This window comes from Symphalangus syndactylus, chromosome 6 (assembly GCF_028878055.3).
Source record: "Symphalangus syndactylus isolate Jambi chromosome 6, NHGRI_mSymSyn1-v2.1_pri, whole genome shotgun sequence".
NCBI lineage: Eukaryota > Metazoa > Chordata > Mammalia > Primates > Hylobatidae > Symphalangus > Symphalangus syndactylus.
The window spans coordinates 92,453,704-93,497,981 of NC_072428.2; the positions used below are offsets into that span (position 1 = coordinate 92,453,704).

General features: G+C 40.2%; 16 protein-coding genes, 3 long non-coding RNA genes, 2 other non-coding genes and 5 pseudogenes across 100 annotated transcripts; 13 read left to right on the forward strand and 13 right to left on the reverse strand.

Annotated features, from left to right (window-relative positions):
• Positions 1 to 60,496: 60,496 nt before the first annotated feature.
• LOC129485407 (beta-1,3-galactosyl-O-glycosyl-glycoprotein beta-1,6-N-acetylglucosaminyltransferase-like) lies at positions 60,497 to 65,230 on the reverse strand (annotated as a pseudogene).
• A 38,744-nt stretch (positions 65,231 to 103,974) lies between these two features.
• Positions 103,975 to 114,254, reverse strand: LOC129484829 (uncharacterized). The gene is made up of 5 exons (XR_008658535.1): positions 114,089 to 114,254; positions 107,561 to 107,658; positions 105,822 to 105,973; positions 104,742 to 104,787; positions 103,975 to 104,208 (listed from the first exon to the last, which is right to left on the reverse strand). It is a non-coding gene; the product is annotated as an uncharacterized lncRNA (long non-coding RNA).
• On the forward strand, positions 105,641 to 105,746 carry LOC129485600 (small nucleolar RNA U13). The gene has a single exon (XR_008658737.1). It is a non-coding gene; the product is annotated as a small nucleolar RNA U13 (small nucleolar RNA).
• GSAP (gamma-secretase activating protein) lies at positions 112,994 to 213,318 on the forward strand. Of its 16 annotated transcripts, none has more exons than XM_055283449.2 (31): positions 112,994 to 113,223; positions 123,867 to 123,943; positions 125,356 to 125,412; positions 132,541 to 132,610; positions 132,914 to 132,967; positions 143,108 to 143,196; positions 147,933 to 148,002; positions 149,216 to 149,265; positions 153,144 to 153,248; positions 153,669 to 153,728; positions 155,447 to 155,490; positions 156,391 to 156,476; positions 167,565 to 167,642; positions 169,321 to 169,398; positions 174,603 to 174,695; positions 174,826 to 175,043; positions 176,621 to 176,690; positions 177,230 to 177,312; positions 180,333 to 180,386; positions 193,846 to 193,974; positions 194,813 to 194,871; positions 195,576 to 195,607; positions 197,920 to 197,981; positions 200,433 to 200,528; positions 202,761 to 202,831; positions 203,347 to 203,441; positions 209,664 to 209,783; positions 210,604 to 210,665; positions 211,864 to 211,965; positions 212,134 to 212,233; positions 212,634 to 213,318. In XM_055283449.2, the coding sequence occupies exons 1-31, from the start codon at positions 113,115 to 113,117 to the stop codon at positions 212,723 to 212,725; spliced, it is 2,565 nt and encodes an 854-aa protein (XP_055139424.1). In that variant the 5' UTR covers positions 112,994 to 113,114; the 3' UTR covers positions 212,726 to 213,318. The 16 variants fall into 16 exon arrangements, with proteins under 16 accessions (XP_055139424.1, XP_055139426.1, XP_055139429.1 ...); XM_055283448.2 differs by having other exon boundaries at positions 113,001 to 113,223; positions 176,567 to 176,690; XM_055283451.2 differs by lacking the exon at positions 200,433 to 200,528 and having other exon boundaries at positions 112,997 to 113,223; positions 176,567 to 176,690.
• LOC129484828 (uncharacterized) lies at positions 175,391 to 194,813 on the reverse strand. The gene is made up of 2 exons (XR_008658534.2): positions 194,696 to 194,813; positions 175,391 to 175,560 (listed from the first exon to the last, which is right to left on the reverse strand). It is a non-coding gene; the product is annotated as an uncharacterized lncRNA (long non-coding RNA).
• A 17,410-nt stretch (positions 213,319 to 230,728) lies between the features above and the next one.
• CCDC146 (coiled-coil domain containing 146) lies at positions 230,729 to 404,922 on the reverse strand. 4 transcript variants are annotated; one of them, XM_055283471.1, is made up of 19 exons: positions 404,782 to 404,922; positions 367,048 to 367,214; positions 291,654 to 291,736; positions 286,852 to 287,061; positions 271,514 to 271,571; positions 269,574 to 269,750; positions 266,766 to 266,839; positions 265,610 to 265,837; positions 263,852 to 264,038; positions 252,150 to 252,245; positions 251,286 to 251,456; positions 247,091 to 247,179; positions 246,831 to 246,995; positions 245,268 to 245,492; positions 243,147 to 243,375; positions 238,982 to 239,110; positions 238,333 to 238,470; positions 232,712 to 232,960; positions 230,729 to 231,268 (listed from the first exon to the last, which is right to left on the reverse strand). In XM_055283471.1, the coding sequence occupies exons 2-19, from the start codon at positions 367,201 to 367,203 to the stop codon at positions 231,065 to 231,067; spliced, it is 2,868 nt and encodes a 955-aa protein (XP_055139446.1). In that variant the 5' UTR covers positions 367,204 to 367,214; positions 404,782 to 404,922; the 3' UTR covers positions 230,729 to 231,064. The 4 variants fall into 4 exon arrangements, with proteins under 4 accessions (XP_055139446.1, XP_063497602.1, XP_063497603.1 ...); XM_063641532.1 differs by lacking the exon at positions 286,852 to 287,061; XM_063641533.1 differs by lacking the exon at positions 232,712 to 232,960.
• LOC129484833 (heterogeneous nuclear ribonucleoproteins C1/C2-like) lies at positions 279,351 to 282,452 on the forward strand. Its single transcript, XM_055283476.2, has one exon. It carries the CDS (start codon positions 281,288 to 281,290, stop codon positions 282,089 to 282,091), a length of 804 nt encoding a protein of 267 aa, XP_055139451.1. The 5' UTR covers positions 279,351 to 281,287; the 3' UTR covers positions 282,092 to 282,452.
• On the forward strand, positions 334,907 to 341,595 carry FGL2 (fibrinogen like 2). Its single transcript, XM_055283475.2, has 2 exons — positions 334,907 to 335,585; positions 337,768 to 341,595. The coding sequence occupies exons 1-2, from the start codon at positions 334,973 to 334,975 to the stop codon at positions 338,472 to 338,474; spliced, it is 1,320 nt and encodes a 439-aa protein (XP_055139450.1). The 5' UTR covers positions 334,907 to 334,972; the 3' UTR covers positions 338,475 to 341,595.
• Positions 404,923 to 405,002: 80 nt separating the features above from the next.
• Positions 405,003 to 494,854, forward strand: FAM185A (family with sequence similarity 185 member A). 13 transcript variants are annotated; one of them, XM_055283481.2, is made up of 9 exons: positions 405,003 to 405,846; positions 407,874 to 407,983; positions 413,949 to 414,041; positions 417,337 to 417,475; positions 428,424 to 428,465; positions 433,263 to 433,358; positions 443,272 to 443,406; positions 464,018 to 464,079; positions 492,395 to 494,854. In XM_055283481.2, the coding sequence occupies exons 1-9, from the start codon at positions 405,396 to 405,398 to the stop codon at positions 492,590 to 492,592; spliced, it is 1,326 nt and encodes a 441-aa protein (XP_055139456.1). In that variant the 5' UTR covers positions 405,003 to 405,395; the 3' UTR covers positions 492,593 to 494,854. The 13 variants fall into 13 exon arrangements, with proteins under 13 accessions (XP_055139456.1, XP_055139457.1, XP_055139455.1 ...); XM_063641557.1 differs by lacking the exon at positions 492,395 to 494,854 and adding an exon at positions 483,161 to 483,951 and having other exon boundaries at positions 405,188 to 405,846; XM_063641558.1 differs by lacking the exon at positions 492,395 to 494,854 and adding an exon at positions 482,244 to 482,852 and having other exon boundaries at positions 405,223 to 405,846.
• FBXL13 (F-box and leucine rich repeat protein 13) lies at positions 444,081 to 748,178 on the reverse strand. Of its 13 annotated transcripts, none has more exons than XR_008658536.2 (22): positions 747,890 to 748,177; positions 722,487 to 722,590; positions 721,935 to 722,025; positions 689,976 to 690,043; positions 689,222 to 689,370; positions 688,079 to 688,188; positions 685,705 to 685,872; positions 628,182 to 628,277; positions 623,686 to 623,818; positions 592,077 to 592,129; positions 586,165 to 586,265; positions 572,986 to 573,115; positions 541,020 to 541,118; positions 540,373 to 540,490; positions 540,110 to 540,272; positions 535,184 to 535,303; positions 534,316 to 534,442; positions 509,233 to 509,316; positions 488,885 to 489,019; positions 478,123 to 478,286; positions 469,011 to 469,265; positions 444,081 to 446,062 (listed from the first exon to the last, which is right to left on the reverse strand). XR_008658536.2 is itself a non-coding variant. In XM_055283477.2 (21 exons), the coding sequence occupies exons 1-21, from the start codon at positions 747,962 to 747,964 to the stop codon at positions 469,076 to 469,078; spliced, it is 2,478 nt and encodes an 825-aa protein (XP_055139452.1). In that variant the 5' UTR covers positions 747,965 to 748,177; the 3' UTR covers positions 467,058 to 469,075. The 13 variants fall into 13 exon arrangements, 1 of the variants encoding a protein (XP_055139452.1); XR_008658540.2 differs by lacking the exon at positions 721,935 to 722,025 and adding an exon at positions 704,743 to 704,859 and having other exon boundaries at positions 747,890 to 747,930; XR_008658539.2 differs by lacking the exon at positions 747,890 to 748,177 and adding an exon at positions 704,743 to 704,859 and having other exon boundaries at positions 722,487 to 722,532.
• Positions 490,895 to 490,996, forward strand: LOC129485515 (U6 spliceosomal RNA). The gene has a single exon (XR_008658667.1). It is a non-coding gene; the product is annotated as a U6 spliceosomal RNA (small nuclear RNA).
• LRRC17 (leucine rich repeat containing 17) lies at positions 594,741 to 606,182 on the forward strand. The gene is made up of 3 exons (XM_055283488.2): positions 594,741 to 595,529; positions 600,574 to 600,729; positions 605,450 to 606,182. Exons 1-3 carry the CDS (start codon positions 594,758 to 594,760, stop codon positions 605,845 to 605,847), a joined length of 1,326 nt encoding a protein of 441 aa, XP_055139463.1. The 5' UTR covers positions 594,741 to 594,757; the 3' UTR covers positions 605,848 to 606,182.
• LOC129484838 (uncharacterized) lies at positions 633,521 to 649,260 on the forward strand. Of its 2 annotated transcripts, XR_010121392.1 has the most exons (5): positions 633,521 to 633,861; positions 638,475 to 638,614; positions 646,523 to 646,698; positions 648,444 to 648,643; positions 648,786 to 649,260. XR_010121392.1 is itself a non-coding variant. In XM_063641573.1 (4 exons), exons 1-3 carry the CDS (start codon positions 633,687 to 633,689, stop codon positions 648,459 to 648,461), a joined length of 333 nt encoding a protein of 110 aa, XP_063497643.1. In that variant the 5' UTR covers positions 633,521 to 633,686; the 3' UTR covers positions 648,462 to 648,643; positions 648,786 to 649,260. The 2 variants fall into 2 exon arrangements, 1 of the variants encoding a protein (XP_063497643.1); XM_063641573.1 differs by lacking the exon at positions 646,523 to 646,698.
• Positions 634,617 to 636,471, forward strand: LOC134736911 (uncharacterized). Its single transcript, XM_063641571.1, has 3 exons — positions 634,617 to 635,292; positions 635,990 to 636,111; positions 636,223 to 636,471. The coding sequence occupies exons 1-3, from the start codon at positions 634,665 to 634,667 to the stop codon at positions 636,307 to 636,309; spliced, it is 837 nt and encodes a 278-aa protein (XP_063497641.1). The 5' UTR covers positions 634,617 to 634,664; the 3' UTR covers positions 636,310 to 636,471.
• LOC134736976 (uncharacterized) lies at positions 741,697 to 746,014 on the reverse strand (annotated as a pseudogene).
• ARMC10 (armadillo repeat containing 10) lies at positions 748,049 to 772,322 on the forward strand. 12 transcript variants are annotated; one of them, XM_063641565.1, is made up of 8 exons: positions 748,122 to 748,155; positions 748,350 to 748,613; positions 748,980 to 749,068; positions 756,586 to 756,734; positions 759,516 to 759,650; positions 765,476 to 765,652; positions 769,836 to 769,907; positions 770,859 to 772,322. In XM_063641565.1, the coding sequence occupies exons 2-8, from the start codon at positions 748,462 to 748,464 to the stop codon at positions 771,111 to 771,113; spliced, it is 1,029 nt and encodes a 342-aa protein (XP_063497635.1). In that variant the 5' UTR covers positions 748,122 to 748,155; positions 748,350 to 748,461; the 3' UTR covers positions 771,114 to 772,322. The 12 variants fall into 12 exon arrangements, with proteins under 12 accessions (XP_055139481.1, XP_063497638.1, XP_055139484.1 ...); XM_063641568.1 differs by lacking the exon at positions 748,980 to 749,068 and having other exon boundaries at positions 748,070 to 748,155; positions 748,350 to 748,600; XM_055283506.2 differs by lacking the exon at positions 748,980 to 749,068 and having other exon boundaries at positions 748,049 to 748,600.
• On the reverse strand, positions 761,558 to 762,526 carry LOC129484842 (quinone oxidoreductase-like; annotated as a pseudogene).
• Positions 772,323 to 772,338: 16 nt separating the features above from the next.
• On the reverse strand, positions 772,339 to 824,594 carry NAPEPLD (N-acyl phosphatidylethanolamine phospholipase D). Of its 16 annotated transcripts, XM_055283495.2 has the most exons (7): positions 822,767 to 822,909; positions 820,319 to 820,351; positions 820,190 to 820,269; positions 801,298 to 801,607; positions 792,377 to 793,023; positions 787,859 to 787,973; positions 772,339 to 776,434 (listed from the first exon to the last, which is right to left on the reverse strand). In XM_055283495.2, the coding sequence occupies exons 4-7, from the start codon at positions 801,589 to 801,591 to the stop codon at positions 776,309 to 776,311; spliced, it is 1,182 nt and encodes a 393-aa protein (XP_055139470.1). In that variant the 5' UTR covers positions 801,592 to 801,607; positions 820,190 to 820,269; positions 820,319 to 820,351; positions 822,767 to 822,909; the 3' UTR covers positions 772,339 to 776,308. The 16 variants fall into 16 exon arrangements, with proteins under 16 accessions (XP_055139470.1, XP_055139477.2, XP_063497619.1 ...); XM_055283502.2 differs by lacking the exons at positions 820,190 to 820,269; positions 820,319 to 820,351 and having other exon boundaries at positions 792,377 to 792,470; positions 792,708 to 793,023; positions 822,767 to 823,018; XM_063641549.1 differs by lacking the exons at positions 820,190 to 820,269; positions 820,319 to 820,351 and having other exon boundaries at positions 772,339 to 775,938; positions 776,304 to 776,434; positions 822,767 to 823,018.
• LOC129484843 (large ribosomal subunit protein eL19-like) lies at positions 814,666 to 815,410 on the reverse strand (annotated as a pseudogene).
• A 913-nt stretch (positions 824,595 to 825,507) lies between the features above and the next one.
• On the reverse strand, positions 825,508 to 836,080 carry LOC134737069 (large ribosomal subunit protein uL23-like; annotated as a pseudogene).
• Positions 836,081 to 876,949: 40,869 nt separating this feature from the next.
• Positions 876,950 to 880,316, reverse strand: LOC134737031 (uncharacterized). The gene is made up of 2 exons (XR_010121567.1): positions 879,520 to 880,316; positions 876,950 to 878,357 (listed from the first exon to the last, which is right to left on the reverse strand). It is a non-coding gene; the product is annotated as an uncharacterized lncRNA (long non-coding RNA).
• On the forward strand, positions 879,925 to 895,480 carry PMPCB (peptidase, mitochondrial processing subunit beta). 3 transcript variants are annotated; one of them, XM_055283517.2, is made up of 13 exons: positions 879,925 to 880,083; positions 881,088 to 881,228; positions 881,955 to 882,041; positions 882,838 to 882,967; positions 886,775 to 886,973; positions 887,355 to 887,434; positions 890,525 to 890,637; positions 891,875 to 892,018; positions 893,245 to 893,405; positions 894,557 to 894,642; positions 894,722 to 894,810; positions 894,971 to 895,046; positions 895,124 to 895,480. In XM_055283517.2, exons 1-13 carry the CDS (start codon positions 879,985 to 879,987, stop codon positions 895,186 to 895,188), a joined length of 1,470 nt encoding a protein of 489 aa, XP_055139492.1. In that variant the 5' UTR covers positions 879,925 to 879,984; the 3' UTR covers positions 895,189 to 895,480. The 3 variants fall into 3 exon arrangements, with proteins under 3 accessions (XP_055139492.1, XP_055139490.1, XP_063498162.1); XM_063642092.1 differs by lacking the exon at positions 879,925 to 880,083 and adding an exon at positions 880,668 to 880,728 and having other exon boundaries at positions 895,124 to 895,332; XM_055283515.2 differs by having other exon boundaries at positions 879,956 to 880,083; positions 894,971 to 895,332.
• DNAJC2 (DnaJ heat shock protein family (Hsp40) member C2) lies at positions 895,436 to 928,656 on the reverse strand. 5 transcript variants are annotated; one of them, XM_055283511.2, is made up of 17 exons: positions 928,342 to 928,656; positions 925,519 to 925,709; positions 921,489 to 921,564; positions 911,195 to 911,293; positions 910,080 to 910,221; positions 908,025 to 908,105; positions 906,808 to 906,873; positions 905,897 to 905,988; positions 905,701 to 905,822; positions 905,134 to 905,283; positions 902,948 to 903,036; positions 902,800 to 902,869; positions 899,710 to 899,894; positions 898,875 to 898,975; positions 898,649 to 898,756; positions 895,856 to 896,010; positions 895,436 to 895,560 (listed from the first exon to the last, which is right to left on the reverse strand). In XM_055283511.2, exons 1-17 carry the CDS (start codon positions 928,403 to 928,405, stop codon positions 895,486 to 895,488), a joined length of 1,866 nt encoding a protein of 621 aa, XP_055139486.1. In that variant the 5' UTR covers positions 928,406 to 928,656; the 3' UTR covers positions 895,436 to 895,485. The 5 variants fall into 5 exon arrangements, with proteins under 5 accessions (XP_055139486.1, XP_055139488.1, XP_063498161.1 ...); XM_055283513.2 differs by having other exon boundaries at positions 925,519 to 925,620; positions 928,342 to 928,608; XM_063642091.1 differs by lacking the exon at positions 906,808 to 906,873 and having other exon boundaries at positions 928,342 to 928,636.
• Positions 927,999 to 952,603, forward strand: PSMC2 (proteasome 26S subunit, ATPase 2). Of its 3 annotated transcripts, none has more exons than XM_063642097.1 (13): positions 927,999 to 928,125; positions 931,282 to 931,539; positions 938,012 to 938,049; positions 938,947 to 939,028; positions 939,780 to 939,879; positions 946,030 to 946,161; positions 946,756 to 946,828; positions 947,418 to 947,513; positions 948,245 to 948,409; positions 950,229 to 950,316; positions 951,857 to 952,059; positions 952,158 to 952,254; positions 952,345 to 952,603. In XM_063642097.1, exons 2-13 carry the CDS (start codon positions 931,470 to 931,472, stop codon positions 952,500 to 952,502), a joined length of 1,302 nt encoding a protein of 433 aa, XP_063498167.1. In that variant the 5' UTR covers positions 927,999 to 928,125; positions 931,282 to 931,469; the 3' UTR covers positions 952,503 to 952,603. The 3 variants fall into 3 exon arrangements, with proteins under 3 accessions (XP_063498167.1, XP_063498165.1, XP_063498166.1); XM_063642095.1 differs by having other exon boundaries at positions 928,010 to 928,308; XM_063642096.1 differs by having other exon boundaries at positions 928,016 to 928,125; positions 931,268 to 931,539.
• LOC129484847 (small ribosomal subunit protein uS14-like) lies at positions 931,560 to 933,212 on the forward strand. The gene has a single exon (XM_055283519.2). It carries the CDS (start codon positions 932,366 to 932,368, stop codon positions 932,534 to 932,536), a length of 171 nt encoding a protein of 56 aa, XP_055139494.1. The 5' UTR covers positions 931,560 to 932,365; the 3' UTR covers positions 932,537 to 933,212.
• Positions 952,604 to 954,008: 1,405 nt separating the features above from the next.
• SLC26A5 (solute carrier family 26 member 5) lies at positions 954,009 to 1,027,341 on the reverse strand. 3 transcript variants are annotated; one of them, XM_063642090.1, is made up of 21 exons: positions 1,027,232 to 1,027,338; positions 1,024,214 to 1,024,342; positions 1,005,974 to 1,006,036; positions 1,002,260 to 1,002,464; positions 1,001,635 to 1,001,774; positions 993,523 to 993,633; positions 991,927 to 992,093; positions 990,886 to 991,050; positions 988,355 to 988,507; positions 982,253 to 982,335; positions 977,116 to 977,263; positions 975,826 to 975,939; positions 974,627 to 974,704; positions 973,541 to 973,636; positions 973,218 to 973,324; positions 964,636 to 964,705; positions 963,399 to 963,491; positions 962,600 to 962,707; positions 961,755 to 961,955; positions 960,963 to 961,017; positions 954,009 to 959,057 (listed from the first exon to the last, which is right to left on the reverse strand). In XM_063642090.1, exons 4-21 carry the CDS (start codon positions 1,002,409 to 1,002,411, stop codon positions 958,864 to 958,866), a joined length of 2,235 nt encoding a protein of 744 aa, XP_063498160.1. In that variant the 5' UTR covers positions 1,002,412 to 1,002,464; positions 1,005,974 to 1,006,036; positions 1,024,214 to 1,024,342; positions 1,027,232 to 1,027,338; the 3' UTR covers positions 954,009 to 958,863. The 3 variants fall into 3 exon arrangements, with proteins under 3 accessions (XP_063498160.1, XP_055139495.1, XP_055139497.1); XM_055283520.2 differs by lacking the exon at positions 1,005,974 to 1,006,036 and having other exon boundaries at positions 1,027,232 to 1,027,341; XM_055283522.2 differs by lacking the exons at positions 973,541 to 973,636; positions 1,005,974 to 1,006,036 and having other exon boundaries at positions 1,027,232 to 1,027,341.
• Between the last annotated feature and the right edge of the window lie 16,937 nt (positions 1,027,342 to 1,044,278).

A 1,044,278-nucleotide genomic window follows, 5' to 3' on the forward strand; every position in this document is an offset into this window, starting at 1 on the left:
ACCCAATTTAAAATTGTACCTCTGTCCTCCAGTACTCCTCATATCTCTTCCCTGTCTTATTTTTCTTAGGGGACTCACTGATCCCTGGACAACTACTTATTTTTTGGTTGCCTGCTGACCTGCCCTTTACCTCACCCCTACAGACACACTAAAATTTAAACTTCATGAGCAGGGCCGTCACCTATGGGTTGGTACTGGTGAAAAAAAAAATTGTCCAATTCCTCAGCAAAATGACATTTGTTTTGACATGCTACATAATCAGCCCTGGGCTCCCTTTCATGTTTTCCAGCCTGGTATATTGTACTGGCTTCCCTCATCCCTTCAGCCTGTTTAGAAAGGCAGCAGCATCCCTAGAGTTTAAAACAGTGCCAGCACATATTAGGTTCTCTCTCTCTCTCTCTCTCTCTCTCTCTACATATATATATATATATATATTTTTTTTTTTTTTTTTTTTTTTTTGAGAAGAAGTCTCGCTCTGTCACCCAGGCTGGGGTGTAACGGCGCGATCTCAGCTCATTGCAACCTCTGCCTCCCGGGTTAGCGATTCTCCTGCTTCAGCCTCCTGAGTAGCTGGAATTACAGGCACCTGCCACCATGCCCTGCTAATTTTTGTATTTTTAGTAGAGACGGGGTTTCAGCATGTTGGCCAGGCTGGTCTCAAACTCCTGAACTCAGGCGATCTGCCCCCCTCAGCCTCCCAAAGTGCTGGAATTACAGGTGTGAGCCATTGTGCCCGGCCAAGTTCTGTTGTATTCTTTTCTTCATTAAGAGAATTGACAGCTCTAACCTAGTGTTATTTATAAGCCATACCCATAAGTCACACTGATATGTCTCCTACATATGGTATAATAGCCTAAATTATAAAATTATTTATCAATCATATTGCCCCCAGGTATTAGGGGCAATATATGATATCTTTCTTAAGAATAAAACTGGTGAAACATTGTTAACACAAATATATGTCATTGATTTGAACTCCTACTGTTTCAAAAATTGAGTTAATTTGCTTGAACTGAGCTAAAATGTTTACACCTGTATAATCCCTGAGTAAAAGCAGATCCGTGATATAGTATAAACATGATTACAGAAAGATGATCAACCTATTTTAGACAACAACTGACTTGCAAGTAATCATTTGAAGTAATCCTTAATTCCTTCAGGCAATATTTATTAAGCAGCTATATGCACTAAACATGGATCTAGAAATATAAGGATATATAAGGGATAGCCACTACTTTTAAGGAATTTGCCTTCTAATAGAAAGGAATACAAACAAGTAACAAGTAGATACAATAATATGTTATAGTCACCAGGATAGCAGTCTTAGAGGGGACAGGGGTCGGGGGGAATGGAGGTGGGAGTGTAACGATCTTTTTACCTATGAGATTGGGAATGAGGTAGAAAAGTCTTTAAACAGAAAGTAACACTTGAACCAAATCTCTGAAGTTAAGAATGTGGTTGTGTGGGCCAAGTGGGTGGTAGGTAGCATTAAGATTTTTTTAAGGCATAAAGAGCAACATGATTCAGAGATTTGAAATAATCCACCTGGTTAGCAGAATTGTTTGGCAGAGGTAAAGCATAGACTACCTACTGTGGGAGTGAAGTGAGATAAGGCTGGAGTGGTGGGCAGGGGTCAGGGCATGGATGGCCTGGTACCATGTACTAGAGGAATTTGAACTTTATCTTGTAGGTAGTAGAGAACCAGTGAAGGTCTTTAGGCATGATAATAACATCACTTCATTTTACTGGTTTATCAGCAATGGATTAATGATGGAGCTAGAAGTAGACTGTTACATACTCCATATAAGCAAAGTCAAGATCCTGAACTAAGAGTGTAGCAATCAAGATGAAGAGGAGGAAGACAGATTAGAGAAGTGCTAGAATCTGTAGGGCTTCCTAATCAATTGTAGAGGGAGGTATGGTGAGAGGTATGAGTAAGGAGAGAAGTCACAATCTCAGATATATTCAAGAGCCAGGCAAGTGTATATAAATGAATGAAAGGAGCTTCAGCATCCTTTATGGTCACTATGAAGACTACATGAACCAGGAATTCATCTGCTACTCATCTCTAGCCAGTTGTTCCATGAGGTAGGGTGTAGTGTTGCCTCATCATCTTCTGTTTTTTAAAGAGAAGCCTAAGTTTGTATTCTTATGTGAAATCTCCCAAATCTTAAATGTTGGCCCAAAGTTTTTAAAAGAACTTCCTGGACCAAATAAAAACAAGTTTAGTAAATAAGCAGGCTGCACCTCTGTTCTGGGGTGATTCCTGGTTTCTACCTTAAATGATTAGAAGCATGGTGCCTGCTAAGAGAGTAGATCTCTCCATATGCTTATATGGATATGTTAATTAGCTTGATTGTGGAAATTATTTCACAATATATACATATATCAAAACATCACATTGTACACTTTGAATATATACAATTTTTGTCAATTATATCTCTATAAAGCTGGGGGAAAAAAACAAGCAAATAAAACCATCACGTTAAAAAATAAGAAGTATTGTGCTATTCAATAAGATATGAATTAAAGGAGGAGAAGCAAGTCGAGAGGTGGTGTAGAGAACCTGAAGGAGCATTCAGGGTTTGAGGTAGCTTAATTAACAGGAAGCTACAAATGCAGGTCTGGAACACAAGAAAAGTATGGACTGGAAAATAAAGATCTTGGAGTTGTCAGTAAATAGATAGTAGATGGAACTGCTGGGAGTGAGTTTTGCCCACGGAAAACAATATAGAATGGGATCAAAAGAGAACAAGGAACAGAATCTTAGAGAACACTATCATTTAAGAGGCAGGTAGAGAAAGAGAAGCTAGCAAAAGACAATAAGAAGTTATCAAAGAAGTAGGGAAAGAACTAGAGATAAGTCTTGTAAGTCCAGGGAGATAAATATATTTTAAATGTCAGATACCTTAAAGAAGTCAAATAAGAATACAATAAAAGAGGAGGAAGCATGGAGGTGTGCGTGTGTGTGAGAGACAGGGAGAGAGATTATGAGATTATAGTTGATGCGCAAGGTTTAAATGTTGACTAGTTGCTGAAGATGATAGGGGCAAGAGGCAGAGTTGCATTATGTTGGAGAATACAATGCCAACTGAGATCCCCTTGGTTCTGTTTTGTTTGTTTTTAGCAAACTTTAGCCTTTGCTCTGCTCTCTCAAGTAGAACGTTACTGACAAGTGTTTCCAGTGTTGATGAAGAAAACAATCCCAGGCAGTTAATAGGGAGAATTAGCCAGCTTCCTATATGGCGAGCTCCTGACAGAATCATAGATATTTGAAGTAGCAAGAAGGTCTTGAATTTGCATAAAGCATTGGATCTCAATCTTGGTTACGTATTAGAATCACCTACGGGGCTTAAAAAAATACTGATGCCCAGGCCCTGCTCCAAATCAGTTAAATCGGAAGCTCCATGGCTCTGCTCCAAATCCAATTAAATCAGAAGCTATTCCCAGTTGATTCTATGATATTTGCAAGATTGAGAATTACTGACCTAGTGGAACTGGAGTCACCCTGAACCACTTGGGAAAAATGTTGCAAAAATACGGTTACTCCTTCATTTATAATAATAATGATAATTGCTACTATTATTCATAAACTAAAATGTGCAATAAATAATATATTACTTTCTCTAATTATTTAAATTCTGTTTTGTGCCTATAATCCCACCAGACTGACAAAAAAAAGAGCAATCCTTTACGCCTTCTCTCCTCCCCCAATTATTCGAGGTTCTGGTCCCTTATACATGGCCAAGTTGTCAGGTATTGTTATGGCATCTTGTTCAGCTAATTAAGCAGTACAACTGAGACAATTGCCAACCCATTTGTCATGTGTGGTGCCTTCCAAGATAGCCACCAGTGATTCTCACTTCCTGATATTCACACCCTTGTATTGTCTCCTCCCATGTCATACCAAGGTTGGTCTTTGTGATAAAATTCAGGGAAGTGATGGTATGTGGCTTGTGACACTAGATCCGAAAAGACATGCTGATGTCTGACTTGTTCTCTTGGATGTCTCTCTCTGGGTGAAGCCAGCTACTGTTCATGAGGATACTTAAGCATTCCTATGGAGAGATCCACATGGTGAGAAACTGAAGCCTCCTACCAACAGCCAGCACCAACTTGCCGGCTATGTGAATGAGCCATCTTAGAAGTGGGTTCTCTAGCCCCAGTCAAGCCTTCATATGACTGCAGCCAGGGCTGATATTTTGACTACAACCTCATGAGAGACTGAGCCACAACAACCTAGCTAAGAAGCTCCTGAATTCCCTACCCACAGAAACTATGTGAGATAATGTTTGTTGTTTTAACTAAGTATTCAAGTGGTAATTTGTTATACAGAATATGTAACTAATAAAGCATGGCTCCTTTAGGTCTAAACGTTGTCTTTTGCTTACATGATACCCCAGAAGCACAGAAATCCTGCTGTTTCATGAGGCACTTGAGTATGGAAGTTCTTGTGAGGTTGCCTCTGTCCCTGTTTGCCCCAACATACCATGTAGTTATTCCTTCACTGGGCTTGCACCTTTCCACCAGTCTCTGCTCAGGAAGCAAAGCCTAAGTTTCCTCTTTTCCTAGAAATACAGACCTATTTGTAGACCTCCTGTTCTTCATCTTCAGCCTGCAGATATTTTGTTTTTGTCTTGGGGAAATTCTCCTCATTTTTGGCCATGATACTTTGTACTTGAAACTTCTCAACCTCTCCAGGACTTTCGGAAATAAAAGGCAGAAAACTTACAAGCTTGTCTTCTTTCTACAATGTTGTAATGCCTCCCCGAGACAGTGAACAAACGGATAGCTCTTTGAATTTTGTGAGATGTAGAAAGAAAGGGGAAAATGAAGGGAGAAAAAATGTGAATATCTCAAAATACCATCCTACCAGAATTATCAATATGTGTTAAGTGCTTACTGTGTGCCAGATACTATAACAAATGCTTACATATTTTCTCTCATTAAGTACTATTATCAAGCTTATTTTACAAACAAGATGATTAGATTTAGAGAGATTAAGTAACTTGCCTAAAGTTTCACTGTTTCTAGATGGTAACACTGAAATTCTACCAGGAATCTCTGACTCCCAGCTCCAACTTTTGACCATTAGCATGCAAGTTCTTTCCATGTGGTTGGGGAGGGAAGAAGGTTGGTCTAAGGGTGCTTTCCTTTGGCTTCATTTCTTCACATGAATGAGTATGCCAATCATACCTAAGACTTGTCTGTCATTAATACATTTCTGACAGTGGCTTCCACTTGGTAACACTTTGTAGGCGGATGGGCCTACTCTGTACACTTGAAATGTGGAAAACTGCACTTCTTCTAAAATACCGTTTGGATCAATCGTTTCATTTAGTTAAGCAGGCCATCTGTCTATCCAGCATGTTTTCCAAGTGCCTGTGCGTAGGTACTATGTAAAATGCTGGGGACACCAAGATGAATTCAACACTCACCATGAGCTATCTGTGTGGTGTTTAGATGAAACAGACATAAAAGCTAATTACAGCAGTGAGATAAGTTGTATATCTAAACAGCATATGAATATGCGTTCTGGAATGCAGAAGAAAAATACTAATTTCAGCTTAGGTATATCAAGGAAAACTTCTCAGAGGTAATAAGCCTTCAAGAATGGGTAGAAATTCACCAGTAGGACATTGGACAGAGGAAGAGGCATGGGCAAAAATGCTTGGCAATTTCAGAGAGGAGCACACAACTGAGAATAATTGGAGAGGATGATGTATGTTTATAGGAGCCAGATAATGTTCTACTATGCTAACAAGTTAAAATAATTAAAACTCTCACCCCACAGGAGGAATCTTGCCCACAAATATTCTTTGTTTGGTGTAGGTTTTTTTTCTTGAATTCGAATGTCTTTAAAAAGACATACATTCTCTAGTCTTCTGTCTCCTCAGGCTCACCACTCCATATTTAGGTTACCCAGCTATCCCTGCAGACATTTGAGCTTACTCCCCCTGCTGCAGCAATGGGGAGTCATGGAAGATTATCTTAAGGCGGAGATAACACAAATGTATTTGCTCTTTCAGAGACCATTCTGGCTTACTGTGGAGGATAAATGGTGAGGCCAATTGGGAAGGGATGGTACAAGATATAGAAATGTCTTAGCTCGGGCTGCTCTAACAAAATGCCATAGCATTTTGGCTGGCTAAAATTCAAAGAGCTATCCATTTGTTCACTGTCTCGGGGAGGCATTACAACATTGTAGAAAGAAGACAAGCTTGTAAGTTTTCTGCCTTTTATTTCCGAAAGTCCTGGAGAGGTTGAGAAGATTCAAGTACAAAGTATCATGGCCAAAAATGAGGAGAATTTCCCCAAGACAAAAACAAAATATCTGCAGGCTGAAGATGAAGAACAGGAGGTCTACAAATAGGTCTGTATTTCTAGGAAAAGAGGAAACTTAGGCTTTGCTTCCTGAGCAGAGACTGGCTAAAAGTCAGACATTTATTTCTCATTATTCTGGAAGCTGGAAAGTCCAAGATCAAGGTACAAGCAGATTCAATTCTTGGTGAGGGCTTTCTTCCTGGCTTGTAGATGGCCACCTTCTTACTGTATCCTTAAAGAGAGAGAAGGAGCTCTGGTTTCCCTTCCTCTTCTTATAAGGGCACTAATCCTATCATGGGGCCTCCACCCTCATGACTTCATCTAAACCTAATTACTTGCCAAGGGCCCACCTCCTAGTACCATCACAATGGGGGTTGGAGCTTCAGCATATGAATTTTGAGGGGGATACAAACATTCAATCTATAACAAGCGACTTACTGGGTGAAGAGCCTGAGAGGGAGGACTCATGATTCTCAGTTTCCCACTGAATGAACGGTGTTTCCATTAACCCCAAATGGATAGCACAAGAGGTTTTATTCTGTATGTTTATATGAAGTTGTAAAATTTCTTAGGAAGGCTTGTGGAGCAATTGCTAAAGCCCGCTTAATGTCTATTGGAAGTACCTAGATGAAGTTCACCAGGAGACTTTTCAAAAGTGTCTTAAATGTTCCTATAAATATTGTGACATATTTATGTCATAAATCAGGATACATGGTAGGACATGTTGGGCATTAATAACAGACATAATATTTAAAATGAGAACTGTTCCGAAAAATCAGGAGTGTATGGTCACTGGATATAAAAATTACTTTATTGTCTCATCTAGGTTCTCTTTTATCAACGGTCTCTCTGAATAAAAACACTATCGTTAGAATGTACATGTTTAAATAAACACATCTCAGGTACAGCTAATCGATCTACGGGTATTTCCTCATTTTCATCTTCAATAATAATTTCAAGCTCCCTACCATACTTTTCTACAGAGCTATTAATAGGAAGCTTCCATCAGCTGACTTGAGTTTCCTCTCATTTTCCCAGCTGACATTCACTGGAGGTCTTAATGGGAAATACAATGTCTAAAAGACATAGGTAGTCTTCAAATTGGATACTCAGGCACCGAATAATCTTAACTTCACGAAAATCAGCTCTGCAATCTGTAAAGTGTCTAGCACACTCAAAATGTAGAGTACGTATGGGAAGGAAAACCGTAGCATGGCAACGTCTTCCTGTTATTCCATACATATTAGTGTGTTCTATTTTTCACAATGCTTGCTAAACTGGTTTTATGCTTGAAATAATTGTCACGAAGTTTCACAAAACTTTGGAAACACAATTAATCCACCAATATTGAGTGGGATACTACGAAGAATGCAAAGATGTATAAGACATGATTTCCTTTAGGTGTTTAATACTTAATAGAGGAAATAAGGCACATTCATGAAAAAGATAATAACATAAGCTACTAGGTGATGTCAAACAATAGTTCTTTTTTTCATATCTATGAATTCATTAGAGACAAGAAAAAAATTTCACAAAAAGTTGGCATTTACAATACAATGAAAGAAGCTTGACCTCTAAAATACAAGCACAGAAAGCAATAAAAATAAGTAAAGGAAATATTTCAAGACTTACAATGTAAGAGTAAATTTTTTTTCTTCAAACTTTTCTTTCAGGTGCGGGGGGTAAACACGCAGGTTTGTTACATGGGTAAATTGTGTGTCACTGGGGTTTAGGGTACAAATGATTTCATCACCCACGTGGTGAGCATAGTACCTGATAGTTTTTCACTTCTCACCCTCCTCCCATCCTTCACCCTCAAGTAAAACCCAGTGTCTTGTTTTTCCCCTCTTTGTGTCCATGTGTACTCCTTGTTTAGCTCCCACTTACAAATGAGAACATTTGGGGTTTGGTTTTCTGTTCCTGCATTAATTCGCTTAGGACAATGGCCTCCAGTTGCACCCATGCTGCAAAGAACATGATTTCATTCTTTTTTATGGCTCCGTAGTATTTCTCAGTGTATATGTACCATGTTTTTTTTAATCCAGTCCACTGTTGATGGACATCTAGGTTGATTCCATGTCTTTGCTATTGTGAAAATTGCTGCAAAGTATATGTGAGTGCATGTGTCTTTTTTTTTTTGAGATAGGGAATGTATCTTTACGGTAGAATAATTTATATTCTTTTGGGTATATATCCAGTAATGAGATTGCTGGTTTGAATGGTAGTTCTATTTTAAGTTATTTGAGAAATCTCCAAACTACTTTCCACAGTGGCAGAACTAATTTACATTCCCACCAGCAGTGTATAAGCATTCTCTTTTCTTAACAGCCTCACCAACATGTTATTTTTTCACTTTTTAAAAATAGCCATTTTGACTGGTGCGAGATGGTATCTCACCCTGGTTTTGATTTTGATTTGCATATCTCTATTGACTAGTGATACTCAAAAGAAGTCTCTGTTCATGTCCTTTGACCATTTTTTAATGGAGTTTTTTTTTGTTTTTGTTTTGAGATGGAGTCTCGCTCTGTTGCCCAGGCTGGAGTGCAGTGGTGCGATCTCGGCTCATTGCAAGCTCCGCCTCCCAGGTTCACACCATTCTCCTGCCTCAGCCTCCCGTGTAGCTGGGACTACAGGTGCCCACCACCACGCTTGGCTAATTTTTTGTATTTTTAGTAGAGACGGGGTTTCACCATGTTAGCCAGGATGGTCTGGATCTCCTGACCTCGTGATCCGCCCGCCTCAGCCTCCCAAAGTGCTGGGATTACAGGTGTGAGCCACTGTGCCCGGCCGGGGTTGTTTGGTTTTTGCTTGTTGATTTAAGTTCCTTGTAGATTCTGGATATTAGGCCTTTGTCGGATGCATAGTTTGTAAATATTTTCTCCCATTTTGTAGGTCGTCTGTTTACTCTGTCAAATAGTTCTAATGATAAGTATATACTTATACACATAGTATGACAAATAGTACCAATGGTAAGGAAGTAATATTTTTTCCATCAATGGGGTCAAAATGGTATTTGTTAATAAATGGACTTAGAGTATTTACAATATTTTTGCTCTTTTTTTTTTTTTTTTTTTTTTTAAATACAGGGTCTCACTGTGTGGCCCAGGCTGGAATGAAGTGGCATGATCATGGCCTCACTGCAGTCTCAACCTCCTGGCTCAAACCATTCTCCCCAATAGGTAGGACTATAAGCATGCCCCACCATGCCATGCTAGCATTATAGCTTTTATAAGAACTTGATTATTTTCTTATTCAAAAAGTAATACATGTACTTGCAGAAAATTTAGAAAAAATAAATAAGCAAAAAATGAATTTTAGTATTATAAAGTAAATATTTTGATTGATAATGGTAGGCCAAGTTATCTGAACCAATCTTCCTACTAAAAGTAATTAGAAATGCTAGAAAAAATATAAAGAAGTAGTTTAAAAGCATTGAAGAGCTGGGAAAACTGGAACTCAGAGAAGTTGGTGAGGACAGAAGCCATTTGCTAAAGGCATGTGCTGATCTCTAGTAAATTTGAACTATCATTTTGATAGCCTTGTGGGACCAGGGACAGAGAAATCAAAGTGCCTGGCATACAGAGCAGGCAGTTCAATAGGCAATTTAGACTCACATAGTAAGTTGAGATTCAAAAAAATACACTTCCCGGGTAAGGTAAACCAGAGATAAACCACTGCTCAGTATACCAGTTAGGTTTACATTAAATGGATAATTTTGTGGAATTTCAGGCCTTCAACCTGAATTAAGATGGTCTCCAATTGGTAGTAGCCTTAGGCAACACCAGAGATAAACAGAAATCCTCTCTGGAGGAAGATACCTTTATCCTTGGCCTCAAATTATTACTTAAAATAATTTTTTCAGGGAGCTTTCATTCTGGTTTTTGTTTTGTTTTGTTTTCTGATGGAGTCTTGCTCTGTTGCCCAGGCTGGAGGGCAGTGGCTCGATCTCGGCTCGCTGCAAGCTCCGCCTCCCGGGTTCACGCCATTCTCTTGCCTCAGCCTCCTGAGTAGCTGGGACTACACGCGCCCGCCACCACGCCCAGCTAATTTTTTGTATTTTTAGTAGAGATGGGGTTTCACCGTGTTAGCCAGGATGGTCTTGATCTTCTGACCTCGTGATCCGCCTGCCTCAGCCTCCCAAAGTGCTGGGATTACAGGCGTGAACCACTGTGCCCGGCTGGAGTTGATTTTTTGTTTTTTTTGTTTGAGATGGAGTCTTGCTCTTGTCGCCCAGGCTGGAATGCAATGGCGTGATCTCAGCTCACTGCAACCTCTGCCTTCTGGGTTCAAGCGATTCTCCTGCCTCAGCCTCCTGAGTAGCTGGGATTACAGGCACCTGCCACCATGCCTGGCTAAGTTTTGTATTTTTAGTAGAGACGGGGTTTCAGCATGTTGGCCAGGCTAGTCTCAAACTTCTGACCTTAGGTAATTTGCCTGTCTTGGCCTTTTCATTCTGTTTTGTAGAATGGAGCCTAACTCCCCCGCCGAGTAAAAATAAAACAAATTTTCAAGTACAATGAGCAATGTATAAAGATAATGAGGTATATAAGGAAGTCTGGCCCTGTAAGCAAGATTCAAAGGAAACAGCAGATATTAGAAACAGATCCACAGACTATAAAACAACTATGTATGTCTGTAATTAAAAAAATAAAAAGACAGCTTGAAAATCTCTTCGGGTAACAGAAAACTATCAAGGGATATGGCAGATTTAGAACAGACCTTTTGACCAAATTGAGTAAATTTAACTAGTTTGTTTTTCCTCATGTTTAAAATTATTAATTAAATTAATTATTTTAGTCTTTTTAATGTCATGTTTTAAAACCTAAATCAATGTACTATGGCCAAAAATGTTAATCTCAACAGCCGTGGAGAATGTAAGCGGCGTTACTGTTATTATCACTATATATTAGAAAAGTCACAGTATCTCAGCAAATAGTCATCATCAAGTCATAGTATTTTAACTTACAATGATACAGATTTATGATGTCCTTCCATTTGTACAAAGGTAATTAGTTCTGACACTTAAGTCATTTATCTGACAATCTGTCCAGCTTGAAGATACGAAACCAACCTTAAACCCACTGAAAAAAGAACTTACCGCTAGATCCCTGTATCAGTCGGGAATAGCTTCAGCTGTGAGTAAAAAAAAAAAACAAAAACAAAATAACAATGGCTTAGTCTAGAGCTGAGATGGCCCCGGACTCTTGTAGCTTCCATTCCCAAGGTCACCTCTTGTTTCAACTGGGCTACTCCAGCCATCACAACCACATTCCAGTCTGTCTGAAGGAAGAAAAGAATAATTGGGGGCAAAGGACCCATCGGCTGTCTCATAAAGAAGGTTTCCATGAACTGCCATCCTTTGCTTACCTATAAGAAAGAGAAAAGCATGGCCAGGCATGGTGGCTCACCGTGCTCATCCCAGCACTTTGGGAGGCCAAGGTGAGTGGATCACTTGAACCCAGCAGTTCAAGGCCAGCCTGGGTAACATAGTGAAACCTTGTCTCTACAAAAAATACAAAAATTAGCCGGGTGTAGTGGCACACACCTGTAGTCCCAGCTACTAGGGAGGCTGAAGTATGAGGATCACTTGAGCCCAGGGGGTCGAAGCTGCAGTGAGCTGTGAGTGTGCCACTGCACTCCAGCCTGGGTGACAGAGCGAGACCCTGTCTCAAAAAACGAATGAGAAAAACAGCACCTGACATCTAAGAGCTGCCCGAGCAGTCACAGTAAAACTTGGTGTTGTCCTATTAAATATATGCAATTGCAAAGAATACCAACATTTGACAAAGCCATTCTGTGACCATGATGGATCAATATAAACACAAAACTACACCATAATTATGCCTGAATACAGACAAAAGCATGAACATTGTCCAAACTGCAAAGTGACCAAACATCTCCCTATTTTGCCTAATATGGTTTGTTACCAATTATAGCTTTAACTATGTTACATTTCCCCGACAATGTTTTAATATACCCAATCATAGAATTGTCCTTGCTTCCTGATGGCATCCAATCCAGAGTAAAGCCCTGGTTCTTTTAGCCCTTCCTAAAACCACCTAAAGCAAGGCAAATCTTACGTAAAGCCTTTCTAATACTCTCTTTACTGAGACACCCATAGTTCCCCATGGTGCGTGTTCTCTCTTATAATAACAAGCAGTAAACCCACCTTATTCAACCACTAGCATACTCCTGTGGTTTTTGGGTGGAGGGCATTGACACGCATCTATCACTGGCCATAAATTAGTTACAGGGTCATACTCATTTGCAGGAGTTGTTGAGAAAAGTAGTCTTTTCCTTGGGTCATCAATTGCTCACTGAAAATTGGAGTTTCTATTGTCATACAAGGGAGGGAGTATAAGAGTCAACTAACCATCTCTTCCTCAATTTCCAAACTAAAGAAAGCCAAGAGGCTTTTAAAAATGTCACCATCAGGCCAGGCGTCGTGGCTCACACGTGTAATCTCAGCACTTTGGGAGGCTGAAGTGGGTGGGTTGCCTGAGCCCAGGAATTTGAGAACAGCCTGGGCAACAGAATGAAACCCATCTCTACAAAAAAGTAAAAAATAAAAAAATTAGCCAGGCATGGTGGCATATGCCTGTAGTCCTAGCTACTCAAGGAGGCTGAGGTGGGAAGATTGCTTGAGCCCAGGAGGTCGGGGCTGCAGTGAGCTGCGACACCACTGCACTCCAGCCTGGGCAACAGAACAAGACCCTGTCTTAAAAAAAAAAAAGTCACCATCTAAAATAAATGTGTGCTAAGAAGCAAGATTAGTTTAGAAAAATGAATAAATAAGCGATGTAATTGACAGAGTCAGGAAGCCAAGTTGTAGTTTCGATCTTTCTTTCGAAAAACGGAAAGATGTCCCAAATGAGAAAAGCATAGACTCTACAAAGGAGGTCAGGCCAAGCACAAAATAGAAATCAGTTGGACCAAAACTAAATACAAAGAATATTCTGCAGAATAAGACATCCTTTGTAAGCTCCATCCCAACAGGAGAGAACAAACAAACAAGGAAATGATTGTTGATGTTAAGTGCTGTATAAATAAATACTGCTAATTCTGAGTTACCATTTAAGTAAAAATGGAGGGAGGGACTGGTTCTTTCTGGGAAATGGAAGAAATATTGGTGCCAGTCTCACAGGGGAGATATTATCTTAGCTGTGCTTTGAAGAATGGGTAGGAATCTGCTAACATAATACAGGTTTTAAAAAAAGAATTACAAATGAATGGATTATTCTGCATTTGGTGTACACAAAGGTTATCATTTTTGAAAAAGAATGCTGCCAATATGATGAGGTTTTAAAATTAATTAGAATGAGGCCAGAGCAGTGGCTCACGCCTGTAATCCCAGCATTTTGGGAGGCTGAGGCAGGCGGATTGCGTGAGTCCAGGAGTTTGAGACCAGCCTGGCCAACGTGGTGAAACCTCATCTCTGTAAAAAAATTGTTTAAAAAATTAGCTGATTGTGTGGTGCTTGCCTGTAGTCCCAGCTACTGGGAGGCTGAGGTGGGAGAATCACCCGAGCCTCGGAGGCAGAGAATGCAATGAGCCGAGATCGCACCACTGTACTCCAGCCTGCGCAACAGTGAGACTCTGTCTCAAAAATAGTAATAATAATAATAATAATTTTTGTCTAGATTTTCCTGTTGAGAAGTTGCCTTCAATGTCCTTGGGTCAGCTCTTTGTGTTTTTATTTGCTACAGGTAAGCTCTTAGACTTTTTTAAAAGGCAGCAAAACAGATATTGCTAGGTTCATCATCTAACAAAAAAAGTCATTATTATAAACTTAGTTTCATGAGTGTTTCTTCAAAGATGCTTGTTAAAGTCCCATCAAAGAAAGGATCCCATGGCCTAATGAAGATGTACCTCCACCTTAGGATATTTTGCAGAACAAAATAAGGCAGGAGTGATGAAGAAGTAGAAAGAGAACGATGTTCTCTTGTATGTTGGTCTGCCACCAAATGCAATGTTAGATGATTGATTTCTATAGTTAATGAATGGTAATAGCAGCTAACATTTTTGATCCTTTATATGCATTATTTCATTTGAATTAATACATATAACAACTCTATGAATTAGTTATCATTCATTCTAATTTACAGATATCCAAGGTCACATAGCATGCAAGTGGCAGAGTTGACATTTAGACACAGGCATTTAAATTTTAGAATTTGAACTGTTAATCATAAAGCCTATGATACCTTCAATTTACAACATATACTAAATAATATATCAGTATATTATTTGTAAGTGAAGAGTCAAGTAAATATTTTGTTTAAGGACAAAAAAAAAAAGAGAAAGAAATCAGCTGTTTTGAGCAAACATTATATGCCAAACACTGTACTGTGTGCTTGCCTTATATTATCTCATTTATTTATTTATTATTTGAGGCAGAGTCTCACTCTGTTGCCCAGGCCGGAGTGAAGTGGTGGGATCTCAGCTCTCTGTAGACTCTGCCTCCCAGGTTCAAGCAATTCTCCTGCCTCAGCCTCCCAAGTAGCTAGGACTACAGGTGCATGCCACTGCACCTGGCTAATTTTTGTATTTTTAGTAGAGACAGGGTTTCACCATGTTGGCCAGGCTGGTCTCCAACTCCCAACCTCAGGTGATCTGCCCACCTCGGCCTCCCAAAGTGCTGAGGTTACGGGGGTGAGCCACTGTACCCGGCCTTAATTAATTAAATTTAATTTTGAAATCACCTGTTACAAAGCACCTCCTACAAAATAGGTACAATGTTTCAGTCCCATTTTATAGATATGGCAACTAAAATTCAAAGAGCTTAGATAACTTACACAAGGTAGCTTCAGGTCTGTCTGACAGTAACATTGATGCTGTTAATCACCATGAAGTGCTGCCTATATATTCACAGTTGTGTTTCAACACTGAACAAGGTATTTGCAATTTTTGGTAACACATTTCTAGGTTAAGTCAACTTTTAGCTTTCTACATTTTTTAATTTTATTCAAAACATTTACAGGTTTATCATATTGCCTACAAATGTCACTTAGAGAATGGAGAATCATTTTAATATTAAAATAAAACATAATAAAAATTATTATACTTGCTCAGAAATTATCTGATACTTTAAGATATTCTAAAGCTAACTATAAATGACTTTTAAATTATGCTATTCTGGATGATTCACAATACTATTCCCTTCTGTTAATGGCAATGTAAAATTAATAGCATCTTTAAAATCCAGAGTTTATGTAAAGTGCAGTCACAAATCACAATTAATAACCATGCCCCTCTAACTAATGTTTTCCTCATTTGAGTTTTGGATGTCACAAAATACCAGAATTATAGAATCTGAAAGCTGGGCAAAACTTCTTGAAATTATGTAGTTTAACATCATTTTACAGATGAGGAAACTGAGGCTTCAAGAAGTTAAAATAATTTGCCCAATGTGATGAAACAGGTAGTGCCAAGGAGTGGCTGGAGGAGGCCTTCCTACTGCCAGCCCTCACCCAGCCATACTAAACATAATACCGTCTAAATAAGTAAACACACTATCTAAATAGAAATGAGCTTGCGATGTAATAAAACTTGAAGACCTTAAAATCTATTAGAATCCGCCCCCCCCATCACTTCAGATTTACTTAGATAAAAACAGTGTGTTTGTGGGCAATCATAGATCATATTGAGGGTTTTTTTTTTTTTTTTTTAAGACGAAGTCTTGCTGTCGCCCAGGCTGGAGCGCAGTGGGGTGATCTCAGCTCACTGCAACCTCTGCCTCCTGGGTTCAAGCAATTCTCCTGTCTCAGCCTCCTGAGTAGCTGGGACTACAGTTGCACACCACCACACCCAGCTCGTCATGCCAGTGGTCATTCACCTTCTGCATATATTTTCAATGAACAAAAAAGTAAAATACACTCATTATAAATAGTTTTTTAAGGAATGTAAAGGCTGAGCATGGTGTCTAATGCCTGTAATCCCAACACTTTGGGAAGTTGAGGAAGGAGCCCAGGAATTCGAAACCAACCTGGGCAAAATAGGGAAACCCTGCCTCTACAAAAAAAAATTTTTTTTTAAAGTAGCCAGGCATGGTTGTGCACACCCGTAGTCCCAGCTACTTGAGAGGCTGAGGTGGGAGGATCGCTTGAGCCTGGGAGGTCGAGACTGCACGAGCTGTGTTTGGGCTACTGCACTCCAGCCTGGGCAACAGAGCAAGACTCAGTCTCAAAAATAAATAAATAAAATTAAAACAACGTAAAATACATAAAGAGTGAAAATCTCTCTTAACCTTCCCCTTCAGTTCTGCTCTAATATGATTTTTCCAGATACTTTTTAATCTGTTTTCAAAACATTTATAAATGTTATATATCTCTCTCTGTACATATATATGTATGTGCATGTATCTATACATGCACACATACTATATATGTGTCAACACATATATTTGTGTAAATATATGAAAATCATACAGGGTTTTAAAAATGTTTCAGCACATATAAATCTACATCTTTTTCAAAATAATAGACCATACAGTATTTCACAATACAAATGTACCATAACTTATTAAACCATATTCTTATTGAAAGACATTTAAATCTTTTCATTTCGGTGAGTATTCTTACTTATAGATGTTTGAATAAATGTAACAGTGTTTCTATAGAATAAATTTCTATAATTTTTGTTAAAAAATATCTTTAAAAATTATTTTAAATACTACCCAATTACCTTCCACAAAAGCCATACCAACTTACCCTGAAATTCACTTTTGATTATAGTTGTTCACATGTAAACATTCTAACATCCCAGAACTAAGCAAAAATCCCTCTATGCCATATCCTGTTCATGAAAGAGTGGAAAGAAAAGAATATATAAGCCGTTTCCATAGCATAATGACAATTCCATCTTTAGCCTATAAACAGGAAGTGGAACCAGGATAAAAGCATGACTTCCTTTATTTTTTCAATGAGAAAAGCATAGCAGACACCCTCACCCCACACCCCTGTTCCCTTCCCACCCAAAAAATCAAGCAACTGAATAACCAGGCTGCCACCAATGGATAACCACGTTCACAAGTGAAATTAAGGTTGACATTTTAACCAAATGAAAACAAGAGGGCTGGTAGAAACTCACAATGTCTTATAAAACTACTGCTCAGATATTTTGTGTATCATGTCTGCTGACACTCCATTGGCCAATGCATGACATATGGCCACACCCTACATAATCCTCTTTTAGGAAGCCTATACTTGGGAACACTCACTGCAGCCTACTGTAGGTGACTGTTCTTTTTATGTTGTCAGTGTGATGAAGAGGTAAGAAGAAAGGAATTGCCACAGTTGAGATCTTACTCTTCTGATAGGACAAGTGCTTTAAAGATAATTAGATATCAGTGCAGAAGAGTAGAGAAAAAAAAAGATGACAGTGCAGTGATACTGCAATCAAATTGCAGTGCTGGGCTACTAATGGGCATGGCGTTTCTGGGTTGATGAATATGTTCTAAAATTAGATTGTGGTGATGATTGCGTAAATCTGTAAATACTAAAAACCACTGGAGAAACACTTGAAAAGGGTGCATTTTTCATGGTATGTGAATTATAGTTCGACCAAACGGTTATTAAAAAATTGCATTCTGGGGCTGGGCACGGTGGCTCACGCCTGTAATCCCAGCACTTTGGGAGGCCGAGGCAGGCAGATCACGAGGTCAGGAGATCGAGACCATCCTGGCTAACACGGTGAAACCCTGTCTCTATTAAAAATACAAAAAATTAGCTGGGCGTGGTGACTGGCGCCTGTAGTCCCAGCTACTCAGGAGGCTGAGGCAGGAGAATGGCGTGAACTCGGGAGGCGGAGCTTGCAGTGAGCCGCGATCGCACCACTGCCCTCCAGCCTGTGCAGCAGAGTGAGACTCCATCTCAAACAAACAAGCAAACAAACAAAATTGCATTCTGGGATTGTAAACTAGTACCTTCTATAATCTGAAAAACTTTTTTTCTTGGGTAGTGTGAAAAATATATATTCAGAGAAGTTATAGGTGATATTTTAAGAACTCAATTTTATCACATTTCAATTAAATGTAATATACCTATGAAGTTTTTAAGCTTTCTATTGTGGAAGATTTCAAATATATACTCTGCTAGAACAGTATAATAAAGCCCATATATGTATTGTTCTGATTCAACAATTATCAACTGACTAATTTTGTTTTCTCTGTACTTCAGATTATTTGGAGTCCTAAGTAGCATATTTTATCTGAAAATATTTAGTACATTTATCTAAAAGACAAGGACTCCACCACTGAAACATAATCATAGTGTCATTTTGCAGATCCAAAAAACAAAAGTAACTTTTTACTATTATCGAATATTCTTATTTTCCTAATCGTCCTATAAATAATATTTTTGTGAAATCTTTTTTCACTTGAAAGAAAATCCAGTACTGTGAATTATTATAAGATAATTTTAGAGCAAATTTAGAGCAAGAAAATAGCATTCCTAAAAATATACCTAAACTATTTCCCATAAAATGCTAAAAATTTGAAAGGGAACTTCTTTTGCTCCCTTGATGATGTATCTATACTTTGATATGTAAATATAAATGTGTGTGTGTGTGTATGTGTGTGTGTGTGTGTCTGCAGATGTTTACCTTTGAGAAAAGGAACGGGGGGGAAAAGTTTTAATTTATTCTTTATACTATTTGAATCTTCTAACTATTGCTATGTATTACTTTTCTTTAAAAACTAAATAGTAAAAAGAATTCTCTAGGTTTTTCATTTTTTGCTGTCTTCTTTTTATTTTCCTCTATTAAAATATGATGTTGCTTTTTAAATACAGTGAAAGAAAAGGCTGAAGCGAAGAACAAGAGTTGCTATAAGATGCAGCCAAGAGTGCACATACACTGTTGAGCCCTATACGCTTGCTAAGAATAGGCTGCAAATTAGCCTCTAGACTTTCTAGCAATCTGTAAGAAGAGACTAAGCTGATGAGATACACAAGATACACATTTTATGAGAGAAAAGCAAACAGATTGCTCTGGACAAGCGTAACTAGTACTCTTAATAAAGCCAGAAGAAAATTTCTCCTAAAGGTTCTCACAGAAGATACTGCTTTGTAAAGAACATGCAATCTACACTAACTATAGCTGAATGCAGAGGTTTTAAGGTTGTTTTCTAACATCCCTAAATATAGGCTGATGAAAACCACCAGAGTAAAATTGGTAAAAATAATAATTACACAAATGGCAGCAGCATGATGTGATCCTGGCATGCAGTTCTCTGCTGATCTGACTGACTAGGATATTTATAGGAATCACAAATGCAGATGACTACAGGGGCCAGGTAAGTAATTTAGTGAGTAAAGCCTGCTGCCTATGAGATGATAGTGTGCATGTGCGTGTGTGTGAGTGTGTGTATGTGGATTGTGACCACTGGAAAACCCCGGCCCTAACTAAATGGAGCAGCAGCCATGTTTTAGCTCCAGCAGATGTTGCCGTGTGGGGATACCATTACAATGTTGCCAGATCTTCTATATCTGACACCTCAATTTTTCAGTGTTGGCTAAATTATTTTTAAATACTGTGTGGGTCAAACAAAATAATTCCATGGGCTAAATTGATCCATATCTGTAACTGCTTATCTAAAGGAATGAATTGATATCATATCTTTCAGGTATTCCTCACCAGCATACTTCTCTCAGCACATATATGTGTTTTAATGATTTTCTAGGTCAGGGGTGTGATTGATTTTCTTTTCCAAGAATAGAGTTGCTTAAGTAACATGGGTTCCTTAATGGAAAGCCAAAAAGAAAATGAAGGTAATTTGTTTATTTATTTTTATTTTTATTTCTTTATTTATTTTTTGGAGACGGAGTCTCGCTCTGTCGCCCAGGCTGGAGTGCAGTGGGGCAATCTCGGCTCACTGCAAGCTCCGCCTCCTGGGTTCACGCCATTCTGCTGCCTCAGCCTCCGGAGTAGCTGGGACTACAGGCGCCCGCCACCGCGCCCGGCTAATTTTTTGTATTTTTAGTAGAGACGGGGTTTCACCATGTTAGCCAGGATAGTCTCTGATCTTCTGACCTCGTGATCCGCCTGCCTCGGCCTCCCAAAGTGCTGGGATTACAGGCGTGAGCCACCGCGCCCGGCCCATTTATTTTCAATCACTTGATAATTCAATTTTTATAAAATGATTAAATGATCATTAAATGATTAATTTTAGAACTGGCCTTCTTTCATGGTGCTCTTGGAACTGACCCAGAAGAGGCTTAGCTTTTTTAAGAGAGGCCAAAAATGATCTGGTGTCAGCACTCAGAGGGCACTTTCTTCTCATTTTTGTTCTTGCATTTATACTTCCCACCACTCATATTAATGCTTAATATTCTCTTATTCATATGTAGCCAGTTCAGAGTTCCCAGATGATGTGATCGGAATATTTGACTTCTAATTTTATTTGAACCAAAGAGTATCATGGAAATGTCTAAGTGTGACTGCACAGGTGCTGTAGTTCTTACACAGTGGCTTCTGTACCTAAAGCCCTTCTGATGCATGCATGTCACTAAGGCTGAGTCGAGGAGAATGCTCCAATAAAGTGATCATTTGGGTGTTCTCAAGGACAACAAAAATTTACATAGCTCTTGGACCGACCAGGATCATATTTCAAGATGGCTTCAAATATTCAGTTAATCAAAATCAACCTCACAAGACTACATCCAGATGAAAACTTCAGAGACCACACCCAGAAATATGTCAGATTTATTTCTTTTCTACTATAAATCCAGGGAAGAATTAAGATTTTTGAAAATTTTGGTGTAAAATAAAATGATTTAGAGCAATAACTAAAAAATAGAGTATTTGGAATACATGGCATCTTGTTAACGGTGGACACGTTTCCATTCGGAGTTGTTTGACATGTTTGACGTGAACAACCATTATACTGCCACTACAGTATGGCAGTAGATTACTAAATAAACAGACATTCCCAGCATTTACCTCTTCTGTTAGAGTATTGTTTATCAAGAGTTTTCTTCAAATTTAAGCTTTAACATTATGTACCCAGACATAATTTTAGCTTCTATTATAAGAATTGCTAAATTAAGAAAATTTTCATTTAGATTACGTTTCACAATGTATAATTATTTATCTGTATTCATTCTAAAAAGATTTGAAGTAGTTTATAATAAAATATAGAAGCATATTTTTTTAAAAAAACACAAGAGAAAAAGAACAACATTCAGTTTAGGAATAGGGTGGTAGGACTGGAAGGTGTAGGGATAGTGAATTTATAACCTGAAAACTTAAGCGTGAATAGCTGTTAAAATTTGGCAGAAAACCTCGGGAGGCCGAGGTGGGCAGATCCCCTGAGGTCAGGGGTTTGAGACCAGCCTGGCCAACACGGTGAAACCCTGTCTCTACTAAAAATACAAAAGTTAGCTGGGCATGGTGGCAGGTGCCTGTAATCCCAGCTACTTGGGAGGCTGAGGCAGGGAGAATTGCTTGAACCCAGGAGGCGGAGGTTGCAGTGAGCCGAGATCGTGCCATTGCACTCCAGCCTGGGTGACAGAGCAAGATTCCATCTCAAAAAAAAAAAAAAAAAAAAAAAAAAAGAATTTATCACATAGATCTTGTTAAGGACGTTGAACAAACACAATTATCATCAAATTGCAAATTTATAAAAAATACCAAAACATTCCTCACATGGTCATTTCCACATAGGCTTTTGGCAAAAGTTTAAGAACATAATGTTAAATAGATTTCTATGAAAGCTGAAGAAATGCAGATTGACTTTGTCATTTTGGGGTAATGTGAACAGTAATAGACTTAGTAATTTCTGTGCCTCTTGGAGTATCCCATGTAGTAAACAAAAAATATATATATTAAACACAACACATTTTTAAGACTCACAAACCTTCTGAGATCTCTTATTTTCATTTATTCAGGCAGTACTTACTGATGTTATGACATATATGCCTGTTCTGTACATGCCCTAGAATTTTCATGAACATATCTCATCTTTAGATGGTCCTTAAGTATTTATATATAACGTGCATATCCACCTGGCCTAAGGAAGGGTTATACTTACTATTAATTTACTCTCTGAGATGTATACACATTAAATTCTATATTCAACTAAAATTTTCAGAAAATCTATAGATAATTTTTACCTATAGCAAGGTGAAGATATGCACTTTAAAAGTAAAAAGCTTCAACAAAACTACCTGAGTCATGAATGCCACCACCATCCATCCAGTCATCCAATTCAGTCATGCTTAATTCTTCCATCTCCTTTAGACTTCCCTCCTCCCAGCAAATCAGTGATTAGATTATCTTTCTTTTATTTCCTCACTTCCTGTATCATTCAGGATCCAGAGAGTAGAATTATTAGGAGAGATACATACATAAATATAATATGTATTATATATATACACATAAATATTCCCTCTCCCTTCCCATCTTCTATTCCTGTCCCCCCCACACTCCTCTCTCCCTCTTCTATTTATTAAGAAAGGGATTTATTAAAGGGATCTGGCCTTTAATTGTGGGAGCTGGTTGAACATTCTCTATAGGCTGTTTGCTGTCTTTGCCTCAGATGCTAAAGAGTGAAGTCCACTGCCTGCTACCTCCACTGCCACTCCCAGCTCCAAATCATCATCACCTCTTGATTATACCATTTTTTGCTTGGTCTTCTTGTTCTTGTCTTTGCTTCAGTACTATCTATTCTCCACAGAGCATCTAGTGATCCTTTTATAAGTTAGATCACTTCATTTCTCTACTTGAACCCTCTAATGCTTCCTCCTTCACTCACATTGAAAATCAAAGTGTGTTCATCTAAATGATCCAGGAGGCTCTACACGATACTCTTAATCATTATGATAAGCTGCTGTATTAGTCTGTTTTCATGCTGCTGAGAAAGACATACCCAAGACTGGGCAATTTACAAAATAAAGAGGTTTATTGAACTTACAGTTCCACATGGCTTTGGATGCCTCAGAATCATGGCGGAAGGTGAGGAGGAGCAAGTCATATCTTATGTGGATGGTGGCAGGCAAAGAGAGAGTTTATGCAGTCAAACTCCCATTTTCAAAGCCATTAGATCTCATGAGACTTATTCACTATCACAAGAACAGCATGGGAAAGACTTGCCCCCATTGATTCAATTACCTCCCAAAAGGTTCCTCACACAACACATTGGAATTGTGGGAGTTGCAATTCAAGATGAGATTTGGGTGGGGACACATCATATCATATCATTCTGCCCCTGGCCCCTCCCAAATCTCATGTCCTCACATTTCAAAACCAATCATGTCCTCCCAACAGTCCTCCAAAGTCTTAGCTCATTTCAGCATTACCTCAAAAGTCCACAGTCCAAAGTCTCATCTGAGACAAGACAAGTCCCTTCTGCCTATGAGCCTGTAAAAAAATCAAAAGCAAGTTAATTACTTCCTAGATATAATGGAGGTACAGGCATTGGGTAAATACAGCCATTCCAAATGGGAGAAATTGGCCAAAACAAAGGAGCTACTGGCCCCATGCAAGTCCATAGTCCAGTGGGGCAGTCAAATCTTAAAGCTCCAAAAGGATCCCTTTTGACTCCATGTCTCACATCCAGGTCATGCTAATGCAAGACATGGGTTTCCATGGCCTTGGGCAGCTCTGCCCCTGTGGCTTTGCAGGGTACAGTCTCTCTCATGGTTACGTTCATGGGCTGGTGTTGAGTATCTGCTGCTTTTCCAGGCCCATGGTGCAATCTGTCAGTGGATCTACCATTCTAGGGTCTGGAGGACAGTGGCCTTCTTCTCACAGTTCCTCTAGGCAGTGCCACAGTAGGGACTCTGTGCAGGGGCTCCGACCCTGCATTTCCCTTCCACACTGCCCTAGCAGAGGTCCTCTATGAGGGCTCTGCCCCTGCAGCAAACTTCTGCATGGACATCCAGGCATTTCCATACATCTTCTGAAATCTAGTTGGAGGTTCCCAAACTCCAGTTCTTGGCTTCTCTGCACTCGTAGGGTCAACACCACATGGAAGCTGCCAAGGCTTGGGGCTTGCACCCTCTGAAGCCATGACCTGAGCTCTACATTGCTCCCTTTCAGCCACGACTGGAGCAGCTGGGACACAGGGCACAAAGTCCCTAGGCTGCGCACAGCATGGGGACCCTGGGCCCAGCTTATGAAACCACTTTTTCCTCTTAGATCTACAGGCTGTGTTGGGAGGAGCTGCCATGAAGATGTCTGACATGCCCTGGAGACATTTTCCCCATTGTCTTGGGGAATAACGTTCAGCTCCTTGTTACGTATGCAAATTTCTGCAGCTGGCTTGAATTTCTCCTCAGAAAATAGGATTTTCTTTTCTATCATATTGTCAGGCTGCAAATTTTCTCAACTTTTATGCTCTGCTTCCCTTATAAAACTAAATGCCTTTAACAGCACTCAAGTCACTTCTTGAATGCTTTGCTGCTTAGAAATTTCTTCTGCTAGATACCCTAAATCATCTCTCTCGAGTTCAAAGTTCCACAAATCTCTAGGGCAGGGGCAAAATGCTGCCAGTCTCTTTGCCAAAACAAAACAGAAGTCACCTTTGCTCCAGTACCCAACAAGTTCCTCACCTCCATCTGAGACCACCTCAGCCTGGATTTCATTGTCCATATCATTATCAGCATTTTGGTCAAAGCCATTCAACAAGTCTCTAGGGAGTTCGAAACTTTCCCACATTTTCCTGTCTTCTTCTGAGCCCTCCAAACTGTTCCAACTTCTGCCTATTACCGAGTTCCAAAGTTGCTTCCACATTTTCAGGTATATTTTCAGCAGCACCCCAGTCTACTAGTACCAACTTACCTTATTAGTCCGTTTTCATGCTGCTGATAAAGACATACCTGAGACTGGGCAATTTACAAAAGAAAGAGGCTTATTGGACTTAGAGTTCCAGATGGCTGGGGATGCCTCACAATCATGGTGGAAGGCAAGGAGGAGCAAGTCACATCTTACGTGGATGGCAGCAGGCAAAGAGAGAACTTGTGCAGGCAAAGTCCCATTTTTAAAGCCATTAGATCTTGTGAGACTTATTCACTATCATGAGAACAGCATGGGAAAGACCTGCCCCCATGATTCAATTACTTCCCACTGGGTTCCTCCTGCAACACATTGGAATTGTGGGAGTTGCAATACAAGATGAGATCTGGGTGGGGGCACAGTCAAACCATATCAGCTGCCATATGTATTATGACAACTGTGGTAAATTTTATGGAGAAAATTAAAACAAGGTAGTGAAAATGAGAATTTTGTGGGATAGCTTAGGTTACTATTTCAGTAGAATGACTCTTCCTGCAGAGATTCTAATAGAGAGCTTGAGAGTTCCATGAAGTCTCTTCTTTAATTTTTCTCTCTGTTTTAGCACTTAAAACATTATTATTTTGTTTTGAAAACATAAATAACTTTGGGGCAGATTTTTTTTTTTTTTTTTTACTATTTATTCAGATATCTATTGAGAAAGATTTTTTGTGAAGTGTAGTACTCATTTGTGTGTTTTCTAAATTATTATTCAAAATTATTTCTGTAACTAGCAAGCTGTATTTGGAGTGAATGCATGTTTGACTAGTATCCATTCATGCTTGTCAGACAGAAGGAACTGCACAGCATTCATTGTAAGATGCAACAGGAATAAACGCAGTTTGTAAAGTTATAGGGATGAATTATAGTCACATTTTCCCTAACTGCTCATCTCAAAATTATTCACACACGTTATTCCTTTAAACACACATCCTAATTCCAAAATAATTGGTCACAATAATTGGTCACAAAATGATCTTTTCTTTTTTTTCATGCTTGTTCATAATGAGATCTTCAAAGGGAAATAACCACGTGCATCTTTATTGTCATTATTTTCATATTATAGTTGTTCAATAAATATTTGTTGTCTAAATAAAAAAAAGAAAACTACATGAGTCTAGTTTGGGAAGAACATTTTATATTGCTAATAATACAAACAATTAAAATAATAATAGGCAACGGATTTAAAATATCCAGAAAAAGGCCAGGCACAGCGGCTCACACCTGTATTCCCAGCACTTCGAGAGGCCGAGGAAGGCTGATCACAAGGTCAGGAGATCAAGACCATCCTGGCCAACATGGTGTAACACCATCTCTACTAAAAATACAAAAATTAGCTGGGTGTGGTGGTGAGTGCCTGTAATCCCAGCTACTCGGGAGGCTGAGGCAGGAGAATTACTTAAACCAGGGGGTCGGAGGTTGCAGTGAGCTGAGATCGCGCCACTGCACTCCAGCCTGGTGACAGAGCAAGACTCCATCCCCCCAAAAAAATTCAGAAAAAGTTTCAGACTCTCATAAAATGTATCTGACTATTTAAACCAGCCATTTGTATTTCTGATAAAAGCAGGTGCTTCTGGTCAAGTTCATATGTATTTATTTTGAACATTGGCTTTGGGAACCCAGACAGCTAACTCTATAGTCCATAGTTTTATACATGCCAGGTAGTCTATATGGATCTAACTCCATAGTCCATAGTTTTGTACATGCCAGGTAGTTTTGATCATAATGGGTAATAAAAGATGAAAAATAAAATGTTGAAATGCAAGACCTATATTTAACTCCAAAGCATAAACCTAACAATTTTCTCAACTCCTGTCCCTTGTTTTTGTGGTAAATTTTGTGTGATGTTACTTTGAAATAGATGAGGAGCCTCTCCAAAGACAATCAGCAAAAAGGATGACATTAACTTTATTGAGGCTCTCCTATGAGAGACAGTATGAGGCATTATGCTGGACATTTTTAATAGTTTGTTTTTTGTTTTGTTTTGTTTTGTTTTGTTTTGAGACAGAATCTCACTCTGTCTCCAAGGCTAGAGTGCAGTGGCGTGACCTCGGCTCAATGCAACCTCTGCCTCCCAGGTTCAAGTGATTCTCCTGCCTCAGCCTCCCAAGTAGCTGGGATTACAGGCGCCCATCACCACGCCCTGTTAATTTTTGTATTTTTAGTAGAGACGGGGTTTCACTATGTTGGCCAGGCTGGTCTTGAACTCCTGACCTCAGGTGATCTGCCCACCTCGGCCTCCCAACATTTTAAATAGATTTTACATGTTGAATATCCCTTATCCAAAATGCTTAGGACCAGAAGTGTTTCAGATTTTGATTTTTTTCAGATTTTTGAATATTTGCATATATGTAATTGGGATATTTTGGGGATGGACCCAAGTCTAAACACAAAATTAATTTATGTTTCATAAATACCATATGTGTGTGTATATATATATGTATATAGCCTGAAGGCAATTTTACACAATATTTTAAATAGTTTTGTGCATGAACAAAGTTTGTATACATTAAACCATGCAAAAGCAAAGGTGTCACCATCTCAGCCACTCATGTGGAAATATGTGGTTGTTTGGCATCACCATTGTTCCGGACTCTGAATTTATATGCTACCAAAAAGCCATCATTTTCTTATACTTATCCAAATATAAATACTTAACAGTAAAAAAAAATGACTTACCATTAATACAGTGAAAAATAATGTGTTCAGGATAACAAAGCAGCACAGTTGCATCACCAGAATACCTGTACTGGCTGCTAAACAACAGCAACCACAAACAACAACAGGCTTGCCGTCTCCACCTATGATGCTGTGTTTTGATTAAAAGGTCACTGTATGCCGGGCACAGTGGCTTGTGCCTGTAATCCCAGCACTTTGGGAGGCCGAGGTGGGCAGATCACGAGGTCAGGAAATCAAGACCATCCTGGCCAACATGGTGCAACCGTCTCTATTAAAAATACAAAAATTAGCAGGGTGTGGTGGTGCGCAACTGTAGTCCCAGCTACTCAGGAGGCCGAGGCAGGAGAATCACTTGAACCCAGGAGGTGGAGGCTGCAGTGAACCAAGATCGTACCATTGCACTCTAGTCTGGGTGACAGAGCGAGACTGTCTCAAGAAAACAAAAAACAAAACAAAACAAAAAGTCACTGTACAGGTATTTTATTTTATTTTATTTTATTTTTAGGTGAGAAGAAACATCAGAAGCACTTGAAAGACCAGGAGGTGGGTGCTCTAGGGATGGGAAGGCAATCTGCAAAATGGCTTTTTAGAAAATTTCCTCCAGAGTTATCTGTCTCATTAACAATGGTTTTTTGTCTTAGAATTTTCTCTTTCATTTTATAAACTGACATGATTTCTTGTTCAATTATGAATGTACACTGATCTAGTCCTTCAATAATCCATCACACATTTTAACCATGTCTTCTATAGGCACCTTTTCTTTGGTGTTAATGACATCATCTTCATCATCACTATTATCATGATCATCTTGATTCAGAACCATTTCAGCTATTTCACCATTGGTCAATGAATGAAAAACTGGAGGCTCATTATCAATGTTAAAAGCTTCTTTGATATCTACTTCTTCCAGCTTACTGATGCATTCTGAAGGTATATTATTTTGCATATATAAGGAGGTCAGACATTCATGTTTTCCTCACTTGACATATGAAATCCTTCAAAGTCACCACTTTGTTCATCATCATCATCACTGCACATAGTCACAGGTTAGAGGTTGCAGGCATGCAAAACTGTATCTTTAGTCACTGTCTTCCAAGCATTGGCAACAGCTTGTATGGCATCTTTCATGCTAAACTCCTTTTGCAAACCTTCTACACCCACACCTCTTGTCACTGCTGCTAGCATGCTGTTCAGGAAAGTGTTTTTATATTTACTCTTCATTGATCTAAGGATACCCTGGCCACATGGTTGAATTAATAAAGTCACATTTTTGGGAAAGTAGACAGCATAAACATTTTTGATGAGAATTTCAGCAGGAGGGTGAATAGAACAGTCGTCACGTGTAACAAAATCTTGCAGTCATCATCCAGTTTAGCTTCCCTGCAGTGAGCATGAACTTCTGGTACAAAACATCTGGAACACCAATCAGAAAATATATCCCTAGTGATCTGTGCACTTTCGTTAGCATAATAATGGTCTGGTAAGAAATCCACTCCTTTAAAATAGTGAAGACATAAGCTTTTGCCTGTCACAGCAAGTTTACAATGTGTGTGCGTGCTGCATTAGCATATCCCAGCACAGTTATTCTGTCCTTGGCATCCTTAATTCCTATAGGGGCTTTCTCATCAGCTGTAGTCAGTGTCTTCCTGGGGCAGTCACACAAAACAGTGATGTTTTATAAGCATTATAGAATTGTTCTGGTGTTAGATTTTCATCAGCGATAACTTGGGCACACTCGTCAATCATTGCTGCTTTATAATCAGCAGATGCTTTATCACCTCAAATTGTAAAAAAATTAATGTTGTGTCTTTTCTTTCTTTCTTTCTTTCTTTATTTTTTTGAGACAGAGTCTCGCTGTCGCCCAGGCTGGAGTGCACTGGCGCGATCTCGGCTCACTGCAAGCTCTGCTTCCCGGGTTCACACCATTCTCCTGCTTCAGCCTCCCGAGTAGCTGGGACTACAGGTGCCTGCCACTGCGCCCAGCTAATTTTTTGTATTTTTAGTAGAGACGGGGTTTCACCGTGGTCTCGATCTCCTGACCTCGTGATCCACCTGCCTCGGCCTCCCAAAGTGCTGGGATTACAGGCGTGAGCCACCATGCCCGGCCCGTCTTTTCTTAAATGTATGCAGCCAGATATATTGAATATTCACAGTTCCCTTTAATTTCCAGTTCATCATGATAAGTCTTTGCTCATTTCATTATCAGCATGACATAAGTGGCAAGTGTTCACTGCATCGCTGACCAATCCAATTTTTCAATACATGATCAAGATCATTATTTTTAGTTTTATGCAGTGTTTTTCTGTTTTTACTAATTTTTATTCATTATTTTTAGCATACAACTCCAACTGTTTATCTTTCTATTGTTTCAGGTCATATATGGTGGTCATTCTGACACCATACTCTTCTATTAAGATGTTTCACATTTGCACCACTGTCCAGTTTCTCCAACAGCTTGACGTTCTGTGCTAACCTATAAACATACATGCTTCCTCTTTTTTTGGTATCTGCAGGCCTTTTGAACATTTTTTCAACGATATCTTTAAACTACAGGGTAGAAAACAAACAAGAAAACACAAGGAGACTCCTATGCACATCTCTATACACATAAACTAGAAAACCTAGAAGAAATAGATAAATTCTTGGAAATGCACAACCTTCCAAGATTGAATCAGGAAGAAATTGAAAACCCAAACAGACCAATATTGTATTCCAATATTGAAACAGTAATAAAAAAAATCTACAAATCAAAAAAGCCCAGGACCAGATGGATTCACAGCTGAATTCTCCAGACGTACAAAGAAGGGCTGGTATCAATTCTACTGAAACTATTCCAAAAAATTGAGGAGGAGGGACTCCCTCCTAATACATTCTATGAAGCCAGCACCACCCTGATATCAAAACCTGGTAAAGACGCAAAGAAAAAAGACGACAGGCCAGTATTCCTAATGAATACAGATGCAAAAACCCTCAACAAAATACGAGCAAACCAAATCCAATAGCACATCAAAAAGTTAATTCACCATGATCAAGTAGGCTTCATTCCTGTGATGCAATGTTAGCTCAATATATGCAGATCAATAAATGTGATTCACCACATAAACAGAATTGAAAACAAAAACCGTATAATCATCTCATTAGACATGGAAAAAACTTTTGATAAAATCTAACATCGTTTCACGATAAAAAACCCTCAACAGGCTAGAGACATCAAAGAAACATACATTAAAGTAATGAGCCATCTCTGAGAAACCCACAGCCAACGTCATGCTGAACAGGCAAAAACTGGAAGCATTCCCCTCGAGAACAAGACAAGGATACCCACTCTCATCAAGAATCCCCACTCTCACTACTCCTATTCAACATAGTACTGGAAATACTAGCCAGAGCAGTCAGGCAAGAGAAAGAAAGAAAGAAAGACATTCAGATAGGAAAAGAAAAAGTCTAACTGTCTTTGCAGACGATATGATACCTAGAAAACTCTAAAGACTCTGCTAAAAGACTCCTGGAACTGGAAAATGGCTTTAGTAAAGTTTCAGGATACAAGATTAAATGAACAAAAATCAGTAGCATTTCTACACAACAATTATGTTAAAAATTAGAGCCAACTCAAGAATACAATCCCATTTACAATATCCACAAAAGAATAAAATACCTGGGAATATGTCCAAGGAGATGAAAGATCTCTACAAGGAGAACTACAAAACACTGTTGTAAGAAATCACAGGGCCGGGAGCGATGGCTCACGCCTGTAATCCCAGCACTTTGGGAGGCCAAGGTGGGTGGATCAGCTGAGGTCAGTAGTTTGAAACCATCCTGACCGACACGGTGAAACCCCGTCTCTACTAAAAAAAAAATACAAAAAATTAGCCAGACGTGGTGGCATGCGCCTGTGGTCTGAGCTACTCGGGAGGCTCAGGCAGGAGAATAGCTTGAATCCTGGAGATGGAGGTTGCAGTGAGCCAAGATTGCACCACTGCACTCCAGGCTGGGCGACAGAGTGAGACTCAGTCAAAAAGAAAAACAAGGTTGGGTGCAGTGGCTCACGCCTGTAATCCCAGCACTTTGGGAGGCCGAGACGGGTGGATCAAGAGGTCAGGACATTGAGAACATCCTGGCTAACACGGTGAAAACCCGTCTGTACTAAAAATAAAAAAAAAAATTAGCCGTGCGTGGTGGCAGGCACCTGTAGTCCCAGCTACTTGGGAGGCTGAGGCAGGAGAATGGCGTGAAACCGGGAGGCGGAGCTTGCAGTGAGCCGAGATGGCGCCACTGCACTAACAGACTGGGCGACAGAGCAAGACTCCGTCTCAAAAAAAAAAAAAAAAAAGTAACAATAAAGTGTTCAGCAGATTATATTCATGAAGCCAACAATATCTATTATTACTATTAGATACTATAGTCCAAATTATCTTTGATTCTATCAATATTTGCATGGCTTCATCTGAAAAGTTTTCTGTTTTATCACAGTTCATGCTAACAGTTCTGAAATGCAGAGTAGAGCAGTAAGCTCAGTTTTTAAAATTTGTTCTGGCCGGGCGCGGTGGCTCACGCTTGTAATCCCAGCACTTTGGGAGGCCGAGGCGGGCGGATCACGAGGTCAGGAGATCGAGACCACGGTGAAACCCCGTCTCTACTAAAAATACAAAAAATTAGCCAGGCGTGGTGGTGGGCGCCTGTAGTCCCAGCTACTGGGAGAGGCTGAGGCAGGAGAATGGGGTGAACCCGGGAGGCGGAGCTTGCAGTGAGCCGAGATCGCGCCACTGCACTCCAGCCTGGAAGACAGAGCGAGACTTCGTCTCAAAAAAAAAAAAAAAACAAAATAAAAATTAAAAAAATTTGTTCTTATAGGTCTGATTATATGTCCTTTGAAGATTTTGGTTGCTTTTCCTCCAATTAATCTGTACCGTATCTACAAGCATTTATTTTTCTTATATTTCTGTAAAATGTGTACATTTTTAAACGTGAAAAGTCAAAGCAGAAACATTGCTATAACTAAGCCCTAACCAATACTGAGAACCAAGGAAGGATAACCTCATAATTAGTAAATTTTATATTATTTCTACATAACACATTAGACTCATTTTAAAATGTGCTACTTTCCTGACTCTTCTCCTTTTCTTTTCTTTTCTTTTCTTTTCTTTTCTTTTTTTTTTTTTTTTTTTGAGATGGAGTTTCACGGTCTCCCAGGCTGGAGTGCAGCGGCATGATCTCGGCTCACTCTGAGATTCTGGTTCCAGCGGTTCTCCTGCCTCAGCCTCCCAAGTAGCTGGGACTACGGACGTGAGCCACCACACCCATCTAATTTTTGTATTTTTAGTAGAGAAAGGGTTTCACTGGCAGGGCACGGTGGCTCACACCTGTAATCCCAGCACTTTGGGAGGCCAAGGCAGGCAGATCACCTGAGGTCAGGAGTTCGAGACTAGCCTGGCCAACATGGTGAAACCCCGTCTTTACTAAAAATACAAAAAAATTAGTTGGGCATGGTGGTGGGTGCCTGTAATCCCAGCTACTTGGGAGGCATAGGCAGGAGAATGGCTTGAACTCAGGAGGTGGAAGTTGCAGTAAGCTGAGACCACGCCATTGCATTCCAGCCTAGGCAACAAGAATGAAACTCTGTCTCAAAAAAATAAAAAAAAATAGCCGGGTGTAGTGGCACCTGCATGTAGTTCCAGCTACTTGGGAGGCTGAGGTGGAAGGACTGCTCGAGCCTGGGAGGTTGAGGCTGCAGTGAGCTGTGATCATGCCACTGCACTCCAGCCTGTGTGACAGAGCAAGAGACCCTGTCTCAAAAAGACAAAAAAGGATAAAAGGAGGTCTTGAATGTTTCACTTTTACCCTCTTTATTATGAATGTGAAATTTTTTATATGTAATAATTAAAATATGCTATTCTTTCCAACAAAATACAAATGGTAATGTTACTTGTTGCATCATTTCTATGTTCTCAACTTTGTGTGCATGCATTCATTTTAAGCTATGATTTTGGATTCTGTTTTTATTTTAAAAAAACTAATAAATTTTCTTTATGAAACTATCAAAAAGCAAGTGCTGATTTGTTTAATATATTCTCCAGTTGAGAAATGGTCACAGGATCCAAGAGGCCATGTGTCATGAAATCAGAGAAATCATTGCTATGTTGTGGAGGCTGAACTGCTTTTGTAAGTACCTGGGAGGTCTGGCCGGATTTCCGGGTTTAATTATAACAATCTTTTATGTCATGGGATGCCTTGCCCAGGTTGTGCAATGTAACCATGAGAACCAAGCAAACCTGTTGCTCAACTAATTCAATTCTGTTTCTTCTATATCCAAATCAGGTTATTTCCGTACAAACACGGTTTAATAGAATATTTACCACCTGACAAGGATTGTAAAAATTTCTGTGGACTTAGTGATTAAAAAAAAAAAAAAAAGCAACTAGATTGAAAATATGTTGTGAGCCAGGTAGGGCTCAGAGGACTTTATGGTCTTGATAAAATTCAGGTTCAGCCAAGAACAGGTGACATCAGATGCAACTGTTCTTTACGTGTGGCTCTCTCTATCTCCTTTCTACCCACCTGGGCTACCCACAAACTTCTTCCTCATCCTAAGACTATGCTGCAGGTGCGGTAGGTGCGGCACATACCACTGATACAATGCCAGAAGAGACGCTTTTACTTCCTATTAAGGCCAAAGGCTAGGTCGGTCATTTGATTAGGAGTGAATGGGGTTGTTCTTGATCTAGGGCAGAAGGTGGGAGAGAAAGAGGAATATATGAATGGTCCTGACAAGAGAGCATACTAAATGTTAGTTTGAACTGTATCAAATTTCTATAGTTTTAACACAATGACTGATAGTCATCTATTTCCTCTGAAGTAGATGATTTATTTATTTTTATTTTTTTTTTTTTTTGAGATAGAGTTTTGCTCTTTGTTGCCCATGCTGGAGTGCAGTGGTGCAATCTTGGCTCACTGCAACCTCCGCCTCCCCGGTTCAAGTGATTCTCCTGTCTCAGCCTCCCAAGCGCTGGGATTACAGGTGCCTGCTACCATGCTTGGCTAATTTTTTTTTTTTTTTTTTTGAGACAGAGTCTCGCTCTGTCGCCCAGGCTGGAGTGCAGTGGCACGATCTCGGCTCACTGCAAGCTCCGCCTCCTGGGTTCACGCCATTCTCCTGCCTCAGCCTCTCCGAGTAGCTGGGACTACAGGCGCCCGCCACCACACCCGGCTAATTTTTTGTATTTTTAGTAGAGACGGGGTTTCACCATGGTCTCGATCTCCTGACCTCGTGATCCGCCTGCCTCGGCCTCCCAAAGTGCTGAGATTACAAGCGTGAGCCACCACGCCTGGCCAATTGGCTAATTTTTGTATTTTTAGTAGAGGCAGGGTTTCACCATGTTGACCAGGCTGGTCTTGAACTCCTGACCTCAGGTGATCCACCCACCTTGGCCTCCCAAAGTGCTGGGATTACAGGCGTGAGCCACCACAGCTCGGCCAGATGATTTATTTTTATGCTTTGTGTTCTGCCTTCTAAATCTGTTTTGAGAAAAATGTGAATCAACTAAGATTGAACTCAATTTCAATTTGTACTTAATTCAATAACTTTCCTTTTTTTTTTTTTTTTGAGATGGAATCTTGCTCTTGTCACCCAGGGTGGAGTGCAATGGCACGATCTTGGCTCACTGCAACCTGTGACTCCTGGGTTCAAGTGATTCTACTGTCTCAGCCTCCCAAGTAGCTGGGATTACAGGTACCCGCCACCATGCCTGGCTAATTTTTGTATTTTTAGTAGAGACGGGGTTTTGCTATGTTGTCGAGGCTGGTCTCGAACTCCTGATCTCGTGATCTGTCCGCCTCGGCCTCCCAAAGTGCTGGGATTACAGGTGTGAGCCACCGTGCCTGGCCTTAATTCACTAACTTTTCAAACATTAATCCCTTAAAGAAAAATAAAATAAGTCTAATCTCAAAAAAATGGATTTGGAAAATGTATTTTTAAAAAGAGACGGAAAGGGCCAGGTGCGGTGGCTTGTGCTTGTAATCCCAGCACTTTGGGAGGCCGAGGCAGGCAGATTATGAGGTCAGGACTTCTAGATTAGCCTGGCCAAGATGGTGAAACCCCAACTCTACTAAAAATACAAAAATTATCTGGGCATGGTGGCAGGTGCCTGTAATCCCAGCTACTTGGAAGGCTGAGGCAAGGGAATTGCTTGAACCCGGGAGGCAGAGGTTGCAGTGAGCCAAGATCACACCACTGCACTACAGCCTGGGAGACAGAGCTAGACTCCGTCTCGGGAAAGAAAAAAAAAAAAAGACAGGGAATGAAATTGCCAACATATCTTTGGGCAATTCTGTGCTGTAATTTTCCACTGTGAAGATCTGAAACTTCTAGGGATTCTGTTGCAAAAACTGCTCTTGCATAAGGTTTTTCTTCTTTGCTTTGTACTATAATGTTTAGAGCCCACAACTGCTTTGTTATATTACGAGGATATTTCAGGATCTAACCCATAAAAAGATATGCAGATTATTAATCATATCTATGTAATAAATGATTACTGAAGCCCCACTGTGTGCCAGTCACTGTCTACAGGCCAAAGATACAAAAATGAAACTCCCAGTCTTATTGCGGGAATATATACAAATCTGAATAATATGAAACAATCACAGAGATGTTAAAAGAGACATTTACAAAGTACAACTGGGCCAGAAAATGGAACAACTTATTGCACCAGAGAGTCAAATAATGTGATAATATTTGATCAAGATCTTAAAGGATGATTAGAGATTCATCCAGTGGGTCCACCCAGCGGGAGTAGGCATTCCAATCACAGGGAACATTGTTTGCAAAAGGAAGGAGGCCTGAAATGCAAGATAAACCCAGAAAGTGGCCTGGAATCATTGGAATTTAGGATACGAAGATTAAGCATAACTCCCTCTTGCCAGTTGGCTGGTTCTCTCAGCTGCCTCTCATGTTCTCCTCTTAGGATCTACTCCTGCTTCAACTCCTGATGCAATAGAGCTCCTCTTTCTCTAGCCTAGCATTTCTGGTCATCCAGTAGGTAATTTTTGAGCTAGTTTACAAGCATCAGACTCCTTTCATGAAATGGACACACTTTGTGCCTCTGTGTATATTACTCTCTAACAAAACCAGTCTGATTACTCCGACCACTCATTAGGGTTTATTCCTAAAGACTTTTCAGCTATTTTCAAGTCCAATCTATCCTTGAAGAGGGAAGATTTGTCACCATTCAGGGTACTTAATATATTGCTAGTCCTGAAAGTAATCCTGAGAGGTATCCAAAAATGTTTTGAGAAATTACAGCCTTTTAGGATGATTCTTTGAAGAGAATCTTCCTTTGGATGTGCAAGCTCTAGGGTATTTTAAAATAGTCACATACTGTTAATGTTTTAGGTATGATAATGATGTTGTGGTTATGTTTTTTAGAAAGTTGCTTTTTGGAGATATATACTAAAATAATAAGGATAAAAATGATAATGTGAGATTTGCTTTAACATAATCCAGTGAGGGGAGGAGAGGGCAATGTGGGGAGTACAGATGAAATAATACTAGACATATGTAGATAGACTTTCCAGCATATAGCTAGAAATGCTGGATAAAATATAACAAACAAAAATGTATACACAGCTAAATTTGGAAAAGAAAGAAAGAAAGAAAAAGAAAGAAAGAAAGAAAGAGAAGAAAGAAAGAAAGAAAAAATCCCCAGTGTCAGAAGTAAATTAAGGATCGAAAACCAGAGCAGTTTCATTCTACTAGCATATTTTTGCATATGTTTGAAATGTTTAAGAACAAAATGTTTAAAAAAAATCACCTAGGCTTTGGGAGGCCGAGGCGGGTGAATCACGAGGTCAGGAGATCAAGACCATCCTGGCTAACACAGTGAAACCCTGTCTCTACTAAAAATACAAAAAATTAGCCGGGCATGGTGGCAGGCGCCTGTAGTCCCAGCTACTCCGGAGGCTGAGGCAGGAGAATGCCGTGAACCCGGGAGGCAGAGTTTGCAGTGAGCGGAGATCACATCACTGCACTCCATCCTGGGCAACAGAGCGACACTCCGTCTTAAAAAAAAAAAAAAAAATCACCTAGGCTGGGTGCAGTGGCTCACGCATGTAATCCCAACACTTTGGGAGGTCTAGGTGGAAGAATTGCTTGAGCCCAGAAGTTCGAGATCAGCTTGGGCAACATAGTGGGACGCCCAAATTAGCTGGGCATGGTGGCACATGCCTGTAGTCCCTGCTATTCAGGAGACTGAGGCCAGAGGATTGCTTGAGCTCAGGAGATTGAGGCTGCAGTGAACCGTGATCATGCCACTGCACTCTAGCCTGGACAACAAAGCAAGACCCCGTCTCTAAAATACAAAACAAAATACAATAATCAGTTTATTATCCACTCCATAGGTTAGGAGAATTTGAATGTTTATAAAGACCTTATACCTTTCCTGTAAAAAAATTTTAACATATATTTATATGTAGATAAATAATATTTTAGTAATTCTAAAGGTAAGTAGACAAACATACTACAAATCTAATAAGTTAATGTTTACCAGAAATTCTTTTACCCCTAAGACTTTGTCACTTCTTATTTCAGCCTGTTACTGTTTTTTATTTTACAGCACAACTATACTATGAACACTAGTGAATAAATACGATCAAACGTGGCTGGGCACAGTGGCTCACACCTGTAATCCCAGCACTTTGGGAGGCTGAGGCAGGTGGATCACCTGAGGTCAGAAGTTCGAGACCAGCCTGTCCAAGCTGGTGAAACTCCGTCTTTACTAAAATACAAAAATTAGCTGGGCATGCTGGTGCATGCCTGTAATCCCAGCTACTCTGGAGGCTGAGGCAGGAGAATTGCTTGAACCCAGGAGGCTGAGGTTGCAGTGAGCTGAGATCATGCCACTGTATTCCAGCCTGGGTGACAGAGCGAGACCCCACCCCCCTGCGCCCCCAAAAAACCAAACCAATAAATACTAACAAATGTAAATGTAGTGATGTTTTTCTCTCTGTTACAATGTGTCACTTTATATTGATTTATCTTCTTTATAGCACCCCAACTCTACCTGTTAAAAAAATTTTTTTAAAGAACTCCAGACATTCTTGGACAGTAAAGAGCTTGCTAAAATCAGGTTCATCTTTAATTCAAATTGTTTAGCTTGTAAAGTAGCTTATATAGTGTGATGTCTTTAGCCCTTCTTTAGTATATAAAATGTTTTGTTACAAGAATGGTAAGGCGACTCGGCAGGTCCTCTTTGTCCCCAGGAGAGCACACAGACTGAAGGGCATAGGGTGAGCTCACCTTTGGACCTCAGAGATCCCTTGGAGATGAATGACTACCACAGACAAAGTCGTGCTTCTGTTTAAATTGACACTGAATTCATACATATGCACTTTGTAGTGGTTCTCCTTGCCCCAAATCCAGCTTAATTAACACACCCTAGTTGTTAATTTTTTCGTTTTATAAATCACCTCTGCAAATTTCAGCTTATACATTTTCCAGTATGCTCCCCCTTTAGGTGAATGTTTCCTGAAGTAGAACCTAAGGACCAACTGCATCTGAATCAGCTGGAGTGCTTGTTAAAAATGTAGATTCCTTGAGATCCTGTCATTTGCAACAACATGGATGGAACTGGAGGTCATTATGTTAAGTGAAATAAGCCAGGCACAGAAAGGCAAACTTTGCATGGTCTCATTCAATTGTGGGAGGTTAAAATTAAAATAATTGAACTCATGGAGATAGACAGCAGAATGATGGTTACCAGAGGCTGAGAAGGGTAGTGGGGGCTACAAAGGTTGGGGAAATGGAGATGGTTAATGGCTACAAAAATATACTTAGAATGAATAATATCTGGTACTTGATAGTACAACAGGGTGACCACAGTCAACAATAATTTAATGTACTTTTAAAAATAACTAAAAGAGTGTAATAGGAATGTTTGTAACACAAAGAAAGAATAAAGCTTGAAGTGATGGATGCCTCATTTACCCTATTGGTTATTACCAATAGGTAATAACCTTTATCCTCCTCCCACCCTTCCACCTTTTGTAGTCTCCGATGTCTATTATTCCACTCCATATGTCCATGTGTACCCAGGGTTTAGCTTGCACTTATAACTGAGAACATGAGTATTTAACTTTCTGTTTCTGAGTTATTTCACTTAGGATAATTGCTTCCAATTCCATCCATGTTTGCTGTCACATTAATAAACGCATAACAAATTCTTTTGCAATTAGATGGTTTCCTAGTTTGCTATTAATAAGCAATTTATAGATCTTTGTAGGAACGTCTGCAATTGAGTCATCACCTGATAGACAATTAAAAAATAATTTTTGATACTAGATTGCCCCAAGATTTTTGACATGACTCTGACAGAGTGCAAAGAATTGAGAGCACTGTTTCTATTCCTACCTACTTATTTATGCAAACAAATTTTCCCAGCATTTGCATTAATAATAAAACAGAAAAAGGTGGGGGAGAATGAAACAGATTGAACCATGTCTCAATATAGTAAGTAATTTTTATCTAAGATACCTGGCCTAATTTTAGCAAAACCAGCCAGGCTCCATCCAGCTAGTTAAGAGATAGATTTAAATAAAAATTTACTTTTTCTGTAAATATATTATCAACAGTTGTAATATATTCATGTTGTTTTTGTCAATAGTATTATAATAATAATTGAGATGATATCTCAATCCAGGATAATTCTTAAACATAGCTTCATGGTCACAGGAAGTAATTTCAACCTATATACTTTTATTGTGATAATTAATATAATTGATAAAAAGGCTTTTAGGAATAAAAATGTCATACTAGGATACAATTTTTTGGTGGAAGCGAATAGAAATATGAGTTCAAGGAGAAAAAAGAAAAATACAAAATTTCTGATTATTAAAGAACAGCTTGTTCATGTATTTTTAAAAAAGGGATGATGTCGTATTTAGATTATATTAGATATATTTTTTAAAGTGCTATAATATTTTTATTTTAAAATGACAATATTTACAGAACATTGGAAGTTACATCCTTTGCAACTATTTTAACATGGGATGAAGAATTTTAGATGTCAGTTTAAAAATATGCAAGAGGACACAAGCTTTACAAAATTCTTTTAGAAGTGCTTGAAAGTAAAAAGGTGGAAGACCATGTTTTAGGAAACCCAGTCCAGAGATTGGTGTGTAGAATGGACTAGAATGGGGAAGAATGGGGATAAACTGGGCAAGGTACCAGTTAGGAGACAATTGATTTTTTCCAGACTTAAGGAATTTCAACTGTATTAAGTTCATCAGCATGGAAATGAAGAGAAACAAACTAAAAGCAAACACTACTAGGAAAGACGAATTATTAGTGTCCATCCCTGCTTCATTTCATTTTAGGTTTTAAATACCATCAAAACTGAGTTTCCTGTTTTCTGCCTGTAGACTCTGCCCTGACCTAATCTTGAACTTCTTTCCTTCCTTGCTTCTTTCTTTCCCTCTTCACCCCCACAACACTCCGACTATTCATCAGACATTCTGTGAAGTACTGGGGCCCCTAAAATGGTAAACAATAGGTCCCTGGCTTCTGATAACTTTCATTCCAGTGGAGAAGCTTATAGCTGACTAGATGCCTAGAGAGATATCATATATGGCCTATACAACCCTACCCTCTTTCCTTTGTAGCGTGCTACAGGACAGAGAGTTGCAGCCTTCATTTCTCAGACTCTGTGTCAGATTCCATATGTGACCCAGCCTCTGTCAAACAGATGTATGAATATGATATTTGGACAAGAGAAGTGGTACAAAGGTGACATTGTCAAGAGTTGTTTGAACCAGAGTGACTTCATCTTGAAGAGAGGCTGGGTAAAATAAGGCTGAGACCTACAAGGCTGCATTCCTAGGAGGTTAGGCATTCTTTTTTTTTTTTTTTTGAGACGGAGGCTTGCTCTTGTCGCCAGGCTGAAGTGCTTTCTGATGAGTCCTCAGTTTTCTGAGGATGGCACAGGAAATGGCTACCTTGGTAGGCACTTCTGGCAATTATTCTTGGAAGCTCAGCCTGGAGCCTGTTTCCCCAGCCTTTCCAGTAATTTTGAAAGCTCCTAGTTCATTATATTACATCTCTGTAAGTTTAAAGTAGCTAAAACGGTTTCTTTTATTGGCAACCAAATCCTGGCTGATACAGATGAAACCCTCAGTGATTCCTTCTAGCCCCCTGCTTCCTGTATTGTTCCCTAAGTCTCTTTCTTGTCAAAGAGAGCTGGGATCCAACCAGCCAGCGATAACCCTGGAATGCCACGTTGTTACCTTAGTTGCTACTATTCCTCCCCTGTGTGCTTTAATGCTCAGAACTAGGCTCTGGCATGACTTTTTCTGATTGGTCCAAATTTTGGGGAACTAGAGTCTCTCCTGCCCTACCCTGGTGAAGGCTATTCACAAACAGATGTAAATGTGAGCTTAGAATTACTGACCCCAGCCAGGCATGGTGGCTCACGTCTGTAATCCCAGCACTTAGGGAGGCTGAGGCAGGTGGGATCACCTAAGGTCAGGAGTTCGAGACCAGCCTGGCCAACATTATGAAACCCTGTCTCTACAAAAAATAAAAAATTAGCCAGGTGTGGTGGCACGTGCCTGTAGTCCCAGCTACTTTGGAGGTTGAGGCAGGAGAATCACTTGAACCTGGGAGGCGAAGGTTGCAGTGAGCCGAGATCATGCCACTGCACTCCAGCCTGGCGACAGAAAAAAAAAAAAAGAAGTGCTGACCCCTTGCCTACCAATTTTCTGCTTCTGTGTTTCATCCACCTGCTTGGGACATGAGGGCTTCCCCTTGAATCTTTATTGTGCCATTTGGACAGGGTGCCTTACTGACCTTGCTGCTCCTCCACGTCTGTCTCTCTATAACTGGGTCATTTCCTGTAGAGTACTGCTTCCCTTTAGTTGGCCTTAAAAGCTTCCTGGGAATCTAATTTAAAATGTCAATTCCCCAACCCAACACTGATTGAGTAGGTTTGAAGTGTGGTGGGAAGTCTGCATTTTTAACAAGAGCCACAGGGCATTCTGACCCACAGGGACCTTGGTCTACACCTTGACAACTCTCTGATGTCAGTGTTTAGCCCATGTTAGTGGGTAGAATAGACAGCAGGTCCTAATTCCTTCCCTCTTCCCTGTACTGTGAGAATGGGAAAAGAGAGAGGTTAAAGATAGCCCCTAGGTTGCAAGCTTGCCTGACTGGGATTATGACTGTAGCATTAGCTCACACAGGGAAATTAAAAAGTGAAACCCATCTGTGGAGTAAGATAATGAGTTCCATTTGAGACACGTTGGGTTTGATATCCAAGTGAAGATGTTATATTGTTGGTAGCTAGTAATGGATTTGATGACTCAGGTCTGGAAGTTGATTAGTAATGATTCTCTGTGGAGACTTCAGAGAATCACTGCTGTAGCTAAATTATTTCATTAATGTTGTTCAAACCACAGTCGTCCTGAAGATGACATAAATACTAGTATCATGGCTGGACGCGGTGGCTCACGCCTGTAATCCTAGCACTTTGGGAGGCCAAGGCGGGCAGATCATGAGGTCAGGAATTCCAGACCAGCCTGTCCAACATGGTAAAACCCTGTCTCTACTAAAAATACAAAAATTAGCAAGGCGTGGTGGCACGTGCCTGTAATCCCAGCTACTCGGGAGACTGAGGCAGGAGAATTGCTTGAACCTGGGAGGCAGAGGTTGCAGTGAGCCAAGATCACTCCAGCCTGGGTGACAGAGCGAGACTTGGTAAAACAACAACAACAAACAAACCTAGTATCATTTCCAATATGACATGGAGTCAAATACACTTTATATTTCTTACTGGGTTGTAAAGTGGAAAAGTGACAAGATTTGTGGCAGGAAAGTCCGTGTTACAGGTTGCCTAGGAGATGCTTGAGGCCCAGCTCTTTCCCTTAGGGCTCTCCTTCCCCTTCCCTTAATCCTTCCTCTCCTTTACTCCAGCCCACTGAGAAATGTATCTTTGTTGTGTAAATTGGAGAAGGAAAGATTATGTAGGATAAGGGTAATAGAGAAGAATAAAAACTAAGACTAGGAGTGTTATTATAAATGTTTCAGCTGGCCACAAACCAACTCAGATAAAATAATGATGCTCCCACAGATGTCTCACAGGTCTTTGTGTAAAGGAGAACTCTAGACTCTTCTTCCAACCTTATTGTAAAAGTCCTGTTTCTGCTTTCTCTAGGAGTTAAAGCCACTGTTTAAAGTAGCTTTCAAGCTCTTTTTTCAAGTGAAATCTTATGCGAAATAGTATTTCATTACTGTATCTGTACCTGATCAAGTTCAAATATATACCATTTATTTATTCTAAAGTTGTTGCCTGAGTTCCATGAGAACGATGAGACTATTTTGATGGAGATGAAAGTATAAAACTACGGTATATGGGCAATGGTTACATGTAAGCAAATAAGTTTATTCCTGATTTATATTGGTTGCATAATATTGATAAAATTCTGATCCATTCAAGATACTTTGCATTTGCAACTTTTTTTTAACAACATATTTGCAATCTTAAGATACTGCAGATAAACAGATGTGGTATGAGAACCCTAATTCTGAAATCTACACAAAAATAATTTAACCTTGGTGTCAGTCATAGATACTCACTGACCACTTAGTATGTTTTAGACACCGAGATAATTTTAGAGAACAAAACAGACACATGGAATTTATAGCTTACATTCCATTAGACATAGGCAGATAGATATTAAACAAACAATTGTAAGTAATAATAAATGCATAAATTACAGGTTGAAAGAAATTCTAAGTATGCTGGGAATGTTTGACAGGGGACCTAATCTTATACAAATGTGGTCGAACATGTTCTTCCTAAGGAAATGATATTTAGATGGAGACATGGAGAGTGAACAGGCAGAGGTAAGGGGAAAAAAAAGTATTCCAGGTAGATGGGTCAGTATGTGTGAAGGCCAAAAGGTGGGACAGAGCACAGTCTATTCGAGGAACTAAAAGTCCACATGGCTTTCCCCCAATAAAGCTGAAGAGAGTGGTGAGCTGTACATAGAGGCCAAACAGTATAGGACATTTTAGCCAATGCATTAAGGTAATTTGTAGAGTACTAACTGATGAGTTTTTTTAGAAACTGAGTCTCACTCTATTGCCCAGGCTAAAGTGCAGCAGCTCATTGCATAGCTCATTGTGGCCTCAAAGTTCTAGGCTCAAGCAATCCTCTCACCTCAACCTCTCCAGTAGCTCGGACTATAGGCTGCCACCATGACCAGCTAATTTTTTTTAACTTTTTTTTTTTTTTAACAACTTTTATTTTAAATTCAAGGGGTACATGTGCAGGTTTGTTACAAGAGTATATTGCATGGTGCTGAAGTTTGGGGTATGATTGAACCCCTCACCTAGGTAGTGAGCATAGCACCCAACAGGTAGTTTTTCAGCCCTTGTCACCCTCCCTCCCCACTCTTGTAGTCCCCAGCGTCTGTTGTTTCCATCTTTATGTCCATATACATCTAATGTTTAGCTTTCACATATGAGTGAGAACATAGGGTATTTAGTTTTCTGTTTCTGCATTAATTTGCTTAGGATAATGGCCTCCAACTGAATCCACGTTGTTGAAAGAATATGATTTTTTTTTTTCTTTTGAGATAGAGTCTCGCTCTGTCACCCAGGCTGAAGTGCAGTGGCACGATCTTGCTTCACTGCAACCTCTGCTTCCTGGGTTCAAGTGATTCTTCTGCCTCAGCCTCCCACGTAGCTGAGATTATAGGCATGTACCACCACGCCAGGCTAATTTTTATGTTTTTAGTAGAGACGGGGTTTCACCATGTTGACCAGGCTGGTCTTGAACTCCTGATCTCAAGTGATCCACCTGCCTCAGCTTCCAAAGTGCTGGGATTAGAGGTGTAAGCCACTGCGCCCAGCCAATTTTGTGTGTGTGGTTTTTTTTATATAGCTGTGTAGTACTCCATAGTATATATGTACCATATTTTTTTATCCTCCAGTCCACTATGGATGGGTACCAAGGTTGATTCTCTGTCTTTGCTACTATGAATAGTTAATTTTTAAATTTTTTGTAGATATAGTGTCTTATTATGTTGCTCGGGCTGGTCTTGAACTCCTGGCCTCAAGTGATCCTCCTGCCTCAGCCTCCCAAAGCACTGGTATTACAGGCATGAGTCACTATGCCCAGCCCTAACTGATGTCTTTTTAATCCCAGAACTTTGTAAACCTTAAACCCTCCACCACTTGGGCTGTAAGCCAAGGGGTATTTTTCCCTAAGAGGCAAAGGAAGTATCCCAAAGAAAGCCAAGAACAGAAACTTAAAATTTTTGGCTTTTAAGTTTTAAAAAAAAAATTAACAAGCTAGGCATTAGAAAAATTTGGACAGTATACTCACTCAGTAAGATTATAGTACAAGCCCTGCATGGGGTGCCTGAGAGTTGGACCTGAGCACAGTATCACAGATAAAGATGATCCCAAGTGGACTGGGGAGAGGAGCCATATATTTTCCAACTTAGAGCAGGCTGACCAGGATGGTGCTGGTGAAATGATGCAAATACCAAGGGCAGCAAGTGGTTAGAGGAAGAGAGATAAGGGATCAGTGTACTAGAGTGGGGTTGGGGACCACCACTTAATATTTCTTATAGCATCCTGACACATCTATGTTAAGTATTTGGGCTGTATTTGAAAGACAATGGAAAGCCACCAGAGGATTTTAAACAGAAACCTGACTTGATGATATCCCTCTAGCTGGGTATACAGAAAGATTTGAAGAGTGTGAGACTGATCTAGAGGGGAACTGTGGAGTTTCCATCTATAGGATGGTAGCAGTGGAGATGAACAGAAATGGACAGCTTATAGATATCTGTCTTAGTCTTCTTAAGTTGCCATAATAAATACCACAGACTGGTGGCAAAACTATAGAAATTTATTTTCTCCCAGTCTGGAAGTCCCAGATTAACATCTGGCAGGGTCAGTCTTTGATGAGGGCTCTCTTCTTGGCTTTCAGATATCTTCTTGCTGTGGCCACATAGGGAGAAAGCAAAACAGAGAAATCTCTTCCTCTTCTTATAAGGTCACAGTCCCACGGGATTAGGGCCCCACCCTTTGACCTAATTATATAATCTCCTAAAGAGCCCCGACAGAGTTATACTAGGGGTTAGGGCTTCAATATATGAATTTTGGGAGAACACAATTTGATGCATAGTAATATCTTAACCTTTAGGAGACTGTGCTTGATTGGATATAGAGATGAGGTGGAAGAAAGTGAGAGGAGTCAAGGATAACACTGAGGTTTCTGACTTGAGCAGAATTGATAGTGCCATTTGTGGAGACTGGGATCATTGGAGGTAGAGAAGATTTTAGGGAGAAATATCTGAAATTAATGTTAAAAATGTTTATTTTGAAGTATTTATGACATATCAAATGGAAATATCAAGTGGGAAGTTGGTTATTTGGGCCTGGAATTCAGAAAAAATACGTGGGGTACAGATGTTGATTTAGGATCCATCGGCCTAGAGATGGTATCTTAGTCTGTTCGTGCTGCCATAAGAAAATACCATAGACTGGCTGGCTTATAATAAACAGAAAGCTATTTCTTGCAGTTCTGGAGACTGGGAAGTCCAAGATCAAGGCACCAGCAGATTTGGTGTCTAGTGAGAGCCCGCCTCTTGGTTCATAGACTGTGCCTTCTCACTGTAACCTCACACCATGGAAGGGGTAAAGGAGCTCTCTGAGGTTCCTTTTGTAAGAGATTAGTGCCATGAGTGCTCCACCATGATGACCTAATCACCTTCATAAGTCCCCACATCTAAATAACATCACATTGGGGATTAGGTTTCAATATATAAATTTTGGGGGGACATAAACATTCAATCTACAGCAGATAGCCCTTAAGCCATGGGACTGGGTGAGAGTCCCTAGGGCAGGGGTTCTCAAACCTAAGTGTGCATCAAAATCACTTGGATAGTTTGTTAAAACACAGGTGGATTGGACCCACCCCAGAGTTTCTAATACTGTTGTACTTTCAGAGGCAGTATGAACATTTTAAGGCTTTTGAAATATACTGGTAAATTTCTTTCCAGAGAGCTCATAGCAATTTATATTTTTACCAGTTGCATACAAGAAAGTATATCCTCACTGTACCCTTTCCTGCATTGAATACTGTAATTTTTTAAATATTAGAAGCAAGAAAAAGATCTCATTGCAATTTTGTTTTGCACATCTTTTTTCTTATCAGTGTAATGGTGAACATTTTTTTTCCCCCATTTAAAAATGCTGTTTGCATGTCCTTTGGTTTTTGGTAAAACTTCTCAGTTTTCACATATTTATATTTTAGCACATTTATTTGGGAGACGCTTTAATACACCATTGTATTTCATAATAGGCAGATTTTGGAGATGAATCCCACTGAATGTATCTAATGTGTATGAATCTTCACAATTAGGCAGGTCTATAATATTTACCTTTGTGGGGGGGTGGAGCCAAGATGGCCGAATAGGAACAGCTCCGGTCTCCAGCTCCCAGCCCCAGCGACACAGAAGACGGGTGATTTCTGCATTTCTGCTTGAGGTACCGGTTTCATCTCACTAGGGAGTGCCTAACAGTGGGTGCAGGACAGTCGGTGAAGCGCACTGTGCGCGAGCCGAAGCAGGGCGAGGCATTGCCTCACTCGGGAAGCTCAAGGGGTCAGGGAGTTCCCTTTCCTAGTCAAAGAAAGGGGAAACAGATGGCACCTGGAATATCGGGTCAGTCCCGTTCTAATACTGCGCTTTTCCAACGGGCCTGGAAAACGGCACACTGGGAGATTGTGTCCTGCACCTGGCTCGGAGGGTCCTATGCCCACAGAGTCTTGCTGATTGCTAGCACAGCAGTCTGAGATCACGCTGCAAGGCGGCAACGAGGCTGGGGGAGGGGCGCCCGCCATTGCCCAGGCTTGCTTAGGTAAACAAAGCAGCCAGGAAGCTCGAACTGGGTGGAGCCCACCACAGCTCAAGGAGGCCTGCCTGCCTCTGTAGGCTCCACCTCTGGGGGCAGGGCACAGACAACCAAAAACTCAGCGAGAACCTCCACAGCCTTAAATGTCCCTGTCTGACTGACAGCTTTGAAGAGAGTAGTGGTTCTCCCAGCACACAGCTGGAGATCTGAGAACGGACAGACTGCCTCCTAAAGTGGGTCCCTCACCCCTGAGCAGCCTAACTGGGAGGCACCCCCCCAGTAGGGACAGACTGACACCTCATTCAACCGGGTACTCCTCTGAGACAAAACTTTCAGAGGAACTATCAGACAGCTGAATTTGTGGTCTCACGAAAATCCGCTGTTCTGCAGCCACCGCTGCTGACACCCAGCCAAACAGGGTCTGGAGTGGACCTCTAGTAAACTCCAACAGACCTGCAGCTGAGGGTCTTGTCTGGTAGAAGGAAAATTAACAAACAGAAAGGACATTCACACCAAAAACCCATCTGTACATCATCATCATCGAAGACAAAAAGTAGACAAAACCACAAAGATGGGGAAAAAACAGACCAAAAAAACTGGAAACTCTAAAAAACAGAGCACCTCTCCTCCTCCAAAGGAACGCAGTTCCTCACCAGCAATGGAACAAAGCTGGACGGAGGATGACTTTGATGAGTTGAGAGAAGAAGGCTTCAGACGATCAAACTACTCTGAGCTACGAGAGGAAATTCAAAACAATAGCAAAGAAGTTAAAAACTTTGAAAAAAAAATTAGAAGAATGGATAACTAGAATAACCAATGGAGAGAAGGGCTTAAAGGAGCTGATGGAGCTGAAAGCCAAGTTTCGAGAACTACGCGAAGAATACAGAAGCCTCAGTAGCAGATGCGATCAACTGGAAGAAAGGGTATCGCTGATGGAAGATGAAATGAATGAAATGAAGAGAGAAGGGAAGTTTAGAGAAAAAAGAATAAAAAGAAATGAACAAAGCCTCCAAGAAATTTGGGACTATGTGAAAAGACCAAACCTACGTCTGATTGGTGTACCTGAAAATGATGGGGAGAATGGAACCAAGTTGGAAAACACTCTGCAAGATATTATCCAGGAGAACTTCCCCAATCTAGCAAGGCAGGCCAGCATTCAGATTCAGGAAATACAGAGAACGCCACAAAGATACTCCTCGAGAAGGGCAACTCCAAGACACATAATTGTCAGATTCACCAAAGTTGAAATGAAGGAAAAAATGTTAAGGGCAGCCAGAGAGAAAGGTCGGGTTACCCACAAAGGGAAGCCCATCAGACTAACAGCTGATCTCTCAGCAGAAACTCTACAAGCCAGAAGAGAGTGGGGGCCGATATTCAACATTCTTAAAGAAAAGAATTTTCAACCCAGAATTTCCTATCCCGCCAAACTAAGCTTCATAAGTGAAGGAGAAATAAAATACTTTACAGACAAGCAAATGCTGAGTGATTTTGTCACCACCAGGCCTGCCCTAAAAGAGCTCCTGAAGGAAGCACTAAACATGGAAAGGAACAACCGGTACCAGCCCCTGCAAAAACATGCCAAATTGTAAAGACCATCGAGGCTAGGAAGAAACTATAGCAACTAACGAGCAAAATAACCAACTAACATCATAATGACAGGATCAGATTCACACATAACAATATTCACGTTAAATGTAAATGGGCTAAATGCTCCAATCAAAAGACACAGACTGGCAAACTGGATAAGGAGTCAGGACCCATCAGTGTGCTGTATTCAGGAAACCCATCTCACGTGCAGAGACACACATAGACTCAAAATAAAGGGATGGAGGAAGATCTATCAAGCAACTGGAAAACAAAAAAAGGCAGGGGTTGCAATCCTAGTCTCTGATAAAATAGACTTTAAACCAACAAAGATCAAAAGAGACAAAGAAGGCCATTACATAATGGTAAAGGGATCAATTCAACAAGAAGAGCTAACTATCCTAAATATATATGCACCCAACACAGGAGCACCCAGATTCATAAAGCAAGTCCTCAGTGACCTACAAAGGGACTTAAACTCCCACACAATAATAATGGGAGATTTTAACACCCCACTGTCAGCATTAGACAGATCAACGAGACAGAAAGTTAACAAGGATATCCAGGAATTGAACTCAGCTCTACATAAAGTGGACCTAATAGACATCTACAGAACTCTCCACCCCAAATCAACAGAATATACATTTTTTTCAGCACCACACCACACCTATTCCAAAATTGACCACATAGTTGGAAGTAAAGCTCTTCTCAGCAAATGTAAAAGAACAGAGATTATAACAAACTGTCTCTCAGACCACAGTGCAATCAAACTAGAACTCAGGATTAAGAAACACAGTCAAAACCGCTCAACTACATGGAAACTGAACAACCTGCTCCTGAATGACTATTGGGTACATAATGAAATGAAGGCAGAAATAAAGATGTTCTTTGAAACCAACGAGAACAAAGACACAACATACCAGAATCTCTGGGACACGTTCAAAGCAGTGTGTAGAGGGAAATTTATAGCACTAAATGCCCACAAGAGAAAGCAGGAAAGATCCAAAATTGACACCCTAACATCACAATTAAAAGAACTAGAAAAGCAAGAGCAAACACATTCAAAAGCTAGCAGAAGGCTAGAAATAACGAAAATCAGAGCAGAACTGAAGGAAATAGAGACACAAAAAACCCTTCAAAAAATTAATGAATCCAGGAGCTGGTTTTTTGAAAAGATCAACAAAATTGATGGACCGCTAGCAAGACTAATAAAGAAGAAAAGAGAGAAGAATCAAATAGATGCAATAAAAAACGAAAAAGGGGATATCACCACCGATCCCACAGAAATACAATCTACCATCAGAGAATACTACAAACACCTCTATGCAAATAAACTAGGAAATCTAGAAGAAATGGATAAATTCCTCGACAAATACACCCTCCCAAGACTAAATCAGGAAGAAGTTGAATCTCTGAATAGACCAATAACAGGTTCTGAAATTGTGGCAATAATCAATAGCTTACCAACCAAAAAGAGTCCAGGACCTGATGGATTCACAGCTGAATTCTACCAGAGGTTCAAGGAGGAACTGGTACCATTCCTTCTGAAACTATTCCAATCGATAGAAAAAGAGGGAATCCTCCCTAACACATTTTACGAAGCCAGCATCGTCCTGATACCAAAACCTGGCAGAGACATAACCAAAAAAGAGAATTTCAGACCAATATCCTTGATGAACATTGATGCAAAAATCCTCAATAAAATACTGGCAAACCGAATCCAGCAGCACATCAAAAAGCTTATCCACCATGATCAAGTGGGCTTCATCCCCGGGATGCAAGGCTGGTTCAACATACGCAAATCAATAAATGTAATCCAGCATATAAACAGAACCAAAGACAAAAACCACATGATTATCTCAATAGATGCAGAAAAGGCCTTTGACAAAATTCAACAACCCTTCATGCTAAAAACTCTCAATAAATTAGGTATTGATGGGACGTATCTCAAAATAATAAGAGCTATCTACAACAAACCCACAGCCAATATCATACTGAATGGGCAAAAACTGGAAGCATTCCCTCTGAAAACTGGCACAAGACAGGGATGCCCTCTCTCACCGCTCCTATTCAACATAGTGCTGGAAGTTCTGGCCAGAGCAATCAGGCAGGAGAAGGAAATAAAGGGTATTCAATTAGGAAAAGAGGAAGTCAAATTGTCCCTGTTTGCAGATGACATGATTGTATATCTAGAAAACCCCATTGTCTCAGCCCAAAATCTCCTTAAGCTGATTAGCAACTTCAGCAAAGTCTCAGGATACAAAATTAATGTACAAAAATCACAAGCGTTCTTGTACACCAATAACAGACAAACAGAGAGCCAAATCATGAGTGAACTCCCATTCACAATTGCTTCAAAGAGAATAAAATACCTAGGAATCCAACTTACAAGGGATGTGAAGGACCTCTTCAAGGAGAACTACAAACCACTGCTCAATGAAATAAAAGAGGATACAAACAAATGGAAGAACATTCCATGCTCATGGGTTGGAAGAATCAATATCGTGAAAATGGCCATACTGCCCAAGGTAATTTATAGATTCAATGCCATCCCCATCAAGCTACCAATGACTTTCTTCACAGAATTGGAAAAAACTACTTTAAAGTTCATATGGAACCAAAAAAGAGCCTGCATCGCCAAGTCAATCCTAAGCCAAAAGAACAAAGCTGGAGGCATCACGCTACCTGACTTTAAACTCTACTACAAGGCTACAGTAACCAAAACAGCATGGTACTGGTACCACAACAGAGACATAGATCAATGGAACAGAACAGAGCCCTCAGAAATGATGCCGCATAGCTACAACTATCTGATCTTTGACAAACCTGACAAAAACAAGAAATGGGGAAAGGATTCCCTATTTAATAAATGGTGCTGGGAAAACTGGCTAGCCATATGTAGAAAGCTGCAACTGGATCCCTTCCTTACACCTTATACAAAAATTAATTCAAGATGGATTAAAGACTTATATGTTAGACCTAAAACCATTAAAATCCTACAAGAAAACCTAGGCAATACCATTCAGGACATAGGCGTGGGCAAGGACTTCATGTCTAAAACACCAAAAGCAATGGCAACAAAAGCCAAAATCGACAAATGGGATCTCATTAAACTAAAGAGCTTCTGCACAGCAAAAGAAACTATCATCAGAGTGAACAGGCAACCTACAGAATGGGAGAAAATTTTTGCAACCTACTCATCTGACAAAGGGCTAATATCCAGAATCTACAATGAACTCAAACAAATTTACAAGAAAAAAACAAACAACCCCATCAAAAAGTGGGCAGAGGACATGAACAGACACTTCTCAAAAGAAGACATTTATGCAGCCAAAAAACACATGAAGAAATGCTCCTCATCACTGGCCATCAGAGAAATGCAAATCAAAACCACAGTGAGATACCATCTCACACCAGTTAGAATGGCCATCATTAAAAAATCAGGAAACAACAGGTGCTGGAGAGGATGTGGAGAAATAGGAACACTTTTACACTGTTGGTGGGACTGTAAACTAGTTCAACCATTGTGGAAGTCAGTGTGGCGATTCCTCAGGGATCTAGAACTAGAAATACCATTTGACCCAGCCATCCCATTACTGGGTATATACCCAAAGGACTATAAATCATGCTGCTATAAAGACACATGCACACGTATGTTTATTGCGGCACTATTCACAATAGCAAAGAGTTGGAACCAACCCAAATGTCCAACAACGATAGACTGGATTAAGAAAATGTGGCACATATACACCATGGAATACTATGCAGCCATAAAAAATGATGAGTTCGTGTCCTTTGTAGGGACATGGATGAAACTGGAAAACATCATTCTCAGTAAACTATCGCAAGGACAAAAAACCAAACACCGCATGTTCTCACTCATAGGTGGGAATTGAACAATGAGAACTCATGGACACAGGAAGGGGAACATCACGCTCCGGGGACTGTTGTGGGGTGAGGGGAAGGGGGAGGGACAGCATTAGGAGATACACCTAATGCTAAATGACGAGTTAATGGGTGCAGGAAATCAACATGGCACATGGATACGTATGTAACAAACCTGCACATTGTGCACATGTACCCTAAAACCCTAAAGTATAAAAAAAAAAAAAAAAATTTACCTTTGTGAATATGATGAAAAAATACCCTACTACTATTATTGCAAGTTTAGTAATATAAAAATGTGCCCTATGGGCCGGGCATGGTGGCTCACGCCTGTAATCTCAGCACTTTCGGAGGCAGAGATGGGTGGATCACCTTAGGTCAGGAGTTCGAGACCAGCCTGGTCAACATGGTGTAGCCCCGTCTCTACTAAAAATACAAAAAATTAGCCAGGCATGGTGGTGGGTGCCTGTAATCCCAGCTACTCGGGAGGCTGAGGCAGGAGAATCGCTTGAACCTAGGAGGCAGAGGCTGCAGTGAGCCGAGTTTGTGCCATTGCACTCCAGCCTGGGCAACAAGAGCAAAACTCCATCTCAAAAAAAAAAAAAAATGTGGCCTATGTAGTGCCAGAGACGTTTCCTGGTGTATGTGGGGTAAACAAAAACAAGACACTGTCATTCTAATTTACCCTGGGCTGGCTGTTCTGTGGCCTTTTAAGGCGGCGGGGGCCCAGAGATTCTTCCTCTTTTTCTAAATGTAGAACACACTTGACTGGCTCTGGTAAACTGGACATGACCTAATGTTCCATCTTACACGATCCCATTGCATGGGAAAGCCAGCCCAAATGCTTAGCCAGATAGCAGTGAAGCTACTGATGATAAAGCCAGATACCGCTGGAAGCTCAGCTGTCTTGTCTCTGTGGCTCTTTACTTTCTGACAGCCTTTTTACTTTCTGACAGCCTTTTTTAGTCAACAAGGTTAGATGACTTAAACGTATGCCTCAAACACTTACAACTCTTTCCTGACCTGCAGCATCCCTTGTTAATTTGTTGTAACATCTGCCTTGGCCCCTTGTCTTCACTACTTTTGGCATTCTGACAATCTCAATACAATGAAGCTGGGATTAGGTCTGGCTGGATAGCTGTGAAACAAATGTTCCCAGCATCATCAAATTGCAATTCTTTTCTTTCCTTTTTTTTGAGACAGAGTCTCGCTGTGTTGCCCAGGCTGTAGTGCAGTGGCGTGATCTTGGCTCACTGCAACCTCCGCCTCCCAGGTTCAAGTGATTCTTCTGCCTCAGCCTCCTGAATAGCTGGAATTGCAGGCACGTGCTATCACACCCAGCTAATTTTTGTATTTTTAGTAGAGATGGGGTTTCACCGTGTTGGTCAGGCTGGTCTCCAACTCATGGCCTCGTGATCCGCCTGCCTCAGACTTCCAAAGTGCTGGGATTACGGGCGTGAGCCACCGCGTCTGGCAATCAAATTGCATTTCTTAATTAAGCACCCACCCTAGAGTTAGTTAATCATAGCTGGAGATATTTTCTGGCCCTTTAGTATAGCTAGCAGATTTTGCAGATAAAATGTCCAAGGCATAATATGGCATCATAGCAAGGCCAACTGTCTTCACACTCAAAGGATATGGGATTTTACAATATATTTTCACTCTGAATGGAGGTTTTGGGATCCTCTGGCTCTTCTGATATCAGGTAAAGAGCAGAGTATGGTGGAATGGACTTGAACTCTGAGTTCAGACAACTCATCTGGAGTTCAGACAGATCAGTCTTCTGAAAGTGACCTGGAGTCACCTTCTTCCTTTCTTAGAATTTGTTCCTTCATTTGTGAAGTGCAGTAATACATGTCTGACAGAGCTATTGTGAAAATGAGGAAACATGCAAAATATATTGCAGGTGCACAAATGTCAGTTCCCTTCTCTTATTGACGAGGTGTTGCCACCACTTTAATGAAAGGGATTTTTAGTGTGACTAGGACTCAAAAGGTAAGTTTTTCTTTAATGAATAGCCTGATTCTTGGACAATAATGGTTCAGCCACAAGAGCTTGAGTAATTGTTTTATAGCTTAGACTTCCCTTGGCATGAGGACCCCACCCAGCCCATATGAAAATGAATACCATTAAGCAGCCAAATCTTTCTCCATTTTAATTGAATATTGTGTGTGGAGACCAAGACTCTCAATATGTCCAAGGACTCCTGTATGTCATGTCCTTAGCATGATAATCTCCCCACTTCTTTTTACATTCCATACTGATGGAAGAAGATGAGACAGGGAATGTTCCTATTTGGGGCTCCACTGAAAGCCTCTGGTGCAATTTCCTGTAAGGCCTCCACTTTCCCTTTGCTGGAAATTTTTAATAATTAAAGTAATACCATAATTAGAACTTCCAAAATCACAAACTAGAAGTGGCTGGGCTTTAGACCCCCTTGAGTCAGGGCAAGATAGAACAACTCAGCTTAGACGTCTGATTGATTACCCATTACTCCCATTCAGTTATTAAAATGGGATCTCTAAGTCTATGAGCAACAAGACATGGTCAGCTTAGTCTCATTGCTATTTACAAAAAAAAAAAATCTTCCAAATTATTTTTAGTTTAACTCTTTTGATCAATTCAGGTTATGTCCTCACACAACCTCCAAACCCTTTTAATTCAAACTTGATGGATGAATTGCTTGAATATATTTTCCCATGGGTATACTAAATAGAGGTATTATTGTCAGAATTTATAGAAAATATAGTATAATTTTTATACTTTTTATAGTATAATTTTATAAAGTTAGTAATCATACTAACTTTATATAAAAAAAAGAATTCCTTCTCTAGGAGGAATTCTCTGCCTTAACTAAATTAGTTATAAGATCCTGGAAAATAAGGCAGGGATCCTTGGGAAGACCTCTGTCCCAGATTCTAGGGCAGTTACCAATAAGTTTTGTCACACTGGTTGCATCAGAAAATTCTCTAGTCTTCACTTTCTCAATATTAGGGAGTTGAGCAAAGTAATCTCCAGGAGTTCTCCTGTAAATTCAAATTACAAGAACTCATCTATTATATAAACCAAGGCCCAAATTTCTGTCTTGGATATTCTGAATCTCTCCTTATGAAGTTGTTAGTGGAGTGAGGAATTTCCCAAACTCTATTTCTCATCATTTCTTAGTTTTACCATTAAGTGCCACTGGTAATAGACTTATAAATATTTATTATGACAACAGTAATTTAGCATTAAATTCAAGGCATACGGAGAAAACAAAAGATTCAAGTTAAAAGCATGCCTAAATATGTCTCATTTAATGAACCTAATAGACTTACAGAAGTTTCCCACTAATGCAGTATTGTTTACAACTTATCTCCATAACGTCTATTGAGTTATGCCTTTCCCATTTGATTCAAACTCAGGCAAATTGACATTTGTGAGTACATTTTACTTCAAATCACACGTATCATAGTACACAACTCAAGTCCTAAATTTGAATTAATATTGCGTTAAAATTCCTTGCCTTCTTCTGATATGCTTAAGAAGGTTGATGATACTACTCAACTACATTTTTGGACACTTAGGATAACTCTTACTATTTAAAAACAAAACTGAGAACTGAAATTCTACTAACCAGAAGAATTGACTGTAAAAGTGACTCACCCAGTTTGGTGGTCACCCTAGTTTTTAAAAATGAGGTTTGAATGGAAAATTGTAAAAGCAAAAGACTATTAATAATAGCAGGAGGCGGGTGTATGAACAGGTGTAGTAGATTATGGTGCAGATATGTGAAATTGTTGTAATTTTAAAGAACCACATCCCCATTTTTTTGTTAACCTTCTTAACAAATGGTGGTTTTATGATTCAGAAAAAGATGTACTAAATATTGAGACGAGATTGTCAGAATATTTTGCTTTCAAGAGGGTGGGAAGAGTTCAACTTAAAATGTTAGGACTCAAAAATAAGAATGAGTATTATTTGTTTTAATCTGAATGTTACTGCAGTGAAGGAGATTAAACATTTTCACAAGCATTTATAATGACCATGACCAGAAAGACCTGGCCATGGTGATTTCTTACCTGAGTTTCTGCACCAGCTTGCTAACTGGTTTCCCTGTGTCCAATATTGATTCTCTATTCTGCCAAAAAATTGACCTTCTAAAACACAAATCTGATCATGACCTTCTTCTGTTAAAACACCTTTAGTGAATTCCTACTGCCTTCAGAACAAAATTCAAACCTTTAGCATGACATTAAAGGTTCTTCATCATCTGACATCTGCCCTTCTGTTTAGCCTTATCTGCCAGCATGCTTCCTCGCTTCAATATAACTTTTTTTTTTTTTTGAGGTGGAGTCTTACTCTGTTGCCCAGGCTGGAGGGCAATGGTGTGATCTCGGCTCACTGCAACCTCCTGGGTTCAAGCAAGTCTTCTGCCTTAGCCTCCCAAGTAGCTGAGACTACAGGCATTCACCACCATGCCTGGCTAATTTTTGTATTTTTTAGTAGAGACAAGGTTTCACTATGTTGCCCAGGCTGGTCTCAAACTTCTGACCTTAGGTGATCTGCCTGCCTTGGCCTCCCAAAGTGCTGGGATTACAGGCGTGAGCCATTGTGCCGGCCCAATATAAATTCTTGGTCATGCTGAACCAATTTTACTTCCCTAAACTCACCTCACTTTGTCATCACACTTTCATAACTTTGCAGATACTGCACCTCTTTCTTGGACTGACTTTCCTCACTTCATGTGGGAAACTCTTATTCATCCTTTACTCAGCGACCATCTCCTTTCTTGATTTGTACCCACTCCTCCAGTCTGGTGTTAAGCCATTATGCCTGTTGCGTATTCTGATGCATACACCATTGCATATTTCGTCTTACTCTAAATCTTACTTCTTCACTGCTCTGTAATGCAATTGTCTGTCTTTGTCTAGACTGAGACCTTCTAGAGGAAAGATCTACGTCTTCTTTATCTTTTTCCCTCAGCACTTATCATAATGCCTGGCACACAGTAGGCATTCTGTAAATGTATGCTAAAATAATCAATGCATAAATAGTCCAGAAAAGCTCAACATGGACTAACTTTAAAATGAGATTCACTATGACAATTGTTAGTTCAAGTTTTTTTAATTAAAAAATTCTTTACTGTTAAATCAAGCCAATTTTAAGCTTTCTGAGATGATATACAGAGACACACGACACAGCACAATGGTATAGCAGAAAAGAAATTATTTACAAGGATCGTTTAGAGTAAAATCAAATCTCTATTTTAACAAATATATGAGATAAATTATATCTTTATGATTATTTGTTGCTGTAAATGTATTCATACCAGGACAACTGTCACATTTAAAATTCTCTAAATAATTTTGGCACAGCTGAAATCTTCTAACTTTGTTAAGTCCCTACACTCTTTTTCTTTCTTTTGTTGTTGTTGTTTTTTTTTTTTTTTTTTTTTGAGACAGAGTTTTTGCTCTTGTTGCCCAGGCTGGAGTGCAATGGTGCAATCTCGGCTCACCACAACCTCCACCTCCTGGGTTCAAGTGATTCTCCTGCCTCAGCCTCCTGAGTAGCTGGGATTACAGGCATGTGCCTCCACGCCTGGCTAATTTTGTATTTTTAGTAGAGACGGAGTTTCTCCATGTTGGTCAGGCTGGTCTCGAACTCCCGAACTCAGGTGATCTGCCCACCTCAGCCTCCCAAAGTGGTAGGATTACAGGCGTGGGACACTGTGCCTGGCCTTTTCTTTTCTTTTTTTAGACAGGGTCTCTGTCACCCAGGCTGGAGTGCCATGGCATGATTACTGCTCACTGGGGGCTCAACCTGCTGGTCTCAAGCAATCCTCCCATCTCAGCCTCCTGAGTAGCTGGGAGTACAGGCACACATCACCATGCCCAGTTAATTTTTTACAAATTTTTTTGTAGACACAGGGTTTCCCTATGTTGCCCAGGCTGGCAACCAGAACTCCTGGGCTCAAGCAATCTTCCTGCTTCAGCCTTCCAAAGTTCTGGGATTACAAGCGTGAGACACTGCATCCAGCCCCTGATCTCTTTCAACAGGCTGATTGTTTTGTGTCAGCCTCTTCTCCAGCCGCCTCAGTCCATTCTCTTCAGAATGACTTGCTACCTGCCCTGGCTTCACGGCTACTTTTATTATACTTCCCCCTCACGTTAACTCTAGATGAACGTTTAATGCTCCAAACTTTCTAGCCAATTGTGCTCTGCAGAAACCAGGCAGCTTCTCTGACATGAAGACTTAGAGTCCTTGCTCCAAAGAGGGCCCTATACAATTTTCCTGGTGCTTATTGACAAATAAGAGGAACCAGATAGTGTCAATTTTGTGCATTCTTCTTATTCCTAAAATTGCCTATAGTGGCCAGTGTTTTAAAGTCTCCAAAGTATGTCTCAGATGCTCATCTAAACACTGGATGGCAAAGAGGTCACTGCCTGTGTCAAGCTTATTGGCAAACAAATGGTGCTTGCGCAGCATCCACTTCAAGGTGCCAGCTCTGAAAATGCACACTGAGTGCACATGGACCCTACTGCAGGTGGGTAAAGAGTGCTTCAAAGTGCTGCCACTTGACAAACATAGAAGCTGCGTGCATGTCAGACGAGTCATACTTATGGCTTAAGGAGAGTGAGCTGGGGACTTCAGGAATCCTTTGAACAGTGGCCTAGAGATACTTGCTGTATGTGTCTTGGGCCTACTCCATACACTTTTAAATTTTTTTCATTCTCTAGCATATACCCCACGTCCTCCCTACTGACCACAAAATAGGCACTGCCTGAAAAAAGAGATGTTTCGAGTGGAGGACGCATTTTGACAGTCCCCGTGTTTGTCAGCTTTCCATTAATAACTGCATGCCCCCTTTTCTGCCTTTCTTCCTTACTGACTAGCATCCTCTCAGTTTCCAGGTTGTTTCCACCCATTAATGACTTGAGCTTCCTGAAAATTTCCAGGTTGGTTTGAATAGCAAAATCCATACCACAAAGATTTATCAAGTACCCTAGTCTGTACTCATTGTGTAGAGGTCCTTCATGCGGTTGAGGTCAGCCTGAACCACTCCACAGGGATGCAAAAACCACACCCTCGGCCCCTCAAGGCTTCTGTCAGGCAGAAGCAGCACAGTAGGGCACCTTCTTGCACTCCAGGGCCAGACTTTCACTCCAGCACTTTCTCTCCATGCAGAGTAAAGCACGGCACTGTAATGGGTGCCGGATGTCACCTGGAATCAGAGCACTAAATGATCCAGACTTTCCTTAATTCTGTGTGCTGTTCTTTATTTTAATATACCTTTGCACTTCTGATAAATGTAAACTGACAACCTTCAAGGCCATGAAGGAGGGAACATCTGTTGGTGCTGGAAGCCTAGAAGACCGCCCTTAACAACAACAACAAAAGTCCCCGATTGTTGTTTGAAATGCTGAGGAAGTTGCTGTGGAGGAGGAAGTTACTATGGAGGAGACTTTTTTTCTTTTTTCTTTCTTTTTTTGAGATGAAGTCTCACTCTGTCGTCCAGGCTGGAGTGCAGTGGCGCGATCTTGGCTCACTGCAACCTCTGCCTCTCTGGTTCAAGCGCCATGCTTGGCTAATTTTTGTGTTTTTAGTAGAGACAGGATTTCACTATGTTGGCCAGGCTGGTCTCGAACTCCTGACCTCAGGTGATCCACTTGCCTCAGCCTCCCCAAATGTTGGGATTACAGGTGTGAGCCACCACGCCCGGCCAGGGTAGATTTTATTTTCTAAGCTCCAGAGCATTTGATATGCCTTTGGAGAAGTTCACACCAATTCCAAACAAGTTAAAAATGTTATACAAAGTTAGTGCATGTAATAAGTTCTAAATAAATTTAAATGTTATATAAGGTTCAATATATGTAATATTGTATTGAACAATACAATTAGAAGTAGATGATTTTTATTTATAGGAAATCATTTTACTGCATTGATTATTCTAGATTTATCTAGGAGAATGTTGGCAAAGGTCACATTAGTAACTGAAATCTAGAAAGACTCCAAAGCCTAAATTAAGATAATGACCTAAGTTTTCTTATTGCAACTTTTTTATCAAACCAGTTGCAATGCTTCTCTTCCTGTTCTTCCTGCCCTCTGGTGGAGGTGCTAACCAGCAGGCCAGGAGATAAGCAAGAGCCATAAGAGAGAATAGTGAAAAAGATCAAGGTAAGCCTAAATGGCAAACCACTCCTGAATAATTGAAGAGCCACTGTTTACCTAGAACAAACCTCTGTTCCTTGGTTTTTCCAACATTAAATAAGGACAACAATATTTACCAAAAGACTATTATTCCCAAGGTGGTACCTTTCCATAGGTACTGCTTTCTACCTTTGGTCTTGCAGACCTGGCTAATTCTCACACAAAGGAAACCATTCTCCTACTGTGGCCCTTTCAATGCCTGGAAAAGAATGCAGGTTGGTACAGTATAAAAAGCAGTGGACTCCATCATGTTGGGCGTTTAGGTCGCCATTCCATCACTTTACTCTTCAGAGTCTTTTCGATCCTATTCCTTAGATCGACGATGTACTTTTATTTTGTGACAAATCCTTCCTAAGCTGGAACTTGGCCTAGGAAGCTTTGTTTCATTGAAGGAGATAATGAATTTGAAAGAATACTACAATTTTATTGGGTTTGTATATGATTTAATGCATTAATGACATTTGTTTTATTTATGTTGTTAATTGCTAAATAATAGCAATCTTAAATATTTCTGAAATGCCTTTTATCTTGATCCTGAAAGATAGCTGCTATAGCATTAAAATACACTTACTGAATTAAAAAAAAGCAGTGGACTAGGAAGTGAGGGTTCAGTTTCCAGCTCTGGCTCTTGCTAGTGGCTTGGATGCCGTTGGGTAAGTCTCTTAACCTCCCTGAGACTGGGTTTCTTCATCTGTAAGTTAAGAATTATGATATTAATGGGTCTATTGTGAGGTTCAAATGAAGTAATGGTAGTTAAAGTGCTTTGTAAACAATAAAGCACCCTACAGCACTAGGGTAATATTAAGGCAGTGTTGACAACTCTTCTCTGAATCAACATTTAACTTGACTTGGTTGTCTGTGTACTTTAAAATGAGAAATAAGGTTTATCCTTTTAATCTTTAGCAAATAAATGAAGCCTTTGGTCTTGGATCCATAGAAAAAGCAAATTCTATGTCCTGATGTAATCCAAGTCTGTGTGTGGACTCTCTAGATTCTGCTTCATTTTTGTTTTAATTATAGCATTGAAAGAGTGGAAGGTTTAAAATTACACCTTTCAGAACTACTCATTATTTAGTGACTCTACATTTCAAATATATTGCTCATGTCTTTAAAATAAATGATCAGGTTCTTTTATTGTTACCTTGGCCTAACTATACGTCTATTGACATAGTGATTTATAGAAATCGGTTTTTAGTTTTTGTTTTTAACATTTCCTTGAAGCTGCGATAATTTAAAAGATTTAAATATTTAGACATATTAAATGTTTAAGTTGCTTACACATTTTATTCTGTGTGGCTGAGGATGATTGCAAAATACATAGAATTATGTAACTAGAAGAGTTGAGAGTTCTGCACTTCTTTCTCTGCTACACACACAATCTCTCATGCCTCTTCCCATCCCACTTTGTTAGGATATACTAGAAGAAAAACAAAAAAGGTACTTATCTGAAAGAGATGAAACTGTCAAAGGTACCTGGTCCAAGTCACTATTATTCTTGGCTAGGTATTTAAAATAGCCTCCTATCTGGTTTTCCTACTTCAATCTGTTCTTAAAATAGCAACCAGTGGGCACGGTGGCTCACATCTGAAATCCCAGCACTTTGGGAGGCTGAGGTGGGAGGATCGCTTGAGTCCAGGAGTTTGAGACCAGTCTGGGCAACATAGCGAGACCGTGTCTTTACAAGAGAAAAAAAAATTATCTGACTGTGATGGTATGTGCCTGTAGTACCCGCTACTTGGGAGGCTGAGGTGGGACGATCGCTTCAGCTTGGGAGGTTGAGGCTGCAGTGAGCCAAGATTACCCTACTGCACTCAGCCTGGGCAACAGAGTAAGACCCTGTCTCAAAAAAATACATCTATATCCATATAAACATAGGTATAGATATATCATTCATAGATAGATAGTTAGGTAGATAGATAGATGAATAGATTCAGCCAGAATGATAAAATCCATGTCAGATAATGTCACTTATCTGCTCAAAAACCTCTGAAGGCCTTTACTCCTCTGTCCTGTTTTCCTGCCCACTCCTCACTCCCTCAGCACAGCCATACTAGCCTCCTTGACCACACCAGGGCCACGTCAGCCTCAGAGCCTTGCTGTGAAATGCTCTTTCCTCAGATACTTGAGTAAGTGGCTTCTTCACCTCCTTCAGGTCTAATCATCTCCCCAGTGGTCTTCTCTGTCCCATCTTTTAAAATGGCAGCTCTCACCCCACCTTTTATCCCTTCCTCTATAGTGCTTATCACCATCCGACACACAATATGTTTACTTATTTCTTTTGTTTATTGTCTGTCTGCCCCTCTAGAACGTAAGGCCATGAGGGCAAGGGGTCTCATTTGTTTTGTTAACTGCTCTATCCTCAACACCCCAAAGAGTGCCTGGCTTGTAGCAAGTGCTCCATAAATGTTAGCTGAATGAATGAATGAAACAAAGATAAGTCGTGGTCTTATTTGATTTGCAACACTATAAAAATTGTGAAATTTTCATCAAAACCAAAAAAAGCTATGAACTTTTTGATATCTTCCAATAATGAGACCTATTATAACATCCAAGGCATTAGTGTCCTTCTCTTTCATATCCTCCCCCTCCCAAACATTTTGACCATTCTATGTTTCTAGAATTGAGATCTATTTTAATCCATTACTGTCCTTTTAAGTGTAAGTACAATTTTGTAAACTACTCATAATTTGTCACTAAAGGAGGAAAGAATTGAATAATAATGAAATACTTGTCGTTTGTTTTCTTTGACACTTTAATCTCTTGATGATGTTAGTTTTGGCCATTCATTTTCTGACTTCTCTTTCTCCCCCATCTCCAAAATATCCATATTACCAAAGGATCTTGCTTGGATTTCTTATCTTGCTTTGCATGTTCTCCGTTAGAAGTCATATCCACTGTTATGGCTTCCGTTGTCTCCTTGTCTTAGATTATGCTCATATTTATAAGCCTAATTTTGACATTTCTTATTGGCCCTAATTTTATGTTTCCCTTGCTGGGTCATCTTTCAAGTTCTCAAACCTTTTATGTCTAAACCAACCGGGCACAGTGGTTCACGCCTATAATCCCAGAGCTTTGGGAGAATCATTTGAGCTCAGGAGTTTGAGACAAGCCTGGGCAATAAAGGGAGACCCCGTCTCTACAAAAAATTGAAAAATTAGCTGGGCATGGTGGTGTGTGCCTGTGGTCTCAGCTACTTGGGAGGCTGAGGTGGGAGGGTCACTTGAGCCCGGGAGGTTGAGGCTGCAGTGAGCTGTGATTGTGCCACGACACTCCAGACTGGGAGACAGACTGAGACCTTGTCTCAAAAACAACAACAAAAAACTGGCTCCTGTTCCAGTAATTCGTTTCTGTTAATGACCCTGCTTACTTCTAAATTTGGAAATGTTTTTAAGCCTTGTAATCTTTTATGAGTTTCTTCACAATGTCAAGCCTTGTTGCATCAGCTGATTCATTTCCTTCTTTGCTTTCACTAGATTTGGGACGGGGCCTAAGATTCTGCATTTCTAATATGTTTCTGTGTCAAGCTAATGTTTCTGGTCCATTGGCTACACTTGGAGTAGCAAGGTCCTGCTGTAAGATAACAATGTCCATCTGAACCTAGTCTTCCACTTTCTGTTCCATAGCTGTATCTAAGAAAGACTCAATTCTCTTTCAAAAATAGAGATCTGATATTGCTCAGTCTTGTTTTTTCTGTGTCACAAAAGATTTGGAAAGTTATAGACAGCAGATGAAACACTCAAATCAGCCATAATGGTCAATTCAGAATCAATCATGAACAGTTTGATGTGTATCCTTTTACTCCTTTCTTTATTTGTGTGAAAATACACATTCATGTTCTATCTGTATTTTTAAAACCAAAAAGGATCATTTATCTTTTTAAAATTACCTAACGTATAAATTTGCTTTCTAAGTTTGTTGACTCCCCCATCTTATAAAGTAAAATCTACCTTTTCTTTCTTTCTTTTCTTTTTTTAAAGAGAGGGTCTCGCTCTGTTTCCCAGGCTGGTGTGCAATGGTGCAATCATGGTTCACTGCAGCCTCAACCTCCCAGGTTCAAGCAATTTCCCACCTCAGCCTCCTGAGTAGCTTGGGACTACATGTGTATATCAGCATGCCCAGCAAATTTTTTTTTTTTTTTTTGAGACCAAGTCTCACACCGTCATCTGCACTGGAGTGAAGTGGCCCGTGATCTTGGCTCACTGCAACCTCCGCCTCCTGGGTTCAAGCGATTCTCCTGCCTCAGCCTCCCAAGTAGCTGAGATTACAGGCACACCCCCACCACACCCTGCTAATTTTTGTATTTTTGGTAGAGATGAGGTTTCACCATGTTGGCCAGGATGGTCTCAATCTCTTGAACTCATGATCTGCCCACTTTGGCCTCCCAAAGTGCTGGGATTACAGGCATGAGCCACCACGCCCGGCCAATTTTTGTATTTTGTAAAATGTACAATTTTTGTATATTTTAGAGTTTCAGCATGTTGCCCAGGCTGTCTTGAATTCCTGAGCTCAAGCCTGCCTCAGCCTCCAAATGTGCTAGGATTTCAGGCATGAACCACTATGTCCGGCCAAAATTTGCCTTTTCTATAGAATAAAAACACCCAATGCTGTTTTTTTCTCAACCTCTTTGGCTGCTTTTGGGGACTTGGTGCAGCCAAGCAGATGAATCCTCTGTTGACTTTGGTTCAGGGGCTGGTGACTCAAAGCAGCAGGGATGATGCAGAATCCGCTCTGGCCAGGGCCACAGCAGCAATAGCAGCTGCATCCGGTTTCCAGTGGCAGCAGACACAGCTGTTCTGAGGCAATATGCAGTGTCCAGCTCCCAGAGACTTGTCAGTGCAAGCCATGGGGTCAGTGCTTGGCAGCTGGAGTGGCGACTTCATGGATCAGCTCTGCAGAATGCTTTGGGTATGGTTCTTGCCTGGATAGTTCTCTTCCCACCTTTGCTTCTTAAATTAGCTTCAAAGTTGACTTAATACACTGGTAACAAATACTAATGATATTAACAATAACTGACTCTTAGGTAGTGCTTACTATGTGTCAGGCAAATTTCTAAGGACTTTGTGTGTATTAACTCATTTAATCTTTTACAAAACTCCAATGAGTTATGGACTGGTATTATCCCCATTTTATAGATAAAACTGAGTTACAGGGAGATTAGGTGACTTGTCCAAGGTCCCATGACTATAAATGGTAGATCTGAAACTCAAACCTAGTCAGTCTGATCTAGTTCTTAAGAGCCTTGACTGATACATGTACTGTTTTGCAACCTAATTTTTTCATGTAACAAAGTTTCATGAGCGTTTCCATGTCATTAAATATTTAAGCATTTAGGCCGGGCACAGTGGCTCACGCTTGTAATCCCAGCACTTTGGGAGGCCGAGGCGGGCGGATCACGAGGTCAGGCGATCGAGACCACGGTGAAACCCTGTCTCTACTAAAAATACAAAAAAATTAGCCGGGCATGGTGGCGGGCGCCTGTAGTCCCAGCTACTCGGAGAGGCTGAGGCAGGAGAATGGCGTGAACCCGGGAGGCGGAGCTTGCAGTGAGCCGAGATTGCGCCACTGCACTCCAGCCTGGGCGACAGAGCGAGACTCCGTCTCAAAAAAAAAAAAAAAAAAAAAAAAATTTAAGCATTTAAAGTAGCTGTATAATGTTCAATTATAAGGATGATTCATGTTTTATTTACACAACTATCTACTGTAGAACATCAAGGAAACCCTGGTGGCTAAACTTCTTTATTTTTGAGACGGAGTCTTGCTCTGTCGCTCAGGCTGGAGTGCAATGGTGTGATTTCAGCTCACTGCAACCTCTGCTTCCCGGATTCAAGCAAGTCTTCTGCCACAGCCTCCCAAGTAGCTGAGACTACAGGTGCATGCCACCACACCTGGCTAACTTTTGTATTTTTAGTAGTGATAGGGTTTTGCCATTTTGGGCAGGCTGGTCTTGAACTCCTGGCCTCAAGCGATCCACCCACCTCGGCCTCCAAGTTGTTTTGTTTGTTTGTTTTTAATATCCATGACTTTTTCTTTGGGATAAAGTCTTCAAAGTGGAATGCTAGGTCACGGTGTGTTCAAATCGCCTTCCTGAAAGTTTATTCCAATTTACACACCCAGCCATGGAGGGAAACATCCTGCTTTCTTGAGTCCTTATTGACATTGAATGTTAACATTAAATTGTTTTCCTTTGTGGCACCGAAAATGATACATAGTTTTCTTTAAACTTGAAATTATTTAAACATTTAAACATACGTTTATTGGTTATTTGTTCAAAGTTATTTTACAAATTGCCTTCTCCATCACCTATAGAATAAAGGTGAAACGACTTCAGTTCAAAGCTCTTCCAACTCTGACTCAAACTACTTTTCTAACTAATTCTCCTACAGGTTCTAAACATTCACTTGGCACACTCAAGGGGATTGTTTTGTTTTAGATTGAACCATTTGAATATATATTTTTCTAGGCCAAAAAATTGTTGACTATTGATAGTTTGATATGGTGAAAACTTATAAATCTCCAAAACCTTTGCTGTGACACTACAATACTTCCCACAAATGCCTGTTGCCCATCTCTGCTTGGTGAAATCCTGCTAGTTCTTTACAAGGTGGAGCTCATGAATCAGGTCCTCTCCCTCCAATTCCCTTGCCACCCCTCTCCAGGTTCTCCTCTCACCCCCAGCTTAGGTAACTGTAGATCATTTCTTTTTACAATTTCAACTCTCATTCTTTCCTCTTATAACTGTAGAATGATCTCAGGGTATTGCAGCTGAATAACAAGTTTTCATTTGCCTGGCAGAGGGTGAGCCCTCTGTTGCTCTTCTCTGGCAGAGGCTTATTTATTTTGGCAGCCTCAGAGACAAGCAAAGTTCCCGGCTTATAGTGGGTGCACAAAAATATCTGTTGAACTGAAGAACTAGTAACTTTAGGGCCCAGGAAGTGCCTTATTAGGGCAATACTACTTGCAATTTCCTTCCATGTTAAATAAGGAAGAGCATGCGTAACACCTTCTAGTATCTTCTAATTTGGTTGCTTGGTATTTTGTTTGGAATTGGTCCTCCTTATTTTGAATCCTCCATCTTTCTAATTCATCTTTTCCTGTATTTTCAGATGTTGTAATTATATTGCAGTTCAACAAAATTATTTTATTCCATGGTACAATTCCCAAGAGCAAAACAGCACAATTCTCTAACTGGCTAAATAACAAATCAGCATACTTTCCAAGGACTATATTCTGTGTTTTTTCCTTTTAATCAAATCCATCTTTTCTGTCAGTTGGACTTTCAGGAGCTTTTAGTGACTTCTGGGAAATACCAGTGCTATAGACAGTGTAGCTTCAGGAAACATTAAAAGTAAAAATATTTTTAAAAATTCATTCAAAACATTTAAAAGGAATCCTACTGAGACAGTCTTCTGTTTATATAAGGGATACACTGCACAATTAACTTAACGTATACTTACAGGAAGAAAATCATGAAATTATAGAACTTTAAAGGTAGAAGAGACCCCCAAAGCGTTTCAGTACGTGCTCTTTGGTGAAAAAATACCAAATAGCAGTTGGGGAGAGAATAGTTTGAGCTTAACTTTGGCTCCATATTCCCTCTCCAGTTAATTTGGGTGATGTTCCAACTCTTGCTCATCTTTTCTTACCTACATATCCTGCCCTAGTCATTCCTGGAATGAGTTCAGGTAGAAGCAGCTGCAATGCCAGGCCTCTTTCATGTTTATATTCAGGGGAGACTGGGCGTTGCTTTATGTATGCTTCATCCCCTCTTTTCCCCTAGACATTTTGCCAGCTCTGGCCTTTTCTTTCCTGCTTTCCCATTAGGCAAGAGTGTGCTCAGTATTTTGCCATTTCTAAGTGGGATTCTCTAACCAGGAAACTAGTTCAATGAACAGGTCCAAAGAGCCAGAAGAACTGCGTAAGATTTTGTAAAAGGTGGATGGGGTATTATAATTTAAAGGACAGATTATAACAAGTGTTGATGAGAACGTGGAGAAACTGGAACACTCATACACCGCTGGTGGGGTGAAAAATGGTGCAGCCACTTTGGAAAACAGTCTGGCAGTTCTTCAAATAGTTAAGCATAGAGTTGCCATATGATCAAGCAATTCTACTCTTAGGTATGCTAAAGAGAAATTAAAACATACGTCCAGGCTGGGCATGGTGGCTTATGCCTGTAATCCCAGCACTTTGGGAGGCTGTGGCGGGCAGATCATGAGGTCAAGAGATCGAGACCATCCTGGCTAACATAGTGAAACCCTGTCTCTACTAAGAAATACAAAAAAAATTAGCCGGGCATGGTGGCATATGCCTGTAGTCCCAGCTACTTGGGAAGCTGAGTCAGGAGAATCACTTGAACCTGGGAGGCAGAGGTTGCAGTGAGCCAAGATCGCACTACTGCATTCCAGCCTGGTGACAGAGCGAGACTCTGTTTCAAAACAAAAACAAAAACAAAAACAAACAAACAAACAAAAATACATCCATAGAAGAGTTTATACATGAATGCTCGTAGTAGTGATATTCATAACAGTCAAAGGGTAGAAGCAACCTAAATTTCCATCAACTGATGGATGGATGTTGTATGTCCATAAAATAGAATACTATTCATGAATTAAAAGAACTGAAATACTGATACATGCTACAATATGGATGAACCTTGAAAACAAGTTAAGTAAAAGAAACTAGTCACAAAGGACCATATGTTGTGTGATTCTGTTTATATGAAATGCCCAGATAGGTAACTCTATAAAGACAGAAAATAGATTAGCAGTTGCCTGCAATGATGGTGGGGGAAGTGGAGCTTCTTTTTCGGGTAATGAAAATGTTCTAAAATTGATTGTGGTGGTAGATGTATAAATCTGTGAATATACTAAAAGCCATCAGATTTTACACTTTAAGTGGGTGTGTTGTACAGTCTGTGAATTATATCGCAATAAAGCTGTAAAAAAATAAAAAGAATGGGTATTTTTTTATATGTAATTTTGTCTCCTGGTAGTTTTCTGGCTAGCTGGAGATTCCCATGCCAAATTTCAGACTTCCTTTGTTCTTTGATTCTACTTGAAGTCCAGCCAATAGCTCGTTAGCTATTAGCAGGGTGGGAATTTGACTCACAATGCAACTTAGACATGAAGATAAAATATAAGTTCTTTATTTAGTTTATAACCAAACTGGCTTTCCTCCTGAGTCCTTAACTGTGGATAGTGGGAAAAATAAATGGCATATGTAATTCCCAATGTCTGGGAAAACCACTATGATGGAAGGAATGGCTGGGACTAATTTGTCTGCAGCTAACACACACTATTCTTGCTGCAGCTATATTCACTCAAATGACTAATGGACAGGACAGTCAGTGTGGGGCTTCGTATGCATGGTTCTGAATTCTTGTCTTTTTTTTTTTTTTTTTTTGAAACGGAGTCTCCCACTGTCGTCTGGGCTGGAGTGCAGTGGCGCGATCTTGGCTCACTGCAGCCTCCGCCTGTTCAAGCAATTCTCTTGCCTCAGCATCCTGAGTAGCTGAGATTACAGGTGCCCGCCACCACGTCCAGCTAATTTTTTGTATTTTTAGTAGAGACAGGGTTTCACCATGTTGGCCAGGCTGGCCTCGAACTCCTGACCTTGTGATTCACCCGTCTCGGCCTCCCAAAGTGCTGGGATTACAGGCTTGAGCCACCGCGCCCTGCCCTTTTTGTCTTGATTCTATGCTTTGTTTTGGCCTTCGTTATCCATGTGATTCAAGGCTTGCTTTGAACTCCTGGATGTGTGTGCTCCATAACTCATGAAGGCTCTTTTGACTTCTAACTACTGGCTCTGTCTTGAGCACTGGTTTCCAGGCAATGTCAGGGTCTCTGGGTTTGCTGTAGTCCTGTAGCTGGTCACAAAGGTTCATTGTTTTGGTCTCTGTCATGGCATCTGATCCCATGTCTATGATCAGTAGCTGGCTAGGGTGATAAAATAATTGTTTTGTGGGTTCCTGAAGCATTAGAGCTTAGCAGAATACATACACTTATTTCCTTCTTCTGAAACAATATTTAAAAGTACTGTAAAATGTTTGAATTAAAATTTGCCCTGTTTTTATAATTTTTTATTGATGATGCTATGAGTATTTATTTTACTTTTTAAGCTGCATTTGTTTGTATGTTTGTTCTTTTGGAAAGAGGACTCTCTGGCTATTGGTGCTTTGAATGGAGGGAGGTACAAAATCATATTATATTGTTGGCTGAGGGATGAGATAAATTGAGATGTGTATTTGTTTCTCAAATTATTTTATTCTTGGTCTAACTAAATCAGTGACGTGACAGTTCAGAAAGGAATTTGGGGCACTTACTGGTGACTTATATTCTGAAAGACTGTGACTTCTACAGTGAAAAATATTTCAAAATTGGCATTCATTCAGGACTGAATCTTAGCATTGATATAATGTCTGATATAGCCCCAATGTCTAGGAGGTAATTTTTATTACAAAAAATACTTTATTTTGGAAAACATAGAGATTTTAAGAATATTTAACATAATCTGGATGCATATTGAGTTTACAAAGGAACCAACTTGATTAAAAAATATTTGACTATTAAATGTGTAAGAATGTGAGCCTGTATCTATTATATAAGATTTTTTTATTCAATAAAAATCATCTGTGTCTATTGTATACATATGTATACAAATATAAAATTCCAGGGATACACACATGCATACACAAATATATTTATTTATTTATTTTTAGGTATGTTAGCCCAGGATCCTACTGGATATAATTTTTGCATTATTACCTTAATCAAATCATACCTGTTAATTCATAAATGTTAACCTTAGAAGTGAAAGGTTGATAATGAAAATCTTTCAAAAGTGTATGATTTTGGCCAGGCACAGTGGCTCATGCCTGTAATCCCAGCACTTTAGGAGGCCGAGATGGGCAGATCACAAGGTCAGGAGATCGAGACCATCCTGGCTAACACGGTGAAATCTCGTCTCTACTAAAAATATAAAAAATTAACTAGGCGTGGTGGCATGCACCTGTAGTCCCAGCTACTTGGGAGGCTGAGGTGGGAGAATGGCATGAACCTGGGAGGTGGAACTTGCAGTAAGCCAAAATCGTGCCACTGCACTCCAGCCTGGGTGACAGAGCGAGACTCCGTTTCAAAAAAAAAAAAGTGTAGTATTTTGATTATTTATTGACTTATTCCGATATTTCAAAGTATTAACAGCTGTAAAAAAAATGTGTAAGTTATTTGTAACAACTCTTAAGGCAGTTGTAGAAGAAATGCTACTAAAACATGAGGTAAAATTACACAGATCACTAGACCTGAGAAAATGCAATGATGATAGACAAACAATAGTCAAGAAAGAAAAGGAAGAATAATTGGAAATGAGAAGAAAAGTGAAACATCAAAGGACTAATCTAGCCGAAGCCCTGGAGAGATCACTGACCATCGGTCAATAAGAGTATGGCATAGGAAGGCCGGGTGCGGCAGTCACACCTGTAATCCCAGTATCTTGGGAGGTCAAGGCGGGCAGATTACCTGAGGTCAGGAGTTCAAGACCAGCCCGGCCAACATGGTAAAACCCTGTCTCCACTAAAAATACAAAAATTAGCCGGGTGTGGTGGTGCATGCCTGTACTCCCAGCTACTCAGGAGGCTGAGGCAGGAGAATCGCTTCAACCCAGGAGGCAGAGGCTGCAGTGAGCTGAGCTCGTGCTACTGCACTCCAGCCTGGGTGACAGAGTGAGACTCCATCTCAAAAAAAAAAAAAAAAAAAGAGTATAACATAGGAAAAGGACGTTATAATTGTAAGCACTGCAATGACTTCATGTATTAGTCTCACATCGCTTATGCCTCTCATTCCATTTGATCTGACTGAGACATAGATTAGACTGCTGTATCAAATGGGCCCAACATACAATGACAAAGTAAAAGTCTAAGGTCTGTAAGGTGGCTTGGCAGTGTCTAGACCCAAGGCTGCTTCTAACTTGTGGTGTTACCATTCGGAAGGTGTTGTCTTCATCATCCACACTACTGAAGATGGCTCGCTACCATGTCAACTGGCTTTGTCAGAGGCATTTGAACCGGAGCAACTCCATCTTGAGTAGGAGCTGGGTAAAATAAGGCTGAAACCTACTGGGCTGCATCTCTAGATGGTCAGGCATTCTAAGTCATAGGATGAGATAGGAGGTTGGCACAAGATTCAGGTCATAAAGACCTTCCTGATAAAACAGGTTGCAGTAAAGAAACCGGCTAAAACCCACGAAAACCAAGATGGCCATGAGAGTGATCTCTGGTTGTCCTCACTGCTACACTCCCACCAGCACCATGACAGTTTACAAACGCCATGGCAACATCAGGAAGTTACCCTATATGGTCTAAAAAGTGGAGGCATGAATAATCCACCCCTTGTTTAGCATATCATCAAGAAATAACCATAAAAATGGACAACCAGCAGCCCCGAGGAATAGCCATTCTTTTATTCCTTTACTTTCTTAATAAACTCGCTTTCACTTTACTCTATGGACTTGCCCTGAATTATTTCTTGCCCAAGATCCAAGAACCCTCTCTTGGGGTCTGGATTCGGACCCCTTTCCTGTAACAGGTTCACATTGCAGTCTGTGAGAAAGAGAAGAGGGAATCAGAAGGCCTTATGAAACCTGACACAGGGAACGAAAGGGAAAGAAACTTGACCAGCTGTCCAATGTTTTAAGAGTTGTTAGATTTTGGGACTGAAACAGTCTCCTAAGGAATGTTGTGTCTTTCTAGGAAAAAAATGGTCAGTCTCTGAGATGCCCTCACCCATCCTGTTTCTGTCCCTAAGAAGGTGCCCTGATGTGAAGGGAAGAGGGTTGTGGTTTATGTCCCCACTGATGTGGGATGAGTTGGGGAGATTTGGCTGCTCACCAGGTTTGATGATCTCTTTCCTGAGCACTACACGAAAATCAAGGGGGGGAAAAAAAAGAAAAAATCAAGGACAAGAGACTCCTTTAACCTTGGCATTATTTGGATTTCTTCAACACAGTGGTTCTCAAAGCATTGTCCCTGGGTCAGCAGCATTAGCAACATCTGGGAACTTGTGAGATATGCAAGTCCTACTTCAGATTTAATGAATCAAGAATTCTGGAGGTGGGGTTCTGACAACTGTGTTTTAAAAGGCACTGTAGGTGATTTGAGGCCCATTAAAGTTTGAGAACCACAGACTTAATCCAATTCACCGAGAGGGGAAATCAGCATATATGTCTGACTAACTCTTCTTTTCTTTTGCTCTCTTGCTACTTCTGTTTCTTCTTTTCACAATTTCCTGGGACTTGAGAGAAGCAAACTTTTCTTTTGCTTCCCCTAAAGTAGCATCCTACTTCCATAAAGCACGAACCCTTATATCAACATCATGTGAAACAAGTCAACAAACAAAAAGGCGGTGAGAATGAGCCTTGTGGGTTTGGTCAGGGAGAGGGGAGGAAATAAGGTATTTGGAAGATAACCTAGATTGTTACATGATCCTATTTTGAACGCAAGAAGCTGAATATTTCTTTTGTCTTTGTATTTCTTAAGATATGCTTATTTTCAGCCCACTCGCCTGAAACGAATAGCATGAAATAACATGTCAAGGAACTTGTTCTCAGAGCAGTAAGAGAAGACCGTATTATTTTCAAAGTATTCGAGGCCGGGTGCGGTGGCTCATGCCTGTAATTCCAGCTCTTAGGGAGGCAGAAGTGGGAGGATAGCTTAAGCCCAGGAGTTTGAGACCTGCCCGGGCAATATAGCGATACCCCGTTCTCCACAAAAAGGAAAAAAAGTATTGTATTACCCAGTTACACACATACTGACTTTTGCCAGGAGCCTACATTCAAATTTGATGAGAATGATGAAAAGGACTGGCTGCTGCTTTTATATGCTCCACAGGAAGAAATGGTACTAGAACACAAAAACAGAACAAAGTCAAGAATGCAGAATATCTATTTCTGGCTGTTTCTGTCTGAGCAACTTCAATGAAATGCAGAGTTTCCCCAGATTATAAAATAGAGATAATATTCTGAATGCAATGTCACATATAAATACATTTATTTTTACCGCTTCCTCTGTCTTGAATGGTAATTTATCTTTATTCTCAATGAATATTAGAATTTATATTGCCCGAATAGAAAAGATTGCAGTTTTCACTCATTTAGTGGTACTATATTTCCTTGGGAGAGAGTTGCCTAGTAAGGAAAAAATGTGTGGGATGTTTAACTTTTTTTTTTCTGAGATGGAGTCTCGCTGTGTCACCCAGGCTGGAGTGCAGTGGTGTGATCTCGGCTCACTGCAAGCTCTGCCTCCCGGGTTCACGCCATTCTCCTGACTCACCCTCTGAAGTAGCTGGGACTACAGGCACCCGTCACCATGCCCAGCTAATTTTTTTGTATTTTTAGTAGAGACAGGGTTTCACCATATTCGCCAGGATGGTCTCGATCTCCTGACCTCGTGATCCGCCAGCCTCGGCCTCCCAAAGTGTTGGGATTACAGGCGTGAGCCACTGCGCCCGGCCCGGATGTTAAGTTTTTATAATTATTTAAAAGAAATAACTTTAAGTATGCGACATTAACATGGTTGTAAATTGAAAGTTGTCATTTTTCTGAATGGGGAGCTTACAGAGAAAGAGACATTACTCTTGCTTCCATTTAATCCATTCTCCACGTCCGGCCTTTTGAAAGATGGTTTTAAGAGTGTAAATGGCATCACTCCCTCTTTTTGGGCTCCCCATTGCATTTATTAGAACCTGCAGTTTCCTTAACACGTTCTCCAAAGCTCTGTAGAGTCTGCCCCTGCCTTTTCCCCCAACATCATCTTGGGCTTCTCCCCTTTGCTCAGTTTGGCTTTCTTTCAACTCTTTTTTTTTTTTGAGATGAAGTTTCACTCTTGTTGCCCAGGCTGGAGTGCAATGGCGCGATCTCTGCTCACTGCACCTCCACCTCATGGGTTCAAGAGATTCTCCTGCCTCAGCCTCCCAAGTAGCTGGGATTACAGGCATGCGCTACCACACCCAGCTAATTTTTGTATTTTTAGTACAGACAGGGTTTCTCCATGTTGGTCAGGCTGGTCTTGAACTCCTGCCTCAGGTTATCCACCCCACTTGGCCTCCTAAAGTGCTGGGATTACAGGCATGAGCCACTGTGCCCTGCCTTTCTTTCAACTCTTGAAGGAACGACATGCTTTCCTACTCCAAGGCTTTGGGAAACGTTCCTTTGTCAGGAACGTCTTTTCTCTAACGCTTCCTGAGGTTAATTCTCACTTACTCTTAATTTCTCAGCTAAATGTCTCCTCAGAAAAGCCTGCTATGATTTTAGGAGTTTCTTTTATTGACCCTTTCCTTTCATTATCAGTTGTCATAATTTCTAATTATGTATTAGTTTTGTGCTTATTTTATCTAGATAGGATAATAAATCCTATAACATTAGAGATCATGTCCATTTTGTTTACTTCCCTATACCTAGTGCCTAGCATAGTGCTTGACACATAGTAAATGCTCAACAAACATTTAATGATTAGATTATCAAATATCATATAGCAAAATGGACACTGGTTTGAAATATAAATGATAATCTATCCTGTAATTTTAACATTACAATTTATCGAATTAGAATGTTCACAAATGAATTGTATTCCAAAATTTGCAAACTGGTTATTTGACAATCAGATTATATTTCTCCATAGAAAAACTGTCATTGTTGGTTCAGGCCTGCACCTGCTAAATGTAACAATTTATAGATCTTGTGCAAGCTCACTTCCATCCAAATATTGGCAACGTTAGACCTCAGTTTCCAGATCAGGATTCCTAGTTTTCAGCCCCCACGTAATTTTTGAGGCTTTTGTTTTTGTGAGTTTAAGACAGAAATAACATATTAAAAAGGTGATTTTTTAGTTTCTTCTCTTTCAATGTCTTTTTGGTTATCGGACTTTTTGTATGAGGAAAGAGAAATACTGCTGTAAAGTTGTGCTCAGTGTAAGGGGTAGCCTTCGGTAGCTGGGTAAAGGGACAGCTTTCAATTGCAGTATGGAAGGAGATCTTTCAGCACACACTGTGAGCTCAGCACACAGCAGTAGCTCCCAGTGTACAAATGTGTTTGTGTTTATGTGTACTTCAGATTGGTTGGCGGGGTGGGAATGGGAAAGATACTGCTTGGGGAGAGGGAATGATCCTGAAATTGCTCCCTTGTACGTTGGAGTGTTCTCTGCTGTTTAGTCACAGTGGCAGCTGCACAGCCCTAACTCCATTGGAATGCTGCCTCTCAAAGACCTCATCAACAGGCACAGAAGTGGGCACTCACAAATGCAGGCATATTTTTAAAGAGCCCAGTGTTAGTTGGGCATCATAAGAATAATTATTCATTGCAGCTCTCTCTCCATGAGGTCACTCCAAATCAAATTAAACTTTGCTTTCAAGTCCCTCCCAGACCTAGAGAAGTGAATTAGGCTTGGAAAGGCTTATGTGGCTAACAATTTCCTGATCAGAACAGGAATTTTCTCCTGCCTCAGCCTGGGATTACAGGTGTGTGCCACCACGCCCGGCAAATTTCTGTATTTTAGTACAGACAAGGTTTCACCATGTGGCCAGGCTGGTCTTGAGCTCCCGACCTCAAGCAATCTGCCTGCCTCAGCCTCCCAAAGTGCTGGGATTATAGGTGTGAGCCACTGTGCCCAGCCTTTAACTAGATTTTTGTATTGCTCTTTTTTCTCTTCAAGTAATATGATCTGTATAAATATTAAGCTTACCAGTCACCAAGGTGTTTTTTTTGTTTTTTTTTTTTTTGAGATGGGGTTTCACTCTGTCTCCCAGGCTGGAGTACAGTGGCATGATCACAGTTCACTGCAGCCTCAACCTTCTAGGCTCAAGTGATCCTTCCCAGCTCAGCCTCCTGAGTAGCTGGGACTGTAGGCATGTGCCATCACCTCTGGCTAATTTTTTATTTTTTGTAGCGTAGAGGTCTCACTATGTTGCCCAGGCTGGTCTCAAACTCCTGGGCTCAAGTGATCCTCCCACCTCGGCCTCCCAAAGTGCTAAGATTATAGGTATGAGCCACTGTGCCTGGCCAAGTTTTGATAAATGTATACAACTGTGTATCCTAATGCCCTCTCAAGACAGAACGTTACTGTCACCCCAGAAAGTTTCCCCTGCCCCTTTGCAGTCAATCCTCTCTTACCTCCCCTAGCCCCTGGCAAACAGTGTTCTAATTTTTTCCCATGATAGATTGGCTGTGCCTGTTCTAGAACTTCATATAAATTGAGTCATAAAGTAAGCGCTTTTATGGGTAAGACTATTCATTCAGCATAATGTTTTTGCAATTCATCTATGTTTTTGTGTGCATCAATAGTTCCTTTTTGTTGTTGAGTAATATTCTGTTATCTGACTATACCACAGTTGGTTTATCCATCTTCCTATTGGTGAACACCTGAATGGTTTCTGGATTTCGGCTATGATGAATAAAGCTTCTGAGAGCATTTCCATACAAGCATTTTTAAGGACATCGTTTTTTAATCTTTTTTGAGTGAAATTTAGGAGTGAAATTGCTGGGTCATAGAATATGTCTGTGCTTCATATTATAAGAAGCTACCAGGCCGGTCTCCAAAATGAGTATGCCACTTTATACTTCTGCCAGCAATGTCTGAATGTTCTGGTTGTTTCACATTCTTGCCAACATTTGGTGCTGTCAGTCTTTTGAATTTTCACTGTTTTGGTGGATGCATAATGGTGTCTCATTGTGGTATTAACTGGCATTCCCTGATGACTAATGATATTCAGCACTTTTCATATGCTTATCAACCATTCTTTGTGAAGTGTCTGTTCAAAATATTTGCCCACTTTTTAGTGGATGCCTTATGTTTTGTTATTGAGTTACCCTAGGTAACAGTCTCTTGTCTGATATATGTTTGTGAGCCAATTTCTTCTTTGATTTCATCCATCTTGGTCTTCATTCTGTAGTATAATCGAACCCGTGTCTAGCACTGTCTATATAGCTTGTCTAAAGATCCTTATAAGTTTGTGAAATACATACTGGCTAGGTGGTATCTTTCTTTGATACATAGCAAGGCATTGGTGGAGTACCAGAAAACTATTGAGTGTCAGAGACTGTACTTTCTATTTGCCCTTATTAGTTGTTATTTTCAGGATGGAAAGTAGTGCTCACTTTCTTAGTTTACTAACAGTTTCATCTAGGGGTCTGTTTATAAAGTAATACAAAATGAAACAAACCTAAGAGTAATTGTAAAAAAGAAAACGAAAACTTTTTTTTTTTTTTTTTTGAGACAAGGTCTTGCTGTCACCCAGGCTGAAGTGCAGTGGTGTGATCTCAGCCCACTGCAGCCTCAACCTCCTGGAGTCAAGCGATCCTTCCACTTCAGCCTTCTGAGTAGCTGGGACTACAGGTGCACGCCACCATGCTTGGCTAATTTGTGCCTTTTTTTTTTTGTGGAGACAGAGTTTTGATATGTTGTACAGGCTGGTCTCAAACTCCTGGGCTCAGGTGATCCACTTGCCTCGGCCTCTAAAAGTGCTGGGATTATAGGAATGAGCCACTGTGCCCACCCCAAAACACATTTTAATACTACTTTATAAATAGTTATCTAGGGAAAAAAGTAGCCAGTGTTATCTGTGCTTGATGGTAATAACAAAGTTGATGTTAATACTTTATATTTGCGAAGTCTTCATTTTTTCCCCCAAATACTTTCACATTTTTAAATCTTTATAATTAGGAAATAAACTTCAGTTATCTTCATCTCTAAGAGGGAATTAATACTGCATCTAGTGTAACTGTTGTGGCAAGTTATCATATTCAGGGTTTAGTTTTTTGTTTTAGTTTTAATTTTTGTTTTGAGACAGGGTCTCACTCTGTCACCCACAGATCACAGTTCACTGCAGCCTCGACCTCCCAGGCTCAGGTGATCCTTCCATCTCAGCCTGCCGGGTAGCAGGGGCTACAGGCACATGCCACAATGCCTGGCCAATTTTTTGTGTTTTTTCTAGAGATGGGGTCTCACTGTATTAACCAGGCTGGCCTCTTAATTCCTGGGCTCAAGCAATCTTCCCGCCTTGGTATCCCAAAGTGCTAGGATTAAACGTGTGAGCCACCTTGGCCAGCCCAGGACTTAGTTCTTAAAACCAAGGTGTAATTGAAAATCTAGCAAAGTTAAAGTACTTTCTCATCATTCATTGCTGCATTGTTTGTAATACAAAAGATTAGTAACAATTCAAACATCTAGTATAGAGGACCAGTTCCAGTTCAAATAAACTATGCTTCAGTCATACATTGGTATACTCCCCCATCTTTGCCTCCTCCTACTGAATATGTCATTTACTTTTTTTTTTTTTTTTAACTCATGACTTTACAGCCATAGACTTATACAGGTGAAAAGAACTTTCGAGTCATTTGGTTCTTTCCTCTCATTTGACAGAAGACACAAACTCAACAAGATTAAATAATACCCCAAATAATAGAACTCACAATTTTGGGTGTTAGAACTAGACACACTTCTGGTTTAATAGATGTTTGAGTTCGTGTTTTTTTCTCTGTTGTCAATCCCTGTGGATTTGTTCCTTAAGATGATGATTACATTCACCCTTCCTTTCTACTGAGTTTGCCAATGTGGTCTCTAATTATATCAGAACTGGATTGTTGCAACATCCTCTTAGCTAGTCATGTAGCCTAATTTTTTTTCTCTCAGGTCCATCTCCTTTATTTTGTCTCACTGATTTTGCTAATACAGACCTTTCATAAATCATCCTTTTACCCCAGAAGCTTCATCCTTTTAATTCAGAAGTGGTTGTCATTGAATCAGATCCTGAATTCTCAAGGATCTCCATGCTCTGATTCCATCCTGCCTCTTCATCGTTATTTCCCTTGTTCCCCAACTGCACCTACTCATCAAGATGGTCTTACTCTCCTCTGGCTGCATGTGAATTAGTGCTGTGGTTCTTATGCTGGTTCCTTATCCTGGTACCCACTCACTCCGCATCCTCTCCATTTAGTCGCTTTCAACTCATTGTTCGAAATCCAGCTCAAGGCCAGGGGTGCCAGCTCATGTCTGTAATCCCAGCACTTTGGGAGGCTGAAGTGGGTGGATCACTTGAGGTCTGGAGTTTGAGACTGGCCTGGGGCCTGGGCAACATGGTGAAATCCAGTCTCTACTAAAAATAAAAAACTTAGCTGACCATGGTGGTGCACACCTGTAGTCCCAGCTACTCAGGAGGCTGAGGCATGAGAATCGCTTGAACCTGGGAGGCAGAGGCTGCAGTGAGCTGAGCCAAGTTCGCACCACTGCACTCCAGCCTGGGAGACAGAGCAAGACCCTGTCTGAAAAAAAAAAAAAAAAAAAATCCGGCTCAAACTCCACCTTCCCCCTGAAACAATTTGTGATTACAGGGATTTCTTAATCTCCGAATATACACTGTAACATCCCACTTAGCAATTGATACATGAACTAACCTCTATAAGAGATAAAAACCCAAAATCTCAGTGGCTTAACACCGTAGAAGTTATACTTGCTGATCACAGGTGAGAGTGTATAATTAATGGTGCCTTGGGGGCAGGGATGGGGAAAAGGAGTGCTGTGCTTTTTGCAGCCATTTGGAGACTCAGGGTGATGGAGGCTTTGCCATCTTCAACATAAAGCTCCCAGAGTTGCCCCAGGCATTGGTATTTGCTGAATGTTGGAAAGAAGGACAGTCTATCTGCTTCTCTGCCACCTCAGTCCAGAAGTGGCATGTCATAACACTTCTGCTGGTGAGAACTAGGCACAGGGCTCCACCTCGTGCTGGGAAATGTGCTCCCTGGCTGGGTGTCTGTATCCCTGGAACTACTCTTCTCTATGGAAGAGAAGCACAAATCTGGGGAGTAGCTAGCTATCTTTGTTACAATGTTGTCCTGTTCTGATTTCTAATTGCTTTGTGGGTGTTGTCTTGATATCTCCAGCTGGATTTCACACTGTAACTAAAATTCCTCAAATATATACAGTAAGACAAGAGTCTGGCATTTAGTGTGTGCTCAGGAAATGTCTTTGTTAAATAATAGATTTATGTAGACTTTTAAAAAAAATTCCTAATTCCTAAATTAAACAAAGAAAGGGAAACAGAGTTGACAAATCCCTAATGGTTCTGTCTTTTTTGAAAGAGTACTTCGCAATGCAATTTCTCACTTCACCTACAGAAAGTGAAATTTAGCTGCAGTATCTTCCATTTCAAAATAATAATATTCTTTTCTGCTTCTATGGACTATTTTTAACCATTTCATCTTGTTTGTCTTTATATTCTTGTCTTTTTATTATAGAAAAATTAACATATATATGAAAATGGACAGGGTATTATAATGAAATCTCAGGTACATATTACCTAGCTTTAACAATAATTGACTTATGCCCAGTCTTTTAAAATCTATATACTCACTTCCCTCCCACACTAAATTTCTTGAAGCTAAACATAAATATATTATTTCATATGTAAATATGTCTGTAACACCAATAGGTAAGGCCTTGCCCAAAAATATCCCACAATGCTATATCTCACTTTAAAATAATAATTCCTTAGTATCACTAAATAATCCAGTTAGTACTTAAATTTCCCATAGTTTTTTAAACAATTGGTTTGTTCAAATCAAGATCCAAACAAGGTCTAAGTGTTTTTATCACACACACACACACACTCACACACTCTAAATAAATAAATAAAAAAGGCAGGAGGAAACTTTTGGAGGTGATGGATACGTGTATGGCATAGGTTGTGGTGATGGTTTCACAGATGTATACTTATCTGCAGGCTCATCAAGCTGTATACGTTAATTAGGTACAACATTTTTTATGCCAATCATACCCCCAATAAAGTGGTTTACAATACTCAGAAAACACTATTAAGAAACTTAAAAATGAAAAGATACAAACAAGGGATACACACAATACATTTTAGATATTCCTCTTAAATATTTTTAAAACAACAAGTCTTTTCTCTTCTCCTTTTTTCCCCCTTGGAATTTATTTGTTGAAGAAACAAGGACATTTGTCCTATAATGATTCTCATATTCTGGATTTGGCTGATTCTTTTCTCCTGGTTTGTGCAACAGTTTCGTGTACTTCTGTCCCCGGTATTTCCTGCAAACTAGAGGTAGGTCTAGGATCTTGAGCAGATTCAGGTTTTGGTTTTTCATCAAAGGGTGGGGTTGCGTATCTCCATCAGAAGGCATAATGTCTGGTTATCTCTCTTTTTCATGTTAACATTTATTAGTGGGTTTAAGAGTTTTCACCAGATGCATTCATTATAAAGTTTGCCTTTGGCTTTTCGCCTAGTTGCCTTGGCTGCCATTGATGATCATTGCCTAGTCTATTATTTCATTAGGCATGTCTTGTCTGTTTTTGCAATGAGATTTTCCAATGTTTTAAAAATATTTTATTTTTTCTTCTTACATTATTAAACATATTTAAAACATTTAAACTTCCCTCTAATTCTAATAATGCTAATTAACATCTGTTTGGCATTTAACACTTTACAAAGCATTTTTTTTTTTTTTAAGAGACATGGTCTTGCTATGTCGCCTATGCTGGATTGCAGTGGCCATTCACAGATTCGATCATAGCTCATTACGGCCCCAAACTCCTGACCTCAAGTGATCCTCCTGCCTTAGCCTCCCAAGTAGCTGGGACTACAGGCACGTGCCACCATGTCCAGCTTACAAAGCATTTTCATATACACTATTTCACAAATATTATCTGATACTCACAGAACACCCTGCAGGTAAACTGACTCTATAACTTTGGGCAAGGGTCCTCACTTTAGAGATGAGGAAAATAATAATAGCCACACCTAAGATTGTTATAAAAATTAAACAAGTTGAATGCATGCCAACTGCTTAAAATAGTTCTTACTATATTACAGCAAGAGTGAAATAAAAATTTGCCACCACAATTATTAATATTGTTAATGCTGCTATCATCATTTCTTTCAGTTTTAACCATTATGTTGTTAGTTTATTTTAAAAGATGTTTCCTTGACCTTTTTCTAGTGTTTATGGATATTAATAAGAATGATTTAATTTCTATGTTCCCATATAATTTCACAGTCTTAAAGCCCTAGTCATAACCCTGATTAGCTTACAGTGTGATATGAACTTAACTTTTATTGTCATTTGCTGTTAGATATTATTTATTCTGTTTTCTTTATTTATAGAAGACTAAGAATCACTTTCTACCAAAACAGAAACAAAAAAAGAATATATTTAACTTATGCTGTTCAGGCTATCTATATATATACCATGTTCTTCTTTATGAGCAAAAAAGCAGTATATTTTATATGATAAGCTTTTATAATATCCTGTAATAAAATTTAATGAATCATGGAGTACTGGAGCCTAAAGGACCTTGGAGAACAGGCTCAGCACTTCATTTACAGGTAAAGAAACTAAGAACTAACCAAGTTAAAGGAGCTGTCCAACTTGCACCTTCACATGACCGACCAATGGCTGAGCCAGGACTAATAACAGATCTTAAACCAGCCCTAGTTCCTAACATCCTTCTATTATACTGCATAATGCTAAACTATTTTAAATGTTCCATCACCAGTTCTCCCAATATCACCCTAAAAGCCACAACGTCACCATTTGGAGTTCAAAGTGAGAAACATGAACTACATGCTTGAAGACACACAAATATGGAAGCAGTAAAGTGGAACCCAGGAACCTAGGTCCATTGAATGACACTGGACTGATGACAGGCAGTAAGTGTATGTAAGACTAAATGCATATGTGTGTATATATTAATACATAGTCATAGAGAAAAATGACAACTATTTTCCACTGACACACCGTGCCTAGTGGTACTTGTCTATTCACATAGTCATGTATGAAGAGGAGAGTTACAAGGCAGATTTTATTTTTGTTTTTTTGTTTTTTAATTTTTAATTGTGGTGGATTTTAAATACACAGAAAAGTAGATAGAATAGCATAATTAATTCCTATGTAGCCACCACTCAGCCCCAATATCCATCAACCTGAGGCCAATCCTCTCCTATCCATCCCCTCATCCACTCTGTCATTGGTATTATGTTGATGCAACTTACAGACATGATATCATTTCATGTTTACATATTTGAAGCATATTCTCTCTCTCTCTTTTTTTTTTTCTTTTGAGACAGAGTCTCGCTCTGTCGCCCAGGCTGGAGTGCAGTGGCGTGATCTCGGCCGATCTCCGCTCACAGCAACCTCTGCCTCCCAGGTTCAAGCGATTCTCTTGCTTCAGCCTCCTGAGTAGCTAGGATTACAGGCGCCCGCCACAGTGAAGGCTAATATTTGTAATTTTTTTTTTTTTTGAGACGGAGTCTCTCTCTGTCGCCCAGGCTGGAGTGCAGTGGCGTGATCTCGGCCGATGTCCGCTCACGGCAACCTCCGCCTCCCAGGTTCAAGCGATTCTCTTGCTTCAGCCTCCTGAGTAGCTAGGATTACAGGCGCCAGCCACAGTGAAGGCTAATATTTGTAATTTTTTATTTTTTTTGAGACGGAGTCTTGCTCTGTTGCCCAGGCTGGAGTGTAGTGGCATGATCTTGGCTCACTGCAACCTCCATCTCCTGGTTTGAAGTGATTCTCCTGCCTCAGCCTCCCGAGTAGCTGGGACTACAGGCACCCGCCACCATGCCTGGCTAATTTTTTGTATTTTAGTAGAGACAGGGTTTCACCGTTGTTGCCCAGGCTGGTCTCAAACTCCTGCACTCAGGCAATCCGCCCACCTCGGCCTCCCAAAGTGCTAGGATTACAGGCGTAAGCCACTGTGCCCAGCCTAATATATATATATATTTTTTTGAGACAGAGTCTGGCTCTGTTGCCCAGGCTGGAGCGCAGTGGCGCCCGGCTCACTGCAAGCTCCGCCTCCTGGGTTCGCGCCATTCTCCTGCCTCAGCCTCCCAAGTAGCTGGGACTACAGGCGCCCGCCACCACACCTGGCTAATTTTGTATTTTTAGTAGAGATGGGGTTTCACCGTTTTGGCCAGGCTGGTCTCAAACTCCTGAGCTCAAGCGATCCGCCCACCTTGGCCTCTCAAAGTGCTAGGATTACAGGCGTGAGCCACCGTGCCTGGTCGTTGAAGCATATTTGTCTAGGAGATTAAAAAACTTTCAGAAAAACATAACCACAAGATTAATTATCATACCCAAAATTGTAATGCAAATTCCATACAATCATCAAATAGGCCATCAGTATTCAATTTTCCCATTGTTTTAGAAACACCAACTTTTAAAGTTACTTTAAAGAAAATCAGGCTCCAGTGCCACACATGGTGATGATTTCTCCTTGATCTACAGGTTACTTCTCTCTCTGTATTCTCCTTGTAATTTATTTGTTGAAGAAAACAGATTTTTGAGCTGTAGCTTTCCTTGCAGTCTGGATTTTGCTGCTTTCATGCCCATGGTGTAGTTACAAGCCAGCTTGAAACATTAAAGGAAATGTTCATGCATATTATTATCAGATTTCATTTAATTTTGCTGGTTAATTTTGGACACTAGCGATAACAACTGGAAGTCAGAGAAACCAGCATTTCTGGTGGATCCCAGCTGCCTGTGGGCACTGTGACTGGGTTAGCTGCTATCAGGCTGAGAAAGTTTGTCTCTCTTGCCCCAATCCCTTCCTGTTCTCTAATCTAAATTGGACCTCTTGCTGTATCTTTTCAGAATACCCGCTACTTTTCCTTCCCAGCAATTGTCAGGATGAAACTGTAGCAGACTTTGACATTTTTGTAGTTAGAAAAGTCAGGAGTGCATGAATGTAACTTTGAGCACAAGGGAGTTCTGTATAAAACCACAAGCATGGTTTCCAGCTGGGAATAGGAAAATATACATTTGACAATTTGTGATATTCATTTCCAGATGGGAACTTTTTCTCTTGTGACTAAGCACCAAGTCAAATTCAATTCTTCCTTCCCCTTTTCTCCTCCCCTGGGAAGAGGAACTAGGTTCCTGGGCAAAGGTTATCCCATATGTATGCCATTCTTTACTTGATTCTCACCCTTAACTGAGGTTTGGGCTATTTCTTCATTTCATAGGCTTGTTGTATTAACAGTGTGGTCAGTCCTCTAAATAGATAGGAAAAAGAGATTCAGAAGAGGCGAGAGTACAGATGCTAGTAGATACTGAAGAGAAGCCCCCGGCACCCTGTTTCCTGTTGGGGCAAAACCAAAGGAGGTAACTGTAATAACCGCACTTATTTAGGAGCATCTCAAGTTTGAAATGCAGATGGGCCAAGGACAGCGTTACAGAATGCTGCACATTCCAGGATAGTGTGGGGAAATTGTTGAAAGGTTCTGAGTCCTGAGGGATTTGGGGGTAGTGGAAAAATGCCACGGTGTCCATGGAACTAGGAAAGATGGCGTGTGTGGTCTTTGGGGCTGGAAGCAATGGCAGGGACCATGAACACCAGCAATGAATGCCAGATACCACTTGTGATAAACTGCACCTCAGCTGATGCACGTATGTGACCCAGCAAGGGCCATGTGGACAACCACACCACAGAAGCCCCTTGTGCCCTGATGGTGGAGGACAGTTAAGGCTTTCTGGAGGAAATTGGGCCACCCTCACGAAAAAGGGAAACAGAAGAAGGAAGAGGAGAACTTTGAATACTTACTCATTTTATACTGAAAGAGGTTAAGTTATCTTCAAATGACAAGACTGAGTTAATTTTCCTTTCATTAGGAGAAAGGGGATGCAATAGTTAAGTTGAATGCCATCAGAAAAGTTAAAAGTATATTCCAGCACATCTGGGATATGGCTATACATTTTAAACCCACCACACAACTCACATTTATGTGTTTATGTTAGTTATTTTTATTTTTTATTGCCGCTTGAGATCTCATATATGTTTATTTTAAATGTCTGTCTTCCCTAGATTGTAAGTTTATGAAGGCACAGACCATCCCTTTTTTGTTCTATATTCTTAGCACCTAATCCAGTGCTTAGCACCTGATAGATCCTTGAGAAGAATTTGTGGAACGAATATCAGACCCACACATCAGAGTACCTTCCACAGTACTTAACATAGAACAAATACATAATAAATAATACTCTCTTCCTTCCTAGGGGAATGTATATTTCTTTGGGCATAGTCCATCTTGGTGTTTTTACAGCCAATTATATCTTAGGTGACTCTGAAAATAAATCTGCTTTGGTTGTTTTTAGGGAAGGAACTTAAGAAACTGAAGACATGGTGTTTGTCTTCTCTAACCCTATTTTGTATCCAAAGGGTATACTGGATAAATGACAGTAGTCACAGCTTCAGAGTGTATATTCTGTGGAAGGTGGTGAATACCTAGTGGTGATTGAACCACCACCAACACAGTCTTAGCCCCTTCCTTAATTTTGACATGTTTTATCCCTTTCCCTCTCAGATGCCTGGGATCCAGTCTGTTTTTATTCTCCTTTCCTTTTTTCTGTGCCACCGTTTTGGCCTGCTCTTCCCCCTCATGCTCCCAGCCCCACACCCCCTTGCTCAGGATTGACTGTCTCACCTACTAGTACCCAGCTCCCCTGGGGAGTTCTGAGCATTGATCCCTGCCACTTCAGAACTCCTGGCCAGAAAGAGGCTATACATTCAAGATGGTTCTCATTTCAGGTAAAGCCATCTTCTTCTTTTGGGAAAAAAAGGAAATTTTATAAAATATGCCAAAATGCAATTTAATAGCTATCATCTTTAAACCATTTATTTGTATTCCATCTCATTTATAAAAGTATTTGAGGTAAGTATATCTTAGGAGATTGTTTTGTAAATAAGTTCACTAACTAGTTAAAAAAAAAATCCATGAGCTCTGATTTTGACTCAGAAAATATGGACCCTATAGTACAGTATTGCCTGAACTCAATAAGAATTAGCTGTGCAGGTTGTTAAATATACAGATTCTCTAAGCCTTTCCCTTGGAGATTCTGATTTAGCTAATTGAACGGCCCTGAAAGTTTTTTGTTTGTTTTTTCTTTACTTTTTTTTTTTTTTTTTGAGACGGAGTCCCACTCTGTCGCCAGGCTGGAGTGCAGCGGCGTGATCTTGGCTCACCGCAACCTCCACCGCCCAGATTCAAGTGATTCTCCTGCCTTAGCGTCCTAAGTGGCTGGGACTACAGGCACATGCCACCACGCCCAGCTAATTTTTGTATTTTTAGTAGAGACGGGGTTTCACCATATTGACCAGGCTGGTCTTGATCTCTTCACCTCGTGATCCGCCCACCTGGGACTCCCAAAGTGTTGGAATTACAGGCGTGAGCCACCGCGCCCAGACTGTTTTTTCTTTTTTTTTTTTTTTTTTTGAGACGGAGTCTTGCTCTGTTGCCCAGGCTGGAGTGCAGTGGAGCAATCTCAGCTCACTGCAAGCTCCGCCTCCCGGGTTCACGCCATTCTCCTGCCTCAGCCTCTCCGAGTAGCTGGGACTACAGGCGCCCGCCACCATGCCTGGCTAATTTTTTGTATTTTTAGTAGAGACAGGGTTTCACCGTGGTCTCGATCTCCTGACCTCGTGATCCGCCTGCCTTGGCCTCCCAAAGTGCTGGGATTACAAGTGTGAGCCACCGCACCCGACGACTGTTTTTTCTTTAGATGATTTTTTTTTTTTTAATTATACTTTAGGGTTTTAGGGTACATGTGCACAATGTGCAGGTTTGTTACATATGTATCCATGTGCCATGTTGATTTCCTGCACCCATTAACTCGTCATTTAGCATAAGGTGTATCTCCTAATACTGTCCCTCCCCCCTCCCCCCACCCTACAACAGTCCCCGGAGTGTGATGTTCCCCTTCCTGTGTCCATGAGTTCTCATTGTTCAATTCCCACCTATGAGTGAGAACATGCGGTGTTTGGTTTTTTGTCCTTGCGATAGTTTACTGAGAATGATGTTTTACAGTTTCATCCATGTCCCTACAAAGGACACGAACTCATCATTTTTTATGGCTGCATAGTATTCCATGGTGTATATGTGCCACATTTTCTTAATCCAGTCTATCGTTGTTGGACATTTGGGTTGGTTCCAACTCTTTGCTATTGTGAATAGTGCCGCAATAAACATATGTGTGCATGTGTCTTTATAGCAGCATGATTTATAGTCCTTTGGGTATATACCCAGTAATGGGATGGCTGGGTCAAATGGTATTTCTAGTTCTAGATCCCTGAGGAATCGCCACACTGACTTCCACAATGGTTGAACTAGTTTACAGTCCCACCAACAGTGTAAAAGTGTTCCTATTTCTCCACATCCTCTCCAGCACCTGTTGTTTCCTGATTTTTTAATGATGGCCATTCTAACTGGTGTGAGATGGTAGCTCACTGTGGTTTTGATTTGCATTTCTCTGATGGCCAGTGATGATGAGCATTTTTTCATGTGTTTTTTGGCTGCAGAAATGTCTTCTTTTGAGAAGTGTCTGTTCATGTCCTCTGCCCACTTTTTGATGGGGTTGTTTGTTTTTTTCTTGTAAATTTGTTTGAGTTCATTGTAGATTCTGGATATTAGCCCTTTGTCAGATGAGTAGGTTGCAAAAATTTTCTCCCATTGTGTAGGTTGCCTGTTCACTCTGATGATAGTTTCTTTTGCTGTGCAGAAGCTCTTTAGTTTAATGAGATCCCATTTGTCGATTTTGGCTTTTGTTGCCATTGCTTTTGGTGTTTTAGACATGAAGTTCTTGCCCATGCCTATGTCCTGAATGGTATTGCCTAGGTTTTCTTGTAGGATTTTAATGGTTTTAGGTCTAACATATAAGTCTTTAATCCATCTTGAATTAATTTTTGTATAAGGTGTAAGGAAGGGATCCAGTTGCGGCTTTCTACATATGGCTAGCCAGTTTTCCCAGCACCATTTATTAAATAGGGAATCCTTTCCCCATTTCTTGTTTTTGTCAGGTTTGTCAAAGATCAGATAGTTGTAGCTATGCGGCATCATTTCTGAGGGCTCTGTTCTGTTCCATTGATCTATGTCTCTGTTGTGGTACCAGTACCATGCTGTTTTGGTTACTGTAGCCTTGTAGTATAGTTTAAAGTCAGGTAGCGTGATGCCTCCAGCTTTGTTCTTTTGGCTTAGGATTGACTTGGCGATGTGGGCTCTTTTTTGGTTCCATATGAACTTTAAAGTAGTTTTTTCCAATTCTGTGAAGAAAGTCATTGGTAGCTTGATGGGGATGACATTGAATCTATAAATTACCTTGGGCAGTATGGCCATTTTCACGATATTGATTCTTCCAACCCATGAGCATGGAATGTTCTTCCATTTGTTTGTATCCTCTTTTATTTCATTGAGCAGTGGTTTGTAGTTCTCCTTGAAGAGGTCCTTCACATCCCTTGTAAGTTGGATTCCTAGGTATTTTATTCTCTTTGAAGCAATTGTGAATGGGAGTTCACTCATGATTTGGCTCTCTGTTTGTCTGTTATTGGTGTACAAGAATGCTTGTGATTTTTGTACATTAATTTTGTATCCTGAGACTTTGCTGAAGTTGCTAATCAGCTTAAGGAGATTTTGGGCTGAGACAATGGGGTTTTCTAGATATACAATCATGTCATCTGCAAACAGGGACAATTTGACTTCCTCTTTTCCTAATTGAATACCCTTTATTTCCTTCTCCTGCCTGATTGCTCTGGCCAGAACTTCCAGCACTATGTTGAATAGGAGCGGTGAGAGAGGGCATCCCTGCCTTGTGCCAGTTTTCAGAGGGAATGCTTCCAGTTTTTGCCCATTCAGTATGATATTGGCTGTGGGTTTGTCGTAGATAGCTCTTATTATTTTGAGATACGTCCCATCAATACCTAATTTATTGAGAGTTTTTAGCATGAAGGGTTGTTGAATTTTGTCAAAGGCCTTTTCTGCATCTATTGAGATAATCATGTGGTTTTTGTCTTTGGTTCTGTTTACATGCTGGATTACATTTATTGATTTGCGTATGTTGAACCAGCCTTGCATCCCAGGGATGAAGCCCACTTGATCATGGTGGATAAGCTTTTTGATGTGCTGCTGGATTCGGTTTGCCAGTATTTTATTGAGGATTTTTGCATCAATGTTCATCAAGGATATTGGTCTGAAATTCTCTTTTTTGGTTATGTCTCTGCCAGGTTTTGGTATCAGGACGATGCTGGCTTCGTAAAATGTGTTAGGGAGGATTCCCTCTTTTTCTATTGATTGGAATAGTTTCAGAAGGAATGGTACCAGTTCCTCCTTGTACCTCTGGTAGAATTCAGCTGTGAATCCATCAGGTCCTGGACTCTTTTTGGTTGGTAAGCTATTGATTATTGCCACAATTTCAGAACCTGTTATTAGTCTATTCAGAGATTCAACTTCTTCGTGGTTTAGTCTTGGGAGGGTGTATTTGTCGAGGAATTTATCCATTTCTTCTAGATTTTGTAGTTTATTTGCATAGAGGTGTTTGTAGTATTCTCTGATGGTAGATTGTATTTCTGTGGGATCGGTGGTGATATCCCCTTTTTAATTTTTTATTGCGTCTATTTGATTCTTCTCTCTTTTCTTCTTTATTAGTCTTGCTAGCGGTCCATCAATTTTGTTGATCTTTTCAAAAAACCAGCTCCTGGATTCATTAATTTTTTGAAGGGTTTTTTGTGTCTCTATTTCCTTCAGTTCTGCTCTGATTTTCGTTATTTCTAGCCTTCTGCTAGCTTTTGAATGTGTTTGCTCTTGCTTTTCTAGTTCTTTTAATTGTGATGTTAGGGTGTCAATTTTGGATCTTTCCTGCTTTCTCTTGTGGGCATTTAGTGCTATAAATTTCCCTCTACACACTGCTTTGAACGTGTCCCAGAGATTCTGGTATGTTGTGTCTTTGTTCTCGTTGGTTTCAAAGAACATCTTTATTTCTGCCTTCATTTCATTATGTACCCAATAGTCATTCAGGAGCAGGTTGTTCAGTTTCCATGTAGTTGAGCGGTTTTGAGTGAGTTTCTTAATCCTGAGTTCTAGTTTGATTGCACTGTGGTCTGAGAGACAGTTTGTTATAATTTCTGTTCTTTTACATTTGCTGAGGAGAGCTTTACTTCCAACTATGTGGTCAATTTTGGAATAGGTGTGGTGTGGTGCTGAAAAAAATGTATATTCTGTTGACTTGGGGTGGAGAGTTCTGTAGATGTCTATTAGGTCCACTTTATGTAGAGCTGAGTTCAATTCCTGGATATCCTTGTTAACTTTCTGTCTCGTTGATCTGTCTAATGCTGACAATGGGGTGTTAAAATCTCCCATTATTATTGTGTGGGAGTTTAAGTCCCTTTGTAGGTCACTGAGGACTTGCTTTATGAATCTGGGTGCTCCTGTGTTGGGTGCATATATATTTAGGATAGTTAGCTCTTCTTGTTGAATTGATCCCTTTACCATTATGTAATGGCCTTCTTTGTCTCTTTTGATCTTTGTTGGTTTAAAGTCTATTTTATCAGAGACTAGGATTGCAACCCCTGCCTTTTTTTGTTTTCCAGTTGCTTGATAGATCTTCCTCCATCCCTTTATTTTGAGTCTATGTGTGTCTCTGCACGTGAGATGGGTTTCCTGAATACAGCACACTGATGGGTCCTGACTCCTTATCCAGTTTGCCAGTCTGTGTCTTTTGATTGGAGCATTTAGCCCATTTACATTTAATGTGAATATTGTTATGTGTGAATCTGATCCTGTCATTATGATGTTAGTTGGTTATTTTGCTCGTTAGTTGCTATAGTTTCTTCCTAGCCTAGATGGTCTTTACAGTTTGGCATGTTTTTGCAGGGGCTGGTACCGGTTGTTCCTTTCCATGTTTAGTGCTTCCTTCAGGAGCTCTTTTAGGGCAGGCCTGGTGGTGACAAAATCACTCAGCGTTTGCTTGTCTGTAAAGTATTTTATTTCTCCTTCACTTATGAAGCTTAGTTTGGCGGGATAGGAAATTCTGGGTTGAAAATTCTTTTCTTTAAGAATGTTGAATATCGGCCCCCACTCTCTTCTGGCTTGTAGAGTTTCTGCTGAGAGATCAGCTGTTAGTCTGATGGGCTTCCCTTTGTGGGTAACCCGACCTTTCTCTCTGGCTGCCCTTAACATTTTTTCCTTCATTTCAACTTTGGTGAATCTGACAATTATGTGTCTTGGAGTTGCCCTTCTCGAGGAGTATCTTTGTGGCGTTCTCTGTATTTCCTGAATCTGAATGCTGGCCTGCCTTGCTAGATTGGGGAAGTTCTCCTGGATAATATCTTGCAGAGTGTTTTCCAACTTGGTTCCATTCTCCCCATCATTTTCAGGTACACCAATCAGACGTAGGTTTGGTCTTTTCACATAGTCCCAAATTTCTTGGAGGCTTTGTTCATTTCTTTTTATTCTTTTTTCTCTAAACTTTCCTTCTCTCTTCATTTCATTCATTTCATCTTCCATCAGCGATACCCTTTCTTCCAGTTGATCGCATCTGCTACTGAGGCTTCTGCAATCTTCGCGTAGTTCTCGAAACTTGGCTTTCAGCTCCATCATCTCCTTTAAGCCCTTCTCTCCATTGGTTATTCTAGTTATCCATTCTTCTAATTTTTTTTCAAAGTTTTTAACTTCTTTGCTATTGTTTTGAATTTCCTCTCGTAGCTCAGAGTAGTTTGATCGTCTGAAGCCTTCTTCTCTCAACTCATCAAAGTCATCCTCCATTCAGCTTTGTTCCGTTGCTGGTGAGGAACTGCGTTCCTTTGGAGGAGGAGAGGTGCTCTGTTTTTTAGAGTGTCCAGTTTTTTTGGTCTGTTTTTTCCCCATCTTTGTGGTTTTATCTACTTTTTGTCTTTGATGATGGTGATGTACAGATGGATTTTTGGTGTGGATGTCCTTTCTGTTTGTTAGTTTTCCTTCTACCAGACAGGACCCTCAGCTGCAGGTCTGTTGGAGTTTACTAGAGGTCCACTCCAGACCCTGTTTGGCTGGGTGTCAGCAGCGGTGGCTGCAGAACAGCGGATTTTCGTGAGACCACAAATTCAGCTGTCTGATAGTTCCTCTGAAAGTTTTGTCTCAGAGGAGTACCCGGTTGAATGAGGTGTCAGTCTGTCCCTACTGGGGGGGTGCCTCCCAGTTAGGCTGCTCAGGGGTGAGGGACCCACTTTAGGAGGCAGTCTGTCCGTTCTCAGATCTCCAGCTGCGTGCTGGGAGAACCACTACTCTCTTCAAAGCTGTCAGTCAGACAGGGACATTTAAGGCTGTGGAGGTTCTCGCTGAGTTTTTGGTTGTCTGTGCCCTGCCCCCAGAGGTGGAGCCTACAGAGGCAGGCAGGCCTCCTTGAGCTGTGGTGGGCTCCACCCAGTTCGAGCTTCCTGGCTGCTTTGTTTACCTAAGCAAGCCTGGGCAATGGCGGGCGCCCCTCCCCCAGCCTCGCTGCCGCCTTGCAGGGTGATCTCAGACTGCTGTGCTAGCAATCAGCAAGACTCTGTGGGCATAGGACCCTCCGAGCCAGGTGCGGGACACAATCTCCCAGTGTGCCGTTTTCCAGACCCGTTGGAAAAGCGCAGTATTAGGACGGGACTGACCCGATATTCCAGGTGCCATCTGTTTCCCCTTTCTTTGACTAGGAAAGTGAACTCCCTGACCCCTTGCGCTTCCCGAGTGAGGCAATGCCTCGCCCTGCTTCGGCTCGCGCACAGTGCGCTTCACCAACTGTCCTGCACCCACTGTTAGGCACTCCCTAGTGAGATGAAACCGGTACCTCAAGCAGAAATGCAGAAATCACCCGTCTTCTGTGTCGCTGGGGCTGGGAGCTGGAGACCGGAGCTGTTCCTATTCGGCCATCTTGGCTCCACCTCCCTCTTTAGATGATTTTTTTTTGACCTGACAACTTTAAGAAAAATTGCTCATGTAGATAGTGAGAGCTGGCAGAATGAAGACCCATGAGGCATATGGACAGAAGTTGTGGGGGAGGAACAAGGAAATCTCTGGGTAAAAAGAAATTGGATTCAGCCCTGCTCCCCTCGCCCTCAGTGTGAATATATCTGTGTGAATGATGATAATCAAAAAAATTTATGGTATTATGGAAAGCTGGTAATATTGAGTGATGGACTAATAATATTGCTGGTGTAAAGATTCTCAACTATCAAGGTAAGAACAACAACAAAACTCCTGAAAAAACCTAAGGCAGTGTAAAATAGCCCTAATTCCAGTCATTTCAGTGATCTCCTTACTGCTGTATCTTCTTACCATGTAACACAAACAACTAAGTATAACATCAGATGTGTTTGATTAAGCTGTTTTATTTTATTAGAACAGTAACTCTCCCTCTAAATACCTATTTATATCTTTACATAATCAGTCTTCGTAGGTAGTTGTATATGTATTGTTACCTTATCCACCTCAAATATTAGAAGGAACTGTATAGATAAGGCCCTTCCTTTATTTTTATTGTTTGAATTTTAAGGCTAATACTTTTTATTTTTTAATTTTTAATTTTTGAGACAGGGTCTCACTCTTTTGCCCAGGCTGGAATGCAGTGGCGTGATCTGGGCTCACTGCCACCTCTGTCTCCCAGGCTCAAGCGATCCTCCCACCTCAGCCTCCCGAGTAGCTGGGACTACAGGTGTGCACCACCCTGCTGGGCTCATTTATGGTAGTTTTATAGAGATGGGGTTTCACCATATTGCCCAGGCTGGTCTTAAACTCCTGGAGTCAAGTGATCCACCCACCTCGGCCTCCCAAAGTGTTAGTATTACAGGCATGAGCCACCATGCCTGGACCCTAATAGCTTTTAGAATAGCAGTTTACCCATATTATAATCTCTGGCTCTCTCGAGAATTTTGTGTATTTCTGTCCTATCTTTGAATTGAATTCTGCACTTCAAAATGTACTCCACTTGGTAAAGAACAGTATTATAGAAAAGGAAAACCCCAAACCATTGTAGTTTGAGGCCTCTCCCTGCTGCAGCCTTTCATTTCCTGCAGTCTCACGACCTCTGGGATGGAGGCATCTGGGCAGGAGAGCTTTCATGGAGGTCGCTGGCCTTGAGGAGGTTACTGTGTCTGAGGGATGGGAATAATGAGGTCTCTGGTAAGCTGGGGCTTTTGCTGCCAGACAACCTCAGATGCTGGGGTATGTGGAGGGGCCACGCGGAGGGCAACAGCGTGGAGACTCTTCCAGGCCTTCTGGTTGATGATCCTGTCAATGTGTCCATTGCTTAAAAGGTCAGATCATTAAAACTTATAATTCCTAAACGACCCTGTTTTTGTAGTATGAATTTCTTCTTAACAAAACAGCATAATATGAAACAGGGTTAGTAGTGCCAGTTTTGGGGCTGCTGTTACTCTCCTCTCCCTGGGGTCTGTGGCTCTGCTGTTTTGTGTCAGCAATCTGGCTTCTGGCCACAGACAGTAGATTTCTAAGCCTGTTGCACTGAAAACTATTGTCATTGAAAAAATTTCCAGTTGCTTAGTACTTCCCAAATGTTGAATACTTTTAGAGGTTTGTAGCCATACAATAATGTCTATTAGTTTAATATTACCCCTTCTCTGCCTGCTTTTATGTAAATAGCAGCATGCTGCTGGCTGATCAGATGCTGATGGAATCCAGCATTGAAGGGCCTTGATCATATTATCCAGCAAAATTAAATTTGTTTTTTATAGACTTGCCCTGCTGCCACCCATATTTACCAGTCCCATTACTTCCTCTCTTTTGGTGTCCATACAGAGTTTTGTTTCTTACTTCACTAAAGAATACAAAAACAATACCTTCAGAGTTTCCCACAATACAGATTTTCATGCGTTGAAGGAAAGCAGCACTGACAAGACAGGCAGATTGTATTAGAATTATTTGGGTCCTTAGCTTGATTCCCTTCCTGGCTGATTCAGTCCATTCCTTTGTGTCTGCCTGTCTGTCTGTGAAGAGAAGATAATTACACCTGCTCCTCATTTACCTCAGAGGGATGTTACAGGCATTCATTTTGAAAGCCTATAAAGCTTTTTGAGCATGGAGAAGTATAGTTGCAAGAATATATATTGTCGTTGCAGTGGTCCTTGCAAATCTTAATTCCAGTTATCGATATATTGATGAATATGCATTATTCAGTTTCATTAAATAAAAGCTGGCTCTGCCGGGCACGGTGGCTCAGGCCTGTAATCCCAGCATTTTGGGAGGCCGAGGCAGGCAGATCACTTGAAGCCAGGAGTTTGAGATCAGCCTGGCCAACATGGCAAAAACCCATCTCTACTAAAAATACAAAAATTAGCCGGGCCTGGTGGGGTGCTCCCGTAATCCCAGCTACTGGGGAGACTGAGGCACAAGAATCATTTGAACCTCAGAGGCGGATGTTGCCATGAGCTGAGATCCTGCCACTGCACTGCACTCCAGCCTGGGTGACAGAGCAAAACTGTTTTCAAAAAACAACAAAAAAAAGCTGGTTCTTCATGCTCTGTGAGGTTTTCCCAAAGTGTGTATGTCTAAGAGGAAAGAGGAGAGAGTTTGGTGAATGGAAAATGAGCCACAAATGTAGGTTTTAAGTAATCCATTTCCTTTTAACTCATTTGTGTTCAGCCTTGAAGCTAAAGGAGATGAGCTGAAGAAATGGCATGAAGTAAGCAGCAATCCTAAATCTCACATTGCCCCGATATTTTTCTGACTCATGATCAAAAGTGATCACTTGAGTTAGAAAAAAAAATTTTCAGGTCAGAAATGTTTCTTTATGACCAAAGAAAAGTTTTTGTGTAAAGCTTGGCAAGTCACTTAGACCTCTTTAATTGATAAGTCTTCCTAAAGATTTAAAAGAAAATCAAGTCAATTTACATAATCCCTACAATGTCTACTGTCAATTATGTATGAGGCAAGGCTGTCCCAGATATATAAGGTACATCAGTTTCTTCCAAAATATCGTTTTACCTATTATTACGTTTTCATTGTCTTTCAAGGTGGAAAGCAACAGCTGTTTCCTGAAAATTGCTAAAATTGCATGAACAGTGTGGGAAACAGGAAACATACAACAAATACTTATAAACTCAGAGATCCAGAATGAGATGATTCCTATTTTCTTCAGTTCCACAGCACTCATCCTTGACTTCCCATTGTGAAATGAATGACAAATGTTGGTTAAATGCCTACTATGTGCTGGGCTAGTGGTTCTCAAGTGTGGTTCAGCATCATCAACATCAGCATCACGTGGGAACTTGTTAGAGACGCAAATCAGAAGCTGTGGGGTGGAGCCTAGCAATCAGTGTTTTAACAAGCCCTCTATACAGGTGCCTCTTAGAATTGGCATTCCACAGGGTGATAGCAAGGTTGGGAGGGGCTGGCCAGCCTGTGGGCAGTATGGGGAGTTGCTGATCACAAACAGCGCAAAGCTTATCCTACCAACTCATTAGAGGGTGCTCCTCTTTCTGAGCCAGTTCAGGACTTGTATTTTGGAGGAGAAACTCCTCCTCTGGGATTCAGAGCTCATTCCAGATAAATGCTCAAATAGGAGACATTCTAACTTGTGGTTCATATTTTGTGCCAGCCATGAAAACAAAGCTTCTCTCTATTGCTCTTGTAACCCTCAATTTCAGAGCTTGAGCCTGTCTCCAAGATGGAAAAATAAGGGACAGGAGACCTAGAAAGGATTTGATCCCTATCATTACCATCTCTTATCTCACTTACCTTTCCCACTACTTTCCCCCATTTTCCTCTTGACCTCCCTGTGCCCAGAATGCTCACTCGAGAACTTGGGAGAGGTGAACAAGGGAGGGTGAGACGTGTGCTAGAGATGGCTGAGAGACAAGATGCTCCAGGGCAGTCCCCAACATCCCCCATTAACCTGCATACTTCCCATTCCAAGGGATGAGCTGCACCTTAGCTACCCTTAACTACACCCCAATCACTCCCTCTCCTCAGATAAAAAGCAATTCCAGGAAATAGAAGTCGGCTTTCACTTAAACAGGATGTGACTATGATGTATATTTCAATTTCAGCTGGTGGTGACCTGGCTTCTAATAGGAACCCACATCCCCCAGTCCTTGGTGAAGAATGCCTGACAGTGTGGCCAGCTTCCTGAGGTTTATGACCTTGTGACCCACAGAGCATTTCAGTCCTCTTCACTCAGCCTAGCAGGCAGATTTGGGGACTAATCATCCTGGGAGTCACTATTTCCTGCACGAAACCTTCCCTTAGGAAGCTTTGTAACATTTCTTTGCAATATCAAAGAGAGACTGAGAGAGAGCAGCCTTTAATTTTCACCTGTGACTTAAAATTAATATGTAAATATAGGAAGGAGAAAGAGGAAACTGCGTGGATGGAACGACCTGAGACATCTGGGTCTTTATTCATTCCAATATTATTTTATGAGATTGCTATTCAGCTACATACATGAAAGAGACTTCTGAATGGCAGACGGGGCAGAAGGCTTGGCTTACCTAGATTGCATGTAATCAGTATGTAAGGAGTTAGGATTTTTCTAACAGTAAAAGCAATCTTGACTAAGGCATTTGAAGCAAAAGTTAACACTACCTGAATCTTAGATCAAATAGAAGAGTTTACCCCAGAGAATTATCAAGCATTTTTTTCCAGAGATCTATGGGGAAACCTACAATTTGATTTTTGAGGGTGAGTTGGGGAGTAGAAGAGAGTTTCTGAAAACTCTTCCTACTATTTCTTGTTTTTTTTTTTTTTTTTTTTTTTTTGAGATGGAATCTTGCTCTGTCACCAGGCTGGAGTGCAGTGGCACAATCTTGGCTCAGTGCAACCTCTGCCTCCCGGGTTCAAGCAATTCTCCTGCCTCAGCCTCCCGAGTAGCTGAGACTACAGGCGCGTGCCAAAACGCCCAGCTAATTTTTGTGTTTTTAGTAGAGACAGAGTTTCACCATGTTGGCCAGGATGGTCTTGATCTCTTGACCTTGTGATCCGCCTGTCTCAGCCTCCCAAAGTGCTGGGATTACAGGCGTGAGCCACCGCGCCCGGCCTATTTCTTCATCCTTAATTCTATTTTCCTGGTTTACTTTGTAGAATTTGCTACACAGGATGTCTTTCACTGTTAAAATTTTCATGTTTCCTTGGTTACTAGGTTGCAGTTTTCTCCTAAGGCCCTCTGTCTCTCCGCATATGAATTTAGTGACAGGGATTGGGAAGCGAATTTTTTTGATGATCTTATTGCTACTATAGTTAAGAATCAGCACTGTTGATAAGCAAATGGGGCCTTGGGGATCATAGTTCAACTTCTTTTATTTTACAAATGAGAAAACCAAGTTCAGAAAAGTTAAGCAACTTGCCTAAGGTCACGGAGCCTGTTCATGCCAGGGCTGCCTCAAGAATCCAGGCCTGTTAACTCTGAGTCAAGTACTAAATACATGACTCTATTGCTGGCCTTTTTTCTTTTCTTTTTTTTTTAAACGCTTGAAATTCTTTACCCTCTTGAGACTCAGCTGAGCATTTGGCCAACCTGGTGTAAATATCAGGCTTTTTCTTAAGTGACAAAGTTTTGATACTATCAAAGAACACGGGAAACTGTACTATCTGCTCCTGGGGGTGGACACAGATTAGATGGACATTTGGAAAGCTGGAGGCCCTGAAGAGAAAGGTGACACATTACAGGGTTCAGTTTGCGATTAATACTAAGCATTCTGATGGCATGCTGCTTCCACGCAGGGGACAGAGATATCGCTTTCCCATGGGCTCTAATTTGTCTGCAGTCTCTCTTCTAGCAGACCCAGAGATGGATCTTGACTAAAAAGATAGACATGCTGATTGTCTTAAAGAAAAATTCTGTGGTGGAGGAGGTAGTCTCTTTTAAAATCTGAGAAAGATGTAGATTTTTGAGAATGAAGAGGGTTTAAATTAAACATAGTTCAAAAAAGTAAACATGAGAGGGAAACTAATGGAATCCTTCATAAAATGTTTAAAAGATTACCTACGAATCTCAATACTTCTACAGATCATTTTCAGAAAATAACGGGTTTTAAGAGAGCTGAGCTGTGGCCGTTTTGGTGATGAACTGCTTGGATCCCCTTTCGAACAGGCTGGGCTAGTTTCAATTTCTCTAAAGTCGTCTGTATTGTTAGCATTCATGTAAAGAAAGGTTCAGAGGTTTACTTTTTTTTTTAGCACAGTAAAATCTTTTTCAAAACAATTTTCTATGATATGGTAATTCTTTTATATCCCATGTTAAGTCAGGTTTCTTTTGTATATTGTGATTCATGCTAAGATAAATAAAAAATAAACCACGATTGAAATTTTAAAAAAGAAGTTGCTTAACGAAGATCTTTAAGTAGCTAATGAGTCAGTGTGTATTCACAGAAGTTTGATCAATGCTAGCAGGGACTATTTTGTGCTGAGAACAAAGACTCCAAAGAGATAGCCACTGGGAGGAGACCGGAGGGAGGCAAGAGGCTCCTGTGGAGCACTGGAATCAGGAAAAATTTCCCAGCCCTCATTATCAAAACCGGCTGCAGGGAACAGCAGTGAAAAAAACAACATGCAAAGCCACAAACAGGTGAAAAAGGCAGAAAAATGTAATGTTCTTAGCAAGGAGGCACATCCTTCATTTATGATCACCTACAACATATTTTCAAAGTAAAATCCTATCAAAGAAAATAAGCTCTTGTGATTCAACAGCCATAGGACAGCTGGCATTTCCCTCCTCCCCCCACAACTGACACTCTCCAGAAGCACACCAGAATCCCCTGAATTTGAGTATTACATCTTACAACAAAATATTTAATTTTAATCAAATTTATTTTCCTACGGGGCATTCAAAAGAGCACACTAACCCATCACTTTCGAGATGGTAATTTATTTACTTAGTTTTTGCTTATTCAGGACCTTCAATTGGCTGAGCTGGTTCCTCCAGGAATTGCCCCTCCAGAGGTGGTGACAGTAGGTCTTCTGTGGAGGGAATTGCTGGGACAGCGTTCAGCTTCATTAAAGGGAGCTTTCAGGGAAAGTGGGAGCTGGGGTCTGGCTGCCAAGATTTTAATGAATTGCTTCAGATATTCTCTCTGGTGGCTTCCACTGTGCTTAGAAATTTGAGAAAAAAAATCTATGTACAGAACACATGGCAGTTGGACATTAAAAATCTGCCACACACACAAGTATCTGTCATACATTTCTTTTAAAATGGCTAAGTGCTACTCATGAAATTCACAAAGGATTTCAGGAAGTCAATGTGTATATTTTAATGAAAATATTTCTGTAATAGATATTATTTATTCCTTGTCATCAATTTCCCTGTGCAATTAAGTCATATGTTTATTTTGCAAAAAAAGTTTGATTTTAGTAATTTTTTTCCTGAGACCAGTTAATGGAAGTTTCTTCTTATAGAGGAAAGGACAGTCATTTAAAAGGTAAAAATAATACTTTTCATTAAGCTTCTCCTGTTATTTGACTATGGCTTATTTCAGCCAGTTTTGGAGAATTAAATTCATACAGCACAAGGCCAATAAATGGGGTTAATTTCATTACGGGTTTGCAGTACAGTGGTGGGAAAATGCAATCTAATGTAAAGCCCTTGCATCTTTTAATTCAGTGTTTTAAATCAAACTTACCCATGTCACTAAAGTTTGCCTACAGCACAATAGGAGATGATAGTTCCTTGTGTGGGGGAGAAAGAAAAAATTTTATGAGACTTCAGAAATACCAGTCCTTCTGATAACATTTATGATTTTTAAAAATATTTTTCGGCTGGGTGCAGTGGCTCACGCCTGTGATCCCAGCAAGGGAGGCCGAGGCAGGCAGATTGCGAGGTCAGGAGATTGAGACCATCCTGGCTAACACGGTGAAACCCTGTCTCTACCAAAAATACAAAAAATTAGCCGGGCACGATGGCATGTGCCTGTAGTCCCAGCTACTCAGGAGGCTGTGGCAGAAGAATTGCCACTGCAACCCGGGAGGCGGAGGTTGCAGTGAGCCGAGATTGCGCCACTGCACTCCAGTCTGGGCGACAGGGTGAGACTCCGTCTCAAAAAAAAAAAATGTATATATATTTATTTCAGGCCAGGCATGGTGGCTCTTGCCTGTAATTCCAACACTTTGGGAGGACCTGGAGGGAGGATCAGTTGAGCCCAGGAGTTCAAGACTAGCCTGCCAAGATAGTGAGACTCTGTCTCTACAAAAAAATTAAAAAATTATCCGAGTATGGTGGTACACACTTGTAGTCCCAACTACTCCGGAGGCTGAGGTGGGAGAATTGCCTGAGCCCAGGAGGTGGAGGTTGTAGTCAGCTGTGATCATGTCACTGCACTCCAGCCTGGGTGACAGAGAGAGCCCCTGTCTCAAAAAAAATTTTTTTTTTTGCATTTCGAAACAATCACAAACTTACAGAAAAGTTGGGAGTTTAATATAGGAAACATTTTTTTCTGAACTATTTGAGAATAACTGCTGATCTGATGTCCCATTACTCCCAGATACTTTAGGATGTATTTTGTACAAACAGGAATATTCTCTGATCCTTTCATAGTTCATAAGCATGATGATCGGGTGTTCACGTGCTCACATGTGACATGTGCCACCCTCGAATCTTGGTACAATGTCGGGACATCACCCATCTGACATGAAAAAACTATTTTTTAAAAAAAGAACATTCTCGTATATAACCACAGTACAAACATCAAAATCAGGGAACTAACCTTGATTCAGTACTACCACCTAATCCTCAGACCCCTTCCTTTGTAGGAAAAGAATCCAGGACAGGATTATGTGGAACATTTGGCTGCCATGTCTCTCTAGTCTCCTTTCTGGAACAGTTATCAGTCTTTCAGTGGCTTTCGTGATCTTGACACTTTAAAAGATTACAGCTTAGTTATTTTGTAGAATGTCCTTCAGTTGGTTTTGTCTGCTGTTTCCTCATGATTAGATTAAGGTTATTCATTTCTGGAAGTGGTTGTATCCTACGATTTCCATTTGTCCTATTACTGATGATGTTCACTTAATTAAAGTGATATATAGCAGGCTTAATAAGTATTTTGTGGGATAGTATTTGGAAACTAGATGTCCTGTTCCTCAAACTTTCAATGTATATATCTGTATTTTTAATACATATGTTACGTGTATTTTAATATATGTATATATTTTAATACCTATATATCTGTATATATACAGATATCATATGCATATACATATATATGTATCTATATTCCTATGGACTTATGGTTTCTTGTTTTAATAGGTTATACTTCTTTATTGCCGTTGTGTATTTTCATGTTCAAATTGTCCCAGATCTGGCCAGTTGGAAGCTCCTTCATGTAACTGCGCAACGGGTTCATTTTGCCCTGCCCAGATAGAGTCGATTTATCGAGACATAGGAATTGCAATAAAGAGTTTAACTCATGCAGAGCTGGCTGAACAGGAAACCAAAGTTTTATTATTACTCAAATCAGTCTCCCTGAAAATTCAGGGACTTGGGTTTTTAGGGATAATTTGGTGGGTCGGGGAACAGGGAGTGGGGAGTGCTGATTGGTCAGGTTGGATGAAATCATAAGGAGTCCTCTTGTGCAGAGTCAGTTCCTGGGTGGGGGCTGCAAGACCAGATGAGCCAGTTTATTGATCTGGGTGGGACCAGCTGATCCATGGAGTAGAAGGTCTGAAAAAGACCTCAAACACCAATATTGGGTTTTATAATACTGATGTTATCTATAGGAGCAATTGGGGGGATTAGTGATCTTGGGGTTTCTGGCCGCATGACTCTTAAACCATAATTTCTGATCTTGTATCTAACTTGTTAGTCCTACAAAGGCAGTCTGGTCCCCAGGCAAGAAGGGGGTATGTTTTGGGAAAAGGCTGTTATCATCTTTGTTTCAAAGTTAAAGTTAAGTTCCTCTCAAAGTTAGTTTGGCCTACATCCAGGAATGAACAAGGACAGCTTGGAGGTTTGAAGCAAGATGGAGTCAATTAGGTCAGATCTCTTTCACTGTCATAATTTTCTCACTTATAATTTTTGCGACAGGGGTTTCATTCACACTGGCTCCTGTGTCCTTCTGACATGTCCTTATGGTTCTTTGAGCATGTTCTTGCTTTCTGGAACTACAAGGTGTTCCAGGTTCATCTTTCTTTGTGCCAGATGTGTTGATTGATATAGGGGCGTTGCTGCTCCCCGATGTTCAGTGGACAGAACAGGAGAATATATGTGTGTATGTGCATACATGCATATGCATATTTATTATGATATCTACCCCTCTATCTCCCTATCATCATCTATGTATTAAAAACTATGTTGGCTGGGCATGGTGGCTCACGCCTGTAATCCCAGCACTTTGGGAGGCGGAGGTGGGTGGATCATGAGGTCAAGAGATTGGACCATCCTGGCCAACATGGTGAAACCCTGTCTCTACTAAAAATACAAAAATTAGCCAGGCATGGTGGCATGTACCTGTAGTCCCCGCTGCTCAGGAGGCTGAGGCAGGAGAATCGCTTGAACTTGGGAGGTAGAAGTTGTAGTGAGCCAAGATCGCACCACTGAACTCTAGACTGGCGACAGAGTGAGACACCATCTCAAAAATAAATAAATAAATAAAAATAAATAAATAAAAACTATGTTTACCCCAATATTTATAATTCCAATCCAACACTACAGCTTTTTTTTTTTCTTTTTTGTGATTTTTTGCCTGCCAGTGAGAGACATGGGTCACATTATTCTTAATATATTCTCTTAAATAATTCAACCTCGTCTTAGCTGCCACTCCCATCCTTGGCAGATGCTCTCTCTAGGCCACGTGAAATCTGATACCCCAGGCTGGACAACCACTCCTTGCCCACTCATCCACCCACATGATCCACATGGACACCCTTCTCACCCTACTTAGACTCTGACATCTCATGCTGGGTGACCATTCCCTAGTCCCCACCCCATCCCCCAAGGATAACCTCTTCTCCCTGCTTGAGTTCTGACATCCAAATTTTGGTCAACACCTTGCTCCAAACCCCTGTGCAGAGGCTTGCTTTTCTTTGTCTAATCTGGTAGTTTTAGGATGGAATTGTTTAGAAGGGGAAGGGAAAGGAATAAAGGGTGAAAAGTAGGAAGGAACAGGAGGAAAGGGGAAGAACATTTATGTGGAAGTCACAAGATTAAGTTTCTGTTTGAAAATGATACAGTTTTAATAAGAGAAGAATCAAGCCACTTAAAATGGAGTGTTTTCTGACTGATACAGAATATAACATCCTTTCTTTCTTGGTCATTACAAATGATACTAAAATCCATGTATTCATTTATCCTGTGAAATGAGTTATCATAGATGGCAACATAACTTTCATATGATTATGTATTTCTCAGATGATCTCTTTATATTTTGTACATTCCATTGTTCTATTTGAGATATAGTAATTCCATACAGTTAATATTTGTTCATCAACAAAACTTTAAAAGCAACTTAGTGAAGCATTCTTACTCTCAGAAATGTTTAGTACTCTATTTTCACCTCAGTTCTTCCTTGTTCCTTTGATTAAATCAGATATAGTTCCTTTAGAATATTTGAATTGTTGTCTAGCCCATCTTGTTAAATGGCAGTTCTTTATTTCCTGCCAAGTCATAGGGCTACCATTCCATAGAAAATTTCCATAAAAAAATCTGTGTCAGTCTTCTTTTCAACAAATTTCAGGATGAGTGCTTTCACTCTAACATCATAAATAATAACCAAGCAGATTTAAAGAGTTATTCTATTAATCATTGCTAAACTCAGTGTCAGCTTTTTAAGAAAACAAATAAAAACAATATGAGTTCGTGACCAGCCTGACCAACATGGCGAAACCCTGTCTCTACTAAAAATACAAAATTTAATTGGGTGTGGTGGCGGGTGCCTGAGTAATCCCAACTACTCAGGTGGCTAAGGCAGGAGAATCGCTTGAACCCGGGAGGCGGAGGTTACAGTGAGCCGAGATCGCGCCACTGTGCTCAAGCCTGGGCAACTGAGTGAGACCCTGTCTCAAAAAAAGAAAAAAAAAAAAAAAAAACCAAAACCAAAAAACAATATATGATGGCCCTGAGCATGTAGCCATCTATGTAACTAAACAGGACAAAAATTAGCAGAAGTTGTCAGGAAGATGGTCCCTTAAAGGCTGAACAATAATTTTATAGTCAAAATCTGAGTGAAGATACATTTTAAAAAATTAAGCTAGTTTTTAAAATTGAAAAGCTAACATGTGCCTAAGGTTAAACAAAAACAAAAACAAACAAACAAACAAAAAACCTTCACTGAGTTATATTCCCCACAGAAAACTATCGTTAGCGGTTAGGAGTTGGGATAGTCCTTGGAATTCCACTTGCAACCGTTAAGAAATAGGACTATATCTTCTATTTTAAAACATATCTAAATAAAACCGTTAGATGAAGAAAATATGTAGAGTGTCAATGTGCTTCATTTTTAGGACAGAATTAAAAACTGCTATGAAATGGCTGCAAAGACATCTTTATTATAACAGCACTTGGAATTGGCAATTCAGGAATTATTCATCTTGAACATCTTATATAGTTTTAACAATTCTCTAGAAAAACCACAACTGTTTTCATCTTCTCTTGTGTACATCTTTAATACTATTCTTGAACTTATACTAAGAAGAACACTGAAAAGTTAGTGAACATATGTACAGTAGATCACCTTGATTTAGGATGCCTATTTATTTTATTAGGATCACTGTGTTGTGCTGTGCACAGAGTGTTTCGGAGGACTCGTATTCCTCTACGCCATTGCCTACTGCATCTTGGTGAGGTCTCTGCTCTGCAACAAATCAACACAGGCTTGAAACTCAGTAATCCAGTTATGAAGAGAAGGAAAGAAAACCACCTTCATTTAAAGCACCAGATAGCTAGACCAGTGCTTCCCAAACTTCAGTGTGCACAAGAATCATAATTTTGAAGATTGATTCACTGCATTGCTTCACCTCTTTTCTTGCCTTGTGCTTGCATCTCCACTATAGTGTAAGCACCTTTATCTCCTCCCTGTAGCTTACTGATTCTCTGTGGCTTGCTACTAGAACTTGTGACTCATGGCATGGTTCAAACTTCTGGAATCAATATTTACCTCCATTTTAGATTTCTCCCCAGATACAGACCTTTAGCTCTGGTATATCTTCAAAGCTAGCCCTTTCATGCATATCCTCACTTGGCCCTCCCTATGGTGGACAGTAAGGCAGCAATACAGAGGTGGAAAGATCCTCACATTAAGTAGCAGAATGTTGCTATTCAAAATGTCATCTGTGGACCAGCAGCTTTGGCGTGACCTGGAAACTCGTTAAAATGTAGATTCTTCAGCACCACCTCACCCTACTGAATCAGAATCTACCTTTTATCAAGATCCTTAGGTGATTTGAATGCTCATTAAAGTTTGAAAATCCCTGATTTAAGATGCTTTTGGCACAAGTAACAGAAAACTCAACTCAAACTGGCTTACATAATATGTAGAATGACTTTCAGGTGATCTAATCCAGAGGCCCTTAGGTTTTCAGGGCTTTGCAACAAACTCTTTCTGCTTATCTGAGCTGTTTCCTGTAAGCCTACTCCCTCCACATAACTTCATTTTATGTTAACAATACAAAATATAGAATGTGTTCTAATAAGTGTTCAAACAAAAACCTATTATTATAGTGCTCTTTGGCCTGTGCCCTAAATTTTGAAATGATCACTCCTTAAAATTGGAACCCTTGGTTGCAAGTAAAAGTCTGACTTAGTATCATTTAAACAATAGGAAATTCAACATCTCTAATATCAGAAAGGGCAGAGGATGGCTCCAAAAATAATTTACCAAGGTTTCTCTTCTCTGCAGTTCTCTGGACTCTCCTGACTCCAATGACTCCATTTTCAGCGTGCTAGATGGCTGAAATTCCAGCAATCATATCTAGACCCCGAAATAGTTAAAGACTGAAAGGGACCATCTTTTCCCATGTCTGTTTTAAGAATAGAGAAATCTGTCATAGCTGAGGTTTCCTTACAACTTAGTGGCCAGAATTGGGTATCATACTCTGACAGAGATCTCTAATTGCTTCTGAATATCTACTTTCCCCACCTTCTTTAGTAATACTGTCCTGATTTTTATCTGGGCACATCACTGGCCAGGTATATTTCCTTGCCTCCCTTGAAAGCTACATTTGGCCATGCGACTAAATTCTGATGAGTGAAACATATGTAGAAATGTTGTGTAGAACTTCTGGGAAGTATCCTTAAAAGAGAGGTAGCATCCTCTTTTTATTCCTCTTCTCCCATTCTGATTTCTGGAATGCAGACATGAAGGTTGAAGCTTCTGCAACCCTCTTTGATCATGAGGACAAGGGTACACTCAAGATCAGGTGGAGCAAAGAGCTGGAAGGAGCCTGGGTCCCTGATAAATTAGGAACCTGCCCTAAGAGCTTTATTCTGCCTATCTCCAGATAGGTGACAGAATACAACTTGTGTGTTTAATTTACTGTTAATCTGAGTTCTTATTAACTTCTGGAGAATATAATCCTAAATGATACACATGCCTTCATATAGCACCCTCATGATTTTGGCCACATCTTTCTATTATTATCTTATTATTTCTCACCTTCTTTACATTCGCTTTTTCACTTAATTTGAAGAGAATTTTTTATATCATCACTGCTTGACTATAAAATCAGTCCTGCCTGGCAAAAATAGAAGTTAACTGCAAAAATAAAAACAATGGAAATGTATTGAATTTAAAAAATTGTCAAACAGTGTTTCTGTATGACAAAGGCAACAAGCTTATTTGATACGAAATAGTAGTTGCATTAGCTCCTCGGGGGCTCCAGTGGCCTTCCTTTTATTAACTGATAATATTAGCAGCTTCATTAGGCATTTATCTTAAATCTGCATGCACTTCCCAGGTGGGAGGACTTTCCTCTGTATATGGTGGTGAGTAATGGAGTTCTACCTGAAATCATCCACTACCTTAGTTGGAGAAACATGTCTCTAGGAGGGAAAAAAATTCAAGACTTTCTTTTACATTTAGTTGGAGTAGTTTCCAAACTTAGTAAGCCTAAGAATCGCCCGAGGCTCTGGGTAAAATGCACATTTCTGGTCTCGTCCAGGTCTAGAGATCGGGAGTCTGCATTGTAAAACAGCGCCCCAGATGACGTCAATACAAGTAGTTTTCAGACCTTAACTTCGGGAAACATGTGAAAAAGCATTCTTTACTACTGTATTCACTCATTCTTCAGTAATTGTCGAGCACCTTCCAGAGTGCTCTGTTAGCCCCTGGTGGGAGGCAGAGGGTTTGCGTGGAGACTTAAGATTCAGTTTTCATGTCTCAGGGCATCAAATGAGATGTACTAGAGTTAAAAGGCAAAAAGGACGCTGTTTGTATCAAGCGCATTAACCTTTTTTAGCGTTTCTCTTACAATGGGACCACCTTCGTCACACGCTCCCAGTTGCTACTCATTACCTTAATAACACTAATAAAGCACCACCACCTCGAAGCTGGGGCGAATAGGCCCAAGAGACGGCCTACTTCTGTGGTGACCCTGAACTGCTCCAGAGGACCCAGCTCTCTCAAGCCAAGTGGTTTCCACACTTTGCTGCACTTGGAGAATAAAGAAAATAGGCAGACCCTCCAGGTTTGGAAGCCACTGGGCTAGCGGCCTCGCCAAGGCCCTGAAGCGCCCACGTCCTTGAGCCCTCTATCGTCAGCCCCGAGGGTGCGCGCAGAGGCCTTCCGCCCCGGCGGGCCTGGTCCTGGCGCCCGGTCCTCCCCGCCCCACCGCTACCCGCCGTGCCCGGCTCCGGCTTAGGTGCGGGCCGCCGGCGGCTGAGGGCCGCTGGCCGGGAGGAGGTGGTGCCGGGGCTTCTCAGGCCGGGGCGCCGCAGAACCGAAAGCAGCAGGGGGCGGGGGAGAGGAAGGAGGGGGCAGGCACGCGGACGCGAGGGCGAGGCGGCCACGCGGGGCCGGGAATGCCCGCGGTGCGGGGACCCAGAGCCGCCCGGTGGTCGTGTCCGGGCGATGGCTCTCCGCCTGGTCGCCGACTTCGACCTCGGAAAGGACGTGCTCCCGTGGTTGCGGGCGCAGCGGGCAGTGTCCGAGGCCAGCGGGGCCGGAAGCGGCAGCGCAGGTGCGGGAGGCGCGCGTCGGGGCGGGGTGGGGGCGGGGAGTGGGAGTCCCTCATAGCCCCCGGACTCCGACCCGGCGGGGAGCAACCCGGGGCGTCGCCGCCCTGGGAAGGCTGGTGCGAGGGCGCCGCTCCCCTCCTCAGAGGGCTGTTTTGGCTTTGCCACCCTCACCCAGCCACGGCGGAAAGTGTGGGGGCAGAGCCTGGGCCAGGTCGCGGTGGGGCCTGAGGCGCCTGGCTCGCTGCCGGCCCGCGGAAATTCGCCTTTGGCAGAGGGGCCGGGCTGCTGGCGGTTCCCTCGGCATCACCTTACGGCGAGGGCAGAGGGTCGTGCTCAGCTCAGCGGTCGCATCCCACCTCCCGGGGGGTTCATCGGCAGCGCAGGGGCTTTGCCAAGACAGGGGTGCTCCTGGAAGCTTCACGTTTTGAGAAAGAATCCGTGACCACCAAGCAAACCACCCTATACCTAACAGTGGAACAGTTTGTCCCCACATTTGCGAGACGTGATTCTGTGTCTGTTGAACCGTGTCCGTGGCTGAGGGGACACGGGCCTCGGCGGTGAGGCGCGAGAGGGCAGGGGCCGCCTCCAGGCTGCGCGCGGCGGGGCGAGAGGCCCCAGCCGCCCCCGTGCTCCGCACCTGTGCAGGCTGGGGCTGCGCGCGAGATGCTCGGCTCCCGGCCCCGCCACCTCTGGGCTTTTCGATGATTCGGTAAGGGAGTGAAAGTGACTTGTGAGCTTTCCCAGCACTGATCTGTTTTAAAGAAGGGGAACTTTGTGATTTCTCACAGAGTTTTTAAAGTCTTCTGTAAATGTTGGAGCTTCAGAGCTTAAATGCAGCTTCAAAGCAATGATGCCTGTAGGTCTCACCTTGTGTGTAGGGAGCTGTCCACTTCAGTGAATTTGGAAGTGGGTTTTTCGGAAGTGGGTATTAAATGACCCACATCTACAACTCCTTTCCCTTAAACGCTGGTGAAAGTTTTCTTGATGTGAGTTATATATCAAGTTGCTATCTTGTATCCTCACACTCTCTTATGACTATAGCGAAATTATTTGTAGGTTTCCTTGGTTTGGAATATTATTAGCTCCAAATAAGGAGTTATATGTTTGTGTAGCGTATACATTGAGTTTGCGTTAGTGCCATGCTTAGTAAGGCTTTACTTTTTTTCGAGGTGGAGAGAGTGGTCAAGGAAGAATTTTATACAAAAACTAGCTGGGTGTGGTGACACGCGCCTGTAATCCCAGCTACTCGGGAGGCTGAGGGAGGAGAATCGCTTGAACCTGGGAGGCAGAGGTTGCAGTGAGCCGAGATCGCGCCACTGCACTCCAGCCTGGGCAATAGAGTAAGTCTCCGTCTCAAAAAAAAAAAAAAAAAAAAAAAAAAATGTCGCCCAAATGTCTGAAAAGTTTTTGAAGGCTTAACTTTTTGAAATACAACAGGCAGCTCTGTCTTCTACCCCCAAGTACTCCTTTTTCTGGACTCCCACTTTATTTTGCTAAATGGCAGGTGTCTGCAAATGAGAAGTTAGGTGAGTGTGAAATGCCACAGTCTTATGTTTCCGTAATGTGTGTTGTGCTTGAAAAGCTGTGTGTGACACACTGGGACCTGGTTTCCTTGTATCTTTCGCTCATCTCTGAAGAAATACAAACTTGTGTATTGACCTTCCACTAAACAACAGCCCTAGGTCCTCAGAAGGTACTTTCTGGAAATACTAGCTTTTCTGATACTGGTAATATTTTGCTCTTTCAGAGCAAATACCTTGGTAAGATATTAGCCCTGTTACACTAAGAGAATTATCACCTCTGATAATCACCAGTGGGTGGTAGCTCAAAAATACCCCCACACAAATTAATTCCTGTTCTGTAATTTATAGCAGTGGCAAGGAAATCTGGGATTCTGTCTCATTTCTAGCACAGCAGCTACTACACACATTTGTGGAAATCATTATCCTTTCAAAGTTCTAGCTTTTCAAATGTAAATTATGAATTACTATACCATTGTAATGCCTCCTCTATGCATACTTGCTTTTTAAATTTGAAGCCTTAATATTTTTACATCAACAAATACAATTGAAGTTTTCTTAGAGGTGCTAAGTAATTCTCATGAAATATGCATGATATATTCCTGGCAAAACAGAGAGCTGGGCTAAGTCAGCCATGGAAATTCTGTGCCTGTAAGCATTTTGGTCAATAAGGGGTCAAGGAGGAAGGAGAACAGATTTGGTTACTGCATTTGCTCCTGGTTCTGGGTTGAACTTTTGAGAAAACAGTTTCTCCTGAAATAAAAGAAGATATTTGTTAAAAATCAAAACAACTACATAGAAGAATATTTTAACAGGTAGCTGTAAATGATAAAAGAAAAAAAAACCACCAAAGAAAAACCATGTATCCACTACCCAGCTTAAAAATAGAGCAATGTCAAGAGTCTTGAAGTCTCTTATGTGCTCCTTTCTGATTCTATTTCTTTCTCTCATCCTCACCTCCTAGGTTAGCAACTATTTACATTTTTATATTTTAACATTTCTTTGACTTTATTTGTAGTTTTAGCCTATATGTATGGGCAAAATATTTCATTTTGCTTGCCTGTGAACTTTAAAGCATACTGTATGCATTCCTTTTGCTTATTTTCTTTCTCAATATTGTGAGATTTACCCATATTGACTGGCTAGCTGCAGGTTATTAATTTGTATTAATTAATGCTATATAGTGTTCCATCGTGTGAATTCAACATGATGGTGGACATGGAGATGTACCCCTTAGATTTTCGTTTCAAAGAAGAGCTTGTCCCAGGTGCTATGAGTATAGTCAGCAGGCAGTCTTCAGCTGTCAGCCCCTTCGGGGATTGCCTGGCAAGAGGGCTGCCCTACCCAACTTCACTTCCTTTTGGGTATGGACCACATGAGATTGAGTGGGCTTTAAAGGCCGAGCCCTTTTGACTGAACATGGGACAACTCCATTTCAGTTCTGAAGCTTCCTCTTTGGGGGACCCAAGGTCACCTGAGGATGTTGGGCCTGCGTTGCTACTGGACTTCTCACCCTACCAGGACTTGCTTCCTTCTCCTTCCTCTTAAGGGTGTTAATCCCACTTTCCCACTCCCTGATGAACATACTGGGTACTAAACCCTGTCTTAGAGTGCTTCCTGGGGAACCGAACTTATTTTTCCAGTGGGTGGCTTTTGGGGGGTTTCTGGGGTTTGCTGTATGGTCAGTACTCTTACTAACCACCTGGTGCACACAGGCATATGTTTCTCTAGAATGTACGTCTAAAAGTGGAGTTGCTAAGTCATAGGCTGTGCACATCTTCGTCTTTCCTGGGCAGTGCCAAATTGTTTTCCAAAGTGTTGTACTTATTAACACTCCGATTTGTGGCGTGGAAATGTTTCTGATACTCATTATTCTCACAAGCCCTTGACAGTTCCAGATTTAATTTTTGTTTTTTTGTCACACTGGTAGGATTAATTATTTCATAGTGCTCCAAGGTTGAGCATCTCTATGTATTTACTGGCCACTTGAATTTCCCTGCCTGTGAAATGTCTATTCATCCTTTTGTCCACTTTCCTATTTTTTTTAATTGATTATTTTAGAGGTTATGTTTTTGGGATTCTAGTTCTTTATCACATGTGTTGCAAATATTTTTCTCTCAATCTGTCACTTCTGTTTCAGTTTGTGATGGTGCCTTTGATAAACAGGAGTTCTTAATGTAGTCTAAATTAGTTTTTCGTTATAGTTTGTACCTTTTTGGATCTCTTAAATCCTCCCTGTTTTGAAGTCGTGAAGACATTTCTAATATTAACTTTTAGAAGCTTTATGACTTTTTCACCTTTTGATTTTGATCCACCTAGAATTTATTTTTATGTGATTTATAGGAGTCCAATTTTTTAAAAAAAATATTGATAGCTAATTGTTTCAATATTATCAACCAAATAGTCCTTTTAGTTCTCACAACAAAGCCACTTCTGTCACATCAAGCTTCCTTATGTAGGTCTCCTTTTCTGAGTTTATTTTGTTTCATAATCTCAACTTGACAACTTTTTTTTTTTTTGAGAGTCGAGCTCTGTCTCCAGGCTGGAGTGCAGTGGCGCAATCTCAGCTCACTGCAACCTCTGCCTCCCGGGTTCAAGCGATTCTCCTGCCTCAGCCTCCCAAGTAGCTGGGATTACAGGCATATGCTGCCACACCCAGCTAATTTTTGTATTTTTAGTAGAGACAGAGTTTCACCATATTGGTCAGGCTGGTCTTGAACTCCTGACCTCAGGTGATACGCCCACCTTGGCCTCCCAAAGTGCTGGGATTACAGGTGTGAGCCACAATGCCCGGCCATGACAACATCTTAATAACTGTGCTTTATGATAAGTATTGATAACTGGTAGGGTAAGTCCCCTCACCTTAGTATTCTTCACGAGTGTCTTAGCTATTGTATGCCCTTTGCTTTTTCATATATATATTTTTGAATCTGCCTGTCAGATTTTACAAAAAAAGTTGATTTGGATTTCCTTTAGTCGCATTGCCTCTATAGATCAGCTTGGGGAGAATTGGCATCTTTACAATATTGGATCTTCCCAACTATGAACAAAATATAGCTCATTATTTATTTAGATCTTTTTAAATGACTCTTAATAAGTCTTAGAATTTTCTCCATGAAGGTTCTGCACATGTTTTGCTAGATTTCATCCTAGGTTATTTTTTGTTGCTCTCATAACTAGCACACTTAAAAACATGACATGTTGTAACTATTGCTGGTATATAGCACTATAATAGATAGATCTTACATGTTGACTTTTGTATCCCGTGCTTAATCCCTTGTTGGGATTGATCACATCTTCAAGAAAATAAGATCTGCAATATGTAAGTTTTCTAACATTTAAAAGTCAATATTTAAGACTGGAAAGGATGTAGATTTTCTTGCCTGCTTTTATTAGTCTTGGATTTATGATACACCAGATTGACTTGTCTTTCAAATATTGTAATCTTTGCCAGGGAAGTGGTATATTTTACCAAGTGACTGATTCAAGAATAATACTTTTCTTTGTTGCCTCCTATGTATTCCTAGATTGATTTGGGGGCCAGAGGGTTACCTTAATCACATTGTTTTCCCTTTTTTTTTTTTTTAACTATTTTCTTGCCACTATCTGTCCTTTTTACTTTTCTTTCCGCTAATTCTTTCCTAGTCTCCTTTTCTAATTCTTATCTCTCTCTTAACTTCATTTTACTCAGAATATGAAATATAAATCACATAATGTTTACTGCATAGGTTTAGGAATTATAATAACTGGTCATCTTGAGCCTGAGGATTTATATGAATTATTTAAAGAATAGGAAGTTACAGGTATAATCATATTTTATCACCTCTTGATGTATGTATTAGGAACGAGTTCAAAATTTTGTATAAGGCTGCATGACATTTTTCTCCTTGTGGTCATCGGAAAGACAAATACTTTAATTTTTGTCTCATGGCAGTTTGGGATAAAATGTACACATCTGAGAAACCCTTTACCTGTAAAGTGAAATCACTTTTGTTTGACAAATAATAGACTGAAACAAATGAGAATATCTGGCCAACCAGCTTTTGTTTTACAAGAGCTATGCCTTGCCAATACCTTTAATATCTAGGTACTCTCCTTTCTTTTATAGGTTTACCTATGCAAGTATCTATCAAAATGCTACATTGTTTTATTCATGAGCACTGAGTATACTAAACTGTGAAATTAAACCACATTTCCTCATTTGAAATTGCAAAACTTCTTCCTCTGGACTTTCCAGTGATGAAGTACTGGGAGAAGAGTCAGAATGAATAAGCAAAGAGGTTACTGAATACTTCTTTTAAAAGGGTGTGTTAAGACATGGGCAACTAGTCCAGGGAGGAAGAGCCGATGGCTTAATAGTATGTGGTGAGACATTGGTCTCTGGATTTGCAGCATTACCAAATTTGTCTATTTCACATGTCCTTGAAATGTGAACTGTGTACTTAACTGCAGGTTATTCAGCCCTGCAGTTATTACCTAATGTTCCCATGAAAACATTATTTTTATTTTTCAACTCTCTGTCTACCATGGTTATAAGATGGTCCAAGTTATGCCCTCTAACAAACATTGCTTAATATATAATGTACATTGGTAGTTCAATGGTTCTTAACCCTGACTGTACATTAGAATCACCCAGGGAATCTAAAACACATACGTATACACCAGAGAGTGGGCTCCACACCAGCTCAATAAAATCAGAATATCCTGGGTATGGCTTGGGGCATCAGTGTTCTTTTAAAAGCTCCCTTAATGATTTTAAGACAGCCAGAGTTGAGAACCACTAGTTTAATGGGATAAAAATGTGCCATTTATTGTAATCTGCGTTTGTTGGAGAATTTTTTTCTCTTAGTATTATAGTAATCTGAAAACAGATATGCTTTTGCAAGTAAATTGGATTTAGCAAGATTTCTTGTAAAGAAGTTCTTATCTTAGCCGAAACCTTTTAAGTATACTTTTGTGGCGATCTCTCCTAGCATACTTATAATCTTTTTTTTTTTGAAGATTCAATGATAAAGTTTTATTAAATACCAATACTGCCTAGGCACAATTAGACACATTATTATCTCATTTGCTGTATCTGGTATCAAACAGCAAAGCCTGAAAGATTACCATAGATTTTGATGGCCTCATTAACATAATTAATCTGTAGTGACATTCCCTGGATAATAAATACAGTTTTATGTCCGTGTGTCTTCTGTGTCTTCCAAGTTGCTACAGGGCTCTATTTGATAGCATACTTATAATCTTGAAAGAAAAAAAATATTTCTCAAAATATTGACACATTGCATTCCAGAAGTTTTGAGTCATGTACAGGATGAAAAAACTCACTGAAATTCTCTTTAGATGTCTACAGTATCTACCTTTCAAAGGACTTTTGAATAATTGCCCATTTTCTCATTGTAAGCTTGATACAGAACACTCAGCCCATTGTTCTGTTTACCTTTTTCTAGGTTTGAGTTCAGTCTGCGCCACCTTTTCACTGTATATTGGTCAAGTGTCATTATCTCATTGAAAAGTATAGTAGGCCTGGAATACATTATACAATGCAGATGAGATAGAAATGAGAACTCTCTAAATTGTGAAGGCCTACTTAGCCATAAGCTTATTTTTATTAAGAGACAGGGTTTTGCTGTGTTGCCCAGTTTGGTCTTGAACTCCTGAGCTCAAGCCATCCTCACACCTTGGCCTCCCAGAGTGCTGAGATTACAGGCATGAGTCATCATGCTTGGCCCATAAACTGATTATTTAAATCCTAGTCTCCTAAGAGACCAAATTATTATCCTTATTATCCTTCAGTGTGAAGTGAGTCTGACAGCTCCATATACATGTCAATATACTGACAAACGTTTATACCCATGTATAGGAAACACTTTGCCCTGCCCCTAGGAGACCCACGAAGCTGCTGCTTGTGAGGGGTGGGGAAGAGAGATCTCAGGATGATGTCTAAGTTCTCAGTGAAACCTGCTCTTCCTCTTTCTAAATGTTTCCCATCTCCAGCTCCAGTGCAGGTGTCCAGCTCGCCAATTATCCTTATTTTTTTTTATCTTGCCTTTTCCTTTTAGGAATACAGGTAGAAATTTGTGGAGTTACAGATAGTTTGCATATGTTTTGTCTGAATATTAGAATTTGTCATAATCAATGTAATTAACATGTAAAAACTATTCCTGTATGGGAAAAATGAGTCAACTTTAAGCAATTTATCTTTTCTTTTCTTTTTTTTTTTGAGACAGAGTCTTGCTCTGAAGTGCAATGGCTCAATCCCGGCTCATTGCAACCTCTACCTCCTGGGTTCAAGCAATTCTCCTATCTCAGCCTCCTGAGTAGCTGGGATTACAGGTGTGCACCACCATGCCCAGCTAATTTTTTATATTTTTTAGTAGAGATTGGGTTTCACCATGTTGACCAGGCTGCTCTTGAATTCCTGGCCTCAAGTGATCCGTCTGTCCCAGCCTTCCAAAGTGCTGGGATTATAGGCGTGAGCCACTGTGCCGGCCATAATTTTGGATAACTTTTGAGGAAATTGGGAAAATATACGCTTCTGCCCAATTAGTGATAATTACAATGCTGAATCTACCAGTGTTTAAATCCTTTAACTGTAGAATTAGGAGAAATATCCTAAAATTTTAGAAGAAAGATGGTCAATTAACTTATAAGTTAAATGTTTTGTGTAAAGAGTCTGTGTATCCTTCAGCAAAATAGGGCTTTCATATAGACAAGGAGACAAATTATAAGTTCACAGGTTCAGGCCGGGCGCGGTGGCTCAAGCCTGTAATCCCAGCACTTTGGGAGGCCGAGGCGGGCGGATCACGAGGTCAGGAGATCGAGACCATCCTGGCTAACACAGTGAAACCCCATCTCTACTAAAAATACAAAAAATTAGCCGGACGTGTTGGCAGGCGCCTGCTACTCGGGAGGCTGAGGCAGGAGAATGGCATGAACCCGGGAGGCGGAGCTTGCAGTGAGCCGAGATCGCGCCATTGCACTCCCGCCTGGGAGACAGAGCAAGACTCCGTCTCAAAAAAAAAAAAAAAAAAAAAAAAAAAAATAAGTTCACAGGTTCAGTTAATTTTCACCAAGTGAAACACACTTATGCAACTAAGACTCAGAACAGGAAGGAAAACATTAATGGAACCTCAGAAGTCCTTCATGCTCCTTTCTAACAGTCACTTATCTAACACTGTAGATTAGTTGTGCCCATTATTGAAAACTTGCTTATGAATTGAAACATACAATTTGTACCTTCTTTTGGTGGTGGGGAAGGTTCTTTTGCTCAGTTTCATATGTGTTATTGCAGAATATTAATTCATTGTTTTGTACTATTCCATTGTTTGGATATAACACAATTTATTCATTCTTCACTTAATGGATAGTTTGGGTTTCTGGTTTGGGCAGTAATGTACCACAGCACTATAGACATTCTTATGTGTCCCTTGCTAAATATATATATATATATTTCTTTTGAAGATATATGTACAAGTGCAGTTGCCGAGTCATGTGTTCAGCTTCACTAGATACTGCCAGTTTTCCAATTTATACTCCCATTAACAATGTATGAGAGTTTCAGTTGCTTTAGATTTTTTTTTGCATCACATAATACTAAAACATAATAAGTCAAGGATGCATGTTATAACTTTTAGTATAACTAATAAAAGAATAGCAAAAACATATAACTGATAAGTTAATAGGTAATAGAATGAAATAATAAACTTAGTCCAGAAGAGTAGTAAAACAGGTGAGACACATAGAAAACAAATAGTAATATGATAAATATCAACCCAATATGTTAGTAATTACATTAAATGTAAATGGACTGCATATCCCAATTAAAAGATTAAGAATGTCAGATTGGAGGAAAAAATCTCAAGTAGATATTGCTTATAAAACGTATCTTAAATATAAGGACACAGGAAGATAACAAAGTTATGCAAGCACTAACCAAGCTGATGTAGTTATACTAAGACAAAGTAGACCTTAAAGTAAAAATAATTATTAGAAATAAAGGACATTATATAATGAATAAAGGGTTGCTAATCCAGCTCCTATTTTAAAAACTTATGTGTAATTTTTCAGACCCAACTATGTGCAGTTACAAAGACTTTATCTGACAGGCCTTACGGGAGAAAGCTGCCCTCCCCAAATCCGACTTGGTGTGTGGCCAATGCCCTGTAGTCTCTGAAATGAGTTGTGGCTGTGATTCAGGCCCTTGCTGGCCAGCCATACTCTTATAGATAGCTGCATCCCTAGCCCGGGTTCTTCATTTAGAGGCCTCTTTATCAGAGGCCTTTAGCAGAGACCTTTCTCAGGTGCCTCTAAACCACTAAAACCACCTTAGTAGCGGGGAGAGGGGAGCTTCAAAGACTGTTTTTTCTCTACTCCAGTGAAATACTTTTCCACTCCTAGCTCTTCTCCCTCTCCCTACCCTAGGCTCCTGTATGCATGATACTGCAAGAACGTTTTTGGGAGGGTCCCTCGATAGTGAAGAGAGCTCCATATCTGTGGTGATTCACCTGACCCTTGGCTAACGGCACCATTCCATGGGGAGAAAATAGACCAGGGACATTAGCACTTTCTCTTGTTTAGCCTCTTGCTTTATAGCATCACAGTAAGTGATTAAAAGCTTGACTGTTAAAAAGTTAATATTAACTTTTTAATCTTGTTTCAATTGAGTACTCAGACACCTGGCAGTTCAGCTTAGAGCCTAACAGTGGTTAATCCACCAGGAGGCTATAACAATTCCAAATTCTTATGCCCTTAATGATGTATCCTCAAAATGCATAAAGCAAAAACTAATAGATACTTGAAATGTATTGTATAACATTCACACAGAAAAAGAGTATACAGCTCAGTGAGTTATTACAGAGTATATCAGTATACCCAAAACATTTAACAAAACCAACACCTAACAAGGCTCACTTGAGATACTTCTTAATGACTGTGGCTTTCTCCTTCCTTAAAGGTCACTACTGTTTGTACTTCTAATAAAAGAGATTCGTTTTGCCTGTTTTTAAGTTTTATATAATAGAATTATTAGTATATATTTATATTTGGCTTCCTTCACTAATATATTGGTTAGATATGTTTCTAACCATCTTCTGCTGAGTATTAACCTCCTATTATCATTTCAGATGTTTTAGAAAACGATTATGAGAGCTTACGTGTATTAAATGTTGAAAGAAATGGAAATATTATTTATACCTATAAGGTATGTCTGTATTCTTTTTTATTGTGGTAAGATGTAAAATTTACTGTTTTTAATCATTTATATTCTCTTTTTACAGAATTCTATACTGTATCTTATTGAAGGGTAATGAATAAACTTTTTGGCATTTAATCTTAACATATGACTTTGTGTGTGTGAGACTGAATAAAGTGATTGAAATTTAGTAGTATTAGGCTGGGCATGGTGGCTCACAATTGTAATTCTAGCACTTTGGAAAGCTGCAACGGGCAGATCACTTGAGGTCACGAGATCGAGACCAGCCTTGCCAATATGGCAAAAACCCCATTTGTACCATAAAATACAAAAATGAGCTGGGCGTGGTGGTGCACACCTGTAGTTCCAGCTACTCAGGAGGCTGAGGCAGGAGAATCGCTTGAACCCAGGAGGTGGAGGTTACAGTGAGCTGAGATTGTGCCACTGCACTCCAGCCTGGGTGACAGAGCGAAACCCTGTCTTAAAAAAAAAAAATTTTTTTTAGTATTAAATGTTTCTTCATTTTAAAATAAAACTAAACGGGCATATCTGACATAATACTCAAATTTTGAATCAATGAACAATTTCATTTTCTAGACAAAAAAATGCCAAGTAAAAATGTTTAAACCTAATTAATATGTTAACATTTTATCATTGGAGAAAATATTAAATATGATTACTCTCTTCAGACGTAGATATGTTAGGACTTTTGAAGTATTATTATTATTTTGTTTTTAGAAACAGAGTCTTGCCCTGTCACCCAGGCTGGGGTGTGGTGGCACAGTCATAGCTCACTGCAGCCTCAAACTCATGGGCTCAAGTAGGTTCCTTGAGCTCCTGCCTCAACCTCCCCAGTAGCTAGGACTACAGGCACGTAAAGCATTGTTATTTATCAATGTGTTTTCAATGTCAACTGTTCTAAGGAAAGTTTAACTTTAATAAGCACACATGAATAATTCAAATGGCCAGTTTGCCTTGCGCAGTTATGTCACTGTACTTTTTAAAGTAAAAATGATTATTTTAAGTTGTGTCTTAGAATGGTACCTTTAAGGAATTGTGTGATTCACAATGTTTTACTTAAAAGAATGTTATGGACTTGTCCTAGCCATCCCTATTATCTATCATATGTATATATTTTCAAAGACATAAGTGGAAGTATAAAAAGATTTACACCTTCACCATGCTCAGTTCTACTAGACAGTTACCCAAATTCACTGAGCTCTACACTGTTGATCCATTTCATTCTTTGAGCCCAAATGACTAGCTGAACTGGATTCAGTCCCGCCTCTGACAGGCACAGAAAGCTTCTTTTAGAGTGCTTACTGCTAAGGTTGAGTTATTGCAGGTTGGTTTTAAAACTAGTAACATTCTAACTTCCTAAACTATGACATTTAATAAACATCTGGTTAATTTTTTTTTAGGATGATAAGGGAAATGTCGTCTTTGGATTATATGATTGTCAAACCAGACAAAATGAGGTAAAAATCATAGATTACTCATTGGTTACTTTACTGCCTTTAGAGTTTTCTTTGTCTCCTCCTTTTTCTAGATATAAATTCCAACTTTATTTTCTCTTTTTCTCTAAACATTTATTTGAAAAAACAGAATTGCAATTTGAGGCATACACACAGACCAGGGTAGTCTTTGGATGTTCAAAGAACTAAGAAAGGTTGGGGGTTTTATCAGAAAGAGAAATGTTACACATGGCTTTGAAAGAAAACTCATTGGCAATAGGAAAGTTTCCAGGAGCTGGCAAGATCTCATTGGTGTGTGAAAGCAGTAGGTAAAACTAGCTTTAGAGCCATGGTGGTTTGTTTCAGCAGCTACTAGGTGAAGCTGTTCTTAAGTTTATGGCATTTGGTCATTTTGGCAGCTGGCTTGCACAGTACCTGGGCAGGCACTTGTGCCCTGTGTGCTTCTCTTTTCCTCTCCTGATCTCTTGATTTAACTCGATTGAGTATGACAGGCTAACTCCAATTCTTGTAATCAGTTATCACAGTACATGCAACAGTTTTATTCATTTATTTGTTGATGGGCACCTGTTTCTAATATTCGCCTATTATGAACACTATTGTATACATAGCTATGTTTTAATTCTTTTGTGTGTGTATCTAGGAGTGGAAACACCAACTTTATTTTCTAAAAAATTATATTTCTTTGCTTTCCTTCTCTTCTCCCTTAACGATCTCTTGGTCCTCTTATCTTAAACAAAAAATGCAAGGACTGTTGGACCAAAAAGTGAGGTGAAGTCTCTTAGACCTTTGAGATTTAAGTAAAATTGGCCCAAACAAATTATTCAATATCCTGTAAGAAAGTAGGAGGTCCAGTGTCCTCCTTGAGATTTGTGTACTCCCAGGTCATCGTATAATGACTTCTGACTCTTTCTGCTTCTGCTTAACCTTCACATGTCTTGTTTCTCATTATTTCTTAGTGATCCAGACAAGGAACCCCTTTCCTTATTTTTTTCCCCCAAATTACTCACATAAGGCGTTGGTTGATGTGACAGGCTTTGTCTAATTCTGGGAACAAATGGGAGGGAGTAATTTTGTGCCTATGTAAAAACAATTTAGAATTGAATATTAGACATCTTTGAACTTAAATGTCCTTTATCCATCACAAATTTCTTACAGGTCACCTTACTCTTCAGGGTTCCAATATGCTGCTTGGTTAATTCTCTCTTCCCTTCTTCCACCCCTTTCACCTTTATTCATTAATTCATTCACCCATTCACTGATCCAACAAATAAGTATTGAGTGTTTTCCCTATCAGGTGCTGGAGACACAGTGATGATCAACATAAACTCTTTCACAATACACAGTTTAGGGAAAGAGAATAAAATCTCAAGTTTTCAGTGCAATTGTTAGCTTAATTTCTGTGTGGCGTGTATTCTAAAAAGATGGGTTGAGAGGAGACACCATAGTCTGTCTTCTGTCAATCCAGTTGTGGTGACTGCTGCTATCTTTTGTGGTCATATTCCTCTCTCCCAAGACTGTGAGCACTTGACAGTAGGAGCGCTTTGCATACCAATGTGTTTCATCCCTGTCACCTTTAGCTTACTGCCTGTGAGTGGTAGGAGTGCAGCGAATGTTTTTCAATGGATTGATAGTGATGGGTTCCCTCCAGAGTGGCTGTTTTTCAAAAATTTTCCAGTGACAAAGCTGCTTTGAATTCCAAAATGGGAAAATTAGTCCAGAAAATAAATTGGCCAAAGGATAAATTAATAGGAAATTTAAGCTAGCTTTGTAAACAGGCAAATTTTTCTTCTGAACCGTAGTTGCTAAACAAACCCTCCCCTTCTCCCGTCTCTTCTCCACATAAGCACAACCCTTACAGCCCATATGTTTTTTTTACTGACCTTTAGATGGTTTTATTGAAGGAATGGATTTGTATACCAAATCTAGATTTAAAATCCTTTTTTTTTTTTTTTTTTTTTTTTTTTTGAGACGGAGTCTCACTCTATTGCCAGGCTAGAGTGCAGTGGCGCCATTTCAGCTCACTGCAACCTCTGCCTCCTGGGTTCAAGCAAATCTCCTGCCTCAGCCTCCCAAGTAGCTGGAACTACAGGTGTGTGCCACCACGCCCAGCTAATCTTGTGTGTGTGTGTGTGTGTGTGTGTATATTTTTTTTTTCTTTTTTCTTTTTTTTGTTTTTTAGTAGAGACGGGGTTTCCCATGTTGGCCAGGATGGTCTCAATCTCTTGACCTCGTGATCTCCCTGCCTCTGCCTCCAAAGTGCTGAGATTACAGGTGTGAGCCACCGCGTCTGGCCTAAAATTCTTTTCAAGTACTATATTTTTCCTTGGAAAGGTGCCACCATGAGAAAGATGGTGCCATCAAGAGAAAAAAAAAAATCTTTCTCTTGGTAATTGAGCTTCAGGATGGGATAACAGTGTCTAAGTCTTAATGCTTACCCATCCTTCTCTAAAAGTTTTTATTTTTTAAATTTGAAAAACTAGTACAGTAATGTCCTGTTGTACTCTTCACTCGGTTTCTCTCAATTGTTAAATCTTGTGTAACTATAGGATAATATATTAAAACCAATAAATTAATCTCAGTAGGATGTGTGCATATAGTTCTATGCCATTTCATCACTTGTGTAGATTCCTGTAATTACCACTGCAATCAAGAAAGAATTACTCCATCACTACAAGATCTATTGGTGTTGAAATTTTACCAGTTCGAATGAAGTATATAACTATTATCTCCTTTTGAGTCTCTTTACCTTTCCGTGTTTTTGATTGTCTTTGATATTTCCTATACATTCTTTAAGATCCACATCAGGCAATGTTATACTTTTTGCCCTGATTGTCGAACATAATTTAGAAAACACAAGAGGAGAAGGAAAGTCTATTGTGTTTACCTGTATATTTGCTCTTTCCATGGTTCTTTCTGATGTTAAGATTCCTGTTTTATCATTTCCTTTCTCTTTCAAGAACTTTTTTTAGCCATTTTTTTAGGGTAGGTATGCTGATGACAAATTTTCATAGTTTTCTTCATCCGAGAATGTCTTTTTTTCTTTTCATTCCTGAGGGATAATTTTGCCAAGTATAGAATTCAGGATTCATAGTTCTTTTTTGTTCCTGTCTTGAAAAACGTGCCACTTCCTTCTGGCTTCTCTGGTTTCTCATGAGAAATCTGCTGTCTTTTGAAATCCCCCCCCACCACCCCAATATAGATGTCACTTTTTTCTTTGCTGTTTTTGAAAATTTTTTTTTCCTTCTCCTTAGTTTTCTGAAGTTTGATTATGCTGTCTTGGTGTGGATTTGTTTGGATTTTCCCTGTTTGGGGTTCACTCTGCTTATTGAATCTGCAGTATCTTGCCAAATTTGGGACATTTTTAATCATTAGCCAATATTTCTTCAAATATTTTTTCTTAAAGTTCCAATCTGTTTCTCTTCTCTTTTTATAGACTCTGATTACAAGAATGGTAGATCTTTTGTTATAGTCTCACAGATCACTGAGGTTCTGTTTCTTTTATTTTTCGATTTTCTATTGTTTAAATTAGGTAACTTCTATTGTTTTCAAGTTCACTGATTCTTCTGTCCTCTCCACTATGTTGTTGAGCCTATCCATGGAAGTTTTGTTAAAAAAAAATTGGTAATTGTATTTTTCAGTTGTGAACTTTCCATTCGTATTTTTCTTTATACTATTTCTTGCTGAGACTTTTTTCATTTGCTTCAAGCATGCTTGTAATTACTTATTGAAGCATTTTTATGACCGTTTTAAAATCTTTGTCAGAAAATTCCAATATCTTTGTTATCTCAGTGCTTGTGCCTATTGTTTTCTCATTCAGTTTGAGATCTTCCTGGTTTTTGGTATGACATGAGGTTTTCTATTGTATGTTAGACATTTTGAGTACTACATTATGAAACTCTGGATGTTATTTAAGTCTTCTCTTTAGTATACCTCCTGTGATAATTTACCTGTTGGGGAATTAGCGGGGTTGGTGGTACAACCTACTACTGCTACTACTGCTTGTGCCGGGGGAAGGTCCAGGTTCCCCACTTGGCCTACTTGGACACCCCAGTGGAGAGAAGTGTCTTGTTATGGCTAGACAGAGGTGGGATTTCAGTCTCCCCACTTGGCCTCCACTGATACCACAGCAGAGGAGCAGGATGGGGGAAAGGTAGGTGAAGGCCTGGTTATCATTGGGTGGTAGTGAAAGTTTTGGCTTCCCATTCAGCCACCTTGGACACCATCCCAGTGAGGAGGTGGAAAGGGACCTCTTTACTACTGGGTCTGGGTGGGAGTCCAGGATCCATGTGGCTTTGCTGGCACTCTTGGTGGGGGAAAGCTTATTTACCACTGGGAATGGATGAAAGTCCTGATTTCCTACTTGGTCTTCATTGATACTCTTCTCGCAGAAGGGGGAAGGCTGCCTTGGTATAGCTGGGCAAAGGTGGGAGTCTAAGCTCCCCATGCAGCCTTTGCTGGTAGAGATGGGAGTGGGGTTGCATTTTCTTTTGTGGTGTTTGGCTGGAGTTAGGGTGGTTATAGTGAAAAGGTTTCTCTCTTGCTATGTTTCCCCTTTCCAGTTCCTTTGGCTAGAGAGCATGGGTGTGTGTTTGTTTTTGTCCGCTCCCATCAGTATTTCTGTTGTTTTTACCTCTTTAGCTCTGAGTCTAGGCTATATGACACAAAAGGAAAACCCAGGGAACTCACTACTGTGTCATTCATCAGGATCTGAGGTCCCTAAAAAGTCTGCTGCCTTCTCTCTGCATTTTAGAGTCGTCATTGAAACTTAAAAAATGTATGTCCAGGGTTTTAAAACTGTACTTGGTGGGAACAATAGGGACAAGTGGGTTGACTCCACTTTGCCCTGCCCCCCCACCTCAAGTTTTGAGTTAATGGTCTTACCCCGCAATATGCAAATGGGAAGGAGTGTATTACTTATGCTTTCCATTAGCATAAGTAATGGGATAAGCATACGCACGGTCCCAGTAGCTTTCCTTCCTCACCCTCTTCCACCTCTTTCTCCCATCTTCTGTCATGTAGGACTTCCCTGGTAGTGCATACAAGAGTGAACATGACCTAAACTGGTTGGATACAAGAGAATACTTTGCTGGGAATTTGGGACATGGACTCTTCTCTTTTCCACTGGGTTTGGTGATAAGTGAATTCACTGGGTTGGAATTGCTGTGGCTTTGGGGAATAGAACTTGGAGCTCTATTGTGTGGAAGCTGACAAATGTATTGAACCCAGAAAGCTAGGAGAATGTGTATTTCTAGCTCTGGATCAAGCCAATACTGAAGTAACACCCCATTCTGTTCAATTTCATGAGCCACTAATTGTCTTTTTGCCTAAGCTAGTTTGGGGAAGATTTTTTGACGCTTGGAGTTAAAGACTTCTGATACTTGCACACCTATTTACCTAGAAATTCCACTTTGAGGTTTTGATTCTACAGAAATATCTGCACAAATTCACACAGGTTTATGTAAAGGGTTCATTGGATTATTATATTACCTAAATGTAGGAGGCAAACTAAATGCCCATCAGTAAGTTTTTGGAAATTGATACAGCTCTTAAAGGATTAAGAAGTCTATAAATGTACTGGTACAGAAGGCTCTCCAAAACATATTGTTACATGAAAAAAGCAAGTTGTCAGAATAATACATTCCATTTATGTTTTTAAAAAACTTGCAATGTAACTGTGTAATGTAAGTGCATAAATACAGAAAATTTATAAACATGCTTCCTTTTGGAAGAGAGTTGGGATTGGCTGAGTATAAAGGACTGCCATTTCTTTTGACCTTTTATTTTTGTTTGAGACAGGGTGTCGCTCTGTCACTTGGGCTGGAGTGCAGTGGCACAATCACGGCTCACAGCAGTCTTGACCTCCTGGGCTCAAGTAATCCTCCTATCTCAGCCTCCCAAGTAGCTAGGACTACAGGCATGCCACCATGCCTGGCATATTTTTTAAAAAACTTTTGTAGAGACAGGATTTTGTCGTGGTGTCCAGGCTGGCTTTGACTTTTTATTTGATGGTGTTTGAATCTTTTAAACATTGAGACTGTACTTATGTTGTCTTTGTAATTAAAAGATAACAAACTAAAAATTAAGTGTATGTACCCATTCTTCTTAGTAATAATTTAGAATGAGATTCTTCTTAGTAATAATTTAGAATCCCTCAGTTAGAGCAAGAGTCAAAGGAAACTGACAATTCTCACATGAATTCAGTAACTGATTAATTGAAAGTTCACTTTCTATAATCAATTGTTCCTAACTTTCCCAGCTTTTCCCGTAAACTTCTAGCTATAGGGGTCTGGTGTGTTCTCAATACTTTTTTAGTGTGCAGATACTAGTAATCTTCTTAATACTTACACTATTTACTGCTTCTCTTAGTCGGTTCTCTTCTGAGGTCTGAGACTGTCTCTTTCCCTTATCCTCTGGGTGTTCTTTAAGAGAGCCTGCCTAATAGAACTGGTGTTCTCTAGTTCCTCAATCTCTACATCACATCCTCCTGCGTGGGCATTTTCATTTTCTTTAATATTCAAGAAAATGGAATCTTGCAATATTTTGAACATTTTAAACAACAACAAGGAAAAAAAATTAAGACTACCTTCCCAGTCCTCTAAATATGAAAGTGGGAGATGCACTTGTGACAGTGGCTAAGAAAACTAATGATTATTTTGTAATTAATCACCTCAGTAATTACAATAGCTAACATTTGGGTGCTTATTGCACTAAGTGCTTCATATAGATTATCTCACTTGATCCTCCTAACAATCCCATGAGTAGATGTTATGATTCCTATTTTACTGATGGGAGGGATGGAGAAGCTGAATAATTTATCCAAGGTCACACAGCTAGCAAGTGATAGAGTCAGGATTTGAACCTGGATCTAGCTGGGTTCCAACGTCTGTGCTCTTAACCACTATACTTGGTTGTCTCGTGGCTAAATATCAGTTCCAACATGGCTTACAATAGCAAACTTTTTTTTGGTAAAGAGTAGTCTGGAATGTGTCAGCATAGCTAAACTAGTTTGATTCTTTACTGAAATATTTTGCCCCAGTAATACTTAGCACAGAGCTTAATGGGAATTTGTGTTCATACAATTGTTATTTAATATATGAAACTTCAAATTAAAAAATACTTTTGTTTTAATAGCTTCTGTATACTTTTGAGAAAGACTTGCAAGTTTTCAGTTGCTCTGTCAACAGCGAAAGAACTTTGCTTGGTAAGTTGAGCTCTTATTGCTACATGTCAAGAACTGAACTACATCTTTCAAGAGTTTCAAAGTATTAGATTTTTGCAGTATTAAATTATTCTATAACAATAATTTCCTAGGAAAGAAATGTTCTTGAAGTTTGAAATAAAGAACATGGAGGGTATACCTACAGAAAAGAATGCTTTGTGTTCTGCCCTTATCTTCCGTTGACATATCCTTTGAGCCCTCATCTATTTCAGGTATAAAATGGTAAACTTTAACAAGCTACCATATGGATCCATTGCTAATGGATTTTTTTTCTTTTTCCATTAGCTGCAAGTTTAGTTCAGTCTACTAAAGAAGGAAAAAGGAACGAACTTCAACCAGGTAATGAAATTACACTTTTTAGTACCTATGGGTAGATGAAGTTTATTGGTAGATGATTTATTATACTACCAAATAAAATTTCAAGCATCTTTAGAAATAGCCTTATTGTATCTCAGAATAAAAGGCAAAGGTCATGTCAAGCATGAACAAGACTTAAAAAAAATTTTTTTTTTTTTTTCAAGCAAACAGAAAAGTACAGACAATGATCTAACAGTGATTCAGCAGAAGTATTAAGATGGTAATTAGTACCTGCAGGCTAAATAAATGCTGAAATAGAAACCTATGGTCAGATGTTGGTATAAAAGATTGGGAAAGTCAAGAATGCATGTTTTCTTATATCTGGTTAAGTATTGATTAGTACCTAACACATGGTAAGTACTACAGCAATACTAAAGATTAATTCTGCTCATTTGCCAAGGTCCACTTTATGGTTTTGTAGCTATGTGATGCTCCCTGGCCCCTCCCCACCACCTTTTAAAAAGTGCTGTAAGTCATCCCTCTGTCTATAACTCAAGAGTATTGAGTGCCTGCTGGGGGTCAGGCATTATGCATGGTGCTGGGGATACAGTGGTGTGTAAGAGAGGTATAGCATCTGTCCTCATGGGGCTTTCAGTCTAGTCTAGGGTTTCAATTGCAAATGCATACATTGGCCAGAGAGACCATGTAAATATGTGAAGCAGATTGAATGTAAGAAAAAAATCAAGTGACCAGCAGAATGCCTTTGTTTTCCATTTTTAACATAGAAACCAAGAAATATTTTTTTTCTTTAATGAAAAAAAAATTCAAGAGGTATAGGGACTAGTAGTAGGGTGGGGATGTCCCAGGAGCCACTACTCAGCTCTAGCTTTTTGTTGTCACTAGCAAGTCTAGTGGAACTGGCTTTTCAATTTATCAAGGGAAGTCTGGAGCTCTTTGTAAAGATCGAATTTGTAAATGTTGGCTTGAATATACTTAAAAATCCTACTTGGGACAATAATAACCACCTGTGGCCTGGAGCCAGCCTGTGATTACCATTGGTCAACTTCTGGCCTAGTGGGTCTCCTATCAATCTCTTACTATTCTGCTCCCAGATGCTTTCCATCTGTTCTGTTTATTTGACGCTTAAATTCCTTCTTAAATTACTTCTTTTGTTAGCATATTTCCCACTCAGATGTATTTTCCTGCCGTTGTATGTGATGGAAAAACCCGTTGTACTTACTTTCCACATGAGGCTTGTGAGGCACTCCTGGGCTTCTCATGATACACATTTCCTCAGAGCCTAGTCTGCGTGGGACCTTCTTGAGGGCCTCAGTAAAATTGTTTATGGGAGATTTGGTGGGCAGGAGGCTCACCTGAAATGTCATCATTTGTATTGCTCATCCTAACCCTCCCCCTGCCATGATACACTGAGAATAACAACCCCTTCTGTCTTTGGTGGCATGTCCTCATTTTTCTAGTACTGTCAGCACTCTGCTCCTTTTAGAATTAAGTGCAGGGCTTGCTTCAGAGCAGATGGAACTGGAATAGCTTAAGTGAAATATGATCTGGGACATTGGTGTGCTGACCCTTAAACAAGGGTATGGGCAAAACCCCAGGATATGGCTGCGACCTTTGGGCTAATAGACCCGTTTCTCCAAGAAGAGGAAAGGCCTAGCTGCTGTGTTCCTGGAGGTGGTGAGGGTGGGCATCTGTATAGAACCTTGGGTTGGCTCCTGTGCCCCCCGGTTCTTCTTGAGCCTTATTTTTTTAGCCTTAAAAATTCTTTATTATGTTGGGAAACTGAGTAGTAACTATATTTTTTACATCTATCTATTGTTCACCATCTATGCCTGACTGTCACACAGAACAGTAGTCCTTTATGATTATGTAGATTATAAAATTTACTTTCAGGCCAATTTTAAACTTTACTTGATTGCAACATTAAAGTCTATTCAGGGATGCTTGCTCAGTCTTGTAAATTTGATGCACTTACAGTGAGATTATCTGCTTGCATCTTTAAAAACAGTGCAGTGAACATTATTAGTTATTATATTGGATACCTCACAACTTTACCATGTTGGCCAGCTCTGCCTAGGTGTAGTCTGACAGTGCCTCACCTCTGCTGCCCTACCTGTGTCTTGCTTTCTGCCAAGGGCGCTTGGGAAAATCTACTTACTGCCTACACATGTACAGCTTGGAAGTATGGTTGAGCATGATGCCCAGGAGAATAACCCATGACCACTGGTGGCAAGGAGCTGAAAGACAAATGGTCTTCCTTTCCGTCTCTAAAGTGGGTAATTGTGAGGTGTACTCCAAGCAGCTTAAAATCCAAGGTGGTCACTAATTTGATAATGCCCCATTTACTGGTATACTTTTCTTCCCTGTTTCATTCTTCCCAGTCCCTTATGCCAACCCTGGCTAGAGTGATCCTAGAGTTATATTGCTCCCTGAGGTAAGTTTTTATCTTAGTGTGAATTTCCCCATAACTGTGCCTGAAGCAGAGATTTGAGTCCAATTAATTTATTTGGGGAATGATACTAGGAAAGGCCATTAGGGGAATGTTTAAACAGAGACCTGAAGTTGGGGAGGGAACAAGCAAGAGGCTATGGAGAAAGCGCATTTCTGGCAGATCAAACAGTCATCACGGGACTATACTTCGTAGACTCGCTGTTCAAGGATAGTGAGGAGGTCGGTGAGATGAGTGGAGTGAACAAGGGGCAGAGTGGTAGGAACTGAGGGCAAAGGAAAAAGGAGGTGAGGTGCAGACAGATCACATAGACCCAAGGAGGCCATTGTAAAGGTGTGGCCCTCATTCCTAGTAAAATGGGAAGCGATACGCATATTGAGCAGGGACGTGATCTAACTTGCTTCATAAAAGGATTGCCGTAGCTGCTGCATGGAAGATGGACCGCAGCAGGGCAAGGAGAGAACTATTATAGTCTAATGGCTTGTACTGGCAAAGTGGAGCAAGGGCTAAGTGGCTGTGTTTGGATGTATTCAAAAGATCTACTTGTCAAGATTGGCTGCTTGGCCAGGCACAGTGGCTCACGCCTGTAATCCTACCACTTTGGGAGGCTGAGGCAGGTGGATCACCTGAGGTCAGGAGTTTGAGACCAGCCTGGCCAACATGGTGAAACCCTGTCTTTACTAAAAATACAAAAATTAGCCGGGTGTGGTGGCACATGCCTGTAATCCCAGCTACTTGGGAAGCTGAGGCAGGAGAATTGCTTGGTCCCAGGAAATAAAGGTTGCAGTGAGCAGAGATCGCGCCACTGTACTCCAGCCTGGGTGACACAGTGAGACTCCGTCTCAAAAAAAAAAAAAAAAATATATATATATATATATGTATATGCATGCATGCCGCTGGATTTGATGGCAACATAAGAATAAGAGACAAGTCAAGCGTGACTCACTTTAAGGTTTTTTGGCTAGAACAGGTAGAAGGGCATGTGGGTGTGTACGTATGTATGAGAGGGGCAGGAAAGAAGAGTTTCATTTTGGACTTGCTCAGTTTGACATGCCTAATAGACATCCCAGTGGAGATGTGAGGTGGAGTTTGGAGATGAGTCAGAAGGCCAGGTAAGAGGGGTAAGAGGTCAGGGCTGGAGAGACACATTTAGGAGTCATCAGTATATGAAAGGTATTGCTCATCATGGGAAGGTTTCATTTTGTTCAGTAAAGATTTCAGATGATGTAACCAGAAAGCACTATAGGATTTATTAGAATGTTTTATTTGAACGAGTATTTTGGAAACGTTTATTTTGTCTGTCCATCAAATGGCCTTACAAGCCGTTTGATTATAAGATGTGGTTTGTCTCAGGTGGGGTTTAACACTGTTGCTTAAAATAAGATTTTTCTACTGTAGATGAGACAAATTGTACCATTTTTTTGTAAACAGGGTTCTTTGATCCACATACTTTACAATGCAGTTTTTTTCTTTTTTTAATCAATAATGCTCCTTTTCTTGGCTGTAGAGATGGCAGAGTGAATATTTTACGGAGAAAATGGCCTTCCATAGGAAACCAGGCTCTGGCTGTCCCCTTCGTCCTCCCCTGTGGAGTTGCATTTGCCACAAGTCACAGCAGATTCCCACTGGGCAGCAATTGGGGTGACCATATGGGTCAGGAGCCCCATTGCCACTGAGATTTTCCAGAGCTCCCTCTCACCATCACAGACAGTCAAGTGTCACAGATGCTGTGTGAAGCTGTGATTTGATTCAAGAGCTTGAATAACCAGAGCTCCTTCAGAACCAGGCCATATTGAACTCTCCCATCCTTGTCACCATTTCACAGCATGTGCCTGGATCACACCACAGTCTTTTGCTCACCTCCGTTCTCCTCATGTCATGTCTATCCCTCTGCCTGATCCTGCTGTCTGTCCTTGTGGTATCCAGATATTGCCTGGTCTTGTCTTCCCCTTCAATGATGGTCTCCCAGTCTCCACTGATAATCTTTTTTTTTTTTTTTTTTTTTTTTTGAGACAGTGCCTTGCTCTGTCACCCAGGCTGGAGTGCAGTGATGTGATCTCAGCTCACTGCAACCTCCACCTCCCAGGTTCAAGTGATACTCCTGCCTCAGTCTCCCGAGTAGCGCCACCACACCTGGCTAATTTTTTGTGTTTTTAGCAGAGAGGGGATTAGTCATGTTGCACAGGCTGGTCTTGAACTCCTGAGCTCAGGCAATCCGCCCACCTCAGCCACCCAACATGTTAGGATTACAGGCATGAGCCACTGTGTCCAGTCTCCACGGATATCTTGATTCTCAAAATTCTTTTTTTTTTTTTTCCCCAGACGGAGTTTTGCTCTGTCACCCAGGCTGGAGTGCAATGGTGTGGTCTTGGCTCACTGCAACCTCTGCCTCCCAGGTTCAAGCGATTCTCCTGCCTAAGCCTCCTGAGTAGCCGGCACCACAGGCATCCACCACCACTTCCGGCTAATTTTTGTATTTTTAGTAGAGACGGGGTTTCCCCGTGTTGGCCAGGCTGGTCTCGAACTCCTGACCTCAGGTGATCCACCCACCTTGCCTTCCCAAAGTGCTGGGATTACAGGTGTGAGCCACCACTCCCGGCTGTCAAAATTCTTAATTTAGCACCTCATAGAATAATGGGATTTTATGGCTGAAAGGGATTGTAGAAGTAATCTGGTTCTTTGGTCGTTCACTTTATTCTGATTATTTTTGAGACAGGGTCTTGCTCTGTTGCCCAGGCTGGGGTGCACTGACATTCTTATGGCTCACTACAGCCTCGAACTCCCTGGCCCAAGTGATCTTCCCACCTCAACCTTCTGAGTAGCTGGGACTATAGGCACACACCACCATGTCCAGCTTGTTCTTAATATTTTTTTCATTTTTTTGTAGAGATGAGGTTTCACTATGTTGCCCAGGCTGGTCTCAAATTCCTGGCATCAAGTGATCTTCCTGCCTTGGCCTCCAAAAGTGTTGGGATTACAGGTGTGAGCACCTTGCCCTGCACGTTTTATTATGTTTAATAATGAGGCGTTGAGGCCTAGGAAAGCTTGGTGATTTGCTGTGAAGTAAATACCAGGATAATGGCAGAACTGAAACTAGAACTGATGTCTCTAGAATCTTAACTCACAATGCTTCCTTTTTCACTGTGAAAGCACATGGTATGTTATTGAGAGAAATTACTATTTGCAAAGGTTTACTCTTATTATGCTGGTAATATTAGTCAAATGTCTGGGTTGTACTCCAGAAGGGAAAAATTAGTGTAGAAAGGTGTTTTCTGCCTTCAAAGATCTTCCCATTTTAAAGGTAAGAAAATCTAGCTGCTAGCTGGCTATCTCCTTTGGGTACAAATTCCTGCTTAAAAAAAAAAAAGCCAAATATGGTGATTCTTTTTCTTTTTCTTTTTTTTTTTTTTTTTTTTTTTTGAGACAGAGGCTCATCTGTCGCCCACGCTGGAGTGCAGTGGTGTGATCTCAGCTCACTGCAACCTCCGCTTCCTGAGTTCAAGCTATTCACCTGCCTCAGCCTCCTGAGTAGCTACAGATGAGTGCCACTACGCCTGGCTAATTTTTTTTTTTTTTTTTTTTTTTTAGACGGAGTCTCGCTCTGTCACCAGGCTGGAGTGCAGTGGTGCAACCTTGGCTCACTGCAACTTCCGCTTCCTGGTTTCAAGCGATTCTCCTGCCTTAGCCTTCCGAGTAGCTGGGACTACAGGCATGTGCCACCATGCCCAGCTATTTTTTTTTGTATTTTTATTTTTATTTTTTATTTTTATTATTATACTTTAAGTTTTAGGGTACATGTGCACAATGTGCAGGTTTGTTACATATGTATACATGTGCCATGATGCTGTGCTGCACCCATTAACTCGTCATTTAGCATTAGGTATATACCAATGGAACAGAACAGAGCCCTCAGAAATAATGCCGCATATCTACAACTATCTGATCTTTGACGAACCTGACAAAAAGACGAAATGGGTAAAGGATTCCCTATTTAATAAATGGTGCTGGGAAAACTGGCTAACCATATGTGGAAAGTTGAAACTGGATCCCTTCCTTACACCTTATACAAAAATTAATTCAAGATGGATTAAAGACTTACATGTTAGACCTAAAACCATAAAAACCATAGAAGAAAACCTAGGCAATACCATTCAGGACATAGGCATGGGCAAGGACTTCATGTCTGAAACACCAAAAGCAATGGCAACAAAAGCCAAAATTGACAAATGGGATCTAATTAAAGAGCTTCTGCACAGCAGAAGAAACCGCCATCAGAGTGAACAGGCAACCTACAGAATGGGAGAAAATTTTTGCAACCCACTGATCTGACAAAGGGCTAATATCCAGAATCTACAATGAACTCAAACAAATTTACAAGAAAAAAACAACCCCATCAAAAAGTGGGCAAAGGATATGAACAGACACTTCTCAAAAGAAGACATTTATGCAGCCAAAAAACACATGAAAAAATGCTCATCATCACTGGCCATCAGAGAAATGCAAATCAAAACCACAATGAGATACCATCTCACACCAATTAGAATGGCCATCATTAAAAAGTCAGGAAACAACAGGTGCTGGAAAGGATGTGGAGAAATAGGAACACTTTTACACTGTTGGTGGGACTGTAAACTAGTTCAACCATTGTGGAAGTCAGTGTGGCGATTCCTCAGGGACTTAGAACTAGAAATACCATTTGACCCAGCCATCCCATTACTGAGTATATACCCAAAGGACTATAAATCATGCTGCTATAAAGACACATGTACACGTATGTTTACTGCGGCACTATTCACAATAGCAAAGAGTTGGAACCAACCCAAATGTCCAACAACGATAGACTGGATTAAGAAAATGTGGCACACCGGCCGGGCGCGGTGGCTCACGCTTGTAATCCCAGCACTTTGGGAGGCCGAGGCGGGCGGATCATGAGGTCAGGAGATCGAGACCACGGTGAAACCCCGTCTCTACTAAAAATACAAAAAAAAAAAAAAATTAGCCGGGCGTGGTGGCGGGCACCTGTAGTCCCAGCTACTCGGAGAGGCTGAGGCAGGAGAATGGCGTGAACCCAGGAGGCGGAGCTTGCAGTGAGCCAAGATTGCGCCACTGCACTCCAGCCTGGGCGACGACAAAGTGAGACTCCGTCTCAAAAAAAAGAAAAAAAGAAAATGTGGCACATATATACCATGGAATACTATGCAGCCATAAAAAATGATGAGTTCATGTCCTTTGTAGGGACATGGATGAAGCTGGAAACCACCATTCTCAGCAAACCATCACAAGGACAAAAAACCAAACACTGCATGTTCCCCCCTCATAGGTGGCAATTGAACAAAGAGAACACGTGGACACGGGAAGGGGAACATCACACACCAGGGCCTGTTGTGGGGTGTGGGGAGCGGGGAGGGATAGCATTAGGAGATATACCTAATGCTAAATGACGAGTTTCTTTTTGTATTTTCAGTAGAGACAACGTTTCACTATGTTAACCAGGATGGTCTCAATATTCTGACCTCATGATCTGCCCATGCCTCAGCTTCCCAAAGTGCTGGGATTATAGGTGTGAGCCACCATGCCTGGCTGTGATTATTTTTCTAATGAGAAAATTTCCTCTATCTCCCTCAAAAGGTTTTTTTTTCCCCTCCCAGTTAAAATAAACTTTTGGCCTGGCACATGGTGAAACCCCATCTCTACTAAAAATGCATAAAAATTAGCCGAGTGTGGTGGCGGGTGCCTATAACCCCAGCTACTCAGAAGGCTGAAGCAGGAGAATTGCTTGAACCCAGGAGGCGGAGGTTGCAGTGAGCCGAGATTGTGCCACTGCACTCCAGCCTGGGTGACAGAGTGAGACTCAGTCTTGTAAAAACAAAATAAAACAAAACAAAATATTTATATATATATACACACACACACACATACACACACACATACTTTTAGGTCAAAAAATATATATATACACACACATACATACACACACATACTTTTAGGTCAAAAACATGTCAGCTCGTACTATTTAATGTACTAATTTAGTCATACACATTTAAGATAACAATAAGAAAAATTCATTTCCCCCCCTATACTCACCTCTCAACAGAGCATTCCTATCTATTTTTCTTCACAAATATCTTTGACACCAATGTCTTTCTTATTCCCGGAGCCATTTTTTGAGTCATCAAGCAGATTCCCAAAGTAACTCATCCATACCCTTGGTTGTAAGATCCTGTCACTAGGATTTTCACCCTAAGCCACAAGCACCCATTTACCAAACATTGGATTTTCATTTGTTCTGTAGTATGTATATTATATGATTCAATATAATAACTCACTGCCTTTTTCAAGTCATATTTAAAAGGCATGTTTATAGATAGATCCAGACCTTCCAATTGTTAGGATATAGCTCAGAAATTGTTTTACGTTCTTTCCTTTTTTCAAAAAATAAAGCAGTGCTATCAGGCTGCTTTTTTAAATATTGAAAACTAACACTGATTAAATTCCACGCTTCTGGGCCATCCCCAGATTGTATATTATTTTTCACAGTGAAGTCACTGACAGACACTGGATCATATTAGAGTCTGAATAAAAGCTCAAGTATAAGGCCAATCCTTCTTTTCTACGGTTTAATCTTGGAGGAGGGGGAGCCTTGACCTAAATTTAGATATCTTTGGTAACTCCATGCAGGGAAGCCTGTGTCCGTGGACTTCCTCCTGATTGCTGTATTTTATGGCATTTGCTCAGATGTGACACTGAAAAAATAAGTGGGTCATTATCAGTGCTGTACCACTGTCCCCGAGGGAAACCCAGCCTGTGTCCTACTGATAGATACTGTCAGCCTTAACATGTTCATGTATCAGAAATCTTTTTATTTTTCTACACAAACAATATTTGCCATTGTGCTGCCGAATTGGAGTGACACAGAATCGCACTGTTTAGACTTAAAAGCCTAGAGGGCTTGTGGAGCTATGCTAAAAATGGCATGGAGTGAGTACAGCTTCTTCATTCCGTGCACATTGATTTCTCCCTTGACATCTTTTCTGTGTCTCTGTTGGATTTGTAGAAGTGTCAAAGTCAAACTTTAAGAAAATTACCATTTTTCCCCCAGTAGAATAGCTAATACAATAGTTAGCATATTTATATTTTCAGAAAGTTCAGACATGTCTACATTTGTAAATCATAGAATTGTGATAATTGGGAAAAATGATATCCATTAGAAACCTGTTAGGCCCTCTTATATGTTGCTGGTGAGAGTGCAAAATAATATACAGTGATCTTTGATTTCAGACACTGCTTGTGTTTTAAATGTGATGCTTTTCTGTAAATGCAGAATTCTTATAACCTGAAATTTGTCTCCCTTGTATCTACTGTTGTTTCCAGGGCTGTTCAAAGACTTCCCTTTTCACATTTGCATTTCTTGAGTATCCTGTGGGTTTCATAATAAAATGCAGCTTCTTCAGGGCTCCTGAGGGTGTGGAAGGCAGGTCCTTTGCTGGGCTGATTGCTCTTTTGGGGTCCTGGAGCCACCACACATCCTAGAGAGTAGAACTGGGAACAGATTTACAGTTTCAGTCTCCTCACAGGACTTTAGGATGGTAGAATTGTTTTAATAGTTTATAGTCCCTGTAGTAGGATTTACCAGAAATTGCTCTTCCTCCTTGCTTTGGAAAAAATAATGTGTGATACTATAATCTTCATTACTAAAAGCCTTCTTTTCTCTGTAGGATCAAAGTGCTTGACTTTGTTGCTTGAAATCCACCCTGTTAACAATGTGAAGGTTCTAAAGGCTGTGGATAGCTACATTTGGGTTCAGGTAAGTAAGCATTCCATTTATCACTTAACTCATTAATCAGAAGGTGTGCAGCCTAGAATTGGGGTTTACAAAGTACCTTCACTCTATCATATTTAATCTTCAGAACGGTCTTGTAGGCTACTATGGCTGGAAGTATCCGCTCTTTCTTTGCAAGCATGGAAATTAAGAACTCGAAGCTAGCTCCACCAACTCTGTTATACTGTCATTTGTTTCAGAGTAATGTAATATTTTCTTATGACAAAATCTCGAATATTAAAACACATTTAAGATAAGCTTTAAAATGGTCTATGTAATGTATTTACATGGTTGACAGATTAAGTATCTACGATTAAATGGCTTAATCCCCAAATTTATCAACTTCATGAGTTGATGCAGAAACTCCATGTATAATGTAGGTGGCATAGATATAGTAGTCCTCATTATTTGCAGATTCCGTATTTGCAAATTCTGCTACTCCTAAAATTTATTTGTAACCCCTAAATTAAACACTCATAGTACTTGGTCAGTTATTTGCAGATACATGCTGAGTGGTGAAAGGATTTGTCACCCAACATGCACATTCGCAATTGAGGTTGAACACGGCGATGCCCTGCCTTTTTTGTTTTAGCTCTCGTACTAAAATGATGGTTGTTTTCATGGCCTAGTTCCACATTTCAAATTTTTGTGCTTTTTCCTGGTGATTTCACTGTTTAAACGGCTTCCAGGAATAGCGCTGAGGCACTGTCTGGTGTTCCTAAGTGCAAGAAGGCTGTCAGATGCCTTAGGGAGAAAGTATGTGTTTCAGATAAGCTTCATTCAGGCATGAGTTACTATGCTGTTGGCCGTGAGGTTAAGGAGTGTCTTTAAATAGAAACACACAAAACAAAGTTATATACTGATCTATTGACAAACATGTTGTGGCTAGAGGCTTCCAAGAATTTATCCTTGTTTGGGTTTGGATCATAATCCCAAAAGACAATCCTGAACACCATAATCCTGAATGTTGAAATCCTGAAAGGTCGAAAGTCTAAAGTCCCAAAAGTCATGATCACAGGGTAGATAGTATACACGAGTGTCTATACTTTCAAAACTGTGTATGTTATTATTGCCTATTTTATTGTGTGAGGTGGACTATGAAGTGTTCTTTTGCATTTTGCTTCTCAGATAATTCTTCTTTAAAAAATGTCAATACATCTTTTAAATAATTTTTAAAATTATTTTCTTCCAGAATTATATTTTTGGGATTTTGATCTTTTGGGATTTCAATGTTTAGGATTATGGCATTTGGGATTGTGTCTTTCAGGATTATGATCAACTCCCTTTGTATTTTCCCCAGAAACAATGGTTCAGTATTCAGTTTACAACATTTGTGGTGACTTTACAGAACATAACTACTGCACATAATTTGAATCAACTGTATGTGTTCACGCAGTGCTACAGCATAATTTCCTTTTGCCTAATTTCACATTTTGTTACAGGGTCAAAATATCTTTTCTTTTGGTCTAGCTAGAGTCGATTTGCACCACTCAAAGTATCTGCCTTTTTGTCCCCCAAGCTACTACCAGCCTCCAGCCTCTGGGCCTCCCTATTCCAGTGGGTTAGGGGAGAGGGTTGTCTCTCTCTGCCCAGGGTCCTCCCCTGTCAGCCAGTCCTTTCAGCTGCACATTTCCCCGCCACTCCTGACAGCACTGTGGGTCGCTCCTCAATACCAGACATGGCCTGGCCTGAAGCTCCCAAGCTGCATTCTCCTACCCTCAGGAAGCCACTCCATCTACACTGTCATCAGTGTGGGGAGTCTGGGGACAGAGCACACTTCCCTTTTCTGGTCTGTTCTTTGGCTTCCTCAGCATCTTGTTAGGGCTGTATAGATGGTAGCAACATGACTGAAGGATTGGGGTAACTAAAGGGAATTGGAGCATAGAAAGGGGAAAAGTTTTTAAAAGCAAGTGGTTGTATACATTGCAAATATATTAAAATCTACCAAAAATTGTATATATTAAAGTGGTTAAAATGGTAAATTTTATATTATGTGAACTGAGTTTTAAAAAGTTAAAAGTGGCTGGGTGCAGTGGCTCATGCCTATAATCCTAGTACTTTAGGAGGCCAAGGAGGGCGGATTGCCTGAGCTCAGGAGTTTGAGACCAGCCTGGCCAACATGGCAAAACCCCATCTCTACTAAAAATATAAAAATTAGCTGGGCATGGTGGTGCGCTACTGTAATGCTATCTACTCGGGAGGCTGAGGTGGGAGAATTGCTTGAACCTGGGAGGCGGAGGTTGCAGTGAGCCAATATCATGCCATTGCACTCTAGCCTGGGCAACAGAGCGAAACTCCATCTCAAAAAAAAAAAAAAAAAAGTTAGAAGTACGTGGAACAGGACAGCATCTATAGGCCGGCCAAAGGAGAAGTCCCAACCCAAATAAAGTAAAACTTGTACCCATTCTGTGGACCCATCTCAGTCCCTAGCCCTGCCTCCTGTCCCCATTTCTATGCCTCTGGAGAGAGAAACTCCTCTAAACCCCAGTGGCAAATACCCACCTTCTCCCTCCTGCCTCTAGAGAAATGACATCTACTGTGCATTGATTGAGTTGGTCTTGCCCTGGGATCAATTTCCTTTTTCTTAGAAAAACATTCATGGTGATCTCCAGTAGCACATTTCCCTAACTCTGCATGTGTTGTCTTGACCACCTACACAGAGGAGCTTCAGCAGGACAGTGGCAGGTGGGGCTTGGATCCCAATCCGGGACCCTTTGAGTGTTTCCTTCCAGCACAAGGTGTGTCTTCAAGATAGTTCCAGTGGGTAATTAATTCCAGTAAGGCCTGGAAGCCAAAAGCAGACAGGCTTCAGACACAGTGCTACAAAAGCACTCAAGGTTTTTTTTTTGTATTGTAAGTAGGATTCTATGCAGATTATATTTACTTAGAAAAATTTATCTTCACAAATATGGAGCTAGACTTAGAATGAATATTGGTCTTTCGAGGTCTGTAGTCTCGGTGTGTAGACTATAATAGAAAGAAGAACAACACCTACCTAAATGGGACTTTTAAAATAACATTCTCCCTGATTGTCACAGGAAGACCAGACAGAGGTTTAGAGGTTGGCAGTTACACCTCTTCAGCACCTCAGTCCATGTCACGTTTCTAAGCAGGCATGCCCTGGCCACCTCTGTAGACCTGGAGGCCATACCATCTTCCATAGCAGCAGATATCTCCATATTTTGAGGCACTGAACATTTGTTCTCACATCCTATATGTGGTGTCATTCATCTCTGCTTTTCCTCAACTCTGGTATACGAGTATCTTGTTTGATGTGTGACATTTTACAAATTATGAGACAATTGCTTCTGTATTATTTTTGTAGCTGAATTCTGCATTGCTATTTTATAATTTTGACTTTATTGCTGTGAAGCATGTTTTGCTTTTCATTTCTAAAAGGGAACTCAACTATAAATGTTCCAAAAATTGACTAGTACTATTTTTAATCTGATATTATGCAAAGGTAGGACACTAGGAAATAATAAAAAATTGTCCTAAGTTTAGTGAGACTAATGACTGGGAGATGGGGACATAAAAGTTATGGCCTTTTATATTACTTTCAAGTTTTGGGTGAGGAAAAGAACAAAATTCATGGGTCTTTCATGCCACAAAATGAAACGGCTGGTTTACAATTGCCCTTTTGAGTCATCCTGTGACCAATTTTTCCTCATTATCACAGCTAACGGGGTCAGGACTTGTGTTGCTGGCAGCCTGCTTTGTCCTGCAAACAGACACACAGTGGTGGGCTCATATGGGAGAGCACAGAGAAGGAAGAATGGGGTGGATTTAAGCCTTTTCTTCCTGGTGACAGTCGTTCTATGCTTTCAGGCTTGTAAATCCTCAACTCATGTGACACCATGACTCACTGTTCTTTCTTGACAAGTTCTGGTTATGTTGTGCTTTATCTCTTGGATGTGGGACTTTGGAAGTTGTCATGTGGAATATATTTACTTGGCTCTCAAATTATATACTAGGTTTAGTTGCACAACGACTATATTGACCACTGTGTGTGTGTGTGTGTGTGTGTGTGTGTGTGTGTGTGTGTGAAATAGAACATTCTGTATAAATGTTGTTTGCATTGTTTCTGATTGGTTTCAGAATCAAATATTCCAAATAGGAAGTACCATCCCTAGAAATAGCTTCAACCTTAACATTTACTGTTTATTTTACTTTATTTTTAGACAGAGTCTTGCTCTATCACCCAGGCTAGAGTATAGTGGCATGATCTGGGCTCACTCCAACTTCCATCTCCTGGGTTCAAGTGATCCTCCCACCTCAACCTCCTGAGTAGCTGGGACTACAGGCATGTGCCACCACACTTGGCTAATCTTTTGTATTTTTTGTAGAAATGGGGACTTGCCATGTTGCCCAGGCTGGTCTTGAACTCCTAAGGTCAAGTGATCTGCCTGTCTTGGCTTCCCAAAGTGCTGGGAATACAGGTGTGAGCCACTGTGCCCAGCCAGAAGCCTTACTGTTTAAATAAGTGAAGATAGTGTTGTATTTGAGATCAATTCCCCTCTGGAAAACTGAGGTTCTGAAAGTGTTCTGTTTTCTTGCTTGCTTTGACCTGCAATGTGTGTGTGCAGGTGATTCCCCTAAACTCTTCTGTGATTCCCAGTTTCTTCAATGGTATGTAATAATACAGTCATCAAACACAACTTTGGAAATATTTGTTCAAGCAAGATAGTTGCTTACAATTATGATTAATTTCTTTTTTACAGTTTCTCTACCCACATGTTGAAAGTCATCCTCTTCCAGAGAACCGTCTGTTACTGATTTCAGAAGAGAAATGTAAGTGTATCTTTAGGTGGAATATGGGAATTTCATGAATGGCATATCGTCTCCTAGTGTGGGACATGATTGAATCTTCTAGATATCCACCTGCCATTGCCGAGGGTCCACTGAGCTTTGATGTCCATATGAGACCTGGAATTCCTTGGGAAGGGCTTTTCCTTTGGCCCCCAAGTGTTGTTCCCTTTGGCTCTGTTCAGTTTTCTCATCCTGGGAATGATGGGCTCTTGCATACATGGATCTGCAGTTTTGTCCCATGGTAGAATGTTTGTAGAACAGTTGCACAGATCATTTTTGTCATTTTTAGTTCATCCGTCTTTTGGATGTCTGTCATAGTGGATAACTAGAATATGGAGATGCTTAGATGGAGAGAGGGGAAGGTTTTAGTAGCTAGAAGAATCCCATGGCAGAACTTGAGAAGACCTACGAACCTAATTCAGGTAGAGGCAAATAAGTTTAGGACATAAAAGGTTATGTCCTTCCATAATGATTTCAAGTTAGGAGAGAGAGAGGAAGGACAAAATTTACTGGTGGAGCTTTTCTAGTAAGCTGTCTTTTGCATTACAAGATGAAACTGCTAGTTTATAGTTGGAAGGACAGGCTTGAGGGGTAAGGCTTTGTTCAGTCTCTAAGCTCTTGCTCAGTTGTGTAACTAGGACCAGTGGAAGGTAAATATGGCTGAATTCAAATTGTTACTGATAGAAAGGGACCATCTACACAGATTGTCTTTAGTGTTCAGGGTTTTGTTCATATGAAATTGGCCTCTATTAAAATGCTTCCCCAAAATGTCTTGTATAATGAGTTTTCTATCTGGTATGTTCATACAAACAAGTGTTTGGTATTTGGGAATTGAAGAATAAACTCTGCTAAGTAAGCCCTTGTTATCCCTATACAACACTGATGGTACAGGGGAGTCAGTACTTGCTGAGGGAACCCAGGGAAGCAGGAGGGCTAAATGCTTCATGTATTGTTGATATTGAGGAGCGGAATAAATGCAGGACTTGAAATTAACTGTAAAGGGAGGATGGAGAAAAATGGGTTTTAAAGTTTTTGGACCTCTATTGTGAGATTACAGTTTGTGATAGTGTTGTTTTTGTGGTCAGTTGTTCAATCTGCATTGCTTTTATAACAATGTTTTTACAAGTGTTAGGCAAAAATAGTACTCATATATTTCCTTAAGGTTAAATTATCTTTCTTTGTTTTTCTTTTAAAGATATTGAACAATTTCGTATCCATGTCGCCCAAGAAGATGGAAATAGAGTGGTAAAGATTTGAAATTCTTTTCACTTCATAGTTTTTTTTTCCACAAAGAACTACATTACTAGACTGCTAAAGATAAATTAATGTTACTGATATGTAATGTTTTCTTTATTTGATGACTTTTGAAGTATAGACTTGCTGTTTTAATGTGTGAAATGATACAAATATATATGAAGTTAATTATCCCCTTTTTCTGTACCTCAACCCTCAATCTCAATATCCTGAGGTAGCTAATAACAGCCTGTGTGTCTTTCCAAAGCTTTTACCTTGCTTGCCCAAACCTATGCAAGGTTAGATGCACATATGTGGGGATTCAATTGTTTTTACCAAAGTAGAATCATAATACATACATTTACCTGCTGCTTTTGTGTTTGCTTTTTGCTTAGCAGGTAAAAAGATCAGGAGTATCCCTATGGGTTACTAAAATAGAGATATAACTAATTGGTTATTTACTCTAATTTTTATATGTACATATATGCATATCATGGGATCATACCATATATTTATACCATATATACAATCATACCATGTATCATGCCAAATATGGGTTTCATAGAGTATAATTTTTTTTGCTTGTTTTCCACATGTACCTTTTTTTTTTAAATCTCTTTTGTTCACGACCTGGTATGTATCATGCTTTTTTCCACGCTAATACTAATCTCCTACCCCCACCTCTGACCCACCCAGGGGTTTATTATTCATTTCTTACTCAGCTTTGTGGAATTACCTACAAGTAAACTAGAATAGCTCCAATTCAGTCTCTTTAGAAGTAGATAATAGTCCCTGGTGTGGATAGACATTCATTAAATTGCCAGTTTTTTGTTTTTACTTTTGAATTATAAATCATCTTAAACTTTTTTTTCCTATAGCCTTATGTATTGGTACATACATTTCTTTGACCTAAATCCTCAGGGATGGATTGTTTGATGGGTACATGTATTTAATAAATTCCAACAGATTTTTCCAGATTGCTTTACAAAAAAACTTCTAACAATTGATAGTTTTAGAAGCAAAATTTAAGAGTACATGTTTCCTGAATTCATATCATGAAAAGGTATATTTACCTTTTAAAAAATTTCCAATTGGATGAGTCTAAGTTGATAGCATATTATCTTAGTCTGTATCTCCCTTAATATTAATGCATTTCAGCATCTTCTCCTAAGCTTACTGGCTATTTGATTTGCTTTTTTGAAAATTGTTTAGTTGTATCCTTATCTATTTTCCTACTGGCTTGTCTTTTTCTTGATAATTTGTATAGGATCTTAGTATGTTATTGATATTAAAATGATTTTCTTCAATATTTAGTCTGCATCAAAATTGTCTCTGAAGATTTTAACGTTTCTCTGAAGATTTTAAAGTTAAATGAACAAATTGAAACAGAAAATGGAATTTATCAATTGTGTATCAGCTATTAAAAGCCTCAAATCAAGAAGCCTGGCTGGAAAATTGCCAGGAGAAAGTATGTCACTGGAGCTCTGGGCTACCATTGTCCCGCAGGGGCTAAGTGGATGGGAGCACAAGGACAGACAGGGCCAGGAGTCAGAAGAGGGTCAAGCCCAAGAGGAAAGATCAAGGCTGAATCCCAAAGCCAGTGATGAGAATTTAGAAAAGAAATAAATAAGCAAGTTGGGGTCAAGAACTGGGAATGAGCATAGACAGGGGACTGGCTGGTTAGAAGAGGGCTTAGAGCAAAAAGGGAGAGGCAGACAGACACACACTGGGAAGAGTGATGGAGGGGACACCTGTCAGCAGCCCAGAAAAGATTCAGCCATTCAGGATGGTGCAGCTTCAGCATTCCTTAATTCACATGTGTTCTTCCGAGAAGTACTTCTGCCTTCATTCTTAAAGGCTTAGATGACAGCTTCATACAGCATAAGTATAATACCATCTCTATCATGCAGGGATGTTGCAAAGAATATGCAATTCCACATATTCTTTGCAACATCCCTGCATGATAGAGATGGTATTAGGCTTGTCCCTATTTTTACAGAGAAGACAGCAACCAAGACTCACAGAGGTGAGGTGATTCTAGAGGGGAACAAAATTGAGATTTGGACCTGGGTATGCCACAGTCTGCCATTCATTTTCTTGTTAGTACATACCTTTACCTGGAAAGGTTCTCAGATCTACTCCAACTCAACAAATTTCAGAAAAATGATTGTCCAAGGTTTAGAGACAGGTCCTCTTGGATCTTCTCTCTGGCATCCCTTTCCTCTTGTCTAAATATAATGGACAGGGTAAGCAGGAAATACTGGTTTATAACTCTTTGTGCCACATGGTGCCCCTCAAGTTGCAAGTTACCATGGGTGGAGAAATCCCTATTAGGATTAGGGAGGGTTTAGGCATGAATATGGACCATTCTGGTGTTTCCTTTTTTCCTCATTTCTTCTACCCCAACCGGTCTTTATTCTTTACTCATCTATCTCAATGTAGATTACTTTTGCTTAATAAGCACTTTGAGGAAAGTTAATTTTTAACTGCTTCTGTTAAATTATTTTGAGGACAGCTGATGCACTGAAAGGGCACTGGGAGGATTCCAGGACATGGATTCCAGACCTTGCAGAACTAACTATGTAGCCTAATCTGACTGCTCAGGGCCTCAGTTTTCTTACCTGTTAAGGGGTTGAATTGGATGGTTTCTAGAATCTCCTGATTTTAAAGTTCCATAGTTCTGACTTTGTTACTTAGTAAACAAATATTTCATACTTACAATATCTTTGACAATTTACTATTGCACACTTTATTTCATTTTCTGCCTTTGTTTTTTTGTTTTGTTTTTTATTTTTATTTTTATTTTTTTTGAGATGGACTCTTGCTCTGTCACTCAGGCTGGAGTGCAGTGGTGGGATCTCAGCTCACTGTAACCTCCGCCTTTTGGGTTCAAGCGATTCTCCTGCCTCAGCCTACTGATTAGCTGGGATTACAGGCATGCACCACCATGCCTGGCAAATTTTTGTATTTTTTTTAGTAGGGATGGGGTTTCACTATGTTAGCCAGGCTGGTCTTGAACTCCTGACCTCAGGCGATCCACCTACCTCGGCCTCCCAAAGTGCTGGGATTACAGGCATGAGCCACCGTGCCTGGCCCATTTTCCGCCTTCCAAACAAACATTCCTTGAGCACTGCTACATGCTAGAAACAATCAATGCATTGGTAATAGAAACATGTTGTAGAAGAGTGCGTACTCACTGGGGAAGGCTTATAGCATTAATTAAAATGTAATTGTCAAAGAAGCGTGCCAATGCACCATAGGAAAACAGGTGAGGGTTATACTACATCTTGGGGATGTGAGGGAAGGCTTTGTGTAGAACACAATGTGTAAGTCAGGTCTTGAAGAATGAGTAGTTAAGTATTGCTGAGAGATGGGCAATATCATCATACTCATCATGGAAGACATAAAGGTGAGAGGGATGCCCAAAGCTGCATGGTTGGTTTATGGCCAAATTGGGGTCATTGCCTACTACTTTCCACTGTCAGGCCTGAGTTTTTCCTTGGCATCACAGCCTCTCTCTTTGGTAGTGGAGGGCTTTTGTCTGCAGAGGCTTGACTTAAGAGAGTTAGGTACAGAACAGTAAGTTCCGAATCTTCTATTAATGCAGCTATTGATTTGTGGGAGGTGTGGTGTTGTCTTCAACAGCTTCAGCCTGTCTGCTAAACTAAGAGCAAGAATAAAATCATATATTATACATGGGAAGAAGAGGAGGCAATGAAATGATGTCTTAAAACATTTCTGGAAAGATTGTGTGTGCTAGGGGTGGGGAGCTTCTAACAGTGAACTGTGGAAATATTTATATGTATCATAAAGATAGACATGGAAAATAATTATGAATTCCAGATATGTTCTCCTTTAAAAGTTATTCTTACTTTTTTTTGCATTTTTAGGTGATTAAAAATTCTGGCCATCTCCCAAGAGACAGAATAGCTGAGGATTTCGTTTGGGCTCAGTGGGATATGTCAGAACAGAGATTATACTACATTGACCTGAAGGTAAAAAAACTAGTTCATGGGCACTCCTTTTTTTTTTTTTTTTTTTTTTTTTACAAAAATATTAATTTTTTTGGAGACAGGGTCTTGCTCTCTTGCTGACGCTGGAGTGCAGTGGTGTGATCATAGCTCACTGCAGCCTTGAACTCCTGGGCTCAAGTGATCCACCTGCCTCAGGCTCCTAAAACATGGATTACAGGCATGAGCCATAGTGCTTGGCCCCAGCACTCTTTTTTATAAGAACAATTTGATTTTGACATTATTATTACTGCAGTTCACTAATCACTACATTTTCATTGATGGAAATAGTCAGTGAAGTTTTATTAAACACAATGAAAAGATTTTTATTATTGTTTGCTTCTTGACTGCTTCCCTTTCTTTTTTTCCTGGTTTTTTAATATGCCATTCTGTTTTCTCTTTTAGAAATCAAGGAGTATCTTAAAATGTATCCAGTTTTATGCTGATGAGAGCTATAACTTAATGGTAAGTCCAGAAAATGATCACACTACAGGAAAGTTTATGATACATTACTCTCTTTTTTTTTTTTTTGAGATGGAGTCTCTCACTCTGTCGCACACGCTGGAGTGCAGTGGCGTGATCTCGGCTCACTGCAAGCTCTGCCTCCTGGGTTCACGCCATTCTCCTGCCTCAGCCTCCTGAGTAGCTAGGACTACAGGCACCTGCCACCACGACCAGCTAATTTTTTTGTAGAGGCAGGGCTTCACTGTATTAGCCAGGATGGTCTCGATATCCTTACCTCGTGATCCACCTGCCTCGGCCTCCCAAAGTGCTGGGATTACAGGCATGAGCCACTGCGCCCAGCCGATACATTACTCTCTTTTAAGAGAATTGTTATCATAAGCAGCGCTTTAGCATTCCGCATGGTTGTGTTAGTCACTCGTATGAGCAAGTAAAATTAGTTCTTGCCACCTCCAGGTTTCCACTCTATAACAAATCCAGTTAATGTAGGTCATTAGAAGAACACACACCAGACATGTCCAGTAACTGAATGCTTCACATCAAAGAAAAATGTGTAAGTGGGGATTAGTAGAAGGCGTTATGTTGGTGCAAAAGTAATTGTGGTTTCTAATCATTTAAAAGTAATGGCAAGAACTGCAGTTACTTTTGCATCAACCTAATAATTGATGGGGTCTGTAAGAGATAGCTTTAAGGGGTTACAAGTTACTTGACCCAAAAGGACTTGTGAGGATGGTGGATTTGAGAATAAAGAGACAAGTCAATGAGAGGGTATAGTTTAACCAAAATCTAGCATTACCCCTGAAAAAGCTATTTGGAATGTTAGCATTGTGTTGTATCAGTGGAATAAAAACTTCTAAAAATAGGAAAATTTCAATTTAAGAACTTGAATTTTTTAAAAAAAGATTTTTAAAAAGTTAGAATTGTGGTGAAGGGTTCTTAATATCTTTGTGATGAACAATATGGTGGTTTTTAATTTTTTTTTAAGACAGAGTCTCACTCTGTTGCCCAGGCTGGAGTGCAGTGGCTTGATCTCTCCTCACTGCAACCTCTGCCTCCTGGATTCAAGCAATTCTCCTGCCTCAGCCTCCCTGGTAGCTGGGATTACAGGCACCTGTCACCATGACCAGCTAATTTTTATATTTTAGTAGAGATGGGGTTTCACCATGTTGGCCAGGCTGGTCTCGAACTTCTGACCTCAAGCAATCCACCTGCCTTTGCCTCCCAAAGTTCTGGAATTACAGGCGTGAGCCACCATGCTGGCCTATTCTTCTTGAGTAGGACTAATGTTGCTATCTAATAAAGATTGTTATGCCATTGCAAGAATTGCATTTAGCCCCCTGCCCTCTGCTCTCCTTCTAATGACACCCAGTCCTTCCTTCCTTACTCAGTCATCTATGTCTTGTAAAAGATGGTTGCTTCCAATTGGCCTATTGTACAACCTGTTTTTGATATTCAAATCTAAGACAAAGTTTGTCAAGCATTAGCCCTTTAAGAAATAAATAAACATCAAGCTCATGATTATATGTAAATTCCAGAGTATTTTCAATGGACCTTCTGTGCAATGGATTTGGAGTATAATAACCTCTGAAGACACTGATGGTTAAATATCATTATTAGGCAAGCATAATATTTTTCTGGTTTACTTGGGCTTGCTCTGGTTTTCAGAACTGTCATCACTTATTGTCATTTTGGGTTCATTTTCTTCTGATTTTTTTTGACAGTTTGAAGTACCCTTGGACATATCATTAAGCAACTCAGGATTTAAGTAAGTTATTCATAGGTTGTTACTAATTTTTATAGATGCTTGTGGGCAAAATGATTATATTTATTCCTACATTATACTATGCAGATAAAAAGAGAGTTTTATATTCTGTGTGTGCATCTATTTTTGTATTCCCATTCTTCATAGCAAATAAAAACAACTTTATCAAACATGAACCCAGGATTTTACATATAAGGTCAATTGTATTGATTTTCTTAGCCATTTATTTCTGTAGTGCATCTCCATTTATTTTGGTGTATGGATATACCCTTCTCCCTGCAATTAAATAGAGGGATTCAATGGGTCAGAGAGCTACATTGAGAATCAAACATCAAAACCCTTTTTGTTGCCATCAAAGAGGATGTCACAGGTCAATCCACTTGTAGTTCAGCCGAATTAATTTTTTTTTCTGTTTTCCTTTTTACACAAAAGACAAGGTTTTTTTTTCCTTTTCCCACTCTATTTTACATGTAGCGGGAACATGAGATGCTTCTGAAAAAATAAGCATAAGGCCATCAATATGTAGAAGACATGAAAATCTTCCTAAATTAGAGTAATGATAATCCTGAACTGTTAAGTATTTCACTAGCTTTATTTCATCATATATGAACATTTAGCTGTGCTTACTTTGAAACTAGTATGTGCATTACTCTATATCAGAGAAGTTATAAAAATGTAAGATGAAGGTAATATTTTTTCCTTGTTATCAGGCTGATGCCATTTATATACCGTGTATTTTGAAAAAACTACAGAATTTATTAACCAAAAAAAAGTTATCTACTTATATTTCTCAGGAACGTGTTTCTACTTCTGTGGGTATATTATTTAGTGGTTACTCACATCCTTTATGAAGGGATGTATTTTTAAATGCCTTCAATAATTTATCATTCTTTATGTTCTTAGACTTGTCAACTTTGGATGTGATTATCATGAAGACCGAGATAAATTTTCCAAACACCTGACTCTGTGTGTTTTTACCAACCATACAGGTAAACTAGGGTTGTATTTATCAATTTATTCAACTGTACTTGAGTTCTAGACACAATTTACTCATTGTTTAGCTACATGGAGTCTGAAAATAGAACAGAGCTACATTTTTATGTTGGTGATCATATGGATTGTCATATATCAAGTCATCTTCATTAATTTTAAATATACGCTGTCTGTATTGAGGAAGCCACAATTATTCTTAACAGCAGAGTTATTCTTCTAGTAGTTATTATTTGTATGGTTCTAACAGAGAAAATGGATTTGTATTTAACCAATCTACATTTTCTCACCTGCTTCATCTTTTAACAAATGGCAAACAGCGATGGCTATGCTTTCTGTGTCAGGCTTACTGATATGTTTGGTTCTAAACTTATGTACCTGGCTTTAAGAGCCATGCTGCAGCCTACCGATGTAACAATCAGAGCTTAACATAAAGTTATTAATGTGAAATATTTTGTTCCTTAATCCAGTTTTTATAGATAGAAAAAATGGAGAGGGTAAAGAAAAATACCTAAAGGTGAGAGAAGATGAATATGATTACATTCAATAAATCTGGTGAAAAACTGCTCATTAACCTTAATAATCATCTAAATAATCAGCTCTGATAACTACATGTAATAGCCATTTTTAATATCCCAACTTTAATGGACATTTACTACTTGAGTTAAGTAGCATTTGGACTAAAATTGTATTCCTTTAAAGCCAAATTATTGTGGGATATTCACCCATTAGGCCAACATTTATTGAGGACTTACTGTTTGCTAGGTGTTGGGGATATGATAAGTAAAACTGCCCTAATCTTTATTAGTGTAAAGGTTACTATTTGGCACAGATTTTAGACATTACATAAGTGCCCACTTAGTATTTAAATAGAATTATATTATGAATGAGCATTATAGGAAGTCATGAAAACTTATGATGGAGGTTTAATAGAAGATATTAGTATCTTCAACCATGTTCTAGTTCAGCCAGTCCATCCTTGTTTCTGCCTCCCTCCAAGATATTCCATCCCATTCCATTCTTAGTCCTGAAAATGGCCCCCTTTCCCACTTCACTCTTGCATAATCCATTCTTCTTTTTCCTGTCCATCCCAGGTATCCCTCAATTGTACTCATCCCTTCATATACCAGTCCTAGAGAGCTCAAGGAGGTGGTATTTCAGTAGAGACTTGAAGGATATGTATGAACTCAGACCATGTCACTGAAGTAGAGTGAGTGAGAGAGAGAAAGCTGGAGAGGTAGGCAGGGGCCAGGCTATGTGGGACCTTGTGGATCATGGGAGGATTTTAGACTTTATCCTAAGAGTGACGAGAAGTCATTGAAGGGAATTTTTTGTTACTATACAATTTAGTTTGAGAATGCACAAGCTCGCTGTAAAGTTCAAAAATATAATGAACATCCATTTACCTTTTACTTATATAATCATATCATTTACAGTATTTGCTTTATCATTCTCACTATATATATATATATCATTTTATTTTTTGACCAAGTCCATTCAAAAATAGGTTGCAGACATCATAACACCTAACCAGTAGGTAATTCAGTACACACCTCCTTTGATTAAGGACATTCTTCTACATAATGTCTGTTCCCTTATTACTGAAATAAATTAATCACATTAATCAATAAACTTTATTTTCTATTCAAATTTTCATAATTTCTTGAAAAATGTCATGTATGTGTATATATAAATAAATATGTATGTATATAACTTTTAAAATCAGGATTCCATCAAGATTCATGCTTTACATTTGGCCGTTTAAATCTTCATGGTCTGTTAATGTACAACAATTCTCATGTTCTACTCCCTGCCTTTCTTTTCATTGACATATTGAAAAGTCCAGGCCATTTGTCTTGTGGAATGATCCACATTCTGGATTTATCCAATTGTTTACTTACATAGGCATTTAACTTTTTCCTCTATACATTTCCTGTAAATTGGAAGCTAAACACAACTGAGTAAAGGCACAGTTAGACATAAGCATTTTTAGTGAGAATGCTTCACAGGTGATGTTGTGAACTTCATTTTTATCAGATCAGGAGGCCTGTAATGTCAGGATATCCTACTGTTAGTGATGCTAAGTCTGGTCATTTGGTTAAGTGGTAACCACTGTATGTCTCCCTTGTGAAGGCACATTTTAATCTCTGAATTAGTAATTTATAGGATGGTATTTTGTTACCATGTGACTATTCTATTCTCAGCTTTTCACCTGTCAGTTTTAGGATTCACTGATACTCCTTCACTGAAGCGTCTGTGCAGGCAGTAACATTAGATACATATTTTCAAAAGATTACTGTGGCTGCTGTATGGAGGATGGATTGGGCCGGGTACAGTGGCTCACGCCTGTACTCCCAGAACTTTGGGAGGCCAAGGCAGGCAGATCACCTGAAGTCAGGAGTTCGTGAGCAACCTGGCCAACATGGCGAAACCCCGTCTCTAGTAAAAATACAAAAAAATTAGCTGGGTGTGGTGGCACGTGCCTGTAGTCCCAGCTACTCAGGAGGCTGAGGCAGGAGAATCGCTTGAACCCAAGAGGCGGAGGTTGCAGTGAGCTGAGGTCACACCACTGCACTCTAGCATGAGCAGTAGAGCGAGACTCCGTCTTAAAAAAAAAAAAAAGAAAGAAGAAAGATTGAGGATGAATTGGAGGAGGCAAGAGAAAAAGTGGGAAGATGAGCAGTTAAGTCTAGTTCTACGTTTGAAATAAGGGTGAACTAGGATGGGCAGTGCAGGTGGAAGGAACTAGATGGGTTCGGGATGCATTTTGGAGATGAAATTAAGATAATTTGCTATAAATTAGAGGAATGGTTCTCAGGTTTCTGGCATCAGCAAATGAGTGAACGGTAGGGTCATTTACTGAGGTTATACGGGTTTTGGTGGAGCTTAGGAAGATTGTGAGTTTTGTTTTAGACATATTGACTAAAAGATCTGGAGCTTAGAAGAGGGGTCAGGACTGGCAATGAATAAATGTGGAAGTTGTTAGAATATAGCTGGCGTTTGAAGCCATAGGAGGGAATATTTGGTCAGGAGGGAAGACACTTACGAATAAGATCTGGGGACATAAAAATATAAAGGTTAGGTGGAACATCCAAAGGAAAAGGAAAAAAGAATGTCTGGAGAGAGAGAAAGGGAAAACCAAAACAAGTATGGTATTGTAGTAGCTGAAGGCACAGGGTAGTTCCACAAAGAAATGACTGAATAGGTAGTGAGAGGTGGAGTCCACTGTGTCTGGTAGCATGAAGATTACTGTGAGCTGTTTGTGTTGTGGAAGTGAGGTGAAATCTTGACTATGCTGGGTTAAGTGGCATATGGGAACTGAAAAAAGTCATAGCAGCATGTGTAGACATGACAGAGGCAGCAGCTGGAAAGGGAAATAGGATTTAGGGAATATTTTAAGACAGTACAGACTCTAGGATGTTTGAATGCTCACAGCATATATTGAGTGGAGAGGAAACAGGACAATACATAGCAGAGAGGATAACTGGTACAGTGAATTTGCTTAGAAGGTGGGTTGGGATCTGGAGCTCACATGGAGGGAGCAGGGTGGGTTCTTCCCTGGTACTTTGCTTTATTTATTTATTAATTAATGAGACGGAGTCCTGCTCTGCTCTGTTGCCTAGGCTGGAGTGCAGTGGAGCGATCTCAGCTCACTGCAACCTCTGCCTCCCGGGTTCAAGCGATTCTCTTGCCTCAGCCTTCCGAGTAGCTGGGATTACAGGCACACATCATCATGCCTGGCTAATTTTTTTTTGTATTTTTAGTGGAGATGGGGTTTCATTATGTTGGCCACGCTGGTCTCGAACTCCTGACCTCAGATGATCCACCCACCTCGGCTTCCCAAAGTGCTGGGATTACAGGCGTGAGCCACCGCGGCTGGCCCCTGGTGCTTTAAATCTGTTGGATATGAACAATCATTTTGGCTTTAATCCAGTGTGGCTTTTTATTCCTTTTTCTATTTCCATAGGAATTTCTCATGACCATTACTAGCTGTAAGTTATAAATGAGGCTAGTTATGACATATTTAATAAAATGTTAGGTTTATCTGACATAAAATGTGGAAGAGTCTGTTTTTCCCCTTCTCAGCAGTGTGTGGAAGGGTAGAAAATAAGCTTCACTCTTCACAATCAGCTTTGAAAAAATAAAAAGAAAATAACTGTTTCAAATGAGATACTTCCAGATTTAAGATGAAACAAGCCAGATAAGCAACCTTTTGTTTTTTGACTAAGAAATTGTTCATTTGTTTCCTATATTACTCTTCAAAAGTGTTTTTTTTTTTTTTTTTTTTTTTACCTTTTTTGTTAAACAAAATCTATTCCAGCAAAATAGGATTGGAGAAGGAAGCAAAGAGTCTAATCTAAATGTGACTCCCTCTATACTAGAAAGCTGAATTCACTGGCATGGAGGCCAGAAACTGTGGTTCATGAAAGGGGAATGCTGATGGACTTAGGCCCTTATACAAACTTATTTCAAGTATTTTCATTAATGATGATGATATAATAATATTTGACATTTTGCTATCACATTTTGGTCATCAAAAGCTATTTTGTCTTTTCAGCATTACTTTTTATATTCTTGAAAGCATTTGTCCTGAATTTCCCAGCACCAAGAAATAAAGACAGCTGTCTTCCGAGGAACTAGAGGTTACAATCTGGGTGATGGGTGTGCTCATGAGATTGGTGGTGGGCAAAAGTGCTGCTGCCACTGCTGCTGTCAGGCCACTTGTGTATTATTTAACATGAGTTTATATATATTTTTCTAATAAAAAGGATAAATCAGACTTTCTAAGCATTGAAAGCATATCTTACTATTTCCCTACCTAATAGTCAACTCTGAAGCTGTAGTGCTCTTGTGTGTTCTAAGTCAGTGGCTGTAATTCTTTCTTGTGCACCACCTACTGGGAGGGTAGTGAGTAGGGAAGTGTGTAAATTCTCCTTCCTATTCATATAACTGCAAGAGTTGCTCTTCACAAGTTCCCGATTAGGCCTATGTTTTAGCACTTTATAGAGCCTTTTAATAATTGCTTCAATAACATAATTTCCCTTGGAAAACTTTGTCCACAGTAGTTTTCATTGTCCAAATGGTTTCCCCAAGGCTAGCCAACATTGAGATATTATCTTCATCATTGATGAATTTCATTAAACATCTCTGGATACACCCTTAAGAGCATGCTTCCCTAGCTTGTAAATAGCAGCAAGACTGTTATGGAATAATAATAGCAGCTAATTTTTATAGCCAGATATAACTTCTTTGCAACTGACAATCTAACAATAACAATCTCTTTATACACAATATCTTATTTAATTATCTCACAAGAACCCTGTGAAATAAGTTCTATATTTTCTTTATTTACAGATGAGGAAACTGAGGCTTAGATAATTTAATTAATTTGCCTGAGGCAATAGACTTAGTAAGCCAAAAGCAGAATTCACATCCAAATCTGCTGATTTCAAAAGTGGTTCTCAATCTGGGTTCACATTAGAATCATTTAGTGAGCTTTAAAAAATACAAATGCCTGAGTCTCACCCTTCAGAGATTCTGACTTAATTCTTCTGAGGTGGAACCTGGGCATCTGTGATCCCAAGTAAGTTTAATGTGTTGTCAGGGTTAAGAACGAGTGCTCTAGAGCTGTGTTGTCCAATATGGTAGCCAATAGCCACATGTGGCTGTTTGAATTTACATTAATTAAAATTAAAGAAAAAAATCCAGGGCTGACTAGAAGCAGCTAATGTGAGCCACTCTCACAGGGAAGAACAGAAGGGGCGAGTAAATGCAGCACCTTCAACTGAATCATCCAGATGTTCACATTGGGACTAATCCAGGAAACAACTTGACCCATGGAGAATGGCGAAAAGCAAGGCAGGATGACAGCCCACCTAGGAGTGACACAGAGCCAGGGGAACCTCCACCACCCAGGGAAGTGCTGAGTAAATCTACAACTCCAGGAACCCATGCTAGACTAAGAAGACAAGAGAGAAGATCCAAATAAACACAGTTAGAAATGACAAATGGGATGTTACCACTGACCTCACAGAAATAAAAATAATCATCAGCAGCTACTAAGAACACCTCTATGTACACAAACTAGAAAACCTAGAAGAGACAGATAAATTCCTGGACACATACAGCCTCCCAAGGCTGAACCAGGAAGAAACTGATTCCCTGAACAGACCAATAATAAGCTCCCAAATTGAATCAGTAATACATAACCTACCAACCGGAAAAAGCTCAAGATCTGATGGATTCACAACTGAATTCTACCAGATGTACAAAGAAAAGCTGGTACCATTCCTACTGAAACCCTTTCAAAAAATTGAGGAGGATGGACTCTTCCCCAGTTAATTCTATGAGGCCAGCATCATCCTGATATTGAAAACCTGTCAGAGACATAAGAACAAAAGAAAACTTCAGGCCAATATTCTTGATGAACGCTGATGCAAAAATCATCAAAATACATGGAAACCAAATCCAATAACATATCAAAAAGCTAATCTACCACAGTCAAGTAGGTTTCATCCCTGGGAGGCAAGGTTGGCTCAACATATGCAAGTCAATAAATGTGATTCATCACATAAACAGAATTAAAGACAAAAACCACATGTTTATTTCAACAGATGCAGAAAAGGCTTTTGATAAAACTTCATACCGCTTCATGTTAAAAACTCTCAATAAACTAGGTATTTAAGGAAAACCTCAAAATAATAGCCATCTATGACAAACCCATAGCCAACATCGTACTGAATGAGCAAAAGCTGGTAGCATTTCCCTTGAAAACAGGCACAGGACAAGGACGTCCTCTCTCACCACTCCTATCCAACATAGTATTGGAAGTCCTAGCCAGAGCAATCAGGCAAGAGAGCATCCCAAATAGGAAGAGAGGAAGTCAGGCTATCCCTGTTTGCATGTGGCATGATTCTGTAGAAAACTCCATAGTCTCAGCCCAAAAGCTCCTTCAACTGATAAACAGCTTCAGCAAACTTTCAGGATACAAAATCAATGTACAGAAATCTCTAGCATTTCTTTACACCAACAAGAGTGAAGTCAAGAGCCAAATCAGGAAGGCAATCCCATTCACAATTGCCACAGAAAGAATAAAATACCTAGTAATACAGCTAACCAGGGAGGGGAGCTTAAAGATGTCTACAATGAGAATTACAAAACAGTGCTCAAGGAAATCAGAAGTTACAAACAAATGGAAAAACATGCTCATGGATAGGAAGAATCAATATCATTAAAACGGCCATACTGCCCAAAGCAGTGTACAGATTCAATGCTATTCCTATCAAACGATCAATATTCTTCACATAACTAGAAAAAACTTAAAATTCATATGGAACCAAAAAAGCCTGAGTAGCCAAGGCACACCTAAGCAAAAAGAACAAAGCTGGAGGTATCATGTTACTCATCTTCAAACTATACTACAGGGCTACAGTAACCAAAACAGTATGATACTGTTACCAAAACAGGCATGTAGACCAATAGAACGGAATAGCAAACCCAGAAATAAGGCTGTACACCTATGACTACCTGATCTTCAACAAAGCTGACAAAAGCGATGGGGAAAAGACTCCCTACTCAATAAATGGTGTTGGGATAACTGGCTAGCCATATATAGAAATTGAAACTGGAACCCTTCCTTACAACATATACAAAAATCAACTCAAGATAGATTAAAGACTTAAATGTAAAACCCAAAATTTATAAAAATTTTGGAAGAAAACCTAGGTGATACCATCCTAGACATAGGAATGGGCAAATATTTCATAACAGACATCAAAAATAATCACAAAAGAAGCAAAAATTGACAAATGGGATTGAATTAAACTTAAGAGCTTCTGCACAGCAAAAGAAACTAATAGAGTAAACCAAACGACCTACAGAATTGGGAGAAAATATTTGCAAACTATGCATCTGACAAAGGCCTAGTATCCAGCGTCTACAAGGTACTTAAATTTATAAGACAAAAACAACTCCATTAAAAAGTGGGCAAAGGACATCAACAGATACTTTACAAAAGAAGACATGGTGGCCAGCAAGCGTATGAAAACTCAGTATCACTGAGGATTAGAGAAATGCAAATAGAGATTACAATGAGCATCTCATACCAGTCAGAATGGCTATTATTAAAAAGTAAAAAAAAAAAATACAAACCCACAGTTGCTGGCAAGGTTGCAGAGAGAAGGGAAGACTTATACACTGTTGATGAGAGTGTAAATTAGTTCTACCATTGCGGAAAGCAGTATGGCGATTACTCAAAGGCTAACAGCAGAACTACCATTGGATCCAGCAATCTGATTACTGGGTATATACCTAGAGGAATAAAAATCATTCTACCATAAAGACATGTATGCAAATGTCAACTGCAGCATGATTCACGATAGCAAAGATATGGAATCAACCTAAATGCCCATCAGTGACAGATTGGGTAAAGAAAATGTGGTACATACATACCATGGAATACTGTGCAGCTATAAAAAAGAATGAGATCATGTCTTTTGTGGGAACATGGATGGAGATGGAGGCTACTAATCCTTAGCAAACTAACGCAAGAATGGTAAAACGAAATACCTCATGTTCTCACTTATAGGTAGGAGCTAAATGATGAGAACTCATGAACACGAGGGAACAACAGACACTGGGGTCTTCTTGAGGGTGAAGGGTGGGAGGAGGGAGTGGAGCAGAAAAAATAGCTATTGAGTACCAGGCTTAATAGCTGGGTGATGAAATTATCTGTAAAAATAAACCCCTGTGATATGAGTTTACCTATATAACAAACCTTCACATGTACCCCTGAACCGAAAATAGAAGTTAAAAAACAATCCTGTAATCCCAGCTCTTTGGGAGGCCAAAGTAGGAAGATCACATGAGCCCAGGAGTTCAAGACCACCCTGGGCAACATAGACTTCATCACTTAAAAAAATAAAATAATTAGCTAGGCACGCCTGTAGTCCCAGCTATTTGGAAGGCTGAAGTGGGAGGATTGCTTAAGCCTGGGAGGTTAAGGCTACAGTGAGCCATGTTTGCACCACTGCATTCCAGCCTGGGCAACAGAGTGAGACTTTGTCTCAAATAAATAGTGCTTCAGTCATACTATCTACATTTTGAGTGTTCAAGGACTACTTGTGGCTAGTTGCCACCATATTGGACTATACAGGTATATAACATTTCCATTGTCAAAGACAGGTCTGTTGGATAGCTTCACAGAGCCTGTGTACATACCATTTCAACTTACTGTGTCTTTTTTTCCCTTTGGGATTGGGGGGGCAACTAAGTATGACCTAACAATTTGGAAATATTTGCTTATAAGTTTTGGATATGGTTCTTAGAATATGCAATTAGGTACATTCTACATCTCACTTTTTTTCAAAATGAGAAAAACATTCATTCTCTAAAGGATGGAGTACAGATAATTTGCTAGAATGGAGGTTATGATCTATGTTGTCGTCATGTTCATTTCCCAGGATAGAATCCTAAAAGAATTACTGGGTGAACAGGTATGAATATATTTAACCCTCTGTGAAAGAATTTTTCTGAGATACTGTATTAGTTGACTCATTCACTACTATTTGAGAATTGTGTAAGAAGCACATGCTCCCTTGACAGTATTTCATTATCATTTAAAAAACTACTTCTAAAGGAAAATTATGGTGGCTTGTTTTAATTTTCATTTATTACTAGAGAGTCTAAAGTCTCTTTTTTTTAAAGCAATTTCATGTTCCTTGTGATTATAGTATATAAAAGAATGGATAAACCAGTAGTTTCTTGCTGATAATGTTTACTGTATGAAAGCAGTCCAAGTGGTATATGAGACTTTTGTAACTCTTATAATTATTATTTTGTTTATACTTTAGTGATAGATTACTTTTATTCTCAGTGAGTCGTGAGTCAGCTGTAATTATAAAGAAAAGTTGTAATTGTGTGCTCAGTAACCATAACAGTCATTTTACATCTAATAGAATTGTTACCATGTTATCTGATGAAATTATTCTTTTTTGCTATTATGTGTTTAAGATAATTGCAATAAAATGTACTGCTGACAATACTTTGCAGTGTTAGATGTCATTAAAAAGTCACAATTGATAAATATTATAACAGAATCCTTATAAATGTCCTTAAATAGCCCTCTTAGGGGAAACTGACTTTTTTTCTACCATGATTCTTTGATAAAGAAACTAATGAAGGAAACTAGAGGAAACATTGAAATCCACTGAAGTAGAGTAGCGATTGAATTCACACAGCTAGTTAACATTAGCTCTGGGGCTAGAACTCAGGTTTCCTGACTCCTTGTCAAGTTACTTTCTACCCGTCAATCTCCTATTTCAGTTAATCACATAAATGCATTAGAATAGACATATCTGTTTAAGTATATTGTCCTCAATTATATGTAGGTCACTGATGGACATTAGTCCATACAGCAGCAGCTGCTAGAGATAATGTACAGTTTCACGCATTGAGAGAGGTGGGGAAAGCTGAGGGTGTTCTGGAGTGATGGCGTAAGTGAAGGGGGTCAAGACTCACCTGGAAAGGCCGCTGTATGCCAAGAGCTCTCCTTTGGCCTTGGGCCAATGCCTTCAGTGACTCAGTTATGGATGGATATGGACTCACATGCCACATTTATTTTCACTGACCCATAAGATAGATCACACTTTGCCTTTCAATCAAGATAAACTAGAGACTGGAAACTTTCTGTGAAATGAACACATTTTTGATAAACTGGTGTTCATAGCTGTTAGTAATAATTGGAAGGTGACAAGCTAGATAAGGAAGGACAATGCATGCTTACTAGGAGAATCTCATGAAGCTTTGGAAACTGTCTAGAACCCCAGTATTTCATATGCAGGAGTATATCTGTGTTCATTTTCCTGTCCTTCAGTAGCCTGCCACAATGTTGCTTATAGTGTGCACTAAAAAATTACTGCTTTGAAATTTCTTAGCAACTGGTTAATAGACCACTTCTAGGACTTGGGAATAATCTATGAGGTGAGATGAGACAGGACATCTAAAGGAATAGAAGTAAGTTTAAGTGGTTTAGGAAACTTTATGATATAGATTCTGTTAAACTCTACTAAATATCCTTTTTCTTCTAGGAAGTTTGTGTGTATGTTACAGCCCGAAGTGTGCCTCTTGGGAACAAATCACATATTCAGTGTTTTACATTCATAAAGGTACTTTTCATGTCTTCTTTGTTACTTTTACATAATAACTTTTTCCAAATAGTAGCAAATTAGATAGCTCTTAACAGTGTTATTAGTAATTTTTTGGAGACAGGGTCTCCCTTTGTCACCCAGGCTGGAATGCGGTGGCGGAATACTGCTCACTGCAGCCTCAACCTTATGGTCTCAAGTGATCTCTCTCCTCAGCCCACCAAGTAGCTGGGACTACAGGCATGTGCCATCATGCCTAGCTGACTTTTGTATTTTTTGTGGAGATGGGGTTTCACCATGTTGCCCAGGGTGGTCTTGAACTTCTGAGCTCAAGTGATCCACCCGCCTCAGCTTCCCAAAGCGTGGGGGTTATAGGCATGAGCCACCATGCCCGGCTGAGAGTATTATTACCATGGAATCAATTTTAGTCAGTTCATTCTATATCTGTATACTTACAGGATACATATTTCCTGAAGAAAGTTGCCAGTGGTGAATATCAAGTTAGCTAGTTATTTTTATATATCACATATTTTTATCCTGGCCTATATATTTTTCTAGGCTTGTGGACCAGTTCTAAGGAAGGTATTTATCCAAAGTGTGTTTATTTGCTTTTTAGTTATTGCTATTTGGAAAGTATCTATAGATTTAACTTACAGAGTTACATAGGGTTTCAGTTAAAAGCGTCCATGATCTCAGACCTCAACAGGTTTTAGATCTAAGATACATTTATTCCATTTCACACATCTATGGCCCAAGATATTGATAAACAGTCTAGGGAGAAGCAGCCAAATGCCTGACTAATTTCTCCTGGTTCTGTAGTCGATCACAGTGTGCCCTGTAGTAGTTTTAGTTTGAACCATGCTAAGGAGTAATTGTTTCGCTTGTTTAATTCCTTAAAAGGAGTATCTGTGCAGTATATACTATGGGTGTATTTAAATTTTTTTAAAGATGAAAATTTTTCCAATATTTAAAAAAAATTATGCCAAGCCACACCAGAGCTGCTTATTCTATAGATGGACCTGATATTACCTCCTCAGTTTAGAGATCAAGGTAAAAAGGTTTAAGAACTTAATGGAGAAGCTAAAGTAACTTCAGAAATAGACATATATACTATTCATACTTAAGTTGTATAAGTTTGAGATTTTTGTGGAAAATTTTCACACGTTTTTCTAATGGTTTATCTATTGATCAAAGCCAGTAAATAAAACTTTTCTGAAGATTAAGAGTTAGAAAGTAGAGAGGAAAGGCCGATATACTGAGGTTATTAGCTCGACTAATTCCCTTCCTACCTAAAAGTGGGATTTGTTAGTGATTTGGAGAAGTCTCAGAGGGTCTTAATGACTGCATGTGTGTGGCGGTGAGCCTTGAGGAATGTGGGCCAATGAGCCATGTGGTCATCTCTATCTCTTGGATCTTTAAGTAAATTCCTTCAGATCCTCTCCTCCCTGAACAATCCACCTGTCATGGTCTAAGATTTTAATAAGCCGAGAACAACTACTGGAGTGTGACTGCACTCAGATTATCTGCCTTCAATGCTGGTTTTTGGAGAATGAGGGGAACCATGAAATCTAGAAGTCTGAAGATGCCCGCTTACCAGTTTCATGGTCACTGAAAATACAGTGTGTTAAATAGTCACTGCCTTGGGTGGAGTTCCAGTTCTTTGTTTAACATTCTCTGGCTTCATGTTCTCTCTTTGCAGGACACAGCAAGACCTTCACCACTTCTCTTGAGAATGTTGGCTCACACGTGACAAAGGGCATTACTTTTCTCAACCTTGGTGAGTGATGGAGAGATCACACCCCCTGCTCTGAACACTTCTTCCTAGGCATGGTATACCTCAGCCTTCTATACTACCCTATTTCTCATGCCTCTTTGAGACTTGGATTGTGATGACAATCAATGACCCACTTGAAGTCTGATGAGAGAAGATTTTCTCTGGAACACACCCTTCCCTCTCAACTCCTTAGCCTTTGGCTTGAAAGGATTGGGGGATGTAGCTTCCCTTTTTAGAGAACCTGGGCTGTGAGCTTTCTTATGTTTTTTGGTAGCAGCCTAAAAAGCCATTTGTTAACATAAAAATGATAACTTGTATGAGATGTTCCCAAATAGCCCATGAGAAATAATACATCATGTTATCCCTTGATTATAGAGAGGACGGGGCCTCTGGGAAATTGTCTATTTCCTGTTGCTAATCTTGAAAAGCTTCCAGGTCCCATTAATGATTTATGGATCAGCTTGGGTTGTTTTCATTGAGTAAATATGGCACAGGGAACCTGAGTATAATGAGGAAAATAAAGAAAGGGTTTGTTGTACCTCCCCCCCGAAAGCTGCTTTTCCATGCCAGTTAGGATGTGGGGCACAAAGTTTAGCACAAGACTAAGTAATGGTTTACTTGCTTACATATGGAACATGGCATATGGAACATTTCCTTTAAAAAAGGAGTTTCAGGTTTAGAGCATGTAATTCTTTGATATCTTTTTCCATCCCTATTCCACAGTCCATCCACTGTCATGACGCATGTTTGGGAGAGTGCAATGTGAGGAAACTGAGCAAAGTTATTTTTATTTTGAATGATACCATTGATGAGGTTGGATACTTATGCTGAGTGGGCCAGTATGGGCAAATTTTAACATGATCTCTGAATTTGTGGGAAATTGCCTTAGGGAAGCCTGGTTCTACGGCTTCCTGTAATAAGAGAGATAAATATTATAGAAGGTTTCCTGGGTCTGGGACTCGATTCTTATCAGCAATGCTTTATCAGCATCCCATCTCAAGAGTGATGTGGGAAACTTTCCACTAAGAAAACAGCACTTTGTGAGGGCAAAGGTATCCTTCCTTTTTTTACCCCTGGGAATGACTTGCAAAGGGCAGGCAAGATTTAATCTGTGTGGTCTTCAGCATGTGGAGAGGCCAGAAATACAAGCTTTGTAAAAATAGGCTATCTTAAACATGTTGTCTTTCCTTCTTAAGCATATTTTATAGGCACAAAATCATAGTCCAGTTTAAAACTTCTGTACAGGTAATTTTTATGACAACAATATTGTTTGAGTAATATATTTTTTGCTATTAATTACATACAATTTCCCCGGGCTGTCACCCTATTAAAATGGGCTTATATTGATTAAAATATTAAAAAATAGTTTTTTGAAAATTTCCATGAACCCCAGATACTTCTGTGTAAGAAAGATATATTTATAAATAATGAGCTACTATTTATTTAATGAATACTATATGTTAAGTATTTTACTTGTTGTCTTGCTCCCTACAGCAATTCTGATTGGTGATATTATCCCCATTTTACAGATAATGAAACTGAGGCTCAGAAAGAGCTCTGTACTTAGGCTTACTTCAGTGTCTTTTATCAGAGACACTAGATTATTAATAGTTACTTTGTTTTTTTTTTTTTGTTTTTTTTTGAGATGGAATCTTGTTCTGTCTCCCAGGCTGGAGTGCAGTGGTGCAATTTCAGCTCACTGCAACCTCCACCTCCCGGGTTCAAGCAATTCTCTGCCTCAGCCTCCCAAGTAGCTGGGATTACAGGCGCACGCCACCATGCCTGGCTAATTATTTTGTAGTTTTAGCAGAGACGGGGTTTCACCATCTTGGCCAGGCTGATCTTGAACTCCTGACCTCGTGATCCACCCGCCTCGGCCTTCCAAAGTGCTGGGATTACAGGTGTGAGCCACTGCGCCCAGCCTATTAATAGTGTCTTTAAACATTTTGTAATTTTTGTTTTCTTAGCATTTTGTTTCAACTAAAACTTTATCAAGTGTTTTGTTTAGAGGTGTTGTTCTAGTATTTTTCTGTAATGCAATCCAGAATAAACTGAGAGAAAATGAAGTGAAATGATCCCATCAGTCACCCAAATGGTATGCAACATAACTGCCCAAACTAGAAAAGATAATTAGTGTTGTCAATGTTACAATCCTAGAGTACTTAATTTAAAAATATTTATTCATAGAATTTGATTTTTATCTTAGAGCATTTTTGATATATTTTTAAAAATATAAAACTTCAGTCTAAATGTTTTCAAACATTAAAGTTTTAGCTAAATATAAGTGACTAAAGTATTTTCTTGAAATTATAAGAAGTATCCATTTTACATGTGGCATATGAATGTACGTATAGCCTCTGCTTATGTGTAGTACCTTCTCCATATAAGATCTTTATTAGAAAAGTCAGCAAATAAAATATAACAAATCTGTATAAAGAGTTCTTTCATCAAATCTTCCTAGCAAACTTTTTTGTTTGTTTGTTTGAGACAGGATCTTGCTCTGTTGCCCAGGCTGGAGTGCAGTGGTATGATCTTGGTTCACTGCAACCTCTGCCTTCTGGGCTCAAACTATCCTCCCACCTCAGCCTCCTGAGTAGCTAGGATTACAGGCGCATGCCACCATGCCCAGCTAATTTTCTGTATTTTTTGTAGAGATGGGGTTTTGTCATGCTGCCCAGGCTGGTCTCGAACTCCTGACCTCAAGTAATCCACCTGCCTCAACCTCCCAAAGTGCTGGGATTACAGGTGTGAGCCACCGTGCTCAGCCTACCTTATTTTGTTACCTACCTTATTACCAAAATAATACCCTACCTTATTTTGTTTTTAACTGACAAATAGTAATTGTATATATTTATGGAGTACAATGTGGTGTTTTGATACCTACATACATTGTGGAATGATCAAATCAGGCTAGTTAGCATATCCTGTATTAGTTTATTGTTGCTGTAACAAATTATGGCAAACTTAGAGCTTCAAACACCACAGATATTCTCTTAAAGTTCTGTAAAGTTGGAAGTTCGAAATGAGTCTTGAAGGGGCCAAACCAAACTGTGGGCAGGACTGGTGCCTTCTGGATGCTCCAGGGAAGAATTTGTTCCTGCGTCCTCCCTCCAGCCTGTAGAACAAGCTTGTCCAACCCTTGGCGCATGGGCTTCACACAGCCCAGGATGGCTTGAATGTGGCCCAACACAAATCTGTAAACCTTCTTAAAGCATTATTTTTTTTAGGTTTTAATTTTTTTTTAGCTTATCAGCTGTTATTAGTGTATTTTATGTGTGGCCCAAGGCAATTTTTCTTCTTCCCAATGTGGCCCAGGGAAGCCAAAAGATTGGACACCCCTGACTAGAGGCTAGCATTTCTTGGCTTGTGGCCACTTCATTCCAACTACTTTCCTCATCATATGGTCGTCTTCTCTTCTCTAGTCAAATCTCCCTCTCATAAGGACTTTTGTGCCTACCTGTGTCTACCTGGATATTCCAGGATAGTCTCCCCATCTCAAGATTCTAGTCACATCTGCAAGGTCTCTTTTACCCTATTCACAGGCTCTGGGGATTAGCACGTGCATATCTTCAGGAGCCATCATTCAGCCTACCACAGATACTACTGACCCTTTTGGTGAGACAAAAATTCCCTGCTCATTGAGGGACTGAACATCCATCCCTAGAGCCCACTCACCAAATGCCAAATAGGAATCTCCCTCTCCCTACCTCATGATGTGACAACCCAAATCACTGTCATATATTTTCAAATGCCACCTCCCCACAGACATAGTGCCATCCTAATTAACTCGTTAAGTGGTACAGCTGGGAGGTAACTAGGTCATTTGATGCCGATACCCTTTCCATTATGTCCCACTGTATTGTTGTTTGTGTTTTTCTAGTAAAGTGTTGCTATAATAAGACGATTGCAACCATTTGTGCTAAGCACTTTAGCATCATTTAATCCACGTTGACAGAAAGGACACTTCTAAGTCAACTGGTTTGAGTTCTATATCCTCTTTCCTTTCCACAGAATGCCTTCTATGCAAATGATTAGCATGTGTTCCTTCATTTCTTAGGAAAAGGAGTCTAGCTGGCTCACTTATAATCTAAATGTTTCATCTATATAAAATTACTACTGTGTGAATTTATGTTTTCTAAGATCCTAGAAAAAGTATTGGCAAGGGCTACTTCCACCCTCCATTCTCCAGAAACCTATTTTTTATACCTTGTCTCCATCTGAGTACAAATGTTCTTGATACAAAAATATCTAGTGCAGGGACTGAAGGTGTGAATTCTAGTCAGCTTGATACGCAAGGAAATAAATTAGTACCTCACAAAGTGTTAGTGTGTCTGCAGAGATTGTTCTGATGAATGTCGATTTAAAGGTTCTCTAAACAAAATGCTTCTGCGATGATGATAATGATGATCAGTGGACGAACATGGGCAACAAAATTTTAGAGCTTCTCCAAACTGGCAGAAATTATGAAGAAAATTCCCAATATAAGCTGTTTCCAGCCTATCAGATGAAGGAATAATTCATGTTGCTTGGTATTTTTTATTCTAATTTGCTCTGAGATCATTTAGATTCACATAAAGCCACAAATCACTTAGAAACAAAACTGCAGGTATAAATTAAGATAACCATAGCTAAATATCTGAAGAAAATTAGCCAAAGATGGAAATAAATGAGGTTTACCTAGTAAGAGAAATGTGGCTGGGCATGGTGGCTCATGCTTGTAATCCCAGCACTTGGGGAGGCTGAGGCAGGAGGATTGCTCAAGCCCAGGAGTTGAAGACCAGCCTGGGCAACATGCCTGTAATCCCAGCACTTTGGGAGGCCGAGGCAGGAGGATTGCTTCAGCCCAGGAGTTCAAGACCAGCCTGGGCAACATGGTGAGGCTCCATCTCTATAAAAATAGAAAATATTAGTGGGGTGTTGTGGGCACAGGCCTGTAGTCCCAGCTACCTGGGAGGCTGAGGTGGGGAGGATCACTTGAGCCCAGGAGTTTGAGGCTGCAGTGGGCTGACATCACACCACCGCAACTCCAGCCTGGGTGACAGAGGGAGACCCTGTCTCAAAAAAAAAAGGGCTGTCATTAGATAGCTTATTACATTGGTAAAACTTTTGCCTTTTGAGATATTCAGAGAAAAGCAGGGATAATGTGACGTTCTGTACCTATGCAGCTCTTACCACATGTAGATGATGTAAATCTTTCTCTTCTGTAGACTATTATGTGGCTGTTTACTTACCTGGTCATTTCTTCCACCTACTTAATGTTCAACATCCAGACCTGATCTGCCACAATCTCTTTCTGACAGGTACGGTTATAGTTTTTCTCTTGTAGAGGTGGCCTATTTGAGTTTGTTTTGACTTTAATATCTATGTTTGGGTGAAAGGAGTTTTTTTTATTTGCTGATCTACTGTGTTTTTTTTTTTTTTTTTTACCAGGAAATAATGAAATGATTGATATGCTACCTCATTGCCCTTTACAGTCATTGTCAGGGTCCCTGGTATTGGATTGTTGTTCTGGAAAGCTCTATAGAGCACTGCTCAGCCAGTCGTCTTTATTACAGCTTCTGCAGAACACTCGCTTAGACTGTGAGAAGATGGCCGCGTTGCACTGTGCGCTCTACTGCGGTCAAGGCGCGCAGTTCCTGGAAGGCCAGGTGAGAAGATAGTTCATGTTTTAAAATGGGCAGATAGACGACACTGATCATGTTTATTTTGTGGATGAAAATGGTCAGGAGTTATTTTTATTTAGTAACAATTAATTGAGGTGTATGGCCTTGCTGCTGACATCGTCATCTTTTGCGCTGCTTTTCTATGGATCCCTACCAGGTCTCACACTCAGGGTGTTTCTGTTCTTTTGGGTACCCCCGTTTTCCATATTGGAAATAAAAGTTTAGCTATGTCAGTAACATTTCAATGAAGAGCTCAGTAAATAAGGCGTTTCTTAAGTAACTACTTTTTCTCCTGGTCCGTATTTGATCTATAATTATCACAAGGACTAAAATCTGGTGGCAGATATGTATTACATTTGTAATAAAAATAGCTTACATTTGTATTTCACTTTAGAGTTTATTAAGTACTTCCACGTGCATTCTGTGTTATTTTACAGCTATCCTGTGAAGTCAGAGAAATCTCCTTATCAGATGTGGTTAAGATCAATGACTGGCTGGTTAACTACAAAAAAAAAAAAAAAAAGAGAGACATTAGACATTTTATTTTAACCTGAAACATAACAATGTACATTATTCACCCATGGTTTGACTCAAGCCTTTCTTTGCACATCTCCTAATTGAAGTTCAACATCATTTTTCATGCATAAAAGCACTAGTAATGAGTTACCTCTAACTTCCTGTTACTTTTAAAAAATTTTTATTTCTAAGGATATAGTAATTTAAAGACCCTTACAAAGCAATCTGTGTATACTAGGCATTTTTTACCCAATCTTTTTTAGTTGTTCCCCCTAAATCTAGTTTTCTAGTGTTTTAGAGACATGCCTTTGACTCTTTACAAAGCATTCAACTTTTACTGACCCAACGACACTCTCTGCATCCACATTTTACTTGCCTGTAGTAATATTGTATTACCTAATTTTGAAAATAAGTACAATACCATAAATAGGTTTTGAATAAAACAGCTTCTGGTAGGAGCAGAAGTGCAGGTGTGCACCATGGTTAGGCGTGCCTTATAATATCTGCCAGTGCTGTGATGGCAAACATTCCTCTAGCAGGTGAGGATGATTATGGAGATGAGCGAGTTGATGGTATAGCAGGGATTATCCCTCCTTCGGGAAGCAGTGCAGTGATGCTCACAGAGGTTAACTGGTGTGTCCGTATTCACACCCAGGACCCAGCTGGAATTCACACCCAGCTCTGCTGCCCCCAAGCCTAGTGGTTTTGTTTTGCTTTTTTTCCTGTATCCCACAGCTCTTTCCACTGGTGCTTTGCTATAACATGACCTATTCTTGCACAAACATTAGGTTGAAGAACGTTTATTTGGTTTCCAGCCAAGGAGATTTATTAAAAAGATGTATAAAAAGGATCTCACTTATAAAATACTGTTTTACCTACTCAGAATTGCATTATGTATCTTGAAGATAGTGTAGAAGTGAGTCTATTCTTACGCAATTCTAAAACAGGTATAGAATGCAAAAGATTCATGTATATTTGTACTTCTTTGGTAGTGGAGGCACAGAGCAGATTTAAATACCAACAGAGTTCTGTCTGACTTTTTAAAGATTATTCAATGGATTTCTGAGAATGTCTCTGCCTGCCATTCATTTGACCTCATTCAGGAATTTATAATTGGTAAGTGTTGCTGATGTTGCAGCTTAAGTTGAATACTTGACCTTTTTGCTTGAGGGAAAGCAGTAAATTGATAATGAATGCCTTAACCTGTCTAAATGCTGCTTTGGAGCACATTAAAAAAAAAAAAACTCTATCGGAGTCAGCAGCTAATTAAATTTCATTCTCTTGTGGTTTTCTGAGAAGCTATGGCTGTACAGAGATTGATGAGATACAAGATAGGATCTTGATTCTATAACCTTATTAGTGATTTTTTTTTCCAGTAAGATGTAACTTTCTTAGCCCAGTTTTGTGTTGGCTGGTGTCGTATGAAGTGACATAATATCATTTGGGTAGATATGGTACTAAGTTATTGTTCTCATTGTAAAAAGCAGAACCTGAACGTTTTAGTCAGTAGATAAAATCATAATGGTTGCCGTTTTGAGGATGAGGGATAAGACAATGAAAACTTTGTTGGTTTGCTTGTTTTGGTTGAATTACAATGCTGTCATCATCTTATTAAACCACATCTTTTTTTCCCCGTTTTAAAAAAATCTACTCAGCTTCTTCATACTGGAGTGTATATTCAGAGACAAGTAACATGGACAAACTATTGCCACATTCCTCAGTGCTCACTTGGAATACAGTAAGTTAACACTGTGCTGTATGCAAATAAAATCAATTCACAGTTGTGGGTCAGTTGTTGGACACCCCTCTTACAGCCATCAAGGTCGTGATTTCACTGCTGTTTTGACTGATAAAGAACTCAGTTGGATTTTTTTTTTTTGGCAGAAAAGTAATAGCAAATCCCTGCTATTGGCCAAAAGTATTTGTATAAAAACAGTAAAACCAAAGGAGCAGGTACACAGGGTATTTATTATTCTTCCTATTATCAGGCAGAACTAAACCTCTATCATGGTATTTTTATTTTCTAAGTGACTAGACTGGATTAAATTATATACTAGGTTTATATAAGTGAGGAATGGGTGGATTGCTGCTATCATACTTGATAGATAAGGACCTTCATGACCCCTTTTTCCAGCCCCATTAAAAAGTCTGTAATAACTCTAGAGCTTCAGGATCAGTAAAAGTCAGCAATCTTAGGCACATTCACCCCAACTTACTTTTTCTCCCTGTCGGTTCTGACTCCCTGCTTTTAAATTAGGATGTGCTGAGCTAAAACACTGCTCATTTTCTCTTGAATATGGTACAGTAGACAGAGCTTTGCTGGCCCAGCAAGTGAAAACCATACATAGGCTGTGCCTGAAAAAGTTCTGCCTCATGTTTCTTATTTAGATATTAGAACTACATGCTTGCTTTTGAGGCAGAAGTTTATATCAAAAAGGTATTTAGAAAAATAAATTGAATTTAAATAACACAGTTATAGGAAAATATGTACTAGGGTAAATGGTGACACTTTATGTTTAGACCCTGTCTAAATATAGTCCTTAAAAAAGATGCATCAAGTGTGTTTGATTAATTTCTAAATTTTTGGTATGCACAGTGGCAGTGCTTTCCTAAAGGTCTTTTCTTTGTCTTTTACTGTTGTGGTTATTAGATTTTTATGCCCCACCTTAGAATTTAAGGGAAAGAAAGGCCTGAACTTGTTCCCTCTCTAGGCGCCCACGTTTTTCTTTCAAAACACATGTGAATAGACATGCAGACCCTGTGGTCATATGGCAGGAAGTCTGCAGGTTACACCACCCCAGAGTCAGGAAATGCACATCTCCGCTCCCTCCCTTAGCAATCCCCTGCTGTTATGTCCTGTGTTCAAAGTGTCCAGCAGGCAGCTGGGACCACTGGTTCCCAGAGTTGTGTTAAAAGACTGAGCCACATGTTAACTGGATGTGGTGTGAGAATATCACCCTGAGGGTAACGCTTCCCTTTTGCACTTCTCAAGATTGTGCAGGGCGGAGCAGCTATTGTGGACACGCACAGGGTGACATCAGGAAGTCCAAGAAGAGCGATATAAAGAAACCTGTGGTTATAACCTCTCTGTACTGAACTAATCTTGGGGTTTGCCATGTTGCTTTAAACTTCTTGTGGTTGGACTAGGTTACCTAAAAGGTCTCTTCTAATCTTGAAAATCTATGAGTCTATGCTTATCATTAGCTGTGATGTAAATCATTTATTTTTTTCTAATCTGCAAATGTTCTTAATGCTACAGCCTTAATAAAAAGTTTCCACAGGAGAAAACATGGATTTCACATTTTTGTAGGAGACAACTGACTTGGATTTTTTAAGTGAATAGAAAATGTGATGCCCTTACGCATAGATAATCCTGAATTATGTTTTGCAAACAACTATACCTTTTTTAAAATGCTATTTATAACCAAAACTGTAATGAAATTTTAATGTTTTTTGAAGTATCCTCTGTAGTGATAAATGAAGCACACAATAGATTCTTATCACGGCTTTCAACTGTCACAATGAAGAACTTAGTTGTTTGCATGTTCTGAAAATTTATTTCTCTGTCACTATGATACCCTTTTTTACAGGAATATTCTATATCAGTAAAATCTCGGTCATTTAAATTATAGACAAGTATCAATTTTTATTTCTATATTACATCTCCTAAAATATTTTCTTATACACTTATCTACCTTTTTTTAAGGAAATGAAAGCTGATTTGACCAGATGAGAGGCTAATTACATAATTAACATACAGATAACACTTTTCAAAATAATAGTGAATAAAAGGCAATCTTGAAAGTTTATCCTTTTATTAAATTTCTGTTTTAATGCTCACTAGTTAGCAGAATGCTATCATTTGCCCTTCTTGAAATGAATTGTTCACCTTTCAGATTTGCCATGATGATAGCACTGCAGAAACTCTTTTTTTTCTTTGGAGACGGAGTCTTGCTCTGTCGTCCAGTCTGGAGTGCAATGGTGCAATCTCAGCTCACTGCAACCTCCATCTCCCAGGTTCAAGTGATTCTCTGCCTCAGCCTCCTGAGTAGCTGGAAATACAGGCACCCGCCACCATGCCTGGCTAATTTTTTTTTTTTTTAGTAGAGCGGGGTTTCACCACGTTGGCCAGGCCGGTCTCAAACTCTTGATCTAAAGTGATCTGCCAGCCTTGGCCTCCCAAAGTTCTGGGATTACAGGCGCGAGCCACTGTGCCTGGCTGCTGCAGAAACTTTTTTATGGGGGGCTCCTACCTCTGCAATTACAGAGGACAATGAGGTACAGAAAAATTATCCAGTCAAGTCATGCAAGAATCCCGTTAGTCTTGGTTCCTTCTGGTGAGGTAGGAGCCAACTATAATACATTTAAGTGAAAGAAGAGAGAGGAAGGAGTATTGATAATGAAACATTTCCCCTTTATCATTACATTTGGTGCAAACATAATTTGCCTCATTTGTTCTTTAATAGAAATGTATAAAAAACCCTATTTGCTCTCTATTTCTTTGTAATAGTCTTTTCCTTTAATTTAGAGACCCTGTCACTTATTATAATTGTGACTTTAAAGAATATATCCCTTCCTGAGGCAAGAGATAAGCTATATTCACTGTTATTTATGTCCTCCAAGGTTTATTTAAAAGTAGAAGTTAGAAACTGGAAGCTGCCCTCAGCTTCTGTCTGTGCAGAAAACACTCCCTGAAAGCTTGAGCTGGTGGTAGTTCATACACTGAGCAGCTGTGTGTGTGTTTTTTCCCCACTGTAGGAAATTCCTGGAATAACTCTTGTGACAGAAGACATTGCATTGCCTCTTATGAAGGTAGGTCCCTTACAGCGAGAAACAAAAGTACAGACACATGACTAAAGCTCTGCTGCCTGAGTATTATGGTGGTTCCAAAAGGGATTGCAAATTGGCAGGGGAGGGGAGGGCAAGGCAGTAGGGTGGGTTTTCTGGAGAAGCCTTCCTACGTGGGTGAGTGATCACTGAGTATATTATGGCAATTCTCAGGAATGCTCTTTGAAGGAGGAAGTTTCCTGAAGATAGGAGAGAATTACAGTGCTCAACTTAAACCTTCCAGAACCAGCACTTGCCACTGTGCCTCAGACCAGGCTGTACTGGGGGAGGTCTTGTAGATGATCTTTGGAGAGGCTGGTAGCTGCTTTTACTTTATTTGCACTATTACTCCCTCAAAATGAGCTTGTGCGCGTGCACGGGCGCGCACACACACACACACACACACACACACACAAACACACACACAGAATTTCCAGTCTTAAAACCATTAAGTAATGTGGGCTAGGATTATCTAATTTCCTTCTGGTTCTAAAAACAGCTTTTTTGTTTCTCAAGAGTGATCTGTATTGGCCCACTATGTGGTCTCCATCAACCTCTGAACATTAAGCTGTAGCTGTTAGTTTCTTTCTGCAACCTGGTGGCTTCACAATAGTTTTGGAGTACCATAGGAGAATGGGGTGGAGTGAGTAGAAAGGATATGTATGTAGTTAAAACTAGGGGAAGTATTTTAGCACAGTTTCCTTGAAGCTCCTTTGTTGTTTTTGGCATTTAGCATTGCCTCCTGTTAATCATAGCTTGAGGTAGACTGGGAAATCTCAACTTCTGGCAGCAGGGAGCTCAGGGTGCTGACGCCTTTTATTTCCATTTGATTCTTTTGTATGTGTGAAGGGCAGGCCAGGCCTGGACAGCTGGGGGAAGGCTGTGGCGTTTGAGGTCACAGTGATTCACTGGGGGCAAGAGAGGGTAGATCGGGGGCCAGGTTAGTGGTTCTAGGTTTTGGTCCTAAGAAGAATCCCTTAAAAATAGACTGATGATCTGTGTTTCCAGGCAAAAGCATGGGACTGCTGTGAAGTCCTACTAACATATGAAGACGAAGAGAAAAGGTTTTATTAATAGTTTAAAAGGTGTTTTAAAAGATTCCACCCTTTCATTTTATTTATTGTTTATTGTTTCTGCGTTTTCCACTAGTCTTACCAAATCCATAATGTGTTTTTATTTTATTTTTAGAGATGGGGTCTCCCTTTGTTGCCTAGGGTGGAGTGCAGTGGCATGATCATAGCTCACTATAATCTCTAATTCCTGGGCTCAAGCAATCTTCCCGTCTCAGCCTCCTGAGTAGTTGGTACTACAGTCATGAGCCACCACATCCATCCAGTTTCTTATTTTTTCTTTTTTTTTTTTTTTTGTAGAGATGGGGTCTTGCTATGTAGGATGATCTCAATCTACTGGCCTCAAGTCATCCTCCTGCCTTAGCCTCTTAGAGTGCTAGGATTATAGGTGTGACCCACCATGCCGGACCATAATTTTTTTAATGGACAACAAACCAGTGAAGAAAAATTTTGAAAGAAATATCATCCATAATTCTACAGTTCGTAATGTACCAACTGTCTCTTCTCCCCCATTCCCTCTTGGCCTTTGTTATAGGTATGCATATTTTACCCAGTAGTAATTGTGATCTAGAGATATTAGATAAATTTTAGAAATTATATTATTGTAAACATTTTTTCATGTTGCTATGTAAACTTATAATTTCTAATGACTCCATAGGATTCCACTGGATGGCAGTGTCTTTTTGTTTTTATTATTTTAAATTAGTAAGTGTGTGAGGAAAAACTCTGTCCAAACTGTGTTTTCCCTCTCTGTCACACTGCAACAATAATCATCAACACACAAAAACACTTCTGTTACCAAATGTGTGGGAATTCTTCACGCACCAAGTAGCAGACACCAGCTGGGTGTCCTTTAATTCAGTTCTGACACTATCTATCCAGAGACAGTGTCAGATCCCACAGGTTGGGGGGCATAGTCCCCAAGACTACCCTCCACACCCCCAGATAACAGGTGCAAGTCCACACCTCTGGAACTTCTGACCAACTGTCTTCAAGTTGGGGCTCCCACGGTACCTCTTTAGGTTTGATTAATTTGCTGGGGTGGCTCACAGAACTCAGGGAAACATGTTTACTGGCCTATTATAAAGGATATTGCAGAGGAAACAGATGAAGAGATGCATAGAGTGAGGTATGAGGGAAGGGACGTGGAGCTTCCATGCCCTCTTTGGATTCACCACCCTCCAGGAACCTCCACCTGTTCAGCTATGAGGAAGCTTCCCCAACCCAGTCTCCTGGGATTTTTATGGAAGCATTCCTTCCCTCCAGGGTATGAGGCGGGGCATTCCTTCCCTCCAGGGTATGAGGCGGGACCCTCTTAGGGGAGGGTCTTAAGATCTGCAATCAGAAAGGTGGGGGTGGGGCAGGGGGGTGGTGGTGGGGAGTGGTGGAGGGGAGAGTCCTGCCTTAGGGCAGGTGAAAGGAAGGCAGGAGAGAGAGAGTTTCCTGAGACTAGTCCTGGTCCTGAAGCCTAAAACACCCGATATTATAACATCAGGCTGTAACAAAGGCTATGGGCATTATGAACCAGGAGTGGGTGGATGAAAATTAATACATACAAAACACCACAATAAGTATGTCATACTTTTTTTTTTTCTTTTTTTGAGGTAGGGTCTTACTCTGTTGCCCAGGCTGGAGTGCAGTGACACAGTCACAGCTCACTGCAACCTTGAACTCCTGGGCTCAAGCAGTCCTCCTGCTTCAGCCTCCTGAGTAGCTTAGGACTACACATTACATGTCATCATGTCTGATTAATTAAAACTTTTTTTTTTTTTTTTTTTTTTTGGTAGAGACAGGGTCTTACTATGTTGCCCAAGCTAGTTTTGAACTCCTAAGCTAAAGCCATCCTCCTAACTCGGCCTCCCAAAGTGTTGGTATTACAGGTATGAACCACCATGCCCTGCTGGGTTGCAGTGCCTTAACTCAATTGTTCTTCTGTTTTTTGGACATTTAGTTTGTCCCTAGCCCCCTTAAAAAAATTTCTTTTTGCTATTAGAAATAATGTTCTAGTGAATTTTTTTTCTTTTTCGTTTTCTTTTTCTTTTTCTTTTTCTTTTTCTTTTTCTTTTTGAGATGGAGTCTCCTTCTTGTTGCCCAGGCTGGAGTGCTTTGGTGCGATCTCAGCTCACTGCAGCCTCTGCCTTCTGGGTTCAAGCGATTCTCCTGCCTCAGCGTCCTGAGTAGCTGGGATTACAGATGTGCACCACTATGCCCGGCTATTTTTTGCATTTTTAATAGAGGCGGGGTTTCATCATGTTGGTCAGGCTGGTCTCGAACTCCTGACCTCAAGTGATCTGCCCACCTCGGCCTCCCAAAGTGAATATTTTTATACATACAGTTTTTCTTTTGATCTATTCCCCTAAGGTTAAGAGCCCAGAAGTAACATTGGGTGAAAGGCTATGATGATTTTTATAGCATTTGATTCTTATTTTATGATAAATTGATATTCAGTGAAAGGGATGTCACGTGTGTCCATGTGAAGAGACCACCAAACAGGCTTTGTGTGAGCAATAGAGCTTTTTAATCACCTGGGTGCAGGTGGGCTGAGTCCGAAAAGAGTCAGCGAAGGGAGATAGGGGTTGGGGCCCTTTTATAGGATTTGGGTGGGTAGTGGAAAATTACAGTTAAAGGGGGTTTTCTCTTACGGGCAGGGGTGGGGGTCACAAGGTGCTCAGTGGGGGAGCTTCTGAGCCAGGAGAAGGAATTTCACAAGGTTAATCGCTCAGTTAAGATAGGACAGAAACAAATCACAATGGTGGAATGTCATCAGTTAATGCGGGAACCGGCCATTTTCTCTTCTTTTGTGATTCTTCACTTCCTTCAGGCCATCTGGATGTGTACATGCAGGTCACAGGGGATATGATGGCTTAGCTTGGGCTCAGAGGCCTGACAAGGGATAATTTACATTTACAAGGGGTTTATGAGTTTACCAGTTTTACTATAACCTTATCAACATTGTGTATTTTCATTTAAAAAGTTAAGTATAAAAGAGTGATGGAAAGGTCCTATTAACTTTTACCTGTTAGGTTTTCTAAGAATATGATTTAGCTTTGCTTACCCGAACAAAGTCGCTTCTTTTTTGCACTGGCTTGTTTGTTTTCCGTGTGTGGGTGTGTGTAAAATGGAGTATTTTATGTCCTCCATGTGTTTCTTTCCTCCTTTTACATTCCCTCTTTCTCCTCACGTTTTTCTCCTCTACCCATAGCTTTCGTATTTGGCTGTGCAGACAGTTGTTTCCCATTCACCATTTCCACACATGCTTGGGGGCTCTTTTGGCTCCACATGTATTCATCTGCTAGTAGTTATTAATACTGAGGACAAGTATGAGGCACTGTAGATCTCTCTGTGACCCTCTGCACACAGCCATGATCCATCAAGGAAGGCAGAGGTGTATTGCTGGGACTAGCCCTGGACTCAGGAGAAGATAGTACTGGGTTTGGTTTGACCAACTCCACCTACCCCAAATGCTCAGCATGGGAGACTCTAATCAGGAGATTCTCATTCCCAGGACACTTGATTCTGCTATTTCTCATTTGTTTCCTCATCTCTGCTTGCATAATATCACTCACTCACTCCAAGCTGCTACCTTCACCCTTAACCTACTTCTACCCCAAGTCCCAACTTAATTATAGAGGGATGGAGCTGGTTGCATGAGCATGTCCCACCCTCAGCTCCTCTCTCCCTAGTCTCAGTTATGTGACTGTTCTTGCCATACTTAACCAATAGGAGGTGGCTCTGGACACTCATGACCTGAATCACAAATTACATAAGAGTGTGTGCTTGCTTCCACATTCTTTCTTTGAGGACCAAGGTACCCCTATTTACTCTGACCACACTTATTTCTTTTCTCCTTAGTAGATGAGTGCCCTGATAAGGAGTCAAGAGAGGAGAGGGGCGGGGGTGTGTGTGTGGGAACTGGATAGGTATGTTCCTCTTGTTCTCTCTGCATTCTGAAGCACTTCCTTTTAGTATAAAGTGGAACACTATACAAATGTTTAATAAATTGCAATATTGCTATGGTCTGAATGTTTATCTCCCTTCAGGATTCTTATGTTGAAGTCCTGACCCCGAAGGTGATGGTTTTAGGTGGTGGTGCCTTTGGGAGGTGATTAGTTCTGAGGGCAGAGCCCTGGTGATTGCAGTTAGTGCCCTCATAGAAGAGACCCCACAGAGCCAACTTGCCCTCCCGCCACATGAGGTTACAGTGAACACATAGCAGTCTAGGAAGTGGGCCCTCATCAGACACCATATCTGACCACACCCTGATTTTGGGCACTCCAGTCTGAAGAACTGTGAGAAATAAATTTGTTGATAAGCCATCCAGTTTATGGTATTTTGGTATATCTGCTGTAACAGACTAAGACCTATATGAACATCTTGGGCAGGATAAACCAGTTAAATCAGAAAATCTTCCCTAGAGAGACAAAGGACTTCCTCATCTTATAAATAGTTCTCAAAGTCATTTTAAAAACACTAAACAGGAAATATATTGAAACAAGGTGCTTACCTTAAAAGGAATGTCATTAAGAGTGTCCTTCCTGAGAATGATTTTATCCCTTTGTAAACTATGGATTGCTCTAGGGAAACGGCAACTTTCATAAAAGGCTAAAAATTGCCCTTGATTTTATTGTTTTTTTAAAAAATTTTGATTGATTGATTGATTGAGATAGGGTCTCCCTCTGTCACCCAGGCTGGAGTGCAGTGGTGCCATAGTGGCTCACTGCAGCCTTGACCTCCTGGGCGTAAGCAATCCTCCCACTTTAGACTCCTAAGTAGTTGGGACCACAGGCACATGCCACCATGCCTGGCTAATTTTCGTTTGTTTGTTTCCTGTAGAGACAGAGTCTTGGTATGTTACTGGGGCTGATCTCAAACTCCTAGCCTCAAGGGATCATCCCACCTCAGCCTCCCAAAGTGCTGGGATTACACACATGAGCCACCACACCTGGCGTGCCCTTGGTTTTATGAGAAGAAAAACCATTAAAACTATTCAACCACAGGAAGCATGTATGGATTTTTAAAAATGGAAAATAGCTTAAATATAAAGATAAAAGATGAGCATGCTACAAATGGAGAAATGGGATATTTTTACCACAGTCTTTAAGTTGGACATCTATAGTGCATTTCATCACTTGTTAGAGATTGTTGATTACCTGACTCAGAGACTGGGAAGGACAAAAACTTACTGCTCCTTTCTACTTATGGCCACTCAGATGTGAGGGTGTTACTGCCAATGTCTATCAGTGGTCTGATGCCCTTGAGCAACTGGGAGAAGGGTAGTTTATACCTGGGCTGCTCTCCATTCAGAGACTTGTTTATCTGCTTCTTCACTGGTGTTAAACTGTTTTAGGCTGGGTGCCGTGGCTCACATCTGTAATCCCAGCACTTTGGGAGGCTGAGGCGGGTGGATCACTTGGGGCCGGGAGTTCGAGACCAGCCTGGCCAACATGGTGAAACCCTGTCTCTCTACAGAAAATACAAAAATTAGCCAGGTGTGGTGGTGCACGCCTGTAACCCCCTGGCTACTCGGGAGGCGGAGGCAAGAGAATCCCTTGAACCTGGGAGGTGGAGGTTGCAGTGAGCCGAGATAGTGCCACTGCACTCCAGCTTGGCGACAGAGCAAGACTCCACCTCACAAACAAAACACAAAGTTTTAATTGGGCAGAGCATGAATGTAATTAATTGCTTAGTGAAACACAAAAGACCCCCACAATACAGACAACCATGATCACTTAAAAAGTTTTTTAGTGGTCTGAAGTAATGGTATAATTACAATATAATAGTTTACAATTTTAAAAAATTGTTGCTTTGACAAAGATGTAGCATCAATAGCAGTGTTAGTTGGTTATGTGGGAAATACTGATTTCTCAAAGTTCAGTTTGCACATATTTTCTGGAACAGTTAATTATAGTGAGGCCAGTGGGTACCATAAACCTTAATTTTATGATGCAATGAAGAAATACTAATTAGAGGTAAATTAGCATAGCTTAAAAAAATAAGATGATACTGGCTGGGCACGGTGGCTCATGCCTATAATCCCGTCACTTTGGGAGGCCTAGGTGGGTGGATCACCTGAGGTCAGGAGTTCGAGACTAGCTTAGCCAACACGGTGAAACCCATTTCTACTAAAAATACAAAAATTAGCTGGGCATGGTGGCAGGCGCCTGTAGTCCCAGCTATTCGGGAGGCTGAGGCAGGAGAATTGCTTGAACCTGGGAGGTGGTGGAAGTTGCAGTGAGCCAAGATTGCGCCATTGCACTCCAACCTGGGCGACAGAGGGAGACTCTGTCTCAAAAAACAAAAACAAAAGAGCTTGAGGCTAGTGATTTCATTCCTGTTGTTTCTGTAGCAATGGAGGTGTCTTCAGGCTACTTCCTAGTTGATGAAATTGAGGAACAGACACAGGATGGAGGATTCTTGTTTTTGTTCCTCTTCTACCACCTACTACACTGTGCTGGTCTTATTCATAGTTTTGGTTGGGGACAGGTGTTTTTCATTCTCAAGACTGAGAGGAGGGAAAGAGCTTAGCATTGACTTTCTCAGGGCATAAGCTGATTGTGAGATGGAATAGTTTAGAGCCATATTTAGTGATTTCATTTTTAGAAAAAAATCCAATCCATTAAAAATGGCTAATAGAACTACCCAGATGGGCAAGTAAGTGGAAATTTTTGCTAGATATTGGGGAAGAAGGAGCAAGTCCATTTATATTCAGGAGACCTTGAAATTGCAGCGTGCATTTCCCTAAGTGGGCAGCCTCAGGAGTTCTGGTCACTTGCCCTGTGTTGTATGAGTGTTCCTGTTTAGAGCATCTTAGTTTAGTGCCTTCCTAGCTTTATGTATACACAAACGTTTTCTATTTATTCTGTCAGTGCTTAGAGGTAGTGGGTCACTGTGTTTCTCTGGGTTGTAAGTAAAAGCTGATACTGAGATGGAATCCACTGAAGAGCCAAATTGGATGATGCTTTAGCTGTGTTAGTTGAGTCCTGGCACACAGAGGAAAGGGTTCTCTTTGAGTTGGCTGCCTTCTCTGTAAGAAGATGCTGGTTAATCAGCAGAAGTGGGACCAAAGCCAAAGGGCCTTTTAGAAATGAAAGGCAGATTTTTTTTCTGGCAGTAATTTGCAGATGAGCCAGTACCACAGAGCTTTTTTTTTGTTTGTTTTTGGATCAATTGGCAATCCAAATCATAAATGGGAAACAATTCCTTAATGTAACCCACTGGTTCTTTTGTTCAGTGAATAGTTGTGATGGGCTGTGTTTGGCAATTATTTCAGGTCATCCTAAGAGAAAAAACTCCCCTTTATGTAGGAAAATGCTTCCAGGTCATTCCTTGAGGATCTGATTGCTTTTAACATTGTCTCTCATTCAGGGGTATTTTTCTTTGCTTTGCTTTTTATGAGACAGTCTCATTCTGTCATCCAGGCTGGAATGCAGTGGCATGATCTTGGCTCACTGCAACCTCTGCCTCCCCAGGTTCAAGTGATCCATCTCAGCCTTCCAAGTAGCTGGGCCTACAGGCACACGCCACCATGCCCAGCTAATTTTTTGCGTTTTTAGTAGAGCCGGGTTTTCACCATGTTGCCCAGGCTGGTCTCCAACTTCTGAGCTCAAGTGATCCAACCATCTTGGCCTCCCAAAGTGCTGGGATTGCAGTGTGAGCCACTGCACCCGGCATGGGCATGTTTCTTTTTTGTGTGTGTGACAGAGTCTTGCTCTGTCGCCCAAGCTGGAGTGCAGTGGTGCGATCTTGGCTCACTGCAAGCTCCGCCTCCCGGGTTCACCCTATTCTCTTGCCTCAGCCTCCGGAGTAGCTGGGACTACAGGCGCCCGCCAGCACTCCCAGCTAATTTTTGTATTTTTAGTAGAGGTGGGGGTTTCACTTTGTTACCCAGGAAGGTCTCGATCTTCTGACCTTGTGATCCACCCACCTCGGCCTCCCAAAGTGCTGGGATTACAAGCGTGAGCCACCGTGCCCGGCCAGGTATGTTTCTTATACAGCATTTTTGTGTTTTATTTTTAAAGATTTATTAGCTCTTTTCAAGTAGCTGGTAATGGGCTTCCTGGGCAGTGGTGGCTTTCATTTTGTGGTGCTGTTGTTCCTGATGAGTACAATATTTGCTTTGTTGGATAAGTGCTAGCTGATTGACAGTGATTTCCTGTGCTCCCAGGTTCATCTTTTTAATTTTAAGTTCCAGGATACATGTGCAGGACATGCAGGTTTGTTACATAGGTAAACGTGTGCCATGGTGGTTTGCTGCACCTCTCAACCCATCACCTAGGTATTAAGCCCAGCATGCATTAGCTATTTATTCTGATGTCTTTATTTTGTCCTTCCCCCAACCCCCCAAAAGGCCCCAGTGTGTGTTGTTCCCCTCCCTGTGTCCATGTATTCTCATTGTTCAGCTCCCACTTATAAGTGAGAACATGTGGCATTTGGTTTTCTCTTCCTGTGTTAGTTTGCTGAGGATAATGGCTCCCAGCTCCATCTGTGTCCCTGCAAAGGACATGATCTTGTTCCTTTTTGTGGCTGCATAGTATTCCATGGTGTATATGTACCACATTTTCTTGATTCAGTCTATGATTAATGGGCATTTGGATTGATTCCATTTCTTTGCTATTGTGAATAGTGCTGCAGTGAACATACACATGCATGTAGCTTTATAATAGGATTTGTATTCCTTTGGGTATACACCCAGCAATGGGATTGCTGGGTCAAATGGTATAATACTTCCGGTTCTAGGTCTTTGAGGAATCGCCATACTGTCCTCCACAATGGTTGAACTAGTTTACATTCCCACCAACAGTGTAAAAGCATTTCCATTTCTCCACAGCCTCACCAGCATCTGTTGTTTCTTGACCAGGCTCATCCTAGAGCTTAGTGGTGCGATGGTGTGTCTTGGCTCTTGGGATTGTGCAGATTCAACTCTCCCTTCCCCTCCCCTCCATTCTGGGTTACAACATCTAAAACGTTATGTGGGAGATCCTTTTTTCTCTGGGATAATGAGCATGCTGGTGTCACCTTGGCATTCAGAATCCCTCAAAGATTTGGCCCTAACTACCTCTTTATCTCCTATTTTAAAACCACACAATCAGAAGTCTTTAGACAGCTGGTGATTTATATAGCCTTTAATCTAGAGGTGTATAGACTGAGTAAAGTGTTTGAGGGTGGGGTGCCCGGGATTACTTGAACATGCTCACTGTTCTCAGTCCTGGCTGAACATTAGGATCACTTGGGGGAACTTGTAAAACTCATAAGGCTCAGGCACACCCCAAGCCAATTAAATCTAATGGGGGATGGGACCCAGGTGGTTCCAATGGGCAGCTGAGGCTGGGAGTTGCACATGCTGGAGGCTATTGTCTTCACCATAGAGAATGAAGTGCTGTTGACTCGAATGCTCTGGCTCAGATCTGAGCCCCGAATCCATCTTCTAGTCTCTGTCTTTGCTCACACCCTAAGAGTCCCACCTGGAACATCCTTTCCTTGTCCTTCACTGACTCAAATCCATTTCCCTCCCCTGTTCCGTGTCTGTTTTCCAGGTTTCCAAATAGACTTTCCAATTTAGAATGATCTCTGTGCATTTCTTTTTTTTGGAGACAGTCTCGCTCTGTTGCCAGGCTGGAGTGCAGTGGCGCCATCTCGGCTCGCTGCAACCTCCGCCTCCCGGGTTCAAGTGATTCTCCTGCCTCAGCCTCCCAAGTAGCTGGGACTACAGGTGCATGCGACCACACCCAGCTAATTTTTGTATTTTTAGTAGAAATAGGGTTTCATCATGTTGGCCGGGATGGTCTTGATCTCTTGACCTTGTGATCCGCCTGCCTCCGTCTTCCAAAATGCTGGGATTACAGGCATGACCCATCACACCTGGCTGCATTTCTTAACTGAAAAAAGTTATATCACTTCTCTAGTGGATACCAAATAGTGAAATATATAGATTTTTCTGTATCATCTTAATATCTGTAAGATATTATAGATATATCTAATATCTGTATTAGGCCAGTGACCCCCCTCCTGAAAAACATGTAAGTTCATGTGAAAATATTTTTGGGATGTTTGGCTAACAATATTTCTTACTTAAGTGTAAGTTTTAATTTTTGTTTTATTTTAAATTCAGATCCTTTTCCTTCCAACTCTAGTCTATTTTAGGCCATGGATTTCTTTGAAAATCTGGTGCAAGCTATAGACCATCTCCCCAGAAGAGCGCTCATACAAACACATGCTCTATTTTACATTCAGGCAGTGGGTGCTGGAGCCCCTGGAAAGCCTGTCCACGGACATGTGGCAAGCTCTGTTTGATCTGTTTCTTCTTAGCAGACAGATGGCTATGCTAATTAGCCTGATTCGATAATTCCACAATGTATGCATGTATTGAAACATCACATTGCAGCCCATAAATATATACAATTATTTGTTAATTTAAAATAAAACAAAACTATGAAAAATGTGCCTACCTCCCCAAAAGGTTATGAGGAAAGGGATTTTTTAAATGGAGTGAGAAGGAAGGTAATTTGGGAGAGATCTTTTCTTAGGACCTGCAGTGAGTGGGGACTTCTAACAACAGGATAGCATTTGACTTGAGGGGATGGGGCCAGATGACAGGTAGAGGGCATCTGAGTTTCTCCCCTCCCATATCCTGTCCTGGGCAAGGTCTGGGTGAACTGTGTGGGTGGGACTCCTGTGGCCAAGCAGGAGGAATTAATAGCTCAACTGAACACTAGATGTCACCACAACACCAATTAGTTTTCTGGCTTTTGGCTCTCCTGTGCCTGAGCCCAGATTAGGACAGCAAGAAAGCTTTAGAGACTTCCAGTCAGGGACCTAATTCTGTCAAACATCTGCAGGATTTGTCTTGTCTTTTTTTTTTTTTTTTTTCTTAAATACAAAGAAGACCCAAAGGGTGGATAAGTATACATTCATTATAAATAAATGGAAAGGGAAAGAAAAGACTAGTGAGGTGAGTCAAGTGAGGAGTGGGATCTGATTCATGTTTTCCCCTGGACATGAGACTTTCTTGGGAAGAGTTTTTCTGTCTCTGGAAGGAGGGATGTTGGCTGGATGGGCATTTCAGGCTTCTGAAAGAGCAAGTTTTAATATTATGTTACTTACTTTACTGATACTCCAAAATACATTTCAAACCAATTATGACTGTCTTTAGATTAAAAATGGTAATAACATGCTATAATTTAACATGAGGGCATTTTTCTTGATTGAGGTGTTTTTTTGTTTGTTTTTAAGTTTTCTTATTTTTCTTGCAGTTCAGCCAAGTCTGTCACCTTGGCAGGCAATAGTTCACTTAGTTTTATGACCACACATTACATCTCTGGCCCCAGTCAAATCATTTGTAAATGCACGTATTTTGGCAAAAAGTATCGTAAGTCTACCTTTATTGGTTTAAAACCAAGTTGTGTCAGAATATCCTTCAACACTAAGAATGTATTTTTTTATTTTTATTTTTTGAGATGGAGTCTCGCTCTGTCACCCAGGCTGGAGTGCAGTGGCGTGATCTCGGCCCACTGCTAGCTCCACCTCCTGGGTTCATGCCACTCTCCTGCCTCAGTCTCCCGAATAGCTGGGACTACAAGTGCCCACCACCGCACCTGGCTAACTTTTTGTATTTTTGGTAGAGACGGGGTTTCACTGTGGTCTCGATCTCCTGACCTCGTGATCCGCCCACCTCAGCCTCCCAAAGTGCTGGGATTACAGGCGTGAGCCACCGCGCCTGGCCAACACTAAGAATGTATTAACATTGCATTTTATTATTTAAAAATGAATGTAATGGATATATTCTTGCTTCAGGGTAGTACAATTATATCAATAATTCAAAGATCTAGATAGAATGCTGACTAATTCTGTTTTGGTGAATGTGACAATATAAAATTAGTTCATTTCACCTTTTTTTGATTCCTAGGTTTTGAAAAATGTCCTTGGCAGTAAATAAGTTTAGCAGGAAAGTACGCCTACTCCACTTATCCAAATGTTAATGAACTTTGTCTTAGTGAACATGGCACTGTTGACACCACCTAAGTCATAAAAAACAGGTCTCAAGGGAGGAAATGACTCAATGTGTTTAATACAGGTTTCCCTGCTAAGCCTCAATCTGGGGAAGTCCTGTTGGTTTTGGGAAGTGAGCAGCAGTTCTTTATGTGGTTTAAAAAAACAAACAAGAAAACAAAAAAGACAGAAAATGAAGTGGGAAAACAAGATTCTTTAAGTCTATTTTAGAATCCCTATTGGGTCTAGAATACCATCCTCTGTACAAAGTATTCACTCAGAAATGTGGGCCATGAGAGCTCAGGAAATAAGGCTTGCGTGATACTCACTGGGTGGTTTGGGCCACTGGGCCTGCCTCTGAAGGCCACTGATGTTTTTGTCTCCTACAGGTGCTCAGCTTTAAGGGCTACTGGGAAAAACTGAACTCCAACCTAGAATATGTTAAGTACGCCAAGCCACACTTCCACTATAACAACAGCGTGGTCAGGAGAGAGTGGCACAACCTGATCTCTGAAGAGGTATGAGTGGGTCAGTGAGAACAAAGCCAGCAGCCAGGCATAGTGGACTGGATCCAGGTGATGTCTTTAAATCATAAGGCTGGCTTCCATGTGGCACTCTTCCCAATTGCCAGGGACTTGAACATTGTCATTACTGATCTCAATAGGCAGAGATGCTTCTATGATCTCTGTTCTCCTGGAGAGGAAACTGAAAAGCAGAAAGTTTAAGGGACACGCAGCACATTCATAGTAGAAGTATGATTAATATCCATGTCTCAGATGTGTTCTCAGGTTACTTATGCAGTTAAAAATTGATATTAAAAAATCTAGGTATTTCCAAATTAGTGGTCATTAGGGGTTGGGGTAGTTGGAGGGAGAATAGTGGATGTGACTCACTGTCCAGGGGTGACCCAGGGAAATCTTTGGGGGTGTTCGAAGAGTTCTGTATATTGATTGTGGTGGTACATTGTGGGACATGAATCTAAACATGATGACATAGAATGACACACATACATTGTGCCAGTGTCAATTTTTGATTTTGATATTGTGCTCTAGTTAGGTAAGATACAAGCACTGAGGAGACTGGGTGGAGGGTACATTGGATGTCTCTCTAGTATTGCTGCGTGTAGATTATTGTTGTTGTATATAGTATATAGTTGACTCGCAGTTTCCTGTTAATCTGTAATTGTTTCAGAATAAAATGTTTCTTAAAAGTTTAAAAAAAACTAGGTGTTCTGATTACCTGGAAAGTGTATTTCTTCTCTCTGATGCTCTTAACTGTATTGCATTATATCCTTGATGTGAAAAGTCACCAATAAAACTTTTACCTTCCACACTCCTGACGTGTTCTCACTCCTAGAAAACAGGAAAACGAAGGTCCACGGCATACGTGAGGAATATTCTTGATAATGCAGTAAAGTAAGTGAAATTAGAGGTTATCGTATCTAAGATGGTTAACATTTACAATTACTTTGTTTTGTTGGCTACCTTTTATAGAAGTAGTTTACTTTTGTTGCATATCCCCAGCAAAATAATATTGTCAGCTTCACGAATGCAGCCACTTGGACCCTATTCTAGAATTTGGTGCTGGAATTTCTAGTGGGAAAATCTTATATGTTGAACCTTATAGACTTGTAACCTGCGGATAGATGTTTACAATGGATAATTGGTAAAGAAATTTCCTATTAGCATTTTAGGAGAGAAAGGCAAATAGTAGGTTGATTTTTTTTTTTTTTTTTTTTTTTTTTAAGTGTCAGTGGGCTAGTGAGCTTGCTCTTATTTTGAAAGCCTATTTTCTGGATATATGAGTCATCTCAGAGTACTAAAAGTATAGGCCCCATTCCAACCTCTGTTCTATTTTCTGTCCCCATTATTTTCAATAACTGAGAGCTACAGTTGTTCTAAATTATTGCCATTGTTGGCACTAAAGGGTTTTGAGATTTTTTAATTGCCTAATGTGGCTTTCACTACATTGATCAAAGTTTTTGAGGTTTTCAGCAGCCTGAGAATAGTTTCTACGGTGGTTTTTATGAATTTTTAAAGGAGGATATCTTTGTATGATGTGGCTTTAAATTTTTTAAAAGCAATGCTGTCTGTGAATAACATGGCTGATTTCTTCGTAGGGTGATTTCTAACCTAGAAGCAAGAAATTTGGGTAAGAAAAGATGTGTAATAAAGTCTTCTGGGTTCCAGTCAGTGTTTTGTTTGTAGCGCTGTTCTTCCTACCACTGTGGGTTGGCAAGAAAATCACTTCCAGTAGTGTGGTGCAGGCAGCACCTTTTAATATCTTGCTGTAGAGTGGCCGCACGGCTCTTCCCATGTCTGTCTAGGCACCAGGACCTCCGGGGACAGCTGCTGAATGTGCTTTTGCTGTGGGAGTCCCTGGGTGATGGCCTTGCGGTTCTCCTTATTTCCTGTCATACAGAGCTGCCTTCTGGCTGTGCCCACAGGGTGCATTTTGGCATTTCCCTTGGCTTGGTGCTGCTTGCTTTCTAGCTGTCTGATCCTACTGGGTCTTGCCTTGTATGTGCCTCTCATTTGGGTTAAAAATTGGGCACACAGGTCCTAGAGGCATAAAGATGAGGAGCTTCCAGGTAAGCAGTGTGGTTCTGGGGGAAAGAGCACAGGCTTGAGAGCTAGACAGAGCTGGACTTATATTCCAGCATGGCCTCTTGAGAACCATGTGCTCCTGGGCAAGTCACTTACCCATTTGTGCACTGTCCTCAGGGGAGTGAGGAGAAAATGAGACTAACTGGGGCAATGCAGATAGCACCTAGCATAGTGCTTAGCACATGAGGGTACCTGAGGTGGCTGCTTTATTCCTTAGTGTGTAAGGAAGAAATGTTAACATGTGGCTTCTAAACCAAATGACAGGTATTATATAATCCATAGGTGCAGGGAGTGAGAGGATAAGTCAGGAGCGGGGATGGCTGGAGGAGGGAGGGAGGTTGGAAGAGGCTCCCCCAGAGGGCTGACAGGTGAGTTAAGTCTTGATAAACAAAGGGGACTTGGCCAAGTGAAACCAGGGGAAGGGAATGCTGAGCATATTCAGGCACAGGCTTATTTGTAGTTGCCAGAAGAACACTTTCTTGCCTCATGAAGGTCAGCCTTCATTAAATAAGCTTTTGTTTTTATATCCCACTCCTGTTTTATGGGCTTGGATGTTGGGTGATTCTAATGGAAACTATTTTATACAGTGCATTGCTGCACCTCCTCCAGCTGTGCACACAGCACAGTGAACTGTGACAGTACACTTGTCATCCAGCTTAGGCTGACAGAGCCTGGGCTCACTGACCAGCACGGGAGGAACCAGCCTCTGCCTTACCAGGCCATCGTGCCTGAAGCCAGGGGATCTGCCCTGCCAGACAGAGGCATGCATGTGTGTGTTTCAGGCTTATCATCCTTGCATTGCTGGGGGTTTTGCAACACGGGGAATGTTGCTGGTCTGGTTGAGGTTTCTGTCGTGCCACCCCTCCTGCCCTGCTTATGGAGCTACTCTATGTGTCAGGGCCATTTGCATCCTGTTACTAGTCAGTCTCTCTTAACACGCTTTAGGAAACTCTTCCCTTTCCTCGCACGTGCTTTGCGTATACTAGTTCCCCATAAAGAATGTCACTGCCTGAAATGCAGGGCTCTTGGATTCACATGTTAAATTGTTTCATCTCAATCACGAGGGTTGTGTAGGATCCAGGGAAGATTTATCCCGGGGGTCAAGAGATATCGATGCCCTCCCAGAAGGAGTTGCCAGCCCACTGAGCAGAGTGGTTCTGCCTTCTTGCCTGGCACTGGATCTCAAGTATTTAAGAAGAAAAGAATGGAATACAAAGATGTTAGAAGCGCTTTGGGGCAGATTTTCCAGCAAGACTGGGTTTGTCTGCCCCTAGAGCCACTACACTGTAGTGTGCATTGAAAATCATGGTGGAGAAAGTACCATTTGATTTAACATACCACTTTTCCACCTTTTCCTAGCTACCTTTGTAGTCTGATAACTTGTGCCAGTTAGTATTATTTGCTGCAGTCATTGACTGGCCCCCTCAGCTCAGTAACTCCCAAGGCTACTGAACTACAGGGTTCAGAAAGTAGAAGGGAGCCATGCAGTCCTTCCACCGAGCCGTGTTCCCTCAGTTTATGACCCCAGAAGGGTTAAGAGAAGGCCCAAGTCCCTCTGTTGCCAGTGGAGCAGAGGTTCTTAGCAGTGAGTTTTACTGTTGAACAAAAATCCAAAGCTAGAGCCTACTGGGGTTGAGGAATGTGTTGTTTTCTTCCTTTCTCGGTCATTCCCTGTTTCACACGGCTCTGATAAGTTCACCTTGTAGGACTAGGTCACACTTAGGTAATGAAAAATTTTCATCCTGTGTTATGTTTTCTCAGTGACTCAGAGAAGGGAAACCCAGGCTGATTCTTCTTCCTTCTAACCCATCTCCTGAAAACTGCTCAGAGTCTAACTATTGCTCTGTTTCATTTCAGGGCCAAGATTAACACCCCTCCTGCAGGAGGAAGACAGCCACCAGCGGCTGCTCATGGGGCTGGTAAGTGGTACGTGGGTTCTTTAGGGGCTGGCAAACAAGGGACCGTAAGACAAGGGGAAAGGGTTACGGGGGCTTCTCATTCTGATCTTATTCTTTATTCTTTGCACAAGTATGTTTTGCCAGCATTATGGACCCTGTGTGCCCAGTGGTAAGCAACCCATATGATTTCTGCCGTCTTGGAATATGTAGTCAAAGGGGGAAGACACACATGAATCACACAAATACATATGTAATTTACAAACCATGATAAGGAGTTTATAGCGTTGAGAGTGCTTTAAAAAAGGAAAGAGCTGCATCTTTGTGGCATTTGTATTTGGGGTTTCAAATACAACAGAACAGGCTGGGCACGGTGGCTCATGCCTGTAATCCCAGCACTTTGGGAGGCCAAGGCAGGCGAATCACCTGAAGTCAGAAGTTTGAGACCAGCCTGGCCAACATGGTGAAACCCTGTCTCTACTAAAAATACAAAAATTAGCTGGGCATGATGGTGCACACCTGTAATCTCAGCTGCTCAGGAGGCTGAGGCAGGAGAATCACTTGAACCCAGGAAGTGGAGGTTGCAGTGAGCCAAGATTGTGCCACTGCCCTCTATCCTGAGCGACCGAGGGGGACTCCGTCTCAAAAAACAAAACAACAACAAAAAAACAACAGAACAAAGTACTTTTTCTCAAAAGTCATAATACTAGGATGGCCAAAGAAATATAAATCAAAATAAATTAATTGAAAAGCAGAATTTGTAAATAAATCCAAAACCTTTAAAAAGCTGATTAAAGAGACATCTGGAAAGTCTAATAACATTTTTAATACTATGTGTACTTAAGAATGGGATAATCTATTTATTAGTTGAGGTTTGATTTTCAAGTTTTCTGCCTTTATTGCAGTCATTAGTGTTGTTTCTGCATAATATATTTGAATTTCTACAGTAAGGTTTGAGTTTCATAGTTTTTAATAGGAGAGGTTAGTTTAGATAAGGCAACAATAGTAAAAGAAAAATCTCACATATACAAGAAGGAAATAATTATAGTACTTTTATAAAATTAAATATTGTGCAGCCATTAAAATAGTATGGCAAACATGGCTGGGCACTGTAGCTCACACCTGTTATCCCAGCACTTTGGGAGGCCGAGGCGGGTGGATCACCTGAGGTCAGGAGTTCGAGACCAGCCTGGTCAACATGGTGAAACCCTGTTTCTACTAAAAATACAACAATTAGCTGGGCGTGGTAGCACGTGCCTGTAATCTCAGCTACCGGGAGGCTGAGGCATGAGAATCGCTTGAACCCAGGAGGTGGAGGTTGCAGTGAGCTGAGATCGTATCACTGCACTCCAGCCTGGGTGACAGAGCAAAAAAAAAAAAAAAGTATGGCAAACAATGTTTATACAACAAACACACAACATTAGAATGGGTGTGCACACCAGGAAAAAGAAAAAAATAACCTCCAATTGTTAATGTGGGTGGTAGGATTATGGGTGATTTTAATTTTTATCTTCATGGAAAAATTGAAAAGCACAAAGAAGTATGCACTATGTATTACATAGAAAGCATCTGTTTTTTAAAGCCAAATTAATTGGCACATGCATGAGACTGAATTGAAATAAGATACCATTATGTCTTGGCCCTGAAGGTTGTGGACTTGGTTTTACTCGAGGTATTGTAATGTGAATCTGCTAAAATAGAAGATGTGTGCATGGGTGATATAAGCTGTACAACTCCCTTGGGCTGTTTATTGGCACAAACATGGCCCTGGCATCCTGCTCTTGCTGAGCGTGTTGTCTAGGCAAAAGAGAAAGGAGGGAGGAGGAGAGAGAAAAGCAAAAGGTGGGGAGGGCTGGGAATGCTAATGGTTGGGGGAGCGAGGAGGCCCAAGGATGATCATACAAAGCGAGTATAGAAACAAACCTATTTGGAGGCACCAGAATGAATATTTCATTAACTTTGCATGTCAAGGGGCTGTGTTGAGTGTCTGTGGCCACTGTGTAGAGGGAAGTACCTGATTATTTCCCTTTTACTCCTGCTTCTGTCCTTCTAAAACACCCAAAACTGTTGCCCCCATTGGCTCAGTCATTCTATGTATAGAGTTGTTCCTGTTAATCTCCCAGGACTCTAGGAGAAGTAGACTTTAATCCTTTGGTAGATCCCAAAGCCTGTGACTTCTATGTTGGTGACTTTCACTGTCTTCTTTGGAGGATTCTCGTCAGAGTTAGAGCCTTACTTGCAGTTGCTCACGGGGCTTTGGGTGAATCATAAGTAATTCCTTTTGAGGCAAATGTTGGGGACCCCTTATTTATGCTTACCAGAGAAATATTGAGAGTTATGCATTTCCATTGATGGGACCTTCAGATCCAATATTTTTTATATTGATAAAGAATGTTAATAAGTGGATCTAATTCAAACCAGTTGCAGGTATGGGTGGGTAGGCTGTGACTTATCTAATGCATATCCTGTTTTCAGATGGTGTCTGAGCTAAAAGACCATTTTTTGAGACACCTACAGGGTGTAGAAAAGAAGAAAATCGAACAAATGGTTCTGGACTACATTTCAAAACTGGTTGGTCTTGCTTTTTATTCTCCTCATATGCCCCTTCACCCCACTCCCCATATAGTTCTGAAAATGTGGTTCAGTGAACCCATTTATGTGTTTTTCAAATTAGATTTTTGGAGATCTCCCATTCTTAAATCAGTACTTGGTGCTGTAGATTGAGAAAAGGGAAATAAGGACCATAAACAAAGAGCATTTGGTTTGGAAAGTGGTTTATTGCTCTCCCTTCAAATACTGATTTATATACCCATGGATACATAGGACAATGAGTTTAGTATGCTTGCCAAATGTTAATATCTCGTCTTGGCAACTTCCAGCTCCTTATTAAACAGTAAGAGATGATTTCTCTACATGGAGGTTTATGCAGACATGAGAGAACTTGAACTTCAAATCTTAATTAGTTCCAGTAGCCTAACTAGGCCAGATTCTAGCTCACTTGTATGAATACTACCATGTGAGACTGAGATTGGCAGTTCCTTACCTAGTAGCCACTTACTGAAATTTTGTGATCCAGATTAGTAACACCACTGTATGTGTAAATAGTAGTGATATGACTAGATTGAATTTTAAGGTTGTCTTGAGTTTTTGAAAAAGCATGTAGAGTTGAGGCCTGATCTTGCTTAGAATCTAGAAATAATGTTTGACAAATTCAAAAAAATGTTTGCACAGAAGGAGAAAGAACACTCCATTATTTCTCCAAATTTGTAAAAGACCAGTATGCAAATAAGCCAGTGTGTGAACATATATTTTTCCACTGAACTCTGGAAGATTTGTTAAATTTATTAGATATAATCCTGATTTAATCATTTCATGTTTAAAGTTTTCTGCCTTTATTGCAGCCATTAGTGTTGTTTCTACATAATATATTTGAATTTCTATAGTAAGGTTTGAGTTTCATAGTTTTTAGTGTATTAGGAGAGGTTAGTATTCTCATGTAGTGATATTTATAATCAGGGATTTGAATCTTTCTTAAGTCTCCTTCTCCATAGAACTGTACCAAGGAACTCACTTGATGAATGTGTTACTGATCCTCCCCATGTTGACATTAACTTTTTTTTTTTTTAAACTCACAACACACAGTGATTTAACACATCCACCTATCACCTTTATTTCTGTTGACTTGAAATCTTACTTCCCAAAGTGCTAAGAAGGGTTTCCATTCAAGCGTCATTTTTCTCCATTGTTAATAACATAAATTTTAACACTAGTTTGTGTTAACAGCCTGTAGAACCAATAGGCCCAGAAATGATACATATGAAGTCTCACAAAACTCAAGGTCCCTGACATTGACTCAGCAGTCACTGATTGAGGCCGCATCTCCCTGCCCCTGCCCAGCAGCCACCAGTCATGCCTTCTGCTCCCCTCTAAGGAGAGTGGCTGGCATCCTTTCTAAAACATATGCAAGGAAGTTGCTGCAGAACCTGATTATACTGGTTACATGTTAACTTACTTGATTTCAGCCAAAGAGAAACTGAGGATCTGTATCATTGAGGATAGCGTTTGCCTGTGAGTCTATGGAGATCCTTCTGCTTTGCCCCGTTTTTAGCCCACACAATGTGTGGATTCGTGGCTGATAACTCCATAGGGACTGCTCTTCTGCTGGCAAACTTGTTGCAGCGTTAGAATGGGTTTCTGGATAAAGCTCTAAGACAAAGAAGGCTACCTACTTTGGTTGATTAGTTCCAGTCAGTGTGCTAACCAATTCTTACAACAACCCTATGAAATATTTCCCCTCACTTTGCAGATGAGGACACTGCAATTTGGAGAGGGTGGGTAACTTGTGTAGGGTTACACAACTAGTAATGTATAGAATCTGGACTTGATACCAGTCTTACTTCACAGCTCATGATCATGACCTCCATTCTGTGTCTCTTTTCTTCTGACTGTCCACTGTTGGCTCTTGCGTTGTGACAGGCCTAGAGCAAACCCTGTAGCACTTTACCTTCACTGATGGATGAGGGTCTGTAAGTGTGAGTGGTGGGGCCAGTTAGCTGGGCTGGGGAGGCTTAGCTGGGGCACTGCCCACACAGAGGATGCTTTGTTAGATTCTGGTGCACATTTTCAGTCTTTCCATTTTGGGTTCAGTGCTTCAGAATTGACCTCAGAAAGGCTAGTTGTGTGTCTGGATGCAGCCTGAATGCCACCTGCCCTGAAATGCTTATCTGAGTTGTGGAGGCCTAGCTGTGGGGCCCTTGAGGGAAGGAATGGAGCAATGGCTAATGGACTGTCTTCACCCTCCAGCTGGATCTCATTTGCCACATCGTAGAAACCAGTTGGAGGAAACATAATCTTCATTCCTGGGTTCTTCACTTGTACGCAAGTATTTCTCGCTTTTATTATGGTGTACAAAGAGTGGAAACAACTCTGTTTTAGCAAAACACTTTTGAAATGTACTTGTTCAAATCAGTTCTCACCAGCTTCAACACCATCTAGCTTAATTCTGTACTCAGCATTTAAAGTTATGCCCCCCTGCATGTGTACCCTTTAATGTATAATAAAAGCTAAAATTAAAAAAAAGTTATGCCCCTGTTACTTTATCCATCCTCTTTTCCTGGCACATGGTTGGTGACAGGGGAGGGACAAATGAGCCCAGTACTGCCAAGAAGGGGAATTTCACTTAATACAATGTGTAACATATGTTCCTACTCTGATTAAATTCTAGGCATTAGGCTGATGGTCACAGTCATATTTATGGGGCTTTCTACAAGGCATAGCATTTCATGATTAGCATGAACCCTTGTGTAATACTCAAAGCCACTGCTTAGGACAAATGGAGCATCACAGATGAGCTCCTTGGCTGACATGCTGCTTTGTTTTTTTTACCCAGCAATAGTCGTGGCAGTGCTGCTGAATTTGCAGTTTTTCACATCATGACCAGGATTCTGGAAGCTACAAACAGTTTGTTTTTACCTCTGCCTCCTGGTAAGTGTTGGCTCTTTTGTCCTTTGGTATAATAAATTTATTTCTTCTTCATATGGGCCCTTGCCTTTGGTACATTGTAAGTTTGATGATGAGACTTGTGTATGAGAAATTGTGTATCTCGTGTCACTGTGAGTGATGGGTCGTTGGGTTGGTCTCTGCTGACCACAGCTCCTCTGACTACTAAACTATGATGTAGCTTATTACTAACTTTAGGGAATCTAGGCTTACCCCATGCAGCTTTCTAGGATAATTTGAACCAGTAGAGCTAATTCAGGGAGCTCTGTCTCTGATGTCTCCAGGCCTAGTTTATCTGATTGAGATGTCTGAAGATTAACACTGGGAAGTGGGTCTGGCTTGGTGCCAAGAATTGAACTGATTCTTATGTGCTTGGAGGCTAAAAAATTCCCTTGGAATTTTTAAATAGGATCAAGTCAGGCCACAAAACATCCTGGGGAGATGTATATGCAGTCATTCATTTAATTGGTCATTTGTTCATTTAGTCAACAAACATTTGTTGAGCAACTATGACATGACAGGTAATGTGCTAGAAATTAGTGCAATTACAAAGATTAGTAAGAGTCTAGTTGGGAAGATGTACATAGAAATCAGTATCCATTATGAGAAATAAGCCCCTGTTAGCTATAAACTGTCTTGTGCTCATTACATACCAGTTCATTTTTTTATTGTGTAAGAACACTTGACATGATACCCTCTTAAATTTTTAAATGCACAATACAGTATTGTTAAATATAGGTATGATGTTGGATAGCAGGTCTTTAGAACTTACTCATCTTTCATAGCTGAAACTTTATACCATTGAACAGTAATTACTTATATCCTACTCCCCAGTTCCTGGCAAGCACTGTTCTACCTTCTGTGTCTATGAGTTTGACTACTTTAGATACTGCATGTAAGTGGAATCATGCAGTATCTGTCCTTCTGTGACTGGCTTGTTTCACTTAGTGTAATGACCTGAAGTTTCATCCATGTTGTCACACGGAGCAGGATTTCATTTTCTAAGACTGAGTAATACTCCATTGTATATTCTACACTTTCTTCATCTGTCAGTGGACATTTAGGTTGTTTCCCTATCTTGGCTATTGTGAATATGTTGTGATAAACATGGGAGTGTATACATATCTCTTCAAGATCCTGATTTCAATTCTTAGGGATATTTATCCAGAAATGAGATTACTGGATCATATATTGATTCTTCTTTTTAATTTTTTGAGGAAACTCCATGCTGTACGCCACAGTGGCTGTACCACTTTACATTCCCACCAACAGCATATAAGGGTTCCAATTTCTCCACATTCTTGACAACACTTAGATTGTGGTTTTTTGATAGTAGCCAACCTGAGAGATGTGAGGTGATATCTCATTGTGGTTTTGATGTGCATTTCCCTGATGATTAGTGATGTCGAGCATATTTTCATATAAGTGTTGGCCATTTGTCTGCAATCTTTGGAGAAATGTCTATTCAAGTCCCTTGCCCATTTTTTAATCTGGTTGTTTTCTTGCTATTGAGGTTTGAGTTCCTTATATGTTTTAGATATTAACTCTTTGTTAGATATATGGTTTGCAAACACTTTTTGTCATCCTGTAGGTTTTGCCTTTACTCTGGATCGTTTCCTTTTATATATATATGTATATATATATATTTATACTTTTAGGGTACATGTGCACAATGCACAGGTTTGTTACATATGTATACATGTGCCGTGTTGGTATGCTGTACCGATTAACTTGTCATTTACATTAGGTATATCTCCTAATGCTATCCCTTCCCCCTCTCCCCACCCCACAAAAAGCCCAGGATTGTTTCCTTTGCTGTGCAGAAGCTTTTTTGTTTGGTGTAGTCTGTCTTACATATTTTTGTTTTCATTGTTTGTGCTTTGGATGTCATATTCAAGAAATCATTGCCAAGACCAATGTCAAGAAGCTTTCCCTCTATGTTTCTTCTAGGGGTTTTTCAGTTTCGGGTCTTATGTTTAACTTTCTAATGCATTTTGAGTTGAATTTTGTTTATGGTAAAGATAAGGGTCCCATTTCATTCTTTTGCCTATGGACAGTTTTTCCAACACCATTTATCAGAGATACACGATCCTTTCCCCATTGTGTGTTCTTGGTGCTTTTGAAGATTAGTTGCCTGTATATGAATGGGTTTATTATTGCACATAAGTTCTAATGAGTGTTAAACTTTATGATAGCTGTAACTACATATCAGCTGATTTTTAGTTACTTCATTCATATATATTCATCCATTCATCATTTGTTCATTCCTTCATTTTAGGCCAACATATATATGATACTCATTTTGTGCCAGGTACTGTTGAAAGTACACACAAATTAGTACACTTAATTTTCATAAAAACTGTAACTGGTAGAAACTTAAATTGGACCACATTAAATTGTCAGTGTCCAACCATTTTTTGGCCAACAAAAATGGCACTTTCATGTGGTTCCACTTAATATTATTCCCATTTTATAGATGGTGAAACTGAGGCCAGAAAGGTTAAGTAATTTGCCTAAAGTCATATTAACTATTGAGTGACAGAGCTGATATTCAAATCCAGGCAGTCTGGCTCCAAAATCCATGCTGCTTCTTGAATTTTATATTCCAGTTGAATTAGTTGATGTTGAAACATGGGCTATTTATGGGCCTAAAGAATCCCTACAGCATATGCTGCTCTGCATTTATGACACATCTGATACGATTTGGAATCCTTCATTCTTCATCTACCTTATTTAATGTCTGTCTGTAGTAGCAGTACAAATGGAGTTGAAAGGGACCATTCGTGAGGGGAATGGATGGTTTAAAATTATCCCAATGGAATATGAGTTATGAGGTACACCCTAGAAAGAGTGAAGGATTTCAGGAAAACTACCTTTGTGGCTTAAATTCTTAATTGTTTGTTGTTAACACAAAAAATTTGGTAGGGAAATAGATTGACAGTTTCAGATTTGTTCATTACAGATATTCAAGCTTCTTTTGAAAATAAATGAAACTGACTTACTGGGGACATTGTTATGCCTGGAGATCATAAAAATCCACTTTCTACCCAACTCACATTCCTTCACAGGGATAAGGAGGGAAAACAAAGATATTATCCATAGTGATCGAGAATTATTATAAGTAGACTTATGGCTTGTGTCTGTGGGTCAGGTAAGGAAAAGGTGTTTCTCATTTTTTTTAAATTATACTTTAAGTTCTAGGGTACATGTGCACAACGTGCAGGTTTGTAACATAGGTATACATGTGCCATGTTGGTTTGCTGCACCTATTAACTCGTCATTTACATTAGATATTTCTCCTAATGCTATCCCTCCCCCAGCTCCTGACCCCACGACACGTCCTGGTGTGTGATGTTCCCCCCAACACCTTGTCCAAGTGTTCTCATTGTTCAATTCCCACCTATGAGTGAGAACATGCGGTGTTTGGTTTTCTGTCCTTGTGACAGTTTGCTCAGAATGATGGTTTCCAGCTTCATCCGTGTCCCTGCAAAGGACATGAATTCATCCTTTTTTATGGCTGCATAGTATTCCATGCTCTCTCCTTTTCTCTTAAATGTTTATGTCCATCATGTGACATGGAAATGGGGGGGGAGGTGACACTGGATCATGTGTGTGTGTGCATGCTTGTATGAATTCAGGGTGTTTCTATATGCACATGCATAAGTGTGCTTGCTTTCCAGGCCTATTGGACTAATGAGGACTATTTGAGTTACAATTGTCAGAGACTTGTAACATGAATTGGTTAAAGTTAAGAAGAGGATGGGGAACACAAGAAGGAAGTCAGGGTTTAGAGCTAGGGCATTTGCTTTTAAAAAAAGGAACTGTATTGCACTTGCTGGCTAGAGGAGGCCAGGAGCCCTGGAAGATGAAGACTAAAGTTGGGTGGAGCTGATGACTAATTACAGCCAATTTGCTCTGTTGCTCAGAGCTGATGTACAGAGGCCAAGAACGGGTCCCTGAACTTGGGACGGTGCCCTGGGAATAGAGGATGAAGGGTCATCAGGGATCTTTAGGATATGAACACAGGGCTGGAGAGGGAAATTTGAATCCAGAAAATCAATAGGATCAATAATCTAGTGTAAACTTTTCTTCAGAAATAATTTTGTTACTTTTTACTAAGTTTTGTGAAGAATTTCCAAATCCATTTGAAAAACTTTGTTGTTAATTAACTAGTAAAATAGTGGCGTTTTTTTGGACTCAGGGAAGCTAGTGGACTCATCCTGTTAGCCCATCAACACATGCTTGTGGGCAGAGCCTGTACTTCATCTGACCCTTGATGTTACAAGGACTTAGGACTGTGCGCCATGGCTTGTGATTCATGTGTTTAGAGAGAGAAAATCCCATGATTTCTCTGAATTCAAGCCCTGCTCGTTGGGCATCATCCTTTTGTCAGGTACCCTCCCAAGAGTAGACTATGATTCTTCTGTCATTCCCACATTCAATCAGTTGCAAAGCCTGTACATGTCACCATGCCTCTCTGATTCAGTACCTCCATTACCTCTTATCCACGTTCAGGCAATAGCTTCTCTACAGGTGTTCATACCTTCTGTAGCAAATTGTTACTCCAACTCATTCTTTGCCTGTTGCCATATTAATATCCCAATGGTAAATCTTCTGTCCTGCCTAAAAATTTTCATTACCTCCTCAAAGTCTCTCAAATTAATAAGCCTCTGTCATTCAGCATTCAACCTCTGTCACCTGCACTCATAAGCACCGAACTGGTCACATTTTTTTAAATGTCTATTTTTTTGTAATTGATTGTCTGCCTCCCCCAGCAGACTGCAAGGTGTACGGGAGCAGCAATTGTGCCTGTTTTGCTTATTTTTATACTCTTAGCCCCTTGCCAGGTGTGTGGAAGGGATGTGCTGAATAAATTAGCTTTTCCAACCTTACCTCTTAATCTTTCTCTCCTCTAATATGATTCCAACCCAGCTGGATCATTTACTATTTTCTGAATATGCCCTATGCTTTCTTATCTTCAGACCTCTGTTCATGTTCTATTAACACAGCTGCCAGTTATTAACAGTGATACTATGGTTGAAAGCCTACTCTACAATCACACAGTTGATGCAAATTTCAACTTACACATTATTATTTCTGTGATCCTGGGCAAGTTTCCTCGTTCCTGTGAATCTTGGCTTTTGGTTTTTCCGTTTATGAAATGGGAATCTAGTAATTCCCACCCCCATAGTTTTGTATGAGGATCAGATGAGCCAGGACACAGGTTGAAAGCCTTGGTACGTGTCCAGTATGGGTCGCTATTGTTATAGTGCATGCTAGGCTCTTCACAGACCTGGCTCTAGTTCTCAAAGCAGCCCTGTGGGAAAGGTACTGGTGGTTCCAATTTAGAGATGAAGAAATGGAGGCTCAGAAAGGCTTAGTTGTCTGCAGCTGGTGAGTAATACAGCAGGATTCTGGCCTAGGGCTGCTCATGCCAAACCTGGCTTTTTCTACTGTCCCCACTCATTTCCACTCATAGGAATTGCATCTATCCTTTGAAGCTCCCCGCCAATGCCATCACTTCCAAGAGAGCTGTTTTGATTCTCTCCTGGTCTGATACCTTCTCCCATGCATGATGTTTTTATCTGTTGTCAGTAGTAGTATACTTAGAGATCTGGGTTTCTGTGGGTAGCTCTACCCATGAGACAGGCTTGAGAATGCCTACCTTTCAATTGAATTCCTATAAATTTGCTATCTGGCCATATTGTCTTAATACTTTCTTTTCTGTACTTTAGTCCAAGTAGACTCTAAAAGCCTTTCTCTAGGGCATACCCAGAGATCAGCCATATGAACTATTGCCTTGTGGTCCAAATTTGTTTCCCTTCAGCAAAATGGTCCTCATCCCAACAACCTTTTAGTCTGGACATCTGAAGTCTGAAATGCTTCTGTACTCCTTTGCTATCTTACTGTAGAATCACAAACATATCAAACTGTAAAACCATTGAGTAGGCCTTGCTCTGTTTTTGTGCAGGAAGGGACCCAAGGAGCAAGGATTGTATACTTACCGGAAACTTACTATAGACCTAGCATGATATTTAGTTATGAATAATACACAGAAGGAAACTTGGACCTTGTTTTCAAGAAATTCAGTTGGTTCCAGGCACCAAGCACTGAACTAAGTGCTTTATTAACATGATCTAATCCATTCCCTCGGGGCTGCTGGAGATGTTGGCTGACTGCGTTTACCCTCCGGATCTCTCATCCTAGGTTTTCATACTCTGCACACCATCCTCGGGGTCCACTGTCTCCCTTTGCATAACCTGCTGCATTGCATTGACAGTGGAGTGTTGCTTCTCACTGAAACAGCTGTCATAAGGCTCATGAAAGGTAAGAAGCCCTGAGTTTGCCAGAGTGCTAGTTCCAGCCTGAGCACCACCAAGGCTAGCTTCTTGGGTGTGCAACCTGTGCAGTCACAAAGAGCCTGGCTGCACTCAGAAGAGTGCCCTGCTCAGTTTAATGCTGCATTACATCTTGAAATTCTTAGTAATATTTGAACAAGGGCTTGCTCATGTTCATTTTGTGCTGAGCCCCACAAATTATACAGCTGGTCCTGTGAGCACAATCCATTCCCTGTAATCATCTTTTGGGCCAATTTAAAGTGTCTGAGCCCTTCACGAGGTCCTAAGGGACTTTTCAATCCACATACAACTATTAGATTCCTTTTCTGTGCAAGAGGGCACTTGAGGCTCCGAGCCTCTGCAGGCTCCTTTCTCAAGAAAATGTCACGAAATGGCTTACTTTCAGCTGATTAACTCTGTCATCTCAAAGTTAGACTAGAAATGCAAGGAAAATTATCGAGAGGGGCAATTAAATGAATTTGAACTTTAAATTCTGTAGTATAATCACTCAAATTATTCAATTGTATTTTAAGATGATTTTTGTTTATATGAAAACATTTGTCATTCCTCAAGGTACCTTCTGTTTTAAGTTAGTCAATAAAATTGCTTTGTACCTGGCAGCCTGTTATAGAAAAATCCCTTTTTATTCAGAGAGTCAGAGTAAAATTTCCAAAATGCTGTTAGATTAGCTTGAGAATACACAATTGGGATATGTCTTATCAAGATGAACCGCTCCAGTATTAATATTAACTTGCTGAAGTATCAAAATGGGTATTTGTTTCATTTGTCAGTCTCTAACTTTCTTGTAGATCTGGACAATACAGAGAAAAATGAAAAACTGAAATTCAGTATCATTGTGCGGCTTCCTCCGGTAATCCTGAGTTACATTTTATTTTCTCCCTAAGCTTTGGCATGACCCTCCTTCAATTTCTTCTTGCAAAAAGAGCATTTACTTGCTTTGGGTTAAAGTCAATTGAATCGTTTCACTTTTCAACGCTTCCAAGAAATCCCACCCATCCCCAGCCCTCTGTCAGCTGTTTCCCACTTGGCCTACAAAGCACTTGCTCTCTGGCTCTGCCCTGCCTTGGCACAGTCCAGTGAGAACATTAAGCCATTTTTGCCTCTTAGGAAACCACACTAATATTTACATCTGAGTCTGAGAGGGAGGGAGAGGGGAAACGTGCTTTTGGCATTTAAACAGATTTAACTTGGATACATTTGAATACAGGTGAGGACAGAAGGTTCTAGAACTGTATTTCCCTTTACTGCATTTCCACCATGGTAGGAAGACATTCCCAGGTCAAAGGAAGAATGAGAAACACAAGGGAATATCAACACTCAGAGTCAGAGATACTATGAAAATATGAAATTCCACAGCAAGGTCTTCCGAGCCTGTAATTCTGCAAACTTCCTGACCTGAAGAGCCTCAGCCAGCTCCATCTGCTGTGTACACGCCTTGCACCTCTGGCACTGTCCTCTCACGAACGGCTGTCTGTCTGTTGCCTTTCTGGACCTAATCGCCCTGCTCTGTAGTAGCCCTTGCCCCTCACTCAACAGGCTTACTGAAGCAAAGGCAAGAACAGAAAACAAAGCATCTTTTCCATAGCTAGATCTCTCTGGGAAACATTGCTGAATATTTAGTTTGGTCTCCAAATTTGCTTATTTCCCCAGTACTCTTAGGGAATTAAAATACTCTAGGCAAGAGAATGGCAGAGAAGTTGATATAAACATGCCCACACCCCTTTAGTTTCCTGTCAAAACGTCAGCGTTGGCATGCCCATCTCTGGTTTTGAAGAGCAGCAGATAAACTCCATTTCAGTAAAAGGGTTTAGCAATATCAGTGTATAAACCACTTTCCTCAGTGTAGCATTTGAGAGAGTATTTACTCCTTCATAGAAACTTCATAGGAACATGGCATTTCTCCAAGGGTCCTTAATCATCAAGGGCCTGTCTTAGACTAACCAGCTACTTTGGAATAATACTTTTAAAAATTATGAATAGATATAAGGTATGTTTACTTAATATAGTGTGCGGTATATTCTCTACATTTTTTTCAATTTGCATAATAGCTTATTGGTCAGAAGATTTGTAGACTTTGGGATCATCCTATGAGTTCTAACATCATTTCGCGGAACCACGTGACACGACTGCTTCAGAACTACAAGAAACAGGTGAGTGAGTTTCTCTGCAAGCACAGCCAACTAAATGTTTTTAGGATCCTGTTTGCCCATGACAACATATCTGTATGGACAGCAATTACAGTTCTTATCACTTTATTTTAAAATTGTGCTTATTGTGGAGAACCAACTTACTTACACCAGAAGTGGTTTCCCTTTTAGCCTCGGAATTCTATGATTGACAAATCATCGTTCAGTGTAGAATTTCTGCCTCTGAACTACTTCATTGAAATTCTGACAGATATAGAGTCCTCCAATCAAGGTAATTTACTCCCCTGTTCTCAGGGTCTTTCCACTTTTCCCTTGACACATCAGTCCTTCCCTATTCACTTCTTTGAACTGTTTTCTTTCCAAAATCCTTTTAACATACAAGTAGGCCCTTATAGCAATTGGTTTACATTAGCAGTACCCAATTTACTACCTAGAGTAAATTACCAAATAATCACCTCTGAAGTTTTAAAAGAGTCAAGAGGTTTAAAGCCCATTTGGTTGATGCAAATGTTCTTGGTGCTGAAGTTTAATAAAATTTAAGAACATATTCTTAAAAAATTCATTTTACTGAAATACAATTATGATTTTAATGAGCTGTGAGCACAAAGTTATAAATGTTTCAGGGCCCCATAGTAACCCTTTTTCCCTGCCCCCTCCCCATTTTTTTCCAGCCCTGTATCCTTTTGAAGGACGTGACAATGTGGATGCAGAATTTGTAGAGGAAGCAGCTCTGAAACACACCACGATGCTTTTAGGCTTATGAAAAAGAAAATGCAATTGGATCTGCTGCTGCCATTTTAATCTTGCTCATTAACCTTACTCCTTTGAGAATTCTTTAACAATATTTAAAATTGGTAACAAAAATAAGAAATTGTTCAGCCATCTGAGTTTCAGGTTGGTACACGTTCAGACAGAACTGCTGTATCACATTCCAATTTTGAATAGCCAGTGAGCAATCAAGTGTAGAGAAATGATAAATGGCCTAAGAAGGCATACAGTGGCATAAATGATGCTCTTCCTAGTAGCTTAATAGGCCACAAGCTAGTTTCTGTTGCACTCTGAAATAAAATATGCTTTAAAAATGTAGGGAACAGTGCTTAGAAAAGCAAAAACTAGGTGTGTCATTGAAATAATAGGCAGAAAAATTAAATGTTACATAAGAACACTATTTGGAAAGAGGCTCCTTTTAAAAACTGAATTTGTACTAAATCAGATTTGCCATGTCCAGTACAGAATGATTTGTACTTAGTATTTGCAGCAGGGTTTGTCTTTGTGAATTCAGATGAAATGTATTTAATTTTTATTTATAAAAGGTTGATTTAGGAATATTTTGTCATTAAAAAACCTGAAAACAAAGTTTTGGCCTGACTTTCCCTGTTTTTTGAATGTAGCCTTCTTATTGAAGCCAAGAATCATGAGACTATAAACATTTTCTCCAAAGGCCTCCATGTGACACCTAACTCATTGTACCATTTCTTTTTTTCGCTTTTCCATAGTGATTTCATTCTAACCCATAAATACAGTTGCAGCCCAAGGTCAGCCCACAACCCTTTGCTTTTCTGTCTTCAGACTGAACTTGAGATTTTAATGATTGATTATAAATATCATTAGCTGGTATGATCATTCAACTTCCTGTCTAAAATCATTTTGTTCTAAAAATTGTCCTGTCTTATAGAATTACCCTTTTTGTTCAAATACTTCATTGTCACCAATATTCAAAATCTTGGAGCCTAGTCAATGCAATGCTGATTCTTACTCTTGATAAGGTCATTATCTTTCAATCCCTGCTTTCATTCATTTCTTTGCATACCTGGATTGTTTTAGTTGCTCCCTAAGGTCTAAATTTATCTGAAACATATTTGAGATAAACACTAGTTTGAGCTGGTCACTCTGCTCATAATCCTTTAATAACTTGCCATTCATTATAGGATAAAATTCAAACTCCTTGACATTCAAGGTGTCCCAAATTCCTGCCTTGTATAATATGAACATTTTCTTCCAGCCAGGTCAGTTCACTGGGCCTTGAACACAATTCTTGTCTTAGTTCCAAGCCTTTCTTTAGGTTATTATTTCCCACACCTGGATTCCCTCCTCTGTTAAAATCTTATTCATGCTTAAGGGTCAGATAAACAGTTCGTGATCCAAGTCATTCTAGCACCTGGTGGCATCTTCCTTCTGAGCCAGTGCCATGCATTGTAATATTTAACTATCCTTCCCTTTGTGATGTTATTTTTCTATTCTTAGGTTGCTCAAACTTCCTATGTGTGTATTTTTGAATCCCAAATGAGGTTACTAATTCCTACAGTACAGGAACTATGTTTAAATATGCAGTATTTCTTATTTTCAAAGGCACTCCCAAGTAATTGCTTTATGACTCACCAAGCAGGTAAGGTTTAGGCTGAGAGACATTAAATTTCTTTTAAATCTGGCAGGATTAGGACCTTGTACAGATGAATTTAGTAAAATAAAGGGATGGAATATTTCTCACTCCCAGAGTTGCAAAATAAAGTATGAAATAAAGATACTTTCACCCCCTTCCCTCTAGAAACACCACTGGGCCAGCTAAACAGTCATGCAGCCACGTCATGGGCTTGAGAAACAGCCCTGGGCCCACCCCTGGCAGACATACCCCCAAGCTAGCTGAGCAGCTCTGTACCCACGAACTGGACCTGAGAAATGGCCCCATGGGCTACCCCTAATAGACATCCCAGGCTAGCTGAGCAGCCTTGCACCCACATACTGGGCTTGAGAAGCAGCTCCATGGGCTGCTCCCAGGCTGGCTGAGCAGCTACATGCCTGTGTCCTGAGCCAGAGAAAGAGTCCCGTGGACCACCCTCAGCAGACACATACCCAGGCCAGCTGAGATGCTGTATAACCATGTGCCAGGCCTGAGAAACAGCCCTGTGAGGTGTCCCTACCAAACATGCCTCCAGGCCAGCTGAGCAGCTGTGCGTCTGCATACCAGGCCTGAAAAACAGCCCCATGGGCCACTCCTCATAGGCACATGTCCTGCCAAGCAGACTTGCACCTGTGCCATAGCCCTGATGATAAACAGCCCTGTAGGCCACTCTCAGCAAATGTGCCCCTAGGCCAGGCATGCAGCATTGTGCCTACATTCAGGGTGTGAGAAACAGCCCCATTGACTGCCCCTGGCAGAAACGTCCCTAGGCTGACTGAGCAACCACATGCCCATGTTCCTAGCCAAAGTAAAAGCTGCGTGGCTCCAACTTCAGCAAGCCAGACTCCAAGTTGGCTGATCCACCATGTGCATACATCTGCCCTCAACCTGAAAAATAGCCTGGTGAGCCCACCCCAGTTGCCACAAACTCTCTCAAATCTAGGCCACTGAGAAACATCACTAGTGTGGATTGCAGCTGAAGAAACTTTAAAGATAGCACACTGCTCTTTCCAGCTAGAATGAAGGCCAATGCACTCCATTGAACTGACACTCCACAACTCATTTATACAAATAAGTCTTTCCCTATGAAACTTCCATAAAATTGGAAGAGCTGATTTTTCCACCAGATGCATAGAAATCAATGTAAGGACATATCAAGCACGAAAAAGTAAGGAAACATGACACCTTCAAAGGAAAATAATTCTCCAGTAGCAGACCCCAATTATAACAAAATATAGGAAATGCCAAAAAAATCAAAATAATAGTCCTAAGGAAACTCAGATTCAAGAGAATACAGATACATAATTCAACAAAATCAGGAAAACAATTCATGATTTGAATGAAAATCCAACAAAGAACCAAATAAATCCTACAGCTGAAGGATTCAATGAATGGAAAACACAATTGAAGACTGCAACAACAGACTAAACCAAGCAGAAGAATTTCTAAACTTCAAGTATTCTGAAATAATACAGGCAGACAAAAAAGAATAAAAAATAATGAAGAAAGCCTATAGGATTTATGGAAAACTATTAAGTGAACAAATAATCATATTATGGGCATTCCAAAAGGAGAAGAGAAAGGAAAAGGTGAGGGAAACATATGTAATGAATAGAAGACTTCACAAGTCATGAGAGAGAGGTGGACATCCAGGTCCAGGAAGCTAAAAGAACCACAAATAGATTCAACCCAAACAGGTCATCTCCAAGGCACATTGTAGTCAAATTGTCAAAAGGCAACAATAAAGAATGCTAAAAGCAGCAAGAGAAAACTGTCAAGTCACATATAAGGGAAACCCCATTAAATTAATAGCAGATTTCTCAGCATAAAACTTCTAGGCTAGGAGAGAATAGGTTGATATCTTCAAAGTACTGAAAAAAAAAAGCCAACAATATTATATCCAGAAAAGCTATCCTTCATAAATGAAGGAGAAATAAAATATTTCACAGACAAACTAAGACTAAGGACATCTATCACCATTAGACTGGCCTTACATGAAATCCCATAAGAAATACTCAAGGGAGTCTTACATCCGGAAGTGAAAAGACAATCGCCATAGTCATGAAAATATGTGAAACTGGCTGGGCATGGTTGCTCACACCTGTAATCTTAGCACTTTGAAAGCCTGAGGTGGGGAGATCACTTGAAGCCACAAGTTCAAGGCCAGCCTGCACAACATAGTGAGACCCTATCTCTACAGAAAAAAAAAAAAATTAAAAACATGCAAAACTGGCAAACTCATTAGTAGAGCCAATACACAAAAAGAAAGGAATCAAACCTTATTACTACAGAAAACCATCTACCCACAAAAGTAAATAAGAGGAAGGGACAAAGAATAAACAAAACAACCAGAAAACAATACAACGACAGGAGTAAGTCCTCACCTGTCAATAATAACCTAAAATGTAAATGGATTAAATCCCCCATTTAAAATATGTAGACTCACTGGGTGGATCACGGCAGACAGGATGCAGGACTAGATTGAAGCTCCGAAAGAGCAGCATGCAGAGGCTTGCATTATGAATTTTAGCTCCAGATCAACTGTAAGAACAGACCAGCAATCCTGAGAGGACCCATAGACCCTCTGAAGGAAGCAGACTGCTCCTGCAGGACCTGGGAGACACCCCAAATACTGTGTGTGCCCCAATCGCGGAAATGGGAAACAGAGACCCTCCTCTCCTGGACACAAACCCCCACTGGAGAAGCTGAAGGTCTGTGGGAGAAGTTCCCGACCTTCTGGAGCTGAGCCAAGTTAGACAGTCGAGCTGAGCGAAATACAGGGGTAGAGGAAGTAGCAGAAAGGCACTGGGAGCTCGCAGGATCCCCAAGCAGCCCATTCCTGCCTGGCACCACAGGGATCCATCAGGATGGTGGCCAGAGGAGCAGGAGGTAAGACTACAGGGAGAAGGACTTCTCTAGCTGAACTCTGTAACAATTTGAACGGGGCCAGAAGCCTCCTGGCCAGAACTCGGGGGAGGGCACGAAACCAGCTTGCGGACTTCACAGGCGGGGAAAGAAATAAAGCCCTTTTCTTTTGCAGCTGGGAGGCGGAAAGCCTTGGGCAAGTTTTCAAGCCCGACTTGCCCTCCGCCTGGAAACAAGACTTGGGGCTGTAGTGGGTGGCACGGTGGGAGTGAGACTGGCCTTTCAGTTTGTATGGGAGCTGGGTGAGGCCTATGACTGCCGGCTTTCCCTCACTTCCCTGACAACCTGCATGACTCAGCAGAGGCAGCCATAATCCTCCTGGGTACACAAATCCAGTGACCTGGGAATCTCACCCCCCTCCACCACAGCAGCTGCAGCCAGACCTGCCCAAGGAGAGTCTGAGCTCAGACACACCTAGCCCTGCCCCCATCTGATAGTCCTTCCCTACCCACCCTGGTAGCGGAAGACAAAGGACATATAATCTTGGGAGTTCTAGGGCCACGGCCACCTCCGGTTCCTCTCCACACTACTATAGCTAATGCTTTCTGCAAAGTGCCACCTCTTTCTGGTGGGAGGCCAACCAGCACAAAAATAGAGCATTAAACCACCAAAGCTAAGGACCCCCATGGAGTCCATTGCACCCTCTGCCACCTCCACTGCAACAGGCACTGGTAACCAGGGCTGAGAGACCCATAGATGGTTCACATCACAGGACTCTGTGCAGACAACCCCCAGTACCAGATTGGAGCCAGGTAGATTCCCCGGGTGGCCCAAAAGAGAGACAACAATCACTGCAGTTTGGCTCACAGGAAGCCACATCCACGGGAAAAGGGGGAGAGTACTACATCAAGGGAACACCTGGGACAAAAAAAATTTAAACAGTAGCCTTCAGCCTTAGACCTTCCCTCTGACAGAGTCTACCCAAATGAGAAGGAACCAGAAAACCAATCCTGGTAATATGACAAAACAAGGCTGGTCAACACCCCCCAAAAATCACATTAGTTCACCAGCAATGGATCCAAACCAAGAAGAAATCCCTGATTTCCCTGAAAAAGAATTCAGGGGGTTAGTTATTAAGCTAATCAGGGAGGGACCAGAGAAAGGTGAAGCCCAATGCAAGGAAATCCAAAAAATGATACAAGAAGTGAAGGGAGAAATATTCAAAGAAATAGATAGCTTAAAAAAACAAAAAATTCAGGAAACTTTGGACACACTTTTAGAAATGTGAAATGCTCTGGAAAGTCTCAGCAATAGAATTGAACGAGTAGAAGAAAGAAATTCAGAGCTCGAAGACAAGGTTTTCCAATTAACCCAGTCCAATGAAGACAAAGAAAAAAATAAAATACAAACAAAGCCTCCAAAAAGTCTGGAATTATGATAAACGACCAAACTTAAGCATAATCAGTGTTCCTGAGAAAGAAGACAATTCTAAAAGCTTGGAAAACGTATTTGGGGGAATAATCGAGGAAAATTTTCCTGGCCTTGCTAGAGACCTAGACATGCAAATACAAGAAGCAGAACGAACACCTGGGAAATTCATCGCAAAAAGATCTTTGCCTAGGCACATTGTCATCAGGTTATCCAAAGTTAAGGCAAACGAAAGAATCTTAAGAGCTGTGATGAGGGAAGAGAGAGACCCTCTCATATTGTTTTATACTCAGTACCTGTTTTAAGAAAAAACAACAAGGAAGTAAAACCAAAGACAGGCAGCCCAGTGCCAGGCCCGAAACCAGGCCTGGGCCTGCCTGGCCTAAACCCAGTAGTTAAAAATCAACTCATAACTTAGAAACCGATGTTATTCATAGATTCCAGACATTGTATAGAACATTGTGAAACTCCCTGCCCTGTTCTGTTTCTCTCTGACCCCCTGTGTATGCAGCCCCTGTCACATACCACTGGCTTGCTCAAATCAATCACGACCCTTTCATGTGAATCTTTAGTGTCGCGAGCCCTTAAAAGGGACGGAAATTGTGCATTCGGGGAGCTTGGATTTTAAGGCAGTAGCTTGCCGATGCTCCCAGATGAATAAAGCCCTTCTTTCTACAACTCGGTGTCTAACAGGTTTTGTCTATGGCTCATCCTGCTACAGTGAGAGAGAAGCACCAGGTAACCTAGAAAGGAAAACCTATCATTTAACAGCAGACTTCTCAGCAGAAAACCCCACAGGCTAGAAGGGATTGGGGGTCTTATCTTCAATCTCCTCAAGCAAAACAAATACCAGCCAAGAATTTGGTATCCAGGAAACCTAAGCATCATATATGAAGGAAAGACATTTTTTGACAAACAAATATTGATCAAATTCGCCATTACCAAGCCACCACTACAAGAACTGCTAAAAGGAGCTCTAAATCTTGAAACAAATCCTGGAAGCACATCAAAACAGAATCTCATTAAAGCATAAATCACACAAAACCTATAAAACAAAAATGCAAGTTAAAAAACAAAACAAAAAAATCCCAAAAGTACACAGGCAACAAAGAGCGTGATGAATGCAATGGTACCTCACATTTCAATACTAACATTGAATGTAAATGGCCTAAATGCTCCACTTCCTAAACATATATGCACCTAACACTGGAGCTCCCAAATTTATAAAACAATTACTAATAGGCCTAAGAAATGAGATAGACAGAAACACCGTAATAGTGGGGGACTTTCGGTACTCCACTGACAGCGCTTACGTCATCAAGACAGAAAGTCAACAAAGAAACAATGGATTTTAACTATACCCTGGAACAAATAGACTTAACAGATATGTACAGAACATTTCATCTAACAGCCACAGAATACACATTCTATTCAATAGTGCCTGGAACTTTCTCCAAGACAGACCATATGATAGGCCATAAAACGAGCCTCAATAAATGTAAGAAAATTGAAGTTATATCAAGCACTCTCTTAGACCACAGTGGAATAAAACTGGAAATCAATTCCAAAAGGATCCTTCAAAACCATGCAAATACATGGAAATTAAATAACCTGCTCCTGAATGAGCATTGGGTCAAAAATGAAATCAAGATTGAAAATAAAAAATTCTTCGAACTGAATGATAATAAATGACACAACCTATCAAAGCCTCTGGGATACACCTAACGTGTAGTAAGAGGAAAGTTCATAGCTCTAAACGCCTATATCAAAAAGTCTGAAAGAGCACAGACAATCTAAGTTCACACTTCAAAGATCTAGAGAAACAAGAACAAGCCAAACCCAAACCCAGCAGAAGAAAGGAAATAACAAAGATCAGAGCAGAACTAAACAAAATTGAAACAAACAAAAATACAAAAGATAAATGAAACAAAAAGCTGTTTCTTTGAAAAGGTAAATAAAATTGATAGGCCATTAGCAAGATTAACCAAGAAAAGAAGAGAGAAAATCCAAATAGCCTCACACTGAGAAACGAAACAGGAGATATTACAACTGACACCACTGAAATACAAAAGATCATTCGAGGCTAATATGAACACCTTTATGCACATAAACTAGAAAACATAGAAGAGATGGATAAATTCTTGGAAAAATACAACCTTCTTAGCTTAAATCAGGAAGAATTAGACACCCTGAACAGACCAATAACAAGCAGCGAGATGGAAACAGTAATTAAAAAATTACTAACAAAAGGCTGGGCGCGGTGGCTCATGCCTGTAATACCAGCACTTTGGGGGGCCGAGGCGGGTAGATCACTTGAGGTCAGGAGTTCGAGACCAGCCTGGCCAATGTGGCAAAACCCTGTCTCTACTAAATATATAAAAATTAACCAAGTGTGGTGGCACATGCCTGTAGTCCCAGCTACTCTGGAGGCTTAGGCAGGAGAACTGCTTGAACCCAGGAGGTGGAAGTTGCAGTGAGCTGAGATCATGCCACTGCACTCCAGCCTGGGCAGCAGAGTGAAACTCTGTCAAAAAAAAGTTACCCACACAGAAAAGTCCAGTACCAGATGTATTCACAGCAGAATTCTACCAGACATTCAGAGAAGAATTGGTACCAATCCTTTTGACACTATTCCATAGGATAGAGAAAGAAGGAACTCTCCTTAATTCATTCTATGAAGCCAGCATCACCCTAATACCAAAACCAGGAAAGGACACAACCAAAAAAAAAAAACAACAAAAAAACTACAGACTGATATCCTTGATGAACATAGATGCTAAAATCCTTAACAAAATACTCACTAACCAAATCCACAAGATATCAAAAAGAGAATCCACCATAATCAAGTAGGTTTCATACCAGGGTTGCAGGGATGGTTTAACATATGCAAGCCAGTAAATGTGATATACCACCTAAACAGAATTAAAAACAAACATTACATGATCTCAACAGGTGCAGAAAAAGCATTTCACAAAATCCAGCATTGCTTTATGATTAAAATCCTTAGCAAAATCGGCATACAAGGGACATACCTTTTTTTTTTTTTTCCGGGCTCTAGTGTCTTTTTACTAATTTTTTTTGCACACAAAATAATAAACATTTTCTAAAAATACATACAAACAAAAAGATGCATATCAAACATATTAGGAAAGTTGCACATGGGAAGACGGAGAATAGAAATTGGGGGTGGGAATTAAAGAAAATAAATGAGAGAGGGACTTTGTATGGATCAATGATAATAACTCAATCCTCTATCTGACAAAGAAGAAGGAGAAGGAAGAGGAAGAAAAAGAAAGTGGGATAAAGGATCAGAAAGGGAGGAAAATAGAGAAAATTAGAGTATGACTCCAGGGTAGACCTGTTTTGTTGTCACTGGGTTGGTTGGTTGGTTGGTCTGTTGTATTTTTCATATGTTTCGCCATGTTGGCCAGGCTGCTGTCCAACTCCTAGCCTCAAGTGATCAACCCGCCTCGGCCTCCCAGAGTGCCGGGACCACAGGCGTGAGCCACCATGTCTAGCCCCCACATTGCGTCTGGCCTCCGTGGTAGACCTCCCAGATGGGGCGGCCGGGCAGAGGCGCTCCCCACATCCCAGATGGGGCGGCCGGGCAGAGGCGCTCCTCACTTCCCAGACGGGGCGGCCGGGCAGAGACGCTCCTCACTTCCTAGACAGGGTGGCAGCCAGGCAGAGGTGCTCCTCACTTCCCGGATGGGGCAGCCGGGCAGAGGTGCTCCTCACTTACCAGACGATGGGTGGCCGGGCAGAGGCGCCCCTCGCTTCCCAGACGGGGTGGCCGGGCAGAGGTGCCCCCCACTTCCCAGACGGGGCAGCCGGGCAGAGACGCTCCCCACTTCCTAGACGGGGTGGCGGCCGGGCAGAGGCGTGCCTCACTTCCCAGATGGGGCAGCTGGGCAGAGACGCTCCTCACCTCTTCCCAGATGGGGCGGCCGGGCAGAGGCACTTCTCACTTCCCAGACGGGGCAGCCGGGCAGAGACGCTCAACTCCCAGACGGGGCAGCTGGGCAGAGGCGCTCCTCACTTCCCAGATGATGGGTGGCCGGGCAGAGGCGCTCCTCACTTCCCAGACGGGGCGGCCGGGCAGAGGCGCTCCTCACTTCCCAGACGGGGCGGCCAGGCAGAGGCGCTCCTCACTTCCCAGACGGGGCGGCCGGGCAGAGGCGCTCCTCACTTCCCAGACGGTGCGGCCGGGCAGAGGCGCTCCTCACTTCCCAGACAATGGGCGGCCGGGCAGAGGCGTTCCTCACTTCCCGGATGGGGCAGCCGGGCAGAGGTGCTCCTCACTTACCAGACGATGGGTGCCCAGGCAGAGGCGCCCCCCGCTTCCCAGATGGGGTGGCCGGGCAGAGGTGCCCCCTACTTCCCAGACGGGGCGGCCGGGCAGAGACGCTCCCCACTTCCTAGATGGGGTGGCAGCCGGGCAGAGGCGTGCCTCAATTCCCAGACGGGGCGGCCGGGCAGAGGTGCTCACTTTCCAGACGGGGCGGCCGGGCAGAGATGCTCCTCACCTCTTCCCAGATAGGGCGGCTGGGCAGAGGCGCTTCTCACTTCCCAGATGGGGCGGCTGGGCAGAGACGCTCCTCAACTCCCAGACAGGGCGGCCAGGCAGAGACGCTCCTCACTTCTTCCCAGACGGGGCGGCCGGGCAGAGGCGCCCCTCACTTCTTCCCAGACGGGGCGGCCGGGCGGAGGCGCCCCTCACTTCTTCCCAGACGGGGCAGCCGGGCGGAGGCGCCCCTCACTTATTCCCAGACGGGGCGGCCGGGCGGAGGCGCCCCTCACTTCTACCCAGACGGGGCGGCTGGGCGGAGGCGCCCCTCACTTCTTCCCAGACGGGGCGGCCGGGCGGAGGCGCTCCTCACATCCCAGACAGGGCGGCCGGCCAGAGGCGCTCCTCACCTCCCAGACGGGGCGGCCGGGCAGAGTTGCTCCTCACCTCCCAGACGGGGCGGCCGGGCAGAGGCACTCCTCACTACTTCCCAGATGGGGCGGCCGGGCAGAGGCGCTCCTCACTTCCCAGATGGGGCGGCCGGGCAGAGGCGCTCCTCACTTCTTCCCAGACAGGATGGCCGGGCAGAGGTGCTCCTCACTTCCCAGACGGGGCGGCCGGGCAGAGGCACTCCTCACTTCCCAGATGGGGCGGCCGGGCAGAGGTGCTCCTCACCTCCCAGACGCGGCGGCCGGGCAGAGTTGCTCCTCACCTCCCAGACGGGGCAGCCGGGCAGAGGCACTCCTCACTTCTTCCCATACGGGGTGGCCGGGCAGAGGCGCTCCCCACATCCCAGACGATGGGTGGCCGGGCAGAGGCGCTCCTCACATCCCAGACAATGGGCGGCCGGGCAGAGGTGCTCCTCACTTCCCAGATGATGGGCGGCCGGGCAGAGGCACTCCTCACCTCCCAGACGGGGCGGCCGGGCAGAGGTGCTCCTCACCTCCCAGACGGGGCGGCTGGGCAGAGGCGCTCCCCACATCCCAGACAGTGGGCGGCCAGGCAGAGACGCTCCTCACTTCCTAGACGGGGTGGCGGCCGGGCAGAGGCGCTCCTCACATCCCAGACGATGGGTGGCCAGGCAGAGACGCTCCCCACCTCCCTGACGGGGCGGCGGCCGGGCAGAAGCTGCAATCCCAGCACCCTGGGAGGCCAAGGCAGGCGGCTGGGAGGCGGAGGCTGCAGCAAGCCAAGACCACGCCACCGCACTCCAGCCTGGGCAACACTGAGCACTGAGGGAGCGAGATCCCGTCTGTAGTCCCAGCACCTCAGGAGGCCGAGGCGGGCAGACCACTCGAGGTCAGGAGCTGGAAACCAGCCTGGCCAACATGGCGAAACTGCGCCTCCAGCCAAAGGAGAAAAACCAGGGAGGGGTGGTGGTGCGCGCCGGCAATCCCAGGCAGGCTGCAGCCCGAGGCAGGAGAATCACGGGAGCTGGAGGCAGGGAGTCTGCAGCGAGCCAAGTACACTCCAGCCTGGGCAACAGAGGGAAGAAAAGAAAGAAAAAGAAAGAGAGAGGAAGGAAGGAAGGAGGGAGGGAGGGAGGGCAGGCGGGCGGGTGGGCAGGCAGGCAGGCAGGCAGGCTAGGGACATACCTTAATGTAATAAAAGCCATCTATGACAAACCCACAGCCAACATAATACTGAATGGGGAAAAGTTGAAAGCATTCCCTCTGAGAACTGGAACAAGACAAGAATGCCCACTCTCATCACTCCTCTTCAACATAGTACTGGAAGTCCTACCCAGAGCAATCAGACAAAAGAAATAAAGGGTATCCAAATTGGTAAAGAGGAAGTCATACTGTCACTGCTGACAATGTGATTGTTTACCTTGAAAACCCTAAAGACTCCTCCAGAAAGCTCCTAGAACTGATAAAATAATTCAGCAAAGTTTCCAGATACAAGATTAATGTCCACAAATCAGTAGCTCTTCTATACACCAACAGCGACCAAGCTGAGAATCAAATTGAGAACTCAATCCCTTTTATAATAGCCGCAAAAAAAAATCCTTAGGAATATACCTAACAAAGGAGCTGGAAGACCTCTACAAGGAAAACTACAAAACACTGCTGAAAGAAATCATAGACAATACAAATGGAAACACATCCCATGCTCATGGATGGGTAGAATCAATATTGTGAAAATGACCATACTGCCAAAAGCAATCCACAAATTCAATGCAATCCCCATCAAAAAACCACCATCATTCTTCACAGAGTTAGAGAAAACCATTCTAAAATTCACATGGAACCAAAAAAGAGTCCCATAGCCAAAGCAAGACTAAGCAAAAAGAGCAAATCTGAAGGCATCATATTACCTGACTTCAAACTATGCTCTAAGGCCATAGTCACCAAAACACCATGGTACTGGCATAAAAATAGGCACATAGACCAATAGAACAGAACAGAGAACACAGAAATAAACCCAAATACTTACAGCCAACTGATCTTTGACAAAGCAAACAAAAACATAAAGGGGGGAAAGGACACCCTTTTCAACAAATGGTGCTGGGATAATTGGCTAGCCACATGTAGTAGAATAAAAGTGGATCCTCATTTCTCACCTTATACAAAAATCAACTCAAGGCGGGTTAAGGACTTAAACCTAAGACCTGAAACTATAAAAATTCTAAAACATAACATTGGAAAAACCCTTCTAGACATTGGCTTAGGCAAGGATTTCATGATCAAAACCCCAAAAGAAAAATGCAATAAAAACAAAGATAAATAGCTGGGACCTAATTAAACTAAAGAGCTTTTGCATGGCAAAAGGAACAGTCAGCAGAGTAAACAGACAACCCACAGAGTGGGAGAAAATCTTCACAATCTATACATCTGACAAAGGACTAATAACCAGAATCTACAACAAACTCAAACAAATCAGTAAGAAAAAAACAAGCAATCCCATCAAAAAGCGGGCTAAGGCCACGAACAGACAATTCTCAAAAGAAGATATACCAATGGCCAACAAACATATGAAAAAATGCTCAACATCACTAATGATCAGGGAAATCCAAATCAAAACCACAATGCGATACTACCTTACTCCTGAAAGAATGGCCATCATCAAAAAAATAAAAAAACAGTAGATGCTGGCATGGATTCGGCAATCAGGGAAACCCACCTACACTGCTGGTGGGAATGTAAACTAGTACAACCACTATGGAAAACAGTGTGGAGATTCCTTAAAGAACTAAAAGTAGAACAGACCATTTGATCCAACAGTCCCACTTCTGGGTATCTCCCAAGTAGAGGAAACAAAGTCATTATTGGAAAAACATACTTGCACATGCATGTTTATAGCAGCATAATTCACAATGGCAAAATCATGGAACCAACCCAAATGCCCATCAATCAATGAGTGGATAAAGAAACTGTGATCTATATCTATATCTATATCTATATCTATATATACACACACACACATACATACAAACACACACACACACACAAATGGAATACTACTCAGCCATAAAAGGGAATGATTAACAGCATTTGCAATGACCCAGATGAGACTGGAGACGATTATTCTAAGTGAAGTAACTCAGGAATGGAAACCCAAACATCATATGTTCTCAATGATATGTGGGAGCTAAGCTATGAGGACGCGAAGGCATAAGAATGATACAATGGACTTAGGTGACTTGGGGGGAAGAGTGGGAGGGGGCGAGAGATAAAAGAACATATATAGTGCAGTGTGTACTGCTTGGGTGATGGGTGCACCAGGATCTCACAAATCACCACTAAAGAACTTATTCCTGTGACCAAATACCATTTGTACCCCAATAACTTACAGAAAAATTAAATAAAATTATAATTTAAAAAATAAAATATATCAAGTGGCTAATTGGATTAAAGCAAACCAACACCTAACTATATGCTGCCTACAAGAAACTCATCTCACTTGTAAAGACACACATAGACTGAAAGTGAAGGGATGGAAAAAGATATTTCAAGCACATGAAAACCAAAAGTGAGCAGGAGTAGCTATACTTATATGAGACAAGACAAACTTCAAGTCAAAAGCTGTAAAAAGAGACAGAGAAGACCATTATATACTAATAAAGGGATCAATTCAGCAATAGAACAATTATAAATATATATGCACCCAACACCAGAGCACTCAGATATATAAAGAAAATATGAGAGCTAAAAGGAGTGATAGACCCCAATACAATAATAGTTGGAGATTTCAACACCTCATTCTCAGTGCTGAACAGATAATCTATATAGAAAATAAACGAAAAAAAATTGGATTTAAACCATATCATGGACCAAATGGACCTAACAGACATTTACAGGACATTTCACCCAACAGGTGAAATACAGGATACACATTCTTTTCATCAGCACATGAAACATTCTTCAGGACTGACCATAGGTTAGAAATAAAACAAGTCTCAAAAAAAGAGACTTTTTTTGAGATGGGGACTTTTTTGAGATGGAGTCTCGCTCTGTTGCCCAGGCTGGAGTGCAACGGTGTGATCTTGGCTCACTGCAACCTCTGCCACCTGGGTTCAAGCCATTCTCCTGCCTCAGCCTCCCAAGTAGCTGAAACTACAGGCATGCGCCACCATGGCCAGCTAATTTTCATATTTTTAGTAGAGACGGGGTTTCACCATGTTGGCCAGGCTTGTCTCAAACTCCTGACCTCAAGTGATCCACCCGCCTCAGCCTCCCAAAGTGCAGGGATTATAGGTGTAAGCCACCTTGCCCGGCACCCAAATTTATTTTTTAAATCAAAATCATATCAAATATCCGACCATAATGGAATAAAACTAGACATAAATAATGAGAACATTTGAAACTATACAAATACATGGAAATTAAACAACATGCTCCTGAATGACCAAAATGAAGAAGAAAGAAATTAAGGAAGAAATTTAAAAATTCTTTGGAACAAATGAAAATGGAAACACAACAGGCCAAAACGTATGGGACAGAGCATGGGCAAAGACATGGGTCTTTGCCATTGTGAATAGTGCTTTGATGAATGTACAAGTGCACATGTCCTTTTGGTAGAACAATTTATTTTCCTTGGGTATATACCCAGTAATGGGATTGCTGAGTTAAATGGTAGTTCTGTTTTTAGTTCTTTGCGAAGTGGTTGAACTAATTTTACATTCCCACCAGCAGTGTTAAGCATTCCCTTTTTCCTGCAACCTTACCAACATCTTTTTTTGGTGTGTGACTTTTTAATAATAGCCATTCTGGCTGGGTGTGGTGGCTCATACTTATAATCCTAGCACTTTTTGGAGGCCGAGGCAGGAGGATTGCGTGAGGCCAGGAGTTTGAGAGCAGCCTAGGTCACCTAGTGAGACTCCATCTCTACAAAAAATAAAAATATTAGCTGGGTGTGGTGGTGTGCACCTGTAGTCCCAGCTACTCAGGAGGCTGAGGTGGGAGGATCACTTGAGCCCTGGAGGTGGAGGCTGCAGTGAGCTGAGATCATGCCACTGCACTCCAGCCTGGGTGATAGAGTGAGACTCTGTCTCCCAAAATAAATAAAATAAAATAGATAAAATAAAACAAAACAAAATGACAATACTACCCAAAGCAATCAACAGATTGATTGTAGTCACTATCAAAATACTAATGGCATTCTTCAGAAAAATAGGAAAAACAATCCTAAAATTTGTATGTAACCACAAAAGACCCCAAATAGCCAAAGCAATCCTGAACAAAATGAACAAAGCTGGAGGTATCACACTACCACATCTCAAATATACTTCAAAGCTCTAGTAACCAAAACAGCATGGCACTGGGATAAAAACAGATACATAGACCAATGGAACAAAATAGAGAATCAAGAAATTCATCCATATATCTATAGACAACTGATTTTTGACAAAGGTTCCAAGAATACTCATTGGGAAAAGGACAGTCTCTACAATAAATGGTGCTGGGGAAACTGGAGGTCCATATGCAGAAGAATGAAACTAGTTCCCTACTACTCACCCTATTTAAAAATCAACTCAAAATGACCAAAGACCTAAATATAGGACCCAAAACCATAAAACTACTGGAAGAAAACATAGGAGAAATGCTTCAGGACATTGGCCTGAGAAAATATTTTATGAATAAGATCTCAAAACTCAGGCAACAAAAGCAAAAATAAACAAATGAGATTACATCAAACTAAAAACCTTCTACACAGCAAAGGAAACAACAGAGTGAAGACAACCTACAGAATCAAAGAAAATGGTTGCACACTACTCATCCAATAGGGGATTCATATTCAGAATAAATAAGGGACTCAAATATCTTAACACCAAAAAACACTACAAAAACAACAATCTGACTTAAAAATGGGCAAATGACCTGAACAGACATTTCTCAAAAGACATACAAATGGCCAACAGGTATATGAAGAAATGCTTAACATCATTAATCATCAGGGAAATAGAAATTTAAAAAAATATGATGAGGTATCATCTCACCCCAATTAGGATAGCTATTACCAAAAAGTTAAAAAATAACAAATGCTGGTAAGGATGCAGAGAAAAGGGAGCTCTTATATACACTGTTGGTGAGAATGTAAACTAGTGCAGTCACTATGAAGAATGATATGGGAGTTCCTCAGAAAACTACAAATAGAACTACATATGATCCAACAATCTCCCTACTGGAAATTTATCCAAAGGAAATCAGAATATTGAAGAGACAGCTGCACCCCCATGTTTACTGCAGTGCTATTCACAATAGGCAAGACATGAAATCAACCTAGGTGTCTGTCCAACAACAGATAAATGGATAAAGAAAATGGGAGCTACATATATATATATATATATATATATATATACACACACACACACACACACACACACACACACATATGCATATACACAACAGAATACTATTCAGCCACAAAAAAGAACAACATCCTGTCATTCGTGGCAACATGAAAGGAACTGGAGGACATTATGTTCATTGAAATAAGCCAGGTACAGAAAGTTAAACACCACATGTTCTCACTCATATGTGGAAGCTAAAAATTGTTCTCACTCATGTGGAAGCTAAAAGTAGAACAGCGGATATAAGAGGCTGGGAAGGTTAGGGGAAAGGATAAGGAAAGGAAGGAATGGGGTAGATTTGTTAATAGGCACAAAATTACAGTGAAATAGGTGGAATAAGTCCTATGTCCTATACCACTGTAGGATGACTATAAGTAACAATATATAGTTTCCAATAGCTAGGAGGATATTGAATATTCCCAACACAAAGAAATGATAAAGTTTGAATGTATATGCTAATTACCCTGATCTGATCACTATACATTATATGTATTGAAACTTCACTATGTACCCCATGGGTAGGTACAATTATTATTTGTCAAAAAAATAAAATGAAAAAAATGAAAAAAATGCAAAAAGCCACGACAAGCTTCACTACTTTACGTAATTTAGATTTACCAAGATTAAGTGCTACTTCTTATTCAACAAAGTGAGTTATGCCTTTGCAATACTTGAGGTATTTTCCTTTTCAAATAGCCATTCTTTCTAAGTGTGTATATTGAGCAGTATTTGTTTTTTCTTTAATAAACAAAGACCACTCTGTCCATTTCCGTACTTCATTGAAAACAGATTTATTTTTACTGCATTTTTATAGCACCTTGCCTACTAGAAATTTCTGGAATGTACTCAATATAAAGAGTGAAAAAGAAAATATAAGCAATTCAAATATATACTTTGACATAAATGTAGGACAGTTCTATGTCCCATTCAACATCATGAAAGGTATAGTAGTTGGTGGGTAAATAGAAACCATGTTGTACTCTAGCTGACTAATTGTGCTTACCTTACTTATCAATAATATTAGAAGTATTATGCTCACATTTTTCACCTGTGGGTACAAGGAAGCCTGGTTGAAGTCCTCTCCTTGAGAGGCCTGGATTTGTTCACATATTCAGATTTCAATTGGCTTTATAACAGGTTTCCTTATGTGCCTCATATTGGCTCCAGGTTCACTGGGTTTAAAAGGAGCCAAAGCACCATAAGGTTTTGGCAAAGGAAGAGTGGCATCTGCTTCTGGGATGTAGGCATTCGGACGCTGCTCTGCAGTCGTGTAAACACCACTGGGCAGCTGGCGAATATCTGCTTCCAAGAACTCCTGTGAAGAATGATTTTTCCTTTTCAGTTCTCTGAAAACTCTGAAGTCACTTTATCCTTAGGTCCCAAAAGACACAGCTGGTCTGGACAGTCTTTGACTGTGCTAGCTGATACTCCCCAAAGGGATGGGAGGGGTAGGAGGGTAGAATCACACCACACACACACACACACACACACACACACACACACACACACACACACACACACACCCCTCATTGGCATGGGCTGTATTGCTTCAGCATCACATTATTCCTGGGGTTTAGGGTAGGAGGGTGGAATCACACCACACACACACACACCCACCCCTCATTGGAATGGGCTGTATTGCTTAAGCATCACATCAATCCTGGAGTTTAGGGTTTTTCAAAGACTGCTTTGTGGGTCCTAACTATGTTTCCACCTCAATATCGGTCATCAAGCACTAATTATTTCCCTGTTTTTGACAAAGGCAGAGCAACATATTTCCTTTGGTAAGTCACTGGTGAGCAAATGTTACAATGGAAGAGATAGAGGAGTAAAGTGGAAGCAGAGGAGGAAAATGGTCACCAGCTTTGCCCTGAGCCTCAACGTTTTCAAGATTTTGTCTGTGCCTCTGGAAAATAGAGTAATCACTTACTACACTGAAAAGCCCTCTAATAAATGGCAGTGGGACACCACAGGTAAAATCTGAATGCCCTAAAAGGAACAGTCCCAGGTGGTGTGGAAATTATAAATCACATAATTTACACTTGTGCTCAGGTATTCCTAGTGTGTTCTGAATGCAGTTTTGTCTTGAGTTCAGGAGCAAATAGGGACCCTTTCGGTGACATCCACTTGGCAATCTGAGTGAGTTGTACATCTGGAGGATGTAGACTCCTTGGAAAGAGATGCCTAATTCCAGTCTAAGAATATTGACAGGTCGTGGGGGTACACAGAAGATCTGCTATCTAACTTGCAGGGGGAGTCAGTAATAGACCTAGTCTTAGGCCAGAGGCCTAAGGTGCGAAAAGAAAGGGGTGGCGCCGAGGCCTATGATGTCCCTCAAGCATCTGCAGAAGGCATGGCAACAATAATGTGGGTGGAGGCCACAGGAGATGAACATGGAACAGTCAGGTGTGGTCTGAGCAGAGGTGCCAAGACAGAGATTGGAGACTTATGGATAAGGCCAATGCCAGCCTGGTCATCGCTATGCTGGTGGAAGGCCATGATGTTCAGCCTCGGCAGCCCAGGATGTAAGGCTGTGGGGTGGGCCCTGTGCTTGCTAAGTGTTCTTCAGTGAGTATTGTGGCACTCTGGATTACTGCTCTTTGACTTATCATAGAATATCTTAAATACACTTCTAATGACTGTTGGGACTGTGTATAGTAGAGTGGGGAAATTTTTCTTATACTGTGGGATAACTGACCCCCTGAATGTAACGCTTGCTGGCACTCTTTAGAAATGCAATACAGGAGCCAAAGCCTACCCGAGACTTTTCAGCGATGGCCAAGGCATGCATTTCTTCATCTCGAAGGACCTTCAACCATTCTTTCTCAATTTCCTTATTGAGTGGCAGACCTTTTTCTATCCTGGAATTGCAAGTGAAGATGAAGTCTTCTTTCTCCCTGACTTCCTTTTGGAGTTCAATGGTTAAGGCTTGTTTCATGGACAGCTCAGCAACAAGAGCCATCATTTTCTCAGTTGCATTTTTGATCCTTCTTTGATAGCCATTCATCTAGAATTAAAGAGCCCAAGGCTTATGTATACAGTCTATGTATACAGTCCACGAAGACTTAAAATGGCAGGCTGCTGGCTATCTATAATGGCGGGGTGCATTTTTGTCTGAAGGAAGGAGGGTCTAACTTGGAATTTACAGAAATTAAGAACTGGAAGAGACTGCAGATATTGAGCCGAACACCCTGGCTGTGTAAGTAAGGACAAGGAGAGAACAAGAAAAGGATTTGTTTATCTAGTTACTGGATTTCAAGGTGAATAACATTGAGGAGAACAGTTTAGTGCCCATTTTTAAGAGGTGAGAAGGAGAGGTGAAGGGATGTTCTTTTTTTTTGAGACGGAGTCTCACTCTGTCACCCAGGCTGGAGTGCAGTAGCGCCATCTCAGCTCATTGCAAGCTCCGCCTCCTAGGTTCACGCCATTCTCCTGCCTCAGCCTCCCAATTAGCTGGGACTACAAGTGCCCAACACCATACCCGGCTAATTTTTTTGTATTTTTAGTAGAGATGGGGTTTCACCATGTTAGCCAGGATGGTCTCGATCTCCTGACCTCGTGATCCGCCTGCCTCGGCCTCCCAAAATGGTGGGATTACAGGCGTGAGCCACCGCGCCTGGCCAGGGATGTTCTTTTTTTAAAAAAATAAATAAAATAAAATAAAGACAAGGTCTTGTTCTGTTGCTCACACTGGAGTATAGTAGTGTGATCATAGCTTACTGCAGCAGCCTGGAACTCTGGGGCTCAAGCAGTTCTCCTGCCTCAGCCTCCTAAGTAGATAGGACTAGAGCCATGCACCACCATAGTTAGCTAATTTATTATTTTTGTAGCGATGGGGACTTGCTGTGTTGACAAGGCTGGTTTTGAACTCCTGGGCTCACGCAGTCTTCCTGCCTCGGCCTCCCAAAGTGCTGGGATTACAGGCATGATCCACTGTGCCCAGCTAAGAGTGTTCTTGATGCCTAAATTCTAGTTTAATTTGACGTCATTAGTTTGTCACTTATCCAGGGGAAAAAATCTGGTAGAACTAATGTTACTCTTTGCTTATATAAGATAATCAGCAGAAGTTCTGCATCTGAAATGACTTTTTAAATGAAAACCATCACACTGACATGTTGGCATTATTGATCATAATTCCTGGTGTGCATCATTATTACTAGGTCAGAAACATGCATGAGCTGAGCTGGGGAAAATTTAGTCAATAATTTAGAATGAGAGCTGTTCCTGGAGTGCTTTGTTTGTTTTGTTCGTTTGTTTTGAGACAGGGTCTCACTGTCACTCAGGCTGGAGCACAGTGGTGTGATCTCAGCTCACTGCAACCTCTGCCCCTGAGGCTCAAGTGATTCTCCCACCTCAGCCTCCCAAGTAGCTGGGACCACAGGTGTGCACCATCATACCCGGCTATTTGTTTTTGTATTTTTTGTAGAGATGGAGTCTCACCATGTTGCCTAGGCAGGTCTTGAACTCCTGAGCTCATGCAATCTACCTGCCTTGGCCTCCCAAAGTGCTGGGATTACAGGCATGAGCCACTGCGACCACACTTTTTTTTTGTTTAACCTATTAATACCAGCTATTTAGCATTAATACAGTTAAAAGATAAGACTAATTGGAACAAAAAGATCTCAAGAGGCAGGAAGTAAACCTGGAATTAGGGGTTCCTGTAAGCTCTCAGTCTTATAAATGGTAGAATCTTTCAGTCTGATAGCCATAGTGGGGCAGTTCAGTGGTTATACCTTCTACCTGGCAACACTCACTAGTTCCTCTTACCTTGCCTTATTTTTTCTTCACATCATGTCTCACTGCTGATGTTATATATGTATTTCACTATTTTTGTCATCCCATAAGAATATACTCTTCATGAGGACAAGGACTATTTGTTTTATTCATCATCATAGTCCCAGTGCTCAGGACAGTGCTTGGAATATAAGAGGCACCCCCCCAAATTAAAGTTGAATATTTTCTGAATGAAGGAATGAATGAACTCTTAGTTTGTTTCTTTGTTCTTGGACCAGGATAAATTGGACATGCAAATGAGCTTCCAATACTACACCTAATGTCAAATACCTTCCTCTCCTAATAGAGCGTATCTGGTCACATCTGTACCTCTGTTTAAAGAAATGTTGCTGCTAGTGACTTACCTGCCTCTGAAAATGTAATAACTGATTATCATACACAAATTTTGCCTCCTTAATGGTAGGTAATATACATTTTTATGACTTTTCTATAGTGGACTAATTTTTAGGAAGCATGTATCGAATAAAAATGACTACCACTAAAAACTTCAATGAGTCATAAGTTTTGCCATTTTTATTTGATTTCTACGCTTCTGCTTTGACAACTTCCACTAACAGACCGGTCAGTCCAGCAGCACTGGTGCAATTCGCAACTTTAACTCATAAAATAAGAAATGCTAAGACTTAGATAAGCTAATGCACTTTGAGTGAATTAGCATGTCTGATGTTTCCTTAAATGTTGCTGCCTTTCCTTTTTTAAATGAATTTCCTTTTCTTTGGGGGAATCATTTTCCACTCAACCACTGCACACTTTTTTTCTTCTTTTTTCTCATCTTTTGTTTTAAAATTATACTTTAAGTTCTAGGGCACATGTGCACAACGTGCAGATTTGTTACATATGTACACATGTGCCATGTTGGTGTGCTGCACCCAGTAACTCGTCATTTATATTAGGTGTATCTCCTAATGCTATCCCTCCCCACTCCCCCCACCCCATGACAGGCCCCAGTGTGTGATGTTCCCCTTCCTGTGTCCATGTGTTCTCATTGTTCAATTCCCACCTATGAGTGAGAACATGTGGTGTTTGGTTTTTTGCCTTTGAGATAGTTTGCTGAGAATGATGGTTTCCAGCTTCATCCATGTCCCTACAAAGGATATGAACTCATCCTTTTTTATGGCTGCATAGTATTCCATGGTGTATATGTGCCACATTTTCTTAATCCAGTCTATCACTGATGGACATTCAGGTTGTTTCCAAGTCTTTGCTATTGTGAATAGTGCTGCAATAAACATACGTGTGCATGTGTCTTTATAGCAGCATGATTTATAATCCTTTGGGTATATACCCAGTAATGGGATGGCAACCACTGCACACTTGAGTGTGTGTGTCCGTCTGTGTAACTGGCCAACTTCCCTCCTCTTCCATAAATTAGAAAACAAAGTTTCGTATTATCCTGGGTTGCTCCAAGTCTTAACTGAGATTTCCCACTTTCTGCTCCCATTTCTGTTGGGAAATTTGCAGGAGGCACCATAAGCTATCTAGGAGAAGGGAGACACTTGAGATGTGCAATCTTTTTGAATGTGGCTAGGTCACTTACGTGCTCGACTATGTAATACTTGCAACAATTTCGGCTATCACACCCATTACACAGATGAGAAAACTGAGTTTTAAGATCATTTATCCATCTTTCTCAAGGTCATTTTCTAGTTTTGATAAATCACAGATCTGGAATCTGAATGTCTTTCTACTTTCCAGTTCTGCCTACTATGAGATAATCATTTTAAATGGAGGGGGCAGTGAAAGCTGGGGAGGAGGAAGAAGCCAACGGAGAGCATGGAAGGTAGGGAAAGGAAAGGGGAGAATAATTGTTAGACTAGGACTCGGCTGTGCTGGAGCATTCCTGGCTATGGAAAGTGGCCGCTATGTACATTTCTCTAGCTTTACTGTTGCCTTCCAGGCGACTGTGCCATTAGCTTTGATAAGTCAGGCCTCAGTGAAAAATGACTTCCCCCAAAGAAAGGAAATTCATTTGCAAAAGGAAGGAAGGCAACATTTATTTAAAGGAATATCAGACATGCTAATTCAGGCAAAGTGCATGAGCTTAACTAAGCCTTAGCATCAGTCCAGTGGCAGAAGTGCAACTCACAACTTTAGTTTGTGAGGCCAAGTTGTGATTTGCACACCTGCCACTGACCTGATCAGTCTATTCATGAAAGTCATCAGAGCAGAAGCATAATAGTCAAATAAAAATGGCAAAGATAGTCTAAGATTTACAATAATTTCTTGTTTCGTGTGCCACATGTGCTTCTAGAACAGAACTGATTATTATTCATCCTTCAAGTGTTTTTCTAGAGTCTGGTACATGCTAGGCATTGGAGAAATTAAGAACGAGGAACAATTGCTGCCCTCAGGAGCCCACAGTCTCTGGTGTGGGTATTACCGTTATCTGTTTTCATCAGTCTCCCCCTACTAGACCCTATGAGCTTCCTATGGTGTAAACAATGTGTCCCTTCCTCTTTGTTTCTGAACTCATGCCTAGCATGAGAGTAGCACATAGCAGGTGTTCAGTAATTACTGTTGACTAGCTGAACTCTCTGCACTGATGGGATGCTCCAGGGGACCCCAGAGGCCAGGTGAGTGGCCAATCCTCTGATGGCTCTATGGTATGCATGAAAGGCCTCGCATGAATGGTCTTGTGTAGGGGTAGACTGAGGAAGGAGTGAGTCCCGTGCCTGCATGGACATGCGCAGAAATGGGTGTACAGGCTAATGGGGCAGTTCCCCAAATGAACCTTTATCGGAAGCAGCAGTCAGAGCCACAGGAAGCCTGGCAAGACCTGCAGGCACCATGCTTCCTGCGCAGCCTGCAGAACCACGAGCCAAAATAAACCTCTTTTATTTATAAGTTACCCAGCCTCAGGTATTCCTTTATAGCAATGCTAACGAACTAATACACAACCTTCACCTCTTCGTTGCAGGTTGTTACAGAGACCAGGGTAACTAGCATACAACATGCTGGGAGTCCAGGGGGACTTGTAGGGGCTCTGCTGGCTGCTCCTTTCAGTGCAGCTTCTGGCAGTCCCACCCCGACCCCGAGGCTCTGGATCTGCTGTCCTGGTCTCTTACGCTTATTAAATTAGGGGGTTCTGTGCTCCTGGCCTTTCCTCACTAGTGGTGCCTGGTGGGCACCTCCATGGTGCAGTTGGTCTGGGTGTTGTGTGACTGCATTTCTCCTTAACAGTCCCTTTCAATTTCTGGGTTCTGGCTGAGTTCTGGATTGGAGCAGTCCCTACTAAGATCACTGGATAAGTGAGGCACTCCACTTAAAAGGAACTAAAAAGGATTTAACTTTGTGCACGAAATACAAGGATAATAACTGTCATATTTGGGTAGTTGCCTTGCTAAGTGAAACTTGTATACTGTCATTTAAAAGCCTAAGTTTTGCCACTGTGAAGTGAATTAATTCAGGGAATAAGATTGAAACATTTTGGACAATTCTCTGAGTCATCCTTTCGTTTTTCTAAGTTTCCTTAGTCATAAAGCCTAATCTCTCCAGTGCTTCTCTCAATAACTCTATCAGTCTGTGGAAAATAAAAGGTAATAAAGGAGCAGGGGCAGAAGGGAAAAGGCAGGGTCTCAGGCCTACCTTCTTGGCTAAGAGCAGTGTGTCCTGCTTGCAGTCCTGAGTTTTGCTGCAGAGCCTGTCTGTGAGCCTGGAGACCTGTTCATAGATGAAATCCTTCTCCAGCAGCTTCTCCTCCTTCTTGGCCAGTTGTAGTTCCAGCTATGTTTGAAAATTGTTTCAAGAGGAATAAAAAAAGTCATCTAAGACAAAATCTTATTTCCTAATTAGAGCACTATCTCCCCCCACTCCCCACAAAATACCTCTGGAAAGTGTTTAGAGCTGGGTTAAGACGTTCCCTGCCCCAGCCCCTGCAGATACCTCTGGGAGTTTGAGTATGGCCCCCTCAGCTCTATCTAGCATCCACATCACCATTCTTCTGGTGTGTTCCCATCAGGAAGACAAATTAATCCATTTAAGATGTCAAAATTACTCCTTTGGGTCATGAGAGAAAGGTGCCTTTGGAATCTCGAAACCACTGGATTGGAACTTCTTTTGGCAAGTGTCTAAATCAAGCTTAGAATGTATGACTAGATTACCACAAAAGGACTATATTAGTGACTAGAATAATGAAGGATAGGTCTGTCAGCATAACATGAAACAGTACCATAGGTATCTGTGAAACTACATCAACCAGGGGCTAACAGATGCAATTTTAAGCAATAATGTTTACCTTGTCTAATTTTTTGATCATTTCTTTTTCAGTCAGATCTTTCCCTGGAAGGAAGCGAGCTCTATTCTCACCATCAGGCTTTACGAACTGTTTCTCCAGGTCTTTAATTCTGTCTGTACACTGTGAAAACTACTAAGAAAAAAACATTAACTTTAAAATGAATTCTCTAGCTCAGTAAATCTGAAAATCACATTGCCCAGAGTCTTGAGAGTTTTTCAGGAGGACCAACCCAGGCAAGGGTAGAAGAGAACTCTGTTTTCTTAACACCCCATCAGCTGGGACCTGGTTAAGTGACGTTTCTGCTCATTTATGGTACTGCAACAATGATGTCTATAATTGATCATATGAGGTGAGGCAGTGCCTTCTGGGTCATAGAAAAAGCTGATTTCAAAAGCGGCCCTTGATTGCTTCCCATTTTGTGTCATGTTCATGGGATGCTGTGTGGTTGCAGGGCTCCAAGTATACAGCCTGATATGGTTTGGATGTGTCCCCCTCCAAATCTCATGTTGAATGAATATAATCCCCAGTGTTGGAGGTGGGGCTGGGTGAGAGGTGTTCAGGTCATGCGGGCAGGGTGGGGCCTTCATGAACGGCTTGGTGCTGTCTTTGGGATAATGAGTGAGTTCTCACTCTATGAATTTAAGTGACATCTGGTTGTTTAAAAACAGCCTGGCTCCTCTGCTTCTTTCTCTTGCTTCCTCTCTCGCCATGCAATGTGCCTGCTCCCCCTTTGCTTTCCACCATGATTGGAAGCTTCCTGAGGCCCTCACCAGATGCAGATGCTGGCACATGCTTCCTACACAGCCTGCAGAACCATGAGCCAAAATAAACCTCTTTTCTTTATGTTATCCAGCGTCAGGTATTCCTTTACAGCAATGCAAATGAACTAATACACAGCCTTCACCTCTTCATTGCAGGTTGTTATAGAGACCAGGGTAACTAGCATACAACACACTGGACTTCATTTCAAACACTTGGCTGGCAAGAGGTTTAATGGCTTCCCAAAGAAGGAGAAAAACATTCTTAATTATTGAATCTACCTAATGTACACTCTGTGAGGAACAGCTTGGGCTATTTGTATTTTTTCTGCTAAATCCCTAATATAGTGTCATACATATCAACTCTATTTGTTGAATCAATGAGATTTTGGTGGTGAATGAAGAAACATGGCTACTCCTAAATAGGAATGGCAGCCACACTTAGTTTTTGTTTTATAGGGAAAGAGATACGAAGCATGGTGACAACCAAGAAGCATTATTTTCAGTTTCCTACTGAATACCTGTGTAATCTCAAGTAAATCATTTATCTTCTCTAAACCTTAGTTTCCTCACTTGTCAAATGGGAAGAAAAGGCTCAGTGCCATGGGGTTGATTCATCATATGAGATAATATATTGATGGTATTTTACAACATGTCTAAGACTGATACAGGCAGCATTTTTAAAATTTAATTTATGCTCCTCCTCCCTACAAAAAGAATTATAAATGGTGACAAATAATTTAACATTTTTCTTTTTCCTGTATCTACATTCCTTAAATGTCTTTAATATAGAATTGAAGTATACATACATATGTAATCAAGCATTTATTGTATTTATTATTAACAATACTTAATGTTCCCTTTTCTTAATTAGGAAACTAAATAAGTAACAAAAATACAGTGCTTGCTTATAAAGGGGTGTCTCAATTTTAGTTTTCCCTTGGCATTTGAAGAAAAACTGTTTACTCTGTCTATGTAAAATAGTGTCCTTGTGTCCCAAAATAGTTCATGTGACTTCCTAAAATTGAGCTATTATTACAGGAACCAGGAGAACACACTCATGATAATCCTTGGATTAGATTGTCGGACAATTAAAAACTGTTCTGGACAACTGAAAAAAATGCAAACCTTAAGAGAATTCTGAAAACGATGCAAAAAAGGAGAAGACTTAAAAGAAAAAAAAAAAAAACCCAGACACTGTGGCTGTAAAAAATGACAGGATATGACCGGGATCCAGCACTGCAGAACAGGGCATAGAAATGGCTTGCCTGAAGCTAGAAATTTCACATCACATCCTTCAAGGGTACACATGATTAGTGTTGAGCAGATAATCAGAATTCACTCCGGTAGAGCAGATAACTCATAACACAGTCTGCATGTCTCAGTTCACGTGCAATCAAAATGATCAAAATTCACCATCAGGCAGGGAGTGTAGTGTTATGAAACGCATAATATTTCCTTCTTGGGTAAAAGTGAATTTACATTTCATACTAGATAATAGGTTTTATATAACAAAATGACAATTTTTTTTCTAAGAACAATTTTGTCCACTGAATGGAAGTATTGATTTGCAGTGAACACAAAGAATATGCTTATACAATACAGAGGAAATTATTCTGTAACAGATTTTATTAAATTTAAAGTTCTTTTGTGTTGCTCTGCATCTTGATAGTTTAGGATGGGCAAAGATGGACCTAAAGCTTCATTTTTGCAAAAAGCTGGAGAGAGCCAAATTCTTCTGTAAAATGGAGTGGGGGCAAGCATGGAGTTCCTGGGGGCAATCTGGGATGAGGAGGCTGTAGAGGGAGAGGGGAGGTGAAAGACAAGCCAGTGAAATCGAGCTAGGCAAGAGTGCGGTACAGGGTATTAGTACTCAGGGAAGAGTCGCCAGTGATAGAGTGCCCCCAAGAAGAGTATGGATGTCTGATATCTAATTGAAGTGCTTTGCATTTCTATAATGTAACCCCACATACCATTGCCCCACATCTTTAATAAAGTCTGTCCACAGAGGCCTGGCATGAATGGCCTTGTGTAGGTGTAGCCTGGGGAAGGGGTGAGTTCTGTGCCTTTGCGGACATGGCACAGAAGTGGCACAGGCACCGTGTGTGCCGGCTGATGGGTGATCCCTCAAATGAACCTTTGTTGGAAGCAGGAGTCAGAGCTGCAGGAAGCCTGGGGAGGCCTGTGGGAGTTTAGGGGGGACTTTCTAGCCAATCGATCTGAATCTGACTACACTTACTGAAGAAATGAGTGGAAGAACTCAAGGCTAAATTAAAAAAAAAAAAACAAAAACAAAACTTGGAATCAGAACATTGGCATATTTGTGCAAACTGAAAGAGGCTATTATCTATGCAGCATATATACATTCAAATGGCATAAAATATGAAATCAGATCTATCATCTAGTCCCATGAAATCCTATGAATCCCCTTGACATGATTAAAAAAAAAAAAAGAAGGGGACCCCAAACTGTCTAGGGCATGAGCTAATGAAAAACATTTACTTGTATACCTAGAAAATAAATGAAAGGATCTCTCCCAGATTTTTGATAATTTTAATAGTAATTGTATCTTGGGGATAGAATTTTATCTTCTTCTTTATAATTTTTATACTTTTACAAAATTTCATTCACCAAATGTCTTAACTTTTTATCAGGAAAAAAAATCCAAATGCAAATCTGACATTTTAGAAAAAATATTATAGGTTAGAATTTGTTCATGCTACATTGGTCAATGGGAACAAGTTTAGGCTACACAGTTTTTAGTTTAATTTTAAAAAAAATTATATGAAGAATAAACCCCAAGTAACACGTGAAGAAAGTAGCTTTATATTCACATTTTATTTATTTTGTTATTTCATGTTTTAGTTTTTTGGATTTATTCCACTTTAAAAAAGGCCATGTCAGAGGCCAGGTTACTAAGCTATCATAGAACTACAGTGGTTAATAAAGATTCAAGTTATATGTGACTGACAACTACTAATAAGCAACAATCTCCAGATAATGTCTTGCTCTGGGGACCAGAGTATCAAAAGTAAGAGTGCTGGCTCATCCTCAAGATCTGTCCAGCAAGCAGCAACGACATAATTATGCTGAGGGTGGTGAGAGTCTAGATCACTAAAGCTTGGGCTATGGAGGAAGCTGAGCTAGAGATAAGTCCTGGGAGGCTTTAAATTCCAAGGCAGGCAGAAAATGCTTCATAAGAAAAAAAGACAATGTGTAGCCTGGATGCCTGAAGCACAGATTCCATCCTAGAGTAGCATTGAAGTGTATTTTTAAACAAGATGGATGCATCGTTATAGGTCCCAGAAATAGTATGGCTTGGTTGACATGCAAGAACTCATCCACAAACTAATAAAGGCAGAAAAAAATACATGGTCTGAGGAAGTGTCCCGTGATCACTCACCCACCTGAATTTGGAGCACAGCTAGGTCGGCATCCAGGGACCTCTTGGCTGGCAGTAATTTCTGGGTCACACGAATTTGTCTTTGCTTCTCAGCAATCTTTATTTTCAGGAATCGGATCTTTTCTTCCAGTAGATGTATTTCAATTTCTCCATTTAGTTTCATCTTCTCTTGGATATTTATTTTTTCATAAAAAATGCATATTTCTTCTTCCCGCTCTATCAGCTGAACGCCACTATGGTCAAATTCAGAGGCAGAGGCTAAGTGGGCATTGAGACCACCATTCTACTAGTCACTGTGGTTCCCTCTGGCTTTGGATGCAAGATTTACATCAACATAGCATACTTCCAGAGGATCACAGATAGTCACCAATGGCTTTCTAGTTAAATTGCATCCACACTTTGGAATTCTCTAGGGATAGGAGGGTTACTGAGCCTCTCAACTTTGAGGCCGACCATGTGGTTGGCTAGCCACAGTGTCTCTGAAAGTCCCCAAGGTTTTCCTGGGGTGGGAAAGAATGTCATTCCCAATGCACAAACAAAGTGATCCCATAGTCTGATTTTCTGCAGATCCTTTTCTCGGGTCAGACTTGCCAACCAAGGCCTGGCCAGAAGCACACAGGCAGGGGGCCAAGGAATGTAGTTCTGGTGTCAGTCTGCCCTATATTAAGTTGCTAGGCCCATTAGTTTCTTCTCAAGTTGAATATTTCTGATTGTGATTTCCCCATAAACAGGCAAAAATCTATCCTTTGTAATCATGCCAGGAGAAAGACACCTCCTTGAATGGAGAATACGGGGAGGAAACAAAGTAAGAATGTTCTAACCCCCGCAGCTCTGGTCTGCATGACCGATCATGTACCACTGATCTGAGTGGCACCTGGGTGTACACTGTTTGTCCAAATGCTTTGGTTTGTGCCAGGAGCTGAATAGTATTTTTTTTCTCCCCTGGGGAAAAACCTACCAGCCCTTTGAAAATGTGCTGTTCTTCAAAGGACCCTAAAGGTCTTCCCACACACTACGCATATCCGTTATTTCAGAGTTCCTCCTTTAATTGCTTCTATCTATGACTCCCCTTCCTCAAAACATGCATGCATGTGGTTGTACTTGACTAATCCCAGCTCTATATTTTGTCTGTTTTCCTTTCAAAGGCTCAAGATCAAGTTCTCTTGACAACAGAAGCCAGGAGCAATGTTTTACCACTTTTTTGTACTCTCAAGATCTACACTCTAATGCCTTACACAGAATAGCACACAATCAAAGTTTGCTTAAAAAAATCTGATACCAGATGTGATTATCACAGGGCTCTGCAAATTTCACATTCCAATTTCTCAGAGCACAAGTAACTTGGGAGAAACCGCTGAAGTAAGCATTGATTAGTGATATAATTGCAACCTGGAAGACATAACGCTACTCCTAAAGGTCTTACTAACTTGCTGAGCAAATGAACTAGGAGAATAGCTGAGTAAATATAATAAGACCAAACCTACCACAACATTGGGTACAAGTTCCACACTTACTTATGTCAATTATGCTGAAAGAATCTGATGTTATAAGAGGCATCCCGAATGACCACTTAGGAAAGGACATTGATCTTCAAAAGCAAGCAACTTTCCCAAACCCCTCCTCTTTGCCTGTTTATGAGGACAGTATTTCTTTCTTTCCCTTTTTGTTTGTTTTTGGAGATGGAGTCTCGCTCTGTTGCCCAGGCTGTAGTGTAGTGGCTCAATCTCGGCTCACCGCAACCTCTGCCTCCTGGGTTCAAGCGATTCTCGTGCTGCAGCCTCCCAAGTAGCTGGGATTACAGGCACCCACCACCACACCTGGCTAATTTCTTGTATTTTTAGTAGGGATGGGTAATCACCCTGTTTCCCAGGCTGGTCTCGAACTCCTGATCTCAAGTGATCCACCCGCCTTGGCCTCCCAAAGTGCTGGGATCATGCCACTGTACCCGGCGTGAGGACAGTGTTTCTTATTTTCCAGGGAAGCAACACACAGTCCCTTCTCTCCAAAGGCTAATGCAACCTGAATATCACATTTCCCTCACTATTCACTGTCAAGTCTAGATAGAAAAAGAGGTGACATTCTTCAATTGGATCCCTGGTGCTCTGTTCTCACACCTGGTTTTTACCTTTCATTTCGATGCTGAACAGCTTTTTCGTATCTTTTGCGAAGCTGCACCATCTCCTCTTCGATCATTGTGATCATATTGGCAAGTCTGTCAATGTTATTTAACTGGGCTTCCTTCTTTTCTTTCATTTCCTGAAGTTTTGATACAATTTTGCGCACATCGTTTTGCATGCTCTCTCTGATGGTAACATTGTTGGTGTGTTTCAGCATGGAATTTTGTAGCTTTCTTTTAAAATAATAAGACAATGGGTAAGATTATAATTTTCTTTAGTTTATTTAAAAGGAATAAAGGCTTCTGAAACACAAGCACTATCAATCAAAGCAGACCTTGCTTTAGTTGTAGCCCTTGAAATGATACTAGTAATAATGATATTCATCTTATGATACTCTTCAGGAATTTTCATAATCCTTCCAGGTCTCAGATTTTCTCTGCTCCAGATTGGAACATCTTTCCTTTGTCCCCCAATGTTCTGCTGCCCCCCTTTATCAAAGCGAGAGACTGCAGTCATTCATTTATTGTCATTCTCAGGAGACTGCTGTCTTGAGGACAGAGGTGGTTATATCCAATAATGTCCATTGGACATAAGGTGGTGCCTGACTCAGCCTGTGGCCACAATAAATGCTGAATGAATGCATGGCCTCTATAAATATATTTTATTTTCAAGTTGGATGAGAACCTGATTAGGAAATCACATTTTTCTTCTCATCCACCCCGACCCCTGAAATGAGGCCACTTTATAATTGCTTTGTTGAAGGAAACTGGGCAATAATGGCCATCAGAAAATTAGATTATACCCTGATCGTGTACTGTTTACTAACACAGGTGAAAGAGTCCAGCAGATCTTGGCACATGGTAAATAATAAATGAAGAAAACAACCATTTGCCAGACGCTCTTCTGAGTGTTTTTATATGAATTAGCTAATTTCACAGTAAAATGTCGCATGAAATAAGGACTGTTTGTATGGATAAGGAAAGTGAGCTCAGAGAGACCAGGCAACTTGTCCAAGGTTACACAGGTAATAAGTGGCAGGGGTGGTATTTGAGTCTGGACACCACCTCTTTCACCAATCTGCTATAATTTATTGCCTCCCACAACACATTAGATGCTTTACATCTACAACCAGGGGATGTTGGTTAACAAACGATTTGATTGTTTTCTAACTTCCCAATCCCGATTATTAGATTTGTGCTTTTCTTTCTAATTGGGCAGGTGAAAATCATCATAGTAAGCATAGTTATATGTTATGGTTTTTCATTCATTAAAAAATGACTCCCAAACAGTAGAAGCATGATAGATTATCATCTATAAAACAAGATGTTTGAACAAGGGCTTTTTCTGGCTTTCTAATTCTGGCTTTCTAAAATACTATTATTTTTATTTTTTATTTTTATTATTTTTTTGAGACAGGGTCTCATTCTGTCACCCAGGCTGGCGGGCAGTGGCACCATCTTGGCTCATTGCAGCCTCTGCCTCTTTCCTATCTTATTATCCCCAGGATTTTTAGGGTTCAAATCAATCAGAAAACAAGCCTTTGAAAGGCCAATAGTTATTATAACACTTACCTTTCTTGACTAACGGCACTATTTCTCAGAATTTCAAGTTCATTTAATGACATTTTATGCCTTTCTTTTATTTCATTTACTTTCTGGTGAGCTTTGTGGAGTAAGTTAACAAATTTGTTTCTTTCATTTCGAATGGTGTCATACAGTTTAGCAAACTCTCTCAGTCTGTAAAAATACAAAGTGTTTACTGAAACTTATGAAATAAACATCAGGTTTTTTTCCCTCACCTACATAGATAAAACATCACATAATTACTTTACCTCCGATAAATTTCACATTTTTTCTTCTTGTGTATCCTGATTTCAAGATCCTTTGCTTTCATTTCTTTAACAATGTTGGTATATTTTTGCTGAAATGTAAAAATATGTGAAATAAATAACAACATATGAACACTCCCAGATTTATCCCACATCATTTCCTTCCATTAAAGACAATTCTCCAGCCTAGGCAACATAGTGAGAACTCATCTCTAAAAAAATAAAAAAATTATCTGGGTATGGTGGTGTGCACCTGTAGTCCCAGCTACTCAGGAGGCTGAGGTGGGAGGATTGCTTGAGCCCAAGAATTCGAGGCTGCAGTGAGCCATGATTGCATCACTCTGCTCCAGCCTGGGCGACAGAGTGAAACCCTGTCTCTCCAGAAAAAAAAAAAAAAAAAAAAGAAAAAAAATTCTTTCTTGGCTTGCTGGGTTGTACAGATCAGGGTGAAGGGTAAAGGAGATCTGAAAATTCCCTGGCTAGCTGAACTGATTCACACTGGCTAAGATAAACTGTTAACTGTTACCTGAGGAAGAGAACAAACAAGAGAAGGGAAAACGCAAAGAGCCTGCATGGCTTGGGTTTGAGGAAAAGTTTGGAGAACTTCTGAGAGAGAGGAAGAGTGATTTTGAACTGCACAGCTGGACTGGGTGAGCATAGTTTATGGAAAATAGATGAGAGAAGAGGATTCCTAGTAAGTTTTGGTGAGTGTTACAAACTGAACCCTCTGTGGTGTTTTGTCAGAGACTGAAGCAATGATTTTAAAGTGCTTTCCATTCTTTTGTATGTGGGGTGTTTTCCTACACAATAAGGCGCCATATTGAGATCAGCTGTAAGGAGTGTTACACATAAATATTTTAAAAGAAAGCAGTTCCATTTCTAGAGTTCTAAAAAATATATCAAGTGCTAAATACACTAGTTATGTTCTTCAAATTGAAAGATACTGGTTCTTGCATCTGGGATAAGAAACATATTCAAAAATGAAGGATTTGCTGGTAGAAACCAGAGGAAAGAGTTTGTCAGTCTTCTCTCAAGGACTGAGAGCAAAACCCTTTTGGTATGAGTGATTTGAAAGAAACTAGCCATAGAGCCAAGATTGATGTGTAGCATTTTTCTAATGTTGTTCTCCATGAGAATAGGGATCAGGAAGAAATGAATATTTAAGTAACTGTACACAAGAATAATAAAACAGATGGGAAAATGTAGTGTCATCTATTTTGTCTTGGGGGTGATAGCGACATTGTTTTTTTCCTTCACCTTTGTCTTTAGGGATGTGGATGCGACGTGAACATAAAATATTAAGATTGACTGCCTTCTTATGGAAATTGCAGCTAAGTACAGGTAATGTTTAACACACTAATTCCTAATGCTAAAAATACTCAAGGGATAAACATTTGTCCTTTATCAATTTCCATATCTCAAGAAGAATTGTCTATTTTGGTTTAATACGAATTAGCTCATTTAATAATGAGGTTTGCTTTACATAGATTAGTCACACGTAAATAACATGTATATCAGTTTTTGAAACTAATTGAAAATTATTTAATTCATAAAACAGATGAGTGTTTCTTATAACAAATAAGTATACCTCTAGTGTTTCTGTAATTTCTAAAGAGAAAAGGGAGGAAGTTTCTAAACAGGAAAGACTCACTTGAGTGGGATGTTCCCTGCCAGCACCAAGTTGTCCCAGACCCTGACTTGGTGAAGATGGCTTTCTCCTTCCTTCTTTTCCTTCCCTCCCTCCCTCCCTTCCTCCTTTCCTTCCTTCCTATTCTTTATTTTTCGTTTTTGAGACAGAGTCTCGCTCTGTCACCCAGGCTGGAGTACAGTGGCGCAATCTCAGCTCACTGCAACCTCCGCCTCCTGGGTTCAAGCGATTCTCATGCCTCTGCCTCCTGAGTAGCCGAGATTACAGGTGCCCGCTACCATGCCAGGCTAATTTTTTGTACTTTTAGTAGAGATGGGCTTTCACCATGTTAGGCAGGCTGCTCTTGAACTCCTGACCTCAGGTGATCCACCCGCCTTGGCCTCCCAACGTGTTGACATTACAGGCGTGAGACACCGCTCCTGGCCCAAGATTACCTTCTCACATCTCTCCCCTCTCCTCTCCTTGTCCTGCTCCTGCATCTCACCCCCTCAGCCACCCTGTGCTTTCAAGCTGCGTTTCTTTCATCTACTCCTCCCTGACCACTTCTTTACCTAGTGAAACCCAACCACCCCATGAACTTCACTGTTGCTGCAGCCTTCATGATGGAGTCGAAATTGTTTAACATGGATTAAGTGACTTTCATCACCTGACTTCTCCTGCTGTCTGGTCTCATTATTTGACATCCTTTCTCCCCATCTTCCCATGTACCAGCCATGCTTAACTTCTTTTAGTTTCTTAAATATTAAAGTAGAAAAATAAACAGTGAAAGGGGGACGTGAAGTGCCTGCAGTGGGTTGTGCAATGTAGATCTTCTCCTCTTTTTTGCAAAAATCTACTTAATACCTCATTGCTCACTAATGCTTTGGTGTGAGTGAGCTCTTTCTGCAGAGTGAGAAGAAATACCATTCCATGTAAATACTTACTTAGAACAAAGGATGTGCTTAGAAACAGACCAAACAGACCACATCTTGGTCATGTGATAAATTTTTTTTTTTTTTTTTTTTTTTTTTGAGAGGGAGTCTCGCTCTGTCGCCCAGGCTGGAATGCAGTGGTGCGATTTCGGCTCACTGCGACCTCCACCTCCTAGGTTCACACGATTCTCCTGCCTCAGTCTCCCAAGTAGCTGGGATTACAGGCACCTGCCACCATGCCTGGCTAATTTTTGTATTTTAGTAGAGATGGGGTTTCACTATGTTGGTCAGACTGGTCTCAAACTCCTGACCTCAAGCGATCCACCCGCCTCGGCCTCCCAAAGTGCTGAGATTACAGGCGTGAGTCACCATGCCTGACCTGATAAATTCTTCTATTTTAGTAATATGTAATGTCCTGTTCATTTTTAACAGGGAGCTTCTGGGCATGATCTGGACATAATCCTTATAAGGAATAAATGATTCTAATTGTAGGATTTTAGCTTGCATGACAGGAGGGCTGTTTTACCATTTGTTTTATTGTTGATTTTAGTGGGGAATGTTGCACTGGCACTTTGTAGGAGGCCCAGGAAAATCATGGTGTGATGCAGCAACTAAGGGTATCTGGCATTCGATTAAACAATGCTGTCTTGATGAAGTTGGGAGGGACAGTTACCTAACGCTACCACTCTTGAGTTGATCCTGGACAAATCACAGTGGAGTCTGAGATGGGAGTGAAAACTAAACGATATCTGCAGCCTATGCAGCTGCCAGCCCTGTGCACTGGAGGCACCCACTTTATTCTTACTGAAATTGCCATCTGTTCAAATCCTCTGCTCATTGTCAATGATCTCCTTTCCCGTCTAAATTGTTGATTACTGTTAATTGAATCCTGGGACTATCTTTCAGCGCATGATTGAATCTCATTTAGGGAAGATTTATAGTCACCGGTATTTGAAGGAGAGGCACAGTTATAGTGGTTCCTTGGTATACATAGGGAACTGTTTCCAGGACCCTTTGAGAATACAAAAATCCAAGCATATTCAAGTCCCAAAGTTGGCCCTGTGGAACTCACCTGTAAGAAAAGTGGGCCTTCCATATTTGCAGGTTTTGTATTCTGTGAGTACTCTACTTTTGATCTGCATTTAGTTGAAAAAAATCTGTGTATAAATGGACCCATGCAGTTCAAATCCATGTTGTTCAAGGGTCAATTGTATAGCTTTCTTTTTTTTGAGTTTCCTTCCAGTTCTTTTTAATATTTATATATTTTTATTATACTTTAAGTTCTGGGATACATGTGTACAACGTGCAGGTTACATATGTATACATGTGCCATGTTGGTTTGCTGCACCCATTAACTCATCATTTACATTAGGTATATCTCCTCATGCTATCCCTCCCCACTCCCCTCACCCCACAACAGGCCCCGGAGTGTGATGTTCCCCTTCCTGTGTCCAGGTGTTCTCATTGTTCAATTCCCACCTATGAGTGAGAATATGTGGTGTTTGGCTTTTTGTCCTTGCGATAGTTTGCTGAGAATGATGGTTTCTAGCTTCATCCATGTCCTAATGCACGTTGCATTATAACGAGGCTACCCTGAACTCTTGTAGTTATCAATGAATGGTTAAAAAAATGCAGTTACCTGAGCTTTCAGGAAATCCTTGGACTTTTGTTCCTTTTCATCAATTTTGATTTGAGTCATGCGGACAAGGTTGAATACTAGCTCTTTCATGTTTTCTTGCTCCTTTAAAAGCTTGTTTTCTTCTGCAAGTTGTTGTTCTACTAACTTAGACTCCATTTCTGATATAATTTTCTTTTGAAAAAAACACAGATAATATTATAACTTATTTGTTTGAAGGAATACAATAAAGCTAGTATCTTAGACTACCTTTTTATTTCCTATACAAAATGTATTTTTTTAAACAGGCCAGGTGTGGTGGCTCATGCCTGTAATTCAAGCCTTTGGGAGGCTGAGGCAGGACGATGACTTGAGGCCAGCAGTTCAAGACCAGCCTGAGCAACATAGCAAGATCTCTCTCCATAAAAAAAAAATAAAAAATAAAAAATAAAGTAATGGTGTTTTAGCTTAATTTTTTTCCTTTATTTTGTAATATAATGTGAAAATCAGTGGGTTAACACGATAGAACCTTTTTGTATTCAGGCTGTATTTTCAAGTGACTAAGAAAAAGAAGAGACATGAAAACAAAAGAAAATTTGAAATTAGACATTGGTGAAATAAAACATCTGTGGTTTGCTTTTAATGTAATCAACAGCCCATAATTTAAAAATCTCATTCCTTTGAATACTTTTTGCGGTTCAAACATATTCTTTTTTTCTCAAATTTAATGTAGGATTGGAGTGCACTTTGAGATGAAAAAATATGCCCACATTAAGCATACTCTCTTTGATGACTCTCTTATTGATAAGGTTTTGTAGAGCACAGTTAAAAGCACAACTTTGTATGAACCCTTCTTAGATAGAAGCTTAAATGAGCGTTGATATTAACCTGTTGGGCCAAATTCCTCTTAGCTACTTCAACTTCCTTGTGAAGCTCTCGCCTTCTCTCTGATAATGTAGAATCATCTTTGGGGATAGCTTCGATCTGGAAATCAAAATTTAAAAACACGCATTTATGTAAGAAATAAATCTTTGGGAGGCTGAGGCAGAGAATTACTTGAACCTGGGAGGCAGAAGTTGCAGTGAGCTGAGATCGTGCCACTGCACTCCAGCCTGGGTGACAGAGTGAGACTCTGTCTGAAAAAAAAAAATGAAAAAAATTCACTGCCATGTAGTCAACCTCATCACACACATTTTGAAAATGCTGAGCAAATCACGAGTCTCAATCTTATAAGAACTTCCCTTTATGCCAAATATTCTTTATAAGCTGTGGCAAATTAAAATATGAAGACCTGCCAAAAATCTATAATTTGCCAGCTGCAAATATTTATTATTTAGAAATAAATCTTACTAATAGCTAACATTTACTGAACATAAACTAAGTGTCCAGCAAGGTTCCAAATGCCTGTATATACGATCTTATTTCGTCATTACAATACCCCTCATGAGGTGGGGAATATTTTCTCCAATTGTACAGATGAAGAGAATGAGGCACAAACACATTTAAGCAACTTGCCTCGATGGTGCAGGTGCAAACCCAGGGAGGTAGACTTGGAACCCATGATCTGCCTAACTCATGACCTAGCACTTTGGAGACATGAATATACTATGACTATTCAAATTATAGTTATTATAAAATGTGAGTACATTTATGAAATCTTATAGGATAAAGAAAAATATGTAATTTATTAATAATAGTGGGGATAGTTTGCTACTTATATGCAGTCATTTGATTAGTAGCTGGAAATTTCTTACACGAAAGAAAAGCCTCAACTTTTTGGTTGCTACCTAAAATTTCACCATTACATTTCTGTTGTAATGGCTTGCACTTTTCTCCTGTGTTGACATACTTTGGGGAGAAGGCAAATCTCACTCTGTAAGTCTTTGTTGCCCTATTAGGAATGAGCTTGTCAGATTCTTTGTGATGAAGACGAGAGTAGAGAGGAGGACACGTGGCAGCTGATGGGGAAAGGGTACCATTCAAGGCTACAGGGAGGGTCATCTTGGGGTGCTTACAGCCTACCTGACTTAGAGCAAGTTTAGAGTTGGCTATTTACACCAAAAGCACATGACTCCAATCTGATGTGGTTCAGTTCCTACTATGACAGCACACACTTGTAGGCCCTAAGGTTGAATGCTGGCCAAAATTTAGACCCAAGAAAGGAATATCATGCTGTCCAGTGATTTAAAGGTTACTTCACAGGATCTTTTTGAGGATCATGCTGCTATGTTAAAGTTACTGAAGTGTGTCTTTGGATGCCCCATCATCCATGAATCAGGGTATCTTCAGTAGCACCTTCTGTACCCTCAGGTGTCCATGTCCTGCTTTTCCATTGGGTCTCCTACCCTGGAGCACTAGCTCTTGAGATGCACACACTGGACTTAGGAAAATGAGATGTGCTCTTGTGAAACATGTCTGACAATATTACAGAATGTTGTGGGCTTAACAAACATAAAATTGCTATAGCAGTTCAGAAAAGGGAGAACTCAGTATAGAATTGAATAATTGGGAAGGCCTTCCTGGAAGATGTGAATATTCATCAAGGAAGACTTGATTTCTCCTTTAGGAAAGTCAAGTTAAGACCTCCTGGATAGAGGAACTCCAGCAAACATCCTCGGTCCCTGTCTGATTCTCTGCTACAGGTGTGCCTGGAGTGGGCTGTCCTCATGCTTGGCTCCCGGGTGTAGGCAGATCTAAATGTGAATAACAGGGACCAGGAACCCTTATGAGGTTTTGACAGAAAATATGATGAGAGCACACTCACTAGCTACTATGTCAACTAAAGGCTCTTGACAGATTTTTCTGGCTTGAGGTCTAGACACTTTGGTTATTTCCAATATTTTGAAGCACAAACAATACTGCAATAAATTGTATTCATTTTTGAACTCTGGCTACTGCTTCTCTGATACCATTTTCAATTCTCCATAAAGCCCAGCCCTCTAGTTTCAGGCAGGAATTAGGTAGGCTTGGCTTGTGGAAGAGGTGACATGATAAGCCATTGGTAGCAGAGCCTCCTGGTTGCCTAGCCAATAGCTACCCTCCACCTTGATCTTAGCAACTCTATTAGGGTTCTTTGTATCTCCATCTCCATATATATATATATATCTCCTATTAGTGTGTGCATACATATATATATATATATAATAAAAAGGGGAGTTTATTAACTATTAACTCACAGGATCACAGGGTCCCACAATAGGCCATCTGCAAGCTGAGGAGGAAGGAAAGCCAGTCTGAGTCCCAAAACTGAAGAAACTTGGAGTCCGATGTTCCAGGGCAGGAAGGGTCCAGTACGGGAGAAAGATGTAGGCTTGGAGGCTAGGCCGGTCTCTCATTCACATTTTTCTGCCCGTTTATAGTCTAGCCACACCGGCAGCTGATTAGATTGTGCCCAGGCAGATTAAGGGTGGGTCTGCCTTCCCCAGCCCACTGACTCAAAGGTTAATCTCCTTTGGCAACACCTTCACAGACACACCCAGGATCAATACTTCGTATCCTTCAATCCAATCAAATTGACATTTAGTATTAACCATGACAGCAACAGAATGCCGTTTTTTTTTTTTTCCAGAGCTGCAATATATCCAGGAGTCCTCACACTTCTTTGCAGCTGGGGGTGCCCATACGAGCTAACATAAGCCAATGAAATGTAAGTGGAAGTCTGTGAGGAGGGGTCCTGGGAAAGTGGCTGTTTTCCTGTTAAAAGGAGCTGGCCAAGCCAGCAATCACGTATGTCTTTTGCTCGTTGCCCTTCCTCCTCCTTTTGCGAGTTTATGCTTAAAGGTGGAATAGCCATTTTCTGACCATGGAGAAACAATGTACACACTAAGGTTGACTGAAAGGGGAGCTAAAAGGATCCTAGACTTTTCATTATGTGAAATAACCTGTTGTGCCTACCTGTGCTCTTTTTATTAAGTGAGTAAAACGACTCCCTATTTAGCAAAATCATTATAGTTGAGTTTCTGCTACTCATTGAGGCCAAATTGCAAATCTAACCTAATAGGTGTTTCTTTTGAAAGGAAACCTTCCTAAGGTAATCTGGAAAATAGGCTGGAGTTAGACTGAAGTCTCCGTTAATGTGGGAGGAAAATAACTATCAAGTATCAAAGTTCTAATTACATGGACTGGAGTTACTTTAGATATTTTCCATTTCTTTTGAGCCCCAAATTGCATATATCAGGTTTTGTAAGCTTATGATAGTTCTTTTAGCTTTCATAGTGTAGCATTTCACACTTAAAATGTATTTATTGTGACAAACAACAGAAATGTGTAAAGTAAAAAAAAAAAAAAAAGAAAAAAAAATCTGCTTCCTACCTCTGCTACTTCAAGTACTACTCCCCAGGAGTCACTATTAGTAGTTTTGGTGTCTTTTCTTCCAGGCATTTTCAATGCATGAATAATCATCAGTAACTTTCATAAAAGTTAAGAAATTAGACATTATTTGTTGCTGTAAATATCCCAATTATTTGATATCAGTGAACCTCAGTTTAACACTTTGATATTTTTCTAAAGCATTCCAACCTTTCATGAGGCTTGTACCTTGAGTTTCTGGGAGAGTCTCTATGTACAAGTCAAATGCCATAGGAGAATCAAACAACTGTCTCCGGGGGGAAATACATCCTGAAGAATAGCTACAGCTCTTCATGTTTACCTTTTATCTCTTTTAGTTTTGGATTGCATGCAAGTCTGAAAAAATGTTCACTTGGGCTGGGAGTGCCTGGCCGGACCCACTTCTGTTTTCAAGTACTGCCAGCTGTGGGCAGTGGCTGGGCTAATTATAAATCACAGGGTCAAAGAGGAAGTTAGTCTCTCACTGAAACTCTACTAGAACAAAAACAGATTTTTCTTAAAATCAACAAAGGAAAAGGATTTTAATACATTTTAATTTCTGTTAGTTTTATATTCTATGGGTGCTATTTTGTGGACTTAATAGCTAGTAGTGTCATAATATAAATAGTTATTATAATATTTATTAAAATCTGAACAACTCGTGTGCATTCCACTGCAAACTCCTCTTCGGTCAAAGGCCATGCCTCACATATTTTGTGTCCGGTCAGATCAAACTACAGTGACAAGCCTCACCATCACAGACAGCTTCCAATTAGATTTATAGCAGCCCATGCTTAAATATAAGCAGATAGCCAAGAATTACCATATATTGGAGGAAAGCTTCTAATAAGAAAGAGACAAAAACAAACAAAAAAAAGAAAAATACAGAGAAAACACGGAGAAAAAGTCTTATTTAGGACAAGAAGAAGAAAAAAGAAACTATCATTAATAGCTTTGGCCAGGTGTGGTGGTTCACGCCTGTAATCCCAGCACTTTGGGAGGCCAAGGTGGGCAGATCACAAGGTCAGGAGATCGAGACCACGGTGAAACCCCGTCTCTACTAAAAATACAACAAAAAATTAGCCGCACCCAGTGGCCGGCGCCTGTAGTCCCAGCTACTTGGGAGGCTAAGGCAGGAGAATGGCATGAACCTGGGAGGTGGAGCTTGCAGTGAGCTGAGACTGCACCATTGCACTGCAGCCTGGGCGACAGAGGGAGACTTGGTCTCAAAAAAAAAAAAAAAAAAAAAAAAATAGCCTCAGTGACATAAGAGATTAAAGATACTATGAAAAAGAAACATTCAGGGAACAAAGAAAGCACATGGAAATATAAAATATGATAGCATAATGAAAGAGTAGAAGGGTTGAAAGGAAAACTTGAGGAAATTTCTCTTTTAGCAAGTCAAATTACAAAAAAGAATGGAAAATAAAAGAAAAAAGACAAGAAAATTAGAGGACTGTTTTAGAAGGTCCAACATCTGCGTAAAAGGAATCCAAGACAGAACAGAGAAAATCAAATGGACAAAATTAAATAATTTAAGACCAAGTATCAGAACTTTGGAAGGACATACATTTCCACAGACAGACAACCCACTCAGTGCCCCACACAGTGGATACAATGGGAACATCATTGTAAAATGTAAAAATTCTGGAGGCAAGTAAGAGATCCCACAAATTCCCAGCATGGAAAAATAAATGGCTTCAAATAAAGGATCAATATTTAGAATGACATCAAATCTTCTTAACAGTGAAGCTAGAAGACAGTTAATCTAATGCCTTCTTCCTGAGGGAAAATGATTTCCAACCTAAAATTCCATATCCAATTAAAGTACTAATTGTCTGTATGGCTAGTGTGATGGTAAAATATTTTTTAGCATGCAAGGTCTTCTGACACACAATTTCCGACACACAAAGTCTTAAACAATTACTTTTTCACTAACATTTTTCTCATGAAGCTACTGGAAGGCATGTCCCCTCCTCCAAAAGGGGGTAAGCTAAGAGAATAAAATAGATGAGACCCATGAAATAGAGTCCGAAGAGAGGTGAAGGGCATCACCAACATGATGGACTGAGGCTCCTAGGATGAGAGCAGTGCAGTAAGCACATAGAGAAATGGGACTACTAGAAATGGGAACAAGTCAGAAGGCTGAGAAAGAAAAAGGCAGCCCCTGATATCCAGGAGCAGAACTGGTACTCATAGGTAGGCCTTGGTATTCTCCTGTTGAACATAAACAATTGCCCAGAACATCAACTTCAGACAAAGCCACTCTGTAATCATGATGGATCAGGACAAAAACAAGGCCACTGCATAATTGTATTTGAACATAGACAAAAACATGAACATTGTCCAAGCCACAAAATACCATAAATTCTCCATGTACAGCTTTGTTTAACAATCACAGCTTTAGTCTCCATCTAATCTTTTCTTTTTCTAGGTAAAATTTAAGATACTCTACCACAGAATTACTCTCATTTCCTGAGAACATCCAAATTCAGGGCAAAGTCCCATTTCTTTAAACCATTCCTCAAGTCACATGACTCCTGTAAGTCCTTTCTAATACCCTCTACTGAGACTCCCTACAATTCTCCATGGCGTGTGTTCTCCTTTGTTGCAATATGTAATAAACTCCGCTCATTAAACTACTGGTGTTTTCCAGTTAGTCTTTGGCTAGAGGTCATTGATGAGGCTTAGAAGAGATTTCTTTAAGAAGAGTAAATGAATAGGCCATCAAATGTGTTTTCACATACTGGTTTATATAATTGGAGAAGAATTTGGGATTGAACTAATAAACACACCGAAAACTGTAAAAGTGTAGAAACAGGATGTTTATAAATTCCTGGGAACCCAAAATTTTGTAAGGAAGGGTAATTATATAATATCACATGGCTCAGGCATGAATAGCCTTTATATATTCATAATAATGTGAATACCAAATTCTGAACTAATCAAAATTATGACATGAGAATACTGTGTGTACAGAGGGACAAGAAATGTACATGTGGTGAACAGGGGTCCAAAGAAGGCTGAATCCTCATCTTTTATAGTGACAAGTACAAAGATCAAGTCTACAACTGAAAACTCAAGTAGCAGCATCATAGCATGTTACTTGGGGTATGAAGATATACCGAAAGAATTGGCTGAAGAAACAGCGCTTGATTAGGAAGATGACTTGATTAGGAATGGGAAATACATGGACAATCTTTCTTTCTATGCCTGGGGCAGACATCACCAATCAACTACAGAGCTCCTATCTGACAAGTCATCACTGGGCCTCAGAATCCTTTGCAATATTGGGCCGGGTGCAGTGGCTCATGCCTGTAATCCCAGCACTTTGGGAGGCCGAGGCAGGTGGATGACCTGAGGTCAGGAGTTCGAGACCAGCCTGGCCAACATGGTGAAACCCCATCTCTACTAAAAATATAAAAACTAGCCGGGCCTCGTGGTGGGTGCATGTAATCCCAGCTACTCAGGAGGCTGAGGCAGGAGAATTGCTCGAACTGAGGAGACAGAGGTTGCAGTGGACCGACACAGTGCCACTGTACTCCAGCCTCAGCAACAGAGTGAGAACCCATCTCAAAAAAAAGAAAAGAAAAAAAAGAATCCTTTGCAATATCATCACTGCAGGGAGCTACCCCCAAATGGAGGGAGCTGAGCTGGCGTTTGAGATGAAACCTATTTGTTTTTATAGTATGATCTTTAAAATTCCTCTTGGTTCCTTCATTCTGTGATTATGTGAATTAAGGATCCATTGAATGTCTTGAGCAGGTGAGTGACACATGAATGTGTCACTTAAGAATATAAATTTGTTAGCAAAATGGAGGAAAAATTGGACATGAAAGGAGCTGGACCTATGGAGAACAGCTGGTATACAGCTGCAGTCATTTAGGTAATGTAGAGTGGGTACTGAGAGGCATTTCCGGGGTTTATCAGTAGGGCCTGATGATGTCATCTTCTCCATATGAATAAAATAGCCATACTCACAGTCTCATTCTGACTATACCATTTACTTTGTAGCCTTTCAAAGAGTTCATATGTATAAAGGAAGGAAGACAGCATTTACTGAGTATCTTCTTGGTGCCACACACTTTCCCATTTGTAATCACTCATTTTTTGCAATAATCCCAGTTCAAAGGTTTGGAAACAAGTAACATAGGTAGGAATTCAATGGATCTAGAATCTGAACCTGACTGTGCCTGACTCAAAGGTGAAGCTCTTCTCAGTATACTATGTTGTTATCATTGCCTTCAACACTGAAATGAGTCATGGAGAAAAATGCAGAACCACTTTTAAATGAGAGCAAAGGGAGATGAAATTGCTAGAAAACTACAATTGAAAAATTATAGTATATAGAAAGTGCCATATTCACTTGGTAAGAGCATTTTGTCATTGTCACAATCTTGGACATGAGCTTATGTTTAGAAAGCAAATAACTTTACAGACTCATGATATTCTAACCCCTACAACATGATGGTGTCGGAGCAAAATCCTAGGAATCATGATTTTGTTTCTTTTCAGTGCCAAGTGCAAGTCAATAAGAGCCATGTTTAAATGCAGAGGTATACTGTAATGTGTGATATTACATGAGAGTATGATGCCTTTGCTTAAGGAATTCCAGTTTGTCCTGCCAACGCACATGGTCATTAGAAGCTCTGATGGTTTTGACTAACCCCAGCAAAGTCTTTCTGCCTATGGCAGGCAAATCTTCCACCTGTCCAAATCTAGACTTGGCAATTGTCTCACGGAGGCAAAAGGCCACCTGTTTCTGCTCACCAGGAAGTGATGATGCCTTTGTGGAATTTACTTCCTATTTGCACATGTCTCTTAAAAATATATGATTTTTAGTTTATTGATTTTTTTCTGGCTGTCATAGCAGAAACGATGGTCCATCACAACGTTTTCTATTTTAACTAGAAGTGGAACCAGTAGGATTACATTGTGTGTTAGGTTTGTGTCCCTTCTATGGTACTTAATCTAGATTTTCCGGTAGAAGTGAACCTAAGTCTGTTTTTTTGTGTGCAGTCTTTTAGAACCAATCTTGTGATTTTTACCAATATATAACCCTTCTTGAGCTAAGCAGTATTAATTTATGAGACAAATTATTTCTTCTATTTAGGTTACCTTACTCTTCAATATTAAGAAGAATGCTTTGATGATTCAGCATTAGAAGCATATTGAATGGATTAACTTTACTTACTACCATAACTACCAAAATTGGTTATTAAAGGTAATTATACATTTTATCCTATTGTTTAAAGAAATCTTACTGAACAGTTATTTGATCAATAAACAGGAATTGTTTTATTAGTACAAGCAACACTTGCTGGTTTTAAGAGTCTCTTACTCATCACACTGAGGTTTCCATTAGTACTTTGAGCGGACATTATACCTGCGGTCTACTATAAATCTTACTATGACTGAGGTGGGGTGGCCACAGGATCTGTGTTTGCCCAAAGTTCCAATTTAACATCCTAACGTGCTATGCTTTGGGCTAAGATGGAGTAGCTTGTAGTAAACCAATGCTTCCAACAAGAATAACTTGGAAAGTTGGAATGAAAATATGTTTGAGGGCATAAGAGTTGCAAAGGTTAGTAAAGTTAAAATCAAAGGTATTAGCACTGTCTTGGAAGTAGTAAAAATACAAATAATTTATATTTGACTCTAGTAAGTCAAAGATGACTGTTGTAATCTTCAGGGGAACCGCCCAAAGAACAGAAATAGAATGTAAAACTAACTGATGCATATCTAAAACAAGGATAGCAGAACAATATGAAATGTTGATTAATCCCAAGGAAGGGTATGTGGCAGAGAAAATGGAACATGAAGCAGATGGGACACAGAGAAAGCAAAAGTAATATCACAGAGTAAGGTCAAATATATCCACAATTAGATTAAGTATTAATTTTCAGACTAAATACAAGAATTAAAAGGCAGAACTTATCAGACTAGATTTTGAAAAGTATGTGCTGTGTATATGAGACACACCAAAATGAGGACACAGAAAGAGTGATGGTAAATAGGGCTGGGTGCGGTGGCTCGTGCCTGTAATCCCAGCACTTTAGGGAGGCCAAGGCAGATGGATCACTTGAGGTCAGGAGTTTGAGACCAGCCTTGGCCAACATAGTGAAAGCCTGTCTCTACTAAAAATACAAAAATTAGCGGGGTATGGTGGCACATGCCTGTAATCCCAGCTTCTTGGGAGGCTGAAGTACAAGAATTGCTTAAACCTGAGATGTGGAGGTTACAGTGAGCCAAGACGGTGCCTGCAGTCCAGCCTGGGCAGCAAAGCAAGACTGCCTCCAAAAATAAAAAGAAAAAAAATGAAAGTAAATAATACCATGCAGAATCTAACACGCCAAAAGATAGTGTAACTGATGTTACTATACTAAAATCAGACAAAATAATCTTCTAAGGCAAAAAGCACTACTAGAGTTAAAGAGATTTCAGAGTGATTCAAATAAATCTACCTGTTGGAACTGTAATAAAGTGATTAAATAAGAAGTATATATATCTTTAATATACTACGTATAACAGTTATATAAAATAGTTATTTGTGAAAACACATATGTAGTAGAACATACATGTTTTGTTTTGCAAAAAGACTATAAAAGTACATTTTGCCTCACTGAGATAGAAAACTTCCTTTTTTTGTTTGAGACGGAGTCTGGCTCTGTCGTCCAGGCTGGAGTGCAGTGGCATGACCTCAGCTCACTGCAACCTCTGCCTCCCGGGTTTAAGCGATTCTCCTGCCTCAGCCTCCCAAGTGGCTGGGATCATGGGCATGAACCACCACACCCGGCCAATTTTTGTATTTTTAGTAGAGACAGGGTTTCACCATGTTGGCCAGGCTGGTCTTGAACTCCTGACCTCAGCTGATCTGCCCACCTTGGCCTCCCAAAGTGCTGGGATTACAGGCGGCAGCCACTGCGCCCGGCCAGAGAACTTCTTGGAAAGATTATAAGTGCCATCTGACAGCAAGATGAAGTCCAAGTCCTAGTCATTTGTAACACTTATAACCCTAACCAATTTTTTCACGCATGTTGCTTAAGATTGGTCTTTCAGTCAGGACAGGCTAAGTTATGCTACAGAAATAAACAAGCCCCAAATATCACGGCTTCGAACTACCAAAGCTGTTTCCTACAAAGCCTGTGGGCAATCAAGAGGACTCTGAGACCACTGTTGGCTCAGCATTCCCAGCTGCTCCCATTTTACAGCACCTCCATGGCGTCATGCACTTCCACAACTACCACAGGAGAGGGAAAAACAGCTAGAGGGTCTCAAGCTGGCAATTAGATGTTATAGGCTGGAAGTGACATGTCACTTTTCTGTACAATCCTCTGGCCAGAATGAGTTATACGACGCTGCTCAACTGCAAAGGGTGCAAGGAAGTATAAACTTTCTATGTGTCCAGGAGGAGAGGAGAACTGGGCATAGGTTAGGATCAGAGGTGTCTACCACAGCTGGAAACTCCTGTTCAAATTTCTTAGGTCGTGACCCTCCATAAGGTTCTGTAGCATGACAGTCCTGAAGAGAATGGGGAAGGTTTCTACACACCTAGCTGCTTCATCTCAGAGGCTGACCCCTTTTTCGCTCAAGGAAGGCTCTAGCACAAGGCTGCAGCCCTCTCAAGGATCCTCTGCCCTTTCAGTGGCACTTGGTCATTTACCACAGGGAGTGCCCTCTGAGAGAGAAGAGAGCCAGGGGCAACAGGACCCCTCACTTGGGAACACAGAGGCAGGTAACAGTTGTCTTGAGCATCTTCTGACTGGAGTACACCTCTGACCCCGCACAGAATTAGCCAGGCAGACTGATATTGGGTTCTGGATTGCCCTTGGCTAGCTGGAAGTGCAGGCTGCTGATCATCTATATCTACGTAATTCGATCTAGTCCTTCACTGTTATAGTCTTCCATGACACCATGCCGGATCTGACTCTTTCAACTGGTGAAAATAATGATCCACTTGGCCCCATTCTGCAGTGAACCCTCTAGCTCTTCTAGAACTGGATGGTCCAGTCATTTCCCCAGGTCAGGTTGATGGATGACTGATCCAAACAAGACATTTCTCTAATCTTGGGTTAGCAAAATGAGATTACGAAACATTATAGGACTATGGGTTTCAAAATAGGCTTGATGCATTTGAAAATTACCTTTTCTCTGTTACCTGTATTTTCTTCTTCTCTATTGGCAGCAAAAACAACTTCCTAAAATATTTTCCTTCAAAAGTTAGCACCAAGCTTAAAAATCAGATGGTAGTTTACAGCCCTCACCTCTAATAGAAGCCTTTGATGCAGCGCTTGAGTTTGTGTGAGTGCATCCCAGGACACTTTCAAGAGCACTTCCATCTTCCTTAAATTTCGAAAATCTCGTTCTTTCTCTCTTTGCTTCCGAGAAAGTTCATCATGGTAGTTCTGCTTGTCAATGAGACTGTTGCGTAAATTGAGATCCAAGATCCCTCTGTTCCAGGTAAAGGAAGAAGATGAAAATGATTTTGTTATCAGCTGTCCTAAATGTTTTTCAAAACTTATCAAGACAGCATGCTGAATATTGGCTCCCAATCTCTTCTGGCAAAGACGTAAAAACAGAACTACCATTTGAACCAGCAATCCTATTACAGGGTATATACTCAAAGAAATATAAACTGTTGTATTATAAAGACATGCACACGTTTGCTCATCACAGTGCTATTCACAATAGCAAAGACACAGAACAAACCTAAATGCTCATCGATGGTAGACCAGATAATGTGGTACATATGCCATGGACTATTATGCAGCCATAAAAAAGAATGAGATCATATCCTTTGCAGGAACGTGGATGGAGCTGGAGGTCATTATCCTTGGCAAACCAATGCAGGGACAGAAAACCAAGTATCACATGTTCTCACTTATAAGTGGGAGCAAAATGATGAGGATACATGGACACATAGAGAGGAACAACACACACTGGAGCCCTTTGGAGGGTGGAGGATGGGAGGAGGGAGATAATCAGGAAAAATAATAGGTACTAACTTGGATAACAAAATAATCTGTACAACAACCCCCCATGACACAATTTTACCTATAACAAACCTGTATGTGTAAGCTTGAACTCAAAATAAAAGTTTAATAAAAGACAGCATGCTCAGTATATACACACATGACTATTCTCATGTTGGAATCATAAATTGTAAATAATGCCAAAGGCAACTAGGTTTGTGAGTTGGTATCATTTAGAACTGCAGTCTTATAACCCCCACCCCCCAAAAAGATAACACATTGGCAGAGATAGAAGCCTCCAGTTTCCTTGAAATTTTACTTAAAAGCAGGACATAGGCTGGGCGCGGTGGCTCATGCCTATAATCCCAGCACTTTGGGAGGCCAAAGCGGGTGGATCACGAGGTCAAGAGATCGAGACCACCTGGCCAACATGGTGAAACCCTGTCTCTACTGAGAAAAAAAAAAATTAGTCAGGCGTGGTGGTACGCATCTGTAGTCCCAACTACTTGGGAGGCTGAGGCAGGAGAATCGTTTGAACCCGGGAGGCAGAGGTTGCAGTGAGCCAAGATCGTGCCACTGCACTCCAGCCTAGCGACAGAGCAAGACTCCATCTCAAAAAACAAACAAAAAAAAGCAAGACATAAAACTCTCCTAGGGAATTACACCATGAAATTGCTTCTATTAGAAAAAAGTCAAGATGGCCTAAGAAGTATCATTCATTTGTTGGCAAAATCCCTCAACTAAACATAACATACTCCAGTGATAAATTTTCCAAAGGCACATTCAGAAACTTACAACATACAACAGATTTTATCCTGAAAATTTGAAACAGAAAATTGAGAAAATTTGAGTAAAGTATCAAAAAATACTTCAAAGTGCTTTATTTGATAATATATTAATGGTAAAAGTTGATTTAAAATTATTTTAAAATATTTATTGACTCAACACCAAAGTGAAATTATATTTTGAATTCTCAGATATAAATTGAAGAAAAATTTAGATGACATAAATACACAAATATATGTACATATATACATAAATATAACTAACCTTTCAGTTAATGAAGTTGCTTCATTCTCTCTGGCTAATTCCAATAGCTTGACCAATTGGTTATGTTCTCGTTCTTTGATTTCAAGTAAGGCTCGTTTGCCTTCAACTTCCTTTATTACATTTTCCTTCTCTTCCACTATAGCACTAACCTTGTTTTCAACTTTCTTTAGGGAGTCATTTAGCTTTTTGACTTCTTGTTCCAAGACAATTTTTTTCTTTTCCATTTCTCTGTAGGGGATACACACACAGACACACACACACACACACACACACACACATTTGCCTTATTTTGAGGCCATGCTGGCTTTACCTATTCTTGCTTTCTAACCAGGCAGCAGAAGAGACAGTCATAAATTCAATGATCTCAGCAGTGGGTAAAGACCACAGATGGGTGGGACTTGGAGGGTATCTCCACTGAGTGCCACGGAAGGCAGGAATTTGCCCAGCCTCCCTACTTTCTCTGCAGATCCCAATTTGCTACCATCTCCTGTGATTCAACCCTCATCCTGACCAGCCTCCTGGAACTGATCTGAGTTTCTCAACTTTGATGTTGGTGAGCTTAGTTTTTAGAACAGTTACTAATGCCTGCCTAATTTTTCCCTTTTCTCTTAAGATTAGTCACCAGAGTAATTATATTATTTTTCCAGAATTTTGTATCTTCACTTAAAATCTCTATCTTTTTTGGTTCCTCTAAACAATGAGAATTTCCTCAATGACCTCTGCCTCCCAATCTACTCTGAATATCTGGGGGGTATTATACACATGAACGGGTGGCAAAGTGGGAAGTTACTATTATCTGGGCTTTGGGCTGCTGCCTGGCTGATATACTTCTAGACTATGAAATTCTAACCAGTTCACATAATTTATCCCATGCACTGCTCTGTTAAAGTCAACTGAACTTCTCCATAAAAATATGATTTATAAGTTGGCAACAGAATCTGGACCCATAATTAAGCCATAAATATTATGAATGATAGTAATTTAGTGCATTACTTTCTTTTAAAGAACTTGATATAAACAACCCAGACAGGGCCCAAAGCAGAAATTTCTAAAATTATCATAGTAATTTAATGTGTTCAATGGTTAGTACTCTTGTTCTAGTGTGCACACACAACTTGGACTGGGAGGGATTCAAAGTAAAAATATTAAATCATACACTTTTTTGCGTGTTATTTTTTCTATCTCTTTCCCAATTTGTACTGGAATGGTTTGATGGTGGGCCACTTCATCCTAGTAAAGAAACGAAATCATGTTAAATTATGCGGTCTTCGACTAGAAGTAATTAAGACAAGAAAATTAAATATGAGAGAGAAAGGAACTACAATATGTAGACACTTACCATCTGCCCTGTGTGCTTTAATTACCCATTTAATACTCACAGTGATCTTGTAAGAGAGCTATATTTCTTATCATTTTGAACAGGAGGTAACTGAGTGTAGCAAATACTGTTGGTCCTCTGCCCAGATTCCCTTTATGGAGGTACAGATGCTCCGCCACATACAATGGAGTTACGTCCCAATAAACCCATTGTAAGTTGAAACTATCTTAACTCGAAAATGTATTTAATACACCTAACCTACTGAAATCATAGCTTAGCCTAGCCTACATTCTCAGGACACTTTTATTAGTCTACAGTTCACCTAACACAAAGCTTATTATATAATAAAGTGTTGAGTGCCACACAGTAAATAAACATAACATATTGAATACTGTACAATAAATATAATTATTCAATACTGAAAGTGAAAAATGGAATGGTTGCATGGGTACTTGAAGCGTGGTGTCTACTAAATGCATACTGCTTTCACACCACTGTAAAGTAGAAAAATCATAAGTTGAACCATCATAAGCCAGGGCCTGTCTGCCCACCCATCCCTCAGATGCTGCAGGGGTGACTGCTAATGGATCATGCTTAATCTCCTCTCCATCAGATTGTCACTGGCTGAGTAGAGCTGCCTTGTCAGGGAATGGGAGCCAGGGGGTGGAGGGAGGAGGGGAGCAAGCTGCGACCAATGACTAACTGATGTGGTGATCTAACAGACACCCCCCACCCCCACCTCTGGGTGCAACAGCCTCTGTGATGCAATTCATGACTTCTTGAGTTCTCCATGGGATCAGGCTGAGACTAGAGTTCTTCTGAAGCAGCTGTATTCTGGCCCAGCTTCTTCCCCAGCTCTATCCTGCTTCCCTCCATCTCCTATAGGATTCTCCTTAGAGCTCTCCCTCTATTAGTAGTTGTCTTAGGGTCTGTTTCTGGGGAGCCCTGCCTAAGACTCATGCTACAAGAAGTTAAATAAGTTTCCCGAAGTCACACAGCTAGTAAGTGGCAAGGCCAAGCTCAGAAGCTAAGTTTGTCTAACACCGCACCTCCCACTATGCTCTGCGGATTCATGGGGGGTTCAGTTGAAATCTCAAGAGTCTTACGTACACAGCAAGGGTTATAGAAAAGCCCCTTCCTGCCCAAGGTTGTCATTGGACTTTGGAGCCACGGGTAACACACATGCAGGGAGGTTGAATCTGTCACTGCAGTGTGGTGGGCGAGACATTTCTCTGTGGGATCTTGCTCAGTCCTGGGGCAGATCAAATTTTGTGGGGCTGAAACTTGTACAATCTGGAGGCCCTCGTTAAGAGAGAGAGTAAAAAATTACAAATGACTTTGGGAGGCCGAGGCAGGCAGATCACGAGGTCAGGAGATCCAGACCATCTTGGCTAACACGGTGAAACCCCGTCTCTACTAAAAATACAAAAAATTAGGCGGGCGAGGTGGCGGGCACCTGTAGTCCCAGCTACTTGGGAGGCTGAGGCAGGAGAATGGCGTGAACCCCGGGGGGGCGGAGCCTGCAGTGAACCGAGATCGCGCCACTGCACTCCAACCTGGGCGACAGCGACACTCTGTCTCAAAAAAAAAAAAAAAAAGTTACAAATGCTAACTTAGGTACAGCATCTTGGAAGAGGTTCATGCAAGTGAGGGGCCTGAAGCTTAAGCTTCACTGGGTTCCTGTTAAATCCATCTCTGCTAGGGTCCTGTGTTCTGGACAGCAGCTGGGCACATCTTGGCTGACTGCTCTAGGACTGTTATAGAAAAATAGGTCAAAGTGTATCACCATTATCCCCTAAGCCAATGAATTTCAGATGTTGTTTTTAAAACAACTCTAGGTTAAACTGTTTTGAGACTTATTTATACATTTTTCAAAGTAAAATGAATTTTAATTCATTATCTCCTAAAACATAAATACAGGCCTCTCATCCCTTTTCTAGTGAGAGGAAGTGGAATGCAATCAGACAAGGATAAGGTAATACAAATATATGTGACAGGTTAGGACATTTGGTTGTTTTGTGTGTGTGTGCGTGTGTGTGTTTGTTGTTTTTGAGAGGGAGTCTCACTCTGTCACCCAGGCTAGAGTGCAGTGGCACGATCTCAGCTCACTGCAATCTCCACCTCCCAGGTTCAAGCAATTCTCCTGCCTCAGCCTCCTGAGTAGCTGGGATTACAGGCATCTACCATCACGCACCCGGCTAATTTTTGTATTTTCGGTAGAGACAGGGTTTCACCGTGTTGGTCAGGCTGGTCTCGAACTTCTAACCTCAGGTGATCCACCCGCCTTGGTCTCACAAAGTGCTGGGATTACAGGTGTGAGCCACTGCGCCTGGCCATGGTTGTTCTTCAAGGAAACAATTGTGTTTGTGACACTTGCTTCTAATGTCCAAAAATGTTTGGTGAGGTCAGGAGAGACCTTTTCCGCAGGGTGAGGGCTCCAAACTAGAGTGATACTCCCAACGCCCCTGAGGTCTTTTGTGAATTCCCAGAGCCTAGATTTAGTTTGATAGGATCAATTGGAATGCAGACGTTTCAGTTTGTGAGACAATACCCCTCTTTATCCAACCTGCTGGTTACTCTTGATGCCCACACACTTTTATATCCATGCAAGGCACAATGTTTAAATATCAACGGTAAGTAGCACACCTTTAGGACGACCTGATGTTCCAACAATTCTTCTAGTTCCTTCTGCTCCTTTAGTAATTGCTTTTGTTTAGATGCCAAATCTTCTCGTAAATTTTTAATTTCTAATTTCTTCTGCATTATTTCTTTACGTAATTCTTCAGTGCTTTCTCTCAATATTTTCATCTTCTTCTCCATTTCCTTTAAAAGTCGTGAAGATGATTAGGTTATATAGTCTGAGCAAACATTTATCTACCTAAAAACTGAATTAAAACTAATTTCACTCACATTTTGATTATATTTGTTTTGAAGTTCATGAATGATTTCTCACAAGGTTAAATGATTTCTACAAAGCTAAATGCAACTTATGATTTCTGACATCTTTAACAAAGGCATGATAATGATACTGCATGTATAATTAAACACATTAGATTTGAATTCTTTTATTAGTGCTCTTTTCTATCCTACATTTAAAAATGTTTCATTTTATGTGTTAATTTTTATTTCATACCAAGAAGCATGAAAAAAAATGGAAAGTCTGTTTTCTAGTAGCTTTGTGATCTGACAAAATCAGATGCAAATAATCTTTGAATATCTGACTTACGGTTAACCTGAGTCACATGGGAACTAAAGATAAAGGTGTTCATATTTGGATACCCAACACTTTGCGCTCCTTAATCCCCCACTTTCTTATTGGTATTACTTCTCTAGCTCATGCACATTCTCCCCAAATACCATCTACCCCAGAATCATCAAAGATCTTTGTCTCATGCCTGATTACCTGGGGAGGGTTTCACTTATGGGAGAGAAGCCTTCTTACACTCAGAAGGTCTACACGTTACTCTTACTAATGACTAAGTGCTGGGTCTATTTAGCCTGCCCTGGGATTTGTGCATAGCTCCCTCCTCCCACCACTGCTGGGTGAGGGCATCATTGGTGATCCTAGGATCTGAATGAAAATTCAAAATGTTTTTCCCATAAAATCTGTATTGTAAATGATGGTTTGGCATACTTATTTGAATTAATAGTATTTTACTCTATGCTAAACAGGTTTTTTTTGTGAGCTGGCCTTGGAATTAAACCACCACCAACACACTTTTGGATTATCAGAAGGTGGAGGGAGTACAAAGTATGGTGATCATTCTATTTATGTTCTACAATAGATTGTAAAAAGTGGCCACAAATTCCTCCTATCTGCAGGATATGCATGTCCCTTTGCATTTTCTTGATCATTCTTCCCATTAAGAGGTAGGGCCAACTTGATTCTAGACTTGGCCATGTTATAATACTTGCATTGGCCAATGGGGTATTACCAAAAGTGATTTTAGCAGAGGCCCAAAAAAGTCTTACATATTGGAGTTTGCTCTTTATTGAAGCTGAAAACCCTTCCACCATCATGTGACCAACTAGTGACATGTGACCTTAGACCAAGTAGCCTGCCAAATGGCTGGTATATGAATGGAGCTATCCTAGATTACCCAGCCCCAATTCGGCCTGCTCAGACCAGAAGAATTCAGAACTGTGAAAAATACGAAATGGTTGTTGTTTTAAGCCACTAAGTTCTGGGATGATTTGTTAGGCAGGAATAAATAAGTGATACATTTTCTTTGTAAAAATTTATTGTAATAACTTGAGATGTTCAGAGACCTATGAGGATAATAGCTATAGCAAAATAATATTTTTAGTGTCAACCACAGAGTCTTTTTTCCTTCTGGAAACAAAGCAGATATTGTCCAACTAAATATAGCCTAAATTAGATGCCAAGTTGCTAAAGTCTATAACAGGAGTCACTTATATTTACTCCAGAAGTTACGTAGCTAGTCTTTTCAACATCACTCACAGTTAAGACTTCAGAATCTTGAAAATATTTCAGGCTATGGTTGCTGTGATAAACATTAATATTTATAAAAAGGGATGACTGAATCCAGCTGTATTTAAGAAACTCTATATCATCTAAGACTTACTCCTGGCTTTGGTATCTTCTCAAATTCTTTTACTATGATGATTTTTTCTTCCTTTAAGCTGCAAAAAAAAAAAAAAAAAAATCAAGTTTGAAAAAGTACAAAGAAATAAGCTCTTTCTGTAATAACAACTTTCTATCTTCTCATCCCAGAATGCCATTCCCATGCTTGTCTGCCAGGCAACCTGGTGTCCATTCTTTATGACGGCTTTCCTGATCACAGGTGCATTGGGGTGCTTCCTCCTCCCCAGGACTCCCACCGCAACTTTGTGAACACATACCCACTTAGAGGAGTTATCTCAGCACATTATAAATATTGGGGATCATGGGCCTCCCCCTGGGACACAGGGTTCTTCCTGGCAGGCTCTGGGCTTTTTCTTCTTTATGTTACTTGGAATGGGCGGATGCCTGCCTGGATTCCTGCTACAGCCCCCCAATTGATCTCCTACTTTGCCTGCCTCCACCTTTGCCCATTAAAGTCAATTCTCCACCCATACCACGGTGATTTTTTAACATGTAAATAAGATCACCTCACTTCCCTGCTTGATAAATTCCCATCACACCTGGACCAAAATTTGAACTCCTTTCCCAAACCGACATGGCCCTGCCTCATCAGCCTCTCTAGCCTCACAGCCTGCCACTCTCTGGCACCAGTCACACTGGCTTTCTTGCCAAGCTTGTTTCTACCTCAGGGCCTTTGCCCTATCTGATCCTTCCAGCTAGTATGCTCTCGCCACAGATCTTTGCATAGCTCACTTCTTGCTTCATTCAGACCTGCACCGATATTGCCTTCTGATAGAGATGCCTGGCTATCTATCTAAAACAGTACCAATAGTCCTCAAAACTCTTTCCTTGTTTTGCTTTACTTTTCTATACAGTATTCATCATGACCTGACATTATATTACGTATCTCCCCACTAGAAAACCTAGCTCCCAGTTTACCACTGTATCATCGTCTTAAAAAGTGCCTGCATATAGTTGCCATCCAGTAAAAATTAATATGAATAAATGGAACAACTGAAATTAGTTTTGTTCCCATCTTCATTATTTAAAATAATGTATGTGCTGAATGAGATACGGGCATGCATACGGAAATAGTCACTCAGAATGACCTATTGCACCACATTCTTCTACATCCAGATTGCAGAAAACCCTCACAGAAATCACAGAACAGTCCACAGTTGTTCAAAGGAGTGAAGAAGGGTTATTCGAAGACCTCAGTTTCAGTTTTGTGTGACAATTGCATTCCTGAGGTATAACGAAGGCTAGAGCTAGAAGAAACTTTACAGAGATCTAGATGTGATAGGGACATGGGTACATAAGAGACTGAATGAATATTTCAGGTGAAGGGCAGATTTAGACCAGGAGCCAAGTCTAAGTGGTTATTAGGTATGGGTATTTGAGGACAATTATTTTTACTTTTGTTTCCACTACAAGCTATTAAAACCGTGACATGAACTCATAAACAGTCCAGGTGGGCACACCTTGTCTACACTTCTATCCTGTCACTGGCTAAGTTTATAAGGATCTGCTTTTGGCTCTTGTGACAGACACATTGCCATTGTTTGCTGCACCATTTTCCCTTCCTGGACACACAAGGGGACTATATTTCACAGTCTCCCTTGCATTTGGATTGGGGCCATTGGACTAATTTGCCCAAGGAAGGTGAGTGGAAGTAAATAACAAATGTCTTCCCCAGCCATGTTGAACTTGGAAGGCACGTGCTCCAGCTGGCAAAGCTAAGGACAGAGGTGGCTGCATGACTTGCACTGGACTGTACTATGAGTGAGAAACAAAATTTCATTGAGTTCTTCTGCTGAGATTTTAAGATTTTAAGATTTGCATAGTCTAGCTGAAGCCTAACTTCTCCTTTTCTTATTCTGTATACCATTTCCACAGTGCCAGTTACAGTGATGAGTTAAACATCCTTATTTCCAGTTCAGAATTTCCCTGGAGCTCCAAATTTTTATGTTTAATTTCTTACTGGGCAATTCCAGTTGTGTATATCAAAGGCTCCTCAAACTAAAACTCATTATCTCTCATCTGAAACCTACTGTTTTTTCTATTCCTTCTTTTGGTAATGGCATTTCAATTCATTTAATTTTCCAAATTATAAACGTGAGTGTCATTCTTGAAGCCTGTTTCTTGCTTCTTTCAAGATTTTTTCTTCATTTTTAATTTTCAAGTTTTACTGTGATGCATTTGGAACATATTTCTTCGAGTTTACCCTGTTTGGGGCTCATTGAGCTTTTTGAATCTGTGGGCTTTTCTTTCACCAAACATGGGAAGTTTTCAGCCATTACTTCTTCTAATATTTTTCATAATCATATACCTTCTCTTCTCTTTCTGTAACTCCAGTGACATGAATTAGATATTTTGTTATTGTTTCATGGATGTCTATAGATCTGTTTTTTTTTTTTTGTTTGTTTGTTTTTTTTGTTTTTTTTTGAGATGGAGTCTCGCTCTGTTCCCCAGGCTGGAGTGCAGTGGCATGATCTTGGCTCAGTGCAACCTCTACCTTGTGGGTTCCAGCAATTCTCCTGCCTCAGCCTCCCGGGTAGCTGGGACTATAGGCATGTGCCACCATGCCCAGCTAGTATTTGTATTTTCAGTAAAGATAGGGTTTCACCATGTTAGCCAGCCTCGTTCTGAACTCCTGACCTCAGGTGATCCGCCTGCCTCAGCCTCCCAAAGTGCTGGGATTACAGGTGTGAGCCACTGTGCCTGGCCATGGATCTGTTCATTTTTATTCTAATTTTTTTTCTCTGTTCAGACTGGACAATTTTTATCTTCAAATTTACTGACATCTGTGTGAGAGAAAGAGCACGAGAGCAAGTGAGCAAGAGACTTTTCAATTCTCTTGAGAATCACAGCTCCAAAAGTTCCCTTCCCCCAGAATTTTGGCTCCTGTGGGCTCCCGTTACATATGACCTCTGCTACTGAGACCTGATCATAGCATTGTAGAATGCTCCCTTCCCTCCACACCTTACCACCATGTTCCTGAAGTCCTATTTAAATCAGTTCCTTTTACCCAGTACATCCTGGCTGGCTATCAAGAAAAAAACTGCAAGGCACACTAAAAGGCAAAAAACACAGTCTGAAGAGACAGAGCAACCACCAGAACCAGATATGGCAGGGATGTGTGAATTATCAGGAATTTAAAACAACTATGACTAATAGGCTAAGAACGCTAACAGATAAAGTCAATCACGAAATGGGCAGTTTAAGTACAGAGAAGGAAATTCTAAGAAATAATAAAAAAGAAATACTCAGCCAGGCGTGGTGGTTCATGCCTGTAATCCCAGCACTTTGGGAGGCTGAGGCGGGCAGATAACTTGAGGTCAGGAGTTCAAGACCAGCCTGGCCAATATGGTGAAATCCCATCTCTACAAAAAATACAAAAATCAGCTGGGCATGTTGGCGGCCACCTGTAATCCCAGCTACTCAGGAGGCTGAGGCAGGAGAATCTCTTGAACCTGGGAGGCAGAGGTTGCAGTGAGCCAAGATTGTGCCACCGCACTCCAGCCTGGGCAATGGAATGAGACTCTGTCTCAAAAACAAACAAACAACAACAAAAAAAAAAGAAAGAAAAGAAATACTAGAGATCAAAAGCACTGTATCAGAAATGAAGAATGCCTCTAACAGGCTTACTAACAGAACGAACTTGGCTGAGGAAGGAATCTCTGGGCTTGAGGATATCTTACTAGACACTACCCAAACTGGGAAAAAAAAAAAAAAAAAAAAGACTAGGAAAAAACCAGAATATCCAAGAACTCTGGGACAACTACAAAAGGCATAAATACTCATAACAGGAATACCAGGAGAAGAAAGAAAGGAACACAAGAAATTCCTGAAGCAATAATGGCTGAGAAGTTCCTTCAAATTAATGCAGGAAAATAAACTACAGATCCAGGAAGCTCAAAGAACACTTAGGCATATCATATGTAAATTACAGAAAGTCAAAGATAATGAAAATTCCTGAGAGAAGTTAGAGGAAAAACACACTTTCCTATGGAGGAACAAAGAATTACATCCGATTTCTCCTCAGAAGCCATACACGCAAGAAGAGCGTAGAGTGAAATATTTAAAGTGTTGAGAGAAAAAACCACCAACCTAAAGCTCTGTACCTTGTGAAATTATTCTCCAAAGTAAAGGAGAAATAAAGCCTTTCTCAGATAAAAATTGAGAACATTTGTTTGTCAATAGACCTGCTTTGCAAGAAATGTTAAAGGAAGCTCTTTAGAGGGAAGGAAAATTATATAGGTCAGAAACTCAGTTCTACACAAATGAAGAGCATTAGAGATGGAATCAGTGAAGGTAAAAGAAAAGCTTTTGTCTTATTCTTGAGATAATAGATAACACTCTTCAAATTTATAACAGCAGCAATGTATTCAATTACATATGCATATATATTTATGTATGCCCATGTGTAAGTGAAATAAATGACAGCAATGATACAAGGGATAGGAAGGAGAATAGGACTATTTTGTTATTTAAAAAGTACTTGAAGTGGTATAGTGTTATTTGAAAATGGTCTTAAATTAGTTGTAAATGTATATTGAAAACTCTACGGCAACCACTTTTTTTTTTTTTTTTTTTTTTTTTTTTTTTTTTTGAGACGGAGTCTCGCTCTTTCACCCAGGCTGGAGTGCAGTGGCGCGATCTCGGCTCACTGCAAGCTCCGCCTCCTGGGTTCACGCCATTCTCCTGCCTCAGCCTCTCCGAGTAGCTGGGACTACAGGCGTCCGCCACCACGCCCGGCTAATTTTTTGTATTTTTAGTAGAGACAGGGTTTCACCTTGGTCTCGATCTCCTGACCTCGTGATCCGCCCGCCTCGGCCTCCCAAAGTGCTGGGATTACAAGCGTGAGCCACCGCGCCCGGCTTAGGCAACCACTTAAAGTAAAAAAAGATGTACAACTGATATACTAAGAAAGGAGAGAAAATGGAATTATATTAAATGCTTAGTTAAAACCACAAAAGGCATAAAAAGAGGGAACAAAAACAGGAATGAAGAACAAGCACAACAAATATAGTAAAAATATGGCAGAAGATATTAACCCAACTACAACCGTAATCATTTTAAATGTCAGTTAAAAGATTGTCACAACGGATCCAAAAAGAAAACAAACAAACAAAAACAAGACCCAAATTATATGCTTTGCTTGCCAATAATCCAGTTTAAATATAGACACATATATATTAAAAGTAAATGGATAAAGATATGCCATGCTAACATTAAAACAAGATGAGCACTAAATTAATTTCAGACAGAACAGACTTCAGAGCAAGAAAAGTTATCAGAGACAAAGAGGGGCATTATATAATGATAAAAGAGTCAATTCCCTGAGAAGACCTAATGAATTCTTCTTCTTCTTCTTTTTTTTTTTTTTTTTTGAGACAGAGTCTCACTCTGTTGCCAGGCTGGAGTGCAGTGGTGTGATCTCGGCTTACTGCAACCTCTGCCTCCTGGGTTCAAGCGAATCTCCTGCCTAAGCCTCCGGAGTAGCTGGGACTACAGGTGTGCACCAGCACGCCCAGCTAATTTTTGTATTTTTAATAGAGACAGGGTTTCACCATGTTGGCCAGGATGATCTTGATCTCTTGACTTCGTGATCTGACTGCCTCAGCCTTTCAAAGTGCTGGGATTACAGGTGAGAGCCACAGCGCCCGGCCAATGAATTCTTAATATATTTGCACCTAACAACAGAACATCAAAATACATGAGGCAAAACTGATAGAAGTGCAAGGAGAAGTAGATGAATCCACTCTCACAGTTGGAGACTTCAACATCCCTCTCTCAAAAATGCACAGATCCAGAAGTCAGAAGATCAGTTAAAGACGTAGTCAAACTCAATAATCCCATCAATCAATTGGATATACTTGGCATCTATAGAAAGAAATGTCAGTTTTTCTAAAAGCCAGTCATCATTGTAAATAGAGATTAACAAACAAAAGAAATAAAAACATTAGAAAGTACAGACAGTGGGCCGGGCGCGGTGGCTCACGCTTGTAATCCCAGCACTTTGGGAGGCCGAGGCGGGCGGATCACGAGGTCAGGAGATCGAGACCACGGTGAAACCCCGTCTCTACTAAAAATACAAAAAAATTAGCCGGGCGTGGTGGCGGGCGCCTGTAGTCCCAGCTACTCGGAGAGGCTGAGTCAGGAGAATGGCGTGAACCTGGGAGGCGGAGCTTGCAGTGAGCCGAGATTGCACTGCACTCCAGCCTGGGCGACAGAGCGAGACTCCGTCTCAAAAAAAAAAAAAAAGAAAGTACAGACAGTGAATGAGAACATATGGTTTTGGTCACTTATTCACGAGAAAATACAAAAAACGTTTATGTTATATTTTAACTTTAATAAGATGAGAGGACACGATGCTAGAATGACGTTTTGGAAATTGCTTCAAATAGCTTGAATGTTCTAAACAAAATGAGTTCGATATAATTACGTATTTCTTCCAATAACCATATGTTGAACTGTTTTATCGACCAGATTTCCTGAAGAAATCTAGAGAAATATTTTTCATTTTTCTTCCTATTCTGCATTTAATGACTACCTATTCAGTGCCAAAGAAGTCATATGATTTTCCAAAACGGAAAGATTTTAAAGTTTGTATTGATCACACTTGGAAAATCATATGAAATAAAAGAATATACAGACAATTATGTCCACTGGTTATATCAAATGAGCAGATCGCACTAGCCCATAGATCTAGGAACACGAGCTGAAAGCACACACACACCAGGTTTTCTCATTTGTATACATTTAAGGGATACAAGTGCAGTTTTGTTACATGGATATATTGCAGTGTGGTGATGTCAGGGCTTTTGGTACAACCATCATTCAAATTATATACATGTATACCCATTAATTTCTCATCCTTCACCCTCCTTCTGTCCTCCCACCTTTCTAAGTCTCCAGTATCTACTAGTCCACACTCTATGTCCATGTGTACACATTACTTAGCTCCTACTTATGAGAACGTGTGGTATTTGGCTGTTTGTGAGTTTTTTTCACTTAAGATAATGGCCTTCAGTTCCATCCATGTTACTGCAAAAGACATGATTTCATTTTATGACCAAATAGTATTCCATTGTATATATATGTCACATTTTCTTTATCCAATCTCTTGACACTTAGGTTGATTCCTTATCTTTGCTATTGTGAATAATGTTGCAATAAACATATGAGTGCAGGTATCTTTTGGATATTATTTCTTTTTCTTGGGTATATAGCCAGTAGTAGGATTGCCAGATGGATTAGTAGTTCTATTTTTAGTTCTTTGAGAAATATCCATACTGTTTTCCATAGAGCTTGTACCAATCACATTTCTAGCAACAATGTATAAGTGTTCCCTTTACTCAGCGCTCTGCCAACATCTTATTTTTTATCTTTTTAATAATAGCTATTCTGACTGGTATAAAATGATACATCACTGTGGTTTTAATTTGCATTTCTCTGATTAGTGATGAACATTTTTTCATTTGATTCTTAGCCATTTGTCTTCTTTTGAAAAATGTCTATGTCCTTTGCCCACTTTTTAATGGGATTGTGTTATTTTTATGACATTTTATTTGCAATAATGTAGATGAATTTTCTAATACATGTGTCACATTGAATTTAATATAGGTTAGTTGTCTAGACCACAAATTGAAGCTGAATTTAGATCTTTAAATAGTTATGCCTTTGCTTTTAGAGCTTGCATATACATTAGCGATATTTTACTTCCCAGGTATTGATCCTACACCTTGGGCATGCTGCCACCAGGGGGTGGTAGTGTGCCACTATCTTTTGGTTGTAAAGGTAACCTGAGTATTTTTGAGTTTCAAAATGGCCGGGCGCGGTGGCTCACGCCTGTAATCCCAGCACTTTCGGAGGCCGAGGCGGGCGGATCACGAGGTCAGGAGATCGAGACCATCTTGGCTAACACAGTGAAACCCCGTCTCTACTAAAAATACAAAAAATTAGCCGGGCGAGGTGGCGGGCGCCTGTAGTCCCAGCTACTCGGGAGGCTGAGGCAGGAGAATGGCGGGAACCCCAGGGGGCGGAGCCTGCAGTGAGCCGAGATCGCGCCACTGCACTCCAGCCTGGGCGACAGCGAGACTCCGTCTCAAAAAAAAAAAAAAAAAAACAAACAAAAAAAAAACAAAATGGTGACAGCAAGCTCTTTCACAAGATGTGACTTAAGGTCTTTTCTTTAAATATATTTTTATGTTTAAACAAACATAAAACGACTAATTCTTTAGGACATTTAAAACTTACATTTCTATGATACATTTTTCTTTTTTTATTAAGAAATACTGACTTATTTCCTCTAAAAGGAATGTATTTTTCTATTTTTAAAGATTATAATCCTACTCCATCACACATGGTTGATCATTTTTATTTTCCCTGTTATCTTTCAATAAACTTATTTTAAATGTATAGGTGTGGTTGAATCCATTTTTACCTAACATTTAATTAAAATATTTTCCTAAGTTGCTAAACAGACTTTATAATAATAGCTATTTTCAAGGTTTTCTACTGGGTAGATGTACCATAATAAAATAATCTTAAATGTTATTTAGCATATACTGAACATACTGTGTGCCAGGTGCTTTAAATGCATCACATCTAAAATTCACAACCTTGCTAAGTAGGAATTGTTATTTTTGTTGTACAAATGAAGAAACTGAGGAGTTAAGCAACTTTTCCAAAGTCACACAGTCAAAGCTAAACTGACACACAAATACAGCTCTGTCTACAGAGGTTCAGTATCAAGGTATTTCTGGAATGCATTATTTAAATATTCCATATTTTCTTAGAATTCAGATTGCTTCCAATTTTTTACTTTCATAAATATCAATATCTTTATGCATTATGTCTTTTTCTCTCCTTTTGGATCATCACTTTTTCATGGGATTACTAGGGCAAAAACATGTTTTTGTTTCTGTGCCTCCTGGTATGTATTAACTCCTAACCTCTCAAACTTGCATTAAAATTTAAATCTGACATTTTTCAGCTTTCCTATCTAAGGGGTGCTTCGACATCAGAGCTCCTTAGGATTTACTTGCTTTCTAAAGCAAGGTCAAAAGGCTTTGGTTTTAAGGATCTATGAGTGAAGAGATAATGCAGGAAGCCTGATATGCTGACATGTGGGAGAGGCATCATTCACCACAGGAGAGGAAACAGCATGGATGGGTGAAAGTTGCAAGACGGTAGGTTTATAAACAAATCCAACAACCATTTAAGTGTAGGAGCATTTCCAAAGTTGGCATGAGCCTCTGTGGGAGGCTGAGAGCTTCCTGTCACTGGAAGTGTTTATGCATAGACTGAATGATCACTGAGAGGAGACTCAGGTGACTGATCTGCAGTCAGGGCTGAGAACCACCTTTGGAACCCGCGGTCCTCTAACTGTAATGTGAGTCAGAGTCACATAAGCAAATGTCACTTTGCGTGGGGGTGGTGGGCTGGAGCAAAAATCATAATCATTACTTTTTGGATGGGATCTTCCTTTCAAAAAAGTGTCTCAGGTGCTTCTGAGTTACGAGAAACACATTCAGAGAAACCTGTTCTAAGCTAGTTCTTTTAAGATATTTGTTGCCCATTTTGTGAAGAGATGAAGACTGAGCGGTTGTGGCCACGTTGCCCACCTCCAGCAGCAGTGGGCTTCTCCACGCAGAACCCAGGAGTAGGAGACTCAGAATCGAATCTCTTCTCCCTCCCCCCTCTTGTGAGATTTTTTTGATCTTCGGCTACATTTTCGGCTTTGTGAGAAACCTTATCATCAAACACAATGGCCAGCAACGTTACCAACAAGACAGATCCTCGCTCCATGAACTCCCGTGTATTCATGGGGAATCTCAACACTCTTTTGGTCAAGAAATCTGATGTGGAGGCAATCTTTTCGAAGTATGGCAAAATTGTGGGCTGCTCTGTTAATAAGGGCTTTGCCTTTGTTCAATATGTTAATGAGAGAAATGCCCAGGCTGCTGTAGCAGGAGAGGATGGCAGAATGATTGCTGGCCAGGTTTTAGATATTAACCGGGCTGCAGAGCCAAAAGTGAACCGAGGAAAAGCAGGTGTGAAACGATCTGCGGCGGAGACGTATGGCTCCTCTTTTGACTTGGACTATGACTTTCAACGGGACTATTATGATAGGATGTACAGTTACCCAGCACGTGTACCTCCTCCTCCTCCTATTGCTCGGGCTGTAGTGCCCTCGAAACGTCAGCGTGTATCAGGAAACACCTCACGAAGGGGCAAAAGCGGCTTCAATTCTAAGACTGGACAGCGGGGATCTTCCAAGTCTGGAAAGTTGAAAGGAGATGACCTTCAGGCCATTAAGAAGGAGCTGACCCAGATGAAACAAAAAGTAGATTCTCTCCTGGAAAACCTGAAAAAAATTGAAAAGGAACAGAGCAAACAAGCAGTAGAGATGAAGAATGATAAGTCAGAAGAGGAGCAGAGCAGCAGCTCCGTGAAGAAAGATGAGACTAATGTGAAGATGGAGTCTGAGGGAGGTGCAGATGACTCTGAGAAAGGGGACCTACTGGATGATGATGATAATGAAGATTGGGGCATGACCAGCTGGAGTTGATAAAGGATGATGAAAAACAGGCTGAGGAAGGAGAGGATGACAGAGACAGCGCCAATGGCGAGGATGACTCTTAAGCACACAGTGGGGTTTAGAAATCTTATCCCATTATTTCTTTACATAGGTGCTTGTCTAAGATCAAATTTTTCCACCAGATCCTCTCCCCTAGTATCTTCAGCACACGCTCACTGTTCTCCCCATCCTTATCCTTCCCATGTTCATTAATTCATCTTGCCCCCCGCCTAGTCCCATTTTCACTTCCTTTGACGCTCCTAGTAGTTTTGTTAAGTCTTACCCTGTAATTTTTGCTTTTAATTTTGATACCTCTTTATGACTTAACAATAAAAAGGATGTATGGTTTTTATCAACTGTCTCTAAAATAATCTCTTGTTATGCAGGGAGTACAGTTCTTTTCATTCACACATAAGTTCAGTAGTTGCTTCCCTAACTGCAAAGGCAATCTCACTTAGTTGAGTAGCTCTTGAAAGCAGCTTTGAGTTAGAAGTATGTGTGTTACACCCCCACATTAGTGTGCTGTGTGGGGTAGTTCAACACAAATGTAACAATGTATTTTTGTGAATGAGAGTTGGCATGTCAAATGCATCCTCTAGAAAAATAATTAGTGTTATAGTCTTAAGATTTGTTTTCTGAAGTTGATACTGTGGGTTATTTTTGTGAACAGCCTGATGTTTGGGACCTTTTTTCCTCAAAATAAACAAGTCCTTATTAAACCAGGAATTTGGAGAAAAAAAAAAAGACATTTGTTGCCACAGAAGAGCAAATTTTTTTCGTTAAGGTAAAATCTGTTCTAGCTATGAGTTTTTCCTTCTGACTATCCTGAGTACCTACATGCTTCTCTGTCATATTCTAATTTTCTGGGATTCCAGATGCATTGCTAAGATCATTCCTCCTTTCCTTTCTTACCAGATCTGTTGTTTCTTGGTTCCAACTTTGCTATCATCACTGGACCAAGAATGGAAAACAACTAATAAACCCTGAATGTGCAACAAGGACCACAGGAACCAGCCACGGGAGAGTAAACAGTCACTAAGGTCAGGGTCACGTCAGGACAGCCCTGCACGTGTGCGGCCTGAGTGTTCCCACTCTCTGTGTTCACAGTGCAACAGACAGTGCCAGCTCACCACAGCCTTGTTTCCCCCAACTGACCAAGACTGGTCAGAATGCGTCGGATTTCGCACGAAAGACGCAACGTATTTGCTGTCCAAATTTTAGGAATTAAAAGAAAACAGGGAAGCCCCAAAAGGTAACAGTCAAGGCAAGGAAAAAGTTGAAGAGAGTACTGAAAAATCTTTTCAAACTGTTTAGAGAGGTAAGTACTCCTGTTTTGTTTCAAAAAATAAGTTCAACAGTATTTAATTACTTTATTGTTTATTTACAATGTATTAACTTTAAATAGATTACACATTATTTCCTGAACTGCATACTTATCCAGTCATAAATATTAATCCAGAAACAGAAATTACTGCAACATAGATTTAAGTACTAACCAACAAACCAACCAGATAATTAGATTTATTAACATTAAAAGATTTATGTTATGTGAACATACACAAAAAAATTGACAAAATCACACAGTAAAATCCTTTCTCTAGAGTATTTGAACAGTATGTTGTTCTTAGTAGTTGCCAATGATTCAGAAGTTCCTGAAGATATTGGGGTGGAGGAGTGCTAGTTATTTGGGCTTCTATTATCTAGACACTCAATGAGAGTTTGTTGTACTGGTCTGACAAATATCATCTGTATATGTGGATGAATAGTTTTCTCTCATTAGCTTCATCTCTTTATTTTTATGTGGGGATGGAAATATCTACTTTTTCCAGGGGGAAGGAGGTCAGTGGGAGGGTGTGGAGGGAATTGGTTTCTGTGTCATGTGCAGTCATGTGCTGCTCAACAATGGGAATATATTCTGAGAGATGTGTCGTTAGGCAGCTTCATCACTGTGTGAACATCACACAGTGTTCATCATGGAGTGCACATCACGGAGTGCACTTACACAAACCTACATGGTGTAGCCTACTACACATCTAGGCGAGGTGGTAAAGCCTACTGCACCTAGGCTACAGACCTGCATAGCAGGTTACCGGACTGAGTACTGTAGGCACAAATACACAAGTATTTGTGTATCTAAACAAAGAATACACACAGTACAAATATGGCATAAAAGATAAAAAATGGTACACCTGTCTTGGGCACTTACCATGAATGGAGGTTGCAGGACTGGAAGTTGCTCAGGGTGAGTCAGTGGGTGAGTGAGTGAGTGGTGAGTGAATGTTACTTACACTACTGTGGACTTTATAAACACTGCACACTTAGGCTACATTTATAAAAAATATTTTTCTTTGATAATAAATTTACTGTAATTTTTTTACTTTACAAAATTTACTTTTTTCAGCTTTTGACTCACAACACAGCTTAAAATACAAACACATTGTAGAGCTGTGTAAAACTATTTTCTTCCTTTGTATTCTTATTATATAAGGTTTTTAATTAAATTTCTTTTTACTTTTACATTTTTGTTAAAAACAAAGACATACAGGAGTTCAAGACCACCCTGGCCAAGATGGTGAAATCCCATCTCTACTAAAAATACAAAAATTAGCTGGGCGTGGTGGTGGGCACCTGTAATCCCAGCTACTCGGGAGGCTGAGGCAGAGAATTGCTTGAACCCAGGAAGCAGAGGTTGCAGTGAGCCAAAATTGCGCCACTGCACTCCAGCCTGGGCGACAGAGCACGACTCTGTCTCAAAACAAACAAACAACAACAACAAAAACAGACATAAACACACACATTAGCCCAGGCCTACACAGGGTCAGCATCAAAGTCATTGTTTTCTGCCTCCACATCTTGCCCCACTGGAAGGTATTTAGGAGCTGTTATCTCCTGTAACAATGCCTTTTTCTGGAATACCTCCTGAAGGACCTGCCTGAGGCTGTTTTACAGTTAATATTTTTTTCATAAGTAGAAAGAGTACACTCCAAAATAAAAATAAAATGTATCGAATAGTAAATACTAGGCAAAAGTAAATTTTCAGCTTCATTATAATGTTACGGGGGCACCACCACATATAGACAGTCCATTGTTGACTGCAACACCATTATGTGGTGCATGACTGTGGTACTAAATATGGTAAGCCAATGAAATGCATAGCCCTTCATTCTTTACTGGTATTTCTTTTGGCATCACCATTACTTTTATGAAAATAAGCTTGTTAGTTCTTGAGCTGTTAATATTTGAGAATGCAAGGGAATCTTCTCAAGCTTAAGAAAGATACATTATAAATTCAAAAAGAATACACACTAAACATTTCTGCAAATGTGCATTTTGAATGTTCTTATTCACCGCAGGTCAGTATGCATTGTCTCCTTCCCATTTCAGTGAATAATTTGCCTGTCTATACCTAAAGGGCAACAGTTCTGGTTTTTGTTTTTGTTTTTTTCTCTTGGCAGGAATAGTTGGAAATTTTAAACAATTTAAATATCAACTGACTGATGTTCTTTTTACTCTTTCATGGAAATGTCAAGCATTCATATTTTCAATACTAATGAACAACCACCAATTGTTTTAATTTCATTATTTTCTCAACTGAAAGAGCACTTACAGAGCACAGAAATAGCTGGGCTTTCTTTTTATATATCTCACTGGTAAGCCTGAAACAAGTTTAGATTGAAAGACAAAAAAAACCCTCCAATTTTCTCCCCTGAATAGGATCTCTTGATTAAACTGACCTTCTTTATTCACACCCCACCCCCACCCACCACCAGTGAAAAAATAGGCCCCAAAGAGAGGATTTTTAAACCCAGGGCTTACAAGGTATTCGAGAGGTTGCTCAAGTCATTTGCTTATCTCTAGGAAGGACTGAATTATATTTGCACTGTCAGAAGTCCACCTACTCTTAAAAACAGCCAGAGAAAGTTCTGCCACCTTAAATGGTAACAAACTCTAGGAGAAACGGTTTTGCTTTCTCTCCTGTACCCAGGCACAGCACACAGCACACCATAGCAGAAAACTTGAAGTGCAATCATTTTCAAATTCAATCTAAATAGTATGACTTGCTGAACAAACTCCTCCAGTGACTTGCTACTCCATGGGGGAATGTTAGAAGAGATTTTGAAAATAACATTTCCCCTTTTAGCACTTAATGTCTGCTTTAGTTCACTAAATGACATCCTCTAAATTTGGATAAGTAAATGTGTCTTCCAAAAGGATATACCTTTTCTCCTTGACCCTGAGCAACAATCTAGTAGTAGGAGATGAAGTTTGCATATGTGATCCTGTTGCTGCTCTCTTAGAAGAATAGAGTGAGCCAGATGAGATGTGACCCTCAGCTCATGGAGGCTTGTTTAGAAAATGCATGTGGGGAGAAGCACTCACCATGCAGATGTGTGCTCTAGTACTGCTATAGTCACAGGATGAGGGGCCACTGCCAGGGCAGGGGAAGGGCAAGGGACTGCTAATAACTGGTTTGGTGGAGGAGTGTGTTCTTTGACTACAGCTCTCAGTGAGATGGCTTTCCTGACATGAAAAACACAGCAGGCATCTCTGTCACCTGAGCTTTTATTCAAGAAGTATAACATTCTTGTTCAAGGACTTCCCATTCCATTCTAAGGATTCAAGAGAACTAGATTTGCAATAATCATCATATTGCTATCTCCTACTCCTTCAATTACCTCCAACTTAATCTGATTTTTTTCTATTTATGAGGAAAAGACTTTTCAGTGTGCTGGAGAGAATTGTGCACTTACCTATTTAATCTGTACTGATTATGGAACTCTCTTTCCTTCACTGCATTATATTCATTTTGATACTTGAGAAGTTGTTCTCTCATTTTGGAGACCTCCGTGGAGAATGCTTCTGGAAAATTATCAGCTTGCTGCAGGTGAAACTGCTGCTGTTGTATTTGCTCAGTGAAACGTTTGGCATTCTGCAGCAGTTGGACCTCTGACTCTTGTGTGCTGGGTTACATGAAAAACAGAGACTCACGTAATGAGACATGTACACCCTCAGTTCCCTCTGTGGCTCCTGTGGGGGTCTAGTGAGGATAGCTGCTCCCCACTCCTGGGATCAGCTCAACTCTGTGACATTTTTGTGCCAAGTCAGTTGACCCTTCATGTCCATGAGTCCACATCTGTGGATTCAACCAACCACAAGGGAAAATTTTTGTTAAAAAATTGAGTCTGCTTCACCTTTGTGGTATTCTCCTCCAAAACACCTAACTCTGGTCTAAATATGAGAAAAATTCCAAACTGAGAAACGTTCTATAGAATACCCAACTAGCTACTCTTAAAACTGTCAACATGGCCGGGCGCGGTGGCTCATGCCTGTAATCCCAGCACTTTGGGAGGCCAAGGCCAAGATAGGCGGATCACAAGGTCAGGAGATCGAGACCAACCTGGCTAACACAGTGAAACCCCGTCTCTACTAAAAATACAAAAAATTAGCTGGGCGTGGTGGCAGGCACCTGTAGTCCCAGCTACTTGGGAGGCTGAGGCAGGAGAATGGTGTGAACCCGGGAGGTGGAGCTTGCAGTGAGCCGAGATCGAGCCACTGCACTCCTGCCTGGGCGACAGAGCAAGACTCCATCTCAAAAAAAACCCAAACAAACAAACAAAAACAAAAAATGTCAACGTGATTGTAAAAAAACAAGGAAAGAGTGAGAAATTGTCACAGAGATCAAGGAGAGATGAGGGCTAAATATAGTGGGGTATACTGCATTGGGTCCTGGAACAAAAAAAGAACATTAGTGGAAAAACTGTTGAAAATCTGGAGTTTAATTAATACTAATACACGAATGTTAACTTCCTAGTTTTGATGGACCATGGTTATGTAAGATGCTCCCATTAGAGGAAAATGGGTGAAGGATAGATGGAACTTCGTATATTATCTTTGCAACTTTTCTATGAATCTAAAATTATTCCAAAATAAAATGTTTACTTAAAAATTGTTTATTTACTGAACATGCACAGACTTCTCTTGTCATGATTGCCTAAACAATACAGCATAACAACCATTTACATAGCATTTATATTGTATTAGGTATCACAAGTAATCTAGAAATGATTTAAAGTATACAGGAGGATGTAATTAGGTTACATGCAAATACTATACCATTTTATATCAGGGGCTTGAGTATCCATGGATTTTGGTATCTGCAGGAGGTCCTGGAATCAATCCCTCATGGATACCAAGAGATGACTGTACTGTGCTAGGTGCAAGACGTGAATAAGGCTTAGCTCCTAGCTTCAAGAATCTTACAGTCTGGCAGATGGGGAGGAATACCAGATGACAAGTACTACCGCTGGTGTCCAGATCAAGACAGCAGGAGAAAACAGAGAAAGGATCACTCAGTGGGAATGTGACATTTGCACTTGACTTTGAAGAATGATTATGACTTACTAGAAGGGGATAAATCATAGGGAAAGAGGAGGTTTTCCCTCGAACTCCCCAAACAACCCTAGCTCCCTTGAATTCTTATAACATAATTGTAGGAAAATCTCTCCCCCCTTAGTGAACTAAGAAAAAACAGAAACTTTTCTAATGGCACTTTATTAGGAGACTAGGAAGAGAAATTCCCATATACAATTATGAATATAAATAAATTTATAGATTTCTGATTCTAAGTTGGACACTGGTTAGAGCTGGACTTGAAGGTGACAGTAGAGAGAGATTCCTAAAACCCCAGTTATATTCTATGACCTTGGCCCTATGTAGGGAAAAGGACTAAACATCTGTCAGAGGATGTAGAAAAAGGACATGGTAGAATCTCCAGTATCTTGTAGAACACCTCTATGCTGCAAGGTAGCATCAGCAAGCATTGGCCCCAACCTTACCAGTAGATATGATTCCTATTTCCCAGAAACCCGTATATTACCTACCTCTCCTATTTGAAGTAAGCCCTCACCACTTCCTGTTGTAGAGCCAGAGCTCTCTTTTGATGTGTGCTCCCCACCAACTGTCCTAACCAAGAGAAATCTTCAAGTTCCAGCTCATTTGCAGAGACGCCCAATGACTTGATCAAGCCAATCTCAACTGAAGTTACCTTGTGTCTGCCTCACCTTTGTGATATTCTCAATTCAGTACAGATACATCCATTTTCCCAGGTTTTATAATGTCATTTGCTCAATAGTATCTAGCAAAACATTTACTGGGACATAACACGTTCCAGGCATGATGTTAGGTACCAAATAGCAACAACAATAGCTACAATGATACCTCAAATAATTTTCATTAATGAAAGCTGGAATTACTCTTCTATAATTCAATTTCCATGTATGCTAATAAGCTTTGTAAATCTAAAGTTATCTGATCTCCTTAATAGGTCAGGCTTCAGCTACTGAAATTGTAAGCTGTTGGACCAGGCTACACTGCCTATTTTTCCATAGAAAGAACAGGGTGGTAGGGTTCCAGCCAGAACACAAATGGAAACTTACACACATGTACTTAAAACATGATACCAGTAGAAGAGACTTTAACAACTCTTATAACATGGTTTCTATGGAAGACTCATTCAGTTTCAGTTCAATATTTCCAGGCTATATCTGCCCAGCTGCAGTCCTAGCAGCACGAATGGGGAGTCTACTTCATATCTTTCCCACCCACCAGGCAACGGGAGTAGGAGAGAATGGTGAGTGTTTGCAATGGCAATAGAGGGAACTAAGTGGTCAAGATGTAAAATGTGGGTAGCAGAAGGGAAGTTAACTGTTTTGCAACACAACCTGGAAGAGGAAGAAATAATGCCATAGCTGAGGTCCTGCATTGCTACTTGTCACTAGGGGCCAGGGAGCTGAGTTGTGGGCCAGGGGAGGAGGAAGTTAAGTCAAAGCACTCTGCAAATCTCCACTGGGCTCTAGGTAACAGCTATCCAGGCCGGGCACGGTGGCTCACACCTGTAATCCCAGCACTTTGGGAGGCTGAGGCAGGAGGATCACAAGGTCAGGAGATCGAGACCATCTTGGCTAACCCAGTGAAACCCTGTCTCTACTAAAAATACAAAAAAATTAGCTGGGTGTGGTGGCGGGCCCCTGTAGTCCTAGCTACTTGGGAGGCTGAGGCAGGAGAACAGTGTGAACCCAGGAGGCGGAGCTTGCAGTGAGCCGAGACTACGCCACTGCACTCCAGCTTGGGTGACAGAGGGAGACTCTGTCTAAAAAAAAAAGAAGAGCTATCCAGAGGGCAGGAAACACTGATATTCCTTGTATCTGCAAAGAGGATTGGAGGGATGCCCAGAGAACTGCATGGCATTTCCTCTCGGTTAAGCAGTGTGAAGTATGTTGAAAAAGATTACTCCAGACTTTCCACTTAAAGTCTCAAAATTCCCGAGCCTTGAGAACTCTGAGAGCACACTGGCAGGCATGACCGGCTATGGGGGAATGGAACCTCCGTTAGGTGTGGGGGTGAGGACTTGGCTTGGGCTTGAGGATGAGGAACCAAGGCTGGGGGCTTTGGAGGGGTGTGAGGAACCTCGGTGCACCTAAAGTTTGCATAGGAATGCAGCTCTGCTCTTCTCCAAGTTGTGCACTCTTCCCTCATGCTTTTACCCTCAAAGTAGACAAATATCTCTGGGCAAGATAAGGAGGGGAAGTGATTGGGAATTTCGGGGAGAGGATGGCTGGGGAGTGGCAGCATGGAGTTTCTATCTGTTGCTGTTGCTCCTTGGCTTTTGATGAAGACATGATGCAAGGCCATGAGATAAGATGGGGGAGAAGGAAAGAAAGGCTTGGGAGTGGTAAAGAGTAAAAGCACATTAGGGTTTTCCCTCTTTCTTCACTCCCCTGCCCTCTTAATTCCCAGTGGCTAATAGCCAGTGCTCAGGCAGGCTTGCTGGACTCTTCTGTGGTAGCCTGTTCTTCTGATCTGTTGCTGACTGGGACTTGCAAGGTGTAAGTAGCCTGTGATAGGGGGAGGAGGTGAGAAGTAAAGACAGGGTCTCAGCAGACTCAGGCTGGGGTTGTTGGACAATCTACACCTCTGAGTGATGAACAGACATGGGAGAAGAGTCCTGCAGGTGTGTCCTATGCAGAGACTGTCAGTGTCCTACCAGAATCCTCTTGCCCACCTGCAGCTTTAGTGGACAGTTACCATATGTATCAGCAGCACCTGTGTCCCTCTGCCTGAGAGCTGTCTCTGGCCATCAAAGTTTGCTTGGTTTGTCAAAGGGCAAGCTAGAAGTGCCAAGAGCTAATCTCCCTGGAAGTAATTTGTAATAAATGAGTGGTGGAAACTCGTGGGCAAATATTCCAGTTTCCTCACTCTTCAGCGGGAGAGTGCTGACGTGAGCCACTCAGAGGCTCCTCTGTGAGGCTGAGCCCCAGTAGCCCATCATATAAACTCGCAGATGAACATGGCTCGCTCAAGGCTAGATTTCTTCCTTCCCAGCCACCCTTCCCCACTCTCTCACGATGCTTTCTCTTATTACTTCTCAAACTACCTGAACGCAAATCCTTGCCTCAGGGTCTGCTTATGGGGGAATGCAAATGAAGACAGGTCTTATCACCCATAAGAAATTTAAAGATGATTAATCATGTCTCCATATTGGTAAATTGCATACCTCATCACGGCGTCATGCAGCAAGGTATACTTGGCTTTTAACTCTGCCATTCTTGTTCCAGGAAGTTTTCCCATAGCATGTAACTAGCAAAGAGAACATAAGGTCACTGTTAATCACCATTTCTCTTTAGGCTTAAGCAGGGGATGGAATGGATATATGGAAATCTTATAAAATCCTCCATTAAACATTAGAGGATACATATGAGGCAATGTAGTGTACTGGAAACATGCCGGGTGTTTGGAGAAAATAGTGCTAGTTCTATTCTGCCCCCAGTACATTCTGTGTCCTCAGGCAAGTCTTTTCAACTCCCTAGGCTGTTATTTCTTTGTCTGGAAATTGAGAGGACTGAGTTAAATTCTTCTAATTCTAAAAAAATTTCAGGGTTTAACAAACAATCTGAATAGTGTAGATTACAGGTTGGCTATTTGTAAGTTGAGAAAATGAATGGTTATTGAACAGCTGTTAGAGTATGTGTTGCCCATCAGTTATTTCATTCTTAAAAATGTTGTGAAATAAAGATTATCATCTCCATTTGAAACTAAAGTTTAGAAAAATGATTTGTTCAAGGCTATAGAGCTAGTTAAAGGCCAGGTGAGAATTTAAACCCAAGTGGTTCAGCTTCAAAAACCCACGATCGATATAAGGAGGTGGAGCCAAGATGGCCGAATAGGAACAGCTCTGGTCTCCAGCTCCCAGCCCCAGCGACACAGAAGACTGGTGATTTCTGCATTTCTGCTTGAGGTACCGGTTTCATCTCACTAGGGAGTGCCTAACCGTGGGTTCAGGACAGTCGGTGAAGCGCACTGTGCGCGAGCCGAAGCAGGGCGAGGCATTGCCTCACTCGGGAAGCACAAGGGGTCAGGGAGTTCCCTTTCCTAGTCAAAGAAAAGGGAAACAGACGGCACCTGGAATATCGGGTCAGTCCCGTCCTAATACTGCGCTTTTCCAACGGGCCTGGAAAACGGCACACTAGGAGATTGTGTCCCGCACCTGGCTCGGAGGGTCCTGTGCCCACAGAGTCTTGCTGATTGCTAGCACAGCAGTCTGAGATCAAGCTGCAAGGCGGCAGCGAGGCTGGGGGAGGGGCGCCCGCCGTTGCCCAGGCTTGCTTAGGTAAACAAAGCAGCCAGGAAGCTCGAACTGGGTGGAGCCCACCACAGCTCAAGGAGGCCTGCCTGCCTCTGTAGGCTCCACCTCTGGGGGCAGGGCACAGACAACCAAAAACTCAGCGAGAACCTCCAGAGCCTTAAATGTCCCTGTCTGACTGACAGCTTTGAAGAGAGTAGTGGTTCTCCCAGCACGCAGCTGGAGATCTGAGAACGGACAGACTGCCTCCTAAAGTGGGTCCCTCACCCCTGAGCAGCCTAACTGGGAGGCACCCCCCCAGTAGGGACAGACTGACACCTCATTCAACCGGGTACTCCTCTGAGACAAAACTTTCAGAGGAACTATCAGACAGCTGAATTTGTGGTCTCACGAAAATCCGCTGTTCTGCAGCCACCGCTGCTGACACCCAGCCAAACAGGGTCTGGAGTGGACCTCTAGTAAACTCCAACAGACCTGCAGCTGAGGGTCTTGTCTGGTAGAAGGAAAATTAACAAACAGAAAGGACATCCACACCAAAAACCCATCTGTACATCACCATCATCGAAGACAAAAAGTAGACAAAACCACAAAGATGGGGAAAAAACAGACCAAAAAAACTGGAAACTCTAAAAAACAGAGCACCTCTCCTCCTCCAAAGGAACGCAGTTCCTCACCAGCAACGGAACAAAGCTGGATGGAGGATGACTTTGATGAGTTGAGAGAAGAAGGCTTCAGACGATCAAACTACTCTGAGCTATGAGAGGAAATTCAAAACAATAGCAAAGAAGTTAAAAACTTTGAAAAAAAATTAGAAGAATGGATAACTAGAATAACCAATGGAGAGAAGGGCTTCAAGGAGATGATGGAGCTGAAAGCCAAGTTTCGAGAACTACGCGAAGAATGCAGAAGCCTCAGTAACAGATGCGATCAACTGGAAGAAAGGGTATCGCTGATAGAAGATGAAATGAATGAAATGAAGAGAGAAGGGAAGTTTAGAGAAAAAAGAATAAAAAGAAATGAACAAAGCCTCCAAGAAATTTGGGACTATGTGAAAAGACCAAACCTACGTCTGATTGGTGTACCTGAAAATGATGGGGAGAATGGAACCAAGTTGGAAAACACTCTGCAAGATATTATCCAGGAGAACTTCCCCAATCTAGCAAGGCAGGCCAGCATTCAGATTCAGGAAATACAGAGAACGCCACAAAGATACTCCTCGAGAAGGGCAACTCCAAGACACATAATTGTCAGATTCACCAAAGTTGAAATGAAGGAAAAAATGTTAAGGGCAGCCAGAGAGAAAGGTCGGGTTACCCACAAAGGGAAGCCCATCAGACTAACAGCTGATCTCTCAGCAGAAACTCTACAAGCCAGAAGAGAGTGGGGGCCGATATTCAACATTCTTAAAGAAAAGAATTTTCAACCCAGAATTTCCTATCCCGCCAAACTAAGCTTCATAAGTGAAGGAGAAATAAAATACTTTACAGACAAGCAAACGCTGAGTGATTTTGTCACCACCAGGCCTGCCCTAAAAGAGCTCCTGAAGGAAGCGCTAAACATGGAAAGGAACAACCGGTACCAGCCCCTGCAAAAACATGCCAAATTGTAAAGACCATCGAGGCTAGGAAGAAACTATAGCAACTAACGAGCAAAATAACCAACTAACATCATAATGACAGGATCAGATTCACACATAACAATATTAACGTTAAATGTAAATGGGCTAAATGCTCCAATCAAAAGACACAGACTGGCAAACTGGATAAGGAGTCAGGACCCATCAGTGTGCTGTATTCAGGAAACCCATCTCACGTGCAGAGACACACATAGACTCAAAATAAAGGGATGGAGGAAGATCTATCAAGCAACTGGAAAACAAAAAAGGCAGGGGTTGCAATCCTAGTCTCTGATAAAATAGACTTTAAACCAACAAAGATCAAAAGAGACAAAGAAGGCCATTACATAATGGTAAAGGGATCAATTCAACAAGAAGAGCTAACTACCCTAAATATATATGCACCCAATACAGGAGCACCCAGATTCATAAAGCAAGTCCTCAGTGACCTACAAAGGGACTTAAACTCCCACACAATAATAATGGGAGATTTTAACACCCCACTGTCAGCATTAGACAGATCAACGAGACAGAAAGTTAACAAGGATATCCAGGAATTGAACTCAGCTCTACATAAAGTGGACCTAATAGACATCTACAGAACTCTCCACCCCAAATCAACAGAATATACATTTTTTTCAGCACCACACCACACCTATTCCAAAATTGACCACATAGTTGGAAGTAAAGCTCTTCTCAGCAAATGTAAAAGAACAGAGGTTATAACAAACTGTCTCTCAGACCACAGTGCAATCAAACTAGAACTCAGGATTAAGAAACTCAGTCAAAACCGCTCAACTACATGGAAACTGAACAACCTGCTCCTGAATGACTATTGGGTACATAATGAAATGAAGGCAGAAATAAAGGTGTTCTTTGAAACCAACGAGAACAAAGACACAACATACCAGAATCTCTGGGACACGTTCAAAGCAGTGTGTAGAGGGAAATTTATAGCACTAAATGCCCACAAGAGAAAGCAGGAAAGATCCAAAATTGACACCCTAACATCACAATTAAAAGAACTAGAAAAGCAAGAGCAAACACATTCAAAAGCTAGCAGAAGGCTAGAAATAACTAAAATCAGAGCAGAACTGAAGGAAATAGAGACACAAAAAACCCTTCAAAAAATTAATGAATCCAGGAGCTGGTTTTTTGAAAAGATCAACAAAATTGATGGACCGCTAGCAAGACTAATAAAGAAGAAAAGAGAGAAGAATCAAATAGATGCAATAAAAAACGAAAAAGGGGATATCACCACCGATCCCACAGAAATACAATCTACCATCAGAGAATACTACAAACACCTCTATGCAAATAAACTAGAAAATCTAGAAGAAATGGATAAATTCCTCGACAAATACACCCTCCCAAGACTAAACCAGGAAGAAGTTGAATCTCTGAATAGACCAATAACAGGTTCTGAAATTGTGGCAATAATCAATAGCTTACCAACCAAAAAGAGTCCAGGACCTGATGGATTCACAGCTGAATTCTACCAGAGGTACAAGGAGGAACTGGTACCATTCCTTCTGAAACTATTCCAATCGATAGAAAAAGAGGGAATCCTCCCTAACACATTTTACGAAGCCAGCATCGTCCTGATACCAAAACCTGGCAGAGACATAACCAAAAAAGAGAATTTCAGACCAATATCCTTGATGAACATTGATGCAAAAATCCTCAATAAAATACTGGCAAACCGAATCCAGCAGCACATCAAAAAGCTTATCCACCATGATCAAGTGGGCTTCATCCCTGGGATGCAAGGCTGGTTCAACATACGCAAATCAATAAATGTAATCCAGCATATAAACAGAACCAAAGACAAAAACCACATGATTATCTCAATAGATGCAGAAAAGGCCTTTGACAAAATTCAACAACCCTTCATGCTAAAAACTCTCAATAAATTAGGTATTGATGGGACGTATCTCAAAATAATAAGAGCTATCTACAACAAACCCACAGCCAATATCATACTGAATGGGCAAAAACTGGAAGCATTCCCTCTGAAAACTGGCACAAGACAGGGATGCCCTCTCTCACCACTCTATTCAACATAGTGCTGGAAGTTCTGGCCAGAGCAATCAGACAGGAGAAGGAAATAAAGGGTATTCAATTAGGAAAAGAGGAAGTCAAATTGTCCCTGTTTGCAGATGACATGATTGTATATCTAGAAAACCCCATTCTCTCAGCCCAAAATCTCCTTAAGCTGATTAGCAACTTCAGCAAAGTCTCAGGATACAAAATTAATGTACAAAAATCACAAGCATTCTTGTACACCAATAATAGACAAACAGAGAGCCAAATCATGAGTGAACTCCCATTCACAATTGCTTCAAAGAGAATAAAATACCTAGGAATCCAACTTACAAGGGATGTGAAGGACCTCTTCAAGGAGAACTACAAACCACTGCTCAATGAAATAAAAGAGGATACAAACAAATGGAATAACATTCCATGCTCATGGGTTGGAAGAATCAATATCGTGAAAATGGCCATACTGCCCAAGGTAATTTATAGATTCAATGCCATCCCCATCAAGCTACCAATGACTTTCTTCACAGAATTGGAAAGAAGTTCTTTAAAGTTCATATGGAACCAAAAAAGAGCCCGCATCGCCAAGTCAATCCTAAGCCAAAAGAACAAAGCTGGAGGCATCACGCTACCTGACTTTAAACTATACTACAAGGCTACAGTAACCAAAACAGCATGGTACTGGTACAACAACAGAGACATAGATCAATGGAACAGAACAGAGCCCTCAGAAATGATGCCGCATAGCTACAACTATCTGATCTTTGACAAACCTGACAAAAACAAGAAATGGGGAAAGGATTCCCTATTTAATAAATGGTGCTGGGAAAACTGGCTAGCCATATGTAGAAAGCTGCAACTGGATCCCTTCCTTACACCTTATACAAAAATTAATTCAAGATGGATTAAAGACTTATATGTTAGACCTAAAACCATTAAAATCCTACAAGAAAACCTAGGCAATACCATTCAGGACATAGGCGTGGGCAAGGACTTCATGTCTAAAACACCAAAAGCAATGGCAACAAAAGCCAAAATCGACAAATGGGATCTCATTAAACTAAAGAGCTTCTGCACAGCAAAAGAAACTATCATCAGAGTGAACAGGCAACCTACAGAATGGGAGAAAATTTTTGCAACCTACTCATCTGACAAAGGGCTAATATCCAGAATCTACAATGAACTCAAACAAATTTACAAGAAAAAAACAAACAACCCCATCAAAAAGTGGGCAGAGGACATGAACAGACACTTCTCAAAAGAAGACATTTATGCAGCCAAAAAACACATGAAGAAATGCTCCTCATCACTGGCCATCAGAGAAATGCAAATCAAAACCACAGTGAGATACCATCTCACACCAGTTAGAATGGCCATCATTAAAAAATCAGGAAACAACAGGTGCTGGAGAGGATGTGGAGAAATAGGAACACTTTTACACTGTTGGTGGGACTGTAAACTAGTTCAACCATTGTGGAAGTCAGTGTGGCGATTCCTCAGGGATCTAGAACTAGAAATACCATTTGACCCAGCCATCCCATTACTGGGTATATACCCAAAGGACTATAAATCATGCTGCTATAAAGACACATGCACACGTATGTTTATTGCGGCACTATTCACAATAGCAAAGAGTTGGAACCAACCCAAATGTCCAACAACGATAGACTGGATTAAGAAAATGTGGCACATATACACCATGGAATACTATGCAGCCATAAAAAATGATGAGTTCGTGTCCTTTCTAGGGACATGGATGAAACTGGAAAACATCATTCTCAGTAAACTATCGCAAGGACAAAAAACCAAACACCGCATGTTCTCACTCATAGGTGGGAATTGAACAATGAGAACTCATGGACACAGGAAGGGGAACATCACGCTCCGGGGACTGTTGTGGGGTTGGGGGAGGGGGGAGGGACAGCATTAGGAGATACACCTAATGCTAAATGACGAGTTAATGGGTGCAGGAAATCAACATGGCACATGGATACATATGTAACAAACCTGCACATTGTGCACATGTACCCTAAAACCCTAAAGTATAATAAAAATAAAAAAAATAATAAAAATAAAAATAAAAAAAATAAAAAAAAAAAAACCCACGATCACTCCCCTCTACCATGATGCCTTTGCCTCTCATGTCAAAGAAGCATGGAAAGTTTTCCAATGCATAAAGAGGTACTATTTATTCCCGTTTTATTTCTAGTTAAAATGACTTTTGATCTCTGAGTTAGGTGATAATTAGTTAACAGACATCATAAAACATCATCAAACACTAAAGTTTTACCATCCTAAAATCATAATGCAATGAGCATTTGTATTAGGTTTGACTTCAACTGCTAGTGACAGTATCAAAATAGAACTGAAGAGAATATTTGTGTTTTTCAACCCTGTTGTTCTTACATTTATTTATTTATTTATTTATTTATTTATTTATTTATTTATGACGTAGTCTCACTCTGTTGTCCAGGCTGGAATGCAGTGGTGCAATCTCGGCTCACTGCAACCTCTGCCTCCCGGGTTTAAGTGATTCTCGTACCTCAGCCTCCCAAGTAGCTGGGCCCACAGGGGTGCGCCACCACGCCCAGCTAATTTTTTGTATTTTTAGTAGGGATGTTAGCCAGGCTGGTCTTGAACTCCTGACCTCAGGTGATCCACCCGCCTTGGCCTTCCAAAGTGCTGAAATTACAGGCGTGAAAGCCTGACCCTTACCTCTAAAGTGTTTATTGAATTCATCCACATTCCTCTCCCTTCCCTGATCTCACTGGCCCAAGTCTCATCATCTTTCAGTTGGACCATTACAGAACCTCCTAACTGCCCTTCTGCCAGGGAGATCTTTTTAAAAATCAGTCAAGGTTATGTTATGCTGGGTGCTCAAAACACTTCAAGTGGAATGAAATTAAAGACCCTTGGCATTCAAGACCTTGAGGTCCTGCCTGACCCCAACACCCCCACAGCTGCCTTTCACAACACCCTCTTTAAGCTCCCAGTGCTTCAGTGCTTCTGCCACACTGGCTGCCTTTGATTTCCACAGATGTATGAGTCTTTTTCTCCAGGGCCTCTGATTAGTCATTCCTCACTCCCCCCACTTCACTCCAAATATGAATTCATAAGAGGGCCTTCTCTGACTTCCAAATCTAAAGAAGATGACCACATGTACTTGCTCCTACCTCTAAAGAACGCTGAGGTTCATAACATTACAATCTGCAAGAATAAATTTACTTACATTATTAAAAAAATTTTTATACTTCCCCAGCTAGTATATAAGACCTATGAGGAAAGAGCCCAGATTACCTTGTCCTTCACTGTATCCTCAGCCAAAGTATTACTAGAATCCCAGGCACAGTATAGGTGCTAGGTAAATTGCTTATACTTGTTAGCAAATGAATGAATGCAGCTATCAAAATGCAAAAGTCTGAGTCTATACAGTGGGGTTTCATGGTCTTTCTACCCACATCAGGGTAGAAAAATGTTAAATGCATTATGAAACCATTTCTTCTTTGTGAAAGTGTTGGGGATCTTTCATGAGGGCCATACTATCTGGTGCCAGGCCTGGCTTCCAATCCCTACAACCCTAATTATTTTTTTAATCTATGGGTGAAATATGGTGAACAAGATCTTTAAGACCTTTGAGGATACTCTACCTATATCAAATATCTTAAAATCTATTCATATGCCACCTTAAATATAATTTATTTATAACTTTTTTTTTTCCAGAGATGGATTATCTCTGTCGCCCAGGCTGGAGTACAGTGGCACGATCTCAGCTCACTGCAACCTCTACCTCCCAGGTTCTAGCAATTCTCCTGCCTCAGCCTCCCAAGTAGGTGGGACTACAGGCACATGCCACCACACCTGGCTAATTTTTTGTATTTTAGTAGAGATGGGGTTTCACCGTGTTGCCCAGGCTGGTCTTGAACTCCTGACCTCAGGCAACCCACTCGCCTTGGCCTCCCAAAGTGTTAGGATTACAGGCATGAGCCACTGCCCCCGGTCTATTTGTAACTTTTTAACTGTTGAGTTGCTGTTGGTAAGTCGACTTAATGTTACATTTTACAGATATTTATTTTGGTTCTGCAGTATTTTTTAGCCAATATGTAATTTATTTCACGTTTCAAACATTTTCATTGCTTTCCCAAAGTGTACAGACCATAGTTACCATGGCTTTAAAATCTAATAAGTTAAAAAAAAAAAAAAAGCCTTTACAAATGGACACACTTAAAGGAGAAAAGTTGCTGGGAAAAGATTATGAAAAGGTAAATATGTGAGTGTGTGTTTGTATGTATATGTGTACAATGAAGACCAACTAGGGGCTAGCCTAGTAACTAGCTAACCAGCCATCTTCTGAAGGTAAACTACTGGGTAAGGTAATTATGGACTCAAATATTCAAAAAAAAAGACAGTATTTAGTTTTGTTCTTAAGCTAAAAAGACCATTACTTCTTACTTAATGCTCCCTGCATAATAAAAACAGAAATGAATATAACATAGGCTCTGCCTTAAGGTAGGCCAAAGTTTGAAGAGATAGATACAAAAAAAGTGACAGAATACTGAAACTACATTCTATAGTTTTATTTTAAGTAAATGATCGTATTTGGCATTTTGCAATGTTTTAATATTGCAAGTTAAAGCAGGGGTTCCCAGCCCCTGGGCTTTAGGAACTGGGCTGCACAGCAGGAGATGAGCAGCGGGCAAGTGAGCATTACCACCTGAGCTCTGCCTTCTGACAGATCAGCGGTGGCATTAGATTCTCATAGGAGCATAAACCCCATTGTGAAATGCACACGTGAGGGATCTAGGTTGTGCACTCCTTATGAGAATGTAATGCCTGATGATCTACGGTGGAACAGTTTCATCCCAAAAGCATTCCTTCTGCCCCGTGGAAAAACTGCCTTCCACGAAACTGGTCCCTGGTGTCAAAAAATTTGGGGGCTGCTGATTTAAAGCAAATAAGTAAAATTATAAATTACAGACCAATCCAGGAGGTGGATGGGACTTCCAAAATGGTGGGATGAAGAGCTTGATGAATTCTCTCCTTCAAAGAAACATTGATTTGGCCGGGCACTGTGGCTCATGTCTGTAATCCCAGCACTTTAGGAGGCTGAGGCGGGCAGATCACCTGAGGTCAGGAGTTTGAGATCAGCCTGGCCAACATGATGAAACCCCATCTCTACTAAAACTACAAAAAAATTAGCTGGGCATGGTGGCACATGCCTGTAGTCCCAGCTACTTGGGAGGCTGAGGCAGGAGAATGGCGTGAACCCCAGAGACAGAGGTTGCAGTGAGCTGAGATCATGCCACTGCACTCCAGCCTGGGTGACAGAGTGAGATTCCGTCTCAAAAAAAATAAAAATAAAAAATAAATAAAAAATAAAATAAAATAAAAAAGAAACAAACAAAAGAAGCATTGATTTAACTGGTCAAAATAATCTAAGACAACCATTTAAAGTCTCTGGAAATTGACCTAAGGTTATATAATAAATTGAGAAACATTCAATAAAATCTACTGAAGCTCAGCAAGAAACTGTGGCATTTGAACCATGGGCTGCATCCATCCCTGTAGCTTCAGGTTTCAGAACTATTCTAGGCAGGCTTGTAGCCAGTGAGGTGCCCATGTCCCCCACTTTCCTATGGCTAAAGATCAAGATCTATCCCAGGTGAAGATCTAAGAAACGGTAGCACTCAGCACTCATCCTCCCCTTCGTCCCCATGGGCAGCTGTAGCTGTTCGGTAGTGCCAGTACTCACTCCCTAATGTCCTGCTCTACAGGGAGACCCTGGGCAGGACAAACAAAACAGATCAGAGTTCCCCATATCCCCAGCTCCTGCTCAGTAACACAGAGGCTCTAACCAGGTTGGGGGCTGAGCAAGCTGTGAGGACTTGCAGCTCTGCAGCCCTGCCTTTGACTTTATTTGGAACAGAGTGTAGGATATTCATGTCCCAGAGCAATGTAAAAAATAACAGCCATAGAAAAACAGATGTCATAAGGGCTAACAGAGTAGGCTAATAGTTTTGTGATGCTAAGAGATGCAGACCAGCAGAAGTTTAACAGAGAAATTGGGACGAGGGACAGTAAAAAAATTCATACTTGATACTGGTGGTCTAGGAGACTGTGGAAAAGCCCACGGCTGTGACCACCCAAGATCAACCAGACAGGGTACTTCCAAGCTGTCAGTCCGTGAGTTAAAAGTGGCAGATATATAAACTCCTCGAACTTCAAAAGTTGTTCCCAAGCCACACACAGACCCAATGGAAAAGGATGAAAACCTTACTGGCTCAGGGGGCTTAAGCATGACCTCTGACCGATCAGTGACTGACCCAGGGCAACCCCCAGGAACTCAAGTTTAAAAACAAAAAAACAAGGAACAACTATCTAAGCAGAGACATCAGAGGCTGCCTACTGTGGGGGAAAAATACACTTCACAGTATTAGTCCAGCCAAGTCACTAAACAAATAAATAGATGAACAACAATAACAAGAACAAAACAGCATCAGTAAGCCTGGGAAGGATAAGAATCCAGAGTTGTTACAATATATGACCTAAAATGTCCAATTTTCAATGAAAAATTATGAGACATGCAAGGAAACAAGAAAGTATGACCCCCATCCTGCATAGTGAGATCCCCAGTCCCTTTTTGCACAGAAAAAAAAAAAAAAAAAAAAAAAACTTTCTTAGGGAGGATGCGGATGTTAGATTTAACAAAGACTTCAAAGAAAATATTATAAATATGTTTGAAGAATGAAAGAAACCATGTTTAAAAAATTAAAGGAGAATATGATGACAATGCATCAAATAGAGATTGTCAATAAGAAGAAATTTTTAAGGAGCTACACTGAAATTCCTAAGTAGAAAATCATAATTGAAAATTTCACTGGAGGAATTCAACAGTGGATTTGAGCAAGCAGAAGAATCAGTAAACTTGTAGATCAGTAGAGAAGGCAGTAGTGCCCACTTATTCATGGGGGATGGGCTCCAAGACCCCAGGAGGATCCCTGAATGGATCGTACCAAACCCATATGTGCTAGGCACAAATTTATTTTCCCTTCTTCACAATTCACAGATAAGATTTGTTCTTACTGTAGATCTTAGCAATCTCAGCAAACTTTTTTTTTCTTTCCTTGTTAAATTGAGAACTTTCACTTTTTCACTTAAAGAAAGCACTTTATGGATTCTCTTTGGCGTATCCAAATTGCCACCATCACTGTTCTTGTGCTTTGGGGCCATTATTAAGTAAAATAAGGGTTACTTGAACACAAGCGCAGCAATCCTGCAACAGTGGACCCAGTAACTAAGACAGCCACTAAGTGATTAATGGGTGGGTAGCATACAGAGTGTGTACATGCTGGACAAAGGGATGATTCACATTTCAGGTGGGATGGAGTGGGACCAAGGGAGATTTTATCACACTACTCACAATAGCATGCAATTTAAACTTACGAATTGTTTACCTCTGGAATTTTCCACTTAATATTTTTGGACCATAGTTGTCCACAGAGACCTGAAACCGCAGAACATAAAATTGCAGATGGCGGGGGGACTACTGTATATAATTTGAGTAACAGAGAGAAAAAGCATGAAGACACACAGATTGTCACAGAAATGGAGGACACTAAGCCCACTAAATTGTGTGTAATGGGAGAAATAGAGAAAAAGAGAACAGAAAACATACTTAAAGAAATAAAAAATTTGCAAATGGGATAAAAACATATTCAAGAGCTCAAAGAATCCCAAGTAGAATCAACCAAAAAAATTCACATTCAGATACATCACAAACTGCTGAAAGCCAAAGATAAAGATAAATCTCCAAAGCAGCAAAAAACAAAACAAAAAACCCCAGCTTATTATGTGCAAAGAAATCACAGTAAGAGTAACTTCTCATCTAAAATAATGGAAGGCAGAAGGCAGTGGCTGACACATTTAAAGTAAAGAAAAAGCAGACACACACACACACATACCTGTCAACCAAGAATCCTATATCCATCAAAAATATCTTTCAAATAGGAAGAGGAAATAAATTTGATTTATATTTGATTTCAACATAAATCAAAACAGAGAAAATAATTGCTGGCACACCTGCCTTATAAGAAATAATAAAGTAAGCTCTTCATGCTGGAAAGAAGGAACAATAACTCAAATCCATGTGAAAAAACAAAGAGTGTACTCAATCAAATTTAAGACATATGCTCATATAAAAGCTTGGACACAAATGTTTATAACAGCATCATTCGTAATAGTAAAAAAAAAAAAGAAACAACCTACATGTCCATCAATTGACAAATGGACAAACAGAATATATATCCATAGGATGGAATATTCAGCCATAAAAAGGAATGGAGTCTTGATACCTGCTGTAACATGGATGAACTTTGAAATCTATATGCTAAGTGAAAGAGGACAGACACCAAAGGCCACATATTGTGTTATTCACTTATATGAAATATCCAGAGTGGGCAGATCTTTGGAGACAGAAAGTTGATTTAGTGGTTTCCTACACATAAGACAACTGGTGGGAGGGGAATGACTTTTAATGGGCACAAGGTTTCTTTGGTGTCGTGGAAATATTCTACAATTAGGCCATGATTATATAACTCTGTATATATACTAAAAGCCATTAAAAACACTTTAAAAGAGTGATTTTTATGGTAAACTCAAGAAAACTTAATTTTAATGTCAATTATATTAGAAATCATTTTCTGTGTAAAAGAGATACAATTATAAAATCAAATTAGTGAAAACACTACAAAGTTAAAATTGAATTGCAAATACAAGTATGAACTCATGCTTAAAATTTTTCTTCCTAGCTTTGTCCATTAAATAGCCTAGACCGCATACCTACAACTGTCCGATCTTTGACAAACCTGACAAAAACAAGCAATGGGGAAAGGACTCCCTATTCAATAAATGGTGCTGGGGTAACCGGACAGCCATATGCAGAAGATTGAAACTGGACCCCTTCCTTACACCATACATAAAAATTAACTCAAGATGGATTAAAGACTTAAATATAAAACCTAAAACTATAATAACCCTGGAAGACAGCCTAGGCAATACCATTCAGGACATAGACACAGGGAAAGATTTAATGATGAGGACACCAAAAGCAATTACAACAAAAACAAAAATTGGCAAACGGGATCTAACTAAACTAGTTTCTGCACAGCAAAAGAAACTATTAACAGAATAAACGACCTACAGGATAGGAAACATTATTGCAAACTATGCATCCAACAAAGGTCTAATATCCAGCATCTATAAGGAATATAAATTTATAAGAAAAAGCCAAACAACATCCTATTAAAAAGTGAGCAAACGACATGAACACTTTTCAAAAGAAGACATACATGTGGCCAATGCCAACAATTTTATGAAAAAAAGCTCAACATCACTGACCATTAGAGAAATGCAAATCAAAACCACAATGAGACACCATCTCACACCAGTCAGAATGGCTACTATTAGTTGGGGGAGGGAGAACATTAGGAAAAACAGCTAATGCGTGCTGGGCTTAATACCTCGGTGAGGGGTTGAGAGGTGCAGCAAACCACCATGGTACACATTTACTTATGTAACAAACCTGCACATCCTGCATATGTACCCCAGAACTAAAAATAAAAATTTTTAAAAAGTCAAAAAATAACAGATGTTGGTGAGGTTGTGGAGAAAAAGGAATGCATATACACTGTTGGTGGGAGTGTAAATATTTCAACCATTGTGGAAGGCAGTGGCAACTCCTCAGAGATCTAAAGACAGAAATACCATTCGATCCAGCAACCCATTAATGGGTATACACCCAAAGGAATATAAATTATTCTATTATAAAGACACATCCATGTGTATGTTCAATGCAGCACTATTCACAATAGCAAGGACATGGAATCAACCTAAATGTCCATCAATGATAGACTGAGGAAAATGTGGTACACATACACCATGGAACACTATGCAGCCATAAAAAAGAATGAGATCATGTCCTTTGCAGGGCCACGGATGGAGCTGGAGGCCATTATCCTTAGCAAACTAACACAGGGGCAGAGAACCAAATACCACATGTTCTCACTTATAAGTGGGAGCTAAATGATGAAAACACATGGACACATAGAGGGAAACAATACACACTGGGGCCTGTCAGAGGGTGGAAGGGAGGAGAAGGGAGAGGATCAGGAAAAACTACTAATATGTACTAGGCTTAATACCTGGGTGATGAAATAATCTGTACAACAAACCCCCATGACACAAGTTTACCTATGTAACAAACCTGCACTTGTACCACTAAGCTTAAAGGTTAAAAAATATATAATGGTCTAGAAACAATGCCACATTAACAACAATGAGCACCCCTAATACATTTTGGTCTTTAATCTTATTTCTCACTAAAAGCAAGCAGCAAGTGTTAGAAATGGTTGATTTCAGGTCTGGTACAGGGAAGACACAAAGTGAAGCTGAGACATCTTGTTAAGCCAGAAAGCAAGAACTGTCCATAGAAGATGATCTTATTTTACATACGAGTATGTGAATATATAGAGATCCAGAAGGATAAGAACTAAGATGTTAAAATGATGTGCTCTCGGTAGTAAGAATGTGCTGCTTTTATGTTTTTATTTTTGCTTGCCTATATTTTCTAATTTTTCCAATATGTATTACTTTTAATAACAAAAGACTATTAAAAATGTGCCTGCAGACTATTGCTGTAAACAAGAGGGAATTATAGCAGAATTTAGAGAGAATTAGAATTTAGAGAGTACTGTGATCAGGTCCTAGTGGCAGATACAGGCAGATTCTAGCACTGACTTAGTGAATGCTCAACTGTATTTTCCCTAAGTTGAGTCCTATCTTTAACAGCAATGGTGGCCGGGCGCAGTGGCTCAAGCCTGTAATCTCAGCACTTTGGGAGGCCAAGGCAGGCGGATCACGAGGTCAGGAGATAGAGACCATCCTGGCCAACATGGCGAAACCCCGTCTCTACTAAAAATACAAAAAATTAGCCGGGCGTGGTGGCGGGCACCTGTAGTCTCAGCTACTCAGAAGGCTGAGGCAGGAGAATGGCGTAAACCCAGGAGGTGGAGCTTGCAGTGAGCCGAGACTGCACCACTGCACTCCAGGCTGGGCGACAGAGTGAGACTGTCTCAGAAAAAAAAACAAAAAAACAAAAAGCAATGGTTTGAAGCCTAATTGTAGGTGGGCCAATGATACGTGTTGGCTAGTTTTATGGCCACAGAAAAGCAGGAAAACTACAGAAGTTTCCTTTCCTGTTTTCTGTCTCTATCATTCTGCTGGCCTTTAGTGCCTTACAAACCTGCAAAGAAAGCTGACAGGGTAAAACACCTGATATGTTCTTGCAGTTTATACATAAATTGGAGAAGGTAAAGTCATAGGTGTTCAGAATGTTAGTTGATAAACTTTGCTATTTCAGTCTCCTCTAAAAAAACAAATCTCTCTTTAAAAAAACTGAACTGTGGAGAATAGATTTTAGCTGCCTTAAACATAAAAAATCATAATCTAGATGTCAACATTCATCAAAAAGTGACTTTTCTGTGAAATTATAAACTGTCTCTTTAAGTAGGTCGATCTCTGGTTAGAAGCTTCACACTAAGTTCTAGCAGATACAAACGCTTCACTCATAAACAATATCGGACATGGAAAATGGTTGCATTTTCACATTGCATGATACAAGTGGGTACAGAACTCAAGTTTGTCATGTTTCAAAAATGCAGAATCTAAGAAATATAGCACAGAGTTCAATTTTAAATTGTCAAAGAGCATACACAATGAAAGGTTAGATATAATGTCATAAGTTCATAAATATGATTTCACAATAGATTCTGTGTTACTGAATTGCCCTGCTGGCAATTATGTGACTGGAAGGAAACATTTACTCTAGAGATAAAGTTTAAAAAGAGTTCATGATTCATGGATGACATGTAATAATATGGAAAAAATTTCAAAAATGGAAATTCTAGGACATTTCAAGGAAGTAATAGCTCAGTAAGAGCTTTTACCAAGTGAGTTTATCTGGAAGGGGGTCAGCATGAGGAAACAATTAGGTGTTTGCCTGGGTGTGTGCAGGGAACCTGGATTTGTCCAAGGCAGTCATAGCTATTTGCCTACCCTGTTCTTGTGACTTCTTTGACATCACCTAGTGGGTTGGCTTTATTCTGGGGAATGGCTGGCATGCTTTTGAAGGTAATATAAATGTGAAAGCATAAATGGTTACCACTCTCATCTCCCTTTCGCCTGCTCCCCTCTCACTGCTAGAAATAAACAACACAGCCATTTGAAGTAGTTTCCAAATGCATTGAGCTCTCAACACTGCTTTCTTTGACTTTTCCCATAGGTTATCTCAAGCTTTAGCTTTCTCACACACCTAACTCATTCACAGAAAATATTAGGCCACATATTCCTTTCCTCTTCCACCTATGCTTTCAAATATATGCTCTCCTACCTTTTCCTAGGCATTGAGTAATCAGTGACAGCTTCTCTCCTTTTAATCTCTACTCCTTCCTCTTTTTTTTTGAGATGAAGTTTCGCTCTTGTTGCCTAGGCTGGAGTGCAATGGCGCAATCTCACCTCACTGTAACCTCCACCTCCCAGGTTCAAGCAATTCTCCTGCCTCAGCCTCCTGAGTAGCTGGGATTACAGGTGCCTGCCACCATGCCCAGCTAATTTTTGTATATTTAGTAGAGACGGGGTTTCACCATGCTGACCAGGCTGGTCTTGAACTTCTGACGTTAGATGATCCACCCACCTTGGCCTCCCAAAGTGTTGGGATTACAGGTGTGAGCCACCACGCCTGGCCCTACTTCTTTTTTATGGCTAGCATAGTCTAGTAGTCAAGTATATCACAAGTCAAGTGGATTTTGTTTTGAATTATAGCTCTGCTAGTTTGTTTTTTTTTTTTTTTTTAAGGCAAGGTCTTGCTCTGTTGCCCAGGCTGGGGTACAGTGGTGTAATCATACTCACTGCAGCCTCAAACTCCTGTGGCTCAAGCGATACTCCTGCCTCAGCCTCCCAAGTAGTTAGGGCTATAAGTGTGCATCACCACGCCCCGCTAGGTCTTCTTAAAATGTTTTGTAGAGATGGAGTCTCACTACGTCGCCCAGGCTGGTCTCGAACTTCTGGTCTCAGGCAATCCTTCTGCTTTGGTCTCCCCAAAAGTGATGGGATTACAGGTGTGAGCCACCATGACTGGCCAGCTTTGCTATTTTTTAAAACTATGTAACTCGAAGTGATATTTAACTAGTCCTTGCCTCAGTCTCTTCAGTTGTAAGAGAGAAAAAATGAATCAATGTACATATGTAGTACAGTATCTTAGTGCACAAATGAAGTCTTAATCAGTGTTAGCTATTTTATTATAATCGTTATCATTATCTCCAACCTATAAATTTGCTCATCTCTCTCATTTCAAAAACAAACAAGACAAAATCCACCTTGGGCATAGTGCTCCCATTTAATTACCTTCTTTCTCTCCTTGACTTTTCATTTCAGTTCTTCTCAAAAGAGTAGTCTCTGCTCTGTCCCTTCATTCCCTCCCCTTTCATCACTCACCAACCTGTAGTAACCAGACTGCCAGTACACTATAAATTAGTAAACTGACTGAGGACTTCCTCACTTGTCTTCCTTGAATCTGTCCTGCATGCTGCCAGCAGAATGCTCCATCGAAACACAATTCTCACCTTGCTTTAGACCCTTCAAAGGACCTCATCACCTTCAGAATTAAGTCTAGGCTCCTCAATATGGTGTACAAGGGTCTTTATTATCTGGTAGCTGCCGCCTTCTCCAAACCTGTCTCCTCCCTCTCTTTATCTCCCATGATGCTTTCGGTTCTGCAATAGCAATTACAATTCCTATGGTAGGGAGAATAATCCCCTGCATCCCCCAGGATGTGCATGTCCTAATCCCTGGAACCTGTGGATGGCTTTCTTCACATGACAAAAGAGACTTTGCAAATGTGATTAAGAATGGCCCCTTGAGATGGGGAGATTAGTGTGGATTAACCAGGTGAGCCCAATCCAATCATCTGAGTACTTCAAAGCAGAGAATCGTTCCTGGCTGGATTTGAGACACGAAATGAAAGGAGAAGGAGGAAAGATCTGAAATATGAGAAGGACTTGACCCACTGTTGCTGACTATGGAGGAAGGCAGTCATGAGTCAAGGAACGCAGGTGGCTTCCAGAAGCTGGAAAAGGCAAGGAACTAAATGCTCCCCTGGAGCCTCCAGAAAGGAATGTAGCCATGATTACACCTTGATTTTAGCCAACTGAGGCTCAGGTTGGACTTCTGACCTACAGAATTATTAGATGATAAATTTGTGTTTAAGCCACTAAGTTTGTGGTAATTTGTTATGGCAGCAACAGAAAACTAATACAGTTCCTAAACCATACCACGTTTTTACATGTTATTTCTACCTATCTGCAATTTCTTTTCTCTCTTATCTACTTGGAACACTCCTATTACTCCTATTCTTCCTTTAAAGCATCTCAGTGGCCACCACCTGTGGCTCCTTCAAGTGACACCTCCAGGCAGAATCGATTAGTTCTCCCTACTGCTGCTGTATTTTCAGATGCCTCTATTATTGCACGCATTGTACACTGTGGTCAACATGTTTAAACATTTACCCCCCATTAGACTGTGCACTCCTTGATGACAGGAACTCTGCTGTATTCATCTTTGAGTCCTCACACATAATTTGACATCCTATAAGTGTTTAATAATTTCCATTAACTGTTGCTGATCTAAGCTTATCTTAAAACCAATGATGCAGTTGAAAGAATTCATGTTTATTCACTCACTTTCACTGCAACTTATCTGTCACACAAAGCAAATGTAAGAGATGGAGCAGAGCAAGGTAATTTGGCCTGTCCATAGGCCTGGAAGAGCAAAGTGTGCCTTACAAAACTAGCTGCCTTGCTCACAGCTCTTCTGCCTTCTGTGTGGTTGGCAAGGTTCACAGGATAAGCAGAGAACTCTGGGACTGTTCTCTCACAGCTGTTTGTTCCTTCTTTGGTGGCCACCACAGGAATGTGAGGGGGAGGTCAAAGGGGGCAAACGGGGCCTCCCAGGAGTTAAGAGAGCAAATGCAATGGGCAAGGTGGGTGAGTAATGCAGGTGCTTAGCCACATGTATGTCTTCAAAGTTGCAATAATTTTAAGATAAATATATGGTCAAATAAATAAAAAGCATGCCTAAACACACCCATGCCAATAAGTGTCATTCCCTTTAAGGCACCCACATTTGTCCTAGTGAAACTGCAGTTTCTTAGACCTTTAACAGTCATTTAACCCATGTTTAAAATTATTTCCTCTCTACCTCCAAGGATCCTGGGGGGAGATGGTAGCAGGTTGGAGTGGCTGTGAGCCTGAGAGGCAGGAAATAAGCCAGACTGAAACCCATATGCCTCTGTCAGAACTTCAAAGACTGAACCAATGGTAAGAGCAAAGAACCTAACAGGTCCAAAGCCGTGAAGCGTATTCACATAAGGATCAGAACACAGTCGGAGTCAGGAAACAAAGCCAGGATAAAACCACTAGAATAAAGTCACAAAACGTTAACCAGAAGAGGCAGGGAATGGCCTGGGTACCAGAAGGAATTCTGTTGCAGGATGTGACAGACTAATTAGCGTTTAATCCTTCCTAGGCAGAGGCTCCACCACCAGTGCACCTGTAAATGCCTGGAGTGGGCTCAGGCAGTGAGAAACTGGAAATGGAGCCTGGGCCCTTAGAGACCAGAGCATCTCTTATACAAGGGCTACACATGTATGAAGAAGATGTCCATAGCCGGTCATTTGTTACCTCACTTTGTTGATCACAGACAAAAGCCACTTCCCTGACCTTGTCCTAAGGGGCTGTCATTGTAAATGTGGGTGAGCCCAGAGAACAGTGGGCTGGATCCCTGGGTTTGGCTGCTTTCTATGCTGCCAAGTAGTAGTGGACACCCACCTTTCAGGTCCCCTTTTATGTGCTGAGAGCACCTCCCTTCTTAGCTGTCTGTCAGTATACCCCAGCTCTAGGCTGCAAGACTTCAGTGTGGGGACAGAGGTGCTCGCCACAACAAAGTCTGGGACCTCTGGTACCCCACCTTCATGTTTTGAAGATGCTGTTTCACCCAGTGTTCTTTCCAGTATTCATCAGTAATAGTGCATTTAGCATGGAGGCATCCCCGAGTGCCCTTCACTTCTCCTTCTGCCAGGCAGATTGTGATGAACAGTGAAGCCTTTCACAGCTACTCACAGAAGTAGTCTTGAAAAAAGAACAAGAACTCAAAATTGCAACTTGAACTTCCCCACTGACACCATAAAATGGAACTTGGAAGCAGAATATAAGGATGTTTGAGTTCCACTCTTGCTAATTCACTGGTAAGGGGGCTTGAAATCCTGGCCGCATATTTAGACAAGTCCACTCTGTTAAATTATTTCCCAAGTACTTTATTCTTTTTGATTCTGCTGCAAATGAAATCTTCCCCTCAATTTCATTTTTTGGCTCATTTATTGCTAGTGTATAGAAGCCATTCAGTTTTGTTCACTGAAATTCTCATTTGTCATGTAAATACAGGGCAAACCTCAGAACTCAGGTATGAGCCCTTTTATGTTTTCTGCAAGTGTTTCATTTTGGGCAGAATATCTTTGGCTCTTTTGTTCACTTGATAGATCCTGAGCATCTATAACACTGCCTGACACTCAGGTACTCGAAAATGTTGAATGAATCAGGCCACCATCTCTCATGCATTCCTCCATGAGAGCACTTATCTTTATGTGTTGAAATCATGCTCACATGTCTGTCCATCAGATGGGAAGTGCTCTGAAGCCAGGGATCATTCTAGTGTCCTAAGAACCCTGCACGGTACATGTCACACACCAGGTGCTCAGCACATGCCTGAAGACTCTATGGCTATGTGTCAGGATGGGGGTGCAGCAAGAAGGGTTGAGCTTATCACCAAAGGAAATCTCAATGTGTGGTGTTCCCTTTCCACATCCACATGTGATTTGGGCCACTCATAGAACTAACTCCAGCAGATTAAACAGTGTGTATATGTGCATGCCTGTGTATGAAGGAAAAAGAACATAAATCTGATATTTATCATGGGTCGTATATGGACTGGTTGACTGTATGTAGAATACACACTTGCTATACAGTTTGGAATGGATATTAAAAGCCTTTGAATTGAAAACGTGTCAAACATTTCCTCCTGAAACTGCTATCCAGGCAAAGTCAATGATGTGGTCTGGATCTGTGTCCCTGTCAAAAATCTCATGTTGAATTGTAATACCCAGTGTTGGAGGTGGAATCTGATGGGAGGTGACTGGATCATGGGGGTGGATCCTTTATGAATGGTATAGCACTATCCCCTTGGTGCTGTCTCGTGATAGAGTTCTCATGAGATCTGGTTGGTTTAAACTGTGTAGTACCTCCCTCTCCTCTCTCTCTTGCTTGTGTTCCTGCCTGGTAAGATGCTTGCTCCTGCTTTGGCTTCTGCCATGAGTAAAAGCTCCCTGAGGCCTTCCCAGAAGCAGATGCCTCCATGCTTCCTGTACAGCCTGTGGAACCATGAGCCAATTAAACCTCTTTTCTTTGTAAGTTACCCAGTCTCAGGTATTTCCTTATAGCAATGGAAACTGGACTAATAATCTGCAACTCAGTGTGATCTGCCTCCAACAACACACAACTCAGCCTATAGTTACTCAACAGAAACCACTTCAGTAGACTGGTGGGCCAAATTTAAGTATCAAAGAGATTCAAATCCCTGAGTAAAGCAGAAAATTCAACACCTGAGTATTTGAATCCTAAAAAATACTTTTTGGTGAGCAAAAAACCAGAAGTTTAAAAATAACTAAACAGGTAGTATAAAGTGTTGCAGGAAGTCAGGGACCCTGAATGGAGAGGCCGGCTGAAGCCACGGCAGAAGAATATAAATTGTGAAGATTTCATGGACATTTATCACTTCCCCAATCAATACTCTTATAATTTCCTATGCCTGTCTTTAATCATCTTTGTAAGCTGAGGATATATGTCGTCTCAGGACCCTGTGATGATTGCATTATGTGTACAAATTGTTTGTAAAACGTGTGTTTGAACAGTATGAAATCTGGGCATCCTAAAAGAACAGGATAACAGCGATTTTCAGGGAACAAGGAAGATAACCATAAGGCCTGACTGCCTGCGGGGCTGGGCAGAGGAGTCTTATTTCTCTTCTTGCAAAAGCAAATAGGAGAATTATCACTGAATTCTTTTTCTCAGTGAGGAACAGCCCTGGGAAAATAAATGCATTCCCAGGGGGAGGCCTCTAAAATGGCTGCTCTAGGAGTGTCTGTCTTATGCAGTTGTAGATAAGGGACAAAATATGCTCTGGTCTCCTGCAGCGCCCCCAGGCTTGCTAGGGTTAGGAAATTCCAGCCTGGTGAATTCTAGTAAGACCGGTTGTCTGCTCTTGAACCTGTTTCCTGTTAAGATGTTTATCAATGACAATGTGTGCCCAGCAGGACATGGACCGTCCTCAGTAATTCTAGTTTCACCCTGGACTTATGATCTCTCTCTGCCTCTCTACCCTTGTGATCCCACTCTGCCTCTCTGCCCTTGTGATATTTTATTACCTTTGAAGTATGTGATCTCTGTGACCCACACCCTATTTGTACACTCCCTCCCCCTTTGAAGTCCATAATAAAAACTTGCTGGTTTTGCGGCTCACGGGGCATCACAGAACCTGCTGACGTGATGTCACTCCCAGAGACCTAGCTGTAAAATTTCTTTCTTTTGTACTCTTTCTCTTTATTTCTCAGACCAGCTGACACTTAGGGAAAATAGGAAAGAACCTACGTTGAAATACTGGGGGCTGGTTTCCCAGATAATAAAGTGTTACATTTAAAAGTTCTAAAGTTAGGGCCTCAGAATCTTTTAGTTTATGTACTAATGTGAACCAGTTAGCAACCTTATAAGTTTCTTTAAAGGCTATAATTGACTTGTAACAGAAATAGCTATTACCCGTCATAATTTCATAACAGATTATCCTGGAATTTCCTTGGAAAAGGGTGGGAATATTCAGAAATTAACAGTTTTCCAAGAAATCTGTTTTGTATGATATTTAGAGACACAGTTCTTCAGCTTATTTTGGTTTTTTAAAAAGCAGATAGAGCCATACATAACAAAGTATAATTTTAACTTTTTTCATTTGATACCAAACTTTGATACCTAAGCAAAGTAGAAAGAAAACTTTTTTAAGTTTAAAAAATAGATTCTAACAAACATTTCATGAAACACAGCTGTTTCTAGTTCACAAAATTGACCATTACAAAATACTTTAATGTGTTTTCTGGCAAACATAAATTGCCTCATTTCATGGAAATGCCACATTTCCAGTTATTACTGATAGTTTATAACCATTTAAGGATATATAAACAATTTCTATAGATTTCTATATCAGAAAAAGAAGGTAAGATAGTATTTAAATCTCTTAAAATATGTAAGATAGACCTTACTCATGTCGTGGTAGTATATTTCATGCCAAAGATTGCAAATTAACAACCAACAGTATAAATACACTCTGCAGGTGCTTTTAGTGTGCACAAGTTTTTTTAAAAAAATAGAGAATTCATTGGCAACACTTAAAAATTGGGGCCAGGCATGGTGGCTCATGCCTGTAATCCCAGCTCATTGGGAGGCTGAGGAGGCAGGATCACTTGAGCTCAGGAGTTAGGGACCAGCCTAGGCAACATAGTGAGACCCCGTCTCTACAAAAAATAAAAAAAAATGGCAGTTATTCAGAAGGCTGACATGGGAGGATCGCTTGAGCCTGGGAGATGGAGGCTGCAGTAACTTATGATTGTGCCACTGTACTCCAACCTGGGTGACAGGGTGAGACCCTGCCAAAAAAAAAAAAAAAAGAGAATTAGTAGACTTTACCATAAAAATCTGAGTTTTCCACATTTCTTCAAAATTATTACGCTTGATGACACTGGATTCATATTCCACTGGATTCACTGTTGCAAATGCAGCATGACTTTCAGAGCTACCATAAGAGTACCCTTTTAAAAAGGGGCACAGTCTGCCCCGTTCATTCAATGTGTGCACACATACCAAGACAACTATTTGACTCACTCATGATATATTTATGGGCCTTGTGGGCATTTGAGATTGGGGCCTTGCTTTATAATTTATATATACATACATATGTATCTATTGCATATAATATTTAATATATAAAATTTATATATAAATAACCTTATAAATTACAAAGGTTATAATTTATTATAGGTATATAAATATACACACATATGTACATACAGTCATGTGCTGCAAAATGACATTTCAGTCAATGATGGACCACATATGCAATGACGGTTCCATAAGATTATAATGGAGCTGAAAAATTCCTATTGCTTACTGACATTGTAGTTGTCCTGAAATTGTAGCACGTTAGTCATGTGGTTGTGGCATGTTGGTGTAAACAAACTTATTACACTGACAGTTGCATAAAACTATAGCACAGTAAGTAATGTCCTAGGCCTTCACATTCACTCACCACTCACTGACTCACTCTGAGCAACTTCCAGTCCTGCAAGCTCCATTCACAGTAAGTGCCCTATATAGGTATGTATTTTTCTTTTATATCATATTTTTACTGTACCTTTTCTATGTTTAGATATATTTAGATACTTAAATACTTACCATTGTATCACAATTGCATATAATATCAGCACAGTAACATGCTGTACAGACTTGTAGCCTAGGAGCTATAGGCTACACCATATAGCCTGTGTGTAGTAGGCTATACCATCTAGGTTTGTATAAGCACACTCTATGATGTTTGCACAATGATTAAATAGCCTAACAATGTTTTTCTCAGAACATATCCTTCTTAAGTGACACATAACTACACCCATATAGAACTATATATTTATATAACTCTCTCTCTCTCTCTCTCTATATATATATATATATATGTATATATAGTTAACAGGGATATATATGTAGAAAATATTTTGAAGTTGTAGTTGACTGACATTTTCCACATATATGTATATATTTTCATATATATTTATAATGTCATTGCTGTTTCTAAAACATAAATGAATATGTAGCTGAATTTCTATTTTATATATATGTATACACATATGCATATACATACACATATATGTATACATATGTGTGTGTGTGTGTGTAGAAAATGTCATTCACCTGGTTGAAAGAATGGCTCCCTGGTTCTAAAACTGTTGCACAAGCTTTTTGGAATGTCTTACTCCTTGGGATTGTATCTGTCTCTCTTGCCCATCTCTGTACCTACCTGAGCATAAGGCTATATGACTGTAACATTTGAGGTTTAGAACTTAATACTTTAAAATTCTAGAGATTTTCTTACTCTGTTTCCATATTAACCTTTGATAATTTAATGAAAAGATCATATAAACATGAATCTGATCCTTTGTTCACTAATCAAAATATTTAAAAATTATAGTAAAATATTTTGCTACTTGGATATTAATATGTACTTTCAATACAATAAAATATACATTGTAGAACAAAAAAAAGGTTAAAAAGATTATGAAGACACTGTGAGAAAATGTGTTGGTCAGCTAAATGTTGTTAGGGCTGAAAAACAGGAAACATTCAGTTAACATGAAAACCTTTCTCTTATCTGCATATGTTATCCTTGCAGTTAATGATCCCTTTGGCACTGTACTTTATGAGCTTTGACAAAAAAGCAAATTATAATTTGTAAGGGAAATGCAGACAAATTCTGAACAACTTTTCCCAGCAGTTATTTTAGCAAAGGTTTGAGCCAAATAGGAAGTAAACATCCAGTAATGTAGACAAATGAGAAAATTATTTCCAGGCAAGTTAAGCACCAGCAGACTAGGGATTCTGAGAGACGAGTTATCCAGACAAAAATAAACTTGAGAAATTGCGTAATTTCTGGCTTCTGGTGAGATGGAAGACTGACAATTCCATTAAGAGGGGTCCATTTCCATCTTTTTTTCACCACTATATTCCCAAACTCAAGATGGTTGAGAAACTTGAGCAAGGTCACAAAGCTGGCCTGAGGCTTTGCAGGGACTTGATTCTGTTAGTGAATCAGTAACTATTTTTAATAAATGAATAACATAATCTTGCTGATGGCACAGAGGCAGTGTGAAGCACATTTAGAAAACTTTAGGTAGTCCAGGTTGGCAGGAATAAAACACCATCTGGGGGTGGACACTATCCAAAGAAGAATACTATGTCAAATTAATGCTGTGAGGAATGGAGGGGGAAGAAGCTAATTTCACTATAACTTACTGTATAAAACTAAGAGATAATGGTCAAAATTACAAAAAAGAGGGGACAAAGGCATTATATAATGGTATGAATATAAAAATAACCATTATAACAAAAGCACAAATCTTCCTAAATTACAGATGCTATACTATGAATTGAAAAAAAGACTATTTACAAAGAAAGGATAAACCTTAAAATGAGTTATTATAGGAAGAGGGAGAAAAAAGGGTGGGGGCGGTTAGGGATACAAGCTAGAATTCTTTAAATATACTTTGTTTAACAATGTAGTACTTTATTAAATTAAGAAGCAATTATTAGAATCTGAAAAAAAATAAACCAATTGAATATAACTATGTATCAAAGTATAACTTCATGGGAAGGAACCATTCCAATTTGAATAGGAATCCTAAGTAGATTTTGCCCTAAGGACAAAAAGACTTGCAACTATCTTTTTTATAATCACATTGTTGGTAGTAGTATTATTCTGAAACAGTTATGTGTACACTGTGGGATAAAGTCAATGAATAATTACATAATATCATTGAAAATCAGGACTTTGATGTGGAGAAAAGAGACATGTATAAGACTGAAGAGGTTAAATAAATTCCCTGTGTAATTATTGACTTTGAATCGGCAATATTATGATGTATTTTATACATACATAATCTATCTTTCCTAGTTCTGTCCATTAAAAAGGCATAGAAACAGAGATTAACCTAGCAGCAATGAGTACCTCTTATTCCAAGATTCTAGTCTCTAAATACCATTTCCCACTTAAAGAAAAAGGGGAGGCTCCTTTGGAGAAATGACTGATTCCAAGTTTTGAGCATGGAAACAAATGAGCCTCCAATGCTTCTATCATATCAGAAAAGCAAAAAATCTACCCAAGACTACTAGAGTCACGTCAAAGGGATTTGGAGTCATGTCAAAATGCTCCCACTGCCCAAAAAATGGCCCAGGAGGACTGGCAATGAGCTAACAACTATAAAGGATGGGAATAATTATGTTTAAGTAAATGAGTTCACAGTAATACTTCAAAAAAAAAAACACCAAAAAAACAAAAACATCCCACAACACCTCTCACCTTTGAAGGATACTGGGGAATCAATTAATCATTTTGAAAACCTGAAAATCAAGTATTTATCATGCCTCTACAACAGGGTAACCAAATAACTGAGTGGAAGCTTCTCTTTTTAGAAGGATTCTAATAAATGAAGAGAAAATAATAGTATTATAATACTATCATTTAAAATTCCTAATGAATAGACCCAGGCAAGGATTATTAATAGCAGGTAACATCACTAAAAGGGAGACAACCAATATCATGTGCCTCCTGAAGAAAGTTCATGTAACCAAGAGGCATCCCATTTTGTGAATTCAAACTATAGTACAAGGCTGTAGCAACCAAAATAGCATGGCACTGGTGCAAAAATAGACACACGGATCGATGGAACAGAACAGAGAACTCAGAAATGAAGCCATATACTACAACCAACTGATCTCCAACAAAGCTGACAAAAAGAAACAATTGGGAAAGGACACCCTACTCAAAAAAATGGTACTGGAAAAAGTGGCTAGCCATATGCAGAAGAATGAAACGGTACCCCTGGCTCTCACCATATATAAAAATTAACTCAAGAGGGATTAAAGACTTGAATGTAAGACCTCAAATTATACAAATCCTAAAAGAAAACTCTTAAACATTAGACTAGAAAAAGAATTTATGACTAAGACCTCAAAAGCAAATGCAACAAAAACAAAAATTGACAAATGAAATTTAATTAAAGAGTTTCAGCACAGCAAAGAAACAATCAATGGAGCAAACAGACTATCTACAGAATGGGAGAAAATATTTGCAAACTATCAGGCTGACAAACGACAAATACCCAGAATCTATAAGGAACTTAAATCAACAAGCAAAAAACAAAAAACCTCATTAAAAGGTGGGCAAAGGACATGAACAGAAACTCCCCAAAAGAAGACATATGAGTAACCAATCATATGAACAAATACTTTTCATCATCAGATAAATGCAAATGAAAACCGCAATGGGATACCATCTCACACCAATCAGAATGGCTATTATTAAAAAGTCAAAATACAATATGTTGGCAAGGATGTGGAAAAAAGGAATCCTTATACACTGTTGGTTGGAATGTAAATTAGTTCAGCCCCTATGGAAAACAGCATGGAAATTTTTCAAAGAACTGAAAATAGAACCACCATTTGACCCACACTCCCACTACTGGGATTCTCAAAGGAAAATAAATCATTCTATCAAAAATACACCTGCACTCTTATATTTATTGCAGCACTATTCACCATAGTAGTCATGGAATCAACCTAAGTGTCCATCCATTAGGAATGGATAAAGAAAATGTGGTACATATATACCATGGAATACTGTGCAGTCATAAAAAAGAACGAAGTCATGTCCTTTGCAGCAACATGAATGCAGCTGGAGGCCATTATCCTAGGTGAATTAATGCAGAAACAAAATCAAAGTCTGCATTTTCTAACTTGTAAGTGGGAGCTAAACAATGCGTACACATGGACATAAAGATGGAAACAATAGACACTGGGGACTTCAAAATGGGAGGGAGGGCAGCGAGGGTTTAAAAACTGCCTATTGGGTACTATATTCACTATTTAGGTGATGGGTTCAAGAGAAAGCCAAACCCAGCATTATGCAGTATACCTGTGTAACAAATCTGTACATATAACCTCTGAATTTAAAATAATAATTAAAAAGAAATGATAAATGTTTGAAATGACAGCTATGCTAATTAACCTGATCTGATTACTATACATTATATGTATCAAAACATCACTATGCGTAGGACAAGGTAGCTCATGTCTGTAATCCCAGTATTTTGGGAGGCTGAGGTGGGAGAATTGATTGAAACCAGGAATTTAAGACCAGCCTGGGAAATGTGGTGAGACCTTGATTCTACTGAAAGTTAAAAAAAAAAATTAGTCAAGCATTGTGGTGCACACCTGTGGACTCAGCTACTTCGGAGGCTGAGGTGGGAGGATGCTTGAGCCCAGGAAGTCAAGGCTGCAGTGAGTTGTGATTGTGCCACTGCACTCCAGCCTGGGTGACCAAGTGAGATCTTGCCTCAAACCACCACCACTACCACACAAAAAGCCATCATTATGTAAACCATAAATATGTACATGTGACAATAAAAAATTTAATAAAAGCTTGAACAACAACAAAAAACAAAGTTCATGGCACCACCTAGAAAGTAGCCTTGGCAAAAAAAAAAAAATTAATGTGACCTGGATAAAACGTTTATGCACTAAGGCTCTATGACTGTAATGGAAACACAGGCTTACTATTAAGCAAAATCCAGATTATGGAAAAATTTATGGGACAAATGGCCCACCTTCCTAAACAAAATTTTCTATTACATTACCACATTACCTTACCTCTTGCCATGTAGGCTAGAATCTGCTAATGACACTTACAGGCTTAGCCAATAACCATGAATAATTTACTCTTTTTTTCTTTTTTGTTTATTAAGTTACTATTTATTTAAGACATATCACTGTGAATGGGATTTTTTCAAAAAATTTTTTTTTTTTTGAGATGGAGTCTCGCTCTGTCACCCAGGCTGGAGTGCAGTGGAGTGATCTCAGCTCACTGCACACTCCGCCTCCTGGGTTCATGCCATTCTCTTGCCTCAGCCTCTGGAGTAGCTGGGACTACAGGCGCACGCCACCACACTCAGCTATTTTTTTGTATTTTTAGTAGAGACAGGGTTTCACCATGTTAGCCAGGATGGTCTCGATCTCCTGACCTCGTGATCCGCCTGCCTCAGCCTCCTAAAGTGCTGGGATTACAGGCGTGAGCCACCGCGCCCAGCCTTCGATATGTTTTTGAACTTGTTATTCTTATTAAATAGGAAAGCTTATTCTTATTATAATAGGAAAGCTATATATTTTTCTTCAATATGTTTTTGAACTTGTTATTATTAAATAGGAAATCTATATATTTGTATATTTCATAAATGGTCACCTTACTGTACTATAATATTATTTTGTATTTTTTATGTAGGCATTTATGTCAGCTACAGATAATGGTCATTTGTTCTTTCCCATATGTATGCATCATTTTCTGTCTAAGTGCCTTGCATATAATTCATTTTCTGAAAATGAATTATATGCAATGATCATGCTCATATCAGGCACCCTTTCCTTATTTCTGATTTTAATGGGAACACTCCCGGAGTTTCACAATTAAGCATGACATTGGCTATTTGTTTGAAGTTAGCTTTTAAAAGAGTAAATAGGCTGGATGCGGCAGCTTACACCTGTAATCTCAGCACTTTGAGAGGCTGGGGTGGGTGGATCATTTGAGGTCAGGAGTTCAAGACCAGTCTGGCCAACATGGTGAAACCCCATCTCTACTAAAGATACAAAAATTAGCCAGGCGTGGAAAAGCACGCCTGTAATACCATCTACTCAGAATGCTGAGGCAGGAGAATCGTTTGAATCCAGGAGGTGGAGGTTACAGTGAGCTGAGATCATGCCACTGCACTCCAGCCTGGGTGACAGAGTGAGACTCTGTCTCAAAATAAATAAATAAATAAATAAAAATAAAAAAATAAAGTAGAAGCAGCACAAACCCTGTAACAAAGCAATTCCATTTCTTGGTGAATAACTCTTCAAGGTGCATGTACAAATATATGGAGAGACATGGACAAGAATGCTCAAGTAGCATTATATGTAATAGTTGAAAACTGGAAACAATCCTAATGTCAATTGGAGATACAACAGATGGAGGACTAAACATACAATAGAAAAATATAAGCAATAATATCAATGGTTCTTTCAAATATAACATTGAGTTAAATAATCCAGACACAAAAAATACATTTTGTATGATTCTATTTACATCAAGTTTAAAAAACGGGCACAGCAAAAGGAGGGGGTTTAGAGATTCATGCTTAGGTGGTAAAACTATGAAGAACCACAAGAAAAAAATGATAGTAAAAGTTAGGATAGTCGCTATGTTAGAGTCAGTGAGGGGGGATAAGAGGAATTACTGAGAGCTAATGTTTTATTTTTTGACCTGGGTGGTGGTTACTTGGGTATTTGATCTGAATTGTACATTTATAGATACTTTAATGTATATCTAATATACTTCACAATTTTAAAAGATTAAAAACTATTACAAGATTGATATAGTTTGGATTTGTGTCCCTGACCAAATCTCATGCTGATTTGTAATCCCCACTGTTGGGAGAGGGACCTGGTGGGAGGTGGTTGGATCGGGGGGGACAGATATCCCCCCCTTGCTGTTCTCACGATAGTGAGTTCTCATGAGATCTGGTTGTTTGGAAGTGTGTAGCACTTCCCCTTTCACACTCTCTCCCTCCTGCCCCAGCCATATAGGACATGCTTGCTTCCCCTTTGCCTTCTGTCATAATTGTAAGTTTCCTGAGGCCTCCCTACCCATGTTTCTTGTACAGCCTGTGGAACTATGAGCCAATTAAATCTCTTTTCTTTATAAATTACCCAGTCTCAGGTAGTTCATAGCAATGTGAGAATGGACTAATACAGAAAATTGGTACCAGAGAAGTGGGGCATTTCTATAAAGACAAGTAAAAATGTGGAAGCAGCTTTGCAACTGGGTAATGGGCAGAGGTTGGAACAGTTTGGAAGGTTTAGAAGAAGACAGGAAGATGAGGAAAAGTTTGGAACTTCCTATAGACTTGTTGAATGGTTGTGATCAAAATGCTGATAGTGATATGGACAGTGAAGTCCAGGCTGAGGAGATCTCAGATAGAGATGAAGAACTTATTGGGAACTGGAGTAAAGGTCACTCTTGCTATGGTTTAGCAAAGAGACTGGTGGCATTGTGCCCCTGCTCTAGGGATCTGTAGAATTTTGAACTTGAGAGAGATGATTTAGGGTATCTGGTGGAAGAAACCTCTAAGCAGCAAAACATGTAAGATGTGCCCTGGCTGCTTCTAACAGCATACACTCATATGTGTACACAAAGAGATTATCTGAAACTGGAACTTATATTTAAAAGGGAAGAAGAGCATAAAGGTTTAGAAAATTTGCAGCCTGACTATGTGGTAGAAAAGAAAAATCCAGTTTGTGGGGAGAAATTAAAGCTGGCTGTGAGAATTTGCATACAAGGAGCTGAATGTTAATAGTGAGAACAATGAAGAAAATGTCTCCAAAGGCATTTAACAGATCTTCACGGCAGCCCCTCTCATCACAGGCCTGGAGGCCTAGGAGGGAAAAATGGTTTTGTGGGCCAGGCCCAGGGCCCCACTGCTCTGTGCAGCCTCGAGGGCTAAAATGCGCCAAGGTACAGCATGGGCTGTTGTTTCAGAGGGTACAAGCCCCAAGCCTTGATGACTTCCATGTGGTGTTGGGCCTGTGGGTGTGCAGAGGGCAAGAGTTGAGGTTTTGGAGCCTCTGCCTAGCTTTCAAGGGATGTATGGAAATGCCCAGATGTCCAGGCAGAATTATGACGCAAGGGTGGAGCCCTCATGGAGAACCTCTACTACAGCAGTTCAGGGCGAAAATGTGGGGTTGGAACCTCCACACACAGTCCCCACTGGAGCACTGCCTAGTGGAGCTGTGAGAAGAGGGCCATCGTCCTCCAGGCCCCAGAATGGTAGATCCACCAACAGCTTGCACCATGCACCTGGAAACACAGCAGGCACTCAATGCCAGCCCATGAAAGCAGGTGCAGGGGCTGTACTCTGCAGAGCCACAGGGGTGGAGCTGCCCAAGGCCTTGAGAGCCCACCCCTGTGTCAGTGTAGCTTGGATGTGAGACATGAAGTCAAAGGAGATTCTTTTGGAGCTTTAAAAATGTAATGACTTCCCTGCTGGGTTTTGGATTTGCAGGGGCCTGTACCTACTTTGTTTTGGCTGATTTCTGCTTCTTGGAATGGGTGTATTTACTCAATGCCTGTGCTCCCATGTACCTTGGGAGTAACTAGCTTGTTCTTTATTTCACAGGCTCATAGGTGGAAGGAACTTGCCTTGTCTCAGATGGGTCTTTGAATTTGGACTTTTGAGTCTATGCTGGAATGAGTTAAGGAATTTGGGGAACTGTTGGGAAGGCAGAATTGTGTTTTGAAACATGAGAAAGACATGAGATTTGGGGGCGGCCAGAGGTGAAATGATGTAGTTTGGCTTTATGTCCCTGCCCAGATATCATGCCTGTAATCCCAGCACTTTGGGAGGTAAGGCAGGAGGATTCCTTCAGCCCAAGAGTTCTAGACTAGCCTGGGCAACATAATGAGACCCCATCTCTTAAAAAGATTAGCTGGGCATGGTAGCATATGCCTGCAGTGCCAGCTACTTGGGAAGCTGAGGTGGGAGGATTGTTTGAGCCCAGGAGGTTAAGGCCACAGGGAACTGCTGTGATCATGCTACTGTACTCCAGCCTGGGTGACAGAGTGAGACCCTTCATTTTTCTGATTTGTATATGGGAGATTTTGGAGTGGCAGCAGTTAGGGAAGTAGGTTAAAAGACAAAGAGAAACAGAATGAAGGACAGAAACAGGAAGCTCTCTTCTCTGCCCAGGCAGCATATATCTAACATAGCAGTAGTTATAGTCATGTGCTGCAGAAAGATGTTTTGGTCAACAGTGAACCACATATAGGATGGTGGTGCCATAAGATTATAATATCATATTTTTACTGTACCTTCTTTTTAGATACACAAATACCATTGTGCTACAGTTGTATACAGTATTCAGTACAGTAACATGCTAACACGTTGTACAGATTTGTAGCCTAGGAGCAATAGGCTATACCACATAGCCTACATGTGTAGTAGGCTATACCATCTAGGTTTAAGTGTACTCTATGATATTAACACAACAGAGAAATTGCCTAATACTGCATTTCTCAGAACATATTCCTGTCACTAATAGACTCATGACTGTAGATACTGTGCCACCTTTGTGGTCTAATTTGGAATTAATGACTCTAAAAGTGTCCATTTTGGAGTTAGCAAAAGGAGAACCTAATGATGTGGCAAAGTGAAAGGGAATTGAGGGGTTCAGAAAAGGTGTCCTTACTGAACCCCACATAAGGCCAAACATGTTGCCTGTGCCCAAGGCTGGGTCTGGCTTGAAATGCATTCATCTACAACTTAAAGTGCCACGAAGTCAAGGATGTGTCCATTTTTCACCCTTGTTATTCCCAGGGCTAGTATACAGCCTAGTCCAATAAATGCAAGTAAGTGTTTGTTGAATCAATGAATACCTAAAAAGAGGTAGATCTGTACATTTTCTAGTAGAATGATTTAAAGTACAGTCTGAATTTATGTTTATATCTTGATGATCTGCTTTGCTATTATATTGCTTCTAATTAATAACATTTAGAATCATAAAATGTTACACCTGAAAAGGACCTTACAGATCTCTAATCTGACCATCTCATATTAGAGATAAGAAACTTAAGGCCTAGCTTGTTAAGACTTAGTTCAGTGGCAAGAAAGCTACTGGAAGGCTCTTCACTAAGAACATATATTCCATGACTACCACCCTGAGGCTCGTTTCATTCTATTATATCTATTTTTTGAGATGATCATAGTAATAAATGATTTTAAATCTATATATATGACTGACACAATTTGTGTCTATTTTGCTGTTTTCTTGTGCAGTAGCAATTGTTGAAGCTGAAATTTGTATCAATTGTTAAAATACTGCCTACAAATAAACACTATCAAAATAATTTTGTGTTAAATACACAAGCAGAAAAAGCTGTGTCAAATAATGGTGGGTAGTTTAAAATAAACAAGATAAGGGCCAAGCAATTTTACATCTGTTGATAATAATCATGAAGTAGTTTTTTCTACCTTGAAAAGTTTTCACTGCAAATAACAGAAAATGACTTAAATCATACAAAATATCAAACTAGAAGTAGAACAAGAAAAAATAAATAAGATAATGCTATACCTCAGAATGCTATACTTTCAATCATGTTTTAAAAGACTTCCTTAGAAGAACTTAGATGAGAAGATACCCACGTATTTCAACATTAACTGTTAAAACTACAACATTTACTCCATTTAATAAATTTTCTTTAGTTACCAGCACAGTGGAAATGGCCTTTCAATTAACATTTATTGAAAGTTCACATGACGACATCTATGTCTCATAAGATAAACTTAAGAATCTTTTAAAAAAAAGAATTTCAAAGAATGCAATGGCCAGCATTTAAAAGACATGCGTTTGGCATGAAATTATTTAATTAGTGGGGAATTAATAGTTTAATATTTTCACTTTACCATAATAGTTTAATTGTTTAAGCAACACTTATTATGAATAAACTGAAATATTAAAACAAATTTCTAAGCTATATTTTATGATTAAACTTATATTTAATGGATTATATAACATATTTCACAATGTTCTATATGGCATGACATATAACATACAATATATAAATATGTAATAGGTTATATATTATATAAATTCGTGTGTGTGTGTATGTGTATATATACATATATATGTTTCTTTTTTGGAGACGGAGTTTCGCTTTGTCACCTAGGCTGGAGTGCAGTGGTGCAATCTCAGCTCACTGCAACCTCTCCACCTCCTGGGTTCAAGCGATTCTCCTGCCTCAGCCTCCCATGTAGCTAGGATTACAGGCACACACCACCATGCCTGGCTAATTTTTGTATTTTTAGTAGAGATGGGGTTTCACCACGTTGGCTGGGCTGGTTGAACTCCTGACCTCAAGTGATATGCATGCCTTGGCCTCCCAAAGTGTTGGAATTACAGATGTGAGCTACTGCGCCTGCCTATATATTATTTTAAATTGCCAAAGACAGATAAACAAAACCCCCCAAAAACACAAGTGATAAGCAGGTAAAATCAAATTAAACATATTGGAATAAATATATAGGCAGTGTCAAAAATTTAAAGCCCCGGATTTTGTAACAATATATGGGCAATCCTCATTATTCATAGATCTTGTCTTTGTGATTTGCCTACTCTCTAAAATTTATTTGTAACCACAAAATTAATACTTGTGGGACCTGTGGATCATCTATGGACATGCATAGCGTGGCAAATATGTTGATTTGCTAAATACATATATACCCAGCTGAAGTCAAAGAAGGCAACTTTCTGCCTTCTTTTAGATCTCATACTGTAAACTGATATCCACTTTGCAGTCTATTTAATTAGTGCCATGTTTTTCACATTCTTGTGCTTTTTGTTGATTTCACCGTTTAAAACGGCCTCTGACTCATCTGGAGAATGTGGCTGAAAGAAAAGACATTTTAAGAAATAATAAAATAAAATGGCCCCTGAGCATAGTGTTGAAGTGCTACCTAGAGGGTTTTTGTTGTTGTTGTTGTATTTGTTTGTTTTTGGGACAGGGTCTCACTGTATTGCCCAGGCTGGAGTGCAGTGGCACGCACGATCTTAGCTCATGCAACCTCTGCCTCCTGGGCTCAAGTGGTCTTCCTGCTTCAGCCTGCCAAGTAGCTGGGACCACAGGTGTGCACCATCATGCCTGGCTAATTTTTTGTATTTTTGGTAGAGATGGGGTTTCACCATGTTGCTCAGACAGGTCTCAAACTCCTGAGCTCAAGCGATTCACCCACCTCAGCCTTCCAAAGTGTTGGGATTACAGGCCTGAGCCAGCATGCCCAAGTTCTTAAGCTCCAGACGGCTGTGATGTGTCTTATGGAGAAAACACATATATTAGATAAACTTCTTTCAGGTTTGAATTATAGTTCTGCTGGCCATGAGTTCTGCATTAATAAATAAATAATATACATTAAATAGGGTGTCTTTAAACAGAAACACACTTAAAATAAGGTTATATATTGATTGGTTAACAAAAATGATGTGACCAGAGGCTCTTAGAAACCTAACCTTAGGAGCAATGGTTCAGTATTTGCTAATTCAGTATTTACAATGACTTTATAGGAAGCAACTACCATGAACATGAGAAATGAAGGCAAGATATAGAAAGCCACAATTTGATTCTCCTAATTTCTTTACTTTGATTTTATTATTTCTTTTGTTTTGGGAATGTAAGAAGAAGCTTAAGATCAATCTCAAATACAAGAAATAAAAATTCCTGGGCTCAAGTGATCTTCTCCTTAGCCTCCTGAGCAGCTGGGACTATAGGCGCACGCCAGCGTGCCCGTCTAATTTTTAAAATTTTTGTAGAGACAGGGTCTCACTATGTTGCCCAAGCTGGTCTTGAATTTCTGGCCTCAAGTGGTCCTCCCACCTCAGTTTCCCAAAGTGCTAGGATTACAGGTGTGAGCTACCACACCATCTGGCTGGCTATATGAAACTTCCTAAGTCTCTGGAAATTTAGGGAAATGACAGTAAATTAGATGTCCTATCCCATTAACCTTTTGGATCCCTTCATGATCCCTGGCTTGGTGTGGAGTACATAAGAATTGATTTTTTTGATAGGTATTGACTGATGAACTTTCCGAGACTCTTGTGGAATATTCCAGTTCCATAAAGTTTCAATCTGAGAAGCCCTGGATACTTCCACTTAAGACCTGTGCCATTAGCATATTGGATAACTATGTTCTGTAGTTTCATTAATAGTGGATATCTGTATATTTCTACCCTATATTTCAGTTAATCCAGAAATCTTAAGGATTCCCATAATAGATCTTTCATTGTAGGTCCATATTTGAAGATTTCTAGTCTGAATCTCTCATCTATGCCAGAATGAAGTACCTGAAAGTCATATAACAGAACCTACCAACTATTATCCTAGCTTTAAACAAAAGTCAGGCAATTCTTGTTCTGTGGGTTGTGGAAATCATTTTTTTAAGTTATTTTCATGAAATTTATAATGAAAAAGGACTAAGACCTCTAAGGAATATTAAAATAAATATTTACTGTTGATATTTCAAATTAAGCAGTTTAACAAGTGAATGTTTTAATTTTCTTATCAGAAAAGCACATATTCTTTAAAGAGCAATTAAAGGTTCCTGAGTTTAATAAATCAGAAACTACAAAGGTTAAATTAATAAGCTCAATATCAATGAAAGGCTCTCAATACTATAAATATGACTATCATTAAATTTACTTTCTTCTTTTGGTACAAATAGAAACACAAAGGGTTTCCTTGAAAAAAAAAACAGTATTAGGGGAAACAAAAATTTAGGAATCTGATCCAGTTATAGAAAATGCAGATCTTCTCTTAAATATACTTCGTGTAAGCAAAAAGGAAGTCTGAACATGTGAATATAGACTAAGGAAAGTAAAATTTCATATGTGGCTTATAGAAATAAATTTTGCTACTTTAAAATCCCACCATGTATTGGTGTTAAATAATTTGTTTAAATCTAAGAAACAAGTCTGTAAGTGAGTGTAATGTGTCCTGGGTCAAGGACAGATTCAGGGTAGAAAGGAAGATTCTGACACTGCCATGAGGAATAAGCAGCCGATACTAGGAGTCAGGGTAGACTCAGCATGAGAGAATCCAGAGGGGCTTTCAGCAAGAGGGAAGAGGCAGAAGGTCAAGTCATGAGGTGGGAACTCCTAGTAGTGAAGGACAAGTCAGCTCTTCAGGTTTCGATTTTCTGATGGCCTAGTCCTGCTTGAAACCCTCTTTTCCTGGTATTCATGACACTCCTGTACTCTCCTGGTTCTCATCCTATTTCTTTGACCTTCCTTTTGATTCCCGTGATTTCAAATTAACATCCACATCTATTCTGTGTCAATATTCATACCTAGATGTGCCACTCTTTGCTTGATATTTGCATTTGGTGGCTTGTCAATACTTAAAACCCAATGTACTGAAAACAAATACTACTACACTCTCTCCAACCTACTGCTACCTCTGTCATTAGCATGCTATCATTTAACTGCAGTCAGAGGCAAATTTCAGAGTTCTCCCTCTCTTTCTAGTTCTCACCACTTATCAGATCCCATGGTTTCTATCATGCCTTGGCAATAATGCCTCCATCCCCTTTCCTACCCCTCCTGCCTCCACACTGGTTCACCTCTTATCTAGTGCCCGCTACCACACTACTAGCTCTCACCTAAAATGCCATTTCCCCCTGATTTCCAGCAGAAGATTCATTCCTAAAAGTAGTCCTAGGGGTGGGGGGAAGGATTTTATTTTCCTTGCTCAAAAACCTTCAGTGGCTCCCCATTGATTTAAGCATTGCTTTAAGCACAGGCTCTCCACATAGTTCTCACATACCCTCCCCATGTTATCTTTCCTCCTACATGGCAATGTGGCAAAGAGAAAAGATACGAACTTTGAATTGGATACAGGTTCAAATTCCAGCTGTCTCTTAAAAATTCTAAAACCAAAACTGAAAACTGTAAAATGACCAGGCAAGTCATTTATTGCTTTGGGCCCTTTCTTTGTTCATCTGCAAGTGCAGGTAGGAACTGTAGAGGTGGCACAACACTCTCTGCCTCCACGAGTTATACACTTATTAGGGGAGTTGAGCCTCTTTCATGTGGTAGTCACTTAGCATCTGCCTTCCAGTCAGTGGCCAAATGACTTTCTAAACCGAGAACCTAGCAGATCACTTATCAGTGTCAATGAAACTGGTCAATAGAGGAGTTCTCTACCCTTATGTCGGGTAATTTTTTATGGATCCTGAAGGGACAGAAGCCAGTTCTCAAAGCACATCCAAGCTTTTTAGGTGAAACTGTGCCATTGGCCCTTGGTTAACTGGGGTGTGACTAGCCAAAAATTAGCAGCAGTGCTTGACACGCAAATTTCTGATTCAAACAGATGAACTGAAAGCCCACTGCAAGAGTCCAAAAGCTGTACTTCTGTTAGGTTTAGAAACTTTAAAAAGTACTTAAGATTTCATTTGAAAGTCCAACGTGAAGAAAATACCAGGTCCTTAATGCCCCTTTCTAAGAAGGAAAAAGGGATTTTTGTCTGATTTGTTCACTAGTGTGGCCTAAGTGCCTAGAATAGTGGTTTTGCATGCAGAGGGTGCAGAGTTAATTTATGATGAGTAAATACATAGTAATATATAGTATATCAATATATGTATGAGGAATGAATGAGTGAATGAAAGTGCCTATGGCATGCATCTTATATATGCTCTAGCATAGTGCTGAGTATACAGAAGATCCTTAATAAATACTTTACAAACTAAATGTAGGGATTTATACTCTAGTCAGTCAAGGATATTTAACAATATCCTTAAGGACTAGGAACTAAATATCATTCCCATATATTTCTACTTTACAAAATGTTCTTTTTTTAACCTATGTTGTCACCATTTCTCCTTTTTTAAATTATCTATTGTTTCATTTATTTCTTACCTCCCAATAGGGAAGGGTCAGAGCTTGAAAATAGGTGAGGACAAAGAAATGAGGTTAGGAGTTAGGGGATTAAATAGATATTTTTAGCTAAAAACTTTTTGGCTAAAATTGAATATATTGAATGGAATGAAGAGAAAAACAATTTTTGAAAGAGCTATATGAAGATGAAAGGAAAAAAGTCATAAGGTGTGTAGAACATGTTTGACAAATTTATTTGGGAAGAATGTTACATTTATACACTGCATTTTTTTTCTTAAGTGCTCCAAGTTTTTTTTTTTTCTTTTTTTGTGAGGGGTGTGGCTGGGGGATGGAGTTTCACTCTTATCGCCCAGGCTGGAGTGCAGTGGTACGATCTAGGCTCACTGCAACCTCCACCTCCTGGGTTCAAGCGATTCTCCTGCCTCAGCCTCCTGAGTAGCTGGGACTACAGGCACATGCCACAATGCCCGGCTAATTTTTTTTTTTTTTTTTTTGTACTTTTAGTAAAGATGGGGTTTCACCATGTTGGCCAGGTTGGTCTCAAACTCCTGATCTCAGGTGATCCACCTGCCTCGGCCTCCCAATGTGTTGGGATTACAGGCGTGAGCCACCATGCCCAGCCAAGGGCTCCAAGTTTGCATGACTATCATTCCTGTATGAGGGAAGAAATAGCTAAAATCCTCTGCTACAGCTACAGGAACAAAGGCTCAGTAAAGTTGATGATCTGTTTATATGATCAGAGGTAGATCTAGGGTTGGAGGCCAGGTCTCCTGAGTATGCGAGAATAAATACAGTCATGGCAGTGTAAAGACAGCCTGCCAACATTTTGAAAATGTGAATAGGATTTGGCTAAAATTAAGGGGATATACAGAAAAGTCATAGGAAATCAGGTTAAAGAAATAAATATGATAGGCTACAGAGTGTTTTCAGTAATAAATAGAACATTTAGATTTTTGCCCATGTCAGTCATTTTGAAATTATTTTTAAAGCAAAAAAACTATTTTTAAACAAGAAATCTTATGAGATGTCAATATGCAAAAAAAAATTAAAAGGAGGTGGTTTCTCTAACTGAAGCTGTTCCTTTTTTCCTGCCTTCAGCCTCTGAAGAGAAAGTTAGAAAACTATTATCATTAGTGCTACATGTTTTGAACAAGCTGTTATACCAAGTGGCCCAGAGAGCAGGTGGAAGAACCAGCATGGAGACAGAAAGCAAGAGGCCTGCCTGCCAGGGCTACCTGCAGAAAGAAAGGGCAAAGATGCTGTAGGCAAGAGAAGTTCAGGACAGACACTGGCATAGCTCAAAGATTCACATTTGAGCAGCTGTGGAAGATGACAGTACAATTACCAAAATGTCGAAGGGCAAAGGAGGCAGCTACTGGTTTTGATGAAAGACAATTATGTCCTTTTAAATGGGTCTTAGGAATTTAGACATTTATATACACTATGCTACGGACAAAGGAATAGAAAGTAGCCCTTTTTTCTCCACTAGTTTTCTTCTCCTTTTCAAGTAAATGAAGCAAAAGTCAATTGCAATAGTCAGAAAGCTGTACTTTGTTACACTTAGAAACTTCTAAAAGTGCTTAAGATTTCACCTGAAAGTCCAACATGAAGAAAATACAGGCTCCCCAATGCCCCATTCTAAGAAGGAAAAAGGACCATTTTCGTTTTAGTAACGTCTCTGTTCTATAGACAGTTTGTATAACTAGCTCTTACTTTTTATCTTTAAAAACTTTTTCCAGTGAAGTTAGGTATAATTATTTACTTCAAGCGTAAGTATACCAAATTATTTCAGAAATGCAAGACTTTCCTTATGCTTCATAAAATACATTATGATAGTGAATCTTGTCGACTATGTATATTTGACTATAATAATTTCAATGCATATTATTTCTATTGAGAGTAAGTTACAGTTTTTGGCAAACTGCATTTGATGAGGGCTATCTCCTCTTCCTGTGCGTTTCTAAAACTTGTGATGCAAACGCTCCCACCCTTTCCTGGGAACACAGAAAGCCTGACTCAGGCAGCTGCCGCTATTAAAGCGGCTCCAGCCCTGCACACTCCCTGCTGGGGTGAGCAGCACTGTAAAGATGAAGCTGGCTAACTGGTACTGGCTGAGCTCAGCTGTTCTTGCCACTTACGGTGTTTTGGTTGTGGCAAACAATGAAACAGAGGAAATTAAAGATGAAAGAGCAAAGGACGTCTGCCCAGTGAGACTAGAAAGCAGAGGGAAATGCGAAGAGGCTGGGGAGTGCCCCTACCAGGTAAGCCTGCCCCCCTTGACCATTCAGCTCCCGAAGCAATTCAGCAGGATCGAGGAGGTGTTCAAAGAAGTCCGGAACCTCAAGGAAATCGTAAATAGTCTAAAGAAATCTTGCCAAGACTGCAAGCTGCAGGCTGATGACAACGGAGACCCAGGCAGAAACGGACTGCTGTTACCCAGTACAGGAGCCCCGGGAGAGGTTGGCGATAACAGAGTTAGAGAATTAGAGAGTGAGGTTAACAAGCTGTCCTCTGAGCTAAAGAATGCCAAAGAGGAGATCAATGTACTTCATGGTCGCCTGGAGAAGCTGAATCTTGTAAATATGAACAACATAGAAAATTATGTTGACAGCAAAGTGGCAAATCTAACATTTGTTGTCAATAGTTTGGATGGCAAATGTTCAAAGTGTCCCAGCCAAGAACAAATACAGTCACGTCCAGGTATGTATAATAATGTTTCCTTATCATATGTTCATAAATGTTATACAGCTAGAGAGTATCTATAAAGATTAACCTGAGTAAGTTAAATAGATGACAGATTAAGTCTTATTTATCAAGGTGCACAGGAAAAAATAAATATATTCTCAAATACGACCACATAAATATGACGTAATTACAAAAATCATAGTTCTGTATCCACTGGAAGTCACTTTCAATTTTAAGATCTTATTTGTTAATTCCAGACCTACTTGCAAGCAGAAGGAGAGAATTTCTTGATGTTTTAGTGCATTTAACTTGTCTCTTCAATGAGGTGTTTGAAAACAATAAAGATAAGGTGATGTTCACAATTGTGCCTTGTTCGTTGGAAATCAGTTTTTCTTGTGATTGGCTGACTGCCACTTCTCATGGCTAAAGAGGTCTTTGAAAGATTTTAGCAAGTAATCTAGTTCTTAATGCCAAATATCTGGAGAAAATGGGAGAGTTTACAGATGGAATAAAAGCAGTTTCATATGTGTGCGAAAATTTTTGAGACCTAGTGGCACAAAAAAATATTTTAAGGGGAGAGTTTTGGCATGCCACTAAGGGAAGGAATATATTCATATTTCTGTCTCTTTTACATGAAGTTAGAATTTAAGCAGATAAAAGTAGAACCCATCCTCACCATCCAAATTACTTGAATTAACTTTAATAAATACATGTGAAATTCCACAGACTTAATCGCCTACTCCACCCACGAACTCAGAGTGGCGTTGGCTCCCCAAACCTTGGCTTTTCACCTGAGTCACTGGGACCACTGTTGACTGTCTCCTTATACTTTGGAAAGCCATCTCCGCATTTGGACCTCTACTTACCATGAACATGAGGTTGAAAGGACAGGGCGGAGATCACTTTCATTTAGAGACAGTATCTCAGGCATGCTTCATCCCCAGGGCATCTGCCAGTGAAGGAGGGAAGGGTCATATTTTCATGGACCTCTATTGCTAATACTCCTGGCAACCTGCATCTGAATGTACCTGGCACACTGAGAATCCAAGGTTCACTGCTTAGGTGACATCAGTGGGCACACATTAGATTAGATGCTGCATGGCAACTTGTCATGATATGAACAAGACTATTGTCTTTCTCCTAAACATTTTGGGGGAAATAACTGAATATTCTGAGCTTTAAATATACAGGAATAGATTTTTATGCCTTGGGGTATCTCATATTAAACTTACCTTATTTGTCACACATTTTAATAAAAACTATCTGGGAGTAAATATCTGTCTGATTCATACAGAACTTTGTTAACTAATTATTATGCTTATCCTCAATACAGTCACCTGTTGTTTCTTTCTAGAAACCCAACATGTGAAATAGTGGCTAAATACTTTCCTAGATAATAAATACAGAATAAGAATATTGGTATATCATTGAAAAAGATATTTCTTTTTCACTTGAGCTTCTTTATATAGTTGTCAAGTAAAATAAATATGAATTTATGATCAATCCTATACATTAGGATTTTAACACATCATTTGGAATATATACTATAAAACCTTCTGACAGTAGAGGCTATCAGCCCCTTTAGGTGAAAGAAAATAGAAGCCTGTGCTTCCTCTGTATGCAAGGAATACAGTTCTAGGAGAGTTAGAATCGTCTGATTTTTAGGACCAAGGGAGGCAATCATTATGAGAACAAAGCTTTGCTGCCAGCCAGATCTGAGTTAGTGTCCTGGCTTTGCCACTTAAATCTCAGGTGAAGTTGGGCAAGCCACTGATCTTTATGCCTAAATATCCTCACATGCAGACTGGCAGTAATGCCTACATCATAAGGTCAATGTTCAGATTCAGTGTGAAAATGTTACCCAGTCTGGCAGCATGCCTAGAACGTATAGGTAGGCCTCACTACATAATACTCAATTATTAAAACTGTACTTTTATTATTTTCTTATTGTTGTTTGCTGTTGATGCTGTCATTATTTCTACCAACCAAGAGTATATTAGAGGTCCTTTCTGCTTTATAACACTAGGTTTTTCTTGTGAGGCCTTAAGCATTTGCTAAACAGGTTTAAGTAAGTTTAGTAAAGTTTCATTACTAACACTGATTGAATTATCAAACTGCTTTTGTACATATAAAGAATTCTTCAGATGCATGGTTTCTATTAACAAGATCCAATGCCTTCCTTTTATTCCCCCTTCAGTTCAACATCTAATATATAAAGATTGCTCTGACTACTACGCAATAGGCAAAAGAAGCAGTGAGACCTACAGAGTTACACCTGATCCCAAAAATAGTAGCTTTGAAGTTTACTGTGACATGGAGACCATGGGGGGAGGCTGGACAGTGCTGCAGGCACGTCTCGATGGGAGCACCAACTTCACCAGAACATGGCAAGACTACAAAGCTGGCTTTGGAAACCTCCGAAGGGAATTTTGGCTGGGGAACGATAAAATTCATCTTCTGACCAAGAGTAAGGAAATGATTCTGAGAATAGATCTTGAAGATTTTAATGGTGTCAAACTATATGCCTTGTATGATCAGTTTTATGTGGCTAATGAGTTTCTCAAATATCGTTTACACGTTGGTAACTATAATGGCACAGCTGGAGATGCATTACGTTTCAACAAACATTACAACCACGATCTGAAGTTTTTCACCACCCCAGATAAAGACAATGATCGATATCCTTCTGGGAACTGTGGGCTGTACTACAGTTCAGGCTGGTGGTTTGATGCATGTCTTTCTGCAAACTTAAATGGCAAATATTATCACCAAAAATACAGAGGTGTCCGTAATGGGATTTTCTGGGGCACCTGGCCTGGTGTAAGTGAGGCACACCCTGGTGGCTACAAGTCCTCCTTCAAAGAGGCTAAGATGATGATCAGACCCAAGCACTTTAAGCCATAAATCACTCTGTTCATTCCTCCAGGTATTCGTTATCTAATAGGGCAATTAATTCCTTCAGCACTTTAGAATACGCCTTGTTTCATATTTTTCATAGCTAAAAAATCATGTCTGACTGCTAGGTTCTTATGCTACACAACATTTGAAATAAAGCTGAAAAACAATGCATTTTAAAGGAGTCCTTTGTTGTTATGCTGTTATCCAATGAACACTTGCAAGCAATTAGGAATATTGAGAATTATATATTAGATTTATACTTCTTTTAATTTCTATTAATTGAAACTTTTTCTATTGCTTGTATTACTTGCTATATTTAAAAAATAATTGTTGGCTGGGTGTGGTAGCTCACGCCTGTAATCCCAGCACTTTGGAATGTCAAGGCAGGCAGATCACTTGAGGTCAGGAGTTTGAGACCAGCCTGGCCAAACATATGAAACGCTGTCTCTATTAAAAATACAAAAATTAGCTGGGCATGGTGGTACATGCCTGTAATCCTAGCTACTTGGGAGGCTGAGGCAGGAGAATCGCTTGAACCTGAGAGGAAGAGGTTGCAGTGAGCCAAGACTGAGCCACTGCACTCCAGCCTGGGTGACAGAGCAAAACTCTGTCTCAAACAAAAAAATAATAAATTTATTCAGTAGGCTGGATTCTACACAAAGTAATCTGTATTTGGGTCATGATTTAAGCACATCTGAAGGTATATCACTCTTTTCAGGCTATAATTATTTGGGTAATCTTCATTCTGAGACAAACTTACTCAATCTACAGCATTTACTTTGCAACAGAATGACCCTACAGCATTTTGGTTCCCAGACTAAGGGAACTAATATATATATATATATATATATATATATATAATTAAACTTGTTCATCTATCATTCATGAAATGTAAAATATTTGTCATTTAAACCGTTTAAAAATGTGGTAGCATAATGTCACCCCAAAAAGCATTCAGAAAGCAATGTAACTGTGAAGACCAGGGTTTAAAGGTAATTCATTTACAGTTTATAACTACTTAGATGTTTGATGTTGAAAACTGCTTTAACACGAAAATTATCTTCCTCTGCTCTGTGTGAACAACAGCTTTTAATTTAAGATTGCTCACTACTGTACTAGACTACTGGTAGGTTTTTTTTGGGGAGTGGGTAGGGATAAGTGGGTAATGAAGCATTTACTTATAGGCGATAATACTCTGAGGCCAATTTTATATCCAAAGCAATAATATCATTAAGTGATTCACTTCATAGAAGGCTAAGTTTCTCTAGGACAAATAGAAAACATGAATTTTGAAATATATAGAACAGTACTTCAAATACTATATATTTCAACCCTGACTGGTAGATTGCTTATTTCACTATCAGAAATTAAAAGATAGATTTTTACCCAAACAGAAGTATCTGTAATTTTTATAATTCATCAATTCTGGAATGCTATATATAATATTTAAAAGACTTTTAAATGTGTTTAATTTCATCATTGTAAAAAGGGATCATCTCAGAGAGAACAGCAGTATTCTGCGTATTTTTAAAAATGCTCTAGAGTAACATTTGAAGTAATTCACTGTAGTGTATGCCAGTCCTAGAAATATTTTTTTTAATTTCTGGTGTCTGTTTCTAATACACTAACCAAGTTTTCAAAATATATTTACAAAGATGTATCTTTACCCATTATTTTAAAATGATTAAGGAGGATAGTTGCTTCAGGTAACAAGCTAATTTTTCAAATATTAGGCCCTTACAGAAGTATTTAGTCAAAAAGTAAGATACTCCTTTAAAATATATAACCCAAAGCTTTCAGTTAAACATGATATATCACAAATACTATTGAAATGTTAAAAAGAAATGCAAATAGCATTAAATGATGACCAAAATGTAAAATATTGTAGATTTCAAAAGCTGTATATCTATTAGGTGGGATACCAAATGTAAATGATGTAACTGACGTTGTTTTTTACTTTTTGCTTTTTAAAACAGACTAAAAACGTTTTGATATTATACAATGTATTTGTTTCAGATAAGGTCATTTTCATTTAGTATATATAATTAATGTATGTACAAGTTTAAGTAAATTCCTGTGAGTCAAAATGGACTTATCACAAAACACAGTTCTAAAGAAAGGTATATGCTCATATACACAATGTCCATTGATTTAATGGGAACTAGGTATAACTTCAGGAGAATTTGGCAAATAATTCACTAATCCATGTAAATATTCAAAAGCTTGTTGTATCTTTCCACATTATTTCAAGGGATCATTTTATTTTTCATTATACTTTCACAGCACTTTTCTAGTAAATTCTGTAACACAGTAATTCCATTTTGGAATCATTTCATGTTATCAATAATTCTAGACTTTTATAACATTTAACATGTTGATGGAAATAGATTATATTTGCTAGAACCTTTTGCCTTAACTATTGACTAATATATGCTAATGTTCATAAATCTGGATTGACTGTTTACAAACATTAGAATCTTGTCTTGGTTCCATTTTGATAGCTAATATTTGTTATCTTAATTAAGACTATTTCTGATGTCATCATTCCTTGAAAATATTGACTAAAACTGGGTCCTTAGAAATTCCAAGTGGAGCTGATTTACCTATGACTGACAGAAAAATAATCAAATTTTACTGATAATAGTAATGCTCCAAATGAATTAATGACACATCTGTTCAATAAATAAAGAGCTTAAATATACAAAACATAACAAATCTGAGCAACAAAATTTGCAGTCTTTACTTTTGAATAGCTACCCAAGAAAAGGTTTTAAAGGTAAAAGTTATGAGTAATGTCATCACAATAAGCTCTTGTTTAAAATTCTTTTATGTATAATTAGGTTTATGTTTCATGACTTTTTAAAACCTCATAAAAGATTTAATTATCACATCTATTCTTCAATGTGGAAATATTAAATATTGTTGGTTGTAAAATAATATTTATGTACTTACTTGTGTCTGAAAAGTTGTAAAATGCTTACCTAAGCTATACAATATCTGTGACTCTGAAGACTTTAATGAGTACTATTTCATTAACAAGAAGTCAGAGGCAAATAGAGGAACACCATTATCTTACTTCCCTCTAGAATACTGTTGAAACATTTGAAATACAAAAGTTTCAGTTTCATTTTGTGGCATTCAACTTCCTCTCCTCTTTTTCCGTTATTAGTGTTGGCTGCTCTGGTTAGCCCTCTTCATCTCCTTAGGACAACACAAATACATCTGAATAGTCTGTACCTCTGGCTTCAGTCTATTCCAGTCCAACTTTCATCCCTACCAGGGGGATTGTTCAAAAGTACAATTCTGATCATGTTATTGTCCTGCTTAAAACTTTCAACGCCTTATTTTCTTTTTTTAAAATTTTTAAAATTTAATTTAATTTAATTTTTTTTAGAGACAGAGTCTCGCTCTGTCACCCAGGCTGGAGTGCAGTGGCAAGATCTCGGCTCACTGCAACCTCCGCCTCCTGGGTTCATGCCATTCTCTTGCCTCAGCCTCCCGAGTAGCTGGGACGCCCGCCACCTCGCCCAGCTAATTTGTGTATTTTTAGTAGAGACGGGGTTTCACCATGTTAGCCAGGATGGTCTCGATCTCCTGACCTCGTGATCCGCCCGCCTCGGCCTCCCAAAGTGCTGGGATTACAGGCATTAGCCACCGCGCCTGGCCAACAACGCCTTATTTTCTACAAGATAAAATCTGGCAAATAAGTCCCTTCATGAACTGATTTTTACCACTACTTATACTTCTGCCATTCTAAAAGCCTTGTTGTACTCAAACAATGTTTTCTAATGTTTTCACTGCCTTTAGTATACTGTTTCCTTGGTCTAGATAGAATGCCATCCTCTTTCCTCACTGGGTTTTGTCTTATCACCCATGATTTAACAACAGGAACTCAGGAGCTGGCCTTCCCGGTTTGAATTTCAGCTCCACTATTTGCAAGCTGTATGATCCTGGGCAAGTCACTTAATGTTCTTTGGTTTCTTCAATTATAAAATAGGAATAGTAATAGAATCTGCCTGATAGAGTTATTGAGAGGATTAAATAACATATATAAAGCACCTAGAACATATACATTTAAAAATCATCATTACCAGCCGGGTATGGTGGTTCACACCTGTAATCCCAGCACTTTGGGAGGCCGAGGTGGACAGATCACGTGAGGTCAGGAGTTCAAGACCAGCCTGGCCAACATGGTGAAACCCCATCTCTACTAAAAATACAAAAATTAGCCAGGTGTGGTGGCTCACACCTGTAGTCCCATCTACTCAGGAAGCTGAGGCAGGAGAATTGCTTGAACCTGGGAGACGGAGGTCGCAGTGAGCGGAGATCACGCCACAGCACTCCAGCCTGGGTGACAGAAAAAAAATCATCATCATCCTAAATAGTTATTTTATTTAATTTTTTTTGAGACGGAGTCTTGCTCTGTTGCCCAGGCTGGAGCGCAGTAGCACCATCTCGGCTCACTGCAAGCTCTGCCTCCTGGGTTCACACCATTCTCCTGCCTCAGCCTCCCAAGTAGCTAGGACTACAGGTGCCTGCCACCATGCCCAGCTAATTTGTTTTGTATTTGTAGTAGAGACGGGGTTTCACCGTGTTAGCCAGGATGGTCTCAATCTCCTGACTTCATGATCCACCCACCTTGGCCTCCCAAAGTGCTGGGATTACAGGCGTGAGCCACTGCGCCAGGCCCTAAATAGTTATCTCTTACAGGCAGAGTTCTCTGATGACAGTAGGTGGGGTCCTGGCACCTCTCCTTGATCTTATGCCGCCCTATATATTTCTTATTATATATTATTCAATATTGTCTAAGTTGTGTCCTGAAATCAATCTGTTTGAATAGGAGTAAAGGAAATTTGAAACATGAGTATCGTTATTCAAAGTGATTAATAATATGTTGCCACAGAGAAAGAGTTGTAGTCTAAAGAGGCCGCAGTTACGATTGGGAAAGTAGTGGGTCGGGTCAAATCTGAGGATTTGAGAGATTGTGAACATAGGTGAGAAGCAATTACAGCCAGGGAGAATATGGCAAGACAGGATCAAATACAGTAAGTCCTCACTTAACCCTGTTGATAGGTTCTCGGAAACAGTGACATTAAAACAACGTACCATGTAACAAAACCGATTTTACCATAAGCTAATTGACATGAACAGGAATGAAGTTCCTATGACATACAATGTGTTGTTTTCGCTTAAAGTTGCTGTTTCCAAGAACCTACCCATGATGTTAAGTGAGGACTTACTGTGCACTATAGGACTGGGAACGTAACAGTGGCAAACTTTTAGAAAGGGTCCTAGGAACATGCCTGTGGGGACATGTCACACAGAGGCATACTGCTGTACCCGCCCAATAGTGATTGTTCCACCCTACTGAATTCCTGAAGAAAAAAGCAGTATTTTTCATACTACTTAAATTTTGAAATTAATTTTAACATAAAATCCATGAATCCTTTAATTTTTTAAAAAGATACAGATTAAAATAAAGACTCCTTCACAAACCACCTTCAATTTCAATCCTGTCCCTCTCCCCAGAGGTAACAAGCCGAGGTGGCCAATTCCCAACTTTAATTTCATTCTGTGCATTGCCAGATCGCAATGTCTACTAAGTCATAAGCTTGCCAGGTCTCCTTTGTTGATTGACTGGAAAGGGGTGGAAATGAGAGGAAATGGGTATACTTTGAAAACCTGGAGTGTCCCGAATTCCCAAACATGAGTGGCGCCCCTTGCTTTTTGAAGTAGTCCCTCCCCTGACATTGATGAGGATGTCCTCTTGCTGGAGGGCACTGTTGCTTTCTCTGCTGGGGGAACACTCCAAATTCTCCCTTAGGCTCCTTCATCCCACTCATCAGCATCTCCAGATTTGTCATCAGGGCATGCCCCGATATCAATTCTAAAGTCTAGTGGAAAGAGAAGGCTTTGCACAACTTTGCTAACATATATCAGCAGAAGGCTGGAGAAGACATATAGAGAGAGACTAAGGTTGCCTAAGGAAGAAGAAACAATTTTAGATGTGACTGAATTTACCGGTATAGGCATATTTACCAGAAATTATAGATTCAACAAGCTACCTTGAGAAGACATGTTTGAGTCTAATAGTTTGCTTGCTTAGTTAATACAAACCTACATTCAATAGCAGCTCATGGTAACTAAAGTTGAGAAGCCAGAAATGTCTTAGAACTCAGACTTACGGCGATAGAAATGCTGGGGTAAAGTTAGCTTTCATTCATTCATCGAGTATTCACTGAGTGCACACCATGTGTCAGTCTTCTAGGAGGCTGGAGATTTATCAGTGACCAACACGGATAAAAATCTTACACTCATGCAGCGGGTAGTAGAGACAAATATATGGTAAATATTTATCAGAGGAGACAAATACATGATAAATACTGTTAAAAATTAAGGAGAATAAGGGAGTAGTAGAAAAGGGGGTGCTGTTTCATATAGAGCAGTCAGAAGAGGCCTGTCTGTGGAGGTGAAATTTGAACAGAGACCTAAAGATATGAGAGCGCAAACCAGGCAGATGTCTGGGATAAGTGTGTTTCAAACGAAGGGAACATTAGGTGCAAAAGCCCCAAGCCTGGAAGAGTGGATAGCATGTTTGAAGGTCAGCAAAGAGGTCTGTGTGAAACAGCAGAGGGTCTGGCGTGGTGAGAAGATGAGATCAGAGACAGCTTGGGTGGTTGGGGATGAACAAGGGATAGGAGTGGTATATCAGATTACCTAGGCCTTTAAGCCATGGTAAGGACTGTGCCTTTTATACTGAGTAGATAAGAGCCGTAAGGGTTTTGAGCAGAGGAAAGACATGATCTCAACCAGTTTTAAAGGGGTCGCTTTTGTAGGCAAGTAGAAAAGAGACTGTAGGGAAACAAGGACATCAGTTTGATAATGTTTGCAATATTCTTGGTAAGTGATGACGAAAACATGATGAAAGGTTGCAGTGAGATACATCTATTTTGAAGGTAAAGGTGACAAAATTTGCTGATCAAAGGTCAGCCAGTGGTAGATAATAACAATTAGAGGCATTATAGAAAACCACAAGATTTTAGTCTGAGCAACTGTGAAGGATGGAGCTGCCATGAACAGAAATGGGGAAGTCTGCAAGGGAAGCCTGTCTGGAAAGTTCGTGAGGAGTGGAATGGAGTGGGGTGGGAGGCTGGAATCACAAGTTTTAAACATCGTAAGTTCAAAGATATCCAAGTGGATATAGGCATTTGAATATTAGTCTGAAGTTCAGGAAAGACATCTAGGGCTCAGAAATACATTTGAGAAATGTGGAATACAGATGGCAATGAATCCATGGGATTAGATAACCTAGTAAGTTTATGTGCAGCAGACTTTTACAGAAACAGCCCTGGCACAAGCTGGCCTTGTAGAAGTTGGAGATGAGGAGGAGCCAGCACAGTTGCGTCCCACCCATCCACCCTGTAATGATGTCATTCGAGAGGTGCCAGTGACACTTTATGGTGAGGGCAGAGATTCATTCCCATTGCAATAGATACTTATTTTAGATCATGTTAGATATAGATTTGCTTTTCCTTGCTTCTGCCAGCAACGGTATTTTTGTTGAGTTACTGGATATCTTAAAAAATCATCATGGTGTTACACAATGGTATTCTACAAAACTTTTCTTTAACTTAGGAAGACACTTGACAGCAAAATGAGAGGGTGATGACTGATTGAAGCCTCGAATACTGCATCTTCTTGGAAACACCACCTTATGAGAGTGGGGTGTTGTGATGTAATTACAGTGCGTGTGTCTACCTGTGCATATGTAGATACCCATATGCATATAGCAAAATAAAACGAACTAGGGCACAGATCGAAAAACCTTTTCATTTGTTAGCAGTGTGCTGCCCAAGCTTGAGGAATCATCTATGGTCATTTAAATTCATTAGAGTACTAGTTTGCTATGATTATAAACCTTTAGTTGGACAGAGACTAGTTTTACTCCCCTTTTCCTTAGAGACACTAATGATCTTTTTAAAAAATTGTGGGTACATAGTAGGTATACATATTTATGGGCTACATGAGATATTTTGATAGAGGCATGCAATGCATAATAATCACACCAGGGTAACTGGGGTGATAAAGGAAAAACTTCATCCGAATTAAATTTAAAGCAGTTTAAGTAAGCAACGAACAATTTGCGAATCAGGCAGCCCCCGTAATCAGAGCAGATCCACAGAGACTCTAGGGGTGCCTCCTGGTCAGAACAAATTTATAGACAAAAAAGGTAAAGTGACGTACAGGAATCAGAAGTGAGGTACAGAAACTAGTACTATAAGACTGGTTACAGCTTGGCATTTGCCTTATTTTGAACACAGTTTGAACACTCAGCATCTATGAGTGGTTGAAGTATGGCCGCTGGGATTGGCCAACACTCAGCTATTGTTACGGGTCCATACTATTAAGTTAGGTTTACATCAAATGTAGATTGTAAAAATTCAGTTGTAGAGGATTAATGAAAAGACCACTTAAGCAAGCAGATTCTTCTTCTAGCTCATTTTTTAATCTATTTAATTTTATGTGGTTTGGTTTATGGGTACCCTGGGTAAGGAGCATACTCTAAACTCTTGGTATTATCCTCCCAATAGTCATAGTAATAGTCTCCCTGGTGCACTGTATTCTCTCAAAGGTTTTAAATACTTGCGCGCAGCCATCTCTAGAACGTCAAATGCTCTCTTTTCAACTGGAATGACAGAAGCTGAAAGAAATGTGTGACCATGAGGACATCATAACCTATGAATGACATGCTGAGACCAGAAACCCAAAATGATGGTAACTTAGAGTGGCGCTAAGGCCCTAAGTTTTGGTCACACTCTCACCTAAGTGAGAACCTGGCCAAAAAGCAGAAATTTTTTGAACAAAATTATGGAAGGCCATTATTTTGGACTGAGCTTATGTACTAGGCCCCAACAAACCAAACCAAACTAAAATGGAGTCACTCGTGCTAAATGTGACATAATCAAACTAAGGCTTTAAGAAAACACATAGCTCCTAGAACAGACCAGGTGTTTTTTCTCCTGTAAACAGGATGTTCCAGCATAAGGAAGTAACCTCTACTCAGTCCTTATTCCCTCCTTGCAGAACCCACTGTTCTACAAGTGGGTTTCAAAACTATGTAAGTTCATTTATGATAGTGATGGTAACATCAATGAATAAGGTTTTGGTCAATCTCTCAAAATTAAGAAAATTACCAAAAGTGGGGAATTGTTAAAGCAAATTGTTAAATATGGCCTGAGAAGGACTCCATACTTCTACATTTGAGTCCTTGTGGATGAACAGTAACCTAGCTTAATAGTCAGACAAAACTGAAAACCTAACTTAATAGTACGCACCTGTAACAATGGCTGAGTGTTGGCCAATCCCAGCAGCCGTACTTCAACCACTCAGACTGCTGAGTGTTGAAATTGCATTCAAACAAGACAAACACCGAGCTATAACCAATCTCACTGTTTCTGTTACCTCACTTCCGAATCCTATATGTCACTTTACCTTTTTTGTCTATAAACTCGTTCTGACCACAAGACACCCCTGGAGTCTCTGTGAGTCTGCTGTGATTTTGGGGGCTGCCTGATTCGTGAATTGTTCATTGCTCAATTAAACTCCTTTAAATGTAATTCAGATGAAGTGTTTATCAAGGGCATTCACCCCCTCAAGCATTTATCCTTTGCGTTACCAACAATCCAATTGTACTCTTTTAGTTATTTTAAGGTGTACAGTTATTTTTGACTGTACTCCCCCATTGTAGGTCTCGTTCATTATTTTTATTTTGTACTCATTAACCATCCTCACTTACCCCTTGCCCTCCCCACTACCCTTTCCAGCCTCTTGTAACCATCCTTCTACTTGCTATTTCCATGATTTCAATTATTTTAATTTTTATCTCCCATAAATAAGTGAGAACATGCAAAGTTTGTCTTTCTGTGCCTGGCTTATTTCACTTAACATAATGACCTCCAGTTCCATCCATGTTGTTGCGAATGATGGGATCTCATTATTTTTTATAGCTGTATAGTACTCTATAGTGTGTATGTACTACGTTTTCTTCATTCATCTGTTGGACACTTAGGTTGTATCCAAACCGGGGCTATTATTAAAAGTGCTACAATAAACATGGGAGTACAGATGTATCTTTGATACACTGATTTCCTTTTTTTTGGGTATATACCCAGCAGTGGGATTGCTTGGTCATATGATAGCTCTATTTTTAGTTTCTTGAGGAACCTGGAAACTGTTCTCCATAGTGGTTGTACTAATTTACATTCCCACCAACAGTGTATGAGGCTTCCCTTTTCTTCATATCCTCACAGCATTTGTTATTGCCTGTCCTTTGGATAAAAGCCATTTAAACTGGGGTGAGATGATGTCTCATTGGAGTTTTGATTTGCACTCCTCTCATGATCAATAGATTCTTAATTATTTCAGTCTCTTTGTTAATCTGATAGAATTCCAAATTCCATCTCTGTGTCGTCTTGAATTTCCTTAGAACAACTATTTTGAATTGTCTGTCTGAAAGGTTACATATCTCTGTTCCTTTAGGATTGGTCCCTGGTACTTTATTTAGTTCATTTGGTGAGGTCATGTTTTCCTGGATGGTCTTGACACTTGTGCATGTTTGTCTGTAACCAGACATTGAAGAGTTAGGTATTTATTGCAGTCTTCGCAGTCTGGGCTTGTTTGTACCTATCCTTCTTGGGAAGGTTTTCCAGATATTTGAAAGAGAACTTGGGTATTGTCATCTAAGCCATATCTGCTTTAGGGGGCACCCCAAGAACAGAAACACTGTGGTTCTTGCAGACTGAGATACTACCTTGATAGTCTTGGATAAGATCTGGAAGTTCTTATCCACAGTTCAAGATGAGATTTGGGTGGGGTCACAGCCAAACCATATCACTTTCCCATTTTCTGCAAGAGGCAAGCAACTTGTGTTTATGTTTAAAAGTTTATCAAACGGTCCACAAAATTATTTGCTTATATTTCTGTCCCATTCAGTAATGTAATATATTTTTTCAGTGACTCTAACCTGTTTTAATTCTTGTTTAGAGATTCTTCTTTCTGCATACTGATAATGATAAACAGCTGTTACTTGCTGAGCGCCAACCATGGGCTGGACACTTCCCTAGGAGCATTTCCAATGTCATCTCTGTTTGCTATGATTAATCCTGGAATAAGGAGGCAATGCCTTATACTCAGTAATAATCTTCCCTGGAAAAAAAAAAAGCCTCCGTTATCTACAAACTGTTTTTCACTTGTAGATAATTATCCATTTTCAGCTGTCCTGACATTTTTGGTCAGGAAGTAGACTAATTTTCCATGGGTGATAGATACACATAGTAAACTTCAGTCTCATCCCCCCATGACTTTCTGTGTGAATCCAGGATGCAGAGAATGATTCCAGTTGTATCTCAGCTTAAGGTAAAACATCTCTTTCTGTATTTTATCGAAACAATTATATGATATTTTACTAACAGGAGATATTTCAAAAATTAATATATTTTCAAGTGTGTTAATGTCCCTACTTAACCTAGTGGCTAAAAATTATTTTCTTCCTGCAGCTAAGTCAAAATTTACAACAACCATGACAGAAAGGGCAAACAAGTTCCTATGCTCTCCAAACACTATTTTACTCCCATGGTTACGTGGCAGAATTTGCTGATGAACAAATTCTGCTTAAGCAAAAAGACTTTGTAAGTTCTCTGGAAGCCAAAGACTTTTTGTGTAAACAGCAAAGTCCTTATTTTCATTTGTTAGAGAAAATAATTCTTTCAGAATGCATCATTTACAAGTAAATTGTGTTGGTGATGGTGATTTTTAAATTTCTATCGTATATGGAATAAATTTATTCAACCTGATGAAGCCAACTATTAGAAACCTAGAAAGGCCCTGATATCATGGATAACTATGAAAGTTGGATAGGAAAGACCAATACTTTCATGATGAAAGCAGGGCTGGTATTTAACATGCTGCGCTGCTAGAGTTGAGACCCTACTGTGTCTCCAGAGACCCTAAGCTCCTGCAGACGTGTTTTCAAAACACTGAAGGAAGCAGGGTTGGAAAAGAAGCCAGGAGAATGTATAATGTGTGAAACACTATTTAGCTGGAATAGTTCTGCTTTTATTGTGTATCATGAGGTTTCATTTCTAATTTACTTGAAGCAAAGGATTTTTTATCTTTCAAAAAATATTTGAAAAATCATTGCCTGCCTATCACATATCCCTTTGGGGGCTCAGCTAGCAAAATAAAACTGGAAGAGATGTACAATAGGTCTAAACTTTAAGTCACTGAGAACTTAGGTTGGCTTGATATAGGAAATACATTCAGTAATCCAGAAGAAATTTCTTAAGTTTCCGTTAAAATAGTGATGTAGTAATGTGATTATTTCAGTGAGAGACTTTACTAATTACTAGGTATATTTGCTCTTTTGAAAATCTTAGCATAACTATATGCAAAACAGTGAGCTGAGAGTTCACAAGGAGCACCAAAAGGAATACTATGTGCTTCCTGTTCTAAATGTTCCTAAAGCTACTGTAAATTAGCATGAAAAACAGGAAAGAAAATAAGTGACATGAGGTAAGTGCAAGCACTATGCGGAGAGAATGCAGAAGCAGAAGTGATCACATTTTGTCAGGAAGGGAGATGCTTCAGGAGAAAAGACGAGATCTCAGCTATCCTTGAAAGACAGGTAGAATTCTGAAGCACAGAAACAGTGAAGAAAGCACTCCTGGCCTGGGTGCAGGATGAGCAAAGACATCAGCAGGGTGGAAAATCAGGCACTAGTTAGGAAAACAATAATACGTCTAATTTGGCTGGAGCATGGGAGAAAAATGATGGATCAGATTGTAGAGGGATTTGACTGTAAGGTCAAGATGGTGACACTTAATCCTTATAATAAGGCAAAGAAAAAGTCAAAGTTAAGTATCTGCACTCTCCCTCTGCCACCTATTAATTGCTCAGTTCTGTGTCTGCACCTATGAGGTGATGATGGGATACTGGGTGGGAAGGAAAAGTGGAAAGAACTCTGAAGACTGCTTTACAAAATAATGAAATGGCCAAAGAGATCAAGGAGAAGACGGACAAAGATACAGAGAAGAAATATATAGCTTGAGGGTGGGAAGGTCTGTTTCTGAGGAGATTTTAAAAGAGGGAAGAAAGAGGTGTGGGAGAGGCATCTGCTGTGATGAGGAATTTGGGGAAGTTTTGATGCTTGATATGCTGTGGAAGTCAGGCCTCCATTTCCTGAAGGAGACTTCAGCACAGCCATATTGCTTTCCAAGGCTTTCGTTTCCTTTAGGCTGTGTTGAGATGGGTTTTTAGGTTGGAGGGAGAAGGCTTGGTTTTATTCAGTTCACAAATTATCTGTACAGAGCAGGGGTTTCTCCAGTGATTCCTTGAGGTGGGGGACCTGGGAGTGGTGGGGTTGGTGGTGATGATACGGTGAAGGGGAGAACAAGGAGCTTTCACTTTGCATCCCTCATCTCTATATCCACCACATCCAAATTTTTTCTTCTTTGAGACAGGGTCTGGCCTTTTCACCCAGGCTAGAGTACAGAGGTCTGATCTTAGCTGATGCAACCTCTGCCTCCCAGGCCCAAGTCATCCCACCTCAGCTTCCTTAGTATCTGGGGCTACAGGCATGCACCATCGTGCCACCTGTAGTCTTTTCTTTGTAGTTTGTTTGTTTGTTTTTTGGTAGAGATAGAGTCTCACTGTGCTGCCCAGGCTGGTCTCAAACTCCTGAGCTCAAGTCATCTACTTGCCTTGGCCTTCCAAAGTGCTGGGATTACAAGCCTGAGCCACCATGCCCGGCCTCAAATCTATTTTATATACAGTGCTTCTGTGTAAGACTGCCATTGGGAAAAAGTGATAAAAGCAATTTTAAAAGATGGTAAAACAATCATGGTAGGCAGTGAAGTATCCCTGAAGTATTATGAGCTGAAAAATGTTTTATTAGTATAAAGTGAGGTTCAGAGAACTTAAATGACTTGAATTTTGCACAGCTAGAACATACAAAGCTAGACCTAAGGCCCATTTTTACTCAATCACTCTGCCACCCAATGATCAGGTTTTTTTTCTTTCCAAATCATTAAGATTTAGGATATTTTGAGCCTGTTCATTCTTAGTTGTAGCCTTTATAGACAGCAAAATTCCTATCTTCCTAATCTGAGGTTTAATGTCAGGTAATTCTTGTGCCTCTTTATTTTGTATTTTGCTACTCAGATGTATCTGTTTGCCTCCACCTGGATTGTATAGGCTGAAAAGAGGTAAAGAAATTTTGCCTCAGAAGGTGATAACTTGGCATTAGGTTCTAACCTTGTTGCTTATATCTCCTTTTTGTTTCCCCTACATCACGTACATACCAGATGGAACAAAGGCGAAAATATGATTACACACACCATCAAGGTACTGGGAAAAAACACAGGAGACGTATTTATAACCTCAGAAAAACAAGTCTTTAAGGTATGACACAAAATCCTGAAGCTGCAAAGGAAAAGGTTAATACATTCAAGCATATAAAAAAATTAATTTCTACATAGGGGAAAAAAACTATCATAAGCAAACTCAAACAAAATACAATAAACTCACAGGAAGATTTTTGCAGTGCATGTTGTACACAAAAGCCTACTTTCTAAATGTATAAAGAGTTCCTATGAATGTACAAGAAAAAACTAAACTTCCCAATGGAAAAAATGGGAAAAAATGTGAGCAGAATTCACACAAAAAATAATTACAAGTGGGTCTTTGTACTAAGACCCTACATGTACTAAGGCTCTACAATTCTAGCTTCTGCATAGTTGCTACTTTAACATTTGCCCTACATACGTGGCCTGCATACACCTTGTTCTGGAAAACTTGATAATATATTATGTCTGAGTCACCTGCCTTCTTCATCTCCTCCCTCCTGAGGGCACACTTTTCAAATGCCAACTAACTAATCTAGAGTCTACACCCCCACTGACCTTTATCACCCCAGTGCCAGGTTCCAGACAACTAGGGACAGACCTTATGAATGGGCCCAGAGCCCAGTGAAATAATTCAAATTAGCCAATCCTAAGCCTGCTTACCCCCACCTCACCTATTCCTTATCTTGAAAACCACAATAAAGGCTCTTGCCCACAGTTCAGCCCTCTCCCTCTGTCTTCTGACCAACTCCACTACTTTGCCATGTGACACCCTACTCACCACTGTGACATGATATGTCCCTTCCTTCAGGAACAGTGAGTAATAAACTATCATTTCAATGACAATTATCCCCTGATCTGTGTACCTTCCTATATCTCAAATTTCCTAATATACATTTTAAACAGTAAACATATGAAAAACTCCATTCCACTTAAGAAAAATATTTTAAAAGACTATGATGAAATAACTTTTTTTTTCCTTATCAGAGTGACAATGGTCAAAAAGTTAGATGGCACACAGTGCTGGTATGAGTACAGAGCCACTCACTTATTACTGGTAGGAATACAAATTGCTACAACCTGTATCAAGAATACCTTGGCAATAAAAACAAAATTTTTAGATACACAAACCCATAACCCATCATTCAGCCATTTCACTTCCAGTTATATATCCAAAAATTTTTAAAGCAGCATCTTTTTTTTGAGACGAGGTCTCACTCTCACCCAGGCTGGAGTGCAGTGGAGTGATCTCGGCTCACTGCAACCTCTGCCTCCTAGGCTCAAGCCATCTTCTGACCTCAGCCTCCCAAGTAGCTGGGACCACAGGCATGCGCCATTGCACCCAGCTAATTTTTGAATTTTTGTAAAGCCAGGGTCTCAGTGTTTCCCAGACTGGTCTTGAATTCCTGAGCTCAAGCAATCTGCCTGCCTCACCCTCCCAAAGTGTTGGGATTACAGGTGTGAGCCACCATACCTGGTCTTAAACCAAGATCTTGAAGACATATTTGCATGCCTATCATAGTAGCAGCATTATTCACAATAGCCAAGAAGTAGAAGCAACCCACGTGTCCATCAGTGGATGAATGGATAAACAAAATACGGGGTGTGTGTGTGTCTGTGTATGGTAGTGCATATATATGGTATATTGTATCTATATGGTGTGTATATATATATACACACACACAATGAATTATTATTCCATCTTAGGAGAGGAATTCTGACACATGCTACAACATGAACCAACCTTGATGACCTTATGCTAAGTGAAATAAGCCATTTATAAAAAGACAAATACTGTATGATTCTCCTTACAGGAGGTATATCTAAAGTAGACACATTCATGGAAACAAAGTAGGAGAAAAGGGGAATTGGGGAGTTGTTTAATGGGTGTAGAATTTCAGTTTTGCATATGAAAAAGTTCTAGAGATTAGTTGAACAATAATGTGAATATACTTAACACAAATGGTACACTTAAAAACAGTTAAAATAGTAAAATTTTATCACAAACGCTTTGTCTGAATGAGCAAATCCACCGACCCAGCAATCTCACTATTAGGAATTTGACCTTTTAAGATGATTACTCCAGTATAAAATGATGCATGTATAAAGTTAGTCACTCTATCATTATCTGTAATAGTAGATGACCGGAAATGACCTAAAGGTCTCATAATAAGGAACTAGTTTTAAAAAGCATTTTCCAGTCATGCCTTGAAATACTATACAATGAAAAAAATAAAAATTGTATATATATGTGAAAAAAAGTGTGTATATTATACTACCTCTTACTTCTTTGTGTATAGATGTTCTACAAGGCTATATAAAAGATTGTTAATTATAGTTGCCTCTTGGTAGGGGGAGTTTAGATTTATAATGGGGTAGAAGGCTGACTTTTCATTGTTTACTATTCTGCACCTTCTGGATTTTGTACTATGTATATATTTTATATATTAAAATAGCTTTATATAAATAAAACTAGCCCCATGGCTGAATAAATTGTATTACAATTTTATTATGATTCCCTGATACTCTGTTCCTTAACTTCCCAGTCTGGCTTGTATCTCACTGCTTGACCACTGAGAACCTGATCTTGCTTGCCTAATGAAAACTTTAGTAATTGTCTTGTCTTAGTTAACTTTTCTGGGTTGACTCCTGCTAACTCATTTAACTGATTTACATGTAAGTCTGGTTACCAGATGGACAAATTCCCAATCCTACTCCCTTCTGTTTATTTGCCAAGGAATCTACCCAACAGACAGTACCCGCTCTCTGTCTACCTATATATTAATACATTTTTTGTTGAAAAAGGTATTTTATTTTAATCCTTAAGCTTCCATCTTTAGTCCCCAATGTATTAAAATAGTGATTGCATTACTAAAGGCACTGTTTTACAAGATGCACATTCACCTACTAAGAGCCACGAGCTTTCCAAAGCCAACCTTCTCTCAAAGGAGAAAATACTATTACTTCTCCTAGTACTTATTTTGAAGAGCAACATCTGTTCAGCGACTATTTAGAAAGCCAGTATCAAAGTTAGATTATTATTTTTAATATTTAATTAAGTTGCTACAACAGTAGTAAACAATGAAAAATAAAGAGGTGATCAAAACTGTATTAACTATGTAATTAAACACACGTGCACATACACATACAAACTAGGATCTCATTATGTCAGTAAAGAACTAGAAAAGGATAAAGGAGAAGAGAGGCAAATAAACCACACAAACAGAGGGACAGATGGGCCACTGAGGGTAGGGCCACTGCTACATTTTCCTCCCATTCTCAGCCTTGGGTCTGGCATATTGTAGATGCTCAGGAAAGATTTTTCAGAAGGAGTAAAGGAAGATAATCTCACAGATTGCATGTGAGGAGGTAAAGGACCAATTTTTCTTTATCTTTCTTCTTCTCTGTCCCTTTTTCAACATCCTTCTGACTCCCTCTTACCACTAAGCACAGCTTGTTCAAATAGAGTTGTTCTGACAATACCCCAGATTCCTGGCCAAAATCAATCTCCATGTTTATCATTTTAAAGGTGCCAAGAGGAAGACACCCTAACACAGTGCCTTCTTTCCTCTTACCCTGACCTCTTCTGCAGTGTACAATTTAACTGAATTGAGGGGTATTAATATACTTTGCAAAGTGGAATATGGCCTGTATTCTTATAATCTTAGTGTCAATATTCAATCTTTGTAAATGGATTTAAGGTATGTTGATATCTCAAATATTTAAGTGCATTACAAGGTTTTCTTCCATACTGGAAAAATTTTTAAATTTCCGCCCCACTGTCAGAGTAAAAACAATAATAACAAAGATATGGGAACAATAGAACTTATCTGTACTGTTCAATAAACTATCCATCTCTTTAAAAATGCTTGACAGCCAAAGAAAATCTTGAAAAATTATTCTTGCAAGGGTGCCTGGATGTCTGAAGGAAAAGTGAAAACATGCCAATAATAGCAAGATTTGCAGGAAAGTTTATAAAAGAAACTTAGTCATTTTTTAAAGCACGGCCTATAAGTACAGCTGTTAGTGAGGGGTGATAACTAAGGAGAGGATGGGGAAACATACTAGAAATATTTAAACAGAGTGTACATATTTATCTTTGTTTTAATACACAGTCGACTTTAAAAGTCAAATTGTAAAACCTAAAATAGCAGTGTTTAAATGTGTGAATGTCAAGTGAACAATGTCAAGTGAAATGCGCGCTGAAGCAGGAAACGGAAGATTGAGTTCCAAATTCCACCCTGATGTGTAACCCAGGGCAAGTCTCAATCTTCCAGAATCTTTAAGATGGAAATAGCAATATCTCAAAACTCCTATTACAGAATCATTCTGAAAAGTAAGTTTACATACTTGAAACTACTTTGTAAGATCCTTGAGGGTGGGGTTCTTATCTTTTCATCTTTATAACCAGTTACTTAAGGGATAAAAAAATAGAAAATATTTAATTCCTTGAAAAAATTTGAAATGTCATTAGGGATTATCTCAAGAAGCTCATCAGTAACTCTATAGAGGGTCCAACCTACAAAATAAATGAAGCTTTAGTAGCGTCGGCAAAGCACCAATACATTCAGTAATTAAAACTTTAGACCAGGTACAGGGGTTTACGTAATCCCAGCATTTTGAGAGGCCGAGGTGGGTAGATCACTTGAGCCTAGGAGTTTGATACCAGCTTGGACTCTATGGTGAAACTCTATCTCTACATAAAATACAAAAATTAGCCAGGCCTGGTGTTATGTGCCTGTGGTCCCAGCTACTCCAGAGGCTGAGGTGGGAGGATTGCTTGAGCCCAGAAGGTAGAAGTTGCAGTGAGCTGAGACTCTGTCACTGCACTTCAGTCTGAGCAACAGAGACAGACCTTATCTCAAAAAAATTTATTTAAAAAACCAACGTTTATTTATCTGGTACCAGCCTTAAGAGAAGAAAATATATAGAAAATAAAGCATCTTTTGAATATGTGAATATCCTCATAAAAAGATAATTTTACAAGTATGAAATTAGGTAAGCAATGGCAGCATCTTTTTTTAACTACACAGTGGTACACTGTGTTGTTAAATATACATAGGTATCAAGTTGCAATTCTTTCAGAAAGCATTCTGAATACTGTATCAAGATCCTACTGTGTCTACTACACCTCTAGCCAGAGACTTCCCCTAGAGGCTCAGATCCACATACTGGACATTCCCTTCAGACCTGTTGCTTCTTCTGAACTCTCATGTATGGTGCCATAATTTGGCTGATTTCCTAAATCAGAATGCCAAGCATCAATTTAGAATCTTTTCCTCACTCACTCCATCCACTCAGACACTAAGTCTATAGAATTTTATACTTAACATCTCTCCTAAATGTATTCATTCCTTTTTTCCTCATTGCCACTGCCACTGTGCAGTCTCTCTTCACATCTTCATCACTGAAATGGCATTCTAACTGGTGAGATGGTAGGAATGGAAAACACAAATTCAAGAGATAGTAACAAGAGAGAACCAACTGACAGAACCCAGGAGCAGAGTTAGGTTCCGGAGAAGGATAATGGATTTAGTTGTGAGTATGTTTAGTTTGAGGTACTTTGGGGTCATCTACATGAAGATATTCCAAGTATGTGCATACATGGGTATGGGCAAAAAACCAGATTCATAGTGGACCCTGTGTATATGGATGCAACATCCCCTTTCATGTCTTACTGCCTTAAAAGCCTTTCTAGACTGTCTCATCCCACAGCAGTCAAGCCTCCCTTTCCCTTCTGATAACACTGCTTGTATCTTCTGGGTCCAAAATCATATGCCTTTTGTTGACATTTAATATGTCAATCTTCTTGTTCACAAATAATGCTTCTAAAGAATATGAACCTTTTTATGCTTTATGTGCATAAATTCTCATGGTATCTAGCACAATCCAGTACACAGGAGGTGCTCAAAACCAAGGAGGAGTTGAAGGGATGAATTTCAGTAGCTTTAGCAATAATGATTATAAACATCTAGCACAGTGCCTGGCACATAGTGAATGCTGTATCTTTTATCTTTTAAATAAAGACTTGATGTCCAAAATTATTGTTCACAAGGTTCTTGACATCTTAATACTCATCAAATCTGACATGCAACTGAAACTTGGACACAAATGCTGCTATTACATATTTTGTAAGAAGTACAACTGTTCATAGTTTTATATATAACCCGTTTTCGTGAAAAGGTCATATATTAACAAACAATCCATCTTCATCATTGCCTATGATGATTTGTATACATCCACATTCTACTTTTAGTTTCATATTCTATTTTGATTTGTAGTTTTACTTCCTCGGTGTCTCCCTACAATGTTTGCTCTCCCTTTTATGCCTCCCAAATGCAATGCTCCTGTGCCTCCTTTTCTCCACCCCTTGGCTAAGTCAGGTCAAAGACTTACTTAACAATGATTGGCACAATAATTATTTTCAGGAAATAAAGAGAAGGGAAGAGATGTCTGGCTCTTGGTAAAAAGCAAAGAGCTAATTATTTCGCTCAGGTGAAATAATTTAATGTTTTGATTTTGGCTTACAGCATTAAGACAAAAATGATTTTACGGCCTCCAAAGTCTTGGAAAAGTTCAGCATCTGACACACTGACCCTTGACAAGTGAGGTCACATTTATTGTGAGGTCACAGTGCTGCTTTACATAAGCACATAGAGATAGAAGTAGAAATCCTAACTAGGGAATACCATGAAACCTATCACTTATATTAACCCTGGACATGTGACAGCATCTAACATAATACCCATTGGAGTGTATGCTGGTTCAATCTCTTTGGAAAACTGATTGAAGGTCTTTACTAAAGCTGAATATAAACCTAGACTATGACAGATTAACCCCACTCCTGCGTATATACCCAAGATAAGTTCATTCTTAAGTACAAGGCATGCATAAGAATGATCACAGAACCTTATTCATAAACTTCAAAACAGGAAAAATCCATTTTTGTAAACAAAATAGAATGGATTAACAAATTATGGTATATTTACACAGTAGTGAGGTAGGAGGCAGAACTTGACTTCGGAGGCGGGGCTTGGACATCACACCAAATTGAGGACTAGCTAAAACAGACGTGAGGCAGAAGAACCTCCCCCATTAGACATCAGTGTGCCATGTTAGTTTACTGTTGCCATGGTAACACCAGGATGTTACTGTCCCTTTCCATGGCATCAACACGACAACCTGCAAGTTACCGCCCTCATTCTAGAAATTTCTGCATAAACCAGTCCTTAATTTACATCTAATTAAAAGTGGATATAAATTTGAGTGCAGAACTGCCTCTGAGCTGCTATTCTGGGTACCCAGCCTATGGGGTAGCCCTGCTCCACAAGGATCAGAACCTCTGCTGCTGCAGTTCACTGCCACTTCAATAAAAGTTGCTGTTTAACACCACAACCCTCTCAAGGGCAAGCCTCAATTTGGGGGCTTGACTGTCCTGTATCATCAGGATACTAAAAAGCAATAAAAAAGAATGGAACTACTTCCACGCATAATGCTATTAATGAACCTCACAACTATAAAAGTGAGCAAAAGCAGCCAGACACAAAGAAAAACATACTGTATGACTCCATTTATATGATGTTCAAGAAGAGACAAACTAATATATGATAAGCCAGTATAGTGGTTATCTTGGGTGGGAGCAATGACTGGGAAGGTCTCAGGGAGACCTCAGATTCCTGGAAGTAGATCCTGATCAGACTGAGAATATGATGGGAGAAGAGATAAATCAATGAGATACATATTTAAAGGAGATATTTAACTCTCAAACTGACAAAGAGAATACAGATGATTGGGAGAAGAATGACAAATTCAGTTATGGACATGTTGGTTATAGGCATACGTAAAAAACCTGATCTGTATACACTTAATATTTGTGAGGTTTACTCTATATGTTATACCTTAACAAAAAAATAACAATATAAAGAAAATGGGACAGGATTAAATATCCAATAGGACAAAAAAATGTCTGGAATACCAGGCCTCATAGTTAGGCAGCAATGGCCAATTTGGGGAGCAGGTGTCCCACATTAACCCACACAGCCCATTGATGGGAGTTGTGTGGCTTGGTTTCCTAACATCACTTAATCACTTTTTTTTTTTTTTTTTTGAGACGTAGTTTCACTTGTTGCCCACATTGGAGCGCAATGGTGTGATCTCAGCTCACCGCAACCTCCACCTCCCAGGTTCAAGCAATTCTCCTGCCTCAGCCTCCTGAGTAGCTGGGATTACAGGCATGCACCACCACACCTGGCTAATTTTTGTATTTTTTAGTAGAGACGGGGTTTCACCATGTTGGCCAGGCTGGTCTGGAACCCCTGACCTCAGGTGATCCGCTCACCTCGGCCTCCCAAAGTGCTGTGATTACAGGCATGAGCCATTGCGCCCAGCCCCAAGCATCACTTTGAACATTCATTCCAAGGAGTGAATTAACACAGTGTAGTTCCTGCCCTGTTAGGTCTTATTGCTTAATGTGATCATTATGTCAGTGGGGAACTCTAAATTTTTTCTTCTTAAAAAAAATAAAGGGATAGGTGTGCAGAATGTGGTTTGTTCCAGAGGTCTACGTGTGCCACGGTGGTTTGCTGCACCTATTGACCTGTCCTCTAATTTCCCTCCCCTCAGCCCCCAACCTCCCAACAGGCCCTGGGGTGTGTTGTTCCCCTCTCTGTGTCTATGTGTTGTCAATGGAACTCTACATTTTCTATGCAAAATATTTTATGCTGATTAGTCAAGTGATGTAGGAAGAGTTGAGAGGTTGGAGAAACCCCTGTGAGATGGCTACTCAGGCAGTTCCCTGAAGGACATGAGATTTCAGCCAGGATCTCAAAGGTTAGGAACAGACCCAGAGGTTGCAAAGTGCAGTCTATGCAAGCAGTTTGTTTGTTTTTTTACGATGAATGGCATAGCTTAAAAGCAATGGAGGCAATATGACTAGGCAGACTGGTGGATAGCCATTATCTTACATCATGTATTTTAAATTTATGCCAGTTTCCTTAGACATCTGAAGTTATTCCTTCTAAATGTGGGAGAGTCCCTGCTGAGGGGAACAACATAAAGAGTAGATCCAGAGAATCTAAGTGAATGACTAGATTGTAAAAGTAGTTTGGGTATAAATTGCAGAGGCCTGTGAATGTCATATTGAACACATTCTTCAGGCAATATGAGACGAGAGCATGACACCCATGCATTGCAACTTGGCAGTGCTGGGACAACTGTGCAACTAGCATTAATAACAATGAATAAGCAGCTTCTGTGTTTTCCAATGTTATGCCAAGCAACTGGACCCTTGGAAGTGGATTTCTGACTGCTTTCCTTCAGTTGTCATCTGCACTTTTGCCATTTTTGCAGATACAGTTTCTGTTTAAACAACTGAAGGAAGACAAAGTAGGTTAAAAGACAAAGACAACTGAAGGAAGATAAAGTAGGTTATACACAGTTGTTAAAAACTTGTGAGACCCATAAATTTTAGAGTAATCCTAAAAGAATTAGAAAATAAATTTACAGATGCCAATTAGGAACAATATCTTAGTGGTGTTGTTATGGAAATAAAATTTTCTGAAGCCAGTAATTCTGAGTATTCCAAAAGTTTGCAATTTATCACTGTTTTGAGGAGGAGTTCTCAGGCAGTAAAATTGCTGGTATTGACACTAAAGGGTAGGTAGCACAGTTCTTTGAAACTATTATTGAAAGCTCTTGGATATAATTATCAGAGGCCTGTTATAACCAGCAATTAATAACTATAAATTATGCATCCATGTATATTGATTCTTGAAACATTTATTAAAGATTGAGGATCAATATGCATGAGAAGTTGTCCTAAGTTCTTTAATTTTGCAAAACAAACCTTAATCTTTGGCTTAGAAAACCTTGAAGATAATCTTTACTATTAGCATAACTTTTGCTACAAATAAACTCAAGTTGTTGTGATTTTTACTGTTATGGCTTCTTTATAAACTGGTCTTAAGGTCACTCTGTGAAGAGTGGCTATAAGCCAAGATAGCTGCTTTTTAGAAGAGCCCTGACGGGCAGGGCGTCAGGTTCCTGTGTGTCTGTCAGGTGAGACACAATGACAACAATGAGAAGGTGAAACCAAACACATGAAACAGAAGAAATTTATTACTTACAGATCTGACAGCTTAGGGGTGCTGATGGGGAGCGCAGATAAGTCTGGAGGTGGCAGGGAGCTCAGCAGTGGGTGGGGAGTGAGCGAGCCGCTGTGGGAGCTCACCTTTATTAAGGTATATGGGTATTATCCCTCCGGTCTTCTCACAGGAGTTGTGGATTGGCTGGTTTAAGGAAAACACGCCAGAAGGGGGAAACTTATTTATATGACTCTGGTGTTGATCATTAAGTTTTATCACGGTTAGCAGCTGTGGGGTGTTTTGGGTTTGGGATTAACAGGATGAGAAACAAGTGGGCTATATCTCAACCACATGGGGAGGAGTTATTTTAACTAGTACAAAGATTGGGTATGATTGGGTTTCAAATAACTTAGACCTAAAAATGCATGAGCTTACATCATAAGCGTATGTTGAGTCAATGTCTTTGGTAGCTACTATATCAAACAAATGTATGACACAAGTTTAGCCTTATTTTTGATTCGATTATTAAGGGCAGTGCTGGAGAAGTAGAAATTCTATTGCAAAGTTCGACATATGATGGATTTTGACAGAAATGTGAACTCTTCACTTAAAATATTAAGATTAGAGGAAGGTTATCATGGTTTTAAAAATATAAAGATAAGCATTTCTTTTTCTCCATACCTTTGCCAGCATCCATTGTTTTTGAATTTTAATAATAGTCATTCTGACTGGTGTGAGATAATATCTCATTGTGGTTTTGACTTGTATTTCTCTGATAATTAGTGATGCTGAACACTTTTTCCTACTTTTGTTGGCCACATGTATGTCTTCTTTTGAGAAATGTCTGTTCATGTCCTTTGCCTATTTTTAAAATGGGGTTATTTGTTTTTTGCTTGTTGATCTAAGTTCCTTATAGATTCTGGATATCAGACCTTTGTCAGATGCATAGTTTGCAAATATTTTCTCCCATTCTGTAGATTGTCTGTTTACTCTGTTGATAGTTTCTTTTGCTGTGAAGAGGCTCTTTAGTTTAGTTCAGCCACTGTGGAAAGCAGTTTGGAGATTTCTCAAATAACTTAAAACAGAGCTACCATTCAACCCAGCAATCCCATTACTGGGTTTAAAACCAAAGGAAAATAGATCATTCTACCAAAAAGACACATGCACTCATACATTCATCACCACACTATTAATAACAAAGATGTGGAATCAATCTAGCGGCCCATCAGTGGGGGACTGGATAAAGAAAGTGTGTTATATATATACACCACAGAATACTATGCAACCATATAGGAGGATGAAATCATGTCCTTCACAGAGACATAGAAGGAGCTGGAGACCATAATCCTGAGTGAATTAACGCAAGAAAAGAAAACCAGACACTGCATATTCTCATTTATAAGTGGGAGCTATACACTGAGCACACATGGACAAAAACATGAGAATAACAGACACTGCAGACTACTAGAGAGTGGAGGGAGGAAGGGGAGTGTGGGTTGAAAAACTACCTACCGGGTACTATGCTTACCACCTGGATACAATATGCCCATGTACCAAACCTGTACAGGTATGCCCTGTATCTAAAATAAAAGTTAGATTTAAAAATATGTAAAGATAGATGTAGAAATAGATTTAAATTTGTGTGAATATAAATATTCATTAATCTATTCCCTAGCTCTGTCCACTGAGAGGGGCTAGAAGCTATGACATTCGAGGAGCAATGACCATGCTCAGCATTAGTATCTTAGTTTCCAAATATCATTCTCCAGTAACAGGAACTAGGGATCCTCCAAGAAATGGCTGATTATAGGGCTGGAGCAAAGAAAATACAAGATGAGCCCAGAACACATTCTTGTGCCAGAAAGTAAGGAAGTGCAGAAGGAATCACAGGAGCATATCAGAAGCACAAGTGAGCCTACCTGAAGGGTATACACTGGCCAAATGTCGGACAATGATAGCAGGAAAAGGAATGACAATGGGAAACTTAAGTCCACACTGATAAAAAGATGAATAAATAAGGAAAGAAGAGGAAGTTCTTCCTTATAGTAGAAAGCCACTTAATAAATACAGAAGAAATGATGGAATTAGAAAATCACCATTTGACAACCATCATAACAAGAGTTGATCTGGGTAAGTATCACCAACAAATCCCAAGCTTGTAGGTGAAAATTTTAAGAGGAGTAAGACAACTACATAGTCTCAGAGTATCTCTTCTTGAGGTGCTTATTAATTTCAAACAGAAAAATAAATAAAAGGTAAATCTGGAAGTCACCACCTTAACCAAGTGATCAAGATGAACAAGTCTAGCAATGGGACAAGGCAACATCATGTGTTCCTGGTAGAAGATACTTGAGAAGAATACAAGATTGTGTCTTTATATTTTTACCAAAAATACATAGCTTGAATCTAATAATGAAAAAATCGGAAAAATCCAAATTGAAAAAAATCACAAAATAACTGGCCTCTTCTAAGTGTCAATATCATGAAAACTAAAGAAATCTTGAATTTCCTTTAGATTAAAGGAGACTAAAGAGATGACTACTGAATGCAATACATAATCTAGAATATTCTTTTGCTATAAAGAACATTATTGGGACAACTGGCAAGACCCGAATAAGGTATGCAGATTAGAAAATGGTATTATATCAATGTTAATTTCTTGATATAATTGTACCATGATTAAGAGAAGGGGCCGGGCGCGGTGGCTCACGCTTGTAATCCCGGCACTTTGGGAGGCCGAGGCGGGCGGATCACGAGGTCAGTAGATCGAGACCACAGTGAAACCCCGTCTCTACTAAAAAATACAAAAAATTAGCCGGGCGTGGTGGTGGGCGCCTGTAGTCCCAGCTACTCGGAGAGGCTGAGGCAGGAGAATGGCGTGAACCCGGGAGGCGGAGCTTGCAGTGAGCCGAGATTGCGCCACTGCACTCCAGCCTGGGCGACACAGTGAGACTCCGTCTCAAAAAAAAAAAAAAAAGAGAAGGAATATATTTTTAGGAAACACAGTGATGCATTTACGTATAAAGGGGCATCGTGTCTTCACAGAGAGAGAAAGAGAGAGGTTGAGAGAACAAGAAGATAGAAAGAAAAGGATAAAGCAAATGTGGTAAGATGTTAACATCCGAGAAATCTGGGTTAAAGATACATGCAAATTCTTTGCACTAATCTTGCAACTGTCCCGTATATCTGAAATCATTTCAAAATAAAAGAAAAAGTCAAAACTGTAGAAAAAGTGAACAATTTATCAGTTTAGATCCTGTATACACATATATAACACTATTATTTTTAAAATTACTTTTTTATTGCATTATGTTCCAATTTGGTTTTGCTTCTTGGTTTTTAATAAACTCTGTTTTTGCTTTAAGACTTTTTAAACTTATTTCTTACTATGACTATCAAATTTCTTAGAATGAATAACTTTATTCTATAGAACTGAATAACTTTTATTCAGTTATATAAAGTTTATCATCTGAAATTCAAATGTCCTCTAAATCATTTTCTAAAGTATAGCTCTCAGGCATGAAAGGTAACAGTTGAATACGTAGTCAGCCATTACTTTATAAAAAAACTCTCCTCATATATGGGTATTTCCTAAATGTTCATCTTGCTTTTTAAAGTTCACATAATGAGAATATATAATTCATCATATTGCCCTTTTTGCTTATTTGCTGATAGAAAACAGCAGATTTCAGTGCTCCACTGTAGTAATCATAGTTAGTTAGGTAAATATATATTCTTTCTATCATTATATGACAAGATATTTTTATTTTATGGAAGTAAATGTAGTATATGCAATAATAAAAGAAATCTTCTTTATTTCATGTACCAACCCATGAAATGTATGTAACTGACTGAATATATATGCAAATACTTATGCTACAAAAGTATCAGAACCTACACTACTGCATTGGTTCAGAATTACATGATAAATTTTTGGAAGAAAAGGCAGGGACCATTTTGTTTTAGTGTATCAAGTTGTAAATATCACCTACAGGATATATGTAATAAAGAATTTTGATAATGATATTGGCTTCATTTGAATTTTTAAGTACATGTTGAGTTGGGTTTTACTGTAGTAACATATAAAGAAAAATATACCTCATGAAGAAAAATGAAAGCTGGAGTTTCAGATAAATCAACAAACCGCTCATCTTGAATGTTAATTGTGGGCACTATGGCATAAATGGGCTCTTGATCCTTTTCATCTTTCTCCTCTTCCTCTTCTTTTTCTGTGTCTGTGCTACTGTCTTCCATTTTTCACGATTCTAAAATAAAATTAATCCATATGTGGCTATTTAGGAGTATCTTCACTTATAAAGTAAAATTAATAGAAAATAATAAAAATAAGCAAAAAACAGGAATAAGCTATTCTTCAATGACACTACAAATCAGGAAAGTTAGCTATAATCTCATTACGAAAGACTGCTTTTTTGCAAAGACACTCTCTATTGTTGCATGCAAATCAATCATTCTTATTTTTAAAAGTATGCTACTGTTGCATTAATTGGAAAATAAAAAATATATATGAATTATATATGTAAAATATACATGAATTATAATGAGAATGCAAGTCAGTATCAGCCTAGATATTTATGAAGCAAGAAGTCAGAAACCTCTCCAGCTATCCTATTATAGAGGTATCAGAAAGCACACTTTGCTTTCTGATACCTCTATAATCTATACATTGTACATATTTCTGTAGAAAATTGCCTAAAACAATGTATTGTAATTTACTATTTTTCATATTGTCTACTTTATTGGACTTCTTAGAACAGAAACTGTATTCTTATTTACCCATGTACCTTCAACACCTAGCAAATAACATACTTAGAATGTGTGCTAAAAATAATTGCCAACGGCACAAACAAGTTCTGCTGTTCTTCTAATGTCCAAAGAATATTACAATTGCAAATAGTTTACTTGAATTTTCAGAAATAAAATGCTTAATACTAAATCAATGCAGTAACAATAATTCATTCACTCCTTATTGGAAAGTTAGTTTGTTCAAAACCAAATTCCCACAGGAGCAAAACCGAGGTTCTTCTGTAATTGCTGTGGGCAACTGCTAACACCAGCTTCGAAAATTTTTTTCCTCAAATCATATTGGCAGGGTGACCTACATAATTTGCAGGACCCAGTACAAAAAAACAAATCTGGGATTCCTTGTCAAAATGTCAGAAAAACGTTCTCTGAAAGTTACTAATACATAAAAACTTTTCCCTTTAAAAATATGTTATTACATATAAAATATAATAGGGATAATAGTAATATGTGAATAGCAACAAAAACTAAGTGAATAGCAATGAATCCTAAGAAAATATTTTTGATGTCACAATTTTATATAATAAAAAAAATGTAATATCTTGATTGATCATAAGATTTTTCTGGCTCACTTTTCTGCAAATTAATTTACTAGATCATCAAAATTTATACTCATTGTAATTTCATTTTTAATTGATCAAACTGAAAGTGATGTGAGCTGCTCTTGGGAAATGCAAGATCATAAATAATTTTTGGCAATTTTTAATTTGAGAAGAATCTTCCTGGTCATGCATCTTTCACTGAAGTTTATAAGAATATTTATAGGCTGTGATAACATTTAGATACATTTCTGATAAGTCATTTCAAAATATAACCTTTTGAGCTAATGATTCTCATAGAACAATTTTCTAAAAAGATTTAACTCTTCATAAAAATCAGCTTCCTCTGTGAATTTAATTTTAAATGTACATTTATTCAACATTCATTTTAATGTTTCTTCTGACAATTCCTGTAACTTCTGGAGGTTGTGCAATAATCCAAAAGTGGCTTTATGTTTTGAATATACACCAGAACACTTGCTTATATGCATTCTATTGTTGTATGTTCAATTACAAAGAAAAAATAAAATTTAAAATGGTCTTTCTTGCTCATACTTCATTTATTCAAAGCTTCATAAGCTTTATTCAAGCTTGGAAAAGTATTATTTTCTGTCACATGCAATCATCTTTAATTTCTATTCCTAAACTTACGGATATTTGATTGCAACATTATAGTAATTTTCAAAACTGGAGATTTTAAACTCTTTGAAGAATTCTAATAACTCCTTGACATGTTTTATTGCAATGTCTGTGTGTTTGCTTTTATTGTGCAATATTTTACTAAAAAAGTTTTCTGCATGAGTGCCAATAGTTTCTTTCCTTATTATATGTGCAGATACCACAGAGACAGGTGCTGGGGACAAGCCTCCCATGGTAGGTTCCAGAACTGTCCCCATGCAGGCCTCTTCTTTCTCCTGAGGCCATCACTGATGTAGCTGTCCCTATTACTTTTGCTGTCATGTTGCTTCTGCTGCGATTGCTGCCATTGCTTTTGCCAATCTGCACTCAAGCGCTGGCCTGGCTGCCTTGGGACTCTGTGATACCCCAAACTGCCCTGATGCATGCATTTGAGCACCAGGCCACGGGCCTATTTGCTTGGCACCCACACCCTCTGCCACAGCCATCGATTCAGGTCTGTGCATGTGCACACTGCTGCCTGGCCTATCCGTGCTGCTCATGTGAATGTTCAATTGTCCCAGCAGACTTTATTTACAAAACTCAAGCTCAAAAATAAAATTTTAAGTATTTAAAAATGGTGACAGCAGGGCATTAAACCAAGAGCAGGGCCCCTCTGAGAGCAGGTCCTTGTGTGACTACGTAGGTCATACATCTATGAGGCTGAAGCTGGCCTTGTATATTAGCCATCGATTTGGTCATGCATTCAAGTAGATCCACAACCGTTTCTAAAAGGACTCTGTCTTAGTCAGCAAGGCCTCCGTTGGTCCAGTTTGGTGACATTGGGATGACTGCCCTTCTGGAGAGAGACTGGGTAAAATGCCTCCATTGCATAAGAGAATGCCAATATCATCATCAGCTGTTTTTGATCTCTGAAATACATGAATCTTCGCTGAATCAACAGAACATTTTACTTACACTCTTCTCTTGCCAGAGAAGATAACTGCAATTGTCATGCTTTTAAGGTCTGAATCTTCTGCTGAATATGTATCATTTCTCATGTCAATCTTATTGGATTGGCTGTTCCTCGATGACACTGAGCCTCACTCTATAACATGGAAAGCACGTTCCATCATAAGAAGCCAGAAGGCTTGGTAGGTTCTGGTTCTTAAATGTATTAGTCAGGTGGTCACAGACATATCATTTATTCATTAAATTTACTCCTCTCTAAAATGGGGTTGAATTAGTAAAACAAAACAACAACTAATTTTTATGTTTCAAAAAGATGTGCAGATTAAATGTGATAATGCCCCTGGGACTTGAGCTTCACTCTATCTCTAATTTTCTGCCAGCCGTAAATTATACATGTACTTGTTTTCCTCTTCCTGCTGCTACAACAATACTTCAGAGGTGGTAACATAAACTTCCATCGGGAAGCTCCAAATATCTGATTGTCTGTTGTTATGTGATGTTAATAGCCAGTGGTATCATTTGACTTCCCTTTTTTAACACGTTTGCTTTTTCCAATGCCCTAAAGTGTTTTTTTTTAAATAACTATTATTATTATGGCATTACAATACTTTACATTTGCTAGGTAATCACAGTTTATTGCTTAAATCTTCAAGCAGCTAAAAATGGTTTGGCTATATATTTAAATTTGTTTTGTGAATAAACTAAAATATGTACACTCAAACCTTTCATGGATATTAAATGTGAATGAATACCCTAGAAAAATATTTCCTTCAGAACATTAGGCTATATCTTATTTCACTTTTTTATTAAGAAGTTTTTCAAAGGCCGGGCATGGTGATTCACACCTGTAATCTCAGCACTTCGGGAGATGGAGGCAGGTGGATTACCTGAGGTCAGGAGTTCAAGACCAGCCTGGCCAACATGGTGAAACCCCATCTCTACTAAAAATACAAAAAAAATTAGCCAGGTACGGTGGCATGTGCCTGTATTTCCAGCTACTTGGGAGGCTGAGGCAGGAGAATCACTTGAACCCCGCAGGTGGAGGTTGCAGTGAGCCGAGATTGCGCCATTGTACTCCAGCCTGGGAGACAGAGCAAGACTCGGTCTCAAAAAAAACACAACAAAAAAGAAAGAAAGAAAGAAAAAGTGTTTCAAATATAAACAAAAGTAGATTAGTACAATGATTCCTCAAGTACCCATTAACCAGCTTCAACAAATATCAATTCAAGAGCAATTTTATCTATAACCCTTCCACTTCCCCTCTGAACTCTCTAGATTATTTTGAATCAAAACCTAGACAATTAGACTTAATAATATATCCTGAAGAACTTTATAGGAATATACAGAGATAGACCTCATCCCTTTTTATAGCTGCATAGCACTCCTTTGCATAGATGCACCATAGGTTACTCACTTTCCTATTTATAAAAATATTGAATATTTCCAGTTCTCTGCTATTACAAAAGGGTTGCAAAGTATAGTATATCTAGTTATTTTAAAAATAGGTACATATGTGTATTTTTTTTTTTGAGACGGAGTCTCGCTCTGTCTCCCAGGCTGGAGTGCAGTGGTGCATTCTCCACTCACTATAACCTTTGCCTCCCAGGTTCAAGTGATCCTCCTGCCTCAGCCTCCAGAGTAGCTGGGATTACAAGCGTGTGCCACCACACCCAGCTAATTTTTGTATTTTTAGTAGAGACAGGGTTTCACCATGTTGGCCATGCTGGTCTCGAACTCCTGACCTCAGGTGGTCCACCTGTCTTGGCCTCCCAAAGTGCTGGGATTACAGGCATGAGCCACCACGCCTGGCCTTGAAATCTTTATAATAAAGATGGTATTAACTTTGAAAACTTAGGCTCAGACAATTTCTCAGAGCACTGCACCTTTAAATATGATGCAGCTTACCTAGGCAACAAATGATAAGAACCATGCTGAATTTGTACAAATTCCTCAGTTTGCTAAAGTTTTCAATCTCTATTATTCTGAAAACATTCTAAATATTTTAGAGCAAGTAAAGTATTTACACAGGGAAGCAACTAAAAGACACTACAACAGAATTCTGATAGAGATCATCAGAAAAACTTTAACCTTTAGAATAAAAATACTTAGGCATACATTTAACCAAGGACATGAAATATCTGTACACTGGAAACTATAAAACTATGGTGAAAGAAATCAAACATAAATAAATGGAAAGGTATCTCATGTCATGGATTAGAAGAATTAATATTGTTAAAATGGTTTACTATACAAAGCAATCTACAGGTTCAATGCAATCCCTATAAAATTCCAATGGCACTTTTTTCGCAGGAATAGAAAAAAGATCCTAAAATTTATATGGAACCATAAAAGACCCCAAATAGCCAAACCAACCTTGAGCAAGAACAACAACGCTAGAAAAAAATCACATGTTCTGATTTCAAATTGTAGCACAAAGTTATAGTAATCAAAACAGTATGGTGCTGGCATTAAAAAAAAAAAAAAAAGACCAATGGAACAAAATAGAAAGCCCAGAAATGAACCAATGCATATACAGTCAAGTAATTTTTGGCATGGATGTCAAGAATGCACAACATAGTTTCTTCAGTACAGGGTGTTAGGGAAATTGGATAGCCACATGCCAAAGAATGAAATCAGGCCCTTGTTTTACATCACACACAAAAATTAACTCAAACTAGATTAAAGAATTAAACATGAGATCTGAAAGCATAAAACTCCTAGAAGAAAACATAGGAAAAGGGTCCTTGACATTGATTTTAGTGATTATATTTTGGATATGACACCAAAAGCACGGGCAACAAAAGGAAAAATAAAGTGAGATGACATCCAACTAAAAAACTTCTGCACAGCAAAAGAAACAATCAACAAAATGAAAAGGCAACCTATGGAATGGGAGGAAATATTTGCAAACTATATATGTGACAAGGGGTTAACATCCAAAACATACAAGGAACTTTCACAACTGAATAGCAACAACTCAAATAATCCCATTAAAAAATGGGTAATGGAGCTGAATAGACATTTTTCCAAGGAAAACATACAAATGGCCAACAAATACATAAAAAGATCATCAACATTACCAACCACTGGGGAAATGCAAATCAAAACTGCAATAAGATGTCGCCTCACACCTGTTAGGATGGCTATGATTGAAAAAGCAAAAGATAATAATTGTTGATGAGAATGTGAAGAAAAAGGAATCCTGTACGCTGTTAGTGGGAATGTAAGTTGGTAAACCATCACAGAAAACAGTATGAAGTTTCCTCAAAAAGTAAAAAATAAACCTTCCTTATTATCCAGCAATTCTTCTGGTTATATATCCAAATAAATTGAAATTAGGATCTTGAAGTGATATTGGCACTCTCACGTTAATTTCATCACTATTTACAAAAGCCAAGATATGGTAACAACATAAATTTCCATGGACATATGAATGGACAAAGAAATTGCGATATATGTATACCATGGAATATTTTACAGCCATAGAAAAGGAAATTCTGCCATTTGCAACATCATGGATAGAAAATGAAATATTTAGGCAGACAGAGAAATACAAATACTATATGATCTCACTTATATATGGAACTTACAGTAGTCAAACTCATAGAAGCAGAGTGGGATGGTGGTTGCCATGGACTTGGGGTAGGAGAAACTGGGGAGTAATGGTTAAAGAGTACAAAATTTCAGCTATGCAAGATAAATAAGTTTTGAAGATCTACTAGGCAGCATAGTGCCTGCAGCTAACAATATTGTATACTTAAAATTACTAAGAGATTAGATCTTATGATAAAGCAACAACAAAAATAATAATACAGGGGGTGGATAAAACTTTGGAAGGTGATAGATATGTTTATGAGATTGATGATGGTTGATGGTTTCATGGGTGTATACTTATCCCCAAACTCATTGAGATGTATACATTAAATATGTACAGTATTTTATACATCAACCATACCTCAATAACATGTTTTTTAAAAAAGGAAAAGACAGGGAGAATAAGTAGTGAAAGAAAACACAACAGAGGCAAATATAAAAAAGTCTGTGTGAATTAAAACAAAAAAAAACTAATTAATCTAATTAAATAGGCAGGAAAGGACTTAACAAGATAACAAAGTTTAATGGATAAAACAAATATCTGGCCGGGAAAGGTGGCTTATGCCTGTAATCCCAGTACTTTGTGGGGCGGAGGTGGGCGGATCACGAGGTCAGAAGTTCGAGACCAGCCTGGCCAACATGGTGAAACCCTGTCTCTACTAAAAATACAAAAATTTGCTGGACGTGGTGGTGGGCGCCTGTAATCCCAGCTACTCAGGAGGCTGAGGCAGGAGATCATTTGAACCTGGAAAGCAGAGGTTGCAGTGAGCCGAGATAGCGCCACTGCACTCTAGCCTGAGCAACAGGGTGAAACTCTGTCTCAAAAAAAAAAAAAAAAAAAGCAAAAAAAAAAAAAAAATATCCAAAGACAGTTAATATATAGGATTGCAAAGCCCATTGTATTAATAGTTCCATATTGCAGGCAATATGATTGACAGCTTTAAATAAAATAATAGAATAAAGTATATTCTCAGGCTACGGTGATATAAGTAGAGAATGTTTAATATAACACCTTAAATTCCTGGCATAGGAAGAACTACATAGCTATCGGGTACGGTAATTCTAGACACTTATATCTCCAGAATGCCTAAATCAATTAAGTAAATATTTATTGAGTTTTCCTATAAAGAATTTACAAATATGCAAACAATGTATAATCTGAAGAGAAAGTAAGGCAGGGGAAGAACTAGTTCTCTGTCACATAAGCTGAGGTAAAATAAGCCCAAATAAAAAGCAACGTTCTTAGGAGAGTAGATAGGGCTGAAAAAGCAACTGGTAGCCTGGAATTTGGGACTTGAACTCTAGGCATTGGGAGCCATGGCAGAGTTGTAAAGATATTGCTGACAACGAGAAGAATGGCTTGGAAAAGGTGTGAATTTAGAGGCAAGGAAACCATCTGGAGGCTGGGACCCAGCCACTGTGCTATGGGTAGGAGACAGGTACCGTGGTGAGCAAGACCAGACAAGGTTCCTGATCTTAGGGGACCCAGAGACTGGCAGCAAGACAAGTTAATAAAAAAATCACAGACATAAAATTCTAAACGTTTTAACTGAAATTGGTGCTATGATAACTTGAACCACAGAAACAGGGTGGCCACACACTGCACACTTACAGGGAGCACACTGGCATGGCAAGTTCTACAGAGAAGCAGCCCCCATTGGAAGGAGGCAAGGCAGTACCATGCGATGCTTTAGGAGTCTGAAGAGAAGAGGATGTGGTCTTAAGGGGATTTTAAGAAAGCAGAGGACATGAATAAGCCAAAATAGGAAGCTTCACAAAGAATAATTAAGCAACAAACATTGCAGGGTACCCCTTGTTTTGTAATACACATCAGTAATTCCTCTTCTTCAAACGAAACATAGGTGATCATCATTTTGTTTTGATTTTGAATTCTTAGGGAAACATTTCTAGATAGTTACAAGGAGCATGTGTAAAAACCAAATACTGCATGCTCCAGAGAATGGGGCAGGATACACAAACAATGTGACTTTTGGACAATAAAATGGCGATGCTTCAAAAAAGCTGTAGCAGAAAACCACACTGTCTTTCGATATTACTCATCATTGAACAAGCACAGGTTTTGCTAATTTTAGAAATTGCAGGGTGTAATGTAAAGTTGAACATGATTTATTTCTCTCCTAGTCCCACACAGAAACTGAGTGTTCTTTTTTTGTGACTTGGCTCTTCCGACTGCCCTGAAGATAAGATTGGGTGCTCCTTCCCCCAGCAGCCCATTGCTCTACAAGGTTAATTACAACATGTTTCTACAGGAACTCAGAGCTGACCCCTTGGAGGAAGCGAGAACTCTGGGACACTTCCATTTTTTTGTTTTGTTTTGTTTTAGTTTCCTAACATGTTAAAAAACATAGAAACTTCAAAACAGGGTTACAAAAATTGTGGTATAAAGTTGTATGACAAGTGCCTTCAATTCTGTCAGTGTATCTCTGGTAATTATATGTATATTATCTTTTGGAGATAACATTAAAAGTCTATAAAATCTAAGGCTCATCCTACGGGGCCTCTGGTCCACTATATGACAGGCTCAGAATACTGGGCAGCCAATCTGACATGAGGCATACCTCAGATCCATTTAATGGACAACGACAACAACAAAATCAGATAGAACTAACTTAATAGTCCTAAATGCCACAGATAAAATGATTGCAGTTATTCCTGCCTAGATTTTATATTCTATGTACAATTATACAACGCTCATTTTTACCATACAAAGACAATGTTAGACTTGAAACATTTTTTAAGATATAGATACATATTTTATTTTATTTATTTTTATTTTTGTTGGTACATAGTAGGTATATATATGTATGGAGATGCTTTTTTAAAAAAGGAAAGTAAAAATGTTGTTATTCAAAGACCCAACAAATCAAACCACAACTTTTTTTTTTCCTAAAAGGAATGATAAAGAGGACTTTCAAAAAAAGAATCCTGAAAAGAATCCTACAGGAAAAACAAAAAGAATCTTAAAGGAAAAACGAAAACTCTTGCAGTAAATATGTACAGATAAAAATTGCCTCATAATTGAAGTGTTAAAGTAACAATGGGGTTTGAACTACCTTCAATTAAAACCACACAAACACACAAATAGCAAAACTCTGAAAGAAAGCTTCAAGTGCGTATCTGGCCTTTAAAGTTAATGTTCAGACATGTTAAACAGTTACCTCTTAGATTATGTGCATGTGTAATCCATGAGGAATCTGTTAATTGCAACATGATGGTGGAGAACCCAAGGCTCTATTATAGAATCAGCACCCCTCCGGAGGATGGAAGGGTGCTGAGAGAGCTCTAGGCCTTCTCCTTCATTTCACCATCCCCTTGCCTTCCCTTGCCCACTCCTACCATACCCCAAGCACAGACCCAAGAAAAGTTCCTCACTCTCTCTTTAAAGCATTTTATATATTTTTTCCCTTTTTTCTTGGAAACCTACATAATCAAAACAAGCTCTGTGTTACTCATTTCTGAGTAGGTATAACATGTGGGCTCATGATGGGGCAGCACCTTACATGAGGCAGAACTGCCATAGAAACAGACATGATGTGTTTCCAACACACCCTCCTGGTTGCCCTTGTTAGCATGCAAGCACTCTTGTTCAGTGCACCTAATAATAATATTTATATAACCCTTCACAATTTAAACAGAACTTTCCCTTGTATTACTTCACTTTGTCCTAACAACCACATACCATAAGAATTATCTCCATTTTGTACAGGAGGAAATTGACAATCAGAGAGTATAAATGATGTGCCCAAGATCACACAGCAAGGATTGGCAGTATTTATTTAAACCCATGTCAGCTGGCTCCAAATCCCTCACTCTTTCCTATTATACCCTACAAGACTCTCTCTGTGGTCTTAGCAAAGCCCTTTCCTCTTGGCCTTCAATAGCCAAAAGCAGGATCAACAATACAGGCAGGCTGACACAATTTGACTTCTGTCACTGCAACAGTGTTAAGGCTAGGACTCTTTCAGAAAAAGCAAGCCAACACAGTGTAAATCAGTTAGAGACAAATTATTGTTGAGCAGCAATTATTAGGCAGTCCATGAGGTGGCAAGGCTGAGCTGAGCAAAACAGCGGGCTATGGAACTTGTTGCTATAGTTACAAACAAAAGGACAACCTTCACATATACACAGTGTGGTGAGAAACACTGTTCTTATATCCGCAGTAATTTACAGTCATTCTGCAAGTTTAGGCAGGCTTCAGAAATTCAAAAGGTGCTTGAAAGGCGCTATCAGTTCCCTTAATTAGTTTCCAAATAATTTAGCAGTGAGCAGAGCCTAAGAGTTCCAAATCCTGTAAGAGATTTGGAATGCCCAGGTAGGTCTAAAGCTGACAGTCTTCTAAAAGGTCTGTAAGGTAGAAATTCTGCCTGTTTGGGTGCAATCTAGAATCCTCACACTGGAGGCCACTCCTCTTGCTTGCTGTGAAAATGTGCACATTAGAAAAGTCCCACTGTGGAAGACAGTGTGGCGATTCCTCAAGGATCTAGAACTAGAAATACTATTTGACCAAGCCATCCCATTACTGGGTATATACCCAAAGGATTATAAATCATGCTGCAACACGTATGTTTATTGCGGCACTATTCACAATAGCAAAGACTTGGAACCAACCCAAATGTCCATCAATGATAGACTGGATTAAGAAAATGTGGCACATATACACCATGGAATACTATGCAGCCATAAAAAGGATGAGTTCATGTCCTTTGTAGGGACATGGATGAAGCTGGAAACCATCATTCTCAGCAAACCATCAAAAGGACGAAAAACCAAACACCGCATGTTCTCACTCATAGGTGGGAATTGAACAATGAGAACACTTGGACACAGGAAGGGGAACATCACACACCAGGGCCTGTCATGGGGTGGGGGGAGGGGGGAGGGAGAGCATTAGGAGATATACCTAATGTAAATGATGAGTTAATGGGTGCAGCACACCAACATGGCACATGTATTCATATGTAACAAACCTGCACGTTGTGCACATGTACCCTAGAACTTAAAGTATATTAAAAAAAGAAACTCGAATGCAATAAAATTCAGTTTTGTGGGTTTTGACAAATGTGTAAAGTCAGATATCCTCTTCCATAGTACCGCGTAGAACAATTCCATCACCCTAAAAATTATCTTGTACAGCCCATTATAGTTGACCCCTCGGACCTCCCCCAACCCCTGGCAACTACTGGCCTGTTCTCTGTTCCTATAATTTTGCCTTGTCCAGGATGTCATATAAATGGAATTACATCACATGTCAGCTTTTGGATATGGCTTCTTTCTCTTAGCATAATGCATTTAAGATTCATCCTAGCTGTATGAATATCAACAGTTATCTTTTTTTTTTTTTTTTGAGACGGAGTCTCGCTCTGTCGCCCAGGCTGGAGTGCAGTGGCGCAATCTCGGCTCACTGCAAGCTCCGCCTCCCGGGTTCACACCATTCTCCTGCCTCAGCCTTCCGAGTAGCGGGGACTACAGGCGCCCGCCACCACGCCCGGCTAATTTTTTTGTATTTTTAGTAGAGACGGGGTTTCACCGTGGTCTGGATCTCCCGACCTCGTGATCCGCCCGCCTCGGCCTCCCAAAGTGCTGGGATTACAAGCGTGAGCCACCGCACCCGGCCGGGCAACAGTTATCTTAAATGCCGAATGGTATCCTAGTTTATGATTGTACCACAATTTGTTTATCCATTCACCGACTGAAGAGCATCTTCGTTGTTTCCAGTTTTTAGTGATTTTTAGTAAGACTGCATAAATATTCTCATGTACATTTTTGTGTACACTTGATTTTTCAATTCTCTTCCAAAGGTATCTATGAGTGAAAATGCTGGGTCATATGTCAAGTATATGTTAAATTTTAAAAGTAACTGCCAAACTGTTTTCCAAAATGCCTGAACCATTTTGCATTTTCACTAGCAATGAGTGAGGGTTCCTTTTGTAATACATCCTTGCCAGCATTTCACATTGTCATGTAAATGTATATGTGTATTTAATTCTAGCCATTTCAATAGCTATATCTTGAAGTGTTTCTCATTACACGTTTAATTTTCATTTTCTTAATGATTGTATCTTTGAATACATACACTTCTTTGCCATCTGTACATTTGGGTTGGTGAAATGTTTGTTCAGATGCTTTGCTAGTTTTTGAAATTAAATTTTATCTTTTATTGTTAAAAAAAAAAAAAAAGAAAAGTCCCACTGTCCTCCTTGCTGGAATTTTTAAAGGCAATACCAAAAAGCATGTGTATAACATTACAATACTAGTCTATATATCTTACTTAATTAGGTAATTGCCTTGCAAACCTGCTTTTTCATTTACCCCCTTCCTCTTTCTCACACCCTGGATAGTAGGAACTGTGGACCTAGATGGATCTGTTTGCTTAGCAAAGAACTCCATGAAATATGGACTATCACTGCTTCCCACCACTGATTTCTATCAGCCAGGTTCCTCCCTTCTTCCACCTCCTCCTCCTCCTCGCTCCTTCTTTTATCTAAAACCGAGACTAGTGGTTTTGACTTAGTCTACCAGGATGGTAGCACGGGGTAACGGAAAGAACTACTTCGAAGTTTATCAATTTAGGCTTGAATCTCATTCCTCTCCTTCCTGGGTGACGCTGGGCAAAGTATGCAACCTCTTAGTAGATGTTTCCTAAACTGCAAGATGATTTCAGTGTTATTGTGAGGATTTAATTGGACAATGCATGTCTCAGCCCAGATCTCAGCACACTGGCCTAGATAAATGTCAGCTCCCTCCCACCAGTGCCTTGTTCTTTTTATTTCATACATAATGTACCTTACATTATTTTCACAAGGAACAAATAAAGAGAGACCATCCTGGAGCCGGACCAAATATTTCAGTTATGTATAGGCTGGAAAAGATGATCTGGATCCTTTTTGGCATGAATTTGTCCCAGAGCACTCCTTTAGGCTTTGGTGTGAGAGCCTTAAAAGACCTTATATTCAGTTCTCACTGTGAGACATTTAAATCTGGGGTAAGAAATGCGGTATAGGACATTGGCTATTGGATCAGCGGAAAGGGAGCAATACCATTAAAGAAAAGACTTTAAAAGAATACAAGTCAACTCCAAGTCAGGGGAAGAACCACTTTAGATAATAAGTGAAGTAGGCAAAGTTCCCTCTCCCATGTCTACAAATTTCATAGCCTCCTCTTTTTGTTGCATAAGTATTTCTTGTTCTCAGGCTTTCACTGGCCCTTGGCAGATCTCCACTTTAGTCTTTCTCTCTCCTCAGGCAGCACCCCTTACTCAATTTATTTTATTCCTTTGAAGCTAATGGCTCTGACATTAATTATAGAGTTAGAATAATATTTACCAAGCCAATTTTCCTACCTTTTCATTGGAAGAAGAAATTAAAAGTAAAAATAAATAAATAAATCTCTGATTTGGAGAACAAAGAGAGTTGGTGAGAAAAGCAAATTAGTGTAAGCCTCTGAGGTACCTCATCTACCCAGGACAAGTCTTAGGAAAGGAAATGGTGGAACCTGAACATTCAAGAATATCAAGGGGGTAATGTGCCTCCTTTCCCAGGTGGTACTTGGAAAAAGTGGTAAGGTTCCAGAACCATCACCAACTTCATTACTTTATATGATGAAGCACAGATGACTAGGCAGAGAAGGCCCAAGAGAGGTCACAGAGTGACACGGGAGAGGTGCAGAGGCTGGCTGGGAGCACTACCCTACAAAAGACCTTGAAACTGGGATGAAAGGACACTGCTCCAGAAAGCTTTGTGGACCAGACAACTGAGAGCCAGGGGGGTTTGCAGAACTCTCAGAATATGCCAGCATCGAGACCCAAGTCTGAGACCCAGGTGGAGGCACATCTCAGGAGGAGCCTGCATGGTCAGACACCAACCGTCGGCCAGACAACCAACCTGAAACCACGGTGCTACCTAATGACCCTGAATGCAGGCCTTATGTCCAGGAGGAGGAGAGGAAAGGGAATCATGAATTAAGGTTTTTTTTTTAAATTTAAATCAGCTTTATTGAGGTATAACTCATATGCAATAAAACTCACAAGTTTAAGTGTACAATTTGATGAGATTTTACAAATGTTGACAGTTGTGTGATCACTACCACAAACGTTTCCCTCACTCTTAAAAAGTTATTTCTACCTGAGGCACTTTCTAAACATGTAAATAAATAAACAAAGTTAAAAATTTCTTCATGCCCCTTTACAATCAGTCCCTCATCCTATCCCCTCCCATTCCCATCCCCTCCCTCACGGGCACATGATAACCATCAGTAGTTTTGCCTTTTCTAGAATTTCATGTAAAGAGAATCTGTTGTGAACAGAATGTTTATGTCCCCTGCCCCAGTATTCATATGTTAAAATTTAATTCCAATGTGATGGTAGTTGGAGATGGGACCTGTGGAAGGCCATGCAGGTGGGACCCTCTTGAATGGGGTTAATGCCTTTGTAACAAGAGGCCACAGAGCTAGCTTGCTTTCTGCCATGTGAGGCTACAATGAGAAGTTGGCAGTCTGCGACCTGGAAGAGGGCCTGCACCTGAAGTTGACTACATTGGCACCCTGATCTCTGACTTCCAGTCTCCAGAACTGTGAGAAATAACATTTATTTTGTTTATAAGCCACACAGTCTACAGTACTTTTTCATAGAAGATCAAACTAAAACAGAATTATAGATGTGTCTGGCTTGTATCACCTAGTGTAAGATTTTTGAGATTCATCTACATTGTTATGGGTATCAGTATTTCATTCCTTTTATCGCTGAGTTCAATTCCATTGCATAAATAAACCACATTTTATTTGGCATTCACCAATTGATAGACCTTTGATTTGTTTCCAGTTTGTTAGCTACTATGAATCAAGTTGCTATGAACATTTGAGTACAAGTCTTCATGTGACTACAAGTTTTCATTTCTCTTGGGTAATACCAAGAGTGGAATTTCTGGGTCATAATCTAAACATATATTTAATTTTATAGGAAACAGCCAAATTGGTTCCCAAAGTGGCTGTACGTTTTTATATTCCTACCAACAACGTACCAGGGTTCCCGCTGCTCCACATCCTTGTTAACACATGGCATTGTCAGTATCTCAAATTTTTGACATCCTAGTGAAACTGTACTAGTATCTCAAGGTTTTAATTTGCATTTCCAAAATGGCATTATTATGTTGACTATCTTTTCATATGCTTTTTTTGCCATTTATATATATTCTTAGGTAGAGTATCTGTTCAGATATTTTTATCTATTAAAAATAATTAGGTTGCCTTCTCATTATTAAGTTGTGAGAGTTCCTTGTATATGCTGGATATAAATCCTTTACCAGATATGTTTGGCAAATATTTTCTCTCAACGTCTCCTAGCCTTTTCATTTTCTTAGCAGTGTCTTTTGAATTTTGGTGAAATCCAATTTATTGTTTTTTTCTTTTGTGGTTCACACTTTTTATATTTTATAAAAGAAATCTTACAGATTACCCTGAATTAAAAAAAAAATCTTTGCCAAACCCAAGGTCACAAGATTTTCTCCTATATTTCCTTTTAGAAATTTTATAGTTTTAACTCTTATAGTTAGATCTTTAGTCTATTCCAAATTAATTTTTTGTGTATGGTAAGGGTTGATGTTCATTTTTTGGCATATATATACAATTATTCCTGCCATTTGTTGAAAAAAATATCTTCTTCCCACTGAATTCTCAAGGCACCTTTAAAAATTACCAATTGACCAAATATATGTAAGTCTATTTTGGTACTCTATTCTGTTCCATATGTGTCTATTCTTATGCTAGTATAATATAATATTTATTATTGTAGCTTTATACTAAGTCTCTCTCTCTCTTTCTTTTTTTTTCTTTTTTTTTTTGAGACAGAGTCTTGCTCTGTCACAGGCTGGAGTGCAGTGACGCAATCTCGGGGCTCACTGCAACCTCCGCCTCCCAGGTTCAAGTGATTCTTGTCCTCAGCCTTCAGAGTAGCTGGGATTACAGGTGCCCACCACCATGCCCAGCTAATTTTTGTATTTTTAGTAGAGATGGGGTTTCATCATGTTGAATAGGCTGATCTGGAACTTCTGACCTCAAGTCATCCACCCACCTCAACTTCCCAAAGTGCTGGGATTACAGGCATGAGCCACTGCACCCAGCCTATAATAAGTCTTAAAATCAGGTATTATAAGTCCTCAAACTTAATTCTTTTTCAAAATTGTTTTGTCTATACTAGATACTTTGCATTTCCAAACTGAGAAGCTACCAACTTGTCAATTTCTATTTTTAAAAAGCCTGACAGTCTTTAATCCATCTTAAGCTAATTTTTGTATAAGGTGTAAGGAAGGGATCCAGTTTCAGTTTTCTGCATATGGCTAGCCAGTTTTCCCAATACCACGTTTTGAATAGGGAATCCTTTCTCTATTGCTTATTTTTGTCAGGTTGCTCAAAGATCAGATGGTTGTAGATGTGTGTCATTATTTCTGAGGCCTCTGTTCTCTTCCATTGGTCTATATATCTGTTTTGGTACCAGTACCATGCTGTTTTGGTTCCTGTAGCTTTGTAGTATAGTTTGAAGTCAGGTAGCATGATGCCTCCAGCTTTGTTCTTTTTGTTTAGGGTTGTCTTGGCTATATGGGCTCTTGTTTGGTTCCATATAAATTTAAAGTTTTTTTTCTAATTCTGCGAAGAAAGTCAATGGTAGCTTGATGGGGATAGCATTGAATCTATAAATTACTTTCAGCAGTATGGCCATTTTCACAGTATTGATTCTTCTTATCCATGAGCATGGAATGTTTTTCCATTTGTTTGTGTCCTTTCTTATTTACTTGAGCAGTGGTTTATCGTTCTCCTTGAAGAGGTCCTTCACATTCCTTGTAAGTTGGATTCCTAGGTATTTTATTCTCTTTGCAGCAATTGTGAATGGGAGTTCACTCATTATTTGGCACTCTGTTTGTCTACTATTGGTGTACAGAAATGCTTGTGATTTTTGCACATTGATTTTGTATCCTGAGGCTTTGTCAAAGTTGCTCATCAGCTTAAGGAGATTTGGGGCTGAGATGATGGGGTTTTCTAAATGTACAATCAGGGGGCGGTTCCAAGATGGCTGAATAGGAACAGCTGCAGTCTACAGCTCCCAGCGTGAGTGACACAGAAGACGGGTGATTTCTGCATTTCCAACTGAGGTACCAGGTTCATCTCACTGGGGCTCGTTGGACAGTGAGGGCAGGAGAGTGGGTGCAGCCCACCGAGTGTGAGCCAAAGCAGGGCGAGGCATTGCCTCACCCAGGAAGCACAAGGGGTCTGGGAATTCCCTTTCCTAGCCAAGGGAAGGGGTGACAGATGGCACCTGGAAAACTGGGTCACTCCCACCCTAATACTGTGCTTTTCCAACAGTCTTAGCAAACGGCACACCAGGAGATTATATCCCACACCTGGCTCAGAGGGTCCCACACCCACGGAGCCTCGCTCATTGCTAGCACAGCAGTCTGAGATCAAACTGCAAGGTGGCAGTGAGGCTGGGGGAGGGGCGGCCGCCATTGCTGAGGCTTGAGTAGGTAAAAAAAGTGGCCTGGAAGCTCAAACTGGGTAGAGCCCACCACAGCTCAAGGAGGCCTGCCTGCTTCTGTAGACTCCACCTTTAGGGGCAGGGCATAGCCGAACAAAAGGCAGCAGAAACCTCTGCAGACTTAAATGTCCCTATCTGACAGCTTTGAAGAGAGTAGTGGCTCCCCCAGCACGGAGTTTGAGATCTGAGAACAGACAGGCTGCCTCATCAAGTGGGTCCCTGAACTCGAGTAGCCTAACTGGGAGGCATCTCCCAGTAGAGGCAGACTAACATCTCACATGGCTGGGTACCCCTCTGAGACGAAGCTTCCAGAGGAACGATCAGGCAGAAACATTTGCTGTTCAGCAATATTCGCTGTTCTGCAGCCTCCGCTGGTGATACCCAGGAAAACAGGGTTTGGAGTGGACCTCCAGCAAACTCCAACAGACCTGCAGCTGAGGGTCCTGACTTTTAGAAGGAAAACTAACAAACAGAAAGGACATCCACACCAAAACCCCATCTGTACGTCACCATCATCAAAGACCAAAGGTAGATAAAACCACAAAGATGGGGAAAAAACAGAGCAGAAAAGCTGAAAATTCTAAAAATCAGAGCACCTCTCCCCCCACCAAAGGAACGCAGCTCCTCGCCAGCAACGGAACAAAGCTAGACGGAGAATGACTTTGACGAGTTGAGAGAAGAAGGCTTCAGCTGATCAAACTTCTCCGAGCTAAAGGATGAAGTTTGAACCCAATGCAAAGAAGTTAAAAACCTTGAAAAAAAGATTAGATGAATGGCTAACTAGAATAACCAATGCAGAGAAGTCCTTAAAGGACCTGATGGAGCTGAAAACCATGGCACAAGAACTACGTAATGAATGCACAAGCTTCAGTAGCCGATTTGATCAACTGGAAGAAAGGGTACCAGTGATTGAAGATCAAATGAATGAAATGAAGTCAGAAGAGAAGTTTAGAGAAAAAAGAGTAAAAAGAAATGAACAGAGTCTCCAAGAAATATGGGACTATGTGAAAAGACCAAATCTATGTCTGATTGGTGTCCCTGAAAGTGACAGGTGAATGGAACCAAGTTGGAAAACACTCTGCAGGATATTATCCAGGAGAACTTCCCCAACCTAGCAAGGCAGGCCAACATTCAGATTCAGGAAACACAGAGAATGCCACAAAGATACTCCTTGAGAAGAGCAACTTCAAGACACATAATTGTCAGATTCACCAAAGTTGAAATGAGGGAAAAAATGTTAAGGGCAGCCAGAGAGAAAGGTCAGGTTACCCACAAAGGGAAACCCATCAGACTAACAGCGGATCTCTTGGCAGAAACTCTACAACCAGAAGTCAGTGGGGGCCAATATTCAACATTCTTAAACAAAAGAATTTTCAACCCAGAATTTCATATCCAGCCAAACTAAGCTTCATAAGTGAAGGAGAAATAAAATCCTTTACAGACAAGCAAATGCTGAGAGATTTTGTCACCACCGGGCCTGCCCTAAAAGAGCTCCTGAAGGAAGCACTAAACATGGAAAGGAACAACCGGTACCAGCCACTGCAAAAACATGCCAAATTGTAAAGACCATCGAGGCTAGGAAGAAATTGCATCAACTAACGAGCAAAGTAACCAGCTAACATCATAATGACAGGATCAAATTCACACATAAAAATATTAAGCTTAAATGTAAATGGGCTAAATGCTCCAATTAAAAGACACAGATTGGCAAACTGGATAAAGAGTCAAGACCCATCAGTGTGCTGTATTCAGGAGACCCATCTCATGTGCAGAGACACACATAGGCTCAAAATAAAGGGATGGAGGAAGATCTACCAAGCAAATGGAAAACAAAAAAAGGCAGGGGTTGCAATCCTAGTCTCTGAAAAAATAGACTTTAAACCAACAAAGATCAAAAGAGACAAAGAAGGCCATTACATAATGGTCAAGGGATCAATTCAACAAGAAGAGCTAACTTAAATACATATGCACCCAATACAGGAGCACCCAGATTCATAACGCAAGTCATTAGAGACTTATAAAGAGACCTAGACTCCCCAACAATGATAATGGGAGACTGTAACACCCAACTGTCAACATCAGACAGATCAATGAGACAGAAAGTTAACAAGGATATCCAGGAATTGAACTCAGCTCTGCACCAAGTGGACCTAATAGACATCTACAGAACTCTCCACCCTGAATCAACAGAATATAAATTCTTCTCAGCACCACATCGCACTTATTCCAAAACTGACCACATAGTTGGAAGTAAAGCACTCCTCAGCAAACATAAAAGAACAGAAATTATAACAAACTGTCTCTCAGACCACAGTGCAATCAAACTAGAACTCAGGATTAAAAAAACTCACTCAAAACCGCTCAACTACATGGAAACTGAACAACCTGCTCCTGAATGACTACTGGGTACATAATGAAGCGAAGGCAGAAATAAAGATGTTCTTTGAAACCAATGAGAAGAAAGACACAACATATCATAATCTCTGGGACACATTTAAAGCAGTGTGTAGAGGGAAATTTATAGCACTAAATGCCCACAAGAGAAAGCAGGAAAGATCTAAAATGGACACCCTAACATCACAATTAAAAGAACTAGAGAAGCAAGAGCAAACACATTCAAAAGCTAGCAGAAGGCAAGAAATAACTAAGATCAGAGAAGAACTGAAGGAGATAGAGACAAAAAAACCCTTCAAAAAAATCAATGAATCCAAGAGCTGGTTTTTTGAAAAGATCAACAAAATTGATAGACTGCTAGCAAGACTAATAAAGAAGAAAAGAGAGAAGAATCAAATGGATGCAATAAAAAATGATAAAGGGGATATCACCACCGATCCCACAGAAATACAAACTACCATCAGAGAATACTATAAACACCTCTATGCAGATAAACTAGAAAATCTAGAAGAAATAGATATATTCCTGGACACATACACCCTCCCAAGACTAAACCAGGAAGAAGTTGAATCCCTGAATAGACCAATAATAGGCTCTGAAATTGAGGCAATAATTAATAGCCTACCAACCAAAAAAAGTCCAGGACCAGATGGATTCACAGCTGAATTCTACCAGAGGTACAAGGAGGAGCTGGTACCATTCCTTCTGAAACTATTCCAATCCATAGAAAAAGAGGGAATCCTCCCTAATTCATTTTATGAGGCCAGCATCATCCTGATACCAAAGCCTGGCAGAGACACAACCAAAAAAGAGAATTTTAGACCAATATCCCTGATGAACATCGATGCAAAAATCCTCAGTAAAATACTGGCAAACCGAATCCAGCAGCACATCAAAAAGCTTATCCACCATGATCAAGTGGGCTTCATCCCTTGGATGCAAGGCTGGTTCAACATACGCAAATCAATAAACGTAATCCAGCATATAAACAGAACCAACATGACAAAAACCACACAATTATCTCAATAGATGAAGAAAAGGCCTTTGACAAAATTCAACAGCCCTTCATGATAAAAACTCTCAATAAATTAGGTATTGATGGGACATATCTCAAAATAATAAGAGCTATTTATGACAAACCCACAGCCAATATCATACTGAATGGGCAAAATTTGGAAGCGTTCCCTTTGAAAACTGGTACAAGACAGGGATGCCCTCTCTCACCACTCCTGTTGAACATAGTGTTGGAAGTTCTGGCCAGGGCAATCAGGCAGGAGAAAGAAATAAAGGGTACTCAATTAGGAAAAGAGGAAGTCAAATTGTCTCTGTTTGCAGATGACATGATTGTATATTTAGAAAACCCCATCATCTCAGCCCAAAATCTCCTTAAGCTGATAAGCAACTTCAGCAAAATCTCAGGATAAAAATCAATGTGCAAAAATCACAATAATTCTTATACACCAATAACAGACAGAGAGCCAAATCATGAGTGAACTCCCATTCACAATTGCTTCAAAGAGAATAAAACTCCTAGGAATCCAACTTACAAGGGATGTGAAGGACCTCTTCAAGGAGAACTACAAACCACTGCTCAATGAAATAAAGGAAGATAGAAACAAATGGAAGAACATTCCATGCTCATTGATAGGAAGAATTAATATGAAAATGGCCATACTGCCCAAAGTAATTTATAGATTCAATGCCATCCCCATCAAGTTACCAATGACTTTCTTCACAGAATTGGAAAAAACTACTTTAAAGTCCACATGGAACCAAAAAAGAGCCCACATTGCCAAGTCAATCCTAAGCCAAAAGAACAAAGCTGGAGGCATCATGCTACCTAACTTCAAACTCTACTACAAGGCTACAGTAACCAAAACAGCATGGTACTGGTACCAAAACAGAGATACAGACCAATGGAACAGAACAGAGCCCTCAGAAATAATACCACACACCTACAACCATCCAGTCTTTGAGAAACCTGACAGAAACAAGCAATGGGGAAAGGATTCCCTATTTAAAAAATGGTGCTGGGAAAACTGGCTAGCCATATGTAGAAAGCTGCAACTGGATCCCTTCCTTACACCTTATACAAAAATTAATTCAAGATGGATTTAAGACTTATATGTTAGACCTAAAACCATTAAAATCCTACAAGAAAACCTAGGCAATACCATTCAGGACATAGGCGTGGGCAAGGACTTCATGTCTAAAACACCAAAAGCAATGGCAACAAAAGCCAAAATTGACAAATGGGATCTCATTAAACTAAAGAGCTTCTGCACAGCAAAAGAAACTACCATCAGAGTGAACAGGCAACCTACAAAATGGGAGAAAATTTTCACAACCTACTCATCTGACAAAGGGCTAATATCCAGAATCTACAATGAACTCAAACAAATTTACAAGAAAAAAACAACCCCATCAAAAAGTGGGCAAAGGACATGAACAGACACTTCTCAAAAGAAGACTTTTATGCAGCCAAAAAACACATGAAGAAATGCTCATCATCACTGGCCATCAGAGAAATGCAAATCAAAACCACAGTGAGATACCATCTCACACCAGTTAGAATGGCCATCATTAAAAAATCTGGAAACAACAGGTGCTGGAGAGGATGTGGAGAAATAGGAACACTTTTACACTGTTGGTGGGACTGTAAACTAGTTCAACCATTGTGGAAGTCAGTGTGGCGATTCCTCAGGGATCTCGAACTAGAAATACCATTTGACCCAGCCATCCCATTACTGGGTATATACCCAAAGAATTATAAATCATGCTGCTATAAAGACACATGCACACGTATGTTTATTGCGGCACTATTCACAATAGCAAAGAGTTGGAACCAACCCAAATGTCCAACAACAATAGACTGGATTAAGAAAATGTGGCACATATACACCATGGAATAGTATGCAGCCATAAAAAATGATGAGTTCGTGTCCTTTGTAGGGACATGGATGAAACTGGAAAACATCATTCTCAGTAAACTATCGCAAGGACAAAAAACCAAACACCGCATGTTCTCACTCATAGGTGGGAATTGAACAATGAGAACTCATGGACACAGGAAGGGGAACATCACACTCCGGAGACTGTTGTGGGGTGGGGGGAGGGGGGAGGGACAGCATTAGGAGATACACCTAATGCTAAATGACGAGTTAATGGGTGCAGGAAATCAACATGGCACATGGATACATATGTAACAAACCTGCACATTGTGCACATGTACCCTAAAACCCTAAAGTATAATTTAAAAAAAAAAAAAATAATAAAATAAAATAAAATCTTTTTAATGTCCATAGGATCTGTAGTGATGTCCTCCCTTTCATTCTGATGTTAGTAATTTGTGTCTTCTGTCTTTTTTCTTAATCAGCCTCACTAGAGGCTTATCAATTTTATTGATCTTTTCAAAGAACCAGGTTTTCATTTCATTTATTTTCTTTATTGATTCCCTGTTTTCAATTTCAATCATTGCTGCTCTAATTCTTATTATTTATTTTCTTCAGCTTACTTTGGATTTAACTTGCTCTTCTTTTTCCAGTATTCTAAGGTGGAAACAATTTTAGGTCTTTCTTCTTTTCTAAAATATGCATTCGATACTACATAATTTCTTTCTAAACACTGCTTTCACTGCATTCCACAAATGTTGATATGTTGTTTTCACTTTCATTGAATTGAAAGGGTTTTAGTTGTTGTTGTTTCTGAGACAGGCGGTGGCACAATCATAGCTCACTGTGACTTCAATCTCCTGGGCTTAAGCAATCCTCTTGCCTTGGCCTCCCAAAGTGCTGGGATTATAAGCATGAGCCACCATGCCCAGCCTCAAAATATTTTTTAATTTGTCTTGAAATTCCTTCTTTGACCCATGTATTTTTAGAAATGTGTTGTTTAATCTCTGTATATTTTGGGATTTTCTGGTTATATTTCTATTGCTTTCAATTCCTTTGTAGACAGAGAGCAGACACTAAATGATTTCTAGTCTTCTAAATTTGTTAAGTGCTATTTTATGGCCCAGAATATGTCTATCTTAGAGAATGTTCCATGTGAGCTTGAAAAGAGTGTATTTTCTGTGGTTGTTGGATAAAGTAGTCTACAGATGTCCATTATATCCAGCTGATTGATGATGCTGTTGAATTCATCTATGTCTTTACTGGCTTTCTACCTGCTGAATCTGTCCATTTCTGATAGAGGGATGTTGAAGTCTCTAATTATAATAGTGGATTTAAATATGTCTTCTTGCAGCTCTATCAGTTTTGTCTCACCTAGTTTGATGCTCTTGTTAGGTGCACATGTGTTAAGGATTATTACATCTTCTTGGACAATTAACTCCTTTATCATTATGTAATGCCTTTATCACTGATAACTTTCCTTTTTTGAAGTCAACTGTGTTTGAAATTAATATAGCTACTTCTGCTTTCTTTTGATTAGTGTTAACAGGGTATATTTTTCTCCATCCATTTACTTTTAATTTATATGTCTTATATTTAAAGTAGATTTCTTGTAGATATCCTATGGTTGGGTCTTGTTTTTTTCAACCACTCTGACAATCTCTGTCTTTTAATTGGTACATTTATCATTGCTGTTCAAAGTGATTACTGATATACAGTAAGTCCTCACTTAATGTTGTTGACAGGCTCTTAGAAACTGAGACTTTAAGCAAGACAATGCATGACAAAACCAGTATCACTATAGGCTAACTGATATAAACAAGTTCCTATGGAAAAACACTACCAACTTTCTTTTTTCTTTTTTCTCTTCCTCTTCCTCTCTCTTTCTTTCGCTCTCTCTCTCTCTTTCTCTCTTTTTTTTTTTTCAGGGTCTCGCTCTGTTGCTGCAGCCTCAATCTTCTGGGCTCAAACAGTCTTCCCATCTCAGCCTCCTGAATAGCTGGAACCACAGATGTACACCAACACATCTGGCTAATTTTTGTATTTTTTGTAGAGATGGGGTTTCGCCGTGTTGCCCAGGCTGGTCTCAAACTCCTGGGCTTAAACAATCCACTCACTATGGCCTCCCAAAGGGCTGGGATTAAAGGTGTGAGCCACTGCACCTGGCCCAAACTTCTAAATAAAGACTCAAAACACTTCTAACATTACAAACTGAAATAAATGCGGGCTATACATATATTTAAGAAAGATTAAGAAAAACAAGATAATTATTTACTCAATTTTTGGTGAACCAGTGAGCAATGGTGGTTGTAGTTGCGATGGGTTAAATCAAGGAATAAATATTTGCAAAGGGAACATTGTGAGAAGCACCTTCTACCACTATGCAGTTCAAAAACAAACAATAACAAATATGGTGGGCTTACTGAGTGCTTTCATACTGCATTTATTGTTGTGCATTTGTATAATTATCACATACTTTATGAATTTTTATTTTGCAATAATTTGTATCTGTTTATGTCTTCATTTTCCAATCCACTTACTGTAGTTCAAGGTCTCAGCTAGCTGGAACCTATCCCAGCAGCTCAGGTACCAACCCTGGACAGGATGCCATTCCATTGCAGGACACTCATACACACCCCCAACCCACACTCACTCAGACAGGGACAATTTGGACTCTCCAATTAACCTAACATGCACATCTTTGGGATGTGGTAGGAAACCAGAGTACCCAGAGAAAACCCAGGCAGACATGGGGATAACATGCATACCCCATAGACAACACACACACACACACACACACACACACACACACACACAGTGGCCTTAGCCAGAAATTTATTTTTTCGTCAATATTACTATAAAGCAATGTTGAACAAAACTACATTATTTGAGGATCTGCTGTAGTTGGATTAATATCCTTCATGTTTGTTACTATTTTTTATTGATTGCCCTTGTTGTTTGTTCTTATTTTTGTCTTCTACTCTTTTTCTGTTTTGTGGTTCTAACTGAGCATTTTATATGATTCAATTTTCTCTCCTTTTTAGCATTTGATTTATAATTATTTCTTTTAGTGGTAGCCCTAAATTTGCAGTATTAATTTCCAACTAATCCTAGTCCACTTTCAAATTACACTACATTTGGCTCTAGCAATATATGTGTTTGAACAGCATGGGTCCACTTTTACAAGGATTTTTTTTCAATAAATCCAGTCAACCCTCCCTCTTGTAGAGTTCTGCATCCACAACCAAATGCAGATTGCAGGATGCAAAATCCCCCAGTAAAGAGGGCCAACTTTTCTCTTATGCAGGGTATGCAGAGGGACTTGAGTATGTGTGGATTTTGGTATCCACAGGGGTCTTAGAATGAATACTCCACAGATACCAAGGGACGATTGTGTACTGCTTCACCTTACAATAACAAAATAATCATAATTACTCCCTCCTGCCAATTATATCATTGCTGTCATTAATTTTACTCATATAGAAGCATATATGTGTGTGTGAGTGTGTGTGTGTGAGTGTGTGTGTGTGTGTGTGTACCTAAGCACATGTAATTGATTTTTCAGTCTGTTTAGCTTTTTATTTGTTAGGATGGAGTAGCACCAAGTTCCTTACATGAAGAACCCCAAACCAGAAGCTATTTTATCATCCAATTGCATTGTATGGGAACTCCAGTACAATGCTGAATAAAAGTGGCAAAAAAAAAAAAAAGGTGTTCCAGGCTGGGCGTGGTGGCTCACACCTGTAATCCCCGAACTTTGGGAGACTGAGGCGAGTGGATCACCTGAGTTCGAGACCAGCCTGACCAACACGGTGAAACCACGTCTCTACTAAAAACACAAATATTAGCCAGGTGTAGTGGCATGCACCTGTAGTCCCAGCTACTAAGTGGGGATGAGGCAGGAGAATTGCTTGAACCCGGGAGGCAGAGGTTACAGTGAGCCAAGATCACACAACTGCACTCCAGCCTGGGCAACAAAGTGAGACTCCGTCTCAAAACAACAACAACAACAACAACAACAACAACAACAACAACAACAACAACAACAAAAGTTGTTCCAGATCTTAAAGGGAAAGCATTCAGTCTTTCATTATTAAAGTGTGGCACTAAGTGTAAATTTTTCACAGATGCCTGTTGTTGGAGGAGGTTCTCTTCTCTTTCAAGTTAGTGGAGAGTTTTTAACAGCAATGGCACTGAGTTTTGCCAAAAAAAATTTTTTTTTTTTTGAGATGAGTCTTGCTCTGTCACTCAGGCTGGAGTGCAGTGGCATGATCTCGGTTCACCGCAACCTCTGCCTCCTGGGTTGAAGCGATTCTCCTGCCTCAGCCTCCCAAGTAGCAGGGATTGCAGGCGTGTACCACCATGCCCGGCTAATTTTATATTTTTAGTAGAGATGGGGTTTCACCATGTTGGCTAGACTGGTCTCGAACTCCTGACCTCAGGTGATCCACCCACCTTGGGCTCCCAAAGTGCTAGGATTACAGGCATGAGCAACCGTGCCCGGCCTACCAAACACTTTTAAAAAAAATCTATTGAGATAATAAAAAAAATCTATAGAGATAATCACATTTTCCCTTTTTTTAGTTTGTGAGTGGTGAATTACACTGCTTGATTTTATTTATTTATTTATTTATTTATTTTTATTTATTTATTTACTTACTTATTTTTTAAGACAGGGTCTCACTTTGTCACCCAGGTTGGAGTGTGATGGTACAATCATAGCTCACTGCAGCCTTGACATCCTGGACTCAACTGATTCTCCTGCCTCACTGCAGCCTTGACATCCTGGACTCAACTGATTCTCCTGCCTCAGTGTCCTGCGTAGTTGGGACTACAGGTGTGTGCCACCATGACTGGCTAATTTTTTTCTTTCTTTTTTTTATTTTTTATTTTTGTAGAGACCGAGACTCACTATGTTGCCCAGGCTGATCTTGAACTCCTGGATTCCAGCGATCCTCACACCTCGGCTTCCCAAATTGCTGGGATTATAGGCATAAGCCACCACGCCTGGTCCACTGCTTGATTTTTGGTCGTAAAATTAATCTTGCATTCGAGAGATAAACTCCACTTGGTCATGATGCATTATCCTTTTCCCATATTATTAATTTTGATTTGCTCATGTAATGTTAAGGATTTTGCTTTTGTGTTTATGAGGGATTGTTTTCTAGTTCTTTTCTGGCAATATTTTTGTCTAATTTTGTTATCAAGACAATACTGGCCTCACAAAGTGAGTTGGGAAGAGTTCTCTCCTTTCTAATTTTTGAGACAGTTTATGTAAAACTGGTATTATTATTTCCCTTAAAATGTTTGGTAGAATTCACTTGTAAGGTCATCTGCTTCACAGATGGTGGTTTTTTTTTTTATGCATGATTTTTTGAAATTCACTTTTAAATTTACATAGAGTAAAAATTACACTTTTTGTTTACAGTTCTGTGCATTCTATCAAATGCTTGTATGCAAGTTACCATGACTACAATCAAGATGCAGAACAGTTCTTTCCCTTCCCCTGGCCCAAAGTAAATTCTTTCAGGCGGTACCCCTCTGTAGTCAAACTTTACCTCCACACGTAACTCCTGGCAACAAGTGATCTGCTCCCTATCGTTTTTATTTAGCCTTTTCCAGAATATCATAGAGTGGAATCACAGAGTATGTAATCTTTCAAGTATAGCTTCTTTCACTTTGTAAAATGTTCTTGAGTTTTTTGGTTTTTGTTTTTGTTTTCTTTTAGACGGAGTCTTGCTGTGTTGCCCAGGCTTAAGTGCAGTGGCACGATCTTGGTTCACTGCAACCTCTGCCTCTCATGTTCAAGGGATTCTCCTGCCTCAGCTATTCAAATAGCTGGGACTACAGGCGCCCACCACCATGCCTGGCTAATCTTTGTATTTTTAGTAGAGACGTGGTTTCGCCATGTTGGCCAAGCTCGTCTCGAAATTATGACCTCAAGTCATCAGCTCACCTCGGCCTCCCAAAGTGCTGAGACTACAGGTGTGAGCCACTGCACCCGGCCTGTTCTTGAGATTTTTATCTATTTTGTTGTGTGTACCAACTGTCACTTTTTATTACTGAGCAGCATTCCATTATGTGGATGTACTACAGTTTGCTTTTCCACCCACATTTGAGAGACTTTTGGGTTGTTTCAAGATTTTTGGCGATTGTAAATAGTCTTTGATAATTTGGTGGTGGTATCTTTTCCTTTGAAAATTTTGGCCAGATTTTCCTGTTTCTGATATGTTGAGTAATTTGGGATTTTAAGATGGACAATTTGACTATTATGCTGCTCATGCCTGTAATCCCAGCCTTGGGAAGCCAAGGTGGGAGAATCACTTGGGGTCAGGAGTTTGAGACCAGCCTGGCCAACATGGTGAAACCCCGTCTCTATAAAAATTGGCCGGGTGTGGTGGCATGCGCCAGTACTCCTAGCCAGTTGGGAACCTGAGGCGGGAGAATCACTTGAGCCTGGGAGGCAGAGGTTGCAGTGGGCCGAGATCGTGCCACTGCACTCCAACCTGGACGACAGAGTGAGACTGTTTAAAAAAAAAAAAAAAAAAAAAAAAAAAAAAAAGGATATTATGCTGGCTATGAAGCTCTGGGTCCTGTTAAAATCTTCTACAGATACTGATTTTCATTTGTATGCTGGCTGTGAAGCTCTGGGTCCTGCTAAAATCTTCTAAAGATACTGATTTTTGTTTGTTTGTTTTAGTAAGTAATCAATCTGGTTAGGCTCAGATCACAAGTTCTGTCATGCCTTCAGGGACAGTAATTCCAACATTTAGTTTTCAAAGCCTTTGCTATGCTCTTTGACTGTACATTACATGCAACACTCACAAATTGTTCTGAGACCTTTGTGGTATTTTTATCGTAGTTCATTTCTCAAAGCCTTAACTATGCTTTCTTGAGTAGTCCTCCCCTTAACTGCATGGGATGTATTTATAAGACCTCCACTGGATGCCTCAAACTGTGGATAGTACCCTATATATCCTATACAGGCACTGTGGCTATAACTTTTGCAGTTTGAGATGTGACAGCAAAACTAGTACAAAATTGTCTTCTCCACAATTTCACAAATAGAAATTTGTTCTTATTATAGATTCTAGCAACCTCAGCATATGATTTTTTTATTTCCTTATTAAGTCAAAAACTTTCACCTTTTCTCTTAAAGGAAGCACTTTATGGCTCCCCTTTGGTATATCCAAGTAGTCAGCATCACTACTCTTGTACTTTGGGGCCCTTATGAAGTAAAATAGGGTTAGTTGAATGCAAGCACTGAGATACATCAACTGTTGATCTGGTAACTGAGATGGCTACTAAGTGACTAGTGGTCAGGTGTCTGATTTAACAGTGACTTCAAAGCAGATATTATAAACATGTTTGAGGAATAAACGGAAACCACGTTTAAAGAATTAAAGAAGAGTAGGATGTAATTCATCAGAGAATATCAATAAGTAGAAATTTTTAAGAAACCAAATTGAAATTCCTAAGGAGAAAATTATAATAATTGAAAAATTCGCTGGGGGAGTTCAATGGTAGATTTGAGCAAGGAGAAGAATCAGTGAACTTGAAGACAGATCAGTAGAGATTACAGTAGTATCTCCTTATCCATGGGGGATATGTTCCAAGATCCCCAGTGGATGACTGAAACCAGGATTAGTACCAAACTCTATATACACTATGCACTAATTTATTTTTCATTCTTCACAATTTCACGGGCAGAAGATTCATTCTAACCTTAGATCTTGGCAATCACAGCATATAGCTTTTTTTCTTTCCTTATTAAATTGAGAATTTTCACCTTTTCACTCACAGGAAATACTTTATGGCTTTTCTTTGGTATCTCCTAATTGCCAGCATTCCTACTCTTGTGCTTTGGAGCCATTACTAAGTAAAATAAGGGTTACTTGAATACGAGCACTGAGATATCACAATAGCAAATCTGATAACCAAAACAGCTAAGCTACTGAGTGACAATTGGGTGGGCAAGGTAGATAGTACGGATATGCTGCACAAAGGATGGAATGAGACAGTGCAAGATTTCATCATGCTTCTCAGAACTGTGTGCAATTTAAAATTTACGAGTTATTTCCAGAATTTTCCATTTAATATTTTCGGACTGCAGTTGATCATGGGAAACTGAAACCTCAGAAAGCAAAGCCAAAGATAAGAGGAGCCTACTGTACTCCATGTTTGTGCAGGAGTAGGGCTGACCCTGTTACTTATGTAGTTTCAAATGTAGAATTAGGATCACCTTCTCTAGTTCTCTCCTACATGGGGTTTCTCCTACACTTTACAGTTTTTGTGGGCCCCCTTTGTTACGGCCAAAAGGATCAGGCTGTCTTAAAGCTTTTGCCTTATGCTGCCATTCACTTCTAAGTAGTTGGGGCTGCCCTTGAGGTAAAATATCAAGAAAAAAGAGAAAGAGTATCGGGATTCCCCCACACACTCTCTTTCCAGTTCCTCTATTCAGAGAGACAGTGTTCTCTTTTATTCTTAGGAATCCTCACAGCCTGGCAGTGGCAGTGCAAATCTATGTTTGGAGCTGGCCTTAGGGCAGGGCCAGCAGACCAAAAAGAAAAGAAAAAAAATCAGGATTTCCCTACACTTTCTGTGTGGCAGGAGCCCCTTTTCTTCTACACAGTTCTCAATTCAGCCTGCTTGTAAGTGAAAGCTAGAAGATAAAGAAGGAAAAAAGAAAAAAGGAAACTGAAACTTATTGGTATGTCTTATTTCTTAAACTGGGTGTTAGGCATAAAGATGTTCTTTTTACTATTATTCTTTAGATTTTATTCATACTTTATTCTTTTGTATGAATGAATTACTTTGCACAGAAGGAAATGAAGCAAAAATAAAAGAAAATAAAAATCGAAAACCTGGCCCATGACCATGGAAATTGGTCGAGTTCTGACTGAAGCAAATCCAAAATTGTTCTACAGGGAACAAGAAAAATTTTATTGTAATCTAGAATGTAAAGGATTTTCAGAAAAGAGAACTCCCACTGAAGATGAGCTATAAATAAAAATTTATAAGCCATGACAAGAAATAAACCACCATGAGACAGAGTCGGTTTATGTAGCAAAAGAGAAACGGCAACCTCATAACAGAACAGACTAGAATAATTTTGCATAAGTATTTTAAAATAATTAAAAGGGCAAGAGAAGGCAAAGAAACCACAGTAAAATAAACAGGGCAGTTTAAAATAAGAGAAAACAGATTTTTTAAAGAACCAAATAAATATTCTAGAAATGATAATATAGTCATTGGGATGAAAAATTCAATGTAGATATTAAACAACGGATTAGCAAAGACTGGGAAGGAATTAATGAATTAGAACATAGATTTGAGGAAATCCTCCAGAATGAAATACAAAAAGATGAAGAGGCATAAATCATATAAACACAGTTAAGAGATATGGATGACAGAATGAGAAATTAAAATATATGTCTAAATGAGAGCTCCAAAAGTAAAGAACAGAAAAAGCAAGGAAAGGCTGAAGGTTTATAAATTGGAGACTTTAGACAAAGAAAGCATATTGACTTCTGAGCAGGATAAATAAAACTAAACCATATTAACAATTTTCTAACAATCTTCCATAAAATAAAAGAGGCAACATTTGCCTTTCTAATTTTACCCTAATATCAAAACCAGAAAAATACATGAAAGAAGACTTTGGACCAATATCCTTCACGAAAATAAAATGTAAAAATCCTCACAAATTTAGCAAGTTGAATCTAGCAATTTATAGAAAAGATAATGATGGCAGTGGCTGGTGCCATCATGCTGGCTGCAGCAGGGAGGCAAGGCTGGGACTGCAGACCCAGGCCTCCCACTCCATGGGGCAGTCAGGAGCCCCACCCTCCTGGATGGTGGTACAGCTGCCCAAACTGCACTCTTGAAGTGGGGCTGGGAACAGGCAGGATCTGCCCTCTTGGGTGTAGCTGCAGCCGCCTGACCAGCAGCTGCAGACCTGGGCCTCCCACTACATGGGGCAGGCAGGAGCTGGGGAGCCCCGCCCCTGCTGAGTTGGTCTGCGGGAGCTCCCTGGGTGCAGCTGCCACTGCCCTCTCACCCACGGGACCCAGGCATCTCTGTAGCCTGTACCCTCTGGGGCCCGGGAAGGCCCCCCGATCCCTGCAGGCTTGGGGTGTCTGCTCCCGCTGCCTGATCTCTCTCCTTTCCTGGAGCTGGCTCAGATCTTGGAGTGGGGTTGGGATTGAGCCCTGGGGCCATGAATGGCAGCGGGAGGCAGACAGATTCTTGGGCGGAAGGGAGCAGGTCCCAGTAAGGCCCTACCTTCAGTCCAGGGAGGGCCTGAAGGCTGGGGGCCAACTGCCAGTCCTGCATACCAGTTTGGGGACTCATGGGGCCTCTTCCAGTGGCCCATGGCTGCCCATGGACCAATCAGCATGCACTTCCTCCCCTCTGAGGTCCATAAAAGCCCTGGGCTCAGCCAGAGCAGGGCAGAGAATGGCCAAAGGACAAAGAGGGTAGACAGACTACACAAGGACCAGCTGCAGAAAGGAGCTACCGTCTCTGCCGAGAGCTTCAGAGACAACCTGCCAGCAGACAGGAGGCACCCTCTCCAGGGCCTCCTCTCCACTGAGAGCTGCAGATATCAGGACAATCAGTAGTAAAGAGGAGCTACCCTCTCCAGGGCCTCCTCTCTAATGAGAACTGAACACTGGACAGATGATCTTCCTACAGAGAGGAGCTACCCACTGTGGGTCTCTTCTGAGCTCTTGTAACACGTAATAAAGCTCATCTTCGTCTTGTTCACCCTTCACTTGTTTGCATACCTCATTCTTCCTGGATGCAGGACAAGAATTCGGGCAAAGGTGCTGTGGCCACAGAGGTTTCTGGCCAGGAAATTGACAACCCAAAGCTCCCTGACAATAACATGATCAAATGTAGCTTATTGAGGGAATGAAACACTTGAAAAACAATCACTGTAATACACCATATCAATAAATTAGAAGAAAAACCATATGATCATCTTCATAGATAGAGAAAAAGCATTTGACAAAATGCAACATTCACTCATGATAAAAAGTCTAAGCAAATTAGAAATTAAACTTCCTTAACTTGCTAAAGGGCATCTTTAAAAATCTACAGCTAACTTCCTAGTTGTTGTTGAAATACCCAATGTTTTCCCTCATAAATAGAAAATAAATCAAGGATTTCTGCTTTTGCCACTCCAACTCAATATTGTAGTGGCAGTCTTAGCCAGTGCAATAACACTAGGAAAGAAAAGCCACACAGGTTAAAAAGGAAGAAATAAAACTGTCTATTTGCAGTTTCACATAGAGATTTCAAATAGAATGAGTACCTATATATATTCATTAAATACTTCTCAATGTTGATAGTTATTAGTTAAGATTGTTGAGTTTATTAATATTTCATAAGAATAATAGAAGTCATAAGATATATCTCTTTTTAAATAGTTTATAATTCAGAAAGTTAACAAATTCTTATGGCTTTTCTCTTAAGCTAAATTGCTGAATTCTTTGTTTTGGTTACCTTTTCTTCTGAAAACTCTCTCATGACCTCTGCTGTCAATTTATTGAACATAAATCATTAAATAAAATATTCATTGACATTTATATCTAGACGGTAAGAAATCCTCTGCCCATCTGATTATTTGAGTCAATTTTAGAAAACAATATATGCTAAGAAATGCTTTAAAATTATTTTCTTATAAATGTAATATATTTTCACTATTGATAACACACAAAAAATTGCAGTAACCACTCATCATATCACTGCTTAAAGATAACCACTGTTATCAAGTGGTATATATCCCTCTGGAATTGTTTCTGTAAAGTATAATTTTATGTTAAACTTATTATTATTATTACACAATTGGGATCATACTATATGTGCAATTTTGTATATATTCTTTTCACTTTATATATGGAATATTTCCCATATCAAGATATAATGTTTAAATTGTTGCATAATATATCAGCTATATACTAATTTATGTAATACTCTCTTATTTGGGAGCATTTAACATTTTTTTTTTTTTTTTGAGACTGAGTTTCACTCTTGCCGCCCAGGCTGGAGTGCAGTGGTGTGATCTCGGCTCACTGCAACCTCTACCTCCTGTGTTTAAGTGATTCTCCTGTCTCAGCCTCCTGAGTAGCTGGGATTACAGGCGTCCATCACCACGCCAAGCTAATTTTTTTAATTTTTAGTAGAGACGGAGTTTCACCATGTTGGCCAGGCTTCTCCCGAACTCCTGACCTCAGGTGATCCACCCATCTCAGCCTCCCAAAGTGCTGAAATTACAGGCATGAGCCACTGCACCTGGCCAGGGAGCATTTAAATTGATGCAATTATTTTCTCTTACAAGTAACCCTATAAAACGTAATTCCTTGAGCATCCCTAATTTTATGCTTACATCCCCAAAAGCACAATTTCTGAGTCATGGAAAAAGCTTTTCATTCTTATTGCTGAATTGAACTCTAAAAATTTTGTACTAACTTAACACTCCTACCAGAAGTATATGTTCATGACCATGGAAATGGCTTTTTAAAACTAAGATGTGAAAATATCTTAGAAACAAACTCTAAATAAGGAGAAAAAAGTTGTATATGATTTTCTACTTATGAGGTGAATAATTTCATTTTTTCTTCAAAGGTGTCAGGAAAATAGAAGGACGTTTTGGTAGAGTGATAAAAGGGCCAGACCTTCTAATTGCTTAATCTTAATGTTTCTGAATCTGTTTCCTCATCTATAGTGTGAGGAGAATAATTTCCCTCCTAATTAGTGAGGATACAGTGAGATGACGCATGTGAACATGGTTTGACAACTATAATGTCATATGGATGGAAGATACAACTTTTATTAATCACTGTTGATATGTGGACAGATTTGATACTCATTATGCTGTTTTTAAGTGTCTATAACTTTAAATATTTTATACCAATCTTAATATTAATAATTTTCTCCATTTTCAACCTCGTATGATCAGAAAAGTAAATTTTCAGTCAATTCTATTTGGTTTTTATTTGAAAAAGTAAAATAATGATTATGCAACATAGAAAATTATAGTTCAGTTGCCAATTCCATTAGCTTAGTTTGTCTCAGAAAAGGAAAAATTACCATAGACACAGAGTTAACTATTAAGAATTAATATTTAATCTAAAAATGTCTAGTGCTTCTGCAGAAAATTTGAGTACATTCTCAACTTCCTTAAACCAGTGCCTTTTTCAAATGTCTTTTCAAAGTTATACCTGTCAATTTTCATAAAAAATCGTTTGAAGATTATTCTGAATAATTGTAACCAATGAAACACAAAGACAAGAAAAGAACTATTGCAGTGGGCCCTTGCTGAACCTGAGCTAGCACCTATAATGAGTGAGTCTTCACTGAAAGAAGAATAAGGAGGGAGGAAGGACTAGAAGGACAGAAAAGAGGCAATGATAACTTAAGAAAACACTGAATTTTTTAAAAGGTAGTGGCTAGCAGAGAACCTGAGACTTGTACCCATGAGAACTTTAGCCCAGTTTATCTATCACGATAGCCCCAGGAATTCTGGTCATTGTACTTGGGTAACGGCTTCAATTTTTTAAGGCACTTGCATTTTATGAAATGTTAGTGTTTGCAGGTGTCTTGGCTAAATAATTTAGGGAATATATTTTAGGAGGAAGTAGGGGCACAGAGGGGGAGAGAGAAACCAGGCAAGAAAGAAGAAAATAAATCTTTCTGTTCCCATTATTTTACTGCCCATGGAATTATAAAAGGTAAACACACACACACACACACACACACACACACACACACACACACACACACACACCCCTTATAGGGTCATTTAGAACCATTTTTCTTCATTTTAAAACTAAAGAAACAGGTCTAGGTGACACAGATGAAGCAGTGGCAGAGCCAGGAAAATAATCTGACGCTTGTCCCTGCTCTTTCCACCGCACCATGGTGACTCTCTTTTTTGTGTCTTTTTTTTTTTCATTCTAAAACTGAGGATCATTTGTAGTCAAAGAGATCAATGCTGTTCTCAAAACAAGTTCTGATCTCTCATAATTTTCTTGGCAACTCAGAATCAATGTTAAGTACGTTGAAATAAAAACACAGTACTTTACACGGTAATTTTGTAGACTGTGCACCACGGTCCCATCCATTTTCTTACCTGATCCTTACAAAAACCCTTTGAGGCAAGGCAAGGAAGGTATTATTATCTACATTTTTAAAGTGAGCAAATTAAAACCCAAAGTAAGGTCACTTAGGGTCAGGACGGAGCAAGTACTCTATTCCTATATTTGGAATATACGAGGGAATACACTTCCAAATAGGCAATTCCCTCAAAATCACCAATCTTGCTCTTTACTCTCTTGCCAAGGCATTCTCCATGCCCTGGAGATGCCCGCACTAGGTTAGTGAAGGTTGGGTCTTGACATCCACAGAGGTTACTCCTAGTTTGCACCTAGTTGTCATCTTAAAAAGCGCAATTTCTTACCCCTTCCCTTGGTCCTGATCCTTATTTAGGCTTCTATTTTTCTCTTTGGGATTTGGCCTCCTGGGTCTCACTCCAAAGCTCCACCCCTTCCAAACAAGAAGTCGCGTCCTTGGTATCCAAGGTGACCACGCAGCTTTACCTACGTTGCCCCTTCCGTGCTTCCCATTGGCCAGTGGACTCCCATGTACCGCCCCTCCATTAGCCAATGGTGTTGAGACAAAGGGCGCCCGCCTTTCCAGCGATTCTAACACCTGCCCTCTTATCCGTTCTCCCCTGCGGATTGCCTCCTGGGATATGTGGTTTCTAAGAGGCGGAACTCTGCGACTTTCCACCCCTTTAGAACTACCTATCCCGTCGGCCTTCGCGAAAGGGGCGGACGTAGGCAAGGGGTCCGGGTCAGAGTTTAGAGCTTTCAAATCCCAACTTGCCCCTGGGGATTGCGCGGCTGATGTTTAAATCGCCTAGCCAAGCCAACCGGCTCGCTCTTGCTTCCGCAAACCCTGACATACGTCTCCTATTTGACTTGAGGCTGCACAGTGGCCAAGTCGATTGGCCGTGGCAAGTGACCCTCCCTGTGGCTGAAGTGTTCTGAGGACTGGCGAGAGAGGCGCACCATGCTTGCCCCCTGTTCAGGTTGGGAGCTTGGCTGCTTCCGTCTCTGTCTCCGTCAGGTCCGACTGTGGGCTGGCGCTGGGCCCTGGGCTTGCTGGGCTTGCCAAGCCAGGCCGTATAGCTCAGATGGGGGCGAGCGCTGGCCCAGATCGGAGACTGAGGTCCTTCCGCCTGGCCCGGCGCGCCGGACTCTGAAGGAGTGGACACTGCAGGTGAGCCCGTTCGGTCGGCTGCGGGCGCGGCTCCCGTGCCACCTGGCCGTGAAGCCCCTGGACCCCCTCACCTACCCGGATGGCGACCGCGTGCTGGTCGCGGTGTGCGGCGTGGAGGGCGGCGCGCGGGGCCTGGACAGCCTGCAGGTGAAGTACGACGAGGATCTGGAGGAGATGGCCATTGTGTCTGATACTATCCACCCCCAGGCGTCCGTGGAGGTGAACGCGCCCCTGAAGTTTGGCAAGTGAAGTGAAGTGAAAACGGGTTTGGGTCCCAGGGAACGCACAGTGAACTTACTAAATTTGGTCGACGTGCACTTTTAATTGGTCCTGGCTTTCTAAACCTAATTTACAGTTGGCCCCTTCGGAAATGCACCTTTTCCTCTGTTCTATTCTTGAGTATCCGAGTAGTATTTAAAAATTAGGCTCCCAATTATAAAAAGTTTATACATCGAATGGAAACATGATTTGGTATAACCCAGGTCAAATTCTATTTCTGGAGCCGCGTGTGTTCTCCTTTATCCCGTTGTCATTAGCAAACTGGCTTATTTTTCAAGGTTGAAGTTTCTTGACAATCCATTCAATGGTATGGCAGTCCATCTACACTTCCCCTTGCTCACAGCCTGGGGGTCTGTCCCAAAACAGCCCTGTCAATAGGATGTTCCGTGTATCACCTGGTTTGAGTATTTGGTTTTAGACGGGCGCCCAGCTTCTTACTGTCATGTTTCCATTCTTTTTGGCCTAAGTTTTCCATGAGTAGCAAGCTTTGAAGAAAAACACATGGTAAGCCTGCCTAGGAAGCTTCAATAATCATGCCTGCAAGATACCTTTCTTAGGTTTTCCTAAATGGCAAGCCACTGTGTACATACATTGTTCTAGGAAGGGCTCCCCAGACTGTCATTCTTCCTGGGACTGAAGGAAGATATTGATGATGATGATAATAGTAATAATAATAGCATTTAGCATTTTTAAGATCATCTTCTATAGTGCTTACAGTTGCCCAAATAGTATATGCCGTAGTCCTCCCTTATCCACTGTTTGGCTTTCTCAGTTTGTTACCTGCCTCAACTGTTGTAGGAAAATATTAAGATTTTTGACAGATCACAGTAATATAACTTTTATTACAGTATATTCTTATAATTGCTCTATTATTATTGTTGTTCATCTCTTTCTATGCCTATTTATAAATTAAACTTGATCATTGACATGTATATAGGAAAAAACAGAATATATAGGATTTGGTACTATTTGTGGTTTCAGGAATCGAGTGCAGGGGGCGAGTCTTGCCTACTTTAAGAGAAATCATCAATATTTATGTTAATTCCAAATTAAATATCAGTGTTTTTAATTTTTAAAATTTGTATACAGAGATGCCTGCGGTTACATCTTAAATAGACAGCCAAGGATGGCATTTGTGATTCCTTATTTTCCAAACTTTCTTCATATACCACTGCCATTTGTCCACAATCTTGTGGGGTTTTTTGTTTGTTGTGTTTTTTTTGAGACTACATCTCACTCACTCTGCCACGCAGGCTGGAGTACAGGGGCACAATCATGGCCCACTGCAGTCTTGACTTCACGGTTTTAAGCGATCTTCTCACCTCTGCCTCCTGAGTAACTGGGACTACAGGTGCATGCTACCATGCCCAGCTGATGTTTTCATTTTTTTGTAGAAATGGAGTTTTGCCACGTTGTCCAGGCTGATCTTGAACTCCTGGGCTTCAAGCAATCCTCTTTCCTCGGCCTCCCAAAGTGCTGGTATTACAGGCATGAGCCACTGCTCGTGGCCTAATATTGTAGTTTTAGTAGTGTATATTAGGTTTTTCAAAGTTGTTCCCATTTTTTAAAAATTACTTCAAATACCTTGAGATATAGTTGCATGGTAATATTGTCATTTTTTAGGTATGAAAGGTTAGACAGGATTTGAAAACCTAAGTCATGATCATATATACTGGGGAAGAGGCTTCTACAGTCTTTCACAGGAGTACTTGCCAGAATTGTAGTCTCCTTTACTTCCCATCTATGTTAGTTCTCTTTAGATGATTTAGGCCAGTAGAAATAACTGCTCTGTTTCTAAAAACTGGCAGAAAGGCTATTGTATTTGGTCCCGTTGCCGTGGTAGAAGACCCCTTACCTTTACAGTATGCACTTTCCAGGATTCAGCAATATTGTGGACATAACTCAGGAGTTGGGTTTCTAGGTGTACTAAAATGCTTTGGAGCTTATAAACTGCAGTACTAACTTGCTTTTTTCTTTTTTTACTTCTAGGTTTAGATATCAAGTCATCAGGGTCTGGCTGTGTAAAAGTTCAAAGTATTGAGTGTGATAATTGCAAAATTGAAACAGAGCATGGGACTAGCATCTTGCAGTCTGTTAAGGTATAGCATTTTTCTAATTTTATTTCACTATTATTTTTTTAAAACCCTTAAGCTATGAATTGTACTATCAAACTCAAGAGATTCTTCTGTTTTTCAGAACATTGTCTTTATTCATCTCTCAGAAAGTCCTTGGCAAACATTTTGCCTTGAAATCAGTTCTAATAAAGTACAGAGGTTATAGCAGTTTTGAGGTTTTGCCTCAAATTTCTTTTTGATTTAATTTCAAAATGTACAGTGAAACTAATAGTATTTTCCTAGTATTCTGAAATCTTACTAAAGAAATTTTAGTTTCCACGAATGATTTTCTTCCATTTTATTAAAGAGTAAGGAAGAATCTTTATGCACTATAAATGTGCTTAAATATTAGATTACTTTAATCACATTTTTAATGTACCAGGTAGCTCATTACTTAAGGATTAAGTAGTTATTTGTGCAGAGTAACATATGATTCATCTTGTTTTGTAATTAACTTTTTTTTTTTTTGAGACGGAGTCTTACTCTATCACCAGGCTGGAGTGCAGTGGTGCAATCTCGGCTCACTGCAACCTCTGACTCCCTGGTACAAGCAATTCTCCTGCCTCAGCCTCCCGAGTAGCTGGGATTACAGGCATGCGCCACCACACTCAGTTAATTCTTGTATATTTAGTAGAGACGGGGTTTCACCATGTTAGCCAGGATGGTCTTGATCTCCTGACATCGTGATCTGCTGCCCGCCTTGGCCTCCCAAAGTGCTGGGATTACAGGCATGAGCCACTGCGCCCCGCTGTAATTAATTTTAAAATAAATTTTTTTTTTGTAGAGACAGGCTCTTACTGTATTGCCCAGGCTGGTCTTGAACTAATGGGCTCAAGTGATCCTCCTGCCTTGGGCTCATGAAGTGCTGGGGTTACAGGTGTGAGTCACCATGCTTGACCTATATTTAATTTTTTAAAGATTAGACTGATGTCAGCTGTAAATAGTTTGAAATACCTCTCTGATAGGTGCTAGCTTATCGTTACTCTTAGTGCTTTGCATTTGCATAGTCAAAACTTGGATACTTTTGTGAACTTTGAAAGCATGCAATTTTGTTGAAGTCAGTCATCTTTGCTTCATAATTGCAAAATATTTTCATTTTTAGATTTCTAAACACTAGTTAGAATTAATAATTTGATGCATTTTTAATTTTTACATGTTTTTTCTTTCATCTACCTTTATTTGTGTATCTGCCATCAGCATGTGTCCACATATGAATCATTTCAAATAAATTTTTGGCACAAATATCATAAAAGATTAACATTACCATCACAAGTCCTTTTAGCAAAATGAGTTGGTTCAGATTCTTGTTGTAAAAGATTGTACAATAAGGTCTTCATGTTGAATGACTAACTAGGTGAGGATATCATAATTCTTTTTTGTCCTTAGAAATATTTTGTTCAGTCATTGATACTTAAGTTTCAGAAAACCAATCTAGACTTGTCCTCTGAAGACTCAAGAGTTTGAGATTTCCAATTTCACAATCAAAATTAGAATCTAGTATACCGCTGTCTCTGCATTTACGTATTGATTAATCTGATAGTTCTGAAAGATCTTTCTCTGTTGATTTTCTTCTTTTATGCCATTGTAGGCATAAAATTAAAAATGGTTTCTTAGCCTTGGCAATATAAACCTTTTCAGTCAGGTAATTCTTTGTTGTGGGGGCCTGTCCTGTGTAGTATAGGATATTTAGCACCATCTTTGGCCTCTACCTTTTAGATGCCAGTAGCATGCTCCTCAGTTGTGACAAGGGAAAATGTCTCCAGACATTGCCAGATGTCTTCTAGAGACAAAATCATCTCCAGTTGAGAACAATTGCTTTATGCAAGTCCGTCATTCTTCTGTTTTCTCATTATTTTAGTTTTTTTAAAAAACATAGTTGAGAATAATTTATGAATATTGATGAAATAACTCCTAGGATGATGAATTAGCAAAAATAAAAATAAAAAAATTTAAAAATAAGAACACTATTATCCCATAATGTATTTTAGATTTATAAAAGTCCAGTGGACCAATAATGGTAATTACAGGATAGAATGAGTTTTGTTCTATTTTTTTTAAAAGTAACTACATTTTCTATTTATTGCTTGAAAGACCTCCCAAGAAATAACAGAAATCATGAAATATCAGTTCTTACAAATAAAATAGCTCAAAACAAGAAATTCATGAAAAATTACGCCTGTGGATACTAATGGTATACCAAGGGTTAAGAGAATTATCCTTGAGATCATAGGATTTAACTAACTTCAATTCACAAATGAGAACATTTTGGTAAAATATCTGGTTTAAGTTTTAAGTATCGTACAATATAATTACCTTGAATTAGTGGTCACCTGTTAATATGTTTCTCTTTCATTAACTTAAGGACTTGAAGTATAGTTGACCTACGTAATAAAAAAAACTTTTTTTTTTTTTGAGACGGAGTCTCACTCTGTTGCCCAGGCTGGAGTGCAATGACACGATCTTGGCTCACTGCAACCTCCGCCTTCTGGGTTCAAGTGATTCTCCCACCTCAGCCTCCCGAGTAGCTGGGATTACAGGCACCCGCCATCACGCTCGGCTAATTTTGGCCAGGCATGTTGGCCAGGCTTATCTTGAACTCCTGTCCTCACATGATCCGCCCACCTTGGCCTCCCAAAGTTCTGATATTACAGGCATGAGCCACCGTGCCCGGCCCTACATAATCAAATTTTTATAGCAGTAATAATAACTACTGTTACTAAGTCCTTATTATGTACCAGGAATCTTAGCTAAACCTTCATTTAATCCTTGAATTGTCCCCATTTTATCAAGGAAGAAACTAGAAGGCACCAAGAGATTGAAGAACTCACTTGCGTTCACATGGCTAAAAAAAACTGAGCTGGGATTTGACCTTGAGTCTTTCTGGTTTCCAGGCTCATGCTCTTTCCACCTTTCTTTATTGTCCAGACAAAACATATGGTAAGACCACATTTGTACAGCATCCTTAGGGAATAAGATAAGTGAATTTTTTAGGCAACAGACCCTTAACTAATTGAATGTCACACATTTGCATTTTCTAAATGCAGTATAATTTATTTTCTAAATAATTTCTGATTTATTTAAACATTTAACTATTTGGTTTTATGTTTTTAAAAGTTCTATAATCAACTTCACTTTTTTTGGGAATTAGATGAGTTTTAAATTATAACAGTAGCTCTTATTATTTTTGAACCTTAGCCCTCTTAGAAAATCTAATAATTGTCTCCTTAAGAAAAAAATGCACGTCTATGAAATTTTGCTTATAATTTTGTAAGTTCATGTGAGTTTGGTTAAGAGTTCTTGAGTTAAAACAACAAGTGTGCTCCTCCTGTCTCCCAAGATGCCGAAAGGAAAGGAGGCCAAGGGGAAGAAGTTGGCTCCGGTCCCTGCTTTTGTGAAGAAGCAGGAGGCCAAGAAAGCAGTGAATACCCTGTTTGAGAAAAGGCCTAAGAATTTTGGCATTGGACAGGACATCCAGCCCAAAAGAGACCTCACCTGCTTTGTGAAATGGCCCCGCTATATCGGGTTGCAATGGCAGCGAGCCATCCTCTATAAGCAGCTAAAAGTGCCTCCTGTGATTAACCAGTTCACCCAGGCCCTGGACGGCCAAACAGCTACTCAGCTGCTTAAGCTGGCCCACAAATACAGACCAGAGACAAAACAAGAGAAGAAGCAGAGGCTGTTGGCCCAGGCTGAGAAGAAAGCTGCGGACAAAGGGGACCTCCCCATTAAGAGACCACCTGTCTTTCGAGCAGGAGTTAACACCGTCACCACCTTGGTGGATAACAAGAAAGCTCAGCTAGTACTGATTGCACACGACATGGATCCCATCGAGCTGACTGTTTTCCTGCCTGTCCTGTGCCATAAAATGGGGGCCACTTGCTGCATTATCAAGGGGAAGGCAAGACTGGGACGTCTAGTTCACAGGAAGACCTACACCACTGTCGACTTCACACAGGTTAACTCAGAAGACAAAGGAGCTTTGGCTAAGCTGGTGGAAACTATCGGGACCAATTACAAAGACAGATACGATGAGACCCACCGTCACTGGGGCGGCAATGTCCTGGGTCCCAAGTCTGTGGCTCACATTGCCAAGCTCAAAAAGGCAAAGGCTAAAAGAACTTGCCACTAAACTGAGTTAAATGTACACTGTTGAGTTTTCTGTACATAAAAATAATAAAAAAATAAATAAAAAGTGTTTTCGGGAGAATCTTTTCAAAGGTTTATCACATATTTGATGAGTATATTAAATATAATTTGACTTCAGACTCATGTCTCTGGGCATAACGTAGTTAACCATGCTATAATACAGATTTTTTTTTTTTTTTAAGAGACAGGGTCTTGATGTGTTGCCCAGGCCAGAGTGCAGTAGCACGATCCTAGCTCACTGAATCCTCAAACATCTGGGCTCAAGTGATCCATATCTCTTTATGTATCAAAACTAAAGACATATATAATGATTAAGGGAAAATAAACTACTCTAAAAAAAGTCAGACTAGGCCAGGTGCAGTGGCTCATGCCTGTAATCCCAGCACTTTGGGAGGCCGAGATGGGTGGATCACGAGGTCAGGAGATCGAGACCATCCTGGCCAACACGGTGAAATCCCATCTCTACCAAAAATACAAAAAATTAGCCAGGTGTGATGGCATACGCCTGTAATCCCAGCTACGTGGGAGGCTGAGGCAGGAGAATCCCTTGAACCCAGCAGGCAGAGCTTGAAGTGAGCCGAGATCTCGCCACTGCACTCCAGCCTGGGCAACAGAGTGAGACTCTCTCAAAATAAAAACAAAAACAAAAAAACAACAGACCAAACATCTAATGACTCATATATGAGTTTATTTCTTACTTGTGTCCAGGTGTATGGGTGGATCTTTTTCATTCAGTGATTCTAGGTTCCTTCCGTCTTCCAGCTCTGCCATCTTTTAGAGCCTCGTTTTACTCTGGACCCACTTGGTGGAATGAGAAGAGCGCAGAGAAGGCACACTTTTTCTAAAAGCACCAACCTGGAAATGGCATATAGCATTTCCACTTAGGTTATGTTGGTAAGAACTTAACAACACCTAAGAGGTAAAGGAAGCTGGAAAATGTGGTCTTGCCGTGGGTCAAGCTATACTGCTTTTACTTTGGAAAAAAATGGATTTTGATGAGCCAATAGTAGTGTTTGCCATAGTTCCCAAGTCCACAATCAAGTCACTCACACACACACACATACACATACTTTTGTTTTCTGTCTTGTAGAATAGGCTAACTGGCTTGCGACTGCTGTCTTGTGCTTGGAGGCATTTTTACTTAGTTTCTGGGATGTGTTGGGCTGTTACCCTAATGTGTATTCTGTCCTTCAGACCACTACAGCCTTAAGCATGTGGGCTTTGGAATCATACAGAGCTTGATCTAATTGTTACTTTAGATTTTGGGGTTTTTTCTGTGTCACCCTGATAAAGTGATTTACCTTTCTGAATCTTGGTATTCTTCCTCTGTAAAATGGGAAAAATGTAATACTTATCTCTCTGGTTTGTCGTGAGGATTAAATGATAGTTCATGTGAAGTAGCTAACATGGTATCTGGTGCAGAGAAAATGCCAAGTAAGTGGTAACTACTATTGTTATTAATGATGAATAGTAACAATGATTATTATTGTCATCTTCATCATTGTGGATATTTAGTTAGCTGGTCAGTGATTTTTGATTCCCAAGTCCTTCACTGAACTACCAGAATACCCAAGTATCTCTTGTTTTTCCCTTTGAGTCCAGGTGGCTTATTTAATCCCTTTAACAGCAGTTGACATTTTTTTCCAGTTGATGTCATTATTCGAAGCAGTGAGTTTCTGTTTCATTCTTCACTGTTCTTTTGTTGCTTTGTCAGTATTAATACAGAAATATTGAAAATGTTTCACTAGTATAAGTCAAACTTACTCTCTTTTTCACTATATGTATTTTTTAATTTGTCTTTCAGAGTCAAAAATTGCATGTTCAAACAAAAGGAGGCAAAGTGATCTGTCTGGGAACAGTTTATGGAAATATAGATATTCATGCATCAGATAAAAGTGTAAGATTGAAACTTTCTTTTTTTTTTAGTAATTGCAACTTTGCTTCCATTTGGCTCAGCAAGTGGGTAGGTTCTACAAAGTTCATAGCATAACGTTCCCTTTTTAATGCATTTTAGTTCATAAGTAAATTCAAATTTGAAATTGAAGTGATTAAATAATATACAACTTAAGTTTTAGTTTGTGGTTTAATACTTTTGACAGTTACTTAGTTCCTAGTCTGGAATCAATAAAAACTTGAATGCTTACTATTTAACTCTAGTTCTGAAAATATTTTTATTTTTATGATCATAGATTAAAATAGATCATTAAGTAATATCACCAGTAACTGGATTGGATTTTTCTTGTGTTAGGTTTATTTGAGTATTTTCTAAGACCTTTTTACTTCGCCCTTAGGCAAATTGAAGGATGTTTCAAAACTCAACTTTCTTCAGTATTTTCCACAAGGTGGCACCATTAGATAGCTTTACTGCTCTCTCAGCGCTTTTTTTTTTTTTTTTTTTAGTAGCTATTGGGATTTTAGTTGCTACAGGAAGATAGTTTGTATTTTTTAATCAACTCCTATGTAGCCTTTGGTTATTTAGCATAGTATTAAGAGTAAAGGTATAATTTTGGAATTATAAATTGTCATGTAAAAAATGTGATTGATAATGTATCTTTGAGAAAAAGTTTCCTTTCATTTTACACTTATACAATTTGCAAGAGCCTTTTTGTTTCTTATAAATTTGCTAAATTCCATAGTCAGCTTTATTTTCAGATAATTGGTGGGGAGGAGTTGCAGGCATATTTTGTATGTGATTATTGTTGGCATAATTAAACAAGATAGATTATAACAGTAATTGTTTCTGTTGTTTTATCTTCCATCACCTTCCTACAAATTTGCTAATTCCATAGTCAGCTTTATTTTCAGATAATTGGTGAGGAGGAGTTGTGAGCATATTTTATATGTAGATTATTGTTGGCATAATTAAACAAGGTAGATTATAACAGTAATTGTTTCTGTTGTCTTATCTTCCATCACCTTTCTCTTAGACCTCGTGGGAGGTTGTTTAAACGTAAACATTTAAAAATACTCTATAAATTAAACTAGGAAAGCGTTGAAAGACACTGTGTGGCCTTATAATGCAGCTTGAGATGGCATTTAGTTTTACTTTTTAGATTGCTGTGGTCTTGGAGGTGCAGAGGGAAATTAGATAAATTTACAGCCCCTTCAAACTCAGTAAATGATGGCTAATGTTATTGAAATAAGTTACTAGAATATTGCAACATTTACAATCAAATATAAGTATCGAAGAATTTAATATCTTAATCATTTGCTACTTTGAATATCTTGGCCACTGTTTCCTCTCATTTATTTGTTTCAACGTTTATGGTTTATTGAATATTCATGTATTTTACTTGCTATTATACAATTTTATTTCTTGATTGAGTTTTGTTAGGTACTAAAGAATCAGTCTAGGTTTTTTTTTCTATTTTTATTACGTATAGTATTGATTTTTAATGTATTTTTCTAAGTTTGTAGTTTTTATAAAACATAAAATACTCGTGAAATCTATTAACTTTTAATACACAACTTTCATAGAAATGTGATTTGGATATTTGAGAGACAAATATAGGGAGTTAGTTAAGAGCACAGAGTATATTGAGAGCCAAACTACCTGTGTTTGAATTCTGGCTCCACCATTCACTAAGCTATATAAATGGACAAATTACTTAACCTCTGTGTGTCTCAGTTTTTTGGAAAATTGGATAATAGAACTAACTCAAAAAATCCTCTATTAAGAGGATTAAATGAGTTAATACAGATAAAATACTTAAAACAACATCTGGCACATAGCTGAGTCTACTGTAATGCTTACCACGATGATGATGATAAAGGTAAAGGAATCACAGGAAAGATAACTGGACTGGTTCTAGACCTACCAGTTAGCTTCCCAGAGACTCAGTTTCATTATTCCACAAACAGGATGGTGATATTTGCTTTGTCCACTTAACAAGATTGTGAGAATCAAATGAGCACTATAAATAATAGCATCATTATTCTGCATGGCTGTTTTTAAATTGTGTTAATTTCAGTATCTAAGTTTAGTTTTATAACTTAACAGAGAACACAGAAACCCATTTCGTCTGACTATTTGGTGAATCGATGACATAGTTGTCAGTTTTCCTCTCAGTCTGGGCTACAAAGCCACAGTACTTCCTTAACACTTGGTTTTCATTATTTGTAAGAACTATATATAATATATGTATTTATATATATTCATAATAACTAAGTGAAAAATTTTTCTTTTCGTGTAGAAAATTTGTAGCAATACTTCTGTCGGGAAGGTATTGATTTTTAAATCTACTTTTTGTTCTGTCATTAAATAGGTAAATTTAAATTCCTTCCATTTAGTTTGGTGGAAAGCTACTGCCTTATTAGATGTCAAGTGGAAAAGTTCTAGAAATAATAGTATATTCACTACATTAATGTACTAACAGAAAAATCATGATAAATCAATAGAATCAGATAAAGTATGTGCTAAAATTCAAAACCTATTCATGATTTAAATAGCAAAAGCAATAAAACAAAGTTAAAATAGAAGGGAATGTCCTTAATCTGTTAAAAATTATTTTAAAAATATCTATAGCAAACATCATGCTTAATGGTGAAATGTTGTAAACTTTTCTTTTGAGAACAGGAAAAAGACAAGGATGCCTGCTGTCCTATTGCTTCTGCTAGCTGCTATTCACTGTTGAATTGGGGGCCTGAGACAGATGGTTAAGGCAAGAAAAAGAAAGAAAAAGCAGGAAAAAAAGTATTAATATAAGGATTAGAAGGGAGGAGATGAAGCCATCACTTGTAGACAGTATAATAACACATAGATAATTTTTAAAAGTACAGATAAATTATTAGGATTAGTGAGTTTAGTGAAGTTGTTGGATTAAGATCAAATACAAAGTCAATTAGGATAAAATGAAATTTTAAAAGATACCTTGTATAATAGCACTTAAAATATCTAAAAAGAATAACTCTAATAAAAGATTAATAATTGTATGTAGGATATATAAAACATTATTAAGAGAAATTAAAGGAGACCTAAGTCAGTGGGGGAATATATTGGATCTATTCCATATTCTACAGAGAATGCACTATTGCTCAGAAATCGTAATTAGAGGTAGGGAATCAGAGTCAATAAAGTGATTGTATACTAGGTAGTAACATTTTATGTAGTTACCCACTAATTCCACAGATAGCATTTTGGCTTTTTACCAGTCTTTGTTTTATAACGAACTGATTAGTCTTTCTCTTCCTAGGCTGTGACCATAGATAAACTGCAGGGAAGTTCTGTTACTGTATCTACCGAAGATGGTTTGCTGAAAGCCAAGTATCTTTACACAGAATCATCATTTCTGTCTTCTGCTGCTGGGGATATTACATTAGGAAGTGTTCATGGTACGCTGACAAAGGCATAATACATCTCAGACTTTCCACATAGCATAAATTTTAAGAGATGACTCTCTGTAGTTGAAAAAGGGTCAGGAAACTGGCCTTTTGAATAATGAAATGCAAACTAACCATCTTTTTTTTTAAAAAAAAATAAAATGACTCATAAAGCTAATTTAATTTTATTTGGGCAAGAGATTAAAGATTATGCTGTTTTATATGGAACTAATAGTAATTCTAATTTTTAATGCATTTCTTTTTTCTTTTTTTTTTTGAGACAGTCTTGCTCTGTTGCCTAAGCTGGAGTGCAGTGGCGTGATAACTGGCTCACTGCAACCTCCACCTGTCACGTTCAGGTGATTCTCCCACCCCAACCTCCCGAGAAGCTGGGACTACAGGTGTGCACCACCACACTCGGCTAATTTTTGTATTTTTAATGGAGATAGGGTTTCACCATGTTGCCCAGGCTGAGCTCAAACTCCTGGGCTCAAGCGATCCACCCCGCTTGGCCTCGCAAAGTGCCGGGATTACAGGTGTGAGCCACACTGCATCCAGCCTGTGTTTTCTTATAATAGGAAACAAATAGCAAGGAAATACATGCAGGAGATGAAGTAAAAGCAGTGTTAGGTAAAGATGGGTACTGAGTGATTGCTTTTATGTTAACATAAGAAAGCTGAGGGTTAAATTTATGAAACATTTGGTGGAATGTAATTATAGCAACTCTGATACTAATTTTGTTTTAAATATTTTACGTGCATTTGTACTGGCACCAGGTTTTCTCAGCACCCTGTTGTTTCCATTTTCTTTGATAAATATCCTCTTGTGGTTTCTAAATCCTATCTCTGCAAGAAATATTACATAGTTAATGTTTGCATTATTGAAAGAAAATAAGAAGAGTATAATGATGAGGTTATATGGGAAAGGGCATGCTGGTGTTCAGTGTCACTCAGCCTGCTTCTTGAATTTCCACAGAGCAGATGATTCAAATCCAGGTATGTTTTCTGAAATATATACAGATAGAATTAATAATCACTAATCCAGTATAAAACATCTGCTAAATGCCTTTTGGGCCGTATTCCAGGAAGTACAGATTCGGATTTTTTCCATGTATTTCACCTCTATAGTAAAGCTAGATATTGGTATCTGTACACTCTGGCAAAACCCTCAGATTTTAGTTGTGAGCAAGAGTTACAGAGTGGCATTAGAAAGCATGGTTAGTGCTAATCATGCTATGTAGCAATTTGGCTAGTAGTCTTCTAAAAAAGTTTTTAAAAAAGCATACTTATATGCTTGAAATAGTTCTGGAGTCTCAATTTAATGGTTAAACCTCAAGCATTCTTGCAAGGTTAAGGTGTTATTTGAGCCCAAAATAGCTTAAGTACATATGGAGCTGTATCCAGATGAAGCAAATGGTTCACTTATTCATTTATTTATTTTTTATTCAGTTGTACCTTAAGTAGATCTGGTAATTTGTGATTCTTCATATTTAAAAGTGACTTTTATATAAGCATTGCATTTCTAACTATCTTAATCATAATGAAAAGTACTGTGCTTAATGTATTTAGTAGCTTTTAGTGGAGAAACAATTCCTTATCAAGTCAGATGTGGATTAACATCCACAGGAAAAGCAGTCTGTTCTCTGCAATGCTTTATACCATGTTTACACTAAATTCATAATGTTTCTTTTTTTGCATTCTTTTAAGTTAGATAATTGAATTTGGTACAGTTTATCATTAATTGCCTACATGGTAGTAAAACAGGTGGTCTTTTTTGAAGCAGTCCTCAAAGTACTCTAGGTCTGTTGATTACTTAAAGTAGCTAAAATGGAAATACATTGCTAGAAAAGAAAGAGTTAATTCCTTAGCCTTAATAAAACCTTTTTATATTTACTGACCTTTAATATGAAATCAGATACCTTTCCTTAGCTAGTTTAAATCTAGGTCCTCTTTTGGACTATTGTTTCAGGTTGAATTTCCCTGAAAGCAGACACTCTGAAATGGAAATTTGAGCACAGTGAATTTACTAGGGAGGCCTCTTGGGACCAATGCCATGTAAAGGAAGAAAGCCAGATTTCCATGGGAGAAGCTGGACTGTGATACAGTTTCAGTAACCCACACGGAGAGCTCTGAAGCTGGGATGGTCCCTCAGAGTTGTCTCAAGTTGGGGTGAGAGGAGCTGGACGTTTATATCCCCAATCATTAGATGCAAGCTGCCCCGGGAAGGAGTATGATCTTGGGCCGAAGTGGCTACTTTTTGCTAGGTAATTCCCAAAGAGGGCTGACAGCTGAGGGTTGTCTGCCAGCAGTACTCCCAATAGCTAGAAAAAGCCCTTCAGTTATGATGTGGGATCTGGATGAGGAATACAGCATCCACTACAGTTATATTTATTCATTCATTTGACACATTTATTGACCACCTACTGTGTGCCAGATTTCCAGGCACCAAGGGTGCAAAGTTGGGCAGGAGATGAAACCTGTCGTTAAAGAACTCACAGTAGAGTAGAAGGATTAAATGTACTTTCTTATTTTCTCAGTCACTACTATCCCCTTTGGAATGCTACTTCCCACCTCATTTCCAGTGGTCCATTATCACCCTGCCTCAATGCAATGAACTCTTTTAGTTGTTTCTCACAGCTTCTTTTGTAATACTAGTACAGCAATGAGGAGTAGGGGAAGGAAAAATTTAATCCAGTTTCAAATTTTACTTTCACAGAAGTAACTGTAGAAAAGCTTCCACATTCAGCCTTGCTTTCTCCACCTAGTCCTTGGCCCTCACTCTGCTTTGGTTTTTCAGCATATACAAGAGAGAAATAAGACAGGTAACCCCTCTTCATTCCATGGACACACCCCAGTGCCTCGACTTTTAAAAAATCACCCTTCAGACACATCTAAGTTTCTTGCCTTCCTCTCCCCTGTCACCTCTATTTCCATCCTTGTCCTAAGGGATTGTATGAACATGCTTTTGGAGTTTGTAGTCTGGAGTTTGGGATGGGAGGGGTACAGGAGAGCAGGCAGTGTTTTAGTCTCACATCCTGGTGGGTGAGAAGATTAGAGTCATGGCTGGTGAAAGTAAGTCCCAGTCTTCTAGTTCCTGGAATTTTGGTGGGAGTTATTTCTCCCAAGATCTTCCCAGCCTAGAACTCTGGATATATATTTCAATGAATTCTTTGTTCTAAATGCTGATGGTTATATAACACAAATTAGGTATATATTTTGGCTATATTTAAATAAACTGGCTTGAGAATCTTAAAACTTGTTTTTATGGGAAAATACATTGCTATTTCTAAACATCTGACTTACAGAAAACAAACCGAGAATATATGCGTTCGTGGTCAGGATTTATTTACTTTAGCTTCTTTTTTCTTAAGCAAGGCTTAAACTAATTATTTTCCAGATAGAGCAGAAAAAAAAAATCCAACGTATAGATGTTGTAAAAACCATTTATACACAAATATAATGCAGTAACTTTCTTTTTGGTAGATTTTACAAGTAGAGTTTGGAGCCTTTGTGCCAGTAGGTGGGTGGGTGGGTGGTTGAAAGCAAACCAGTATTGAGTACCTAAATTGGCCAGCCCCTTTTACTTAATGAACAATTGGCTGTTTACAGATGAGGAAAACTTGACTTAGAAATGTCTAATTGTTTACTCTCAACTCCACAAGTTAATCAGTGGAATAGCAAGGATTTGGTCCTAGTTTCTTGGCTTTCTAGGAGAGGTTTTTAAACAGTGAACTTGATTGCAACTGCAAATTCCATCATCACTTTGAGGGCTTCCCGGCTCACTCTAGAGATGTTTCCTCCAAGAAGACAGTACTATAACACAGATGCACTGCTTCAGCTATGTTCTACTTTATAAGTTCTTTGAGTTTCAGGACATTTATCGTGCTTTATGACCGAAAATGTAGATGTTCCATACAGTGTTTGGGCTTAGCTCCATGGTAGCATTCAGGAACTGGACTCCTTCCATAAAAGTGATGGTGCTGTCTTAAGTGTGTGGCTTCTAAGTCTTCCATGAAAGGAAGCAAGAGCATGAAATTTATTTTTTGTCTGCATTTTCAATTTTTTTATATACCCTGATGGCAAGCAACATCTAACATACTAGTGCCGAGTACTTAGAGCATGCCCATTAATGAAGAAAAGAGTAATGAAAGGAGCAATATATCTTTCCGGGCCTTGCAAGTTGATTCCTATGTATAGAGAAGAAAATAATTTATCCTAAGTGTTTTTTCAAGTGAAATTTTTAAGTATAGCTAACTATATTTTATATGTAAGAAACCAAGTAAGCTAATTGACTAGTCATATTTCCTATTTGTATAGTTGGTTGAATCACATCTATTAAGTGTGTATGCATTCTACTACAAAATAAACCAGTTTATTCATTGACTTATTAAATATTCAATTTCTGGCAATGAGAATCTAGTGGGAGGATAGGTACTTGGATAGCTTGTGTTTAGATGTAAAATTTTATGACAGTTTACTATCTTGATTTCCTTCTAAATAATCAAAAATTAAATTTGGTTTTATATTAATATTTTATTAAATTCTGATATTTGAATATTGATACTTTTTAAAGAATGCTGTGCATGTATAATACATGCATGTATTTATATGTATTCTACAAAATGCATTTTTAAATATAAATATGGTTTTTCTGACTCTGTTGGAGGCAATGAAAAACTTCCTTGAAATGGTTTGCTAGGATTGGTTTTATTTATAACCTATGATTTAAACAAATTGATTCGATTAAGATGTAAGAGTGTTCATGTTACTTGTTTTTGTGTATTTTAAAAACTTATGATCTGGAATAGTGACTAATGAATAAAACCCTATTTTAAATATTTAGATTTCCTATGTAAATTAGGCTCTATTTTAAGTTCTTTGGAAACATATCTTGATAGATAAATTGCTGAGTATTCGTTCTCTCATTTTCTCTGCACTTCAAAAGTCCTTTGTTCTTCAAATATTTGGCATACATGCATAAACTTTTCCTTTAGTAACTACTTTTTTTATTTTTGAAATTTTCAAGAAGTACAATTTACATGAACTGTACAAAACACAGGTGATAACTTTGATAGCACTCAAAATTTCAGAAGAAATGTCCCAATCTGCTTTAAGAAGGACTTGTAGTCACTGATAAATTTATAAATCTGCTTTGTAAACTTAGAAAGTCAGAAATAACATACAATTTTAAAACACAGAAGCTTTTATTGGATTAAATAGATCTTTTCATGACATTCATGAAAATGTTTTATTGAAATTCTAGTATTTATTCCTAGCCTAGGTCATTATGAAGTTTTAATTTGATTATCATGTTGATACTTAATTTCGAATCTGGACACATACAACTTTGCTTTTTTTGTTTGTTTGTTTGTTTTTGTTTTTTTTTGAGAGAAGTCTCACTCTTGTCCCCCAGGCTTGAGTGCAATGGCTCGATCTCGGCTCACTGCAGCCTCCACCACCCAGGTTCAAACAATTCTCCTGCCTCTGCCTCCCAAGTAGCTGGGATTAAGGCACCTGCCACCAAGCCCGGCTAATTTTTGTATTTTTTAGTACAGACAGGGTTTCACTGTGTTGGCCAGGTTGGTCTCAAACTCCTGACCTCAGGTGATCTGCACGCCTCGGCCTCCCAAAGTGCTGGAATTACAGGCATGAGCCACCGTGCCTGGCCACAACTTTTTTATATGAAATACTAGAAAGGAATTACAGCTTTTTTGTGTGTGGTGCAAACCATGTAGGTTTTTCAGGGTTTAAACCTCTGACACAAAATATTGATATTTACTATGGTGTCTGTCCTAAGTGCAGCTGCTTAGAGACATTCAGAGACTTGGCTTCCTCAGTTTGTGGCTTCCAAGTCTTCCATAAAAAATGAGACAGCACAGAGGATCATGGAAGAAGTTTCAGAAACCAGGCCTAGAAGTGCATATATTACTTCTGCCCATAGATCTTTGGACAAAATATTTTCAAATGGCTTTATCTAACTGCAAAGGCTGAGATATGTAGTTTAGCAGTACTCTTACGGAAGAAGAGAGGCACACAAATATTAATGGACACTGGCAGTCTCTATCATATAATTGCTCTTTCACAAATGTCTCTATATTCCTTCTCTTTCCACCTCTGTGATAATTGGTATTCTCCAGGATTTCATCGTTGTCCTATTGTTCTTTCTCTACATATTTTCCTAAGGCATCTTATATACTTCTGAGTCTGAACAACCCTTACAAGGGTGTTTCAAATCTGATTATTCAAATCTATGTCTCTAGCCCTGACTAATTTATACATCCATCTGGCAGGTAGACATAGCCATTTGGATCTTCATAGACATCTCGAACTCAACATTTCTAGCTTTTTTCCCTTCTTCCCCCATCCCTGATTGTCATCTGTAATGTATCCTCTTCCCTTGTTTTTATTTGCTGTTTCTGATATTGCCATGTTCCCAATTCCCATACTATAAATCTGGCAGTGGTCTTAACTTCCTGTTTCTCTCTCATCTCCTGCATCTAATCAACTACGAAGTTTAGGCAGGTTTTATCTCCTAAATATTTTTTCAATCTATCTCACCTTTTTCCTGCTAATTTCTACACTTCCGTTTTAGACCCTTTTGACCTCTTGCCTCAATACTAGCAGGAACTTTGCCTCCAGCCTTGCCTTCTTCAAATCCATTTCTCCTCACTGCAGCTAAAGTAGTAGTTTATTAGTAATGCACATCGAACATGTCATTCTCTTATTCGGACCGTTTTCTACTGCCTTAGTGACGTGCCCAACTTCCCCTTTCCTTCTTCTGACTCTATGCTTTGTCTTCCAGAATTAGTCTTTTTTCCTATACACATTTTTACCTGTTTTATACCTCTGAGTTCTTGATCAGAGCCTTTGATCATACTGATCATACTGTTTATATTCTGCCTGAGATGCTTTTCCTAGCTTTTTAAAAATCTTGTTGACTTTTTTAATCTTTCAGTACTCAGCTAAAGCATCTTGCCTCATCTCTGGTTTTCTATAAATCCTTGCCTAATTATAAACTCCTCAAGAGCAAAGATTATGTTTTATTCATCTCTATATTCTTAGCATTTAGCACTGTGGCTTGCAAATACAAGTGTCTCCCTTCCCACCTCCCCACCCCTACCCACCAAAAAACACAAAATGACTTAATCTTTAAGGATACTTGATTACTCTGTTTGGATTATAAGAGTTATATATGCTTGAACCATAATCACATTTCTTTTGATGAAGAAAAATAAACCAAAGTTTATCTTTAAATTGATTACATTTTTTTTCCTCTGACCATGCTAGAATGAAAGGTTACAAGCTAAGAAAAGCTATCTATTTTCTCAAATACTGGGATTTGTGGAAAACTTATATAACTTGAGAGTAGGGTAAGCACACATAGTTATTACAGACCATCTGGTGTCTGCTTTATTGGAAAGAAGCTTTTACTAAGATTTACTCCTCTCAAATAATTAATTTATTATTTTCAGTGATTGGAGATGAAGTAGGTGAAACCAAAATATAGAAAATTTTGCTAATAATGCCCATTTTGTTGCTTGGAATACTTTTAAATATACTACTTTATTCCACTATGCATTTGAGGCAAGACATCCATTTTGTGTTTTCTAATGACTTTAGAATATTTCTGTTTAAGGTAGAGATTTTCTAAATATTTTGATATGAGTTGAAAATAAGTTTTTGTTTACTGTTTTATTTATAATTGACAAAAGTATTTTGAAGTGTTACTTATAACTAGACAGTATTTGAAACGATTCCTTAATTCCATGGGTTTTTGTTTTTGTTGCTCCATTATGCTTTTAGTATACAGTAGAACTGAAACATTCAAGAAGAATGTTATCTGAGACTCTATAGGTTCCACTATAATTAACTAATCCTCATTTTGTATAGATCTAAAACTTCTATTTTCTGGTTCAAAGAATCATTATTTTCTCAAGACCTCCTCACTTTCGTGACAAGCACTAATGATTGGCTTTTTGAGAAAGACCATATTTTTATTTAAAAAAAATTGTAAATTTTTACCGCATTATTAAAGACTAGTGTAAAACAATAAAGCTCCATTGCCTTCATGAGTGGGTGACTGGATTCACTAGCTAAATGACTGTAAAACTTTATCATAGTTCTTTATTAATAAAGTTACGAATATCAGGGACCTGTCTGCTTCATCTTTTATTGTTCAGGAGGTAGAGCAGTGTCTTAGTCTGTTTTCTGTTGCTATAACAGAATACCTGAGACTGAGTGATTTATAAAGTTTATATCTTACAGTTCTGGAGGCTGAGAAGTCTGAGGTCTAGGAGCCGCATCTGGTGAGAGCCTTCTTGCTGATAGGGGCTCTGCAGAGTCATGAAGTGGCACAGGCCTTACATGGAGAGAGGCTGCATGAGAGACACCCACACTGGCTCTTATAACAGACTCACTCTTGTGATAGCTAACCCACTCCCTCCATGACCCATTAATCCATTGATTCATGAATGGGTTAATCCATTCATGAGGGCAGAACCCTCATGACCCAGTTACCTCCCAAAGGTCCCACCTCACAGTATTGCTGCACTGGGTACCAAGTTTCCAACACATGAACTTTTCTGAGAACATTCAAACCACAACAAGCAGTAAAGAGAATGCTGAGTATGGAAACACCCACTGTCTCACACTAGGTGAATCTTCTTAAAGCATGGTTTTCTTGTATTTTTATCCATCTTGAAATTCTTCACTGACTTTTTTGGTGTAGGATAGTCAGTAGACTTAGCACTCTGTGGTTCTACCACAGGCTGCTCTTTACCAACTTTTCCAAACTTTTTATTTGTTCACAAAATAATTGTGTTTACTATGTACTATGCATTGTGCAAAGTTCCCAGATATGAAGCTAAATAAGAAAGATGTGATTCCTGTCCTCCTAGACTTGCCTCATTGGGATCTAATTAAATGAAAGAGCTTCTGCACTGCAAAAGAAATTATGAACAGAGTAAACAGACAACCTACAGAGTGGGAGAAAATATTTGCAAACTCTGTATCTGACAAAGGTTTAATATCCTTTGTTCCTTTGAATCTTCAAGGAAGTTAAACAAATCAATAAGCAAAAAACTAATAGCCCTATTAAAAATGAGCAAAAGACAGGAACAGACATTTCTCAAGAGAAGACATACAAGAAACCAACAAACATGAAAAACTGTTCCAAATCACTAGTCATCAGAGAAATGCAAATCAAAACCACAATGAGATATCATCTCACACCAGTCAGAATGGCTATTATTAAAAATAAGTAAAAAAACAACAGACGCTGGCGAGGCTGTGGAGAAAGGGGAACACTCATACACTGTTGGTGGGAATGTAAATTAGTTCAGCCACTGTGGAAAGCAGTTTGAAGATTTCTCAAAGAACTTAGAACTGCCATTCAACCTAGGAATCCCATTACTGGATATATACACAAAAGAAAATAAATCATTCTTCCAAAAAGACACATGCACTCAACATGTTCACTGCAGCTCCATTCACAATAGCAAAGACATGGAATCAACCTATGTGCCCATCAGTGGTGGATTGGATAAAGAGAATGTGGTATATATACACCATGGAATACTATGCGGCTATAAAGAAGAATGAAATTATATCCTTTTCAGCAGCATGGATGCAGTTGGAGGCCATTATCCTAAGCGAATTAACACAGGAATAGAAAACCAAATACCACATGGTCTTACTTATAAGTGGGGGGTAAACACTGGATAATTATGGACATAAAGATGGCAACAATAGAAACTGGAGTCTACTAGATGGGGGATGGAGGGACAGGGCAAGGGTTGAAAAACTATTGGGTACTATGCTTAGTACCTGGGTGATGGGATCATTTGTACCCCAGACTTCAACATCACACAATATACCCAGGTAACAAACCTGCACATGTATCCCCTGAATCTAAAATATGAAAAAAAAAATTAGTAATCTTATAAGCTTCAGTACACAAACCAAGTTTTTATTCATACACAAATATACTCCTTGTTCATATACTCACAGGAAATATGGTATGTTAGACCTTCAGATTGATTTTTGCAATTAGGTGCATCTGGCTATTGAGTAAATGAATCCAGTGCCTTTTTTGCTTTTTCCCAGATACTGATACAAGTCAGTATTCATAAGGTATATGAAATGAGATAAAATGAGTTTACTGAAGATTAATTCTGAGGCCAAAGTTATTCCTTTACTTTTTAGTGTAGTTTTGGAATTATTTTAGAAGAGATAACATTATTGCTTATATTTTCAGTAGAATAAATATGAGTTCCTGATTCTAGGAATACTTATACATATGAACACACATATGAAGAATAATCCTACTACTTTTGGTATTAGGGGAAAGGGGCTGGGAAGAATGGTCGCAATATTCCATACTTATTATGGAAAACATATTTTCACTAAGACGGAAACCTTTGAAGCTTCTTTGTTCTGTTTTGTTAGTCATACCTCCATGTATTCATTATTCATATCTCAAACCACTTTAATTCTTGGCCCAGAAACTACTTTTAATCTAATAGACATGGCAAGAGGCCTGAAAAATAATTCTTTTTTTCTATACCATATTTTAGTGTTACTTGGGTGAAAACTTCGCTTTGTGTGGTCTGATAAATACATTGATATTTAGGTTGAAAATGTATAGTGACTACATTTCAGTAATTTTTTTCACTTACGGGTTTTAGAAGTATTGTTTTTTCCTCTGTGCCAGCAGTTATGGTGATTTGTAGTTATGCTAAAAAAGCTTAAGGTTTGGTAGTAGAGAAAGAAGGTTTGTAGAGATACCTAAGTCTAGTTATTTCAGAACTACAGCTAAATCTTTGACTGGATTTGTGATATTGGGAAAAATTGCCAACAAAAATTACATTGTAGCTCTTCATCCATGTTTTAGCATTGCTATGTATCACAGTTCCTTTCTAGATTGTCTCTAGTACATAAAAGTATCTTTTTCTTTTTTGCAGGTAATATAACATTACAAAGCAAGATGGGTAACATCACAGTAGGTACGTGCTAAGCTACTAGTTCGTGTATTTTGCCCACTTTTAAAAATAGGTATATTTGTGATGACTTTATTAGAATAAATGAAGTCCACAGTTTAACTGATGAACTTGACAGGATCACAAGTCAAATATAGGCAGAACCAATGTACTAATTATGTCCACTCGAAGAAAATTGCCTGAGCTGGTATTAAGAAATGTCTTATATTTCTTGCTAAACTTCTCTGAAGAAAAAAAAAAAAAGGAAAGAAAGAAAAAAAGATCTTATAAACTTCTTGAATTCTTCAAATATCTAAATTAAGTATTTGAAAGAAAGATATAAATAATGTCACTGTTTATTGGTCTCCAAATGTGTTAAAAGTTGAAGACAACCTTGTGAATACCAATAGTTAGTTAGTCAACATGTATTTATTGAGTACCTGCCATGTATTAAGAATTCTTTTAGGTACTAGGGAACATATTGGTCAACAGGACATAGTTTCTGTGCTCAGAGACCTCACCTTCTCTGAGCCCTGGGAAGAAAGACAACAAGCATATAAATAACAAAAGGTAATTTTAGTTTGTGGTAAGTACAATGAAGAAATAAGAAAGGGTAACTGAATAGAGATTGGGGAAAAGAAAGCTACTTCAGTTAGGCAATTGGGGGTGGTCTGGAGAGGGTACATTTAAACTAAAGCCAGAAAAGTGAGAAAGTTATGTAAAATTCTGGATACAGCCTCCCTAGATAGAGGAATAGCAAGTGCAGGCCTTGAAAATGGAAGTTTATTATTTTCAAGAGATAGAAGGCTGGCTTATGGGGAAAGTGGTAGGATATGAGGTAAGTAAGGCTACATCTTAGGACCTTGTAGACAGGGTAAGAGTTCAGACTTTATTCCAACTACAACAGGATGTTAGGGAAGTGATATATAATTTATATTTTAAAAGAACAACCTAGCTGTTATTTCATAATGTACCAGAAGGGTTCAGAAGTGAAAGCAGGCTATTAGAAGGCTTAATTTGTTCATTCTACTGTTGATGGACACCTGGGCTATTTCTAATTTTTTGGCAACTGTAAATAAAGCTGCTGTGAATATACTAATGTAAGTCATTTTATGGATGTATATATTTTTTTCCTCGGGTAAATACTTAGGTATGGAATTGCTGAGTTGACTAGGTAGGTTCTATGTTTAACTTTATGATAAACTACCAGACCTTTTCCCAAAGTTCCACTTTATACTCTCATCAACAATGTATGAGAATTTGAGTTGCTCCACATCCTCATCAACATTTATTATTGTCAGTTTAAAAATTTTTTTATATCACCATTTGTTGAAAAACCTTCCTTTCTCTGATGGATTACTTTAGTATCCTTGTCTAAAATCAAATGACTATATAAGTGTGGCTCAATGTCTGATCTCTTGTTCCTAATTCATTGATTTATTTGGTGAGCCTTATGCCTATGCCACAATATCATGATTACTGTAACTTTGGTAAGTCTGTAAATCAGGTAGTTGAAGTCTTCCAAATTTGTTCCTTTTAAAGATTGCTTTGGATATAATAGGTCCTTTGATTTTCCAGTCAATTTCTGCCAAAAAATACAATTTTGATTATGTTTGGGATTGCACTGAATCACATTGAATCTTCCAATTAATGAACATGGTAGGTAGCTCTCTCCATTTATTTAGATCTTCTTTAATTTTTCTCAGCATTGCTTTTTAAGTTTCAATGTAGAGGTCTGGCACTTTTTTTGTTAAATTCATTTGTGTTTTTAACACTGTTATAAATGAGACAGTTTTTAAGACTTTGCTTCTAATTGTCTACTGCTGATATATGTAAATACAAATGATTTTTATAAATGGACCTTGTATCTTGTTACCTTGCTAAATTTATTCTAATAGTGGTTTTCTCGAATCTGGAATCCTTTTCTAGCTGAGCAGACATTTTCATCTGTAAATATAGTTTTACCTCTTTCCTTCCTATCTTTATTACTTTTCCTTTTTTTGCCTTATCAGACTAGCTATCAACTTCAGTATAATGTTGAATTGTAGTGATGAGAGTGTGATTCCTTGCACTTGATCCCTGTCCTTGTCCCCAGTATTAGGGGGAATGCATTAAGTGTGATGTTAGCTATAGATTTTTAACAGATGCCTTTTATCAGATTGGGAGAGTAATCTTTTATTCCTTGTTTGCTTAAAAGTTTCTCTTTTTTTACTTTCTTTGATCGTGAATGAGTGTTGAATTTTGTCAAATACATTTCCTGAATTTATTGAAATGATCATTTTTCTTTTATTAATATGACCAACTATACTGACTGATTTTTCTTTTAACATTATTTACTTGTTTATTATTTAAAAAAATAGAGACAAGGTCTCACTTTGTTGCCCATACTGGTCTCAAATGCTTGGCTTCAAGCAGTTCTCCTGCCTCAGCCTCCTAAAGTGCTGGAATTACAGCGTAAGCCACCACACCTGGCCCTTTCTTTAAAATATCTATCGTATTTACTCAGTGCCCATGTGCCAAGCACTGAGCTAATCACGTTACAATGTAGATTTATTTTGGTTTCTTTTGTGGTGTGTTTTTTTTTTTTTTTTGCTTTTGCTGACTTTATTGAGACATAATTGACAAAACCGTATATATTTAAGGTATACATGCAATATAATGATTTGATATACATATATATTGTGAAATGATTTCCACAGTCCATTTAGTTAACATATCTGTCACTTCACCTCATTACCATTTTATATGTATGATGAAAATGTTTAAGATTTACTCTCTTAGCAAATATCAAGTTTACTGTACAGTATTGTTAATTACAGTCACTGTGCTATACATTAGATCTACAGGACTTTCTCCCAGATCTATAGAATTTCTCCATTATGTAAACTCCAAAAGAATGAAATTCTGTGGATGAAGCCTTAATTTTACTCTTGATAATTAATTTTAGTTCTGATAATTTGTGTTAAACAAAAAAATAGGAGGGCTTGTTTTGCTGCATAGTTTTAAAATATCACCGTTGCCTTCTTTTTTGAAAACACCTTGAGTTTTCATTTTTTTATTTTTTGACAGCCTCCAAGGGATGAGCCATCATTAGAGATCAATACAGATAACATGAGGATATAATTACTTTGTGGCCTGGGATATAATTATTTAGCTGTCATTTATTTCTCATTTGGAGGGAAAAATAAATGAAAGTATTATTTATGAGCCACACAAAAATTCTGTGTGTTTTTTTTCCCTCCTTGAGAAAGCGAGAAATCACACTAACGTTTCAGCTATTTTACTTTGTTCAAACTGGAATAATACACACCTTGTGTATTACACTTTTCTTTTTTTTATCATAATGTAATTTTTACTTGGCTTGTTTTAGGATGCGGTAAGAGGTTTAAAAAGGAGTTTCTGTTGGTACGTAAGCAGTGAAATGTTCATTTTGTCCAGCTATTCTGTGTCATTTATCTCTAGTGGTTTCATTTCCCAACGTCAGTGTTAACTTTTCACACTTGAAAACTAAATAAATTGAGTCTGATAAAGGGCATTTTCCAGTATAGATGGGAAATAAATTATTATAAATGATCTTGGAGCCAGATTTTAAACAGTTTATTCCAAATTTACTGTCTTTGTTTGAAGTCAGTTAACATTGTTTTAAAAGCAAAATGTTGGCTCATATATATATACACACACACACACACACACACACACACACAAATGTTTTCTCTGTTTTGTAAAAAGTATAATTTTTGGCATAGTTTTCACCACACTCCCTACTTTGTTTCCACTTTGAAGTAATAAAACCTCCTGATAAAATACGCTTTTTTAGAGGCCTCTCTAAAAAGAATACGCTTTGGCCTTCTCCAGGCAGTCAGATAGAATATTAAATTAAAGATTCAAAAGGAGGAAAAACCACTTAGCACTAACTCTTCAAGTTCATTTCCTTACTTCCTTATTTTGACTGTTTTCCCTTGAACTTGCGATACTGGTTGATTCAAAAGTGGGGTCATCGACGACACAGGGAAATTTGAATGTCAAATCAGGGTTACCTTAATTATTTTTTTCTTATCCTCACTTAAAGATACCTGTTCAATTCCAGAAACTTGAAAAGAACTATCAGATATAAACAAGCTATTCTTCAAATTATTCCACCCTGCCCTTCTGCCCTTAAAGAAATGCAACAAGCCAGGAACAGTGGTTTGTGTCTGTAATCCCAGGAGTATTGCTTGATCCCAGGAGTCAGAGACCAGCCTGGACAACATAGCGAGACCCTGTCTCTAAAAAAAAAAAAAGAAAAAGAAAAAAAGAAATGCAACAACTTTATGTAGAGTAATCTTTTACTATTAGGAGCACTTCTTAGTATCAGCAAATTTGCTACAAGGAGAAATTATGAGAGGTTTTGATTTTTGTTAGCCTTGCTACTGCTTGTATGTAACTATACATGAGGTAGAATTCTTTGGTAATTATTGAAAGTTTACTAAATGTATCAACACGATAAAAAACTAAATATATCAATGATGCTTAGTGGTCAAAGGAACCATTACTTGCAGACTCTCCTTCCTACTCATTATGTTTTAGAGTAAATGTTTAGAGATAAGTTATTCGGGTTAATATAGATAAAGATTTTTAAATTAGTTGTCTAGTTTAATAGATTTCTAGGTTTCTGATACTGTTTACGTTTAAGTGCAAACAATGGCATTGTTATGAGGAAAACACTAAACCTTGTAAGATTCTTAGCCCCTTATCCTAATGCTAAAGCAGAGCCTTTTATTTCAAGTTTGTAATTCCATTTATCAAGTAAGAATGATTTTACTTATGTTTTTTTCTTCTTCCTAGATTCGTCTTCTGGATGTCTAAAAGCCTCAACTAATCAGGGTGCCATAGATGTTTATGTCAGCCAACTGGGGAAAGTGGAATTGAAATCCCATAAAGGTTAGGAACTGGAATGTTTTATTTTGACATATGATGTAAGGAAGGTTTATGTAACACTCAGAAAACAGATGGTCAAATTATCTATACTGACATAGTGATTTCAAGAAAATCTCTTCTGATAGAACCTGATTTAAAGGCACTGGCCTGCTAGCTTTGTAGACCAGTGATCTTTACAACTTTTGGGATAGATGGACATGCAGACTATCTTTTCCTTTGTAGGACAAACAAAAATGTAATATTTTGACTGTTATTATGGAATTTTTAAATGTTACTCTGTGGATTTTTCAGTTTATTCTATTCTGAAATAGAATAATCTTTGAAGGAAAAATGCTGCCATACACTCTTTTGGAAGCTTTTCTGCCAGCCTGTGAAAGGAACTTCTCAGGCAATCAGTGTAGAGTAACAGTTTTCAAAGTGTGGTCCTTAAATAAAGGTATCACACAGGAAGATCCTCTAAAGTGATTACTTAGTCTCTTGAAGTATCAAGACTTACGATATGTCTCTATCATTTAACTTCTGACGCAACTTATTCTGAGTCCAACTCTTTCATTTAAAATCGTATACTTTTCATCTGAAAGCTAAATATGAATTTGTCTCTTCTGCACACATGGATGTACACATATGTGTTGACAAGTGGCTTGGGTGAAGTAGGTTGGCCATAGGGGCTGAAGTGGCTTGGCTGCAGAAAGTTAAGAACTGTAGCTCTGTATAAAAAAAAAATTTTAAATAGTCTAGCAGCTCTTGCATGTTGGCCAGATGTTTAACAAGGAAAATATTTCCTCACAGAGACTGATTGTTCCTGCTATTAGTAGTTTCTTTACCATATTGATTTAATAGTTTTTTTTTAATCCATCTCTAGAATTTGTCAGTGTCCAAACTGCAAAACACAGAGGTCTGAAACCTCAGTTATTGCTCATACACCGGTGTGATTTCTCAATATCCTATTTTCTCCCTTTAAAATAGGATAAACTGATGTCCTCACCAAATCTAAGAGCTTCAGGTAATACTCTTCAGGGAAAATTATAAATGGCATGTAAGTCATATAATTGTACTCCATTATTACAAAGATCCAAGGAGAAAAGGGATATATTGTTAATATAACTAGTAACAGAGTAAGAACAAAGTTTTGAATAAGCAGCTCTTACATACAAATAATTTAATGTTTTGCACAGTAGGCAAAACAAACAGAAAACTGTAAAATTTTGAAGATTGTTAGTCTTTATTCATTTGAAATATTTCTTAGTCTTATTTGGAATATTGCTGGAACAATATTGGAATAGTATTTGAAACTATTGAAATAGTATTTGATGTTGCAAAATTTGATTAGGATTACAGTTTTATGTTTTCTTCTGCTGGGACCATGTTACTGGCAAAAGCTTAAAGACAACCGAAAACAAAGATTTCTATCTTACTTCAGATCTCTGAATTCTCAATACACTTGGGAACAGTAACTTTTTAGAGTAATGGAAAGTTATTCAGTAACTCTTTCTTAATGGTTAGCAAAGACATCTGGAATCCATTCCAACTCTGCCACTGTCTTGCTGTAGGGTTCACAGCCAGCCACTGGAGTCTCTTAGGTCTTCACCATTTTGTGATGTGGAAAAATATATAATGCTTGTTTTCTTTCACCTTATGAAAATTAATATGGTGACCTTCTTAATTCATTCCAGGCTATGCTTGGGCCTGGGAGTCACACCTGAATCTGCGTACTGACTTTTCCACTTAACATTTTGTCCTTGGGAAAATCACTAATTTTAACATAATATGCCTTCAATAAATGACGCTGTTAGTTCAGATTTGAATTTTTAAGAGGATAGTACTGATGTCAACCATGAAGAAATTTATGAAGTGAAAAGAGGTTAAAGAACATAACAAGAGCTCTCCTTTCTAAAAAAGTTAGTGTTAAAGATGGGACATTAGGGAGGTTTTCAAGTCATGAAAATTCTTCATTCACAAACAGTAGTGGGGTTTTGGTAGGTGGTTTTTGGCTTTTAAAGATGTGGAGGGAGATGGGGTAGAAATCTTTGCATTGCTTAACATTTTTAAAGATCTGAAAAATTTAAGATCATGTTATGCATTTAAGAACAGAGACAAGTGTTCATAAAGTTAGCACACTTGAAACTTGATACATTTAGACATATCAAAAAAGTTTTTTAAATCCATGATTTTCTACTTTTGAAAGTACATTTGGTAGAAAAACGTGTCTTCTATTTATCCTGAAATCTTCCAGGGTTGTTTTTGTTTTGTTTTTTCCTAAAGCCCTCATATGTTGTTATGGGAATCTCCTGTCTGTAGTTCACATTTGAACCCTGGAAAGCAATTTGGTTTTTTGTTTTTGTTTTTGAGACAGGGTATCACTCTGTCACCTAGGCTGGAGTGCAGCAGCAAGATCATGGCTCAGTGCAGCCTCAACAGGATCGCCTAAGCTTGGGAGGTCAGCCTTCCAGGTAGATGAGACTCCAGTTGTGCACCACCACACCCAGTTGTTTTTTTTTTTTTTTGAGCTGGGGGAGGTAGAAACAGGGTTTTACCATGTTGTCCAGGCTGGTCTTGAACTCTTGAGCTCAAGCAATCCACCTACCTTGGCCTCCCAAAGTGCTGGGATTACAGCCACAAGCCACTGTGCCTGGCTGCAATTTGTTTCTTAATAAAATAAACTAGTTGTAGTAATATGCATTGTTCCCTAATTTTTCTTTAGAATAGAACAGTTCATCATGCTTATCTCAAACTTCTAGCTCCAATTAGGAAGACCAAGAAATTACTTAAGGAAGCTTAAGCTGATGTTAGCCAGATTGGAAGGAAAACCACGACCCATAAGTAAATGCATTCAAAACCCCATCCTGACCATCTTTGTCCACAGAGATGGGGTTAATGCTTTATGGCAGGGGCCTTTTACCTACTTTATTTAATGAAAAACGGGAAGAAAAACTTCTGAAATAGGAGTGTGTTGGTGAATTTACACTGCAACCCACATAATTTGAAAAATGATTCCATACCTAGCAGAGTACTTTTCCTGATTTACTCTTTTAGAAGCTTGAATTACAGCCAGGTTGTATGGAAATACAGGTTGAGTGTCTTACCTTAGGTATCCAAAAGCCTGTAATCTACTCAAAAGAAACATTAGTGAGTTGGAATTCAAATAATCCTTTTCTATTGTTATTTTTTGTTACACACAAGGCACATCTGAAAGCACAAGAGCTCAGTGTTCTAGTTGTGTTATAATAATGAGGTCACAAGTCCTGTACTACGATGAGGTAGGAGTGTGTGAAATATCATGGTGGTTAAAAGCATGGGCTTTGGGGTGGAGCCAAGATGGCCGAATAGGAACAGCTCCAGTCTACAGCTGCCAGCATGAGCGACGCAGAAGACAGGTGATTTCTGCATTTCCAACTGAGGTACCAGGTTCCTCTCACTGGGGAATGTCGGAAAGTGGGTGCAGGACAGTGGAGACAGCGCACCGAGCGTGAGCCGAAGCAGGGCGAGGCATCGCCTCACCCGGGAAGCGCAAGGGGTCAGGGAATTCCCTTTCCTAGTCAAAGAAAGGGGTGACAGACGGCACCTGGAAAATCAGGTCACTCCCACCCTAATACTGCGCATTTCCAACAGTCTTAGCAAAGAGCACACCAGGAGATTATATCCCGCACCTGGCTCCGAGGGTCCTACACCCACAGAGCCTCGCTCATTGCTAGCACAGCAGTCTGAGATCAAACTGCAAGGCAGCAGCTGAGGCTGGGGGAGGGGTGCCCGCCATTGCCGAGGCTTGAGTAGGTAAACAAAGCGGCCATGAAGCTTGAACTGGGTGCAGCCCACTGCAGCTCAAGTAGGCCTGCCTGCCTCTGTAGACTCCACATCTGGGGGCAGGGCACAGCCAAACAAAAGGCAGCAGAAAGCTCTGCAAACTTAAATGTGCCTGTCTGACAGCCTTGAAGAGAGTACTGGTTCTCCCAGCATGTAGCTAGACATCTGAGAATGGACAGACTGCCTCAAGTAGGTCCCTGAACCCCAAGTAGCCTAACTGGGAGGCATCCCCCAGTAGCAGCAGACTGATACCTCACACGGCCAGGTACTCCTCTGAGACAAAACTTCCAGAGTAACGATCAGGCAGCAACATCTGCTGTTGGCCAATATCCACTGTTCTGCAGCCTCTGCTGCTGATACCCAGGCAAACAGGGTCTGGAGTGGATCTCCAGCAGACCTGCAGCTAAGGGTCCTGAATGTTAGAAGGAAAACTAACAAACAGAAAGGACATCCACACCAAAACCCCATCTGTACGTCACCATCATCAAAGACTAAAGGTAGATGAAACCACAAAGATGGGGAAAAAAACAGAGCAGAAAAACTGGAAGCTCTAAAAATCAGAGTGCCTCTCCTCCTCCAAAGGAACGCAGCTCCTCACCAGTAACGGAACAAAGCTGGACGGAGAATGACTTTGACGAGTTGAGAGAAGAAGGCTACAGACAATCAAACTACTCCGAGCTAAAGGAGGAAGTTTGAACCCATGGCAAAGGAGTTAAAAACCTTGAAAAAAAATTAGATAAATGGCTAACTAGAATAACCAATGCAGAGAAGTCCTTAAAGGACCTGATGGAGCTGAAAACCAAGGCATGAGAACTATGTGACGAATGCACAAGCCTCAGCAGCTGATTCAATCAACTGGAAAAAAGGGTATCAGTGATGGAAGATGAAATGAATGAATGAAGCGAGAAGTTTAGAGAAAAAAGAATAAAAAGAAATGAACAAAACCTCCAAGAAATATGGGACTATGTGAAAAGACCAAATTTATGTCTGATTGGTGTACCTGAAAGTGACGGGGAGAATGGAACCAAGTTGGAAAACACTCTGCAGGATATCATCCAGGAGAACTTCCCCAGTCTAGCAAGGCAGGCCAACATTCAGATCCAGGAAATACACAGAACGCCACAAAGATACTCCTCGAGAAGAGCAACTCCAAGACACATAATTGTCAGATTCACCAAAGTTGAAATGAAGGAAAAAATGTTAAGGGCAGCCAGAGAGAAAGGTCGGGTTACCCACAAAGGGAAGCCCATCAGCCTAACAGCTGATCTCTCGGCAGAAACTCTACAAGCCAGAAGTGAGTGAGGGCCAATAATCAACGTTCTTAAAGAAAAGAATTTTCAACCCAGAATTTCCTATCCAGCCAAACTAAGCTTCATAAGTGAAGGAGAAATAAAATCCTTTACAGACAAGCAAATGCTGAGAGATTTTGTCACCACCAGGCTTCCCCTAAAACAGCTCCTGAAGGAAGCACTAAACATGGAAAGGAACAACCAGTACCAGCCTACCAGCCACTGCAAAAATATGACAAATTGTAAAGACCATCGAGGCTAGGAAGAAACTGCATCAACTAACGAGCAAAATAACCAGCTAACATCATAATGACAGGATCAAATTCACACATAACAATATTAACCTTAAATGTAAATGGGCTAAATGCTCCAATTAAAAGACACAGACTGGCAAATTGGATAAACAGTCAAGACCCATCAGTGTGCTGTATTCAGGAAACTCATCTCATGTGCAGAGACACACATAGGCTCAAAATAAAGGGATGGAGCAAATGGAAAACAAAAAAAAGGCAGGGGTTGCAATCCCAGTCTCTGATAAAACAGACTTTAAACCAAAAATGATCAAACGAGACAAAGAAGGCCATTACATAATGGCCAAGGGATCAATTCAACAAGGAGAGCTAACTATCCTAAATATATATGCACCCAATACAAGAGCACCCAGATTCATAAAGCAAGTCCTTAGAGACCTACAAAGAGACTTAGACTCCCACACAATAATAATGGGAGACTTTAATACCCCACTGTCAACATTAGATGGATTAATGAGACAGAAAGTTAACAAGGATATCTAAGAATTGAACTCAGCTCTGCACCAACTGGATCTAATAGACATCTACAGAACTCTCCACCCCAAATCAACAGAATATACATTTTTCTCAGCACCACACCGCACTTATTCCAAAATTGACCACTTAGTTGGAAGTAAGGCACTCCTCAGTGAATGTAAAAGAACAGAAATGATAACAAACTGTCTCTCAGACCACAGTGCAATCAAACTAGAACTCAGGATTAAGAAACTCGCTCAAAACCGCTCAACTACATGGAAACTGAACAACCTGCTCCTGAATGACTACTGGGTACATAACGAAATGAAGGCAGAAATAAACATGTTCTTTGAAACCAACGAGAACAGACACAACATACCAGAATCTCTGGGACACATTCAAAGCAGTGTGTAGAGGGAAATTTATAGCACTAAATGCCCACAAGAGAAAGCAGGAAAGATCTAAAATTGACACCCTAACATCACAATTAAAAGAACTAGAGAAGCAAGAGCAAACACATTCAAAAGCTAGCAGAAGGCAAGAAATAACTAAGATCAGAGCAGAACTGAAGGAAATAGAGACACAAAAAACCCTTCAAAAAATCAATGAATCCAGGAGCTGGCTTTTTGAAAAGATCAACAAAATTGATAGACCACTAGCAAGACTAATAAAGAAGAAAAGAGAGAAGAATCAAATAGACGCAATAAAAAATGATAAAGGGGATATCACTAGCAATCCCACAGAACTACAAACTACCATCAGAGAATACTATAAACACCTCTATGCAAATAAACTAGAAAATCTAGAAGAAATGGATAAATTCCTCAACACATATACCCTCCCAAGGCTAAACCAGGAAGAAGTTGAATCTCTGACTAGACCAATAACAGGCTCTGAAATTGAGGCAATAATTAATAGCTTACCAACCAAAAAAAGTCCAGGACCAGATGGATTCACAGCCAAATTCTACCAGAGGTACAAGGAGGAGCTGGTACCATTCCTTCTGAAACTATTCCAATCAATAGAAAAAGAAGGAATCCTTCCTAATTCAGTTTATGAGGCCAGCATCATCCTGATACCAAAGCCTGGCAGAGGCACAACAGAAAAAGAGAATTTTAGACCAATATCCCTGATGAACATCGATGTAAAAATCCTCAATAAAATACTGGCAAACTGAATCCAGCAGCACATCAAGAAGGTTATCTACCATGATCAAGTGGGCTTCATCCCTGGGATGCAAGGCTGGTTCAATATACGCAAATCAATAAACATAATCCAGCATGTAAACAGAACCAATGACAAAAACCATATGATTATCTCAATAGATGCAGAAAAGGCCTTTGACAAAATTCAACAGCCCTTCATGCTAAAAACTCTCAATAAATTAGGTATTGATGGGACGTATCTCAAAATAATAAGAGCTATTTATGACAAACCCACAGCCAGTATCATACTGAATGGGCAAAAACTGGAAGCATTCCCCTTGAAAACTGGCACAAGACAGGGATGCCCTCTCTCACCACTCGTATTCATCATAGTGTTGTAAGTTCTGGCCAGGGCAATCAGGCAGGAGAAAGTAATAAAGGGTATTCAGTTAGGAAAAGAGGAAGTCAAATTGTCTCTGTTTGCAGATGACATGATTGTATATCTAGAAAACTCCATTGTCTCAGCCCAAAATCTCCTTAAGCTGATAGGCAACTTCAGCAAAGTCTCAGGATACAAAATCAATGTGCAAAAATCACAAGCATTCTTATACACCAATAACAGACAGAGAGCCAAATCAGGAGTGAACTCCCATTCACAACTGCTTCAAAGAGAATAAAATACCTAGGAATTCAACTTACAGGGGACGTGAAGGACCTCTTCAAGGAGAACTACAAACCACTGCTCAATGAAATAAAAGAGGATACAAACAAATGGAAGAACATTCCATGCTCATGGGTAGGGAGAATCAATATCGTGAAAATGGCCATACTGCCCAAGGTAATTTATAGATTCAATGCCATCCCCATCAAGCTACCACTGACTTTCTTCACAGAATTGGAAAAAACTACTTTAAAGTTCATATGGAACCAAAAAAGAGCCCGCATCGCCAAGTCAATCCTCAGCCCAAAGAAGAAAGCTGGAGGCATCACGCTACCTGACTTCAAACTATACTACAAGGCTACAGTAACCAAAACAGCATGGTACTGGTACCAAAACAGAGATATAGACCAATGGAACAGAACAGAGCCCTCAGAAATAATGCCACATATCTACAACCATCTGATCTTTGACAAACCTGACAAAAACAAGAAATGGGGAAAGGATTCCCTATTTAATAAATGGTGCTGGGAAAACTGGCTAGCCATATGTAGAAAGCTGAAACTGGATCCCTTCCTTACACCTTATACAAAAATTAATTCAAGATGGGTTAAAGACTTAAATGTTAGACCTAAAACCATAAAATCCCTAGAAGAAAACCTAGGCAATACCATTCAGGACATAGGCATGGGCAAGGACTTCATGTCTAAAACACCAAAAGCAATGGCAACAAAAGCCATAATTGACAAATGGGATCTAATTAAACTAAAGAGCTTCTGCACAGCAAAAGAAACTACCATCAGAGTGAACAGGCAACCTACAGAATGGGAGAAATTTTTTGCAATCTACTCATCTGACAAAGGGCTAATATCCAGAATCTACAATGAACTCAAACAAATTTACAAGAAAAAAACAAACAGCCCCATCAAAAAGTGGGTGAAGGATATGAACAGACACTTCTCAAAAAAAGATATTTATGCAGCCAAAAGACTCATGAAAAAATGCTCATCATCACTGGCCATCAGAGAAATGCAAATCAAAACCACAATGAGATACCATCTCACACCAGTTAGAATGGCCATCATTAAAAAGTCAGGAAACAACAGGTGCTGGAGAGGATGTGGAGAAATAGAAACACTTTTACACTGTTGGTGGGACTGTAAACTAGTTCAACCATTGTGGAAGTCAGTGTAGCAATTCCTCAGGGATCTAGAACTAGAAATACCATTTGACCCAGCCATCCCATTACTGGGTATATACCCAAAGGATTCTAAATCATGCTGCTATAAAGACACATGCACACGTATGTTTACTGCGGCACTATTCACAATAGCAAAGACTTGGAACCAACCCAAATGTCCAACAATGATAGACTGGATTAAGAAAATGTGGCACATATACACCATGGAATACTATGCAGCCATAAAGAATGATGAGTTCATGTCCTTTGTAGGGACATGGATGAAGCTGGAAACCATCATTCTCAGCAAACTGTCTCAAGGACAAATAACCAAACACCACATGTTCTCACTCATAGGTGGGAATTGAACAGTGAGAACACATGGACACAGGAAGGGGAACATCACACACTGGGGCCTGTTGTGGGGTGGGGGAGGGGGGAGGGATAGTATTAGGAGATATACCTAACATTAAATGACGAGTTAATGGGTGCAGCACACCAACATCGCACATGTATATATATGTAACTAACCTGCATGTTATGCACATGTGCCCTAAAACTTAAAGTATAAAAACAAAAGAAAAGCATGGGCTTTGTAATTATTGAGCTGAGTCTAGGTTCCAGCACTAGCACTAGTGGGAACTTGAGCAAGTTCTTATCTATAAAATTGGGGTGATAATAATACCTCATAAAGTTAATATGGGGATTAAAACAATGTAATTAGGGGTCTGGCTCATATTAAATGCTCAGTGGTAAATCCTATCTGTAAGCTACATGTGTAGTAAATTACTTACTTTCTGGTGTTGGATGAGCTGTGTAGGACTATTGGCAAAAGAAGAACTAGTAGTTAATAATGTGCTAATAACCCATATTCTTGACAAAAGTTACTGTGAATGCCTTGAGAGTAAGGAACCTTTGGGCACCTGGGAATAAGGAAAAGGTTTAAATAAATACTGTGTGCTAAGGAGTAAAAACAGTGTCCCAGGAGCAATGCTACCCTTTCAGTCAAATTTATAATAGACTCTGGTACTTTTGATTTCTTTATATTACTAAGCTCTCCATTATATTTATTACAGGTTCTATTATTGTCAAGGTCCCATCTTCACTTCAAGCTCATTTACAGTTATCAGGGAAAGAGGTTGATGTTAACTCAGAAGTCCATGTTCAGGAAATGGTTGAAGCTCGTAAAGATGATGTTGTAACAGTGGCTGGTAAGGAGGCTGCATTTTGCTCTGTCAGATGAATAGCCATTCTCCATACATAAGTAGAAATGTGGTACACTTAATGGAAATTTTAGCTTTTTTATATTTTTCCATTATTATGTCCTCATGTTTGACATCTTTTTTTCTTCTAGTTGCTTATCATCATTAATATGATGCAGACATTTTGTTTAAAAAGACCTCATTAAATCATTTAGGAACACTCATTAGTCCTGTCATTGGGTAAAATTGATTTTTAAATTTTCTAGAAGAGCTGCTTTCTAATTCTTGAACTTAAAAATAAACTGAATACATCTATTATAATGCAAAATTTAAAACTAACTTCGTATGACTAGAGTAAATCAGAATTTTGTTGGGTATGTACATTTTAAACTTGCTCTTTCAGAACAACAAATTCTCAGTCCCACAAATGTGAATCATTTTTGTACATTTTTCATTATATCTGGCTGCACTGGTGGCTGATACTGTATTTTTAAGGTTTGTTATTGGTTGGTTTTTGTTGTTGTTGTTGTTGTTGTTTGAGACAGAGTCTTGCTCTATTGACCATACTGGAGTGCAGTGGCGTGACCTTGGCTCACTGCAACCTCCGCCTCCCGGGTTCAAACGATTCTGCTGCCTCACCCTCCTGAGTAGCTGGGACTACAGGTGTGCACCACCATGCCCGGCTAATTTTTTTTTGTATTTTTAACAGAGACAGGGTTTCGCCATGTTGGCCAGGCTGATCTCAAATTCCTGACCTCAGGTGATCAGCCCACCTTGGCCTCCCAAAGTGCTGGGATTACAGGCATGAGCACTGTGCCTGGCCGAGGTTTGTTGTTTTAATGAATAAAAAAATTAATGCTGGTGAAGTTTTCCTTTAAATTTTACCAGAATAGCATCAAGGAGGACATTGCAATTAGACCATGTATAGGGATGAATGCTACAAGCTAAACCCATGAGATGCCAACTAGAAAAAGGAAGAATTGGGGAGTAGGGGAGGGTGGTCTTCATAAGATCAAATTTCAGTTTTAAGTATTAATTTTATATGTCATGAAAATTAAGAAAGTTGTCTGTTAAAATTCATAGAATATTAATAAAAAACATAACAGGAATAAAAATAATACCTATACACTCCCCGATATAACTGCATGCCGCCTAATGGGCAGACTCATAGTTATGTGGCGAAAATTTGATGAAAATCTAAGTACAGTCATACGTCACTTAATGACAGAGATACATTCTGAGAAATGTGTTACTAGGCAATTTTGTTGTCACGTGAACATTATAGAGTGAACTGATACAAACCTAGATGGTACAGCCTACTACACACCGAGGCTGTGTAGTAGCCTATTGTTCCTAGGCTACACCCTGTACAGCAGGCTACTATACTGAAAACTGTAGGCAATTGTAACACAATGGTATTTGTATATCTATATATAGAAAAGGTACAGTAAAAATATGGTATAAAAGATAAAACATGGTACGCCTGTATAGGGCACTTAACATAAATGGAGCTTGCAGGACTGGAAGTTGCTCTGAGTGAGTCGGTATGATGAGTGGTGAGTGCATGTGAAGGCCTAGGACTTTACTACTATAGACTTTATAAACACTGTATGGTTAGGCTACACTAAATTTATTTTTAAGTTTCTTCAATAATAAATTAGCCTTAGTTTACTGTAACTTTTTTACTTTATTTATTCTAGAGATAGCTGCTTTCTCTGTTGTATAGACTGGAGTGCAATTATAGCTCACTATAAACTCAAACTCTGGGCTCAAGTGATCCTTCTGCCTCTGCCTCCCTAGTAGCTAGGATTACAGGTGTGTACTACCACGGCCAGCTAATTTTTAAAAAGTTTTTAGTAGAGACAAGGCCTTGCTATGTTTCCCAGGCTTGTCTTCAGCTCCTGGCCTTAAGTGATCCTCCCGCCTCAACTTCCCAAAGAACATTTTTACTTCATAAACTTACATTTTTAAAAATTTTTTGAGGCTGGGCGTGGTGGCTTACGCCTGTAATCCCAGCACTTTGGGAGGCCGAGGCGGGCAGATCGTTTGAGGTCAGGAGTTCGAGACCAGCCTGACCAACATGGTGAAACCCCTGTCTCTACTAAAATACAAAAATTAGCCAGGCGTGGTGGCGGGCACCTGTAATCTCAGCTACTCGGGAGGCCGAGGAAAAAGAATCCCTTGAACCCAGGAGGCAGAGGGTGCAATGAGCCAAGATCGCGCCACTGCACTCCAGCCTGAGCAACAGAGCGAGACTCCCTCTCAGAAAAAAATAAAATAAAAAACTTTTTGACTCTTTTGTAATAATACTTAGCTTGAAACACAAACACATTTTACAGCTGTAGAGATATACTTGTCTATCTTTATTCTGTAAGCTTTTTTCTGTTTTTAAAATAATTAATTTTTTTTTATTTTACTTTTTAAATTTTGTTAAAAATGAAGACACAAATACACACATTAGTCTAGGCCTTTACTGGGTCAAGAACGTCAATATCACTTTCACCTCCACATCTTTTCCCACTGAAAGGCCTTCAGGGGCAATAACACATGTGGAGCTGTCATCTCCTGTGATGATGATGCCTTCTTCTGGAATACTTCCTGAAGGACCTGCCTGAGGCTGTTGTATCATAACTTTTTTTTTTTTAATAAGCAGAAGATATACACTCTAAGGATAAAAAGTATAGTAAATACATAAATCAGTAACACGGTCATTTATTCTCATTATCAAGTATTATGAACTACACATAACATATGTGCTATACTTTTTTATGACAGTGGAGTGGGTTTGTTTACACCAGCATCACCACAAATGCGGGTAGTGCGTTGCATTTAAACGACCATTAGGGTGGCTACGAAGTCACTAGGTGATAGGAGTTTTTTACCTCTATTATAATCTTATGGGACAACCATCATTTCTGTAGTTCATCGTTGACTGAAACGTTATTATGCAGTGTGTGACTGGATATCAAATATAGTGAGAATCAACTAGTGATCTAATGTCTTGAACTTGATAAGGAGCCAAGAGAGTTACCTATTTTTGGTCCCAATAATCTAAAACAATAATACAAGTTTGTTTAACTGTGCTCTGAATCATAGCATAACCAAAATTATTTGCATATGTAAGCATGTTTGAATTATAAGCTAAAGCTATTTTGTCATATTTTTATTCGTTTATTCATAGAATCATATGCCTTTCTAAAATTTAGATTTAGTTTTAAAACTATTCTCACGGCTTCAATCATTATTTCTATGTACATAACTTCCAAGTCAATACATGCAGACCTGATCTCTATTGTTCTTGTGCATTTCTATTCCACTAAACCAGTACCACCTAAAACTTAATGTTTAAAAACAAAATTATCTTTCCCTAGCCTACCTCCTCATTCTCCTGTCTTCTCCATTTTTCTTTATTTGCCCAGTTACTCAACAAATGTTTGAGTCAACACTGCCGGAAACTAGGAGTGCAAGGGTAATATAAAACATGGTCTCACTGCCTTCTGAGGAGCTTACATTCTAGTGAGGAAAGGCAAACCAGAGAATACAGTACAGTGGGATCAATGTTAGTATAAACGTATGTACATGGTACTGTGAGAACACAGGGGTGAGGAAGTGAGAGAAGTCAAATATGGCCAAAGTATAGAGAGTAAAGGGGAAGGTGGCATAAAAGTAGGCTGGAGAGTTTGGGAGAGGTCAGATCATATGGGACAGTTTGGATTTTTATATTAAGAGCATTGGGAAGCCCTTGGAAGATTTTAACTTGGGGTTCACATAATCAGGTTTGTGTGTTAGAAGGATCACTCTGAATGTTGAGTGGGGATAGATGAGAAAGAACAATGGTGGATGAAGGAAAAAAAACGACTTTTGTTTTTTAGGAGGTCACTGCAGTAATTCAGCAGAAGGAGTACAGTGGCCTGGACTACGTAGTGAGCTATCTTAAACTCAGCAAATAAATAGGCCTTCAGTAACTTTTGCTTGAAGATAAAGACGAATGAATGCTATGAGGAAGATGCATGCTTACCTCATTGGTTATTATGAAGTGCCTTAGCCTATTGAGTTCTTTTTGTGTGTTACTTGTTATTATGGCTTATACTCCGGCCCCACCTCCTGAAACAGGAAGGGCCAAATTGCAGAATGATGAGTTTATTTCCTGTTCACAGTGGAAGAATCTAGGTACTGATCAAGCATCGTTTTGCAGAGTAGCACAGACTATCCTATGAGGTTGGCCCCCAGATGTATCTGTATGTTGTCTCTGATAGCAAATTAAATCCATTAAAGTAATAATGCAACAGGACCTCAGGTGAAGACAGCAGCAGTCTCTGGAGGGAGCTGTGAGTATGAACAGGTGATTGGGTTTAAGAGGAACTTCCATATTTCATTTTGGTTTTAAAACTGTTTGGTACCCAGTCAGCCACAGGCCTTATGTATCAACTGGATGAAATAATTTAAGAGGCCTAGAAAATCAGAGCAGATTGCTTTTTTCTGTGAAGATTTCCAATCTGAAACCAAATTTTGGAAATAATGAGCAGCTTTATATGTGAGCTATTATTATAGGCAGCTGAGCTCAGCTCATCTGGGCCTTCCTCATAGAGCCCATGAGGGATAAAAACAGAAATACTCTTATTGCTAAGAGCCTGGATTTTATCTGCAGCATGACTTCTGGATAATCTCTGCAAGAAGCCATGCCAGTAAAATTTAGTCCCTTAGGTTCCGGCTTCCCACAGGGTTTTGATGTGTCAGCTCTATAATTTTATTTGATTTCCTGCTCCATGGTTTCCTTTGCTATTGATGTCACTGATAAATAACTCAGGTGTATAATTCCTACCATGATTTACACGTATTATGTGCTATTCTGAGGTCAAAAGGAAACCTGAGACTCTCAGGCTGAAACATTTACCTACTAAAAAGCTATGCACAAGTGTGTATTGGGGCTGCATTCTCTAATCTTTATGAGAGTCTTGATTCTAAGTTTTGTCCTCTACCCATGTGTGGCAAATGTAACGTGTTGTGAGTGGCTTAGGTAAGATACTTCTAATAAGTTGGCTTCTCTATTGGGTTTTATACTTGGTTCATCGACTTAGATATGAAACTTGACTGTGGTAAACATCAAGTTCCAAGCCCAGGTATGCATGTGGTACAAAGTCCTTTTGTCTTTACAACTCCACAATTTAGATGTTTAAATGTTCAAAGAATATTAGAGGTAAAGTGTGTTGCCAGTGAATGGATTGGTGTTTGTCATTGTCTGGACAGCAGGGAAGCTAGCACTACTGGGTTTACCTCATTTTAGTAAAACTGGAAATATAAAGCATATACAACATAAATTCATTTGGGATAAAAACAAACCACCAAGTCAGAAAAGAGTTCTTATCCTGTCTAAAGGACAGAGAGTAATAACATACAATGGAATTGTTATTTATAATGGAATACTGGTTCATGGGTTGGAAAAGAGGTTGAAATGAGACTAAGCTCATAAGATGCCACTTTAAAAATCTAGGGACACTGTTTTCTCTCCAAATCGGGAAAAATCCAGTCTTTTGATATGACTAACTCTTGGAAATAGCTCTGATTTTAGAACCCACTGAAGTTTTTGGTTTTTCAAAGCTTATAGCACGTGAATTTCTCAGCAATGTATATATATTTCAGGACCACATGGAAGAAATTCAATAACAGAATGAAGAATGCTCTAAGGCTTATAGCTATCTACTTAAAAATACTTTGACAGGGAGTTAATGTAGGAAATGTTTTCAAGTCGTGGTGCTTTTATGGTGTTTTTTTTTTTTTTTTGAGATGGAGTCTGTTTCTGTCACCCAGGCTGGAGTGCAGTGGTGCCATCTCGGCTCACTGCAACCTCTGCCTCCTGGGTTCCAGCGGTTCTTCTGCCTCAGCCTCCCGAGTAGCTGGGACTATAGGCACCTGCCACCATGCCTGGCTAATTTTTGTATTTTTAGTAGAGACGGGGTTTCACCATATTGGCCAGGCTGGTCTCATCTCCTGACCTCATGATCCGCCCACCTCGGCCTCCCAAAGTGCTGGGATTACAGGCATGAGCCACTGCACCCGGCCACTTTTATGGTGTTTTTATTTCCCCACCTTTTTGTTAAAGTGTAAGATCTTGAGAGTATCATGGGTAATCAGATGTCAATGTTGTTAATGTTTGCCCCAAAAAAGAAGATCAGGTTTTCTTTTCATTCATCTGCAAACTTTATCTGTAAACGCCACATAGTAAATATGTTAGACTTAGCAGACTACATATGGACTCTGTTGCATGTATCTTTTTGTTTTTTAATAACCCTTTAAAAATGTAAAAGCCCGGCCGGGCAGCACTTTGGGAGGCTGAGGTGGGTGGATCACCTAAGGTCAGGAGTTAGAGACCAGCCTGGCCAACATGGCGAAATCCTGTCTCTACTAAATATACAAAAATTAGCTGGGCATGGTGGCGGGTGCCTGAAATCCCAGCTACTCAGGAGGCTAAGGCAGGGAGAATTGCTTGAACCCAGGAGACAGAGATTGCAGTGAGCCGAGGTCGTGCCACTGGACTCCAGCCTGGGTGACAAAAGGAGACTCCATCCCCCCCACCCCCAAAAAGTAAAAGCCCTTCTTAGCTTTCAGGGCATACAAAAACAGGCCCCTGGCCAGATTTGGCCTGTGAGCTATAGTTTGCTGATCCCTAGACTAGAGTTCAAAGTGCAGGCCCCTATCTTAGAGCATTATGAGTTCTGTTTGTAATGCCTGTGGGGTTTTGTTTTATTATTGTCTTTGTATTTATTTTGGTCATTCAAGAAATATTAAACCATAGCCAAATCCTTATCCTAAGTGAACTATCCCCAGTAGTGAAGAAAACATGATTCATGCACACACAAGTTTAATCTTGTAACATTTAAGAAACAATGCAACCATAGAAGATATATGATGGCAAATAAATACACAAAAAGATATTTACCATCAGTAGCTATTAGGGAAATGCAAATTAAAACCAGAATAAAATACTACATACTTACTAGAATGGCTAAAATTAAAAATACTGATTATTCAAATGCTGGCAAGTGTGCAGAGAAACTGGATCTCTTCTACATTACTGGTGGGAATGTAAAATTATACAGCTACTCTATAATTCAATCTGGCAGTTTCTTAAAAAAATAGAAAAAAAAAGAAACTACCATTAATCACCTAGCATTTATATTCCTGGGCATTTATCTTGGGGAAATGAAACTTATGTTCACATAAAAACCTGCACCCAGATGTTCACAGCTTTATTTGTAATAGCCAAAAACTGGAAATGACTTAAATATCTTTCCATGACTGAATGTTCATACGACTCATGGTATGTCCACATAAGGTAATTCACCGACAAAGGGAACAATCTGTTGATGTAAACAACTTGAAGGGAATTTAAGGGCATTATTCTGAGTGAAAAAAGCCAATCTCAAAATGGTCCATATTCTATGATTCCATTTATATAACATTCTTGAAATGACAAAATTAAAGATGTAGAGAATAGACAAGTGGTTGCCATAGGTTAGGGAAGGAGAAGGAGAGTATGACTTTAAAGGGACATGGCAAGGGACTTCCTTTGTAGTGACAGAACAGTTCCATATCTTGATTTAAATTATGGTTATATGAATCTATATATGTGATAGATAAAATGTCATGAGTATATACAAAGACATACCCAAAAAATGAATGCATGTAAAAACTGGTGAAATTTGAGTAAGGTCTATGGTCCAGTTAATTTGCCAGCTAATTTCCTGGTTTTGATAGTGCAGTATAGTTATAGAAGCTGTCACCATTAGGGGAACTGAGTGATGGGTATACAGAACCTCTTTCTACTGTTTTTTAACTTCTTGTGAATATGAAATTATTTCAAAATAAGTTTAAAAAGAGAGTGGAAAGAAGGCAGGGAGAGGGAGAAAGAAAAATAATGAAGTCTTCTGGGCAGGATGGAGTTAAAGGGGTCTGACTTACCTTCCCACCTGAAACAATGACAAAAAAATTTAAAAATTAAGCAGATACAGGAAACAAACAAGATGAGCCCTGCTTACTGCCTTGAGAGAGTCTCCAGGCTCCAGTACAGGAAAAGGGAACTGGTCTGGAGTCTAGAACACTCCCTGAGTTAGGGAGATCAAGATGAGAGTCAATAAAGATCAAGACAGGGTTCATAGGACAACGTACCAGAGGGAATAGAACCTGGTGCTCACACAGGTCCAGGAATAATGCCTGTTCTTCCCACCAGACTGGAAAGAAAATCATAACTCATGGGGCATTGGGTAGAGCATTTAGTAGTGGGAAACAATTAGTCTTAGGCTGAGCACCACTCTATAATTGCCTAACAAATTATAAAAGCAAGAGATGAAAGGCTTAAACCGTTTCCAAGTGACTTAACTGCATCCTTGAACAAAGCTCAAGATTTACAGGAATACAAAAATATCCAGCACCCAACAAAGTAAAATTCACAATGTTGTAACCCACCCAACAGGTTCACCTTGCCGACTGCCTAGAAAGAGCCAACTTATCAAGACAGGGGAATTGCAGTAGAGAAAGAGAAGTTCATGCAGAGCTGGCTATGCAGGAGACCAGTTTTATTATTACTTAAATCAGTCTCCCTGAGGATCTGACGATCTGAGTTTTTAAGGATAATTTGATAGGGGAACAGTGAGTTGGGAGTTTTGATTAGTCAGTCTGAGATGAGGGAATCATAGGGAGTCAGAGCTGTCCTTTTGTGCTGAGTCAGTTCCTGACTGGGGGCCACAAGACCAGATAAGCCAGTTTATCAATCTGGGTTATGCCAGCCGATCGACTGAGTTTAGGGTCTGCAAAATATCTCAAGCACTGATCGTAGGTTTTACGATAGTGATGTTATCCGCAGGAGCAATTTAGGGAGGTTTAGAATCTTGCAGCTTCCAGCTACATGACTCCAAAACCACAATTTCTAATCTTTTGGCTAATTTGTTGTCCTGAAAAGGGAGTCTAGTCCCCAGGCAGGAAGGGAGTTTGTTTGGGAAATGGCTGTTACTGTCTTGGTTTCAGAGCTAAACTATAAACTAAGTTCCTCCCAAAAGTTAGTTCCGCCTGTACCTAGAAATGAACAAGGACAGCTTGGTGATTAGAAGCAAGATGGAGCTGGCTATGTCAGATCTCTTTCACTGTAATAATTTTCTCAGTTATGATTTTTGCAGAGGTGGTTTCAATGTCTAGCATTGAATAAAAGATTATCAGGCATGCAAAGGGCAAAAAAACCCATGAGTTATAATGAAGAGAATAACTGAAACCAACCCAAAACTGACACAGATGACCGAATTAGCAGAGAAGGAAAATAAAAGTTATTATAACTGTATTGCATTTGTTCAAACACTTAAGACATGGAAGATATAAAAAGAAGACCAAGATTGAATTTCTATAAATGAAAACTACAGTGTCTGAGATGAAAAATACAATGCATGGGATTAGACATTGCAGAAGAAAAGATTTGAGGAAGAAACTATTACGATTATTTTTTGGGAAGAACTGATTAATTGTATACTTCCTCAGTATACTCTTGCCTAGAGTACTGTTGACTTTATTATTATTCCAAGTATTTGAGAGAAAATTTAGTGGATAGGCATCATTAAAACTAGCTCAAAAATTTTTTTTATCTGTAAGACTTCTTGTCAAGGTATCTTGGGTTACACTTTTGTTGAGAGAAGATTGTAAAAAGTTAAAGAACGTTGAGGCTGGGCACGGTGGTGCACGCCTGTAATCCCAGCACTTTGGGAGGCTGAGGCGGGCAGATCACGAGGTCAGGAGATAGAGACCATCCTGGCTAACACGGTGAAACCCCATTTCTACTAAAAATACAAAAAAATTAGCTGGGCATGGTGGCACGCGGCTGTAGTCCCAGCTACTCAGGAGGCTGAGGCAGGAGAATCATTTGAACCTGGGAGGCGGAGGTTGCAGTAAGCCGAGATCGCACCACTGCACTCCAGCCTGAGTGACACAGCAAGATGCTGTCTCAAAAAACAAACAAACAAAAAAGAACGTTGACAAAATTAAAATATTTTGTTATGGAATTGTATGTGGTGTTAAAGGTTTTGTTTGTGAAATGTATGTGTTAAAAATAGTAAGATTTCAGAGTAATTACTTTCATGTTGTTTCATAGTGTATAATTTATTTTCCTAGTGAGTTGGTAAGCTTTGTGAGAGAACTGGCTTGTCTTTTTACATCTTTCAAACCTCCCTAATATACTTAGCATGGCACTTCCTATAGTGGGCGGCTCAAAGTGTTTGTAGTATAAAAGAGAATCCTCCAACCCTGATGCATTGAAGTTTAATCTGCTATTACTAATAATAAGGCAGCAGCAGAAGTATCCCTCTGAACCAAATGTGCATAAACAAAGAATGTTACAGGGTTAGAAGTGGGAGCGGGGAGGGAGGCAGGAAAAAGCTCACCTTACCAAGAAGCTTGTTAATCCTATTTTTAAACAAAACAATTCTGCAAGTTACTTCCTGGAGCCCTGTCTTTGTTGATAGTGCAGAATAGATCAGGTATATTGTGGGTTAAATAAAAAGAACATAGAGATTCATATATTTGGGTACACTGGGGCAGGAGTTTCGAGAGCAAATTACAGAGTTAAACACATGTCCTAGGAAGCCTTTCCTCCCACTTAGTAGAAGCCACACTGCATAGGGCTAGAGTAGTCATTTTCCCATTTCTTGGTCAAAGAAACAGTGTGTGATTTTAATTGGCAAAGGGAAGTAAATAAGGAGGAAGTCTTCTGAAACCCCAAATTCCAATATATGTTGAAAAACTTTTGTAGGAAGGAATTTATAAACTTTACAAATTATTAATAGAATAGAGTCTCCACAGATTCAGGTCAAAGTACAAAGAAGTTTCAGTAAATTACTTATTGGCAAGATAGAGAAAGCTATTTTCAAGCAACCTAGATGGAATTTTATAAACTGTCCTCCCTTTTGAGTATTGTCTCTAAGCTGAAATTGCTTGTGTGTTCTTTTTCTTGAGAGCAGTAACACTGTGCTTGGCCTCTATTGCTGCAAAAGGAAATAGGTTGAAGGCTTTTCACTCCATAAGTAAGAAATATATTATTGGGGAGGTGATAAATAATATATTAAGGAAGAGATCTCAGATATTTAGAAAAGCCTTACTATTATTGATGCTTTATTATTGGTGCTAAATGGTATAAAAAAAGAAGAAAAAGTTGAAAAAACAAAAATTTCAGGATTTCCAGTTCTTTCCTCCACATCTATTTTATTTTTAAATTTTATTTATTTATTTTATTTTGAGACAGAGTTTCACTATTGTCGCCCAGGCTGGAGTGCAATGGCACAATCTCGGCTCACTGCAACCTCTGCCTCCCAGGTTCAAGCAATTCTTTTGCCTCAGCCTCCTGAGTAGCTGGGATTACAGGCACCTGCCACCACACCCAGCTAATTTTTGTAATTTTGGCAGAGATGGGGTTTGTTGGCCAGGCTGGTCTCAAACTCCTGACGTCAGGTGATCCGCCTGCCTTGGCCTCCAAAGTGCTGGAATTACAGGCGGGAGCCACCACACCTGGCCCAGCATTTATTTTAATTACTAGAAGAAGAAACTCTGTATTACAGAAAAGCAACTGGGTGCAAGGTACCTCAAAATCATGACCTACCAAATGCAGCATGGGCACAGAAAAAGAACAGTTTAACAAAGCTGAACCCCTTATTGATGAAGAGTTAGAGTTAACACAGAGATTTACCAGTTAGACTAAGAGATTTTAACCAGCTTATCAAAGCTAATTAAAACGGGGTTGTGATACTGAAAATATAGCAAGAGAAGAAAAGGGATAAACCTTACAGGAGGTCCTTGAATACTCAACTGTGTTCTGGGAAAAACACAGTGAGCCCCAGGACATAGACAAGATTATGGCTCAGAGTGAAAGGGAGAGATAAGAATTCAGAGAATAATTTGCATCAGAAAAGCACCTGACAAAAAGATCAGATGGTACAAAGCATCTAGCACCTTTTCTTCAGCTGAGAATATCATGGTACTATTATTATAACAGAGGGAAAAACTGTACTGAGAAAGAGGATCATTCTGTATTTTGTGTGCTTGGATTTGACAAGGAAAATATTTATGATAAAATGCAATAGTGTAATCACAACTCTCCTCAGTTCAGATTTTGTTATTGAACCAAACGGAGGTCCACTCGCCCAGCGTAATAAGACTACGTTATCTATACCATATCTAAACCAAGGCTTGTAGCAAGAGAAGGGAAAGCATTTGTTTGTAGGGACCAAGCAAGGAGAATCAGGCGGATTATACGTAACACTTGAACTCTCAGATGTCTTATGGGTAAGGGTTTTTAAAGGTGGAGACAGCCCGGTGGCCCGGAGTGGCAAGACTAGATTGCAGCTCCGACTCGGACACACAGAGCAGCGTGTAGAGGCTTGCATCATGAATTTTAGCTCCAGAACAACCATAGGAATAAATCAGGAAACCTAAGAGGACCCACAGGCCCTTTGAAGGAAGCAGATTGCTCCTACAGGACCCAAGAGACACCTGAAATACTCTGCTGGTATCCACGGCTGAGAGACCCATAGATGGTTCACATCACAGGAATCTGTGCAGACAACCCCCGTACCAGCCCAGAGCCTGGTAGACTTGCTGGGTGGCTAGATCAGAAGAGAGATAACAGTCACTACAGCTCGGCTCTCAGGAAGCCACATCCATAGAAAAAGAGGGATAGTATTACGTCAAGAGAACACCCCATGGGACAAAATCTGAACAGCCTTCAGCCCTAGCCCTTCCCCCTGACAGAGCCTACTCAAATGAGAAGGAACCAGAAAACTGTGTTGGTTTTCTGACAAAACAAGGCTCTTTAGCAACCCCACAAAAATCACAGTAGCTCACCAGCAATGATCCAAACCAAAAAGAAATCCCTGATTTACCTGAAAAAGAATTCAGAAGGTTAGTTATTAAGCTAACCAGGGAGGGACCAGAGAAAGACGAAGCCCAATACAAGGAAATCCAAAAAATGGTACAAGAAGTGAAGGGAGAAATATTCAATGAAATAGATAGCATAAATAAAAAACAATAAAAACTTCAGGAAACAGACACACTTACAGAAATGCAAAATGCTCTGGAAAGTCTCAGCAATAGAATTGAATAAGTAGAAGAGAGAAATTAAGAGCTTGAAGACAAGGTCTTTGAATTAACCCAATCCAACAAAGAAAAAAGAAGAAAATATGAACAAAGCCTCCAAGACATCTGGGATTATGTTAAATGACCAAATCTAAGAATAATTGGTGTTCCTGAGGAAGAAGAGAAATCTAAAAGCTTGGAAAACATATTTGGGGGAATAACTGAGGAAAACTTCCCTGGCCTTGCTAGAGACCTAGACATCCAAATACAAGAAGCACAAAGAACACCTGGGAAATTCATCGCAAAAAGATCTTTAGGTAGGCACATTGACATCAGGTTATCTAAAGTTGAGACAAAAGAAAGAATCTAAACTGTGAGACAAAAGCACCAGGTAACCGATAAAGGAAAACCTATCAGATTAACAGCAGATTTTCAGCAGAAACCCTAGAAGCTAGAAGGGATTGGGGCCCATCTTTAGCCTTCTCAAATGAAACAATTATCAGCCAAGAATTTTGAAACTAGGCATCGTGTATGAAAAATAGTCTTTTTCAGACAAACAAATGCTGAGAGAATTCACCACTACCAAGCCACCACTACAAGAACTGCTAAAAGGAGCTCTAAATCTTAAAACAAATCCTGGAAACACATCAAAACAGAACCTCTTTAAGACATAAATCTCACCGGACCTATAAAACAAAAATACAATTTAAAAAACAAAAACAAAAAACCAAAGTACACAGGCAACAAATAAAATGACAAATGGAATGCTACCTCATATCTCAATACTAACATCAAATGTAAATGGCCTAAATGCTCCACTTAAAAGATAAGAACTGCAGAATGGATAAGAATTCACCAACCAACTATCTGCTGCTTGAAGAGACTCACCTAACACATAAGGACTCACAAAAACTTAAGGTAAAGGGGTGGAAAAAGGCATTTCATGCAAGTGGACACTGAAGGTGAGCAGGAGGAGCTATTATATCAGAAAAACAAACTTGAAAGCAACAGCAGTTAAAAAAGACATAGAAGGGGCCAGGTGCAGTGGCTCATGCCTGTAATCCCAGCACTTTGGGAGGCCGAGGTGGGTAGATTGCCTGAGGTCAGGAGTTCAAGACCACCCTGGCCAACATGGTGAAACCCTGTCTCTACTAAAAATATAAAAATTAGCCAGGCATGGTGGCGGGCGCCTGTAATCCCAGCTACTCGGGAGGCTGAGGCAGAATTGCTTGAACCCGGGAGGCAGAGGTTGCAGTGAGCTGAGATCATGCCATTGCACTCCAGCCTGGGCCACAGAGTGAGACTATGTCTCAAAAAAAAAAAAAAAAAAAAGACAAAGGCAAAGAAGGACATTATATAATGCTAAAAGACCTTATCCAACAGGAAAATATCACAATCCTAAACATTTATTCACCCAACACTGGAGCTCCCAAATTTATAAAACAGTTACTAATAGACCTAAGAAATGAGACAGACAGCAACACAATAGTAGTGAAGGACTTCATTACTCCACTGACAGCACTGGACAGGTCATCAAGACTGAAAGTCAATGAAGAAAAAATGGTTTTAAACTATACCTTGGAACAAATGGACTTAACAGATACATACAGAACATTCCATCCAACAACTGCAGAATACACATTCTATTCAACAGCACATGGAACCTTCTCCAAGATAGACCATATGATAGGCCACAAAATGAGCCCCAATAAATTTAAGAAAGTTGAAATTATATCAAGCACTCTATCAGACCACAGTGGAATACAACTGGAAATCAACTCCAAAAGGAACCTTCAAAACCATGCAAATACCTGGAAAATAATCTGCACCTGAATGATCACTGGGTCAAAAACAAAATCAAGATGGAAATTTAAAAATTCTTTGAACTGAAGGACAATAGTGACACAACCTATCAAAACTTCTGGGATACAGCAAAGGCCACCTAAGGCCACCTTTCCTCCTAAGAGGAAAGTTCACAGCCCTAAATGCCTACATCAAAAAGACTGAAAGAGCACAAACTGACATTCTAAGGTCACACATCAAGGAACTAGAGAAACAAGAACAAACCAAACCCAAACCCAGTAGAAGAAAGGAAATAACCGAGATCAGAGAAGAACTAAATGAAATTGAAACAAACAAAAAAATACAGAAGATAAAAACAAAATGCTGGTTCCTTGAAAAGATAAATAAAATTGATAGACCATTAGTAAGATTAACCAAGAAAAAAAGAGAGAAAATTCAAATAACCTCAATAAGAAACAAAATGGGAGCAGAAATACAAAAGATCATTCAAGGCTATGAACACCTTTACACATATAAACTAGAAAACCTAGAAGAGATGGATAAATTCCTGGAAAGATACAAACTTCCTAGCTTAAATTAGGAAGAATTAGATACCCTGAACAGATCAATAACAAGCAGGAGATTGAAGTGGTAATTAAAAATTACCAACCAAAAAAGTCCAGGACCAGACTGATTCATAGCAGAATTCTACCAGACATTCAAAGAAGAATTGGTACCAATCCTATTGACACTATTCCACAAGACAGAGAAAGAAGGAATGCTCCCTAATTCATTCTATGAAGCCAGCATCACCCTAATACCAAAACCAGGAAAGGATACAACCAAAAAAGAAAACTATAGACTGATAATCCCTGATGAACACAGATGCTAAAATTCTTAACAAAATACTAGCTAACCGAATCTAACAACATATCAAAAAGACAATCCACCATGATCAAGTGGGTTTCATACCAGGGATGGAGGGATGGTTTAACATATGCAAGTCAATAAATGTGATACACCACATAAACAGAATTAAAAACAAAAATCACACGATCATCTCAATAGATGCAGAAAAAGCATTAGACAAAATCTAGCATCTCTTTATGATTAAAACTCTCAGCAAAATTGGCATACAAGGGACATACCTCAATGTAATAAAAGCCATCTACGACAAACCCACAGCTAACGTAATACTGAATGGGGAAAAGTTGAAAGCATTCCCTCTGAGAAATGAAATAAGACAAGGATGCCCTCTCTCACCACTCCTCTTCAACACAGTACTAGAGGTCCTAGACAGAGCAGTCAGACAAGAGAAGGAAAGAAAGGGTATCCAAATTGGTAAAGAGGAAGTCATACTGTGACTGTTTGCTGATGATATGATTGTTTACCTCAAAAACCCTAAAGACTCCTCTAGAAAGCTCCTAGAACTGATAAAAGAATTCAGCAAAGTTTCCAGATACAAAATTAATGTACACAAATCAGTAGCTCTTCTAAACACCAACAGCAACCAAGCAGAGAATCAAATCAAGAACTCAACCCCTTTTACAATAGCTGCAAAAAAAATGAAGTACTTAGCAATATACCTAGCCAAGGAGGTGAAAGACCTCTACAACGAAAACTACAAAACACTGCTGAAAGAAATCACAGACGACACAAACAAATGGAAACACATCCCATGCTCATGGATGGGTAGAATCAATATTGTGAAGATGACCATACTGCCAAAAGCAATCTACAAATTCAATACAATCCCCATCAAAAAACCACCATCATTCTTCACAGTTAGAGAAAACCATTCTAAAATTCACATGGAACCAAAAAAGAGTCCCATAGCCAAAGCAAGACTAAGCAAAAAGAACAAATCTGGAGGCATCATATTACCTGACTTCAAACTATAAGGCCATAGTCACCAAAACAGCATGGTACTGGTATAATAATAGGCACATAGACCAATAGAACAGAATAGAGAACCCAGAAATAAACCCAAACACTTACAGCCAACTGATCTTCAAGAAAGCAAACAAAAACGTAAAGTGGGGAAAGAATACCCTTTTCAACAAATAGTGCTGGGATAATTGGCTAGCCACATGTAGGAGAATGAAACTGGATCCTCATCTCTCACGTTATACAAAAATCAACTCAAGATGGATTAAAGACTTAAATCTAAGACCTGAAACTAAAAATTCTAGAAGATAACATTAGAAAAACCCTTCTAGACATTGGCTTAGGCAAGGATTTCATGACCAAGAACCCAAAAGCAAATGCAATAAAAACAAAGATAAATAGCTGGGACTTAATTAAACTAAAGAGCTTTTGCATGGCAAAAGGATCAGTCAGCAGAGTAAACAGACAACCCACAGAGTGGGAGAAAATCTTCACAATCGATACATCTGACAAAGGACTAATATCCAGAATCTACGACAAACTCAAACAAATCAGTAAGAAAAAAACAATCCCATCAAAAAGTGGGCTAAGGACATGAATAGACAATTCTCATAAGAAGATATACAAATAGCCAATGAACATACGAAAAAATGCTCAACATCACTAATGATCAGGGAAATGCAAATCAAAACCACAATATGATACCACGTTACTCCTGCAAGAATGGCCATAATCAAAAAATCAAAAAACAGTAGATGTTAGTGTGGATGTGGTGATCAGGTTAGACTTCTACACTGCTGGTGAGAATGTAAACTAGTACAACCACCATGGAAAACAGTGTAGAGATTCCATAAAGAACTAAAAGTAGAACTACTATCTGATCCAGCAGTCCCACTACTGGGTATCTACCCAGAGGAAAAGAAGTCATTGTACAAAAAAGATACTTGCACAGGGATGCTTATAGCAGCACAATTTGCAATTGCAAAATCAAGGAACCAACCCAAATACCCATCAATCAACAAGTGGATAAAGAAACTGTGGAATATATATATATGATGGAATACTGCTCGGCCATAAAAAGGAATGAATTAACAGCATTCACAGTGACCTGAACGAGATTGGAGACTATTATTCTAAGTGAAGTAACTCAGGAACGGAAAACTAAACATCATAGGCTCTCACTGATAAGTGGGAGCTAAGCTATGAGGACGCAAAGGCGTAACAGTGATACAATGGACTTTGGGGACTTGGGGGGAATGTTGGGAGGGGGGTGAGGGATAAAAGACTATAAACAGGATGCAGTGTATACTGCTCAAGTGATGGGTGCACCAAAATCTCACAAAGCACAACTAAAGAACTTACTCATGCAACCAAACACCACCTGTACCTCCATAACCTATGGAAAAATTTTAAAAATAAATAAAATAAAATAAAGGTGGGGAGGCAGAGGTTATAGGCAAAGTCATAAATTGATACATGGGGGCTACATATTGGTCTGACCTAAAAAGGCAAGACATCTAGAAGCAGGGGGGCTGCAGGTTATAGGTGGATTTAAAGATTTTTTGATTTCTGATTGGTTAAGGAAGTGAAGCTTTATCTAAAAATTTGGGATCTGCAGAAAAGAATGTTAGTTCTGGCTCGTGGGTGTGACCTCCTCCAGGCCCCTGAGAAATGTACAATGGTCAGAGTTTAGTCTTGAGCTTCCCCTTATCTGAAGTCCTTGTGCCAGCAGATCTGTTTGGTGTGGGGGTCCAGGTTTTTGAGAAACAACTCAGAGACATATGTTCAGATTTTGTCTTTGGTTCTTATAGAAAACAAAACATCTATTTTAACCTTTTTGGCTATTGTCTTAAGCTGTTATTTTGTTGTTGTTGTTTATTAAGTTGCTCATTTGCTTTTTTTTTTTTTTTTCCCCTGAGACGTAGTTTCATCCTTGTTGCCTAGGCTGGAGTGCAATGGCATGATCTCGGCTTACTGCAGCCTCCCCCTCCCCCGGTTCAAGCAATTCTTCTACCTCAGCCTCCCAAGTAGCTGGGATTACAGGCGTCTGGCACCACACTTCGCTAATTTTTGTATTTTTAGTAGAGACGGGGTTTCAACATGTTGGCCAGTCTGGTCTCAAACTCCTGACCTCAGGTGACCCGCCCGTCTTGGTCTCCCAAAGTTCTGGGATTACAGGCCTGAGCCACCTCGCCTGCCTGCTCATTTGCTTTTTAAGGCTACTTAGGTAGGTGCCTGGAATTTTTTAATGAACCCAAGTTTTTTTTTGTTTTTTTTTTTTAATTTTTGTGCTTGAGAAGAGTCCACAGGCCCCTACAAGCGGTCCCTGTTCTGTCTCAATTTGACTGGTTTGTTAAATCCAGAACTGCAGTGGAACCCCAGAGGAGATATAACGCCTTTGTAACCTTGATTTGTAAAGAAAACGTAGAACTAGAAGAATAGATCTGAGGAACAAACGAGGGGAGCTTTGTGATTGCCACAGCCTATGACCTTGAAAGAGTTTCCAGGCTGCAGGGCAGGGAGAGGTCGCACAGGCAGAGCTCAGCAGACTCCCTGAGTGGAGGAGACTGAGCTTCTGAGCGGAGCTTCTGGGGAGACAGGGCTGCCCAGAGTTCATAAGAAAGAGTTCCAGAGGGGAGCAAGCTGCACAGAGGGGATTGCAGAGGGTGCCATGAACAGTCAGCAAAGTACTAATGAGCAAGCATTGAGGAAACTACCTATATACATGGTCCACTGTGGATGAACCTCAAAATAATTATGCTGAATGAAAGAAGACAGATTTTTTTAAAAAGAGTACATAACTGTACACTTCCATTTATACCATTTATATAAGATTTTAGAAAAAGCAACTAATCCATAGTGCCACAAAGCTGATTGAAGGGGGTGGGGGTCGGAGGGTGACAGGAAGGGAGGGGCATGAGGGAAAGACTGCACTTGAATACAAAGAAATTTTGGGGAATGATGAATATGTTCACTATCTTGATTAAGGAAATATGGTTCACAGATTTTTACCTATGTCAAAACTTACTACATTGTATACTTTAAGTACATGTAGTTTATCTTGTCAGTAATACTCCAGTAAAACTCTTTTTAAAGACTGCATTTAAAAATAATATATGTTGAGCATTCCAAATCCAAAATCTGAAATGCTCCAAAATATGAAACAAGGAAATGCTCATTGGAGTAATTTGGATGTCAGATCTTCAGATTAGGGATGCTCAACTAGTATGTCTTCTCCAATAGTCCAAAAAAAAAAAAAAAAAAAAAATCTGAAATTTGAAACAATTCTGGTCCCAAGCATTTTAGATAAGGGATACTCATCCTGTACAAATAAAAAACAGAGGTCGGGCTTGGTGGCTCATGCCTGTAATCCCAGCACTTTGGGAGGCCAAGGTGGGTGGATCACCTGAGGTGTGGAGTTCAAGACCAGCCTGGCCAACATGGTGAAACCTCATCTCTACTGAAAATACAAAAAAATTAGCCAGGCATGGTGGCGCGTGCCTGTAGTCCCAGCTACTCAGGAGTCTGAGGCCGGAGAATCTCTTGAACCCAGGAGGCGGAGGCTGCAGTGAGCCGAGATTGTGCCACTGTACTCCAGCCTGGGCAACAGAGCGACACTCTGTCTCAAACAAAACAAAACACAGAGTAGCCTCCCTCTCAGGGTTGTTCTGAGAAAATGAATGGAGAGGAGCAAGCCCAGATAACCTCTTTGCAACTCCTTCCCAGTTCAGACTATTTTTACCAAGATTCTTGATGTTCTAAGGTGTTTTTCAGTTTTAGAGATGTGTTGCTAGGATCTATGTGGTCAATTAATGCCCTTGATATAATTTTATGCAATTTTGTATTTTAGGACTCATGAATCAAGCAAGCAAACAAGAAAAATGGATTAAGGCTGATGCCCCAAAAGGCACTGTAAGTTTTAGAAGGCAAAGCTGGTTTCAGTCCCTGAAACTGCAGGACTAAGACTGATTTGAGTTGTATTTATGATTTTTAACAATGATTTGCAGATCTGTGACTACAAAAATGTAAATCCCACCATTCATATAAAGGTTGAAAACAACAAATTGAGAATGAATACTGGTGAACTGTTTTGGGAGGCTTTTTCAAAATTTGTACTTTGCTATTGTATTCATTTTCTACTGCTCTGTAAAAAATTACTACAAATTTAGCAGCATAAAATAATACTCATTTACAGCTCACAGTTGCATAGGCCAAGAGCCCAGTATGTCTAGGTTCTCTGCTCAGGGAATTACAAGGCTAGAATCAAGATTTTGGCCAGGCTGAGTTCTCATCTGGAATCTCTGGGAAGAAATCTACTTCCAACTTCATTCAGATTATTGGGAAAATCCAGTTCCTTGTGACTGGATGACTGAGGTCTCCATTTTCTTGCTGGCTGTCAGCCAGCAATCACTCTAAGCTTCTAGAGGCCACCCACATGCATTCTCATGTTGCCCCTCCATCTTCAAGCCAGCAGTGATGCACTGAGTTCTTCTCATGCTTTGAATATCTGACTTCTTCTGCAGCCAGCTGGAAGAATATATACTTTTAAAGGGCTCACTTGACTAGGTCAGGCCCACCCAGGATAACCTTTGTTTTGCCATATAATGTAACATTCATAGGAGTGATGGCCCATCACATTCAGTTTTCACTCCCACTCAAGGGAAGGAGATTATACAAAGGCATCCATCATGCGGGGACAATTAGCTTAGAATTCTTTATAATGTAGCTCTCACATGACAGGTTTTCTACTTAGTACCTTTTATGGCATCAATGTAAATTTCAGCTGTAAATAAAAAGCACATATGTGAAGCAGTTGCTACTGATTCTTAATATCTTTTGTGTAATTTAAGATATAGCTAATTAGGAAGAAAGAAACAGCTATTTTATAGCCTGATGTATGAAGATAGATTTTTATAAAGGTATACTGTATAAAGATATTTTATGAATTCCATTTCTTTCAAACGTCTATTCCTGGAACATTTAAATTATATAATACTGGCCAGGCAAAGTGGCTCATGACTGTAATCCCAGCAGTTTGGGAGGCCAAGGTGGATGGATCACTTGAAGTCAGGAGTTCGAGACCAGCCTGGCTAACATGGTAAAACCTCATCTCTACAAAAAATACAAAAAAAAAAAAATTAGCTGGGTATGGTGGCTCATCCCTGTAATCCCAGCTATTTGGGAGGCTGAGGCAGGAGAATCGCTTGAACCTGGGAGGCAGAGGTTGCAGTGAGCCGAGATCACACCACTGCACTCCAGCCTGGGCAACAGAGTGAGACTCCATCTCAAAAAAATTAATTAAAATAAACAAGTTATATAATACTATAACTATACTATAAGACCAGACCTATCTCTTGGTGATGTAGTTTGGATATCTGTCCCCCAAAATCTCATGATGAAATGTAATCCCCAGTGTTGGAGGTGGGGCCTGACTGGATCATGTGGGCAGATTTCTCATTAATTGTTACCACCACCTTCTTGGTTCTGTCCTCATGATAGTGAGTTATTGCAAGATCCGACCTTTTAAAAGTGTGGGTATCTTCCCCCTCTCTCTCTTGCTCCTGCTGTTGCCATGTGATGTGCCTGCTCCCACTTTGCCTTCTGCCATGAGTAAAAGCTCCCTAAGGCCTCCCTAGAAGCCAAGCAGATGCCCGTGCGATGCTTGCATAGCCTGCAGAACCAATTAAACCTTGTGAGTCAATTAAACCTCTTTTCTTTATAAATCGCCCAGCCTCAGGTATTCCTTTATAGCCAAACAAGAATGGCCTAAATCGCTTGGATTATATTTCTTATGATTAAGATTTTTTTTTTTTTTTTGAGACAGGGTCTTGCTCTGCCACTCAGGCTGGAGTGCAGTGGCACAATCTTGGCTCACTGCAACCTCTGCCTCTGAGGTTCAAGCGATTCCCATGCCTCAGCCACCAGAGTAGCTAGCATTACAGGTGCACGCCACCATGCCCAGCTAATTTTTGTATTTTTACTAGAGATGGGTTTCACCATGTTGGCCAGGCTGGTCTTGAACTCCTGGCCTCATGTGATCTGCCTGCCTCAGCCTCCCAAAGTTCTGGGATTACAGGTGTGAGCCACTGCACCGGGCCAGGAGAAGTCCATTCTTAAACACTAATTTTTAATAAACCTTTCCAAATATTACTATTTATGATGATCTTTTTCTTTTTTTCAGACGAGGTCTCACTCTGTTGCCCAGGCTGGAGTACAGTGGCATGATCATAGCTCACTGAAGCCTTAAACTCCTGGCCTCAGGCATCCTCCTGCCTCAGCCTCCTGAGTTGCTGGGATTACAGGCAGGCGCCACCATGCATGCTCTAATTTTTTAATTTTTTATAGAGATGGGTCTTACTATGTTCATCAGGTCTCAAACTCCTGGCCTCCAGTTGTCCTTCTGCCTTGGCCTCCCAAAGTGCTGCGATTATAGGCATGAACCACTGTGCTCAGCCTCCTTTTCCTTAATGTACCATTTCTTTAGAGTTCTGTTTTTAACTTCTTATTTATGAAACAAAAGTCAGCTTTGTAGGATATCTCAGAGTCTCCTTTTGGTTCACCCTTCATGAAATCAGAATGTATACAAGTCTGAAAGATACTCACACATTGGTATATTTGGTATGGTTGTAGTGTGTTATATTAAGTAGAGGAAACTGTGTGGCAGTGAGGCAATTCTGATAATCTTTTTTTCACCCTCATGCAATTATATAAACATTTTCATGACTAAAAATAAATTAGCCAACTACAGCCAGAAAAGTCATAAGCATAACAGCAGTCAACTATATTTAAAGCTATTAATGGAATTGTAAATATTTGGATCACATTGTTAAGTCCCAGACAAAAAGATAAAGCTGCCATATTTTACTCTCTTGGACACAGACCTATGAATATGAAATGCTTAAGGGCTAAAGACCTAACTAATATCTTTGATATTTTGAGTAGTTTGCATTGAAAACTTAAAAGATTTCTCTACCTGTATACCTAGCTTCTTGGTCTCCTTTCATAGCTCACTTTTTCTACTCCTTTTCTTCATTTATGTAACTGTAAAATTTGTCTCCCCAGAATGAATGAATGTGTCTTCTGTTCTTGTTTAAGAGAAGATGTTACTCAAAGAGCTTTGGAGCAAGCTCTGAATGTAAAGCAACCTGCTAGGTTTCTGGAGAACATAACAGGGTGTGTTTCTTACCGGGGTCTTCTCAGTGCAGGTGTCATTCCTTTAGAAAGCAGCTGCCTCTTTTATAAGTTCCAACAGTTGTGTGCATGAAGCACTTAGGGATCAGATTTTTGAAAACATCTTTAATGCAGCTGCCAGAAATTTCCAAATTTAGGTTAAAATCATACTCTTATGTCATCTTATGTCTCTTGGCTATTGTTCTAAAACTTCCCACTCAAATGATTCTGTTGCCTGTGTGCCCACTCTTAGGAACCTTTCCACAGCTAAGTAATATTACCTTATTTCAAAAACTTTGCAAGTCAACCTCAGTGGGGGAGAATTACTAAAAGCATTTAGCTAATACAAGATAGCCTATAATAATACTTTGTACAATCTTTTTAAAACTTTTCAAAATAACGATGCTTTATCTTAAGTTTTTAATCCTTATTTGAAACTTGTGGGATACAAAAAGAGAATTAACTCCACGTGAGAGATAAGTAATTGAGGAAATAGAAAGGTTAAAAGGCTGATCCGATATTGCTGACCCAGCTTGTTTGCAGCAGTCAGAACAGAGTTGTGCTTTCTCTTGGACTGCGTCAACATCAGTGTTACATAATATCAAATAACAGTAAAAACCCACAGATGTGCTCGCTTCGCTTCGGCAGCACATATACTAAAACCCACGGATTAAAGCTTATTAAAAACTAATATGTAGATACGCAATTAATAACCCATACTTCCTAGCATAAAATTGAGGGAGCATCTTTTTTTGGCATAGCATAGTTTAAGAATTCCTCCACTGTGCAAATTTGATTAAAGAGATATCTATCTGAGACATTGCAGGGACATTCTTCCTATTCAGATAGTTCTTGTTTCTATTTAATTTGCCCCTAAGTTAAATGTTGAGAAAAGTTCAGAGTTAATTGGCGGCATTTAGTTCTTTTTTGTTGTTAAATGTCTGGAAACCACAGGAAAGCCACATTTCCTTTGAAAATATTAATATACGTCTGTATTCTTTATAAAGCCTTAAAAAGCGTCACACATCCTTAAAGTTATTGCCCTGGCTCAAACTCTTAGTTTGACATATGCCCATCTCTGATTTCTTTTTCCTTTCTAAAGAAAAATTACTTAATTGTCAAAAAAGTCTCATCTCTCAGGGTTGTTTCATATAACTGTAGATTTTATAATCTCATCAAAACTATTGGTTTGATTTAATTTAGGCAGAAATTTTGTGTAGTCAGTACTTGATTTGGCTTCTTTTTTTTTTTTTTTTTGAGACGGAGTCTTGCTCTGTCGTGGAGGCTGGAGTGCAGTGGCATGATCTAGGCTCACTGCAACCTCTGCCTCTCAGGTTCAAGTGAGTCCCCTGCCTCAGCCTCCTGAGTAGCTGGGATTACAGGCGCCCGCCACCACACCCGGCTAATTTTTGTATTTTTAGTAGAGATGGGGTTTCACCATGTTGGCCAGGCTGGTCTTGAACTCCTGACCTATGATCCACCCGCCTCGGCCTCCCAAAGTGCTAGGATTACACGTGTGAGCCACCGCTCCTGGCCTGGCTTCTTTTTTAAATCATGATTATTTAGACAGAAGAACTACTGATGTGTTTGGAAATATTTGTAGTTGGAATAAGAATCAGAAGATGGTTTGTTGCTTGTTTACATTGTTATTGAGATTCAGCTAGTAAACATACTTGCAACAAATGGAGGAAGCTTGCCAAGTTCTTGATTTTTTGTTCTTCCCGCTTGAGGCTGAAGGTCACGCTGCTTGGTCTTCACTGTTGTATGTTGACTTTTCCACTGTTAATTCTAAGGCTCCTTTAGATGATGTTATGTTGTCAAGCTCTGTAACAGGGTTTCCTTCCCTATCATAGCCAAACCAACGTGGAGGGTCATTAGAGTTGTATTCCTGCTGCTGAACTTTAGATGACATTCTTTGAGCTGCCTTCCTGTAATAACAGTGCTTAGCATTAGCAGAAGTAATCCCTAGTGCAAAATTCTTAAACTCAACCAAATTTGGAGTTAGAGAATTCACTGTCACAATTTGAATTCACATGAGACCTCTCTTGCCTTGCTCAGAGTGAGGATATGGGTAAGTGTACAAATAAACAGGGTCCCAAAGCCTCAGTAGCTCTGATTCAGCCAGTTCAGAAATTAACAGATACAGTGAATGGCTAAGGAAACTACACATGGCCATGCAAGAGAAACACTGAGGCCTCTATTTATTTATACTGCTTTAAGTAAGCCCCTTCCTTGGTGTTTCTAGTTTCTCTGATGAGGGAGTAACCTAACCAGCCTACCTGTGAAGGCTGACCATGCACCAGGCCAGGAGCTCTTAACCCAGAGTTCACAGATCCCTTTTGACTACATGGATGAACTTCAGGGAGGTCCATAAACTCCCCGAAAGTTCATGCAGTTTTGTCTATAATACACATTTTTATGAGAAGGTTTGTGACTCAAAGGTGTCCATGACCAAAATGATTAAAAAATACTGTTACAGTCTTTCTTAGCAGGAAACAAGAAAGTAAAGAATGCATCGGGAAAAAAAAGTATGTCTAACTTGAAAACAAAGCCATTTTGAGGACAGAAGGAAGAATTTCCTTTCCTAGAAAGTTGGTTTGAATCACGAGATTAGTACTAAAAAGGAGCTGAGTAATTTACCACTTCTGTAGGATTAGAAATGAGTAACTATGATGTTTACCCATGAAAGCACTACCTTCCCCACTCTTGCTGTATGTTACATTGAGTTATTAATGCAAAAGTCTGGAAACTGAGTCATTGATAGGGAGCTGGCATTAACATACACTTCGAGTTAAGTTTGTGCTGAATGGCCATATGAGTTCAGGTAAGGATATGAAATAGGAAGAAAAAAAAAACAACAACATAGAGATACCAGTTTAAAATGCTGTTTCAGTTAAATCAAACTTTAGATGTATTAAAATAATTGTAACCAAACTCAACAGGGAGATAACCAAAGCATTGCTAATTCTGCCTCTAAGCACATTGCTTTTTAGCTTATTATTTGCTCTCACACAAAACTTCTACAAACTTAAAGAACAAATTGAGTAAAAGCAATTATCATATACTAATTCCTAGTTTGGAGCCACCAATCCCTATGGACTAAAACTTGGCAAACAAGTTTATTCTCTTCAGAGAAATATTTATTCTCAGTTTTGAAAATGGTAAGTTTATTGTCAAAGATAATGTTTTGCATTCTGTTAATTTTTTTATCTTTAAGGTGCTAGCCTGCATTTTAAACCTCTTATATAATCTTTATATATCCTCAAAGTAGAACATTACTATGCAAAAGTAGTGGGTTTATATCTTTTGCTTTTCCCATATTATTCTCCTAATGATATTTCTCCCTTTTCAATTCTATAAAGGTGAGATTATCATATCTTTCAACACATTTTCTGAACATTTTTCCCCCTAAGACTTACTGAAATATAATACCAAATGTTGAGGCATATAACATTAGCACCATCAGTTTCATGGGGGTAAACAGTGTCCTAAACAGCAAGGCTTCATTGTTACCCTTCACCCATCCTATCAGTCTAAACATTATCCATTTTTCAAAACTCCAAACCAATGGAGCCTCCTTGGAAATGGCTCAAACCCAGTCTTCTCCTCCTCTAAACATCTACAGGAAGTTGATCATAGAATTAATTTCTTTCTATTACATAGCTTCAGGGCATTAATTATTTATAATTTTAAACTTTGTTATTTTCCTTTTGTTTAAGAAGGTAGTAAGTTACTTAAGAGTTTATTACATTTCTTTACATCTCCCTGAAACTCATCATGAATAGCTCAAACTAGAGATTTCAGCAGCTTACACCAAGAAGGGAAGTCCTTTAACCCTCTTGGCTTCTGCTGGTTTGCTGGTCTAGAAGGGGCATTCTTACATTCCTATTTCCAACACCCTCCTGCCCCCTGCCTCCCAAACACTAGAGTTCTGGACACACACTGCAGTTCACAGTTGTTCATAATCATTCAATGCCACTGATGTTGACTGTAGTACAAGAGTAGCACAGTTAGAGGCAACAATGATCTTGACCTATAGGAAAAGGAAATGCTTGTTTTAGGGAGTAAAAGATTTGCAAATCCTAATTCACCAAGTTACATCTTACCCTTTAATGTCAGAAGAGCAACAGTTTTGACGGTTCTAGATAACTGGTAAGAGGATATTAGTACTACTAATGATAAGCCTGGGAAAGTGTAAATATTGAGTCCTATGATTGCTCAGTCAGCTACAAGCCAGGGTAAATTAGATGATAATTGTGATATAAAACAATTAGCAAATAGTGGGGATTTGAGAAAATAACAAGAAAAAGGAAAGTGAGAATGCTGAGTCCTTAACATAAGATAAGTAAAACAGTGAGTGAACAGGGAGACTACTCATTTAATGCAGTGTAATGGGACAGAATCGAAATGAGCTGCATGGTGAACCCCAGCCATGGGTGAAGTGCCCACCGGTATATGCATTTCTTTAATGTACTCATTCCTTAATCCCTGTCCCCCTTACCCTAGCTCTGCTCTCCAGTCCACCCACAGACAGCTTTAGTGAAACCAAACATCAGTGGGTCCCCTGACTATTGGAAGTGATGCTTACTGACTGGAGGGGAGCAAAGGATCAGATCTCAGACCCACTCTCCTTCCAGACTCAAGTTCTGGGAGGTTAAGGCTTTCTCCTCCTGGTGTGTCTTTAGGGCCTGTTTTAGTCTGAAGTGCTTTCACAGCAAGGGTGGTCCTAGGGAAAAACAGAAAATATGAATCTGTCCTGGAGCAAATCCAGGATTATTTTTAGAGAGCTATGGATACTAGTATAGACTATTCCCTATTCCACTTCTTTCCTGCCCTTCAGAAAATCCTTAGCCATGACTAGCTGTCCTCACCACCTTTGGCATCCTCACACGGGCTGACTATCCTAAGACCCAGGACCTTGCCAAGAGAAGAGATTGGCAAGTGACTGCCAGAAGGTTTTTCTGAGTTCTTTATCATAGCATCCTATGTAGCTGTGTGTTTGCACACATGCACCTTTTTAAAAAAAAAAATTAGATTCAGGGTGTACATGTGCAGGTTTGTTACGTGGGTATATTACATAATGCTGGGGTTTGGGCTGCTATGGAACCCATCAGCCAAATAGTGAACATAATGCCCAGTAGGTACTTTGTTAACCCTCGCCATCCTCCCTGCCTCCCCACATTTGGAGTTCCCGGTGTTTATTGTTTCCATCTTTACGTCCAAGTGGTTAGCTCCCATTTTTTTTTTTTTTTTTTTTTTTGAGATGGAGTCTCGCTCTGTCGCCCAGGCTGGAGTGCAGTGGCGCGATCTCGGCTCACTGCAAGCTCCGCCTCCCGGGTTTGTGCCATTCTCCTGCCTCAGCCTCCCGAGTAGCTGGGACTACAGGTGCCCGCCACCATGCCTGGCTAATTTTTCGTATTTTTAGTAGAGACGGGTTTCACCGTGTTAGCCAGGATGGTCTCGATCTCCTGACCTCGTCATCCGCCCGCCTTGGCCTCCCAAAGTGCTGGGATTACAAGCGTGAGCCACCGCGCCCAGCCAGCTCCCACTTTTAAGTGAGAACATGCAGTATTTGGTTTTCTGTTTCTCTGTTAATTCACTTAGGATAATGGCCTCCAGCTGCATCCATGTTGCTGCAAAGGACATGATTTCATTATTTTTTATGACTGTGTAGCATCCCATGGTCTGAATGTACGACCCCATGGTCTGAATGTACCACATTTTCTTTATCCTATCCACCACTGACAGGCACTTAGGTTGATCCCAAGACTTTGCTATTGTGAATGATGCTGCAATAAACATACAACTGCAGGTGTCTTTTTGATAGAATTATTTCTTTTCCTTTGAGTAGATACCCAGTAGTGGGATTACTGGATGAAATGGTAATTCTATTTTAGTTCTCTGAGAAGTTTTTATACTGCTTTCCATTTTGGCTGACCTAATTTACATTCCCATCACAGTGTAAAAGCATTCCCTTTTTTTCCACATCCTCACCAGCATCTGTTATTTTTTGACTTTTTAATAATAGCCATTCTGATTGGTGCAAGATGATACTTCATTGTGATGGTAATTTTGCATTTCTCTGATGATTAATGATGTTGAGCATTTTTTCATATGTTTATTGGCCACTTGTATGTCTTCTTTTGAGAGGTGTCCGTTCATGTTTTTGCCCACTTTTTAATGGGGTTATTTGGTTTTTGCTTGTTGATTTGTTTAAGTTCTAGATTCTGGATATTAGACCTTTGTCGGGCGCATAACTTGCGAATATTTTTCTCCCATTATGTTTACTCTGTTGATTGTTTCTTTTGCTGTGCAGAAGCTCTTACACATGTATTTTGAATGGTATCAGGAAAGTTAAAAATGTAGAAACTATATTTCTGGGAGAAACCTCTCTCTCTCTCTCCTGCCCCTCCCCTTTCTCTCTTAATAGCTTGATGCTATAGTATGATCAGCACATGGGAGCTAGGAAATATTGAAAAGAACATGTATTCTTAGGAACTACTGTGTGTTCTAAATTCCATAGAGCACATATGGAATTCTTTGACTGCATTCCATTCTGCTTTGGCCTAAGTGACTGTGAGACCCTGTATGAAATGATTTGGGAATTGAACCAATCTGCTGCAATGGTTAGTCATCATTACTCATTTAACCTGGTGAGAGAGGTTTCTTTGGATCAGTATAGAACAGTGATTTTCAAACATGATATGTCACAGTTGTAACATTTCACATTAGATGGTTAATAATAACACTGTACTGAAGTTTGTTAGTGATTTTTGTTTTTTATAAATTAAAAGGGATTCAGGGTTAGCCCTGTAGTAACATTGTATGCCTTAGCTCACATTTCCTTCGAATCTCTTGAGTAGGCAAAAAAAGGGAATGTTGGAGCCACCACCAAGGATTGCTCATAATCCACAGACTCTCTTATTGTGCATCAGACATAAATTGGGCACAACAGAGCACGTGTCTACCCTTACTGACCACATCCCTTGAATGTCAGAGATTTTTAAAAGCTTGAGAATGTAATATAAAGGCAAAGAGCAGCACAGTATGATTTAAGACCTAGGTACAAAGTATGGCTCTCCTTATTTGTGTGGCTGTGGACACATTATTTAACCTGTTTAAACCAGTTTCCTTATCCATTTTGATGATAAAGTGTATTTGTGAGGATTCTATAATATCTGTAAAATAGGATTTAGCACAGTACGTGGCAAATAATAATTGTTAAATAACATTTGTTCATACTGATAATAAAAGTCAACAGCTCCACATCAGAAAGGCTTGAACCTTTCCATGAGCTAGAGAGAAGAACTCTGATAAGACTTTTATTTTTTAGCAACACAGATCTCCTAGAATGCCTAAGCAGTAGGGACTGTCCGAGTTTAAGCTTCTAGCAACTGCTAAAGAAGGCCTTCCAGGAATTTCATACTGTGATTTGGGGCTCTGAAGGCCACTAAGACTTTCTCTACTAGTTCTCTAGAATTGAAGGTTTTGGGCTCCAGATACAAATATATCAGAAAGTTCCCTTTATTTTTTTAAAAAATTTATTTCCAACTTTTATTTTAGGTTCAGGAGTACATGTACGAGATGTACAGGTTTGTGACATAGGTAAACGTGTGCCATGGTGGTTTGCTGCACAGATCATTCCATCACCCAGGTATTAAGCTTAGTATCCATTAGTTATTCTTCCTGATTCTCTCCCTCCTCCCACCCTCCACCCTCTGACAAGCCCCAGTGTATGTTGTTCCCATCCATGTGTCCATGTTTTCTCATCGTTTAGCTCCCACTTATAAGGGAGAACATGCATTATTTGGTTTTCTGTTCTTGGATTAGCCTTTTCGCTAACTATACAATTAGTGATTCTTCAGGTTCTCTGTGGTTCAGGCCCTCCTGGGTTGTGGGGGTCTTTCTTCCTCTCTCTCACTCCGTCTACTTTGTTGTCTTTCCCCACAGAGGGCCATAAGTTGAATGGCTGGCTGTCACAGCTGCTTCAAATACAAATGGCTTGTCATGTTTTCTGATCATAGTTGTTACTTATTCCTCCTTGAAATAAAGGAGGCTTTATCTTGCATCCACACGGTGCTTCTGGGGTCACTTCCTGGAAACCCTTCAGCCTCTGGGGTTGGTAGAATGCCAGCCATATCTTCTGCAGGAAACTCTCCTGCAAGAGGGCTACAGCCAATTTGCTCATTGACCAAAAGTTTGCTACTCCTCTGGTTCAGAAAGGGTGCGCTGAGCAGACATCTTTGATTTGCAAAGCTGGCGCAGTAGTTTCAGATTCCATTGAGTATGAGGGAATTTATGTATAAAACAGCCTCTTCTGATGGCTGTAATTAGATCTTAAGGGCTGCATCATACATTGTTTTCATGTTCAAAATGGAATCAAGCATGTGGAGAGCATTGCTTTGTGATTCAAAGTCACTGAGCTTCTTCCCAAGCCAGAAAAATCTTTCTTATCCCACCTGCCAAAGGTTCTGTTTCACCCAGACAAGACAAAGCCTCTGCAGTTGAGGGAGCCACACTGGCCCTGATTAGAGAGTGAGCATAGGTAAGGGATTAGAGATCATCAAGGGCTTGAGTTTTGAAGGGTCTACATACACTGTGCATTTCCAACTCCACTGAAGGATCTAAATGCAAAACGAAGCTGCTCCATAGAGCCCTCAGAGCTGATCGCAGAAAGCTGCATGCAACTAGGCCCCCTTACCACTTCTCTAATCAAAAAATTTGAGGCCAGGGTATTTCAGGAGCCCGCTAACTGACAAGTAGCACCCTATCCTAGATGTTGGACATAAAGACAGATATTTCTGGAGCCTTACTAGTCCAAACACTGGGACTTTCCAAGCCACTCTGCAGTGAGGACTGTCTTTCTCCATTGCTAGACAAAGATGGAATCAAGGGATTCTAGGCCTCTTCCCTGCTAGAGCTAAGCAAGGGTAGAGCTTTCAGGGAGACTAAAAGGTAGTGGTGTGGCCTCTTTAGACAATGAAGTGCACACACCAAACCAGCCCCTTTCTAAGCATTAGGGCCAAGTCTCTGCCTGCTTCTTGTGCATAGGGACAGCCAAGTTTGATTGCAGAAGACAAAATAAGCCTTCGGCTGTCATGGCTTAGACAATGGAATTTTTCACAGCTATGGCTGGTTAATTAGAGTTCTGCATTGGGGTTTTGGGACAAAGCTCAGCTAGTAGTCAAGTCTTACTATGCCTTGTTTTATTTTTTTTGCATGTATATTTTTTAAATCTAGGGACCTAGCAAGAAGACTGAGCAGTTAAGGCAGGATTTGGATGTTACTGGATATCTTGGGTCTTCTTGACCAGTCACTGTATTAATCATACTTCAGTGTCCCATATGTCTTGGTCCATTTTGTGTTGCCATAACAGACTACTACAGACTGGGTAATTCATAAAGAAAAGAAATTGATTTCTCATAGTTATAGAGGTTGGGAAGTCCAATATCATCCCATGGCAAGAGAGAAGAAGCCCTAGCTCATCCTTTTATCAGGAACCCACTCCCATGATAACTAACTCACCTCCATGATAACGGCATCAGTCTATTCATGAGGGCAGAGCCCTCATCACCTAATCACCTCTGAAAGGTCACACCTCTCAATAATGTTGCATTGAGGATTAATTTTCAACACATGAACTTGGGGGAACACATTCAAACCATAGCATCACACCATGATTAGGTTCAAAGAGCCCCTTGCCAGAAAGTCTCCATTCATTCTAGAATCTTACTTACTAGAAATTGAATAATATTACCTCTTATAAATAGTGATTGGCAAAATACAATCAAAAAATTAGAAGCTAAACTCCTTTGAGTAACACGTTATTCATTCACTGTCATCTTGCCGAAAGTTGTCTGTTAATAATCTAACAAGTTTGGCAGAGACTCCTAGGACCCTATTTCATTGTATGTCCTTTAAATGAGGTTAGTAGTATTCATATCAGAGTTATCTCCAGACCTATCAGGAAGGGTTGAGTCTCCACCCCTCCTCAAAAATTTTCAAGGACCTACCCTCTTCTCTCTGATCCAACTCCAGCTGGCTGCCCTACCCCTGCAGGCCTGGGCCCAGTAGGAATGGCTATTTTACAAGTAATGTTTCTTTCTTTTTTCTATTTCATTTTAACACACACTTCCTTGGGTAAGAAACCATGTTCTTCCTCAGGCCTCAAGAAACCAGGGCTCATGGTTCAACTCATGCCATAACTACTTAATTAAGAAAGTTCCTCTGTGAAATCCACATGCTTGAGCCACATTGTATACTTCATACTTTGATAATATTAATTCGTAGTATTAATTTTTCACATCTGCCCAATAGAACCTTACCTTCTATGTCAGGGAATGGTCAAGGATTCTCATTTTAAGCATTTCATATGTTAGTTTATCAGGTCAGTTAAAATACTTGCACATTTTTGCCCTCAGTCAAGAGGCAAAAACTTGTGAGCTGGTTTAATCAGACGATTCTCTTAATCCTCTAGGGGAGATTAACTGAATGGACTGTATTTTGAGAAATGAGCAGAGGAAGAGCTAGAGTTAAAGCTTTGGACACATACTTAGTCAAGGAAGAGAAGATGCTTAAAGTAAAAGGCCTACTGGAAAAGGGACAGGAAACCACAAAGGCCATTTTAGAACAACTCACAATGTTAGCTTCAATTAGGCAAAAAATAAAATGAAATGAAACTTCCTAACACTGAAAGCTGCTATGTATTATGAACCTTATAGCCATATACTATGTTTTCTCAGAAAGTAGTTCTCAAAAGTTTGTCACAGTCAGGTACATACTTACTTGGAAATATTTGTGCAGTATTGCATCTTAAGGATCCGAAGTTGTTTGCAGCCTATCTGAAGGTCCTCAAGGATTTGGTCAGTAAGCAAGACACAACCAGAGATATCCAAAATGTGCAGGTAATGGCATTTTGCCGATAACGTCTCCATCGCTGAGTCAGTAATCTGAACACAGAGCCAAAGTAAGTACTGGTTATTCGAACACTACCTCAGGGAAGAACAGCGTCTTAGTCACTTTGGGCAACTATAATAAACTACCACAGACTGTGGCTTAAACATCAAACATTTATTTCTCACAGTTCTAGAGGCTGGGAAGTCCAAGATCGAGACAAAGATAGAGGTACCTGCAACTGGTGTCTTGGGAAGTCCCTCCTTATTTGCAGATGCCTCCATTCTTGCTATCTTCTCACAAGGCAGAGAGAGAGAGCTCTAGTCTTTCTCTTCTTATATGGTCATAATCCCATCATGGGAGCTCTACCCTTATGATCTCTTCTAAATCTGTTTACTCCCAAAGGCCCCCCTTTCTATTACTGTCACAGTGGAGTTAGGGTTTCAACATAATAATTTTTGGAGGACAAACATTCAATTCCTAACAAATAGAGTAACAAAATCAGACATTTGCATATTCTCTTTCACCCAGCCTGTCACATAATGGGCCTACAATTCAAGTGAGTTGTTTAACTGTTTCCAAATAAGGTCAGAACAGTAAAATATCTGCCTCAAGTAGCACCAATAGAAATTATGATCTTAGCAGGGCACGGTGGCTCATGCCTATAATCCCAGCACTTTGGTAGGCTGAGGCAGGCAGATCGCTTGGACCCAGTTTGAGACCAGCCTGGGCCACATGGTGAAACTCCCAAAAATACAAAAATTAGCTGGGAATGGTGGCACGTGCCTATAGTCCCAGCTACTTGGAAGGCTCTGGTGGGAGGATTGCTTGAGCCTGGGAGGTCAGTGCTGCAGTGAGCCGAGATCATGCCACTGCACTGGGTGACATAGCCTCAGTGACAGAGCGAGACCCTGTGCCCTGCCCCCTCACACACAAAAAAAGTTGGGATTTTGCTGTTATTTTCATTTAGGAGTCCTCTGGTTTGGATGGAAAACTTCATCAAAATTTTTTAGTAATACCTGTCACACCAATATGAGCAACTTATGAAATGCTATAGAGATGGGATTTGGCTTTAAATTTAAAATCCTCTCTAAGGCATCATCAATTTAAAAACATATGTTTAATAACATTACATGCTACAAAACTACAAAATATATATCCCCCAAAGTTAATCTGCAGACAGGCTCATATTACTATGAGAAGGGACCTGGACATCACTGATGGTTTAGATGTAAAAAAGATGGAGTAACCTGGTTCTGGAAAGGGACAAGTAGGTGAGACAGATGTTTGGAAGCAAGGGGAGAAAGAAGCAGAAGCCACAGAGACTACACAAATCACACTCTGAAATATCCTGCCAAGGGTTCCAACATCTCACAGTTTTGCCCAGATGTCCTACAAAGGTAATTCAAGTATACTACTTAAGAGTATTTCACTTACTCCAGGACTAGCTTTCAAATTTATAGCTAAACTGAGCCTGGCTGCAGAATCAACTAGATTACTCTCTCCAAAGGAATTTTTTTCCAACTGGATTCAATTTCTTATTTTAAATGTTGGAACATTCTGAAAAACATAGGCCATGAGGCTTGGCTCTTGTTTTAACATAAAGTTGAAAGAAAAAGCACTTCAGTTTGGAATATATACTTTTTAAGTTTGGAAAAAGAGATGTTGTCATTGTCTAAACATGCTTTGTTTCCAGAACACGCTCAGGACCAAGGTTAAACATTACAACTGACTCTCACAAAAGTGCCTCAGACATTCCTGCCATACTAGGTTGATCTCTGAGGATCTGATGTCATTGATAAAAGAAAAAAAAAGCCCGCAGAATTGTAGAAGAAAGGAAGGACAACAAGGTGATGGAAAAGTCCAGGGGAGGTGAAGTTCAGAGTAGCAGGTTTGGTTTGATACTAGGAGAGCTGAAAAGGAGCCTGACAGTTCCTGTAGATCAGTAGCTCAAGTTGTTCAATGACTGATGTGATGTTGTTGGGATTTATGGATTAAGGGCTGGGAACTAGAGATGGAAATAACTTTGCTACATTTTTAACTCCCAGATATAAGGTCCTGGTCCCAGCCTCATTGGGCAGATTATGTTACTTCCAACCCAACTACTTTTGATTCCTTGAAAAAATGTTTTAGTTTATTTTTAAATGAAATTATTTTATATTTTAGAAATAATATAAGCACATTGCCAAAAAATAGCAATAATAGCAAAGGAAAGCAATTACAAATTTATCACCTTAACATAACTACTTTTAATGTTCTGGAGTATTTCTTGCTAGTTTCTCATTCCTATCCCCGTTAACAGATTTGTAAATGCAGTAATTACATTTATTTTGCATCCTCTTTTTTCTTTTTTTTTTTGCTCTGTTGCCCAGGCTGGAGTGTAGTGGCACAATCTTGGCTCACTGCAACCTCCGCCTCCCAGGTTCAAACAATTCTCCCACCTCAGCCTCCTGTGTAGCTGGGATTACAGGTGCCCGCCACCACACCCAACTAATTTTTGTATTTTTAGTAGAGACAGGGTTTCACCATGTTGGTCAGGCCGGTCTCAAACTGATGGCCTCAAGTGATCCGCCCACCTTGGCCTCCTAAACTGCTGGGATTACAGGCGTGAGCCACCATGCCCAGCCTTTTTTTTTTTTTTTTCCAAGTTGGGTTTCACCATGTTTCCCAGGCTGGCCTGGAACTCCTGGGCTCAAGCTGTCTTCCTGCCGTAGCCTCTCAAGTGGCTGGGACCATAGCTGCACACCACCAAACCTCGCTTTCATCTTGCTTTTTTGTTTTTCCTAGTGCATTCTTATACTACTTCACAGTCTTCATATTTACAATCTTTAATTATTATAAAATGTTTTATTTAGTAGATGTAGTTTAGTTTATCATTTACATATTTCTGGTCATTTCCGTTGTTTTCAAGTTTTTACTATTTAAATAACATTTTGATGACTGTTCATAAATATAGTCTTTTCCAAGTTTTGGACTGTTTCCCTTAGGATAGATTTCAGAAAGTGGATTTGTACGCTATGGTTTGAATGTTTATTCCCTCCAAAACACATGTTGAAACTTAACCCATGATGTGGCAGTATTGAGAGGGGGGCCCTTAAGAGGTGATCGGGTCATGAAGGCTCTGCTCTCATCAGTGGATTAACCTGTTATCATGAGAGTGGGACTGGTAGCTTTATAAGAAGAAGAAAGGTCTGAACTAGCCTGTTAACAATGCTCAGCTCCCTTGCCATGTGATTCCCTGCATTGCCTTGGAATTCTGCAGAGAGTCCTTGCCAGCAAGAAGGTTCTCCACCAAATGCTCCACCTTGACCTTGGACTTCTCAGCCTCCAGAAACGTAATATTACTAAATTTTGTTCTTATAAATTACCCAGTTTCAGGTATTCTGTTATACACAACAGAAAACAGACTAAGACAGGGTATGACCACTTTTGTGGCTCTTGTTTACGAATTTTCACATTGCTTCACAAAAGGATTATACCCATCTATAATGCTATCTACAATATAAGGACCAGTTTCACTGACCCCCTGCCAACCACTGGGCATTACCATTAAAAAATGTGCAATTTAGTAGGTAATAAATGATACCTCAAATAATAATGTTTTAACTTGGATTTCTTTCTTATGTTGGATCTTTTTCCACATTGTTTACTAGCAGTATTTTCTCTGATTTGAATTCCCCAGCTCTGGCACTATTTAATTGTGACCATAGGCAAGTTGCTTAAATTCTCCAAGCCTCAGTTTCCCCATTTGTAGAATGGTTACCCAAGATTGCCACAGAACTAAAGGAGAACATGTATGTGACCAGTGACTAGCATAAAGTAAGCACTCAATAAATGGTAGCTATAATTATGATTATTCATCTCCTTTGCCATTAATATATGTGATTTTTTTTTTTTTAGTAGGACCTCTTTATACAAAAGAGAACTTAACTGTTGGCTTTCAGTTTGCTGAATTATACTTTTGTTTCTTCTCCCCTTTGCCCCCTCCCCACCAATTCCTGTTTTGATTGTAGGAGAAGTCAGGTAATTTTACTAGCACTTCTGGTGACGATCCCAAGAAAAAAGTGCCTTGAAGATGGACAGCAAGAAAGGGGCTGAATAGTCCACAAAATGAACTTTTAGGTTAATAACAGTTGGTTTCATGAGATATTAACTAATGAAAATCTAATGCAGTAAGAAATAATGTGCTTTAAAGGTCAGGCCAAAAAGAGAGTCAAACTTTTTGCTCTAGCTTTTTGTTAAACCCCTGAACTGTGGGAGGGCTTTTAAATATAATAAACATATTTTGAATATAAGCTGAGTGTGGTGGCTCATGCCTGTAATCCTAGCACTTTGGGAGGCTGAGGCAGGTGGATCACTTGAGCCCAGGAGTTTGAAATCAGCCTGGGCAACATGGCGAAACCCCATATCTACAAAAAATACAAACATTAGCTGGGTATGCCTGTAGTCCAGCTACTCAGGAGGCTGAGGTGGGAGGATCACTTGAGCCTGGGAGGTTGAGGCTGCAGTGAGCTGTGACTGCACCACTATACTACAGCCTGGGAGACAGAGTGAGACCCTGTCTCATGTATATATGTGTGTGTGTGTGTGTGTGTGTGTGTGTATCTCTAATATATTAATATATATCTAATATATATAATAAATTTATCTTATATATAATAAATATATCTAATATCTAATATATATTAGATATATTTCCAAGAGAGGGAGAGGCTCTTAGGAAATTATCTTCTTGCATATTATGTTATATTATGCTATATTTGGCTATTTCCTAAGAGCTCTATCATATTATTTTCATTTATTTGTGAGAATGTAGCCGTGGTAGATTAAAAATGGCCACAAATGCTTTGCAGCTACTGTCAGCAAGAAGTAGAGTCTGTTTCCTCACCTCCTGATTTTAAGCTAACCTTGTGACTTGCTTTGACCAAAGGAATGGAGCAGAAGTCATATTCTTCTGAGCCAGGCCTCAAGATGCCTTGCAGCTTCTACTTTTAGCCCTTAGCCTCTTGGAATGTGCTACTGCCCTTGAAGCAGCTCAGCTAGCTTGTTGCAGGATGAGACCACATGAAGCAGGAGGAAGCTGTCCCAGCTGGGGCCCCTAGGCCAGCCAGCTCTAAGCGGAGTCAAGAGATGACTGCAAAGAGATGACTGCAGCTGCTTGGGCAACCCGGGGGCCAACCACTGTCAGAAGAACCACGCAGCCAAAACCAGCCCAAATTCCTGGCCCACAGGTTTGTGAGAAAATAAAATGGTAGTTGCCTTAAGCCACTGAGTTTGAGAGTGACTGGTTACATAGCAATAGATCAGCCAATACTATGTGCCAGGAATCTCACCCTTTGTAATATATGGTAAAATATGACCCATTGATCATTTCTTTTTTTTTTTAATATACTTTAAGTTTTAGGCTACATGTGCACAATGTGCAGGTTTGTTACATATGTATACATGTGCCATGTTGGTGTGCTACACCCATTAACTCATCATTTAACATTAGGTATATCTCCTAATGCTATCCCTCCCCACTCCCGCCACCCCACAACAGGCCCCGGTGTGTGATGTTCCCCTTCCTGTGTCCATGTGTTCTCATTGTTCAATTCCCACCTATGAGTGAGAACATGCGGTGTTTGGTTTTTTGCCCTTGCGAGAGTTTGCTGAGAATGATGGTTTCCAGCTTCATCCATGGGGAATCCTTTCCCCATTTCTTGTTTTTGTCAGGTTTGTCAAAGATCAGATAGTTGTAGATATGCGGCCTTATTTCTGAGGGCTCTATTCTGTTCCATTGGTCTATATCTCTGTTTTGGTACCAGTACCATGCTGTTTTGGTTACTGCAGCCATGTAGTATAGTTTGAAGTCAGGTAGCGTGATGCCTCCAGCTTTGTTCTTTTGGCTTAGGATTGACTTGGCGATGCAGGCTCTTTTTTGGTTCCATATGAACTTTAAAGTAGTTTTTTCCAATTCTGTGAAGAAAGTCATTGGTAACTTGATGGGGATGGCATTGAATCTATAAATTACCTTGGGCAGTATGGCTATTTTCACGATATTGATTCTTCCTACCCATGAGCATGGAATGTTCTTCCATTTGTTTGTGTCCTCTTTTATTTCATTGAGCAGTGGTTTGTAGTTCTCCTTGAAGAGGTCCTTCACATCCCTTGTAAGTTGGATTCCTAGGTATTTTATTCTCTTTGAAGCAATTGTGATCATTTCTTTTCCTTATGACCATTTCGAAACCTCTAATTGATTTTCCTTATGGTCATTTTAAAACCTCTAAGCTGAAAGAATTTCCAAACATGTTAGCCAGCTGCGCTAAGAAAATAAAGGTTGAAAAGGGTAGGATTGTCATGGGGAATCCCAGAATTAGCAAATCTCTTACTCCTCTCCTTTTACATTATAAGTCTGTAGAATTGGGATAAAGTTACCTCACTAAGTCCTATTTGCTGAATACTCTATACCTTTCCACTCCTAATTTCCCCATCTGTAAAATGAGGGTAATTTAAAACAGACAAAAAATAGTGTTTACTCTCATCTCCCAGTGTTTCAGTGGTCTGGAGACATTTCTCCAAATAATGAACTTTTTGGGTAAAATGTTTTACCACATTAGCATAAGAGAAATTCTGTGCATGCCCTGGGGATTTCACCCAGCTCACAAGTTTGTGTAGCTTTAGCTGAGCCCGGGGCCTTAGGGGAGAGCAGCCGGCTTTGTGACCTGGCTCATTCACCTTCTCAGATGTATTTCACCTGCAGGACAGTTCAAGTAGCCTTGGGCACACCCAGTTCTCTCCCTTTTTTAGACTGTCTTTCTCAAGCATAAATATAGAATGTGCTGGGGATGTAATATCCTGAGACCGAGGATAGGGGGTACTGACTGGAACAGCCAGGCTCTGCTCCAGTTCCCCCTAGAAACAGGACATTTTTCCGTGCTTCAGCCCAGTGGGTCAAGTGAACCCAAGGTTATAAAATCCAAGACGGTCCACCTTCCAAAGTCCCTCAGCTGCGGTGCAAGTGGAACATTTACAGTTGAGATTTCATCCACCTTGAGCAGCTTTCCTGAGCCTTGGGAAACAGGCCCTCCAGGAATCCTCGTCTTCTGGTGTCACTTGCTGCCTATCTGTAAGCAATCTGTTTCGTGAAGCTTTTTGCATATGAATGTGTCCTGTCTCACCAGACTCAGACAAGTTGGTAATCAGTGCACAGTGGACCTGCTTCACATCACCTACACTTGTAGGAAAGAAATGCAGTTCTAAAGCACTGGCCTGTTTTCGCTTACCTTATCCCTCTCAGAGGTGCATTGCAGAGACATTTTGTCATTGTTCAGAGCTTTGCTTTAATTTTTCTCATTTCCCACCCCCTTTTCTTTCTAATCATTACTAACTCCCACTTCACATCAGTCATGAGGGTCGAAAGTGACAGTGTTAACCACAGGGCCTAGTGCACTGCTGAGTGCTTTGAACTGGCCCCCGAGCAACCAGCTTTTCCTCTGATTTGTAGCTATATTTGTTTTCCTTGGTATTTTAGCGTCGAATAGGATGAGGTCACAGTACTACTGACTGACCTTCGAGGTGAGGTGATTGCAAGGAAAAGCTGGCCTTTCTGGGGCTAGATAAGGTGACCATTCAAAATTCACCTGTGGCCTTTTGGGAAACCTGGCATAGAATGATGAACCAGACACCAATGTGTTTTACGGCTCATCAAAATCAACGTAAGTGGAATATGTTAGGCTGGACCACAGCCTTATGAATTCAGGGTGAGTTGAGGAGTATTCAGATTGGTCCAGATGATGGTCCCCACATCTTCTGAATCAGGATACTCATCTGACCCACAGTCTGACCAGAACAATTCAGATGGTAAAGCTAAACCTTTCTACTCCTTTGTATCAGCGTTCTAAAATAATTGACTCTTCCTTCTTCCTCTTTCTCCCTCTAAACCTTTGATACAGAGTGATGCATTTCATGCATATTTGTTTAACATCCCCCTTAGCTTCTGGGCTGCAAGACAATAGCCATGCACAGTTTACAGAGGGAATTCCCTCAGCCTTCATAACAAAAAACAAAAAACCAAAGCAAACAAACAAACAAACAAAATCCTCTGCCCTATTTTCTCTTTGCACTGGAGCCTTTTCTTTTCTCATTCTCCTACTTTCTGCTTTAGAGCCACTAAGAAACCCAGTCTCCATCTGTGCCTGCTTTATAGCCAGGGCAGTTCTCACTTCTCACTAAGCCATGTGTTGCCCATATGTCTGTGTGCTATGAACGCAAGAATCCCGGTGAACTATCACTGTTTAAGCTGCAGAGAGTCAGTTGGTGAGCGCTGCTAGTGTTCTGGGTCCCCTGACCCAGCTCACTAATAGAACCAGATGATGCTGACCAGAAAGACATCTGGTTCCCCTAGTTCTAAACAAGTATATTATTAAACAAAAATAATTTTGCTGTGAACTTTTTGGCTTAGTTTTGTCATGGTTTACCACATCTTTTTCATTGCTGCCTCCTCCTTTTTATTGCAGCACAATTAGCTAACCATACAAACCAAACAACATAGAAGCTGAACTTCTAGATTAAATAAAGCGTAGGGCATCTTGAGAGTTGGTGTGATGCTGTAGTAAACAAAAGTCTTCAGTATGCACAGTAGAAGAGAACACGATTGTTAATAACCTTGTAATTTCTGAGGATTTTCAAAACAATTTCTTAGTTTTCTTCCTTCTTCATATTTTTCTAACTCCAAGTTTTTCCTGTTAATTTTTGTTGATCAATATCTTCCACGTTAGAGACTTTCCTCTTATGTCTGGTAATCCTTTTGTTCATGATTAAGAGTGGAGGACTAAAAACTAATTGGAAGGTCTGAGTACCTGCATCTCTATTGTAAGCTTCAATGAAGGATTATCTAGGTGGGTTATTTGTTGGGAACCACCCCTGTCAGTTATTTTAGGTCTTTCATCTTGGGCTAGTCAGGGTTCCCAGAGAAGAGGCTACCAATCTCCCACCTGGAGAAAAAGATCTGGCAGCCAAGTTCTTGATGCTCAGTTGGAAGAAGTGCTTGAATATCTGCACTCAGCATTGAGTCAGTTAGTTAGCCTAGCAACCCTCTGTTTTAGTATCTCTAGAGTAGTGGGTAATTCAAGAACAATTTTGGCCCTCACCTCCACCAGAAAACATGTGGTAAGGTCTGGAGGGATGGGATCTTATGTGCTACTGAGTGAGTAGAGGGCAGGCATGCTGTTAAACATCTACAGTGCACGGGACACACACACACACACCCCACTACAGAGAATTATCTTGTCCAAAATATCAATAGTGTCAGGGATGAAGAACCAGAATTTAGGAAATAAATCTCCAGGCTTCTGTTTGGGATAGGGAGAGACAGTTGCCCAGATTTATGGAGTAGGGGCTGGAATCTAGAGATCTATCTACTTCTTAAGAATCTCTAACTCAGTCTCCCTTATTTTCATCCCCACTCTTAACCCAGTTCCAAAGGTACATGGTGCTCCCAAGCTTGAAGATTGTGGTGTAAATCAGATTTTTTTTTCCAGCTTTCTCTACTGTTGGCTTAGGATTCAAAGCAGTCTCTGGTCTGCTAAATTAGTCCATCTATTTTCAAGCTTCCAAATTTTTGTTGCTCTTGTCTCCTCTCCTGTTTTCCTTATCCATATGGGCCCTCACTCTTCATCTCTAGTTTTGGTAGGGTTTCAAGAGGAACAAAATTATATGTGTATATTCAGTCTACTATTATTAATCCAGAACCTGAGATCTCTAGTTCTTTACATGGAGATATGTCCATAGTATATTAAAAAGTAGGTTACAATGTATTTTGGAAAGTATGATTCTATTATTTTAAAAAACAAGGCAAAACACAAACTTTCTGTAACTATTTCTAATTTCTTTGTGCATAGAAAAAAATCTAGAAGAATAAAATACCAGCAATGGTTATGTCCAGGTGGTGACAGGACAATGGATATTTACTTTCTCCCTTAAGCTTTTATATGTAGTCCAAATTTTTCGTAATGAGTACTTACTTCATTTATATACAGAGGTCCCAGAAAAATTATAAAATGCTTGAAGATAACACAAAAGATGATGGTATGTCCTTGGAATGTCAAACTGGAACACTGTTAACAGGCCTACCTGGAGAATTCTATAGGAAATCATGCCTTTGTTTGACATACTATTTACTGTCCACTAAGGCCCTAGCTCAATGAAGTTATATGTTGTTATATTTTTGTCCAGGAAAGATGCAAATTATTTGTATCTGGTAGAAACTGTAACCCCAAGGTTATGGATTTAATAACTTGTAAAACACTTTTAGATCTAACCTAACACTCTTAATGCAACATTCTTTCATCAGTTCCTATAAATACTAAGTTCATTCAAATGCTCTACACACTGGCTTTGTCATTTTTTTGGTTCTCTCATTAGTGAATTAAAGAAATCTTTGATACATGTTTATATTTGTATGAGAATTATGTTTTTAACTTTTGGAAAACTCTACTTTGACACCAGTGGAATCATAAGCTATTTCCAATTTGAGGATAGAAGAAAAAAATCCAATGAATACCTCAACCATGGCAAAGAAAACACATTCTGAGTCCAGCCCTGATCGCTGTCCTGCCTTGTCCCTTGGCAGTGCTTAAATTGGATGTGTTTGAGCCCTGACTCCTGCACATACCTTTGGACAGCCAGCAATGCTGAGAGATGTGAGGTTAATGCAGTAAATGGCCAGTGCTTTGATAATCATATCTGACAGCTGGGAGCAATAAGAGACATCCAAATGTTCCAAGATCAGTGAGCTTTTGCAGAATGCCTGCAAGAAATTCCAAGGTCAAATTTTTTCTTTTCTTTAGTCATCTAGAGCTGTCTTACTTATAGCAGCTTATTAAATGTACATTTCAGTACCTGAAATACAGATGTTAGACCTTGATGCCCCCAAAAAATAATTTAAAAAACCCATGTTACATCCAACATCTCTTTATAGCAAAAGATATTCACAAAGCAACTTAACAGCTTAGTGATATTCAAATACCTGCTAACAAAATTTGGTTTTCTTGAAGTTAGGTCTAATGAAATTTGACTCATATGGTCAGTAATGAGTAGAAGAAAAGAAATCTGAGGGTAAGATTATATGGCAGACACTCCAAGATTGACAATGGAATGTAATGGAAAGAATGGATTCTTTGGAATCAGACAGACCCGAGTTTTACTTTCATTTCTACAATTTATTACCTCTGAAATCTTAGCAAGTTACTATATTTCTGAGCCTCAGTTTCCTTTTTTTTTGAGAGTCTTGCTCTGTTGCCCACGCTGTAGTGCAATGGTGCGATCTCAGCTCACTGCAACCTCTGTCTGCCAGGTTCAAGTGATTCTTGTGCCTCTTGTGCCTATTGGGACTACAGGCATGCACCACCATGCCTGGCGAATTTTTTTTTTTTTTTTTTTTTTTTAGTAGAGATGGGGTTTCTCTAGGTTGCCCAGGCTAGTCTTGAACTCCTGACCTCAAGTGATCCACCCTCCTTGGCCTCCCAAAGTGCTGGGATTATAGGCATGATGTGCCCAGCTCCTCTTTTTTAACTTAGGGAAAATAATATCTACTCTCTAGCATTGTTTTGAGATGCTGAAATGTTTACCTGAAATATCTACGACTAGAAAAAGGCCTGGAAATCATTCCCTTTATATCAATACTTCTTAATTTTCATTCCTACTTTTCAGTTAAAAAATAACTCAATGATAAGAATCCATGAGGAAATAACACTTAAAAGTTTACAACTCAGCAGTTATACAAGAACAAAACAATCCACAAAAGTAAACCTAACTGTAATTATAAAAATATATTTAAGAAGCAATAGGAGTAGAAATTGGAAACCATGACAAGAAAGAAAGAAAGAAAGAAAGAAAGAAAGAAAGAAAGAAAGAAAGAAGAAAAGAAAAAGAAAAGGAGGAAATTTCCTCCCCCAAAATGTGAGAATTACTATAATTATCTACATGTGCTCAATCACTCTAAGAATTCTGCCTCATTATGAAGCAGCTCCTCTTAGAATACAAAGTTAGAGACCTCAGTAAATGATAGTTTACCATTAATTTTAGTTGTAAGTACTAGATTTTAGTAACCCTAATGAGTTACTAAAGATACTTCTTATTTATATATAAAAATGGATGTCCACTGGACTACATGTTATTTTCCTCTCAGGAATGAGAGAAGGGTCAGCACATGGGCATCAGAATGACTTTAGAGGTAAAACCGCCAGTGGGCCTCTCTTCCACTGCTTATGCCAATTTTCTCTTGTTTTAGCCCTAAGGAAGTTTGGAAAGAACTAGTTAGCCAGCTATTTTCTTTAGCAAGTTAATAGAATAGGGAAGATTTCCAGGAAAGGCAGTGTAGCCTAACAGTTAAAACTAGGACTGTGGCATCACACACAGTGGGGTGAGAAGCCTGGCTCTGCTACTGTGGGTTAGTGAACTTCTGAGAGCCCGTGTCTCCTTGGGCAAAATGGTGATAATAACACCCATATCAAAGAGTGGTTGTGTAGATTATATGAAATTATATATATATACGTGATGTGGCTCTTAGCACAAAATAGATTCTCTAGCTATCTCTAAGATTTTATATACTGTGTTAGTTGAGAGGCAGTATGCACACTGGCTAGTGCTTGGCACATAGTAAGCACCCCATAAAAGTTAACTAGTGCTTACTTCAGCAGCACAGATACTAAAATTAGAAAAATACAGAGATTAGCCTGGCCCCTGAACAAGGATGACACAGATTTGTGAAACATTCAATTTTTTTTTCAGTTAGGAGGAGAAAGTTCAAGAGATCTATTGTATATTATGACTATAGTTAGTAACAATGTATACTTGAAATTTGCTAATGGATTTTAAATGTTCTCACCATAAAAGTATCATAAGTATGTAAGGTGATGAATGTTAATTAGCTTGATTTAACCATTCCACAATGTGTGTGTGTGTGTGTATCAAAACAGCATGTTGTACTTCATAAATATATACAATTTTTATTTGTCAGTTAAAAATTTTAAGCCATTAAAAAGAATAAATGTTGACTAGTATCAGGATTTGCACATGACACCAATAATAATAAAGATGCACAAATGTATTGTACTTTGAGAAAAACTGAAAGATATTGGTTATTTAACCCTAAGTCATCATCTTTTCCTGACCACAACAGCCAACAGTGATTCATTCTTTGATCTCATGCAGAACTTGTCTTTTTCAACTGATTCAGCACTTAGGGTATTTGACTTATTCCTGTATTGCATGAAAATCTGTCTTGTCTAGCAACTACGTGATGGCAAAAATTAGAAGGGGCAGCTTGTCAGGAGATAGCTTGGAACCTGTCACTGGAGATAATCAAGCATAGTGGGGCACACCCAAGGAGGTACAGAAAGGAATCTACCTTTGAATTATCGGTATCAGTGGCCTTGAATCTCAGTTTGGAGATTCAATAAGAATGCAATAAGCCCCTTGTACTGCCTGGAAATCTGCTAGCTTTCATATCCCTTTCCCAAACATCATATTAGAACACAGTAAGTGCTTGGTAAATACTAGTTGGTTCACTGATCCTTTATGTCTTCAAGAAAATTAAGAAGTCTCTTTTAATAACACAAGAATTTTTATGTTGCAAGGAGTAAGGTGACATTGTTTTTCCCTTGTTAGAGACATTAACATTGTTAGAAAGAATGGACAGAGTTAGAGGAACCAGAGAAAAATTAAAGCAAGAAAGAATATTTAAACTATAAGAATAATTTATTGAAAGATGAAATAAGCTTTAAAGGGAGATTCAAGGCTCTTCGTGTCTGAAAACCCTCTTCAGTAGCATCTGCCAATGTCTTGGACTGCTCGAATCAATTCTGCCTTATGCCTTTTTAAAAGCTCTAATATTCTTTAAAGCCAAATGTTCTCAGAGGTTTTAAATTTAAAACTAACTTAAAAATGATTACAAGGTCTATGATACATTCTTGCTACCATTCTCATCCATGGAAAATCTGAGGCACAAAAATTGGTCTAAGGCTTTATGCTAAATCAGTGGCAGATTGGCAAACTAAAGTCAGAACTTTTCCTCTCTTATTATTCGTGTTTTCCTTTAAACACATATAAGTCATATTAAGTACTTAAATCTGCAAGCATGTTTCAACATAATCACTCATGAAATTCCATTTCCCCCCTACAGATAAGATTACAGTATACACTTCTCACTCCAGTGCTGCAGAATCATACTTCTATCGATGCTGCTGATTTTCTTTTCTTGGAAAATGCAACACTGAATTTCTTCCAAGTCAAAATCTTTTACAGTAAAGACAGAGATAAATGCAAACATTATCAAGTTTGGCTCCTCTCCCATGTATTAGCCAATTTTGTTGTGGGTTAACAATCTGGAAGAAAACTTCCATATCTCTTAGCGAGTTAGATCATTCCTTCTTGTGTCTTCTGAGCTGAGTCACAGTGTAGGGGCTTAATGACTACATTCCTAAATAGGGTACGTAGAGGAGACTGAATTTCACTCACATTTATTGACTGTCACAATAATGTGCTTCTGCCAAAATCCTGATTTAAACCACTTCGACAGGTGGCAGCTTCTAGCCTTAGAAAAGCTCACTTCGTGTTGCATACTCATAACACCATCTCTTGACTATTTGCCTCATTAGGCCCCAGTTAATTCTACTGCAAAGTTGGGGAGTTTTTCCTCGTTGGTAATTCTGGAAAAAATGTGCTGTCAAGAACCATTTTCTATAATGAAGACATTTTTGGCTGCCCCAAAGGCTAAAATGCAACTTCCACAATTTTAAGATATCAACTAAACACAAAAACTTCAGTTTCTTGGGCCTCATATTTGAGGCCCAAAATATCTACATCGCATATCCCATGAGATGCAGAGCTACACTCCACCAACAATGGCCTTGTTCCCACTGGGCATCAGAGCAAGTTGGACTGGTCATGGCCTGGCACCACAGCTAAATTCTGCAGAGCCTGAAGCTGCCCCTTCTGGAGATGCCACTCTTGCATTCCCATCCTCCCTGCCAGGGAAACCAGGCTGAGCAAGGCTTAGCGCAGGCCCAGCCTCAGAGGAGCTCACTGTTTTAAAACATGGAGAGAACTCTGAAAGGGAAAGGGGGATAAGGCCAAGGACCAAAACAAATATTTCCAAAGACACTTTCATGATGAAATTTGTTACAAAATTAGATGGTGATTTGAGGGATAAAGTTTGGCTTCAAACCAGCTCAAATGTGATTTATTCTACAGTCTTCCCCAATTCTTCTCTGTGGAAGAGATGTGCTTTCAAATTCTTATAAGCTTTTCTTTCTTTTTTGACAGAGTCCTGCTCTGTTGCCCAGGCTGGAGCATAGCAGCATGATCATAGCTCACTGTAGCCTCAAATTCCTGGGCTTGAATGATCCTTCTACCTCAGCCTTCCACATATGTGCATGCTACCATGCCTGGCTCATTTTTTAATTTTTATAGAGACAGGGTCTCGCTATGTTGCCCAGGTTAATCTCGAACTCCTGGCATCAAGCAATCCTTCCTCCTTGGCTTCCCAAAACGTTGGGATTACAGGCATGAGCCCCTTATGCCCAGGCAACTTTCTTACTTTCTACTTGTATTATAGTTATTCATATATGTGTCTTATCTTCTGCATTGACTGTAGCTTCTTGAGGGTAGAATCCATGTCTAATTTATCTTTGCCAACATCTGGCATACAGAATTAATTCAAGATGAGAGAGTATCCAAAATGAATGAAGAACGCTTCTCAGCACAGGAGTGAGGAGAATGAGCTTCCACAGATGGCCCTCAGAATACTAAGCCCAGTCCTTCTTCTCACTCAGTTCAGTAACTGCCAGAGGCAGCATAAAGAGTTGGTTAAGAGAACAGTCTGGGGGCCCGCTGGCTTGAGTTCAAATCCTTCCATGAGATGTTTTGTGTCTCTAGATAAGTTACTCAACCTCTCTTACCCCTCAATATTCTCATCAGTGGCGTGGGAATAACACAGGAGTAGCATAATATGAGGAGTAGCACCTACTTCATAGAGTTGTTGGGGAGATTAAATGAGTTAATATGAATAAAGCAGTTGAACAGTAACTTGCACATAGTTAGCAGTCAGTAGATAGTAGCTAGTATTATTATTTGTATGCACTGCTTCTCTGTGGCTCTGATTGCCAAACTTTTTAAATCATGAACACCATAGTAAAAAAAAAAATTTTTTTTTTTTGAGACAGATTGTCACTCTGTCACCCAGGCTGGAGTGCAGAGGTGTAGGAAACAGAGAGATCAGACTGTTACTGTGTCTATGGAGAAAGGGAAGACATGAGAGACTCCATTTTGACCTGTACCCTGAACAATTGCTTTGCCCTGAGATGCTATTAATCTGTAACTTTAGCCCCAACCTTGAGCTCACAGAAACATGTGTTGTATGGAATCAAGGTTTAAGGGATCTAGGGTTGTGCAGGACGTGCCTTGTTAACAAAATGTTTACAGGCAGTATGCTTGGTAAAAGTCATCACCATTCTGCAGTCTCAATAAACCAGGGGCACAATGCACTGCGGAAAGCCGCAGGGACCTCTGCCCTGGAAAGCCGGGTATTGTCCAAGGTTTCTCCTCATGTGATAGTCTGAAATATGGCCTCGTGGGATGGCAAAGACCTGACCATCCCCCAGCCCGACACCCATGAAGGGTCTGTGCTGAGGAGGATTAGTAAAAGAGGAAGGCCTCTTGCAGTTGAGATAAGAAGTCCTCTGTCTCCTGCCTGCCCCTGGGAACAGCATGTCTCGGTATAAAACCTGATTGTATATTTGTTCAATTCTGAGACAGGAGAAAAACTGCCCTATGGCGGGAGGCGAGACATGTTGGCAGCAATGCTGCTTTGTTATTCTTAACTCCACTGAGATGTTTGGGTGGAGAGAAGCAAAAATCTGGCTTACGTGCACATCCAGGTATAGTACCTACCCTTGAACTTAATTGTGATACAGATTCCTTTGCTCACGTTTTCTTGCTGAACTTCTCCCCACTATCACCCTGCTCTACTACCGCATTCCTCTTGCTGAGATAGTGAAAATGGTAATCAATATATAATGAGGGAACTCAGAGACCGGTGCCGGTGCAGGTCCTCCATATGCTGAGCGCCGGTCCCCTGGGCCCACTGTTCTTTCTCTATACTTTGTCCCTGTGTCTTATTTCTTTTCTCAGTCTCTCATCCCACCTGACGAGAAATACCCACAGGTGTGGAGGGGCTGGCCCCCTTCACAGTGGCATGATCTCGGCTCATTGCAACCTCCACCTCCCAGGTTCAAGAGATTCTCGTGCCTCAGCCTCTAGCTGGGATTACAGGTGTCTGCCACGACGCCCAGCTAATTTTTGTATTTTTAAGTAGAGACGGGGTTTCACCATGTTGGCAGGCTGGTCTTGAACTCCTGACCTCAGGGATCCACCCGCCTCAGCCTCCCAAAGTGCTGGGATTACACGTGTGAGCCACTGTGCCTGGCATAGTAAAAATATTTTGAGCATACACTTTCAGTAAATGTATATTAATGTACTTTGTAAATTATATAGGCATAAAACTATTCAAATATATATTATATATTTAAACATATAAAATAGATAAAAAATAAATCTGACATTTCTAGAACTTTTAATATTTTCTTGTCACACCAAAAAAATTGTGTTGTTCATTTGCTGGAGTACATGCTTTCTCTGGAGACGCCTACCCAACAGCACACCTTTGGTTGCCAGTAAATCTTGACGGCTTACTGGCTGCATAGATCCTGAGCATTTTGTAAAAATAAAGGAATTATTTTTAACATATAAAATGTGACAGATGCATAAAAAGAAGGCAAATTGGAAGAAATTAAAGAACAGAAAGTGTAAGCAGTGAAAGAGAATGTATATTGGGAAAAGCAAAAGGAAAGATGACCAGGAAAAGACCAAAACAAAATATCTTTGAATTGTATTTGGTAACTAGAATTTGTTGAGAAAAATTTTAGAACAGCTTCAGTTTTAGATTTTCTCTCCAAAATAAAAATGAACCAGGATTGAATTACCCAAACGGCAATCAGATATTTTTCTTGTTGCCTGTGGCATAACCCACACTTTTTCCATTTCTCTAAGTTTATTTCAAAAAGGGGTGCCTAGTGGCCCAATTACCTGGCACAAGTCCAGGGTCCTCTGTGGGGCAAGAAAGGCAGGGGAATTCCTTAAGCTAAAATAATCAGCCTGAAAGAGTTGATGGGTGTCTATTTGCATAGCCAGCCACCTCACTTTTTGTTCTTAGTCTTTCCCAAGAAAATGACAACTCATAATGTTTACTGTAAGGACAGTCACACCATCCTATGACCTCTTGCATTTAAGGATCTCTAAGAAATAAAGAGTTCACGAACTATTATCAGTACTGCTTTCACCTCCCATTTGCAGACATAATAGAATAAGAGGTGATCTAATCAAGGGAGGCTACCAGTCTAGTGGAAAAAAAGAGAGCCTGGAATCTGAAATTGTATCTATATGAACCAGGAACAAGTCATGTAACCTCAAGTTTCTTCATATATAAGAGGAGAAAGAAAATAACTGTCTACCTATCTCATAGGCCTATTAGAAGATTAAAAGAAAATGTTATTCCAAAAGCACTTGGAAGACATGGACCCTGGCTTTTGTCTGTGAACCAGAGAGATCCTGGAACGATCCTATCTGTGATGTATGTGATAAGGGCTTTAGGATGAGGAAATATAATGAACAAAATTTAACTGGAATTGATAGGGAGGGTTATTACAAATTATAACATGGAGAAATCATAGCTCCTGTGAGACATGCCACAGGCCCTTGGTTTATGTCAGGCAAGGCACAGTGAGCAAAGCCTAGTTGTGTCACATAGAAGAGGGATCAAAAACATCAAAAACCTAAACATAGGTTTAAAAAACAAAAGAAGCAAACATTCTGATGTTTATTTTCCCTGTTTTTTTATTTTTGCCTTCAGACAATCTGACAGTTGTTTTTTTTTTTTAACTTTTGGCAAGTTTCATCTTACAAAGAATAAACTAATGTTCCAGGGGCAGCTTAAAGAGTGGGAGAGGGCTCCTATGGATTATCTTCCTTTTAACACATTCTCTTTTAGTTCTGTTCTGTGGATGCGCAACATGAAAAGAACAGATGTGCACATTCATTTAGCAAGTTCAGCAATGCTTCATTTGTCTGAGAGTGGTTCTTCCCCAATGGGAGTGGGCAAGAAGCCAGGACTGGTGTGGGGTGTTCTCAGCTTCAGCTGTTTTTCGGCCAAGAAAACATAGTACCCATGACTCCAGTATCCCTTGGAACCTTACAGACAATGGGAAACTGACAAACTGTCAAATCCCACATCCTTTGAAGTCTAGCAAATTTCTAATTCTTTTGAACTGCCCCCACAATTAGAAACACACTAGTGTCAGGAGCCACAGAGAATACTGTTTATTTCTTTTGCTCACAGGCTTTGAACAAAGAATAATGCCTGGGTATCTTGGCAAGAGTTTATCTGTGACTCCCAGTTGATTCCAGGTGTCTTGGGTCTCCAGGGGTATGTTGTTCTATTATAAAGTTTAGGAAACTATCCTTGGCATGGATAGCCAAGCAGCACAGATTTCCATGGTAAAACTCTTAATTATTCCAGGTTTTGTAGGGAGTTGCTTTCTCCACAAGCTACCAGATATCCCCACTACCCTTCATTCTACCAGAGGAATTCCTTAGTTTCCTCTCCCAATACCCTGTAAAACACTTCTAAACCAGAGACCCTCTGGAATCTCTATCATAGACAGTTTCGTCAATTATTTCCTAATCATAACCTAGAGTATTGGATGAGAAGAGAGACTTTGCCAAGCAATATGGTCAAGAGACAAAAGATCCAAATGTCCGGACGTTCCACCTCCCCATACAAGAGATTTCAGAGCTTCTGCTGCAACAAAGGCCAATGATTAAAGTCATTTTGGAAAGGAGTCCTCCCTTGCTTCTGTTGCAAACCATAAACACAACTTGTAACCCTAGAGAAGAGGTGGAGTTATTGAAATCTCATGCTTTGATAATTACTGAATGACTTAATCTTGGAAAACAAATAGAAATCAATGTTGAGTTCTTTAAAAAAAATTGTTGCTACATGGAGCCAACACATCTAATCCATCTTTGGCATTACAAGTCAGTATGTGTCAAAGGCTACCAAAATCGACTTTGGTTTAGCACCAGGGGGTGGAGTCTATCAACTGATGAGAATGATTGATGAGAATCTTGCACAAACAACATTTATAACTAGTTAGAAGGTTTAGTGATTCAAAGTAAGTATTTAAGATCAGAAGAGAGTCACTGGAGAATAATCCAGTTCTTGCTGTTAGAGCACATGAACTCAACCCTTCTTACACTCCAGAGAGGAATGTCTAGAACAGGCTAGTCATAAGCCATTGTCGGGGAGGAAGATTTTGACTGGACTGTTGCTGAATGAGGTAGGTACTCCTGGGCCTTTCTGACCTGAGTATCCTTGTAGATGTTCCATACAAATTCTAGGGGTTTCACTTCCGTAGCACAGATAGTCCAGAGTACAAGAACTCTGAACCCTCAGTTTCCACTTAGACTATGCCTGGAGCCACTCAACTTACTGAACATTCCTGGGTCAGACCAAAAGTCAAATGAACAGCAATGACTCTTGCTCTGTTGTTCTCCCGACTAGGAAGTAGCTTATGATTGTGCCACATGGCTGCCGCCCTTCCCAGTCCCTTATTCCGAATCCCTCCTCCTCTACCTCCTTTTCTATTTGTAAATCAAGATAAATGTTACCAAAGGGCAAATTTTAAAAATCAAAAGTTTATAATCTAAGAGAATGTATCATAAAAGGTTATGAAGATTAAGGGAGAGAAGGAGTATGTGATTTCAAGTGGTAGGCCAGGCATGGTGGCTCACACCTGTAATCCCAGCACTTTGGGAGGCTGAGACGGGCGGATCACCTGAGGTCAGGAGTTCAAGACCAGCCTGACCAACATGCTGAAACCCCGTCTCTACTAAAAATACAAAATTACCTGGGCATGGTGGCACATGCCTGTAATCCCAGTTACTTGGGAAGCTGAAGCAGCAGAATCACTTGAACCCAGGAGGCAGAGGTTGCAGTGAGCCAACATCACACCACTCCAGACTAGGCAAAAAGAGCAAAACTCCATCTCAAAAACAAAAACAAAAAACACAAAAAAACCTGCCACAGCTTTCAAAGAAAGGCTGGGTACGGTGGCTCATGTCTGTAATCCTAGCACTTCAGGAGGCCAAGGTGGGTGGATCACTGAGACCAGCCTGGCCAACGTGGTGAAACCCGTCTCTACTAAAAATACAAAAAATTAGTCAGACATGGGCTGGGCGCGGTGGCTCACGCTTGTAATCCCAGCACTTTGGGAGGCCGAGGCGGGTGGATCACGAGGTCAGGAGATCGAGACCATGGTGAAACCCCGTCTCTACTAAAAATACAAAAAATTAGCCGGGCGTGGTGGCGGGCACCTGTAGTCCCAGCTACTCGGAGAGGCTGAGGCAGGAGAATGGCGTGAACCCAGGAGGCGGAGCTTGCAGTGAGCCGAGATCGCACCACTGCACTCCAGCCTGGGCGACAGAGCGAGACTCCATCTTAATAAAAAAAATAAAATAATAAAAATTTAAAAATCCAATGTGAAGCAGCTAAAGCAAGATTGAGGGTCTCAGAAAAGACGGGGCCTGAAGAGGACAATGAGAGAAGTGGAGGTTCTAGTATCTCTACTGCTGTTTATACTCCATAAGCCGAAGTCAGATACCTAAGTGATCATCAGACAACAGGGTGCTGACCTAGGTTACACCCTTAGAATTCATCAGTAGTGCCATCTGCAAGATATTAGTAAACGAGCTTGTGAAGAATATAAGCCACAAACCAGGCAGAAAAGACAAGAGAGCAGATGAGGCTGAACCACTACCACAGACTTCCTTCTTTTGTGTAATTATAAATACTACCCACTGCATTCTGGTTTCAGGGCTTTAAAAAGCAGACGAACTGTCTCTGTTAGAGATACTTTTTCATAATAATTTCAGAGTCATTTATTAATTATCTTTTATAGTTAATAAAAGATAAGAGGGAACTATGTTTGGGTTTGGAGAACAATGACGATTATCTAAGTCTGAATCTTCGCCTCCCCTCCAAACCAGAAAATACAAAGAGAAAAGAAATAAAACTGCACAGGACCCATACATTCATCATTACTAGAACTAACAGAACAATACAGCCTTCAAATTACTTGTAGGTAGAGTAAAAACAAATTCAAACAGAGCTCCCTTAGCCTGCCTGCGGCTGCCACAAACCTAGAGATAGAGTGGGAGAGAGAATGCTTAAACGACTGTCGTAAGAGTGGAGGGCTGAAGAGAGCTAAGAGGAAACACAGACAAAATCATGCCGTATTAAAAAAACTGTTTTTTTCTCTATAGTCACACCACTCTCAATACTTCCAGAACACTTCACTTATGATACCAGATGTGTGGGTTTTTCTACACACTGACCAATTCTGTGACACCAACTGGATATTCTACAATTTAATTCAATTCTGACATTAACTGGAGTTAGCACAGACCCCATAGGTTAAGAGCTCAATCCCAGTAGATTTCAGATGCCAATCGCAAGTCCCAGGTTGTCACTTGGACTTCTGATGAACCAGCTATATATTAGGGTTCCCATAACTACCTCCTTGGGCTTGATAATTTGCTAGGACAACTCAAATAATTCAGGGAAACATGTTTACCAGCTTATTATATAATAAAGGATACCAATGAACAGCCACATGAAAAGGTACATAGGGCTAGGTGTAGAGGTCCTGAGTGCAGGAACTTCTGTCCCCACAGAGTTGGAGTGCACTCCTCTCCTGGCATATGGATGTGTTCGCCAACCTGGAAGTACTCTAAACCCTGTAGTTCAGGGATTTTTATGGGGGCTTCGTCATGTAGACACCATCAATTATTAGCTCAATCTCCAGCCCCTCTCCCCTTCCCAAAGGATGGAGAATGGAGCAGAAAGTTCCAAGATTCTAATCGTGGCCTGGCCTTTCTCATGACCAGCCCCCAACCAAGAACTCACCAAGAGTCACATCATTAGAACAGAAGATACACCTAGGAAACTCCAAGGAATTAGGAGTTCTGCATCAGGAACCATGGTCAAAGACCAAATATTAGAACAAAAGATACCTATTACCCCTATTGCTCAGAAAGTTACAAGCCCTTTAAAGAGCTCTGTGCCAGGACTGTGGACAAAGACCAAAATATATATATTTCCTATAAATCACACACTCACAAGAAGAGAAATTTTGACAACAGTCAGTGCCAAAATACTGAATAGATCCTGGTAGTTCATAGGGCTTGAAAGTGGGGACACCACCAACATTCCTGGCAGCCAAGTCAGATGCATGGACATCATCTTTAACTACATCTTCACACTCATCCCTCATCTGAACTATCAACAGTTTCATGGATTTTGCTATCTAAATGTTCTCTAATCCATTTCCTTCTCCCCAGCCTCCCTGTTACTTCCCTTGTTCAGGTTGCTATCCTGTCACCCCTGGACTATAACAAAAACCTCTTATATTCCTACCTTCACTCTCCTTTTCCCCTTCTGCTCTTCAATCTAACTTCCACATTCCTTGTTAAAGTGATTTTTCTGACAGATAAACTTCCCTGGCATTCCCACGCTGGATTAGGTACCTCGCCTGAATCCTCCCATAGCCTCCTACATACCTTTATCACAGCATTATGACTAAAAGCATCCTTTTGGAATTAGACATTTTATACACTAGCACATGTACTTACTTGTTTCATGACTTGGGAGAAGTTTTTAACCTCTTGGAACCTTCAGTTTGTAAAATGGAATTAAAAGTATTGCCTGCCTCATAAAGTAGAAAATTAATACATGGAAAATACAACAGTGCCTGACATGTAGTAAGGGCTAAATTGATATTAGCTGACAACCACCACATAGTATTGAATTTTTCTGCTTATATATCTGCCTAACCCACTAAACCTAGCATCATCATTTAAAAAAAAATTATAATGATTTCTGTTTTCAAAAAACAAACAGATTATCCATGTCCTCTACATGGAAAGTCTAATCCAAGATGTTTTATGTTCAATCACTGAGCAAGATGGTCACATTTTCACAAAATTAATTAATCTGAGGCTGGGCATGGTGGCTGACGCCTATAATACTGGCACTTTGGGAGGCTGAGGCGGGCAGATCACCTGAGGTCAGGAGTTCAAGACCAGCCTCGGCCAACATGGTGAAACACCATCTCTACTAAAAATACAAAAATGAGCTGAGGATGATGGCACATGCCTGTAATCCCAGCTACTCAGAAGACTGAGGTGGGAGAATCGTCTGAGCCTGGAAGAAGGAGGTTGCAGTGAGCTAAGACCGTGCCACTGCATACAAGCCTGGGCAACAGTGCAAGACTCTGTCTCAAAAAAAAAAAATCTGAAATGAGATGGTTTGAGCATGATCTTACATGAAGGTATGGAGTAGCCTAATTAATCATCTAAGCTCTTTCCAATTTGCTAATTGCAAATAATATCCCAGTGTTGTACTAAGGAAGCTTAAGAATCGTTCCTAAGCTTAATGGACATGACTAAAGTTCCTGAACTTTGGGACAGCCACAGGCCACCTATGCGAGCACAGCCAGCCCACCAGGCTGCAGGGTAGACAGCACAAAGAGCATTTGCTTATGACAGCCACAGGCTCAATGCTCACTGACGGTGGCTGTCCGCCTGCCCAGCTAACCTGTAGTTCTTCTGTATGGCCTACACTCTAAGAATGGTATTTATATATTTTGAATGGTTGAAAAAATAGCAAAAGAAGAATAATATTTCATGATATGTGAAAATGATAAGAAATTCAAATTTTCAGTGTCCATAAATAAAATTTGATTGGAATACAGCAACTCTCATTTATTTACATATTGTCTATGGCTGTTTCTATGCTCAATGGCAAAGTTGGGAAGTTGTGACAGAGACTGTAGGGCTGCAAAGCCTAAAACAGAAACTACCTGACCCTTCAAAACTTTACAGAAAAAAAAAAAGCCTACCCCTGCTCTAGGGTGCAAGCTCCTGTCTGCTTCACAAGTGTAGTCACTGTAGGGGAATGAATTGTTGTGGGCTAAGTGAATTGCTTAAGAAAATGTGGCCATGTAAGAGGCAGAATTGGAATAAAAATTAGGACTCTTGACAGCTAGTCCCACATTCCCTAAATTATATTATTACTTTTGCTATCAGAGAGCTAATCCACACACTTCCACAGGAAAAAGAGCTTTGTCATTTAAATAGATGATTAATTTTTAAAATACAATGTAGACAAAAAGGTAATTCTTTAACACCCAATCTTTTTTTCTTTTTTTTGAGATGGAGTCTCTCTCTGTCACCCAGGCTGGAGTGCAGTGGTGCGATCTCGGCTCACTGCAACCTCCGCCTCCCGGGTTCAAGTGATTCTCCTGTCTCAGCCTCCGGAGCAGCTGGGACTAGAGGTGTGCGCCACTATGCCTGGCTAATTTTTTTGTATTTTTAGTAGAGACAGGGTTTTACCATGTTGGGCAGGCTGGTCTCGAACTCCCGGCCTCAGGTAACCCACCCACCTCGGCCTCCCAAAGTGCTGAGATTACAGGTGTGAACCACTGCACCCAACCAACAAACCAATTTTTATTATCTGCTTTGAATACTGACCATCATCTATTGGTTTTAACCTAGAAATGTATAATCATATAGCATCTCTCTATACACAATTTGGGTGTAATAAATACATATACACATTGACATATGTATATGATCTAATATATACCAAGGTGTATACATATATTTAATTTACCTACATATACTAGACATAGATGTACCTTTACATATATTTGCATGTAAACACACATATATGCACACTTTCACTGCATACACACCTGCCAGTCCTTCTGGTGCATCCTAATGAAACCTTATCTTCTCCTGCTAATGACATTAGCACCTGGCCGCTAATGACATTTCTTAATCAACTACCTCAACCTACTAACACTGAAATAATTAGAAATTTTTGTCTAGCTGCAAGATTTTCATTTAGAGATAATCTGCATAAAAAAATACACATTCGTGTGTATGGATGTTATATAAATGTATTTATATTATGCTTCATTCTAGGAAAGAGGAATGAGAAATGCAAACTAGATTAAGAGTATAAAAAGCAACCAGAGGCCAGGCGCGGCGCCTCACACCCATAATTCCAGCAGTTTGGGAGGCCGAGGCAGGTGGATCAGCTGAGGTCAGGAGTTCGAGACCAGTCTGGCCAACATGGTGAAATCCCATTTCTACTAAAAATACAAAAATTAGCCAGGCATGGTGGTGCATGCCTGTAATCCCAGCTACTCGGGAGGCTGAGGCAGGGGAATCACTTGAACCCAGGAGGCGGAGGTTGCAGTGAGTCGAGATCGTGCCATTGCACTCCAGCTTGGGCAACAAGAGCGAAACTCTGTCTCAAAAAAAGGCAACCAGAGTAAATAATTGGATTTATTCCATTGGTTCTATCAAAACAACTTATTAAGATGGAACTTCTAATATGTCTGAACTGTAACACTGCATTTAAGCCAATTTCTTTGCCATACTTGGCCGTCTGTTATTTAACTGACCTCATAAAATCCTCAAGAAAACGATTTCTTAAGAAATGCTCAGTTACAGCTGCATCAAACAGCTTCTCTAAAATGCCTTTCAAGAGCACCAAATAATTTTAGTGTAACATAATCATTGAATGTCTGTTGTTCTCAGAAAAGAACTAACGTTGGAGAAAGTAATTAAAGCCAGATCCTAAAAGTCAATACATCTGAGTCTCCAGACACTGACTCTGCATGTGCTGTGGTTTCCACTAAACACTAAAATGAGGTAATTTTTTATTCTTATTATGTTCACAACTCTTGCAAAACCTAACCAGGGTAAAAAATTTATTCATTTCTCTCATTAAGCGAATTATGTCGTGTGTAAGTTTTCAATGTCTTGTGCTAAAAACAGCATCTCTCCTATAGTTAACCTTTTCTAAGTAACGAGAGAGCATTCTTGATAAAGTGCAGATAATCTAAACATCTCAATTTACTCACTTTATTTTATTCTCTTTCCCTCTCTTTTTAAATCTAGGTAAGGAATTGTGAAATTAGTTTGTAAGTCAGTTTCTCCTCCCCCAGCTTTGTCTGTTCCCTTTTGGGACTTAATAATTGGGCTGGAGGAGGCAAGGGGAAAGATTACCACATGCCCAGAAGTATGAACCTTGGAAGAGGTAAAACTGGTTAAAAGCCACGACACAGACACAGACTTACCAAAAGCAGGGAGGAGAAAAAGACGGATGAGAAATGATGAAAAAGAAAAATTTCAGGGTTGAGGGTGAGGGGAGGGAACTCAGAGTACAGGTCAATAGGTGCAGCAAACCACCATGACACACGCATACCTATGGAACAAACCTGCATGTTCTGCACATGTATCCTGTTTTGTTTTGTTTTTTTAGAAAAAAAAAAAAAAAGAAAAATTTATTTTTCATGAATTTGAGTAGAACGACTAATCTTTTAGATTACTGAAAATAAATACATGTCAGTTTGTAAAAGATTAAATTGTTTTAAACATATGCCAGAACTCAGCTGTATGGTCATATAGTTAGCAAATGGGTAAATGCTTTCTTCTACAATCTCAGAGCACCTAAAAATAGTACAATTTTCAGGCTCCAAAGGTGAAAAGAAAAATGTCTGGACCCCATAGAATCAAAAAAGAATGACAGAAAACACTGGTCTCCTGATACTTAACATCAAACTTTGCCTAATACTCCTTCATCCCAAGGATGAGAGGAGCATCTAAAAATTAATCAATGATGCATATTAGGAGGCTATGTCATCACCATGGTAGGTTTCAATACTTCTAAATGATTTCTAGTTATTGGTCAAATATAATTGATCACCATATGAGAAATATAACCCAGTATTAAAAATGTTAATGTTTTAAACTGTTTTGTCTAGTCTATCACCTTGTCAAAGATCTTTTGAAAGCCTGACTATATCATATTCATAGATAAAGCTTTATATAAATGCATGTTTAACCCTTAAGTTAATTGCAGCAGGTAAATCATGGCTTAACTTTAGAGGAATCTTTCAACTTTTTCTCTTAGTAGGTTACATACATCTAAATGATTTGTAACCCTTTTTGTTATTAAAGAGTTACAATCTTTCCAATATGGAAGTTTCTAGTCCTCTCTGGGATATTTGTTTTGTGTTCATTTATTTAACTCTACACTATTAAATATACTACCAGGCAGATTTTTTAGGGACTTCTTAGAACATTAGTATCCCCGGTGTAAGATTTGGGGAAATTGATATTATGTGACACTAATGCTCCTTAAAGCAGATTCCCTTAAGTATGATTACATTGTTCCCAGTGAGAAACAGCAGACCCAGTGAGAAACAGCAAAAATAATTTGAAAACATTTTTTCTCACTAAGCCATCAAACAACCATTCAGAACAGCAGTTCTCCATTTCTACCTTTCATTTCCATAAAACTGTTACTGAATTAGTTTGCTGAGAAGGTATAAGACTTTGGGCCAGTCATTTAAGCCCTCTTGGCCTTTGAGGTAATTTTTTATTCTTACTGCCTTAACATTAGGGAGTTGCTTTAGATGTTTCTAAGATTCTTTCAGCTCCAGAAATTTAGAATTCAATGCTAGAGGTCTAGAGCATCTTTTGACCTGGAATCCTCTACAGCCCACTAGTTAGGATGGTATTTTAACACTCTCCTATTAGTCATGTTAAAACTTCTTGGAAAGTCTACTTCAAATTGACAGAGATAATTTCAGGTTTGCCCTGCTCTGTGGACTTCTCAGCTATTATTGCATTATCTTCCTACTTGTGGGATAAACCCTTTTATAGGTTTTTCTTTCTCTCTTTCTTGTCTCCCTCCCTCCCTCTCCCTCCCTTCCTCCCTCCTTCCTTCCTTCCTTCCCTCCCTCTCTCCCTCCCTTCCTTTCTTCCCTTTCCTTCCTCTCTTCCTCCTTCTTCTTTTCTTCTTCTTCCTCCTCCTCTCCTCCTCTTCCTTCCCTCCCTCTCTCCCTCCCTTCCTTTCTTCCCTTTCCTTCCTCTCTTCCTCCTCCTTCTTTTCTTCTTCTTCCTCCTCCTCTCCTCCTCTTCCTTCTCCTTCTTCTTTCTCTCTCCCTCTTTTTCTTTCTCTCTCTCTTTCTATTCCTACTTTAGCTTCAGGTTTTTATGAGTGGTTGGGGTTTTAAACTCTCAAAGCACATTTATCTAGAACTTCCAATGTGTTTCAGCACTTGCATTCCTAGGTTACTGCTTCCCTTCTTGTTCAATACGTGTATGACACATGATTTTGGGGTTTTTTCTAACAGCATATTGATATGCTTAAAGTGATGAAAAAATTACACTGTGGCTTGCTCACAATATGTACTTTATGACTTCCTACACATCACTTAAGATTAGGTCTAGGAATTTTACTTTTCTCACAAGCTCTTGAAGAATCAATTGAGCACATAATCATTTATCCTAGCCAATTACTTATCTCATGCTTTCCATTCCCATAAAAGATGTTAGGAAGTATGTTTGAGTAACTTAAGTTCCTAATTGTTGAGTATCTGACATAATTTTTCAAACTCCCCCAACTTTCATGATTAGATCATGTAACATTTCTATACACAGAATACTTTGTTTATATGAGAAGACTTTTACCACACTGCAGTTCATCTCTCTCCATGTAAAATATCCCTGTTTATTTTGAATCTGACATGAGGAAGGGAGAGAGTAGACAGAGAAAAATGAGAAAATAAATCTCAATCACTTTGGCTGTGCAGACCTAAGAGCCTGGAGGTGAACTTGGTTCAACTAAGATCACATATGTGTTGTTACATTTCCAATCCATTTCTGTTTTTTCTACTGTGACCCACAAAATTTATTCAAGCTGTACTTAGTTAAACTAAAAAGTTTCTGCACAGCAAAAGAAACAATCAGCAGAGTAAACAGACAATGCACAAAGTGGGAGAAAATCTTCACAATCTATACATCTGACAAAGGACTGAGATCCAAAATCTACAACGAACTCAAACAAATTAGCAAGAAAAAAACAAACGGTCCCATCAAAAAGTGGGCTAAGGACATGAACAGACAATTCTCAAAAGAAGCTATACAAATGTCTAACAAACATATGAAAAAAAATGCTCAACATCACAAATGATCAGGGAAATGTAAACCAAAACCACAATGCAAAACCATCTTACTCCTGCAAGACTGGCCATAATCAAAAAGTCAAAAAATAATAGATGTTGGCAGGGATGCAGCGAAAAGGGAACACTTCTGCACTACTGGTGGGAATGTAAACTAGTACAGCCACTATGAAAAACGGTGTGGACACTCCTTAAAGAGCTAAAAGTAGAACCACCATTTGATCCAGCAGTCCCACTGCTGGGTATCTACCCAGAGGAAAAGAAGTCATTGTACGAAAAAGATACTTGCACAGGCATGCTTATGGAAGCACAATTCGCAATTGCAAAATCGGGGAACCAACCCAAATGTCCATCAATCAATGAGTGGATAAAGAAATTGTGATATGGAATACTATTCAGCCATAAAAATGAAATAATGGCATTTGCAGTAACCTGGATGGAACTGGAGACCATTATTCTAAGTGAAGTAACTCAGGAATGGAAAACCAAACATTGTATGTTCTCACGCATAATTGGGAGTTAAGCTATGAGAATGCAAAGGTATATGAATGATGCAACGGATTTTGGGGACTTGGGGGAAAAGGTGGGAAGTGAGTGAGGAATAAAAGACTACAAATTGAGTACAGTGTATACTGCTTAGGTGATGGGTGCACCAAAATCTCACAAATTACCACTAAAAAACATACTTATGTAACCAAACACCACCCATTCCCCAAAAACCTATGGAAATAAGAAATATTGAATTAACCAGTTTTTTGAAAAATTTCTATCTTAATTCTTTAACAGATGATCTTAATGATCTTACCTGAATTCCATCATCAGTGATTCTATAACATTCAGATACAGAAAGTTCCTTCAATTTTTTATGTCTGGAAAGCACATTCAAACCCTAAAAATATTTAATATAAAGATCATTTTGTGATTATCATTTAGTATGGAATATATAGTTCCAATAACCATCTATACAGACAATATAAAAAACCATTTATGAAAACTAAAAAGTTTTAGCTGCTGTCATATTTCTTTACACTTAAGAAATCATAAGACCACTTAGGTTAGGCAATGCCATTAAGTAAAATTTTCAGGTTGTCTCTAATGTTTTCAAAAGCTTTTATGGAATCCCAGAGTCAGAAAACTCCTTAGGAGGTTATTATCTTGCCACTTGTTTGCAGATAAATGTTATCTGAATCAATATAAACAAATCCAACTTACTAATTTATTTTGAAGGCACTTCATGTGGATAAAGAACCTATTTGTTAATATATTTTTATTTATGCCTAACCAAAACATCTAAAAATCTTTAGCCCATTTTGTAATGATTAATCCCTTGAAGAGGAAGAGAATAGATCTTTATATAAAGGCCTAGAGACAGATAATCATTCAGTCATAGACCACTTCTTTTTCAGGTTAAAGGCCTTGGATTTTTTTAATTTAAAAAAAGAGATTGCACTTTCAGCCTTAATTTTTTTTATGTCTGCTTGTGTTGTCCCATTTCTCAGTACTTTTTCCCCAAATTTACTGGCACAACACTCAGATAACGAACTGACTAATGTGGCTTATTGATGCCATCCTTCTGTTTTTCAATCAGGATCACATTACTTTTATGTAATCCCATACAATGTACTTCCTAAACTAGGTGGACAAGAGCAGGGTTGTTCCCCCTACCACTCCCCACCCCCCGCCATTCTATGATTCTAGGGCTGGCTGGCAGGGAAAATACCAGAAATGACACATAGATTTGTCCTTTTTATATTTTATCTGCAGGATTCGTTTATATTTTATCGATCTTAAATACAACATTTGGACCACAATTTAAAATGGGCTATGCAAATATTATATCTTGGTTTTTTTTGTTTGTTTGTTTTGTTTTGTTTTAATTCCCAATGCAGATTGGGCCTTCTCATAAAAAAAAAAAAAAAAAGCCTGTATTAAGAAAAATGTGTTTTATTTAAGCCTCTGCTTAAACTATGATTTCTAATTTCTTTTAATGGTATTGCATACCACTCCAAAATAAAATCTGTGAATTCTTTTAACTTTTTAAAAACTTTTATTTGCATTTATTTTATGCTGAATTTATTCCTGTGCCATAAGTTTTTATTTGTTTCTTCAGTTTCTTCAGGAATATCTTTTTCTTCTATGCAACCTCATTCTTTCAATTTTATTGTTGACTGTGGATTCTTTTGCTAAGAACACATTATGTTTTCTGCCTCCCTGTTTCAAAACAAAGTCTGACCAAATCCTGTGGAGCCATCACATGTGGTCTGGGTTCCAGATGTGGATGCTATTTTATTCATGTTAAAAGAATTGGAAGAGTTTAGATATTCCCCAATAGAATCCAAATTGTTTGAACACAAATATCAAGTAACAGATGCAAAGTCTGTCCCTTTACCCTATACTTGATAATAGCTAAGTATGTTTTAGTATCCTATAGAAAATTTGTCCTATGAAACTATCTCTGAAGTTTTCACTTAGATTTCACTTTTATGTAGTCGTTAGAATTTTTTAAGATGAGCTGTAAATGAAGTGCATTTGCTAAATATGACATATAACAGCATATATGCTTACTACTTTATTCAAAATCATTAAAAATTAAAATATTAAAACAATGCCATGTCTCATCACTGTAATTGTTCATTAAAACATATGGACTAAAAATTGAATTGATCAACATTATTAGCCATTAGATAAATGCATAATGACATACCACAACATACCTACTAGGATGGCTATAATTTAAAATACAGATAATAAAATGTGTTGGTGAGGATGTGGACAAACTGGAACTCTCATATACTGCTAGTGGAAATGTAAAATGAGCCAGCCACTTTGGAAAACAGTCTGGCATTTCCTCAAAAATTAAACATAGAGTTATAATATGACCCAGCAATTCTACTCCTAGGTTTATATCCAAAAGCAGTGAAAACATATGCTTACAAAGACTTGTACATGAATGTTTATACCAGCACTATTTATAATAAAATCCATGCATTCTTCAACAAATGGTGCTCTTCAATAAATGGTGCTGGGAGAACTTGATATCTGTATGTAGAAGAATGAAACTAGACTCTGTATCTCCATATACAAAAATAAACTCAAAATAGACTAAAGACTTAAACATAAGACCTGAAACTATAAAGCTATTAGAAGAAAACATAGGGGGAATGCTTCAGGGCATTGATTTGGCAAAGATTTTATATAGCTAAGACTTCAAAACCACAGGCAACAAAAACAAAAACAGACAAATGGGATGATATCAAACTAAAAAGATTATACACAACAAAGGAAACAATAAACAAAGTGAAGAGACAACCTATAGAATGGGAGAAGACATGTGTGAACTAGTTATACAACAATGTACTAACATCCAGAATATACAAGGAACTCAAACAACTCAACAGCAAATAAACAAATGATCTGATTAAAAAGTGAACAAAGGAACCAAGCAGACATTTCTCAAAAGAAGACATATGTGAGGGCGATGTAGCTGTGATATCTGTCACCCCATTGATCATCAGGGTTGACTCGGCTGATCTGGCTGTCTAGGCAGGTGTCCCCTTCTTCCCTCACTGCTCCATGTGTGTTCCTCCCCAAAGCTGCATGCTAGGTCAAAGAGGATAGCCAACCCTGATAGAGGAGGATGGGTTATTGGTCTAGGGTATACAAGTAGCTGAAATCCCCTGCTTGAACCTCCAGACCTCTCAAGAAGACATACAAATAGTCAACAAATATGAAAAATCATCATCAGGGAAATGTACATCAAAACCACAAGAGATGTCATCTCACCCCAGTTAGAATGGCTATTATCAAAAAGACAAAAAATAACAATGCTGGTGAGAATGCAGAGAAAAGAGAACTCCTATAAACTGTTGGTGAAAATATAAATTAATACAGCGATTATGGAAAACAGCATAGAAATTTCTCTAAAAACAGAACTATCATATGATCTGGCAATCTCACTAGTGGGTATTTACCCAAAGGAAGGGAACCCAGTATATCAAAGGGATACCTGCACTCCCATGTTCACTGCAGCACTACTCACAATAGCTAAGATACAGAATCAACCCAAATGTTCATCAACAGACAATTGGATAAAGAAAATGTAGTATATATACACAATGGCATACTGTTCAGCCACAAAAAAGAATGAAATCCTGTCATTTGCAGCAACATGGAAGAGCCTGGAGGACATGATGTTAAGCAAAATAAGATAAGCACAGAAAGATAAATATCACATGTCCTCACTTGTGGGAGCTAAGAAAAAGTAGAGTACAATTGTGAGAATTAGAGGATGGGAAGAGTGGCAGGGAGGGAGGATGGGGATTGGTTGGTTAACGATTACAAAATTATAGTTTAATAGGAGGAATGAGTTCAGGTATTCTGCAACACTGTGGGGTGAATATGGTTAACCATAATTTATTGTATATTTTCAAGAAACTAGAAGAGAGGATCTTTAATGCTCATAACACGAAGAAATGATAAATATTTGAGGTAATGGATACTAACTACCATGATTAGATCATTATACATAATGAAATAACACTCTGCATTCCACAAATATGTACAATTATTATGTGTCAACTAAAAAGAAAAGAAAAAAGTGGAAACCCAAATGCCTATCAGTTGATGAAAAGATAAATAAAATATGTTAGGTCCATACAATGGAATATTATTTGGTAATAAAAGTAGTACTGATGCATGCTACTATATGAATGAAACTTGAAAACATCATCCTAAGTAAAAGAAGACAGACCCAAAAGGCCACATATTGTTTGATTCCATTTGTATGAAGAGTCCAGAATAGGCAAATATATAGAAACAGAAAGTAGATTAGCAGTTGCCTAGAGTGGGCTCAGGGTGGGACAGGCATAAGGAGCGACTGCTAATGGGAAGGGCTTTTCTTTTGGGAGTTAAGAAAATGTTCTGGAATTAGATTCTAGTGGTAGTTCCACCACAAACAAACATACTAAAAACCACGGAATTGTATACTTTAAATTGGTGAGTTTTATGGTACGTGAATTATGTCTCAATAAAAAATGTTTAAAAAAAGATCGATGTAATAATTGTATAAGTAAATAAAACTCAGAAAATATTCCTATAGTATCCTTCAGTCCAAGATGGATATAGATATTACCCACTTTTAATATATTTTTGTTAGCAACTTCAGACCCTGATGACAAAAATATTAGCAAAACGGGGAGCAAGAGATGTCACCATGCTCATGTGTTAGACAAGTAACTAGAAGCCCTTTCTGTTGTAAGTAAACACATCTTTGTAACTGAGCAGCAACAGATCGAGCCGGCAGGGATGAGGCCTCCACTAAAAATTGCCTCATGCTGGTTACAGGAGGCCAGTGAATTTCACTGCCTAATAAGTGAAATACACTATTTCAGGCAACAGGATTCACTTTTAATGTGTGTTTTTTTTTCTCAGAAACTTTTTAGATTAGTGACCTAAAGAATATCAGAGCCAGCAAGGTAAATATTCTATTTGGCACTGTGAGGTTCATAAATGCTCCAAATTAGGAGGTGTTCTCTGAAACAAGTGACATTTACATTTTACAGATTTCTGATGCCAAGGTTTTAGCCCTGGGAGGGACAGGAAGAATGGAGTGGGAAGAGTGGAGTGGGAAGACAAGCCAAAAATGAGGAGGCAAGAGGTAACAGCAAGATAGAGTGACTCGGTCTCAGTGGGGCAAAGGGCAGATTGATGATTACCTTTCAGGAAAGCTGTTGCATCACTGCAATGGAAATCATCCTTGGTCTCCCTCGTAAGTCAGCCAAACTCATGAATGCTTTTGCCGGAGAGAGGTTTTGCTTTTATTTTCCCAAAGCATAAAAAGGGACTACATTTTATGGTCAGCTGAAGTGCAGAGGAAAGCAGCTGGAGTGGTGGCCTGGGGAAGTCACCAGCATTGCAAGTTGCATGAGAATGTGAGGCACCAGAAATTCACAGGAATCCTGGGGAGCACTTTGCTCCTCCATCGCTAATGGAATTAAGGGGCCTGAATCTTAGGGGCCCAGGAGTCCCGAGTGGAAAATTGGCTTCATTATAGCTCCAGCATCACGTTCATTGAGGGGCATATCAAGACATAAGGCTCAAAAGGAAGCAAGCACCAAGTCATAAGAACCTCGTACATTATTCTAAGGAATCTGGACTTCATCCTATGCAACAGAATTAAACAGAACTTGCTCTCTCTAGGGAATATGAGTGGGTACATAAGTCACTATAATGAGGTTCCTTATGTACCAACTCATTCTCTACAGAAAGAATGAAGTATGTGTTTCAAGAGAGCTATAGGGACCACACAGCAGGGAATGAACGCTTCCAGTTGTAAGAAAGAGGTGGCAGTCTAGAAAAGAGTTTCACAGAGGAAGGAGATTTTGAATCAAGCCTTAAAGATTAAGTATCATTTTGACAAGTGAAACAATGGGAACAGTGTTTCAGGCTGAAGAAATAGCATGAACAGAGACTTCATGTGGAAAGTGTGAGTTGTTGGGAAGTAGTTCAGTTTGGGGTCACTGGGAGTAGTAGGAGGGAAGATGGAACACTGCCAGGAAGAGACACATGCACACAGATATTTGAGAGCAGACAAATCCTTGAACACTACACTTTCCCCACACTTTTTCATCTGGAATTGTTTAGCTGATGTACATAGACAATGGCAATGAACTAGTTACCAAATGTTGGAATGCTCTGTGTGTGTGTGTGTGTGTGTGTGTGTGTGGTGTGTACTTACTATACGGCTGAGTCATACTACATCTGGCTTAGACTATCACCAACGTAAACAGAAAACATGCTTCCCCAACTCTCTATTTTGAAAATATTCAAGTGTACAGAAAGGTTTAAAGAATGGTTATAAAGAATACTGACATACACTTTACATAAATTCACCAATTATAAACATTTTGCCACATTTATTTAGTTGAGTGTGTATATGAACATACATATTTTATTCATATATATGTATGAATATAATTTTATATACATATGCATAGTTTATATGTATAGTTATATATATACACACACATATATATACACACAAATATACATAAATTTCCCTGAACTACTTCAAAATAAGTTTCAGATATCATGATGCTTTATCCCTAAATATTTCATGTGCATCTCCTTAGGAATAAGGACATTTTCCTATGTAACTATGTACTATTATGTATATATAGTATAGACATATATAGTATTATGACACCCAAGAAAATTAACAGTAATACCATAATATCTAGTACAAAGTCAACATTCAAATTTTTTTGTATCCAAGACCCAATTTGTGCATTGGATTTGGTTGTCATGTCTTTTTAGTCTTTTTTTCTTTAAATTTTTCTTTTAAAACATTGACTTTTTTTAAGGGTCTAGGCCAGTTATTATGCAGAATGTCTCACATTCTGGATTTGTCTAATTGTTCCTTACGATTAGATTCAAGGTAAACTTTTTTTGCAAAAATACTCCTGAATTATTATAGCATCCTATTGGGAGGCACATATGTCCAGTTGTTCCACAACTGGTGATGCTGTTGGGCCACTTGGTTCAGAAGATGACTACCATAGATTTCTTTATTAGAAGAGGTATATTTACCCCTTTTTATTTAAAAAGTAATTTGTTGAGATGTTATAGTACACACAGAATATTCTGCAAACATGAGAAGTGTTTGTTATAAAGAATATATAGTAACATACTTAGGTTCAAAAAGCAGTACACAAAATTACATCTGCAGGTCGGGCGCGGTGGCTCATGCCTGTAATCCCAGCACTTTGGGAGGCAAAGGCAGGTGGATCACCTGAGGTCAGGAGTTCAAGACCAGCCTGGCCAACATGGCAAAACCCCATCTCTACTAAAAATACAAAAATTATCCGGGCATGGTGGCAGGTGCCTGTAATCCCAGCTACTCAGGAGGATGAGGCAGGAGAATTGCTTGAACCCAGGAGGCAGAAGCTGTAGCGAGCCAAGATCGTGCCACTGCACTCCAGCCTGGATGACAGAGTGAGACTGTGTCTCCAAAAAAAAAAAAAATCACATCTGCATATGTGTGTGTATAGTGTATGTATATGTGTATTAAAAGAAATAGACATTTTGGGCAGGGCGCAGTGGCTCACACCTGTAATCCCAGCACTTTTGGAGGCCAAGGTGGGTGGATCACGAGGTCAGGAGTTCGAGACCAGCCTGGCCAATGTGGTGAAACCCGTCTTTAATAAGAATACAAAAATTAGCCAGGCATAGTGGTACATGCCTGTAGTCCCCGCTACTCGGGAGGCTGAGGCAGAAGAATTGCTTGAACCCAGGAGGCGGAGGTTGCAGTGAGCTGAGATTGCACTACTGCACTCCAGTCTGGGCAACAAAGGGAGATTCCGTCTCAAAAAAAAAAAAAAAAAGAAAAGAAAAGAAATGGACATTTTGGAGGGTGGGCAATGATATGAATATGTTTTTTCATTATCCATATTTCTTTTTGTATTATTAGTGTTTGTGAAAATAGCGTAATTCGGAGGAAAAACCCAGTATGTGTCTGTTATTGAATATTTTAGTATATCAACAAAGAATTATATAAAATATTTACACTAGGCTTTATTTCTTTATACAAAGCCACACAGTTCTGGTTAGTTTACTTTCTATTCTAAACAAACTATCAGCACAAATGCACTAATATTCAAGCAAAGTACTCAGCTATGAATGTTAACATGTACAAGTATTATATACATAGACGAAAAGTTTTATTTTACAAAAATTGATGGATACTGCCCTATCTTCATATTACTTGATCCGGCTTTGAAGCTTGACTCTGCTGACTATCCCCTGCTTTTTGAAATAGCATCTTCCTTGTTTCTCATGATATTACTCTGACTTCTTTCTCCACCGACTTCTCTGGATGTTCGTTTTCAGTTTCCTTTGTAGGTTCATCTTCCAAATCTATTCAATACATACTGATGTTCCCTGGAGCTTGGAACTTGACCTTCTCTTCTCTTTCTGTCTCTCATCCATGGCTTTGACCACTTCAGCCATTTCTAGATCTAGCCCAGATCTCTCTCCTGAGCTACAGATCTTGTTCTCTAACTGATAACTAGACATCTGAATGTGTCATAGGCACCTCTAACTCAGCACTGTTACTTTCAGAGGACTAGAATTCAAACTGGAAGCCATGAGATTTCATTGAGCTCTTCCTATTCTTTCTGCTAGCTTCAGTCAGGAGTCTGTGAAAGATGAATGCTCGCAATGGACTTTCCTTTGATTTACATACAATGGCTCCTTCCTCTGCATTTTGTACCTTTATGACCCTCTTTATAGGGCTCCAATTTCTCTATATGAGAAATTTACATAACCTAGGGTATTTGATATTTGAATTCAGGATACTGGAAAATGCACTCTATGAAATAAGATGGAATGGGGCACCCAGGACTCCAGGATGTAGTTATTGGGGGTATTGATCATGGGAAATCTAAAAAGGCCCCCGACAGTCAGTAAACATAAGAAGGCTTCTTTCATGCCTTTTTTGTTTGTTTTTAAGGATAAAACAGAGTATAAGTTTTTGCTGTGATAGAGGGGATAAAATTGAAGGGGGATGGTATTGAAAATCCTTGTATAAGTTTTCTTTCAGAAATGCTTGAATTTGAACACACTGAATTCCTATGGTTCCAGATATCCTGAGGAAAACAAAGCAAAGTAAAACAAAACAAAAACAAAGATTCCAAAGGTCAGATGGGTGTTTGTCTTCTCTGTCACCCAGAATCAAAGGGGCCCATAGTTTAGAGAGATGTGCTAGTACTAGTATTAAACATGTCCAAAATGGAATTCAGTATCTTGTCTCCATGCCCTAATCGCTCTCCTAGATTATTTTCCTGGTTTGTGGCACCACCATGTTCACAACTGACCAAATAAAAAACCTGAGCATTGTCTATGTCTCCTCTCTGCCTCCCTGTTCCCCATATTCAGCCAATCACTAAGCCCTACCAATGCCACCTCCTAAATATCTCCCAAATCTGCCCCCTCTGCCGCCACTATCAAAACCTCATTATTTCTAGCTATCATTGCAATTGCTCATCCCTTCTTCAGTAGATCATCCACACTGCCACCAGAGTTATGTTTCTTGTGCACAAATCTGTCCTGTTCTTCTACTCAGAGTTCTTCAATGGCTCCTACTGCATACTGCATGTAGCCTGAATTGCTGTGCAGGGCACTCAAGGCCACCCACATTCTGCCCTCCATCTCTTTCTCCAGCCTCATCTCCCACCACATCCCCTCTCTTCTCTGGCCATGCTCTGACAGCACTGAGTCATCTGTGAATCCCAACACATAACCCTCCTTATGCCTCCAGGCCTTATCACCTGCTTCTTCCTCCAGCTTTCAGCTGCACCTCAAAAGCTGAAAAGCTTCCCTTGACTCCTCCACAGAGACAACAGAAACAAGCGTTCATTTTTTTTTTTTTAAGACGGAGTCTTGCTCTTGTCGCCCAGGCTGGAGTGCAATGATGTGATTTTGGCTCACTGCAACCTCCACCTCCTGGGTTCAAGCAATTTTCCTGGCTCAGCCTCCCAAATAGCTGTGATTACAGGCACCCGCCACCAAGACCAGCTAATTTTTGTATTTTTAGTAGAGATGGGCTTTCACCATGCTGGCTAGGCTGGTCTCGAACTCCTGACCTCAGGTAATCCACCCGCCTTGACCTCCCAAAGTGCTGGGATTACAGGTGTGAGCCACCACGCCCAGCCAAGTGTTCATTTTCTAACTCAATTGTGCTGTTGTGGTGCAATGCCTCCATCTCCTTTTCAGCAAACAAATCTCATTATGTCATAATTCAAATAAATACTCACTAAGATGCATATAGTGCTTGCCATGTGCCAGCTTACATGCATTGCCTTACTTAATCCTCATAACAACACTGTGAGGTAGGTAATATTATAATCACCATTTTAAAGAGAAGGAAATGGAGGCACAGAGAAATTGAGTAACTTGCCTGTGGTCCCAAAGTGCTGTGGCACCAGCCAAGATATGAACCCATACTCTGATTTCATGCTTTTAGTACCCTTTAACTATACAGTAGTGTTGCTTTTCTTGTTATTGTTATTTTGCCATTAGACTGTACCTTGAGACCAGTACTCTTTCAGTTTGGTACTCCCAGAACTTAACAATGTGTATGATATATAGTTGACAATGAGTAAATGTTTGTTGAGTGAATTGGTCTACTTATAAAATTATCTATTTATACGGACTCAATTTTCTCTTATCTTGCTGGCATACTCTCAGAATTTTTGGATGAAATGCATTTCTGTTTGGAATTCTTTGAATCAGGATTTACATTTCACATGCTTCTTTCTGAAAGATTTGCTCTGTTTGGTATTGCATACCACATTCTTTCAGAAATAAAGAACAAAAGTTATAGTTGGAAATATGTATTATCTCAATTAGCACATCCTCTTTCTAAATTCACTGATAATACTGTCATGTACAATGTTCTCAAAAATTTCTCTTCATCTCCCAAGCGATCTTCCCTTTTCTACTCTAGTTAGTAATTATGATTTTATAAATATAATGTACCTTTTCTTCTCAATTATTTTACTTATTTTTGTGTTTTTTGTTTGTTTGTTTTTGTTTTTGTTTGAGACGGAGTCTTGCTCTGTCACCAGGCTGGAGTGCAGTGGCGCGATCTTGGTTCACTGCAACCTCTGCCTCCCGGATTCAAGCAATCCTCCTGCCTCAGCCTCCCAAGTAGCTGGGACTACAGGCATGCGCCACCACACCTGGCTAATTTTTGGTTTTTCTTTAGTAGAGACGGGGTTTCACCATGTTGGGCAGGGTGGTCTCAATCTCTTGAACTTGTGATCTGCCTGCCTTGGCCTCCCAAAGTGCTGGGATTACAGGGGTGCGCCACTGTGCCCAGCCTATTTTATTTTAATTTTTAAGAGACAGTGTCTCGCTATATCACCCAAGCTGATCTCAAACTGCTGGGATCAAGGGATCCTCCAGCATCAGCTTCCTCAGTAGTTGCAACTGCTAGTCTTCTCAATTATTTTTGTTTAGTTCTACTTAATCAATTGTTAGTATGAATTTTGTAATCATATTTCTTTTTAAAATGTATCAACCTCTCTGACCTAATTTATTGACCTACAAGTCTAAAGGAAAGCAAGCTTTGATCACCACACAGACATAGATTCTGTATTGTGAATCTATAGAAGGAAGAAAATTGGCATCTCTGTTACCTGGAAGTAGATCAACTTGCCTTGAGACTGCTTGCCTCCTACCTGATGGAGGTAGAGAGGAGAGTCATGCTGCCAAAGATCCATCTTGAGGGAAGTGACAGGCTCAAGTTGGTCACTTCTGTTTGCAGTGTTTTTAGTAGGCCCTTTGCTAGAAACAGGAGACAACGGACCATAACCTCTGTGAGAAGGAACCACTATCACTAGCTTGATGGGACCAGCGGAGTCATATAAAGCCACTGGCTGGAGAGAAGGGCCTGAGGAGGACTAGGAGAGGTCCAGCTCCACATGAAAAAAAAACAAAAGCCCATAACCAGACAGACTTCTTTTTATGTGCTTTTTGAAAATCCATGGCAAATCCATTTGTCTCTGAACTACCGTGCTTCCTTTCAACTCTCATTCTTCCTATTTCTTGAATCCCAAGTGATTTCATTTGTTTCCTGCTTTAGAGGTTTTGCTTCACTGGATTCAGGCTTTATTTGTGTGTGTGTTCCATGCAGATGGGTGGTCTCTTGCAAGTGTATCATCGGATAAAGACACGCAGCTGTAAGTGCTTCCACTCCAGCCCAGAGCATAGCTGAGACAATGTGGAATTTAAAGAAGCCTTAAGTGTTTGGTGAAGAGGAAGGAAATGGTGCCAGATTCATTCATTCACTCATTGATCAAACATTCTGTGTGCCTCTTATGAACTAGGCATCTTGCTAGGCATCCCAAAGATGGGATGGTCCAGTCTCTGCTCTTGGGAAGCTTACAGTGCCATAGGGAGACAGGCATGGAACAGATACTGGAATATAACGAGCTGATTGCTTCAGTAGAGACATATACAAAGTGCAGTGGAAATACAAAGAAGGAGATCCTAAGCCTGCCCAGAAATTCTAGGAAAGCTTCCCCACAGCTGAAACTTAAGAGATAAGCAAGGCCAGGCATGACAGCTGACGCCTATCATCTCAACACTTTGGAAGGCCAAGGCAAGAGGATCACTTGAGCCCAGGAGTTTCAGCCCAGCCCGGGGAACATAGCAAGACCCCATCTCTACAAAAGAAAAATTGAAAAATCAGCCAGTCGTTGGTTCAACATATGCAAATCAATAAATGTAATCCAGCATATAAACAGAACCAAAGACAAAAACCACATGATTATCTCAATAGATGCAGAAAAGGCCTTTGACAAAATTCAACAACTCTTCATGCTAAAAACTCTCAATAAATTAGGTATTGATGGGACGTATCTCAAAATAATAAGAGCTATCTATGACAAACCCACAGCCAATATCATACTGAATGGGCAAAAACTGGAAGCATTCCCTTTGAAAACTGGCACAAGACAGGGATGCCCTCTCTCACCACTCCTATTCAACATAGTGCTGGAAGTTCTGGCCAGAGCAATCAGGCCAGAGAAGCAAATAAAGGGTATTCAATTAGGAAAAGAGGAAGTCAAATTGTCCCTGTTTGCAGATGACATGATTGTATATCTAGAAAACCCCATCGTCTCAGCCCAAAATCTCTTAAGCTGATTAGCAACTTCAGCAAAGTCTCAGGATACAAAATCAATGTACAAAAATCACAAGCATTCTTGTACACCAATCACAGACAAACAGAGAGCCAAATCATGAGTGAACTCCCATTCACAATTGCTTCAAAGAGAATAAAATACCTAGGAATCCAACTTACAAGGGATGTGAAGGACCTCTTCAAGGAGAACTACAAACCACTGCTCAATGAAATAAAAGAGGATACAAACAAATGGAAGAACATTCCATGCTCATGGGTTGAAGAATCAATATCGTGAAAATGGCCATACTGCCCAAGGTAATTTATAGATTCAATGCCATCTCCATCAAGCTACCAATGACTTTCTTCACAGAATTGGAAAAAACTACTTTAAAGTTCATATGGAACCAAAAAAGAGCCCGCATCGCCAAGTCAATCCTAAGCCAAAAGAAGAAAGCTGGAGGCATCACACTACCCGACTTCAAACTATACTACAAGGCTACAGTAACCAAAACAGCATGGTACTGGTACCACAACAGAGACATAGATCAATGCAACAGAACAGAGCTCTCAGAAATAATGCCACATATCTACAACTATCTGATCTTTGACAAACCTGACAAAAACAAGAAATGGGGAAAGGATTCCCTATTTAATAAATGGTGCTAGGAAAACTAGCTAGCCATATGTAGAAAGCTGCAACTGGATCCCTTCCTTACACCTTATACAAAAATTAATTCAAGATGGATTAAAGACGTACATGTTAGACCTGAAACCATAAAAACCCTAGAAGAAAACCTAGGCAATACCATTCAGGACATAGGCATGGGCAAGGACTTCATGTCTAAAACACCAAAAGCGATGGCAACAAAAGCCATAATTGACAAATGGGATCTAATTAACCTAAAGAGCTTCTGCACAGCAAAAGAAACTACCATCAGAGTGAACAGGCAACCTACAAAATGGGAGAAAATTTTCACAACCTACTCATCTGACAAAGGGCTAATATCCAGAATCTACAATGAACTCAAACAAATTTACAAGAAAAAAACAAACAACCCCATCAAAAAGTGGGCAAAGGACATGAACAGACACTTCTCAAAAGAAGACATTTATGCAGCCAAAAAACACATGAAAAAATGCTCATCATCACTGGCCATCAAAGAAATGCAAATCAAAACCACAATGAGATACCATCTCACACCAGTTAGAATGGCCATCATTAAAAAGTCAGGAAACAACAGGTGCTGGAGAGGATGTGGAGAAATAGGAACACTTTTACACTGTTGGTGGGACTGTAAACTAGTTCAACCATTGTGGAAGTCAGTGCGGTGATTCCTCAGGGATCTAGAACTAGAAATACCATTTGACCCAGCCATCCCATTACTGGGTATATACCCAAAGGACTATAAATTATGCTGCTATAAAGACACATGCACACATATGTTTACTGTGGCACTATTCACAATAGCAAAGACTTGGAACCAACCCAAATGTCCAACAATGCTAGACTGGATTAAGAAAATGTGGCACATATACACCATGGAATACTATGCAGCCATAAAAAATGATGAGTTCATGTCCTTTGTAGGGACATGGATGAAACTGGAAATCATCATTCTCAGTAAACTATCGCAAGGACAAAAAACCAAACACTGCATGTTCTCACTCATAGGTGGGAATTGAACAGCGAGAACTCATGGACACAGGAAGGGGAACATCACACTCCAGGGACTGTTGTGGGGTGGGGGGAGGGGGGAGGGACAGCATTAGGAGATATACCTAATGCTAAATGACGAGTTAATGGGTGCAGCAAACCAACATGGCACATGGATACATATGTAACAAGCCTGCACATTGTGCACATGTACCCTAAAACCTAAAGTATAATAATAAAAAAAAAAAAAGAAAAATCAGCCAGTTGTGATGCTATGTGCCTATAGTCCCAGCTACTTGGGAGGCTGAGGCAGGAGGATCGCTTGAGCCCAGAAGGTTGAGGCTGCAGTGAGCTATGATGATGCCACTGCACACTGGACTAAGTGACACAAAAGACTGTATCCAAAAAAACCTAAACAAACAAAAAAAAAAGAAGAATTTACTAGGTGGACAAGTAGGGCAGAAGGTGTTTCAGACAGAGGGAATAACTTGTACAGATGGGGAAACAAGAACACGGCATGTTTGAGGAGCTGTAGGAGAGTCAGTTCTGTGTCTCTGGAGCTGAGGATGAGAGGCAGGAGTCAGCTGGAAATAGGGCTGTAGGGGTGGCGAAGGGCCGCCTCAGGAAGAGCTTGGTCCACCAGCCCATTGGTACTGGAAGCAGTGTGGAGTCCCCAAGGAACTCTGAGCCAGGGAGTGACAGGTTCAGACATACATATATATATATATACACGTGTGTATATATATATACGTGTATATATATATATATATACACGTGTGTATATATATATATATATATTTTTTTTTTTTTTTTTTGAGACAGAGTCTTGCTGTGTCGCCCAGGCTGGAGTGCAGTGGCGCAATCTCGGCTCACTGCAAGCTCCACCTCCCGGGTTCACACCATTCTCCTGCCTCAGCCTCCTGTAGCTGGGACTACAGGCGCCCGCCACCATGCCTGGCTAAATTTTTTTGTATTTTTAGTAGAGATGGGGTTTCACCGTGTTAGCCAGGATGGTCTCGATCTCCTGATCTTGTGATCCACCCGCCTCAGCCTCCCAAAGTGCTGGGATTACAGGCGTGAGCCACCGTGCCCGGCCAGGTATTTTTTAAGTTTTGTTTTTTACTGACACAAAATAATTGTGCCCATTTATGGGATACAGTGTGATGTTTCAACACATGTAGACATTCATTGTGTAATGATCAAATCAGAGTAATTAGTGTATCTATCACCTCATTGATCATTTCTTTGTGGTGAGCACATTTAGAATCCTTTCTTCTAGCTACTTTGAAATATATAATAATACATTATTGTTAACTATAGTCACCCCACTGTGCAACAGAACACCAGAACTTATTCCTCCTATCTCATTGTAACTTTGTACCTATTGACCAACCTCTCCTCATCTCCCCTCACCACTCCCTCCCCAGCCTCTGGTAACCATTATTCTCCTCTCTACTTCTATGAGATCCCTTTTTTAGATTCCGCATATGAGTGAGATCATGAGATATTTGTCTTTCTGTGCTTGGATTATTTCACTTAACACAATGTCCTTTAGGTTCATCCACGTTGTCACAAATGAAAAGATTTCACTCTTTTTTGGGCTGAATAGTATTCTATTGTGCATATATATATATCACATTTTTTAATCCATTCATCCATTGATGGACACTTAGGTTGATTGTATATATTGGCTGCAGTGCACTTGGGAGTGCAGATATCTCTTTGACATACTGATTTCATTTCCTTTGTGGTTTTTTTTTTGTTTTGTTTTGTTTTTGAGATAGTCTCACTCAGGATGGAGTGCAGTGGCACTATCTGGACTCATTGCAACCTCTGCCTCCTGGGTTCAGGCAGTGCTCATGCTTCAGCCTCCCAAGTAGCTGGGATCACAGGTGTGCACCACCATGTCCAGCTAATTTTTGTATTTTTAGTAGAGACGAGGTCTCGCCATGTTGGCCAGGCTGGTCTTGAACTCCTGATCCGCCTGCCTTGGCCTCCCAAAGTGCTGGGATTGCAGGCATGAGCCTCTGTGTCTGGCTTGATTTCGTTTCCTTTGTATATATACCAAGTAGTGGGATTGCCAGAACATATGATAGTTCTATTATTAATTTTTTGAGGAACCTCGATAATGTTTTCCATAATGGCTGTACTAATTGTAATTTCCATCAAGAGTCTATAAGAGCTCCCCTTTCTGCACATCCTCGCCTGCATTTGTTACTTTTTGCTTTTTGATAATAGCCATTCTAACTGGTGTGAGGCAATAATAGCTCATTGCAGTTTTGATTTGTATTTCCCTGGTGTTAATGATGTTGAGTATTTCTTCATGTACTTGTTGGCCGTATACATGTGTGTCTTCTTTTGAGAAATATCTATTCAAGTCTTTTGCCCATTGGATTATTTGTTTTTCTGCTATTGAGTTGTTTGAGTTCCTTGTATACTCTGGATATGGAACCCTTGGTCAGGTAAGCATAGTTTGTAAATATTTTCTCCCATTCCATAGGTGGTCTCTTCACTCTGCTGTTTCCTTTGCTGTACAGAAGCTTTTTAGGTTGATGTAATACCATTTGTCTAATTTTTTTCTTTTGTTGCCTGTGTTTTCGATGTACCATCCAAAAAAGTCTTTGCCCAAACCAATGTCCTAAAGTGTTTCGTCTATTCTTTATTCAAATAGTTTCATATTTCTGGCTCTTACATTTAAGTCCTTAACCCATTTTGAGTTGATTTTTGTATATGGTGAGAGATAGGAATCTAGTTCCATTCTTCTGCATGTAGCTATCCAGGTTTCCAAGCACCATTTATTAAAGAGAATGTTCTTTCCCCAATGTGTGTTCTTGGTGCCTTTTTCAAAAATCAGCTCGCTGTGAATGTGTGGGCTTATTTCTGGTTTCTCTATTCTGTTCCACTGGTCTGTGTGTCTGTTTTTATAGACAGACTCAGATTTGCATGCTGGAAGCTAACACTGCAGCAAAGGTGAGTACGAGAAATAGTGCTTGAACTAAGTCAGGGGCAGTGGGGATGGAGAGGAGGCAGATGCGCAGTTACAAGAGATGATTAGACTCTACCAATGACTATTAAAGTTCTCACATTGGCTTCTTTCTACTCTAGTATAGTATTTAGTAATAGATTTTTTGGCTAGAAATAGCTGAAACTAGATAGCCTTGTAACATACAATAAAAACTAACATGGAAATGGCATGCCAATATTCAATTAGAGTTCTTCTTTTTGCAATTCAATTTGAAAATAATCTGTATGCTATCAGTAATTTAAGACCCATTATTACTGTGATAATAGTAATAGGTAACACTTCTCTAGGGAACTATGCTGTAATGTGGCAGAGATAATATACAGCACATTAGGAACTAAACAACACTTATTTTTTAAAAATCTAGAGACATTAACATCACCATATGATTTATGTTTTCTTAAAGAATGAATCCATAATACAAACCCATTGATATTGCCTTGAAATGATCTAGATTGAGAAGTGTGATTTTCTGATAATTATGGACAGCATGACCAATATTTATAAAAGAAAAAATAATGTGATAAATATAAAAATTGGCACTATTAACTTATGTCAAGAGTCAAGATGCTTTTTTGTCATTATCATCAGTGATTACTTGCTCAGCATCTGCCCCTACCCAGGCACATGAAGAATGGAAGGAGTCGCAGACCCAGGCAGGAGGTGTAACATACAGAAAGGTCCTGAGGTAGGAAGGGATTTGGCTTGTTTGGAGAGCTAAATGAAAGCAGTGTGGCTGAGGGAAAGGAAATGAGCAGAGCAGGGGCATGAGGTGGTCCTGGAGTGGTAGACAAGGGTTTCTTTAACTAACAGTAACTGTTCTTTCAAATTTTGGTCATAGCTGGGTGTAGTGGCACTTGCCTATAGTCCCAGCTACTCAGGAGGCTGAAGCAGTAGTATTGCTTCAGCCCAGGAGGTCGAGGCTGCAGTAAGTTTTGATGGTGCCACTGCATTCTAGCCTGGGGGACAGAGTGAGACCCTGTCTCTAAAAAAAATTTTCTTTCTTTAATTTTCATCTTTCTGTGATTTAATTTCTCGGTTTTATTAGACACTGTTGTTATTCCCATTACACTCCACACTTGACTATATCACCTGGTTCTCTTACAATCTTTTTGACCTTCTTTCTTTAGTCTCCTTCATGGATTCATCTTCTTCTTTCCACTCCTTAAACACTGATGTTCTGCTATGTTCTTCCTGGGAGTACATTTCTCCTCATGCCCCTACGCTCTCCTTGAGGATCTTGGCCACATTCACACCTCCATGAGAATGACTCCCCCATCTGCAGGTCTGGTAATCATTTCTCTCCCAATCCTTTGGCCTGAATATCCCACAGATTCTAACTCAATCTGATAAAACTAAAATCATTTTTCTCTCAAAATCTGTTATTTCTCCTATATTACCTATCTTTTCAGAGGTGGGACCTCCATCCACCCAAAGCCAGATTTAAAAAAATTTTTTTTAATTTTTTTTTTTTTAAGACAGGGTCTCACTTTGTCACCCAGGCTGGAGTGCAGTGGTACAATCTCGGCTCACGGCAGCCTTGACCTTCTGGGCTCAAGTGATCTTCCCACCTCAGCCCCCCAGGTAGCTGGGACTACAGGCGCATGCCACCATGCCTGGCTAATTTTTTTTTTTTTTCTGTGTTTTTGTAGAGATGGGGTTGTGTCACGTTGGCCAAGCTGGTCTTGAACTCCTGAGCTCAAGTGATCTGCCCTCCTCAGCCTCCCAAAATGCTGGGATTACAGGCGTGAGCCACCACACCTGGCCAATTTTTAATTTTTTTATTCCAAAGCCAGAACTTTTAAGTCAATTCTTATCCTCCCATCCCTCCACCGAAGTCCTTATTTTCCACAATAATCAATCACCAAGTTCTTTCGGTTTTAGCTACTAAACATTCTTTAATATGTCCTTTCCATGCTTGTTCTATCCTCTGACCTAGTTCAAGAACTCCTCATCTCTTCCTTTAACTACTAAAATACCTATTTGCCTCCCTGCCCCCAGTCCTTCTCCTCTTCAGTCTGTCCCCCAGAGAACAACCCAAATAATCTACCTAAAATGGAAGGCTGACTATGACTATGACTCCCCTACACATCACCCATTGGTTCAAGTCCAATCTCCTTGACACAGCATGACATTCCCTCCATGATATTTCTTTTTTATGTAGTGTATTCTAGCAGGACTAAGCTACATCAAGTTCCTTGAACAAGGATACATTCACATGCTTCTGTGTTGGGCAGGCTGAATTAAGAGATCCTTTCCTCTCCTCACCTCTATCACTATGCCTGCCCCATCACATCTAAATTCCCCACACCCACCCTTCCAAATTGGGCTGCAGAAAATAGGTCTTACTCACATTTGTTAATCCTAGAGCCTAGCATTTTTTTCCTTCATTCAATGAGCAATTAATCTAGTGCCTACTACTTCCCAGGGTTCTGGGAAAACAAAGTTTCAGTCTTTGTGGATCTGATATTTCAGTGAGGGGACTCCAGGAGATTACTTCCATAACAGGCGCTCGAGATCTTGTACTCATAATAAAAAATTCTGAAAATCAAGCAAATGAAAGAGTCTTCTTAAACCACTGTCTAAGCACACTGTCTGGGACACTGCTGTGACTCACTTTTCCTTTAAACAACAAATATGGCGGTGACTAAGGCAACTTAAGTAACAGACTGAACTACCCTCACCATGGATCCTGTGGTCTTTAGTAAATGATAATCCAATTAACTAGCAGGAAATATTTTCCCACATACATGGAGATATAACCTCATATTCAAATAATCCTCTGGAGCAGGAAGGGAATGAATAATAGCCCATTTAAGTGAACATTTTGAAAAGCTACAGGAGATTAAAGATTTCTAAAGATACCTTAAGATATTATCACATTAGTAAGCTATTTCTCCCACTTAGAAACCCTATCCTGTTTATATTAGAAGAGGAAAATTGACATATTTCCTCTTTCCCTAATATGTGCTTGGTAGGTAACTTCCTAAACAACTTTTATTCATGGATGATACAATAAATGATTCACTATTTTCCACAAAAGGAATAACTGAGGAGAATAAGATTATTATAAGAAACATATAAATCTTGAAATAACTGTGTCCTCCTCTTCGCTTCCCCCATTTAAGTTAGCTCTCTCCAATAAACATCTTTCTGGATTTCTAAATATCTGGATTTTTGCCTTTGCTGATCAGAACACAATGTCCCTTTAGCCTCTCCAACCCCAAAGAGCTCTTCTACTTTTGAGGTGTGAATTTCAATTAGTTTCCTGAGCAACATCTCTATAAAGCTGTCTTGCAAGTGAATCAAACTAAACATGTTCGTTTTCCCAACCTGCAGCAAACCTGCTCCCTGACTGTGTAAGGGACACAGCTCAAGAAGACACACCATCCTTTATGCAGATGCTCAAGCCAAAAATCTGGTGCCATCCTTGATTCGCTTCCTCTCTTCCTTATCCTCACATTCAGTTGAGCTCTATCTCGTTGTTTCTTCTTCCTCAGTGTCTCCCAACTGTGCTGACTTTGCTACATGCTTACTGCCCTCTCCCTAACACAGGCGTTCATAACTTTTCACCTGGATGACTACTTGATAATTGGTCACTATGCATCTATGATTCCCATATCTGTCTAGCAGATAGAAGTGACCTTTTCAGAATATAAATCTGACCATGTTACTGTTCTAACTGACAATACTGAATGTCCTTCCACGGCCCAAAGAGCAGGATCAAATTCCTTAATGTGGCCTCTGGGCCTCAATGACCTGACCCCTGTCTACCTCTCAAACATCATCTTTCACCAGACTTCTCGCCAACAGGCCATATCCAAATGGGTGGGTTTCTTGATATCTCACACTTTTAAACCTCTATGCCTTTGTGCAGGCTGCTTCTTTGGCTCACAGAACACCCCTTCTTCTCTGGGGAGAAGAATCTCTGAGCCAGGTTAGCTTTCCCCTCTGTTTTTCACACTCATCATACTTTGTAACCACTCGCCCTACTCCTGTCTTCCCACTAGAAGGTAAGTACTAGGAAGAGGAATCATGTCTGTTTTGTTCATTCCAGTATTCTCAGCACTGACCACAATGTAGTCGGAGTAAATACTTGTTAACTAAATGAGTAGTGTGATTCTAACTGAAAATTCACCATTAAGAATTGAGAATGAACATAATTATTAGAAAACACGGGAAATTTTCTCCCAAATGGCACAACTGGTCACATTTGATCTTTGGTGGGTATCTGTAACATTCCAGAGTTTAAATCCTGAATGTTACATCTGTAGTCAAATTTGCACTTACTCAGACCTATAATCAATCAGGCTGGTGTTTAGCTGCCCAAGTTGACATCCGGGCTGACTCATTTTAACTTGACTGTTTGAGGTTAGCTTCATCAGCTGTTGTAGCACTGTAATTGTCAATCATTTGCCTTTTAGATCAGAGTTTAACTGACTTGGAGGAAGAAAACAACAGAAGACTTTTTTTTTCAATCTTTTAGCAGAAAACAATTAGTATACTTCCCCATAGATATCCATTTACAGTTCTCTTAAATTACATATATGCTTCAGAAGAAAATAAAAACAGAGACTAGAACTCGAGGCTACACTCCTAAATTTTTTGTTTTTTTGTTTTCTTGAGACAGAATCTTACTCTGTTGCCCAGGTTTCCTAGGCTGGAATGCAGTGGTACAATCACAGCTCACTGCAGCCTCAACTTTCTGGGCTCAAGCCATACTCCCACCTCTCAGCCTCCTGAGTAGCTGGGTCTATAGGTGCACATCACCGCACCTGGCTAATTTTTATATGTTTTGTAGAGATGGGGTTTCATCATGTTACCCAGGCTGGTCTCAAACTCTTGGGCTCAAGTGACCCGTCTGCCTCAGTCTCCCAAAGTGCCGGGATTACAGGCATGAGCCATCGTGCCTGGCCTATATTCCTAAGTTTTTAACTTGTCCTCTGTAGATAAAATTTTAATATACAGTCTTTAAAAATAAAACCTGAGCTTTCCTCAAATGCTAAAAACTAAATAAAGCATTTTAACCTTTACTCCATTCAGTCAACAAATACTCCCCCAGGCACTTCAGCCTTGTGGTAAGTGCTGTAGGGGAATTATATTCTGATGTGTTTTATAATGTGCTTTGATTCTCTACTTCTTGTCACTCTGTGACCCTTCAGACAACAGCTGGCGATTCTGCTCCTATGTGTCACGAAAAGGTTCTCACAAAAGAACACAGGATAAAAATCCTGGGCCTTTAAGCTTCAAAAGCCCAAGCCCTGAAAGACTTGGGGCATAACATTTTTCAAAACCATGTAATCGGTTGGAACATTTTTTCCACCCCCAGATTAGGAAAAGAATCTATGTCAAAAGGAAAGGAGCAAATATGAGAAGAGGGGAGAGAGGAGGTGGAGGGGAAGAAGATGAGAAGGGAGAGGAGGAAAGGAGAGGACAGGGGAAAAGAGGAGGGGGAGAGGAGAGCCAGAGGGAAGCAAATGTTGAGAAATTCATCATATGGGGGACTGTCGTAGACCTTCTCACTCTCTATCCAGCTAGAGAGAAAGTTGGAACCCCCAGGTAGGCTTGGGGGCCTAAGTAGATGGGAACCCATTCCACCTTTCCCAGTAGGGTTGATAAAAGCAATAAGACAGAGTGTTCTTGTGCTCGTCATTGTATCAGTTAAGAGTCAATGGGAAAAGCAGAAACAACCCTGAGCATGCAAAACTGAGGAGATTTAATTTTAATGGGGGAGTGGCTATATAGGTGGTAGAGAAACTGAGAAGCCAAATGGGACAGTGACAAAATCTAGAACTTAGCAGCAGTAGGAAGCCACTACTGTCCCTATGCTGGAAGGACAATGGGAAGATATGATGTTATTGATGCCCAGAGGCCGAGGTCATTCAGGGAAGCTGGAACCACAGCAGGCCTGTGGTTCAGAGGGGAGTAGAACACTAAGGAAATGCAGCTGATGATGATGATGCAAAGAAAGGTAGAGGAAAACCCTGGAATGTCCCTTCTACTGGCCCTTTAATAACTCATAAATGTCTCACAAGCACCAACCCTAACAATGGAATCTAGTTGACTTGTGTGAGTCACCCTGTAGCAGAGCAAGGGGAGGGTGACTCATGAGTTTGAGGGCAAACACATTCATGATGTGGGAGCAAGAAAATGTCTCCAGCAGGTGTCTAGGACTGTGGACCTAAGACAGCCTCACAGGATCTCCATGATCCAGAAAGACCCAGAGGAGCCCAGAGCAAGGCAGACATGACAGGGAAGCCTGAAGACTTGAAGGGGCCTTGGAGTTGGAAAAAGGAAGAGACATCAGGGATCCACCTGGACGGGAAACTAAACACCAAACGTGCCCTCGTACATCTCAGTGAATTCCAGCTTGGACAGAAGACAACATTGAGAAGACCAGACACTGACCCTGCCATAATGAGTTGACTCCATGGTACTGCTCCCTACCCACAATCTCATATCACTTGTGGATGATATGGAAGGGAAGAGGAGGTCATCTAGCAGAAAGGAAGCTGAATCCGAGTTCATTCATAGATAAAGAAAGGAAAGAACCTAGGCCAATGAACAGATCTAGTCCTTCATTTAAAAGACCCCACCGAATGTTGACAAAGGATAAACACATAACAGATGTCTGCAATGCAGTGAGAACTAGAGAGAAACAGTTCATGTTAAAGGATGCACTGGGGCTGGAGATGCAAACAGAGAAATTCCATTGCTTGCCTGCAAGGTAGGGCTTCTCAGAGAAGGCCCTCATAGACAGTTGATATTTCAGGGATGATAGGGATTTAGCAAGCAGTTGGAGGAGGGATCCTTACCTCCCTATATCTTCCTATATCCCTCCTATATAGGAAGGATATAGCATATAAGATATTATCTTCCTATATCCCTCCAAATGCAGGATTTTCAAGAGAAGTCCATATATTCCTTATATAACTATAGCCCATTTACTTCTTTCAGAAACATGGCAAATCTCTCAGGGTTATCCTCCTTTTGATTAGTAAATGGGGCAGTCCCAGAGGGATAAGATGGATGTGGCCTGAGTCTCAACCCTAATGAATACAATCAGCGGCTTGCAGGAAATGAATTCCATATCCTTTTGTAGATTTGTTGAGGCCATTTCTAGAGTTTAGTCTTGAACTAAAGACTTAGATCTCAAGGCATTCAGGTAGTCTCATTAAATGTGCAATCCGTAAGAAAAATATAGTTAAGCCATCTAACATATATTATCTCCACAGTGGCCAAACTTCTATAATGAAACAAATCTCAAATTATCATGACATACTCTTATCTGTCATGACTTTCTTCAAAATACCGTATTTTGCTATTTTTTAAACAGAGAAACATGACTGTTGATTCACAAAGAAACTTTTCTATCACCCTTCTAGAAACAATATCCCTAAACTTAACTTTTATAATAGAATAAGAAATAAAACATATCATTGTTCTCTCCATTATTTACAAAATAGCAAATAACTGTATTATAGAAAACAATAAAAGTCATTGTACTGTTTTGAATTTTTTTTACCTCATTAGAGATGTCTGTTCCAGAGAGATCTATTGATACCAAGGAAAAGATGTTTACAATATATCCAATTCCTTGGGCAGTCAAATGTTCACAATTTCGTAAACTCAAGTAGTTTAAATTAGGGCAGCTAAAAGAAAGCAGCATGAATTAATTTTAGCTGTCAATCATATTGTCAGTAAGCAATTTCTTCATATAAAAACTATCTTGGGAAAACAAATGGTATTGAAGCAAAGATTTTCCTTTACTCAACATAAAAGTAAGACTAAAAGTAGAAAGTAATTTGACATTACAAAGTTGCATGAAAGGGCAGTAGATTATTATATGACTTTCTTTCTGTAATTTAGTTTCATATTGCAATTTCTAATAAGGAAAAAATGTCACATATCAAAAACTATCATGTAAGTACCATAGTGAATGACCACTAAAAGTGCAAGTTAAGAACCCTACTTATCCCTTACAAGTTTGCTACAGGAATTGTACAAGATCTCTGACAAGAGGGGAGTCAAGAATAAACTAACCAGCCAGAACACCCCTTGGGAAATGCTGGAGTAAAGATAATCTCCTTGAAAAGGGAGATTAGAGAAAATCTCCTTGAAAAAGTACAGGGAAGCCACCCATATCTAGATATTCATCATTTCAGGAACGACTCCCTCTCAGATGTAATTTAAATATAATAATATAATTTAAAAATTGGTCCAATCTATGACTTCAATGTCTTTCGCATGGTTTCACTGAACATTTAACCAGCTTCTGGGCATCTCTGATGTTCCCCCAAATGTCATGAAATCTTTGCTTTTAGGTGTCTCATGTCTCCTATTATCAAATATGCAATACGAATGATATGATGTAAAAGACTGTTTTATCATACCGCTCAGATAGTTTCATAACAGAGGCATCACTTAGCTGCACACAGTTGCTTAAATTTAGCTCTCTTATCCTTATGCTTGCAGGACCATCAAGAAATTGCTTTAGTCCCATATCACCAATTCTGTAGGAAAGAGTGAGAAAAACTTTACATGTGATTCTATATATAAACATACAGAATAGTATTAAAGTAATAGCTACCATACCCAATATATTTCTAAAATAGCAAGGTAATATCTATATACTGGTATTTTGTCAATATTTTAAAACCAAATTTGATTATATAGATTTTAATGTAATAAAATGTATAAATGAGAGGAAAGGGAGAAGTATTAATTAAAATGTTATTTCTGTTCCTTTGTTCATAATTTTTAATAAGACAGATGGCCCTCAAGGTCTTTTTCTCTTGGGTTAAAAAGTGATCAAGTTAAGTAGTCCCTGATACCATTTCCTGCAAAAGAAAAAGATCAAAACTTAGGAGAGTGAGAACCAAGACTAACAGTCAAACTACTGCCATGATTTTGGAGGAATTTTCACTAAATACAAGGTCAATTTGCTGGATAGGAAACCCAGCATGAGCCCTTTGGCTTCTTTCCTTCTGAATCAGAGAAAACCTGATGCTGGAAGAAGACCTTGACCTCAGCCTTCCCAAACTATCCTAATCAGAAACTTCTTCTGTGTGTCAGTGCCATACCCCTACCATGTTGATCTTGCTCTATAAATGGCTGGATGTCTGGCCCATCACTTCCCTGTCTTCCATTGGGATCTTCATTTCTAATTCCATTTGAGAACCACTAGAACCTTCTAAGAAGCATTTCAGCAAATAAAGCAGGACAGGAGTTTCCACCAATCCTAAGAGGCAGTTTCACAACAGCTCTACAGGTGGGTGTACAGATGGGAAGAACATTGGGAGCAAAACATGCTGATTGCTGACATCCGTTACACCCTCCGTTTGTTCAGATTTGCAAAGAACTGAGCAGTTAAGGCAAAAGATATCCTGTTTCAGCTGAATGAGCCGTAGTAGGTGGATGCGATGCCTGCTGTGCCCATCAACCTTCCACCTATAAGAGGGGGAGTGTGCCAGCACCTAGGAAAGCAGTTAAGGATGTGTGTGTGTGTGTGTGTGTGTGTGTGTGTGTATAGAAATTCATATTATAGTCAAGAAAGGATTAAAAGTCAATGGAAAAGATTATTGAGGTAATGATCCAAATTAATTGGTTAATGCAGTTAGGGCCAAACCTGGATATCAAAAGTATCCATGCTGTTTTGTTGTTGTTTTTTTTTAATACACAAGCTGGGGTTTCATCCCTAAAGATTCGGACTCAATAGCTCTGAAGTGGGGCTTGGGCATCTGTAGTTTTTTTTGTATGTTTGTTTTTGAGACCAAGTCTTGCTCTGTCGCCCAGGCCGGAGTGCAGTGGCACGATCTCAGCTCACTACAAGCTCTGCCTCTTGGGTTCACACCATTCTCCTGCCTCAGCCTCCCAAGTAGCTAGGACTACAGGCAACTGCCACCATGCCTGGCTAATTTTGTGTATTTTTAGTAGAGACGGGGTTTCACCATGTTAGCCAGGATGGTCTCGATCTCTTGACCTCGTGATCTGCCCACCTGGGCCTCCCAAAGTGCTGGGATTACAGGCGTGAGCCACCACGCCTGACGGGCATCTATAGTTTTATTCAGCTCCTCAGGTGATTCTGACACCTTAGGATTTTTACTTTTAAATTCTTTTAAATATGTATTTTTAATTTATCTTTTTGTTGCTGATTCCCATTGCTTTGTAGTGAGAGAATACCATTTGTTGATAAAAATAGTTTGAAAGTTGCTGGAACTTGCTTTTAAATTTTGTCCATGGATGATTTTTTAAAGGATTGATGTGTGTTTGAGAAAAACATATATTCTTTAACTATCCAACTTACTATTTTAGGTTTAACTCTTATATATACATTTTAAAATCTTAAAACTCTGATACTAAGCTTTATCTTTTTACCCTATATGTTATACTTTTTCATCCTCCCTCTGTTGTCATTTCTTCAGAATGATCTTCCAGCTCTATACTTCTCTCCTCTGTGAGTTGTAACCTGCTGATTGGCATTCCATTGTTTATTTCAATAACCATATTACATCATTTGTTTCTAAAAGTTAGGTTTTTTTCCCAGATAAATCTAATTGTTTTATCATGTTTGGTTGTCTGCTCATATTTCTGATTCCATTTTTTATTTCTTCGAACATTTCATACATGTTTACTTAACAATCCATGTCTGACAATTCCTGTATCTGAATTATCTGAAGGTCAAACGTATTTTGCTGTTTCTGTGACTCTTTCTCATGGTGATTTGTATCTTTGTGCATTTTGACAATCTTTGACTTTGAGCACCTATTTGGTCTTAATCTCTAGCCTGAGAAGCTTTGTGCTAACTTCTTCCAGGAGCTCAGGAATTACCTACCTGAGACCACTCTGTCCCCATTAAAGAGGTACAAACCCTGCAGAAGTCTCAGGTTCTGCCTCCCTACTTTGAGTCTTGCTCAGAGCTGATTCTCTCAAAGGCAACTGTTGTCATAAAATTTGTGCTCAGAGCTGCTCAACCTTTTATGTTTGCTGGCTATTCACTATTCATCTCAACGAATTTGTTCATTGAGACAGTAGAAAAGAATCAGGGGATTCAGGGTTACTGGATATTTCTCTTACTCTTTGTGAGCTCAGCAATATATTGAAAATATATTTAATCAAGGATCTGAATATTTTTGGCAGAGCCCTTTGAAGTGTCCTGTCACCTCTACTTCTGGAGGCAGAAAACTTCCATTTAAGATTAATTAGGCAAGGCGCAGTGGCTCACGCCTGTAATCCCAGCACTTTGGGAGGCCGAGGCACGTGGGTCACCCGAGGTCAGGAGTTCAAGACCAGCCTGGCCAACATGCTGAAACCCCATCTCTACAAAAATACAAAAATTAGCCAGGGATGATGGTGGGCGCCTGTCTACTTGGGAGGCTGAGGCAGGGGAATCACTTGAACTCAACAGGCAGAGGTTGCAGTGAGCCAAGATCGCACCACGGCACTCCAGCCTGGGTGACAGAGTGAGACTCCATCTCAAAAAAAAAAAAAAGATTAATTAACCCACAGAAGCCTACATGAAATACAAAAATGAAATTCAGTTTTATTTCACATATTCATACATACAGAATTAGCTGATACACACTTGTGTATGTAGTGTGTGTGTGTGTGTGTGTCTCACTGTTATTACTATGTAACAAATTGATCCAAACTTTGTGGCTTAAATGGCAAACATTTATTATCTCCCAGTTTCTGGACCTCAGGGATTTGGAAGTGAACTAGAGTGGTTCTAGCTCAGGGTCTCTCACGAGTGTGTAGTCAAGATGCCAGCTGGGGCTTCAGTCATCTCAAGGTTTGACTGGGGCTGTAGGGTCTGCTTCTAGGCTCACTCACATGGCTGTTGGCAGGAGGCTTTAATTCTTCACTGGCCCTTGGCTGGAGCCCTCATTTCCTAATCCAGGTTTTTCCCATTCCAAACCCTTATATCTCCTCCAGCTCCCAGTGACCCATGCTGCCTCCCCATTTGAATAACAGGCAACATAGGTTGAGATTCTGTGTAGTGGGCCAGTGTAGTGGCTCATGCCTATAATCCCAGCATTTTGGGAGGCCAAGGTGGAAGGATCACTTGAAGCCAGGAGTTTGAGACCTGCCTAGGCAATATAGTGAGACCCTATCTCTAGAAAAATTTAAAAATTAGCTGGATATGATGGAGTGTGCCTTGTAGTTCTAGCTACTTGGGAGGCTGAGGCAGGAGGATCGCTTGAGCCCAGGAGTTCAAGGTTACAGTAACTGTGCAACTGTACTTCAGCCTGGGCAACAGAGCAAGACCTTGTCTCTAAAAAATATAAATAAATAAATAAATAAAAGATTCTGTGTAGCTTAGATTATTATGCTGACTTGTGCTTTTCCAAAGCCAACTTCAATGTGGATCAAGTACTATTTTGTGGATCAAATGCTATTTTGTTATTATCTGGCCCTATAAGATTATAAGAATTCTACCTAGGTAAGAGTCTGAACTACCCACTGGGGAATGGGTTTCAGCAAGAAACCTCCTGATCCTTGGCCGGGTGCAGAGGCTCACACCTGTATTCCCAGCACTTTGGGAGGCTGAGGCAGGTGGATCACTTGAGGTCAGGAATTCGAGAATAGCCTGGCCAAAATGGTAAAACCCTCTCTCTACTAAAAATACAAAAATTAGTCAGGTGGGGTGGCACACACCTGTAATCACAGCTACTCAGGAGGCTGAGGCTGGAGAATCACTTGAGCATGGGAGGCGGAGGTTGAAGTGAGCTGAGATCGTGCCACTGCCCTCCAGCCTGGGCAACAGAGCGAGACTCTGTCTCAAACACAAAACAAAACAAAACAAAACAAAACACAGAATTTGCTCCTAAGCATACCAGGAGAGTAGTCCAATAGTGGCCCAGCTAAAGAAAGGATTTCAGTAAGAACCCACCCTCTGTCCATTTGTCAGAAATTCTACACAGAGGAAAAATCTAACCAGTACCTAAGAAGAAAACCTTCAATGAGATTGGTTCTTCATAAGCAAGTCAGAAAGTCCATGTGGGAAAAGCTCATGTTAACTGAACTAGCTATGGAAACCCTCAATAGGAAAGGTTGCCTGTAAGTATTCCTGTGAGTTTCCTTAATTTTACAAGGGTCCAAAATTCCTCATATCCTGAGCTCCCCCTACACGCCATATAATCAACCTGGGTTGGGAGCCCCTCTTTCTTATAACCACAGAACTCTGCACTGACCTCTACTTTAACACGTGGACTCTTGACTTTCATGTTTACCCCACGAACCATAAGTTCCTTAGAAGAGAACCTGGCACATACTAGATAATCAACGTTTCTTGAATATATTACTGAATGACTCATTACCTTACACAATTTGCCAAATTCAACACAGTCAGTTGCTTCAAAGGTGAAAGGGATCTGAGGCTGCTGTCTGTTATTCTCTTGCAGTCAGCCATATAAATGTGACTGAGATTTGGATAATTCTTGTCTATAAATTTGAAGGATGCATCAGTAACCCTTCTATTTCCTGTTTTTAAAAAACAGAAGAAAAGACAAGTATTGTATTTAGAATGCCACAAGAGTAAAAGTAATTGATAATGCTGAACCACATTTTTAATATAACAGACCTTCGAATCGGATCTTTCCGAGTTTACAAGTAGAAAGAGCTTTGAAAGTACAATCGGAGATATGCGGTGCACCAGTGAAAACCAGCGATGTAATACGAGAGCATTTTTCAACTAAAGCCTTCAGAAGAAAAAAATGATTAAATTAATCAAGTGTACAGAACAGGTTTAGCAAGATAATGAAGTCATTTTTTCCTTCAATATATTAGAGACAGACATGTTAACTATTAATTTTCCTAATTTCAAAGAAAACTGGATTTTTCAATACATTTTAATACACCTACATTTGACTAATGTGGAGGAATCAGAATTAAATCATGTACTAAGAGTATCGGAAAATATGAGAAATGGACTACTGAAAAAAATTACTACATTTGGCAGCTTAGCATGGAGAACTAAACTCAAAGTTTGTGCTTAGGCTATAACATCACTAAAAAAAATCCTAACTGTGAAACAAGGTTTCTTAGGATATTTAAGGATTCAAATGTTTTCAAGGGTATGTGCATGTGTAGAAACTTTTAAATGATTTTATTACTATTTTAAAAATAACTAAAATGAAAAGTCCATTCATATTTTTCAGTAATTCAAGCCATTAGAACATATATTTATCTTATGGGACAGAAAAGAAAAGGTACTTCCCAACTACCTACTTTCACACAGTTGTCCGTCAGAGTTGGCATGTCATTAATGGTAAGATGCATAATTCCAGTGCAGCTGTTTGCAATGTACCTGAAGCCTTGGACTGAAATCTGAATTGTACAGAGTAGAAAATAATGGGAGAATGCATTAGCATGATAAAAACCCAAGGGAGTAATAACCAAAGATACATCATAATTTTGTTACTATGTTTTAAAATTAACCATAAAATATGGCAGACACAAGAGGGAAAGAAAGAATCTAGTCTTGATTTCTTTTATTATTTAATTTTTTATCGAGGTAAAATTTATATAACATAAAATAAGCCACGTAAGCCAGATGGAGCAGTGCATGCCTGTAGTCTCAGCAACTTGGGAGGCTGAGATAGGAGGATCACCTCAGCCAGGAGTTCAAGGCCAGCCTGGGCAACACAGCAAGACCCTGTCTCTTTAAAAAAAATTTTTTTAATTAAAAAAAATTAACCACTTACATAAGTTATTTAGTCATTCATAATGTTGTGCAACCAGCACCTATATGTAGTTCCAAAACATTTTCATCACCCAAAAGGAAATCCTGTACCCATTAAGCAATTGCTGCCTATACTCCTTTCCTCCCGGCCTCTGGCATCATTAATCGGTGTCCTGTCTCTATAAATTTACCTATTCTGAATATTTCATATAAATGGAATTATACAATATGTGGCCTTTTGTTCCTGGCTTCTTTCACTTAGTGTAATGTTTCTGAGGTTCATGCACATTGTAGCATGCATGAACACCTCAATCCTTTTTATGACTGAATAATACCCTATTCAATGGAAAAACTACGTTTTAAAAATCCATTAATCTGTTAATGGGTATTTGGATTGTTTCCATCTTTTGGATATTTTGAATATCTACATGCATGTACATCTATTTGTTTGAATACCAGGTTTCAATTCTTTTGGGTATATATTTAGGAGGAGAATTGCTGGGTCATATGGTAATTCTATGCTTAATTTTTAAGGAACCACCAAAATGTTTTCTACAGGGGCTGCACCATTTTACCTACCCACCAGAAATCTATAAGTGTTCCAATTTCTCCACATCACCAACACTTATTTCCCATTAAAACAAATTTCCTTGTGGGCTTCAAGTGGTACCCCATTGTGATTTTCATTTGCATCCCCTTAATGAATAATGATATGAGTATCTTTTCATGTACTTGCTAGCCATTGGTATATCTTCTTTGGGAAAATGTCTATTCAAGTTATTTGCCTTTTTTTTTTCAGTTGGGTTGTTTGTCTTTTTGTTGTTGAATTGTAAAAATTCTTCATATATTCTGGATACGAAGTCCTTATTAGATGTACGATTTGAAATTATCCTCCATTTTGTAGGTTGTCTTCTCATTTTTGAAATCATGTGCTTCGATGCATAAACACTTTTAAGTTTGGTGAAGTTCAGTTTACCTATTTTTTCTTTTGTTGTTCATGCTTTTGGTGTCATATTTAAGAATGTATTGCCAAATCCAAGGTCATGAAGATTTACCTCCTATTTTTTCTTCAAAAGGGTTTATTATTTTGGCTCTTATATTTAGGTTATTGACCATTTCGTGTTAATTTTTATACATAGTGTGAGGTAGGGGTCCAACTTCACTTTTTTTTCATGTAGATATACAGTTGCCCCAGCACCAATTGTTGAAGAAAGTATTCTTTTCCCCATTGAATGGTCTCAGCACCCTTTTCAAAAATCAATTGGCCATAAGTGTATAGATTTATTTCTGGACTGTCAATTCTACTCCATTGTTCTATAAGTCTATCCTTATGCCAGTGCCATACTGTTTTGATTACTGTAGCTTTGTAGTACTGACTTCTTTCTTTTCAACTATCATTATCCACATTAATGGAAAGAGCAGTGGCAGAGAGTGTCCGAAATAATGACTGATTCAAAGATCAAAATACTTGCCTATAATGAATTACCTTAAGATAATTTGTTATTTAGACTGCATTTCCTGTAACAAATGGACACAGATAGGAAATCAGATTGTGTTCAGATTCAGTAAAGGGAAATCGAGATGCTGCCCAGAAGCAGACAGAAGGGGAACTCCCCTGAAGGGTCATCTCCAGAAGAGTATGACAGAGAGAATGAGGAGCAGCAGCTACAATGGACCTCTAGGGAGACCTTTGGAGACTTCAGGTGCACCGCTTCTTACTAAAGGTGACTTCCAACGTTCTGTCATCAGAGCCTCCACCTATTCAGAAAGGACTAGCCAAAAGTTAGCGAACTGAGTGTCATAGCCCCAGGACAACCAGAGCTCAACTCAAATGTCACTTCCTTAGGAAGTGTCCCTGACCCTTAGATTAGACCAGTTTCTTGTTATATACTTACATCACCATGTAATTATCATAACTACAATTATATTCATTTTATGATTGATTAGTTATTAAATGAATCCCCTGTATACAGCTCCCAGCATGGTGCCTATAACAACTGATGAGATAATTGAGTAATACTATTACATGAATAAATGGAGGAATGTATGAATGGCTTCTGAGAACTATGTCTACTCAGTAGGTTCCCCTTCTCAGCAGACACTAATAATATGAGCACCCAGACAAAAGCCAAGGGAATTTTTATAGCTATTGAAATAAAAAGAAAAGAAAAAAATGCTAAGGGAAGCCCTTGAAACCAGGGGCTGAGCATGCAGGCCTGATTTGCTACAGAAGCCAGGCCTTTGGGTTGGATTATATTTGGACAATTTTTCTACATTTCTAGTATTTTTCTATTGTGCTACAGAAGCCAGGCCTTTGGGTGGGATTATACATGGACAATTTTTCTAAAGAGACTTTGGGAAATATGTTTCTAAAGCCTGAAAAAATTTATGGCAATTTGTATGATGGAGTGCAATACAGTTACAAGTTAATGTTTTAGGAGAATAACTGAGCTCATGATATTATTTAAAAGAAAAAGTTGATTATATAAGGCCTTGCTATACAAAATGTGATCCATAGACCAGCAGCGTAGGCATTACCTGGGAGCTTGTTCAAAGTACAGAATCTTAGCCCACCACCACTGACTTAGAGGTTGCACTTGAACAAGACAGGTGATTTACTCACAGACATGACAGTTTGAAAAGTGCTAATCGGGAGGAAATGAACAAAAAGAAAGTATATCAGTCAGCATTCTCCAGAGAAACAGAACCAATAGGATATACTTACATCCAAGTATACACACACACACACACACACACAAACATCCAAGTGTGTGTATGTGTGTGTGTATGGAGAGAGAAAGAGACAGAGTGAGAAATGTATTTTAAGGAATTGGCCATGTGATTGTGGGGGCTGGCAAATCTGAAATTGGTATACCAGGCTGCTAGGCTAGAAACTCAGAATTTCTACATTGCAAGTCTTGCAGGCAGAACTGTCTCCTCTTCAGGAAACCTCAGTCTTGGAGACCTGTCTTTATCCTTAACATCTTCAATTGAATGAAGTTCACCCCCATTATAGAGGGGAGTCCACTTTACTCAAAGTCTACTGATTTAAATGTTTATCACATCTTAAAAATAAAAACAAAACAAACCTTTGCAACAACACTTACACTGGTGTTTGACCAAACAACTGGGCACTATAGCCTAACCAAGGTGACATAAAATTAACCATCATGGAAGGAAATACACCAAATGCTAATAGTGATTATCTCTGAAGAGTGGATAGTTTTCAAATTTTCTACAGTGACCATGTATAGTCAGAAAAAAGTGAAACAGAAAAAGGCATCTTTGGGGAAAAGATAGCATAAGGAAGCCCTTGGACAGTTTTTGAATCATCTCTTACCATAGACTTCTCCTTTCAGGGAAACACTAACTAATAAATGGCCCATGACTCTTTTAACTCTTCCTGCAATCTGTGTGTGCCTTATTTTCCTTCAAAGAGATGCTCAGGTACTCTTTTTTTGAATTTCCTACTGTGTTGGACAACTATGAGGGGATGAATGAATTAAATTTAGGAGTAAGATAAAGTCTGGGAAAGAGCACAGAGTTTGGCAACAGACAAGAGTGAAAAGGATTCCAGGCTGGGTGCAGTGGCTCACGCCTGTAATCCCAGCACTTTGGGAGGCCGAGGTGGGCGGATCATGAGGTCAGGAGATTGAGACCATCCTGGCTAACACGGTGAAACCCCATCTCAACTAAAAATACAAAAAAATGAGCCAGGCATGGTGGCACGCACCTGTAGTCCCAGCTACTCAGGAGCCTGAGGCAGGAGAATCGCCGGGAGGCGGAACTTGCAGTGAGCTGAGATCGTGCCACTGCACTTTAGCCTGGGCAACAGAGCAAGACTCTGTCTCAAAATAAAAGAAAAGGACTCCAGGTGGAAGGTAAGCACAAGTGGAGGCAAAGCAGTGGGAGTGCTGGTCTTGGCTGAAGTGGCAGGATCACTCTTGGGATGAGTAAGAAAAGTTGAGTAGGTAAGGAAGGAGGGAAAGCTAGTAGAAGACTGGTAAGGCAAGAATGAGGGTGTTTTTTTTGTTTGTTTTTGTTTTTTTTGTACTGCCATGAATTCTTGAGTAAACTTTTTATAAGTATCCCAGAGCAAAGTCCAGGGGAGATGAATGAGCTTTTCAAAACATGAACAGAGGAGGAGAGAAGATTGCTGGGTTTGGAGTTAGCTGAGCTGGTTTTGAGTCTGGCTCTACCTCTTTCTTGCTTATAACAAAAAGCAGCTCAACCTCTAGACTCTTAGTTTCCTCATCTGGAAAATGAGCATAATAATACCCATTTTAGGAAATTCTTGAGAAAACAAAATGAGGCAATGTATATAAAAGTGATTAGCTAGCATAATGTCTGGCATGTAATATTGGTATCACTTTTCCTGTTATTGTTCTTCTGGGCATATTTTGCTCCCATGGGAGAGAATCAAGAAGCAGGGATGGGGGTCTTGAGAACTCATTGTAGTGCAGCCCTCTTACTGCAAACAAAGAAATGGGATTCAGAGAAGTTGTGTGATTGGAGAACAGGTTCTTTATCTATTCCTTACAATGTGGCCCCAGTGCTGAACATAGTGTCTGACACAGAGTGGGTGCTCCAGAAATGTTGAATGAATTAATGAATGGATTATCTTGAGTCACATAGCAGTGGCAAAGCCAGGGCTAGAGGCCACCTCTTCCTATTATGATACACAACCCCAGGTTTGAGGACTGTTTTTTGTTTGTTTTTAATTTTTATATTATTATACTTTAAGTTCTAGGATACATGTACACAACGTGCAGGTTTGTTACATAGGTATACATGTGCCATGTTGGTTTGCTGCACCCATCAACTCGTCATTTACATAAGGTATTTCTCCTAATACTATCCCTCCCCCAGTCCCCCACCCTCTGACAGGCCCTAGTGTGTGATGTTCCCTGCCTTGTGTCCAAGTGTTCTCATTGTTCAATTCCCACCTATGAGTGAGAACACGCAGTGTTTGGTTTTCTGTCTTTGTGATAGTTTGCTGAGAATGATGATTTCCAGCTTCATTCATGTCCCTGCAAAGGACAAGAGCTCAGCCTTTGTTGTTTTTTATGACAATTCTAAATTCCCCCCCTTATTCCAGACCTTAGTTCATAACCCTAACACTAGTAGCTCTAATAATGGTTTCCATAAAACATACAATCTTTTCTCTCTCACTATCTTTGTAACACATTCATGACAAGATTTCCTGAACAAGAGGGAAAATGATAGCAAAAAGTAGCCACAGCTGGGTGATTCCTTACAACACAGCCCAAAACTTGGTGCTATCAACCAATAAGATTAGCATCCAGAAAGTGGGGGGTGGGGGGTAGGGCTCTGAGAAGGACTCTTTAGCTTTGTCCTGGCATGAAGTACTTAGTTTCCTACACAGTTTATATTAGAATATCCAAAAAGATATTTGGCTAATATTTATGACTCACATATTCCTCCCAGAATCTTTTAGGCCAAGCAACCATTAGTTGTCCTTTCTCTTCCTAAAATAATGGAGATATAAGTCTGAAATTAAAAATTCCTCTCTAAAGGAAAAAGCAAAATATTTTACCAAGTTAAAATTCCAGGTCTCATCACAGCTGATATCTGTGCATTTTCTGTGTAGGATTTTTACACCTGAGATCTGATTCTTGTTTGGTTGTAAAGTGATTTTGGTTTCCATTTTGACACCAACTGCAGCCCTGCCACCCTGTCCTTTGCGGGTTAAGCCCCCACTGATTGGGAAGTTGAGGAACTTGGCCTGACCAGTGGTGTTCCAACCACAAGTCCCAGCAGACAGCTACTGCCGCTGATGGGGGCAGAGGAGCTTTGGTGATCACAGGAAAATTCTCTCCAGATGCCTCTGGGTGGGTCTTAACCCATCATCATGAGAAGACAGACCTGTCTGTAAAGGAAATGAGTTGTCAGTGAGCCACATACTTACTAAAGGCCAAAGTGCAAAGCACAAACGACTAGCTCAGATCCCTCTGCCGCTCTAAGGTACTAAAAAGAAGGAAGAGACTTAGTGACAGGGATGATAACATCACATGAAGCTTCCACTTCCCACTCCTCCTTTACAACACTGCCTGTGAGTCAGCTAGCTCAGCAGCACAGAAAAGACATATATGCAGAGCCAGACCCTCTAAGGCAGCCAGAAATATCCATCTGAGATAGACATGGCCCTTGCTGTGTTCCTGTACCACCTCCAGCTGTTTCTCACATTCTCACAGCACTGCATCCAATGACTAATAGGTAGTGTGAAGACTTTAGTCATATCCATATATTCTTCATGTCCTCTTAGTGAACTCAAAGGAGCCTGACTTAGCAAGTAGAATGAACTGTTGGAGAGAAAAACAAAGCTTTCCTTCAAAACTATTATGGAACATTGTTTTATTGCATTCAAATGCACCACAAGCATCTTTAATAGCAACACTTCCTAGGGACTGTGCTACGAGGGTTTGACAGACTCTCAAATACCATGTCCTCTATAGGGACAGGAAGAGAGGTCTGGTAATTGTCTTTCTTGAGGCCCTGCCAACCCCTCTTTGGAAGATCCTGTATTGTCTAGGTCTATATATTGTTCACAGCCATCCCCATCTCTATGGTCTGAAATCCTATCCATTCACTATGCACTTCTTCCTGGTAGCCCTCCCTGATCACCTCAGGTAGACATGTTTCTAACTCTTACATCTGAGCACCATAGCCTGTGGTCTACACTCTCTCTGCATTTTATATCCTCTGCCTTATATGACAGTTACCTGCACACATGTCTAGTATCCCTGCCAAGAAGCATGGACAGCATCTTAGCCATAACTGTATCCTTTACAGTACAGCACAGTGCCTGGTGCAGAGTGTTTGTTAATAGACCAAGTAGTTGTTGAATGAATTGTTTTTAGAATATAAATTAGAATTAGTAGTTTCAAAGGGATGGCAGTCAATATGGTCAGTTGTTAAACCTTGCCATATGTATATAAAAACACTGGACAACCAAACATTTAAAAAAAATTAATTTTCCAGTGTGAGTGAGGAACCAGAACACAAGCTGAGTGAAGCCTACAGATGCCAGGAAGGCTTGCATGCTTGCCAACTCTGTGTGCATTTACTGCACAATGACTCAGAGCTGGGATCTGTCAGAAGCAGGCTGATCCATCCTAAACTTCACCATTCTTGTCTAGAATACACTAATTGGTTCTTTTCCTCAACCAGTGGCCAAATTGCTCATAGTTTCCCTTGTATTACTGAGAGAATCACAACCATAATACTTTTTTCTTACAACACAATGATCCACAGAGCTACTTGGTTTGTCTAGATTTATTGAACTAGATGGTGGCTTTACAGCTACAGTTCTAACCACATGTTTCACCCAGGTCCAAGACCAAAATAGAGTTTTGTGAACAGTTCATGAAATTCTGTGTCACTTCACAAGATAGGGAGAAGAGAAGAAGAAACCAAAATAAGTATGTTTCCAGAAAGAATAAAATTTTTTTCAAACCTTTTTTTCAGGAATAGGAGACATGACCTTAATCCCCTGAGACTCATCACTTTGTCATCTGATTCTACGAGATCTAAAAATTGTTGCCAGATGTTTCATTTTTACCACTTAATATAATAAACATCCTTATACATTTTGCCTACAAAGAGATTATATTAAGCTGTGGATGTTAAACAATAGGTGTTTGTTACTTTCTTTAATTTTTAATTTTCACTATGAACATAACTCTGTTATGTTCCATTGAATAATTTTAACAACCATTTAAATTTATATAAGTCCTATTTACAAGATATGTAAAAATGTTTTCATAAATTCTACAATTTTTTTTCAACACAGGTTGAAGTGTGGTTCAGAAAAGACACAAAGCATTTCTCTAACAGGGAAAGTGAGGCACAATAACTGACCCAGAAAAGCAGGAATTGCACTGTGATTTTTTTGACTCATGACTACTTTTCCACTAGAATTCCTCCTTATTAAATGATACTTAAAACCACATAATATTTTTTCAAATACAAAATGCAACAATTTTTTTAACTATGTAGTATAGCACTTTATAGTTTCACAAATAATATTCTTATATTAAAAACCAAGTAGTACATACTCAAAATGTATCACTTCCTCATTATTTTACCACATTAGCATTATCTATATTCTTGAGGATATTAATGTCTATCGTTTCTCTAGAATATTACATAATAATGTGCTACTGCATATCTCTTCCCAACTTCCTGTTCAGTGACCTCCTGTTGGTAGCTTAAAATAGGCCATGGTGAGAGTATTCACACCATAGAATTCAGCCAACACTAAAAAGTCAGGCTTTTCCTGCCCTTTATTATTGCATAGAATAAAGGAAAATGGAATCAGCCAAATATAAGTGCATTACAATTTTGAATTTAACTGTTTCCAATTCATTTTGATACATAATCTGTTCATTCACAACTGGTTTAGCTGGTCACAAAACTCTTGTTGTTCCAATTAATGTTTATTGACAGACTTCCAAATCTATACCTTCACTCCCAGCTCTCTTCCAAGGACCAGACTTCTACTTCCAATTTGTTCTTGTCATTTATACCCAGATGTATCACAGGAACCTGAAATTTGGCCTTTCCAAGACAAGATTCATTATTCTTTTTTTCCCAGTCTTGCTCCTTTTTTGGTTATCTTGTCTAGTTACCATATAGAAACGCAAAATCCTAAAGCTGAAAAAGACCTCAGAGGTTATTTAGCCCAGCCTAGCCATTCTACAGATGAAGGAATTGAGGCAGAAAAACCAAGTAACTCCAAGGTCACATAACTGGTTAGTAGCATAACAAGAAATAGATCCCAGGTCTCCTAACTTCAAGAAAGGAGAGGCCGGGCACAGTGGCTCGCGCCTGTAATCCCAGCACTTTGGGAGGCCGAGGCGGGCAGATCACAAGGTCAGGAGATTGAGACCATCCTGGCTAACACAGTGAAACCCTGTCTCTACTAAAAATACAAAAAAATTAGCTGGGCATGGTGGCGGGCACCTGTAGTCCCAGACGCTGGGGAGGCTGAGGCAGGAGAATGGCATGAACCCAGGAGGCAGAGCTTGCAGTGAGCAGAGATCACACCACTGCACTCCAGCCTGGGCGGCAGAGCAAGATTCCGTCTCAAAAAAAAAAAGAAAGAAGAAGGATGAGGAGGGAATGGGGAAGGGGGAGAAGAAGGGGAGGGGAAAGGGGAAGGGAGAGAAGAGAGGCAGAGAGGAAGAAAGAAAAAGAAAGAGAGGAAGGAAGGGAGGGAGGGAGGGGAAGAGAGAGAGAGAGAGAAAGAAAGAAAGAAAGAAAGAAAGAAAGAAAGAAAGAAAGAAAGAAAGAAAGAAAGAGAAAGAGGAAAGAAAAGAAACAGGAAGAAAAAGAAAAGAAAGAGACAAATTCCTCCCCCAACTCTTGCTTTGCTTATGCAATCTCCATTCAATTTGGCTAGTACATTCATCCCTGGACATGCCTGTGTGGCCTTCTCCAACCTCCAACACAAATCCCAGGGGTGAACAAGTAAGACCTTCCATGATCTCTGCTTCTCTGAAAGGAGAAGGTTGGAATTTATGTAACCTAGAGAGAACTGAAATGACCTTGGAATCTTCCAGTTTGCAGTTTGTACAGCCTACCTTTAAGTTTCGTGGGCTCTAGAGAGATTTGACAGTACAAGAACTGATAAGCCATTATTATTGCATTGAGTATTATAATCATTCAAACATTCCTAGAATACTGTCCCTTTTCATTTTTTGTTGATTTGTGTATAGTGATTAAAACATAATTGGTGAAAAAACAGAGTGCACATGGTGACTCATGCCTGTAATCCTGGCACTTTGGGAGGCTGAGGTGGGAGGATCGCTTGAGTCCAGGAGTTTGAGACCAGCCTGGACAACATATTGAGACCCGTCTCTAGAAAAAAAATCTGAAAAGAATTAACCAGGCTTGGTAGCATGCACCTGTAATGCCAACTACTTGGGAGGCTTGAGGCAGGAGGATCCCTTGAGCCCAGGAGTTTGAGGCTACAGTGAGCTATGATCACACCACTGTACTACAGCCTGGCTCACAGAGAAAGACTTTGTCTCTTAAAAAAAAAAAAAAAAGAGAGAGAGAGAAAATACTTTCACTTTATATTTCATAGCTTCCTAGGCACTTTTCTTCCTATAAATTTAAAGAAATATCAGACTTGACCTTACCAAGAAAAGAGATCATCAAGCCTTGCTCTAGCAAGTTACCAACTTCCCCACTATGTAACAGGCATCCTGAGCTTCCACCTGAAGCACCTGGGGAGGCATGCCCTGAAATTGACCACAGTCTCATTCATTCGTCAAGCTTATCAAAGTCCTACTATGAGCCAGGGATTGTATTATTTGCTAAGGATACAGATACACAATTATATAAGGCACCATCCCTGTTTTCAAAGAGCTCACCTTGGGAAGGAGAGCAGACAAGCAAGCAGATAATTGAATATGTAGAGAATGCTTAGTGAAAGGTACAATGATAAAAGTATACACAAGAGGGATACTAACCCAGCTTGGAATAGGGCAAGGAACGGCTTAGCGAGGCCCTTCTAGAGAAGGCTGTAATTGAACAGAACCTTGAAGGATAAGTGCAAGTTAATGTGGTGAATGGAGGAAAGGGACAGTAGCAGGATGTCCAGGCAGAGGGCAAAATGTGAGCCTAGTGAAACAACTGAGGCTGGAAATGAACAGGGGAGGCACCGAAGCAGAAACCCCTATGACAAGCTCCCCTACTGTCTGGTTTCACTATGCTAAATGTAAGCATATAAATCTGAAACATGGTCCAAACTCCTCACTTTTCATCCAGCTTCTTCTCCAACTCCACATTCAGAGTTGTTGGTTTCTAGGCATTTGGGCTTGAGCCTGAGCTTGACTGGGCCTCAGCCTTGCTTCCCAGCATGTCTGGTTGTTCCATGCCTGGCTTCCTGCAGTGGGCCATAACCCACCGTTGCACACAGTTGAAGATACGTGCATCTGTAGGGAAAGTGGCTACCCCATGATAATGTCAATGGGAGAATTGTTGGAGTTACACATAAACAGAGCAGAGGATAAAGGGAAAGTAAAACCAGGAATCATCACCCTCCCAATTGGCACTTTCTCACGTACAAGTAGGATAGCTTTGTTGTCCCCATTAAAGCTCTTTCTCCTACTCATATTTTCCATTCTGAGACTCCAAGAGAAACACGGACAGATTTTAGAGAGCTCTGAAATGAACTGGGAACTAATGTGAATCTCCTTGGAGCATTTTAGCTAGTACATTTTATCCATTCATTCATGGGAATATTTAAGGAAAGACTTAGAGGAAGTTAACCATGCAGATATCTGTAGAAAGATTCCAGACAGGGGGAACAGCCAGTGTGAAACCCTGCAGCATGAGCCTACTTATGTTTTTGAAGAATAGAAAAGAAGCCAGTGTGGCTGGAGCAGAGTTGGCAAGAAGGAGAACAGGAAATATTGTCAAAGGGGCAACTGGAAGATGAGGCAGATTTCTCAGGGCCTTGTAGGTCCTTCCAAGGCTTTTATTAAATGAATAAGAAGGCTTGCCAGGTACTTAAGCAGAGGAAGGACATTGACTTGGGTTTTTAAAGGATGCCTCTAGATACTATGTTGAAAGTAGACTTGCAGGAGGCAGGGGTGAAAGCAGAAAGGCCAATTAGGAGGCTATTGCAATAACCAGGCAAGAGATCATGGTGACTTGGGCTGGGGTGGTAGCTGTGGAGATGGTGGTTGGATCCTGATTAGATTCTGCAGGAATAGTCAACTGTACTTCCTAACACAGTGGATGTGGAGTGAGAGAAAAGAGTCAAGGGTAATGTCTTAGTTTGCTAGATAGGCTGTAATAAAGTACCACAAACTGGATGGCTTCAACAACAGAAAGGTATTCTCTGGTTCTGGAGGCACAAAGTCTGAGATCAAGGTGTTGGCAAAGTTGGTTCCCTCTGAGGGCTGTGAGGAAGGATTTGTCCCAGGCCTCTCTCCTTGGCCTATAGTTGGCCATTTCTGACTCACATAGCGTTCTCCCTGTATGCTTGTGTCTGTGTCCAAATTTCCTTCTTGCAAAAGAACAGCCATCATATTGGATGACTTCATCTGAATTAATTACATCTGCAATTACCCTATTTCCAAATAAGGTCATGTTCTGAGGTACTATTGGGTGTTAGGACTTCAACATATAAATGTTGTTCATTCCATCAATGAACAATGGATTCCATCAATCCATAATAGATGGTGCCAAGATTTTTGGCCTAAGCATCTATAAAGATGGAGCTGCCATTAACTGAGATAGGGAGGGCTATAGGTGGAGCAAGGAGCAGGAATTTTTTTTTTTTTTTTTTAAGATACAAGAGTCTAAATTTTGAGAGAAACGTCTGGGTTGGAGATATATAAATCACATACATGAGATACATAAACTTTTAAATACATATATACGTATATGTGTGTATCTATATGAGCAAATATGGTGTATGTGTGTATATATATGATTTTATATATATATGAGTGCTCATTATTGTAGGTGATATAAAGCCATGAGACAAGATGAGATCATCAAGGGAGCAGGTATAGCCGGAGAAGGGAAATGGATCAAGGACTGAACCCTGGGGCCCTCTGTGCTTAAGGGATTGAGAGATGAGGAGGTAATTTAAAGAGGCACTTTAACAAATACTATTAAAAGTAGGAAAAGAGAAAGATCTATAGCACAATATAATTTATGAGAACGCAAGAATGCATAGAGATCTAAGGAAACATATAAAACAAATTAGAGGGGTTACTTGTGTAGGGGGAGGGGAATACAAATGGGAAATATGAACAAAAGGAAATAAAATTAAACAAGAGAGAGGCCTTGCACAGACTGATTATGGAAGTTTGCCATGAACTGAGGAGTATAATTAAATCTGCTCTTGGTATCTGAGTTCCAAAATAAACAAAATAAATCCAATGTGAAATAAAATAGAAATCCCTGTTTATGTTTTTTTCCCTTGAGTTCTTTTTCTTTTCTGCACAATATTGCAGAGGAAACACAGTATTTTTAAACTTCTTAACTTCTTTTACTGAGAATAGTCACCACATAAATTCCTTATTGAGTTCTGACACTTTGATCAAAGAATATTTGAAAAAAGGAGAATTGGCTCCTTCCCTCCTTCCTTCCGTCCGTCCGTCCGTCCTTCCTTCCTTCCTTCCTGCCTTCCTTCCTTTCGTTCTTTCTCTTTCCCTCTGTGGCCCACACTGCAATCTACTCGGCTCGCTGCTGCCCGCGCCGCGGACTGCCTCGGACTGCCGGCGCCTGCTTTTTCTCCTTTGGCTGCAGGCACGCGTTCGCCATGTTGGCCACGCTGGTCGCCAGCTCCTGACGTCGACTGCTCTGCCCGCCTCAGCCTCACGAGGTACTGGGACTGCAGACGGAGTCTCGCTCACCCGGTGCTCGCTGCTGCCCGGGCTGGAGTGCGGTGGCGTGGTCTGGCCTCGCGGCAGCCTCCGCCTCCCAGCCGCCTGCCTTGGCCTACCAGGGTGCTGGGATTGCAGCCCCTGCCCGGCCGCCGCCCCGTCTGGGAGGTGGGGAGCGTCTCTGCCCGGCCACCCGTTGTCTGGCAAGTGAGGAGCGCCTCTGCCTAGCCGCCCCATCTGGGAAGTGAGGAGCGCCTCTGCCCGGCCACCCATCGTCTGGGAAGTGATGAGCGCCTCTGCCCGGCCACCCACCGTCTGGCAGGTGAGGAGCGCCTCTGCCCGGCCACCCGTTGTCTGGCAAGTGAGGAGCGCCTCTGCCTAGCCGCCCCATCTGGGAAGTGATGAGCGCCTCTGCCCGGCCACCCACCGTCTGGCAGGTGAGGAGCGCCTCTGCCCGGCCACCCATCGTCTGGCAAGTGAGGAGCGCCTCTGCCTGGCCGCCCCGTCTGGGAAGTGAGGAGCGCCTCTGCCCGGCCACCCATCGTCTGGGAAGTGAGGAGCGCCTCTGCCTGGCCACCCATCGTCTGGCAAGTGAGGAGCGCCTCTGCCCAGCCACCCATCGTCTGGGAAGTGAGGAGCACCTATGCCCGGCCGCCCCGTCTGGGAAGTGAGGAGCACCTCTGCCCGGCCACCCATCGTCTGGGAAGTGAGGAGCGCTTCTGCCCGGCCACCCATCGTCTGGGAAGTGAGGAGCACCTCTGCCCAGCCACCCATCGTCTGGGAAGTGAGGAGCGCCTCTGCCCGGCCACCTATCGTCTGGGAGGTGAGGAGCGCCTCTGCCCGGCCGCCCCGTCCGGGAGGAAGTGAGGAGCGCCTCTGCCCGGCCGACCCGTCCGGGAGGAAGTGAGGAGCGCCTCTGCCCGGCCGACCCGTCCGGGAAGAAGTGAGGAGCGCCTCTGCCCGGCCGCCCATCGTCTGGGAAGTGAGGAGTGCCTCTGCCCGGCCACCCATCGTCTGGGAAGTGAGGAGCGCCTCTGCCCGGCCACCCATCGTCTGGGAAATGAGGAGCGCCTCTGCCCGGCCGCCCCGTCTGGGAAGTGAGGAGCGCCTCTGCCCGGCCACCCATCATCTGGGAAGTGAGGAGCGCCTCTGCCTGGCCACCCATCGTCTGGGAAGTGAGGAGCGCCTCTGCCCGGCCGCCCCATCCGGGAGGAAGTGAGGAGCGCCTCTGCCCGGCCGCCCCGTCCGGGAGGAAGTGAGGAGCGCCTCTGCCCGGCCGCCCCGTCCGGGAGGAAGTGAGGAGCGCCTCTGCCCGGCCGCCCCGTCCGGGAGGAAGTGAGGAGCGCCTCTGCCCGGCCGCCCCGTCCGGGAGGAAGTGAGGAGCGCCTCTGCCCGGCCGCCCCGTCCGGGAGGAAGTGAGGAGTGCCTCTGCCCGGCCGCCCATCGTCTGGGAAGTGAGGAGCGCCTCTGCCCGGCCACCCATCGTCTGGGAAGTGAAGAGCGCCTCTGCCCGGCCACCCATCGTCTGGGAAGTGAGGAGCGCCTCTGCCTGGCCACCCATCGTCTGGGAAGTGAGGAACGCCTCTGCCCGGCCACCTATCGTCTGGGAGGTGAGGAGCGCCTCTGCCCGGCCACCCCGTCTGGGAGGTGAGGAGCGCCTCTGCCTGGCCACCCCGTCTGGGAGGAAGTGAGGAGCGCCTCTGCCCGGCCGCCCCGTCTGGGAAGAAGTGAGGAGCGCCTCTGCCCGGCCGCCCCGTCTGGGAAGAAGTGAGGAGCGCCTCTGCCCGGCCGCCTCGTCTGGGAAGAAGTGAGGAGCGCCTCTGCCCGGCCGCCCCGTCTGGGAAGTGAGGAGCGCCTCTGCCCGGCCGCCGCGTCCGGGAAGAAGTGAGGAGCGCCTCTGCCCGGGCACCCCGTCCGGGAAGAAGTGAGGAGCACCTCTGCCCGGCCGCCCCATCCGGGAAGAAGTGAGGAGCGCCTCTGCCCGGCCGCCCCATCCGGGAAGAAGTGAGGAGCGCCTCTGCCCGGCCGCCCCGTCCGGGAAGAAGTGAGGAGCGCCTCTACCCGGCCGCCCCATCTGAGAAGTGAGGAGCGCCTCTGCCCGGCCACCCATTATCTGGGAAGTGAGTAGCGCCTCTGCCCGGCCGCCCCGTCTGGGAAGTGAGGAGCGCCTCTGCCCGGCCACCCATCGTCTGGGAAGTGAGGAGCGCCTCTGCCCGGCCACCTATCGTCTGGGAAGAAGTGAGGAGCATCTCTGCCTGGCCGCCCCGTCTGGGAAGTGAGGAGCGCCTCTGCCCGGCCGCCCCGTGTCTGGGAAGAAGTGAGGAGCGCCTCTGCCCAGCCGCTCTGTCTGGGAGGTCTACCACGGAGGCCAGAAGCAATGTGGGGGCTGGACGTGGTGGCTCACGCCTGTGGTCCCGGCACTCTGGGGGGCGAGGCGGGTTGATCACTTCAGGCTAGGAGTTCAAGACCAGTCTGGCCAACTTGGCGAAACATGAAAAATACAACAGACAAACCAACCAACCAACTCAGTGAAAACAAAACAGGTCTACCCTGGAGTCATACTCTAATTTTTTCTATTTTCCTCCCTTTCTGATCCTTTATCCCACTTTCTTTTTCTTCCTCTTCCTTCTCCCTCTTCTTTGTCAAATAGAGGATTGAGTTATTATCACTGATCCATATAAAGTCCCTCTCTCATTTATTTTAACTCCCACCCCCATTTCTATTCCCCAACTTCCCATGTGCAACCTTCCTAATATGTTTGATATGCATCTTTTTGTTTGTATGTATTTTTAGAAAATGTTTATTGTTTTTGTGTGCAAAAAAAATTAATAAAAAAATGTATTATATAAAAAAAAGAAAAAAAGAGAATTGAGTGATACCTAGTTATTGTGGAAGTGAATATAAGATGACTTTAATACTTATTGCTTGTTTCTGAGAAGGAATGAATACTTATCAGCATAAAAACCCACTCCAAGTTTGAATGCTGTTCTCCCACTCCTTTTGTAATATACTTATAGCATTGCTATAAAAATTAATTACATGCGTAAAAATAGGGAGTAAGTATGGGCAGCCACAGCATCAGCTTTGCTACAGAAACCACAGCTCTAAGTTTTCTAAATCGTAAAAGTGTCATTAGGATTGGCACAACCAATTTGGAAAACTAACAATATCAACTAAAGCCAAACAAACATACCTGACAACCCAGGTACTTGACTCCTATACACACACACACACACACACACACACACACATATATGTGTATATATACACCCATGTATATATTGTGTGTATACATATATATCCATGTATATATAAATACACAAACATATATATATCCAACAAAAATGTCTGCTGTGTTCACCAAAAGCAACCTACATCAATGTTCATAGCACTTTGTATACTTTTCTTCTCTCTTTTTGAGATAGGATCTCACTCTGTCACCCAGGCTGCAGTGCAGTGGCACGATCATGGCTCACTGCAGCCTCAGACTACAGGCATGTGCCACCATGCCCAGCTAACGTTTTTTATTATTTGTAGAGACAGGGTCTCCCTATGTTGCTCAGGCTGGTCTTGGACTCCTGAGTCTCAATCCTCCCACCTCAGTCTCCCAAAGTGTGGGGATTACAAGCATGAGCCACCATGCCTGGCCACTTTTCTGTATTATATTTTGGCCAAACTTACCCCAAAAAAGTCATTAGGGAATTTTCTTAGTTCAATAGGTCCCAACTGTCAGTGCCAGCAAAGTGGGAAGTAGATTTCATCTGGCATCTTGGATGTTAAGGATTGCCCTGTGGTCAATCACAAGCATGTTGAAAGCAACAAATTCAGACACATCGTCAAATATGAGCATGTGAATAATGGTGAGAAACCTTCACAACTTTCTCTCTTGCACTTCAGTTATTTTCTCGAGTAAGGCTCTCCCTAAAGTACATCTGGAAGTATTCTTTTATTTTTATTTATTTAATTAAATTAAATTAATTAATTATTTATTTTGAGACAGTCTCACTCTGTCGCCCAGGCTGAAGTGCAGTGGCACAATCTTGGCTCACTGCAACCTCCGTCTTCCGGGTTCAAGCGATTCTCCTGCCTCAGCCTCCTGGGTAGCTGGGATTACAGGCTTGCACCACCATACTTGGCTAATTTTTGTAATTTTAGTAGAGATAGGGTTTCACCATTTTGGCCAGGCTTGTCTCGAACTCCTGACCTCAAGTGATCTGTCCACCGGCCTCCCAAAGTGCTGGAATTATAGGCGTGAGCCACCATGCCCAGTCTGGAAGTATTCTTTTAAACCCCAAATGAAAGCTAAATAGAAATTACAGACTCACCAGAGTTGTACCAGTTTCTTTCAATTGCAATGATAGAGACCCAACATAATCTAGCTTAGCTAGAATGGGAATGAATGGTGTCTTCAATTGCAAGTCCAGTTAAACAACATATCATCTCTCTTCAAACATACCATCTCTCCCTCTTGGTAGGCTTCTTTGTGAAGATTTCATTCTCTCTCCCACAGCAAACAAATTTCCTCTGTGCTGCTGGAGAAGAGATCCACGAAGTGGCCTAGACCTATACGCTCCAGGCGCTGCAACCTCAGGGAGCACAGAATCTGTATTTCCCAATGTTAAGTATCCGGAAGATTCTGAATGGTTTTGTTAAGGTTACATGCCCTTCCTAGACAAATCTTTTTTTTTTTTTTTTTTTTTTTTTGAGACAGAGTCTTGCTCTGTTGCCCAGGCTGGCGTGCAGTGGCGCAATCTCGGCTCACTGCAAGCTCTGCCTCCCGGGTTCACGCCATTCTCCTGCCTCAGCCTCTCCGAGTAGCTGGGACTACAGGCGCCCGCCACCACGCCCGGCTAATTTTTTTGTATTTTTAGTAGAGACGGGGTTTCACCGTGGTCTCGATCTCCTGACCTCGTGATCCACCCGCCTCGGCCTCCCAAAGTGCTGGGATTACAAGCGTGAGCCACCACGCCCGGCCCCTAGACAAATCTTAACCCCTGGAGATGGAATTTATGATTGACCAGGCCTGGATCAAATGACTAGTAGCCATGGAAAAATACTAATACCAGTACATGTAAGTACATTTGCAAGTTATAATATTCATTAGAAAATCAGTCATGTTAATTAAAGAACCTACAGTGTGTATCTAATCCCCAAAGAGGCTGGGCATGGTGGCTTATGCCTGTAATCCCAGCACTTTGGGAGGCCGAGGTGGGCAACCTGAGGTTGGGAGTTCGAGACCACCTGGCCAATAAAAAACAAAAATTAGCTGGGCGTGGTGGCACATGCCTGTAATCCCAGCTACTCAGGAGGCTGAGGCAGGAGAATCGCCTGGGCCCAGGAGGTGGAGGCTGCAGTGAGCCGAGATCACACCACTGCACTCTAGCCTGGGTGACAGAGTGAGACTCCATCTCAAAAAAATAAAATAAAATAATAAAATAATCCCAAAATAATGCAGACTACTTCTAAAACATATGTAATTGATTTTCACTTTTTATTGCAGCTCTCCATCATCATTTATTTTTTCTAAGAAATATAGTTAAACTTCTTTCATAATATCATATAAATACATTTTTCCTGTTTTTGGACAACAGCAGTGGGCACTAAAGTTTAGTCCATGACATATTTTGTTTACATTAATCCAGAGCTCCTAAAGGACAGGGAGGCTGTTTTACTCATCACAGTGCCCAGTATGCATCAGGCACTCAACAAACGCCAGCAAAAAGCATTTAGGTGTAAGCTCCTATTCTCAAGGCTTTTTGTTTTATTGAGACCTTTTTTCTTGGTCACATATATTAACATATAACTTCCTAATACAACCTTCCAAATTTATAAAAAGAAAATAGATTCTAGTTTCCAAGAGAGAACCTCTTCAAGGTGAAAAGCTTAAAAATCTATGAATTGTCAATTTTCCTTCTATGAAGCTATTTTTTCACTACACCCAGAGCTGAAGAGGTAGATAGAGCCTCCTCAAAAGACTTAATAAGTCACTCAGAAGCAGTAACATTCAAACTTCACCGGTTCTTCATGAAGCTACAGCAGCAGCAATTACTAAGATACCTGTGCTTCACAACGAACCCATTTCTTACTCTCACTGGGCCTAAAGGGGCTAAGTTCCAAACTCCACAATTTCTAGTACCTGAAACAGTGCCTGCCACTTAGAGATAAACAATACTGAATTATTAAATGAACAGATGGAAATGAAAAAGGGATGAATGAAAGAAACTAACATTGTTTTGCATAATGATATGAAATACTAACTTCATTGGGTTTTGAGGCTTACAAATTAAGAAGTAATTAGGAAAAGAATTCAATTCTTTACACATTTAGAAACTCAAATACTTACTGAGGCCAGGCAGGCAGGCAATGAGATTAAGTGGTAGCAGTCCAGGTGTGAATGCTTGTGCTGACCTTACTGAGTGGAGGAGAGGCTGGCAAACAGTGGTCCATCTCGAGGGAGGGAGTGAGGCTGACTTAGTTCCAGCCCATTGTGGCCATATGGAAATACAGGTCCAATTCTGCTAGTTCTTCCCATTTTTAAAGAGAAGCTTGAAATCTACAATGTTTTGTGAAAACTCCAAAATTTTACATATTGGCTCGAAATTTAAAGACAGACAGATTATGTGTGTTTTGCAGTATTTATTTTATTTTTAATTTTTGTGGGTACATAGTAGGTGTATATATTTATGGGTTACCTGAAATGTTTTGATACAGGCATGCAATGTGAAATAAGCATGCTATGGAGACTGTGGTATCCATCCCCTTAAGCATTTATACTTTGAGTTACAAACAACCCAATTACACTCAAGTTCTTTTAAAATGTACAATTATTATTGACTATAGTCACCTTGTTATGCTATCAAATAGTATATCTTATTCTTTCTATTTTTTTTTATAACCCATTAACCATTTCCACCTCAACCTCAAAACCCCATTATCCTTCCCAGCCTCCGGTAATCATCCTTCTACTCTCTATGCCCATGAGTTCAATTGTTTTGATTTTTATTAGATCCCACAAATAAGTGAGAATACGCAATGTTTTTTAATACATCTCACAAATAAGTGATGGGGGATGTTTTTCTTTCTGTGCCTGACATAATGATCTCCAGTTCCATCCCTGTTGTTGCAAATGACTGGATCTCATTCTTTTTTATGGCTGAATAGTACTTCATTGTGTATATGTACCGCATTTTCTTTATCCAGTCCTCTGCTGATAGACACTTAGGTTGCTTGCAAATCTTAGTTGTTGTGAACAGTGCTGCAACAGACATAGGGGTGCAGATTTCTCTTTGATATACTGATTTCCTTTCTTTTGGGTATATACCCAGCAGTGGAATTGCTGTATCATATGATAGCTCAATTTTTAGTTTTTTGAGGAACCTCCAAACTGTTCTCCATAGTGGTTGTACTAATTTACATTCCCACCAGCAGTGTACTATGGTTCTCTTTTCTCCACATCCTCACCAGTATTTGTTATTACTTAACTTTTGGAGAAAAGCCATTTTAACTGGGGTAAGATGACATCTCATTGTAGTTTTGATTTGCATTTCTCTGATGATCAATAATGTTGAGCACCTTTTCATATGCCTGTTTGCCATTTGTATGTTTTCTTTGAGAAATGTCTATTGCATCGTTTGCCCATTTTTTGATCGAACTATTAGAATTTTTCCTATAGAGTTGTTTGAGCTCCTTATATATTTTGTTTTTTAACTCCTTGTCAGATGGATAGTTTGCAAATATTTTCTCCCATTCTGTAGGTTGTCTCTTCACTTTGTTGATTGTATCCTTTGCTGTGCAGAAGCTTTTCAACTTGATGTGATCTCATTTGTCCATGTTTGCTTTGGTTGCCTGTGCTTGTGGGGTATTGCTCAAGAAATCTTTGCCCAGATCAATGTCCTGGAGATTTTCTCCAATGTTCTCTTGTAGTAGTTTCAAAGTTTGAGGTCTTAGATTTAAGTATTTAATCCATTTTGATTTGATTTTTGCATATGTTATGTTTATAGTGTTATTCTTCTGCATATGGATATCTAGTTTTCCCAGCACCACTTACTGAAGAGACTGTCTTTTCCTCAGTGTGTGTCCTTGGCACCTTTGCTGAAAATGAGTCCACTGTCGGTGTATACATTTGTTTCTGGGTTCTCTATTCTGTTCTATTGGTCTATGTGTCTGTTTTTATGTCAGTGCCATGTTGTTTTGGTTACTTTACTTCTGTTAATTTGAAGTCAGGTAATGTGATTCTTCTAGTTTTGTTCTTTTTGCTTAGGATAGCTTTGGCTATTCTGGGTCTTTTGTGGTTCCATATAAATTTTAGGATTGTTTTTTCTATTTCTGTGAAGAGTGTCACTGGTATTTTGATAGGGAGTTCATTGAATCTGTAGATTGCTTTGGGTAGTATGGACATTTTAACAATATCAATTCTTCCAATCCATGAACACAGAATGTTTTTCCAATTTTTGGTGTCCTCCTCAATTTATTTCATCAGTGTTTCATAGTTTTCATTATAGACCTCTTTTACTTTTTTGATTAATTCCTAGTTATTTAACTTAATGTATGGTTATTGTAAATGGGTTTACATTTTTATTTCTTTTTCATATTGTTCACTGTTGGCATATAGAAATGCTACTAATTTTTGTATGTCAATTTTTTATCCTGTGACTTTACTGAATTTATCAGTTCTAACAGTTTTCTTGTGGAGACCTTAGGTTTTTCTAAATATAAGATCGTATCATCTGCAAGCAAGGATAATTTGACTTCTTCCTTTCCAATTTGGATGCTCTTTATATCTTTTTCTTGTCTGATTGCTCTAGCTAGGACTTTCAGTACTATGTTGAATAACAGTAGTGACAGCGGACATCCTTATCATGTTCCAGATCTTAAGAAGAAAGGCTTTCAGTTTTTCCCTATTCAGTATGATACTAGCTGTGGGCCTGTCATACATTGTTTTTATTATGTTGAGGTATGTTTCTTCTATCCCTAGTTTTTTGAGGGTTTTTCTTATGAAGGGATATTGAATTTTTTTAAATTTTTTTCTCCCCTGCTCCATAATGCTACGTTGAGATGCTGAATTTGATCAAATGCTTTCCAGCATCAACTGAAATGATTATATGGTTTTTATCCTTCATTCTGTTGATGCTATGTGTCACACTGATTGATTTGCATATGTTGAACCATCCTTGCATCCCAGGGATAAATCCCACTTGGTCATGTTGAATGATCTTTCTAATGTATTGTTGAATTTGGTTTGCTAGCAGTTTTTTGAGGATTTTTGCATCAATATTCATCAGAGATATTGGCCTGTAGTTTTCTTTTCTTTTCTTTTCTGTTTTTTTTGCTGTATCTTTGTCTGGTTTTGGTATCAGGGTAATACTGGCCTCATAGAATTAGTTTGGAAGTACTCTTTCTCCCTCTACTTTTCAGAATAGTTTGAGTAGGATTGGTATTCATTCTTCTTTAAACGTTTGGTAGAATTCAGCAATGAAACCATCAGGTCCCAAGCTTTTCTTTACTGGGAGACTTTTTATTACAGCTTCAATCTCATTACTTATTATTGGTCTGTTCAGATTTTGGATTTCTTTCCTGTTTAATCTTGGTAGCCTGTATGTGTCTAGGAACTTGTCCTTTTCTTCCAGATTTTCAAATTTGTTAGCATATAGTTGGTCATAGTAGCCACTAATGATCCTTTGAATTCTGCAGTAACAGTTGTAATGTCTCAGTTTTCATTCTGATTTTATTTATTTGGATCTTCTTTTTTCTTTTTCTTTTTTTTTTTATACTTTAAGTTCTAGGGTACATGTGCACAACGTGCAGGTTTGTTACATATGTATACATGCGCCATGTTGGTGTTATTTTTTTCTTAATCTTGCTAAACATTTGTCAACTTTGTTTAACTTTTCAAAAACCCACTTTTTGTTTCATTGATCTTTTTTGTTGTCATTTCATTGATCTTTTTGTATTGGTTTTTTCATTTCAGTTTCATTTACTTCTCCTCTGATCTTTATTTCTTCTAATAATTTTGGGTTTAGTTTGCTCTTGCTTTTCTAGTTCTTTAAGATGCATCATCAGATTGTTTATTTATAGTTTTTCCTCTTTTTTGATGTAGGCACTTATAGCTATAAACTTCCCTGAGTATTGCTTTTGCTGTATCCCATAGGTTTTGATATGTTGTGTTTCCATTATCATTTGTTTCAAGAAATTTTTCAATTTCCTTCTTAATTTCTTCATTGTCCCACTGGTCATTCAGGAGCATATTATTTAACTTCCACATATTTGTATAGTTTCCAAAATTCTACTTGCTATTAATTTCTAGTTTTATTCCATTGCAGTCAGAGAGAATGCTTGATATTATTTCAGTTTTTTTGAATGTTTTAAGATTTGTTTTGTGAACTAACATATGATCTATCCTTGAGAGTAATCCATGTGCTGAGGAAAAGAATGTGTATTCTGCAGCTCTTGGATGAAGTGTTCTGTAAATATCTATCAGATCCATTTTGTCTATAGTGCAGATTAAGTCTGATGTGTCTTTGTTGCTTTTCTGTCTGGAAGATCTGTACAATGCTGAAAGTGGGGTGTTGAAGTTTCCAGCTACTATTGTATTGGGGTCTATCTCTCTCCAGCACTAATAATATTTGCTTTATATATCTGGGTGCTCCAGTGTTGGGTGCATATATATTTAAAATTGTTATATCTTCTTGCTGAATTGGCTCCTTTATCATTACATAGTGACCTTCTTTGTCTGTTCTTATAGTTTTGGTTTTAAACCTATTTTGTCTGATATAAGTGTAGTGACTCCCATTCTTTTTTGGTTTTCATTGGCATGGAATATCTTTCTCTATTCTTTTATTTTCAGTCCATGTGTGTCTTTATAGATGAAGTCTGTTTCTTGTAGGCAAGAGATCAATGTATCTTGTTTTTTCATCCATTCAGTCATTCTATATCTTTTCATTGGAGAGTTTACTCCATTTACATTCAATATTATTATTGATAAGTAAGGACCTACTTATTCCTGCTATTTTGTTATCTGTCTTCTGGTTGTTTTGTGGTCTTTTTCTTCTTTCTTTCCTTCCTGTCTTCAACTGAAGGCAATTTTCTCTGGTGATATTATTTAATTTCTTGCTTTTTACTTTTTTGTGTATCTACTGTATGATTTTTGGCTTGAAGTTACCATAAGGCTTGCAAATACTAGCCTATAAACCCATTGTTTTAACCTGATAACAACTTAACACTGTTTGCATAAACAAACATATAAACATACAAAAACTAATAAAAATTCTATGTCTATTGGTCTGTTTTCATGCTGCTCATAAAGACATACCTGAGACTGGGAAGAAAAAGAGGTTTAATTGGACTTACAGTTCCACATGACTGGGGAGGCCTCAGAATCATGGTGGGAGGCAAAAGGCACTTCTTACATGGTGGCAGCAAGAAAAAAATGAGAAAGATGCAAAAGCGGAAGCCCCTGATAAAACCATCAGATCTTGTGAGACTTATTCACTGTCATGAGAACAGCATGGGAAAGACTTGCCCCCATGATTCAACTACCTCCCACAACACATGGGAATTCAAGATGAGATTTGGGCAGGGACACAGCCAAACCATATCACTATGCTTTAACTTTGTCCCCCTGCCCCACTTTTTAACTTTTCGATGCTTCTATTTATATCTCATTGTACTGATTATGTCTTGAAAAGTTGTTGTAGTTATTTTTAATTGGTTCATCATTTAGTCTTCCTACTTAGGATAAGAGTAGTTTACACACCACAGTTATAGTGTTATAAAATTCTGTGCTTTTCTGTGTACTTACTATTACTGGTGAGTTTTGCAACTTCAGGTGATTATTTATTGCTTGCTTTTCTTTCTGATTGAAGTACTCCCTTTAGCATTTCTTGTAGGACAGGACAATTGATGAAGTCCCTCAGCTTTTGTCTGGGAAAGTCTTTATTTCTCCTTCATGTTTGAAGGATATTTTTGCCAGATATACTATTCTAGGGTAAAAGTTTTTTTCCTTCAGCATTTAAAAAATGTCATATCATTCTCTTCTGGCAGGTAAGGTTTACACTGAAAAGTTTGCTGCCAAATGTATTGGAGCTCTATTGTATGTTATTTGTTTCTTTTCTCTTGGTGCCTTTAGGATCCTCTCTTTGTCCTGGACCTTTGGGAGCTTGGTTATTAAATGCCTTGAAGTAGTCTTCTTTGGGTTAGATCTGCTTGATGTCCTATAACCTTCTTGTACTTGGATATTTATATCTTTCTCTAGGTTTCTGGAGATTCTCTGGTATTATCCCTTTGGTTTTTGTTTGTTTGTTTGATTGTTTGTTTGTTTGTTTTTTTTGAGACTGAGTCTCCCTCTGTTGCCCAGGCTGGAGTGCAGTGGCACAACCTTGTCTCACTGCAACCTCCACCTCCCGGGTTCAAACAATTCTCTTGCCTCTGCCTCCTGAGTAGCTGGGATTACAGGCACCCACCACTATGTCTGGCTAATTTTTATATTTTTAGTAGAGACAGAGTTTCACCGTGTTGGCCAGGCTGTGTTATTTCCCTTTGAATAAACTTTGTCTACCTCCTCCTTAAGGCCAATAATTCTTAGATTTGCCTTTTTGAAGCTATTTTCTAGATCCCGTAGGTGTGCTTCATTGTTTTTCATTCTTTTTTTTTTATTATTATACTTTAAGTTCTAGGGTACACGTGCACAACGTGCAGGTTTGTTACATATGTATACGTGTACCATGTTGGTGTGCTGCACCCATTAACTCGTCATTTACATTAGGTATATCTCCTAATGCTATCCCTCCCCTGTCCCCCCACCCCACAACAGGCCCCAGTGTGTGATGTTCCCCACCCTGTGTCCAAGTGTTCTCACCGTTCAACCTATGAGGGAGAACATGTGATGTTTGGTTTTCTGTCCTTGCGATAGTTTGCTGAGAATGATGGTTTCCAGTCTCATCCATGTCCCTACAAAGGACATGAACTCATCCTTTTTTATGGCTGCATAGTATTCCATGGTGTATATGTGCCACATTTTCTTAATCCCGTCTATCATTGATGGACATTTGGATTGGTTCCAAGTCTTTGCTATTGTGAATAGTGCTGCAATAAACAAGACATTTATGCAGCCAAAAGACACATGAAAAAATGCTCATCATCACTGGCCATCAGAGAAATGCAAATCAAAACCACAATGTGATACTGTCTCACACCAGTTAGAATGGTGATCATTAAAAAGTCAGGAAACAACAGGTGCTGGAGAGGATGTGGAGGAATAGGAACACTTTTACATTGTCGGTGGGACTGTAAAGTAGTTCAACCATTGTGGAAGACAGTGTGGCGATTCCTCAAGGATCTAGAACTAGAAATACCATTTGACCCAGCCATCCCATTACTGGGTATATACCCAAATGATTATAAATCATGCTGCTATAAAGACTCATTCTTTTTTCTTTTGTCTCCTCTGACTGCATATTTTCAAATAGTCTTTAAGCTCACTAATTCTTCTGTTTGATCAATTCTGCTATTAAAGGACTCTGATGCATTCTTCAATACACCAATTGCATTTTTCAGCTCCAGAATTTGTTTCTTTTTAATTATTTCAATCTCTTTGTTAAATTTATCTGATAGAATTCTGAATTTCTTCTCTGTGTTATCTTGAATTCATTTGAGTTTCCTCAACATAGCTACTTTGAATTCTCTTTCTGAAAGATTACATATCTCTGTTTCCCCAGGATTGCCCCTTGGTGCCTTATTTAGTTCATTTGGTAAGGTCATGTTTTCCTGGATGATATTGATGCCAGTATTCTTCGGTGTCTGGGCATTGAAGAGTTAGGTATTTATTGTAGTCTTCACTGCCTGGGCTTATTTGTAGCCATCCTTCTTGGGAAGGCCTTCCAGATATTTGAAAGGACTTGAGTGTTGTAATCTAAGCTGTATCTGCTTTAGGGGGCACCCCAAGCCCAGTAATGCTGTGGTTGTTGCACACTTGTCAAGGTACCACCTTGATGGTCTGAGACAAGATCTGGAAGAATTCTCTGGATTACCAGGCAGAGGCTCTTGTTCTCTTCCCTTCTGTTTCCCAAACAGAGTCTCTCTCTCTCTGTTCTGAGCCACCCAAAACTGGTGGTAGAGTGAAACAAGCGCACCCCTGTGGCCTCCACCACTATGATTGCACTGGGTCAGACCTGAAGATATCATAGCACTGGGCCTTGCCCAAGGCCTGCTGTAACCACTTCCTGGCTACTGCCATTGTTCGCTGAAGGCCCTGGGGCTCTACAATCAACAGATGGCAAGGCCAGCCAGGCCTGTGTCCTTCTCTTCAGGGTGGTGAGGTCCCCCAGACCCCAGGTGAGTCCTTGGGTGCCCTCTGGGAATCAGGGACTAGAGTCAAAAACCTTAGACGTCTACTTGGTGTTCTACTGCATTACAGCTGAGCTGGCATGCAAACTATAGGATGCAGTCCTTCCCACTCTTCCGCCCCTTTCCAAAGGTAGAGGAACCTTACCCTGTAGCCACCGCCACCCCAGGCCATGAAGAGTATTGCCAGGCTAGCAATGATGTTCTCTTATGGCCCAAGGGCTCTTAAGTCAGCCTGTGGTGAATGCTGCCTCACCTGGGACAGCTAGGTCCCAGTAGCTGGGTACTGCTGCTATTTATTCAGGGCCCAAGGGCTCTTCAGTTAGCAGGAGATGAATGTTGCCAGGACTGGGTCCCTTCCTTCAAGGCAGCAGGTTCCCTTCTGGCCCAGGGTGTGTCTAGAAATGTAACTTGGGAGCTAGAACCTGGAACGAGGGCCTTACGACTCTGGCTGGTGCCCTATCCTGCCGTGGCTGAGCTGGTATCCAAGATGCAAGACAAAGTCCTCCCCACTCTTCCCTCTCCTCTCCTCAAGGGAAAGGAAGGGGTCTCTTTTGGATTGATGAGCTGTGCGGCTTGGGGCTGGTTGAGGGGCAATGCCACTACTCCCTTGGCTGCTCCAGCTCGTGTCTCAGTATGTCATGTACCCCTCAGTCCACTGTCTCTGGGCCTAGTTGAGCACTAGGATTTGCCTAAGATTTACAGTCCTTAAGGCCTAGACTGCCTTTCAAGTTTACCTGGAGGCACAGCGCACTGTAGCCCTCGGTGGTGAGGTTTGCAGAACTCAAGTTCTGACTGCTGGGACTGGCAATTCCCCTGTGTCTAGGCCTGGGTTAAATGCTCCCTCCGTGGGTGGGCATCAGCTGAGTTTGGTCCAGTTTTCCTCTCTGATCCAACAGGACAGCACTGAGTTCAATGCCTCACAATTGCTGTATTTTCCCTTCGCCAGCACCCAGAGAGGCTCTCTGCACCATGCTGGAGGGGTGGCACTGGCGATTCAGGACTATTGTTTCTATCTCTTCAGTGACTCTTTCAGCCATATGAAGTTAAAACCAGGTACGACGACTGCTCATCTGATTTTTGGTTCTTATGAAGGTGTTTTTTCTTTTTCTTTCTTTTTTTTTTCCTTTGTGTGTTGGGGGGAGGGGGTCTTTATTCACACGGAGTGCTGTATGCGATGCCCGGGAAAAGCTCTCAGCATGGTGTGTGCTTCAGGGTGGCTTGGGCTCCAATCTCTGTTTTCCAGTTTGTCACAGAAAACAGAGTCTACGCCCTGCTGGATGCCACCTTCTTAGACACCACGTGAATCCCCATGCACTGCTCCCCTTGCCCCTTACCACCACCAAGCAGCTATTAGACACCTGTGGTCTCTGTCCTGTTAGTACTATGGGGCAGAAAGGTACGATACCTTTTTTCACCCATAAGGGTGACAGCCAACACTCCTAACAAAATACAGGTGTGCAAGAGAAAAGCATTAACAAATTTACTTAATTATTTGAGGCAAGGTCTCACTCCGTCTCCCAGGCTGGAATGCAGTGGTGGGATCACAGCTCACTGCAGCCTCAACCTCCCAAGCTCAGTCAATCCTCCCACCTCAGCCTCCCAGGCAGCTGGGACCAGAGGCATGCACCACCATGCCTGGCCAATTTTTTGCATTTCTGGTAGAGATGTGGGTCCCACCATGTTGCCCAGGCTGGTCTTGAACTCCTGGCCTCAAGTCATCCTTCTGCCTCAGCCACCCAAAATGCCGGGACTACAGGCATGAGCCACTGCGCCCAGCCTAAAAGCATACGAAGGTGTTTTTTCTCTGTAGATAGTTGTTAACTTGGTGTCCTTGGGTGGGGAACAATGGGTGGAGCCTTCTGTTCCACCACCTTGCTCCACCTCCTCCAATTATGTGTGTTTTGTATGCATATCTGGGCAGTAGGTCATAGATTTGAAGCCTCTCATTTCAACTTTACTGTGTCTGAGAATATTTATCCTTAGGACACTTGTGTATATATTTGTGTGTTGTTGCTACAATAATTGCCTCATGGTAATTGAGAAACTGAGAAGAACAAGGAGGTAAGTCATACCATGAGGAGGGTTTAAGCACAAGGGCGAGTTAGAAAAGTAGTGAAGGATTTATAGTTAAGGGGGAGGCTTATGAGTGAGATATGTCAAGCACATTAAGTTGTTCCTGAGTTTGCAAGTATTTTTCTCTGTGATTGGGCCACTGGCGTTTGCTAATTGGTGCCCACCAAAGTTAGGCTTCTACCCACCCACAGGAACTGAGGGATATCTTCTTTGATGATTATATATCAAAGGGATAGATCCCCGATCGTTGAGGAAGACTTTCCTGAGTTGTAAAACTGTCAAGAAGCTTTTGTTAAAAAGACATCTCAAGGTAGGCAGAGAAAAAACTTACAATTCCAAGTTTTCTAAAACAAATGCTCTAAGAAACAAGAAAACAAGAAGTCAGGGCCTAGAGTCAGTAAGAAGCCGGTCTAAAATTCAGTCATGCTGAGGAGAACGTCAGTGCCATCTCAGTCATAAAGTTATGGTAGATGTTGATGTTTAAAAAGCTACACATCAGCAGATCAGTTTTAAACAAATATGAATGTTAGATGTTTACAGCCCTAACTTAGAATCCTCCCCTCCTTGCCCCAACTCCCTCCAGACCACCCAGTGCATCAGGATACCACAAGATGTCAGTGGAGGTGACTAGGTAAGAATTCTATCCATTCAAGAACCCTGGGGGAGAAACCCGTGCTGCCCCTGTATTTCTTGCTATCCCAGGGAACTCTGCCTGCCCCAGTATCTACCAACAGATGCTTAAAACTGTACTAGTACTATGTGCTTTCATCAGCTGTGCAAACTTGGGCAACTTATTCAACCACCCTGAGCCTTGGTCTCTTCATTTGTAAATAAGCATAGTAAATACACACCACCACAGCATTGTATCAGAAGTAAATCTGATCTGTGTATAGCACTCAACACAATGCTTGGCATACGGTAATGACTCAAGAAATGATAACTATCAATATTTCAGCCAGTTCTCACCTGTGCTATTATATTATTCTCATAGAATAATGAACATACTATGACACCAAATTAATAAAATACACAGAGAGGAAGAAGAAAATAAGTTAAGAGAATTATGGCTTAAATCTTTTGAAATTAAAGCAGAAGAAACTATCAATGAGGCAGTAGCTACTTCCAAAGTGCCATGCCCTATCCTCCGCAATTTGATCCAATTTTCTGCCCAACTTTCCAAGTCCTGTTCCCTCAAACTTAAAATATTTTCCCACGCAGATCTCAAATCTTCATGTTATTCAGCCCAAGGGTGTAATGCAATTTTTTAAATTATGAGTTTTTGTTGTATTTTCTTTTCCTATTTATCACTTATAGCATTTTACCCAAAAAAAAAACCCATGTGGGAGTTAATTGACTTTTCAGGAATCCCGTGCAAAATTCTCCCTCAAAACATTCTCTTTGTTTGTGTCTTGGTAGCAACTCCAGAGTTTTCAGGACTTGGACTCTGCTTTAGACTTGTACTCAGACTGTCTCCACAAAAGTGGTCCGTTTCCTCATCCAATGAGCTCTGCCTGTTTGTCTGTGTGACACTCCAGTGGAAGGAAGCCAAGAGCCTATAGTAGCGATCCTGGGGAAAATTTCAGCAGCTGGGGCTATGTAATTTAAAACCTCTGAAAAGTGTGCTGCAGTCCTTGCACAGCATTAGTATAACGTGAGGGCTGAATGCAGCCCGTTCTCTGGAGAACTTCCTCACACACCACGGCAAAGAGAAGACTGAAAGACAAACCTGGGTGCAGCCGGAGAGGTCCAGATAGATGAGCTTGTGGCATCCATTCCCCAAGTTCAGGTACTGTAAGCCTTTGTCTGTGAACCGTCTGCAATAAGCCAAACTAAGATTCTGTAAGTTGTGGAAGTGCCTGAAAAGACAAGGCAAGAAAGAGAGGAAGGAAAGTATTATACTTCAGTTGTTCTCTCAAATCTTTCTTAAGCCACTATGACAAAGAAAACTGTAAATTCAACTCTTCTTCTTGCAGATGTTCAACATTTAACTCTACTGTTAACTCTCTACCTATTAATTAAAGGAGACTACAGTGTTATATAAGGTAACACATAATTGTAATACATTTCAAGTGAAAGTATTAATAATTCAATAACATTTGCCTAGATTTTTAAGAAAGTTGACTGGGATAAAGCTTTTTTGGTGTGTGTGAGGTGGGGGAGGCAATCATATTGTTTGGAAGTGAAACCAAATTTGCAGTTTATTGTTGCTTTTAGGTTTTATCTCTGCAGTACCAAAATAATGTGCAAAATATATAAAAGGACAAATCCTTTGTAAACATTTAAATGGAGACTGTTACAGGAGAGTGAGGATTTGGGACAAGGCAAAACTGAACATAACCATGCTCTTAAAATAGATCTGATAAGCAAATGAGTTTAAAAAATAGGTTTAAATATGCATAAGTTTGTGACAGTTTCATTATTATAGTTGAAGAAAGACTAATTGATATGCAGAGTTTAAGCATGGATTAAGAAGACCAGTTTGCAAATAAGCGGGCAACACATAAGAAGAATTAAAAGCAACATCAGAGACTATAAATCTCGCTGGAGTTGAAACAGATTAAATATGGTATTACCACAATAACCAAAATGACAGCTTCTAGAAAAAAGGAGGGTAGTTAGGATGAGCCTGTACTACCATATGAGGGCTGGCAGTTTGAGGACACTCTGTGGACAATTTCCCAAGCCCTCCAAAGCCTGGAACTTTTTTTTTTTTTTTTTTTTTTTTGAGACGAAGTTTCCGTCTTGTTGCCCAGGCTGGGGTGCAATGGTGAGATCTTGGCTCACTGCAACCTCCTCCCTGCTCCCCCATCCCCTGGTTCAAGTGATCTCCTGCCTCAGCCTCCCAAGTAGCTGGGATTATAGGAGCGTGCCAACATGTCCAGCTAATTTTTGTATTTTTAGTAGAGACAGGGTTTCACCATGTTGGCCAGGCTGGCCTCGAGCTCCTGACCTCAGGTGATCCGCCCGCCTCGGCCTCCCAAAGTGCTCGGAACAGGCGTGAGCCACTGTGCCCGGAAAGCCTGGCACTTTTTAAGAGGTCAAGGACTCCCACTACTGCCTGCTCTTCTAATGGAATTAGCAATCATGCTCTTAGTTTGTGATCTGCAACAGCTTAATAGGAAATTAGAAAGCAAAAAGAATGAAAAGTGAGGAGAAAATACTTCTCTGCCTCTCAAAATCACACAGGTGAATAAAGTTTACCATAAATGGGAAATAAGATATACAAGCACTGACCATTAATCAGATTTTGAAAAACACATCTATATGATATAATGATTTGCATTCCACAGCTAATTACTTGATTCAGAACACACATTCCGATCTGGGAATGGCTGTGTACGTGAGATTTGACAGAGCGACGCGGAAGGCTTTGGACTCACCAGTGACTAGGTGGGCAGGGCCTGAAGGAGAAAGCAGGCCCAAAGACACGCCCCCTCTCTTGGGGCCTTCGAGTGGACTGAGCTGTGCTAAAGTTTTGGAAATGCGTTATCTTCCTCTCCCTTGGGTATACCCTGTGATTCAACTGAGTACAATTTTCCTGGGGTGGGGAGAGGGGCATCAGGGTGTCATTTCTAGCAATCCTTCAGCTCTATAATCTGTAGAAAGGAGTTGTGAGGCAGGCTGCATGACACAATGCAAAATACACAAGGTTTTTGAATCTGGCCAAATGAGATGTAAATCCAAGCCCTGACACTTACTGCAACCTCCCTAACCTCTCAGAGATTGTTTTCTCATTTGTTAAGTGGAGATTAAAATATTATCTTTTTTTTTTTTTTTTTTTTTTTTACACTGATCAACTGTGGGGCCTCCAGCTTTCCTGAACCTCAGTTTTCTCATCTGGAACATGGATGTAATCTGATCTGCTTGTTCCCTTTAAAGGTGTGACAATTAAATGAGAATACAGAAGTAACAGTATTATCTTGAGGGTGATTTTAACAATCAAAATCGTCAGGGACATAATAGAAGATTTAAAACTATATGTAATATTATTGCTACTACTATGTGAAATGATAGTAACACATTCACTATTTTTATGGAGTTTGTATTATTCTTCCATTTAATGAAATGGATACTTATCTCCAAGAGTGTTGCATACAATAATTCCAAGAGTTTGAAGGATTTCACATTGAATGTATACCCTGATCTACACCTAGTATTCAATTTCTTTAAATCCATGTGATCAGTTAACAAATATCAAAAATGAGAATTGAGCTAGGAGCTCTTAACTTTTTTTAATGTCACAGACACCTTTGGCTTTTGGCAGCTGGGGTCTCTGGCCCCTTTCTTGGCATAATGTTTTTAAATGCATAAAATAAAATATGTAAGATTACAAAAACAGCCAATTATATTGAAATACACAATTATCAAATAAAAAAACAAGTGAGTAGAATAGTAATATATGTGTTTCTTTATTAACATATTAAATAAGATTTTGTGGCAGTTCTAATAACTGCTGTGATTGTGAAGTATCAGTGATATTTTGAAATACTTATAACAATTGAAATGTGATAAGAATATATTTGTGATTTATATAAGTAAAAATGTCCCAGAGACTGCTAATACTTCTGTAGTTCTTACCTACATTTCAATTACAGTTAATAAAAGTAGAGATGAGTTTCTTCTTTTTTTTTTGAGATGGAGTCTCGCTCTGTTACCCAGGCTGGAGTGCAATGGCTTGATCTCGGCTCACTGCAACCTCCACCTCCCAGGCTCAAGTGATTCTCCTGCCTCAACCTCCCAAGTAGCTGGGATTACAGGCACCCGCTACCACGCCTGGCTAATTTTTTTTGTATTTTTATTAAAGACAGGGTTTTAACACATTGGCCAGACTGGTCTCAAAACTCTTCACCTCAGGTGCTCCGCCCACCTCAGCCTCCCAAAGTGCTGGGATTACAGGCGTGAACCACTGCACCTGAGATGAGTTTTTTACATCCCCCCATTAAAATTCATGGAGCTCCTGAATTCTAGCCCTGATCCTCTTGGGGAAATCCACTGCTCCCCAGTTAAGAGCTCCTGGTTTAGATAAAAGAGGCTGTTCATTAGACTAAGTGACTCCTGGATTGAAAATCTCTGGATAGCTCTTTTCACAGTGGAACCTCATGGAACCATCAGTTTGAAGGCAAAGCTCAGGAATCTTGAGTGGCCCTGTAGGCCTTTCTAGGGATTTACAGTTCTGCAGACTTAAAGCCGCTAGGGACGGGAAAAGTGTCAGTTGACAGCAAAATCACAGGTGGCAAATTTTGTGCAATACTGATACTCTTTATTCTGAATTTTGGCAAAGACACGTGTCCCCTACATGAGTAAGATCTGATTCATCATTTTCCCAGCCCAGAGAACACTTGGTAATTCTAATTCTGCTTTGAGTCAATGTTTACAGCTTGTTTTTATCTTTTTCTAATTATTTGATAACTGTTTCTTATTGCGGGAGTGTGAGTCCTCTCTTTGTGATTTATTTATTTTTCTGCTACTACTATAATCTTTAGAGAAATTACAATTCTTATAGAAACTACAAAGATTTTTTTTTCTCCTTTCTTTTGGGTTTTTTTCCAGTAAAGAATTGAAGTCATTTGTGTTAAATTTCTAACACCTGAAGGACTTACTACTAAGATGAATGGAAAAGTAGGTATTTAAATAAAAAATTCTCCGAAAAAAATCACCAAGACAAGGCCTACTCTGTAAAAGAGGGAATTTGCATATGGATTCTTTTGAGTTGAGTGTTGGGCTCTTTGGTTTCACAGAGGCATTTCAAGTAACAGAATTCTGCAGAAAACCTAAATGGAGTGATCTGGCCTTCTATTTACAGGGTGGACTTTGAAGTTGTCCAGTCAAGACAACAGCTTACTCTGTCTGCCCCACTTTGATGGGCACTGGTGAGACTATAGATCATGATAGTTCCTGACAATAAGAAATTTCCAAGCCAATTGAAAGGTCAATTCATCTATATAAAAAACAATTGGATACTACTCCACTATAGCATTTAAGACTCAATTAAAGAGCAAAGATCATAATAGCTTTACTCAGCACTGTATGCCCAGTGAGAACACCTTGCACATACTAGTTGATCAATACATGGTGAACAAGTGAATGAATGTTGTTATTATAATTCAGGAAAAGGAAAAATCACTGCAGACTTCTGGTAGATGGCGAGACTTAAGGTGTGAAGGCTGTAGATTAGCCATTAGAAGGAGAAAGGCACTGCAGCTATAGAGAATGTGAAGCATGCAGCAATCAGATGACTGGAGTTAAGGGCTTCTCTTGGGAAACCTAGGCAGAGAAGTTTGGTTGGATAATGTTAACGGAGAGTAAGGGAAGAACCTAGACCTTAAGCATGTCAAACACATGATAAGAAGATTGTTCCAGGATGACACTTCTTGTAACGTGAGACAGAGCAGATTGAAGGGAGGAGAGACCAGAGGCAGCACCACCAGGATACTGTGCCAGATGAGGTGCTGAGAGTGCCACCTAGGTTGTGACAATAGGAATACATAGAAAGTGTTTAATTCCGGAAATATTTAGAGGCAACAACTTTCCTGGAATGGGCATGAGCTTTAGGCAGCCCTTATTTTCAGCTTTAGAAAACTGAACAAGTCCCCAAAGAAGTGAGAAAAAATATTCAAATAAAAATCTGGCAAATCATTGTTGCCAAGGACAAACAAATTACATTTTTCTTTTGGCAAGTGCTTTTTTTGGAAAGAAATACTAAAAGCAATGAAGAGAGAATGACAGCAGAAACAACCAACATTTCTCTGGTTATTTACAGTTTCAAGAACATTTTTGCATATCCAAGCATATTTGAAACAATGGAAAATAGAGCAAAAACAGAGAATCATTATGAAATGTATTTTTATCATAGATAACTTAGTATACTTTTTTATATGGCAAAAAAAATCAGTATCAAATAGTATCTATTCTGAATATTCTCTCAATGGCAAGAACTAGAAGGAAAAGCCAAACAAAATTCTTATTTTGGGTCCTACTTTTCTATCTATTGCCTACTAAAGGTATAACTTCATTTGTAAAATAAATGTCCCTAAGAAGATATGCATAGCTGTCATATTACCTTCAATTTCTAAGGAGAAAAAAAGCTATTTCAATGTATAATTGAAAATAAATATGTTTTAAGTTAAAAAATAATTTGTAATGTGATATAAACTACACCCTGGGTCACACAGAGTGGATCATGCCTGTGTAACCCCAGCACTTTGGGAAGCTGAGGCAAGAGGATTGCTTGAGGCCGTGAGTTTGAGACCAGCCTGGGGAACATAGTGAGATCTTGTCTCTACCAAAGATTTTTAAGATTTAGCTGCACGTGCCCAGAAGTGTGAGGCTACAGCGAGCTATCATCACACTACACTCTAGCCTGGGTGAAAGAGCAAGGCCCCCTCTATAAACAAAACAAAACAAAAAAACGGCTCCCAAATCATCTACTTTGTAAGTTCAGATTTTCACCAATGATTTATGGATTTTATAATACTCTTTTTCTATGTTTATGCACATACATACATGTACATATATTCATATATATACACATACACACATATATACACACACTTATATATCACAGTACAGAATGCCTAAAGAAAGTACTGAGTGGTATTCAATATTACAGGACTGGAGGACCTTAAGGAATTCCTGAAACAGTGTTAGAGAAACCTCAGGGACCTCCTGCAGTGGTCACTGGAGCCAGCTTGCACAGCTCATGGGAGTTGATTGTTAGCATCTCTTCCCAACTCCACATTCAGTGACATTGTGTTGATAGCTTAAAATCGGCCACAGTGGAATTATTTACACCACAGAAATCAGTAAACACTAGGAATTGGTGCTTCTCCTCACCCTTGCCACCAGCCAGTTGTTAAGCATTTACCAGAACACTGCTGTTCCTAAAATGTACTTCAAGAATTACTGCTACAGAGAAGGCAGTATGCTAATGGAAAGGCATATAGAGATAAAAATGATGAAAGAGACAACTTTGAAGGACAGGAATAAAATCGGATCTAAAAATAAAAGGAGATTCTTATGATAAACTCTGAACAAATGCATAGAAGCATTAAGAATAAAAATGCCTTCCCTAGCTGAGAAAAAATACATTTTAGTGTTCAAAAGGTTTAAAAGGTACCAGGAAAAATTAATTGAAGGAACACAATTAAGCTTGGAAATGTCTGTAATTTCTCAGAGAAAAGGAAAGTCTTGCAAGCATCTCTTAGCAGGAAAAAATAGGTTACCAACAAAGGAACAAAAAATCATGCTAGCTTCAGACTTTCTATAACCTGAAACATCAAAGTTTATGGACCAATATCTAAAATGTTAGGGTTTTAAAGATAAAATACAGAACATGATTCAAGAACTATACATGAAGAGAAGTTTCTGTTTATCCTCCAAGATAATAGTCATTTTCAGAGATCAATGGCTAAAATATCTGACTCTCATGCATCTTTACTGAAAAAAGATTTTTAAAATTATATTTCCAGTTATCATCAGATGAATCAAAATCAAGGCTAAAGAATAAGTAAGTTGTGAGAAAAAAAGACCATAATGAATGGCCTAGAGTTAAGACTACATACTCATTATAAATATAATTACAATATTGAGTGCAAACACTACAATTCAATATTAAAAAGAAAGTTAAATGATTAGCAAAAACCACAAATACCATGTGTGTTCATACAGGGGAGTAGGTGTGCAGGGGTGTCAAGTTCAAGGGAGAAATAGAGGGACAATTGAAATGTATTAGATCATTGTGTAACACAGGAGGAGTCAAAAGTTATTGTTTCATCTTGACTTTGGTAATTGGATAAATGCCTGTTAAAGTATGTTTTTAAAAACATGCCAATAGCCACTAATTAGAATACACAACAGAATGTGTATGTACCTTTCGAATACCTTCAGATTATACAAGTAAACATAGTTCACAGAGCAAAAGACAGAAATACTGAGTACAGTGCAGTAACATAAAAATCAAAGGATAAAACAAGATGATAAAAATAAAACCATACACTCACTTTTTTTTTTATCTTGAGATAGGGTCTTACTCTGTCACAGCACAATCACGACTCACTGCAGCCTCAACCTCCATGCTCAAATGATCCTCCCACCTCAGCCTCCTGAGTAGCTGGGACTACAGGTGCATGCCACCACACCCCGCTAATTTTTGTATTTTTTTGTAGAGATGGAGTTTTACCATGTTGCCCAAGCTGGTCTCAAACTCCTGGGCTCAAGCAGTCCGCCCACTTCTGCCTCCCAAACTGCTGGGTTACAGCAAGCCACCACGCATGGCCCATACACTCAATTTTGACAATAAATATTGATCTTTTAAACTGCTCTCTTAAAAAGGCAAAGAGAATGAATTTAAAAATAGAAGTTAGCTACATGCTACATATAAAAGACAAACCTAAAATCTCATATCACAAAGGTTAAAAATACAGAGAAATGTAGTTATTCCACAAAAAGAACAAGCAAAAGAAAACAAAGGTTAACTATGTTGATAGCAGTTAAAAACTTCAGGCTGGGCGTGGTGGCTCACACCTGTAATCCCAGCACTTTGGGAGGCCGAGGCGGGCGGATCATGAGGTCAGGAGTTCGAGACTGACCTGGCCAACATGGTGAAACCCTGTCGCTACTAAAAATACAAAAATTAGCCTGGTGTGGTGGTGGGCACCTGTAATCCCAGTTACTTGGGAGGCTGACGCAGGAGAATCCTTTCAACCTGCGAGGGGGAGGTTGCAGTAAGCCAAGATCACTTCATTGCACTCCAGCCCGGGCAACAGGGCGAGACTCCGTCTCAAAACAAAACGAATTCAAGGCAAAGAAACATCAACCAGCATAAAGAATATCATTTTATGTGAATAAATGCTATAATCTCTAATGAAACATGATGCTTATTAACCTTTGTTAATAAGGTTGTAAAATAACATCAAAATAAAGAAAAGCTTGATCATAATAGGCAACTAATATATCACTATTATTATGATGTATCAAGAATGTATATGTATATACACAAAGAAATTTTGTTCTCTATAAAAATCTCTGGGCCGGGCACAGTGGCTCATGCCCGTAATCCCAGCACTTTGGGAGGCTGAAGTGGGTGGATCACCTGAGGTCAGGAGTTTGAGACCAGCCTGGCCAATGTGGTGAAACCCCGTCTCTACTAAAAATACAAAAATTAGCTGGGTGTTATGGTACATGCCTGTAGTCCCAGCTACTTGGGAGGCTGAGGCAGGAAAATTGCTTGAACCCAGGAGGTGGAGGCTACGGTGAGCCGAGATCGTAGCACTGCACTCTAGCCTGGGTGACAGAGCAAGATTCTATCTCAAAAAAAATAAAAATAAAAAATAAAAGAAGCTGTGTTTTAAGCATCCATGGATGATTTTTGGAAATTATAAACTAGTCTACCAAGAAATCTCAATAAATTCCAAAAAGTAGAAATAATTCAGTCCATATTTCTTGACCAGAGTGCCTAATTAAAAGCAGAAGCTCAACTTAAGAAACTTCAACTACTTAGAACCAAAAATTTTGCTCTAAATATCACTGGGTCAAGGCCAGGCATGGTAGCGCACACCTGTAATCCCAGCATTTTGGGAGGCCAAGGTGGGTGGATCACTTGAGGTCAAGAGTTTGAGGCCAGCCTGGCCAACATGATGAAACCTCGTCTCTACTAAAATTCAAAAATTAGCAGAGTGTGGTGGAAGATGCCTGTAATCCCAGTTACTCAGGAGGCTGAGGCAGGAGACTTGCTTGAGCCCGCGAGGTAGAGGTTGAGTGAGCTGAGGTCGTGCCACTGCATTCCAGCCTGGGCGACAGAGGAAGACTGTCTCAAAAAAAAAAAAAAACAAAATTAAATAAATAAATAAATAAACATCACTGGGTGAAAGAGGAAAGCAAATATAGAATAGTTGGTTTAGAAAGTTAAAACAATACTTATCAAATTATACAAACTTTTCCCAAATTCTTATTTAGAAGTCATTTCATGACTGTATATTTTTTATTACTTTTAAAAGGAAAGAAATCAAATCATGCAAATGAAAAAATATAAATTAGCTCCTAGTTTAATTATTCGTTTACTGATAAGTATCTAACAACTGGCTTTCCAAAAAAAGTATGCATATAAATGTATGTGCATTTACTATAAAATTTTATAGTTTACTATTTTGCGGATATAAAGGATGTGTAGCATGCAACTTACAAATGATAAAATATACCATATTCTTTACTGTTAATTCCATGTAGCCAATCAATTCTCACACAATGTTTTCATTGACTTTTGTCAATGAAACTCTTAAAAATGTAGCCAGGCAAACAATGGTTGAAATTAAAGAATGATGGCTGGGCGCGGTGGCTCACGCCTGTAATCCCAGCACTTTAGGAGGCTGAGGCAGGCGGATCACGAGGTCAGGAGATTGAGACTATCCTGGCTAACACAGTGAAACCCCGTCTCTACTAAAAATACAAAAAAAAAAAAAAAATTAGCTGGGTGTGGTGGTGGGCGCCTGTAGTCCCAGCTACTTGGGAGGCTGAGGCAGGAGAATGGCATGAACCCGGGAGGAGGAGCTTGCAGTGAGCAGAGATCGTGCCACTGCACTCCAGCCTGGGTGACAGAGCAAGACTCTGTCTCAAAAAAAAAAAAAAAAGAAAAGAAAAAAAAAGAAATTGAAGAATGATTACAGTTCCAGTATGAATTATTTTATTAACATTAATAAGACACAAGTGATATATGTCAAACAGGTATGTCCAAAATCTGCTTGGCAATGATGTGAATGCCTTCTTTGCTAAATCAAAGAATAGTTTTCAAGTATTGAGAGAATATTTCCTCAATATTTTATGCTATTTCACAATGTCGTGGCTACAGACATGACCTACTTTTAAATTTAATTTGCTTCATTCATTGTGTCCTCTATCACTTTAAGTCTAAACAATCAACTGAACAATAAATCAAGCCCCGATTTGTAGTGTTTGATGTTTTCCATGGTATAGAATACTTCCATACTGGCCAATTCCAAGCTATCAATGAGAGGTCACCAAACACACAGTTGGGAAAAAATGTGCAGTAGCATTTTCACCGTAGAGATACAATGGACATAAGTAACTACAAGAACACAGATAAAGTAACATGCAGAAAAATGTTAGAAAGTAATGAGTTTTAAGTATTTCTTGCCTGTATAAGAATTTTAGGGCCGGGCGCGGTAGCTCACGCCTGTAATCCCAGCACTTTGGGAGGCCGGGGCAGGCGGATCACGAGGTCAGGAGTTCAAGACCAACCTGACCAATATGGTGAAACCCCATCTCTACTAAAAATACAAAAACCTTAGCCAGGCGTGGTGGCGGGCGCCTGTAATCCCAGCTACTCAGGAGGCTGAGGAAGGAGAATTGCTTTGAACCTGGGAGGAGGAGGTTGTAGTGAGCCAAGATTGTGCCAGTGTACTCCAGTCTGGGTGACAGAGCAAGACTCCATCTCAAAAAAAATAAATAAATAAAAAGAATTTTAGATACATAAGAAGGAATCACACATCATTTGATAAAAATTTTGTTCAATAAATGATGCTCAAATAATTTGTTCCCTATTTAACAACATTTAAAATGTAAAACTAGGCTGGGCGCAGTGGCTCACACTTGTAATCCCAGCACTTTGGGAGGCCAAGGAGGGCGGATCACCTAAGGTCAGGAGTTTGAGGCCAGCCTGACCAACATAGAGAAACCCCTCTCTACTAAAAATACAAAATTAGCCGGGTGTGGTGGCACATGCCTGTAATCCGAGCTACTTGGGAGGCTGAGGCAGGAGAATTGCTTGAACCCGGGAGGCGAAGGTTGCAGTGAGCTGAGATCGCGCCATTGCACTCCAGCCTGGGCAACAAGAGCAAAACTCCGTCTCAAAAAAAAAAAAAAAAAAGTAAAACTATGCTTAGCTTATGTACTGCAAAAAAACAGGCCTTGGGCCACATGGGTTGTAGTTTGCTGACCCCTGATTTAGATCATCGCTTCATTCATCTACCAAGATTAATTCTAGATTGATTATATATTTAAGTAAAAATACAAGAACACACTAAAATAAGCAAATGTATATTAAATGCCTGGCAGGAGGAAGACTCTCTATGTTTAAGAGTATCAGAAGAAATTTCAAAGGGAAAGCTTTATAGATTTGACTAAAAATGTGGCAGCTTAATTAGTGGGATAAATAGAAAATATGGTGTCACTTCTTAGGCTGGCACATTTGCAGAAAATGGTTAGAGTCAGAAGATAAAGAAAATTATCATCGAGAATTTTCTGTGTAAGCTTTTCTTTTTTTTTTTTTTTTTGAGATGGGGTCTCGCTCTGTCGCCCAGGCTGCAGTGTAGTGGCGCAATCTCGGCTCACTGCAAGCTCTGCCTCCCGGGTTCATGCCATTCTCCTGCCTCAGCCTCCTGAGTAGCTGGGACTACAGGCGCCCGCCACTGCACCCGGCTAATTTTTTGTATTTTTTAGTAGAGACGGGGTTTCACCGTGGTCTCGATCTCCTGATTTCATGATCCGCCCGCCTCAGCCTCCCAAAGTGCTGGGGTTACAGGCGTGAGCCACCGTGCCCGGCCTGTGTAAGCTTTTCTAAATGTCTCATCACTGTTATTTTTCAAAGGAGCTTAAAAAAGCTATATTCTCAAAAATAGTTCATTCTTTCACAATAGTCTGAGAAATGTTCTCCAAAGTCAAATTTGAATCTCTCCTAGTGTGATCATATACCCTTCCTGACTGGCCTTTCTGTAATGAAAATAAAGAATAATTGGGCCAGGCATGGTGTCTCATGCCAGCACTTTGGGAGGCCCAAGTGGGCAGATCATTTGAGCCTAGGAGTTTGAGACCAGCCTGGGCAACATGATGAAACCCCATCTCTACAGAAAAATACAAAAACTAGCTGGGCATGGTGGCATGCTCCTGTAGTCCCAGCTACTCAGGAGGCTGAGGTGGGAGGATTGTTTGAACCCAGGAGATTGAGGCTGCCGTAAGCCATGACTGTACCATTGCACTGCAGCCTGGGCGACAGAGTAAGACCCTGTTTGAAAACAAACTAAAAAGAAAAATTTTCGATAAATTTGAATATTCTGTCAACTCTTTTGTTATTCTGTCCCTTCTCCTCCAAAAAAGAGAAGCAATATTCATGTCCAATGTTGTCAACACTCCATAAACGGTCAAAAAACAACCAGTGTCAAGCTCCCAAGAGGTGGTGGGAGTCTCAACAGGTAGCCAGAGCATGGGAACAGGGATCTGGGACAAAAGTGTTCAAAGTTTGGTAATCAGGATATTGGCATTCTATTATAAAGAGGTCCGCTGGGTGTGGTGGCTCATGCCTGTAATTCCAGCGCTTTGGGAGGCCCAGGTGGGCAGATCACCTGAAGTCAGGAGTTTCAGACCAGCCTGACCAACATGGAGAAACCCCATCTCTACTAAAAATACAAAAATTAGCCAGGCGTGGTGGTGGGCACCTGTAATCCCAACTACTCAGGAGGCTGATGCATGAGAATCGCTTGGACCCAGGAGGCGGAGGTTGCCATGAGCTGAGATCATGCCACTGCACTCCAGCCTGGGCGACAGAGCAAGACTCTGTCTCAAAAAAAAAAAAAAAAAAAAAAGGTCCCAGACACCAGACTGGAATGTAAGGGCCAGACAGCTCGAATGCCCAGAATGGGGGACCAGAAAGAAACAGGCAAAGTCTAAGTCAAGCTACTGGGCACACTGCTATAAGAGTGACAAAAATGCTAGCCAAGGCAGACCAGTTCAGGCACCACCTTAGGGACTTGAAAGCAGCAGACCCCTTATCAGAATAGCAGTGCCACAGTGGTGGAGTGTTGATAAAGGAAGCACTGCTCTTGCAGAATGCTAGAGCCAGCCAGAGACTTCGGGAGCATAATTATTTTCAGTGTCATACAAATAACACAAACATTACCTCGGCAGGAGTCGCATCGTCCTGTTGGTGATAGTTGTGTTAGACAGATTGAGATACAGGACCCCCAGGCAGCCCTCAGAAATGTGTCTCATTGATTCATCCTGCATGAAAAACAGAGGGAAGACGCTTATCAAATTATAGCAGGCTTTGCAATTTCCTCATTATCTTTCTATTATCCCTCTTCCTGTTCCAGAAAAAAAATACATGCAAGAGTTGGTTTCTTCATATTCTTTATCTGCTATTAGGTTGAAATGAAATTAAATAGAAGCCAATCCTTTTGCTCAAAGCATCATTACTCCCTCCTTTTCCCTTTCCTTGGAAATCAAGTCTCATTCCATCACAATGACACTTCATTAAAATGTGAACCCATGCAAGTTCAACTCTGTCACAAGAAATTTGAGCTCAAATGTCAAAGTGTCAAACACTTCTGATTCTTCATATGCAGGAAAGCAATTAAAAACTGACCCATTTTAAACTTATTAAAATTATTCTGAAAGATAGGAATACTAAACACTCTCAACAATGGAACTTTAGTAACAGTCCATATTTATACACATACACATTTATACATAGATATGTGTGTAATTAAGCTTCTGTGGTTCTGTTAACTAAATATTTTAAATAGCTGAACAGATTTTCACCAGATTTATAGTAAGTTTGAGATGGCTAAAATAAAATATAGGCTACATACCAGTTGGGCAGGAGATTCAATGTTGGGATTAGGGTGGGGGAGGATCTCAAAGATTCAAGCATCCTTCCCCCAGAAAGCTGAAAACTGAAGTAAGAGAGTAGTGGGACCATGAAATAAGAGAGACAGAAAAACAGAGGTTTCAAGCATAGATTCTAAATTGAAATTTACAAGACCAGATGAATTGCAAGCTTTGATTGCAACAAGCTGCTTTTTGTATAGATAACACTATAGAAAATACAATGAGTAGCAGCAGGTTTTTATTTAATGATTGATGAATCTCCCCAGGAACATCAACAAGGCAGCCAGTTTAAGTATTAGTGGTGCATGCAATGTTTGACGCTACATCAGTCCCGAAAAGAATAGACCATTGCAGGTATCTATCTGTCTGGAAGAGGTAAATCATCACTAGGTTAGAAGATGTGGTTCTGAGAAGAATTCTGCATCAGAAATATGGCCACTCCTAACACCACTAAAGATAGTAAAGGCTTATTTTCAGCAGGATCATTGAGGTTTAACATTCCATTCATGGCCGGGCGCGGTGGCTCACGCTTGTAATCCCAGCACTTTGGGAGGCCGAGGCGGGTGGATCACGAGGTCAGGAGATCGAGACCACGGTGAAACCCCGTCTCTATTAAAAATACAAAAAATTAGCCGGGCGTGGTGGCGGGCGCCTGTAGTCCCAGCTACTCGGAGAGGCTGAGGCAGGAGAATGGCATGAACCTGGGAGGCGGAGCTTGCAGTGAGCCGAGATTGCGCCACTGCACTCCAACCTGGGCGACAGAGCGAGACTCCATCTCAAAAAAAAAAAAAAAAATTAAACATTCCATTTATTATTATTTCCAGTAGTCATGGATTTTTAAAACAATAAAATCCTGCAGGTCAAAGCATCCGTCACATTCAGATAGGAACTGGTTGATTTACAGGGGCAGCAAACCATACCTTAAAGAGAACACAAGATTCTATTTGAAGCTGTAAATCTCTGTGATTCTGCTATAGGGAAGGTTCTATGCACCCATGCTGCATGCGAGGCCAGTGCAGAGCTTTTGATAAACACTACCTTAACTATAGTATTCAAGCTGTCAGCATTTTTTCTAGATGCCCCATCACCAGAATGAAGGATTTGAATAGGTGTGGATAGATAAAATGTGTATAGTAAAATTTTTCCAAAAAGAATCGAGAGAATAACCATAATGTGTGGCACTGTATTTTAATACAATGAAAATCTGTCTTTGAAAACGTTCGGCATGCCAATCAAGTATCAAAGTGATTTTACAATTGTTGAAAGACCTTGGCAAAATGCAAATGAGATGGGGCAAGGAAAGGAGAAAGAGCTCACTTAAATACCCTCAGAGAGGCAGCCACAAAGAAGATGAAAATGTGGGGACCAGGGAGAGGAAGGTGGAGTAGCTTCATGTACCATAAAGAAATCTGACTTTCTGTTTGAGATGAGGAGGCAATCCATTCTCTGCATTTTCCTGTCTAAAGAAGCTTGGACATCCAAACAAAATTAGACCGCTCCCATTCTCAGATTGAGATGAGGAGGTAATGCATTCTCTACATTTTCCTGTCTAAAGAAGCTTGACCATCCAAACAAATTTAGACCACTCCCATTCTTAGTACTTAAAAGAACTCAAGATTTAATCCCCAAATGTTTTAACACATAAATGCAAAAACTGAGTACCTACATTGCAGAATGACTTATGAATTTGTCCACAATGTACTCAAATCCTTCTGAATGTAATATATTTCATAAGACAAGCTTAGAAATCAAAGCTCTTTGAATGAATTGTTACCCAACTCCTTAAATGTAAGCCTGTGTCCCAGTCTCAAAGGGAAAAACAATAGTCAAATGTAGCTGGATAAAATTATCAGCCCTGTATATTATTAGACTCCAAAATCGGACAAGACTTTGATGTTAACAAATTCAATGCAGATGGCATTGTTTTGACTTCCCTATTAGAGGGCCAAACTCAAAGAATATGATATTTTACTCAAGTACAGAACTGAAGCTCCCTGAGGACAAGAACTGAAAAGTGATTCATTTTTTAATTCCCTCCAACACCTTGCAGAACACATTTAACATAGTAGGTGCTAACACATCCACAGAAAGAGTAAATCCATTTGACAAATAACTTCATTATAACCACAGGCAGACATCTGGAGAATGTAGTAGTCAAGATTTAAAATCTTTCTTCATGAAGGAGCCCACGTTTATTTTGCTGGTGGAGAAGGAATGCAACCAGAGAAAGCAGAAAATTTTTTCTCTGATGTGATCTTTGACATGTCTGTCTATGCCTCCATTTCTTGCGGATGACCCTTAAGGGTACTTCTGAACATAAAGAAACAGCTTATTTATGTTAAAGCACAAGCCACTGAGAAGATGCTTAGTTTACAGTCTAGGGTGGTTCTTTATGTTCTGCTGGACAGGGATTAAACAACTAATTTAAATGCTGTATCTGTGTGTTGAGGTAAGGAGTGGAGGAGTTCTGAGGGTCTTAACATTTTTCTGTACACATTCTATTTGTGCATAATGCCTTCCATGTTTTGAAAAGATGTTTTACTGTGGAAATAGGGGGATGGATTTCATGGGGAAAAATTACTAAAGGAGGATTTTCAAAGTGCTCAGTTCTAAAACGGGAGATATATATGTAAATGTAAGTGTAATACATAGTGTGAAGTATCTGTGTTGAAGTACTGAGACCATATGTAGCTCAGGAGAGGGAGAAATTAATTCTGTCAGCTGGGGGCAGTGTCTCACGCCTGCAATCCCAGCACTTTGGGAGGCCAAGGCGGGTGGGTCACTTGAGCTCAGGAGTTCGAGACCAGCCTGGCCAACATGGTGAAACCCCATCTCTACAAAAAAAAATTCAAAAATTAGCCAGGTGCAGTGGCACGTGCCTATAATCCCAGCTACTTGGGTGGCTGAGGCAGAAGAATCACTTGGACCCGGGAGGTGGAGGTTGTAGTGAGCCACGATGGCGCCACTGCACTCCAGCCTGGGCAACAGAGTGAGACTCCATCTCAAAAAAAAAAAAATTAAATTAAGTTAGAAATTAACTGTCAAAAGTGAATAGAATTGCATAGCGCTGGGGGTTGAGAGAAAATGAAAGGTGACTGTTGATGGGCATGGGTTCTTTTAGGGGTGAGGGAAATGTTCTGAAGTTGGTTGTGGTGATGGTCACACAACTCTGTAAAACTACCAAAACCATGACATTGTACACTTTAAGTGGGTAAATTTAATCTCACTATAAATATAAATTTATTATATCTCAATAAAGCTTTTTTTTAAAGGTCAATAAAAAAAGAGAATGGAAAGACCCAATAGCGTTGAAGAGTGTGTTAAGGAATGAACAGGTGTTAGCCAGGTTGGGCTAGGGTGGTGGGGAGGGAAGAGTAGTTACTTAGGCAGATGGAAAAATAAGTTGAAGGACACAATGAAATAGCATGACATGAACAGGGAGCTTCAAGTGGTTCAGTATTGAAACAGAGTAGAATTTTGAAAGAAAAAACTAGAAAGATGAGGCTGAGAGGTAGCAGGGAGGGGCCAATTCATGCAGTCTTTTCACCAGCGAGGAGGGCTTGGCCTTCCTGGTGGAGCTGGTGCCTCGTGATTGGCATTCCACAGCCAGGCTTTTCCTCCTATTCCCTCCTGTTTCCTTAGGGACTTGCTCCATGAGTTGCTTCAGCTGACTCTCCATCATCCTTTATAAAGCTGTTTCCATTTCCCTGCCCCTGTTTTCCTTCTACCACTCTCTAAGAAACTTTTCTGGAAAGATCAGTTTATGCCTAATGCCTCACCTTCTCACCTTTTGTCCACTTCACAATTCATTGCAAGTAGATTTCTGCTCCGATATCCCACTGAAACTGTTGTAGCAAAAATTGGCAGTCCCTTCTGATTCTCAAATCTACAATGTATTGTTCAGTCCTTTTCTTACCTGTTCACTTTGGTTCCTTCTGAAACTCTTTACTAACTTTCATTTGGTGATACCTCTTCATTGTCAACCTACTTCTCTAACTATTCCTTCTGAATATCCTCTGTCTGCTCCTAAAAGTTAGCATTCCGTAAGGCTCAACTTTAAGTCTGCTCCTCTTCTCATACCTTCTAAGTTGATCTTATTCACTCTTATGAAGTTAATTATGACTTATACATAGATGTCAACCCAAGATGGAATCTCAATTCTAGTCAATGTTGTCCATTGCCTGCTTGGTATCTCCAGACAGTTGCATTCACTAAATATTATCGAATATAATATGCCAAAGTTTGTGCTGTTGTGCTATGACTACCACAAAGAATAAGACACATCTCCTGCCCTTTGGGTCTCTTAGGCCAGTGGAGGAAGCCAAAACCCTACAGTTAAGGATACTTATCATAGGAACCTAGAGGAGCAGCAGTGAACCCAGCCCTGGGAGCCAGTGACGTCTTGGTAGAAGAGGTGATATTAAGACTTAAAGCCTGATAAAGAGGAAAGCACCACTTGGGGACAAAGGGAAAGGGCATTCTAAGCAAAGAGCAAATGCACAACTGCAAGGAGCAACTTGGAGCATGCAGGAAGAGGAAACTCAGCAGCTGTAGGCACTGCAAATTAGGGTGTACACAGAAACTGAAGCAAGTGAGGCTGGAAAGGGAGGCAGAGGCAAATCCACAGAGGGTCTTCAAGGTAGAGTAATACTGAAGAGCTTTGGCTTTATCCAATTGTGTAGATGACGGGAATGTGTGTAGCTGATGGAAGATGAGAGTGAAGTAGTCATATCTGCCTTTTACAAAGAGCATAAAGTGCTCACAGAATGGAAGACAGGTTGGGGACAGAGGGAAAGACTGGAGACAGGAACCAGGAAGAAAGCAACTAGGGAAACATATTCATTTCCATCTTCTTTGGTACAGCTGTTGATAGCCATGAAGATAAAATGAGCCTATCATGTCTACTGGGGCCCAATTTTTTTCTGTCTCATACACACATACCATTAAATATAAATACAGTTCATCTTGGGTAGTCATTGAAGAATTTCTACTTGCCAGAGGCTCCAACACTGAGGATACATCTACATGATTAATATTAGCATTGTACAGATGGAGTAAAATTTTTTGTCAATGTTTAACATAGTTTGCTCTTTTCCACATTGAATCCCAAATAAGCACACAAGCATCTATTCTGTGTATTGGCACCCCAATGTAGCAAGTCAATCTATACAAACAGCAGTAAAAATGGTTGCTTATACTCACTGTGAATGTTGGGCAGTCAGAGACATTCAACTCTTGCAAGTTCCTACAGTGGCCTAAATCAAATAAGTTATACATCACTAAACTACATATTGCAAATGTTTAAACAAAGTTTTTCTATCCTACATTGAATGCAATGTATTCATCAGAAAACAAACAAAAACCTTGGCAAGTAACATGTTCTAAGTATACGGTTTCTTTTCCCAGAAAAATGACTTTTTTGGGCTTCAGAATTAAAATATATAGACACGTTTATTATTGTTTGAGGATTATAGGAGTAAGGGGAAAAGAGAAAAATATTACTTTGGGAAAAACACTATATACTTAGAGCTTTTAGCTTGAAAGCACTTGAAGAAAACCAACCTGGTTTTTTGTCCCTGCTTTTTTATTTTTTTGTTTTCATTTAACATTTTATTATGAAAATTTTCAAACATACACAAAAGTGGAAAGAATTGTACAATAAATATCTATATAGCCACTACTTGGATTCTAATTTATCTTTTACTGTATTTGCTTTATCACATATCCACCCACTCATTCATCTCTCTATATATCCCTCAATCATCTTATTTTTGTATACATTTCAAAGTAAGTTGCAGACACCAGTACACTTCCCTCCAAATACTTCAACATGTATATCATAAATAACTCAGCATGTATAATAATAAACAGAGTAGTTGACATGATTTTTTTTAGGTCAGACTTATATAAAATTTATAATGAAATATAAATAGAAAAGTGGAGGGCCAGAAAGGCTAAGTGACTAGCTCTGGGACCAGAGGCCAGTGCACAGCTTATAATCTCTCAGAGAAAATGAGACACGTATACAAATAGCTAGACGGCAAAGTGCTTCACAACCAGCGCCCTGAATCTCAGTGGACAGTAAGTAAAACTCCAAATCTGAGACAGAAGAGAAGCAGCTAGGGAGGCTACACAAACCAGTGATTGGGAGAAATGCTTGAAGCAAAGAAAAGGGAAGGCATTCTAGGAGGAGACCCCATGAAGCAGGAAAACTCCAGGCAAGAGGGTGATTCTGGTGTTCAAACTGTCACAACAAATAGAAAACACATTTGCTGCTCATAACCACATAGCCCCACGCTAATAACAACAGACATGTTAGTGGTTATAAATCCATTTTGAACATTTATTCCTTTGCCAAGAATGGACTGCACCCTAAGTGATATATGCAAACCAGAAATACTTCCAGAATTTTAAAAAATGAAAACAGTTGTTAAAAATCTGCACATCCTGGAAGTCCTCAATAATATTTATTAAGGAGAAAATAGATTTTCCAAGCAATATAAGTTTACGAAATAAATGTTCTTACAGAATACAATAGTTATTCTGTTTGTTTGTTTCGTTTCTTTGAGACAGGATCTTGCTCTGTCACTCACGCTAGAGTGCAGTGGTACCATGTTGGCTCACTGCAGCCTCAACCTCCCAGGCTCAGGCCATCCTTTCACTTCAGCAGCCCCCACTCCCATTCCCAAGCAGCTGACACTACAGGTGCATACCACCATGCCTGGCTAATTTTTGTATTTTTTGTAGAGATGGGGTTTCCCCATGCTGCTCAGACTGGTCTCCTGGGCTCAAGAGATCTGCCTGCTTCAGCCTCCCAAAGTGCTGGGATTACAGGCATGAGCCACCGCGCCTGGCCAGAATAGTTATTTGAGAATAATTCATCAGTTCAACAAATACTTATCAAGGAAATATAGCAGTTAACAAAATAGACAAAAAATCTTTTCCCTTAAGGAGTTTACTTTCTAGTGGGGAGAGACTAACAGTAAACAAAAGAAGTTAAATACCGTATCTACTTTGACAGATGGTGGTAAGTGCTATGGAGAAGAAATAAAACAAGAAAAAGGGATTGGGAGCACCCAACAAGTGGGAGGAAGTGTGATTTAAAATAGGGCTGAACAGGAAGTTTTCACTGAAAAGGTAACATTTGAGCCAAGAGGTGCAGGAGATGACAAGGACAGTGCCATTTACTCCAAGCATCTCTGGAGCCCACACCCAACGTGGTTGGTGACTGGGAGACAGAAAAGGATAGAAAAAAAAAGCTCAGGAAGACAACCATTCAAGTCCTACTCTTGTGTGTGCATCTCAAGGCTGTGTTCTTTTAAAAGAAGGAGAATTCTTTTAATTTCTTAAATCCGATGTGATGATGAACTACAGGCTTCAGTTTTCATCATGCTGAGTCCTAACATTTGTGACTACTTCCCCCGGGGTGGCCACTGTGAAGCATCTTATGCGCATGGGCCTATTTTATTCTCCCAACAATATTAGGAGGTATCCTCGGTCCCGTTTTACAGATGCTGAAGATGACCTGGGTTGATACAGTTAAGCAGGTAAGAGAGCCTTGATTCAAACTCAGGGCACAAACATTCGGCCTCTAACCCAGGCAACTAAGAGGGGAAGAAGCTTTCTACGTCACTGTTCTGTGGAACTAGAAGGCCTTTGCCTTAAAAAGTCTGTTCTTATCTGTCAGTAATACAGTGCTTGCAATAGGCCTTCACTTTTAATATATATTTTTTTCTCTTCCAACCTAGGGACTCCACGTACCCCAGCTGGGTCTCATTGTTCCAGAACTGCATTAGTTAAGATTACCCAAACTTGGATTTCAAAGGAATACTTTCATTGTTCCGTCTGTAACACGAAGTAATTGGGGCCAGCTGGATGTCAGGATGCGTGTGGTTACCATTGTAATCTTGCTCTGCTTTTGCAAAGCTGCTGAGCTGCGCAAAGCAAGCCCAGGCACTGTGAGAAGCCGAGTGAATCATGGCCGGGCGGGTGGAGGCCGGAGAGGCTCCAACCCGGTGAAACGCTACGCACCAGGCCTCCCGTGTGACGTGTACACATACCTCCATGAGAAATACTTAGATTGTCAAGAAAGAAAATTAGTTTATGTGCTGCCTAGTTGGCCTCAGGATTTGCTGCACATGCTGCTAGCAAGAAACAAGATCCGCATATTGAAGAACAACATGTTTTCCAAGTTTAAAAAGCTGAAAAGCCTGGATCTGCAGCAGAATGAGATCTCTAAAATTGAGAGTGAGGCATTCTTTGGTTTAAACAAACTCACCACCCTCTTACTGCAGCACAACCAGATCAAAGTCTTGACGGAGGAAGTGTTCATTTACACACCTCTCTTGAGCTACCTGCGTCTTTATGACAACCCCTGGCACTGTACTTGTGAGATAGAAACGCTTATTTCAATGTTGCAGATTCCCAGGAACCGGAATTTGGGGAACTACGCCAAGTGCGAAAGTCCACAAGAACAAAAAAATAAAAAACTGCGGCAGATAAAATCTGAACAGTTGTGTAATGAAGAAGAAAAGGAACAATTGGACCCGAAACCCCAAGTGTCAGGGAGACCCCCAGTCATCAAGCCTGAGGTGGACTCAACTTTTTGCCACAATTACGTGTTTCCTATACAAACACTGGACTGCAAAAGGAAAGGTTTGTACTTTTCTTACTTTTTCATTTTCATGAATAACTTGAAATGCTCTTTGAATCTTATAATCCTCCCTACATCCCACCATGTCTTGGAATTCTTGATGTCACTTCCACCAGAAATCTTTCCCTATTGACAATGGAATTTAACCCAAGTTTTTCTGGGGTCCAGACTCAAGGCAGTTGGTAATTAAAACACAATGACAGGAGGGAAGGAGGTATCCTTAGGAGGGCAGCCATTTGAGTTCTACTCATTTGCACATCGCAAGCTGTCACTGTAAGGAATTCCTTTCATCTTAACTCCAATTTAATTTAGGTAGGTAAACCAAGGGCTATGAAAATAAGTGCAAATACCATCTATATAACCTGACTTACACTGATTAAAGTCAAAACATGGTGTGCATCTGTGAGAAGATCACCTCAAAGAGAAAACATCTGCAGAACAGGACTGTGAGAGCACTCTGAGACAGAGTGAAAGTGATGGCGCTTCTGTATTTCTTATCATTTTGTCCCAAGGTTTTAATAAATGCTCCTTTTTTTTTTGAGATGGGCTCTCGCTCTGATGCCCGGGCTGGAGTGCAGTGGCGCGATCTTGGCTCACTGCAACCTCTGCCTCCTGGGTTCGAGCACTTCTCCTGCCTCAGCCTCTCGAGTAGTTGATTTTAATAAATGCCTCTTAACATCCTATATCTTAATTATTTCCAAATTACCCAGAATAAAACAATAAAAATTTAAAGAACTAAATTTAAAATATTTAACCTGAGAACTATGAGACTAAGGAAATCCTTCTAGAATATTACCTACTTCCTGCAAATCATTACTGGGTTTTGCAACCGATGCAATCTTGTGCTAGTGTTATGCAGGATTTGCACATGCAAGATAAAGTCATGAGCTAAGAAAACAGATGGGAGATTTTAGTAACGCTCTTGACATGTTAGTGAAGACTGATGTTCTCAAAGAGTGATCTGGGAACTGCTAATCTACCCTACAATAACGAACCATGTAACAATGTCTATATGTTTCATTTCTGGCATGGTTTAATAATTTATTTGTAATATTAAATTAAAGCCAGATGTCATTAAGTAAGGTTCATATAAAGCACAGTATCATTTCTTCCACTTATTTTGGGAAATTTTGCTACGTTTTGTTTCTTTAAAGGCAAGAGAAAGGGGAAGTTCAGAGAGGAGGCCCTGGCTCCTCTCAAGAGAATCTTAGGCAAGAATTTATTAACATTGTCAGGCAACCTGAACCAGAAGTAAATTTGCTCATTTACCAGCAAGTCATGCTCAAGCCTTGCCCCACCGCTCCGCTCCCCTACCTCCCACCCCAACTGTAAAGATGGCACCTGGTTAGATCCCACAGCAGCCATGTGGCACAGGGAGGTTTGCCTACCAAGACACCCTGTGAACTGTATATAATTCAGTGCCATAGGAGAGCAGTTACATACAGCTTCATAACCTGGGACATGCCATTCTAGGCTCCAGGTATCCACACACGTGCTGTCTACAACTTCCAGGAAGATAGTAACATTCCCATTTACAGATGGGGAAAATGAGGCTCAAAGAGATTCAGTCACTTGACCATGGGTCTCACAGGTAAGTAGCAAAACTAAGAAGTGACTCTTGGTCTACCTGAGCCAGAGCCTATGAGCTCTCTACTTCACTCTGCAATCTTCCAGAATTAATCTGAGCATATTCAAACAATCAGCTGCCTCAACAATGCAACCATTAGAGAATTTCAAAGAGTAAGTAAATGTAGTTTTTCTGTAGCCAGAGTGGGTAGAACTTCCCGGATATTGTTATGGTGAGTCCTTAGTGCTTCATGCTGAAGAGCATGTTTATTAGAATTTGCTTTGTGGTGCTTAGATTGAAAACTGGAATTATATATTTTTAATACTAATACAAAGCTACTCTCCTAGATTTTAGTTAGAATACCTGATATTGCTGAGGATCTAACCTCAAGCTACAGTGAATTTGCACTTGCTGTATCAAGTGTAAATGAGAAAAGTAAATAGTATTAGGTTTATTAATTATCTGAGAAAAATACCATCTACACAAGATTTAAAACTTCTACAACGAGACTATACTGTGTTCTAAGAAGAGATAACATGTGAGGAAATGTCTCTTTTTCACTGCTTTTATGATCTTGGGCCATTCCCTCCCCCAATGAGCCCATTTCTGCTTTTGTGTTTTTTCCTTTTTTTCCCATAATATTTTTCTCTTGAAAAACATCAGCTTATAAAAATATAAGTACAGGCTGGGCGCAGTGGCTCACGCTTGTAATCCCAGCACTTTGGGAGGCTGAGGCGGGTGGATCACGAGGTCAGGAGATTGAGACCACGGTGAAACTCCGTCTCTACTAAAAATACAAAAAAATTAGCCGGGCGTGGTGGCGGGCGCCTGTAGTCCCAGCTACTCGGAGAGGCTGAGGCAGGAGAATGGCGTGAACCCGGGAGGCAGAGCTTGCAGTGAGCCGAGATTGCGCCACTGCACTCTAGCCTGGGCGACAGAGCAAGACTCCGTCTCAAAAAAAAAAAAAAAAAAAAAAAAAAAAAATATATATATATATATATATATATATATATATATATATAAAAGTACATTTTTATTGGTTTCTTCAACTTATTGTTGTCTAAATACAACCTTCCAGAAATGCCCCATAAATTCATACCCCCTGCTTTAAAAATACACATTACTGACTGAAACACAATATAAATAAGGTTTCATGACATACACACTTAGCATATATAATATTGGGTCATCAAAGAAGAACTTAAGTTCCTCCAAGTGTTAATGACTATGTAATTCAGAGCCTATTATTTTAGACTATAAGAGGAAGGGTAGGCCAGGTGCAGTGGCTCACGCCTATAATCCCAGCACTTTGGGAGGCCGAGGCAGGCGGGTCACTTGAGGTCAGGAGTTCGAAACCGGCCTGGCCAACAAGTTGAAACCCCATCTCTACTAAAAACACACACACACAGACACACACACACAAATAGCCAGGCATGGTGGCGGGCACCTGTAATCCCAGCTACTTGGGAAGCTGAGGCATGAGAATCGCTTGAACTCGGGAGGCAGAGGTTGCAGTGAGCTGAGATCACGCCACTGCACTCCAGCCTGGGCGACAGAGCGACTGTCTCAAAGAAAAAAAAAAAAATGAAGGGTAGCTTTGTCTTTTAATACTGTCAATACAAATGGCTTTCACTATGGTTTATATAAATCTAGTGATTCATTTCATCATTTATTTTTTATTTTTTGTTATCTTGCTGATTCCCATAAATTCAAAGGGAAAAGTCTTGTTTATTAAATTCCCTTTGGTAGTGCCTGCCACAGAGCCATGTGCTTTAGATTGATGATGATAACAGGACTGCTTTTCTTTATTCTTTCAAAGCAGTAATTTAAGCAACCTTTGAAACTGAAAATACATAGAAGTTAAAAATCATGGCTAGAATTCAAGTGTGACAACCTGAGGCTCTGTACAAGTATACCACATATACATGGTCACACATAGAGAACTTGCATACAGATTCCCCAACTCGGAGTTGAGCCTTGCCCAGCTGACTTGCAATGAGTCAGATGGTGTGTATAGGGGACCTAATATGTGCCTGTTCAACCACACAGACCTCAATGATCACTATGTATTTTTGCCTTAAATATCTAATGGCAAGAAAAATAAATAATAGCTTTATTCACTGAGAAACAGGTACTTTGCCAAGAAATCCTAGTGTTTCAAAGGGAATAAATGTGAGACTAATTGAAAGTCATATTTATGCCATATTGAGGTAAACAGATTTGCCAAGAATACGTGAAAGTCAGCGTTTTTAAACTGCTTTAGCTTCACATTGACCAGAATAGTTTGCCATTTTTAAGGAGTTATTTTACTTCTAATATCAGATGGGGGAGAATTATGCAGGTAAATTACCCTTAGCTGCCTCCAAAGTTAAGGGCACAATTTTACTACAGCTTGAACAATAGTTAAGAATTTTGTATATGCAATAAACGGGGCCATTTATGTCTCTTTTCTTACTATTAAAAGCTTTCAGAGTAGTTCTGAGGTTGCTGACAACCAATATAGCCTGCTAAATGGGGAGATTACGTGGAGAAATTTCCTAATTTCTTCCTCAACATCAACAAGATTTGGCTGGAGGAGGAGCAAGCTTGTAAGGGGTAACAATCAAGTAAATATGGTATTTGTTGAGGCATTTATCAAGAATTTGGGGTAGCCGTATATATGAAATGTACATACCACATAGTACCTGGACTAGAAATAGGGGCATTGATCAAACTCTCCTTCTGGTCTGGGGAAATGTATATTTATATACTCTTTATCAAAAGCAAACACTTTGCATCAATATCTCAATTCTCATTCAAGTTTTAAGGTAAAAGAACTAAAGAATTTTTCTACTTATCAACACAGCAAATGAGATTTTCCTGTGTTTTTCTAAGCCACACTAGGAAAGCCTTTGCTTTGCATTTCCTGGTATTACTTGTGAATGCTATTTTTACCCAGGACTGCTGCTGAGAATCCCAAAATGGATTCTGCAGTTTATATTCTTTTTCCAGCACCCACAGATCTGCCACATTGCCTAGGCCTAGTGTCAGGGTGTTCTCATAAACATTTTTTCTACCCATTTATTTGTGGTTAACCCACTTTAGCTTGCCCTACAGTGGTTGCTCTGTCATCCACCCTCATGTCCAGCCCAGCAGATGTGGGTTCAATAAGCAAGTCCTGATAAACAGGCTGCTTTTTAGAACCTAGGAGGTGCTGACTCTGGTGACAAGGATGACCTACAGGTCTTAATGGCTTTATAGGGCCTTAGTGAGGACTCTGGCTTTCATCACAATTAGATGGGAAGTCACTGGAGGCTTTGCTGGGCTTTGATGGAATTTAGCGTATGCTAAGGTTTGTTTCATACTGACTTCCTTTGGCTTTAGATAGCCCTTTACCCTTTCTCTTTAAGAGTTGATTCTTCAATCACACAGATATAACGGTGACCGAGAAAATGGGGGCAAAAAGAGCATAATAACATAAATATTATTAAATTTTCCAGAGTTGAAAAAAGTGCCAAACAACATCCCTCCAGATATTGTTAAACTTGACTTGTCATACAATAAAATCAACCAACTTCGACCCAAGGAATTTGAAGATGTTCATGAGCTGAAGAAATTAAACCTCAGCAGCAATGGCATTGAATTCATTGATCCCGGTAAGTTCCCCTGTATAGCCCCTTCAATTCGTGGCAAGTGTTCTGTGATTTTTTTCTATGGCAACACTTATATACAGTAAATTTAGTTTAAAAGTAACTGAACTAAATAATAAAGTACAAGTTTTAATTAAACATGACACTTTTACTAGGAGTTGTTTGGCACTCAGATAAATAACTTGCCAAAATGCTGCTTTATGAAGTATGTAGTACCACATATTACTATCATTTAATTCAGTTAGCCCAAATAGTGTGTTATAGAATAGATTTTTAAAGTAATATATGGCAAATGGTCAATAGTATACTAAAATGTAGTGGGTTTTTTTGTTTTTTTTGTTTTTCTGGTTTTTTGTTTTTTGAGATGGAGTCTCGCTCTTGTTGCCCAGGCTGGATTGCAATGGTGTGATCTCTGCTCACTGCAACCTCTGCCTCCCGGGTTCAAGCAATTCTCCTGCCTCAGCCTCCCAAGTAGCTGGGATTACGGGCATGTGCCACCATGCCTGGCTAATTTTGTATTTTTAGTAGAGATGGGGTTTCATCATGTTGGTCAGGCTGGTCTCAAACTCCTGACCTCAGGTGATCTGCTCGCCTCAGCCTCCCAAAGTGCTGGGATTACAGGCATGAGCCACCGCGCCTAGCCAAATGTAGTGATTTTTTTTTTTTTTTTTGAGACGGTGTCTCGCTCTGTTGCCCAGGCTGGAGTGCAATGGTGTAATCTCAGCTCACTGCAAGCTCTGCCTCCCGGGTTCACGCCATTCTCCTGCCTCAGCCTCCCAAGTAGCTGGAACTACAGGCGCCTGCCACCACGCCCGGCTAATTTTTCTGTATTTTTAGTAGAGACAGGGTTTCACCGTGTTAGCCAGGATGGTCTCTATCTCCTGACCTCATGATCCGCCCACCTCAGCCTCCCAAAGTGCTGGGATTACAGGCGTGAGCCACCATGCCTGGTCTAAATGTAGTGATTTTTAAAGGGAAATTCAAATTTGGAATTTTCTTTGCTATTCATTAAGCCCCATCTTGTTTAGAATAAATTAGAAACAAACTGCTAAGCACTAAGCTCATAAATTAGGATAAAATGTGCTCAAACCAGAGCCAGACATATTATATCTAGTTTTAGATCAAGACCAATTCTCTTTCCCATCCTTCAAATCTCTTCTGCATTTGCTAAGCAAAGCCTCTGGCGAAAATGAGCTTGGTAAATTAAGTAAACACATCGGATTTGGAAAGAACTGAGAATTACTGCAATATTGACCAGATTTATAACATATATATAACACAAGTGCTTTCACTAGGCTACTTCGATTTGAAAAGCTTTAACTATGAAAATGATTATTAAAATTATTAATAATGTAATGTAATGTTATAAACATTTTGAGTACAACTGTTTCCCCTGCTTTTCTTTGTGATAATCTAATACCATTAACAGAACATTAGAATTTTAACGCAATAAAAGTGAAAAATTAGAATGAACATTCTGGATCCACAAGGGCATATTTTAGAATTAACCTCTTTTTAAAAATTAGAAAAGCATAATTTTTTAAAATTTCCCAAGGGACAGCAGTATGCTACACTTATACCTTAGCCTGTTACAGATGATGCTAACTTGGGAGTATGTTTGAACTGTGAAGTCAAAAGCAATTTTTGTTTTTCAATAAATAAGAATACTACAGACACCCTTCTCCCAAATGAAGTTAGCATTATATTATTGTGCAAGTCAGTCACTGGTAGCCAGTGTCGTGTTCACAAAGCCAGGGTACAGGGTAAAGAATCTGGAAGTGGAGACCCTTTCTTGCAAGATAAACTCACTTCGACCCCCTATGATTCCATCTCCAACCTGACCAATCAGCACTCCCCACTTCCCAAGCCCCTACCTAGCAAATTATCTTTAAAAACTCTGAGGCCTGAATGCTTGGGGAGACTGATTTGAGTAATTATAAAACTCTGGTCTCCCAAACAGCCAGCTCTGCACGAATTACTCTTTCTCCATCGCAATTCCCCTGTCTTGATAAATCGACTCTGTCTAGGCAGTGGGCAAGGTGAACCCACTTGGTGGTTACAAACTAAAGAATCGCAGGACAAGCAAAAGCCATTCCAAAGGTCCTTGGGCAAGTGTCTAATTTCCTTCTGCTGTCATCCACAAGCAAAACTGTAGTTTACCAACTATCAATGCAAACAAGTTTTAAAGCTATCTCAAAAAAAAAAAAGATTATAATAGTTATTATATGTCCTAAGTTAAATGTATTAAAGTAATGAGTAACAGTGTGGCAATGTTTTAGTTACAACAAAACTAGTACACAAAGAAAACTTGAGAAAAATGAGAAGACAATGTAAAGAGATAGATAATAGTGCAAAATGGACTTGCCTTGCTTCTACTGATGTTTTTCACATGTTTCCCGTAACTGATACTTTTCATCAGTTGTGGAATTCCCATAATTGCAGGGATTCCTTTTCTGTCCTTAGGATCCCCTGAAGGCCTTTTAATCTTGTTCACCAAATGTGTGTTCCTTGCTGACACAAAATGGTCTCTACCATCAGCAGTGGTACTCCTTTTTTCCCCCTTTGTTCAATTCAATCTCAGGAACGTATTTTCTACATTAATAAATATTTATTGAGCACCTACCAAATGCCAAGCACTTTCCTAGAACAAAAAAGTTATTCTGAAACAAAAAAGTATCTCAGCAGTTAAGGCAAAATGACCTAAAGAAGTTTTAAAATGAAAGGTCTCCTATATTTCAGGGTCTTTGAGATGAAACCCTGCAAGTAGACTTACTTGAATGATTTTTGCTGTGGTAAGCATACAAATGCAGTGGGAGTCACCAGACTTTAAAAGACGTGAATAACAATCATATAAAATGCCAGACATTGTTGTGGAAAAGAGAAAGAAGATACCCTACTAGGGGGTTTTTACCTCCTTTAAGAAACAGACGAAAACTAGTTTTCTCAAGTGCCTGAATATATATGGTTTAAGTAACAATATACAACACTTTCAAAATAAAATCTAGGAATGTTTACATATGCTTTTAATCTCAAAGTCTAATGTCTTGAGAAAAGTAAATCTGTGAGATCACTGACTCACAGAATTTTAGCAAATAGAAAAAATCCAGTATCTTCAGAACACAAGGGCTGATCTTTTGTCCCCTACCCGCAAGACATTGCTTGGTACCAAAATAGAAAGTTATTTTTTTAAGGAGGAATTATGGGTTTTTTCTGAGAACAGATAATATGAAAATAGTTAATAGTATTGGTATGACCACATATTTTCCTAATTCAAAATAAGGATGTTATGCTCTACAAGGGTATTTTAAAACAATAATGAGATAATGTTTGAAACAGAAACAAAATATTTGTGAGTATTTCTGGAGTATCTGGCTGGTCCATATCAACTGGAATACAGATAATCCAGGTGTAGATTTCTTTGCTCTTAGAGGGGGAAAAAAGCTTTTCATTGTTTTATTTTCAGTTATATTTTATATTGGTTTTAATTATCCAACCTCCAGCAAAATTAAATACATATGGATTCAAAGCTGATAGCTACCATAGTTTGCCAAAATACAACCAGATGTTTTCAAAATGTTGGAAAAAATGGTTTGTTTTTGGACTTTACAGGAATAGAACCCTTCCCCCAACACTGGGAAAAGGTTGTTTTCTAGGCATTTTCAGGATTACTGATATCCCAGGAACTTTCAGATCACCACCCAGCACATTTTTCATTTTTATCTGTACTTGTCTTACATGCGAAATATTTTCTTAATTCATGTCTCTTTTTTGTGGTATCTTTTTTTCCCAAGTTAGTACCAAAAAAAAAAAAAAAAAAAGAGCCCAAAATACATTTTTTAAAGCTAACTTAAAACTGAATATTGTATTCTAATCAAGGGAAAAGCTTTGAGTAGCAATATATTTCACAATTTTGCATTTAGACACATTTACAGTGGAAAAACATAATTAAAAAGAAAACCTTCTTTCAATCCAGAAATTCTCTCCACAAAGGTAGTAACGAAAGAAAACACCTTCATTATTGACTAAGCATTAAACCAGAATGTGATGCATATCACAGGCAATCCACTAAGAGACTGCAAAGACTCTCGCCCCTATGTAACCAGGCAGAGACCACCCATTACAGGAATCTCACCCCTATGTAGCCAAGCAGATACCACCCATTACATACACGTTTTCAGGACAAACAATAACGAGTCCTTACGGAAGAAGATTTGACAACACCTTTTGTCACACATAATTCATCCTAACTTTTCCTAGTAAATGGGGTGACCATCTGTGTTAGCTTATTGGCTTTATTCAGAGAAAAATACATTTCTGTCTTCATGACAGGAGGTAGTTCTGCAACTGGAAGCAAGATCTCACCAAGGTTAGGACCCCACCCTCCCACCAGAGCTGGGAGATGGAGGTACCGTCTTCCTTGATGTTTACATTTCAAAGAGATAGCTCCCAGGTCCTTGGAAAAGACATTCTTGCATCGCATCGTAAAGGTGATAAAAAGCCTATCTAGTCTTCAAAAGGATTTAAAGACATTTCAAAGAGAGGAGAAAGTACTTAAAGTTTAAAGTTTTCTAAAGTAAAAGCTCTAGGAAAAAGAAAGGAAAATAAATCTCTTTATTTTCAAAGGGGAAAATTAAGCCTCTTTTTAAAATTTGTATTTGTCCTTTCGATATACCATACACTGTATTAACTCAATTACTCAGGCTCAATAAATATTTTCTGTTCCCAGCTGCTTTTTTAGGGCTCACACATTTAGAAGAATTAGATTTATCAAACAACAGTCTGCAAAACTTTGACTATGGCGTATTAGAAGACTTGTATTTTTTGAAACTCTTGTGGCTCAGAGATAACCCTTGGAGATGTGACTACAACATTCACTACCTCTACTACTGGTTAAAGCACCACTACAACGTCCATTTTAATGGCCTGGAATGCAAAACGCCTGAAGAATACAAAGGATGGTCTGTGGGAAAATATATTAGAAGTTACTATGAAGAATGCCCCAAAGACAAGTTACCAGCATATCCTGAGTCATTTGACCAAGACACAGAAGATGATGAATGGGAAAAAAAACATAGAGATCACACCGCAAAGAAGCAAAGCGTAATAATTACTATAGTGGGATAAGGTAGAAATTGTTCTGATTGTAATTAGTTTTGTATTTTCTATACTGGTGTTAGAAAACATATGTTTACATTTGATTAACTGTGTTGCCTATTTATGCAGGGTAATCCAGCTAAAGGAAGCTTTCTTTAATTATGATAAGTATTATCGTGACTATTATAGTAATCAAAGGAATACTGTCATCCTGCTTGCCTGTCCATTTGTGGAACAGCATCTGGTGATATGCAATTCCACACTGGTAACCTGCAGCAGTTGGGTCCTAATGATGGCATTAGAATTTCATAATGTCCTGTATAAATGTTTTTACTGCTTTTTGAAAATAAAGAAAAAAAAACTTGGTTCATGTTTACATGCCTTTCGATAGCTGTTTGTGCATACCTGAAGATGATCAAAATGATTTTATACAAATGCTGTTTTAATAAAATGTCATTCCCTACCCCTCTACTTTTTTTCAGTAAGTCATCTTATACATTAAATAAATTTCCATTTCTGATTTCTGTGCATTCCAAAATGAGGTCCTGATACATCCAAATTCTCAACCACTCTTCACTGATCCTTGCAAAGTACTGTCAAGCTAGACCTGAAAGAGAATTGTCACAAACAATAAATAGAGAATGTGAGAATTACATTGGAAGCTAGGACCCTGATTAACAGCTGTAGATGGGGTGAAGCATGAGCCCTGAAGAGGTATAAACACTGGTGAATGTGGAAACACCATTTTTGTTTGTTTGTTTTTGTTTTTGTTTTGAGCAGGGTTCATACTGGGAATCCACCCGTCCATGAGAAAGGGCCCTTCCTGCTAAGCTAATATGTCGAGGAGCATAAAATAAAGAATGAAATTAGGATTTGGGGGCAGTATTTGGGATGAAGCCAGAATAAAATATAGGAAATAATACGAGGCCACTGAGGCAGGAGGTGGTGCCCAAAAGAAGCCCTGTGATTTGGGTTTGCAGGTTAAAATGAGCTCACCTAGAGAACTAGATCACCAGCAAAAGAGGAAATCAGTGGAGGATTTTAGACCCTGATCCTATCAGTTTGCATTCAGCTAGTCATATTCTACAGAGAGAAAAATAAAGTGAAAAGAAATATATACATGTCCTTAGTGAGATACTACTTTTTCCTTTTAATATACATTTTCCTTTCATGCTGAGTTGAATACATTTTCATTTCTTGTATCAAGGAATTCCTACAAAGTTTAGCAAATAACCACCTTATCTGATACTTGCACAAACTCCCAAAGCATGGAAGATGGTTTATAACAAATAGTATTAGGCATTTTTTTTTTCTGAGATAGAGTCTTGCTCTGTTGCCCAGGCTGGAGTGCAGTGGTCCAATCTCAGCTCGCTGCAACCTACGCCTCCTGGGTTCAAGCGATTCTCCTGTCTCAACCTCCCGAGTAGCTGGTATTACAGGTGCTTGCCACCATGCCTGGCTAATTTTTATATTTTTAGTAGAGACAAGGTTTCACCATGTTGGTCAGGCTGGTCTTGAACTCCTGACTTCAAGTGATCCACCCACCTCGCCCTCCCAAAGTGCTGGGATTACAGGCGTGAGCCCCACACTCAGCCATGCACTTTTAAAGCACACGCTACATGCCAGACACTGTGCTAAGAGCTTCACATATGCTACTTCTAATTCTCACAAAATCCCTCTGAGATAGGTAATACTGTCTGCCTTTTATAGGTGAGGAATCAAGGTGGAGAGTTTAGGTAACTTGGACAAAGTCACACAGCTGGCAAGTGGCAGGGCCAGGATTCAGCTCTGCCTAAGCCCTTTCTGCTATGCAGAGCTGCACAGCATTGTAAAAGTTACCCTTGTCCGTGACTGTCTGGCACCAGAACTTCCAGAACCAAACCCCAAAAAGGAGCAGGTACCACGAAAGTGGGGGAGCACTCGTGAGGGCAGTTGGCAGGAGAAAGTCTTTTGTCCAAGACATTTAGATCTGTATTTATATACAGGAAACAAAGAGAATGGGAAGCCAGAAGAATTGCCAGAGCTAATGCTTCAGTAAATAACTCTGGATTGTGAGGTTCTATTTTTATTTTATTTATTTATTTATTTATTTATTTATTTATTTATTTATTTATTTATTTTGAGACAGTCTTGCTCTGTCATCCAGTCTGGAGTGCAGTGTTGCAATCTCGGCTCACTGTAGCCTTCGCCTCCTGGGTTCAAGCGATTCTCCTGCCTCAGCCTCCCGAGTAGCTGGGATTACAGGCGCCCGCCACCACACCCAGCTAATTTTTGTATTTTTAGTAGAGACGGGGGTTTTGCCATGTTGGTCAGGCTGGTCTCTAACTCTTCACCTCAGGTGATCTGCTCGCCTCAGCCTCCCAAAGTGCTGGGATTACAGGCATGAGCCACTGAGCCTGGACTGGACTGTGAGGTTCTAACCACTCTGCCCAGTGGTCTGGGTCAGAGGTGGGGACTTAGAGACATTACTTCTCCATGCAAATCCCTACATTGCTCACTATGAGGCATGAAAGCCAGCTATTACATTTCAAATGTTACCAGAGAGATGTAACAAGTTCAATTATTTACAAATTCATTTATTATTGTTCATGAGCCTCACAGTGGAATTTTAAGGACATAGGACCAGAAAGAGCCAAGATTTGATGATGGAAAAAGCCTGGTGTGACAAGAGAATCATACTGGAGGCAAGAGGATTCTGGAATGAAATGAGATGAAACCTGATTCAGAGAAAGGACCCAAGTTGTTCTCTAGTATAATTTTTAGAGGCTAGTTAGGGATTTTATTGGTTGATTTTTATATTCAATTTAATCCCCAGGGATGTATTTGGAAATAAAGCTCCTGAAAACATCAAAACAGAAATTAATCCAGGCCATCCAAAAGTAAGTCAGTAGGTATTGCTAACATCTCTCAGGGTCAAGACTGAAGTGGATTTTCAAATTTTAAGATTTGCCCCTTTTCTACATCAGAGTTACACTTTTTCAGGGAAGTGTAGTTGATTCATGATGGAATGAACAATTAGACACTTCCTCTTCCACCAATTTCTTACTTGATAGTTACTCTTATAACTTGTCTTTGGATGTCTCTTTTTTATGACAGACAATACAAGTTGATAAGGTTACAAAAATCAGTATATTTTATGGTAGTAAAAAATACTACTATCCTGAGATATACATATTTGAACGTATATATCACTTGGATATTTGGATAAAATAAGTTAAAAAAAGAAAAAAAAACCCTTTCCTAGTCGTAAGATTCTCTGATTTTTCTGAAGGAGACAAGATTTACTATAAACGGAGTCCTCCTGAGTCCTGAGTTGGCTGTGACCTAATGCCTAGTTACTTGAGAAAGATATTTAACGTTAAGCAGCACTGCTTTTTCATTCATTCACCATTCTATCCTCTGGAGCCTATGCCCTGGATCAATTCATGTCTGTTTCTGAGAAATCTGAGTCTCCTGCTCTGGCAAATTGGCAAATCGAAGGGATTCAGTAATGAGGATCCTTTTTTTTTTTTTTTTGAGTTGGAGCCTCCCTTTGTCACCCAGGCAGGAGTGCAATGGCACCATCTTGGCTCATCACAACCTCTGCCTCCTGAGTTCAAGTGATTCTCCTGCCTCGGCCTCCTGGGTAGCTGGGATTACAGGTGCCCGCCACCACGCCTGGCTAAATTTTATATTTTTAGTAGAGACAGAGTTTCACCATGTTGGCCAAGCTGGTCTCAAACTCCTGACCTCAAATGATCCACCCACCTCAGCTTCCCAATGTGCTGGCATCACAGGACCACTGTGCCCGGCCAGTAATGAGGATCTACTTGTCTAAATTCTGTAAGTCTGTGCCGTCATCTGCCTTTTAAGGATTTATTTATTTTCTTTTTTTTTTTTTTGACATGGAGTCTCGCTCTGTCGCCCAGGGTGGAGTGCAGTGGTGCGATCTTGGCTCACTGCAACCTCCACCTCCCAGGTTCCAAGTGATCGTCTTGTCTCAGCTTCCCGAGTAGCTGAGACTACAGGCGCTCGCCACCACACCCAGCTAATGTTTTGTATTTTTAGTAGAGACGGGGTTTCACCGTGTTAGCCAGGATGATCTCGATCTCCTGACCTTGTGATCTGCCCGCCTTGGCCTCCCAAAGTGCTGGGATTACAGGTGTGAGCCACTGCTCCCAGACTTTTTTTTTTTTTTTGACACAGTCTTGCTCTGTCACCCAAGCTGAAGTGCAGTGGCATGATCTTGGCACACTGTAACCTCCACCTCATGGGTTCAAGCAATTCTCGTGCCTCAGCCACCCGAGTAGCTAGAATCACAGTCACACATCACCACGCCTGGCTAATTTATGTATTTTTAGTAAAGACAAGGTTTCACCATGTTGGCCAGGCTGGGCTCAAACTCCTGGCCTCAAGTGATCCGCGTGCCTTGGCCTCCCAAAGTACTGGGATTACAGGCACGAGCCACCGTGCCCAGCCTTAAATATTTTAAGATAACATTCTACAGTTAATTTTCTAAAATTTTACTGGTATAAGGATTACAACTATTGTGTTCAGTCAGCCAAACAGCCCAAAAGAGTAGCCAATATTTATCTTCAATGTAAGAGTCAGAAAACCAATCTTCCCAGAAATGTGTGTAATTCTCGACACACCAATAGATGAACTGATCTTAGATGGGGTAGGGGTTGGAGGTGGGGCAGGAGAGACAGTGGAAAAGCTAAAACATCTCTGAGAATTTTTTTTTAACTTTTATTTTAATTTCAAGGGTACATGTATAGGTTTGTTATATAGGTAAACTTGTGTCACAGGGGTTTGTTGTATAGATAATTTAGTCACCCTGGTATTAAGCCTAGTATGTGTTAGTTATTTTTGCTGATCCTCTCCATCCTCCCATCCTCCACCCTCCAATAGGCCCCAGTGTCCATCATTCCCCTCTATGTGTCCATGTGTTAAGAATGGCTTTTATCTTTGATACACTCAAGTTTGCTGGAATTAAAATGGGTTTGATTAAATAATTTTCAGTAAATTAAAAATATTACCAAGATAAGACAGACATTACATTTGCTTCCTTAAAAAAAATCAAGGTCTACTCAGGCTTGAATGCTCAGTTGTTTCTGTGATGAAGACAATTGTACTAAGAAGTACACTTCCAGAAAAATACTATGTGAAATATATTTTAGACAAAATATTAAAAATTTACAGAATGAAAATGTTTACAGGCTATCTTGACCTCAGATACATATATAAACATATATATCTTATGTATAGTGGTTAAAACCTCACAGTCCAGGCTGGGCATGGTGGCTCACACCTGTAATCCCAATACTTCGGGAGGCTGAGGCAGGCAGATCACTCGACGTCAGGAGTTCAAGACCAGCCTGGCCAACATGGCGAAATCCCGTCTCTACTAAAAGTCCAAAAATTAGCCAGGCATGGTGGTGCACACCTGTAATCCCACCTACTCAGGAGACTGAGGCATGAGAATTGCTTGAACTGGGGAGATGTGGTTGCAGTGAGCCAAGATTGCACCACTATATTCCAGTCTGGGCGAACGAGCAAGACTCTGTCTCAAAAAAAAAATACCAAAAACAAAAATACAACAATAAGAAAACAACCTTAACAGACACCTCACCAGAAAGATAGAAGCATATGAAGATAGAAGCCAAAGACCTTAACAGACACCTCACCAGAAAGATAGAAGCATATGAGAAGATGTTCCGTAAGAAATGTCATCAGGGAAATGTAAATTAAAACAGCAATGAGATACCCCCACACACCTATCAGGATGGCCAAAATCCAGAAGAGTGACAGCACCAAATGCTGATGAGGATGTGGAGCAACAGGAACTCTCATTCATTGCTGATGAGAATGCAAAATGGTACAGCCAACTTTGGAAGACAGTTTGGCACTTTCTTACAAAACGGCACATACTCTTACCATACAGTCCAGCAATCATGTTCCTTGGTATCTACCCAAAGGAGTTGAAAGCTTATGTCTACATAAAAACCTGCACATAAATGTTTATAACAACTTTATTCATATTTGCTCAAACTTGGAAGCAACCAAGATGTCTTTCAATAGGTGAATTAATAAACTACGGTACATTCAGACAATGGAATATTATTCAGACAATGGAATATTATTCAGCACTAAAAAAATGATTTATCAAGCCATGAAAAGACATAAAGGAAATTTAAGTGCACATTAATAAGTGAAGGAAGCCCATCTGAAAAGGCTACATACTGTATGATTCCAACTATATGACATTCCAGAAAAGGCAAAACTATATAGACAATATATATAGCTAAATATATAATGATTGGTGGTTGTCAGGAGCTAACAGGGTGAGGGAGGATGACCAAGCAGAGCACAGAGGATTCCTAGGGGAATGAAACTACTCAGCACAATATTATAATGGTAAACACCTATCATTGTAAATTTGTCCAAACTCATACAATATACAACACTAAGAGTGAACCCTATATAAACTATGGACTTTGGGTGATAATGATGTGTAAATATAGCTTCACCAACTGTAACAAGTGTGTCATTCTTGTGGGTGATGTTGATAGTGGGGAGGCTATGTATGTGTGGGGGAAGGAGGTATATAGGAAATCTCTATACTTTCTGCTCAATTTTGCGAGAACCTGAAATTTCTCTTAAGAATAAAGTTTATGGCTGGGTGCAGTGGCTCACACCCACAATCCTAGCAGTTTGAGAGGCCAAGGCGGGTGGATCACCTGAGGTTAGGAGATCAAGACCAGCCTGGCCAACATGGTGAAACCCCATCTCTACTAGCAGAGGTTGCAGTGAGCCAAGATCATGTCACTGCACTCCAGCCTGGGCAACAGAGCGAGACTCCATCTCTAAATAAATAAATAAATAAAAGTTAATTAAAAAGAAAAGAAAGCTCTTAAATAAATAACCTAACTTTTAACCTGAAGAAACTAGAAAAGAAGAGCAAACAAAACCCAAGTCAACCAGAATAATAAAGACTGAAGTGGGCTGGGTGCAGTGACTCACACCTGTAATCCTAGCATTTCGGGAGGCTGAGGCAGGAGGATCACTTGAGTTCAGGAGTTCAATATCAGCCTGGGTAACATAGTCAGAGCCCGTCTCTACAAAATTTTTTTTTAAAAAATTAGCCAGGTGAGGCCACCTATAGTCCTAGCTACTTAGGTGGGAGGTGGGAGGATCACTTAAGCCCAACAGGTTGAGGCTGCAGTGAGCTGTGATCATGCCAGTGTACTCCAGCCTGGGCAACAGAGTGAAACTCTCTCTCCAAAAAAAAAAAGATTGCAGTGGAAATAAGCAAAATAGAAAATAGAAAATAGAGAATTAAAAAAAAAAGGGTTTTTTTTGGAATATCCTTATTTATAGTAGCATTATTCACAATATCTAAAAGATTGAAGCAACTTTACTGTCTATTACTGGAAGAATGGATAAACAAAATGTGTTATATACAGGCCGGGCACGGTGGCTCACGCTTGTAATCCCAGCACTTTGGGAGGCCGAGGCGGGTGGATCACGAGGTCAGGAGATCGAGACCGCGGTGAAACCCCGTCTCTACTAAAAATACAAAAAATTAGCCGGGCATGGTGGCGGGCGCCTGTAGTCCCAGCTACTTGGAGAGGCTGAGGCAGGAGAATGGCGTGAACCCAGGAGGCGGAGCTTGCAGTGAGCCGAGATTGCGCCACTGCACTCCAGCCTGGGCAACAGAGCGAGACTCCGTCTCAAAAAAAAAAAAAAAAAAAAAAAAAGTGTTATATACATACAATAAAATATTATTTACCCTTAAAAAGGAAATTCTGACACATGCTAAAATGAGTAAACCCTGATGACATTGTGCTAAGTGAAGTAAGCCAGGCACAAAAGAACAATTATTGTTTGATTCCACTTATGTGCGGCACCTAGAGTCATCAAATTCATAGAGACGGAAAGTAGAATGGTGGTTGCCAGGACCTAGGAGGAGGGGGAAAAGTGGATTTAGTACTTAATGGTACAAACTATGAGTTTTGTGAGATGAAAAAGTTCTGGAGATGCATCAGTGATGATGGTTGCACAAGAATGTGAATATACTTAATGCTACAGAACTGTACACATAAAAGTGGTTAAAATGGTAATTTTTATGTCACATATTTTTTACAACAATGAAAAAAGAACCAAACGGCTGTTTGAAACAATTAACAAAATTTGCAAACCTTTACCTAGACTGACCAGGAAAACAAGAGGAAAGACTAATATTATTAAAATTAGAAATCAAAGTGGGTACATTAGTACTGACTTTACAGAAGTAAAAAGGATCATAAGAGAATATTACGACTGTTGTACCCCAACAAATTAGATAAACTACATGGAATTGACAAATTCCTAAAAACACATGAACTACCAAAACTGACTCGAGAAGAAACAGAAGATCTAAATAGAGCTATAATAAGTAAAAATACTAAATCAGTAATCAAAAAACCTCCAACAAGGCCAGGCACCGTGGCTCATGCCTGTAATCTTAGCACTTTGAGAGGCTGAGGCAGGTGGATCACTTGAGGTCAGGAGTTCTAGACCAGCCTGGCCAAAATGGCAAAACCCCGTCTCTACTCAAAATACAAAAATTAGCCAGGTGTGGTGGCACACACCTGTAATCCCAGCTACTCAGGAGGTTGAGGCAGGAGAATCACTTGAACCCAAAAGGCAGAGGTTCCAGTGAGCCAAGATTGCACCACTGTACTCCAGCCTGGGTGACAGAGTGAGACTCCATCTCAAAACAAACAAACAAACAAACAAACAAACAAACAAACCCTCCAACAGAGAGCCTAGGACCAGATGGCTTCATGGGCAAATTTTACCAAACATTTAATCCTCAAACTTTAAACCAAACATTAATCCTCAAATTCTTCCCAAAAAATAGAAGGAAAAAAATACCTCCTACCTCATTTGATGAAGCCATTATTATCCTGATAAGGAAGCCAAAGACATCACAAGAAGGAAAAACTACAGAGTAATATTCCTTTTAAATATAGATGCAAATATCCTCAAAAAATATTAGCAAAGAGAATCCAGCACCATATTAAAAGAATTATGTTCGAACAAGCAAGACTGATCTCAGGCATTCAAGAGTGGTTCAACAGACAAAAAAAAATCAATCAATGTAATATACACGATATTAATAGAAGGAAGGAGGGGAAAACCATTTCAGTTGACTCAGAAAAGGCATTTGACAAAATCTCATCACCCTTTTATAATAAGAATACTCAGCAAAGTAGGAATATATGGGAGCTTCCTCAGTGAGCAGTTGTGTAAGAAAAGAAAAAAAAAGGAGAATGGGTATGAGGTTCCTCTTTGGGCTGATGAAAATGGTCTAGAATTAAATAGTGATGGTTGCTCAACATTATTAATATAATAAAAAACACTGAACTGTACTCTTTAAAATGGTTTAAAAGGTGAATTTTATGTTACATGAAATGTAACTCAATAAACAAAAGCTTCCAGATAAGCATGCCTTGCTATTTCTCAGAAACTCATTCCACTGTTCAACTACCATTGCTATCATGAAAATCTTAGGTCAAACTGAAACCCTGAATGTTGCAACTTGAGTCCATTTCCTTCCTTCAGAAAATGTAGATGTATTTAATAGTATATTTTCTATGTATATTTCATATGTGTATATATGTGTGTATACACATATACCTGTAGGGAAAGAGGGACAGACAAAAACAGAGAAACAAGGGGCGTTCCAAGATGGCCGAATAGGAACAGCTCCGGTCTGCAGCTCCCAACATGATTGACACAGAAGACGGGCAATTTCTGCATTTCCAACTGAGGTACCTGGTTCATCTCACTGGGACTGGTTGGACAGTGGGTGCAGCACACACAGGGCAAGCCAAAGCAGGGCAGGGCATCGCCTCACCCAGGAAGCACAAGGGGTCGAGGGATTTCCCTTTCCTAGCCAAGGGAAGCCATGACAGACTACCTGGAAAAACGGGGCACTCCTGCCCAAATACTGCACCTTGACATTCTTAAAGAAAATAATATTCAACCCAGAATTTCTTATCCAGCCAAACTAAGCTTCATAAGTGAAGGAGAAATAAGATCGTTTACAGACAAGCAAATGCTGACAGATTTTGTCACCACCAGGCCTGCCTTACAAGAACTCCTGAAGGAAGCACTAAACATGGAAAGAAACAACCAGTACCAGCCACTGCAAAAACATGACAAATTATAAAGACCATTGCTGCTATGAAGAAACTGCATCAATTAACGGGCAAAATAAACAGCAAACGTCATAATGACAGGATAAAATTCACACATAACAATATTAATTTTAAATATAAGTGGGCTAAATGCCCCAATTAAAAGACACAGATTGGCAAATTGGATAAAGAGTCAAGACCCATCAGTGTGCTGTATTCAGGAGACCCATCTGACATGCAAAGACGCACATAGGCTCAAAATAAAGGGATGGAGGAAGATCTACCAAGCAAATAGAAAGCAAAAAAAGCAGGGGTTGCAATCCTACTCACTGATAAAACAGACTTTAAACCAACAAAGATCAAAAGAGACAAAGAAGGCCATGACATAATGGTAAAGAGATCAATTCAACAAGAAGAGATAACTATCCTAAATATATATGCACCCAATACAGGAGCACCCAGATTCATAAAACAAGTCTGCAGAGACCTACAAAGAGACTTAGACTCCCACACAATAATAAGGGGAGACTTTAACACCCCACTGTCAATATTAGATAGATCAACAAGGAAGAAGGTAAACAAGGATATCCAGGACCTGAACTCAGCTCTGCAACAAGCAGACCAAATAGACAACTACAGAACTCTCCATCCCAAATCAACAGAATAGACATTCTTCTCAGCACCACATTGCACTTATTCTAAAATTGACCACATAATTGGAAGTAAAGCACTCCTCAGCAAATGTAAAACAACACAAATCACAACAAACTTCTCTCAGACCACAGTGCAATCAAATTAGAACTCAGGATTAATAAACTCACTTAAAACCGCACAACTACATGGAAACTGAACAACTTGCTCCTGAATGACTACTGGGTAAATAATGAAATGAAGGCAGAAATAAATATGTTCTTTGAAACCAACGAGAACAAAGACATGATGTACCACAATCTGGGACACATTTAAAGCAGGGTGTAGAAGGAAATTTATAGCACTAAATGCCCACAAGAGTAAGCAGGAAAGATCTAAAATCGACACCCTAACATCACAATTAAAAGAACTAGAGAAGCAAGAGCAAATTCAAAAGCTAGCAGAAGGCAAGAAATAACAAAGATCAGAACAGAACTGAAAGAGATAGAGACACAAAAAACCCTTCAAAAAAAAAAAACAATGAATCCAGGAGTTTGCTTTTTTAAAAGATCAACAGAATTGACAGACTGCTAGCAAGACTAATAAAGAAGAGAGAAGAATCAAATAGATTCAATAAAAAATGATAAAGGGGATATCACCACCGATCCCACAGAAATACAAACTACCATCAGAGAATACTATAAACACCTCTACACAAATAAACTAGAAAATCTAGAAGAAATGGATAAATTCCCAGACACATACACCCTCCCAAGACTAAACCAGGAAGAAGTTGAATCTCTGAATAGACCAATAACAGGATCTGAAATTGAGGCAATAATTAACAGCCTAACAACTGAAAAAAGTACAGGACCAGATGGATTGACAGCCAAATTCTACCAGAAGTACAAACAGGAGGTGGTATCATTCCTTCTGAAACTATTCCAATCAACAGAAAAAGAGGGAATCCTCCCTAACTCATTTTATGAGGCCAACATCATCCTAATACCAAAGCCTGGCAGAGACACAACCAAAAAAGAGAATTTTAGACCAATAGCCCTGATGAATATCGACGCAAAAATCCTCAATAAAATACTGGCAAACCGAATCCAGCAGCACACCAAAAAGCTTATCCACCACAATCAAGTCGGCTTCATCCCTGGAATGCAAGGCTAGTTCAACATATGCAAATCAATAAACGTAATCTATCACATAAACAGAATCAAGGACAAAAATCACACGATTATCTCAACAGATACAGAAAAGGCCTTTGACAAAATTCAACAGCCATTCATGCTAAACACTCTCAATAAACTAGGTATTGATGGAACGTATCTCAAAACAATAAGAGCTATTTATGACAAACCCATAGCCAATATCATACTGAATGGGCAAAATTTGGAAGCATTCCCTTTGAAAACCGGCACAAGGCAAGGATGTCCTCTCTCACCACTCCTATTCAACATAGTATTAGAAGTTCTGGCCAGGGCAATCAGGCAAGAGAAAGAAATAAAGGGTATTCAGTTAGGAAAAGAGGAAGTCAAATTGTCTCTGTTTGCAGATGACATGATTGTACATTTAGAAAACCCCATCATCTCAGCCCAAAATCTCCTTAAGGTCATAAGCAACTTCAGCAAAGTCTCAGGATACAAAATCAATGTGCAAAAATCACAAGCATTCCTATTCACCATTAACAGATAAACAGAGAGCCAGATTATGAGTGAACTCCCATTCACAATTGCTGCAAAGAGAATAAAATATCTAGGAATACAACTCACAAGGGATGTGAAGGACCTCTTCAAGGAGAACTACAAACCACTGCTCAACACAATAAAAGAGGACACAAACAAATGGAAGAACATTCCAAGCTCATCGATAGGAAGAATCAATATCATGAAAATGGCCATACTGCCCAGGGTAATTTATAGATTCAATGCCATCCCCATCAAGCTACCAATGACTTTCTTCACAGAATTGGAAAAAACTAAAGTTTATATGGAACGAAAAAAGATCCTGCATTGCCAAGACAATCCTAAGCAAAAAGAACAAAGCAGGAGGCATCACACTACCTGACTTCAAACTATACTACAAGGCTACAGTAACCAAAACAGCATGGTACTGGTACCAAAACAGATATATAGACCAATGGAACAGAACAGAGGCCTCAGAAATAACACCACATATCTACAACCATCTGATCTTTGACAAATGTGACAAAAATAAGAAATGGGGAAAGGATTCCCTATTGAATAAATGGTGCTGGGAAAACTGGCTAGCCATATGTAGAAAGCTGAAACTGGATCCCTTTCTTACACCTTATACAAAAATTAATTCAAGATGGATTAAATACTTAATTAAATATTAGACCTAAAACCATAAAAACCCTAGAAGAAAACCTAGGCAATATCATTCAGGACATAGGCATGGGCAAGGTCTTCCTGACTAAAACACCAAAAGCAATGGCAACAAAAGCCAAAATTGACAAAAGGGATCTGATTAAACTAAAGAGCTTCTACATGGGAAAAAAAAACTGCCATCACAGTGAATAGGCAACCTACAGAATGGGAGAAAATTTTTGCAATCTACCCATCTGACAAAGGGCTAATATCCAGAATCTACAAAGAACTCAAACAAATTTACAAGAAAAAAACAAACAAACCCATCAAAAAGTGGGCAAAGGATATGAACAGACACTTCTTAAAAGAAGATATCTATGCAGCCAACAGGCAGATGAAAAAAGGCTCATCATCACTGGTCATCAGAGAAATGCAAATCAAAACCACAATCAGATACCATCTCACGCCAGTTAGAATAGCAATCATTAAAAAGTCAGGAAACAACAGATGCTGGAGAAGATGTGAAGAAATAGGAATGCTTTTACATTGTTGGTGGGAGTGTAAATTAGTTCAACCATTGTGTAAGACAGTGTGGCAATTCCTCAAGGATCTAAAACTAGAATTACCATTTGACCCAGCAATTCCATTACTGGGTATATACCCAAAGGATTATAAATCATGCTACTATAAAGACACATGCACACATATGTTTACTGTGGCACTATTCACAATAGCAAAGACTTGGAACCAACCCAAATGCCCATCAATGATAGACTGGATTAAGAAAAATGTGGCACATATACACCATGGAATACTATGCAGCCATAAAAAGGATGAGTGCATGTCCTTTGCAGGGACATGGATGGAGCTGGAAACCATCATTCTCAGCAAACTAACACAAAAACAGAAAACCAAACACTGCATGTTCTCATTCATAGGTGGGAATTGAACAATGAGATCACTTGAACTCAAGGCGGGGAATATCACACACCAGGGCCTGTTGGGGGTGGTGGGCTGGGGGAGGGATAGCATTAGGAGAAATACCTAATATAAATGATGAGTTGATGGGTGCAGCAAACCAACATGATACATGTATACCTATGTAACAAACCTGCATGTTGTGCACATGTACCCTAGAACTTAAAGTATAATAATAATAATAAAACAGAGACAGAGAGAGCAAATTTGGGTGGCCAACACTTTAAGGTTTATAATTATTTTATTAACTTTTTATTACTACAAACATAATAAATTGGTTAAAAATGGCAGACTAAGCACATTTTCAGCTTCTCTCACCTGCCCAAAATCCAAGAATGAATTTTTTTTCAAAAATGTATAACATGCGTGGAAGACAAAGCAAGAATGGCCTTGGTGGATCAGAAAGAAACAGTTCCTAAAAATCCAAAGGCAAATGTGACCAGACAGAATGAGGAACATGCAGGACACAGCTGCTGTAAAGGTGAAAACAGCATTATATCCACCTACAGGATGTATCCCAGAAATTAAAAGACGTATTAATATTATTTTCATGAAAAATATGAAAAAGGAGCCATGAACAAGACTCCTGCATACCCCTGCTACTTGTCAACATTGCAAAAAAGGTCCTAAGCAATGTAATAAAATGAGAAAAAGAGAAAAGATATAAGAATAGGCATGAATGATCAATGGAACAGAACAGAGCCCTCAGAAATAATGCCACATATCTACAACTATCTGAACTTTGACAAACCTGACAAAAACAAGCAATGGGAAAAGGATTCCCTATTTAATAAATGGTGCTGGGAAAACTGGCTAGCCATATGTAGAAAGCTGAAACTGGATCCCTTCCTTACACCTTATACAAAAATTAATTCAAGATGGATTAAAGACTTAAATGTTAGACCTAAAACCATAAAAACCCTAGAGGAAAACCTAGGCAATACCATTCAGGACATAGGCGTGGGCAAGGACTTCATGTCTAGAAAACCAAAAGCAATGGCAACAAAAGCCAAAATTGACAAATGGGATCCAATTAAACTAAAGAGCTTCTGCACAGCAAAAGAAACTACCATCAGAGTTAACAGGCAACCTACAAAATGGGAGAAAATTTTCGCAACCTACTCATCTGACAAAGGGCTAAGATCCAGAATCTACAATGAACTCAAACAAATTTACAAGAAAAAAACAAACAACCCCATCAAAAAGTGGGCAAAGGACATGAACAGACACTTCTCAAAAGAAGACATTTATGCAGCCAAAAAACACATGAAAAAATGCTCCTCATCACTGGCCAACAGAGAAATGCAAATCAAAACCACAATGAGATACCACCTCACACCAGTTAGAATGGCCATCATTAAAAAGTCAGGAAACAACAGGTGCTGGAGAAGATGTGGAGAAATAGGAACACTTTTACACTGTTGGTGGGACTGTAAACTAGTTCAACCATTGTGGAAGTCAATGTGGCGATTCCTCAGGGATCTAGAACTAGAAATACCATTTGACCCAGCCGTCCCATTACTGGGTATATACACAAAGGACTATAAATCATGCTGCTATAAAGACACATGCACACATATGTTTATTGCAGCACTATTCACAATAGCAAAGACTTGGAACCAACCCAAATGTCCAACAACGATAGACTGGATTAAGAAAATGTGGCACATATACACCATGGAATACTATGCAGCCATAAAAAATTATGAGTTCATGTCCTTTGTAGGGACATGGATGAAACTGGAAACCATCATTCTCAGTAAACTATCGCAAGGACAAAAAACCAAACACTGCATGTTCTCACTCATAGGTGGCAATTGAACAATGAGAACACATGGACACAGGAAGGGGAACATCACACTCCGGGGACTGTTGTGGGGTGGGGTTAGGCGGGAGGGACAGCATTAGGAGATATACCTAATGCTAAATGACGAGTTAACGGGTGCAGCACACCAACATGACACAAGGATACATATGTAACAAACCTGCACATTGTGCACGTGTACCCTAAAACTTAAAGTATAATAATAATAATAATAATAATAATAATAATAAAAGAATGTTTAGTAGCTAAAACCAAAAAAAAAAGGCATGAATGAAAATAAAACTGTCAATATTCCCAGATATGACAGTCTACCTAGCAAATTCAAGAGAATCAATCAACAAACTATTAAAACCAAGAAGAGAGCTTAATGCATGGTCAGATACAATAACATCATACAAAAAACTACAGCTTTGTGTAGCACCAGCAATAATCAATCAGAATTATTCCATTTTGCATAATTTCTTTTTTCACTAAAAAATGTACAGACACAGTTAACTCCTTGTGCACTTCTTCCCCATTCCGTTAAACTCTCTCTATCCATTTGCACAACCACTGTCTTGCATTTGGAGTTTTTCTTTCTCATGCATGCTTTTTATACACTATATGTGTGTGTATACACACTATATGTGTGTGTACTTAAAAATCTATAGTAATATATATTGTTTGAAATTATTTCAAAATAAAAGGTAACAATATATATAATTTTGCAAATTGAAAAGTTAGATACAAATGGTATTAGATTTTATATATAATATATAGCTCTCTCATGCAACTTCATTTTACCCTTTAATATCTTTAGACTTATCCAACTGGTATTTGTACACGTATATGACATTCTATCTGGAGTCAATATGAATGTATACTTTTTTTGAAATATATTGTTTATTTCATTTCCAGAAATACTTATATGATAGATAGAAAATGTATCTCAAAGGATATATAGGTTAAAGAATATATAGGTTAAAGGCAAATATCACAATGGAAGTACAAAGCAGTCAGTCTGGAAAAAATTGGAAATAATCTCAATGTCCATCAAAAAGAAGAAGGTTAAATAAAGTATGTTACATCTATAACATAGAAAAAATTTTACAGTATATAAAAATAATTTAGTGGATCTATATGTACTGACATGGAAAGATTTTAAGGACATGAAAGAAAATATAAAACAATATGACTCATGTTGTAAAGTTGTGTATTTTTAATCACATATATAGAAATGTATTTTAGAAAAACAGGAAACTAATAACATTGGATGCCTTTGAGTAAGTGAATAGGTTTGAGGGAAGTGAAGAAAGATGGTTTTACTGTCTATTGTTAGTTTTTTAAAAATAAGAATATGTTTTATATTTTTTAGTAGAAAAAATTGATGATCCATAGAAATACAAATACTAGACCCCAAAAGAGTAGTCAAGAATAGACAAAGAACCAGCCGGGCACAGTGGCTTATGCCTGTAATCCCAGCACTTTGGGAGGCCAAGGCAGGTGGATCACTTGAGGTCAGGAGTTTGAGACCAGCCTGGCCAACATGGTGAAACGCTGTCTCTGCTAAAAATACCAAAAAATTAGCCGGGCATGGTGGCGCATGCTTGTAGTCCCAGCTACTCGGCAGGCTGAGGCACGAGAATCATTTGAACCCAGGAGCTGGAGGTTGCAGTGAGCCAAGATCGCACCACGCACTCCAGCCTGGGAGACAGAGTGAGACTCTGTCTCAAAAAAAAAAAAAAAAAAAAAAAGAATAGACAAAGAACCAACTCCCAGGGCACGCAATACAGTAAGAGCTGTACTATATTGTACACTTTTTAAATGGTTATAATTGGTATCCTTATGACCTAAAACTGTCACTGAAGTTTCCTTTTTAATTTATGCTTTTCTGTATATTTCTTTAATTGTAATACAGGAAAGCAAGACAAATAGTTGTAATGAACATACTTACTGACAGATCTGAAAGTTTTGGGTCGGAGAAGACAACCACAAAAATTCAAACGCAGCACATTTAAACGCCACCTTTGCAAAGTAGACACTATATATTTATCTGGAATCACGTTTTTCACTGTGGAAAAATCAATCTAAAAAGAATAAACAAAATGCATTAAGAAATGAGAAAGTCCCCAAAATCAATTGCAACAAAAACAATAATAGACAAATGTGACCTAATTAAACTAAAGAGCTTCTGTACAGCAAAAGAAACTAACAATAGAGAAGACAGACGACCTACAGAATGAGAGAGATATTTGCAAACTATGCATCCAGCAAAGTTCGAATATCCAGAATCTATAGGGAACTTACATCAACAAGAAAAACAACCCCATAAAAATAGGCAAAGAACATGAACAGACACTTCTCAAAAGAAGAAATACAAGTGGCCAAGAAACAGATGAGAAAATGCTCCGCATCATTATCAGATAAATGCAAATTGAAACCACAATGAGGTCAGGCACAGTGGCTCATGCCTGTAATCCCAGCACTTTGGGAGGCCAAAGCGGGTGGATCACTTGAGACCGCGAGTTCAAGACCAGCCTAGCCAACACGGCAAAACCCCGTCTCTACTAGAAATACAAAAATTAGCCAGGCGTGGTGACACACACCTGTAGACCCAGCTACTTGGGAGGTTGAGGCATGAAAATTGCCTGAACCTGAGAGGTGGAGGTTGCAGTGAGCTGAGATTGTGCCACTGAGCTCCAGCCTAGGTGACAGGGCAAAACTCCATCTCAAAAAGAAAAAAAAAATACAGCTAAGGAAATCTGGGGGCAAAAGGTACTCCATAACTCCACACAATTTTGTGACTATATACATATATATATATATATTATTTTCTTTCAGACAGAGTCTCTCTCTGTTGTCCAGGCTGCAGTGCAGTGGCACGATCTTGGCTCACTGCAACCTCTGCCTCCTGGGTTAAAGTGATTCTCCTGCCTCAGCCTCCCAAGTAGCTGGAATTACAGGCACCTGCCACCACGCCCGGCTAATTTTTATATTTTTAGTAGAGACGGGGTTTCACCATTTTGGCCAGGCTGGTCTCGAACTCCTGACCTCAAATGATCCACCTGCTTCAGCTTCCCAAAGTGCTGGGATTACAGGCATGAGCCACCATGCCTGGCCAATTTTGTGATTATAAATGTAATCCAACTTTTGCCTTAACAATTCTACCTCTAAGAATTTATCCTGCAGATATAATCATACACGTATACAAGGCAACACTGAGAAACAGGATATTCACCACAGGATTTTATTAACAAAAGATAGGAAACAACCTAAATGTCTTTTGATAGGAGACAGATTAAATAAATTGGGTGACTTCCATACAACAAACCACTGGACAAAAGCTGAATTCGGGGCAAAAAAGCACAACTCAGAAAGAGAAAATCTAAAGCAATAGAGTCCAAGTGTGCTGCTCTCTGATTGGCTGATTCAATTCAGGGACAAAATGCACAGTATCTAGAGGACTTACTGGACCTGAACCCTTCATGAATATTACTCGTTAATGCCAAGCATTTTATGAGAGTTGGGTCTCAGAGCTCAAAGTTATATCATTGTAAAAGAACCTTAAGAGGAGAAATTCTATGCTGCCAGTTAGGGGAAAGGCAAATGGCAGACCTGGCATTCCCTTATAAATAGTTGATAATTAAGAGCACATACTTTGTAGTCAGACAATCAGAATTTGAATCCCATCCTAGCCATTTAACCATGTTGGCTATGACTTAACTAAGGCTTAGTTTTTTTCATCTGTAAATGGGAAAAATAACAGTGCCTAACTCAGAAGGCTGCAGAGACAAACTGAGAAAATGCAAATAAAGTACTTAGTGTAGCATCTGGCATATAAGAAAACATTCAATAAATATTAGCTACTATTATTACTTCAAAAATACATGACAAAGCACAGAAAATATGGAGTACATAAATTTTAAAAAGCATGGAATAGGACTAAAATACACAACACATAAATCATATTTGACTTTCTCAGTGTGTCTGCATGCATGCAGAAACACATACACTCTGGCATTTTCTAATATAAACTCCTAGGCTGGCACTTATGTACTATTTTTGCCACAGTACTATTTTTTAACCTGAAACATGTTTGTGTTTCTCATTCCAAAGAGACACTGGGGAGAGGACTCAGCCAACAATAAAAAATTAGCAAATAAGCATATGTCCCCCAACAACTTCTCTTATCTGTTTCTTGTAAGATACTTTAATATTAACAAACATGGTCATCTATGCCATCAACCAATGTTCAGTGGCAACATTTTCCCTGTTGTCTAAAGTCCAGTCAATAGCTGACTTCACGACCCCTCCTTATTGCTAATGATTGAAGGACTGATGATATCACGTGCTCCAGACTGACCTATGAATAGGGGACCTGGTGCCATTTTGTAGAAGCTCTAAAACTTAACTCAAAGAAATTAAAAGGAGTTGAGAAGGTGTCAGGGGCTCTAGCTTCATAAGTTAACTCAACATCTTTACGTTGCATCTGGACACCATCCCATTCTTGGTTGCACTACTCTCACTCTGTTCAACAATGGCAAGAAGAGAACTGATTTCATCTTACCAAACCTATCTTAGCTAACAAATTAGGTGTTCCTGTCTTAATTTTATTTTTGGTTTAACGTGGTGATTCTCGAACTTTAGCCTGCATCAGAATCATCTAGGAGGGTTGTTAAAACAGATTACTGTTTACTACCCTAAGAGTTGCTGACTAAGTAGGTCTGGGATGGGGCCTAAAAATTTGCATTTCCAACAAGGTATTGGGTGATGCTGATACTACTGGTTCCAGGACCACACTTTGAGAACCACTTGCTTAAAGTAATAAATCTCTAAATTATGTTACAGGTATTTGGGGATGTTGCTTTTTCCTTTGGAAAACCTATAAAGAAGAAAAAAATGAATCCAAATGGTCTGGAGGAGAAAGAATACATACAATATTTAGATCACGAAATGTCTTGCAGAAGCTGGCAGGGTTAGAAAAAGCCAACACTTCTGCCCAGAGACCTCACTGGATAAAGACCAAGAGCATTACAAGCACATGGCAGTGAGGAATGAAGCCAGGGTAGGAAGTTACACTGCTTTGTGTTCAGCAAATTCCTCTTTCCACAATAGTATGTTGCTCCATCCTCCTATTTCTGCTTTTATTCGTGAGTGTTCACATGTGGCACAATTATAATCGGCATTTTTAACACAAACAATAAGTTTATTCAGAAGGCAATGAGAAATTGCCTGTTCACGGGAAATTGGATGTTCACAAATGTAAACTTTTAGCTGACAATATTAGCAATATTATTTATCAATCAGCCCTGGCCACTCCAAAAATTTCTGCTCTTATCAATTTTGCACACCATTACCCAGGTACACTAAGATCATCCTTGTAATCCTGTTTTTTTTGTTTTTTTTTTTGTTTGTTTGTTTTTTGAGATGGAGTCGTACTCTGTCGCCAAGCTGGAGTGCAGTGGTGTGATCTTGGCTCATTGCAACCTCCACCTCCCGGGTTCAAGCGATTCTCCTGCCTCAGCCTCCCGAGCAGCTGGGACTACAGGTGCACGCTACCATGCCCAGCTAATTTTTGTATTTTTAGTAGAGACGAGGTTGGCCAGGATGGTCTTGATTTCTTGATCTTGTGATCTGCCTGCCTCGGCCTCCCAGAGTGCTTGGATTATAGGCGTAAGCCACTGCGCCTGGCCAATCCTCTCTCTCTCTCTTTTTTTGAATGATAGAGTTTTGCTCTGTTGCCCAGGCTGGAGTGCAGTGGCACGGTGTTGGCTCACTGCAACCTCCACCTCCCAGGCTCAAGTGATTCTCCTGCCTCAGCCTCCTGAGTAGCTGGAATTACAGGCACCAGCCACCATGCCCAGCTAATTTTTGTATTTTTAGTAGAGACAAGGTTTCACCATGTTGGCCAGGCTGGCTCAAACTCCTGACCTCAGGTGATCTGCCTGCCTTGACCTTCCAAAGTGCTGGGACTACAGGCAAGAGCCACTGTGCCCGGCATAATCCTCTCTTTTTAATGGAATTAACCTTTCCAAAAAATTATGGGTTACGAAAAGGCCATTGCACACCTCACACGCTAAACATCTTTCCCATAGTCATGGACTCAACATACAGTCTATGCTCACGAAAAGGAAGTAGGCACACAGTAATAATACCAGAATGGAGTACAAACTATCCAATAAAATGGAGCTTTGTTTCAGTCCAAAAATGATATTCATTTATATCTACCATTTACATTTTAAAATACTAATGATGTATCTCTTAAAATAGCATTATTATCTTTTTTATCTCTTCCCCCAGGCTTGTGCCTGGACAAAAGAAAACCAAATTCACTTGCTGCTGGTGACCACAGAGCATGGAAGAAGGTGTCCCCACAACAGTTGGCTTCACAGCAGTCCATTCTCCTTTAAGAACTAGTGTAAAGACATAGTTCAGTTAGTATCTACTTACATCATTCCACAGTGAGTTTAGCTGTGTCATCAACATCCAGGCATGATTAACTTGACCACATATTATCACATCTTTTAAACTGAGGTAGAAGAAAATCTAAACACAAAGAAAAATACACAACTTTGAAAAATGTGAACTTTGATGTAACTTGTCCACTTGCCTTTTGTCTGTGTGTGTGCATGCATGTGTGTGCACACACACATGCATTAGTAATAATAATCCATACTTTGCAAATAGCAAGAGTTTAAGTGCTAGAATTTTATCTGAAGATAGGAGTTTTATCTAAAGTACTGGAACTTACCTGCTGACTCCTTTTATATAATGTAATCCTTTTAATTGATAGTTGCAGAAGGATGGTGAGAAGGATAAGCATATTTGTTTTATTTTTTGAATGAAGATAGAATTCTGCTAGAAAACTAATGATTTCCATAAATAGTCATTGGTACATAGAAGGCAATCAATACTGTCTGCTGAACTGAACTACATTCCTTCTAAAGATATAGGATTCCTCAGAGAAGAAAAAAAAGGATTTCTGGGAAAGAGCAATAAACACATTTTGGCTTCTACTTCTGGAAATGTGGTAGACCAAAAAATCAGGAAATCCTGCTGGTACAAAACATCAGTAAATGCTAAAAGAAGCATTTTTTAAAAACATAATTCAGTTGTCAAGAAAGTAAAACAAATATGCAAGGACCCAATCCTTATAAACCCAGACTGATAATAAGGTGCTTCATGCTATAGTTGCTTGGGAGGGAGGAACAATGAAGATGGTTGCTGCTTTTCATAATAAAATGGGTTCAGATTTTACTGGCCATGCAGAGACATAAGAAAGTCACCCTGTACAAAGCTGGTACAGTCATGCTCTGCATAATGATATTTCAGTCAATGATGGGATGCATGTATGACAGTGGTCCCATAAGATTATAATGGAGCTGAAAAATTTCTATTGTCTAGTGACATCATAGCCATTGTAATATCATAGCACAATTACTTAATTTTTAAATAAATTTAGTGTAACCTAAGTGTACACTGTTTATAAAGTGTAGTACTCTATCTGTAGTTGTGTACAGTAATATCCTAGGCCTTCACATTCACTCAACACTCACTCACTCACTCACTCAGAGCAACTTCTAGTCCTCCATTGATAAGTGCCCTATATAGGTGTGCCAATTTTAATGGTTTTTTTTTTACCGTATTTTTACTGTACATTTTCTATGTTTAAATACATACTTACCATTGTGCTACAATTGCCTACAATATTTAGTACAGTAACATACTGTACAGGCCTGTAGTCTAGGAGCAATAGGCTATACCATACAACCCAGGTGTATACCGGAATATACCATCTAGGTTTGTGTAGCACTCAGTGATGTTCACACAATGACAAAAATCACCGAATGACACACTTCTCAAAAGGTATCCACATCATTAAGCAATGCGTGACTGTAATTGAAACTGAGTCAGAAAAAAAAAAAAAGAAGAGAGAGAGAAATCCAGGATTATGAAACAGTTAGAAAGAAATCACGCCCGTAATCCCAGCACTTTGGGAGGTCGAGGCAGGTGGATTGCTTGAGGTCAGGAGTTCAAGACCAGCCTGGCCAACACGGTGAAAGCCTGTCTCTACTAAAAACACAAAAATTATTGCACACGTCTGTAATCCCAGCTACTCGGGAGGCTGAGGCAGGAGAACTGCTTGAACCCAGGAGGTGGAGGTTGCAGTGAGCTGAGATTGCACCACTGCACTCCAGCCTGGGCGATAGAGTGAGACTGTCCAAAAAGGGGAAGAGAAGGGAAAGGGAGCGGGGAGGAGGGGAGGGGAGGGAAAAGAAAAGAAAAGAAATTGACTTATTGGCAAAAGAAAAACTAAAGTATCTAGCCTGGTATCAAAAAGATCTCTCGCCAGGCACAGTGGCTCACACATATAATTCCAGCAATTTAGGAGGTTGAGGTGGGAGGCTTGCTTGAGCCCAGGAGTTCAAGATCAGCCTGGGCAACATAGTGAAACCCCATTTCAACTAAAAATTTAAAAATTAGTCACGTGTGGTGGTGCACACCTATAGTCCTAGCTACCCTAGAGGCTGAGACGGGAGAATTGTTTGAGCCTGGGAGGCTGCGGCTGCAGAAAGCCACGGTCATGCGACTGCACTCCAGCCTGGGCAACAGAGTAAGACTCTGTCTCAAAAAATAAAACAAAATAAAATCTCTCAAAGAATTTGTAACCATATTGACCATTTTTGGTTTAGGTTAAACAGAAATAATAATAAATTCATTTTTTAAAAAAAAATGAATGAAAAGAAAAAAAGAGTTTGTAACCAAAGGCCAGCGATTATGTGTGTTGGGATTTAAATTTTATCATGCCTGGGATCGAATTTGAATTTATTACCTTTGTAACTGGATTTGATATATTAATGTGCAAAGAGGTTCCACTGGTAATAACTCTGGGACATTTGGCAGAAATAAATATCATTCTCTCTAAAGAGACACAGACACATTCAAGCCAGGCCTTACAGGATACCCATGGATTAAGCCCTCCAAAAACAAGCTCCCAATCAAAAACCACAAAACATACGAGGAAAAGAAACTCCAACAAGATTCAAAAGAAACCTTTAAAGTGATGAAGACATAAAAAGAAAAATAAAACTCTTGAGACAAATGTTGTCAAAACAGGACTGGGAAGATCTGTAAAAGAACCAAATAAAATCATGAAAATTAAAAATATAATTATTGAAATTTAAAACTCAGTGGGTGAGTTAAAATGGCAGATGCGACTCAGCTAAGAAGAGAATCAACAAATGAATATGTACCCGAAGAAATTACACGGGATAAAATGTAGAGAGATAAAGAGATGAAAAATATAAATGATGTTAAGAGACACATTACATAACATGAAAAGGTCCAACATACATCTTTACAGAATTTCCAGGAGGGAATAAAGAGAATAAAATCAAAGCAAAATTTAAAAATACCACAGACTAAAATGTTTTAGAACTGATGAAAGGCAACACTTTTCAGATTCAAAAAGCACAAGAAGTTCCAAGCAGGAAAATGAAAATATATCAATGGCATTATAGTGAAACTGCAAAAGGCCAAAGCACAGGAAAATTTTTCAGGCAATTGGACACAGATTACTTACAAAAGACTGTCACATAGACAGAACAACATAAGGTGGAAGTCAGCAGAAACTATCAATCTAAGACACCATATGCAAGTAAATTACAACTCAAAAATGAGTACTAAGACATTTTTGGCTGAGCGCAGTGGCTCACACCTGTAATCCCAGCACTTTGGGAGGTTGAGGCGGGCAGATCACCTAAGGTTGGGAGTTCGAGACCAGCCTGACCAAGATGAAGAAACCTCCTCTCTACTAAAAATACAAAATTAGCTGGGCGTGGTGGCACATGCCTGTAATCCCAGCTGCTCGGGAGGCTGAGGCAGGAGAATCGCTTGAACCCGGGAGGCGGAGGTAGCGGTGAGCTGAGATCGTGCCATTGCACTCCAGCCTAGGCAATAAGAGCAAAACTCCATCTCAAAAAAAAAAAAAAAAAAAAAAAAGACATTTTTTGCCAGGCATGGTAGTACACCTGTAGTCCCAGCTACTTGAGAGGCTGAGGCAAGATCACCTGAGCCCAAGAATCGAAGGCCAGCCTGGGTAACATAGCAAGACTCTCTAAAACATTTAAGGCCAGGCACAGTGGCTCATGCCTGTAATCCCAGCACTTTGGAAGGCCAAGGTGGGCGGATCACCTGAGGTCAGAAGTTCAAGACCAGCCTGGCCAACATGGCAAAACCCCATCTCTACTAAAAATACAAAAATTAGCTGGGTGTGGTGGCATGCACCTGTAATCCCAGCTACTTGGGAGGCTAAGGCAGGAAAATCGCTTGAACCAGGGAGGCAGAGGTTGCAGTGAGCCAAGATCATGCCACTGCACTCCAGCCTGGGAGACAGAGTGAGAGTCCATCTCAAAAAAAAAAAAAAATTTTAAAGACACTTTGAGACATAGACTGAGAGTTTGCTTCCAATGGACCCTTCACAAACGAACTTCTAAAGAACACTGAAATCAGAAGAAAGGCAGGAAATGCAAATAATAACAACGGGCAAAAAATCTAATAAGTATATGGGTAAAGCCATAACTTTATAAAACAGTATCATGATGACAAATGTGGGGATAGAACAATAAGATGGAACAAAAACACTAGATAATAATAACACTCTAACACCAGAGAGAGTAATCAAGAGTTAGTGTTCTAAATTTCAATTATTATTCAAGAAGAAAGTAGAAATATTAATTTACTTTAGGCCTTATTAATAAATGTACACATTAAAAATATTTGAGTAACCAGCAAAATAGTAGAAACAGAATGGTTATCTTCTACAACATGTTAAAAATATTTAAGAGTAACCAGTAAAATCATAGAAATAGAATGTATATCATCTAAAACATGAAAGTAGAAAAAAGGGGGTAGATTTAAATACTCAATAAATAGTACACTACTTGGTAATGGGTGCACTAAAATCTGACTTCACCACTATATCATTCATCAATGTAACCAAAAATCACATGTATCCCAGAAGCTATTGAAATTTCTTTAAATGTTTTTATTTTTTAAAAATTCAGTAAAGTCAGGAAAGGGGAAAAAAACATATAAAAAGATAATAAATAGTATAAAATGAAATTAGAAAAATGAACCCAAGTATATCAATAATCATAATAAATTTAACAATGTATTGGTTAGAAGACAAAAATTTTTTATTCCTAAAAATGCTTTTTGCTTTAATGTTTTTCCCCCAATATTAATGTAGCTATCTATTTTCTTTTCTTAGTTTTATTTTTAATTGACAAATAATGATTAAAATGCATTTATGGGTAAAATGTGACGTTTTGATTTATGTTTATAATGTGGAATGATTAAATCAGGTTAATAATTAAGAAATCACCACCTCACATAACTATCATTTTTGTGTGTGAAGAAAACATTTAAAATCTACTCTTCCAGGCACAGAAAGACAAATTCTCCATGATTTCACTTCTATGTGAAATTTTAAAATGTTGGACTTATGGAAGTAAGGAGTAAAATGATGGTTATCAGCCTTCCTTTCATTTGTGTTCATTTGGTTTTTGAAAGATTCTCCCCAAGGCCTGAAAGCTTGAAGGAATGAGTAACTCCTCTCTTCTCAGGCCCAGTCCCAAGGCACAAGGCCACTTGTGCCAGCAGCGTGAGTCAGCAAGATAGCAGAAGCAGGAAGAGAGCCGGCCAGAAGACACCTACCCTGGCCAGAAGACACGTACCCCCTGAAGATCGAGAAACAGGCCATCTGGGTACTACATAGCAGTTATGTCAGACCGGGACATTTCCTGTTTACAGAAGACTATAAAACCCTGCCCCATACTCATTTGGTGCTGGCGCCATTTTAGGCCTTAGCCTGCCTGCACCCAGGCGCTCATTAAAACAGCAGGTTGCTCCACACTGCCTCGTGTTGTCTGTTGGCACGCTTTCAGAGTTTGAATGGATACAAGAACCTTTCATCTGGTGCCGAAACCCGGGAGGGGCTCCGGTCCTCGTCCCCCGTGGACCTACCCCTCCACCCCAGAAAGCAGGCCACAGCAGCTGGACAAAGGAAGCTCCTCAGCCTCCAGTTGCATCTCTGTGCATGCACATCAGTCACTGATCTCACCTACTGGTAAGTTTCCCGGGAGCCCAGTTAACAGGGAAAAATCCACACAGCCTCTCTTGGTTTCTCCAGTTCGAATATCCAGCATTGGTCCAAGAAGGCTCTGACGTGGGCCAGGCACTCGCTGATCATCTGGTCTTAGGGGGACGCCTCTAAGCCATTTGATCCCGTTCCGGGAACGAAAAAGGCAGCGGTGACGATCGCTCCTTTCATCATCTCCCTCCACCATCCAGGATGGTCTCCTTTTTCCCTGTTTTCCTGAGCCTACCCTCAGTTATGGGACACTCCCCAACCTCCATTCCAAAACACAGCCCTCTAGGCTGCCTCATAAAAAACCTGTAAACCTGGCCAGGTGCGGTGGCTTGTGCCTGTAATCCTAGCACTTTGCGAGGGTGAGGTGGGTAGATCACGAGGTCAGGAGATCAAGACCATCCTGGCTAACACAGTGAAACCCTGGCTCTACTAAAAATACAAAAAATTAGCCGGGCGTGGTGGCAGGCACCTGTAGTCCCAGCTACTCAGGAGGCTGAAGCAGGAGATGGTGTGAACCCGGGAGGCAGAGCTTGCAGTGAGCCAAGATCGCACCACTGCACTCCAGCCTGGGCGACAGAGTGAGAGTCCGTAAAACAAAAAAAACAAAAAAAAAACAAAAAAAAACCCTGCAAACCCTAGGCCTCAGGCAAGATATCCATCCTCCTTGTCTTTTTTTGCAATTCAGACTGGCCACAATACGAATTGAATAATGGGTCCTAACGGCCCGCAAATGGAACATTCGACTTTACAATTTTAACTGATTTAAGCAATTATTGCTGATGACTGGAGAAATGGGGAAACACTCCTTATGTCCAGCCCTTTATGCACTCAGATCACAACCCGACCTCTGTAATTCTTGCTCACCTGTTCAAATCCTCCTCTATTCTTGCCACCCAGATACCTTTCTCCTCCCAACTCCACATATTTTCCTTGTTAGATCCAGCAGACTGCTGTCCACTCCTCCCAGCCCCTGCCTCTACCTCTCAACCGTCTTCTTTAACACCCCCCAAGCTTCCTCTTTTTCTCGCTGCAATCTTCTCGGCCGTCATCTTCCCAGTCGCCATCTTCCCAGCGGCCATCTTCCCAATCAGCAGTATCCACTTCTTTTCCTACACTGTCCTCTCCTCAGGACAACTCTAGCATTGCCTGTACTCATTACTCATTCTCCTTCCTCACTGCCTTCTCCTGAAGCCTGTAAACCCATCCCACCACCTTACGCCCCTATCTATCCTCCACTGCCTATCAACTTAACCCTCCTTCCCCCTTCAAACCCTCAGCAGGAACCACTTCCAGGTTCTTCCTTCTCTCCCACCCATACTTGCTCAGGCGCCATCTTTGGCCCATGCCCCACCCTTACTTCAGCCCCTGTGCTAGAGTGCCCTCTTCAGAAAGTAGCAGGAACTGGAGGTATTGTTAAAGTTTATGTTCCCCCCTCCCTCAGTGATCTCTCTCAAATTAACAAAAGACTCAGTTCACTTCCAGAAGACCCTACCTCTTACATTAGAGAGTTTCAGTACCTTACCCAGTCTTATGAATTAACTTGGCATGATCTCTACATTATCCTCTCTTCCACCCTAACCCCAGAAGACTGGGGTCATATCTGGACCCTAGCTCAGGCACATGCTGATACAATTCATCACCAAGCTCCTGCTCAGCCTACTGGTGCAAAGGCAGTCCCCAACCAGGACCCCCACTGGGATTATCAAGATGGGGCCTCTGGACGCTGCTGTCGAGACCACATGATTGTGTGCCTCCTTGCAGGACTGAAAAAGGCTGCCCATAAAGTATTAAACTATGAAAAACTTTCAGAAATCCCCCAAGGTCCTGACGAAAACCCAGCCCTTTTTATCTCTCGTTTAACTGAAGCCATGAGAAAATATACCAACCTAGACCTAGCCAGCCCAGAAGGAACTGATATTTTAAACCTTCAGTTCATCTCCCAATCCACCCCTGATACTCAGCGCCAGCTTCAAAAACTTGACGACAGCCCTCAAACCCCACAACGAGACCTTCTTAATTTAGCCTTCAAAGTCTTTAACAATCGTGATGAGGAAAGTAAAAGGCAAAAACAGGCAGGGTTTCAAATGCTTGCCTCCTCCATCAGGGGCCCTGCAGGCCCATGGGGCCACAGCTCCACACAGAAGCCTCCTAGCAATCCACCTCCACCTGGCGCCTGCTTCAAGTGTGGCAATGAAGGCCACTGGCCCACACAATGCCCAAACCCAGGTAAGCCCACCAGGCCATGTCCCCTCTGCAGAGGACCCCACTGGAAGTTAGACTGCGAGCAGCCCCTGCAAGGACTGCCCCCACCCCTTCCTAAACCAACCTCCTACTCAGATCTCATCAGCCTTGCCGCTGAAGACTGATGGTGCCTTGGAACAGATACCCCAGCAACTACCATCGCTTCATTGGAGCCAAGGGTAACCCTGATGGTGGCAGGTAGGCCAGTATGTTTTTAAAATTAATACCGGGGCAACCTATTCTGCTTTCCCTAATTTTTCAGGACCCACCCAGTCCTCCCAAGTCTCTATCGTGGGAACTGACGAACAAGCCTCCAAACCCTGAGCTCCCCTCCTCCACTTTTATGCTCCCTGCACACCTTTTCCTTCACTCACTCTTTCTTAGTCCTGCCCTCATGCCCAACTCCGCTCCAAGGCATCCTTTCAAAACTCCACACTGCTCTCCACTTCCACGTTCCCCATAGTACCCAACGCATCAACCCAGACCCCTCTGGGGCTTCTTTCTTCTACTCCATCCTCCCACCTTAAAACTGCAACCTTTCCTTATCCGCCATCTGTAGTTAGCCCCCCTGTTTGGGGTAATTCCACACCCTCAGTCACAAAACACCACACTCCTGTCCATCCGCATTACCCTTAAAGAGCCCACCCAGTTCCTATCACAGAAGCAGTATCCCATCCCCCAAGCAGCTCTCACAGGCCTGAAGCCTATCATTTCTCACCTCCTCGCCAGTCACCTACTCCGCCCAACATACTCCCCTTTTAACACACCAATTCTACCTGTTAAAAAACCAGATGGAACTTATCGCTTAGTCCAGGACCTCAGGCTTATTAACCAAGCTGTACTCCCAGTATGTCCAGTAGCTCCTAACCCATATACTTTACTTTCTGCAATTCCCTCCAATACCACCCATTTTTCTGTTCTAGACCTAAAGGATGTTTTTTCACAATTCCTTTACACCCTGATTCCCAAAACCTCTTTGCCTTTACGTGGGAAATCCCCAACACCCACGGAGTCCCTGTGTATGATCACTTAAACAGAGAAAAACGATCCTTAAAGGTAGGAGGAAGCCGAAGATGGCAAGAGGACGAGTGGCCTCTGCAAGGGATCATCGAATATTATGGTCCTGCCACTTGGATAGAGGATGGTTCATGGGGTTATCGCACTCCCATATATATGCTAAATAGAATAATTAAGACTACAGGCTGTTCTAGAGATAATCACTAAGCAAACCGCCTCAGTCCTGGAAATGCTCGCACAACAACGAAAACAAATGTGCGTGGCAATTTATCAAAACAGGCTAGCACTAGACTACTTATTAGCAGAAGAGAGTGGAGTCTGTGGTAACTTTAATGTCTCCAATTGTTGTCTTAACATAGACGATAATGGAAAAGCAGTTCTAGAAATCACTTCAAACATCAGAAAAGTAGCCCATGTACCAGTCCAAACCTGGAAAGGATGAGACCTGGCAAACCTTTTAGGAGGATGGTTCTCTAATTTAGAAGGATTTAAATGCTGGTAAGGACAGTAATCTTCATCATTGGGCTCCTCCTGTTTCTCCCCTGTGTTTATCCCACTGATAATAAAAGCCATTAAAACTCTTGTTGAAACTACAGTTAACCAACTATGTTTATTGAGGCACTATTCACAATAGCAAAGACTTGGAACCAAGCCAAATGTCCAACAATGATAGACTGGATTAAGAAAATGTGGCACATATACACCATGGAATACTATGCAGCCATAAAAAATGATGAGTTCATGTCCTTTGTAGGGACATGGATGAAACTGGAAACCATCATTCTCAGCAAACTATCGCAAGGACAAAAACCAAACACCACATGTTCTCACTCATAGGTGGGAACTGAACAATGAGAACACATGGACACAGGAGGGGGAACATCACACTCCAGGGACTGTTGTGGGGTGGGGGAAGGGGGGAGGGACAGCATTAGGAGATACACCTAATGTTAAATGACGAGTTAATGGGTGCAGCACACCAACATGGCACATGTGGCACATGTATACATATGTAACTAACCTGCACGTTGTGCACATGTACCCTAAAACTTAAAGTATGATAAAAAAAAGAAACTACAGTTAACTGCCAGACAATCCAGACAATGCTCCTGCTACAATGACAAGATGGATACCAACCCGTCTCTCAAGAATACCCAAAAAATTAAGGTTTTCTTTTTCCAAGGTGCCCACGCCACCCCCTATGTCATGCCTAAAGTAGTTATTGAGAAAGTCACCCCTTTTCCCTTTTTTCTATAACCAAATAGAAAGGAATGAAGGATTCTCCCCAGGGCCTGAAAGCTTGAAGGAATGAATAACTCCTCCCTTCTCAGGCCCAGTCCCAAGGTGCAAGGCCACTTGTGCCAGCAGCGTGAGTCAGCAAGATAGCAGAAGCAGGAATAGAGCTAGCCAGAAGACACCTACTCTGGCTGGAAGACATGTACCCCTGAAGATTGAGAAAGAGGCCATCCAGGTACCACATAGCAGTTACATCAGACTGGGACACTTCCTGTTTACAGGAGACTATAAAACCCCTGCCCCATACTCATTTGGTGCTGATGCCATTTTAGACCTCAGCCCGCCTGCACCCAGGTGCTCATTAAAACAGCGTGTTGCTCCACACCGCCTCATGTTGTCTATTCGCACACTCTTGGGGTTTGAACTGATACAAGAACCCTTCAGTTTTGTATTGTATTTTAGTTGGATTTTTAAAGTTTATCTCACAAAGAGGGTGACTACATAATAATTAAAGGTAGCAATTCACTAGAGATTATAGCAATCCTAACTATGCAAGCATCTAATAACAAAGCCACAAAGTGACAAGGAGAATCTGACAAATCCACAATCATAATGAAAGATAATATCAAAACGATCTCAATACTTGATAGATCAATGCAAGGAAATAAGTCCGATTTCTCAGTGCTCCTGTAAAAAGCACTAGCCTCCAGAGGCATGGAAATCTACATGACACAAAGATAGGTAATTTTACCCTTCACTTACTTTACAAACATTTTACTTTCCACATACTATTGAAATTAGATCTGTAGTTATTCATAGACAAATAGTTATTTGTCTGACAAACAGTTAGTTGCTCTGATCCAAAAGAATAATAAAACTTCTCTTACCTCCCCAAGAAAGTCAAATGGTCACAGCCTGGATTAGTCAAGATCCCAAGATGTCAGGAAGATACCTAATTTACATTTCAGGAAGAAATGGGTCCCACGACCTTGGAGATATGTCTAGGTCATAAAAGCTGGAGATGCTAGGACTTACCTGGCCCTTGGAGAGATGCATTCTAAGAAGTCTTGCCTCTCTCTTTTACTTATAAATACCTTTGTGGTTTTATTAGATCCACCCAACTAATCCAGGATAATCTCCCCATTTCAAAATTCTTGACTTAATCAAATCTGAGAAGACTCTTTTATCATGTAAGTAACATACTCACAGTTTCTGAGGACTGGGATATGGACATCTTTGTAGGGGGTGGGGTAATGTTCTACCTACCATACTATATGAGGGAATAATAAACACTAAATTTAAGACAGCAAATACCTCTGAGGGAGAAAAGAGAATGCAGTCATGGAGGCTTTAATTGTATGTTATGTTTTATTTCTTAAGCTGGGTGGTGAGTGTACAGTTGCTCATTAAATTTCTTTGCATGCCTGAAATATTTTATTGAATAATCTCACTTTTTAATAAAAATACTTAGGAATAAATTTAATGAATTTAACTAAAAAGGTGAAAGACTAGCATACTGAAAATTACAAAACATTGCTGTAAAAAAATGTAAAAAGGCCTAAATAAATGGAAAGACATCCCATGTTCATGGATTGGAAGACATAACAATGATAACAAAAATTGAACCAGAATTTAAAATCTGCCTCTGAATAAACACCAAACAAACATGGGCCAAGAGTTTTATAAGAGTATTCCATCAAATATCCAAAGAACAGAACCTACAAACAATAAAAATACTAAGATGTCAATACTATCTAAAGTGATCTATAGATTCAATGTAATCCCTATAAAAATTTCAAAGTCTCTTTTTACAAAAATGAAAAAACTGACCCTCAAATTTGCAGTAAGTGCAAGGAGTCCCAAGTAGCCAAAACAATTTTGAAAAAGAACAAAGTTGGAGGACTCACATTTCCTGATTTGAAAACTTACTACAAAGCTATAGTAGTCAAAATATCAAGGTACAGGATAGACATATAGATCAATGGAATAGAGCTGAGAGACCAGAAATAAATCCATACATCATGGCCAACTGATTTTCAACAAGGGTGGCAAAACATTCAACAGGGGAACAAAAGTCTTTTAAATAAATGGGACTGGGACAACTGGATATCCAAATGTAAAAGAATGAGTTTGGACCCTCTACCTCACACCATATAGCAAAATGAAGTCAAAATGAGATAAATGACCTAAATATAAGAGCTAAAACCAGCCAGGCGCAGTGGCTCACGCCTGTAATCCCAGCACTTTGCGAGGCTGAGGGGGGCGAATCACAAGGTCAGGAGATTGAGACCATCCTGGCTAACATGGTGAAACCCGGGGTCTACTAAAAATACAAAGAATTAGCCAGGTGTGGTGGCAGACACCTGAGCCCCAGCTACTCAGGAGGCTGAGGCAGGAGAATGGCATGAACCTGGGAGGCAGAGCTTGCAGTGAGCCAAGATCGTGCCACTGCACTCCAGCCTGGTCGATGACTCCATCTCAAAAAAAAAAAAAAAGAGCTAAAACCATAAACTCTTAGGAAAAAAATAGGGATAAATAAATCTTCATGACCCTGGGTTTAACAAAGAATATGACACCAAAAGCATGAGCAACAAAGGAAAAAATAAATAAGAGTTCATCAAAATGATAACCTTTTGTGTGTCAAAGAACATGATAAAGAAAATAAAGACTTCACTTTTTGCCTATATGTACTGGGAGGGCAAGAAAAATGCCAGCAATTAAATGAGTCGTTGAAATGGTCAACAAGCCTTGGAACGGTATTATGTTGGATCAGGTGGCCTGAAAGCTGTACTTGTAGTTTTGTACCTGTACTGTACTTGTAGGATATTTTTGAAGACAGAGGAAGTATTATAATTAGTCCTATGCTCAGAGAGGTAAAAGCAACTAGAAAAGAGAAGTGGCAGCACAGAAAAGTAGTAGAAATATAGAACCAATTTTCTGAGCATACAGAGAAAGAACAAATGACTTGTTTAAAAGGGTCCATTTTAATGTTCTTCCTTTTTATACTGGTAAATACTTTCTAGTCCAAGAAATCTGGCTCCGTATTTCCTAAAATTTTTACTTATTTGATCTATTCCCCTGTATGTACCCATCTCCCATTGCCTGTGCACCTTTCCTGTGCAAATGCCCCCCTTACCCACCTCTTTTTCTGACATTCCACATAGGCCAGTCTCTCATCCCACAGACTTGTTCTCAAAGAAGACATACTATCCCTAGAAGATAGTATCCTAAAGAGCATTCTCCCATTGTCTTAGTCCATTTGAGCTGCTAAAACTGAGTACTACAGACTGAGTAACTTATAAACAAGAGGATTTTATTTCTCACAGTGCTAGTGGCTGGAGGCCTAAGATAAAGTCTCCAGCAGATTCAGTGTCTGGTGAGAGCCCACTTCCTGGTTTATACACAGTCATTTCACTGTGTCCACACATGGCAGCAGGACCAAGGAGAATCTGGGATCTCTGTTATAAGGGCGCTAATCCCATTCATGAGGGCTTTGCCCTTATGGCTTAATCATTTCCAAAGACATCACCTGCAAATACCATCGCACTGGGGATTAGGTTCAACGTCTGAGTTTTGGGGGACATAAACATTCAGTCTATAGCAACTATGTTTCCCAAATTCCATTAAAAGCCAAAATATTATTTTGACTACACAGGTCCATATGGGTCTGTAATCCCAGCACTCTGCGAGGCCGAGGCGGACAGATCACAGGGTCAATGCTGGGTTACAGCCACGAATTCAAACCCTGGATCCCGGGCACATATAGATAGACTCTTCTTTTCCTCCACTGTGGAGTAACAGTCCCATTTCTCCTTGATAGTTAGGGTCAATTACTCCACCCAACACAGTAATTCCCTTCTTTGCCTATTGATTCAGGGGCATGAGGAGTTCATACTGGTTGGGTGGCAGTCTTAACTTTTAGTTCAATAGAACTATCATTGTGCGTCCTGGTGTAAACATTCCTTATTTTTGAACCAAAACCTCTAGGTTAGCAGCATAAGCTTATGGAAACAGAAAGCAAAATTTTTGCTAGTGGGTTACTAGGGGTAATAGTGAGTGTGTCACTCCCACTTCCAACCCTTGATTCCTGGATCCAAGAATCTTGACTATGGGAGGAAGAGTATCATATATTGGACTGTGATTCAGAGTACATACAGATTCCTGGAGAACTGTGCCCCAGCCTTGCAAGGTACTCCCCCATTGTTGGCACTAGAATTGAGTCTTCCAAAGGCCACTTCACCATTCTATCAAACCAGCTACTTCAGAGTAGTGGTAAAAACTACAGTGTAACTGTGTTCACTGTAAAAACCAGTGAATCCCAGGAGCATGGACCCATTGAGGCATTTCTTTTGCTGTGAAGTTTTATAAATGGGAGTTCCTCTGCACAAGCTCTCTTGCCTGCCACCATGTAAGATGTCCCTTTGTTATTCTTTCATTTGCAAACATGATTGTGAGGCCTCCCCAGCTATGTGTAACTGTGAGTCCATTAAACTTATTTCCTTTATAAACTACCCACCCAGTCTCAGGTATGTCTTTATTAGCAGCATGAGAACAGACTAATACAAGCTTTTGTGCCCTTTCTAACTCCTTGTGCCAAAATATAAATGCAGAATCTCTGTTTAGAGAACTCATGTGAATAAACTTAGCCTCTTCCAACTTTATCTTCTTTCTACCATTATCCCACACCCTCATTATCCATTTCCACATATTTTTCAGATTTCAATCTGTATAAATTAGAAAACTCAAGTAGTTTTTTTGGAGTGTAGTGCACTTTCTCATGGGTCACATCTTGTCCCACATCTTCAAGGGCCTGCTGGGACTTGAGTCTAATTATGAGACTGGAAGCAAAGAGGGGTGGTAGGGGTGAGTTCTAAGAAAAATCAATATTGTCTTGCTTGGCAACTGCCTCAGTGGAGGCCATTACAATTTCCTCATGCAGTGTAGCATTAACCACCTTCTGAGGTGAGAAGCCACTAGCACTGGGAGTGGGGAGGCCACTTCCACTAGCAGCAGGATTGCTTCTTCCACTAGCAAAGGAGACTCATCAGAACTTAGAGGCTCGATGTCCTCAGTTTCATCAAGGTCTTCCCACAAGTCCCCATTCCAACTTATAGGAAACCCATTCTGGTTTTCTTTTTCCCTTTTTTTTTTTTTTTTTGAGTGGGGTCTCATTCTGTCACCCAGGCTGGAGCGCAGTGGTGTGATACCAGCTCACAGAAACCCCCACTTCCCAGGTTCAAGTAATTCTCTTGCCTCAGCCTCCAGAGTAGCTGGTTTTATAAGTGCCTACCACAATGCCCAGCTAATTTTTGTATTTTTAGTAGAGACGGGGTTTCACCATGTCAGCCAGGGCTGGTCTTAAACTCCTGATCTCAAGTGATCTGCCTGCTTTGGCCTCCCAAAGTGCTAGGATTACAGGCATGAGCCACCGCACCCAGCGAGAAACCCATTCTTTCCCAGTCAACGCCTTCACTTTAACAGAGTATAAAAATGGGGGCCGGGCGCGGTGGCTCACGCTTGTAATCCCAGCACTTTGGGAGGCCGAGGCGGGTGGATCACGAGGTCAGGAGATCGAGACCACGGTGAAACCCCATCTCTACTAAAAATACAAAAAAAATTAGCCGGGCGTGGTGGTGGGCGCCTGTAGTCCCAGCTACTAGGAGAGGCTGAGGCAGGAGAATGGCGTGAACCCAGGAGGCGGAGCTTGCAGTGAGCCCAGATCGCGCCACTGCACTCCAGCCTGGGTGCCTGGGTGACAGAGCGAGACTCCGTCTCAAAAAAAAAAAAAAAAAAAAAAATGGGTCACAGGATGAGATAAGATAACTGTAAAACTGGGTCACAGGATGAGATTCTGCATTTGATTTTCAGGAATCTCAGCCCTGTGGCTAAAGGAGATAAGACTCTCCCTCAGGGCACATGTGGAAGCTTTCAGTCATTTATGCAGTACTTGAGCTGGGAATTTGAATTCCTGAGCTCCTTCTTTTCTTTCAATACTTTGTTCGTGACATTAGGAGCAACAAGCCAACCTAATTATATTCATTTGATTTCCAGAAATGTTGGAGAGTATCATATGCACAATTATCAGCTCCTTGCTTCTTGTAAGTGGTTGATTGGGAACATCCAATGGAGATATTTGGCATATCTCTATTGCCAGATAGCACCATGAAACATCAGTGCTCTTTTTAGCACTGAAAAAAGAGTCATTTGCATCTTTAAATCTGATCACATTAAAAAGCCAATTCTAGGAACCCAAAAACCAATTCTAAAAACTCATCCTTAAAATTCTGTTCCTATAGAACCACTCTTGGTACCAAAATCTGTATTAGTCTGGGTACTCCAGAGAAAAAGAACCAAGAAGATATATATAACCATCTATCTATCTATCTATCTATCTATCTATCTATCTATCTATCTATCTACCTATCTATCCATCCATTAGATATATATTGAGAGAGAAAGATAATTACTTAAAGGAATTGGCTTATGCAATAATGAAGGCCAAGAAGTCCAAGACCTTCTGTTGGCAAACTGGAGACCCCAGAGAGCTGGTGGTATAGTTCCAGTACAAATCTGAGTCCAAAGGCAAGAGAAGATTGATGTCCCAGATCAAAGGCAGTTCATTCATTCTTGGTGCTTATATGACATTTTATTTATTATAACTACTTAACTGATATTTTTTCAATGCTGTACTTTAAATAAGAAAGGAAAGAAAATAACAATTGTATGGAGATAGAAAGGGGATTTATAGCACACTTCTGTGTGCTAGGCATTTTATTTTAATTATTAGAAGAACCCTGCTATGTGCCAATTATTATCTTAATTTAAAGATGGGGGAATACCATTTTCTAGTTCTATCTGGGTTAAGGTTGCTGCCTTAAATACAGGATGCCCAATTCAATTTGTATTTCTGATAAAGAACAAATAAGTTTTTTGTATTAGTATATGCTACATATTGCACAAGACATACTTACACTAAAAAATAACAACTTTATCTTAAATTCAAATTTAACTGGGCATCCTTTATTTTTATTTGCTAGTTCTGGCAACCCTACCCTTGACTGGGGTCCTGCATTGCTTGTGCTGGTCTCTCTCTCCTTCATCCCTGCAGACAGACCTTCACTCCTGACACCTGATCACCCAGTCTCTGATCACCTGCCTGTCACTAAGATCACCATGTGTTGATGGCTTTATACCCACACCACTGTGTTCTACCTCTCTGCAGGATTCCCACCAGTTTAGAATTCTTTCATGCTCACCACCTGGCCAGCATGCATCTGGTGGAACCCCTAGAGTATAGTCAAATTCTCTGTAGACCATGTCCTAGCACATCCAGCTATGTGACAGTCTGCATTTCACACTATCCAGAACCCACAGCACCCCCGGGTGGCTATGCTCCTGAGTGAGCTTCCAACTAGCAAACAAACCACTCCACATTCCACACAATATAAGATATTGTGGGAAGGTACAAACTGTGGATAGATAACTAACCAACAACCCATAGAGGCATGTTACAACTCAGGGGCAGCAGGAAGATCCCCAGAAAGGGGGAGTAGATGGGATTTGTGTTCAATACTTTTTTTCTACATGGATAAGGCTATATTCATGTTTATGAAATCAGTGAATTCCATAGAGCTGGAAGACATAGCTGACTCACTGAATATTGGAATCAGAACCAAAATCAACAAGATGAAATTGAACAGGAATAACAGAAACTGTTATGCTAACGTTGAGATTAGCAGTGACATAAGGCACAACATCCAGTCAGCAGTTCAGATAAAGACCTCAGAGTTTTGGTTCAACACAAGCTCAAGGATGGGCATTATCATGTACTGGGGGAAAAAACAACATTTAGATTCAAACAAACCCAATCTCAAATGCTAATTTCACTACTACATTGCTATGACCCAAGCCTTTGTCTCATAAAATGGGCATACTCACTCATAAATGGGTGAGTATGAACAAGATAACACATGTTGAGCATGTGTGAACAGTGCCTAGAATGCATGGGAGATACTCAGTAATCCACACCCCACATCCCTGGAACCTGGCATGATGCCCCCTCATCAATACATTCAGGAGACATCATAGCACTTTCCAAATAATCTATTGAAACATTCATTTTTGCCTGTTCTCTTTACTTTAGGATGCCAGAAGAAATGGGAAGACATTAAGGTTTATGCGCTAATATTTGAGTCCTTTCATGGCATTTACATGGCAGAGCCAAAAGCAGAAGTTGACAACCATCAGAAGCCAAAACAGCCCCACAAAATACCTAGCCTTCAAGAGAGAAATTGGACCACTCTATGAAAAATGTTGCTGGTGTGTGGGGATGGGGAGGTTGGAAAGTTGCTGAGACTTCAGGAAGGAATGGAGGCTCATGACAGATATTTGTGCCACATTCCCATGTAGACCTTCCTAAAATGTGGCAGGCCCTCTAATGGGCACCATCAGAAAGCCATGGCAACTGATGATCAAAAGATCTACCTTGAGGCCATGGTCCCTGTGCCCAAGCTGGGCTCAGAAATCATGGAGTCTCCCACCTTCAAGGGACTGTGTCAATTTAGGCAGTGAGCACAGCCACAGCCGCCCATGCGGATGTGGACTCAAGTCCAGTTTTCTTCATGGGTGCTTTGGCTGTGAGACACCTCTAAGACTCTTGCACAACCAAGCAGCAGGGGCAGAAGGATATTAGAATTGAATGTGATGATTGAGATTGAATTTACTGGTTAAATGGGTGGGGACATGCAGCAGATGGGCCTATTGTAAAGGAATAAATATAACATTTATTTTCATCCAAGTACTAGGGAGTATATTTTTTTGTATGCTTTGTCAGAGATCAGTTGGTTGTAACTATTTAGCTTCATTTCTGTTTATCATACCATAATTCACAATTGCAAAGATATGGACCAAACTAAGTGCCCATCAATTAATGAGTAGATAAAGAAAATGTGATACACACACACACACACACACACATACATACACACACCATAGAATACTACTAAGCCATAAAAACTAATGTCTTTTGCAGCAATTTGGATGGAACTGGAGGCCATTATTCTAAGTGAAATAACTCAGGAAGGGAAAACCAAATACTGTATGTTCTCACTTGTAAGTGGGAGCTAAGATATGGGTATTCAAAGGCATACAGAGTGGTATAATAGACACTGGAGACTCTGAAAGGGAAAGGGTGAGAGAGGAGTGAGGAATAAAAAAATAGTGTACAATGTACACTATTCAGGTGACAGGTACCCTAAAATTTCAGATTTCACCAGTATATAATTCATTCATATAACCAGAAACCACTTGTACCTCTAAAGTTATTGAAATTTAAAAATTGTAAATAAAAATCCCACATATATTAGGGAGTATAATTCACACTCTCTATGAAGTAAAAAGGGCTTATACAGTAGGCCAAACTCAACCCTACCACTGTGATTTAACCTAATTCCCCAAGCATCATTTATTTCATTTGCAAAACAGAAAAAAAAAACATACCTCACAAAGATATGGAGAGGATTACACATGAGATAACTAATAGCAAAAATCCGAGCATATTTCTTAGGGTAGTGTGGATGCATTTTATACGAATTTGAATTTGGTGGATTTAAAATAGTGAAATAAAAACGTTAAGTCTCACTATATGGCAAAACTTGAAATAATGTGAAATCCCACTTTATATTTATTCCTAAATGAAAACGCATCTTGAGTGGGTATCATACACTAATCACTAATGGGACGTGGAGAATTTTTTTTAAAAGGAGAAGTCTAGGATGATTCCCACAATTCTAATTTGGATGACAAGTGATGACACCGTTTACCAAGAAAGCCCAGGAATACAGAGGGGTGGGGAGTAGTCCCATAAGTGAGGTGGGGAAGTGATGGCTTCAAGCCGAACATGCTAGGGGGTAGATGCTGTGAAATATTCCAGTGGACTTACCCAGCAGGCATTGTTAAATGACCTGGGTCTTAGAAGAGAGAGATGGCTGGAGATACACAGATTTGGCAATCGTGAGTAAACAGCATATAACTATAACCTAAAGCACGTATTTGAAATCACCCAGGGAGTGAAGATTGAATGAGAAGAACAGAGAAACAATGACAGAGTCCTTACAAACACCATGATACAAGAAGGCAATGGGGATATGTTATCCTACAGGAATTCTAAAAGAAGTGATCAAAAAGGTGAACAGAAAACCAGGTGGGAGTACTGTCACTGAGGATGAGTTTCCAGAGAGAATTAATGCTGAAGAAGCTATTGCAGGTCAGTGGTCAGTCTAGCTAGCACTGCTTCAATGAGGGGTAAAGATAGGCTCAGGAATGTCCACTTTAAGGGGCAGGGATGAAACTTGCACTGGATGCTGCACTAATCAGATCACACTTGGAATATTTTTTTCTACCTCCAGACACTGCTGAGTATGAAGAACTAATTGGAGGAGGAAGCCATTGTATAGGAGATGCAGAGCAGCAGCAAAAATGGTAATGAAAATAGAAGATAAATTAGAAAATTTGGAAAAACCCAAACAGATCAGCCATATTGAAGGGAAAAAGAAAAACTAAACAAAGTGGGAGAGGGCAGAGATGTAGAACGGTGTACATTCTTTTAACCCCAAGAATGAATGTAGCCAAGAACACAGTGGGGACTTAGGAGTCTCAGCACAGAGCATTCTCTACTCCCTACTGCTCGGGCAAAGGACTCCTTCATGATGCAGAACCATAACTGGTGTAGAGTCTTAAATGACCTGGTTATCTCTAAGTGGAACAAAGTGCTTTCTGTGTAAAAGGATTAACTTGAACCTGGGTGCTCAAGGGACACCCTAGGGTGCTTATCCCACTGATTCTGATCTGACTGTGTTAATAAATCATGTGGTTACATATTCAAATTACCTTGTGTAGTTTTCTCCACATTGCTACTTAAAGAGAAACCCCAGACACAATAATGAGGGAGTTCAGTATAAGGGTATGAAGAGATCCAGGCAAGCTATAACCTGGAGAGCTCCTTGCCCTTCAGAAGGTGGGACCACTCAGAATGCGGGAGAAAACACGGCCCAGCCCACATTATGAGGAAGCTACAAACAGAGAATTCTTACAGCAGCCAAGAGAGTGGCAGGGATGGGGACAGGGAGGGCTGAGACTAGAAACTCACAGAGGAAGAAACAATTGAGTAAACTGGAAACAAGTAACCACAAAAGCACTAGAAAATAAAATGAAAGCTATGCATGAATAATTGACAAATTTGATCTTCTTCCTTGTGAATGCAGAAGAAGGAACTAGAAACAAAAGATAATGGGGAGGCCGCTTTCTCTGCTTTGATCTGAAGGACAACTTTCTAATTATCTAATCTTTCCCAAGACAGAACAGAATGCATCGCAAAGTCAACAGACTCTCCAGCACAGAAATTACTAGACCAAATGCTGGATAAACATTACTGTTAATGGAGATGTTTCATTGCCTTGGCCTCACATCTCTACCTAGAACACTTTAGAAACACTCTGGGCCTCTCTCTCTCTACCCTTCATGTCTTCCCAGGAGAAGAGGAGGAGTGTTCGGGAGAAAGAACTAGGCTTGCGATTCAGCTCCTGCTCCACCCTGCCTTGACCTGAATGCAAGATGCATGCATCCTGGTCTGCTCTCAGCAGCATAGGGAGGCCTGCAGTTGTTCAGCTGTGCAGTGACTGAGGGGCAAGTCTATCTGATTCAGGAATGAAAGAATGAAGTAGTATCCTTTGTCACTGATCTTAAGTCATAGTCTCCTATCAGCTGTATCAGATAATATGTCCATTTCCATCTGTCTATTTCTCAATTGGTTCCAAACTCAGATACGGAAGGGGGTGTCCTCTAATACCTCAACAACATCTGTGAGGAATATTTTCCTGGAAAAGAGGTTGGATCACATAACTCTACAATTGCTGTATATATAGAATTCAGTGACTCTTACTTTTCAGATACTTCTAGGACCTTCTAACTTAATGCCTCATTGACATTTCAAATTCAGTGAATCTAAAATTAAGTTTCTCTTTCCCCAAAACCAGTTCACTCTCCCAACATTACTGAACATCATAAGTAGTACTGGCTTCACATTCATCAAGAATTTAAAAGGTTAAAGTTTCCAAATAATAGGTAAATTGGAAACGTCCTTATCATGATTCCAAATCAATGCCAACACCAGAGAGTGGTGGGTGAAAGCCTAGCTGTGACTGCCATGACCTAGTGAGAATGTAGGGCAAAGACAGAGAGCCAAGGTCAACATCTGGAGGTGGAGTCAGACCAGAGCCAACATCTGGGTGTGAGGAGAGAGCAAGAAACCTATTCTGAGGATAGAGAAATAATTCCCAGAGAAAAGAAACAGGAAATGTCATGCCACAGAAGCCCAGAATCAAATGTTACTGAAAGAGCAAGACAAGAAGGGATCATAGGAAATCAGATTTGATGATTAAGAAATTCCTGGGACCTTGATGAGACCAAGTTTGTAATAGTGGAGCTGAAAAGAAAACATCATTTTTCATTCGATCATTCAACCAACATTTACTGAGCATCTAGAGATTGTGAATTCAAAGCAGGTAAGACACTGTCCCTGTCCTCAAGGCACATATAGTCCAAGAAGAAAACACAAATTAGGCCATTATAAGAGAGTAAAAAGTGTCTCAAGAGGGACTCTGGGAACAGAGAGGAAGGGTAACTAACCAAGACTGAGAGAGAGGACAAAGGATCAAAGTAGCCTTTCTGGAAGAGATGACATCTGAGCTGAACCTAAGCAGGACTGAGTAGGGCAAGGAAGAAGAGAAAAGAGCCTAAAAAGACAGCACGTGATGGGTGAAGGCATATGGCCAGAGAGGGTGCCTTGAACTTGGGTAACAGAGAGTGACTCCACGTGGCTACAGCCAAGGGCTCCTCTGGAGCAATGATGGAGAATGAAGCTGAGAGGTAGTGGAAGCTAGAACTGGAAATACCTCATGCAGCATGTTAAAGCCAACAGAGTTCAGGAGAGATTTTAACCAGGAAGTGACATGAATAAATGTGATCTGAGAAAGACAACTCTGGTGGACAAATGAAAAATAAGTCAGGTGGTCAAAGTCAAGAGTCAAGAGTAGATGCTAGAAGACAAATTCAGCAGCTTTGAATTTGATAGTAATGTCACTAACAGAAAATGAGTGCCAGAGAGAATGGAGAGAAGAAAGAAAGTGAAGTTACATGCTAAAAAGAAAAAAATATGCAGTAGGGAGTAAAAGAGAGAAATCAAAGATATTTCCAGATTCTGGCCAAGTCAACTGAGCAGATGATAGTGCCATTCATTGAGAAACAGGATACGAGAGAGGGTTGGACAGGATATAGGGGAAAAGGAAGGTTGGAGGAAGAAAATGATGAGTTCTGTTTTGGTAATGATGAATTGGCTTGTGCCTTTCAACACCCAGGTAGAGACTGTTCAAAGCAGTTTTTGAGTGTCGCAGTGGGCAGGTGGGAGGTAGTGTCAAGAAGTCTGCCAACACATAACAGGAGAAAAATAGAATACTTAGAGAGAAGCAGCATTGAGAAATGATTTATAGGAAAGGATTGATTCAAACACAGTTTTAGACATGAAGGAATAAATCAATAGAAAGAAATTTAAGATAATAGGGCCAGGGAAGGCATGGGAAAGAGCAAGTTGGCAGTTCTCTCCTGTTTAATGTTACCTTGTAGTGCAATAAAAGGAGGGCTGTCTTTGTAACATAAAACACGGACTCTTGAGTTAATTGATAAATTGCTTCAATGCAAATCACAAGCCACCTGAAACAGATGGTAAACTGCTAAAATAAATTAGGCTCCACCAACCATTCCAATGGAACATTGTATGGTATGGAAAGAAAAATACTTAGCAAGACAGGAAGCATGAGTCAGGAATAAGTGGTGAGCAGTGTGAGTCATGCCTCTAAGATCAATAAAGAAGCTGGCTCTGCTCCTGAATGCATTACTTCTGAGCCTCCTACCCCTCCAGTAACCCAGTCTCAATGCTGCCCTATCAGCCTCCTCACTCATTCGTTCACTCCACATACTATGGGTCCCAGAATTCTGTTAATGCTTTGTTTCTCACATGGGTCCTTTCTTTTTATTTCCCACTGATACTATCCTAATGCTCTTAGAGAAATCTGTCTACCTCCAGACTTCATCCAACCCCCTTGACCCACCTAGGGCAGGGAGAGGGTGAAGGAAGAACAGTGAAGGGGGAAAAGGAACAGCTTTATAAGTCTGCCATCATGTTACTGGCTTGCAGTGGTCCCTCACTGCCTACTGGTTAAAACTCATCTCCTAAGTGGATACTCAAGGCCTCAACAACACAGACCCAACCCACCTTTCCAAACACATCTTGTTACTCTCAACTTAAATTCTCTATCATCTCCTTTTTACAAATGAGACAATTTAGAAACAAAAAGATTAAGCAGCATGCCCAGCCACAGCTGTCACACAGCTAGTGACAGAAGCGGCCACCCAGACTACAGGGCACATTCTCCCCATTTCCATGTGGCTGCCTCTTACTGTGGTATAGTTTTTTGTCTTTCATATGCTAGATCATTTTGCAAGGGTGGTCCTGCTAAAATTAATAGAACTGCTTCTGCAATTTAAAAGTCATGAAAACTTTAGATCAAAATCACTTGTAAACTTTTTCCCTTTTTGGGAGGGGGATGGGGTCTCGCTCTGTCACCCAGGCTGGAGTACAGTGGCATGGTCACAGCTCACTGCAGCCTCAACCTCCCCAGACTTAAGCAATCCTCCCACCTCAGCCCCTCAAGTAGCTGGGACTACAAGACATATGCCACCACGTCTGGCTAATTTTTGTATTTTTCATAGAGACACGGTTTTGTCATGTTGCTCAGGCTTGTCTCGAACTTCTGGACCCCAGCGATCCACCTGCCTCTGCCTCCCAAAGTGCTGGGATTACAGGCATGAGCCACCACGCCCAGCCTGTAAACACTTTTACAGAGACAGCGATTAAGACTAAAGTGATGAAAGTGAGGTCTGTAGGTAGAACAATGTTCCACCAAAAATAAACTGTTCCCAAAGTGACTTCTAGATGTTTTGTTTCATTTGCTTTTTCACCCACACCACAACTTGAGCCAACATCCACATACTTCCTTGATAGAGCAATGTGGTTGTGGAACATTTCCTTATGTGAAGTGCACACAGTACACAGCTATGAAACCTGGAACCACTGTCTGCATTGGTGAAATAAGGTCAGACCCCTGAGGTTATCAAAACACAGATCTGAAAAGTCACTGGGAATATTCTTTTGTTTTACAAGTAATTCTAAGTAATTTAATCAAACAGGCCTGAACCATCTGGCTCTTTTACAACATGGTACTAGTTTTAATAGCTATCCAGGTTTCTTTTCTTCCCCAAGTGAGAAAATGAGTCATCAACACAGTAAAATCTGAAGGTGATTTTATAACCGTTTGCAAGTCCACATGACATATATCTTTTACAAATAAGAAGTCATAGTTGTTTAAAATGAAGACAACCCTAAAGCAACACTTATATTATTAAACTAATCAAGTAATTTTACATTTTAAGAAACTGCATTACTTAACTATATTATTTAGAGTTTCCAAATTCATCAGCATAAGGCTTTTCTCTGTGTTCCTTGCCAAACTACACAGAAGGAAAAAAAAAAAACTTGTATTTTCACGGAAAACAGTCTTTGCCAACCCTCCCACTAGCTCTAAGTTTGGCCAACAGTTTGACTGATAGTGTATGAGCCCTACCATCTGCTAACTAAGCAGCATTTCCTAACGGGTAAATGATACTAAGAAAAATGGTTGCAAAACAGAACCTGACTTGTTTTCATGAGTTGATGTAACTGAACCTAAAATGCAAGACTACAGTTTGTTATGTGTATTCCAAGTAAGTTCAAATTGTATCCCAATCCAAATTGCTGGTTTCAATTATTCCTTCAAAACATTAAACAGCCTGTATATAAAAAACCTCAATTCATTTAAAAAACTAACACTTCTAAACATTTTAAGTAAGGTTCAGACCAAATTCACATCACATTTTTGTTTTCACATCTTTCCTCCTCAAGTCCCTGAGAGTTAGCGAACCAGATTAAATGCCATTTAAAAAGTATGATTTAAAAAATTAACTTTGCAAATCTATTATACATTAATAAGCATAACAAACCAAACCATTCAAGATATTAGTCTTAGAATAATTAAATTCTATGTTTATATGCTATTATATAAATCTACTCTTTTTACTTCTGCATTTTTAATGAACATTCTGCACATTATTTGGGAAAATTTTGAGGATATCTATAAAAATAATACTGGCTTTTTTTTCTGTCATATCAAGATTTAGTAACTTTAAAAAAGTTACCCTTGTTTTTTTAAGGACAGGACAACTAAACAGATGTATAATATTCTTAATTACTGCTTTTTGTCTCATGAATGAAATATTAATATATATTCTATTTCTTTAGAATTCTCCAAGAGGAAAAAATAGAAAGATATAGAGGCTATAAGCTTAGCCAAGGACACAGAAAAACCAGGTCCTGCCCTCAGTTTTGTAGTTGTCTGACTTTGGGGATGTGAAAAAAGTTATCTGAAAAGGAATTTAGAGAAGAGAGACTTTATTCCAGTGAACAGTTTCCAAACAGGGAAGACAAAGCCTTCAGTGGAAACAAAAGATACATTAAAGAAAAAAGGAGGGTTTCGCTTTTAGAGTTAAAGTTCCCACCCAGCTTTCCACTCAGGTCCTCTTATGCAAACACAGGATTCAAACTGGCTTAGTTCTGATTGGTTGACACTTGCTGACTTCTGATTGGTCAATGCTGCTGACTTCTGATTGGTCAGTGCAGGCTACACTCTATTGGTTGGTTCAGGCCATGTGGACAGAAACTGTTAGCTATGACAACCCCAAAGTTAAGCAGATGTGTAGGTTTTCTGGGAACTCAGAGTATGTGTGTGAGCTCTAGTCAGCAAATGGCCACCTGACTCTATTTTAAATTTCAGCCCAGTTAGGTACTCAAAATTCATCTTGAGAGATTGGCTCTTTCAGATTCACACATAAAATTTATCAGATCCACAGCTGTCCCTCTTGTAAAAGGTAAAAGCTTAGCACAAACATCTCTAAGCTCTCTTCTAGCTTGATCATGCTATGGTTTGAGCACTCTGGTAGACTTTATAAATCTGCGCCCCCAAAGGGCTCTATTTTATTCCCCATGAGCATGGGGGAAGCTGGGGTGAAAGAAGGCATTAAAAGCATAGTCGGCCAGGCACAGTGGCTCACGCCTGTAATCCCAGCACTTTGGGAGGCCAAGGCGGGCAGATCATGAGGTCAGGAGATCGAGACCATTATGGCTAACACGGTGAAACCCCATCTCTACTAAAAATACAAAAAATTAGCTGGGCGTGGTGGCGGGTGCCTGTAGTCTCAGCTACTCGGGAGGCTGAGGCAGGAGAATGGCGTGAACTCGGGAGGCGGAGCTTGCAGTGAGCTGAGATCGCACCACTGCACTCCAGCCTGGGCAACAGAGCGAGACTCCATCTCAAAAAACAAACAAAAAAAAACAGGCCGGGCGCAGTGGCTCACGCCTGTAATCCCAGCACTTTGGGAGGCAGAGGCAGGCGGATCACAAGGTCAAGAGATTGAGACCAGCCTGGCCAACATGGTGAAACGCTGTCTCTACTAAAAATACAAAAATCAGCCAGGCGTTGTGGCATGCACCTGTAGTTCCAGCTACTCGGGAGGCTGAGGCAGGAGAATCGCTTGATCCCGGGACGCGGAGGTTGCAGTGAGCCAAGATGGCGCCACTGCACTCCAGCCTGGTGACAGAGCAAGACTCTGTCTCAATAAACAAATAAATAAATAAATAAATAAAAGCATACTCATAAGCCATAACATCATAGCAGAAAGTAATCTTTAAAATGCAAAAACTGGCAATAATTTCCACTGTCCTGAGCAACATTCCCCAGCAATTCTACACATTTCCCATATTCTGAAATGGTTTTCCCAAAGTGAACCTAAAACTTAGATTAATCCAAACTCTTTGCTATTAGTTTGGGGTTTGGTGGGAAAATAGGGGTGAAGTAGTTTTAAAGATCAAAGGCCAAGAGGGCTGAAATTGCCCAAGGTCATATTGCTAGTAAACAGTTGAGACTGGATTTAAACCCAGTTCTCCCTGAGTCCTGAGCCTGGACTTTTAATCAATATATTGTCAAACTAAAAGATTGCTGTTGAGAAAATATGTAAGATCATAGTTTGTCATAATGGTTGCTGTTTCCATATACAAGCTTTTCTAGGCCCTGGATCCCATTATGAAATGATTTGCTAGACTGTGGGTGCTGTGGTTCTTCAGTAGTTGGCTTTTTTGGCCTTTGAATTGTTCACCACAGGGGTCTGGGATAGGAAAGAGCATTAGACCAGAGTTCCTTTGCAGCACTGATATAATGACTTATTAAACACTTGCTTACTTTTTATCTGCCGTGATTGTTCCTTTGTTGTCGTTTTGCCTTTTTACTGCAACCCAAACAAGATCTTTTCTGGCAAGGAAAAATGCCCTTTTAGATACTGATGACTGGCAGTTCAAATCCACATTCAGTGAGACAGACTATACTGATTAACTCACTCAAACTCCACCCAAAGTCCTCTCCTCCCCAGCAGTTTAACATGGCCTTGTGACAAAGTTCTAACCTAAAACACATCAATGGAATTTCTGACTGTGGGAATTTGGGGAAACTTTGGATTTCCTCATAAACAAATCAACAAACATCTTGCCTTTACCACTGTGCTTTTTCCCCTCTCTGGCCTGGTAAAAGAACATGAGGCTGGAGGTGGAGTAGACATATTGCAATCATAAGACAAGCAAGAAGATCCTAAGGACTGTGAACTAACAAGATAGAAAGACTTCATTTTTATTGGTATTGTGGATGACCGGCCTTGGACTGCTTTTCTCTGCACATTGTGTAATATGAAACAAATAGCCCTTATTTCTTTAAGTCTTACAATTGGTTATATTTTATTACATTGGTAGTTGAAGACAGTGCTCACTGACATATTTGAGAATTACTAGACCGAGAGATCCATAAAAAGAAAGATGATGTGTTCATAAAAAACGTGAAGTCTTAAGATTTTCCAAAACCTTATCCCTTTATTCTTCTGTTCCAACCAGCACTAGAATATTTTTATAGTTATTGAAAGCTTGCCATTTATGTCTATTCATCAATAACTGCTTAGAAATTTGACTTTCAGACACAAAATGAATGGCCGGGGAAAACATTCATGCTTTTATTATAGATCTGCACCATCTTTCTTAACATTGGATTAGAACACCATGAAGTAATTTCTTTTTTAAAATGGATACATAATAGTTGTACATATTTTGAGGGTACACGTGATATTTTAATATATGCATACAATGTGTAATGATCAAATCAGAGTAACTGGGATATTAATCACCTCCAACATTTATCTTTTTATGGGAAGACTCCAGTTCTTCTCTTCTAGCTATTTTAAAATATACAATAAATTATTGTTAACTATAGTCACCCAACTGTACTATCAAACACTAATTCTTATTCCTCCTAACTGTATTTTTGTTCCCATTAACTAACCACTCTCTATCCCCCCATACTCCCTACCTTTCCCAGACTCTGGTAACCACCAATATATCCTCTAACTCCATGAGATCCACTTTTTTAGTTCCCACAATGAGTTGAGAACATGTGATATTTGTCTTTCTGTGCCTGGCTTATTTCACTTAACATAATGACCTTCAGTTCCATCCATATTGCTGCAAATGACAGAATTTCCTTCTTTTTTTATGCCTAATCATATTCCATTGTGTACATATACCACATTTTCTTTATCCATTCATCTGTTGATGAACACTTACGGTGACAGATACTCTTGGTCATTGTAAATAGTGCTGCAATAAACATGGGAGTGAGATATCTTTGGTATGCTGATTTCCTTTCTTTTGGATTTATACTCAGCAGTGAGATTGCTGGATCATGTGGTAGTTCTATTTTCAGTTGTTAGGAACCTCCACATTGTCTTCCATATCACTGTACTAATTTACATTCCCGCCAACAGTGTATGAGTGTTCCCCTTTCTCTGCATCTTCATAAGCATGTTATTTTTTGTCTTTCTGATAAAAGATGATATCTCATTGTGCTTTTGGTATGCATTTCCCTGATGATTTGTGATGTTGAACATGTTTTCATATACTTTTTGGCCATTTGTATGTCATTTTTTGAGAAATGTCTGTTCAGATCTTTTGTCTATTTCAAAATCAAATTATTGGTTCTTTTTATGTTCTCTTTGCTATTAAGTTCCTTATATATTTGGGTTATTAATCCCTTTTCAGATGGGCAGTTTGCAAATATTTTCTCCTATTCTGTTGGTGGCCTCTTCACTTTGTTGACTGTTTTCTAATCCATGAGCATGGGCTATCTTTCCATTTTTTGTGTGTTCTCTTCAACTTCTTTCATTAGTGTTTCAGTCTTCCTTCTAGTGATCTTTCACTTTTTGGTTAAATTTATTCCTAGATATTTTATATTTTTTGCAACTATTGTAAATGGGATTGCTTTCTTGATTTCTTTTCAAAATTATTTGCTGTTGGCATATATAAATGCTACTAATTTTAATATGCTGATTTTTTTATCCTGCAACTTTACTGAATTTGATTATCAGTTCTAACAGTTTTTTGGTGGAGTCTTTACGTTTTTCTAAATATAATATTAGGTTGGGCGCAGTGGCTCCTGCCTGTAATCCCAGCACTTTGGGAGGCTGAGGCAGGAGGATTGTTCGAGCCCAGTAGTTCGAGACCAGCCTGGATGACATGGCAAAACTCCATCTCTACAAATAAAATAATAATAATAACAATAATAATAATAATTAAAATTAAAAATATAATATCATGTCCTCTGTGAACAAGAATAATTTGACTTCCTCCTTCCCAATTTGGATACCCTTTCTTTCTTTCACGTAGTTGCTCTGGCTAGGACTTCCAGTACTATGTTGAATAAAAGTGGTGAAAGTGGGCATCCTTGCCTTATTCCTAATCTTAGAGGAAAGGCTTTCAATTTTTCTTCATTCAGTATGATGTTAGTTGTGGGTTCACCATATACAGTCTTTATTTTTTAAGGTTTGTTCCTTCTATACCCAAATTGTTGAGGGTTTTTTTTTTTTAATCATAAAAGCATGTTGAATTTTATTAAATGCTTTTTCAGCATCTATTGAAATGTTCATATGGTTGTCTTTGATTTTGTTAATGAGATGTATTATGTTTATGTATTTGTGTATGTTGAACCATCTTTGCATCCCTGGGATGAATCCCACTTGATTATGGAGAATGATCTTTTTACCATGTTGTTGTATTCTGTTTGCTAGTATTTTGTCGAAGATTTTTGCATCTATGTTAATCAGGAATATTAGAATGTGGTTTTCATGTTGTCTCCTTGTCTGGTTTTGGTATCAGGATAATGCTGGCCTCATAGAATAAGTTTGGAAATATTCCCTCCTCTCCAATTTCTTGGAATAGTTTCAATAGAATTGGTATTAATTATTCTTTAAATATTTGGTAGAAGTCAGCAGTGAAGCCATCAGGTCTGGCTTTCCTTTAATTGGTCACTTTATATTACTGCTTTAATCTCATTACTTGCTGTGGGTCTGTTTGGGTTTTCTATTTCTTCATGGTTCAATCTTGATAGGCTTCATGTATATAGGAATGTATCCATTTCTTCTGCTTTCCAATTTGTTGGCATAGATGTTCACAATAGTCTCTAATGATCCTTGGTATTTCTGTGGTATCAGTTGCAATGTCTCATGTTTTGTCTCTGATTTTATTTGGGTCTTTTTTTCTTAGTCTAACTAAAGATTTGCCCATTTTATCTTTTCAAAAAAACAACTTTTTGTTGTGTTGATCATTTGCATTTTTTCAGTCTTAATTTATTCCTGCCCTGATCTTTATTATTTCCCGTCTTTTACTAATTTGGGGTTTGGTTTGTTCTTGATTTTCCGGTTTCTTGAGGTGCATCATTAGGTTGTTTATTTGAAATGTTTCTATTTTTTTGATATAGGCATTTATTGCTATAAACTTCCCTCTTAGCTCTGATTTTGCTATATCCCATAGATTTTGGTATGTTGTTTTGGTGTGTTTTTATTTTCATTTTTTTAACTTAAGATATTTAAAAATTTTCATCTTAATTTCTTCACTGACCAATTAATTACTCAGGAGTATGTTGTTTAATTTCCATGTGTTTGTATAGTTTCCAAAGTCATGTTTAGGCTGGGCATGGTGGCTCACACCTGTAATCCAATCCCAACACTTTGAAAGGCCAAGGCAGGAGGATTGCTAACACAGGAGTTAGAGACCAGTCTGGCCAACAGAGCAAGACCCTGACTCTATGTTTTCGATTAAAAAAAATTGAATGAATTTTTAAAAAACAATAAAAAACCAAAGTTGCTTTTGTTGTTTATTTCTAGTTTTATTCCATTGTGATCAGAAAATATACTTGATATAATGTCAACTTTTTGAATGTGTTGAGACTTGGTTTATGTCCTAAAATATGGTCTATCCTGGAGAATGCTTTACATGCTAAAGAAAACATTGTATATTCTGCAGCAGTAAGATGAAATGTTCTGTAAATGTCAGTTAGGTCCATTGGTCTAGGGCGTAACATCACTCCAATGTTTCTTTGTTGATTTTCTGTCCGCATGATTTGTCCATTACTGAAAGTGGGGTGTTGAAGTCCCCTACTATTATTGTATTGCAATCTAGCTCTCCCTTTAGATCTATTAACGTTTGCATTACATATCTGAATGCTCCAATATTGGATGCACATATATTTACAATTGTTATATCTTCTTACTGAGTTGCTCCTTTATCATTATACAGTGACCTTTGTCTCTTTTTACAGTTTTTGACTTGAATCTATTATATCTGATATAATAAGCATAGCTACTCCTGCTCTTTTTTGGTTTCCAATTACGTGAAATATTGTTTTGTTGTTGCTGTTGTTTTTGGACAGGGTCTCACTCTGTTACCCAGGCTGGAGTGCAGTGGCACAATCTTGGCTCACTGAAGCCTCAACCTCCTGGGACCAACCAATCCTCCCACCTCAGCCTCTTGAGTAGCTGGGACTACAGGCACATCCCACCACACCCAGTTACATTTTTTTTTTTTTTGGTATTTTTTTTTTGTAGAGACAGGGTTTCACCATGTGGGCCAGGCTGGTCTCAAACTCCCAGGTTCAAGTGATCCACCTGCCTCAGCATCCCAAAGTGCTAGGGTTACTGGCTTGAGCCACAATGCCTGGCCTGGAATAGCTTTTCCTACCACTTCACCTTCAGTCTACATGTGCCTGTATGTGAAATGGGTTTCTTGTAGGCAGTATGTATCTGGGTCTTTAAAACAAAAATCTATTCAGCCACTCATTGTCTTTTAATTGGAGAATTTAGTCCATTTATATTAAATGTTATTATTGATAGATGCGATGGTTAATATTAGGTGTCAACTTGACTGGATTGAGGGATGCCTAGACGACTGGTAAAGTATTGTTTCTAATTGTGTTTGTGAGAGTGTTGCCAGGGGAGATTGATATTTGTTTCAGTGGACTAGGTGAGGAAGACCCACCCTCAATGTGGGCCACATCCTATTGGCTGCCAGCACAGCTAGAACAAAGCAGGTGGAAGGAGGTGGGATAAATTTGCTTGCTGCATCTTGTGGTTGTCTTTCTTCTTCCCTGCTGGACACTTGCTTCCTCTCTTCCTGCCCTTAGACATCAGACTCCAGGTACTTTGGCCTTTGGACTCCGGGAATTTCACCAGTGGCTTCCTGGGGGCTTTTGGGCCTTTGGCCACAGAATGAGGGCTGTACTGTCAGCTTCCCTAGTTCTGAGGCTTTTGGATTTGGACTGAGACACTATTAGCTTCTCTCTTTCTCCAGCTTGCAGACAGCCTATTGTGGGACTTCGCCTTGTAATCATGAGAACCAATTCTCCCTAATAAACTCCCTTTTATACATCCATATATCCTATTGGTTCAGTCCCACTGGAGGGCCCTAACTAATACAATAGGTAAGGACTGACTACTGCCATTCTGTTACTTGTCTTCTGGTTGTTTTGAAACTCCTCTCCTTTCTTCCTTTTTTACTGTCTTCTTTTGTGCTTTGTCTGAATACTTACTTTTCTCTGGCGGTAATGTTTTAATTCATTGCTCTTTATTTTGAGTGTATCTATTACAGGTTTTAGTTTTGTTGTTACCATGAGAATTACAAAAAACATCTTACAGAAATAGCAAGTTATTTTAAACAGATTACAATTGAACTTTGATCACAAAGAAACAAAGTAAAAAACTTTAACACTCTACACTTTAACTCAATCTACCACATTTTTTTGTTGTCTGAATTCACATATTTTTATATTGTCTATATCTTAACAAGTTGCTACAGTTATCATTTTCAATAGACTAATTTTTTTAGGCTTCATACTAGAGATGAGTTGATTATACACCATGACACACTATTAGAAGATTTTGAATTTGTCTGAATACTTACTTTTGCCAGTGAGTTCTATACGTTCAACTGTTTTCTTTTTGCACATTAGTGTACTTTTCTTTCAGATTGAAGAACTCCCTTTAGCATTTCTTGTTAAGATGCCTTTGGTGTTGATGAATTATCTAAGCTTTTGTTTGTCTGGGAAAGACTATCTCTCCTACATGTTTGAAAGAAAGATTTGTTGAATGTAGTATTCTCATTTAGCAGTTTTTTACTTCAGCAATTTGAACATGTTGTCCCACTCCCTCCTGGCCTATATAGTTTCCACTGTTTGCTGTTTCCAGACAAATCAGACCTCCTTGATGTGTTATTTCCTTCTTTTTCTTCCTGCTTTTAGAATCCTCTTTGACCCTGACCTTTAAGAGTTTATTATATGCCTTGGGGTAGTCTTAATTGTGTTGAATCTATTTGGTGATCTCTGACCTTCCTGACTTGGATATTTATATCTTTCTCTAGGTTTCAAAAGTTTTCTGTTATTATTTCTTTAAATAATTTTTCTAACGATTGCTCTTTCTCAACTTCCTTTGAATGCCAACCACTCTTAGATTTGCTCTTTAGACGTTATTCTCTATATCTTGTAGGCATTCTTCATTCCTTTTCATTCTTTTTCTTTTTTCTCCTTTGCATATTTTCACATTGCCTGTCTTTGGACTCACTGATTCTCTTCCCTGCTTGATCCATTCTGCTATTGAGAGCCTCTAATGCATTTTTTAGTTCAGCAAATGCATTTCTCAGTTCCAGGATTTCTGTTTGTGTTTGTTGTTGTTGTTGTTGTTGTTTAGGGTTTTTTTTTTTTTTGAGACAGAGTCTCACTCTGTTGCCCAGGCTGGAGTTCAGTGGTGTGATCTCGGCTCACTGCAACCTCCACCTCCTGGGTTCCAGCAATTCTCCTGACTCAGCCTCCTGAGTAGCTGGGATTATAGGCGCACACCACCATACCAGCTAATTTTTACATTTTTAGTAGAGACAGGGTTTCATCATGTTGGTCAGGCTGGTCTCAAACTCCTGACCTCGTGATCCACCTGCCTCGGCCTCCCAAAGTGCTGGGATTACAGGTTTGAGCCCCCACACCTGGCTATTTTTGTTTGTTTTGAGACAGGGTCTCACTCTGTGGCCCAGACTGGAATGCAGTGGCACGATCTCAGCTCACTGCAACCTCTGCCTCCTGGGTCCAAGTGATTCTTGTACCTCAGCCTCCTCCACCCGCCTTGGCCTCCTAAAGCGCTGGGATTACAGGCCTGAGCCACCATGACCATCTCTTCTGTTTGAGTTTTTAAAACACTAAAAAGTTTTTAATCTCCTTGTTACATTTCTCTGATAAATTTATAAATTGCTTTTGTGTGTTATCTTGGAGTTCACTGAGTTTTCTTAGAACTGTTATTTTGAATTCTCAGTGTGAAAGCTCACACATTACCATCTCATTACTATCAATCACTAGCTTCTTGCTTGGTCTGTTTGGGAAGATCATGCTTCCCTGTTTGCTGTTTTTATGAATGTATATCTGTGGCTTTGCACTGAAGAATTAGTAATTTATTTCAGTCTTGCTGTCTAGCTTGTTCTGCTTTTTCTAAGATACGGTTGTTTGGAGGTTCTTTGCAGTTTGCCTGCTGAATTCCATTAATGCTAGATTGCTACCTCCTTTTCAGCACTAGATGGTGCTGTAAGTCCATCCAGGTTTGCCTCAGTTCTCACAAACATTCAGAGTGTTGCCCATCATAGGTTGGTGGAGGAGGCCCCAGAGGGAACAGTCCAACTGTGTGAGAAGAACACTGGCTAGAGGTTTGTGCCCAGAGAACCCATGGAGTGTGCCTCTTATAGCATGGTGCTGCCGAACAGCCACTTTGATTTAGTGTCTCTTTTGGCTAAGATAAAGAGCAGAATTTCAAGGGCTGGGGTTGCTCTTTGTCTCTAACCGCTCTCAGGGGTTTTCTCCCTACAGGCACTCACTATGCTTCTTGTTCCTTCACAAGAACAGTTTTCCTGCAAAGAAACTCAAGACAGTGGGGAGGCTGGCTGGCTGCCTCAATTTCACTTTTTCCACTGTGGAAATTGAGTTGCAGAGGAATTTTCTACATGGTCCCTGGTAAATTAGAGGAGTGCAAAACAGAGCAGTCCATTTCTCTTACTGTCTGCTGAGAGTTTTTCATTTCTTTGTACACCCAGGAATCAACTCAGCCTCAGACTTGAGTTCTGGCATACTGATGGTGATAATCCTGGTGCTCATTTTCTGACGGGGAGAGTGAAGGCCAGATTGGTTCTACTCTGCCAGTTTGGAGACGTTACTCCTTCAACTAACTTGTTAATTTCTTAAATCTTATGATATATTCACTTACTTGATAAATATTTTACATATGCCTGTAAATCAAGGAACATAGTCCTAGACCTCCAGGTATGACTCAGTATAGGTCAACAATTGAGTACCTTGGTTGAGGCAACAAAAATTATATTGACAAATAATCTTGTATTTAAAGTTAACTATACAGCTTTCTGTCAACTACATTTCATTTACTCAGAACTGATATTAATAATGGCCCAAAAGTAGATAATATCACTACCTATGGCAGAAATTAAATAAAAGCATCTGATATAAATACTGCACATTATACAGGCAAAATTTCTTGAGAACAGAAAAGGAAGCAAAAGTAGGTACAGATGAAGGTACATTTGAAAAGAGGGTAGGGACATCAGAAAAACAGGATTGAGGAAGGAGGTCAGAAAGAAAGCTGAAGGAGTTCCTACCTGATGGCATATATTTTCTCAGTGAACAAGGATGGAAAGTAAAGGCAAAGAGCAGTGAAGTGGAGGATTTAGCATGATGAAAATTAAAGACTTGTTTTAGTCTGCTTAGGCCGTCATAAAAAAAAAATACCATAGACTGGATTGCTTAAGCAACAGAAACATATCTCACAGTTCTGGAAGCTATGAAGTCCAAAATAAAGAAACTGGTCAATTCATTTCTTGCTGTGGACCCTCTTCTTGATTTGCAGAAAGCCACCTTCTCATTGCATCCTCACATGGCAGAGAGAGAGCTCTGGTGTTTCTTTCTCTTCTTAAAAGGGCACCAGTTCTACTGGATTAGAGCCCCACCCTTTTGACCTCATTTAATTTTTTATCAACTCTCCACAGGCCCTATCTTCAAATATAGTACACTGAGGACCAGGGATTCAACATGTGAATTTTGAGGGGAAACAACATTCAGTACAGAATAAGAGTTTAGACAGACTGTGTAAGAAACTGAAAAAAAAGAGAAGAGACCCATAGAAGGACAGTCAGAAACTATTATGGCTGAAGTTGGCTACCATGCAAGTTCAGAAAACTATAAACAGTCACCCACAAGGTAACTGGTACCAGGCTATCTTTCCCAATATAAAATATTAAAAATGGAAAAAATATATGAAACAACTGCTTTTAGATGTAGATAACAAGGCAGCACAGTATTGTGATCTCCAAAAGAAGGGAAAAAAATGACACAAGATCTATGATAGCCCAGGTTTACTACTTGGGGGTGTATATTAGCTACTTATGATAGAAGGGGTGCCAGATAGTCTCACTAAGCCAAGAAGACAGATCTTGGAGTTCAAGTTTGTTGAGGCTGCTGGAATTTTAGGGCAGAAAAGTGGGAGCTACACAGAATGAGAGCTTGAGAAATACGCATATGGATCTTCTTGAGTCTTTGACTGTATTCTAAGCTGTGTATGCACAGAGTGAGACACCACGAAGCTGAACAAAAAATATCTACCAGGGACAAAACATATACCCGGGAACTGTAAGCTGAGTCACTAGTACAGTTCACACAGGATTGAGAAATTTATAAGTTAAAACAAACCAAAATGGAGATGTGTCATTGAATACTTGGGGCATTCAATAAAGACCCAGAAATGTCATATGATAGAAACAGAGATAAACTAACCTTAGTGTGAAAGTTACTCTAGATTTTCCCTTAAAATGCTTAAATATAAATGGAAAAGATTAAACTTATCTTCAAGTAAATTAACTACCAGAATAAAATTCAACTCTCTTCAAAGAACGACAACATTTAGACACTCAACAATATAACCTATAAGATTATCCAACATATAATAAAAAATTACTAGATTTGTAAAGAAGCAGGAAAACGTGAAAAATAACTAAGAGAGAAACCAAAAATAGAAACACACAGAGAAATTGCAAGGATAACAGAACTAGTAAACAGATTCTTTAAAACAGCTATTATAAAAATGTTCAAGGATATAAAGAAAAAAATGAACTTAAAAAGAAGGGAAGTGGGATTTTAAAAATGAATCAAAGGAAACTTCTCGAGATTAATACAATATCTGTAATTTAAAAGTTCACTGGAAGAGCCTAATAGCAAATCAGACACTTGCATTAAAAAATTACTAAACTTGAAGAAATAGCAATAACCACTATTCAAAATGAAACACAGAAAGAAAAACAAGGCTAACAAAAAATGAACAGAAACTCAATGACCTATGGGATAATATTAAGTTATCTAAGTTATGTAATATTTGTATAACTGGAGTCCCAAAAAGAGGAAGGAGACAGAAAAATAGCTGACGAAATAATGGCTGAAAACTTTCTAAATTTGCTAAAAATATAAACCCACAGATCCAAGAAGCTCAATGAACTCCAAACTGGACAAGCATAAAGAAAATCACATAAAGGCACATCATAATCAAACTGCTGAAAAGTCGATGATAAAGAGAGAAATCTTAAAAGCAGCAAGAAAAAAAGACACCTTACTTACAAAAGCAGAAAAAAAAATATTTAGCCCCTAACCGATTTAAAGCAATGCTAGCCAGAGGATGATGGAATTATATCTTAAAATAGAATTAATAAACTTAAAAAAAACCTGTCAGCCTAGAATTCTATAAATAAAGGCAAAATGCTTTTTCAGAAAAATAAAACTGAGAAAACTTAGCACTAACAGACTTGTGCTTCAAGAAATGTTAAAGGAGGTTCTTTATGTTGAAGAAAAATAGCTCCAGATGAAAACTCAGATCTAAAGAAAATGCACAAAAAATGAACAATTTGTGGAGAAATATAAAATAAGTTTTTCTGGGGTTTTAATTGTTTTAAAAAATAATTGAACCCCTTCCATTACCCTTTTCCTTTCTCCTTCCCATAGAGTTCAATCTCACAGTCATTAGGTTGGGCCAAGCAGAGTAGACATCCATGCCAGACGAAGGGTATGGGAGGAGCTGAAGTGGCCCAGGGCAGGTATATCAGAACAAGTGTGGAAAGGAGGGTATCCAATCAGTGGGCCATCCTGGCACAGGGTTTGGAGCTCAAGAAGGGTGAGGAGGGTGTCTCCCAGGAGGAATGGCCCGGAGTGAAATATCAGAGCCCAAGTGGGAAAAGGAAGGCAATGAGGAGGCATGGCTTATTGTAGGGTATTGGAGCCCAAGGCAGGTGATAGATGGAGCCAAAGAAGAAGTCAACTGCCCAAATCCAAGTCCTGTGCCACTAAGATGATGCCATGAGACCACGTCTATGGTCTTTCTAACAAAAAGGCCTAACATTAGTCTACTCATGCAGATATTATACATAAAACAAGCCCAAATTGAGAGACATTCTACAATAAAACATCCCTAATCTTTATGTCAAGGTTATGAAAATTAATGAAAGATTGAGGAACTATTCCAAACTGAAGGAGGCCAAGGAGACATGACAACCAATTGCAACATATGAACTGGACCGGGTCCTTTTGCTAGAACCTTTTGGGACAACTGAATAAACCTGAATTGGGAGGATTTTGATGATCAACTGTAAAAGCATGCCCTGTTTATAGGAAATACATCGATAATATTCATGGCATCATGTTGGCAACTTACTCTCAAATTATTCAGGAAAAAATGTTCTGTGTTTGCAACTTCCTATAAGTTTGAGATTGCTAAAAATGAAAAATGTATGCTGGATAAAATACAATTGACTTTTTTTTTTCTTTTGTGAGACAGAGACTCGCTCTGTCATCCAGGCTAGAGTGCAGTGGTGCGATCTCGGCTCACTGCAACCTCTGCCTCCAGGGTTCAAGAGATTCTCCTGCCTCAGCCTCCCAAGTAGCTGGGACTATAGGTGCATGCCAACACACCCGGCTGATTTTTGTATTTTTAGGAGAGACAGGGTTTCACCATGTTGGGCAGGCTGGTCTCAAACTCCTGACCTCAGGTGATCTGCCCACCTCAGCCTCCCAAAGTGCTGGGATTACAGGTATGAGCCACCGTGCCCAGCTTATAATTGACTATTTAAAGCAAAAATAAATTATATTGTCGAGTTTATAAATCTATAAAAGCAAAATAAATGACAATAATAGCACAATGCACAGGAGGGAGAAAATAAAAGCATACTCTTGTTAGGTCCTTTAATGTAAAGTGGCATAACATTATTTGAAGACAGTCCATGGTATCTAAAATGCGTATTTCAAATCCTAGAGCAGCCACTGATAAACAAAGGAACATTAGCAGTCAAAGGCATAGGAGTTCACAGGAAAAAAAAAGATAGCTGCATGAGTGTAGGAACGAGTGTGATATGCCTTAGAAAAACAACTAAGAATGACATATTAATATGACATTTAAAAAGACAAATAGGTGAGGGGCCAAGATGGCGAATTAGAAGCAGCTCATGTGCTCCACTCTCACCGAGAGAAAACAAAAGGGCTAGTGAACACTGACCCTGCAGGCCAACCATCTGAGAAACCACATTCGATCCATCAAGGCAGCAGGGAACACAGATTGCAGAGAGGAATGAAGCAGGGGACCAGCCTGTCTGGGCTCAGCATGGAGCCAGGGGAACCACTACAACATGAGAAAGGGTGAGTGGGTGAGAGCCCCCAGGGTGATTCACACTGTTCAGAAGGACTTGTGCAAGACTGGGAATGGGAGAATCCCCCTGGTTTCCCCCAACACCCTGCTACCACACTTTAGACTGAGGCATAAAGCCAGTCAGACATTTTTTAGGGGCAACTCCTGAGTGCAAGGGGACCTCTACAAGGCTTGGGCCCTGGAGCAGACCAGCACCAGCATTATAGCCCCAATAGAGGCTGCAGTAGCAGTACCTGGAAGCAGTAAAATTGTTCCACCCCTCCTTGCCGGACAGGGCTAGGCACCAGTTTCCAGCCCAGCAGTCCTGCTTCAGCCCTTACTGAGCCAGCCACTCAACCCAACTCTGCCACTTGGAGCCCGGTGGGGAACACTTGCTAGAGCTTGCAACCCAGTGGTCCCACTTTTGTGTGAACTCAGCTGGGAAGTGCAGTCTCCTGCTGTCCTAGGAAACACCTGGACAGTAGACACCTGCCCCCACCACTGGTTGCCAGTCTGGCAATACCTGCTAGAGCTTGCAGCCCAGCAACCCCACTTCTGTGTGAACTGAGCCAGAAGGCATAGCTTCTTGTTGGTCCAGGAAACACCTGGATGGCAGGCAGAGCCCATGACCCCGCCCACCCCACTACTGGTAACCAGGTGCCAGAGCTTCCAGCCCAGTGGCCCTGCTTCTGTATGAACTTGAATGGAGGGCACAGCTTCCTGTTGTCCCGGGAAATACATGGATGGCAGAGTGTGCAACCCCACCCACCCCCGCCACTGGTAACCAGGCAGACAATGCCTGCTAGAGCTTTTGGCCCAGTGTTCCCACTCCTATGTGAACTCAGCTAGAGGGCAGAGCTTCCTGTTGTCCCAGGAAATAGCCAGATGGCAGGGTGAGCGTCCCCAGCCACCACCACCACCAGCAGACAGGTAAGCCATGCCTGCTACAGCCTACAGACAAGCAGTCCTACTTCTGCTTGAATTTGCTGAGAAGTGCAGCCTCCTATTACCCTGGAAACACCTGGATGGCAAGGTGGGCAACTCCACCCACTCTTGCCTCTGATAGCCAGATGGGCCACACCCACTAGAGCTTCCAACCCAGCAGTACCACTTCTGCCTGAATTCTACCTCAGTATATAGTGCAGTAGGGGGATTTAGGGGGAAGCCAAGGTGATTCTGCCATTCCCAGTTTTGCATAGGTCCCTGTGGAGAGTATGAATCCCCCTGGGGGCACTCACCCACTCACTCTTTCCCATGTTCCAGTGGTTCTCCTGGCTCCATGCTGAGCCCAGACAGGCTGGTCCCCAGCTTCATTCCTCTCTACAATCTGTGTTCCCCAGCAATCTCATGTTTTCCCAGGAAGCACACAGACAGAAGATTAGGGCTGACCTGGCAAGGATATGGCTTGTATGCCAACTGCAGCCCCTGCCTGATTCAGCTCTGTGCAACCGAACACTCAACAAAAGAAACATGGGCATGGACAGAGTAATCGGAGGTGGGAGGTCCTCCAAGATCCAGGAGTAGACTAGAATCAAGGCCAGCCAACAGACCACCTTATTCTATAATCAAACCCCAAGGGCATCAAAGAAGAAAAAAGCAAAAAAAATCCATCCAATGGACAGCAGTTTCAAAGGTTCAAGAGACATCGGCCCACACAAATGAGAAAGAACCAGTGCAAGAACTCTGGCAATTCAAAAAGCCAGAGTGTCTTCTTACCTCCAAACAATTGCCCTAGTTCCCTAGCAATGATTCTTAACCAGGCTGAAATGGATGAGATGTCAGATGTAGAATACAAAATAAGGATAGGAATGAAGATCATCAACATACAGGAGATAGTTAAAATCCAATCCAAGAAATCTAAGGAATACAATAAAACAATACTGGAGGTAGTAGACCAAATGGCCATTATAAGAAAGAAACAGGCCAGGCTTGGTGGCTCACGCCTGTAATCCCAGCACTGTAGGAGGCCGAGGTGGGTAGATCACCTGAGGTCAGGAGTTCGAGACCAGCCTGGCCAACATGGTGAAACCCCATCTCTACTAAAAAATACAAAAAAAATTAGCCAAGTGTGGTGGTGCATGCCTGTAATCCCAGCTACTCGGGAGGCTGAGGTGGGAGAACTGCTTGAACCCGCGAGGCAGAGGTTGCAGTAAGCCAAGATAGCATCACTACACTCCAGCCTGGGAGACAGAGTGAGACTCTGTCTCAAAAAAAAAAAAAAAAAGAAACAAACAAACTGATCTGATAGAGCTGAAAAACACAGTAATGTACTTGTAAGTATTAACATCAGAATCAACCAGGCTGAGGAAAGAATCTCAGAGGTTGAAAACTGGCTCTCCTAAATAATTCAGTCAGATGAAAATAAAGAAAAAAACAATGAAGAATGAACAAAACCTCCAAGAAATATGGGATTATGTAAACAGACCAAATCTATGGTTCACTGGCGTCCTTGAAAGAGAAAAGAGAGGGAGAGAAACCAAGGAACTTGGAAAACATATTTCAGGATATCGTCCATGAAAATTTCCCCAATCTTGCAGAGAGGCCAACATTCAAATTCAGGAATGCAGAGAACTCCTGAAAAATGCTACAAAAGAAGGCCATCCCAAAACACATAATCATCAGGTTCTCCAAGGTCAAAATGAAAGAAAAAAGGCAGTTAGGGCCGGGCGCAGTGGCTCACACCTGTAATCTCAGCACTTTGGGAGGCTGAGGCTGCTGGATCACCTGAGGTCAGGAGTTCGAGACTAGCCTGACCAACATGGAGAAACCCCGTCACTACTAAAAATACAAAATTAGCCCGGTGTGGTGGCACATGCCTGTAATCCCACCTACTCAGGAGGCTAAGGCAGGAGAATCGCTTGAACCCAGGAGGCGGAGGTTGCAGTGAGCCGAGATTGTGCCATTGCACTCCAGCCTGGGTGACAGAGTGAAACTCCAACTCAAAAAAAAAAAAAAAAAAAAGGGCAGCTAGAAAGAAAGGGCAGGTCATCTGCTAAGGGAACCCCATCAGGCTAAGAGCAGACCTATCGGCAGAAACCCTACAAGCCAGAAGAGACTGGGGGGGCCTATATTCAGCATTCTTACAAAACAAAATTTTCAACCAAGAATTTCATATCTAGCCAAGCTGTTTCCTAAACAATAGAGAAATAAAATACTTTCAGACAAGCAAATGCTAAGGGAATTTGTTACCAACAGACATGCCTTACAAGAGGTCCTGAAGAAAGCACTGAATATGGAAAGGAAAGACCATTACCAGCCACTATAAAAATACACTTAAGTACATAGACAAGTGATACTCTAAAGCAGCCACACAAACAAGTCTGCATAATAACTAGCTAACAACAAGATGATGGGATCAAATCCACATGTATCGATACTAATCTTGAATGTAAATGGGTTAAATGCCCCCAATTAAAAGGCACAGAGTGGAAAGCAAAACCCAATGGTATACTGTCTTAAAGAGACCCATCTCACATGCACTGGCACCTCTAGGCTTAAAGTAAAGAGATGGAGAAAAATTTACCAAGCAAAAAGAAAACATAAAAGGGCAGGGGCTGCTATTCTAATTCCATACAAAACAGACTTCAAACCAACAAAGATCAAGAAATGATAAAGAAGGGCATTAAATAATGGTAAAGGACTCAATTCAACAAGAAGAAAGAGACTTAGATAACTACACAATAATAGTGGGAGCCTTGAATACCCCCACTGACACTATTGAACAGATCATCGAGGCAGAAAACTAACACAAATATTCAGGACCTGAACTCAATGCCTGACCAAATGGACCTAATATAAATCTACAGAACTTTCCATCCGAAAACAACAGAACATACATTCTTCACATCTGCACATGGTCCATACTCTAAAATCAACCACATATATTGGACATAAAACAATTCTCAGCAAACTCCCAAAAACCAAAATCATACCAACCAAGCTCACAGACAATGCAATAAATATAGAAATTAATGCTAAGAATATCAATCAAAAGCATACAATTACATGGAAATTAAACAACCTGCTCCTAAATGACTTCTGGATAAATAACGAAATTAAGGCAGAAATCAAGAAATTCTTTTAAAATAATGAGAAAAAAGATACAAGATATCAGAATTTCTGGGACACAGCCAAAGCACTGTTAAGAGGGAAGTTTACAGCACTAAACACCCACATCAAAAAGTTAGAAAGATCTCAAATTAACAACCTAATATCACAACTACAGGAACTAGAGAAACAAGAACAAACCAACCCCAAGACTAGTAGAAGACAAAAAATAACAAAAGCAGATGAACTAAAGGAAATTAAGAGGCAAAAAAAATACAGAAATCAATAAATCCAGGAGCTTTTTCTTTGAAAGAATTAATAATACAAGGTAGACTGGTAGATAAACTAATTTTAAAAAACAGAGAAGATCCAAATAAACACAATCAGAAATGGCAAAGGGTGTATTACCACTGACCCCCTAGAAATACAAAAAACCCTCAGAGATTATTATGAACACTTCTATACACACAAGTTAGAAAACCTAAAAGAAATGGATAAATTCCTGGAAACATACAACCTCCAAAAATTGAACCAGGAAGAGATTGAATCCCTGTACAGACTAATATTTAGTTCCAAAATCAAATGAGTAAGTCATGACAGTAACATTGTAAAAAGGTCAGGCATGGTGGCCTTTCTATACCAGAAAAATACAAAAATTAGCCAGCCATAGTGGCACATGCCTGTGGTTCCAGCTATTTGGAGGCTGAGGTGGGAGGATTGCTTGAGTCTGGGAGGTTGAGGCTGCAGTGAGCCATGATCACACTACTGCACTCCAGCCTGGGTGACAGAGCAAGACCCTGCCTCAAACAAAAAAATCAAATCAGTAATAAAAGCCTACCAAACAGAAAAACCCATGACCAGATGGATTCACAGCTGAATTCTATCAGATGTATAATGAAGAGCTGGTACCATTCTCACTGAAATTATTCTAAAAAATTAAGGAGGAGGAATGCCTCCCTAACTCATTCTATGAGGCCAACATTATCCTGATACCAAAACCTGGCAGAGATACAACAAAAAAAGAAAACTTCAGGCCAATATCCTTGATGAATATGGATGCAAAAATCCTCAAGAAAATACTAGCAAACCGAATCCAGCAGCACATCAAAAAGCTTTTCCACCATGATTGAGTAGGCTTCATCCCTAAGACGCAAGGTTGGTTCAATACATGCAAATCAATAAATGTGATCACCACATAAAGAGAACTAAAAACAACCACACAATCATCTCAATAGATGCAGAAAAGGCTTTCAATAAAATTCAAAATCCCTTCATGTTAAAAACCCTCAACAAACTAGGCACTGAAGGAACATACCTCAAATAATAAGAGCCATTTATGAAAAACCCACAGCCAACATCCTACTGAATGGGCAAAAGCTGAAGGCATTCCCCTTGAAAACCAGAACAAGACAAGGATGCCCTCTCTCACTGCTCCTACTCAACACAGTACTGAAGTCCTAGCTAGAGAAATCAGGCAATAGAAAGAAATAAAAGACACTCAAAGGAAAAGAGAAAGTCAAACTCCCTGTTTGCAGACAATATGATTCTATACCTAGAAAACCCCATAGTCTCTGCCCAAAAGCTCCTTGATGTGACAAACAACTTCAGCAAAGTTTCAGGATACAACATCACTGTACTGGCTGTGCACAGTGGCTCATGGCAGTAATCCCAGCACTTTGGGAGGCTGAGGCAGGTAGATCACTTGAGGCCAGGAGTTCGGACCAGCCTGACCAATATAGCTAAACCCTGTCTCTACTAAAAATACAAAAACTAGCTGGGTTTGGTGGCCCATGCCTGTAATTCCAGTTATTTGGGTGGTTGAGGCATGAGAATTGCTTGAACCCGGGAAGCAGAGGTTGCGGTAAGTTCAAGTCACACCGCTGCACTCCAGCCTGGGTGACAGAGTGAGACTCTCATCTCAAAAAAAAAAAAAAAAAAAAAAGCAGTGTACAAAAATCAATAGTATTCCTATACACCAACAACATCCATACTGTGAGCCAAATTAAGAATTCAATTTCATTCACAATACCCACAAAAAAAGAATAAAATAAACAGGAATACAGCTATAACCAAGGAGGTGAAACACCTCTACAACAAGATTTTTTTTTTTTTTTTTTTTGAGAAGGAGTCTCGCTGTGTCACCCAGGCTGGAGTGCAGTGGCGCAATCTCGGCTCACTGCAAGCTCCGCCTCCCGGGTTCACACTATTCTCCCGCCTCAGCCTCCCGAGTGGCTGGGACTACAGGTGCCCGCCACTGCCCCCAGCTAATTTTTTGTATTTTTAGTAGAGACAGGGTTTCACCATGGTCTCGATCTCCTGACCTCGTGATCCACCCGCCTCGGCCTCCCAAAGTGCTAGGATTACAGGCGTGAGCCACCACGCCCGGCCAGACCTCTACAACAAGATTTACAAAACAATGCAAAAAAGAAAACAGAGATGACACAAACAAATGGATAAACAATCCATGCTCATGGATAGGAAGAACCAATATTGTTAAAATGGCTATACTGCCCAAAGCAATTTACAGATTCAATGCTATTCCTATCAAACTACCAATGGCATTTTTCACCGAATTAGAAAAAAACTATTTTAAAATTCATATGGAACCACAAAAGGGTCCAAATAGCCAAGTAATCCTAAGTGAAAAGAACAATGCTGGAGACATCACATTACCCAACTTCAAACTACACTATAAGGCTATGGTAACCAAAACAACATGGTTCCGTTACAAAAACAGAAACGTGGCGGGGGGTGGGGAGGTTCCAAGATGGCCGAATAGGAACAGCTCCAGTCTATAGCTCCCAGGGTGAGTGACGCAGAAGATGGGTGATTTCTGCATTTCCAACTGAGGTACTGGGTTCATCTCACTAACTGAGGTACCAGGTTCATCTCACTGGGGCTTGTTGGACAGTGGGTGCAGCCCACCAAGCGAGAGCCGAAGCAGGGCAAGGCATTATCTCACCCAGGAAGCACAAGGGGTCAGCGAATTTCCTTTCCTAGCCAACGGAAGGGGTGACAGATGGCACCTGGAAAATCGGGTCACTCCCACCCTAATACTGCGCTTTTCCAACAGTCTTAGCAAACGGCACACCAGGAGATTATATCCCGTGCCTGGCTCGGAGGGTCCCACACCCATGGAGCCTCCCTCATTGCTAGCACAGCAGTCTGAGATCAAACTGCAAGGTGGCAGTGAGGCTGGGGGAGGGGCACCTGCCATTGCTGAGGCTTGAGTAGGTAAACAAAGTGGCCTGGAAGCTCGAACTGGGTGGAGCCCACCACAGCTCAAGGAGGCCTGCCTGCCTCTGTAGACTCCACCTCTAGGGACAGGGCATAGCCGAACAAAAGGCAGCAGAAACCTCTGCAGACTTAAATGTCCCTGTCTGACAGCTTTGAAGAGAGTAGTGGTTCTCCCAGCACAGAGTTTGAGACCTGAGAACAGACAGACTGCCTCGTCAAGTGGGTCCCTGAACTCCGAGTAGCCTAACTGGGAGGCATCTCCCAGTAGAGGCAGACTGACACCTCACACAGCTGGGTACCCCTCTGAGATGAAGCTTCCAGAGGAATGATCAGGCAGAAACATTTGCTGTTCAGCAATATTCACTGTTCTGCAGCCTCTGCTGGTGATACCCAGGCAAACAGTGTCTGGAGTGGACCTCCAGCAAACTCCAACAGACCTGCAGCTGAGGGTCCTGACTGTTAGAAGGAAAACTAACAAACAGAAAGGACATCCACATCAAAACCCCATCTGTACGTCACCATCATCAAAGACCAAAGGTAGATAAAACCACAAAGATGGGGAAAAAACAGAGCAGAAAAGCTGAAAATTCTAAAAATCAGAGCACCTCTCCCCCACCAAAGGGACGCAGCTCCTCGCCAGCAATGGAACAAAGCTGGACGGACAATGACTTAGACGAGTTGAGAGAAGAAGGCTTCAGACAATCAGACTTCTCCAAGCTAAAGGAGGAAGTCTGAACCCATTGCAAAGAAGCTAAAAACCTTGAAAAAAGATCAGATGAATAGCTAACTAGAATAACCAGTGTAGAGAAGTCCTTAAATGATCTGATGGAGCTTAAAACCATGGCACAAGAAATACGTGACACATGCATAAGATTCAGTAGCCGATTCCATCAAGTGGAAGAAAGGGTGTCAGTGATTGAAGATCAAATGAATGAAATGAAGCGAGAAGAGAAGTTTAGAGACGAAAAGAGTAAAAAGAAATGAACAAAGCCTCCAAGAAATATGGGATTATGTGAAAAGACCAAACCGAGGTCTGATTGGTGTCCCTGAAAGTGATGGGGAGAAGAACCAAGTTGGAAAACACTCTTCAGGATATTATCCAGGAGAACTTCCCCAACCTAGCAAGGCAGGCCAACATTCAAATTCAGGAAATACCGAGAACGCCACAAAGATACTCCTTGAGAAGGGCAACTCCAAGACACATAATTGTCAGATTCACCAAAGTTGAAATGAAGGAAATAATGTTAAGGGCAGCCAGAGAGAAAGGTCGGGTTACCCACAAAGGGAAGCCCATCAGAATAACAGTGGATCTCTCAGCAGAAATTCTACAAGACAGAAGAGAGTGGGGGCCAATATTCAACATTCTTAAAGAAAAGAATTTTCAACCCAGAATTTCATATCTAGCCAAACTAAGCTTCATAAGTGAAGGAGAAATAAAATCCTATACAGACAAGCAAATACTGAGAGATTTTGTCACCACCAGGCCTGCCTTACAAGAGCTCCTGAAGGAAGCACTAAACATGGAAAGGAACAACCAGTACCAGCCACTGCAAAAACATGCCAAATTGTAAAGACCATTGACGCTAGAAAGAAACTGCATCAACTAATGAGCAAAATAACCAGGTAACATCATAATGACAGGCTCAAATTCACAATAACAATATTATCCTTAAATATAAATGGGCTAAATGCTCCAATTAAAAGACACAGACTGGCAAATTGGATAAAGACTCAAGACCCATCAGTGTGCTGTATTCAGGAAACGAATTTCACATGCAGAGACACACATAGGCTCAAAATAAAGGGATGGAGGAAAATCTACCAAGCAAATGGAAAACAAAACAAAAAAAAGCAAGAGCTGCAATCCTATTCTCTGATAAAACAGACTTTAAACCAACGAAGATCAAAAGAGACAAAGAAAGTCATTACATAATGGTCAAGGGATCAATTCAACAAGAAGAGCTAACTATCCCAAATATGCATGCATCCAATACAGGAGCACCCAGATTCATAAAGCAAGTCCTTAGAGACCTACAAAGAGACTTAGACTCCCACACAATAATAATGGGAGACTTTAACACCCCACTGTCAACATTAGACAGATTAACAAGACAGAAAGTTAACAAGCATATCCAGGAATTGAACTCAGCTCTGCACCAAGCAGACCTAATAGACATCTACAGAACTCTCCACCCCAAATCAACAGAATATACATTCTTCTCAGCACCACATGGCACTTATTCCAAAATTGACCACATAGTTGGAAGTAAAGCTCTCCTCAGCAAACGTAAAAGAACAGAAATTATAACAAACTGTCTCTCAGACCACAGTGCAATCAAACTAGAACTCAGGATTAAGAAACTCACTCAAAACCACTCAACTACATGGAAACTGAACAACCTGCTCCTGAATGACTACTGGGTACATAATGAAATGAAGGCAGAAATAAACATGTTCTTTGAAACCAATGAGAACAAAGACACAACATACCAGAATGTCTGAGACACATTTAAAGCAGTGTGCAGAGGTAAATTTATAGCACTAAATGCCCACAAGAGAAAGCAGGAAAGATCTAAAATTGACACCCTAACATCACAATTAAAAGAACTAGAGAAGCAAGAGTAAACACATTCAAAAGCTAGCAGAAGGCAAGAAATAACTAAGATCAGAGCAGAAGTAAAGGAGATAGAGACACAAAAATCCCTTCAAAAAATCAATGAATCCAGGAGCTGGTTTTTTGAAAAGATCAACAAAATTGATAGACCGATAGCAAGATTAATAAAGAAGAAAAGAGGGAAGAATCAAATAGATACAATAAAAAATGAGAAAAGGGTTATCGCCACTGATCCCACAGAAATACAAACTAACATCAGAGAACACTATAAACACCTCTATGCAAATAAACTAGAAAATCTAGAAGAAATGGATAAATTCCTGCACAAATACACCCTCCCAAGACTAAACCAGGAAGAAGTTGAATCCCTGAATAGACCAATAACAGGCTCTGAAATTGAGGCAATAATTAATAGCCTACCAACCAAAAAAAAGTCCAGGACCAGACGGATTAACAGCCGAATTCTACCAGAGGTACAAGGAGGAGCTGGTACCATTCCTTCTGAAACTATTCCAATCCACAGAAAAAGAGGGAATAATCCCTAACTCATTTTATGAGGCCAGCATCATCCTGATACGAAAGCCTGGCAGAGACACAACAAAAAAAGAGAATTTTAGATCAATATCCCTGATGAACATCGATGCAAAAATCCTCAATAAAATACTGGCAAACCGAATCCAGCAGCATATCAAAAAGCTTATCCACCATGATCAAGTGGGCTTCATCCCTGGGATGCAAGGCTGATTCAACATACGCAAATCAATAAACGTAATCAAGCATATAAACAGAACCAAAGACAAAAACCACATGATTATCTCAATAGATGCAGAAAAGGCCTTTGACAAAATTCAACAGCCCTTCATGCTAAAAACTCTCAATAAATTAGGTATTGATGGGACATATCTAAAAATAATAAGAGCTATTTATGACAGACCCACAGCCAATATCATACTGAATGAGCAAAAACTGGAAGCCTTCCCTTTGAAAACTGGCACAAGACAGGGATGCCCTCTCTCACCACTCCTATTCAACATAGCATTGGAAGTTCTGGCCAGGGCAATCAGGCAGGAGAAAGAAATAAAGGTTATTCAATTAAGAAAAGAGGAAGTCAAATTGTCCCTGTTTGCAGATGACATGACTGTATATTTAGAAAACCCCATCGTCTCAGCCCAAAATCTCCTTAAGCTGATAAGCAACTTCAGCAAAGTCTCAGGATACAAAATCAATGTGCAAAAAACACAAGCATTCCTATACACCAATAGTAGACAAACAGAGAGCCAAATCATGAGTGAACTCCCATTCACAATTGCTTCAAAGAGAATAAAATACCTAGGAATCCACTTACAAGGAATGTGAAGGACCTCTTCAAGGAGAACTACAAACCACTGCTCAATGAAATAAAAGAGGACACAACCAAATGGAAAACAATTCCATGCTCATGGATAGGAAGAATCAATATCGTGAAAATGGACATACTACCCAAGGTAATTTATAGATTCAATGCTATCCCCATCAAGCTACCACTGACTTTATTCACAGAATTGGAAAAAACTACTTTAAAGTTCATATGGAACCAGAAAAGAGCCCGCATTGCCAAGACAATCCTAAGCAAAAAGAACAAAGCTGGCGGCATCACGCTTCCTGACTTCAAACTATACTACAAGGCTACAGCAACCAAAACAGCATGGTACTGGTACCAAAATAGAGATATAGGCCAATGGAACAGAACAGAGCCCTCAGAAATAATACCACCCATCTACAACCATCTGATCTTTGACAAACCTGACAAAAACAAGCAATGGGGAAAGGATTCCCTATTTAATAAATGGTGCTGGGAAAACTGGCTAGCCATATGTAGAAAGCTGAAACTGGATCCCTTCCTTACACCTTATACAAAAATTAATTCAAGATGGATTAGACTTAAATGTTAGACCTAAAACCATAAAAACCCTAGAAGAAAACCTAGGCAATACCATTCAGGACATAGGCATGGGCAAGGACTTCATGTCTAAAACACTAAAAGCGATGACAACATAAGCCAAAATTGACAAATGGGATCTAATTAAACTGAAGAGCTTCTGCACAGCAAAAAAAAACTACCATCAGAGTGAACAGGCAACCTACAGAATGGGAGAAAATTTTTGCAATCTACTCATCTAGCAAAGGGCTAATATCCAGAATCTACAAAGAACTTAAACAAATTTGCAAGAAAAAATCAAACAACCCCAACAAAAAGTGGGCAAAGGATATGAACAGACACTTCTCAAAAGAAGACATTTATGCAGCCAACAGACACATGAAACAACGGCTCATCATCACTGGCCATCAGAGAAATGCAAATCAAAACCACAATGAGATACCATCTCACACCAGTTAGAATGGCGATCATTAAAAAGTCAGGAAACAACAGGTGCCAGAGAGGATGTGGATAAATAAGAACACTTTTACACTGTTGGTGGGACTATAAACTAGTTCAACCATTGTGGAAGTCAGTGTGGCGATTCCTCAAGGATCTAGAACTAGAATTACCATTTGACTCAGCCATCCCATTACTGAGTATATACCCAAAGGATTAAAAATCATGCTATTATAAAGACAAATGCACACATACATTTATTGTGGCACTATTCACAATAGCAAAGACTTGGAACCAACCCAAACGTCCATCAATGAGAAAATGTGGCACATATACACCATGGAATACTATGCAGCCATAAAAAAGGATGAGTTCGTGTCCTTTGTAGGGACATGGATGAAGCTAGAAACCATCATTCTCAGCAAACTATTGCAAGGACAGAAAACCAAACACCGCATGTTCTTACTCATAGGTGGGAATTGAACAATGAGAACACATGGACACAGGATGGGGAACACCACACACTGGGGCCTGTAGTGGGGTGGGGAGAGGGGTGAGGGATAGCATTAGGAGATATACCTAATGTAAATGACGAGTTAATGCATGCAGCACACCAACATGGCACATGTATACATATGTAACAAACCTGCACGTTGTGCACATGTACCCTAGAACTTAAAGTATAAAAAAAAAACCCAGAAACATAGACCAATGGAACAGAATAAAGAGCCCAGAAATAATGCCACACATCTACACAATCAAGAAAAACAAGCAACAGGGAAAGAACTCTTCATTCAATAAATGATACTGGGATAACTGGCTAGCCACATGCGGAATATTGAAACTGGACCACTTCCTTACACCATATACAAAAATCAACTCAATATAGATTCAAGACTTAAATGTAAAACTTAAAACTGTAACAACTCTGGAAGATAACCTAGGAAATACCATTCTTGGCATAGAACTTGGCAAAAATTTCATTATGAAGATTCCAAAAGCAATTGCAACAAAAACAAAAATTAACAAATGGGTCCTAATTAAACAAAAGAGCTTCTACCAGCAAAAGAAACTATCAACTGAATAAATAGACAACCTATAGAATGGGATAAAACGTTTGTGAACTATACATCCAACAGAAGTCTAATATCCACAATCTATAAGGATCTTAAACAAATTTACGAGAAAAAAACACCACCATTAGCCGGGCATGGTGGCTCACGCCTGTAATCCCAGCACTTTGGGAGGCCGAGGCGGGTGGATCACGAGGTCAGAAGATTGAGACCATCCTGGCTAACATGGTAAAACCCCATCTCTACTAAAAATACAAAAAATTAGCCAGGCGTGGTGGCGGGCACCTGTGGTCCCAGCTACTCAGGAGGCTGAGGCAGGAGAATGGCGTGAACCTGGGAGGCAGAGCCTGCAGTGAACTGAGATCGCTCCACTGCACTCCAGTCAGAGCGACAGAACAGACTCCATCTCAAAAAAACAAAACAAAACAAAACAAAACAAAACAGAACAAAACAAAAAACCATTAAAAGAGTAGTCAAAGCACACAAACACTTCTCAAAAGAATTTTGATCCAGATGTTATTTAGAAATGTTTTATTTAATTTCCAAACATTAGGGCATTTTCCAGCTCTATTCCTTTTATTTATATCTTGTTAATTGTATTGCTATCTGGAAATATGTCTTCTATGATTTCTGCTTTTTGAAACTTGTTAAGGTATGTTTTTCTGGCCCAGAATGTAGTCTAATTTTGTAAATCTTGCATACAAGCTTAAGTATATGTACTCTGATGTCATTGGATGTGGTATAATGTCAATTAGATCAGATTAATTAATGGTGTTTTTCATTCAATTATATTCTTATTGATGTATTTTACTTCCTTGATTTATCAATTTTTAAAAGAAAAATTGTTAAAGTTACCAACTATAATGGTAGTATTGTCTATTTGTTTGAATTTCTGTGAGTTTTGCCATTTATAATTTAATGTCTTGCTGTTAGGTGCATACATATTAAAGATTGTCATGATACCTTAAAAAAAAATTTTAAAAAAATCCTTACCGTAATTCTCTAAAAAAAAAAAAAAAAAAGAAGACATACAGGCAACCAATGAGCATATGAAAAAATGCTCAACATCACTAATCATTAGAGAAATGTAAATCTCACACCAGTTAGAATGGCTATTATTAAAAAGTCAGAAAATAACAGATACTGGCAAGGTTACAGAGAAAAGGAAATGCTTACACACTGCTGGTGGGAATGTAAATTAGCTCAGCCATTGTGGAAAGCAGTTTGGCGACTTCTCAAAGAACATAAAACAGAATTGCCATTCAACCCAACAATCCTATTATTGGGTGTATGTCCAAAGGAATATAAATCATTCTACCATAAAGACACATGCATGCATATGCACATCACAGCACTATTCACAATAGCAAAGATACGAAATGAACCTAAATGCCCATCAACAGTAGACTGGATTTTTTAAAATGTGGTATATATATACATTGAAATACTATGCAGCCATAAAAAAGAATGAGATCATGTCCTTTGCAGCAACGTGGATGGAGTTGGAGACCATTATCCTAAGCAAACTAAAACACGGACAGAAAACCAAATACTACACATTCTCACTTACAAGTGGAAGCTAAACTTCTGAGTACATATGGACACAAAGAAACGAAGAACAGACACCAGGATCTACTTGAGGGTGGAGGGTGGGAGGATGGTGAGGATTGGAAAAGTATCTATTGAATGCTAGGCTTATAACCTGGGTGACAAAGTAAATCTGTACACCAAATTCCTATGACACGCAATTTACCTGCATATAACAAACCTTCACATATACTCCCTCAACCTAAAATAAAAGTTAAAAAGAGAGAGAGAGAGAAATAATTAGGGCAAAGATGACAGACTTTATTACATAAGGCTTTAAAATTTCTGTCATCAGCCGGGTGTGGTGGTTCATGCCTGTAATCCCAGCACTTTGGGAGGCCAAGGTGGGTGGATCACCTGAGGTCAGCAATTTGAGACCAGCCTGGCCAATATGGTGAAACCCCATCTCTACTAAAAATACAAAAAATTAGCTGGGCGTAGTGGTGGGCATCTGTAATCCCAGCTACCTGGAGGCTGAGGCTGGAGAATCGCTTGAACCCAGGAGGCGGAGGTTGCAGTGAGCCGAGATTGCACCATTGCACTTCCAGCCTGGGCAACAAGAGTGAAACTCCATCTCAAAAAAACAAAAACAAACAAACAAACAAAAAAATTCTGTCACCAGAAGACTCCACAAGCAAAATTGAAAGCAAACATCAAGTGTGGGGGAAAAAATATCCAAATATATTCCAAAAGGCTAATATTGCCAATATAAAGAGCTATTACAAACCAGTAAGAAAATTATAGGAATTACAATGTAAAAACAGACAAGATAGGAGCAGGTGATTTGTAAACGAAGAAATAATGGGCAAAAATATCCTTATTCTAACTGAATGCAATATATCGAGTAGGATTGTAGTGTATACATATATATATATATATATATATATTTTTTTTTTTTTTTTTGAGATGGAGTTTTGCTATTGTCGCCCAGGCTGGAGTGCAATGGTGTGATCTCGGCTCACTGCAACCTCTGCCTCCTGGGTTCAAGCAATTCTCCTGTCTCAGCCGCCCAAGTAGCTGGGATTACAGGCATGCACCACCACACATGGCAGATTATAGAATATAATGTGTACTGAATTCATACAAACCTGTAATATTGCTCTTTCAGGTAACAGTGAAATGTCACATTTTAGAGTCTCATCTACAAGAGAGACTTCAGAATAACTTTGTTCAGGAAAATTGGATTCTTCTGCAGCAGCTCTTTTGAGTATTAATCTATTTTTCCATTTTTTCAACTGAAGTTCATGTTTTAATATCTGCAATGAAAATAATTTTAAAATTCCATGGAATTGCTGTAATGGTCAAGAGAGATGACAGACACAAAGCACAGTGCTTGACACAAGAATAGGACCAATTAAACATTATTTATGATCGTCATCATTACTACATAAACTATAATTTTTCATAAGCATGTTTAATGTTCTCTGAACCACCAAAGTATTACAGATCATTTCCATTAGTTGTCATAAAACACTGGCACAGGCAGCCATCTTGAAAAGCTGAACTAGTCTCCTCTTTCACAGATGAGGAAGTGAGGACCACAAAGTCAAGGCTCTGGCAATGATAAAACTGGTAATTGGTGCACGGAGTGAAGGTGATTAACATACAGATAACAAAAAAGGGAAGTCAGAAGTAATGTATTTGGGAAATTGCCAAATTTATTGTCACAGGAAGTCCCCATTTTAACTTTTGATACACTTCTGAAAACTGTGTAATAAATAAAGGTAGTAAGTATTTCAGTCATAAACATATACACAATATTGGCGTAATATATATTGATGTAATATATATATGTGTATGTATATGTGTGTATGTATGTGTGTGTATACACACACACATTAGAGCCTGAGGAAGAATACACGTGAAGCACTTGACACATAGGTGTTCCCTGCCTCTGCTCCCAGCATACACTTGCCATCCTCACTCCATTTAAGGGAATGTAGAATGATTATTAGGTCAATAAATCATATATCTAGAAAAAAAGTTCTCTAAACACACCATTAACTATATAATATATATAATATACATATATCTTAATATTATTATAGTATATATAACATACATTATATATATTAATATATATCAACTACTGTGTGTAAAACATTATGCTCAGCATATGGAGAATACTAAGAGAACAATACTGCCTGCTCTCAGGGATTTTTTGTTTGTTTTTTGAGAAGGAGTTTCGCTTTTGTCGCCCAGGCTGGAGTGCAGTGGTGTCATCTTGGTTCACTGCATCCTCCACCTCAAGGGTTCAAGAGATTCTCCTGACTCAGCCTCCCAAGTAGCTGGGATTACAGGGGCCCGCCACCATGCCTGGCTAATTTTTATATTCAGGGATGTTTAGCTGAAGGGCGTGTACAAGGCGGGACTGGTCATGTACAGCTACCTATTTCACTATTAGACAATCAGTAATCAGGCATAGAGGGCAGTTATCAAAACACTAGCTTAATATACAGACTGGTGGAAAGCAGTGAATGAGCAGACTAACATAGTGTTAGGTACCCAAAGTAGAACTGTTTCACTGGTAACATTGAAAAGGTAGTTTGCAAAAGGCAAAGCCTAGAGGACAGCCTACAAGACCACCAGCTCAAAACCTATAGATTATAAACTTCTAGAGAGCATCTCAAGTAACCTCCGAGATGCTTAAAGCTCAGCACAGGCTCTAGCACTGTTTTAAGCATATGTAAGTAATAAATCTCCTCATATTCTTTTGCTGTGTGTGTGCTATTGTCAGTCTCAATATCTGAACCAAATTCAGGTGAGTAGAGGCATTGATCCATGGGGCAACCACAAAAGAAGGGGATTTAACTTCACCCCACATTCTCTTTCCTATCTACCCTTACTTTGTATTTCAAAGAATATTAATAAAATATCTCCTACTAATGTACTACAGAAAAAAAAATCCAGCATGTTTCCACATCTGATCATAGTGTTACTTTGAGCATACTAAACCAATATTAAGTAATGATATACTAATAGCTGAAGTAAATTTTAAATTATTAAGTTAAAGAACAAGAATCCCGGCCAGACGCGGTGGCTCATGCCTGTAATCCCAGCACTTTAGGAGGCCGAAGTGGGCAGATCACCTGAGGTCAGGAGTTCAAGACCAGCCTAGCCAACATGGTGAAACCCCGTCTCTACGAAAAATACAAAAAAATTAGCTGGGTGTGGTGGCAGGCACCTGTAATTCCAGCTACTCGGGAGGCTGAGGCAGGAGAATTGCTTGAACCTGGGAGGCAGAGGTTGCAGTGAGCCAAGACTGCACCATTGCACTCCAGCCTGGACAACAAGAGCTAAACTCTGTCCCAAAAAATAAAAATAAAAAAATAACAAGAATCTCATCAAAAGTAGATAATATTCAGGATTTTAGTATTTTCCACACACAGCATTATTATTTGAGGCAACATGAATATAACTGAAAAATTTGGATTCTTAAAAAATTGTTTCAATATACAATACCAGCTCATCTTCTTTCTTTTTACTCTTATGTCTTGCTGTTTTCCGCCATTTTGTTAGGATAATGGTTAGCTTGTGACAATAGATGATCTGTTGTATCCGCAATAGCATATCTGAAGGAAATTTACTAGATTACTGTATATATTAATAGTTATAGCTATTTCCAAAAAACACAAAGTGATTTAATAGTCTATCATGTTTATTAGACAATGTCGCATCAGATCGTTTTTGTTTGGTTTTATTTACACTTGAAATTAATTACTTTTGATAGCATTAGTACTCTCGAGACTTTATTAACCTGGAAACATCACCTTTGCCCTTAGAAATTAAGATTTAATAGCTGCAATAGAAATGTCAAGACATGTATCATTTCTTTTTTTTAAACAAGGTTGTTCTTTGTAAAACCAGAACTTCTAAACTTTTTCATAAGAAATACAGTCATAAGGTAGCATTTAGATCCAATGCCTTTGAATTTAATTTTATGTCTTATGATTAACCACTTCCTAACCCTTCATTACACTAATGTTAAAATCTTCGGAGGGTCCACTCTAACTGAGGTACCAACCAAAGCCAGTCAAAAAGAAATGATTCTCTGGTTTGCAACAGTCATAAACAAGTTATTATCAGGAGAGTTGCAAAAAAATCTAACTGGAATGCAAGAGCTCTTGGAGGTTATACTGAGTGGGCATGGATCACATGAACGTACCTGCCACCCACTCGGTATAACCCCCAAGGTCTTAAGAGAAGATAATTTTTATTTTTAAGTTTCGTCATATATACTTTAAATGTAATATTTGTAAAAAGCATAAACCTCTTTACAAAAATAGTCAATTTTGGTACCTGTCCATACTATTTGGAACCCATCCAGCTCTCTATTTTGTAAAAAAGCTCATAGTAGATTCTATTTATATTCATGTATACATACACACAAATGCACACAAGATTTGATTTTAAATGTTTTCTATTAAAATCCTTTGAGACAAATCTCATTATTTTTAAATTAGCAGCTCTACCTTCATTTTATGACAACTGTCTAGACATAAAAACAATAGGTTTTCTAAGTATACAAAGTATGCTTAACTGTTAGTTTTTTTATTATTTCAATAAATGGATACAAAAAGTAATTGCTACTATGTAAGAATTTACTTTTAAGTTTTTCTTTCTGGTCTTCCATATAAGAGTGCCAGTGATGAAATACAGATTTTTGAAGTCTGAAATTGTAACATGTCATTGCTCTGTTCATTTTTTCAGCCAGGACGACATTTTCATTTGTACGAGCTATGTCTCTCCAAGTGCTGCAGGCAGAAGATATTTTTTTAAAAATAATATTTTGATATTAGGGCAATATATCAGTAAATAAATTAAGGGGAAAAAAGAATGATATCTCTTTTATGACCTCAAAAGCCACAGCATAGAAACAAACTTCTACAACTTGGGTATGACCTGAAGAATTCCTAAGAGTTACAGAGAAAAATGGAGATTATATGAGTCATATTTCTTTTTGGATAAAATAAAGAAATCATGGGATAAAATCATGTTGTCATAATTCCAATTTACCAAAAGAACCACCTAATGACGTCTTTTTAAAAAGGAATCTAAATTCCACAACATATTTGGCTCCAAGGGTTTCAGATAAGTGGACTGTGAAACTAACTATATTTTAATTTTAAAGTTTTATTTTTTAAGAAAAGATAGTTATACCTTAAAGAAGTAAAATACATATTTTAACTAAGTAAAAGCTGATTAAATATAAAAGAAATATATAATACAAAATGGTAGAAACATGATTAAACAGATAAAATCAGCACAACTGGCCAAAAGTGAATTTTTCTTTGCATGGAGAATATCAAGAATAAAAACTCAAAGAGGAAGAAATTGTTTGTAAAAATCACATTCTTACCAAAAATGAGTCTTTACTAAATGTCCAGTATAAAAGCTACAGGCTTTTATCATCAATTCCGGAGCCATCTAAAGTAAATAAATAATTGAAATAACAAATATTAGAAATAAATGGAATGCATAGACTACCTCTGCAAGATACTCAAGAAAAAGAGAGCAATGGATGCCAAGAGGGAAGGGAATTGGGCAGTTGGAGACAGGAATGGGCTGAAAGAACTATATACCATTTATGTTTTGGAATTTTGTGTATTTTTTTTAACTTAAAATAACAGCTTAATATATTTTCCCATTATATCTCACTTAGTTTGAAGCATTTTGCATTAAGCATCATGGCATTGTTATGATAAGCTATATTTATAATAGTATAGAATTGCAGTTCTGCTGTTCACTATTAAAACAGAATGATTTTCTGAATCATTCTGAATCAAACAGAATGATTTTTTCAAGGATATAAACTGAGATTCTCTTTTCAACATAGAGGAATTCCTCATTTACCAAGCAGGAATAGGAAAACCACATAAATTAAAAGTCTAAACTGTGGAATATGCTTAAAGAGATGCAAATTTGTCACTTACAACTATTCACAATAACATGTGGCAACACCTAACTGAAATCATCTACACCTTCTGTGCATTCTTTAATAAATAAAGATATTATTATATTAACATATTTATTATATGCACATGGCTACTGTTGTTAATGGTGTTTTCCTCTTATTTTATTGCCACTTTGCTTACTATATAGATATACAAACATATAGTCACATCTATTTGGTGCATAGGTAAGTTTGGTTCAAATCTATACCAACAGCCAGGAATTCTGAATTCTACTTTTCTAAGGCAAATGTTTTCTCCTTTGCACATTGGTATAAATACTTTGTTAAATTAACAGATATGGCATACACATGTTCATCACAGATTTATTTTAGGCATACAAGAAAGGCCCAAAGGACCCCTGCCATGTGAAAATCCTCACTTTTGATGGAGATTAAATGCAAATTATGCCTACAGTGAGGGAAAACATAAAAGATTCAAGTCATTTTTCACTAAATTCAGATTTTTATAGAAGAAAGGAATCCAGATGAATAAAGAAGGAGTACTGAGGATATTACAGCAGGCAGGATAAAAACCAAGAAGGGGATGAGGTGGCACGGGCAGACAAATTTCATTAACATTACAATTTTTCAGTACTGTTGTAGGTCCCTAAATTTCATAAGCTTGATTCTTTTTAGATGATATTACCTGAAAAGTCCTAAATAAATAACTACAGTAAATGATGTCATAAAAATATGAGTATATTATATGACCAAATGAATGTAGTTCAAAACATTATAGTAATAATGACTTTGAAAAGAATTATTAAAATTCAGCAAGTACCATTTGAACTCAAGTTTTCTTTTCTGATGATCAACTCTTTAAAACAGCATAGAAGTATTTTCTTTTCTATTACTGAAAGAAGTAATTTAAATCCTCATTAATTCATGATTTATAATACACCAGAATTTTTGTTGTTCTAATATTCATTTTTTAAGAGTTTCTCTTCATAAATTTTTATTTTAACTTTACATTTATTGTTCTCCCAGCTTGGAAGGGAGGGAGGGAGGGAATGAGGGAGGGAGGGAGAGAGGGAGGGAGGGAGAGAGGGAGGGGAAAGGAAGGAAGGAGAGAAAGAAACAATTAAAATCACGATTTTTCCTTATTATTACTATTGGTATACTCTTGTTTTCTTCACAGGGAAAAGCAAGTTTAAGAGAGCATCTCCAAGGGACTAATATGCAAGAGGACTCCAGCCCAGTAATGCCCCATTCCCCACTTGGGGGTGGGCATGTGTTAACTTCACTGCAGCTCCAAGGAATCTCTGGCCAATCCAGCCACTGGGCACATTTGGACCACTTAGTCACATGGCTTCACTTCCTCCATTTATGTTTCCACCACCTACACTCCAGCCAATGGCTTCCCACCCTTCATAGTCGCTGCATAATGTTTAACTGCTTCTGATTGAAAAATATTCTTCCTCTCACCTTTTAATTCCAGCTGGCAGTGTTTTGCACAGAGTAGGAGCTCAACAAATATATATGTATTGATCCATCAACAGAATTAGAAAACTGCTTAGATGCAAGCCAATTCTCTGCCATCTGACTACCACAAATGGAGGGCAAAGGATTCTGGTAACAACTTTGTGGGCAAGTCAGTGGATAAACAGCAAGTTAGTGCTGGCTACACATGGCCTCAGAGTACCCTCACATAACACTCACACCACTAGTGCTGCCGTCCCCAGACACCTGCAGTTATAAACAAAGTGAGGGAGGAATGGACAGTGCATCACAATACGATTTCTGAGAGTCCAGGTACACTGTAAGGTTAATTTCTAGGCTGGAAATAAAAGAAAAAATTCTACCATAAGAGATGATTTTTAAAGTTAAAGAGTGGGAATGTGTAAATAAATAATGAATTAGTTACGAAAGATTTTTTCATAGTATTAAGTTAGGGTTTAACACTACTTTTTTAGGCCAGTGGCCTACAAGAAGCCAGTTGGAATCACCTGCAAAACTTGTAAACTACCCAGGCTCACTTCCCAAGATTCCTTAGCTCTCTACTCTTACCCTGTCTAGGAATTACTGCTGTGATTAGTCACTATTATGACTGAGAGTATGTCTTATTCCTCACGTACACTTGGGACAGAAGAGTGTTAAGGCCCAAATTTTAAGCTGAGCTCCAGCAGCATACAATAGCACACACACTAGTTTCAAGGAAACATATTTTTATAGATTAGGAGAGAAAAAGAAGTGAAATATAAAACTGATTTCTTTTTGAAAAGATATATGTAGCAAGATTACAACCCAGTCCTAAAAAAAAATAGCTTATAAAAAAATTTCATTCCTCTGCCAGGGTTGGAGGAAAATAAGATTTAAAATTTCAAACTTACAGAGAAATAAAATAAACACCTAATACCCACAGTCCATGTTTAACATTGTCAACATTCTGCCATACTTGCTTTTTCTATTTTAAAGTATACAAATTAAGACATCATGACATTTCATCCCCCAAATCTTATAATATCCATCTTTTAAAAAATGAGTACATTTTCTTTGCAACCACAATTCCATTGTCCTGCCTTAGACACTTAATAGTAATTGCTTAATATCATTGTACCCATGCCATAGCCAACTCTCTGGAATTGGCCTCCAAATGTCTTATACGGTTTGTTCAAACTAGAATCTAGACAAGGACCATATATTTGCATTGCACACTCAGTTGATGTGAGGATTTCAATAGCTACAGGAAAAAAGCTTTAGTTTTTCCTTCTCATTTTCTATATTTTCAACATTTAATGAGTATGAGGTGTGGAGGTGGGATAACATTGGCCTAAATCTAATGGATTCTGTTACCTGGGCCTGTCTAATATTACATTCTAGAAGTCAGCCAGGCATGGTGGCTCACACTTGCAATCCCAAAACTTCGGATGGCTGAGGTGGGAGGATCCCTCGAGCTCAGGACTTAAACAGTAGCCTGGGCAACATAGTGAGACTTTGTCTCTACTAAAAATAAAAAATTAGCTGGGTGTGGTAGCATGCACCCGTAGTACCAGCAACTTGGGAGGTTGAGGTGGGAGAATCACTGGAGCTCATATAGAGGCTGCAGTGAGCAAGCTATGATTGTGCCACTGCACTCCAGCCTGGGCAACATGGTGAGACCCTCTGTCACTCTCTGCTGTCTCTCTCTCTCTCTCTCTGTCTCTGTCTCTCTCTCCATCCCCCTCATACACACACACACACACACACAGAGTTCTAAAAGTCAATTTAAATATTTTTGTTTTGACAGACAAGATACTAAGAAAGGTTTTTTAGTTTTTTGTTTTTGTTTTTTTCTTTTTTCTTTTCCTATCCTCTGAAAGAAAGACAAGAGTGGGGATAGGGGTGGGGAGCCACATGGCATCTGTCTCTGCCACCTGAATCAGGGGTCTGAGTCTTAGGGAAGAAAGAACTGCAGGCAGAATCCAAAAGAACTGCTCCTATGAGGCACGCAGCACTATTTATGCAATACAAAGTGAAGGAAAGGCATTGTGTCCGGAATTGGTGGGTTCTTGGTCTCACTGACATCAAGAATGAAGCCGCGGATCCTCGCGGTGAGTGTTACTGTTCTTAAAGGTGGCGTGTCTGGAGTTTGTTCCTTCTGATGTTTGGATGTGTTCGGAGTTTCTTCCTTCTGGTTAGTTCGTGGTCTCGCTGGCTCAAGAATGAAGCTGCGGACCTTCACGGTGAGTGTTACACCTCTTAAGGCAGGGCGTCTGGAGTTGTTCGTCCCTCCCGGTGGGTTCGTGGTCTCGTTGGCTTCAGGAGTGAAGCTGCAGACCTTCTTGGTGAGTGTTACAGCTCATAAAGGCAGTGTGGACCCAGAGTGAGCAGCAGCAAGAGTTATTGCAAAGAATGAAAGAACAAAGCTTCCACAGTGTGGAAGGGGACCCCAGCCGGTTGCCACTGCTGGGTCAGGCAGCCTGCTTTTATTCTCTTATCTGGCCCCACCCACATCCTGCTGATTGGTAGAGCTGAGTGGTCTGTTTTGACAGGGCGCTGATTGGTGCGTTTACAATCCCTGAGCTAGACACAAAGGTTCTCCACATCCCCACCAGATTAGCTAGATAGAGAGTGTGGACACAAAGGTTCTCCAAGTCCCCACCAGAGTAGGTAGATACAGAGTGTCAACCGGTGCATTCACAAACCCTGAGCTAGACACAGGGTGCTGATTGGTGTGTTTACAAACCTGGAGCTACAGACAGAGTGCTGATTGGTGTATTTACAATCCCTTAGCTAGACATAAAGGTTCTCCAAGTTCCCACTAGACTCAGGAGCCCAGCTGGCTTCACCCAGTGCATCTCGCACTGGGCTGCAGGTGGAGCTGCCTGCCAGTCTGGCACCATGTGCCCACACTCTTCAGCCACTGGGTGGTCGATGGGACTGGGCACCGTGGAGCAGGGGGTGGCGCTCGTTGGGGAGGCTCGGGTGGCACAAGAGCCCACAGACGGTGGTGGGGAGGCTCAGGCATGGTGGGCTGCAGGTCCCCAGCCCTGCCCCCGCAGGAAGGCAGCTAAGGCACCGCGAGAAATTGAGCACAGCAGCTGCTGGCCCAGGTGCTAAGCCCCTCACTGCTCAGGGCCGGTGGAGATGGCAGTGCCGGCCAGCTGGCCTCTCCCAGTGCAGGGTCCGCCGAGCCCACGCCCATCCGGAACTCACACTGGCCCGCAAGCACCGTGCGCAGCCCCGGTTCCTGCCAGCACCTTTCCCGCCACACCTCTTGGCAAGCTAAGGGAGCCGGCTCCGGCCTTGGCCAGCCCGGAAAGGGGCTCCCACAGTGCAGCGGCGGGCTAAAGGGCTCCTAAAGTGCCGCCAAAGTAGGAGCCCAGGCAGAGGAGGCACCGAGAGCGAGCGAGGGCTGCGAGGGCTGCCAGCATGCTGTCACCTCTCAGCATGTTCCCCACTACTGTACAGCACACAGAGCACAAGGCCATCAGATTTAATGTGACTTTACATTTTTAAAACTTAAACTAATGTGATACAAAAAATATTACAAAAGTCTTACATTATGCCAATTTTTGAAATACAATCTTTCAAATTAAAATTTTACTGAGAGGTATTTCCTTTCAAAGCTGGTGGGAAAACGAATTAAAAGTTTAAGTATTGCCACAAAGTGGTACTATTTCGGCAGGTAAACAAATGTGGCTTTAGTATTGAAGTATGAGTTTGAGTTATTAGCAGTCTTCAGAAAAATACGGCATCTTGTGAAACGTGTGACCAACCAGTGTGGTCTAAGTAAAGTTGGCAGGCCAAGGGAAAGGAAGAGTATTTGGCACTTAAGGATTTGCAGGTGTACAGCCTGGAACACCAGCTCAGGCAGACATTGGGTATCTTAGGAAGACCAGGGTGGCAGTTCTAGGGTTCCCCTTCGGATGGCCTCACAGGTTCCAGACAGACACTAGGAGGAATTCTTGAATTCACATGGGATAGCTTTGGGATTCCCAAACACAAATGGGTAGAACTTGAAGAGGAAACTGACCTCTTGTGTTATGAAGACAGGAGCTAGAGGCAGTGAAATCTGGGATATTCCTATTAACACTGCTCTACTTATATCCCAGGCTGGTGAGACCTGGGGAAGTGTTGTAGTAAATGAAAAAATAATGAAATACTATTACAAATCATTACTGTTGACTTAACAGATACCAAATTTATGAGGGTAGTAATTGGTCCCATTAATTTTTAATTTTGTAAGATATCCATTTACTATATGTAAAAAAAATGCATTTAAACAACAGCTATAGAAAAAAAGTTTCAGTTCTATAAAATACTTAAAGTACCTAGTAAAGTATTAAGAATCTGGTAAGAACCAAATGTAAAATAAATGTAAATCATTAACTTTATATTATAATTTTTAGCTTTCAGTATATTGTAATATTATTTTTCTTCTGGCAGGCAATTCCCTTTTTTGCTCAGTTAACCTGCAAATCAAAAGATTATATATGAAATTGTCTTAACATAATTCACCATATTATAAAGTACCATGCCTTTCCTTCATTAATGAGCTTCACTTATATCCCACATAGTATCATTCTAGAATAGGGGTCTCCAACCCCCAGGCCACAGACTGGTACAGGTCCATGGCCTGTTAGGAACTGGGCCACACAGTGGGAGGTGAGCAGTGGGCAAGTGAGCATTACCTCCTGAGCTCCACCTCATCATCTGCAGCATTAGATTCTCACAGGAACACAAACCCCACTGTGAACTGTGCATGCAAAGGATCTAGGTTGTGCGTTCCTTATGAGAATCTAACTAATACCTGATGATCTGAGGTACAACAGTTTCATCCTTAAATCACCCCCACCATCCCCACCACAGTCCATGGAAAAAATTTCTTCCACGAAACCGGTCTCTGGTACCAAAAAGGTTGGTGACCACTGTTCTAGAACAATACTAGCAAAACAGAATGGGGATTATAAATATGTGTTGAATGGATATGCCTAATTTAAATCCCTCCCAACTCTGATTTTTTTTTATTTTTCAAAAGCCCTAAAAGTTAATAACAATAGCAAAAAGAAGCCATGTCTTTAATACAGAGAGAATATATCTTTATATATAGCAGCACGGCATGGTATGAAGTGCTGAATTTTTCATGATGAGTCATTTTTCTTATTTCCTGATCTTCTGCAAATTACTGATTTATTTATTTATTTATTTTTGAGACAGAGTCTCAATCTGTCACCCAGGCTGGGGCACGATCTTTGCTCACTGCAATCTCCACTCCCCGGTTCAAGCGATTCTCGTGCCTCAGTCTCCTCAGTAGCTGGGATTACAGGTGTGCACCACCACACCCAGCTAATTTTTGTATTTTTAGTAGAGATGGGGTTTCACCATGTTGCCCAGGCTGCTCTTGAACTCCTGGCCTCAAGTGATCTGCCCACTTCAGCCTCCCAAAGCGTTGGGGTTACAGGCACAAGCCACAGTGCCTGGCCCAAAAGAGTCTTTAATACCTAAAGACTGGTATTAATATCTTTAATATTAAATTAATATTAAATTTAATATTAATTTAATATTAAATATCTTTAATATCTCAGACTGCTGCGCTAGCAGTGAGTAAGGCTTCATGGGTGTGGGACTCACTGAGCCAGGCATGGGAGGGTATCTCCTGGTCTGCAGGTTGCTAAGACTGTGGGAAAAGCTCAGTATTTGGTCAGGAGTGCCCCGTTTTTCCAGGTACAGTCTGTCATGGCTTCCCTTGGCTTGGAAAGGGAAATCCCCTGACCCCTTGCACTTTCTGGATGAGGCGACATCCTACCCTGCTCCAGCTCGCCCTCCGTTAGGTGCACCCACTGTCCAACCAGTCCCAATGTGATGCACCAGATACCTCTGTTGTGCCTGGACAGAAACGCTCACTAACATTTGTACTTTAATGCTTTTTATCAATAAACACATATTTAAATAAATACAATTTTGGAAACTCAGTGTTTCTTAAACATGTTAATGTTTGTTACCAACTTCATTAAGTAAAGTCCCTGAAATAATTTAAACTACAATTTACAAAGTCATTCCTTAGAACACCTAAAATGCCATAAATAGCAGACAGAATATACATAAATATCACATCATTATTATTATATGTTACACTTAAACTTATCCTAAACAACACGAATCTAGTTCCTATCTTCATTATTTCCACACTTTACTATTTTTTACTCCTTCCAGATTACAGTAATGTTTATTTTGATGCCTTATCAGATAACAGTAACATACTCAGTTTCAAAAGAAATAAAATACCTTTGCAGAGCCAACAAGAATACAGGATCAACCAACTGATTATCAACCAACTGATTCTTGTTTGGGGCACAGGCACTGTCTGCCTCTCCCAAATGATTAAAACTCCAGCCCCTAAGGGTCCTAAGATTAAGTTTCCTTTCCATAGTTAAACTTTTTTCATCAGTAAGACTTTTTAAATCCACATCTTTCATTTACATTTTAGGGTTTTTTTACATGGTGCTCCTCTGTGATAGCATTATTTTAAAATATTTTATATCTTATTTTATTATTTTAAAAGACACAGTGGGTCACACCTGTAATCCCAGCACTTTGGGAGGCTGAGGTAGGAAGATCTCTTGAGGCCAGGAGTTTGAGACCAGCTGGGGCAACACAGTGAGACTCTGTCTGTACCAAAGGAAAAAAAAATTAGCCGGGTATGGTAGCTTACACCTAGTAGTCCCAGCTACTCAGGAGGCAGAGGCAGGAGGATTGTTTGAGCTCAGGAATTCAAGGTTACAGTGAACTATGATCATGCCACTGCACTCCAGCAAGAGTGACAGAGTGAGACCCTGTCTGTAAAAGAATATTTTTGGGCATGCTTCCAAGATGGCCGAATAGAAACAGCTCCAGTCTGCAGTCTGCAGCTCCCAGCGAGATCGACGCAGAAGATGGATGATTTCTGCATTTCCAACAGAGGTATCTGGTGCATCTCATTGGGACTGGTTGGACAGTGGGTGCACCTAACGGAGGGCGAGCTGGAGCAGGGTAGGATGTCGCCTCATCCAGAAAGTGCAAGGGGTCAGGGGATTTCCCTTTCCAAGCCAAGGGAAGCCATGACAGACTGTACCTGGAAAAACGGGGCACTCCTGACCAAATACTGAGCTTTTCCCACAGTCTTAGCAACCTGCAGACCAGGAGATACCCTCCCATGCCTGGCTCGGTGAGTCCCACACCCATGGAGCCTTACTCACTGCTAGCGCAGCAGTCTGAGATCGACCTGCGACACTGCAGATTGGCGGGGGGAGGGGCATCTGCCATTGCTGAGGCTTGAGTAGCTCACAGTGTAAACAAAGAGGCCAGGTGGCATAAACTGGGTGGAGCCCACCGCAGCTCAGCAAGGCCTACTGCCCCTATAGATTCCACCTCTGGGGACAAGGCATAGTAGAACAAAAGGCAGCAGACAGCTTCTGCAGACTTAAACGTCCCTGTCTGACAGCTCTGAAGAAAGCAGTGGTTCTCTCAGCACAGTGTTCGAGCTCCGAGAACGGACAGACTGCCTCCTCAAGCAGGTCCCTGACCCCCACGTAGCCTGACTGGGAAACATCTCCCAGTAGGGGTCGACAGACACCTCAAACAGGCAGGTGCCCCTCTGGGACGAAGCTTCCAGAGGAAGGATCAGGCAGCAATATTTGCTGTTCTGCAGCCTCCACTGGTGATACATAGGCAAACAGGGTCTGGAGTGGACCTCCAGCAAATTCCAACAGACCTGCAGCTCAGGGGTCTGACTGTTAAAGGAAAACTAACAAACAGAAAGGAATATTGTCAACATCAATAAAAATGACATCCACACCAAAACCCCATCTGTAGGTCACCAACATCAAAGACCAAAGGTAGATAAAACCACAAAGATGGGGAGAAACCAGAGCAGAAAAGCTGAAAATTCCAAAAAAACACAGGGCCTATTCTGTTCCAAAGGATCGCAGCTCCTCGCCAGCAAGGGAACAAAACTGGACAGAGAATAAGTTTGACAAGTTGACAGAAGTAGGCTTCAGAAGGTGGGTAATAACAAACTTCTCTGAGCTAAAGGAGCATGTTCTAACCCATCGCAAGGAAGCGAAAAACCTTGAAAAAAGATTAGATGAATGGCTAACTAGAATGAATAGCATAGAGAAGACCTTAAATGACCTGATAGAGCTGAAAACCACGGCATGAGAACTTCATGATGCATGCACAAGCTTCAATAGCCGATTCCATCAAGTGGAAGAAAGGATATCGGTGATTGAAGATCAAATTAATGAAATAAAGCAAGAAGACAAGATTAGAGAAAAAAGAGTGAAAAGAAATTAACAAAGCCCCCAAGAAATATGGGACTAGGTGAAAAGACCAAATAAATATACGTTTGATTGGTGTACCAGAAAGTGACAGGAAGAATGCAACCAAGTTAGAAAACACTCTTCAGGATATTGTCCAGGAAAACTTCCCTAACATAGCAAGGCAGGCCAACATTCAAATTCAGGAAATACAGACACCACCACAAAGATACTCCTTGAGAAGAGCAACTCCAAGACACATAATTGTCAGATTCACCAAGGTTGAAATGAGGGAAAAAATGTTAAGCGCAGCCAGACAGAAAGATCGGGTTACCCACAAAGGGAAGCCCATCAGAATAACAGCGGATCTCTTGGCAGAAACCTTACAAGCCAGAAGAGAGTGGGGGCCAATATTCAACATTCTTAAAGAAAAGAATTTTCAACCCAGAATCTCATATCCAGTCAAACTAAGATTCATAAGTGAAGGAGAAATAAAATCCTTTACAGACAAGTAAATGCTGAGAGACTCTGTCACCACCAGGCCTGCATTACAAGAGCTCCTGGTAGAAGCACTAAACATGGAAAGGAACAACAAGTACCAGCCACTGCAAAAACATCCCAAATAGTAAAGACCATTGATGCTATGAAGAAACTGCATCAATTAACAGGCAAAATAACCAGCTAACATCATAATAACAGGATCGAATTCAAACATAACAATATTAACTTTAAATGTAAATGGGCTAAATGCCCCAATTAAAAGACACAAACTGGCAAACTGGATAAAGAGTCAAGATCCATCAGTGTGTTGTATTCAGGAGACCCATCTCATGTGCAAAGATGCACATAGGCTCAAAATAAAGGGATGGAGGAATACTTACCAAGCAAATGGAAAGCAAAAAAAAAGCAGGGGTTGCAATCCTAGTCTCTGATAAAACAGACTTTAAACCAACAGAGATCAAAAAGAGGCAAAGAAAGCCACTACATATTGGTAAAGGGATCAATTCACCAAGAAGAGCTAACTATCCTAAATATATATGCACCCAATATAGGAGCACCCAGATTCATAAAGCAAGTCCTTAGAGACCTACAAATAGACTTATACTCCTACACCATAATAATGGGAGATTTTAACACCCCACTGTCAACATTAGACAGATCAACGAGACAGAAGGTTAACAAGGATATCCAGGACTTGAACTCAGCTCTGGACCAAGTGGACCTAATAGACATCTAAGAACTCCACACCCCAAATCAACAGAATATACACTCTTCTCAGCATCATGTCGCACTTATTCTAAAATTGACCACATAATTGGTGGTAAAACACTCCTCAGCAAATGTAAAAGAACAGAAATCACAAAAAACTGTCTCGCAGACCACAGTGCAATCAAACTAGAACTCAGGATTAATAAACTCACTCAAAACTGCACAACTACATGGAAACTGAACAACCTGCTCCGGAATGACTCCTGGCTAAATAAATAACGAAATTGAGGCAGAAATAAACATGTTCTTTGAAATCAAGGAGAACAAAGACACAATGTACCAGAATCTCTGGGACACATTTAAAGCAGTGTGTAGAGGGAAATTTACAGCACTAAATGCCCACAAGAGAAAGCAGGAAAGATCTAAAATCAACACCCTAACATCACAATTAAAAGAACTAGAGAAGCAAGAACAAACACATTCAAAAGCTAGCAGAAGGCAAGAAATAACTAAGATTAGAGCAGAATTGAAGGAGACAGTCACAAAAAACCCTTCAAAAAATCAATGAATCCAGGAGCTGGTTTTTTGAAAAGACCAACAAAATTGATAGACCGCTAGCAAGACTAATAAGGAAGAAAAGAGAGAAGAATCAAATAGATACAATAAAAAATGATAAAGGGGGTATCACCACCGATCCCACAGAAATACAAACTACCATCAGAGAATACCATAAACACCTCTACGCAAATAAACTAGAAAATCTAGAAGAAATGGATATATTCCTGGACACATACACCCTCCCAAGACTAAACCAGGAAGAAGTTGAATCTCTGAACAGACCAAAAACAGGTTCTGAAACTGAAGCAATAATAGCCTACCAACCAAAAAAAGATCAGGACCAGACAGATTCACAGCCGAATTCTACCAGAAGTACAAACACAAGCTGGTACCATTCCTTCTGAAACTATTTCAATCAATAGAAAAAGAGGAAATCCTCCCTAACTCTTTTTATGAGGCTAGCATCATCCTGATACAAAGCCTGATAGAGAAAAAACAAAAAAAGAGAATTTTAGGCCAATATCCCTGATGAACATCAATGTGAAAATCCTCAATAAAATACTGGAAAACTGAATCCAGCAGCACATCAAAAAGCTTATCCACCACGATCAAGTTGGCTTCATCCCTGGGATGCAAGCCTGGTTCAACATATGCAAATCAATAAACATAATCCATCACATAAACAGAACCAATGACAAAAACCACATGATTATCTGAATAGATGCAGAAAAGGCCTACAATATGCACATTGTAGGATACAACTAATACGGAATGATATTAAGATCTCTAGGAGTCAAGATTCATTAAAAGTGGGTCAACCAGATCATGTGTGCCTCCAGATGTGATGCACTAGGAAAAACACAACACCTCTATGCAATATTATTGTCCACAAAAAAAGTTGGTAGCGGGGAACCTGAATGAAATCAAGCATCTAGATTTAACCACCAGCTTGCAGGAAATACAGGAAACAGAGTAAGTAAAATGACACTAGCAGAAGCATTGAGAACGTGAGACATTTTACAAGACAAATTACCCATTTCCTTCAATAAATAAGTCGCATGCAGAAAAAATAAGACAAGGAGAATTCCTGTCCATTACAACAGATGTTAGATAAATAACAACCAAGTGCAGTATGTAGACTCTGTATGGATTCTGATTTGAACAGAGACACATGTAAAAAGACATTTTGAGACAATCTGGGATACTAAAATATAGAATATGCATCTGAATATAATCAGGACTAGATGACATTCAGGATTATTGTTATTTATTCATAAGACAGTGGCACTGTGTTTCTATTCTCTAAAAATATAATTTCCTATTACAGATGCACACTACAGTATAATTTCTGGGATTTGCTTTCTAATACTCCAGCAAAAATGGAGGAAGAGAGAATAAATTAACAAGATTGGCAAAATGCTGATTATTGTTCAAGTTAGATGATGAGTGATCATTATGGTATTCCTTCTACTTTTGTGTTATATTAAAGTGTTTCCATAATAAAAAGATTTTTAAAATTTTATATATGCTTTCTCTTGTAGTTAGAAGGCCCATCTGGAGATTGCATTTCCTAAGAAATGAGAACCAAGTCTGTGAAGTTCATTTCCTCCTTACAATGGTTGATTCTTTCATCTTGGAATGCTTGAAACAATGAAACTGTCTTTCCTTCTACTGTTATGAGAGCAGTTCCTACTTTTTCTTTACTATTTGGCTTACTCACAGTTTCCTGTATTCACTTGTCTTTAAGTAGAGACGTATTTATCCTTTATAAATAGGCACTGATAAAAGAAAAACTTCAGCCGAATTAAATGTAAAGGAATTTAATTGAGCAATGAATAATTCATGAATTGGGTAGCCCCCAGAATCATAGCAGATTCAGAGAGACTCCAGCGCAGCCATGTGGTGGAAGAAGATTAATAGACACAAAAAGGGAAATGACGTGCAGAAATCGGAAGTGAGGTACAGAACAGCTGGACTGGTTACAGACTGGTGTTTGCCTTATTTGAACACAGTTTGAACACTCAGCAGTGTATGAATGGTTGAAGTATGGCTGCTGGGATTGGCCAAGACTCAGCTATTGATACAGGTGCATACTCCTAGTTAGGTTTTCAATCTTGTCTATCTATTAAGCTAGGTTGCAGTTCATCCACAAAGACTCAAATATAGAAGCAGGGAATCCTTCTCAGGCCACATTTAGTTCACTTTAACAACTCCCCCCTGTTGGTCATTTTCTCAATTTTCAGAGATTGACCAAAACTTTAATTATCAATGTCACTATCACCATTGTAAAAGTACTTATTTGGTCTTGAAACACACTGGGAAACAGTAGAACATTGAGTTTTGCAAAGGTAAAAACAAGTATGAGTAGAGGGACCCTTCATGGTTACCTCTTTATACTGGAATGTCCTATTTACAGGAGAAAAACAAAACCTGGTCTGTTCTAGGATCTATGTGTTTCCGTAAAGTCTTAGTGTGATTATGTCACATTTAGCATAAGTGACCCCATTTCAGTTTGGTTTGGCCTGTTGGGGCCTAGTGAATGAGCTCAGTCCAAAACAATGACCTCCCACAACTTTGTTTAAAAAAGATTCCCCGTTTTTGGTCAGGTTCTCACTTAGGTGAAAGTGTGACCAAAACTTAGGGCCTTAATGCCACTCTCAGTTACCATCATTGTGGGTTTCCAGTCTCACCACGTCATTCATAGGTTATAGTGTCCTCATGGTCGCACATTTCTTTCAGCTCTTGTCTTTCCATTTGAAGAGAGACCATTTGACATTCTAGAGGTGGCTGCATGCAAGATTTAAAACCTTCAAGAGAATACAGTGCACCAGGGAGACTATTAATTATGACTCTCAGGAGGAGAATACCAAGAGTTTAGAGCCTGCTCCTTACCCAGGGTACCCATAAACCAAACCACCTAAAATTAAATAGATTACAGAATGAGCTGGATAAAGAATCTACTTGCTTTAAGTGGTCTTTTCATTAATCATCTACAACCGAATTTGTATAATCTACATTTGATGTATTTCTCCATAGGCCACAAGTGTCAGAAGCTGCACAGGTACTTTTCTGTTTAGCCAATTATATTATTTAGCATAACTTTCACAAGAGAATTTAAAGTCTGTTGTGTAACAACAGGCTTTACATTATAATCTGCTATACAGCCTATCATGAGGGATACATTTCTAATTATTGCCTCTTTTATTCTAAACCATGGAAAAAGGACCTAACAAATGATGTCCTTCTAGAAGAATGAAGGCCTCCTGGCAATGTTCTATTTAACCAATGATGTGGGTTAAGAGGAGATTTTTTTGTTTGTTTTTGTTTGTTTTTTTTTTTTACAAACTATATCGACATCTTTATTATATACTTATTATACGTCCAGATGTCATTCATTCATCCATGCATGAATGCATGCAATATGCATTCTTATAAACTCATTTTCATATAATCATATGCCAACGGCTGTAGAGCACACCTTTACTACAAAAGAAATTGAAGACCAAGATTTCTTACAGAAATAAAGCCAAGTTACTTTCTCACAAACTTTTCGATAAAGTTCGTTAAATACTATCAGTATCAGGCTAAATTAGCAACTTGAATGGGGGTACATCAGAAGCCTTAATCAGGCCATGTATCTTGTGGGCAAATAGAATATTATTATTATGGAACTTCAACTTTAGGAAATTATAGTATGACCTTTCTTTTGTGTTTAACTTATTCTTTAAAGGCTACATGATGAATAACAAATATTGCCAATTATCTATCAAAGTCCTTTAAGATTCTATTACATTTTTGAATAAAATCTATTTTGATAAATTAGATAGAAAATTATGCTTTAGGGCATATTTTTATTATACCATAACATTTATAGAAACCATCATTCTCAGCAAACTATCGCAAGGACAAAAAACCAAACACCACATGCTCTCACCCACAGGTGGGAACTGAACAACGAGAACACCTGGACAGAGGAAGGGGAACATCACACACCGGGGCCTGTGGTGGGGTGGGGGGAGGAGGGAGGGACAGCACCAGGAGATATACCCAATGTAAATGACCAGCCAATGGGTGCAGCACACCATGATGGCACATGTATACATATGCAACAAACCTGCACATTGTGCACATGTATCCCAGAACCCAAAGTATGACAAAAAAATTTTAAATTTCTCAGAAATATTCCAAATACTTATTGAGCATGTACTTTGAACAGACATTGTTCTAGGTGCTGGTAATGCATAAATGAGTGTAGTAAGCAATGGGCCTGAAAGTGTTCAGGCAGCATCAATCTTTGTTAGAAGTGTATGAAATTTATTTAAACATGGACTTAACTTTTGGACTAATCAAAGGTACCAGAACATTTACTGAGCAGTTTAGACTCTGAGGAAAAAATACAAATATTTCAGAGCTGCAGATAATGATATCTTATATTCTGAAACCTCAAATAAACCATTAGATTACAATGCTTCTTGAATATACTTACCAATTAAATTTTTTGAGGCAAAAAATAACGAAAGTGTTCGTCCCTGTTATTAAAACTGAACAGGTCTGTGTCTTCCAAAGATGCTATGGCTTTAATCATTTTAACTCTGAAGATAACGTTTGCTTTCCCACTAAATCAAACCTACATAATGGAGCACAGAATTCTGTCCTGATGAAATGGGCCTCCATTGAGTAAAGTGCTTCTGTTGTTTATGTTCATCTTTTAAAATAGATTTGGACTACTATTTTGTCTTAGAAACATATGCAGGGCTATCCCTAGAAAGCATTTTGAAGTGAGCAAAAATTTTTTTTTTATAATTTTTTTATTACTATTATACTTTAGGTTTTAGGGTACATGTGCACAATGTGCAGGCTTCCCACATATGTATCCATGCACCATGTTGTTTTGCTGTACCCATTAACTCGTCACCTAGCACTAGGCACATCTCCCAATGCCGTCCCTCCCCCCTCCCCCCACCCCACAACAGTCCCCGGAGTGTGATGTTCCCCTTCCTGTGTCCATGAGTTCTCACTGTTCAATTCCCACCTACGAGTGAGAACATGCGGTGCCTGGTCCCTTGTCCCTGCGACAGTTTACTGAGAACGATGCCTTCCAGTTTCATCCACATCCCTACAAAGGACATGAACTCATCATTTTTTATGGCTGCATAGTATTCCATGGTGTATATGTGCCACATTTTCTTAATCCAGTCTATCGTTGTTGGACATTTGGGTTGGTTCCAACTCTTTGCTATTGTGAATAGTGCTGCAATAAACATATGTGTGCATGTGTCTTTATAGCAGCATTATTTATAGTCCTGTGGGTATATATCCAGTAATGGGACGGCTGGGTCAAATGGTATTTCTAGTTCTAGATCCCTGAGGAATCGCCACACTGACTTCCACAATGGTTGAACTAGTTTATAGTCCCACCAACAGTGTAAAAGTATTCTTATTTCTCCACATCCTCTCCAGCACCTGTAGTTTCCTGACTTTTTAATGATGGCCATTCTAACTGGTGTGAGATGGGATCTCACTGTGGTTTTGATTTGCATTTCTCTGATGGCCAGTGATGATGAGCATTTTTTCACGTGTTTTTTGGCTGTATAAATGTCTTCTTTTGAGAAGCGTCTGTTCATATCCTTCACCCACTTTTTGAAGGGGTTGTTTGCTTTTTCTTGTAAATTTGTTTGAGTTCATTGTAGATTCTGGATATTAGCCCTTTGTCAGATGAGTAGGTTGCAAAAATTTTCTCCCATTCTGTAGGTTGCCTGTTCACTCTGATGGTAGTTTCTTTTGCTGTGCAGAGGCTCTTTAGTTTAATTAGATCCCATTTGTCAATTTTGGCTTTTGTTGCCATTGCTTTTGGTGTTTTAGACATGAAGTCCTTGCCCATACCTATGTCCTGAATGGTACTGCCTAGGTTTTCTTGTAGGATTTTAATGGTTTTAGGTCTAACATTTAAGTCTTTAATCCATCTTGAATTAATTTTTGTATAAGGTGTAAGGAAGGGATCCAGTTGCAGCTTTCTACATATGGCTAGCCAGTTTTCCCAGCACCATTTATTAAATAGGGAATCCTTTCCCCATTGCTTGTTTTTGTCAGGTTTGTCAAAGATCAGATAGTTGTACATATGCGGCATCATTTCTGAGGACTCTGTTCTGTTCCATTGATGTATGTCTCTGTTGTGGTACCAGTACCATGCTGTTTTGGTTACTGTAGCCTTGTAGTAGAGTTTAAAGTCAGGTAGCGTGATGCCTCCAGCTTTGTTCTTTTGGCTTAGGATTGACTTGGCGATGCGGGCTCTTTTTTGGTTCCATATGAACTTTAAAGTAGTTTTTCCCAATTCTGTGAAGAAAGTCAGTGGTAGCTTGATGGGGATGGCATTGAATCTATAAATTACCTTGGGCAGTATGGCCATTTTCACGATATTGATTCTTCCTATCCATGAGCATGGAATGTTCTTCCATTTGTTTGTATCCTCTTTTATTTCATTGAGCAGTGGTTTGTAGCTCTCCTTCAAGAGGTCCTTCACACCTCTTGCAAGTTGGATTCCTAGGTATTTTATTCTCTTTGAAGCAATTGTGAATGGGAGTTCACTCATGATTTGGCTCTCTGTTTGTCTGTTATTGGTGTACAAGAATGCTTGTGATTTTTGTACATTGATTTTGTATCCTGAGACTTTGCTGAAGTTGCTAATCAGCTTAAGGAGATTTTGGGCTGAGACGATGGGGTTTTCTAGATATACAATCATGTCATCTGCAAACAGGGACAATTTGACTTCCTCTTTTCCTAATTGAATACCCTTTATTTCCTTCTCCTGCCTGATTGCTCTGGCCAGAACTTCCAGCACTATGTTGAATAGGAGTGCTGAGAGAGGGCATCCCTGTCTTGTGCCAGTTTTCAAAGGGAATGCTTCCAGTTTTTGCCCATTCAGTATGATATTGGCTGTGGGTTTGTTGTAGATAGCTCTTATTATTTTGAGATACGTCCCATCAATACCTAATTTATTGAGAGTTTTTAGCATGAAGTGTTGTTGAATTTTGTCAAAGGCCTTTTCTGCATCTATTGAGATAATCATGTGGTTTTTGTCTTTGGTTCTGTTTATATGCTGGATTACATTTATTGATTTGCATATGTTGAACCAGCCTTGCATCCCAGGGATGAAGCCCACTTGATCATGGTGGATAAGCTTTTTGATGTGCTGCTGGATTCGGTTTGCCAGTATTTTATTGAGGATTTTTGTATCAATGTTCATCAAGGATATTGGTCTGAAATTCTCTTTTTTGGTTATGTCTCTGCCAGGTTTTGGTATCAGGACGATGTTGGCCTCATAAAATGTGTTAGGGAGGATTCCCTCTTTTTCTATCGATTGGAATAGTTTCAGAAGGAATGGTATCATTTCCTCCTTGTACCTCTGGTAGAATTTGGCTGTGAATTCATCAGGTCCTGGACTCTTTTTGGTTGGTAAGCTATTGATTATTGCCACAATTTCAGAACCTGTTATCGGTCTATTCAGAGATTCAGCTTCTTCCTGGTTTAGTCTTGGGAGGGTGTATTTGTCGAGGAATTTATCCATTTCTTCTAGATTTTCTAGTTTATTTGCGTAGAGGTGTTTGTAGTATTCTCTGATGGTAGATTGTATTTCTGTGGGATCGGTGGTGGTATCCCCTTTTTCATTTTTTATTGTATCTATTTGATTCTTCTCTCTTTTCTCCTTTATTAGTCTTGCTAGCGGTCTATCAATTTTGTTGATCTTTTCAAAAAACCAGCTCCTGGATTCATTAATTTTTTGAAGGGTTTTTTGTGTCTCTATTTTCTTCAGTTCTGCTCTGATTTTAGTTATTTCTAGCCTTCTGCTAGCTTTTGAATGTGTTTGCTCTTGCTTTTCTAGTTCTTTTAATTGTGATGTTAGGGTGTCAATTTTGGATCTTTCCTGCTTTCTCTTGTGGGCATTTAGTGCTATAAATTTCCCTCTACACACTGCTTTGAATGTGTCCCAGAGATTCTGGTATGTGGTGTCTTTGTTCTCGTTGGTTTCAAAGAACATCTTTATTTCTGCCTTCATTTCATTATGTACCCAATAGTCGTTCAGGAGCAGGTTGTTCAGTTTCCATGTAGTTGAGCGGTTTTGAGTGAGTTTCTTAATCCTGAGTTCTAGTTTGATTGCACTGTGGTTTGAGAGACAGTTTGTTATAATTTCTGTTCTTTTACATTTGCTGAGGAGAGCTTTACTTTCAACTATGTGGTCAATTTTGGAATAGGTGTGGTGTGGTGCTGAAAAAAATGTATATTCTGTTGACTTGGGGTGGAGAGTTCTGTAGATGTCTACTAGGTCCACTTTGTGCAGAGCTGAGTTCAATTCCTGGATATCCTTGTTAACTTTCTGTCTCGTTGATCTGTCTAATTCTGACAGTGGGGTGTTAAAATCTCCCATTATTATTGTGTGGGAGTCTAAGTCCCTTTGTAGGTCACTCAGGACTTGCTTTATGAATCTGGGTGCTCCTGTGTTGGGTGCATATATATTTAGGATAGTTAGCTCTTCTTGTTGAATTGATCCCTTTACCATTATGTAATGGCCTTCTTTGTCTCTTTTGATCTTTGTTGGTTTAAAGTCTATTTTATCAGAGACTAGGATTGCAACCCCTGCCTTTTTTTGTTTTCCATTTGCTTGATAGATCTTCCTCCATCCCTTTATTTTGAGTCTATGTGTGTCTCTGCAGGTGAGATGTGTTTCCTGAATACAGCACACTGATGGGTCCTGACTCCTTATCCAGTTTGCCAGTCTGTGTCTTTTAATTGGAGCATTTAGCCCATTTACATTTAAAGTTAATATTGTTATGTGTGAATCTGATCCTGTCATTATGACGTTTGTTGGTTATTTTGCTCGTTAGTTGATGCAGTTTCTTCCTAGCTTCGATGGTCTTTACAATTTGGCATGTTTTTGCAGGGGCTGGTACCGGTTGTTCCTTTCCATGTTTAGTGCTTCCTTCAGGAGCTCTTTTAGGGCAGGCCTGGTGGTGACAAAATCACTCAGCGTTTGCTTGTCTGTAAAGGATTTTATTTCTCCTTCACTTATGAAGCTTAGTTTGGCTGGATATGAAATTCTGGGTTGAAAATTATTTTCTTTAAGAATGTTGAATATTGGCCCCCACTCTCTTCTGGCTTGTAGAGTTTCTGCCAAGAGATCAGCTGTTAGTCTGATGGGCTTCCCTTTGTGGGTAACCCGACCTTTCTCTCTGGCTGCCCTTAACATTTTTTCCTTCATTTCAACTTTGGTGAATCTGACAATTATGTGTCTTGGAGTTGCTCTTCTCAAGGAGTATCTTTGTGGTGGTGTCTGTATTTCCTGAATCTGAATGTTGGCCTGCCTTGCTAGATTGGGGAAGTTCTCCTGGATAATATCTTGCAGAGTGTTTTCCAACTTGGTTCCATTTTCCCCGTCATTTTCAGGTACACCAATCAGACGTACGTTTGGTCTTTTCACATAGTCCCAAATTTCTTGGAGGCTTTGTTCATTTCTTTTTATTCTTTTTTCTCTAAACTTCCCTTCTCGCTTCATTTCATTCATTTCATCTTCCATCAGCGATACCCTTTCTTCCAGTTGATCGCATCTGCTACTGAGGCTTCTGCAATCTTCGCGTAGTTCTCGAAACTTGGCTTTCAGCTCCATCAGCTCCTTTAAGCCCTTCTCTCCATTGGTTATTCTAGTTATCCATTCGTCTAATTTTTTTTCAAAGTTTTTAACTTCTTTGCTATTGTTTTGAATTTCCTCCCATAGCTTGGAGTAGTTTGATCGTCTGAAGCCTTCTTCTCTCAACTCATCAAAGTCCTCCTCCGTCCAGCTTTGTTCCGTTGCTGGTGAGGAACTGCGTTCCTTTGGAAGAGGAGAGGTGCTCTGCTTTTTAGAGTTTCCAGTTTTTCTGCTCTGTTTTTTCCCCATCTTTGTGGTTTTATCTACTTTTGGTCTTTGATGATGGTGATGTACAGATGGGTTTTTGGTGTGGATGTCCTTTCTGTTTGTTAGTTTTCCTTCTACCAGACAGGACCCTCAGCTGCAGGTCTGTTGGAGTTTACTAGAGGTCCACTCCAGACCTGTTTGGCTGGGTGTCAGCAGCGGTGGCTGCAGAACAGTGGATTTTTGTGAGATCACAAGTTCAGCTGTCTGATAGTTCCTCTGGAAGTTTTGTCTCAGAGGAGTACCCAGCCGAGTGAGATGTCAGTCTGTCCCTAATGGGGGGTGCCTCCCAGTTAGGCTGGTCGGGGGTGAGGGACCCACTTTAGGAGGCAGTCTGTCCATTCTCAGATCTCCAGCTGGGTGCTGGGAGAACCACTACTCTCCTCAAAGCTGTCAGTCAGACAGGGACAATTAAGTCTGCAGAAGTTCCTGCTGAATATTTGTTTGTCTGTGCCCCGCCCCCAGAGGTGGAGCCTACAGAGGCAGGCAGGCCTCCTTGAGCTGTGGTGGGCTCCACCCAGTTCAAGCTTCCTGGCTGCTTTGTTTACCTAAGCAAGCCTGGGCAATGGCGGGCACCCCTCCCCCCGCCTCGCTGCTGCCTTGCAGTTTGATCTCAGACTGCTGTGCTAGCAATTAGCGAGACTCCGTGGGCATCGGACCCTCCGAGCCAGGTGCGGGACACAATCTCCTAGTGTGCTGTTTTTCCAGGCCCGTTGGAAAAGCGCAGTATTAGGGTGGGAGTGACCCGATTTTCCAGGTGCCATCTGTTACCCCTTTCTTTGACTAGGAAAGGGAACTCCCTGACCCCTTGCACTTCCCGAGTGAGGCAATGCCTCGCCCTGCTTCGGCTCGTGCACAGCGCGCTTCACCGACTGTCCTGCACCCACTGTTTGGCACTCCCTAGTGAGATGAAACCGGTACCTCAAACGGAAATGCAGAAATCACCCGTCTTCTGTGTTGCTTAGGCTGGGAGCTGTAGACCGGAGCTTTTCCTGTTCGGCCATCTTGGCTCCATCCAAAGTGAGCAAAGAGGAGTTTTGACTAATTATGAGGCGACATATATACCATTAAAGTTTCTCACCTACATTGGGCCTTCATCTTTTATCCATCAAAGTATAAAGTTATTCATGTATAAGGCTGGTGCAAAATCCTTCACAAATAAAAGTACACCCTATAAGTGCACAAAATAGACCCCCTCATCATTTCTATTGGCTATAGAGGCATAAATAAGGAAAAAACATTCAAAGATAAGAGTCTCACAATAGTAGGTGTCTTGATCCGTGATCTCAGGAAAAGCTGTTTACATCAAGGATGCCATCTTCTTCTGGGGAGAAACTTTCCTGGTTAGTTTTACCTTAAGGGTTCCAATTGGTGTACAGTTCCAAGAGTGTGGAAGGACCCTTCTCAGTTGTGAGATTATGAACTCAAAGTACAAGGTTCCAAAGTTTTGTTGCAGTGTGGATGGCAAGCACAGTCTTTCTCTGATGTTCTCAAAAGATCCAGTCTTCAGGTTCTAGACCGTGAAGCAGTTGATTATCCTCAGTGAACCATAAAAACTTTCTTTACCTGGTGAAAATATACTGTGGCATAATAATCACTGTAGCATAAAACATGCATTAAAAATGACAGTTGAATTATCTCCCTTTATAAATGTTTAAATGACCCATCGGATAGCCAAATGTACCTGATAGCCAAATGTACCTGAAGGTTTGATTGTCTTCCCAGGAATATGGAACCAAACATTGGTTTTAAACTATTTTTGAAATATATAAGTCATTATATCAATTACATTCAATTTGGATGATTTTATCTTTTCCATGATGAGTCATGGAATGCAGAGCCTTTAATAACAAAAGCTTTAAGGGCTCAGGAAGGACAAGATAGCCTTCCTGGTCTTCCATGAGTCTATGCTTAATATTGGACTCATGTCCTCTTGAATACCAGTTGTTTCTCCAATTTAAATTCATAGCACTGATAACTAATGGTTATCATAGGTAATCAGACTTAGACTATGGAATTAAAATTGTGAATCTAATCAATTTCAGTATTGGCTGGTTTAACATGAAAATCTTGGCAAAGTATTTTCTTGGTATTTAATTAATTTTTTGTTTTACTTGGGTTAGCAGTTCTATACAAGGAAGTTTGGTTATTTCTGTGATATACAACAACAACATAATAACTATAATTATGGTTGATAGTATATACTCAGACATATTAGAATTTTATAAATCCTATACATTTTTGTTTTTGTTTTTGAGATGCAATCTTGCTCTGTCACCCAGGCTGGAGTGCAGAGGCATGACCTTGCCTCACTGCAACCTCCACCTCCTGGGTTCAAGTGATTCTTCCGCTTCAGCCTCCCAAGTAGCTGGGATTACAGGCACCCACCACCATTCCTGTCTAACTTTTTGTACCTTTAGTAGAGATGGGGTTTCACCATGTTGGACAGGCTGGTCTCAAACTCCTAGCCTCAGGTGATCTGCCTTCCTCGGTCTCCCAAAGTGTTGGGATTATAGGAATGAGCTACTGTGCCTGGCCCCATACAATTTTAGAACATACATTAATATCATTCCCTAAAACATAACCTGAAGATTAAACATTATTTTTATTTTGACAATGCTTCCCATGTAACTTAACATGTTAAATAATTCTGTTTACCTCTCTTTTGGATGCTTCAGGGGCCCTCTGTAGCATTCCAAAGTTAGAGGTCAGAAAAGACCATTTTAAAGCTGAAATTTAATTTTGGGAAGCCTATTAAATGTAAATATATATAATATAAATATAAATACACACACACACATATATACATAAAGTTTTGATGTTATGACTAGAATTCCAGGTCACTGTAAGTCACTCATTTAGCCAAAATGATGACTCGAAAATTTTTTAAAGGCAAAAACCTTTACTCATTGATAGACGGAAGACTTAGCTTTCCAAACAATCTGCCTTTTGTCTTTCCTTTCTTTTTTTTTTTTGATAGTGTATTTAAAAGGCAAACAAAACAAAAATCTTTCATTACCTTTTAATATTACTTGAAAATCTTGTTCAAGAGAGAAAGCCAAATTTCACCCTTGCATTAGTGGACTATTAATGTCAACCCCAATTTTTAATAAAACCTCACAGACAAATCTATCTAATCTTAATCAGTTTGACCATAAGGTGAGATTTTCATAAACATTTTATAACCCTTTACCAATTTTTATTAAAGAGCAGATTAGTGTTTTAAGAAAACCATGTTGTGCTTTTACTTCGATGTTCAATTTACAGAAAAACTGAACAATACACCTTTAAATTTAGCCAATATTTTCACACATAGAATTTCTTTCACAAAGTTAATTTTTACAAACCTTCCACAACTTGTTCAAACCTTTAGCTTTATTCTATTTAATTTAAAACAATCCTTTAACCCATTAAACTAGGTAAAAATTTACATTCCCATGCATTTTTATAATATCTTACCAAAAACATGTTTCATTCTCCTCACACACCTTGCGTGTAAACCTAGTTTTTCGGTAGTCTCAATCACATGTTATAATGGTAATTCTTAGCAACTTTCACTTTTGGTGCATAAATTTTCTTTTATGAATCTTTTCATGACTTACATAGACCATCTACAACATGCTTGGTCTTTCTGACTTGTCCTAAACATCCCTCTTTTTAAACAACCAGTCTTTTTACTTTAGGACAAGAATTTACTCTACAAGATCCTTTCTTATATAAAATCTCTTTTCTTTATAACCTTCTTTTCATAGCTAGGTGGCATGGCTAATTCCACATATCCCCAGGCCTTATTTAGAATGTAATGTCTCCAAAATAAATTGAACAATTTTCAAAGGTCGAAGCAGTTTATGGCCTTAAAAATATTAAGCAAACCTAATATCTGACCCACATAATTTAGACTAAATGTCTTTATTTTATCAATAATCTTTAAAGCTGTTTATATTTCCCAAAGATGACCAAAGTTACATGAACTAAAAGGCATTACAGTTTTTTCTTTCAAAATATTTAAGCACTTATTTTTGTTTAAACCAATTAAGAGTTCTTTTATACAAACATTACACACACAACACACATATAACTACACAGACAAACCAAAGAAGATTACTACAGTAGTTGTAAGATTTTCCATTTGCCAGTTTTTAAGTTTCTTAATTAGATTACTGGCTTTGGGCTACAGTCCTTGGAAGAACAGGGCCAAGAAAGGGTCTCTGGTGTTTTTCCCAAGGAGTCCCAGGCTTTGAGAGCTTGAATATCCACTTTCAATTAAGCGGACTTTTAACCATAGCACTCTTTAATAAAGTCCTTTTAAAATTTCTTATTACCCGACTCTAGCCAGGCCAAAGAGCTGATATTTCTGGCTTTTAAATTTTACCCAAGGTAACCTCACAGGTGCTCTGAGAAAGGAAAATTCAAGACAGTTCGTGGAGGGGAAGAGAATCAAAAAATGGCAAAGGTCACCCAAATATCAATCAGAAAGGCTTATCCCCTAAGCTAGGGATTGAACTCTGAACCCAGGCCACCATTGTGAAAAGAGAAAGCATGGCACGTGGCTACAAGGTCAAGCTCCTAAGCACATAACTGACCAGTTTGCTGGGTCGTCTTGAACAACAGGCTTATGAGGTTTTGGGCACACATTTTATCCTAAGGTACCCCTCTTTAAGACAGAACAATACAGAAAGACACACAAAGCACATCAGATTCACTACAACTTAAGACAAGCCTCAGAATTCTTTTTCGTATGAATCAAAACTTTACATGGGAGATAAGAGTAATTTTTACCATTCATTTAACCATTCTGCACAAAGAAAAAGAGGAAAAAAGCCAGAAATCTGACTGGTAAGAAATTCTTACCCTTTTACTGGCATGACAGGCTTCTGGGTTCTCTTTCCCTTTCCCTGAGCAGCCCTAGTGTCCCAGCTTGCCACACCATCGCCCTGGGGGCCAAGCTGCATCATAAAGGAAAATTATCTTTTTTTGTTTTGGCCAGAACAAAACACATATGATAAAACATAGACATTAGCCACTCTGCTTAGCACCCAATATCAAACTGGTAAGGCTTAAATTTGCCTTCAGATGGCCCCTGTCATCTTTAATCCAACCTCCAACTAGGAGTTTCAACACATGGTCTCTGGGCAAGATGGTTGCTCTGAGTAACAGAAAAGATAGGAAAGGAAAGGTAGAGAAAGAAAAGTATTGCCTGTGGCAAGGTGGGGAAGGTGAAGAGCTCGGGGAGGCCAGATCAAGATCCACTCATTGCAATAACACTGAAAAGTTCAGGCGGCCACTTGTCAGTAGTGAAGGGATCTTTTCCAGCAATCCCATCGGCTATCAAGTTTCCCCTTTTGGGGAGGAAAAAGCTTCCCATGTCCCATGGTCCTGTACATGCCTAATACTGTCACTTATAGCCATCAGCAAAAAGTACAAGACAGATTAATCAAAAGAGAATAGCAGTTAACATCCCATAGCACCAAACCTGTTCTTAACTGAAAGAGACTTTACTGAGAGCCCTCATTTTTAAACACACTTCATTGCATTGTTGTTCATTTGGAACATTCCACTGTAAGTTATCGTTAGTAAGATTTTGCCATTTCTCTAAGACTATGCTGCCTCCCAGGCCTAATGTATAAGCTGGAAGGAACTTAGTTTTCCAGAAATTAAGGATCTCATTTTTACCTAAAATATTGGCTTGATTCTCAGGGTTTCTTGATTAATTGAGCCAATGATTTTTCCTACCTAAGCATGCAAGAAAAATGAAACAAAGGGGTAGAATATAAAAATCCCTGTGAATTTTCAAAAGCCAAGTTTTAAAGCCCCCGCAATATTACTGCTTACTATCAGTTCCTTTCTGAACCAGTCAGGTGTAAGAGCTAACTGGATCCAAGCCAATTAATTCCCAGATCAAATCCATTCCTGGACCCAGCTCAGTTTCTGTCGTGACTTCCAAACCCTGTTTGGATCATAAATTTGCTCAAAGAAACTTGGAGAGCTCAAAACACAAATCCATGGAGCTCTGAAATCCAAGAGAGAGCTTACCCACGATCCCCAGCTGCTCTGAGAGATTAGTGAACACAAGTGGGTCCTGCAGATACCTTGCTTGTTCAGTTCACTCAGCGCTCCTGGGGTCACTAGAAGCTCTACTTCAGATCCCATTTCTGACTCCATCTGATAAAAGAAAAACTTTAGCCAAATTAAATTTAAAGGAGTTTAATTGAACAATGAACAATTTGCAAGTTAGGTAGCCCCTAGAATCACAGCAGATTCACAGAGACTCCAGCGCAGCCACCTGGTGGAAGATTTATAGACAAAAAAGGGGAAATGATGTACAGAAATTGGAAGTAAGGTACAGAACAGCTGGACTGGTTACAGATTGATGTTTTCCTTGGTTGAACACAGTTTGAACGCTCAGTAGTGTATGAATGGTTAAAGTACGGCTGCTGGTGTAGGGACATGGATGAAACTGGAAAACATCATTCTCAGCAAACTATCGCAAGGACAAAAAACCAAACACCGCATGTTCTCACTCATAGGTGGGAATTGAACAATGAGAACGCATGGACACAGGAAGGGGAACATCACACTCCGGGGACTGTTGTGGGGTGCGGGGAGGGGGGAGGGACAGCATTAGGAGATATACCTAATGCTAAATGACGAGTTAATGGGTGCAGGAAATCAACATGGCACATGGATACATATGTAACAAACCTGCACATTGTGCACATGTACCCTAAAACCTAAAGTATAAAAAAAAAAAAAAAAAGTACGGCTGCTGGGATTGGCCAAGTCTCAGCTATTGTTACAGGCACATACTCCTAGTTAGGTTTACCTATTAAGCTAGGTTGCAGTTCTTCCACAAGAACTCAAATATAGAAGTACAGAGTCCTTCTCAGGACATATTTAGATCACTTTAACAGCACATACAGGCAGTCCTCACTGTGCAGAACTGTGTAGGGTAAGACTGAAAACCCCTGCAATTAAGCAATCAATAATTAATGGGAAAAATTATAGTTATTCATAACCTTTGAAGTTTTTTGTTAAAACATTAAAAATCATTTTACTGCCAGTTATAATGGTATGGAAAACCACACAGGAAAGGCATATGAAAAAAAGTAAAACCAATATTCATTTAGTATACTTTTTTTTAAGAGATGAGGTCTCACTATGTTGCCCAGGTTGGTTTCAAACTCCTGGCCTCAAGCAATTCTCCCACCTCAGCCTCCTAAGTAGATGGGAGTACAAGTGCATGCCACTGCGCCTGGCTTTAGTGTATATAGTTTAAAATATCAAAAATATTGAGGATTAAAGTGTTTTGCTTCTTTGTAAAAAAAAAAAATTCATTTTTCTCTGAGGGTGGAGGAGAAATTAATGTAGATCCAACCTAGGTCGAGCCCTCTAACAAGCAACCCTCGGACACTTGGAGATTCACATTTTCATGTCTAACCTTATCAAATATTTTCGTCATTGCTTTTGCAAACTCATATCTCATTTCTATTATTTCCAACTTATTGTATGAAGTGGGCACCTTTTCTATGACTTGGCAAACTGTCATAACTCTAAGTTTGGATCAGCTTCTAATATTTTAACTTTTGCATTTTCAACATCATGAAATATCTCTGACAATTCTTTTTCTTTTCTTTTCTTTTCTTTTTTTTTTTGAGATGGAGTTTCATTCTGGTCACTCAGGCTGGAGTGCAGTGACACGATCTCGGCTCACTGCAACCTCCACCTCCCAGGTTCAAGTGATTCTCCTGGCTCACCCTCCTGAGTAGCTGGGATTACAGGCACCTGTCACCACGCCCAGCTAATTTTTGCATTTTTGGTAGAGACAAGATTTCACCATGTTGGCCAGGCTGGTCTCAAGCTCCTGACCTCAGGTGATCCACCCACCTCAGCCTCCCAAAGTGCTGGGATTACAGGCATGAGCCATCGCACCCGGTCGACAATTCCTTTTCTAATAAAACTTCAGGTTTGAAGTAGCTATGATGTCTCTTGAAATTCTCTGCAGGTTTTTTTTTTGTTTTGTTTTGTTTTTTGAGACGAAGTCTTGCTCTTGTAGCCCAGGCTGGAGCACAGTGGTGCAATCTTGGCTCATTGCAACCTCCACCTCCTGGGTTCAAGTGATTCTCCTGCCTCAGCCTCCTGAGTAGCTGGGATTACAGGCGCCCACCACCATGCGCAGCTAATTTTTGTACTTTTAGTAGAGACAGGGTTTCGCCATGTTGGCCAGGCTGGTCTCGAACTACTGACCTCAGGTGATCCACCTGCCTCGGCCTCCCAAATTGCTGGAATTACAGGCGTCAACCACTGCACCCAGCCAGAATTCTCTGCAGTTTTTAAATGATTCCCTATGGGCTTCTAGCTGGACACTGGACACAGCCTGATTTTATATAAGGTCTTTGTCGTAATATTGACAATAGGGTTTACCACGCTAAATCAGTGGTTTTCAAAAACTTCAGTATATTTTAGCAATGGTTGTCAAGCTTTTCTCAAGCAAAATCATACTGAAACCAAAACTATTCTGGAGTATAGGAGTGGGCATACATGACCCAGAATCCTGTCCCCTAGGCCTCTCCCTCAGCTCCTGAGGTTGTCCCCAAACAGCTCCAAAAACACAGTAACTTCCAGATATCTGCACTCCATAGATCAAAGTCTGTGGTTAATAAAGTACAGTAAAAACACCTACACACCATGATGCAGATCAAGTAGGATGGGACACATGGGTTCTGCCCAGTGTACTGGTACCTCAGAGTCATCTCATCCCTCTAATTCTGTTTCTCTGTTGCAGACCACTGATTAGGATCCAGTGTTACTCTCCACCCAATCTTCTAAACAGATGCCTCAAATTGTTTTTGCCTCTCAGCTCCCACCTTGAACATGGCTTTGATTCCACTTTTCAACATCTAACTTCAGTAGCAACTCCAAGTCCTGCCTGGACCTACCAGACAACAGCCCCGTAATCAAGAGGTATCATGCACGGGCCAAGCGCAGTGGCTCACACCTGTAATCTGAGGCTGAGGCAGGTGGATTGCCTGAGGTCAGGAGTTCGAGACCAGCCTGGGCAACATGGTGAAACCCCGTTTCTACTAAAATACAAAAAATTATATTTTAGTGGTGTGGCAGCATGCATCTGTAATCCCAGCTACTCGGGAGGCTGAGACAGGAGAATCGTTTGAATCCGGGAGGCGGAGGTTGCAGTGAGCCAAGATCGCGCCATTGCACTGCAGCCCGGGCAGCAGAGCAAGACTCCGTCTGAAAAAAAAAAAAAAGAGAGGTATCACACATGGTTCCACACATATCTAATTTGTGTTAGTATTTCTCTCTTCACTTGCCTTTTGCTCTGTTAGCCTCTCTTAAACAATCTTTGTTTTAAAGTCTTCATGTCCTGAATTACTTCCTTGCCCTCTTTACAGGATCAAAACTAGCTGCTGGCACTGGTTTTCAGTAACAATGAGATCTGGCTTTTAAGTTGGATGTCAATAATGTTTTGGTCATGTCATTACAAGCATGATTCCCTGTAACCTAATCTGAGAAGGCAGACAGCAGAGAGAATGGGCGGTGGAATGGAACACAGAAGGAAGCAGATTAGAAAGGAAAGAAAACATCCTCGTGTAAAGCTTTCCATAATGCTATTTTTATCTTTATAAAGATGCATGAGAGGAGAAGGAGGAGAAACAGGAAATGGGGAAAACTTAACGGAAAGATTTTATCAGAAAGAGAAGGAACAAATGCCTTTGTAAATACTTTCTGGGAATTTGGGACGGTTACTATGAATGTGGCTTTGCATGCGTCTGCCTATGTGTGTGGCTATTCCTTCACTTTTCTTGGTGCCCCCAACACCAAAAACAGTCTGACCTCATACCTCCCATAAATATAAAATCTACTTGGAAAATTCCATCAAAGTTTAAAATATATATTTGCGTATTCTTGATTACTAATAATTACCAGCTGATCATCCAATTCAAAAAGTTGTTCCAGGTAAGTTTCAGACAATCTTCGAATGTTTGGTTTCATTGATGGAGCAATGCACATATCCCTTTAATAACATCATAAAATACAGTCAAAATTAATTTCATTAATTAGTTCCATAATTAAATCAGTGATTCTTGTAGGTGGAATGAAAGGGAGGAGAAGGAAAACACATTTCCCCTTAGGAGAAGCAGATCAGAATCACCTGGAGGACTTTTTCAAACTACTCTCGCAAGATTTTGCTGTGTCTCCCAAAGGAGGATATGCCTCCCTTTCCTCTTTCCCAGCTTGATGTAAACTGGCCCTATGAACATGTTACTGATGAGAATACACCGTATTTCTCATGTTGAGAACCAGTGGGCAAATTATTCAGGTTTGTGTCTTTGAAACTGAAAAGACTGTGGAGGGATTCCTTAACAATCTTGAGATCGGAAGCATTCATTGGCAAGACCTTATTTTGTTACTGTGCAATAAAAGTTTTCCTTCAAAATAAAATATTTCTCTATCACAAATCAAAACAATACTTACCAAAGAAGATTCTGAAGACCACTTTTGATTATAACCATGATCATTCCCTCTAAATACCTCAGCGGATCCTCAGGACATGTAACAAGTATACCACATAACAGTGCCTGGGGAAAAAAAGGGAAATGGCATCAAAATTTCTGAATTTTCATGTTTTTACTAGCTAGCAGGTAACTTTTTATTGTTCAATTTGTTTTGGGTTTTTTTGTTTTTTAATTATTTATTTCCATAGGTTTTTGGGGAACAGGTGATGTTTGGTTACATGAGTAAGTTCTTGACTGGTGATTTGTGAGATTTTGGTGCACCCATCACCTCAGCAGTGTACACTGAACCCAATTTGTAGTCTTTTATCCCTCAACCCCCTCCCACCCTTTCCCCCAAGTCCCAAAAGTCCATTGTATCATTCTATGTCTTTGTATCCTCATAGTTTAGCTCCCATTTATGAGTGAGAACATACAATGTTTGGTTTTCCATTCCTGAGTTACTTCACTTAGAATAATGGTCTCCAGTTCCATCCAGGTTGCTGTGAATGCCATTAATTAGTTCCTTTTCATGGCTGAGTCATGTTGCATCATATGTATATATGATGTGATATATATATCTCACAATTTCTTTATCCAATCATTGATTGATGGGTACTTGGGCTGGTTCCATATTTTTGCAATTGTGAATTGTGCTGTTATAAATGTGTGTGCAAGTATCTTTTTCGTATAATAACTTATTTTCCTCTGGGTAGATACCCAATAGTGGGATTGCTATCCCACTACTGATCAAATGGTAGTTCTACTTTTAGTTCTTTAAGGACACTCCACACTGTTTACTAGTTTACTTTTTTTTTTTGAGCAGAGTCTCGCTCTTTTCACCCAGGGGAGTGCAATAGTGCTATCTCAGCTCACTGCAACCTCCACCTCCCGGGTTCAAGCGATTCTCCTGTCTCAGCCTCCTGAGTAGTTGGGATTAAGGCATCCACCACCACGCTCAGCTAATTTTTCTATTTGTAGTAGAGACAGGGTTTCACCATGTTGGCCAAGCTGGTCTTGAACTCCTGACCTCAGGTGATCCACCTGCCTCAGCCTTTGAAAGTGCTGGGATTACAGGCGTGATCCACCATGCCCAGCCTAGTTTACATTTTCACCAGCAGTGTAGAAGTGTTCCCTTTTCACTGCATCCATGCCAACATCTATTTTTTTTTTTTAATTTTTTGATTACGGCCATTCTTGCAGGAGTAAGGTGGTATCACATTGTGGTTTTGATTTGCGTTTCCCCGATCGTTAGTGATGTTGAGCATTTTTTCATGTTTGTTGGCCATCTGTATATCTTCTTTTGAGGACTGTCTATTCATGTCCTTAGCCCACTTTTTGATGGGATTGCTTTTTTCTTGCTAATTTGTTTGAGCTCTTTGTAGATTCTGGATATTAGTCCTTTGTTGGATGTATAGATTTTCGCCTACTCTGTGGGTTGTCTGTTTACTCTAGCAGCAGCAAACTTTTTCTTATACAGTTAAAAAGTCAAATAATGCGACAGTTTTAAAGTAAATGTGTTTTTACATACCCCTCTGTATTTATTCAGTGTTAATATTCTGCTAAAGTAAAATAAAAATACAGTTTATCTTGCCTCTTTCTAAAAATCCATCATAAACAATACAATAAAGTCACTGTACCATGAGGGTTTCCATTACGTGAGGAGTAAGTTCTTTATAGCCAATCTGAAGACATAACTATGATGCTTACAATATAATACAATACAGGCTTGATAAATATAATACAGTATTTATCAATGTATAATATAATACAATTATACAAAATATTACAATAAAGGCTAGAAACATCAGAGCCTTTTAAAGTATGAGAAGGGAGGTGGAGCCAAGATGGCCGAATAGGAACAGCTCCGGTCTCCAGCTCCCAGCCCCAGCGACACAGAAGACGGGTGATTTCTGCATTTCTGCTTGAGGTACCGGTTTCATCTCACTAGGGAGTGCCTAACAGTGGGTTCAGGACAGTCGGTGAAGTGCACTGTGCGCGAGCCGAAGCAGGGCGAGGCATTGCCTCACTCGGGAAGGGCAAGGGGTCAGGGAGTTCCCTTTCCTAGTCAAAGAAAGGGGAAACAGACGGCACCTGGAATATCGGGTCAGTCCCGTCCTAATACTGCGCTTTTCCAACGGGCCTGGAAAACGGCACACTAGGAGATTGTGTCCCGCACCTGGCTCGGAGGGTCCTATGCCCACAGAGTCTTGCTGATTGCTAGCACAGCAGTCTGAGATCACGCTGCAAGGCGGCAACGAGGCTGGGGGAGGGGCGCCCACCATTGCCCAGGCTTGCTTAGGTAAACAAAGCAGCCAGGAAGTTCGAACTGGGTGGAGCCCACCACAGCTCAAGGAGGCCTGCCTGCCTCTGTAGGCTCCACCTCTGGGGGCAGGGCACAGACAAACAAAACCTCAGCGAGAACCTCCACAGCCTTAAATGTCCCTGTCTGACTGACAGCTTTGAAGAGAGTAGTGGTTCTCCCAGCACGCAGCTGGAGATCTGAGAACGGACAGACTGCCTCCTAAAGTGGGTCCCTCACCCCTGAGCAGCCTAACTGGGAGGCACCCCCCCAGTAGGGACAGACTGACACCTCATTCAACCGGGTACTCCTCTGAGACAAAACTTTCAGAGGAACTATCAGACAGCTGAATTTGTGGTCTCACGAAAATCCGCTGTTCTGCAGCCACCGCTGCTGACACCCAGCCAAACAGGGTCTGGAGTGGACCTCTAGTAAACTCCAACAGACCTGCAGCTGAGGGTCTTGTCTGGTAGAAGGAAAATTAACAAACAGAAAGGACATCCACACCAAAAACCCATCTGTACATCACCATCATCGAAGACAAAAAGTGGACAAAACCACAAAGATGGGGAAAAAACAGACCAAAAAAACTGGAAACTCTAAAAAACAGAGCACCTCTCCTCCTCCAAAGGAACGCAGTTCCTCACCAGCAACGGAACAAACCTGGATGGAGGATGACTTTGATGAGTTGAGAGAAGAAGGCTTCAGACGATCAAACTACTCTGAGCTACGAGAGGAAATTCAAAACAATAGCAAAGAAGTTAAAAACTTTGAAAAAAAATTAGAAGAATGGATAACTAGAATAACCAATGGAGAGAAGGGCTTAAAGGAGATGATGGAGCTGAAAGCCAAGTTTCAAGAACTACGCGAAGAATGCAGAAGCCTCAGTAGCAGATGCGATCAACTGGAAGAAAGGGTATCGCTGATGGAAGATGAAATGAATGAAATGAAGCGAGAAGGGAAGTTTAGAGAAAAAAGAATAAAAAGAAATGAACAAAGCCTCCAAGAAATTTGGGACTATGTGAAAAGACCAAACCTACATCTGATTGGTGTACCTGAAAATGATGGGGAGAATGGAACCAAGTTGGAAAACACTCTGCAAGATACTATCCAGGAGAACTTCCCCAATCTAGCAAGGCAGGCCAGCATTCAGATTCAGGAAATACAGAGAACACCACAAAGATACTCCTCGAGAAGGGCAACTCCAAGACACATAATTGTCAGATTCACCAAAGTTGAAATGAAGGAAAAAATGTTAAGGGCAGCCAGAGAGAAAGGTCGGGTTACCCACAAAGGGAAGCCCATCAGACTAACAGCTGATCTCTCAGCAGAAACTCTACAAGCCAGAAGAGAGTGGGGGCCGATATTCAACATTCTTAAAGAAAAGAATTTTCAACCCAGAATTTCCTATCCCGCCAAACTAAGATTCATAAGTGAAGGAGAAATAAAATACTTTACAGACAAGCAAATGCTGAGTGATTTTGTCACCACCAGGCCTGCCCTAAAAGAGCTCCTGAAGGAAGCACTAAACATGGAAAGGAACAACCGGTACCAGCCCCTGCAAAAACATGCCAAATTGTAAAGACCATCGAGGCTAGGAAGAAACTATAGCAACTAACGAGCAAAATAACCAACTAACATCATAATGACAGGATCAGATTCACACATAACAATATTCACGTTAAATGTAAATGGGCTAAATGCTCCAATCAAAAGACACAGACTGGCAAACTGGATAAGGAGTCAGGACCCATCAGTGTGCTGTATTCAGGAAACCCATCTCACGTGCAGAGACACACATAGACTCAAAATAAAGGGATGGAGGAAGATCTATCAAGCAACTGGAAAACAAAAAAAGGCAGGGGTTGCAATCCTAGTCTCTGATAAAATAGACTTTAAACCAACAAAGATCAAAAGAGACAAGGCCATTACATAATGGTAAAGGGATCAATTCAACAAGAAGAGCTAACTATCCTAAATATATATGCACCCAACACAGGAGCACCCAGATTCATAAAGCAAGTCCTCAGTGACCTACAAAGGGACTTAAACTCCCACACAATAATAATGGGAGATTTTAACACCCCACTGTCAGAATTAGACAGATCAACGAGACAGAAAGTTAACAAGGATATCCAGGAATTGAACTCAGCTCTACATAAAGTGGACCTAATAGACATCTACAGAACTCTCCACCCCAAATCAACAGAATATACATTTTTCTCAGCACCACACCACACCTATTCCAAAATTGACCACATAGTTGGAAGTAAAGCTCTTCTCAGCAAATGTAAAAGAACAGAGATTATAACAAACTGTCTCTCAGACCACAGTGCAATCAAACTAGAACTCAGGATTAAGAAACTCACTCAAAACCGCTCAACTACATGGAAACTGAACAACCTGCTCCTGAATGACTATTGGGTACATAACGAAATGAAGGCAGAAATAAACATGTTCTTTGAAACCAACGAGAACAAAGACACAACATACCAGAATCTCTGGGACACGTTCAAAGCAGTGTGTAGAGGGAAATTTATAGCACTAAATGCCCACAAGAGAAAGCAGGAAAGATCCAAAATTGACACCCTAACATCACAATGAAAATAACTAGAAAAGCAAGAGCAAACACATTCAAAAGCTAGCAGAAGACTAGAAATAACTAAAATCAGAGCAGAACTGAAGGAAATAGAGACACAAAAAACCCTTCAAAAAATTAATGAATCCAGGAGCTGGTTTTTTGAAAAGATCAACAAAATTGATGGACCGCTAGCAAGACTAATAAAGAAGAAAAGAGAGAAGAATCAAATAGATGCAATAAAAAACGAAAAAGGGGATATCACCACCGATCCCACAGAAATACAATCTACCATCAGAGAATACTACAAACACCTCTATGCAAATAAACTAGAAAATCTAGAAGAAATGGATAAATTCCTCGACAAATACACCCTCCCAAGACTAAACCAGGAAGAAGTTGAATCTCTGAATAGACCAATAACAGGTTCTGAAATTGTGGCAAGAATCAATAGCTTACCAACCAAAAAGAGTCCAGGACCTGATGGATTCACAGCTGAATTCTACCAGAGGTACAAGGAGGAACTGGTACCATTCCTTCTGAAACTATTCCAATCGATAGAAAAAGAGGGAATCCTCCCTAACACATTTTACGAAGCCAGCATCGTCCTGATACCAAAACCTGGCAGAGACATAACCAAAAAAGAGAATTTCAGACCAATATCCTTGATGAACATTGATGCAAAAATCCTCAATAAAATACTGGCAAACCGAATCCAGCAGCACATCAAAAAGCTTATCCACCATGATCAAGTGGGCTTCATCCCTGGGATGCAAGGCTGGTTCAACATACGCAAATCAATAAATGTAATCCAGCATATAAACAGAACCAAAGACAAAAACCACATGATTATCTCAATAGATGCAGAAAAGGCCTTTGACAAAATTCAACAACACTTCATGCTAAAAACTCTCAATAAATTAGGTATTGATGGGACGTATCTCAAAATAATAAGAGCTATCTACAACAAACCCACAGCCAATATCATACTGAATGGGCAAAAACTGGAAGCATTCCCTCTGAAAACTGGCACAAGACAGGGATGCCCTCTCTCACCGCTCCTATTCAACATAGTGCTGGAAGTTCTGGCCAGAGCAATCAGGCAGGAGAAGGAAATAAAGGGTATTCAATTAGGAAAAGAGGAAGTCAAATTGTCCCTGTTTGCAGATGACATGATTGTATATCTAGAAAACCCCATTGTCTCAGCCCAAAATCTCCTTAAGCTGATTAGCAACTTCAGCAAAGTCTCAGGATACAAAATTAATGTACAAAAATCACAAGCATTCTTGTACACCAATAACAGACAAACAGAGAGCCAAATCATGAGTGAACTCCCATTCACAATTGCTTCAAAGAGAATAAAACACCTAGGAATCCAACTTACAAGGGATGTGAAGGACCTCTTCAAGGAGAACTACAAACCACTGCTCAATGAAATAAAAGAGGATACAAACAAATGGAAGAACATTCCATGCTCATGGGTTGGAAGAATCAATATCGTGAAAATGGCCATACTGCCCAAGGTAATTTATAGATTCAATGCCATCCCCATCAAGCTACCAATGACTTTCTTCACAGAATTGGAAAAAACTACTTTAAAGTTCATATGGAACCAAAAAAGAGCCCGCATCACCAAGTCAATCCTAAGCCAAAAGAACAAAGCTGGAGGCATCACACTACCTGACTTTAAACTCTACTACAAGGCTACAGTAACCAAAACAGCATGGTACTGGTACCACAACAGAGACATAGATCAATGGAACAGAACAGAGCCCTCAGAAATGATGCCGCATAGCTACAACTATCTGATCTTTGACAAACCTGACAAAAACAAGAAATGGGGAAACGATTCCCTATTTAATAAATGGTGCTGGGAAAACTGGCTAGCCATATGTAGAAAGCTGCAACTGGATCCCTTCCTTACACCTTATACAAAAATTAATTCAAGATGGATTAAAGACTTATATGTTAGACCTAAAACCATTAAAATCCTACAAGAAAACCTAGGCAATACCATTCAGGACATAGGCGTGGGCAAGGACTTCATGTCTAAAACACCAAAAGCAATGGCAACAAAAGCCAAAATCGACAAATGGGATCTCATTAAACTAAAGAGCTTCTGCACAGCAAAAGAAACTATCATCAGAGTGAACAGGCAACCTACACAATGGGAGAAAATTTTTGCAACCTACTCATCTGACAAAGGGCTAATATCCAGAATCTACAATGAACTCAAACAAATTTACAAGAAAAAAACAAACAACCCCATCAAAAAGTGGGCAGAGGACATGAACAGACACTTCTCAAAAGAAGACATTTATGCAGCCAAAAAACACATGAAGAAATGCTCCTCATCACTGGCCATCAGAGAAATGCAAATCAAAACCACAGTGAGATACCATCTCACACCAGTTAGAATGGCCATCATTAAAAAATCAGGAAACAACAGGTGCTGGAGAGGATGTGGAGAAATAGGAACACTTTTACACTGTTGGTGGGACTGTAAACTAGTTCAACCATTGTGGAAGTCAGTGTGGCGATTCCTCAGGGATCTAGAACTAGAAATACCATTTGACCCAGCCATCCCATTACTGGGTATATACACAAAGGACTATAAATCATGCTGCTATAAAGACACATGCACACGTATGTTTATTGCGGCACTATTCACAATAGCAAAGAGTTGGAACCAACCCAAATGTCCAACAACGATAGACTGGATTAAGAAAATGTGGCACATATACACCATGGAATACTATGCAGCCATAAAAAATGATGAGTTCTCCAGCCTGGGTGACAGAGCGAGACTCCGTCTCAAAAAAAAAAAAAAAAAAAAAAAAAAAAAAAAAAATGATGAGTTCGTGTCCTTTGTAGGGACATGGATGAAACTGGAAAACATCATTCTCAGTAAACTATCTCAAGGACAAAAAACCAAACACCGCATGTTCTCACTCATAGGTGGGAATTGAACAATGAGAACTCATGGACACAGGAAGGGGAACATCACGCTCCGGGGACTGTTGTGGGGTGGGGGGAGGGGGGAGGGACAGCATTAGGAGATACACCTAATGCTAAATGACGAGTTAATGGGTGCAGGAAATCAACATGGCACATGGATACATATGTAACAAACCTGCACATTGTGCACATGTACCCTAAAACCCTAAAGTATAATAAAAAAATAAATAAATAAATAAAGTATGAGAAGGGCCTTTTAAAGTATTTCTAGCCTTTTAAAGTAGGAGAAACTCATTAGGGTTTTGGGGGCTTTGTTTTGTTTTGTTGTTTGGTTTGGTTTGGTTTGGTTTTGCCAAAAAGTTCCTTAGACCGAACCATAAAAGAGATTGAGAAAATCCACCATTAAAATGTGTGAATTTAAGAACTCTTAAAAATACATTTGTATTTTATCATTCACAACATCTACAGAGTATATACATTTGAAAATTGTAGCTCAGTACACATAGGTGGGAAACAATGGACTTGCTGGATCTAAGATACTGTTTAAAGCACATACATGGAACTCGTAAAGTTGCTGCTGTCTCATTTTCCTTATGAGGTCCCCCCAAAAGAAGAAACTTCTTGTTAAAAGTGTCTGCAAGATATACAGAATTACTGGTGTTTTCTCCATTTGAGACAGATGAAAAGGTCTGCAGCACACTTCCCACAGAAACCACCTGGAATTCTCCATCGGCATTTCTCTTTCCCTTTGTGGTTCACTGTTTTCTGGTGGGGTCTAGTGTGCATGTTGGGGGTGGTCGGGATGCTTCAGATCCACTCCTGCTGGCTTTTTCTCTTGATCCTCTATTTCCAGAACAAAATAACTCCATCACTTGAGTTACACAGCAGTCCTCCCTACCTCCATAGGCCAAGTGTCAGCAGATCCAGGCCTGGGGTCTTGTCTTAGACTCTCAGCAACTCTCATACTGTTCCTCCAAAACTAAAAAGGGTAATTTCTCCTAATTGGACCCTGCATAATAACAATCTCCCCCCTTTGCAACAGCTCCATGCTCCTCTTCTTAGTGTACAGCCTGCAAGCAAGAAGCTCAGTCCTTTAGAGAATGGCAGAATGGTAAGATTTAGATCCCTCTCCCTCTCCAGCTCTGCCTTCAGACCGAGGCCATACTAACTGCTTAGAAGTGCTCAGCCACCTGCAGACTGACTTCCTTTTCCCCCAAACCAAGAGACTATAGTTGCACAGGAGATTAGTGGTCTTACCACAGTTGCAACCTGAATTTGAACAGTCATCTATTACCTAAAGAGCCAGCAAGAGTGGGTCCTAGAGGGACCTAACAAAAAGGGCTGAAGCCATCTATTATCTGGAGGCCAATCAGACTTCCCACAGCTCCCTCAATATCCTTGGTGAAAAGCCCATCTGCTCTCTAGCACTTCTGTGCCTGGGTCTCCAGAGTACTGAGTTTCTGTACTCCTCACTCTACATCCTTTTCTCCATCTTACTCTGGCATCCTGAGGACATCTACATTAGAATCACCTGGAGAATGAATTTGTCTCTGAGAATAGGGCCTAGAAACCTGCATTTTACTAAACTCCCCAGGTGATTCCTATGCATACTGATGTCTGAGAATGAGTGTCTAAATGAAGTTCAGCTTTATGGTACATTTTTAAGAAAGTTGAGATCTGGTTAATGTATGTCAGAAATTGATTATATATATATTTCCAAGCTCCACTTATAATAAACTACTTTTCCTGAAAAGCTATCCTGCAGAAGTCAGGTTGAGAGGATAAGTCTCTGAAATGCTAATAAAGGCATATGGAACTAGCAGAGTTGAAATGCACACTTTTCACATAGGAAATCTCACTGTTGGCCAGGTGTGGTGGTTCATGCCTATAATCCCACCACTTTATGAGACCAAGGTGGGAGGTTTGCTTGAAGACAGGAGTTCAGGACTACCGTGGGCAATACAGTGAGACCCCATCACTAAAAAATGAAAAAATTGTTTTAAAAATTAGCTGAGCATGGTGGCATGCACCTGTAGCTCTAGCTACTTGGGAGGCTGAGGTGGGAGGACTGCTTGAGCCCAGGAGTTCAAGGCTGCAGTGAGTTATTATCACAACACTGTACTGCAGCCTGGGTGGCAGAGAAAGACCCTGTCTCAAAAAATAATAGTAAAGAAAGAAATCTCACTGTCTTTTTCCCTTGGACAAAATAGCATAGCATGATATTTTTTGTATTAATGGGTAACAGTGAACAGTGCATAGCTACATGCCAAGAAGACAGCACAGTTAATGAATCAATAGCTTTTTCTCTGCCCAATGAAAATAAAAATCACAAAACCATCAACTTAGTCTTTATTGTAAGCAGAAGCAAAATAAACAAACATTCCCACAAGATTAATGTTTGGCTCTCAAAAACATTATTCAGGGCCTTATTATTAATAATATTCTCAGTAAAAACTTACACAATCAAGGACAAAAAAGTCCATGAGTTAATTATTGGATTAGCTCTCTCAAGCTTGTAAATTCACAAAGCAATTATGTAATCCTCACTTTCTTTCGGCTCTACTTCCCTAAACTCAGTTCCCAATATTTCTCATCTATTCTGAAGGATGTTCTGGGTCCTGAGGACAAACATGGGTTTATCCCGGACTGTTGCTTCCACTCCTTTCCCCTGCTGCCTATCTTTCAAAGAGCAAGATAACGCAAAGGGTGGAGTCCACTTGGTTTAAATCTGGGATCTGCAATCTTCTACCATGCAACCATTGACAAATTACGTCTCTGTTTCTGTTTCCTTAAAAAAGTGGGATAATAAAGGTTCATATGCCAGAGGGCTATCACGAAAATTAAAAACTGCTTTGAGTAGTGTCTAGCATAAAATAGGCACTCAACAGATAATGATAGCAAGCTATCAAATATATATATATATATATATATATATATTTTTTTTTTTTTTTTTTTTGAGACAAGGTCTTGCTCTGTAACCCTGGCTGGAGTGCAGTGGCACAATCAACCCAGTGTAACCTCAAGCTCTTGAGCTCAGGCAGTCCTCCCACCTCAGCCTCCCAAGGAGCTAGGACTACAGGCATGAGCCCCCAAACTCATTTAATTTTTTTGTGGAAATGGAGTCTCACTCAGTTACCCAGGCTAGTCCTGAACTCCCGGCCTTAGATGATCTTCCTTCCTCTCAGCCTCCCAAAGTGCTGGGATTACAGGCATGAGCCATTGTGCCTGGTCCATCACTATTTTTAACCATTCCACTGTTAATTATCACCTTCATCAGAGGAAAACACTTAGACATAGAGAAAAGAAATTGAAAATATTCCCTTATACCACTCAAAGTCCAGTGTGATGACTGAGAGAGAAAGACAGAGACTGACTCTGACTTAAACCACACCTAATGGAAGATGTTAAGACAAAAGCATTTAGTGGAAAATGGCTAGGAAAGAACTGAATAGACTAATAGCTCAAATATAAATAGCAAGATAGTAACTATTATAACCCCTGGTGGAAACACAAAAACAAATGTAAGACACTTAAGAGAGCAAGTCTTGTTTAGCTTTTTAGATACTCAGATAAACAGTGAAATATGCTGAGGGCTGAAATAGTATAATATTATAATATAAAAAATAATTACTCCAAAAGTGCAGAGATAAAAGTGATTATCACATACTTGGGGAGCCCTCAGTAGGTGAATAAACAAAAAAACATTGTTCAAAGTCCCTTCCATTTCCCTATCCCCTACCCTAACCTCTGAAACATATCTAAAGCAGTATCTCACAGATGATCGCCATCCCCCTGTGGGATGGAGATGGAGGTAGCACGCTGTTGTTTTGGATGATATCTTAATTTGTATTTATGGAAGTTAGTGAGTTACAATTTTGAAAATAAAGGGGCTTTTATGTCTTTTTAACATTGAAATGGATGGGTCAAAATTTTATTTTAGAAACTCTACAAATGAATATTCTGGAAGATTACTGAAAGAAGCCAACTAGCTTCAATGTTCAGATGAGACCCCAGGAAGAGGAAGATGCCCCTCAGGACCAGACTTCAAGGGTTTTTTTGTTGTTGTTTTTTTCCTTTTTTTTTTTTTGTTTTTTTTTTTTGTTAGACTTGAAGGTTTTTAAAGCAGACTGGACAGAACAGATGAGGAGCAGCAGGCTCTATGATGTAAGAGTGAGACAAAGGACTCTGATACCTGCCCGACTGGGCCTGTCCCAGTGGGGAAGCAGTCCCTGCCGTCTCATCCCCTCTAAGAAAATTGTTATTGGAAAAATAATAAATCACGTGCTTTTCTTTGTTTAGTGTCCTGTGGATTTATCTCAGGAACTACATGTGTAAACTGCCTGGCTGGGCTGAGGGAATTCAGCAAAGATAACTGTCCTCCGGAGAAGCCACAACCTTCTGCCCAAGGTCCAGCAAAATGAGTTGGTGTAACCAGCTCCTCCTCTCCTAAATGGGCAGGGTAGTCCCTTGCTGAAGAATCAGTAATTCCTGATTCTTGCATCTCTGACAAATACGTGCAGCAACTAGTCTTTAAAAAAAAAATACCTGGCCCAGCACAGTGGCTCACGCCTGTAATCCCAACACTTGGGAGGCGAAGACAGGCAGATCATGAAGTCAGGAGATTGAGACCACCCTGGCTAACACGGTGGAACCCGTCTCTACTAAAAATACAAAAAATTAGCTGGGCATGGTGGCAGGCGCCTGTAGTCCCAGCTACTCAGGAGGCTGAGGCAGGAGAATGGCAGGAACCCAGGAGGCGGAGCTTGCAGTGAGCCTAGATTGCGCCACTGCACTCCAGCCTGGGCGACACAGCAAGACTCAGTCTCAAAAAAAAAACAAAAAAACCTGATTGGCAACTTAATCTTGAAAGAAACATAAAACATAAAAACTTCTCAGAAAAGTCATAATTACAAAAAAAAAAAAACAAAACCCTTTGCTTTAAAACCATGATTTGTAGATTAAGTACCCCCTCTGCTGAACAGATCTGGTTTTGCAAACTCTTTTCATCTTCCCTAAATGCTAAACTGAAATTGGAGCTCACCATTTGAAAAGTACTTTCTTCCTCTCAGATACAATCACTAGGTGTATCTGCTTAATGTTTTTGTAGACCATAATAGCTAGCTCATCTTTGGTCCCTGTGGGGCAGTCCTTGTTTGTCTGTAAACAATGTACTGACTTCTACCTAGTAGAAAATTGAGGGAGAAACTAGGGTTTCTACGTTATTTCTGGATGACCCACTGTCTGAAGGTCTACCAATAAGGCTTTATTATGTCAGTTCCTATCTTAATAATCTCTTTGAAAACACAAATGCCTTTGGGAAGGAGTATATCCAAAAATGGAGGGCACATTAAGCTAATTCCCACAGTGGTGGAAAGAGTATCTCAGAGTTCTGAGAGACAGAAATGAAGAATATAGGGAGAGTGAGGGATCGGAAGGCAATACTTAGTTTTCCTACGATTTCTACCTAGGTTCAGGCTCTGAGTATCTTCAGGTGACTTAAAAAAAAAAACTTTAAATTTCTAAAATATATTTTTCCTGAATCTTAATGATGAAATATAAATATTTTCATCTCTATTTCTCCAAGATAGATTTCTATGAAAATATAGAATCAAAAGGTATATATTAAAGATCTTCATACATATCTCAAAACTGTTTTCCCAAAAGGTATTATCAATGTATAATCTCATCCCAAATGGATAAATGCTCAGAGAGCTCAGGAGACAAGCTCAGGCTAGAGACAGCCTCAGAGTCAAAGCTCCAAGTGGTTGAAGCCATTGAGGTGTTTTCAACTAGCACGTGGTAGAGACCCAGCAAATATTTGCTGATAGAATGTCCTAGTGTACCCCCCTCAGCTGACCACTCTTGCTGTTCCCCAAGAAAAAAGACTGGCTGGTGTCAAGAGCCTCATCTGTTCAAAAAATTAAGTTACTTGTTTAACTTGAATTGAACATAGAATCCAGCAGTCTTTAAGCTGGGCGTGTGAATCTCCAAGAGCCCACAAAAACTTTTGAAAAATTACATGGGCAAAAATAGTATAAAGGAGTCCACTTTCAGATCCTCACCTTTCCTACGCAGGTTGGCCTTCTATATCCATGGGTCCTGCATCCATAGATTCAATCAACCACAGATCAAAAATATTTGAAAAAACGTTTCATCTGCACTAAACACATACAGAATGTTTCTTCTTGTCATTATTCCCTAAATGAAATAGTATGCCATCTACTTACATAGCATTTACATTGTATTAGATATAAGTAATCTAAAGATGATTTAAAGTATAGAAGAGGATGTGTATAGGTTACATACAAATGCTATGCCGCTTTTTATCAGGAATTTGAGCATTCTCGAACGTCAGTCTCCAAGGAAGGTCTTGGAACCAATCCCCCATGGATACTGAGGGATTACTGTATTCTTTACTTGAATTGATCTGCCTGAGGACACAGTTTGCTATTTTCTTTTCCTACTTTTCTCTTTCACAATGGCTCTTCCTCCCACTCTAGAAAATAAAGCCCTCTATCACATCCATCCGGAATCTTACTGTAAAGAAAACTGAAGCAGAGAGATTTGGAAATTTTCTCAGTCACCCAGTTAACAATTGGTGAAGCCTAGAATCAAACCCAGGCAATTTTTTTTTTTTTTTCTGTAGAGACAGTCTCTCACTATGTTGCCTAGGCTAGTTTCAAACTCCTGGCCTCAAGCAATCCTCCTGCCTCGCACTGCCAAAGTGCTGGAATTACAGTCATGAGCCATCACGTGGGGCCTAGGAAATTCTTACAAATAAGAAATAATCCCCTCATCTTGCTTCAGATACTTTAGGTTTCAAGTAACAAATTCAACTTAATATGTACTTTATTGGCTCCTACAAGAAATTCAAAGGTAGATGAAGCTTCAATGTGGGTTTAATCCAGTGTCCAGTGGCTTACTGGTGTCACTAGGGCCTGGTTTCTTTCCATTTCCCCAATTGGCCTTTTGTGGAATCCACTTCATGCTAAAATTCTCTCTCCTTGTGGCCACACAGGTAATTGCCAATGTTCCCAGGATAAAGTGCTTCCCCATCAGCATCCAGAGAGGGTATATCCAACCAGCATCCTCATCTAAATCAGCTTGGATTACATATTGCTGTCCCCCATGACCCTATGCCTTCTGCCTCCCTATGGTCACAAACATTATGGCCAGGGAAACTGAATGCACTGGTTGTTGCAAGCCAGTTGGGGTCCAACCCCAGAGATGGGGATAGACAGTTTTCTTGAAGTAAATGGGCTAGGTGAGGGAAGAGACAGCATATAGAATAAGAATGTAGGAAATATTAGGAAGAGGGAAGTAGATGCTATGTAGGCAACTTGTAAATGCCCAGTAGACATCTGCTCCTGGAGAACATGGGAAAGGAAGAAGAAAAGGGGGTAATTACAGAAGGGTTGAGATCCACTTACTGAGTGATGCTGTTGTGATCTATATCTTTTTAGAGACTGCTTTGAGATCCAACTTGATCTGACTCCCCTTATATGAACAAGCCAAGTATGGCAGATTATATTTTCCACAATGGCCATGACAGTATCTCCCATCCTCCATGCTCTTTTTGCAATGTGCCTTTGTTATACCTCCCATCATGAAATGGGTTCCATGTTCCCTCCCCTTGAATCTAAGTGAAAATAATGTTGACTTCCAAACCTAGATCATAAATAATGGTATAACTTCTACCTGGTTCTCTCTGGGGTGGTTTGGTCTTAGAAATCAGCTACCATACTGTGAGGAAGTCTAAGCAGCCCATGGGCAGGTCCAGATGAAGAGGAACCAAGCCTACTGGTTCACAGACCTGGCTAAACTCCCAGCCAACAGCCAGCACCAACTTGCTAGGCATGCAAAAGAAGGTATCATCTTAAAAGTGGATCTTCCACCCCCTGCGAAACCTTGCCAAAATTTCAAATTTTTAAGCAAACTAAGTGATTACTGTTGTTGTAAGCCACCAAGTGCTTTAACTGGTTGTATGTCACATGGCAATAGATAATTGATACACCAAACAAACAGAAAATGACTACACAGCCAAATCAAAGCTGTCATTCCATCCATCCCTAGCTACATACATTCTGAAAAAAAAAAAAAAAAAAAAAACGCCTAGCCATAACTATCTTTCATTTTAGATTTTTAAATTTCAAACATGTATAAACAGTAGTATAGGGAACACTTATGTACCTATCACCCAGTTTCAACAATAATTATTCTGTGATTTTTGTATCATCTATATATCTACCCATTTCTACCTATTCTCAATTATAATTTAAGGTAAAATTTATATTATTTCAAATGCATAAATCTTATTGGTATAATTTTGATAATGAAAATATCCACACCCCAGGTGTGGTTTCTTTCCAACTCTCTGGAAAGTTCTCATGTCCCTCTCCAGTTAGTCCTCCTGTATCACTCAGAGTCCAGTCAAGAGACAGAAATCACACCTGTGTTTTGAATAAAGAACATTTATTCTATCTCATAAATACATTATAATAAACAATGCAATTAAAAGAATTACTAACTAGTAAAAAGAGAGTAACTACAAAGAGAGAGCAAAAGAGAACACTAAAGGACACCCTGTGGCTCAGACAGAGTACCCAAAGATGAAATAACCTTGGAAGGAGGGCAGCCACCTCCCCAAGGCTGAGATTCAGAGAATGTGGAGTGTGGCTGAGGTGTAGTGGGGAAGTCCATCAGGTTGCCCTGAGACAGAGATAGTTCTCAGCCATGATGGGCCAAGGCTTGGTGAACAGGACCCCACCAGCTCACACTAGTGAGCAGACGCCCCCTGCTGGGGTGCCAATGGGCTGAGGCTGGTGAGCAAAACTTGCTGAAGAGTGGGCACCACTGGGTGCACCACACACATGCTCCTGGAAGCTGTGTCATGTGAACAAGAAGTGAGGAAGCACACAGGAACCAGGAAGTGAAGCTCCATCTCCCTCCAGGGTCCCTCCAGCACTGACAAGGCTTAACACCATGCTAGCCCAAAGCAATGCCAAGGTCTTGATCATGACATCAGTCCAGCTTCTAGGTGTCAAGGGCTACTTTTCTCCTCCTCAATATTTCTGCGGTATTATAATCAGCTGTCTAGTTTTATGGGGAAAAAATTTTAGACTTTAACTAAAATTTCACTGAATTTATACATTTTCTGGGAAGACATTACATGTTGTTATTTTCCCATTCATAAACACGGCAGAGTACTTCATTTCTTTAGGTCACCTTAAACGTCTTTCAATAAAATTTTACAAATTCCTCCAAACAGGTCTTTCACATCTTGTCCTAAGAAACCTTATATTTTTTGTGGCTATTATGAATGTCATTTTTCTTTTTTTTTTTGAGACAGAGTCTTACTCTGTTGCCCAGGCTGGAGTGCAGTGGCGCAATCTCGGCTCACTGCAAGCTCTGCCTCCCGGGTTCACACCATTATCCTGCCTCAGCCTCCTGAGCAGCTGGGACTACAGGCGCCTGCCACCACACCCGGCTAATTTTTTTTTGTATTTTTAGTAGAGACGAGGTTTCACCGTGTTAGCCAGGATGGTCTCAAGCTCCTGACCTCGTGATCCACCCGCCTCAGCCTCCTGAAGTGCTGGGATTACAGTCGTGAGCCACCGTGCCCGGCCTATGAATGTAATTTTTAAAAGTTAGTATTTAAAACTTTGGTCCTAGTGAATTGAAATGCAATTGATTTTTTAATATTCAGTGGAAGAATTTTGTGAGGATTTTTTTTTTTTTGAGATGGAGTTTTGCTCTCATTGCCCAGGCTGGAGTGCAATGGCATGATCGCAGCTCACCGCAACCTTCGCCTCCTGGGTTCAAGAGATTCCCCTGCCTCAGCCACCCGAGTAGCTGGGATTAAAAGCATGTGCCACCACACCCAGCTAATGTTGTATTTTTAGCGAATTTTCTCCATGTTGGTCAGGCTGGTCTTGAACTCCCAACCTCAGGTGATCTGCCCGCCTTGCCTCCCAACGATTTTTTTTCGTCTACTCTTTCACTGTGGGTGTAAGGAATAGTCAGAAACTGAAAATACTAGGAAATGTAGGACTATGGATATTGAGAGCCCATTTGACAACTGAGGATTGAATTTAAAGTGACACAAGTCAGTTTAATTGTGTGTTCTTCCTTTAAATAATGTTCAATTGCTCAGGGGTAAGCACGGACTGCTGGATATTTGAGTTTTACCAGGGATAGGTGTTTGTCACATCAATAGGACAGAGGGAGAAACAGATAAAGGAGATAATCGTATTTGAAAGTTATCATAATGATGGTGGCATTTTAAAAGCATGTCTGCAAATGATATTTCTTACATAAAGAGGTGGGGTTTAATTCTTCTCCTCTTGAATATGGATTAGTCTTAATAATCCACTGGTAATGAAGAGAATACAGTGAAAGTGATGTTGAGTAACTTCTGCGGCTAGATTATAAAAGGAGATTTTACTTGGCTCTGTCTCTTGGACACCTGTTTTGGGACACAGCCTCCACGCTGTGAGGAAGCTCAGGCCACATGGAGATGTTACACATAGATGTTCTAGCTGTCAGTCTCAGGAGAGGTCCTCATCAACAGCCAGCATCAACTGCCAGGCATGTAAGTAAGGAAGCCTTCAAGATGATTTTAACTTCAGCCACTCTGACATGTAAGTACATGTGAGATCTCAAGCAATAACATTCTGTCAACTCCCATAACTTTGAGAGGCAATAATAAAATGAATACTGTTATTTTAAATCACTAAATGTTGTAAAGACATTTAGGTAATAGACATCTACAATAATCATGAACCAAGGAATCTAAGATGGGTAAAGAGAGAAATGAGGACATGAGAGTAATATTTGATAGTGCAAAGATAATTGAATGAAATGGTGGTTTGAGTCAGTTGAAGAAGTGCTAGTGTAGAAGCTCCAATGTGAGTGAGCTAAGAAATTAAGAGATAAGTGGATGAAGAAATGGAGATTTCAGAGATGGTACAGCAATTTAGGATAAAATGGTTAAGAGTATGACCAGAGAAGGACATGACTGAGGAATGGTGAAAGCAAAGATAACTGGAAGAAAGGTCAAGGATGTGAACGGAACATCCCTGTGAATACTGCGGCCACAAGAATAATGACAGGAGTAGAGAGAAAGGAAGATGGTGAGCCAGATGCTAATGCTACCAACAAAACATAGAGATTGGTACATAATGAAGAGAGTGAGTGCTAAATCCGATGTTATGAACTACAAAGAAGCTGAGACTTTAGAAAAAGGAGGGAAGATATGTAGTTTGGAAGTGGAAATGGGGAGCCAAGGAAAACACCTAACCTATCTCTAGATCTGAGGTAAACTGAGGAGGGAAACAAGACAGTCTCCATAGGATTTCATATCTGAGTAGGATGTGAAAAGTCACCATGGTCCAATGACCCTGCTACAACAACTAGAAAAAAACAGACACGTTATAAAAATCACATTTAAAAAAGATATTGGAGAGCCATGGAATTCCAGGGGAAGGAAAATTTTCTGAAGTGAACTGACAATGCACAGCTGTTTTTTTTTTTTTTCCCTGGGAACGTGTGCCAGTTCTGGGTAGGAAAGAGGACGGGGCTGGGCCCAGGCAGAGAAAGTCTACAAATGGGAAGAGAAATCAATAGGCTTATGGTGGTGGCACGGGGCTAACATGACAGGTTAGAAACTTGAGGTGCCCCAAGTGTGGCCACTGTCTCCCACAAGGCAGTGAGTTCTGGGAGTGTTCACACAGGAGGCTGAGGAGCTAGAACATCAACTTCTTCTACAAGGCAGAGAGTCTTTCATAATCTCAGGGAAGGAAGAGGAAGCCTGCCTCAAACATACAGCCAGCATAACCTTCAATGTACTTGCCAGATTTTTAAGTTGAGGGCCTACGGCCGCCGCACCATCTGGGAAGTGAGGAGCGCTTCTGCCCAGCCGCCCCACCGTCTGGGAAGAGAGGAGGGCCTCTGACCGGTCGCCGCACCGTCTTGGGCGTGAGGAGCACCACTGCCCAGCCGCCCCACCGTCTGAGAAGTGAGGAGCGCCTTTGCCCGGCCACCCCACCGTCTGAGAAGTGAGGAGCGCCTCTGCCTGGCTGTCGCCCCCTCTGGGAAGTGAGGAGGCCCTCTGCCCTGCCGCCGCACCGTCTGGGAAGTGAGGAGGGCCTCTGACTGGTCGCTGCACCGTCTGGGAAGTGAGGAGCACCTCTGCCCGGCCACCCCACCGCCTGAGAAGTGAGGAGCGCCTCTGCCTGGCCGCCCCACCACCTGGGAAGTGAGGAGTGCTTCTGCCTGGCTGTCGCCCCCTCTGGGAAGCGAGGAGGCCCTCTGCCCTGTCGCCCCACTGTCTGGGAAGTGAGGCGCGCCTCTCCCTGGCCGCGCCACAGTCTGGGAAGAGAGGTGCGCCTCTGCTCCGCTGCCCAACCATCTGGGAAGTGAGCAGCGCCTCTGCCCAGCCGCCGCACCTTCTGGGAAGTGAGGAGCGCCTCTGCTTGGCCGCTGCCCTATCTGGGAAGCGAGGAGTGCCTTTGCCCGGCCGTTGTGCAACCCTCGAAGTGTGAAGTGGCAGCCTTGTGTGTGATTTTTATGCCCTCCCCAAGTTTGCATTTTTGATATTAAAGTTTACTTTTAAAAGTTTTAAATTGGGGAATATATACATATATATATGTACGTATGTTGAGGGCCTAGAAGGGAAACTAAAGAGCTAAGCTTAAATACCTCCGAAGAACAGAACCAAATCTCTCACAATCTTTCAGTTTGAGGAGACAGAGACTGGCTAGCTTCTCAATCAAAAGCCCAGAAGAGCTATGCCTGAGGAACAGGGATGAACCAGATGTAAACTGAACCCAAATAAATCCACAGTCCAAGCTCAACACAGATCAGTCCCTTCCTGGACTGAGGTCATGAGCTCTGTACTCTATACAGAGGAAAGGACGAACCTTTGCTGGCGAAAGAGTATATCATCTGGAGCTTCTATTGTTCTTTTCTCATACGGTGTCCAGTAACAATAAGAAATTACTAGATATGTACAAAGGCAGGAAAATGTCTTGAATTATCAACAGAAGAAAATAAGCAATAGAAGCAGACCCACAAATGATCTGGATATTCAAGTTAACAAACAATGATTTCATTTTATGTATTTATTTTCTTTAAAGACACAGTCTCACTCCGTCACCCTGGCTGGAGTGTAGTGGTGTGATCTCAGCTCACTGCAACCTCTGCCTCCTGGGTTCAAGTGATTCTCATGCCTCAGCCTCCCGAATAGCTGGAATTACAGGCGTGCACCACCACACCTGGCAAATTTTTGCGTTTTTAGTAGAGATAGGGTTTCAGCTGGTCTCGAACTCCTGGCCTCAAGTGATCCACCCACCTCGGCCTCCCAAAGTGCTAGAATCACAGGCATGAGCAACAAACAATAATTTTAAAATAACCATCAACATGTGTGTTAATCCATTTTGCACTGCTATAAATAAATACCTGAGGCCAGGTAATTTATAAAGAAATGAGTTGTATGTGGCTCAGGGTTCTGCAGGGTGTACAAGAAGCATGGTGCCGGCATCTGCTCGGCTTCTGGTGAAGGCCTCAGGAAACTTTTACTCACTGCAGAAGGCAAAGGGAGCCAGCATGTCACACGGCAAGAGAAGCAGTAAGAGAAAAGCTAGAGGGAGGCTCTTTTAAACAACCAGCTCTTGGGTGAACTAATAGAGGGGGAACTCACTCATTATCACAGGGGAGGGCACAAAGCCATTCTTGAGGGATCTGCCCACATGACTCAAATACCTCCCACTGAGCCCCACCTCCAACACTGGGGATCAAATTTCAACAGATTTGGAGAGAACAAATGAAGAAAACAGAAAAAGGCAAAATGAATGAAAAGATGCATAATTCTAATAATCAGAATTTATTTAAAAATCAAATTGTCATTCTAGAACTGAAAAACATGTCTAAAATTAAGATTTCATTTGATGTATTTAAGAGTAGACTGGACACAGCATAAAACAAAATTAGTAAACTTGAAAACTATCAATGAAAAAGATCCAAACTTGAGCTCAAAAAGAAGAAAATGGGGAAAGAGCAGAAGAGATCAAAAGAGGCATGTAGAACAAGGTAAAGAAAAAAAAAAGGCTAACATATGTACAATTGGAGTTCCAAAAGGAAAAGAGAGAACTGAATAGAAGTACTATTTGAAAAGAACCAAGAATGTTCTAAAACTGATGAAAAATATCTATCAACAGATTCAGTAAGCCCAGGGAACCACGAAGGATTGTTTAAAATGTTTTTTAATTTTTTTAGAGATAGGGTCTTGCTCCATCACCCAGGCTGGAGTGGTGCGATCATAGTTCACTGCAGCCTCAAATTCCATGATCCTCTCGTCTCAGCCTCACGAGTAGCAGAGACTACAGGTGTGAGCCACTATGACCAGCTAGGTTTTTTTTTTTTTTTTAATTTTTGTACACACAGGGTCTCACTATGTCACCAAGGCTGGTCTTGAACTCCTGGCAAGCAATCCACCTGCCTTGGGATCTCACAGTGCTGGGATTACAGGTATGAACCACCAAGCCAGGCCTGATTTTTTAAAAAAATCAGTCTCTATTCAAGAGATTTGCAGGAAAATGATATTGTAGGTAGACAATCAGGTTTTATTTAGGACAGGCGGATGAAATTCAGAAGACGTTAAATATACAGGGAAAATTTTAATGAAAGGTTATTTATGTATTCCAAAGCTTGCAGAAGTTGGGTTTTAGAAAAGTATAAAACCTGCCAGACATGGTGGGTCACGCTATGGTGGATCATGCCTGTAATCTCAGCACTTTGGGAGGCTGAGGCGGGTGGATCATCTGAGGTTAGAAGTTCGAGACCAGCCTGACCAACATGGTGAAACCCTGTCTCGACTAAAAATACAAAAATTAGCTGAGCATGGTGGCAGGTGTCTGTAGTCCCAGCTACTTGGGAGGCTGAGGCAGGAGAATCGCTTGAACCCAGGAGGCGGATGTTGCAGTGAGCTGAGATGGCGCCACTGCACTCTAGCCTGGGCAACAGAACGAGACTGTATGTCAAAAAAAATATATATATATAATACCCATCTGGGAAACTGAGTCAGATAAATAAATGTACAGACAGAATAGATATGAGGCAGAATGGAATTCATCTTGATATTCTCTTAGGAGAAATGGGTAATGAGTTTAAGGTGGGTATGTGGGGCCCAGAAGATTGCTCCCTTGCACTTGCTGCTAGTGTGGTAGCAGAGGTGAGTGAAGGACTCCCCAGGAGAACATGATCTTAGACAATGGAGAATGCATACAAGGGCCTCCTCTCTGGGTGCAGAACAATGTAGCAAGCTGGTAAGGAAGGAATGCTTTCACCCAGAGGGGAAACTGGGGACTGCCTCATTGCAGTTTTGTGCTGTTATAGTAACTGGCGGTCTAGATGAGAAGAGGCCATCACTTCCTTGATGTACCCTGACTCTCAACTCAAGTCCATTTCTGCCACCTGCTCCACCGCCATATCACAGACTGAGTCATCACTCAGAATGGCTGCACCCTGAATTGTAAATATAAACATTCCACTTTCTGATTCCCACCTCCTATGTTTCCAGCTCCCTCGCTTAATTACTCCCTCTACTTCTCTTCACTCACCTCTTAGAGGAGTCTTCACTTTCTGCCCATGTATCAGTATCATATCCTTTTCTCATTTCCCACTGAGTCCTTAGAGTCCTTGGCCCATCACTTCAGATACTCAGGAGCTTAGCTCCCTAACCTACTGCCTTTCCATTCTATTAATACATGCCTGGCAAATTCCTATCCCAGATGAAGTCAACTTGGTTATCTCTTACCTGCATCTGATTTACTGACTGCTACTTGAGAAAATCACACAACCGGGAAGATGGGTACCATTCTCCCTACATATTTTCAAGCACAATTGTATAGAGGTACAACACGAAACTCACTGTAATAAATTAAAACAATACAGCTATGGATAGAGTAAAAAGTTAGAATTCTCCATCTCCTCCCCCAAAACCATTCCACATCTGTTATTAACAGTTTGGCATAGGTTCTATGCATGCACTATTGTCTTAAAGATAGATATACACACATATATGTACATAAACACATATGCAACATATATGAAATCAGATGGACAGCTAGAGCAGAATGGACAGTTGCTAAGCAACTTGCACTTTTTCTTTTTTACTTAATAATGTGTTGGGAGCCAGCCCTGTGGTGTATGCCTGTAGTCCTAGCTACTTGGGAGGCTGAGGTGGGAGGATCACTTGAGCCCAGGAGTTTGAGGCTGCAGTGAGCTAGGATGGAGCCACTACACTCTAGCCTGGGTGGCAGACCAACACCCCGTGTCTCAATAATAATGAAGATAATAATATATGTCTTGGAGGGCATTTCTTCTTAGTAGGTACAGATATACTTTATTCTACATAATGCCTCATTCGCTTAGTCACTCTAGGTCATTTACTATTTTTACTATGAAACAAAGTTATAATGAATATCCTTGTACATCCTTCTGAACACATGTGCAAGTATTTCTCTAAAGTAGATCCCTAGAAGTGGAAATGCTTGGTTAAAGGGTACATGTATTTAACATCTTAATAAATATTTCTCAATTACCATCCAAAAAGGAGACGGTGGGGGGGGTCTCTACCAAATTGCCCTCCCAACCGCCTACGAGCGTTACTACCCTCAGGTGGGACCTCCTCTTTCTTTCCCTAGACATCTCTCTCCCTCATTCTCCACATAACGTATCTTTGCTCGAACCTCCTACTGCACCAACAGCCCCATCCCCACTCAAACACGCACATTCTTGGCAAATATCTCACCAACTATTTGTAGAGAAAAAAAGAGGTCAGCAAAGGCAAACGTTCTCAGCTTCCTACCCCCAAACCTACAAAACCTAATGTCTACCCCCTTCCTGTCTTCCTTCCCTCCTATTATAATGGGGGTAGGAGGGCAGTCCTTCCTGTTGTCTAAAAGCAATCTTGGTTGAGAGGGTCCTTATCTTTACAAAGGCCTGACTACACTGACCAAAGGTCTCAGCTTCCACTCTCCCCTTAGCTAACCTCCATCTATTTTCTGCCCTCACGGCTCCATGGAAACCTCAGGCTCACCTTGGGCAGAATCCAGGTGCTCATCTTAGGTGACTAGTGCCTACTCCCTACTTCTGACAACATTCTTCATAATGCCAGTCTGCTGTCTTTCCTCCTCAGGCTCTCTGGCACTTCTTTCTCACTCCTCCACTCCTCAGGCACTTCTTGTCCAAACCTTAAAAGCTGAGTTTGGGGTTTCCGATCTGGGCCTTGTGCTCATTCCCCCTGGGAGATGTCACCCATTCCCCACGTGCAGCCACCATCACCCTCTGTCTTCTCTCTGATCAGCGTCTTCAGCCCAGATCGCCTGCAAGTCCGAATTTGACTTCACTTTCTCGCATTCTGCCCAGCCTTCCCTCCACTCCTCCCCAACCCCTAAACCTAGTCCCTTCTCCGGGAAGTCTTTCCTGACTCCTCCCCCTTCTAACTCCCCACCGTCGGTCCGTGTCCGCCGCCACGCGTGTCCAGTACCTCGCAGACCTGAGGAATGTAGTTCTCCTTGAAGTAGTTCTTCAGCCTCGGGTTGGCATTGCGTAGCGAGGCCATGGCCCGAGGCCTGACGGACAAGCTGCGCTAGTACCCTCCCCGCGCTGGGACTAGGGGCCGGGCGCGTGCGGGCGTTGTCCCGGCAACCAGGGGGCGGGGCTGGGCGTGGCACCACCCCGCGCTCCGCTGCCAGGGGCAGGAGGGAAGAAGGCTTGCTTCACGCCCCGGGAGAAGCGACAGGAAGCTCGGCTGTGGGTTACTGGCCCCGGCGTCTCCGCGTGGGGCGCACCGTCCGAGCCGCCCCTCTCAGTGTCCAGCGCCCCGCCCCGCCTCGCTTGGGAGAAGCCGCATGGACGCGCCGGGCTAGAGTGGGCGGTTATAGGCTTTGAGTTAGGCCGTTTCCGGGAGGCGGAGCTCAGACCCAATTTCCTTTCTCCACATCCAGGTGGCGCGGCGTTTGCTGTGGCGGCTAGGCCCGCGTGCGCTGGAGACCTTCGCGCTGGCCCCAACGAGCCTCCTGCCCTGGGCCGGCGCTGCGGCTCTGCCGCGGCGGCAGCATGGGTGGCCCCCGGGGCGCGGGCTGGGTGGCGGCGGGCCTGCTGCTCGGTGCAGGCGCCTGCTACTGCATTTACAGGCTGACCGGGGGTCGGCGGCGGGGCGACCGCGAACTCGGGATACGCCCTTCGAAGCCCGCAGGTGGGAGCGCGGGGTTCCCGGCAGGTGGGCGGGGACTGGGCAGGGGGGCTCCCCAGGCCGGGGTGGTGGCTTGCGTGTGCTTGGGGTAAAATGAGGAGCCGAGCTAGAGGGAGAGGCAGTACTTGTGTGAGTGCAGGGTGCTGCGCCGACCCCGCCGCCCCTTTGCTCACTATACTGGTATGAAAACTTGCGCTGGCTTTTCTGCCTGAGCTCCGCGTCACAGCGGAGGATTAGATTTCTTAAAAACCTGTTGATGGCCTCTCATTTTAAAGCTTGCTCCGGGCCTTTCTGTAACTAAAGGGATTCTCCCGATTGTGGAAGGGCTGTTGGGGGCCCGGAGCCATAGGTCAAGCTCTGCTTGCAAGTTCCCTGGAAGAAGGACGTCAGAGGGTCAGTTGTGCGGGCGCTCGGCCCGGCCTCAGAGGGGAGGTACCTGGGAGTCACAGTGGTCGAAGACCTCGCAGCCTGGTGTGTGTTTTGGAAATGGGAACAGTTGTCTGCGCGAGACACACCCTCCCAGCGGACAAACGCCTGATTCGGTTTCTATCCAAAAGTTGATCTGTACGTTAAAACCCTCCAAAGGCATGTTTCACATCATGGAAGCTGTTAGGGAAATAACTTAAAATATCATATCTGCCATCCAAGAAACTCCTGTCCACAATTGTAGACGAGAGCTGAACAGCTTTATTATTGAATAAGCACAAACTAGATTGCCTCATACATCACGGGCAATTTGCTAATGGGATAGCAGGAAGAATTCTAATTCCTTTAAATGTAGCTGGACAGATAGAACCGATTTCATATTACATACGTGTTCTCAAGATAAAAAATAATTTGTCCTTAAGTAAGAGGACTTGACAGTACCATTTGCTACATGTAGTTTATCCTAAATTTACTGGTAATTGGGGTGGTTGTTATCTAATTGCCTTTATCCAGAGGAAAAATAAAAATATCTTTATGATGTGGAACCAGGTGCCCAGGCTAAAAACTCACAGAGTTGGGGAGATTGGGTCTCCATCTTCCTGGAAGAGTAGGTTTCAAAGAGTAGGCTTTCAAACAGTAGGCTCCAAAGCTTTTAAGAAAGTCTTTCTTGGGCTGTAAAACTGGCCAAATGCTTATTTCACTTTTAAAAAGATTTACATTTGTATCAAAGAAACAGAGAAAGGAGTTTTGTTTTGTTTTCAGACAGGGACTCACTCTGTCACCCAGGCTGGGTGCAGTGGCACAATCACAGCTGCAGCCTCCACCTCCCTGGGCTCCTCCCACCTCACCCCCCTAGGTAACTAGGACTACAGGTGCACACCACCACACCTGGCTAATTTTTCTATTTTTTTAAGAGACGGGTTTTCACCATGTTGCCCAGGCTGATTTGAACTTGGCTCAAGCAGTGCTCCTGCCTCAGCATCCCGAAGTGCTGGAATTACAGGATCGAGCCTCCTCACCTGGCCAACAAAGGATTTTTAATTACAAGTTTGCACGAGGGAATGCTTTAAGAAAAAGGGAGTGGAAGAGGAAGGTCTCTTTCACTTTTGGCACTAGGTATAATTCAGCTTTTTTTTTTTTTTAAGATTTGTATTTACCCTTACTGTATTAGTCCATTTTCTGTTGCTTATAATAGAATACCTGAAACTGGGTAATTTATTAGGAAAGAAATTTCTTAGAGTTATGGAAGCTGAGAAGTCCAAGATTGAGAGGCTGTAGCTGGTAAGGGCTTTCTTGTTGTGGCATAGGGCATCCCAAGGCCAGAGAGGCAAGTGTGTTAACATGCTGACTCAGGTCTCTTGTTCTTATAAAGTCACCAGTCCTGCTCATTAATCCATGAATGGATTAATTCATTCATGAGGACAGACCCTTCATGATCCAGTCACCTCTTAGGGGCCTTATCTCTCAATACTGCCACATTGGGAATTAAGTTTCAACATGAATTTTGCAGGAGACATTCAAATCATAGCATTTACAAAGCCCAATTTGTTGTCTTTGCCTATGTCAGAGATATTTTTGTATAAGTACATTGGGAAGGTGTCCTGGATTCAGGTATCTTCTCAGTTATACTGACTCAATCTGATGAATGTGGACAAAGTCTTTTAAACTTAGACTTACCAGTTCCCATAATCATCATCATCTTGGGGTAAGGCAGCTTAAAAACTAATTTGCTCACAGTCCCTTCTTCCTGAAGCTACACCTTTATCATTGAAGAAGACTTGAGAAATGCTCATTTCATCATCAATATGGTTTGGCTTTGTGTCCCCACCCAAATCTCATCTTTTTTTTTTTTTTTTTTTTTTGAGACGGAGTTGCACTCTGTCACCCAGGCTGGAGTGCAGTGGCATGATCTCGGCTCACTGCAACCCCCACCTCGTGGGTTCAAGCGATTCTCTTGCCTCGGCCTCCAGAGTAGCTGAGGTGACAGGTACACACCATGTGCCTGGCTAATTTTTTTCTATTTTTAGTGGAGACGGGGTTTCGCCATGTTGGCCAGGTGATGTGCCTGCCTTAGCCTCCCAAAGTGCTGGAATTATAGGCGTCAGCCACCGTGTCCGGCCCAGATCTTATCTTGAATTGTAATCCCATAATCCCTACATCGTGGGAGGGACCCGGTGGAAGGTAATGGAATCACGGGGGCGGTTCCCCTCCCCCCCATGCTGTTCTCGTGATAGTTCTCACGAGATCTGATGGTTTTATAAGGGGCTTCCCCCTTTGCTCTGCACTCCTCCTCTTTCCTGCTGCCTATGAAGAAGGAAGTGTTTGCTTCCCCTTCCACCATGATTGTAAGTTTCCTGAGACCTCCCCAGCGATGCGGAACTGTGAATCAATTAAACCTCTTTCCTTTATAAATTACCCAGTCTCGGGCAGTTGTTCATAGCAGCATGAGAATGGAGTAATAGAGTTATCATCACGCTTAGATTTCAGAAGATGATCTTTTCTTTGTTTTTGGTTTGTTTTGTTTTGTTTTTGTTTTTGTTTCTTTTGAGACGGAGTCTTGCTCTGTCACCCAGGCTGGAGTGCGGTGGTGATCTTTTCTTTGTTTTAAACTCATACCTCTAATCCCTTTGGGAGGCTGAGGTGGAAGAATCACTTGAGCCCAGAGTTCAAAACCAGCGTGGGCAACATAGTGAAACCCCATCTCTACAAAAAATAGAAAAATTAGCCAGGCATGGTAGTGTGCACTTGTAGTCCTAGCTACTCAGGAGGCTGTTTTGGGAGAATCCCTTGAGCCCAGGAGGTCAAGCCTACAGTGAGCTGTGATTGTGCTACTGCTCTCCAGCCTGGGCAAAACAGCAAGACTATCTTAAAAAATAAAAAAATAAAATAAAAATAATTTTTGTACTAATGTGGTTTGAGAGCATTGAAAAAGATGGAAACAGTCCCAATTCATCCAACAATCTAATGTCATAACCTGACAAGGATAGTAAGAAAAACTATAAATCTGTCTCAACTACGAATAAAGGTATAAAAATCTTAAAATATTAGCAAATCAAATCTATCAGGGGATTAAAGTAATAATATACCAAGGCCAAATGGACATGGAAGGAGGAGTTATATTAGAAAAAGGAAAAGCCACATGATGACCTCATAATAAAAAGGCATTAAAATATTATTTCTTTCCATAGCTGAAGACTCGGGGGGAAAAAAAAAGAAAAAAAATTTTATCATTTCTGATAAAAACTTGCAGCAAGTTAAGAAAAAATAGAAGGAAATGTTCTTAAGTTGAAGTACATCCATCAAAACCCAAAAGCAAATATCATATTTAATAGACACACTAGTTAGTAGCATCCTTATCAAACTCAAGAACAAGAGAAGGGTGTCTGCTATCACAGCTACTATTCAATGTTCTTCTGTAGTCATAGCTTGGTAAGACAAGAAAAAAGCAACATGCATAAATATTGGAGGCAGAATTATAATTGTGGGTGGCATAATGATTTACTTGGAAAAATCCAAGAGAATTAACTAACTACTAGAAGCAATGAGTTTAATGAAATATCTTGAGTACAAGTAAATATACCCAAATCAGTAACTTCTTGTATACATGCAGTAACAATTTAAAATTTTAACTGAAAAGATTTTATTTGACGGAATGAGACCCTGTTTCAAAAAATATATATCATTCATGAGAGCTATAAAAACTTTAAAAATTAGGAATTCACTTTAAAAACTAGGAGTTCCTGTAGTGAGAAGATAATTTTACTGAAGGGCCTAAGACTACATAAACAGGCATATGGTGTTCCCAGTTGGAAAGATTCTGAACCATGACAGTTATCTTGAAATTTGTCTTGCTACGTTATAATGTGGTAGTTACTTTTCATTCCCTTTGAGAATTGTAATTTCTCCTTGATTTACTGGAGGAGACCACAAACCACTGAGCCTAAGATTCTTTCACAATCTTGTTGGCACAAAACTAGATGGAAAGTAGAACACATGGTGTTTGACTCCTCACCTGTGTAATAACAGTCCAAAAACTCACAAGTGGAAGAGCTGAGTATTTGATGATCGCCCTCCTGTAAAATTTTTAGACTTTTAAGTTTTACATTTCTTTACCAAAAAGCAATACATGGTTTTTGTTTTGTTTTGTTGTTTTGAGATGGAGTCGTGCTCTGTCGCCCAGGCTGGAGTGCAGTGGTGCGATCTCAGCTCACTGCAACCTTTGTCTCCCAGGTTCAAGTGATGCTCCTGCCTCAGCCACCCGAGTAGCTGGGACTACAGGCATGTGCCACCACTCCTGGCTAATTTTTGTACTTTTAGTAGAGACGGGGTTTCACCATGTTGGCCAGGCTGGTCTCAAATTCCTGACCTCAGCTTATCTGCCTGCCTTTGCCTCCCAAAGTGGTGGGATTACAGGTGTGAGCCACCATGCTGAGCCGATATATGGTTTTTATTAGAAATTCAAACAGAATATACAGAATTAAAGTATAGGCTCATTATTTTATTTTATTTTTTGAGACGGAGTCTTGCTCTGTCGCCCAGGCTGAAGTGCAGTGGTGGGATCTCGGCTCACTGCAACCTCTGCCACCCAGGTTCAAGCAATTCTTCTACCTCAGCCTCCCGAGTAGCTGAGATTACAGGCATGTGCCACCATGCCTGGCTAATTTTTGTATTTTTAGTAGAGACAGGGTTTCAGCATCTTGGCCAGGCTGGTCTTGCACTCCTGACCTCGTGATCCACCCATCTCAGCCTCCCAAAATGCTGGGATTACAGGTGTGAGCCACCGCACCCAGCTAGGCTCATTATTTTAATATACTAGGAGGAATAATGGTTGAGAGGAAAGAGTAATGTAGGAGTAAAAAGATCTGGATTCTAAAGCCACTTTTGCTATTAATCAGCTATGTGTCTCATTAATGAAAATAATATACTAGTCACTTTAAATATTCTAGGTACAAAAGTGCTTTGAGGTAGGCGCTATTAACTCCCACTCAGCAGATGAGTAAACTGAGGCGGAGAGAGCCTAAGTCTCTTACCTGGTAAGTAGCTTATTTGTGAATTTGAACTAGACAACCTGACCCCATAGCCTCGGCTTAGTTTTAACTACCACATTGTGCCTCTTCCCACCAAGTGAGAATTCTGTGATACAACACTGAAATTTTATCGTTAGTGATTTAATTCCTAGAAACATTTTAAATGGCTATTTATAAATAAATTATACATCTATAAGCTTTTTTCTTTAAAAAAAAAAAAAAAAAAAAAAAAAAACATTTCATTCCTGTCACGCAAGCTGGAGTGCAGTGGTGCGATCTCGGCTTACTGCAACCTCTGCCTCCCAAGCTCAAGCAATTTTCCTGCCTCGGCCTCCCAAGTACCTGGGATTACAAGGCGTCCTCCACCACACCCGGCTAATTTCTTTCTATTTTTAGTAGAGATGGGGTTTCACCATGTTGGCCAGGCTGGTTTCAAACTCCTCAGTTCAAGTGATCTGCCCGCCTCAGCCTCCCAAAGTGCTGGGTTCACAGGTGTGAGCCACTGCACCCAGTCTATAAGCTTTTTAAAAATGACTTCATGAGATAACATATAACAAAGTGGTATGATTTTGAAATATCTCAAATATGGATGAGTTAAATTTATCACATTTCTGCCATGCATGTGCATGTGTATGTATGTATGTGTATATGAAATCATACAACTTCAGGGCTGTGTAGGAAACTCTGGAGCCAGTTACAGTATTAAGCCAACCCTTTTATTTGCAGATGAGAAAACTGAGACCCCAAAAAATAATAAGTGACTTACCTGTAACTTTGATTTTTCATTTCTCTGGTTTCTGCTACTAGCTACCCCTGTGACTTTAGGCAGATCTTTGAACAATCCTGGCTTCAGTTTCTTCCTGTGTAAAACAAGAGGTTTGGATGAACTCCAAATTCTTTCCATTCTAAAAAGCTGTGTTTTTGTCATTCTTTCCTTTATCTTTTCAAGTATTCTTTGGGTGAAACCGTATTTTATAAGGTGTTAATGAGGCCGAAGTGTATTCAGAAGTAAAAGGTCTTGATTAAGACTTGGTAGTGAGAATATTCTAGCTTTGTAGCTGTGACATTTTCTTAACATTTCTTATTTGGCTTCCTCAGGGCATCACATATTATATATCATGTACCACATTTTGTTTCCCATGTATAACCTATACTTGTCCCTTTATTTATTTGTGTGTGTGTGATTCTTCTATGAGCAATATACTTAGTTATTTTAATTACAGAAATAATACCTGTTTATTGCAAAAAAAAAAAAAAAAACAGTACTGTTGGGTACAGGGTAGAAATAAAAGTCCTTCATAATCCCACTACCCAAAAATAACCACCTTTAACAGTTTTATTTACTTATTTTTTTTTTTTTTAGTAGAGACAGGGTCTCATTATGTTGTGCAGACTGGTCTCGAACCACTGGCCTGAAGTGATTCTCCTGCCTCCCAAAGTGCTGGGACTACAGAGATGAGCTACTATGCCCAGCCTAACAATTTTGTGTGTTTTAAGAAAAAACACAGATTTGGGGTCATGTAACACCTATTGCTGTGTAACTTCCTCCTCACCTACCCTTTCCCCTCCCCCCACCACCCCAGTAAGAGTGTTATAAAATGGCTTCTGTTCTTCCTGTGGTGATTTCTGTAAAGAGGATTTTTTTTTTTAAGGTAAATCCGTAAGTTTAAACATCATTGAGCAGATCCAGCATTTGGCTATCCTAGCTCTTCCTCAAAATGTCAGCTTTTCTTTTGTCATCACCACCAGCAGGACTATTATTCTAGGATGCTAGTCATCATGCCTTGTTGTATAAATCAAACAAAAATGCCACACTAGCAACAAGATTGGTTTATCTCATAGCTTTCCTTCTATCTGATGTGCTTAGAAAAGATCTGCTCAATGCAAATCATATTTCCTAATTAATCTGTTTATAGGTAAGTGTTCCATTGGATGGGTGTACCTGGTTTTTAAAAGGAGAAACAGAAAATGTTATCAGTATTTGAGGTATATAGTATTTGCATGAAGTGTCTTACTAACAGCCATATGCCAAGTGACCATTGGCTAATTTCTTGGTATCTATAAGCCTACACTTCCCAGCTGTAATTTGAGAGTACTACAAGTATCCTCTTCTTAAGGATGTAAAGTGCTTAATACTGTGCCTGCCATACAAGTATGTATTCGATATTGTTTTTAAAATTTTAAAAAAACAGGCTGGGCACAATGGCTCATACTGTTGTCCCACCACTTTGGGAGGCCAAGGCAGGAGGACTGCTTGAGGTTAGAAGTTTGAGACCAGCCTGGGCAACATAGTGAGACCCCCGTCTGTACAAAAAATGTTTAAAATTAGCCGGGCATGGTGCATGTGCTAGGACCACAGGTCCTACCTACTTGAGAGGCTGAGGCGGGAAGATCACTTGAGCCCAGGAGATCAAGGTTGTAGTGAGCCATGATTGTGCCACTGCACACCAGCCTGGGTGACAGAGTGAGAGCCTGTCTCAAAAATAACCTCGTATTGATTTTAGCTTAACTTCAAATAACTTTCTTCTTATGCAGAAGACTTAACTGTTGGTTCATATGATGATGTTTTAAATGCTGAACAACTTCAGAAACTCCTTTACCTGCTGGAGTCAACTGAGGATCCTGTAATTATTGAGAGAGCTTTGATTACTTTGGGTAACAATGCAGCCTTTTCAGTTAACCAAGTAAGTACCTCAACTCAGCAAGCAGGCTCTTTCCATTCTTACACATTAGCAGTAATTGTGACCCTGAATAAATTACTTAACCTCTCAGACCCTCAGTTTCCTCATCTGTGCAGTGTGGCTACTTATACTTAAAACATAATGTTTACTTCTGAAAAACACAGCCTAATAGTAATATGATTATTAATGTGATTATAGATCCTTATGAAGTTGGTCACTGGCATCACATTCATAAGTATATCTAATCAAAGTTTAGCATTTCATGGCCTTTTAAATTATTTAAAATTCAGCAGTGCTTCAGTAAAACAATGAATGCATCTAACATTTAAGTACATACTTTAAATTGTATATAGGTCTTATGAGTATGATGCTGATGCTGGTGGTCCCTGGACCACACGCTGATAACCACTAATCAATATAAATGGCTCCTGCAAATGGAGACTTAACACTAAGACTAAAAAGCTTAATTTGAACACGTCCATCTTCCTACTCTTCCTCACAACCCTCTAGCATGAGAAAATAGTTAAAACAAAATTTTGTAATTGTTTTCAGCCAATGCCCTTTGTTAACATTGTCATAAGTACAAAATTATTTTGAATTTATAGTTTTTTAGCCCAGCTTTCTCCAGAATGGCAAGGTTTACTGTAAAGCTTTGTAAATATATAGGGAGATAGAGAATCTTTGTGCATTACCTACTCTTTCGGTCATAAATGACAGAATTCACCTTAAATTATTTTAAGCCTAAAAGGGAAAATATTGAGCTCAGCTAACTTGGACAGCGAAGAATAGCATTGATTTCAGGCACAACTGAGTCCAGTTCAAGGTTGCAGAGTTACCAGAGTTGTCTCTTTCTCTACCTTTTGGCTTTGCTTATGGCCGCTCAATTTTATGTATTGGTCTTTATCTTTCTGGCCACAAAGTGGTTTTCTTCACAAGGGTTGAAAGAAAGCCACTAGCCTCTCTAAGCCTTCATCTCTGTAGCTCATTATCCAAAAGGTACAGTTGTTCTTCTAGGATCCAGTGTTAACCCTTTGGATCAATCTTCGGGGCAATTTCTGGATCAATCAAGGGACCATGGCCCATGTTTATTGAGGCCTGGTTCACATGAGCGGCCTGCAGCTAAGTAGCAGGGATGGCTGTGAATACAAGTGAACAACAATCCCAGCAGGGACTGTGTGGGACAGAGGAGATGCCACATCTGCCCCCGTGGAAAGAGAGCCACTAGACAAGCAAAAACAATAGCTAGTGATTAATGTGTTAGCCTGCCTTTAAAGGAGTATTTCTGATGGCATAATTTTGTATTCCTCTAAAATAAGTTGTAGTCAGAGTAGGCCAGTACCCACTGGAGAAGAAGTACTTTCTTGAGCAGTGGGAGTCAGTGCCCTCACCATCAATTATAGTACCTTAATCTGCTTTAACAGTACAGTTAAAAAAAAAAAAAAAGACTTTTCTAGTAACTGCAAGTCCTTTGAAAGAACTTGAAATTGTAAAGGGAAAGTTTATTTCTCTTTTAATGCTAAGATCACCCTTAACAGTAAAATGGAGTATTGAGCTATTTCTAAGAAGTAGATGATGGCAGTCTTTTTCCTTTTTCCTGCTAGAATAGCATGTCTTCACTTGACAAGAATAATTTTTAGCATATTTTTCTTACAAGAATTAAAGCAATTTAATTCTTTCAATGTTTGAGCCAAAGGCACATGGTAACATAGTATTGCAACTAACCGTAAGACATCCCAGATTATTTTTCCTCTGAATATTTGGGTACCATTTCTCTTCTTTTTTTTTTCTTTTTTTTGTGGCAGAGTCTCACTCTGCTGCCAGGGCTGGAGTGCAGTGGCGCAGTCTTGGTTCACTGTAACCTCCTCCCAGGTTCAAGTGATTCTCCTGCCTTAACCTCCCCAGTAGCTGGGATTACAGGCACCGGCCACCATGCCTGGCTAATTTTTGTATTTTTAGTAGAGATGCGGTTTCACCATGTTGGCCCGGCTGGTCTCGACCTCCTGACCTCAAGTGATCCACTCACCTTGGCCTCCCAAAGTGCTGAGATTACAGGTGTGAGCCACCGTGCGTGGCCCTGGGTACCATTTTTCAAACTGTGTGGAACTTGATTCTGCAAGATATCAGTGTGTTCCCACCACTTCCACTGCTGAAAAATGACCCTCTTTTTGTGTTTAGTTCATAGACATACTATCGTCAACACACCCCTTTTCAAGATTCCCAATGCATATGAACATATTAAAGAAACATGCTTACTCTTGTTATACTCAGATTTTCCTAAATTTATATAACCATGGGAACCCCCCCCTTATTTTTATGGAACATCTCTTAACATTTTGAGGGATTAGTGTTTCAAATAATACATGTTAGCAAAACACTACTTCAGTATTCTAAATCCAAAACACTAACTTTAGTATTCTAAATTGTAACACTTTTCCAGTTTTGCCTATAATGAAGAAGTCATATAACTCATCTCAAAGAAAAATAATTTTATTTGTAAGTTGCTTCAAGATCGTTATATTACCTCTATAAATTTTTATTGTATTTCTCAACACTGTAGTTTAAATAATTATGTATCTTAATAATCTTATTTTCAATGGCTTTTCTTTACCTATAAAAATATGGGTAGTGAGATTTTTTTAAAATGTGAATTAAATATTTGTATATGGGAAAGATATTTCCAAAAAGCCGTTAATTTTTAATCGTATTTGTGGATGCAAAGAATTCAGTGAATGGAGATGCATACTGAAGTCCCACTCCTGTTTTGTTTTGTTTTTCCCCTCGTAGGCTATTATTCGTGAATTGGGTGGTATTCCAATTGTTGGAAACAAAATCAACCATTCCAACCAGAGTGTTAAAGAGAAAGCTTTAAATGCACTAAATAACCTGAGTGTGAATGTTGAAAATCAAATCAAGATAAAGGTAAGTTGACTGAAAATCACAAATGTATAAGGTTTTCTATAAATAAAAGAGAAAATAACAAAAAGATGGGTAATGAAACTTTAGTAGACTATCCTTTGTAATTTTACAGCCAAGGATTACCTTTAGAGGAGTGGAGAATAAGACAGAAGAGGGAGGGACCTGAACTAGCCAATAAGAGGTACAATAAGACTTATGTTTGAGTAAAATAATGCTTGTTTATTCTACAGGTTATCCTCTACTTTACATCAGGGACAGGCATTGGTGACAGTAACAGCCTTAAGGCTATAGGCACCAACCAAATAGTGAATATAGTTGGCTGAAAGTTGGGACAAGACTTTGTGCTAGAACTAGAAATAGTATTACAAGAGATTCATTCCGGGAGCATATCCGATGCTACATATTCATAAATATGGTTGTTAATGCATACAGTTTGGCTAGTTTTGCCTTTGAAATTAAGTGTACTGTATGAGTGTATTAGGAAGTGTTAAGTCACTGTATGCTTTAGCTCTTTCAGTGGATGAGGCAAATGTGCAAATAGATTAAACTGACTTTTACAGAATAACTGTTCCTTTATCTTGTTGTATGGGGAGAAATCCTCCATTTTAGGATGCACATAAAATGCTAACCTACGTTACTGACATTGCTTTAATGCTTTTTCAGAAATGTTATTTATAAAGCAGTTAACCTGTAAAAAAAATAGTTAACTTAAAAATGCTAACCGTTAAAACACTTCAGCCATGGCATATGTAGCCAGAACCCAGTGATACCCCCCAATTATAGAAAAGAGCAGTGTTTTCTGTTTATTATTGAAACAGGACTCCCATGTTCAAACCAGAAATTGTCATTCAACAAAACAAATCAGGTCAAGACAAATCACGAAACAAGAGACAGGAGGATGTGCTCATATGAAGAAAAAAACAACAAATAACCAAACTTTTATTTCCTTGAACATGATGTTGATGGCAAGGTTTGTAAGAGGTAACCTCTGTATTTGGTTTAGATAAAGACTTCCAGCCCAGAACACTGTTAAGCAGTAACTGTGAGGAGCTATGCAGAAGTGATGAGAGGCAAGTACTATATAGACTAGAAAATTTAATTTCCTACAGAATTACAGATTACTATGCTATGAAGCAAAAGCAGACCATTCTTAATGTGTCAAATTAGTGAGCTTATTAATGTCAATAAAAATATATGACCCCATCACACAAACAGGTAACTCTAAATCTACTTTGAAAATCTGATCAGTCAAGAAGTATTACCAGTTTGGAGGCTATGTACCAAGTGTCATACCAAAGATAAGGCTGCTGTCCTCACAGAATATATGAGGTCATTGACAATCAATTAGAATATCCAATGAAGTGGATATTCTAATATTTGGGGAAATATTGGAAAACTAGCAAAGTGCCCTGGAAATTACATATTCTTGCCCTTCCACAAGACGTATAGATCCAGATGAGATTAGTTTGGAATAGGGGTCTTTTTTTAGTCTAGAAAATCTTTAGAGTCCAATACAGTTGTGGCTAATCAGAGACTAAAGAACCTTTTTATAAAGGTAAGTAGGGTTGGAAGTCCTTGGAAATTGAGAACCCTTATTTTGAATTAGCATGTTTTAATCAAAGGTATAGAATTAATCAAGTATCAGTTAATAATTTCTGGAATGCACTCCAATGCCAGAAGACCACTAGCATGGTATTCTGTGCTATGAAGATTTCCTTGAAATAGAAGGTAAAAAAAAATATTGCCAGCCATAAAATAAATTTTACTCCACTTCCTCAGTTCTCCAAAGAAAAATCTTACTTTTTTCACATAAGAAACTCACTGGATCAAATGAATGTTAATTAAACAAAAGATTCTGTAAGTAAAACTGGGCAAAAGACAACCTCTGAAATCCATGAAAGAAGTAATCATCAAAAGAGAAGAATCATTTTTACTGTAGCCCCATTGCCATGAGAGATATTTTCATGAGCCTGGGCCACCTCTCCAACATATAGTGAGAATCTATTACAGGTTTCAGCCAACCAATTTCCATTCCAGCTTGACAGCCTGCTGCAAATTGCTGAGATTCTTCCTTGGTTGAGGAAAATAGAGTAACGACAATTTTACTAGACTCTTTTGCCATAGTGTCCCATGGGTTTATTTCAGTGGTACCACTGTTGCCAACACCTATTACTCATCTTCCGTATGACAAACAATTCACATCTTTACTAAGATTTATATTAGCTGTTATTTCAATAATCACATCAATTCCTTTCTTACCACACATTTCTTAATTTTATCAACATAGTTAACTTCTTTGTAATTAAACACTTTGTGGGCTCCATTTTGCAAAAGTCTTTTGACCCTCTCAGTACCAACTGTGCCCAAAACCTTCAAGACATAAACTCTAGCAATTTGGCATGTTGCTACTCCAGCTCCTCCACTAGCCCCATGAACCAGAACACTCTCCAGCTTTCATACAGACACTGTGAATCAGAGCTCGATACGCAGTAAGATATGGGATACCAATGGCAGCATTTTGTTTAAAGTCCAGTTTTTCAGGCAGTTTGTAAACAGTGTGACCTGCTACAGGAGCATACTCCGCATGGCTCCCAGAGATTGTGCCGGTAGTGAAAACTGTCACTTTTCTTGAAAGTAGATGCATTCCCTCCAACAGCTTCCATTACCCCAGTTACATCTGAGCATAGAATAAGGTGTTTCTATTATAAATACCAGAGTAAATGTATGTCTCCATGGGGTTGACACCACACGCCTGAACCTTGATTACGACTAATGGTCTTTTGGAACTGGTACTGCAACATCTGACTGAGTTTCAGGACTTCTGGTCTACCAAATTCAAACACTCTAACAGCTCTCATCAGCTTCTGTTCAGTTGCCATGGTCATCTAGATAAAAGCTCTAGAGTGGGAATCAAAATCTTCAAGGGCTCCTTCATATTCCACTGAAGGAGGCTGGCCAGGCTGCTTCTAACTTTTGCAGCCAACAAGACTTTTGGAGTTGGGGTTCATTTTAATCCAAGGGTGCTAAAGGAACTAAGCCAGGGTCAGATAATGTCAGAAGAAAAATGCAATATTAGGAAATTATGTTATTTCAATTCAATATTTATCAAACTCCTGCTTTGTGGTGCAGAGTATACAAATGAGCATGATGCAACTCTTGTTCTAAGAAAGGTGGAAGGAAGGATAAGGCAAGTCCTTAAATAATTGTAAGTCAAGGCAGAACATAATGAAGTCCTTTAAGGAAAAATGTAAGTAAAACATGATTGAGTACATAGAAAGGAGAGATTTGATCCAAAAGTTTCTGTAAGAGGTGGAGTCTGACCTGGCTCTTGAGAATGTTACCCTACAGGTAGAGTTGGGGAAGGAGAGAATTCCAAGAGAACAGAACAAGATGAGGTGGACACAGCTGCAAGGATAACTAAGCTGGTCCGTTTGGTAACCTTGTTATTGTAATTGAAATGGTAAAAAGATTCAGATATAATAAGGATGTAAACAGTCCACACATTTTAGGAAATGCTTTGAAAGACATCAGCATCCTACAGAGGTATATGATTTATAAAGAGCTAAATAAATGCCTTGTTTTTAAAGGACAGATGTATAATTAAATTGTAACCAAAGAGAACCAGTTGACTTTCAAATGTAAATTAGGGCCAGGCGTGGTGGCTCACACCTGTAATCCCAACACTTGGGAGCCAAGACAGGAGATTGCTTGGAGGCCAAGAGTTCAAGACCAGTCTGGGCAACATAGACCCCATTTCTTTATTTTTGTTTGTTTGTTTTAGTGTTGAGACGGAGTGGAGTCTCACTCTTGTTGCCCATGCTGGAGTGCAGTGGTGCAACCTCAGCTCACTGCAACCCCTGCCTCCTGGGTTCAAGCAATTCTCCTGCCTCAGCCTCCTGAGTAGCTGGGATTACAGGTGCCCACCACCACGCCTGTAATTTTTTGTATTTTTAATAGATACGGGGTTTCACCATGTTGGCCAGGCTGGGTGAGACCCCATTTCTAAAAAAAAAAAAAAAAAAAAAAAAATTTATTAGCTGGGCATAGTGGCATGCACCTGTAGTCCCAGCTACTCAGGAGACTGAGACGGGGAATTTGAGGCTGCAGTGAGCTGTTATCACACCACTGCACTCCAGCCTGGGTGACAGAGTGAGACCCTGGCTCTAAAAATAAATGTAATTTAGATCTTGAAACCAGATTAAAAGTTTAATCTCTCATTGCTTTACTGCCATTTAGTTTCTGTGGTAATGTGGATACATTTGGGATTTTTTTTGTAATTAATCATTGTTTATGGGACAATTGGTAACTTACCACTTCAAATTAGGAAAATTTTCTTAGCAGTTAGAACTTTTGGTGGAGTTCAGATTTGTTTAAGTGAATAGCAGTTATCTGTAAAACATCATTTTTCTAAGCTAGAAAGCTCATGGCCAGGCCAGACATGGTGGTGCACACCTGTAATCCCAGCACTTTGGGAGGCTGAGGCGGGCACATCACTTGAGCTCAAGAGTTTGAGACCAGCCTGGGCACCATGGTGAAACCCTGTCTCTACAAAGAATACAAAAATTAGCTGGGCATGGTGGCTCACGCCTGTAGTCCCAGCTACTCTGGAGACTGAGGCAGGAGGATCACTTGAGCCTGGGAGGTCAAGGCTGCAGTGAGCGGAGATTGTGCCACTGCAGCCTGTGAGGCAGTGAGACCCTGTCCCCCCGAAAAAAAAGAAAGCTCATGGCCAGACACAGAAAGTAGAGTTTCAGAAGTTTCCATCACACTGAGTTTAGTTGTGTCGTGTATGATACAAGAGTACTACAGCATTGCATTACTTTTTACCAGTAATAGTTAACAATATTATGAAGGGGTGAATTATATATATATGTATACACCTAGGTAAATAAGAACGTTAGGCCAAGTATAATTTTGTTTTGCTTACTTTTGATAGGATTAATTCTAGGGAAAGATTCTGTTTCACATTATCCTCCCATTCTTTACTTCTGAAATGATGTAGCTCTCTAGACCCTACTGCTAAGATACTTACTGTGATACAAAATGGCCTCACATCTTCTTCCCTGGTCCCAGTGTGCGCAGACCAGTTGAAACAGAAAGGTGGACTAAGATGGGAAGCCTCCAACCAGGGAGAGGCCACTGGTGTTAAGAGCATGATTTCTGGGCTTGACTATTGCATCCCCACCTGCTGTCTGACATTGGGCAGGGGACCCGAGCTCTTTAAAGACTTAAAAGTCCTTGTCTGCAAGATAGCCGTAATAGTATAACACCCAACTCATTAGAGTTGTCTTCAGGATTAAGTGAGGAGTATTTGTAAAATGCTAAGTACTGTGCCTGGAATTACCAAAGGAAGCTTTTAAAAAGTCAACAACTTTTGAGGGCCAGATAGAAATGTCATATTTTGGCCGGGCGCAGTGGCTCACGCCTGTAATCCCAGAAATTTGGGAGGCCGAGGCAGGTGGATCATGAGGTCAGGAGATCAAGACCATCCTGGCTAACATGGCGAATCCCCGTCTCCACTAAAAATACAAAAAAATTAGCTGGGCGTGGTGGCGGGCGCCTGTAGTCCCAGCTACTCTGGAGGCTGAGGCAGGAGAATGGCATGAATCCGGGAGGCGGAGCTTGCAGTGAGCTGAGATTGCGCCACTGAACTCCAGCCTGGGAGACAGCGAGACTCCATCTCAAAAAAAAAAAAAAAAAAAAGTCATATTTTTTGAGGAGTCGGTTCCATCCTGAGCAGTAGCCCTACTCCACTGTGCAGAAAAGTGGCTGTTCAGTAGAAAAATTTAGGAGATTCTAAGATGCTCATTTTCCTCCCCTGCCTTCAGATATATATCAATCAAGTCTGTGAGGATGTCTTCTCTGGTCCTCTGAACTCTGCGGTGCAGCTGGCCGGACTGAGATTGTTGACAAACATGACTGTTACCAATGACCACCAGCACATGCTTCACAGTTACATTACAGACCTGTTCCAGGTGTTACTTACTGGAAATGGAAACACGAAGGTATGAAGAGCTATTGTGTCAAGCTTATTAACATTGAAATAGTATTTGCAGGCCACCTATCTTAAGTTGATGTGCCTCAAAGAGGAAGATTTATTAAAAACTCACATGGGCCCAAGAAAGTATATTATTTTTAGTCCCAAATATTCCATTGCAAAATTAACTTGTGAAAATCATCTGTTGTTTCACTTATCAACAGATTCCTGTTCATTTGGTTTGCTGAGAAGCTAGCTTCCCCCCACCAAATATAGGAACATTGTGATTAAAAGGAGTCTTTGAGTAATAGTAGTGGTTCGTTGAATATTTTGCTTACCTCAGAGTTAAGAAATCGTTTTTTTGATTCAGTTATTTGTTGAAAAATATTTCTAAAACAACTTTTAAGCTGTAGTAAATGAAGTGAATTGAATATATGAAAGATGTCTCAGTGCTTCACTCTGTCCAGTTAGGTTGATATAAGAGGCAACAGATACTGAGCTGAATTAAGTAGGACCTTAGGAGATGCCCCATAAAAAGTTTCGTAAGTAAATCTGTCATGTTAGTGTGCATTCTTACCAATTGCCATTTTTCAAGAAAAAGTAGCATAAAAATAGATTGTAGGCTAATTAAAAGTTCGGATAAGTTGGGTTGATTGTTCATCAAGGCTTTTTACCATGTTAGTCTGTGTTTTCTGGAACAGTTGAGGGACAAATGCATAAGCATTTTAGAAAGACCAAATATGAAGCCATACTCCAAATATTCAACATCACTGCAGTTATTTTTGAGGTTATCAAGATGTGATTACAGGAGAGTCTTACTGTAGTCCTGCTTTTATGTTTCCAAGGTGTTTGTACATGGACTTTCCTCTTTTCCAATAGCCAAACTTGTTTGGATCTGATCCGAGATGTACCAAAAGGTATTGAAAATTAAATGTAAGAGTCATCTTCTAGCAATATTGCACCATTCCCAGGCAGTTTCCAACATGCATCAACATCTCTGTCTCCAGTGGAACAAGATAACTTCCAGCCCCTGAACACCTGGGGAAACTCCTTCCCTCTTTACTCTGTTGTTGCCACTGTAGGAGAAATCTCTCCTCTGCCTGACTCTCCAGCTGCTTTACCCAGAACCTCAGGAGGAACTCTGAGTCCAGAGCCAGGCTGAGTTCAGCCAGACGAGTCTGGCCTTGGGGCTGTATATATCTGTCTCAGACATCGTCTGTGTTTTCATATATTTTTTGACTTTTTAAAAGATGACCCACACCACAATAGTATGTTCTATTTTTGTTTTGTTGTGTTGTGTTTTTCCATTACATTGCTTAGTACGGTATTTCTACGATAGAAAATTTGCTTCCTTGGTCTGCCTTGGAACATATCCACCAATTGCAACATTGATTTTCCATAAAAATTGAGTTTAAACTTCCAACTTGCAAATGAACTTTTGGATAGTCATCCATTTGTTAGTGGGAAAATGTGTCTGATTTAGGTATTTTCTTAGTAAATAACCACTAAAATGAATTTTTAAATATCTTATTTTGCTTAAGTCAGGGATCTCACTGTACTGTAATAACCTTTTGGGTACACCACTGATTGATAATGCAGATAGTGGAGGATTAACATAAATAAACTGTGTGCTTGTTACATCTGCAATGAAAACAAAACTAATGGTTTAAAATGTCCTAGTGTCACCACAAGATGGTGCATGTGACGAGGAAAAAAACAAACATGTCTTAATATGGCTTCAAACCAAAATCCATATATTTGTTTAATCTGTAGTTGTACTCTTAACTGTATATATATATTTTTCTCATATTTAACTCCCTTCTACAAAGAATAGCAACGTCAGATTTTAATACAGGATACCAAATAGCTGTTGCTGTTGCTATTCCCTGGGTGTATACCTGCCCTCATTGATTATTAGTGGGTCTTAGATTTTGACTTCATCCAGGCTTATTTCATAAGTTCAGGACCATCCTATTTCATACCTCCTGTTCCTGTTTTTCTAATTGAAACTTCATTGACATTGGAGCCAGGTGTTTTTGTCCTAACACTTACTCCTAGTGTTGCTGACAGCCAGTCAGGCCAGATGAGATCTGATAGTGACCTCCACGGAGTGCACTAAAGAAGGGTTAGAAGTCTCCTTTACTCTTTCACCCCCAGAGGCCCTAATTTATTAAGAGCATCTGTTTGAAAAAGACAATCTCTGCATATTCAAGAAATGTTACCAGTGGTCACTGCTGAGGATTGGAAGGGGCCAATAGCATGGTGGCTTTTGTTTTTACCTTGTTCTCTTTTGCATTACTTAAAATTTTTATCATGACCAAGTAGTAATTTTCTAAAAATAAAGAAATATTTGATAAAAACAGTAAAATTAAGCAAAGTATTGTGTCATCCTCAAATAAATTAGTATCTACAACATGATCAAAGGAATTGTGAGTATACAGGATATATGCATAAAGACCAAAAAGAAAATACCAAAACTTTTCTTTCTCTTTTTTGACACAGAATCTCACTCTGTTGCCCAGGCTAGATTGCAGTGGCATCATCTCTGCTCACTGCAGCCTTGAGCTTCCAGGCTCAAGCAATCCTCCTACCTCAGCCTCCCTGGGACCTCAGAAGACTGGGACTTCAGTCACATGCCACCACACCTGGCTGATTTTTGTATTTTTTGTAGAGATGGGGTTTTGCCGTGTTGCCCATGTTGCTCTTGAACGCCTGAGCTCAAGTGATCTGCCCACCTTGGCCTCCCAAAGTGCTGGGAATGCAGGCACGCACCACTGCACCTGGCCAAAAATACCAAAACTTAATCGTGATCATTTCTGGTTATGTAAATATGGGTAAATTTTCTTTTTCTTTGTGCTTTTCTATTTTTTTGAAAGTGCTGTGGTAAATATCTGTTGCCTTTGTAATAAAAAATTTTTCTAAAATAATATCCAGGCTCCTTCCCAGCTCTAGTGAAGAGCACATTTGTCACATTTCCCTGAGTTAGTACCCACCTCTATGCTCATTTTAGTTCCAGGTATCTTGTGGAAAGTATGGTTTCACATGGCCTTTGTTTTTAAGAGGCATTCTATTTCAGTCTTCTTATTACTGACTTTTTAGTTATAAGTGATAAGAATGCTGATATTTTAGCTAGTCAGCCATTAGATATTTATTTGCTTATTATTTATATCATTGCTGGGCATGGTGGCTCATGCCTGTAATCCTAGTTACTTTGGGAGGCCAAAGTGAGAGGACTGCTTGAGGCCAGGAGTTCAAGACCAGCCTCAGCAATATAGTGAGACCCCCATCTCAATCAATCAACCAGTCAGTTTTTATCACTGTGCTTTTTTATATGATTGTAAAACACTTTCACATTAAAAGATAACCTCAAAAATTCATAGTAGCTTACCAAAAGGGGCCATATTGTTATTTATTTATTTAGTCTTGGTAACCAAACAGTTCCAAAATTTTAAGTAGAAATGAGCTGAGCTTTGAGAGATTTTTTTGTTGTTGTTTTAAAGATTATATTTCTTTCTTTTTTGTGGGGGATGAAGATGGGGTCTAAGGGTCTCACTATATTGCCCAGGCTGGAGTGCAGTGGCTGTTCACAGGCACAATCATAGCTTACTACATCCTTGAACTTGAACATCCTTGAGATGGGAAGGCTCAAGCAATCCTCCCCCCCTCAGCTTCCCAAGTACCTAGGACTACAGGCCAACACCATCATGCCTGGCCATACTTCACTTACCAGTAATCATAATGAAGATCGTGTATTTAACAGATGTTAAGCTTACCATCTGTTCAGATGTGCATGTGAGTTGGGGGTAGATTGTGAAGACATTTGCAATATTCTATCTCCCTAACATTATAATTGGGAAAAATTAGGTTTAAATAACACTGTGATAGAAAACCTGTATCTCTGTGATAGGTTAAGAGTGGTACAAGACGTTTGCAATATTCTATCTCCCTAATGGTGTAATTGGAAAAATGAGGTTTAAATAACACAGTTCTATGATAGGTTCTCTAAGAGTGGTGCCAAGTGTTACAAGAGTTCAGAGTGAGACCTTTAAAGTAGAATGAATAGAGAAGGTTTCCTGGAGTAGAGAGAATTTGAGCCAGGCCTGGAAGCTTAGGCAGGACTTTAACAAGAAGACATGGTGAGAGAACAGCATGCCTGAGAGAGAAAATTCATGCTTGCTAGTCTGAGATAAGCCAGTGTCATCTTCTTTCAGGTACAAGTTTTGAAACTACTTTTGAATTTGTCTGAAAATCCAGCCATGACAGAAGGACTTCTCCGTGCCCAAGTAAATAGCTTATATATTTATTTTGTAAATATACACATATATACATTTGAACAGACAGACAGATCTGGAAAGATTTAGCCTAAAATGTTAACAGGGATTCTCTCTGAGGAGCAGTATTAAAGGTGGGTTTTTTTTAATTCATTTTGTATATATGAATTTCCTAAATTTTTTGCAATGAGCCTATTTTACTTTTGAAAAACATTTTTAAAAATTCACCCTAGCAACAATAAATTAGAACTTTTTTCTCTACCCAATTTTGGGTACAATTTTGCCATCCCATATTTTATACTTGAACTGTTTGTGCTTACATGTATCTTAGTATCCACTGAAGCAGCAGTACTGAGTCCCCAGCATATGCTAGATGAGACACACCAGTGAGCACAGCGTGACATGGTACATGTCCTCATGAAGCTTACAGTCTAGTGGATAGACAAAAATATATAACAAGTGAACAAGGTAATTAAAAGCTGTGATAAGTGTTCTGAATGCTGGGATAGAATGGAGCTCCACTCCTGTAGAAAAGGAACCATCGTATTCATCTGCTCATCCCTGTTCCCCACCCAGCTCTGTGCCCTGTGGTGTATGGGCACTAAATGTTTGATGAAATAATGAGTTCCCATGAAAACCGTATGATGATCTTAAAAAAGAAAACGGTTGTTTTTCCCAAATAACCACATTCTAAAATTCCAAGGGAATCATATTTTTCCACCTAAAACACTCCCTTTTTTCCATTAGTATACAGCGTGGGGGTACATAAGGTTTTATACATCTGTTAATGCAATTTTGGGTTTTCTATGACAAAATTTTTTAAATGTGAGATACATTTTAAATGTGAATTTTAAAATTTTAAAATGTGAGTTATTCAATGCAGTTTTAAAATGTTAAAATATACATGAAAAATGTTTTCATATATCATTAATATAAAATAATACTCATTGTTTCCTGTTTCAGGTGGATTCATCATTCCTTTCTCTTTATGACAGCCACGTAGCAAAGGAGATTCTTCTTCGAGTACTTACGCTATTTCAGAATATAAATAACTGCCTCAAAATAGAAGGCCATTTAGCTGTGCAGCCTACTTTCACTGAAGGTTCATTGTTTTTCCTGTTACATGGAGAAGAATGTGCCCAGAAAATAAGAGCTTTAGTTGATCACCATGATGCAGAGGTGAAGGAAAAGGTTGTAACAATAATACCCAAAGTCTGATTGGTCATATTTTTCCAAAGAGTAATGCAGTCTGGATATAAACATATTTTCTGTCTTCCTTATAAGGGGATTCTTCCAGCTGCTGAATTTAAACAGTAAATATCACATTTTGTCATTAACACAGCTATAACTTGCCATGGTTCTCAGATTTTTTTGGACTTATTTTGATGCCAAGTGAGTATAAGAGCTTGTACTGAAACCATTTCTTTCTTTCTATTTTGCTATTTGCAAATGCTTGTTATGTTCCCTACATGAAGTGGCAGTAACCTTTTTCACATTTAAGCTACCCTTCTACCTTTTGAAGTGATTTGCAGTTACTCATCTGAGACAGCATCAGTATTTGACTAAATCATTGTTTCACAACTGAATAGTCTTGTTCTTTTAGTAGAAGTGAAATCCTAAGCTCTTGAGGCCACTCATCTGCCAACCTGACCATACTGCTTTCAAAAGTCTTTTCTCATCAGTAGAACCTATTTTGGTCACTTCTAGTCAATGAAAAATGTAAACTTTTAGGAGAGAATGTTTCCTAGGACTCACCCACTCCATTCAATATTACATATAAAATAGTGTGATCAATCACAATGTCCATCTTTAGACAGTTGGTTAAATAAACTGTCTGGTCTTTGAAAAGACCGCGCCGGGCGCAGTGGCTCTTGCCTGTAATCCCAGCACTTTGGGAGGCTGAGGCAGGCAGATCACCTGAGATCGGGAGTTTGAGACCAAGCCTGACCAATATGGAGAAACCCTGTCTCTACTAAGAATACAAAACTAGCTGGGCATGGTGGCGCATGCCTGTAATCCCAGCTACTTGGGAGGCTGAGGCAGGAGAATTGCTTGAACCCGGGAGGGAGAGGTTGCAATAAGCTGAGATCGTGCCATTGCACTCCAGCCTGGGCAACAAGAGCAAAACTGTGTCTGAAAAAAAAAAAAAAAAAAATGATGGAGCTCCAAATGTGCTTAAGTGGAAAGATATCTATGAAATACGGTGGTTTTTTAAAAAACAAAAATTATAGAATACGGGATCCGTGTGTGTGTGTGTGTGTTTGAATGAAAAATGCTTATGTATTGACAGAACACTTCTAGAATGATACCCAAACTCCTGGAGTGGGAGTGGGGAATGCCTTCTACATACACACTGTTCTACTGTTTGAATTTTTTACTATGAGCCCAAATTGTATAATCTTTTCTTAATAAAGAGGAAAAAAATCACTCACAAGGTTACACATATTTTTTCCCTTGACAGTACTTTATTAATTTTCATCCATATTTTACTCGACTAAAAATACAATGTATGAAAATTTGTTATCTTTAATAGTATTTTTATTCCATAAGCTACTATAACAATTTATTGATACATCTGGGATTCAGCCAGGTCTTATAATATTTAAATTTATAACCCCTGCCATGCTTAGCATTAAGTAAATCAGTATGCAAGCAGTATTTAAGGCAAAGCTTTAAGAATACTTTAAATTTCATTTGTAAATACATAGATACAAGACTGTTTCCATAGGAAGTCACAAATCCTCAAACAGAAATATGTGTGTTCTCAATGTTACCCTGATACAGAAATCAAACTTGGAAGAAATATGTTTACATTAGAAAAAGGGCTCAGTATAAGGTGAAAACTGAAAATTCCCAGTGGGCTAGACATAAACAAAAGTATTCATTCCCCAGAAGGCACATTTCTTTATAACAGTTTTTTCAAATCTACCTCCCTATTTAATGAAAGCATATTCATTAAATATGAAAATGTGCATACATTAAAAACAAGGATTTGTTTTTAATGTGCTTTAGCAGCAGTGGATTCTAAAACTATGTCTTCTTGTCCTCTCTCATTAGTTTGAATAATCACACTCCCTAGAGATCAGAGCATTGAGTCTGAAATGTCAAAATGCTAGAGAAAAGAGGGAGTAATTTTTACCCAGAAAGAAGATGCACAAATACATCTTTTCCTATGTAGGTCATGGCATATGTTGGCTTTTATAATTTGGGATTTCTCCTAATTGATGACCCACCCTATTGGGCAGTGAGGCATAGCAGTGTTCCTCAGTTATCACAGGAAACTTCACTAAAATCTTACATATTGCTATGCGTATTCACTAATTAAAGAGGAAAATGAAGTTGACTTAGAGGATAAGACTGATGAAAAGACAAGTGCAATGCATGTTAGACTTAATTGAAGAGAATGGATTTGTCTTATTTTTCAAAATTTTTCACTTTGCACATAAACCCTTCAAAATGTAGATAACATGAAAAATAAAGTGGAACCCACTCAATAAGGTGAGATTCTGTAAGCAGAGATGAAGCTTGATGTTCTTAATAATAGTGTCAGTGTAGAAAGAACGTGAGTGGTAATAAAAAATTTACAGCTTATGAAAGGGCCTAGAAAAATGAGGCAGGCCAGACGAGTGGAAATAGAACACAACAGTTTAAAGTGCTTTGAGACCCTCAGTTAAACAGTACATATGAATACAAAATAACGTTTTAAGGCCATTCATGGAGAAGAAATACTTAAGCAAGACATACCTGGCTTGCTTCATAGAGAAGAGGTAAGAAAGAGATGGATTTTCAATTCGGCGTGCAGCAGCAAGGAATATGGCTACAACAATGCTGGCTAGTATTAGGGCAACACACCTCAAAGCTAACCCACCATAAACCTAACATCTTGATTCACATCTGCTTGGAGTGAAAAAGTTTATGATCAGTCTTTTCAGGAAGGTTTATTTTATGGGGGATTTTTTTGTGCTTTAGTACCCCAAAATCACATACATTCACATACATTATATATACACACATTGCATACACATTTCCCCTTGACTGATTCGCATCTTTGTAGATAAACACTAAATTTTGATAATGATTATTTATACTTACTTATTTAGGCTATTACTCCAGTTTAAAAATCAGTGAAATAAAGTTTTCAATGTTTAGTCTCCTAACATATAATGCTTAAATTTGCAATAGGAACAATACATTATCAAAAGCATTAACGTGTATTTAGCTTTCAAATATACCTGTCTATATTAGGCAGTGATATCTTAAGAAATCATTTTCTCCTTTACATTTTCTAAAGTGCTTTAAAAACTCATTTATTCTACACATTTTTCAGAGGTAGGTCGGAATTATCCTCTTGTTGCAAATGAGGAAACAGGCACAGTGAGCATTGGTGACTTGTTTCAGGTTACACAAAAAATCCATGATGAAAGCAGGGTAAAAGTTAAGATTTAGTGGCTAACGTGGCACCACACATACACATGTGCAAATTATAGAGCACTGCCTGGGTAGCATTTGGTGTAGAAAACCTATTTTGATTATTTTGTAGGAATAAAGTGCTGAGACTGGATTAGGAATACAGAATGGGCCTCCAGTGGTATCTAATCCAACTCCCTCCCTTAGGAAGGGTCAGAATAATCAAGTGAATACAAAGTCCTTATTAGGACTAAATCTTATGTCAACTGACTTTTTTTCTCCCCCCACTGGTATTCATACTGGCTTACCAAAAGAATCATGCTTAAGGTTGATTTAATATAAAAATATAAGACATCTGAATCAGGTAAAAAAATTATAAATCTGATTGATATATTTAGAGCTAAGAGACTCTAGGAAAAAAATATGTGTAGAGAAAATTAAAAACATTTAATTCAAAGTATATGGTCGATTAACATTTTGTCTGTAAAATATTTCATTGTAGCTATATTTGTGCTTAGAAGATCTTCTAGATTTAAAAACAGAAAATGGCATAAATCATATTCTCATAGCCACACTCCTTCCCTTCCTCTGCTCAGCTAAGAAGAGGGCATTCTTTTGAGACAGGGTCTCATTTTGTCACCCAGGCTGGAGTGCAGTGGTACGATCACAGCTCACTGCAGCCTCTACCTCCTGGGCTCAAGTGATCCTCCCACCTCAGCCTCCCAAGTGCCTGTGACTACAGGTACACAACACCACCTCACCCGGCTTTTTCTTTTTTTTTTTTTTTCCGAGAGAGACAGGAGGTCACCATGTTGCCCAGGCTGATGTCAAACTCCTGGGTTCAAGTGATCCACCCACCTTGGCCTCCCAAAGTAAGAGGTCTTTTGGGAATTGTAGACGTGCAATAGAATATACTGTTCCCTCTCATCTAAAGGCTCTAGGAAAAGAATATACTGTTCTCTCTTTTAAAAATTTAAGTGAATGGTGGTCATGGGTGCATTAATGCAAAAGAACTGTACACTTAAAAATGGTTAAAATAGTAAATGTTTAAAATGGCAAATATGTATTTGTATATTTTACCACAATAGAAAAAATCAAGTCTTTAAAAATGATAGCCCCGGGCCGGGCGCGGTGGCTCACGCTTGTAATCCCAGCACTTTGGGAGGCCGAGGCGGGCGGATCACGAGGTCAGGAGATCGAGACCACGGTGAAACCCCGTCTCTACTAAAAAATACAAAAAAATTAGCCGGGCGTGGCGGCGGGCGCCTGTAGTCCCAGCTACTCGGAGAGGCTGAGGCAGGAGAATGGCGTGAACCTGGGAGGCAGAGCTTGCAGTGAGCCGAGATTGCGCCACTGCACTCCAGCCTGGGCCTGCGCGACAGAGCGAGACTCTGTCTCAAAAAAAAAAAAAAAAAAATGATAGCCCCTATGTTTTTATGCTTACCGAAATAAACCATATTTAATATTTGGCATATATGCTAATTTGATAGAGGAAGAATTGCTATGTTTATAATAAGCATGTTGGACTGAATTTCATCATTTATTATAATGTGCATATAAGAAAGACACTTGTATTTGTAGGCCTCTGAAAAAAATCTAGGTAGGTAGACAGCCTTGACTCACCTTGCCGAAGGTCCTGAAGAATGGAAAAAAGAAAAATGAGTCTTCAGTATCAGTTTTTCACCTCAGGAAATTCTAGTACCACAAAAGTATAATGCTTTAGTAAAAACATTTCCATTGCAGTGCTTATATCATGATATGAGATTTAAAATCCACATTAGCCAATTCATTATTTAAATGACCCACCCCTGAACCCCCTCATAGTGTACATGAGCTGATCATATTAGGAAGCAAGTTATTACACAAAACATAAAACATAAACTTGCAGAAGTTGTTTCCAAATGTAAAATAATCACAATATTCATGAATTTCTAAGTCTTTTCATTTGTTTTCAAACTTATATCAGATGATGCCTTTTTCATTAAGAGTGCCTGTGCTCACATTTATTAAAAGTTTTCATCATCAGTATTTAGGTATCTTGATTCTCCATGCTTCAAGACAAAAAAATCTTCAGCGTTAAGTCCATATCTCTCTAGAGCTTCATTCAGCTTCACTGGAGGCTCTAAGTAATGCTGGCCAAAGGTAGAAAGAAGAAAAATAGAAAAAGATTATACATATATTTGGGAGATTTTCCAAATAACAGTTCAAACTAAAATAACCAATAGATGCCTAGTTAGAATAAGGCCCTTTCTTTTAATTGAAGCATTAGCAAATGGGTCTATACATTTTCTAATACAGTTTTGAGTCATCAATTAAGTCAACAGAAAGGTATTTGGTTGGATAGAAACCATGCCAACACCATGTATGTCAAATTTGCTGCTATCTTTGAACATCACTGGATTGCATGCAATCATCACGGTTTCACCAAATGAAATTCCAATCTAGATGGAATCAGTGCCAAAGATGATGATATTAGAGAATTACATGTTACCAACATTTTTGAAAAATATGGAAATCAAATTATGGTGTGTGTGTGTGTGTGTGTGTGTGTGTGTACCAAATGCTAGAGCAAATTGTTTTGCTGAAGGGTTGTTATCCTCAAAAAGTCTAGTCACATACAGAAACCACAGTCTACAGAATGAAAGAAGATCCCAGAGAATATGAAGGTTGAGCTGTGCGTGGCAAAGAGGAGTCAAGATTTTGCCGAGTAATTGCTAAATGGGAGTCACCCTTTACTGAGATGTTTGAAAAGCTTGAGGGAAGATGAGAAAGTTTAATTTCAGACTTTAGTTCTAGGTACCTAATGGATATCCAAGTGGAGATGTGAAGGAGACAGTTGGATATATAAATGTGGATTACAGAAGAAAAATATCTGAGCCAGAGAGGAACAGCAGATAGGTGGTATTTGAAGCCATAAGACTGGATGTGATTCCCAAGGGAGAAACCAACTACAGAAGAGAAGAGGTCCATGGACTGACTCCTACGGCACGCACTGTTCAGAGCAAGCGGAGAGGAGGGACTAGCAACAGAGAATAAGAAGGGATAGCCAATGACGTGCAAGTAAAACCAGGTAAGTTTCCTGAGTCCTTAAATGCACAGATTTGGTAACAGTTATTGGCCACACACAGGTCATCCTTTTCCCCCTTGCTCAGTTCCAGGTTTTATGGCTATGTTTAAAGATAAACGATACCTTTCAACTGACAACTGAGTAAGTTTGGTTTTAACTGTATGTTGGTTATCCAGTATTCCTAGAGCTAACCCCTTAGTAATGGATAGTTGGTAACAAGAATTTACTTTCAGTCTATTTTATATATAAAGGAAAAAAGATCACTAATTATATTACCAATAAAATTTAACTTTATACCCTAAGTCAAGAAATTTCCCCTGAAATAATTTCCTAAATTATTTTAAGAGATTTCAAAATGATGAGCTTTTTTCCCATTGAAAAATAACTTCTTTTGTTAAATTCTCTTTCTCCAATGCTGTACAAGTCTGGGCTAACAATACACACAGAATCACCTTACATCAGTAACTTATTTGCTAAGCTATAACTTTAGTGTAGAGGGCGATGTGTGGATTTAGTGAGAATTCTGATATGTTAGAGTTGGCAGTAGACCCTCTGTCTTTAATCTGCCTAGATTTAGCAGTATCTTTCTGAGTTTCTTCACAGATCAACTCTTCGCTGTTTCAACCATCTGGAAGATAACCCTGGAGGTAGGTCTGAAAGGCTTCTGAGTGACTGAGAGCTCACAGTCCAAGCACTTTAGTCCAGAAGGGAGATAAAAATGCCCCATAACCATGGGACAAAACAACTATGTATAAAGCAAGACAGTAGATCAGAGATCAATATGAGTAAGTGGGAAAAGCAGAAGAGTCCGAGCACTCTGGATCCATTAGGGTCTAGGCAGCCAGCCACACACAACTTGTGAATTCCTGAAGGGGTCAGTTTCATGATATACAACAATAGAATATATTCAAAGTAAAGACCCTGCTTACTTGAAAGGCAATGTACATATATAATGCTTGAAATTCGTTTCCATCAAAACTAGTAATTTAAGTTTTAGTGCTTAAATATATGTAGGAAATCCACTCATCATTCCCTAGATAAATTAGATGTTGCCATATATGCAATTTTAGAGTATTGCCAAGTTAATCTGCTTATATTACATGAGGCAGCTACTATAATAGCATATATGCAAAGAGTGTTAAAGTGTTTAGAAGTCATGGGTAACTGGCTGGGTGCAGTGACTCATGCCAGTTAAGGCTGAGGCGGGCGGATCACCTGAGGTCAGGAGTTTGAGACCCGCCTGGCCAACATGGCAAAACCCCATCTCTACTAAAAATACAAAACTTGGCCAGGCATAGTGGCTGGCACCTGTAATCCCCGCTACTTGGGAGGCTGAGACAGGAGAATTGCTTGAACCTGGGCGGCAGAGGTTGCAGTGAGCTGAGATTGTGCCACTGCACTCCAGCCTGGGCAACAGAACGAGACTCCCATCTCAAAAAAAAAAAAAAAAGATTGCCGAATAGGAACAGCTCTGGTCTGCAGCTCCCAGTGAGATCGACACAGAAGGTGGGTGATTTCTGCATTTCCAACTGAGGTACCTGGTCCATCTCATTAGGGCTGGTTAGATAGTGGGTGCAGCCCAGCCCACGGAGGGTGAGGCACCCAAAGCAGGGTGGGGCACTGCCTCATCTGGGAAGCACAAGGGGTTGGGGAATTCTCTCCCCTACCCAAGGGAAGCTGTGAGAGGATGTACCGGGAGGAACAGTGCACTCCAGCCCAGTTACTGCACTTTTCCAATGGTCCTCCTAACCAGCAGACCAGGAGATTACCTCTAGTGCCTGCCCCACCAGGGCCCTGGGTTTCAAGCACAAAACTGGTTGGCAATTTCGGCAGACACCAAACTAGCTGCAGGAGTTTTGTTTTGTTTTTTCATACCCCAGTGGCACCTGTAATGCCAGCAAAACAAAACTGTTCACTCCCCTGGAAAGGGGGCTGAAGCCATGGAGCCAAGTGGTCTGGCTCAGCGGGGCCCACCCCCACAGAGCCCAGCAAGCTAAGATCCACTGGCTTGAAATTTTCGCTGCCAGCACTGCAGTCTGACCCTGACCTGGGACGCTTGAGCTTGGTAGGGGGAGGGGTGTCCGCCATTGCTGAAGCTTGAGTAGGTGGTTTTCCCCTCACAGTGTAAACAAAGACGCTGGGAAGTTCAAAGTGAGCAGAGCCCACCGCAGCTCAGCAAGGCCGCTGCAGCCAGACTGCCTCTCTAGACTTCTCTCTGGGCAGGGCATCTCTAAAAAAAAAAGGCAGCACCCCAGTCAGGGACTTATAGATAAAACTCCCATCTCCCTGGGACAGAGCAACTGGGAGAAGGGGTGCTGCGGGTGCAGTTTCAGCAGACTTAAACGTCCCTGCCTGACAGCTCTGAAAAGAGCAGTGGTTCTCCCAGCACAGTGTTCGAGCTCTGATAAGGGACAGACTGCCTCCTCAAGTGGGTCCCTGACCCCTGTGTATCCTGGCTGGGAGACACCTCATACAGGAGACCTCTGGCTGGCATCTGACAGGTGCCCTTCTGGGACAAAGCTTGCAGAGGAAGAAACAGGCAGCAATCTTTGCTGTTCTGCAGCCTTCGCTGTTGATACCCAGGGAAACAGGGTCTGGAGTGGACCTTCAGCAAACTCCAGCAGACCTGCAGCACAGGGGCCTGTAAGAAGGAAAACTAACAAACAGAAAGGAACAGTATCAGCATCAACAAAAAGGACGTCCACTCATAGAGCCCATCTGAAGGTCACCAACATCAAAGACCAAAGGTAGACAAATCCACAAAGATGGGAAGAAACCAGCACAAAAAGGCTGAAAACTCCAAAAACCAGAACACCTCCTCTCCTTCAAAGGATCACAACTCCTCACCAGCAAGGGAAGAAAACGACAGAGAATGAGTTTGATGAATTGACAGAAATAGGCTTCAGAAGGTGGGTAATAACAAACCCCTCCGAGCTAAAGGAGCATATTCTAACCCAATGCAAGGAAGCTAAGAACCTTGAAAAAAGGTTAGACGGATTGCTAACTAGAATAACCAGTTTAGAGAAGAACATAAATGACCTGATGGAGCTGAAAAACACAGCAAGAGAACTTCATTAAGCATACACAGTATCAATAGCTGAATCGATCAAGCAGAAGAAAGGATATCAGAGATTGAAGATCAACTCAATGAATTAAAGCAAGAAGACAAGATTAGAGAAAAAAGAGTGAAAAGAAATGAACAAAGACTCCAAGAAATATGGGACTATGTGAAAAGACCAAATCTACACTTGATTGGTGTACCTGAAAGTGATGGGGAGAATGAAACCAAGTTGGAAAACACTCTTCAGAATATTATCCAGGAGAACTTCCCCAACCTAGCAAGGCAGGCCAACATTCAAATTCAGGAAATACAGAGAACACAAAGATACTCCTCAAGAAGAGCAACCTCAAGACACATAATCATCAGATTCATAAAGCATGAAATGAAGGAACAAATGTAAAGGGCAACCAGAGAGAAACTTCAGGTTACCCATAAAGGGAAGCCCATCAGACTAACACCAGATCTCTCAGCAGAAACTCTACAAGCCCAGAAGAGAGTAGGGACTAATATTCAACATTCTTTTTTTTTTTTTTTTTTTTTTTTTTGAGATGGAGTCTCGCTCTGTCACCCAGGCTGGAGTGCAGTAGTGCAATCTCAGCTCACTGCAACCTCCACCTCCCGGGTTCAAGCAGTTCTCCAGCCTCAGCCTCCTGAGTAGCTGGGATCACAGGCATGCACCACAACGCCCAGTTAATTTTTGCATTTTTAGTAGAGACGGGGTTTCACCATGTTGGTCAGGCTGGTCTCGAACTCCTGACCTCATGATCTGCCTGCCTCAGCCTCCCAAAGTGCTGGGATTACAGGCCTGAGCCACCAGGCCCAGCTCAACATTCTTAAAAGAATTTTCAACCCAGAATTTCATATACAGACAAACTAAGCTTCAAAGCAAAGGCGAAATAAAATCCTTTACAGACAAGCAAATGCTGAGAGATTTTTGTCACTGCCTTACAAGAGCTCCTGAAATAAACACTAAACATGGAAAGGAACAAGCAGTATAAGCCACTGCAAAAACATACCAAATTGCAAAGATCATCAACACTATGAATAAACTGCATTAACTAACAAGCAAAATAACCAGCTAGCATCATAATGACAGGATCAAATTCACACATAACAATATTAACCTTAAATGTAAATGGGTTAATGCCCCAATTAAAAGACACAGACTGGCAAATTGGATAAAGAGTCAAGACCCATCAGTGTGCTGTATTCAGGAGACCCATCTCGTGAAAAGACACACATAGGCTCAAAATAAAGGGATGGAGGAATATTTACCAAGCAAATGGAAAGCAAAAAAAAGCAGGGGTTGTAATCCTAGTCTCTGATAAAACAGACTTTAAACCAATAAAGATCAAAAGAGACAAAGAAGGGCATTACATAATGGTAAAGGGATCAATGCAACAAGAGCTAACTATCCTAAATATATATGCACCCAATACAGGAGCACCCAGATTCATAAAGCAAGTTCTTAGGAGACCTACAAAGAGACTTAGACTCTGATACAATAATAGTGGAAGACTTTAACACTGCACTGTCAATATTAGACAGATCAACGAGACAGAAAATTAACAAGGATATCCAGGAATTGAGCTCAGCTCTGGACCAAGCAGACCTAACAGACATCTACAGAACTCTCCACCCCCAAATCAACAGAATATACATTCTTCTCAGATCCACATCACGCTTATTCTAAAACTGACCACATAATTGGAAGTAAAACACTCCTCATCAAATGCAAAAGAAAGGAAATCATAACAGTCTGTCAGACCACAGTGCAATCAAATTAGAACTCAGGATTAAGAAACTCACTCAAAACCACACAACTGCATGGAAACTGAAAAACCTGCTCCTGAACAACCTGCTCCTGAATGACTATGAGTAAATAACGAAATTAAGGCAGAAATAAAGATGTTCTTTGAAACCAATGAGGACAAAGACACAATGTACCAGAATCTCTGGGACACATTTAAAGCAGTGTGTACAGGGAAATTTATAGTATCAAATGCCCACAAGAGAAAGTGAGAAAGATCTAAAATTGACACCCTAACATCCAACTAAACTAGAGAAGCAAGAGCAAACAAACTCAAAAGCGAGCAGAAGACAAGAAATAACTAAGATCAGAGCAGAACTGAAGGAGATAGAGACACGAAAAATCCTCCAAAAAATCAATGAATCCAGGAGCTGGATTCATTAGCCAGACTAATGAAGAACAAAAGAGAGAAGAATCAAATAGATGCAATAAAAAATGATACAGGAGATATCACCACTGATCCCACAGAAATACAAACTACCATCAGAGAATACTATCAACACCTCTACGCAAATAAAGTAGAAAATCTAGAAGAAATGGATAAATTCCTGGACACATACACCATCCTAAGACTAAACCAGGAAGAAGTCAAATTCCTGAATAGGCCAATAACAAGTTCTGAAATTAAGGCAGCAATTAATAGCCTACCAACCAAAAAAAGTCCAGGACCAGACAGATTCACAGCCAAATTCTACCAGAGGTACAACGAGGAGCTGATACCATTCCTTCTAAAACTATTCCAAACAATAGAAAAAGAGGGAATCCTCCCTAACTCGTTTTATGAGGCCAGCATCATCCTGATAACACATCCTGATACCAAAACCTGGCAGAGATACCAAAACCTGGCAGAGAGACACACACACAAAAAAGAGAGAATTTCAGGCCGATATCCCTGATGAACATCGATGCAAAAATCCTCAATAATGGCAAACCGAACCCAGCAGCACATCAAAAAGCTTATCCACCAGGATCAAGTCAGCTTCATCCCTGGGATGCAAGGCTGGTTCAACATGAACAAATCAATAAACGTAATCCATCACATAAACAGAACCAATGAGAAAAACCACATGATTGTCTCAATAGAAGCAGAAAAGGCCTTGACAAAATTCAACAGCCCTTCAAGTTATTCAATAAGCTAGGTATTAATGGAACATATCTCAAAATAATAAGAGCTATTTATGACAAACCCACAACCAATATCGTACTAAATGGGCAAAAACTGGAAGCATTCCCTTTGAAAACTGGCAAAAGACAAGGATGCCCTCTCTCACCACTCCTATTCAACATAGTATTGGAAGTTCTGGCCAGGGCAATCAGGCAAGAGAAAGAAATAAAGGGTATTCAATTAGGAAAAGAGGAAGTCAAATTGTCTCTGTTTGCAGATGACATAATTGTATATTTAGAAAAACCCATCGTCTCAACCCAAAATCTCCTTAAGCTGATAAGCAACTTCAGCAAAGTCTTAGGATACAAAAATCAATGTATCACAAACATTCCTATACAGAATCAAAAATCACAAGCATTCTTATACACCAATAACAGACAAAGAGTCAAATCATGAGTGACTCCCATTCTCAATTGCTACAAAGAGAATAAAATACCTAGGAATACAACTTACAAGGGATGTGAAGGACCTCTTCAAGAAGAACTACAAACCACTGCTCAAGGAAATAAGAGAGGACACAAACAAATGGAAAAACATTCCATGCTCATGGATGGGAAGAATATTGTGAAAATGGTCATACTGCCCAAAGTAATTTATAGATTCAATGCTACCCCCATCAAGCTAACATTGACTTTCTTCACAGAACTGGAAAAAACTACTTTAAATTTCATATGGAACAAAAAAAGAGCCCACATAGCCAAGACAATCCTAAGCAAAAAGAACAAAGCTGGTGGCATCATGCTACCTGACTTCAAACTATACTACAAGGCTACAGTAACAAAAACAGCATGGTACTGGTACCAAAACAGATATATAGACGAATGGAACAGAACAGAGGCCTCAGAAATAACACCACACATTTGCAACCATCTGATCTTTGACAAACCTGACAAATACAAGAAATGGGGAAAGGATTCCCTATTTAATAAATGGTGTTCAGAAAACTGGCTAGCCATATGCAGAGAGCTGGAACTGGATCCCTTCCTTACACCTTATACAAAAATTAACTCAAGATGGATTAAAGACTTAAATGTTAAGACCTAAAACCATAAAAACCCTAGAAGAAAACCCAGGCAATACCATTCAGGATATCGGCATGGGCAAAGGCTTCATGACTAAAATACCAAAAGCAATGGCAACAAAAGCCAAAATAGACAAATGGGATCTAATTAAACTAAAGAGCTTCTGCACAGCAAAACAAACTATCAGCAGAATGAACAGGCAGCCTACAGAATGGGAGAAAATTTTTGCAATCTATCCATCTGACAAAGGGCCAATAACCAAAATCTACAAAGAACTTAAACAAATTTACAAGAAAAAAACAACCCCATCAAAAAGTGGGCTAAGGATATGAACAGACACTTCTCAAAAGAAGACATTTATGCAGCCAAAAAACATACGAAAAAAAAAAAGCTCATCATCACTGGTCATTAGAGAAATGCAAATCAAACCCATATTGAGATACCATCTTATGCCAGTTAGAATAGTGATCATTAAAAAGTCAGGAAACAACAGATGCTAGAGTAGATGTGGAGAAATAGGAATGCTTTTACGCTGTTGGTAGGAGTGTAAATTAGTTCAACCATTGTGGAAGACACTGTGGCGATTCCTCTAGGATCTGGAACCAGAAATACCATTTGACGCAACAATCCCATCACTGGGTATATACCCAAAGGATTATAAATCATTCTACTATAAAGACTCATGCCCACGTATGTTTACTGAGGCACTGTTCACAATAGCAAAGACTTGGAACCAACCCAAATGCCCATCAGTGATAGACTGGATAAAGAAAATGTGGCACATATACATCATGGAATACTATGCAGCCATAAAAAAGGATGAGTTCATGTCCTTTGCAGGGACATGGATGAAGCTGAAAACCATCATTCTCAGCAAACTAACACAAGAACAGAAAACCAAACACCACATGTTCTCACTCATAAGTCGGAGTTGAACAATGAGAACACATGGACACAGAGAGGGGACCATCACACACTGGGGCCTGTCAGGGGGTGGGGGGCTAGGGGAGGGATAGCATTAGGAGAAATACCTAATGTAGATGACGGGTTGATGGGTGCAGCAAACCACCATGGCACGTGTATACCTATGTAACAAATCTGTATGTTCTGCACGTGTATCCCAGAACTTAAAGTATAATTAAAAAAAAAAAAAGTAATGGGTAACATATCCTCTCTGAAGATTATATCTGCTTTATAATTCAACTAACTCATAGTTATGAGGTTTATTCAACATCAAAACATGAACAAATTCCAAATTGCTGAAAGCTAAATGAGTTTTTATTAACATTCTCATTAAGAAATAAAGATGGAGGTTAGGTTTATAACAGGAATAATTCTCGAAGGCTGAATAACACAATAATTCTCGAAGACAGGTTTTTTAATCCTCTCTCATCTTCCCCATCTCAGTAAAGAGCACAACTGTCTAACCAGCTATTGAAGCTAAAAATCTAGGAGTCAACCTTGATTCCTTTCTTTGCATAGGCTTAATAAAATACCATTACTTCATCGAAGTCACATATATATGGAACATACATATGGAATATGTGCATACATGCACACATACATAGATGGAATAAGAAATTGTCACTAAATATAGTGGTATGGCATTGGAAACCAGTCTCAAACTTCTCCCTTCTCCAAATACACACCCACACACCCACATTTATATTCTCATTTATCCTCCCCCCAACCCTATGGTTAGTCATTATTCTATTCCTTCTCCCAACAGTGGCTAAGAATTGCTGCATTGTGGCTCAGTGTTGCTGCCTCATGGCATGGGAATTTTGATTAGGGAGTGGGGGAGTGGGGGAATCGGCAGGCAGTGTACTAGGTAATTTTGGAACACACTGCCTCTTTGGGAGAGGGCAGGCCATAAATGAGACAGAGAAGTAACTAAAACCACAAGAAAACACTGGGTTCCTGCAGAGAGGCTCTGGGATGTGGAAGATGCCACAGAAAGTAAAGAAGCCAAGTCCTAACCACACTTTTTTTTTTTAAAGACAGAGTCTCACTTTTTTTTTTTTTCGACACAGAGTTTTGCTCTTTCACCCAGGATGGTAGGAAGTGCCGCAATCTCGGCTCACTGCAACCTCTGTCTCCCAGGTTCAAGTTATTCTCCTGCCTCAGCCTCCCGAGTAGCTGGGATTATAGGTGACTGCCACCACGCCCGGCTAATTTTAGTAGAGATGGGTTTTCATCATGTTGGACAGGCTGGTCTCAAACTCCTGACCTCAGGTGATCCACCCGCCTCAGACTCCCAAAGTGCTGGCATTACAGGTGTGAGCCACAGGTGCCCAGCCAAATCTCACTCTTTTGCCCAGGCTGGAGTACAGTGGCACGATCTCGACTTACTGCAACCTCCACTTCCCGGGTTCAAGCGGTTCTCCTGCCTCAGCCTCCCGAGTAGCTGGGATTACAGGCATGCACCACCAAGCCTGGCTAATTTTTTTTGTATTTTTAGTAGAGATGGGGTTTCACCATGTTGGCCAGGCTGGTCTCGAACTCCTGACCTCAAGTGATCCACCTGCCTCAGCCTCCCAAAGTGCTGGGATTACAGGTGTGAGCCACTGCACTGGGCCTAACCATACATTTCTAAGTTTTGTTTAGAGAAGACCTTGGATCCAGGAAAGGAGAGAAAGTTTTATACTATCCTCTGCTTGATCCCAGAACCCAGGCTAGTGGCAGAGTTCTAGGGTCCATCTGCCTTAAGGAAAAATTAGCTCTTCTGTTTTAATCTAGGAATAAAAACACATTTATCCCATGCCTGGCACATAGCAGACACCGAGTCAATGTTTACTGAACGTATTTCTAGAAAGTTCCACACTAGCCTTCTCCCTATTGCCCTCCACTCTCCTGCTGAACTGATTCAAGTATTCCCCACACTAGCTGCCTCCAAGCCCATGCTCTGCCCTTTCCTCCTCTGAAAATGCCTTCCTCACTGCCCTCTCAGAGCCAAGTTCAAATGTCACTTATTCCATCAAGCCCTCTCTGACCCCTGCCATCAGCAAACATCCTGATTCTGAGACCATCTCATCTGTTCCACATTACAGCACTTTACCCTTCTAACATCTGCATCACATACATGACTTCTATCTTCTGCTAGCATGAGAGCCTGCTTGAGGGGTGAGATATGATGGCTTGCTTTTCTATTCTCCAGACCACATACAGATTTTTGGTTATACAAATACAAGCTTTACTAACTTCAGAAATAAGCCAAAAGAAAACACAATGAGGTTTTTTTTTTTTCTGACTGTATATGTGTGTATTGTTCTACTAATTAGTATGATTTACCACCCTAATTCATGCAGTGACTGTGATGACTGTGCAGTATCTGATTCCAGAGTCTTGGGTCTGAAAACTAAGGAACGGTGATGCCTGAATCCTATCATTGGTCAAACACACAAAGTTATTTTTATCGCAATCAAACTTACCTCATTTGCTAAGGCAAAAGTTCCCCAGTGAATTGCCATAGATTTCTTTGTTTGGACATCAATGTGAATCCTTACAGCTTCTTCTGGGTCTACATGCTGGTATTTCATAAACCACCTGATGAAACATAGCAATTTCTTAATTCTGACCTTTGAGATATACACTAAATTCTAAAATCTGTTTCACTTAACCAAACTTTAAGATTCTGTGCAGGACTATGGATGTTGAGAATTAAGAACCACTGGGATAAAACATGCAATTTTGGGGAGCTGCCCAGCTGCCAGCTAGAAACCAAGTCTGAAGGCCAGGTCAAGGCTAGATTGTAAAATTCTGCACAGGAGTAAGTCACAGGAGGCAAAACCATCTCCTTTAGTACACTTTCTGTTGAAAAATAAAACAAGTGAAATTCTTTTTTGTACAAATTGCTATAAAATAATTCTCAAGCAAACTCCCCTCTGAATAGTGAGATTTTTGTTCCATGTATATTTTGATTTTACTAGATCAATCTGAAGATACAACTTACTGATGATGCAGGGGAGGCAAGCCCCAAAATTGAGGCTTAGCCCAGGAGGGTTTTTGGCCTCACAAACGAAATAATTATAATTCAAGGGCAAGCCAGTGGCGTTGGCTAGCAATTTTTATTAAATGATACTGCTCCTTGCAGAGCAGTGCTAAGTTATAGGCAGTAAGTGCACTCAGAGTTGGCAACATATGAGGGGTTGGCAACTGTATTTACACTCACTTATACCCACTTTTAATTATATGTAAATTCGGGAATGGGTTAATGCAAATTGAAGGGCAGATTATTTAGAACTTTATAGGAATAGGGTGGTAACTTCTTGGTCATTGCCATGGAAAGGGGCAGTAACTTCTAGGTTGTTGCCATGGCATTTGTAAACTGTCATGGTGATGGTGGGAGTGTCTTAGGCTAATGAGCAATGAGGGCAGCGAGGGATCACTTTTGTCACCATCTGCTGATTTTTGCCAGTTTTTTCTTTTTCTTTTTTTTTTTCTGAGATTGAGTCTCACTCTATCGCCCAGGCTAGAGTGCAGTGCTGCGATCCCAGCTCATTGTAACCTCCGCCTCCTGGGTTCAAGCGATTCTCCTGCCTCAACCTCCCAAGTAGCTGGGACTATAGGCACGTGCCACCTCTCCCGGCTAATTTTTGTATTTTTAGTAGAGAAGGGGGTTTCACCGTGATAGCCAGGATGGTACCGATCTCCTGACCTTGTGATCCACCCGCCTCCACGTCCCAAAGTGCTGGGATCACAGGCGTGAGCCACTGCGCCCAGCTGCCAGTTTTTTTACTGTATCAATTGAGACTGGGAAATAAGTCCTGCCTCACTGTTACTTTTAACAGTAGATATTTTACAGTCCTGGATATGAATCAAAGAAACTGAATAATTGGTAAAGAAATAAAAACCAAAGCTCCAGTTACAAAAGAATTTGTATGTCCTGCTGATACAAATTTGTAAAAACTTGCTAAAGCAAAAATAAACAAAAACTAATACATAAAATTTAAAGACCAGGAGCCAAATATCCAATTACTATTCAAGAAATTTTATTTAATCATAAAACTGAACAATGAGGTGTTCGGTTTGGCAAGAAGATCAGATGAATGTGTAAATGATTAAGGAAATAATGAAAGGCTGCCTAATGTCTTGGGAAGAGCAAGGGCTCAGGAGGCAGAAGGCTTGGGTGTGAATCCCAGCTCTTGCAGTTCTTAGAATGCCTTTGGAAAGTCTGTTCAAATTCTCTGAGCTTCTATTTCTTTGCCTGTGAAATATAAATTTACCCCATTATGTGAGGGTATTGTGAGGATTAAACAAGACAAGGCTTAGGAAAGCATAGAGAACATCATCTACTTTCATAGAATTCTCCCAAAAGAGTAAACAAAACCAACACTTTCAGAAGAAAGATGTATTATTCCTGATATAAAGGAGAAAGTGTACTGTCTACAAGCAAATCCTTTGCCTTCCAAGCCATCAGTTTCAAGGAGGAAAAACAACACTGTGTTCACATTATTTACATCCTAGTCTGCCAGAGACAACTAACACTACAGTGAAGACCAACAGACATGGATTCAGCACAGGAGCTTCCACACTTTACAGAAGACATCATGGAGAAGTTTATCTATCTGCAACAGATATTTACTGTTAGGAGTTGCTGGGTCCTAGAGAAGGCTGAAAACAAAGCCACTGTGTTCTCCTCAACAGCAAATGAGAGCAGCACTGTTCTGCCATATCTCCTGACTCTTGGAATTCAGGGAAAGATGAAAATGGTTTTTGGTGTTTCTCTCTTGATTTTTTTAAAATCCTAGTGCAAATCAAAGGGATAGATATGTTCCTTTCCACCTGAAACAGATTTAAATTTTTTACTGTGATATAACAATTAAAATAAAAACTTAAAATCTTAACTGACTTGGATAGAATACCTGGTGACAGGAGATTCCCTAAAGTAAGAATGAAACATTCCAAGCATATTATTGCAAGTTGTTTTCGGTGTAAACATCTTAAATTTATAGAGCACTCTCAAGCGTTATTCAATATCTTATTTCTAAAGCCGTTAATAGTGACCGAAGAAACAGACTACACATTAGAGGCTACCACAGTTTAACTCTCTTAGGGCAAATAATAGCCTCCTTGTCTTTTTCCCATCTTAGTTGTTTCCTGTTTGCCTGCAATGCAAGCAGGAAAGGGGGATTATGTGAGTAAATTTGGTTGTACACATTTTATCATCACAAATATATGTGACAAATTTATATATTACTACATATGAAAACTTATTTTCATAACAATAAATAAAAGATGTTCTAATCTATTAAGAACATACATCAGGCCAGGCATGGTGGCTCATGCCTGTAATCCTACCACTTTGGGAGGCCAAGACAGGCAGATCACTTGAGGTCAGGAGTTCGAAACCAGTCTAGCCAACATGGTGAAACCCTGTCTCTACTAAAAACACACATAAAAAAAACTAGCCAGGCATGATGGCAGGCGCCTGTAGTCCCAGCTACTTGGGAGGTTGAGGCAGGAGAATCACTTGAACCCAGAGACGGAGGTTGCAGTGAGCCGAGATCGCGCCACTGCACTCCAACCTGGGCAACAGAGTGAGACTCCATCTCAAACAACCAACCAAAAAAGGAACATACATGGAGTAAAGACCAATTTTATGTTACAAATATAAAACTGATTTGTAACAGTTCTAAAAATATATAAGTTGACAGGTTTTGAGAGGTTTCATTAGAATTATAACTACTTAATTAGAAAAGTAAAATTCAAGCGCCAATACTGATTTGTAATCATTTTAATAATTATCCAGAACCAAAAAAGGGTAAAAATATCTAGCCCCTCCAAATAAGGAAACTAGCAAAAAACAAAAAGGGATAAATAAGCATTAGTAAATAAAAATAGGGACAAAATGGTTTTAGTGAATGTAAAAATTTAGCAAATAACAAAATCAGATGAAAACAAAGGATTAGATTCATTCAACTCATCTATGTATTAGAGAAATACTTGTTCTTCCACTTATGGAATTACCTAAACAAAATGTTTTTGTATGTATCTGTCCATGTACTATAGAATAAAATATTTTTAAAATTATCCATTGCTTTGTTACTATTAGTGTTTTGTTTTCTCTTTATTTGCACATATAAACCAGAGTTGACTGAAATCTAACTTAATTCTTTGAAATCACTTCTCTTTTCCCTAAACAGATAATATTAAGGAAAACAAAGACAGTGGATGAGTCTCCTAGGTGTCCAATGAGAGTGTGACCTTTCGCTGCTCTGAAATAGGTCATTAGTATGTCAAGGTTGGAGGATGAGTGGTGAGTAGTACAACATCATGACCAGATTAACTTCACCAGCGAAGTTAAACTTCCCTGAAATAAAACCCTCACCAGGGACTAATGCTATAGGCCAACTCCTTGCTTTTTCTCTTTGCTAAACGTAGGAGAGCTACAGGACAGGGGATTGGGGCACTCAAGTTATGGAGCAAAAAGTGGTTATATAAAGAAAGTATTCTCCATGTGAAAGAACAAGAGTAGGTTTTATTACTGGCTGACCAGTTTAGTTGAATGGTATGTGAACTTTTGGCTAGGTATAGTAATTCTTTAAACCTTGATCCCTTTCTTATGGTAACATCATCCCTGATTTCGAGTAATTTTTTTAACTCATACGACTATAATTAAAATATTTTAATTCTCACCACAAAAACCTAAGTGTGTGAGACAATGCACATGTAAAATAGTTTGATTTAGTCATTCCACAATGCATACATATATCAAAACATGTTGCACACCATATACACAATTTTTACTTGTCAATTTAAAAAATATTTAATTTAAAATATTTAAAAATAAAATCTAATTGAATCTGACCTACCAAACCCCAATCATGTATAACAAAGTCCACCATCAAAATCACAAATTACAGTGTCACAAAAATCATAAGTGCTTTACTTTTAAATTCAGTTAACTTATCATGTAGCAGGAATGTTTTCTTTGGAATTCCACATACCTTGGTTCATAAGCTCCGATGGGAATAGCTGCAAGGTCAAAAGGTCCAAATCTTTTTCCTATCTCTTCAAAAGCAGGGCAATAACCAGTATCTCCTGCAAAAAAAAATCGATTCCAAGGCCCCAAGACAGACCAGCTGCCCCAAAGCACCTTGTTGTCATCCATTAGAGTCCTTTTACACCAGTGCTGGGAAGGTGTAAAGACAAAGGTGACCTTATCATGTCCGGGGACACAATTCTCCTCCCACCAGTCCAACTCAATCACATTCTCACAGCCACATTTTTGCATCCAGTCAAGGAGACCCAAAGGCACAAACCATCTCAACTCATTACCAAATCGCTCATTCAAAGCAATGACAGAATTGTAGTCCAGATGGTCATAGTGGTTGTGACTGATAAGGACTGCATCTATTGGAGGGAGTTCACTTATTGTGCACGGGGAACGACGAAATCGCTTTGGACCCATGTACTGCGATGGTGAAGCACGAGAGCTAAAGATGGGATCCGTGAGAAATATGAGCTCATCCATTTCCACCATTACTGTGGCATGTCCCAGCCATGTGACTCTTAAGCCAGCTTCCTTCACTCCAGCTTCTTCAGGGTTAGTGATAAAATATGGCTTAAGCACTGGGAGTTCTTTGTCAAGTTCCTTTATGTATAAAGAAAGCAAGACAAAAGAGTAGTTAGAAAAAAAAGTATTATATCATCATAGTCCACATTTTGACCTAAATAATGGCAAGGAGAGCTATTTTCAGAGAACTAAAGTCATTCAATAAACTTGCTACACTTTTGCTTTTTTCTTGAAAATGCATACTTCTTTCTGAATCTGACTTAATAATCATGATAATATGGTAATCTTCTTCCTCCCAAATGCAAAAGAGAAAATTAAATTTAAAACTTTTGAGTGCTGCTAAATGTATTAATTTTTTAAAGGCTCTCTTCAGTAGTGCCAGAAGTAGACTGGCCCAGATGCAGCCATTTTTCTATTGCCATTCTACTCAGCTGATGTATTTGCTGCTAAAAACTGCCTTAAAAGCAGGTCAGTCCCTGGAAATAGTAAAGAAAGCTTATGACCATTTATTTGTAGCTCTTGGCTCTCAGACATGAATCATGAATCTGATATATATATATATATATATATATATTTTTTTTTTTTTTTTTTCTTTTTTGTCTGAGACAAGCTCTCGCTCTGTTACCCAGGCTGGGGTGCAGTGGCATAATCAGAGCTCTCTACAGCCACAACCTCCCAGGGTCAAGTGATCATCCCACCTCAACCTCTCAGCTGGGATCACAGGCACGCAGCACTACCACATCCAGCTAATTTTTTATTTTTTGTAGAGATAGGGTCTCATTATGTTGCCCAGATTGGTCTTGAACTCCTGGGCTCAAGCAATCATCCTGTCTTGCCCTCCCAAAGTGCTGGTATTATAGGCATGAGCCACTGTGCCTGGCCTGAATCTCACTTTCTGAGTACCTACAATTCAAAATGGAACACTGTGATGATTCCTGGACAAATCACAGTCATAAATTGTTTTCCTCATTCCTTACCTTTCTGATTTTCTACCATTAATCAAACCAACATGAATATGATCCCTCCCTGTGAGAAGCTGATCACTGAGATAAGGGGGGCGGTAAATGGATATAAAACAATAACTATAACAAAGCATGAAGAGTATTACTCCTTGGTTATTCTACATTTTATACTTGGATTAAGCTAGGCCAACAAAAAGTTGTAGGGTTGCAGCATCACAGTCCTGGCTTTTATAAAGCTCTTTTACTGAATTGTGCTCTGGTACCATGCTATATAGCTGCATGGAGGTCTCTCATAGAAAGCCACCTCATGAAACTCACCATGTATGTGTTCAGGCTGCAGACTTGGTACCACCTCCACCTTCCTACTTACCCCAGAAACATTTCTCTCCCATCTCGTTTCAGGAAAAACTCTCTTTCTCCAGAGCACCTGGCTTTGTCATTTCTGTCACTGGGAAAACTCTTAAGATTTCATGCTACTTCTCTCTTTAACTAGGAAGTTCAGAGGAAAAGCTGAGGCCACCTGCAGCAATGTGCAGCACATGATGGAACGTATTTCTGTATTAATTTTATTCTTGGTTTTATTTTTCTAGTCTAATAGTCCGTTTTGCTCCTAGACTGGCTAGGTATAGTAATTCTATACCTCATCCATTTCTTTTTTTACTGCTTTATGTATGTTTGTAAGTTGCCACTAAATCAACTTTGAAAGGGTGTGGTACTGGATAAGTAGTTAAAATACAGGTCATGTTATAGCCTGATAAGAAGGAATGAAGAGCCCAGTTGCCAAAGGCATCACAGACACAGTGACTTGTGTGAGTTCCTGAAGAATGATGAGAAACTCATGATGCAGAGAAAAGGAAGAAGGGCATTTCAGGTAGAGAAACTACCCAAGCAAAGGTACAGAGCCAAACAGGAATGTGGTGTTTAAGGGCAGGGGACAAACTAAATCTATAAAGATGGGAACACAGTAAGAGCCTTGAGTGTCACGCTTCACTCTAAGACAATGAGGAAGCATCTTTTTTTTTTTTTTGTAGAGACAGGGTGGGTTTTGCCATGTTGCCCAGGCTGGCGTCGAACTCCTGGGCTGAAGCGATCTGCTTCCCAAAGTGCTAGGATTACAGGTGTGAGCCACCATGCCCGGCCTAGGAAGTATCTTTTTGCCCTCACACGTGCACACACACACATGCACGTGTGCATGTGCACACGTGCACGCACACACACACATACACACAGACATGACCCAATTATGTTTAGATAAAACAATTCTAGAGTCCAAATGATGGCATGGAGAGTGTCACAACAGTTGCCAGGATATGAAGAGATGAGGACCTGAGCAAAGGAGACAGCGGTAGACACAGACAAGAGAGGGCAGATGGGGAGATGCTGGTGAAGGGAAACTGAGAGGTCAATGGGAGAGTGAGTCTGAATGGGAAGAAGGCCTGGACAGGAAGAGAAGGAGCAGCACAGGTGGAGGACAAAAAGGTTTCTCTTAGCCACTCCAACCTTTAGTTTCCTCATCTGGAAAATGGGTGTAATAATTGTACCTATGCTTCATTCCTGTGAGGATAGAATTAGGAGTGGCTGGGACATAATAAGCACTCTACAAGTAGTCCAAAAGAAAAAACAGGCAAGTTCCAACCCTGACAACCAACCAGGCACCAATCCTACCAATCTTTTGCATTTCCGTGGAGCTACTAACCTGGTTAAGATGCTAAGAAATATTCAGACATTCAAAGCTCTCCAGATTGCTCAACTATCTGCCTGTCAACTCAATCCATGCACAAGAGCCACCTCAAAAACAGCCAACTTAAGGTATAACTTAAGTCTCCTCTGCTGCAAAATCTCCACTGGCTCTCTACTGCCTGACAAAGTCTGTCTCACCTCCTCAGCCCAGCAGTGAGCTGCCCAGGGACTGCCCCAATTCTCTCTGGCTGTTTCATGCTCCTCTTCCATATGTGCTGTGCCCCACCTACATGGAGACTGCTTCCCACTCCTAGACTGAGCTCAAGAACCCTGCACGGTACTCATCCCATTTCTCAGGTTAAATTACCTTCCCCCTTATCCCTTCGGGCCATCTCTTGAGTCCCACAGCTGGAAGCACTAACTCTTGCCTCTCAACTTCCATATCTTCCTATTCACACATCTCCTCTGGATATTCTGGTTATATGTACACAGAATTTATCCCATGTCTTATGAAAGGTGGAATCATTCAGTGCTCAGTTTGATTAATGAAACACAGTATGTGCTCAACAAAATTTGTTGAATGGATGAGTAAATGAATGAATGTCAACTTTCAATCAGTTCTTAAATTTGGCAGTTAGGGTTAGTGAACAATGACATATGCCAAGAGGCATACTTATCCAGAATTAATGAGGAAAGGGAGAGGGAATGAATATAAACTGACTACCCACTACGTACTCGTACTTGGCATCATATTGGGCACATAATGATGATGAACTACCTAATGTATCAAGTACTTTAGCATAACACAAAACAAAATACTATTAACAATAGCTACAGTTTATGAAGTGCTTATTATGTGCTAGACACTGTACTAACTGCTACTGGCTACGACCACAACACTGGAAGTAAGTCCTATAAACCAGTTCCATTCTACAGGTAAGAACACAATGAATTAGGGAAGTTATAGCACTCAGGCAAGGTCACCCAGCCAGACCCACTGTAGTGAACCATACTTCCTCTCATTAAATCTCATTTAATAACATGTTTTCTTAAAAAGTAACAGCCTGGGGTCCAGGTTGGGAGAATAAGGGGATATGAATTTCAAAAGGGCACAAGGAAACTTTTGGGGATAATATGTATGTTCATTATCTTGATTGTGGTGATCTTTTCGTGGGTATATACATATGTCAAAACTCATTAAATTATGCATTTTAAATATGTGAAGCCTATATTATATTAATACAACTATTTTTAAAAGTTTAAGGCTGGTGCTGTGGTACATGCCTGTAATCCCAACACTTCAGAAGGCCTAGGCCAGAAGACTGCTTGAGGCCAGTAGTTTGAGACCAGCAGGGCAACATAGTGAGATCCTGTCTCTATTTAAAAATAATAATAAATAATAATTAAAAAATAATAATAGACCAGGCACAGTAGCTCACACCTGTAATCCCAGCACTTTGGGAGGCCAAGGCAGATGAATCACCTGAGGTCGGGAGTTTGAGACCAGCCTGACCAACACGGAGAAACCCTGTCTCTACTAAAAATACAAAATTAGCCAGGCGTGGTGGTGCATGCCTGTAATCCCAGCTACTAGGGAGGCTGAGGCAGGAGAATCGCTTGAACCCAGGAGGTGAAGGTTGCAGTGAGCCAAGATCACGCCACTGCACTCCAGCCTGGGCAACAAGAGCAAAACTCCATCTTAAAAAAAAAAAAAAAAAAAAAAAAAGGAAGAAAGAAAAAGCATATAGAAAAAGGGGTGGGGAGAAGATGGACTCTTGTTTACTTGAGGAAACTAATCACTCATGTGGCATTTTCATGGCTAGATCAAGACTTTCTTGGCTGGTCTTCCTTTTTGAAAGCTGCAAAACGGAAAATCCCAAGACTCATAATTAATCAGTACACTAATTAATGTTTTACTTTGCTCGGGAAAAGGGAAAAATCCTAACGTTCATTCAATAGCTACTCTTTGCAAGGTGCTTTAGGTATACTGTGTCATCTAAATTTGTGAAGCAAATATTATCGCCATTTTACAGATGACCAGACCAAGGCAGACTGGGGTCACTAAGAAACTTGCCAAAGTCATGCAAGAGGTAAGTATCCAATCAGGAGTGAAATCCAGATCTTCCTGACTCAAAGACCTCTCTTTCACTAAGCCATGCTCCTTCAATGGCATAAATACTAACTTACATTAAAATTAAACAATGAAACTCATATCTTCTTAACATACTTACTATTTTAAGAGTATGTGTTTGTGTGTATTAATGAGACAAAAAAGAAAGATGTGACTCAAATACATTTAAACCATGTTTTTAAAATATCACTTTTAAAGAAGACAAGGTAATACTTTTCTTCCAACTGAAGGTACATTTTCACCATCTTAGAAAACTTTACTACCTATACTGTAATTTGCAACTCAGATTTTTTAAATTAAAAAATAACATTTTTCTTTTTCACATTTATAAGATATATGTGAACACTGAATAAAGATACATGTGTTACCAAAATAACTCCAATTTAATTAATTATTGATGCCAATGTTTGACATTTTTGCCATGTGTACTAAGAGTATAAGATCTATCAAAATGGCTTAGTATTTTTAAACTCCTTGATTATAAGAGAAAATGCTCTTAATATATAGAAAATGTAGAAAAATATAAATAGTTGCCATCATTATATCAACATGCAGATATTATAACCACTGTTAACATTATGATCTGTACTTGTAGTTCTATTTTATGAATGGTTGCAATCAGAGTATTCATATTTTCTAGTTTTATAAAAAAATTGTATATGGTGACATTTTCAGTCATCCCTACGACTCTATGAGACACAAGGTTTAAAAATGAAACAAATAGGGCCAGGCACAGTGGCTCACGCCTGTAATCCCAGCACTTTGGGAAGCCGAGGCAGGTGGATCACCTGAGGTCAGCAGTTCGAGACCAGCCTGGCCAAACATGGTGAAACCCTGTCTGTACTAAAAATACAAAAAAAATTAGCCAGGCGTGGTGGCAGGCGCCTATAGTCCCAGCTACTCGCAAGGCTGAGACAGGAGAATCACTTGAACCCGGGAGGCCAGAGGTTGCAGTGAGCCAAGATGGCGCCAGTGCACTCCAGCCTGGGCAAAAAGAGTGTGACTCCGTCTCAAAAAATAATAATAATAATAATAAATAAAAATGAAACAAATTCTTGAGGAAATTTTTCAGAATGTAAATTTTTTTTGAATTGCTGAAATTTATTAAAATTGAAAGACATTGTTTAATTAATCTTCTCTGTCATGAAACTCCATCAGGCTGTGTACAAAAACCACTGGGAGGCTAAGGGTCACTAGATCCCGGGAGTTTGAGGCTGTAGTGAGCCTCAAAGGGCTACTGCACTGCAGCTTGGGTGACAGAGTGAGACCCTATCAAGGGGTAAGCTGCATGCTTGCTTGCTATCTGTGGTCATTAAAAACCCTAGACGCCTTTAGGAAATCAGGTCTGCCTGCACTTCTCCAAGCATGAATTTTGAGTTCTTTGCTTCTTTAAAACTTGCTCCATGTGCACTATTGTCAAGCCGATTCTCTATACCTTTAAAAGGTCTCCAAAAATCTGCACTCTATCAACGGATAAAAACGTTACCAGTAATAAAACCATAAAGCTAGTCTAGACAAGTAAGATTCTATCATTTCAACTTCCAGGTTTCCATTTAATGCCTGTGTGCCAATGGCTGGAGTTAGGCTTGCTCTTTAGGACCTCAGCAGTTATTCTCATCCCTCCTTTGGGACACCACTGTCCATAAGGCACCATCAAAAGCCACACTGCATCTGCACCTAGCATCATTCCTCCCAGGGGCCAACTCCTCAAAATGCAATTTTTTTTTTGAGACAGCGTCTTGTTCTGTCACCCAGGCTGGAGTGTAGTGGTGCAATCTTGGCTCACTGCAACCTTTGCCTGCCAGGCTCAGGTGATTCGCCTGCCTCAGCCTCCCAAGTAGCTGGGATTACAGGCACATTCTATTGCACCTGGCTAATTTTTTGTATTTTTTTTTTTTTTGGTAGAGATGCATTTTGCTTTGTTGCCCTGGCTGGTCTCGAACTCCTCAGCTCAAGCAATCCACCTGCCTCAGCCTCCTAAAGTGTGGGTATTATAGGCATGAGCCACTGCACCTGGCCGTGTAATATTTTTAAAAGGATAAAACATAGAAGAAATTTTCTTAAATTACAGAGAATTGATCCAGGAGGTCCAAAATAGAACTACTATAACTAATAGTCATTTTAGAATAAAAAGATGTAGGGAAGGACATTTTCAAAGATATAGACAACATTTCCTAGAACTGAAAGAAATGGATTTTCAGACTGAAAGGGCCCACCATACACAGAGCACAATGAATAAATAAAGAACTACACATCATGGTAATTTTCAGAACACTGGTGCCAAAGAGAGGATTCTCAAAGTCTCTAGAGAGAAAACAAAGGGCCTGTTCAAAGGATCAAGAGTAAGGATGGCACTGAACTTCCCCACAGCCATACTAGAAATAAAGTTATGGAGGCAATACTCTCAAATTCTGAGAGAAAACTGTTTCTAAACAAAAATTCTATACCCAAACTATCAATTATGAGTGAGAATAAAGACATTTCAGACAAGCAAGGTTTCAAAAAACTTACTTTCCATGTACCCTTTCTCAGGAAGTTCACTGAAAATATGCTCCACCAAAATGAGAAAATGACACAGAAAGAGGAAGAAGTGGGATGCAGAAAATAAGGGTTACCATAGAAGACACAAGGGAGCCAAGCCCAGGAGGCTGGTGAAGGGTGCCCTAGAACGGAAGTCGGCAGAGACCCTGGGGAGGCATCAGCTCAGACTACAGCTCAGTGCTGAACCACCACCTGAGAGTCTTTCCCTCAGGAAAATGGCATTGAGAGGCCATAGGAGGCAGGGAAATAATCGTCTTAAATACACAGACAGTCAAGCCGATGAAAGAGATGATGTTAACACAGCAGAGGGAGAGGTATATAAGGAAAGGAGACATAGCCATAGTACTTACTCCATTCACCAATGAAAAATATTGACATACTCAACGTAAACCAAGAAATCAACTTAACCCAAAACTGTGATCTACCTATTCTAACAGAACAGGAGAAGGCCAAGTAGAATCATCTTAAGTAAAGCTAGTACATTTAAAGGCTAGGAAACTAGAGTCAACTTTTCAAGGTCTGGAAAGGTCATCTGAAGCTCCCTTTCACAGCTTTGGCAGCCTTATCCAAGGGTTAAAAGCCAAGCACTCTAGGCCATGCCTTCACCCTCATGATCCATATTCCACACACGTACCAGGCTACTACCTTCCAGAGCATATAATACACTGTCTCACCTTCATGACCTTGTTCATGCCATCATCTACCTGGAAAATCACTGTCAAAATACTTTTTAGTTGTCTAGGCCCAGCTGAAATATTCACCTCCTCTGTGAAGTCATCTCCAGCTCTGCCTGTCAGCATCACGTTCTTTCCTGTACCTCTAAAGCACTCTGTTCCTACCTCTAGTTGCCACCAGATCAGGGTTGGTTATTCCTATATGCACTCTGTTACTGAATGATAAACTTTAGGGCCTAGGTTACACCTATCCACTTTATCTCCTCAGACCTAATTCTATGCCTTATGATATACAAGGGCTCGAATAACTAGAGTGTCATATATGAAGAGCAAATATAAAGCACTCAAAAAAGCCAAGCGCTACCTCTTTAGAACTTGGAACACTGCTGTGATCTTTCTCCATTATCAGCCATCTGAGAACATTTGGAATAGAGAGGTTTTTCCATGTTGGCCATGGATTCACAAATCTCCCATCCTTTCCTTTCTTGGATTTAGTTACATCTTCTTCTAGTCTATAATCCAGTTTGAAGCTTTTCCTAGAAAACCTAGAAGAATCACTTCCTCCGGAATTTCGTGCTGAATTTTGACGTTTTCTTACTGCTTCTTTAGGATATTGGCTGCTTGTCATCAGAGACTGGTTGCCTTCATTTTCATCCATGTCCTTTGGTGAAGAACTAAAAAAAACAAGGGGGAAAAATACTGAGTTGAACATAAAGGCATTCAAACATAACACAAGGTACTATTTGTTAGCCAATAAAAATTTCTCCAAACTTACAAAAATATTATGTCTGTATTTGCTGAAACTTTCTTCTTGCAAGACACAATTTTAGAATACAGTATTACTTCTTGCTAAATAAGAAAGATGTGCCAGGCGCAGTGGCTCACACCTGTAATCCCAGCACTTTTGAAGGCCGAGGCCGAAGGATCACCTCAGGTTGGGAGTTCGAGACCAGCCTGACCAACATGGAGAAAGCCCATCTCTACTAAAAATACAAAATTAGCCAGGCATGGTGGCACATGCCTGTAATCCCAGCTACTCAGGAGGCTGAGGCAGGAGAATCGCTTGCACCCTGGAGGTAGAGGTTGTGTTGAGCTGAGATCACGCCATTGTACAAAAAAAAAAACAAAAAAAAAACCACGAAAGAAAGAAGGATGTTTGCTTTACCTATTAACATAACTGCCAAGCCCTTAAAAAATCCTTTATCTCCTGTCATCCAAAATAACATATTTCCCCAGCCAGCATGTAAGCATACTAAATTTTCCATTTCAATGACATTCTGTAGAATAAATTAATGCACCTTCATGAATCTATAATATTTTCATATATGTATTTAGAAAATATTACTGTTAACAATGCATAGTAAGGACTGCTTCAGTTCCTTGAGGGAATTTAGTAATTCAAGCAAGTCGAATATATACACCACTAGGCTTAGTCATATTTACACTGAAGATGTTCTGTAACCAATGCCCCCAGAAAGTACAGCCAGTCCAAATCCCTGGAAAGGAGATAACACATTAAATGAGAGACATTTCAATAATGTATTTAACTGATCAATAAAATACATTTAAATATATCAGAACTGCCAAGTCAGTGAGTATGTATCCTAGCTATACAACCTTGAGCCAGTTTCCCACCCTCTCTGTACCCTGATTTCCTCATCTATAAAATGGAGAGAACGTTACTTGCCTACTAGGTTTATTAAGAGACCTGTAATACAAGTAAGGCACTTGGAAACATAGTAACACACACATAAACCCACCATCACAGCTCAATCAATGTCAGCTGTTGCTGCTGACCTTGTTATTCCTGCTACTACTGCTACTGCTTAACTCAAGGCATTAAAATCCCTGATTTTGACCTATACAGGACTCCAGATACACAAAAGTGATAAGTAACATATCTGCCATGAATTTCATTTCTTATTCTGTTAAACATTTGCTTTCTGTTTCATTAGTTTAAATACAATGCACACACATAGCACATTTTATAAGTGGAAATAAGGAAATGAGCACAGTAACAGAAAGCCAAATATTATTTTTATGGCTACAATGGTGTTTAAATAGAAATACTGCCCCAGAAAGAAAGGGAAAAAACACAAACCCTAGGATGAACACGTACACAGAACCAAAACTTTTTTTCCAAACTGTCTAGAGTAAGCAGTCTGTAATCAAGAGAAGAATCACTGTGAAGAAAAGAAACCCCAGCTGACTAAAGCTAAAGTACACGCTGTTGCTCAGCCATCGCTGTGTGTGGGAGAGCTCAAGAGTTAAGAGAGAGTCTAACAAGATTTACGCTTTGGGCAAATAGCTTACCCTTTCTCATCTTCCATTTTCTCCTGGTAAACTATCTACCTACCTGTGGAGGTTTCCCTCAAAGGATCAAATGGCACAGGTACATAATGTACTTGGCACTCATAAATGCTCATTCTTCTTTTCCCTAAAATTGTTAACTGGCCATACATCTAAATTGTTTTTTTTTTTTTTTTTTTTTTGAGACAGGGTCTCTGTCACCCAGGCTGGAATACAGTGGCTCAATCACGGCTCATTCCAGCCTCAACCTCCCCGGGCTCAGGCTATCCTCCAACCTCAGCCTCCCAAGTAGCTGGGACCACAGGTGTGTGCCACCATGCCTGGCTAATTTTTTTATTTTTTAGTAGAGATGGGGTTTCACCTTGTTACCCAGGCTGACCTGGAACTCCTGGGCTCAAGCAATCTGCTTGCCTCCTCGGACTCACAAAGTGCTAGGATTATAGCTAAATTATTTAAGTTATTCTAGAACTTAAAGTGGTCTCGGAGAGTAAGCTCTCATAGAATCACTTTTTCTGGGTTATCATTAAGTTCAGGCCAAGGACTTTACAAAGAGCAGAAACAATGACCATCCATCTGAACCTCACTTCATCTAACAGATGAAAATATACAAGTTTAGAGAGTTTAAGTTACTTCTCAAAAAGACAATATGTCCAACAGATGGCAGAGGTGACCTCATGCTACTCCTTGTCATGATAAAACAGCTTATGAGATACCTGCATTTGTCATATACATATACATATGTACGTATATATACACACATATATATCATAATTCTACCAAATACATTAATAAATGTTTGGCTCACTGTTTTACACAATGAAGGGATAAGGGAGAAAGGAAAAAAGGACACTTTGATTCAAAGACCACAAAGACAACATCCAAATAGGGTTTTGAACAACATCTAGCGGTCTAATGTAGCTAGGACATAAAAAGCAAGGAAGGGCCAGGCACAGTGGCTCACGCCTATAATTCCAGCACTTTAGGAGGCCAAGGCAGATGACTCACCTGAGATCAGGAGTTCAAGATTGGCCTGGCCAACATGGTGAAACCCTGTCTCTACTAAAAATACAAAAATTAGCCGGGCATGATGGACCTGTGCCTGTAATCCCAGCTACTCAGGAGGCTGAGGCAGGAGAATCACTTGAATCCTAGAGGCAGAGGTTGCAGTGAGCCGAGATCGCACTGTTGCACTCCAGCCTGGGCGACAGTGAGGCTCTGTCTCAAGGAAAAAAAAAAAAGCAAGGAAGGTTTGTGAAAGTCGAGACTATAAAGGGTTAAAAGATTGGACAGTAAAGATAGGACTAGATTGTGAGCCTGGACTCCCTCTAAGGAGGTTGGGCTACACTGCAAGCAATGGGGAAACACTGAACACACTTAAAAGGCAGTGTACTTAAGGGCTGGGCGCAGTGGCTTACGCATGTAATCACAGCCATTTGGGAGGCCGAGGCGAGTGGATCGCGAGGTCAGGAGTTCGAGACTAGCCTGGCCAACACAGTGAAGGCTCGTCTCTACTAAAAATTCAAAAATTAGTTGGGTGTGGTGACACGCGCCTGTAGTCACAGCTACTTGGGAGCCTGAAGCAGGAGAATTGCTTGAACCCAGGAGGCGGAGGTTGCGGACACTCTGTCAAAAAAAAAAAAATGGTGTACTTAGGGAACACAACTCTGGTAGCAGGATTAAAAAGAAAGGAAGTGGCTAAAAACTGGAGCTTGGGAGATGGATTGAACGAAAACAGAAGAAGCCTAGAACACCCAATAACACTGAACCACCATGCCACATGTTTCACATATTTCATTTAAATTCATGCTCCTAGCAAACCCTCAAGGTAGGTATTATAATCCCCACTTTTTAATAGTGAATAGCAACCCAGTCAAAAGATGAGGAGGCAGTGCAATGAGAAAAGAAAAAGCAGAATAAATCCAAGAGACAATAAAGAAAATGAATCAATAAGACTTGAGAGTATTTGGATAGTCACAAATTTTGGACTTTGTGGGGCTGGTTGGTCGGGAGGAGAGTGAGAAGAGTTAGAAATGGCAGCACCACTAATCAAGGTGGATTGTGACCCAGTGAGTTTGAGAAGGGTTTGAGGTCACGGGAAAGCAAGAACCCAAGAGAAAGTCCTCACTGACACCCAAAGGAAATGGATTCAGGCTGCTTTAGGGGTAAAAAAAAAAAAAAAAAAAAATTAGCCCACTGTGATGTTGCAAGCCTGTAGTCCCAGCTACTCAGGAGCTGACTGGGAGGATCACTTAAGCCCAGGAAGTTTAGGCTGCAGTGAGCTGTTATCATGCCACTGCACTCCAGCCTAGGCGACAGAGCGAGACTCCGTCTCAAAAAAAGAAAGATAAGAAAAAGAAAATAAAAAATTGGTGCAGTGATCTCTCTTCTCTCTAAATAATAAGCTTTTTCAAAGTTGTCTATTCACATGACCTCCATTTCCTCACCTCCCATCCACTCAGTCTTTCACCCCAATCAATCCATGGAAATAGGTCTCATTACCAAATAGCCATCCTCTCCTAACAAACTTCCTCCCCTAACACACACAAAGTCCAGTTTTCAGAAATGCTCTTTAAAAAACAAAAACCAAAAAAATCTGATACAAACAAAACAAAACGAAAAAACCTCCAAAGGGTTTTTTGAGGGCAAAGGTCAGCAGGATGGTTCACAGGGTCTGTGTTTCTAACCTATCCACACTCTCCACACTCTCCTCTACTCCATAAACACAGCCTGAAACTATTTCCTCAGATGTATCACGTACCCACTTCAGGGTGACCAACTGCCACGTTGTAATATCCTTGGGGTATGGGGAAATGTATAGTCACAGGATTATGGATTGCCATCCATGACAGATGTTAAAGCAACACAAAATGATGAAACTATGAAGCGCCATTTCACATGATACACTGTTGAAAGGGCAAGAAGGAGCAGAAGCACGTAAAACCTGAGCCTTAAACTCTGGACTGGTTTTTCTGGAGGAAAAATACTCGAAGCCCATTTGGTGAATGTGCAAAATGACAAGCTCTGCCAACAGGTGCTCCAGTGACAAAGGAGCCTCAGCCCGAGAGTGGGTCACACGAGAACGCTCCTCATCCCCAGTGTCTTCTGGGCACTCAGTAGAGGACACGGCAACAATCTCGCAACAGTCATCCTCAAACACCACAGATAAAATGACAGAAAAACTAGGAATGAGGAAGAGTGGGTTGTCTGTATGGTCCTGTGTTAACTAGCTTTGAGCTCTTCAAGCTTGACAAACCCCTTAACGTATCTAGCTGGAGTTTCTGTAATTAAATGTGGCAAATTTCAAACTATTTCTTGTTATGTAACTGTTTCCAAAATTAACAATGTAAATGAAAATAATCCACCCTTGATTTCAGGCCAACACCAACTGAAAGTAGATGTGTACATGAATACACATAAACTGTAAACAACCTGTGTTTCAAAAAGTGCTTTAAAACTTGATAAAGATCTTTCCATTGTACTGATTTCGATTCAATTTAAGATCCATGATTTCTGAAAGAGCAATCTAAACAAATAAGTAATAAATAAATAAAAATACCATGAATTGTAAGGCACCCTGATGTGTCATGTGCCATTAAGGTAGTAAAAATGTTATCAATTATAGTTAGGTCACACGTTATACATGACATATACTGATATCAGTGGTGTTAAAATGTGAATAAAATGTCCATCTCAAAATGGATGAAATATAGCATTTTGTGTTGGAAAATAAATATGTTGGGACAGGAGTGAAAACATTGCTCTTGGTAATTAAATATAATCAGAAGCATAATTAATTTGCTCATCCTCTTTCCCTCTGTGAACAACAACTAGTTATAAACATACCAAATGCTAAATTTGTTCTAGAAAACTAGAATCCAGAAGAAAATTTAAAGGTAACAAACCCCTGTGACAAGTGATAAATATAAAATACAAATGTTCTAGCCAGGCACGGTGGCTCATGCCTGTAATGCCAGCACTTTGGCAGGCCGAGGCAGGTGGATCACCTCAGGTCAGGAGTTTGAGACCAGCCTAGCCAACAAGGTGAAACCCCATCTCTACCAAAAATACAAAAATTAGCTAGGCATGGTGGTGTATGCCTGTAGTCCCAGCTACTCAGAAGGCTAAGGCAGGAGAATTGCTTGAACCCAGGAGGCAGAGGTTGCAGTGAGCCGAGATTCCAGCCTGAGCAACAGAGTTAGACTCCGTCTCAAAATAAATAAATAAATAAAAATAAAAAATAAATGTTCTTTTTTAAAGAACAATGTATTACAAAAAGGACAATGTAAATTCCATTTAGCAATTATCAAGGACATTCTCTACATTTTTCGAAGATTAATTGCCTATTTAATAGCAGAAGGACTTATCCCTGTGTCTCCAACCAAAGAGAGGTCTGAGCTGTGATATTTGGTGAAGACAAGTCAGCCAAGTACAAATTTTGTCTCTCAATAACTGCACACATGGGTAAAATGCTTTCAAAAAATAAGAATTCTCTATTTCAAAAGCAAATGTTTCATGCTTTCTTTTTTCAACATTTAAGATTTGCCAACTGCCTAGAATTGAATGCACTGCTTTATCATGTAAAAAGCTAAAGAAAAAAATCACAGTAGTACAACATACATTTGGGATTTCAACATACTCATAAATTATGGAGCGGCAAATCATTCCCAGAGTAGACATTTAATAAATACTAATTAAATTCCTGTCCATTACGTAACAAGAAAGATGCTGACGTTAAATCTGGAAAGTATTCAGAAGTGTATTTTCAGATATCTCTGACTAAATAACATTAAACTTACAATTCTGTATTTGCTCTCCTTATCCTTATTGAAGAGAAAGGGCCCTTTTGATACAATGCTAGATAACATGGTTAATGAAACTACGTCAATTAACTGAAATGTCTGAAAAGGGCTTCAGTGGGGGTAAAATTAAACTGTTCCCATCCTTCATATTCAATAAGATTCCAGGCAATACTGGTATTACTCCCAGAAGCATTTAGGGAACCAGTGGGAGGGCAGATACGTCCAAGCACAGGAAGTACGCTGGATAATAAGAGGGAGAATGTTCTGTGGGAGGTATGTATACAACATTCATCAACCAAAAAAGTACTGCACTGTTATCACTGAACTTCATTCTTACCACACTTTATTGACTTAGCAAAACAACCAGTTTTGCTAAGAAGCTAAAAGAAGACAAAGCAAACAGAAGCTTAATATACAGGACCTGAGAGTATGACAACATTAAATAACAATTATTGCATCAAAAATAGAATGTACATGCATAATATACATTTAGATATATGTACATATAAATCTATATATGTATCACCAAACAATCTTCACAAGAGTGGAAAGAACACTAGTTAGGAGTCAGAAAAACTGGACTCCAGTTCTACTATTAACTAGAGATGTTAGCTTGCGGGGAGTAACTCAGCCTCTCTAAACTTGGACTTACTCATCTGTTCAATAAAGATGGTAACTCCCAAACGTCGCTTTAAATGTCTGTTAGTCATTCAAGGAGACCATGAGTTAGTACTTCAAAGTGCTATACATATGGAAATTGCTGGCTAGTTGTGGTGCCTCATGCCTGTAATCCCAATACTTTGGGAGGCCAAGGACAGGAATTCGAGACCAGCCTGGCCAACATGGCAAAACCCTATTTAAAAAAAAAAAAATTAGCCAAGAGTGGTGGTGCATGCCTGTAATCCCAGCTACTCGGGAGGTTGAGGCAGGAGAATCACTTGAACCCAGGAGGTGGACGTTGCAGTGGGCTGAGATCGTGCCACTGCACTCCAGCCTGGGTGACAGAGTGAGACCCGACCTCAAAAAAAAAAAAAAAAGCAAATTGTTGAGGCTGGGAGCAGTGGCTCACACCTGTAATCCTAGCACTTTGGAAGGACGAGGTGGGCAGACTGCCTGAGCTCAGGAGTTGGAGAACAGCCTGGCTAACATGGCGAAACTCCGTCTCTACCAAAAAAAAAAAAACACACAAAAAGAAATTATCTGTGTATGGCAGCCCGAACCTGTAGTCCCAGCTACTTGGGAGGCTGAGGCAGGAGAATCACTTGAACCCGGAGGCAGAGGTTGCAGTGAGCCAAGACTGCACCACTGCCCTCCAGCCTGGGCGACAGAGCAAGACTCTGTCTCACAAAAAGAAAAAAAAAAAAAAATGCAAATTGAAGAGTAAAGAATATGATAAATAGGACCTTTGATCCAACTGAGTTGTTTTTCAAGTGAAAGATAAAACATTCTAGAATTTCATATGGCTTTAAAAGCCTAAGTTGCTGAATTTTTTTCATTTTTCTTTCCTTAATTTTATGTAACAAGACTATAAAAGTACGTAAGTTTTGTTATCCTTTAAAAAAATGTATTTTCTTTTTTTTCTTTTTTTTCTTTTTTTTTTTTTTTTTTTTTTTTTTTTGAGACGGAGTCTCTCTCTGTCGCCCAGGCTGGAGTGCAGTGGCGCGATCTCGGCTCACTGCAAGCTCCGCCTCCCGGGTTCATGCCATTCTCCTGCCTCAGCCTCTCCGAGTAGCTGGGACTACAGGCGCCCGCCACCACGCCCGGCTAACTTTTTTGTATTTTTAGTAGAGACGGGGTTTCACCGTGGTCTCGATCTCCTGACCTCGAGATCCGCCCGCCTCGGCCTCCCAAAGTGCTGGGATTACAAGCATGAGCCACCGCGCCCGGCCAAAAAATGTATTTTCTTTTGTTAAAACTTTAAATTTGTCACAAAGCATTCATCCAATTATAGACAAAAAAATATTTTGACAAATAATTCACAAAGAAATGCCAACCAACCAAAAGCATTTAAGAGTCCAAATAAATAGTTTTGTTTTTTTTGTTTTTGTTTTTTTTTTTTTTGAGATAGAGTTTTGCTCTTATTGCCCAGGCTAGAGTGCAATGGTGCAATCTCGGCTCACTGCAACCTCCACCTCCCAGGTTCAAGTGATTCTCCTGCCTCCACCTCCCAAGTAGCTGGGATTACAGGCACCCGCCACCATGCCCAGCTAATTTTTGTATTTTTAGTAGAGACGGGTTTCACCATGTTGGCCAGGCTGGTCTCAAACTCCTGACCTCGTGATCTGCCCCATTGGCCTCCCAAAGTGCTGGGATCACAGGCATGAGCCACTGCGTCCGGCCCCAAATAAATAGTTCTGAGAGGAAAGAATGCAAAACGCAATTTGAATCTTTGGGATACACTCTATTAACAGACTTTAAGTCACCAAAATACATAAACACTCTAGAAGCTTCCTCTATAATAAGAGGTTTTCCCCATATGTAAGTAAGAAAGTAAAGCTTTCATTAGAATCAAAAACAATAAAACAAGAGAAACAGCTGGCTTAAGAACAAAGCCCATTTATGAATACCTTTTAAGACTGGAATCCTTAGGATGATCAAATTAAAATATCATGTTACGGTAAATTTGGAAAACATGCATAAAATATTTATTGAAATAACATAGTTATCATCTCTTTAATACCTTAAAAAATAACAGCAAGCACAAAGTGCAGGTTCATTTCCAGTATAACCAATTATACCTAAATGATATACAGAAGTATTTAATTGAAAAGGTCAGGCCAGGTGTGGTGGTGTGCATCTGTAGTCCCAGCTACTCAGGAGGCTGAGGTGGGAGGACTGCTTGAACCCAGGAGGTCAAGGCTGCAGTGAACTGTAATTGAGCCACTGCACTCCAGCCTGGGTGACAGAGCAAGATGCTGTCTCAAAAAAAAAAAAAAGAAAGAAAGAAAAAAGAAAAGAAAAGAAAACCAAAAAAGAAAAGGTTGGGGGAGGACAAGGTAGGAAGAACAGTAAGTTGATGCCTGTGGAACTTGAAATGCATCCTAAATATGTCAGATGATCTTTCTTTTTTTTTTTTTTTTTTGAGATGGTGTCTTATTCTGTTACCCAGGCTGGAGTGCAATGGTGCAATCTTGGCTCACTGCAACCTCCATCTCCCAGGTTCAACCGATTCTCGTGCCTCAGCCTCCCGAGTGGCTGGGATTATAGGCATGCGCCACCAAGCCTGGTTAATTTTTGTGTTTTTAGTAGAGATGGGGTTTCACCATGCTGGCCAGGCAGGTAGATGATCTTAAATTTCATTTACTGTTCCTGAACCAAGATTTTAACAAAAAAAAACTTCCAAAATGGGACTACTTTCTCTCTACTATCTCCATCTCATAATTAAGTATACAAAAAGAAAACCTTCCAATTTAATGCATAACCTGTAAAGAAACAGAAAGGAGAAACATGTCTTCATAGCTCCTGGATAGGATAGAGAAAGAGGGAAAAAAGCACACTTTTCACTTCTTTCTGACTTCAGTCCAGTTCCAGCTTTGACCCTGCTGAATTCTATAGCCTTTTTTTTTTTTTTTTTTTTTTCAGTCAGAGTTTTGCTTTTGTTGCCCAGGCTGGAGCCCAGTAGTGCAATCTCGGCTCACTGCAACCTCCACCTCCCAGTTTCAAACGATTCTCCTGCCTCAGCCTCCTGAGTAGCTGGGATCACAGGCATGCGCCACCACAGTCGGCTAATTTTTTGTATTTTTAGTAGAGACAGGGTTTCATCATGTTGGCCAGGCTGGTCTTGAACTGCCGACCTCAGGTTATCCATGCGCCTCAGCCTCCCAAAGTGCTGGGATTACAGGCGTGAGCCACCACGCCCAGCCTTCTGTAGCCTTTAAAAAGTCACAACATCACTGAGACTCACTTTGATTCATCTGTAAAATAAGAGGACTGGGCTGTACCTCTAAAGTCTCTCCACCTCTAAAATTCTAACAATCTTCGGCTGCACCAAAGAGCCAGCTCAGGCCACTAAAGAGCTGTCCCCTCTAACTCAGCCTTGGCCAACCCCTCCTATTTCCACTCCCACAAATAAAATTCCCAGCTCAGGTCCAGCTACCTTCCCCAGGCTGGACTGGCAAGGAATAAGCAAAGTATTTCACCTGAGAACAGCACAGTTATCTACTGGAATAAAGTGCAATTTCACAGGTTTATCAGGTAGGCTAGGAGGTTATTAAGAGCCGGGCCATATAAATCTGATACAAATAGCCATTAGATTTTCAAACTTAAAAAGATTCCAGATATTACTTGTAAGGGCTTCTACTTAAAGCATTTTAAAAGTCATATTTAACAAACGTTGTTAGAATGTCTACTTTATCTAAGTCCTAGCTCTCCAGTTTGCTGTGGAGAATATGAAGCCCTGACCTCAAGGGATTCAAAATCCATTAGGGAAAAAAATCATAAGAAACCATATAGATTTTGGCTCAGTATCACGTTTACAGAAGTGTCAGCTCTGATTAATGAAAATGGTATAGACTTTAGAATAAGGCATTTCCAAAACACACTGGCCAAATTCTCAAGATGGTGAGGAATACTTTTCCTTAGGTGCTGAGCGGTCCACAGTGACAGCAACAGTCCTGTGATCCAGCAGGTCAGAGACATTGAAAAGCTCAGAACTTTCTGAATTCAGCCAACAAGTTAAAGGGCCCTGATGGCAACAGAGAGGGTGATGGAAAGAAACAAAGTCACTAGAGAAGTTACTTGAACCCCTGATTCACTCACAAATGAATTTGGCAAAGGGGCAGACATGTTATTCTGCCCGCAGGGTCATGCGTGGTCCATCCTCTGTGAGAAAAAGGTAAATGACAAAAAATAAACGAACAGTGAGACTTTTACAGGGAAACAAGGCCCAGGACATGACTACATCAGACCCTGTTCAGCCATCTCCTGAGTCTTCAGTACACTGTAAATAACAGGGTCAGAGGGAGGCTAGAGACATCCCCAAAAGGTTAATAGAATCTTGAGGTTCAAAGGGACTTTAAGATCCCTGAGTTCAATTCAGTAGCCTCTGTTTAAGAATAGCAGAAAGTTTGTAGCAAATTATAAAAGCATATTAAAAATGAATATAGGCCGGGCGCGGTGGCTCACGCTTGTAATCCCAGCACTTTGGGAGGCCGAGGCGGGCGGATCACGAGGTCAGGAGATCGAGACCACGTTGAAACCCCGTCTCTACTACAAATACAAAAAAATTAGCCGGGCGTGGTGGCGGGCGCCTGTAGTCCCAGCTACTCGGAGAGGCTGAGGCAGGAGAATGGCGTGAACCTGGGAGGCGGAGCTTGCAGTGAGCCGAGACTGCGCCACTGCACTCCAGCCTGGGCGACAGAGCGAGACTCCGTCTCAAAAAAAAAAAAAAAAAAAAAAAAAAAAATGAATATAACTAAAATATGCTTGAATGGGTTATCAGGAAAAACCACATTACCAGAAGATGGGGCAAAAGAATTGAAAACATTTTAAAATAAATGCTTCCCATCTTTGCCCCTTATCATCCTAAGCCTCAGTTTCATAATTCTTAGCCCAGTCTCTGGCACACAGTACATAGTAAGCACTCAATAACTAAGCCACTGTTTTATTATGCTATAAACAGTAACAGTTTTAATGAGATAGTAGGATATATATGTATACCATTTTTGCATTTCTACACTAATGTGATAAGGAAGCTGAGGGAAATGGTATGAATAAACTGAAACAGAATAAATTCTGGAATGTGTTTTTGTTCTGTTTGAGTAAGAGAAGGCCTGATCTTGGAATTCACAGAACTTTTTTTTTTATTATTTTTTATTTTTTGAGACAGAGTCTTGCTCAGTAGCCCAGGCTGGAGTGCAGTGGCGTGATCTCGGCTCACTGCCAGCTCCACCTCCCAAGTTCACGTCATTCTCCTGCCTCAGCCTCCCAAGTGGCTGGGACTACAGGCGCCCGCCACCACACCCGGCTATTTTTTTGTATTTTTAGTAGAGACGGGGTTTCACCATGTTAGCCAGGATGGTCTCAATCTCCTGACCTCGTGATCCACCCACCTCGGCCTCCCAAAGTGCAGAACTCTTAATTCAAAACAGGATTCCAACCTGATCTCATAGTTCCTTGTGGCCTCACTAACCCTCCTGGAGTCACCAGAAGGCTCTCATTAGCTCAGAAGACGCATTAGTAGTCTCCTGATTCTGAAAATAATAATCTATCTGACTTCCCTTTATCTCCCTTCACTGGCCCAAGGAGCAGAAGCTGAAAACTCATGATACTAATGGTGGCCACATGCAGACTCAGCACTTTTCCCAGAGCTTGAAGCTCCAGTTAAACAGATTCTTTTGCTCAAAGGAAAAATTTCCCATAATGGGAGCTGGCAAAATAGGCAAGCAAGGCCAGCTCTACATAAATCACGAGTAACTAAGTTTCCCCTAAAGCATTTCAGTATTCTTGCCTCTCTTACCCAAGTGACTCTACTATCATATTGTTCCCCCCATCTGCTTTTTCCATGGTCAAAAAAGGTTTTCAAGAAAGATCTGATTTCCAGTGTGTGACAGATAAGGAACAAAGTGCAAATCCTCCCTAGATCATTTCCAGTCCACATGGGTACAGGGCCTTAAACCTCAAATGTACATGAGAATTACCTGTGGAGTTTTTTTTTTTTGCAAGCAGATAAAGGCTTGTTTTACTTTAATGGCTGATCTATGTAATCACAGAGGCCAGTATGTACAGACAAAGGAGCAGCTTTTATTTCTTGGTCTCTTCCTCCTTGGACAAAGTCTTGATGATCTCCTCCTTCTTGGCCTGGAGGTGTTCTTCACAGCTCTTGGGTGCTTCCTTGGTCTTAGACCTGCAGGCCTCAGCCTGATCAGCCAGGAGCTTCTTGCGGGCCTTGTCTGCCTTCAGCCTGTGGATGTGTTCCATGAGAATCTGCTTGTTTTTTAACACATTCCCCTTCACCTTCAGGTACATGCTGTGATACATGTGGCGATCAATCTTCTTAGATTCATGGTATCTTCTGAGCAGCCGGTGCAGAATCCTCATTCTCCTCATCCATATGAACTTCTCTGGCATTCGGGCATTGACTGTACCCTTCCGCTTACCTATGCCCATATGCCTGCCCTTCTGGCAGGCCAAGGTGTTTTTCCGGCATCAAGCGGGGGAATGGACCATCACAGGCTTGCAGATGATCAGCCCATCTTTGATCAGCTTCCGGATCTGCTGACGGGAGTTGGCATTGGTGATTTCATTGGTCTCATTGGGGTCTAACCAGATATTCTTCTTGCCACAGTGGAGGACACTGGAGGCAAGCCTCCTCTGAAGCCTGAGCACACTCATGGCTGCGGCCACAGCAGTGAAAGGAAAGAGCTCCCCTGTGGAGCTTTTTAAACTACACCTGCGGCTACTGAATCAAAATGTCAGGTGGGGCAGTTTCTCTAGATAATTTTTAAAAGTTCTCTGGGTGTTTCTGATATACAGTCAGGGTTGAGAACCACTGCTTTAAATCATTAGTCATTTGGCACAAAGTAAGACAAGCATTTAGGAAGATCAAAGGGATTTTCTGGTATGCCACAATTTATGCTAGCCTGGCAGCTGCCTACCGTAAAGCCAACTCTTACTTCCTGTTCAGCACTCCAAGTTAGAGAGGCTGAAACAGTTTCATCCTGAAACAGTTTCATCCTGAAACTCCTATACAGTGGGATGGGAAGACTAACTACATTGCTAGGTAGAAAGTTTAACAGGGGCCAGGCATGGTGACTCATGCCTGTAATCCCAGCATTTTGGGAGGCCAAGGCGGGTGGATCATTTGAGGTCAGGAGTTCGAGACCAGCCTGGCCAACATGGTGAAACCCCATCTCTACTAAAAATACAAAAATTAGTCGGGCATGGTGGCAGGCGGCTGTAATCCCAGCTACTTGGGAGGCTGAAGTGGGAGAAACACTTGAACCAGGGAGGCAGAGGTTGCAGTGAGCCAAGATCGTGCCACTGCACTGCAGCCTGGGCGACACAGAAAAAGAAAGTTTGACAGGGCAAGGCTTGTACTCAATCCAAGTGAGTCACAAATTTGACTTGGTGCCCCCAGGAAGCCAAGTCAAAAAAAGGGAAATATAATCAGTAATGATTCACATTGTCAATAACATAAAGCAGCCTGTACACAATGAGTGCACAATATTTATGGAATGAATAAATGAAAAAACCAGAGCTTAAAATCCTAATCACTCTTCATTGGGATATAGTTAATTGCTTTTAAAAGATCTCCTGCTAGGAGTCAAATAATAGAAGCAAAAGTGACCAGAAGACAGAGAGACAAAAGTCAACAGTGGAGATCCCCACCAACTCTGCTAACAAAAATTAAAACTGGCCAGGTACAGGGGCTCACACCTGTAATCCCAACATGTTGGGAGGCCAAGGCAGGCAGATCACTTGAGCCCAGCAGTTCAAGACCACCCTGGGCAACATAGTGAGACTCTGTCTCTACAAAAAAAAAAACACACACACACACATACACACACACAAAAATTAGCCAGGTGTAGTGGGCCGAGGTAGGAGGATTGCTTGAGCCCAGGAGGTCAAGGCTGTAGTGAGCCGTGATCATGCCACTGCACTCCAGCCTGGGTGACAGAGCAAGAGCTTGTCTAAGAATTAAATAAATAAACATAAAATAAATAAATAAAAATGGAGAAGTCTTGGGGAATAAGTGAGTAGTTAAATTCTATGTGGTAAAGTGGTAGCACAGCGGTAAAGACAAAAAGATGCCTACCATAAAATCTAGTGTTCTTTAATCTGTCATGTGTTTAGAAAAAAAAAATCTTCTCTTCCTCTTCTTCTCAGTAACAGAACCCGTTTTACTTAGGGTAACTATGCACCAGCTAAATGATGATATTTCCCAGCCTTCTAGCTAGGGATGGTCAGGTTGGTGACACTTCGAACAATGTGATACGAGCCTTTTATGGTGCTTCCAGAAGTCTCCTTAAGGGAAAGAGAGGCATTCTTCTCGATTTGTCCTGCATCTGGCTACCTGGAGCCATCTTGAGCCAGGAGGGTGCCACATCCAAGGAATGGCATCCAGGAGAGCCAGAAGGACTTCAGGGCCCACCATACCAAGCCTGAACTGTCCAACTTTGGACTTCTTTCATGTGCAGGAAAAACATATTTGAGCAGTCTTTCAAATCACAGCAAATTAATCCTAACTGATACTATTACCGTAACTGGGAGGTTCAGGTTTAGGGGAGCTATAAAAACCCTAATGGTAACAAATGCCCAAAATACAGCTTTCCTAATCCATATGTGAGTGCCTTGATCAACACACTGCAGCCTTGAACTCCTGGCCTCAAGCAATCCTCCTGCCTTGACCTCCTAAAGTGCTGGGATTACAGACATGAGCCACGGCACCTGGTCCATTTATCATTTACTAAGCACTCACTATGTACCAAGCACTTTAGATAATTATTATCCTCATGCTATAGGTGATGTAAAAGAGGCTCACAGAGTTTAATAGCTTCCATAAAGCAATAAAGTTGGTAACAGTTGGATCTAGGGATGAAACCCAAGTTGACCAGTTGCCAAAGCCCATGCTCTTTTCACTAATCATGTTGAATCTACAAGGAAAATTCAATAAATTTATCTTGAGTAGATACCTAGGTTCTAAAGTTAGTAGCATTTAGCAAACAGTTATGGTCTCACTGACAAGGCTCGCCTTTTGTTTTGTTTTGTTTTTTCAGCTTTCAACAAAATTTTCTTCCCTTTTTCAAAGTAAAAGGTACTTTGGAGATGCTCAATAAATACTAGTTCTCTTATAAATATAATTGCCCCTTTAATTTTACATGAAGAAGGTTTCAAATGCTATAACTTTTATTGCTCAATTTTTCTAATTTACAGTTACATTGAAAAGAACCATCAACAAATAATTGGTTCTATATTTTAGTCACATAAACAAAATACACATGGTACCTTGAAGACATTTCCTTTGCTTTCAAAAGGTGTCTCAGTTTATCCAGCATAAAACCACCTAACATGTTATCTTTCAAGCTGGGGAGAATGGCTACTCAAGTCCCAAAAGAGACACTGTCAGGTAGGAGGATCAACGTATCTGGTTTGCCTGAGGATTTCCCAGTGTTAACATTTAAAGTCCTGCATCTTAGGCCAGGCGTGGTGGCTCACACCCGTAATCCCAGCACTTTCAGAGGCTGAAGCAAGCAGATCATTTGAGGCCAGGAGTTCGAGACCAGCTTGGCCAACATGGCAAAACTCTGTCTCTACTAAAAATACAAAAATTAGCCAGGCGTGGTAGTGCACACCTGTAGTCCCAGCTACTCAGGAGGCTGAGGCCCAAGAATTGCTTGAACCTGAAGGTGGAGGTTGCAGTAGGCTGAGATTGCACCACTGCACTCCAGCCTGGGCAACAGAGCAAGACTCTGTCTCAAGAAAAAAAAAAAAAAAAAAAAAAATTCCTGCATCTTGGGAACTCCCGTGGTTCTGGGAAAACCTGGAGGGCTGATCATTCTATGCCTCAGGTGACCATATAAATGCATAGTCATATCTTCAACAAAATTTATGAATGTGTGCACAGTTTAAACTAAATTGAAGATGAAGATTATAAAGTAAGATGTGAAGGCATTCGGATGGCTAAGCAAAAGAAAAAAAATTATAATGCTATACACAATAAGGCTTAACTAAGACAATGTTGCTAAGAATACCAAAAAAGTTTATTAGATCAAATTCTTCATTCTGATGATATTCAATATGTGCACCAGTATTAGCATTCACCCAGCTAAAAACAGGCTCCAAACAGCACATGTACATTTATATACAATGGGCATTTAGTCTACACATAAAAGTGAGACACTATATGAGGAATGATTGAGAAAGAAAATCAACTTTCAGCCAAGAATTGTAAAGTATTTCATATCTGTGAAATGGTGGAAAAGCCTAATTTCGATGTTTCAATTTTGAGGTAATCATGACAGGCTAAACTCCTGTGACAGCAGAAATTAAAAATCTGCACATTAAAGGGATTAGACCAGGTACATTCCCTCTAAGGTCCCTTCCAACTTGAACATTCCGTGACAGAAGTCATCACTTGTGTGACCCCTTTACCTAATAGGTAAAAGAAGTCAGGCCAGAGAGTTACATGACATTCCAAGGATCTAGCTCTGGCTGATGATGGAGCCTGGACTATCTATCAGCCATGCTGTCACCTTAATTATGCTTAAAAACACTTGGAACCGAAGGGGCATACAATCAGCATAGGAAGATAAATGACACATTTTACTTTATGCATTTTACTTAGTATGGCTTCAAGTTTAAAAAAAAAAAAGAATTTGAGTCCAGAAACTCTTTAAGCTTTCATTGGCTACTTTAACCATAAAATACCACAACGTTCTGGAAAACACACACACACGCGCACACACACACACACACACACATATATGTTCAGAATACATAGACAGCTTAGTTTAGATAGCTTTTCATGAGCTCTCTAAACAAACCGAAGGAACAAACACAGTAACTTGAACAGGGAACATCTTTGTAACTGAAGGACCTTCAAAATACAGAAAATAACAACTTTCGAAACAAATGACTGCTGTCATCTGGGTGTCCTATTAAGATGTAACCAGTTTTAGCTGGGCGTGGTGGCACATGCCTGTAATCCCAACTACTCAGGAGGCTGAGGCATGAGAATCGCTTGAACACAGGAGGCACAGGTTGCAGTCAGCTGAGATTGCCCCACCGCATGCCAGCTTGGGTGACAGAGCGAGACTCCGTCTCAAAAAAAAAAAAAAAAAAAAAAGATGTGACCAGTTCAAGAGTGCTAGCGACAATGAGAAAGCTTGGTGTTTCTCCATTCATTCTTGTAATTGAGAGAGATTACAAAATCACACAGAAGCCTACAAGCATTCAGTGTTAAATCAATATATTACTGTCCGTTAATCTGGGAAGGTGCCCAAATTAGCTAACACAAGAGTCTGCACCTTCAAGGGGAAAAATGGATTGTTCCAGGTAGCAGGCACAAACTGAGTTGTTTTTCAATCAAGATTTTGAATTATGCTGATCCATCTATATGCCAGACCTGTGCCTCCATAGCCAACAGCACTGGCCATTCACAACCTGTTACCCAAAGGCAGGGGTGCAATCTGTGAGTGTGTTGCTGACCAACGCTTGCTGATCACACCCCTCCACTTTCACTTCACTGGAACCCCGGTGTAACAAGAGTCTGCAGTGTATATATTATGCTGAAGGCTGGGGCTGCTGAGCTAAGGGACCTTGGCCAAATCACCAGACTCTCCCAGGCTCTTGGTGTCCTATTTTCCTCATCTGTGGAACAAGGCTCATATTTTATATCTATAAAATCAAATTCTCTCTATATATATACATATATTTAAAATACTTGAAAGAGCTTTGTAAATGATAAAGTTATAATACATTATTTAACCAGCTGAGGTGGCAGAAGACTGTATCTCTAACATAAAACTGCCCCTGGGGATATATGAATTCATATGTAATCTGTCTCCAAAGTCTGTTAGTAAAATACTTAAATACACAATAAATGGTTAATAAATTCAAAAGACAAATCAAGCAAAGTACTATAAATTGTAGACAGAATCATTCAGTAGTATAGGTGTCAGAATGAAATATTACTTGAACCTTATGCTGGAAATCACATGGGTGATATTTTAATGCCAGTCTTATGCATGCCCTCACTGGCCTCCAGAATAAATGTGCCCTTTAACGATTAATTATACATACAGTTCATTTCCCTAATAATACTTCAATGAAAACACTTTTTATGTGTATGCATTTCAACCTAAAAAGCCCAGATCAACAGTCCTCCAGCTATAGCTATATTCTTATTTACAAAGCGTAGAAAGCAATGGAAAAACTCACTATATCCACAGCTATCCATCACTACAAAGAAAAAGCAGAATGAAACAACAAAATTAAAGGCAAATACTGCTTTTCCAAACACAGACTAAATGTTCATAAAAATCCCCTCAGTTTACCAAACTCACAAATACTCAAAGTAACATAATACCCCTTTCGAACAAACACAAGGATGACTGTATCAACTAAAGTATAACCAAAACCCTGTGATGGAATGCTTATGCTAAAATGTTCTTCATATAGTTATAACTGGACTAATTTTAAAATTAGAATTTTGCAACATAGAAATTCTACAATATAATTTGGAATGCTGAGTGAAAATAAGGGTATGAGAAATACACTAAGTATTTTTATCTCTTGGAGACTTACCATAATTCTTGTAGCAGGAAAGCCTGCAGAATGTTAACAAAATAAAATCTCTGAAAATCCTGACTATATTTTCAGTTGACTTGAAACAAATTTAACCCCTCAATCTCTCTCTTAAATTATTATTTTAAATAAGTACTTTTACCCTAAATTTCTTCTTTAGCAGACCCAGTATTTTCTTGCAACAAAAATCACACTATTGTGGGATACAGGTAATCTTTTCTTTTTAAAGATTACATAACTTCTTTCTAAACGATGTCCATGTCTGCGGCTAATTCATAACCAATGTAACTGAAAATAGAAATGGAAATGTTAGAGATTTCCATTTTTTAACAAACATGGAAATTATTTCTCAATTTGAAGAACTGCATCTCAGGAATGACTTCCTGGACAAATTAATCAGAATTAGCAAGTAGCAAACATTTCATGCTAAGCCAAAGCCAACCAGGTGAATCAGTCATATTATAACATGTATATATAACAACGTACAGTAAAGGCAAAGACAAGAACGAAATGACTTTTTAAAAGGCTGTTAAACTTTACTCACTCCCTTAATATTTTCCAAGTTTAACTGAGGTATAATGAATGCATGTGATCCCGGAACCCATGGAAGAGTATCTACCTCAACTACCAGGACCATATCGAGTTCTAGCTTGAAAAAAAAAAAAAGGAAAAAATAAACAAAACAACAACAACAAAAACCTATCTGAATACGTGTTCTGAAAAGCCCGCAATAATACCCAATTTATAAGAAGCAAACAACCACAGAACAGAAAACTCAAGAAAGCACAGCCTTCCACCACTCCTCCCCAGCTAGCACCATTTTTTTTTTTTTGCTCTTCATTTCCATTCCATAGTTAAATAAGAACACTTATTCCAAAATAAAAGGGGAGAAACCTGTTGGAATGGATTTTTAGAAGATAAATACTATAGATGAAGCAACAATAAGTTGCTCGGAGGAAGTTGTCGACCCATTCATTTACATACAACCAAAAGAAGATAAACCCACATGTATTCCTATCAGTGAAGATGCAACCTGGTAATTTGCAGGGAAGACAGGATCTCAAACAGATCGCAGACAGCTACTCTCCCAAAGAGGAAAAAAATAATGCTGTGGCTCTTCACCCAGGCAGCTTCAGAGATGCAGGCTCCGCAACTCGCGAGGTGCGAAAATTCAAATGAAGCCCTGTCACTCACAAGTGCGGCATCTCCGGGATGAGGTAGGGCTCGGGGACCAGGAAACCCACTCTCAGCCCGCTCCACTTCGCCGAAGAAGCCCAAACCACCCCAGGCTCGGCAGTGTGGATTGCTCCGCCCAGAGACCGTGGAGAAGGCAGCAGAGACGCCACAGAGCACAGCAGGCGGGAGAAAACCGCCTCCCGCGAGGTCCCACAGAAACCACGGAGCTTCGGGCACTCGGGATCCCGGGCCGCGGGCGCGCGGCTAGAGGGGAGGGGTGCGAGCGCGGGGGCGCGGACTCACCTCGCGCTTGGGGTGGTCGGGAGCGCGCGCCGCCCCTGTTCCGTGGCTTCCGGCCACATAGTCCCCGCGCAAAGCGCCGCCGCGTAGCGGGAGGGGCGCCCGCGGCAGGCGCCCGGGTTCTTCCGACCCCGAGCCCGCCGCGCTGGCTCCGCCGAGGACGCCAGCAGCTGCAGGCAGCGCTTCAGCGCTCGCCGCCTCGCCATCGTTGGGGCGAGTCGTCGCCGGGTCCCTCCCTTATTATGACCTTCGAATCTGACAGCAGGGCCAGCGGCGGCCTCCTTCAGGCTGCCTCTCCAGCCGTTACCAAGATGGCCGCCCCTGTGGGCCGGGGCGCCTAAGCCATCTTGGTAAAGGAAGCGCCTGGGAGCAGGCAGCCTTCTCCCGGCCTGCCCCGGTCCGCCTCGCAACTCAAACACTGTGCTGGGACCCTCCTAAGATCAAGTTGGTTCCCCCCGCTGTCCTAAGCCGGAGGCTTACTTTCAGATCGCATGAACACATTCCTGGACACCAGCCACAGTTGCTAAAACTAAATGGGATCCTGCAGACCCGTTGTCGGACTCTCATTGCCAACTCAATCACGGTCGAGAAGCATTTGAATACTTACAGCCTATGGCGCTAGCATCCTGGTAGCGAAGAAACTAAACTGTAATTTGAAATGTTGTACAGTAGGTTTTGAATATTAATGGAAGCACGGCATTGTTCGCTGTGTGCTCGTTTACTTTTAAAATGATATCACAGCCTCCTGGTACACACGGTTCTCATCGAAATTTGCATCTTTTTTAACGCTAGGATAACTACGAAAGAGCATACAATTGTGATTCTGAGTTTCTTACTGGATTTGCTTTTTAAACTGCAGGATGAAATTAGTTGTTTCAAGAAGTAAAGTACAGGCAGATCGAAGTAAAATTCAACAATGGGTGGTTGGGCAAAAAGATTATATAAGTCCTCTTGGGGTGTGCCAGGGTCAAAAAAAAAAAAAGCTCGTCTCTGGGGTTATCTTGGCAAAAAAGAAACCACCACCACAGGTTCTAAATGCAGATAAGACGGGCAGAAAAATGCACATCAAACTATTCTGCATTTTGAAAGTGAATGTGCCTGTGTGACATTGCAGGAATGTAAAGAACTGTGTGTCAAGTATGGACTTTATCTCCTCAGGCTAGCTTAGAGTGGCTGCTGAACTTAAGGGTGATTAAGAGCTGCTTGCGCCTGGGTGGAGCTGAAACTGCACAAGGTGAATAATACCTTTGTGCAACAGAAGAAAAAAAAAAAGTAACAGCATACATACAAACCCAAAGGGTAAGTTGAAGTTACTACCCAAAAGTTCTTCATAGTGTTCTTGACTAAGCAATGGAGAAGTAATCCCGGCACTTTGGGAGGGCAAGGCAGGAGAATCCTTCGAGCCTAGGAGTTGGAGACCAACTTGGGCAACATAGCGAGACTTCATGTCTACAAATAATAATTAAAAAAAAAAAAAAAAGAAGTAGCCAGCCCTGATGGCCTGCACTTGTGGTCCCAGCGACTCCAGAGGCTGAGGTGGGAGGATCGATTGAGCCTGGGAGATCAAGGCCGCAGTGAGCTGTGATCACGCCACTACACTCCAGCCTGGGCAACAGAGAAGACCCCATTTCCCCCCCACCCACCCAAAAAAAAAAGGCTGGGCGTGGTGGCTCATGCCTGTAATCCCAGCATTTTGGGAGGCCAAGGCAGGAGGATCACCTGATGTCAGGAGTTCGAGGCCATCCTGGCCAACATGGCGAAACCCTGTCTCAAGTAAAAATATAAAAACTAGCTAGGCATAGTGGAGCGCACCTGTAATCCCAGCTACTAGGGAGGCTGAGGCAGGAGAACTGCTTGAACCCCAGAGATGGAGGTTGCAGTGAGCACTCCAGCTTGGTGGAGAGCGCAAGACTCTGTCTCAAAAAAAAAAAAAAAAAAAGATGCCCTTTGTTCCCCTCACTCCCACTTTTTTTTTTTTTAAGTCATTGTCCTTTATTGGGTAAGGGCTGAGGGAAGCAGACAGACCAGTTGGACATAGTAGATGGGTGTGTGAGGTCAAAGTGCTACCCGAAAGCAAGCCAACCCACACTCCCCTGAGATGAATGCTAATGCTCTTCAAACTGTGGGCATTGGTTTCACACACAGCCTCTTCCAGGGATAAAAGAAGGGGTTCTTGTAAAGCCTCTTCTTTTCTTTTCTTTTTTCTTTTTTTTTTGAGATGGAGTCTCGCTCTGTCACCCAGGCTGGAGTGCGGTGGCCAGATCTCAGCTCACTGCAACCTCTGCCTCCCAGATTCTCCTGCCTCAGCCTCCTGAGTAGCTGGGACTACAGGTGCCCACCACCACGCCCGGCTAATTTTTGTCTTTTTAGCGGAGATGAGGTTTCACCATGTTTGCCAGGCTGGTCTCGAACTCCTGGCCTCAAGTGATTTGCCCACCTGGGCCTCCCAAAGTGATAGGCGTGAGTCACCGCCACCCGGCAGCTTCTTGTTTTCTTACCTCTACCATGGAGACAAGTTCTGGTTTTCTTAGGACAACTAGCTCTGGTCATAAAAATCTCTGGAGTGATCAAGCATGGTGGAGTGACAGAGTGAGTGTTCCAAAAGGGTAAGTAGAACAGGAGTCTTGCCCAGGCCCTATTACAACCTCAGTACCTGTTAATGGCCTCCCCAGCCCAACCAAAAGTTGACAAAGAGGCACGTACCTGGTGAAAAGATACATATATTTATAATTAGCCAGCTGGACTCAGTTTAGATCACCCCAGTTTTGTTGGCAATATCCCAGTTTTGTTGGGTCAGCAACAAAGTTGATCCCAATTTTGTTGGCAATATCCAAAGCATTGTAATCAGGAGCCAGTGGAGCTTATGCCTTCTTCCTCCATCAGGCCTAATCAGAGCATTGACTTTGGCCACATCAGTGTCATAGAGCTTCTTCACAGCCTGTTTGATCTGGTGCTTGCTGGCTTTAACATCCACAATGAACACAAGTGTGTTGTCTTCTATCTTCTTCATGGCAGACTCAGTGGTCAGAGGAAACTTGGTGATAGCATAGTGGTCAAGCTTGTTTCTCCTGGGGACGCTCTTCTTAAGGGAGGAGACCACCCCTCATATTGTCTTATGCCCAATTTCTGCCTTCAAAGAAAGAAAAAGTAAAAACTAAAAGGCAGAAATGAAATCCACAAGCAGACAGCCCGGCACCACACCCTGGGCCTGGTAGTTAAAGATCGACCCCTGACCTAATTGGTTATGTTATCTATAGATTACAGAGGTTGTATAGAAAAGCACTGTGAAAATCCCTATCCTGTTTTGTTCCGATCTAATTACCGGTGAATGCAGCCCCCAGTCATGTACCCCCTGCTTGCTCAATGGATAACGACCCTCTCATGTGCACCCCCTTAGAGTTGTAAGCCCTTAAAAGGGACAGGAATTGCTCACTAGGGGAGCTCGGCTCTTGAGACAGGAGTCTTGCCGATGCTCCTGGCCAACCCCTTCCTTCTTTAACTTGGTGTCTGAGTTTTGTCTGCAGCTCGTCCTGCTACATTTCTTGGTTCCCTGACTGGGAAGCGAGGTGATTGGTGGATGGTCGAGGCAGCTCCTTAGGCAGCTTAAGCCTGTCCTGTGGAACATCCCTGTGGGGGACTCCGACTAGCCCAAGCGACACGGATCCTGAGAGCGCTCCCGGGTAGGCATTTGCCCCGGTGGGACACCTCGCCAGAGCAGTGTGTGGCATGCCCCTATGGAGGATCAACGCAGTGGCTGAACACTGGGAAGGAATAAGCACTTGGAGTGTGGACGTCCAAAACTTGGTAAGACTAGTCTTTGAAACTTGCCCATTCTGTTTGAGTGAAAGCATGGCCTGATCACCCATGGCATGCCTTTATTGGCACTTTGGTTTTGGTTTTGACTTGTTTTGAATTGCTTGACAGGACTGGTCTTGGGAACTTGTGCACTCTGTTTGAGTGGAAGCATAGCCTGATCACCCACGGCGTGTCTTTATCGGCACTTTGGTTTTGGTTTTGGTTTTGGTTTTGGTTTTTGATTTGGTTTGAATTGCTTGATAGGACCAGTCTTAGGAACTTGCCCACTCCATTTGAGTGGAAGTGTGGCCTGATCACCCACGGCGTGCCTTTATCGGCACTTTGGTTTTGGTTTTGACTTGGTTTGAATAGCTTGACAGGATTGGTCTTGGGAACTTGCCTACTCCATTTGAGTGGACGTGTCGCCTGATCACCCACGGTGTGCCTGTACCCGCACTTTGGTTTTTGTTTTTGACTTGACTTGGATTGCTTGATACTTTGGTTTTGGTTTTGACCTGGCTTGGATTTCTGGATACTCTGATTTTGGTTTTTATTTTGGTTTGGTGCAAACTGCGAAAGTGTGTGTGTTCCCTTTTTACCTGTTCTTTATTTTCTGGTGTGCATGTGGTGTTTTGTCTCGAAGAAACATAGGTCAGGCACAAATAAGCCCACGCTACTAGGAACTATGTTGAAAATTTTCAAAACAAAATGTAAAGGAGACTATGGAGTACTATGACACTAGGAAAACTTAAAACTTTGTGTAAGATAGGCTGGCCATCATTAGAGGTAGGTTGGCCATTAGAAGGAAGCCTGGACAAGTTTCTTGTTTCAAAGGTATGGCACAAGGTAACCTGTAAGCCAGGGAACCCAGACCAGTTCCCGTACATAGACACTTGGTTACAGCTGGTTTTAGACCCTCCGCCCCCAACACACAGTGGCTGAGAGAACAGCAGCATAAGGGGCTGGCAGAGGCAGGGAAAGAACAGCAGAGAGAGAGAAAGGAAACAGACAGAGAGGAAAAGAGACAAAGGGAGAGAGGAAGAGACAGAAAAAGAGGGAGTTAAGGAGAGAGAGAAAGAGAGAGAGAAGAGACAGAGGCAAAAGAAAAAGTCAAAGAGAGATACACAAGTAGTTAAGAAAAAAAAGCGTACCCTATTCCTTTAAAAGCCAAGGTAAATTTAAAACCTATAATTGATAATTGAAGGTATTCTCCGTAGTAAACCTATAACACTCCAATACCACTTTGTTGTCAGCGTAAACAAGGGCGTATCCCAAAAGCACTGAGGCCATCCTATCAAAAATCCTTGACCCAGTAACCCGTGGATGGCCCAAATGCATTCAATCTGTAGCGGCAACTGCTTTGCTAACAAACAAAAAAAAAGGTAAAAAAAAAAAAAATAACTTTTAGGGGAAACCTCATTGTGATCACACCTCACCAGTTCAGAAGTATCCTAAGGGAAAAAAAAGGAAAAAAAAAGGGCAGAATTCATATAAAAAAAGTATTATATGGTAAATTCTTATCCTGAAATAAATTAACTGGTTGTTTAAAGAAAGAAATATTTGTAATAAGTCAGAAAGTTGAGGCATGTCGAAGAATTGTCTGCTAAAGTCATGAAAAAGAAAAATATTATAAAAAAGAATTTATGCAAAAAATGTTGTATAATTTAAAAGTAACTAGGCCTCCTGAATGTAAAACTATTGAAAAAAAAAAACAAGAAAACAGTTTATGTGCAAGGTGTATAAGAAAAGTAAAATATACCTTTGGTAAAAGGATTATAAGGAGGCCTAAGAATGTACATTTTTACCTACATTAAAAAGTTAAAAAATAATTATTGTTTTGAAGGTTTAAGCAAGTTTTAAAATGTTAATTGTAAAGAAAATGCTGTGTATAAACATATTAGCTAAAGTTAAAGAAGTATCATCCAGTTTTTCTGTGAACTGGACATTAAATTAAAAGCATAACAGGTTTTTCTTAAAGCCCCAACCTGCTCTTTAGCAAAAATTACAGAAGGTTAAAGAGTCTATAAAATCTTACCTTATAGTCAAACATTAAAAAATTAAATAAAGGCTGGGCGTGGTGGCTCACGCCTGTAATCCCAGCACTTTGGGAGACCGAGGCGGGCGGATCACAAGGTCAAGAGATCAAGACCATCCTGGCTAACACGGTGAAGCCCCATCTCTACTAAATATACAAAAAATTAGCCGAGCGTGGTGGCGGGCGCCTGTGGTCCCAGCTACTCATGAGGCTGAGCCAGGAGAATGGCGTGAACCCAGGAGGCGGAGCTTGCAGTGAGCCGAGACTGCGCCACTGCACTCCAGCCTGGGCAACAGAGCGAGACTGTCTCAAAAAAAAAAAATAAATAAATAAATATGTCTACAAGGTTTTATTAAAATTAGGTTTAACATTAATAACACACTAATATAAAAAAATTTAGCTTATCTGGTATAAAAATCATGTGAGAAGCATTGTTAAATGTAAAATGGTATTTGGCTTTCTTTGGTTTAAAAACTAATAAAAATAGGTGCTAAAGGAAATTTCTCAGCAAAAAGGCACTAAGGACTATAAAGTCCACTGCCAAGGTCCCCATATTTAAAACAAAAGGTCAATTTCTTAAAAATTGTATACTTGGTTTATCTTCCACTTTCCTTTCTCGCAAAAAAAAAAACTGAAAGTCTTTTAGCACATGTACCACCCCTAGAATTTCTGGTAAACCAGCACCAGCCTGAAGATCACGTTATCATCAAAGGGTGCAAAGAAGAAAAACTGGAGCCAGCCTAGGAAGGACCCTACCTTGTGCTGCTAACCACCAAGACTGCTGTTCGTACAGCAAAAAAAAAAAAGGATGGACTCATCACACCCGAGTCAAGAAAGCACTACCCCCTCCAGAGTCATAGGCCATAGTCCCAGAGGAAAACCCTACCAAACTAAAGCTAAGAAAAATTTAACTCTTTTCATCTATTCTATTACTCTTTCTTCTTTCCTCGTTCTGTTACTGACCATCTAGTTATTAACATAACCAAGTCAATTTCGCCTCAAACTATTGCATTTAATGCTTGCTTGGGAACTGGTCTTGGGAACTTGTCCACTGTTTGAGTGGAAGTGTAGCCTGATCACCCATGGCGTGCCTTTATCGGCACTTTGGTTTTGGTTTTGGTTTTGGTTCTTGACTTGGTTTGAATTGCTTGACAGGACCGGTCTTAGGAACTTGCCCACTCCATTTGAGTGGAAGTGTGGCCTGATCACCCATGGCATGCCTTTATCGGTACTTTGGTTTTGGTTTTGACTTGGTTTGAATAGCTTGACAGGATTGGTCTTGGGAACTTGCCTACTCCATTTGAGTGGAAGCATGGCCTGTGAGGACTTGCCAAGTCAAAGACAGCTTTCTACTTCAGAAAAGTACTTCTGTCCCTCCTGACTCTCCTCAGACTGGGCATTAGTAAACTAGGACCATTTAATCTGGGAAGATTTAGGTAAAGACCCTAGTGCCAACCAGGAGTCTGCCCCCTGATGTAGAGCTTTCATGCCATAGTTGGTCCAATGTTCTGTGGACCACTACAGAGCAAGGATAGACTGCCCCAACCGGTTTTGTAATTTCCTAAAACCAAACATTCATTTTACTGGAGGATCATAGAAGTTGAAGACTTAAAATAAACTTTAGCAATTAAGACAGGATACCAAGATGTAAATGCCTGGTTAAAATGGATCAAATATTCCATATGCATGTTAAACGAAAACAGTTGTTATGCTTGCGCACATGGCAGGGCCAGAAGCCCAAATTGTCCCCTTTCCACTAAGGTGGTCCTCCAGTCGGCCAGGTGTGGGCTGCATGGTAGCTGTTTTCCAGGATTCTACAGCCTGGAGTAATAAGTCATGCCAAGCTCTCTCTGCTGTATCTCAAAGTCTGGCGCCCTGCGGGTCAGCCCCCGAGGGCCATCCAGCCTCCGTCTCCCAACACTAAGTTCACTTCGTGTCTCTCATGACAGGGAGGAAACTTAGCGCTCCTTGGAGACCTGAAAGGATGCAGTGAGCTTAAGAATTTTCAAGAGCTTATCAATCAGTCAGCCATTGTTCATTCCCGAGTGGATGTGTGGTGGTATTGTGGTGGACCTTTACTGGACACTCTGCCAAATAACTGGAGTGGCAGTTGTACTTTAGTCCAATTGGCTATCCCTTTCCCCCTGGGATTTCATCAACCAGAAGGAAAAAAAATAAGACATCGTAAAGCAAGAGAAGCCCCTTTTGGGTCTTTCGACTCTCATGTCTATTTAGACGCAATTGGAGTCCCACAAGGAATACGAGATCAGTTTAAAGCTTGAAATCAAATAGCTGCAGGATTTGAGTCAATATTTTGGTAGGTGACAGTTAATAAAAATGTAGATTATATAAACTACATCTATTACAACCAAGAGCAACGAGCTTTTCATGAGTTAAAAGAAAAACTCATGTCAGCCCCAGCCATGAGGTTACCTGACCTGACAAAACTCTTTACACTCTATGTGTCAAAAAGAGAAAAAATGGCAGTTGGAGTTTTAACCCAGACTGTAGGTCCCTGGCCAAGGCCAGTGGCCTATCTCTCAAAACAACTAGACAAGGTTTCCAAAGACTGGCCCCCAGGTCTAAGGACCCTAGCAGCAATAGCCCTGTTAGCACAAGAAGCAGATAAACTAACCCTTAGGGAAAACCTGAATATAAAGGCCCCCCCCATGCTGTGGTAACTTTAATGACTACCAAAGGACATCATTGGTTAACAAATGCTAGATTAACCAAGTACCAAAGCTTGCTACATGAAAATCCCCACATAACCATTGAAGTTTGCAACACCCTGAGCCCCACCGCCTTGCTCCCAGTATCAAAGAGCCCAGTTGAACATAAATGTGTAGAGGTGTTGGACTCAGTTTATTCTAGTGGGCCCAACCTCCGAGACCATTCTTAAACATCAGCAGACTGTGAGCAGTACGTGGACAGGAGCAGCTTCGCCAACCCCTGCAAAGTGACTCTGAAGAAGACGACAACCCCTGCTTCAGTCACACCCGGGAGCTGACTAGTCCACGCATGGCCGAAGCATAAGAAAACTCATTACGATACTCATTTTCCTTAAAATTTGGACATTTACAGTAAGGACTTCAATTGACTTTCCTCTGACTGAGGGCTGTTCCCAGTGTACACATCAAGTCACTGAGGTAGGACAAAAGGTTGCTACAGTCCTATTATTTTATGGTTATTATAAGTGTACTGGAACTCTAAAAAGAACTTGTTTGTATAATGTTATTCTATACAAGGTGTGTAGCCCAGGAAATGACCAACCTGATGTGTGTTATGACCCATCTGAGCCTCCCATGACCACAGTTTTTAAAATAAGATTAAGGACTGAGGACGGGTGGAGGCTCATAAACGATATGAGTAAAGTGTTTGCCAAAACTGAGGAAAAAGCGGTGCCCAAACAAGTCACCTTGAAATTTGATGCCTGTGCTGTCATTAATAGTAGTAAGTTAAGAATAAGGTGTGGTTCTGTTAATTAGAAAAGAGGCTATATGTGTTCCTATTTCTCCACATCCTCTCCAGCACCTGTTGTTTCCTGATTTTTTAATGATGGCCATTCTAACTGGTGTGAGATGGTATCTCACTGTGGTTTTGATTTGCATTTCTCTGATGGCCAGTGATGATGAGCATTTCTTCATGTGTTTTTTGGCTGCATGAATGTCTTCTTTTGAGAAGTGTCTGTTCATGTCCTTTGCCCACTTTTTGATGGGGTTGTTTGTTTTTTTCTTGTAAATTTGTTTGAGTTCATTGTAGATTCTGGATATTAGCCCTTTGTCAGATGAGTAGGTTGCAAAAATGTTCTCCCATTCTGTAGGTTGCCTGTTCACTCTGATGGTAGTTTCTTTTGCTGTGCAGAAGCTCTTTAGTTTAATTAGATCCCATTTGTCAATTTTGGCTTTTGTTGCCATTGCTTTTTGTGTTTTAGACATGAAGTCCTTGCCCACGCCTATGTCCTGAATGGTATTGCCTAGGTTTTCTTGTAGGATTTTAATGGTTTTAGGTCTAACATTTAAGTCTTTAATCCATCTTGAATTAATTTTTGTATAAGGTGTAAGGAAGGGATCCAGTTTCAGCTTTCTACATATGGCTAGCCAGTTTTCCCAGCACCATTTATTAAATAGGGAATCCTTTCCCCATTTCTTGTTTTTGTCAGGTTTGTCAAAGATCAGATAGTTGTAGCTATGCGGCATCATTTCTGAGGGCTCTGTTCTGTTCCATTGATCTATGTCTCTGTTGTGGTACCAGTACCATGCTGTTTTGGTTACTGTAGCCTTGTAGTATAGTTTGAAGTCAGGTAGCGTGATGCCTCCAGCTTTGTTCTTTTGGCTTAGGATTGACTTGGCGATGCAGGCTCTTTTTTGGTTCCATATGAACTTTAAGGTAGTTTTTTCCAATTCTGTGAAGAAAGTCGTTGGTAGCTTGATGGGGATGGCATTGAATCTATAAATTACCTTGGGCAGTATGGCCATTTTCACGATATTGATTCTTCCAACCCATGAGCATGGAATGTTCTTCCATTTGTTTGTATCCTCTTTTATTTCATTGAGCAGTGGTTTGTAGTTCTCTTTTACACTGTTGGTGGGACTGTAAACTAGTTCAACCATTGTGGAAGTCAGTGTGGCGATTCCTCAGGGATCTCGAACTAGAAATACCATTTGACCCAGCCATCCTATTACTGGGTATATACCCAAAGTACTATAAATCATGCTGTTATAAAGACACATGCACACGTATGTTTATTGCGGCACTATTCACAATAGCAAAGAGTTGGAACCAACCCAAATGTCCAACAACGATAGACTGGATTAAGAAAATGTGGCACATATACACCATGGAATACTATGCAGCCATAAAAAATGATGAGTTCATGTCCTTTGTAGGGACATGGATGAAACTGGAAACCATCATTCTCAGTAAACTATCACAAGGACAAAAAACCAAACACCGCATGTTCTCACTCATAGGTGGGAATTGAACAGTGAGAACTCATGGACACAGGAAGGGGAACATCACACTCCGGGGACTGTTGAGGGGTTGGGGGAGGGGGGAGGGACAGCATTAGGATGTATACCTAATGCTAAATGACGAGTTAATGGGTGCAGGAAATCAACATGGCACATGGATACATATGTAACAAACCTGCACGTTGTGCACATGTACCCTAAAACCTAAAGTGTAATAATAAAAATTAAAATTAAAAAAAAAAGAAAAGAGGTTATATGGCAGAAAATAAGTACATCTGTCATAAATAAGGACTGTGTAGAAATAAATGTAAATACTGGTCTTGTGTCATTTAGGCCACTTGGATAAAAAAAAAAAAATGAAAACGATCCAGTCCTCTTTCAGAAAGGAAAAAATGGCCCTTCCTGTACTAAGGGACAATGTAACCCCTCAGAGCTAGTAATAACCAATCCCCTTGATCCTCACTGGAAATAAAAGGAGCATGTGACCTTAGGAATTGACAGGGCCAGACTGGATCCTCGAGTAGATATCTTCGTTCGAGGAGAAGTTTACAAATGCTCTCATGAGCCAGTGTTTCAAACTTTCTATGATGAACTAAATGTGCCAGTACCAGAAATTCCAAGAAAAACAAGAAATTTGTTTTTGCAATTAGCTGAGCATGTAGCCCAGTCTCTCAATGTCACTTCATGTTATGTATGTGGAGGAACTGTAATAGGAGATCAATGGCCATAGGAAGGCCAAGAATTAGTACCTACAGACCAAGTTCCTGGTGAATTCCTGGCTCAAAAGAATCACCCTGATAATTTCTAAGTCCTTAAAACCTCAATTATTGGACAATATTGCATAGCTAGAGAAGGAAAAGAATTCACTCACCCCGTAGGACGACTTAGTTGTCTGAGACAGAAACTGTGTAATGGTACCACAAAAATAGTCACTTGGTGGAGTTCAAATCACACAGTGAGAAATCCATTTAGCAAATTCCCAAAGTTGCAGACCATGTGGACCCACCTGGAGTCCCACCGGGACTGGATAGTCCCCATTGGATTGTACTGGATATGTAGGCATAGAGCTTATGCCAAATTACCTGACCAGTAGGCAGGTAGTTGTGTCATTGGCACTATTAAACCATCTTTCTTCTTACTGCCCATAAAAACAGGCGAACTTCTAGGCTTCCCTGTCTATGCTTCCCATGAAAAGAGAAGCATAGCTATAGGAAATTGAAAAAATGATAAGTAGCCCCCTGAGAGAATCATACAATGTTAGAGGCCTACTACTTAGCACCAGACGGCTCATGAGGATACCGGACTCCCATTTACATGATCAACCGAATTATACGGTTACAAGCTGTCTTAAAAATAATCACGAATAAAACCGGCAGAGCCTTGACTATTCTGTCCCAGCCAGAAACTCAGATGAGAAATGCTATCTATCAAAATAGATTAGCTCTCGACTACTTGCTAGCAGCTGAAGGAGAGGTCTGTAGGAAAGTTAACCTTACTAATTGCTGCCTACACATAGATAATCAAGGGCAAGTAGTTAAAGACATAGTTAGAGATATGACAAAACTGGCACATGTGCCTGTGCAAGTGTGGCATGGATTTGATCCTGGGGCCATGTTTAGAAAATAGTTCCCAGCTATAGGAGGATTAAAACTCTTATAATAAGAGTTATAATAGTAATAGCAACCTGCTTACTGCTCTCTTGTTTGCTACCTGTACTTCTTCAAATGATAAATAGCTCCATCACTACCTTAGTTCACCAAAATGCTTCAGCACAAGTGTACTATATGAATCACTATCCATCTGTCTTGCAAGAAGACATAGGTAGTAAAAATGAAAGTGAGAACTCCCACTATTGAGTGAGAGTCTCAAAGAGGGGATATAAGACCACCCCTCATATTGTCTTATGCCCAATTTCTGCCTTCAAAGAAAGAAAAAGTAAAAACTAAAAGGCAGAAATGAAATCCACAAGCAGACAGCCCGGCACCACACCCTGGGCCTGGTAGTTAAAGATCAACCCCTGACCTAATTGGTTATGTTATCTATAGATTACAGACATTGTATAGAAAAGCACTGTGAAAATCCCTATCCTATTTTGTTCCGATCTAATTACCAGTGCATGCAGCTCCCAGTCACATACCCCCTGCTTGCTCAATTGATCATGGCCCTCTCACGCACACCCCTTAGAGTTGTGAGCCCTTAAAAGGGACAGGAATTGCTCACTCGGGGAGCTCAGCTCTTGAGACAGGAGTCTTGCCGATGCCCCCAGCCGAATAAACCCCTTCCTTCTTTAACTCGGTGTCTGAGGAGTTTTGTCTGTGGCTCGTCCTGCTACATTCTGAGGATATTTGGGCTGTCTCCAGAGTCACAGTGTCTTGGGCTGTGGGAAGGTGGTGACATACAGATCTTCTTTTCGTGGCTGTGGACACCTTTCAACACTGTCTTCTTGGCCTTCAAAGCCTTCGCTTTGGCTTCGGCTTTAGGAGGGGCAGGAGCTTCCTTCTTATCTTTTCATGCCATCTTGTGGAAAGGGCACTCCCATTCTTTATTGTGAAAAAAATCTAAATATACAGGTAAGAAATATGCCTTTTTGTAATACTATTTAAGTAAGTTGCAGACATCCAAATGCTTCACCCCTAAATAATTCAGCCTGTCTCTCCTAAGACTGAGGACATTTGCTTCATAACCACAGTATCATTCCACCTAAGAAAACATCAATTCCCCAATATCACTTAATAATCAATCTGTTTTCAAGTTTCCATGATGTACAATCATGGAATGTCTTTAACAGCTGTTTTTTTCTGAGCTAGGATACTACCTACGCTAGTGTGTTGCACTTATGTATTATATTTAAATAAGAAGCAATCTAAAGTATTCACTCGCTGTTTTCTATACATATCATGTATTATGTTTAAATAAGAAGCAATCTAAAGTATTCACTCACTATTTTCTATACATATCATACAGATATTATAAAGAGACAGATGTTCACAGGAGGTTTTTCACTGAGAGCAGGTGCTTTAGAAAAGCGTATCTCTGTGTACACCAGAAAAGTCCAGAAGGAATGTCTTTTAACACAACATTGACAGTATAATTGAAGCTGTACTAATTAAACAGTAACATTTATACTTTCTTAACTCCTGGAATACTACATCAACTTTATGGATTATGTTGGAATCTCAGCCTAACATGACTTCTAAAGTGTAATTGGCTGGTTTTTTTCTAGACAATGGAAAGAAGCTGTTTAGTATAATAATTTATATCAATCCAGACAGAACCTCTAGCTTGCCTTGCTTCACCTTACAAAACAAAATGAACATTGCACCCTAAGCATTTTACTCATGATTTAATTTTAGATCCTGGCCTGCTGCACTGGGCTTTATTTGTCCTTCCCTTTTATGCCACCCCTAGGAAGTCAGACATTCAGAAAATAATAACTATTTGTCCTCTAAGTTGTTACTTAATTTTTAAATAAGAAGCAATTTAAAATATTCACTTGCTATTTTTTGTAACTATCATCGACCTTCTTCCTTACCTGTGTTATTCATTAATTCTGTCAAGAGAGACAGATTTACACAATTCCCTAGAAGTGACTAGTGGCCAATGTAACTTTTTTCTTGGAGACTAGTACTGTATTAAATAGGATTATTTTAACATTTAATAAAGTATTAGGTGCTACTGAAATTTTAGTGTTGTTTTAAGGTAAGTTCTGTAATCAGCACTGTCCTTTTTTTTCCTAGCTCTAGTTTTAGAAGCACAGAGGACTAGAGGACTCATTACTAGAGGATTTTTAATTTAGTCTATGTTTATAGTGGCACCTGTGGAATTCAGTTGTGAAAATAAGTAATTTGAAATCTAAGCTGTTGGAACTCCAAATTATTTTGAGCCTTAAAAGAATGTGATTATGGGGCCTGAAAAGCAGCTGTATCCTAGGGAGCTGTAACCAGGCAGCTGTAAACTTTGTTTCTCTAATTATAGACCTTCTTTCTTACCTGTATTGTTTTGTAAAATGTTGTAAATGACTGAAGAGTGTCAGGGAAAACCTCTTCGCTCTCCATTGTTGATCTTCATTATAGATTAGCCTCCCTCTTACCTTTCTCACACAAAGACTTAATGGCTATCTCATTTTCTTAAGATGAAATGTTAAATACACTCTTTTAAATTGGAAACAAAATGAAAATCCTCTATAAAGAAAAGAAAACAAATGAATTAATGTGTTGTAATTCTCAAACCAGCCTTGTATAGAAAATGTAATCTTGTTAAATTTTCTTTGTCTTCTTCCTATAAAAGCAATAACTTAATTTTAACTTCAGATCACTGACCCCATTTCTCTGGAGTCTGTGTGTCCTGGAATGGCTATTACCAGCTTTTCACTTGAATAAAGTCTTTAGAACGCGGTTCTGACCCTTTTCATTATTTCAGGTTGAGACAGCTAAATACTGCATTCACTCCCAGTCAAATTAAAGATTGTTCTGATCATTAAGAATCTATAGATAACTCCAAATAGCAGTAGATCTTGGGCAGCCAAATTCTTTTTTTTTTTTTTTTTTTTGAGATGGAGTCTTGCTCTGTCACCCAGGCTGGAGTGCAGTGGTGCGATCTCCGCTGACTGCAATCTCCACCTCCCTGGTTCAAGCAATTCCCCTGCCTCAGCTCCCAAGTAGCTGGGATTACAGGTGCATGCCACCAAGCCCGGCTAATTTTTTTTTTTTTTTTTGTATTTTTAGTAGAGATGGGGTTTCACCATGTTAGCCAGGCTGTTCTCAAACTCCTGACCTCGTGATCCACCCGCCTTGGCCTCCCAAAGTGCTGGGATTACAGGTGTGAGCCACCACGCCCAGCCTGCCATGTGTTTTCATATTTAAAGTTTGCCATCAGTTGTCTTGGTCTGTGAGCTAAGAATGGCTTTTATAGTTTTAAATGATTGGGGGAAAAAAATCAAAAGAAAAATAATATATTGTGACAACTGAAAATTACTTAAAATCCCAGTTTTTTTGGCCCACAACCACACTCATTCATTGACATATTGATGGCTTTTGCACTACAACAGCAGAGCTGAGTAGTTGCAATAGAGACATATGACCCATACTACCTAAAATATTTACTATCTAACCCTTTACAGAAAAAGTTTATTGACCCCTGTGTAAAGCCACTTTTCCCCCCAACCTCTTAGTATCTGGCAGGGCAGAAAACGAAAAGATAAAGTACAGAGTCAAGGACTCAGGACAAGATTGTATTATCAGTGTTTTTAGTGTTCTCCCTGAAGGAAAGGGATAGCTAAGAAAAAGTTTTCCAAACTTTCTCTTCTTATTTTAAAGTAGAGCTAATAGGTAAGAAAACTCTTTTCTTCATTAATGTATTTTTACTTGACAAATAGTAATTGGGAACTATATATTTATGGGGCACAATGTGAGGTTTTGCTGTATCTATACATTGTAGAATGATTCAAAAGCTAATTAACTTACCCATCACCTCACCAACTTATTTTTTTGTGTGTGGTAGGACATTAAAGACCTATTATTTTAGCAATTTTGAAAAATATAATACATTCAGGCTGGGCGTGGTGGCTCATGCCTGTAATGCCAGCACTTTGGGAGGCCAAGGCAGGCAGATCACTTGAGGTCAGGAGCTTGAGACCAGCCTGACCAACATGGAGAAACCCCATCTCTACTAAAAATGCAAAAATTAGCCAGGTGTGGTGGCGCATGCCTGTAATCCCAGCTATCGGGAGGCTGAGGCAGGAGAATCACTTGAACCCAGGAGGCAGAGGTTGCACTGAGCCGAGATCCACCATTGCTCTCCAGCCTGGGCAACAAGAGTGAAACTCCGTCTCAAAAAAAAAAAAAAAAAAATTGGAGACCAGTATGGGTCTCCACATTAGAGAATAGTATTTGCATCTGTGGGAGACAGCTGACACAAGAAAATAACTAAAAATTAAACTCGTTTGCTTCTTAAGAGTAATTTCACATGCTGTCATTTGTGACACCACACTGTGAATTTCATCTAGAATTTATCAGAAACTGGAAAATACAGGCTAGCCAGATATAGTATTTCCGTTGTGAGAAAAGTAATATTTGTCTTACTAATAATTGGCCAATTTCTTTCTATTTCTTTTTTCTTTTTTTTTTTAATCTAAAAGACTCAGGATATGGTCTTGAAAATGTAAAATCTAAGCCCCAGGTAGTTAAACTTGAAAACTAATGCTGATTAGTTTGGTGATTTAAAAAATATAAATTATAGCTTTTTAGAAATACTATTTTCCATGTGGATCAATAAATGCAAAAATACAGGGGAGAGCTTCAAAAGTGAAGGGATTAGTCCACCATCTTTATCATCTATTCCACCTTGAAAACTTTTGTGCCTCCAAGAACATGTAAGTACCCAGCACTAAGATAATACAAGTGAATGTGCTACTTTTCATCACAGCAACGAATGTTTAGATGTATTTTTAAAACAAAAAAGACAAGAAATTAGTAAAAGAGGAACTACAGTAGCCAATACATATTTTATGATTAAGAATTATTAGACTTTCAGGCTGGATGCAGTGGCTTACACCTGTAATCCAATCCTTTGGAAGGCCAAGAAAGGAGGATGGCTTGAGGCCAGAGTTTGAGATCAGCCTGGGCAACATAGAAAGACCCTATCTCTAAAACAAAAACAAAACAACACAAAACCATTAGCCAGGCGTGGTAGTGCACACCAACTACTTGGAAGGCTGAAACAGGAGAATCGCTTGAGCCCAGGAGTAAGAGGTTACAGTGAGCTCTGATCATGCCACAGCATTCCAGCCTGAGCAATAGAATGAGACCCTGTCTCTTAAATAAATAAATAAATAATGATTAGACTTCAGTTTTAGTCTTTGTTAATTAGCTTATCCAGAGAAATTCATTGCTAAATCAGCTGGGAGAATTTTGAGAAAACCCACCCTGGTTTTCTCCAGTGAGAAAGGATCCCACCTATACCTGAGTGGTTCAAAAAATATGATTTGTGTGAATCTTCATGGAAGGATGCCACTTAGGAAAAATCACTCATTGTTTTGTTCTCTTAGATTTTTTCTGGCATTCCCATGCCGCTGAATTACATAGTTATCATAAGATTGGAACTTAGAAAAAAGAACCAGACATTTTTCAAAATCTAAACACTGAAGACTGACTATTAATGTTGAAGGCATTAAATCTTGTTTATCCTCCTCACCCGAGCTAAGTAAATAAACTATTTCATGAATGTTGAGGCCCTAAGATAGATATTGCTGTCCTCATGATTTGTGACATTAATTGGTCTTCTTTTTAGATTCAGCCTACTGCCCAAAGAACCTCGACTTGATTCCTTCCCATTATGGTGATTTGCTTGTGCCACTTGGTTGGATGTGGCCACCTCTGACAATTGTTGCTATTTGTGGCAGTGAGTGTAGCTCTGGCCAGGCTTGCCACTCGCATGTACAGTACCCGAGGTAAGAGTACTGAGCCCACATCCCACATGTCTAGTTACTTAAAGGGTATAAAGCAGGCTGAACAACTGTTAAGTGCAAGATATTTGGTCCTGCTACCTTGACAGATACACCTTCATAAGGATAGACTGAGTTCTCAGAGTCTTCAGAATTCTTGTCTTCAAGGCTTTGTCCTTTTCAGTGACAGCCTAGAAGTTATCCATGCAGACACTTCCCATTGTCTAGTTCAGCCTGTCTCAGTGTGTTCAGGTTGCTACAACAAAATACCATAAACTGGGTGGTTTACCAACAACAGGGATTTTTTTTCATCATAGTTCTGGAGGCTGGGAAGTCCAAAATCAAGGCACTAGACTGGCTAGTTTAGTGTCTGGTGAAGGGTCACTTTCTGGTTCATAGATGAGTACTTCTCACTGTAACCTCACATGGTGGAAGGGGCAAGGGAGCATTTGGAGGCTGTTTTTATAAGGGCATTAATCCCCAATCACCTTTCAAAGGCACTACCTCCTGATACCATCCTCTGTTGGGTTAAGATTTCAACATATGAATTTGGAGGACACAAACATTCAGACCATAGCACCATTTATCCCCAACAAAGAGCTGCCCCTTGGCCATCCCTGGACTTAGGGGTACACACAGCAGTGTTGCCTCCTGACCTTAGGAGGATGGACCTGGGGAACATGTTGGTACAGGCCCTGGAAGCAGACTTGGAACCATTTGGACAGGACCCTAACTAAATTCCTGAATACCTGAAGAGTGGTTGGAGAAGGAGCTTGGACTCCAAGTGTGCATGTTCCCTTGGCACACATGGGGAGAGGCACAGCCAAAGGAGGCTACAGTAGGTTCTCAAGTGCAGGCCTTGGAGCAGGGGTCCTCTTACCTGGGTCTAAAAGAGTTCTGCTCTGAGACTTTGGCATGTTCTGAATTGTACACACAGCCAATCCATAGTCAGAAACTATGAACCTCATGTATTTGTACATCAAAAAAGCTCACTTCCAATGCTCAGTCATGTGACTCTGCCATCGGTGATCAGTTAACAGAAATTTTAGAAGGAGGCAAGGCACTGTGGCTCAAACCTGTAATCTCTGCACTTTGGGAGGCCGAGGTGGCTGTTTCGCTTGAGTCCAGGAGTTTGAGACCAGCTTGGGCAACATGGCAAAACCCTGTCTCTACAAAAAATACAAAAATTAACCAGGGATGGTGGTGTGCACCTGTAGTCCCTGCAACTGAAGAGGCTGATGTGGGAGGATCATTTGTGCCTGGGGGGTGGAGGTTGCAGTGAGCTGAGATCGTACTGCTGTACTGCAGCCTGGACAACAGGAGACCCTGTTTCAAAAAAAAACAAAAAGGAAAAAGAAAGAAAGAAGAAAACAATAAATTTTAGAAGGAGCCCTCCAACTCGTTTAAAATTGCCAAACACATTTCCAGCACAATGTTAATTCAACTAGAATGGCATTTATTATGAGCAGAGGAAGAATAAACTATTGCTTTCTTCCCTGTGAAGAACAGGCCAAACCCCTCAGGTATATCTGATTCTCCACAGATTGAGTAATTAATGAGGGCTACTTGTCCCAGCACTTACCAGTTACAATTGAATTCCCAAGTCCCCAGCCACAAACAGGTATGTATCTGCTACATGCTTCCAATGTAGGGACCGTGATATTATTTTATTATAGGCATGGCTGTCAAATGTAATTGGACAAAAAAGGAATGATCATAGACTAAGTGTGGAGACCCAGCAAATCCTGTCTGTTTAGATTCTTCTGAGCTCTTCTTCTGCCCAGCATTCTGTGTGTGTATTCACACACACACATACACACACACACACACACACACACAGTTCTTTGCTCATAATTCCCATAGCCCTTGTTATCATGTTGGGGTGCTTTAGGCCTCAGAGAACAGAATCTCTCTCTCTGATCTTCTTCTACCCTCCTTTCACCTAACCATTGCAGGACTTTAATCTGACTGTGGGTCATAAGACCCTCATTTCGAAAACTATCCTGCCTGATACCCTGGAGGAAGGAATGCCATGCAGAAGAGCCCAGAAGAACCCAAACAGACAGGATTTGCTGAGTTTCCCCACTCAGTCTATGGGTATTAGATCATTCCTGTTTTTTTGTTTTGTTTTGTTTTGAGGTGGAGTTTTGCTCTTGTTGCCCAGGCTGGAGTGCAATGGTGCGATCTCAGCTCACTGCAACCTCTGCCTCCTGGGTTCAAGCAATTCTTCTGCCTCAGCCACCCAAGTAGCTGGGACTACAGGCATGAACCACTATGCCCAGCTAATTTTGTATTTTTAGTAGAGACGGGGTTTCTCCATGTTGGTCAGGCTGGTCTCGATCTCCTGACCTTAGGTGATCCGCCCATCTCAGCTTCCCAAAGTGCTAAGATTATAGGCGTGAGCCACCGTGCCTGGCCTAGATCATTCCTTTTTTGTCCATTTACATTTGACAATCATGCCTATCCACTGAAATCTCCATAGAAGGCCTAAAAGGACAGAGATTGGAGAGCTTCTGGATAGCTGAACACGTGGAGGTCCCTGGAGGGTGGTGAGTCCAGGGAGTTCATGGAACCTCCACACCTCTTCTCCCATACCTTGCACTATGCATCTCTTCATCTGTGTCCTTTGTAATACCCTTCATAATAAACCAGTAAACATGTTTTCCTGAGTTCTGTGAGCTACTCTAGTAAATTAATCAAACCAAGAGTGGGTCGTGGGAACCCCAACTTGAAGCTGGTTGATCAGACATTCTGCACACCTGGACTTGTGACTGGTGTCTGAAGTTGGGGGGCAGTCTTGGGGACTGAGCTTTCAATCTGTGGGATCTGACTCTATTTCCAAGTAGACATAATCCAGAATTGGATTGCAGCTGATGTCTGCTACAGAATCGATTGCTTGCTAGCTGGTGGAGAGAGTTCTTCACATACTTTGGGGTCACAGAAGTCTTCTCTGTTGATTGTTGTTGTTGTTGAGAGAAAAAAATAGGAAAAAAGCACTCTGCATGAGTGTGGTTTTTTCACTAACAGAGACTAAGAATATTATTCTCTGTAGCAAACTGAATAATCCCCATCACCACCAGCAACCAAATATCCACTTCCTAATCCCCAGAATCTATGAATGCTGCCTTATATTGCAAAAGAGATTTTGCAGAGTGATTAAAGACCTTGAGATGGAGAGATTAGCCTGGATTATCCAGATGGACCTGGGACCTAAATGTAATCACAAGGGTTCTTAAAAGAGGGAGGCAAGAGGGGCAAAGGGGGAAAGGGGCAATGTGACAACAGCACAGAGATTGGAGCCAACACATGTGAGCAGCCTCTAGAAGCTGGAACAGGCAAGGAACAGATCCTTCCCGAGAGCCTCTAGAAGGAACCAGTCCTGCTGAACGTTGACTGTAGCCCAGTGAAACAGATTTCAGATTTTGGTCTGCAATCAGAACTATTGTGTTGTTTTAAATCACCAAGTTGATGGTAGTTTGTTTCAGCAGCAATAGAAAGCTAACACGGTTTCCTTTAAGCAATCTTTGAAGTCTGATAATGATACATAAAATACTTGTCAAATTAGTATAACATTAATAAGTAGGCACAGGTCTATAGATCTCAACTCCATACTATGACCTCTAGATTGAGCTAGAACTGTGGCAAAACATTTTACCTTTGAATTTCATGTTTACATGTTATTGCCATTACAGTCTCTCCTCAGCCTCCCTGTTCACCGTGACGCCTGTATGTCAACTGCATGCGCATCCAAGCTTCTGCACATGTTTTTTCTTCTGCTTGGGTTTTATTCCTGGCCTTTACATCCCTCAACACTCAAATCAAGAATCATCACCTTTGAGAAGCTATCTCACCTTCCCAAAGCAGAATGGTCATCTCTGCCTTGGTGCTTTTGTAGAATTGTAAAGTAGTTATTGTCATGCACGTCCATGTGAAGAGACCACCAAACAGGCTTTTTGTGAGCAACAAGGCTGTTTATTTCACCTGGGTGCAGGTGGGCTGAGTCTGAAAAGAGAGTCAGCAAAGGGTGGTGGATTATCATTAGTTCTTACAGGTTTTGGGATAGGCAGTGGAGTTAGGAGCAATGCTTTGCAGGCAGGGGGTGGATCTCACAAAGTACATTCTCAAGGATGGGGAGAATTACAAAGAACCTTAAGGGTGAGGGAGATTACGAAGTACATTGATCAGTTACGGTGGGGCAGAAACAAATCACAATGGTGGAATGTCACCAATTAAGGCTATTTTCACTTCTTCTGTGGATCTTCAGTTGCTTCAGGCTATCTGGATGTATACGTGCAGGTCACAGGGGATATGATGGCTTAGCTTGGGCTCAGAGGCCTGACAGTTATCAAATTACATTGTGACTGTTTATTTCCATTTCTGTTTCCCAAATCAGAATGTGAATGCAAATATGCATATGCAAATACTGTGTGATCCATATTTATACCGCTAGTACCTACTTCTGTGCTTGGCACAGACACTCCTATCTATGAACTGAACAAAGAGATGAATGACTATTCCCTGAATTCTGAAGAGCTTACTTGGGGGTGGGTAGGGATGGGAAGTGGGGAGGGATAGAGGTAAAGGACAAGGCAACAGGAAATTCATGGTTCAGCAAGATATCCAGAGTCTTGGAGAAAAAGACGAGGCTGATTTGTGTGATGATTCAATTCGAGGCTATCCTCAGATGCTCATTATACATGCAATTTAGCATCTCTCTTGACCTTGCTTCAAAGTCAGTTTCTAAGTGGAGTTAACAGTACGTGCTACCTCACACAGCAATCTGCTGATTAGAAGCTCTTAACTGGGGTGGATGGCAAGCAGCCACACACGATTTGTCAGCTCTGCATCCTTGCAAGGCTCTAGGCAGAGGCTGACAACTTTAGGATTTTATAGTAGCTGTTTAACAACTCTGTCCTTATAGACCATTCAGAGTAACAATTCACAAAACTATCTACATTTAGTTTTCCTTCTTAGGCATAAAAAATACCCTCCCTGTACCCCTCAAGTACTCCAGATATATCTTCCCTTTATCTTTTTTTTTTTTTTTTGGGACGGAGTCTTGCTCTGTCACCCAGACTGGAGTGCAGTGACGCGATCTCGGCTCACTGCAAGCTCCGCCTCCCGGGTTCACGCCATTCTCCTGCCTCAGCCTCTCTGAGTAGCTGGGACTACAGGCGCCTGCCACCACGCCCGGCTAATTTTTTGTATTTTTGGTAGAGACGGGGTTTCACCGTGGTCTCGGTCTCCTGACCTCATGATCCGCCCGCCTCGGCCTCCCAAAGTGCTGGGATTACAAGTGTGAGCCACCGCGCCCGGCCCTTACGGTTATCTTGATCCAAAGTACAAAGGACAAACCTACGCTGAAAACCTCCTTTCAGTGGAAATGAGGCTGTCAATTTCACACACCTAGAAAACTTATGAAGTCACACTTTTTGCAATATATAGACTGATGTTAATTTACGGTGTGTCTTTGATCATGCATCACTCCTCATGATGTAGTTAGCTCTGTGTGCCCCTTTGCTGTTTTATACTATATATCTGTGTTGGTTTAGAATTTTACATTTGAGATTCAGCTTATTTTTTAAGGTACCACTTACTGTATATTTTCCATGTGCCAGACACTATGCTAAGTGCTTTACAATTCTCATTGAATCCTCATAACAAATTCAGGCACTAAGCATTATTACACCCTTTTTATAAATGGGGAAGCTGAGATTTATGGAGGTAATTAGCTTTTTCCTTAAGGCTAGTGGGATGTGGAGGCAAGACTCAGGTTTATGCCTATTGGATGGAGAGATTCGATCTTCTTTCTTGCTTTCCACAAGTCTAATGTGACATTACATTGCCAAAGAAATGCCATTTAGCAATTAACAATAGCCTGTGGGGAGAAATTTTTAAATGTAACCCTTACTTCCAAAGTCAAAATTTGCCTTGAAAACCAAGTGCTGTGGACTGAATTATGTTCCCCTCAATTCCTATGTTAAAGCTCTATCCCTCAGTGTGACTATATTTGGAGAGAGAGTCTTCAGGAGATAACTAAGGTTAAATGAGGTCATAAGTGTGGGGCTTTAATCCCATAGGACTGTGGCCTTATAAAAGACAGAAAGAGTCTGGGCATGGTGGCTCACACCTGTAATCCTAGCACTTTGGGAGGCCGAAGTGGGTGGATCACCTGAGGTCACGATTTCGAGACCAGCCTGGCCAACATGGTAAAACCTGGTCTCTACTAAAAATACAAAAATTAGCCGGGTGTGGTGGCAGGTGTCTGTAGTCTCAGCAACTCTGGAGGCTGAGGCTGGAGAATCACTTAAACCTGGGAGGCGGAGGTTGCAGTGAGCTGAGATGATGTCACTGCACTCTAGCCTGGGTGACAGAGCGAGACTCCATCTCAAAAAAAAAGAGAAAGAGATACAGAGAGAGAGAGAGATTCCCCCACTCTAACTCTCCCTGCCTGGCATGTGAGGACAGTGGGAAGGCGGCGGTAGGCAAGCAAGAAGAGAGTCATCACCAGAAACTGACCATGCAAGCACCCTGATCTCTAGAACTATGAGAAAATAAATTTCTATGGTTTCTGCCACACAGTTTGCAGTATTTTATTACTGCAGCTTGAGCAGACTAATGCACAAAGGACCACCATCTTGGTGGTCCAAGGTAACATGTATTTACATCTTGGTGGATAGAGTTGTGTTATTACATTGTGTTCAGAGTTTCTTCAGCCTCAAGGACTCATGGTTAAATGACTTATAAAACAAATTGGTCTCTATTTTATCTATTTATTTATTTTTGAGATGGAGTCTTATTCTGTCACTCAGCCTGGAGAGCAGTGTCGCAATTACAGCCTGCTGCAGCCTCGAACTCCTGGGCTCACAGGTCCTCCCGCCTCAGCCCTCCAAATAGCTGGGACTACACGCATGCATCACCATGCTCAGCTAATTTTTAAATATTTCATAGAGCTTTTAAATTTTTAAAAAATGTTTGTAGAGTCTTGCTGTTTCCCAGGCTGGTATCAAATTCCTGGCCTCAAGCCATCCCCCTGCCTAGGCCTCCCAAAGGGCTGGGATTACAGGCATGAGCCACTGGGCCTAGCCTCTATTTTAGTTCTTGAAGTTAGAGAGAGAGCAAAGCTAGAGGCCTAAGGATTCCCTATATCCAACTGAGCCAAAAGTGAAATATAGTCTTATAATGTGCATGTCAATGTACATTGGGGAAAATTAGCAGAAATGATAATGCTCTGTAGAAATTCAAATTAACCTATGACCCCTACTCATGTTCTGTGCCATCATTAAGATGAAACTTTGTGGATTCAGTTTTATTTATTCCTTATTTTGCTTTATAAGGGGATATGGTATCCTGCAACCTGATGTTTCTATGGAAGTATAAGGACTTGTGAAAGGTTTTCCAAGGCAACCACAGTGAACTTACAGAATGTCTCAGATTCTCAAGGATTGTTCTGAGATTCCCTCTTCAGTTGGTCTTGGTTCCTACAAGAAGCTGCTCAACTCTCCAAAGAGCAAAAATCATAGACTTCATGGTTTCTGCAGATGTCCATGGGTAAGCCCATCTGGTTGCATAAAAATTACTCAAGAAGTTTGCTCAAAATACAGACAGATGGGCCTAAGTTCAGAGGAGGTCTCAGTAATAATAACAATAATAACAGCTAATATTTACATAGTGTTTACTATCGGCCAAACTCTGTTCTAAGCACTTTACAAACATTTACTCATTTAACCTGCCCAACAATCCTGTGAGGTAAATATGATTATCATCATCATCATCATCTATCAACAAGGAAACTGAGGCACAGATAGGTTAAGGAACTCGCCCAAGGTCACATCACCAGCCAAGGAAGGTCCAGATTTGAGCATAAGCTGCCTGACTCCAGTCTGCACTTTAACCTCTATACTGTGCTCTTCATATCTGTATTTTAATAAGTTTTCCAGGTGATTCTGATGTGCAGCAAGGCTTGGAACACTGAAAACTCTCATCTGATGTATGAATCTTCTTCTCTTGCAACTTCTTACCTGGCAGTCTCTGAGCTAGGGTTGGAAGCCAACCACCTTAGGACATCCTATTCTTTTTTTTTTTTTTTTTTTTTTTTTTGAGATGGAGTCCCACTTTGTCGCCCAGGCCGGAGTGAAGCAGCACGACCTTGGCTGACTGCAACCTCCACCTCCCGGCGATTCTCCTGCCTCAGCCTCCTGAGTAGCTGGGACTACAGGCGTGTGCCATCACGCCTGGCTAATTTTTGTATTTTTAGTAGAGATGGGGTTTCATCATGTTGGCCAGGCCAGTCTTGAACTCCTGACCTCAAGTGATCCACCCGCCTCAGCCTCTCAAAGTGCTGGGATTACAGGTGTGAGCCACCGTGTCTGGCCCTATTCTATTTTTTATATAATCCCAGGCATTAACTATTGCATCCTCTGCTCTATGGAGACTAAGTCTGAGCCTGAGAAGAAACATGATGGGATGGAGAGCATGGACTTGGGGGGCAGTAAGGCAGTAAGGCAGTATACTGGAGTTGGCTCATACTGACTTGGAAGAGCTGTTTATGTGCATCTCTTCCTAGCACTGTGTTTAATGATGCCACGTTGTGAGCTTGAAACCGATCTTGATAAAAGTGTTTACACCACAGAAATCAGCAAACACTACAAACCAGGGCTTCTTTTTCCCCAGACAGCTGGTAGCTAAACATGCAGCAGCATGTGGCTAAATATATGGCATAATTCCCATCTCAACCACCTATTGTGTACATTACATCAGGCACATTCTTCAAGCTCGCCAAGCCTCAGTTTTCTCATTTGTAAAAATGGAAGGAATGGCTTGGCACGGTGGCTCATGCCTGTAATCCCAGTACTTTGGGAGGCTGAGGGGGGCTGATTGCCTGAGTTCAGGAGCTCACAACCAGCCCGGGCTACATGGTGAAACCCCATCCCTACTAAAAAATACAAAAAATTAGCCAGGCATGGTGGCACGTGCCTGTAGTCCCAGCTACTCAGGAGGCTGAGGCAGGAGAATTGCTTGAACCTGGGAGGCAGAGGTTGCAGTGAGCTGAGATCGTGCCACAGTACTCCAGCCTGGGTGACACAGCGAGAATCCATCTAAAATAAATAAAAATTTAAAAAGGAAGGAATTACATCTATGGGAATCAAATGAGATAAGAAATGTGGAAGCCTTGACTTAGTGTTGAACAAATGAATGAAGACCAGGCACTTTACAAATGTTCTTTCCACTTTTTCTTTCTACTTCCCAATTATTCCCAGTTTAACTGTTTAGCTGACATCTCTCATATTTTTCCTTGTTTTCTGTTTTCCAGGCTCAATTTTCTTTGAATTACTATTTATTTGCTAGTGTTTTCAGATCCTTTTTTGTATTTCTGGATATGTCAGAGTTCATCACGATCTGCAAGGGAAACTCCTAGTGCTCCCAGTGTGGGCAGTGGGCCTCTTGTTCCAGCTCTGCCTGCCAGCATCACCACGCCCTGCAGCTCTGTGGCCTGCATCAGACACTTCCACTGCCTCTGGGTACCATTACTGATACACCAGAGCCCAAGATGGGTCAGAGTTCTGTGGCAAAGCCGGAAAACCACTCATATTCCCATATGGTTAATTATTTTCTACAAGTACCAAGGACATGTTGCTTAGACCCCCCAAGGCCCCCAAAGTCCTGAAGAGTTTTGGTGAGATTGCTGTTTTAGTAGTTTTACTTACATCCTCTCTCTATAAGAATCAGGTGTAAATTTGTGTGTGGAGTGTGGGTGTTGGGGTGGGGGGATTGTTGTCTGAGTCAAGAGATAAATTTAAATGACAAGCAAAACATATGCCCAGATAACTCCTTCCATCAACAATTAAGGATATGTAACTGGGCCACGTTTAGCTGCCTATTCTTTTCCACTTTCTCTCCCATGAGGCTCATTTGTCTGTCAGCCAGCTAGACGCTGAATTCCAGAGGTGAAATAAACAGACTCAGCCTGGGGCCTCGCCCATAAAATTTCTCTGAAAGAGCTGAACACCATTTCATGTGTAGCTGGATATGCAGAATGGACAGGGAGGATCTCTTCTCCAGGATAGGACACTATAGTTTTACAAAAGTCACCTAAGATTGACTTACTTTTTTAAGTCATCATACTATTGATTTGACCCTGTCTTCAGAGATTACTTATTCTAATGGGAAAGAAAGACAAACCAATAAACAGGTTAAAAAATAAAGCCGGGCACGGTGGCTCATGCCTGTAATCCCAGCACTTTGGGAGGCCGAGAAGGGCAGACCACAAGGTCAGGAGTTCGAGACCAGCCTAACCAACGTGGTGAAACTCCGTCTTTACTAAAAATACAAAAATTAGCTGGACATGGTGGCGCATGCCTGTAATCCCAGCTACTCCAGAGACTGAGGCAGGAGAATCACTTGAACTCAGGAGGCAGAGGTTGCAGTGAGCCGAGATCGTGCCACTGCACTCCAGCCTGGGCGACAGAGGGAGACCCTGTCTCAAAAAAAAAAAAAAAAAAAGTAATAATAATAATAATAATAATTTAGTGATACATGCCATTAGGTAAAAAATCAGGCAAGAAATGGAGACACCAGGCTGGAGAGAAGAGAACTAATAGGGTTGACAGGAAAGGCCTCTTTGAAAACATAAAATTTAAACTGAGACCCAAAGGATGAGAAAAGGAGTTACTCTGATCAAAATTTTGTACCAGCATTCCAGCACATTCTAGCCAAGACCTGGGTGCAGGAACGAGGTCAGTGTTAGGGAACAGAAAAGCCAGAGTGGTGAACCTCAGGAGGAACAGGAAGAGTGGCAGAAACAAATTGGAGAGGTAGGCAGGGCCCAGTCGTTGGGAAGTCTGGCTTTTATTTTCAGTGCACTAGAAGGCTGGTTGAGAGTTTTAAATACGGAAGTGTGTTGGAGGTGGGAGAGACCATCTGGTTTTAACAGAGGTGGGAATACTGTAGCATCAGAAGACACTGGCTGGTGTTGCTTTCTTCAAGGCATTTAGGGCTGGTGGGAACTTAGGTTTCACAAATTGTCCAGTTCAGTCATCTGGAAGGTTCTATCCCTCCACCTTTTTGTCATTTATAAGCATGCTTTCAGTGTTCTCATTGGGGTTATGATATAAACATTGCTTCAGAGGTTAGGGCTAAAGCTGCCAATGATGATGATAGGAAGATCTGGATTTCACAGTCAGCCAGAGCGGCCCCTGGAGGACAAAAGGCAATCTCCCAGCTTTCCTCCTCAGATGACCTCACCCCTTCGGTTTCCAAAACTGAAAGATGAAAAATCAGCTTGAACTGAAGAACAAGGCAGCCCTGCTGTGAGTCAGGCTGGGAAGAAGAGGACAAAGAAAGACAAAGCCAGCCATAAAGTTATCAGAAAGCATTGTCTTTCCAGGGTCTTGCAGCAGCTGTAAAATGCCACAATGTCCCCCTCTTTGAGTGACTATTACTTTCTTTCCAGTGATGCTCCCAACCCATGTTATAATTCCCATCTTTCACTGGGGGTCCTAATTGCTAGGCCACCCCTCACCTCATGGCAGCACCCAGCCCCTGGACTACCCCTCCTTCTCATAAACCCACTGTAGAAACAGCACCCACTGGCCAGGCGCAGTGGCTTATGCCTGTAATCCCCACACTTTGGGAGGGCGAGACCAGTGAATCGTGAGGTCAGGAGTCTGAGACCAGCCTGGCCAACATGGAGAAACCCCATCTGTACTAAAAAAACATATATATATATGTATCTACTAAAAATACATATATATACATGTATCTACTAAAAATACATATATATATCTCTCTATATATATATAGCTGGGCATGGTGGTGCACACCTGTAATCCCAGCCACTCGGGAGGCTGAGGCAGGAGAATCACTTGAACCTGGGAGGCAGAGGTTGCAGTGAGCCCAGATCACGTCACTGCACTCCAGCCAGGGCGACAGTGCAAGACTCTGTCTCAAAAAGAAAAAAAAAAAAAAAGAAAAAGAAACGTCACTCACTGCACAGCTGATCCCCACTTCCCTTCTGCCATCCTCAGCATCCTTCAGAGGGGACCCAAAGATGCTTCCTTGTCTCCTCTGTTGGAGCCAGTAAATCTGATTTCATCAGACCACAGAGTCACACCTGCTGGTCTTGTGTCCGGAATTGGTTCCTTCCAGTGGGTTCTTGGTCTCGCTGACTTTAAGAATGAAGCTGCAGACCCTCACAGTGAGTGTTACAGTTCTTAAAGATGGTGTGTCCGGAGTTTGTTCCTTCAGATGTTCAGATGTGTCTGGAGTTTCTTCCTTCCGGTGGGTTAGTGGTCTTGCTGACTTCAGGAGTGAAGCCACAGACCTTCACAGTAAGTGTTATAGCTCTTAAAGATGGCATGTCTGGAGTTGTTTGTTCCTCCTGGTGGGTTCGTGGTCTCACTGACTTCAGGAGTGAAGCCACAGACCTTCACAGTGAGTGTTACAGCTCTTAAAGGTGGCATGTCTGCAGTTGTTTGTTCCTCCCAGTAGGTTCGTGGTCCTGCTGACTTCAGTAATGAAGCCACAGACCCTCGTGGTGAGTGTTATAGCTCATAAAGGTAGTGTGGACCCAAAGAGTGAGCAGCAGCAAGATTTATTGTGAAGAGCAAAAGAACAGATTTTCCACAGGGTGGAAGGGGACCCAAGCAGGTTGTCGCTGCTGGCTCTAGTGGCCAGCTTTTATTCCCTTATTTGGCTCTGCCCACATCCTGCTGATTGGTCCATTTTACAGAGTGCTGATTGGTTCATTTTACAGAGTGCTGATTGGTGCGTTTACAATCCTTTAGCTAGACACAATGCTGATTGGTGTGTTTTTACAGAATGCTAATTGGTGCATTTACAATCCTTTAGCTATACACAGAGCGCTGATAGGTGCGTTTTTACAGAGGGCTGATTGGTGCATTTATAATCCTTTAGCTAGACACAGAGCACTGATTGGTGCATTTTTACAGAGTGCTGATTGGTGCATTTACAATCCTCTAGCTAGATAGAAAAGTTCTCCAAGTCCCCACTCGACCCAGGAAGTCCAGCTGGCTTCACCTCTCAGTCTCAATCCCTTCAGTCTCAGGCTGTTCCCTCCCTGCTTCATTTCTTTCATCACCCTGAAGAGGGTCATGGTGAGGTAGTCATACAATTTTGAAACAAAGATCCTGGAATTTGGGATTGCAAATAGTAAAGACACTTCCCCTCTCATGGATGTGCTTTGTACTTTTTGGCTGGGGGAGTTGGCAATGACAATACTCGTTTTGCTTGGGAAGAATGGGGCTGGGTTCCAGGGTGCTTCTTAGAAGCCCATGACCTCAAACCCTCCCGCCAGGATTCCTGTGCCTGTTGACAGTTTGCCTTAACATACAATATTTAGTCTTTGTTTTAAAACGACTCTAATTTTGTATAATAAAGCTCCAATGGCTACCAGCTGACGTTAACTTATAAGATCTCTACAGAGTTAGCAAAATGGCCAGCAAAAATATCAAAGCTCCTACCAGTTCCTGTCACTTCAGGAATGTTTTTTCTTTTTCTTTTTTTTTTTTTTGGAGGCACCATCTCATTCTGTCATCCAGGCTGGAGTGCAGTGGCATGAATTCAGCTCACTGGAACTTCTGCTTCCTGGGTTCAAGCAATTCTTCTGCCTCAGCCTCATGAGTAGCTGGGATTACAAGCATGTGCCACCAGGTCCAGCTAATTTTTGTATTTTTAGTAGAGATGGGTTTCACTATGTTGGCCAGGCTGGTCTTGAACTCCTGGCCTCAAGCAATCTACCCACCTCAGCCTCCCAAAGTGCTGGGATTATGGGCAGGAGCCACCACACCCAGCCAGGATTGTTTATGCCTTCTTAAATTAATGACAGACTTCACTGTTACCTACAGTATGGAATTACAAAAATATGTTATTGATACTATCAGCTTGAGGCTTGAGCTCAATTTTCCATGAATACAGTGTTATTGTTTTAACATGAATTATATGTTACTTACATGGCATTGCCTCTAAAAGCAAAAACATTTGGAATCCACTGGGCTGATATATAGTAAGGAGTAAATGTGTTTATGGAGTAGTAGAAAGATCATGAGTTTAGAGTCAGGTGGGCCTCAGCTCGTCTCTTCTGAACTCTATGACTTTGAGCTATTATTTATCCTCTCTGAGCTCCAGTTTCCTCATTTATAAAATGGAAATAATAATACCTACTGTGTTAGTCCATTTTCACACTGCTAGGAAGACATATCTAAGACTGGGTAATTTATAAAGAAAAGAGGTTTAATTGACTCATAGTTCCACATGGCTGGGGAGGCCTCAGGAAAGTTACAATCCAAGGGTAAGCAGGCACATCTTCCATGATGGCAAGTGAGAGAGAGCCAGCAAAAGAGCAGGGAAAACTGCCTTATAAAACCATTAGATCTCGTGAGAACTCATTATCACAAGAACAGCATGAGGGAAACTGCCCCCAAGATCCAATCACCTCCCACCAGGGACCTCCCTCGACACCTGGGGATTACAATTCGAGATGAGATATGGGTGGGAACACAGAGCCAAACTATATCACCTACCTTGTAGGGGTTTTGTAAGTTTAGTGATAATGAATGCAAAATTCTAACTTACTTATTCTAACACTTAGTAGGTGCTCAGTGAGCAGTTGCTATTTTTATCAATGTCAGATCCTATCTAGACTCCAACTACTTAATGCTTTCTCCCTACCAAGTCTGATGCCACTTTACACCCACTCCAGGCCCCATTCCCCACCAGGTGGCTTAGCCCTGGGCCAGTCTTCAGGCCAATTCTGACCTTCATGTCCACTCATGCAGACTGCTGGTTTTCCTGCCCACCTGCTTCTGCTATGAGAACTGGAACTCTGCCCTGTATTCATGGGCCTGAGTGTTGGTGCTCTGCACAGTACTGAGTCTCTCTCTTTGCAACCCTCTTGTCAAACTTCCCAACCCCTACAAAAAAGATCAAGGACAACAGTCCTGCTCATTAGGTCAGCCCATTACTGCTGTCCTGCCACCTGCTAACAAGCCTCCCTGGTTGCACTGCCTAGATTTTCAAGGATCTCTTGCTCTGGACTTCCAGGTCTTGTCCCCCACCATTTGGGATATCCCAGTCACTTTGAGTAAGATCTTCCCTCACCTGGTTTGGATAGTGTGTTCTGTCTCTCTGACTGCACCTTTCTCCCAGTACTGCCTTCTGAATACCTGTTTCAACCCAGTTTCAGGTCTAATTCCTGAATGCTATTTATTCCTCCTGCCTATTTATATTGGAAGTAGTATCAGGGTAATAAAACTACTCTCTGAAGCCTTTAATTGAGGGTCACATTGAGGTGTGTAAAATCTGGTTAAATTTTGATCTGGGGACCTTGTAAACGGTAATGGAGTCCGCATATGACAGGGTTAAAGTGCTGTGGGCTGCAGGCGAGTCATTGCTTTAAATTAATCTGGAATGTTCGTATATTAAAGAGCTGGAGAGTTCAGCTGTTCTTAGCATTTAATAGTTTGCTGAAGACAGAGTTTCAATTTAGCTTGTAGATTAGTGTTGTAATATTGCCAATTCTCAAAAAAAAACACAGCTGCCAGCTTGTTGTTGACTATGTTTGGGAGTTAAAAAGTAATAAGAAGTAGGCATCGTTGGTACTGTTTTGTCAACATTGTGCTGGAGGTAAGCCCAACTCAGATCCAGTAAGTCACTGGGCTCAGTCATACTTTCTTCCTGATGGGGCGTCTGGGGAAATTTTCAGCACCATGTGTTGTTGTTTTTCTAACTCTTCCACCTGCCTGGTGACAGTCATCCAAATTAGGAAGAAGACAATTAAAAATAACATTTTATGGTAAAGTAATGCATGTTTACTCTTGAAACTTACAAAAATACATTGAAGTATAAAGAAGCAGTAAAATTACCATCTATTCCAGCATCCAGAGGTAAGTACTGCTAACATTTTTTTTTTTTTTTTTTTTTTTTGAGACAGAATCTCGTCTCACTCTGTCGCCCAAGCTGGAGTGCAATGGTGTGATCATGGCTCACTGCAGCCTCGACCTCCAGGGCTTAAGCGATTCTTCTGCCTCAGCCTCCTGAGTAGCTAGAACTACAGGCATGTATGAACATACTTGGCAATTTTTTTTTTTTTTTTTTGAGATGGAGTCTCACACTGTCGCCCGGACTGGAGTGAGTGCAGTGGTGCAATTTCGGCTCACTGCAACCTCCACCCAGGTTCAAGCGATTCTCCTGCCTTAGCCTCCTGAGTAGTTAGGACTACAGGCTCCCTCCATCATGCCTGGCTAATTTTTGTATTTTTAGTAGAGACAGGGTTCACGATCTCGGCTCACTGCAAGCTCCGCCTCCCAGATTCACACCATTCTCCTGCCTCAGCCTCCTGAGTACCTGAGACTACAGGTACCCGCCACCACACCCAGCTAATTTTTTGTATTTTTAGTAGAGACGAGGTTTCACCATGTTAGCCAGGATGGTCTCGATCTCCTGACCTCGTAATCCGCCTGCCTCGGCCTCTCAAAGTGCTGGGATTACAGGCGTGAGCCACGGCGCCCGGCTGGCAATTTTTTTTTAATTGTTTGTAGACATGAGGTCTCACTATGTTGCTCAGGCTGGTCTCAAACTCCTGTGCTCAAGTGATTTTCCCACCTCAGCCCCCAAAGTGCTGGGATTACAGGCGTGAGCCACCACGCCCAACCACTGCTAACATTTTAATACTGATCAATCTTTTCGTTGAAAAATAACTTTGTTTGCATATAATAATAATATTTTTATTAGAAAACAACATTTGGGAGAAAAAGTAATAAAAATAATGACGACCACTTATTGGGCAGCTACTGTACTAAGTGCTACAATGTGTATTAACCTATTTAATTTTCCCAACAGCCCTGCCAGGTAAGCTGGTAAGGAAAAAGCAGATTCAAGCCAGGCAGCCTGTTTAGAGCATGTGCTCTTACCCAACACAGTCTTCTTTGTGCACAAAGAAGGAAACAGTGGTCACCTGGAATCCGATGACTTAGAGGGCCACTGTTAGCATGTTACATTTTAAGACACTAATTTCAAAAACATCAGTACAAAAATTAGCCAGGTGTGGTGGTGCGTGCCTGTAGTTCCAGCTACTCAGGAGGCTGAGGCAGGAGAATTGCTTGAGCCTGGGAAGTGGAGGTTGCAGAGAGCTGAGGTCGTGCCACTGCACTCTAGCCTGGGCGACAGAGCAAGATACCTTCTCAAAAACAAAAAACAAAAAAACATTTATGGCCGGGCGCAGTGGCTCACACCTGTAATCCCAGCACTTTGGGAGGCCGAAACGGGTGGATCACGAGGTCAGGAGATCCAGACCATCCTGGCTCTCTACTAGAAATACAAAAAATTAGCTGGGCGTGGTGGCAGGCGCCTGCATCCCCAGCTACTTGGGAGGCAGGAGAATGGCGTGAACCCGGGAGGCGGAGCTTGCAGTGAGCCGAGGTTGCGCCATTGCACTCCAGCCTGGGGGACAGAGCAAGACTTTGTCTCAAAAAAAAAAAAAAATTTATTAGTATTTGCACATGGCGCTGCTCCAAAGTGTAACATTTTCTCTCACAAGCAGAATGATGGTACAATGACTAATCTTTTGTCCATTCCTTTATTCCTTAATGCATTCAACCTATTTTTAATAGCAGGCCCTGTTGTGGGTGACACTGAGTAACAGTGACTAAGCAAAAAAGTCTGAATGAAGAGGGAAATAATGAAAGGGCCAGGTGCGGTGGCAGGCACCTACAGGTCCCAGCTATTCAGGAGGCTGAGGCAGGATGATTACTTGAGCCCGGGATTTCAAGACCAGCCTGGGTAACATAGTGAGACACCCCATCTCTAAAAGAAAAAAAAAAAAGACTGGGCATGGTGGCTCACGACTGTAATCCCAAAACATTGGGAGGCTGAGGCGGGTGGATCATCAGAGGTCAGGAGTTCGAGACCAGCCCAACCAACATGGAGAAACCCCGTCTCTACTAAAAATACAAAATTAGCTGGGCGTGACGGCTCATGCCTGTAATCCCAGCTACTCGGGATGCTGAGGCAGGAGAATCTCTTGAACCCAGCAGGCAGAGGTTGCGGTGAGCCAAGATGGAGTGCCATTGCACTCCAGCCTAGGTAACAAGAGCAAAACTCCGTTAAAAAAAAAAAAAAAAAGGAAGAAAGGGAGGGAGGAAGGAAGGAAGGAAAGAAGGAAGGGAGGGAGGGAGGGAGGGAGGAAGGAAGGAAGGAAGGAAGGAAGGAAGGAAGGAAGGAAGGAAGGAAGGAAACAACAGTGACTAGAAAATAAGCTGTAGTGGAAGACAGCTCTGAGACGAACTTTCTAACCCTGCAATTTAAAATCAGCATCTTCTGGACTAGATTATGCTTCTACAGACCATTGCAGTCATTATCTCACTAGTCTACCAGCACTCACTCTGGCATCCTTCTATCCGTCTTCTATGTACAACAGCCAGAGTTCCCGTGTACAATACAATTTGGGTCTGTCACCTCTTAAGATGATGACTAAGCTCCTTACCTGGCCCACCAAACCCTGTTGGCCCCGTTTCTAGTCGCACCCACTGGCTTCCATGACTTCTTCATCCTCCTCCTCCCTCCTGACAGTCTCTGCTGCACCCTCTGCCTACATTGCTGCCTACAATCATTCTCCTTTCTTGGCTCAGAGGACATTTTCTCAGAGGTGCCTTTCCTGACCTCCCTGAATAGGACAAATTCCTTTTCAGTGGGTACTTAAGACACTGACAGCACACTGAATGCACACCTCTCCCTCTTAGCACGTGTCACAATCTCAGTTTTACATTTGTGCACTTGAATTCTTTATCTGCTGTCTGTCTCCCTGACTAGAGTATGAGCTCGTGACAACAGGCTCCATGTCAACATTCTGGACACCCGAGGTCTGGCATGGCTCCTGGCACAACGCAGGCACCCAAAAGGTGAGTGAGTAAATGGGTGACTAAATCAGTCTGTGTGTGTGTGTGTGTGTGTGTGTGTGAGACAGAGTCTCACTCTGTCACCCAGGCTGGAGTGTGGTGGTGCGATCTCAGCTCACTGAAACCTCCGCCTCCCAGGTTCAAGTGATTCTCCTGCCTCAGCCTCTCGAGTAGGTGGGATTACAGGTGCCCACCACCACGCCTGGCTAATTTTTCTATGTTTTTAGTAGAGATGTGGTTTCACCATGTTGGCCAGGCTGATCTCAAACTCCTAACCTCAAGTGATCCACCTGCCTCGGCCTCCCAAAGTGCTGGTTTTACAGGCATGAGCCACCAGGCTCAGCCAACTAAATCAGTCTTTACTAGAAAGTGTACTAGCTGCTGTTTTAAAAAATAAGTCATCCATTTGAATTACTATGTGATCATAAGAATAAGAATAACATTAAGAGAAAATGCAGTCTCTGAGACAGAGTGAGCACTGGGCTGACTTTACTGTCCAACAGAGAATAGAATGTTGATCTAACAGAGAAGGGTTCAACTCTGGGTTGGAGCCTCAGGGAATAGAGATGATACAGACTCTTAGAGCCAAATGCACACATGGTCCATAGTGTAATAGGTTTCCTGATTGGTTGAATCCAGATCATACAGTTGAATCACAGACTGCAGACAGCGACCATTTTACCATCCAGGTGTATTTCTGCTGGTTCTAACAAGTATTTGGAGACAAATTGTCCCTGTTCTTTCTTAGGTGAGGGTGGGGGATCCTTACTGCTTGTTATCTTGAAATTTCTCTTACCCTCCAAAGCTCAGAGTTCTGCAGATCCTCACTTTGAGGGTTTTATCCATAAAGACAATGCTTTCTTATTTTTACTTGGCTGAGGCATTGGTTTGCATTCATCTGTGAAATGGGTCCAATAATATCTTCCTCAAAGAATTCTTAAGAGGATTATTCAGATAATTCAATGAAGGAAGATAGAAGTGTGTAGTCTACCTAATAAAGACTACTTAGATGTTACTGAAAATGACGCTGGGTGCGGTGGCTCATGCCTATGATCCTAGCACTTTGGGAGGCCGAGGCGGGTGGCTCACCTGAGGTCAGGAGTTCGAGACCAGGCTGGCCAACATCATGAAACCCTGTCTCTACTAAAAATACAAAAAATTAGCCAGGCATGGTGGTACATGCCTGTAATCCTATCTACTTGGGAGGCTGAGGCAGGAGAATTGCATTAATTCGGGAGGAGGAGGTTGCAGTGAGCCAAGATCATGCCATTGCACTCCAGCCTGGGCAACAAGAGTGAAACTGTCTCAAAAAAAAAAAAAAAAAAAAAAAGTTACCGAAAATGGTGTTAGTAATTCAAATGGTAACATTCTTTTTTTGAGGACCAGTATGCCAGACCCCACTAAGTTGTGCTATGCCAGTACAGACTTCATCTACTTCTATACTGATTCTCTAAGACAGAATAAGAATGATATCTTGTGGATCTTGTGGGGAGTCTTCCTGAACACGTTTTTCTTCATTGTGTTAAATGAACTCATGCCTTCAGTATCACCAGATTCAAGGCCAAATTTGTGGGAATGAAATTCCTTAGTCAGTCATCTTGTGAGATAATGTCTTAGGATAGTGGAGTCAATAAAACAGAGAATTTGGTCAGAACCCTAGGTTCTTTTAAGCATCTCACCTTGATTTCTTTCTTTCTTTCTTTTCTTAAAAGACAGGGTCTTGCTCTGTCACCTGGGCTGAAGTGCAGTGGTACCATCTCAGCTCACTTCAACCTCCACCCCCCAGACTCAGGTGATCCTCCCACCTCAGCCTCCGGGATTGCTGGGATTATAGGCGCGCACTACTAGCTAAATTTTGTATTTTTAGTAGAGATGGGTTTCCCCATGTTTCCCAGGCTGATCTCGAACTCCTGGGCCCAAGTGATTAGCCTGCCTTGGCTTCCCAAAGTGCTGAGATTACAGGCATGAGCCACCGTGCTGGGACACACCTTGATTTCTTACAAGCTATGTGATCTTAGGAGGTTTCTTAACTACTCAGAACCTCAATTTCCTCATCTGTAAGACAGCAGTGATAATATTAGCTTTATCATCAGGCTGATTATAAGGACTAGGAGAGAAAAGTTTCATGGAAAACTGTAAACTCCTGTATAAACTGAGTAATGATGCTATGGAATGAACGTTTGTGTCATTCACATGCTGTAGTCCTAATTCCTAATGTGATGGTGTTTGAAGAAGGAGCCTTTGAGAGGTAATTAGGTTTAGATGAGGTCATGAGGGTAGAGCCCTCATCATGTGATTAGTGCTGTTTAAAGAAGACACAGGAGAAAGCTAGCTTCCATCCTCGTTGTGTGGATACAACACAAAGAGCTGTCTACAAACCAGTAAGTGGGCCCTCACCAGTCACTGGATCTGCCAGCACTTGATCTTGGATTTCCCAGCCTCCAGAACTGTGGGAAATAAATGTTGTTTAAGACAGTGGTACCCAACTTTTTTGGCACCAAGGACCAGTTTTGTGGAAGACAGTTTTTCCATGGAATATGGGGCGGAAGGGGGATGGTTTGGGAATGAAACTGTTCCATCTCGCATCATCAGGCATTGGTTAGATTCCGTAAAGAGTACTCAACCTAGATCCCTTGTGCAGTTCACAATAGGGTTCACGCTCCTGTGAGAATCTAATGCTGCCGCTGATGTGACAGGAGGCGAAGCTCAGGCAGTAATGCTCACTTGCCTGCTGCTCACCTCCTACTGTGTGGCCCGGCTCCTAACAGGCCATGGACCAGGGTTTAAGTCATCCAATATATGGCAACTTTGGTATAGCAGCCCAAACCAAGATAAATTATTGTTGTATATACAATAATAATATCAGTTTGATACACATAATGATAATAAATTGGGCCTAGCTTTCCATAGAAACACAGTCATATTATGCTACCTCTTTGCAGTAAGTTGATCATATGCACTTGATAGAGCTCAACATAGTAAGGTGTTATGGGAATCAAAACACAGACGTAAAAAATGAGCAAATGACCATTACAAGGTTTAAAACCATAACATGACTGAGCACGGTGGCTCATGCCTATAATCCCAGAACTTTGGGAGGCCGAGGCTGGAGGATCACTTGTGCTCAGGAGTTCAAGACCAGCCTGGGCAACATAGCAAGACCTTGTCTCTACTAAAAATAAAAAATTAATTGCGTGTGGTGGCATGTGTCTGTAGTCCCAGCTACTTCGGAGCCTGAGGCGAGAGGATTGCTTGAGCTGGAGAGGTCAAAGCTGCAATGAGCCATAATTGTGCCATTGTACTCCACTCTATCTAAGCTGGGCAAAAGACCAAGACCCTGTCTCAAAATAATAATAATAATAATAAAACCATAACAATTGACCTATTTTTCATATTTTCATCTCTCTAATCAACCAGAAAAGAGTACATTAATTGAATGTGTGAATACAGTGTCCCTACCTAGTTAAAACTAAAGGCATTCTGTTATTGCTATGTCAGTGCCGTTCTAGATGAAATATTTTTAGGCTGGGCACGGTGACCCACACCTGTAATCCCAGCACTTTTTTAGGCCAAGGAGGGGGATCACTTGAGGTCAGGAGTTCGAGATCAGCCTGGCCAACATGGCAAAACCCCGTCTCTACTAAAAATACAAAAATCAGCCGGGCATGGTGACAGGCGCCTGTAATCCCAGCTACTCGGGAGGCTGAGGTTGGGAGGCCTGCCTCGGCCTCCCAAAGTGCTGGAAGGCGGAGGTTGCAGTGAGCCAAGACTCCGCCACTGCGCTCCAGCCTGGGTGACAGAGTGAGACTCCATCTCAAAAAAAAAGAAAAAAAATATTTTAAAAGAGAAATACAGATACATATATAAGACTTTAAGTGAGGTAAGCCCAAGTAAATTATCTAAAAACAAGTAAAATAAACATGTTATTAAATTTAATCCTGTATGAATACTGGTTTTAAAGAAAGATTTCTAGGTAGAGTTGTAGATGAGAAAGCATTTACTTTCCCCTTGTGTATATGTGTGTGTGTGTGTGCATATACACATATGTAGGTATATATGGCATATATTTTCCAAAGGAAGTTCTATTTATTTGCTGCTAATAAAATAAACATTTGCTTTGTTATTCCCCTCATCTCTTTATTTTTAATGTGGAGAAAGAATTTCATGAATCATTCAAACTCTCTTTTTATGCCTGAGAAAGGTTCTGCTTATGTTAGAAGCTGAATGATTTGAGACAAAGTGACAGGCCTACTTTTTGTATATCTTTTAATATTCTTGGTGGTTAACGTCTAGAAGCAAAAACTGTGTGCATAGGCATTGCAGCCTGATCCTCCCTGAAGGAAAATCCTAATCACCAATTTCAAAAGCAGGAACTTTACTAATGAGCGGAACAACTTGCAATCTGCAGCCATTATATTTTACTTTAAACCAGATTTCCTTACAACTTACAAGTACAAAGAATCAATCTCAATGCCCTGAAGACTCTTCAGGCTGTTACTTAGTGATTAATCATGGGGAGGGAAAAAACACTATTTTCAATTTAATCCGTTGGAGGGCAACATATAGACATTAAAAAAAAAAAAAGCAATTTACAGCCCACTAATGAACAGCTATGCAAGAAATGCACACATTGAAAACACTATCTACTCTGTTAGGAATGTATAATACAGAACACTGCTTAATTCACACAAAACCCTTCTGGTCTTACTTGTTTGTTCTATCTTTTCAGTTTCTATCTGCTGCTTCAATGAGGTAAAGAACCTCTAGGCAGAAGCCATTGAAATACTCTCTAAACCTGGTGCCGCATTTTTCAGGCTGAACCATAAATGCTGGTGCTGGCAAAGTAGTTACTGTGGAACAAGGGAGATTTTTAGGCTGTCTTTCCAACACCTTTTATTACTATTGTTATAAAGCTTTGGGGGATTGTTATAGTTTGACCGTCTGTGTCGCTAGCTTTTATTACATTTCAAAATGCAATTGAGAAACTCTCTCCTTACCAATACTTGGAGTGGTAGAATCTATGGTTCAGAGGCTATCGTTATATTCTTTTTTTTTAAGACGGAGTCTCGCACTGTCACCTGGTCTGATGTGCAGTGACACGATCTTGGCTCACTGCAGCCTTCACCTCCCAGGTTCAAGAGATTCTCCTGCCTCAGCCTCCCAAGTAGCTAGGATTACAGGCGCCCGCCAACACACTCAGCTAATTTTTTTTTATTTATTTTTTATTTTTTAGTAGAGACGGGGTTTCACTATGTTGGCCAGGCTGGTCTCAAACTCCTGAACTCGTGATCCACCTGCCTTGGCCTCCTAAAGTGCTGGGATTACAGGCGTGAGCCACTGCACCGGATTCCTATATCTATGAGGGTCCTGGCAGAAAACAGAATTGCATATGAAGAGTTTAACTGGAGCTGACGAGATCATTTACAGGGATGTGGGCATGGTTAAGGCATATTCACAAGGGGTTAAGAAAGCACCCAGGATTAACAGGGTGGCTGTCACTATCCTGGCCCTGAAGGCAAGGGCAGGAAACAGTGTTGTGAGCACTGTGAGAGCTGGAGCTGAGGGAACTGTCATCCCATGCAGAGGAAGACGCAGCCCCTGAAGCAGGGAAGAAACAGGAAGAAGTACCTCAGTCTCTGTCTTCTGCCTTCCATTCCCTGTGAGTGCCTCCCGCTGGATAAACCCCAAGGGAAGCTGGAGGCAGGGAACCTAGACTACACTGTCAGTAAGGCTCAGCTCCCACCTGGGAGCACAGATCAGGTTACAGAGGGGCAGGGAATGAATTGGGGGAGCAGGAAGGCAAACAGAATAATCAGAACGAACCTTTAAAGGGCCACGCGTCTAGTGGTTCTCAGACCTGTTCGGGTGGCAAAGCACGTGAAGATCAGGTGATTCCTCGTAGGACGCCTTCAGTCTAACCAACTTGAACTGCCTGCTTACTACATGCTAGGCCCTCTTAGAAGCAGTTGAATTGGGAGATGCATAAAGCATCATTTCTTGTCTCAGAGGAACCAATAGCCTAAGCCAAGAGATAGTCTGGTAAGAAGATCATTTAAATATAATATGGCATGTACAAACTGATGCATGTGTGCGGCCATCTCTTGTAGCGTTGCCTCTGATAGCAAGGAATTAGAAATAAACTAATTGCCCATCAACTGGGGATTGGCTAAACAAAGAATGGGGCATCAATTCAGTGAAATCCTATATAACTATACATTTAAAATGAAGAAGATCTTTATGATTGTCCTATGTTATGGAATTCTCTCTGAGATATATTGTTTTAAAAAACAGGAGCGGCCGGGCCCGGTGGCTCACGCTTGTAATCCCAGCATTTTGGGAGGCCGAGACGGGCGGATCGCGAAGTCAGGAGATCCAGACCACGGTGAAACCCCGTCTCTACTAAAAATACAAAAAATTAGCCTGGCGTGGTGGCGGGCGCCTGTAGTTCCAGCTACTCGGAGAGGCTGAGGCAGGAGAATGGCGTGAACCCGGAAGGTGGAGCTTGCAGTGAGCCAAGATTGCGCCACTGCACTCCAGCCTGGGCGACAGAGCGAGACTCCGTCTTTAAAAAAAAAAAAAAAAACAGGAGCTGGGCTGGGCACGGTGGCTCACGCCTGTAATGCCAGCACTTTGGGAGGCTGAGGCGGGCGGTTCACGAGGTCAGGAGATCGAGATCATTCTGGCTAACACAGTGAAACCCTGTCTCTACTAAAAATACAAAAAATTAGCTGGGTGCGGTGGCGGGCGCCTGTAGTCCCAGCTGCTCGGGAGGCTGAGGCAGGAGAAGGCCGTGAACCCGGGAGGCGGAGCTTGCAGTGAGCGGAGATCGCACCACTGGACTCCAACCTGGGCGACAGAGGGAGACTCTGTCTCAAAAAAAAAAACAAAAAACAAAAAAAACCACAAGAGCTGAATGTTTTTTATGGTATGATACCATTCGTGTAAAAGGAAGGAAGGAAAAAAGGAAAGGAAAGGAAGGAAGGAAGGAAGGAAGGAAGGAAGGACAGACAGAATTTATAGAATGTACGCATACATTTGTGAGATATACTGGGCAACCTCTGGAAGGATTCCTACATAAGTGATAATGTTGGTTGCCTCTGTGTAAGGGAAAAAGCTGGCCAGAGGACAGGGTAAAAAGGAAGCACGTTATCATTTACTCTCTTGAGCCTTTTTAATTTTGAACCACATGAATGTATTACAAATTAAAAAATAAATGAATGAAAATGAAAATTTAAAAATCAAAACAATATGGTAACGGCACAAAGCCTGCGGGAGCCCACAGGAGGGATCTGTAGCCTGGCTTTAGGGTCAGCCCAGGCCTTCTGGTGAATGTGCTGCTGGAAGTGAATCTCAAAGGAAGAGCAGAGCTTGGCAAGAAAGGAAAAGCCCTGAGGTAGCAGAGATAGTTTAAGCAAAGGCAAAGAGGCTGAAGCTGTGGAGGGGTGTACCTTGGAGTATAAGAGGCAGTGCATGACTACAACCAAAAAAACAAAAAACCAAATGGAGAGTGACCGGAGATGGGACAGGAGGCTGGCAAGGCCAGGTTATGGGAACCTGAGGGACCCTGCTAGAGAATTTGAGTTTTGACTGGGTGCAGTGGCTCATGCCTGTAATCCCAGCTACTTGGAAAGCTGAGGCAGGTGAATTGCTTGAATTTGGGAGGTGGAGGTTGCAGTGAGCCGAGATCATGCCACTGCACTCCAGCCTGGGCAACAGAGCAAGATTCTGTCCCCCCAAAAAAAAAAAAAAAAAAAAAAAAAAAAGAGTTTTTAGTTGTATCCTGAAGATAATGAAGAGTTACTGTAAACTCTTGGGATAAGGATGGGTTTAAGGATATGAGACTGGAGACACCAATAGATTTAATTCCATCAAGTGAACCCGGAACAATTGGTCCAGCAGGAAATCCAATTGTTTGATACAAATTGACAACAAACAAAAGACGGTTTTCTAATAACATTTGGTAATATTTTAAAATTTTAAGCTACCAAGACTTGCTTACTCTAGGTTCATGCATTTTGACATGGATCAGAATAGAGTTCCTGCAGAAACATTTTATCCATTAGCTTAATATCTGGATTGGGAAACAGGCCTCAGGGCAGGGCACCTTGTTAACACAACACTACTTTTCCGAGTGGCACAAGATGAGAACCACAGATCTTGTCCAACCCACACCTCCTGGCCACCAGACCAGACTCTGACTCAGAAGCGGATGGAGTAGGGAACGTCTCATCCGAGAACAAACTCCAGGGCATATAGCTTTTCCTCCTCCGACAGAAAGAGAGTGGATAGTGAAGCATCGTTGGATTTAGAGACATAACTTTAGTTTCTCGTCTTGGATTTCTCCCTTACTAATTATATAAACTTGGGCAAGCACTTAGAACTCTGATTTCCATATCTACAAAATGGAGATGTTGATACTTGTTTTTTCTATCTCACAAATACATAGATATATAAAGAAACCTAGATAATATATGTGAATGTGCTTTAAGAACAATAAAGCATAAAATAAACTTGACATTTTAAAAGCAAATAAAAAACTAATAATGACTCTGTCCCAGACACAAAACAGACTGTCGTGGCTGGGTGTGGTGGCTCATGCCTATAATCCCAGCACTTTGGGAGGCCGAGGCAGGAGGATAGCATGAGCCCAGGAGTTCCAGACCAGCCTGGGCAGCATCATGAGACCCAGTCTCTACAAAACAAACAAACAAACAAACAAACAAAACAGACCATTAAGCTTATAAGCCCTGACTTATTCAGTCATCAGTTAACAACCAAAACCAGAAAAACACAAAAACAAAACAAAACATCATCTCCAATGAACTTCCTTTATTCATGGCGAGATCCATGTTCAATACATTATACATGTTCAGTAGAATACCATAGACTAACAGTGTTACATATAGACCAACAGAACTTTAAGGTTTATGTCTAGTTATGACATTTATTAAAGCACAAGAGTTTAGGTATTAAAACTTACTTATAAATATTTAGCCCATATTTAGTATAAATATTTACTCAAGTAAGAGTAGTAGTGGTAACTCGAGGGAGTAAAATTTAATGGGAGAAAAGAAATGGGTTTTAGAGTCAGAAAGTCCTCGATTAGGTTCACAGCTCAAACTTTTACTTATTTTATGCCTTGGGCAAGTGGCCTAATGCCCCTGAACTTCGGTTTTCTCATCACTATAAGGTGAATAGACAAATACCATCACTTGGCCGTAACTGTGTTCTCTTCCCATCTGTATCTACTTAGGAAGCAAGAGTAAGTTCATGAAGCCGTGTTTTCTAAGTGCCTCCACTTAAAATGCATAAAGAAATATAGTGTACTTACTATTACTGTATTATTATTCTATGACTATATATTGTGTTATAATGCAGCATGGAACTCAAATGACTTGTAGTTAAAGAGGCTTTTCCTCCCCTTCTGTCTAACAGAGTGTCTGCATCCTTTATTCTTCTTTACTTTTCCTCATAGCACTCATCATTACTTGTTATGTTTGCTTCTTTGTCAGTGACTGCCCCTCCCTAGCAGACGCTGAGTTTCATGACAGTAGGGGTCCTGTCTGCTTTTCAGTGCTATAGCAACAGCAACTAAAACAGTGCCTGTACCTAGTAGGGGTTACATAGATCTGAATATGAATGAACAAAGAGACAAAAGGGCTCATACGATTGTAAAATCTCTATAGGATACAGGCGTATGAATTGATTAGAATCACAGAAATCATTATTGTTAGTGCAGGGTGTATTTCTCATTTTCTGGGAGAAGAGACTCCTAGCTTGGTCCCAGTGAATAGGAGCCACGGGGATGTAGGGAGTACTATTAGAAGACTAAACCTTGGCTGGGCTTATTTATTTATTTATTTCAAGACTGTCTTGCTCTGTTGCCCAGGCTGGAGCGCAATGGTGTGATATCAGCTAACTGTAACCTCTCCGTCCTGGGTTCAAGCAATTCTCCTGCCTCAGCCTCCTGAGTAGCTGAGACTACAAGTGCATGCCACCATGCCCGGCTAATTTTTTGTATTTTTAGTAGAGACGAGTTTTTACCGCATTGGCCAGGCTGGCCTTGAACTCCTGACCTCAAGTGATTCGCTCACCTTGGCCTCCCAAAGTGCTGGGATTACAGGTGTGAGCCACCATGCCCCACCTGGCCGGGGCTTTGAGATCTATCGAAGCTCCATGCCAACCATACTCGTCTTGAAGAAAGACACAAAACTCACACTTTCATTCATCTGTTCAATGACTTCTGAGCTCCCTGCTGATACTGGGCACACAAAGGAAGATGAAACGGGTGTGGTCTCCACCTTCACAGAACTCACAGCTCATCAACCTCATGGCTAATAGGCAAACAGAAAAAATGAATAAATCCACACACAGATATAAACCTGCTATTTTTGAAAAGTGCAATAAAGGAAAAGACGGTGTATATGAGAAAATAATGAGGAATATCTTTTTTTCTTTTTTTGTACAGAGTCTCGTTCTGTTGCCCAGGCTGGAGTGCAGTGGCACAGTCTTGGCTCACTGTAACCTCAGCCTCTCGGGTTCAAGCGATTCTCCTGCCTCAGCCTCCCGAGTAGCTGGGACTACAGATGCATGCCACCAGGCCCAGCTAATTTTTTTTTTTTTTTTGGTATTTTTAGTAGAGATGGGGTTTCACTGTGTTAGCCAAGATGGTCCCCATCTCGTGACCTCGTGATCTGCCTGCCTCGGCCTTTCAAAGGGCTGGGATTACAGGTGTGAGCCACCGCGCCCGGACGAAGAATATAATTTCTACTGGGGATGTTGTAAGGTAGGTTTTCTAGAAGCAGAATTTGAGGTGGGCATTTTCATGCAGTGATTCATGAAGGGCATGCTCTCCGGAGAAACTTGTAAGGGAGTGAGGGCTGCAGGATACGGCAGGAAAAGAATGTGAGCAATGTTGTGGTTTCAAGAGAACTCTACACTCAGCCTGACTCCACAGGGAGTTCTGGAGCAGGAACTGCAGGGCCAAGTCTATCCACTCAGACGCAAGGGGGCTGAATGGTTTTACCCCACATCTGTCTATAATTGGCTTAGAAGAGTCACCTTAGAAGAAACTTCCAGGAACCTTTCAGCAAGGCAGTTCCCATCAATCAAAGTCTATGCTCTGAAGAAAGGCGCAAGTGTGCAAGTGTGAGTGGCTCACATCAGCCACACCTGCCTTGGTTGAGGGGTGGATGCACTAACTGCGTACACATGATGTGGATGGGCCATCAGGAGTATCTGCTACAGAGTATGTGCAGAGGCTTCTCTGTAGAAGTTATTTTGAGCTAAGATTTGAAGGATGAGTAAGAGGTAGACAAAGAAGAATATTCCAGGCTTAGGGAACAACATGTGCAAAGGTGGAGAAAAACAAACAAAAAATCAGCAGGGCTAAAAAGTTGTGGGGTATAAGAAAAACAGGTCAAGATTATTTTGAGGCCAGGTGCCGTGGCTCATGTCTGTAATCCCAGCACTTTGGGAGGCCGAGACAGGTGGATCACCTGAAGTCAGGAGTTTGAGAACAGCCTGGCCAACATGGTGAAACACTGCGTCTACTAAAAACACAAAAATTACCCAGGCACTGTGGTGTGTGCCTGTAATCCCAGCTACCCGGGAGGCTGAGGCAGGAGAATCACTTGACCCAGGAGGTGGAGTTTGTGGTAAGCCGAGATCACACCACTGCACTCCAGCTTGGGTGATACAGCAAGACTCTGTCTCAAAAAAGAAAAAAAAAAAGATTATTTTGAGGACCCAGATCACTCTGGATTTTGGACAATGGGGCACCTTTGAAGTGATGTAATCTTCCTCCCAGCATTTTAGTATCACTTTGGACTGGTCAGGAATGAGAGGAGGGAAAGAGACAATGCTGAGAAGGCAGGTAGGAGGCTGGTTTTAGTTGTCTGGATCATAAGTGATGGTGGTTTAACTAGGGTGGAATGGGAATTGAAAGAAAAAGATGGACTTGGGATACATTTTGGAGGTAGAATTAACAGAATTTGATGGCCGTGCCTGGTGGCTCATGCCTGTAATCCCAGCACTTTAGGAGGCTAAGGCAGATGGGTCACCTGAGGTCGGGAGTTTGAGACCAGCCTGACCAACATGGAGAAAACCGATCTCTACTAAAAATACAAAATTAGCTGGGCGTGGTGGTGCATACCTGTAATCCCAGCTACTCGGGAGGCTGAGGCAGGAGAATCACTTGAACTGAGGAGGCGGAGTTTGTGGTGAGCCGAGATTGTGCTATTGCACTCCAGCCTGGGCAATAAGAGCGAAACTCCATTTCAAAGAAAACAAACAAACAAAAAAGAATCTGGTAATGAATTGTCTTAGATGGGAAAAACTTACATTTTGGGCAGGAAATGGGAGATCAAGGTAAGAATTTCTATTTATACTCCTTTGATATGCAAAATATAGGCTTAGAACCTGATATTAAGTGGTATTTTTTTCTTTTCTGTCTATCCCTGTCTAGTTGGTAGGACATATTGAAAGAGACTGGCAATAAAAGCAAGGTAACAAAACAGCCACTCTGCAACAGCCTGCCACATTTCTGGAGGTTTTTTTTTTTTTTTTTTTTTGAGACGGAGTCTCGCAGTGTTGACCAGGTTGGAGTGCAGTGGCGTGATCTCAGCTCACTGCAACTTCTGCCTCCTGAGTTCAAGTGATTCTCATGCCTCAGCCTCCTGAGTGGCTGAGATTATGGGTGTGTGCCACCACATCTGGCTAATATTTTACTATTTTTAGTAGAGATGGGGTTTCACCATGTTGACCAGGCTGGTCTTGAACTCCTGGCCTTAAGTGATCTGCCCCCCTCAGGTTCCCAAAGTGCTGGGATTACAGGCATGAGCCACTGCACCCAGACACTTTTGGAGATTAAATGGGGTATTTGTCTATATTGCTGCATTATAAATTAACATGAGCCTAGTGGCTTACGGTATTTCACAGTTTTCATGGGTCAAGAGTCCGAGAATGGGTCCTTTGCTCAGGGTCTAACAAAGCTGCAATCAGTGCATCAGCCAGGGCTGGGGTCTTATGTAAGGTTTGGGGTCCTCTTCAAAGTTCACAAAGCTGTTGGAAGAATTCATTTCCTGGCAGCTGTAGAACTCTGGGTGGCTTGCTTCTTTAAGGCCAGCAGGGAGAATCTCTTACCTCTAGATCTTCTAACAAAGGGTTCAACTGATTAGGTAAAGTCCACCCAGAATGACCTCTTCGTTGATTAACTTAAAGTCAATTGATTAGGAGCCTTCTTGACATTTGAAAAATCCCTTCACCTTTGCTGTATAATGTAACCTAATCATAGGAATGAGATTCCATAGGGAGGGGATTATAAAGGGGCTTGGATTATTGGGGGACATCTTAGAATTCTGCCTATCACAAACTAAAACTAAAAAGAGATCAATAATAGAAGAGTTTCATGCCACCCTATAGATTTGGTGGGAATTAAAAAAAATACTTTTACCATTAAATTTCTACTGCAAGATAAGAGCTCTCCACCCAAAACTGGTGAAATCAGCCAGGAGTGAAAAGGGGAGGATGCATACAGGTGATCCAGGCAGATAGAAAATAGAACTGAATAGACTACCTTTTCTCCCTGGAAGTCAATATTAAAACAATGCTGTAGGTTACTTAACTGGAAAATCGTCATCCCTGCATTTTCTGAATCTCCTATTGTATTTTCAGATATCAGACAACTGAGCGGATGTTGAATATAGGCTCAGTTTACTTCTCTAAGAATCTTATACTCATCTCAATAATAGCATTTTGGGGCCCAGGCGATTTGGTATTTTTGAAATTTTATGTTGAGATCTTTATTAAAGCTTTCCCTCATGAAATTAGAATCTGGGCTCTGTTCCCTTTCCCCCACTTCCACCTTACCAAGCCTCTTACTAAAGGTACCCCTGGAGACATCTAGAGCAAGACATTTGTCTAGAAGGCCCTGCTGGTCTCCACAACAGATACACAGAATCTCCAGGAAGGTTTGTGGAGTGAATAGAAGTTGGGGCAGAAACTCTCAGTACACGTCAATCCAGAGTCAATCAAAGAGCACCGAATAGATGAATTCTGGAGAACAAAATGAGGAAACAATTAATGATTCAACCATCCCAGAAAGACCAGCAAGCACAGAAAGAGCTTCACAATCTGGGATCCTCATAGACCATGGGGAAATGAAGCTGATGAAGAAAAAAAATCAGGTTTCACCAGCATCATACAGGCTGGGCTTAGTTTCCTATAGAAGAGATGTAGTGGCTTGCATGGGGATAGGTGGGGATTTTAAAGAAATCCTTGATTATATAATGGTTGGTTCCTAATAGGCACAAAGCAGAAGCTTGAAGGATGTGAAGTTGTTTGCACAAAGTGCCCATGTTTTCTTCTGCTTCTGTCCTCAAGGACAAATCGGCTAACCAATAAAGCATATACACATGCGGGGAGGGACATATACACTCACTCAAACTCAGAAACATTCAGAACATTAAAAAGTGCACAAGAAGGTCGGGTGCAGTGTCTCACACCTGTAATCCCAGCACTTTGGGAGGCCGAGGCGTGTGGATCGGTTGAGTTCCGAAGTTTGAGACCAGCCTGCGCAATATGGCAAAACCCTGTTTCTACAAAAAATACAAAAAATCAACCAGGAGTGGTGGTGCACACCTGCAATCCCAGCTACTGAGGTGGGAGGATAGCTTGAACCTGGGAGGCGGAGGTTGCAGTGAGCTGTGATCATGCCACTGCACTCCAGCCTGCGTAACAGAGAGAGACCCCATCTCAAAAAAAAAAGAAAGAAAGAAAAAGAAAAAACAATGCCCAAGAAGGATTTTGACAAAAGGCATATGGGGGCCATGGGCCACATTCCCAGGGATTAAATGTAGCCTCAGTTCCCGTGGTGATTATACATTCAACTCAGGGACTGCTTCCTACTCAGTGTAACCTCCATCAAGAGGCAGGAGACAAAAAGGAATAAAGCCGAAGCACTTTAATGACACCAGACTGTGCACAAAGGCTGCCAGCACCACAGCCAGACACAGGGAGCTACTCAAACTGTCACATTACACATCTCATAGCACACTAATCGCTCCCTCATCACCAGCAACCAATGTAGAAAAGGCTGGATCAGAAATGCTTTATGAAACATGCAAAGATTTTTTTGCTCCAATTCATCTTCAGTTCCCTTTGTTACGTTATTAGTTACGGCCAGATGAACAATTCTGAGATTCTCTTCCTATTTCAATTTGTGTAAGAGCCTTTGTGATGTGTGTGTGTGTGTGTGTGTACTTGAATGCATGACTATAATACATAATGGTTAACAGATAGAAAGCAGTATTCTTCTCCCACTGTCCCCTTCCCATAAAAAGAAAAAGGTTTTGGAAATGTAACCTCATTTTTTCTTTTAATTAAACTTTTTATTTTGAGATAATTGTAGGTCCACCTGTAGTTGTAAGGAATAATACAGAGAGATCCCATATACTTTTCATCCAGTTTGCCCCAACTATAACATCTTGCAGGAATAGAAACAATATCACAACCGGGAAATTGATGTCGATACAATACACTGAACTGATTCATATGTTACCAGTTTTATGTGCGTTCATTTGTGTGTATTTAACGCTATGCAATTTTACATGTGTACATTCGTGTAACTAGCAGCACAGTTGAGACAGAGAATGGTCCCATCGCTTCAAGAACCTCCTATGCCACCCTTTCATAGCCATACTCATCTTCCTCTTGTCCCTACCCTTCTCCCCTCCCCAGTCCAACCCTTGGGGATCACGAGTCTATTCTCCATCTCTATAATTCTGTCATTTCAGGAATGTTATAGAAATGGAATCATATAGTATATAACCTTTTGGTATTGTCATAATTCCCTTGAGGCCCCTTCAAGTTGTTGCATTTGTCAGTAGTTCATTCCTTTTGACAGCTGAGTAGTATTCCGTGGTAAGAATGTACCACAGTGTGTTTAACCGTTCACCTGTTGAAGGACATTTGCATTATTTCCAATTTTTGGCTATCATGAGTAAAGCTGCTATGAAGATAACGTGTAGATGTTTTTGTGTAAACTTCAGTTTTCATCTTTCTGGGATAAATGCCCAGGAGTTCAATTACTGGGTTGTATAATAAGCAGCTCTACTACTCTGGAGTTTTATATTCCCACTAGTAATGTATGAGTGATCTTGCTTTTCTACATCCTTGCCAGCATGTGGTGTTATTGCTGTTTTTCACTTGAGCCATTCTGCTATGTGTATAGCGATAGCTCATCATTTTAATTTGCATTTTGTAATGATTGATGATATTGGACATCTTTTCATGTGCTTATCTGCCGTCTGTATTTCTCCTTCAGTGAAATGTCTGTTCATGTCTTTTGCCCATTTTTTTCACTGTTTTTGAGAGGTTTTTTTTGCACAATTTAGACACAGGTCTTTTGCTGAATATGTGGCTTGCAAATATTTTCTCCAAGTCTGTAGCTTGTCTTTTCATCCTCTTAACAGCATCTTTTTTAGAGCAAAAGCTTTAATCTTGTTTTTTTTTCTGTTTGTTTGTTTTTTTTTTTTTTTGAGATGGAGTTTTCCTCTGTCACCAGGTTGGAGTGCAGTGGCATGATCTCAGCTAACTGCAACTTCTGCCTCTCAGGTTCAACCAATTCTTTTGCCTTAGCCTCTCAAGTACCTGGGACTACACACGCATGCCACCATGCCCAGCTAATTTTTGTATTTTTAGTAGAGATGGGGGTTTCACCATGTTGGCCAGGATGGTCTCGATCTCTTGATCTTAGGTGATCTGCCTGTCTCGGCCTCCCAAACTGTTGGGATTACAGGCGTGAGCCACCGTGCCTGGCTTTAATCTTGTTTTAAGCACTGTATTTTTTATATCAGGTCTAAAAACTCCTTGTCTATCCCTATATCCCAAATATTTTATCCTACGTGTTTTTCTAAAAGTTTTATAGTTTTATGTCACATATTTGCATCCATGATTCATTTTCAGTTAATTTTTGTATAAAGTGTGAGATTTAGGTTCATTGGGAGTTGGGGAGCGGGGAGCTGTGGATGTGAACATCTAATTGTTCCAGCAGCATTTGTTGAAAGGCTATTCTCCATCTATTGAATTGCTTCTGCACCTTTGCCAAAAATTAGTAGGGCATGTTTGTGTAGACCTACTTCTGTCTTGAGATAATCACAAAAAAAGTAGAGGAAAATGACAAAGCCTTAAAAAGTTAGAGAGATGCTAATAAATATGAAGGACAGATAAAGTCATTCAGCATAAGGAGAGCTGCAGTCCTTGAAAAGATAACATACTGAATGGAATGCCAGAATATGTATTCAAAGAGACTTTCTCTAAAGTGAAGGAAGAAGTGAAACTGCAGAATGAAAACGTATTATGTTTTTGAAAATTTTGATAAAAATCACGACACAAAAATTACTCAACATTAAGATATAGCCTAGTTAAGTTATTGAACTTCAAGAATAATTTTTTAGGTTTTTAGGCAGATAAGACAGGTCACACTTAAGGGTGGTAAAAAAAGAAAAAATCTGGCTAGCCTCAGACTTTTCCAAAACATTTAACTCAAGAACATAATGGAGTAATGTTTATAAAATTCTGAGAAAATGAAACTGTGACCCAACAATATTAAATCCAGACAAAAATGTCATTCATAAAAGCAGACATCCTCAAACATGAAAGAATTAAAGGAATATGACTTCCATGATGAAAATTTCCAAACAACAAAAATAGCAATGACTCTGCCAGTAAAATCCAGTCAGTTAAGAAATCATTTAAAATAGGCCAGGTGCAGTGGCTCACACCTGTAATCCCAGCACTTTGGGAGGCTGAGGCAGGAGGATCATTTGAGGTCAGGAGTTTGAGACCAGCCTGGCCAACCTGGTGAAACCCCGTTTCTACTAAAAATACAAAAAGTAGCTGGGTGTGGTGGTGGGCATCTGTAATCCCAGCTACTTGGGAGGCTGAGGCAAGGGAATTGCTAGAACCCTGGAGGCGGAGGTTGCAGTGAGCTGAGATTGCACCATTGCACTCCAGCCTGGGCAACAAGAGCGAAACTCCGTCTCAAAAAAAAAAAAAAAAAAGTAATGGATACTGTTGTGGGTGTAGGGCTATTTTGGGAGTAGTCAAAGTACTTTGATTTCTTGGCTCTACTCTGGTGCACTTAATTTCTATAGGCTTTACGTTCTAAGATATTGACTGTAAATAATGACTAATAAATTAATACCATGGAGTATATTAGAATTGAATACAAATTCTTGCTAAAACTTCCTAGGTGCTTCCTGTGATTATACCTAAATGTTTTTGTATATATGTATGCATGTTTGTATTTATTTTTGGTTAACACACGTTTGTTTTAGAAACATGAGAGAATAACCTTGGTCGTCCTTTATTACATTACATCATGAGTCTTGTGGGCTGAACCTGCGAAGCATAGCAGCCGGGTAGGTGGAGGGAGATGAGTCTGGAAAGATAAATGGGAGTCAGGTCATGAAGGGCGCCACCTACCATGCTAAAGACCCTTTACTTTATTGTGACCAAGGGCTCCCTGGTGGATTCTTCATAACGGGACTGCAGTAACAGTTTCATTTGTAAAAGATCCCATAGGTAGTAATGTGAAAAACTGACAATGGGACTGGAGTAGATTGAACAGGCAGGAAAGGGGTGTATCAATTGAATGTGGAAGATGGAAAAAGAGAGGAGCTTCCGGGTGGTTTGGATTTTTGGGTGAATGGAGGTATGATTGGCTGTTTAGCACTGCAAATATGGGAAGAGATTCAGGGGCCACAGCGAATTCCCTTTTGGACAAGTTGATATCGAGTTTCCAATGGGATATTCAAGTGTAGTTTCCTAGTAGTTGATGGTTAAGTGGGCTGGAGCTCAAGAGAAAGGCCTGGGTTGTGCAGACAGGTCCTGAAGTGGAGGGAAAAGCCCAGAGGGTGAATGTTCAGTAGAAGAGGCTTAGAGTCCTGGCAAACACCCACTTTTAGGGCAAAATGTAGTGTTTCACAGCACAGTCTTTGGCGTTAACCTATTATAGCAGGGTAACCTGGGGCAAGTTATTTGACTTCAGTGTCTTAATTGCAAAATGAGCACAATAGCATCTACCTGAGTTAGAAAAGCATTTACAATTTTTAGTTCCTTGAGAGATCTGTGGGCTTGGCGCAGTGGCTCACACCTGTAATCCTAGCACTTTGGGAGGTGGAGGTGGGCGGACCACCTGAGGTTAGGAGTTCGAAACCAGCCTGACCAATATGGTGAAACCCCATCTCTATAAAAATACAAAGTAGCCAGGTGTGGTGGCACACGCCTGTAATCCCAGCTACTTGGGAGGCTGAGGCAGGAGAATTGCTTGAACCCGGGAGGCAGAGGTTGCAGTGAGCTGAGATTGCACCACTGCACTCCAGCCTGGGCAACAAGAGTGAAACTCCATCTCAAAAACAAAAACAAAAAACAGATCTGTGAATAAAGAGGAGTCCAAGAAAGTGCAGAGGGAACTATGAGGAGGTGGAGCTCTAGAATATATTGAGAAGAGAATTTCAAAGAAGCCAACGACATCAAATCCTCCAACAAGACTGTAACATAAGTCTGTAAAGTGTCCAACTTTTAGCAATTAGTGACCTTACCAAGGGCAATTTCTATGGAATGAGATGAGCCATATTGTATAGGTTCGAAGAGTGGATAGTGGTCAACACGGATACATCTTTTCCTCCCCTCACCGCATCTGTCTCTCCCACTAGACTTTTCCTTTAAAGGCAGTGACTTGTGAATATTATTCCACTGTTTTCAATCAATTCCATCCACCAGTGAGATATATTGCATCAGGTTATCTTTCATTCCACCGCATTTGTGCTTTGCACTTAGTAGGCGATCGTTAAAATAACTGATGATACAGGGGGCTTCTACAGACTCCCCAATTCATTTGGTAAGGACCGCTCAGCATCATGGTCAGGCCCTGATTGCTTTCACGACCGCTTCGAGGAGTGTCATTCCCATCACGGCCACAAGGTGGAGTCCGCCTCCCTGCTCTGGGGCCTCAGGTCGCGACCCCGGAAGCACATCCTTCATCCTCTACCTTCCTTCTAGCAGAAATGGCGGCTGCGGCGGCTCGAGTCGTGTTGTTACCCGCGGCGCGGCGGCGGCTCTGGGGTTTCAGCGAGAGTCTCCTAATCCGAGGCGCTGCGGGACGGGTGAGCTTCCCTCCGGGCCGGCCCTGGCCTCGAGATCTCGCCAAGACCCAGCGCAGCGCACCTGAGAGTCGGTGCCACAGATCCGAACAGTGGGTCGGGCAGGACCTCGACCCGGACCCGCCGGGCGCCAGGCGGCCTGGGGCTGCTGAACTGGCTGGCGGTGTCTGGCTTGTGGCCACCAGCCAGGAGACCTGCTAGTGACGTGTGGGATGACCCTGGTTTTCGGTTCCTCCCGCCAGCTACTGAGGAGTGCGTGTTTGACCACTAAAAACGTAGTGCTTGCAAATTGGGGAAAACTAAAAAGTGAAATGGGTACCGCTCCAGAGTTCTGTTTTTGCCTGACTGAACTTCGTCCTCAGCTGGGCTTCCCGCGAACCTGGACATCGCTGAAGTAAAATTTTTTTATGTATTTGCATTTTTCTCATGAGAGAGTCTCTGACTTTCAGCAAAGGGATGTGAGACTTTTGTATAAGGGCAAAGAAAAACTGCTGAAAGGCGAATAGTTCCTGGCCGAAAAGCCAGTCATTTGCATTTTGAACATCGGCCCATCTTTCTATCCTCCCCCCCCTTTTTTTTTTTAACCATTTCCAAACCCTGTTGCTTTTCTTGAACAGTGAAAACTCGAGTGTCAGTTCTGTCTTGTGTGTAGGTAGTTTTACATGTTTTCTCTCTCTTTTTTTTTTCCCTGCTTGTTTTCTCCATAATGAATATAGAACATTTCTAGGAGAGGTAGTGAAATAAAGTCAATTTCTCTCTGGGTGATGATAACTGCTCATCTTCCCTGAGGGAAAGGCATGTTTATAATCACGTTGCTGGCTTTAGGACAGTGGCTGGTGACAGATGTTTCTAGGCCAGGTAGAGATCCCAGTGGAACCAAAATTCAAGAAGAAAGATTCTTTTATAGAGACAGCCTATTTAAAATAGATTTGGTTTTAAAAACAACATTTAATATCAGATTAGTAATGTGTTTTGCTTTGTCTCTTCCACTTCCTACCCCCAACCAGTCATTATATTTTGGAGAGAACAGATTAAGAAGTACACAGGCTGCTACTCAAGTTGTTCTGAATGTTCCTGAAACAAGAGTAACATGTTTAGAAAGCGGACTCAGAGTGGCTTCGGAAGACTCTGGGCTCTCAACATGCACGGTGAGTGACTCAGGCAACCTTCTTTTAAGTGACACTTCATTTAGCGTAGCAAATTGTTGATTTTAATCTTTAGCTTTTTCGTTGGCTGGTGGTTCAGAAAGGGTGGCAGTTATTTTGCCTTGACAGATTTCCATGAGTTGTGAACCTTTTCTTCCAGTGGTACTTAGTTACAGGGTGCATATGTATCCTGTTGCCTTGTCTGCATCTTGTTCTTGTAGCTTATTATTGATTATTTATTGTCAGTATTGATAATAATGAGATATTTGCAGGGCTACTCTGCCAGGTGTTTCTACTGATATCTTACTTGCTAAAAAGCAATTGTTTGTAGTGGGCATCCTCACACCTGTTTCATAGTTAAGGAAGTGAGAGAAGTTAAATGGTTTTGTTCAGGTCACTCAGCTAATACATGACAAAGCCAGGATTTCAACCGAAGTTTTCTGACAGTCTCTGATGTTCTTGATACTACAGTTATTAATTGGCTGGATTAATGAGTTGGGCAAAGAATCTTCAGTGAAGGTGGCAGGTAGATACTTGTAGCACCCAGCAGTATCCTGATCAAAATTTTTAAATCTCATAGTTCACAGGAAAGAACTATCAATTCACTCAGGTCAAGAAAATCTTAGTGTTAAGACGAGAAAGCATTTGTCAGAAAAAGGAAGGAGGCTGTTCCCCCCAACTTCAAATAAATAAAATGGATTTATTTAATTGTTCTTTGATTGCATTAAGGTTGGACTCTGGATTGATGCTGGAAGTAGATATGAAAATGAGAAGAACAATGGAACAGCACACTTTCTGGAGCATATGGCTTTCAAGGCAAGTTGTAAGACTTTACAAAAATGCACTCCCTTTAAGAGATAATAAGCACAAAGTCTCATTCTTTAGAGGCAGGGAGAGCTCTTTCAGTAGTATAACATGTTTTATGTTTATTTTTCCAGGACAGTATCTAAAATAAGTACTGATAATTGCTTTGTAAAGCTGAAATGAAAACTTTCTCTTGGGATGCAGGAGTCATCTGAATGTGTACCATTTCTGAAGCCTGACGTACCTTATTTTTTTTAATTTAATTTTTTTTGAGATAGGATCTAGCTCTGTTGCCTAGGCTGGAGTGCGGTGACACAATCTCCTTACTGCAACCTCCGTGTCCTAGGCTCAAGCCATCCTCCCACATTTACTTCTGGATTAGCTGGGACTGTATGTGCATGCCACCACACCCGGATAATTTATATAATTTATATAACCGGATATTTATATATATATAACCGGGTGTTTTTTAATATATATATATATATATATATATATATAAACAAACCATATATATATATATATAAACAAACCATATATATATGGTTTCTTTTTTCTTTTTCATAGAGATAGGGTTTCGCCATGTTGGCCAGGTTGGTCTTGATCTCTTGGGCTCAATCTGCCTGCCTCAGCTTCTCAAAGTGCCGGGGTTACAGGTGTGAGCCATCATACCCTACCTGATGTACTTTAGAAACCAAATTTGACCCTGCATGAAACGAACTTATGTCCTCCATATTATCTGAAGTGTTTAGAATAGATGAAGGATAAAGGGAGGTTGCATAATTTGTTTGTCCTCTTTTGTTTCAAGGGCACCAAGAAGAGATCCCAGTTAGATCTGGAACTTGAGATTGAAAATATGGGTGCTCATCTCAATGCCTATACCTCCAGAGAGCAGACTGTATACTATGCCAAAGCATTCTCTAAAGACTTGCCAAGAGGTATTGTTATTATTTATACAGCAGATAATATAATTTTCATGAGAATCAGGAATTATTTAGTACTATTTTTATTATGTCTGTTGTAAAAGAGTAAGTTCCAGAAATGTGAAAAAGCGAAACTGAATTCTGGGTGAGGGTACAGCTGATCTTATTTTTTTTTTTCTAAATATGACAAATAGTAAGATTATGGATGATTGTTTTTCTTAATATGTAGCAATAAAATAGAGATTATTTGGTGGGAATAAAATATTTTGACAGGACAGCAGTTTGTTAGTTACCATGTTTGGAGACTGTTTTGACTCTCTAAAAGTTATTACACAAACATTTCCCAGTGGAAGAATTAACAACAAAATTTAGCAGTTTTAGAGCTAATTGGTAAAATCATTATTTTTGTTTAGAGAGAGAGTCTTGCTCTGTCACCCAGGCTGGAGTGCAGTGGTGTGATCTCGGCTCACTGCAACCTCTGCCTCCTGGGTTCAAGTGATTCTCCTGCCTCAGCCTCCTGAGTAGCTGGGATTATAGGCTCCTGCCACCATAGCTGGCTAGTTTTTATATTTTTAGTAGAGATGAGTTTTACCATGTTGGCCAGGCTGGACTTAAACTCCTGACCTCAAGTCACCCACCTGCCTCGGCCTCCCAAAGTGCTGGGATTGTAGGCGTGAGCCACTGTGCACGGCCGTTAGTGAAATTTTTAACCCTTAAGGTCCTTCTGTAGTTGTAGTTACTACTTTGCAATTTTGGATTCCTAATAGACTTTCATTAATAATGTTTAAATGGCACTTAACAAAAGTACTTTTGTGTATATATTAGCCATTTGATCTGCACAGGTGTTTCCACCTTGCAGTTGTGGAAATTGAAGCCCAGACTCTGACTTGCCCGGGATTGCATAGCTATCAGGTGGCTTACTGTGGACTCAAGTGTGTGTTTTCTTACCAGATTCATTTGCTTTGTCAAAACAATAAAATAAGAAACCTATCACCTGTAAATAACTAAAATACTTAATATGATACCCTAACTTTTGCATTAAAACAAAAATGACAGCAACGATGGAGGGTGTGTTGGTTTGAATAACAAAACCAATAGAGACAGTTTTTGTCCCAGGACTAATTAGGGACCAAGAACATAGGGCTAGGCCAAGCTTCTTTAAAGAATTGTTCATTCCAGCCTAGTTCCTTCCTTTATTTACACAGAACAACAGGGAAGGCAAAAAGGAGAAACAGAAAAAGGAAGGGTGAAGTTAAAAGACTTTTTTTTCCCCCTTTTCTCCTGGCATCTAGCTGGGAAGGACAGAGCCTCTGCTAGTGGGAGTAGAAAAACAGAGGGGCTCTCCCTGAGGAATACAAAATGGAAGTGCTCTCTGAAGCAGCTCCAACTTTAGGGATTTACTTGGGGTTTTTCACCCTTCACCCTGGGTGTGAAGCCTGGTATATGAAGTAATAATTAGATGTTTAGACTAATGGTCTCCAGGTTTTATGATCACTTATTTTTTTTTAATTTTTATTTTTTATTATTATACTTTAAGTTCTAGGGTACACGTGCACAACGTGCAGGTTTGTTACATATGTATACATGTGCTGTGTTGGTGTGCTGCACCCGTTAACTCATCATTTAAATTAGGTATATCTCCTAATGCTATCCCTCCCTGCTCCCACCACCCCACCACAGGCTCCGGTGTGTGATGTTCCCACCCCGTGTCCAAGTGTTCTCATTGTTCAATTCCCACCTATGAGTGAGAACATGTGGTGTTTGGTTTTCTGTCGTTGTGCTAGTTTGCTCAGAATGATGGTTTCCAGCTTCATCCATGTCCTTACAAAAGACATGAACTCATCCTTTTTTATGGATGCATAGTATTCCATGGTGTATATGTGCCACATTTTCTTAATCCAGTCTATCACTGATGGACATTTGGGTTGGTTCCAAGTCTTTGCTGTTGTGAATAGTGCTGCAGTAAACGTGTGCATGATGATCACTTAACTCTTATTGGTAAGAAAGTTGATCATACATCCTTAATGTATGTATACTTGTAAGTTAAATACATGTGCTAATATACTAACATACATTAAATATACATTTTAAAAAAAGATTCAGATTAAAACAGACTGGGAAATAGGAGCCCCCCCTCCCCGCCTTTGGAAACTACCAGTGTAGACCACCAATCCTACATAAAGGAGGATTTTCACACAGGAATTCTTGTCCTTCCATTTGTCTATGGGCTATTTCTCACTGATTTTACTGGACTCTGTTCTCTCATCTGGACAGATGGGTTTTATTTGGTTTTACAGATAATTTTTTCCTTTTGGTCATGATCTCAGCCACAGCTTACTGTAATAGTTTGTTCTGTCATGTTCTTAGTATTTGAACATAATCAGTTCTGAGACAGTGTGCCTTAAAGTGAACTTAATTAAAACAAGGAACAACAGTTTAGAGTAAAAATTGAAACTTAAACCAGACACGGTAGTACATGCCTTTAGTCCTGGCTACTTAGAGGAAGCTGAGGCAGGAGGATTGTTTGAACCCAGGAATTTGAGTCCAGTCTGGGCAGCATAATGAGACCTTGTCTCTTAGGGGAAAAAAAAGAAACAAGATTGTAAGTTTATTTTGTAACATTAATCATATTAATGAAATTTAGATTTATGATTGCAACTATGTACTAATTCTTCAAGAATGAAGCACGGTTTTTTTTGGAGAGGTATGCGCTTTTTCTGATAAAATTGCTTAATGGCCTAATATGACATATTCCACTTCACTTTTGGCTTTTTGCAAATTAGGGTTTGAGAACACACAATTCTGTGATTCATTTGGGGCATATTTTAGATTATAAGGATTCTTTTCTCTGTTGCCCAGGCGAGAGTGCAGTGGCGCAATCGCAGCTCACTACAACCTTTGCCTCCCGAGCTCCACCCATCCTCCCATCTCAGCCTCCTGAGTAGCAGGGACTATGGGAACATGCCACCACACGCAGCTAATTTTTGTTTTTTTTTTTTGAGACAGAGTCTCGCTCTGTCGCCCAGGCTGGAGTGCAGTGGCGCAATCTCGGCTCACTGCAAGCTCCGCCTCCCGGGTTCACGCCATTCTCCTGCCTCAGCGTCTCCGAGTAGCTGGAACTACAGGCGCCCGCCACCACGCCCGGCTAATTTTTTTCTATTTTTAGTAGAGACGAGGTTTCACCGTGGTCTCGATCTCCCAACCTCATGATCCGCCCGCCTCGGCCTCCCAAAGTGCTGGGATTACAAGCGTGAGCCACCGTGCCTGGCCAATTTTTGTATTTTTTGTAGAGACAGGATTTTGGCATGTTTCCCAGGTTGGTCTCAAACTCCTGGGCTCAAGCCCATATTGGCCTCCCAAAGTGCTGGGATTATATAGGTGTGAGCCACCGTGCCTGACCAGTTCTTTGCTTCTTAACAGCACTGTCATTGCTGTGGGAACTTGGATAGTAAATACTTGGGTGATATGAACCCTCTGTACATTGCTAGCTAGGTATTTTCAGACTAATATATATAACTTTGTAATTTTCATATAGAACAATCTATATTAGTATGCAAATTTCCATAGCATTTTTTAAGTAGGTAGAGTCATTACAAGGTGATGGCAAATTTATACTTTTTCCCCAAGGAAAAAATCTTTTGTACTATAGGGGTTTATATGTTAAATTTTAATTTTGTCCTGTTATCTGATGTTTTTCTCCCAGGCTAATCATTTAGTATTGAGTGATGGGTCAGTGTCATAATTTCCGATTTTGGTTTAATAGATTTTAATAGTGAAAGTTAAGATTGCTGGTGCTTTTTCTTATATTTTATTTTCAATTAGCTGTAGAAATTCTTGCTGATATAATACAAAACAGCACATTGGGAGAAGCAGAGATTGAACGTGAGCGTGGAGTAATCCTTAGAGAGATGCAGGAAGTTGAAACCAATTTACAAGAAGTTGTTTTTGATTATCTTCATGCCACAGCTTATCAAAATACTGCACTTGGACGGACAATTTTGGGACCAACTGAAAATATCAAGTAGGTATAACAGAATTTCTTGGTGTATAAGGGAATTTATGAATTTTGAAAATTAACATTTACAAACTTTTAAAAAGTATGTTTCAAAAAGTAATTTTCCCCCAGTAACCTAAGTGAAATTGTAGTTGGCTACATTTTAGTCCCACCTAGCTCCCAAGCGCGTGAGTTCATAGGTACTTCGGGAATAAACCAGTAATGGTGTATTTTTTCCTTGATGTAAAAAAGTTGAAGTTCTTTGCTGTGTTGCCTATATCCTATTTCTGACTGCATTTTAGGGTACAGTTATGGCCCAGTTTGATTTCAGGTATATTATGTGAAGGTCTGTTTTTTTTTTTTTTTTTTTTTTGGTTTCCTTTAAAAATTGTTTTACTTCATTTCCAGATCTATAAGTCGTAAGGACTTAGTGGATTATATAACTACACATTATAAGGGGCCAAGAATAGTGCTTGCTGCTGCTGGAGGTTAGTCAATTTAAATTTCTACAAATGTTTTAAACACAGTAGTTGGAGTGGTATGCTTATTAGTTTGATCCTGTTGGGAGATATCCTAAGAATTTTCATTTACATAGCAAATAACTGTATTTGATACTGTGTAAGGGGAATGTCGAGCACTGGAACCAGACTTTCCCTCTATTGTTTTTAAAGTGGGTTTCATTTAGGCCAGGCATGGTGGCTCACGCCTGTAATCCCAGCACTTTGGGAGGCTGAGGTGGGCAGATCACGAGGTCAGGAGTTCAAGACCAGCCTGACTAATATGGTGAAACCCCGTCTGTACTAAAAATACAAAAAGTAGCCGGGCCTGGTGACATGCGCCTGTAGTCCCAGCTATTCGGGAGGCTGAGGTAGGAGAATCGCTTGAACCTGGGAGGCGGAGGTTACAGTGAGCCAAGATTGCACCACTGCACTCTAGCCTGGGCGACAGAGTGAGACTGTCTCAAAAAAAAAAAAAACAAAAGGTAGGTTTTATTTATAGAAAGACTTAATGAACTGTTCAATACATAAGTGTACATAGTAGAACGTGCAAGAAAAGGGCAAAGGAGTGAACTGGTAGAGAGTCAGAACATAGTGTTCTGTACTTTGAGAATTTCTTGAGATTTTGAATTATTTCTTGAGAGCCAACTTCGTCCTTGTTCAAGCATGGAATGGGTATGTTCATTCTTTGATTTGTTCAATCATTCATTTAATAGATCTAATTTTTGGGAAGGAGAAGCACATAGGGAGCCATGAGAATGTTGAATGGGAATCCAAACATGCAGTTGACTTCAGAAGGTTTCCTTGAGGTCATGTTTGAAGCCAGTGAATGAAAAAAAAAAAGATTGACAACAGATACTGCCAGATTTCCTGGCATTCTGAATCTAGGCAGCAGTACATTTTAATTGGTTTCCAATTTTTTTTTTCTTTTTAAAATACATTTATAGAAATAGAGATGGATTCTTAACTATGTTTTCCAGGCTGGTTTCAAACTCCTGAGCTCAAGTTATCCTTCCACCTTGGCCTCCCAAAGCTTGGGGATTACAGGCGTGACCCACCGCACCTGGTCTCCAGTTTTTATTTCTTTGTATTTTTTAATATTAGAGCAAAGCGAAGTGTTCTTTCATGTTGTAAATTTTTCTCTTTTTAGAAATTATAATTTGAAAATTCTAGTTGCTCTGGATTGATTTCTGAGCTAATTACCTGGGGGGTAATGGAGAAGATGAAAACATTAAATATCAAACATGTTATTCACTGTAGCTACCTTCATTGTACATGGCAGGAAGTGCACTCTGAAATTCTCTTGAGTAACATTGTTTCTAAATTGGCTCTTGCAGACTTGGGCTTAAGTGTTTGAAACTGCCTTGGAGATGGGACAAGAGACTTGTTAGATGGGTCCTCAACAACCAAGCTTTCTGGGACCTCTCTGCCATTGTTGGTGGCATATGGACAAAATGAGTTTTACTTTGGTTCATGGGTTCATTCTGACATAGCTAAAGTTGAGATGTCTTTAGTTTAATGGCTTATAGATTAATTAGTATTTGTTTTAAATACTACATAAGTGATGTGCCTTATAAATGATTTCATCTTAAATTCAATGAAATAGGCCAGTTTTAAGTTTCTGCTGACCTCTGAATTATGTCTTGGCTACCATTTATCTCTTCTAGGTTAATCTTCAGGATGTATAGCTTTTATTTGCTAAATAGTTTTTGTATCCTAGCTTCATTTATTATAAAATTATAATTTAACATTTTAATTATAAATTAAGTTAGTCTTAATTTGGGTCTCAAGAGATATAGAGGCTAAGTAATTCCTGAGTTTTTGCATTTGGATACCTATTGATGTATTCAGAAATTTAGATGACACTATTTTGTTCCTGAGTTCTTTTTTTTTTTTGAGATGGAGTTTTGCTCGTTACCCAGGCTGGAGTGCAATGGCGTCATCTTGGCTCACTGCAAACTCCGCCTCCCAGATTCAACTGATTCTCTTGCCTTAGCCTTCCGAGTAGCTGGGATTACAGGCGTGCGCCACCACACCCAACTAATTTTGTATCTTTAGTAGGGATGGGGTTTCTCCATGTTGGTCAGCTGGTCTACCTCTGACCTCAGGTGATCCGTATGCCTCGGCCTCCCAAAGTGTTGGGATTACAGGTGTGAAGCACCGCACTGGGCCCTGTTCCTGAGTTCTGATAGCAGAGCGCAGAGAATAAAGTATATCTGTGTATCCAGCTTTCTTTTATTTAATTTTATTTATTTTAGAGACAGAGTCTTGCTCTGTCACCCAAGTTGGAGTGCAGTGGTGTGATCTCAGCTCACTGCAACCTCCGCCTCCTGGGTTCAAGCAATTCCCCTGCCTCAGCCTCCTGAATAACTGGGATTATTACAGGCGCCTGCTACCATGCCCAGCTAATTTTTGTATTTTTAGTAGAGACAGGGTTTTACCATATTGGCCAGGCTGGTCTTGAACTCCTGATCTCAAGTGACCTGCCCACCTCGACTTCCCAAAGTGCTGGGATTACAGGTGTGAGCCATGGTACCTGGCTTTTTAAATTTATTTTATTGAGACAGAGTCTTGCTATGTTGTCCAGGCTGGTCTTGAACTCCTGAACTCAAATGATCCTCCCACCTCAGCCTCCTAAAGTACTGGGAGTATAGGTGTGAGCCACCATGCCCAGCTCCAGCTTTTTAAAAATTTGATAGAGCCCATATTTGTATTTTCCACTAAAACAATTTTTTTTTTTGAAAATTGGCATTTTTTGCTAGTTTGGATCCCAGAAGTTTTTATAGTTTAATAGAACATGATTTTGTAAAAAGTGGAGTTTTCAAGTTGTCTTATTCTTAGCCGTGAATCCACTGGTCTGTTGATGAAAACTGTCATTTGCTCTACAAAATGAGAAAGCTGTGCAACCTCAAGCTTTGCAACACCAAGGAAATAGGTGTGCTATGTGAGCTTACTCTTAAATAATGGCTTTTAGTGAGTGTAGATAGTTCATGTGTAATGTACATCACATTATACCACCTAGGGTTTATTGTAAACTATATTGCTGCTAGATACATGTGAAAATATTTTCTTTCAATTTAGGTGTTTCCCATGATGAATTGCTTGACTTAGCAAAGTTTCATTTCGGTGACTCTTTATGCACACACAAAGGAGAAATACCAGCTCTGCCTCCCTGCAAATTCACAGGAAGTGAGGTAGGGCAAGCCTCCCAGCTAGTATTTAGCCTTTTGGATTCCTTGTGTTGTATTTACACATAAGTAAACAAAATGTGCATATTTCCAGTAGGAATAGAATGGAATAATAGGAAAAGGGAAGAGGATGTACTCATTTGCTTACATTCCTTCCTCTTCCATATTTAACCACCTATTTTTCTTTCCTAAGTAAGCAAGGTTTTTTTTGTTTTGTTTTTAAATTTCTCCATTCTAGTCTGAAAGGAAGCAAAGTTTTAAGAGCAGTTTATAATTTGGTCTTTTTGTGCTTTTTCTTTGGCACCATGCCAATTTACAAATTATAATATCTGGAAGTAATCTTTTAAACCCCATATTTTGACTTTCATTTCAGGTTTACTCTTGGTTCAGTTTTGCCCACAGTATGTTTTGGGAGGGGGTAGTAACTGTTAGAGCCAGAACTTGCAGGGAAACTACTAGTTATCAACTAGCTTTCAGCCCCACTAGCGGCTTAGTTTGCCATGTTAAGGATGATACTCAAAGTAGTATATGGAAAATGCCCTGATATTGGCAGCTGCCTAGAACTGTAGCATTGGCAGTACAAAAATAAACCTGTGACGTCAATATGACATTTCAATAGAAAAGTTGAGATTGAGGCCGGGCGCAGTGGCTCACGCCTGTAATCCCAGAACTTGGAGAGGCTGAGGCGAGTGTGTCACTTGAGGTTAGGAGTTTGAGACCAGCCTCACCAACATGGTGAAACTCCATCTCTACTAAAAATACAAAAATTAGCTGGGCATGGTGGTGCATGCCTGTAGTCCCAGCTACTTGGGAGGCTGAGGCAAAATTGCTTGAACCTGGGAGGCAGAGGTTGCAGTGAGCCGAGATGGCGCCACTGCACTCCAGCCTGGGCGACAGAGTGAGACTCTGTCTCAAAAAAAAGAAAGAAAGAGAAAAATTCAGATTGACAAACGGAGGATTGATTTCTACCAGTGAAATGATGCAACCCTTTTTGACCAGGTAAACCATGTGGTGCCTGTCTGTAGTAAAATGCTTTGGGAAAAGTAATTTTTCCTTAATTTAATCTAAATTCTTCTAGATTAAACTCAACAATGTAATGAGGCCTGATAGTTAAAAAATCAAAATAGAGTCCTGTGTACATTTTAACTTTGCAATTAATGGGACTGGTGATTTTTTCCTTGTTAATAAGCATGTTATATAATGTTAATCTTAACTAGAGGTCCTCCTGCTTTATCTTAACTAGATTCGTGTGAGGGATGACAAGATGCCTTTGGCGCACCTTGCAATAGCTGTTGAAGCTGTTGGTTGGGCACATCCAGATACAATCTGTCTCATGGTTGCAAACACACTGATTGGCAACTGGGATCGCTCTTTTGGGGGAGGAATGGTAAGTGATTTTAAAAGAAATTTTCCATAACAGATGGAAGATTATCATGTTTTCTTAAATAAAAGTTCTTTGTAAGAATCCTTTTTTAAAGTGGCAGAATAGAGCCTTGTACTGTGAATTCTGACTTAAAAATATATAAACTGATCCTGGATTGCATGTGGGCCAGAAAAAGTTTCTTTTTTTCTTTGCCACAAAGTTTATTAGTGGCAAAATTTGAATAGGGACAGAAGAATTAGCTAGAAGTACTATATCAATGTTAATATCCTAATTTTAAAAGTCAGTAGGCCCTCTATATCCGTGGGTTCCATATCCATGGATTCAACCAACCATAGGTGGAAAATTTTGGGGAACAAATGGATGGTTGCATCTGTACTAAACATGTATGGACTTTTTTTTTGGTCACTTCCTAAACACTATAGTATAACAACTATTTACGTGCATTTACATGGATTGGGTATTTATCTAGAGATGATTTAAAGTATACAGGAGAATGTGCTTATATGCAAATACTACATATACCATATTACATGAGGGCTCTAGCATCTGTGGATTTTGGTATCCACAGGGATCTGGGAAACAATTCTCCACAGATACTGAGGAACTATACCAAGGTGATGTAAGAAAATTAATTTCCTTGTTTTTCACAAGTACGTACTAAAGTATTTGGGGCAAGAAGCATCACATCTAAAACTCAGTTGAAAAAACTTGTATAAAGAGAATAAAGCAAACATGGTAAAATAACAGGGAATCTGGTGGATAAAGGAAATTCTCTGTACTGTTTTTGCAACTTTTTTGTAAGTTGGAATTATTTCAAAACACATTGTATAGATTTGTCTTTACTCAGATTTCTCCAAAATACATTTCATCTAAATAATCTTAAGCCTCATATGCAATATAACTTTGAATCTTTAAGCATATGTAGCCAAGAGCCCTAGAAATTGGGTTGATAATAGCAATCTAGTTTTAGAAGTAGGTATAGCCACTACGTTATTATAAGGATTCATTGCTTTTATAACATGAATTTCTCCAGGGGGTGCACTGGGTAAGTGAGATAATAAGCACAATTCTTAGTCTTACTGAATTTTAACTCTACTACTGAGATGTTGAATAAAACTAGGAAACTTAGCCTCTAAGGATATTCACTATTTTCCACACACTCCATTTTTCTTTCTGTATTTTGGACATGAGTAATTAAAATTCTCTTGGAATTTTTTTTTTCCTTGCAGAATTTATCTAGCAAGCTGGCCCAGCTCACTTGTCATGGCAGTCTTTGCCATAGCTTTCAGTCTTTCAACACTTCCTACACAGATACAGGATTATGGGGACTCTATGTGGTTTGTGAACCATCCACTGTTGCAGACATGCTACATGTTGTTCAAAAAGAATGGTGAGGAAATAGCTTTAAGTAATTTAAATTTTGCCTTTAATTCGTTTTAAACTAGTTTTTTATTCTTTATGGTGATTTATGGTAATGTTACCTTTTAATTAAGAGACCTAGATAAACAGTAGTTGCCATGTTTTTAAAGGTTGCATTTGGTTTTTCCTAAGTCTCAAGATGTGAAGCTGATTTATACTATGGAATTTTTTTTTTTTTTTTTTTTTTTTGAGATGAGGTTTTGCTCTGTTGCCTAGGCTGGAGTGTAGTTGCACCATCTCAGCTCACTGCAGCCTCTGCCTCCCCAGGTTCAAGCCATTCTCTCACCTCAGCCTCCGGAATAGCTGGGATTACAGGCGTACCACCATGCCCAGCTAATTTTTTGTATTTTTAGTAGAGATGGGGTTTCACCATGTTGGCCAGGCTGGTCCTGAACTCCTGACCTCAGGAGATCCACCCTTCTCAGCCTCCCAAAGTGCTGGGATTACAGGTGTGAGCCACCACACCTGGCTGAAAGTTTTAATCTTTCAGAAGCAGGTTAATTCAGAAAGATGATCCTAAAAGTTTAAAAGCCAACTAGAAGTTGTTTGGAAAATATCTCTGAAAGTAATCTGGTTGAAGGGAAAGTAAATCTGAAGTTGCCACTGCTAAAAGAAAACAAACTAACTATATTGAGTCAGTAGATGGGCAGAAAGGCTCGCAGCCTCTTGGAAAACATTTAGCTCTGGTTCCTTTCCTCCACTATTCTTAACTGGCTTACATCTTTCTAAATCTAGTCAACTAGGATGTAATTATTAAGTTAAAAATTAGATTTAAGTTAGACTCTACTCATTGTTTTCAGAAACCAATGAATGACCCACTGACTTAACCCATAGCATATCAGACTCCAACAGATGAGGACTCATGCTTATAGCACTTCTGAAAATGTGATCAGCCCATTTGTATTAAGCCTTTGTCTGCTAATGCGTAATGAGGCATGTTTATGTATCATTTTTGAGAAATTAATACTGGGGAAAATAATCATTTTAGCTTTTGCTTAGCATTGGAATTAAATTGTAATCACCTGTATGTTGTGTGTAGAAGATGACATCATCATTCTTAGGTCATTAACTCATGAAATAAAACATTTTCCAATAACTACTGTTTTTCCAAATGTTTTTTAGGATGCGACTCTGTACAAGTGTCACTGAAAGTGAGGTCGCACGAGCCAGAAATCTTCTGAAAACAAACATGTTGTTGCAGCTTGATGGTAAAAATAAAGACATAGGTTCTGTTTTCATATGGTTGATCTATATTCCAATAGTTAATTTTTCCTTCTTTTTAAATAGGTTCAACTCCAATTTGTGAAGATATTGGTAGGCAAATGTTATGCTATAATAGAAGGATTCCCATCCCTGAGCTTGAAGCAAGAATTGATGTAAGTAGTCCTGAGTTACTATTGGGTCATGTGTAACAAAGATCTTTGTTACAAAAGCTGAGAATATGTATCTTTCATCTTGCTTTAGTTTTAAAAAGTTCCAGGTATAGACTTTGTCTTTACTACAAAAAGCTGAATGACAGTGTCTTCCATATTTCAGGCTGTGAATGCTGAGACAATTCGAGAAGTATGTACCAAATACATTTATAATAGGAGTCCAGCTATTGCTGCTGTTGGTAAGCCTGGCTTCTTTTCTTCTATGCAAAAAGTTGGCCAAGTACTTTTAATTAACTGTCTTCTTTTTAATCCTTAGGTCCCATTGAGCAACTACCAGATTTTAAACAGATTTGCAGTAACATGTGTTGGCTTCATGATTAAAATGCTCCTAATCAAGATTGTTTGAACACATGTATTTATAAAACACATCTAGAAAAAAATAAAAATGAACATGTATATACATTTGGAAATTTAAATTAAATACTGTATCATACTTTCAAAGGATAAAAAGACTACCCCTCTGAAGGTTGTTTTGTATTAATGGTCAGTCTTTGTTCTCTGAGAAATTATGTTGGAAGCAGCATACTTTCAAATTATTACCATGAGTATAATTTTAAGAATGAAAATGTTTACAGTATTTTCAGTTTTATTATAAAAATGCACACACAACAAAGATTGTCATTTCTTGGCTCTACTTGCATTCAGCACTTGTTCTTGAGCAGCTTTCTTTGCTTTTACCATCTCAACAAGTTCCTAGAAGGGAGAAAGATGTGATTTAAGAAGTTGTCAGAATTTAAAAACATTTTAATCTAGTGTTTGGTGTAAATAATTCAAACAACTAAGATAGTACTAAATATACTGATTTCAGTATCTGCCAGGGCCTAGAAAGTTTCTAAGGTTGCTCATTTCTTCCTAATAATATTGGCCCCATAACTACTGGTACTGAAATAAGCACTATATTATTAACCACTTAATATACATAAAATATGGGCTATATAACCCGTTACAATTTAAAATACAACAATCTATAAAATCTTAAGTCTGCAACCTTGTATCGTTTCATGCAGTCCTTCTTTGTCCTGCCAGGTACCGCTTCTGCTATTTTTTCCCACCTTTCAGGTGTATTTACTGGGTATGTTTTCAAAGCTTGTTCCAAAAGCTTCTGTTCTTCCGTTGTCCAAGGGGTGAAGTCTGTATATGGACCTGTTTAAGAAAAATTTTTATTGAAAACTGTCTTTGAACATGTTCCCAGACAAGTCTTGTGGTCCACAAGTGTTCGCTAACTGCCCATTTCAATCTGGGATGTGTCATTTTGAAAATAAACTTGTAGAGATGAGAGATACATATAGCCCTCTTGAGTGTTAATAAGAGAAAAAATTTCAGATGGCTCACATCCCAGAAAATAAAATCTCAAAGGCTTTTAAAACACAATAGTAAAGATCTACCTTGTACTGTTTATCTCTTAAAAATCAATGTAATATACTCACCAGACTGGAAAAAAGCCATATTTAAATTTATAGTACTGTTGGACTCCTGGACTCAAAAACACAACCACAATTCATTAAGAGTTCTGATAAATCTACTTCCTTACAGGATAGGTAAAAGAGCTTCCTCACAGTTAAACTTTTGCTGGATAGAAACCCTGGAAACCATTCTTGTTTTACACTGAAGGAAACAAACCTAGCAAAATTAAGCCAAGTGCCCAGGGTACCAGTGCTGGAGAGGCAAGCTGAGATTAGATTGTGTTGTAGTGGTCTCTTCATCACATCTGCTAAAATCTTGGGAGCCGATGCTGAACACTTCCAATAACTGCTATTGTGGTTCTTCAACTAAACCGTGTATATTTCAGAAAACATCTAAGATGTGTGTCAGAAACAAATATATTTCTTAAGGATGTTAAGTATTACACAGTCCACTTGTGTAGGTAAAAGGAGAATGTTAAGTGGTAGAAAGCTGACTTGGTTAAGTTAATGGACTTCTGGCAACTTAGTTATTTCAGACTATGCAGTGACAACACAGACTAATACTACCAGTAGCCTGACTACTACTAGAAACTGCGGCCTGTGAGATCTGTTAAAAGTTAAGCCTAGAAACCAAAGATCCTTCCCAATTAAAGAAGGAAAAACAAAAACAAAACCACCACCTATTCAAAACAAAGCAGAGAATTTGTATAATATTTGAAGGTACCTAAGGTGCCTAAGAAGCTTTTTTGAAGGTAGCTTTTAAGTTCTAGGAAGTCTTTTGTTGAATTTCTTTGTATTGGTTTAAAGCCCTAAATACCATAGATTTTATTTCCTCTCTTGGAAAAAAGATGGAAGTGACATGGCAGTATTTCCTGCTGTTCTCCAGTTACATCACAATACCAAAATAAATTAAACATACTGCTGCAAAACTCCTATGAGAAATCACTATTCAAAAAATGGTGCCAGCTTGCTGTTTAACGGTACAACTGAAGAGGAAGGAGCCTTCCCATTTCCATAAAAGAGGCAAAGGAGTCATACCCACATAGCAGTACTGCCAGTCACTCTTGCCTTCACAGGGTCACCTCTCCTCACAGAAAGCAGACTGGACAAATATCAGGGCCCACCTCCCTCCAACATGGAAACAACTCCCCCTAAGAAAGAGCTGAGACTAGTGTGCTAATACCTGTTGTATTTTGTGGAGATAAAGGTGCAGGAGAATAAACTTCTTTAGAAGTGTCTTTTAGGTGTTCTGAAACCCTGCCTTGTTAACTTACCTTTATTAAAAGAACCGAAATAATGCCTAACTCAGCCAAACAAGTCACCCCTGATTTTTGCAATGATTTTCCTCCCCTATATAACACTGTAAGTCTCATATCTTTAAGTTCAAATTTTGGGATAATAACATTAAAGAATATAGGTAAAACTGGGACTCTTAGAAGAAAGAAACAGCTTATGTATAGTCAAGTCTTAATCCAAAAGCATCTTTCTGCGATTAGTTTAAGAAAGGATTGGTGGCTCACAAAACATGAAGTGAAAGAACTTTTTCCACATAAACTGCTTTCAAACCTTGTCATAGCAAGAAAAAAATTTATATCACATCCCAAAGACACATATGATCAAGAGTTTCACAAGTATACCCACCTATGTAACACTCATTTTCTATTCAAGACACTAAATTGACTTCATGACCCAGTGATGGGTCATGATTTGTAATATGAAAAGCATTGGTCTAGAGTAATCAAATTAGAACACCCAAGATAATATCAAACTGTAACTTTTTTTTTTTTTTTTTTGAGTCTTACTGTTTCCCAGGCTGGTTTTGAACCCTAACAATTTTTAACTTTTTATTTTGAAATAATTTTAGAGGAGTAGAAAGAATCCCTGTATACTCTGCCTGACTTCCCCAAATGTGAACATTTTCATATTTGCTAATTCTTTTTCTCTCTATATACAGACATACTTTGAACCGTAAGTTACAGACATGATGCCTCCTTATTCCTTAACACTTCTGTGTTTTTCCTTAAACATAAGGACATTTTCTTATATAATTACAGTACATTTCTCAAAATCAAGCAATTATCGCGATAAAACACGATTCTTTAGTCCCAATAATATCCTCTAACACAGATTTGCAAAACCTGGTAAGCAAAACAAACACAGCCCCCTTTTCTAATGGCATCTGAAATGGAAGAACTGCAATTCTCCATTTTTAATGGTTAGGTGAAGTAAATCTTTGCCCTGGAAATGTTTGCTTACAGCTTCCAGTCTGCCAAACATTTTATTTCCCTATCATTCTGAACATAGACCCTAAGTCTTGTATGTCCAAGCAGCACAGATACACGGCTAGCATTTTCTACGTTTAGAAAAGCAAAATTTACCTTCAAATCGTTCTGAAGGCGTTGCGTTATCTGCTTGAGGTACCACTCCATGTTCTTTTTTAAACTTATCAAATGCCTTTTTATTTATGTCATCTTTTTGATGAGGGTCTGAGAAATGAAAAAAATTTAATGCTTAACAGATCATCTCATTTAATCTTTCATTAACTTGCATAAGTTATTTTAAAAATAGGTGTTTAAAGTAACAAATGGACTTCTCAAAACTCACCAAGTTTTTGGAGACTCTTTGCTTTGCCAATAACATCTTTGGCAGTTCTTTTGACTCCAGAGGAAGAATGTATGTTCATGTAATTAGCAATAACTTCCCATCTGATAGGATATATTATACCAATAATATAATAGTAGTAAGGAAAAACAAAACAACAAAAACCATTAGATTTTTACTGCAGAAAGGTTATAGTATGTACAGAATGAGCTCAAATTGGTGGTCTAATTATGCTGCTACTATAAATTCCTGTTGCCTGAATTATGGTTTTTGCTTTTCATGTTTCAATCAACTATATAATCTTGGTTTTAAGTCCATACATCTTACAGATTCTGTGTACAAATCAACATACATAAAACCACTTATTTGTGTATACTGCCAGTTTAATACATTTCTTCAGAAGATCAATCATTCTGAAAATAGCCTCGGTTTCATCTATAGAATTAGGGATGCTGGATCTCTAGGGCTTTCCTGGAGTTAAACTCAAGCTCCAGCTTGAGGTGGGAAGAAACAAAGAGCAAGACTGTAAAAGAAAAACTACAGAAAACCTAATCCCTAGCACAAGCCATGACAGAGTAAGCCTACATAAGTCAAGACTTGTCTCACGATCTTCAATTTCCTGAGAAACAAGTATTCTGTCATATGTATATGTGCATGTGTACTGATGCAATGGGTAAGACTGACAGCTTCAAAATGCACCTCGCTTTTCACTTTTCTACTGTGGCACAGAATTTATCTCTGCAAGTTTCTGTGATAACAAGTGCTGCTACTTGGAGTCTGTCTACATTATCTCCAGGCTCCAGTGTGAGTTGAAGAAAAGTTTCATTAAAACCAGTACCTTGAATTTGTTCCAGCAGGGAACAGATTCACAGCTTTAATTAGTAACTGTAGATCATCTTCTGACCAATTTTTACTTCCATTTCCACCTCCACCAGTTGATTTCTCTGTGTTCTTAGATGCTTGTCGCATACGAGCCTCAGCTTCCTCTTTCTCTCTTCTGATTTGCTCATTTATTTCTTCTATCTGCACAAATATCGTAAGTCAAGGACTTAAAAGTATATTGTATTGCCATTCTACACTCTCTTCCTGGCTAGGGCTTTGTGGTCCTCAACTCTCAATGTCATTCTCACTCTGACCCCATACTCCTCTCAGGCCAACCCAAAAAGAGGCACCAGCTTTTCACTCTGGCTTTTCCTGCTCTGGCTTCCAGTCTGCATAGGTCTGCCTGAGGGACCAAGAACTGCCCACAGCCTGCCTGATTTTCCCAGTACTCATGTCATGTGACTTCCATTAGCCTTGGACACTAATTGACAAGTCTGTGGGTCACTGAGTTATTCATCCACAAGGCCATTTCAAACCTCTCTTCAAACTCATATTCACCCTTTCTGCAGACAATCTCATTTATTCTCTACCAAAAGGTGAAGGCATAGCAAAATGGCCTCTGTTTTACTTTGAAGCTCTGCCATTTACACTGTTCCTTCTAGACTACCTGCAAACATGCACAAGTAAAAAAAAAACCTTTATTTGCCCCTGTTGCTTCTGTCAGCTGCTATCTTAGAGTCATCTTTGGCTCATTTCTCCCCTTCAATCCCTTAGAACCAGTAAAGTCCCAATAATGCTAACCTTGAAAAATTTTTTTGATTCCTATCATCACGTTCATAGTGCAGGTTCTTTTTCTTTCTTTTTTTTGAGGTGGAGTCTCACTCTGTCGCCCAGGCTGGAGTGCAGTGGTGTGATTTTGGCTCACTGCAACCTCCGCCTCCTAGGTTCAAGTGATTCTCCTGCCTCAGCCTCCCAAGTAGCTGGTATTACAGGTGCCTGCCACAATGCCCAGCTAATTTTTGTTATTTTTAGCAGAGATGGGGTTTCATCATGTTGGCCAGGCTAGTCTCGAACTCCTGACCTCAGGGGATCTGCCTGCCTTGGCCTCCCAAAGTGCTGGGATTATAGGCATGAGCCACCATGCTCACAGTGCAGGTTCTTAAGTTTAAGATTGTTGTAATTAGTTACATCTATCTGATGCACCTTATCCACAAACGTCAACTTAGTAGTACAATGTTGAACCTTCTGTTAATCAAAGATTTGCAGTAATGGAAACTAGTCAACAAGGTATTAAAAACCTGATCATTGGTTCTGCTTTTCCTAACTTGATTTTGTTTCCCACTCCTTTTCCCCATAACTTTCTACTTTTTTTTTTTTTGGTCTGTTTTTTTGAGACAAAGTCTCGCTCTGTTGCCCAGGCTGGAGTGCACCGATATGATCATAGCTTACTGCAGCTGTGACCTCCCAGGCTCAGGTAATCCTCTAACCTCAGCCTCCTGAGAACCTGGGACTACAGGTACACGACACCATGCCAGCTAATTTTTGTATTTTCGGTAGAGATTTTGTTCATGTTGCCCAGGCTGAACCATACTTTATACTTCTACTTCTATTTTATAGTTTGTGGTATTCTTCTAACCTTCATTTTAACTCTGTCCTTCCTTTCAGGCTGGTTCAAACTACACTGAGCCTTCCCTGGTCACTAAAACTTGTGGCCCTTCCTATCCTACACCACATTTACTATGGGGTCTCCATCTTTTGGTCCTTAAGGTTCTTCTCAGCATAAGTCCTTTGTGGTGCAATAGCATTAGGCATTTCTCCAAAAGAACCTAGGCATAGTGCTATATATAGTAGGTGCTAATACTTGTTCAACTGAATTGAATTTCTGGGCCTGTTTTCTTATATGTAAAATAAAAGGTATAGACTAGACAGAACAAAGATCTCTTTTGGTTCTAAATGTTACTACCCTATGAAAATACTCAAGGGGCCAGGCGTGGTGGCTCACACCTGTAATCCTAGCACTTTGGGAGGCCAAGGTGGGAGGATCACCTGAGGTCAGGAGTTCGAGACCAGCCTCAACATGGAGAAACCCTGTCTCTACTAAAAATACAAAATTAGCCGGGCATGGTGGTGCATGCCTGTAATCCCAGCTACTTGGGAGGCTGAGGCAGGAGAATTGCTTGAACCTGGGAGGCGGAGGTTGCGGTGAGCTGAGAACGCGCCATTGCACTCCAGCCTGGGCAACAAGAGAGAAACTCCATCTCCGAAAAAAAAAAAAAAAGAAAATACTCAAGGAATAATCAAAACAATTATTTTTTTCTAATGATGATTTTGCAAAAGCTATGATTGTGATAGATACCACAAATCAAACACTAAGCATGGTAAAAACCATAAACATTAAGTCCAACTTAAATCAACAACAGCACTTACTACATAAACAAAACAAAGGCTGGGCATGGTGGCTCATGCCTATAATCCTTTGGGAGGCCAATGTGGACCGACCACTCGAGGTCAGGAGTTTGAGACTAGCCTGGCCAACACAGCGAAACCCTGTCTCTAGTAAAAATACAAAAATCAGCCGGGCATGGTGGCACACACCTGTAACCCCACCTGTACTACAGCCTGGGTGACAGAGAGAGACTCCATCTCAAAAACAAAAACAGGCCGCGCATGGTGGTTCACACCTATAATCCCAGCACTTTGAGAAGCCGACACGGGCAGATCATGAGGTCAAGAATTCAAGACCAGCCTAACCAACATAGTGAAACCCTGTCTCTACTAAAAATACAAAAATTAGCCAGGTGTGGTGTTTTGTGCCTATAATCCCACTTACTCAGGAGGCTGAGGCAGGAGAATCACTTGAACCCGGGAGGCGGAGGTTGTAGTGAGCCAAGATAGTGCCACTGCACTCCAGCCTGAGCAACAGAGCAAGACTCCGTCTCAAAAAAAACCGAAAAACCAAACACAGAAAACAACAACAACAACAAAACAGTGGGAAACACAAAGAGAAATCAGATACTCCTTGCACTTGGTGACATATATTAGGTGAAGAAACAGGTCAAAGCAGAATTAAATGCTACATACAGGTAGGAGTGATGTGTTCTATTACCTGTTTTTCCAAAGCAGCCTTTCCTACTTCTTTTGTGCATGATGTGAGTGTTTCATTCAAGCAATGTAAGCTAAAGAAAAAAAAAAGAAGAAATGAAACTTTATCCTAAGCTCAAGTGAAGACTTCAGTAGCAGTTCCATAGGTATACCTTGCCAGTTCGAGCCGATCACAAAGTTTTTCCACTTCTTCCATCATTTTAACCCGCTCTGCCTCATTATCAGAAAAATGATTCCAGGTCTAAAAGCACAAACACAAAAATTATCTCATATCTACACTCAAAAATACATCCATCAACATAATTACAAAGCTGTAATCCCAGCTACTCGGGAGGCTGAGGCAGGAGAATCGCTTGAATCCAGAGGCGGAAATTGCAGTGAACTGAGATCACACCACTGCACTCAAGCCTGGGCGACAGAGCGAGACTCTGTCTTGAAAAAACAGACAATGACAACTAAACAGGTATAATTTTATCTCAGTGTAAATGTTTTTAACTTTTTCTTTTTTTTGAGATGGAGTCTCACTCTGTCGCCCAGGCTGGAGTGCGGTGGCACGAAATCAGCTCATTGCAACCTCCACCTCCCAGGTTCAAGCTATTCTTCTGCCTCAGCTTCCTGAGTAGCTGGGATTACAGGCGCCCACCACCATACCTGGCTAATTTTTTCTACATTTAGTAGAGACGGGGTTTCACCATTTTGGCCAGGCTGGTCTTGAACTCCTGACCTCGTGATCCACCCACCTCAGCCTCCCAAAGTGCTGGGATTATAGGCGTGAGCCATCGCGCCCGGCTACTTTTTCTAAATTTCAGGTGTACATATTTCAGTTTTCAACCCTGATAGTTTTTTTTTTAAACATAATCATCTTACCATTATCAAACCAAAAAACAACTTAATATTCTAAAACTGTCCCAGCACTTTGGGAGGCTGAAGGCGGGCGGATCGTGAGGTCAGGAGATCGAGACCATCCTGGCTAACATAATGAAACCCCGTCTCTACTAAAAATCCAAAAAATTAGCCGGGCGTGGTGGCAGGCGCCTGTAGTCCCAGCTACTTGGGAGGCTGAGGCAGGAGCATGGCGTGAACCCAGGAGGCGGAGCTTGCAGTGAGTGGAGATTGTGCCACTGCACTCCAGCCTGGGCGACAGAGCAAGACTCTGTCTCAAAAAAAAAAAAAAAAAATACATATATATATATATTCTGAAACTGTGTCTATATTCGTATCTTCAGTTATCTCAGCAATGTCTTTTTTTTTTTTGAGATAGAGACTCGCTCTGTCTTGTTTAGTTACATTTGCATAGTAAAGAAAAGAAATACATTTATGCTTGGCCAGGTGCAATGGCTCATGACTATAATCCTAGCACTTTGGGAGTCCAAGGCAGGGGGATCACTTGAGGCCAGGAGTTCGAGACCAACACGGTGAAACCCCGTCTCTACTAAAAATACAAAAATTAGCTGGGTGTAGTCGTGTGCACCTGTAATCCCAGCTACTTGGGTGGCCAAGGCATGAGAATGGCTTGAATTGGGGAGGTGAAGGTTGCAGTGAGCCGAGATGGCGCCACAGCACTCCAGCCTGAGTGACTGAGACCCTGCCTCAACAACAACAACAACAACAACAACAAAAAAAAATTAAAAAAAATTTTTTTTGGCTGGGCACAGGTGGCTCATGCCTGTAATCCCAACACTTTGGGAGGCTGAGATGGGTGGATCACGAGGTCAGGAGTTCGAGACCAGCCTGGCCAACACAGTGAAACTCTGTCTCAACTAAAAATACAAAAAATTAGCTGGGCATGGTGGCAGGCACCTGTAATCCCATCTACTCAGGAGGCTGAGGCAGGAGAGTTGCTTGAACCCAGGAGGCGGAGGTTGCAGTGAGCCAAAATCGTGCCACTGCACTCCAGACCAGGTGACAGTGCGAGATTCCATTTCAAATAAATAAATAAATAAAAATAATTTTTTTTTTTCAAGAAATATTTTGGCTGGGTGCAGTGGCTCATGCCTGTAGTCCCAGCACTTTGGGAGGCAGAGGCAGGGAGATCACTTGAGGTCAGGAGTACAAGACCAGCTTTGCCAACATGGCGAAACCCTGTCTCTACTAAAAATACAAAAAATTAGCCAGGCATGGTGGCACGTGCCTATAATCCCAGCTACTTGGGAGGCCAAGGCGGGAGAATCGCTTGAACTCGGAGGCAGAAATTGCGGTGAACTAAGGTTGCACCACTGAACTCTAGCCTGGGCGACAGAGCGAGACTCCGTTTGAAAAAAAAAAAAAAAAAAGAAGTATTTTTGCTTAATAAGCAACTTGATTTACTTGTGCCTAGTGTTTGTTCAGTCTGACATACCTTGCATGAGTTTCGAAGTTTTTGCCTTTCCTTCTTAATGGCTTTTTTCTGGATATCTTTTTCCTTCTTTGCCAGCAATGCTTGCTGTCTAACTTCCTCCTCTTCTTTCTCCTTAGCTAACCGAGCAGCTTCTAATTCAGCTTGTCTTTGCTTTAAAAAAAGGGAGTAAAATCATTTTAATAGGTCAGTAAATTCCTAAATGTTTTATAATTTTAAAAACTTAAGCTTTTAATAAATTATATTAGGAAAAAGGCAACATAAACTTATTGAAAACTGAAGGATGAACTCAGAAAGACAGCTGTTAAAGATCTATAAACATTTATTAGAAAATGTAAAATTGACATATTAGAAATAAGCATAATATTAAAGGAACTTATGACACAATTTTCTGCTCAATAAAAACTTGCTGGTAAGGAAGATCTCTCTCAATTATACCAACTGGTCATGATTCATTCACAGTAGCACCCAATTCTCTGCTTTCAAATTAATAGTTTTTTTAAAAAATAGATGAGAAGATTAAAGATTTCATAAACATTTAAAGTCCACCTTCATTAAATGTTGTCTTACTTTTTCTTTAGCTTCTTGCTCCTTCCGTTTAGCTTCTGCTTTTGCTTTCTTTTCTGCTTCTTTCTTGGCTTTTTCTTCTTCCTTGAACTTTTTTATCCTTGGATCACAGCTATATGCATTGTCTAGCAAAAGAAAAAGTTAATCTCATTTTGAATTTCTAACATTTAGGGGACTTAAAAAAATCAATTCTACTTACCAACTAATGTTCTTATTCTGTTCATTTCTTCTTTTTTTCTTTGTGCTCTTGTTGCTCTGTTCTGCTTTTCAATCCATCTCCTCTCATCACGACTATAAAATAGAAAATATTGGAAACAAACTACTGCTTACAGATGCTATGACTGGAAAATGCAGTATTTTATAAAATATTTATATGTAAATAACATCCTAGAGGTTAAAATGCTGTGTCATTACTAACATTAAACAACGATTTTTTTTTTTTTTTTTTTTTTTTGAGACAGACTTTTGCTCTTGTCGCCCAGGCTGGAGTGCAATGGTGTGATTTTGGCTCACTGCAACCTCCGCCTCCCGGGTTCAAGTGAGTCTCCTGCCTCAGCCTCCGGAGTAGCTGGAATTACAGGTACCTGTCACCCTGCCTGGCTAATTTTTGTATTTTTAGTAGAGACGGTTTCGCCATGTTGGTCAGGCTGGTCTCAAACTCCTGACCTCAGGTGATCCGCCCACCTCAGCCTCCCAAAGTGCTAGAATTACAGGCATGAGCCAGCACGCCCGGCCTAAACAATGGTTCTATTTAATGTTAATTTTGGCTATTTTTTGCACATTCATGTCAAAAGCATTTCTGCACACATACAAAAAAAAAAAAAAACTTAATAAAACCTAGGTTAAGCAACCAGAAGAAAAAGATTTTGCCGAACTGAGCTATCTGACATTATATTCCTTGGCAATTTCTTAAGCATATCCTAACCAATTATTGATCTAGGCCCACCTAGTTTAACTTGTGAGAAAGGATTTCAAAATATTAAAAAAGTGTTTAAAAAAGATGTACAAAGAGAAAATATGAAAGAAAATTTATGTGACATATTTTTACATCATCACAAATACCACAGAACCAAATAAATACCTTCCATTATTAATGATTTGCATACATACCATTCTGCTTTTTCTTTTTCTTCTTCATCTAAATAAGAAAATTCTCTCCAAGAATCAAAATTATACCTAATATAGACGGAAATAATACACAATCAAGACAGAACAAATGAAAAAAAAATTCCTTTTAATGCAAGTGAATGAATTTGTTTTAATGGATACCCTTCCTTCCCTTCTAGTATTGAACTAAGGTCAAGTCTTTCTCCTTTTTTAAGGACATTGCATTTGGTATGAAAATCTAAAATGCACACATCACTCCATAATCAAAACCACACCTCCCTGCTATCTCTTCTTTGTTAGGTTTTTTGCTTGACCAAGACCTATTTTTAAGTTTTCCTTACCTTCAGTTTCGCTAATCTGTCAAGTCTGAAGGTAACCCTAGTAGTGGTTATCTCATCTCCAGTTTGTATCCTCTGAAGGTAAAAGCAATTACAACTGATAGAACTAAATCTTGTTATTTTTGTTCTACGTGATTTTATGTTTTTGTATCCACTAGACATTTGATGAGAAAATGTAGCACATAAATGGCCACTAACTATTGTGCATATTAAAAATTAGTGAATTAGGCTAGGCACGGTGGCTCACGCCTGTAATCCCAGCACTTTGGGAGGCCGAGGCGGGCGGATCACAAGGTCAGGAGATTGAGACCATCCTGGCTAACACGGTGAAACCCCGTGTCTACTAAAAATACAAAAAATTAGCCAGGCATGGTGGTGGGCGCCTGTAGTCCCAGCTACTCGGGAGGCTGAGGCAGGAGAATGGCGTGAACCCGGGAGGTGGACCTTGCAGTGAGCTGAGATCGCGCCACTGCCCTCTCCAGCCTGGGCGACAGAGTGAGATTCCGTCTCAAAAAAAAAAAAAAAAAAAAAAAAAAAAATTTAGTGAATTAGTTATAGAAACAAATAGCACTGTCTCCTTCCTCATGAACTCAAGTACTTTTAGTAGGAAGTAACTAAATAAAAATGTACTTATTTTTATTCAAATGACTCCCCAATTTTCATTTTTTACTACTATCACGTGCTTGATATCTAGAAATCTCATTAATAGAAAACAGGCTGAAAATCTTAAAAGCGTAAACATCACATAGGTAACAGAGTGCTTTTGTTCAGTGAAGGTTCTGCAATTTGCCCATCTGAATTAATTCATAAACAATCAAGTACTTATTGAATACTTTTCCTTTTAAAAAATGACAGCATCATACAAACAGTATATTCACTTACCAGAAAGAATAAAATATATCTACATCTTCAAATGATGAATTCATATCACCAAGTTTAGGAACATTTTTTTTATTTGACCATCTGAAATATCAAAGGAAATATTCTTACAATTCTTCAAAAATTACGTACAACGGTTCAACAAACAATTTATTAAAAACAATAGTTTTTACTAATTCCTCTGATTTCCCTTCCCTACAAACTCTACAACTCGAAGATGGAGCTGGAAGGTCAGCAGTGGGGCATGAAACAACGCAGGTGTGCGAAAAGTGAGGCCAAAGATAGACTGGGGTGAGGAAAGAAACAACGGGACGGCCTTGTAATCACAGGTTACCTTCAGTTCTATAAAATACAATGCCATAGCAGCTGCTAGGCAGGCTGGAAAAAATGGCAGCTAGCCCCTTTTGCCAAGCTCCTGTCCCTAAATAGTCAGCACAACAACCTGTAGGCCTAGCCCTTTAAAAATGTTAATATTCACATAGGGAACTAATTTCCACTCCATCACCACCTCCACCTTCCCCTTAGAGCCAGATTTCTCGGCTCAGCACTTCATCGATCACTGCTGAAAAGGATCCTGAAGCTGCTACTGATTCATGTTTTCTACTCTGTGAAATCATTACACAGAAAAATATACTACTACTTTTTACCACCTCAGCACTGTTATAAAACAAACATGGCCAGGCGCGGTGGCTCATGCCTGTAATCCCGGCACTTTGGGAGGCCAAGGCCAGCAGATCACCTGAGGCCAGGAGTTTGAGACCTGTTTGGCCAATATGGTGAAACCCTGTCTCTACTAAAAATACACAAATTAGTGGTGGCACATGCCTGTAGTCCCAGCTACTCAGGAGGCTGAGGCAGGAGAATTGCTTGAACCTGGGAGGCAGAGGTTGCGGTGAGCCGAGATTGTGCCACTGCACTCCAGCCTTGGCAACAGAGCAAGATACTGTCTCAAAATAAAAAAGGAAAAAAAACAAAAAACAAAGGTGAAATCCAAGGGAGAAAGGATGGCGGAAATACTAGGCGGCGCCAAACCACTAATCAAAGTGGTTCTCAAATTTGGCTGCACAGTAGAATCACCTGGGAGCCTTAAAAAATCCCCACAGAAATTCAAACCAATAAATCAGAATCTTTCCAGGTGGAACTCAGGCATCAGGAGTTCTTCCTGTTCTCCAGGTAATTCCAATGTGCAGCCAAGATGTGCTTTAAGGGAACCTGCCAATGCAGATGGAAAAAAGAGATGTAAAATAATACTGGTACATACTATTTTAAAACAAACTTTAATGAAATAAAATATGTATGCTTTAATCGTAAATATTAAATAATGTTTTGTCAAAGAAGCCTTATGATAATCAGATGATCAAATAAAGAACAAAGGCTTTTCTCAACTGACAGTGAGTCAAAGATAGTATACTGATTGATAAAGAGGAAATCGAAGAATGGAAAATTACTGTCATCTAAGTGTAAGAATCACACTATAAAAGTCAGATACTATTATTTCTCTCACAGTAAATTTTTTTTTTTTTTTTTGAGATGGAGTCTTGCTCAGTGTAGTGGCACGACCTTGGCTAACTGCAACCACTGTCTCCTGGGTTCAAGCGAAACTCCCGTCTCTGCCTCCCGAGGAGCTGGGATTACAGGCATGCACCTCCACAGCTGGCTAATTTTTGTATTTTAGTAGAGCCGGGGTTTCACCATGTTGGCCAGGCTGGTCTTGAACTCCTGACCTCAGGTGATCCGTCCACCTTGGCCTTCCAAAGTGCTGGGATTACAGGTGTGAACCACTGTGCCCAGCCCAAGTAAATTTAAAAGAGAAACCTCCCATAAATTGTACAGAAATTTTACTATGGAAATGTAGAACTTCTGTTTAGAAAGCAATACAAATGAGAACAATAAGTTCACCAGAAGGGCTCAATATTGCAGAGAAGGAGGAGGAGGAGGAAGAGACAGTAGAAATAATCTATAAATCAAACTATTATCAGAGGGAAAGGGCAGAAACCTGGAAGACTACAAGAAACAAGCCAACAGGGCACTATGATCAAAAGGGATGCCTTAACTCACCTGGAATTCCTTTCAAACACTGGGGTAAACACTTCGAAGAAATTATCCTTTGCTTCACTTTTAGAAGGAACTGAGTTATCAAAAGTAGGATCTACACTGTTAAATGCTCGTCTTTTCACTGGATCAGATAACATTTCATAAGCTGAGAAAAAAATTGTTAAGATCACATCACCATAACTTTACCTATTTTTTTCTGCAAGAAAACAAGTATTTCCCTCCTTAAAACATAAAAGTCATTAATTTTCATATTTGAAAATTTTGTTTGCAGGTTGGGGAGGATTTAATTTAGGTAACAACAGCTTTAGCACTACTGAAAATAACTGGACTTAACTCTTTCTTTATTTTTCTAGTAGACAAGTGACAAAACAATAAATATCACCTGCCCCTCAAGAGAAAGGATGACTCCGGGGAAAAAGAAATAGCTAGTAAGTTAATTGTTAGATCCCAAGGTTGTAAAAGATCGAAGGATCTTAGGCTTCTGGAGCACTGTGTAAGAGAACTGGCAAAGAGTAAATCTGAATGGTGTGCATAGAACTGTTTTAAAAATTAGCATCAAAATGTAAAATCACATTTAAGGAAACATTTAGAAATAGTGGTAACCTACATTAATTTGCTTAGTGATGTGTATGTAAATAGCAATAAGTAACTGTAGGGTCTGTACTAGGATATAATCAACTTCTTGATTTAAACTAGGCTAGCAAAACACCTAAGGAACAGTTTAGTCCCATAAAGCATCTGAAAATAAAAAAAAAAAAAATCTTAGTATTCTCATCATTAAATAGAACACTTACATGAATTAACTGTAGGATGAGCTTCTGATAAGAATCACCTGGGGATCCTGTTAAAATGCAGATTTTAATCAGTAGGTTTGGGGCAGGGCCTGAGACTGCATTTCTAATAAGCTGCCAGGTGTTGCTGATGCTGCTGGCTGGGGAAACCTCACTTTGTGTCGTGAGGCTCTGGGGTGATGATTAGAAAGAACTTGATATAACTGAAATGTTTTAAAATGTCAAAGGATAGTTGAATGAACTACAGTATGCATAAGAAACCCAATCCCAGCAATTAATAAATAACAATTACTATTAGAAATTCCTGACTCTAAAGCATTTTCTTACCTTTAGTTATGCAAGTGAAGTAGTCATTATCTCCTTCTTTTATTGGTTCACCAGCTGCTTTCCGTTTGTCTGGGTGATGTTTTAAAACCATTGCTTTATCTACAAAACCAGTCAGATTGAGATAATTTGTCACGTTAAGCACCAAAACTAAAGATGAGTTACATGTAGACCATTTCTAAAATCATAAGGCTAATATTAGAATCTTTTCTCCCAGTAAAATATATGCTTATTCAATGTGAAAATTATAGAGAAACTAATTTATTTATTATTATTATTTTTTGAGATGGAGTTTCGCTCTTGTTGCCCAGGCTGGAGTGTAATGGCACGATCTCAGTTAACTGCCAACCTCTGCCTCCTGGGTTCAAGCGATTCTCCTGCCTCAGCCTCCCAAGTAGCTGGGGTTACAGGTGCCCGCCACCATGCCCAGCTAATTTTTTGTATTTTTAGTAGAAACAAGGTTTCACTATGTTGGCCAGGCTGGTCTCAAACTCTTGACCTCAGGTGATCCACCCCCTTGGCCTCCGAAAGTGCTGGGATTACAGGTGGGAGCCAGAGCCCGGCTTGAAATAATTATTTTAAGAATTAGCCAAAGTGCCTCTAACCAACGACAATGACTGTTAACATTTTGGTGTATTTCTGCATAGGTATTTTTGTTTTCTTAAGCATATGCTTTAAAAAATTCAGGTGTAGGCTGGGCATGGTGGCTTATGCTTGTAATCCCAGCACTTTGGGAGGCCAAGCTGGGAGGATCACTTGAGGTCAGGAGTTCAAGACTAGCCTGGCCAATATGGCAAAACCTGGTTTCTACTAAAAATACAAAAACTAGCTGGGCGTGGTGGTGCATGCCTGTGGTCCCAGCTACTCGGGTGGCTCAGACATAAGAATCGCTTGAACCCACGAGGTGGAGGTTGCAGTGAGCTGAGATGGCGCCACTGCATTCCAGCCTGGGTGACAGAGTGAGACTCTGTGTCAAAAAGAAAAAGAAGAAGAAAAAAAAAACAATTCAGTTGTAATCGTATGTACTAATTTATATTCTGCTTTTTTCAACTTCATATTATAGCATTTGCATTTTCCATGGTTTTTTCCTTGCAAACTCTTCAAATTTTTCTTTCAAATGACTGCTTAATACAGTATTTCAAGTAGATTTGTTATAATTTAGGCATTTCTCTACTGTTGGACATTTGTGCCATTTCCAATTTTGCATTATTATAAATAATGCCAATTTGAATAATTTTAAATGTAAGTATTTTTCCTTATTTAGGATTCTTTCTTCTTAGGATATAATCACAGAAGTGAACTTCATGAATGGAAATGGAACAAGTTATTTTCCAAAAGGCATACTATTTCATACTCCTACGTGAACATCCTTTTACCACAGCCTCAGCCACCGTAGGTCTAATTATTTAAAATTTGTGATTATCACTGGTGGTCAACAATTTTTTTTGTTTTTCATCCTTTAACTGGAAAAAGGAGGGGCTGTCTCAGTTTTTCTTCTGACTCTGTGTCACTTACAATAAATAATGCTAGCTGTTAACATCTACAGAGCAGTTGACATGTGCCAGGCCTGTTTACCAGTTAATCTTCTCCATGATCTATGAGGAAAGTACTATTACTGTCTCCATTTTATAGATGAGGAAAATGAGGCACAGAGACGTTATGTAGCCACTACCACTGCAACTTGCTCAAATTTCCAGCCAAGTTGGGCTCTAATCCAGACAGTCTGACTCCTCAGCCTGTGTTTGTATGCTGCCTCTCCTAATTCATTATGTTTATTGCTAATTTTTCCCCATTTTGTTAACACTTTTTAAAAAAAATTGTCATCTTTATTTAAATTTACTGATCATTTCTTTTGTAATTTCTTCTATTACTTAGAATAGTTCTAGTTTCATTAAGATTTCCTATAGGTTGAAAAAATTTTTTAATCTTTTTGGAATTTTAATATAGTCAAGAAAGTATCTAAACTCGCCATTTTTCAAAATATTACTGTCATTTAATAATCCTTCCCTTTTCCACTGATTTGTGACACTATCTTTATAATAGTAAATTTTACAAGGGCTTGTTTTGGTTACTTATTCTTGCCCTGGGGTTATCTTTAAACTGACCACAGCTTTCTAATATATTTGATCGTAACTCTCAAAAACTGTAATTTTTGTTGATTTTTCTTGCATCTAGTCACTAACTCTCTTTTGCTTTTCTAGGCAGATCCTATATTATCTACAAATAATATATTTATTTCCTTCTTTCCAATAGTTGTCTCTTATTTAATAACTTAACTCACTGACCCAAGCTCCCAGAATAGCATAAAAAATAAAAAGCAGGCTGCTTCACCCCTGGATTTTAGGTAATAGCATTAATGCCACATAGCTAAAAGTTTGCTAGCTGTGGGCCTGAAACAGTTATCAAAGTAGGGAATTAACTACATTTCTTTTCAAAATTCTTATCAAAACGGAATGGGTGTTAAATTGTATTCTATGTGCTTTCACTACCTACTCAGGAAATCACATGGATTTAATATTATCTGAGCTATAATTTTGCTATATTAATATACTTCCTAAGTTGGATTCCCAAGAGAAACTCTATGTGTTCATGAACACTATTATTCTTTTAGTGTATTGTTAAATTGAATTTGTTATTTTATTTTTTTTTGAGACAGGGTCTCACTCTGTTGCTCAGGCTGGAGCAGTGGCACCCAATCTCAGCTCACTGTAACCTTAACCTCCCGGGCTCAGGTGATCCTCCCACCTCAGCCTCCCAAGTGGCTGGGATTACAGGTGCTCTCCACCATGCCTTCCTAACTTATTTATTGAGACAGAGTTTTGCTCTTGTTGCCCAGGCTGGAGTGTAGTGCCACAGTCTCAGCTCACTGAAACCTCCGCCTCCTGGGTTCAAGAGATTCTCCTGCCTCAGCCTCCTGAGAAGCTGGGATTACAGCTGTGCGCCACCACGCCCGGCTAATTTTTGTATTTTTAGTAGAGACAGGGTTTCACCATGTTGGCCAGGCTGGTCTCAAACTCCTGACCTCGTGATCTGCCCACCTCAGCCTCCCACAGTGCTGGGATTACAGGTGTGAGCCACCACACCCAGCTCTTTTTTTTTTGTAGGGGAGGGGTTTTGTCATGTTGGCCAGGCTGGTCTTGAACTCCTGGGCTCAAACGATCCTCCCACCTTGGCCTCCCAAAGTGCTAGAATTACAGGCCTGCGTGACCACGCCTGGCCACTATTTTTTCATGATACAAGTATCTGTACACACTTATGGGGTACAAGTGATATTTTGTTCATAATACACGAACAAAATCCATTTTTTTTTTTGAGACGGAGTCTCACTCTGTTGGCCAGGCTGGCGTGCAATGGCACAATCTTGGCTCACTGCAACCTCCACCTCCCGGGTTCAAGTGATTCTCCTGTCAGCCCCTGGCGTATCTGGGATTACAGGCACCTGCCACCACGCTCAGCTAATTTTTGTATTTTTAGTAGAGACAGGGTTTTGCCATGTTGGCCAGGCTTGGTCTTGAACTCCTGACCGTAAGTGATCTGCCTGTCTCAGCCTCCCAATGTATTGGGATTACAGGAGTGAGCCACTGCACCTGGCTCACTTTGTGCATAATTCATGATACATGCATAAACCATGTAATGATCAAGTCAGGGTATCTGGGTATCTATCAACTTCAGTGTTTAATATTCCTATGTATTATGAACATTTCAAGTTCTGTCTTCTAGCTATTTTGAAATATACAATACATTATTGTTAACTATCATCACCCTACTCTGCTAGAGTACACTGGGACTTATTCCTTCTAACTGTATGTTTGTATCCATTGACCAACCTCTCTTTATCCCTCTCCCCCCAACACCCTTCCCAGCCTCTGGTATCATTCTATCTACTACCTCCACGAGATCAACTTTTTAAGCTCCCACTGTTCTCATGAGTGAGAACATGAAATATTTGCCTTTCTGTGCCAAGCTTATTTCACTCAACATAATGACCTCCAGTTCCATCTATATTGCTGCAGACATTTCATTCTTTTTTATGGCTGAGTGGTATCCCACTGTATACATATACTTTTCTTTATCCATTAGTCTGCTGATGGACACGTAGGTTGATTCCTTATCTTTGTTATTATAAACAGAGCCGCAATAAAAACATGGGAGTGCAGGTACCCCTTTGACATACTGTTTTCTTTTCCTTTGGATAAATATCCAGTAGTGGGACTGCTGGGCTATATGGTAATTCTATTTTTAATTTTTTGAAAAATCTCCATACTAACTTGCATAGTGGCTATGCTAATTTACATTCCTACCAACAGTGTAGAAAAATTCCCTTTTCTTGAATTTGCTATTTTTTTTTTTTTTGAGGCGGAGTCTTGCTCTGTCACCCAGGTTGGAGTGCAGTGGCGCAATCTCAGCTCACTGCATGCTCTGCCTCCCAGGTTCACGCCATTCTCCTGCCTCAGCCTCCCGAGTAGCTGGGACTACAAGCGCCCGCCACCACGCCCGCCTAATTTTTTTGTATTTTTAGTAGAGACAGGGTTTCACCATGTTAGCCAGGATGGTCTCGATCTCCTGACCTCGTCATCCGCCCACCTCGGCCTCCCAAAGTGCTCGGATTACAGGTGTGAGCCACCGCGCCCAGCAAATTTGCTATTATTTTTAACATTTTAACTATTTTTTTTTTCCATTATATTAATAGGAATTGTTTGTAGGATTTTTTGGGTTCTCTTTGCTTGGTTTTGCATACTCAGATTACATTAAACTTTACAACTTAACAAAATGAATTATTCCAAAACAGTTCATGATTAACTGATTCTCCAATTACAAAATAAAACACCAAGTTTATATTCAGCATTAGAATTTTTAATTCTTTAACACTTAAAACAATTCACCTGAAAAATTATCTGGGCCTAAAAATTGTTTTTAGGAGTAAATTCTTTGGTAACTTTAATGTTTTTCATCCTTTTTTTTGTGGGGGGTGGGGGTGGTGTGGACAGGGTCTTACTATCGCTCAGGGTGGAGTGCAGTGGTGTGATCATGGCTCACTGCAGCCTTGACCTCCTGGGCTCAAGCGCTATCTCAGCCATCTGAACAGCTGGGACCACAGGCACGCACCACTATGCCCAGCTAATTTTTGTATTTTTTGTAGAAATGGGGTTCTGCCATGTTGCCCGGGCTAGTCTTGAACTACAGAGCTCAAGCAATCCACCCACCTCAGCCTTCCGAAGTGCTGGGATCACAGGCATGAGCCACCATGATTAGCTCTTTATGTATTTCACTACGTTTTGAGTATCCTGTATCTGAAATGCTTGGGACCAAAAGCATTTGAGATTTCAAATTTTTTTAGATTTTGGAATATCTGCATTATACTTACTGGGTGAGCATCCATTCCAAATCTGAAAATCCAAAATCCTCCAGTGAGCATTTCCTTTGAAGTGTCATACCGGCACTCAGAATTGGGAGCATTTTGGACTTCGGAGTTTTGGATTAGGGATGCTCAACTTCTATTTGTTTATTCTTCTTATAAAACCCATTTTGGGATATTGTCTTATTTATTTTCTTCCTACATCTTCCTTTGTGCTATTCTTTTAAACCTCTGAATTGAATTTCCGCCTTATCTTTTCCCTCTTTTGAAAAAAGTAACAGAATAGGTTAAGGCAATGAATTTACTTAAGGTACAGCTCTAGCTGCCAGTCCTTAAGTTTTGATAAAGCAGTAATCTGACTTTTGTGGAAAAAAAAAAGTCTATTAGCATAATTTTTATTTATTTCTGTCTGGGCTCAAAAGAATACATTTAATTTCCAAGTGACTGGTATTTTTGGTTTGTTTAATCATATCTATCTGATTCAATGGAGATACAACTTAAATAAAATAAATGCCCAGATTTTAAGCATTCATTAAGTTCAATGAGTTCTGACAATCATATACACTCATGTAACTACTATCCAAAAGAAAATATAGGCCATTTCCATCATCCAAAAAGTTCCCTTGTACCCTTTTCCACTGGGCTCCCATCCTCTACCAGCTGAGGCAACCATTTTCTGATGCCTGTCACCACTTTTGTATGTTCTTGAGCTTCAAGTAGATGTAACTTACAGTATGTCTGTGTCTGGCTTCTTTTACTCATGGTTTGAGATTCATCCATGTTTTTCTGTGTATTGGCAATTTGTTCCTTTAAAAATTGCTGATTAGTATTCCACTGCACCAAAATATATAGCAGTTTGCTTATCTATTTCCATGTTATTAAACATTTGGGTGATTTCCAGTTTCTGGACATTGTGAATAGGCTGTTGTGAACATTTTTTTTTTTTTTTTTTTGAGACGAGTCTCGCTCTGTTGCCCAGGCTGGAGTGCAGTGGCGTGATGTCAGCTCACTGCAATCTCTGCCTCCCGGGTTCATGCCATTCTCTTGCCTCAGCCACGTTAGTAGCTGCGACTACAGGCACCCACCACCATGCCCAGCTAATATTTTTATATTTTTAGTAGAGATGGGGTTTCACTGTGTTACCCGGGATGGTCTCTATCTCCTGACTGCGTGATCCGCCCGCCTCGGCCTCCCAAAGTATTGGGATTACAGGCGTGAGCCACCGTGCCCGGCCTGTTGTGAACATTTTTGCAGAAATCTTTTGGCTGGGCATGGTGGCTCATGCCTGTAATCCTAGCACTTTGGGAGACTGAGGCAGGTGGATCACTTGAGCTCAGGAGTTCGAGACCAACCTGGTCAACGTGGTGAAACCCAGTCTCTATTAAAAAATACAAAAATTAGTCAGACATGTTGGCAGGTGCCTGTAATCCCAGCTACTTGGGAGGCTGAGGCAGGAGAATGAGGCAGGAGAACCACTTGAACCCTGGAGATGGAGGCTGCAGTGAGCCAAGATCATACGACTACACTCCACCCCAGACAACAGACTCTGTCTTAAAAAACAAAAGAAATCTTGAAAAAAACTTTTTTTTAATTAAAAAAAAAAAAGAGGCCGGGCGCGGTGGCTCACGCTTGTAATCCCAGCACTTTGGGAGGCCGAGGCGGGTGAATCACGAGGTCAGGAGATCAAGACCACGGTGAAACCCCGTCTCTACTAAAAATACAAAAAATTAGCTGGGCGTGGTGGCGGGCGCCTGTAGTCCCAGCTACTCGGAGAGGCTGAGGCAGGAGAATGGCGTGAACCTGGGAGGCGGAGCTTACAGTGAGCTGAGATTGCACCACTGCACTCCAGCCTGGGCGACAGAGCGAGACTCTGCCTCAAAAAAAAAAAAAAAAAAAAAAAAAAAGAGACAAGGTCTCGCTATGTTGTCCAGGTTGGTCTTGAACTCCTGAGCTCAAGTGATCCTCTGGCCTTATTCTCTCACAGTGCTAGGATTACAGGGATAAGCCACCATGCTTGGCCTATAGAAATCTTTTCATGAGCATAATAAAATTATTTATTTCAACATATACTGCAAGGGTTCAGAAACAGTGACAAATATTTTTGGTATTTTTTGGGCATTTTTTGAGACAGTTTCCCTTTGTCGCCCAGGCTGGAGTGCAATGGTGCAATCTCGGCTGGCTGCAACCTCTGCCTCCCAGGTTCAAGCGATTCTCCTGCCGCAGCCACCCAAGTAGCTGGGATTACAGGCATGCGTCTCCATGCCCGCCTAATTTTTATATTTTTAGTAGAGACGGGGTTTCACCATGTTGGCCAGGCTGGTCTTGAACTCCTGACCTCAGGTGATCCGCCCTCCCCAGCCTCCCAAAGTGCTAGGATTACAAGTGTGAGCCACCGCACCCGGCTCCTACTTCACACTTAATTAACTTTCATCATTGACATTCAAAATATACTCAACAAAAATAAAACTTTGCTTGTAATATAAAGCAAGCACTCAAAGGACCTCAAGTGGTACCAGATTTACATTTTTATTAGGTTTGTTTGTGCTAATAATTACAGATTTGCAAACAGTAACTTTGCATTTTAACTTTTAGATAAATTTTCAGAAAGCAATGAGTAGCAACTGTGTTTTATAGAGACAGGTGAGAGAATGACAGTTTCTTTCTGAAAAAAGACTGATGGAATATTCCACAAGGGTGGTAGAGAGTAAGTTAGAATTACCCTTATTGTTAACAATCTCTGCACTGGTGCTGCAAAATTTTTGGCTAGAGAATACATATTCAAAAGCTAAATTTCTTTTCTTTTTTTTTTTTTAATGAGACAGAGTCTCACTCTCTCACTCTGTTGCTCAGGTTGGACTGCAGTGGTACAATCTCGGCTCACTGCAACTTCCGCCGCCCAGGTTCAAGCAATTCTCATGCCTCAGCCTCCCAAGTAGTTGGGCTTACAGGCATGCGTCACCGCACCTGGCTAATTTTTCTATTTTTAGTAGAGATGGGGTTTCACCACATTAGCCAGGCTAGTATTGAACTCCAGCCTCAGGTAATCTGCTTGCCTTGGTCTTCCAAAGTGTTGGGATTACAGGTGTGAGCCACTGTACCTGGCTAAAAATCAACTTCTACAAGGCCAATAAAAAGAGTGGATTTAGGCTGGGTGCGGTGGCTCACGTCTGTAATCCCAGCGCTCTGGGAGGCCGATGTGGGTGGATCACCTGAGGTCGGGAGTTTGAGACCAGCCTGACCAACATGGTGAAATCCCGTCTCTACAAAAGATACAAAATTAGCTGGGCGTGGTGGCACATGCCTCTAATCCCAGCTACTCCAGAGGCTGAGGCAGGAGAATCGCTTGAACCAGGGAGGCGGAGGTTGTGGTGAGCCAAGATGGTGCCATTGCACTCCAGCCTGGGCAACAAGTACAAAATTCTCTCCCAAAAAAAGAAAGTGGATTTAACAGAAGCGTATGAATGTTTCTTTTACAATTTATTGCACATTTTTAATCTTTTGAGAAACAAAGAATTCTTTCACCTTAAAACACAAATTATTTTCACAGTTCTATATCAATTCTAATTAACAAATTTATCTGCATTGAGACATATTTGGTATTTGTATGCTATTCTTTTTTTTTTTAGAAACAGAGTGTCGCTCTTGTTGCCCAGGCTGGAGCGCAATGGCACGACCTCAGCTCACTGCAACCTCTGCCTCCTGGGTTCAAGTGATTCTCCTGCCTCAGCCTCCCAAGTAGCTGGGATTACAGGTGCCCACCACCACACCCAGCTAATTTTTTTGTATTTTTAGTAGAGACAGGGTTTCACCACGTTGGCCAGGCTGGTCTCATACTCCTGACCTCAGGTGATCCACCCGTCTTGGCCTCCCAAAGTGTTGGGATTATAGGCGTGAGCCACCACGCCCAGCCAACGCTATTCTTTCATATAGTAAAACTTTCCAAACCACTTGTACGTGGCAAATGGACTTTTCTGGCATTTATGTATACTGGAATAACTATTCACATGCATTACCATATGCTTTGTCTAGAATCACGCCAGCCTTTAAACAAATCCAGTTTAAAATAATCTGATAAATTCCTTCACTTTGTTAAAAAATATTTCCTGTGATTTTCCTAAATGTAAGCAGTAATGGGGACGATTTTGAGTTCATCTACTATGCTAAGTATTGACTAATAATTTTTAGCATAGGCATTCTTATTCAGTCATCTTCCTCCACGTATAATACTTCCTCTTCTTGACAGGCCCTGACTCCCTACTCCTTTTCCATGTGGCCACAATCTTACCCTCTCTGACCTCAATATCCATTCTCTAGAGTGGAGGGCAGAACATTCTCCTAAGACAGAACTGATCATGTCTATAAGAAATTATGTCCACAGGATTGCAAAGCATAGGACATTTAGGAGCATTAAGGGATGGTGTTTTATAAGGCATATGAAGACTGGGGTCCCAGCATTACCCTGTCCCATGACAAATTTTAACCTTGTCAATGAAAACAACAATAAAACATCAGACAACTTTTCTTGGACAGAAGACAGGGTGATATCTACAAAGGCGTGACCTAAGATTACAAAATAACCTTAAAAAAAAAAAACCAAAAACAAAAAAACAATAAAAAGGCAGTATCCACTAAGTACAGCTGGCTATACTTCTAAAGAGAGGTGAAGTATTGTTTTTTAAAAGCTTGCCATTGGGAGAGTATTCTGTATCCACACACCCATCCTAATTTCTTATCCCTAATGGGAAAGTCTATAGGTAAAATGGATTGCTTTCTTCTGATTGTGAAGGCAGGGGAGACCGTGGTTTTTTGCTTGTTATGACAATATAACACATGCTGTTAAATGTAGTTATGGCTGCAGAGTATGATACTGTATATCTTTTAAAAAGCATAGCCTGTTCCTATACAAGATATTTGATTATTTCAAAATAACTAAGTACTTACGAGCTGCTTTGATCTGTCTCTGTGTAGCCTTGTATCTCACATGGCCAAGTCCAAGAACTGCATAATGATCTTGGTTCTGAAAAAAAAAAAAACACAAAAGGGAGTCAAATTTGAAAGGGAGCCAATATATTCCATCCCTTGTGTTCTGGTACCTTAATACAGCATTTCCCAAAGTGACATTTCATCAGGAGTCCAGTAAGAGGTTCTGTATAAACCAGGGTCTATGGTCAGGTAAGTTTGAGAAATGTGGTTTAGGCTGGGTGCCATGGTTCATGCCTGTAATCCTAGCACTTTGGGAGGCCCAGGTGGAGGACTGCTTGAGCCCAGGAATATGAGGCCAGCCTGGGCAACAAAGTAAGATCCCTGTCTCTACAAAAAAATTTTAAAAAATTAACTGGGTGTGGTGGTGTGCACCTGTAGTTCCAGCTACTCAGGAGGCAGAAGTAGCAGGATTGCTTGAGTCTGGTAGGTAGAGGATGCAGTAAGCTGTGATCATGCCACTGCACTCCAGGATAGGCGACAGAGCAAGACCCTGTCTTTTTTTTTTTTTTTTTTTTTAATGATTTTAAGATTTTATTTTATTTTTTTGAGACGGAGTCTTGCTCTGTTGCCCAGCCTGGAGTGCAGTGGTGCCATCTTGGCTCACTGCAACCTCCGCCTTCCGGGTTCAAGCAATTCTCCTGCCTCAGCCTTCCAAGTTGCTGGGATTACAGGTGCACACCACCACGCCTGGCTAATTTTTGTATTTTTAGTAAAGACGGGGTTTCACCTTGTTGGTCAGGCTGGTCTCAAACTCCTGACCTCAGGTGATATACCTGCTGTGGCCTCCCAAAGGGCCCAGGGATTACAGGTGTGAGCCACTGCACCCGGCCAAGACCCTGTCTTTAAAAAAAAAAAAGATAGGCTGGGCATGCTAGCTCACACCTGTAATCGCAGTGCTTTGGGAGGCTGAGGTGGGTAGATCATGATGTCAGGAGTTTGAGACCAGCCTGGCTAACATGGTGAAACCCTGTCTCTACTAAAAATACAAAAATTAGCCGGGTGTGGTGGCGCCCACCTGTAATCCCAGCTACTCAGGAGGCTGAGGCAAGATAATTGCTTGAACCTGGGAGGCGGAGGTTGCAGTGAGCCAAGACTGCACCACCGCACTCCAGCCTGGGCAACAGAGTGAGACTCTGTCTCAAAATAAAATAAAATAAAAAATAAATTAAAAAAAAAGAGGTAAATGTGGACTATTACATAGCCTCCTTGATGATTTGTATGCACAAAAGCCTAAGAAAGGCTCTGAGAAGTCCTGTAACTAGATTTAAAAAATAAACAAACTGAAACCTGTAAAACCTAGCATTTTCCAAACTTACTTGACCAAAGACCCCTTTTTTCTCTCAGCACCTGTTGATACCTTATGGCCATCCTATGGAACTTATGGCTACATGTTCTTGTTTACTTATTACATCACTGGAATATAAGCTGTGTGGAAGCAGTAATACCGTCTTTTTCAGTACAGTATCCTTGGCACCTAGAACAGTATCTGACATGGTGTTTGATCCATATTTGATGAACGAAAATAAACTGAACAAGTGAATGAACCCTGCTACCTTACTCTGATACAATCTACTTCTTTCTATACCAAAGACCTTCTCCCTTTTACAGATCTCAACACTCCCCAGTTCTGTCTTTTCCCAACTCTGCCTTCTCCTGAAGTTACTATCTTCTCTCATTTTCTTTACTACCCAGCTTTGAAAGAGTATTTTACACTTTGATCCTACTTCATCACTTCCTAATCACTCCTCATCCACTGTAATCTCTTGCCTTCTCAATCATTTTACTCAAACTGCTTTCAGTGAGGACACCGAAACTTTTAGTTTGCCAAATCCAGTGTTTTTTTTTTTTTTTGAGATGGAGTTTCGCTCTTGTTGCCCAGGCTGGAGTGCAGTGGCACGATCTCAGCTCACCGCAACCTCCACCTCCCAGGTTCAAGCGATTCTCCTGTTTCAGCCTCTTGAGTAGCTGGGATTATAAGCATGTGCCACCACGCCTGGTCCAATGTTTTTTAAAATAATTTTTCATGTTATGTGATCGACCTCTTTCTGAAGGAGTGACACAGGTGATTCTTTCCCCCCGCCCCCTTTTTTTTTGAGACAGAGTTTTGCTCTTGTTGCCCAGGCTGGAGTGCAATTGTATGATCTCGGCTCACCGCAACCTCCACCTCCTGGGTTGAAGTGATTCTCCTGCCTCAGCCTCCCAAGTAGCTGCGATTACAGGCATGTGCCACCACGCTGGCTAATTTTGTATTTTTAGTAGAGATGAGGTTTCACCATGTTGGTCAGGCTAGTCTCGAACTCCTGACCTCGGGTGATCTGCCCGCTTCAGCCTCCCAAAGTGCTGGGATTACAGGCATGAGCCACTGCACCCTGCCTCTTTTTCCCTCTTGCTCCTCCCTTAGTTTCTGGAAGAATACAGTGCCTGTTTAGGAAGTATTTCTTCAAATAACAAAGTGTCTTTTTCCTTGTTTTCTTTCTACTTCTGTCACCCTTCTTAGTATCTTCTGCTGTTTTTCCTCCTTTTCCTACCCCGTAAATATCCACGCTCCTCAATGTTGTCTTTTTCTTTTAAAATGGATGAGGTGGGAGAATCAGCTAACACTTTCTGAGTGCTTACTTTTCTAAATGTTTTATACATATGCTTTAGCTTATTTAGTCCTCTAAACAACCAATGACATAGGAACTCTTATTATTCATTATTTGTTTGGCATTTATCATGTGGCAAGTACTAAGTTAAGTGTTTTATAAGCATCCTTTTATTAATCCTCAAGATAAACCTTTGAGCTGTTAACAATCTCACTGTAGCAACAAGGGAAATGAGGTACACACATATCTGGGAACTTTCCCAAGGTCCAAGTGCACCAAATGGCAGAACCAGATTTGAATTCAGGTACTCCAATTCCACAGCATACACATTTAACTATTATACAAGTACCTACTAAAGCATTATCTATTTGTTTATACTTTTGTCTCTTGCTGATGTCATTCTGTTCCTCACAGCAACCACCATGTGCCAATGACTTCAAAAAGTCTTTGGTTCTAACCTCTTTTCGGAGTCATAGACCAATTTCTAACCATCTACTAGACAGCTTCACCGCTATGTACCAAAACCTCAGTCTTCACATAGTCAAACTTAGACACAAAGAGCACCTCCCACAAACATTCTTAACCTCATCCCAGCATTGGTTACTGACCACACACTCTAGCAGGTCACTCAAGCTCTAATGCTGGGAAGGACCTCTGAATACTTCTCTTTCTCTTGTGCCACACAGCCAGGGTCACCAAAGCCTGTTAATGCTACCTCCAAAAAAGGCAAATCTGACCCCTCTTCCTCAAAACCCAACCACATAGTAAGTTCAAGGATTCAGTCACAGGTCTACCTTAGTGCACTAGCCCTATAACAGTAAACTATTCACTTCCCCTCCAGTCCCTTGCTCCTCTTCAAGCAATTTCCTGTACTGCCAAGGGAATTACTTTGCTAAAATTAGCTAAGAAACTTTTGATGGTATCTTACTGTCCCAAAAATAAATTTTAATTCCTTCTTTAGCATGGTGTAAAAAGGACACAACAGAGTTTGGTCCAGTGTCCTTTTAAAGACACTAGATTTCTCATCACTATACCGCATGTACCCTATACGACTTATCAATCCCCCAAGAGGCACTACATATTCTTTTACTCCTTTGTGTCTTTGGATATCTTACTCCTTCTGCCCAGAATACTTTTCTCACTTCTCTGCTTCACTAATTGCTGCCTGTCCTTTTAAGACCAGTGCAAACATTATCTTTCTGTGAACTCTTCCTGGATTTCTCCAGCAGAGACAGTATCTCATGGCTAGTGCTAACCCACTCAAGACTTAGTAATAAACAGATGCTAAATTATAGTTATCTTGCTGAATCATCTTAAAACATGTTTATTAGTGGAAAACTCATAAGAAAATTGACTATGTCTAATAAAGCATCTGACTGAACAAAATATTCGATATTAAATACCTTCCAGTCTTTGGGATCAAGTGTTTTCAGCATGGGAAACTCTTCCAACTGCAATTCTTCATCTTCTGATTCCTCGGATAACTCTTTCTTATCCTCCAGTTCCTGAAAAGAGGCAGAAGCATTTCTGTTTCTCCTCTTAACAAAAGCTTCAAACCATCTTCCCACAGGTTCAACTTGACAGAGTGTAGAGGCTGTGATTGAAAGTGTTAAGAGAGGCTTCAATGTATTGCATGGAATAAATCTGTTTCAAGGCAATTAATTTTTTCAGGAAATAAAATCAAAACAGTGATACCAGAATATACTTTTAAAACCACTGACTAGGAAAATATTTGCAGTCATCCAGTTTACATGAGGGTTAGCAAGAAATTATCCTTTCCTAGTATTAAAGAGTATTTAATCAACCTCTTCCAGTTATCTGACAAAATAAAAAAACTCAGTAATGTCAACAATAAATCAGTACTTTGTTGGGGACATGAGAGTAAACTGAGGAACAGGAAGAAATGTTGCAAACTACTTTTAGATAAATTATTTTATTTATTTATTTTTTTACTTTTTTTTTTTTTGAGATGGAGCTTTGCTCTTACTGCCCAGGCTGGAGTGCAATGGAGAGATCTCGGCTCAATGCCATCTCCACCTCCAGGGTTCAAGTGATTCTTGTGCCTCAGCCTCTCAAGCAGCTGGGATTACAGGCATGCGCCACCACACCCAGCTAATTTTGTATTTTTAGTAGAGATGGGGTTTCTCCATGTTGGTCAGGCTGGTCTCGAACTCCTGACCTCAGGTGATCCGCCTGCCTCGGCCTCCCAAAGTGTTGGCATTACAGGCGTGAGCCACTGCACCCAGCTAGACAAATTTTTTTTTTTTTTTTTTTTTTTTGAGATGGAGTCTCCCTCTGTCCCCCAGGCTGGAGTGCAATGGTGTCATCTTGGCTCACTGCAAGCTCCGCCTCCCAGGTTCAAGCGATTCTCCTGCCTCAGCCTCCCTAGTAGCTGGGACTACAGGTGCCCGCCACCACCCCTGGCTAATTTTTGGTATTTTTAGTAGAGACGGGGTTTCACCATGTTAGCCAGGATGGTCTCGATCTCCTGACCTCGTGACCCACCCGCCTCGGCCTCCCAAAGTGCTGGGATTACAGGCGTGAGCCACCGTGCCCGGCCTAGACAAAGAATTTTAATAAAGTAATAAATAGTGATAAATTGTCACGAAGAGCTAGCCTCACCAAAAATAAAAAATCTAAAAAGAACTCAAACTATCTTTTTTTTTTTTTTTTTTTTTTTTTGAGACGGAGTTTTGCTCTTGTTGCCCAGGCCGGAGTGCAATGGCGCAATCTCGGCTCACTGCAACCTCCGCCTCCCGGGTTCAAGCGATTCTTCTGCCTCAGCCTCCCACGTTGCTGGGATTATAGGTGCCCGCCACCACGCCCAGCTACTTTTTTGTATTTTTAGTAGAGACAGGGTTTCACCCTGTTAGCCAGGCTGGTCTCGAACTCCTGACCTCAGGTAATCCACCCGCCTTGGCCTCCCAAAGTGCTGGGATTATAGGCGTGAGCCACTGCACCCAGACAACTCAAACTGTCTTAATTATTAAAATCTTGAACTATAGCTCTTAAAAATTTTAAGGATTCACTAACAAGAATTTGTCCTGAAAGCAATTTTCCAAGCAGCAAATGGGGATTTACTAATGCAGCTAAGATGCGGTGGAACAGGCTCTCAATCTGAAACCAGACACTCTGAGTTTTAGGCTAGGTTTGACAGTGGCTATGTGGCCTGAAATGAATCAGGATGTCTTCACCTGTAAGATGGAAACAATACCTATTTATCTCATTCAGTTCCTAGGAAGCTTGAATGAGACCATAAAAACTCTCTGAAATTACAAATATGTAGTAAAGGTATCATCTATTCCTGGAAGTGGGGGTAAATCACTGTACATGTACATATTAGCAATTCGAAAAAGGAAAATCCCTGAACAACTTATTTTAAGATTTCCTCCACCTTCCACAGGAGAGGATTAAAACACTGTCAGAAAGGTACTACCTGTGTAGTATGGGGTGTGTAGCTTTTAAGAACACTGCCTTTTAAGCCTTTTCCTCTAATTGTAAGAGGCACACGGAGACCCACGAATGCAACACGTGCCATGGGTTATGTTCAAAATCACATTCAACAAGCGCCTATGTGACTGGCTATGGGAATTACTGTAGATCACTGGACCTGGAGACTCTTAAGTTTACAATACTCATGACTGTCCTGGGCCATAAATCTAAAACCTACAGCAGCAGGACAAGTTTCACTTGTAATAATAACCGCCTTTCAAAGTCTACGCGGATCTTTTCAGCAGCAGTCTTTGAACACCGAGTATGAGGAGCGGTGTCTGAGTTGTGACATTTAAAAAACAAGGCCGGAGCAAACGTAGAGGGGGAGAAAGTTGTTTAAGAGAGCGCCAGTAGCAAAGCTTTGTACGACCCCAGGCACGTGGGGTGCTCGCTGCGCGTAGTCTTTCCGCCGTAGGCAAGGAGATGCTTATGAGAACCTTTCTCGGGTACTGGGGGGTTCCGTCCCGAAATGCTCAGCCCAATCCATGAGTCAGCAGCGGCGACAGGAGGAAGCAACGGTAGGAGCAAAAGGAAGGCACCCCTCACCCTTCTTCCTTCTAATCTAGGGTAGGATTACTTTAAAACACGGAGCAAAAAGGCACTCTTCACGGACCCACACGGCCCCGGGGCTAGTCGCCAGGGTCAAGGGTAGAGAGAGCCCAGCGTTGCCGAGGCGGAGGACTGAGGCAGGGGCGGCTGAGGTGAGAAGGAACCGGGGTTGGGTGGGCACTTACCAGAGGTCAGAGCGTGGGTGATGGCGGTGCCCCGGCCGTCCGCGGCGCTTGGCAGGAGCAGCATGATGGCGCCGGGTCTAGCCCGGTGGGCGCAGCGGTTCACGTCCCGGGCCGAGGGCGCTTAGGGTCCCCTCCAGCTCTGCCTCTCAGTCGGAGCCTCGCGCCTTGGCTCTACGACACCCAGGAACCGGCGCATGGAGACGACCAGTAAGCACTTCCGGGATGGATCTTTCGTGGTGTGGAGGCCAATCTCACACCCTCCCACCCCCGCCAACGTGTGCGGCAACCTAGTTCTATACTGACTGAGATCCGGCTGGAGACCAAGTCGCACGAGAGAATGGTTCCTAGGCGCATCAGTTTTCCTGTAGAAAGGATTATATTCCACGTCCCAGTGCAATACATAGAACATAACCTTTAAAAGCAGCTCTTTTTATATTATCTTTAAGTTCTTACTGCTTTATATATTAATCTGAACCTAATCAGTGATTTTCCCAGGCGCGCTATACTTTTAAGTAAAAAATGAAGATACCTGTATGAACCAGTATCGACGACTAGTACATACATTTGCGGAGAATTACGTACATATTTTTGTGATACATTTGTGTTTAACTTGATGATGATAATAGCAGCTAATATTTGTCGTGCTATTACTAATTTACCTGCATTATATCTTTTAATACTCACTTGGAGAAGAAACCTCTCTCTAGTGTTAGATTGTATTACAAGGCCAGCAATATTTTTACCCTGTTCTAATGAAGTTTTCATTCAAGCTATTCCCAATTATAGGACTCTGGGACTTAATTGTTTAATGTATAATAAAATCAATTTTATTCCTACTATATGCTTCCTTCTAAGACTGCAGTCAAAAGCAAAAACTAGCAAAAACAAACAGTGGGTAAAGGTTCACCCCCACCAACAGTATCTGAAACAGGTTCAATAAAATAAACTTGATAAGCCACTCTTTAGCAAGGACCACCAGAAATTAGTAAATTAGAAAATAATTTACTAATTTCATTATATTTTCACAATTAAAGTTTTTAAATATATATTTTATATATATATATATATTTTTTGTAGGGACAGGGTCTCACTATGTTGCCCAAGGTGGTCTTATACTCCTGGCCTCAAGGGATCCTCCTGCCTCAGTCTCCCAAAGCTCTGGGATTAGAGGCGTGAGTCACTGTGCCAGGCCAATTAAATACATTTAATTGGTCCGTATATCTGCTGCCTGATAAAATTGTCACTTCAAAACTGACATTTCAAAAATTAAACTAAGGGAGGCTGAGGTGGGAAGATCGTTGAGCCCGGGAGGTGGAGGTAGCAGTGAGCCAAGATCGCACCATTGCGCTCCAGCCTGGGTAACAGTGAGACCCCGTCTTTAAAAAAATTGAACTAATCTTCTGCCCCAAAACCTCTTCCTGATCCCTATTAATGCAATCACTGTTAAGACATGCTCCAAGGCGCAAAGTAACGTGACTCCACTTTCTTCATATTAATATATTTTTTTCCTCACACCTCCTCCCATTCAATTTTACCATTAACTCTAAGGTCATAGGGTTTTTTTTTTTTTTTTTTCTTTTCTGAGACAGAGGCTTGCTCTGTCACCCAGGCTGGAGTGCAGTGGCCTGATCTCGGCTCACTGCAATCTCTGCCTCCCATGTTCAAGCGATTCTCCTGCCTCAGCCTCCCGAGTAGCTGAGACTACAGGTGCACGCCACCACGCCCAGCTAATTTTTGTATTTTTCGTAGAGACGGGGTTTAGCCATGTTGGCCAGGCTGGTCTCCAACTCCTGACCTTATGATCTGCCCACTTCAGCCTCCCAAAGTCCTGGAATTACAGGGGTGAGCCACCGTGCCCGGCCGGGGGTTTTGTTTTTTTAAAAAATTGTGCTAAAATACACATAACATGAAATTTATGATCTTCACCGTTTTTAAGTTTACAGTAATGTTAAGTACATTCACATTATTGTGTAACCACCCTACAAAACTATTTTTATCCTACAAAACTGAAACTCTATACCCATTTAATCTTACAAAACTGAAACTCTATGCCAGTGGAGAAAACTGTCCACTGGAAACCATCCTTCTACTTTGTCTTTAGGAATTTGACACCTCTAGGTACTTCATATTTGTGGAATCATACAGTATTTGTCTTTTTTGTGACTGGCTTATTCACTTAGCATAATGTCCTCAAGGTTCATCTGTGTTGTAGCTTATACTAGAATTTCATTCCTTTTTAAGGCTGAATAATATTTATGTGTGTGTGTGTGTGTGTGCCCGCGTACGTGTATCACATTTTGTTTATCCATTCATATGTAGATGGACACTTGGGTTGCTTCCACCTTGTGGGTATCGTGACTAATGCTGCTTATGGACATGGATGTACAAATATCTCTTTGAGATCCTGTTTTCAGTTGTTTTGGATACATATCCAGAAATCGAATTGCTAGATGGCATGGTAATTATTTTTAATTTCCTGAGGAATCATCATACTGTTTCCCACAGCAGTTGCACCATTTTATCATTTTACATTTACATCAACAGTGCACCAGGATTCCATTTTATCCAGCAGCACACGCAAGGGTTGGCTGAACCCAAGGGTCATCCTTTCCAACACTTATTTTCTGTTTTGTTTTTGCTTGTTTTTATAATAGCTGTCTCAGTGGGTATGTGGTGGCATCCAACTGTGGTTTTGATACGCATTTCCTAACAGTGATGTTGTCCATTTGTATATCTACTCTAGAGCAATGTTAATTCAGGTTATTTGCCCATTTAAAAAATCAGGTTGTTTTCTTGTGTGGTAGGAGTTCTTTATATATTCTGGATATTAACTCTTTACCAGAAATAGATTACCTTCACTATATTTGTAGATGTGGCCACTACTTATTGTGTCTAATATGCCAGGCGTTTTACAAGCACTGTAAAGTTTCCTTCTCACAGGTAATCAATCCAAAAACCAGCGTGCCAAAGCGTTTCCCCAGGGCTCTCTCCGGACTCTCAAGCACTGCGTAAAGGGGTCTGTCTGAACCCAGTCTACTTCCGGTGGGGAAGGGAAAGGGAAGACACCACCGGAAGCAAGGAAGGTGCTGTGTAATCATTAAGGAGCGGAGGCTTTTGGAGCTGCTAAAATGCCGGATTACCTCGGTGCCGATCAGCGGAAGACCAAAGAGGATGAGAAGGACGACAAGCCCATCCGAGGTCAGTTGACATGGGCCGGAGCTCGGAGCTGGGGCGGGACTGGAGTGGAGCTGCCATGGCACTGGAGAGGAGCTGGATTCCCGCTCCTGGCTCTGTGCACTGGCCCTTTTGTGCCCCTAGTAATTTAGTCTGGACGCCGGCCGGATTAATTTGCCTACTTTCTCAGTCTCCCTCATCCACTGCAAGTTCTGTATTATCTGCTGATGGAAATTTTTATTCATTCTCAGCTCTCGGGTCTTGAAGAAGTCACGCACCCTGCTTGGCCTAACAGGCCTTGAAAAGTTCTGCCTGGCGGTGCTTGGTCACCTGATCCTCTTTCCTCTCCTCCTCCTTCCCCCTGTGACAGCCGGGAGCTGTCACTGTGTAGCTACAATTCTGAGACATAATTTTCTTAAAAAAAATTATTTGACCAGATAATACATTCATAGGGTTCACAATTCAAGAGGCAGAAAAGATATCTTTGAAAAGCCTGGCATCCTTGGCCCCAGCCACCAACTTCTCCACAGAGGCAACTAATGTTGCTATTTTGCATATCTTTTTAGACATATTCTATACATATACAAGCAAATGTGCTTATCTATTCCTTTTCTTTTTACACAAATGTAGCATGCTGTACATACTTCAACATCTTGATTTTTTAAAAATTTAATATATATTAGAGATACTTTCCTATCATGTAGTCACTTCCTCTGCATCTGCATAGTATCCTGTATTATGCGTATACGGTAATGTATTTAATTATTACTGATGGACATGTAGATTTTTCCAATTTGTTGCTGTTATAAAACAATGAATACCTTTTACCTCGTTGCACTCTGAGACCAAGATGGGTCACCAGAAGCTGTACTGGAGCCACCCGCGAAAATTCGGCCGGGGTTCTGGCTCTTGTCGCGTCTGTTCAAACCGGCACGGTCTGATGCGGAAATATGGCCTCAATATGTGCCGCCAGTGTTTTTGTCAGTATGCGAAGGATATTGGTTTCATTAAGTTGGACTAAATGACCTTCCTTCAAAGGATTATCCAAGGCATCTACCCAATGAAAAACCATGATAGTTCTTTGTACATAAAATAAACATTTAAAAAAATGAATAATCTTGTTTATGTAACTTTTACCAAGTGCACAAGTATAAATTGTAGGATAAATTCTAGAAGTGGAGTTCTAATTTTGTAAGTGCCAAACTACTCTCCATGGAGATTGAACCAGTTGACACTTTAACTTACAGTGCATGAGATATGCACACCATTTTTGGATATAACTTCTTCCCAGTAGTCCCGTTTGTAGTCTCATCTTTATGCTGTTTCTCCTTTTGTTCCTTAAGCTATTTTTAAATGTTCTTTTGGTATTTCTTATGTTTCTTCTTACTTTTCCCTTTCTTAACAACTTCAACTTTTCCTAGCACCCTTCTCCATTTACACTCTCCCCCAAAAGAAAGCATTTCCTTTCTACCTTCATCTCATTCTGCTGTTTCTTTTAAAAATATTTTAGGACACTGAAAATGTCAGAGATACTCAGTATTTATTGGAAAACTTAGACACAGATTTATCATTTGATCTGTGCACAGTGATCTGTGTGTTTCTCTGGGTTTGTTATTCTGTAAAAATATCAATACATTTATTCCTTGGATACAGTTATGACTAACATGTATGTAGGATCTTATGCGTTTATTCATACATACCCCCCCCCTTTTTTTTTTTTTGAGGTGGAGTCTTGCTCTTGTCACCCAGGCTGGAGTGCAGAGGTGTGATCTCAGCTCACTGCAATCTCCACCTCCTGGGTTCAAGTGATTCTCCTGCCTCAATCTCCCAAGTATCTGGGATTACAGGCACCCCCCACCACGCCCAGCTAATTTTTGCATTTTTAGCAGAGACCGGGTTTCACCATGTTGGCCAGGCTGGTCTTGAACTCCTGACCTCAGGTGATCCACCCGCCTTGGCCTCCCAAAATGCTGGGATTACAGGCATGAGCCACCGTGTCTAGCCTGATTAAGTTACTTTCAATTTAAGCTTTCAGATCTCAACTTGGTCCTAATTGCAGTTAACTTTTTGTGAATCTCCTATTGACTCACTTTGAGTGGTTATTTCAAGCCTTTTACATGTTTTTCAGATCCTCAGTTCAGTCTCTTTCTTCGTGACTGATGACTTTTTTCTCTCCTGAGATGATTGAGAATCCACTTAAGAGTTCTCTTAACTTCTCTGACATTTTCCATTTTCTGTTTTAATCCTGCCTTAGAGGAAGTGATATCAACTTTTGTTATGTGCAACCTTCCCCATCTCTGTTTTTGGCCTTATGCCTTCCTCCTCTGAACTTTGTCTTCAGTCACTACCTCTTCTATTTGTTGTCCTATGGAATTTTTCCCTTTTGTTCTTGTAAGCATGCTAATATCCATTTTATCTTTAAACCCTAGTTGAGAAAATCTTCCTGCTCTCCCAAGTTACAAGTCTTTTTCTTTTTTTTCTTTCACTGCCTAAAAGTGGCAGAAAGGACAGGCTTAGGAGTTAGAAAGACCTAGGTTTGAATCTTGGCTTTGAGTTTTGTCTAATAAATTCTGTGAAACTGTTTTTCCTATCTGTAATGTAGAAATAATTGTATTTACTTCACAGGTTTATATAGAATTAGATAATATCAATATGTATCTCTAATCACGGTGTCTCATACAGTGATCATCTCAATTTATAGCAGCTATTACTATTCGCCCACAGTACATTTCTTTACTACATATGTGTGTATATATATATACATTTTTTTTTTTTTTTTTTTTTTTTTTTGAGGTGGAGTCTCTCTGTCCCCAAGGCTGGAGTGCAGTGGCGTGATCTCGGCTCACTGCAAGCTCTGCCTCCCGGGTTCACGCCATTCTGCCTCAGCCTCCCGAGTAGCTGGGACTACAGGCGCCCGCCAACACACCCGGCTAATTTTTTGTATTTTTAGTAGAGACGGGGTTTCACCGTGTTAGCCAGGATGGTCTCGATCTCCTGACCTCGTGATCCGCCCGCCTCGGCCTCCCAAAGTGCTGGGATTACAGGCTTGAGCCACCGCACCCGGCCTTATATATTTATTTTTAAAGACAGTCTTGCACTGTCGCTCAGGCTGGAGTGCAGTGGCACGATCATAGTTCACTGCAGGCTGGGAACTCCTGGGCTAAAACCATCTCCTGCCTCAGCCTCCCTAGTAGTTAGGACAACAGGTCTGCACCACCATGCCATGCTCATTTAAAACATTTTTTTTTTTTTTTTGTAGAGACAGGGTCTCGTTATGTTGCCTAGGCTGGTTTCAAATTCCTGGGCTCAAGTGATCCTCCCACCTTGGCCACCCAAAGTACTGGCATTTCAGGGGTGAGCTACCATTCCAGGCTCTTATTTTATTTTTAAACTTATTGCACTTTAGTTTCTATCTATATAAATCATCTGAAACTGATCAGTAGTTTAATTCCCAGATCTTTAGTATTTCTTAATCCTAATCCTTGTGTTTTTGACATTGTTGAGCCTTTGAGCTTCCCTTGGTTTCTCTTGCTGAACCTTACTGTTTATCCGCCTGCTTCTTTCCTTCATTGTGTCCTCACGTGGTTTCTCTAAAGTTTTGTTTCTGTTAATTTCATCCATTCTGGTCTTGGACTCTTTATGCTTCCCTAGTCAACCTTTTTAACCTCAAGCTAGCGTCTGACCTCTAGAGCCAGATTTATCTCCACCTTTTAGAATGCTGCATCAGGATATGCTGCTGTGTTGGATAGTCTCCATGCCTACCTTCAGGCTCAGTAATTTGCTAAGAGCATTCGCAAGACTCAGCATATAGTCATACACATGGCTATGATGTATTTTAGTGAAAGGATACAACGCAAAATCAGCAAAGAGAAAGGACATATGGGGCCAAGTCTAGGAGAAACTAGGCAGAAGCTTCCAAGGGTCCTCTTCCAGTGGAGTCACACAGGATGTGCTTAATTCCCCCAGCAACAGGTAGTGACAATATGTGTAAAATGTTGCTAACCAGAGTAGCTTGTTAGAGGTTTGGCACCCAGGGTTTTTATTATGGGGTGGTAATGTAGGCATCTCTGCCTAGAACATACCAAAATTCTAGACTCCCTGATGGAAGATAAGTGTTCTGCATAAACCCTGTTGTTTGTATAAATATTTTAAGCACAGTGAACCACCTTTTTCAGTTCTGGGAATGGTAGGAACCCTCTGAAATTGTTCTCAGACAAGAGCCAAGAACCAACCTTATAAGCAGGCCTTTCAAAGGATAGCAGTTATGCCTGCTATGTTAACTCTTCTGCGCAGATAACAGTACCACAAACTTAATAAAATTAAAACTGAACTTCGTATCTCCCTCTGCTAACCACTTTCTATTGTGACTTCTGTTGTGTGGTACCTAGGTCAAAGCCTGGGCATCATGTTTGATCCTCTCCCCTCAGCTTCTCACATTTAGTCATTTGCCGTGTGCTATAGATTCTTCCTCTGAGGGTTTTTTTTTTTAATCCAGCTCTTCCTTTCTCTTTTCATTGCTACCATTTTTATTTAGGTTCTTAAGACTTCTGAGTGGCCCCACTCCAATTTGTTCTTCATATCTCAGCGAGCTAATTCTTCCTAAGGCACAGTTCCTATAATGTCAACTGTAGTGGCGCTGATTACCTCATTCTGGAATTTATGGTCTACCTCACTAGAGCCCCAAACCTCCATCTACTTAATTTCCTATTACCGCCTACTGTGTATACTATGTTTCAGCTTACCTGGTCTAGCTGCTGTTACCTAAGCATGCTTTTTCCTACCTCTACTCATACTTAGTTAAAAAATAAATAAATAAATAAAAAAGGCCTGCCGTTTTTTTCCTTAAAGTATGTATGATTGTATGATTGGTTCTTGTTTTTCATGATAGATATATTCTATAAAGTTGCTGTGAATGGTGAATTAGGAAGTACTGAACACTTGATCCTAGGAGAAATATATATATACATCTCACATAGATTATAATCTTTTTTTTTTTTTTGAGAATGGGTCTCACTTTGTTACCTAGGTGGAAGTGCAGTGGCACGATCTCAGCTTGCTGTAGCTGTCACTTCCTGAGCTCAAGCGATCCTCCTGCCTCAGCCCCCCAAGTAACTGGGACTACAAGTGCATACCACTCTGCTAATTTTTGCATTTTTTGTAGAGACAGGGTCGCCATGTGGCCCAGGCTGCTCTTGAACACCTGGACTCAAGCAATCCGCCTGTCTCGGCCTGGGATTACAAGTGTGAGCCACAGCATCCGGCTGATTATAATCTTAAATCCTAAAAACAACTCATCCTGGTAGATTCTTTTTTTCTTTATTTCACAAAAGAGAAAACAAAGTTCAGAAGTGTTAAGTGACTTGGCTGAGGTCACCCCACTAACAGATTCTAGAGCTGGCATTCAAACCCTGTCCACCTGACCCCAGAGCCTGAACTACTTGGATTACACTGCATTTCCCCTACGGTCTCCATCTTCTGGTCATCTCTGTATGAAAGCTGAAACGAGAGGGTAGAGTGACATGTTCTTAGTTGTGAACTTAATTTTTTTACCACTCTGCCTATTTGCAAATGACCATGAAACCACATGAGTATTGATTTGGGAATTACAAATAAATTTGAGCAACTAAACAAATTCGGAAATGCAGAATTTGTGAATAGAAAAGATTAACTTTAAATCACTTGAAATCCCAGATAACCACCGTAGAACACCATTTCAGATTACTCTCCACATGTGTTTTAAGTGATTTTTATATAAAAACAAAATATATGCACATTATATCCTTTTTTTTAAACCTACATGATTCACTGAATAGCATTTGTTGGATTGCTTTCTATGCCTATGTTCTATTATCATTTTAAATTGCTGCATTGTATTTCCTTTTCTTTTTCTTTTTGGGACAGAGTCTCTCTCGGTCACCCAGGCTGGAGTGCGGTGATGTGATTTGGGCTCACTGCAACCTCTGCCTTCTGGGTTCAAGCAATTCTCCAGCTTCAGCCCCTCGAGTAGCTGGGACTACAGAAATGCGCCACCATGCCAGGGCAATTTTTATATTTTTGGTAGAGACGGGGTTTCGCCAGGTTGGCCAGGCTGGTCTCAAACTCCTGACCTCAGGTGATCTGCCCACCTTGGCCTCCCAAAGTACTGGGATTACAGGCATGAGCCACCGCACCTGGCCTGCATTGTATTTCATTGTATGACTATGGTATAATTTAACCAAGGTCCTTAATGGATGTGTTTTATGTATGTACTGTATAAAATAGGTTATCATGTATATTATGTACTTTTAAAAATCTGTTTTCCTCCCAGTTAGATAAAAATTACTTGAGTCCAGGAACTATTTGATTGAATTTATATCATCATAATCTTGCTTGATTTTTGATACTTAGTTAAAACGATTTGAATCGAACAGAAAAAAAGCTCTAGTTTTCTTTGTTTTTTAAAAAATTTTAATTCTAGTTTCTTTTTGAATCTCATGTATTGTCTCTCTTCTTTCAGCTCTGGATGAGGGGGATATTGCCTTGTTGAAAACTTATGTAAGTCCTTTCAGTGTCTACAAACTATAGATGTTTTATGTTGAAATAAAAACTGTTTTGGTATTGTCCTTCCAAAATAATTAGAAGAAGTTAAGAAACCAAAAATTAAAAAACCAAACAAAAAATAAAATAAAAAGAAACAAAATAATTAGAAGAGAATGTCTGGCAGCTTATAGTAATCTTCACTAAATGAAGTTACCTACCTAAAGTTTATAGATCAAAGTATTTGGCATGTCTCAGTTTATGTATTATTTTAATACTATTCGTGATTAAAATGTGATGCTATATTGAAAGATATTTGAAATCATTTATACAAGTTTACTATATTTAACAAGTATTACTGAATTAGTTCTGAAATGAAGTTTTAATGCATAGAAATCGATAGTTTTGCATAATTTCACACATTTTTTTTTTTTTTTTGAGAGGGAGTGTTGCTCTTGTCACCCAGGCTGGAGTGCAATGGTGTGATCTTGGTTCACTGCAACCTCCGCCTCCTGGGTTCAAGTGATTCTCCTGCCTCAGCCTCCCGAGTAGCTGGGATTATGAGTGCCCACCACCACGCCTGGCTAATTTTTTTGTATTTTTAGTAGAGACAGGGTTTCATCATGTTGGCCAGGCTGGTCTTGAATTCTTGACCTCAGGTGATCCCCCCGCATTGGCCCCCTAAAGTGCAGGGATTATAGGCATGAGCCACTGTGCCTGGCCATGATTTTCATTTGTTATCTTGCATAATAGTGGATTGTGTATTTAGGGGGAAATATTGGGTCAGGAATACCTCTCTACTTCACAAGCTTTGGGATAATGATAGCTATTGAAATTTAAAAATAATTTTTACCTGTAGTTTTAATAAATTGTTGATATCCTGATAGTCTAACTAAACTGAACTTCGTCACCTAGGGTCAGAGCACTTACTCTAGGCAGATCAAGCAAGTTGAAGATGATATTCAGCAACTTCTCAAGAAAATTAATGAGCTCACTGGTATGTATTTTTAAATTCCCATTTCCTTCCTTTAAATGTAATGTGTGAATAATATCAAGAGTTTAAATACAGATTTTACTCCTTCATGATTATGGATTTAAAAAAATCATTATTCTTCCTTTCTGTTAAGAAATTAGATCTCGTTTAACCATATCTTTCACTGCTTTTTACAACCAGGTTTAATGCTTATGCAGTTAAGAAAAAAGAAACAATATCATCTTCTAAGCCAGTAATGTTTCTATTGGTCAAAACCCAGTTCAGTAAACTTTAGTTAACAAGTCAAAAAACTTTTTTGGTTAAAAATAAGATCTCACAACATAGTTTTGCTTCAAGTAATTGGGCTTTTTCCTGGAAGTTGGAAACTTTTTGGGGGGAACTTGAATGATGAAGTTTTACAATATTTGACCTACACAAAAATGTCAAATGTGGCATTATATTTTTGGCTTGACAGTTACTTTAGGGCAGGGTGTAGTTTTCAGCTGGGGCGATTTTGCCCCACCCTCCCAAACCCTCCCAGAGGACACTGGGCAATGTCTGGAGACATTCTTGATTGTCATGACTTTGAGAGAGGGTGGTGCTGCTGGCATCTAGTGGTGAGAGGCCAGGGATGCTATTAAACAGTCTATAATGCACATGATAGTCCTCATAATGAATGATTCAGTGCAAAATGTCAGTAGTGCTGAGGTTTAGAAAGCTTATTATAGGGCGATGCATTACATTTTAGTAAATTTTGTCATCTTTCTCTATGTAGGTATTAAAGAATCTGACACTGGCCTGGCCCCACCAGCACTCTGGGATTTGGCTGCAGATAAGCAGACACTCCAGAGTGAACAGCCTTTACAGGTTGCCAGGTATGCACAGGTGCTCTGTGGCAACTTACCGTTGTCTGTATTTTCAAGCATTTAATGTTAGAGTCTCAGGGATAATGCAATAGTTCATAAATAATTTTTATTCCAAATTCCAAGTAAATAAAGCTTTCTACAAAACTGGGGTTAAAATTTTATGCCTTAAACAATTATTCAAAAATACATGAAGGCATAATCATTTAAAAGATTTAAATGATACAAAAAGATGTAGAGCAAGAAATTAAAAACTCCCTTCTCATACTTGCTTTCCCATTACCCTTTCCTCAAACATAACTACTGAAATAGTTTGGCCCTCCTAATCCTCTTTCTGTGTATCTTCCTGTATTTGCATGCAAAGAAACATATCCTGATTTTTTTTTTTAGACATAACTACATGTTTTGGGAATCTTTGTCTTTAATATAGGTATACTTATTTCTTTTTTCTCATGTTTTTAAAAAATTGCAAAAAAATTCCATAATGTGTAGATGTTAGGCTGTAACAATTTCTGTTACTATACACAGTGCTGTAGTGAATATTCATGTTAAATGTTTCTCAGTGTATGTGCGTACATTTCTGTAGGCTAGCTTACTACAAGTGGAATTCTAGGGGTCAAAGATATTATAGTTTTAAAATCCTGTGAAAATTACTTTGGCCAGTTTATACTTTTACCAACAGGCCTTGGAGGCAAATGTCCATTTGTCTGATCAATGTAAGATACGCAGTTGTCAATTTTTACACTTTTGCTATTTGAGGGAAAATAATTTTAATTTGTACTGTGCTGATTACTAGTATGATAGCTACTTCTTTTGTTTACTAAACATCTGTATTTCTTTGACTACTCATGTTTTGTTCTTGGGTTGTTTCTTGTTAATTTTAGAAACAGTTCATATATTGTACATATTATCTTTTCTTAAGTATGCTACAAGTATTTTTCCCTAGTCACTTTTAACTTCTTGGTACCTTTTGTTGTACTAATGTTTTACATTTTTAGGAGATAAAATATACCAATATTTCCATTATACCTTTTGGGTGTTAATGTTGCTTAGAAAAGCCTAGCCTAATTCAAGGCTATAAACATATTCTCCTCTGTTTATAATCCTTTTAAAAATTTTGTTTTTATTTTTAGTTCTTAAAAGCTAAAGATTATTTTTCTTTCCCATCTACTCACCCTCCCTATCTCGCAATTTCCATCTTTTCTGCCTTTTATTTATTCATTCATTTTTTAGTTTTATCATGGTTTTTGAAGGGTTAAATAGTTCAGGCTGGGCACGGCAGCTCACGCCTGTAATCCCAGCAGTTTGGGAGGCCCAGGCAGGCAGATGACTTGAGGTCAGGAGTTCAAGACCAGCCTGGTCAACATAGTGAAACCCCGTCTCTACTAAAAATACAAAAATTAACTGAGTGTGGTGGCAGGCACTTGTAATCCCAGCTACTGGAGAGGCTGAGGCAGGAGAATCGCTTGAACCTGGGAGGCGGAGGTTGCAGTAAGCCGAGATTGTGTCACTGCACTTCAGCCTGGGCAACAGAGTGAGACTCTGTCTCAAAAAAAAAAAAAAAAAAGAGTTAAGTAGTTAAATAATAACAACTGTATTTCCCAATTTCTCTTCCCTAAAGACACTCATTTTCACCTTTTTTAGCTGATTATTTTGGTTTTCGCTTTCATGGTTCTAATGGATATTGCTATATCTAGTGTATTGTAGATTCCTACTTCTTGATTTTTTAGTTTTAGGTATTATCTTTTGGCTTTCCATCATGGAAGATGAGGATTTTGTTTTGTTTCCTCTGCCTTCACCTTGAAGGCACACCCTTCCTATCCCCTCATCCTTCCTATGTAATTCTGTTATAATTTTGGTTAGATCAGTATTCAGTGTTTATATGATTATGGCTATGTAAAAACTATTCACAAAGAGCCAAGTGGTAAGCTGTGATTGCTTTTCCTTTCTTGTACCACTTCTTTTGGTTGTTGTTGTTATAATGTCTTATTTTTTCTTTTGCCTGGTTTTCTGTGCATATGTTATGAACTCAATCTCCCACTTTCTCTTGATTGTCTAAACTGCTCTTCAGATGCATTAGATCTGTTCGTTTTCTCTCAGTTATATCTTAGTTGCGTCTGGCGTTCTCTTGGTTTCATCTTCCTTAAGTTTTTCCCAGCACTTTCTGACCTGCTTTGGTTTGGACCAGTTGTCCTTTATGCCTGTTTAATGACAATCATTGTCTGACTTCTCTACCCTGGAGATTTCCCTTTACCTCTCTCCTGTTGCTTGGTCTAATACATCCTCTGGTAGCTTCTTGGAAAAGGTCAGTTGGGAGGTAATATTTTGAGACTGCATATGTCTGAAAGTGTCTTAGCTGAGTATGAAGTTCTTTTCCCTTCAAAATTTTGAAGGCGTCGTTCTGTTGTCCTTTGCCTCCCAGTGTTACTCTGAAGCCATTCTGATTCTCAGTCCTGTATATGTGGCCTAATTTTTCTCTGAAAATTGTAGAGTCTTCTCTTGTTCTATTTTGAAATTTCATGATGATGTGCCTTGGTATTGGTCTGTTTTCATCCATTGTGCTGGGCTCTCTTGTCCTTTAGTAAGGCAAATCTTTTGAAACTATTTGTTAATTTCTTTCCTTCCATTTTCTTGGACCTTTATTCCTGAATTCTCTTATTTGGATATGGGGCCTCCAGGATTGCTCCTCTAGTATGCTAATCTTTCTTTCCTGTTTTTCTTCTTTTTGCCTTTTTACTTTACTTTCTATGAGCTTTTCTTTATCTTTGAATTTTTCTGTTGATGTTTTTTTCCTCCCATTTTTCTTCTCGTAGGTTTTTAATTTCTCAGGTAAAAAACTCAGGTTTTTAATTTCTCAGGTAAAAAAACTCAGGTTTTTAATTTCAAGGCTGTCATCTTTATTCTTTCATTTTTGTGTGTGTGTTGAATGTTCTGCTCTTATATCATGGTTGTAATATGTTCTTATCTCTCTATGGTAAATTAAAAAATCTAGGTACATTTCTCTAGGCCGTATAAGGGGAATTTTTTTTTTTTCTGTAAAGCAGTTAGGGGGAAACTTTTCATACAGATTTTTCATAACAGACAGACTAGCTAAAGAGCCCTATACCCCTACAAGATCCCAGGTCTTAAAGAAAGCAAAGATTATTTTGAAAAAGTTTCCATTGATTTTAGTCTCATACTCTTTGCTTAAAACTCTTCATAAAATTTGTGTATGTGTAATTTTTAGCTTGTGAATTTTTTTTTTTTTTTTTTTTTGAGACAAGGTCTCACTTTGTTACCGAGGCTGGAGTGCAGTAACATGATCTCAGCTCGCTGCAGCCTCTGCTTCATGGGCTCCCACCTCAGCCTCCCAAGTGGCTGGGACCACAGGTGCACACCACCCCATGTCTGGCTTTTTTTTTTTTTTAATTTTTAGTAGAGATAGGGTCTTGCCATGTTGCCTAGGCTGGTCTTGAACTCCTAGGCTCAAGCTATCTGCCCACCTCGGCCTCCCAAAGTGCTGGGATTACAGGTGTGAGCCACCGTGCCCGGCCAGCTTATGAATTTTTTAATAACAATCTTATTGATATAAAATTCAGATATCATGAAGTTCACTCTTTTAAAGTATACAATTTAGTGATTTTTAGAATATCTAGAAAATTGTGCATTGATCATCACTATCTAATTCCAGAATAGAATACTTTTGTTACCCCAAAAACAAACCCAATACCCATTAGCAGTCTTCATTCCTCTCTCTTTCCAGCCCCTGGCAACCATTAATCTACTTTCTGTTTCTATGAATTTGCCTATCCTGGACATATCATCTAAATGGAATCATATAGTATATGGCTTCCTTCACTTAGCATATTTCAAGGTTCATCCATATTCTAAAATGGATGGAACTTTTTATGGCCAAATAATATTCCAGTCTAATTTCTCTATCTGTATCCACTATTGGTGAGACATTCTTCTCATCATTCCTATAAACTCTTTAAATATCGTTTCCTTTAGCTTTTTGAAAATATTTCTTGTACCAATTTAAGGTTTTTGTTTGACTAGGCGCAGTGGCTCATGCCTGTAATCCCAGCACTTTGGGAGGCTGAGGCAGGTGGATCACTTGAGGTCGGGAGTTTGAGATCAGCCTGGCCAACATGGTGAAACCTGTCTCTACTAAAAATATAAAAATATTAGCTGGGCGTGGTGGCAGGTGCCTGTAATCCCAGACACTTAGGAGGCTGACGCAGGAGAATTGCTCGAACCTGGGAGGTGGAAGTTGCAGTGAGCCAAGATCGCGCCACTGCACTCCAGCCTGGGCAGCAGTGAGATTCCGTCTCAAAAAAAAAAAAAAGTTTTGTTTAATAACACCAACATCCAGGCTTCCAAGGGACAATATCTATTGACTGCTTTTTTCCCCCTTATGTCTGAGCCATAATGTCATACATAAAGGAAAATGCATTTCATAACATTTTGCATCTCATAACTTTTTGGTGATAACTAGACGTTTAAAATAATGTAATGTGTCACCTCTGGAAATCAGATTCTTCCTCTCCTCAGGGTTTGGTATTATTGCTGTTTGGTGTTCTTGTTTTTCCTTTCAGGTTTTTTGGTCAGCTTCTTTTTTTTGGGTAGAGAATGGGTATATTTCTTCTTCCCTAGCAAACGTGGTTGGTAACAGAAAACAGAGTCCTTCACACAATTATGCTGTCAGGACAAAGCATTCTTTTTTAGTCTTGACCTCCTGGGCTCAAGTGATCCTCCAGTCTCAGCCTCCCCAGTAGCTGGGACTACAGGTGCATCCCACCGCACCCAGCTAAGCCAAAGCATTCTTTACCTTACTTTTAGCTCTACCTATGTGCACACTCCACAGGCTATTTTTGTATTTCTCTGTAATTCTTGCTGTGGCTTATGTAGCAGAGTTCTGTTTTTTTTGTTTTTCTTTAGTAGATAGATACTATAGAAGGGGAAAGGCAGTTGACTATTTTATACTGTGATGTGCATGGCATTATAAATTCATTTTTTACTGGGCCATACGGAAATGAATATAATTAAGTTAAAAATAGCTTCTACTGGCCGGGTGCAATGGCTCACGCCTGTAATCCCAGCACTTTGGGAGGCCGAAGCAGGTGGATCACTGGAGGTCAGGAGTTTGAAACCAGCGTGGCCAACGTGGTGAAACCCCATATATACTAAAAATACAAAACAATTAGCCGGGCGTGCTGGTGCGTTCCTGTAATCCCAGCTACTTGGGAGGCTGAGGCAGGAGAACTGCTTGAACCCAGGAGGCAGAGGTTGCAATGAGCTGAGATCGCACCACTGCACTCCAGCCTGGGCTACAGAGCAAGACTCCATCTCAAAAAAAAGAAAAATAAAAAAACCCAAAAAAGCTTCTATTGCCTCAGTTGAAAAAAGAAGAAAAGTAGCAAAAAACAATAAAAATGGATTTAAAGTCTGGGTGTGGTGGCTCACGCCTGTAATCCCAGCACTTTGGGAGGCTGAGGCGGGCGGATCACCTGAGGTTGGGATTTCGAGACCAGCCTGACTAGCCTGAGGTTGGGAGTTCGAGAGAAACCCCCTCTGTACTAAAAAAAAAAAAAAAATACAAAATTAGTTAGGCATGGTGGCACATGCCTGTAATCCCAGCTACTCGGGAGGCTGAGGCAGGAGAATTGCATGAACCCAGGAGGCAGAGGTTGCAGTGAGCCAAGATCACGCCATTGTGCTCCAGCCTAGGCAACAAGAGTGAAACTCCATCTCAAAAAAAAAAAAGAAAAATGGATTTAAAGTATAAACTCAGGAAAGAATGAAAACCCATTTATTACTGAATTTGGTGTAAGACAAGATGACCATCTTTTTGTAGGGAAAATAAAAACGAGAGCAACTTAAGATATACAGGAGCATCACTAATAATAAAGGAATACAAATTATGGAAATCAAGAAATCAGAAAACTTCTTAATGATGAGATATTTGGGTTTAATTTTCCAGGAGAATGTATTTGAAAATTTTATGGCTTGGCTAAAGTCGAATGGACCTTTGGAGTTTAGTATAGAAAAGGATCTTTAACAGTGTCCCAATTTCTGTAGTTCTAGTTTATACCTATATATTGCACACTCAGGATATAGTTAGTCGAATTCATTATTAGTGGCTTAGGTTCCTTATTCTAATCAAGCTTTTTGCCGTGTTAGGTGTACAAAGATAATCAATGCTGATTCGGAGGACCCAAAATACATTATCAACGTAAAGCAGTTTGCCAAGTTTGTGGTGGACCTTAGTGATCAGGTGGCACCTACTGACATTGAAGAAGGGATGAGAGTGGGGTAAGATTTCTATTTACAATAAATACTTTTCTTTCACTAAGGATACTGTCTCACATTCATATCCTTGGCTTTGTAGTGAATAAATGAACTGAGTTCCTTGGAATACCAAGGGATGAACGAGTAATGTACTATAGTTGAAAATTCTCTCTTCTGCATCTGCTTCCTAACTTCCCATCAGCTTCCCTGACTCCCCTACTCCCACTGTTGTTTATTATGAGTGGCTTCAAATTTCAGAGTTGAGGTTACCAGTCTATTTAAGGTAACATGGTATAGGTTGGGGGAGTACTTGCTTTAGGATAGTTGTGATGCTAAGTGTGTTAATGTCTATAGAATACATAGCAATTCACTAAGTAAATTAAAAAAAAATCTCCCCTCCCTCCTCAAGGGTTTGGTTGCTGTTGGACAGGTTGTTTGCCACATTAGACATATAGTTTAGTATCCTCAGGTTTCAGGCTCTCTTTGTTTCTCTTTATATAACCTTAGGGACTCTGTCTCTCTCTTGTTAAAGTATGGTTTTGGGGATAAAAGACTAAACATAAAAGCACTTTGAAAGCTTAAAGAATGTATTAATGACTGTCTTTTTTACTTCCTTAGTGTGGATAGAAATAAATATCAAATTCACATTCCATTGCCTCCTAAGATTGACCCAACGGTTACCATGATGCAGGTAAGAAACTATGGGAGGGAAAAGAAAGGCTATGTCTTTTTTTCTTTTTTTTTTTGAGACGGAGTTTCACTCTTGTCGTCCAGGCTGGAGTAGAATGGTGTGATCTTGGCTCACTGCAACCTCTGCCTCCCAGGTTCAAGCAATTCTCCTGCCTCAGCCTCCTGAGTAGCTGGGATTACAGGCACCTGCCACCACGCTCGGCTAATTTTTGTCTTTTTAGTAGAGACGATGTTTCACCATGTTGGCCAGACTGGTTTTGAACTCATGACCTCAAGTGTTTGGCCTGCCTCAGCCTCCCAAAGTGCTGGGATTCCAGGTGTGAGCCACTGAGCCCAGCAGTATTTTATATATATATTTTTTGAGACAGAGTCTCAGCCTATCTTTATTTTACTAATTTGTCTTTCATTCATTAGTGTCATAACAAGTTAATGCAGCAAGTAGTTCCAGGGCACTGGGCAATGTATTCAATTTTTATTAAAATTCTCGCTTGTTGAGTTTTTCTTTTAAGGTATTAGGTCTGTTCTATTGAATCTGGACAGTATCCAAAAAGCCTGTGACTGTATGTTGTACATTTCTGTCCCTCTCTTAGGTGGAAGAGAAACCTGATGTCACATACAGTGATGTTGGTGGCTGTAAGGAACAGATTGAGAAACTGCGAGAAGTAGTTGAAACCCCATTACTTCATGTAAGTAGCTGAGTGTTGTATTTAAATTTCTTTGCATAAAGATGTCTTTTGTGTATTGAGCACTCAAATTGCTTGTATATTAGATGGCTTTTAATATTTTCCCTAATGAGAATTTTTTGAGAGGGTGGAGAGAGGAGGTGTGGAGAGTTGGTAAGTTCTAGGGGAGAGCAAGCAAAAAGTGGTCAAGTATATTTAAAAAAGAAAGATCTGCTGTTTACAGTGACAGAGAAGGCACAGTGTAACCTTTAGCAATATGTTAAATATGTTACAGGCTATTATAGAAGAAACTGGTTCTTCAAAAGACATCGAGAAGAAAGGGGCTTAAATTGAAGCAGGTTAAACTTGGGAGGGTAATGGAAAACTAGGATATTGAATACCAGATAATTTTGTTACTTAAACACCATAATTTTTTTTTAAATTAGGAAAATATTTTAAGACTGGATAATAGAAATGCTTTTTAAAAGCCATTTAGTCTTATATATTGATAGGAGTCCAGTTTAGAACTTATGTCTTAGAATAAGTAAAATTTCTTATTTAGTTCAAGTATGTAGATTGTAGACTTAATAATTTTGATTTAAATATTAAAGTATGGTTTTCAGGATAAAATACTAAACATTAAAGTATGGTTTTCAGGATAAAATACTAAACATAAAAGCACTTTGTTGATGTAGAAGTAGTCTGATTTTTGTTATACAGAAGTGGTTAGTGTGAAAATTTTGTCTCTATCACAGCCAGAGAGGTTTGTGAACCTTGGCATTGAGCCTCCCAAGGGCGTGCTGCTCTTTGGTCCACCCGGTACAGGCAAGACACTCTGTGCACGGGCAGTGGCTAATCGGACTGATGCGTGCTTCATTCGAGTTATTGGATCTGAGCTTGTACAGAAATATGTCGGTGAGGTAAAGTAAATTTATCAAAGAATATATAGCCTTGTGAAAGATTTTACAGTATGAATGAAATTAAAAATGGCACTTCTGCATTGAGGGATCCAGACCTGAAATTTCTTTTTTCTTTTGTTGAGACAGAGTCTCGTTGTGTTGCCCAGGCTGGAGTGCAGTGACATGATCTCAGCTCACTGTAGTCTCTACCTCTTTGGGCTTAGGCGATCCTCCCGTCTCAGCCTCTCAAGTAGCTGAGATCATGGCTACATGCCACCACGCCCAGCTGATTTTTCTATTTTTTGTAGAGGGGGGTTTTGCCATGTGGCCCAGCTGGTCTCAAACTCCTGGGCTCAAGTGATCCATCTGCTTTGGCCTCCCAGAGTACTGGGAGTATAGGCAAGAACCACCACGCCCGGCCTGAGACCTGAAATTTCTTGATTGTAATTAGTAGTTTAGAAGCTGCCTTTGTGGTCATTTGGAAATACACAACCACTTAAAATTTTAACCAGTATGTCCCCTCCTCAAAAGGGTGACATTTTCTACAGATGCGGCTTTTCTACGGAAATGCCTGGTAAATGAATTCAAAAGTATACTTTTACTTCAGGGGCAGTGTTTTCAGTCCTAATGAGAAAGTGAGAACATAGGTTGTTTTTATGTTTGTAGACATACATATACATATATATATATACATATATATATATATATATATATATATATATATACATATATATATATATATATATATTTAGAGAATAAGTCTAGGGCTATACGTATTGTATCTGAAACCTGTTGATGATTCGTGTATTTACAATAAGAATTAGCCACAGAGCTGCATGAGGTGACGTATCCTTTTATTCCCTAACTAAAACTTGCAAGTCAAATTCAATGATCAGGAATTCCAAGTGATAGATCAGATGCTTTTATTTACTCAAGTTTTACTAATTAGAATGGTTCCTTTAACCATTAATTTGACCTCTTCAGGTCTGAAACCTATTGCTATTTAATAGATACAGAATCATGAAAATGACAATATTTTAAGGCTGGCAAGATTAATTTGGTGGACTGGGGAGCAAACTTCAGTCTTTTTAAAAAAAGTTTAGGTAGGCCAGGCATGGTGGCTCACGCCTGTAATCCCAGCACTTTGGGAGGCAGAGGCGGGTGGATCACATAAGGTCAGGAGTTCAAAACCAGCCTGACCAGCATGGAGAAACCCCGTCTCCACTGAAAATAGAAAAAGCCGGGTGTGGTGGCACATGTCTGTAATCCCAGCTCCTTGGGAGGCCGAGGCATGAGAATCACTTGAAGCCAGAAGGCGAAGGTTGCAGTGAGCCAAGATCGTGCCATTGCACACCAGCCTGGGCAACAAGAGCGAAACTCTGTCTCAAAAAATAAAAAATAAAATTAAAATAGCTGGGCGCAGTGGCTCACGTCTGTAATCCCAGCACTTTGGGAGGCTGAGACGGGTGGAACATGAGGCCAGGAGTTCAAGACCAGCCTGGCCAAGATGCTGAAACCCCGTCTCTACTAAAAATACAAAAATTAGTGGGGCTTGGTGACACATGCCTGTAATCCCAGCTACCCGGGAGGCTGAGGTAGGAGAATCGCTTGAACCCAGGTGGCAGAGGTTGCAGTAAGCCGAGCTCGCACCACTGCACTCCAGCCTGGGCGACAGAGGAAGACTCCATCTCAAAAAAATAAAAAAAATAAAAAACGTTTAGGTAATAATGGGTGAGAATACTGTTAGGAATAAATATTGAAAAGTTTGAAGCATAACTTTTTATTTATTTTAAAATATTTTAAAACCAATTTTGAATTAATAAATCATTTTTCTCATTAGGGGGCTCGAATGGTTCGTGAACTCTTTGAAATGGCCAGAACAAAAAAAGCCTGCCTTATCTTCTTTGATGAAATTGATGCTATTGGAGGTGAGAATGATATATTAGAGAACTGCTTTAGGATTCAGTTTCATGAAAGCTGTAAAGTGATACGTTGTGATATGTTAATCTTGTACAGAATTTTAACTCCAACTCTTCTATGAGCTCTGAAACATTGGCACCACAGATCTAATAAGTAGTAGTGCTAAACTATAAAGGCAAGAAGACACATTATATACCATTGCCATTTTTTCAAAGCCTTTATTTTTGTGCTATGGGTTGAATATCCCTTAGCCGAAATGTTTGAGAAGTGTTTTGGAATTCACATATTTTGGCTTTTGGCTTTTGGAGTACTTGCATTATACTGATTGAGTATCCCAAATCTGAAAACCTGAAATCTAAAAATGCTCCAATGAGTATTGCTTTTGAGCATCATGTTGGTGCTCAAAGTTTCAAATTTTGAAGCGTTTTGGATTTTGCATTTGCAAATTTGGGATGCTCAATCTATATCTGATTTCATTCATACAACACCTATTTCCACACTTTAAACAACTCGTAAATTGAGAAGTATCATCTAATGTCATAAGAAAGCACTGGGGCATAATTTACTTGATGGTGGTTTTTCTTAGTGCACATAAAATAATGTTCTTGTTGGCTTCACAGATTTGATAAAATACAGTATTAGCCATGAAATCTAGACTTTTTTTTTTTTTTTTTTTTAAGAAACAGTCTCACTCTGTCGCTGAGGCTGGAGTTCAGTGGCATGATCTTGGCTCACTGCAACCTCTACCTCCTGGGTTCAAGCAATTCTCATGTCTCAGCCTCCTGATTAGCTGGGATTACAGATGCCTACCACCATGCCTAGCTAATTTTTGTATTTTTAGTAGAGACGTGGTTTCACCATGTTAGCCAGGCTGGTCTCGAACTCCTCAGGACAATTTATTTTAACTAATCTCTGAGCCTCAGTTTGCTCATCTTATAAAGGGAATAATTCTTGCCTTGTGTACTTGATGAGTTTTTGAGAGGTTCAAATTAAGTAATAAATGTGGTAGACTTTGAAAACACTAAACTGCCCCATCGGCAGTTTAAAAATCGTTAAGTAAATCTGTGATGAATACTTTTGAAAGCAAAGATTCACTTTCTTTTTTTTTTTTTTTTTTATTATACTTTAGGGTTTTAGGGTACATGTGCACAATGTGCAGGTTTGTTACATATGTATCCATGTGCCATGTTGATTTCCTGCACCCATTAACTCGTCATTTAGCATTAGGTGTATCTCCTAATGCTGTCCCTCCCCCCTCCCCCCACCCCACAACAGTCCCCGGAGCATGATGTTCCCCTTCCTGTGTCCATGAGTTCTCATTGTTCAATTCCCACCTATGAGTGAGAACATGCGGTGTTTGGTTTTTTGTCACTTTCTAATTAGTTTTGTATAAAGCAGGCTGTTCTTACAGGATTTGCTTCAAAGTATATGGATATGCACTTGTGCCTGAGGACATGATTTGAGCTGAGATTTATGGTACTTTCAGGTCATGCATAGTGCTACTTTTGAGTGGACTTGAAGAGCTTATCTTTCCTTTTGTCTTCTCAGGGGCTCGTTTTGATGATGGTGCTGGAGGTGACAATGAAGTGCAGAGAACAATGTTGGAACTGATCAATCAGCTGGATGGTTTTGATCCTCGAGGCAATATTAAAGTGCTGATGGCCACTAACAGACCTGATACTTTGGATCCAGCACTGATGAGGCCAGGGAGATTGGATAGAAAAATTGAATTTAGCTTGCCCGATCTAGAGGTAAGAAAACCATTTCATTTTAGGAAGGGGATTTTTGAAGTTTTTTCTTCCTGTGATGTTTTTTCCATTTTAATATTTGTCAATTCTCTCATTTTTAGGGTCGGACCCACATATTTAAGATTCACGCTCGTTCAATGAGTGTTGAAAGAGATATCAGATTTGAATTGTTAGCACGACTGTGTCCAAATAGCACTGGTAAGTAGAAAGTTCTTGCTTATATTATTTGCTGGTCTGTCTGCTCAGGCTGCTTTAATTAAGCCTGTTTATTTTCTTTTTGTTTGAAAGGTGCCGAGATTAGAAGTGTCTGCACAGAGGCTGGTATGTTTGCCATCAGAGCACGGCGAAAAATCGCTACCGAGAAGGATTTCTTGGAAGCTGTAAATAAGGTCATTAAGTCTTATGCCAAATTCAGTGCTACTCCTCGTTACATGACATACAACTGAACCCTGAAGGCTTTCAAGGGAAAACTTTAAATTGGAATCCTAATCTTATATAGACTTGTTAATAACCACTTCATAAACAAATAAATGGCTTCAAAATTGTATGCTTTTTTCCATATCTCTTCTTGTAATATAATAAATGGTGATCTCTAATGTTAATTAGGCAGAAAAGCTTGTTAGAATATATTTTGATTGTTTTTTTGACCTACTCCCATTTAAGGATTTCACATCATACAAAGTGCTTGCTTAGATGGCTTATATCCTAGGCATATGCTGGCTGGGTGCTCTACATATAAATTCTCATTGTATCCTCCCATCTGTCCATTGAGGAAGATTATCAAATGGATCTTCATCCAATGGATGCATAAACTTTCCTACTTACTTGTAGTGCCAAAGCTGGGTTTCAAGTCCAAGTTTGTCGGCTCCATTACCTATGCTCCTATTATCCACTTCTGTCCCGCATCAAAGTAGCTCACTTAGGCGTATGACCACATCTATTATGATAGTTTCCCATCACCATATTGAATAATAAAAGCTTTGGCCAAACCTTTTTTAAAGAAGTAGGAGAAACGTTGGATGTATATGTTTTGCATTGCCATTTGATTTCAAATTAATCAGGAAGAATTAGTGATTTTAATGACCAGTAAAGTGGTGCAATAAAGCAGAAAGAAAAATGTTCAGCCAGAGGTGAAACACTAGTAAAAAAGAAAAAAAAAAAAAAATATGTGTACATATGATCTAATTTAGAAAGTCTAGAATTGGCTTCATACAGAAAAGTGATTACTTTCATTTTACAAATTAGTTTAAAATTTTGGTAAAGTATCTGTTAGGCTTCTGGTCTACAGTGAGGTATTTTAAAAATAAAGGTTATATTAGAATCCTCAACAGATCTCTTTAAAATTAATTATCTCCTGTGTAACCGCCACCAAATCCTATCTTCTACCACAATTACCCCTTCCCCCAATGCCAAGACCAAAGCACAATAATGAATATTTTTATTGAAGTTCGATATTCATAAATAAGTTGCAAAATAGAGTTGGATACATTTTTAATTCACAATAGAAAAAGTTGACAACATAGAAAATGCTGCTTTGCACTGAAATACTTAAAATTATGAAAGTTTTCAAGTAAAGAAATTAAAGCCCTTTATAAAATCCAACCAACATTCTTGATTTTTCATTTTTATGAACTTGATCAGAATTCATCTTTTTTAACCCTGCCCTAGTCTTTCTTGAGGAATTAAATAGAGCAAACTATTTTCAAGTTATGCTTACAATAAAATATACTTAAGAAAATGACTGAAGATGTATGTTTTTGAATGTTTTGATTAAATAAATGTACGCATTTAGAACACACTCTGAAGTCTTTCCACTTTGTCATGGCCACATGCTCATGTATACCAATTAAAGACAACTCAAATTAGATAATGTTGAGCGCACTCTGTTCTAACGATACAGAGTGACTATCGTGATAATTAATTTAGGTCCATAAGGAAAATCTAATTGGCCACACATCAAATATAAAATCAACTACTTTAAAAATTTGGGTGTTTCTGTCAAGGCATATTTATGCAGGTAGCATCAACATTGCCTAGGTCAGCATGTTTGTACTCTACTTAAAAAGATGAAACAGACATTTACCAGTAACTTCCTCCACCTAAAATAGATGTGTCTATATACATGTGTGTAGATGCACATATATATATACATGTGTCAGGGTGCTGATAAGTTAGAATACAAAGGATTTATGACTTTAGAAAAATATACCGTAGAATCCTGTTTAAAAACTTCTTAATGTTAAAAATGTGATTAGATTTATTTAAAAACTTAATTTTCATGATGTTTCTAAGGTTTATCTGTTACGTAAAGTGAAATGCAATACACCAGTACAATGAAAAGCCTGATACGCCTTTCTCAAAGGCCAGGTGGAGCTTTAAGATGCTCAAACTTGATAAAATCTAAGTCACTAAGCAGGCACGTTACCTGGTGTGATGCTAACTTTTACCATTGTGTTGTTGGGATTGGAGGGGCTTCAAAACCATTGCATGCATTTTGGTTAGCTGTATGTTTGAAGAATTCGGTAATACTTTTACAGTTCTCAAACTTTTATGAGCATTCAAAACAGTAAGAATCTAAACATCTTGAATCCTAAAGGCACTCCTGAAAGGTAAGGTGCACTAAAAAGGACCAATAGCATTTTTTGCACTCAGCAAAGCATACAGGCTCACACCAAGGAAGTTCTGTTTCATTTTAGAATTTAAATTGATTTACTATCTTTAAAGGGGCAGACATAATACAGCCTTCCCCACCAGCTACTCTTCCCTCCCTCATCCCCACACAAGGGCACACCCCCACCCCCCAACACACACAAAAAAACACACCCACCCACCCCAGGACAGATTCACTAGGTTTGCTACCCTCTCTGTTCTTCATTCACACAAGAGAGCAGACTCATTTTCTCAAAGTGTATACTCAGAGGCTGGTACTGTCTTTCTCTGCTAAACAGGTAAGGACACGGATCAAACCACACAGAGTGGATGTTGTAGATGTTTCCTGCAAACTACAAAATGAGCTATTCCAGGGCTTGAAGAGGATCCATACCCTTAACAGTTTCTTGGGGTTCCACTGCAGATGAGATTGGCAATTGGGATCCCATTATCAGCTGCCATATACTAATACAGAGTCAGTGTCTACGACATAGATTGGAGTTTCCTGGGCCCTGGTTCACAAATGTTTTCAAACATATTCCATCGATTCATGAGATAGAGATCAACCACTGTCATACTGCACAGGATTTCAGAAGGTCAAAGGACTTTTCTTTATGGGACCTTCTTCAAAACAGTGCTTTCCCATATATTGCCATAAAATAAGGCTAGTGCTTAGATTATGTAGATTATGCCCATTTTGATAGGACAATATGAACCTGAATTTGAATCAGGGTGGAAAAACAGAAGATACAGTAGCAGCTATTAAGGCCCAGAAAGAACAGGTGGGCTTAAACATTATTTCCTTGAAAGGCAGAGACAAGACTGTAAGACAAAAAAGGTCAGGAAATTTTCGCTGTATGAAATAATTCTGAGTAAAACATTGACATTTACATATCGATGAAATGTATTTTGAAATGCACTCGTTCTCAGATGCTAAGCAAAGTGATAAAAATATATTTTCCCACCTTAAGACTTGTGCTTTTAATACACATAACAATTCTATTCAAAACAGTTTAAAAGTTCAACAGAAAAGTTAAATACAAATGTATAACAAATACCTTTTTTTGTACACTACATTTTTATTTTTATTTTTTTTTGAGACGGAGTCTCGCTCTGTCCCCCAGGCCAGAGTGCAGTGGTGCGATCTCGGCTCACTGCAAGCTCTGCCTCCCGGGTTCACACCATTCTCCTGCCTCAGCCTCCCAAGTAGCTGGGACTACAGGTGCCCGCCACCACGCCTGGCTAATTTTTTTGTATTTTTAGTAGAGACAGGGTTTCACCATGTTAGCCAGGATAATCTCGATCTCCTGACCTCGTGATCTGCCTGCCTTGGCCTCCCAAAGTGCTAGATTACAGGCGCGAGCCACTGCGCCTGGCCTGTACACTACTTTCAATCTATCAACCACAGTATCTGCTAAGTGGAAAGCTGGTGCTAAAGAATGTGCAATTAATTTTTTTTTTTTTTTTTTTTTTTGAGACGGAGTCTCGCTCTGACACCCAGGCTGGAATGCAATGGCGTGGTCTCGGCTCACTGCAACCTCCACCTCCTGGGTTCAATCCATTCTCCTGCCTCAGCCTCCTGAGTAGCTGGGACTACAGGTGCGTGCCACCATGCCCAGCTCACTTTTGTATGTTTAAATAGAGACAGGGTTTCGCCATGATGGCCAGGCTGGTCTCGAATTCCTGACCTTGTGATCCGCCTACCTTGGCCTCCCAAAGTACTGGGATTACAGGCTTGAGCCACCGCGCCTAGCTGAAGTATTTTATAACATAGTTTAAAATCCTTAAATTCTACTTAAATGGCTGAAATGATATTAGCTCTTTTACAGAAGTTTCTAGTGTAAGCTGAGGTTCTACAACTACATGCTCTTTCCGAAGGCAGTCCGTATCAGAATGCAGATGTATCTGATCTCATGTGATGATTGCAAAGGAAATAACTAAGCCAATCTAAATTTCACTCTAGAATTAGTTAAAGTTTTGATTAAAAGGAGGAGTTTCTTTTGAATTAAATTAGTAAAGACAATGAGAAACCTGATAGGAGTTAACATGAACACATACACCACAGGCTTTGGTTGCAAGTAGGCCATGCTAACAATTCTACTGGGATCTGACTACTTTCTCCTGGCAGTATCTTATTCATGAAAGCTATAACAAGATGTCAATAAGCATATTAAAGAAAAGACAAACTCACTATCAGCAGGAACTCTTAGCAGAGGAGGCTTTAGACAGGTTGGCTAATGCCTGTGCTTCGATTTGTGGTGAGCTGGTAATTACAAACAACTGAAAGTGACAAACTGGTTTAAAGGTATCCTCCTCCAACCTTTGACATTCCATGTTTCTGTGGAATGAATAAGATGAGCATTATGCTTACTCCTAGGCTGAACATTGAGTTTGATGTATAATGAACTGATAGCTGTTACGAACTTCTAAGGAAGATTTAAGTTATATCTGGGGGTTAGTTTTCTTAAAAACATGGTCTTTAATGCTACTTCATGATTAGCAACAATAACAAAGCCTCTAAGGACTTATACTGGCCACAGTTGTGACAATTTGAGCATCGAAAAGAACATAATGGATTGAAACCCATTAAAACTATAAAAATTCACAAGACCACCATCACACCAGAAAAGGGAAATCTAAAAAAAAGAAAAAAACCACTAATTTGTCACCATCTAATAAACCAGTTAGTTTGAAGTTCATAATTAAATGAAAATAATAAAGCATTCAACCTGCCCTTCTAGTAGAACTGTAGGTAAGGATGACCAAATAGCTCAAGTGGAGAAGGGAAAGCTATAGTTCATATAGAACAACCGACTAACAAACGCAGAAGAAATGAAAGAACTAGACAACCAACTCACAAACTTTAACAAAGTTAATGATTTAGGCAAGAATTACCACCCAGTGTTAAAACTCCTGGGTAAATGGTAATTCATTCAGTGCCAAAGGAATACCACACAGATAAGTATGTAGTCATGAAGGGGAAAAATCTAACTGGAGGATCAGACTGTCATGCTGATCCAGTAATCAAGCTCAGATCACTAGATTAGTTAATGGTAGATCAACTAGACATTACATGTTTTCTGAAGTGATGTGATATGAAGCATGTATCTTATCTATCATATAATCTAGCATAAAATGTTTTAACCTGAATCTATAAAGGCTTTAGATATAACTTCAAGATTGCAGGTAGTACAGGCAATATAAAAACAAGTTAAACAACACCATGAAAAAGCAACTAGGCAAATTCACAAGTCAGGATTCTACAGGACCACTGCCCCAGTCTCTTTAACAAGTCAGTGTCATAAAAAAGGAACTGTGCTAGATTAAAATAGATGTAAGGGACATTAAAGGACATGACCAGTTGCAATGTAAGGTCATAGAATGAATGTCAGTTTGCACAAACCAACTGCAAATTTAGGGACAATTGGGGAAATTTAAATATGGTCTAAGGTAAAAAATGTGTTGGAATGAGAAAGTGGAGATTGTTGATTAAAGAAAAATCGGTTATAAAACACTACAGATGTGGTCTTACTTTGGTTAAAAATGTAAATGTATATGTATGGAAAAAGATCTGGAAGGATATTAAGAGTGGTAATCTGTGAGTGGTGGAAATATGTTTTAAGTTCTTATTTTTGCTTGTCTATTTTTTTAAAACATCCTCAATGCATTTATATTGCTTCTACAATAAATAAAAGTTTATTTTAAAACAAGAACTTCTAGAAAATTGCAGTTCCTGTCTTCTGTTAGATAACTGATTATAGACAGTCCGTAGACCAACAAGAACAAAAACAAAGAACCACTACTTATCTGTAGACCAACAAGTACAAAAACAAAGAACCACTACTTAATATCTTATTCGTAGGTAAAATACTTGACTGAAATAAATTTTTCAGTGCTTAGCTTATAAAGATAATACTAGAATGTAGCAGAAATGTCTCTCCATAATAAATGCAGGCAACAGGCCAATTTATCTTTGAAGTATTCAATTAAAAAAACACAAGTACAATACATCTCGCTAGGCATCATTCACCCTCCAAATCAAGCCTCGACTACTAGTATTCACCCTTAGAAAAAAAAATCTAGTGTCTAGTATTTAAAACGTGTAAATTATGAACTTCATGAGAGCCTTATGACCCCATCCTAGGGTGAGGTCCTCATCTATGCCTCAGGAGTGGCAGGAGTGGCATTGGGCTCCAAGTCCTCCTGGGAAGGGGGAGCCGAGGTTTCCTGTTCAGCAAGTGCCTCTCTAAGTTGGCTGCCTAAAACTGCATCATGAATGCTGTGGAACAGCAGCTCCCATAGGGCAGGATTTTCAAAAAATCTATTCCGAGTGAGGTCATTCACAACTTGTGCTATGAAAAGAAGAAAAGAAAATTAGTCCACACTCTGGGTATCAGTCTTCAACAATTAAAAAAAGTAACACTTCCATATAGTGGTTTTTTTTGTTATTGTTTTTTGTTTCATTTTTTTTTTGAGACAGAGTCTCACTCTGTCACCCAGGCTGGAGAGTAGTGGTGTGATCTCAGCTCATTGCAACCTCCACCTCCTGCGTTCAAGCACATATAGTTTAAATATTAAAATGCTATAGTAAAAGTTTAACTCCAATTCCTGTCTCTACCCATCATACCCTCCATCCCAGGAAACTACTTTCTTGTGTGCTCTACCAGGATTTCTCTATGTAAATATAAATAAATATAAGTATGTATTCTTATTTCCCACTTTTCTTATCCCCAAAACAGCATATTTTATATATTTGGGGATAAGAAAAGTGGGAAATACACACACACACACACACACACACACACACATATATATACATATATAAAAATATATATATATATATATATATATACACACACACATATATATATAAAATGCTGTTTTGGGGATAAGAAAAGTGGAAAATATATATTAATGTTATATATATATATATATAATATATATAGATAATTCTGAACCCCTTTTGCTTAATTTTTTACCACTATGTCATATTCTATTGTATAGATGTCCTTAGTCTATTTAACTAGTCCCTTTTGTTTGGTACTTGAGTTTTTTGTTTTGTAACAATGCTGTGATGATCAACGACATACAGATGTCATTTTGAACATATGCAGCATATTGCTGGATTTTCTGTGTTGAAAGGTAAATGCACTTATAATTTTGAAAGCTAATGTGAGTCTGCCCTCCACGGGGGCTGTTACATTTTGTTCTCCCGTCAGTAGTGTCTGAGAGGGCCTGTTTTCCCACCATATGCCTATGGAGCATGTTGTCATTTATTTTTGATTTTTGGCAATCTTACAGGTGAAAAATGGCATCTTTATGCAGATTTCATTTTCAAGCACTTTTTTTAATATTAATTTTTTTTTTCTTTTAAATAAAGATGGGATCTCACTATGTTGCTTAGGCTGGTCTTGAACTCTTAGGCTCAAGCGATCCTCCTACTTTGGCCTCCCAAAGTGTTGGGATTATAGGCGTGAGCCACCACATCCAGCCTCAGGCACTGTTTTACTTTTTTTTTTACTTTTTTTTTTTTTTTTTTTGAGACGGAGTCTTACTCTGTCACCCAGGCTGGAGAGCAGTGGTGCAATCTTGGCTCACCACAACCTCTGCCTCCTGGGTTCAAGCGATTCTCCTGCCTCAGCCTTCCGAGTAGCTGGGACTAAAGGCATGTGCCACCAAACTGGGCTAATTTTTTGTATTTTTAGTAGAGATGGGGTTTCACCATGTTAGCCAAGATGGGCTCGATCTTCTGACCTCAGGTGATCCTCCTGCCTCAGCCTCCCAAAGTGCTGGGATTACAGGTGTGAGCCACAACACCCGGCCTCAAGCACTGTTTTAACCAAAATATAATATAAAACAAAAATAGCAGACAAAGTATTCCCAAATGATTGGATAGAGAAACGAGCAACCTGAATGATTACATGTAACTGTTTATGGCAGCCATTAGATAATTGCTACTGTGGTAATGTATATATTATAATTACTATATTTATAGCAGCCATTAATATTATAATAAATGATGGCTTATTGGCTCCTTTCCTCCAACTCCAGTTCAGGAGGGTTGTCACAAGTAACTTGTAATATGAATGCCTCCATGTGGCTAATTTCAAAGCTGGCTTTAGAGTGATTTTTCAGAAGAATAATTTTCATTTTTATAAAATAATTAAAAAATTAAGGACATTTCCAAGTGCAATTATTTAAATAAGAGAAACAAAACTAAAATATTAAGCTTCACCCCATCTTAGAGGTATACTCACCACTGCATCCTGCTAAGTATACATATATACCGACGTCTCCATATTCTTTTACAATCTGTAATAATGTTGAAATAAAATTTAGTTTCTCTTTACTCTGTGCCAGATGAAAGTCTCTTTTTACCAATGTTTTTCAGTGACAGAAGATACTCTAATTCATTCATTTGAGCTACTTTGCTTCAATAATGATATATTTTTGAGCTAATCAGTTAAAAATAATTTTGTATTTCTTTTGCTTTTTATGTGGACAGTGATAATTAGGGGTAGCAAAAATACTGTTAAATTTTACTTAACTATAATAAAACTATTATATTAACTTAAAGGATATTATAATTTTAAAATAAAAAACAATTTTTTTTAGAGACAGCATCTCACTAGTTTACTAATGCTGGTCTTGAACTCCTGAGCTCAGCAATCCTCCTGCTTCAGCCTCCTGAGTAGCCTAGCATATTACAGTAATGTTTTCTAAAACGAATCTTCTTATAGCAATACACATTAAAATATTTACAGATGATGTTATGACTGGGATGTGTTTCAAAATAAAACAAGAGAAAGTGAATGTCAGCTATAAAGGAAACCAGACTGACCATAAATTGATCATTATTGAAGATGAGTGATAGTTCATGGGGGTTCAATATACTAAAATCTTTACTTCTATATATTTTTGAAATTTTCCATAATCAAAAGGGGATAAATCTTTTGTTGAAAAGAGATCCTAGCCCACCTCCCTGATTTTGCTGATAGTACGACACCAGGCATAGAGCTCTTAAATGACTCGTTCAAGAGGATGCTTACCCCTGCCAGAGTTTTCACTCCAACAGAATCAATAAAATTGACTTGAGTGAAATCCAAAATGACAGTGTGGACATTATCCCCTGGGGGCATAAATCTTTGCATTTCCTCAGGAAATGTGCTTTTGATCACTATCGGGGGATATTTTACTTCACCATCCTCTTCTTCAGGCTTGGTAGCATCTTCTCCATCTACTTCTGCATCCTGTGTCAAAAATTAAACCAAATCAGAATTTTATGAACAACTCATATTTCTGGTTGTGAGAAAGATTTATAATGGAAAATCTGCCCTTGTATTCTTAAGCTACTGACTCTACCAGACCCCTTGTAAAATATTTGTCACATTCCAGCCTTGTAACTGAACAAAAAAAGGATGTATAACATTCCATTTTAAGTCAACTTTTCTCTTTTTCTCCTCTTTTTTTCTTGTCCAACAAAATCCACTCTCCTCAGTTATCCTATCCATTTTCTGCGAACTTCTAAAATAGTTCCATTAACTTTAGTATGATGGGTCACACATTAGCATGCCTGAACAGCAAAAGCCGCCTTTGAGCTTTTTAAACTATCAGCTGAATAAATCTACGACAAAGTGCTAATGGTAAAATCTGTTAAGGTATTGTATAATTTTTATTTTTTAAAATGATGTTTTCCTTACTTTTTTCAGAAACAGCCTCATAACTGACCTTATCAGGTGCTTGTAAAATATAGAGGATACTAAGGTGGTTTATAAACTTTCCTCTTTTAGTAACTTCGTGCTGTGTATAAACTTCAGTCACGAGTAAAGATGGAGGGCATTGCAGAACAAGACAGGAGGGAACATTTCAATGAAAAGACCACAAGACCACTCACCGCTTTGACAACAGTCGCGTTGGCCATATTTGTATTTCCGACTTCCTTAGCGTACTTCCGCATGGCCTTTCTCCTTGCTCCCATGATGACTGCTGGGTTCACTCCAGTCTTTACAGAAGAGCAACATACGCAAAATCACTTCATGGCTCTCAGGGACCCACCCCAATGCCACTCCCCTTCAAATCTCCCCATTTAACTGCTTTCTGTGTCAGATTATCACCCCAACCCTTGCACTGCCTTTCCCTCAGAGGCCCTGAACTGGTCACTCCCTCACATTAGTAGCCTTTCTTATTCTCAGTCTTTATTCAAGACAACCAGAAGCTAAAATATTAAAGACAATTTTTAGAGCAGTCTTTGTCAAGCTCAGATCTGTCAGGTTGTTATATTTAAGAGACTCTGTGGGTTGACAGGGAGCTTTTCCTATATACAGGGTGGTGTAGGGTTGAGTTCTAAACATGACCAAAGCAATCTACATGATCCCAAGAGTAAGAAACCTAAAATTATTTTCTCATTTTTTCTTAAAATTTTGTTTGAAAAGTAATATATATATACAATAAGAGAGAATGAACAATGGTGATGGCTGCACAATGTTTATGTACTTAATGCCACCCACTGGACTCTATATTTTGAAAATGCTTAAAATAGTACATTTTATGTTATGTATATTTTACTACAATAAAAGAGAGAGAAATAAAGCAAGAATGAAATAGCATACAGGGCAAGGGTATACTAGTGATCCTCATAGCCCTGTCAACCCACAAATCCCATCCTCAGAAATAATCAATTTCTCATGACTCACCTTTCGTTTTAATGCATTGCTATACAAGTCGCTATTTGCATAGTAAATTGGTGCATTTATTTGAAATATTTTTATTCCAGGAATTTCTTTCACCTTAAGAGTAAAATATTGCTGAATTTAACACATGGAAATATTTCAGAATCAAAACTGCATAGCCTCCCCACCCCAAATAGAAAATGAATGCAGAAGTTGCTAAGGTCCCCTTTTCAGGGCTTAGCTAAAATGATGTCACTCTAGCACACACACAGAAAAAAAAAAAAAGATAAAAGAAAAAAAAAGTCACTCTTATCTACTCATGCTCTGAATGGAAGAGAACTGACAGAGACCTTTTAAACATGCACATCTTTCCATTTGTTTTAAAAGTCAGTCCTTGTTTTATTTTTACCATTAAACACAAAGAAGAAACTGAAAAATCCCCCAAAACAGAAAAGAAAATGGGCAGGAGATGGAAAGCTGCTGCCCAGACTGTGAGAGGCAGGCAAATAAAGTGAACAGAGGTTTACAATGGTTTGAGTCACAGAAGCAGGAAGGAGCTTAAATGGATACAAGTGAAACTGAGTGAATATTTTATCAAGAACCCTCGTGGAACTCTGGGAGGCAGGCTGGAAACAAGTAATCCTGCATATAATTCTTTGGATCGAGGAAAAATATAGCAATTCTAACACCTTTACCTTAGAGTGAATTTTGTTTCCTCATTTCCTAATACCTTTGAGTGAGTCTGAGAATTTCTTCCCAAGCATAATAAAGACAGACAGACAAAACTAGTTTTAAAAGATTTTGTAGAAATCTCCGAGATTCCACAGAAGAAAAGAACATTCAAAATCAAGGAAATCTGAAGCCATAATTTTAACCATTAAAATGAAGTGGGAGAATTCCACAGCCCCACCATCTACATTTTACATGGTTAAAATTATTTTACCATTGGTATACATTCATTAGAAAAAAACCATGCACACACAAACCATCCTTTCAGTTTCAATACTGTATAAATGTATACTTTAATTTCAACAATATATATTTATCCCCATTAAAAAGGAGGAAAAATAAATATTGGAAATTGAGTAGTTAATAGTACAAATTATAAAATTGAATCCATATAGTAGATCAAAGCTCAGACTTTTCACTTTGACCACTATACCTCCCACCTTACCCCTACTTTTTGTCCTGGGTAAAAACAGTACTTAGCCAAGCACATCACATGCTTACAACCTTTTTAAGTGATAGAAAAAGGTCCTACCTCCTCATATGCGTCTATATCAATATACACATCAGTTTCAGGAAGCTGTCCAAGGACTTTGTAGCTTGGACTGAAGATAAAGAGTGTTAAATACCATTGTGTTGAGGCACAGTGTGTGATTTCAACAGGAGGTTGTGTATGTTTATGTCAGGTTGGGGTTTGCTAGTGCATTTGGGAATGCTTGATCCTTACATGGTGTCTTTGCAGAAGGGCTCCACACATATCACGTTCCCAGTGCCATTCCAAGCCTAATACACCCCCCACATCTCATGCCACATACACATCACATGCCACACACAAACATACATACCACACATGATACACACACACCATGTACACCTCAAACTACACATACACATCCCAATGCCTACCTCACACACCACACACATACACAATACACATACCTACACACAATGCATACATACCACACACATATATACACACAATACACACAGACCACACATACAGAATACACACACATTACACTATATACCACACATATACATGCACACATGCATACATACACGTATAATACACAATACATACCCCCCACACATGCATACACACAATGTACACATACCATACATACATACCTCATATCACACACAATATACACACACTACACACCACACATATACACATCATACACACTGCATATATACTACACAATGCACACCCCTCACATGCATACACACCATGCACATACACACCACACATATGCAATACACACACCATATACACCTCATACCACACATATACACACTCCCACACATATACACAATACACACACATACAATGTATACACACCCACATACCACACACACACAAATACACACATCTACACATAATGCATGTACACCACACACATATAAACAAAATATACACACACATCACCCCACATATCACACACATACATACACACAATGCATACACACCCCACCACATATGCAATACAAATACCTACACACAATGCATATGCATACACACCACACACAATACACACACACCACACATACACAATATACACAATCACACCATATACCATGCATACACATCCACACATGCATACATAGCACACACACACTACATGCCACACACAATACCATACACAATACACACATACCATATACCTCACACCACACACACCCCTACATACATATACACACACATGCATACACACCACACATGTGTACATACCACATATATGCACACACTACACACATAATACACATACATGCAGACACATGCATACACACCCCGCACTACATGCCACACACAATACCATACACAATACACACACCACATACCCCTCATACCACACACGCACACCCACATACATATACACATACATATACAACCTTCATGCAAGACACAATACACACACCACACATATGCATACACACCACACACAACACACACATAATACACATACATACATATCACACACATATACATACATTACATACACCTCACACTTCACATCACACACACACACATCATGTATACCTCACACCACATTCACGATGCACATCACACACCCTATACCTCCCCTCCCCCCAACACCATACCACAAACACGATCTGGTCAGGACAAAATGTTCAGGCATTTAGAGGTGGAGGCAACACTGAATTTCGCAGAGTTCAAGTTATGCCAGGGATATATGTAACACAAGTTCTCCTCATGCCACTCAGTAGACAGAACTGTCTTTCTGCTCTAACTCTAAAGTAGGAGAGGGAACTTTTGTTTGTTGTCAGCAAGAATCACTGACTCATGGTAGGGGAGTAGTCAATTGAGGGCGTGGGGAGAAAATGAAAATCTCAAATTAGCATAGATGTTAATTTAGTCTGAATAGATTTTAAACATTTTTTGAGAGCCCTAATTCTTTTTTTTTTTTTTTTTTTGAGGCGGAGTCTTATCCTGTTGCCCAGGCTGGAGTGCAATGGTGCAATCTTGGCTCATTGCAACCTCCACCTCCCGGGTTCAAGCAATTCTCCTGCCTCAGCCTCCCAAGTAGTTGGGATTACAGTTGTGCGCCACCACGCCTAGCTAATTTTTGTATTTTTAGTAGAGACAGGGTTTCACCATGTTGGCCAGGCTGGTCTCAAACTCCTGACCTCAAGTGATCTACCCACCTTGGCCTCCCAAAGTGCCGGGATTACAGACAGGCATGAGCCACTGTGCCTGCCCCTAATTCCTAACTCTTTGTAGGACCATCTGGCTCAAATTAGATACTGCAATAATGATAGATACTACTTCTTGAACACCCGTTATTATATCCTTTGAACAATGCTGCTGGGCACATTAATAATATTATAATAATAGTTAACATTATTAACAATCCTGCCATCATGTAGATGAGAAATTGAGGCTCAGTGGGGTTAGGTAAGTTGTTCAATGTCAGAAAGCTTGTCAGAGCCAGAATATGGCTCAAGGTCTTTGATTTGACATTCCACAGTTTTGCTACTATGTCCTGGTGCTTCTTAGCATGAATGTCAAAGTACTTTGTAAATTAGAATATACCACACAAGTGTTAGCTGTTTTGCTGGGTAGATTCCCTTCATAAGCATTCAGAGAACACGAATGATGTGCCTGGTACTAGACTCCAGGAGCATCACTTCTACAAACAAGATGCTCACAGTCTAGTGATATCTGTGGACAAATACGGCTCTGAGGACTGATATTGTAGATAAGAGGCTAAGGCTCTCAGCTGAGTTTGCAATTATGAGAAAACCTCTAAGAGACTCAAAGTGCTGTCCATGTGTTGCAATCCAGTGCCAAAGGGGAGGCAGAGTAAGGGACACATGGATCACAAGTACACGAGTAGCTGAGATGGACATATGCAAGGTGCTGGGGAAGGATTAGAGCATCGTTGTGGGTACACAGGGGAAGTTGAGGTCCCTGACTGGGTGATCTGGGCCTCAAAGGATGAGGATTTCAAATGCAGATGATGAACAGGCCTTCCTGACAACCTGCAGTACCCTCGCACACCATTTCTGCAAGTCTAAATACTACTGCTCCCAGTGAAAGTCAAGTCCTTACTACTTTCCTAATGACACCAAGAGCAAGAAAGTCTTTTTTAATGAAATCCCGTGGGGTTTTATTTGGCATCTCTTATGCTTATCACACTGAACCTTGCTTACACCTGTTGAGGCACTTACAACTGTGTATTCTAAGTCTTTAAAGTTTTTTTTTGTTTTATTATTTACTTATTTATTTTTTTAGAGATGGGATCTTATTCTGTGGCCCACGCTGGAGTGCAGTGGCCTGATCATGGCTCACTGTAGCCTTGAACTCCGAGGCTCTAGTAATCCTTGTGCCTCAGCCTCCTGAGTAGCTGAGACTATAGGTGTGCACCACTACACCTTGCAAATGAAAAAATTTTGTAGGTCTCACAATGCAATCTCTCACACCTGTAATCCCAGCACTTTGGGAGGCTGAGGTGGGAGGAACACTTGAGCCCAGGAGTTCAAGACCAGACTGAGCATGATGGCGAGATCCCATCTCTACAAAAAATTTAAAAATTAGCCAGGTGTGATGGTGTGTGACTATCATGGGAGGCCGAGGTGGGAGGATCCCTTGAGCCCAGGAATTCAAGGAGGCAGTGAGCTGTGACCGTATAACTGCACTGCAGCCCATGTGGCAAAGTAAAACTCTATCTCTAAAAATAATAAAATAAAAAATAATTTTTTTTTTGGTAGAGGCATGGTCTTATTATGTTGTCCAGGCTGGTCTAAAACTCCTCGCCTCAGCAATCCTCCTGCCTTGGCCTCCTAAACTGCTGGGATTATGGGCATGAGATAAGCCACTGTGTTTGGCCTATATTCTAATTTTTTGAAGATGGACTATAAAATGCTGATTGAGGCTGGGTGCGGTGGCTCATGCCTCTAATCCCAGCACTTTGGGAGGCCGAGGCAGGTGGATCACGAGGTCAGGAGTTCAAGACCAGCCTGGCCAAGATGGTGAAACCCCGTCTCTACAAAAAATACAAAAAATTAGCTGGGCGTGGTGGCGGGTGCCTATAATCCCAGCTACTCAAGAGGATGAGGCAGAGGCAGAGAACTGTTTGAACCCAGGAGGCGGAGGTTGCAGTGAGCTGAGATCATGCCACTGCACTCCAGCCTGGGCGACAGAGCATGACTGTCTTAAAAAAAAAACAAAATGCTGATTTGTTGGCTTCTGGATTTGCAAAACCTCACATCTGAGTCATTGCCTCACCACTTACTGTGATCTTGTGCAAGTTACTCAGTCATTCTAGGCTTCAGCTTCCACATCTGTGAAACAGGGTTGCTGATTGTCAATGCTTTATAAGGTTATATGAAATGGCATAAAGCACTGATCTTTGCACAGAGCCAGGCACATAATTATAATAATTTGTGCCTTCATTACTTCACTGTCCTTATTAACACCATCATCATGATTATGTGTCTGCTCATCCTTAGGACAACGCAACCTTTGAGGGGAAGGACCACGTCTTATATACTGCACTGTCCCTAGAGTCTAGCATCTCCCTGGGAATATAGTAGGCCCTCAACAAATATCTATTTCGTGAAATTAGAATTTTTAAAATTTTATAATGCTAACCAAATTGTGAGCTTTAGGGGGCAGAAGCTGAACCTCTGTCACATTTATAACACATGCAAGTGCCTGAGTTCAGGAATTATCTGCAGAATGATGTCATTGTCTCTTTTTTGTCGTTTTTGTCGTTGTTGTTGTTGTTGTTGTTGTTGTTGTTGAGACAGAGTCTTGCTCTGTCGCCCAGGCTGGAGTGCAGTGGCGTGATCTCGGCTCACTGCAAGCTCCACCTCTCGGGTTCACACCATTCTCCTGCCTCAGCCTCCCCAGTAGCTGGAACTACAGGCGCCCGCCACCACGCCCGGCTAATTTTTTGTATTTTTTGTAGAGATAGGGTTTCACCGTGTTAGCCAGGATGGTATCGATCTCCTGACCTCGTGATCCACCCGCTTCAGCCTCCCAAAATGCTGGGATTACAGCACAGCCGGGCCATGACTGTCTCTTAACTATGCCGGCTCTGAGGGAAAATGAGTGTTTCAAACAAACGGCCAAACTCAGTGCACCTCTACCCCTCTCCAGAAGTGTGCCCTAATTACAGAAGAAGCCAGCTGAAAATAAACACATACACTGAGTGCTGATCTCCTAAACTCTAACATACAAAGACCCAGCAAAATCACCAACAAAGGATAGAACATAAAAAATATCAACTTCAGTTAATTATTATTTGAGGAAGAAAGAGAAGTAGAACTTTCATTTTTTTCTTTTCTTTTTTTTTTTTTGAGACAGGGTCTCACTCTGTCACCCAGGCTGGAGCGTAGGGGTGCCATCTCAGCTCACTGCAACCTCTGCCTCCCAGGCTCAAGTGATCCTCCTACCTCAGCCTTCCAAGTAGCTGGGACCACAAGTGTGCACCACCATGCCCATCTAATATTTTGTATTTTTGGTATGGATGGGGTTTTACCAGGTTGCCCATACTGAAGCTTTTTTTTTTTTTTGTGATGGGTTCTCACTCTTTCACCCAGGCTGGAGTGTAGTGGTGTGATCTTGGCTCACTGCAACCTCAGTTTCTTAGGTTTAAGCCGTTCTCCTGCCTCAGCCTACTCAGTAGCTGAGATTACAGGTGTGTGCCACCACACCCAGCTATTTTTTTTTTTTTTTTTTGTATTTTTAGTAGAGATGGGGTTTCACCATGTTGGCCAGGCTGGTCTTGAACACTTGACCTCAAATGATCCGCCTGCCTCAGTCTCCCAAAGTGCTTGAATTACAGGTGTGAGCCATTGCGCCCAGCCCAAACTGGAGCACTAAAAAACAAACTTGCTGGACTTTAAAATTTATGATAACCAGCCAGGCACGGTGCCTCACGCCTGTAATCCCAGCACTTTAGGAGGCCGAGGTAGCCAGATTGTGAGGTCAGGAGATCGAGACCATCCTGGCTGATAACGGTAAAACTCTGTCTTTACTAAAAATACAAAAAATTGGCTGGGCATGGTGACACGTGCCTGTAGTCTCAGCTACTCAGGAGGCTGAGGCAGGAGACCTGGACCCAGGAGGTGGAGGTTGCAGTGAGTCGAGATCATGCCACTGCACTCCAGCCTGGGTGACAGAGCAAGACTCTGTCTCAAAAAAAACAAACAATAAAAATTTTATAACTCAGGTGAGTTCTTTAGTGTTAGAAAAATAAAGACTAAGTAAATAAAAATAAATAAAATTTATGATAAGATACCATAAAATCCTATTCAGTAAAGAAAACAAAAAACACCACCACCAACAAAAAAATCCCAAATTCTGTACTGTAGCTTGTTAAAAGTTATAGATTTTTTTCTTTTCTTTTTTTTTTGAGACATGTGTCACTCTGTCACCCAGGCTGGAGTGCAGTGGCTCAATCTCAGCTCACTGCAACCTCCGCCTCCTGGGTTCCAGCGATTTTCCTGCCTCAGCCTCCCAAGTAGCTGGGATTACAGGCACCCGCCACCACGCCTGGCTCACTTTCATAATTTTAGTAGAGATGAGGGTTCGCCATGTTGCCCAGGCTGGTCATGAACTCCTGACCTCAAGTAATCTGCCTGCCTCAGCCTCCCAAAGTCCTGGGATTACAAGTGTGAGATACCACACTTGGCCAAAAGTTATAGACATTTTAAAACCATAATGTTTACCAAAGTTCTGAAATAAAGAACTCTTATATATACTAATAATGTTCTTTATAAAAATGGGAAACACTTCTTTTAGATAAATACAGGCAACAAGGTTGGAACTTGTTATTAAAAGTAGTTAAATTCTTATCCTGAGTTTAGAATCCCACATATTCTTAACATTTTTCTGTTATGTCATTTGTGATGATGAAAATGCTCATTTCCCACCCTTGAGGGTAGCGAGCATCCTGACCTCCTGCAGATAAGGGGTCAACATCCTCATAAAGTGCCCTTTCAACACATCACAGTCACAACTTTTAAGATTTCATGTGATTTGCAACCATACGCAAAACCACACTAGCTTCATTTTTATTTCCCTCTGTGTTAAAGCGGGAAGGGCACTGGCATTGGTAGAGTGGGTGGCACTTGTCAGGCACTGGCTGGCTGTTTGTAGGCCTTGTCATTTAAACCTTATTGTAACTATATGAGGTAGGAAGTATTAGTCTCATTTTATAGACGCAGAAACAGGCTCTGAGAGGTATGCAAAATCACAGAGCTTACAGAAGGTGCTGCCAGGACCTGACTAAAGTCCAGGCTATTTCTTTATTTTATATTATTTAAAAAATTTTTTTGAGATGGAGTTTTGCTCTTGTTGCCCAGGCTGGAGTGCAATGGCACGACCTCGGCTCACTGCAACCTCCACCTCCCAGGTTCAGGTGATTCTCCTGCCTCAGCCTCCTAAGTAGCTGGGATTACAGGTGCAGGCCACCATACCCAGCTAATTTTTTGTATTTTTAGTAGCGACAGGGTTTCACCATGTTGGCCAGGCTGGTCTCGAACTCCTGACCTTGTGATCCACCTGCCGTGGCTTCCCAAAGTGCTGGGATTCCAGGCAAGAGCCACTGTGCCTGGCCAGTCCAGGCTATTTCTATGACAATGTTTCCTTCTCATCTTTATGGTGATTTATCACAAAAAGGTGTTTTTTTGTTTGTTTGTTTTTTGGTAGAGATGGAGTTTTGCTATGTTGCCCAGGCTGGTCTTGGCCTCAAGTGATCCTCCCACCTCAGCCTTCCAAAGTGCTGGAATTGGGATTATAGGTGTTAACCACTGTGCCTAGCCATAAACAGTTTTGTTTTTTTTGTTTTTTTTTGAGATGGAGTCTTGCTCTGTTGCCCAGGCTGGAGTGTAGTGGCGTGATCTTGGCTTACTGCAACCTCCACCTCCTGGGTTTAAGCAATTCTCCTGCCTCAGCCTCCCAAGTAGTTGGGATTATAGGTGTGTGCCACCATGCCTGGCTAATTTTTTTTGTATTTTTAGCGGAGATGGATTTCACCATGTTGGCCAGGCTGGTTTTGAACTCCTGACCTCAAGTGTTCTGCCTGCCTTGGCCTCTGAAAGTGCTGGGATTACAGGTGTGAGCCACTGCGCCCAACCCTATCTTTTTTTAATGTATTTTATACTTTCCCTAGTGGGCTGAACTTCCTACTAGGGAGAAGAGATAACAGGGGATAGTGGTTCAGGGTGGAGGAAAGGACAATGGAAGGAATGCATACGGTAACTTGGTGTCAGAGTTTGCTTCATGTCATTGAAACTCATGTCAGTACTTGGTGCCAAAACAAATTGCAAGAGGGTAAATAAATCAGCATAGCACTAGACCGGGAATGGCAGAAACAAGGATGGAAATTAGGCTCTTTTAACATAACCATTGATGGGAGCATAAATTGTGACATAGAAGAGCGTTTGGCAAAATTATATGGAATTTTTAAATTGGCATTTTGTTCATTTAGTCAACAGGCTACATGAGTGTTATAGCTCCCTCTTACGCTAACTAGAAATCATCAAAGGGCTCCACTTTTACCAGCTTAAACTTTGGTCTACACTTAAAGTCAACATTGTCATCTCTGCCGGGACACTCACACCCATTCCAATCTGGGCACTCACCTCTGTGTTCTGTAAATCACAGTCAGCAGAGCAATGATCACGGCAGTGATCAAACCATAGTCCAATCCCAGGAACAAGGAGGACACAAAAGTGGTGAGCCAGATGGTCTAAGCAAAAGACAGAAAACTTGATGGAGAACCATGTTAAACATCCCACAAGAGTTAAACACGCAAGTGTGCACACACACACACATGCTACTTTTACTTTGCCTAACTGGATACTGCATATAACAACTGCATTAACTTATCTTTCTCACATTTTTCTTAGCACTAATCATATTCGCTCTATGACATATTAACAGAGCCATCACCTTTGTTACTTACCAGCTCTATTTTGCTGGTTCTCCAGAAAAAGGGGAGATCTGAGAACTGCATAAACATTCCCTTCAGGTTGACAATCACAATGGCCGACAGCACAGCCTGAAACAGAGCACATCCCCCATGCCTCTCCTCTTGTGTCCACAGAGTGTCCTTTGCTGGTTCCTCACTGTCCTCCCCATGCCTTCTCCCTACTCACTTCCTATGTGACACTGATGGTAGCTTTGAAGCCATGAACACCTGGATTTTTAGGACCTGGTTAGCTAAAAGGGGCCTTGGAAAATCGTTTTCTTTTTTTTTTTTTTGAGATGAAGTCTTGCTCTGTTGCCCAGGCTGGAGTGCAGCAGCGCAATCTTGGCTCACTGCAACCTCTGCCTCCCAGGTTCAAGCAATTCTCCTGCCTCAGCCTTCCGAGTAGAGTAGCTGAGACTACAGGTGTGTGCCACCACACTCAGTTAATTTTTGTATTTCTAGTAGAGATGGGGTTTCACCATGTTGGCCAGGCCGGTCTCGAACTCCTATCCACAGGCGACCCGCCTGCCTCGGCCTCCCAAAGTGCCAGTTACAGGCATGAGCCACTGCACCCAGCTGGAAATCAGTCTTATATCCTAATAGCAAACCTGCATGGTGGCCAAGAGGTTCAGAATTAAAGTTGGTCTCAAGGAATTACTTCACCTATGGTCTTTCTACATTATGATCTTCTCTACTCCCTATGGTTCCTGATCTCTTCTAGATTAAATATATCATCATGTAAATATCTTATGAGTGTAGGCCATCTCAGATTTTTTATGAAAGTATAAGGTCATAGAAGGTCAAAGAGAGAAGGGACATTCAAGATCAGCCAGTCCAAACCCCAACTTTGCAGATAAGGAAACCGAGACTCAGAGGAGTTAAGATGGCTTTCCCCAGGTCCTGCAGGCAGCTGTCAGTAGGTTTTAGAGCAGGATCTTGGTCCTAGCCTTGGGCCTTTCTCATACCGTCTTGTGAGGGTTACAGTAAATAACCCTAATATAGCCATAAAAACATAAACAAATAAAATAGCAAAATCTCTACACATGAAAAAAACTTCACCCAAGTCCACATTACACACACCTGGGGCAATGATTCAAAGAGGAATCCAGTTGCTAATATGACCAGCAGAATCATTAATGAGGCCAAACAACCTGCAAGCTGAATGAGAGAAGACACAAGGAAGGCGCTTTTAGGAGACTTGAATAAGAGGCAGGGCATAAGTTGGTTTTATTCTTTTGATAATTACTATGGGAAGATCAAGAAAATATGGATTCAAATAAGTCAACTAAACCACTACATAACCTATAGCTCCATCACACTCCCTCTCTGAAGTTTTGGTTCTTCTTATGGCTTTTAAATGGAAGCTGAAATGCTGTAATATCCTAATTAAAATGCCCTTCCCGGAGGTGGAGGAAAGATGTCTGGTGCCAACCTGAGACCTACAAGGGCCACCAGAAGAGTTCAGATAAGTGTCTGCTGTCCAATATGGGAGCCAGTAGCCACATGTGGCCATTTACTTTTTTTTTTTTTTTTTTTTTTTTTTGAGACAGAGTCTCACTCTGTCGCCAGGATGGAGTGCAGTGGTGAGACCTCGGCTCACCGCAACCTCTGCCTCCTGGGTTCAAGCGATTCTCCTGCCTCAGCCTCCCAAGTAGCTGGGACTACAGGCACCCGCCACCATGCCCAGCTAATTTTTGTATTTTTAGTAGAGACGGTGTTCACCATGTTGGTCAGGATGGTCTCGATCTCTTGACCTCGTGATCCGCCCACCTTAGCCTCCCAAAGTGCTGTGATTACAGGCGTGAGCCACCATGCCCAACCGGCCATTTACATTTGTAAAAATTAAAAGTCAGGTCTTGGTAGAACTAACCACATTTCAAGTGCTCAAGAGCCACATGTTGCTAGTGGCTGCCGTATTGGACAGTGCAGATATTGAACATTTCCATCATTGCAGAAAGTTCTACTGGATGGTGCTGGCATACTGCCCACACTCAGTCTCAGGCTTTCATGACAACATCCCATGTCTGAACTTTGAGGTTTACTGGTAGCTGAGTGTTGCATAACTTTCCAATTTAACTGGAGAATATAGATCTTTCCTATAGATTCAGTTTCTTGTGATTCACTTCAACCAATCATGCCTTTCTCTGATTCACTATACAGCTCACTGGAGCATGGATCTGCAGGCAGAGTAGCTTTGTTTGGGTTCAGAATATAATCAAAAGATTAAAATTTAATTACCACCCATATCGTCAGGTCTTAGAGGCCTGTTATATACACACCTGTGTCTTCCCACCGGTTCCCTCCTGAACAAGGCTTCGAGACAAGGAGCATGAAATTGAAAAGGTCTGGAAGAGTGAGCCAATGGAATTGCACAGTCCCAGGGCAATGAGCTCCTTTCCCATATAGAAACAAAACACAAAAGAGATAGGTCATTCTTCAGGAAAAAAAGCATAACAGCCCATTTAATACACATAGTCAGCACTACAGCCTATCTCTTCATTTTCTTTTCAGATGTAAGAATTTGTTTAGCATGAGTTCAAAATAGGAATTATGGCATATTTTATAGTTGGTGGGGGCAACACTTTGCATTTTTGTCAGAGATAAACGCTGGGCTCCCTGCTCAGCCTCCTTCTTTCCAAACACACCCTCTACACAAATAAAGCTTAAGAAGAAAACTGCACTAAAAGGGATAAACTATTTTTACTGCTGAAGAGAAAGTTATTGTTGTATAGGACTCTCGACATCTTTTTAATGCCTGGGCTATTGCTCACAAATGAGTACATGCCAGTGTCTTCCCGGAGCAAGTGAGTCCTGCTCTTAGGTTACTTTGGGTGTTTCTAGTTTGATAACTGCATCTCAGATGAATGTGAAGCATCTAGTTTCTCCTTAGAATACATAAGGTATTGAAATAGACATTGTTATGTCAACATTATAGGTCACAGTGTTTGGATTAAATACCTTATCTGTGGCTGTGTTATAAAAGCAGGTGACAAAGAGAATATTGTGGTTAGTGATGAATCATACACCCAACGTTTAATGAATAAAGATAAACCTTCCTGGGGAGCAAAAATGCCCTGGAATAACATTTCATCCTAAGCTGTGAGCTTTAAAAACAGGAATAACATTGCAGATTGAATAAATACCTGCTTCAGATACATCAATCACCAGTAAAAAAAGTTTTTCTACCAAGATAGATTAGTTCTTGTGCCTTCCATAACCGACCTTGGTGATTTTTTTTTTTTTTTTTTTGAGGCGGAGTCTCACTCTGTCGCCCAGGCTGGAGTGCAGTGGCGCGACCTTGGCTCACTGCAAGCTCCACCTCCCAGGTTCACGCCATTCTCCTGCCTCAGCCTCCCGAGTAGCTGGGACTACAGGTGCCCGCCACCATGCCCGGCTAATTTTCTGTATTTTCAGTAGAGACGGAATTTCATCATATTAGCCAGGATGGTCTCGATCTCCTGACCTCGTGATCCACCTGCCTTGGCCTCCCAAAGTGCTGGGATTACAGGTGTGAGCCAGACCTTCAATGTACTGCTACGAAACATCTGCAGGAAACTGATTATCTTTACCTGATTGCCGTCAACCTGGTAGCCATGTTTATTTGCTAAGGTCTTGGCCATGGAGATGGTCACTGAAAATCCAACGATGGCTATGGCAATGGCATCTACGTACACAAGGTGGAAGAGGCTGGTGTCCGGATTGGCTGGAGGTAGCAGCCTGAAAAGTCAAGCTGACTTTAACTTGTGTTGTCACCACAAGGGAAAAGAAAAAAAAACCCTGCGCAGGGAAGCATTTTAGGGGGGCATTATCGGCAAATGAAGTAATCAATGCTTGGATACTTATTTGCTCTGGTTGGCAAAAAGGAGGGCCCTCCTTGACACAGAGAGGTTCTTTTCAGGCTCAAACTGCAAAGTGCAGCTTTCTACCTGGATGGGTTATCAGAAGAGATCAGATGCTGTTTTATTTATAAAAGGAGTAACCTCATATCTCATGGCACCCTGATGGCAAGTGTAAGTAAGACACAGAAACCAGGAAGAAGAGAGGGTCAGCAAAGTGCTCAGATGCCACCAGGCATCTGAACCCAAGTCTTGGAGTGGGGAGGAGAGTAGTCTAAGGGCTACCTTAGAGGAGAATTAATGTCCTGGCAATGCTAGGCACCACATACTTCTCCCCCTTGTCATCTGATGTAAGGACTCGGAGTCTGCTACCTCTTCCTGTGTGTGTGTTTTTTTAATCCCATTAGCTGAGTTTGTAACATGGGAAAGGAGCAGCAGAAGGCTATACTCCTTGGGTATCACCTGGAATCTTGTGAATCTGGAGGAGATAAAAGTGTGACTCCTGGAATCCCACAATGGAGAACCCAGCTTTTGTGGTACATACTTGTAGTCTGGGATCCTTATCCTAAAGAAACAGAATAGGGATTCCCTAGAATGTTACGGGAGAAGGGGCAATAGGGATTTTCAGACATTCTCCTCCAATTCAAGGCATTGGGCTAAACAATAATAACAGTAACTTAACTGATACTAATAATTATTTATTATTAACTGATAACTGATACTAATAATTATTTATTATTTATTATTACTATATTTATTATGTCCCCTTCTCTGTGCCAGGTTCTGTGCTCATCTAATTGTTTTCAATGGCCCTGTGAACTAGGCACCATCATAATTGCCATTTTACAGATGAATAAAATGAGGCATAGTGAGGTTCAGCAACTTGTCCAAGGACAAGCAGCTCATCTACCAAGTACAACAAAACTATGAAGAACCTGCTTAGCCACAGCTATTTCTCTTACTATGTCATAGCACAGTGATGGAAGGGAGGTTTCACGTCATGAAGTAAGGAAACAGAGGAAGAAAAGGAAAGGAACCTAATGTCTGTTAAGGTGAGTTTACCTGCTACATGCTTTACATAAGTCGTCTCATTTTCCCTCACAGCACTCCCATTACATAGGTTCTACTATTATCCCAATTTATAGGTGAAAAAATGGATTTTGACAGATGTTACGTGATTTTCCCAAACTGTAACAGGGAGTCAAACCTGGGGGGTCTGACTATAAAACCTGTTGTCCTTCCCTGCTCTTTGCTGCACAGGCATGAACTAAGAGGGAAGGCCTAGCAGCAGGTTTGGGCCTAAGGGAGTAAGAATATAAGAAAAGGACACATTTTGGAACAAGTTAAGGAAAGTAAACAAACAGATGAACAAGAAAACAGGATATAGTGCTATGATTGGGATCTTTAATAGTCAACTGTCACTTTCTGGGCACTGCAAAATGCACTGCTCATCTACCAAGTACAACAAAACCATGAAGAACCTGCTTGTCTACAGCAGATGCATTTATATGTGTAGGTATGTGTATATAGAAGCATGGTAGTTTGCTCCCAAATAGGCCACCAGTCATTCCTCCCATACTTGTATGTGCATGTCACTCCCCAAATCTAGATGTGGAATCTGTTTCCCCTCCAGCTATATTTGGGCTGGCCTCGTGATGTGCTTTGAGCAACAGAATGTGGTGGAAGTGATGCTGTATGAGTGCCTTAAGAAGCCTGGTAAATTCTCTGCTTTTCTTTCCTATTGCTCTGAGCCACCACATAAAGAGGTCTGGCAACGCTGCTGGAGATACCACATGTGGAGAAGATGCCCGCCAGCCCTCACCGTTCCACTCACTCCAGATGAGGTGTCAGACACGTGAGTGAAGCCCTCTTGGATCCTCCAACACTAGTCACACCTGCAGACATCTGCAGATGCATAACAAACCCCAAGTGAGACCTGCCAAAGAATCACCCAACTAAGCCTAACCTAGACTAAAGAATTATGAGCAAATTAATGGTGGCTGTTTTAAGTCACTGTTTTGGGGTAGTCTGTTACCAGTGGAGCCATAAGACTCACAGGTAACTGAAATGGTATGATTGTATGTAGATAGGTAGGTAGGTATTTGTTACCTACTTGGTTTTGGGCAATGTTCCAGAAAGATAAGGTCTCCTCTGGGTAGCCAATTTCCAGAAACGTAAGGTCTTTTTTTTTTTTTTTTTTTTTTTTTTTTTTTTTAGTTAAGCTGTCACATACAGAAGGAAAGCAGTATGTTTGAGTACAATGCAATAGGGAAAGGAAGGTATTAAGTAGAAATTATAGTGACAAGTAGATTTTAACATACATATATACGTATATACACATATACGTATATATGTATATATATACGCATATACATATATGCGTATATATACGCATATACATGTATATGTGTATATATACGCATATGCGTATATATACGCATATACATATATATGTATGTGTGTGTGTGTGTGTATATATATATTTTTTTTTTTTGAGATGGTGTTTCACTCTTGTTGCCCAGGTTAGAGTGCCATGGCATGATCTTGGCTCACTGCAACCTCCGCCTTCTGGTTTCAAGCAATTCTCCTCCTCAGCCTTCCAATAGTAGGATTATAGGCACCCGCCACCATGCCCGGCTAATTTTTGTATTTTTACTAGAGATGGGGTTTCACTATGTTTGCCAGGCTGGTCTGGAACTCCTGACCTCGTGATCTGCCCGCCTCAGCCTCCTAAAGTGCTGGGATTATAGGCGTCTGCCACCACGCCTGGCCAATAATATGTTTTAAAAATGTACAGTTAGATAATATAGAGGAAGCAAAGAAGTAACATGATTAGAAACTAAAAACTCATTGAAATAACAGCCTTAGAACCCATTACTAATAAGTATTTAACATGACTTGAATGCTTACTGTGTGTTCAGGCGTTCACTCACTGCCTTCCATGCATTATCTCCTGTAGCCCTCACAACTGCCCTCAAGATAAGTATTAATTACCATGCCCACCTGGCAGGTGAGGAAATGGAGGCTTTGAGAGGATAAGTGGCCTGCTTAAGATCACACAGTTAGTACGTGGCAGGCTAGGATTTAGGCTGTTTTGCACTTAAATCCCATGTCACTCAAGGAGAGATTTTTAAAACTATTAAATTTAGGAAAACAAAAGAAAACAGAAAACCACTTGCCGCTATTGGTGGGATTGTAAAATGGCATAACTGCTACGGGAAACAGTATGAAAGCCTTTCAAAAAAGTAAAAATAGATCCAGCAATCCCACTTACAGGTGTATATCCAAAAGAACTGAAAGAAAGGTCTCAAAGACATATTTGCACACCATATCCACAGCTGCACTATTCACAATAGCCAAGAGGTAAAGGCAACCCACACGCTCATCAATGGATGCATGGAGAAATAAAATACAGTATATATCCACAATGGAATATTACTCAGCCTCAAAAAGGGAAGAAAATACTGTCATATGCTACAATATAGACAAACTCTGAAGACATTATGCTAAGTGAAATACGCCAGTCACAAAAAGACAAATGCTGTATGATTCCACTTACATGAGGCATCTAAAGAAGTCAAATTCATAAAAACAGAAAGATGAATGGCGGTTACTAGGGGCTGGGGTAAGAAGAAAAGAGGAAGCTCTTGTTTAAGGGGTATAGAGTTACAGATTTGCAAGGTGAAAAAGTCCTGGAGATCTGTTTTACAATAATGGGAATATATTTAATACTACTGAACTGTACACTTAAAAATGATTAAGATTGGCTGGGCATGGTGGCTCATGCCTATAATCCCAGCACTTTGGGAGGCCGAGGTGGGTGGATCACGTGAGGTCAGGAGTTTGAGACCAGCCTGGCCAACATGGTGAAACCCTGTCTCTACTAAAAATACAAAAATTAGTCGGGTGTGATGGCACACACCTGTAATCCCAGCTACTCAGGAGGCTCAGGCAGAAGAATCACTTGAACCTCAGAGGCAGAGGTTGCAGTGAGCCGAGATTGTGCCATTGCACTCTAGCCTGGGCAACAGAGTGAGACTCGGTCTCAAAAAAAAAAAAAAAAAAGCCAGGCACAGTGGCTCACACCTGTAATCCCTGCACTCCAGCACTTTGGGAAGCTGAGGCGGGCGGATCATCTGAGGTCAGGAGTTTGAGACCAGCCTGGCCAACATGGAGAAACCCTGTCTCTACTAAAAATACAAAAATTAGCCGGGTGCAGTGGCTCATGCCTGTAATCCCAGCACTTTGGGAGGTCAAGGTGGGCGGATCACGAGGTCAGGAAATTGAGACTGACCTGGCTAACACAGTGAAACCCTGTCTCTATTAAAAATACAAAAAATTAGCCGGGTGTGGTGGCGGGCACCCGCAGTCCCAGCTGCTCGGGAGGCTGAGGCAGGAGAATGGCATGAACCCAGGAGACGGAGCTTGCAGTGAGCCAAGATCGCGCCACTGCAATCCAGCCTGGGGGACGGAGCGAGACTCCATCTCAAAAAAAAAAAAAAAAAAAATTAGCCAGGTGTGGTAGCATACGCCTGTAATCCCAGCTATTTGGGAGGCTGAGGCAGCAGAATCGCTTCAACCTGGGAGACAGAGGTTGCAGTGAGCCAAGACAGCGCCACTGCACTCCAGCCTAGGCGACAGAGTGAGACTTTGTCTCAAAAAAAAAAAAAAAGTTAAGACAAAAATTTGTTATGTGTTTTTTACTACAATAAAAATAAAAATAAAATGCACCCAACCCCCCTAAAGCCCTCAGCTATTTGATGTATAGAAAAAAGATTATTTTTCATTGCAAGAGTACCAGTGTAAGAGTTAGAGGCAATAGATCCATCGATTATTTCAGTCACACAGTTACTTAAAACTACTTTCCTACCCTAGAGGAAGTGTTCCAACAACATCCACATTGTATGATTCTTTCAAGTTAAACCCAGCTGAAATGCCAGTTCCCATTACGACCTAAAAAGACACAAATCCAAATGCACCTTTAAAGATGAATGTTCAAATACTGCAAAAATCAGCTTCAAATATGTTAGTCAAGTCAAATCTATTCTCACTTTTAACATTCAGATTTAAAAAGATTTACCATTAGCTTCAACAATTCTTACTTCTCTTAATGACCCTACCCCATATAATTAAAATGAACTCTACAGTTTATGATCTGGAATTTTCTTCATGCTTTGTCCTTTTCTACTCTAAGGTGTCTGGCTAGTTGACTGCTACAGAAAAAGGCCATAAAGGCTTTCAAACGTTGACCCTAAATTTAGGGTGGTGAAATGAGTCTCTGGCCACAATGTTATGAATAAAGGATATTTAACTCTATACTTCGAGGGTGGTACAATGACACTGTATGATTACAAAATGTACGTCTGGATTTAGAATCCTCCTGGTGATCCTGTTTCTGGGACAGCAGCCCCAAGTGTGGTGATAGGGCCCCAGCAGCAACCCATAGCTGTCTCCTCCCATTTCAGCTACAAAGTCAGGGTAGAACTGTACATCAAACAGAGGGTCACTTTACATAATCCCTTCCTGGATTGGCAGGGCATAGATTTACTTGGAGTGTAAAGTACAATCCCTAATGAGTTACAAGAGAAACATAACAAAAGGTGAGATAGCAATTTGCTCCATGCCCAGGAACTATTGCCTGTAGAGCTTTCTGAGTGAGTTACCCAACAGAGAAGAAATTAGAGCTGGCCAGGGAAGGAAGCCAGCCCCTCCTGAGGAGGGCCACTGCAGGAAACAAATAATAAGGTAAGCTTATTATCAGAAACAGCAGCCTGGGAGACCAGGGGCATGGGTGATTCTGGCTCTTTTGATGGAAGGATCCTTTTCTGTTGATGACAATTATTTTCATCACTCTTAATTGCGTTTTTTGTGCATCTCGAACTAGAGGAGTGCCTAGAATATTCAAATCCACAGACTATATATGGCTCAAGCTCCTGGAGCTGTAATTTTATACAGTGGTAAGTAATTTAAACCATTGTTTTCTTATCAAGACAAATAGATGTATTATAAAATTGAATGCAAAACTCAAAAAATATTTTTATAATAAAAAATAAATTTGACACTTAAAGGGAGTCATAAAGATGCTGTCCCTAAACTTTCTGGAATTCTGGGAAACCATTCCCCTGGGAAACATGGAAGAGTCTTTAAAGGGAATCTGGGAAACAGAATTAGTAACCCAAAGCAGGAGAGGCAAGCTGTGTCATTTACTTCATAACTGGGGCTTGCCTGACTTCTTTCCCACGCAAAGGTGCTCAGAACCTCTTGCTGTACTCCAAGTCAAAACGGGAACTCTGTGCCTACCCCTAGTGAGAGAAGAGGTTTTAAAACTGTTAGAGATATATTTTGTTTTGTTTTGCCTGTTAAAAGGTACTAATGCCATGTAGACAAGACTGAGGAAAAGAAAAGGTTTGAAGGTATTGCTTCCTTGTGAGCTATGCCAGCCAGTTGTTTTCATAGCTAGAACTTGTTGCTATAATTTGGATCAGACACCTATACTCTTCATATCTTTTTAAAATTTTTAAATTTATTTTATTATACTTTAAGTTCTGGGATACATGTGCAGAACGTGCAGGTTACATACATACACAAGTGCCATGGTGGTTTGCTGCACCTATCAACCCATCATCTACATTAGGTATTTCTCCTAATGCTATCCCTCCTCATGCCCCCCACCCATGGACAGGCCCCAGTGTGTGATGTTCCCCTGCCTGTGTCCATGTGTTCTCATTGTTCAACTCCCACTTGCAAGTGAGAACACGTGGTGTTTAGTTTTCTGTTCCTGTGTTAGTTTGCTGAGAATGATGGTTTCCAGCTTCATCCATGTCCCTGCAAAGGACATGAACTCATCATTTTTTATGACTGCATAGTATTCCATGGTGTATATGTGCCACATTTTCTTAATCCAGTCTATCATTGATGGGCATTTGGGTTGGTTCCAAGTCTTTGCTATTGTGAATAGTGCTGCAATAAATACATTTAAGGTTAGTATTGTTATGTGTGGGCCAGGTGTGGTGGCTCACGCCTATAATCCCAGCACTTTGGGAGGCTGAGACAGGCAGATCACCTGAGGTCAGGAGTTCGAGACCAGCCTGGCAAACATGGTGAAACCCAGCTTCTGCTAAAAATGCAAAAATTAGCTGGGCATGGTGGCAGGCACCTGTAATCCCAGCTACTCAGGAGGCTGAAGCAGGAGAATTGCTTGAACCCGGGAAGTGGAGGTTGCAGTGAACCGAGATCGCACCATTGTGCTCCAGCCTGGGGGACAAGAGCAAGACTTTGTCTCAAAAAAAAAAAAAATTGTTATGTGTGAATTTGATCCTGTCATTATGATGCTAGCTGGTTATTTTGCCCATTAGCTGATGCAGTTTCTTCACAGTATCGATGCTTTTTACATTTTGGTTTGTTTTTGCAGTGGCTGGTACCGGGTTTTCCTTTCCACATTTAGTGCTTCCTTCAGGAGCTCTTATAAGGCAGGCCTGGTGGTGACAAAATCTCTCAGCATTTACTTGCCTGTAAAGGATTTCATTTATCCTTCGCTTATGAAGCTTAGTTTGGCTGGATGTGAGATTCTGGTTTGAAAATTCTTTTCTTTAAGAATGTTGAATATTGGCCCCTACTCTCTTCTGGCTTGTAGAGTTTCTGCCGAGAGATCTGCTGTTAGTCTGATGGGGTTCCCATTGTGGGTAACCCGACCTTTCTCTCTGGCTGCCCTTATCATAACATTTTTTCCTTCATTTCAACCTTGGTGAATCTGATGATTATGTGTCTTGGGGTTGCTCTTCTTGAGGAGTATCTTAGTGGTGTTCTCTGTATTTCCTGAATTTGACTGTTGGCCTGTCTTGCTAGGCTGGGGAAGTTCTCCTGGATAATGTCCTGCAGAGTGTTTTCCAACTTGGTTCCATTCTCCCCGTCACTTTCAGGTACACCAATCAAACGTGGGTTTGGTCTTTTCACATAGTCCCATATTTCCTGGAGGCTTTGTTCATTCCTTTTCATTCTTTTTTTTCCCCTCTAATCTTGTCTTTACGCTGTATTTCATTAAGCTGATCTTCAATCTCTGATACCCTTTCTTCTGCTTGATTGATTTGGCTATTTATACTTGTGTATGCTTCATGAAATTCTTGTGCTGTGTTTTTCAGCTCCATCAAGTCATTTATGTTCTTCTCTAAACTGGTTATTCTAGTTAGCAATTCCTCTAACCTTTTTTCAAGTTTCTTAGCTTCCTTGCATTGGATTAGAATATGTTCCTTTAGCTCAGAGGAGTTTGCCATTACCCACCTTCTGAAGCTTACTTCTGTCCATTCGTCAAACTCATTCTCCATCCAGTTTTGTTCCCTCGCTGGCGAGGAGTTGTGATCCTTTGAAGGAGAAGAGGTGTTCTGGCTTTTGGAATTTTCAGATTTTGCACTGGTTTTTCCTCATCTTCATGGATTTATCTACCTTTGGTCTTTGCTGTTGGTGACCTTCGGATGGGGTTTTTGTGTGGACATCCTTTCTGTTGATGTTGATGCTATTCCTTTCTGTTTTGTTAGTTTTCCTTCTAACAGTCAGGCTCCTCTGCTACAGGTGTGCTGGAGTTTGCTGACGTCCACTCCAGACCCTGTTTGCCTGGGTATCACCAGTGAAGGCTGCAGAACAGCAATGATTGCTACCTGTTCCTTCCTCCAGAAGCTTTGTCCCAGAGGGGCACTCGCCAGATGCCAGCCAGAGATCTCCTGTATGAGGTGTCTTTGGCCTCTACTGGGAGGTGTCTCCCAGTCAGGAGTTACGGGGGTCAGGGACCCACTTGAGAAGGCAGTCTGACCCTTAGCAGAGCTCGAATGCTGTGCTAGGAGATCTGGTGCTCTCTTCAGAGCTGGCAGACAGGAATGTTTAAGTTTGCTGAAGCTGCACCCACAGCTGCCCCTTCCCCCAGGTTCTCTCTCCCAGGGAGATGGGAGTTTTATCTATAAGCCCTTGATTGTGGCTGCTGCCTTTCTTTCAGAGATGCCCTGCCCAGAGAGGAGCAATCTAGAGAAGCAGTCTGGCCACAGCAGCTTTGCTGAGCTGCGGTGGGATCTGCCTAGTTGGACCTTCCAGGTGGCTTTGTTTACACTGTGAGGGGAAAACCACCTACTCAAGCCTCAGTAATGGCAGACGCCCTTCCCCTCACCAAGCTCAAGCATCCTAGGTTGACTTCAGACTGCTGTGCTGGCAGTGAGAATTTCAAGTCAATGGAGCTTAGCTTTCTGGGCTCTGTAGGGGTGGGATCTGCTGAGCTAGACCACTTGGCTCCCTGCCTTTAGCCCCCTTTCCAGGGGAGTGAATGGCTCTGTCTCACTGGTGTTCCAGGCACCACTGGGGTATGAAAAAAAACTCCTGCAGCTAGCTCAGTGTCTGCCCAAATAGCTGCGCAGTTTTGTGCTTGAAACCCAAGGAATCTTGGTGGTGTAGGCACCCAGGGGAAATCTCCTAGTCTGCGGGTTGTGAAGACCATGAGAAAAGCATAGTGTCTGGGCCAGAATGTGCCGTTCCCCACAGCACAGTCCCTCACAGCTTCCCTTGGCTAAGGGAGGGAGTCCCCCAACTCCTTGTGCTTCCTGGGTGAGGTGATGCCCCACCCTGGTTCAGCTTGCCCTCTGTGGGCTGCATCCATTGTCTAACCAGTCCCAATGAGGTGAGCCGGGTTCCTCAGTTGGAAATGCAGAAATCACCCACCTCCTGTGTTGATCTCGCTGGGAGCTGCAGACCAGAGCTGTTCCTATTCGGCCATCTTGCCAGTCCTTTACCCCCAAATGTACTCTTCATTTCTTTTGAGACAGAATCTTGCTTTGTCACCCAGGCTGGAGTGCAGAGGTACGATCTTGGCTCACTGCAACCTCTGCCTCCCAGGTTCAAGCAATTCTCATGCCTCAGTCTCCCAAGTAGCTGGGATTACAGGTGCATTTCACCACATCTAATTTTTTGTATTTTTAGTAGACACAGGGTTTCACCATGTTGGCCAGGCTGGCCTCGAACTCCTGGCCTCAAGTGATCTGCCCACCTTGGCCTCCCGAAGTGCTGGGATTACAGATGTGGAGTCACCACACCTAGCCTACTCTTCATTTCTTATCCTTGCGGCTCCCACACATGTGCAAACAAGTCCCAGGGTGCCAAGGGCACTCTATGGGACACTTTGGATATTAAAAGGTCCCCAGTGAAACAGTGACATCTATTGGGCCCTGTGCAAACTTCTAGTTGGCAGTGGTTCACAGTTTGAACACTGTTCCTTTCAATAATGCCATATCTTTGCAAAGCTGGGTGTTCAGTGGTTGCTGTGATGAAAAAGCAGGAACCACATACATATTCGTGTGAACAGGAAATGAGGGTAGCAGTGTCCTTTTTGATTCAGAGGTTTGAGGATCTATGCAGTTCCCATCAGGCATACGCATTCCATGATTAAATAATTGTGGTTACTTAAGAACATAATAAAATATTTTTATTCCAATTTATGTGCATATTTTTATAAACAACTACGAAGTTGTTAATCATAAATATTATTAAAGTGTGTGGACCTAACTACTTAATAAATGGAACTGTGAGGTATTTCTTTTGGCTCAGGAGTGTCAAGGGATGGAGAAAGTTTGGGAACCTTTGCTTTGTCAAAATGGAAATGGATTTTTTTTAGGTTATTAAAGTAATATGTGCTCATTACAAAACAATTAGCCAATAAAAATTTGAGGAGAAAATCCTCCATAATCCCATCACTTATAATTAATGTTAAAATTTTCATGCATAGTCTTACATACAATTTAAAAAATCATCTGTCTATGTTTTAAGGCTTTTTCTTTTTACTTTCTTGTCAATTAATTTGTCAAATTTCTTTGACAAATTGTAACCTTCTTTTGGCAGAACTGAGAGCAAAAAATTCCTTTCATCCACTTCAAAATCCCTCACAGAAATAAGTAAATGCAGTTGTAGAAGCTGAATAGGTCACTGACCGAAGGTGACTTACCGCAAAGAACTCTAAAGGAATAGGCGCTGGCAATTTCTCTTTAAATCTCTCATTAAACTCCTTGCCACCCAACAGCAAACCAAAAACCATCAGCCCGACGCCTAGGGAACACACGTTGAGGTTTTTAACATTCTGCAACACAGCAACTGTACTCTGTAACACAGTGAATGCTGGATGTTTACATCAAGAAATCGCCCGAGAGAGACAGAGACACTCTAGTGCACTAATTCACACCAGCCATTCCGTTATTGGATATTTCTAGTTGAAAGTTCTCAGGCTGAAATTCCTCTTTGTAGCTTCTACCAATTAGGAGGCATTTTTACCCAGTCTCCAACTTTATAGTTGTTACTCTTTTTTTTTTTATAGTTGTTACTTATTTATTTATTTATTTTTGAGACACAGTCTTGCTCCGTTGCCCAGGCTGGAGTGCAGTGGCATGATCTTGGCTCACTGCAACCTCTGCCTCCCAGGTTCAAGCAATTCTCCTGCCTCAGCCTCCTGAGTAGCTGGGATTACAGGTGCCTGCTGCCATGCCCAGCTAATTTTCGTATTTTTAGTAGACACGGTGTTTCACCATGTTGGTCAGGCTGGTCTCGAACTCCTGACCTCCAGTCATCTACCCGCCTTGGCCTCCCAAAGTTCTGGGATTACAGGTGTGAGCCACTGCGCCCAGCCTTATAGTTATTCTTATCAAACAATTATTCTTATCATATGCTGATGTCTCAATGTAATATTATAAAATCCAGAAAAGGAACCCTGAAGCTGAGTCCTGAGCATTTGGAAAGAATTAAGGGTTGATAGCAAAGTACTCCAAAGGTAAATACATTGAAAAGATTTTAGGAGCTCAAAGAGAGAGTAATTATTGTTAGCAGGACTTTGAAGTCAAGAGTGCTGATGTTTGAGAAAGGAACCTAGGAGAACTAGAGAAGAAATCCACTTAATTATATCCTAGGGTTACCAACTGGGCACCTCAAATATAGTCAGTTCTCATTTGAAACCCAATAAAGTAGACTTCCCACTCAGCCCAGGCCATGCACCCTTTCCTTCCTATCAGTGCCTAGAGTATTCAATATGTTTTATTTCCTTTGTGACAAGGCATTTCGACAAGTCTCAGAGTAAGAAGTACGATAATAGCTATTATGGGAAGCTAAGAATTTTGTTATTTAGAGAATATTCCTAAAGTCTGATTCCATTTTCATCAGTCAGGGACTCAACTTAAATGTCAAAGTGCCTTTCCTAGACCCCTAATCTAAAGGTCTCCCTATTTAACTTTCAGAGCAGCTGGTACTTCTTCATAGCACTCAATACAAATTGTAGTTGATTACATATGTATGCGATTAATGGTTTACTATCTTCCCACTGGACTGAAAGCTCCAGAGGGCAAGGCCTGTATCTTCTCAGCTCACAGCTGCATCTTGGCACCTAGCAGTGTCTGGCACATAAATACCTACAAAGGCTACAAGCCTCTCTTTCCAAGGACAGCTTTAACAGCATGTCAGAGGTTTTGATATGTAGTACTTCTACAGTCAATTAATTCTAATTATTTCCTAATTCCCTCTTTATTCATGGGTCATTTAGAAATGTTTTTTGGTTTCTAAATATATGGGAGCTTTAAAGCTATGTTTAGTTTTTGATTTATTATATTGCACTGTGTGAAAAAACATTGAATTTTTAGAATTTGTGATCAGTTTCACACGATCGATTTCAACATGATCGGTTATTACCATTGTTCCTTAAGTGCTTGCAAATAATTTATATTTTCTGTGTTTGGTAAGGGGTCTATATAACTAAAAGATTCATGTTAGTTAAATCTTTTATAGCCTTACTTATTTTTTTGCCAGTTTGAACTAGCAGGTTTTTCTTCTCCGAGACGGAGTCTTGCTCTGTCGCCCAGCCTGGAGTGCAGTGACGGGATCTCGGGTCACTACAAGCTCCGCCTCCCAGGTTCACGCCATTTTCCTGCCTCAGCCTCCTGGGTAGCTGGGACCACAGGTGCCCGCCACCATGCCTGGCTAATTTTTTTGTATTTTTAGTAGACACGGGGTTTCACTTGTTAGCCAGGATAGTCTCGATCTCCTGACCTCGTGATCCGCCCATCTCGTCCTCTCAAAGTGCTGGGATTACACGTGTAAGCCACCGTGCCTGGCCTTAATTAGCAGTTTTTGAGAGGGATAAGTTCTCCCTTCATGCCTTTAAATTATTTGTTGGTTTCCAAAAAGACCATGATTTGGTTGTAAGAAAAAGCTCTCTCTTCACCTGATTAGAGTGATGGTGCAGTCACCAAATAAAGACCTAGCAAAAAATTCCTTGTGAAGTAGGCAGTATCACATATTAATAATAGAGATTTTAAGGTTTAGTCCTCTTTGTAACACTCTTTTCAGAAAACCTTAGAATAAATGAATTTTTCCCTTTTTATGGAAATTACTGGAGAAAAAGAAAAATGAGTCTTGAAAGTAAAAAGAGATACAGAAGAGAAGGGAGGCGGGGAATAAAGAGAAAAGTACCAGAACGTCAGGTAGTTGCTTACTTACATACACCACTGAAAAGATTCCACTGTACCGCTTTGTTTTAACTCCAAACAGATATTTTAACATGGAGGTGAAGACATGCACAGCTGCTGCAGTGGTAAACCCACGGACCAGAGGCTCTGTGAGATATATGGCCACAAATCCAAACCTACAGACACCTAGGCAAAACTTTTTTTTTTTTAATGACAAAGAAACAAATGAATCACATGATAGGTCAGGAAGTTATGACCCACAGCAAATATACAAGTTCTTTCTTGACCATTTTCTTTTTTTTTTTTTTTTGAGATTGAGTCTTGCTCTGTCACCCAGGCAGTGGCACAGTCTCAGCTCACTGCAACCTCTGCCTCCCGGGTTCAAGCGATTCTCCTGCCTCAGCCTCCTGAGTAGCTGGGACTACAGGTGCGTGCCACCATGTCCGGCTAATTTTGTATTTTTAGTAGATACGGGGTTTCACTATGTTGCCCAGGGTGGTCTCGAACTCCTGACCTTGTGATCCGCCTGCCTCAGCCTCCCAAAGTGCTGGGATTAAAGGTGTGAGCCACCGCGCCCAGCCTCTGGACCATTTTCTAACACTGCAAACTTGTACCTCAAGTGGGTAAGGAGCTAGCAAATCAGCCACTGGTTATACAGAAAACAATGGAAGGTCTGGAGTGGCTTGGTGTCCCACAGTGCATTGACCACACTAATGCCTTCCCTGTCTCTCACTGAGCTGGGGGCATGCTTCATCATGTAGACTAAAGTGCATGATCATGATCACTGGCTGTTTCTTCCAAGCAGAGAGGAATGTCCTCTCCCAGCACTAACCAATCCTGCCGTGTCAAACTTGTCTTGCTTTTGGGATCTTTAAAGTACCCACCTGAAGCTTGCTTGCTGGTCACTCATAGTTGTGAATACGGCATGCGGTTGGTCTGCAGTTACTCCCAGAGCTCTGGGGTTTTTCTGGCTGACTCCGTCCACCGTGTAGTAAGACCAGCCAAGAGCACTCAGTAGATACTTGTTAGGTTAACAAATGAGACAGTCCATTTCCTCATCTTTGAGCCTTACCTGAATGATTCCTGAAAGTAAGGTCACAGACATGGCGACTTTCACTCTCAAGGCATCTCTGGCCTCTGTGCCATTGGTTGCATTTACTCCTCCTGGAATGACTATATCATCTGGTACTAATCGAACAGCCACACCACCAATCATCAGGCTAATAACAGCAAAAGGACCTAAAATAATGAAGCATGAAGATCCGTGTTCAGGGTTCAAGGACACTATCTAATTCAGAGTATCTGATATGGTTTTTGCCAGTACACCAAGAGACAAAGGTGAGGTCAAGAAATCATGCTTGAAAGAAGGCTATGCTCCCTTCTTTAGTGTCCTGCCCCGGTGTATGAGCAACCGTGTGTGTGCGTGTGTGCGCATGCAGACTGTATTTTCCAAAAACAGACATAGCAATAGCTTCCATCCACATACTCTTCTTGACATTTCCCCATCAAGAGGTGGAGTCTAATTTCTCTCTCCTTGAATCTGGGTTGGCTTTGACTTGTTAGTAATCAAAAGAATGCAGCAGAAGTGACGTTGTGTGACTTCCGAGGCTAGGTAATAAAAGGGCTGCAGCTTCCACCTTGTGCTGAAACCCTAAGTCACCATGTGTAAGAAAGTTCCAACTAGGCCAAGTGGAGAATTCCTGGGACTACATGGAGAAAGGAAGGCAGGGAAGAGGGAAGGGAGGGAGGAAAAAGGGAGAGAGGAAGAATTACCCAGACCAGCCCTTCCCAAGTCCTGAACTGCAGGCACTATGGAAGATACAAACATGACTGTTGTTGTAAAGCTGCTATATTTTGGGGGTATTTGTTACCAAACAGTAGATATCTGGAAAGTATGTGTGTGTTAGGTGGTAGCCTTATACAGCACCAGAATTATTATGAAATCCATATGCCTCTGATAAACTGAAAATATGTACAATTCAGAGCCCAAAATATGACAAAAATGAAATACATGCATAGCAATTAGGAACTTGAAGTACTACCATTAGTATAAAAATAAAAACCAGATGTTGACAAATTACATTATGAAATCAAGCATTTATCTCATTTCACAGATTTCAACAATTGCCCTTTTAAACAAGAAAATTGTCTTTTTTATTATCCCAAGAGTATAAGAAAATTCTAAGTTCTAGAAATCTTGGGAGGAGTGTTTTTTTGCTGTTGTTGTTTTTTTTGAGACAGAGTCTCATTCTGTTGCCCAGGCTGGAGTGCAGTGGTGTGATCTCAGCTCACTGCAATCTCTGCCTCCCAGGTTGAAGCGATTCTCCTGCCTCAGCCTCCCGAGTAGCTGGGATTACAGGCACCTGTCACCAAGCCTGGCTAATTTTGGTATTTTTACAAAGAGATAGGGTTTCACCATGTTGGTCTGGCTGGTCTCGAACTCCTGACCTCAGACCATCTGCCCGCCTCAGCCTCCCAGAATGCTGGGATTACAGGGGTGAGCCACTGCACCTGGCCGAGTGTAGGTTTTTAAAGCACCAATTGTGTATGCAGTAACAAAAGTTGTTATTAAGACAATTTTTAATAACGACCATGCTATTTCTTTGGCACATTGCAAGGTTGGAAATACACAAGGAAAGGTAATAGAATATCAAGGATAAGCTTTTACCTATGGATATGTGTCTGGAGGTTCCAAAAAAACAATACATGATAACAGGATAAAATGAAGAGTATAGGCCAAATATTGGAGGCACAGCTGCCAGCATTGCAAAGGCTAAGCCTGTGGGATTAAAAACCAAACAGAAATGGGGGATCATTAGAAGACAGAGGGGTTACATGTGTTTTTCTCTTGGTTCTTTATTTCTGATGAACGAGTGAAGCCCATCTTAATTTAAGCTGCCACCTGCCCTACCCCAATCCTGCACATCATCTTACCTTGGTGCTGATAGAGTCCAAGCTGAGACACTTTGCATTGTCATCTCCTTTTTGCCAGTGGATTATTTTTTTTTCTGCTTTATTCTTTCACAAATTAGATAAAAGCAGAAAAAAAGTCTTATCTTAGTGGGTGCCATTGTAATTTGGTGTTGACGCACAAATGCGAGCTCTTTCTCCAATGGGGTGTTTTTGTGGGTTCTCTGGAGACCCCTTTGCAATAAGGGACTCCCAGTTACTATGCCCTAACCTATGTAATGCTCCCCCCTCCTTACTCTTAAGATATCTGGAGAATGACGTGAACCCAGGAGGCGGAGCTTACAGTGAACCGAGATAGCACCACTGCACTCCGTCCTGGGCGAAAGAACGAGACCCCGTCTCAAAAAAAAAAGATATCCCTCCTCCGACTCTTATCAGAAGGTACAGCCTTCCACGTTCTTTTGGCTGGCATATGCTCATCCTGTAGGCAGTCTTCTTGGGCAGGTACTATCAGACAAGCCAAGTCTCGTTACCTGCCAGTTACTCAACGGGAAAGCTTGGCATTTTACTCCCAAGAAACTTTGGAAGTGCAGGTCACACCCTCTAGGGGACTCTTTCCCTCACTCTGCTGTCCTAGGCAGTTCACGTCATCCTTTAGACATTTTTTTTTTTAAATAGACTTTTTAGAGCAGTTTAGGTTCACAGCAAATTGGACAAAAGATACAGAGGTTTTCCATATATTACCTGCCCTTATGTACGCACAGCCTCCCCCACTATCAACATCCCCCACTATCAACATCCCCCACCAGAGTGGCAGATCTGTTACAAGTGATGAACCTACATTGACCTATCATTATCACCCAAAGTCCATAGTTTACATTAGGTTTACTCTTGGTGTGGTACAGTCTATGCAAATGTACAATGACAGGTAGCCATCATGACAGTATGATATAAAGTAGTTTCACTGCTCAGAAATTCTCTGTGCTCTATTCATACTTCCCTCCCCCCATCCCCTGGACACTAATGATATTTTTACTGTCTTTGAAGTTTTGCCCCCCTTCCCTTTTTTTTTTTTTTTAAAGACAGGGTCTTGCTGTGTCACCCAGGCTGGAGTACAGGGGCATGTTCATGGCTCATTGCAGCCACAACCTCCCAGGCTCAAGCAATCCTCCCACATCAGCCTCCCTAGTAGTTGGGACTACAGGTGTGCACCATCACACCTGGCTAATTTTTGTAGAGACAGAATTTCCCCATGTTTCCCAGGCTGGTCTTGAACTCCTAGGCTCAGGCAATCTGCCCACCTCAGCTTCCCAAAGTGCTGGGATTATAGGCATGAGTCACTGTGCCTGCCCAGTTTGGCCTTTTTTAGAATGTCATTCAGTTGGGATCATACAGTATTAAGCTACACCAGGCTGACTTGTTTCACTAAGTAATAAGCATTTAAGGTTCCTTCACGTCTTTTCATGGCTTGATAGCTCATTCCTTTTTAACATTGAATATTTCATTGTTTGGATATACCACAATTTATCCATTCATCTACTGAAGGCCAACTTGATTGCTTCCAAGGTTTGGCAATTATGAATAAAGCTGCTATAAACATCCATGTGCAGGTTCACTTGAAAGTTTTTTAAAAATTAATTTTTAGAGCAGCTGGACTTTTTCATGCAAGAATTAGGTAGCAGTCTTCACAAACTCCAGGGGGTGCTGTTCAGTGCTCTGAGTAGCTTTCTTGTAGTCCTTTCTTACCTGACTACAGGTGGAGGGGAAATGGATAGGGTTTTAACCTCTCCCTGGAAAATTCTCATTCCAAATCAGTCTCTTCTTTCCCTCATATATTCTGTTAAAGTGACACACTCAAGAGAGCCTGGGTCATTCATTCATAGTTTGGGACAGATTGACTGGCATCCCTCTTCAGAATGTGTAGGCAATAAGCCCTCTTTATTCTCAGCTTTGGGGGCTCAGCCAAATTTCTTGGACAATTAGAAAACTCACTTAATGCACTGTTATGCTGTGGAGAAAACAGCTTTAGCAAAAGAAGAGCTGGGAAAGCACCCTAACTTCATGTATAATAACGTGGTCACTCGAATGTTGTTAAAAAAATTTATTTCTAGCAAAGAAATGTATGCATACAATTTAAAAAGCCGAGCAGCAAAGGCTCTCTGGAAAAGCCAGCTCTTTTCTGCTCACCCCTCTTCCTCCAGGTTTTGCTCCTTGGAGCCACACTTCCAACTCGTTTAGCTGTTTTTCTCTATTTACCTCCATTTTCCTAAATCAGCATTCTCAAAGGAGAGCACTCCCCCACCCCCACTTCTGGCAGGAGACATTTGGGGATGTCTGGAGACATTTGTGATTATCATGATGGGGGGTAGGGGGTGGGAGTATTACTGGCATCTAGTGGGTGAAAGCCAGGGGTGCTGCAAAATGCCCTACACTGCACAAGACAGGCCCCCAACAACAAACAGGGTAAATGGCATCAGGTTGAGAAAACTTGTTCTAAATATGTTTGTATCATGATTTCTCAATTTATCAATTTTAGATGCAAACTTAATTTTCCATTATGTTTACCTTTTCAGCTTCTCATTATGTGACTTTTTTTCTTTCTAGTCTGAGATCCTCTATTTATCCCTGGTATTCTATATTTTACTATGGTGTGCCTTGTTTTATTTTTCATTTATTCTGCTGGGTATTTAATGATTCCTCTCAGTCTGAAAACACATGTATTTCAATCCTGGGGATTACTCTTTGATCATTTCTTCCTTCTGTTTACTCTCTTCTTTCTGGAAGTCCTATTAGATGTATGATGGGACATCAGGCTTGATCCTCTGGTGTTCTTATGTTTTCTCTCTTACTGTCTTTTTCTTCTACTTCCAGATTTCCTCTACTTTATCTTCCAACCCTGACTAAATATATATTCCAGCTATCATATTTTTAATTTCTATGAGCTCTTTCTTGTTCTCTGAATGCTCTTTTCAAAATAGCATCCTGTTTTCGTTTCATAGATTCAATGTGTTTTTGTATCTCTTTAAGGATACTATAAAGTTTTTTATTTTGCCCTGTTATTTCTGTTCCTTATGAATTCTTTTTTGTGTGATTTGGTCTCTTTCTTGAAGCTTCATGTGTATTGGCTCTTTGTTTACTGATGGGCCTTATTGTGGGACAACTGGGTGGCCAGCCAGCATCTTCACTGGGGGACCCCCACTTGTCACTATAGGTCTTTTATAGGTCACCATCTGCTTTGGGCTGTAAGTTTTTTTGCAGGCACTTTGAAGTAAACAAAGTAGAGAGGGGAACAGCCTTTGTTGGCTCACCGTTCAGTGTGCAGACTTTTAGTTAACATTCTTGACATCTCTTGGTATTTTTATCCTACCATCCACTGCATCGTGTAAGTGTGGGGGCCTGAGTGTACTGATGCTACTAATTGCAAAGACTTTGAACCAGTTCCCTTCTGCCTGACTTCCAGCTTTCACAATACTTGGAGCCTCCAATTTCCCAGTGTTTTGTAGTGTACGTACCTACATTTCAGCTTCCTCTACTCTAATAATTCAGCTGCCACTTGTCCATCTGCTTGCCATATATATATTTTTCCTGTTCCACTGTGTCTCTTCTCTCATTTTCTTCCTCCTTGCTAGTTTATACCATTTCCCCCTCTTTTATTGTCATTTTAGAGGGATTTTTAAGACAATTAGAGATAAGAGCATAGTTTCACTCTTACATGCTTAACACAAAATCTTTTTGGTAATTTAAATTATTTACCAATCACAAGAAATGTATTTACTTTCTCTTAGATCTCTATCTTTGCTATATTTTGTTTTTCATATTTATCTATCTTCATTAATAATGAGCAGAAAAATACCTTTCCAATGCAAATTTGATTGTGGGATGATCTGTGCCTCTCAGCAGTGTTCCACCTACTGAATTATTCCCTGATTTGAAATAATTTCTTTCTAGGCTAGGCACAGTGGCTCACCCCTGTAATCCCAGCACTTTGGGAGGCCGAGGCGGGTGGATCATGAGGTCAAGAGATCGAGACCATCCTGGCCAACATGGTGAAACCCCGTCTCCACTGAAAATACAAAAATTAGCCGGGCATGGTGGCAGGCACCTGTAGTCCCAGCTACTCGGGAGGCTGAGGCAGAAGAATTGCTTGAATCCAGGAGGCGAAGGTTGCAGTGAGCTGAGATCGCGCCACTGCACTCCAGCCTGCCAATAGAGCGAGACTCTGTCTCAAAAAAAAAAAAGAAAAAAAAGAAATAATTTCTTGTTTCTGTAATAATATACACTCCTAGTTTTCCTTTCCAGATACTTTTCTATCTCTTCTGCTGGTTTCTCCTTCTGTATTTGGTCTTTAATGTTGGACACAGCTTGATCTTAGCTCCCTTCTCTTTTCACTCCACATTCTCTCCCTAGGCGCCGTGGTCTAGTGCCATGGTTTAAATGCTTTCTATAGGTCCAATTCCACAGTTGATATCTCTAGCCCCTACCTCTCTTTTGGGCTCACCATATATTAAATACAAACATGAAATATCTACTTGTCTATCTCACAAGCATCTCAAATTTAACATAATCAAACTTACTCTTCAATCCTATTCCTGTCATCTTTTTTATTATTTTTATTTTTTGAGATGGAGTTTTGCTCTTGTCACCCAGGCTGGAGTGCAATGGCATGATCTCAGCTCACTGCAACCTCTGTCTCCCAGGTTCAAGCAATTCTCCTGCCTCAGCCTCCTGTGTAGCTGGGACTACAGGTGTGTGCACCTATGCCTGGCTTATTTTGTATTTTTAGTAGATATGGGGTTTCACCATGTTGGTCAGTCTTGAACCCCTGACCTCAGGTTATCCATCCACCTTGGCCTTCCAGTGTTGGGATTACAGGCGTGAGCCACCACACCCAGCCCTGTCATCTTTATTATGTCTGCAATTGGCACCTCCATCCCTCAGGTGGTTGAAATAGCAACCTGGAAGTCATTCTTGACCATCCCTCTTCTTCACCATCCCCATACATCCAACCCATCAGCCCAGCTGCCTTAAAGTTGTTGTTGACACACCCTCCTCCTTCTTTCTAAATTAATCCAACAGCCAGTTTTGCTGATCTCACCTGCAAAATACATCATAAGTCTTTCCAATTCTTTCCATTCTTACAGCCACCATTCTAGTTCAAGATGGAAGAAAGTCAGCTGGTTGAAAATAAGTTTGCAGAATGACTGTGAAAATTCAACTAGGCAGAATCCTGAGGAGTTCTTCGAGTGTGAGCTTGCGTGGTTGTCGGCAGTCATTCCTGCAGCTCCGTCAGTCCAGCTTGACTGAATGTTAGTTTGACTTCTGCTTCCTGTTTCGGATACCGAGCCCTTATCCGCTCCTCACCCTGCCCTTGCCCCTGCCTTTGAATCTGTCCCTTCCTCTATTCTTGGGGTGATGGCACCAAAATGATTGTGGGAATCTGTCCCAAATCTGCTTTAAGATTTTGTATAATAGATTTAATAAATATGGTAAATCAGCCACTTGGAAAATAAAAAACTCAGCTAATTGATCATTAGGGGAAGTGATTTTTTTTTGACAAGTTATTTTTTTGGAAACTGGCTAGAAGGGAATCGATGTTTGGTCACCTGACCTACAGCTGTTCAAGCCATTATCACCTTTGCCTACCATGAGCTGCTGTCACCTCTACCTGGTCTCTTCACATCCATTCCCCCCACAGCAGTCTTCAGTGACTTTTTTTTTTTTTTTTTCGAGAAGGAGTCTCGCTCTTTCACCCAGGCTGGAGTGCAGTGGCGCGATCTCGACTCACTGCAGGCTCTGCCTCCCAGGGTTCACGCCATTCTCCTGCCTCAGCCTCCCACGTAGCTGGGACTACAGGTGCCCACCACCTTGCCCGGCTAATTTTTTGTATTTTTAGTAGAGACGGGGTTTCACCGTGTTAGCCAGGATGGTCTCAATCTCCTGACCTCATGATCCGCCCGCCTCGGCCTCCCAAAGTGCCGGGACTACAGGCGTGAGCCACCGCGCCCAGCCCTTCAGTGACCTCTTACAAAGTGATATGGTTTGGCTGTGTCCCTACCCAAATCTCATCTTGAATTGTAGCTCCCATAATCCCATGTGTTGTGAGAGGGACCCGGTGAGAGGTAATTGAATAATGGGGGCGGGTCTTTCCCATGCTGTTCTCATGATAGTGAATACGTCTCACGAGATCTGATGATTTTATAAAGGGCAGTTCCCCACACAAGCTCTCTCTTGCCTGCCACCAAGTAAGATGTGACTTTGCTTGTTTGCCTTCTGCCATGATTGTGAGGCCTCCCCAGCCACATGGACCTGTGAGTCTATTAAACCTCTTTTTCTTTATAAATTACCAAGTCTCAGGTATGTCTTTAATAGCAGTGTGAGAAGACTTATGCACAAAGAAAACCTAAATAAAAAGCAATGCTGATAGCTTCTCACTGCACTCAGAATGAAACCCAAAAATGGCCTAAGAAGACTCTGCAGGCCTACCTCTGCCCACCTCGCCTGCCACTCCCCCCTGCTCCTCACACTCCTAGAACACTGCTTTTCCATTCATTCTTTGTACCACACCCAATTCTTTTCCTGCTCAGTGCCTTCACACATGCTATTCCTTCTGCCTGAAATGCATTTTCTCTCATTCTTGACCTGAGTCAGGTCTCAGCTCAAACCTCATTTCCTGGATCCACTATTTTTTTTTTTTTCAATAGAGTCTTGCTCTGTTGCCCAGGCTGGAGTCCAGTGGCACAATCTTAGCTCACTGCAACCTCCACCTCCCAGGTTCAAGTGATTATCCTGCCTCAGCCTCCTGAGTAGCTGAGACTATAGGCACATGCCACCATGCCTGGCTAATTTTTATATTTTTAGTAGAGATGGGGTTTCACCATGTTGGCCAGGTTGATCTCGAACTCCTGACCTCAGGTGATCCACCCATCTCAGCCTTCCAAAGTGCTGGGATTACAGGTGTAAGCCATCACAGCCAGCCCTAGATCCACTATTTTTATTTCACAATACCTTATCTTTTCCTTCATTTTGCTTATCATTATAATTAAAATTTTTATATGTGCTTTTTTCTGCTTAGCAATCTCATGCCTTGATTGGATGGTTAGTGAGCTCCTTGAGGACAGCGAGCCAGGTAGGTACCTAATAGACATGTACTGTTTAGAATACATAAATAAATTAATGAATAAGTTAATGAATATTTTCTTAAGTTCTTATATCACATATAAAACCACAGAGTTGCTGCAATATACTACAGGAATTTAGCATATCATGGTCCCTAATAATTAGAATATGGACTCAGAAGCCACAAACCTTAACAACAACCACAACAACAAAATGTTTCTTGAGTGACTGACTTAGCAAGTGGTAAGATAATGCCCAAGCAGTGTACTGATCTGCAAAATAGTAACACCATTTTCTACTATTAATATCCCTGGAGCTTTTTTTTTTTTTTGAGACAGCTTCTCACTCTGTCTCCCAGGCTGGAGTGAAGTAGTATGATCATAGCTCAATACAGCCTTGAACTTCGGGGCTCAAATGTCCTCCTATGTCAGCCTCTTGAGTAGCTGAGACTACAGGCACGCCCAGCTATGTTTTTTGTTTTTGTTTGTTTTTTCTTTGGTAGAGATAGTGTCTCACTTTGTTGCCCAGGCTGGTCTCCAACTCCCAGTCTCAAGTGATCCTCCCACCTTGGCTTTCCAAAGTGCTGAGATTACAGGTTTAAGGATTACATGTTTCTGAAGAATACCTTTAGATAGGTAAAGGTTACTAGAAAGATATGATAAAAATTATGAATTTGCAATAATGATGAAATAAACAGAAGGTCAAGCAATTGTTTGAGGACAGCAAGGAGGGAAAGAAAGAAAGATCTACTGACCTTGAGGAAGCTGAAGCACCCCTGTGCTTATGCCTGAGACCAAGTCACCCAACACATATTCCTTGAATTTGTAGGCTGGCAGCCATTTAGTTATGGGTAGAAACATATAAATGATATTTCTTATTTTTTTAGGAGTACATCTGAAAGGACAAAGACAGACAGAGATAAAGTTATAAATGAGAAGCATCTCTGTAGAATTCAAACCAAAGCATTTTCCCTTCCTTATTCCCAGGAGCAATCTGGAAAAATTTCCAATTGGTGATTCAAGATGTTGCCAAACACAGTAGGAGTCAGGGATGGGGAAAAAAAGAGAGTGGCTGGAATATTCCTGGGAGACAAAAGGTATTTTGAAGGTGGGTGGAGAATTAGAAAGCGTGTTGGTTATGTTACCATTTACACAGACAAAAGCCATAGTAGGAATTCAATAAATACGGTGAAATTTATGATGAAGCCTGTGTGCAAATATCTAACACCGACTGAACCTCGTGAACAGCTTTGCAAACCATGATGGCTCAGCATTCATTTTTCTCTCCACTTAACCAAACAGATTTTCTTTACACATTTGACCTTGCGCCTCTCATAACTGAATTATACAATAACAGAAACAGGTTAAAAGGCAACATACGTGAATGCCTGTTTCAGCTTATCCGCAATGGAATCAGGAACCTTGTCCTTTGTGTGTAGTCTTTCCTGGAGGACCGGATGACTAAAGATAGGCCTTTCCACATAGTACCTCTGGGTTGCTGCAAGGATTTCATTTTCTTCAGCATGATCCATAGTACTCTGAAATTATTCATCAACAGCTGGAGACAAGCATTTCCTGAGTGTCACTAGGAGAAAAAAGAAAAACTCCATTTTACATGCCAAAATCCTACTGATGACTTTTCCTAAGCATCTCTTCTTTGTGGTGTTCCAAGTTCTTCTGAGGTTTTCTTTGGATGCCCCAGAGGACCTAATGTATTGATCTGTATATAGGAGGCAGTAATTAATGAAATCAAAATCAATTAAAAAATAAACGTGACTTATTCCCTCCCAGGGCAATAAATGGTTAATGTGTGTACTTTTATCAAAAGCTCATATTAAGTGCAATGGCTAAATACTAGTCAATCCCCTCTAGGTCCATATAAGAGGAATTGCAAATCAGGTCAATTTTGACCAGCTATACGTCAAAGAAACAGAAAAAAAGAGTACGATCAGTCCTTAAATTGACTCAATGTTTCTTAAAGCTATATTAGCCTCATTTCCAATTCTATATTTACGGTTGATTACTCTTTAAATTATTCTATGGTCCAGAGCTGAGGCTTACATGTCTGTTTGAAGGAAGTTGCTGGTGACCTTTGTGAAAGGCAATAAGTTAAAAATATCAGCACACTATTCTAATATTGTTTTGAAGTTGATTACATTGTCATGTTTTTGATTATTAGAATGACTGATAGTTTTTTTCATTGCTACGTAGTGATACTACTTATATGAGTAAAAGAATGATTAAAGAATAAAAACACAACATATTTGTGCATATGGAGATGTGTACAAGAATGTTTTCTGCAGCCTTGTAACAGTGAAAAATTGGAAAAAATCTAAATGTCTACTTGTATGCAGTAAAAAATACATTTTGTTATATTCACAAATTTAATTCTATGTAGTAATTAAAAGAAACGCACTAAATCTATATGTGTCATCATCAATAAATCTCAGAGGCAATTTTCAACAAAAATGTAAGGCACAGATGAATACTGAGGGGATTCAATTATTTAAAGTTTAAAAACATAAAACAGTAGTATATGTTATTACATATATGTGTAGTAAAAGTATAAAACCACTCATGACAACAATAAATACTGAGATCAGGATGGTGTTACCTCTAGAGAGAGGCAAACGAGACTAAGAAGGGATAGTAGAGGGCTTCTACTAACTGTATCTGCAATGTTTTAGTTTGTAAAAAAAAAAAAAAAGAACTGGCACAAAGACAGCAAAATGTGAAGATTTAATTATGCTGCTTAGTAGGTAAACTGGTGCTTGTTACATGATTGTACTTGTCTGTACATTTGAACTATATACCTCATAATAAAATATTAAATGCACAACAACTAAAGCCAGTATTCCCAACTGAAGGAAGTTAATGGCAGAGCAGGCAGAGGTTAACATGAATGCATGGTTAAGTGCTTGTGTGGTGACTGTGGAATTGTGAGGGCTACTAATATTGGTCAATACAACTCCTTCACAGTGAAAACTCAGGTTTTCATCAAAATGAAATCACATTCAAATTGAAATCAAGGCCAGGCGTGGTGGCTCACACCTGTAACCCCAGCACTTTGGGAGGCCAAGGTGGGTGGATCACCTGAGGTCAGGAGTTCAAAACCAGCCTGGCCAACATGCAGAAAACCTGCCTCTACTAAAAAAAAAAAAAAATTAGCTGGGAGTGGTGGCGCACGCCTGTAATCCCAGATACTTGGGAGGCTGAGACAGGAAAATCACTTGAACCTGGGAGGCAGAGGTTGCAGTGAGCTGAGATGGTGCCATTGTACTCCAGCCTGGGCGACAAGAGTGAAACTCCATCTCAAACAAAACAAAACAAATTGAAATCAGGGTTGTGTATGATCTACCACAAAATATTGTGCAAAATAAATACCTGTGTCCAAAGAGGTTGAAAATCCAAGAGCCTATAATAAAAAGAAATTCTGGCAGCAAATGCAACCAAGTACCACCAAGGATGATATTAAAATGTTATGGTTTGACTGTTTTTGTCTCTTTCAAAATTCAAGTTGAAACTTAACCCCCAATACAAGAGTATTACGAGGTATGGTCCTTAGGAAGTGATTGATCATGTGGGCTCTGGAGCACTCACAAATGGGATTAAGTTATAAAAAGACTTAGCAGAGGGAGTTCACCGCCTTTCATCCCTTCTGTCCCTTCCGCCATGTGAGGATACAGTGTTCCTCCTCTCTAGAGGATGATGCAATAAGACCCCATCTTGGAAGCAGAGACACCTGGCCCTTACCAGCTGGTGCCTTGTTCTTGGACTTCCCAGCCTCCAGAACTGTGAGAAATAAATTTCTATTGTTTATATATTTCTGTCTGTGGTATTTTGTTATAGCAGCTCATATGAACTAAGAAATGGTAAATCTGGAGATAGAATTTTACAGCAGAACCTGAGAAATAAAGATGATATGTTTTTTGTTTCAGACTAGCAAGGTGGGTTGGCCACCTCTCATCTAGCTCTTTAGGGCCACTCTAGGAACTCATCAAAATACAAGAATGACTGGGCTGATGTATGAGTGGAGTTTGACACATCACAAACCCTACCACTGGCTTCCACCTGCCCTAACTCCTCCAGATCATTACATGACAGCATTATAAAACCATTTGTAATCCAGTCAACATACCATGCTGCTTTAAGCCTCTGTGCCCATCCAGAGTTTCAATTCATTCTAATAAGAGATGTTGTTTCTTTCCCTTCACTCCTTCCATTTTCCCCACAGCCTAATCTTTCTATCTTCCAAACCCTTGTTCTGTCTTCTGCTTCTCTGTGAAGTCTCCCCTCACTTATAATCCTTTATGAAATGGGCCTATGCATGTTACTTGGTGTATGCTTCCATTCTTCTATTCTAATAGAATCATTGATCTGCTCTTCTAGACTGTAAATTCCTTGAGACAATATCATACTCTGAATTCCCAGGACCTATCTCAGTACTTGTATCTTAACAGGTGCTCAGTAACTGGGAGGTGAATGAAATCTTTGAATGGGTATGTTATGATTATTGATAATGCATGCCATGCTTCCTCTCTGTCTTTCATCTTATAGATTGTGTCTGCTTTGAACTTTATTTTTTGTAGACATCAACTTCTTAGTCTTCTTTTGTCCTAGTTCAGAAAGGTAATTTCTTCCTTCATATGGCCACTTGAAGAGAAAAGGAACAGGTAGACCTGAGGAAGGTCTAATAAGAATCAGACTCTAGTTTTTCTCCTGTTGCAGAAACTCAGTTTTACCAACGATTTTCCTGTTACCCCACAGGAGTTTGCTCAGCTGTCAATCAGGTGAATTATGATGATCATGTCTAGGGATGTTTTATTACCTACAAGGCAGTGGTGACCAAATGTGGCCAATCACCACAATGGTCTGGGGAGGGCTTGAATTACTGGGTTCAGGGCCTTATCCTGAATCTACCCAGTCAGGATTTCCATTGGGTGAGGCCTGAACAATGGGTATTCACTACTTGTGGATGTAAGCGTGTGTCCCTTACCCATGTATGTGGCAACCTTCTCTGGAGATTTCAGGGCAACAGAATGGTTTACACTGAAGCATAGCAGAGAAAACACTTAAAATACTAGGCATCTTTACCTTTAGTCTTAAGAGTCCTTTGGCTATCCCCAACATCAGGAATTCCTCGTGACACCCGTGAATCTGAGAGTATAAAGACAAGAGGGTGGTCACTTACCACTCCCTTATTTCTCCTTCTCCCAGAACCTCAAAATTCCTTCTATTTCATTAAGCAGAGCAATTATATTTATGTATTAAAAGTTCCCCAGGACACGCAATTGATCAGCTAGATAGGTACTTGACATACTGAAAACACTGGCTTTCAACTCTGGCTAAACCTAGAACTTCCTCAGGTACTTTTAGAAAACACTAATGCTGGCCGGGCGCAGTGGCTCATGCTTATAATCCCAGCACTTTGGGAGGCCGAGGCGGGTGGATCACGAGGTCAGGAGATCAAGACCACGGTGAAACCCCGTCTCTACTAAAAATACAAAAAAATTAGCCGGGCGTGGTGGCGGGCGCCTGTAGTCCCAGCTACTCGGAGAGGCTGAGGCAGGAGAATGGCATGAACCCGGGAGGCGGAGCTTGCAGTGAGCTGAGATTGCGCCACTGCACTCCAGCCTGGGCGACAGAGGGAGACTCTGTCTCAAAAAAAAAAAAAAAAAAAAAAAAAAAAAAAAAAAAAAAAACCACTAATGCTTAGGCTCCACACCTGACCAACTAGAGCACAGCCTCCAGGAGGCAGGCTTGGGCATTTCTTTATAGCATCCTAAGATGATTCTAATGAGCAGTTCAAGTTGAGAACCACTGGCTTAGAATCTGAGAGAGAGAGAGAAATACATATGAAAAATACATCAGAAAAATCACAAAGAAATATTTGAAAATGAAAGCCAATTATAGATGTTGAAGAAATTAATACTGAATCAGTGACAAGATTAAAGCCTCATGAGATCTTTTAAACTTTATGTTATACATCATATATAGAATATATAATACAAAATAATAAATGTAATTGTCATAAGATGCTTACTGAAAAGTACACGAAATCAGTTTTGAAGAGGATTAAAATATAAGGACATAATTTAGTAGTAAAAAGAGCTTTTTCAAATTTGCCATTTTCATTTAGGGCATTGGTTCTCAGCCATAGCTGCACACTGGAGTCACCTGGGCAGCTTTAAATACTGATGCCCGACTCTATTTCCAGGGATTCTGATTTAATTGGTCTGCAAAGCAGACAGGGATTGAGAGCTTAAGAAACTCTCAGGTGATTCTGTTGTACAGCTAAGGCTCAAAACCACTGGCTCAGGAGATGGCAAAACAAACACCCTTACCCACCCATCCATGTACCCACCACCCAAACAAACAAAAAAAACTAAATAGGGTGTAAATAAATTCTGTGCAGTGCACTATAGCACTATGTTTACTTATGTGTGTCGGCAAAATATTTAATACAAATTACAAAAGAGTACTATTTGGCTTAGGTTTTTCAAGCAAAGTCTTGTTTCTATGCTTATATTCTCACAACAAAAGAGAGTTGTGTGGAGGTGGGCAGTGCAACATCCACTATACTTCAGGCAAATGCAGTCTCAACTGTCACAACCATTTCATTGTGGGTTTCAATTATGAGCAAATCTCAAACAAATTTAGATCTCAAAACATTAGATGGATTTTCTAAAGCATTAAGATATGCACTATCTGTAGGGTTGCCAGAGAAAATATAGAAGGCTCAGTTAAATTTGCATATTAGATAATCAAGAAATAATCTTTTAGTATGTCTCAAATATTGCATGGGATATAATTATATTAAAAAGTATTCTTTGTCTCAACTTTAACTGGGTATCTTGTATTTTTCTTTGCTAAATCTGGCAACCTTAACTATCTGTATTTTAGGAAGAGACACAGAGAAGAGATGATTCTCAAATATTTTTTGAGATACTGGCACCCTGGCTATAATCTATGTCCTTTTTGAGATGGCTGGTTCGTAGTACAAGGACGTTTCAACTGGGAAAGGAAAGGAGAAGAAGATATTGTAATGAAAGGCTGTCCTTTTAGGGGACTTTTTATTTGCATCAACAATGATTAAATAATTAAAGCCTCAAAGGCTATCAATAACCATCTTATCAGAGGCAGAGAGGCAAAGTAACCAAGGAACCAACACTAGGAGATCAAATAACGATACTCTTATACGACAGATAATGAGCTTCCAGTATGCTGTTTGAAATTATAAATCACCAAATTGTAAAAGTACACAAATCCTTACACGAGAAAAATCACTTACTAAGATCACCTAAAGGGACACATCTTCTGGCGGGTCCTCAAACACAAAATACTAATGACAGCAAAGCAAATTGACCTAGAGCTTCAAGGTCCATTTACCCACAGCCAGGAAGGGAGGAATTTTAAGGTAACTTAGAACATTTTTCATCATAAATTTTTTTTTTTTTTTTTTTTGAGACGGAGTCTCACTCTGTTGCCCAGGCTGGAGTGCAAGTGGCGTGATCTTGGCTCACTGAAACCTCTGCCTCTCGGGTTCAAGTGATTCTCCTGCCTCAGCCTCCCGAGCAGCTGGGATTATAGGCGTGAACCACCAAGCCCAACTAATTTTTGTATTTTTCTGGTAGAGATGGGGTTTCCCTTTGTTGGCCAGGCTGTTCTCAAACTCCTGACCCTTAGGTGATTTGCCCACCTTGGCCTCCCAAAGTGCTGGAATTACAGGTGTGAACCACTGTGCCTGGCCTCATCATAGATTTTAAAATCTAAATTTATTGTAACTCCCTCACTTTGTAGATGCGAAAATGGATCCATCTACACTCACTTGGGGGTAAGAGACTTATCCAAAAATATTCACAAAACACAAAACTTGCCTCCTATTCAAAGTAGTCTTTAAAACGCATCTCTGATACTTATAAAATATTGCCATGATAAATATTTATAAATAAAAAAATAACAAAATGGTAACAACATTTTAAACTTCAGATTAAGAGCCAATAATGAAGATTCACTGTGGTTTTGTGGCGGATGCTCTGAATTGGAGGTCATGATCAGGGTAGACCCCTCGTTCTGTACCTTAAGTGTCTCAGTTCTACATTGTTATGGCAGGGTCAACCACACCAGAGTTTTCTATGCCTTGCTGGCATGTCACAATCACCTGGGGAGATTAAAACCACAACTTCTAGGCCTTCTAGAGATTCTTTTTTTTTTTTTGAGATGGAGTCTCACTCTGTCGCCCAGGCTGGAGTGCAGTGGTGCGATCTTGGCTCACTGCAACCTACGCCTCCTGGGTTCAAGCGATTCTCCTGCCTCAGCTTCCCAAGTAGCTGGGATTACAGGCACCCACCACCATGGCCGGGTAATTTCTGTATTTTTAGTAGAGATGTGGTTTCACCATATTGGCCAGGCTGGTCTCCAACTCTTGACCTCAGGTGATCTGTCCACCTCAGCCTCCCAAAGTGCTGGGATTACAGGCATGAGCCACTATGCCCGCCCCCCTCTAGAGATTCTAATTTGGTAATTCTAGAATCTGTATTTTTTTAAAGCTCATGGAGTGAGACTCATGCACAACCTATTGGGAAAATAGGTTGTGAGCCTCATGAAAGGAGAAATGCAATACTACTAATTTCTGTACAGTGATTGGTACTTAGGGCTAAAAAATGCTTGCTGAATGAACATATAAAAAATTTTGTCTGAGTCTTAGTTTCCTCATCTTTATTAACTTTTAAACCACTTTATTGAGATATGACTGACATACAAAAAGCTGTATATACTTAGTGTATACAAGTTGATAAGTTTGGAAGAATCTATGCCATAAATATATCATCACCTCCAAAAGTTTGCTTTAGCTCTTATTATCATTATTTTGTGATAAGAACACAAGATCTACCCTGCCAGTACTTTTTTTTTTTGAAACAGAGACCTGCTCTTGTTGCCCAGGCTGTAGTGCAGTGGCACCATCTTGGCTTACTACAACCTCCACCTCCCAGGTTCAAGTGATTCTCCTGCCTCAGTCTCCTCAGTAGCTGGGAGTACAGGTGTGTGTCACTATGCCCAGCTAATTTTTGTATAATATTTTTACTAGTGATGGGGTTTCACCATGTTGGCAAGGCTGGTGTCGAACTCTTGACCTCAAGTGATCCATCTGCCTTGGTCTCCCAAAGTACTGGGATTACAGGTGTAAACCCCTGTACCCGGCCTGTTAGTGCATTTTTAAGTGTACAGCAGTGGGTGGCTAACTACAGGTACTGTGCTGTACAGTAGATCTCTAGGATTTCTTCGTCTTGCATAATTTTAACTTGGTTTCCTTTGATTAATTTCTCCCCATTTTTCTCTCCTCCCAGTCCCTGGAAATAACTATACTATTCTCTGCTTCTATGTTTCCTTATCTTTAAATGTTTCCAGTGACAACATTCTGGGAACAGTATCTGGCAAGTTTCAAAATGCCAATTAAATCTCTTGGTGCTTAAACTAGCTAGAATGGATTCAGTTGTCTGAAACTAAGAGCCATCATCAGTGAAGTAATGCTTTTAAGTTTTGAAATCGTATTTTTCTCTGTGAACCAGAGGTATCAGAAGAGAGTGAGTAAGGGCATTCATCCATCTACTCAAAATAATTTACACATTTATAACTTTAATAATGCATATATTAACCTTTTAATCCCAAATATGCAAGCACATGCCCAAACTTACTATATCTTTCACATGACTTCTCTATGGGCCTCAATATAAACAACAAAAATACATTTTACTATGAATTTTTTCAACATTGCCCTGAGCAACAGGATGTGAACTTTTCTATAATGTACACAGCAAATCACAAAAGTCTCATGAATTAGAACCTAGAAAAAACATATTTTCACTTATGGCTTTATCAGCCTTTCCTAAAAGGAATTCGAAAAGCTGTTATCTATTCTTATTACTTTTTGGACTGTTAGCAATAACCAGAATATATTATCTGTTTTCCCTTATTAACTATCATTGATTAATTATAGTGGCTCAATATGTAGAAAGAGCAAAAGGCCCTAAGGCCTATGCAAACTGGTGTTGAATGTAGACTGTAAGCTCGATGAGGGCAGGACTGTTATTTCTGAGCATCAAGTGCACAGCCTGGCATGCAGCCAGCTCCCAAACATTCGTTGACTGAATGATCTTGAGTGAGTGGCAGGGGCCAACGTTGCCATAGCACGTAGTCTTGTGCTGTGCCCATCCTTTCCCTCTTCTTTTATATTAGGTTGGTGCAAAAGTGATTGTGGTTTTTGCCATTACTTTCAGTGGCAAAAACAATACTTATCCTCTCCCCTTAAATTCCTCTGCCAAACGACTCTTACACGTTAATATCCATAGAGGCAATACTACATGCAGAGCCTAGGGTTCAGAAGGACTGTATTTGAAGGCTGGAACTGGCACTTTTTTTTTTTTTTTGAAATGGAGTTTCACTCTTGTAGCTCAGGCTAAAGTGCAATGGTACGATCTCGGCTCACTGCAACCTCCGCCTCCTGGGTTCAAGCGATTCTCCTGCCTCAGCCTCCCAAGTAGCTGGAACTACAGGCACGTGCCACCATACCTGGCTAATTTTTTTATTTTTAGTAGAGATGGAGTTTCACCATGCTGGCCAGGCTGGTCTCAAACTCCTGACCTCAGGTGAGCCGCCTGCCTCGGCCACCCAAAGTGCTGGGATTACAGGCGTGAGCCAACCTGCCTAGTCAGAACTGGCACTTTAGAGCTGCATGTTTTTTTACAAGATATACAAACTTTCTGTACCCTAACTTCCTTATCTGTAAATGGCAGCTGGGAGTACAGGCTATGGAATGACATAGACCTCAATTCAAGTCCTGGTTCTGCCACTATGGTGGGACATCTGGTGAGTTACTTGATCTAAGTAGGGTGACCACAGGTCCTGGCTTCTGCCTGCTGTTCCAGAGGATGGCTTTGGAGAGGATACTGGATTTGAAATGGCTCTCAAATAATGGATAGAAGGCTAAAAGGCAGGCACGTGATTTTGCACAGAGATGTGAAAAGGTAAACGCTAATAAGACATGTTCATGGAATACCAAAAGTACTAGTAGAAATCGTGCTTTGGGTGGTTACAGGAAATAAAACTGGAGAGGTCAAGTAGGATCAGATCTTTAAAGTCCATGAAAGGCAGGATGCAGGTTCCAATTTGCAGTGATGGGCTCTTGCTATTTGACCATACCCCAGTCTTCCTTTGTCCTATATAGAACTACTGCTCAAAATCACTCTGCCACGGATAAATTATTCCATACCACTAAATAAGTTAAATCCCTTTCAGCACTAATTTGCTGTGACTCCATAAGTTAATAAATAGCAAGATTTATTTTCCAGCCAGAAACGCTTGAAAGATCTTTAATGCTCACAAGATATGCCTTTAGAATTTTCTTTGAGGTAAAAAGCTCAGTAATTCAAAGTAGTGCTTAGGTTTGAATGACAGATACTTTAATAGAAAAAAGTTCTCTAGTTTAAGCAAAAATGAAAGGAGAATCTACTGGTTGACTAGTCACTTCTTTTTCCAAAATAATATACACATGATAAAATTGCAAGTATTATGGAAGAACTAATAATGAAAAGCAATAGTTTTCCATCCCATTCTCCCCAACTCTAGTTCTATTTCCTGAAGCAGCCATTTACTTTCTTTTTCTTTTCTGAGACAGGTGTCACTCTGTCACCCAGGCTGGAGTGCAGTGGTGTGATCATGGCTCACTGCAGCCTCAACTTCCTGCACTCAAGCTGTTCTCTTGCCTCAGCCTCTTGAGTAACTGGGATCACAGGCATGTGCCACCACAGCAGGCTAATTTTTAAATTTTTCTTCATAGAGAAAGGGTCTCATTATGGTGCCCAGGCCGATCTTGAACTCATGGGCTCGAGTGATTTCCCACCTTGGCTTCCCAAAGTGCTGGGATTACAGGTGTGAGCCACTGTAGCCAGCCACCATTTTCTTAAAATCATTTTTTATATTAATTCTTCTGGTGAGTTTACTATTACCTCTAAATCAGCAATTCTCAGAAAGAGAAACTGGTATTTCAGGTGAGATTTGTATGGGATAGTTCTGTGCATTTAGCATCTCTCTTCTTGACATTAAATGCTAGTAGCATTCTCCATCCACAGGATACACTTCCCAATCTTTTCTGGAATCGAGAATTACTGCTCTAAGTAATAAAATTATATGGCTGTTTTTTTACTTATCAAGTTTAGACATTATCCACGAATGCTTACCGTGAAAAATTAACTGTTTTCAGACAGGGTCTGGCTCTGTCACCCAGGCTGGAGTGCAGTGGCATGAGCTCAGTTCACTGCAACTTCCACTTCCTGGGTTCAATAGATTGTCGTGTCTCAACCTCTTGAGTAGCTAAGACTACAGGTGCATGCCGCCACACTCATCTAATTTTTGTATTTTTTTGTAGAAATGGGGTGTCACCATGTTGCCTAGGCTGGTCTCAAACTCCTGAGCTCAAGTGATCCACCCACTTTGGCCTTCCAAAATGCTGGGATTTACAGGCGTGAGCCACTGCACCCAGCCAAAATATTAACATTTAAGTCTCCTTACTCACTTCTATTTTTGCTAAATTATATTACTATTTTTAATTTCTTTACCTATAAAACCAATATATACCGATTTATTCTCCCTTTTCTCTTTCCTTCTGGAATTTCTATTAGACATTTGTTGGAGCTTCTCATGTCATTGTGTGCTTTAACCTCTTACATTTTACAGCTTTTTATCTCATTGGGTTGATTACAGATAGTCTCCTCAGATTTAGCTTCCAGTTTAACAATCTACTTTTGGCTCTAATATGTTAAGTGAGACATTAATTTTTTAAAAATATTTAATGTCTATATTTTTCATTTCTATACTTTTTGAAATCAGCTTGTTCTAATTTCATAGTGTTCCATTTTTCCTTTTGTTTTCAATTCTCTTTATTCTTTTAATAATTTTTAACACACTTGTGATCTTGTTCATCTATTTCCATTGTTTTAGATTCTTGGGGATCTGATTCTTCTGCTTATTCTGTTTGCTGACACTCCCTTGCAGTGATTTGTAGGTTTTTAAAATTGTGAGTCATATTTAATTGTGGAAGGGGAGGAGTGGTTCTGTGGATGTTCCATCTACACTTAAGTTGTGACATGTCTTTACATGCTTTCATGTCTACTCTGCTAGGATTCTGGTGGTTTTAGTGGGTCCTGGACCTTTTCACTACTGTTAGTGTTTGTTTAATATGGTTTGAGGCTTCTGAACCATACAGGAAGTATAATTTTGAACCCAATTTCTGAATGAGGTACAGGCCCAGGGTTTGTTCAAGGGTGACTTCCTTTTTTTTTAACTTTCACTCAGGGCCTACAAGACTTCCTTGTTTCCCTAAGCAGTGGTTAGAGTTTGCCTAATACTCTATTAATGGACTAGACAGGTCTTTAGAGCTCCAGGCTTATTCAGTGTTTCAGTTCCACGGTCCTGGTCTCCTGTGGGCCTGAAGCCAAATTTTCTTTCCAGGTTTGAATGATACAACCTAATCATTCAACACTCTAGGGTCTATATTCCACAGAAAAATTCCTATGGCTTGGGCTGCATGTGAAATTTCTTCTTATTGTTGTTCTTTTTAAAACAATTTTCTCTGCATTCTTCTGACAGTCTTTATTTCAAGGTTATTTGAACATTTGTTATGTTTTATCCTTCATTTTTGTGCGTTTGTCCTGGAGGGAGATCTGAATGAGTCAGCTTAGCCCTCTATGTTGCTAGAAGTCCCATCATCATCAGCATCACCATTTTTTTAGGCTAGTCAAGGGAAGCAGTGGGAATGTAGAAGGAACAAAGAAATCAGTAACTGGTTGCGATCAATTAGTTGTAAATACCACTGCACTTGGACCAGGAAGAATTTCCATTATTTCTATAACTATGTGAATATTGTTCATTGCTACTTCTACCTATAAAAGGAAATTTACTTAATTCTTCTTAAAGTCATTCTTCTTGAGCTCACTATCTGCCCTAATTTGTATTACTTTTCTTTTTTCTTTTTTTTTTTTTGAGACAGAGTCTCGCTCTGTCGCCCAGGCTGGTGTGCAGTGATGCGATCTTGGCTCACTGCAAGCCCCGCCTCCCGGGTTCATGCCATTCTCCTGCCTCAGCCTCCTGAGTAGCTGGGACTACAGGTGCCCACCACCATGCCTGGCTAATTTTTGTATTTTTAGTACAGACAGGGTTTCACCGTGTTAGCCAAGATGGTCTCGATCTCCTGACCTCATGATCTGCCCATCTCGGCCTCCCAAAGTGCTGGGATTACAGGCGTAAGCCACTGCGCCTGGCCTGTATTAATTTTTTCTAAGCCTGGTGAAAGTACTGTCAACCTACAGTTTATTTCATTGCAATTGTTGATTAGCTCCACTCTTTCTAATTCCACATCTTCCTCCTCCTTGCTTTATACCCTCATTTTGCTAGAGCACATCCTCAGGCAACTGCTTTAGAAAAGGTACTCAGAAGTAAATGGCCTGAGTCTTTGAATGTCTGAAAATGTCTTCATTTCACCTTCACACTTGATAAGTTACTGACAATACGATTCTAAGTTCAAAATCATTTTTCCTTACAAATTTAAAGCTCTATTAAAATCCAGTTTCCTCACGAGAAGCCTTATGTCAATCTTAAACAAATTTATTTTTCCTTTCAGAAAGTTTTAGGAATCTCTGTGTGTTCTTGACTTTGAAATTTTGTAACAATTGTTATCTCTGCATGTTTTTTCATTCATTTGACGGGCCTTTTAACCTCACACTTTTCCTCAACTACAGGAACTTTTTTTCCTAGCATTTAATTGTCAATTTCTTCCCTTTTATTTTCTTTGTTTTCTGTCTCAGAAAACAAAGATTTTCTAACTGGATTGCTGCTGTCTCTCCTCTTTTCTAGCATATGATTTCTTTCTTCAAAATTTGGTTGTGCATTCCTAGAGATTTATTTATTTTATTTTTATTTGTTTATTTTTTGAGACAAAGTCTTGCTCTGTCGCCCAGGCTGGAGTGCAGTGGCGCAATGTCGGCTCACTGCAACCTCTGCTTCCTGGGTTCAAGTGATTCTCCTGCTTCAGCCTTCTGAGTAGCTGGGACTACAGGAGTGTGCCACCACGCCCAGCTAATTTTTGTATTTTTAGTAGAGACGGGGTTTCACTGTTTTGGCCAGGCTGGTCTCGAACTCCTGACCTCGTGATCTGCCCACCTCAGCCTTCCAAAGTGCTGGGATTAAAGGCGTGAGCCACCGCACCCGGCCCATTCCAGGAGATTTAAAAATCATTATTATTATTATTATTATTTAGGCTAGTCAAGTGAAGCAGTGGGAATGAAGGAACAAAGAAATCAGTAAACACCACTGCACTTGGACCAGGAAGAATTTCCATTATTAGCCTTCTAGTAAATTATTTTTATTTTAGTTATTTAAGAAAATATTCAACATCTTTTTTATTTTCTGATTGCTCTTTCTGAATAACTTCATGCTTTTGTTGTATGGAAACAACAACTCTAATCATGCTAAGAGTGCTCAGATTTTTAAAAAAGGCGATTTTCTTTTCCCTGAATGATCTCTCTTCTGGCAATAGTAATTGTTTATCTTGATGTTTCTTTTTCATGCTCCTTCATATGTCAGGTTATTCTTGGTTATATAATTTCTTTATAAATTAAGGATTTCATTTGTTTTTCTGGTTGATTTGTGCCACTTTCTTCCACTGTCATGTATATTAGTGTCTCCAGGATAGGACTCTTCCCTGAACGAAATGAACATTAACAGCCTTTGTGTATGGGAGTGGGCTTTGTTGATAGCTAGTTATACTTTGGGGTGAAGAGGCAAGAGCTAGCCTTCTAGCCAGGGCCCACCCTCTTTCTAAATGCCAGAAAGAGAAAAGATTTACTCTATGGTGCCAATACTCTAGAGAAGCCCTACTTCACTATAACTAGTCCATGAAGACTTTCCATTAATCTCATTGCTCATGCATGCTATCCATTGCTGCTAACTCCATACCGGGGGTTCTTTCTAGAGGATCACTTGCACTCCGAGGGTGGTCCTTTTTGTACAAATTCTTCGTTCTGTTTAATCAGTAATTTGCTTCCAAGCATTTTCGTATCCCATTATCTTCAGAGTTCTTCCACCTTTGTATCTTTTACAGTCATTTAAATGGAGTTCTAGAATAGGGAGTAAGCAAGTACTTATGCTTGGCCTGTCATCTTTAACATTTGACTTGTTATTATTGACCATTTTGTAAACTGGGCATTTGTACGCTAAAATTTATCAAACACATTTTAATGTAAAATATATAGGTGTATGGAGACGGTTTTGAAAGTATTTACCATAACATGGTAAACGGAGGTTATGTTTGATGGTAGAATTATGAGTAATTTTATTTTCTTTTTGCTTATCTGTATTTTCTAAAATTTCCATAATAGGCACTATTATTTTAGCAACACATATTATAAACATAAGTGTTAAGTGTTGATAATAGGAATAATAGGTGTTTTCTGTTATCGTCTCAGGAAAGAAGTCTGCAAATACAGGAGACCCTTGGCATTTGAGACGAAAGTGCAAGTTAGGTCCAGAGACCCCTGAGAATCCTGAGATTTGAGACCAGCATTAAGTGAAAGGGGAGTAAGCGAGTTTCTAGACTGATTTAAGCTGTCAGGCTTATGATTTTGTTACATGCTTCACATACAACCCTAGAAAGCAGGTACTATTTTCTAAACTACCAATTAAACATATCAGGCTACTTCAGGTTTTCTCCCCGCTGATAGTTGAAACTCAAACTGCTAAGCATCTACCAAAGGAATCACAAACCAATACCACCTACAAGGAGGCAGGTAGTTAATGAAAATGACAGAAGTGGACAAGGTGTCTGAGCCAATCTAGAAAGCATGTTCCAAGCCCAAAGTGGTCAGCTGCTATCCAGGTATTGCTGAATGTTGGGTAGGGCTTCCATTTAAAACTTTTCTTTAGACAGTCTCTTCAATAAATGGTGTTGGGAAAACTGGCTATCCACACGCAGAAGAATGAAATTGGACCCTTTTCTCATACTATATGCAAAAACCAACTGAAAATGGATTAAAGACTTAAATGTTAAGACCTAAAACTGTAAATCTACTAAAAGAAAATGGGGGAAGCTCCATGATGCTGGCCTAGGCAATGATTTTCTGGATATGACTCCAAAGGCACAGGCAACAAAAGCAAAAACAGACAAATGGGATGGCATCAAACTAAGATTCCATACAGCAAAGGAAACAATAAAATGAGGAGACAACCCACAAAATGGGAGTAAAATTTGCAAACCATGCATCTGACAAGTGCTTAATATCTAAAACATATAAGGAACTCAAACAACCCGACAGCAAGAAAACAAATAACACAATTAAAAAATGGGCAAAGGACCAGAATAGACATTTCTCAAAAGACACAGAAATGGCCAAGAGGTACATGCAAAAATGTCCAACATTACCAATATTTAGGGAAATGCACTTTAAAACAGCAATTATACATAACCTCACCTGTTAGAATGGCCTTCATCAAAAAGATGAAGGATAACAAGTGTTGGTGAGCATGCAGAGAAAAAGGAACTCTCATACATTGTTGGTGGGAGTGTATATTAGTAAAACCATTATGGAAAATGGTATGACAGTTCCTCGGAAAACTGAAAATAGAACTACCACATGATCCAGCAATCCCACTTCTAGGTACATATCCAAAGGAGTTGAAATCAATATGTCAAAGGGATAGCTGCAATCCCACGTTCATTACAATGTTATTCACAATAGCCAAGACATGGAATCAATTTAAGTGTTCATCAATGGAAGAATGAATAAAGAAAATGTGGTATACAGACACAGTGAAATATGATTCAGCCTTAAAAAAGAAGGAAATCATGTCATTTGTGATAATATGGATGAATATGGAGGATATCATGCTACGTGAAAAAAGCCAGATACAGAAAGACAAATACCACAACATCTCACTTACATGTGGAATCTAAAAAACTCACAGAAGTAGAGAGTAGAATGGTGTTGACCAGAGGCTAGGTGATGGGTGGGAGGGAAGAAATGAGGAATTGTTGATTGAAGGGTACAAAGTTTAAGATAGACAAGAAGAATACGTTTTGAGAGCGATTGCACAGCAGGGGGACTGTGTGTTTTGTTGGGTCTGCACATCGCTTCATGAAAATTTGCATTGGTTTCCAACATTTAAAAATTGAGATAGTTTTTATCAAAATGTAGTTTCAAGTTCTCCTTCCAAACTCATGTTCTATATGAAGTTCTAGAACAGGCAAAACTAATCTAAGGTGATAGAAATCATAACCGTGATTTCAGCCCTCTATATCCACAGGAGAGTGGTGCCAGGACCCCACATGGATAACGAAATCGCAGATGTTCAAGTCCCTAGTTGGCCCTCTCTATCTGCAGAACCTGTGGATACAAAGGGTCGACTGTATATTTTAAAATAACTAAGAGTAAATTTCAAATATCTTATAAAAACCAGGTAAGTAAGCAAGTTGGTGGATATGTTAGCTTGATTTAATAATTCTCCATTGTATACATATATCAAAACATCACATTGTACCCATAAATGTGTAAAATTATAATTTGTCAGTTAAAATACTAGTTATAATTTTAAAAAATTTTCTTTGAGATTTTTTTTTTTTTTTTTTTTTTGAGACGGAGTCTCGCTCTCAACTCACTGCAACCTCTGCCTCCCAGGTTCAAGCAATTCTCCTCCCTCAGCCTCCCAAGTAGCTGGGATTACAGGCATGTGCCACCACACCCAGCTAATTTTTGTAATTTTAGTAGAGACAGGGTTTCACCGTGTTGGCCTGGCTGGTCTTGAATTCCTGACTTCAAGCGATCCACCCACCTCAGCCTCCCAAAGTGCTGGGATTACAAGCGTGAGCCACCACGCCCAGCTATATTGAGATTTCGTGTACACATAGTGAACTATACAGATCACTACATGGTTTAATGAGTTTACTGTGCATTTCAGACTACTAGAAATAGAAACTTTCATTATCTAGAAATTTCCCTCGTGTCCCTACCCAGTCAATCTCTGATGTGTCGGCAACTACAGTTCTGATTTCTATCACCATAGATCAGTTTTGCCTATTTTAGAACTTCATAAGGGATATCAATTTGGAAGGAAAACTTGAAAATACATTTTAATAAAAAATTTCTCAATTTTTAAATGTTGGAAACCAATCCACATTTTCATGAAACAATGTGCAGACCCAACAAAACACACAGGCTCAACTCAGCTCAACAGCAACACAACCACTTTGTGTCTGGTCTGCAGTATAAACTAAGAATACATTTTGCATAAGTTTATTAAGATTTCTTTCATGACTATTGGTTTGGGTGCTGACAGTTTTTATTCTTTAGCAACTAGCAGCACATTTCTTAGAACAGGAGGGGCAGACTTGTCTTCAGGGCAACAAGGAGAAAGGGAAACCGAAGCCCTCTCTGCAGCCAGCCTTGGGGGAAAAGGAAGCACAAGGGGAGTAATGGAAAGAGGCTAATTTGGAGAGGAAAGGAAAGCTGGGGGTCACTATCCAGGAGGTAAAACAAGGAAGAAAGAGAACACAGGCTGCTGCTGTTTCAACTAAACAGTAAGAAACCCCATCTTCACATCACCTTACAAGTATCCCACTGAAAAGGGGCCCTGTATGATCTTTAGCACTCTCTCAAACTCTTGTCCACTGCTCCTTTCCTTGCTGGGGTCATTTTCTTTGCCTTCCCACCTTGTCACTCTGCTCCAGTCACATGGACTTCCTTGCTCTCTGTTGTTGTTGTTGTTTGTTTGTTTTGAGACAGAGTCTCACTCTGTTGCCCAGGCTGGAGTGCAGTGGTGTGATCACAGCTCACTGCAACATCTGCTTCCCAGGTTCAACTGATTCTGGCACCTCAGCCTCCCCAGCAGCTGGGGTTACAGGCGTGCACAACCACGCCCAGCTAATTTTTGTGTTTTTAGTAGAGATGGGATTTCACCATGTTGGTCAGGCTGGTCTTGAACTCCTGGCCTCACGTGATCTGCCTGCTTTGGCCTCCCAAAAGTGCTGGGATTATAGACGTGAGCCACCACACTTGGCCTCCTTGCTGTTTTATGAACATGCCAAGCACATGTCTGCCTCAGGGACTTTGCACTGGCCAGGATGCTCTACTCCCAGATAGGCTCATAACTTCCTCCTTCACCACCTTTCGGTCTATGATAAATATCACTTCTCAGGAGAAGCTTTTTTTGACCACCTTCTTTTAAAAATTTGACAGCCGACACCTCTACCACCTTCTTTCTAGCTGCATTTTTCTCCATAGCACTTAACACTATCTAACCTACATGATGGTTTACTTCTTTACTTTCTGTCTCCCTTCCCCTCTTCATAAGACTGTAAGCTACATGAAGTCAGGGACATAGGGGGAACTCATTAGATATTTGTTGGATAATGAGTGACTCTAGGAAGAAAATAAAGAAAAAAATAAAGCAAGAAAGGAAGCAATGAAAACCCTTGTTACTTTTGAGATTGTTGTTAAAAGTGTTCAAAAAACAGGGACTGGCTAAGAATTTTTACCATTTCTAATTATTTTGCAAAACTGTATTGCTTTCTGGAAGTAAAGATTTTAAAAGCAAACTAATGATAATCCTAAGGACTAGCACAACCCCATTCTTATTATCTTAAGAAACAAGATGTATGAGAAGATACATTTTTATTTATAAACACATAAATGAGCCATTGAGTTTAGTAATAATTAAGTTTCCAGTAGAGTTGAAATTATGACAAATCCACCTTTTCCTGGTACATTTCTTCCTACTTTAATTCATTTTAAGAAGTAGGTCAGGAATAAATTATGAAATAACAAAACAGCATGTGCCCGATACTACCAAAGCTGTGAGAACAACGATCAGCAATGAACATATAAAATGACTCCAATCCTAGAATTTTGTTTTGTTTGTTTGTTTTTTACTGGCAATGAGTACAACCAGCTCTAGGTGGCTGGAGAGGTGGGGGCTGAGCTGGTTTTGTAGGTCTGCATTGGATTTTTGACATCAGGTAAAGGCCACTCCTCTGAGATATAGAGGTAAAGAACTTTACTGCCAATAGCTTTCCACTCCAGGAAAAAATACGCTCCAACCTAAGCTGTGATTTAGAATTAAGTCAGGCCCTAGGATTGGCCAATGATGGATTAGACCAAGTGTGTCCAGGCTGCCAGTTCACCCCTGGAGACAGCACTGCATGCACTGTGTATGGAAGACTGCAGGGAACATGCGGGAATCAAGGGTCACAAGCCCCATTGGTCAACATGGAGCAGGTGGGATACAGTGATCTGCCTGCATTTTAGCAAGCTTGAGAATCGGCTTACAGCAGAGATAAGACTAATCGAGAAAGAAAAGAGAGAAATTAAGTGTAGCTCTTGGTAACCCAGGTGCCTCTTACCCTTGTCAGTTTTTCTCCCTTAATGCCTTTCCATTTTTGGTCAACTCTTGTCTGTCTCTCTTACTGATCTGACAGTCACATACACACACTGTTTTTTGTCTTCTAGGTATTTTGGGATATGAAGGGTAGTAGGAGATTAAAAGAAGAGTAGGGTAAACAAATACCTTTCATGGATTACAATTTAGTAAGTCCTAACTCTAAAATTAAGAAGACTTTTTCCAAGTGTGAAAATCTACAGAATTTACAATGTAATGGCAACATGATTAGGTCCCAAGAAATAATTAAGCTAAACAATGTGTTCTTTTTCTCCTCTCCCAGTTCTGGTAACTCAATAGTCTTCAACTACTTGAGAAGGTGTGAGGATCATTTTTTTATCTCCGTTTGGACACTGAAGCTCACATTTCAGCTACGATGAAGGTGATCATGCTTATCCCCTGCTGACACCTTTCTTCCCCACCTCAATAAGTCACAGATCACTTCAAGGAGAAAATTTCAAGAGGCTATTAAACACTGGCATGGATACCCAGAGAAGAGATGTTATCGTCTCTGGGGACCTTTAGGAACAGCTGATCATCCTGGATAGGCAGAGTTACACCTAATTCAGTCCATCAAAAACTACTGGGTGCTGCAAAGTCAGCAAAGCATTGTGGGAATATCGAAAAGGTGAGCAGGCACGGCAGCTCCCCCTGAATAACCTGAAATGGCTTGATCTGGACTGCTTCTGAGAAAGGCATGTTTAGGTTTGGTTACCACAGATGAGGCTCAGTGCTGGGCCAGGCTATGTTTAACAGGGACTCTGTGGGCCTGCTTTCCATCCTAAGATGACACAATCTTAGAATCAGTTCTTAACGATTACTTAACCCAGTGATTGTCAATCCTGACTAGACATTAGTATTTGCTGGGCGTACTTTTAAAAAATAAAGATGGCTAGGCCTATGCCAGTCCATTATCTTCTCCCCACCTTCATCAGTGGGGAGTCTCACTCTTGTTGCCCAGGCTGGAGTGTAGTAGTGCAATCCTGGCTCACTGCAACCTCCGCCTCCTGGGTTCGATTCTTCTGCCTCAGCCTCCCAAGTAGCTGGGATTACAGGCATGCGCCACCACGCCCGGCTAATTTTTCTATTTTTAGTAGAGACAGGGTTTGCTATGTTGGCCAAGCTGGTCTCGAACTGCTGGCCTCAAATGGTACGCCCTCCTCGGCCTCCCAAAGTGCTGGGATTACAGGTGTGAGCCACTGAGCCTGGCTCACACTTTCACTATTGAAAACAATTGAATTCTGGAGGGCCATGAGGGAGGGGACAGGTCTTTTTCAAAATCTAGGGAACACTAAGGACTTTATCCTCAGAATAAATCTGATTAATAATTAATCAGAATCTCTGTTGGGATTTTTTCTAAATAAACTCCCAGGCAATGCAAATGCAATGGAATTATACATTAGTTGCTGAGAATCCCTGGTCCCATATAACACCCTCATTTTATACATAGAAAAATTAATGTCCAAAGAATTTAACTGACATGTGACTTGCCCAAGATCATATGCCTGGTTAGTGGCAGAGCTTAGCTTAAAACCATGATCTCCATTAATTTACAAATCCAATAAGCATCTATCGAGTACATTCTAGGGTTGTTGGCCCACCACCTAGTTGCCACTCAAGAATATGGTAAGTCAAAGCTGGTTGATAGCTAAGGATATCTTAGGCTGATGCTGATCCAAGTTAAAAGGTAAGTGTAAGGTGTGATGGTTCTGGCATTCTCTCTTATACTTTTCTCCCAAATAGTGGTGTGTGATTTAGACCTCTGGAAATTTTGAGGAATCTTTTGATCTGGATAAAATCCATCACTACCTCTGACCCACTCTCCTATTTACTAGTTCCAGGGGGCTGTCTACTCACCCAGATCCAACGTGCAGGACAAAAGTCAGGACAGGGGACAAGATCCCCCGCTGGGAGCTCCAGTGCAGTTCAGTGAAGCCTTGATCACTGGGACTGAGAGCTGGAGAAGGGAGAGCTTGCTCCTTGGCCCTATGTATAGAAGAAGAAAAGGAAGTTAATTCAGCAGTTGCTGGTTTGTTTTTTGAAAGAAGCTATGTCCAAAATATTTCTTAACGCTGTCCTTTCATTCCTAATACCAACCCACTCCCTTCCAAGGCACAACTACTGCTATCACAGTGGCTTACATGGGATAGACTAATAATATATAATTACATCTTCTTCCTAAGGGTGAACTGCTAGGGTGTGAGAAAGATATAGTTCAATTTTTGAACTCAACCATTCCCATATGTAGCAATTCAGGAATACAAGTTTGCATATGAGAAATTGTGTCCTGAATGGGGCATCATCAATACTGGGAGCAAATCCTCTTAGAGCACTTGCCTTGGAAAGAGCAAGAAAAGTAGAAAAATGAGAGACTCATAATGTTCAAGATAAGAGTTGATCTTGATCAATTAAAAACTTAATTAGGCTAATCTGTTTTTAGTCTTTTACAAATAATACAATTATTCCTTCCCATTCACAGAATACTTACTCAAGAGGCCATGCATTTATTCCATTTGAAAGTAAATTAAGTCATATCCACTCAGTTTGTGAATTTACCCACGTTGCTTCACTTCCCTTTCCCTCCATCTACCTGCCCTCTGACTAATTTGCTGACCCGTTCTGAAGCAAGCTCTCATAACTTGGGCACCAGGAATCCTCCGAAAGGTGTACAAGATTTTGAATGGGTGTGCTTTTTTATTTTTTTTCTGGGGTAAGTCCCTAGTGTCCTCCAGATTTTGAAAGAGTCCTGTCCTCTCCTTCATAGTCCTCTAGAATACAATTGTTTTCAAAGGTGAAGGTGGGGAGAAGATAATGATGTTGATAGTTGTTGGTACCTACAATAAAATATTTTATGAAGTTGGTCCTGGAACTAGTCTTCAAAAGAAGGATTAAAAGAGTTCATGAAATTGGATCTATCCTCCAAATGAATGGACTTACATAAAATGTACTGTGAGGCACAAAATGATTAAATTTATCCATGCTGTGTCTTTTGTGCAAGATTTCACTAGTTCGAAACCAAAAGAAAGGAAAATCATCATCTCATTTTTCTTGATTTTAACTTTATTAACTTAATCATAGTGAGAACACCTGGGAATATGGACGTACTTCCTATTTATCATGATTTCCCTAGAAAACTGTTTCACTTGGGTTACTAAAATGCAGACTACCTGCAATAGTAGAAAAATTAAGATACCAGGGGGCAACACATGATATTCAGAATGACATGAAAACTCAACTGACTTTGATTGTCAATTAAACAGGCAGTGCACACCTGCATCTACACCTCACAAGGCAATCCATTGATTTTTAGAAACTTCCTCAGTCTTGCATTCTTCTGTTCTTAGCAAAGCGCCTCTACGCGAAAGGCACTCAAATACTTGTTGGATTGAGTCAATTCTTTTGGTTTCGCTCATAAATTAATGAGGAACGTGTAACTCTGTATAGTTTCAGAGTAGTTAAAGAGAGAAAAAAAGAAATGCTAGGTAAGACAATTGGGGCTTCAGGTGTTACCTAATAGACTAGAAAGCTTTCCAACAGTGCACTTAAGATATGAGCTGTAGCAATCTTACCTAGGAATTCTTCACCCTAAGTTTCTTTCTAATGCAAATTAGTTTGAATTTCTCTCTCCTCCCTCCTGTCCTCTGCCTGAAAGTATTCGGATACAAAGCAATACTACAGTAATTAGAAGGAATAACTGACAAAAATACATTTAAAATTTCATTTGCAAAAAGGTTGATACTTCCTATTGCATACTCCGAATTCCCCTGCATTTCTATGCTGTAAATTCCTAAACTCCAGCTAATACATTTATATCTAGTGCACACTGTTCAGTTTTCAGATAGGAAAAAGCTAAATCTCAGTCTGTCCCCGCAAAAGGTTGCTATTTTTGTTGTTTTAAGAGTCTCCATGAATGTTGTTTAAATTCTAGAATCAACAGTACTCATCGAAGCTAGGGAAAGAATTTTGCCCACCCCACAGCGTATCTGAGGCTTTCTTCACAGCTAGCAGATCGAATCCTTGCAGCTGTTTCTTCTTTAGGTTCCGGAGCTCATTGAGAACGTCCAGCACGCCTTCCCGGCGGGGCCCGGCCCAGGTGCGCACTAGATGAGGCAGTCAACCAAGTCAACTGGTTCCCGCTCAACTAAATGTCTCCTAAAAATAAACACTGCCGCGAGCTTCGAGAGTCCAGCGTGTTAGAGCCTCTATGATGGCAGAGCACCTGCCGCGATGCCTGATTAGTAGGGAGAAAGATTTGCCGGGAGGGGGCCAATACCAAATTTTAGGGCTGTTAGGCTCTGAGCAGTCCGTTGGTGAGCGGATAAGTCAGAGACCCGGGGTTTGAGCCTTGCCCGGCGCTGAGCGGAGGGCCCAGTCTCGGGACCACGGCCTCGCTCCCTGGGAGCTCCAGGCGGCCAATGCTGGGCAAGCCCAGACCGGCACAGGAGGAGGCAGGGCCGGTCTCCGGAGAGAGGGCCAGAGGCAGAACTGAGGGCCTGGTTTTGTGTAATTCGATGTGGATACAAACAGGCCAAACCCAAACTGGAAACGGCAAAGGGCTGGATTAGCACCGAACGGATTCGACTAGGCAAACGTGAAGTAAAAATGCTGTGTGGAGCTGCAGAGGGCGAGGGGACGGGGGTTGCAAAGGAAAGAGCTTCGTGAGACTTTCTCCTTCCCGGCCTAGAGACCAGCAGAGCGCGGGCAGGTGAGCACTGTCGCCTGTTCGTTTAGGGAAAGAAAGTGACATGGAGCCCGGGAGACAGGGGCAGAGGCGGTGACAGCGATGGCCCCTGCTCGGGTGGGCCCGCGGGCCTCAGCTCACCCCCTCCCGAGGGAGCGCGACCCCCGGCCCCGCGGCCGCCCACGCGCACTCACCAGCCCGGGCTGCCCTGGGCGGAGCCGCCCTGCCGCGCTCCCCAGCCGCTGCCTCTTCGACGCGCGCGCTGCCTCCAGGTGCGGCTCTAGGAGGAGGCGCCGCGGACAGTGCCGGCCGCGCCCCGCGCCTCCTGGTAACCCGAGCCCGCCCCGCCCCGCTAGGGCCAGGCCCCGCCGCCACCCTCCGCGCTGGGACGCCGGGGCGCGGGCATCCCTGCCCCCTACGGGTGTCTTCCCAAGTACCTAGAACTTTCCAAAGTGTGCTTGTAATTTAACACCTTGGTCGTCAAGCCCCGCAAATGTACTCTGATGAGACCAGCTTTCTTCCCCTACCGCCCAGGAGTTTCTCCAGGTGGCATTCCTGTCGCCTTGAGGTGGAACGTCAGTAGTGGCTCGAGGCTGAAGCAAGCACAATACACAAGGTATAGCGTTCAAGTGGAAAACACTGCGTATTATGATTTGAAAATGAAAAAAAAACCTGACTTGTCTTTTCAATTACAATCATTATAGACTCGGATTCGTACGAGAACATTCGAAAACTTAGGAAATCCTGAGGACAATGTGAGTGAGTTTTTTTTTTAATTTTCAAAAATCTTTGAACTGTCTTTGGTTAACACTTTGTTTGCAAATATTGATTATTGCACAACAAGGCAATGCATGATAGGTTATTTTCCGGGCATTTAAGTTAGAATTTATAAAATAACTTTTGCTTTTTTTTTAGTAGAATAACGTAACATGTTACCCCAAGGTGGGAGAATTGCTTGAGCCCAGGAGTTTGAGACCAGCCTGGGCAACAAAGCGAGACTCCGTCTCAAAAAAAATTAGATAGAAAATAGCTTGTTTTGCTTCTAATAACTCGGATACAAGAGACCACCGCAGCCAGAGCGCCGGGCTCCAAGAGGGTGAGGGGTGGAAAATGATGTCAAATACACACTTCCCTCTGGTTTTATGTCTTAGCAAGGATTATAGTTGGTTCATTAAGAGCATCTTTTTTTTTTGCTTTGTGCATTTCTGCGCGTGCACACTGTAGTGACACATGTGGTGGACTAGCTCTTTGGTCTTAAAGCTGAAATGCGCGCCTGCAGACACCAGAGGCTTCTGCCGAGGAGACCCCACCTCCAGAACCTAGGCCAGGCCTTTGGCTTGGGGCGCTGGTGCTGTCCTTCATCCGAGAGGAAAGGCTGGAGATTCCCTCCCTACTCCACAAGAGGGCGATCTCTTCAAGGGCACCAGACCGCTCTCCGCGTCCCTAGCTGAGGAAACCAAATTTGCGTTTCTCCACGCTTTTGAACATCTCTAAACAAATCTTAACAGGGTAAGTTACTAAGGAGGAGTTGGGCTCCTGGGAAGTGCATTTCTGGTGTCCTTCGTTTGCCACTTGGTCTTTGCCATCCTATGAAATTATTTTGTCACATACCTGTGTCACATACCCAGTACTTCTTACACTTTAATGTGCATAGGAATCACCTGCGGATCCCGTTAAAAATGCAGATTCTGATTCAGTAGGTCTGGGGTGGGGTCTGAGATGTGCCTTTCTAACAGGCCTCTGGGTGATCCTGATAGGCTACTGGAGGACCAAACTTTGAGTAGCAACACTGGAGACAGTTAGACGATAAACTGGTTTTCCGGTAGCACCAGGTACCTAATATACTAACACAATAATAGTAATGTTGTTAACACCTGTTCAGCGTTTACATGTAGTAGGCACTGTTCTGAGTACTTTACATGTATTTACTTGTATAGATACAGCTGTTATTTCTGGTTTAGAGACGAGTTTACTTTTAATATGGGTCTTCCCCACCCCCTACCCCCTTCTCATTCTTGCTGGCTTAGTTACATTTCTTTGGTATTAGAATATTAGGGAGAGTATCAGGAAGAACAGCTAGTGGATGCTAGACCTTAATACCTAGGTAATGGGGTTGACCTGTGCAGCAAACCACCGTGACACACGTTTACCTGTGTAATAAATCTGCACATCCTGGACATGTACTCTAGAACTTAAAAGCGGATAAAAGAAAAAATTAAAAAAGAATATTAAAAAGATCTGAAAACGTATACTCAGGGAATTGTCTTCCCTCCTTTGTTCCACACATTCTACCCAATCCTGTGTGAATAAACAACGTCATGATTTCTTATCTATTCTTCCTGTGTTTTTGTAAAGCCACACAGATACTTATGTGTTCTTGCCTACCTGCCTTCCTTCCTTCCTTTCCTTCCTTCCTTCCTTCCCTCCTTTCCTTCTTTCCTTCCCTTCTTTCCTTCCTTCTTTTCTTTATTATGCTTTAAGTTCTGGGATGCACGTGCAGAATGTGCAGGTTTGTTACATAGGTATACATGTGCCAGGGTGGTTTGCTGCACCCATCAACCCATCATCTACTTTAGGAATTTCTCCTAATGTTATCCCTCCCCTAGCCCCCCACCCCCGACAGGCCCCAGTGTGTGGTGTTCCCCTCCCTGTGTCCATGTGTTCTCATTGTTGAACTCCCACCTGTGAGTGAGAACATGAGGTGTTGGGTTTCCTCTTCTTGTGTTAGTTTGCTGAGAATGATAGTTTCCAGCTTCATCCATGTTTCTGCAAAGGACATGAACTCACTCTTTTTTATGGCTGCATAGTATTCCATGGTGTATATGTGCCACATTTTCTTTATCTAGTCTATCATTGATGGGTATTTGGGTTGGTTCCAAGTCTTTGCTATTGTGAATAGTGCCACAATAAACATACATGTGCATGTGTCTTTAGAGTAGAATGATTTATAATCCTTTGGGTATATACCCAGTACTGGGATGGCTGGGTTAAATGGTAATTCTAGTTCTAGATCCTTGAGGAATCACCACACTATCTTCCACAATGGTTGAACTAATTTACACTCCCACCAACAGCGTAAAAGTGTTCCTGTTTCTCCACATCCTCTCCAGCCTCTGTTGTTTCCAGACTTTTTAATGATCACCATTCTAACTAGCATGAGATGGTATCTCATTGTGGTTTTGGTTTGCATTTCTCTAATGACCAGTGATGATGAGCATTTTTTCATATGTCCGTTGGCTGCATAAATGTCTTCTTTTGAGAAGTGTCTGTTCATATCCTTTGCCCACTTTTTGATGGGGTTGTTTTTTTCTTGTAAATTTGTTTAAGTCCTTTGTAGATTCTGGATATTAGCCCTTTGTCAGATGGGTAGATTGTAAAATTTTTCTCCCATTCTGTAGGTTGCCTGTTCACTCTGATGATTGTTTCTTTTGCTGTGCAGAAGCTTTTTAGTTTAATTAGATCCCATTTGTCAATTTTGGCCTTTTTTTGTTTTAAATTATACTTTAAGTTGTGGGGTACATGTGCATAACATGCAGGTTTGTTACATAGGTATACATATGCCATGTTGGTTTGCTGCACCCATCAATTTGTCATTTACATTAGTTATTTCTCCTAATGCTATCCCTCTCCCAGCCCCCCACCCCACAACAGGCCCCAGTGAGTGATGTTCCCCCCATCGTGTCCATGTGTTCTCATTGTTCAACTCCCACTTAGGAGTAAGAACATGCAGTGTTTGGTTTTCTGTCCTTGTGATACAGAATGAGAGAAAATTTTTAATCTATTTATCTGACAAAGGACTAATATCCAGAATCTACCAAGGACTTAAATCTACAAGAAACAAACAACCCCATCAAAAAGTGGGCAAAGGATATGAACAGACACTTCTCAAAAGAAGACATTTATGCAGCCAACGGACATATGAAAAAATGCTCATCATCACTGGTCATTAGAGAAATGCAAATCAAAACCACAATGAGATACCATCTCATGCTAGTTAGAATGGTGATCATTAAAAAGTCAGGAAACAACAGGTGCTGGAGAGGCTGTGGAGAAACAGGAACACTTTTACGCTATTGGTGGGAGTGTAAATTAGATCAACCATTGTGGAAGACAGTGTGGTGATTCCTTAAGGATCTAGAACTAGAAATACCATTTGACCCAGCCATCCCAGTACTGGGTATATACCCAAAGGATTATAAATCATTCTACTTTAAAGACACATGCACACATGTGTTTATTGTGGCACTGTTCATAATAGCAAAGACATGGAACCAACTCAGATGCCCATCAATAATAGACTGGATAAAGAAAATGTGGCACATATACACCATGGAATACTATGCAGCTATAAAAAAGGATGAGTTTATGTCCTTTGCAGGGACACAGATGATGCTGGAAACCATCATTCTATTGGTCTATATATCTGTTTTGGTACCAGTACCATGCTGTTTTGGTTACTGTAGCCTTGTAGTATAGTTTGAAGTCAGGTAGCATGATGCCTCCAGCTTTGTTCTTTTTGCTTAGGATTGTCTTGGCTATGTGTGCTCTTTTTTGGTTCCATATGAAATTTAAAGTAGTTTTTTCTTTTTTTTTAAATTCTACTTTAAGTTTTAGGGTACATGTGCACAACGTGCAGGTTTGTTACATATGTATACATGTGCCATGTTGGTGTGCTGCACCCAGTAACTTGTCATTTAACATTAGGTATATCTCCTAATGCTATCCCTCCCCCCTCCCCCCACCCACAACAGGCCCAGTGTGTGATGTTCCCCTTCTTGTGTCCATGTGTTCTCATTGTCCAATTCCCATCTATGAGTGAGACATGTGGTGTTTGGATTTTGTCCTTGCAATAGTTTGCTGAGAATGATGGTTTCCAGCTTCACCCATGTCCCCACAAAGGACATGAACTCATCATTTTTTATGGATGCATAGTATTCCATGGTGTATGTGTGCCACATTTTCCTAATCCAGTCTATCGTTGTTGGACATTTGGGTTGGTTCCAAGTCTTTGCTATTGTGAATAGTGCCGCAATAAACGTGTGTGCATGTGTCTTTACAGCAGCATGTTTTATAATCCTTTGGGTATATACCCAGTAATGGGATGGCTGGGTCAAATGGTATTTCTAGTTCTAGATCCTTGAGGAATCACCACAGTGACTTCCACAATGGTTGAACTAGTTTACAGTCCCACCAGCAGTGTAAAATTGTTCCTATTTCTCCACATCCTCTCCAGCACCTGTTGTTTCCTGACTTTTTAATGATGGCCATTCTAACTGGTGTGAGATGGTATCTCATTGTGGTTTTGATTTGCATTTCTCTGATGGCCAGTGATGATGAGCATTTTTTCACGTGTCTGTTGGCTGCATAAATGTCTTCTTTTGAGAAGTGTCTGTTGGTATCCTTTGCCCACTTTTTGATGGGGTTGTTTGTTTTTTTCTTGTAAATTTGTTTGAGTTCATTTTAGATTCTGGATATTAGCCCTTTGTCAGATGAGTAGATTGCAAAAATTTTCTCCCATTTTGTAGGTTGCCTGTTCACTCTGATGGTAGTTTCTTTTGCTGTGCAGAAGCTTTTTAGTTTAATTAGATCCCATTTGTCAATTTTGGCTTTTGTTGCCATTGCTTTTGGTGTTTTAGACATGAAGTCCTTGCCCATGCCTATGTCCTGAATGGTATTGCCTAGGCTTTCTTCCAGAGTTTTTATGGTTTTAGGTCTAACATGTAAGTCTTCAATCCATCTTGAATTAATTTTTGTATAAGGTGTAAGGAAGGGATCCAGTTTTAGCTTTCTACATATGGCTAGCCAGTTTTCCCAGCACCATTTATTAAATAGGGAATCCTTTCCCCATTTCTTGTTTTTGTCAGGTTTGTCAAAGATCAGATGGTTGTAGATGTGTGGTATTATTTCTGAGGGCTCTGTTCTGTTCCATTGGTCTATATCTCTGTTTTTGGTACCAGTACCATCCTGTTTTGGTTACTGTAGCCTTGTAGTATAGTTTGAAGTCAGGTAGCGTGATGCCTCCAGCTTTGTTCTTTTGGCTTAGGATTGACTTGGCGATGCGGGCTCTTTTTTGGTTCCATATGAACTTTAAAGTAGTTTTTTCCAATTCCGTGAAGAAAGTCATTGGTAGCTTGATGGGGATGGCATTGAATCTATAAATTACCTTGGGCGGTATGGCCATTTTCACGATATTGATTCTTCCAACCCATGAGCATGGAATGTTCTTCCATTTGTTTGTATCCTCTTTTATTTCATTGAGCAGTGGTTTGTAGTTCTCCTTGAAGAGGTCCTTCACATCCCTTGTAAGTTGGATTCCCAGGTATTTTATTCCTTTGAAGCAATTGTGAATGGGAGTTCACTCATGATTTGGGTCTCTGCTTGTCTGTGATTGGTGTATAAGAATGCTTGTGATTTTTGCACATTGATTTTGTATCCTGAGACTTTGCTGAAGTTGCCTATCAGCTTAAGGAGATTTTGGGCTGAGACAGTGGGGTTTTTTAGATATACAATCATGTCATCTGCAAACGGGCAATTTGACTTCCTCTTTTCCTAATTGAATACCCTTTATTTCCTTCTCCTGCCTGATTGCCCTGGCCAGAATTTCCAACACTATGTTGAATAGGAGTGGTGAGAGAGGGCATCCCTGTCTTGTGCCAGTTTTCAAAGGGAATGCTTCCAGTTTTTGCCCATTCAGTATGATATTGGCTGTGGGTCTGTCATAGATAGCTCTTATTATTTTGAGATATGTCCCATCAATACCTAATTTATTGAGAGTTTTTAGCATGAAGCGTTGTTGAATTTTATTGAAGTCCTTTTCTACATTTATTGAGATAATCATGTGGTTTTTGTCGTTGGTTCTATTTCTGTGCTAGATTACGTTTATTGATTTGCATGTGGTTGAACCAGCCTTGCATCCCGGGGATGAAGCCCACTTGATCATGGTGGATAAGCTTTTTGATGTGCTGCTGGATTCGGTTTGCCAGTATTTTGTTGAGGATTTTCAATGTTCATCAGAGATACTGGTCTAAAATTCTCTTTTTTTTGTTGTGTCTCTGCCAGGCTTTGGTATCAGGATGATGCTGACCTCATAAAATGAGTTAGGGAGGATTCTCTCTTTTTCTATTGATTGGAATAGTTTGAGATGGAATGGTACCAGCTCCTCCTTGTATGTCTGGTAGAATTCGGCTGTGAATTCATCTGGTCCTGGACTTTTTTTGGTTGGTAAGCTATTAATTATTGCCTCAATTTCAGAGCCTGTTATTGGTCTATTCAGAGATTCAACTTCTTCCTGGTTTAGTCTTGGGAGGGTGTATTTGTGGAGGAATTTATCCATTTCTTGTAGATTTTCTAGTTTATTTGTGTAGAGGTGTTTAGAGTATTCTCTGATGGTAGTTTGTATTTCTGTGGGATCGGTGATGATATCCCCTTTATCATTTTTTATTGTGTCTATTTGATTCTTCTCTCTTTTCTTCTTTATTAGTCTTGCTAGCGGTCTATCCATTTTGTTGATCTTTTCACAAAACCCAGCTCCTGGATTCATTGATTTTTTGAAGGATTTTTTGTGTCTCTATTTCCTTCAGTTCTGCTCTGATCTTAGTTATTTCTTGTCTTCTGCTAGCTTTTGAATGTGTTTGCTCTTGCTTCTCTAGTTCTTTTGATTGTGATGTTAGGGTGTCAATTTTAGATCTTTCCTGCTGTCTCTTGTGGGCATTTAGTGCTATAAATTTCCCTCTACACACTGCTTTGAATGTGTCTCAGAGATTCTGGTATGTTGTGTCTTTGTTCTCACTGGTTTCAAAGAACATCTTTATTTGTGCCTTCATTTCGTTATGTACCCAGTAGTCATTCAGGAGCAGGCTGTTCAGTTTCCATGTAGTTGAGCGGTTTTGAGTGAGTTTCTTAATCCTGAGTTCTAGTTTGATTGCACTGTGGTCTGAGAGACAGTTTGTTACAATTTCTGTTCTTTTACATTTGCTGAGGAGTGCTTTACTTCTACCTATGTGGTCAATTTTGGAATAGGTGTGGTGTGGTGCTGAAAAGAATGTATATTCTGTTGATTTGGGGTGGAGAGTTCTGTAGATGTCTATTAGGTCCGCTTGGTGTAGAGTTGAGTTCATTTCCTGGATATCCCTGTTAACTTTCTGTCTCATTCATCTGTCTAATGTTGACAGTGGGGTGTTAAAGTCTCCCATTATTATGGTGTGGGAGTTTAAGTCTCTTTGTAGGTCACTCAGGACTTGCTTTATGAATCTGGGTGCTCCTGTATTGGGTGCGTATATATTTGGGATAGTTAGCTCTTCTTGTTGATTTGATCCCTTTACCATTATGTAATGGCCTTCTTTGTCCCTTTTGATCTTTGTTGGTTTAAAGTCTGTTTTATCAGAGACTAGGATTGCAACCCCTGCCTTTTTGTTTTCCATTTACTTGGTAGATCTTCCTCCATCCCTTTATTTTGAGCCTATGTGTGTCTCTGCACATGAGATGAGTTTCTTGAATACAGCACACTGATGAGTCTTGACTCTTTATCCAATTTCCCAGTCTGTGTCTTTTAATTGTAGCATTTAGCACATTTACATTTAAGATTAATATTGTTATGTGTGAATTTGGTCCTGTCATTATGATGTTAGCTGGTTATTTTGCTCATTAGTTGATGCAGTTTCTTCCTAGCATCAATGGTCTTTAAAATTTGGCATGTTTTTGCAGTGGCTGGTACTGGTTGTTCCTTTCTATATTTTGTGCTTCCTTCAGGAGCTCTTTTTGGGCAGGCCTGGTGGTGACAAAGTCTCTCAGCATTTGCTTGTCTGTAAAGGATTGTATTTCTCCTTCACTTATGAAGCTTAGTTTGGCTGGATATGAAATTTTGGGTTGAAAATTCTTTAAGAAAGTTGAATATTGGCCCCCACTCTCTTCTGGCTTGTATGGTTTCTGCCAGGAGATCAGCCATTAGTCTGATGGGCTTCGCTTTGTGGGTAACCCGACCTTTCTCTCTGGCTGCCCTTAACATTTTTTCCTTCATTTCAACTTTGGTGAATCTGGCAATTATGGAGTTGCTCTTCTTGAGGAGTATCTTTGTGGCGTTCTCCGTATTTCCTGAAGTTGAATGTTGGCCTGCCTTGCTAGATTGGGGAAGTTCTCCTGGTTAATATCCTGCAGAGTGTTTTCCAACTTGGTTCCATTCTCCCCATCACTTTCAGGTACACCAGTCAGACGTAGATTTGGTCTTTTCACATAGTCCCATATTTCTTGGAGGCTTTGTTCGTTTCTTTTTATTCTTTTTTCTCTAAACTTCTCTTCTCGCTTCATTTCATTCACTTGATCTTCCATCACTGATACCCTTTCTTCCAGTTGATCAAGTTGGCTACTGAGGCTTGTGCATTTGTCACATAGTTCTCGTGCTGTGGTTTTCAGTTCCATCAGGTCCTTCAAGGACTTCTCTGCATTGATTATTCTAGTTAACCATTTGTCTGATTTTTTTTTCAAGGCTTTTAACTTCTTTGCCATGGGTTCGAACTTCCTCCTTTAGCTTGGAGTAGTTTGATCGTCTGAAGCCTTCTTCTCTCAACTCGTCAAAGTCATTCTCTGTCCAGCTTTGTTCCATTACTGGTGAGGAGCTGTGTTCCTTTGGAGGAGGAGAGGCGCTCTGATTTTTAGAGTTTCCAGTTTTTCTGCTCTGTTTTTTCCCCATCTTTGTGGTTTTATCTATCTTTGGTCTTTGATGATGGTGACTTACAGATGGGGTTTTGGTGTGGATGTTCTTTCTGTCTGTTAGTTTTCCTTCTAACAGTCAGGACCCTCAGCTGCAGGTCTGTTGGAGTTTGCTGGCCGTCCATTCCAGACCCTGTTTGCCTGGGTATCAGCAGTGGAGGCTGCAGAACAGCGGATATTGGTGAACAACAATTGTTGCTGCCTGATCGTTCCTCTGGAAGTTTTGTCTCAGAGTAGTACCCGGCCATGTGAGGTGTCAGTCTGCCCCTACTGGGGGATGCCATTCAGTTAGGCTACTCAGGGGTCAGGGACCCACTTTAGGAGTCAGTCTGTCCGTTCTTAGATCTCCAGCTGGGTGCTGGGAGAACCACTACTCTCTTCAAAGCTGTCAGACAGGGACATTTAAGTCTGCAGAGGTTTCTGCTGCCTTTTGTTTGGCAATGCCCTGCCCCTAGAGGTGGAGTCTACAGAAGCAGGCAGGCCTCCTTGAACTGTGGTGGGCTCCACCCAGTTCGAGCTTCCCGCTGCTTTGTTTACCTACTCAAGCCTCGGCAATGGCAGGCGCCCCTCCCCCACCCTTGCTGCTGCCTTGCAGTTTTATCTTAGACTGCTATGCTAGCAATGAGGGAGGCTCCGTGGGCGTAGGACCCTCTGAACCAGGCAGGGGATATAATCTCCTTATGTGCTGTTTGCTAAGACCATTGGAAAAGCGCAGTATTAGGGTGGGAGTGACCCGATTTTCCAGGTGCCGTCTGTTACCCCTTTCTTTGACTAGGAAAGGGAATTCCCTGACCCCATGCGCTTCCCGGGTGAGGCAATGCCTTACCCTGCTTCGGCTCACGCTCAGTGCACTGCACCCACTCTCCTGCCCCCACTGTCCGACACTCCCCAGTGAGATGAACACAGTACCTCAGCTGGAAGTGCAGAAATCACCCGTGTTCTGCATCACCCACGCTGGGAGCTGTAGACTGGAGCTCTTCCTATTCGGCCATCTTGGTTCCACCCCCCTAAAGTAGTTTTTCCTAATTCTGTGAAGAAAGTGAGTGGTAGCTTGATGGGGATAGTATTGAATCTATAAATTACTTTGGGCAGTATGGCCATTTTCTATTGTTTAGAATAGTTTCAGAAGGAATGGTACCAGCTCCTCTTTGTATCTCTGGTAGAATTCGGCTGTGAATCCATCTGGTCCTGGACTGTTTTTGGTTGGTAGGCTATTAATTACTGCCTCAATTTCAGAAACTGTTATTGGTCCATTCAGAGATTCAGCTTCTTCCTGGTAGTCTTGGGAGGGTGTATGCTCTCAGGAATTTATCCATTTTTCCTAGATTTTCTAATTTTTTTGCATAGAGGTGTTTATAGTATTCTGTGATGGTAGTTTGTATTTCTGTGGGATCGATGGTGATATCCCCTTTATCACTTTTTATTGCGTCTATTTGATTCTTCTCTCTTTTCTTTATTATTCTGGCTAGCAGTATATTTATTTTGTTGATCTTTTCAAAAAACCAGCTCCTGGATTCATTGACTTTTTTTTTTTTTTTTTTGAAGGGTTTTTCATGTCTGTCTCCTTCAGTTCTGCTCTGATCTTATTTATTTCTTGTCTTCTGCTAGCTTTTCAGTTTGTTTGCTCTTGCTTCTCTAGTTCTTTTAATTGTGATGTTAGCGGGTCAATTTTAGATCTTTCCTCCTTTCTCTTGTGGGCATTTAGTACTATAAATTTCCCTCTACACACTGCTTTAAATATGTCCCAGAGATTCTGGTATGTTGTGTCTTTGTTCTCATTGGTTTCAAAGAACTTATTTATTTGTGCCTTTGTTATTTAGCCAGTAGTCATTCAGGAGCAGGTTGTTCAGTTTCCATGTAGTTGTGTGGTTTTGAGTGAGTTTCTTAATCCTGAGTTCTAATTTGAGTGCACTGTGTTCTGAGAGACAGTTTGTAATGATTTGTGTTTTTTCACATTTGTTGAGTGTTTTACTTCCAATTACATGGTCAGTTTTAGAGTATGTGTGATGTGGTGCTGAGAAGAATGTATATTCTGTTGATTTGAGGTGGAGAGTTCTGTAGATGTCTATTAGGTCTGCTTGGTCCAGAGTTGAGTTCAAGTCCTGGCTATCCTTGTTAATTTTCTGTCTCATTGATATGTCTAATATTGATAGTGGAGTGTTAAAGTCTCCCATTATTATTGTGTGGGACTCTAAGTCTCTTTCTAGGTCTCTAAGAACTTGCTTTATGAATCCCACTGCTCCTGTGTTGGGTGCATATATATTTAGGATAGTGAGCTCTTCTTGTTGAATTGATCCCTTTACCATTATGTAATAGCCTTTTTTGTCTCTTTTGATCTTTGTTCGTTTGAAGTCTGTTTTTATCAGAGACTAGGATTGCAACCCCTGCTTTTTTTTTTGCTTTCCATTTGCTTGGAAGATCTTTCTCCATCCCTTTATTTTGAGCCTATCTGTGTCTTTGCACATGAGATGGGTCTCCTGAATACAGCACACTGATGGCTCTTGACTCTATCCAATTTGCCTGTGTCTTATAATTGGGGCATTTAGCCTATTTACATTTAAGGTTAATATTGTTATGTGTGAATTTGGTCCTTTCATTATGATGCTAGCTGTTTGTTTTGCCTGTTAGTTTATGCAGTTTCTTCATAGCGTCAATGGCCTTTACAATTTGGCATGTTTTTGCAGTGACTGGTACCAGTTGTTCCTTTCCATGTTTAATGCTTTGTTCAGGAGCTCTTGTAAGGCAGGTCTTGTGGTGACAAAATACCTCAGCATTTGCTTGTCTGTAAAGGATTTTATTTCTTCTTCACTTATGAAGCTTAGTTTGGCTGGATATGAAATTCTGGGTTGAAAATTTTTTAAGAATGTTGATTATTGGCCCCCACTCTCTTCTGGCTTGTACAGTTTCTGCCAAGAGATCTGCTATTAGTCTGATGGGCTTCCCTTTGTGGGTAACCCAGCCTTTCTCTCTGGTTGCCCTTAACATTTTTTCCTTCATTTCACCCTTGGTGAATCTGACGATTATGTGTCTTAGAGTTATACTTCTTGAGGAATATTTGTGGTGTTCTCCATATTTCCTGAATTTGAATGTTGGCCTGCCTTGCTAAGTTGGGGAAGTTCTCCTGGATAATATCCTGAAGAGTGTTTTCTGACTTTGTTTCATTCTCCCTGTCACTTTCAGGTACACCATTCAAACATAGATTTGTTTTTTTCACTTAGTCCCATGTTTCTTGGAGGCTTGGTTCATTTCTTTTCACTCTTTTTTCTCTAATCTTGTCTTCTCGCTTTATTTCATTAATTTGAACTTCAGTCACTGATATCCTTTCTTCCGTTTGATTGATTCAGCTACTGAAGCTTGTGTATGCTTCATGACATTCTTGTGCTGTGTTTTTCAGCTCCATCAGGTCATTTATTTTCTTCTCCACACTGGTTATTCTAGTTAGCTATTCCTCTGACCTTTTCTCAGGGTTTTTAGCTTTCTTGTGATGGGTTAGAACATGCTCCTTTAGCTTGGAGAAGTTTGTTATTAGCCACCTTCTGAAACCTACTTCTGTCAACTTGTCAAACTCATTCTCTGTCCAGTTTTGTTCCCTTGCTGGTGAGGAGTTGTGATCCTTTGGAGAAGAAGTAGTATTCTGGTTTTTAGAATTTTCAGTCTTGATGCTCTGGTTTCTCCCCATCTTTGGTCTTTGATGTTGGTGACCTATGGATGGGGTTTTGGTGTGGATGTCCTTTTTGTTGATGTTGATGCTATTCCTTTCTGTTTGTTAGTTTTCCTTCAAACAGTCAGGCTTCTCAGCTGCAGGTCTGTTGGAGTTTGCTGGAGGTCCACTCCAGACCCAGTTTGCCTGGGTATCACCAGCGGAGGCTACAGAGCAGCAAATATTGCTGCCTGTTCCTTCCTCCAGAAGCTTTGTCCCAGAGGGGCACCCGCCAGATGCCAGCCAGAGTTCTCCTGTATGAGGTGTCTGTTGGCCCCTACTGGGAGATGACTCCCAGTTATGCTACATGGGGGTGGACCCACTTGAGGAGGCAGTCTGTCCATTATCAGTGCTCGAACGCAGTGCTGGGAGATCCACTGCTCTCTTTAGATCTGTCAGGCAGGGTTGTTTAAGTCTGCTGAAGCTGTCCTGGCAGCTGCCCCTTTCCCCAGGTACTCTGTCTCAGGGAGATGAAGGTTTTATCTGTAAGTTCCTGACTGAGGCTGCTGCCTTTTGTTCAGATATGCCCTGCCCACAGAGGTAGAATCTAGAGAGGCAGTCGGCCTTGCTGAGCTGTGGTGGGCTTCACCCAGTTCGAGCTTCATGGCAGCTTTGTTTACACTGTGGGCATAAAACCGCCTACTCAAGCTTCAGCAGTGGCAGACATCCTTCTCCTCGCCAAGCTCCAGCGTCCCAGTTTGATCTTAGACTGCTGCGCTAACAGCAAGAATTTCAAACCAGTGCATCTTAGCTTGCTGGGTTCTGTGGGTGTGGGACCCACTGAGCCAGGCACCAGAGAGAATCTTGTGGTCTCCTGGTTGCAAATACCGTGGGAAAAGTGCAGTATTTAGGCAGGAGTGTAGCATTCTTCCCTCTCTCACGGCTTCCCTTGGGTAGGAAAGGGAAATCCCTAACCCCTTGTACCTCCTGGGTGAGGTCATACCCCGCGCTGCTTCTGCTCTTCCTCCGTGGGCTGCACCCACTGTCTAACCAGTCTCAATGTGACGAACCAGGTACCTCAGTTGAAAATGCAGAAATCACCCGTCGTCTGTGTCGATCTTGCTGGGAGCTGTAGACTGCAGCTGTTCCTATTCCGCCATCTTGAAGTCCCCTCAATTTTGGCTTTTGTTGCCATTGCTTTTGGTGTTTTAGTCATGAAGTCTTTGCCCATGCCAATGTCTTGAATGATATTGCCTAGGTTTTCTTCTAGGGTTTTTATGGTTTTAGGTTTTATGTTTAAGTCTTTAATCCATCTTGAGTCAATTTTTGTTTAAGGTGTAATGAAAGGATCCAGTTTCAGTTTTCTGCATGTGTCTAGCCAGTTTTCCCAACACCATTTATTTAATAGGGAATCCTTTCCCCATTGCATCTTTTTATCAGGGTTGTCAAAGATCAGATGATTGTAGATGTGTGGTGTTATTTCTGAGGCCTCTGTTCTGTTCCATTGGTCTATATATCTGTTTTGGTACCAGTACCATGCTGTTTTGGTTACTGTAGCCTTGTATAGTTTGAAGTCAGGTAGCATGATGCCTCCAGCTTTGTTTCTTTTGGCTTAGGATTGTCTTGGCTATGTGTGCTCTTTTTTGGTTCCATATGAAATTTAAAGTTTTTCCAGTTCTGTGAAGAAAGTAAATGGTAGCTTGATGGGGATAGCGTTGAATCTATAAATTACTTTGGGCAGTATGGCCATTTTCACGATATTGATTCTTCCTATCCATGAGCATAGAATGTTTTTCCATTTGTTTGTGTCCTCTCTGATTTCGTTGAGCAGTGGTTTGTAGTTCTCCTTGAAGAGGTCCTTCCTATCCCTTGTAAGTTGTATTCCTAGGTATTTTATTCTCTTTGCAGCAATTTTGAATGGGAGTTTGCTCATGATTTGGCTGTCTACTATTGGTGTATATGAATGCTTGTGATTTTTGCACATTGATTTTGAATCCTGAGACTTTGCTGAAGTTACTTATCAGCTTCAGGAGATTTTGGGCTGAGACGATGGGGTTTTCTAAATAGACAATCATGTCATCTGCAAACAGAGGCAATTTGCCTTCCTCTTTTTCTTATTGAATATCCTTTCTTTCTTTCTCTTGCCTGATTGCTCTGGCCAGAACTTCCAATACTGTGCTGAATAGGAGTGGTGTTAAAGGACATCCTTGTCTTGTGCTGGTTTTCAAAGAGAATGCTTCCAAATTTTGCCCATTCAGTATGATGTTGGCTGTGGGTTTGTCATAAATAGCTGTTATTATTTTGAGATACATTCCATCAATACCTAGTTTATTGAGAGTTTTTAGCATGAAGAGCTGTTGAATTTTATTGCAGGCCTTTTCTGCATTTATTGAGATAATCATGTTGTTTTTGTCATTTGTTCTGTTTATGTGATGGATTACATTTATTGATTTGTGTATGTTGAACATACATACTTTGTGTATGATTTGTGTATGTTGAACATGCATCCCAGGGATGAAGCTGACTTGATCATGGTTGGTAAACTTTTTGATATGTTGCTGGATTTGGTCTGCCAGTATTTAATTGAGAATTTTCGCATCGATGTTCATCAGGGATATTGGCCTGCAATTTTCTTTTTTTGTTGTGTCTCTGCCAGGTTTTGGTATCAGGATGATGCTGGCCTCATAAAATGAGTTAGGGAGGATTCCCTCTTTTTCTGTTGTTTGGAATAGTTTCAGTAGGAATAGTACCAGCTCCTCTTTGTACCTCTGGTAGAATACGGCTGTGAATCCGTCTGGTCCTGGACTTTTTTTGGTTGGTAGGCTATTAATTACTGCCTCAATTTCAGAACTTGTTATTGGTCTGTTCAGGGATTCGACTTCTTCCTGGTTTAGTCTTGGGAGGATGTATGTGTCCAGGAATTTAACCATTTCTTTTAGATTTTCTAGTTTATTTGCATAGAGGTGTTGATAGTATTCTCTGATGGTAGTTTGTATTTCTTTGGGAATCAGTGGTGATATCCCCTTTATCATTTCTTATTGTGTCTATTTGATTCTTCTCTGTTTTCTTCTTTATTAATCTGGCTAGCAGTCTACCTATTTTGTTGATCTTTTCAAAAAACCAATTCTTGGATTCATTAATTTTTTTGAAGGGTTTTTCATGTCTCTATCTCCTTCAGTTCTGCTCTGATCTTAGTTATTTCTTGTCTTCTGCTAGCTTTTCAATTTGTTTGCTCTTGCTTCTCTAGTTCTTTTAATTGTGATGTTAGGGTGCCAATTTTGCACCTTGCCTGCTTTCTCTTGTGGGCATTTAGCGCTATAAATTTCCCTCTACACACTGCTTTGAATGTGTCCCAGACATTCTGGTATGTTGTGTCTTTGTTCTCGTTGGTTTCAAAGAACATCTTTATTCTGCCTTCATTTCGTTATGTACCTAGTAGTCATTCAGGAGCAGGTTTTTCAGTTTCCATGTAGTTGTGTGGTTTTGAGTGAGTTTCTTAATGCTGAGTTCTAATTTGATGGCACTGTGGTCTGACAGACTGTTATGATTTCCTTTCTTTTGCATTTGCTGAGGAGTGTTTTACTTCCAATTAGGTGGTCAGTTTTAGAATATGTGTGATGTGGTGCTGAGAAGAATGTATATTCTGTTGATTTGGGGTAGAGAGTTCTGTAGATGTCTATTAGGTCTGCTTGGTCCAGAGCTGAGTTCAAGTCCTGGTTATCCTTTTTAATTTTCTGTCTCATTTATATGTCTAATATTGACAGTGGGGTGTTAAAGTCTCCCACTATCATTGTGGAGAGTCTAAGTCTCTTTGTAGGTCTCTAAGAACTTGCTTTATGAATCTTGGTGCTTCTGTATTGGGTGCATATATATTTAGGATAGCTAGCTCTTCTTGT

What these genes read in the sequence shown, in the direction of transcription:
- ARMC10 (XM_063641565.1), top strand. Translation starts at nt 748,462, where the DNA reads ATGGGTGGCCCCCGGGGCGCGGGCTGGGTGGCGGCGGGCCTGCTGCTC. An exon ending in CCCGCAGGTGGGAGCGCGGG is followed by an intron (nt 748,614 to 748,979) that starts GTTCCCGGCAGG and finishes CCCTGGAAGAAG; the next exon opens with GACGTCAGAGGGTCAGTTGT. An exon ending in AAGGACTTCTCCGTGCCCAA is followed by an intron (nt 769,908 to 770,858) that starts GTAAATAGCTTA and finishes TTCCTGTTTCAG; the next exon opens with GTGGATTCATCATTCCTTTC.
- LOC129484847 (XM_055283519.2), top strand. Translation starts at nt 932,366, where the DNA reads ATGGGTCACCAGAAGCTGTACTGGAGCCACCCGCGAAAATTCGGCCGG.
- LRRC17 (XM_055283488.2), top strand. Translation starts at nt 594,758, where the DNA reads ATGCGTGTGGTTACCATTGTAATCTTGCTCTGCTTTTGCAAAGCTGCT. An exon ending in ACTGGACTGCAAAAGGAAAG is followed by an intron (nt 595,530 to 600,573) that starts GTTTGTACTTTT and finishes TAAATTTTCCAG; the next exon opens with AGTTGAAAAAAGTGCCAAAC. An exon ending in CATTGAATTCATTGATCCCG is followed by an intron (nt 600,730 to 605,449) that starts GTAAGTTCCCCT and finishes TTCTGTTCCCAG; the next exon opens with CTGCTTTTTTAGGGCTCACA.
- NAPEPLD (XM_063641549.1), bottom strand. Translation starts at nt 822,969, where the DNA reads ATGGCGAGGCGGCGAGCGCTGAAGCGCTGCCTGCAGCTGCTGGCGTCC. An exon ending in GTGTTCCAAGTTCTAAAGAG is followed by an intron (nt 793,024 to 801,297) that starts GTAGCGCTTGGC and finishes TTATACATAAAG; the next exon opens with GAACTTGACAAAGAACTCCC. An exon ending in ATCGGAGCTTATGAACCAAG is followed by an intron (nt 787,974 to 792,376) that starts GTATGTGGAATT and finishes ATGTTTCATCAG; the next exon opens with GTGGTTTATGAAATACCAGC.
- LOC129484838 (XM_063641573.1), top strand. Translation starts at nt 633,687, where the DNA reads ATGGATACAAGAACCTTTCATCTGGTGCCGAAACCCGGGAGGGGCTCC. An exon ending in GTCACTGATCTCACCTACTG is followed by an intron (nt 633,862 to 638,474) that starts GTAAGTTTCCCG and finishes CTCCCTTCTCAG; the next exon opens with GCCCAGTCCCAAGGTGCAAG.
- FAM185A (XM_055283480.2), top strand. Translation starts at nt 405,396, where the DNA reads ATGCTTGCCCCCTGTTCAGGTTGGGAGCTTGGCTGCTTCCGTCTCTGT. An exon ending in GAACGCGCCCCTGAAGTTTG is followed by an intron (nt 405,847 to 407,873) that starts GCAAGTGAAGTG and finishes TTTTACTTCTAG; the next exon opens with GTTTAGATATCAAGTCATCA. An exon ending in GCATCTTGCAGTCTGTTAAG is followed by an intron (nt 407,984 to 411,335) that starts GTATAGCATTTT and finishes CTGTCTCCCAAG; the next exon opens with ATGCCGAAAGGAAAGGAGGC.
- LOC134736911 (XM_063641571.1), top strand. Translation starts at nt 634,665, where the DNA reads ATGACTGGAGAAATGGGGAAACACTCCTTATGTCCAGCCCTTTATGCA. An exon ending in GAAAGTAGCAGGAACTGGAG is followed by an intron (nt 635,293 to 635,989) that starts GTATTGTTAAAG and finishes CTCCTCCATCAG; the next exon opens with GGGCCCTGCAGGCCCATGGG. An exon ending in CACACAATGCCCAAACCCAG is followed by an intron (nt 636,112 to 636,222) that starts GTAAGCCCACCA and finishes CCTCCTACTCAG; the next exon opens with ATCTCATCAGCCTTGCCGCT.
- CCDC146 (XM_055283471.1), bottom strand. Translation starts at nt 367,203, where the DNA reads ATGGAAGACAGTAGCACAGACACAGAAAAAGAAGAGGAAGAGGAGAAA. An exon ending in AGTGCCGTTAGTCAAGAAAG is followed by an intron (nt 245,493 to 246,830) that starts GTAAGTGTTATA and finishes TTATTTTAAAAG; the next exon opens with AAAGCTACAAAATTCCATGC. An exon ending in CCATCGCTGAAAAGTCTCGG is followed by an intron (nt 231,269 to 232,711) that starts GTAGGCTTTGGC and finishes CATTCTTCACAG; the next exon opens with GAGTTCTTGGAAGCAGATAT.
- GSAP (XM_055283448.2), top strand. Translation starts at nt 113,115, where the DNA reads ATGGCTCTCCGCCTGGTCGCCGACTTCGACCTCGGAAAGGACGTGCTC. An exon ending in CATTCAGGAATTTATAATTG is followed by an intron (nt 176,691 to 177,229) that starts GTAAGTGTTGCT and finishes AAATCTACTCAG; the next exon opens with CTTCTTCATACTGGAGTGTA. An exon ending in ACAACCTGATCTCTGAAGAG is followed by an intron (nt 193,975 to 194,812) that starts GTATGAGTGGGT and finishes TCTCACTCCTAG; the next exon opens with AAAACAGGAAAACGAAGGTC.
- SLC26A5 (XM_055283520.2), bottom strand. Translation starts at nt 1,002,411, where the DNA reads ATGGATCATGCTGAAGAAAATGAAATCCTTGCAGCAACCCAGAGGTAC. An exon ending in GTTGGAACACTTCCTCTAGG is followed by an intron (nt 977,264 to 982,252) that starts GTAGGAAAGTAG and finishes TTGACTTTTCAG; the next exon opens with GCTGCTACCTCCAGCCAATC. An exon ending in ATATAGACGCATATGAGGAG is followed by an intron (nt 963,492 to 964,635) that starts GTAGGACCTTTT and finishes TTTACTCTTAAG; the next exon opens with GTGAAAGAAATTCCTGGAAT.
- LOC129484833 (XM_055283476.2), top strand. Translation starts at nt 281,288, where the DNA reads ATGGCCAGCAACGTTACCAACAAGACAGATCCTCGCTCCATGAACTCC.
- PSMC2 (XM_063642097.1), top strand. Translation starts at nt 931,470, where the DNA reads ATGCCGGATTACCTCGGTGCCGATCAGCGGAAGACCAAAGAGGATGAG. An exon ending in TTGCCTTGTTGAAAACTTAT is followed by an intron (nt 938,050 to 938,946) that starts GTAAGTCCTTTC and finishes TTCGTCACCTAG; the next exon opens with GGTCAGAGCACTTACTCTAG. An exon ending in CAGCCTTTACAGGTTGCCAG is followed by an intron (nt 939,880 to 946,029) that starts GTATGCACAGGT and finishes TTGCCGTGTTAG; the next exon opens with GTGTACAAAGATAATCAATG.
- DNAJC2 (XM_055283511.2), bottom strand. Translation starts at nt 928,405, where the DNA reads ATGCTGCTCCTGCCAAGCGCCGCGGACGGCCGGGGCACCGCCATCACC. An exon ending in GAGACAGATCAAAGCAGCTC is followed by an intron (nt 911,294 to 921,488) that starts GTAAGTACTTAG and finishes CTGGTTTTGTAG; the next exon opens with ATAAAGCAATGGTTTTAAAA. An exon ending in CTTCACTTGCATAACTAAAG is followed by an intron (nt 910,222 to 911,194) that starts GTAAGAAAATGC and finishes TTTTTTTCTCAG; the next exon opens with CTTATGAAATGTTATCTGAT.
- FGL2 (XM_055283475.2), top strand. Translation starts at nt 334,973, where the DNA reads ATGAAGCTGGCTAACTGGTACTGGCTGAGCTCAGCTGTTCTTGCCACT. An exon ending in ACAAATACAGTCACGTCCAG is followed by an intron (nt 335,586 to 337,767) that starts GTATGTATAATA and finishes TTCCCCCTTCAG; the next exon opens with TTCAACATCTAATATATAAA.
- FBXL13 (XM_055283477.2), bottom strand. Translation starts at nt 747,964, where the DNA reads ATGGCCTCGCTACGCAATGCCAACCCGAGGCTGAAGAACTACTTCAAG. An exon ending in TAAACTCACTGTGGAATGAT is followed by an intron (nt 623,819 to 628,181) that starts GTAAGTAGATAC and finishes TATTCTTTTTAG; the next exon opens with ATTGATTTTTCCACAGTGAA. An exon ending in CGGAAAGATCCGATTCGAAG is followed by an intron (nt 540,273 to 540,372) that starts GTCTGTTATATT and finishes TTTTAAAAACAG; the next exon opens with GAAATAGAAGGGTTACTGAT.
- PMPCB (XM_055283515.2), top strand. Translation starts at nt 879,985, where the DNA reads ATGGCGGCTGCGGCGGCTCGAGTCGTGTTGTTACCCGCGGCGCGGCGG. An exon ending in GGACCAACTGAAAATATCAA is followed by an intron (nt 886,974 to 887,354) that starts GTAGGTATAACA and finishes CTTCATTTCCAG; the next exon opens with ATCTATAAGTCGTAAGGACT. An exon ending in GCTCTTTTGGGGGAGGAATG is followed by an intron (nt 892,019 to 893,244) that starts GTAAGTGATTTT and finishes TTTTCCTTGCAG; the next exon opens with AATTTATCTAGCAAGCTGGC.